The sequence below is a fragment of the Haliotis asinina genome, chromosome 13, assembly GCF_037392515.1.
Source record: "Haliotis asinina isolate JCU_RB_2024 chromosome 13, JCU_Hal_asi_v2, whole genome shotgun sequence".
NCBI lineage: Eukaryota > Metazoa > Mollusca > Gastropoda > Lepetellida > Haliotidae > Haliotis > Haliotis asinina.
Window position 1 is genome coordinate 7728096 of NC_090292.1, and position 1153433 is coordinate 8881528.

Consider the following 1153433-nt stretch of genomic DNA (forward strand, 5'->3'; position numbering starts at 1 on the left):
AGAGGATTATCTGCTGACAATACACTATATAGACTGACGTGGGAAGGAGGGACGGGAAGTGGAGATAGGGGAGGGACGGCAGGAAGAGTGGAACGACGAATGGAAGTGTTTCACTTCTGTGTGTCCTTCCTCATGACACCTGGACACTTTCTGTCTCATATCGACTAATAATCAAACTTCAAGCCTTACTTTACATACCAGTACTACTTGGTAGATTGGATATTAACTGTACCTGATATGCAAACACGGAAGACAATACCACGTGGTTTGTTGCTTGGGGATTTTCCGTTGCATTTGAGGTGTGAGGTTTGGCCTTTTCCTGGTGTTATCTGGGCTTACTCCATCCCTCCTTACTTCCTTCCCCATTACTGATATCATGGGGGGTCAGAGACGACTTTATCATCACTTACTACTGTTGAAATGTTTTACATACTAACGTTTGTATAGCGCCGATATCCAGTACAGCTGCTCAAAATGCACACTAGAGGGTATGCCAACTCTGAAATAGTCTGCACGCTAGTTGACTCCAAGGTTTTTACACCCAGTCACAGGTGGGTTCGATCACTACAACAATAACGACAACAACGGCAGCAGCGGCAGCAGCAACAACAACAACAACAGCAAAACAACTCCTGTGGTTGCAGCTTTTCCTTTACTGCAAAGGTGGCAGGGGTGGGTGTTGGGGTGTTGGGGTGTTGGGGCTTTGGGGTGTTCTGGCTGGTTGAGTAGGTTCGAGCAGGCAAATGTATTCCAGTTCCCATGATCACTTTTGATGATGTCAGTTGCTGGGCTGGTCATCTGAGGACACGACGTCGTGTACCACGAACAGAGCTCAGCGCGGCATTAAACAACCGAGTAGCTTTGCTACCAACTAAAAGAACCAACCAACCAGCTGACCAACCAAGCGAGCAGCCAACCAAAAAACAAACTTGTACTTTGTCCTTGATAGAAATTGATGCAGATGAAAATCCAACGTTATTCACAGATACGCAGGCAGCAGAGAAACCTATTCAGTACTTTCAGTCTATATCTAGTGTTGATGGAGAAAAAACATTCCTTGGCAAACACACTGAGTCTGTTTTGGATCTGTAACAATTGAGTGTCCCATATAATCAAATGTTTACATCTTAAAAAAACCCGAACAGTCATAAACTTCTTTATAAATGTAGCACATTCAATGAGTGTTCCATCATACATGTCATGTAATCATTCGTTAAACCGTAGTATATATCCAAGTATGTGGGAAGCAGCAAATGTATACGTAATGCCCTTATTTAAAGAGGGTGACCAGTTAATGTTTTCTAATTATTGACCTATATCTGTGATCAGTTGTGTGGGCAGGTATTGGATAGAGTGACGTTTACACATCTGTGCAACTATTTTAATTCACACCAATTATTGTATAAGTACCAGTCAGGGTTTCAGTCTGGTCATTCAACTGTCCATCAATTAATTGAAATACATGACCCAAAACACTATTGTATGGTTTTCTGTGATGTCTGTAAAGCGTTGACCGTCTGTGTCATAAGGATTTATTGTTGAAACTAGAATAATACAGAATTCATGGGCCATTATTAAATTGGCCTACTGATTATATCGTTCACAAAGCGTCTTTGTAAATGGAACCCGATCCAAACCGAGATATTTACAAGCTGGTGTCCGTCAAGAGTCAGTCCTCGATCCTTTCTTATTCCTTCTTTTTGGTCAAAGATATTGCTGATGATTTAGATTGCTTGACAGGATGATTAGCTGATGGTTATTCTCTAGTCTGATCTTATCTTGAACGTCTGTTCATTGAACGAGAATTGGATTCAAACTTGGAAAGGCTGCAGGCCTGGGCAAGGCTGTGGCCTATAACATAAAAGCCTATAAAACTGAGGCAATTATTTATGTCTTATAATTACACAAGAATGTTGATGCACTTGATCTATACTACAACGGGGTCCGTGTCAAAACAGCTAATAATCATAAACATTTGGGATTAAAATTTCAAAGGATTGTACGTGGTCTGAACACATTGATGATATTGTAAAAACAACTTCAAAATGATATCTTCTCTACGTAAGCTGAATTTTTGATCACCCCGCTGTGTATTGAATAAAATTTACGTAATGTGCATAAGACGCCATTTCGAATTTCTGAAGTATGGGATGGATATGCTCAGTATCAAGCAATTAAATTAGAATAACTGCAGTTAGAATCAGCAAGAATTGTAACAGGTTTACCCAAATATACTCATCATGAACATCTGTATTATGAAACTGGTTGGGAAGCTTTAGTAGAACGTAGGAGAAAGCGGAAACTTTGTCTGTTTTACGAAATACAGCAAAATATGGCATCATCGTTGTTTAATGTTCTTGTTCCTGGGAAGGTAGCATCTACAGGTAACTATAATCTTCGTAATTCTGATGGTGTCTCTCTTCCTTTCTCATGATTAATTTTTTCGTTTAATTCGTATTTTCCATCCACAGTAAGAATGTGGAATGACCTTCCAGTTGAAGGGAGAGAAAGCATGTTACTGAATTCTTTTACATCTAATGTTGTTGTAACAGCATAAAACTGCTCCTCAGTAATATGGACCGAGAATCACTAATATCATCCATATGATCACCAATGTCATCCATACAATCACCAATGTCATCCATACAATCACCAATGTCATCCATACAATCACCAATGTCATCCATACAATCACCAATGTCATCCATACAATCACCAACATCATCATCCATACAATCACCAATGTCATCCATACAATCACCAACGTCATCATCCATACAATCACCAACAACATCATCCATACAATCACCAACATCATCCATACAATCACCAACATCATCCATACAATCACCAACGTCATCCATACAATCACCAATGTCATCCATACAATCACCAACATCATCCATACAATCACCAATGTCATCCATACAATCACCAACATCATCCATACAATCACCAACATCATCCATACAATCACCAACATCACCCATACAATCACCAACGTCATCCATACAATCACCAATGTCATCCATACAATCACCAACATCATCCATACAATCACCAATGTCATCCATACAATCACCAACGTCATCCATACAATCACCAACATCATCCATACAAAACAACGTTACATGTGTCGTCATTTGAATTATGATGTCTTCCGTGCTGGTATAAGAGATAACCCAAGTTGTACTTGTGGAAATGTTTGTGAAGATTCTTATCATTACCTATTACCTTGGTGACTAACATACGCAGTGTTATGAATGTGAATATAAACTCTTTACGTGGCAATGTAGACCTGGCTGTTCATAAAAATGAAAACATATTTAGAATTGTTCAAATATATATATTTGTCAATCAAAAAGGTCTTCCTAATTATAGCAACTGTTCCATTCTTTCCCATCTCTCTGCTCTTGTCTGTTCATCTTGTATAATGAATGTAAATGATGTGATGGAAATAATACGGAGAGGGTGTTCTAATAAGGTGTAGAACGTGTACCCAGTCCTTTTCTCGTGAATAAAATATGCCTAAAACAAACAAAAAAACAACAAAAAACAAAACAAAAAACAAAAAAAACCAACAAAAAACAAAAACAAAACCCAAACAACGAACAAACTACTAATGCTACAACTGCACTCTCTTCCCTATCCCAAATGAATGCCCTTCGGAGACATAGGAGCACTGAGGATTTGTCTTGACAGTGCAAGAAGGCATTCATAACTGACGACTATTCGGGGCGACAAGAGTCCGTGTCCCAGGTGGGTATTAAACCACGATTAAACTGATGCAGCAGGCTTCCCCAAGAACCAGACATGTCGTATTTACCTCCAGCTCTCTGCCCTACACTCCGGAGAAAGCAACAGTATTATATATCAGACCCACTCTGTCACCGACTGTAAAGAATTGAAGATAAAGTCTGTATTCGCACAAAAATAACCCTCATGCATCAATCTCCAGCCTGCAACACGCCATCTTGGACATGTGATTGGGTTTCCGGTTCCTAGGGGAATACCCGGATGGTAACGAGCAGATTCGGCCTTCTCGGAGGACCGCCAAGGTTGTACGCTCTGTCTCCCGCCATCGGTAATACTTTGACGTCCGGACGTAGGGGGCGCCCGTTGGAGGAAAGGGGTGGTCGAGGAAGGAGGATTCAACGCCAAACGGAAGTCATCACGGGCAAAAATTAGTCCATAGCGGCCACCTTTTCTCAGAAAGATATGTCGCCTCGTGTTTTTACACATATGTTTTCTTCAGTTGTTTTTGCGCCTTTTTTACATAAAGATATAGGGATACAGCATGTATAAACGTCTTTCTTGTTAGATAAGGCTTCGAATATACGATTAGGACTGAATGGCGAGATTTCCGACCCTGTAACGTGTGTAGATATAGTTTGAGACAGGACAATGACGACGGTACGGTCAAAGAGAACAACCGGCTCGTATAAACGAGACTTTGGCAACTTATACTTCAAGTCTGAATATGTTCAAGGTCGGATATCGGATTAAATTTAAAATCTTTTGATTTAAAATCAGTTAATGAAAGGTACATGGACACCATAACAACCAATCACAGGAGCTCTCCTGTTTGACAGAGGTTAAAGCCTGTTTGACAGAGGTTAAACCCTGTTTGGCTTTATCACCGTGTGTTTCTTACTGAACGCCACATAAAATTCAGACGATGATGTGCAATTTATGGAGTGTGATCAGATAACCCGTTGAGTGACATCGTGAGCAACAAACACCTGGTAAAAGAGTACACGCATCAACCGGCGACCGAGTCTGACCAGCTCCATCGTTTGTTGGTTGTTGCATTGGTTGTGGAAGACCGATTCTAACAAGATTAACCAGGTGACTTTTTGAGTTAGCTGCAGAAAATACGGATGTCATTTTCTAAATGTAGATCCGTGATTTTTTTGTGATATATTGACGTGCCTGTTTTCACTGGGCTGCCAAAGATGTTTTTTTCTTTAAGAATTCAGCTTTTGAATGAATTTCTGAGACGTCGTAAATCCCAGAATCTTAAGAATTTTAGCTGATGAGAACAAGACACTGTACATCTCAGCTGATTTTCTATACAGGCAGTGTTTCGATTGCAAAATGTTTTATTATACACATGGCATGAAATACACGAGCGCTTAGTCTATATTAGAGACGTCTACGTTTTGAAAACCATCGGTTGATTTATTTTGGGGGAAATCTTAGATTGATTTAATTTAAATAGTGTCATAGGCTGATTTAAAATTTTAATAAATTAGAGAAACATTTTCCCCATCATTCTCAAATGAAGATGAACATCTTCGATATCTTGCCTGTAGCGATCGATTCATGTGTTTTCGTCGGATAAAATTCAAATTTTGAGCATGGTAGGGGTCCTTTGACTATAAATTCGTGTCCCATCACTCTACTGAACCACTTTATTTTTTACACACAATTACTACCCTAAATTACTTTTACGTTACAGGAATGAGATACGCATGGCTATATAGACTATCAATGTTAACAAGAGCTTATCAATCATCAATAATAATTATGATATAAACCAAATACTGTCGATATTAAAAATACAACAGATATTCTTGTTCAGTAATCTTCGATCGCTGTCGTAAATAATGCAAAATTCTTCCCCCATATTGTTGATAAATGGACGACTGTTTGCCATAACGGTATAACAGCTGCCACAGCAGACGTGTATGAACATCGACAATATCGTCTTTGGGCGTACGTTACGATAACTATTAGAAAAGGCGCGACTACGAGATCGCAAACGGTGAAAGCCTGACATAAAGTATTTTATTGGCACTAACGTGATGTACAAACTTAAAAAAAAAACCTGAACATGGAGAAAGAAAACTTTTTGAAAATCAATCTGCCGTCCGTTCGCTTTCAAAACAAACCCCGGTCAGGCAACAGTTCGACGGAATACTTCAACACACCAAATAATAAATGATTAACGAAAATTCGAAAAAAAGATAAATTGATTTCACAAGACTGAACAGAGCGTTCGGAACACGATTACCCGGTCAGAGGGGCATGCAGATAATCAGTTTCCTGGAGAGTAGGTTTGCTAAAGCGGCGCAACCGCACGGCATTATGGTATCAAAAGGAACTCAGATAGCCGTGGGTGTTGGACGAGTTATAATCCGTCGTTCGTATTTAACGGATGGAGATTTCTTAATTTTCGTCGCTCTACTAATTAACCTGCGTTTTTGCTTGGAGAGTTTCCAGAGGCGTACGGGCCGACAATGGAAGTGTCGATGCCATAAGCGGCATTTTATAGTTGAGAGGGCCGCTTACGTCGCCAAAAGAGGATAATTTGAAAGCTGAACTGTTGAACGAGCAAGATGGCGGAAGCATTGACATCTGATTGGAACTCTTCAAACAGGGAAACCCCAAATGAATGGCATGAAGTGATTGCACGAGAATCTCGTTTTTGTTGGGTGATTTGGGGTAAAATTGTGCGTTCGTAACTTGAAAAAAACCCTGTCTGTCTCACAGCTGTCGTGGGAGATTTTTATGTTTGATTTTAAGTTTTATAAATTCAGGTGTTATTTTGAAAAAAAAAATGTAAGTGGAATGTAGTGATGATTTTTTAGTTCACATCGACAAGCAAGAAATTAACCTGACACTTTGCTTGTGTACAAGTATGTTGGCAGATACTGTGAATAAACACGGCGTTAAAATTCAGTTTCGTCAAAAAATACTGACGCTTTCTTATGTGTTTACAGGCAGACATGGCTGGAATAGATCTTGTCGGGTGGAAAAAAGTAACTAAATACCAAATTTGATATAAATAAACGTATTCTGATATTTAAAAATACCTCGCATTTTCAACATGCGCTGAAAACGCTTCCTCGGCGAAGTTGCGGCTCCAATTTGCATGTGCAGATTAATGCATGGCGCACAATTCGGATGTTTGCGTGTTTGAGGCTGATACTCTGACATATGTTTCTGGAATGAGGACATCAAACAGCAATTGTTTATTTAACCCCCTGCTGAAAATTATGTTGAAAAAGGGAAAGAGGGGAAAAAGGGGGAAAAGATGTTGCCAGACATTTCAGTGTTACTCGTAACACAACACCGTCTCTGTGACACGTGGAGATCCGGGTTCGAATAGGTCTTTAGCAACCCATGCTTGCAGAGAAGCGGCTAATGTAATCGGGTAGTCAGACTCACTGACTTGGTTGACACATATCATCGGTTCCCAGTTGCGTAAATTGATTCTCATGCTGTTGGTTACTAGATTTCTTGTCAAGACTCGATTATTTAAAGACCGCCGCCAAATAGCTGGAATATTGCCAACCAACCATCTCTAGATTTGTTTCCCACAGCAGATCAGTACTCGGGTTGGTTGTCGCCTCACCATACTACAGACTGTACGAGAGACTCACTCAGCTCAGCCAATTCCCCGGCCTGTTTGTGGCCTGTTAATGAATAACACACAAAAGGTCCCCATCCTCCCAAACAAAATACCTCACCGAACACGTCTATCAATCCTGACATCTATTACTTATTGAAAAAAAAACCGTTTGTATATTTCACCCTCCGTCACAGTATAGGTAGAGGTGGGATAGTCGATTTCGACAAACAATCCACTGCGGAGCTGAAATAGACTAACTGTTGATTTGGTGATATAATGTATTTAGTGTTTGCATGCTGTAGAGAAATAGGAACATGCCATGTTTGCTCACCTACTGATGTATCATTCGTGGAGTTAACCGTGGATGAATATAAATGTGTACGGCACTTATTGTGTTGGTGTTACTGCAGCATCTACACTGTCGCTACCGCCGCCACAACAACAGCAACAACAGCAACAACAACTACAACTACAACAACAGCAACAACACTAAAACCAAACACAACGACACCTCTTCTTTAGCTTTACTTTATAATTATAAAGTGTCATATTATAAAGCGTTAGCTTGGCACTCGATACGCAGAGGAACCCGGGTTCGATGCTCCACTTAGGTACTGTGTGTGAAGCACATTTCTGGTGTCCCCCGCCGTGATGTTGCTGGAATATTGCTAAAAGCGTCGTAAAACTAAACTCACTCACTCATTACTACTACTACTACTACTACTACTACTACTACTGCTGCTGCTGCTGCTGCTGCTACTACTACTACCACCACCGCCGCCGTCGCCGCCGCCACTGCTACTGCTACTACTACTGCTACTAATACTGCTGCTGCTACTACTACTACTTCTACTACTGCTGCTGCTACTACTACTACTACTACTACTACTACTACTACTGCTGCTGCTGCTGCTACTACTACTACCACTACTACTACTACTACTACTACTACTACTACTGCTGCTGCTGCTGCTGCTGCTGCTACTACTACTGCTACTACTACTGCTGCTGCTACTACTACTACTTCTACTACTGCTGCTGCTGCTACTACTACTACTACTACTACTACTGCTGCTGCTGCTGCTGCTGCTACTACTACCACTACTACTGCTACTACTACTACTACTACTACTGCTGCTGCTGCTGCTGCTGCTACTACTACTGCTACTAATACTGCTGCTGCTACTACTACTACTTCTATTACTGCTGCTGCTACTACTACTACTACTACTACTACTGCTGCTGCTGCTGCTACTACTACCACTACTACTACTACTACTACTACTACTGCTGCTGCTGCTGCTGCTACTACTACTGCTACTACTACTGCTGCTGCTACTACTACTACTTCTACTACTGCTGCTGCTGCTACTACTACTACTACTACTACTGCTGCTGCTACTACTACTGCTACTACTACTACTACTACTACTGCTGCTGCTGCTGCTACTACTACTACTACTACTACTACTACTACTACTTCTACTACTGCTGCTGCTACTACTACTGCTACTACTACTACTACTACTTCTATTTATGCCTTGCCTATGAAGGTACCTTCGAAGACATCACCTTCGATGTCAGCAACACTATCTCCGGCGATCTCCACAGTAACGTCAGTTGTGATTCGTTGCCGACACGCAGAGAGTGAGAACTGTCCTGATTCCTGGTCAGCCGGTTTGAGAGATAATTCCCCTGTGCACCTACAGGCCTTGCTGCCAAGTGAGCCCAGTTATTCTACACGGAGACGGGAAATGTTACAGGTTGCGTCAGCACGTAACCCGGGGCGGCAAGGCGCGACGACAGCAGTAACGTCGTGGACAACTTAATATTTAATCCTTACGTTGTGAGTCGTCGAACATGACCCGCGGAAACCAGACCTGTATGCTCCTGTGGCGACCGGTACACTTGCACTCGTCTGATATTTGTTACACGTCATATGACGTTTTGTACCGACTGGCAATGTCCACAAATGTCCAGTTTATCTAAAGTCAAACGCACGACGTGCGTGTAAGAGAGCAATATTTCTTATCATGTTTAACATAGTATCGGGGGAGTGAGTGAAGAGTTTAGTCACGATTTTAGTCATGTTCATCAATATCTCTTGGGGAGAAGGGAGGGTGGGTGGGGGGTGTTGGGGGTGTTGGGGGTAAGATTTCCAGTAATGGGCTTCAAGCATGAAGGTACCTCTGAGGGTATTTGAACCATTAGGCTACCCCGCCACCCCTAACTCTGTTCGGAATAAACTACAGTGTATCTTGCTTTCCTCTTTGATGGAACCAGCAAGCGGGAGTTAGTTTGATAGGGGTTCATCTGTTTCTGTTAGGGAGTGAAAGTATACTTAACCCCAAAAGAAACGCCCCCCTTCCTTAATGACAGATGTACCTATCGTAGCTATCGTTGTGATGCGTGGAAGTCCACCAATTGGTTCGTCTAAGGGGACCCTTGTCTGTAGCGCTGAAGAGGTATTATATAGCCCTGATACTGTGGCATCCGAGAGCGTTGCAACAGCATTGTCGACCTCGTCTGCATCCAGTGGCACTTTCTCTCTCTTCGGCATTTAATAGAGGCGTAGTCCTCGTATTTTTGTATGATATCATGCATTCAAGTCTCTCTGTATAGCCAACAGATTCATTCTACATTTGAAATAAATGTTCCTAAAACATCGTTTCTCAATATCAAAAACACGTTTTACTTGTTTTGACTTCTGCTGACCAGTTTTCAGTTATGCAAACCAGAAGAAAATATTTTGAGAGACTGAAATCATAGGAATGATTCTTTAGCAAGTTTACACACACTCTACAGCAGTTGTTTCTTGTTTTAATAGCTGACAAAATTGAGACTTTAAATGGTTTGTCTCTGTCTGAAAGCAGACTGATATTTCAACCTGTCATTTCGACATCTAAGACACTGTTATTGGTTTATTCTGCATGGTCGAAAATAGGACAATTTTGCGCTGCTGAAAAAAGATGGATTTCACCTAAACATGAATGCAACTGAGAAATTTGTTTCGTGATTTTCTTGTAAAGTAATGCCTTCTAGCATGCCTTTGATACTTTTGCAGTAATTCATAAATGTGGGTGGTAACGTTTCTTTTGATGTTTAGTATAGTTTAAATGATTATTCAGATGATGAAGAAGTTTATAAGGACATGTGTTCAACGAAGTAACGCCGACGTGTCCGTTTTTCTAATTTGAAACAAAGGGTAAAACCTTCTTTGTTGCTCAAAGGTGGCTTCCGCTGGATAATGTCACTTCAACTTGAAGACTAAATGTGGAAAAAAAACCCAACCCCAAAACTTAAAACACCCCAAAACAAAACAACCCCCCCCCAAACAAAACAAAACAAAACAAAACAAAACAAAACAAAACAAAACAAAACAAAACAAAACAGACCAAACAGACCAAACCAAACCAAACCAAACCAAAACAAAAAAACACCCACCCCCCAAAAACAAAGCAAAACAAAACAAAACAAAACAAAGCAAAACAAATGAAAACAAAACAAAACAAAACAAAACAAAACAAAACAAAACAAAACAAAACAAAACAAAAAATGACTCCCAGGCAGAATGGTCTCCGTGACCAAGACCTGCTCTGGAAAAAATGAAAGACAAGACATACAAGACATGTTCAGATATCAACAGCAACCTCCGGTTAAAGTGACAACTAATTTTAGCTGGGGTGGTGAGGTAGTCGTGTGGTTAAAACGTTTGCCCGTAACGTAGAAGGACCGGGTTCGATTCACCACATGGGTAAAGTTTGTAAAGCCCATTTCTGGTGTCCCTCGCCGTGATATGTTGAAACATAGCTAAATGAGGCGTAAAACTCACCCACTACATCAAAGTGGTAAAAATTCAGTGTCTGAATCGTTTAGCCATGCATTTTACAAAAGACATGTAACGAAATAAGAGTAGTCTAATGCACAAAGCGAAGTTGAATACTGAGACGGCCCGCAAAGAGGAAAGGTAGGGGTTCGATTCCAGGTAGAGCAAAAGGGTGTGTTCTATTTTTGTCTACACTTGAAATGGCTATAAGTGGATTAAGATTAACAGTCCAGTGTTCAAGAAAGTGGAGTATACTACCCACTCTCCACCAAGCTCACAGACCGACCTCACTGAACGTAGTTCATAGCAGATGACTATTGAAGATGGTACTTGTTGTTTCCGTGTCTAGCGCTTTATTAAGCGGACAAACAGTTAATACTCTTTTCACAGTCAGTATAATGTGTTTGAGTGGGAATCAATGTTTATCTACGGGGAGATATCATGACACTGAAAAACATACATTGCCATCTTGACAACATTTGTATTGTCGTTGTTGGAATGACAATTAACATACAACGTGAGTATTTAAAGATAATGCATAACCATTTTAGTGTGCATTTCTGAGACAAATCACTGAGAAAATTGGCGTGTCAGTTTTCATGGTTTTCCTGTAAATCATCACAAAATTCAAATCATGGTCATGAACGTCTATTCCATCCTGTTCCAAAGTTAAACGTACGAACTGCACGCGGTGGACATGTAGAATATTTTCATCCGCTCTTTGATCAGGTTCCTGATTACGAATGACAATCCATACATTGTCAAACTGACAACCCTCTGGCAACATTTCAAGCTGGAGTTAACCCCGTTTGAAAAGCCTTTTATCTAGAGTTACGCTCCTTGTAAATTAATTTACAACTTGTTCGTTTTCTGAACATTTCAGTAGACGTAGTAAACAAACTCAGCCACTTAATCGATTTTTTGTTATTGAAATAGAAATAACTAAGTTATAATTTAAATACGATATATTACGCCCGTCATGGTTTAAAAATTAACTTTTGGTGGATTGATTCAATACTATAGAATGAAATTATAAACTGTTTGAAATATATCAGTTACGCCATTTTAAAGTCAGTTCAACAAGAGTGTCTTAAATATTGTTAGATTCTTATCAAATAGATGATGTTAAAGGTCACATGGAACCAAAAATTGGAACATGGAGCTTCATGGGGAATGCGATAAATGAAAGATGATGGTGATAACAAGATCTGGAATGCCGTTAAGGATGACATTACATCTCACAGTGAAGAGAATGATGATTCCGTTACTACCATGTATGGTTTATTTGTACGAGACGTCTCCTGAATCGTGCATCCTGAACGGTTTATACACGCGATAAACTACCGATTTAGAACCTGTGCTGTTTTGGTAAATGTCACAACACTATGGATACAGAGCAACACAAATATCAGCTATATATTATTTAAAGACGATGTCGTGATCAACACTCAACTGTTCATAAACGTTATGACAAGAGGGATATAAATACTACCCATCAAAGTTAGTCACATGTGTAGATGTAGCCATTAACAGTTTTCAGGAAACTGTTCTACTCTCAATTACTCCATTCTGTTAAAAGGTCACATACAACCAAAACATCAATCAGAATTAAAACACAGTTATCACGTATTCGTAATGCATTGCTGATTATAAAGAAAAAAATAAACAAAATTCTAAGCGTATAATCGCAAATCAAATGTGCAATATATTGTACTTGGGTTTACCTCCCTCGAAACGAAGCAGCCGCGATACGGAACCCAGTTTATGTTTATGGTTTACAACCCCGTTGGGTGTTAATTGCATGTGGTCAGTGACAGAAGTTGTGCATTGCGTATTATCATTAGCAGACCTACAGACAGGCAGACAGACATAAAAGTGTCAATAAACTAGACATTGAGTTATATCTGTGACGGAGTCTGCTTATCACAATCAGCATGTTTTTTGTGTAACGGATTTGTATGTAACAATTTAGTGAAATCGTTATAGGTTGAACTGGCATTTGTGATGATTTGTTTTGATAAGTGCTCAACGAAAGAATCAGAATCTGCAAAGTTGTGTTTTACGTTGCATGTGACCTTTAAATGTATGATTATTTGGTATACTGGAATCACTCTTTCACTGACAGACGTATGCGGGGCACATCAGGTTCGTATGAGAAATTAAATTTAGGCAATTCTATAGTTGTTCGCTTATGTGGTAAAAGTTCCAATCAAAACGTGATCTAAGAACGTTCTTTGCGTCCTCAGTTTCCAGGTAATGAATTTGTTCGGTCAAACTGAAATAGTTATTGTCTATATTTTTTATGATTCGGACTCAATAAATATTTGCTACTTGGATTTTGCATCTTCACTGTCACGTAAACATGATAAACATGTAACTGAACGAATCATATTTCTGTACGTAGATCCTCATATAGTTACGATTATCGACAGGAGGCTGTCATTATTACAACTGAATATTATTTACTTAACATTTTCCATACTGCCCGTGGTTGTTAAACTGACAATGTAACATATCAAATTTGACAAGAAGTTGATTACTGTTTGAAAATACAATGGTGACTGTTTGACAATACAAAGACACGTGATTGACAATACAAACACCTTGAACGGATTGTCAACAAATTGTCTGTTGTCAAATTGACAATTTTGATATTCACGTAATGCACCGGCCGACTACAACTTTTTAGTTCTCAAACTGGCAACATTTTTTAACAGTGCAGTGGGATGGTTTTATGCCTAATGCGACAACCTTTCCATATTCATACGATATGCCAGAAATATGTTTATGAAGCAGTGTCAAACAATAACACCAACTGTCCGCGAGAAGTGAGCGGATCCTGTTCCGCCAGTTGCACCCGTTACTATGAAACCGAAAGCATTGCTGCCTAGTACCAGCACGTACTGCACCATCCAAACACGCAGACACGTGTTTATACAAGGACTTTTATACCGTTGAAGTGACGTCAAATCCGACAGCCCTCAGCCGTCATCTCAAAACGACCTAAACATTTTCTTCTACTGTCGACGTGAACCAGTGCGATAGGGTGGCCGAGTGGTTCCCGGGGAATACCGGAGTCCTGTGCCAAGCATGGGTACATTCTGCAAAGCCCATTTCTGGTGTTCCCGTGGTCGGAGATATATTGGTGGAATATTCCAAAACACGGCGCAAAACTAGGCTCACTCACTCACTTGACGTACAAGGCTGCTCCGTTTTACAATGAAAGGGAACGTCTGGTTTCCCAATAAACACAGGGCACGAGGAACTGAATGGGCAGTTTCCTTGTGCCGCTGACGATAACATTATGTTTTCCTGCAATAAATACTAAACACAGAGGAAAATGGGTTTCGCTGGTGGAAATGCAAATATCGACGTGAAACAGAAACAACACTATCTCTGTAGGAAAGCGGTGTTACCTTACATATATAAGCTCATATATCTTAAACGTAACAACTGCACTACACGAGCTGCCTCCATGTTTTGCTACTGATAGCCCAGTAAATACGTCCCAGCAAGCGTTCTGTGACGTACGAACTGCTTGATGATAATAACAGTAATGATTTGTGAGAGTAAATGTACTCCTGACTTTTTATTTGGGGTATATATCTTGTATCGACCAGCTGCACAGTTTGCCTCTGAACCAAAACGCACAAACACTGAGTACATTGTTTATGACGTCACAATGTGATATCGCAACGATTCAGCGGCGTTACTTCAGTGAACCGTCGGGGCAGATTAGATATTGATTTGGTAGTGTGCTTTTATGTGTGTTTGCGGGTGTACGTGTGTGCACGTGTGCGTGCGTGCGTGCGTACTTATGTGTGTAGCTATGTTTTCATGTAATCGTATGTGAGAGCACGGGTGTGTGCGTGCGTGAATATGTATGTATAAGCGTGTAAGCGAGTATGTATGCATGCGTGAGCATGCATGTGTGTACATATTTACGTTTGTGCGTGTGTGTGAGTGTGTGTGTGTGAGTGTGTGTGTGTGAGTGTGTGTGTGTGCGTGCGCTTGTTTTGAATATGTATGTGTGTGTAGAGTATACTCGTTTCTGGTAAAAGTATGCATCTACATTTGTGTGAAAATGCAGGTGTGAGAGTGTGTGAGTATATATGTCTGTATGTCAATGCTTGCGTGTGTATGTGTGAGTAGATATGTCTGTATGTGTGTATGTCAATGCTTGCGTGTGTATGTGTGCATAGATATGTCTGTATGTGTGTATGTCAATGCTTGCGTGTGTATGTGTGTGTAGATATGTCTGTATGTGTGTATGGCAGTGCTTGCGTGTGTATGTGTGCATAGACATGTCTGTATGTGTGTATGTCGATGCTTGCGTGTGTATGTGTGCATAGGTATGTCTGTATGTGTGTATGTCAATGCTTGCGTGTGTATGTGTGTGTAGATATGTCTGTATGTGTGTATATTAGTAGTTGCGTGTGTGAACAGATATATGTGCACATCAATGCTTGCGTGTGTGTGTGAGTATGCACGTGTAAACATGTATATATGTATATATAGAGAATTTCACCTAAGCGTGAAAGCGTACTGATATCAACTATATCAACACGAGATGATAAGTAACAATACGAGGTAAGTAGATACGAGGGAGAGATTCTATTTATCACCCCAAATCATTCTTCATTAGTTTTCAGTGAAAAATTAGATTTGAAGTGCGGCGATGTCATAGCATAGTGACGTCATCAACTTAATGACGTCATAACATTGTCAGGGCATTGTACAAAATCTACTGTCAAAACGATGTATCCTCAGAGAAGCGATGTCTGCCATGGAACACAGTCTTGTATGATAAATAGGGGATAGGTAGCAACTTTTCGTGTAATACCATTTTTTTCATAAAACGAGTTCATAATTTGGTATTGATGCTAAATCTTTCACGAGTTTAATATGAACATGGTATGTCAAGGAAGCGAGTTTAGAATTCTGTTTATTACTCGCTAGGATAAATTGATAGAAATTGCGGCGACATTTCCTACAGTGTGAGGACTCTCAGCTTTCCGCGAGTCAAGTAAGGTCTAGTTCCATTGCGACAGTTGCATTAGCATTGTAATGTCATAATTGTGAATCATTATGACGTCATTACGTCATATTACTAGCGGTATTACACTAGTGTAATACTGCCGTAAAAATATTACACTGTAGTATCTTCCACGGCCGAGTAATAAATGCGTATATCAACATGTGTGTGTATATATATTTCCGTTTACTTGTATGTCTACATATTGTTTATAAGCGTGTGAGTGTGCAAGTAGTTATGTGTGTGTAACCGCAAGTATCTTTCTTTGTGTGTCTGTCAACGTAGGTGTGTGTGCTCGTATGCGGGTGAGAACATGGGTGTGAAAATATTTCTTTTGTTTGATCGCCTATTAGAGTAAATACTGTACGTTGAAAAATGAGGAATTCAATACGGACACCAACGAATTGACGCAAATAGGCCTGTTGAAGATATTCTCTTTACCTACCATTCATATAAGTAAGATCTCGATAGATACCAACCTTCATCCCAACTTCCATATATCGTCAAAAATAACCTATATGTCGTCGTACCTCGACTACAGCAGACTGAGAATATTCTCACGAAGAGCATTATCACGCAATGTTTCCTCATTCACAGAGTGCGAGCCGAGGCTGTCTGTGTTGTTGGTGTTCACGTCGAAGTAAGCAATGCTGTGTGTCTGTCGGGGTTGCTACCGTGAGAAATCTATCGCTTACTTGATTGATATTTCAGTTGAATAGAATCTCAGGCCGATAACGTGTGTGTTTACATACGATAATGATTCCTCTGGAACCCTACACACAGTATGCAAAGGTTCGTAGCTCACCTACCATCGACTGAGCTTTAATAATACAACTTGTAAGGAATATAATTAAACTGTATCATATGCCTAGAAATATGACAGATAAATCACTCGCTCCCGAGAAAGGGCTGCCATGGAGACAACTGATTTTTCTGCATCCCTTTGATCATATGGACCCCAAGTGATCTAGCCTCAGTGGTTCACAGGCTTCATGGAGCACATTCGAGTGGATTATTGATATAGTCTGCGTTTCCAGAAAGAAAACGGTAAATATAGGATGAGTGTACAGGAAACATCACGAACACGTCCGATTCCTTCCACTTTCAAGCCATTTAACCAAATGCAGATGTAACATATGATTACAGTTCACCAAGGATAGCCCAGTCGTCTGAAGTGCGACAGTGTATTGTGCAGAGTTACCTCCCATTGGCACGTCAAACCCCTGTGATCGTTAGTTCCGATCCGCTTGTGATCACTGGTGAGATTAGACGCTGTACAGAATTGTTATTTTCATGGCGGAAATAACACTTTAGACAGTACTGCCGAATAATGTCGGACTTCAAGCATAATGCAGTACTGTTGAGTGATGTCGAACCTCAAGCATAATGCAGTACTGTAGTGTAATGTCGAACCTCAAACATAATACAGTACTGTAGTGTAATGTCGGACCTCAAGCATAATACATACTGTAGTGTAATGTCGGACCTCAAGCATAATACAGTACTGTAGTGTAATGTCGGACCTCAAGCATAATACAGTACTGTAGTGTAATGTCGGACCTCAAGCATAATACAGTACTGTAGTGTAATGTCGGACCTCAAGCATAATACAGTACTGTAGTGTAATGTCGGACCTCAAGCATAATACAGCACTGTAGTGTAATGTCGGACCTCAAGCATAATACAGTACTGTAGTGTATGGGGATTGTGTGGTCCAGATCTGTGAGATAGTTGTTGACGTGTTGACTTGCTTAACGCCGCTCTCGCCAATATTTTAGCTATATTTGGTTTTGGTCGATGTTTTGTTGTGCGATTGTTTCTTTTTCGTGTTTGTTGTTTAACGCCATTCACAAACTTGTTCCCGTCCCATGACGGAAGCAGATAAATAACCCACGCCTTTGGTTTCATTCGGGAGTAAAAGCATAAATGTGCCTTGTTCCGATAATGCAATGTCTCTTTTCAGTGATTAATACCATGTGCATCGACCTACGTAGTTTGGATACGATGACGTGTCAGTCAAGTCAGCGGGCCTGACCACCTGTGCGTGTTAGTAGCGTCGTACCACAAACATCGGCTGTGAAGGAAACCAAACCCCGAGGACCGGTGCTTACTGTATCAATCACTGGTTAATGCAGGTGCTTGCGTGTGTTGCTGGTGAACAGTGGTGAACATGTTTTTTCTTGTAGGTCTAATTGTTTGTGCTGACATCACACCAAACACCCCCGACAATACATGAAGTTATGTCTCTAGTCTTTTATGAAACTTAAAAAGATTCGACCTGTTAAAACCGACCGACAGTAACCCATGCTTGTCGTAACAGCGGACTAAGGGGATCGGGTGACTCATGTCATCTTATCCCAGTTATGTAGATCGATGCTCATGCTGTTGATCCCAGGGTTATATGACTCGATTATTTAATCACAGGCGACATGTTGAGCTGCGTAAAACTCATTCACTCACTTAAATAGTTTTGTCGACATCCGTCTTCAATTCCTCAGTCGCTCATTTCCACTGGCATTGAGATTTTCTAGCTTCAAACAGCTATTGTTGTCTTAGCGAATATGGCGTTATTATACGAATAACGAATGGATCCGGGGTTTATTGAATGTAAAGCATAAAACGATTTGGTGTGAACCCTGGGTTAGCCAAGTGCTGGTCACGCCGAGGCCCGGGTTCTATTCCCGACATAGGTACAATGTGTGAGGCCCACTTCTGGTGTCCCCCGCCGTGATATAGCTAGAATTGCTAAACGAAGCGTAAAACTAAACTCACTCACTAACTCGTGTGAATGCTAATGTATAGGTGTAGTGTCTCTTTCTCAGGACCTTTTGAACTATGAGGAAACATATGTATTATGTTTGTAACGCCACTTTATGTCAAGCTTCAGGTCTTGTTGACCAGACCCGTGAAGGTCACGGGGTAGAATAGGCCTTCAGCAACCCATGCTTGCCATAAAAGGCGACTATGCTTGTCGTAAGAGGCGACTAACGGGATCGGGTGGCCAGGCTCGCTGACTTGGTTGACACATGCCATCGGTTCCTATTTACGCAGATCGATGCTGATGCTACTGATCACTAGATTGTCTGGTCCAGACGCGATTATTTAGAGACCGCTGCCATATGGCCTGAATAGTGCTGAGTGCGGCGTAAAACGTAACTCACTCACTCTTGTTGACCAGCTACAGGTATAGCTACATCTTCACTTGTGCTTCCACATCAGTCCTTAATGGTCATAACACCATTCCTTTACTTGAAATGGACCAAGTTTTGACTGTAAAAATATAATTAAAAAAATTGAATGAATGATTGGTATTATTTTTACTTGGTTTGTTCTCACTTACGCTGGCTGATATTTTAAACACACATGTACACCCCACACATTTTAAAGTTTTTGTTCCAACATTCAAATTCGAATTAAATCGGAAGCTTTTTTTTACAAAACATATAGTATTTGATTGTTTTTGGTCATTTGTGAGATGTGTGGACACGAGATGTGTTCCGTTTGGAAATTGATTTTTGATGTTTAAACAGAACACGTTTGATATGAAAATGTACAGGTGGACAAGTCCTGCAATCAAGTCTTAAAACACGAAAGACTCAAAGACTTGCTCATTTCAAAATATCAGAAAAGAACGCTTTGTAGAATGTCATGGAAAATGTCGACGTAAGACAGGCCGATAAACTATTCTAACGATGTGCTATTTGGGGTGTATCGTCGTTGCTGTAGTCTCTTGGGTGAAGCGTACCATGCAGCCGAAGGTCTTGTGTGCTGAATTCTGCACAAAACCCAACTCACTCACTCACTCACTCACACGAGTCAATTTCTCACCCTGGACATGTCGGTTAGCTGTCTAAAATACCGAGTTTTGTCATGTCAAGGGAAATGAAACTAAATCATCCTTATGACGTAGACGTGTAGCATTGTTCTTTTCTTCTAAATCTTAAAAATAGTTCTTGACTCAAGCTAATCAATAGGAAGACCGTTTATCTCCACGGGGTTATCTGAAACCTTAACGCCGGATAAACATGAATAAATCTGTTATATACATCATCTAACAGTGTTATATGTATGCACGTGCACAAGCACTTAAATTCTAAACGGTGTGTGTGACGGTGGGGTGGGTCACTGGTTAAAGAGTTGGCTCGTCACATCGAAGACGCTGGTTCGACTTCCCTCCGTGATATTGCTGAAATATTGCTGAAATATTGCCAGAAGCCCCGTAATACCACACTCACTCATCTGCCTTGAACTGCCACACTGTGAAATCGTAACGCGAAATGGTGACTCTAACACGTGGTGATTTGGCTGGGCCTGATTCGGTTACCTTCAGACCGTCTTGACTAGATCCCCTTGCATTGATAGATCATATTGCTAAACGCGACGTAAGGTCAAACTCACTCACTCATTATTACTACAGCCACCACCACTACTACTATTACATCTGGTGCTGCTGGTGCTGCTGGTGCTGCTGCTGCTGCTACTACTACTACTACTACTACTACTACATCTGGTGCTGCTGGTGCTGCTGCTGCTACTACTACTACTACTACTACATCTGGTGCTGCTGGTGCTGCTGCTGCTACTACTACTAAATTACTACTACTACTACTACTACTTCTTCTATTGGCACTTCTACGGTAATTATTGTGTCGATAATACTGCAGCATCGACACTGTCGATACCGCCGTGACAACAACTACAACAACAACAGCAACAACACTAAAACCAAACCTCGACTGTAACGTCAGTTGTGATTCGTTGCCGACATGAAGAGAGCGGTCAGCCGGTTGGTCCAATTTTGGAGTCCAACGCTGGAATATTGCTAAAAGCAGCGCAAAACTAAACTCACTCACTCCTTACTACTACTACTACTACTACTACTACTACTACTACTACTGCTGCTGCTGCTGCTGCTGCTGCTGCTGCTGCTACTACTACTACTACTACTGCTACTGCTACTGCTACTTCTATTTATGCTTTGCCTATGAAGGGACCTTAGAAGACATCACTACGATGTCAGCAACACTATCTCCCGCGGCCTCGACTGTAACGTCAGTTGTGATTCGTTGCCGACACGAAGAGAGCGGTCAGCCGGTTGGTCCAGTTTTGGAGTCCAACGCTGGAATATTGCCAAAAGCGGCGTAAAACCAAACTCACTCGCTCACAAGAATTTTTCACTCACTCACAAAAATTGCAAGGTACCTTCTGATATTTACAACTGCAGGATTTCTGCAGGCATCGACACACTGTGTCCGACAAAAGTAAATGCGCACGAAAAAATTAAATTTGACCCCCAAAACACAAGCAGTTGTAAAAACGCAAAAGGCGATGTTCTGCAGGCCTTATGAGAGATAAAATTATTTAAATTAAAATTTATAACGGCCGAGAATAGGAAAGATTTGTTCAACTAAATATAAGTTCGGTCCTTGTATCGGGGCAAGCTATAGAGGACATAGAGAACACGGCTGTCTCCAAGAGACGACAATACAACTTATTTTCGCTCATAAATTTATATGAAATATTCCTTGAGATAGAGATGTGTTTACATTTGGACATAGCGACTTTTAACAGGTCTCAAATTATTTTACAGTAAATATCTGTGAAGTTATGAAAGTAGACAAGTACTGGAATAATAATATAAGTATGTTAATTAGATAGTGTATACATATAATTTATTTATTGTTAACGCCGTACACAGCAATAGTCCAGCTATATGGGGGCAGTGTGTAAACAATCAAATGCATTGATCGACAGCATGAGCATTTGGGATACGATGACATGTGTCAAGCGAGTCAGCGAGGTTGACCACCCGATCCCGTTCATTGCCTTTTAAGACAAGCAGGGGTTGCTGAAGATAAATTTTTACTGGGGTCTTCACTGCTTTGAATAGAACTTCATGCCCTTACTCTGTGTGTCATCCAGTTGCCTTCACACAGACCAAGTCTTGATTTCACGGGTTGTGTTTCTAATTAAGTAGTTGGGAATCACACATAACAATATCTTCTCACAATGAAGTCATCAGATGGTGATTTAATGTTGTAATAAAATTTAACAATATCATGGCCCAGATGAAATACTTAAGAAGACGACACAAATGTAAGGTCTCTCCATCAGAAAATAAAATGGTTGGACCATTAAAAATGGATCTAACAGCTTTAGTCGTGTCTGCTTTCTGCAGACGGCTGCTGGTCACATGAAACAGTTGACAGAGAATAATGGTACCAAGGAGACTCGTGTCTGAATTCAGCGCACTCGCTCACCCCACACAGAACCACTTCCTTTTCATCACTATTTCCGCTTGTGTGTCTTTAATGGAGGGTCGATCAGATGAAAGCTGTTTTATACCAGCCCTCTTTAACAGGAGCCCGTTATGTAGAGGATTTGAGGGTCTGGTTGAAGTGAATGGGAAAGATGATGAAACAAAGCCATTAACCTGGAGAGCAGCTGTATTTTAAAGCGAGCCAGGGGCCTTCACTAAATACAATAAAAACATGCGGTAAGTATTGTAGCAGAGAGCCAGTATGAATAGCAAGTATCAATGAAACAATACGCATTGTATTTTTTTTATAGTGAGTCAACTTTGGATTGTCATTGACGTAGACGTGCGGATAGATGGATCCACGTGACTATGCACTTCAGCCTCGTTCGGAATTATATATTGTCATTGGCTGAAAACGTATTGTTTATTTAACCTCTTTCGAAACTGTCAAGCCGGTTGGGTAGCCTTGTGGTTAAATCGTTTGCTCGTTTGCCGAAGACCCCGGTCGATTCTCAACGTTTTCAATGTGTTAAGCCCACTTCTGGTATCTCTGTCGCTGTTGTTGCTGGAATATGTAAGACTAAACGTTGATCCATGTCATGGGTTTGCTTAATCCAGACTTTCATCGGAAAGACGCAAAACTGGAACTTGGATCCAGACTGGCCGTAGGCCTTTAAAACCCACGCTTTCCTATTTCAAATATCTAAATATTCTCCATGCAGATAATGCGTGGGATCACAAAAATATTAATAGGAATTCGTAAAAGTTAAATTAGGACCACTTGAATCTGACATGTCAGGACTTTTAACATTCTGGAAATCAATCTCCAAATCGTTAAGGATTTTCACTGAAAAAAGGATTTAAATCTAAGCTGGTCTGATTTCCTCTTTAATGTTCCACTCATTTGGATGAGCGAGTAGTGTTGCATCGGGCGTGTCTTCAATCTAATTCCCATGAGGTCCTTGCAAGTTACAACCTGTTGTGAATCTCGCATAATCCCCTTTGCTCCGAGACTACAAACCAGAACGTGATGTCCTCATTGACAATACGCATTGGCAGGGTCAATATTTACCCGGAATTACACCAACCAACACTATATTCATTGTAAACAAAATGTTTACGTTTCAAGAGAACCTCGTAATAGTGGACCATAATTAGTCAGACAGACACGTCTGGGAAAGATTTGGCTGTTGAGTATTATTTTAGCGACTGGATTGGATGTCATATTTGATTTCTGTGACTAAATAAAAGACACACGTACAACTATGATTGGCAAAACCGGACAGGGTTCTTTGAAGCTTTCATAACCTGTTCTGTTCATTTCGGCAAATATTTGAAAAGAAAGAATACAATGAGGTAAGTTAATCATAAGAATGGCAGTCAGGGGTATTCGCAGACACTCGAAACAGAAAACATCTGACATAATTAATGTGGTGCTTTCATTATGTGTTGAGACTGTTTCCACCGTCATATGTCTTCTTGGTCAATTAGATGTGTTCGAAATACGCTTTCAGTAACGCAGCAGTGAACGGGTACCCGGTAGGATGAGGTGATTGTTGTTTCACTGGTTGATGGCTGGTATTCTCCCTCGGGAGCTGAGAATGAAAGGGGACTGAACTCTGACCCAACAATGACGTGGGCAATAATGATGCGCTGAGAACAACAAAGACGAATATTACATTTTTGTTGTTCACACTCATTCAGTGTAGAGTAACATGAAATACACAGATTTTTGACGGCATTTGGAATCGACATGCATGAGAAAAACATGATTCGTGGATGTCAATTTCTTTACTGTCAATAACAAAGATGAGGCCATTGATACACTACAAGATTGTAATTGATGTGATCAGTGACTTAGTTCTTTCCCAGCGTAACTTCGGCTACGCCTTTCAGCCAGTTTATTGTATTAGTCGGAATTTAACAATGAATGAATGAATGGCAAGTACTGGTGAATGAATGAATGACATAAATGAATAAAGGAAAAGAACAAAAGTAGGAAATACACATATGAATGAATGAAAGAATCGATGATACTCCATGTGCATTGTTTACTCAACACATTGAGCATCGGAGACTGTTCTAAAAAAATCTGTTTCATTGGATATGGGTTTAGAATCACATTTGTAATAAATTGAATGAACTGAAAATCTAATTCAGTTTCACTGAATGACAAGCAATATTTCAGAAGCTGAGTGAATGCGTGTAAAGCCGTAATTCTGAATCGCTGTTTATTGTGAGTTGGGGAGTTTTGTGCTTAAAATTGCAATTGCACCACTAACGTCAGCAGAGTGCCGCAAATGCAAACCCATGAACGGAGTGCTTTACGGTCGTAACGACGACGCCGGAAGTGCAATGACATCATAGCAGAACAAATATGGCGGCGAAGAACAAGGGTGGTCTTTTGTTTGAGCGCAGTCTGAAGCTATGTGTCACCCCCCCTCCCCCCAAGCAAATAAGCGTGAAAAAATGTGCATATGCGAATATGTTCAATGATAGCTTATTGTTTCGTTTCGGCGTTGCTGCTGAGAATCAGTAACTGTGGTTTAGGATAAGGATGCCACCATTCTCACCCATTGATAATATTCAATTATTCAAGAAGTTTAAAGACAACATTTCACCAAACGATAATTGGTGAAGATGCGTCACCGTGAAGAACCAGAATGAGAGGACATTGTAACCAAGGATACCCAAGACCCGGGAGGTAATTTGAACAGCCTTATGACGTCAGTCCATTGTGATGAAACTGCGATACTGTAGTCTATTGTAAGTTAAGCATTGTCGGCGCCTTTGATCTTTAAGCGAAGCAACTTACGTTCAACGATCCAGTATCGGTATGTGCCTACCTACATTGTCCATAAGTTAGCAGCTGGGGCATACCGATCTTTAATAAGACTTGGTGAATTGCGACAGTGCGTATCCCGATGGTTTTCATCGCTGTTCATATTATCAACTACTGGTTTGTATGGTCAAGATTTCGCTACTTAGGTGTTCATTTTGATTCATCTGTGGATTAAAACTAGGCTGTTTATAACGCATGTTTCGTTTTTACTGTTTAGCAGTATGCTCAGAGTCAGCCACCACAATGCAATGGTTGTTCACTCACACAAAAGCAGTGACAGTGTCGCCCAAACAAAACATCCAAGCATATAAGCTACACATTGTAAGTCTTAAGTGAGCAAGTGAATGAGTCAATGAACCGTTGAGTGAGTTAGTTAGATGAATAAATGAGTGGGTGATTGAGAGAATGGGTGGTTGAGTTACTGAGTGAGTGAATGAATGACTTAGTGATGAATGAGTGATCAGGTGGTTGAACGAGTGATCAGGTGGTTGAATGAGTGATTAGGTGGTTGAACGAGTGATCAGGTGGTTGAATGAGTGATCAGGTGGTTGAAAGAGTGATCAGGTGGTTGAATGAGTGATTAGGTGGTTGAATGAGTGATTAGGTGGTTGAATGAGTGATTAATTTGTTGAGTATGTGAATGAGTGAGTTCGTGGTTGAGTGAGTGAGTGAGTGAAGGAATGAGTGAGTGGGTGGTTCATCGTTTGAGTTTGTGCATGAGTGTTGGAGTGAGTGAGTGAGTGGCCGACAGTGTTCTAATTATGTCACAGGCAAGAATGCTGCACTATTACAGGTCACTGAGTATTCCATCGTGCTGCAAGTCGGTTACCGCGAGTTGTACTTGAGAAACCACCAATCACCCCGAGAGCGAATGTGGGATTCAAACCTCTGATCAAAGAATCAAAGAATACGAGAACGCTTCAAAAACGAAACAAACAAAAGACCCCTGATGCTTTTCACATGCCTGATGACACTTGGCTTTTCCAGCTTTTGAAAAGTGGCACTCATACAAACTTACGTGTTGTTTACTTACCTGGAGTACTAGTTGATAATGCTGACAAGCCTGGGAGTTAAAGTACTTGCTGATAATGTTGACAAATCTGGAAGTTAAAGTACTTGCTGATAATGTTGACAAGCCTGGAAGTTAAAGTACTTGCTGATAATGTTGACAAGCCTGGAAGTTAAAGTACTAGCTGATAATGTTGACAAGCCTGAGAGTTAAAGTACTAGCTGATAATGGTGACAAACGAGGAAGTTAAAGTACTTGCTGATAATGTTGACAAGCCTGAGAGTTAAAGTACTTGCTGATAATGGTGACAAACGACGAAGTTAAAGTACTAGCTGATAATGTTGACAAGCCTGAGAGTTAAAGTACTTGCTGATAATGTTGACAAGCCTGGAAGTTAAAGTACTAGCTGATAATGTTGACAAGCCTGGAAGTTAAAGTACTTGCTGATAATGTTGACAAGACTGGATGTTAAAGTACTTGCTGATAATGTTGACAAGCCTGGAAGTTAAAGTACTAGCTGATAATGTTGACAAGCCTGAGAGTTAAAGTACTAGCTGATAATGTTGACAAGCCTGGAAGTTAAAGTACTTGCTGATAATGTTGACAAGACTGGATGTTAAAGTACTTGCTGATAATGTTGACAAGCCTGGAAGTTAAAGTACTAGCTGATAATGTTGACAAGCCTGGAAGTTAAAGTACTAGCTGATAATGTTGACAAGCCTGGAAGTTAAAGTACTTGCTGATAATGTTGACAAGCCTGGATGTTAAAGTACTTGCTGATAATGTTGACAAGACTGGATGTTAAAGTACTTGCTGATAATGTTGACAAGCCTGGAAGTTAAAGTACTTGCTGATAATGTTGACAAGACTGGATGTTAAAGTACTTGCTGATAATGTTGACAAGCCTGGATGTTAAAGTACTTGCTGATAATGTTGACAAGACTGGATGTTAAAGTACTTGCTGATAATGTTGACAAGCCTGGAAGTTAAAGTACTTGCTGATAATGTTGACAAGACTGGATGTTAAAGTACTTGCTGATAATGTTGACAAGCCTAAGAGTTAAAGTACTTGCTGATAATGTTGACAAGACTGGATGTTAAAGTACTTGCTGATAATGTTGACAAGCCTGGAAGTTAAAGTACTAGCTGATAATGTTGACAAGCCTGAGAGTTAAAGTACTAGCTGATAATGTTGACAAGCCTGGAAGTTAAAGTACTTGCTGATAATGTTGACAAGCCTGGATGTTAAAGTACTTGCTGATAATGTTGACAAGACTGGATGTTAAAGTACTTGCTGATAATGTTGACAAGCCTGGAAGTTAAAGTACTAGCTGATAATGTTGACAAGCCTAAGAGTTAAAGTACTTGCTGATAATGTTGACAAGACTGGATGTTAAAGTACTTGCTGATAATGTTGACAAGCCTGGAAGTTAAAGTACTTGCTGATAATGTTGACAAGCCTGGAAGTTAAAGTACTAGCTGATAATGTTGACAAGCCTAAGAGTTAAAGTACTTGCTGATAATGTTGACAAGCCTGGAAGTTAAAGTACTTGCTGATAATGTTGACAAGCCTGGATGTTAAAGTACTAGCTGATAATGTTGACAAGCCTGGATGTTAAAGTACTAGCTGATAATGTTGACAAGCCTGGATGTTAAAGTACTTGCTGATAATGTTGACAAGCCTGGATGTTAAAGTACTAGCTGATAATGGTGACAAGCCTGGAAGTTAAAGTACTTGCTGATAATGGTGACAAGCCTGGAAGTTAAAGTACTTGCTGATAATGTTGACAAGCCTGGAAGTTAAAGTACTAGCTGATAATGTTGACAAGCCTGAGAGTTAAAGTACTTGCTGATAATGTTGACAAGCCTGGAAGTTAAAGTACTAGCTGATAATGTTGACAAGCCTAAGAGTTAAAGTACTTGCTGATAATGTTGACAAACGATGAAGTTAAAGTACTAGCTGATAATGTTGACAAGCCTGGATGTTAAAGTACTAGCTGATAATGTTGACAAGCCTGGAAGTTAAAGTACTTGCTGATAATGGTGACAAGCCTGGAAGTTAAAGTACTTGCTGATAATGTTGACAAGCCTGGATGTTAAAGTACTAGCTGATAATGGTGACAAGCCTGGAAGTTAAAGTACTTGCTGATAATGGTGACAAGCCTGGAAGTTAAAGTACTTGCTGATAATGTTGACAAGCCTGGAAGTTAAAGTACTTGCTGATAATGGTGACAAGCCTGGAAGTTAAAGTATTAGCTGATAATGTTGACAAGCCTGGATGTTAAAGTACTAGCTGATAATGTTGACAAGCCTGGAAGTTAAAGTACTTGCTGATAATGTTGACAAGCCTGGAAGTTAAAGTACTTGCTGATAATGGTGACAAGCGGGGAAGTAAAAGTGATTGTTACAATTTCACCGCAGAGAAATCTGATTTGTAATGTCAATACCATGTTTTCATTCCCGTGTAACCACACGTCTATTCAATAGTTCACTTTCTCAAAGATATTACGTCCTTGAATTAATTCCCCATATATTCATCATAAATCATTTATAATTTAATTTGTTGCAGGAAAGTCCTATACCCAAAGAAAAAATCACTTCAGAACTTTAGTTGAAACTTTATTTCAAACTGAGCTAATTTGTTAGATCAGGGAAATAGTTAAAACGAAACTACTCTAACATCAATTTAACATCTGTGATGCCTTAGCTTGGAAATAGAAAGATGTCTTCTAAACTGTGATTTTCTTTAAAAACAAACATCCAAGAGTCCTTATTGAGTGATATTGTCTGTCTCGGGGGGGCTGACAACTTTGATCACCAAAAAAGTACTTTCCTTTAAACTAGTTCCAAACCCGCGCACAAAGAGCCCAGTAAATCAATACTTGTAACAGGAACTTGATGCTGTTAACTCGTCAACATGAACAAGTTGTCCGGAAATCAGTTTTTCTTGACCTCGAATTTGACCCCACTTTGATGGAGAAGATGAATTAACGTCAGTGTTTGGGGAAATAGGATCTCTGAGATGAAGAAAGAAACGTCACACTTAAAGCTTGGGTTCATTTATGTAACTGATTCGGAGATGACATTGTCAACATTGCTTTTTAAAGGACATGCCTGTGGAAATCGTGTACATTTAACGTGAAGGTCAGCTGTTTTGGCTTGTCAAAGCAGGCATATTCCACGTGTCGCATCGTGTGGACGCCTTCGTGTCCGTCCCACAATCAGTTTTACCGTAAGGACTATTTTAGTTTGCGTTAAAGATACGGCAGTCACAACGCTCATGTCGCGTTGTAGAACACTCAGAGGATCTGTGGAGTAGCCTAGTGGTTCAAGCGCTCGTTCGTCACACCGAAGTCTCGGGTTCGATTCATTACATAGGTACAAATTTTGGTGTCCCTCCACCTCACCCCGTGATATTGCTGGGATGTTGCTGAATACGGCATAACTCACTCACTCACTCACTCACTCACTCACTCACTTACTCACAACTTATTACTTGCTTTGTAATGCATTATTTGTGATTTGAGAATGCTTCGTCTACGAAACGTCTAATGACAGGACGCAGCACGATGTAGCAGGTTTTTGAATGGCGTTTAGAAGTTATACACGTAATAATGGAAGCGACCCTTATGGATTTCAACTTCTTTATCACGAGGTAATAATGAAGATATTTCTGTAATGATTATCCAATGAAGGACTAAGCAAATACCCGGAAACATTGGTTGTGTTCCTCACAATAAAAAACTGACCTCAGTAAAACTTTCTTTCATACAAGATGTAGTTAATACATCTCAGGTTGCGATCTGCAGAACAAGTATCCGCAGTTACTATCAGCTCGAGCTCCATGCAGAGTTCTGGAAACCAACAGACTAATGGAGCTTGTGCCTGAACAGCAATTCAAATCGAGGTTCACTTCCGCATGGTCATCGAAGTTCAAGTTACTGACTAGGCTACTGGACATCATCTAGCTCGACAACCACATGTGGTGCCAACGTTGACAGATCGACACCTAGCCAAAACGGGATTTCCTTAACGTCAAAAAGGGTTGTGGCCGATGGTATCCTTTCATAATTTTAGATGAGTCCCACGTTAGTCTAGACCTGTTTTCAAACACAGGCGTCTATTTTTCTGGGGGCGTATTAACGAACGTCATCTGGGCGTCAACGTCAAAGCGGAGCATCGTGACGTGTCCAGAGGGCCTGTGATGTTATGGGACGGGAACATTATGAATAAAGACGATACTACCTTGTGTCCCCTGAGAGGGAACGAGACAGAACTACGGAGGCTTCTTGGGCTACGAACGTTTCGAAAATAGCTAACCAGTCTGCCTGGCTATGAGTTCTCAACTGTTCCCCACAGTCCGGGAGACATGCACGCCGAGGTCGCAGTCGGCTACGCTAGCCGAACTTGGTCAGGGCTACAAGAAGAGTGGAATGCATTCTCTAAAACTGACTGTTTTGTATAATCAATGGATCGTGAACCTTTATTGATCAAGTCAAACGTTCATTGTTTGACCTGCGGCTGGTTCACCTGGTCCTTTGTCTTGTTAAATTTACCATCACTCGATTTCTCTTTGTATTACTGTACATTTTGACTGTTTTCGTGTATATTTTGAGAGTATATAAAACAAAGATACACCAATAGCATGGCTCGTTGGAATCAGGATTAGGATAGCGGATGTTTGTTTTACAAGGACACGCCACATCACACCGCATATTGCTGCACAGCCAGGTCACATCATTCGCCAAAGATAATGACACAGTAATTAATAATCTACTATGATAATGGTTAAGGGGTAATTCTCTACTCGACACGGACTAGTTAATCCACACAATAGCACACATGTAGCTATGTAGTGAATTAATATTATCATGAAATACCAATGCATATTTAAACCATAGTTGAACACGCAGTTAAACATTAACCATCAAAATACAATGAAATACGTTTTAACTGATACAGAAGCTGGCCGGTTTTATTATTAGAGATGTGTGACTCAATCGGTGAAAATAGAAGCTGACATGAATTCTATGGAAGTTAAAACAAATGTCATCAAAAGTTTATCGAGGAATTTGAAATGCTGAATTTCTTCATTGCCAACATAGCTGTCAAATTTGGGTATAGCAAAGAAGGACTCACTCACAAGATTAGACTCAAAACTTTTGTACAAGACTTTTCCTGCTGTAGTCTGGTGAACTCGCCTTTGCATATGTGTGTGACGGATTGCCTCCTGTGGGGCAAGAGATATTGACCAACGTACCATTGCTGCACCAAAGTGATTCTTACACTCTACACTAGTCAGCGTTTTTTTATGAGCGTGAAAATTGTATATAAACGCTCCTGGTATGTAGATACGGCGAAAGGTGGGTAGAAATTGTATCAAATCGTCATCCGGTCTGTCTTAGAGAGACTCCAACATTTCAGAAATCATACCATTCCAAAACTTGAAATACTTCCATTCTTGAAAAATCATATCCATGAAAGTCATCGGCATCATGGACAACAACGGTGTTCTAGTGTAAGTCGTGGTGGCTGAGTGGGTTAGACGGCTGACTGTGTGTGCTGGCGATTAGGCGTCTGATTCAGAGGGTGTGGGTTCGAATCCCGGATGCTAATCAACCCAACAAAGGTACTAGCATATCTACTCGACTAAGAAAGCGTGTTCCCAAATATAACATTTGTAATGGTGCTCAATTCCAGCTGATCTGTTTGCCATGCTATTTGATGCGAAGGGTTTGCTTATATTTCCAAAATTTAAAGAGGAATTTTTGACAAGAAGTTTACTTATAGTAAGCTTCAGGTACATCATTGTTTTAATATTATCAATATTGATCCAATATCTCTTTGTTGATTTACTTATCTGATCTGGAACTGAAGGCGATCAGTGACGCATCTTTTCCATGTTCTGTCTGTGCAAGATGAATCAGATTGACAACATTTCTCGACAAGGGTGTTTGACAAAAGACGTGATTTGGACTTTCAAGTCGTCAGCTGTCCCTGTATGGATCAGGGTCCTGGCACCTCGAACCTTTGTTGTTCACACGCCACAGTGTCTGAAGACCAACCGAGCATGGTGTGCCTCTAACGGGAGATTTCAAATAGTGTTAAGTCAGTCTTGCACAAAAGTTAGTCATGCTTGCATCACTCAAGGCTGCAAAGAGGCTTTCTATACGAAACGCTAAATTTCAGTGTCCAAAATGATGTATAATCCAGTTCCCTAGGTATGTTCCCGGTTCACATATTCCACCCATGTGGGGATTCGAACCCGGGTCTCGGTGGAGTGTAGATCGAACGCCTTAACCACTAGGCCACCCCACCAGCCCTTGTGAGTAAAGTGTACCGATTTTACAACAACATTGCTTGACAATACAGAGCGCCAAACCTTTTTGATTGATAATCGTCAAACTTCATTCAGACACATAACCCGTGGCAAGAAAAGCGCTGCTATCTCGATTGTGAAAGAAAAGGAGTTCACGTTAAATTAGAATATAGAAACTCTGTGTACAGGACTGTCCCTGCTGTTGTCTGGTAAACTCGCCTTGGCATGTGTGTGTGACGGCAACATATGACGACCACCGTATCGTTGCTGTACCAGAGTAGATCATACTCTCTACATTAGTTTCAAGATTGTTATGACTGCGAAAATCTCGTTAGGTATAGAAATACTCTTGGTACGTAGATACAGAGCAAGTTAGGTCGTCCTTAGAAAAACTCGTACCTTTCAGAAAACATACCATTCCAAAACATAACGAAAAATCTGCCTTGTCCATATTGACCACATCAAGGGGCTCAATACTCTATCTGGAATCAAACATTTCGTCATTTCATCAAAACATTTAGATAGTGAATATATTTTTCTTTTTTCTTTTTTTTTTGTTGCATGGTAAGAATATACGTTTGCAGTCGGTCTACTCATATTTGTGATAGTTCAACTTCAGATATTGTGTTGAGTACATCTTGTCTTCCTAAAAGTCTCCCCCAAACTATATCACTTGATCACCTCCATAAAACACCTCCATTTGAGAAAACTTCTATTCGCTTCTGTAAACCCAACACCGATAACTGAGCATTTGGCCACGTCCTCAATATTTTCCCGACATTCTGACACTTGAATAGTCTGTACCACGGTTCCTGTAATTTAATACAACATTTGCATGTTACGTTCAAAGAATCGTCAGCATCCGTGAAGAGGGTTCTATCGCCTTAAGGTACTAGGTATCAGGCTCCATAACCCATGAACCCTTCCTTGCAACGTTGTCTCATAAGGGTTGAATGCATTATATATATATGTGTTACACTGTGCCCATGTTCAATGGTTTAAGGTAGTTTGACATACCTTATATCATTACATCAAACAGTAACCTAGTACCAACATGGACTCCACCGTTGTGGCACATGTTCTGATGGAAGACTGATGCTCTGGAAACGTGTATACGCTGTAACTGAACATTTCACGTCAACGTTGATTGCTGCTCGTGTCATCAGAATGGATCACTGTTAGACACGTTGCTGCAACTGATGATGGTTTCATGACTTCCGAAAATAGGACTCGAACCTTTGTAAAACAGCATCTGATGAAACGTGAAACATGGTGTGTGTGTGTGTGTGTGTGGGAGAGAGAGAGAGAGAGAGAGAGAGAGAGAGAGAGAGAGAGAGAGAGAGGTTGTGATGGTTGGGCATGGTCGTTGATTGTCAAACATCATTGCACATCTATTCGCTGTGAACATATTTCGAAAGAGTCTCGTAAAGGTCTCATGCACCGAAAGTGATCGGATCGACCTAATGCATATCTACCAGAGTTAACACAATCTTGGATTATTTCCAGAAGTACCAGATGAGTAAAATTGATTAATTTTCGCTTCATCTTAAGTGAGTTCTATTTTTAAGTCAGTCTTCCCTTTTTGCACAACGCTGCAAGATGATGAGATCGTGCTTTTTGATGTTACAAAAAGGTGATCCTGAGGACAGCCAAGCAACTGGTCTCTTTTGGCGGCAACTACTAGACAGAGGCGGCTCTAACATGCTGAAGCTAGCAGGCGAGGATGCTTAAACCATAGCTGAACTAGCTGTACCCGAAACTGGAGTTTGGGAAAATAAACAATTAATTTTAAAGTTAAAATCTATCTAATTATGTTCTGCTAAATATTCAAATGTGAAGAAGAGTGAGTGAGTTTAGTATTACGCTGCGCTCATTGTGGCGTTCTGTAAATAATCGAGTCTGGACCAGGCAATCCAATGATCAACAGCATGAACATCGATCTGTGCAATTTGGAATTAATGACATGTGTCAAACAAGTCAGTGAGCCTGACCACCCGATCCCGTTGGTCGCCTCTTAAGACACGCATAGTCGCCTTATATGACGAGCATGGGTTGCAGAAGACCTATTCGGATCTTGTCTTTGAAGAAGAAGAATGGTGAAATGGCAGTTGGGAGAGTGGTGTCTTTGGGGTTATGGGGAGCGTGGGGTTGCGGCGGTTGTGGGATCTGTGGGGTTACAAGTCAAAACATTGATTACAGAAGTCTCGTTTCCGGTTTACAGGTTTCTGTTCTATTGCGCAACTGAGTGCGATAAACAGTACAGTATGTCTAAGCACGTTCGTGGTGTCTGTTTCCACTTTCACTCGAGAAAAGTCGGAGCGGCTGACAAGTAAGTCATTCTCTGAATAGGGCTGTGGAGGTTGTAGGTTCTGAGGGATAAGCAAGGTGATCGTGTGCTTGGGGGGGGGGGGGGGGGGGGGAAGGGATTGTACGGCTTAAGAGGGGTGTTGGGTTGGTACGCATTTTACAGTGAGACAATGTGGATCTTAGTATCCTGTCCAAGCATACTAAGCAAATGTGCCCAACTCGCGACCCGAACCTCGGTTCCTCCAGGCGCCTTACCACTGCACTGTTGCGCTCCGAATGACGAGAGTAAAGTCAGAGAATCCTCTCAGTCTTTTCTGTAGATACATATGATTTAACATTTACACTGTCGTGAAAGAACTTGCTCCACCCCCATATGTCAGACGTATCCACTCTTTGCTCATGTCTGCGTCTTAGTTCATCTGTAGTAAAACACGTTTGTCGTAAGAGGGGGAGGTGGCTCGTCGCAAACCAAAAACGTCGCAAACCAAACTCAGTCAGTCGTAGAAGCGACTAACGGGATCGGGTGGCGTCGCTGACTTGGTTGACAGATTGGATGGATGTTCATGCTGTCCATCACTGGATTGTCTGGTTCAGACTCGATTATCTGCAGATCGCTGCCATATGGCTGGAACATGGATGAGTGCGGCGGAAAACAACAACCTACCAACATGAAACACCACACTCGTTATGATGCGTTTTCAAAACGAACCATAATGTGTAACAGAGTGCACAGAAATACTTGCGTCACGTAACCAGTGCTTGATGATAACATGCTGCAACAGATTCTCCTGATGTAAAAGTAGTGTAAATCACAGGAATTGATCATTTGAAATCACTAATGATTGTGTTTTTATACTGAAAACCTCCCTCAGCACTGGATAGTCTCTAGTTTTTCGAGACAATCCGGTGTAGTTTTATATTGGAATTATAAACATCGATCAGTCAACTTATTGTGGAGTGCTGCAGTGTAGTAGTAAGACGTTTGCCTGTTGCGCCAAAGGTCCGGGTTCGAACCCCAGTGGAGGCACGGAGGTTCGGTTCGCGAGGTGGGCACATTTGCGTAGTAAAGTACGATAGTGCCCTATGACCTGGGATAGTCATGTACGTAGCACCGTGAGCAGGCAATTTAGATATAGGGCCATAATAGCAGAACATTACTTACAATTACTTAACCCCGATCTTCCTAGATATATACTAGTAGTCATTAATAGCACTTAATGTTCGTAAAATGGGCCTACGCGACCAGTAGAATCACTTTCACACCACCCAACCTGCATGTAAATACGTGAGGTTAAAAATAGCTTAGAAACGCGAACAATAATCTTTTCCTTTTCACATTGTGCAATCATTTAACATTATATGACAGTTGTATTTCGATGCCAAGTGGGATAAACACAATAAAAATAACTTTGTGCGATGCTCTTTTGAGAATATTTATATCAGATTAACATTCTACAAATAGACATTGTCATGAATTAATCTGCCAAAACTTAATACATGTACTAAAGCCAAGACAGGTTAGGAATGACACTTTGTTCAAAATACACTTTAACAAGCGCTTTGTGATTTGATTATTGTTTTTTATCTAGGAACAGCGAGCTTTACATAAATCAATTTCACATTGAGGTAGTTCTTCCAAACACTTCCAAACAAAGATGTAGGATGTGGTGGTTATAACACGATGGCGGATCAGTCGCAGAAATCACTTCACAGTCAGCTTGGCCTCCAGACATGTGTCCGTCAGGTAGCCCAATTAAGACGGTATTTCCCACATTATAGAGTTCCTTGTTGCTGGCAGAGACAGCAGTGGATGAGCTAATTTGATCAACCTTCCCAGAGTTTCCTCATGCAAATTCTGAAGATGATATTGTTCATTACAGTCTGAGTTTTGTGCTAACGTGACAAACTGGTTTAAACTGGTGACAACTGGTCGCGTGGCATTTGTAGACAGGCCCAGCTGTGTTAATATTCAGTACTGACCTTTTGCACCATCAACTGTGTTTATACATTCTCCTTGTGTTGACCAATTCTTCACTAATGAATGTTGTTAATAAGTTAAAGACAGCATGTGTAGTCTAGAGGGTAATATATTTGCCCAAAGAGCAGAAAATCCATAGTTTGATCACATGTACACGACATACCAATATACGATAAAAGATGGTAGTTCTTATTTCCCGGTTATGTCGCAACTGACAGACACCCAGACAGACAGACAGTCGACTGACAGACACCCACTTGACAGACAGTCTACTGACAGACGCTGAACTAGATGTTTAATTAGGGTAAAACCTACGATAATAATGGTCCTCTGCCTTGTGAGTAGAGTAGGGTGATTCGTAGCTGAGAAGTTTGTTAGTGAAGGGCAGTGCAAATTTTAATCGTCGTATGTGAAAATGTGAGCTCAAGATCTTTAGGAAAAACCGTTCGATATGAAGATAGGACCAATAATTTCATACGACACTGAAATATGGGGATTGCAGCAATATGAAATAGGGGGATTACAGCAGTATGAAATAGGGGGACGACAGCAATATGAAATAGGGGGATTATAGCAATATGAAATAGGGGGACGACAGCAATATGAAATAGGGGGATTATAGCAATATGAAATATGGGGATTAAAGCAATATGAACTAGGGGGACTACAGCAATATGAAATAGGGAGATTACAGCAATATGAAATAGGGGGACTACAGCAACATGAAATAGGGGGACTACAGCAATATGAAATAGGGAGATTACAGCAATATGAAATATGGGGATTAAAGCAATATGAACTAGGGGGACTACAGCAATATGAAATAGGGGGATTATAGCAATATGAAATATGGGGATTAAAGCAATATGAACTAGGGGGACTACAGCAACATGAAATAGGGGGATTACAGCAATATGAAATAGGGAGATTACAGCAATATGAAATATGGGGACTACAGCGATATGAAATAGGGGGACTACAGCAATATGAAATAGGGAGACTACAGCAATATGAAATCTGCGGATTACAGCAATATGAAATAGGGGGATTACAGCAATGTGAAATATGGGGACTACAGCAACATGAAATATTGGGATTACAGCAATGTGAAATATGGAGATTACAGCAATATGGAATCTGCGGAATACAGCAATATGAAATAGGGGGACTACAGCAATATGAAATAGGGAGACTACAGCAATATGAAATCTGCGGATTACAGCAATATGAAATAGGGGGATTACAGCAATATTAAATAGGGGGAATACAGCAATATGAAATTTGGGGATTACAGCAATATGAAATTTGGCAGTATTAAAAGAGTTCATTTATATGCGTGCAAAATGTTTCTTGTAAAACCGAATACATTTGATTTGATAGTTTACGGAAATTACGGATCTCTGTTGTTTGTGTTCTTCCATTTAAGCCATAAAGTATTGATTACGATTACTCCATCATGTCATGGCACAGGTTTCAGTACAAATGTTATGATTTGATGAAATTGTAACTATTGTGAAGAAAACACTATGATTTTCAGTAAAATAAGATCAGGGAGATGTCAACTGATTTTGATAAGCACAGTTCATGACACATGTCCGCTGCCCCGCTTGAACGCCAGACCACTGGTGAGTTTTTATTTTTGGTTTACATTTGGTATTTGCAAGAGGTGCAGAAGCGGATTGCCATAAATAGTCTGATCTTCTGGGAAGATGTCCTCTTACAGGATTCTTTTGGAATCTAAGAAAGTCAAATCTGTCTTTATGGAGCAAGTTTTGACTGTTGTTTGGTCTCAGCCTTATGGAAATGAAGCAAAAACACGTCCTTCCCTGCAAATCGATGAACAAAATCAGATAGACTTGTTCCTTTGGGATCCTTCATCGCCTCTCGTCACTCATCATGTACCCTACACCATCTTTAGCTTCCTGTATATCCTTCATCGAATCTCATCACTCATCATCTACTCTACATCACCTTAATGTATATCTTTCATCATCTCTCGTCACTCATCATCTACTCTACATCACCTTACTGCATATCTTTTATCATCTCTCTCACTCATCGTTTACTCTACATCACCTTCCTATATATCTTTCAGTGATGTAGAGTAGATGATGAGTGATGAGGGGCGATGAAGGATATACAGGAAGATGGACAGGTGTAGTCTAGATGATGAGTGACGAGAGATAATGAAAGATGTACAGTAAGGTGATGTAGAGTAGATGATGAGTGACGAGAGATAATGAAAGATGTACAGTAAGGTGATGTAGAGTAGATGATGAGTGACGAGAGATAATGAAAGATGTACAGTAAGGTATATCATCACCTTCCCGGATATCATTCATCACCTCTCGTCACTCATCAACTCCACATCACCTTCCTCAATATCATTCATCATCTCTCATCACTCCTCATTTACTCCACATCACCTTCCTCAATATCATTCATCATCTCTCATCACTCCTCATTTACTCCACATCACCTTCCTCAATGTCATTCATCATCTCCATCACTCCTCATCTGTCCAATGCATTCAATCCTCTATCATTGCCACTTTGTCCTTCTGCTTTTACCATCTGTTCACTATCCTTTTCTAAATGCTCTACCATTAACCTCTTATTTTTCAGCTTTTACGCCTGGCGCTCTACCCTGCATGCTATCATCTACCTTGTAATCTACAGTTTCCAGCGTTGTCCGGTCCTTTAATGCTTGCATCATATCTTCCTTCGCTCGCTCACAGTGTTGTATGTGACTGCGAGATGACATATCTGCCCGGAGGTGCCGGGGTCAGTCTGGCTAGACAGGGCCATGAACGTCCACAGCGGCAGCGAGGTTAGAATCACAAACATATGTCAGTTACACCAGACTTGAAATTATTAACCTTCTTGCTGAGCATCACCGAGATGATGCGCACAGTCCTCCATTAAAGTCTGCTCGTGTATACACGAAGAAGATGCCACACTCAGCTGTTCTGTCAGATACCTGGCTCTGAGAGTGTGGGTTCGAATCCCGTATATAGGGACTTAATCGTAACATTGATAAGGTCACTTATGTTGCGCTGGACTCGCCCTACCGCATACAACGTACTAGACATGTACAGAGCCCTGGCGGTGCTTCTTGTCTGTACGTGTATCAGATGTCGTGGGGAGATTCTTACGATGTTGATGTGATGGTGTCAGTGTGCTGACATTGACGGAGATGTTGTCACTGTTGATATTGATGATTATGCCTTGTTGGCGTAGTTGCTGTTGATAGTGTTGTGGTTTTGTACTGTTGCAGTGCTGTTACGGTTGTTGTGGCGATGCTGCTCTTTGAATGTTGTTTCATACATCGATATTGCCTGCCTGCCTTGGTACTGTTATGATGTTATCGACCCCGTGATTACCGGGGGTGGGGGCGTGGGGGTGGTGGTGATGATGACGTGGTTGGAGTTGCATGTGCAATGTGAATGCTCCCTTTCTTCACCAACCCCTCCCCTCCGCTCTTCCCCCCAACAACCCCACCCCCCAAGAAACCCCCCCCCAAAAACAAAACAAAAACACACCCCTCCAAACAAAAAAAAGAAAACAAATAAAATAAAGAAAAACAAAAACAAAGCAGAATAAATACAAAAACCCAAACCAAAACAACAACAACCCTCACCCCGCCCCCCTCTACCCTAACATATATAATAATGGACCCCTGTTTGTCATGTACAAAAGCAATGAAACTCCCATCAAGGACATGGTGGAGTTCAAGGGTTTCAAGGAGTTTCCTAATCTTGTAGTCTGCTCGGTTGATTTCCAAGATATCGATGCTGTTCCATAGCGTGTCATGGTCACGGCTGGCGTAAGTGTGGTTGGCTATGGCACATTTGGAGTCGTTTTTCTGGACTTAGGTCTTGTGTCCTTTAACCTGTAGAGAAATCGGGCGGAATGTTTCACCATATATAGAAACCCCTACATTCCCAACGGATGCGGTAGATTAGTACCTACGCAGAAATAAATAAAGCTGACTATCCATAGAACTTAGTTTTCCTTGATGCTGTGATTGTGGCCGTGGTGCAGCTTCACTCGTGCTGCTGTCGACTCCGTTATGGCGATGCTGTCGTGGATGTTTTATCGACAATTTGGCCGCTCAGATGACGACGACGACGACGATGATGATTATGATGATCATGATGATGATGGTGACGGTGGTGATGGTGATGTAGTGTTAGTCATAACGAGAGTGGCAAACCACTTTGCCAAACAGGACACATTGCTGATGGATATTATTAGTGTATGATCGGTCAGCAGGTTTTTCAATCAGCTCTATTGGTCAGCAATGAATGGGAATAATAAAGTGATATGGCCAGTTTATGAACTGATCCCTGCTTCGTGCCGCTGGATCGACCAGGCCATGACCTCTCTGACCACTATAAGTGGACGACGTGTTGGTCACCGCCATGTGCAGTCACATTTCAATGAAGATTTACCTTGATTTGTTTGTTGTTTGCACTTTTATGAGAAAGTGAATGAGCATGATTTTGCGCCACTGTCAGTATTATTTCAGCAATAGCACGACGGAGAATAAATGGGCTTCACACATTGTAATAATGAGAGTGACGAGCGAACGCTTTAACCACTGGGGTACCCCTCCACCCTTCCTCCAACCGAGCGCTTGTCGGTGAAGATCTGTCTCTCTTGATTTGTTTCTTGTTTCCAACGCAACTCCAGCGACATAACGGCATGATGTAAATAACAGATTCTACCATGATAAAACGGTAACACATTTTTGAAAACGAGGCTGAATTCCATTCAGTGGTGTAACACGACATTGTAGGTCTGAGGATGTTTTCCGAGGTATGACCCCAGCTGATGGGCCCGATTATATGGTGAGTGAGTGAGTTGGGTTTTACGCCGCTTTTGAAAAACATTCCAGCAATATCACGGTAGCGGACACCATAAAATGGGCTTTACACATTGCTCACATGCAGGGTACCGAACCAAGGATTTCGGCGTGTCGGGCGAACGCTTTAACCACGTGGCGACCCTACCACCCCCTGACACAAGCTGATACTGTATGATGGAATCTAGTACCGGAGAGTTCGTAATATGAATCTCAGCTTGATTAATAGTTTATAAATAATTCAGTTATGTCTTGCTAATATGAAAAGGTTAATCTTTTGGAATCAGACTTATCCAAAGAAAGTAATCTTCCGATGGCGCAAAAAAGGAAACTAGCATGAAAACTGTATTTAGAGGTCAGGACGGCTTTGAGCTGATTAACCTTTGTAAGAATTATTTGTCCTTGAATCTAATACTCTTGTGTATAATTTCTTTGCCTGTAGTTTAGATATTTACACATGACTCACAGTACTTTTAAAACTAACTGAAAACTAAATCGGGAATGTTTATTGATGGCCTAACTCGTTTACTTGATCGAAAGGTTTTATAGAACAGTTGAGGTATAATGGATGGCAAAAAGAATACTCGAGATAAAATCCAAATATATTTCCGACCAGAGTTGTACTTGACGTGACTCATACAATATGCTAGTTTCTAACAGACAAAACAATATCGTACAGGTCGTAAACTGTAGATGACATTTACAGACGTTTATATGGCACTGGAAACAGCTTATAACGCTGACATTAGTGCTCTCGGGTTGTTCACGATATCACAGTTGGATCAACGACTATAATCAAAAATGTGGGAAAATACTTTCAACGAAATCTTCAGTCTGAATAGATTGCAATGGTTTCATATGTGCGTGGGTGAGCTGCACTCATCCTACCCTTTAAAGGAATCGAACCCGGGTTTTTAGCGTGACGAGGCAACCCTTTACCTGTAGGCTACCCAACAGCCTTGGTTTCATAAGGCAGAAACGGGTTCATTTCTATATTTAACGGCGACGTGAATAAACCAGTCTGTAAATCTTTGGCGCTTTGTGCGTCCTCAGCCTGACTTCAGCCATTCTCGTCCTTACAAAACCTTCTCCCATTTTGCAGAGGAAATCGCAACCTAAAACGACTCTCTCACCTCACAACTGCCTGTTTTCCTACCCTACAAGGATTCTCTTACTCTACAATCATTTTCACAGCCTACAGGCGTTCTTCAACTCAACCCCCGTTTTCTCACCCGACAGATGTTTTCTAATCCTACACCCGTTCTGTCAACCCACATGCATTCATTCTCACCCTACAGCCGTCCTCTTACCCTACCATCATTCTCTCAACCTACATTCACTCTCTCACCATACTACCATTCTCTCAAAATACATCCTTTCACCCTACCACCATTATCTCAGCACAGCAGTGTTAACACGATCATTTTTTTATATCCATGTTGTATACCCATTTGGAAATTCAACCACACTATATATTATTTCATATAATGATATGTTTGCAATGTTTAGACCAGGGTGTAAAATACTCGGTACTCAGTTAAACCAGAAACTGTGAAAATGTTGCTGATGGATAATTCTAAAGTTATCAAGTGGGAAATATGTCTTTGCCTGAAGTCTTGGTATACTCCTCGGATCTTTAATACATTAACAACTCTGTGAAACATTTGAAATATGTTTATTCTGTGACGCAGTGTTAACAGAATAGTCTCCTTGACTTATGGTATGGACACATTTGATAACTCAACTATATGATGTACCATCCTATATAAACCTATGTTTTTTTTTTGTTTTTTTGGTGATATATATATATGATACGTAATCAGAAAAATGTCTTAGTGTTGCATTATGCCGTGAAGATGCCTAAGGTGATGGCCATGTTATATACCCCGTCACGTTAACCTCATCCAATGTCAGCAGATATCTATCTATCTATCTATCTATCTATCTATCTATCTATCTATCTATCTATCTATCTATCTATCTGTCTGTCTGTCTGTCTGTCTGTCTGTCTCCCTACCTACCTACCTACCTACCTATCTATCTATCTATCTATCTATCTATCTATTATCTCAACCTAAATCCGTTCTCTCACCCTTCCACAATTATCTCAACCTACATCCGTTCTCTCACCATACCACAATTATCTCAACCTACATCCGTTCTCTCACCCTACCACAATTATCTCAACCTACATCCGTTCTCTCACCCTACCACAATTATCTCAACCTACATCCGTTCTCTCACCATACCACAATTATCTCAACCTACATCCGTTCTCTCACCCTACCACAATTATCTCAACCTACATCCGTTCTCTCACCATACCACAATTATCTCAACCTACATCCGTTCTCTCACCCTACCACAATTATCTCAACCTACATCCGTTCTCTCACCCTACCACAATTATCTCAACCTACATCCGTTCTCTCACCCTACCACAATTATCTCAACCTACATCCGTTCTCTCACCCTACCACAATTATCTCAACCTACATCCGTTCTCTCACCCTACCACAATTATCTCAACCTACATCCGTTCTCTCACCCTACCACAATTATCTCAACCTACATCCGTTCTCTCACCCTACCACAATTATCTCAACCTACATCCGTTCTCTCACCCTACCACAATTATCTCAACCTACAATCATTCTCTCATTCTACATGCATTCCTCCCTACTCGATTATCATTCTCTCACTCATTCACTGATCCTACATTGATTGTCTCACCTTGCGATAATTCCCTACCTTGCACGTATTTCCCCACTCTGCAGACATTCTCTCCCAGGCATTTTCTCACAGACATTCTCTTACAGATATTGTCCCCCACACACTCACTGACGGACATTAGACATTCTCTTACAAGCGTTATCTCACAGACGCTCTTTCACAGACAATGTCTCACAGACATTATCTTACACACAATGTCTCAGAGGCATTTTCTTACACACATTCTCGTATAAACATTATCTCACAAACATTCTCTAACAAACATAATCCCACAGACATTTTCTTACAGACATTCTCTCACAGGCATTCGTTTACAGACCTTCTTTCACAGACATTCTCTCACTGACCTTTGCTTACAGACTTTTTCTCACAGACTTTTGCTTACAGACATTCTCTCTCACTGACCTTTACTTACAGACACTCTCTTACAGACTTTTGCTTACAGACATTCTCTCAAAGACCTTTACTTACAGACATTCTCTCACTGACCTTTACTTACAGACATTCTCTCACAGACATTCCTTTACAGACCTTCTTTCTCAGACATTCTTTCACTGACCTTTGCTTACAGACATTTTCTCTCACCGACTTTTACTTACAGACATGCTCTCACAGACATTCCTTTACAGACCTTCTTTCACAGACCTTCTCTCACTGATCTTTACTTACAGACATTCTCTCACAGACATTCCTTTACAGACCTTCTTTCACAAACATTCTCTCACTGACCTTTGCTTACAGACATTCTCTCTCACCAACCTTTACTTACAGACATTCTCTCACAGACATTTTGTTACAGACCTTCTTTCACAGATCGTCTCTCACAGACCTTTACTTACAGACATTCTCTCACAGACATTCTTCCACCTTGCATCCGTTCTCTCCCTTCATTCCTTCGCCTTGAGATCGTACATTCTCCCTCTCCGTGTGTTTTTACCCAGCGGCACTACAGTTGTAATCATATGTGTTAGTTGTCTCCGGACCTCATCCCACACAGAGGGTCGCTATCAGTGGGGCCATTCAATCACCATTACTTCTAGCAGTGTCGGCGAATCGATACCTACATCCACAGCACGAACAGAAGAATGAGTCATCGGGCCTGCACTCACCAGGGATGCGTGTATCTCACAGGGAGGCTGGAGAAGGGGGAGGAGCGGGATATCACACCCCCTACAGTGAAACCCCTATTGTCCTTTCACCTTGCTTTCTGCACTTCTGGGAACTTACTAATGCATTAGAAATTCACTGCTCTTACCGACAAATTGTTGATCTGGATATTCCTCGTTCTGAATATTTGTACCCCGGGCACTAGCTAGCCCCAACTATTTCACACAAAACAACACCGTGCGGATTAAGGAAGGTTCCCTGTATTGTCTCATACTGATAACCAGATAACAGTGGAGGGCATTTTCTGATTACGACCATCAACTCCAACAACGCTGTTGTTTAATGACAGACTAATCCCTGCCAGCCATCTGCCCTGCACACGAGTCTGATGTCTGGTACACACGCCAGGTCATCTTCAGACAGAATGGGACTGGTGGGATAGTTTGGGCTGGTTGGAATGGTGGGAGAGGTGAGACGGGTGGGACAGTTTGGGGTGGTGGGAATGGTGGGAAGGTTGAGACGGATGGGACACTTTGGGCTGGTTGGAATGGTGGGAGGGGTGAGACGGATGGGACAGTTTGGGGTGGCTGGAATGGTGGGAGGGGTGAGACGGATGGGACAGTTTGGGCTGGTTGGAATGGTGGGAGGGGTGAGACGGATGGGAAAGTTTGGGCTGGCTGGAATGGTGGGAGGGTTGAGACGGGTGGGGCAGTTTGGGGTGGTTGGAATGGTGGGAAGGTTGAGACGGGTGGGACAGTTTGGGCTGGCTGGAATGGTGGGAGGGTTGAGACGGGTGGGACCGTTTGGGCTGGTTGGAATGGTGGGAGGGGTGAGACGGGTGGAACAGTTTGGGGTGGTTGGAATGGTGGGAGGGGTGAGATGGGTGGGACGGTGAGACTGGTGGGACGGGTGGGACTGTGGGAGGGGTTGGGCGGATGAGACTGGTGGGACGGGTGAGACTGTGGGTCGGTGGGACTGTGGGAGGGGTGAGACGGGTGAGACTGGTGGGGTTTGTGGGACTGTGAGGTTGTAGGACTGGTGAGACGGCGCGGTATGCTATCAGAAACTTTGAGTTGGAAATTCTGTTAGTTAGTTTGTCGCCTATATGACAGTGTGCCTTGACAAGACAGTACAGTGACTGACATTATGTACATCGACTGGAACACGATGACATGCTTCCGTCTACATGTATTCACAAAGTCTGACCAGTCGCAAACCGCGAAGATCCAACTAGAACTTTGTTTCAGCAACAGGTTCTTGTCGCAAGAGGCGACTAACGGGATAAGGTGGTCAGGATCGCTGACTTGTTTGACATTATTATCGTATACCAGTTGCGAACATCTATGCTTATGCTGGTGATCGCTGGACTGTGTGGTCCAGGCTCGATTATTACAGACCACCGCCATAATGCTGAATAATGCTGAAAAATGCTGAGTGCAGAGTTAAGTGACAAACAAACATGAGTGCCTAGACCTCAAATACCATACAGATGTGCAATGATCGTACGAACGTACTAATTATAGACTTGGTAGGAAGGGCGTAGTATGGGCGTTAGTAGCTTAGTGCCTTACATGTAAAGTGTTCACAGAGAATTAGCACTTCAATGCATTAGTATATGCTTCGTTCATGTTTGTATTTGTGTTATGACATACACATGTCACATGTCTTTACTTTGAGTGTTTCAGTTTCACATACTGATACGACACGTGCTTGAATTTCTATTTACGTTAGATGTAATATACTTCCCCAGCATGGCATTCTTTCAAATGCGATGTTTCAATACACGTTAAGTTCTCTTAAACATGCTAGGCGATATCCATGGCCAGCAGCAGGTGTGCACTTAGAGCCTCGAGTCAAGCCGTGACCTTTATGACAAATAACAGAACTAAACGACTTTTTCGCTAGACAAAAACAAACCGTTGCATTTAATGCTATTACGAAGAAATGCTCATCAATAAATTAGGCTTTCAAAGCATTAGAAGGGATATGTTGTTGAAAAATCGAAGAGCTTTGGGAACAGAATTGATTCTCCAAAAAGCAAAATCCCGGAAGTTTATAATCTGGTTGAAAACGACAACGGGCGTCCATCACTGGGTTGAGGAGGACTGAGAGCTGAGTGGCTACTTAGTGTTGCAAGACGGGACTAACAGCAAACAGCAGCCATGTTTTTCTTGAAAGAATGTTACAAAGTAGTTAGGATTACGTATTTTATTCCAAATGAAACTATGAGTGGAATTCTTTTTTTCCAAGGAATATTTTTCCCGACCGCTAAAATGTTCAATGCATTTGTTCACCATGACAACGCTCGATGCGTGTGGGTTTCTAGGATGAACAGAGCTGTTTTGAAAACAGGATGTTACAAGTAAAACATAACTTGGTGATAGGGCTTTTCGCCGTTTACTTGAAAATTCTCGAAAACGCTTTTTGAAATTTTTATAGGTTGGATTTTATTATTTCGAAAGCAGAATGTCACAAATATGACACAGGCAAACACTGATGTAAATGCTTCGAATTATAGAATTATTCGAATTATTATGTTCAACACAAGCGCAGTAACTATTAGCAACAAAGTGGCGACAGTAAGTTCGACCCAACGTGAAATAATGTACACCTCACGTGGTAATACTGATTTTAATAAGAAAAATATAATAAATTATGGACAATAAAATATATCTTTATGACGCGACGCTTCGGGAATATATCACAGGGATTAACAACAACAAACACAACAACAACAATGGAATATGTAGCAATGTATTAACAATAGGAGGACGAAGATGACGTTCATAATTGACAATGACGTCAATGAGTGCTCTGTTACTTTTTCAGTTGACAGTAGGCGGAGGGAATGATGTATCCTTGGTCTCTGTTGATTGAGGGCTTGTATCGGTGGATTTGAACTGCTTCTGTCAGCTTTCTTTTGGGAAAGTCCTGGAGCTTTTTCATAATAGTTTATTGTATTTTGATTAATACATTGTACATCTACTTCTGACTACACACTGGTCTAATTCGTGAAACCCATTTCTGATGTTTCCAGCAATGAAATTGTTGGAATATTGCTAAAAAAAACCTCACTCACTCACCCATTTATTCTCGTCGCTCCCTGTCTGTTATCGTAGTCAATGTTTGTTTGTTCCTTCTTGTCGCTTTGCTAAATCCCGGTTACTTTAAAGTGGCCAGTGAACAACCGACTCTACTAGAGCATTAACTGAATGCTGTAGGAAACGCCTATACTGTCGCTATCGAATTTGACGAAGGCGAGACATCTCATACCCGTTTTAATACCCTCGAAGATCCAGGTTAGAGTTGGTCTTCCATGCCTGTCGTTAGAACTAACTGACGGGATCTAGCGGTCAGGCTGAGCTGGTTGGGACATCACCGTATCCCAACTGCGTAGAACATGCTCATGATGTTGATCACTGAATTGTCTGATCCAGACTCCTCATTATTTACAGATAGCTGAAATAGTGTAGAGTTAAACAGGAAACCGGCCACACAGTTTAGGGTCGTGTCAGAGGGTCATCACATATCGATCAATATCCGATCGAGGTTGGATTTATGTCAAGAAGATTTGCAGTTATCAACATGTTCACTGCGTTTCTCGTCGTCGTTATCCCCGTCGCCATGTTCCGCTCACTCGCCAGAAACGTATTGCCGTCGTAGTCGTTGACGACATGATTCCAACGGTTTTTCCAATAACAACGACGTTGTGTTTGTCATTGACATTTGTCACATATCATGCACCAACACTCATATAGTGTCGTAGGAACATACGCCGCCATTCGATTCCTGTCACATGTGGAAATCGTACATTTTACACTAATAAAACCATAAACACTCCCCATTACCTCGGTCATTCAGTAATCTCACGTCACTGGAAACAATCTAGAAATCGCCTTGTGTATATTGTTCTTAAGCTATTAATTCGCAACGTTCTACGATTAAACGTGCGAAGCACTGGTGTATGTTAAACAGAGCCCATGGACGGTACATTTTCTTAAATATGAATGAAATACATGGATGTCGCAAATAAGATGTGTGACGCATATGCAATTAGGATATTTTAGAAGATGTAAACACATTAATATTCAAATGTACAAATGGACTCAGTCTCTTTGGCCATGTGGACAAGGCGTTCGACTTCGGATCAGAAGTCCTGGTTCGAATCTCAGCAAGAGACTGAAACATGGAACACCCGTTACAGATGAACGACTGAAAGTATTCCTCACATGCAGGAATTATTCATGATTACTACGATATACCCTTAACTTTGAATACCCGTGAAGGTCTGGGTAGAACAGGCCTGCAGCAACCCATGCTTTCCATAAAAGGGGACTATGCTTGTCATAAGAGGCGACTGACGGGATCGGGAGGTCAGGCTGTCTGACTTGGTTGACACTCGTCATCTGCTCCCAACTGCGCAGATCGATGTTCATGCTGTTGATCACTGGATTGTCTGGTCCAGACGCGATTATTTACAGACCACCGCCACATAGCTGGAATATTGCTGAGTGCGGCGTAAAACTAAGATCACTCACTAATCTTAACTTTTAAAAGTTCCCCATACTTCCATTTCAAAAACACTGTAATATACATAAAAACGGCCTTCTTTATATTGCCTACAACGCACGTCAAGGGAGAACTGCATTTCTTTCCAAAATATAGGTTTAAAACACATCTAGGTCCAACAAAAAAGTTGTTATTTATTAAAACACCCCGGGACATGATCAGACCCAATTTACAAATGCATATAACGTCGCTGGATTATAGCGTTGTATTCAAATAATTAGCACTGAGCGTAATAGTGTCTGACAGACCCGGAACCGGAAGTGGCTATAAAAGGCCATAAAAATTAAAATGGAAGAAGGTTTTATATTGCGCAGCGCTGAACTGAAACATGCCCAGACAAGCACCTCAACCCTGTGATGGAATAATCGAAAAATCTGCTATCGATGTCTATAAGTAAATCAAAGTATATTCCTGGCTACACAAAAAAGAACCACGGACACATCAGCAATAAGTCAACATCAGTGACCATTCTGGCTGGACATACATTTCATAAAACAGATGGACGAAAGAAACATTCGTATCACATGCTTCATAATTTCCTAATGTGATTAGCTGAAGTAATTTGCCGTCCCGTGAAATTGGCAATTCGTCACCATGTTCTGGAATAAATCTCCCTGTTCGCTTTTTCCTACGATGACTTTTACATTCATATTACTTCACAATAACACAAGTAATTTCCATTCATCATGCAAAAGAACAATAAACTAGCACTCGGGCGTAATAAAATATAGGACTGGGGCCCACATACGAAAGTTTGCCTTAATGAAAAAAGCCGCTTTACATTAATCAATAAAGGAACAGATACTATATTTTGGACTGGCGACAAACACGAAACGAAAGGAGTACGGCTGATTTAATTCACCCTGGATCAATGACTAGGATAGCGGTAAGGAGGGAAAAGACGAACAGGAGAATTTCATATATTTCCTTTCGTTGCCAGATTCGCAGCGACACTCTGATACGGCGATGATGGGAACGAACGCGTCGTCAACTGGGCCAGAATTAACTCATCGCGGCCATCTTGTTTTAACATTATGGAAGGTCCGTGAAAGATGTGGATTTAATTTGAAAGTGATAGGGTTGAAGTAGGAACAACACGGCCCAGGTGTGTAATAAGGAATCCATTAAGGTCATCGTGTTGTTGTCGTGATTACAGGTGCGACAGGCCTGTTGATAAATAATATTCTGAATAATGGATCGACTTTCGCAAATGAAATCAGAGGATGGGAAATTCTTTCACTATTGACATGAACGAAGCAAAGGAAAAGTGAAATCATCTTTGCATTTCTTAATTGTCGCTAAACGATAAACTAATACATTTAGAAGAGTATGACAATACATTTCGAAGTCAGCTAGGTTTTAGTCTGCGTGCTGGGATGGCTTGCTAGAGTAGATGAGTAGGTTTTACGCCGCTTTTAGCAATATTCAAACAATATCACGACTGGGGACACCAGAAATGGGTCTCTCACACTGAACCCATGTAGGGATTCAAACCTAGACTTTGGGTGTGATGGGTGAACTCTTTAACCACTAGGCTACCCTAGTGTCCCTAAGATGGCCGAGTCTGTGGTGGGTTGGGTTTTGGTGTATATGTGGCTGTTTTCTGTGTTGCAAGCCTGGGTGGTATGGGATTGTGTTCTGATTGCTTGTGAAGAAGGGCGGTGGAGTAGCCTAGTGGTTAACGCGTTAGCTGGTCTTGCCTACGACCGGGTTCGATTCCCCACATGGGTGCAATGTGTGAAGCTCATTTCGGGTGTTCATGGTATTGATGGAATATTTGCTAAAAGTGGCGTAAAACGATAACTCACTCAACCATTTGAGAGGCAGGCCTTGTTTACACACAGCTGTTTGTCTCACTCACTAAGCCATTTGAGAGGCAGGGCTTGTTTACACACAGCTGTTTGTCTCACTCACTAAGCCATTTGAGAGGCAAGCCTTGTTTACACACAGCTGTTTGTCTCACTCACTCAGCCATTTGAGAGGCAGGGCTTGTTTACACACAGCTGTTTGTCTCACTCACTCCTATTGTCATTTACAATACATATATTGCAAATAGAGAACATGGACTTCAGAACACAGACACTGGATGACGGCAAATTCTGAGTGTCGAGTACTCAACTGGGACGATATCATCAGGTTGAAACACAACGCCTCAGTAATAGTATTACAGTTTTTAGGTAAAATACAAATTGAAGTACGTTTTGGGTTACGTCCAATTCAGGAATCAGGAAACCACGCTGTCAATGTGAGCCACCAAATCTCAAGCACCCAAAGTCTACGATCCAACCCACTCAGCCGCCGAGACATACGAGAGTGTGATCCGAATGTAACACGTTTCTTTTGACCAGTTCTCGAAAAGACATCACAAGTAAAAAAAACGAATAACAAAACCAAACCCTACAATAATACCGATATGATTTTTATTAAAAACAAACAGATACATTTTCCATAACATATTTTGGAGACGGCAGATTTAATGAAAAACGGATAGCTGTATTATATATTCTTTAGCCACGACTGCCAAGAAAATATGGATTCTGCGGCCCTCTATTTGAAAGAAAATAGACCTGTAATACAAGCCGGTCTACGGATTTGTTTTTAATCCTGGCCATGGACACTCTAATTCCCCAATTAAGCCACAACCAAATACCTGAATGTTTCTCTATAATCCATGCTATCAGGAACATCCCAACCGTTTGACTTAAAATCTTTAGTACTGAAGCTTAAATGTTTTTTTAAATCATTTTAAAAAGAAAAGCAATTTTTGTAGTGATCTGGCAAAGAGTACAAAACTCACGAACATCTGGAATCATTTCGGTGCTGTGGAGAAGGGATATTTAGGACTTTGATAACGGCACATGAACCTCAGTCACGAAACAAGTCTTCGCCATGCTCTTCTGGCAGTCATCACAGTCTTGTAGCAGGCAGCAGGGGTCTGGTCGATGTAAGCTGACACTTTGTCGACGTGGCACAGATGTATTCCACGAGAACAGGCCATATTCTTTATTAATGAACTGTCGTATTGTGCATTGTACACTTCACTTTAGCCTAGTGGTTAAAGCGTTGGCTTGTCACACCTGGGTTCGATTTTCAATATCTGTGAAGCCCGTTTCTGGAGTCCCCCTCAGATATTGCACCACCACCACCACTACCACCACCACTACTACTACTACTACTACTACTACTACTACTACTACTACTACTACTACTACTACTACTACTACTACTACTACTACTACTACTACTACTACTACCACCACCACCACCACCACCACCACTACTACTACTACTACTACCACCACCACCACTACTACTACTACTACTACTACTACTACTACCACCACCACCACTACTACTACTACTACTACTACTACTACCACCACCACCACCACCACCACCACCACTACTACTACTACTACTACTACTACTACTACTACTACTACTACTACTACCACCACCACCACCACCACCACCACCACCACCACCACCACTACTACTACTACTACTACTACCACCACCACCACCACTACTACCACTACTACTACTACGACGACGACTACTACTACGTCGTATAGGCACATGGAAAGCAACGGAATGGTTACGTCACAGGACACACAAACAGCTGATGTCGAATACTATAGCAAAAACAATTAACTGAAAACATTAATGATTGGTGTAGGAAATGTCACCAGAGGTTCTAACCTAAACGCAAGCTGACGCGCACTCTAACAACGAAACAAGGGGACAGCTGAACACAAACCAAAAATATATCACTCCAACAAATAATAAGAAAAAAACAACATAAAAAAACAAGGAAACAAACATAAACAAAGCAAAACAACAACAAAAACAAGCAAAAAACCCCCAAACCCAAACCCCCAAAAACCAAAAAACTACAACACCGCCAGAAACAAGAAAACAACAAATAACAGTAGAACAAGAGGAGTAGCGGATAAACATAAGACAAATGAAATTATGATAGATAAACAATCGTTACACCATTTGTGGAGAAACTACAAGATTATGTCATTCCCTCGTATATTCCCACATTCAGCTGTAACTTCCCCCCAGCTCTTGATTCAAGGGCGTCGCTGTTTGCTGACATAGTGTGAGATCATATGTGTTCGTCTGGAATACGATTGGCAGCACGACTTTTGTATCAACGCCCAGGTTTTATGAGTAGCTCCGTAATGGATCCTCCTTTCCTGATACCGACAGTGAAGCACGTCATTAAATCTAAAATAGTAGAGTGGTATCGACGTCTACTGATTTGGGTGGAGGCTAGGAGTATAATTTTCTTTGTCCGGAATATTTTGCATCAAGGCAAAAATCTATGGATTTTAATGGCGTAATTTGTTATGTCTGGAACATATTGATATAACGAAGTTGTACTGTCGTGGAAAGTGTGTGGAGACTTGTAAACTTGGCCAATATATGCTAACGGGAGTTGACGCACAAGATCACATCAAAGTGAATAACACAGCCAACACTCGGAACATACACAACCGACGCTCCAAAAGTACCCTCCCACACTCTATATTGTCCACACATGTGGATCAACAAGATTGGGATGAACACCAAACCCACGTTCAGACCAGACACCAGTCACACTCATCCCACACACCAATCACACCCTTCCCATACACCAATCACACATCACACCCACCCACCAATTACACTCACAAACCCACCAATCACACCCAGCCAACACACCAATCACTCTCCCCACCCCCTCCTTCCCCTCCATCACACCTACACCCCACACCAAACACACCTACCCATCCATCAATCCCTCCCCCCCAGCACCCCCTCACCACACACACACTCACACACACCAATCACATCCACCAACACAGCAATCACATACAAACAACACACCAGTCACATTCCCACACATCAATCACACCCACCAATACACCAATATCACCCACATGGCCGACAGTCGAATAATAATAATAATAAATTATTTATATCATTGAATTTTCTGTCCCTTTTGACAGCAATGTGATTGGCAAGATTCAGGAAAAGCATGATAAATATGCGGACCTCGCCTTTGAAATGTCTCGCTTACATCCCAAGTACACTGTCGTCAGGCTCCCCATTGTTCTCGGTGCCCTTGGTTTAGTACCTCCTGATCTCTTGGCGCAGATCAGAAGAGTGCCCTGGTTCTCCACCGGGAGCACAGCCCTTCTGACAATCTGGGTAATGCAGAAGGCTGCAGTGTTGGGGAGCCTCCATATTCTCCGGAAAGTTCTTGGTGGGTTCGACTAGGCAGTGTTTCCTGGGAGAAGTCCCATTCGCTGTCTGGGCTGCGTGTAGAGGGGGCGAGGGCCCTGAGCTGATGATGAGCTTGACCAGCCTGACTGTGCCAGGATCACCCAAACCCTCTCTACTGCATTTTAATTCTAATCTGTAAAACATAATAATATCCCAGCTAATATACACTGTGTTCATTTTCCTAAACAACTCAACACGACACTGAATAGATCCTCTCATATAACACGATTACCAAAACCTCAAGCTCATCCACAATCCACATCGCACACTCTCTGCCCCTTACCCCACCCTTTCTCCTTTCATCAGCCCCTAAAACCGTCAAAACCCACCCGAAGTCACAAAAACTCTCCACGCACTCCATCCTTCAATCGAAGCGTTAACTAGAAACACAGAAAATCACCAAAATGTTGACAGGCACCCCCTTACAACCCCCAGCTTGTATCCCCCCGTTTCATTTCCTACCGCTGCCCCACCCCTTCGCGCCCAAGCACCACTCCCCTCCCAGGACAGTGTAAATATTTTATATCACACAGCCGTACACATCATCAGCCAGTTGTTCGTCTCGTGTTAATCAACGATCAAGAATCTCTACCAAATTAAGTCATTATTTTTGGACGAACTCCAGCCGCGGATGGTATGGGCATCGCTGCGATTTTTTCTCATTAGCTCACAAAATCTAATTAGACCCATCCATTATTTATTGTGAGTTGGAAACTTTAATTACATATCAAGAGAACCTGGTCCCGCATCACACTTACTGTAGTCGCTGCCGTGTTGACGCCAGCCATTGCCGCCGCGACGTATCGACGTACCTATCATGGAGGGGGAGAGAACAGGAATCGGGGAGGGTCCAGAGGAAGGGGAGAGGGAACGGGGAGAGGGTACCAGCGACGGCAGAACGGAAGCAGAGCAGGAGATTTCTTCCCGGAGACTTGGTGATAAAAAAGTGACTTGTACTTTCACAGGAGCCGCTTTGGTGCAAATATCAAGTTTCATTAAATAACTAACGTCAAAAAATGTGGAAAACCTATTTTGTGAATGAACGAATAAATGAACGAACGAACGAACGAACGAACGAACGAACGAACGAACGAACGAAAAAAACAGAACGAAGCAACAACCATTGAACCATAGATGGCTGGCTCGCTGATTGTGACGGAATCATGGATTTGTTGAAGAATGTTATGTGTTATATGACATGGATGGACAGACGGACTGACGGGCGCATGGATGGGTGGACAGACGGAATGATGGCTGGACGAATGAATGAATGAATGAATGATGATGTAACATGATATATTTGGGATTACACTTCCTTAGCGCAGTGGGATTTTTTGCATTTCTTGTATGTATGTATGTATGTATGTATGTATGTATGTATGTATGTATGTATGTATGTATGTATGTATGTATGTATATGTATGTATGTATGTATATGTGTGTGTTTATGTGTGTGTGTGTGTGTGTTTGTGTATGATGGATGGATGGACAGACAGACAGACAGATAGGCCTAGGCGCTGCACCTAAAAAAAGTGTAGTTGACTTCATCGTTATATCAAGGGCACGAAATCTCTTTGAAAGAACCGAAATGCAATACTGCTTGACGAAAGTCGCCCAGCTGACAAGCAAAGACCTATTTAACCCTTACTGTACCCAGAAATCAGACGGTTCCCCTCAGTCGGTCACCCGCTAATGTTTCCTTTATAAACAGACTTCGACGGTCCATTGCACTTGCTGTTCTTCAAGTGAACCACACAAATCTGCATGCAGCGTACTAAAGAGCATGTGTCATAATTGATTTACTGTTAAGGAAAACAGGGCAGGGCGATCTGTCATTGTTTAACGTTCTGGACAGCTGGAATATCAAACCACAGATAATTGTTCGATGTGGTAGGGCATCGTTGACGTCTGACGTTACAAGCCACTGACTGTTGTGGGGGACACGTTAGGGTCAAGATGACGTCATAACATTATATAACACTGACTGTTGTGCAGGACGTGATGGGGTCTAGATTACGTCATAACATTATATTGAACTGTTGGGCAGGATGTATGAGGATCTAGATATGTATGACGTCATAACACCACTTGACACTATTGTTGTGGAGGACATGGGAGTGTCTTCTTGACGTCAAATTGTCACATGATAAATGTGATAAATATGATAAATATGAAGATTTGCTTTCTGTCACACAACCAATATTTCGGCATATTTCATTTGGATCGATGGGGCTGCAGGGGTAGCGTAGTTGGTATAACATTGGTTCGCCACGCCGGAAACCCGGGTTGGATTCCCAAATGAGCACAATGTGTAAAGCCCGTTTCTGGTGTAGCCCGCTGTGACATTACTATAATATTGCCAAATGCGGTACTCACACTCACTCACTGATCGATACCCCCCTCTTCCATTGTAAAAGTGAAGAAATACATGAGGGATCAGTCGGTGGTATGAATAAAAAGAAAAAGTAAGAAACAAAAAAGTGTCCCTCGTGACATCAGAGAGGTGTCAGACAGATCCTCTCCACCAAGTTCTCGGTACCAGCTTACAGTGGTGTGCTCAGTCTACTTAAACCACTTCACCACAAAGCACCAACTTGATAAAACAGACGCCAGGTACTCTACTGGCATTATCACGTGAGTCTATTGTTAGACTAAAATTTAAAGACGAAATAAATTTCTTTATCCTCATCTGTTATTAACGAATCGGCGCCAGTAGAGCTGCCTAGATAGTTCCCTGGATCATGCTTTAAGTAAGGGAAGTGGAGCCTACGAGATAAAAGCGGTTATTACCGACCGTCAACTGTCAGAGGAAAGGGGCATTACCTCCCTTGGTTTTTCCAAATGACTATATTTTCTGAGACGAAATACGGACAAGAATACGGTGCAAATACGAATCGATAGCAATAATAGATAGTCTGAGGTTTCAATGTATTGTATGTGACTTGAAGCTATCACGGTTATAGACCCGACAATTGACAGGTCACGCCACATCTCACTTCTCACCGCGAGACATCAGCACGAAATTTTGTCGTTACTTTGAGTAGATACTTCAGCAATTCTGTAGTACCTCTGTAGATATGTAATTTGTTGATGTAGATCAAACCTTAATTAGCCTGTAAACATCGTCGGCGTCTACGAGTTTGTCTTTGTGTTTGATACATCGTGTCTGCTTCTATACAGATGCCCCCCTCCAATCCGGACAGACAGTCTGCATCACGGATGTGTCTGAAAGACATCCATCTGACAAGGGAAGTAACTCCATTCCCTTGTCAAGCTCATCTTCTGACCTATGACTTTCTGTGGACAACGGTTTACTGTGTAACTGGACCGGTGTGGTAGCCTAATGGTTCAAACGTCCACTCGTCACACTGAAGACCTGGGTTCGATTCCCCACATGGGTACAATGTGTGAAGTGCTGGAATATTGCCATTGAAAAACGGCAACTCACTCCCTCCGTGTGGTGCGGTTTTACAGTGACTTCAATATGGGATGATGGGTTGATTGTACGGTATTAGATAGTCTCAGAGCTAGACGTTAATGGTAGAAAGCATCATTAGCAGATAAACATACAACGAAACTCATTCATTCACTGTAAACTGGAAAATTGTTGATCCAGATATACTGGGAAACTTTGTACCAAGTTTGAGTGACCATTCGAAATTTATGACTAGCGGTGGTGGTGATGATTTTAAGGATACTAACTTTGCATATTAATTCCAATGGGTGTTGGGGTCACTCACATGCATGTGACTACATGACAATCATCGTTAGGCCCATCATCCACCCCTCAGCCATAGATTATGAACAGTCCCTAACGACAGCGACAGAAACATAAAAGTAGTTCTTTTGGAGATTTTAGAACAAATCTGAGATAGTCCACTGATGACTATCATCCGTACTAAGTCGAGATTCCTGAGTACTTAGGGTACAGCGAAATGTGGCGTTTCATATCGGAATGGACCGCTCCATATACGGACATCCACCTTCATTGTGTGTAATAATATCGCTCACCACAAGTGACTATTTGACAAAACAACTGAGCAGAGCAACACGACGCAACACAAACCATTTGTTGATTGCTCTATTTTTTACCACTATAAATCAGATGACCCCGAATTAGACCGCTTGCAGTGATACAGAGGGGTTTCTGTGGCAACAATGAGGCTTGTGTTTCCCCATCGTTGTTGTGTCTAATGTCGAGAATACCTGGTCCCGTTTACACATTGTTTACCCGAACTCAGAGATGTTCCAGTTATGTGACGTCGATATGTGAATAACCGGGTCTCGATCACACAATCGTCATCAACGATGAGGTGCGGAAGACGAATTCTAACCCAGATGTTCACGGAGGACAAACATATATTGCAGAAGACGAATTCTCACTCGGATCTTCTCCGGGGCAGGCATATGTTGTTAAAGACCAATTCTAGACCGGATCTTGTTAATCGAATCAAACTGATTGTGTTCAGTGACTGACACCATGAGCAGCCACCTACACAACGTACTGTAGCTGGGTATCGCTGGTACTACAAAATATCATAGTGAAGATCCGGCCTTGAGCCGCCCACGCTTGTCTCCACAAGTGAAGATCCGCCATAGAGTCGGCCTTGAGCTGTCCACGCTTATTTCCACCCGTGAAGATCCGGGATAGAGTTGGTCTTGAGTAACTCATGCTTGTCTCCACCCGTGAAGATCCGGGATAGAGTTGGTCACGAGCAGCCCACCAGCAAAGATCCGTGATAGAGTTGGTCTTAAGCTGTCCACGCTAGTCTCCACCCGTGAAAATCCGGGATAGAGTTGGTCACGAGCAGCCCACCAGCAAAGATCCGTGATAGAGTTGGTCTTAAGCTGTCCACGCTTGTCTCCACCCGTGAAGATCCGGGATAGAGTTGGTCTTGAGCAGCCCATGCTTGTTTTTACCTGTGAAGATCCAGATTAAAAATGGACTTGAAAAACCCATGCTTGTCATAAGATTGGTCGTAGGTAATACCCATGCTTCGTAAGACGCGAGTGACGGGACCTGGGGTTACTGTCCGCTGAGAGGTTGTTGTCATACGGCTGGACTATTGTTGAACGACAAACAGGAATCCCGTGCTTGAATTTTTAATCTTACAAACACAAAATGATAAGACACATTTTGATAAACTTCATTAACGCAGTATGATATCAATGTATATTTTGGTGAAATACGTTGAAAATCTAGTAGACGGACACGCCGCCATAAGAAATGTCTAGATCTCTGGACCTCAACAACTGTTCCTTGGCACAATTCTCAATTATTCCTCCTCATGGCCAGAACTCCACTTAAATACAAGCAGTGTGTTTTCCTTAATCATACCCACCCGTATTATATGCCGTAAAGGGCTTCTAGCTATGTATTTCTGACATATTTAGCTTGTTGTCGAAACGCGAGACAGCGAACACGTGAGAATGAATGTCCCTGACAGTATTCCATATACCTGTGGTCCCGGCACGAACTTAATCAATATAAACACGTGTTAACCAGGACATTCGTTGATCCAAATAACCGTTATTCTGGGTAAGTGTGCGATTCACTTTACTTGTATTAGTATACACCTCCGTAAAGCAGCAGTAAAGCAGAAATAGCTTCTAGCCCGCCAGTCCTTGGCTAGTAAAACCGCAGTCGGGTCAGTAAATCTCCACCGTCAATAGCCCGATTGGCAAAATAATTTTCGAGGGTCTATTGTACATTTATTACTCCAACCGGCAAGAGCTACAATACACTTTTAAATCATGCAAGATTGTGGTCTTAACTTAATTGAGGATGAACAAAACAGTTCAGACATCTGTTTTGTTATGTGTTTTTCGTGGTAGTTTACCATTTATCTCTTGCCTAATTTCTACATTCATATTTTGGGCTAGTTAATTGTTTTGTGGGCTAGTAACTTTCAGACATAGTGCGACGGGCCAGCTAAATTTGGAAACTATTCGGCACAATGTAGTAAGGATATGTTGATATTCCATCGGTACAGGTTTGTCTCACAGAAGAGAATAGTCTACAGTAGATCCATTACAAAACGTTTCACAAGACCTTTCCATAAACTCCCGGTTTCATCTTCCATATACGAAGACGCCGATGAATGACGTAAATCTTTGGATACATCATCGTTAAAGGTTTGGCGAAGTAGCACATTGCTTTCACTCTCAATTACGTAGCTCGCATGGGCCACGTGGTCATCTTTCCCGCGAAATGATGTCGTCCGCAACAGCGTTTCAGCTCGCCAATCCTCGCCGTACCAGGACTGGCGGGACCTCAGCCACACGGAGACGCATTAATACTGGATGAATTAATCTTTCCCTATTGTCTTTACCCTGCAAACTTAATTACACTCACTAGAAAGCTGATTGCCTCTGCATCGATCCCCCCCAAAAGAGGCACGGTGCACGCGTGCCATAGAGGCACGCAACACTGGATGTATGGAACACTGTTAGGGAAATATATCACAATCGTGAAAGATAGGCTTGTTGTTCTTCTTACTTGAATACATGGTTTGTCACAACTAAACATAAGAGGAATACACTGTATTTACTGAAATTCGTCAACGCACCTGTCTCTGCTAAAGTAATAATGTTCTTTTGGTACAGGTTTGATTACACGATGCCATTTAGAAAGTGGTCAAATGCAACATATGTCATATTTGGGATTTCACTTTCTTCGTAAAGTACAAATTCTAGTACTTTTTCGGTTGAGTCCCATCCGGGATTCGAACCCGCACCCTCAGAGTCAGGCACCTAATCGCCAGCACACAAAGTCAGCCGCCTAGCCTGCTCAGCCACCGCGACTTCCACCAGTGGTACAGGCTTGATCAGCTCACTCGATTTTATCCCGTCCAAAGCCTTAATTGGAGTGGAACAAGTTTTATGACTCTAACAGCTCACCGTAGCTACGAAAAGGCATTGCATTGCGTGAGGCACTTTTCTGCCAATAGCATGCACGACATGAAATGAAGTTCAAATTATATTACAGCAATAAAACGTTATCGATGTCAAGGCGAAACATACCATTGATTGATATTCCACCAAATAGATATTACACGTGACAGATCATATACTTAATACACGTCTATAAGTGAAATGTGCTAAAGCAAAGAGTATTTCATAATCTTTTAAAAAGTGAGTGAGTATGGTTTTATGCCGCTTTTAGCAACATTCTAGCAATATCACGACTGGGGACACCGGAAATGGGCTTGACACAAAAATACCCATGTGAGAAATCGAACCCTGTTCTTCGGCGTGAAGAGCGAACGCTTGAACCACAAAGCTACCCCAACACCCTAGTTGAATAGTGAAATACACCAGCTAATGGAGCACAGGTGGCGCCGTCGTCGGTGACTGTGTAGAGTTCCGTCCCTTGGGTACGCCAGGAACCGATGATCATGGCTCTAAACACCGTCTTGTGCGAGTGTTTTGTAGCTTAGTGAGCCCAATGCCTTTGCTTCTTGAGAGGCGACTACCGTGATCATGTGGTCAGGATGGCTGGCTTTGTTAACACATATCGTCGTTTTCAAGTCAGATAATTTCTGAATAACCTGAAAGTGATAAGAAACAATCAATCTCGGCAGGACGTTTTTGTAACGAAATTCGAGTTTTACAAGCATTATCTTTATCATGGCCACCGTAAATAATCTGTAAATTACTGCTAAGACCTTAAGTAATGCTCATTAACTCATTCACTCTCTTAGTCCCTCACGCACTCATGCGTGCACGCACGCACGCACGCACGCACGCACGCACGCAACTTATGAACTCACTCATGAAGCTGGGAATCGCATTCCTTTGAGCGACAGTTGTTCGATTCATGCGTAATTGATATGTTTCGGTATCAACAAGTGTCCAAAGTAACTGCTTCATGTTGAATCACTATGCATCATAATTTACAAACTCACCTATTGACATCTCTCGTGTCATAACATATTTTTTCATCAATATTGCCTTCGCATTCAACGTCAGCACTAAAGACGAGACCTATATGGTAGCCCCAATAAACATATGCATTGCGGGATTAATGGAATGGGCTCTCAATATACTACCTTATTACTGGGACGTATATAATAACTCTAGTCTCCTGTAAACAAGAGAATAAAGAACAACAGCCATAAACCCAAACAGATATATCAAACTAGCTTTACATGATGCAACAACCATATTTACCAGCTCTCTGAAGTTGAAGGCTTCTGATCACAAATACCCCGTGTATAAAAGCCATAACGCTATACAATTAATTAGTGGCTATTTGTTCGTTTAACATTCATCTTCCTGACAAAGTTCTTGGTAAGCAAAACAGCATATTTACAGCGGTCTTTGCTCGCTATCATATTTCAAAGCAGTAGATTTACGTGTCTCCGAAGAGATGTGCATTATTCAATGACGAAGTTGAAAGTAAAACAGGCTTTTAATGTCTTGGGATCTCGTACAGACCCTAATGACTTCCTTGTGAGTGCCAGTATTTAGAAAGACACGATAAACGAGTTTTTCTAGAACAAAGGACTGGGCTTGTTGCTATCATAGTGCCGGAGCTCCAAAGACGAGTCTAGGAGATTGGCTTACTTGCTGCAGTTAGCTGAAGAATATAATTCTTGTTTTTGGTCAACAAGCAATGTCGTGTGGTAACCTTTCTCCAGGTAGCTTATGGGCTATGCAGATTGAAATTTGTCTCACATGAATCGACTTCCCATTTTTCGTCGACTCTCATATTCGGTAAGGGTTTTCTGAAACATGAGTTGGGTGATTACGTTTCAACCTTACACTTATTTAGTTTAGGGTTTGTTGGTCTGACAGGTCAATACGTCATTATGATCCGACTTGCAAACCATATATGATACAGGATCCGCTGATACGGGCTGGAATGTCAGATCGTGACCACAGATCACATGTGTCTCTGTTTCTCATACTGACGTTGGAAAGGTTTTAGTCAACAAAGACACTTTAGAAAACTGTTTTCACTTTTTCCAGGGTAAGGCCTATAATGTTTACTGAGAAAAAAAAAAAAAAAAAAAAAAACCAAACAAACAAACAACAACCCACCTACAAAAACCAAAAACAACCAAAAACAAGCCAAAAAAGTAACGTATGGCTAAAATCTGTTTTTCAAAGTAGATTGTTTTAGTAAAAAATGCTCGGAATCAGTATAAATATCATTACTAACTGTGAATACAGCCCGTACACAAATTCTTTGCACACGAACGCAACATTTGGTTGAATTAAAACTTGGAGAAATCGCACGGAGAAAAAGCTATAGGCATGTTGCACATGCAAATACGGTACTAAAGCTTCACACCGATGGGTGTAAAATGACAATTATCTTGCGAATCACGCTAAGCTGTTCCGTATTTGCGACCCTCAAGATGCCAAGACTGAATGAAGAGTGCAGAAACAGAGCCACTGGACATCTGGAAGCTGGAGAAAGTGTCATCAGTAGCCAGGCACGTCAACGCGAGGCAGAGAACTCCAGATACTACAGACTCCACAACCCAACAAGAGATCGGCCGAGAACTGGTAGGCCAAGGGTCACAACTCTGGAACAGGACCGCTTCATCCGGGAGGAGTTGCATCTACGCAACTGGACAATCGGTGCAACATACACAGCCTACAATGTTCCTGTACTTCCTAGAATATCAGCGCAAACCACCAGAAATCGCCCACGACAACATGGGATACGACCAATGCGACCATATACAGCACCTGTTCTGCGGTATCATCATCGTCGTGCAGGTCTGCAATGGTGCAGAAACGTTCCACCATGCACCATTGCAGACTGGAGGAGTATCTGGCTTAGTGATAGGTCGCGGTTCTTGCTGTATCGCCATGATGATAGGATGCGTGTCTACCGACGGATAAATGGACTGTATGCGTGAAGTTGGTAGATACGGCGATGATAGTGTCATGATGCGGGCAGCCATATCCTTGAATGGTAGGGCAGATCTGGTGCACGAACAGGGAAATTCAACTGCTGTGCGCTACCATGATGAAATCCTCCAAAGTCACCTTATTCCCGCCCTTGACGTCAGAAGAGAGATTTTTCCAGCAGGACAACGTCAGAGTGCATGCTGCACGCGTTACCATGTAGTACCTTGCCAACAAAAATTTGAATGTGCTCCTATGGCCATCTAGATCGCCAAATCTCAACCCAGTTGAATATTTGTGGGATCTGCTAGACAGACATGTGCGACGCCGACAGCTTTAAACACATACGCCGCAATAGCTGAGCCATGCATTGCAGGATGAGTGGAGTATGATTCCACAACGCCAGATTCGACATCTCATTCAGTCCATGCCCAGGCAGTGCAAAGCAGTGATCGATGCTCCTGGTTGTCGCACCAGGTACTAACTTGCCGTCACAATGCTGTCAGAGACACAGATGTCCCCAAGAGCAGTAAATGACTGTATCTAGTGGAGGAAACGTGTGCCCAACCCTGTGTAAAATTTGGTTGCTGTAATTCTCTATTTATTTTGTAATCTGATTATATAAAACACGTCGAGGTAAACTGATATTTGGATTATGCGTTTCTTTTTTGGGCAGTGTATTTTGTCTGGGTAGAACGCCTGGCCATCCGATCCCGTTTGTCGCTCCATGAAACAAGCATGGGTTGCTGAAAACAAATTCTTACCCGGATCTTCTAGGGAAAGAAGCATGGGTTGCTGGTGACCAAATCTAATCTGGATCTTCTAGGGAAACAAGCATGGGTTGCTGAGGACCAAATCATACCTGGATCTTCTAGGGAAACAAGCAGGGGTTGCTGGTGACCAAATCATACCTGGATCTTCTAGGGAAACAAGCATGGGTTGCTGAGGACCAAATCATACCTGGATCTTCTGGGGAAACAAGCATGGGTTGCTGAGGACCAAATCATACCTGGATCTTCACGGGTCTGCAGGACAAGGAAACATGGCATTTCAGTGACCAACTCTGCAGGGTTCTGACCTATTATAACTGAATTATTGTACTAAATGACACAATGACACAGCTGCTGACATTCTATCACTCATGCTCTCCGTGGCTGTTTACATGATGTGCTTCAAAATTGTTTTATCAAGGTTGCAGTATTAAATATATTTGTGAAAGTTTCAAACCGACGCGTGGACGACATTTCCACATATTACTCATCGGGAATACAAAATATGCAATTGCCTATTTTTTTACCCACGTCTTCGATCTTTCAGGTATACAGTTCAGTCGCTCAAACATGTAATATAGTGTTACGGTGAATAATTTGCAGTGACAAAAGTGGGGGCTCGTCCGGGAGAGAATTCATTTGACATTTGAGTAGGATTGTGAAATATATCTCGATTATTTTGCAATTTGTCAACAGGTTAATTGTAGAACCAGCAAAATGGTGTTTGAACTTGAGAAGTTTGTAATGTCCCCTGAGACAGTCAGTCAGTTGCGTAAATCAGATTTGTTGCAAATTTCTTCACATCACAAACTTGATGCCAAACCTGAAATTTCAGATTTTGAAAATTGTTTTGAATCACTATATCGATGAGGGAGAGTTCCAACGTGATGTTTTGCAAATGGCTCAAGATTAATGTTCAGACCGGCTGGAAATGAAAAAGGTAGAATGATGGAACGGGAAAAAGAAATGAAAAAGTTTGAGATGGAAACAGAAAGAGAAAGAGACAGAGAGAGAGAAAGAGAAAGAGACAGAGAAAGAGAAAGAGAAAGAGAAAGAAACAGAGAAAGAGAAAGAGAAAGAGAAAGAGACAGACAGAGACAGAGACAGAGACAGAGACAGAGACAGAGAAAGAGACCGAGAGAGAGAAAGAGACAGAGACAGAGACAGAGACAGAAACAGAGAAAGCGACAGTGACAGAGACAGAGACAGAGACAGAGACAGAGAAAGAGACAGTGACAGAGACAGAGACAGAGACAGAGACAGAGAAAGAGACAGATACAGAGACAGAGAAAGAGACAGAGACAGAGAAAGAGACCGAGAGAGAGACAGAGACAGACCGGCTGGAAATGAAAAAGGTAGAATGATGGAACGGGAAAAAGAAATGAAAAAGTTTGAGATGGAAACAGAAAGAGAAAGAGACAGAGAGAGAGAAAGAGAAAGAGACAGAGAAAGAGAAAGAGAAAGAGAAAGAGAAAGAGACAGAGACATAGAAAGAGACAGACAGAGACAGAGACAGAGACAGAGACAGAGAAAGAGACCGAGAGAGAGAAAGAGACAGAGACAGAGACAGAAACAGAGAAAGCGACAGTGACAGAGACAGAGACAGAGACAGAGACAGAGAAAGAGACAGAGAAAGAGACAGAGAAAGAGACAGAGACAGAGAAAGAGACCGAGAGAGAGAGACAGAGACAGAGACAAAGAAAGAGAAAGAGAAAGAGAAAGAGACAGAGACAGAGACAGAAAAAGAGACAGAGACAGAGAAAGAGAAAGAGAAAGAGAAAGAGAAAGAGACAGAGACGGAGAAACAGACAGAGAAAGAGACAGAGACGGAGAAACAGACAGAGAAAGAGACAGATACAGAGACAGATACAGAGACAGAGACAGAGAAAGAGACAGTGGCAGAGACAGTGACAGAGACAGAGAAAGAGAAAGAGAGAGAAAGAGACAGAGACAGAGAAAGAGACAGTGGCAGAGACAGTGACAGAGAAAGAGACAGAGAAAGAGAAAGAGAGAGAGAGAGAGAAAGAGACAGATATAGAGAAAGAGAAAGAGAAAGAGACAGAGACAGAGACAGAGACAGAAAAAGAGACAGAGACAGAGGCAGAAAAAGAGACAGAGACAGAGGCAGAGAAAGAGAAAGAGAAAGAGAAAGAGACAGAGACAGAGAAAGAGAAAGAGAAAGAGAAAGAGACAGAGACATAGAAAGAGACAGAGACAGAGACAGAGACAGAGAAAGAGACCGAGAGAGAGAAAGAGACAGAGACAGAGACAGAGACAGAAACAGAGAAAGCGACAGTGACAGAGACAGAGACAGAGACAGAGACAGAGAAAGAGACAGAGAAAGAGACAGAGAAAGAGACAGAGACAGAGAAAGAGACCGAGAGAGAGAGACAGACAGAGACAGAGACAAAGAAAGAGAAAGAGAAAGAGAAAGAGACAGAGACAGAGACAGAAAAAGAGACAGAGACAGAGAAAGAGAAAGAGAAAGAGACAGAGACAGAGACGGAGAAACAGACAGAGAAAGAGACAGATACAGAGACAGATACAGAGACAGAGACAGAGAAAGAGACAGTGGGAGAGACAGTGACAGAGACAGAGAAAGAGAAAGAGAGAGAAAGAGACAGAGACAGAGAAAGAGACAGTGGCAGAGACAGTGACAGAGAAAGAGACAGAGAAAGAGAAAGAGAGAGAGAGAGAATGAGACAGATATAGAGAAAGAGAAAGAGACAGAGACAGAGACAGAGACAGAAAAAGAGACAGAGACAGAGACAGAGGCAGAGACAGAGAAAGAGACAGAGACAGAAAGGAAACAGAATTAAAGAAATTGGAAATTCAATTGAAAAGATTAGAAACGTCATCTCCACCCTCACATTTTCCTCTTTTGACACTGCAACACATACTGGACTGGTACCCCCTTTTAATGAGAAAGAAGTAAACAAATATTTTCGACATTTTGAAAAGGTTGCTGAAAATCTCAAGTGGCCTAGGGAGTCATGGACTATGCTATTGCAAACTGCTTTGAAGGGTAAAGTTCAGGATGCGTATTCAGCCTTGTTGATGTCTGCATGTTACAAACTCCATTTTAGAAATCAGGCGGCAGGTTCCCCAAATGCGTTTGTGCCCATCGCACGTAAGCCTTTCTCTCCAGGTGGTTCTGAGGAGAGTTTTGTTTGTGAGAGTAAGTCCCCAGATTCTGTAATTTGGAAGGAGTTTTTGTCCTTTGTTTCTAAGGGTTCTGTGTCTCTCTGTTGATTGTATTTTCATACTTTTTGATAAAAAGCTTTGTGGAACATCACACAACATTTTATTTGGTTGTGTTTACATTCATCCAGTAAATTCATCATTGAAGAGTGATCCAAGAGTGCTGAAAGGATTAGACTATCTCGAACACTGTTTATTGTTGTGTTTATCCGACATTGATATTTCGGATACACAGTATATCATCATGGGTGATCTGAATGCGAGGACTGGGAACCTGAGAGACTATATTCTGCGAGATGATGATAAATACATCCCGATTCTCGAAGATATGGAATACATCTCTGACAGTTTTCAAACACCTAGGAAAAGCAAAGATAGTGTTGTTAATTCTTATGGTACATATTTAATAGACCTCTGTTGTTCATTTAATGTTCTTATGATGAATGGCCGATGTGATTCTGACCCTAACGGTGATATGACATGTTATACTGCCACTGGCACCAGCCTTGTTGATTAGTGCCTGTGTTCCTCGGATTTGTTTGATATAGCTCATGACTTTCAGGGATTAGTGGTACCATTGCACAAAAAAGGAAAAGTCTCAGAAATTAATAATTATAGAGGCATAACACTTGCCGATATTATGTGTATAGTATTTACATTTATTTTGAATAAGAGACTAACTCTGTTTTGTTCCTTGTATGAACAGCTGTCTAAATCACAAGCAGGGTTTAGAGCTGGTTACAGCACTTTGGACAACATATTTGTTTTACAAAACTTGGTACAAAAGTATCTTACAAAGACCAATGGTCGTTTTTACTGCCTCTTCGTCGATTTCAAAAAAGCATTTGATTCTGCCAATAGGAAATTACTATGGTACTCTGTATTGAAAAGAGACATTCATGGTAAAATATTCAATGTCTTGTTTGATATGTATTCAAATGTAAAATCTGCTGTTAAAATAACAAATTCTTCAATATCCAATTATTTGGATACACAGGGATGTGTGCTCGGTCCTTTGCTTTTCTCATTATTTGTGGTAGAACTTGAAAATATGTTGTATGAATCTAATGTTAGGGTTATTTTTGTTGGTCAAGAATTTATGGATATATTATTGTTATTTTACGCTGATGACTTGAGTCTTTTTGATGACAGTGTTGTTGGCTTGCAGAAAAAACTAGATGTACTTAAACGGTATAGTATTAAATGGGGATTGAATGCTAATTTAGATAAGACAGAGATCTTAGTGTTTAGAAACGGGGGTAAGCTGAGGGGAACAGAAAAATGGATGTTTGGAAGTGATCGGGTTAAAATATCAACCTACTATAATTATCCAGGAACTGTATTTTCTAACAGACTATGCTGGTCGAAGGCAATCAATGTACTTGTTCAGAAAGCCAATAAGGCCTTATTTTCAGTCAAGCACCTACAGTATAAGTTAAAGCACATCTCTCCTACTGTTTTGTTTAAGATCTTTGACACACAGATAAAACCAATTTTACTTTAGTCCAGTGAAATATGGGGTAGACATGGTTTGTTTATTGACTACCATAAACGATATATTACGTATTGGTTTAAATGGTTAGCAATGCCAACTGTTAAATATCCAAAACAATGTTATTTATTATGTAAATCATTAGATGAATGTAATAGTATCACTTGGGCTTTAGTGTGGATCACACGAAGTGGGCGATAAAAACATGTTTCTCAATGCTTTCGTCCAGAGACTTAAAGACAAAATTGGTATTCTAGAATTTATGATTCCAGGAAATGATGTAATTATGAAGAATATAAATCTCAATTGTCAGTTGAATATTATTTGTATGCTATCCCAGAAAGAGAATACAGAAGGCTTTTATGTCTATTACGTACATGTGAGCTCCCTTTAATGGTCAATGTTGGTAGACGGTGCGGCATCGTCCGCGGTAATAGATTATGTACATCTCGTGCGGTAGGTTGTATAGAAGATGAATATCCTTCTAAAATGTCCACTGTATGACCATCCAGATCAAAATACATACCAGGATATTATTGTAATCCACCCACGATGTTCAAATTTAAAAGTCTTATAACATGCAATAAGATAAACATTATGTTGAACATTGCAAGATATATTAAGGAAGCTCTATTACTCAGGAATTCCCATTTGTCATTATGAGGATATTTTTTGTATTATGTTGTACATGGGCCGTTGGCCTTTATACCGAATGAACGGAATCTGAATCTGAATCTGTGTCTCTTATGGGAGATACTTTTACCAGACGGTTCGGTATTACCTTGAAGGATACTGGCGATATTCAGTCTCGGACTTTGAGGGATATTTTGCCTTTTTCTGATGAGTCTTCAGCGACCTCAGATGCTTTGCTTCAGGGTATAGGTGGCAATTCTCCTGCTCCTCTCCATTTTGACTTCAGATTTGATTTGACTTCAGATCTGATTTCAGGTGAGGTGAAACTTGGTGTACGTGACATGTACGTGGTACGTAGTGATCGATAATGATCTTATGGGGGGCAAACTTGATGCTAATCCAATTGTCACTGTTTTACAGGAGAGTTCAACTAGTACAGAAAAGTTGGAGGATGAATTTCCGGGTATTTTCCCTCCTGACGTCTTTGCCGAATGATTCCATTTATGATTTGTCAGGTACTTTCATGGACCATTCTTTGTACGCGGTAGGGACTGATGGCTTATCTTCACAGAGTAGTAGCTCTTCAGGACTTCTTGATAAGTCAGATAGTTTGTCAGGTGGTGAACACATTCTTTCCATAGGGCAACTTATTAGTGCGCTGGGTGAGGATGTTGAAGTACAGAAGTTGGTTAGTAAGGCTATTTCTTTTGAGGAGCTTAGCAAAGTTCCAGTTTGTTATTACTACAACGATGGTGTTCTGATGAGGAAATATAGGTTGCCCGTCTGTTCCTGCAGAGGATGAATGGAAATTGTATCATCAAATTCTGGTACCGAAATTATTTCGAAAGCATGCACTTTCATTGGCACATGAAAGTGTCATGGCAGGTCATCTGGGTGTAACAAAACTTGTGAGAAAATTTTGGAACAGTTCTTTTGGCCCAGTTTGAGAAAAGATGTGGCTGAATTTTCTAAGACTTGTCATGCATGCCAATTGTTGGAAAACCAAATCAGAAAATTCCATCCGCTCCCCTAAAACCTATTCTGACTTTCGAGGAACCTTTCAGTAGTTTTATTAGTGACTGTGTTCGTCCACTACCTAAGACTAAGACTATCTACTCACTATCATATGTGTTTTTACCAGATTTCCAGAAGCAATTCCATTTCGTAGGATTGTTGCTCCTGTGATTGTCAAGGCTTTGATCAAGTTTTTCACCTTAGTTGGTTTGCCAGATGTTGTTGAGTCTCATCAGGGCTCAAACTTAATGTCTAAGGTGTTTCAACAAACTATGTACCAGTTGGGTATTAAGCAGGTTAAGTCATCCGGAGTCATGCTTATCATCCGGAGTCTCAGGGGGTTTAAAGAGGTTTCATCAAACTTTGAAGAATATCGGAGACAGGGTAAGATTGGGATGAGGGTTTGGCCTCTTTGAGTCACATTGTGCGTGGACCACTGAAACATTTAAATGAACAATGGCTCAATGGCAATCCTGTACATTTCGGGATAAACTTTCAAAAGCAAGTGAGTTGGAGAGACGTAACCTATAAGTTTCACAAGCAAAACTGAAACAACACTATGATAGAAAGACAAAACAGGGAAATTTCACTTGTGACGAGAAAGTGTTAGTTTTACCTCCCCTCGTCAACCACTGAAAGCAAGATATCAAGGTCCGTATGTTGTTGACAAAAAGGTTAGCGACACAGACTATGTCGCCCTTATGCCTGGCCGTCATAAACAAAAAAGGTTGTGTCATGTAAACATGATTGAGAAATATCATGACAAGTTAGAAACAGATCAATTGTGTTGCCTCACTCTCCCCAGTTACTGATTGTATCGAAGACAATGGTGAACATGTTAACAACTTTTACGATGGTGTTAGCAATGTGAATTTTGATGACCTTAGTGATAATATTTTACCAAAGTAAGACATTCTGATGTGTTACTTCACCTTGACGATAAACTATCACATTTATCCCCGAGCAGAAAGCTCAGATGTCAGATTTGATTTATAAGTTCTCTCACTTATCTCCTGATGTGCCTAGTCGAACTGATGGTGTTAGTCTTGACATAGGTGTAGGTGATGCTGTGCCTGTGAAACAACACCCATATCAGATGAATCTTGTGAAACGTGAAATTCTGCGGTAAGAAGTGAGATACATGCTAGACAATGACACTACTGAACCCAGTGACAGTCCGTGGTGTTCACCAAGTGTTCTTGTGCCGAAGAGTGGTGGAGGTGGTTGGTACTGCTGTGCCGACATGAAAGCTGTCACTGCGCTCTCACGAACTGATCCATATCCAGTTTCAAAGGTGGACAATTACGTTGATCGCACTGGTCAAGCTAAATACTAGTATACAAGTAAGTGTGATTTAGTGTAGAGCTTCTGGTAGATTCCACTCACAGATGGATGATGTCATTAATTATGATATGGAGTGGGAAGACCATCTGAAAGAACTCGTGCCTTTGTCTGAAGCAAAATTTGGGAAGGCACAAGTTGAATTTTGAGGGCATTTTGTAGGGCACGGCCAGGTACAGCCAGTTCATGCTAAAGTTGAAGCAGTTGTACATTTCCTTAGTACCTCCGTCTAAGAGAGAACTCATGAGATTCTCGGGTATGGCTTGGTATGGCGTGGCTATTTCAGAAATAAAATTGTCAAAATTTATCAGAAGTTGTATCACCACTTACCAACCTTTGGTGGGAAAAGGTGAAATTCCATTGGGATAGCAGTTGTCAGACTGCATTTGACGAGCCGTAGTCATGAATTCTCCAGTATTGCAGGCACCAAAGCTGAAAATTGATGGAGGTGATGTAGGTGCAGGTAATGCCCTGATTCAAGAGGATCATTCGAGATCTGGATTTGAAGTTCCAGTTTGTTATTTTTTGACAAGCATCAAAGAAATTATTCTACCACTGAGAAAGATACATTAGGGCTTTTGCTAGCTTCACAGCATTTTGAAGTGTATGAGGGTAACACTACCTTGTCAAATGAAGTGCTTACTGATCACAATCCCTTGACTTTTCTTCATAAAATGAAGAACAAGAATCAAAGATTTATGAGGTGGGGTTTGACCTTGCAAGGGTTTAATCTTTTGATCAAACACATTAAAGGCAAAGACAATGTTTGTGCTAATGCACTTTCTAGTTTGTAAATGTATTATGACTTGTTGTTGCTGTATGTGTGAGTTTGCATTATATCATAGTAATTCTGCAAGATGTTTCTTATGTTATTCATATCATTGCATGTCATGGTATTATGTTATACTAGTTATCTTGCAATGATAGTAACAGAAAGTTTCCGTGAAGCTTTCTTGTCCTTAATGGAGAGTGTGTTACGAGGGTCTATTTTCTGTAATTTGTATTATTATTGATTAAGTTATAGTTACTGTTGGGTCAAAATGTTCAGGGTGTGAGGGATGGTTGTTATGGGTCACAGTGTTTAGGGTGTGAGTGATGGTTGTTTTGGGTCACAGTGTTTAGGATGTGAGTGATGGTTGTTATGGGTCACAGTGTTTAGGATGTGAGTGATGGTTGTTTTGGGTCACAGTGTTTAGGATGTGAGCGATGGTTGTTATGGGTCACAGTGTTTAGGGTGTGAGTGATGGTTGTTATGGGTCACAGTGTTTAGGGTGTGAGTGATGGTTGTTATGGGTCACAGTGTTTAGGGTGTGAGGGATGGTTGTTATGGGTCACAGTGTTTAGGGTGTGAGTGATGGTTGTTATGGGTCACAGTGTTTAGGATGTGAGTGATGGTTGTTTTGGGTCACAGTGTTTAGGATGTGAGTGATGGTTGTTATGGGTCACAGTGTTTAGGATGTGAGCGATGGTTGTTATGGGTCACAGTGTTTAGGATGTGAGTGATGGTTGTTTTGGGTCACAGTGTTTAGGGTGTGAGTGATGGTTGTTATGGGTCACAGAGTTCAGGGTGTGAGGGATGGTTGTTATGGGTCACAGTGTTTAGGGTGTGAGTGATGGTTGTTATGGGTCACAGTGTTTAGGATGTGAGTGATGGTTGTTTTGGGTCACAGTGTTTAGGATGTGAGTGATGGTTGTTATGGGTCACAGTGTTTAGGGTGTGAGCGATGGTTGTTATGGGTCACAGTGTTTAGGGTGTGAGTGATGGTTGTTATGGGTCACAGTGTTTAGGGTGTGAGTGATGGTTGTTATGGGTCACAGTGTTTAGGGTGTGAGTGATGGTTGTTATGGGTCACAGTGTTTAGGATGTGAGTGATGGTTGTTATGGGTCACAGTGTTTAGGGTGTGAGTGATGGTTGTTATGGGTCACAGTGTTTAGGGTGTGAGTGATGGTTGTTATGGGTCACAGTGTTTAGGATGTGAGCGATGGTTGTTATGGGTCACAGTGTTTAGGGTGTGAGCGATGCTTGTTATGGGTCACAGTGTTTAGGGTGTGAGCGATGCTTGTTATGGGTCACAGTGTTCAGGGTGTGAGCGATGGTTGTTATGGGTCACAGTGTTTAGGGTGTGAGCGATGGTTGTTATGGGTCACAGTGTTCAGGGTGTGAGTGATGGTTGTTATGGGTCACAGTGTTCAGGGTGTGAGCGATGGTTGTTATGGGTCACAGTGTTTAGGGTGTGAGCGATGGTTGTTATGGGTCACAGTGTTTAGGGTGTGAGCGATGGTTGTTATGGGTCACAGTGTTTAGGGTGTGAGCGATGGTTGTTATGGGTCACAGTGTTCAGGGTGTGAGCGATGGTTGTTATGGGTCACAGTGTTCAGGGTGTGAGTGATGGTTGTTATGGGTCACAGTGTTCAGGGTGTGAGTGATGGTTGTTATGGGTCACAGTGTTTAGGGTGTGAGTGATGGTTGTTATGGGTCACAGTGTTTAGGGTGTGAGTGATGGTTGTTATGGGTCACAGTGTTTAGGGTGTGAGTGATGGTTGTTATGGGTCACAGTGTTTAGGGTGTGAGTGATGGTTGTTATGGGTCACAGTGTTTAGGGTGTGAGTGATGGTTGTTATGGGTCACAGTGTTTAGGGTGTGAGTGATGGTTGTTATGGGTCACAGTGTTTAGGGTGTGAGTGATGGTTGTTATGGGTCACAGTGTTTAGGGTGTGAGTGATGGTTGTTATGGGTCACAGTGTTTAGGGTGTGAGTGATGGTTGTTATGGGTCACAGTGTTTAGGGTGTGAGTGATGGTTGTTATGGGTATGGGTCACAGTGTTTAGGGTATGAGGGATGGTTGTTATGGGTCACAGTGTTTAGGGTGTGAGTGATGGTTGTTATGGGTCACAGTGTTTAGGGTGTGAGTGATGGTTGTTATGGGTCACAGTGTTTAGGGTGTGAGTGATGGTTGTTATGGGTATGGGTCACAGTGTTTAGGGTGTGAGTGATGGTTGTTATGGGTCACAGTGTTTAGGGTGTGAGTGATGGTTGTTATGGGTCACAGTGTTTAGGGTGTGAGTGATGGTTGTTATGGGTCACAGTGTTTAGGGTGTGAGTGATGGTTGTTATGGGTCACAGTGTTTAGGGTGTGAGTGATGGTTGTTATGGGTCACAGTGTTTAGGGTGTGAGTGATGGTTGTTATGGGTCACAGTGCTTAGGGTGTGAGTGATGGTTGTTTTGGGTCACAGTGTTTAGGGTGTGAGTGATGGTTGTTATGGGTCACAGTGTTTAGGGTGTGAGTGATGGTTGTTATGGGTCACAGTGTTTAGGATGTGAGCTATGGTTGTTATGGGTCACAGTGTTTAGGGTGTGAGTGATGGTTGTTATGGGTCACAGTGTTTAGGGTGTGAGTGATGGTTGTTATGGGTCACAGTGTTTAGGATGTGAGCGATGGTTGTTATGGGTCACAGTGTTTAGGGTGTGAGCGATGGTTGTTATGGGTCACAGTGTTTAGGGTGTGAGCGATGGTTGTTATGGGTCACAGTGTTCAGGGACGTGAGCGATGGTTGTTGTGGGTCACAGTGTTCAGGGTGTGAGTGATGGTTGTTATGGGTCACAGTGTTCAGGGTGTGAGTGATGGTTGTTATGGGTCACAGTGTTTAGGGTGTGAGCGATGGTTGTTATGGGTCACAGTGTTTAGGGTGTGAGCGATGGTTGTTATGGGTCACAGTGTTCAGGGTGTGAGCAATGGTTGTTATGGGTCACAGTGTTCAGGGTGTGAGTGATGGTTGTTATGGGTCACAGTGTTCAGGGTGTGAGCGATGGTTGTTATGGGTCACAGTGTTCAGGGTGTGAGTGATGGTTGTTATGGGTCACAGTGTTTAGGGTGTGAGTGATGGTTGTTATGGGTCACAGTGTTTAGGGTGTGAGTGATGGTTGTTATGGGTCACAGTGTTTAGGATGTGAGTGATGGTTGTTATGGGTCACAGTGTTTAGGGTGTGAGTGATGGTTGTTATGGGTCACAGTGTTTAGGGTGTGAGTGATGGTTGTTATGGGTCACAGTGTTTAGGGTGTGAGTGATGGTTGTTATGGGTCACAGTGTTTAGGGTGTGAGTGATGGTTGTTATGGGGCACAGTGTTTAGGGTGTGAGTGATGGTTGTTATGGGTCACAGTATTTAGGGTATGAGCGATGGTTGTTATGGGTCACAGTGTTTAGGATGTGAGTGATGGTTGTTATGGGTCACAGTGTTTAGGGTGTGAGTGATGGTTGTTATGGGTCACAGTGTTTAGGATGTGAGCGATGGTTGTTATGGGTCACAGTGTTTAGGATGTGAGTGATGGTTGTTATGGGTCACAGTGTTTAGGATGTGAGCGATGGTTGTTATGGGTCACAGTGTTTAGGGTGTGAGTGATGGTTGTTATGGGTCACAGTGTTTAGGGTGTGAGTGATGGTTGTTATGGGTCACAGTGTTTAGGATGTGAGCGATGGTTGTTATGGGTCACAGTGTTTAGGGTGTGAGCGATGGTTGTTATGGGTCACAGTGTTTAGGGTGTGAGCGATGGTTGTTATGGGTCACAGTGTTCAGGGACGTGAGCGATGGTTGTTATGGGTCACAGTGTTCAGGGTGTGAGTGATGGTTGTTATGGGTCACAGTGTTCAGGGTGTGAGTGATGGTTGTTATGGGTCACAGTGTTTAGGGTGTGAGCGATGGTTGTTATGGGTCACAGTGTTTAGGGTGTGAGCGATGGTTGTTATGGGTCACAGTGTTCAGGGTGTGAGCAATGGTTGTTATGGGTCACAGTGTTCAGGGTGTGAGCGATGGTTGTTATGGGTCACAGTGTTCAGGGTGTGAGTGATGGTTGTTATGGGTCACAGTGTTTAGGGTGTGAGTGATGGTTGTTATGGGTCACAGTGTTTAGGATGTGAGTGATGGTTGTTATGGGTCACAGTGTTTAGGGTGTGAGTGATGGTTGTTATTGGTCACAGTGTTTAGGGTGTGAGTGATGGTTGTTATGGGTCACAGTGTTTAGGGTGTGAGTGATGGTTGTTATGGGTCACAGTGTTTAGGGTGTGAGTGATGGTTGTTATGGGTCACAGTGTTTAGGGTGTGAGTGATGGTTGTTATGGGTCACAGTGTTTAGGGTGTGAGCGATGGTTGTTATGGGTCACAGTGTTTAGGGTGTGAGTGATGGTTGTTATGGGTCACAGTGTTTAGGGTGTGAGTGATGGTTGTTATGGGTCACAGTGTTTAGGGTGTGAGTGATGGTTGTTTTGGGTCACAGTGTTTAGGGTGTGAGTGATGGTTGTTATGGGTCACAGTGTTTAGGGTGTGAGTGATGGTTGTTATGGGTCACAGTGTTTAGGATGTGAGCGATGGTTGTTATGGGTCACAGTGTTTAGGGTGTGAGTGATGGTTGTTATGGGTCACAGTGTTTAGGGTGTGAGTGATGGTTGTTATGGGTCACAGTGTTTAGGATGTGAGCGATGGTTGTTATGGGTCACAGTGTTTAGGGTGTGAGTGATGGTTGTTATGGGTCACAGTGTTTAGGGTGTGAGCGATGGTTGTTATGGGTCACAGTGTTCAGGGTGTGAGCGATGGTTGTTATGGGTCACAGTGTTCAGGGTGTGAGTGATGGTTGTTATGGGTCACAGTGTTCAGGGTGTGAATGATGGTTGTTATGGGTCACAGTGTTTAGGGTGTGAGCGATGGTTGTTATGGGTCACAGTGTTTAGGGTGTGAGCGATGGTTGTTATGGGTCACAGTGTTTAGGGTGTGAGCGATGGTTGTTATGGGTCACAGTGTTCAGGGTGTGAGCGATGGTTGTTATGGGTCACAGTGTTCAGGGTGTGAGTGATGGTTGTTATGGGTCACAGTGTTCAGGGTGTGAGCGATGGTTGTTATGGGTCACAGTGTTCAGGGTGTGAGTGATGGTTGTTATGGGTCACAGTGTTTAGGGTGTGAGTGATGGTTGTTATGGGTCACAGTGTTTAGGGTGTGAGTGATGGTTGTTATGGGTCACAGTGTTTAGGGTGTGAGTGATGGTTGTTATGGGTCACAGTGTTTAGGGTGTGAGTGATGGTTGTTATGGGTCACAGTGTTTAGGGTGTGAGTGATGGTTGTTATGGGTCACAGTGTTTAGGGTGTGAGTGATGGTTGTTATGGGTCACAGTGTTTAGGGTGTGAGTGATGGTTGTTATGGGTCACAGTGTTTAGGGTGTGAGCGATGGTTGTTATGGGTCGCAGTGTTTAGGGTATGAGTGATGGTTGTTATGGGTATGGGTCACAGTGTTTAGGGTGTGAGTGATGGTTGTTATGGGTCACAGTGTTTAGGGTGTGAGTGATGGTTGTTATGGGTATGGGTCACAGTGTTTAGGGTGTGAGTGATGGTTGTTATGGGTCACAGTGTTTAGGGTGTGAGTGATGGTTGTTATGGGTCACAGTGTTTAGGGTGTGAGTGATGGTTGTTATTGGTCACAGTGTTTAGGGTGTGAGTGATGGTTGTTATGGGTCACAGTGTTTAGGGTGTGAGTGATGGTTGTTATGGGTCACAGTGTTTAGGGTGTGAGTGATGGTTGTTATGGGTATGGGTCACAGTGTTTAGGGTGTGAGTGATGGTTGTCATGGGTCACAGTGTTCAGGGTGTGAGCGATGGTTGTTATGGGTCGCAGTGTTCAGGGTGTGAGCGATGGTTGTTATGGGTCACAGTGTTTAGGGTGTGAGTGATGGTTGTTATGGGTCACAGTGTTTAGGGTGTGAGTGATGGTTGTTATGGGTCACAGTGTTTAGGATGTGAGGGATGGTTGTTATGGGTCACAGTGTTTAGGATGTGAGTGATGGTTGTTATGGGTCACAGTGTTTAGGGTGTGAGTGATGGTTGTTATGGGTATGGGTCACAGTGTTTAGGGTGTGAGTGATGGTTGTTATGGGCACAGTGTTTAGGGTGTGAGTGATGGTTGTTATGGGTCACAGTGTTTAGGATGTGAGTGATGGTTGTTATGGGTCACAGTGTTTAGGGTGTGAGTGATGGTTGTTATGGGTCACAGTGTTTAGGATGTGAGCGATGGTTGTTATGGGTCACAGTGTTTAGGATGTGAGTGATGGTTGTTATGAATCACAGTGTTTAGGGTGTGAGCGATGGTTGTTATGGGTCACAGTGTTTAGGGTGTGAGTGATGGTTGTTATGGGTCACAGTGTTTAGGGTGTGAGCGATGGTTGTTATGGGTCACAGTGTTTAGGGTGTGAGTGATGGTTGTTATGGGTCACAGTGTTTAGGGTGTGAGTGATGGTTGTTATGGGTATGGGTCACAGTGTTTAGGGTGTGAGTGATGGTTGTTATGGGTATGGGTCACAGTGTTTAGGGTGTGAGTGATGGTTGTTATGGGTCACAGTGTTTAGGGTGTGAGTGATGGTTGTTATGGGTCACAGTGTTTAGGGTGTGAGTGATGGTTGTTATGGGTATGGGTCACAGTGTTTAGGGTGTGAGTGATGGTTGTTATGGGTCACAGTGTTTAGGATGTGAGCGATGGTTGTTATGGGTCACAGTGTTTAGGGTGTGAGTGATGGTTGTTATGGGTATGGGTCACAGTGTTTAGGGTGTGAGTGATGGTTGTTATGGGTCACAGTGTTTAGGGTGTGAGTGATGGTTGTTATGGGTCACAGTGTTTAGGGTGTGAGTGATGGTTGTTATGGGTCACAGTGTTTAGGGTGTGAGTGATGGTTGTTATGGGTCACAGTGTTTAGGGTGTGAGTGATGGTTGTTATGGGTCACAGTGTTTAGGGTGTGAGTGATGGTTGTTGTGAGTATGGGTCACAGTGTTTAGGGTGTGAGTGATGGTTGTTATGGGTCACAGTGTTTAGGGTGTGAGTGATGGTTGTTGTGGGTATGGGTCACAGTGTTTAGGGTGTGAGTGATGGCTGTTGTGGGTCACAGTGTTTAGGATGTGAGTGATGGTTGTTATGGTTCACAGTGTTTAGGGTGTGAGTGATGGTTGTTTTGGGTCACAGTGTTTAGGGTGTGAGTGATGGTTGTTATGGGTATGGGTCACAGTGTTTAGGGTGTGAGTGATGGTTGTTATGGGTCACAGTGTTTAGGGTGTGAGTGATGGTTGTTATGGGTCACAGTGTTTAGGGTGTGAGTGATGGTTGTTATGGGTATGGGTCACAGTGTTTAGGATGTGAGTGATGGTTGTTATGGGTCACAGTGTTTAGGGTGTGAGTGATGGTTGTTATGGGTCACAGTGTTTAGGGTGTGAGTGATGGTTGTTATGGGTCACAGTGTTCAGGGTGTGAGTGATGGTTGTTATGGGTCACAGTGTTTAGGGTGTGAGTGATGGTTGTTATGGGTCACAGTGTCTACAATGTGAGCGATGGTTGTTATGGGTCACAGTGTTTAGGGTGTGAGTGATGGTTGTTATGGGTATGGGTCACAGTGTTTAGGGTGTGAGTGATGGTTGTTATGGGTCACAGTGTTTAGGGTGTGAGTGATGGTTGTTTTGGGTCACAGTGTTTAGGGTGTGAGTGATGGTTGTTATGGGTATGGGTCACAGTGTTTAGGGTGTGAGCGATGGTTGTTATGGGTCACAGTGTTTAGGGTGTGAGCGATGGTTGTTATGGGTCACAGTGTTTAGGGTGTGAGTGATGGTTGTTATGGGTCACAGTGTTTAGGGTGTGAGCGATGGTTGTTATGGGTCACAGTGTTTAGGGTGTGAGTGATGGTTGTTATGGGTCACAGTGTTTAGGGTGTGAGTGATGGTTGTTATGGGTCACAGTGTTTAGGGTGTGAGTGATGGTTGTTATGGGTCACAGTGTTTAGGGTGTGAGTGATGGTTGTTATGGGTCACAGTGTTTAGGGTGTGAGTGATGGTTGTTATGGGTATGGGTCACAGTGTTTAGGGTGTGAGTGATGGTTGTTATGGGTCACAGTGTTTAGGGTGTGAGCGATGGTTGTTATGGGTCACAGTGTTTAGGGTGTGAGTGATTGTTGTTATGGGTCACAGTGTTTAGGGTGTGAGTGATGGTTGTTATGGGTCATAGTGTTTAGGGTGTGAGTGATGGTTGTTATGGGTCACAGTGTTTAGGGTGTGAGTGATGGTTGTTATGGGTCACAGTGTTTAGGGTGTGAGTGATGGTTGTTATGGGTCACAGTGTTTAGGGTGTGAGTGATGGTTGTTTTGGGTCACAGTGTTTAGGGTGTGAGTGGTGGTTGTTATGGGTCACAGTGTCTAGGGTGTGAGTGATGGTTGTTATGGGTCACAGTGTTTAGGGTGTGAGCGATGGTTGTTATGGGTCACAGTGTTTAGGATGTGAGCGATGGTTGTTATGGGTCACAGTGTTTAGGGTGTGAGTGATGGTTGTTATGGGTATGGGTCACAGTGTTTAGGGTGTGAGTGATGGTTGTTATGGGTCACAGTGTTTAGGATGTGAGTGATGGTTGTTATGGGTCACAGTGTTTAGGGTGTGAGTGATGGTTGTTATGGGTATGGGTCACAGTGTTTAGGGTGTGAGTGATGGTTGTTATGGGTCACAGTGTTTAGGGTGTGAGTGATGGTTGTTATGGGTCACAGTGTTTAGGGTGTGAGCGATGGTTGTTATGGGTCACAGTGTTTAGGGTGTGAGTGATGGTTGTTATGGGTCACAGTGTTTAGGGTGTGAGTGATGGTTGTTATGGGTCACAGTGTTTAGGGTGTGAGTGATGGTTGTTATGGGTCACAGTGTCTAGGGTGTGAGTGATGGTTGTTATGGGTCACAGTGTTTAGGGTGTGAGTGATGGTTGTTATGGGTCACAGTGTTTAGAGTGTGAGTGATGGTTGTTATGGGTCACAGTGTTTAGGGTGTGAGTGATGGTTGTTATGGGTCACAGTGTTTAGGGTGTGAGTGATGGTTGTTATGGGTATGGGTCACAGTGTTTAGGGTGTGAGTGATGGTTGTTATGGGTCACAGTGTTTAGGGTGTGAGTGATGGTTGTTATGGGTCACAGTGTTTAGGGTGTGAGTGATGGTTGTTATGGGTCACAGTGTTTAGGGTGTGAGGGATGGTTGTTTTGGGTCACAGTGTTTAGGGTGTGAGTGATGGTTGTTATGGGTCACAGTGTTTAGGGTGTGAGTGATGGTTGTTATGGGTCACAGTGTTTAGGGTGTGAGTGATGGTTGTTATGGGTCACAGTGTTTAGGGTGTGAGTGATGGTTGTTATGGGTCACAGTGTTTAGGATGTGAGTGATGGTTGTTATGGGTCACAGTGTTTAGGGTGTGAGTGATGGTTGTTATGGGTCACAGTGTTTAGGGTGTGAGTGATGGTTGTTATGGGTCACAGTGTTTAGGGTGTGAGTGATGGTTGTTATGGGTCACAGTGTTTAGGGTGTGAGCGATGGTTGTTATGGGTCACAGTGTTTAGGGTGTGAGTGATGGTTGTTATGGGTCACAGTGTTTAGGGTGTGAGTGATGGTTGTTATGGGTCACAGTGTTTAGGGTGTGAGTGATGGTTGTTATGGGTCACAGTGTTTAGGGTGTGAGTGATGGTTGTTATGGGTCACAGTGTTTAGGGTGTGAGTGATGGTTGTTATGGGTATGGGTCACAGTGTCTAGGATGTGAGCGATGGTTGTTATGGGTCACAGTGTTTAGGGTGTGAGCGATGGTTGTTATGGGTCACAGTGTTTAGGGTGTGAGTGATGGTTGTTATGGGTCACAGTGTTTAGGGTGTGAGTGATGGTTGTTATGGGTCACAGTGTTTAGGGTTTGAGTGATGGTTGTTATGGGTCACAGTGTTTAGGGTGTGAGTGATGGTTGTTATGGGTATGGGTCACAGTGTTTAGGGTGTGAGTGATGGTTGTTATGGGTCACAGTGTTTAGGGTGTGAGTGATGGTTGTTATGGGTCACAGTGTTTAGGGTGTGAGCGATGGTTGTTATGGGTCACAGTGTTTAGGGTGTGAGTGATGGTTGTTATGGGTCACAGTGTTTAGGGTGTGAGTGATGGTTGTTTTGGGTCACAGTGTTTAGGGTGTGAGTGATGGTTGTTATGGGTCACAGTGTTTAGGGTGTGAGTGATGGTTGTTATGGGTCACAGTGTTTAGGGTGTGAGTGATGGTTGTTATGGGTCACAGTGTTTAGGGTGTGAGTGATGGTTGTTATGGGTCACAGTGTTTAGGGTTTGAGTGATGGTTGTTATGGGTCACAGTGTTTAGGGTGTGAGTGATGGTTGTTATGGGTATGGGTCACAGTGTTTAGGGTGTGAGTGATGGTTGTTATGGGTCACAGTGTTTAGGGTGTGAGTGATGGTTGTTATGGGTCACAGTGTTTAGGGTGTGAGTGATGGTTGTTATGGGTCACAGTGTTTAGGGTGTGAGCGATGGTTGTTATGGGTCACAGTGTTTAGGGTGTGAGTGATGGTTGTTATGGGTCACAGTGTTTAGGATGTGAGCGATGGTTGTTATGGGTCACAGTGTTTAGGGTGTGAGTGATGGTTGTTATGGGTCACAGTGTTTAGGGTGTGAGTGATGGTTGTTATGGGTCACAGTGTTTAGGGTGTGAGTGATGGTTGTTATGGGTCACAGTGTTTAGGGTGTGAGTGATGGTTGTTATGGGTCACAGTGTTTAGGGTGTGAGTGATGGTTGTTATGGGTATGGGTCACAGTGTTTAGGGTGTAAGTGATGGTTGTTATGGGTCACAGTGTTTAGGGTGTGAGTGATTGTTGTTATGGGTCACAGTGTTTAGGGTGTGAGTGATGGTTGTTATGGGTCACAGTGTTTAGGGTGTGAGTGATGGTTGTTATGGGTCACAGTGTTTAGGGTGTGAGTGATGGTTGTTATGGGTCACAGTGTTTAGGGTGTGAGTGATGGTTGTTATGGGTCACAGTGTTTAGGGTGTGAGTGATGGTTGTTATGGGTCACAGTGTTTAGGGTGTGAGTGATGGTTGTTATGGGTATGGGTCACAGTGTTTAGGATGTGAGCGATGGTTGTTATGGGTCACAGTGTTTAGGGTGTAAACGATGGTTGTTATGGGTCACAGTGTTTAGGGTGTGAGTGATGGTTGTTATGGGTCACAGTGTTTAGGGTGTGAGTGATGGTTGTTATGGGTCACAGTGTTTAGGGTGTGAGTGATGGTTGTTATGGGTCACAGTGTTTAGGGTGTGAGTGATGGTTGTTATGGGTCACAGTGTTTAGGGTGTGAGTGATGGTTGTTATGGGTCACAGTGTTTAGGGTGTGAGTGATGGTTGTTATGGGTCACAGTGTTTAGGGTGTGAGTGATGGTTGTTATGGGTCACAGTGTTTAGTGTGTGAGTGATGGTTGTTATGGGTCACAGTGTTTAGGGTGTGAGTGATGGTTGTTATGGGTCACAGTGTTTAGGGTGTGAGTGATGGTTGTTATGGGTCACAGTGTTTAGGGTGTGAGTGATGGTTGTTATGGGTATGGGTCACAGTGTTTAGGATGTGAGCGATGGTTGTTATGGGTCACAGTGTTTAGGATGTGAGCGATGGTTGTTATGGGTCACAGTGTTTAGGGTGTGAGTGATGGTTGTTATGGGTCACAGTGTTTAGGGTGTGAGTGATGGTTGTTATGGGTCACAGTGTTTAGGATGTGAGTGATGGTTGTTATGGGTCACAGTGTTTAGGATGTGAGTGATGGTTGTTATGGGTCACAGTGTTTAGGGTGTGAGTGATGGTTGTTATGGGTATGGGTCACAGTGTTTAGGGTGTGAGTGATGGTTGTTATGGGTCACAGTGTTTAGGGTGTGAGTGATGGTTGTTATGGGTATGGGTCACAGTGTTTAGGGTGTGAGTGATAGTTGTTATGGGTCACAGTGTTTAGGGTGTGAGCGATGGTTGTTATGGGTCACAGTGTTTAGGGTGTGAGTGATGGTTGTTATGGGTCACAGTGTTTAGGATGTGAGCGATGGTTGTTATGGGTCACAGTGTTTAGGGTGTGAGCGATGGTTGTTATGGGTCACAGTGTTTAGGGTGTGAGTGATGGTTGTTATGGGTCACAGTGTTTAGGGTGTGAGTGATGGTTGTTATGGGTCACAGTGTTTAGGGTGTGAGTGATGGTTGTTATGGGTCACAGTGTTTAGGGTGTGAGTGATGGTTGTTATGGGTATGGGTCACAGTGTTTAGGGTGTGAGTGATGGTTGTTATGGGTCACAGTGTTTAGGGTGTGAGTGATGGTTGTTATGGGTATGGGTCACAGTGTTTAGGGTGTGAGTGATGGTTGTTATGGGTCACAGTGTTTAGGATGTGAGCGATGGTTGTTATGGGTCACAGTGTTTAGGGTGTGAGTGATGGTTGTTATGGGTCACAGTGTTTAGGATGTGAGCGATGGTTGTTATGGGTCACAGTGTTTAGGGTGTGAGCGATGGTTGTTATGGGTCACAGTGTTTAGGGTGTGAGTGATGGTTGTTATGGGTCACAGTGTTTAGGGTGTGAGTGATGGTTGTTATGGGTCACAGTGTTTAGGGTGTGAGTGATGGTTGTTATGGGTCACAGTGTTTAGGGTGTGAGTGATGGTTGTTATGGGTATGGGTCACAGTGTTTAGGGTGTGAGTGATGGTTGTTATGCGTCACAGTGTTTAGGGTGTGAGTGATGGTTGTTATGGGTCACAGTGTTTAGGGTGTGAGTGATGGTTGTTATGGGTCACAGTGTTTAGGATGTGAGTGATGGTTGTTATGGGTCACAGTGTTTAGTGTGTGAGTGATGGTTGTTATGGGTATGGGTCACAGTGTTTAGGGTGTGAGCGATGGTTGTTATGGGTCACAGTGTTTAGGGTGTGAGTGATGGTTGTTATGGGTCACAGTGTTTAGGGTGTGAGTGATGGTTGTTATGGGTCACAGTGTTTAGGATGTGAGTGATGGTTGTTATGGGTATGGGTCACAGTGTTTAGGGTGTGAGTGATGGTTGTTATGGGTCACAGTGTTTAGGGTGTGAGTGATGGTTGTTATGGGTCACAGTGTTTAGGGTGTGAGTGATGGTTGTTATGGGTCTAAGTGTTTAGGATGTGAGTGATGGTTGTTATGGGTCACAGTGTTTAGGGTGTGAGTGATGGTTGTTATGGGTATGGGTCACAGTGTTTAGGATGTGAGTGATGGTTGTTATGGGTCACAGTGTTTAGGGTGTGAGTGATGTTTGTTATGGGTCACAGTGTTTAGGGTGTGAGCGATGGTTGTTATGGGTCACAGTGTTTAGGATGTGAGCGATGGTTGTTATGGGTCACAGTGTTTAGGGTGTGAGTGATGGTTGTTATGGGTATGGGTCACAGTGTTTAGGGTGTGAGCGATGGTTGTTATGGGTCACAGTGTTTAGGGTGTGAGTGATGGTTGTTATGGGTTTGGGTCACAGTGTTTAGGGTGTGAGCGATGGTTGTTATGGGTCACAGTGTTTAGGGTGTGAGTGATGGTTGTTATGGGTCACAGTGTTTAGGGTGTGAGTGATGGTTGTTATGGGTCACAGTGTTCAGGGTGTGAGTGATGGTTGTTATGGGTCACAGTGTTTAGGGTGTGAGTGATGGTTGTTATGGGTCACAGTGTTTAGGATGTGAGTGATGGTTGTTATGGGTCACAGTGTTTAGGGTGTGAGTGATGGTTGTTATGGGTCACAGTGTTTAGGGTGTGAGTGATGGTTGTTATGGGTCACAGTGTTTAGAATGTGAGTGATGGTTGTTATGGGTCACAGTGTTTAGGGTGTGAGTGATGGTTGTTATGGGTCACAGTGTTTAGGGTGTGAGTGATGGTTGTTATGGGTATGGGTCACAGTGTTTAGGGTGTGAGTGATGGTTGTTATGGGTCACAGTGTTTAGGGTGTGAGTGATGGTTGTTATGGGTATGGGTCACAGTGTTTAGGGTGTGAGTGATGGTTGTTATGGGTCACAGTGTTTAGGGTGTGAGTGATGGTTGTTATGGGTCACAGTGTTTAGGGTGTGAGTGATGGTTGTTATGGGTCACAGTGTTTAGGATGTGAGTGATGGTTGTTATGGGTCACAGTGTTTAGGGTGTGAGTGATGGTTGTTATGGGTATGGGTCACAGTGTTTAGGGTGTGAGCGATGGTTGTTATGGGTCACAGTGTTTAGGGTGTGAGTGATGGTTGTTATGGGTCACAGTGTTTAAGGTGTGAGTGATGGTTGTTATGGGTCACAGTGTTTAGGATGTGAGTGATGGTTGTTATGGGTATGGGTCACAGTGTTTAGGGTGTGAGTGATGGTTGTTATGGGTCACAGTGTTTAGGGTGTGAGTGATGGTTGTTATGGGTCACAGTGTTTAGGGTGTGAGTGATGGTTGTTATGGGTCACAGTGTTTAGGGTGTGAGTGATGGTTGTTATGGGTCACAGTGTTTAGGGTGTGAGTGATGGTTGTTATGGGTCTAAGTGTTTAGGGTGTGAGTGATGGTTGTTATGGGTCACAGTGTTTAGGATGTGAGTGATGGTTGTTATGGGTCACAGTGTTTAGGGTGTGAGTGATGGTTGTTATGGGTATGGGTCACAGTGTTTAGGGTGTGAGCGATGGTTGTTATGGGTCACAGTGTTTAGGGTGTGAGTGATGGTTGTTATGGGTCACAGTGTTTAGGGTGTGAGTGATGGTTGTTATGGGTCACAGTGTTTAGGGTGTGAGTGATGGTTGTTATGGGTCACAGTGTTTAGGGTGTGAGTGATGGTTGTTATGGGTCACAGTGTTTAGGGTGTGAGTGATGGTTGTTATGGGTCACAGTGTTTAGGGTGTGAGTGATGGTTGTTATGGGTCACAGTGTTTAGGGTGTGAGTGATGGTTGTTATGGGTCACAGAGTTCAGGGTGTGAGTGATGGTTGTTATGGGTCACAGTGTTTAGGGTGTGAGTGATGGTTGTTATGGGTATGGGTCACAGTGTTTAGGGTGTGAGTGATGGTTGTTATGGGTCACAGTGTTTAGGGTGTGAGTGATGGTTGTTATGGGTCACAGTGTTTAGGGTGTGAGTGATGGTTGTTATGGGTCACAGTGTTTAGGGTGTGAGTGATGGTTGTTATGGGTCACAGTGTTTAGGGTGTGAGTGATGGTTGTTATGGGTCACAGTGTTTAGGGTGTGAGTGATGGTTGTTATGGGTCACATTGTTTAGGGTGTGAGCGATGGTTGTTATGGGTCACAGTGTTTAGGGTGTGAGTGATGGTTGTTATGGGTAGGGGTCACAGTGTTTAGGGTGTGAGTGATGGTTGTTATGGGTCACAGTGTTTAGGATGTGAGTGATGGCTGTTATGCATCACAGTGTTTAGGGTGTGAGTGATGGTTGTTATGGGTCACAGTGTTTAGGGTGTGAGTGATGGTTGTTATGGGTCACAGTGTTTAGGGTGTGAGTGATGGTTGTTATGGGTCACAGTGTTTAGGATGTGAGCGATGGTTGTTATGGGTATGGGTCACAGTGTTTAGGGTGTGAGTGATGGTTGTTATGGGTCACAGTGTTTAGGGTGTGAGTGATGGTTGTTATGGGTCACAGTGTTTAGGGTGTGAGTGATGGTTGTTTTGGGTCACAGTGTTTAGGGTGTGAGTGATGGTTGTTATGGGTCACAGTGTTTAGGGTGTGAGTGATGGTTGTTATGGGTCACAGTGTTTAGGGTGTGAGTGATGGTTGTTATGGGTCACAGTGTTTAGGGTGTGAGTGTTGGTTGTTATGGGTCACAGTGTTTAGGATGTGAGTGATGGTTGTTATGGGTCACAGTGTTTAGGGTGTGAGTGATGGTTGTTATGGGTCACAGTGTTTAGGGTGTGAGTGATGGTTGTTATGGGTCACAGTGTTTAGGATGTGAGTGATGGTTGTTATGGGTCACAGTGTTTAGGGTGTGAGCGATGGTTGTTATGGGTCACAGTGTTTAGGGTGTGAGTGATGGTTGTTATGGGTCACAGTGTTTAGGGTGTGAGTGATGGTTGTTATGGGTCACAGTGTTTAGGATGTGAGTGATGGTTGTTATGGGTCACAGTGTTTAGGGTGTGAGTGATTGTTGTTATGGGTCATAGTGTTTAGAGTGTGAGTGATGGTTGTTATGGGTATGGGTCACAGTGTTTAGGCTGTGAGTGATGGTTGCTATGGGTCACAGTGTTTAGGGTGTGAGTGATGGTTGTTATGGGTCACAGTGTTTAGGGTATGAGTGATGGTTGTTATGGGTATGGGTCACAGTGTTTTGGATGTGAGTGATGGTTGTTATGGGTCACAGTGTTTAGGGTGTGAGTGATGGTTGTTATGGGTTTGGGTCACAGTGTTTAGGGTGTGAGCGATGGTTGTTATGGGTATGGGTCACAGTGTTTAGGGTGTGAGTGATGGTTGTTATGGGTCACAGTGTTTAGGGTGTGAGTGATGGTTGTTATGGGTCACAGTGTTTAGGGTGTGAGTGATGGTTGTTATGGGTCACAGTGTTTAGGGTATGAGTGATGGTTGTTATGGGTATGGGTCACAGTGTTTAGGATGTGAGTGATGGTTGTTATGGGTATGGGTCACAGTGTTTAGGGTGTGAGTGATGGTTGTTATGGGTCACAGTGTTTAGGGTGTGAGTGATGGTTGTTATGGGTCACAGTGTTTAGGGTGTGAGTGATGGTTGTTATGGGTCACAGTGTTTAGGGTATGAGTGATGGTTGTTATGGGTCACAGTGTTTAGGGTGTGAGTGATGGTTGTTATGGGTATGGGTCACAGTGTTTAGGGTGTGAGTGATGGTTGTTATGGGTCACAGTGTTTAGGGTGTGAGTGATGGTTGTTATGGGTCACAGTGTTTAGGGTGTGAGTGATGGTTGTTATGGGTCACAGTGTTTAGGGTGTGAGTGATGGTTGTTATGGGTCACAGTGTTTAGGATGTGAGTGATGGTTGTTATGGGTCACAGTGTTTAGGGTTTGAGCGATGGTTGTTATGGGTCACAGTGTCTAGGGTGTGAGTGATGGTTGTTATGGGTCACAGTGTTTAGGGTGTGAGTGATGGTTGTTATGGGTCACAGTGTTTAGGATGTGAGTGATGGTTGTTATGGGTCACAGTGTTTAGGGTGTGAGTGATGGTTGTTATGGGTCACAGTGTTTAGGGTGTGAGTGATGGTTGTTATGGGTCATAGTGTTTAGAGTGTGAGTGATGGTTGTTATGGGTATGGGTCACAGTGTTTAGGGTGTGAGTGATGGTTGTTATGGGTCACAGTGTTTAGGGTGTGAGTGATGGTTGTTATGGGTCACAGTGTTTAGGGTGTGAGTGATGGTTGTTATGGGTCACAGTGTTTAGGGTGTGAGTGATGGTTGTTATGGGTCACAGTGTTCAGGGTGTGAGTGATGGTTGTTATGGGTCACAGTGTTTAGGGTGTGAGTGATGGTTGTTATGGGTATGGGTCACAGTGTTTAGGGTGTGAGTGATGGTTGTTTTGGGTCACAGTGTTTAGGGTGTGAGTGATGGTTGTTATGGGTCACAGTGTTTAGGGTGTGAGTGATGGTTGTTATGGGTCATAGTGTTTAGGGTGTGAGTGATGGTTGTTTTGGGTCACAGTGTTTAGGGTGTGAGTGATGGTTGTTATGGGTATGGGTCACAGTGTTCAGGGTGTGAGCGATGGTTGTTATGGGTCACAGTGTTTAGGATGTGAGTGATGGTTGTTATGGGTCACAGTGTTTAGGGTGTGAGTGATGGTTGTTATGGGTCACAGTGTTTAGGGTGTGAGTGATGGTTGTTATGGGTCACAGTGTTTAGGGTGTGAGTGATGGTTGTTATGGGTCACAGTGTTTAGGGTGTGAGTGATGGTTGTTATGGGTATGGGTCACAGTGTTTAGGGTGTGAGTGATGGTTGTTATGGGTCACAGTGTTTAGGGTGTGAGTGATGGTTGTTATGGGTCACAGTGTTTAGGGTGTGAGTGATGGTTGTTATGGGTCATAGTGTTTAGGGTGTGAGTGATGGTTGTTTTGGGTCACAGTGTTTAGGGTGTGAGTGATGGTTGTTATGGGTATGGGTCACAGTGTTCAGGGTGTGAGCGATGGTTGTTATGGGTCACAGTGTTTAGGATGTGAGTGATGGTTGTTATGGGTCACAGTGTTTAGGGTGTGAGTGATGGTTGTTATGGGTCACAGTGTTTAGGGTGTGAGTGATGGTTGTTATGGGTCACAGTGTTTAGGATGTGAGTGATGGTTGTTATGGGTATGGGTCACAGTGTTTAGGGTATGAGTGATGGTTGTTATGGGTCACAGTGTTTAGGGTGTGAGTGATGGTTGTTATGGGTCACAGTGTTTAGGGTGTGAGTGATGGTTGTTATGGGTCACAGTGTTTAGGGTGTGAGTGATGGTTGTTATGGGTCACAGTGTTTAGGGTGTGAGTGATGGTTGTTATGGGTATGGGTCACAGTGTTTAGGGTGTGAGTGATGGTTGTTATGGGTCACAGTGTTTAGGGTGTGAGTGATGGTTGTTATGGGTCACAGTGTTCAGGGTGTGAGTGATGGTTGTTATGGGTCACAGTGTTTAGGGTGTGAGTGATGGTTGTTATGGGTCACAGTGTTTAGGGTGTGAGTGATGGTTGTTATGGGTCACAGTGTTTAGGGTGTGAGTGATTGTTGTTATGGGTCACAGTGTTTAGGGTGTGAGCGATGGTTGTTATGGGTCACAGTGTTTAGGGTGTGAGCGATGGTTGTTATGGGTCACAGTGTTTAGGGTGTGAGTGATGGTTGTTATGGGTCACAGTGTTTAGGGTGTGAGTGATGGTTGTTATGGGTCACAGTGTTTAGGGTGTGAGTGATGGTTGTTATGGGTCACAGTGTTTAGGGTGTGAGGGATGGTTGTTATGGGTCACAGTGTTTAGGGTGTGAGTGATGGTTGTTATGGGTCACAGTGTTTAGGGTGTGAGCGATGGTTGTTATGGGTATGGGTCACAGTGTTTAGGGTGTGAGTGATGGTTGTTATGGGTCACAGTGTTTAGGGTGTGAGTGATGGTTGTTATGGGTATGGGTCACAGTGTTTAAGATGTGAGTGATGGTTGTTATGGGTATGGGTCACAGTGTTTAGGGTGTGAGTGATGGTTGTTATGGGTCACAGTGTTTAGGGTGTGAGTGATGGTTGTTATGGGTATGGGTCACAGTGTTTAGGGTGTGAGCGATGGTTGTTATGGGTATGGGTCACAGTGTTTAGGGTGTGAGTGATGGTTGTTATGGGTCACAGTGTTTAGGGTATGAGTGATGGTTGTTATGGGTCACAGTGTTTAGGGTGTGAGTGATGGTTGTTATGGGTATGGGTCACAGTGTTTAGGGTGTGAGTGATGGTTGTTATGGGTCACAGTGTTTAGGGTGTGAGTGATGGTTGTTATGGGTCACAGTGTTTAGGGTGTGAGTGATGGTTGTTATGGGTCACAGTGTTTAGGGTGTGAGTGATGGTTGTTATGGGTCACAGTGTTTAGGATGTGAGTGATGGTTGTTATGGGTCACAGTGTTTAGGGTTTGAGCGATGGTTGTTATGGGTCACAGTGTTTAGGGTGTGAGTGATGGTTGTTATGGGTCACAGTGTTTAGGGTGTGAGTGATGGTTGTTATGGGTCACAGTGTTTAGGATGTGAGTGATGGTTGTTATGGGTCACAGTGTTTAGGGTGTGAGTGATGGTTGTTATGGGTCACAGTGTTTAGGGTGTGAGTGATGGTTGTTATGGGTCACAGTGTTTAGGGTGTGAGTGATGGTTGTTATGGGTCACAGTGTTCAGGGTGTGAGCGATGGTTGTTATGGGTCACAGTGTTTAGGGTGTGAGTGATGGTTGTTATGGGTATGGGTCACAGTGTTTAGGGTGTGAGCGATGGTTGTTATGGGTCACAGTGTTTAGGATGTGAGTGATGGTTGTTATGGGTCACAGTGTTTAGGGTGTGAGTGATGGTTGTTCTGGGTATGGGTCACACTGTTTAGGGTGTGAGTGATGGTTGTTATGGGTATGGGTCACACTGTTTAGGGTGTGAGTGATGGTTGTTATGGGTATGGGTCACACTGTTTAGGGTGTGAGTGATGGTTGTTATGGGTCACAGTGTTTAGGGTGTGAGTGATGGTTGTTATGGGTCACAGTGTTTAGGGTGTGAGTGATGGTTGTTATGGGTCACAGTGTTTAGGGTGTGAGTGATGGTTGTTATGGGTATGGGTCACAGTGTTTAGGGTGTGAGTGATGGTTGTTATGGGTCACAGTGTTTAGGGTGTGAGTGATGGTTGTTATGGGTATGGGTCACAGTGTTTAGGGTGTGAGTGATGGTTGTTATGGGTCACAGTGTTTAGGGTGTGAGTGATGGTTGTTATGGGTCACAGTGTTTAGGGTGTGAGTGATGGTTGTTGTGGGTATGGGTCACAGTGTTTAGGGTGTGAGTGATGGTTGTTATGGGTCACAGTGTTTAGGGTGTGAGTGATGGTTGTTATGGGTCACAGTGTTTAGGGTGTGAGTGATGGTTGTTATGGGTCACAGTGTTTAGGGTGTGAGTGATGGTTGTTATGGGTATGGGTCACAGTGTTTAGGGTGTGAGTGATGGTTGTTATGGGTCACAGTGTTTAGGGTGTGAGTGATGGTTGTTATGGGTATGGGTCACAGTGTTTAGGGTGTGAGTGATGGTTGTTATGGGTCACAGTGTTTAGGGTGTGAGTGATGGTTGTTATGGGTCACAGTGTTTAGGGTGTGAGTGATGGTTGTTATGGGTATGGGTCACAGTGTTTAGGGTGTGAGTGATGGTTGTTATGGGTCACAGTGTTTAGGGTGTGAGCGATGGTTGTTTTGGGTCACAGTGTTTAGGGTGTGAGTGATGGTTGTTATGGGTCACAGTGTTCAGGGTGTGAGCGATGGTTGTTATGGGTCACAGTGTTTAGGGTGTGAGTGATGGTTGTTATGGGTATGGGTCACAGTGTTTAGGGTGTGAGCGATGGTTGTTATGGGTCACAGTGTTTAGGGTGTGAGTGATGGTTGTTATGGGTCACAGTGTTTAGGATGTGAGTGATGGTTGTTATGGGTATGGGTCACAGTGTTTAGGGTGTGAGTGATGGTTGTTATGGGTATGGGTCACAGTGTTTAGGATGTGAGTGATGGTTGTTATGGGTATGGGTCACAGTGTTTAGGATGTGAGTGATGGTTGTTATGGGTATGGGTCACACTGTTTAGGGTGTGAGTGATGGTTGTTATGGGTCACAGTGTTTAGGGTGTGAGTGATGGTTGTTATGGGTCACAGTGTTTAGGATGTGAGTGATGGTTGTTATGGGTATGGGTCACACTGTTTAGGGTGTGAGTGATGGTTGTTATGGGTCACAGTGTTTAGGGTGTGAGTGATGGTTGTTATGGGTCACAGTGTTTAGGGTGTGAGTGATGGTTGTTATGGGTATGGGTCACAGTGTTTAGGATGTGAGCGATGGTTGTTATGGGTCACAGTGTTTAGGGTGTGAGTGATGGTTGTTATGGGTCACAGTGTTTAGGGTGTGAGTGATGGTTGTTATGGGTCACAGTGTTTAGGGTGTGAGTGATGGTTGTTATGGGTCACAGTGTTTAGGGTGTGAGTGATGGTTGTTATGGGTCACAGTGTTTAGGGTGTGAGTGATGGTTGTTATGGGTCACAGTGTTTAGGATGTGAGTGATGGTTGTTATGGGTCACAGTGTTTAGGGTGTGAGTGATGGTTGTTATGGGTCACAGTGTTTAGGATGTGAGCGATGGTTGTTATGGGTCACAGTGTTTAGGGTGTGAGTGATGGTTGTTATGGGTCACAGTGTTTAGGGTGTGAGTGATGATTGTTATGGGTCACAGTGTTTAGGGTGTGAGTGATGGTTGTTATGGGTCACAGTGTTTATGGTGTGAGTGATGGTTGTTATGGGTCACAGTGTTTAGGATGTGAGCGATGGTTGTTATGGGTCACAGTGTTGAGGGTGTGAGTGATGGGTGTTATGGGTATGGGTCACAGTGTTTAGGGTGTGAGTGATGGTTGTTATGGGTCACAGTGTTTAGGATGTGAGTGATGGCTGTTATGGGTCACAGTGTTTAGGATGTGAGCGATGGTTGTTATGGGTCACAGTGTTTAGGGTGTGAGTGATGGTTGTTATGGGTCACAGTGTTTAGGGTGTGAGTGATGGTTGTTATGAGTCACAGTGTTTAGGGTGTGAGTGATGGTTGTTATGGGTATGGGTCACAGTGTTTAGGGTGTGAGTGATGGTTGTTATGGGTCACAGTGTTTAGGGTGTGAGTGATGGTTGTTTTGGGTCACAGTGTTGAGGGTGTGAGTGATGGTTGTTATGGGTCACAGTGTTTAGGATGTGAGCGATGGTTGTTATGGGTCACAGTGTTTAGGGTGTGAGTGATGGTTGTTATGGGTCACAGTGTTTAGGGTGTGAGTGATGGTTGTTATGGGTCACAGTGTTTAGGGTGTGAGTGATGGTTGTTATGGGTCACAGTGTTTAGGGTGTGAGTGATGGTTGTTATGGGTCACAGTGTTCAGGGTGTGAGCGATGGTTGTTATGGGTCACAGTGTTTAGGGTGTGAGTGATGGTTGTTATGGGTATGGGTCACAGTGTTTAGGGTGTGAGCGATGGTTGTTATGGGTATGGGTCACACTGTTTAGGGTGTGAGTGATGGTTGTTATGGGTATGGGTCACACTGTTTAGGGTGTGAGTGATGGTTGTTATGGGTATGGGTCACACTGTTTAGGGTGTGAGTGATGGTTGTTATGGGTCACAGTGTTCAGGGTGTGAGTGATGGTTGTTATGGGTCACAGTGTTTAGGGTGTGAGTGATGGTTGTTATGGGTCACAGTGTTTAGGGTGTGAGTGATGGTTGTTATGGGTATGGGTCACAGTGTTTAGGGTGTGAGTGATGGTTGTTATGGGTCACAGTGTTTAGGGTGAGAGTGATATTTGTTATGGGTATGGGTCACAGTGTTTAGGGTGTGAGTGATGGTTGTTATGGGTCACAGTGTTTAGGGTGTGAGCGATGGTTGTTTTGGGTCACAGTGTTTAGGGTGTGAGTGATGGTTGTTATGGGTCACAGTGTTCAGGGTGTGAGCGATGGTTGTTATGGGTCACAGTGTTTAGGGTGTGAGTGATGGTTGTTATGGGTATGGGTCACAGTGTTTAGTGTGTGAGCGATGGTTGTTATGGGTATGGGTCACAGTGTTTAGGGTGTGAGTGATGGTTGTTATGGGTATGGGTCACAGTGTTTAGGGTGTGAGCGATGGTTGTTATGGGTCACAGTGTTCAGGGTGTGAGTGATGGTTGTTATGGGTCACAGTGTTTAGGGTGTGAGTGATGGTTGTTATGGGTCACAGTGTTTAGGATGTGAGTGATGGTTGTTGTGGGTATGGGTCACACTGTTTAGGGTGTGAGTGATGGTTGTTATGGGTATGGGTCACACTGTTTAGGGTGTGAGTGATGATTGTTATGGGTCACAGTGTTTAGGGTGTGAGTGATGGTTGTTATGGGTCACAGTGTTTAGGGTGTGAGTGATGGTTGTTATGGGTATGGGTCACAGTGTTTAGGGTGTGAGTGATGGTTGTTATGGGTCACAGTGTTTAGGGTGTGAGTGATGGTTGTTATGGGTATGGGTCACAGTGTTTAGGGTGTGAGTGATGGTTGTTGTGGGTCACAGTGTTTAGGGTGTGAGCGATGGTTGTTTTGGGTCACAGTGTTTAGGGTGTGAGTGATGGTTGTTATGGGTATGGGTCACAGTGTTTAGGGTGTGAGTGATGGTTGTTATGGGTCACAGTGTTTAGGGTGTGAGTGATGGTTGTTATGGGTCACAGTGTTTAGGGTGTGAGTGATGGTTGTTATGGGTATGGGTCACAGTGTTTAGGGTGTGAGTGATGGTTGTTATGGGTCACAGTGTTTAGGGTGTGAGTGATGGTTGTTATGGGTCACAGTGTTCAGGGTGTGAGTGATGGTTGTTATGGGTCACAGTGTTTAGGGTGTGAGTGATGGTTGTTATGGGTCACAGTGTTCAGGGTGTGAGTGATTGTTGTTATGGGTCACAGTGTTTAGGGTGTGAGTGATGGTTGTTATGGGTATGGGTCACAGTGTTTAGGGTGTGAGTGATGGTTGTTATGGGTCACAGTGTTTAGGGTGTGAGTGATGGTTGTTATGGGTCACAGTGTTTAGGATGTGAGTGATGGTTGTTATGGGTCACAGTGTTTAGGGTGTGAGTGATGGTTGTTATGGGTCACAGTGTTTAGGGTGTGAGTGATGGTTGTTATGGGTCACAGTGTTTAGGGTGTGAGTGATGGTTGTTATGGGTCACAGTGTTTAGGGTGTGAGTGATGGTTGTTATGGGTCACAGTGTTTAGGATGTGAGTGATGGTTGTTATGGGTCAGAGTGTTTAGGGTGTGAGTGATGGTTGTTATGGGTCAGAGTGTTTAGGGTGTGAGTGATGGTTGTTATGGGTCACAGTGTTTAGGGTGTGAGTGATGGTTGTTATGGGTCACAGTGTTTAGGGTGTGAGTGATGGTTGTTATGGGTCACAGTGTTTAGGGTGTGAGTGATGGTTGTTATGGGTCACAGTGTTTAGGGTGTGAGTGATGGTTGTTATGGGTCACAGTGTTTAGGATGTGAGGGATGGTTGTTATGGGTCACAGTGTTTAGGGTGTGAGTGATGGTTGTTATGGGTATGGGTCACAGTGTTTAGGGTGTGAGTGATGGTTGTTATGGGTCACAGTGTTTAGGATGTGAGTGATGGTTGTTATGGGTCACAGTGTTTAGGGTGTGAGTGATGGTTGTTATGGGTCACAGTGTTTAGGGTGTGAGTGATGGTTGTTGTGGGTCACAGTGTTTAGGATATGAGTGATGGTTGTTATGGGTCACAGTGTTTAGGGTGTGAGTGATGGTTGTCATGGGTATGGGTCACAGTGTTTAGGGTGTGAGTGATGGTTGTTATGGGTCACAGTGTTTAGGGTGTGAGTGATGGTTGTTTTGGGTCACAGTGTTTAGGGTGTGAGTGATGGTTGTTATGGGTATGGGTCACAGTGTTTAGGGTGTGAGTGATGGTTGTTATGGGTCACAGTGTTTAGGGTGTGAGTGATGGTTGTTATGGGTCACAGTGTTTAGGGTGTGAGTGATGGTTGTTATGGGTATGGGTCACAGTGTTTAGGGTGTGAGTGATGGTTGTTATGGGTCACAGTGTTTAGGGTGTGAGTGATGGTTGTTTTGGGTCACAGTGTATAGGGTGTGAGTGATGGTTGTTATGGGTCACAGTGTTTAGGGTGTGAGTGATGGTTGTTATGGGTCACAGTGTTTAGGGTGTGAGTGATGGTTGTTATGGGTATGGGTCACAGTGTTTAGGGTGTGAGTGATGGTTGTTATGGGTCACAGTGTTTAGGGTGTGAGTGATGGTTGTTATGGGTCACAGTGTTTAGGGTGTGAGTGATGGTTGTTATGGGTCACAGTGTTTAGGGTGTGAGTGATGGTTGTTATGGGTATGGGTCAGAGTGTTTAGGGTGTGAGTGATGGTTGTTATGGGTCACAGTGTTTAGGGTGTGAGCGATGGTTGTTTTGGGTCACAGTGTTTAGGGTGTGAGTGATGGTTGTTATGGGTATGGGTCACAGTGTTTAGGGTGTGAGTGATGGTTGTTATGGGTCACAGTGTTTAGGGTGTGAGTGATGGTTGTTATGGGTATGGGTCACAGTGTTTAGGGTGTGAGTGATGGTTGTTATGGGTCACAGTGTTTAGGGTGTGAGTGATGGTTGTTATGGGTCACAGTGTTTAGGGTGTGAGTGATGGTTGTTATGGGTATGGGTCACAGTGTTTAGGGTGTGAGTGATGGTTGTTATGGGTCACAGTGTTTAGGGTGTGAGTGATGGTTGTTATGGGTCACAGTGTTTAGGATGTGAGTGATGGTTGTTATGGGTCACAGTGTTTAGGGTGTGAGTGATGGTTGTTATGGGTCACAGTGTTTAGGGTGTGAGTGATGGTTGTTATGGGTCACAGTGTTTAGGGTGTAAGTAAGAATTATTATGGGTCACAGTGTTTAGGGTGTGAGTGATGGTTGTTATGGGTCACAGTGTTTAGGGTGTGAGTGATGGTTGTTATGGGTATGGGTCACAGTGTTTAGGGTGTGAGTGATGGTTGTTATGGGTCACAGTGTTTAGGGTGTGAGTGATGGTTGTTTTGGGTCACAGTGTTTAGGATGTGAGTGATGGTTGTTATGGGTCACAGTGTTTAGGGTGTGAGTGATGGTTGTTATGGGTCACAGTGTTTAGGATGTGAGTGATGGTTGTTATGGGTCACAGTGTTTAGGGTGTGAGTGATGGTTGTTATGGGTCACAGTGTTTAGGGTGTAAGTAAGAATTGTAATGGGTCACAGTGTTTAGGATGTGAGTGATGGTTGTTATGGGTCACAGTGTTTAGGGTGTGAGTGATGGTTGTTATGGGTCACAGTGTTTAGGGTGTGAGTGATGGTTGTTATGGGTCACAGTGTTTAGGGTGTGAGTGATGGTTGTTATGGGTCACAATGTTTAGGGTGTGAGTGATGGTTGTTATGGGTCACAGTGTATAGGGTGTGAGCGATGGTTGTTATGGGTCACAGTGTTTAGGGTGTGAGTGATGGTTGTTATGGGTCACAGTGTTTAGGGTGTGAGTGATGGTTGTTATGGGTCACAGTGTCTAGGATGTGAGTGATGGTTGTTATGGGTCACAGTGTTTAGGATGTGAGGGATGGTTGTTATGGGTCACAGTGTTTAGGGTGTGAGTGATGGTTGTTATGGGTATGGGTCACAGTGTTTAGGGTGTGAGTGATGGTTGTTATGGGTCACAGTGTTTAGGGTGTGAGTGATGGTTGTTATGGGTCACAGTGTTTAGGGTGTGAGTGATGGTTGTTATGGGTCACAGTGTTTAGGGTGTGAGTGATGGTTGTTATGGGTCACAGTGTTTAGGGTGTGAGTGATGGTTGTTATGGGTCACAGTGTTTAGGGTGTGAGTGATGGTTGTTGTGGGTCACAGTGTTTAGGGTGTGAGTGATGGTTGTTATGGGTCACAGTGTTTAGGATGTGAGTGATGGTTGTTATGGGTCACAGTGTTTAGGGTGTGAGTGATGGTTGTTATGGGTCACAGTGTTCAGGGTGTGAGTGATGGTTGTTATGGGTCACAGTGTTTAGGGTGTGAGTGATGGTTGTTATGGGTCACAGTGTTTAGGGTGTGAGTGATGGTTGTTATGGGTCACAGTGTTTAGGGTGTGAGTGATGGTTGTTATGGGTCACAGTGTTTAGGGTGTGAGTGATGGTTGTTATGGGTCACAGTGTTTAGGGTGTGAGTGATGGTTGTCATGGGTCACAGTGTTTAGGGTGTGAGCGATGGTTGTTATGGGTCACAGTGTTTAGGATGAGAGCGATGGTTGTTATGGGTCACAGTGTTTAGGGTGTGAGTGATGGTTGTTATGGGTCACAGTGTTTAGGGTGTGAGTGATGGTTGTTATGGGTCACAGTGTTTAGGATGTGAGTGATGGATGTTATGGGTCACAGTGTTTAGGGTGTGAGTGATGGTTGTTATGGGTCACAGTGTTTAGGGTGTGAGTGATGGTTGTTATGGGTATGGGTCACAGTGTTTAGGGTGTGAGTGATGGTTGTTATGGGTCACAGTGTTCAGGGTGTGAGTGATGGTTGTTATGGGTCACAGTGTTTAGGGTGTAAGCGATGGTTGTTATGGGTCACAGTGTTTAGGGTGTGAGTGATGGTTGTTATGGGTATGGGTCACAGTGTTTAGGGTGTGAGTGATGGTTGTTGTGGGTCACAGTGTTTAGGGTGTGAGTGATGGTTGTTATGGGTATGAGTCACAGTGTTTAGGGTGTGAGTGATGGTTGTTATGGGTCACAGTGTTTAGGGTGTGAGTGATGGTTGTTATGGGTCACAGTGTTTAGGGTGTGAGTGATGGTTGTTATGGGTCACAGTGTTTAGGGTGTGAGTGATGGTTGTTATGGGTATGGGTCACAGTGTTTAGGGTGTGAGTGATGGTTGTTATGGGTCACAGTGTTTAGGGTGTGAGTGATGGTTGTTATGGGTCACAGTGTTTAGGGTGTGAGTGATGGTTGTTATGGGTCACAGTGTTTAGGGTGTGAGTGATGGTTGTTATGGGTCACAGTGTTTAGGATGTTAGTGATGGTTGTTATGGGTCAAAGTGTTTAGGGTGTGAGTGATGGTTGTTATGGGTCACAGTGTTTAGGATGTGAGTGATGGTTGTTATGGGTCACAGTGTTTAGGGTGTGAGTGATGGTTGTTATGGGTCACAGTGTTTAGGGTGTGAGTGATGGTTGTTATGGGTCACAGTGTTTAGGATGTGAGTGATGGTTGTTATGGGTCACAGTGTTTAGGATGTGAGTGATGGTTGTTATGGGTCACAGTGTTTAGGGTGTGAGTGATGGTTGTTATGGGTCACAGTGTTTAGGGTGTGAGTGATGGTTGTTATGGGTCACAGTGTTTAGGGTGTGAGTGATGGTTGTTATGGGTCACAGTGTTTAGGGTGTGAGCGATGGTTGTTATGGGTCACAGTGTTTAGGGTGTGAGTGATGGTTGTTATGGGTCACAGTGTTTAGGGTGTGAGTGATGGTTGTTATGGGTCACAGTGTTTAGGATGTGAGTGATGGTTGTTATGGGTCACAGTGTTTAGGGTGTGAGTGATGGTTGTTATGGGTCACAGTGTTTAGGGTGTGAGTGATGGTTGTTATGGTTCACAGTGTTTAGGATGTGAGGGATGGTTGTTATGGGTCACAGTGTTTAGGGTGTGAGTGATGGTTGTTATGGGTATGGGTCACAGTGTTTAGGGTGTGAGTGATGGTTGTTATGGGTCACAGTGTTTAGGGTGTGAGTGATGGTTGTTATGGGTCACAGTGTTTAGGGTGTGAGTGATGGTTGTTTTGGGTCACAGTGTTTAGGGTGTGAGTGATGGTTGTTATGGGTCACAGTGTTTAGGGTGTGAGTGATGGTTGTTATGGGTCACAGTGTTTAGGGTGTGAGTGATGGTTGTTATGGGTCACAGTGTTTAGGGTGTGAGTGATGGTTGTTATGGGTCACAGTGTTTAGGGTGTGAGTGATGGTTGTTATGGGTCACAGTGTTTAGGGTGTGAGTGATGGTTGTTATGGGTCACAGTGTCTAGGGTGTGAGTGATGGTTGTTATGGGTCACAGTGTTTAGGGTGTGAGTGATGGTTGTTATGGGTCACAGTGTTTAGGGTGTGAGTGATGGTTGTTATGGGTCACAGTGTTTAGGGTGTGAGTGATGGTTGTTATGGGTCACAGTGTTTAGGGTGTGAGTGATGGTTGTTATGGGTCACAGTGTTTAGGGTGTGAGTGATGGTTGTTATGGGTCACAGTGTTTAGGGTGTGAGGGATGGTTGTTATGGGTCACAGTGTTTAGGGTGTGAGCGATGGTTGTTATGGGTCACAGTGTTTAGGATGAGAGCGATGGTTGTTATGGGTCACAGTGTTTAGGGTGTGAGTGATGGTTGTTATGGGTCACAGTGTTTAGGGTGTGAGTGATGGTTGTTATGGGTCACAGTGTTTAGGGTGTGAGTGATGGTTGTTATGGGTCACAGTGTTTAGGGTGTGAGTGATGGTTGTTATGGGTCACAGTGTTTAGGGTGTGAGTGATGGTTGTTATGGGTCACAGTGTTTAGGGTGTGAGTGATGGTTGTTATGGGTCACAGTGTTTAGGGTGTGAGTGATGGTTGTTATGGGTGACAGTGTTTAGGGTGTGAGTGATGGTTGTTATGGGTCACAGTGTTTAGGGTGTGAGTGATGGTTGTTATGGGTCACAGTGTTTAGGGTGTGAGTGATGGTTGTTATGGGTCACAGTGTTTAGGGTGTGAGTGATGGTTGTTATGGGTCACAGTGTTTAGGGTGTGAGCGATGGTTGTTATGGGTCACAGTGTTTAGGGTGTGAGCGATGGTTGTTATGGGTCACAGTGTCTAGGGTGTGAGCGATGGTTGTTATGGGTCACAGTGTTTAGGGTGTGAGTGATGGTTGTTATGGGTCACAGTGTTTAGGGTGTGAGTGATGGTTGTTATGGGTCACAGTGTTTAGGGTGTGAGTGATGGTTGTTATGGGTCACAGTGTTTAGGGTGTGAGTGATGGTTGTTATGGGTCACAGTGTTTAGGGTGTGAGTGATGGTTGTTATGGGTCACAGTGTTTAGGGTGTGAGTGATGGTTGTTATGGGTATGGGTCACAGTGTTTAGGGTGTGAGTGATGGTTGTTATGGGTCACAGTGTTTAGGATGTGAGTGATGGTTGTTATGGGTCACAGTGTTTAGGGTGTGAGTGATGGTTGTTATGGGTCACAGTGTTTAGGGTGTGAGTGATGGTTGTTATAGGTCATAGTGTTTAGGGTGTGAGTGATGGCTGTTATGGGTCACAGTGTTTAGGGTGTGAGTGATGGTTGTTATGGGTATGGGTCACAGTGTTTAGGGTGTGAGTGATGGTTGTTATGGGTCACAGTGTTTAGGGTGTGAGTGATGGTTGTTATGGGCCACAGTGTTTAGGGTGTGAGCGATGGTTGTTATGGGTCACAGTGTTTAGGATGTGAGTGATGGTTGTTATGGGTCACAGTGTTTAGGGAGTGAGTGATGGTTGTTTTGGGTCACAGTGTTTAGGGTGTGAGTGATGGTTGTTATGGGTATGGGTCACAGTGTTTAGGGTGTGAGTGATGGTTGTTATGGGTCACAGTGTTTAGGATGTGAGTGATGGTTGTTTTGGGTCACAGTGTTTAGGGTGTGAGTGATGGTTGTTATGGGTCACAGTGTTTAGGGTGTGAGAGATGGTTGTTATGGGTCACAGTGTATAGGGTGTGAGTGATGGTTGTTATGGGTCACAGTGTTTAGGGTGTGAGCGATGGTTGTTGTGGGTCACAGTGTTTAGGGTGTGAGTGATGGTTGTTTTGGGTCACAGTGTTTAGGGTGTGAGCGATGGTTGTTATGGGTCACAGTGTATAGGGTGTGAGCGATGGTTGTCATGGGTCACAGTGTTTAGGGTGTGAGTGATGGTTGTTATGGGTCACAGTGTTTAGGGTGTGAGTGATGGTTGTTATGGGTATGGGTCACAGTGTTTAGGGTGTGAGTGATGGTTGTTATGGGTCACAGTGTTTAGGATGTGAGTGATGGTTGTTATGGGTCACAGTGTTTAGGGTGTGAGTGATGGTTGTTATGGGTCACAGTGTTTAGGGTGTGAGTGATGGTTGTTATGGGTCACAGTGTTTAGGGTGTGAGTGATGGTTGTTATGGGTCACAGTGTTTAGGGTGTGAGTGATGGTTGTTATGGGTCACAGTGTTTAGGGTGTGAGTGATGATTGTTATGGGTCACAGTGTTTAGGGTGTGAGTGATGGTTGTTATGGGTCACAGTGTTTAGGGTATGAGTGATGGTTGTTATGGGTCACAGTGTTTAGGGTGTGAGTGATGGTTGTTTTGGGTCACAGTGTTTAGGATGTGAGTGATGGTTGTTATGGGTCACAGTGTTTAGGGTGTGAGCGATGGTTGTTATGGGTCACATTGTTTAGGGTGTGAGTGATGGTTGTTATGGGTCACAGTGTTTAGGGTGTGAGTGATGGTTGTTATGGGTCACAGTGTTTAGGGTGTGAGTGATGGTTGTTATGGGTCACAGTGTTTAGGGTGTGAGTGATGGTTGTTATGGGTCACAGTGTTTAGGGTGTGAGCGATGGTTGTTATGGGTCACAGTGTTTAGGGTGTGAGTGATGGTTGTTATGGGTATGGGTCACAGTGTTTAGGGTGTGAGTGATGGTTGTTATGGGTCACATTGTTTAGGGTGTGAGTGATGGTTGTTATGGGTCACATTGTTTAGGGTGTGAGTGATGGTTGTTATGGGTCACAGTGTTTAGGGTGTGAGCGATGGTTGTTATGGGTCACAGTGTTTAGGGTGTGAGTGATGGTTGTTATGGGTATGGGTCACAGTGTTTAGGGTGTGAGTGATGGTTGTTATGGGTCACATTGTTTAGGGTGTGAGCGATGGTTGTTATGGGTCACAGTGTTTAGGGTGTGAGTGATGGTTGTTATGGGTCACATTGTTTAGGGTGTGAGCGATGGTTGTTATGGGTCACAGTGTTTAGGGTGTGAGTGATGGTTGTTATGGGTATGGGTCACAGTGTTTAGGGTGTGAGTGATGGTTGTTATGGGTCACAGTGTTTAGGGTGTGAGCGATGGTTGTTATGGGTCACAGTGTTTAGGGTGTGAGTGATGGTTGTTATGGGTCACAGTGTTTAGGGTGTGAGTGATGGTTGTTATGGGTCACAGTGTTTAGGGTGTGAGCGATGGTTGTTATGGGTCACAGTGTTTAGGGTGTGAGCGATGGTTGTTATGGGTCACAGTGTTTAGGGTGTGAGCGATGGTTGTTATGGGTCACAGTGTTTAGGGTGTGAGTGATGGTTGTTTTGGGTCACAGTGTTTAGGGTGTGAGTGATGGTTGTTTTGGGTCACAGTGTTTAGGGTGTGAGGGATGGTTGTTTTGGGTCACAGTGTTTAGGGTGTGAGTGATGGTTGTTTTGGGTCACAGTGTTTAGGGTGTGAGTGATGGTTGTTTTGGGTCACAGTGTTTAGGGTGTGAGCGATGGTTGTTATGGGTCACAGTGTTTAGGATGTGAGTGATGGTTGTTATGGGTCACAGTGTTTAGGGTGTGAGCGATGGTTGTTATTGGTCACAGTGTTTAGGGTGTGAGTGATGGTTGTTATGGGTCACAGTGTTTAGGGTGTGAGTGATGGTTGTTTTGGGTCACAGTGTTTAGGGTGTGAGCGATGGTTGTTATGGGTCACAGTGTTCAGGGTGTGAGTGATGGTTGTTTTGGGTCACAGTGTTTAGGGTGTGAGCGATGGTTGTTATTGGTCACAGTGTTTAGGGTGTGAGTGATGGTTGTTATGGGTCACAGTGTTTAGGGTGTGAGTGATGGTTGTTATGGGTCACAGTGTTTAGGATGTGAGTGATGGTTGTTGTGGGTCACAGTGTTTAGGGTGTGAGTGATGGTTGTTATGGGTCACAGTGTTTAGGGTGTGAGTGATGGTTGTTATGGGTCACAGTGTTTAGGGTGTGAGTGATGGTTGTTATGGGTCACAGTGTTTAGGGTGTGAGTGATGGTTGTTATGGGTCACAGTGTTTAGGGTGTGAGTGATGGTTGTTATGGGTGACAGTGTTTAGGGTGTGAGTGATGGTTGTTATGGGTCACAGTGTTTAGGGTGTGAGTGATGGTTGTTATGGGTCACAGTGTTTAGGGTGTGAGTGATGGTTGTTATGGGTCACAGTGTTTAGGGTGTGAGTGATGGTTGTTATGGGTCACAGTGTTTAGGGTGTGAGCGATGGTTGTTATGGGTCACAGTGTTTAGGGTGTGAGCGATGGTTGTTATGGGTCACAGTGTCTAGGGTGTGAGCGATGGTTGTTATGGGTCACAGTGTTTAGGGTGTGAGTGATGGTTGTTATGGGTCACAGTGTTTAGGGTGTGAGTGATGGTTGTTATGGGTCACAGTGTTTAGGGTGTGAGTGATGGTTGTTATGGGTCACAGTGTTTAGGGTGTGAGTGATGGTTGTTATGGGTCACAGTGTTTAGGGTGTGAGTGATGGTTGTTATGGGTCACAGTGTTTAGGGTGTGAGTGATGGTTGTTATGGGTATGGGTCACAGTGTTTAGGGTGTGAGTGATGGTTGTTATGGGTCACAGTGTTTAGGATGTGAGTGATGGTTGTTATGGGTCACAGTGTTTAGGGTGTGAGTGATGGTTGTTATGGGTCACAGTGTTTAGGGTGTGAGTGATGGTTGTTATAGGTCATAGTGTTTAGGGTGTGAGTGATGGCTGTTATGGGTCACAGTGTTTAGGGTGTGAGTGATGGTTGTTATGGGTATGGGTCACAGTGTTTAGGGTGTGAGTGATGGTTGTTATGGGTCACAGTGTTTAGGGTGTGAGTGATGGTTGTTATGGGCCACAGTGTTTAGGGTGTGAGCGATGGTTGTTATGGGTCACAGTGTTTAGGATGTGAGTGATGGTTGTTATGGGTCACAGTGTTTAGGGAGTGAGTGATGGTTGTTTTGGGTCACAGTGTTTAGGGTGTGAGTGATGGTTGTTATGGGTATGGGTCACAGTGTTTAGGGTGTGAGTGATGGTTGTTATGGGTCACAGTGTTTAGGATGTGAGTGATGGTTGTTTTGGGTCACAGTGTTTAGGGTGTGAGTGATGGTTGTTATGGGTCACAGTGTTTAGGGTGTGAGAGATGGTTGTTATGGGTCACAGTGTATAGGGTGTGAGTGATGGTTGTTATGGGTCACAGTGTTTAGGGTGTGAGCGATGGTTGTTGTGGGTCACAGTGTTTAGGGTGTGAGTGATGGTTGTTTTGGGTCACAGTGTTTAGGGTGTGAGCGATGGTTGTTATGGGTCACAGTGTTTAGGGTGTGAGCGATGGTTGTCATGGGTCACAGTGTTTAGGGTGTGAGTGATGGTTGTTATGGGTCACAGTGTTTAGGGTGTGAGTGATGGTTGTTATGGGTATGGGTCACAGTGTTTAGGGTGTGAGTGATGGTTGTTATGGGTCACAGTGTTTAGGATGTGAGTGATGGTTGTTATGGGTCACAGTGTTTAGGGTGTGAGTGATGGTTGTTATGGGTCACAGTGTTTAGGGTGTGAGTGATGGTTGTTATGGGTCACAGTGTTTAGGGTGTGAGTGATGGTTGTTATGGGTCACAGTGTTTAGGGTGTGAGTGATGGTTGTTATGGGTCACAGTGTTTAGGGTGTGAGTGATGATTGTTATGGGTCACAGTGTTTAGGGTGTGAGTGATGGTTGTTATGGGTCACAGTGTTTAGGGTATGAGTGATGGTTGTTATGGGTCACAGTGTTTAGGGTGTGAGTGATGGTTGTTTTGGGTCACAGTGTTTAGGATGTGAGTGATGGTTGTTATGGGTCACAGTGTTTAGGGTGTGAGCGATGGTTGTTATGGGTCACATTGTTTAGGGTGTGAGTGATGGTTGTTATGGGTCACAGTGTTTAGGGTGTGAGTGATGGTTGTTATGGGTCACAGTGTTTAGGGTGTGAGTGATGGTTGTTATGGGTCACAGTGTTTAGGGTGTGAGTGATGGTTGTTATGGGTCACAGTGTTTAGGGTGTGAGCGATGGTTGTTATGGGTCACAGTGTTTAGGGTGTGAGTGATGGTTGTTATGGGTATGGGTCACAGTGTTTAGGGTGTGAGTGATGGTTGTTATGGGTCACATTGTTTAGGGTGTGAGTGATGGTTGTTATGGGTCACATTGTTTAGGGTGTGAGTGATGGTTGTTATGGGTCACAGTGTTTAGGGTGTGAGCGATGGTTGTTATGGGTCACAGTGTTTAGGGTGTGAGTGATGGTTGTTATGGGTATGGGTCACAGTGTTTAGGGTGTGAGTGATGGTTGTTATGGGTCACATTGTTTAGGGTGTGAGCGATGGTTGTTATGGGTCACAGTGTTTAGGGTGTGAGTGATGGTTGTTATGGGTCACATTGTTTAGGGTGTGAGCGATGGTTGTTATGGGTCACAGTGTTTAGGGTGTGAGTGATGGTTGTTATGGGTATGGGTCACAGTGTTTAGGGTGTGAGTGATGGTTGTTATGGGTCACAGTGTTTAGGGTGTGAGCGATGGTTGTTATGGGTCACAGTGTTTAGGGTGTGAGTGATGGTTGTTATGGGTCACAGTGTTTAGGGTGTGAGTGATGGTTGTTATGGGTCACAGTGTTTAGGGTGTGAGCGATGGTTGTTATGGGTCACAGTGTTTAGGGTGTGAGCGATGGTTGTTATGGGTCACAGTGTTTAGGGTGTGAGCGATGGTTGTTATGGGTCACAGTGTTTAGGGTGTGAGTGATGGTTGTTTTGGGTCACAGTGTTTAGGGTGTGAGTGATGGTTGTTTTGGGTCACAGTGTTTAGGGTGTGAGGGATGGTTGTTTTGGGTCACAGTGTTTAGGGTGTGAGTGATGGTTGTTTTGGGTCACAGTGTTTAGGGTGTGAGTGATGGTTGTTTTGGGTCACAGTGTTTAGGGTGTGAGCGATGGTTGTTATGGGTCACAGTGTTTAGGATGTGAGTGATGGTTGTTATGGGTCACAGTGTTTAGGGTGTGAGCGATGGTTGTTATTGGTCACAGTGTTTAGGGTGTGAGTGATGGTTGTTATGGGTCACAGTGTTTAGGGTGTGAGTGATGGTTGTTTTGGGTCACAGTGTTTAGGGTGTGAGCGATGGTTGTTATGGGTCACAGTGTTCAGGGTGTGAGTGATGGTTGTTTTGGGTCACAGTGTTTAGGGTGTGAGCGATGGTTGTTATTGGTCACAGTGTTTAGGGTGTGAGTGATGGTTGTTATGGGTCACAGTGTTTAGGGTGTGAGTGATGGTTGTTATGGGTCACAGTGTTTAGGATGTGAGTGATGGTTGTTGTGGGTCACAGTGTTTAGGGTGTGAGTGATGGTTGTTATGGGTCACAGTGTTTAGGGTGTGAGTGATGGTTGTTATGGGTCACAGTGTTTAGGGTGTGAGTGATGGTTGTTATGGGTCACAGTGTGTAGGGTGTGAGTGATGGTTGTTATGGGTCACAGTGTGTAGGGTGTGAGCGATGGTTGTTATGGGTCACAGTGTTTAGGATGTGAGTGATGGTTGTTATGGGTCACAGTGTGTAGGGTGTGAGTGATGGTTGTTATGGGTCACATTGTTTAGGGTGTGAGCGATGGTTGTTATAGGTCACAGTGTTTAGGGTGTGAGTGATGGTTGTTATGGGTCACAGTGTTTAGGGTGTGAGTGATGGTTGTTATGGGTGACAGTGTTCAGGGTGTGAGTGATGGTTGTTATGGGTCACAGTGTTTAGGGTGTGAGTGATGGTTGTTTTGGGTCACAGTGTTTAGGGTGTGAGTGATGGTTGTTATGGGTCACAGTGTGTAGGGTGTGAGTGATGGTTGTTATGGGTCACAGTGTTTAGGGTGTGAGTGATGGTTGTTTTGGGTCACAGTGTTTAGGGTGTGAGTGATGGTTGTTTTGGGTCACAGTGTTTAGGGTGTGAGTGATGGTTGTTATGGGTCACAGTGTTTAGGGTGTGAGTGATGGTTGTTATGGGTCACAGTGTTTAGGGTGTGAGTGATGGTTGTTATGGGTCACAGTGTTTAGGGTGTGAGCGATGGTTGTTATTGGTCACAGTGTTTAGGGTGTGAGTGATGGTTGTTATGGGTCACAGTGTTTAGGGTGTGAGGGATGGTTGTTATGGGTCACAGTGTTTAGGGTGTGAGCGATGGTTGTTATGGGTCACAGTGTTTAGGGTGTGAGTGATGGTTGTTACGGGTCACAGTGTTTAGGGTGTGAGTGATGGTTGTTAGGGGTCACAGTGTTTAGGGTGTGAGTGATGGTTGTTAGGGGTCACAGTGTTTAGGGTGTGAGTGATGGTTGTTATGGGTCACAGTGTTTAGGGTGTGAGTGATGGTTGTTACGGGTCACAGTGTTTAGGGTGTGAGCGATGGTTGTTATGGGTCACAGTGTTTAGGGTGTGAGCGATGGTTGTTATGGGTCACAGTGTTTAGGGTGTGAGCAATGGTTGTTATGGGTCACAGTGTTTAGGGTGTGAGTGATGGTTGTTATGGGTCACAGTGTTTAGGGTGTGAGTGATGGTTGTTATGGGTCACAGTGTTTAGGGTGTGAGTGATGGTTGTTATGGGTCACAGTGTTTAGGGTGTGAGTGATGGTTGTTATGGGTCACAGTGTTTAGGGTGTGAGTGATGGTTGTTATGGGTCACAGTGTTTAGGGTGTGAGTGATGGTTGTTATGGGTCACAGTGTTTAGGGTGTGAGTGATGGTTGTTATGGGTCACAGTGTTTAGGGTGTGAGTGATGGTTGTTATGGGTCACAGTGTTTAGGGTGTGACTGATGGTTGTTATGGGTCACAGTGTTTAGGGTGTGAGTGATGGTTGTTATGGGTCACAGTGTTTAGGGTGTGAGTGATGGTTGTTATTGGTCACAGTGTTTAGGGTGTGAGTGATGGTTGTTATGGGTCACAGTGTTTAGGGTGTGAGTGATGGTTGTTATGGGTCACAGTGTTTAGGATGTGAGCGATGGTTGTTATGGGTCACAGTGTTTAGGGTGTGAGCGATGGTTGTTATGGGTCACAGTGTTTAGGGTGTGAGCGATGGTTGTTATGGGTCACAGTGTTTAGGGTGTGAGTGATGGTTGTTATGGGTCACAGTGTTTAGGATGTGAGTGATGGTTGTTATGGGTCACAGTGTTTAGGATGTGAGTGATGGTTGTTATGGGTCACAGTGTTTAGGATGTGAGTGATGGTTGTTATGGGTCACAGTGTTTAGGGTGTGAGTGATGGTTGTTATGGGTCACAGTGTTTAGGATGTGAGTGATGGTTGTTATGGTTCACAGTGTTTAGGGTGTGAGTGATGGTTGTTATGGGTCACAGTGTTTAGGGTGTGAGTGATGGTTGTTATGGGTCACAGTGTTTAGGGTGTGAGTGATGGTTGTTATGGGTCACAGTGTTTAGGGTGTGAGTGATGGTTGTTATGGGTCACAGTGTTTAGGGTGTGAGTGATGGTTGTTATGGGTCACAGTGTTTAGGGTGTGAGTGATGGTTGTTATGGGTCACAGTGTTTAGGGTGTGAGTGATGGTTGTTATGGGTCACAGTGTTTAGGGTGTGAGTGATGGTTGTTATGGGTCACAGTGTTTAGGGTGTGAGTGATGGTTGTTATGGGTCACAGTGTTTAGGGTGTGAGTGATGGTTGTTATTGGTCACAGTGTTTAGGGTGTGAGTGATGGTTGTTATGGGTCACAGTGTTTAGGGTGTGAGTGATGGTTGTTATGGGTCACAGTGTTTAGGGTGTGAGTGATGGTTGTTATGGGTCACAGTGTTTAGGGTGTGAGTGATGGTTGTTATGGGTCACAGTGTTTAGGGTGTGAGTGATGGTTGTTATGGGTCACAGTGTTTAGGGTGTGAGTGATGGTTGTTATGGGTCACAGTGTTTAGGGTGTGAGTGATGGTTGTTATGGGTCACAGTGTTTAGGGTGTGAGCGATGGTTGTTATGGGTCACAGTGTTTAGGATGTGAGCGATGGTTGTTATGGGTCACAGTGTTTAGGGTGTGAGCGATGGTTGTTATGGGTCACAGTGTTTAGGGTGTGAGTGATGGTTGTTATGGGTCACAGTGTTTAGGATGTGAGCGATGGTTGTTATGGGTCACAGTGTTTAGGGTGTGAGCGATGGTTGTTATGGGTCACAGTGTTTAGGGTGTGAGTGATGGTTGTTATGGGTCACAGTGTTTAGGGTGTGAGTGATGGTTGTTATGGGTCACAGTGTTTAGGATGTGAGTGATGGTTGTTATGGGTCACAGTGTTTAGGATGTGAGTGATGGTTGTTATGGGTCACAGTGTTTAGGATGTGAGTGATGGTTGTTATGGGTCACAGTGTTTAGGGTGTGAGTGATGGTTGTTATGGGTCACAGTGTTTAGGATGTGAGTGATGGTTGTTATGGGTCACAGTGTTTAGGGTGTGAGTGATGGTTGTTATGGGTCACAGTGTTTAGGGTGTGAGTGATGGTTGTTATGGGTCACAGTGTTTAGGGTGTGAGCGATGGTTGTTATGGGTCACAGTGTTTAGGATGTGAGTGATGGTTGTTATTGGTCACAGTGTTTAGGGTGTGAGTGATGGTTGTTATGCATCACAGTGTTTAGGGTGTGAGTGATGGTTGTTATGGGTCACAGTGTTTAGGGTGTGAGTGATGGTTGTTTTGGGTCACAGTGTTTAGGGTGTGAGTGATGGTTGTTTTGGGTCACAGTGTTTAGGGTGTGAGTGATGGTTGTTATGGGTCACAGTGTTTAGGGTGTGAGTGATGGTTGTTATGGGTCACAGTGTTTAGGGTGTGAGTGATGGTTGTTATGGGTCACAGTGTTTAGGGTGTGAATGATGGTTGTTTTGGGTCACAGTGTTTAGGGTGTGAGCGATGGTTGTTATGGGTCACAGTGTTTAGGGTGTGAGTGATGGTTGTTATGGGTCACAGTGTTTAGGGTGTGAGCGATGGTTGTTATGGGTCACAGTGTTTAGGGTGTGAGTGATGGTTGTTATGGGTCACAGTGTTTAGGATGTGAGCGATGGTTGTTATGGGTCACAGTGTTTAGGGTGTGAGCGATGGTTGTTATGGGTCACAGTGTTTAGGGTGTGAGTGATGGTTGTTATGGGTCACAGTGTTTAGGGTGTGAGTGATGGTTGTTATGGGTCACAGTGTTTAGGATGTGAGTGATGGTTGTTATGGGTCACAGTGTTTAGGATGTGAGTGATGGTTGTTATGGGTCACAGTGTTTAGGATGTGAGTGATGGTTGTTATGGGTCACAGTGTTCAGGGTGTGAGTGATGGTTGTTATGGGTCACAGTGTTTAGGATGTGAGTGATGGTTGTTATGGGTCACAGTGTTTAGGGTGTGAGTGATGGTTGTTATGGGTCACAGTGTTTAGGGTGTGAGTGATGGTTGTTATGGGTCACAGTGTTTAGGGTGTGAGCGATGGTTGTTATGGGTCACAGTGTTTAGGATGTGAGTGATGGTTGTTATTGGTCACAGTGTTTAGGGTGTGAGTGATGGTTGTTATGCATCACAGTGTTTAGGGTGTGAGTGATGGTTGTTATGGGTCACAGTGTTTAGGGTGTGAGTGATGGTTGTTTTGGGTCACAGTGTTTAGGGTGTGAGTGATGGTTGTTTTGGGTCACAGTGTTTAGGGTGTGAGTGATGGTTGTTATGGGTCACAGTGTTTAGGGTGTGAGTGATGGTTGTTATGGGTCACAGTGTTTAGGGTGTGAGTGATGGTTGTTATGGGTCACAGTGTTTAGGGTGTGAATGATGGTTGTTTTGGGTCACAGTGTTTAGGGTGTGAGCGATGGTTGTTATGGGTCACAGTGTTTAGGGTGTGAGTGATGGTTGTTATGGGTCACAGTGTTTAGGGTGTGAGCGATGGTTGTTATGGGTCACAGTGTTTAGGGTGTGAGTGATGGTTGTTTTGGGTCACAGTGTTTAGGGTGTGAGTGATGGTTGTTATGGGTCATCGGTAAAAGTGTTTTAGCGACACGCCTTGAAAGGTCACACGCAACGTGAAACACAACTTTGCAGATTGTGATGCCTTTCCGTGTTCACCTACGGAAACAAATTATCAAAAATGCCAGTTCAACCTATGATGTTGAAAAAAGCGATGAAAAAAACCCACGAAATTGGAGTTCAAACGATTCACTAATTTCCCCGAGCGCTGGGAGAAAAAGTGGTTTGAACAGGTATGCTGCGCTGCGCTCTAACGCATGTACAGTGAATAGGTTCGAGGATGTTGAAACAAATATGTCTGCCCGGAGGTCGTGAGCAGTAGTCTAATCTTGGTTGTGTACACAAACAAATAAATAATCTACCCGTTACATAAAAAGAGAAAACATGTTAATTGTGATAAGCGGACTCACAGAGAAAAGTCAATGTCTGGTTTACTGACACTTATATGTCTGCCTGTCTGTCTGCTAATGACAATATGCAATGCACAACTTCAATCACTGATCACATGCAGTTAACACCTATCGGGCTTATACGCCACAGACAAGGAGTCGACTACGCGTATCGACAAAAGGACCAGTAGCCAATGAAAAGCGTCGTTACACTTGAGTGCACACCCACTGACTTTGACTGGGTTTTTGAGGGAGGTAGACCTAAGAATGAGTGAGTGAGTTTAGTTTTACGCCGCACTCAGCATTATTACAGCTATATAGCGGCGGTCTGTAAATAAAAATGGAATCTGGACCAGACAATCCAGTGACCTACAACATGAGCATCGATCTGCGCAATTGGAAACCAATGACATGTGTCAACCAACCACTCGATCCCGTAAGTCGCCTCCTACGAGAAGCCTTTTATGGCAAGCATGGGTTGCTGAAAGCCTATTCTATCCCGGGACCTTCACGGGTCGGTAAACCCAAGAACAAAATATTACACTTTTGATTTGCGATTATATGCTTATGGTTTTGTATAGATTTTATGTATAATGAATAAGTAATAACTGTGTTTTAATTATGTTTAACTGTTTGATTGCATATGACCTTTAAGGTGGCGCTTTAAAGTTGCCTCCCTTTAGTGTGTTTTGACTGTTGCCAATGACGAAGGCTCCATCCTTTGCTGGAATGCTCAAGAATCAGTGACTGTGTATATATAAGGCTGGTTGCTGTGTTGACAACACACAGAGAGACTTATACAGGAGTTGTGTCATCATTCTTCATCCATCGTCAAGCCTCACCTAGATCCAAGATCGTTCGTTGTGAAAGGTTTAGTAGAACTGTTTCTCCTTGAAAACCAAGACTTTGGCGAGTTGATATTATATTTGTGTCCCTTTACTTTAGATTTGACTCAGCTGCATTGTACTAGAAACCTCTATTGTGAATCATTGTATCATGCTCTTTCGCCAATACATGATACTGAATATTTCAGACTTCTCAGTGTGCTATATATTTTGGTGGTTCTTAGGGGATTTCTTAGACCTTTTGTCATGGCAAATTATTAACCGTAACAATAGTTTGGGCGATATTTAATGTATTTAACATTATATGTTTGGACCGTTGCGGGAGCGGTGTGGCAGACCCCGGGTTCGATTCCCCTAATGGCTACAATGTGTGAAGCCCATTTCTGGTGTCATGCGCCACCATATTGCTTGAATATAAAAGCGGCGTAAAACCATACTCACTCGAAGCCTTCCGTGAGAGTATTAGCTGTAGAGGTAGGGAAGAAACATTCTCTAGCCAGGTTCGTTATTAACTGCGTGTGAGTACGTGATACAGGTCGTCTTAGCATAAGATCAGTCACGAGTCTGTCTGGTCCATGAGGATGACTAAATTGCGACATCTGTGGTAAACAACAAATAAATGATACTTTCAAATTTATGGCCTTGGACGGACATAGACCCAAACATGTGACTGGAAATGTCACCAGTGGTGAACATTTGAATCTGATACGCGCTGATGAATACATGGCTGCATAGAGCGTTATTTTGAAACATCATTGAAATGAGATTTTTAGGAGATCGAACATTAAAAATCTGTGTTTGCCACAAAGAAGACTGATAGAACTGAGCAGGGAATTCACTCTCTCCAGCAGTCGTATACGCATTTTCCCTCTCGCAGGCAAATATACACGCATTCACTTGTACGTAGGATCACGCGCAGGCACACATACATTCATTCTACCAGCAACAAACATATTATAACCAATAAATATATACGATGATTATCGCTGGCGTATAAATTGTTGAACATACGCAAAAACTTAACTTAATGCAGGGACACATCCAGCCACACCACGCACGCAGTTGCCCTCACGCATGCTCACTCGCAGGAAATGTACACGCACACACTCACAGACACGCAGGCACGCACTCTCTCAGGCACACATGACTGACAGTTGCTTGGTTTCGATTCCAAGAAGGGTACAATGTGTGAATCCCATCGGATATATTTATCACCGTGAGAGGGCTTGAATGCTGCTGAAAACACAGTGAAAACAAGCTGCCTCACTAACTCGAACGTCCACGAATCCAGGCAAATAAATCCCCTCTGTGTGTTCCAGGTCCAATGGTAATGTCTTTTACCGAACCGAATCAGGAACCGCGCCAGTAACGACATTAAACGATGTGGTCGCCCCGGGCCCCCTATCGCGTATCCGGGACAGTAATTGTAGTCTTTGATGCGTGATGTATTGTACTCGAGTAGAACTGAATACAACGCAGATCAGTGGCCTTGCATATTCTGTCCAGTAACAGAGGACATCGAAAACATGACCTTTCCAGTCGTAAAGGCCATCTGAAATCCTGGCCAAAGTGACTAAATGAGTTTAGTTTTACTGCAATATTGCAGTTATGTGACGGCTATCTGAAAATAATCGCCTCTAAACTAGAAACTCAAGTGATCATTACCATAAGCATTGGCATACGTTTTTTGGATACGATGACATTCATTGATCTCCGGACATTTGGTACAAAGGCGATCTTCTCTGAGTGGGATCTCCCTTGGACAAATGCGTGAAAGAGATCAGAGATGAAGGTGTCTGTCCCGGGAGACATGAGAGAACGTTATAGAGAAGCTTACATCTGAACTTGTGATCTACTGGTAGCCATTACAGGACATTTTGTGCTCATAGTCTTTTCTGGTTTACTCTCGTGAATAAAGCGTTTGCTCGCCACACCGAAGACCCACGTTCGATTCGCCACATGAGTACATAATAGTAACATAGTGTGAACCCCATTTCTGGTGTTCCTGGCGTTATATTGCTGGAATATTGATAAAAGCCGTGTAAAATCATACTCACTCACTCACTTACTGTTGACAATCACGTGTCCAAAATGACGGTTTATAAGCGTAAACGTATAAGGTTTGGCTGGTAACAGCCATTGAGGTCATTGTGTGACCTCACCATGTGAGCATTCGACGGAGAGACTGCTTCGTACTAGTCAGCACTAAGTAAGCGATAGGAATCATCGAGATACTCTTGGCTAACCAGACGTGGACTAAATTATTTCACACAAAATATTTGTTCTAGTTCTCGTTATTAATAACGGAGCAAACAGGACTCACAACACACTCAATTGGATTATGTGGCATAGATGAAAAATATGTGTCTTCTTAACGCGCAATATGGTTTGTACAGTAGTGAAGCACGGAACGTGTCTGTTATGAATTCCTCATCTGCAGCCACCAGGGAAATGAGGGAACTGATGACAGACTATATCGAGGTCGAAGAAATATTCTGCCTGATAATATAACATTCTTTATGTTAGAAACTATCGGCATTTGGGCCGAACCAACATTCTGCATGATATGAAACAAACGGATTGGCGTCATACCAACATTCTACATATAGCGAAACAACAGCACCCGTGTCATACTGACATTCTACTTGTTGTGAAGCAAACGGATTGGCGTCGTACCAACATTCTACATATAATGAAACAACAGCACCCGTGTCATACTGACATTCTACATGTTTTGAAACAAACGGATTGACGTCATACCAACATTCTACATATAGTGAAACAACAGCACTCGTGTCATACTGACATTCTACTTGTTGTGAAGCAAACGGATTGGCGTCGTACCAACATTCTACATATAATGAAACAAAAGCAGGGATGGTGTAGCAACACTGTACACTGAGTGATAAGAAAGCATACACTTTTTGTTCCAACAATGCATGAAACAAAAGTACTGGCGTCGTATAACCCTCTCCATTATGAAACAACAGCGCACACGTCGTAGCACCAACATTCTCATTTTGGAGAACTTACAGCAGCCATGCCTTGCCAGCAATCTAATATAGCAGGTCGTGTAGCAGTAACGAAGTGATTTAGTGAGTGACTTTGGTTTTACGCCGTTTTATCAACACCCCCATCAATACCACGGCGGGTACACCACAAACGGGCTTCACACATTGTACACATGAATAACCCTGGTATTCGGTGTGGTACACATGAATAACCCTGGTATTCGGTGTGGTATAGGTCACCCCACCGCTCATCAAAGTCCCCGCTAGTTTCGCTGGTTGGATCCAGATTTCTGGAATATTGCTGAAATCGGTGGAAATTTACACTCCCTTACTCTCTTACACACTATATCTAATGAAAGAACAGTATTTGCGTCGCACTTATATTTTTTGTAGATTTCAGAATTGTATTTGACCTTTAATAACGTGGAGAACAGGAATTAACTGCCCACATAACAATATTTATTTGGTCGATATTACCAAAGACAAAAGGAACAACATCATCTTCAGAGACGCTACACCTTTAACATCGTCAACTACGACCACTCGTCGCGCCGTCGCCAGATTACAAATGCCATTCTGTTCGTAACACTGACGTGATATAGGTATCAAACCTCTGCCAGTAAATAGATTATCCTTCTGAAAACAAATCAATATTTGATATATCTCTTCCAGCTTGACACTGACTGGGAACGCTGTCTTCACGATTCGCCACATCGACGCCCTGACGCCAAGAAGATGACACGATAGAACTCCTCACACAGTTCTTGATTTGATAGTGGCTATGTCTTGCTATTGTTTCTTAGGATTCGCTGAGCAGGTGAAGGAATGGTTATTTCTGGTACGTGAAGTGTACGTTGTGTGAAGTTTGCCTTCTACTCTGAACATGAGATGGTTGCAATCAATGTTCGACGTATGTTACGATTCACCCACAAGCATCGACACCTCCAGCCTGGCGCTGTGAGATACTAATGTAGACTGAGTCATTCTCGCTCACATGGCCACTATATGCAAGTAGTTTCCGTGATGATCTCCACACCCCACTCCGTGTCTCCAGCCTTGAGCCATCTTTTTTATTTATTTTTGTTTTGTTTTTGAAGCCAGCCTTTACCACCATTTCGCCACTATCCCTTTTGAGTTTTCCTCTGGGATTACTTTCTGGAAATAAACCACTATTTGCCAATTCGTACAACGAACGTTGAGCCATCATCCAGTATTTCCCTTCTTGACGTAAACCCTTGGCCAACTTTTCTCCATCAGTGTCTTGATGGGTGTCTCTACCCTTGGACCACAGGCAAACTGTAGCGCAAATGGGTTGCGCAGCATAGACTAAATTAATCGTCTTACATGCGAGAGAAACGTACACTCCTCGCTTCAGTTCTAAAGATATATTTCATGTCAAAATAAAATATAGTCACCATCAAAGGTATACACCAGTTTCGTCACTGGGTGGTGCTCTCACATCTCCAACACCATGTCGAACAATTACTCATGTGCAATATTTTTATTCAACGTTTTAAGCGCAACTCGTGGTATATCAGACCGCTCTTCCCCCTTCCAGCTTCCGGTTCAACGGAGTGAAGGAAAAGGAGGGTATTATTCCATATGGAATGCTTACAGTTACCTCCCCTGCTTCATTCGCCCATTACGTTACAGAAGCGTTTTCATGTAGAATAAATGTTAAGAAAATTCTAACGATAGAGACGACAGATAAGACAATAAACTCTAACAGGTTCATGATAAAATTAGGCAATATGGTATTTCTTTTTAATTTCTTCTTATTCTTATTCTGTCACTCCGTTCAACCGGAAGTCGACAGGGTTAATGGAGGCGAAGAACAATCTGAATACTACGAGTGGCGCTAAAAATGTTGAATAAAAGATATTTCACGTGAGTAATTATTAAACACGGGGTAGGAAATATGTATGTATATAAGAAGACTTGTCATATTCTCTATGCTGCGCAACCCCATTTCCGCTACAATTTGACTGTGCTTGGACTATCATCCAGCATTTCCCATCTTCAAGTAAACCACCCAGAACACTTTGTCTGTCACAGACCTGAGTTAGATCGGTCAAGCGTTTGAGTAGTATTTCAGAGACATCAAGTCGTGCCTGTATAAGACACAAGAGCACAAAGCCGGATATGTTTCCCACTTTGGTTAAACCCACGAGTACAGGGGTGTTGACAGTAAATCTGAAATCACAGCATAACCAAGGTGCGGTTTCAGGGTGACATGATGTTTCAGGGCATATGCTGTCCTGTCCACCAAACGGCTATATTTCAGTTTTTGAGGTTAAGTCGCAAACACAGGTACACATGCACTTGTAAGATGCATATCCATCCAGGAAAGTCTGCGCTAAGAATGGTTTTCCCCTATGTCTGTTGTACGAGGCGACTAAAGGTGGACATGCTCGCTGACTTGGTTGATACTTGTCATGATCCCAAATGCGTAGATCGATGCTCATAGTATTGATCATTGGATTTTCTGACCCAGATCCAACCATTTACAGAACACCGCCATATAGTTGGAATATTTCTGAGTTCGGCGCTTATAAGTACAGAGCCTTCCATAAGAGTGTATACATTTATAATACATGTATAATGTCGACGAATCGGACAAGCACTGTGGTGCGTTTTGACACAGTTCAGTTGGTGTTTTTAAAAGAAACCCTTGAACCCGGGTCTTCCACATGACAAGCTAACGCTTTAACCACAAGGCTACCCCACTGCTCCCAAGGATACTAGGAATTTTGCCCTACTCAGTGTTTTGGCGTGGCGATTTAAGACAGTTTGTAATATACCATCCGACTGCTCGTTTTGTTTTTAAATAACGTTAGGAGGAGATACACTTACAAGGTGTACGTTACTAAGTGCATCCGTGAGTGAGTGAGTGCGTGAGTGAGTGAGCGAGCGGAAAAATGGATGTAACACAATGTACATATGGTGGCTATCGAATCCGAATCCTCGACTAACGACGTGTCCACTATACTACATCGCTAACATAGATGAAGATAGGTGGAGCCCGACAATCTGGAGGACAAGAATCCATCTACAACTACAGATTGCTTAAAGCGGTGCCTGTAAATTGCCAGCGCCTAATGTCGGCCGGACTACGACCGTGGGGACATTCCACTCCATTGTCCCTGCAAGTAGAAACAATTACTGTCGCAATGTCTCACGTGACCTTAGGGCAATAGACAATAAATACTCATCTCTTCTTTAAAGCTCTTTATCACAGCGAGCTACCACGTTGAAACCGACGTGTTGTGAAATATGGACGTCCATTGCGGAAGGAGCGTGTTAAACACTGACGAGAATATAACTGGCCTATTGTGAAACAATACACATCGTCCCGACTCCTTTGTCAACTTTGTCGACGTGACGTCATGACAGTTTACACAGAAGAAACTGCGAGGCTGTTGTTTTGTTAGGTTCTTGAAACAAGTTAAAGGAAACATCAGTATAATATTCTGTATTATCGCAGCGTTAGGGTGTTTGACTTTACATAACACCTTGTTGACATTTGTGACCAACTCGTGTTATTCGGGAAAAAACGAATATCAACCCGGTTACGGAAAGAGCCGACTGGTGACGAAAGAGCGCGTAAGTGGAAAGCTCCAAGAAGTCTGTTACATTTACGTCCTATGTATCTGAAGGAATAATGAAACCTTTGAGTGTGTTTTGAAATCATGACTCATGAGTAGCGCATCTTGGAACAATATCAAAACGCAAGCTTTAATTGTTAACATCGCCTAGATCACCGACAACCACTGCCAGTCAGCGATGATTGTGTTGATAGCATGACACTGTTGTACATGGATCAGTGTTGAGTTGACAGCCGCAGTGTTACATATAGTTACTACTTGAACAGTTCACCCTGTACGTGCCACATACGAAACAGACTCAATCGAGTGGAAGACGCGAAACAGCTGCGAAATTTATATGAACTGACCACTTAAAATCAGTGTAATCATGTCTTGTCCGTATTACCAACCAATCACACCAAATAATATAGCCTCGTTTTGGAAGCCCTCGGAAAACCGCGCTTCGACTGTACGCTTGATATCTACCTTTTAGATTAGCAGATTTTATGCTTAACTACGGTTACTAGATCGCCAACGATCGTTATTTTCGGAATGTCTTTAACGCATCGTAGACGTTAATGTTTCTTACATTAAATAAAACCTAATTATCCTCGATTTGACAGCAACAGACGAGCAGAAACCACCGGTCGTAAATAACCCTAACAGAGTTAGCATAAACTTGTACTTGACACAAGGAGAAACATCAGCAAGAATACAGATTGCTGAAGGTATTGTACATGGACTGCGTTTTCGATAACACCTCCACATTTCCCAAACGCAATTTAGCTGAAAGCCTTTCCCATATGGTACCGAACGTGTAAACAAGATGGAGCCCTGAAGTAGTGAACTAGATTATGGCATGTCGAAATGATGCCATTATGTGATGTGACTAAACTGAACAGTAATTCTTGTTCAGCCGCCCATACCTGTTCGTCTGAGTTTAAACAAATTGGCGTCAACTGTAAACACAGATTCTGCGACTTCTGTCAACAAACGTCGACTGCCTGTTGATGAGAGGCAATTGTTGCTGTATAACATATCGTTCTTTTACAGACACTTTCAATCTGTCATTTTTTGTTTGCAGTGTGATGTTATGAATTAATGTTTGACAAAAATGTGTGATATTATTAATAATAACATTTGACAAAAAGTTCAGTTTAAGCAAATCATCTGAAAGAGGACCGCGTTTTCAGACTCTCAAAATGAACACTACAAGTGTATGATAGGTGAGTTTGATATATTGTTGTAACAAGACAATACTTTATTACAAAGGAAATGAAAATCAATGCAGCTTATGGCCATAAATTCTGCGAAGCTTGTTTAAGGAGATTAACCGTCGAATTTTATAGGCGTCGAGAAGTGCCATAGATTACGTTTTTCTAATAAACAAATGTCGTTGGACATCTCAGAACTGATTCACCCAAGCACCTTGTTGAAGTGAGTTATTAGTTTTGAAAGAACATGACAGGGCATTCCTAAAACCCCAGTGCACCGTCACATATCGACTTGGTTGCTACGGGTTACCGTTATCGTGCTCTCCCCGACAACGGGTAATTTGTAGAAACATCGCCGATTATCATGACAATATTTGATTTCCATTCTTCCGCGAAGCTCATTTGTCGCGCAGACGTGACTGGAGGCGAACAGAGGGGTCAAAGAAAAAAGATGAGAACTTGAATTACGCCATGTTCCTTGAAATTGAACACGAAGAGCGTTACAAGGCGTGTATTGCTACTAAAGGACGCCACCCCAGTTCGCATGAAACAATTATTGACGTAGCAAACGTGTACCGGAAGAGGGGTTCGTATGTGTCGGCAGTTAGCCAGTTTAGGTTTGGATATTTGAGCTATTAATAGGTGAATCCTCGGCAGCCTTAAACCGTGTAACTGCGGTTGGTAATTTAGCAATCAATTATTATTGGTGTCCTGTCATTAAAAACGGTAACGCACGTGCAACACGAGAGCTGCTTGTTAGAAACCCGTTCGTCGAGCGATATGTTGTCTGTTACATGCGCTTTGGACGTTCCTTCACAATGGTTCAAAAACAGAACATACGGCAGAACAATTAACAGGTGTCTTGATGGGCACGTGGAACCTCCTCACATTGGACGTTCCTTCAGAATGGTTCAAAAACAGAACATTCAACAGAACAATTAACAGGTGTCTTGTCTTGGCACATGAAACCCCTTCACAGTTGCTGTTGCTTTCGCAATGGTTCAAAACCATAACATTCGAGCATTTAACAGGACCTTTGTCTAGGCACCTTGTACCCCCTCACAGTGGACATTGCTTCAGAATGGTTCAAAAACAGAACATTCAACAGAACAATTAACAGGTGCGTTGTCGTAGCACTTGAACACCATTACAGAGGACTTTGCTTCAGAATGGTCACAAGTAGAATGTTTGTCGAAACAGCATGTCCTCTGTCGTGAAACATCCTGATAGAAAACGTTGTGTGTCAAATAGTATATTCAACACAATACCTGTATAGATGTTCGATTCAGACAGCGACCGTTGGGGTAAATAATTAATACAGACCTTCCTATGTTACCAGATAAAATAGCTAACAACTCAGTACTTGTAAACTTTAATGCATTTCCATTTTAACTTATTTTGCGCATGGTCATTTTTTAAAATAAAGACATTAGGTCCAGAAAAAAATACTTCCTGTCAACGATGCTGTTAGTCGCAAACGCTGATGCCGAAGGTGCTTGGATCCACGCGCTTTCTTCCTCCAGTCCCTTGACACCCCCAGAAACATTCTGCCATGTCGGGCAACAGTTCAATGGCAGCAAATCTAATTAAGACCAAGGGAATTTGTGTTTAACAATTCATGTTTTGCCCCGGGTTTCAAAGCCGAGAAATCATCAATATTTGAAAGCATTTGGCTTCGCAGAGCTAATAAGAGAAGTTGTGTCCAATGCGCTGTGGATAATTACCCTGTCCGTTCTGCTATCTCACCCAAAACGGGCCCCTCTGGTGTTGGGGATTCTTTAGACTGGGACACCTTCTACAGATAATAATTGAAACAACGGGTTGGCAGGCGATATACTAATTTACCAGAGAGGAAATTAAATTTAGATAAATTGGGGTGTTGGTAAAAATGGAACTTCTCTCCATGTGGAAGGCTTTTCTCGGGAGGTTAAGCTTGATTCTCAACGTTTGGGCTCAATTGCCTTTGGAAGGATTCCGACCAATAATATTTCCAATCGTGCAATGCAGACATACAGGATTCAGATTTGGGAAGCACTAGACGACAAACCGTGAACGTGTCAGTCATGGTGTGAACAATATTTTGATATGACATATGTGTTGTATTCAGTGGAATCCGGCATAATAAACACGTTTGATTATTTTCATTTTTCGAAGTTCATTAACATGAAGAAGTTCATCGTTTCGTTTTCAATATATCTGTGAGTGATGGAGTTTGACTTAAAGTCTTCTTAGCAATATTGCAGCAATATCCAGAATTATGCTTCATTATGTTACCATGTGGGGAAGTGAATCCGGGTCTTAGCCCCAGGGCTACCATACCGAGCGCTTCAATAACTGAAAACACCTTTATTCTGAGAAGTGTGAGCAGCCTTCATTTTTTTCGTTAACAAGGTTGATGTCACGTGACCCCGAGGGGCTAAGGTCTGAAACGCCCAAAAGCATTTACACCGAGGGCCATGTGCCCCACTTTCAATTATGAAATGATGAATATATAACACCTGGCACTGCAAAAACAGAAGGAAAGTTCGTGTATAAAAACATAAAAACACCGGACCAGCTATCTCACTCTCCCACACGCACATGCGCACAGTGACACACACGCACGAGCGTGCGTAAAATAATCCAGACTGGTACCAAAGTCGAAATCCAATGATAAACCACGCTGAAATTCACCACAGAGTGAAATTTCGAGTTTCGCTGAACCGAACAGACCACGTAAAGATCCGGCTGAGAACTGATTTTCAGTAACCCATACTTGTCATGAGAGGCGACTAACTGGAATTTGTCAGGCTCGCTGTAATGGTTGGCTGATGTCATCATCCCAATTGCGTAGAACGATACTGTTGATGTTGATCACCGGATTGCCTGGTCCAGACACGATTATTTATAGACTGCCGTCATATATCTGGAATATTGCTGCGGCGTAAAACCAAACTCACTCACTCACTCACTCACTCGCAACTGAATACGGACACGTGGTTTTAGTGCTAGGTTAGACACTGTTCATGTGGTTGTTGAGTACACGTTTAGGGCAAGACGTCTGGTTACAGATGTCGAGACTAACTCGGACATGACAACGATATTCCCATGAACTCAGGAGAGTAACATTACTTCGTAAGATTTTATCATGTGAAGCTGCACAATAAAATACCGAACGGATTTATGTACCAAACATTTCACAGAATTGTTTAAGTGTGAATAATATTAACCTAATTTTGTAAATGTCCATGATCCATGATCCATGGTCTTCAGGTGTATTTACACAGGCATAACGCTGGTATCATCCCGAACATTAACAGAATCCTCAGAAAGCATAAACTATTGGCACATATGGAGAACCTTCTAAAGTCAGGCACATTGGAAAAACAAAGACAGAAGTTCTCATCACAGAGGTCACCAAATGGGACACATGTCTCAACTCTGACCCTGACCTTCATCACTTCAAGACCATCCAATGAAAACTCATACAGCTTGGCCGATCTCCAAAGACCGTCCTGAACTGAAGAGAGCAGCTCTGTCCATCATCAGAAAATGTGCGTCATGGAGACCAGGAGGAAACACCTGGGTGTCTAAATTATGTGACAGCATACGGACTGATTCTATATTCTCGATGCCTATTGTTTATCATGTTATTGTGAAGGTATCACTGGCAAGGCCATATCCAAAGTTTCACATATGTGGGTCATGTGGTTCACTAGATAGGAGTCATTACAACACATTGGGGTATAATATTTGTAAATAATTGCAGAAAATGAAAAACGATATTTTGATACCTCGTGGATGATGGTATGTCCTCAGATAATATCAAATAAAATATGTTCAGAATGGTCTTGAATGCATTCCCGTCATAATCAACAGCCAAAGATTTGTACTGCTTGATTTAGATTTAGACAAGGGTTGTTTTCTCAGGACACACACACTTTGATCTTTCAAGACTTTGTGTCCAGATACTCTCCAGAGCTGACACTTGTGTGACCAGTCAGTATTTAGTTTGAACCTAAAATCCATGTATGAATAGTGAAAACATTAGGAAAATAGTGAAAACATTAGGAAAATAGTGAAAACATTAGGAAAATAGTGAAAACATATGGGGATCGTAAGACTGAAACATATCAAAACCAATTTGCTTGACGTTCACAGATAATATGTAGAAAGGTAAGATATAAAAACAGCTTCATTTATATCATTGTTCTGGTGAGGTTCACTTGATTTTGTCATCCCCTCGTGTGTGCAGACCTACTGGCCCATGGTGTATGTCAGTGTGAGCCTCCAAGAAGAGGGATATGCTGTGGTCTGACACCAGTTGTTGCTGGTCTGTGTGAGATAAGTGTATGTCTCCACGGGACGCCATATGTAGACATTGTTGCATGCCTGTTGTCCTGCAACAGACCAATGCAGACCAATGCAGACACCACTCAACTGTACGCCAAGAGTGTCATAAAAAACTTTTCTGTCTTCACCTCTATTTTCTGTAGCGCATTTCAAAGTACTTAATACATCCTAATCTGTAAATCTATGTAGATAATCTTTCGCCGTCGCTCTCTCTCCCTCTCACTCTCCCTGTGTGTGTGACCTAATTCTGTCAATGTCCACGAAGATCATCTCTTTAACATTCAGTTTAGATAGGAAGCATAGGCATGAACAAACGTTTCAAAGTCAGACATCCTCTGGTCGCGCCACCATTTCTCATTATCGCCATCCCTAAACACAACGTGAGGGATGTGCGCACACAACGCTGTAGCTCCTACACGTGCATGGGGTGTCATTCTTGATCTGGACCTTTTCAAGAAGGTCGAGAAATCACTGTAGACCATTAATTTTGACTTTCCCGTTTCATCACACGGCTGTTGATGTTTGTTTCTCGTCCGTACATTTTCACATTCAAATTTCACGTCACGCACGAATCTTCTTTCAAGAACAATTAGAGCTATGGTAATTAGAAAAAAACAAGTGGTGATGCACTCTCAAGACATTCATCATTATCATATAAACATTGCTTGACTCCGATATATCACTCAATGTTTTTAGTCGTGAACTAAAAATGAACTTCCCCTACTATTTTTAAGAGTCTACTTTGTAACTTGAGGAGGGCACTCGAATTGCAGTAAAAATGCGAATTGTATCAGCTTTGGTGTATACACAACACAGACGCTTCTTCGTGGCATGTCATACAGATCGCCGCATTGCATTAACATTGCTTTGTGTTATGTAAATATTGTCATGCATGTACATCATTTGATACAACCAATTGGTTGACCTAATATAAACGGAGATCACTCATGATGCATGTTGTTTTCTTATGATTTCCTGACATGAAAAAGACCTCATCTTCTGAATGTAATTTACATGTGGTGTTTATAGTGGGACTGAAGGTCTCTCGTGCGCTATCGTTTCCATGAGCTTCTTAAAGAGGAAATCTCTTACGGTGGTGAAATTAAGCTTTGAGATAATCCTGCTGCTTTTTATCACCTGTCAGATTTTTCAGACATTTTTACCAAAGGTTTTCCCAGTACAAATGCACTGTATATGGAGTTTAGGGAGTCTTATAAAAACCCTAATCCTCTTCTTAAAGTAGTTTTGAAATAGTTAAAGCAACTTGACGGATAAAATTGTGCTTTTCTTATGTACCAAAAAATATATCAGCACTCGAAGGTTGAATCTGCGTGCTGACTGAGGCGTACCACGTGATCAAAGCTGCGCACTTGATTTATCACATAGCGCGATTTTTCACGCGGGAATTGCACGTGCACTCTCTGATTATGGTGCTGTTTAATATTACATAGCTGTCAATCACGTGAAGGTGCCGCGCCATTGATGACTCTTTCGCGCGTGCTGCACGAGGATCAAAAGACATTAAGGGCTTAGTCTTCGAATTTGACGGGAGTGGTTGTCAGTTACAGAAAGAAAGTTGTGTCATAGGTCGTGGAGGACGAGGGTTGCGGGAGTGTCCATATGTCATGTGATTATGTCGTAATACATATTGGTTCCGGTTTATAACATTTAACCCGCACATATGTTTTCGTATTTCTTTTCAGTTCAATTAAGATAAGCAAATATGCGAGCAATGGTAAAATATTTTGTTGATAAAATCGGTAATTAAACCGTGACTCCTCAGGCTAAAAGTCAACAATAAAAACCTTTCAGACACTGACTGACGGGGCACCTTTCTACTTGTCGCGGTTCGGTTTCAGTATTTTATATAGGGCTTTTAACGCCGAATTGTCGCTAGTTCCATTAACAGGCAGATATAGTGACACGTGATTTCCCACTTGATAAATCACTGGCCTCTCAACAAATTTGTAACGTCCGAGTTTCCGAACATTCTGCCCACATCTCTGGTTTATTTCAATCTCAGGTACATGGATGTCGCTCGATCGACCAGTTGGGAGCTCTTCAAACATCCGGGGATGTACTGAACGTGTTATGTTCGTGCTTAGGAACATAAATCTTGTGGATCCCTTTGCGATGGCCGATTGCAAGCAAGACGGTATCTGTTGACAGGATGATGTCTGGGTAAAACACACCCAAACTCTTTCATGCTGAAATGCTCACTGACTATATTAACATTTCCCAGTCTGTTGTGGACCTGTTCACTGGTAATATTAACATTTCCCAGTCTCTTGTGGACCTATTCACTGGTAATATTGACATTGCCCAGTCTGTTGTGGACCTGTTCACTGGTAATATTAACATTTCCCAGTCTCTTGTGGAGCTGTTCACTGGTAATATTGACATTGCCCAGTCTGTTGTGGAGCTGTTCACTGGTAATATTAAGATTTTCCAGTCTGTTGTGGAGCTGTTCACTGGTAATATTAAGATTTCCCAGTCTGTTGTGGAGCTGTTCACTGGTAATATTGACATTGCCCAGTCTGTTGTGGAGCTGTTCACTGGTAATATTAACATTTTCCAGTTCACTGGTAATATTGACATTGCCCAGTGTTCGGTCTGTTGGGGGTCTGTTCAGTGGTAATATTGGCGTTTCCCAGTTTGGTGTGGAATCGTTCAATGGTAATATTGATGTGTCCCAGAATGTTTTGGAGGTGTTCACTGGAAATATTAACATTTTCCAGTTGCTGTGCCCAGTTTCGTGTGCAGGTGTTTAATGGTAATATTGACGTTTCCTTGTTTGTTGTGGAGCTGTTCCCTGGTAATATTAACATTTCACAGTCTGTTGTGGAGCTGTTCTGTAATATTAACATTGTCCAGTTTATGTGGAGGTGTTCACTGCTAATGTCGACATTGCCCAGTTTGGTGTGGAGGTGTTCACTGCTAATGTCGACATTGCCCAGTTTATGTGGAGGTGTTCACTGTTAATGTCGACATTGCCCAGTTTATGTGGAGGTGTTCACTGCTAATGTCGACATTGCCCAGTTTGGTGTGGAGGTGTTCACTGCTAATGTCGACATTGCCCAGTTTGGTGTGGAGGTGTTCACTGCTAATGTCGACATTGCCCAGTTTGGTGTGGAGGTGTTCAGTAGTAATATTAACATTTTCCAGTTTGGTGTGGAGCTGTTCACTGGTAATAGTTAACTTACCTCTTCCTGTCTGTTGTTGAGCTATTCATTGGTAATATTTACATATATTAACCATTTCGCATGGTTTCCTGAAGACCAATTCAAACCCGGATCTCCATGGGTACATGTACATATGAACATTAATAGATTCAGCAGAGATTCCAAATATTACGAAAATGGATTTTGTCGTCACGATCTCTCGAGGTCCCCGCACGTGCAGGTCTACGCGCGTGGATCCCAGCTTAAAATGAGGGAGGTCTTTGAACATTTCCAACAGCAAGGGAGATAACAGAAAGTGAGAATCGATTGTCACCCTTACCAAACTTGACTGGAATTGACATGGCTTCATGGCACGACCAGGGGCATTATGGGTTTATGTCTCTTCTATGTCCTTCCGAATGACCAATCACATTTCAATTTTCATTGAACTTACATTAACTTTAAATATAATGACAACCCCCGCGAAGTCGGTTAACAAATGTGACCTTACCTCACCAAGTACATAAACTGATTTAAATAACGAACGGAGTTTGAACACATATGTGAACGGGTGGCGTACGTTCTCTGGAATCCCTGCAGTGGACCAAAGTCGCCCAAATCGCCTTTGTTTATGACGGTTGAGTTCGTAACACGAGTTTGATTGGACTAAGCACAGATGTGTTAGTCCAGGCAAGAAATGGTAAACTACTAATCTAACGAACTAAACCGGATTAAGATTAAGATTAAGATTAAGATTAAGATTAAGTAAGACTGCTTCATGATAACCATAGTAGGCAAGTTGAGTTCGGAATGGGAAAAACCAATTTGGTTCTAAACCTAGTTCACCGTGAGTCCAAACTTCCAACTCTGTTCGACAAGCTTGTACATGGGACATAGAGTCAAGGAAGTGTGCAGTGAGTGTGTGAGTGCGTGAGTGTGTGAGTGAGTGAGTGAGTGAGTGAGTGAGTGTACGTTTATGCCGCTGTTGACATTATTCTAGCAGTATCACGGCAGGGGACTCCGGACAAGGGCTTCACACTTGATACCTGTGTTGGGAATAGAATAGTTGAAAGCTTTAGCCACGAGGCTACATCACCGTCCATGTCGAAGATGTTGTAATCTCAAGATTGCATGGAATTCGTCATTGATATTCTACCTCCCGACGATACGTCAAAGTCTGCCTTTCCGACCAAAGGCTGTACACTTTTGTTAAATACGGTAAGAAAAGGTCAGGTCTAAATTCACTGAAATATATATAACATGCAAGTTGAGAACGGGTATATATGAACAGTTAAACTTATCTGACGCTGCGAACTGTTATGTGTGCCGTATTCGCTTCTCTTATTTCAAAATGATGTCAGGAAGTATAAATGATAAGACAGGAAGTATAAATGATAAGTCAGTCAGGAAGTATAAATGATAAGTCAGGAAGGAAGTATAAATGATAAGTCAGGAAGTATAAATGATAAGTCAGGAAGTATAAATGCCGGTGATAAATACCAGTGATCCGTACGTGAAGACACTAGCCTTAGCCTTGCTCAATTTCAAGAACTATTCAAATAATAATATATTTTTCGTTTTTAAACTTTATTGAACAAAATGTTCCCAACCATGCTAGCATAACATTTTCCGTTTTTAAGAACATAGCTTTTTGGATTACACCGTAAAACCATACTCACTCCCTCTGTCTCCAAGACATAAAATATACACGATATTTAAAGTACATGCAAGACAGAAAATATCTAGTCAGACAGTGCATTTACATCATGATTTATATATTATATACACAGTGTGCGAAATAGTTTCCAAATGTTGCTAGTCGGTCGGAAATTTACTAGCCCACAAAATAATTCACTAGCCCGAAATCTGAATATTGATACTAAGCGAAAGATTACAAAAAAGTAAAATACCATTAAACACGAATAAGAACACACTGCCTGAAATTTTGTGTTTATGTTTAAATAGGTCATCATAATGCTGCTACTATGGTGAACACTTTTATAAGACCCTAATCTTGATCAGTAAGTTTAGTTCCACAGTCAGCTGTCAGTTGCAGTTGGTTGATTTTGTGAACGATGTTTGGGTTTATAACATGGGCATACACCCAGTATTATAAATGACCTCATGGTTTTATATTTAGTGCTGTACATGCCTGTTTAGAAATATGTTTAATGCTGAATGTTTGGAGAAATATATGTGTATACAGGTGATACTTGGTGCGGACCTAGCGTTGGTGTGTTGAACTTCCTGTACTTCAGCAGGTGCCCCAAATTTATGTTGTTGTTGTGCCTGTAATGCCATAATCGGCATATATATATAATGGCCATTATTTTTAAAGACAATGTAACGTTGCTGTAGCAGACAACGGGAAAACATTTGGTTTTGTGTATCCAGAAACAGTGCCGCCCGAGTCAAATGCTCAACGACGGAAGGGGGGTAACTCTGCCTGTCCTTGCACCAAGGAATGTGTTTTTCAATGTCAAATGTAACAATATCAGTTCATATTACAATTTATTATGTAGTAACTAGTTTAATCGGTGTTTCATATAAGTATGTTTCACATTTGGTTCATCAGTGTCTCGGAAGGGTAAATCAGTTGTTTTCCGTTACTTCTGAATGAAACACGCCCTCAGCGGTGCACCCCATCCCCACCCTCTTGCTGAAAATGTATTTGAAACTCCCGTGAAATAAAGAGTGCACCACCCACTACTCACCAACCCCCACCCCTTTCTCAAGAGTGTGCACCCCGCTTTTTCAGAAAGCTGCATCCACCCCTGTATCATAAGCTACGAGAATCGATGCTGATCAAATAATTTCCTGAAACAGGAACTGTTAGAAGTTCTGTAAAATCCATGCAGATAGCCTTGCCAGTGAAAGGGAGCTAACTCTTGCGAATGCCTAGCGTAAGGTTGATTCAACGCCTCTGATGTCGCCATTCCATCATAGTTTATATATCATATAACATAACAGCATCCAGGAAATATTGATAATACCCTTCTTGAAATACCATTGCCGTTACGCTGTGTGGAATTTCATGCTATGACTGGTCCACTGTGGGCGAGCTGCCAGGAGGGTTGAGGTGCAGAGCGTGACGCTGTTTACTTATGCGGACTTACGGCTGTTTCTCCGTGTTAGCACAGTGGGAAATACACCGGGTTGGCCGTTTGCTCTGTCCCGTGAATGTCGCCCTTCAAGCGGGTTAACAACTGGGTCCATCTTTTGACGTCTTTTGGTACGTGTGGCCTTCAAACACTGGCGTATAGCTTTTGTTTCGATGTAACAGAAAAAGTAACAGAGTAGCTGTTTTATGTGAAAGAACATGTATCTTAAAAGTCACTCACTCATTAACTCTCTCACTCACTCGGTCACTCACTCAGTCACTCACTCACTCTTAACCAAACTGGAGTAGGATTATCTCCTGGACCATAACTGTCGCCTGACCATGTGTTTACTTCATTGTGTATAACTGTTTCTCACTCTCATGTCAAGACTTTGGTGAGTTTGCTATATATTCTGTGACCGATTTTGTCTCATTTGTATTGAATTTGAACTCGGTATTGTGAAATTGACTTGTGACTTGTATAACTAGTTCTCTTTGCTTAATAATACAATATTTGAATGTTTTAGACTTGTCTTTGTTCTGTTATGCTGGTTAACTGGGGATTTCTTACACCTTTTGTAACGGCAACTTTTTAACCGTAACTCTCGCTGATCCTAGATATTGAAACAGACACACTTGAAGCTATTACGTATGATTTATTCAATTGCATGAAATTAGTATTTGGCCTTGACACCTTCAATCCAGCTGAGGAAGGAGGACACACGTGTGTAGACACCGGGTGTCGCTCTGTCTCCACATCCGTATCCCCACGAAACAATACCCGCCAGTTTCCAAACACCTCCAGTTTTACAGACCATGGGACCTCCAGAATCTCCCTAGAGAACGAGGATCATTCAAAGGTTCAGGATACGTGACTTACAAACATGTTTGTCTTAGTACAGAAACAAGAAGTGTATACTATGCTTGTTGAAATAAACTGACAAAGTTATTCACCAGTCTGTCGGAGACCCGTGAAGATGCGGGATAGAAAAGGCCTTCAGCAACCCATGCTTGCCATAAGAAGTCGTCTATGCTTGTCGTAAGAGGCGACTAACGGGATCGGGTGGTCAGACTAGCTGACTTGGTTGACACATGTCATCGGTTCCCCATTGCGCAGATCGATGCTCATGTTGTTGATCACTGGATTGTCTGGTCCAGACTCGATTATTTACAGACCGTCGCCATATAGCTGGAATATTGCTAAGTGCGACGTAAAACTAAACTCACCCACTCACCCAGTCTGTCGGATATTGTGGAGCATACGGATGTCTCGAAATATGAGCATGGTTCCTTCGACTTATATTTAGTTATCATTTTGCGGATGAAGGATGCGAAGTATTTTTTCAGGAAAGGATCCAGGGATATCGTCTGACAGATGTTGTCCACAGCAACGGGCTGTGGGGTAGCATAATGGTAAAGGTCTTCGCTCAGCATACTGAAGACCCGGGTTCGTTTACCCATATGACTGCAATGTATCAGACCCATTTCTGGTGTCCCCCGCCGTGTTATTGCTGGTATATTGCTAAATTGGCGTAAAACTATACTCACTCACCGTGAGCAGCTGTAATAAGCCAGGGGCATCCGATAACAGCACATCCGCTAACCTGGCAGATTCTCCTAAAATAGCTTGTCGCTTGGGGGGATATCCGTACCCAGTCAAAATAATATCCTCATGTAGGTTCGTCATCTATCCAACTGTAACAACAGTCTCATCCAGCTTTGCATTTCTGGTTCTCCAACCCACACCTTGTTTTGTGAAAGAACTCACCTGAAATACAACCCACACCCTGCTTTGTAAACAACTCACCTAAAATACGACCCACACCTTGCTTTGTAAACAACTCACCTGTAAAACGACCCACACCTTTCTTTGTAAACAACTCACCTTGAATCAGACACTGACCCAGGTTCTGAAAAAGCTAAACTCGAATATAACCCGCACCTGTTATTGTAATGACCTCCCCTAGAATACGATAGTCATATAATTGTGTAAGCATCACACCTGAAATACGACCCCCAAGAGCTTTGTAATAAAATCACCTGCAATGAGATTCCTGCCCAGTTTTGTATTCAACTCATCCCGAAGTATCAATACACAATTTTAAATCCACTCACCTGACAAGCGTCCTTCCCCCCTGCAGAGAGCCCGGCACAGATGTTGTGGTCAAAGATCACGTTACCGAGGTAGTATTTACACATGCTGTTGGTGATGACAGGGACGTTGACCTTCTCGAGATAGCGGGTGCCAGGTCCATCTAGATGAGCGGAAAACAACAGAAATTTGATGACACGAGGCGTGCAGTTCCTACACGTCAGGTCAATCGTTTTTATACGTCTAAAAACTTTGCTGTGAACAAAATGAACATTACTTCGAAATTATGAAACGAAAGTAAGGACAGATTTTTTTGTTTCTATAGATGGCCCTGAGGCCAATATCACATGTGTGAAATCTTAACAGTCCCACTGTGTGCATCCTATAAATACGCACATTATAGAAAAATCAGCAAATCCACAGACACCCATCTACAATTTATATTTTGTCTCTCAGCCTGAGTATGTGGTGCAACATAAGGGCTGCCTTAAACAAAAAGTCAATATTTCCAGTGCGAAGTAACATACAGAATTTATGTCTGGACCGTTGGTTCACTGTAAAATTTTGCCGTAAAATATACGGTAACATCACGTGAAAATGCAACGGTAGAACTACGTTATGACATTTCTACGCTAACGTCAATAATAATGGGATAATTTCGTTAAACCACACACCATTGTAGGATTTACGACAGTTTACTGCAGTGACTGAATTTGACGGTATGACACCGTTTAACCCAAAAGCAATGTGTTATACTGTCATCCACGCCGCTTCCGTTTTACATTGGGTTTGATCTCACAAAGACGAATCGTTTCAAAATCAGCGGTCACAAGACTCATCCGTTGGTAATTTGTCTAATACAATGTCTGGAGTGTGTAGATTAAGGGTTCATATGTTTCCTATTTAGGTTTTCTATTTTTTGCAACTTGTATTTTGTTCTTCACAAATGTAATGGCGTATCGTTGCAAAGAATGTAATTTTGAGACCTTTATCCTACGTCGGCATGTCAGACATTATCGTGTTTCCACGTTGTCAAGAGCTTTGTGTAAGAAAATTTCACGTGAGCACACGTATATTGCGTGATCAACACAAGCACGAGTCGGTCAAGGTCAGTACATGGCCAGTCACATGTGAATTTACTACAGCATATTCACGTATCGTATCGAAGAGCTCTTAAATCATCTGCGTCAGCATTTAGACAGAAGGGATCCTATTGTCCATTTAGATAACACTTTGTGCTTCATGTAAAGTCTTTTGATACATCACTGTTTAAATCAGTCCTCATGGGTTAGTATTAGTCGTTGTTTTTTGTCTTTATTATTGCAGACGTAATGATCATAGATGAATATTTGCAATATATAGGGAAATGTTCGCCTTTTTTGTCATTCATGACCAGCATTTCGTTTGTCCCTTTCCCCAGTTTAAACTGACAAAAGTACGATTTCGTATATCTGCATGCAGCAGAAACTATGACAACTTATCTTAATATCGTTATGCTTTCATGATGTAGGAAAAGACCAGCTTCGGACTGAAAACAAAACAATCTGAATCATCTTGGACTTTACACCTAAATGTGCGTTACACCTAAATGTGATTTAATCTTTGTAAGGTAAATGTCTGTATTAATACAATACTTTTGTTCTGAAAAGAAGTTGACACAGGCTGATGACATTATTCAATTATACCAGCCTTGTCTTTGCACCTCTGCTTGAAATACTGCATATTGCTTACATTTTAAGTAAGTCATACATTTCCGAAGCCATGACTAAGAAGAATAATTCTAACAAAGGAAACCCAATAAGTTTTTTCCGGTATGAACTGGTGTTTTAGGCATGTCAAAATTACGTTTTGAATATCGTGAAATTGGCTGTCTCATCCATCTTCGCCAGTGTAAAAATAACCCGACCACAACACTAAGTGTCATTCCGTTTTTCAGAAATCGCGTTAACCTCTAGAGTCATTATTTTTCTATTTATGATCCAATAATGATACCGTTCAATGAACATCATATGGAAACATCAGGTCTACTAAAGTGACTGACGTTTTCTATACAAAATGGTTCCACGGTGATACATCCTTATGAACATACGGGGTGCGTGTCATATGTCATTTGGGACTTTTTTCAAGCATTGCCTAAGAACAGACATAAATGTTACCATAGATACGGCGATGACGATTCATTACTGACTCTGGGAAACTTACGATGTCAACTTGAAATGTGGAACTATTGACGAAAACGGAAGATCCTCAACACTGACCGTAATGGTTTGCTCCCCATCCAGATACGGTGCAGACGACGTTGTCAAAGCTCTCCCCTGCGGCCGGAAGACATGCAGGCTTCAACATTTTACCCATACTCACTGGCTGCGTGAGTTTCACCATTGCTATGTCGTGAGAATTCGTTTTGCCGTTGAAGCTTGCATGAGTGATGATGCGCTCAATCTTGTGTACCTGGGACTGGTAGACGTGGTAGTTGTCGATGCCGCCCATCACGACGTCCCAACTTCCCATATCGGTACTACAGAAATACATGACATGCAATGAGTTAGTCTTGGGCACAGCGTTTACAAGATTGAATCGGATCCGGTAATCAAACTGACGATATGGAAACAGCTACAGACGTAAAATGAAAACTTTTAGTGGGTTCCAAAGGTAAACTAGCTTGAGCAGTTGAGTGATGAATCCAGTTCCTTAGTCATTCAATGTCGCCTCCAGGTATGTTTTACTGAGAAAACCACCCGAGCAAGTGTGAGTTGTCTCCCCTGATTTAGTGATTCCAAGCAGCTTAAAAGTTAACTGAAGAATCGAGAGTTGCCTCCCCTGTCTTTGTCATTCCAAGCAACTGAGAATTTAACGAAAAATCACGCGTGATGATTGGGTAGTTGATTTGTTGTGTAATGTTAGTCAGCCATATTGCAACTACATCGTGTTGGTCTGTAAGTAATGTAGTCTGCTCCAGACAATCCAGTGATCGTCATCATGGGCATCGTTTTACATTACTGAAACATGATGGTGAAAGTTATCACCACTAGCAAGGTCATCATTAGATGTTGTCCATACTGGTTTATTACAGAAAACCGTCTGTTCTATGCTGGCATCAATGAGCCAAAAACAACATGGAATATTCAAACCCTCCGAGATTTAAGGTAGGATGCTCTGAGTGGTGCACAGATCCCCTATAACTGTGTAAGGATCAGACAAAACCAGCTGTGTCGGGTTATACAGCTGTAACAATGGATAAGTATCCATACTCTTCGAAACAGTGAGCAGCAGTAGCAATCCATTGGTCGTCGATCAGAGTGCCTCCACACATGTGAGCTTGTCTGTACTGCAGGGACACCTAAACCAACACAGCAGGGGCACTGGATTAGTGAGGGACAGATGGTGGTGAGTGATCGGTTGATGAGTGAGTGAGTAAGTGAGTGAGCGATGAGTGAGTGAGTAAGTGAGTAGTGAGTAAGAGAGGGGGCGATTGGGTGGGTGAGTGGATAAGTGACGGGGTTGAGAGGTGTGGGTTTGTGTGTGTTGATGAGTGTGTGGGTGAGTGTGTCGTCGAGGGGATTAGTGATGGGGTTGAGAATTATGGGTGAGCGTGTTGGTGACTGGATTAGTGAAGGGTTGAGAGGTGTGGGTGAGTGTGTTGGTGAGTGTGTAGGTGAGTGTGTGATTAGGTGTGTAGATGAGTAGTGAAGGGTTGAGGGTGGATGGGCTGAAGAGTGAAGGGTTTAGTGGGTTGGGTGAATTAGGAGTGAGTGGGTGGATGAGAGGGTGGGTTGATGTGCAATGTGATGTTAGTGTGTTTGTGATGTTAGTGTGTTTGTGATGTAAGTGTGTTTGTGATATTAGTGTGAAGGCAGCGTGACATTGATGTGATAATTTGATGCTTGTTTATCATTGTTTTCAGCAGATTGTGGTAGTGTTTATAGTGTTTTGGCGACTGTGAGATGAGGTGTGATGGCGTTATGAAGCTTCTCTAAAGATGGTATTTTGGATGAAGGTGCCATTTTGGTGGTGATGTTGGTGTGCTGGAGGGTCGTACCTGCCATGGGAACTCCCCAGCTGCAGCTTGCGATCCTCCAACTATCCTGCTGACATCTGGGACACCACACTGCCCTGTCAACGATCGTAACGTAAATGACATCGTCATGTTCATCACAGGCATTCGCAAACAACGACGACAGAAACACACATACAAGTCCACACAAGGCGATCCAATCGCATTCTAAGAACACAACATGATCAGGATATTTGAATTATACAAAACAGTCATTACACTCTTATATGTTCAAACTGGACCATTTTGCACATGTCAAATAAGAAGCTGAGATGTCTATGTAATGTTGGCGTTTGTTAATTTTGCATTTTCTAAATATACCCATCTAGACCGGTATGAGATCTGGTCTTCAACAATACAATCTTGTCCCAAGAAGCGACTAACAGGATCTTGTGGTTAGGCTCACTGGCTTGGTTTACACATGTCATCGTATCCCAATCGTGAAGATCGATACTCAAACTGTTGGTCCCTGGATTGTCTGGTCCAGACTCGGTTACGTACAGACCCACACCATACAGCTGGATTGCAGCTGAGTGAGGCATAAAACAAGAAACAAACACACAACAGACAAAGAAACAATATACAAGATGCACATTATTGCGCATAGCCAAGAGTAAAAGCAGTTCCTCACCATTTCCGTGGGAGACTTGTCCGGGTGCCTGAGTGACATGGGTGGTGGTGGGGTCGGGGTAGCAGCAGAAACTGAGGAAGCCACAGTGGCTGAGCGTCTGAAGTTCCCCGGGGTTACAGGATGTACCGAACAGACCACGGCAATGGCCGCCATATTGCGTCTCGCATTCTGGAACAACAGAAGCATATCAGTAACGTCTTTACAAGTTACATTTTTGCATAGCGCTTCAAACTACAGACCAAAGGCAATGCTTATCATGTACCTTGCAACATCCCGTAAAAACCACTAACAACGAATTGATGTTCATGATGTTGATCACTGGATTGTCTGGGGCAGACTGGATTATTTGCATATACCATGTAGTTATATAGCCAGCTGATTATATACCGACTGCACTCACATGGCTGGGGTAATACTCAGTGAACATACACACAAGATGAACATCCGGGTTAGAGTGAGTTAGTCTTCAGTAAGCCTTGGTGGATGATCAGATCTGTTGGTGCAATGTCGTACGTACGTACGTACGTACGTACGTACGTACGTACCTACCTACCTACCTACCTACATACATACCTACATACATACATACAGATAGACAGATAACAACATAATCAAGAAACCAGCTAGATGCGATTAATGTACAAAGCTAACAAATGTTAACACGAAATCAGTGATAGTAAAGGTATCACAGTGTAAGTGATTTGATCATAGCGCAGGTCCCGGTTCAGGGTCTTCCTGATGCTTTCTGAAACATTTCCTGTTTTGGTTGATGTTAGAGACACTGACGACGTAAAGACTTACAGCCTTAAACTTAGACGGCTTGGTAAATGACAACATTTATTTGTTGTGTAGATTGCTTGTGAGGAATTTATGCTACATACAAATACCGTAATGGTGACATGGAACGTAAAACACAACTCTGCAGATTCTGATACATTTCGGTATGTCCTTTCCGAAACAAATCATCAAAAACGCCAATTCAATCTATAAAGTTGAAAAAAAGCCCCAGAGCTTGGGGAAAGGTGGTTACAACACCTATGCTGTGCTGCGCCCATAACGCATGCGCAGTGAATTGGTTCGCGGAGCTTGAAACAGTGTACCTGCCCGGAGTATGAGGTCGTGAGCAGTAGTCTAATCTTGGTTTGTACACAAACAAGTAAATAAACAAAACATGTTTACATTAGCAAAACACATGTTGACTGTGATAAGCAGATTCTGTCACAGAGAAACTCAATGTCATGCTTATTGTGTCTGTATACCTGTCTACTGATAAGAGCATGCAATGCACAATTTCAATACCTGACCACATGCAATTTAAAGTTAAGTCGGGCTTATAAGCCGGAAACAAAGAGCCGGCTCAGCACATCAGCAAATGACCCAGTGGTCTGAGAAGGCTTCGTTACACTTGAGTGCACATTGACCGGCTCTGATTAGGTTTGATATCGCGACTGCGTCGTTTCGAGGGAATTAAACCCAAGAACAAAATATTGCACTTTTGATTTGCGATTATTCGCTTATACTATTGTTTATTTGTTTTTTTTCCAATCAGCAATGCATTTTTTATGTATTATGAATAAGTGATACCTGAGTTTTAATCATGTTTGATGTATTGGTTGCATGTGAACTTCAAGCATTTTCAGTGTAATAGCTTTATCAGTCTCGACGGCGATTTTTGCCGGGATGTATTGAAAGGTACATAGTCAAAGAATATATAAACTTTAGTAAGTGTCAAACTGACTTATCTGATAAACTCGATAATGTCATCCGAACACACCCACCCTCAGCAACTACATGCAAAATGTGTGGCTTCACATCTCGCACATGCATAATGAACTTAGCGTGCACTGTCCAATACAGACTTGACCTTCAATGTCAACATCATCTTCAATGCGGCACCTTTTGCACGACTGTTTCACGGGTACAAACGTTTAATGATTTGTAAGTCTATTATTGCTCAATACCGTTTCATTTCCTTTTGTTAATTGTGCATACGTGTGTTTCACCTTCCTATTGCATCATTGCATGATTTGCAATTTCAGTACATGAAAATGTTATGAGACTAAAAAGATGTGTTACTCAACTTTTTGTGAGGATTATAGTTAGCTAGGGTTTTGGTCCTCTTTGATGAGACTGTCCGTGTAAGTTTATAGCACTTGAAAGATAGTTGTCTTAACGATAGGTACAAGATGGGTTTATAGGAGTTTACAGGAGTATGTTTCCACGTCTCTAGCTCGCTGTCCTAGGGCTTATGTGGATAATATACAAAACGCCCACGACAAATGAAAGCAAATTATGACAAGAGGTCAGAAGAAAGATTTTTCAGTCCTAGTTACACAGTTAGTAACATGACCAATCCCAGGTGAACCATTATCCGAGAGGTGCCGTGGTCCATATACTGATGATAAGAATAGTCGGTGATACTAAGTAGGTTGTACAAAAACCATAGCGTCATAGTGCCACAACATTTTCATTCCTGTAGATCCTAACACCGTTATCAAGGAATGATAACTATGTTAGGATCTACACTGAAACGTCGCATCCACTGCAAGACAGAAGCTGTGTATCTGTAAAAATGTGTCCTCTTCAGTAATTGTGTGGTATGTGAGCTTGAACATGTAGTGTTAGACCAGTAATTGTGTGGTATGTAAGCTTGAACATGTAGTGTTAGACCAGTAATTGTGTGGTATGTAAGATTTGAACATGTAGTGTTAGACCAGTAACTGTGAGGTATGTAAGCTTTGAACATGTAGTGGTAGACCAGTAATTGTGTGGTATCTAAGTTTTGATTATGCAATGTTAGACCAGTAATTGGGCGGTATCTAAGTTTTGTTAACCCAGTCATTGTGAGGTATGTAAGTTTTGATTAACATACGAGGGGATGTCAGTAAGTTTTGAGCCTTGCACAGAAAAACACAAAATATTGGTATGAACCACATTTATTTTTCAACATAGTCCCCCTGTGAGTCAAGACTCTTGTTCCATCTTTTCTGCCAGGCGCTGATGCCATCTCTGTAGAAGGCCCCATTTTGGTCCTCAAACCAAGCCTCAGTAGCAGCAATAAGCTCATTATCATCCTGAAATCTACGACTACGCAAGTGTTTCTTGAGATCTGGGAATAGATGGTAATCACTTGGTGCAAGGTCTGGAGAGTAGGGGGGATCCTGGACACCAGCGGCTGCAACGTGAGAGGTGTGTACTGGAGCATTGTCTTGATGTAGAAGAATACCACGTCTGATCTTGCCCAGGCGCTTCTCCTTGATTGACTGTCGCAATTGCCTCAACAAGTTAACGTAATATTCCCCATTCATTGTTCTTCCTTTTGGTAAGTAATCTATGTGGATGCTATCCCAGAAGACTGTCGCCATTACCTTCTGCACTGATCTGGAAGCTTTGAACTTTTTGGTCCTGGGAGAACTGACATGTTTCCATTCCATGGATTCTTGTTTGCTCTCAGGATCATAGTGGTGGATCCAGGTTTCATCACAGGTTACTAGCCTAAGGTGAAAATCTTCTGGATTCTTGAATATCTGGTTAGCATGGATTTGCTTATGGTGACCCTTGTTTGCTTCATTTCATCTGTAAGCATTCTTGGCACCCATCTTGCGCACACCTTAGACATGACGAGATGTTCATGAAGAATTGTCTCGATGGATCCGTGTGAAATGCCTGTGGTCTCCTCTAACTCGTGGAGTGTGATTCGACGATTTTCCAGCACAAGTCTATGCACTCTGTGAATGTTTTCCTTACTAGTACATGTTGCTGGGCGACCTGGACGGATGTCATCTTCAAGACTGTCTCTACCATGCTTAAATTCATTGACCCATCGTTTGATGGTAGCAGATGAAGGGGAAGACTTACCATAAACTGCTGAAAGCCTTTCTTCAATGTTCTTCCTCGAGTTCCCTTCAAGAACTAAAAACTTAACTACTGCTCTATACTCAATTTTATTCATTTTCACTGCCGTGAGGGGGGGGGGGGGGGGTGTCTCTTTCTGTCAATGTGAGCTGTTCAATAACTTCTGAGAGTAGGATACCAAAACTTATATATCACATCAGCTACACCCCAAGGTTCAATGTCGTACCATAGGCTGTGACACCTGGGTATGAAAAATACTCAAGGCTCAAAACTTATTGACATCCCCTCGTACTGTAGAGCCCCTTGTTAGGTGGCAACCTGAAAGGATAAGTTTGCCATAACATGTAAGCGCCAATAAAACTGGCATGAAGCCAACACCTTACAACAAAAGAACGGGAGACTTCGGTGTGACGAACGAACACGCTAACCACCAAGCTACCCAACTGCCGTACATTATGTGAAGTCTATGGTTTCTATGTGGTTTGGCCTCTGTAAGTACGAAGTGTATACTGTTATAACAAACACTATTGCTGTAATGTCATTGACATATCCACTGGCTCTCACCCATGAGTGGGTTGGTCTCCAATCGCCTACATCTCTATTCACCTACGTTTCCAATCGCCAAGAAAAAACAAAGCTGACTAATTAGGATGAAAAATGCATCCCAGCTCTTATAATGAAACCGCCTGACCAGGGCTGTAGTGATCTTCATTGACTGTTGTCAGTGTTTACTAGAGTAGGAAGATAAGTATATTCAAATTGAATACAATTATTTACTTCAGTGTAAAGCATTGGGGAATGATCGTTATTCTTTTAGTAGTGATTATTTTTATAAACGGAGTACATTTCAAAATATGAAGACTTTTTTGTCGAAGAGATCCACGTCAGCTTGGTCGTGCAAAGGCAATAAATTTACATGGTTGGCAGTATATTGTTATCTCACATTTGGTCTGGTGTTAGTTTGTTTTAACTTCTTTTCTGCTCATAGTGTAAATATTGTTCGTCGCTGTTAGGCAAATAATGTTTAGAGGGTTGTTATTTTTCTCCTTAAAACCAAATAATACATTTTGTAATGTTAATTCAATTTGTCCTTCGCCGAATATCCGGAGGCATGTGTACAATTCGGTCCGCACGACCTTTAGAAAACTACACACAAACAGTAGATGCCATACAGACTCTAGTGCTTGTTTACGAAATCTGCATACTGGTGATCTTCTAACCATTTTTAAAAAAATATTCTGAGTAATCTTGTATTGGAAATATTTCAATTTTAAACTCTGAGTGCATCTATTGGGCATTGAATGTATATATACCAACAATTCTGGAAAAATCGTCTTCCTAATATTTCTTCCCATTAAGACATTAAATATCTTTAAATATCTTTTAATATCAATAAATACCAATTTACCTCTGTATATCTCTTTTTCCCCTTTGAAATAGAAGAGTTCAGTTTCAAATCAAGGGGTGTCGCTCGTTTATCATTGCGTAAACTGTGGTCACCAGACCATGAAGTATTGTCTTAAGAATGTAGGCGAGACAGAGAACAACCCTAATGAGCTGACAATCCTAACAAGCAACAATGTTTCAATTCTAAACATCGCATGTCAGCGATAATATTATTCAGCACTGAACAAATACTTGTAGGTGTCTTTAAGAGTCTATCGCAAACTACATCATATAGAAATACCATACATAAACTTCTGGATGTTTACAGCTTCTTTTAGAATAATCCCCGGGGAGCTCAGAACTGAAAACTGAATTGTGGTAATGTTTTACCCGATTTCTATTATTATCACTTCAAAAATAGAGACGCTTCAGTATACAGGGGGCGGTAGGAAAACAAAGGGGGTGGGGGTGGGGGTGGGGGTGGGGTGTTATTTCTTACCTGTTTGTTGAACACTACTATGTACAAGACACGTGAGTACCAGGACGACGAGGGGAGACATCATTGTTGGAAGACGACGATAGAGCTACTCCGTCCGCACCTGGCACCGCGTAGGTAGGATAGGTGTCTTCAACAAAGATAAGACATGCCACATAAGCATAAAAAGACCTGTCCCTTGATAACTTGATCGCCTCAATAACTTTCTACTTCTATCGGGTGAATATAACTTACACTCTACCCAAAACGCGGGATTTGCCATAATAGTGATACAAACATTTGGTATTCACGTGAATACGCAGTGACTGTTCTATGGAAGCGATATGCGATTATATTGCAGATGTTTTAAGAACAAAACGTTGTGACGTCACAAACTAAGAAAATTACGTCATCCGAGCCCAAGATCGAAGTTTCGCTTCCGGAAGATACGGTGAAAGATTATTCAACTATGTCTGTCTGGTACCATTTATAAGCAACAGTTTCAAAGTATCTTACGAGCGAGTTGAGATAAACTCGTATCTGACAAAGACATGTAACGTAATGTACAAAAAACAACACGTGTATGTATGAATGGCGTCACTCGGCTCCCTGATAACTTCTCATCGCACTACCCACACGCTGGCTCTACACAAGAACGTATGCTTCATCCAATCGATAATGAGGATCATTAATTAAATACAGTAACATGACAATGATGTAAAATAGATATAAACTACCGCCCAAAAGAAAGTATATCACGTGTTTCGTAATACATTTAAGTAAAGACGATTTCAACAAAATATGTTGTATATTTCATAAGAGTATTCATTTATGCAGTAGTTGAACATTAACACAAGTCAGAAATAATATTGATTAAGAAGTGGAAAGGAAACTAGCACATAAGGGGGTGAGGGTAGGTGATAGGGGGTTGTCCAAAACTGGATCATGACAATGAAACTGAACAAACCGTAAGTTTGTCAAAATGCCAGGTACACAAATGAGGGCAATGTGCAGCCTCTGTAGCGAGTATGTCCCCTTTGACCATTGACACAGGCAACAATACGTCGGTGCATGCTTGACGTTAAGCGTCTAATGACGTTGCGTGGAATCTGTTGCCAGACATCATTCAGACACTGTACCAGCTGCCGCACGTTGACTTGGGACATTGGTCTGTTCCTAACCTGCTTGTCGAGGTGGCCCACATACTTATGCTTGATAGGATGCATGTCTGATGAACACGCTGGTTTATTGTAAGACGCGGACGTTTATTTTGTCCGGGTAGTCTCTTGTCAGTCTCATATCTTGCATTATCACGTTGGCGGACAATGCCACGTGGCTTTTACTGAACGAATTGAAGGACGACCGGTGACAGAATGTCATACCTGTACCTCTATACACTAACGTTGACACGAATGATGACTTGTTTTCTGTCTTTCACATATTCCTTCCCACACCCTAACACCACTTTCATTATACACCAGGGCTTTCATTATATACGCAGAACCAGTTCTCATCTGAAAGGAAGTCAGGTGACCAGTCTCGGACTTGTCAACATTGAACTTGTCTTTCCCCATGAGCCTGCTACACTGATGCTGTTGTGACAGTACCACCCCACGGTATGGACGTCGTGCAAGAATATCAAGTTCACGCAGTCGTCGTGATACTGTCTGTCGACTGACACGATGTCCAAGTGCCGTTGCTGTTGCCGGGATTTAGTGAGTAATCCTGATGTAGCGGTCCTCTTGGGGCGTGTTCACCTGTGGTCTCCCACTTCTCGACCTGTCTACTGTCTACCCTGTCTGAACTCGTAAAACAGTCGTGCAAAATGTGCAACATTGATGCAGCTAATTGTTACCATTAAGGTTCAAATCAGTTTTGGACATTGAAGCAGTGTCCAGTAACGCGTATGACCATTATGAGAACAAATGCAAGCTTCCACAAGTCTTTACATTGAGGAATGTTCTGCCATTCTCTCTGTGACGTCCTGCTCAAGGTCATCCAGAGTCTGGAGCTGAACATGGACACCGTAACTACGACTTCCAATAATGCCAGGCCATATTCAGTGGGATTAAGGTCAGGTGACTTCGTAGGCCAGTCCATTTGTGATGTTGCTAACTAACATCATTAACAACTCTTAACAACTCGTTGTAATTCATGGACGGGTATTATCATCCATAACAATGACGTGAAGACCAAGTTAAGTTGCACAGTACATTCATGCCACACATTTTTCATGTAGTTTCTGAGGGTGGTTGTATTCGGGTGGTGTTGTCAATGTTATCCGATACACCAATTTGACAGTCATTATAGGTTATGTTCTTTGAATATTTAGCTTTCAGTATCATGTTGGCAACACTCGCTATCGAGACTGATAAAGAGATTCTACCGAAAATAGTTGTCGCTTCATTTTTTTGCGAGAAGTATACATATGCTGAGTGTTTTCAAAGGGAAACATGCCCTCTGCCTTTTAACGGCAATGCCCAAAACGGGTCATCACCGACTGATTTCACTTTAAACAAAAAGGTCAACCTGATGAAGTGAAAATAAGATCGAAACCTCCTATTTTTACCTTGCTTTGGTCATAGATTCAAATCGCCAGTATTGGTTTGTATCACAAGGAGATAGGCACAGTAACTGGACGACTGAAACAAATCCACGTGTGTTCATGATGAGTGTTAACTCATACCAACTCTATTTGTTCTTGATGTTTCATTTAATGTCTATACCCCCTTAAATGCAAATCAGTAATGGTGACATACGAATGTTTATCAATCAACTTTTATGCTAAGTGGAATAAAATTCATTGATTTAAATGTTCACTTGGCAAGGTAGGATTATGAGGATTCGAAATCCTGATTTCACTTTTTTCGATTTACGTGTTTGTTAAAAGTGAAATTCATCGGTACGTGTTCACTGCAAACAGTCTGCAGTAACCAATCTCGGACCTGGAAATCGGTCTCACACATATGATTGATACCTGTTTCCTCACACAGGTCGCCACCATCGCGATCCTCACACAGGTCATCACCATGGAGTTCTTCTCTTAAGTCATCACCAACACGCAACATGCTGTTCCGGATTGTCTGTCTCTCAGGAAAGACAAGTACAAACAAACGCTAGTACAAACACCATTTCTTCAATTAAGGCAGAAGAGCCATTTTAAAGGTCACATGCAACCAAAAAATCAAACATAATTAAAACACATTTATCACTTATTCATGACATATAATATACATTGCTGCTTTAAAAAAAAACCAAATAAACAAAATTATAAGCGTACAATCGCGATTCAAAAGTGCAATATTTTGTACTTGGGCTTACTTCCCCCGAAACGAAGCCCTCGGGAGACCGAACCCAGTCATAGCAGATGGATATGCACTTAAGTGTAACGACGATTGGCTGTTTCATTTGCTGATATGCTGAGGGTTCATTGTGTGTACAGAAAGATGATCTGTTTGATGGGCATTTGCCAGTCACAAGAAAGTAAGATTCTTTATGGATAACAACTTCTTTTTGTGTACTTGATGCGTCTTTTCAGTATGGATTCGTATACAAAATCATATACACGAAAAGAAGTCGTTATCCATGAAGGATGTATATAGAGATGTTGGGTTTGGAAAATACAAACTCTGAATTTGCGCTTGATCCAATAAAAAATCATGTCAGTAGAGATGGTTAACTACTGCTTGGCTGGAATCTGTCATTCGTCCAAGTACAAAGCAGGGCTTGAAACTGACAAGAGTTTGCACCAGTGTCCGTCAGATCCAGTCATCCGAAAAAAAATGAATGTAGTTTGTTTGCAACCCACAGACATAAAAACATGTCATGTGTATCACACGTGCCTAATTACATAATGTGGCAGACACGGGACTCGGGTTCACGAGTCATAAATCAACTTATTTTCTTTATGTCGTATAGTCTGATAGGTGTTAAGTTCAAATTGCACGTGGTCAATGATTGAAGCTGTGTATTGCATGTTGTCTTTAGCAGACAGGCAGACAGACATATAGGTGTGAATAAACCAGACTCTGAGCTTTCTCTGTGACAGAGACTGCTTGCCACACATCAACACATCCTAGTGTTGTTTTACGTAACGAGTAGATTATTTACTTGTTTGTGTAGACAACCAAGATTAGACTACTGCTCACGACCTCAGAAGCTGGGCATGCATACTGTTTCAAGCTCCGCGAACCTATTCACTGCGCATGCGTTATGGACGCAGCGCAGCACAGCTGCTGAAACCAGTTTCCCCCCCAGCGCTGGGGGGAATTTAGTGAAACGTTTGAACTCCGATTTCGCGGGCTTTTTTTCATCGCGTTTTTTTTCAACTTTACAGGTTGAATTGGCATTTTTTATGATTTGTTTCGGTAAGTGCATACCGAAATCTGCAAAGTTGTGTTTTACGTTGCATGTGACCTTTAAGAAACAATGCTATTAAAATACCATTTACTAAGTATTAAGCAGTCATCACACATACACTCTCCAAAAGAAATTAATCACCAAATTAATCTGCTTTAAACTGAGAGAACACATGCAATTATGGATCAAGTGCGGTAAGATTTCACATTATTAAAGATCAAATTGACATGTTCGGCTCTTAAACCGTTAAGTAAGTGAAGAGTTGGGCTTTGTCTTCAATATGTGAAGATAAAAACTGTTCTCTAAAAAGGGATTGCAATAAAGCAATACCACATAGGTTTTTTTCATTTGGAAAAAAAACCCAAACCCACCAAAACAAACAACCCCCCCAAAAAACAAACAAACAAACAAACACCCCCCAAACCAAAACAAAACCAAAACAAAAAAAGCCCCCAAAACAAACAAACAAACAAACAAAAAACTTTGACCGTTTTAAATCAAAAAGGCCTCTATATAGGCAATGTCCCTGCACACGATTCCTCAGAACTGCACGTGTGTATTGCGAACAACTTTTTCTCCATAACATTTTCATGCAAGCTGAAGTCCAAGCCTCCGAAGATGCGTTCTTGCACTGTGCATGCGTTCCGTGAACACATACAAGCATTATAGTGGCGAGGATAAAATCCCAGATCAGTGAACGACTTTGCTTAACTTCAACCGATTTGGGACCTGAGCGCTATGCACAGGACCATGAACCACCACGTGACATATGATAAACATGATGTATTATGTTTAACTGTATATCCTTGATCGATAAAGGATATCTTGTAGCTATATGTATAGTTTAGATTCCCGAATAACAGACGTATCGTGCATAACTGTATAATTATCCCATTTGGGATAATGGAAATGGTATTTCATGTAAAAGCACATCCTAGATTTCAGTGCGATCGATCGTTTCTAAAGGTATAGCCCTAACCTCTCCTCTTCAAGGAGTTATGGTGTTAAAGAGGATATCATGGATCTATTTATGACGCAGTGTAAATGTTCGCCGTATAAGTATGAATCCAGGAACACATGTCGTGAAAAAAAACGTAAATCCAAATGAAAAATGTGTCTCAGAATGATGCATCGAGTACACGGGTGGTTGTTTAGTTTGCTGTTTAACGCCACACTCAACAATGTTCCAGATGTTTGGGGAGGTCTGTCCCAGACAATCTAATGATCAGCATTAGCGTCGATATGGGATATGATCCCGTTAGTGGTTTCTTACGACAAGCATGGATTACTGAAGATCAGTTCTAATCCTGATCTACACGGGCGTCCTGCACACAGAAATGTCCAAGGTATAAAGATACAAGACAGATCTCCATTTATTAGACACGAATAGACTGTGCTAGATTCCCGAAAGGAATTTATAGATCAAGATAAGTCAGGGATTCTTTCAGCTGTTGTGTCTTTTTCAATGCTGTTTTTGTCGAGGGTAACGTCCCATGTGGCAGTCGCTGGCCATCTTATCATTGACACTGTAATCAGCCCGTTATGGTTTAACGGCACACCCGCTTGAATAGGACTTGTTTGTTTCTTGCTTCACGCCAAAGTTAGCTTTTTGTTTCGTTTGGCCTGAACGACGCCCCTCGGCAATATTTCAGTTTTCTGGCGGCGGGCTGTAAATAGTCGAGTCTGGACCAGACAATCCAGTGACTGACATCATGAGCATTTATCAACGCAATCGGGATAGAATAGATACGATAGAATGTCAGCGTCAGCGTGTCTGGCCATCAGTGGCCTCTTACGGCAAGCATGGGTTGCTAAAGATCAGTTCTATGGTGAATTTTCTAAGGTCCCACATTTAGTAAGCTATGACACAACTGCCCGCATTACACAGTTTGAGCAAGGACGTTACGCATATCATGAAATTGAAACTGCATCACGTCATCAACTCTACCATGAGGTGGAGGAGCAAGTACACTCTCTGATACGTGGTGTTATTCACAATACAGAAGTTGACATCCACAAATCTTGCTTTTTAAGTTAAGGGGCTCATAGATGGGCATTGCGGTCGCAGCTAATCTGAAGTACAGTAATTCGGTGTTTTGTAATAGCAGTACGCTTGTATAGCACTTCTAGCACTACATTGGCTTTCGCTTTACCGGGTGTGGGGAATGTTGAAATTTCACTTTCCTGCGCTGACTCCGTCGGGATCTAGCCAGCTGTTAACACAACCGTGGACACTTAAAAGAACCCACAAATCCGTTGGTATGTGACCAGATGGTGTGCACACGCACACGTGCAAACCACTAGTTGCAGGTACAGCAACATGCAATCAACCTGCACAAAGTACTGTGATTGTGTTCCAGCTGTGGATACCTCGTTAGGATGAGAAAGCCACAACAAACTCTAGAGATAGCAAGAGTTGTATGTTTCCAAGGAAGTTTAGATTGATTTTATGTCACTTCCCACTCGCAGTCGTCAAATGTGATTCTAAAAGAAAATGTTTCCATGAGATGTCGATTATGCAATGAATTTACAGAGACTATCTAACACCTTGTCAGTGGATGCCCTTCATTTGCACAAACAGTATATGTTAAAAGACAGGATGGCATCGCTCGCTGATTTTACTACCGTCTCCGGCATGCCTTTGGCTTTGACACTGACGTCCAGTTATTAAGGGGAAAAATACCAGCACCTTGAGCAAGCACTAATTGTGTGGATATGTGCGCTGTATAAATATCCCGTTCCCCCGTGCCCAAACACTATTACTTCAATTTGTGTTTCATTTCTTTCGTGGACACAGGTGATGATTCTTCATGATTCTGCAAGGGTTGCACAATACTTCTTCCCAAGAAAGGAGACTTGACTGATCCGAAGAAAAACTTCTTTAAATCCTCTGAGTTTTCTGCTCCATAAACACGAGGGTTGCCATCCCCGTCCTCCTCAGCACAGATCCCTAACACCTTTCACTAATCGTATTTACATGGATGTCATCGAGCTCTTTGCCAAAGGAGATACCAACTTGAAAGAACAGGCTCTCCTTGTCAAGTCATTTTCTAATTAGATTGGCATGACATCTGTAAAATTCGGCAATTGTAATACTCTTCATATGAAACGTGGCAAGGTAACGAATGACGGATTGGTCAAGTTAGAAGGGGGAGAAGTTATTGAGCTTCTTGTAGAATGAGTGAGTGAGTGAGTGAGTTAATATTTAACGTCACATCGGCAGTATTTCAGCCATATTGTGACGAGAGCATTCTTAAAAATGGAGTCTATGCATATGATAAAAACCTGTCGACGAAGGACAGTAAAACAATTAGAATATCACAATGAGAAATAAAACTAACGTGAAAAGTTAAAACTAATATCCCTAATCAGACAATACAACATAAAAACAGGCTATATAGATCACCAATAACTGAAGGTAGATCACCATACTAGGGGCCATGGGGACTTACAGTACTTCTGCTACCTGCATGGTCCCTAGCTGGATTTACACCATCCTCTCAGATGCTGGTGATAGTATGCAAGATTAGCCAGAAATTAAAATGACAGAAATACCACGACTAAAAAACAGGAAGATCAAATTTGACTTCAAATGTTTTGGGACTTACGTACCCTCTCAGGAGGATAATAATTTTACAGTGCTTTAACCCCCCTCGAGGATACAGCCACTAACACTCTAAGTTCCTAATTCGAAATTCCAAGCATAAAATATTTATATATTTACAATTCATTTAGCAAATCTAGTTCTTTTAAAAATGCAATAATTAAATGAGAACTAACATTATTAAAAAGATCCTTAAGAGTTCATGACTTAAAATATTTATCCCTTGTGATGGAATATTCAACACAGTCAAGCAGGACATGCTTGACTGTGATTCTTTCATCACAAGGGATACAAAACGGAGGATCTTCACCTTTTAATGGATAATCGTGAGTATACCTCGTATGGCCAATGCGACATCGTCGCATAATGACCTCCTCAAATCTGGACTGACAACCCAAGTAAGTATAACTGATATAAGGTTTTATTTCATGTAATTTATTTATACCTACCTGGGTGTCCCACTTCTTCTGCATCAGATCACGGATATAAGATCTTATTGTAGCTTTATAATCTGAGTATGGAATAAGAAGTGGTGTCACAGGTTTGTGGACTGCCGCCTTAGCAGCAAGATCGGCCATTGTGTTACCAGAAATGCCTACGTGACCAGGTAACCAACAAAGGACGATGTCGCACTGGCCAGTCGTAAGATTATTGTACAATTCAATAATTTCTATTAAAAATGGATGTTTACAAGAAATGTTTTAATAGCCTGAAGGCAAGAAAGAGAGACGGAATATATTATATACTGTTTACGTTTCGGGTGTCTTTGAATATATTTAAGAGCTGTTAATATGGCGTTAGCTTCAGCTGTAAAAATAGAACTATTGTCTGGTAATCTAGAAGATATTGTTCTGGATCCAATGACAGTAGCACAAGCAACTGTGCCACCGTCCTTGGACCCATCTGTAAATAAGGATTTATAATTGCTATATTTATGTTTAAGTTGATTCTATTCTTGTTTATACTGTAATTCATTCGTTTCTGGTTTTTTAAATGTCGTTAATGTTAGGTCAACTTGTGGCCTAACCAATTGCCAAGGAGGAGAAGAAAGAAGATGGGAAGGCGATATACTTTCCAGGTCTATACCGGCAGAAGAAATAAATGGGTTAATTCTAGAATATTCATTAGAATATAATTTAGTGATGTATTGTAAGGACAATTTCATACGACGTTGAGTAAGAGATGGTTCATCGGCCTCAACGTAGAGACTATCAATAGGTGAAGTTCTGAAAGACCCAAGACAAAGTCTTAAACCTTGGTCGTGGACAGAATCAAGAAGTTTAAGGTTGCTTTTGCAGGCTCCACCACATACGATGGAGCCATAATAAAGTTTAGAACGTACGAGTGATCGATATAGATGGAGAAGGGTAGCTTGATCCCCTCCCCATTTAGAATTTGAAACCACTTTCAATAAGTCAAGTGCTTTCAGGCATTTAGTTTTAAGTGATTTAATATGTGGTAAAAACGATAAGTGTGAGTCAAAGATTAGACCCAAGAACTTGGCTTTAATCGGCGAGCCATCTAGAGACAGTTCAGGGTCTTTATGTGGTTTATATTACGACAAAAATGTATGCAGTTAGTTTTGGATTTAGAAAATTTAAAGCCGTTTTCAAGACACCATTTATGTATCTTGTTTAAACACAACTGCAAATGTCGTTCAATGGTATGCATATTTTTACCACGACAAGAAATATTAAAATCATCCACAAACAACGATCCATCAATTGAATCGTTTAAAACTTTAGATAAACTTTTGATCTTGATGCTAAAAAGAGTGACAGACCAAATACTGCCTTGGGGAACCCCCTGATGCTGATTGTAATGATCAGACAGGGTAGAACCCACACGGACCTGGAATTGTCTGTTATTTAAAAACTTGGCAATAAATTCAGGCAAACGACTTCGCAACCCGAAGTCACGTACATCTCTTAAAATGCCATATTTCCAAGTAGTGTCATATGCCTTCTCAAGATCGAAAAAGATTGACACAGCATGTTGTTTATTAATCAGTGCGTTTTTCACAAATGATTCTAAACGCACTAAGTGATAAGTTATCATGCGTTCCATGGTCTTGCAAACACAACTAGTTAATGAAATCGGACGATAATTGGATGGATCCGTATGATCACGTCCAGACTTAGGTATTGGTACTCACGCCATGAAGAAGGAAATTTCCCGGAAGTCCAAATATCATCAAAAATTGATAAGAGCGTCTCTAAACAGGATTCTGGTAAGTGCTTCAGGAGTTGATAATGTATGTTATCAGCTCCTGTAGCAGTGTCATGAGCTTGATCAAGAGCAGTATGGAGTTCATGAATAGGAAAGGCTTCATTATAATCTTCCCCACTATCAGAACTGAAATTAATTTCTTTTCTTCTTGTTTTTGATATTGCTGAAATTTAGGTACATAATTAGAAGAGGAAGAATGTTTAGCGAGAGTTTCGCCCAGTTTATTCGCAATATATGATTTATCAGTAAGTAATTGATCTCCATGTTTAAGATGATGGACAGTAGATTTAGTACCTTTACCTTTATTTTGGATACATAATTTGCCAGGATTGGCGTTTGTTCTGTTTAAAAGTACGTCGCGCTTTAGCATTTAAAAATTTAAATTTATTTAAATTATGCACCATAGGATGGCGACGGAAATAATGTTCTACTTTTTTCCTTGCCCTCCTAGTTTGTTTGCATTCATCGCTGAACCATGGTTTTTTTATGTGTGGAACTGCAGAAGACTTTGGTATACACTCATCAGCTATAGAATTCAGTTCATCAGAAAAACATTTAATAGCATCAGGAACGTCAATGAAACGTTCAGGTTTAAGTTTCTCCGCACACAGTTAGCCTTTTTAAAATTTCGTCTTGATGATGGAGGAACATCAGATGGAATTACAGATTTTAGTATAGAAGGAAAATGGTCACTTCCACAGAGGTTATCGTGGACTGACCATTCAAATTCATTTAGTAGTTCTGAATTTGTGAGTGACAAGTCGAGAGCAGAATAGGTCCCTGTACCAGGGTGTAAATATGTGTTGGAACCATCGTTATAAATACATAAATCATTGTCAGAACAAAAGTCCTCCAACAACTTACCTTTAGTGTTTGTAGTTACACTACCCCAGAGTGGGTTGTGTCCATTTAAATCTCCCATTATTATACAGGGCTTCAGGAGTAGGTCATATAGAGCTTGAAGATCAGTTTTAGTGAACGTCGAAGACGGCGAAATATAAAGAGAGCATAGTGTAAATGCTACATGTAAATTAATTCTCACTGCAACAGCCTGCATATTAGTATTAAGTAAAACAGGGCTTTGAATAACATTTTGTCTGACTAGAATGGATGATCCGCCAGTGGGCCTATCACCCGGAGGTGAAAAACAATGATATGCATTAAATTGACGAAGGTCAAATATATGTGTTTGTTTTAAATAAGTCTCTTGGAGACATATCGCTGAAGGTGTAAAATCTTGGACTAATAGCTGTAATTCATGTAAGTTAGTCCTCAGTCCTCTGCAGTTCCACTGTACAATATTATTGGAATGAACTATCTTTTGGGGGGGATTTATTGGGGATCTACCCCGCACTCTTTTGGAGGGCGACAGGCTATGTGCCCTAGAATGGACGTTTTCAGAAACGTCCATATCTTCAAGAGACCCATATTTATTGAACAATTGAATTTTGTTCTGTGACCCTTTAGGAGCTCTGTCACTTTGTTGTTTCGAAGCATCAGGCTTAGGCTTCGGTTTACTTTTAACAGGTGGCTGACTATCAGATTGAGACTTTGAGTGTGACTGAGATTGTGATGATGATGATTTGTGATCGGAAGACGATTTTGATGAAGGAGATACGGTCTTTTGTGTAGGCTGAGCTGTGTCTGTCTGAGTAGACTGATTGAAATATACTGTGGAAGATCAGGAGAGATAGACTGAGGAATAGGGTCGATGTTGATCATCATTTTCCAGTTGACGTTTTGTTTTTTTTGTTTGGGGTCTGGTAATCCATGATTATTGGTATATTGGTTCGTCATCCGAGCTCAATACCCACCACAGAGTATCACAAGGACAATGCTAAAGCAAGCGGGCCTCCAGCTTACAGCACCAAGGATACTCGGATGATATACTCCAGCAGAAACATTAAAAATATTAACAGTTCCACCAGATTGGCCCATGAGCCACCGCCTTCTGGGCATAAGACTCTAGGCAAAGTTCATGTAATCAAAAATCAAGTCAAATAATATTCTATGAACAAAGGGAGCCAAGACTAAAATGTAAACAATTCCAAATCAAATTCTGTGCAATGACATAAAATCCTTGTACAGGGCTTGGCATGACCAGCCGATTGGTTGAACCGGGCCCATTCAACCACCCGTCTAGGTGAAGTCAGGGCCGAAGTGGTGTGTTGAGCAATGGGAACACTGGTCCTGCTCCCATTGCCCTCAACCACCAGGATCCCCTCCTCCACCGACACAGGGCCGCAACCCACGGCAAACGGGTTGGTGGACCAAATATCCCCCCGGGTCCACTACGGGGGTGTCGGCAAGCTCTTGGCGTTACCCAGCACCCACCACGAGGAGGTGGCTCGCCACGGGTGCCTTCTTGTAGAAGATCAGGCCTACATCTCTACATACTATTTTGTTCTATCGCCTTGGCGATCTCTACACGACAGAATCAACATCGATACGATTTTCTCAATAATACAGCTGTCAGAGAGGGAATCGTTTTTGTTTTATCTAAAAAACTTCACTTGATTTCAGTTCTATATAATTCTATCAATTTCATCCTATCGACTGAGGGAATTTGCATCATGTGATTCAAGGTTTCTATGATGTTCGTACGGAAAGGTTTGTACTTTAACATCTCTTCAGACAATGCTTTAGAATATTTCTACAAGACCACTTTCACTGGCATATATACTATAGTCGGTGATGTTTGCGGTTCCAGGCAACTTATAATATAAATATTTGAGATGTATGCCCTTTTGATTCAGGAACTTTGAGGTGGTAATGATTAAATCTTTGAACCAGGTAAATAAGGTTCGTGCTAATGTTCGTAAGCCATGGTGTGAAAGCCTGATCTATTAAACTGTTTTCTTCTTGCTCATCCTTTTTCTTCTGGTGTGAAATGTAAATATATATTAATACGGTTTTTTCCATACCGCCAAACTTGGCACAGTAAATATTTCTTAGAACGGTTGATGACCATACGTAAATCATTATGTTCACTATTGTTCAGAAATGTGAATAAGCCAAGGTTGACTTTCAAACATTTAGCTTACTTATTTTTATCGTTTTATTCATTTGCTGAGTTGAGATGATTAATTATATACCTCTTATTCTTTAGTTGTATTATTTATTTTTTGATAATTACAAGTATTCACCATACTTGAACCTTTATTTAATTCTTTGCCTCAATATTGATAACACCTTTGGATAAACAACAAATCCTCGCAATTCCCTTATTTATTATTTCCCATGCTTTCGTTGTAGTCGATTATTTGTGATTTATAGATAACAAAGAAAATTGAGAAATAATAGACCAATATAAAACTTAAAATATTTCTCAAGCATGAAATCATCGTTTTCCCTTAAATTACGTCGTCTAAGTCGAGGTTGGGACATTCAGCAGCATTGACAAATGTCGCATTTATGCGTTGTCGACGTTTGACAAAAAGTGCTTTGTACCCTATATTTGTCAAAATGTGTGTACATGCGACTAACTTGGGATTCCTTGAGACTTCAATTTGTTTTCATCATTTGGGGATGGATGGGGGCCAAGCTTTTATCAAAGTGTACGAACGTAACAGTGACTGCGCGCCTTGCGGGGATGACGGCAAAGTAGAACTCTTGCTGGTAGAACAGCCAGGTAGTCAACAGGCGTGTGTTGTGAAGACTGGGCCATCTTAAAAGCTGTTATCTGGTTACCACTTGAGATGTTCCATTGGAGTCAGTATTGCCACTTTCAGAAGACGCTGTTGTCCGAATCGGTGTCGTTGTCGTCAGAGTCTACCCTGATGACGACTGGCTTGATGGTAGCATGGTTCAGTCCACTTTGTTCCCAATAATGTCTTTCTATTTCATTCTCAACTTTCTCAACGCACTTTTGCCATGTTTCCTGCGTGATGGTGTCTATTGACAATCGTCTGTACATCCCGAAGTTTGAATGTTTGAATGCCGACATCCGATTTCATGATACCCCAAATGAGTTCTACTGGGTTTAAATCGCAATGATAGGGTGGCAATCGCAAAACTGAATGACCATGTTCTGTAAGGTACTCATCAACCTTAAAGACAGGTGTGGGTTTATTTGACTTTATGATGTCATACAAAACAGGTTTGGTTGCTTTCTGGATTCGATATTGCTTTGTTTTGCAACCATTCTATCATGTCCCCCTTCTTACTGTTAGATGTTGGGGCCTTTGTATTAGGTACTTGAACGCCATGGGGGGCGCAGTACTGGTACCAGCTGATTTTGTACCAATTCTAAGAAAACCATCCCGTTCATTTCGGTATGATAGTCTCGGTTGTCTTTAGATTTTGCCTTGAAGACTAGGGAGCAGCCAGGTAGGAATCCCCGACTCTTACAATCAACATGGAGCACAATCAGTCGCTCTCCCTTGCCAAGTGGTAATTTTCTGGCACAGGACTCTGAAGAGAAGCTAGTGAACCATTGTGTCCCTGTGGAATGGGAAGCATTTACCCATGTTTCGTCCAAATATACAGGCTTGTAACGCTCTGTACGTTTCTTTCGAATTGTGCGTAAGTACTTGTTTCTTAGTCGAACAATGTCAGACCTCTCGCATAGTGCACGACTATTTTCTGAGCCTACTTTTTTGTAACGGACCCCATATTTGTGAAGTAACTTCCATAACTGATATTTTGAAATGACCAAAGAATAATTTATCTCCATATGCTTTTTCAGAATACGAAGAGAGACAAAGGTATTTTGTTTATATAGAGACTTAATGGCGTTTCTAACCAGCTGTTGTTGAAATGAATCGACTTTCTCACATCGTGTGGGTTTTGAGAAGGTCCCCTCAGTTCTGTCCGTGCAGGTTGAATCGGTACAGTTTTTCAAGACAGTTTTTAACTTCCCTTCCGTCATCCCAACAGCACGTGCAGTTCGTAAACGATACTTAGCCAAAGCATTTTGAGGCCCGCCCCTTTCACCTTCGTATCTAAAATACTTTGAAAATAATTGACTTGGCGTCGTGTGATAAACTCATTGTTTGAGGCACTGCAATCACGAATGTCTGGTTTGCCAAGCAAATCACACGTGTCAATTTCACACGTTCACCTTGCCAACCTGGCTGTTCTACCAGCAAGAGGCAAAATAGCGAAAGGTGACAAGAAAATGGTGATCGTTTGTTAAACAACTTTTTTATTCGGGTGTCCCAAATTATGAGACACATCATCACAGTTGGTCTGTCGATTTCATGTTGCTGTGCAAAATTTGGTTTTGTTGCAATTATTAGATTTTGTGTTAGTGAGCAATTAATCGATCTCAAATGGAATCAAACGGACTGCAACATGTTGCTGCACAATTTTGTATAGATAGGGGTGTAATTTTGCAAGGCATTCTGATTTATATGTTAGATATTGTTTATGCCAGGGTCTGTGCATTGTAATTGAATATTATTTTATAAAAGAGGGTAATATGATGGTGAAGTTCCCAGGTAATTGTCAATGAAAAATCAAATAATTGTATTTTTTGTTTCATTACACGTTGTATTAGCATTTCCATCACTTCTGTTGATATCAGTCATGTTGTTGGTGGTCAGGCTGAAGTAGTGCGTCAGTGTTGCATATACATGAAGCGAAGCGCCGTGCAATCAGACGCATTTTCAATCACAAAATTACGAATTGTATGTGCGGAAAATTCTGAAGTCTGCGTCATAATCCATGGAGTTGTTTTGATCAGTCATCATTGCAGTCAAACGGAAGTAGTTCTCATCATAAGACTTGTGAAACGGCCTAAAATCAGATGGGCGTCATTCCAGAATTGATGCCGTCTGATTTTTCTGAACGACCAATCAGAATACAGTATTTTCTTGAGTCATGATAGAATCCAGAATAGACCGATCCAATCTCGGCCAGTAAGCCCGGCCCGCTTCGTTTTTGACGTTAGTGGGGACAACAACTGACTAATCACAATGGCGTCACCGCCAGCAAAACGTTCGTTATTGAGAACGGTGTTGATGAATTCTGCTTGTGGTACTTTGGTATTCGTTGTTTGTGAGTGATATTTAAAGAGGAAGGTTCTTTGTATTTTATTTTTAATATAACTTAGTTTACAGATTTTAAATGGTAAGTGAACTTGAGTTACATGCCCGATGAAAAATCGCCCCGGCCAGCTGGTGCATTAGAGTGGGAAGCGTACGCGTATTTTCTCTCGAACCAAATAATCTCGCAATTCGCGTCCGTCTACGATACTAGCAGAGGAAATGTAACTGAATTATGTTGTGCCTCTTAAATTACCATCGTAATTGTACTAAAAACCGTTGCAGATCGTTTTGATAACTATGAATTGGTTGTCAAGGCTGTGTGCGGCGCTTTTATTCAAATATGTTAAAATTTTGTTAAATCAGTACTGTAAAAACATGCCTTCTACCTTTTAATGAACAAAGCAGAAAACATATTTCCCATCTACTATTTCACTTTATTTGTCTATATATATTAAACAGTGTGTGAGGCCCAGCTTCAGGTGTCCCCCGTCGTGATATCGCTTGAATATTGCTAAAAGCGGCGTAAAACCAAACTCATTCACTCACTCACTCACTATATATATATATTTATATATTAATATAAACAAAGTCACAAAGCAATCAGAGCATTATAACCTGTATTTGACCTTATTTTGGAAGAGGTAATTGGGTGTGTATACAATATGTTTCGATGGATGTTTCTGGATGTACCCAGACTATTCTGCACCTGTCCTAAAATGAGACAGTGACTGAAAAAATGGAAATCATTTTTTTATCATCCTTTCCAATTAGTTTTCTATGTGTACTTTGCTTTGAAATAGCTTTGAAGCAGAAGTAGACTAAATAAAATATTTTTTTTTTCTTCAGAGCTATTTAACTGCTAATTAGTAATGTGCCTGAGGTGCAAAGAATATATACTAAGTTCAAAGATTTTGGTAATAACATTACATATGGACATTACTGCTTCTTAAACACTGGTAATCTTTCTTTTATTAGATTTGAGACCATATCTTTGGAGGACAGAACACTAATTCTGATCTATTTCTGAGATACCTACTAGTGTCATCAAAACTGGATTACGATTGTTTCAAAATGTGCTAAAAGTCATGAAAAGGGTGTAGGAAACACACAAGAAAATGCCCTAAAACTTTCACATGCAAACCAGTATGCAATATGGATGTCATTTTCCAATTAATAATCAACAATCCTTGAACAATTTGTCCCAAAACCAACATCTTGATATACACTACTTGGCGCAGTTTTCACACATTTTCACCTCCTCAGGTGAAGGTGATCATTTTCAGACGTATTACATCAAATTGGGGTTAAATATGTTTTTCAATGTTCATTCCAGTGACATGAATAGTCAACTGAGAATTACTGTGTTCCAAGACTGAATAATACCGTACCAGGGCGTGATCAGGGCACCATTTGTTCAAATTCTCTGGATGTTGAAATAACTTTTTGTGTGTGTTATGATATTAGTAATTTTCACTTTCAGAATGGGTTTAGTAAATATATTATTTAAAAAAGAGATATTTCAAAGCAGAAAACTGGAATAAAGAAACTAATTCAGTACCAAGTGATTGTTCTGCCATGATATGTATATAGTTTTTGAATGCCAGCTCTGCTTTAAAAACACATGATGTTATGTCAAGTAAGTATAATTGTTTATGACTGATTAGTTTATTATTGATTTTATTACCTTTTTACGTGTATTAAAGGAAGCAAGAGTATTTATCTTGTTATTATTCCAATGAATTAATTATAATGACAGCTTTAATTACTAGTTTACTCTTAAAATACGTCAATGTACCTCCCATACGTGTAAAAAAATATTGTGACAAAAATACAAAACAGATAATATTCTCTATACAATTTTATTTCAGTGGGTCCAATATTCCTGAAAGTCACTATTCTTCTTCAGTTCAACAAGGTCCCATGTCTGGTTTTATCGACACCCCTTTGAAATAACTTTGATATTTTGGATATTGTGTGATAGGTATCTGCTGACTACGGAAACCGGTTAGTGCCACCCAAAAAAAGTTTTTTTTTTATCTCGTAATTACGACAAAGTACCTCGTAATTACGACAAAGTACCTCGTAATTACGACATAACAAAATCGTAATTACGACATAACTATCTCGTCTTTACGATATCCCCTTCTCGTAATTACGACATATCAAGTCGTAATTACGACTTAAGATACAGTGTTACTATTACACATGTTGCCTCTTCTTAGGTTCACCAATTGGACGACATTCGTGTTCTGAGTTCTCAAGTGTTGTTTTTAGGTATGTATATAAAATCATTTTACTGTATGTGTACATAGTTATGTATCACGTATTAATCTGATGTAGCCCATGCTTCACCGGGCTCTCGTTGGCTGATTTATTATCCCGACATCGTTAACAGGGAATTATAAAATGAGACACTCAAACATAATTACTCACTGCAAACCTCTGTAAAGTAGTATGCACTAAATATGCATTAAGATCCCTAGGGCCTTACTGAATAACATGTCTGACTGTCACATCTTGTGTACATGAATATGTATGTTTCTCTTCAGTGATTCAAGTCATGGATAGATCAACTTTGTGCAAGTTCTACTTTCATATGGGTTTAAGCTACAAACATATACTGAAGTTTCTAGCTCAGCTACATGGGATATGCATAAGTTTAAGGACACTTAAAAGAACTTTAAGATCGCTGGGTCTTTTCAGAAGAAAATTTTACACTGACGTTTTAGAAGCAGCCTTGTTTATAGAAGAGAAGCCTAAATCATCTGGCAACCTGCAGGGATACAGATAGATGCATCTCCATTGTCTCCACAAAGGCATACCAATATCCAGGGAGAGTGTTGAAATCTTAATGGGCATTCTCGATCCAGAAGGTGTCCAGTTCAGGATTAAAAGACGCCTAGGGAGGAGACAGTACTTTGCGGGGGGACCAGATTATCTTTGGCATATGGATTCGTATGATAAGTTCAAGCGCTACGGACTATGCATCAATGGATGCATTGATGGTTTCTCACGACAGGTCATATGGCTCAATGTATATACCACAAGTAGTGATCCCCGAGTTATTGCTGGGTACTACATAGAAGCGATTCGAGAGAGGAGAGGGTACCCATCTCTAATTAGAGGCGACAAGGGGACCGAAAATGGACATGTCGCTCAGATGCAAGAATTTTTGTCAAAGAAGGCTACTTTCTTATTTGGAAGAAGTACAGGTAACCAAAGGATAGAGATGTTCTGGAGCTTTGTTAGGAAACAGTGTTGTCAGTTTTGGATGGATGCTCTTGCATCTCTGACAGATACTGGCCTATTTGAAGGAGACTTTCTCGATGTTAACCTTCTGCAGTTCTGTTTCTTGTCTTTACTTCAGGTATGGTTGCTTCACATTATGTCTTAAAACTGGTTTTATTATGCTGTCTGAGAGACATTTAAAATCTGGAATAAATCTTTCGTCTCTCAACGTGAAACTAACTGGAATATCAATTTTAGATCACATGTGTATGTCTCTTAACAAAATCTTAATCATTACAGAAGGAACTTGACGTTATGGCTCATACATGGAACACGCATCACATCCGACCTACGAAGAACCAGAACTGTCCCCATGGCCGTCCTGTTGTCATGTACATGCTGCCTGCCTCTTATAACACTCGGAGTTACCTTCATCCAGTAGATGAATTGGAAATAGATGTTTGTAAAGAAGAGTGTATCTTTCGCAAACGTTACCCATGGGATCAGGACGTACATGAACTATGTACACTGTATATGAACGACAAGAACTTGGAAATGCCTGCGAGTGTAGAAGAAGGTTTAAAACTTTACACAGATCTACGTGAAACCCTTATACAGGATCTTTCTCTTTGAAACCAGATAGCTTACACAAATTGTGTATGTTGCCGACTGTACAGTTAAATCTGAACCTAGCATGTAGAGTACACAAAGAATGTTCTTCAGTTTTTATGTGTAATCTTTACTGGTGAGTTACCTTTGTATTTCTTGGACTCAGGCATAATCAACTCATAATCAAACGTATGCATCCAGTTGCAAGTTTGCCTTGCCACTACTGAGTTTTTGTTAAAGCTGCAAATTGCATATACTCACTTAAACAACTTGATATTACACATTATGGAGTCTGAGAATGATTCAGCTGTATTTATTAGTCTCCAACTTTACCACATGATAATGACCATCAGTCGTTCCAATCATATTAATTGACATTTTCTGTCAGCAAAATATCAGCTAAACCAAAATATTCAGGAAAGCAACTCAACAAATTATTCTTTACAGATTCCGCACGTTGCATTACTCAATACTCTGTTGACTAATCTTGTTTACTTTATAACAAGACAAAGGATATGGACAAATGCAACGCTACAAATCTCTCTAGTATGTCTCTGCTGTATCAATCAAATACCCACACACTTTCACAAACTCAATCTTCCACTGAATTTTGGAAGGCTTAGAATAAGATATAATTTTGCATAGACAAGTACAACAAAAGTACTGAATTATGTGAGTACAAGTGGTGTCGTCCCACATGCTTTCAAGAACCTGACAGATCGAGTAAGTGTCAACAACCACAAACTCATAGCACAGATACGCCATGGCAAAATAGACAGGCAGAACATCAACCAGAACATGTTTTTTTTTTCCAGGAGGGATGAAAATTAATATAAATATGAGTGACTTCAAATACAAAAATCCGAAAGTTGGTTATGCAGCAAAATGAGCTTAATCCTAGGATGTTCTTAAAAACGTTAACACGATAAACATTGATAACTTATGTCGATCCCATTGTCATACTCATGTCTGAGCTGGGCATCACTACCAGATCCATGTCAAGCCAGAATAAGATCTAACGACAAAAGGAATGAAAGTTAACAACAAAGAACTAAATAGACCAGCATTTTGGCCTAAGTTATCGATTGAAATTATTCAAACGTAAACAATGAAATTGCAAATTGCTTCCCAGCACACGACAAAACCCAAACTTGGTTTCGATAATACTATATATATTCTTTGGTAACTCGATAATTCAAATGCACAAACTGAGCATTATCCTCTCCGCCATGTAGCTGAAAATAATGAGATATGTCAAACAAAAACGGTTGATACCATTCTCATCATCTCAAACACAATAAATCCCGTGCGTGAACTGCACATGTAAGTGTCCTGAAAACATTAAAGTTAAACGATGTCCATAACCCAAATGTTGCTCTCAAGCACATTGTCAAACTCCGATCTAAACTCCATATAGTTCTCATAGTTTTTAGCTAGCAACAGGCTGCAACCACAGGTTCTGGCTATTGGACTTCTCTTGAGCCCTCTCAGAACTCAACACTGATGTTTGGAACAGTTATTAGGTCCGATCCCGTACAAAAGCGCAAGAAATGAGAAAGATTTGTGGGGTCGAGCTCCCTAACATATCTCTTAATCAGTTTCGACACACCAAGTGCTTGAGCATCTAGACTTCCTGGAAATTGCAACATTTTCAAAACAGATTTGTTAGTTGGAACCATTGTTGTGTAGATCTCCTGCAGTTTGTCTACTTGTCTCCATTGGGTAAGATCCGGGTGACTGACAGCGGACGATGCAGTATGTAAGGATCTTTAAAGTATCTGATTAACTCCAAAAAGGCCATTGGTCCACGATGGATCATCATCTCCAGTGGGATTATCTGAGATGCAAACCCTGGGCTATATGGAACTGTGATTTCATTAGCGGGTTCTACATCTGCGATCTTAAAAAATATTTCTGTGTCTGATTCGTCCAAATAAGGAAGGTTCGAGGCACCTTCTGTTTCCATCGAGTCAATGATTCTTTCGAACTCAGATTCAGTCTCGGTTATGTTGAAACTGAAGCTAGCAGCCGCGTTTGCAGTAGAGGTTGCAGAAGTTGTTTCAGCTGAAAGGTCCGCTGGTTCAGATGGAGTGATGTTAACATTATCCTCGTTTGGTTCATCAGTCATCTTACTGGCAAGGTAAAACAGCAAGATATTCATGCCTGTGCGATCGTACATCTCACCTACAGTCTCATGCGCATTCATAATGTCTTCTGAGAAGTCCATGACATCAAACGTAAAGCTGTCTAACTTTCCGAGTTTTGATTTCCCACCAGGGAAGAAGACTGACTTGGCAGCTTCTTCGATATCTGGCTTGGTTGCAAGTTTGAACATGTCAACTTTTCTGCTGCTGCCACCACCTTTCCTTCTAACCTGCTTGTATGTGTTTGCAGAGAAGTCGAAATTCAACCATCCAAGTTCTACCTTCCTTGTAGATTTCTTTGCATTAGTGTTTCCACACAGACCCTTCTTTTTTGGGGGGTTGTCGTCATCCGAATCAGATGGATCTTTACCTTTCTTCATCAGAAGCTTTTTCCGAAGAGACTGTAGTAGCGAAGATCGTCTTTCCTTAGTTTTTTCCTCCTTCTTCGTGCTGACAAAATCTTTTACTGATATCCTGTCACCTGAATAAGGCAGATAGTCGCGAAGGTTTTCATCACTCCATCTGAACCAGCGGACCTTTCAGCTGAAACAACTTCTGCAACGTCTACTGCAAGCGCAGTTGCTAGCTGCAGTTTCAACATAACCGAGACTGAATCTGAGTTCGAAAGAATCATTGACTCGACGGGAACAGAAGGTGCCTCGAACCTTCCTTATTTGGACGAATCAGACACAGAAATATTTTTTTAAGATAGCAGATGTAGAACCCGCTAATGAAATCACAGTTCCATATAGCCCAGGGTTTGCATCACATATAATCCCACTGGAGATGACGATCCATCGTGGACCAATGGCCTTTTTGGAGTTAATCGGATATTTTAAAGATCCTTACATACTGCATCGTCCGTTGTCAGTCACCCGGATCTTACCCAATGGAGACAAGGAAATGGTGGAGGATACTGGCGGAGTTCTTAGAGATTTATTGACTGAATTCTGCCAAGCATTCTATGATAAATGTACTGTGGGGAGAGACATTAAGGTGCCCAGTTTAAGACATGATTTTGGCGTTGAAGAGTGGAGGTCGGTTTGAAGAGTTTTAGCATATGGCTATATGAACACTGGCTACTGGCCGGTACAAATCTCCCAAGCTTTCATTCGGCAGAGCTACATTTCTATTCCTGAGAAGGAGATATTTCAGAAGGCTACAGAAGACTTTTCAGCTGCTGACACTGAGGAACTACTGGATGCCCTTGAAAACCACGATTGTTGATCAGTCGTCACTGCAGAGAACTGCAAGGCTGTTCTTCGTGAGATAGCTCACAAATATTGGAAAGAAGTATTCATGAGTCGGTGCATTTCAGCAGACAAACTGCAGGAGATCTACACAACAATGGTTCCAACTAACAAATCTGTTTTGAAAATGTTGCAATTTCCAGGAAGTCTAGATGCTCAAGCACTTGGTGTGTCGAAACTGATTAAGAGATATGTTAAGGAGCTCGACCCCACAAAACTTTCTCATTTCTTGCGCTTTTGTACGGGATCGGACCTAATAACTGTTCCAAACATCAGTGTTGAGTTCGCCGACATGAGAGGGCTCAAGAGAAGTCCAATAGCCAGAACCTGTGGTTGCAGCCTGTTGCTAGCTAAAAACTATGAGAACTATATGGAGTTTAGATCGGAGTTTGACAATGTGCTTGAGAGCAACATTTGGGTTATGGACATTGTTTAACTTTAATGTTTTCAGGACACTTACATGTGCAGTTCACGCACGGGATTTATTGTGTTAGAGATGATGAGAATGGTATCAACCGTTTTTGTTTGACATATCTCATTATTTTCAGCTACATGGCGGAGAGGATAATGCTCAGTTTGTGCATTTGAATTATCGAGTTACCAAAGAATATATATTATTATCGAAACCCAGTTGGGGTTCGATCGTGTGCTGGGAAGAATCATTTGCAATTTCATTGTTTACGTTTGAATAATTTCAATCGATAACTTAGGCCAAAATGCTGGTCTATTCAGTTCTTTGTTGTTAACTTTCATTCCTTTTGTCGTTAGATCTTATTCTGGCTTGACATGGATCTGGTAGTGATGCCCAGCTCAGACATGAGTATGACAATGGGATCGACATAAGTTATTAATGTTTATCGTGTTAACGTTTTTAAGAACATCCTAGGATTAAGCTCATTTTGCTGCATAACCAACTTTCGGATTTTTGTATTTGAAGTCACTCATATTTATATTAATTTTCATCCCTCCTGGAACAAAAGAACATGTTCTGGTTGATGTTCTGCCTGTCTATTTTGCCATGGCGTATCTGTGCTATGAGTTTGTGGTTGTTGACACTTACTCGATCTGTCAGGTTCTTGAAAGCATGTGGGACGACACCACTTGTACTCACATAATTCAGTACTTTTGTTGTACTTGTCTATGCAAAATTATATCTTATTCTAAGCCTTCCAAAATTCAGTGGAAGATTGAGTTTGTGAAAGTGTGTGGGTATTTGATTGATACAGCAGAGACATACTAGAGAGATTTGTAGCGTTACATTTGTCCATATCCTTTGTCTTGTTATAAAGTAAACAAGATTAGTCAACAGAGTATTGAGTAATGCAACGTGTGGAATCTGTAAAGAATAACTTGTTGAGTTGCTTTCCTGAATGTTTTGGTTTAGCTGATATTTTGCTGACAGAAAATGTCAATTAATATGATTGGAACGACTGATGGTCATTATCATGTGGTAAAGTTGGAGACTAATAAATACAGCTGAATCATTCTCAGACTCCATAATGTGTAATATCAAGTTGTTTAAGTGAGTATATGCAATTTGCAGCTTTAACAAAAACTCAGTAGTGGCAAGGCAAACTTGCAACTGGATGCATACGTTTGATTATGAGTTAGCAAGAAGACCTTTATCAGTCATCAGTCCAAGGAATACAAAGGTAACTCACCAGTAAGCATTACACATAAAAACTGAAGAACATTCTTTGTGTACTCTACATGCTAGGTTCAGATTTAACTGTACAGTCGGCAACATACACAATTTGTGTAAGCTATCTGGTTTCAAAGAGAAAGATCCTGAATAAGGGTTTCACGTAGATCTGTGTAAAGTTTTAAACCTTCTTCTACACTCGCAGGCATTTCCAAGTTCTTGTCGTTCATATACAGTGTACATAGTTCATGTACGTCCTGATCCCATGGGTAACGTTTGCGAAAGATACACTCTTCTTTACACACATCTATTTCCACTTCATCTACTGGATGAAGGTAACTCCGAGTGTTATAAGAGGCAGGCAGCATGTACATGACAACAGGACGGCCATGGGGACAGTTCTGGTTCTTCGTAGGTCGGATGTGATGCGTGTTCCATGTATGAGCCATAACGTCAAGTTCCTTCTGTAATGATTAAGATTTTGTTAAGAGACATACACATGTGATCTAAAATTGATATTCCAGTTAGTTTCACGTTGAGAGACGAAAGATTTATTCCAGATTTTAAATGTCTCTCAGACAGCATAATAAAACCAGTTTTAAGACATAATGTGAAGCAACCATACCTGAAGTAAAGACAAGAAACAGAACTGCAGAAGGTTAACATCGAGAAAGTCTCCTTCAAATAGGCCAGTATCTGTCAGAGATGCAAGAGCATCCATCCAAAACTGACAACACTGTTTCCTAACAAAGCTCCAGAACATCTCTATCCTTTGGTTACCTGTACTTCTTCCAAATAAGAAAGTAGCCTTCTTTGACAAAAATTCTTGCATCTGAGCGACATGTCCATTTTCGGTCCCCTTGTCGCCTCTAATTAGAGATGGGTACCCTCTCCTCTCTCGAATCGCTTCTATGTAGTACCCAGCAATAACTCGGGGATCACTACTTGTGGTATATGCATTGAGCCATATGACCTGTCGTGAGAAACCATCAATGCATCCATTGATGCATAGTCCGTAGCGCTTGAACTTATCATACGAATCCATATGCCAAAGATAATCTGGTCCCCGCGTCTTTTAATCCTGAACTGGACACCTTCTGGATCAAGAATGCCCATTAAGATTTCAACACTCTCCATGGATATTGGTATGCCTTTGTGGAGACAATGGAGATGCATCTATCTGTATCCCTGCAGGTTGCCAGATGATTTAGGCTTCTCTTCTATAAACAAGGCTGCTTCTAAAACGTCAGTGTAAAATTTTCTTCTGAAAAGACCCAGCGATCTTAAAGTTCTTTTAAGTGTCCTTAAACTTATGCATATCCCATGTAGCTGAGCTAGAAACTTCAGTATATGTTTGTAGCTTAAACCCATATGAAAGTAGAACTTGCACAAAGTTGATCTATCCATGACTTGAATCACTGAAGAGAAACATACATATTCATGTACACAAGATGTGACAGTCAGACATGTTATTCAGTAAGGCCCTAGGGATCTTAATGCATATTTAGTGCATACTACTTTACAGAAGTTTACAGTGAGTAATTATGTTTGAGTGTCTCATTTTATAATTCCCTGTTAACGATGTCGGGATAATAAATCAGCCAACGAGAGCCCGGTGAAGCATGGGCTACATCAGATTAATACGTGATACATAACTATGTACACATACAGTAAAATTACATACAGTAATATATACATAACTAAAAACAACACTTGAGAACTCAGAACACGAATGTCGTTCCATTGGTGAACCCAAGAAGAGGCAACATGTGTAATAGTAACACTGTATCTTAAGTCGTAATTACGAGGTACTTTGTCGTAATAACGAGGTAGTAAGTCGTAATTACGAGATAAAAAAAATTTTTTGGGTGGCACTAACCGGCTTCCGTACAATATGATCTAAGTGTGCGTTAAGTGTTTCATTAATAAATTCCAAATAGTGTAAGCATTTCAGAGATATGGTCCGGTGAAAACTTACAACAAACAGACAGACAGACATACAGACGTGCTGATTACTGTAATTCCCCGTATTGTAATATAGGAGGATCAAAATGCACGGGTACATTTAATTCATGCCCGTAATTGTGATAGTGACGCGGACAAATGTACCAACATAAAGCGAACATTTTTTACAGAATAGGATATTTACTTTTAAAGTTTGAGAAATTAAAGGGATCAGTCAATTTCCGTATGAAATCAATGTTACAGGACTCGCTATTTACATTGATAGTAATGCTTGGGGGATATGGGAATATGTGACTCCAGCGCCAACCCACGCAGTTATACTCCCCGCTCACTTTCACTTTCTACAAATAGCTATGATGAAACTTTTAATGGAACTGAGTTTCACTGAATTGTCTGCAAGGGTGGTAAATGAAGTAGAACACATACCTCTGAAACAGTCGCAGTGTCACCGGGTTGATACAGACGTGTTCTGACGGAGGTGTGCAGCACGACACGACGAAGTCGTAAATACGAGATAGTTATGTTGTAATTACGAGGTACTAAGTCGTAATTACGATATAGTTATGTCGTAATTACGACGTACGAAGTCGTAATTACGAGCTACGAAGTCGTAATTACGAGGTACTATGTCGTAATTACGAGATAATAAAAAAATAATTGGGTGGCACTAACCGCCTTCCGTAGCTGACACCGTCCTTTTGAATGAGAAGGTGCTGTTAGTCCTCAAATATTTGGCACTAAATTACAGATACTGTACTGCACAGTAGGCCTTCAGTTTGTGCTTTTTAAACTTGAAAACATTCTAAAATGTGTGACAAATTTAAGAATATGTAAGAGTGAAGACAACAATATCCATCCACCACATTGTTCCTTATGTTACGAGAGTGTAATTTCTGTAAAGTGTATTGTTTATTAAGTTATAATTATTATATGGGTCACAATGTTAACGTTTTGATTGATAATTATTATAGTTCACATTTCGTATCATATATGTGCAGGCCATTAAGGAAGTGCTCTAGAGTTGCCTCCCTTGATTAAGTGTTGGCTTCCAGGAGGCTGGCCGAGAAAATTCTAAATTAATGGCGATGGTTGTATGTGCTTGAATATCCACGAATCGGTGACTGTGTATGTAAAGGCTGGTTGTTATGATGTGTATATCAAGACTGGTTGTCGTGATGATGATGGACACACAGAGATTAACTGGAGTATATATGTATCTGTCTGCCTGTCCGTCAACGCTTGACCCACCTAACCTCTGCCTGACCGCTCACAGAGTTCCATTGTGCATAACTGTTTGTCACTCTCACGCCAAGACTTCGGTGAGCTGACATTATATTTGTGATGTCAGCTGCGATTATTAATGGCCGTACCCTCACAGGGGGTTGAAGTAGCGTAAACTTATTGTCCCACTGAAAGGGTGCGTAAGTCCACAAACTTTCAAAGTGAAATTTAAACTTACCAGTATTATAAACGTAGTATTTTAGTCATTATAAATTTCGGCTACATTTTCCTACAATCGCCAACAGCTGAGGGGATGGTGTAAATCCAGCTAGGGACCATGCAGGTAGCTGAAGTAATGTAAGTCCCCTTGGTTCCTAGTATGGTGATCTACCTTCAGTTGTTGGTGATCTATAACCTACTTTTATATTATGTATTGTCCAAATTGTGCTGTAGTTTTAACTTCATATGCTAGTTTTAGACTCGAATTGTGATACTCTAGTTATTTTACCGTACTTTGATGACGGTTTTTAAAATATCTACATGTTCTGTATAATCATGTTTATTCTCGTCACGATATGGCTGAAATATTGCCTATTTGACGTTAAATTATAACTCACTCACTTACTATATTTGTGACCCACTACTTTAGATTTGACTCATTTGTATTGTACATGAAACCTCTCTTGTGAAATCGTTGTATCTTGTTCTCTGTTTAATACAAAATTATTGACAATTTCAGACTTCTCAGTGTCATATTTTGCTGGTTCTGAGGGGATTTCTTACACCTTTTGTCACGGCAAATTATTCACCGTAACACTTAATATAACACGTTTTGCTATGTTGGTCGACACTAACCGAAATCAGATCGTTGTCAGATTTCTTTACATTGTGTCACGACGTTTTCCTCATGTCAACTTTACTGTCTATCAAGTCAGTGCCTAGTATTCACTAAAACGTTAAGCAAAATCAGTATTAGATACAAGAATTGTCATTAGCGAAGTCTTAAACTGCTATATGTTGTCATCAAATAAATAATGGTTTTGTACACGTGCGAAAGTTTCTAACTTCGTGCAAATTCTCATCTTTGAACAGACGCAGGTTACATGAAGGATGGTGTCGACATCTAACTGATTGTGAGGCCAATCGCATTTCTTGATCCACCTCAATTTGTCGGCTTTGTTGAAGGTACACATCAAATCGCAACAATATATAATAGATATAGCGAGTGTGAATAGCATGATTCGAAGCACATTGCTTCAGAGGCAACGTTTGACCCTGGAAGTAAGTTGACAAATCCATGAAGCGAAGAAGGACTGATGATTGGCTGAAATTGTTCGGTCTATTCGTGATATGCTCAGAACGAAATTAACACAGATTTATGTTAAGACAGGCGACGTTTACGTACAATCAGTCACTCGCTAATCAATAGTCTCACCTGATCATGAGAGGTTCCAAACAGAACAAAAGACAAAATGTCTGAAAATACATTAAAAATGTTTTAATCATATTCAAAAAGGAAACAGAATTCACTTGGATCACGAATGCTGACACACGAGTACGTGAACAGCACTCACTACGTCGGTGTCAGTAACGACATGTCCTCCGTCTGCGTCCATAACACTGCACTGACTTCAGTGAGCACCCCGTGACATCAGGAAATCAAACACACTCTGTCGTCCCCATTCTTTTGCTATGTTGGCCGCTGTGTACCCGTCGTTGGTCCTGGCGTTGATGTTGAGCACCCTCAGTGACAGGATCAGCTTCACGGTCTCCAGGTCTCCACTAAAACTGGCGTAGTGAAGGATGTTGCGACCGTCCACGTCCACAAGTGACACATCAGCACCTTGGCTCACAAGGAGCTTCACCACATCTATATAACCACTCTCTTCTGCCATCATCATCGGTGTCTTGTTGGACACTCCTCTACTGTTGATGTCCACCACTTTCAGGGAGAGAATCAGCTTCACGGTCTCCAGGCCTCCTCCTTCACAGGCCCAGTGAAGGATGGTGTCGCCGTCCTCATCCACGAGTGACACATTAGCCCCTCTATCCACAAGGAACTTCACCACATCAATCTGTCCCCTCCATGCTGCCACCATGACCGCTGTCCCGATCCCCCATACTCTCGCGTTGATGTCTACGTTCCCCGCTGACAGGATCCGCTTCACTCTCTCCAGGTCACCGTGCTCGCTGGCGTCGTAGAGGTCACGTGCTGCTTGGAATGCAGTCGCTGCAACACAAAGTAAACAATGTACACCAGACATCTACGTCACATCTGCAATATTGCCATCATGTTGATACGTGACTCGGACACTGCTACGCCATTTAAACAGTTCCATTGGCTGACAACAATCCAACATGGCGGGAATGTCGGCGTGCAGTTTCAGGAATTATGGATGCCATGTATATTACATACCGTTCTAACCCGAACTCTGTGGTTTCCTGTACATACTTACTGCTATATATACCTCTGTAACTATTCGCTGCCATTCACCTGATGAAGGGCCCAGTAACGTCGTGTGTAAATAATAAAGAAGTTACACATCCATAACTAGTGTCTTGTATTAGTGTTTTGTTTGTTGTTTAGCATTAGTATTCCAGTTGTCTGATAGCAACTGATAACAGGCCTCCATTCTGTTGGGTTCCCCACCTACCATGTGAATCAGAGTCTTGTGTCGTCACTGGCTTTGGTGGAACAGACTTGCCCCAGCCCGGATCCTGACTCGAGTCAGTCGAGACTGAAACACAATATGTTGCTCAGAAAACTATACACGTAAGTATTAGAAGAACTGACCTCTGACGATGACGCCTTTTCACAAATGATTTCCATTCAGTACTATGCATGGATGGATTCGCAAAACTCTTTTATACCAGTGGCATTAAAATGTATGGTTCCATTTTTATAAGGTAACTGTTCATCGAGACCGCGTTCATATGCAGGGAAAAAAAGAACACTTCCTAAATTCAGTTTTTAAAGTTTGAATCTACAGTTGAGATGCTGCTCTTGTTTAAAATGTTAAATACAAACATGGTCGGTGTAGCCCCACGTGTTGGGTTAGGTTAGACATATTCTACAGTTGAGAGTAGCCCCACATGGTCGGTGTAGCCCCACATGTTGGATTAGGATAGACATATTCTACAGTTGAGAGTAGCCCCACATGGTCGGTGTAGCCCCACGTGTTGGATTAGGTTAGACATATTCTACAGTTGAGAGTAGCCCTACGTGTTGGATTAGGTTAGACATATTCTACAGTTGAGAGTAGCCCCACATGGTCGGTGTAGCCCCACATGTTGGATTAGGATAGACATATTCTACAGTTGAGAGTAGCCCCACATGGTCGGTGTAGCCCCACGTGTTGGATTAGGATAGACATATTCTACAGTTGAGAGTAGCCCCACATGGTCGGTGTAGCCCCACGTGTTGGATTAGGTTAGACATATTCTACAGTTGAGAGTAGCCCCACGTGTTGGATTAGGTTAGACATATTCTACAGTTGAGAGTAGCCCCACATGGTCGGTGTAGCCCCACGTGTTGGATTAGGTTAGACATATTCTACAGTTGAGAGTAGCCCCACATGGTCGGTGTAGCCCCACGTGTTGGGTTAGGTTAGACATATTCTACAGTTGAGAGTAGCCCCATGTGTTGGATTAGGTTAGACATATTCTACAGTTGAGAGTAGCCCCACGTGTTGGACTAGGTTAGACATATTCTACAGTTGAGAGTAGCCCCACATGGTCGGTGTAGCCCCACGTGTTGGGCTAGGTTAGACATATTCTACAGTTGAGAGTAGCCCCACGTGTTGGATTAGGTTAGACACATTCTACAGTTGAGAGTAGCCCCACGTGTTGGATTAGGTTAGACATATTCTACAGTTGAGAGTAGCACCACATGGTCGGTGTAGCCCCACGTGTTGGATTAGGTTAGACATATTCTACAGTTGAGAGTAGCCCCACATGTTGGATTAGGTTAGACATATTCTACAGTTGAGAGTAGCCCCACATGGTCGGTGTAGCCCCACGTGTTGGATTAGGTTAGACATATTCTACAGTTGAGAGTAGCCCCACATGGTCGGTGTAGCCCCACGTGTTGGATTAGGTTAGACATATTCTACAGTTGAGAGTAGCCCCACATGGTCGGTGTAGCCCCACGTGTTGGGATAGGTTAGACATATTCTACAGTTGAGAGTAGCACCACATGGTCGGTGTAGCCCCACGTGTTGGGTTAGGTTAGACGTATTCTACAGTTGAGAGTAGCCCCACATGGTCGGTGTAGCCCCACATGTTGGGTTAGGTTAGACATATTCTACAGTTGAGAGTAGCCCCACATGGTCGGTGTAGCCCGACATGTTGGGTTAGGTTAGACATATTCTACAGTTGAGAGTAGCCCCACATGGTCGGTGTAGCCCCACGTGTTGGATTAGGTTAGACATATTCTACAGCTGAGAGTAGCCCCACATGGTCGGTGTAGCCCCACGTGTTGGGTTAAGTTAGACATATTCTACAGTTGAGAGTAGCCCCACGTGTTGGATTAGGCTAGACATATTCTACAGTTGAGAGTAGCCCCACATGGTCGGTGTAGCCCCACGTGTTGGATTAGGTTAGACATATTCTACAGTTGAGAGTAGCCCCACATGGTCGGTGTAGCCCCACGTGTTGGATTAGGTTAGACATATTCTACAGTTGAGAGTAGTCCCACATAGTCGGTTAGGTTAGACATATTCTACATTTGAGAGTAGCCCCACATGGTCGATGTAGCCCCACGTGTTGGATTAGGTTAGACATATTCTACAGTTGAGAGTAGCCCCACATGGTCGGTGTAGCCAAACGTGTTGGATTAGGTTAGACATATTCTACAGTTGAGAGTAGCCCCACATGGTCGGTGTAGCCCCACATGTTGGATTAGGATAGACATATTCTACAGTTGAGAGTAGCCCCACATGGTCGGTGTAGCCCCACGTGTTGGATTAGGATAGACATATTCTACAGTTGAGAGTAGCCCCACATGGTCGGTGTAGCCCCACGTGTTGGATTAGGTTAGACATATTCTACAGTTGAGAGTAGCCCCACGTGTTGGATTAGGTTAGACATATTCTACAGTTGAGAGTAGCCCCACATGGTCGGTGTAGCCCCACGTGTTGGATTAGGTTAGACATATTCTACAGTTGAGAGTAGCCCCACATGGTCGGTGTAGCCCCACGTGTTGGGTTAGGTTAGACATATTCTACAGTTGAGAGTAGCCCCATGTGTTGGATTAGGTTAGACATATTCTACAGTTGAGAGTAGCCCCACGTGTTGGATTAGGTTAGACATATTCTACAGTTGAGAGTAGCCCCACATGGTCGGTGTAGCCCCACGTGTTGGGCTAGGTTAGACATATTCTACAGTTGAGAGTAGCCCCACGTGTTGGATTAGGTTAGACATATTCTACAGTTGAGAGTAGTCCCACGTGTTGGATTAGGTTAGACATATTCTACAGTTGAGAGTAGCACCACATGGTCGGTGTAGCCCCACGTGTTGGATTAGGTTAGACATATTCTACAGTTGAGAGTAGCCCCACATGTTGGATTAGGTTAGACATATTCTACAGTTGAGAGTAGCCCCACATGGTCGGTGTAGCCCCACGTGTTGGATTAGGTTAGACATATTCTACAGTTGAGAGTAGCCCCACATGGTCGGTGTAGCCCCACGTGTTGGATTAGGTTAGACATATTCTACAGTTGAGAGTAGCCCCACATGGTCGGTGTAGCCCCACGTGTTGGGATAGGTTAGACATATTCTACAGTTGAGAGTAGCACCACATGGTCGGTGTAGCCCCACGTGTTGGGTTAGGTTAGACGTATTCTACAGTTGAGAGTAGCCCCACATGGTCGGTGTAGCCCCACATGTTGGGTTAGGTTAGACATATTCTACAGTTGAGAGTAGCCCCACATGGTCGGTGTAGCCCGACATGTTGGGTTAGGTTAGACATATTCTACAGTTGAGAGTAGCCCCACATGGTCGGTGTAGCCCCACGTGTTGGATTAGGTTAGACAGATTCTACAGCTGAGAGTAGCCCCACATGGTCGGTGTAGCCAAACGTGTTGGGTTAGGTTAGACATATTCTACAGTTGAGAGTAGGCCCACGTGTTGGATTAGGCTAGACATATTCTACAGTTGAGAGTAGCCCCACATGGTCGGTGTAGCCCCACGTGTTGGATTAGGTTAGACATATTCTACAGTTGAGAGTAGCCCCACATGGTCGGTGTAGCCCCACGTGTTGGATTAGGTTAGACATATTCTACAGTTGAGAGTAGTCCCACATAGTCGGTTAGGTTAGACATATTCTACATTTGAGAGTAGCCCCACATGGTCGATGTAGCCCCACGTGTTGGATTAGGTTAGACATATTCTACAGTTGAGAGTAGCCCCACATGGTCGGTGTAGCCCCACGTGTTGGATTAGGTTAGACATATTCTACAGTTGAGAGTAGCCCCACATGGTCGGTGTAGCCCCACGTGTTGGATTAGGTTAGACATATTCTACAGTTGAGAGTAGTCCCACATAGTCGGTTAGGTTAGACATATTCTACATTTGAGAGTAGCCCCACATGGTCGATGTAGCCCCACGTGTTGGATTAGGTTAGACATATTCTACAGTTGAGAGTAGCCCCACATGGTCGGTGTAGCCAAACGTGTTGGATTAGGTTAGACATATTCTACAGTTGAGAGTAGCCCCACATGGTCGGTGTAGCCCCACATGTTGGATTAGGATAGACATATTCTACAGTTGAGAGTAGCCCCACATGGTCGGTGTAGCCCCACGTGTTGGATTAGGATAGACATATTCTACAGTTGAGAGTAGCCCCACATGGTCGGTGTAGCCCCACGTGTTGGATTAGGTTAGACATATTCTACAGTTGAGAGTAGCCCCACGTGTTGGATTAGGTTAGACATATTCTACAGTTGAGAGTAGCCCCACATGGTCGGTGTAGCCCCACGTGTTGGATTAGGTTAGACATATTCTACAGTTGAGAGTAGCCCCACATGGTCGGTGTAGCCCCACGTGTTGGGTTAGGTTAGACATATTCTACAGTTGAGAGTAGCCCCATGTGTTGGATTAGGTTAGACATATTCTACAGTTGAGAGTAGCCCCACGTGTTGGATTAGGTTAGACATATTCTACAGTTGAGAGTAGCCCCACATGGTCGGTGTAGCCCCACGTGTTGGGCTAGGTTAGACATATTCTACAGTTGAGAGTAGCCCCACGTGTTGGATTAGGTTAGACATATTCTACAGTTGAGAGTAGTCCCACGTGTTGGATTAGGTTAGACATATTCTACAGTTGAGAGTAGCACCACATGGTCGGTGTAGCCCCACGTGTTGGATTAGGTTAGACATATTCTACAGTTGAGAGTAGCCCCACATGTTGGATTAGGTTAGACATATTCTACAGTTGAGAGTAGCCCCACATGGTCGGTGTAGCCCCACGTGTTGGATTAGGTTAGACATATTCTACAGTTGAGAGTAGCCCCACATGGTCGGTGTAGCCCCACGTGTTGGATTAGGTTAGACATATTCTACAGTTGAGAGTAGCCCCACATGGTCGGTGTAGCCCCACGTGTTGGGATAGGTTAGACATATTCTACAGTTGAGAGTAGCACCACATGGTCGGTGTAGCCCCACGTGTTGGGTTAGGTTAGACGTATTCTACAGTTGAGAGTAGCCCCACATGGTCGGTGTAGCCCCACATGTTGGGTTAGGTTAGACATATTCTACAGTTGAGAGTAGCCCCACATGGTCGGTGTAGCCCGACATGTTGGGTTAGGTTAGACATATTCTACAGTTGAGAGTAGCCCCACATGGTCGGTGTAGCCCCACGTGTTGGATTAGGTTAGACATATTCTACAGCTGAGAGTAGCCCCACATGGTCGGTGTAGCCAAACGTGTTGGGTTAGGTTAGACATATTCTACAGTTGAGAGTAGGCCCACGTGTTGGATTAGGCTAGACATATTCTACAGTTGAGAGTAGCCCCACATGGTCGGTGTAGCCCCACGTGTTGGATTAGGTTAGACATATTCTACAGTTGAGAGTAGCCCCACATGGTCGGTGTAGCCCCACGTGTTGGATTAGGTTAGACATATTCTACAGTTGAGAGTAGTCCCACATAGTCGGTTAGGTTAGACATATTCTACATTTGAGAGTAGCCCCACATGGTCGATGTAGCCCCACGTGTTGGATTAGGTTAGACATATTCTACAGTTGAGAGTAGCCCCACATGGTCGGTGTAGCCAAACGTGTTGGATTAGGTTAGACATATTCTACAGTTGAGAGTAGCCCCACATGGTCGGTGTAGCCCCACGTGTTGGATTAGGTTAGACATATTCTACAGTTGAGAGTGGCCCCAAGTGTTGGATTAGGTTAGACATATTCTACAGTTGAGAGTAGCCCCACATGGTCGGTGTAGCCCCACGTGTTCGATTAGGTTAGACATATTCTACAGTTGAGAGTAGCCCCACATGGTCGGTGTAGCCCCACGTGTTTGGTTAGGTTAGACATATTCTACAGCTGAGAGTAGCCCCACGTGTTGGATTAGGTTAGACATATTCTACAGTTGAGAGTAGCCCCACATGGTCGGTGTAGCCCCACGTGTTGGATTAGGTTAGACATATTCTACAGTTGAGAGTAGCCCCACATGGTCGGTGTAGCCCCACGTGTTGGATTAGGTTAGACATATTCTACAGTTGAGAGTAGCCCAACATGTTGGGTTAGGTTAGACATATTCTACAGTTGAGAGTAGCCCCACATGGTCGGTGTAGCCCCACGTGTTGGATTAGGTTAGATATATTCTACAGTTGAGAGTAGCCCCACGTGTTGGATTAGGTTAGACATATTCTACAGTTGAGAGTAGTCCCACATGGTCGGTGTAGCCCCACGTGTTGGGTTTGGTTAGACATATTCTACAGTTGAGGGTAGGCCTACGTGTTGGATTAGGTTAGACACATTCTACAGTTGAGAGTAGCCCCACATGGTCGGTGTAGCCCCACGTGTTGGATTAGGTTAGACATATTCTACAGTTGAGAGTAGCCCCACATGGTCGGTGTAGCCCCACGTGTTGGATTAGGTTAGACATATTCTACAGTTGAGAGTAGCCCCACATGGTCGGTGTAGCCCCACGTGTTGGATTAGGTTAGACATATTCTACAGTTGAGAGTAGCCCCACATGGTCGGTGTAGCCCCACGTGTTGGATTAGGTTAGACATATTCTACAGTTGAGAGTAGCCCCACATGGTCGGTGTAGCCCCACGTGTTGGATTAGGTTAGACATATTCTACAGTTGAGAGTAGCCCAACATGTTGGGTTAGGTTAGACATATTCTACAGCTGAGAGTAGCCCCACATGGTCGGTGTAGCCCCACGTGTTGGATTAGGTTAGACATATTCTACAGTTGAGAGTAGCCCCACGTGTAGGATTAGGTTAGACATATTCTACAGTTGAGAGTAGTCCCACATGGTCGGTGTAGCCCCACGTGTTGGATTAGGTTAGACATATTCTACAGTTGAGAGTAGCCCCACATGGTCGGTGTAGCCCCACGTGTTGGATTAGGTTAGACATATTCTACGTTTGAGAGTAGCCCCACATGGTCGGTGTAGCCCCACGTGTTGGGTTAGGTTAGACATATTCTACAGTTGAGAGTAGCCCCACGTGTTGGATTAGGTTAGACATATTCTACAGTTGAGAGTAGCCCCACATGGTTGGTGTAGCCCCACGTGTTGGGTTAGGTTAGACATATTCTACAGTTGAGAGTAGCCCCACATGGTCGGTGTAGCCCCACGTGTTGGATTAGGTTAGACATATTCTACAGTTGAGAGTAGCCCCACATGGTGGGTGTAGCCCCACGTGTTGGGATAGGTTAGACATATTCTACAGTTGAGAGTAGCACCACATGGTCGGTGTAGCCCCACGTGTTGGGTTAGGTTAGACGTATTCTACAGTTGAGAGTAGCCCCACATGGTCGGTGTAGCCCCACATGTTGGGTTAGGTTAGACATATTCTACAGTTGAGAGTAGCCCGACATGGTCGGTGTAGCCCGACATGTTGAGTTAGGTTAGACATATTCTACAGTTGAGAGTAGCCCCACATTGTCAGTGTAGCCCCACGTGTTGGGTTAGGTTAGACATATTCTACAGCTGAGAGTAGCCCCACATGGTCGGTGTAGCCCCACGTGTTGGATTAGGTTAGACATATTCTACAGTTGAGAGTAGCCCCACATGGTCGGTGTAGCCCCACGTGTTGAATTAGGTTTGACATATTCTACAGTTGAGAGTAGTCCCACATAGTCGGTTAGGTTAGACATATTCTACAGTTGAGAGTAGCCCCACATGGTCGGTGTAGCCCCACGTGTTGGGTTTGGTTAGACATATTCTACAGTTGAGGGTAGGCATACGTGTTGGAATAGGTTAGACACATTCTACAGTTGAGAGTAGCCCCACATGGTCGGTGTAGCCCCACGTGTTGGATTAGGTTAGACATATTCTACAGTTGAGAGTAGCCCCACATGGTCGGTGTAGCCCCACGTGTTGGATTAGGGTAGACATATTCTACAGTTGAGAGTAGCCCCACATGGTCGGTGTAGCCCCACGTGTTGGATTAGGTTAGACATATTCTACAGTTGAGAGTAGCCCCACATGGTCGGTGTAGCCCCACGTGTTGGATTAGGTTAGACATATTCTACAGTTGAGAGTAGCCCCACATGGTCGGTGTAGCCCCACGTGTTGGATTAGGTTAGACATATTCTACAGTTGAGAGTAGCCCCACGTGGTCGGTGTAGCCCCACGTGTTGGATTAGGTTAGACATATTCTACAGTTGAGAGTAGCCCAACATGTTGGGTTAGGTTAGACATATTCTACAGCTGAGAGTAGCCCCACATGGTCGGTGTAGCCCCACGTGTTGGATTAGGTTAGACATATTCTACAGTTGAGAGTAGCCCCACGTGTAGGATTAGGTTAGACATATTCTACAGTTGAGAGTAGTCCCACATGGTCGGTGTAGCCCCAGGTGTTGGATTAGGTTAGACATATTCTACAGTTGAGAGTAGCCCCACATGGTCGGTGTAGCCCCACGTGTTGGATTAGGTTAGACATATTCTACGTTTGAGAGTAGCCCCACATGGTCGGTGTAGCCCCACGTGTTGGGTTAGGTTAGACATATTCTACAGTTGAGAGTAGCCCCACGTGTTGGATTAGGTTAGACATATTCTACAGTTGAGAGTAGCCCCACATGGTCGGTGTAGCCCCACGTGTTGGGTTAGGTTAGACATATTCTACAGTTGAGAGTAGCCCCACATGGTCGGTGTAGCCCCACGTGTTGGATTAGGTTAGACATATTCTACAGTTGAGAGTAGCCCCACATGGTGGGTGTAGCCCCACGTGTTGGGATAGGTTAGACATATTCTACAGTTGAGAGTAGCACCACATGGTCGGTGTAGCCCCACGTGTTGGGTTAGGTTAGACGTATTCTACAGTTGAGAGTAGCCCCACATGGTCGGTGTAGCCCCACATGTTGGGTTAGGTTAGACATATTCTACAGTTGAGAGTAGCCCGACATTGTCGGTGTAGCCCGACATGTTGGGTTAGGTTAGACATATTCTACAGTTGAGAGTAGCCCCACATTGTCAGTGTAGCCCCACGTGTTGGGTTAGGTTAGACATATTCTACAGCTGAGAGTAGCCCCACATGGTCGGTGTAGCCCCACGTGTTGGATTAGGTTAGACATATTCTACAGTTGAGAGTAGCCCCACATGGTCGGTGTAGCCCCACGTGTTGAATTAGGTTTGACAAATTCTACAGTTGAGAGTAGTCCCACATAGTCGGTTAGGTTAGACATATTCTACAGTTGAGAGTAGCCCCACATGGTCGATGTAGCCCCACGTGTTGGATTAGGTTAGACATATTCTACAGTTGAGAGTAGCCCCACGTGTTGGATTAGGTTAGACATATTCTACAGTTGAGAGTAGTCCCACATGGTCGGTGTAGCCCCACGTGTTGGATTAGGTTAGACATATTCTACAGTTGAGAGTAGCCCCACATGGTCAGTGTAGCCCCACGTGTTGGATTAGGTTAGACATATTCTACAGTTGAGAGTAGTCCAACATGTTGGGTTAGGTTAGACATATTCTACAGTTGAGAGTAGCCCCACATGGTCGGTGTAGCCCCACGTGTTGGATTAGGTTAGACATATTCTACAGTTGAGAGTAGCCCCACGTGTTGGATTAGGTTAGACATATTCTACAGTTGATAGTAGTCCCACATGGTCGGTGTAGCCCCACGTGTTGGGTTAGGTTAGACATATTCTACAGTTGAGGGTAGCCCAACGTGTTGGATTAGGTTAGACATATTCTACAGTTGAGAGTAGCCCCACATGGTCGGTGTAGCCCCACGTGTTGGATTAGGTTAGACATATTCTACAGTTGAGAGTAGCCCCACATGGTCGGTGTAGCCCCACGTGTTGGATTAGGTTAGACATATTCTACAGTTGAGAGTAGCCCCACATGGTCGGTGTAGCCCCACGTGTTGGATTAGGTTAGACACATTCTACAGTTGAGAGTAGCCCCACATGGTCGGTGTAGCCCCACGTGTTGGATTAGGTTAGACACATTCTACAGTTGAGAGTAGCCCCACATGGTCGGTGTAGCCCCACGTGTTGGATTAGGTTAGACATATTCTACAGTTGAGAGTAGCCCCACATGTTGGATTAGGTTAGACATATTCTACAGTTGAGAGTAGTCCCACATGGTCGGTGTAGCCCCACGTGTTGGATTAGGTTAGACATATTCTAAAGTTGAGAGTAGCCCCACATGGTCGGTGTAGCCCCACGTGTTGGATTAGGTTCGACATGTTCTACAGTTGAGAGTAGCCCCACATGGTCGGTGTAGCCCCACGTGTTGGATTAGGTTACACATATTCTACAGTTGAGAGTAGCCCCACATGGTCGGTGTAGCCCCACGTGTTGGGTTAGGTTAGACATGTTCTACAGTTGAGAGTAGCCCCACGTGTTGGATTAGGCTAGACATATTCTACAGTTGAGAGTAGCCCCACATGGTCGGTGTAGCCCCACGTGTTGGGTTAGGTTAGACATATTCTACAGTTGAGAGTAGCCCCACATGGTCGGTGTAGCCCCACGTGTTGGATTAGGTTAGACATATTCTACAGTTGAGAGTAGCCCCACATGGTCGGTGTAGCCCCACGTGTTGGGATAGGTTAGACATATTCTACAGTTGAGAGTAGCACCACATGGTCGGTGTAGCCCCACGTGTTGGGTTAGGTTAGACGTATTCTACAGTTGAGAGTAGCCCCACATGGTCGGTGTAGCCCCACATGTTGGGTTAGGTTAGACATATTCTACAGTTGAGAGTAGCCCGACATGGTCGGTGTAGCCCGAATGTTGGGTTAGGTTAGACATATTCTACAGTTGAGAGTAGCCCCACATTGTCAGTGTAGCCCCACGTGTTGAGTTAGGTTAGACATATTCTACAGTTGAGATTAGTCCCACATGGTCGGTGTAGCCCCACGTGTTGGATTAGGTTAGACATATTCTACAGTTGAGAGTAGCCCCACATGGTCGGTGTAGCCCCACGTGTTGAATTAGGTTAGACATATTCTACAGTTGAGAGTAGTCCCACAAAGTCGGTTAGGTTAGACATATTCTACAGTTGAGAGTAGCCCCACATGGTCGATCTAGCCCCACGTGTTGGATTAGGTTAGACATATTCTACAGTTGAGAGTAGCCCCACATGGTCGGTGTAGCCGCACGTGTTGGATTAGGTTAGACATATTCTACAGTTGAGAGTGGCCCCACGTGTTGGATTAGGTTAGACATATTCTACAGTTGAGAGTAGCCCCACATGGTCGGTGTAGCCCCACGTGTTGGATTAGGTTAGACATATTCTACAGTTGAGAGTAGCCCCACATGGTCGGTGTAGCCCCACGTGTTTGGTTAGGTTAGACATATTCTACAGTTGAGAGTAGCCCCACGTGTTGGATTAGGTTAGACATATTCTACAGTTGAGAGTAGCCCCACATGGTCGGTGTAGCCCCACGTGTTGGATTAGGTTAGACATATTCTACAGTTGATAGTAGCCCCACATGGTCGGTGTAGCCCCACGTGTTGGATTAGGTTAGACATATTCTACAGTTGAGAGTAGCCCCACGTGTTGGATTAGGTTAGACATATTCTACAGTTGAGAGTAGTCCCACATGGTCGGTGTAGCCCCACGTGTTGGATTAGGTTAGACATATTCTACAGTTGAGAGTAGCCCCACGTGTTGGATTAGGTTAGACATATTCTACAGTTGAGAGTAGTCCCACATGGTCGGTGTAGCCCCACGTGTTGGGTTAGGTTAGACATATTCTACAGTTGAGGGTAGCCCAACGTGTTGGATTAGGTTAGACATATTCTACAGTTGAGAGTAGCCCCACATGGTCGGTGTAGCCCCACGTGTTTTATTAGGTTAGACATATTCAACAGTTGAGAGTAGCCCCACATGGTCGGTGTAGCCCCACGTGTTGGATTAGGTTAGACATATTCTACAGTTGAGGGTAGCCCCACATGGTCGGTGTAGCCCCACGTGTTGGATTAGGTTAGACATATTCTACAGTTGAGAGTAGCCCCACATGGTCGGTGTAGCCCCACGTGTTGGATTAGGTTAGACATATTCTACAGCTGAAAGTAGCCCCACATGGTCGGTGTAGCCCCACGTGTTGGATTAGGTTAGACATATTGTACAGTTGAGAGTAGCCCAACATGTTGGGTTAGGCTAAACATATTCTACAGTTGAGAGTAGCCCCACATGGTCGGTGTAGCCCCACGTGTTGGATTAGGTTAGACATATTCTACAGTTGAGAGCAGCCCCACGTGTTGGATTAGGTTAGACATATTCTACAGTTGAGAGTAGTCCCACATGGTCGGTGTAGCCCCACGTGTTGGGTTGGGTTAGACATATTCTACAGTTGAGGGTAGCCCCACGTGTTGGATTAGGTTAGACGTATTCTACAGTTGAGAGTAGCCCCACATGGTCGGTGTAGCCCCACGTGTTGGATTAGGTTAGACATATTCTACAGTTGAGAGTAGCCCCACATGGTCGGTGTAGCCCCACGTGTTGGATTAGGTTAGACATATTCTACAGTTGAGAGTAGCCCCACATGGTCGGTGTAGCCCCACGTGTTGGACTAGGTTAGACATATTCTACGTTTGAAAGTAGCCCCACATGGTCGGAGTAGCCCCACGTGTTGGGTTAGGTTAGACATATTCTACAGTTGAGAGTAGCCCCACGTGTTGGATTAGGGTAGACATATTCTACAGTTGAGAGTAGCCCCACATGGTCGGTGTAGCCCCACGTGTTGGATTAGGTTAGACATATTCTACAGTTGAGAGTAGCCCCACATGGTTGGTGTAGCCCTACGTGTTGGATTAGGTTAGACATATTCTACAGATGAGAGTAGCCCCACATGGTCGGTGTAGCCAAACTTGTTGGATTAGGTTAGACATATTCTACAGTTGAGAGTAGCCCACATGGTCGGTGTAGCCCCACGTGTTTGGTTAGGTTAGACATATTCTACAGTTGAGAATAGCCCAACATGTTGGGTTAGGTTAGACATATTCTACAGTTGAGAGTAGCCACACATGGTCGGTGTAGCCCCACGTGTTGGATTAGGTTAGACATATTCTACAGTTGAGAGTAGCCCCACGTGTTGGGTTAGTTTAGACATATTCTACAGTTGAGAGTAGTCCCACATGGTCGGTGTAGCCCCACGTGTTGGGTTTGGTTAGACATATTCTACAGTTGAGAGTAGCCCCACATGGTCGGTGTAGCCCCACGTGTTGGATTAGGATAGACATATTCTACAGTTGAGAGTAGCCCCACATGGTCGGTGTAGCCCCACATGTTGGATTAGGTTAGACATATTCTACAGTTGAGAGTAGCCCCACATGGTCGGTGTAGCCCCACGTGTTGGATTAGGATAGACATATTCTACAGTTGAGAGTAGCCCCACATGGTCGGTGTAGTCCCACGTGTTGGATTAGGTTAGACATATTCTACAGTTGAGAGTGGCCCCACGTGTTGGATTAGGTTAGACATATTCTACAGTTGAGAGTAGCCCCACATGGTCGGTGTAGCCCCACGTGTTGGATTAGGTAAGACATATTCTAGAGTTGAGAGTAGCCCCACATGGTCGGTGTAGCCCCACGTGTTTGGTTAGGTTAGACATATTCTACAGTTGAGAATAGCCCAACATGTTGGGTTAGGTTAGACATATTCTACAGTTGAGAGTAGCCACACATGGTCGGTGTAGCCCCACGTGTTGGATTAGGTTAGACATATTCTACAGCTGAGAGTAGCCCCACGTGTTAGGTTAGGTTAGACATATTCTACAGTTGAGAGTAGTCCCACATGGTCGGTGTAGCCCCACGTGTTGGGTTAGGTTAGACATATTCTACAGTTGAGGGTAGCCCCACGTGTTGGATTAGGTTAGACATATTCTACAGTTGAGAGTAGCCCCACATGGTCGGTGTAGCCCCACATGTTGGATTAGGTTAGACATATTCTACAGTTGAGAGTAGCCCCACATGGTCGGTGTAGCCCCACGTGTTGGATTAGGTTAGACATATTCTACAGTTGAGAGTAGCCCCACATGGTCGGTGTAGCCCCACGTGTTGGATTAGGTTAGACATATTCTACAGTTGAGAGTAGCCCCACATGGTCGGTGTAGCCCCACGTGTTGGATTAGGTTAGACATATTCTACGTTTGAGAGTAGCCCCACATGGTCGGTGTAGCCCCACGTGTTGGGTTAGGTTAGACATATTCTACAGTTGAGAGTAGCCCCACGTGTTGGATTAGGTTAGACATATTCTACAGTTGAGAGTAGCCCCACATGGTCGGTGTAGCCCCACGTGTTGGATTAGGTTAGACATATTCTACAGTTGAGAGTAGCCCAAGATGTTGGGTTAGGTTAGACATATTCTACAGTTGAGAGTAGCCCCACATGGTCGGTGTAGCCCCACGTGTTGGATTAGGTTAGACATATTCTACAGTTGAGAGTAGCCCCACGTGTTGGATTAGGTTAGACATATTCTACAGTTGAGAGTAGTCCCACATGGTCGGTGTAGCCCCACGTGTTGGGTTAGGTTAGACATATTCTACAGTTGAGGGTAGCCCCACGTGTTGGATTAGGTTAGACATATTCTACAGTTGAGAGTAGCCCCACATGGTCGGTGTAGCCCCACGTGTTGGATTAGGTTAGACATATTCTACAGTTGAGAGTAGCCCCACATGGTCGGTGTAGCCCCACGTGTTGGATTAGGTTAGACATATTCTACAGTTGAGAGTAGCCCCACATGGTCGGTGTAGCCCCACGTGTTGGATTAGGTTAGACATATTCTACAGTTGAGAGTAGCCCCATATGGTCGGTGTAGCCCCACGTGTTGGGTTAGGTTAGACATATTCTACAGTTGAGAGTAGCCCCACGTGTTGGATTAGGTTAGACACATTCTACAGTTGAGAGTAGCCGAACATGGTCGGTGTAGCCCCACGTGTTGGATTAGGTTAGACATATTCTACAGTTGAGAGTAGCCCCACATGGTCGGTGTAGCCCCACGTGTTGGATTAGGTTAGACATATTCTACAGTTGAGAGTAGTCCCACATAGTCGGTTAGGTTAGACATATTCTACAGTTGAGAGTAGCCCCACATGGTCGATGTAGCCCCACGTGTTGGATTAGGTTAGACATATTCTACAGTTGAGAGTAGCCCCACATGGTCGGTATAGCCCCACGTGTTGGATTAGGTTAGACATATTCTACAGTTGAGAGTAGCCCCACATGGTCGGTGTAGCCCCACGTGTTGGATTAGGTTAGACATATTCTACAGTTGAGAGTGGCCCCACGTGTTGGATTAGGTTAGACATATTCTATAGTTGAGAGTAGCCCCACATGGTCGGTGTAGCCCCACGTGTTTGGTTAGGTTAGACATGTTCTACAGTACAGAGTAGCCCCACGCGTTGGATTAGGTTAGACATATTCTACAGTTGAGAGTAGCCCCACATGGTCGGTGTAGCCCAACGTGTTGGATTAGGTTAGACATATTCTACAGTTGAGAGTAACCCCACATGGTCGGTGTAGCCCCACGTGTTGGATTAGGTTAGACATATTCTACAGTTGAGAGTAGCCCAACATGTTGGGTTAGGTTAGACATATTCTACAGTTGAGAGTAGCCCCACATGGTCGGTGTAGCCCCACGTGTTGGATTAGGTTAGACATATTCTACAGTTGAGAGTAGCCCCAGGTGTTGGATTAGGTTAGACATATTCTACAGTTGAGAGTAGTCCCACATGGTCGGTGTAGCCCCACGTGTTGGATTAGGTTAGACATATTCTACAGTTGAGAGTAGCCCCACATGGTCGGTGTAGCCCCACGTGTTGGATTAGGTTAGACATATTCTACAGTTGAGAGTAGCCCCACATGGTCGGTGTAGCCCCACGTGTTGGATTAGGTTAGACATATTCTACAGTTGAGAGTAGCCCCACATGGTCGGTGTAGCCCCACGTGTTGGATTAGGTTAGACATATTCTACAGTTGAGAGTAGCCCCACATGGTCGGTGTAGCCCCACGTGTTGGATTAGGTTAGACATATTCTACAGCTGAGAGTAGCCCCACATGGTCGGTGTAGCCCCACGTGTTGGATTAGGTTAGACATATTCTACAGTTGAGAGTAGCCCAACATGTTGGGTTAGGTTAGACATATTCTACAGTTGAGAGTAGCCCCACATGGTCGGTGTAGCCCCACGTGTTGGATTAGGTTAGACATATTCTACAGTTGAGAGTAGCCCCACATGGTCGGTGTAGCCCCACGTGTTGGATTAGGTTAGACATATTCTACAGTTGAGAGTAGCCCCACGTGTTGGATTAGGTTAGACATATTCTACAGTTGAGAGTAGCCCCACATGGTCGGTGTAGCCCCACGTGTTGGATTAGGTTAGACATATTCTACAGTTGAGAGTAGCCCCACATGGTCGGTGTAGCCCCACGTGTTTGGTTAGGTTAGACATGTTCTACAGTACAGAGTAGCCCCACGCGTTGGATTAGGTTAGACATATTCTACAGTTGAGAGTAGCCCCACATGGTCGGTTAGGTTAGACATATTCTACAGTTGAGAGTAGCCCCACATGGTCGATGTAGCCCCACGTGTTGGATTAGGTTAGACATATTCTACAGTTGAGAGTAGCCCCACATGGTCGGTATAGCCCCACGTGTTGGATTAGGTTAGACATATTCTACAGTTGAGAGTAGCCCCACATGGTCGGTGTAGCCCCACGTGTTGGGTTAGGTTAGACATGTTCTACAGTACAGAGTAGCCCCACGCGTTGGATTAGGTTAGACATATTCTACAGTTGAGAGTAGCCCCACATGGTCGGTGTAGCCCAACGTGTTGGATTAGGTTAGACATATTCTACAGTTGAGAGTAACCCCACATGGTCGGTGTAGCCCCACGTGTTGGATTAGGTTAGACATATTGTACAGTTGAGAGTAGCCCAACATGTTGGGTTAGGTTAGACATATTCTACAGTTGAGAGTAGCCCCACATGGTCGGTGTAGCCCCACGTGTTGGATTAGGTTAGACATATTCTACAGTTGAGAGTAGCCCCACGTGTTGGATTAGGTTAGACATATTCTACAGTTGAGAGTAGTCCCACATGGTCGGTGTAGCCCCACGTGTTGGATTAGGTTAGACATATTTTACAGTTGAGGGTAGCCCCACGTGTTGGATTAGGTTAGACATATTCTACAGTTGAGAGTAGCACCACATGGTCGGTGTAGCCCCACGTGTTGGATTAGGTTAGACATATTCTACAGTTGAGAGTAGCCCCACATGGTCGGTGTAGCCCCACGTGTTGGATTAGGTTAGACATATTCTACAGTTGAGAGTAGCCCCACATGGTCGGTGTAGCCCCACGTGTTGGGTTAGGTTAGACATATTCTACAGTTGAGAGTAGCCCCACGTGTTGGATTAGGTTAGACATATTCTACAGTTGAGAGTAGCCCCACATGGTCGGTGTAGCCCCACGTGTTGGATTAGGTTAGACATATTCTACAGTTGAGAGTAGCCCAAGATGTTGGGTTAGGTTAGACATATTCTACAGTTGAGAGTAGCCCCACATGGTCGGTGTAGCCCCACGTGTTGGATTAGGTTAGACATATTCTACAGTTGAGAGTAGCCCCACGTGTTGGATTAGGTTAGACATATTCTACAGTTGAGAGTAGTCCCACATGGTCGGTGTAGCCCCACGTGTTGGGTTAGGTTAGACATATTCTACAGTTGAGGGTAGCCCCACGTGTTGGATTAGGTTAGACATATTCTACAGTTGAGAGTAGCCCCACATGGTCGGTGTAGCCCCACGTGTTGGATTAGGTTAGACATATTCTACAGTTGAGAGTAGCCCCACATGGTCGGTGTAGCCCCACGTGTTGGATTAGGTTAGACATATTCTACAGTTGAGAGTAGCCCCACATGGTCGGTGTAGCCCCACGTGTTGGATTAGGTTAGACATATTCTACAGTTGAGAGTAGCCCCATATGGTCGGTGTAGCCCCACGTGTTGGGTTAGGTTAGACATATTCTACAGTTGAGAGTAGCCCCACGTGTTGGATTAGGTTAGACACATTCTACAGTTGAGAGTATCCCCACATGGTCGGTGTAGCCCCACGTGTTGGATTAGGTTAGACATATTCTACAGTTGAGAGTAGCCCCACATGGTCGGTGTAGCCCCACGTGTTGGATTAGGTTAGACATATTCTACAGTTGAGAGTAGTCCCACATAGTCGGTTAGGTTAGACATATTCTACAGTTGAGAGTAGCCCCACATGGTCGATGTAGCCCCACGTGTTGGATTAGGTTAGACATATTCTACAGTTGAGAGTAGCCCCACATGGTCGGTATAGCCCCACGTGTTGGATTAGGTTAGACATATTCTACAGTTGAGAGTAGCCCCACATGGTCGGTGTAGCCCCACGTGTTGGATTAGGTTAGACATATTCTACAGTTGAGAGTGGCCCCACGTGTTGGATTAGGTTAGACATATTCTATAGTTGAGAGTAGCCCCACATGGTCGGTGTAGCCCCACGTGTTTGGTTAGGTTAGACATGTTCTACAGTACAGAGTAGCCCCACGCGTTGGATTAGGTTAGACATATTCTACAGTTGAGAGTAGCCCCACATGGTCGGTGTAGCCCAACGTGTTGGATTAGGTTAGACATATTCTACAGTTGAGAGTAACCCCACATGGTCGGTGTAGCCCCACGTGTTGGATTAGGTTAGACATATTCTACAGTTGAGAGTAGCCCAACATGTTGGGTTAGGTTAGACATATTCTACAGTTGAGAGTAGCCCCACATGGTCGGTGTAGCCCCACGTGTTGGATTAGGTTAGACATATTCTACAGTTGAGAGTAGCCCCAGGTGTTGGATTAGGTTAGACATATTCTACAGTTGAGAGTAGTCCCACATGGTCGGTGTAGCCCCACGTGTTGGATTAGGTTAGACATATTCTACAGTTGAGAGTAGCCCCACATGGTCGGTGTAGCCCCACGTGTTGGATTAGGTTAGACATATTCTACAGTTGAGAGTAGCCCCACATGGTCGGTGTAGCCCCACGTGTTGGATTAGGTTAGACATATTCTACAGTTGAGAGTAGCCCCACATGGTCGGTGTAGCCCCACGTGTTGGATTAGGTTAGACATATTCTACAGTTGAGAGTAGCCCCACATGGTCGGTGTAGCCCCACGTGTTGGATTAGGTTAGACATATTCTACAGCTGAGAGTAGCCCCACATGGTCGGTGTAGCCCCACGTGTTGGATTAGGTTAGACATATTCTACAGTTGAGAGTAGCCCAACATGTTGGGTTAGGTTAGACATATTCTACAGTTGAGAGTAGCCCCACATGGTCGGTGTAGCCCCACGTGTTGGATTAGGTTAGACATATTCTACAGTTGAGAGTAGCCCCACATGGTCGGTGTAGCCCCACGTGTTGGATTAGGTTAGACATATTCTACAGTTGAGAGTAGCCCCACGTGTTGGATTAGGTTAGACATATTCTACAGTTGAGAGTAGCCCCACATGGTCGGTGTAGCCCCACGTGTTGGATTAGGTTAGACATATTCTACAGTTGAGAGTAGCCCCACATGGTCGGTGTAGCCCCACGTGTTTGGTTAGGTTAGACATGTTCTACAGTACAGAGTAGCCCCACGCGTTGGATTAGGTTAGACATATTCTACAGTTGAGAGTAGCCCCACATGGTCGGTTAGGTTAGACATATTCTACAGTTGAGAGTAGCCCCACATGGTCGATGTAGCCCCACGTGTTGGATTAGGTTAGACATATTCTACAGTTGAGAGTAGCCCCACATGGTCGGTATAGCCCCACGTGTTGGATTAGGTTAGACATATTCTACAGTTGAGAGTAGCCCCACATGGTCGGTGTAGCCCCACGTGTTGGGTTAGGTTAGACATGTTCTACAGTACAGAGTAGCCCCACGCGTTGGATTAGGTTAGACATATTCTACAGTTGAGAGTAGCCCCACATGGTCGGTGTAGCCCAACGTGTTGGATTAGGTTAGACATATTCTACAGTTGAGAGTAACCCCACATGGTCGGTGTAGCCCCACGTGTTGGATTAGGTTAGACATATTGTACAGTTGAGAGTAGCCCAACATGTTGGGTTAGGTTAGACATATTCTACAGTTGAGAGTAGCCCCACATGGTCGGTGTAGCCCCACGTGTTGGATTAGGTTAGACATATTCTACAGTTGAGAGTAGCCCCACGTGTTGGATTAGGTTAGACATATTCTACAGTTGAGAGTAGTCCCACATGGTCGGTGTAGCCCCACGTGTTGGATTAGGTTAGACAAATTTTACAGTTGAGGGTAGCCCCACGTGTTGGATTAGGTTAGACATATTCTACAGTTGAGAGTAGCACCACATGGTCGGTGTAGCCCCACGTGTTGGATTAGGTTAGACATATTCTACAGTTGAGAGTAGCCCCACATGGTCGGTGTAGCCCCACGTGTTGGATTAGGTTAGACATATTCTACAGTTGAGAGTAGCCCCACATGGTCGGTGTAGCCCCACGTGTTGGATTAGGTTAGACATATTCCACAGCTGAGAGTAGCCCCACATGGTCGGTGTAGCCCCACGTGTTGGATTAGGTTAGACATTTTCTACAGTTGAGAGTAGCCCAACATGTTGGGTTAGGTTAGACATATTCTACAGTTGAGAGTAGCCCCACATGGTCGGTGTAGCCCCACGTGTTGGATTGGGTTAGACATGTTCTACAGTTGAGAGTAGCCCCACGTGTTGGATTAGGTTAGACATATTCTTCAGTTGAGAGTAGTCCCACATGGTCAGTGTAGCCCCACGTGTTGGGTTAGGTTAGACATATTCTACAGTTGAGGGTAGCCCGACGTGTTGGATTAGGTTAGACATATTCTACAGTTGAGAGTAGCCCCACATGGTCGGTGTAGCCCCACGTGTTGGATTAGGTTAGACATATTCTACAGATGAGAGTAGCCCCACATGGTCGGTGTAGCCCCATGTGTTGGATTAGGTTAGACATTTTCTACAGTTGAAAGTAGCCCCACATGGTCGGTGTAGCCCCACGTGTTGGATTAGGTTAGACATATTCTACAGTTGAGAGTGGTCCTACGTGTTGGATTAGGTTAGACATATTCTACAGTTGAGAGTAGCCCCACATGGTCGGTGTAGCCCCACGTGTTGGATTAGGTTAGACATATTCTACAGCTGAGAGTAGCCCCACATGGTCGTTGTAGCCCCACGTGTTTGGTTAGGTTAGACATATTCTACAGTTGAGAGTAGCCCCACGTGTTGGATTAGGTTAGACATATTCTACAGTTGAGAGTAGCCCCACATGGTCGGTGTAGCCCCACGTGTTGGATTAGGTTAGACATATTCTACAGTTGAGAGTAGCCCCACATGGTCGGTGTAGCCCCACGTGTTGGATTAGGTTAGACATATTCTACAGTTGAGAGTAGCCTAACATGTTGGGTTAGGTTAGACATATTCTACAGTTGAGAGTAGCCCCACATGGTCGGTGTAGCCCCACGTGTTGGATTAGGTTAGACATATTCTACAGTTGAGAGTAGCCCCACGTGTTGGATTAGGTTAGACATATTCTACAGTTGAGAGTGGTCCCACATGGTCGGTGTAGCCCCACGTGTTGGGTTAGGTTAGACATATTCTACAGTTGAGGGTAGCCCCACGTGTTGGATTAGGTTAGACATATTCTACAGTTGAAAGTAGCCCCACATGGTCGGTGTAGCCCCACGTGTTGGATTAGGTTAGACATATTCTACAGTTGAGAGTAGCCCTACATGGTCGGTGTAGCCCCACGTGTTGGATTAGGTTAGACATATTCTACAGTTGAGAGTAACCCCACATGGTCGGTGTAGCCCCACGTGTTGGATTAGGTTAGACATATTCTACAGTTGAGAGTAGCCCAACATGTTGGGTTAGGTTAGACATATTCTACAGTTGAGAGTAGCCCCACATGGTCGGTGTAGCCCCACGTGTTGGATTAGGTTAGACATATTCTACAGTTGAGAGTAGCCCCAGGTGTTGGATTAGGTTAGACATATTCTACAGTTGAGAGTAGTCCCACATGGTCGGTGTAGCCCCACGTGTTGGATTAGGTTAGACATATTCTACAGTTGAGGGTAGCCCCACGTGTTGGATTAGGTTAGACATATTCTACAGTTGAGAGTAGCCCCACATGGTCGGTGTAGCCCCACGTGTTGGATTAGGTTAGACATATTCTACAGTTGAGAGTAGCCCCACATGGTCGGTGTAGCCCCACGTGTTGGATTAGGTTAGACATATTCTACAGTTGAGAGTAGCCCCACATGGTCGGTGTAGCCCTACGTGTTGGATTAGGTTAGACATATTCTACAGTTGAGAGTAGCCCCACATGGTCGGTGTAGCCCCACGTGTTGGATTAGGTTAGACATATTCTACAGCTGAGAGTAGCCCCACATGGTCGGTGTAGCCCCACGTGTTGGATTAGGTTAGACATATTCTACAGTTGAGAGTAGCCCAACATGTTGGGTTAGGTTAGACATATTCTACAGTTGAGAGTAGCCCCACATGGTCGGTGTAGCCCCACGTGTTGGATTAGGTTAGACATATTCTACAGTTGAGAGTAGCCCCACATGGTCGGTGTAGCCCCACGTGTTGGATTAGGTTAGACATATTCTACAGTTGAGAGTGGCCCCACGTGTTGGATTAGGTTAGACATATTCTACAGTTGAGAGTAGCCCCACATGGTCGGTGTAGCCCCACGTGTTGGATTAGGTTAGACATATTCTACAGTTGAGAGTAGCCCCACATGGTCGGTGTAGCCCCACGTGTTTGGTTAGGTTAGACATGTTCTACAGTACAGAGTAGCCCCACGCGTTGGATTAGGTTAGACATATTCTACAGTTGAGAGTAGCCCCACATGGTCGGTTAGGTTAGACATATTCTACAGTTGAGAGTAGCCCCACATGGTCGATGTAGCCCCACGTGTTGGATTAGGTTAGACATATTCTACAGTTGAGAGTAGCCCCACATGGTCGGTATAGCCCCACGTGTTGGATTAGGTTAGACATATTCTACAGTTGAGAGTAGCCCCACATGGTCGGTGTAGCCCCACGTGTTGGATTAGGTTAGACATATTCTACAGTTGAGAGTGGCCCCACGTGTTGGATTAGGTTAGACATATTCTACAGTTGAGAGTAGCCCCACATGGTCGGTGTAGCCCCACGTGTTGGATTAGGTTAGACATATTCTACAGTTGAGAGTAGCCCCACATGGTCGGTGTAGCTCCACGTGATTGGTTAGGTTAGACATGTTCTACAGTACAGAGTAGCCAAACGCGTTGGATTAGGTTAGACATATTCTACAGTTGAGAGTAGCCCCACATGGTCGGTGTAGTCCAACGTGTTGGATTAGGTTAGACATATTCTACAGTTGAGAGTAGCCCAACATGTTGGGTTAGGTTAGACATATTCTACAGTTGAGAGTAGCCCCACATGGTCGGTGTAGCCCAACGTGTTGGATTAGGTTAGACATATTCTACAGTTGAGAGTAGCCCAACATGTTGGGTTAGGTTAGACATATTCTACAGTTGAGAGTAGCCCCACATGGTCGGTGTAGCCCCACGTGTTGGATTAGGTTAGACATATTCTACAGTTGAGAGTAGCCCCACATGGTCGGTGTAGCCCCACGTGTTGGATTAGGTTAGACATATTCTACAGTTGAGAGTAGCCCAACATGTTGGGTTAGGTTAGAGATATTCTACAGTTGAGAGTAGCCCCACATGGTCGGTGTAGCCCCACGTGTTGGATTAGGTTAGACATATTCTACAGTTGAGAGTAGCCCCACGTGTTGGATTAGGTTAGACATATTCTACAGTTGAGAGTGGTCCCACATGGTCGGTGTAGCCCCACGTGTTGGGTTAGGTGAGACATATTCTACAGTTGAGAGTAGCCCCACGTGTTGGATTATGTTAGACATATTCTACAGTTGAAAGTAGCCCCACATGGTCGGTGTAGCCCCACGTGTTGGATTAGGTTAGACATATTCTACAGTTGAGAGTAGCCCTACATGGTCGGTGTAGCCCCACGTGTTGGATTAGGTTAGACATATTCTACAGCTGAGAGTAGCCCCACATGGTCGGTGTAGCCCCACGTGTTGGATTAGGTTAGACATTTTCTACAGTTGAGAGTAGCCGAACATGTTGGGTTAGGTTAGACATATTCTACAGTTGAGAGTAGCCCCACATGGTCAGTGTAGCCCCACGTGTTGAATTTGGTTAGACATATTCTACAGTTGAGAGTAGCCCCACGTGTTGGATTAGGTTAGACATATTCTACAGTTGAGAGTAGTCCCACATGGTCGGTGTAGCCCCACATGTTGGGTTAGGTTAGACATATTATACAGTTGAGGTAGCCCCACGTGTTGGATTAGGTTAGACATATTCTACAGTTGAGAGTAGCCCCACATGGTCGGTGTAGCCCCACGTGTTGGATTAGGTTAGACATATTCTACAGTTGAGAGTAGCCCCACATGGTCGGTGTAGCCCCACGTTTTGGATTAGGTTAGATATATTCTACAGTTGAGAGTAGCCTCACATGGTCGGTGTAGCCCCACGTGTTGGATTAGGTTAGACATATTCTACAGTTGAGAGTAGCCCCACATGTTGGGTTAGGTTAGACATATTCTACAGTTGAGAGTAGCCCCACATGGTCGGTGTAGCCCCACGTGTTGGATTAGGTTAGACATATTCTACAGTTGAGAGTAGCCCCACATGGTCGGTGTAGGCCCACGTCTTGGATTAGGTTAGACATATTCTACAGTTGAGAGTAGCCCCACATTGTCGGTGTAGCCCCACGTGTTGGATTAGGTTAGACATATTCTACAGTTGAGAGTAGCCCCACATGGTCGGTGTAGCCCCACGTTTTGGGTTAGGTTAGACATATTCTACAGTTGAGAGTAGCCCCACATGGTCGGTGTAGCCCCACGTGTTGGAATAGGTTAGACATATTCTACATTTGAGAGTAGCCCCACATGGTCGGTGTAGCCCCACGTGTTGGATTAGGTTAGACATATTCTACAGTTGAGAGTAGCCCCACATGGTCGGTGTAGCCCCACGTGTTGGATTAGGTTAGACATATTCTACAGTTGAGAGTAGCCCCACGTGGTCGGTGTAGCCCCACGTTTTGGGTTAGGTTAGACATATTCTACAGTTGAGAGTAGCCCCACGTGTTGGATTAGGTTAGACATATTCTACAGTTGAGAGTAGCTCCACATGGTCGGTGTAGCCCCACATGTTGGGTTAGGTTAGACATATTCTACAGGAACTTACATACATAACATACATGATCATTCACATTAGTGCACTGAAAGAAGAAAATAGACAAACAAACAGAACATCTGCACCAATACCTGCTCAGAATTCCTGTTCATGGAATGACCACCCGTGTCATTGGAATTCATTCACCGTTAGCGGAATTCACAAGCCTGTCAATGATGGTGAATGATTTCATTCTACGTCTGTTTCTTGCGAGAACAAAGCACATTCACCCACTACATTCCACTGCTTTCTTTAAAGATGTCGCAGAAATACATGTGTCCCACATAACAGTTTCAGTGTTGAAAAGGCAAACCCACAGGCCTTGCATCTAAGCCAAATTAGGTTAATATTTTTGGTCGTGTGTTGTAGCGAGGATATATTTCAGAGCAATGCAACTTTTCACTGACGCAGAATAATTATGCTCGTAAAGCACACCCATTACTTGAATGGTCGGATTTACATGCCTAGTAAATCTTATGTTGACTTTACCTGCAAACTCAACGTTACATACGTGCCTATATTGGCTTTACGTGAACACAACTTTTAATGCTTTGTAAATTATATATTGGCTTTACCCGAAAACACAACATTTAATGCTTTGTACATTATATATTGGCTTTACGTGAACACAACTTTTAATACTTTGTACATTATTTATTGGCTTTACCTGAAAACACCTGCCAACCGAACGTTTACATGGTCGTCCCCATTTTGACATGTCCATTAGACTCGATGTACTACATGCTCCATTAATTGTCCTGTTCAAATGCCCAATACAATCTACGTTGAGGTACCCAATAACCTATGTGTACATATATCCAGTAAAATATATGTCCTATCAACATAATGTTCACTTGCCCAGTATACACCATGTTGCCACGCCCAATCAGCCCTATGTTGACATATTATGTGAACCCTATGTTGAGATCTCATCTAATGCTACAACCTGTGCGCTCACAAATTTATTTGATAAATAAGCGTTTGAAAGAAAGATAGTTTAACAATCACATTCGGAAATGAAGGTTTTCACAATCAAGTTTACCTGCAACATATTGTTTCAAAATGTGAGTAAGTTTAGTTTTACGTCGCACTCAGCAATAAATCAGCTACATGTAAATAATAGAGATTGGACTAGACAATCCAGTGATCAACAGCATGAACATCGATCTGCTCAACTGGGAACCGATGGCATATGTCAACCAAGCCAGCGAGCCTGACCCGATCCCGTTAGTCGCTTCTTACGACAAGCAGAGTACCCTTTTGTCGCAAGCACGGCATGTTAAAGACCTATTCTATCCCGGATCTTCGCGGGTCTATTGTTTCAAATGCAGAAGACACAACGCCGTGCCTATGCAATGTGACTATAAAACACTGGCTAAATTCAAGCAAAATAATTATGTAATTCTCATATATTTCGGCTGGAAAATAAAAGATATAATGTTAATTAAGAAACAAATCTCTAAATGTCTTACCCCGTGTCGTTCCAGGATTCATCACGCAACAGCTCATGTTCAGCGTCATCAAGTTCCCTGTGAGACCAGTGTGTCTTTGTTTTGTATTAAAACGATCATCAATGGTCTGATTCAGTTCAGATTTCAACGTCCTTACACCATCAGCCGTCTGATTCAGCTTCAGCTGTAATGCACGGATGTCTTTGGTCAGCTTGCTCTGTAGTTTTCCCGGACTCTCTCTGTAAGTGTCTGCACGTATTGCGTTAAGTTGTGACTCTGCGTTTTGTACTTCAGCTTTCAGGCTATGAACGTCCCCGAGAACATGTCCTCTGATAATATTACCAATGTAATCTTCGTTCTGGATGTCATTAATGGCTTGTTTGACGAGGCGCGTGATCAAGGGAGGAACGGATGTTCCAGTCAGTTTTTCTTTCAGGGAGGACTCCAATACGGTAAAGGTGTTAATAAGTTTAGTCTCAACATTATCGGCTGTAGGTTTCCAAGCGTGGATCTCGCCTTCCATCAGTCTCACTCGTGTAGCCAACCTGGCATCAGCCAAACTGGCACCAGCCAACCTGGCATCAGTATAGTCTTTGACACCACACCACACAAGAGTGGAGAATAGAAGTGTTGACAGCGCCATTGTTCACGTCAACTATACGGCACGCAGCTGGGAGGACGACTGCCACGACACCGGGTAAACTACTGTAATATTGCCTGACTAAAGTGTTTGGCAGAACGCCAACTCGGGGAAACACATGTTTCACTATTAGTGTGCGTACACGTGGCATCATGACAGCCGACATGACGGATAGCTACATGAGAATATGGGGATGGATATCCAGTGCCAGTAGATGTCATGGCGTGTAGTAAATTGTAGGATGACCTGGAGGTCGCTGTCGGAGATACCAACTGAACAAAATACCGGATTGTCTGGAAATACACTCTTGCACCAGTTACCTGCAATATCTGTCTCTGATGACAGTTTGTAACCTATTTCTTTCACTGTGATCACTAATCCGTCCTGGGCTTTAGCTGTCGATTATCATCGTCTGTCGCATCGGCCCCTCAGTCAGTTTATGGCACACCGAGAAATATACAGCGTGTGGGCAACAATTACTGTCACAATGGAGGGCACTGGAGGACTTGATTTCATTTCACATAGACCATATGCTTCTTGTGCCTACGTTTCTGTAGTACAAGCCCAAATTAAAACGCTTATAATACATGTCTGGGTTAGTTTAGGTAACTGGGATACGATGACGTGTGTCAGACAAGTCAGCGAATGAGGCCACCCGATCCCGTTAGCGTTTTGGCTACACGTGCACAATGTTTGTGACGTCAGATAAAAAAGGTAACATATTTACAGGTATCGTGCAATGTTTCCATCGACTTAGGTTTATATTTGATTTGACTGATATGCGCAAAACGAAAGAGAGCAGAACGTTTGAAGAGTACTTGCGTGCAGAGAGAGAGAGAGAGAGAGAGAGAGCGAGAGAGAGAGGGAGAGAGAGAGGGAGAGAGCGAGAGAGAGAGAGAGAGGGAGAGAGAGAGGGAGAGAGCGAGAGAGAGAGAGCGAGAGAGAGAATATATCAGTGGCCTGGTAATATGCTGTTCCAGAGTACCCATACGTATGTGTATAGTTCTGCAATATTAGCACACTCACTCTCTCTCACTTTGGGAACTAGCTACTGACATTAAATTAATTATACCCCTTCAAAAATTAAGCGAACTGATGTATCATCTTTGATACTGAATTAGTCATCTTTGTGACTGAATTAGTCACATAAACGTATAGGTTTAGTCATCTTTGTGACTGAATTAGTCACATAAATGTACAGGTTAAAGTGTATCATTATTTCCACACCTTCATGACTTCCTAAAGATCGGCCATCTCACCGCTTCGAAATGGTTCTACCAAACGCGGGAAGAGCGGAGTTTTTACCTGACCTTGAAGTGCGAACGTCAAAGAGGTATTGATGCAAGACCTAGACAGGCTTGTGTGTCTGAGAGCATCGTGTCACAAGGTGCATGACAAATGCATCAGCATTTCAAGTTTATATGCAAAGGCGAAAAAGTTAGTGAATTACTGAGTAACATTCTTTATCGGAAATCTTCGTATGTCTAGATGTACGTACCCGATTGGTCTCCCTTTGGTGTGAATGAGTGAGTGAATGTAGTTTCACTTTTAGCGACATCCCAGCAATACCACGGCGGGGACAACAGAAATGGGCTTCACACATTGTAGCCAGGTTTGGAATTAAAGCGGGGCCTTAGGCGTAAAGAGCGAACGCTTCTGACGTGGCGCGCTGTCGAGTCTGGAGTAGACAAACCGGGGCCTTTCACCCACTCAGACCATGATTATAACTTTTTATTACTCAGAAACCACCGTCGGTGGTACAAGAGCATATATTGACAAAAAGCCATGAACAATTCATATGCATCTGTCTTTGACAATTGAGTACATGGGATAATTCCTATACACGTATACAGTTCCCGGGTAGAGAAATACAAACACGTACTGAACGTTTGCTTGCATAACATTTGACAAAACTTCCGTATAGTTGCTAGTAACTGGCGAAAGAGCAAGGATAATTTTGGTATGTTGTAAAGTGATTTTGTGGTGGATATATAGTGTTCACAGTTCGAATTTAGTGTCCGCCCTAAACAAACTCTCACGGGTATCAAATTATTGATGAACGCTGCATCTGTATCGAAGTATAGTGAGTGAGTGTGTTCTGCTTTACGCTGCTCCAAGCAATTTTCAAGCAATATTCAAGCAACATCACGGCGGTCTCACCGTAAATGGGTTTCACATCGAAGAATGTGTGCCTAAATCGATCTTTTTCAGATGTATTTGTTTATTACAAACATAAGTCTAGAACTCAAAAGGTGGCGGCGTTACAAGCATGTCACATTCCAATTTTTATCTTACCTTCATGTGAAATACTTTAATTTCATTGGTCAATGACGCCTGAACAATGTTCCGTGTCACCCCTTCCAGGAAGGTGTACAATAGAAAAAATATTACCCGCTGCCACGGTAACCGCCAAACTCTCTGCCGAGAAGCTCTGTCGCTAATAATCCTATGACGTCATAATATGACGCACGCAGTGCACGGAGTTCGGAAACCGTTTGAATAGCGTGATTTTACATGACAATGCGCACATCTATTTTACCAACTTTCACTGATTTATTTAAACTATTTTTAACATTGTATCGTTTTCACGCTCAACGTAAACACAAATAATCATTTTTAAAGCACATTTTAACTTGTCAGAGTATGTTTCACTGATCTAAAAAAAATCCAGTCGACAGGCAGAGGCCATTTTGTTTACATGTCATATAGCTGGTAGTTACATTATCGATCTTCAAAATAATACATAAATAATACTACCTCTGACCCCTTGGTAATCGATGTCACGATGCATGTCAGTTATCATCGCCTCGTACAGCCACCTACAGTAAACTACACCACAGCACCACGTTCCTGAGTTTGCAGGTGCTTCACTCGGCTAACATCACAGGTGGAAACATTGTGTTTGGTTTTTTCGACGGACATAAAAATAAAAAAGTCTCAGATCGACTCACAATTAAACAGAGACTGCAAAGTTCGCAGTGTTTACTTTCCTGCCATGCATGTAAGTTGTGGAAAGAATGAATTCACGTGTTTATTATGAATAAAAAAGATAGTTAGAACGTGACCTACCTGAGAGGCCATCGGTTGTCCAATCAAATCGTAAGAATCTCAGGTCAAGTCGTTACGACAGAGGTCAACGCGATACGATACTCGTGTAACGTACGAGATTAGTATGCGACAACCTGAGTAATAAATATGTTGTGGCAGTGTTAGACCAGACGCTGTTTCCCTCGAGAGAAGCATGCATGTTTTAGTGTCTCAGTTTTCATCTTACCAAGCTACCCGTGAATGTCCCGCGGTAGAATAGGCCTAAAACTAAACTCACTCACTCACTCACTCACTCACTCACTCACTCACTCACTCACTCACTCAACAGTTTCACTCTCAGTACGACTTCCACTGCACGCAGTTACATTTAAGCATTACGTCAGCGTCTACATACATCCACTACAATTTCATTTAACTCATTATGTTGTGTCCGTTTAGATTTGTTTGTTTAGATCTACACATGACAGTGATCTGTACATAACCGAGTCCGATCAGACAATCAGATTTAAATAAAAGAATATATACTCTTTTAATGCGTTCCTAATTTGCATAAATATCACCAACGCCTAAAGACATTATGTAAATTCAGATAGGGTCCCTGCAGATCCCCATGGACCCTAGTATGGCGATCTCCTTTCAGGTGCCAGTTTTTATATTGAATTGTTCTCTATAGTCTTCTGTATGTTGTTTTTACAACATGCAAGATTTAAGTCAAAATACTCGGGTCTTTTAACTGCCCATTGCCGACAGGTTTTTATGTTCAAAATTTATTCACTTTTAATGAACGATATGGCGGAAATATTGCCGCCGATGTGAGGTCAATAATCAACTCATTCTTTGCAGACCTCTCTTTAAGGTTAATTTTGCAAATGTTGTGTGATGGAAGTACTATCACGGAGCACTATTTAAACTATTCTGATTCTGAAGTTCATGTAATTTATAACGTCTTGAGACTGCTGTTTGAGAGCGACCAGTGTTCATTAGAGACGAACCCACTGGCTAGGGTAATCTGCAAACTCTGACCACGGACTGGTGGTTGAATGGGAACTGTAAATACCAGCATTTGAATGACGCACTGGTAGGACACTGGGATGATTTGTTTTACATTATCACGCTATTGCTTCGTTGGGGCTCAGTAGAATCTTTACGAATGAAATTCTTAGTCATACATGCCATAGCAATGTTAAACGTGATAGCTAATTGTCCGTGGTAAACATTCAGATCAAATGATTTCACCTCTATGTTGAAGATGTGATGGATGTTTCGTAAACAGACCAACACACTCATCTCATAATAAACCCTTTATACCAGCCTTGGCCTACCTCTCAGCATTGTTATCTATTATGTGAGCGAGTTCATGTAACTCGTAAACACCAGACATTAGAAACATACAATTTATGTAATGTGCGTGTCGATTTTCCTTATGCTCTGAGGCAGAACCGTAATTACTAGGATTGTCGCAACAGTCCCAGTAAGTAGGTGCAGTTCTATGTATCTCTAATATTTAGTAATTTACAAACTGAAAACTGATGTCCATAATGGCAATAGACATCAGTCTGACTGAGTTTTCAAAATCTCAGGAATGAATCACAAACAGTAATAGCAGGGGTGTTGTCGGTAATGACAAGTCGAGGTAAACCGGTCCTACTTGTGAGACACGCAAACAAAATTCACCCTCATGATTATAATAATTGCTACTATGGTAACTATGGTAACGTATTTGTTATGTTGTATCCCGACGGTACTCCGATCCAAATTGTGTACAACACATGCTAGATTGCTTAGATAATATTATAAAACATGGAGACTAATTGTATCCACAGCAAATAGTTCCAAACAAGGTGATAAACACAGTTTCAAAACTGGAAATCATGCCCCATTCAAAACAAGTAGGTGATATTTCAGTCTGCGAGCATACTGCTAGCCAGTGTTAATGCATATGAGAAAAAGTAATTTATATTTTGAAACATTTCCGAAAGAATGGAAAAAGACTGTCACGTGTTCCTTTACCTCTCTTCATCATCTGTATTTACCTTGGCTTTATCATTTACAGCGTATCATCTTGTAAATCCAATACTACCTACTTATTAATGGTATATTTGAGAGTACACACTTACTTTCATATCAATATAAGAAAAACTATGTACAAACTTACAGATTTACTTCGAATTGAAGGCCATGTATGCTATATGTTTTGTTTTAAGCAAAGGTAGACAATTTCATTTGTATTGTAACTGAAATTTAATCACGAATGTTACTCTTCTGGGGAAAAGTCGGGGAAAACTCTTTTCCCCTAAACATCTATCCTCATTTACAAATAAATATTTAATGATAAATCGGTGACACATCTTGCCGTAAAGAGATAGCCTGTGTTAAGGATACTTTGACAAAATCGAAATGAGTTATAGGCGCGCCACACGGTCATACTTTAGTATGAAATAGCCGCAGGGTACTTGTTGAAAACAGGCTGAAAGAATCTTATCTTATCTACAGAGTTGGATATCAATCACAGGAAAAAATCTTCAGTGATGTAAAATTCGGAATTGACATACGAGATCTATCTGAATGTATTACATTACAATAATCGGAGCACGTTTAAGAAACTCAAACCAGTCCTTTCCGGTTGAAACAGGTCGATGGAGTAAAACACACCCAAATGTTTGATAATGCTTTCTTTCGAATTTAAAGAACATTGGAGATGGTTTCACTTTGTGTCTATTGTCTCTATCTTATTTGTGGGTAACCCATTGGTTAATGTGCCGGCTTCTCACGCCAAAGACCCGGGTTCCATTCCCTACATGGGAATAGTGAATGGAACAAGGAACTAGTGAGTGAGTGAGTTAAAACTGATATCATTATATGAACAATACAGTACAAAAAATACTGCACTTAAAAATGCTGGCAAGTATAACTTTACTTTGAAAATTTTGGGACTTACGTACCCTCTCAGGAGGACAATAATTTTACAATACTTCAACCCCCTTTCAGGGTACAGCCACTAATAATCAATGTTCCTAATCTATACTACCAGTCATTAAAATTCAACTATCTACAGAACATATCAATCACAATTCAACAAGAAAATCGATTTCCCTTAAAAATCCAATGATTAAATGAGTATTTACGGTGTTAAAAAGATCCGAAAGTGCTTTTACATTGAAATATTTATCCCTTGTGATGGAGAATTCAACACAGTCAAGCAGGATATGCTTGACCGTGGCTCTCTCATCACAAGGGATGCAAAACGGAGGATCTTCACCTTTCAGCAGGTATGCATGTGTATACCTTGTATGACCAATACGACATCGCCGTAGGACGACCTCTTCAAATCTGGACTGACAACCCAAATGCAAGTGGGTATAACCAATGTAAGGTTTTATCTCATGTAATTTATTGATACCCACTTGGGTGTCCCACTTCTTTTGCATCAGATCACGGATATAAGATCTAATGGTGGCTTTTTAATCACTGTAAGGAATAAGAAGTGATGTCACAGATTTGTTGAGTGCTGCTTTAGCTGCAAGGTCAGCCAATGTGGTACCAGAGATTCCTACATGGCTGTGTAACCAACAGAAGACGATGTCGTATTGGCCAGTAGCAAGATCATTATACAGTTCAATAATTTCTATTAAAAGTGGATGTTTGCAAGAAATTTTTTTAGAACTGTTATCTGGTAATCTAGAAGTTAGTGTTCTGGATCCAATGACAGTGGCACAAGCCACTGCGCCATGGAACCATCTGTAAATAAGGGTTGGTAATTGATATATTTAATTTTTAATTGATTATATTCTTCTTTATATTGTCATTCATTAGTTTTAAATGAAGATAATGTTAGGTCGACTTGTGGTCTAACCAACTGCCAAGGAGGAGAAGAAAGAAGACGGGAGGGAGCTATGTTTTCCAGCTCAATGCCGGTCGAAAAAAGAAAGGGTTTAATTCTGCGCCCTAGAGGTGCAACAAGAGAAGACTTCTTCTTGTACAAATCCTCATAAAGTGGATTGAACACAGTTATATGCAGGGTTAGATTCATTAGAGTATAATTTAGTAATGTATTATTGTGTTAGAGATGGTTCATTGGCCTCAACGTAAAGACTGTCAATAGGTGAAGTTCGGAAAGACCCAAGACAAAGTCTTAGGCCTTGGTGGTGTACAGAATCAAGAAGTTTAAGGTTGCTTTTGCAGGCTCCACCATATACAATGGCGCCATAATCAAGTTTAGATCGTACCAATGATCTGTATAAATGAAGGAGAGTTGCTTGATCCCCACCCCACTTTAAGGGATTTACTGTGTGGGAAGAAGGTTAAATGAAAATCGAAAATTAAACCCAAGAACTTGGTCTCCTTGACAACTTGGATGGGAGTTCCATTTAAAGATAGTTCAGGGTCCTTATGCGGCTTATATTTTCTGCAAAAATGTATACAATTTGTTTTAGATTTAGAAAATTGAAAGCCGTTTTCAAGGCACCATTTACTTATTTTATTTTAACATAACTGTAGTTGCCGTTCCATAGTATGCATATTTTACCACCACACGAAATATTAAAATCATCCACAAAAAGTGATTCGTCAAGGGAATCGCTTAAAACCTTGGATAAACTGTTGATCTTAATACTAAATAAAGTGACGGATAAAATATTGCCTTGTGGAACACCCTGATCCTGATTATAATGGTCAGACAGGGTAGAACCCACTCGGACTTGAAACTGTCTGCCACTTAAAAACTGTGATATAAAAAGAGGTAAACGACCTCTCAACCCAAAATCATGTAAATCCTTAAAATGCCTTTTTTATCATATGCCGTTGTATCATACGCTTTCTCAAGATCAAAGAATATCGATACAGCATGTTGTTTATTTACTATAGCATTTTTGACAAAGGATTCGAAACGTACCAAATGATCAATGATACTTCTATTCTTCCGAAAACCGCATTGTATATTTGTAATGAGGTTATTGGTTTCTAGATACCAAATTAATCTGTTATTTATCATTCGCTCCATGGTTTTACAGACACAGCTGGTTAAAGATGTCGGTCTGTAATTGGAGGGATCGGAATGATCCTTACCAGGTTTGGGTATAGGGATTACAATTACGCCATGAAGGAGGAAAGTTTCCAGATGTCATAATTTTTCAAATATATCTAAAAGTGTAACAAGACATGGTTCCGGCAAATGTTTCAGCAGCTGATAATGAATGTTGTCATCACCCGCTGCTGTGTCATGAGTTTGCTCAAGAGCAGTATATAGTTCATGTAATGAAAACACTTCATTATAGTCCTCACCGTTATCTGAATTAAAATTAAGTTGTGTCTTCTCCTGTTGTTTCTGATATCTCTGAAACTCAGGGACGTATTTGCCGATGACGTATTTTTGGCAAGAGTTTCGCCAATTTTATTTGCAATTTGACATTTGTCATTAATTAAATTATGACAGTCTTTGAGATGGTGAGCAGCAGATTTTGAACCTTTACCTTTAATTCTTTGAACCATGTTCCATACTTTGGACACTGGGTTGCGTAAATTAATTTTGGAGATATAGTTGCTCCAAGATTGTCGCTTACTTTGTTTAAAGGTACGACGCGTCTTCGCATTCAGTATTTGTAAATCTGTTTAGGTTATGGACAGTTGGGTGATGGCGGAGATATTTCTCTGCCTTTTTCCTTGCTTTTCTAGCATTTTTACAGTCTGTCGTAAACCATGGCTTTCGTACAGGTGGAGTTGTAGAGGATCTTGGTATGCACTCATCAGCAATTACATTTAAAACGTCAGAAAATACCTGAATAGGATCAGCAATATCACTGAAATATTAGGGTTTTAGTTTAGATGTGCACTGAGTTTGAAAAAAGGACCAGTCCGCCTTGGAAATATTCCTTCTTGTACAGGATGAAGAATCAGTCGGAGAAGATTCAGATAATATCATTGGAAAGTGATCGCTGTGAACTGACCAGTCAAATTCATGAAGTAAAGAGGTCTGCAAGAGACAAATCTAGAGAAGAGTAGGTGCCGGTTGCAGGATGCAGATAAGTGCTTGAATCATCTTTAAAAATGCACAGGTCATTATTTGAGATAAAATCGTCCAGTATTTTACCTTTAGTGTTAGAATTTGTACCACCCCAGAGTGGATTGTGACCATTAAGATCACCCATTATAATGCATGGTTTCAGAAGTTGATCATAGAGAGCTTGGAGATCAGTTAGGTGAAGTGTTGAAGAAGGCGGAATACAGAGTGAGCATAATGTAAGGACAACATGAAGTGTAAGTCTCACTGCAACGGCTTGGAGATTATTAGTTGTAAGTGGTACATGGCTGTGGATAACATTCTGCTTAACAAGGATTGAGGACCCACCAGTGGCCCTATCACCCGAAGGTGAGAAATAATGATATGCATCGTATTGACGTAAATTAAAAGTATCTGTCTGTTTCAGATGTGTTTCCTGCAGACAAAATGATGATGGTGCCAGATCTTCGACTAACAGATGTAAGTCATTGTAGTTAGTCTTCAATCCTCTACAGTTCCATTGTACTATATGTTTGGAAGACCTTTTTGGTGGGTTGATTGGGGTTCTACCCCTCACTTTCCTGGAGATCGACAAGCTATGTGCCCTGTGGTGGATGTTTTCTGACACATCCATGTCTTCGAGTGAACCATATTTATTGAATAATTTTATACGATTCTCTGAACCCTTGGGTGGTCTATCAGTCTTTTTCCCATTACCTGTTCTCGGTTTGACAGTACTTTTAAACTTTGAGTTTTGTTTCAGATCGAGTATGTTCTGTAGATTGTGACAATCTCTGTTCTTCACCCTGAACTGTACCTGGCACACGGGCGTTCACATTTGTTTCTGAAGTCTGAGTAGTTTGTTCAGGCGTGAAAAGTTTCGGGTTATCAGTTTTAAGTCAGGTCTGTTTGAGCCACAAGTGGATACTTTTCTAGTCATGGTTTCAGAAGGTAATCTTATGACTGATGCATAAGTCGTACTAGGTAGTGTTGATTCCACAATCTTTTTAGCATCTGCAAAGCTAACATTTTGAGTGAATTTCACTTTGCTTATTTCCATTTGCTTTTGCCATATTTTACATTCTTTGGAAAAAGATGAATGAGTGCCTGAACAATTTGTGCATTTTTTGACAGTGCTAGTGCAGTCTTCCGTTACATGAGACGTTTCACTACAATGAGCACATGTCACTGGCTGTGCACAGGTATTAACTCCATGACCATATTTTTAGCATCGAAAACACCTCAGTGGATTTGGGATGTATACTGCAACTGCGATATTACAATAACTCACTTTAACAGACTGAGGGAGACGTGGGAATGAGAACGAAAAAAGATGTTTGTGGATATCAGTTCATTGTTTTTCCGGGTAGTAAATCGTTTAACATATGTCACACCTTGATCTTTCATTTCAGACGCAATGTCCAGCTCTGACATGTCAGCTAACAAACGGTCTCTATCTCTTATGATGCCTTTGCAGGTGTTCAAGGTTCTATGGGCAGTGACTGAGACAGGAATGCCAGCCAATGTTTGCATTGACAATAGGTTGGAGGCCTGCTGTTTTCGATTGCATTCTATGAGTAGAGATCCTGAACGCAAGCTTTTGATGTTCTTAACGTCGCCTGCAATGCCATATATACCCTTAGAAATAATAAAAGGGTTTAGCTTCAGTGGAGTCTTGTCAACAGTGTCAAGAACAACGAAACGTGGCCAATTTTCTGTTACAGTGGATTCATTCTCTTCATTGTCATTATCGAGTTGACGTTTGGTCTTTTTGGAGGGAGTCTGGTAAGCCATAGTGAGTTTATAATTGCTTCATCATCCAAGCTCCCCACCCACCATGGAGCATCACAAGGACAATGCTATAAACCAGCGGATCTCCAGCTTGCTGCACCAAGGATAAACGGATGGTATACTCCAGGAGAAAATAAAAGTGTATATAAGCCACCGCCTTCTGGGCATAAGACTCTAGGCAAAGTTTATGAAAAACCTATGACCCAGTGAAATCTTTTGCTATGAATAAGGGTGCCAAGACCATATTTTCAAAATCCAAGTAAAACGGTCGTGCAGTCATATAAAATCTATGCACAGGGCTTGGCATGACCAGCCGATTGGTTGAACCGGGCCAGTTCAAGCACCCGTCTAGGTGAAGTGAGGCCCGAAGTGGTGTGTTGGGCAAAAGGAACGCAGTTAAAAGTTAAATTGCCCTCAGCCACCAAGATCCCATCCTCCACCGACACGGGTTGCGTAACGCAACCCACGGCAAACAGGTTGCCCAATATGGTCGCCTCTTACTGGTAAACACATGTAAGATGATCCACGACCTGACAAATGACCCCAATTTGCATACTAGGGAACGCCGCACTGAACGATCCACTTGAAACAAGAGGTAGACAGGTTGTCTGATAAATATGGAGAAGTTCATTTTCCCCGTGCGTTTCACGCATGAATTGTTATAGCACACTCGATTTGGGAACAGGTACAATCCCAACGAATTGAATCAACACAATATACTGAGCAAATATGTTTAGGACCACCGATCCATTCCACGAAGCAAATAACATTTTCCTGGGTTTTTTTAACAAAATTGTTGAATATCTAAAATGCTTGTCAATGCCCCAATCATCTATTTGTCTTCGTTTTAACTAAAGGTTAGCGTGGAAAATCGTATCTTATGCCTGAAATTGCAGTCTTATCATTCGAATGAATATGCGGTGTTGATTTCATGTCACGGTTCGCATGTATTGCACGTGCATAATCGCCAAGCTACCTGTAGCAGCCAAGTGTACTCGCCCAGTTCGTTGTACCGCCTCTCTTGTCACAAATGCGTTTAGTGCGCAGGATCATCTAATATGTGTCTAGCAGTACGACCAGCAATGGCGTACTGTGGACACATTCTGCCCCGGGTCCACACGGGAGAAGAGCACTTGGCGTTACGCAGCACTCACCACGAGGAGGTGGCTCTTTACGGGTGCCCATCAATAAGAAACTCACTGGTCTGTGAATATGTCTATAACTGACGATGTAGTTGTGAAATGATGCGGGCTTAAGGAATATTTTATAACTCATAGACGCTAGTAATATTTTTTCCAGCTTCCTGACATTTTCATGTTCCCCCTTTTATTCGAGATACACATTCACAATTTCATCTGTTAAATTACATTTATGTTGAAGATGTTTAAGTGCATTATAAGTTGTTCGCTGGTCTCAAGGGGCACATGGGTCAAGGGTCATCAACCCATGGACGGACACCTGAACCCCTTGGGCGCCACAGGGACATATATGTCCTTCCATTTCAACCTTCACACACTTTGAAGTCCAATAAAATAAATAACACGCACTCAAATATACTAAAAAGCTTTGAATTCTACGGAAAGTTTCCTGTCCTTTGATACCATCCACTATTATCTCAGAAAAAGCTAAACTTCTTAAAATAACCTCTCAAAATATGCTTCATTGTAAATGTCGCCATTTTGGACACAAGACGAAATCGCGATTCACAGTGGTATTTGCTGTGTTTTTTTGTGATGTGCCACAGACCAGAAAGATCTGAGGATTAACGCTCAAATACCATTTTCATATTTCTTAACACGTCTAATGAAACGTCTTTAGTAGAATGATTTAGCTTCACTGAGAAAATATCGTAACAATACGAGTTTACATAGGTTGTGTGGTTCCATTTGTGATCGAGGCCCAGTTGGGAGCAAGCAATGCAGTCTCTTTCATGTAAATATGTATCGTCATAAACCTGTTGCAGCTGTAGCAGAATATATATTGTGTAACACAGCGCACCGAATACACTCGTAATACACTGTGCTCTGCCTCTGCCTATCGTTTGTCTGTTTACATCGTTTGCCAGTTTTCGTCTACATCAGAGCTTCATCATCATTGGACAATCTGCTTGACCACTGACTTTGTACACAAGCACAAATTGTAAATGCCAACACTCTGGTGAGTTAGTATTTGATATTTGTGACCCAGTACGCTTAGACTTGTGACTTAATTGCATTATTGTACTAGAAATCTTTATTGTGATTCACTGTAACTTGCTCACTGTTTGCTCACAATAATATCGAATATTTTAGACTTTGTCTGTGTTACATTTTGCTGCTTCAATGGGGATTTCTTATACCTTTTGTCACGAAATTTATTAACCGTAACACACAAAAAATGGCAAAATGTCTAAAAATACATTCAAAATGTTTTATTCATATCGTAAAGAAAAGGTAAGTCACTTGGATGAGGAACGCTGACACGTGACTGTGTGAATTTCACACACCACGCCGGTGTGAGTAATGCCAAGTCCGAGATTTCTGCCCGTAACAACACTGCACTGACTTCAGTGAGCATCATGTGACACCAGGAAATCAACCACACTCTGATGTCCCTTATCTCTCGCTAAGTCGGTCGCTGTCCGCCCGTCAAAGTTCCTCGCGTTGATTTCCACTTTGGTCAGAGACAGGATCAGCTTCACGGTCTCCAGGTCTCCACCAATACAGGCGAAATGAAGGACGTTGTTACCGGTCTCGTCCACCAGTGACACATTAGCTCCTCTACCCACAAGGAAATTGACCACATCTTGGTGTCCCTTCAATGCTGCCTCCATCACTGACGTCCTGCTTCCACATCCTCTGCTGTTGATACCTATCACATTCAGTGACAGGATCAGCTTCACAGTCTTCAGGTCTCCACCAATACAGGCGAAATGAAGGACGTTGTCACCGGTCTCGTCCACCAGTGACACATTAGCCCCTCTATCTAGCAAGAGCTTCACCATATTTCTGTCTCCCTTCCATGCTGCATCCATCACCGGTGTCCTGCTTCCGTTTCCTCTACTGTTGATATCTATCACATCCTGTGACAGGATCAACTTCACCGTCTCCAGGTTTCCACCAATACAGGCGAAATGAAGGACGTTGTCACCGGTCTCGTCCACCAGTGACACATTAGCCCCTCTATCTAGCAAGAGCTTCACCATATTTCTGTCTCCCTTCCATGCTGCATCCATCACCGGTGTCCTGCTTCCGTTTCCTCTACTGTTGATATCTATCACATCCTGTGATAGGATCAACTTCACCGTCTCCAGGTTTCCACCAATACAGGCGAAATGAAGGACGTTGTAACCGATCACGTCCACCAGTGACACATTAGCCCCTCTATCCAGCAAGAGCTTCATCACGTCGCTTTGTCCCTTCACTGCTGCCAGCATCACCGGTGTAGTGCTGCCGTATCCTCTACTGTTGATAATCTTCATATTCTCTGACAGGATCAGCTTCACGGTGTCCAGGTCTCCACTACTACAGGCCCAGTGAAGGGCGTTGTTACCGTATTTGTCCACCAGTGACACATTAGCCCCTCTATCCATCAGGAACTTCACCACATCGCTTTGTCCCTGCAATGCTGCCACCATCACCAGTGTCCAGTTCAACCGTCCTGTTCTCATGTTGATGTCTACATGACCTGCTGCCAGGATCCGGTTCAGTCTCTCCAGGTCACCGTCCTTGATGGCAGAGTAGATGTTGCGGTCTGTATGTGATGGAGTCACTGCAACACACAGTAAACTGCGAACATCAGACATTTTCGTCACACATATACATTGTTTTCATCGTGATGATACGTGACTCGGACGTTGCTATATCATTTAAACAATACACCATGACGGGAATGTCAACATGTGGTTTCTGGAATTATGCATTGTGTGTTTAATACATGAAATTAAGAGACATACGTTGTAGCAACATCTTGTGTACGGCTGGAGAGTGTTAACGTGTGTTCAAGTTCACAAGATGATAATGTCAGTACAACTGTTGTTTGGTAATTACAAGGGTAATAACATACCTTTTCACCTTTCCACGGGTGTTTTTCTTTCAGTACTATGTATAGCTAAATTCAAAATACATTTATTATGGCAGAGGTATTAAAACATAGTTTTCAATTTGAGTGAGATAACTGTTCATCAAGACCACCTGTCAATGCAGGATAAAAAGGAATGCCTCCAGTAGTATTACTATGATGGTTTTGGCGCAGATGCGGCTTGAAGGCTTATTCAGGGGATCAAAACATCCAAGCCCCCTTAAAATACAGCACGGGTTGCACCAGATACATCCTTCGATGAGCACTGAATATGGTCCAGGTTAAAAAAGGGGTAACAGATGAATACGCTGGTGTTTATTCTTGGTTCAAAGCTAGCCGTAATATTCGGTGACAGCTTGATGGAGTTGGTGTTTCATGAATTCCTCGAACAGGATTAAGGAGTATGGGGCAGTGCATTCTCGGGACTCGAAACTATAATCAACTAAAGTATCCATTAGACGTTGTAACCCTTCGGCGCACACGAGACCTAAACTATGGTACACACTGGCAAATTTACCTTGACTGATGATATGACGCAAGGTGGAGTAAATATCGAGTCCATGGACGTCCACACCAGCTCACAAAGCTGGTACAGATACCTCACGACAATCTGGTCCAGTAGTCATTTTTCTTTGATGTGACGAAATGGTACAGCTGATTCAGTCATGGATTTCATTTGTATGCCTTCGACGGGTCTTATGGAGGAGTCAAGAGACCACTCACTGTAAGCGTGCCACCCTTTCCGCGGATTGTTCTGGGGGTTGACCATCTCTTGGGCATACTGATGTTCGAACAAACGCTGGACTAAAGTCCTCTTAAATCTTTTGATGATGGCTTGGCTTCCGGGAGCTCCGACCACAACTCGTCTTACCTGGGTGAGTGAGTGAGTTTAGTTTTACGCCACACTCAGCAATATTACAGCTATATGGCGGCGGTCTGTAAATAATCGAGTCTGGACCAGACAATCCAGTGATCAACAACATAAGCATCAATCTGCGCAATTGGGAACCGATGACATGTGTCAACCAAGTCAGCGAGTCTGACCACCCGATCCCGTTAGTCGCCTCTTACGACAAGCTGAGTCGCCTTTTATGGCAAGCATGGGTTGCTGAAGGCCTGTTCTACCCCGGGTAGACCTTCACGGGTTCTCACCTGGATATCATGCTTTGATAACAACTGCAACATGGCTCCCATTGACTTGTAATTTGGTCGTGGAGGTCATGCGACTGCCTTTATAAGATCTGTTCTAAGGCCTGAGCAATTTTTCTTGAATCGGAAGCTCCCAATGCCAAGTGTGTCTCGAAATCCATTCTTTAATATCCAAGGATGACAGGGAGGTCTTGATGAGAATGATGCCACAGATTTTGTGTTTGTTGAGGAGCTTGTGTTTGATGTGGTGTTTCACCACGTATTTCTTGACCCCTTTCAATCGCCATACTGTTGTTTGAGTCGGTTGTAATAAAAGTCGTACTTCGACAGGTTGAGGGTGCTCATCCACATGTAAACTGGTTGGTTGAGAGTGATGCGACTTCTGTTCATATGGAGCACTGCAAGGTCATTATCAAAGAGCTTGCAGCGGTTGAAAGCTGTGCTGCTATGATGTTCCTCTGTTTTTCTTCCTTGTGAGATTGCACGAGTTTGACCATCGCCTATTTTCTCAAGTTGTCCATGGGTTTGTCAGACACCGAGTTGTTCATCACAGTGATGAGGTTTTCCTTGAAATTGCCGGTGGTTTTTGTTACACAGCTCGTTGTTCAACTGAATGTAAGGTTCCATCCAGGGACTTCCAACCAGTTGCAGCACCCAATGTATTCAGTTTCATGCCCTGCGACAAGTACAATGGCAGATTTCAATCATGCATGATGTACTTGGTTTTGTGCATAAGTTCGGAACAATTTTTTCCACGATGGCCAGCTTATTTTGTTCCAATCAACATTCGCTGATAGTCAAACATCCAGTCTCAGTACACCTTCAACCGTTCAGGAGCCAGCGGATAGCTGTTATGCGATGTGTGCAATCCAAATTCACTTCGAGGATGTAGTCTTTGTTCAAATATGGTGTGCTGCTCATCATATTGATCCAATATTGTCCAATCACATGAACACTTAGGTGGGTAGAGACTGATTCATGGCCCAACCGTACAGGCTGTTGGCGTCAAGATAGAGGAGGTGGTTGGCGAATTGACTCGGATTATAGCCCACCACCAATGGGTTAGTTGTTTCAAAGGCATTTAGAAGTTGGAGGAATCAAACTAAAAGTGCTTTATGGTTCAACTTCGTTATTATGCAAGGTCACAACGTTTCGAGACAGATTCTAGTCTCTTCTTCAGGTGAAGTGAGGGTAAAACTAAAGGACTGTAGTATATATACACATAACAGTGGACCGATAACAATGGGTAACAAGATATACAGGTTTCTATTAACTCATGTACGGGCTTCAACTTATGTACAGGCTTCAACTGATTGGTGTGCAGGCTTGTGTTGATTAGGTTAACGAGTTACAGGTAAAGATGTTTGGATAAAGATTAGTCACTGAGGATAAGGTGGTTCCATACATTGGGTAAGTAAACGGCTCCGTCTCTGTTGATTGTGGGCTTGTTCCGCTTGATTGCAATGGCTTCTAGGAGCTTCCGTTTTTTGAAGTCATTGGCGTTCCTAACTAATGTCCTGGTGTTGTCCCAAACACTCTTGTGATTGGGGTTGTGCATGATGTGTTCACATACAGCAGACTTCTGATCCAAATTTTTAACTGATGTTTTGTGTTCTTTTAACCTGATAGCCAATGGTCGACTAGTTTCACCAATATATGTCTCTTTACAACTGCATTGGATCTGGTAGATGTATCCTGCTGGATTGTTGCATTTAGGTGTTGTGGGCCCGCGTCCATTAGCTGATCGTATCGTTTTCAGGTTGGTTTCGCTACGGAAGGTGACGTCTATTCCTGTTGTTTTCTTGATGAGACGGCTGATGCGATGACTTGGCCATGGTATGGTATGCTAATTCTGATGGGGGAAGGTTCTGGTTTAGTTGACTTGGGAGTTTCTTTCAGGGTCTTGGTCATGGTGTTGCTGACTAGACAGGGTGGGTACTCGTTAAGACCTTGGAAGGTTGATTTCAGGTGTTATAATTCGCTGTGGAGGCTGCCAGGGCTGCAGACCGCTTTTGCTCTTCGTGCCAGGGTAGCTACTATGTCTTTCTTGATCTGGGGATGATGGTTGGACTGGTGATGAATATACTGATCCGTATGTGTTGGTTTACGGTAAACACTGGTGGCTATGGATTGTTGGCGTCGGTGGAGAAGAATGCCCAGGAAGGGAAGCCGTTGGTGTGTCTCTTCTTCCATTGTAAACTGAATTCTTAGGTGTTGGGAATTCAAGTGTTGCAGCAGGGCCTCTGGATCTTGGTTGTCGTCCAGGAGGGCTAGGACATCATCTGCTTTGCGGAACCAATGCTTTGGGGTGAATGGTGCAGTTTTCAGGGCAGTTTCTCCAAAGGCAATCATGTATATTTCTGTCAGTAGTGGTGATAGAGGGGATCCCATTGGCAATCCATGGATCTGTTGGTAGAGCTGGCCATTCCAGGTGAAATATGAAGTCTCGAAGCATTTACTTACGAGATCGACGATGCTTTGGGCTGTGAGTTTGGTGTCTAGGTCTGGTAGAGATGTTTCCAGTCTAGTAGATAGGATGTGAATTTTTTTCGTTGAAGGGTATATAGGTAAATAGGCCCACCCTGTCGTAGCTGACTAACTTCTTTGTGTCCCTGGTGTTTCTCAGTTGCTGTGCGAGGGATGCCGACTCTTTCACAAAGGAGCTGCCAGTTTTTCCCAGTGGGGCTAGCATGCGGGATAGATGTTGGGCCGTGTTGTAGTAGACGGATCCTCTAGAGCACACAAGGATTCTAGTCTTTACAGGGTTCGTATGTATTTTGACGGTGGCATGGGCATATGGCGGTTGGGAGTTGTTGGGATTGAGGTGGTTGAATATGGGTTGTTGGCTTTCGCGTACCGTTTGGAGACCATGGAAATCCCACCACACATGCCTTTTTTGATGGACAGGTGCATGTCATAATTGGTTAACAATTCCAGTTTGATGCCCGTTTTGGAGTGCATGTCAGGAGAGTGCGGGGGTGGTGTAGTACCACACTGGGCCAAGTTGATACTGTTTCAGATATGTTGTTCTGTTGTTCGGCCAGCAGGATCACACCAATTTTTAAGTACAGGTCGTGATAATCACCTACGGTACGACTGTCCAGTGCACACATTCTGGGCATAGTCGTAATCGTCCTACGAGATGGTGGAGTATAGTTTAAGCTGCTGTAAAAACGGTTGATCAGAGGTAGTGTTGTCTCGTCGAACGTGGACCAGTCATCCATGTACTCGTACAGGTACAAGCCCTTTTTGAGCAGGATCAGTGTATGGTTCGGTCATCGCGAAGGAATTGTTGGTCATGACCAAACAGGTTAAGCGACAACAGGAGAAACTAAGCCTTATCTCAGTCCGTTGAGTGAGAAGGAAATGTATTTCTTCATGTTGTTGGGGATGCACGTTAGCTTGCCCTTGATGCTCGAGATGGCCTGCATGATGAGGTGAGCATCGTGCCCTCTCAAACTATGGAAAACCATGGGGATGGGGAGGGTTTGGGGATCGATTCTAAGCTGGAGGTTACATGCTTTATGGCACCATGCACCTTGGTACATGTACATGTACACTGACCTGCAAGCTTCGTGTTCCTGTGTTCTGTACATGACACTTTGTCCTGTTGTGTTGGGCATGACATGGGTGACCTTTAAAGAAGATGATGCGATGGATGAATGTTGAGATGTTTTGATGTTCTTGAGGCATATCAGTTTGCCTCGGCTCTCCTCCCGGTGTGCTTCCAGCATATCTTCTCAGCTGAAGCTGTGAGGCAGAAATGTTTCTTTCTGGCGTAGTTCAACAACAGTCGGCTCAAACTCTTAATCCACGTTTAGTGATACCAAATCTGTGCATGACTGCTGTATTGCCTTCGTGACCGAAGATGTTGATTGCTAAATGGTTTTGTTTCTCCACCTTCACTTCTTGAGAGGGGTGTGAGTGCATATGGACAAAGTTCAGCCCATCGTCTGCAGGATAGCGCAAAGGCCTGTTCACCACTTTAGAATTGGCGGGGAATAAGGAAGATCTCATCGCCAATCTTAAGCAAGGATCGTCATTGTTTTTAAAGTTTACAATGACCCTTTTGTTCTTGCAATATGGAAGCAAGTCTAGGTACGATCCTCCTCGGAGCAGTACGTAGTTCACTATATCTAGGTAGATGGTATCAAGGCTGTTCACCACCAATCCCGACCCTCTTTGGGTAAACTGTCCTCATGATTCTTCCATGTGTTGCAATGACGTATCACATCGCAAGTCGAAGGGATCGAGTCGGATTCTGCTTGCCTCGGAGGTATTTCGTGCTCATTAAATCGTCCAACTCTTCATTAAGTTTGCTGGTGATCAGAGGATTAACGTTGTTGACTTAAATGTTAGACTGAACAGTCATCCACCAGCCTGTCAGACCTCCTCGGTGTCTTCCAGCAAGGTGTGCAGTTGTGCTTTCCTCATGCGAGAATAACCCTTCAAACGCACTCGAGCTCGAACTTTGAGCTCTTTGATGGTGGGAGGCTTGTCATAGCAAGAATAACCCACCAATTCATGTTCTTTTACAATGGCTTTGAGTTTGCTGACGGTAGTCATGATTGCTATATGCACGTGAAAAGTCAAATTCCAATAGGATTGTTATATCCACATGCAAAGTCTTATGTCTAATAGGGTGAGTGAGTGAGTTTAGTCTTATGTCTAATAGGGTGAGTGAGTGAGTTTAGTCTTATGTCTAATAGGGTGAGTGAGTGAGTTTAGTCTTGTGTCTAATAGGGTGGGTGAGTGAGTTTAGTCTTATGTCTAATAGGGTGAGTGAGTGAGTTTAGATTTATGTCTAATAGGGTGAGTGAGTGAGTTTAGTCTTATGTTTAATAGGGTGAGTGAGTGAGTTTAGTCTTATGTCTAATAGGGTGAGTGAGTGAGTTTAGTCTTATGTCTAATAGGGTGAGTGAGTGAGTTTAGTCTTATGTCTAATAGGGTGAGTGAGTGAGTTTAGTCTTATGTCTAATAGGGTGAGTGAGTGAGTTTAGTCTTATGTCTAATAGGGTGAGTGAGTGAGTTTAGTCTTATGTCTAATAGGTCACAAATGAAGTGCATGAATCTTTCTAACAAAACTTTTACGTTGGTCTGTTAGGTTGGTTGAAATCATTATTTTCTTCTTGTAAACAAATTACTTTTGGACCACGTTCACTCTGTGTGCTTTACATAAGCCATTACCTAGCATGTGTAATTCAAGTGTTTCTGTTACTCATCATGTGTATGCCACAGAACCCCTCGGTCCTGCATTTCCTGGCTTTTCCCAATTGTTTCGCAACGAATATGTTTGGGGCAAGCCCGAGTATGATGAAGATTAGCTCTTGCTGCCACGAGGAAGGGGTTTAATACTGAGAGGGTGTTCTTCACCCAGGGGCTTGAGTACGAAAGCCTAATGCTGCCACTTTTGTAGCACAAAATATTTTTTTTTCAAAGACAGTTCTCGTTACTTCAATTATTTACTCGTTGCTTCGAGTATTTTTCGTTATTTCAATAATTTTCTCGTAACTTCGAGTATTTTCTCGTTATTTCAAATATGTTTTCGTTGCTTCGATTAATTTTTCGTTACTTCGAGAATTTTCAGTCAAAAACTTGAAATTTCGAATATTTTCTCGTTACTTCAAGTTTCTTTCAAAAACTTGAAATTTCGAGTATTTACTCGTTGCTTCAAGTTTCTTTCAAAAACTTGAAATTTCGAATATTTTCTCGTTGCTTCAAGTTTCTTTCAAAAACTTGAAATTTCGAGTATTTTCTCGTTGCTTCAAGTTTCTTTCAAAAACTTGAAATTTCGAGTATTTACTCGTTGCTTCAAGTTTCTTTCAAAAACTTGAAATTTCGAATATTTACTCGTTGCTTCAAGTTTCTTTCAAAAACTTGAAATTTCGAATATTTACTCGTTGCTTCAATTTTCTTTCAAAAACTTGAAATTTCGAGTATCTTTCTCGTTGCTTCAAGTTTCAGTCAAAAACTTGAAATTTCGAATATGTTCTCGTTGCTTCGATTTTATTTTTCTTAATTTCTAAGTTTGATGAAGCTAGCATGTATATTTTAGGAGATCTGCCCCGATCAAGATGACATCCTCATAGTCACACACACCCTACAAGCTACACCCTACACCACCCGAGTTTCAGTGGTCATAAAACAAACTTTCAGTTCAATAGGGAGGATGCGCACCCTTGCAACCGCGTTATCTTCCCATAAAGGAGACCTCACAAAAGACAGACCGCTTAAAACAACACACTTTAGGGTTGTTTGCATAAGGATTAATTAAGCTGATAATAATAACATGTGCCCAGATATGGAAACTATACTTTGTTTTAATTCATGTAATGAATTATGATTTTTATATTAAGACTTTTTATATTAAAAGTGCTTGAGAACATTCTCAGCTTCTAAAGCAACTCAGTTCTCGACTACTTTTCACTCTAATTACAAGTAAATTAAGAAATATGGAAATGTGTTGTTACTATACTCTGTATTGACTGGTAGAAGAACAAACAGAATTTTCATTCTTTTCTCAAAAACACAAAAGGTGAAACATAGAACATACCTGTATATGTGGATATAATTAATATATTTACATGATATCATTTGAAAAGGCACAGTGTGTCATATATTTGGATAATTTGAGAGTGAGTGGTTGATAATCACATTTCATGAGAAAAATACATGTACAGGTAGAGGGATTCATACAGAAATGATATTCGTTGTTGTTCGACAAGTGGTTGGCATATTAGTAAAACATGGAATTCGTCACATATGGCTTGTTTACAAAGATTACAAAGTCGGCTTTCTTTCAAACCATTCAGACAGCGCCCTGTTTCCATTGGTAACCTATGATTTGTTGTCCTAAATTTTCTCAGTGAAATTCTACTTTGTAAGGTTAATTTAAGATAAGGTTCTGGAATAAGTTCAATTTCATACATTGTGAAATGAAATCCTTTTGATGATTGAGTATTGCTTAAATTCCAAGATTGAACAGACATCTATACTATGTACTGACTCCAAGTGAACTCCTTAATGGAATAGGGGTGGAGAGCATGGCTGAGCTAACTAGTGTACTCACTGAATTTATCTTACAGGAGGTCGGTCATTTTGGAGTGAACCGCAAATAAGACTTAACTGTGAAATGATACCATATATTCGATAACTTTGAGGATTTGACTGAAGTCTATTTGCTCCAAAAGCATACCATTTTGGTATGAATATCAGTACGAATTGCTTTGCTTCAAGTCTCCACATACAACATGTGGCGAAGCAGTTTTCTTGAAAATATTAAATGAACAATTTCAATAACACTTAAAGTTTCATATGGCCAGAGGTCGTATAACCATTTCCAAACCTAATGTTGTCTTTTTTATCAGGACACATACCACAATTTTCAACGACACAGCTAAATTAAGCCTTGGGCAACCAACCATAAAATGTGTTGTTTTAAGTGGTCTGTCTTTTGGGGGGTCGATACCAAGCATATTTCCTAAACTATTCATGATAACTTCATCAGACTAGGAACACGTATCAAGCATGATAGATAGGTTTGCCATTTGGGGTTTAAACCCAGATATGAACCTTAAGCTTTTGCGGTTTCCTCCCAAATGTGACTTAGGCTGTGGATATGAGGGTGTCATGTTGTTCGGAGAAGATTTCCTTAAACTATACACGCTAGCTTCATGAAATTTGGCACACGTACCAAGCATGATCCATAGATGTGCCATTTGATGGTTATACTCAGATATGAATTTTATTTTTTTGCTGTATCCATGGACATGTGACTTAGGCTGTGACTATGAGGATGTCATCTTGCTCGGAGCAGATCTCTTTAAATATACATGCTACCTCCATCAGACTTAGAAATTAAGAAAAAGGAATCGACGCAACGAGAAAATATTCGAAATTTCAAGTTTTTGAAAGAAACTTGAAGCAACGAGAAAATACTCGAAATTTCAAGTTTTTGAAAGAAACTTGAAGCAACGAGAAAATACTCGAAATTTCAAGTTTTTGAAAGAAACTTGAAGCAACGAGAAAATATTCGAAATTTCAAGTTTTTGACTGAAACTTGAAGCAACGAGAAAATATTCGAAATTTCAAGTTTTTGAAAGAAACTTGAAGCAACGAGTAAATATTCGAAATTTCAAGTTTTTGAAAGAAACTTGAAGCAACGAAAAAGTACTCGAAATTTCAAGTTTTTGACTGAAACTTGAAGTAACGAAAAAATTCTCGAAGTAACGAGAAATTAATCGAAGCAACGAAAAAAATATTTGAAATAACGAGAAAATACTCGAAGTTACGAGAAAATCATTGAAATAACGAGAAAATACTCGAAGCAACGAGTAAATAATTGAAGTAACGAGAATTGTCTTTGAAAAAAAATATCTTATGCTACAAAAGTGGCAGCATTAGGCTTTCGTACTTGAGTTGTTTGATCCTGATCGGTAAAAGGCTATGGCGTGGACTATGGCGTCATCGTCCCTCACTGACAGAGCCATGCCATGGTGGTAAACCCCACCATAGTGGTGTTCCCAGTTTCAAACCATGGTGTTTGACATTAGCGGTAGGGGTCGATTGACCATGATGATTTTTTCAGCGGGGGCTACTGTTTTAGGATTCTTGGGTTTCTTGGTGACAGTGTTGATTGCTGGGTGGAAGATCGTCTCCTCCGAAGGCATCGTTTCAGTTATGTTTGGATCCGTCATCTTATTTATCCTCAATTGGACATTTATGTTTATATTCACAGTGCCTCACAGTGCCTCACCGTGATCAGCATCAAGATCCTTGCACAAATACATCAACGTTCCAGTGGAATGAGAGGGAAAGAAGATACACTCGTGGTCTATAATCACTGATGGTTTTCATCATTTCAGCCCTGAATCAGGATTCATAATTTGCGTACAGTTTCTCGATCACTCCCTCGAACATTTTATATAGTTTATCGGTGATGATGTTTTTGCACAAGTATCCTTCTGAGGCCGAGATTCCTGACAATCACGATGATTTCTGATGGGTGCTTGATCGCCAGTAATTTTGGGATCTCATCCCGCTGTAGATAAGCTTTCATGCCTTGGCTGAACAGCTGGTTGAGCACACACTCGATGGTGACCTCGACTTTGCTAATCTCGTGGGGATCTCTCCACTGGCAGGATCAAAATACCCTTCATCGATTGAGAGGGCATGCTCAGAATGATATTCCACAACATCTTGCTTTTGTTGCAGCTTCTGATGCCACACCAAGATGGCTAATGTACTTGATTACTGGTTGCGTATATGAGGGGCCAATTCCGGGTTCATGACTTTATCAAATTCCAACAAAACATTGTCAATGGTGTAGCTGCCACTCTCGCAGCTCACCATCACCTGTCTATAAGCGTTAAATGTGACTTCATATACCAGCTGATCGCCCAGCACAGCTTGGTGTGAAGGCACGTGACCCTCCAGCAACTTAAAGGCAAGCGGAATGCAAAACCGGTTACGCAATGCCCTTATTTTTCTCCACCATGGTGGCAAGATCGTCTTGGCCGTAAGCACATCCCACTCGCAACTGAGTCGATGGACAATGGGCTGGACAAATGCCTTTTTATTTCCTGTTTATACCGTTTGTTCGCTAATTTCCAGAGGTCTGTGTACATGAAAATCACGCTGCTGTCGTTGATGCTCAAAATTTTCAATCCCGATAATTTTGATGGTCGTTTTTTGACGATGGCCCTACCCGGATACCGACATGAGTTCGCGTTTGTCACCTGATGTACTTCCAGAATTCATCGTGGTTGAAGTCGTGAATCCTTGCATCATCTTCTGTCTGATTAAGCTGCGGCTGTAAGGCATGGGTATCTTTGGTCAACCCTAGAAACCGAGGTAAACCTCCTAGGCCATGTCTTTGTCTACTGTAACCAGTACCCCAGGAAGTTAATCAACATTGTCATCATATCCACCTTCAAACCCAGAGATAAATCACCCCGTCGGCAATCAGCACCATTCGTAACTTCTATCCCATATGTCCCAGCAGTCAGCCACTGGATAAGACGACTCCTTCAGCAGCAAGCAAGTCAGTCAAGGCAAGTCAGTTCAGAACCTCCTCCAAGCTACAGGCAAACCAACACCACCAACAAAACACGACCCCTCGTGAGTACTAGTCTACCAGATTCGTTATGAATGTAGAGACTCCTGTATTGGTGAAACATCCCACCCGCTCCCACTACGAATTAAGGAACATAAAACCTCAGTCCAGAAAATTAAATCCGAATCCGCCATAGCTGACCACACCCAAGACACCCCTGACGAGGACCTATGACCAGCATCGATGTCTTGCAATCAATCCACAAGACTACAAGTTAACTGTTTCAACCCCACCATGAATCAATCACTCAGCCTACTCACTTTCAGATATCCAATATACACCAACCTTGTTAATTCTATATACTCAGCAAGCAGTAATGTATATACTCTCCATGTTTAAAATTGTTGTATCACTAGCTCGATAATGGTGTTAGTAATTACGCCGAAACATAACACTCTTTATTGCAATAAGCAAGTTGACTATCCATAAAACTTGGTTTTCTTTCATCGTGGTGACACCTATACCCTGACGCCCAAAGGTAAAGTGTGCGATGTACAAGTGTATATTCGATCCATAGAACTTGGTTTTCTACAACTTCTAAAATGCCCCTCAAAGAGTTGAAGCTCTCTAGTCAAGCGAAATTCCATGATAAGCATTGTGGGAGTGTAAACACTGTACATTGTGTGTGAAACTATGAGACAGTTTATCCGTCTGAAAACATGAACTTAATGTTCTCACCAGTGATGTTTGCAGAGTGATGCAACTGCAGACCAAGAAACGGGACCGTGAGAGGTTGTACGAGGTGTTTGCAACTGCCATGCATCGTGACGTCCGTTACGTTGTGACGTAATGGAAAAGTGTTCGATAACGAGGGGGCAGATTAGAATGGCATAGTGACACCAACACATTGTGACGTAATGCAAGAAGTGGGCATTATCGTCTGATAAAGTACTGTCGGCATACCCCCTTCACAGACAGACAGACAGACAGACAGACAGACACATCGCCTAAAGGTCGAACATCAATTGTACATCGCGTACTTTAATATTGGGCGACACGGTTTAGGCGTCACCAAATATATATTCACTATTTGTATATATTAAAAACAATGCATATTTGCGATTAATTATTTTGTGGTGCTGTCACCCAACTGTCGGATTTGCCCGTGTATGCGCGCGCGTGTGTGTGTGTGTGTGTGTGCGCGCGCGCGTGTGTTTGTATATATCTATGTGAGTGTGTGTGTGAGTATTAATTCGACACACAACAACAACAACAACACAAAGAGGGCACCGAAAAGCTCGCATTCGACCAGTGAAGTCATTGTTACTGTAGAAATGGCGGCACATTAACGCCTCGGCTCACTCACCGAGTGCAGCCACATGAAAACAATCAGTTTCTTGCTGTTTGGTCCACCATTCGCGACATACTCAAAACAAAATTAGCATCATGTTAAGAGGGGCAAGGTTTACATGCAATCACTCACCCCAGGACTCCAGGAGATCTACCACTTGCTCATATTGCCAGTCTTTCGCTATTTTGATCGCTGTTTGACCGTTGATGTTCGTGGCGTTGATGTCCACCTTGTTCAGGGAGAGGATATGTTCCACGGTCTCCAGGTCTCCACTATAACAGGCCAAGTGAAGGACGTTGTCACCGTCACTGTCCACCAATGACACATTAGCTCCTCTGTCCACTAGGAACTCCACCACGTCACTGTGTCCACCATGTGCTGCCACCATCACCGGTGTCTTGCTCAAGTCTCCTCTACTGTTGATGTCCACCGCTTTCAGGGAGAGGATCAACTTCACGGTCTCCAAGTCTCCACCTGCACAGGCCAAGTGAAGGATGTTGTCTCCCTCCTCGTTCACCAGTGACACATTCGCTCCTCTATCCACAAGGAACTTCACCACATCTCTGTGTCCATTACGTGTTGCCTCCATCAATGGTGTCGAGCTCTCCCATTCTCCTCTCGTGTTGATGTCTACGTTCCCCGCTGCCAGGATCTGCTTCACTCTCTCCAGATCACCGTCTTTGCAAGCGGAGAAGAGGTCGCTGTCTGCTCGTGATGGAGTCGCTGCAACACAAAGTACACTGTGTACATCAGACATATTTGTCTCACATGTACAGTGTTTTCATCACGTTCATGCGTGACTATCAGTTTATACAACTTCCGGTGTCCGTCGCCGTCATTTTGCCGGGGATTGCTGAAAGCGGTATAAAACTAAACTCGCTCACTCACTCAATTCATACAATTCCATCATGGCTGACAACAACACTCCATGGCAGGGATGTCAACATGTGGTTTCTGGAATTAACGATGGCGTGTGTAATGTATTTCTGTGAGAGAAGTTGTAGTCATATTTTGTGTATGGCTGGACAGTATCAACGCGTGTTGGTTTATGCAGAGTGCTTTGGTTGTTGTTTAACTTAACACTCAGCAGTATTCCAGCTGTCTGATGGCGACCTTAGTATGAATATCTTGGTCATGGTTTCTGTGATTGATGACATGAACGTCGATAAATACCAAAAGTGAGACTCATCCCTCAAGTCAGAATCTTCAGGGGTATATATATCAGTCTGTTAGATGTAGGAAGAAGTAGGGACTACCTGCCTACTGGGTTCTCCCACCTACCTTGTGGATCAGAGTTTTGTATCGTCACTCGCGGTGGTGGAGCAGGCCCGTTCTGGCTCAGATCCTCACTCAGGTCAGTGGTCGAGGCTGAAACAGGGAATGTTTCATCCAGAAAACTATATATAGCACATAAGCATTATAACTACTGGCCTCAGTTTTTACTGTCCACAAATGTTTTGCCTTTCAAAATTCATTTTGTTATTGCAGAGGTATTAAAATATATTTTTCAATTTGAGTGAGAAAACTGTCAATGCAGGATAAAAAAGAACGCTTCCCGATGATGGTTTTGCCCCAGATGTGGCTTAGAGGCTTATTGAGGGGATTTAAGTCTCCCAGCTCCCTTAAAAACAGCGAGGGTCGCACCACAGACATCCTTCGATATGCACTGAATTTGGTGCAGGATAGAAAAGGAAAGCTTCCTAAATTCAGGTTTTACAGTTTGAATCTGTAAATACAATAAGCTGTGCACTGACTGTGTGTTAACAGTTGAGATACTCCTCTTGGTTGAAATCTTGAAACTGTTATTTTGTTTTGCAAATAAACATGGGCTTCATAAAATATCAAGGCGTGACAAATGCCCTGGGAACCATGAACACTGGTCGTGACGAATGTGTTGGATACCATGAGCACATTAAGTGACAAATGTCCCAGGGACACAAGAGTCAGTGAGTTTAGTTTTACGCCACACTCAGTAATATTCAAGCCATATCGCTGATTGTCTGTGAATAATCGAGTCTGGACCAGACAATCCAGTGACCAACAGCAAGAACATCAATTTGCACAACTGGGAACCGATGGCATGTGTCGACCAAGTCAGCGAGCCTAATCACCCGATCCCGTTAGTTACCCCTTACGACAAGCATGGTCGCCTTTTTGGGCAAGCATGGATTGCTGAAGGCCTATCCTACCCCGGACCTTCACGGGTCCAGGCACCCGTGAACGGCCACCTCCTCGTGGTGGGTGCTGGGTAACGCCAAGAGCCGTTCAAACATAGCGACCGAACTGGGCAACCTGTTTGCCGTGGGTTGCATCCCGTGTCGGTGGGGGACGGTAGTCTGGTGGTCTGGCAACCGTGTTCCTGCTGCTCAACACACCGCTTTGGCCCTTATTTCACCTTGACGGGTGGTAGAATCGGCCATGCCCTGTGTATGGACTTGTATGTCATTACACAAATTCAATTTGAAAATGTTTTACTTTTGGACATATTCACAAATTCCGATCTACTAAATGAATTTGAATGGCCAGTCCACTATGACCTTTGTAGAAGTGACCATTTGAAACGTTTTCTATTCATGAACTCCATACTGCTCTTGATCAAGCTCATGCCACTGCTACAGGAACTGACAACATACATTATCAACTCCTGAAACATTTACCAGAATCCTGTCTGGAAACTCTCCTAAATATTTTTGATGATATTTGGTCATCGGGTAACTTTCCTCCTTCATGGTGTGACGCTCTAGTAGTACCAATACCTAAACCTGGACGTGATCATACGGATCCGTCCAATTATAGACCCATTTCATCAACTAGCTGTGTTTGCAAGACCATGGAACGCATGATAAATAATCGACTTGTTTGGTACTTGGAAACAAATAATCTCATAACAGATATACAGTGTGGTTTCCGTAAAAACAGAAGTACTGTCGATCATTTAGTGCGACTGGAATCATTTGTTAAGAACGCACTAATTAACAAACAACACGCTGCGTCTATCTTTTTTGATCTAGAAAAAGCATATGACACTACTTGGAAATATGGCATTTTAAGAGATTTACATGACTTCGGGTTGCGAGGTCGTTTACCTGAATATATAGCCAAGTTTTTAAATAACAGACAATTCCAGGTCGGTGTGGGTTCTACCCTGTCTGATCATTACAATCAGGATCAGGGGGTTCCACAAGGCAGTATTTGGTCTGTCACTCTTTTTAGCATCAAGATCAACAGTTTATCTAAAGTTTTAAACGATTCAATTGATGGATCGTTATTTGTGGATGATTTTGATATTTCTTGTCGTGGTAAAAATATGCATACCATTGAACGGCAATTGCAGTTGTGTTTAAACAAGATAAATAAATGGTGTCTTGAAAACGGCTTTAAATTTTCCAAATCAAAAACTAACTGCATACATTTTTGTCGTACATACAAACCACATAAAGACCCTGAACTATCTCTAGATGGCACGCCGATTACAGTTGTGAAGGAAGCCAAGTTCTTGGGTCTAATCTTTGATTCACAGTTAACGTTTTTACCACATATTAAATCACTTAAAACTAAATGCCTGAAAGCACTTGATTTATTGAAAGTGGTGTCAAATTCCAAATGGGGAGGTGATCAAGCTACCCTTCTTGTTCCACCTCTTGGGCTCAGAATAAAGCCGTTTATTGCTGCTGCTGGTATTGAGCTGGACAATATAGCTCCTTTCCGTCTTCTTTCCTCTCCCCCTTGGCAGTTGGTTGGACCTAACATTAACTACATTTAAAAAATCAGAAACGAATGAGTTAGAGTATAAACAAGAATATAATCAATTGAAACATACATGTAACAATTACAAATCCTTATTTACAGATGGGTCCAAGGACGGTGGCGCAGTGTCTTTTGCCACTGTCATTGGATCCAGAACAGTATCTTCTAGATTACCAGACAACATTTCTATTTTTAGCTAACGCCATATTAACAGCTCTTAAATATATTCAAAGACACACGAAACGTAAACAGTATATAATATATTCCGACTCTCTTTCTTGCCTTCAGGCTATTTAAATATTTCTTGTAAACATCCACTTTTAATTGAAATTATTGAACTGTATAATACTCTTGCTACTGGCCAATACGACATCGTCTTTTGTTGGTTACCCAGTCACGTAGGTATTTCTGGGAATGTGATGGCAGATCTTGCTGCAAAAGCAGCACTCAACAAATCTGTGACACCACTTCTTCTTCCATACTCTGATTACAAAACAAGCATTAGAACCTACATCCGTGATCTGATGCAGAAGAAGTGGGACACCCAAGAAGGTATAAATAAATTACATGAAATAAAACCGTATATTGGTTACACCTACTTGGGCTGTCAGTCCAGATTTGAAGAGGTTATTTTAAGACGATGTCGTATTGGCCATACTAGATATACTCATGCATACCTATTGAAAGGTGAGGATCCTCCGTTTTGTATCCATTGTGATGAAAGAGTCACGGTCAAGGATATCCTGCTTGACTGTGTTGAATTCTCCATCACAAGGGATAAATATTTCAATGTCAAACTGTTAAGGATCTTTTTAACACTGTTAATTCTCATTTAATCTTTGGTTTTTAAAGTAAATTGATTTCTTGATTGAATTATGAATAGTATGTGCTGTAAATATATGCATTTTAATTATTGGTAGTTTAAATAAACTAGAATTGTTAGTGGCTGTACCCTGAAAGAGGGTTGAAGTATTGTAAAATTATTGTCCTCCTGAGAGGGTACGTACGTCCAAAAAACATTTCGATGTAAATTTATATCTACCAGGTTTTTAATCGTAGTATTCTTGTAGTTTTAATTTTAGCTAGCATTTGGTACACGCGCCAGCAGCTGAAGGGATGATGTAAATCCAGCTAGGGTCCATACAGGTAGCAAAGGTACTGTAAGTCCCCATGGTCCCTAGTGTGGTGATCTACCTTCTGTTGTTGGCGATCTATAGGCTGTTCTTATATTGTATCGTCTAAATGGTGATATTGGTTTTAACTTTTCATGCTAGTTTTAATTAAACTGATATTCTAGTTGTTTTACTGTCCTTCGTTGACAGATTTTACCACATGCATATATTTCATTTAAATGTTCTCGTCACGATATGGCTGAGATATTGCCGATGTGACGTAAAATATTAACTCACTAACTCACTCATTCACGGGTCCAGGGGCACAAGACGTCACACATGTCCACTGGGTCCGCCAGGACACACTACGTGACAAATGTCCTTGGGACCAAGAGCACAAGACGAGACGAATGTGCTTCGGATCATATGTAAGGTTTCTGTGATATATTTCGCGTGGAATATCATTGTGGGATGGGGCGTTAATTGAGAGACAACTTTAAGCTAAAAGTCTCACCTGCTGTACGTCCAGGATTCGCCATGCTTGAAATCGTCCCCGACAGCGAACTTTCATCCTCTTTAATCTCTTTCACCCCACAACAACGCATCCTTGCATAGGACTTTGCATCATCTACCGTCTGATTCAGCTGCAGCTGTACGTCACGGAGGTCTTCAGTCAATTCGCCCCGTAGTTTCCCAAGACTTTCTTTGTAAGTGTCTCTTTCTCGCTTAACACGTCTCAACTCTTGCGTTATTGTTTCAAGTTGTTTCGTTGCGTTTAGTACGCTGGCTTTCAGTGTGTGAACTTCATCGCTGGTGATATTCCTTGTGTAATCTTCTGTAAGGAGGTCGGTGATCGTTTGTTTGACGAGACGCTTGATCAAAGAAGGAATGAATGTTTCATTCAGTTCCTTTTGGAGCGAGTTCTCCAACTCTGTAAAATTGTTAATCAGTTTCGTCTCAGCATCAACGGCCATAACTTTCCATGCACGGATCTCTCCTTCCACTCGTCTCACCCGTGCAGTGAAGGATGACATACTGGTATCAGCATGTACGGCTTTAATACCGTACAACACAAGAGTGAAGAATACAACAGCTGGCAGCTCCATTGTTCAAGTCAACGATGCAGCACGCAGCTAGGAAGATGACTGCCTCTCCGCCTGTTAAACTGCTTTAATATTGCCCGACTCACGTGTTTGGCAGAATGCCACCTTGGGGATACACATGCCCCACCAGTAGAGTGCTTACACGTGGCATCATAACAGCCGACATGGCGGATTACTGTATGAGAACATTGAGATGGATATCCAGTTGCATGTAGTCTGTAAGCACAACACTGTTCTGTGTATTATCAGTATGAAAGTGACATAAAATAAATAGTAACACTTTACAGTTATAGTCTTGATTGCACTTTCTCAGTGAAGTACAGATTCTAGTACTTCTGTTGGGCTGGGTCCACAGACCTGTACAGAGAGCTGTCGGAGATGGGAGCCTTGGCAAATTACACTTATGCGAGGGTTACACAAACTTCCATATATGCAGAAACGACAGTGGCTGTGTGGGTTAGATGGTGTGCTGCAATGATCTTCAAAGTTTCGACCCGATATCTTGAAAGTCAAGAAGAACCACATTTTTTAGGAAACAGGAAATTTACAAATTCCAGTTCGTTATATTTGACTCTGACTGACAACTACGTGAGAATAAAGAGAATGGTATCCAGTACAAGTAAATGCCATGGCGAGCAGTATATTGTAGGATGGCCTGGAGGTCGCTGTCACAAATTCCAAGTGATGAGAAGATATGGGAGTGTCTGGAAATACACTCTTATAGCAGACACCTGTAACATCTACCAGATACCTGTAACATCTACCAGATACCTGTAACATCTGTCCCCGTGGTGTTGGTTGAATCCTCACGCCCTAACTCACGCAACATAACATATGACTTATGTTCCTTTACGGGATTTATCCCGTATCTTAGGTTACAGTACACATGAACATCATCATCTCCGGAGACATTATCTACTTTTCACGTGGAATATCAGATGTCAGGGCTATGTAATCCATCTTAGTCAATTGTCTCTTTGTTTGCTGTTTAACGTCAACTTCACCTTCCAGCAATATCATGGTGCGGAACACACAAAAGGGGCATCACACATTGTTCCCATGTAGGGAATGGAACCTGGGTTTTCTGCATGACGAGCGGAGGTATAAACCTCTGCTCTACCCCTCCGTCCTTCAGTGATCGACAGCATGAGCATTGGGATCGTAACTGGAATACGATGACCTGGGTCAGGCAAGTCGGCGAATCTGGTAATGCGATCCCGTTAGCTGCTTGTTACGACAAGAGGTTGCTGAAGACCAATTCTAATCGGGATCTGCAAAGGTGCCCAGCCGACAAACCACGGCCTGATATTGCCGATGTGACGTAACACCCAGTTAATCTCAACTCATCATCATCATCATCATCATCATCATCATCATCATCATCATCATCATTGTTGTGTTGGTATCATTTTAATTATTATCTGACTAAGTATAAACATTGTTTCGAGGACAGGTAGTCATGGCAACCAGTACGAGCATGCAACTTCCGGTTTACTGATACAGCTGTGAAGGAGCACGGATATTTTTAATTTGTTCTGGCCTCACTCACCCCACTAATGAGATCAATATCGGTATTTATGTCAACATATATACACCAGTCGATGTGAAATTTCTAGTTTTACTTTGTTCGTACACGGTGATATTGATTGTGCTAAGAGATACAAGTATGTGGTATTTTGTTCTCATACAACAATTAAATTATTCTGTACAAACGACAACACGATGTCCTTCTGTGATGTATTTTCTAAGGTGTGGGTGATTTCATTTAAAACTTTAGATGAAAACATTGAATTATAAATGTGAATGCATTTCCTCTCTTTGTTGTGAGTGTAAGATCAGACGCATTGATTTCCAGAGGATAATACAACTACTCAGCCTAGAGAGAGAGAGAGAGCGAGAGAGCGAGAGAGAGAGAGAGAGACAGAGAGAGAGAGATAGAAAGAGAGACAGAGAGAAAGATTCATTTTAGAAGAGGGTTATTTGTCTGGGAATACGTGCATGTTTGATAGGAACTATTAATATCAGTATTTGATCTGACTAACAAATGATGAATCATTGATTTTGTTAGTACACTCCACAAGACTCCTCTCTCCTTCTCTCTCTCCCTCTCACTCTCCCTCTCACTCTTATCTTCTCTCGACCCGTGAAGGTCCCGGGGTAGAATAGGCCTTCAGCAACCCATGCTTGCCATAAAAGGCGACTCAGTTTGTCGTAAGAGGCGACTAACGGGATCGGGTGGTCAGGCTTGCTGACTTGGTTGACGCATGTCATCGGTTCCCAATTGCGCAGATCGATGCTCATGTTGTTGATCACTGGATTGTCTGGTCCAGACTCGATTATTTGCAGACCGCCGCCATATAGCTGGAATATTGCTGAGTGCGGCGTAAAACTAAACTCACTCACTCACTCACTTATCTACTCTCTCTCACACACACTCTCTCACACTTTCTCTCTCCCCTCTCTCTCACTCACACACTCTCTCACCCCTCTCTCCCTTCCTCTCTCTCTCCCTCACACACTCCCTCTCTCTCACTCACACTCGCTCTCTCACACTCGCTCTCTCTTACTGTCTTTCTCTCTCTCTCACTCTCTCACACACGCTCCCTCTCATCCTCCCCTCCCTCTCTCACCTTCTCTCTTTCCTTCCCTCTGTCTGTCTGTCCCCCTTCTCTCTCTCTCTGTCGCCCCCCTCTCTCTCTGTGGCAACGAGCTAAAGATATTAAAATAATTATTCCGTATTGAAATTTAATGTCAGCAAACCGGGTATCCTCTTCTGAATAATTTACGTAAACTAATAAGTTAAATAGTATCATTATTTCTACACCTCCATGGGTTCCTAAAGATCGGCCAACTCACAACAGCGAAATGTTCTTACCAAACCTCTGGAGAGCGGAGTTTTTACGTGGCTTCGGAGAACGAAAGTCAAAGGGGTCGTTCATGCACAGAGGACCCAGTCAGGTTCTTGTATCTCAGATCGTGTCACAAAGTGCATGAGAAAACGACGCAGGCGTCAGCAAGATTCATTTCAAGGTTAGACACAAAACACAACCAATTACTGAGAGGAATTATCTCCACATACCTAGATGTATGGACCCCATTGGCCTCACGTTAGAGTAAACGAGTAAGTGAATTTAGAAGTCAGAAGAAAGTGCTGGTGAATTTAGTTTTACTTATAGCGATATTCCAGCAATATCACGGCATCGAAACCTGGTATTCGGCGTGAAAAGCGAACGCTTTAACCACTAGGCTACCTCCGATTATAATAACTGAGGGCACCTGAGACTGACTGATAGGAATTGTCGCGGGTATTAAAATTTAAAACTGAACGTTGTATCTGAAGTGAACTATACTGATGAAGTGTGCATGGATTTAGTTGGACGCTGATTCAAGCAATAATCAAGCAATATTCAAGCAATAATCAAGCAATACTCAAGCAATATTCAAGCAATAATCAAGCAATATTCAAGCAATATTCAAGCAATAATCAAGCAATATTTAAGCAATAATCAAGCAATATTCAAGCAATATTCAAGCAATATTCAAGCAATATCACGGCGGGGACACCATAAATAGACATCAATAGCATGTTCGTATGATTTCTGGCACCCTTGGCGAGCCACCTCCTCGTGGTGGGTGCTGGGTCACGCTAAGAGCTCGCCAACACCCCCGTAGTGGACCCGGGGGGATATTTGGTCCACCAACCCGTTTGCCGTGGGTTGTGGCCCGTGTCGGCGGAGGAAGGGATCCTGGTGGTTGAGGGCAATAGGAGCTTGCAACCGTGTTCCTGTTGCTCAATACAACACTTTGGCCCTGACTTCGCCTAGACGGGTGGTCGAATGGGCCCGGTTCGACCAATCGGCTGGTCATGCCAAGCCCTGTGCATGGAATCTATGTATATTTATCATTGCACAAGTATAATTTGAAATTGATGTAATTTTGGTCTTGCTTTTATTTTTATAAACATGTTTGATTTGAATTCTGACGTTCAAAACTTTGCCTAGAGTCTTATGCCCAGAAGGCGATGGCTCATGGGCCAATCTGGTGGATCAATTATTCATAATTCTTCTGCTGGAGTATATCATCCGGGTGTCCTTGGTGCTGCAAGCTGGAGGCCCGCTTGCTTTAGCATTGTCCTTGTGATACTCCGTGGTGGGTGGAGAGCTCGGATGATGAAACCTAAATAACTCACCATGGCTTACGAAACCCCCACTAAAAAGAGTAAACGTCCTCTTGAAAATGACCCTGTTGATGACATCAGAACGTCTAAACACATTGACTACTGGCCACGTTTTGTTGTCATTGAGACCAAAGATAATGCACCTTTAAAGTTAAACCCTTTTGCGGTGTCTAAAGGTATTCAAGGCATTGCCGGTGATGTAAAGAACATTAGAAAATTACGTTCTGGTGCACTGTTGATCGAGTGCGCCAAAAGGCAACAGTCAACGAACCTTTTGAACACTGACACTTTCGTTGGTACTCCGGTTACTGTCACGGCTCACAAAACACTGAACACGAGCAAGAGAATCGTACGTGATCGAGATCGCTTACTGGCAGACATGTCTGAACTTGATATCGCTTGAAAGATCAGGGTGTATTATATGTGAAACGTTTCACAACCCGTAAAAACAACACAACTATTCAAACTAATACCTATCTGTTTTCCTTCTCATCACCCACTGCTCCAAAATCACTTAAAGCTGGATACTGTAATATCAGTGTGGAAAAGTACATTCCGAATCCCCTGCCAAAAGTTCGGCCACGGTGTCAATACTTGCACATTGTCTGTTGTGTTTGCTCACTGCAGTGAAAAGACACACACAACAGAAGATTGTGACAGTAACGTCAAAACATGCACCAACTGCTCAGGCGACCACTCCTCATTTTCAAAACAGTGTCCTGTTTGGAAAGAGCAAATGGAGATAAACAGAATAAAGTTTACTCAAAATATCTCCTTTTCTGAGACAAAAAGAAATGGTAAAGAGTTCTGATCTTCCAGAAAGTTATGCTACAGTAGCAAAAAATTCATTGGAGTCTACCCCTAAAATAACAAAATCATCCACCGGCTGCCAAACTACCTTGACTTGGGTAAATTGTGATTCTCCACAGCTTTTGTACCCTGTCATATCATCTCAGACTGAGGAATCACTTCCTAGTACCTCAAAGTCTTCTTCTGATCACAAATCATCATCTCAGTCACACTCAAAGTCTCAATCGACAGCTGATAGTCAACAAACTGTGAAAAGTAAACCGAAGCCAAAGCCTGATGCTTCAAAACAACAAAGTGGCAGAGCTCCTAAAGGGTCACAGAACCAAATTCAACTGTTTAATAAATACGAGTCTCTTGAAGACATGGACATCTCTGAAAACGTCCATTCTAGGGCACATAGCTTGTCGCCCTCCAAAAGAGTGCGGGGTAGATCCCCAATAACTCCCCCCAAAAGATAGTTTATTCTAATAATATTATACAGTGGAACTGCAGAGGATTGAGGACTAATTTACATGAATTACAGCTATTAGTCCAAGATTTTACACCTTCAGCGATATGTCTCCAAGAGACATATTTAAAACAAACAGATACATTTGACCTTCGTCAATTTAATGCATATCATTCTTTTTCACCTCCGGGTGATAGGGCCACTGGCGGATCATCCGTTCTAGTCAGACACAACGTTATTCAAAGCCATGTTTCACTTAATACTAATATGCAGGCTGTTGCAGTGAGAGTTACTTTACATGTAGCGTTTACGCTATGCTCTCTTTATATTTCGCCGTCTTTGACGTTTGCCAAAACTGATCTTCAAGCTCTATATGACCAGCTCCCGAAGCCCTGTATTATAATGGGAGATTTAAATGGGCACAACCCATTCTGGGGTAGTGTAGCTACAAACACTAAAGGTAAGTTATTGGAGGATTTTTGTTCTGACAGTGATTTATGTATTTATAATGATGGTTCCAACACATATTTACACCCTGGTACAGGGACCTATTCTGCTCTCGACTTGTCACTCACAAATTCAGAACTACTAAATGAATTCGAATGGTCAGTCCACGATGACCTCTGTGGAAGAGCCCATTTTCCTACTGTATTAAAAGCTGTAACTCCATCTGATGTTCCTCCATCATCAAGGCGAAATTTTAAAAAGGCTAACTGGGCTTTATATGAAACACTGTGTGCTGAAAAACTTCAACCTGGGCGTTTTATTGACGTTCCCGATGCTATTAAATGCTTCTCTGATGAACTGAATTCCATAGCTGATGAGTGTATACCAATGTCCTCTGTAGTTCCACACATAAGAAAACCATGGTTCAACGATGAGTACAAACAAGCTAGGAAGGCAAGGAAAAAAGCAGAACATTATTTCTGTCGCCATCCTATGGTGCATAATTTAAATAAATTTTAAATTTTAAATGCTAAAGCACGGCGTACTTTTAAACAGAACAAACGCCAATCTTGGCAAAATTATGTATCCAAAATAAATTCTCGGACACCCATGTCCAAGGTATGGAACATGGTGCAGAAAATTAAAGGTAAAGGTACTAAATCTACTGTCCATCATCTTAAACATGGAGATCAATTACTTACGGATAAATCTGACATTGCAAATAAACTGGGTGAAACCCTTGCTAAACACACTTCCTCTTCCAACTATTTACCTAAATTCCAGCAATATCAAAAACAACAAGAAAAGAAAAGTATTAATTTCAATTCTGATAATGGGGAAGATTATAATGAAACTTTTTCTATTCATGAACTCCATACTGCTCTTGATCAAGCTCACGACACTGCTACAGGAGCTGATAACATACATTATCAACTCCTGAAGCACTTACCAGAATCCTGTTTAGAGACGCTCTTGTATATATTTGATGATATTTGGACTTCCGGGAAATTTCCTTCTTCATGGCGTGATGCAATAGTGGTACCCATACCTAAACCTGGACGTGATCATACGGATCCATCCAATTATCCGATTTCATTGACAAGCTGTGTTTGCAAGACCATGGAACGCATGATAAATAATCGACTTGTTTGGTATTTGGAAACTAATAACCTTATCACAGATATACAGTGTGGTTTCCGGAAAAACAGAAGTACAGTCGATCACTTAGTTCGTTTGGAATCATTTGTTAAAAACGCATTAATTAACAAACAGCACGCTGCGTCTATCTTTTTTGATCTTGAAAAAGCATATGACACAACTTGGAAATATGGCATTTTACGAGATTTACATGACTTCGGTTTGCGAGGTCGTTTGCCTGAATTTATAGCCAAGTTTTTAAATAACAGACAATTCCAGGTCGGTGTGGGTTCTACCCTGTCTGATCATTACGATCAGGATCAGGGTGTTCCACGAGGCAGTATTTTGTCTGTCACTCTTTTTAGCATCAAGATCAACAGTTTATCTAAAGTTTTAAACGATTCAATTGATGGATCGTTGTTTGTGGATGATTTTAATATTTCTTGTCGTGGTAAAAATACGCATACCATTGAACGGCAATTGCAGTTGTGTTTAAACAAGATTAATAAATGGTGTCTTGAAAACGGCTTTAAATTTTCTAAATCGACAACTAACTGCATACATTTTTGTCGTAAATACAAACCACATAAATACCCTGAACTATCTCTAGATGGGACAGCCATTAAAGTTGTGAAGGAAGCCAAGTTCTTGGGTCTTATGTTTGATTCACATTTAACGTTTTTACCACATATTAAGTCACTTAAAACTAAATGCCTGAAAGCACTTGACTTGTTGAAAGTGGTGTCAAATTCTAAATGGGGAGGGAACTTCACCTGTTGACGGCCTGTATGTCGAGGGTGATGAACCATCTCTTCAGCAGAGACGTGTAAAATTAGCTTTACGGTATGTAACAAAACTATATTCAGACGAGTCAAACCCTGCATATAACTGTGTCGTCAATCCTCTGTATGAGGATTTATACAATAAAAAATCTTCTCTTGTTCCGCCTCTTGGATTAAGAATAAAACCACTTATTTCTGCTGCCAGCATTGAGCTGGAAAACATAGCTCCTTCCCGTCTTCTTTCTTCTCCTCCTTGGCAGTTGGTTAGGCCAAAAGTTGACCTAACATTAACGACTTTTAAAAAATCAGAAACGAATGAATTACAGTATAAACAAGAATATAATCAACTGAAACATAAATATAGCAATTATAATTCCTTATTTACAGATGGGTCCAAGGACGGTGGCGCTGTGGCTTGTGCCACTGTCATTGGATCCAGAACAATATCTTCTCGATTACCAGATAACAGTATATTTTTACAGCAGAAGCTAACACCATACTAACAGCTCTTAGATATATTCAAAGACACCCTAAATGTAAACAATATATAATCTATTCAGACTCTCTTTCTTGCCTTCAGGCTATTAAAAATATATCTTGTAAACATCCACTTTTAATTGAAATTATTGAATTGTATAATAATCTTGCCACTGGCCAATGCGACATCGTCTTTTTATTGGTTACCCAGCCACGTAGGTATTTCCGGTAACGCAATGGCCGATCTTGCTGCCAAGGCAGCACTCAACAAATCTGTGACACCACTTCTTATTCCATACTCTGATTATAAAGCTAGCATTAGAACTTACATCCGTGATCTGATGCAGAAGAAGTGGGACACCCAAGTAGGTATAAATAAATTACATGCAATAAAACCTTATATTGGTTATACCCACTTGGGTTGTCAGTCCAGATTTGAGGAGGTCATTATGAGGCGATGTCGCATTGGCCATACTAGATATACTCATCAATACCTTTTGAAAGGTGAGGATCCTCCATTCTGCATCCCTTGTGATGAAAGAATCACAGTGAAGCATATCTTGCTTGACTGTGTTGAGTATTCCATCACAAGGGATCAGTATTTTAATTCACAAACTATGAAGGATCTTTTTAGCAATATTAGCCCTCATTTGATTCTTGCATTTTTAAAGGAATTAGATTTGTTAATTCAACTGTAAATAGATAAATATTTTAAAATTGGAAGATTAAATTAGAAACTCAAATCTTTCGTGGCTGTACCCTCAAAGGGGGTTGAAGTACCGTAAAACAATTGTCCTCCTGAGAGGGTACATAAGTCCAAAAAACATTTGAAGTAAATTTAAGTTTTCCATCTTTTTAATCGTAGAATAAGTGTGTTTTTAGTTTATGGCTAGATTTGTCTACAATTGCTAACAGCTGAGGGGATGATGTAAATCCAACTAGGGTCCATGCAGGAAGCAAATGTACTGTAAGTCCCCATGGTCCTTAGTATGGTGATCTACCTTCAGTTGTTGGCAACCTATAGCTCATTTTTATATTGTACTGTCCTCTATAGATGCATAGTTTTAGGTCTATTCACTAGTTTTACATTCTACTCTGTGATATCCTAGTTAGTTTTACTGTCCTTCGTCGACAGGGTTTTACAATGTATGTGCTATTAATTCATTTGTATTATCATAATTACTCGTTCTCGTCACGATATGGCTGCAATATTGCCGATGTGACGTTAAATATTAACTTACTCACTCGTATGATTTTCAGTTTTAAAACAGTATTTATCACCTTGTTTCAATCCGTTGTTGATGCAATTAGTCTCCATGTTTTATACCATTGTCAAAGCAATCTAGCATATGTAGTGAATAATTGTGTGTCGTCGTCATACAACATGACAAATATGTTTATGACAGTTTCTCAGCAGTTATATGATAATCATCAGGATAGAGGTTTTTGCATGCCCCACAGATATGGCTGGTTTACCTGGACTTTGCCATAGCATTTTTGTTATTACTGATTATGATTCATTCCTCAGATTTTGATACGCACAGTCAGGCGAATGTCTAATACCTTTGTGGATGTGAACATTTAGCTGGTTAATTGCCGAATATTACAGATGCACAGGACTGCATCTGCTCACCGGGCTATTATGGCGACCCTAGTCATTACGGTTCAGCCTCAGAGCATAAGGAAAATCAACACAAACATTACGTTACATTGCATGTTTCTAATGTCTGGTGTTTACGAGTTACATGAACTCGCTCACATACAAGATAACAATGTTGAGAGGTAGTCAAGGCTGTTATAAAGGGTTTATTTAGTATGGCAGTGTTAGAGTGTTGGTTTATTTACGAAAGCCCCGTACGTCCCTCACATCTTCAGCTCATGTGTACATGTATGTCACAGTAAAGCGCTAACTATAAATGCCGTCCGGTTGGTGAGCTGAGGCTTTGAGTGTTTCCGGGCCCAAAAATTTCATTCGTAAAGAATCCACTGAGCCCCAACCAAATAATACCGTGATAGTGAAAAACAAGTCATATGCCCGTGTATCACCAGTGAGTCATTCAATGGTTGTCCTAATCTGCCTCACAGTCCCTGGACCACAAACTTTCTCCTACTGCAGTGCTAAGGCAATAAAATGAAGCATGTCTAGATTTCCTCACGGTCTCAGGTCTTCCTGGGGCTCCTTTTCAGTTTAAATTTAAATTTTAATTTGTTTGTTCCTATCAAAATTAAATATTCAGAGACTAAGGATTAGGTCAACCACATGAACACTGGTCGCTTCTGAGCAGCAATCTTAAGACGATATAAATCACATAAACTTCAGAATGAGGATAGTATAAATAGTGCTCTGTGATACTTCCATCACATAACAGTAAAACTACCAGAGTAATCTTGCATGTTGTAATAGAAAGGTACAGAAGAGTGAGTTAGTTTACGCCGCACTCAGCAGTATTCCAGCTATATGGAGGCGGTCTGTAAACAATCGACTGTGGACCAGACAATCCAGTGACCACCAGCATGAGTATCGATCTACTACGGAGTTTGGGAACCGATGACGTGTCAACCAAGTCAACGAGTCTGACCACCCGTTAGTCGCCTCTTATGACAACGCATGGTCGCTTTTCATGGCAAGCGTGGGCTGCTGAAGATCTATTCTACCTCAGACCTTCACTGGTCTGAAGACTATAGAAACCAATACAATATATAGTGTCGACCACCAGCAACTGACAACTGATCACCATAATACAGACCATGGTGGACCTGCAGGAACCTGTCTGAATTTGCATTTGCGTTAATGATATTTGTGCAAATTAGCCATGCATTAAAAGATTCCATATTCCTCGATTAAAATCACGTTAATTAGACCACACTATGAATGAAATGGGATGAAAGGGCATAACTATTTAATACTATTAAATTCCACTGTGTCTTTGCGATTAAAATTGTAAATTATAAGTTAAAATTTAAATTGGTTTGACAAACAAAACATTATTCTTGAGCCGGATGGTATTTACAGGTGGAACAAGATATTGGGTTAGGAACGAGAGTCCACAATATGTCACCTGGTCGACTGTGTGTCATCAAAGTGGACAGTGTCTTTCACTGACGGTTGCATCAAACACTCATTCATGGGAGCGAAGTGGGTCAGGTCGTATACACTGTGCGCTGGCTATAAGGTGTGCTGACTTTGGGTTCGAGTCCGAAGTGTTGAAGATTAATGTAGCAATGAAACCGACTGCAGGACAGCATGCTCATCATGACTATTATAGGATACACATGCAACAAACAGAATACGGTAGATCCCAGTTCTCATCTCATAATTAATTTACATATATCTTCGCAATATACAAATCCTTCATGAACTCATTCTCTATACGCAAGGACTGTCAGGCACAGGCAAATGGTGATGAAACTTTCATAGTTTCACGTTACGCTTTCCTAACAAGGAATTTATGCAATGGGATTACCTCTAATCAAACAGCGACTTTGAAACCATTCTGCATTATGTGACATCATTCCATTGTCTGCTCAATCCATTACTTTTCAAGAATGGCGCGACGTCTACCAGTTTGAAATTTAAGACTTCATTTTGTCATTTTGACGTTTGATTTTTATAACAGAAAAATATTTGAATGTAATTTATAAGTAGGGTTATGTCCTCGTAACTCTGCGTTCCTTAAACTCGTGGCGCCTCGGCCCGAGGGGTTCCTCGGGCATTAACCTCTACAGACTTACTCTCCGTCTCAAAGGAGGTTACAAACACGTTGGTTGGAGCTGGGGCGAAAATATTTACTTTTACTCCAAATACTTCATTTTCCTTGTCTTGGAGGTTGTAAATGAATGAAAGAATCTTGATAACTATCATGACACCAACTTCAACTCATTTGACATAATTCGGGTAATTTAGAGCGTTTTGTTTTTAAATCAAATATTTGCGTGATGAAAACATTAAATAATTTCTCTCTGCATCCTGAATTACATTTACAATTACCTAAATACAACTCTGTAACGTCGGTCACAAGGGATCAATATTTTAACTCACTCACTCACTGTGTAACGCCGGAATCCACAACTTGTACAGATAACTGGTTCGTTACAGTGAAGCTCCTTTGTCATTCAATATCATCAATCAAAGATGCTTGGTCTCTTTTCGGCCAGGATTCACAGATCTGGCCTGAAATGTGTTATTATCTTTAGAACAATATATATATATGTACTTAAGTATCACTTTATAAGAGCCTCTCAGTGAAGGATTTCCAGCATTGTCTTTATGACACAGGAGTTCGGTCCCTCTTTGCCAGGGCTTTTAAAAATAACGTCAGCTTAATAGATATATCTTGAATTTTGTTAGTATTTATAAAATACCTACATATGGAGAGATTCTAAAAGTGTAGTATTCTAAGTGACATGTTGCTGTAAGTAAAGCTCCGGCATAAGTCTGACTTGGCCCTGTGTAATTAAAAAAAACAGCCAGTTAATTACACGCGTACGTGTATCTAGTTTGCATTATGGGCGCTTCCACAACTGCAAATAGGTTTTGTGTGTCAATCCGTCCAAAGGGTTTGTTCCAGGAAAGCGTGTTATGGTTGCTGAACTAATCCGCTGCTGTTAGAAGCACGGTGGTCGTGTCAAAGTTGAAAGTACAATTTACGTGTAGGGGCTAGTGACGGGTGGTACTTGTATTACCAGGGAGACTTTAACCGATGTTGTAGATTATCCCTTGTATTAATTAGGAAAACTGGAGCAAAAATAGATGTATTCGGGTAAAGCAATGGACATGCAGCATTCATTAATGATTAAACACCAAAGGCATATTTGTTAGAAAAAATGCACACAGTAAACCAAGTGAGTAAGAGTGAGTCAACGGGTGTTGTGTATTATCAGTAATTTACTGATAGATAAATCAACTAAAACATATTGGCAGTTAAATGAACTTTAAATTTCCTACTAACATACTATGACAAATGACTGAAACATTAATATGCTGGCTATGGTGTTGATTGTGCCCAGCAAAGAAATGAAAACAAAAACAATTTTTTAATTCGTCTTACATTGAATATATATGTAGAGGTGATAATCACTCGAAGCGCTTACTTTTAGAGATGAACAGGTGTAATGTAATGAAGTGAAACTGTCACTGTTTGTTGAGATGGCTGGCAATATGGCTGACGACAGGTAGACGTGTCAAACACTGTCAGTTGAGTGATGATGGATCTATGTCATTCTAGAGGTGCATCAAAACGAATGATTACACGATCTATGATGGGGATTACTATTGAACAATTCCATCCAAAATTCGGTAGTATGCAATGGCGAGCCTATCTACCCGCATGATCATATTGAACCTGGTCCTCGCTTTACTTCTGTGTGCTGTGTTGATCATAATCCAGGTCCTACTGAGAGACAGTCAGATGATATAAGGTTTACAAGACGTAGTGGTGCAAACAGCTGTATTTATCATCTCGTAACGAGCCTCATCAATCTTACTCGGACCACTGTATCAAGCCATTCAAGATCTTACTCACAAGTTTGACAACACTGAACACTTAACACGTCTGTGTTGGCATGTGAACGGGTAGAAACCTAATCTGTGTTTAGGTGATTTTAACACACTTGTGTATGAACTGTAGTATTTGTGGTTTTATTGAAATATGGTATAACTGTAAAACAGAGAACACTGACAGTTAGTTTCCAAACTATATATATATTATTTTGCAACTACAGGGATTCCCGTGATAGAGGAGGAGCGGCTGTATGTGTCCACCCCTCACTTATGTCTGGTTAAAGACAGGTTGTCACCAAGTTTGCTGACGTGGTATTTCTTGTACTTGATAAGAACTTATATGTTTTTTCACGTTATGTTTTGATTGGTTTTGTATATATTCACCCAGCAACATCTTCTTTGCTTACTGATTCAAGGCCATGTAAGGTTATTGATTGTTCAGAACAGTCTCTGTCAGAAATGTTATATGAATTCCCAGATTGTGAGGTAATTTTATCCGGTGATTTCAATGCCTGTACAGAGTCCATGAACGACTAGATTATTGATGCTGGAAGATGTTACATTCCAAGAAGAGGGGCGGTGGGGTAGTGTAGTGGTTAAGGCGTTCGCTCGTCACGCCGAAGACCCGGGTTCGATTCCCCACATGGGTACAATGTGTGAAGCCCATTTTCTGGTGTCCCCCGCCGTGATATTGCCGGAATATTGCTAAAAGCGGCGTAAAACGTAACTCACTCACTCACTCCAAGAAGACATGGATTACGATGTTGATACACTCGATAAACAACGCAGAACACAATGAGGTAGTACATGATACTGGGAAGGAATTGACACGAGTTGTTGTACATTCGGACTTCACATGCTGAATGGACTATTCAAGGGGGATTGTAATGGCGCAATTACAATTATTAGAGAATTTTAGACTAATTGGAAATAAAGAGTTATTAAAGGAAAATGGTCATGCAAAAATAATTACAGATGTTTATGCAGACAGAAGAAGGGGAAATATGAAGAGTGGCAAATTCACAAGTGGACAGTTCAAAGGAGAGCAAAGTATTCTGGCAAAACCTAAGTAAGACGACGAGCAACAGGAAAAGCACACCCCAAATGATCAGGAACATTGGAGTTTAACTCACAATACTTTAACTCACAATAACAGACAATACAGTGGATAAATCAAAACTAGAGGAAGCTGGCCATGCATTGGAGAACTACTATGAACCTACGTGCAATGTATGCAGTGATAATTACATTATGTATCTCCCGAACCAAGGAACGCCAAGAAGTTGAAGCGGCCATACAATCAGGTAAAACAGCTGGTCTGGACGGTACAAAATCAGAGATGGTAAAAGCGTGGACTGATCTTTTAAGTCCATATTCTAACTAGGGAAGAGTAGCGAACTGAATGGGCCAAGGAACCACTCCACAAGAAAGTCGACAATTACTCGGTCAACAATTACAGAGGTACATGCATCTCACTCATGTACATTTTCGGGAAGATATTTTGTTCTAGTCTAAACAACCGTCTACAAACATTTGCAGCACTTTATGACAAGATTCCTGAAGCTCAAGCAGGATTTAGGAAAAGCTACAACACAGCTGATAATATTTCTACGTTACAATGTTTAATACAGAAATACTTATCAAGGCGAGGTGGTCGATTCTATTGTTTGTTTGTGGACTTTAAAAAAGCATTTGATTCTATCCTGAGCCCCTTTTTGTTCACGATATTTATATCAGTATTACAAGTAATGCGAGAAAACGCGACATTAGAGGAATGTTTGTTGAACCTGAATTTTTAGAATTATTTCTTTTGCCTTTCGCTAACAATTCGTGTATTTTCAGTGACTCTGTTATAGAACTACAAAGAAAAACTGACACTTTAAAAGACTATTGTACAACATGGGGATTACCAGGAATAGTGTTTTTTTTCGAAACGGAGGTAGGTTACGTAGCTATGAAAAATGGTTTCAGTTAAAGACATCTACATACTACAGCTATCTTGGTATACCATTCTCTACTCGTCTGTCATGGACTAACTTACAGAGAAACTATCGAGCAAAGCAAACAAGGCATTATTTTCTATAAATTGATAAATAATATTATACATTTTCAATAATTAATCTACACAGTAACAGATAACAAAGCTTCTAAGTTTCAACCATGGATCGAGTTTTCTTCTTCTTGAAATGAAGATTGCTTAATATCATTTCAACCGCTTTGCCTTGTGTCTGGAGTTAAAATGCTAATTTCGCTCCTTAGTGCGGTTTTCCATGTATACATTTCGTCATCCTGTGGACTTCCGAAATGTGGAAGTAGTCAGTTTACATACATTTGCACTGTTTCCAGAATACAGTCTCGTATGGATTACTGTCAGCGACATTCTCGTGATCTCGCATTGTCGTTGGCTTTTTAAGCTTGTTTCCAAAAGTCGAGATCGGGATAATGTCCCTTACAGTATTCCATAGTCTCGAGTATGATTGCTGTTCATACACGAAAACCGTCATGACCGGTCACGTGACCAGCCTCTCGTGTGCTATGGAAAAATGTTTATCGTATACCTTCACACTAAAACTTATTAAGAAATCTAAGTGACCACGTGAAGTAGTGAGTTACTTTAGTTTTACAACGTCTTCAGCAATATTTGAGTAATATATACTCCGCTGCGGTCTTGTGAAACTCTTTACCCTTTGACCTGAAGCTCGCACCAACTCTGGACTCCTTTGACGCACCTTTTCATTCAGGTCTAAAATGGACTCCACACATCGTACCCACATGGTTTATAGGGCTAGGCAACCTCACCGTTCCACCAGACGAAAAGGCATGTCGGTGAAATATCTGAACATAAAAAGCCTAATCATGACATCCGGTGGCTGTACGCCCGCGACAGTGAGTTTTTACAGTAGAACCGCTGACCCGCAACTGTTAATCTCTTTTAATCCCCCAGTAAGCTGGGTAAGTGGGGATGAGCCCTTAGTAATACCAGCTCAATCTCTAAGGAAAGTCAAGAGATATATAAATGGAGTGTATGAAACTCCTACAAAAAGACAGGAAGTCCACAGGGGTGATAAGTAAAAAATGTTCCCGGCCCTGTATTAAATACAGGAAATTGAGATGTGGTGTTAAAAGCAAGTAAGCAATGAAGTACTTGTAGTGAGGTGAGTGAGTGCGTGAGTGAATGAGTGAGTTTAGTTTTACGCCGCACTTAGCAAAGTTCCAGCTATATGGCGTCGGTCTGTCAATAATCGAGTCTGGACCAGATAGTCCAGTGATCAACAACATAAGCATCGATCTACGAAGTTTGGAACCGATGACATATGTCAACCAAGTCTGCGAATCTGACCACCCGATCCCGTTAGTTGCCTCTTACGACAAGCATAGTCGCCTTTTATGCCAAGCATGGGTTGCTGAAGGCCTTTTTTACCCAGGATCCTTCACGGGTCTTGTATGGAGCAGAAATCTTTAGGACAGTGTATACCCTGACACCCACTGTTTAGGATTCAAGATGATTTTTTTCATTAGCAAAGGGAACAACAGAGATGATAGATTCTTTCCCTGCATTACACCAGAGTTACTCGGACAAAAAGGCGAAATCCTGTTGTTTAGGAGCATGTTGATTTAATATCCCTTTAATAAGGATAAAAAACATGCCTGAAACTCCGGTAATAACCATTTAATACGATGAAGCAGGTCTCCAAACAGAACACAAGGTATAGGGTTTGTTTTGTCTTTCTGAGAATGCCGAATAATACTGACATTACGAAAATATTACACGCAGTTAAAAAATCTTTTCGAAAACCGTTTTGAGCGTGTCTCAACATACGAACACTTCTTCACCTCTGCACGAGATCTCTGCACAGCTATGAATACCAATCTTCAGCCAGACCAAGTCCACCGATTTTGGGTTAGCGGTCCAGAACGTCATCCAGCTGACATTACTAGCAGCCCTGCATAAGGACTGTTTTTCCTCATTTTAAACTACTAGGGAAAAAATGTCCATTATTAGCATAACAGATTAACTGACCTTGTGAAGTTCAAGTTAAACAATAAAACTATACTTACATAGATAATCTTCATCATGCCACATACATTACATTCATATTAAGCACGTATGGCCTCATGGTGTAAACTGTTTATTCCCCTCACTACGGTTGTTTTTAAATAAACTCCGTTTGGGCAAAACCCTCGCAGAGTTCGTTCTGGTAACTACTTTGTAAGCGTGATTATCCAAAATATTGCAAGGCTATGTGGAAGAAAGTCCAAAAGCATGGACTCACTACGGCATACCGTGCAATATATTAACGATTACGTGAGCTATACAACTGTAATTTAGTTGGTGACGGGTTCCAATTTGTTTTTAAATGTACATCATTTACTCAAAAAAATCATTCATCCCCCCAAATCACAATTGGGCCAGTTTATCAACTCTTAACGAGGTCATGCCGCCTATCAATTTTTAATTTAGCAAATGTTTATCACTTTTTATCTCTCACTTGTATAAATTGTTACTCATTATGATGACACATTTTCATGTTTATGTACATTTGTGAATATTGTCTATTCTTTTCTCTTGTGACACGGATGGTGGATTTACAGAAGTTGAACTGATCGAAGTAAAGACAGCCTAGAAGTCGGTCGACTAGCTTTCCGATAGATCGTTTCCAGATATCAGAATATGCTCCTCTTGAAAACAACAAACGGTGAAGGTGAGCATGATAAATGCTCAGGACCAGTCACTTCCCCTCGCAAACGCTTAAATGTGATTCTAAAGAATATATTTCCATGAAGTGTCGATTATACAATGAATGTACAGAGACTGTCCGACACCTTGTCAGTCGATGCCCTTCGTTGGCACAAACAGCATATCTCAAAGGACACGATGGCATTCCTCGTTGCTTTTACCTCCGCTTCGCTATGCCTGTGGCTTTGACTCCGAGGTCCATCCATGATACGAGCCTGAACACGTCCAGGGCGTCCTGGAAAATGATGCTTTCAAACTACTATAGAATATTCCCATATACAGCATTTAGAAGGAGTCCAGCCAGCCAACAAAGCTGATCCTGTCCGTTTTGATAATGCCAACGACTAGTTGGGAAGCGTTCATATTCTCTTGAAAGTTAACTTTCTTGGCTGGTTCGACTGGGCAGCGTTTCTTAGTGTTATTCGCTGTCTGATCTGCATGCAGAGGGGGCAAGGGCCCTGAGCTGATGATGAGCCTTACTATGCCAGGATCACCAGAACTCTCCCTCCGTTTTCATTTTAATCTGTAAAACATAATAATAATCCCCTTATGCGGTCCACCGCGTTACGCTCATTACTATCACCGGTCATAGGACACTATCGTACTTGTCAATAGGGTTTCTACTTCGTGGAGCTGCCTGTATCACTCACGCTGACAGCACATCCTGACTGGTACCCACTTTACAACTAGGTGAACTTAGGCCTTGTGCCCACCTCGGGACCCGAACCTAGGTGCCTCCATCGGACATCAGATAGACATTCGCCTTACCACTGAACTAACAGCTGGTACCAGAACTCTGATGCCATACATTGACTCGGTATTACATTTACCTGGATATTAAGTGAACTGCTGAGAGGTTTTATTCATGTAACATGTCATATTATTTCACAGGGAACAAAACGAGATTAAAACGGACTATCCGGCCGAAGTGATTGCTTCTGTTGAAACAATAGGCGGGATCCATAAGGAGTTGGATAAGTTGGATGACCCCTTATTAAGATGCTTCACTGAAAGGTCAAACGCGCCGACAGTACCTTATCAACCAATAGAGCATTCGTAACTACTCGTCTCTTTCCGTGACCTACAAGAAGATTCGTACCCCTCTCGTACGCCATTATTGCCAAGAATCGTAGCAAACCAATCAAATCGCGCGTTGTAAAACGCATTTCAAAGCATGAAAATGGCGGAACCGTTGAACTTTGAAACTTCGTTACACTATACATAGCACAATTTAAACATAAACTTTGAGCTAAAGGATGAAAAACTTTCAACACTGAAACATATTTGCAAATAGAATGACCGTATTGCTGTTCGACGTTTGTTGCTTTATGTAATTGAAATAATAGAGAAGATGTTTACCTGAACGTAAATCGTCTTCAGACTTCTAAATTGTGTTTTATGGGCGGGGATTTTAAGGTAGGGACAGAGCATCACGTCAGTTAGCCCTGAACGAGAGATGAGTATTTTTAGGTCACCGACAAAATCAATTCTTCATTCCCATTTGTTTTCCGAAAAGTACAAACTTTGGTTTCTTATAACATTATGTGAAAAGAAATAAAATTCGCTCTACCTACATTTATTAAGTAACCATGTATTTTTTGTCCCCTTCTCTAATCACGTTTTAAAGCACTCGGAAGCAAGCTCATTCTACTTTGGTGAGTGACTGAGATGGTTCAGTTTAACGCCGCTTTTCACAGTTGTCCATCGAGGGACACTTGCAATGGACTTCACATATTGTACCCATGTATACAAGTTCAGGGCCAAACCGAGTGAAGACTTGAAGAGATATACTTGCGAAGAAAAGACACACTGGTGAGATTATGTTTGCCATGCGTTCATTGCACGTCTTAAACAAAACACACACTGTAAAGGACAAGGTATGATAGAGGCCCTTACTGGCCCACAGCATGTCATGATTATCAAAATTTTACAACACGATAATTTTAGCATAAAAGGAGCTAAATTAATTGTCGAAGTTACCTCCAATTGCATTTTTATGTTTCTAGTGTTGTTAGTTTTCCTCTTTGAAGACCTCAAAGTTAACATATTTTACAATATCTTCTAGAAACCTACATTTTCTGATTTTCAGAGTGATAGAAAAGTGTGAGCAAAAGCGTGACCCATCCCAATTTTTTCACCACATATGAAGCGAGTAAATTAGAATGTACACCTAAAAAATTGTGGTGGGTCACGCTTTTGCTCACATCAAAATCTTTAAAAAAGTACATTTTTTCGGTTTATGAAATTGCCCCATACAACATCTCAAAAAGTAAACATTGACATAAACTAACATCTTTAAAAACAATCCATCACATTTACACATCTGTGCCATGATACATTATATTTTGAATGGTTTTGTGCTCTAAAATACACATATCAAACATCGTTATTAAAATTTTCAATATCATAAGGCAATCACAAGGCAGATTTATGAGAGGTAAACATTGGTGTTTGGTTGTTGGTCTCTGCTAGAAAAGTAAGAAGATGTCTGAAGATTTTCAAAATATGATCAAGCAGTACTGTAAAGGTGAAAATCTTTGTTATTGTGTAAGAATTTGATCATAGTTTTTCTATCATCTGTGTATCAAACACCTTGGAGTCACCTGTCACTGTCAAAATAACACTGTCATTCAACAGGATTGCCATGTATAAACATATGCATTTTCCAAGAACTTATGTACCTTGATGTTTCCAATGACATATTAGATTTCAATTAACCCAAATGACTACACTTAACTGTATGAAAAGGATGTTTTAGCTAGAATAAGAACATTGTATCAAGGTCTAGCAGGTGATGAACACAGGCAGATGTCAAGTCATACATAGTTGTAAAGTGTAATATATAAGCTTAAATTCACACTGGGAGGCAAATGAATATGTAGCCTAATGGTTGCAATAGTGGACTGTTGGTTTCTTTTGTTATCAGACATGCAGGTTCAAATCCATGTAACTTTTCTTTCTTTTTTTCAAAGTTTGTTTATCAAGCCTACAATGTTTAACTAAACTGTTTCACATCAAATCCAAATATTGTAATATGTTTCTTAAGTTTGGTAATCTATGTTACAACACTGGTGAAACAAGCTTTAATTAACATCATGTAAATCTTTTCTTAAGACACTGACCATTCACCTTTTCAAGTCGGTCTAGTTGCCTTTGTACCCAATATTTTAAATTCATATTTTATACATTTTGATCTACTTTAGGCTTATACACTTTTGAATACTGCAGTTCTTGAGAGTGAATCAGATACTGAGATTGATGACTGTGTGAATGAAGAGTAATAATGGATGTTTTATATCTTTAAAGTGGATAAGTTGTGAATAATTACTCTGTGAAGTCTTTTGAATACTGACTTTAACATGTGCATGGTGTTAATATGAACCTGCACTGACAATGAAATTTCACCCGAAATGGGCCCCTTTGAGGTCAGGACCTGTGATTTTTAGTGTAACATGGTTGGCTATTGTAATAACATATGATGATTGAGATGTTAACTGTATATTTGCTAAAACTGGTTGTAAATGCTGACCTGTACCACTTACTAGTTAGAATGAAGCTGTGCCCAAAATGAAGCTTCACCCAAAACAGGCCCCTGTGATTGTTAGTGCAACATGATTGTTATCATGCTAACATGTTGTACAATGGACCCATGGATTACATTTGCAAAGATTGCTGTGAATAATGACTGAGTTTTGGGGACACAATTGGCAAGTAATTGAATTAACAATGTTTTGCAACCCTATTTGGGCCCCTTGAAGTTAAAACATTATGACTGACATTGACATGTTTTTCAGCATGACTACCTGTCGTAAAACTGCTGTAATATGTATGTAAATAAGCCATTATGGCACACTGATATTTCAGACTCCTTGTTATTTTTCATGGGAATTGATAAAACCCATTTTGGGCCCCTCTGCAGAAACATTACACCTCAGAACATATAAAATATAGCATTTTTATGCAAAGCTAACTTGTCTCTAAACAAATAACATGTTTTCAGCCAATTCTGTTAGTGGGCCAAAAACCACCCCTATCATACCTTGTCCTTTGCTGGTCTCATTTAAGTGTCATTTAGTTCCGAAAACAATTTCAAATTCATAACTGACATCTCGAAGCTCAATATGTGTTCGACAGTGTACATTTCACAGATTATATTTTACAATTACACGTCTACGTAAGTGTAAATGTGGAACCCGAGCCCACGAAAACAGAACCTTCGTACAGATGAGCGACGCAACGCAGTAAGAGGCTTGACAACGTGACTGACGCTCAAAGTGAGAGAAATCTGCGACTTGCCAACACAAATATGTTAGCACGAGTAACTTGGCGCATGTGATCTATAAAACAGGCTGCAAGAATAGTTCCAATGCACCATAACATCTTCTCACAACCTATTCTGTTACAACCTTAGACAACAGTATATGATTAGAGGCACCAAGTCTGGTTTTTTCCGATGCTACCAAACCGTTCTGTAGAAAACGTATGTAAGCATCGCAGTGATGTCTTAGATGTTATAGATATACAGGTGTTATCGCTGTTATAGATATAAGTTAAATATGTAACAGATATATAAATGTCGTAGTGATTTTAGAGATATATGAATTATTAATAGGTATACATACATGTTAGTATACTAGGCAACGCAGAATTAAGAATTTAGTGCATGTGTAGACTAGACAGATTATATTACGGTATGTACTTATAAGGGAGGCTGAGCTGCGCTGAGCTCTCCGGATCCCCGGGATGACCGGCTGATGACCAGTGAGGGTAAACGGCGAGGGATATCCCGGGACGTCCGAATGAAGTTCAGCAGTTGGGCTCTGGCCGTGGAATAAACTTCGAAGCTACATCCCTCGTGTTGTCGTATATAGAACAATACGATATAAGCCAGTGAGTATTGCTGAGTTTAACGTGAGGGGTTAGTGCTGTGAATTGAGTGAATGGTAAATAAGACTGTGCTAATACGAGAGCATTAAAGACGTGAGTACTACTGTGATTTGAGCAAGTATGTATTCCAGTGTGTTGATTGGTTGAGTATTAGGATTAAGAAATGGTGTGTTTAAGATCGTGAAACGGCTGTTGATTAATGTAACTGAATAACCCAGAGTTAAAGAAGTGAGGGAATGATGCTGTGAGACGACCTGTTATAAGTGATACCGTATTTCAAGCGAGAAAGTCACTGTGTTCGTTGGCTCATGACGAGGCACACGTTAATTAATACAAGTGTTAAAAAAGCAAGCGAGTGACCTATCCCTGTTGTAGATTATCCATGAAGCTAGTAAGTATTCCAATGTGTTAAATGCTTGAGTAATAGGATTAAGTAATGATGTGTTTAAGATCGTTGATTAATGTTACTGATTAACCTACAGTTAAAGTACCTGTGTTATGCTGTGTTCTAAGTAACTGTGTTATGCTGTGTTTTAAGTGCCTGTGTTATGCTGTGTTCTAAGTGCCTGTGTTATGCTGTGTTCTAAGTACCTGTGTTATGCTGTGTTCTAAGTACCTGTGTTATGCTGTGTTCTAAGTACCTGTGTTATGCTGTGTTTTAAGTACCTGTGTTATGCTGTGTTCTAAGTGCCTGTGTTATGCTGTGTTTTAAGTACCTGTGTTATGCTGTGTTCTAAGTGCCTGTTATGCTGTGTTCTAAGTACCTGTGTTATGCTGTGTTTTAAGTACCTGTGTTATGCTGTGTTCTAAGTGCCTGTTATGCTGTGTTCTAAGTGCCTGTGTTATGCTGTGTTCTAAGTACCTGTGTTATGCTGTGTTCTAAGTACCTGTGTTATGCTGTGTTCTAAGTACCTGTGTTATGCTGAGTTCTAAGTACATGTGTTATGCTGTGTTCTAAGTACCTGTGTTATGCTGAGTTCTAAGTACATGTGTTATGCTGTGTTTTAAGTGCCTGTGTTATGCTGAGTTCTAAGTACATGTGTTATGCTGTGTTCTAAGTACCTGTGTTATGCTGAGTTCTAAGTACCTGTGTTATGCTGAGTTCTAAGTACATGTGTTATGCTGTGTTCTAAGTACCTGTGTTATGCTGTGTTCTAAGTACCTGTGTTATGCTGTGTTCTAAGTACCTGTGTTATGCTGGTACTGAATGTTTAACATCACATCGGCAATATTTCAGCCATATCGTGACCAGCTTAACACCAAGAAATGGTTAATGGGAATTGAGAGATAAAACTAGGAAACAGACAAACGCCATGAAATACCTGAGAATTCTGATGTCAGGAAAAGTCTGAAATGAAGCATTAAAGTTCCTTCACCTAACACTGTCAAGCTTTTGTCCTGTAGCAGTGTCTTTACATTACAGAAACACAGTGCACAGCATTTAAAGCAAGGGAGTGAGTGAGTGAGTGAGTGAGTTTTGTTTTACTCCACACTCAAAAAGATTCCAGCTATATGGCGACGGTCTGTAGATAATCACGTCAGAATCGGACAATCAAGTGATCAAGAGCATGAGCATCGACCTGCGCATGTGTGAACCGGTGGGTCAACCTAGTCAGTGAGCCTTACCACCCGATCCCGTTAGTCGTTTTTTACTACAAGCATTAGTTACTGAAGATCAATTCTAACTCGCATCGTCACGGGTAACAAAGGATTTGTAGGCCAGCGTTCATATTCTATGAAGTGAATAGAGGCGTTGATCATGCAACAATCATTAGTAGCATTAACGACTTTGAAAATACGTAAGATGTATACATTGGAAATGGATATGTGCCGAAAGCTTTAGCTATTTCGTTGCTTTATTTGTCGCCACATACAGCGTTACTATTCTTGCCGCCTCCATTCTAATGTCTTGGCGTTCTGTTAAGAACAACTACGTCATACGTGCATTCTGACAAAACATACCTGTATTCTTGCCAAGTGTGATTCACTTAACACATACTCTGTGTTGCTGGCGATCTCTGGCCTATTTTATATGATGTCTTGTCCACATCGTGCCGTCAGTTTTAACTTCAAGTGCTAGTTTTAAATTCCAGTTGTGACACTCTTGTTATTTTATCTTACGTTGACGAAGGGTTTTTATAATACATACGTATTCTTTATAATCGTGTTTGTTCTCGTCACGATGTGACTGAAATATTCCCTATGTGATGTTAAATAGTAACTCACTTAACAGATCATGTCCTTTCTCTATTTCACAGCTATTTAGGTACAATTGAACATATTCTTTTCACCACGATTTAATAAAAGCGCCATACCAGTACTGCTCAGAAATTGTTCAACCACGAAAGCCCTCGCCAAGCATTCAGAAACTTGTAGGTCAGTGGATACATGCAAAAATCTGACGCGTCGGTACAACTGTAATCTCCTCTTGACTCAGAAGTTCCCGATGTTTTTATTTCAACTGTACAACTGACTTACCCTTTCAAGTGTTTACACCGAGTGAACACCTAGTGTGGTCAGTGTGATTCATGAACACCTCCTGTGGTCACCGTGAACACTAGCGTGGTCAGTGTCATTCATGAACACCTACTGTGGTCAGTGTGATTCATACACACCTGGTGTCATCACTGTGGTTCATGAAAACTTGGTGATCACTATGATCCATGAAGCCCTAGTGTCCCCAGTGTGATTTCGTGAACACCCGGTGTCATCACCGTGGTTCACCAACACCTACTGTCGTCACTGTGGATCATGTGGAAAGCGTTTTGTGGATTTTATTCAAGACCCATGTCGGTATTTCACCGTGTTTTATGTGCGGGAACATGCACTTTGTTTTGCTAGAATTTAAATATACAAACCACGTTTGTGTCCCCAGTTGTGTGTGCATATACAAATATTTATTGAACTGTCAATGTGATTAATATTCAGATATGATATGATGTGCCAATGCCGGTTTTATCTTCAAATAAACATGTCCCATATAAATAATAAACAGAGATGGTCCAAGATCTGACATCTGATGAGATTAAAATGAATCTAAAGTCTTAATGGTGGAAGAAGCGATTGGTGTTTGAAGACCTTCCCAGAAGAAATGCATGAATAGTGTATCGTTCCAGTCTCTTCTTCCGAACCTCAGCTGCTGCCTTCACCATGTTAGATCTGCCTGTAGCTAGGCAACGGGGATGCAACACCGGTGGTATCTCTGAATGTACGTGGCCGATGTGGAGTTCCGTCAGCGCTGGTGTACAGTTCTCCCAGGACGGTTGTGTTGCATTCCGACGTCGACGATGGCACCGGGGCGAGTACTTTCATGCTGCACATAACGTGCCTACAGACAATGCTGTATTTTGATGACCAAATAAGGTCGGACGACATCTTCACCATGTCAGGAGGCAGCATACCCTGGGACCTTAGAATGTGTTTTGTAAGAAAGCCGCGGCACTGCCTAGTCACTTTTAGTGTCGAAGAGCTCCTGATATCAGAACAATGATTACATTTAATGTGCATACACACTGTGATATATAGTAACATCTGGTAATTTCATGCAAAACGTGTACTCTAACATAAGATAATAGGACAAATCCGACAGAGCAACACGTATCATATATATAATGTAATCAAGCAATATCAAGACAGTGGGCGCCAGAAACATTGTGGCCATGTTGGGAATCAAACCTGGGTCTTTAGCGTGACGAGGAGGAGAGATAACCAGTAGTCGTCCCTACCACCCCCCGTGACGTAATACACGACATACACTCTGTACAGTGATACATAAGGGGCCCTGTTATGTAGTTGACAGTAAAAGTAAGAGGAGTTTTATTCTGGGGTTCATTATCTACATGTATTTTGTCGCGTTGAGTCTCATCCGGCTGTCTTAGAGTCAGTCAGTCGTCTCATCTACTGGAATCTGTACTTCACTGAGAACGTGCAATCCCGATTATAACTATGTATAAAGTGTTACTATTTATTTGATGTCACATTCATCTTGATAATACACAGAACTGTGTTGTTCTTCCACACTACCTGCCACTGGATATCCATCTCAATGTTCTCATGCAGTAATCCGCCATGTCGGCTGTTATGATGCCACGTGTAAGCACGCTACTGGTGGAGCATGTATTTCCCCGAGGTGGCATTCTGCCAAACACGTGAGTCGGACAATATTAAAGTAGTTTACTCGGCGGCGAGGCAGTCATCGTCCTAGCTGCGTGCTGCATCGTTGACTTGAACAATGGAGCTGCTAACTGTTGTATTCTTCAGTCTGATGATTAGTGCTATCAGAGATGTGCAGGCTGATACAAGTTTGGCAGATCTGGATACACGAGTGAGAGTGGTTGAAAGGTATATGGAGACATCGAAACGCGCAGTTGTTCATACTGAGACTAACATGAATCATGACTTGAAAAACTTGGAGTCATCACTGAACGAAGTGATAAAGCGTTTAACGAACCAAGCACTTGCTGAGATCCTAACAGAAGATTTTATGGTGAATATCACCTGCCGACATGTTCTCGATAAAGTTGACAACCTCAAGACTGAGGTACAAAACATAGCGACACAACTAAAAGCAACAACACAAGAGTTGAGAGATGCTGAACGGGAAAGAGACACTTATAGAGAACTTGGAAAAGTAAGAGACAAGTTTAACGAGGACATCCGGGCACTAGAGCTACAATTGAATCAGACGGCACATGATGCCACGTTATCTGCAAGGATGCTTTCATCACGACTTAATCAGACCATTGGCGATCTGTCTGATACAAGGTATACGGTCAGCTGCCTTACAGAGGACTTCATGACGATGAATACAAGTTGTTGTGGGACGAGGCCAGACATTACAACAACAACAGGTTAGATTTTTTATTAACATTATATCTCGATATTCCAACCAAATGATCTGAGATTGACATGATTACATGTATTATTTTTGAATTTATTATTTCGTTTGAATATAGCCAAACAGACGCATTAAATCTGACATTTTGCTTTTGGAACAATATGTAGGATATAGATTTTAATGTTGAAAATATTCTATTCCGAATATGACACCTTTATTTCAAACGCTTATTTATCAATCACAGACGGAGAGACAAACTGAAAATTTTATTGAAACCAACCGTGATAATGGCCTCTGGCCATTATTGATAATATTTGTACAGTCTTTCAATAAAGGGATGATGTAACAAATTGTAATTCAAGCTTTTTATGTAGATTAATAGTTTCGTCTCTGGAAAGCTTTATATATACTTATGTTGCTAATTTTTTTAATTCTTTAACATTATTTGTGGAAAATAATTGTAGAATTTGTAAACTGACGGTTGTTGATAATATTATTGCGTTTAGTATTTAGTTCATAGATCACTGTACATTGGGCATTCAAGGACGAGTTGATATTCATCTACTGCTTCAGCGCTGTTACGACCCGTGAAGGTCTAGGGTAGAATAGGCCTTCAGCAACCCATGCTTGCCGTAAAAGGCGACTATGTTTGTCGTAAGAGCTAACTAACGAGATCGGGTGGTCATTCTCCCTGACATCATCGGTTCCCAAATGCGCAGGCCGATGCTCATGTTGTTGGTCACTGGATTGTCTGGTCCAGAATCGATTATTTACATATCGCAGCTATATTGATGGCATATTGCTGAGTAAACTCACTCACTCACTTTAACTCATCGCATTTTATGCATTCCCGTTCAACTGCTGCCAGGTCTCCTTATTTCGATGTGTAGGGTGTGCGATGAAAGTATCAGTTTTCTGCGCTTAATGTTTCCTACTTTAATCTGATAGTCTTCAAATTCATGGAACATTTTAAATTATTTAACCAGTAGAATCATGCAGTGATTGATTTCGCCTTGGTGCTATTAAATTGTCCGGAAATATTTCACTTAAAACAGGACTGAATTCAGATTTATTCACAGATTGTAAACCAAAAGTCACTGTGTTCTGTAATCTGATTGGTTGAAAAACATGATCAAATGATATTAGAATCCCGGAAATTGCAAGATTAATCACTGCGTATTGATGCGTAGAAACATCACAAACAATTGTTTTGTTGTGTCATCAACACTGGTGATGTCATTCAAATCATATTGTGACGTAAAGTTAGAATGAAAGTCACAAAGTAAAGTCACAAATGAGCCACTCCAGATGCTACCGCGGGAACCAGCTGATGACACTTCACTGATGAAGCAGTACTCGATGTAAACGAGTGCAGACAGTAAAACCCTTTGGTTTACTTTTTTTTACAATGTCTATAAACATCATGTGTTGGCCCATTTCCGGGTGTTACTGAGTATTTGAAAAATAAAGAAATCTAAAAAACCCGACTTTCCTATTACCATCCCTGGAAACTGTAAAAATACATTTAGGACGTGTTCCTCTGTTTTCTTCCTGCAGAGACACGTGGTCTTGATGAACAGGTATGTCAATCAAATGAGACCATAAGTATGTAATACGTCTGCTAAACCAGGTGTATTTGGAATTTACATACATAATATTGAAAGGCAAAATATATGTTGAAATACGAAAACTTAGGACAGTAGTTATAATACTTACTGTTTTCTGAATAAAACATTCCCTGTTGCAGCCTCGTCTGACCCCAGACCGAACAAGACGTTTCCACCCGCGCCAGTGACGACTCAAGACTCAGATCTACATGGTAGATTGGAAAATCTAGCAGGCAGGAAGAACACGGTTCCACCAGTTATAAATAGGTTGGAAAAACCAGCAGGCAGGAAGAACACGGTTCCACCAGCAATAGTGACGACACAAGTCTCAGACCTACAGGGTAGATGGAAAACCCCAGCAGGCAGGAAGAACACTGTGACGACACAAAACTCAGATCTACAGGGTGGGGTAGAAAACCTGGTAGGCAGGAACACCACGGTTCCACCAACGCCAGTAATGACACAAGACTCAGACTTACAGGGTAGGTTGAAAAAGCCAAGCAGGCAGGAAGCTCAGTCCTTGATTCTTCCTGCATTTAACAGCCTGGTGTTATACGCGTGAAGATTCTGACTTGAGGGATGGACCTCACCTATCCACATTCTTGTTGTCAGTAACAGGATTTCAAAATGTAACAAGAGTCATCAAAAGATGACATATCCTGACATATCCCCACAAATTCAAAAGGACATCACCTGGCAGTTACTTGATGATTTTTTCGACTACGTTCGAATCGTTTCAATGGAAATAATGAATGATATAAATGCCATATATCTGTAAACAGCAAAAGGCACCACTTACAGGATCTATCCCACATATCTGCCAAGATCTGTTGAAGGTTTCAAATGGTTTTCAAGTTAACGGTAACGAAGTCCATCCCTCCCTTTTGAGACTTAGTCCGAATCATTTCCGAGGAAACCCGTTAAATGATGAGTCACCAAAATCTGTAAACGGCAAAATGCTCACCTTCGGGGTCTGCCTCATATATCCAAGTTTTACTGAAAGATAATGAGTCTGAATTGTTTCCATGGAAACTCAGAAAATGATAAATCGCCACAATCTGTAAATAACAAAAGGCACCACTTGGGGGTCTGCCACACATCTACCAAGTTTTGCTGAAAGATATTAGGAAGGTTTCGAGTTGTGCTCCGGAAACGAAACACACCTCTCAGTTTTAAGAACTCCAAAACATTTCCCTGGGCGCCACTTTAGGTTCTTGGATAGACACTCGATCATGATGAAGAATCAAACTGAACCATATATATTTAACACTACTTCCATGAGAGATGTATTTAGAATTTTATCATCTATAATATTGAAAGGCAAAACATGTGGTAAAGGCGAAATCTGAGGCCAGTAGATGTATGTATGAATTTCTGATTAAAATATTCCTTGTTTCAGTTACGACGGATTCGAGCCCGAACAAGACCGTCCCATCAGCGTCAGTGTCTACACAAGACTCAGACCTATCAGGTAGGTGGGAGAATCCAGTAGGCATGAAGCTATAAGTCCTTTCTTCTTCCTGCATTTGACAGACTGAGGCGAGTCACGCTTATGGTATCGATCGACAATCATGTTGTCAATCACAGGATTGTATGAACTGTATTTATGGTGAGGTCGCCATCAGACATCTGGAATACTGGAATACATAAGACATGTAATTAGAATTTTATCATCCATAATATTGAAAGGCAAAACATGTGGTAAAGACGAAAACTGAGGCCAGTAGTTATGATGTATGCTGGACAGCTGGAATACTGTTGAGTTTGGCGTTAAACAACAGCGTAACATTAACCAACGTTACATTTTATTACTCAAGTAATTACTAAACGACAGTTTAGTAACTGACATTATCAGCTTGTAAAGCTCAACAAACATTAACACTCACCAGTCATACACAGAATATTGGCTTATGGCACTAAACACATTGTCCAAACTTGCAGAAACCACATGCTGACATTCCCGTCATGTTGGTTTGTTGTCAACCATGATGGAATTGTGTATATGATGTTGCAATGTCCAAGTTTGGTACCAACGTGACGAAACCACTGCAGATGTGTGGCAAAGATGCATGATGTACAACACTTTACTTTGTGCTACAGCGACTCCATCACCAGCAACAGGCCTTGACCTCTACAACGCCAGCAGGAGCGGTGACCTGGAGACAGTGATGCGGATCATTTCAGCTGGTCACGTGAACATCAACTATAGAGGATGGCACAGCAGGACACCAGTGATGGCGGCAGCATGGGAGGGACAAAGCGATGTGGTGGAGTTCCTTGTGGGTAGTGGGGCTGATGTGTCACTTCTGGACAAAAGCGGTAACAACATCCTTCACTTGGCCTGTTGGGGTGCAGGAGACCTGGAGACCGTGGAGCTGATCCTGTCCCTGAACTTGCTGGACATCAACAGCAGAGAACAAAACAAGAGGACACCAGTGATGGCGGCAGCTTGGAAGGGACACAGAGGTGTGGTGGAACTCCTTGTGGTTAGAGGGGCTGATGTGTCACTGGTGGACGGTGACGGTGACAACATCCTTCACTTGGCCTGTTGGGGTGCAGGAGACCTGGAGACCGTGGAGCTGATCCTGTCCTTGAACAAGGTGGACATCAACAGTAGAGGATTGTGGGCCAGGACACCGGTGATGTTGGCAGCTTGGAAGGGACACAGGGATGTGGTGGAACTCCTTGTGGGTAGAGGGGCTGATGTGTCACTAGTTGCAAAGGACGGTGACAACGTCCTTCACTACGCATGTCTGGGTGGGGATCTGGAGACCGTGAAGCTGATCCTGTTACTGAACAAGGTGGATATCAACGCCAGGAACAACTACGGGCAAACAGCGGCTGACAAGGCGAGAGGCGGGGGACATCAGCAGGTGTTGGATCTCCTGGTGTCACGTGGAACACACTGAAGTCCGTGTAGTCATGGTTTGGACAGAGACGGAGGACATCCCGTTACTGACCACGACGTAGTATATGCCGATCATGTAGTCGTGGGTTAGCTGTCATGATTCAGGTGATTTCTTTATGGTTATAAATAAAAATTGTTGAATGCTTTTTCAGACATTTTGTCATTTGTTGTGTTTGGAACCTCGCGTGATCAGGTAAGAAAATTGTGAGGTGAGTGTACGTAAACTTCGCCCGTCTTAACATTATTCTGTATTAATTTTTCTTTGTGAATATCGCGAATTGTGAAACAGACAACAACAAACTGTTTGTTTAGGTGGCCAGTAGTCGTTTCAGGCAGATAGGACAGAGAGCAGCGCAATGCTGGCTTCATGTCATACAACACAACGATACTGCTGAGGTTAACCCTTTTGAGGTTAACCCTTTTGGTGCCACGGGGAGATGTACTCGGCACATATTGTAATTGATTAAATGGATGCGTGTAAAATATATACTGAGTCAAAAAAGAAACTTCACATTCTTTCTTCATGGCACTATACAAGAACAAGAGATGATAAAATGGTTAAATTGTTATTATTTCATTGCTGAGATCTGTGTGATATACTCGAACCACAATCAGTTCCAGTAGGCTACACCGCCGTTCCACAACATGAGTATACAGAATGTCAAGTCACAATATGGACTTCGAGAATGGAGATTGGCAGCCCGCATAGTCTGTGAGGATAATCGACCTCTAAACGTCTCAGCCCTGGTTCACATATCCGGCAGAAATCCTTGACGTAGGTGACGTAGGTAACGTAGGTGACGTAGGACGATTGACGGTCTTCAGCTCCTGACGTCACACGTGGACGACCCGACTTTGGCCGATGGTGCCAGTTCGTTGTAGACGACCTCGCAAGTTATACACACTACGACGGATGTATCACATTGCTCTTGCGACGTCAATAACTGATCAGCCCGCTAACAACATGTCAACTGCACGTTCACGTTGCACATTTGGCAGTCGTGGCATTTAAAGTACCGTTAGAACTGTGGTTTAAAAGTGTATTTTTTCAATTCTTGTGGCCAATGCAAATGAAGAAAACTTAAATGCGAAGATCACGTGATCGACTGCAGGTCCGAAACCTGATTGGGCACTAACGTAATTTGCACGACAAATGGATGGGTTTGAGTGGGGTTTGCTAACGTTTTTCTAGAGTCGAAAGATAGGGATCCTATTTCGGATGCACAGATGTATCATCAGAGAAAAATGATTCATTATTTTTAAAAATAACATTTTGTGAAGTTTCTTTTTTTACTTTTTTATGTGTAAAAAACACTCATCTACAGCACACACGTCCCTCATACATTTTGAAATCAACTGTCTTATGGTCTTTGTCTCCTGTTCAAATAGTGTTGACGATATTAACCCTCTGCATACCGAGTTGTATTGGGGTTTAGTTTCTGACATGAATGTTGTGCGAAAGCGACCTTGCACTTTCCTAAATCTACCTTATGATGTCAACGTGCACAGTGATGTGTAGTGGTGTATAGTTTGGCATGAAATGCATGTGGAGCCGTTTTTAACTCTTCATCCAATGATCCAATCTATCTCAAACTTTGCAGGTGGATGTTTTTGTCAGACAACCTTAGCACATTGCAAAGCACCGGTTTTATGCATTTGTATGACAAAAACACTGCCTATGTAACTGCGAACAAAATAAACAGCAGAACGTTGACAGCATGCAGAGGGAGGGAGCGAATGACCTGTAACAGCGGCAGTAACATGTGCAGCGGGTGGGGGGAGCATCCAGTTCATGATATGTACCTGTTCGCTTCGCATGATAGAGCGTCGTAAAAGACGACTTAAGGGATCAGGTGGTCAGGCTGGCTGACTTGGTTCACACGTGTCGTGGTATTCGGTTGTGTGGGTCGATGCTTATACTGTTGATCACTGGATTGTCTGACCCGGACTAGAGACTCGAATATTTTGAGACCGTCTCTTTATAGCAGGAATATTGCTGAGAGCGACGAACCTACCAATCAATACGATGGGATTAATTCAAATACTAAATGTAGATACCAATCCTGATTGAAAAATAAACACTCGTCTGTTGTCGGAAATGTTGTTAAGGATGGAAAAAAGAAAGACCAAAAACAAAAAACGGTGGTGGGCGAGCTGGCTAAAGCGCCAGGCTCGTGATCCAGAGAGGTTGAGGTATTGGGATCGAGCCCACCTGTGACAGGGTGTAAAAACCTCGGAGTCAACATTGTGTGCAGACTGTTTCAGTGTTGTCACAACCCCTAGAGTGCAGTACACAACCCTGTGCACTTATGAGAACCCACGAATCAGTTGGTATATGACCAGATGGTAGCCACATGCATACGTGCAAACACCTAGTTGCGGGTACTGCAACGTGCAGTAAACTTGGACAAAGTACTATGATTATGTGTCCCAGTCCACCCAGCTGTGAATGGGTACCTCGTTAGGATGAGAGAGCCTCAATAAACTCGGTGCAACAAGTGGCAGCAAGAGTTGTATACTCCCCAAGGAGTTGAGGTTGAAAGAAGATGTGCTATTGAGATTGACATCCAGTGATCGAGGGAAAAATACCAGCGCCTTGAGCATACACTAGTGCGTGGATATGTGCGCGGTATCATAGCATAGCATAGCATAGCATAGCATAGCATAGCATAGCATAGCATAGCATAGCATAGCATAGCATAGCATAGCATAGCATATCTCATACTTCAATTTCACTCGAGTTTCAATTAGGAGATAAACCACACGTGTTGCCAATCTCAGGGTGTTACTGAGTATTTGAAGCCCGGGAATGCATAGGCTTGCAGTTTCCGGGAATCGAATACCATTTAATCGTCATTTAACAAAATTTCAGAACAGATGTGATCTGGATCCGCCAACGGTGTCTTTCTTTCATGAAGTTTATATTAAGATATGTAAAAGAGTATGATACCTATAGTAAAGTATCGTATTAAATCTCTCAAAATATAAAGATGGCGTGACCACCCAAGAATCGACAGGACTGGATATTGTTATATATATTAGGACATGCCGTGTATTTCAGTACTTTAATTCCACTAGGGGATTATCATATCGTAGCTGATATCTCTACCCCCCCCCCTCCCCCCCCCCCCCCCCACTAGATGATATTGTGTTACCAAGGGAATTTCTAAATGTCTATTTTTGAAATTCGACTTCGCTTCATTATAAACGATAGCGGAAAGTGTTCCTCCCGTTCCCCAATCCCAAGTATTAAATATAAATTGATATATACGTGAATGTGTCACAAAACCTTAGACAACACTTACTAGAGGACTCACAAAAATAACTAAAAGCCCCCAAATTAAGTACAATATAAAGGGTTGAACTACATAGTATTGCCTCTGTTTATCAGCGGAAGGAAGAATATTGGGGAACGGAAGGAACTCTTTCCGCTACCGTTTATAATGAAGCGAAGTCTAATTTCAAAAATAGGCATTTAGAAAGTACCCTGGGTAACACAATAACATTGCACACTAATTTGTATAAAGCCATAGTCTGTTCAGCATAAGTCCCTTTGGATATAGAACAAATCCTCATTGCTCATTTCTGCACTAATCCCTCCTCAGTAAAGTCTTTTTGTACGTTTCCTATCTCCCTGCCACAGGAACTGTAGTTAAGCTGGACTTATTATAACAGATATTTCACACTATCGCATAGCAACTGCATGAATTGATGAGATAATCGTGAAAAAAATAGTTTTTTCCTGTTTCAGATAGTACTTTGGTCCTTAGATTCCCATATTCCACTGTTTGTGATTCCACACCATTGTTAACACCATTGCTAACAGAGTTCAAGTTACTTCTTCAAGCGCAAACATTACTCCATTATTTGCTTTAATTTGTGGATTTTTTGTGACGTCGGAAAAGGCGACATTTGTATGTTCATTGATTAAGGTCATTGTGTACCTCACATAATTTCCGATTTTGTCAATATGCATGGTGTCTGCACGTGCTTTTCTGAAATTCGGTGCATGATGCTCGTGTAATTCATTTACCTAAAGTATGTCCCCCTGGTTAGTGGAGAAATCAATCTTTGATGTAATCACATATATATTGTTAGTGAAGACCATACTCACTTGCCAGCTAGTGGGTAGTAACGATAGGTGTGTGTGTGTGATGTAGTAAAAACAGGTATATGTCATTCAGTAACAAGAAGTGTATGTTGTATACCGTATATTACCGTGTATAAGCCAAACCCCTATTTTGACCCCAGTGTCAAAATGGTACGTTTCATGCATAAGCTGACCCCTAGCGATGGGTCGCGGTCAGCTTACACCACAAGACATCTGACAGTTAAGTCTTGGATGTAAAACATAAGTATGCCAAGTGAGAATAATATCTAACAAAGATTGTACTGACCATTATTCTAAAAATCTGTATATATATATATATATATATATATATATACGCTAACCCGACAGAATTAGCATCATTAAGTATTTTTCCCAATATTATGAGAAAATAATTCACGTATACGTATTTCATCAACGGGTCCACATCATTAAGTTGGCAAAATAACGACGATTCGGGGAGATAATTAAAGTGAATAAACTGAAGAATACAATGAACAATAGTACTAACAGTAGTAACAGCAGGTGCGCGTCGTGTGGTGGCAATAAGTCTATGTTGTATAGTAACAACAGGTGTATGTCCTATAGTAACAACAGGTGTATGTCCTGTATTAACAACAGGTGTATGTCGTGTAGTAACAACAGGTGTATGTCCTGTAGTAACAACAGGTGTATGACGTGTAGTAACAACGTGTGTATGTCCTGTAGTAACAACGTGTGTATGTCCTGTAGTAACAACGGGTGTATGCCCTGTAGTAACAACGTGTGTATGTCCTGTAGTAACAACAGGTGTATGTCCTGTAGTAACAACAGGTGTATGTCCTGTAGTAACAACGGGTGAATGTCCTGTAGTAACAACAGGTGTATGTCCTGTAGTAACAACGTGTGTATGTACTGTAGTAACAACAGGTGTATGTCCTGTAGTAACAACAGGTGTATGTCCTGTAGTAACAACGGGTGTATGTCCTGTAGTAACAACAGGTGTATGACGTGTAGTAACAACGTGTGTATGTCCTGTAGTAACAACAGGTGTATGTCCTGTAGTAACAACAGGTGTATGTCCTGTAGTAACAACGGGTGTATGTCCTGTAGTAACAACAGGTGTATGACGTGTAGTAACAACGTGTGTATGTCCTGTAGTAACAACAGGTGTATGTCCTGTAGTAACAATAGGTGTATGTCCTGTAGTAACAGTAGGTGTACGTGCTGTAGTAACAACAGGTTATGTCATGTAGTAACAACGTGTGTATGTCGTGTAGTAACAACGTGTGTATGTCATATACTAACAACATGTCTATGTCGTGTAGTTGCAACAGTTGTATGTCGTGTAGTAACAACAGATGTTTGCCCTGTGGAAACAACAGGTGTATGCCCTGTAATAACAACAGGTGTATGTCATATAGTAACAGAGGTGTGTGTCTTATAATAACAACAGGTGTATGGCGTGTATTAACAAACGGTGTATGCCAGAATGTACTAGATCTAGTAGTTGATCTCCATTCTGATCATCGTATACTTGCCACAATATCTGTATATGTAGATGGCAAGGACACAGCATCGGGTTATAGATACAAGCACGACGACTCACTTGGTGTATGCATCGTAAGGTACAGAGGTGCCCAGTCACGTGGAGGGTACACTCGATCTTTGTTGTTTGTTACGAGAGTGTATGTTCTGTAAATTGTATTATTGATTAAGTAATAATTATCATTGGGCCACAATGTTTAGGGTTTTGCGTGACAGTTATTGTGGGTCACATTTCGTATCATAAGTGTTCTGGCTCTTTTCGTACTTTAACAGCAGGCTTAAAGGTAGGGATTTAGAGTTACTTCCCTTTGACTTTGATTAACTTTCGACTTCCAGGAGGCTGGCCGAGAAAATTCTACTCTGATGACGATGGTCGCAAAGTGCTCGAATGTTCAGGAATTAATGACTTTATAAATATAGGCTGGTTATTGTGTTGGCGACAGGTCACACACAGATATTAACTGGAGTACATTAAACTGCCTGCCTTTATCAATGTTCGACCTTCATAACTGCTGCCTGACCGGTCGGCGTATTACATGTAGTAAAACTGTTACTAACTCTCAAATCAAGACTTTGGTGAGTTGACATATATTTGTGACCCTTTACTTTAGAGTTGACTCAGCTGCTTTGTACATTAAACCTCTATTGTGAATCCCTGTATCTTGCTTTCTGTTTAATGTAAAATCATTGAAAATTTTAAACTTGTCTGTGTTACATTTTGCTGGTTCTGAGGGGATTTCTTATACCGTTTAGCAATTTATAACCGTAACATGTTCAAAAGTCCTTTGCTGGAAATAAATGTCTTTTATCTCGTCACATACAGGTTAAGTAGCCTTATCCTCTCATTACATCCAAACAGGTATCTTAGCCAAAGATAGATGACTTGTGTATTATGTCATATTTGTATTAAAATGCGCTCCGTCCGTCCGTGCGTTAATGCGTGCGTTCATGCGTGCGTGAGTCCGTGCACATTCGTCTTTTTCGGAGCAGAACTTTCAAACTGTTCACTGTTTCTAAACCAAACATGGCACATAGATAGATCTGGTGGTTGACTGGTGCCTTTTGGTAGTTTGGAATTTCTGAATATAATATATTTCTGCGTTTCCATGGCAACAAGTTTGACTTTGACTGAATTTGGTGGGTGTGCTCATTTAAAGCAGAACTGTTATAGTGTCTACTTCAGGACATCTATGTCCAAATATTTCTACAGACCAAAAACTATGTAGCCAGGCTATATTACATTTAGTTATTATTATTCAGTCTACAATCTTGATCTTTATCACTAGCGCAGAGTACATTGGTTTGCCAGCTACCTTGTTCCTCTTCCATTAATTACTGTGTATGACATTTATGGCCTTTATTGGTCACCCCCTTTGGCTGAGTCTGTCATCACATTAACTGTAGAAGGAAGTGCTGTTGTTTCTCCATTGTTGAATCTTTGCCTGTCTATTGTTGTTAGAAACTATATACATGTATGCTGACATCTATACTGAACGTGAGATGTGAGTGTGGAGTCCGGCATTCCGACTGTCTTTGTAGGGACCACCGCGAGCAGGATTATGCCACTCGCAGGAAAAGTCCTGGGGTTGATGTGGAAGTCCGCTCACCTCATTCATGCATACTTGTTTGTCATGTCTTGTGAAACCAACTAAAGACGTTTGAACAACTAAACTATGCCTTCGTCTTCATCAACGTATTCATTTGTCTTCGTCAACGTAATGTTCATAAAAATCATGAGCTAATTCTTCAGTCATCCTCACCACAAGCCGATGACCACAGGCACGCGTTGACAAAACTATAAAACCGTCCACTATTTCCTCACCAAACTTGGAACATGGATAGGTCTGGTGGTGTACTGGTACCTGTTGGTAGTTTCGGATTTCTGAATAACATGTGTTTTGTGCTTCCATGCCAACACATTTGGCTTCAAGTGAATTTGGTGGTAGCGCCCATTTCTGGACCTGAGCTTACAAATCTTTCAATACTGTGCTATATACACGCATTAACACTTGACATCATAACTAGCAGAATGATTCATTAAGAGTATTTTTCCATTGCGGGGATATTGATGACTTTGTCTTCGTGTAATGATTCCTGCAATTCCCACCACCCTAGGTTATCTTGTAGGTAAACAGCTTGTTTGTTGCTCTATCTTTGACCTCTGGTGTTAAGAGGGTCCTTTTTTGCTTGCTTGTTCTGAGTTTTAAGAAGGAAATCAAGAACTCTTTGGAGAACCCTCCCCGGTCATCCTGTGGTCACTCGGAGGTAAATCACACGGCGAGTACACGACTCGTTTGTACAGGTTGTTCAGCATGACCTGAACAGGTGTATACTAATGCATTGCGCGACCGTGTCACAACTGGTTTGGTCTATTTTTGTGAAGAGGTGAGTCTTTGTCGGAACAGCCGAGACAAGGTCGCCGTTTGACATCTCAGTGTCGAGAAATCGTCAGCAGTGTCCTAACTTTCTTTGACCAGTTAGTTACAGAAGGTGTAATGTTTCCTCTTCGGGATTTCAGGCAGCGAGCAGCAACAGTGAATCGGACTCTGAAAGTAGCTGACTTAATATTGTAAAGTTAGTAAACCAACCAGACTGGTTAGTAAACCAATCATGTATGCATGTTTCACACGAATGAAGCCATAACAACAATCTCTGCTCCCCTTTTAATGAAGTTAACTCAACCAGCCGTTGTTGCCATTTGACCTCCTGGGTCAGGCATATGTAGAGTAGCTTGTAGTCCTGTCCCTTACCAGCCCTTGACCGCAACTGTCACTGACCACATGATCCGCTGGGGCTGACTTTGTTACATCAAAACAGTCAAACCTTAGTTGAGTGCTTAGAAGTTTCTTAGGATGAATATAAATAATCAAGATTTGCAGCAGTGCTGTCAGTTTTCAACTACATTAAACTACATATGGCGGACTGCCCCTTGGCCCTGGGTTCATGACGTAGTTTTGCACATTGAATTGTGCAGGGTACAGGATGCCTGTGTTTCTCAAGGGTTTTTCAAAGAATCGTTGCACGTGTCTGCCACCACAGGGACAGTAACCCCCGAACCTTATGTGAACACGTGGCATGCGTGCGACATAAAATTAAACTCATTCAAACTCAAAAATATAAAATAGATATACAGTGGAATGTGTCCGGATTATAAAGTAGTGCGGATAAGACAACATTAGATAACCGCAGATGCTGCCACGGTGAGGAACCATATAATGATATCATTATCTACGTTACAGTTTGGTCAAATCTTTCATGGACCAGCATCAGAAGACGACTTTGTCAGTAGTGTGCATCTAACAGACATGCACAACCGAACACTGTGACATATTTTCCGGAGTGTACAGCAATCCGGATTAGACGATTTTCTTCCGTTACCGTCGACACTGCCACGATAAATTACCGTATATTACCATGGATAAGCGAAAATAAACAAACAAAAGAAAAACAGACCAAAAAGCAAAACAAAAACAAAAAAAAAGTCAGCAGAGGGTGGACGGCTAATCTATGAGATACACTTTCGTCTGACTTCGTGAACAAATAACGGAAGACCTCTTTCACTTATAAATGAATGTATGTTGCAAATCCATGCCTCACTACAATAACTGTGATGTATGGCGACCAAAGCTAGTGACTGTACATGGCATCGTCTATATTAGAATATGAATTCGGATCATGCTGTCGTAATAATCGTGCAAGCTGGATGTTGTGGGGTCGGTAAAAGTCGTCAAGGAGACGACGTGTCTCGTTCATTGCCTGGAACCTCTGTTTTCTGCCGTTCCTATCGCTCTTGTGGATTATTTGTTTTAGCTCTGATCGGGACACATGGCCTGAAGAAAAAAATACGTTCAACTCACATTCATAAACAGTAGAAATAAACACGTCGCTGATAGTATTAAAGGTAGGCACTCATTGAAATTCTGGAGAGACACTAAATGGATGTAGTGAAGCACAAACTAAAGTATCAACGTTATGAGACTGTATTCCTGCTTAATCTGGTGGTGGAATACACAGATCTCATATCGTCATTACAATGTAAATTAGATTTTCCCTACCACAGCTACGACGTTGTACAGGCCATGTCATCACGGAGTCACCATGACCCAGAAATACTATCACAGGGTGGAAGCGCTGTCCACTCGAAATGTGGAGTTGCCCCCAAAATAACTCCATTTCCTCGACGGTCAGTGAAAGAAGACTACGTGACAAGAGAGAAAAAGTTTTCCCTCACATTTTCATCATTTTGCAAGTATAACAGGTCTTGCCATTTGGCAGAGGGGTCTAGATATCTACAGATCTGCCTGTATAGCTTGACACCCCTCTGTTTATTGCAAGTGTGCGTTAAGCGAGGTAACCCTCCTGAGGGTCGAAACTAGATCGCTGAAGATGATCGTTGCAACACGAAATGTGACATCCTCATCGACAGAAGCGCGTGTTCAGCTGTCAGTTCTTAGCTATAGTTGTTTTACATCTCCTCGCACTGTGTAGGCTTTAATGCGCCGGTAATTCTTTAATTATTGTCGGAAAATCAAACTGTACATTTTATATGGAGTTGCGTTGAAGCTGTCCATTGCTTTGAATGTTCACATCCATTTCTAGAGCATTAACTGTCGAAATCCCACTGTTGTTGATACCCTGACTTGGCAATGGAAACGCCAGTCCATAGAGGAAATAGGGTTGACTTAGCGGCAGCTCCACATTTCGTGCGGACAGCGCATCCAGCCTGTGACTATTGTTCCGTCATGTACCAAAATATTTCTGATCGTGGTGTGTTTCAGTCAACGAAAACAATTTTGTCTTACTTAGGCCCAGAAAGTCAAATATTCTTGTAAAAGCTCTGTAAAAGTCTTCACGTATGTCTTCCAGTCTGACGATGAAGATCTGATCTGCTGGAAACACTTTCATCCAATCTCTGATGAACACATGGTACAGGCCGACCCGCACCTGGCAATGACATGAAGAATATAATTATGCAAGTATGCTGATCTGCTGAAGTCAACGTGATTACTAATGTGCAGGTCTAACACTGAACACGTTCCTAACATACGTTACAAACATAGGTTACAAACATACGTTACAAACATAGGTTACAAACATACGTTCCCAACTTACGTTACCAACATACGATCCGAACATACGTTACCAACATACGTGACTAAGCGGGTACATACGAGGGGATATCAGAAAATTGTTTCAGCCTTCCATATTTATAGCAAATAGCATTGGGCAGGGCACCTAACGTATATTAGTGTCCTCGCTACATATTCCCGGTAGGATCACATAGCTGGATGCATTTCTTCACTGGCAGTGTCTTGTAGAAGAGATATACCCCCTAATGAATGTGAAAAATGGACAAGGTTGAATATAGAGCAGTGATAAAGTTTCTTGTCCTGGAAGGCAACACGGCCAAGCAGGTTGAAGAGCACGTCATTGCTGTTTACAAGGAGTCTTCCCCTTCTGCTGCAACCATCAAACGTTGGGTAAAAGAGTTTCAGCGAGGAAGAGAGAGTTTAGACGATGAACCATGTCCAGGACGAACCTCAACCAGTACCACCCAAACAAACACTGACACTGTCCATCAACTAGTGATGGGAAATCGTCGTACCACCCTGCACGAGCTAGAAGATGCAACAGGGCTTTCATATGGATCCATTCACAGCATACTCCATGAGAATCTCTTCATGTCCAAGGTGTGTGCAAGATGGGTCCCAGGAATGCTTTCTGATGACATAAAGCTTTCATGCATAAAGCTTTCAACATCAAATGCTCGTTACCATGCCAACCCAGAAGACTTTCACTTTAGAATTGTAACCTGTGATGAAACCTGGCTTCATCATTATGGCCATGAGAGCAAGCAGGAGTCAATGGAATGGAAACCAAGGGCAAAGAAGTTCAAATCGACCAGGCCCACAAAGAAGGTTATGGCAACTATTTTTTGGGACAGTAAGGGTGTTATCCACATCGACTATAGCTACTTGCCTCATCGTACGACAATGAATGGAGAGTACTATGCTAACCTTCTGAAGCAGGTACGCCAGTCCATTAAAGAGAAATGACGAGGAAAGATCCGGCGAGGGATTCTTCTTCACCAGTCGAGCTGCAATGGAAACTGCGCGCCAGTGAGGGTACGAAATATATTTTACCTCAGCCTCTCTATTCACCAGACCTAGCCCCTAGCGACTTCTACCTCTTTCCTCGACTGAAAAAAACACATCCGGGGCCAGGCATTTCAGGATGATGATGATGAGCTTATCGCTGCTGTGGAGGGTTTTTTGAGGGGACCGAGATGTGGAGTTCTTCAGATCAGGAATCAACAATTGGCAAAACAGATGGGAGAAGTGTGTGAAGTTGGAAAGGGACTATGTTGAAAACTAAAGCAGTAAGAATTCCAAAATCTTGCTTTTTCAGGGCGAGGCTCAAAACCTTTTCATATCTCCTCGTATGCACCATATGTACCTGGCAGAATCAAGTAAGTGAGTGAATGAGGTTAGTTGTACACCGCCTTTAGCAATATTGAGACAAAATCACAACGGGACCCACCAGAAATGTACCCATGAGGGGAATCGAACTCGAGTCTTTGGCGAACGCTTTAACCACTAGGCTACCCCATCAGCCCTGTCCGAAACAGGATCTCATTCATGAAGGCACACTTTGCCTAATTTATACGCAACGAAACTCCTGTGTTGCATAATCTGCCAGCCAAAGTAATTCCTTAAGAAACAAATTATTTACAATATGAAACTTTGTCATAAATACACTCTACCGTAATCTCAGAGGCAATCTCAGAGTCGACGTCATATGTTTGATATATAAGCAAATATCGTGATTCTGCACGGGAGCGTTCAGGGAAGAGTTAAGAGATTACTAGTGGTGACGTGTTAGAGATAAGTGTCGGAATGTGTGCTAGATGTTAGATGGTTTGACAGGTATATGTATTAGATGATTTGGTCATAATCAGAACTCAGTAAGCTATTGCCGCTTGTGTGCAGTGCCTTGCATTCGTTAGTGTACATACAAATTGTGGAGAAATAAAATTTGGGTTAAATACTTGGAATTCTTGTTTTCATTCCACTGCAAAACACACCGTGCTATTTCACGAGTGTTGCTGAAATTGTTTCCTTTCATCATGGCACAACAAAAAGCTGGTTCATCTCATCAAAAGAGAAGACGTCTCAACGAAACAGATCACTGAACTGAACAAATTGAAAATGAAAACGTTGAACCATTTGCTCACCTTCAGAAAATGCTGATTATTTTCCTGCTAAAACTCCTGGTGCCTTTTCAATGGCTATTTCTGGGATTTTGCGGTGAAGAATTTTACTCGTCATCGTTGTGGCTCACATTTGCTGAGTGCTGAGGGAGACAACGGTCTCTAAATTTATTACATAACCGAACATTTGAAAACATAGGGGTTACTGTCTCCACACAACCTACTGTCGTCGCATCATCCGCGACAGGGCCGATATAGGTATATAAAAGGACAAAAGGTATCTTTTCATCTTTTTCTTATGCAGTGCTTCCAATATCGACCCGCCCTCAATCCAAGAGATAAATCTCACCGTCTGAAGTTGGCTCTCTTCGTAATAAGAGTCCTACATGTCCCAGCAGTCATCCACCAGATTAGACGACCACTGCATCAGCAATCGGGTATAGTTGTTCTGTTCCAGAAATACCTCATCTTTGCCCAGCGGAGTAAAATGCCGGATCAACTGCCAGTGTGGAGACTCTTACACGCCCCTCCCTCTCCGACTACTAAGGAACAAACATTTTGCCCAGAAAAAACCCTCCAAATCTGCCAACAGCGACAACATTAAAGCTAACCCTGACCGCGCCGTCCTTTGGAACAACGTCGACATTCTGGAAACCAACCGAGCAGACTACAAGAAGCCATCATCAAGCTGTATCGCTTCAAAACCACCATTACCCATGATCAAAGATTCTCTTCACTGTAATCTCCAATCAGGTCAAAGTCAGCAATACTTTGTGCATCTCAAATACACTGTCGTTAGGCTCCCCATTGTTCTCGGTGCCCTAGGTTTGGTACTTCCTGAACTCTTGGCACAGATGAGAAGAATGTATGGGTTCTCCACCGGGGGCACAGCACGTCTGACAATCTGATTGCATTTTTGCCGGAGCCTTCATATTCTCTGGAAAGTTCATGGCAGGTTCGACAAGGCAGCATTTCCTGGCAGAAGTCTCACTCGCTGTCTGGGTTACATGTTGAGGGTGCAAGGACCCCGAGCTGATGACGAGCCTCTCCAGCATGACTGTACCGAACATTCTCTGCCACACTTCTATATAAATCTGTAAATATTACTAATAACAATTATCGGTAACGCCTTTGGTATGTCAGTCCGGATTGTGAAAATGTCATGACACGGTGTTGACAGTAGATGCTCACACATTGAAAGGGGAGGATTGTGACTTTTTAATTTTTCAATCACAAGGGATAACTATTGTAAAGTAAAAGTGAAAAGTAAGATTGGTAAGACTACGGAATACCTTATACCTGCTTTAGGGGTGTTTTTTTCAAACGAAATTGATTTAATTGAAAAAGTTTGATTCCAGTGTTTTATAGATGTTACAATGACTGATAGTTTGCAGTAGTATCTTAAATTGTTAGTGGCTGCTCAAACGGCGTTTTAAAATTACTGTACTCCTGCCAGGGTACTCCGGAAAATTTCAAGCAAATTTACGACCTACTTAATCGTAGAATATGTGTTCTTTTCACATATGGCAAGATCAGTCTAAATTGCTGACAGCTGAAGAGATGGTGTAAATCAAGCCAGGGTCCATGCAGGAAGTATTGTAAGTCCTGATGGTCCTTGTATCAGGATCTACCTTCATTTGTCGGAGATCTACATCCCGTTTTTGTATTGTTCTGTTAACGATAGAAACAGTGTTTATGGTTATATGCTAGTTTGTGAATAGGCTAGTCATTTTACTCTCCTTTGAAGACTACACCTGAAGGTCCCGGGGTAGAATAGGCCTTCGGCAACCCATGCTTGCCATAGAAGGCGACTATGCTTGTCGTAAGAGGTGACTAACAGGAAGGGGTGGTCAGGCTTGCTGACATGGTTGGCATATGTCATCGGTTCCCAAATGCGCAGATCGATGCTCATGTTGTTGATCACTGGATTGTCTGGTCCAGACTCGATTATCTACAGACCGTCGCCATATAGCTGTAGTATTGCTGAGTGCAGCGTAAGACAGGTAAGTGTATAAGTTTGCGTTTCGGTGCAGGTGGTGACCTCATTCAACACACATCGTTTTTAGGTTAGTTATCTCAATGTGATTGCCGTAGGTACATCCCAAAACTCCCAACGTAAACTACAACCTTACCTGGACCATAAACGTTTGATGTTTGTGATTTTAATTATGGTTAAATGTTACTCCAATCGCCGACTGCTGAAGGGATGATGTAAATCCAACTAGGAGTCCAGCAAAGGTACAACAAGTCCCCATGCTCCCTAGTATAGTGATCAGTTGCTGGTAATCTTTAGTCCGTTCTTAGATTGTTCTTTCGTCTTGATAGCGTACTAATTTTTTTAAAATTTAGATCTGTGATATTTTAGTGGATGTACTCTCCTCTGATGACAGGATTTATGTTATACATTTATTGACTTGAATATTAACATAATCGCTTCTCCTAACGACGTGACTGCAAGATTACCGACGTGACGTTAAATTTTGACACACTCACTCATTCAATGTGATGGTAACAGGTTTCTGTGAGACCTTCTTTCCCATAAGGGGTAGCGTGTTTTAAGGATGTGTTTTATTGTGTCACATTGATTAGTTTTTGGGTTTTGAGGTTCACAAAAGTTTAAAGCGCTGAGAGTACATTTGAACACACCCCTTGAACGTAATTCCTTTTCAGAGAGTCAGCTAAGGAATTACCCCCTCTTTACTGTTGTGGCTTCCAGCGGGAGAAAAGGGCCGAGAAGCGCTTCGAGGTTTGTGTTTGGGCACAGTTTTCGCTGGAAAGCCTTTTTATATAAACAATATTTTGTCAGCAAACAATGAAGAGCTCCTCTTCTTTAATTATGCAATTCTTCTGTTGTGTCTGACGAATGGAGGTTTGTCTTCCTTACTGTAAACATCAAAGATGGCCTCTCTAGAAAAGTGGTAACGTGCGTTTACCTGCTAGTACCTGCATACCCAAGGTGAATCAAGGTGGTGGTAAAGCATTGCACCTGCATGTCATCAATAGGATACCATCGGGTAACTCGAAACATTTTCGTAGGCACCTTTTGTTTCGACACAACGGTGCTGAACAGTACGGTGATGCAAGTTAAACCGACCTGTATCATCAAGACACATACCTGTGATGATAGGGTGGAACTTTTGGCCTGTAACGGAATCAGTGGATGATTTCGACTGTATCACTCTGGCAGCTGGCAAGAAATAGTCCAAGTAATTTTGGTAACTTGTGTGTTCTGAAAATCAAGAAGATATGTATGTATTTGATTATCCTGAAAACAGGATGTAATATATAATGTGTTGTATAAGGACGTAGTTACGTCCTCGATTGCACCATACGTATTTCTGAGGTGTACGGTGAAATCTTTGCTTGAGTTTTGACGAAATACAAGAACGACTTAAACAAAGGAATGATAACCTGTTTGTTGTTTTACATTTACCAACCTCAACTCTTAGCTTAACTTAACACTTTAAACTAACCTTTAAACCTTCTTCTTGCAAGCCACTAAGGCTCTTTTCTAACACCCATGACTACTTCAGGATGACCGACAATGGTAGTGATGGTGAAGGTCGATCCACATTTGGGAAACCCAATTTGATAAAAGTACGGAAGGCAAACCAGCTTGTTGTCCTGCTTCCAACATGGATTCTTATAGTTAGAGAGGAATGCAGGTGTCTTCTGAATCATAATGAGAACTATTTTAGAGAGTGAGAGAGTGAGTTGGGTTTTACGTCGCTTTCAGCAATAGTCCAGCAATATCACGACGGGGGACTCCTGAAGTGAGCTTCACACATTGTACCCATGTGGGGAATCAAACCCACATCTTCAGCGTGACGAGCGAATGCCTTAACCACTAGACTACCTCACCGCCCTAAAGTAGAGGGACCGATCACTTGAGAGAACACTGGAATTGTAACAGTTGCAAACCAACAATTATGGAAAATGTATGTATGATCGTCATTGAATACTGTAGCACAAGCAGAGTTGGACAAGAAATACTTTTTATGTGTCGTTGATCGTTGTATCATACTTTCATTCAACACAGACCATAACATTTAGAGATTCTTAGCGTCTAGAACAGTGTATGCGTCTAAATCATCTAGTATACTAGATCATAAGTTCATGTAATCAACGAAACAGTTTGCATGCATAGGTCAGTTACATTCTGAATGTTGTAGCATTCGCCTTTGCAAATATCCAAATGTTAGTAGTTGACGATTATTGCTCTGGCATATTGCAGCATACTTTGCAAATATTCAAGTAATGTTTAATGACGATTATTGCTCTGGCATATTGCAGCATACTTTGCAAATATCCAGGTAATGTTTAATGACGATTATTGCTCTGGCATATTGCAGCATACTTTGCAAATATCCAAGTAATGTTTAATGGCGATTATTGCTCTGGCATATTGCAGTATACTTTGCAAATATCCAAATAATGTTTAATGACGATTATTCCTCTGGCATATTGCAGTATATTTTGCAAGGAAACAATGGAGAACAAGCACGTTAATGGCGTCTGCCAAATTGCAGTGTATGCACGTGCAAACAGTGCATTATTTAATGCAAGTTGATGTCTACTCATTACAGTAAATGTCACCTAGATACATTCCTACATAATCTGCATCAACATCTTTCAGCTTGTCTTTGCTAAATATACGATATCGAGTTTGGATGTGTAATTTGTCCTATATGCTGCAGATGCTGTGTTTCTGTCACTGTTCTGTTTATGAGTGAAGGAAATGACCTCCTCAAAAGTATTTTCTGAAGATAAAAATACTTGCAAATAAACACTTACAACTCGAAATAAGTCGAAGATTTCATATCTCTTCCTTGTTGCATCGTCAAGTGGAGGTGAATTTTCGTTGCCAGGGCAAGCCAAGCTAATGGGCTGGTGTAAAATGTTCACTGTATCTGTCGGAATGATTACACGGTCCCTGGTCCCTGTCAGACTAATTGAACGGTTCTTGGTATCTGTCTGATTGATGGTGCAGCCTTTGGCATCGGTATTTGTTCCCGTTTGAGGATACGTCTTGTTGGTCGAGCTGAAGGTGTTGGTCCAATATTTGTTTGTAACAGAAGCAAAGCGTCGACAGAAGTGAATGTCCAGGAACACGGTCCATTCTCCAGCCAGTGTGAAAACTGCAACTATCCTCTTCCACATAGTCTGGAAGTGTATGGGTGGATTAGAAGGGTCATCTGTAACAATGACACTCACAATAAGTTTCACTTTATTCTGAACAATTCCATAAAATGGAGGGATCTATCACATCTACACCAATTGTTGTGATTAGAAACTTCTACTCCGGCCACTTGCGAAAAACAAAGATTAACAACCCCAGTCAACGAAAACAAAATTAATACACAGAACATATTTCAATGAAACAGGCTTCATTTCGTTTCCACTTTCAAAAGTTTATGGTTGCACTCAGCAATATTTCAGCTAGATGGTAACTGAGTCTGGAGTAGAGAATTCAGTGATCAACAGCATGAGCTTCGATCTACTCAAATATTGCTGCTTTACATAGACCGCTACGGCCTTCACAGGAAGTAATGTGTTAAGTAACAGGCATATTTCTACATTAAAAAAAAAACTTTACGGAAACATACAAATGAAAGGAACTGTTCCAGAACAGCAACAATTGTTAAGTGGTATTCAGAATGTTTGGAAAACGTACTATTCTTCTGTGGTAGTCTTCCATGACACCCCATACAATGTAGTCTTCAAGGACACCCCACACAATGTAGTCTTCAATGACATCAAGAACAGTAGTCAGAATGTACTAGAACGTACTAGTCTCCTGTGGTAGTCTTCAATGACATCAAGAACAGTAGTCAGAAGGTACTAGAACGTACTAGTCTCCTGTGGTAGTCTTCAATGACATCCCATACAAATTATTCAAGAACAGTAGTGAGAAGGTACTAGAAACTTGTTCTTATGAGTAATGTGTGAATTTCTAAATTAATTGTTTAATAAGTATGTCTACATTTCAACGTTATTCCTTATTATTATTAGTTATTATTATTTTTTACAGATTAGAATGAAAATGCAGCAGAGAGGGTTCGGGTGATCCTGGCACAGTCAGGCTGGTCAAGCTCATCATCAGCTCAGGGCCCTCGCCCCCTCTACACGCAGCCCAGACAGCGAATGGGACTTCTCCCAGGAAACACTGCCTAGTCGAACCCACCAAGAACTTTCCGGAGAATATGGAGGCTCCCAAACACTGCAGCCTTCTGCATTACCCAGATTGTCAGAAGGGCTGTGCTCCCGGTGGAGAACCCGGGCACTCTCCTCATCTGCGCCAAGAGATCAGGAGGTACCAAACCAAGGGAACCGAGAACAATGGGGAGCCTGACGACAGTGTACTTGGGATGCAAGCGAGACATTTCAAAGGCGAGGTCCGCATATTTATCATGCTTTTCCTGAATCTTGCCAATCACATTGCTGTCAAAAGGGACAGAAAATTCAATGATATAAATAATTTCATTGGTTTTATCAACAAGGACAAGATCAGGTTTGTTGGCTGGAATTCGTCTCAGGCTGTATATTGGCCTATTCCAGAGAAGTTTAAAAGCATCATTTTCCAGGAAAATATTATTATTATTATTAGTCCTATTATTATTAGTCCGTTATTATTAGTCCTGTTAGTTGTCTCCACTGACTTCCACACATAATGCGTTGTCATAGAATTGTCACGTCACGTGATGATGCTCGAACATGTTCATGGATTCAAAAGAGTGAATGAGTGAGTTAAAATATCACATCAGCAATATTACGTCCATACAGAGACGAAAACGTGTAATTAAATTAAAATATCTGTCGACAGTAAAACCAGCTAGACTATCACAGATAATATATTTTAAAACCAGCAGTGAAACGTAAAATATTTTAACTAAAGTGACTGAGTTAAACTTTCACATCGCATCGGCAATATTACAGCCATATAAAGAAAAACAAAACAGGCAATCAACTTAAATATCCACAAAGGAGAGTAGAACTAACTAGACTATCACAGATATATAGACCTTAAAACTAGACATGAAATCTAAAATACTTTAATAAAGGACGATGCAATATAGGAACAGGCTATAGGCTGTCAGTCGCCAACAACTGAAGGTAGATCACCATACTAGATACCATGGTTACAGTGCTTTTACTACCTAGCTGGATTTATATCATCCCTCCAACCACTGCCGTTTGCAGTCAAAATGAGCCCAAATCAAAATGACAAAAATGCTACATTTAGAACAGATGGCAAATTAAAATTTCCTTTTAATGTTTCCGGACTGAAGTTCCCTCTCAAGAGGACACTAATTTTATGCTGCTTCAAGCCCCTTTGAGAGTACAGTCACTAACAATCTGAGATACTAATCTAAATTAGCAAAAATAAAATATGTATCTATCTACAAAATCATTTAACAAATTCTAAGTCTTTTACAAATGCAATAATTAAATGAGAATTTGTATTATTTAAAAAGATCTTGATTTGAAAAAGTTGTCCCTTGGAATATTCCATACACTCAAGCAAGACATGCTTGACTGCGATTCTTTAATCACGAGGGATACAAGACGGAGGATCATCACCTTTCAACAGGTATTCGTGCGTATATCCTGTGTGACCAATGTCACATTGTCACACAATGACCTACTCAAATCTGGAATGCCAACCCAATGTTTGTGTAAATAATGTAGGGTTTTATTTCATGTAAATTTCATGTAATTAATTTATACCTACTTGTGTGTCCCACGTCTTCTGCATCGGATCACGAATGTAAGTTCCAATGCTAGTTTTATAATCAGAGTAAGAAATACGAATTGCAGGTGAACAAGATGTTCCGGAGAGAGCGTGAGTGATGACGGACCTGGACGTGCACAAGGTGGATCTTGGGACGTGTATGCCGGATTGGTTGGCCGCTTATCGGAACAAATTGAAAGTGGGGTCGACGTTGTTTGTCCTATACGACTGCAGCATCAACAAGGACAGGGTGAAAACACGAGACATGCTGTCGTACCTGGCCTTCTCGGGCTGGCATATGCCAAAACGTAACTCAGTACTCAAAGACCTGTGGGGGCAATCGCGATGAGCAGCCCTGTTTCACTGCAAGGACAGGGATTTGTTCAAGAGAAAAGGACGTGATTCCGAGCAAACAAAAATAGTTCGATCGAGTGAAAAAACAGCTCGCCGAAATGAAACACTCCTATTGAAAACAGTTAGTCTATAAAGTTCGTTAGCTTTAAGCACTATTCAAGCAACATTCAAGCAAACTTGAAAAAAAATAGTATAGTCACTATGTCTTTTTTTCAATTTTCGTGGCGTGTCTCTTGACTTTCCTACCACTGTGCTTTGCATGCGAAGGATATCAATTGATTAGATTTTAAAATAGTTTGCTGTATTATAAGATGGAAATCCAAAACAATATCTTCTCGATTGCCTAGTAACAGCTCTATTTTCACAGCAGAAGCAAATGTCACATTAACAGCTCTTAAATATGTTAACAAACACCGTAAATATACAGGCAGATAAATACAGTGTTACTGTAAGCTGGTGACCTGAGGGTCAGGCGGAGTGGAGGTGACAGCGGAGACCTCAGGGACACCTGAGGGTCAGACGAAGAGGAGGTGACAGCAGAGACCTCAGGGACACCTGAGGGACACCTGAGGGGTAGGCGGAGTAGCCCAGACAAGACAGCAGGGATACTCGAAGGTCAGCCAGAGTGACCCTGACAATAATGACTGCACTGAGACCCAAGGGTCAGGCAGACTGGTCCTGACCGCAGAGACTGCAGGGAGACATTATAACCAAGCGGAGTGGCCGTGACAACAGAGACTGTATACAATTTAATAATCAGGTGGAGTGGCTTCGACAACAGACACTGCAATGAGACATTATAAGCAAGCGGAGTGGTCCTGACAACAGAAACTGTATACAATTTGTTTAAAGCCGTTTTCAAGACCCCATTTATTTATTTTATTTAAACACAGCTGCCGTTGCCGTTCAAAAGTGTTAAATGTTAAAATCCTGAACAAATAATAAACGATCAATTGAAACGTTTAAAATGTTTGACAAACTATTAATCTTTAGAATAAATAATGTGACAGACAAAGCACTGCCCTGTGGGACTCCCTGATCTTGATTGAAAGGGTCAAGCAAGGTAGAATACCCAGAGATTGCACTGAGACCCAGTGGTCAAGCAGAGTGGCTCTGACAGCAGATGTAGTTCCCATGAGTAGGCATTTAGTGATACCACGGGAAGTACGATTGTGTAAATATTGTACTCATCAAGAGGTAGAAGATGAATATCATTTCTTGCTTGTTTGCCCATTGTACGCAAATATCAGAAAACAATACATAAAGAAAATATTTCTACTTGAACCTCCGAATAGATAAATTATATACCCTCAAGACATCACAAAATCAAACAATCACAAGACACCTTGCAATGTTTATATACCATGCCATGAATGTGAGATCATCTGTGTTACAGCTGTGGCATTACTTACTATATCCGAAAGAACCCCCGGAAGTACCTTGACGATGAAACTTGTAAGATTTTTATTCAGTCTCAAGTAACAAGCAGACTAGACTACTGTAACTCTCTAGTGTTTGGATCTGGCGTAATCTCTCACTTACAGAAAGTTGAGAACAAGGCAGCTCGTATCGTCACCCGCTTCAGAAAGGACTGTCGCATTACACCAATTCTCAGAGATCTGCACTGCTTGCCCATCAGACATCGGGTCAGCTTCAAGTTACTCGTCTTGACATACAGCGCTCTTAATGTTGAATCATCGCCTGCATATTTAAATGATCTGATATCGGTCTACCACCCAACAAGAACCCTACTTTCTGCCCAGAAGGAGAAAATGGCTGTTCCGTCAACATCGACAAAGGCTGGAGATCGCGACTACTCAGTCACAGCTCCTACCCTGTGGAACACGGTTCCCCTCGACATCAGAAACAGTGACGCTCTCCCAAGTTTTTAGGAGAAAACTGAAAACATTTCTTTTCAACTGATGAACTGAAGCAAAGTGACTTCTATCGTGTAAAGCTCCACTGAGCAACTGCATGCAGCTGGAAATAGGGGCTATACAAAGCAGTTATGATTATTAATTATTATTATGTTTTACAGAGTAAGACTGAAATGCAGCAGAGTGGGTTCAGGTGATCCTGGCACAGTCAGGCCGGTAAGGCTCATCATCAACTCAGGGCATTCGCAACCCAGACAGCGGATGGGACTTCTCCCAGGAAACACTGCCAAGTCGAACCCACCAAGAAATTTTCGGAGAATATGGAGGCTCCCCAACAATGCAGCCTTCTGCATTACCCAGATTGTCAGAAGGGCTGTGCTCCCGGTGGAGAACCCGGGCACTCTCTTGATCTGCGCTAACAGATCAGGAGGTACCAAACCAAGGGCACCGAGAACAATGGGGACAGTGTACTTGGGATGCAAGCGAGACATTTCAAAGGCGAGGTCCGCATATTTACCATGCTGAATCTTGCCAATCACATTGCTGTGAAAAGGGACAGAAAATTCAATGATATAAATAATTTCATTGGTTTTATCAAAAAGGACAAGATCAGGTTTGTTGGCTGAAATTCGTCTCAGGCTGTACGAAAGCATCATTTTCCAGGACGCCCTGGACATGTTCAGGGTCGTACCATGGATGGACCTCGGGGTCAAAGCCACAGGCATGGCGGAGAGGATAATAAAAGCAGCGAGCCATGCCATCATGTATTTTAAGATATGCTGTTTGTGCCAAGGAAGGGCATCCACTGACAAGGTGTTGGACAGTCTCTGTGAATTCATTGCAAAGACGACATTTCATATTGATATTTTCTTTAAGAATCACATTCTGGCGATTGCGAGTGGGAAGTGATTATTAATTCACAAATAAGATGTTTAAAATATTGGTTTAAGATTCTAAATATGCACGAACAACGTCTGCCTAAATTAGCTTATAATATTCTCTTAAATCTGGATAGTTTGGGAAAACATACTTGGGTAACTGATATCAGAAATTTATTATTTTCTCACGGTTTCGGTTTCATATGGTTGTGCCAGACAGTTGGCGATATGAATGGGTTCATAAATGAATTTCGCGTTAGATTAATAGATATGTATAATCAAGAATGGAAATCCACCTTAGATTCAAGCTCTCGATATGAATATTACAGGATGTTCAAAACGTTACTCCAACCAGAAAAATATTTATCAATAACTATAACGTATAGTTTACGAACAATGTTCGTAAAATACCGTTTAGGTTTATTATCTTTAATGATTAATGAGGGTAGAAAAACCTCTGTCGAGAAAGAAAGTCGATACTGTCCCTTATGTAACATGGGGTTAGAGAATGAAATCCATTTCACGTTAATATGTCCTTGTTATCATGAATTAAGACAGAAATTCATACCGGACCATTTTCTTGAAAAGCAGCCCTAATATGCTTATATATATTTGTTACAAAGTAATAACGAAAATGTTCTTGTTCAGTTGTCTTTATATATAAAGCATACATTAGCAAAAAGAGATCTTCTTATAAAACGAAGTGTAAGTCTCATGTATATGGGCCGGAGGCCTTTCATACAATAAACATCTTTTGACTTTGACTGGTCCTGAGCAGCAAAAAGGAAGCCCTCAGTTTCACATCTGAGACCAGCCGACTTCATCCAGGCGAAGGAGTCTATTATATGTTTATGTATATTGCACCCTCTGCTACTGATGTAAAATGTAAATAAAGATTGATTGATTGAAGTCGATGTGTCATGCATTAAGTGTTCCTGAGAGTTGAAGGTATGTTACTGGAAGCTGGTGACCCGAGGCTCAGGCAGAGTGGCCACAACAACTGAGACAGTAGTAAGACATTATAATCAGGCCTTGTCACGTCAATACGCGTAAAAACGAGATAACCGTAGCAGGTGTCAGCAGTGTGGTCAGGATTTATTAAAGGCCAGGATTTATTGAAGGCCAGGATAGTAACATAACTGGGGACACCCCATGGCGAGTGGATAATGAAATTCGCTGCACTTGTTGTATCAGCTGCTGACAATCCTATATTCATTGTGGAAAAATGTAGGCTATTTCTTGTAAAACATGTAGACTGTGTTTGAATACTAACCTTTATCATTTTGGTGGAGAAGCACTGTTTCGTGTTGGCACTTACGTTAAAACAAAATAATTAACATGGAATCGGTCCGTAAGAAGATGTGAAACCAACCGACAACAAAGGAATGTGCTATAATTTTAACAATTGCACTCTACATTAACCTCAATACAAAATCGTACAAATCACCATGGCAGTACGTGACATAGTGGCAGATGGCTGGTAGAGAACTGCAGGTCTGGGGAAAACGGGCATGCTACAGGTAGTGAAACAAGGATACAAGGAACAAGTAGAGAAGGCAGGTACAGAAATACAGAGAGCGAATGCGGGTAGAGGAATACAGGCAGAGAAGGCGAGTAGAGGAATACAGGCAGGGAAGGCGAGTAGAGGAATGCAGGCAGAGAAGGCGAGTAGAGGAATACAGGCAGGGATAGGCGAGTAGAGGAATACAGGCAGAGAAGGCGAGTAGAGGAATACAGGCAGAGAAGGCGAGTAGAGGAATACAGGCAGAGAAGGCGGATAAAGGAACACAGATACTGGTAGAGGCACTGACACAGGAAAGAAGGATATAGAGATATACAGGAAAAGGCTGGAAGACGAATACAGACAGAAAGGGCGGGTAAAGGAATTTGGACAGGGTAGGGGGATAGAGGAATACACATACTGGAGGAATACAGACAGTTCAAGAATATAGAGGAATACAGACAGTGAATTCGGGTAGAGAAATAGAAACCGTGACTGTGGGTAGGGCAACAGAGGAATGCAGACAGTGAAGGAGGATGGAGGAATACTGGTAGAGAAACACAAACAGTGAAGGCGAGTAGAATAGAGATACTTGAGGCGGGTAGGGCAATACAGACAGTGAAGGAAGATAGTGGAATACAGACAGTGAAGGCGGGTAGAGCAATAGAGACAGTGAAGTAGGATAGAGGAATACAGTGAAGGAGGGTAGAGGAATACAGGCGGTGACTGCGAGTAGAGTGAGTAAGTAAGTGAGTTAATATTTAACGTCACATCCGCAATATTTCAGCCATGTCGTGACGAGAACATTACATATTTAAATGGAATATATGCATACTTGAAAAATCTGGCAACTAAGGACGATAAAATAACCAGAATATCACAATTATAATTTGATAAGTGAAGGCGGGTATAGGAATATAAACAGCGAAGGAGGACAGAGGAATACAGACAGTGAAGGAGGGCGGAGGAATACAGACAGTGAATGGGGATGGAGGAATACAGACAGTGAATTCTGGTAGAGAAATATAAACCGTGGGTAGACTGTGGGTAGTGGAATACAGACATGGGGGACGAGTAGAGGAATACAAACTGTGAAAGAGGATAGAGGAATACAGACAATGAATTCTGGTAAACGAATATAGACAGTGACTGCGAGTAGAAGAACAGAAATAAGGAATGCGTGTAGAGGAATACAGATTGGGAAGGCGGATAGAGGAATATAGACGGGTATATATGTATATATGTTCTTCTTCTACCTGAGAGGTCTTAGCAGCTAAGCCCAAGGTCTTGGTGGTGGGTAGAATCTATTTTCGCTAAACAACTTTTACCGGCTCCACCATAGACAATGGAGCCTTAATCTGGTTTGGAGTGAGCCAAAGAGCTATACAAGTGAAGTTAGGTAGTGTGATCATCTCCCCACCCTGCATTTGAAACGACATGCAAGCACTTTGTCTTCAAATATGTTATGCGTTATAAGATCGTCAAGTGACGGTCGAACATGAATCCCAGGAATTTGGCCTCTTCTACTACCTTGATGGGAATGCCACCTAAGGATAGATCTGGATCCTGGTGTGGTTTGTATTTAACGTGATTACAATGTGTTTTAGATATTGGTGAAGGCATGTTTGACGAAAATGCACAACACAGTTTCTCTGAATCTCAGAATGTAGTGCCAAACATACAGGCGTACATAAACAGGCACAATACACACAATCTACGCAGACAGACGAGTACTCATCCTTCTGAATTTGATAAATCTGTTTTACTTACCTGAGTAATTTCAGGCACTTTCCGAAGCAGAACCGTACACCGATTCCACACGTCAGTTATTCTTGGCAGGCCACCCCTCTTAAAGTCTACCTCTATACAGTCCCTAGACGAAGTCTGAATAACACCTTTGATCACGAATCAGTATATTTGAAGTATCAGAGCAGAATGATGTATTATGTGTGCAGCTGCTGCAAGAAACAGCTGGCATGTTTATTGATTTTTTTTCTTTTGAAGTTATTATAAACAGATTTAAGTGTATACTATACTGGACACGTAAAAATCTGTGCATGCAAAAATTTAAAATCTAAGTTTATCAAATCTGTGTAGACGCAAACGGATTTATACTCAGAGATCAGTGACATGTACCCAACATGCATGCACGTGTCATGTTCCGTGACGTCATTGATGTCGTCCTTGAGACGTGCAATACGTTGTTGCACGTGCCTCCCGGGAAAGAGAAACAGAGCAAATGAATGCCACACAATACTGTCACTTTGGAAAGCTCAACCCCTGCCCTTGCGATAGTTCCAAAAATTAAACGGCTATGGAACCGCATAGCATACCAAGGCTAACGTCTGCAATACGTCAAGAGACCACTGGTATGGTCCGTGAAGGGAATGTCTCAACGGCAAGTGGCTGCACATTTCCACTTGTAGTAGTTCCGTGATGGCTTGGGATGTAATAACAGCACGTCAAAGACTCCTTTGGTATTTGTTCAGGCCAACATTACTGGTGTGGGCTACATGAATCAGATTCTTCGACCTGTGGCAATTCTTTTTCTGCAACGTCATGACCCTGGGTTGACATTCCAACAGGGCAATGCCCGCCCTCATACGGCAAGCGTTGCCATGGATTTATTGCAACACCACAACGTTGACTTACTGCCTTGGCCGTCAAATACACCGGATGTCTCCCCGATAGAGCATGTTGGGGACAAGATGGATCGACGTCTACGCCGTCTTCCTAATTCGCCAGATAACGTCCTTGACCTTGCAACTTGCGAAAATCTGGTGTTACATCCCACAAACCTTCCTTGTACGTTTGATAGGCTCTGTGCGTCGTCGATGCACTGCTGTTCTCAATGCCGATGGTGGACATACCCGTTATTGAGCTGGTGACATGGTCGTTTGACTCGTGACGTCATTGTGATTGACTTTTCAATTGAAATTCTCCCGACTTGTTATGGTCTCATGATCCCTCCATTAAAGTTTATATGTAATGTACCTTTGACATAGTACCTAACATTGTTATCGTACGTATCAACCGGGATAATATTTTGACAATGAACAGTTTCTTTATGTGGCTAGTATACCAGTGTGCAGAAACGTAGGTTGCCTTATATTTTGTCACAAGTTGGTGTTGAAGAAAAGGTGTTTCGACAAACTCTGTACTTCCGGTTTCGTAAGTTGGTGTTGGAGCAACCGTGACCTAAACGCGATTACAATCGCACTGCTGAGTTGAGTGAGAAAGTGAGTTAATATTTAATGCATCAGCATTATTGCGGCGTTATATTGACGAGAACATACTTGACACAGAGAAGGAATATATCTACTTTATGAAAAACCCGTCGACGAGGATAGCTTGATTTCTCCCCACTTTGAGTTGGAAATAACTTTCAACAAATACAGATCCTTCAAGGCATTTGGTTTTAAGGGATTGACTATGCGACAAAAAGGTTAAATGGGAGTCGAAAAGACCTAAGACCTTGGACTGCTTGACAAATTTGATATGGGTGCCATTTTATAAATACTTAAGGATCTTTATGCGGTTTGTATTTCCGGCAGAAATGTATACAATTTGTTTTGGATTTAGAAAATTTAAAGCCGTTTTCAAGATCCCATTATTTATTTTATTTAAACACAGAAGTTGCCGTTCAGCAGTATACATATTTTTGCCACGACAACAAGTAATGAACGATCAGTTCAATCGTTTAAAATCCTTGATGAGCTATTAATCTTGATACAATGTAATGTGACAGACAAAAAACAGCCTTGTGGGACTCCCTGATCTTGATTGTAAGGGTCAAACAAGGAAGAACCCACACGGACTTATAATCCCCTGTCATTTAAAAAGTTGGTTATAAATTGAGACCTCGTAATCAAAAGTCATGTAAATCTCTTAAAATGCAATGCTTCCATGTGGTGTCATATGCGTTTTCTAGATCGACGAAGATCGACACTGCGTGCTGTTTATTTATTACGGCATTTTTAACGAAAGATTCCAACGCACCAAAAGATCAATAGTACTATGATTTTTACCTAAACACATTGTATATCTGTGAGGAGATTGTTAGTTTCAAAGGACCATGCAAGACGTTTATGGACCATGCGTTCCATGGTTTGCAGTAAGGGAAAGTGGTCTCTAACTGGAAAGATCTGTATGATGACGTCCAGGTTTAGGAATGATAGCATCACGCGATGAAGCAGGAAATATTCCAGATGTCCAAATGTCATAAAAATATGTAAGAGAGTCTCCAGTGAGCAGTATAGAGTTCATGAATAGAGAATATATCATCGTAATGTTCCCCATTATCTCAACTGAAATTAATAGTGTTCTTTTCTTGCTGTTTTTGTTTTTAATTGGACGAGGAGGAATGTTTTGCTAAAGTTTCACCATTTTATTTGCAATTTCGGTTCTACTAGTTAACAACAGGATTCCGTCTTTTATGGATCATATTCCAGACTTTAGATATTGGTGCTTGATACATAATTCTGCCAAGATGGGCGTTTACATTACTTAAAAGTACGCCGTGTTTTACCATTCAAAATTATAAATTTGTTCAAATTATGCACCCTGGGGTGTCGACGGAAATAGTGCTCTTCGTTGTTCCGTTCCTTTCAAGCTTGTTTGCATTTATCGAATATATATATATTTATCGAACCATGGTCTTCGAATACATGTATGTTGTGTTTACTTACCCCCTCATTTTACGTATTGGTAAGAACGACAAGAACCAAACAGGGCCATGCCCCCTCATAGCGAAATTTGCGTTAACTGACGACAAAACTGAAACTTTAAGACAGAGAGAACAGTTCAAAATGTCTAAGATCGGTGTTGCTAATGACGTAACGAAACGAAAACGTGAGACACTGGCTGATCTAAAACGTAAAGGCTTGTATGGCTACTATAGTGAGTGAGTGAGTGAGTGAGTTAATATTTAACGTCACATCGGCAATATCTCAGCCATATCGTGACGAGAACGTTAAATACTGAAATGAAATATGTGGATACTATAAAAACCTGTCAACGAGGGACAGTAAAACAACAAAATATCACAATTGGGATTAAAACTAGTGTGGAAAGTTAAAACTAATATCACTGTTCGGACAATACAACATAAAATCAGGCTATAGATTGCCAACAACTGAAGGTAGATCACCATACTAGGGGCCATGGGGACTTACATTACTTTTGCTACCTGCATGGACCCTAATTGGATTTACATCATCCCCTCAGCTGTTAGCAATTTAGTCACATCTAGCCAAAAATTAAAAATAGACATATGCTACGATTAAAAACAGTGGAAGTCTAAACGTACATGAAATGTTTTGGGACTTACGTACCCTCTCAGGAGGACAATAATTTTACGGTACTTCAACTCCCTTTGAGGGTACAGCCACTAACAGTTCAAGTTACTAATCTAAACTACCATAATTTAAAATGGAGCTATCTACAGTACATAATATCAAAATTCAAAGATGAAATCAATGTCGTTTAAAAATCCAAGAATTAAATGAGAACTTACGGTGTTAAAAAGGTACTTAATTGTTTTGACATTGAAATATTTATCCCTTGTGATGGAGAATTCAACACAGTCAAGCAGGATATGCTTCACTGTGGTTCTCTCATCACAAGGGATACAAAACGGAGGATCCTCACCTTTCAATAGGTATGAATGAGTATATCTAGTATGGCCAATACGACATCGCCGCATGATTACCTCTTCAAATCTGGACTGACAACCCAAGTAGGAATAACCAATGTAAGGTTTTATTTCATGTAATTTATTGATGCCCACCTGGGTGTCCCACTTCTTCTGCATCAGATCACGGATAAAAGATCTAATGTTAGCTTTATAATCAGAGTATGGGATAAGAAGTGGTGTCACAGATTTGTTGAGTGCTGCCTTGGCAGCAAGATCGGCCAGTTTGTTACCTGAAATGCCAACGTGGCTGGGTAACCAACAAAAGACGATGTCGTATTGGCCAGTAGCAAGATCATTATACAATTCAATAATTTCTATTAAAAGTGGATGTTTACAAGAAATATTTTTAATAGCCTCAAGGCAAGAAAGAGAGTCTGAAAAGATTATATACTGTTTATGTTTAGGGTGTCTTTGAATATATTTAAGAGCCGTTAATATGGCGTTAGCTTCAGCTGTGAAAAACTGTTATCTGGTAATCTAGAAGATATTGTTCTGGATCCAGTGACAGTGGCAAAAGCCACTGCGCCACCGTCCTTGGACCCATCTGTAAATAAGGATTTATAATTGCTATATTTATGTTTTAGTTGATTATATTCTTGTTTATATTGTAATTCATTCGTTTCTGATTTTTTAAATGAAGTTAATGTTAGGTCAACTTGTGGCCTAAACAACTGCCAAGGAGGAGAAGAAAGAAGACGGGAGGGAGCTATATTTTCCAGCTCAATGCCGGCCGAAGAAAGAAAGGGTTTAATTCTGTGCCCTAGAGGTGGAACAAGAGAAGACTTCTTGTCGTACAAATCCTCATAAAGGGGATTGAAAACACAGTTATAGGCAGGGTTAGATTCATTAGAGTGTAATTTAGTAATGTATTGTAAGGACAATTTAATACGACGTTGTGTACGAGATGGTTCATCGGCCTCAACGTAGAGACTGTCAATAGGTGAAGTTCTGAAGGAACCAATACAAAGTCTTAGACCTTGGTGATGGACAGAATCTAATAGTTTCAGGTTGCTTTTGCAGGCTCCACCATATACGATTGAGCCATAATCAAGGTTTGAGCGGATGAGTGATCTATATAAGTGAAGGAGGATAGTCTGATCCCCTCCCCACTTTGAATTAGAAACAACATTTAATACATCGAGTGCCTTCAAGCATTTGGCTTTTAGGGATTTAATATGGGGCAAAAAGGTCAAATGTGAATCGAAAATAATTCCCAAGAACTTAGCCTCCTTGACAACTTTGATAGGGGTGCCACTTAGAAATAGTTGTGGGTCTTTATGAGGTTTGTATTTACGGCAGAAATGTATCCAATTGGTTTTTGATTTAGAAAATATGGAGCCATTTTCAAGACACCATTTATCTATTTTGTTCAAACACAACTGCAGTTGCCGTTCAATATTATGCATATTTTTCCCACGACAAGAAATATTAAAATCATCCACAAACAACGATCCATCAATTGAATCGTTTAAAACTTTTGATAAACTATTTATCTTTATACTAAAAAGTGTGACTGACAAAATACTGCCTTGTGGAACACCCTGATCCTGACTGTAATGATCAGACAGGGTAAAACCCACTCGGACATGAAACTGTCTTAAAAATTATTTAAAAATTTGCCTATGAATTCAGGCAAACGACCTCGCAAACCGAAATCATGTAAATCTCTCAAAATGCCATATTTCCAGGTTGTGTCATATGCCTTCTCGAGATCAAAAAAGATAGACACAGCGTGTTGTTTATTAATCAGCGCGTTTTTCACAAATGATTCTAAACGCACTAAGTGATCGACAGTACTTCTGTTTTTGCGGAAACCACATTGTATATCTGTGATAAGGTTATTTGTCGATTATTTATCATGCGTTCCATGGTCTTGTAAACATAGCTAGTTAATGAAATCGGACGATAATTGGATGGATCCGTATGATCACGTCCAGGTTTAGGTATTGGTAGTACTATAGTATCACGCCATGAAGAAAGAAATTTCCCGAAAAATTGATAAGAGCGTCTCTAAACAGGATTCAGGTAAGTGCTTCAGGAGTTGATAATGTATGTTATCAGCTCCAGTAGCAATGTCATGAGCTTGATCAAGAGCAGTATGGAGTTCATGAATAGAAAACGTTTCATTATAATCTTCCCCATTATCAAAATTAAAATTAATAGTTTTCTTTTCTTGTTGTTTTTGATATTGCTGAAATTTAGGTATATAATTAGAAGAGGAAGAGTGTTTAGCAAGAGTTTCGCCCAGTTTATTCGCAATATCTCATTTATCAGTTAGTAAATGATCTCCATGTTTAAGATGATGGACAGTGATTTAGTAGCTTTACCTTTAATTTTCTGGACCATGTTCCATACCTTGGACATGAGTGTCCGAGAATTTATTTTGGATACATAATTTTGCCAAGATTGGCGCTTGTTTTGTTTAAAAGTACGCCGTGCTTTAGCATTTAGAATTTTAAATTTATTTAAATTATGCCCCATGGGATGGCGACGGAAATAATGTTCTACTTTTTTCCTTGCCTTCCTAGCTTGTTTGCATCCATCGTTGAACCATGGTTTTCGAATGTGTGGAACTGCAGAGGACTTTGGTATACACTCATCAGCTATGAAATTCAGTTCATCAGAAAAACATTTAATAGCATCAGGAACGTCAACGTTCGGGTTTAAGTTTTTCAGCACACAGTGTTTCATATAAAGCCCAGTTAGCCTTTTTAAAATTCCGCCTTGATGATGGAGGAACATCAGTTGGAATTACAGATTTTTTGATCACTTCCACAGAGGTCATCGTGGACTGACCATTCAAATTCATTTAGTAAGTTGGAGTCAGTTAATGACAAATCAAGAGATGTATATGTTCCTGTGCCAGGATGTAAATATGTATTCGTACCATCATTATATATACATAAATTATTATTCGAAATGAAATCCTCCAGAAGTTGGCCTTTTGTATTCGTGGCAACACCACCCCAGAGTGGGTTGTGCCCATTTAGATCACCCATGAGTATACATGGTTTGGGTAATTGATCGTAGAGAGTTTGTAGATCAGCCTGTATAAGAGTTGATGAAGGTGGAATGTACAATGAACATAAAGTAAGCGTAATGTTCAAAGTCATTCGCACAGCAACCGCTTGAAGATTAGTTTTAAGTTTTACAGGACTGTGAATGACATCATGTCTTACAAGAATTGAAGATCCTCCAGTGGCTCTATCACATCACCAGGTGGGGAAAAGTGATGATATGCATTATATTGACGTAAGTTAAAAGTATTTGTCTGCTTTAGATACGTTTCTTGCAAGCAGAATGCTGATGGTGTGAAGTCTTGGACTAATAGGTGAAGCTCGCTAAGATTAGTCGTTAGGCCCCTGCAATTCCACTGAATAATATATGAAGAAACTATTTCTTGGGGGGATTTATTGGGGATCTACCCCTTGATTTCCTTGAGGGCGATAAGCTATGTGCCCTACATTGGATGTTTTCGGACACATCCATGTCCTCTAAGGATCCAAACTTACTAAAAAGTTTTATGGTGTCATTTGAACCTTTTAGAGGTTCTGCTACTTTGACATTTTTGTATGTCATTTTTGGTTTTGATTTTATTTTTGGTAATATCTTTCCCATTATTTTTTGATTGACGTTTAGGCATAGGCTGTGATGATGAGGATGATTGTTCTTGAGAAGATGACCGTGATTGAAATGGAGCAAGTGTTTTTGGAAGTGATTTAGCGGTCTGGGTCGACAGGTTGGGTGTGTATATTTCAGGCTTCTCTGTATCCACCCATGTCAGATCAGTTTGGCACTCCATTGATGAAGTGGATGCAGTTGCTTTGTGGCTGACGGCAGAGGGTATTCTCGTAACTGAGGCATAAGAAGTGGTCTGGTCTGTTGGGGAAAGAACAAGTTTCTTCTGCAAAACTAATATTTTGCGTGAATTTAATTTTGTTTATTTCCATTTGTTGAATCCAGATGGGGCATTGTTTCGAGAAAGATGAATGTGTCCCAGAGCAGTTTGCACATTTTTTTATGTTGTTATTGCAATCCTCAGTAACATGAGTTTCCTCACTGCAATGAGCGCATGTTACCGAGTTAGTACAGGTAGTGTCCATACTTTTGACATTTGAAACATCTCAGTGGATTAGGAATATAGGTATCAACACTGAGACTGCAATATCTTGCTCTAACTGATTTGGGAATGGTTGGTGAGGAAAAATAGAAAAGATAAGTATTAGTAGGTTTAGTTTCAGAGTTTATTCGTGTTGAAAATCTTTTGACAAAAATCACTCCTTGCTCTTTCATTTCTGCTGCGATATCAAGTTCTGACATATCACAAAACAGTCGATCTCTGTCTCTGACAATCCCTTTGCTCGTATTCAGAGTCCTGTGAGGGGAAATTGAGACCGGAACTCCAACGAACAACTCGGTAGACATCAGGTTGGTGGATTGTTGTTTTCGGTTACACTCTATAAGGAGAGAGCCTGAACGTAATCGTCTGACATTTCTGACCTCACCCGCAATACCATGTATACCTTTTGACACTGCAAAAGGGTTTAATTTAATAGGTGATTTGTCAAGAGTTTCCATAACGAGAAATCGTGGCCAATATTCGATTGAGCTGGACGGTCGAGGTTCATCATCATCATCATAGTGAAGCTGACGTTTGTTTCTTTTTAGAGGGGTTGTGTAAGCCATGGGTAATGTAGTATGGTTCATCATCCGAGCTCCCCACCCACCACGGAGTATCACAAGGACAATGCTAAAAACAAGTGGGCATCCGACTTGCAGCACCAAGGATACTCAGATGATATACTCTAGCGGAAGAATGATAAATAACTAATCCACCAGATTGGCCCATGAGCCACCGCCTTCTGGCATAAGACTGTAGGCAAAATTCAAATACATATTAACATATTTCAAATTCCAAATCATTGCACTGTAATAATAAGTCCAAGTCCAAATATCAAACAATTCCAAACAAGATTTGTGCATCGACATAAATACAGTCCATACACAGGGGTTGGCATGACCAGCCGATTGGTTGAACCGGGCCCATTCAACCTCCCGTCTAGGTGAAGTAAGGGTCGAATGGGTGTGTTGAGCAAAGGGAACGCAGTCACAGGTCCCCAATGCCCTCAACCCCCAGACTCCCTTCCTCCACCGACACAGGGCCGCAACCCACGGCAAACGGGTTGGTGGACCAAATATGCTTCCGGGTCCACAACGGGGGTGTCGGCGAGCTCTTGGCGTTACCCAGCACCCACCACAAGGTGGTGGCTCGCCACGGGTGTCTTATGGCTACTATAAGAACGGCCAACTATTCACTAAGCCATCCCGCCGTAAAACTACACCGAAGACACCCAGGGACACCCCCAGTATTCCAGTCACATCCGTGGACACCGTCGGTGCACCTACGCCAACCCCTGGACACACGTCGAGGTCACGTGACTCCCTTACCACCGAGACAATGGATGACGAATAGGGAGGAAGCCCGGTCCGAAAATCCAGTACAGACTCGCCAGGTGGTCATGTTTCAATCAGTGCTCAACACCTATCTATTCTGATGTGGAATGTTGATGGGTTAATGTCCAAAATTGATGACACTGAATTCATTTAATTTCTGCAACAATTTGATATTGTATGTCTAGTAGAAACATTACCCGATAAAATCATAAATACATCACAACTCTCTGCATATGTTAATGAGGCTAATGCTGACAGACAGGCGTTCAGATTAGCGAAAGTACTCCTTTAGACCAGAGACACTCTTGTGATATAACTGTAAATGCATTTGGAAGAAAGTTATTTTGCTTTGCTCATCACTTGTACATGTAATGGTAGATGTCCAGGGGACAAAGAAGGCAACTATACTTATATAACAGATATTCATATTGTAAATACCCATCAGTGCACTCCCGAGTTGAATCGGGGCACATGTCTGGACGTGGGTATTGGATAAGAGCTCACGTTATTGTCTTTATAAAGAATTTAAACGTGTCGTGAATATGTATATGTCGACTCTTTGGTGTTTGTAAATGAACCACCTCACAGTGGGCTGTTTCCATTTAGATCACCCATAATGATACAGGCTTTGGGAATACAGGGCTTGTAGATCAGTTGAAGAGCTTGAGACTGCAGGATATATAGAGAGCATATTGTAAAAGCAGCATGCAACGTAAGTCGTACTGCAACAGCCTGGAGATAGGTTTTGAGAGTATCAGGGCTGTGAATAACATTCTGATGAACAAGGATGGACGATCCGCCAGTTACCCTCACACCCGGCGGTGAAAAATAGGGACAGGCATTGAAATGACGTAGGTCAAAAGCATCAGTCTGTTTTAGATATATCTCCGGTAAATAAATTGCTGACGGTGTAAACTCTAGTAATAACAGCTGTAAATGATGTTAGTCAATAGTTCTTAGTCGCATCATGATGCGTATCGTTGGCCCCCAAATTGCTCATTTACCCATTTAGGATTTGGTAAATATTTACATAGCTGTATTCTAACTATCATTTGAAATAACATATTGTGATATGTATGACGAGTATCATAAGGTATCAAATTTGTAGACCCGTGAAGGTCTATCCGGGGTAGAATAGGCCTTCAGCAACCCATGCTTGTCATAAAAAGCGACTATGATCGGGTAGTCAGACTCGCTGACTTGGTTGACACATGTCATCGGTTCCCAATTTTTTTTCATGTTTTTTTTGTTTTCCTGATGTTTGATTTGAGTTGCTGTTTTATAGTAATGAACTAGGTACCATTTCAGCAAGTCAGATCTGTTTGGCAAGGAACTGATGCGGTTGGTTGACACATGTAATCGGTTCCCAAATGCGCAGATCGATGCTCATGTTGTTGGTAACTGGATTGTCTGGTCCAGACTCGATTATTTACAGACCGCCGTCATATAGCTGGAATATTGCTGAGTGCGGCGTAAAACTAAACTCACTCACCCACTCAAATTTGTATCGTTCAGATATCTCTTGATTCGTAGCGGATCATGAAATTTCTGCATCATCTAACTTCTAGTTTTTATTACCTAGCACAACTCAGGTTAGATGATATTTCAATCATTTCTGTATTTTCTTTATATATTTTTGGATCCAGAAAAAAATTTATTAACAATTTACAAAGCTCAAAAAGAACAGAATGTAAGACATGGAGTGTATTTCAGATGTCATTAGTGACCTTGGACACATATCATGACTGTTACTCAGTTTATATAAAGCTTGCCCAGTAAGTTATATAGTTATGATGCTCATATTCATAGAATTAGTGTATCGTTTTGCAACTGATCAAGTATCAGCTAAAATCGCAAGCTTGAGGACATACTATGGGAGGGAGCTAAAGAAGGTGAATAACTCTCAGAGGAGTGAGACTGCAACATCTGATCTGTATGTTTCCCTGTGGGATCTCTTTCATCTCTTGGATCCACTGCTCAGATGTCAAATACATAAGGGACCATCCGTGAACAATGTGGTAAATATTGTTAGATTAAAGAATTTCAAGATTTGTAAGTTTTAAGTACCATATATTGGAGTACCTTGATATGATTTAACAATGTTTTTATCTATAAGGACATTGAGAACATACCAGCAAGAACTAGTATTGTTTGTAAAGAGATTTATGACTGACATGATTTCGACAATGAAACCTTCCCTTTATGGTATGGCTATGAAGTAATGAGGCAATACTGACATTCTTCTTGACAGGTTCATTGTTAACTGCAATTCATGTCATGAAATGCTGTTTATTGCACTTTTTGTAGATTGTTTTTATAGAACTGCACAATTTATTTTTAAACAGATTCTAGCTGAAAAGAACACTCTAGAACAAGAGTCCTTGACGACTGAGAGCATCAAACCTACATGCAGTGCCACCAATCTACCAATAATGGTAAAATGATGTATATTCAACATATCCATATATATATATATATATATATATATATATATATATATATATTTCAATATACTCATCACATTCAGCTGTCAACTGAACATGAGCATGAGACAACAACGTTCGACTTTCATACCATGTCCCATTGACATTCTACCTGGCCTTTAGTATTGAGTAATCAGACGTTCATCTAGAACTTGTCTTGCACATGTAGCATTTTTGTTACCCCCTTGTTCCTTCAGCATGGTTAATTTACATGCAGTTCTTTCCATGTCACTTCCATTATAATACAATGCATCACTTACTTTCTTAAGGGCCACATGCAACGTAAAACACAACTTTGCAGATTCTGATACCTTTTGGTATGCACTTACTGGAACAGATCATCAAAAATGCCAATTCAACCTATAATGTTGAAAAAAAGCGATGGAAAAATGCCCGCGAAATCGGAGTTCAAACAATTCAATAAAACCCCAAATCTCTATATACATTCTTTATGGATGACAATTTCTTCTAGTGCATATGATATTGTTCGACAACTGTATATGAATCCATACTGAAACGACGCACATACAATAAAAGAAGTTGTTATTCATAAACAATCTTACTTTATTGTGACTCGCCATACTTCTAAAATGCCCATCAAACAGATCATCTTTGTGCGCACTCAATGAACCCTCACCGTATCAGCAAATGAACAAGCCAATCGGAAGCCGTCATTACACTTGAGTGCACATCCACCGCTGTGACTGGTTTCGGTCTCCCGAGGACTTTGTTCCGAGGGAAGTAAGCACAAGTACAAAACAATGCACTTTTGAATCGCGATTGTACGCTGATAATTTTGTTTATTTGTTTTTAATAAGCAGCAATGTATATCATACGTCATAAATAAGTGATAATTGTATTTTGATTATGTTTGATGTTTTGGTTGCATGTGACCTTTAAGAAAGTTGTGAATTTCACCAGCAGTATCTGGTGAAACTTGAAGGGTCCTCTGGAATATGTGAGAATGTCAAATGCATTTGCCGACATTCTCCTAGCTCTTGATAGGCGATAATCAAAGATCATTTTTTCAAAAGATAAGTCTTTCATGGTTTCATGAGGTAAGATTTCAATTTGAATACATCGTACCCAACAGCGACACCGGCACCGGCTCTTTTCTTCCGAGGATACGAAGTGAATTATTTTCTAATGCCTCGGACAAGTCAGGATTGGGTATACTCCAGCATCACCTACTCTTCCAATTGCCCCTGCATCAACATAGATGTACCTATAATTAGCATCCATTAATGCCAGAGGGATGATGCTGAAGAACACAGAGGCACTGTTGTCTGGTGCCTTATGTTTCCCGTCAAGGGCTCCAATACAGTTTGGAAAGTGCCATTTGGACATGAATTCTTCTTGAATTTTAAGTCATTCGTCCCCTGAACTTGGTACCTGAAACATTATTGAGAAATATGAAATATGATGCATAAATGTCTTGGTTAAAAAAGGTGTAGATAAATCATATTTTGTTTTTCATTTGAATTTATGTTATATTGGAGTCAACCACTGAAAACAATGAGGTGTGTTTAACGTGACCTATGGCCACGCCTTACAAGAAGAGTAGACAAAGCATTGACAATGTGGATGTGAACGTGAACAAACTGATGACACAGACTTTAACTCAGATAAATGAAAGAAAGAAGGACAAACAGGAAACAGAATCAGACTGTGAGATTCTATTTGGCAAGCAAGAAGGGTTAGAAATAAAGACGATTCCTGATAAAAGAAAACGCACAGAACTCAAACTGATGATTTAGTCATGAACCATGAATACTTCCAAGCATAAACTATTGACTCAGTATTTCATTATCCAAAATCAAAGAATTACTGAAATGTTATGTGACATTCTCTGTATGTTACTGAATGCATGATTCAAACTACTGTTTGAATGGTATATGCATAGTTTTACCAAATCTTCCAAGAAATGTATTAGTAGAATATTCTTTGTACAAAATACTTATTTGAAATTATATCCATTAATACTCTCTTAACATTTCCTGGCTTATGGACATAATGCATATGCCTGTTTTCCAGTGAATTATTACTTAAACATCTTTTTAAAATAAAATTCAATGTTGAAGTATTTTTTTCTCATAGATATTGTTCTTATATTCAAGCGGAAGTATTTACTCTCTTGATTGAAAAGTTACCTGTGTGATAATTCAATTAACAGTTTAATGAACTTACAGTATCCTTATTACCAATTGGATATCATTGATATCACAGGCACACGGGTTTTCACTACATATATAATATAGTGGTATGTCCAGGAACTGATGCCCTAAAAGTGAACTTCATTTAAACCCTCAATCATGTAATCAACGAATATATATGCCAAAGATAGTGCGCCATTATACTTGTTAGTGTTACCTTCAAATAGTCTCCATCTAGTGCTTCCGAGATGGCCTGGCAGACTTCAGGAATGAACTGACACATTGTATTTCTTGGCATGCGGTACAAATACTCTAGTGACTTGTAGCTGTCACCTGGTGACAAAGATTTTGCAAAATATATCATATGTGAACAACAGTTGTCAGGCTGTTTTGCAATCATCACCATAATCATATTGTCTTAGTATTACCTCAAAAATGTTGTTTGATTTTTTATGGCGGTTCAATATTAATATTGAAAATAGTAGGTGGATGGATTATCTCCTCTTTGAACATGTTAATATTTTTTTCATGAAAAGACATAAGTAAACGTACCACTTGTGAAGTAATTGCTAGCTTCTCCCTTGCAGATATCGAGTTCCTTATTGGGGTTGGCTGCTTTTCACTTTTGTCTTGAACTAATTCCAGCACAAAATGGAACTCTTTCGAATCTATTCTCAGACAAGTGTGGGAGGGTCTTCTTGTTCCAGTTCCCGTAAAAAGGGAATTATATGCGCCGGCGGTAGGCCTGCGTAGTATCAATTGCCAACCCAGACGGATTTGGGTTTTCTTTTCCTCTTTTTCTTTTCATTTACCATATAGAGTGGAAGCTGTCAAAAGCGGCAAGTTGTCAACACCGGCATACGATCTCAGTCGTGGCTGATTGGGGCTTTTACATTATCACCAGCTCTGCAATCCGGCATGTTGTCTAAAGTGGATTATTTCTTCAGTTTCGATGAGGACCGGTTTAGACAGTTTCCACTGTACATGTATATTCCAATCAACGCCAGCGTCTCCTCGTCGTTTGATGACATCATTTTGCTTGAAAACTACGACATTGTCGCGAGATCGTCGTATCGGCTCGTTTAGGTACGATTTTCAAAGCTGCATATAGATACTACAAAGTGTATCTACAAGTTGTTACTACAAGTCGCACCGTGTCCATAGTGTCCACAGCACCCCATTGCTGGTTGTAAGAGGCGACCAAATTCGGCAACCTGTTGGGCGTGGGTTGCGCCCCTGTGTTGGTGAGGAGGGGATCATGGTGGTTGAGAGCACTGGAACAAGAACCAGGTGATCCTGTTGCCCAACACACTACTTCGCCCTTAACTTCACCTAGACGGGTGTTTGAATAGGCCCGATTCAATCAATTGACTGGTCAGGCCAATCCCTGTGCTACATATTGTACTGTTGCAACAAATTTTTAAAAGTATCATGTGATATGTTTTTAAGTCTTGGCGAATTGTTTGGACTCCGAATCTCAATACATAAGTTATTGTCTGTTTTTGCCTGGAATTGTGTACCAGAAGACGGTGACCATGGGCCAATCTGGTGGAATCATTAATCTTTTAATTTTTCTACTGGAGAATATCATTCGGGTATCCTTGGTATTGCAGGCTGGAGATCCGCTTGCTTTTAGCATTGTCCTTGTGTTACTCTGTGGTGGGTGGGGAGCTCGGATGATGAAACTTATACACTTACTATGGAATATTGGCCACGATTTCTAGTTATCGAGACGCTTGACAAATCACCTCTGCGCCACCGTCTTTGGACCCATCTGTAAATAAGGATTTATAATTGCTATATTTATGTTTTAATTGATTATATTCTTGTTTATATTGTAGTTCATTAGTTTCAGATTTTTTAATTGGAGCTAATGTTTGGTCGACTTGTGGCCTAACCAACTGCCAAGGAGGAGAAGAAAGAAGACGGGAGGGAGCTATGTTTTCCAGCTCAATGCCGGCCGAAGAAAGAAGGGGTTTAATTCGGTGCCCTAGTGGTGGAGCAAGAGAAGATTTTTTGTTGTACAAGTCCTCAAAAAGGGGTTTAAAGACACAGTTATAGGCAGGGTTGGACTGATTGGAATATAGTTTTGTTATGTACTGTAAGGCTAATTTTATACGTCGTTGGTCAAGAGATGGCTCATCAGCCTCGACGTAGAGGCTTTCAATGGGTGATGTTCTGAAAGAGCCAAGACAAAGTCTTAGACCTTGATGGTGGACAGAATCTAAAAGTTTAAGGTTACTTTTGCAGGCTTCCATATGATTGAGCCATAGTCAAGTTTAGAGCGGGCAAGTGATCTGTATTAGTGAAGTAGAGTAGTTTGACCCCCTCCCCATTTTGAATTAGAAACAACCTTTAGCAAATCGAGTGCCTTCAGGCATTTTGCTTCTATGGATTAAGTATGTGGCGAAAAGGTCAAATGTGAATCGAAACTTAGACCCAAAAACTTAGCTTCCTTGACAACTTTGATGGGGCTGCCACTTAGCTTAGAAATAGTTCTGGGTCTTTATGGGGTTTGTATTTACGGCAAAAGTGTATACAATTGGTTTTTGATTTAGAAAATTTAAACCCGTTTTCAAGACACCATTTATTTATTTTGTTTAAGCACAATTGCAGTTGCCGTTCAATAGTGTGCATATTTTTGCCCCTGCAAGAAATGTTAAAATCATCCACGAAAAGTGATCCATCTACTGAATCATTTAGAACCCTGGATAAACGATTGATCTTGATACTAAAAAGTGTGACAGACAAAATACTGCATTGTGGACCCCCTGATCCTGAATATAATAGTTAGACAAAGTTGAACCGACTTGAAATTGCCTATCTTGTAAAAACTGTGATATAAAAAGGGGTAAACGACCCCTTAAACCAAAATCATGTAAATCCTTTAAAATGCCATGCTTCCAAGTGGTATCGTATGCTTTCTCCAAATCAAAGAATATCGATACTGCATGTTGTTTATTTATTGTAGCATTTTTTGCAAAGGATTCTAGACGTACCAAATGATCAATGGTACTACGATATTTCCTGAAACCACATTGAATATTTGTTATAAGGTGATTGGTTTCAAGATACCATGTTAATCTATTGTTTATCATTCGTTCCATGGTTTTGCAGACACAACTCGTTAAAGAGATTGGTCTGTAATTCGAAGGATCAGAATGATCTCGGCCAGGCTTCGGTATAGGAACTACAATGGCATTACGCCATGAAGTTGGGAAATCCCCTGTAGTCCATATCTTGTCAAGTATATTTAGTAGTGTTTCCAGGTATGTTTCAGGTAAATGTTTCAGGAGCTGATAGTGAATATCATCAGCTCATGTTGCTGTATCATGAGCTTGCTCTAGTGCTGTATATATCTCATGTAGTGAAAATAATTCATTCATCTTCACCATTGTCTGAGTTAAAATTGATCATTTTCTCCTCCTGCTGTTACTGGTATTTCTGAAACTGCGGGACATAGTTTGATGATGAAGAATGTTTGGCAAGAGTTTCGCCAATTTTATTGGCTATGTCAGTTTCATTAGTTAAGAGAATATCACCATCCTTAAGATGGTGTACAGTAGATTTAGAACCTTTGCCCTTAATTCTTTGGACCATGTTCCACACCTTAGACATTGGTGTACGTGAATTTATTCAGGAAACATAATTCTTCCAAAAGTGACGCTTATTCTGTTTAAATGCGCGTCGGGCCTTGGCATTTAGAATTTTAAGTTTATCTCAATTATGGACTGTAGGGTGTTTGCGAAGATATTTTTCAGCTTTCTTCCTGCACTTTTTGGCCTGTTTACATTCATTATTAAACCATGGTTTACGAATGTGTGGAGTTGCAGAGGGATGTGGAATTGCCCTGTCTGCAATGTCATTTAAAATATCTGAAAAGGACTGTATAGGATCTTCATTGTTCCTAAGAAGATCATGCTTCAAGTGTTCAACACACAGAGTCTTGTATAATGACCAGTCAGCCCCGACAAAGTTCCTTCTTGACACAGGTGGATCAGCACCAGGGCTGAGTGTTTTGAGAATGGTGGGGAAGTGATCACTCCCACACAGGTCATCATGAACCATCCAATCGAATTCATTATATAAGGTTGAATCGGTGAGTGATAAATCCAGGGAAGAATATGTTCCCGTAGCTGGATGTAGGTAAGTGGCCGAGTCGTCATTAACAATACATAAGTTATTGTTGGAAATGAATTCCTCAAGGATTGCACCTTTAGTATTAGTGTGAGCACTTCCCCAAAGTGGGTTGTGTCCGTTAAGATCGCCCATGATGAGGCATGGTTTTGGAAGTTGATCATATAGGGTTTGAAGATCTGCTTGTTGAATGGTAGAAGAGGGAGGTATATACAAACTGCACAGTGTTAACGCAATGCTCAAGGTCAGACGAACAGCAACAGCTTGGAGATTGGTACGGAGAGAAACAGGGCTATGGATAATACCCTGCCGTATCAAAATTGAAGCACCTCCAATTGCTTTATCTCCTTGGGGAGAGAAACAGTGATAACCATTAAACTGCAGTAAATTAATAGCGTCTGTAGATTTTATATACGTCTCCTGGAGACATAACGCTACCGGTCGAACGTCTTGGATTAGTAAATGTATTTCGTTGAAATTATTTTTCATACCTCTGCAATTCCACTGAATTAAAGAACTAGGACTCATGGTGATGGTGGAAGTACTGGGGATATAGTTTGCCAACCCGTGGCGACTTACTGTTGTCGCATACACGTGGGTGAGGAGACACATCCATATCTTCAAGTGTCTCATATGAATTGTGAACTTCAAGAGAGGAAACTGGAGAAGATTCCACATTCTGGAGTGCTCTGATTTTTCTTAGTCTCTTTTTCTCTTTTGCAGTTAACTTTACTGCATCAGTTTCAGTTTCTGGTTCAGTCTGAGATGAAGCTGTGGAAACTGATTGATTTCGCTGAGGTGAGACATCAAGGATAACCTGTTTATCCTTGACCCACGAGATGTCAGTCTGGCACGATATTGAAGAAGTAATAATTCTAGAGGTTGGAGGTGGGGAAGAAACTGTTGCCGAGTAAGTTTTAACTGAAGAAGACGGGGCTGTTGTAGATTGGACAAGTTGTTTTGCTTCTGAGTAAGTGATGTTTTTGGTATGCTTTAGTTTCAAGATTTTTGACTCAAATTCAAAAGTTGGACAAACTTTGGAGGAAGCCATATGCCCCCCTTTGCAGGTGGCACATTTCAAATCATGTGTGCACTCAGAGCTGTTATGTGCTCCACTGCAACGGCAACATACTATCTCCTTGCTACGACAGAACTTGGCCCCATGACCAAATTTTTGGCAGTTGAAACATCGAAGTGGCTGTGGTACATAAACATCAACCCCGATATTGAGGTAACCTGCTTTGATACATTTTGGTATAACTAGGAGAGGAAAGGTAAACAGGTAAGTATGCATTTTAACAATATTGCCATCTTGAGTTTTCCTTGTGAAACGATTAACATGTGTTACTCCTTGCCTTTTCAGTTCTGCAGCAATCTCTTCCTCGCTCATGTCAGACAGACAATGAGCTAAATCTCTTACAATGCCTCTGCTTGAGTTCAATGTCTTGTGAACTGACACAACAACCTGAGTGTTGACTAACTGATGTAAACCCAGCAGATTGATAGACTGCTGCCTCCTTACACATTCTACTAGAATGGAGCCATTTCGAAGACGTGTCACGTTTTTCACTTCACCAGAGGCACTTTGAATGCCTTTGGAGATAGCAAATGGATTTAATTTTAGTGGCTGTCCATCCGAAGATAATATCACAATAAACCGAGGCCAATCATCTGTAATTTCAGGAGAAACATCTTCATCCGATGAAGTAGAGTCTACATGTCGGCGTTTAATTGTCTTGCCAGAACCAGAAGAATTTGTTTGAGACATCTTGTGATAATATAAGCCAGCATCCCTGCTTCCCACCCGCCACGGAGTGTCAACAAGGACGATGTCCAAGTGGAAGCCGACTACAAACACCAGGGATGCTATACTCCAGCAAAAGAGACACGGGTAGCTACAGTTGCCAAACAGAGAAAATGCAAGGCTGGTTCCGCCCTAGACACTTACCTGAAGACAAATACAACCCGGAGGTCAATAATGCCAGATTGGTCCATGAGCCACCGCCTTTTGGCATAGGACTCTAGGCAGAATGATTACCAACAGAATACATCCGCTAGAACAGTTCATGATAGAAACACATCATAAATCATTGGAAGTAATATAAAGATATTTGGAATAATAATATTTCCCATGCAAAGGGCATGGCGTGACCAGCCGATTGATAGAATCGGGCCGATTCTACCACACGTCTAGGTGAAGTAAGGGCCAAAGTGGTGTGTTGAGCAGATAGGAACACGGTTCAGGCTCCTACTGCCCTGAACCACCAGGATCCCGTCCTCCACCGACACGGGACGCAACCCACGGCAAACGGGTTGCCCAATTCGGCCGCTCCTTGCGGCCAGCAATGGGGTGCTATGGACATTGCTGACCCGGGTCCACACGGGTATTGGCGAGCTCTTAGCGTTACCCAGCACCCACCACGAGGAGGTGGCTCGTCACGGGTGCCAAATGCAGAAGTGTGAGTAGGCGTCTGTCTGCGTAGATTGTGTGTATTGTGCCTGTTTATGTACGCCCGTATGTTTGGCACTGCATTCTGAGATTCAGAGAAACTGTGTTGTACATTTTCGTCAAACATGCCTTCACCAATATCTAAAACAAACTGTAATCACGTTAAATACAAACCACACCAGGATCCAGATCTATCCTTAGGTGGCATTCCCATCAAGGTAGTAGAAGAGGCCAGTTTCCTGGGATTCATGTTCGACCGTCATTTGACAATCTTATCACACATAAGATATTTGAAAACAAAGTGCTTGAAGGCTCTGGATGTGCTAAAAGACGATCACACTATCCATCTTCACTTGTTCACATCTCTTCGTTCGCTCCAAACCAAATTACGGCTCCATTGTCTATGGTGGAGCCGGCAAAGGTTCTATCCACCACTAAGGCTTTAGGCTTAGCTTCTAGCTGTATTCCTCTACACACATTCCTCATTTCTATTCTTCTACTTACAGTCACTGTCTATATTCGTTTACCCGAATTCGTTGTCTGTATTCCTCCATCCCCCTTCACTGTCTGTATTCCTCCATCTTCCTTCACTGTCTGTATTCCTCCATCCCCATTCACTGTCTGTATTCCTGTACTCTCCTTCACTGTCTGTATTCCTCCATTATCCTTCACTGTCTGTATTGCTCTACCCTCCTTAACTGTATTCCTCTATCTTCCTTCACTGTCTGTATTTCTCTACCCTCCTTCACTGTATTCCTCCATCCTCCTTCACTGTCTGTATTCGTCTATCATCCTTCACTGTATTCCTCCATCATCCTTCACTGTCTGTATTCCTCTATCACCCTTCACTGTCTGTATTGCTCTGCCCTCCTTCATTGTATTCATCCATCCTCCTTCACTGTATTCCTCTATCATCCTTCACTGTATTCCTCCATCCTCCTTCAATGTCTGCATTCCTCTATCATCCTTCACTGTCTGTATTCCTCTATCACCCTTCACTGTCTGTATTGCTCTGCCCTCCTTCATTGTATTCATCCATCCTCCTTCACTGTATTCCTCTATCATCCTTCACTGTATTCCTCCATCCTCCTTCATTGTCTGCATTCCTCTATCATCCTTCACTGTCTGTATTCCTCTATCTTCCTTCCCTGTATTCCTCCCTCCTTCTTCACTGTCTGTATTCCTCTATCACCCTTCACTGTCTGTATTGCTCTGCCCTTCTTCACTGTATTCCTCCATCCGTCACTGTCTGTATTCCTCTATCATCCTTCACTGTGTATTCCTCTATCCTTCTTCCCTGTCTGTATTGCTCTACCCGCAGTCACTCTTTATCTTCCTCTATCCTAATTCACTGTCTGTATTCCTCCAGTATCTGTATTTCTCTGCCCACCTTCACTGCCTGCATTCCTCTACCCGCAGTCACTGTTTATATTTCTCTACCTAAAATCCTCCTTACGCCTTCCCTGTCTGTATTCCTCTATCATCCTTCACTGTCTGTATTCTTCTACCCGCAATCACTGTTTATATTTCTCTACCCGAATTCACTGTCTGCATTCCTATATGTTCTTGAACTGTCTGTATTCCTCTATCCTCCTTCCCTTTCCGTATGCCTTTACCCGCCTTTCCTGTCTTCGTCTTCCCGCCGTTTCCTGTATCTCTGTATATCCTTCTTTCCTGTGTGAATGCCTCTACCACTATCTCTGTTCCTTTACCCGCCTTCCCTGTTTTTATTCCTCTACCCGCCTTCGCTCTCTGTATGTCTGTACCTGCATTCCCTGAGTGTGTTTCGCTACTTTTCCCCTGTATCCTTGTTTCACTACCTGTAACATGCCCGTTTTTCCCAGGGCTGCAGTTCTCTACCAGTCATCTACCACTATGCCATGGTGATTTGTAAAGTTTTGTATTGAGTTGTGCCATTAGGTTAATGAAGAGCGCAATGTTGTTAATTACAGCGCATTCCTTTGTTGTCGGTTGGTGTCACATCTTCTTACGAACCGATTCCATGTTAATTATTTTGTTTTAACTTAAGTGCCAACACGAAACAGTGCTTCTCAACCAACATGATAAAGGTTAGGATTCAAACACAGTTTACATGCTTTACAATACTTTCTCCACAATGAATGTAGGATTGCCAGCAGCTGATGCAAAAAGTGCAACGAATTTCATTTTCCGCTCACCATGGGGTATGTCCAGTTATATTACCATCCTGAAATTCAATAAATCCTGCACAGAATGTTGACACCTGCTACGGTTATCTCGTCTGTACCGGTGTTGACACGGCAGAGTGGGTCTTGGGTCTCCCTGCAGTTTCTATTGTCAGGGCCACTCTGCCTGACCCTGGGGTCTCCCAATAGTCTCTGCTGTCAGGGCCACTCTGCCTGACCCTGGGGTCTCCCAACAGTCTCTGTTGTTATGGCCGCTCTGCTTACTCTGGGGTCTCCCAACAGTCTCTGTTGTCAGGGCCGCTCTGCCTCACCCTCGGGTCTCCCAACAGTCTCTGTTGTTAGGGCCACTCTGCCTGACCCTCGAGTCTCCCAACAGTCTCTGTTGTTAGGGCCACTCTGCCTGACCCTCGGGTCTCCCAACAGTCTCTGTTGTTAGGGCCGCTCTGCTTACCCTCGGGTTTCCCAACAGTCTCTGTTGTTAGGGCCGCTCTGCATACCCTGAGGTCTCCCAACAGTCTGCTGTTAGGGCCACTCTGCCTCATCCTCGGGTCTCCCAACAGTCTCTGTTGTTAGGGCCGCTCTGCTTACCCTCGGGTCTCCCAACAGTCTCTGTTGTCAGGGCCGCTCTGCCTCACCCTCGGGTCTCCCAACAGTCTCTGTTGTTAGGGCCACTCTGCCTGACCCTCGAGTCTCCCAACAGTCTCTGCTGTTAGGGTCACTCTGCCTGACCCTCGGGTCTCCCAACAGTCTCTGTTGTTAGGGCCGCTCTGCATACCCTGAGGTCTCCCAACAGTCTGTTGTTAGGGCCACTCTGCCTGACCCTCGGGTCTCCCAACAGTCTCTGTTGTTAGGGCCACTCTGCCTGACCCTCAGGTCTCCCAACAGTCTCTTTTGTTAGGGCCGTTCTTCTTACCCTCGGGTCTCCCAACAGTCTCTGTTGTTATGGCCACTCTGCTTCCCCTCGGGTCTCCCAACAGTCTCTGTTGTTATGGCCACTCTGCTTCCCCTCGGGTCTCCCAACAGTCTCTTTTGTTATGACCGCTCTGCTTACCCTCGGGTCTCCCAACAGTCTCTGTTGTCAGGGCCGCTCTGCCTGACCCTCGGGTCTCATTGCAGTCTCTGTTGTCAAGGGGGCTCTGCCTGACCCTTGGGTCGCCAGCCTCCAGTAACACTCAGGACCACTCTTCAACTCTCAGGACCATTTAATGCATGACACATCGACTTATCGTGCTCTTTCCTCGCTGACCTAGAATAATATCTTCTCGATTACCTGATAATAGCTCCATGATCACTGCAGAAGCTGATGCCATACTCACAGTTCTTAAATATATTAATAAACAACCTGAATCCAAACACTATATACAATTTTCAGATTCTTGCTCTTGCCAGGCGATTAAACATTTGTCTTCTCAACATCCAATTTTAAATGAAATCGTCGAATTATATAATGTTCATGCTACTAGCCAATGCGACATCGTCTTTTGTTGGTTACCCAGCCATTTTAAAATCTCTGGTAACACAATGGCCGGCTTTGCTGCGAAGGCAGCCCTCAACAAATCTCTGACACCACTTCTTATCCGTTGCTCTCATTGCAAAGATAGGACTAGAACATGCATCCGTGATTTGATGCAAAAGGAGTAGGACCCTCAGGTATTTATCAATATATTGCATGAAATAAAACCCTAATTGGTTACACCAACCTTTGGTTGTCAGTCCAGATTTGAGGAGGTAAATATGAGACGATGTCACATTGGCCTCACATGATATATGCACGAATAGATACTAAAAGGTGAGTATCCTCTGTTTTGTATCCCTTGTGATGAATGAATCACAGTCAAGCATATCCTGCTGTGCATCACATGGGATAACTATTTCAAATCACCAACTATGACGGATCTTTTTATCAATGCCAGTTCTCATCAAATTATTGCATTTCAAAAACGAATTAGATCTAGACCTGCGATCTGATTGTAAGTATATGATTAGATAAAGATTTTAAAATTTGAAGTTTAAATTAGTAACTCAAATAGTTAGTGGCTGTACCCTCAAAGGGGGTTACAGTACTGTAAAATTGTCCTCCTGAGAGGGTACGTAAGTCCCAAAACATTTGATGTAAAGTTTAATTTTCCAATCGGAGTATTTTTGTCATTTTAATGTTCAGCTAAATCTCTACATAAATCCAATGGCTGAGGGGATGGTGTAAATCCAGCTAGGTCCGTGCAGATAGCAAAAGTAGTGTAAGTTCTCAAGGTCCCTATTATGGTGATCCACCCTCAGTAGTTTGGGATCTATAGCCAGTTTTTTTATTGTATCGTCCTCTGTAGTTATAGGTACGATGACATTTAAGGTTGTCTACTACGTTCATTCATAACGACAGTAAAACCAGTGGCGGATAGAAATATGTAAAAGTATCGTGTCCACAACCTACCACACAACCATCCATCACCACCACTACCACTACTACTACTGGCACTCGTGGCCAGCCACCTTCTTGTGATAGGTGCTGGGTACCGCTAAGAGCTTGTCAATCCCCCGTTGTTGCCCCGGGGGGTCTATTTGGTCCACCAACCTGTTGCCATCGGTTGCGGCCCTGTGTTGGAGGAAGGGATCCTAGACGGGTGGCTGAGTGGGCCCGGTTCTATCAATCGGCTGGCCTCACCATGCCCTGTGCATGGACAACACTCTTATGCAATTATTGTACATGGTTGTACATTTTGGGCAGTGAATGCTTGTATTTCAAATTATATTATGCATGTTTGCCTAGAGATCTTGTCAGAAGGCTGTGGTTCGTTGGCGGATCTTGGGATAATGACCTCCAAATAACGTATACCGCTAATTTCCTGGCTTGGGCCGAACCAGTCGGGCATGAAATCGGTAGATATACGAAGCTATTTGTGTCGTTTTCTCTGGAATATAACACCTCTGTATTCCTGGTGGCAGCATCTTGGATATCCGGTGTATATTGACACCGTCCTTGTTGACACTCCATGGTGGGTGGGGAGTAGGGGCGCTGAAATACTTTCCTTCCATCATGGCAACACAACTATCAACACGAAATGACAAAAGAGACAAATCGACAATGTTGATGAATCTTTGAGAACTGTTCCCTCAAATGCTGATTTTGGGTTGTTTCCCGTTAATAGAGGCTACTGATTTCCTACCGATAAATTTAAATCACGTTGCTATTTCCTAGGCTGTTTCTTGATTGATTTTAAAAACGTCATCCGTGTCCGAAGTGGATCACTTCTGGTGGAAGGTAAAAATTTAAACAGAAAAGAGACACATTCTGTCCCTTTACCTTCAGAGCTTCCTCTGGGGTACCCCTTTCGACCTCTCGACATAGAGGTCACGCTGTTTTCACAAGACAAGCGAGGGGACAGCTCATCCTCCCATTCATGAGATAGATCTCTCATTGAGCCACCATGTCTCAAGTGTATAATATCAGTCGGTGGAATTGCAGAGGACTAAAGAATAACTTCAATGAAATACAAGTACTCATTTAAGATCTTCAACCGTCTGCATTATGTCCACAAGAGACATATCTAGTTATGAAGTGGGGGCTCTGTCGCAGATGCGACATGGGGGGTTATTTAGGTTTAATTCCAGTCCCACGATGGAGGGTATGTGTCAAGGCAGCTCATGATGCGTCCCCTAAAGGGTAGCTGAAATATTCATCTCAGTCCCAAAGTTCCGAGCACGTGAGTATCAGCCGCCTCGCCAGGGTGATGTAGAGCGTAGGACTTGTGACACGACACAGGATCAGATGGGGTTGCGACTCAAACTTTTGTGAGAGTCTGAGTTGAGTTAGGTCACTTGAGCGCTCATATATGGGCTCTGACTTGACATATACACATGCACAAAAGGTAAGCGCCACTATTTTCATAGTCTCTTGATTTCACCACTGAAGATCAGAAATGCAAACTATAAATGTTTATGACTGAATTAGCCTTCCACAGATTCTTAAACCTAAGATTATCAAGATATGACAAAGAAAACGTTCTGCAACTCCATTTCCCTACCATCTGAATTTTGAAAATCAAGTTTCACACATTTGGTTTCCCCGGTCCTTTGTGAGATTCTCCTTTCACTTTAGCGTTAGAAAATCAGTCATGGTGAGGAGAAATTTAACTACCGCTGAGAGACGGCATGTGATAAGCATGAAAAATGTTGGCATGTCCTGCAGGGCCATTGCAAGGCAAATAAGTCGTCATCACAGCGTCATCACCCGTTTAGTTGCCAAAGATAATCAAACCAGTGATGTCAATGGCAGTCATAGATCTCGTCATGATAGTTACCATTGAGTAACTAAACTGGCAGCAGAGTAGCAGAACACATAGTGGGTGCATGTGCATAGGAAGCTAATCTACAACGACATCTGCAAAGCAGATTAATGTGAATCTCTTACAGGATCTTGGTTCTTGGCCAGGAAGCCTTGAATGATTTGTTGGCGACCTTGATCAATGACCTTTTGTTTCTCATCTTCGCTGACTTTGAGGATTTTATGAGTCTCGGTTCGAATGTCTTTTTTCATGTGTTGGTACTTGCCATATTCGTCTAAAGTCAGATGGAACTCCTCCTCGGAGAGTTTACTGTCTGTGAGTGCTTTGGAAAGTGATCGTCAAAGGTGTTCAGCTTGTCCAGGACAGGCCTCGGATCTGATTATGCTTCAGGGCTTTTTGCCATCGACATGAGATGAATTTAAGCGCGCTTCCTGACAGTCCCGACACCCCGGCAGCTATTTCTAACCACAGGACAAGGAGGGCGGCAACGAGAGTGGATACAAAGCCAAAGTCGGCACCTCAGAGTCCTATGCGAGTGACCCCAGCGTATTTGTAACCCTCGGAATTGTCAAAGCTCCTTCGAACATGGGTGGAAGTTGTTTAGGTTGTTGTTGAGCAGCTTTGGAGTCATATAATCTTGAATGAATTGAACGCTGTGTTTTCTGACCTGAGTCGACAGAGCGAGTGGCTTTCTCGTAGGTCTGTTCATCAGGTCGATCTTCGGTTCCGATCTCAATCACAGTGTGCCCTACCTGTCGATGAAAAACTTGTAAAAGTGTCAAAACGGTGGCTGGACGTAATTTTTGTCTTGTTTTAAATAGGGGCAATAATCGTTCACAATCTGTTTTAAGAGTTGATCAATCATGAGCTCGCTCGTGAATGACGTGTCCTCAACACCATCATCATTGATCAAGGTGTCTTCATCGCCCCCAAATCCCCCATCAGAATATTGTCATATTCACTACAACCACCTTCACACATGATTATTTTATTTATTGAACATATATTTTTTTTTATTTTTAATGTAAAAACGACATCGAAATACGAAAGAAAACTGGATGAACGTAAACGTCCTTACCAACGGTTGAGGGAACCCCTGGCGGTTAAATCCGTAGGTCAGTTGGTGACGATCACCAACAATTCGAGCATGACGGACGAGAACCAAACGCTGTTGGTGTGCTTTATCAACCTAGACGCGGACGAGGTCATCGTTGCAGGGACGGCTCGCCTGTCCTTCCAGATTAGTTTGGAATCCAGCAACACTAAATGAGAAGTCATGGGGAACCTATGTCGCGCCATCGTGAAGAAAATGACCATCAAAATGAGCGGAAACAAAATTTTGAGCATCGACGACAGCGATGTGTTCTTCAGTTACACGGACTTTTGGAGAACACCGACCGAAGGGGAAAACGGGAAGTATCAGGGGATTTCCCCGCCGTCCGTCGACGTCGTCGTTGCGATTTGGGTACGGGTTTTGCATGCCACCGGACTTTGAGTTGCTGGAGAGTCATATGGAGAGTTTTCTTTTTTTTAAGTTTTATTTATTTATTTATTTGTTTATTTATTTGCTTGACACCACTCCGTATTCCTTATTCTGATTATAACACCAGCATTAGAACTTACATCCGTGATCTGATGCAGAAGAAGTGGGACACGCAAGTAGGTATTAATAAATTACATGAAATAAAACCCTACAAAATTTACACCAAACCTGGGTTGGCATTCCAGATGTGAAGAGGTTATTATGCGACAGTGTCACATTGGCCACACAAGGTATACGCACGAATACCTATTGAAAGGTGAGGATGCTCCGTTTTGTATCCCTTGTGATTAAAGAACCACAGTCAAGCATGTCTTGCTTGACTGTATTGAATATTCCCTCACAAGGGACAACGTTTTCAAATCACGATGTATGAAGGGTGTTTTCAATAATACACGCTCTCATGCAATTATTGCGTTGTTTAAAGAATTAGGATTTGTTAAATGTTTTCAGGATAGATAAATATTTTAATTTAGATCAGCAAGGGGCTTGAAGCAGCATAGAATTATTGTTCTCCAGAGACGGCACCTCAGTCCGGAAACATTAAAAGGAAATTTAAATTTGCCTTGTTTTAAATGTAGCAATTTTGTCATTTTGATTTTGGCTAAATGTGACTTCAAGCGCTAGCGGCTGAAGGGATGATATGAATCCAGCTAGGTAGGAAAGGTACTGTAAGTTCCCATGGTCTCTAGTATGGTGATCTACCTTCAGTTGTTTTCGGTCTATTGCTTGTTTTTATAATGCATCGTCGTCTCTACATCTACATATCTGTGATAGTCTATCTATTTCTACTGCCCTTTGTCGGTGGATGTTTCAAATTGATAACCTTGTTTTCATCGCTACATGGATGTCATATTGCCGATGCGATGTAAAATCGTATCTCACTTAGTCACTATTTTTGTTCATGAATACAACGTTTCAGTACTTGTGCGAGGCCCATCATGATGTAACGTGACATTGCTATGACGACGCACTACATGTGGGCACTACATTTTATATAAAATAGTTGATTAATTTAGAAATGTACCCATGCTTATTATTATTATCATTATTATGTATATGATGTAAAGTATTAGCATGGAAATTATGGTACATACATAGGAACAAGTTTTGTCCTTGAATAATTTGTATGGGATGTCATTGAAGACTACCACAGGAGACTAGTACGTTCTAGTACCTTCTGACTACTGTTCTTGATGTCATTGAAGACTACCACAGGAGACTAGTACGTTCTAGTACCTTCTGACTACTGTTCTTGATGTCATTGAAGACTACCACAGGAGACTAGTACGTTCTAGTACCTTCTGACTACTGTTCTTGATGTCATTGAAGACTACCACAGGAGACTAGTACGTTCTAGTACCTTCTGACTACTGTTCTTGATGTCATTGAAGACTACCACAGGAGACTAGTACGTTCTAGTACCTTCTGACTACTGTTCTTGATGTCATTGAAGACTACCACAGGAGACTAGTACGTTCTAGTACCTTCTCACTACTGTTCTTGATGTCATTGAAGACTACCACAGGAGACTAGTACGTTCTAGTACCTTCTGACTACTGTTCTTGATGTCATTGAAGACTACCACAGGAGACTAGTACGTTCTAGTACCTTCTGACTACTGTTCTTGATGTCATTGAAGACTACCACAGGAGACTAGTACGTTCTAGTACCTTCTCACTACTGTTCTTGATGTCATTGAAGACTACCACAGGAGACTAGTACGTTCTAGTACCTTCTGACTACTGTTCTTGATGTCCTTGAAGACTACCACAGGAGACTAGTACGTTCTAGTACCTTCTGACTACTGTTCTTGATGTCATTGAAGACTACCACAGGAGACTAGTACGTTCTAGTACCTTCTGACTACTGTTCTTGATGTCATTGAAGACTACCACAGGAGACTAGTACGTTCTAGTACCTTCTGACTACTGTTCTTGATGTCCTTGAAGACTACCACAGGAGACTAGTACGTTCTAGTACCTTCTGACTACTGTTCTTGATGTCATTGAAGACTACCACAGGAGACTAGTACGTTCTAGTACCTTCTGACTACTGTTCTTGATGTCATTGAAGACTACCACAGGAGACTAGTACGTTTTCCAAACATTCTGAATACCACTTAACAATTGTTGCTATTCTGGAACAGTTCCTTTCATGTGTATGTTTCCGTAAAGTATTTTTTTTAATGTAGAATATCCCTGTTACTTAACACATTACTTCCTGTGAAGGCCATATCGGTCTATGTAAAGCAGCAATATTTGAGTAGATCGAAGCTCATGCTGTTGATCACTGAATTCTCTACTCCAGACTCAATTACCAGCTGAAATATTGCTGAGTGCAACCATAAACTTTTGAAAGTGGAAACGAAATGAAGCCGGTTTCATTGAAATATGTTCTGTGTATTAATTTTGTTTTCGTTGACTGGGGTTGTTAATCTTTGTTTTTCGCAAGTGGCCGGAGTAGAAGTTTCTAATCACAACAATTGGTGTAGATGGGATAGATCCCTCCATTTTATGGAATAGTTCAGAATAAAGTGAAACTTATTGTGAGTGTCATTGTTACAGTTGACCCTTCTAATCCACCCATACACTTCCAGACTATGTGGAAGAGGATAGTTGCAGTTTTCACACTGGCAGCAACTTTTTTTCTGACCGGAGTGTTCCTGGACATTCACTTCTGGCGACGCTTTGCTTCTGTTACAAACAAATATTGGACCAACACCTTCAGCTAGACCAACAAGACGTATCCTCAAACGGGAACAAATACCGATGCCAAAGGCTGCACCATCAATCAGACGGATACCAAGAACCGTTCAATTAGTCTGAGAGGGACCAGGGACCGTGTAATCATTCCGACAGATACAGTGAACATTTTACACCAGACCATTAGCTTGGCTTGCCCTGGCAACGAAAATTCACCTCCACTTGACGATGCAACAAGGAAGAGATATGAAATCTTCGACTTATTTCGAGTTGTAAGTGTTTATATACTAGAATTTTTATCCTCAGAAAATACTTTTGAGGAGGTCATTTCCTTCACTCATAAACAGAACAATGACAGAAACACAGCGTCTGCAGCATATAAGACATGCACAAACTACACATCCAAACTCGATATCGTATATTTAGCAAAGCACAAGCTGAATGATGTTGATGCAGATTATGTAGGAATGTATTTAGGTGACATTTACTGTAATGAGTAGACATCAACATGCATTAAATACTGCACTGTTTGCACGTGCATACACTGAAATTTGGCAGACGCCATTAACGTGCTTGTTCAACATTGTTTCTTTGCAAAGTATGCTGCAATATGCCAGAGCATTTTGTTGGTTTGCAAGTATGCCAATTCCAGTGTTCTCTCAAGCAGTCGGTCCCTCTACTTTAGGGCGGTGAGGTAGCCTAGTGGTTAAGGCATTCGCTCGTCACGCTGAAGATCTGGGTTTGATTCCCCACATGGGTACAATGTGTGAAGCTCACTTCAGGAGTCCCCCGTCGTTATATTGCTGGACTATTGCTGAAAGCGACGTAAAACCCAACTCACTCACTCACTCACTCACTATCTAAAATAGTTCTCATTATGATTCAGAAGACACCTGCATTCCTCTCTAACTATAAGAATCCATGTTGGAAGCAGGACAACAAGCTGGTTTGCCTTTCGTACTTTTATCAAATTGGGTTTCCCAAATGTGGATCGACCTTAACCTTCACTACCATCGTCGGTCATCCGGAAGCTGCCATGGGTGTTAGAAAAGAGCCTCAGTGGTTTGCAAGAAGAAGGTTTAAAGGTTAGTTCCGCTGTTTCTTAAATTGTTAAGTTAAGATAAGAGTTCAGGTTGGTAAATGTAAAATAACAAACAGGTTATCATTCCCTTGTTTATGTCGTTGGTGTATTTCGTCAAACCTCAAATATCAGTTATGCATGCTCTAGGTTCGTCATACCAAAGATTTCACCGTACACCTCAGAAATCAGTATGGTGCAACTACGTCCTTATACAACACATTATTTATTACATCCTGCTTTAAGATAATCAAACACATAGGGCTAACGTTATCTTCTTAATTTTCAGAACACACAAGTTACCAAAATTACTTGGACTATTTCTTGCCAGCTGCCAGAGTGATACAGTCGAAATCATCCACTGATTCCGTTACAGGCCAAAAGTTCCACCCTATCATCACAGGTATGTGTCTTGATGATACAGGTCGGTTTAACTTGCATTACCTTACTGTTCAGCACTGTTGTGTCGAAGCAGAAGGAGCCTTGGAAAATGTTTCGAGTTATCCGATGGTATCCTATTGATGACATGCAGATGCAATGCTTTATCACCACCTTGATTTACTTTGGGTATGCAGGTACTAGCAGGTAAACGCACGTTACCACTTTTCTAGAGTGGCCATCTTTGATGTTTACAGTAAGGAAGACAAAACTCCCTTCGTCAGACACAACAGAAGAATTGCATAATTAAAGAAGAGGAGCTCTTCATTGTTTGCTGACAAAATATTGTATATGAAAAGACTGAATAAGGTTATCTTACACCAGACATTAGGAAGCCGGATTCGCCATTTCAAATGTCACGTTCTACCTTTCTACATAACTGGTATAGATAATTACAAAATTCCGAGAGGACGGGGTGAGGCTTTGACTCCTAACCTTGTCCGGCTGCTAAACTAGTAAGCTGCCCAGTCCTATCTGGTCTTTCTCCATAGAGCTCACACACTTCAACCCACACATACACACAAAGTCCAGGCTGTTGGCAAATATTAACACGTTCCAGAAAATGAGCAGCCTTCGAGTCATTTCGTTTCAGCTTAGGTGCCACGCCGGGATATACCTGTAGTATAACTCAAAGTGGTGTTGAAATCAACCCACTCTTACTTCAAAACGTGGATGAATTTAATGCAGTGTGTCAGATTTGGTCAACAAATTCGGTGGAAGAAATTTTGTGCTGCATTAAGTGCGGCAGATTACACATTACCCTTTTAAACCAGAAAAAATAGAACACAGACAAGCCCATGATTTTCTATGATTCTGAATAAACACAAGATTACAGTCTCCTAATTCAAATGACAAGTGACCAGTTCATATGCATTTAGGAGTCCCTCATGACCCATCGTGCTAGGATACAAAAACACATAGTGCGCTAGATATCATTGTCTACAATACAGGACTGCTCAACAGGAAACATAACTTTGGGGAAACAATGCTGTTTTCTTCTGTTGAACAATATATGTTGGTGACATTAATGAAACAATATTTAACATAGGATGTTTTGTTCTCTTATAATAAGTATAAAACATAAGGAAATACAATTTATTGACAGATGTTGAACCATACTTCGAGCATGAAAGTGATCTCCCAAACAACATAATAGCTTTACACAGTTTATGCGATGCACAACAAAATATTAGTATACTCCTGAGAGATCATTTGAACGGCGACTATGCAATTAACGGGATTGGGTGGTCAAACTCGCTGACTTGCTTGACACATGTCATCGGTTCCAAATTGCCCAAACGCTCATGTTGTTGGTCACTGGATTGTCTGGACCAGACTCGATTATTTACAGATCGCCGCCATATAGCTGGAATATTGCGATGTAAAACTAAACTCACCCCCAAGAGATAAATCTCATCGTCCACAAAGGAACACTGTTTCTTGAACACGTGCCCACAACAACCTGACTCCCTTCCTTCGCCTACACAGGGTGCAAATCACTGCAAACAGGTTGCCAAATTCGGTCTTACAACCAGCAATGGGGTTTGGTGGACGTCACACAGAAGGCTGGCCCCGGTCCTCATATTAGCGCTGCCCAGCACCCACCACAAGGAGGTGCCATCTCTGACTATGTAAGCTCCCACAGTGAGCCATTAAGACATTGAAAATGTTTACTGACCTTTTGCAAGGTGAGGGTCCTGTAACTGGCTTTACCTCCCCTGGAACTATAACTGCACAGAGCCTCGTGTCCTCATCCCGCACTACATCCACCATCTCAACCCCTTCGCTAAAGTCATAATTGTCATCAGAAAATTACTGTAAATGATTTTTATGTAAGGATTTATTATTATGATATCTTTGACTTTATGATGATATTTAACTGTGTAGTCTCGAAGACACATTGTCTATGTATTTTTGCAATATATTCAATTACTTTACAGGACAATTATTTGTTTTGGAGTCCCATCTAGGATACCAGCAATCGCAGTTTCAGCAAAGACTGAGTGACTAGAAAGTTAGTAGTTCTGACGAGCTACCCACTGACAAATCAAATAGCAACGGCTCCCATTGTTGAAAAGACACTCAACTTTAGAAGTGAACAAGACCCGTGAAGGTCCGGGGTAGAAGTCTTCAGTAACCCATTCTTGCCATTAAAGGCGACCATGACTGTCTTTAGAGGAGACTAACCGGATCAGGTGGTCAAGCTTGCAGATATCACATCACATATACACATATCATCGGTTCTCAATTGCGCCCCCAAATAGCTGGAATATTGCTGAGTGCGGCGTAAAACGTAATTCACTCACTCACTAGAAGTGGACAAATGTAACGTATTATATCTGGGATGACCGTTTCTCAATACAAAACAGTACTGCCTCAGGGGAGGCGGGTGTCAGGCGATTCCCTCTCACACTACGGTATGTACATGTATTGCTTTGTTCAACGCATAAAGGGTTACTGTCAAATCCTTACTTCAGGATGATTTCTATGTACACCTTCCTCACCCCTGGTGACATAACGACAGAGAGCTTCCATGCGAGAACGGTCCATGACTTAGCAACATTTGAAGACTGCTGTTCAAAGCACTCCTTGAGGTTTTGTATGACATCGACTCTGAGATTGCCTCTGCGATTACGGTAGAGTGTATTTATGACAAAGTTTCATATTGTAAATAATTTGTCTCTTAAGGAATTACTTTGGCTGGCAGATTGTGCCACACAGGAGTTTCGTTACGTGTAAATTAGGCAAAGTGTGCCTTCATGAATGAGATCCTGTTTCGGACAGGGCTGATGGGGTAGCCTAGTGGTTAAAGCGTTCGCCAGAGACTCGAGTTCGATTCCCCTCATGGGTACATTTCTGGTGGGTCCAGTTGTGATTTTGTCTCAATATTGCTAAAGGCGGTGTACAACTAGCCTCATTCACTCACTTACTTGATTTGCCAGGTGCGTATGGTGCATACGAGGAGATATGAAAAGGTTTTGAGCCTCGCCCTGATTTTGGAATTCTTACTGCTTTATTTTTCAACATAGTCCCTTTCCAACTTCACACACTTCTCCCATCTGTTTTGCCAATTGCTGATTCCTGATCTGAAGAACTCCACATCTTGGTCCCCCCAAGCACCCTCCACAGCAGCGATAAGCTCATCATCATCATCCTGAAATGCCTGGCCCCGGATGTGTTTTTTTCAATCGAGGAAAGCGATAGAAGTCGCTAGGGGCTAGGTCTGGTGAATAGAGAGGCTGAGGTAAAATAAATTTCGTACCCGCACTCGCGCGCAGTTTCCATTGCAGCTCTACTGGTGAAGAAGAATCCCTCGCCGGATCTTTCCTCGCCGCTTCTCTTTAATGGACTGGCGTACCTGCTTCAGATGGTTAGCATAGTACTCACCATTCATTGTCGTACGATGAGGCAAGTAGTCGATGTGGATAACACCTTTACTGTCCCAAAAACTAGTTGCCATAACCTTCTTTGTGGACCTGGTCGATTTGAACTTCTTTGCCCATGGTTACCATTCCATTGACTCCTGCTTGCTCTCATGGTCATAATGATGAAGCCAGGTTTCATCACAGGTTACAATTCTAAAGTGAAAGTCTTCTGGGTTGGCATGGTAACGAGCATCTGATGTTGACCCGTGAAAGGTTTATGTCATCAGGAAGCATTCCTGGGACCCATCTTGCACACACTTTGGACATGAAGAGATTCTCATGGAGTATGCTGTGAATGGATCCATATGAGAGCCCGGTTGCATCTTCTAGCTCGTGCAGGGTGGTACGACGATTTCCCATCACTAGTTGATGGACAGTGTCAGTGTTTGTTTGGGTGGTACTGGTTGAGGTTCGTCCTGGACATGGTTCATCGTCTAAACTCTCTCTTCCTCGCTGAATTCACCCAACGTTTGATGGTTGCAGCAGAAGGGGGCGACTCCTTGTAAACAGCAGTGAGTTGCTCTTCAACCTGCTTGGCCGTGTTGCCTTCCAGGACCAGAAATGTTATTACTGCTCTATATTTAACCTTGTCCATTTTTCACATTCATTAGGGGGGTATATCTCTTCTACAAGGCACTGCCAGTGAAGAAATGCATCCAGCTATGTGATCCTACCGGGAATATGTAGCTAGGACACTAGTATACGTTAGGTGCCCCGCCCATTACTATTTGCTATAAATATGCAAGGCTGAAACAATTTTCTGATATCCCCTCGTATGTACCCGCTTAGTCACGTATGTTGGTAACGTATGTTGGGAACGTATGTTGGGAACATATGTTGGTAATGTATGTTGGGAACGTATGTTAGGAACGTGTTCTGTGCTAGACCTGCACATTAGGAATCACGTTGACTTCCGCACACTTGCACATAGTATTCATGTCATTGCCAGGTTCGGGTCGGCCTGTACCATGTGTTCATCAGAGATTGGATGAAAGTGTTTCCAGCAGATCAGATCTTAGTCGTCAGACTGGAAGACATACGTGGAGACCTTTACAGAGCTTTTACAAGGATATTTGACTTTCTGGGTCTGAGTAAGACAAAATTGTTTTAAGTTGACTGAAACACACCACGATCAGAAATATTTTGGTAGATCACGGAACAATAGCCACAGGCTGGAAGCGCTGTCCACACGAAATGTGGAGTTGCCCCTAAGTCAACTCTATTTCCTCAATGGCCAGTGAAAGAAGAACACGTGACGCGAGAAAAAAGTAAGTTTTCCCTCATATTTTCATTATTTTGCAAGTATATCAGGTCTTGTCATTTGGCAGAGGGGTCTAGAAATGTACAGATCTGCCTGTATAGCTTGACACCCCTATGTTTATTGCAACTGTGCGTTAAGCGAGGGCACCCTCCTGAGGGTCGAAACTAGATCGCTGAAGATGATCGTTGCAACACGAAATGTGATATCCTCATCAACAGAAGCGCCTTTTTAGCTGTCAGTTTTTAGCTATAGTTGTTTTATATCTCCTCTCACTGTGTAGGCATAATGCGCCGGTAATTCTTTAATTATTGTCGGAAAATCAAACTGTACATTTTATATGGAGTTGCGTTGAAACTGTCCATTGCTTTGAATGTTCACATCCATGTCCATGTAATGCATGGATTCTAGAACATTAACTGTCAAAATCCCACTGTTGTTGATACCCTGACTTGGCAATGGAAACGGTAGTGGATCCCTTTGACATGCAGTCTGAGGCCAATGAAAACTTGTAGAACGGCATACATGTGTGGCAGAGGTCAAACCAAGACATGAGTCTCGTGAAATAATTCGCACAATGACCTACTTTACAGCCAATCCTAATTTTCTCGCGTGATGTGAAATGAGACACTACAAAGAACTAAAGTTACACGAAATACCGATGCCTTGTTTCAAAGGAGAATGAACTTTAATTTTAAACTTTTAAAAAGTAGTATCTTAATAGTTATTAGGTTCAGGTGACAATAACTGGGATCTCACAGGCTGCCCGTGTGTAAAATTATTCACAATTCATCTGGCTCACTGGTTACACCTGTCATGTGCGCTTACTTTTGTAACGCAGAATGTGATCGATATCCTATCAAGGCCGTACAAGAGCGCCAAACTTTTGTAGCAGGCGAGTTTTGAGATCTTCCCGATATCCAGTTCCTCGTTTGTCAGAGCACGGCGGAATATAAGAAGTATAGAGGTGCAATATTAGATGTATATGCAATATACAAGTGATTAGATGTATATGCAATATACAAGTGATTAGATGTATATGCAATATACAAGTGATTAGATGTATATGCAATATACAAGTGATTAGATGTATATGCAATATACAAGTGATTAGATGTATATGCAATATACAAGTGATTAGATGTATATGTGTCAAATAATACTGATTAATATTTATATTTCCAGCTGAATGAGTTGGTCTAAAAACTTTGTACTGGTTATTGTATTACGTTGCGCAATAGTACGGAACCCAGTCTGTTTCTGTTTTTTATGTTTTTGGTGTGCTTGACAACAAACGACTAGTATTGAAGGATATGTGCGACTCTTTCGACTTAAAAATTACCTGAAACCATAAACATATCAAACTAAAGCATATATACTGTTGGAAAAGGTTACGCAACCAAGTATGTACGATTTCTTCGTAGGTTGGATTTGAACATGTGACTCCACATGTAAAGGTACACGAAAACTTCACTCAAACACACTCAACACAATGAGACCAGATATCATGCTGCACATGACCACGAAGGTACTCGCGACTTGCACAATGCAAGTTTCATGGCACGTCATTACGCTGCAAACATGCACTGTCTTGTCGTAAGATTGGCTGACACATGCCATCGGTTCCCAACTGCGTAGATCGATGCTCATGCTGTTGCTCACAAAATAATGAAAATGTGAGGGAAAGCTTACTTTTTCTCTCGTGTCAAGTGGTCTTCTTTCACTGGTCATCGAGGAAATGCAGTTGTTTGGGGGGCAGCTCCACATTTCGTGTGGACAGGGCTTCCACGCTGTGATAGTATTCTGATAGTATGTGTGGGTCATGGTGACTCCGTGATGACATGGCCTGTACAACGTCGTAGCTGTGGTAGGGAAAATCTAATTTACATTGTAATGACGATATGAGATCTGTGTATTCCACCACCAGATTAAGCAGGAATACAGTCTCATAACGTTGGTACTTTAGTTTGTGTTTCACTACATCCATTTAGTGTCTCTCCAGAATTTCAAAGAGTGCCTACCTTTAATACTATCAACGACGTGTTTATTTCTATTGTGAGTTGAACGTACTTTTTCTTCAGGCCATGTGTCACGATCAGAGCTAAAAGAAATAATCCACAAGAGCGACATGAACGGCAGAAAACAGAAGTTCCAGGCAATGAACGAGACACGTCGTCTCCTTGACGACTTTTACCGACCCCACAACATCCAGCTTGCACGATTATTACGACAGCATGATCCTAATTCATATTCTAATATAGACGATGCCATGTACAGTCACTAGCTTTTGTCACCATACATCACAGTTATTGTAGTGAGGCATGGATTTGCAACATACAAATTTCATGTCAATACTAGTGTTCATTTATAAGTGAAAGAGGTCTTCTGTTATTTATTCACGAAGTCAGACGAAAGTGTAACTCATAGATAAGCCGTCCACCCTCTGCTGACTTTTTTTTATTTTTGTGTTTGTTTTTTTTTTAGTTTGTTTTTTTTTTTTTTTGGTTTTTTGTTTGTTTGTTTATTTCGCTTATCCATCATAATATACGGTAATTTATCGTGGTAGTGTCTACGGTAACGGAAGAAAGTCGTCTAATCCGGATTGCTTTACACTCCGGACAATATGTCACAGTGTTCGGTTGTGTATGTCTGTTAGATGCACACTACTTACAAAGTCGTCTTCTGTTGCTTGTCCATGAAAGGTTTGACCAAAGTGTAACGTAGATAAGCCTACCATCTTGCAGGCAGTTATTCTGCAATGAGATGATAAGGCTACATACCCTGTATGTGACGAGATAAAAAAAACCCATTAATGCATACACCAAGTGAGTCGTCGTGCTTGTATCTATAACCCGATGCTGTGTCCTTGTCATCTACATATACAGATATTGTGGCAAGTATACGATGATCAGGATGGAGATCAACTACTAGATCTAGTACATTCTGTACAATTGATCAACCAGTAAAGTCTGACCTATTGTCGCCAAGTCAAGAGTAGTTTAGAGACCCATACGACCCCAGATTTACTGGTCTCACCTTGGTGAGTGTGTGAGTCTATTTCAAGACTTCGCCGGCAGTAACAGCATACTTTTAGGAATGACTCAATTACTGTTTGTGACCTATTGTTGCTACACTGTTACTACATGGCATACACCGTTTGTTAATACACGCCATACACCTGTTGTTACTACATGACGTACACCTATGTTACTACACGCCATACACTTGTTGTTACTACATGACATACACCTGTTGTTGCTACACGACATACACCAGTTGTTACTACGTGGCATACACCTTTGTTACTACACGCCATACACCTGTTGTTACTACATGACGTACACCTATGTTACTACACGCCATACACTTGTTGTTACTACATGACATACACCTGTTGTTGCTACACGACATACACCAGTTGTTACTACGTGGCATACACCTTTGTTACTACACGCCATACACCTGTTGTTACTACATGACATACACCTTTGTGACTACATGGCATACACCTGTTCTTACTATATGGCATACACCTGCTGTCACTACACCGCATACACCTGTGAGTGAGTGAGTTAAAATTTAACGTCACATCGACAATATCTCAGCCATATCGTGACGAGAACATTTAACATTTAAATGAAATATATGCATGTGGTAAAATCTGTCAATGAAGAACAGTAAAACAACTAGAATGTCACAACTTGAATAAAAACTAGCAGGGCAAGTTAAAGCTAATATCCCTATTTAGACACTACAATATAAAAACAGGCTATGGATCACCACACTAGGGACCATGGGGACTTACAGTACCTTTGCTACCTACATGGACCCCAGTAGGACTTTCAACATCCCTTCAGCTGCTGGCGATTGCAGGAAAAGTTAGCCAAAATTAAAATAACAAGAATTCTACGTTTAAAAAGCCAGGAAAGTTCACAGAGACCTGGAGGTTTTTGGAGTTACGTACCCTCTCAGGAGGACAATAATTGTACAATACTTCAACCCCCTTTGAGGGTACAACCACCAACAATTTAAGTTACTAATCCAAACTACCAATAATCAAAATACACCTATTTACAGAACATATTATTAAAAATTCAACCAAAATATCAATTTCTTTTAAAAAAGCAATAACTAAATGAGAACTAACGCTGGTAAAAAGATCCTTAATTGTTTTAACTGTGAAATACTTATCCCTTGTGATGGAGAATTCAACACAGTCAAGCAGAATATGCTTGACCGTGACATACACCTGTTGTTACTACACAACATACACCTGTTGTTATTACATGACATACACCTGTTGTCACTAGACAACATACACCTGTTGTTACTGCATGACATACACCTCTGTTCCTATACGACATACACCAATTCCTACTACACGACATACACCTGTTGCTACGCTACAACATACACCTTTGTTACTATACCACATACACCTATTCCTAATACATGATATACACCTGTTGTTACTACATGACATACACCTGTTGTCATCTCATGACATACACTGTTTGTTACTACACGCCATACACCTTTGTTACTATACCACATACACCTATTCCTAATACATGATATACACCTGTTGTTACTACATGACATACACCTGTTGTTACTACATGACATACACCTGTTGTCATCTCATGACATACACTGTTTGTTACTACACGCCATACACCTTTGTTACTATACCACATACACCTATTCCTAATACATGATATACACCTGTTGTTACTACATGACATACACCTGTTGTTACTACATGACATACACCTGTTGTCATCTCATGACATACACTGTTTGTTACTACACGCCATACACCTTTGTTACTATACCACATACACCTATTCCTAATACATGATATACACCTGTTGTTACTACATGACATACACCTGTTGTTACTACATGACATACACCTGTTGTCATCTCATGACATACACTGTTTGTTACTACACGTCATACACCTTTGTTACTATACGACAGACACTTGTTGTTACTACACGACATACACCTGTAGTTACTACATGACATACACCTGTAGTTACTATACGACATACACCTGTTGTCACTACAAAACATCCACCTGTTGTTACTACACGTCATACACCTTTGTTACTACACGACATACACCTGTTGTTACTACACGACATATACCTGTAGTTACTACACGACATACACCTGTTGTCACTACACAACATCCACCTGTTGTTGCCACACGTCATACACCTGTAGTTACTATACGACATACACCTGTTGTCACTACAAAACATCCACCTGTTGTTACTACACGTCATACACCTTTGTTACTACACGACATACACCTGTTGTTACTACACGACATATACCTGTAGTTACTACACGACATACACCTGTTGTCACTACACAACATCCACCTGTTGTTGCCACACGTCATACACCTTTGTTACTACACGACATACACCTGTTGTCACTACACAACATCCACCTGTTGTTACTACATGTCATACACCTTTGTTACTACACGACATACACCTGTTGTTACTACACACCATACACCTGTTGTTACTACATGACATCCACCTTTTCTTACTATATAGCATACACCTGCTGCCACTACATGGCATACATCAGTTGTTACTACATCACATAAGCCTTTGTTACAAATGAGATACACCTTTGTTACTATACGACACACTTGTTGTCACTACACAACATACACCTGTTGTTATAACATGACATACACCTTTGATAATATATGACATACACTGTTTGTTACTACATGACATACACCTTTATTACTATACGACATACAGCTATTCTTACTAGACGACATAAACCTGTTGTTAGTACATGCCATACACCTGTAGTTACTATACGACATACACCTGTTGTCACTACAAAACATCCACCTGTTGTCACTACACGTCATACACCTTTGTTACTACACGACATACACCTGTTGTTACTACACGACATATACCTGTAGTTACTACACGACATACACCTGCTGCCACTACATGGCATACATCAGTTGTTACTACATCACATAAGCCTTTGTTACAAATGAGATACACCTTTGTTACTATACGACACACTTGTTGTCACTACACAACATACACCTGTTGTTATAACATGACATACACCTTTGATAATATATGACATACACTGTTTGTTACCACACGTCATACACCTTTGTTACTATACGACATACACCTGTTGTTACTACACGACATCCACCTGTTGTTACTACATGTCATACACCTTTGTTACTACACGACATACACCTGTTGTTACTACACACCATACACCTGTTGTTACTACATGACATCCACCTGTTGTTACTATATGACATATACCTGTTGTTACTACACCGCATACACCTGTTGTTACTACATGACATACACCCATTGTTACTACATGAGATACACCTGTTCTTACCTAGGACATACACCTGCTGTCACTACACGACATACCCCCTTTGTTACTATACAACATATACCTCTTGTTACTACACGACACACACCTTTGTTACTATATGACACACACCTGTTGTTACTACATGACATACACCCGTTGTTACTACATGAGATACACCTGTTCTTACCTTGGACATACACCTGCTGTCACTACACGACATACCCCCTTTGTTACTATACAACATATACCTCTTGTTACTACACGACACACACCTTTGTTGCTATATGACAGACACTTGTTCTTACTACACAACATAGACCTGTTGTTACTGAATGACCTGTTTCTACTACATGACACACACTCCTATCGTTACTACCCAGTAACTGGCAAGTGAGTATGGTCTTCAGTAACAATATATATGTGATTACATTGAAGATTGTTTTCTCCACTAACCAGGGGAACCAACTGCAACATTATGTAGATGAATTACTTGAGAATCATGCATCATCTCTCTGTAAAAGCACGTACAGATGCCGTGCATATGGACAGCTGCGTTTTGGTTTTAAGTTTTGTTAAGAATTCGCCAGTTTTCACTGTGTTTCATCATTTGTTGAACTTATGACAAAAATCTTTTCAAAGTAACAAAGTTGTTTTACAATCCATCTGTTCATATGTAAATAGTACCTAAAAGAGTATGGACTATTGACTAGTTTAGAACAGCTGACTGAAGTAAGTGCCTACATTTACATCAAACATTTGACTGATAGTAAATTACTCCTTTTTAGTAATAATTTGTTATGAAGTATTAATTTCAAATACTAAGGCATTGTTTGGTAAAGGTATGCATGTATAACAATGTAACCACGTAATTCATGGCCTTAAATTTTTATACCATGAATATGAACTAAATACTTGACAATCCATTCATGATTTGCAACTGTTAAACCGCAGCATGTCATATATCCATAAATTATTCAAATGTATTAAATGGCATATAATCAGTGTTTATCCAGTAAACCCTTTTTCTGTTATTTACTGTTGTTCTCACACGACATTGTAAGTGGGTAGAGCCACATCATATTCGTAAAAATATGTACATCAGTGTAAACAGTGAGTGGGGTTTATTTCAACAAACCTGATTGATTAAAAAATCTACCAAGGTAGACAGCTGCTATGTCCCTGTGTATCTCACGTCGAGGAAGCACGTGCTGCCCACGTGGCAGCTGCATCATGTCATAAAATAGTTGGGGTGAAACGTTAGTTGCTCTGGATCAATGCCCCTTTAAATGGTGCTGTTAGTTTGGTTAATTTGTAATATGTTGTGTTGAAACATAGTAATGTTAATCCATTTATCACATGACTCCGGGCCTAGATTTTCTCTCTTAGCGCTACGATAGTTGTAAGTTAACGTTAATGTATGGCACTTATGACTATCTTAGCACTATGAAAGCTTCGAAAATCTAGGCCCGGTTTCTTTATCATATCCACACAGGACTGTCTGTCCTTATTTTGTAAGTCTGCCATATAACTGGAATAATGCTGAGTGCGGCGTAAAACTACTATCACTCACTCACTGATTTTTGAGCAGCTCTTAAGAGCAAATACTGGGGTAGTGAAGCTAGACAGGAATATATAGACAGTTTTAGTTTGTGGAATTAACACTATCTTCATGCTTTTGAAGTGTTCTATATACACAATATATATATTATTGTCTCTGGGTATAATGGCTGGGCCAGAAACTTCTGGGACCACCTTGTACAACCAATGATTGGACCGGGTTTATATATACACACAGATATCTTAAGAGTGCGACCCGTGAAGGTCAGGGGTAGAACAGGCCTTCAGCAACCCATTCTTGCCATAAAAGGCGACTATGCTTGTCGTAAGAGGCGACTGGATCGGGTGGTCAGACTCGCTGACTTGGTTGACACATGTCATCGGTTCCCAATTGCGCAGATCGATGCTCATGTTGTTGATAACTGGATTGTCTGGTCCAGACTCGATTATTTACAGACCGCCGCCATATGGCTGGAATATTGCTGAGTGCGGCATAAAACTAAACTCACTCACTCACTCTTAAGAGTGCTCATGGTAAGTCATTTTCGGACAATGATAGCTGGATAGAAACAAACATATAGACATTTTTGCATTTTTATTGTTTCATAATAAATCACAGAATGCATAGTCTTTTCATAAACATTAAAAAAAGCTGAATGTAAATATCTGAAATGGGTTTCTATCTGGACTTTCATAGACAATATTATTCCAAATATCCTTCCTGAAACAAGCCTGAAAAGTGTTAGTGTTTTTGTGGGTATCCAAGAGAAGACAATCAGGAAAGTGGACGGGATCTTGACAATAAATAATATATAGTACATTTATAAGTGATATAAACAGCAGGGTCATGTTTACTGATTACTTTCTCAGTTTCTACAACAGGGATGCCATCAAACTGAAGACCTGCTATAAACAGAATAAGATTGGAATACCCACAAAATATACTGGACAAAAATAGTCGGGGATATATGTAAATTTTGAAATCATTAATAATGACCTATTTATTCATTGACACACTGATGAAATATCAATCACAAAAATATCAATATCCCTAACTCATTTTGTCCAGTATAGATTATTCATTATTTTAACCACAAAAAGGCCCAAAACTATTCCAATGAACCCCAAGGAGTTCCAGGGTCTTATGATCAGTCTCTAAAAAGATCTACAACTACTGTTTTGCTACAAATCATAAAAGGAGACACATTTCTCAATGCAGCAAACTGACCTCATAATTTTTTAATATTTTTATCATGTAAATACATCTGCTCTGAGTCCATATTAATGGGTCTACCATCCTTGTTGCCTCAGCAACAATGACTCCTACAAATGCATCAAAGAAACCTTAGCATAGACAGGTGTGACTAATCCAGTCCGTCCATACCATCCTTCCAGGGGTAACCATGGCAACAAGAAGGCTAGTTGACATGCCACATGGAATATCTACTGTGGCTTATTTGCCCCTAGTGGTGTAGCTCTACTGACAACACTTGTGAATCTGGGACGTTTTTGTAACTCATCTTCCTTGTTCAAAACAAACTTAGATGACACTCCTGGACTCCTGCAACAGATCATAAATCAATATTGAAATGCATGAAGCAATGTAGTGCCTCATGAACCGATGTAGTGCCTCATGAATCACTTTTAGTACAACATAAATTGCTGTAGTGACAAGTAAATTGACATAGCGCCACACAACCGATGTAGTGCCTCATTAACCAATGCAATGCCACATGAACAGATATAGTGCTTCATGAACAGATGTAGTGCCTCATTAACCAATGCAATGCCACATGAACAGATATAGTGCTTCATGAACAGATGTAGTGCCTCATTAACCAATGCAATGCCACATGAACAGATATAGTGCTTCATGAACAGATGTAGTGCCTCATTAACCAATGCAATGCCACATGAACAGATATAGTGCTTCATGAACAGATGTAGTGCTTCATGAACAGATGTAGTGCCACATGAATTGCTGTAGTGCCAAAAAAACTGACATAGTGCCACATAACTGATGTAGTGCCTCATTTATCAATGGAGTGCCAAATGAACCGATATAGTGCCTCAGGAACAGATGTATTGCATCATGAATCTCCTTATTGACACTTAAATTGACATATTGCCTCATTAACCAACGTAAAGCAACTTCAATCAGTGTAGTGCTTCCTGAACAGATGTGGTGCAACTTGAATCACTGCAGTGCGACATGAATCACTGCAGTGCAACATGAATCACTATAGTGACATTGACATAGTGCAGCATGAACCTATATAATGCCACATAAATCCATGCAGTGCTGCACATATTGATGCAGTGTCAAATTAATGCCTCAGAAAACAGCATTTTGTTATTTTCAATCCTCCATTTGAAACATCAACAATAAAATCTTATCCATACTCTAATACACTACATATATGTATTTGTTGATCAAGCTTAAATGTCATGATGTTTATACTTTAGTAGATAGATGATACCATATATTTGAAAAACAAGAAAATTTCCTTACGCCATCAGCAATTCCATTGTGCGTAATGTGTCTTTCGTCTTGCGGTGATTCTTTCCCAGCACAAGTGTTTCTATAGTATGGCACTGCAAATATAGAAAACCCTGTGGCTACCAACTTCAAAACAAGCCTAGAAATGTCAAAGGCACACAACCATGCATCATTAAATAAACACCTGTCTAACATGACAGTGAAAAATATTTCAAGGACACTGAGACCTCCCAGTTCAGTTAGGAGGAAATCCAAATCCGATGAAGTCTAATGATAAATTATATTCAAAATACACAGCTAATATACACTTGGGGTTGAAACTGAATAGTGAATCCTGGTATGACAAGGGCATACAACTCTACACCTTCAATATTGAAAAACATGTCAACAGAATTTAGCAGCAATAATAGGTAATAATGCACATGACAATGCTCACTGAACTAGCATGTCTAGATCTTAATACAATAACGCAAATGGTAAAATCTGAGGCAAGGGTCACACAAGTTCAGTTCAACTTGTCAAAGGCCACCGACAGGTGCTTTATGTACTATCACATGCCATTCTTATAAGAACACCCAACCTTCCTTATGTCTCTCCTACTGCTGTACATTATAAGACTGGAGTGCCTTCTTGCTGTTTCCTGTGACACTTCTCCTATCTGTTAGATCAGAGTGCCTTCTCACTGTTTCCCATGATACTTCTCCTATCTGTTAGATCAGAGTGCCTTCTCGCTGTTTCCCGTGATACTTCTCCCATCTGTTAGATCAGAGTGCCTTCTCGCTGTTTCCCGTGATACTTCTGCTATCTGTTACATCAGAGTGCCTTCTCGCTGTTTCTCATGATACTTCTCCTATCTGTTACATCAGAGTGCCTTCTAGCTGTTTCTCGTGATACTTCTCCTATCTGTTAGATCAGAGTGCCTTCTCGCTGTTTCCCGTGATACTTCTCCTATCTGTTACATCAGAGTGCCTTCTCACTGTTTCCCGTGATACTTCTCCTATCTGTTAGATCAGAGTGCCTTGTCACTTTTTCCTGTGATACTTCTATCTGTTAGATCAGAGTGCCTTGTCACTGCTTCCTGTGATACTTCTCCTACCTGTTAGATAAGCGCCTTCACGCTGTTCCCCGTGATACTTCTCCTATCTGTTAGATCAGAGTGCCTTGTCACTGTTTCCTGTGATACTTGTCCTACCTGTTAGATAAGCGCCTTCTCAGTGTTTCCCATGATACGTCACCTACCTGAAGTGCCCCATATACCTCATATAGCTTCCTCATATACCTCACCTTCTTGTAAGATGAGAGTGTCTTCATGATGTTGCCCTTTTACCCCACGTTCTTGTAAGATCAAAGTGTCTTCTCAATGCTTCCCCATATACCTCACCTTCTTGTAAGAACGGGGTGCCTTCAAACAATATTTCCCAATCACCTTCTTGTAAGATCAGAGTGCCTTCTCAGTATTTCCCTGTGAGAGGTGGGCAGATGCCATCATGTTGTTGATGTCGGACACCAGTTTTGAGTAATCCCTCACCTTCTTGTAAGAGCAGACAGCCTTATCAACCTTTCCCTATATATCTCACCTTCTTGTAAGATCAGAGCGTCTTCACAATGCTTCCCCATATACCTCACCTTCTTGTAAGAACGGGGTGCCTTCAAACAATATTTCCCAATACACCTCACCTTCTTGTAAGATCAGAGTGCCTTCTCAGTATTTCCCTGTGAGAGGTGGACAGATGCCATCATGTTGTTGATGTCGGACACCAGTTTTGAGTAATCCCTCACCTTCTTGTAAGAGCAGAGTGCCTTATCAATCTTTCCCTATATATCTCACCTACTTGTAAGATCAGAGCGTCTTCACAATGCTTCCCAATATACCTCACCTTCTTGTAAGATCTGAGTGCCTTCTCAATGTTTCCCTGTGAGAGATGAACAGACGCCATCATCTTGTATGTGTCGGACACCTGTTCTGAGTAGTCCCCGAACACTTCCGACTTTGGGTTGATACTGGATTTAAGGATTGTCATGGCTTCCTTTGAAAGTGATGAAAAAACAATCAATCACCTACTATTCAAAACAGAGCTGAGGATCATAAACTATATATTAGGGTGCGATTTCAGAGTATTTTCAACTCCTGCACCAAGTGGCTGTTCCATAAAAATTATGTCACTGGTTCTAAAATGTAACAGAAATACTTGTTCAGTAGTTTTCATAACAAGTACTCAATACCAGATACATTAAACAGAATCAGACCCCATCACGATAATGATGAATGATTCTGTTTCAACTTGTCATTACCCTCTTTTCTAAATCACAATTATATGATTACTGCTACATAACTGATCAATAAGTACACAAATGTTTATGATTGTAACTAGTCTTCTTACTCTCGGACACTTATTTCAATTAAAACACATGACAGCTATAAGATGCTGGAGGGTTTACTGTTACCTGCACCATTTGCAAAATGTTGCTAAAGACAACCAGCAACAGTCAGGTTAAGAAAGCACCAGTGCAGGTTTAAATAGCCAGTTTTCACCCTGCATATGTTAATAGGACAAAGTATGCGTTGACTACAGACCGTCTAGGCTATTTCAATAGCATCTACAGTCCATTTGGCTCAAAAGCAGACCAATGAATTGCAATGTAACGCGAAAACTAATAAGCATAACATACTCAATGAAATGCTGATCATAATCAAAACATCACAACAACTCTGTAAAGTTTTTGCAGAATTTTTGTCCAAATAATAAAAAAGTACTTTTTACTTTTGGTGATGCTGAGATAGAATCAATCATTCATTTATTATACGACTGCAAACATGTCAAAAAGCAAGATCTACCAGAATGGACTGAGAATGAAACAGACACCTATATGATATTAAATGCTGAAACCATTATTCTCGGACTCAAAGACAGAAGAAATGATGAACTCAATTTCATTTTCATATTAAGTAAAGAATGCATATATTCTAGAAAGGTAGCAAACATTGTACTTTCTCTCACTGGTCTGAAACCAATATTGAATTACAATTACCAACTACATAAATTTAATGCATACTCCCAATGCAAAATGTAATTTTCTGAAAAAAATTGATATTTTATACTTATCCTGACTTATGCCTAATTGCTTACTCTCCTCTTCCTGGCAAAGGTACTGGAACACCTGAAATCCCTTGAAGTTCCCTTCTAAAAGAAGTGAATGTAAAATTCACTCTCACTGATGCATTACCTCCCTTGTCACACACATGGACAGCTGACTGCCATGATACTTCACTCTCTCCTTTAATTGCCCGACACGAGAATACTAGAATTCAGCGTGTCTTTGAGGGGCGGCTGGGAGGGCTTTTGCCATGAGTCAGGATAAGTATTAAATATCAATTTTATTCAGAAAGTTACATATTTTTCCTTATCCTGACTCATGCTTAATTGCTTACAGGATTCGACGGAAACCAGACCATGCTGGATTCTGCTGTCTGTTCCAAATTACGTCCAATAATTTCCCAACGACGATAATTCAGTCCTATTCTCCTCATATTCATAGTAGATTTGGGGGGAAATCACATCCATGTCCTCCATAAAAGGCTTTGTTGGCTGGTACGTGATGATACCAACTATAGTTAGCATCCTGTTAGTTTCTGATGCAACTAAATGTCAACATATAACAATCGAGACTAGTTGCAACCTTTCTTTTTTCATATTCAAACATCTTCATAATGAATACAAGGTTGTAATTACTTATGCTAGTCTGTTCAAGACGTGCACATAGACTTTCCACCAAAATACATGTACTCCGCAGAGCGTATGACTTCCACAAGTTACGTGATAAAATGGGTTAGTGAACTCAGCACCTTTGGGGGACTATTATAAGGGTAACGCTCTTTTTCAGGGCATTATCATTTGCAGAAGCCCGAGGTCTTTCATTAACTGCCTGACAAAGGAGGGCAGTTGAAAAGACCAAGGGCTCCTGCAAATGATAATGCCCTGAAAAATAGTGTTACCGTTATTATAGCTAAAATGAATAGAATTTTTAATAAAACAAGAATAAAAACAATAAAAACAAGAATAGAAGCATCTACTGCCAACAACAAACGAAGCAGGTCACTGACACACTTTTTACAAATATGGAACAACACAGATGATGTCACTATTGAGAGTGACGACATTCGACCTTGACCTTTGCCCATACTACCAGCCGCCATTGTTTTTAGTGATGAACAATGTTAGATTTCAAGTCGATATTTTCATTGCTGTATGTTGTCATTTATGGTACATTTGTTATGGTTGGCACAGGCAGGAAAGTGCATAATGGCACTGGTATATGTGACGAATGTGAGCCAGATATATGGTCGAATATGAACCCTTGTTCAAACGAGCGGTAGGTGATTGAACTTCAACAGCTGAGCTACCTATGACATCACCTAACAACGGGCTTGATAATGGCCCGTCGTCAAGCAATTTGCGGGCATTATCAAGTTACAGTGGCCCACTCATTTCTGATAAAGTGTGGGCGTTTTAATGATAATTCTATCTATTTTAGCAGTAAGAGTTGCTGAGCAACAAGAGGCCCAAACTGATGAATGCCAGAGACGTCCTGTGTCTCATAGGTAGTGGTTGGCAAACACTGTGTTTCCAGAAGCAGCCCTCCATTATAGTTGATAGCGAGCAATTCCCATGTAGCACTAGTGTAGAGGCCAAGGCTCTGACTTCATGTGGGTTGGAGACTCGCGGACGTTCAAATCCTGCTGCTTTAAAGGCTCTCAATATAACAACTCTGATCCACACTGAGATAGTGTTGCAGGATACTTCCGTTAGTGTCTCAGTAGATATAGGGATAAACAGGACATAATGATATATCTTGAGTATCATGGGGCCTAGGGATTGAAGATAGTGCCAGTATGTGGAGTTGTCCGGTTGACCTGGCAGTTGATTTTCCACCATAAAATCCCATCGTAGACCCAGATGAGCGGTCTGCTGATGACTTGCATCAAAGCTCATGTGGTTGAAGTCTAGAGCATGAATTTCTGACATTCATGCAGCTGTAGCCAAGGCAAATAAAAACAGTGTCTTCTGAGTTAGCAGTTCAAATGAAGTCCGATCAAGCGGCTGGTATGCACCATTTGTGACATGTTGAAGTATAATGTTTAGATCCCATGCTGGAGCTCTAAATCTACATTGTTGATATTCCAACTTGAAGGAGCGTAGCAAGGCAAGTAACTCGGGTACACTAGTCAGCTTGGACCCCGTTTCCATGGTGACAACTGAGCTGAGAGCTGCCAAGTATGTAGATAATGTAGAGCCTTTCAGACCTCTGGAATGTCATAGTGACATAAACATTCTGCTATTTGCGGATATGTTACCTTCATCGCCATGAAGTCTTTCTTCTTGGCATATGTCTGAATCCACTTCCACTCATCATAAAGGGTGCGAGCGGATTTTTGTAAGGTTAAGGTAACTACTTATGCTGCTCTCATCAAGTATCCCCTGTGTTTTAAACAGATTTTGCTATGTTCTACATGTGAATTCGGGATACAGATGAGTTTCTGTGTGCCTGTTTCGTGTGGGGATGGACAAGGAGATTTTCCCAATCTGGTAGTTGTAGTGTTGGTTGTCCTAGCTCCTCTATCAGTTCTGGAAACCAATGTCTCATTGGCCAGTAAGGCATTACCAAAGTCAGTTGTAGTCTCTTGGTCTGTTTTATTTTCTCCATGACTTTTGGTAGCAGCACTGGAAAGGGACATGTGAATGCGTTTAGTCCTTCCCATGTGATGCTGAGAGCGTCTGTTGCCCAGACTAACGGAACTGGTACCAGTGATACAAAGGTTATAGTCTGTTTGTGGAACCTTGTTGCAAATAAGTCTATTTGCGGCGATCAAAACAGTTGATTAGTTAAAACGCCTCTCGAAGCAGCATCCACTCTGTTGGTGACGGACTAAGAGAACGAGATAAGGCATATGCCATGATGTTACAGACTCTTGGTATGTGACATGCTTTTATTTGGAGATTCAGATTGTCGACCATGTCAAAAAGTTGAAACAACAGGTGTAGAAGAGATGGCGATCTCATTGACCCTTGTTTGTGTAGAAAGCCACAGTTGAATTATCTGTGTGGATCATCAGTAGCTTGTCTCTCAGTGTTGCCAACCAGTGATGGATAGCATGAATCACCACTTTCATCTCCAACTGGTTGATGGGAAGAGTTCAATCTTCCATCTTCCAGATTCCTGCTGCAACTTCGCTGTTTAGATGGGCACCCCATCCTTGGAGAGATGTGTCTATAAGAGATGGTTGTTGAATGCTGACTGTAACATATAACTTCCTGTGCAGACATTTGACTGGCGAGTTCCCCATAGCGGGTCTGGTTTCAAGATGTCTAGCATCGTAAACCGTGAAACCATGACTCAGGAACCGCTGTCATAGCCGTAGTAGTAGGCTTCTTCATCTGGTCATATCCTGATGTGACGTGAGCAGATCCAGTAGACATTATCACTGAAATAGTGATGTTGAACTTGTTCTAATCATTGGTTTGAACTTCGACCCACTGATCCTGGCACAGCGATGTATCACAATATAGTGGTGAATCAAATCCCGAGGAGTTTTTGATTCTCAAGTCATTCAACCTGAGTTAGTAGTCGGATAGTGAAGTCCACCTGTAGATTGAGCTGACCTCTCCCATGATGAGCTTGTATGCCGTGAAGATGTGTCATTCTTTGTCTTCAGATCATCAACGCTGAACGTGTTGACATTTGCAGGAAGTCTACTTATAGCTGGCTGTCCGATCAGAAACTGCCATTCATTGCTACAAGCCTCCTGATAGGCAACATTGAGTCTGCTTTAGAAGATCTCTATGTCGTCTGAACAATCAAATGAAGCTGTTGACTGCTAATCTAGTGTGTAAACAACATCTTCCCAACATGACTTCCTAACACTGGAAAAATAACATCACATTCTGCACAGGGCGTTGTCTCTTGAGGGCCAATCAGATTGTAGATGTAACGTAACTGGCTTTCTTTACAAGGCGTTATCTCTCAGGTACCAATCAGATTGTAGATGTGACGTCACCGGTGTGGCAGATAACAGATCATCGTGAAATCTTGTTCAAACGGTGATACCCTTGCTAGCATTTAGGCTTGTCCGTGACCATGCTGTCTGGCGAGCATGTGTCTAGATGAGTAAAGTGTGCAAAAAAACTTCCGCCGCTTGAAACTGATGTAGACAAATTGTCTTCCAGGTAGATGTGTCAAAATTTTTCCACCAAAGATATTACCGTCATCTCACGTGATCAGAAGTGTAGTTTGCAGTGGTATGTTGCAGTAATTTTGAAAAATCTTCGTTATGTATTCATCGTTGAGAATTCCCTGCTGAGGGTGGAAAACTCCAGTCATTCCAACCCTGATCTTCAATGTTTTCCTCCTGGACGCTCCCGTAGTAACTTCTTATCTCTCATTCTCTGGACCTAAGTCATTTGGTGAAAACTGCACCATATCAAAATATTATGTTGACTTTATTGTTTTAATATTATATAACATGTTTTATTTCATTTTACATCAAGTTAATAGGCATTCTTTTGGGTTGTTTGGTGGTCCTGAAAAGGACCGTTGAGAGCGAATGTTGGTTTCGCTTGAGCACTGTTGTCAAGGTGTCAATGGACTTGATCATCATGACTTCCCTAAACTCTTGGGCAATCATCCTTGTTACCTCTTCAATCTTGTTGAGGGAGTAGATTCAGTCCCGCAGTAGTTGAGACGAGGTGTTCGGATGTAAAGTGCTCATCCTTCTTCTGAGTGATGAAAGTTGAGAGGAATATTCACTCTTTCTCGTTCGCAGGATTGCTGAACTTGAGATGCAAGTCTAAATTCAGTCCATCCAAATGTCGCCTATCTTGTAAGATCGGGGACTGCTGATGATCTTTTATGCCTCGTCTACATCTGGTGCTCTGATAAAGGGCCCCACATGGTGAAGAGGGAAGCGACGAGTGTTGAAAGGTGGCATATGTTGTTGCTGAAACTTGGATGCTGACTTGAATGTCGTAGATAACTTCTCAGAAATCGCAGATATCGGAGCTATCGCCGGAAACGTTAACGCATGTCTTCCTTCTTCATCCTATAAATGTTGGGTTAGTTAGAATTCTTGGATGATGAGACTAAATCCAGACCATTCATGAGCCATGATGTGACTTCTGAGTCTAAAAATAGGGCTTCCTCTAGTGACAAATCAGTATGGTGTCTAACTTCGTTCTTCTGACTGTGTAAGTCTAAATCCGAATGGGAGGATGACTGCATACAGCGCCTTCTATGAATAGGGAACTGAAGGAGACCTCCGTTGACAAGTCCATCTACGAGTGCACACATGCAAGTGCGTGATGTCACTCCTCCCGAGTATAACTACTGGTGCGAGAGCACTCACTCGCCATGGGTATATCCTTCCCTGTGCTGCTACCCGATGATAGGACCTGGATCTTCTGGAGTCCGCGTGTGCATGCATGCACCTCCTCTTCATCCTCAGACGTGAGTGCAGGTCTAGATGAATGCTCTCGCTGAAACGCAGTGGACATTGTTGACATGTGCAGTCATCTTGCCTCTTCCAATCGTTGCTCCATAAGATTCCTCACCTGCGTAGTGAATTGTTGCATGAAGGCGCCTGCGTCGAATGCATGAGGTGCGTGCTCTGACGACTGTGTTGAAGAGTTGTCTACGATGCCCAAGGTTGCAGTCGACATGCGACTGATGTCTTCACTCCGTATCATCAACGGAGACTTGTAAAAGAATGGACGTTCTTCTAAGGGGAGTATCTCCTCCCTGAATGATTTCTTCATCAACGAAGGATGATTCTGCAATGATCTTACAGATGAAGACTTCGACTTAGTTTTTTTGGCCTGTGACAACCCTGTCTCAACAGATGGTCTCTTCAGAGTCTTGGGAGAGGACTCGTCTGACCCTGGACACAACCTCGGAGATACATCTGGGATCTCACTGGAATGAATCTCAGCATCAATAATTAACAACTACCCAACTTTATTTCACTAGATTTAGACATGACTAATGTGCGCCGATGTTGCTTATCTCCAGCATGTCTGTGAACAGACCGTAAATATAAGATTCTGCTTCAGACAATTTAATGCAAAATTTACAACGAGTATGAGCAGAACATAAAGGTTTACACACCAGCCAAAGTACATGCAGGTCAACCACCAACAGCCATAACGTGCACTGAAAACACCATTTCATCAACTGAGACTTGACTTAGTTAGTCTCAGTTGATGAAATACATGATAGAAAAGGGCACAATAATCACAAATTTATATAATAGTAATAAACATATACAAGCCCAAAACTGCATACAACACAAATCTAGTTAGAAAACCCAAAAGAATGAAAAACTTATCGCTGTATACAGGACCACAGGTGCCTCCAGCCGCCCTCGTCGGGTGATAGGGAGAAGTGTATCATGGTGGTCAGCTGACCATGTGTGTGGCAAGGGAGGAAATACATGGGTGAGTGTGAATTTTATGTCTGCTTCTTTTAGAAGGGAACTTCAAAGGATTTCAGGTGTTCCACAACCTTCACCAGGAGGAGGAGATAAGCAGTTAAGCATGAGTCAGGATAAGGAAAAATATGACACTTTTGTGAAATTCTGGCCATCTTGGCATAATCTATTTACATGTTCAGCTATAGAGGGTGCAAGAGTCGATTTAATGCAATGTTGCATTAAGGCATATGAATGTTTTTACTTAATACTGAAATCTAAATGCGTAATTTTGGGGGAATAAATTACCTGGTAACTTTGCTGACAGCTGATAGTATTGTTGGGAGAAATACATTATTATTTTTAGACAAGTGATATAATGCCTTTAACATTTCTACAGAGATATCTATGTCAAGATTTGATGGGATTTCAAATGTCATACACTATCTATTTTGAAGTACATGACTGCTTACATCTTGTCTGTCTGTCCTGATGAGCAGCCTGGCAATCTCATCGTTCACCTCCAGCGTCTTGGTGTGATGTGGTCCATGCACAGCTGTACAATTGGCCTGACACTCATTCAGGTAGCTCTCAGCTGATGCTGAAATGCACAAGTCAACTGTGCAATCTGAAGATGGCATCCATGTTTCTCTCACTTTCGTATACTTTAAATAGATGAACCTGTGTAATCTGAAGATGGCATCCATGTTTCTCTCACTTTCGTATAGTTTAAATAGATAAACCTGTGTAATCTGAAGATGGCATCCATGTTTCTCTCACTTTCATATAGTTTAAATAGATGAACCTGTGTAATCTGAAGATGGCATCCATGTTTCTCTCACTTTCGTATAGTTTAAATAGATGAACCTGTGTAATCTGAAGATGGCATCCATGTCTCTCACTCTCATACTATAAACAGATGAACCTGTGCAATCAAGTCATTTATCAAACATAGAAAGACCAGAACACAGTTCCATGACAGCCGCAAGACTAACAAAGCAACTGCTTTCAAAGCTTCTCTTCTGAGCAAATGGCATTTTTTTTACAATCAATCCTTCGAGCTGACCAATAACGTAACAAACCTTCCGCCTCCTCACGGCCGGTGCTGGCATAGGCTTGAGCTAGAGCTAGGGCTGTGTCTACCAGTTCTACACTCCCGGTCTTGTGACTGAAAACAGAAGTGGGTGAGAAAGTGATTTTTAGCAATATTCCAGCAATATCACAGCTGGGAACATAAGAAATGGGCTTCATACATTGAACCCATGTGGGGAATCAAACCCAAGTCTTCAGGGTGTCAAGCGAACACTTTAACAACTTGGCTAGCTCACTGTACCCTGAATACAGGAACCTAGCAGGATAATGCAGGGATACATATCCAGAGTCACTAGGCGGCACTGACATGTCTCTTATCATTCACGTACAGTATCAATAGTTTTCAAACTCGCTTAGGTCCAGTCTGTTGGGATATATTAATCATCATTGCAGCCCTTCTATCCATTTGGAGGTACTGTACCTCTCAAATGCTAAAATTGTCACTCCATGAAAATATACTTACTTGGCACCAGCTATGGAATGTGCTTGTAGGAAGAGTTCTATTATCTTCTCATGGTTGCCATGACGACCTTTACTCTGTTCAAGGTGCTCAAATTAAGGAAAACAGCAATCATACATTTTCTCTAACACTACCTGCATACTGTTTATAATAGGTTGTCTCAAGGTCAGTTCACCTACTGTTGAAGGAAACTTCAAATACATGATAACCATTTGCACAGGAGTAAAGAGATCAATGACAGAGTCATTAATAATAATAAAAATAAGTGTATTTGTAGTGCTGCAAATTCCACATCACAGAGGAGCATGCTCAATCTTATTATTATCACTATGACTTATCCACCGGGTACCCATTTTCTGCTGGGTGAACAGAGGCAACTTTGAACAAGGTCATTACATCACAACACTTCACATCATTGGTTGTACACTCCCTGAGAAGCTGAGAAAGAAATTTGAGCGACCACTGATCCATACACCTGTACTAGCACTTTGAGCTCACCCATGTGGGTCTTAATTTCTCTTAAAAGGCATCAATATTGATGACATCTTTTTCTATATTGTATGTCACAATGTTTCTAAGCTATTCCTTGCCCCTTCATCAGGTGAATTGCAAAAAACAAGATACACCAATGAGCACATGTATATATACTAAATGTACAAGAAGCCAGTGATGCATGTATATAAACTGGACAAAATAATTTAGGGATATTGGTATTTCTACGATTGATATTTCATCAGACTGTCAATGAATAAATAGATCATTATTCATAATTTCCAAATTTGCATATCCGTAACTGTTTTTGTCCAGTACACAATACGCTGAACAAGACACATGGGATGAAAAAATGAGTGTGTGAGTGAGTGAGTGAGTTTTAGTTTTATGCCACTTTTAGCATTATTCCAGCAATATCATGGCGGGGGATACCAGAAGATGGACTTCACACATTGTACCCATGTAGGGATGAAAAAATGAGTTATACAGACAGTTGATATTGTTTACACAAGGAAGAGTTTATACAAGTAATTAACAGATGTCGGTAGAAGCCAGTAATGACCTAACTGACTTCACAGGCACTGAGGAGGTACTATCCTTGGTCCCTGTTCAGCTGTGGTCGTAAGTGTCTTATCCTTAAATACTCTGTTAGTTTGTGCTTGAGCCAATAATGGACATTAGTGGTTAATATGGTTGATTGTTGCCACTCAGTGACGTGAGAACAGTTTTTGGCGATGTGTTCTGAGAAAGCCGATTTTTGGTCCATTTTTTGCACAGATGTTTTGCACTTCTTCAGCCAGATGGGTGGGATGTTTCATCTATGAATATGGAGCCACAATCACACTGCAGTTCTCTTTTGTGGTTTACCGTCTGGACCTTGGATAGAATATGTTGACAGCACTCCTAAATTGAATCTTTCAAATGTTCAGACAGAGAACCTTGCTTGATATAAGACACTTCTCAAAATAAAGACACGGCAACATCGTTTGAAATAATTGCTGGCCCAGCGGTCCCATGACAGTTGTTGTTGTATTGGGCCGTCAGTTTCAAATATTTGCCTTATTAACGCTCAGAAATCATCCATGATCCTTCATGTTATCATAGCTTACACTTTCACATCAGGTATTTCACTGCTATGCCAAAGGGAATGTCAGTACCAGTTTTCAACAAATAAATACTTCTCCATGCACTATAAGCTTTGGAAACTGATTTTGTAGAAACAGCGTGAAACTGCAGAGTGTAGTCTAATTTGGATTGACTGTAAAAAAAGTCGGCCTGCAGATTTCATTCAGGGCCTGTAGATTTCAATGCCTGCAGGCGGCAGCAGGCCTTGATGGCCAAATGGCAAAATAAAGTGTTGCAAACACTGCACAACAATTCTGTGATTGTGAAGCAAGGATATTCTGCCGTAGTCATGGTAGACGGGTATGAGGAGGAGACTGTCCCTGCCGTACCGAATCTCCATCAGCTCCAACACCTTGTCATAGTGGGCACTGGCTACTGCATACTTTTTCTGTTTACTGGACAACCTGTTACACATACAATATTTGAAGGTTAGCAATGTGAGTCTGAGGTAGAGGTGTGACAATACAGAAAACTCATGATACGATACATATCGCAATATCTTGGAACGATATGATACGATTCGATTCACATCACGATATGCTATCTTTTGACATAACTCGATTTCTAGTGAAAATTAACAATTTTAAGGTCAACAATAAGCATCAAGATGCGAAAAAAAACATTGATGTATTTATCATCCAATAAAGTATCATGATTGTCGACACAATATAGCATCACAGCTCTAGTCTGGGGTCAGATACCTGTAGAGATACCAATCCCAAATTGGTGCTCTTAGGAAGATAGAAAACATAGGAACATTCCCAATAAACTCAGGATCCCTATAAACTGTGTCACTCAAGGAACAAATCTGTTCAGTGGCATAACACATGATGATCCTTATATAACTGAATTGGTTGCAACACTCTGCAGCAATGTGTGTGAATGTTAAGTGCATAAAATATACAGTGTATAGTTATCATGCAGCCCTCTTTATTACCAGGGCAATAATGATCAGACTGTGTGCTTTAGGCATGCATAGGCATGAATACATGCACTGTACAAATATGTTATTATTTATGAAGATAATTGTTACACAAACAGAATGAACACTTTGTATATCAACCTCATTAATATATATAAACATTAATCAACTTCCAGTACAAACTTTAACAGCACTCTCTGATTTTGTGTACCTACATTTTCACACTTTGAAATTAGTAACTATCTATTGCCATTGTATAACCAGCTCCAACACACCTGTAACCAACGTTTGATACTTGAGTCATGCACTCCCTGACATTGCAGAAACATATTTTCATACTCTGAAAATTTGTAACTATTTGTTGCCAATGTGTCACCAGCTCAAACATCGAATCGTGCACTCTCTGTCTATGTATACCTATCTGATATGAATAAAAGGATTTGAAAAAAAAAAAACCACAGATAAAAACTTACTAAATGCCACTCACAGAGGACATCAGAAGTCAGATATGTATGACATGGTCAGCTAGCTTTCCAGACTCACCTTGCCATGGCGAGATAAAGCTTGATGTCAATCTCGTCACACTCGTCATCCGTCACACAGTCCAGCTTACTTCTCTCCTGGGAGATCCGGTCTGCCTTTGTCAGCGCCTGCTCTGCCTCGTTGTATGTAAGGATGTTAAGGCAAACATTGTAAACCAAAAGTCACTGTGTTCTTTAATCTGACTGGTTGAAAAACATGATTGAATGGTATTTAATTCCTGGAAACTGCAAGAATATTTACTGCGTATTGACACATATAAATATTGCACACAGTAATGTATTACTGCGTCGTCAGCAGTGGTGATGTCATTAAAATCATAATGTGACAAAGTCGGAATGACATCACAAATGAGCAGTTCCAGATGTTACCATGGGAACAAACTGACTGATGACACTTCACTGCTGCATCCGGAGCACACCTGGCTGTCGCTTCCTCTGCACTCCTCCCTCGTAACAAACAGTGAAACAAATATACCAAGTGTCAATATTTTAATGACAGTTTGGAAACAACTTTATTATTTTTAGGACAAAAAATTGGCAAATCCTCAAAGAGTTGGTATGATATTTTGATCAAAATCATTTCATTGAGTATTTTATGTCTTATGATTTCAAGGTAGATTGCAATTCACTTGTCTGCTTTTGAGCCAAACGGATTATGGAATAGCTGTGAGAATCACAGGCAGCATCACCGTATTTGATAAATGAAAGTCACCTTATCAAACCTGCCACCTCAAGATAGATAAAAATACTTCATACTCAATTTCACGAAGAGAACATAAGCTTCTAAATGTAGAGACCTGTGCCAGTTATATTGGACATAAGCTCCATACAGTGACATGTTACTTAAGCGAGAATAATGTTCATGAATTTAATTGTCGTAAAATCCATGTCATATTTTGCACATTTATGAGGAATCATCTAACCTACTATCACATAATTTGTATACTTTTCTGTTGCTAATTTATTGAATGGAAACAAGCTAATCAACATACATACACTGCTGAGAACTCCTTTAACAGGGCGGCCTATGGGATTGTGCATCGTGGAACCACACCACACACACCACACATAAGTTGATAAATGTGATGTCATTAGTAAAGTAGTGGTCAGAAAATTTAACTGAAATTATGTGCGCAAAGTAAATATGATTTCACACTTGCCAGTCAAATGTTGCAGAGATCCATCCTCAACTCACTTCAGGACAATTATTTATGCCTCACTGAAATAACATGGAAATCTATGGCAACTATGCCAAGTGGTCAAATATAACTGGCACAGATATGAACTTACAGTGGAGTACAATTTACAGAGTTATGGACATTGCCCTTTCATTACAGTGCCTGGTTAATGATGGAGAGTACAGATGGAACTAACGATGATTTAACAAAGTGGTTTTGAAAAGAAAAATTCACAAATGACTATTACGATTATTATCATATGATATTTGTATAACATCAATTTGCTGCTCAGCTCAGCTGCCCAAAGGCACCACCATCTGGCCATTTACCATTGGATTCATGGGCTCTTTTAGGTGCATAGGGTTGTGTACTGTATACTAAAGGTAAAGCAAACACTGAAAGTGTCTGCACAAAAAGCTGACTGTCGACAAGGTTCTCATGCCCAGTCACAGGTGGGCTGGATCCAGGCACCTTAAACTGGCTGGATCACTAGCCTGGTGCCTTAGATCACTCACCTACCACAACTCTGCAACTCTGTCATGCTTACACATAAACAGTATGTCTACCTTGATGGTAGTCTGTCAGACAGACCCTGAAACAAATATACCAGATGGAGCCCATGCAAGTCCAGAATGTTTGGCAAGTTAATATACTTTTGGGTAATGAAGCAAGTCTCCTGCCTCCTTTTGAAATTGAGGAAAGCAATTTTTTTTAACTGCTTACATCAAACTATAACAAAGTTTTTCACATTTCTGAGGTGACAAGCCATTCTATAAGCATAACTTCATCAGACAACAGCTTTCAACAAGTTAAAGATGGATCCTGTACAAACAATACAGGGTATAACCATATTCTTTAGCAATATTCCAGCAATATTCCTGCAATATCATGGCAGGAGACACCAGAAAAGGGCTTCACACTTTGCAGCCATGTGGGGAATGAAACCTAGGTCTACGATCTGGCCGGTCAACACTTTAACCACTAGGCCACCAAATCGCTCTTCTTTTACTTTAAGTACAACCATGAGCAAGAAGTCAGTTTCTGATTTGATAATTACAACCACCCCGCCAAAACAGAACGAAAAGTTAACTGATCAGTAATATTATACAAATCAACGATACTCAAGCAGGGGTTAAATTTTTTTTAAAATCCACTTGTTTTGTGGCAAGTGATCTTAAGAAAGTAACTTGTCCCGACTAATTTTCCACTTGCCCTGATTTTTATTACATGACCATGATGATGTTAATGTTTACTGGCCTATGTATCGTGAAGTGATAAATACTCGTAGCAAAGAAAGGTAACCCTACTTTATTATCATTGCAAAATTTAGCAGACATGTAAGGAAATACAAGTTTATTAACCATAAGTGGAAATCTTCTTCTAGCCCATGGACAAGTAAGATACCATTATTTGAATGCCCGAATTGGAAACTGACTTGTCCTGAGTGTTGGGGGAGGGTATTTTTTAACCCCTGTAAAGGATATTTTTTGAGGATGGTCAGAGCCTTGCCCATGATGTAGTACACGCGGATGAGGACGTGGTAGATGTCGGCCTTCTCTTTGTGTGAGCTGGAGGTGTGCACCCCATGCAGCATGATGTCCTTTGCACTGTCCGAGTGAAACTCAGCCTGTATCGCATAGCCTGATACAGAGAGACAGATCTTCACAATTCTGTGTTACAGGTAGAGATACTTTCTGATGAATTAGCTTGGGTTGTATAATTTGCTTTACAGATTTTTACTGTACTTGATGCTCTGACTGGCTGGTTTGATAATTGCTCCATTGCATGAAATTATAATTTATCCATTTGGTTTGTTTCGCTTGTTCTGGATGGTTATTTCTGTCTCAGCAAATGTTGTGTAAGGTTACACATTCAGAGATTACATACCTTTCAGGTCCAGATATGCTTCCGCTAGGTCAACGTGACTGGCTGCAAACTTCCAATGGTTGTTGCCGTACACGATACGAGCTAGGGCTGTGCAGGTGACGTACTCCTTGATAGCTTTGTCTGCCTGAATGTAGACATGCACATTGTGAGTAACCAGGAACTGATCACTGATGGACACTGGGAGATATCAGTCATTTATCTCACATATGCATTTTGAGGGACAAGTCATTTACATCCCATGCACATAGCGAGGGACAAGTCACTGATGAGCACAGGGAAAGATCAGTCATTTATCTCTCATGCATATTGTGAGGGATCAGTCAATGATCACTAATAGACATTGTCAGGGACCAGCCATTTATATCATATGCACAATGTCAGGGACAAGTCACTGAATCATTGGACATTGTGAGGGATCAGTCATTTATCTCACATGCACATTGTGAGGGACCAGTCATTGATGGAGACTGAGAGCCATGCAGGGATCAGTCATTAATCACTCATCCACACTGATCACTCATGGACATGTTTACGTGAAAACATTTTTGCTGAAGTACACTGTGATTCATTCAACAAAATCCAAATTCAGCAACAACAAAGAGTTAAACATTGGTTATGATCAACTTATGTCAATATTATTCAAACTTTAGCTAACAGTAATCGACCGATGTTAAATACATGTTTGTTTCAATCCAATGACCACACATACATCTACCTTCTTCAAGCGAGAGTATTTCTTGGCCCTGTTCTGAGCATCTCTCAGTTTGTCATCTGGCGGAGTCATGTCAACTGCAACACGTCCATTTACAGTTTTGACATTTCTCACCCTCCGTCTCTCTCTGGATGTAGATTGTGGTGAATGGGTGTCATCATCCTCGTCAGATCTGTATCATACAAACTAGCATTGTAAGAATGTCAATCACTGGGATAAACACAGGCACCTTTCTCTTATGAAAACTGATGAAGATCTCACAATCTGGTAAATACATATTTCATGTATTCTTTCAACTATCGGCGACTCTGTAGTGGATTTGGAAAACCCTTCATTCTGAAAGGTAAATCAGAGGTTTCATATCACAATGACCACCTAGTGCTGAAACAGCCAGGTTAGACATCTGCATTCCTACAGAGGCGATGATGTTTTTTAAGATTGTCTTTCGTAATACCTGTCGCTGTTTTGAAATAACTGAGTGAGTGAGTTTAGTTTTACGACACACTCAGCAATATATATGATCTAGTCTGCATCAGACAATCCAGTGATCAACATCATAAGCATTGATCTGTGCAATTTAGAAACAATAGAAATAAGAATAGATCACAGCATCCGCACTTACTATCCATTTCTTCATGTCTGTTAGTTTTTCATGAAGGAAAATCAAGTTCTGTGGATAGCAACTTCATTGCAATGAATACAATACTACAACTGTCAGCATCACTTGCTTGAGAACGGTATTAGTACCTACACCCCAACATCACACTCTGTGACTCATTGCAGTAAAGAAGTTGACTATACATAGAACTTGATTTCCCTTCATCTTTACAACTTCTGAATTTGCTCTTCAGGTCAGATCAATTTTATCACTTGTTTTACGGATCTACCTGCCGTATTTATTCAAGAATAAGACAAAAAATAAAATCCTTATGTTTTTATTGGCCAAAAATGTAAACTCACAAGAAAATACTTTTTAGGTTGTTTTTTTTACCCATATTCACTTCATAAATTGCTAAAAGTAAAATACTTTGAGTATTTAGAAGGAATATTACTTTGATTAGGAAATTTTATTATATTTATTTTTCCCGCCTGCCTTTAAGTTTTTAGACTTAGAGGACAAAAAATCTGTAAAACAAGAAATAAAACTGGTCTGGCCTAAAGACGCTTTCCATGACTGATACCTGCAATAACAACTTTGTGGATACAGTAGAAACTGTCAAAACCAGCATCTGCCCAATCCGGTAAGTTGTCATCACCGGCATAAAATCTCAGTCCCATGCATGACTTGTACACTCATCATCAGCTCTACAATCCGGCACATCGTCCAAACTGGATTATTTACTTAGTCCCAATGAGTGCCGGTATAGACAGCTTCCACTGTACATCAATACATGATACCAGGTCAATGTGAGTCTAAGTGACGGGAACATTATAACCTGCATCACGCTGTTGTATGAAAGTGGGGTAACCTCGGGGTTAAAGCATTAGCTTGTTATGCCAAGGACTCAGGTTCGACGCACCACATAGGTACAATGTGTGAAGCCCATTTCTCAGGTCCCCCTTCGTGTTATTGCGAAAATATTGCTTAAAGGTCACATGCAACTCAAAACACAACTTTGCTGGTTCTGATACCATTGGGTATGGATTTACAGTAACAAATTATCAAAAAGGCAACTTACTGAAAAATTCAACTTATAATTGTTGAGAAATAATGTGATGAAAAAGTTCAAATCATTCACTAATTTCACCCCAGCACTGGGGTGAAAAGTGGTTTCAACAGCTGTGATGCACCCATAGCACATGCACAGTGATTAGGTCTGAATGACTTGAACTGGGAAGGTAACTTGTAACAACACAGCATGAGTGCAAGGATTCTCATTGTGATCAAAGTTGGAGAACGAGATGTTTCTTGTGATTACAAGCATCTTGGGTCTTGGACTTGCAGATATGCAAACCAAGTTTTCAAGAAAGTGTAGCATTAGAAGTACCAATTTCATTGCTAAAAATTGCTTGGAAACTGAAGTGTTTTAATACATGTCTATGGAAACATAGAAAAATGTGCTGACTGTGCTAAGCAGTTTCAGTTAGAGACAAAATTCAATGTTTTATTGACACCTATGTCTCTGCCTGCCTGTCTGCTAATGACAATAGGAAATACACAACTTCAGTCACTGACCACACGCAATTTGAACTTCTTCTACAGGCTATACACCATAAACAATATACATTGATTTATAGCTCATGCACCTGAGTTCTGTCTTGGTCACATGATGTAATCACACAGACAGGCAGGTGTGATACTTGTACACATGACATGTTATTATATCTGTGGGTTGCAAACAGACTGCTTCAATTATTCCTGGATGAGTGGATCAAACGGAAACCAGTGCAAACTCAGATAGTCAGTTTCAAGTTCTGCTTTGTACCTGGATGAACGACAGTTTCCTGCCACGCAGAAGTTCACCATCTCACTACTTGTTGATTGGACTGAACGCAAATGTAGAGAGCACGTATTTACAAAATCCAAAATCTATATGTACATTCTTTGTGGATAACAACTTCTTCTGTTGTATATGATGCAACGTTTTGGTATGGATTCTAATACCGTTGCCATTCTTGCTTGACAATGGTATATGAAACCATGCAGAAATGTTGCATCACATACAATAAAAGAATATGTCATCCATAGAGGATATTACTTTCTTATTACTCTCCATACTTTCTAAAATGCTAATAAAAAAGACCATCTGTATATAAACACAATGTGTCCACTGCATATCGGCAAGTGAACCAGCCAATGAAATACTTTGTTACACTTGAGTGCACACCAACCTGCTCTGACCGGGTTTGATCTCCCAGTGCTTTGTTTTAAGGGAAGTAAACCCAAGTACAAAATATTGCATGTATGCTTCTCGATTGTACAGTTATAATTTGTCTGTTTGTTTTCTCACTATCAGGTATGTATACTACATATCATGAATAAGTGATAATTGTGTTGCAATTTTGTTTGTTTGGGTTGCATGTGACATCTAAAGCAGTGTAAACTCACACAGTCATTGATGTGTGAACATAATACCTTCAAAGCCCACACATTCACTATATCTGATTCAGATAACAGGATTCAGATAAATTGATGTCATAATGTTACCTTTAATTGTAGGGAGTCATAATACATTAAAACAAAAATATTTTTCTTCTGAGATAAATCATAGTAAATTAAAAAACTAAAGACACCATATCCCTGTACACTACCTTTTCAACCAAAAAACAAACAAATAACCAAATAAATGATATTGTATTCAAAATCTAAAGACCATATGCCTGAAAACTACTTCCTTAACCAATCCTGATACATGTCAGAATCTGACTGTAATTTGCATCATCATGCAGTTACTTACTCAAACTCCGAGTCATAGTCCTGGTCTGAGTGGTCACGTGGTGATCGGTTGCTACCGCCATGCCCGATCTCCACAACTGGTACAACTGGTGCCGCTGCTTCCAAGGAGATGTCTTCTATGTCAGACATTTTGGCTACTTCTCAGCTGGAAAGAAAATAAAGTCATTTCTTAATAATTTAATTCAACTAAACATGTAGTAAGTCATCAAAAGGACACCTTAGGGAAATAAAACATAAAACTAGCTAGGAAAATATGTAAGTTTCTTTGTAGCATCCGAGAAGAAAAAACAAATATTGTAAATTTTGGGAATGCCATGACTTCATGTCTTTGGTTTCATAGAGTGAATGCCTTAATCCATTGGTTATAACATCACACACTGAAACCAATGCACATATGAACTTCCCTCAGATGGGGGTTTGAAAATGTTACTATGGTTACATATCATTTTAGAAAGGCTACATTCTTACAGAAGTGTCTCTGGAAAACTAAAATGTTTTGTGTTTTCACTTGGTTCATTTGGAATACCTGTACCACAAAATACTCAAGTAAAGTAGAATTTAACTAACTTATAAATTCTTAATGAGGTGATTTTGCTTCAGTTCAAGGTGGTTTCTGGAATATGATTCCAATTTGGGATGAAGATTGTGTGAGGTAATGTGCAAACTTTATTTGACCCATGTGTTTCATTTTATTTATTTCAGTCCAACTCCAAGTATTGAAAATGTCTTCCGTACAAAACAACAACATATTTTGCCTGCTTTCTGCTAGATCAACAAGACCATGTAATAGATCTATTATATGATCTCTGATCAAACAAAATGTATCTCTAGTGTAACTTACTGCCATCAGCCCCATAAAATCAATATGATAATTTCTCAAGCAAACACCTCTTGTCAAACTGGATGTTTTGTTCATTTGAAATCACGTTGATAAACAATGATAAACAGTATGTCAAGTTTGAACTCATATAATCTACATGGGTGTCTTTCATTTCCATGTCAAATGATCCTTTCTAATAAAAGATCTCAAGCATGTAGCATGTTTTGGTTGACAGTGTGAAAAAGGTGTATGCTGATATAAAACCAAATTAAAAGGCTTGCAGGGAATTTGTAGACCAGGCTGGTTTGTAGAAGTGGCAATCCTGTGGATTCATAGGCGGATTGAGTGGTGAATTTGTAGAGCATAGTAAAATCGGGAACCTTCAAAATCATTGGAAATGAAAATTAATATTATGACTTTAGTGTAAACGAAAAGTGTTTGGGTTATGTGAAAAAAACTTATATCAGGTAAGTGTGATCGGTGTTGAAAAAATAACATGCTTCGCAGCAGGCCAGGTCCAACAAATTCTTCTGCCCATGGGACAACTTCCAGACCGCTAATATGCTAAACTGAGTTTTGTGGAATGAAAAAAATGTAACAGGTAAGTATGATCAACATTGAACTAATGAGACATGGTGGGTGGGTCACCGAAAAATAATTAACAAAATGCTTCATTAAACACACAGTATTTCACAATTAAACCAACTCACCACTTCCTATTTAACATTCACAACAACAGAACTGATCAACATTCAACTACACCATACGGACACATGCCCTGAAGTAGCAGTGATGAAGGGGGATGAGGTGACTGGGTCACTGACAAAATAATTAACACAACACAATCAAAACAAGTCACTACTTCCTATTTAACATTCACAACAACAGAACTGATCAACATTCAACTACACCATCAAACACATGCCCTGAAGTAGCAGTGATGAAGGGGGATGAGGTGACTGGGTCACTGACAAAATAATTAACACAACACAATCAAAACAAGTCACTACTTCCTAATTAACATTCACAACAACAGAACTGATCAACATTCAACTACACCATACGGACACAAGCCCTGAAGTAGCAGTGATGAAGGGGGATGAGGTGACTGGGTCACTGACAAAATAATTAACACAACACAATCAAAACAAGTCACTACTTCCTAATTAACATTCACAACAACAGAACTGATCAACATTCAACTACACCATACGGACACAAGCCCTGAAGTAGCAGTGATGAAGGGGGATGAGGTGACTGGGTCACTGACAAAATAATTAACACAACACAATCAAAACAAGTCACTACTTCCTAATTAACATTCACAACAACAGAACTGATCAACATTCAACTACACCATACGGACACAAGCCCTGAAGTAGCAGTGATGAAGGGGGATGAGGTGACTGGGTCACTGACAAAATAATTAACACAACACAATCAAAACAAGTCACTACTTCCTAATTAACATTCACAACAACAGAACTGATCAACATTCAACTACACCATACGGACACAAGTCCTGAAGTAGCAGTGATGAAGGGGGATAAGGTGACTGGGTCACTGACAAAATAATTAACACAACACAATCAAAACAAGTCACTACTTCCTAATTAACATTCACAACAACAGAACTGATCAACATTCAACTACACCATACGGACACATGCCCTGAAGTAGCAGTGATGAAGGGGGGATAAGGTGACTGGGTCACTGACAAAATAATTAACACAACACAATCAAAACAAGTCACTACTTCCTAATTAACATTCACAACAACAGCCCTCCAATCTCACCGTGTCATAATGACAGGAGTTTTAAAACCGAACGGACCTATGATTACAAACTGAAACAAGCTGTTATGTGCTATCTGTTGGATTCTGCTACCTGTACAATTTTCATTATGGTCATGTGTCAGTGAATGAAAATGATTCATTTAACTTTAAATGTATGTTTGCAGTAACTTATTAAACTCACAACACAAGCTCTATACTATCACATGATTATTGTGAAAACAGTTTATATCTAAATCAAAATACATTTACATAGATAAACGAGATAAGGAAAATATTTGTTCACTGTTCAATCATACTTTTCTTGACCTCAGCTGTCCCAATTAAAGTTCATATCACTGAAAACAAAGCAAAACTTTGTATCACAAAAAAACAAAGCAGTACAACTTTGTTATACACAAGCCTTGCGATTCAAAATTAATATGCTTGCAAAATAATATTGTTCAATTATTTATATACATCTACGCAATCACAATCTACAAATGAGTCTAGGTTTCCAATCCACTGCGTCTGCAAACTAGTTCAGCCTACGGAAACACTGTCTCCCTATTAAAAAGAGGAGGAAGTGTTTCAGAAAAAAGTTCCGCCCCTACCCCTTTCTTTTTACACAGTAAAAGGGAGTCCATCCCCGGAGTAATATTCAAACATTGAAATAAGTTCATTGATTGAATTTTGTACTTGCTCTAGTTTATTGAATGCATATTTAGGGTGAGGCATGCATGTCAGTATGTAATTTTGTTTTTTGAATGGGTCTTTGATTTCTTTGAGTGTAATTTTTTAAACGTTTTTCAGTATGATCAGACACAGTGAAAGAAACTAATCCATGTTAATACTAATCCTTATCAGATAATAAAAACACATTCAGGTGATTTGGGAGGAATGACATCTAAGGGGGGATACCGGAGGAAGTTTTTCCAGAACGCAGAGATAAAAAAATTACAGTTAGCTAGATTTAGCTATGTTCCGATACATTCCGGATCTCTCAAGCTCTTCACTACCGACAGTAGCGTTTACTAATGGTGTTTCAAAGTAACAGGAAATTGGGTCCTGTAAGTTTCAGATGTCTGTCTGACCCACTGAAAATTCACAGGACCCACACAACAAAATTCAACACACATTTCAGATTTAACATTTCTCATAATTGGCATTGAAATTATTAACACTATATAATGATAAACATTATAAACATTAATTTATAAAAAGTGAACAAGTGTCAGATGCCACAAATAACAACTTCAGACAAAGTCATTTTAATATATTCAGACAGACACTGGGGCCAGCAGGTTGGGGATTTCTGTCTGACCACTGGCAAATCGGCCAGACACTATTCGTGAACACTGCGACAGGCATTGTATTAACATATTCACTTGACAACCAAACTATCGGGTCAAACGGTTCTAATCATATTTACTAAACGTCTTCAAAATCAAAACCTTTTCGTTCCACGAATACACAAAATCCTTGTTTCAACCCAACTGCATCACGACGCGGTGTTATTTGTTTACATCCAAGGACGCCATTTTGTTTATTTGCAACGATGATGGGAAATGACTATTTTTTCCCCAACTTGATTACCTCCGTGACTATTGAGCTCAGATATAACCATTTATGCAGTAATATACAGATCCTTCGACACAGAAATAATAACCTCTAAATTATTTTGAATCTCGTTCGTTCAGAATCAGTAATACAGATATTATAAATTATTGATCGGTAAAAGGAAACGAAAATCTATTCAGTACAAATTGATTTAACCGAAATTTGTTTTCAGGTTCTAAAATTGCATTTTTTTAATATTTCTGTATTTGTCCTAACAATACAGAATATTATCTATTTTATTCAAAAGATAACACTTTTGAATATAATCTGAATCCGTATTTTCATTTGACAAAGTTTACAGTTAATCCGCGCCGGACAGGTGCTTTTCCAACGCGACAGTGACAACAACGCTGGGTTCGAAGGATTTACTTTAAAACTTCAAGATGAGTATGGTGAGGCTTCTAAATTCAATGCGTATTTGAGATAAGTTGTACGTCAAGTACGCAGGTTTTCTGTGTCAAGGCAAACAGTGTTAAAGACAACTTCATCTTAAACTTGTTAAAGTAACACAAGCCATCGTCTGAGTATTTACTCTGTGTGGCACAACCGAAACCATTTGAATGGGAAAGTCACAATGAGACCTCAGATAACACACATTGCAGAAACAAATTTCACAAGCAATAATTTTATTCTCAAATTTGATCTTGACAATTTGATCCATCTGTCAACCATCAGACACTCAACTTTGTCTACAGGCTGCAATGACTACAGGTTGTAAACCCATGACATGACATTTATACAAGTAATGTGGCTTTAGACACAGTGTTGAAATCTGTACAGTCCAATGAACTTGGATTACAGTGAGACAACTATAACCCAGATCGTGTTCTGCCATATGCATACCAAAACATCATAATCATAATTTTTAGACACATTCGTCAGTCCGAGACGTAACGTGTACGCAAGATGGCCTATCGTCTAACTGTTCCTGAAGAGTATTTTCCCGTTGCAGGGGATATTGATGACATGTCTTCTTCTTGTATTTGCTTTGAGTGTAAACGAAAATTCAAAATGTATCTCACTGTTCTCATTTCTTTTTCAGTACTCAATCATATTCAAGCAAGAACAAGGTATGTCACATGTACAATTTATTTTATTTTGTATACTATGACACAAGTGATTGATCATATATAATGATCAGTTATATCTCGTAAAATTTGGTTTTCATAAGTACAGCAAGCTCTCTAGAAACTTCTTGAAAAATGGTGTCAGTTCCTGTGTTGATACACAAAGGTAGATAATTCTCAAGTACTCTTGCGCAGTTTGGTAGCCATGCTGAAGAGACAGGTTCGATTTCAAATCTGGATACAATGTGTGAAGCCTATTGCTGGTGGTCGCCCATTGATATTTATAGAATATTACTAGCGCTGCCTTGACTAGTCGCTCAAACTCTGGTTGTCCCACACCTCAGTGAAAACAACCCTGGCAACTTTCTACAGTCCGTTTGATTCCATTTGAGACCGATGAATTGCTCACTAACACAAACAAAATCAGATAATTGCAACAAAACCAAATTTTGCACAGCCACATGAATTCGACAGCCCAACATGTGTCTCATAATTTGGGACACCCGAGTAAAAAATTTGTATAACAAACGATCATCATTTTTTTGTCACCTTTCGCTATTTTGTACGAGGGGGACCTCTTACTAGTAGAACAGCCAGATAGGCAAGGTGCACATGTGAAATTGACACGTGTGATTTGCTCGGCAAACCAGACATTCATGATTGCAGTACCTGAAACAATGAGATTATCACACAACGCTAAGTCAATTATTTGCAAAGTATTTAACTTCTCTAAAAACGAAAGTGAAAGGGAATGCCTCATTATGCTTTGACAAATTATCATTTACAAACTGCACATGCTGTTGGGATGACGGAAGGGAAGTAAAAAACTATCTTGAAAAACTGTACCGATTCAACCTGCACAGACACAACTGAGGGAACCGTCTCAAAACCCAATCAATGTGAGAAAGTCGATTCATTTCAACAACAGCTGGTTAGAAACGCCATTAAGTCCCTATATAAACAAAATACCTTTGTCTCTCTGCATTTTCTGAAAAAGCATATGGAGATTGGGTCATTTCAAAATATCATTATGGAAGTTGCTTCACAAATTTGGTTTCTGTTACAAAAAAGTAGGCTCAGAAAATAGACATGCACCGTGCGAGGGGTCTGATATTGTTCGACTAAGAAACCAGTACTTACGCACAATTCGAAAGAAACGTACAGAGGGTTACGAGCCTGTATATTTGGACAAAATGCTTCCCATACCATGGGGACACAATGGTTCGCTAGCTCCTCTTTAGAGTCCTGTGCCAGAAAATTACCACTTGGCAAGGGAGAGCGACTGATTGTGCTCCATGCTTGTTGCAAGAGTCGGGGATTCCTACCTGGCTGCTCCCTAGTCTTCAAGGCAAAATCTAAAGATAACCGAGACTATCATACCGAAATGAACGGGATGGTTTTCTTGGAATGGGTACCAAATCAGTTGGTACCAGCACTGCCCCCCCAAAAGTCTGATTGTCATGGATAACGCTCCATATCATGGTGCTCAAGTACCTAATACAAAGGCCCCAACATCTAACAGTAAGAAGGGGGACATGATAGAATGGTTGCAAAACAAAGCAATATCGTATCCAGAAAAAGCAACCAAACCTTTTCTGTATGACATCATAAAGTCAAATAAAACCACACCTGTCTTTAAGGTTGATGAGTACTTTACAGAACATGGTCATTCAGTTTTGCGATTGCCACCCTATCATTGCGATTTAAACCCAATAGAACTCATTTGGGGTATCATGAAATCGGATGTTGGCAGGCAAAATGTAACAGGCAAATTTCAGGATGTACAGACGATTGTTCAACAGTCAATAGACACCATCACGCAGGAAACATGGCAAAAGTGCTTTGAGAAAGTTGAAAATGAAATAGAAAGACATTATTGAGAACAAAATGGACTGGACCATGCCACCATCAAGCCAATTGTCATCAGGATAGACTCTGACGACGACACCAATTCAGACAACAGCGTCTTCTGAAAGTGGCAACACTGACTCCTATTGAACATCTCAAGTGGTAACCAGATAACGGTTTTTGAGATGACCCCATCTTCACAACACACACTTGTTGATTACCTGGCTGTTCTACCAGCAAGTGCCCCCGCTTGTACAAAATAGCGAAAGGTGACAAGAAAAAGATGATCATTTGTTAAACAACTTTTTTATTCGGGTGTCCCAAATTATGAGAGACATCATCAGAGTTGGTCTGTCGAATTCATGTGGCTGTGTAAAATTTGGTTTTGTGGTTTTGTTGCAATTATTAGATTTTGTGTTAGTGAGCAATTCATCGGTCTCAAATGGAATCAAACGGACTGTACATCTCCTGATACATGACAAATGCCCAGGGGCCAATAGCTGAGGGTAAGATGCCTACAAGGAAATATTTTCAGGAAGTGTTTCAGGAAAAGATTTGTTCTGATTTATGTTGAAATTTTCACCTCTTGGGATTCTGAATAGTATCATCTTTCTCCAGGTGCCTCATAAGAGGAAATAACATGGATGAGGCAATGAGGCAGACATGATAAGAGAATTTCTTCCTGCATGGATAAATCTTTTTGATGTCAGTCACTAGATTGTATAGTCCAGACTCAGTGTTTGTACTGTGTTCCACACAAAAGCTGGAATGTGCAGAATTTCATGATTCTCGCTTAAGTGTGAAAATACTGAATATCGTGCATTTGAATTGTGAAAAAGGTTTCATTTGGAACCTCTAACCAATTAGAATCAAGCATTCATGCTAGAATTTGAAAAATTTAAATATGGTTAGTTTTTCATCCCTTGGTTGTTGTGTTTCCCATGTCACAAATTTAAAACGAAAAAAGATGGGTTTTGGCAGTGTGTGGGCTTGAGGCTAGAAATGAGCCTCTGAGAACAGCCACATTAGAAACTGCGATCCATCAGAAATGCACTGGAAATCAGTTTCATGAGTTGTTCATCAAAACCTGAATGTACGTATGTCTTTAGCTTTGATATTATGTTACCATAATGCAGTGTTTTCATCCTACCACAATTTTTATATGATAAAGGTGAGTTGTCTGCACCTGGCACTGTGGTTGTTTGCAGCCCATGAAGACAGCATATGGAGCTGTGCCTGGGGGCGGAGTGAACGGGACGGCACAGAAAATATTGTGACAGGTGCTCTAGATGACACTGTCAAAGTGTGGAAGTGGTAAGTCTTTGGCAACCTATGCTTGTCGAAGAGGTGAATTATGGGATCTAGTGACAGATCATGGATTTTGTTGATGCAGTCTTGTTGTACAAGACGACTAACGGGATTGGGTAGACAGGCTCACTGACTTGGTTTATCATTGGATTGTCTGGTCCAGACGCGATTATTTACAGACCACCACCATATGGCTGAAATATTGCTGAATGCTGTGTAAAGCTGAACTCTCTCAGGTTTTGACTCAGTCGTTATATTTCTGTTGCCTAGATGAGGCTCATGATGTCAATCACCGGTCATCAAATGGGTAAAACAAATGCAGTTTTATTTCCAGAAAGAGCTCTCTTGCACTCTCTCCCTTTCTTTCTCACTATCCTTTTCTCTCTCTCTCTCACTTTCTCACTTTCTCACTCTCACTCTTCCTCTGTCTCACTCACTCACTCACTCACTCACTCGCTGTGGATGTTCCAGGTCAGATGACAAGCTGGAACTGCGACACACCCTGGAAGGACATCAGCTTGGCGTCCTGTCTGTTGACATCAGTCCAGGGGGCACATGTATCCTTCACTGCCATGGTTGATATTCTGCCTCAATGCTGGATTCCTCCAAAAGATCTTCATGCTACAACTTTTCATAGTCAAACTTTTCATGACTGATAAAAAGTCAGACCCCGATTTTTCTGAATAAGCAAAAGTCTGGGTTTGGACTTAAGTGAGAGTTTTAATTCAAATTTAGGAAAACATTGGAAAATGCATGTCCCAGAATGAACTGAAATCGATATTAATCTTAAATTTTTTTTTTTAAAAATGTTCCTGAACTGTGCTTAGTAGCAGCTTCCAGCAGTCTGGATGGCCACATGAAGATTTGGGACCTGGAGTCGGGAAAACTTGCCAAGGGTATTGATGCCGGACCAGGTGAGTGAATACGTCACTCGAGACAAGGGCTAGGAGGGTGAATATGTAGGTTTAGACAAGGGCCAGGTGGGTGAATATGTAGTTCTAGACAAGGGTCAGGGGGTGAATTTGTAACTCTAGACAAGACCCAGTGGGTGAATACGTAGCTCTAGACAAGGGCCAGGTGGGTGAATATGTAGCACGTGACAAGACTATGAACACCAATCCGGCGGGGATGAATATTAGTATGATTTATCAGATGCATTAGGTATAAATTTCACACACACCCCACCACCCCACCTTTCCATTATCAATCATTAATTGATCACTGATATTATTTTGAAATAGCACATGTGAAGATGTAAAAGGTTTTCAGTGGTGATCCATTTGTTGTTATCAACAGTGGATGCATGGACTGTGGCCCTTTCACCAGACAACAGGTTCATAGCATCTGGTAGTCACACGGGCAAGATCAACTTGTTTGGAGTAGACTCCGGGAGGAAGGAGACGTCCCTGGACACCAGGTGCAAATTCACACTCAGCATTGCATACGTAAGTACAGGTGTCCCTGGTCCATGGTTAGAATACATCTTGAGCACACTGTTGCTAGCTACATGCTTATCATCGCATATGTAACTGCAAGTTTGAAATTTCCCAATTTGTTAGAATGAGGGACTGAGTTGGTTTTTACAATGCTTTTAGCAATATTCCAGCAATATCACCTCCGGTCACACCAGAAATGGCCTTCACACATTGTTCCCATGTGGAGAATCAAACTCGGGTCTTGATCATCATGAGCGAACACTTTAACCACAGAGTGTATGAAAATATGGCCTGGAAAAGGGAACTAAGGAAACTATCCAAATATTTTTCCGTATAACCCTATCAAAGACACTCAGTTTGGAAGCCAGGATAAAATTTATGATTTTTCCTTATCCTGACTCATGATAATTGCTTATCTCCTCTTCCCTGGCGAAGGTAGTGGAACACCTGAAATCCCTTGAAGTTCCCTTCGAAAACGAAACAGACGTAAAATACACTCACCCATGTCTAGCCTCCCTTTTCCTGGGCCTAGGCCATGTCACTCTCTCCTTATCGCCCAACGTGGGCGTTTGGAGGCACCTGAGGGTCCCGATATGGCGATAAGTTCTTTCTTTATTTTGGTCTTTAAACTAAATTCTGCTCGTATACGGTATTTGGATTTGTACATGCATTATATGTTATCAAATTTGTCATAATTATGTCTTATTTCTTCAATTGAGACGTAGTCTCAGTTGATGAAACCGTGTCTGCTATGTAGATTGCAGCAGTTGGCTGTTGATCCTCATTCAATTTGCCCGACGTGCAAACCCATATGTTCTTCTAAGAATCGTTGTATATTTTGCATAGAATTGTCTGATCCAGAATTTACTCTCTATACATGGTCTGTTTACAGACGTGCTAGAGACAAGCAACGTCAGCTTGCATTAGTCATGTCCAAATCAAGTGATCTAAATTCGAATAATTTGTTAACTACGTCTGCTGAGATTCATTCCTGTGAAATGTCTGGCGTTTCTCCGGGGCTATGTCTGGGGTCCGGCGTGTCATCCCCTGTATCTCAGAAGAGATCTTCCTCAGAAGCAAGGCCGTCTCAACCGTAAAAGACTGGGTCATCGAAGACGTAATCATTTTCTTCGAAGTCATTACAGAGTCATCATTCTTCAATACAGAAATCTTTTAGAGAAGAAATCGTCCCTCTACATGACTCATCTTCACCGAACCGCCGTTGATTCTACACAATGAGGTAGATATCAACCAACGCAGTCATCGGACGACGTCATCTAGATCTACCCCGACAGCATCTTCTACACCTCTCAACTCGGAGGAAAATTGTCAGACAACGCAGACTTTGTCAACAGTAGACAATTTTACAGCTCAACCATCGCAAGCATGGCAGCAATTCGACCCAGGCGCCTTCATGCGAATCAGACAGACAACTCAACAGTGGCCCTTTACAGAAACAAACAGGGTTCAACATCGCCATCTCTTCTACACCTGACATTTCAACTCTTCGATCTAGTCGACAGTGCGAATCTCCAAGTAAAAGCATGTCACATACCAGGAGCTTGCAACAGAATGGCAGATGCCTTATCTCGTCCTCTTTGTCTATCACCAAGAGAGTGGATGCTGCATCAGGAGGCATTTCAACTAATGAGCCAGACATTCGGATTGCCCCAAGTAGACGTATTTGCAACAAGGTTCAACAAACAGACAACAACGTTTGCATCACTAGTACTGGATCCGTTAGCCTGGGCAACAGATGCTCTCAGCATCCCACGGGAAGGACTGAACGCATTCCCATTTCCCCCTCCAGTGCTGCTACCAAAAGTCATCTAGAAAATAAAACAGACCAAAAGGCTACAACTGACTGGCCAACGAGACATTGGTTTCCAACACTCATAGAAGAGTTAGGACAACCAGTACTACAACTACCAGATTGGAAAAATCTTCTCGTTCACCCACACACGAAACAGGCGCACAGACACCCATCTGTATTCCAACTTCACGTGTGGAGCGTATTAAAAACTGTTCAAAACACAGAGGATACTCGGTGATAGCAGCTAAAGCAGTTACTTTATCCTGGAAATCCACTTGCACCCTTTATGATGTCAAGTGGAAGCGATTTGAGACAATGGAAGAAAGGTTTCACGGATATGAAGGCTACATATCCGCAGACAGCAGAATGTCTATGTCACCTACAGCAGTCCAGAGGTCTGAAAGGTTCTACAATATCTACATATCTAGCAGCTCTTAGCTCATTCGTCACCATGGAAACAGGCACCAAGTTGACTAAAGTACCTGAGTTACTTGCTTTGTTATACTCCGTCAAGTTAGAAGATCAACAGCGTAGATTTAGAGCTCCAGCATGGAATCTGAACATCGTACTTCAACATCTCACAAGTGATGCGTACGAACCGCTTGATCAGACCTCAATCGAACTGCTAACTCAGAAGACGCTGATTTTAGTTGCCTAGGCTACAGCTGCACGAATGTCAGAAATGCAAATTAACCGCACAAGTTCTGATGCAAATAATCAACAGCCAGTGATGGGATTTTTTCTTTTGAAAAATCAATTGCCAGGTCAACCGGATAGACAATTTCACATACCGGCATTATCTTCAATATTAGGACCACCGGATACTCAAGATTTATCATTATGTCCAGCGAGAGCCTTAAAGATATACATCGCACGTACCAAGTGTAGAAGGCAATGGTTCAAACGAAGTTAGAGCCTTGGCTTCTACACTAGCACTACATGGGAATTGCTCGCTATCAACTATAATGGAGGACTGCTTTTGGAAGTCAAACACGGTGTTTGCCAACCATTATCTACGAGACATAGCCACAGAGGACGTCTCTGGCGTTCATAATTTTTTGGCCACTTGTCGTTGCTCAGCAACTAACAGTTCCCCGAAGACATTGAGTTCACTCACCTGTTTTACCACGTGACTTGTGGAAGCCAGATGCTCTGTGGAGTATAATGGTGGAAAGTCCATGCACGTGTCTTGATTAGGACTCTGTACTCGTAATGTAGATACTTGTACATGAAGAAGGGTCGCAACTAGTCTTGATTTCAATATCTCGACAATTAGTTGTAGTTGCAGGACGCTAGTGACTTTCAAAGTCACACATTCCAGTCAACGAAATCTTCGGCTGAAGACAAGTTCAACTGGATGTGATCCCCCAGAATCTGCAATGAATATTAGAAGAGCAAGACCATATTATCGCCATTACAAGTTCCCGTTTGTGGGGGGGGAAAATTATTGGACGTATTTTTGACAGCCAGCAGAATCCAACCTGGCCTGACCCACCGCCGTTTCCGTCATATTCTGTAAGGCATTAGCATGAGTCAGGATGAGAAAAAATATGTAATTTTCTTAATTAAATTGATATTTTATACTTATCCTGAGTCGTGACAAAAGCCCTCCCAACCGCCGCCCTGCACAGGCATGCTGAATTCCTATATTCTCGTGTCGGGCGATATACAAGGAGAGAGTAACAAGCATGGCCGGTCACATGACCTAGGTGCAGGAAAAGGGAGGCTACACATGGATTAGTGTATTTTACATCTGCTTCTTTTAAAAGGGAACTTGAAGGGATTTCAGGTGTTCCACTACCTTCGCCAGGGAAGAGGAGATAAGCAATTAGCTTGAGCCAGAATAAGTATAAAATATCAATTTTATTCAGAAAATTACATTTAGGGCTGGTCATCGATATGGATCATGAAAATCAATAATTGTAAAGTAAACGTTATTATCATGACATATTTATATAGCGCACATATCCATGAAACTAGTGCTTGCTCAAGGTGCTGGTATTTGTTTCCCTAGATCATTGGATATCAATGTCACATCGTAGTATCACTCTCAACTCCCTGGGAAGTGTGCAGCTCTTGCTGCCACTTGGTGCACAGAGTTTAATGTGGGTCTCATCCTAATAAGGTTCCCATTCACAGATTTGTTGACTGGGACACATAATCACAGTACTTAGTCCAAGTTTACTGTACATTGCTGTACCCGCAGCCAGGTTTTTGCACATATTCATGTGGCCACCAAATGATCATATACCAATGGATTCAGGGGTTCTTGTAAGTGCACATTGTTGCGTAGTGCACGCTAGTGGTTGTGACAAAAAGCAGAGTCTACACACAGACAAGTTTAATCCTGTCATGGTGAGTTTGATCACAACACCTCAACCTTGCTGGATTACTTGCCTGGCACTATAGCCAGGTTGCCCACCACGTCCCCAAATACCAACTGATTATCAATTAATATCAGAGAAAAAATGCCTGAGAATGTCTGAATTACGGTAATTACTGGTGAGTGGTGACATTTTTATGAATGAGAACAGCATCTTGAACATACATTTGAAAGAGCCCATCATTTAAAACGTAAATTCTTGCTAAATACTGATGAGATTCATGCATGTTTCAGAGCCCTGATGGGAGATTTATAGCATCCGGAGCTCTAGACGGAATTGTCAACATCTTTGACATCACAACAGGAAAACTGATCCACACACTAGAAGGTAATATCCAACTGTATCCAGGGCTGTATTTAGTGATCTGTTACGTGCACTGGTGCAACTCAGTGTTACAAAATGCAAGATGAGTCTAACTTCAACAAGGTGCAAGTTAGTAAATGAACAATCAACAATAAATGTGCCATTATAGGCATAAATATATGAGGTGGTTTGACTTCTAAATTGTGAATAGCTATGGCACTGTAACACTGCTATTCATAAACACGCTACATGTGGCAGCTCTTGTAAATAGGGATCAGTTGTGACTCCGCGTTTCATGGGTACTACATCACTGAAAATGAGATATGTTTATGTGCTTCGTTATCTCTCACATTTTAACACCCTACTCAGCAACTGGAATTTGGCTGGTGCACCTAGGTTTTTATGTTGGGTTGCCCTTAGTGCAAGTAGGCTAACATTTTTTAAATCAAGTCCCGGTATGTGTCTACTATGAAGCAGTCAGAACACCAGTAATGTACACTGAAGGGGCCCCTCTTCCCACTTGTACAATATCATTGCGGGATACTCTGACCAATCTTCAATTTTCAATTAATCAAAAGAGCAGTCATATACCATATAAACCTAAAGTGTGCTTCTCACTATACATTAGGTTATCTCTTGTTTTCCCAGAATAACTGCATTTGAGGTTTTTTGTTTTGGAGTAGGACTGCTTCCCAGATTTTACTTTTCGTTCGTTTATATGGTATATGACTGCTCTTCTGATTAATTGAAATAATTGAAGATTGGTCAGAGTATTCCGCAACGATATTGTACAAGTGGGAAGAGGGGCCCCTTCAGTGTACATTCCTGGAGTTTACTTTTCCTATCTTTATATGAACATCAAGATTCAAATGATCCATGAGTGTTTGAAATGAATTGAAGAATATTGTTCAAGATTATAGTCAGAATACATAGGTTTTCCGATGCAGGATTGGAACCGCAATTCTCACACGTAGGTAGACTTTCTACCGCACGACCACCGGGCCGACAAAGGTGGAGGAGTTAAATTATCTAATTATAGTTACTGTCATTACATTGATTTTACGCTCTCTTCAGTTATTGTTATGTAGCGTCATTAAATGATCATCTACATTGTAATTACCCATCATTGACGGTATATATGATAGAGAAAAGACTTCTTCTCGGTTTTGGTATGCAATGTGAAATCATCGGGGTCGGGAAATCCCTCACCTTCCGGTTTTACATTGTCTACCAAAACCTCGGAGGCGTGTTTTCTCTTATACTTAAACCAGTCCCTCTCCCCACTTGGATAATGTCTTCAGGACATGGCTTGAGGTATTCAAAACCAATGTAGAAGTCACGTGACATCTTATCTTCCAGGTCACGCTATGCCTATCAGGTCTCTGTGCTTCTCTCCCGACTCCCAGCTACTGGTGACTGCATCAGATGATGGAAATATCAAGATATATGATGTGTGAGTATGCAGGCCTACCAGACGGTCCGTGTGAGTATGCAGGCCTACCAGACGGTCCGTGTGAGTATGCAGGCCTACCAGACGGTCCGTGTGAGTATGCAGGCCTACCAGACGGTCCGTGTGAGTATGCAGGCCTACCAGATGGTCTGTGTGAGTATGCAGGCCTACCAGATGGTCTGTGTGAGTATGCAGGTCTACCAGATGGTCTGTGTGAGTGAGACAGGATCACTCCCACTTTCGTGGATCGTAAAGACAACTGTGTTGATTGGACGAGGTGACATGTTTCCTTGCTTGTACAGTAGTGACGAAACTGAATTTCCACTACCAGACATGACAAACATTCACTAATGTCAGTATTAAATCTAAGTCTTCATCATTGTCCAGTTGGTATAAAACTGAAACAAAATTCAGCCAGACCACAGGGCTGGTTAGATGGTTAGGCGTAAAACTTGTCAGCCCTGACCAAAACTTGCCCATGCAAGTGACCATCAGCATGTGAATTTGAGAATTTTACAGTCCATACTGAAAGTAACCTGTCCCGGATGGTGGCACAGGCAGGTATTTTCAATGCTGATGTTTCTGATTATTTTTATATATATTGGATGTGATCTTCTTGGTTGCATGTTTGTCAGATCCTGCTTTTGTATTCACCCAAGTATCCAGTCTAAGTAAACTTATCCTCAGTACTTTTCGTTACACTCCACCACTGAGTCTAACAAAACCTTATGGGAGGTCGCGTCAGGTAACCTTTGAGATTGGCCAATCAGAACACAGTTTACCAAATCGCGAAAGTGCACATTCGCACATCCCTTATGAACTTTTTATCTGGAAAAGGTTCGTACCCGAATGATTCCGAATGCTATTTAGCGTACGATCGCTTCCGGATGATGCACACAGCGTACGTACTGCCATGACAACAGTGAGTAAACAGTCGCTGAAAATAGTGTTTATGACAATATTTAAGGATGTTAATTTGCGGAAATATTAGCTAATGGTAACCATGTCAACAGAAGCCCCAAAGCATATATACTGCAGGTCAAATAACTGTGTAATATGCTGTGTAATCTACTAGGTTTTGTTAGACTCAGTGGTGGAGTGTAACGAAATACACTGAGACGAAGTTTACTTAGACTGCCCCAGTATCCATTTTCAGTGAAAATATACCATAATAGATTGATCAGGCCATGCATGGCATTGTGTCAATGGTTTACCTGAATCTTGTTTGTAAGAGTGAACTTAGTGAGAGTTCATCTCAACTCACATTGATCCATGAAGATCTTGGTTGGAATTGATCTTCAGCACCCCATGCTTGTCGTTGTTATGGCTAATTTTGGGATTAGGTGACTTGGTTGATACGTGTCAGTTTTGCAGTTTGGCAGATGGATGCTCATGCTGTTGATCACTGGATTGTCCTGTTTAGAGTCAGTTATTTACAGACCACTGCCATTTAGCTGGAATATTGCCGAGTTGCGACGTAAAACTAAACTCACTCATTCACTTTTTGTGGCTCCAGATACTTCAGTTGTCATATGTGGCTTACAGCTAAAGGATATTAAGTTGCTGACACAGCATAAAACAATATCTGTTTGTTTTTGCTGTATGGTCCAGGGATTGTATTGATTTCATCTTATTATGTCATTATTTGCAGACAACATGCCAACCTAGCAGGGACTCTGTCAGGCCATGGAGACTGGGTGCTCAGTGTTTCCTTCTGTCCAGATAACACCCACTTTGTCTCTGGGTAAGATAGCACCCACTTTATGTAACACCCACTTTTGTCTCAGGATAAAGTGACACCCCCTTGTCTCAGGGTAAGATAACAACACTTCGTCTCAGTATAAGATAACACCCACTTTTTCTCGGGGTAAGGTAACACCCACTTTGTCACATGGTAAGGTAACACAAACTGTGACTCCAGGTAAGGTAGCACTTACTTGGTTTGGAGGTTATAGCCCCACATCAACTGCCAAGCGAAGTACTATGGAGTTATCTCCCTTTTTGTTATCCACCATATCAAGTTGATACACATCTGTAACAACCAGGGGTACCCAAATTTGGGGAAGGGAGACTTGATAGTGGTTGAATCCTGAATTGACTGTTGCACAAAATGTCAGTTTGATCCAGTTTGCTTTTGAAAATCAAAATGTTAGCTGTAGAAAGAAAATCAAAATGTTAGCTGTAGAAAGAAAATCAAAATGTTAGCTGTGCCAATTGAAGCCAACATCTTGTTTGAAGATAACTACTTCACTGTCACCTCCATGACCTGCTAGTCTTGGGATTTAGGGTAGCATAGTGGATAAGGCATTCTCGCATTGCGCTGAAGACCCAAGTTCGAATCACAGCCCCACAGCCCATTTCTGGTATCTCCTTCTGGAGTTTTGCTGAAGATGGCATAAAACCAACTTCACTTACTCACCAGCTGTTCTTCTTCCAGGTCATCTGATAAAACCGTGAAGATCTGGAATGCCGGAACTCGGCAGTGTGTCCACACGTTCTATGAGCATTCTGATCAGGTAAGCAGTGTTACTGAAGATTTCAGTCTGTCTCATCATTACATTATAACTGTATAATCGGCACAATCAAATAACAAACATGAAGATTTTTGTTGATATATTGTTTGCCAAAATTGCCACAACATAAAAAGAAGGGGCATGGAAAATAGATGTTCATTTTGAATGACTCATTCTGCTTTAGCTGTCAGTGTGCAACCTTAGACTGTAACAGACATTTATTCAGTTTAGACATGTTATTTACAACAACTACTAAAGATAGTTTTGAAAAAGAAAAGTGTAAACATTTTTGGTTTGAACTATCCAATTAACCTGTGAAGATTTGGTTGGAATGTGTCTTCAGCAGCCCATGATTGTCCTAAGAGGCGAATAATGCCAGAAAATTCAGCCTCTTTAATATCATTTTCATATCCCATGTGCGAAGAGTGATGCTCATGATATCAACAGCTGGATTATCTGGGTCAGAATGACCTTTTACATATGTCCACAGTATGGCAGGAATACTGCTGAGTTCATCATTTAACAACTAACAAACTAATGGCAGTGTAATGTTTTGTCATGGAATTCACAGTGCTGTGATGGTTTTGTGTAAATTAATTTCTGTAGCCTCAGGCTTTAGAAGTGTAAATCTTCAAGCACAATTACATTATTCCCTCATCAAATCCCTCTAAATCACAATGAAATGTCTGGTATGTTTTTTTCAGGTATGGAGTGCCACCTATAACACTAATGGTTCCAAGATTGTATCCGTCTCGGACGATAAAGCAATACACATCTACGACTGCCCTCTCTGAGGGAGGTCTGCTGTGACAAGACTGATACTCAGTGAAGCCAGTCCTTTTAAATGATTAAAATGTTTGTTGTCCGAAGACAAATGGATTGTACGCCAACTATGACGCTTCATCTTCATCCCTGCATCTCCAAGTGCTTCCCATTACAGGGCTGTATACTGGAAGTAAAAACACACACTTGACTGTATGGGGGTGTGGGAGTGAATTTCATTCCAAAACATAGTCCTTGCTCCGAAAATATTTTGACTGTCCTAACAGGGACTGATGATGTTATATCTCCATGTGGACGAGGGTCAGATGTGCAGAATCTGTGAATATACAGGGTTAGAATTGATCTTCAGGAACTCATGCTTGTCATAAGAGGTGACTATCGGGATCAGATGGTCAGGCGCAGTGACTAGGTTGACACATGTCATCGTATCCTAATAGATTGATGTTCATGGTGTTGATCCCAGGATTGTCTGGTCCAGATTTGATTATGTACAGACCGCTGTCATATGGGTGAAATATTGTTGAGTGTGGCGTTGCACTTACCCTCTGTATCTCTCTCTCCAATGCTTACACTGCTGCTTAGCATTCTGGTGCAATGTGCTGAAACAGTTTTCTAGAAGGGTTTTCTCAAGTTTGGTCAGATTGACACAGTGGATTGTGGATCTTCCTGTCCTTGAAGGAAGAGCATCTTCTCATGTAGTTGAATAGAAGCATTCCAGATCAGAAGTGGTCCTTGAGAACCTGTGCTTGTATGTAAAAGCAACCATATAGATGTTATGGTTCCCACTACTAAGAGTATCTCACAGATTTCATTTGTGCTCATGGATTTGTCTAGACCTGCACAGAAGTAAGTTAATGGCTTCATTTTGTAGCAGGTGTCTATAAAATAGGAATAAATGGTGTCCTACTTCTGTATCATGAAAACATAGTTGTAAAGCAACTAGGGGTGTCACGATACAAGTGCCTCACCATACGATACGTATCTGGTTTCTGAGGTCACAATACAATATGTATCTCCGTACGGCATTTTCAGCATTTTGTGCATAACAAGTAGATATTACCTTGATGGTAAGTTGTCTGATGTTCAAACCGTAGTTCACTGAAAACCTCTTAACAAATAATCCACTTCAAATAATTCCACAATTAATAACTCAGTAGTGTCAGACCTTGCTTGACTTGCCGAAAACTGGGAGTCTTCACATGTACTGAACTCAAAGGAAAGAAGTAGTTTTCTTGATATTATTTAGCTAATGTTAGGTGAGTAATAGATAAAATACAATACAGTGTCCCATGTACATGTAATAGCATATTTAGATTCCCAACCATTCACTTGTTTCATAAATATAGTAATACAGTGGACATGTTTAGTATTCTCTATATGTTACATTACATTTCTACAACAAGTGACATCAGCTGAATCTTGTGTCAAGATTCTCCAGGAAATCTTAGTTGTTACTCAATATTTCTGTTGCTGATGATTCCTGGTGTAAAATTTCCTTCAGACTCAAGCCAAATTGTATCAGCATCTTCCAGAATAGTGGGATTCTGCCTGGAGAGAAAGGCCATTGTGGGGTGTGAAACTCACGCAAGTCACATGTTGAAACCATCCACTGTACATAATACTGTAAATAAATATATTTTACATTTCATATTTTTGTTTTCATTGCCCTGAACACAAATATAGGTGTGTCTTAATCAGTTAACTAATGAATGCAAGTATTGAAATAATTTTACAGAAGACAGTTAATACATTTATCTCCAGCCAATACATTTTCTAAGGGTATATATTTGACCATGTGAGTGACTACGGGAATCATTTCAAAATAATTTACAATTGTGGTAGCTAGAAAATGGCTGCATAGTTCATGATCTAACTTCTGTAGATCAGGCGACCCATTTATCTAACACTAAATGTGATTGGTCTAGAGAATGCTCTCAGTGACCTAATTGAATTTGTTGCACGTTTGCTTTTCAAAAGAAGAATTAGAAATACCCCTGTGCTCATTGCATGAAGAACATACAGAGAAGACACTAGAACTGATTCTGACATTGCCTGTTTTTCTGATGCAGATGGCAGTGCACTAAAGGTGTCAAACGTAGCCAACGCGCAATTTGCTTTTGCACATGTTTAATTCTACCTCACTACAAGTAATTGATTGATTACATTATTTTAACACCTTACCTCAGTTTCCTATTTTTAATACAGGGCTGGTTACATGATAGCAGGGCCAGCAACTTGTTTTATGTTATCAGCCCTGTGGGCCTCCCGTCTTTTTTAGGAGATTCATACACTGAGTTAAGGTAATTATAAAAATGTTGAAATGAGTAGTTTTAATGACAGGGATTCATTTATAATCATGTCAGGAAATGATTTATGGATTCGTAACCCCTTAAGTATATGTGATCTTTAAAATGGATGTCAGGGTGTTGATGTTTTAGACCCATGAAGATGCCGGGGTAGAATAGGTCTTCAGCAACCCATGCTTGTCATAAAATTCAACTGCGCTTCTCGTAAGAGGCGACTAACAGGATCGGTTGGTCACTGACTTCACTGACACAGGTCATCGGTTCCCAGTTATTCAGATTGATGCTCAAGTTGTTGATCACTGGATTGTCTGGCACAGACTCGGTTGTTTACAGACCGCCTCCATATAGCTGTAATATTGTTGAGTGTGGCGTAAAACTCAACTCACTCACTTTGATGTTTTAGGTCAGTCACTGTTCTCGGTCTTCAAATGGCACAGTAGAGGTGGGTGTATGTTCTAGAATGTCAGTAAATATGAGGTTATCCCTCATTGACCTAATTGATCTTTGATCAATTAGGGCCTCCTTTCATTTCAAGTGATTCTCTTTCTGACCAGAAATGAAGCTGATCTGCACTTTGAGTTCATCATAGCTATCATTGACAAACCTGACATTCTCCCCAAGAGTCCCTACCCAACGTCATCAATAGCACTCACCTTTATCCCCAGTGTTGCAATTCTAGATATGATTTCACTCATGTCTTTCCCAATATCATCAAGGTGTTCATTTTTTGTCAGTTTTGGGTGATGGTATAGCCTTGTGGTCAAGGCAATCACCCGCCACTTGGGAACAATTTGTGAAGCCCATTTTTGGTGTCCCCTACATGATATTGCTGAAGTATTTCTAAAAGTGGGGTAAAACAAACACCACTCACTAACTCACTTGTTGGCTAAAGGTACATGTATACTGAAGAAAGTAAATAAGGGAACACAAGAAAGTACAAAGGGGTAATTATTTCCAGGATTTTAGCATGCTCAGTATTGCTTTGTGGGTGAAAATCAGAGAATAAACTTATGAACACTCCTCCTTCATATGCTTCCCTCAGAGTATGTTTGATCACTTACTGAAATAGTCCAATATATCTACAACCACACACAAAATTGTGTTTACATAAGTACAGAACACACACCATAACAAACATTAATATTTTATTGCAAGCAGCATAACATCAACAAAGGGTAAATATTACATGAAAGTGAAGTACACATTATATCATCAGTGTCTTCTTACACTGTAAATGTGTTATATGATATGCATTATTGGAATTTATACAACCGTCATTACCGAAGGCATGACATGTTTTATGAATTACAACTTTTTAACGTGTCTTTACACGTTAAAGTCTGAGTTAAAGCTGAGTCTGTACAAAGAGTGGATATATATGTAGATGTTCAAAGATAACAGTATACGAGAATGTGTAAAGATAACAATACAATTACGAAGCCAATGAGATTAGATTAATGCACCAAAACCGTGCATTGTAATGGCAAAGCCAAGAGCGGGAGTGGGATATGTTCAAAGGAGCAAGAATGTACAACGATAAGAGGATAATTTCGAGAATCTGCAAAGATACCAACATAATTACGAGTGAGTGAGTTAATATTTAACGTCACATCGGCAATATCTTAGCCATTTCGTGACGAAAACAATTTATATAAGAAAAATGAACACATTATGAAGAATAAAATCTGTCAAGATGGACAGTAAAAATACTAGGATATCAGAGATAGGGATATATAACTAGCATGGAAAAGTAAAACATTCTAGTAATTAAGCAAACAATAGAATATAGATCGCCAACAACGGGAAGGTAGATGGGACCTTGGGGAAACAAAATTACGAAGTCAATGAAATTGGATCAATGTACAAAGAAAACAAAGTATTGTAATCACAAAGCCAAGAGCGGATGTGCTGACAGACGAAGACAAAGATAACATCATAATGGAAACCAGTTAGATAGTATTAATGTACAAACATACCAAAATCTTCAACGGTTATAACTATGAGGAAAGGCTGAATCCCATGGTCTCAGGATACTTGTATATCCATCCGTTATGTCAGATAATACATAACATTGCACAGGAACAAGTTACTTACAGTCAGTAGTAAATCTGCACACAACAGCGCTAATAACATGGTTGTCTCCCTTGTACACACCAGAAACAGATAATTGTGGGTACGAATGACAGCTAGGTTTCAGATTTGACAACACTATACCCATTTACGTCGGTAAAAATCTCTGTTCTGCATCACTTCGGATTTCTGTCTATATATGCTATGATGTATCTGGATCCCAGTCGTATATTCACTTACATAATCACTGTGTAATAATAATAATAGTGCTAGATGAATAACATCGGCTTGACCTGATGTTTGAATTGGGTCACTGATGGTCTACAGCGTGCCACATTTGTGCCGATATGTTGAAGAATGACCGACATCCGACTGTCTTCAGTTTGATCACGGAACGACAAGATTGTGTTGCGAGCATGATCTGAGTCGTCTGTCTGGATGGTACTCGCTGATCAATTCACAAAGATAGCTAGGCGCTTTTCCACTGACACATTGGTAGGTGATTTCAAGACTTTGAACTGGATTCTCTTCTGGAGAGGGAGCTAATGTAGGGATTGTCTTCATGATCATTTATCTCATACAATCGAATCTATAACTGTGACAGATATTGCCATTCCTCATCGCAATAGAGATGCAACGTTTCCTTCGGTTCAGTAAACTGTAATACTTTTACACAAAATAAAAACTAGTTCTAATCTACGGCGATTGTTGAAAATTTCTAACAAGAACAAAGGTACAATCAGAGACCATATAAAAGATCTTTTATATGGTCTCTGGTACAATGAATAATCTAGTTTACATAGGTCAAAGGTAGATATGTCTCTTTTTCATTTTATAAGAGGTTGAAATTTTGTTCTGAATATGCTGAATAGAGACTACTCACGCACGCATGCACGCATTCAAGCATTTTAGATATCTGTTTAACACTATAGCGTAAGCGTCAAATACAACGTTCACCAAAAGCGGCATGTAATGTAAACGGATTAAAGTGTATTAAAATTTATAACACCTTGTATCTAAATAAACAACTAGCAATTCTGACATCCGTTTTGTCACAAGCTTTTGAAACATCTGCTGAAGACTGTAGCCGTACAGTATAGGGGTGTTGGGGTAGCCTATGGTTAAAGCGTTCGCTCGTCACACCGAAGGCTCCAAGTCAAGTCAAAGTCAAAGGTGTTTATTTGTAACAACGCCAAGGGCCCATATACAAGAGAACACAAGTGTAGATTTTGGTCAAGACACTTAACAACGATATGCCTCTGTAGTTGTCGGAGTTTATTCTGCCACATTTTTATGCATTGGGACAACGATGGACTTTGTCGAGCTTATCGGAAACTCTCCCGAATCATTTAGTTTATTGAAAAGAGTTTCGAGAAAAGGTATGAAGTATGAGGAAGTGGTTTCGATCATTTCAATATATATTGTCTGTACCAGCTGCATTATCATTATCTATATGTTTGATAGCATCCCAAATTTCAGACGAAGTAATATGAGAGTCTAGGATAAGTGAATCAACTTCGTCTAAGTCTGGTCCTACCATAGAGCTAAAGTGGCCAATCACTGGTGCATCATATGTTGTAAACAGGCTACTGAAGAGGTTACACCTTGCATCATTACTAATATTCGGACGAGGTCGATGCCAAAGAGATATACCTCAACACCGAAGGTTCTATGCCCTACATGGCTACAATGTGTAAAACCCATTTCTGGTGTCGCTGCGACATTTCTGGAATACTGATGAAACTGGCTTGAAAACCAAACTCACTCACTCACTCACTCACTCACTCACTCACTCACTCACTCACAAGCATGTGTTTATTAATTACTGATGACATCGGGCGAAAACATGTCCGTCGTCGAGGATCGTCATGGTCAGACTTGATCTCAACGTCTCTATGGCAAGGTGACGTATTGACACACCTCATGCTTTCATCTTCTTAATCCTTTGAAGAAGCACCACAACTCACCAGGATGTCAACGACAGCCTCGTGGTTCAGGTGTTTAGCTATGTCAAGTGGCGTCCTCTCAAACCAGCCACAACTGTTGATATCCACAACATTGCACGATACGATGTACCGGACAATCTCTGCATTTCCTCCACTGCAGGCAATGTGAAGCAGTGTGTCACCATGACCAAATTCGGGCAGGAGAGATAGATCGGCACCTTTGTGCACAAGAAGCTCAAAGATATGAATGTGTCCTTTCTGGGCTGCCCACATCAGTGCTGTCCTCCCCAAATGATCTCTGCTGTTGATGTCCACAATTTGATGCGAAAGAATGTACTCGATGATGTCCAAATTACCCCCAAAGCATGCTGTGTGAAGGATGTTATCACCGTTACTGTATTTTACTTTCAGGTCACATCCTTTCCTGACAAGGCGGTCGAACACTCTCCTTTGTCCCTTCTCTACTGCACACATCACAGGGGTCTTTTGAAAATTATTTCGCCTGTTCATGTTGACAATGTTACTAGACAAAACATATTCAATGATGTCCACATTACCCCCATAGCATGCCTTATGGAGGATAGAATCACCATGATCATCTGAGATGGTAAGATCACATCCTGTGTGCACAAGGAGGTCGAACACTCTTTTATGTCCCATCTCAGCTGCCCACAGGACTGGGGTCTTCCTATTTTGTCCCCTACAGTCGATGTCAAACAGACCTAGACAAAATATGTCATCCACAATTGTAGCTTGTCCACTACGACATGCCATGTGAAGAATGTTGTCGCCCCAAGCGTCCGTTTGACTCAAATCACAATTTTTACTCACAAGATGATCAAACACGCTCTTATGTCCCATTTCAACAGCACACATAACTGGAGTCATATGGAGCTTATTTTTACTGTTGATGTCTGTTGTTTTGTCTGAGAGAAGATATTCCACAATGGGCACACTGCCACCAGAACAAGCATGATGAAGTATGTCACGGTTAGTTACAGAGAGTTCTGTCATGTCAATCCCGTTTTCTAGGAGGAACTCAAATATTATCTTGTGTCCCTTCTTTGCTGCTAATGCCACTGGGGTTTCGAACTTATGACCTCTGCAGGCAATGCTTACTTTATTGTCCTGGATGATCTTTCTTACAATATCTGCATTGCCTCCAGTACAGGCATAGTGAAGGACATTGTTGCAGTCTTCGTCTACGTCAGACATATTTGACCATGTGAGCAAGAGATCAAACATCTCTGCGTCACCTTTCTCTGCTGCCCACATTAACGGAGTTTTCCCATGTTTATCACCTTGACAATTGAGTGTTCTCTTCCGGGACAATTGCAGGAGTGCAAGCTGATGATTACCTGTCATGGCAGCAATGAGTATGACGTCATTTCCGTCACAGTCCCGGATGTTCACATCAGCACCAGCAGAAAGCAGGTGTTCGCAGATGTCTGTGTGTCCGTTATATGCTGCCACCAACAGCGGCGTTCTCTTTCCACTATTCACGGCATCGATATCAAAGCCAGGAAACGCTAAAATATCTTCCACAATGAGCACGTTTCCGCCCTCAGATGCAAGATGTAACAGAGTGCTTTTAGCTGTGTCAACAACTGATATATCTGCTCCTCTGTCTATAAACATCTCAAATATTTCTTTATATCCCTTCTCAGCAGAATATGATAGTGGAGTTTTTCTGCAAGTATTTTCCTCGTTCACCCCGTGCTTTGCCAAAAGTCGTACGATTTCAACGTTTCCCCCTTGGCTTGCAAAGTGAAGGATTCCACTTGACCGATGATCTTTTACTGATAAATCACAGTTTTTGTCTACAAGGAAAGCAAACATGGGATAGTGCCCTGTGACCGCTGCCAGCATAACCGGTGTCCTTCCTGTGGCATCTCTGGTGTTGATGTCAACCTTTCCCTTTGACAGAAGGAAGACTGCAAGATCCAAATTGCCCGTCTCCGCCGCAATATGAAGCAGACTCAGTCCAATCTCATCTACAGGTAACATACTAGAACCTTTGTTCTGTAGACACGTGCGAAGTAGCGATGCATCACTTCTGTTGGGTGTTACCCTAAACTTGCCGCCATGCTCTCGAGACTGCAGAAATTCTGTCAAATGTTTGAAGTTGTTTATATGTCCGGAAAGTAGTGTCTCAGTCATGCTGAAATGGTCTGGGGATAGGTGGCAATTCTGTGAGAGAAGTAATTGAAATACATCTCTGTGGCCCGTGGAAGCAGCTATCATCAGCGGAGTCTTTCCATACTGTCCAACACAGTTAATATTGAACAGTTTACTGGAAATGATATGCCTAACAATTGCTAGGCAACCACCCTCACATGCCAAATGTAGAATAGTATTACCATAATCATCAATACCAGTCAGATCAGCCTTTGTGTTGTTGGTGAGATAGTGGTACAGATGACTGCTTCCATACTGAGCTACCATCATCAGCGTTGTTCGTGAGTGTTCACCTTTTGTGTTCCATCTATCACCAAGATGCGGTACCAGCTCTTCCACAATCTCGGCACATCCATTCATGCATGCCAAATGAATAGCAGTGTTTAGAGCTTTATTTCTCGTCAGTGGATTCGCACCAGCATCCAACAAGAACTTCACAACTGACTTTCTGTTTCCGATCACAGCAAGCATAAGAAAGGAGTTGCCGTCTGAATCACTAAAACTTAGCAGACTGTTTGGGTCAGGCATATTCTGCCATAGATGAAAGAAATACTTTGTCTGGTGCAGTCTAAGGAAAGACGTGAGAACGTCACTGATATGTCCTCCTGACAGGTCCAGTTGCTGTAATACTTTCTTACACATGTAATTATTGCCAGACCGAAGGACCCAGTACAGAAAACTGTGTTTAATAGCAGAATCATGTTCTGCTGGTAAGTCTAACCCCACCTTGAGATCTCCAAGCTCGGAAAAGAACCTGTCTGTGTTGTTCTCTCTGGTGAGGACTGGGTGTGAGATTGTATTCCTGAATTCACCTTTTCTAACACATCCAATCAGCTTGTCAGTGAGCTTGTCGGTGTTATTTCTGGAGATAAGAATAGTATTCTGATTGGGCGATGGACAGTCATCACCTTCAAAAACGGCAGAGCAGTGTTTCCACAGACTTCCGGGGAACTTTACATCAACATAGAACACACACACATCGTACGTCAAAGGGTCACTGAAAGATACTGTATTGTCCTGTTGGAACAAGTAGGTCTCATTTAGTTTGTGTATGATGTCAGGAAGGTTGCCTTTGTCAACATTAGGAAAGAGTGTGTCAACAGCGTCCAGTGCACTGTCGTCAACAGTCTTAAAGACATACTCCTTACAGGGAGGATCGACAGGAATATCATCAACACTGACAGAATTATCGCCAGTACGATACAGGGCATCCGCCCTAAGTGCGAGTATATATTCAGTGTCCTGAAGTTCAGATTCTGAGTCAGATTCAGATTCAGATTCGGATTCGGATTCGGATTCAGAATCAGATTCAACGGTATCACGTCTGATAAGGTCAACTTTGTTTCCTGATACTAGAATATACACAATTCCAGCCACGTAGTTGGGAATCTGAAACAGTTTTTCTACTTCCGTACTGAAGTATGTGTGAGGGTTTGTAAAATATGTGAGAGGATCAGCCACGGTTTCCTTCCAGAACTGTTTAATGACCTTGGGAAAACCTAAATAATACTGAGGCAGCCGTGCAATGATCTCATCCCGAGTTTTATCTGGTATGTCTGTTTGCAGCGCTACCATTCGAGAATATTCTTCTTTGGTTCTCTCCCAGTTCATGTTTCGTGTTTCCGTAATGTCCACAGTGATTGTACTTGTTCCGAGCAGACGTTTTGCCAATTTAGCTTCTTCCTTATCGTGTTCTTCTATGACAACTACATGCACGTTCTTCCTTTTACGAGAGAATCTCCTACGGACATAGGGATGCATATCATCAAGCACCACAAGTGTAGGCTGCTTTGACTGTAGTACTCCTGGGTCGAAGTCCTGCCGTCTGCTGTAGATGACCGTGTTGTATCCTTCTTGCTGATAATCATAACACAGTTTTTGTCCAATTGCGGTCTTACCTTCACCATGGCTACCAATTAGTATGAGAAGTCCATATTGTTGCAGTTTTGCCCGGGCGTCCTGGTACGCAGCCGTCTCAACAAATAGATCAACCCATTCTGAAACAAAGATGGACATGGCGATAGTATTAATGTGCTTTATCAGTCGCCCCTTGGAATCTGTGTTAGAAGTAGAACCATGTATCTTAAACTGACTACACTGTGGGTATGGATTGGATTATCTATTGCCAGAGGTGATGCATGTAGGATGTCGTCGACTCTTTTCCTACAATTCATTCTCAATGCTTATCATGTTTTCTGTAAATGTTGTGCCTTGTATTGTGACTACAGATTGTCACCAACCTTTGTTGGCATTTTAGAAGTTGTGCAGTACCATACTAACAATGGTTATAGATAACAATTTATTGCATTTCTCAACGTTTTGATACATATTAATGTAACCATCGTCAAGCAGGAATGAAATTATGATAACCATCGTCAAGCAGGAATGAAATTATGATAACCATCGTCAAGCAGGAATGAAATTATGATAACCATCGTCAAGCAGGAATGAAATTATGATAACCATCGTCAAGCAGGAATGAAATTATGATAACCATCGTCAAGCAGGAATGAAATTATGATAACCATCGTCAAGCAGGAATGAAATTATGATAACCAGCATGAGACTGGAATGAATATGCTAATCTGCTATTAGAAAAGTTGTGAACGGGATTTTGTTCAAAACAAAGAGTAACTTCTCACCGCTCTGCCTCACAGATACTTGTAGATCGAGCATCATTTCGAAAAATCTCTTCTTGACGCTATCAAATAACTCTGCATTGTATTGTAGAGATCCGTGGAGTATACGCTTCTCAACATTTAATTGTAGGCATTCGAGAGTTTTGTGAAATGTGTCACGATTCCTCCACTCCTCGGGTCTTACGACGCCGTGGACAAGATGAAAGTTGGATCCATGTTCCCTCCTTACAATGTATGTGAGACTCTGGGCGAGTGTGGAGTTGTAGTGTAGGGCATCATCACCTTCAACGTCTATGAATGTGAGGACTTTAAACGTCCTATCTTCCCCAAAGACATAGACATCACATATGACACTGTGTGGAGCTGGAACCTCCTCTTCTGGCTTCAGGAACGTGAGCAGTGGAGAGTTAACGTAGGTACAGTCCGCTGCAGGAATTGATTTGATGGAACGAAGAATATCTTTGGGAAGGTACAGCTCCACATCTTGCGGGTAGATGCCACCTATTATAGCACAAGAGCTTATTAGACACTTTATACATGCACCATTTATTTCCAAATTAAAATATACTCTTCAAAATAAGTAGGGGATAATGAACTTTCAATTTGTGTAGAAAGTGTAAAGATTTCAAGGACAGACATCTTATGAACGGACCACCATTTCCCTCTATCACCATCCCTAAACACAGCGCAGTAGCCCCACACACGTCCATGGCGTCCCATTCTTCATTTTGACGTTTTTACAAGAGGGTCTAGAAATCACTTAGAACATTTTGACATTCATCTTGCATCACACATTTGTTAGTGTTTTTTTCTAGTTGTTTGTTTAAAATGAAAATCGTATACATGCAAATCACATGCCATACACCAATCATCTTCCGAAAGCGACTACATTTCAAATAACTATGGTTGTAAGGAAGTGCAAATATGGTGATGCTCTCTCGAAACATTCATTATCATCATATCAACATTGATTGACGCCGATAAATCTCCTAAATATGTTTAATCGTAAATAAAAAGAAAAAGATCCCCTACTTTTTTCAAGAGTATGTAACTATAGAGTAAAAGAATCAACACAGTTTCAAATTGACTTTATGAGACTTATGGGGCGGTGGGGGAGCCCATGGTTTAATGCGTCCGCACGTCACGACGAAGATCTACAGTTACCATGATTACTAGTAAAAAAGAAGCATTTTTCAGTGGGGGCGTTGGGGTAGCCCAGTGGTTAATGCGTTCGCTCATCACACTGACGGCCCGGGTTCGATTCCACACAGAGTACATAGTGTGAAATCCATTTCGGATGTTCCCCGTCGTGATGCCCCTGTCTTACGCCGCGTACCAGTATAAGGAATCAAACCAGGGTCTTTAGCTCAGTGTACAAACAGTTTAAACATTTGGCGCTCTATCACCCGCAAGATTGTGTTAAGATTTTGAGATGTAAAATAGTTTTCAGTCATGATGCATCAGATGCATTTTGTGCTATGAACTTATCCAGGTTGAGCGAGAATATCTAACGTCTTTGAGAGTCATGTTTAGAAGTTGGTGAATCAGTTAAAGACAAAACTTTATGGATGAGCAGCTTCTTTATTCAGGTGTCAAGCAACGATACAAGAAGCTGTATGGAAACGTCACTCCACCTGAAGAAAGAAGTTGCTCATCCATAAAGTTTTGTCCTTATACGAGAATGCAGAATATAGTACATAATCCTGCATATGATACAGAGTGCATTCAAATACACTTACCCTTTTCAATATCACAGTGATTATGGTATACCAGAAATGAGTAACCTGAAAAAGAATAAGTGTCTGTCAAGGAGTATCAGTAAGCGATCATGAGTGAAATACCTTCACGTTGATTTTGACGCTTAGAAAGACTCAGCTGCCGACATGGGCCTCCGTTAAAAAAAGCAGTAAAGTGATCGTAAGTCACTAGAGTAACCTTTTAGTGTCATGTTAAAGAAAGGGGGGTAAGGTTAATCTTTGCAAATGTTGGTTCGTGAAAATATCTCCAAGGCTTCCTGTCACAAAGCAGTAAGGTGTTCCTAAGTCACTAAGGTAAGTGCAATGTCAAAGAATTTTAGATGAGGTTTCCTTTAGTAAAGGTTGTTCATACAAGGGGCCCCTGACAAGAGTTAAAATATTAAACATGGCCGATATGTACCAACCACAGGATTACTGAATATGAATTATTCGTCTCGTTTCGTTATTTGTCGCGGTGACAAATTCCATATTGAAAGGGTCTTCGAGTTAATATTTGTTCGAAACACAACATAACTCAGGCGGGATATGGTGTTTGCTGTTCAGTAATTCCTTAATAGCCTAAATCCCCGGCCTAGAATAATGATCGAGTCACTTACTACTGAACTCCAAGGGCCTTTTTCCCTGGGAATGCGTTCTTCTGTGCTTGTGGTTAGAACACTCGACAACATCGTCAGAGCTGTAGCTACTGGACAGTTCTGAGTCGTCACTGTCCACGGAGGAATCCATTCTGTCCAAAGGTTGTCAATGTTGTTGTCAGTGTTGTCGTCAATGTTGTCATTCAAATGTTCACGTCGATTTCATTTAAGGTGCGCAACATAAGAAGTAAATTTCTGATGTTGCCTGCCGTTTTGTCACTGAAATACCTTCAATAGCAGCAAACAATTACGCAAGATCTCTCACTTCTTGGGTAGCTGTGTTTATTCCCTTCCAGGAAGGCAGCTGTGTTATCCTCCTCTGCCACTCTTCTTTCGCCATCCTGTAAATTCTTCCCTCAGATATTTCATAGGTACGAGGCCCTTCCCTGTCTGAGAATACTAAACCACCGAAAAAACCAATAGCCACTTCCAAAATATATTTTTTGGGCGATGCGGAAACTCTGTATGTTTCAACCTTTATCAAAGATGGTGGGAGCTGACTGAATGTTCCTCTATAATCTAACACGCACACATCCGCATTAATCCTCTCAGTAATAGCTTTCTTAAAGGTGTCTGGATTGGTAATCTGAAAACCTTCCTTTGTGATAACTTTGTTCTTATAACCATCTGTTGTGCCCGCGTTTTCCGCAAGCCCTACATAATATGATCCACCCCCATGGACCTTGGATAAGGATGTCAAGTTATCTTTCAGCTTCAGATCGTCCCAAATGTAGTCCACTAGATCAAAGTCTGACTTATTCCCTTGATCTGGCAAGTACTTGAGCTCGGTATTCCGACACTCGTGAGGGATTGGTTCAACACCTCTTAAAGACGCATCTACATTCGCTCTATCCGGACTATGGGCGAGAATGGAAACAATATTCCAAGTAGATGCGTTTGTCTTTTCGAAATCACTGCAAATCTTTGTGTTGAAATTAACAGTGGAAATACAGCAGGTGTTTTCAACGGTAATTAATAATACATCCACAAAGTGTTCAAATCCGTCCAGATCACAAAGCCACGTGCAAACGTAGCTGTCAGTGTATGGCTTTCCACACTCAATCAAATACTGCAGGGTTTTATCAACAAATTCATGAAAGTACTCTAAAAACCTGTCGCCCTTTTTATGTCCGTCCAAGTGAACAAGAAGATGCCCTCCGTGGGTGTTCCTGAGCGCCGATACCTTCTTTTCAATATCCTGAAGGATCTTCTTCTTTCTCTTTTTCACTTCTTTATCCTTCACTCGACCAGTGATGACCTTTCTCTCTGCGTGTACTATGAATACATTTGGTTCACTGTTTCGACAGACATACGCGGACTCTACATTTGGGCATACTTTACAGGTTTCTGCAAAGGAAATGATAGTGTAAGAACAGTACTTCTATTATTTGTGTTTCTCATCGCCCATAGGACCCTTCTACTTTATTGCAGAAAGTCGCCCCACCCCAAACCTCACACACACGCACACACGCACACATACGCACACACATGCACATACACGCACGCACACACACATACACATACAGAGATAGATAGATAGAAAGATAGATAGATAGAGAGAGAGAGAAAGAGATAATCAAAATATAACAAAAAACAAAAAGAAAAAAGACTGCCGACATTTTTGTCTTTTAGATAGACGGTGCTGTAAGTTCAAAATACGCGAGAAATTGTAATAATAGTCTTTCGGCGTTAAAAAAAACGCCGCCAAAGTAAACACGACTGTAAATTGTCAAAAGAATTGTCAGTCTGGTTTGAAAATAGCTAAAATCACATAAACACATAACACACCATGTCTGTTCCTAGTGAACATTAGCACTTGCAATTCGTATTTTGTATAAAAAAAACACACAAATTTACACGAATAAAACGGAAACTATGCACAAAGTTGACGTATCAAATTAGGGTAAGAAAAGCTATCATTAATCATGTTAATCGACTGACAACCTGGAACATACCCTGTTTAACGCCTGAGCAGAGGGAGAGAGCAATCGGTATGTAACAGATGATCCAATTCTACGGTCGAAAGACTTGTCACAAGTCTACGACACACTGGCAGTTCTGCACCAAAGAGTGATATACTGAAGGTATCTACCCATAACGAGGACCGGTATTTACGGCTGTTTCACTTGAGGAACCGATACGTAAGGGTGACGCCATCAAGCGCTAAAAGTACTGGACATCCAGTAGGCAGACAGTGTGACCAGACGACACAGTATTCATGGTCGCTGTGCTGATTGACCTTTCAAGGGCATGACGTTGAGGTGCCAACACCGACGTGAAAAAAATTGACTGTAACCATGTTTAGCTTAAAGGTCATATGCAACCAAAAAATATAAAATAATTAAAACAGAGAAATCAGTCATCCATGACATGTAAAATACATTGCTGAAAAAAACCCAGATAAACAAAATTATAAGCGTATAATCGCACAACGAAAGTGCAATATTTTGTACCTCGAAACGAAGCAGCCGCGATACCGAACCCAGTCAGAGCCGATGGGACTGCAATCGAGCGTAACACAGCTTTTTCATTGGCCACTGGTTCCTTTGCCGATAAGTTTGGCCGGCTCTTTGTTTATGGCGTATAAGCCCGACAGATGTCAATTGCATGTGGTCAATGACTGAAGTCGTACATGGCATAATGTCATTAGCAGACAGAAAGGCAGACATATAAGTGCCAATAAACCAGACATTGAGTCTGCTTATTACAATCAACATGTTTGGGTTTTTTTTATGTAACGAGTAGATCATTTACTTGTTTGTGGAGACAATCGAGATTAGACTATTGCTCACGACCTCATATTCCGGGCAGGCATACTGTTTCAAGCTCCGTGAATCTATCCACTGTGCATGCGTTATGAGCGCAGCATAGCTGTTCAAACTACTTTTTCCCCAGCGCTTGGGGAAAATTATTGAATTGTTTGAACTCCGATTTCGATGGCCATTTTCATCCCGTTTTTGTTTTCAACTGTGTAGGTTGAATTTCCGATGATTTATTTCGGTACGTGCATACCGAAAGGTACCAGAATCTGCAAAGTTGTGTTTTAAGTTGCATGTGGACTTTAGGTTTGTTTTAGACCAGCAATATACTTTGTGGAGTTTCATTTGGATGCTAGTTTAATTGCACCAATGAGAATCAAGATACGCCTGACTTCATTAATTTTTTCATTTTATTTTTTTCCCCAGACCGACAGCTATTCAGAATTTTGTGGCTATGCAAATCACAAGAGAATTGATGTCTAAGTCAAACAATCCCTTCCCATCCTCTTCTACGACGAATCCTTTCATCAGAACACGTTTTCTGTTGCATTTATTTGACATTGGACATTTAAGTCCAAGTCGAAGAAGCGATTCCATACATGGGTACAATGTGTGAAGCCCACTTCTGGTGTCCCCCGCCATCATACTGCGGGAATATTGCTAAAACAGCGTAAAACACTCATTCACTCACTCACTCTTGTATTAACTAGTCCAGTAGTATGTTCATGTAGATTAGATTGTATGACTTAATGAGTTGATAAATGTGCATATGGTTTGAGGTCGAGAGGTGTTTCTGTGAACGTCTAAGGGAAACAGCCACAATGTACAATACCATGCAGACACGTCAAGCATTTTTTTTGTTTCATGTCCAGGGAACAGTGTAAGGAAAGGCACCCACCATCTTCAGATCGTATTTGTGGTTGTCTTCCTCCAGCAGCCATCACAACTTAGCTTCCTTGTGAGAAGGTCATTCTGAAAGCAATGAAAATCCCATAACACTATTGGTAGGTGGTCTCTAAATAATCGAATCTGAACCAGACAATCCAATGGTTAACAACATGAGCATTGATCTGCACAACTGGGAACAGATGACATGTGTCAAACAAGTCAGCGATCCTAACGACCCGATCCCGTTAGTCGCCTCTTACAACAAGCGTAGTCGCCTTTTATGGCAAGCATATTCTGAAGGCCTATTCTACCGTGGGACCTTCACGGGTCTGCAGAAACTAAGAGTGCCATCAAAACGTTTAATGTGTTGATGAACGTGACACGTCGTGACATATAGACAAAAAGTTCAAACAGCACCAGCAAACATCAGGTGTGCAGATCAATTACACCAAATAAAAATAGCAAACATGAAGCACTCGGTCAATCAATATCTTGTGTACCCTCCTCCAGCGTTCAAGACTCACGTGCACCTTGTTCTCATTCTCCTGATAAAGTTCATGAAGAAAGCTTGCGGAATAGCTACCAGAGCTCTGCGTTTTCTAGAGTTTCAATACAAATGTTTATATAAATCCATTTATACAAAAGGGACACAAAGCTCATAGGGTTTGAATACAAATGTTCATATAAATCCATTTATACAAAAGGAACACAGAGCTCTAGAGTTCCAATATACATGTTCATATAAAGCCATTTATACAAAAGGGACACAAAGCTCATAGAGTTTCAGTATACATGTTCATATAAAGCCATTTATACAAAAGGAACACAGAGCTCCTAGAGCTATATTTTTCCGATAATTCACTATTTACATATAAGACTTTTTAGTACAGTGTAATTAGGACAGACAAGTAGATAGTGTTGGGTATCTTCACGAGGAGCGCCACAAGAACAGGAAGGATCGTTTGAAAGATGTCGTTCAAATTTATGATAGTTCAAATCACTACAGCCTAGACGAAGCCTGCAGTGAATAATTTGACAAAATCGACTTCCATAATTCACATCAAATCCAAATGTATGTCCAGGTTGTGGGGTTGTTTTTGCAATAAATGATTTTTAGGATTGTATCATTTTAACGTCATTTGGTAAAGCATTCCAAAGATCTACTGTACTTGGTGAAACGGATCTTGAATAAAGAGTTGTTTTGTAAGTTTGGTGAATCTGTTAAGTTGTATGAATTGCTGGCCGAAACGCTGTCTGGGACAAGAGTACATAAGTAGTCTGGTGCTTTGTCGTTTATCATCTGATCTTGCATGTAGTCTCCTATTTCAAGCATATAATGTAATTGAATATGTTAGTGTGTTTCTAAGCTGAGGGGAAAAATATAGGATCACATGAAAGCATAAATATTCCTTTATTTTTTCCAAGTTTCTTCATAAGCTTTGTATCGCATAGTATGATAAGAACCCTGGAAAAATGTAAAGGAACACTTGTTCTCATATTTATTTTCTCTGTGTGTGTTGTCACTCACCTGAAGATTAAAAAACACGGGCTGAAGTCAATAAAATTAATTTAAAAAACAAAAAAACTTACATTTAATATTACCATCTATAAAATGATCAAAATGTAGATATGTGTTCAAATATTCCCTGGGATATTCCCTGTCTCCAATCTGCCGACACAGATTTGGTCACGTAGACACTCTTGCTTATCAGCGGCATACAGGAAATCGGGGGGATAATTTTACATTCGAGTCAGTGACTTCAGTTCGTTGCTTCATAGCATAAACATTACGTCACTTCCCTAACAACAGGACCATGATTCCTCACAACAAATGTCACACCCTCATAAACAAGAAATGAATATTTGTCATGAAGAAATACTTTGAACTGAAAGTTTAACATGACATTGAAAGGCACCTTGTCATTTCTAACTTGGGTCGGCTGTAAGGAATACACAATATTCAGTCCCGTAAAACTATTGCGAGTAACACCTTACTTCTGTAAATGGCGCCCGTAGTTTCTGTCAGACACAAGAAGATCCCAATGAGAAAGATGACTGACTCTTTCCATTCGTATTGATGACATAGCGTAGTAGTTTTTAAAACAGACCATTGTTTTGTTTTCACTTTTACTAAATAATAACGGATGACATGATTGACAGACATACTTAAGGGTATGACATAGTATCTACTGGACGGGATTCAAAGCACTCAGTGGTGATAACCTCGCCTTGCAACGATATCAGATGTCCTTCGTCTCTCATATCTCTGAAATCGCTCAATCCAAACGGGTTTTTTCAGGACCCTGTAAAATCTTTACAACGGTTTCTGTAGGTTTCAAGTGTTTCGTCAAACATTTTGAAACCGTTCTTAAAACGTTTCTCTGTTACCTGGTAGTCCAGCTCTTCCTGGGTCGTACCTGCCATTCAGTCTATCAAATGACAGAGTACATATACACTTTGTGTAGGAACTTGAAACGAAAGTAAGTTTCTACTCGATATCTATTGTGTTCTGGGAAAGCGCAATGGGCGCGCATATCGGTGACCCGGAACCTGAATGTAAGACGACATAACTGGCAGGCTGCCAATATTTACCAGTTATCTAAGGAAGGTCATGATGACCCGATGAACAAGCTCATAATTTGACATGGGTTACCTTAGCTAAGATACATAGCGTTCATGTAGTGAATGCTATGTATCTTAGCTAGGGTTACCTTGAGTTGAGTAGCCTTGTTCTACAACAGTCGGGTACATGAAACCCATCCGGGTAGAACATGTACACTGTTGTTTACAGTATTTGAAACAGACAGCGTTTGGTACCCTTTAAATATAGGGACCTTTTTTCTGGAAGTGTAAACATATCATCGGCATAGTAAATAATACAGATAAGGACTGCTATTTTTCTGCAATCCATTTAACGATGCTGTTATGAATACATGGAACTGCATCGTGTAATGACAACTGTACGTGTCAAGTGAAATTTTGATTGACCCATATTGCTGTCGGCATGGAAATCGATATGCATTGTATGCTGCATAGTCAAACATGGAAGTACTTACAAACTCTTAAAAAGCGTTATCTGAATCGCTGAAAAGCTTTGTGAATCAATTATATTTTGGGTAAAATGAACTACAGTCAGAATAGACTGACTTATTTAAACGATAGAAATAATAAATTAGAAATATTAACCTGGATGTGCACCATGTTAATTTTGTATCCGAGATCCTTGTGTGTCCGCCAGTTTGATTACAGCGAGTCACGTGATGTCACCGTAGCTGACGTCATTGTGAATGCAGGCGTGTAAGGTGTGTACGTACGGCGTTGGTGTCAAACAAGATATAATATTTTAGTCACTGTTGGGGATTGCTACCTTTGAATCTGCGAACAGTTTGAGCTACCGAATCGTACCTATTATTGACTATGGATTGACCTCGAATAGAGGGATATTAAAGCATCAGCTGCTTTGTTTAGTTGCATTGTTCACAACCAGACAGAGATAATTCTACATTTAACAAAGGTAGGAGCCATCACTGTTTGTGTTTAACATTGATAATATCTACCGAATCGACTGTTTGCAAAGTCACTGGCGAGAAATGTTTCCAAGATATTCGATGGATTGTATTGTTGGGAAAATGTTTCATTTATTTTTAATTTGCATACCTATGGAGTTGGAGTATGTGTTGAAAACTGTTATCATCCAAAACTGAGATCCAAAGGAGATATCGCTTGTGCAATGTATCGTTTTGACAGTAGATTTTGCACAAGACCCTGACAGTTCTTTGACGTCATGAACTTGATGACGTCACAATGCTATGACTTTGTAGTACTGAAAGTCTAGTCGTAGTACAGTGCTGAGAGATGAACATTGAAACTAATGAAGGGTGTTTTATTGTTTTGATAAATAGAATCTCCCTAAAAACTCTACTGATATCAATTACATCCACAATAGTTGATGAAAGTGCAAATATCCTCGGCAAACCTCGGATATTTGTTACATTATCAACTTGTGTTGAAATAGACGCTTGAGTAAGAGTCTCTGTATGTCTCTATTAGATCATTTACATTCTGCATACACTGACGGGTTATAAGCATGTGATCCCAAATAGTCGGATGTTACGTGAGGAAAGCGAATAAAGACACTGGTATTGTTCGAGTGTCGATTGTTTACACATTAAAGAAACAGAAAACAAATGAAATAAAAAGAATAGCACACATACATACAAACTTGTCCTACCCTGGAATCCCACAACTCAGGTTTTACACAAAAAAGGCATAATGCAAGATTTATCATCCCATACGGTGAGTATTGTTCATGTGAGATCCAACGATATCTCTTAGGAGACAGAATAGATTTCGTACAATTCCCTGACAATGCTATGACGTCATATACTCGATGGCATCGCAATGATATGACATCGCTGCACTGCAAGGTTAATGGTATTATCGCGTTCAGAGATGTGATTTTACCTTGAAAACTAATGAACTATCATTTTTATGATAAATAGAATCCCTCCCTCTTGTCTGTTGATATCAATTAACACTCGTCGATAAGAGTATACATATATCCTATGCTTGCCTTTCAATAAACATGCATTGTGTTTCATAAAATACTCCTTTTGAGCATTGACGGAAGAATATGCTGGTTCTCGAAGAAAATGTTTCATTATCACATCCACACGCGTGATTTTCGAGACGTGAGTGCACATAGTGGTTTGCCGCTTTGGGCAATAGTCCACATGAAACGGGCTTCAACATAGTCCTCAACTTACCTTTAGGCACTTGGTATTTTACAATTTACATAACATTCCTGACTGTTTTAAAACGTTACGCTGTTCAGGTGACATCTGTGTCCAGTTATATAACATGATATTGCGTTTAGTCATTTTAAGCCGACTGTATAACGAATCTACGTATGATGTTTATGTTCTTTGAAAGCTGACAGATCACTATAATAATTGTAACAAGTAAAAAACTTGTTAACTCGCGAGTTTAGGGAATCAGCTCGCTTGGCAGCTAGGAGGTGTAACTATCCCAACCCACATACAACACGAGAACCTGAGTGAATAAACAAGGAGTTTATTACGCCACAGTCACAGGATCATTTGTTACATAATCATTCGATCATAATATGGGTACAATTATTATAGTGATCTATCAGCTTTCAAAGAACATAAACATCATACGTAGATTCGTTATACATAATCACGACACACATTCAAACGTATACAACGCTATCCCATTGTCAAATACTCTACACATGAAGCCAGAGGGTGTTTATACAATCTACATAGTATATTATTCACAATGTAATACAATAGATAAAATTTACAAGATAGCCACCCCCTGATTTGTGACTGTCATCTGTATTATATCCTATTTCAGCTATCGCAGATAAAACTTACGATAATGCTGTTATTGTGAACCTTTGATTATGTCATTTAGAAGGACCAAGGCATCGATGGCCAGTCGTGAGTGTGCCACGAGGGTATACGTGGCACGCACCTGATTTGCCAGTGTGAACTACAAACAGCCGTAGAGACAGATACATGTATTGCACCTTGGTTCTGTTAGCTTAAGAGAGTCTGATACTCGTTATCACTGTGACCCTTGACAGGTTTAACATTGAAGAACGTGGTCAGTTAGTCTGTAAATTTCCAGTTTTCAATAACACATACCGTTATAAAATATTGGTAAAATTTTGTCCAATTTCCCCGTGTTAATAATATAATAATTGACAAAGTGTGGATAGTTTTGCGAGGGGTTAACGCACTTGATGGAAAATCCAACAACATCGTAAAATGTGTGTAAGCGCGAAATGTACACGGAAGGGTTATCATGTCAAAACATTGGTTACCGAACAGTCTGGTTTCCTGTTTAGTGGGTCGCGTCCAGTTAGTGCGATAACAAGTCCTGAATTTTTAGACTATGTCATTTAACTGGATACATGAATATTAATCAGTATGATTTGATAAGCCTAAGCACTGATATATTGCAACATTACGGTCTTTCTAATACAGGCAAACACGTCGTACAACGTGTTCTGTCGTACAATGAGCTCTGACAAACGGAAACCTTTGTAATCGTGGAAATCTGAAAACGAGGCTCTGCCACTAGAAAAGTTTGGCGGTCTGTTACGTAACTGATATTACATCAACCTCATTGTGCGTTACAGAACTACGCTACATAAGCGCAAAAATACTTAACAGGTTTAACCAGTGAGCCAGATACATTGTGCATAATTTTACAACCTCGTCAACAGGGGCGGTTTGTGATTCAACAGTCAAGGTATGCTGCCTGAACCTCGACATAAAGTATACAAAGGCTATGTAAATTCTAATTCATTTGTAAATACCATTTTCTTATGAAAGAAGAAATTGAAATTCATTTTAATCAGAGTTGTTTGTAGTGTCTATTTTCATTTTCACTCAAAAATACTCGGATTTGCTGAAAAGTAGGCCATTGTCAGAATAAGTGAATGAGACTTATGTTTCGGTATGTACAGTGTTCCCAGAAATTATTGAGAAAATCTTTGTTTTTGTTTTTCGAATGATGCTAAGATTGGAAAAAGGGCTTTCACTATGCACTAAGCATACTAAATAAGGGAGACAACTCTTGAAGGCTTAGAAGGCAGCTCATTACGTCAAGAGTTATCTCCCTTGTCTGAGCAGACGGCTTCCTGTGTTGACACGGCAGAATTTACAGCAAGAGAGAAAAGAAAGCTCATTCTAGATGATTTTGAAAGGGGTGAGGCTGATGCTAAAGTGTTAGCTTGTAGACATGGTATTCCTCTGTCTACAGTATACAGAACTTTGAAGAATATTCAAACAGGAACCGGGATAGAGCACAAAGCAGGGGCAGGTCGGCCTAGGAAATTCAGTGTTGTGGATCGCCGAAGACTTGGGCAGATTGTGAGTAGGGGCAAATTGAAAAGTGTTGAGAACATCAGAAATGAAATGATTAGCAGAGGAAGTCCTCAGGTATGCAATGAAACAGTTAGGCAGGAATTACAGAGACTTAATTGGGTGAAAAAAACGTGGATTTCCCTCGCCGTTGATGAAAGATGCACAAAAGGAAAAACGTTTAAACTGGTGTCGGGCTCATGAAAATCAAGATTGGGATAATGTTTTCTTTTCGGATGAAAGTTCTGTTTGGCTTTTCTCTAACTGTGTGAAAATTTGGACCAAAGATACTGTCAAACCTATCTACCAGCGACCAAAACATAGCCCGAAGTTTCACATGTGGGGTGGCATATCGGCTCGCGGAGTGACGCCATTGTGTGTTTTCATGGGAAACTTGACAAAAGAAAGATACGTTGACATTCTAAATGGTCACCTTCTTCCGACAGCACAAACATTGTATGAAGATGATTGGATTTTCCAGCATGATAATGACCCAAAACACACTGCGCGCTACACAAAACAGTGGTTGTCGGGCGAAAATGTTCAAGTTTTAGACTGGCCCAGTTACAGCCCAGACCTAAACCCAAATGAGAATGTGTGGGGAGTCATGAAGGACAGAATAAACCAAAAGGGACTGAGAAATATTGAAGATATGAAGGCCGAGGTGGTCTAATATTGGGATACCCTGTCACACGATTACCTACAAACTTTGATGGGTAGTGTGCCTAGGCGTATTCAGGCATGCGTTGCTGAGCGAGGAGGTCTAACAAAGTACTAAAACAAGACTGAGACTGTAAAAGGATGATGTTTTAACATGTTTATGTACGTAAAACGCCAGACGTTAATAAACGTAATGACTTACATGACGCAACATGATTCTCAATAATTTCTGGGAATACTATATATCAAAGCGCTGATGTCATCGACTGCCAGTATACTGGTAGCCGTGTTGAGGTGAAAACGATGTTATCTAAAGATACCTGGCAAATCATTAAAAGAGTTTACAATGTTTTCAAGCGCGGGGTAAAACGAAAAGGACCCCTTATTTCAATATTTTGTACTTGGGTTTACCTCGATACCGAAACAAGTCAGAGCCGGTGGGCGTGCACTCAAGTGTAACCACTAGTTCATTTGCGGATGCGCTTAGTCGGATCTTTGTTTATGGCTTTCAAGCCCGATAGGTGTTGATTTCAAAATGCATGTTGACATTGATTGAAGTTGTGTAGTGAATTGTATCATCATCAGACAGAGAGACAGACATGTAGGTGTGAATAAACCAGATGCTGATTTTTTTATTCTGATATTTGTAAAGCGCCAGTATGCAGCTCACCTGCCCAAAGGCGTTTTGTTTTTTCCCCGAAAATAGGATGTCAATTTCAGCGACACTCGATCTTCAATCCGAACTCCCCAGGATCATACATACACCGCTTGCAGCCATTTAGGCGCACCAAGTTAATGTGCCTTACGTTACATTCCTCCGATTTCGGAACGCGGTATGTTTATCTCAAAATTATGCAACGCAGTACTATGATAAGTACACGGAAAGGCTGAAAAAAAGCTAGACTAACGCTTAACTCCCGAATGTGTGTGTGTGTGTTGTGTGTGTGTGTTGTGTGTGTGTGTGTGTGTGTGTGTGTGTGTATTTAAAATTTTGATGGTGACAATAAACCCATTTGAATTGAAAAGGAGTCCCAGTGAGTTGGGGGATTCTGGACAAATCTAGACTTGCCTCATTAAAGGCTATATAGCATTGCAGAGAGGGCTAGGAGGTACGTAAAATACCTCGCTTCAGGGACTGTGAGACAGACTATCAAAAGGCCATTCTGTCCTGATTTCTTACACTGTTCATGGAGCTTATATATAGATGCAGATTATCCCTAGCTGGTCTGTCACGCAGAGTAAGTGAGTTTAGTTTTACGCCGCACTCAGCAATATTCCAGCTATATTCCAGCGATCGGTAAATAATCGAGCCTGGGACAGACAATCTAGTGATCAACAACATGAGCATCGATCTGCACAATTGGGAACCGATGACATGTCAACCAAGTCAGTGAGCCTGCACCCGATCCTGTTAGTCACCTCCTACGACAAGCATAGTCATCTTTTAGGGCAAGCATGGGTTGCTGAAGGCCTATTCTACCCCGGAACCTTAAGCTTCACGGGTCCTGTCACGCAGACCCTGAAGCAAATATATCCAAGAGAGTCCACAAGTTCAGAAAATGTGGCAACCTAGATTACTACAACTTCTAAAAATGAAGAAAGTAACCTAGGGCTCCTTTTCACTGCTTTGTTTTCTTCTGCTATGAGTTTGTTTTTTTCTGTAAAATATGTTCATTTCAGAGACTATAGTTCGAAGTCTACTGATAACTGAACGAACGTAGTGTTTGAGTGCAAACAAGAGACCAAGTGATATCAGGTGATATGCCAATATTATCTCGTGACTATGCTGCGATAGCAGTGCACCAGAGCGAGGCTCACTGTGAACACGTTGTCACGTGACAACTGAGCAGTCAGATTTGCCCAGAGCGGGCGTGTGCATAGGTAGCAGTGACAACTGTTGGCCTACGAGGCTGTTGGTGGGGGACTTGTCTGAACGCGATTTCGCATGCAGGATACTGTGAGTATCATTTGTGCATATGGAATCTGGTTACGAACTGTATTATGCTCAGTAGCGCACCTGCCTTCAGGCACATTCCGTCACGTATTCTTTTTGGCACGTGTACATGTGATATGGGTTTATTTATGTTAGAGAGTAGCCTCCCTTGCCATAAACGGCCACTCTTGCTACCTGAACTACTCCCAAGAATCCATACTTTCTTTCCTTATTCATCCGTTTTGTTGTCATTTGTTCAAAGCATGGTCATATGCAAAGTAATCAAGAGTTATCATGGTTCTTTTTTCGTTTGTGGGGACAAAAAGTGAATCAGTTGGTAGATAACATTATACATATTGGGGAAACCTGCCGCTCGGTCTATAATAAGCTAACGGGATATTTATAGACCGATCACCCTATAGTGCGATATTTATCAAATTACATTTGAAGTAATTCATTTCTGCGTGAGGATATTATTATGATTCAAGTTTTGATAGCATTCAAAGTTTTCGTTCAAACCCTTTTTGAGAATGCATTTGGAGACATTTACTGAATTAACACGAGCATTTAAATTGTTCGTTATTCATTAATTATAATCATTTGATTTGATCCTAAAAAGTCATTTTGATTGCTTTTACTTAGTAACTTTTCATGAAATGTGTTGTAAAGTTAGAAGGATTGTGGCTGAAATTGGCTTCGGAGGTTATTTTTCCCAGACATGACCTCGCCTTGGGTCATGAACTTTTAGCACTATTACCCTTTACACGCAGTCGGTGACTGCCAGGATTGATGGCCACTTGTAACTAGATGTAAAACCATGGAGCTAAGATTAATTGCAGGATTTTTCAGTGTTGTCACTAGTGTGCAGTACACATCCCTGTGCTCCTAAAAGAACCCACTCATTTGATGGTAGGTTACCAGATGGTGGACACACAAACACATGCAGACACCTAGTTGTGGATTTAGTAACTGCAGTGCCATTGGACAAAATACTGGGACTGTGTGCCCCAGTTCATCCAGCTGCAGATGGATATCTTGTGAGGATGAAACTGTGTGATTATTTCATGTGCGAAACAGACCGCCTAAGTTGAATACTCCCCTGGGAGTTGAGTTGGTTAAAAAAAAAGGCCAGAAAAAAGACATCTGTTAATCAAGGGAACACTCAAATGCCTTGTCTACTTGTTGCGTGGATATGCACGCTGCATAAATATCCTATCCTGCCCTACTAAATTTGTAAGTTCAGTTAACTTCCCTATATTATTGAAATATATATTTTATATATATATTTAAAATATGTTTTTTAAGGAAAATATAGCTATCTAGAAATGCCCCGAGTAGGACTGGTAGTGTAACAGTGTCTCAACTGTGTATGACAGACACTGAGAAGAACTGGTGTGGGAGCACCTTTAGAATTCAGCACCGTGGTGAGGACGTTCTCAGACGTAGGTCACATGTCAGTGAAACAGGCAACCAGTTTGTGAGAACCTGTAGGACGCGAACCTGCGACCTTCGGATTGGTAGCCCGACAGCTAACCGACTGAGCTACGTCCACAATGTTGCACAATGTGCAACTTTAGCTAGTCATTCCTGTGAGGTCATGCAAATGAACGGAAAGAGTCGAATTGGTTGCGGACAATACGAAGGTTACAGGTAGACTTGGTGTCTCGGGCTTTCGATTACTGACAGTTGCCGAATGGCCCCGATATCATTTGGCACAATTGTACTATTCCGTAATCTGCAAGATAACATGTTGTGTTGATTGAGCTGATATGGTTCGAACTGAAAACGATTGTTGACGTCAGACGTCATACGTCTTTTTCACGGTGAAAGCATGATTGACTCGCATGTATTAAAATCATTGTGTGCTTTTGTGACAGTAAAGTGTTATAGGGAACACAGTAGGGATAGTGTGGATCACGCTAAGGAATGAGTGAGATGTGGGCATGTCTAGTGACGGCGCGAGGGTGAGTTAGACTTCGAATCATATGAAATTATGTAGATCTAGGGGTGAAAGTTGGATTGCAAGTTCGAGGCCGATTTCCATTAGCCCAAAATTTCTACATTAACACATTTCATTGTTTATTTAACTTGTGACGTTTTTGGTCTCCCTTTTTTTGTGAACAAAGTATTCAAAATGGAAATGGAAAAGGAAAACAACTGGTACTCATTATCTACCTACTATATTGGATTAGGACCCTTACCCTAAACCCTAACTCTAATCCTTGAAACAATTCTAATAAAATTACAATACTTGACAAAACCAATGTGACCAATGTAAGTCACTCATACTAAATTTAAACAATACAAAATGTTTAAACACACAAAATATAACACCTCAGCACCTCTTAATACAAAGAAATATGAGCATTTTAGTCAAAAAAGAAAAAAAATTTTAAAACTGGTGCTTGTGTAAAATTGTGCATCTGCCGGTGAACTACTACTGGAAACTTGCAACATCGTTGGGTTTCTGTAATGACATGGCCTGTAGAGATGAAACATCAGTGAGCGGAGCTTATAGGCACTCGCTGAGCTTGATGACCTTGTTGCTATGCTGGCATCATAGGGCATTGTGTCAAGAATGTGCTTTTGAACAAAATCACATGCAATTATCTAAAATAGTATTATGACGTGTCTTTAAAGTTTGTGCTGCTGTATTCTAAAGGTAGACCCTGGTGTGTAACAGCGTAACTCCGAGAAGGACTAGTAGTTTAACAGTGTCTCAACTGTGTATGTTGACACCCAGAAAGTCAGGTAGTCTAACAATTTGTAAACCGTGTATTTTTGGCACTGAAGGGAAGAATGTGTAAACTGTTATATCATGTTTATTTGTATGTTACAGTCTCCAAGAAAAGTGGACCATATGCTTTGGACTACAGCCACCATTGGCATGAGTGTGATCCTTGCAAATGACACCTCAAAGAATAAAGCTGTTTGGTGGATATGGGAGGATGCTATGGAGAGCTCAGCAGCAGATGGATGATGATCCCCTGACCCTCTGACAGGTGTGTGATATTCACAGAGACTGGACATGGTGACTGGACCATACAGGTTACACGTGTGCACCTGCACTAATCTGGGGACAAGGGTTAACTTGTGCCAACTCTATGCTGGGCGTGCGTCGTGGCTCGGATGTGCACATGCGGACATGTGCAGAGGTGACCCTCTGAGAAAATCTGGTGCAGTGGTGATTTGTTTGGAATAGAGCCAATTCATTCCCCAGGAGCATCTGATTTTGTGATAAAAGTATCCGAATCTGTAGCCACTAATTCACCTATGGCTCTTAACATTCCCACTACTCAAGACACCTGGATACTTCTTGGAAGAGGTACATACCCACTACTCAAGACACATGGATAGTTCTTGGAAGAGGTACATACGCCTTTCCTAGGACACCTGGATAGTTCTTGAAACATGGTACATACTACATACCCATCACCCTGCACACAGACGGTTCTTGGAACAGGTACATACCCATCTCCTAGGACACCTGGATAATTCTTGGAACAGGTACATACCCATCACCCTGGACACCTAGACAGTTCTTGGAACAGGTACATACCCATCACCCTGGACACCTAGACAGTTCTTGGAACAGGTACATACCCATCACCCTGGACACCCAGACAGTTCTTGGAACAGGTACATACCATCACCCTGGACACCTAGACAGTTCTTGGAACAGGTACATGCCATCACCCTGGACACCTAGACAGTTCTTGGAACAGGTACATACCATCACCCTGGACACCTAGACAGTTCTTGGAACAAATTAACAGTCAACATGGGCTTCCGTATTGTGCATCAATTACTTAACTGCAGTATTATATTCGTGATTAATTATTAGTATTTGTTACCCAATTTTCGTGATTCATATCATATTCTCCACATAGTGTATTCGTTGCACCCCTAGTTCTAGCCCCCTAAATATTTATCAAATGTTTATGAACAGAGGTCCAGATAAGCAGCATATGCGGGTAAAATACATAAAAAACAATTTCCAATTACACATTCAAAAATAATTGTTGTGTACCAGTTAAAATGTTAGGTATGCAAAAAGTTTTAAACAATGCATACTGAATATATGCATGTGCATAATGCTATTGAGTTGTACTGATAGCATGTGGGGATGTCAGGAAATAGCGAGTCTCACCATTACAGTGATACAAGTATTATCTGTCAACTTCAAGCAAATTGGTTTGCTATGTTCCAGCCTCATGATCCCCATTTTGTTTGACTTTTTATCTTGGTACTCCCCAAAATGCAAAATCTGCAGTAAAGATAGGTAGAGGTCCACTAAAATCACACTTATATATTATAGTGCTTAAACAAGCAATTTGAAACTACAGTTGTTGGTGTAAGTGACTCCTCCTTTCATGTTTACTGAAAGAGTTTGTTTTGGGACACTACCCACCACCTTCGAGACGACTTCATGTTCATCATAGGGACATAACTGATTCTAATGTTTTGAAAACAGTCCTTATCTAAATCAAGCAATACCAATCTTTGGCTGTTGATTATGATGGGAATATATTCAATACCATTCTGAATATGTTTTTTTATATTATTTGATGACATACCAAATGACATATTGTTTTCATTTTCTGCAGTTATTTTACAAATATTCTACCCCAATGTGTTACTCACAAATGGGAAACTTTGGATATGGCTTTGCCAATGATCCCTTCACAGTTAAATGAAAACTTTACAAACACTGGACATTGAGAATATAGCTAGACTCACTACTGTTTGACATTCCCTCATATAGGACTAGTGTTGTGCTGTCAATAGAGGTAGAGTGATATTTTATGAAATCATTTCCATGATATTTAAGTTGGTTTTGATTATATATGACATAAGGCAGTATATACCTGCTTAGTAGACTTACTCAAGGACACATACTTAGGTGAGTTAAATTACTGAAATACCCAGATATTTCAAAGCCTTAGAAAATGGGAAATGAAATACCCACTCAACATTCATAATACCCTATCAAAAAACCAAAATACAGTGGGTACAGTACCCACATGAGCTAAATCTCATCTGGAGAAAAGGCAAGCAGTGGTTTGTTTAGAAGATCTGTTTGTTTGGTACCTGTTTATATGATCTCACTGGTGAGAGTTGTTTATGCTGCTTTTAGTACGGGTGGCCGTTGTTGTCAACATCTAGCCAATCTTTGGAGAGCTCTTTTGGGTTTGTCTCTGACCTGTCTAACATCTTCATACGCCAGTATACAACACCGATCTCTCAACAGCATGCGGTTTATTCGACAGCCATTACACACAAGATGCCAAAACTAGGAATGGTGAACTATGCCATTCCATAAAGGAAATGAAACGAATGCGGATCGCTCGTGATGGCGATACATGAATATAAGCTGAATCAAGGGAGTATGGTTTAACAGGATTTCCTTAATGCATCTGTCCACCGTCTCGTTCCTGAAATAGGAGCATATCTTTGAATAAAACCTTATACCATAAACAAAAATACATATAGATTGTATTTAGTTACTTATATTTATATACTGAATATACAATGAATGAAATATTATGCTCCTTACATTGCATCACTCTTTGCAGAAGCATGACCTACTTTAAATTTAGTCAAAACCCATGATACAAGCATGAAGTTAATACAGCAATTTTCTGAAAAGTTGTATGTAATATAAGAGATTGTAGAGACTGGATGTTGTTTTTCCATTTTCATCACATTTCTTACCCAGTCTTTGGAGAGGTCTTGGAGCTTTGTCTCTGACTTGTCTCACATACTTGAATATAATCTAAATGAATGAAGTATGGTTTAACAGGGTTTGCTTAATGCTTCTATTCGTTGCATTGGGTAGATACAAGTAGCAACTCAAAGTTATGAGAAGACACACAGTACAAAATCAATTTTAAAACCTATTTTGAAAATATACAGTTATTATAATATTACACTGTTGAAAAATCTAAGCTGTCATAAATCTAAGCAAATGATGTTTAATATTCAGCAAGTGATTTAAATGTTAAATACATTTGGAAATCTATATTGAATAATAATAATGGAAGATAATGCATACTTTAGCATAATCGTTTTCCGGGCCGTGTTCTATACTAGGCTCTTGCATTTGGCTCTGTTTCGCTGCCATTCATTCCACAACTGTGGTTTTTTTATTAATCCGGAGCAAAGTTGGATGACACGTCAATGCAAGGGCAGCAACATTCACTGCGGAGAGACTTTGACGGATCTAGGAGGAGTAGTCATCAAAGAGGCTTTCACCTGTTCCCTCCATTTAGCGCATCCAGCAAGTGGCGGTAATATAGGACCACAAGTTAGTTCTTTCAGCATCCTGCGTCGAACAGTTAATGACATGGAATTGTCATTGAGACCTCCACCTCGTTTCAATTTGCCACGTCCACATGGTGGTAGAGTGCATATCTTTGTAAGAAATCTCTCGGCCGACTGCAACTACTTTGAAAAGCCACCTATCTGATTTTGTCATCAAGAATGCCGGCTAAACTGACATGCATATCCAGGGATTTGATCCACTCTTTATACTTCCTAGGGTCGCCTTCATATGGCTTTACATACTGGGACAGACTTTGTGATGTGATAGCTTGAGCTAATTGTCCTACCTGTTACTCTACCGTCACTGACAATGGCCTCATCCCAGCCGTTCTGGTTTCTGGGAGATTCTCTAACTGAACTACAATATGCATCAACAGAGTAGTGTAGCAGAGTTTTCCGAAATGGACACAAGCTCAGGCCATCAGAATAACAGGAATCAGCTGGCTTTCAATTAGGACAGTTTAATCAGCATACCCAAACATTTTGTTTGTCTCCACTGACAGAAGTTTGGCTGGTCTGGATTTTATTATATCATGTTTGACACTGGGTTGAGAAGTTCACCAGCAACGGTATCGCAGCCTGCGCATCACAACAAGATGTTTGTCCCGTCTGCCAGTGACACTATCGGCCATGCAACCAGTACATCAGTGTCACAACAAGATACTTGTCCAAGCGCTGATTGACCGTTGGTCTTGTAAGGTGGACAGGTAGGCTTTATCACCCCTGCATCCAGTGGCCAGGTGTCATATCTTGATATTTGTCCATGCGCTGATTGACCGTTGGTCTTATCAGTCGGACAGGTAGGCTTACCCATGCGTTCAGTGGCCAGGTGTCATATCGTGATATTTGTCCATGCGCTGATTGACCGTTGGTCTTATCAGTCGGACAGGTAGGCTTACCCATGCGTTCAGTGGCCAGGCTATCACGCTTCTAGCGTAAACATGACCAGGTTACAGTAGTAGTATTATATGGTCCATTTCCCTGGTAACTACCGTATGTTAAATATAACAATAGGCAGCACCACAGACACAAACTACAAACTCTGTACCTTATGGTTAAGTCCATACACGAACCAGTTATTATAGAGTATACACCAACAAAGTAAATAATAAACAATTAATAAATAACAAAGTAAGTAAATAATGACACACAACAGTAGAATGAATTCTGAAGTTAAAATCATGTTGAGGATGCTGGTAATTATGCAGTAATCTGTCGATGTTAGATGGAGTTTTCATATCAGTTGTATTTGTCACTTGGCCGTAGAAGACGTTATCATCAAGTAATGACAATTACATCTTGATTATCTCAGGATTACTTGTAAAGAAGCAGCCAAGGAATTTAGATACCTTGTCAAATTTAACTAATATCGAATTGCAGACTGTGTTCTTTATTCTACAAGTCACATAATCATCCTCTTCTGTTTGGTCAGAGTCGCTATCTTCATCGTCATCGTTGTTATAGTTTACATCATAGATAGGCTCCTCGTCTTGGTCTGATGCGTTTGACATGTGTTCACCTTACCATCATCATCATAGAGAGTAGAACTCTTTCTGGGTTGGATCGTATCTTCAGTGGATGATTCTGAATCTGTCAGTATGCTCGTTTCGCTGTCCTCATCATCCCATTTTACTCACTTTGCTCCTTTACTACAAGTCTGCCCTTTGCTTTGTTTTCACTCCTTGACAATGAAAAGGTTCCACCTAACTGTCGTCACGGGTAATGTCTCTTCACTGTGTTAATGACTGGCGAGGATTTTCCCTTCTTAACTGACATTGTGGGTGACAGACTTTCTTCACTCATGATTTCTGTGTCTGAGCTAAGTATCACAGGATCTTAAAGTATGCTATCTCATCTTTACTTAGTGGGTGTTCAGTTTACCCTTCCACTAAATCTATGGATATCTCTGATTAATTAGTATACAAGGATGCGGCTGAGGTTGAGGTTCTCGATCTTGACTGACAATTTGTCGTTGAGGGAAATGTCCGTTGTTGAGATATAGCGCTGCCAGGAGTATCCTGAATATGATTTGCCTCAGATTAATGAGGCAAACACCTAGTAGACACAAGAGGACATCTCTCACTAGACCTATATTTTGGGAGAACAAAATAGAGAATTCATTACTGACTGAACATTTCAATTTCTTCTGGGTCGTTAGACGCAACAACTTCTTTGAAAATGTTACGTGGAGGAGAGCATGTGTCTGCGAAGAGGGTGAATCCTCTTTCTCTTTTAGCCAGATCCATAGCTTGGCGTCGTCGCCGTCTGACGCAAATGATAACACACAGAACTATTCCTCATATTATCACTACCAATGTAACTGCCACCGTAGACAATATTGCGGTAATCTCCCCAGCTGGAATATATGTAACAATTACATTAACAATGACCTAGTAAGTATTATATCAGCTATCAATTTCTTCAAAGTCTCTGTTGATTTCGTCTATTTCAAAAATATTTTCATTCGATTCCATTCCTGAACTTATAAGTTGACCTATTTCAAAACTATTGGGAAGGGTTATTCGCATATGAAGGTACAGTAACCTTCTACACGTACGTCGAATCTTGAAATATAAAATACCAGTTATGAACAATAAGGAAAAAAAACTACTAGACCTATTATCAAACTATAAATGTTAACTCTTATTAATGAGCATGCCCCCCGTAAGAGTCATGGTCGACTTGTCTTTAACAGCACCAATACAACTATTGTTCGTAGTGCACGTGGATGCATGTGATGCTGTAGATGGGGAAAATTATAAGTTTTTTATTTGTTTTGCAACACTTGTGCTGCTCAATATTTTTATACTACTAATGATGATTTATTTATCTTATTATTAATAACTGTATAATTAGCTTTCCATTGACTTGGTTGGATGCTTGAGGGAGATCCTCTTCGCAACCACGACCAGGCACTTCATGCTGGCATCCAGCATTATTCTGTTTTTTTCACTGTTGATCTGCAATGCTTTTGAAACCATGTTCTTGACATGGCTTTCTGTTTTGCATTGCAAATCTGCTGTTGAATAATCCTTTAGCTTTTTCCATTTCAGTTTTTATAGCACAGCTGTGTTACACTCGCCCCCATCTAAGAAAAAATATCTGGAGGAGATTTCTTAAGGACCGAGTCAGTTTGAGAGCTGATTGCCGGAACCAAGCCTACTTCAGTATGCTCATATTCACATTATAAGTACAATCATATCCGTATTATCAATATCATAGATCTACAGTTCACATCCGTTGTCCTTACATCTGCCGACCATTATAATTTGTGTGTGTAATGACTTTCTATTTACATGTTTGGAGAATTCTATTCTCCCATTATTGAACTGAAAGTGTCCTTGGACTTCTGTGCATTTACTGTCTGTTCCCTTTTCGCTGTAGACCGGGAAGATCACATCACACAGTTGTTACACTGAGGTGGTCTCCCAACTTTATGTACATTTTAGAATGTCAGTCCCTTTGTGCTCTAGGAAACACACTGTCGTACCTTCAGCCAAATACACACTTCTTGCCTTCCCTGGACACCTTTCCCTCATGATCTAGAGGCCAGATAGAGGCGATGCACTGCATGGTTCACAATCTCCGCATCTTCTTCTATAAATGGCGTAGGGGGTATTCCCCCTCTGTGGGGAACCGTTGCCACCTGATGGCCCATGACCAGTCATGTGTTTTCTTCTCCATCCTGAGGCCAGAACAACCACCGTGTCTGAAGGAAGAAACCTATCCTCCTGAATTCATCGGTGCCATCTCGTAAATAGGAGTACCCCTGGCTCCTACCCCTCACTCTCCTGGTGAACCATCTCTTAAACCTGTGGTATCCTAAGACTATCCGTATGATCTTAACCATAATTACTAATATATGGTATATGGCCATTTTGGATCCTAACCCTCTGTCCCAAATACAGAATGTTCAAACTTTAGCATCTTACCCTGTAATGTTCTAGCAATATTAGGGAACTTCATGTCCACTTGGTGCGAGTCAGCTGCCAATTCACTGATCATACGCAGGTTTTCTGAAATTTCAACCCTGGAAGTGTTCATTGTAGAGAGGCTTTCTTACACGACATGAGTTACAGCTTTCTGATTCTTAAACAGAATGTCCACATTCTTATGTATTGCTTCCAGGTTCTCCTCAGAGACTGTGCCAAACAGAAAACTCTGAGCTCTTCCTAAGAATGGCAATACCTATAGTTTAGATCCACTTTCACTTAAGGTCTTCAAACGTTTCTTTGAGCTTCACATATGTAGCTTTCAGTGATGAAGTATCACTGCTTAAACCACTGAATAACATGAAAGTATCCTTCTTAGTTGGAGAGTAATTGTGACTGATGATGCTATTTGTAACTGATGCCACTGCCTTTGTTTGTAATTTGTCAATAAGGTGATGGGTCTATAACAAAGGTCACCATCCTTGAAATGTAGGTTACCTTTTAGCAAGTTTTGGTTATTGTTAAGTTATTGTTGGCGAATGGATACACGTGGATCATATCAATATATTCTATCATCTGATTTTGATAGAACGATTATACAGGTATCGATTTATCATCACAACTCTACAAATAATAAATAAATGATACTAGATAATGCTGATATTTAAAGATTCAACCTGATCTTATGAATATGGAGTCATCATCATCATCATGATTTTCGTCTGATGATGATGTGAGATAATTTATGGGATAATCGCTCTCCTCGTCCAATGAAAATTCTTCCTTAGCATTTTCGTCATCCAAGTCTGTGTTAATCAGCTTTCTCTTCTTTGGCAAAGTCAGGCCACTGATGCTGCTGGCTCCATTTTGCCTCAAAACTTGCCCGGGTGGTTTTGGGATGACATTGTAACTGGTTCTTTCGTGTGGGGCTTCATGCTCAGATGGTTGCGTATCACGAACAAACACAGCCAAGTCTCTCGTGGATCGTCTAGTGGTTTGTAATATTTGAACCCCACAGTATGCACATATAGGTGACCCATCTGGAGCCCACTGATACTGTGGCGGTGTTTGACTAGTTGGTCTAGGCCAGGTATTCTGGTACCTTGTTCTTTGTGGGATGGATTGTCCTATCAATTTACTCTGACCAGGAGGTACGTTTTAAGATGCATACGTGTGCCCTGGCAATCTGGTCTTATACAGGGTCGCGTTTGAAGATAATAATCTATCTATCCTTTCCGCCAAAGCTTCCGTCAGTCCCATCAGTATCTGAGCTTGCTTCTCCAAAGCTTCATACTTAGTGTCCCTACCCAATGAATCTATCTCCATGGGAGTTTCCTCCCTATGCCTTCTTAGATTGTAAGTTTCGGCAGCTTGCTGTTCGTACGCAGCCTTCTTAATTGCGTCCTTCAAGTTCGTCAGCCGTTCCCTTATTAACCTTCTGGCAATGTGATCCATCAATAAATATGTCTGTTAAAATTTCCTGAACAGTGGCTGATTGCAATTCTTTTTATGTAACACTTGTCTGCTAATGACTGAAGTCCTTCAGAATACCCTTGTATGACCTCCCCAGAATTTTGTTTAAGTTTCTTCAATTTCTGTTGTGCATACTGTATATCACGTAAATCACTAAACCTACCTTTCAACGCTGTCTTGAGCTGAGTCTAAGTAATGTTGGGAGTTTCCTTCATTTTCCTAACCAAGAAATCTACAGTGGGGCTTACTGCGGTCTGTATAGCTAAGGTATATTTAGCCGTATCTGGAGTGCTAACTGAAATGCATGCCTTTCCCGCCTTTTAAATCCAATCAGTGAAATGTTTATATCCTTCCCCCGAAAAATTCCTGTGGTAGTCCCTGTGCTTTTATTGCTTTCTCCACCCTCGTCAAATGTGATGCAACCAAATCGGCAGGTAGATCGGGCACTCTGTCATTTCCTTCAGCCATTTATGATAGTCCGATGTGTACTTTGACTTCCTAAATCAAAAAGTTGATTTTCTCTTCCGTGCCTAAAATTTTCTTATTTCCCTTTTCTTCTGTTATTTCTTTCCTTAATATCTCCTCTTTAGCATGTTGTTCCCCCTGCGCCCTTCGTTCTTTTAACGTAAAATAAGCCTGTATTGTGTGTTCGGGGCGTTTTTCTCCTTGTAAGTTCCGTCTATTTTCTGATATGTAATCTAGGAGCGGAGATACAGCGATTGCTCTACTCTTTTTCCTAAATCTTTCTCTATTGCCCCTGCACTCACCCTTATTTCACAAATCACACGTTCCTTGAATGTTTTCGGGATGAGCCTTTTGCTCGTAATATTTTCCATAGTACCGTTTTTGTACAACCGTTAATTCCCTATAAACATAACTTATACTATATATTGTACCTATGTACTTACTAAAATTTCTAGCCAACGAATAAATCTAAAACGAATCATAGAGCGTACCCTGAGATATTTTCTCCTTATTGTTTCGTCTGTTCCAAATCCTGGTCAAGGCACCAAGAAAGTTTCAGGCTTATCACTTGTCAATCATATAGCCTGTTCTTTCGTTTGGGACTTCGTGCTCAGGTGGTTGCGTATCACGAACAAACACAGCCAAGTCTCTCATGGATCGTCTAGTGGTTTATTGAAGTTTGCATCAACGATTATACTAAAGTGAAACTATTCAGGTGCTTCACAAATGTACTGTGAGCAATCCTGAATATTTGGGAGCGCAGCGACCTCTGACCGACTACCTTAGCCCCACAAACCGTCTCCCCCAATCTAACTTTTCCCCCCAGTTTTATCCCAGTCCCCCTAGCATCAAAGTCTATTATCTATCAACTGTAAAAACATGACACCTCGCTGAACTGTCCTTTAATGGTCCACCTCTACACCTACTTCTTAAGTCTTGATAAACTATCAAGACTTACAGAAATGAAAAGAAACACAACTTGTACCTCATTGCCAATGTCAATTTGTCCTATCAATCCCTCACTACGTCACCCCCTGTCCATTTTAACAATTCTCCGCTTGTATTTCCCCTCTGACCATGATGACGTACTTTGTCTTTTCTGACATAGACATAACCCCAAGGCTTGTGATACTGTCCGATGTCAGCCAAGTTCGGACAATCAATTAATTACCTAAATCCCTTACTATCTGCGCTCCCGGTCCTCGCGTACAATTTCTTTTATATATATAATACACAGTTCATATACACTTCCTAATTCATATAAACTATAATGTACAAAATTATTTTAATTAACATTTAAATTAACAATAAAACATCCTTATAAACGGAAAGTGTAGCTCCCGGTTACAACATCCTCATCTTCCACAACCTAATGTATACAGATTTACACTTAACCCTTAAATGGTTGATATTCACGTATACATGAAGATAAATATATACATTATCTCATGTCAATCTTTGCAGTTGAAGGGTTAATTGATCCATCAATGCTTTGGATAATACTTTATCCAGATATTTATTATGAATTATGTATATTGTGAAATGAGCTTGTGGAATTTGGGTGTGTATCTGAAGTTGTGTATCCTCCACTAGAGAGTGTCTCCACAATTTCTGATGACAGAATGTTTGCAAATAATGATAATTGTCTGTATGTATGCAACTTACAATGTATGAGCCAGTAAGCGTATACTGTATGTTTGATGAAATTGTGAAATTCCCAATGTAGGGTAGGGTACACAATCTGTAATGGCAGCTTTTAAGCTGATGTGGGTATACATGTTTGATGAAATTGTGAAATTGCCAACCTAGGGGTAATGTACACATTCCGTGACTGGAGATGGCAACTTCATTGTCCTTATCAGCACATGACAGGGCGAAAACCTTCCACTTGTTTCATGCAGCTACCAATGTTCCCAGTTATCCTCATATTCAAAACAATGAATATTTCAGAATAAAAGAAAAGGGATAAATTTTTGGGCCATTGCTGATACCACTGAAGACATAGTGATGGTGACAGTGCATTGCAAAGAGAGCAGTGAATCCAGTAGATAAAGTTACGTACATAATTTCTGTGTATCTGACTAAACATTGGAAGGATGACTTAATTGAAACACAGACCACTGCATATGCAGTTACCACAAAAAACTAATATAAAAAATATTAATTCAATTATTTATTATTTAACAAATGAAGATATTCTTCAAATGAGAGGTAGATTCAGAGTCTTGTGTCGTCACTGGCGCTGATGGAACTGTGTTGTTCGGGCTCGGATCTGTCGAGACTGAAACAAGGAATATTTTATTATCCCCCCACCATGTAATGTGGGGGGATATAGTCGACTCCTCTTTCGTCCGTCCGTCTGTCCATCCGTAATCATTTCATTTCCAGAGTGTAACTCAAAAACTGTTCAGTATTGTTAGACCAAAATTGATAGATACCATAATCTGAACCTGTGGTTGTGCCTTTTGCTAAAATGGAGGGATGGCCTTCTTTTCCGAAGGACAATTCAAAAACCATTTGATATCTTTCAACAGATCTTGGCAGGTACATAAGACAGATCTTAAAGTGGTGCCTTTTGCTGTTTACAGATATATGGCATTTAAATTATTTCATGTTTTCCATGGAAACGATTCAAACTCTGAAAACACATTAAGTAACCTTCAGATGATTTGTCCTTTCAAATATGTGGGGGCCGGGGGATATGTCATCTTCTGATAACTCTTGTTTATTATTTAACAAATGAAGGTATTCTTCAAATGAGAGGTAGTGTCAGTGTCTTGTGTCGTCTCTGATGCCGATGGAACTGTGTTGTTCGAGCTCGGATCAGTCGAGAATGAAACAATTAATATTTCACTCACAAAACCATACATGCATCTTAACTACTGGCCTGGTTTTGCCTTTAACACATGTTTTGCCTTTCAATATTATAGATGATAAAATTCTAAATACATCTCTCATGGAAGTAGTGTTAAATATATATGGTTCAGTTTGGTTGAACTCTTCATTTCCATGGAAATGTTGCAGACTTAGTCTAGAAAGTGAGAAGTGTGTTTCGTTTCCGGGGTTTGGGGGATAAGTCATCTTCTGATGACTCTTGTTATGATTATCTGAACAATCAATCAACAACTAATGAAATGACAAGAATCAAAATTTCTCATAGTGCATGTTATATAATATTCCCAATTAACATTCAAGGATGTAAGGATCATTCTCAAAAAATGACCAAATTTGGTGGATGAAAAATACAAAATGAAATGCTTATTTGTTGTTTTTTTTCCAGGGAAAGAACAATATTCAAACAAATGAAAAATGATCTTTGGCATGCAAGAAACAAATATTGTTGTGATGCATGATCATTCATTGTGAGTTTATCAAAGATAAGTGTCAGTGGTGTAACAAGCAAAACATAAATCATATAATACTGTTGCCAATCACCAATATTATGTTAATCATGTGACGAGAGAAGAAAAGCTTAGCCACAGAGCACTTTTTTGTGAATAAAGCTGCACAGATTTGTATGCTGCATCAAATATTTATCAGTATGACACACTGATATTATTATTAACGAGTGCATGTTTTTTAAAACGAGTATATTTTTATTTTTGCAACTTAAATGTCAAAATATTGTAACAAAGTATAAGCAGACGACAACCAGAGGTTTTCAAGGAATGACTTTTATTTACTTCATAACATCAGCCGGCAGGATGACCAGGGGCATCAGAGGCAGGGCGAGGCAGGCAGAAGCAAGAGGGGGCCCTCAGTTCATGTCTGCTGGAGTGTGGGGTCTGGCCCCCCTTTTATCCAGCTCATCCCCCACTTTGATTGACACAAGGGGAAGGGGCAACTGGCATATGGTTCCACCCAGCTGGCAGGTCGATGCCCCCCTAGCTGGCAGGTTGATCCAGGTGGCTGGCAGGTTGGTCTGCGTGACCCCACCACACCAATCTTCTCTCTACCTGTGTACATTCTATCTATGTAATTCATGTATAGCCTATCTACCCGAGTACATACTTGTGTTTGTACATCACCAACCCTCATGTAAACATGCTCACCCCCTATCGTGTGTTATGTACATCATCCTATCATGCGTAATGTATCACCATTGGCTTCCATCCTTATCCCCAATTATGTAAACATATCCAATCAACTGTAATGCATTACCATTGGCTTCCATCATTGTTATCTTAACTATCGGCTTCCTATCAGTGCTTGTTTATACTAGCTTTCGTTAACTCATTCCACTTGTTACTTTGTTATTGTTTTACCTGTACATATAAATACACCTCTGTATCCCTTTCTCAATCACCTGATGAAGGAGTAAGCAACTTCAATACTGACTGACAAATGTTACACCATGGACTTTAGGGGTTACACCATTGACACTTTCCTCTAACTCTTCAACAGAATTAAGATCTTTATGCTAAGGTCTTACCACTCTAAAACATGAACATGTACATTCATTTGAGCAGATTGTATTTGAAACTGACGAACAATGTGAACTAGAATGCGTCTGGCATAACTGACAATGATGTTGTCGCACCACCGACAATGACAATGGTATCATTCAAAGATTAAGATTAATCCGATACCAATATGGATTTATGTCTAAATTTTGATTTTAATAATATGTTGAACATTCATTCATTCAAGTTTGCACTTCGTGAACGTGTTTACAAATGCTGATTTATAAAAATATACTTTGTGTTTCATTCTGTACACAGACATACAATGACAAAGTTGTCAAACTTAAGAATCAAAATCTGAAAAGCTGAACATTATGTTAACCCGTAACAAGTAACTATAATTCAAAAGAATTAAACAATTTTAAGAACTGGACATAAAGTGTCTATTTTAACCAATGGCCAACATTCTTTTGTTTGGATTCTTCTATTATGATAGACCAGAGATCTTGTGGGACAATGTACTTCCTTCCAAGTTTTGTTGGTTCAGCTGATTCCCATAATGCTATCTACACTCTACCAGCCGATATCAACCATTTTTGGCCAAAAGAAGCTGCTAGCATTGATATTTCTTCCAACCTGATGCATGCAACGAACACGCAAGTGCTCATCATCAATACCTTCAACAAATCCTGGGAATGGCAAGCTGTCATGAAGTAAAATGACATGTTTTGCCAAGAAGTCATGTGTTGGCATTTCTCTTGTATTGAAATTTGCCTCATCAACATTGATCACAGTTTCAATGACAGTTGCGCTTGCACTCTGTTTGGCAGATTTTTTTATTTTACGGTCACTGATCCCTGAGAGAGTATCTAAGTTTGTTATCTTTATCTTTCTTCTCGTAATAATTTCTGATCCCATCTCCTGTGCAGCTACTGCGTAATTTCTGTTGTCTGCAACTTTTTCCACTGTTGTCTGTTCAGGCTCCTCCCCATTAGTACTGTTTTTAACTTCTCCACTCATCCCACGTTCCTCTGCCTTCCCATTTCCACCGTCTCTAACTTCTTCCCCTATCCCGAATTCAGCTGCCTCACAATCTGAATTTCCGTTTTCATTATCTGCAGCGCCTTTCTCTGTTAACTGTTCAGCTAACTTCCCACCATCTTCAACGTCCAACATTAGCTGTTCTTCAACATATCCATTTCCACGGTCAGTTACTTCTTCTGTCCCCTGTTCGTCTGCTTCTGCATTTCCACTGTCAGCTAGTTCATCTTCGGTTCCATGTTCGTCTGTCTCTATATTTTCACTGTCAGGTACTTCTTCCTTTGTCCCCTGTTCATCTGCTTCTGCTTTTCCACAATCTCCATGTTCTACCTCCATGACCTGCTCAACTCCCTCTCTTTTTACTCTTTCATCTATGGGCAAAAGTGGAACAAAGTGGTAAGGCTGCCAGTATTCAAGAACCATGTCTTTTCTTGTGGTAGTCCACAGAATGTAAACAGGAGTTTTAGTTTGTGTTTTTTCTTGGGATAATAAGGCGATGAAGGTGACTACAAACATTCATATACTTCAAATGTATTTTTTCATAAAAAACTTAAAAATAGAACAAGGTAACAGCATGGAACACTGGTAACAGTATGGAAAATACCATAACAGTAACAAACATCTGCAAACAAACTACCATTCACTTAAACAATTCTTTTTGGCTCAATCATAAAGTGCACTTGAACTCAACATGTTCATTGTTTGGTATAACACAATTGTTATGGAAACTGGCACAATCACAATTATGTGGGACTGTTTGAAGAGGCATCATTACAGCAGTTGGTCAGAATCTCATCATAGAGGGATGTCTCTATTGAATATTGCGTGCCATTGATTGGTACTGGAGGAGGAATTATAGCAATGATGTTTTCAAACAAATACCAACATCAATCTTTAAACTTTCTTGGCCAAAAATATGCGTTGCCTTTTCTCCCAACTCGTGCATACATTCCACTTTCACATCATTTATGTCACTGTCAATCACGTTACCAGGAAATGGCATCCCTTCATACAGAACCACAACATACTTGTCAACCAGGTCATCCCAATTTAGGTCCCTCTTCAGATGTTTTCTCAAACCATATACAGGAAAGAAATCTCACCATTCTCTTCCCCATCAGCCTCAATCTTCTCTCCACCCACTTCACCTCTCTCTCCAACCTTCCCTGGACCACCAACCTCACCATTCTCTCCACCCACCTCTCCTCTCTCTCCAACCTTCCCTGGACCACCAACCTCACCATTCTCTCCACCCACTTCACCTCTCTCTCCAACCTTCCCTGGTCCACCAACCTCACCATTCTCTTCACCCACTTCACCTCTCTCTCCAACCTTCCCTGGACCACCAACCTCACCATTCTCTTCACCCACTTCACCTCTCTCTCCAACCTTCCCTGGACCACCAACCTCACCATTCTCTTCACCCACTTCACCTCTCTCTCCAACCTTCCCTGGACCACCAACCTCACCATTCTCTTCACCCACTTCACCCTCTCTCTCCAACCTTCCCTGGACCACCAACCTCACCATTCTCTTCACCCACTTCACCCTCTCTCTCCAACCTTCCCTGGACCACCAACCTCACCATTCTCTTCACCCACCTCACCTCTCTCTCCAACCTTCCCTGGACCACCAACCTCACCATTCTCTCCAACCTTCCCTGGACCACCAACCTCACCATTCTCTTCACCCACTTCACCTCTCTCTCCAACCTTCCCTGGACCACCAACCTCACCATTCTCTCCACCCACTTCACCTCTCTCTCCAACCTTCCCTGGACCACCAACCTCACCATTCTCTCCACCCACTTCACCTCTCTCTCCAACCTTCCCTGGACCACCAACCTCACCATTCTCTCCGCCCACTTCACCTCTCTCTCCAACCTTCCCTGGACCACCAACCTCACCATTCTCTCCACCCACCTCACCTCTCTCTCCAACCTTCCCTGGACCACCAACCTCACCATTCTCTCCACCCACTTCACCTCTCTCTCCAACCTTCCCTGGACCACCAACCTCACCATTCTCTCCAACCTTCCCTGGACCACCAACCTCACCATTCTCTTCACCCACTTCACCTCTCTCTCCAACCGTCCCTGGACCACCAACCTCACCATTCTCTTCACCCACTTCACCTCTCTCTCCAACCTTCCCTGGACCACCAACCTCACCATTCTCTCCAACCTTCCCTGGACCATCAACCTCACCATTCTCTTCACCCAGTTCACCTCTCTCTCCAACCTTCCCTGGACCACCAACCTCACTATTCTCTCCACCCACTTCACCTCTCTCTCCAACCTTCCCTGGACCACCAACCTCACCATTCTCTTCACCCACCTCACCTCTCTCTCCAACCTTCCCTGGACCACCCACCTCACCTCTCTCTCTCCAACCTTCCCTGGACCACCCACCTCACCTCTCTCTCCAACCTTCCCTGGACCACCAACCTCACCATTCTCTTCCCCATCAGCCTCAACCTTACACATCTCCTGAACCACCTCTCCATATATCCACGAATCTGAGGTACATCTCAAAAAATAATCAAAAGGACATTAACCCTTTTACTCCCTCTCCCTTTTTCCTGTTGAAGTGGTTCAGTTCAGATACACTAAACCAACTCTAGGGTACTTACACTGCTGCATCCCTTTGGATAATAACCAGGCTTTGGCCTTTCAAAGCAAGATGGAGGAGGGGGTGCACTTGTTGAGGGAGGCATGCTCCTTTTTGATTGCAGAGATTCTTAAATGTAAATTACTTTAGGTTAGGTTTCATTGCTCATTTTATGTCACACAAACCTCTTGAATCATTTGAACTATGAAGTGAAAACACAGTAAAATATATCCTTTGAATTCACAATTAATTCATTACATATATCATTCAATATATTTGTTTTTACCAACCTAACTGTTCCTCCAGGTTCTTTATGTACTTGTTCTTCTTCACCTGTTCACCTTCAAGGAGACAACACTTAGAACACTCCTCCTCCTCATCTACCCTTCTCTTTCTTGGCTGTTTTACAGCCATTGTGGGATGCCGCTTGCTGTTTGTGGGGACAGCTGTTTTAAACAAGACAGTTTTCCGAAAATTAACGAAGCTTGAACATGAAAGACATGTAGTTATGTGATATGACCATTGAGTGTTGAAAAATATGAGGAATCCATGCACTCTGTTCAACCTCCAACATGTCATGTGTACTTGCACGTCTAAACATGAAGGATCTATCAGCTTCAACTCATAAACAACGCAGAATAAACAGTTAAGACATAAAATTGTCTTCAACTTTTCTTTCGGGCTTTTCCTGTAACAGTAACAAATAAACATCCAATTCCTGATTCTCAATTACCCTCAAAATTTGTTTCTTCATTTTCGCTTGTCTCTGTTTCTGAGCTGAATGGGAACTCAAGGAGATCGTCCATCTCCTCCAGGACCCTCTCTTTGGATCTTTTCAAGGCCTCAACCTTCTCTGCCTTCTCCTGACAAGCTTTCAGGAGGGCATCCTTCTTAAGTGCATCTCGCACACTTTCTTGAACTGAAAATTATTTATTGATTTGTACTCACAATTATGTTAATAATAAACTTTTCTAGAAAATAGGTAACAATAGTATTTGGTAAGATATCCTTTTAATTTAAAAAAAAAAAACATTAAAAAAGAATGTAAACAATATTTACAGTATACCTAAACAACTGAAGTCTGTGTAGATATTTGCTATTGTGCAGCTATGTTGTTTCCATTAATGAGATAAACACTGGTAACAAATCCTAGCATCACCTGTTATCTTTACTAAATTATTTCTGATAAATTGCTTAAGATTTGGAGACATGTATGACAGAGAGAGAGAGAGAGTGTGCAAGTGAGTGTGTGTGTTTCAGTCAATGTCAAACAATGTCATGAAAAAATGTCAACTTCTTAATGCAATCTTACCTGGGTTGGAAGGTATTGTGGTAGTTTTCACTTTCTTTCGTCTTGCAGTTTCTGTTCACAAAAACAAATTCATAACAATTTCGAAAATTATTCTTTTTGTTTCAAGTAAAAAATAATATTTATTATTTCAACTCAGTTATTTGTTCCTTGCAATCATCATTCCATCAGAAAGAACCAAACTATACATTACTGGTTACCCGTCAGAGAGTTCAGATTCCTTTCTTTCTGAGCTTTGTATTTTTCACCGTAGCTGTTCCCGTCCACATTGAGTGCTTTTTGTCATCTGAAATAGACAAAAATTTATGTCAAATACAATCCATTAATTCTACAATCTATGAATAATTACTTGTTTATTTCCCTTCCAAATATCATTTTAATTTGTATATGTGACCTAGATCAGTACGTCTGATGTTAGAAGTTTTGATGTAATTTAAAGGAAAGGTTTCAGCTGGTATATATAAAAATAATAATTCACTTGTAAAGCATCTAGTTGTAGTACCCAGCTGACTTGTTGCTCACTTGACGCTGATTTGTGATCTGAGCTCCATGCACATGACAACCACCACAAAAATACCTAAACCGTACCAAAAAACTACAAATTTAGTGCAAGATCACTTAGCATAAATATATTTATATGTATATATATGCCCACCTGAGATACAGATGATGTCAGCGATGTAGAGTTTCCCAGAAAACTTAGCCTGTACCCGATCACCAGGCTTGTATTTCCAGGCTTCTTTTCTTGGTACACAAATTGTGTGTGTCGATTGGACACTGAAGGCCGATTCCTCCGCCCAGAACTAGGCTACAAACTTGCATGAAGACATGTTGAAATACTGCTGGTATGGATATACTTGTTTTGATGAAACTGTGAAATTGCCAACACAAAGGGGTAATGTACACATTCTGTGATGAGAGATAGCAACTTCATTGTCCTTTTCAGCACATGACACAGTGAAAACTTTTCACTTGTTTCATGCAGCTACCAATATTCCCAGTTACCTTCATATTCAAAACAATGAATATTTCAGAATAAAAGAAAAGTGATAAATTATCAGGCCATTGCTGATAGCACTGGAGACATAGTGATGGTGACAGTGCATTGTAAGGAGAGCAGTGAATCCAATAAACTAAGTTACTTACTTAATTTCTGTGTATCTGAGTAAACATTGGAAGGATGACTTAATGAAACACAGACCACTGCATATGCAGTTACCACAAAAATCTAATATATAATATATTAATTCAAATATTTATTATTTAACAAATCAAGATACTCTTCAAATGAGAGGTAGATTCAGAGTCTTGTGTCGTCACTGGCGCTGATGGAACAGTGTTGTTTGAGTTCGGATCAGTCGAGACTGAGACGATGAATATTTCTTTCACAAAACAATACATACGTCATAACTACTGGCCTCAATTTTCGCCTTTACCACATGTTTTGCCTTTCAATATTATAGATGATAAAATTCTAAATACATGTCTGATGGAAGTAGTGTTAAATATACGTGGTTCAGTTTGATTGAACTCTTCATCTTGATCGGGTGTCTATCCAAGACAAAAGTGTTCCTAAATTCAGTCACTGACACTGATGGAAACGTGTTGTTCAGGCTCGGATCAGTCGAGACTGAAACAAGGAATATTTTATTATCCCTGTGGCATGTAATTGCTCTCTTTTTAACACGATCAGAAGTCTATATATGTTTGGATGGGGATGGCCAGCAAGCTTGTTTAATTTGCTGTACCATCCCTCTACATGGTTGGTAGTTCTGGGGCCGTCATTGTTGTAGTGGTTCCAGCACACACGTGGTAAGCCTTCTACCCACTGCTCAGTCACGTAGTCAGCAAATCTGCGAACAGGGTCTACATGGCTTGGTCCAGAGTCTAAAGCCTCAAACCAGACATCAATAGATTCTATTTCTTTCAAATATTAATAATTACATAGTTAACATACCTGCGTGTTCCTCATTGTAATGGACGGGATGGGTGTCACTTCTTCTGTGCAACGTGTTTCTTCACTCCTTGAAGAAAAAATTGAATGTCTGGAGTATGGTGGTCGGACTGATGATTATGTGGTTTGCCAAAGTTGGTGTTTAAGGTTGCTGGACAACCAATTGTGTGTGTAGCTTACATCTCCAGTAGATAGTATCTTTGTAGCCATTCTTCTTGGTGTACTCGAAACCAGCATGAACTAACATACAACCACCAACAGAAGTAGGAAAGAACCGTATCTGAATGTCGGCATTTGCCATTTTGACATTTTAACTGATGATGTCACGCCTTTTTATGGACCATTAAATTAAGTTCTCTCAAAACCCTGAACTATTCATGACACTCATTGTAGCTCACCAAGAGATCTTGAGCTGGCCCTAATTACGTGAACACATTTCAGTGACAGACTATGATCCCACAGCCCTAATCTCTTAATCCCCCTAAAAAATATTTAGAGCTGGCTGAGAACACCCCATTAATTACACCTGCTTCTAGCATTTCATCGATGGCTTTGTTTACAGTTTCTCTCTTATTCAAGGTTGTACAGTAAGGTTTTAACTTATAGGGGCATGGTCACAGTATCAGTGTGCAAGGTCCTTGTCACTGGTGTGTTTATCTCTGCTAGTTCGATGTTCTTATCAGTGTCGGCAGATACCTGGTTATTTGCCATTACATTCTGTGTCTGCAACTGATCAATTTTTGCAACAATACATCCACGTTTTACGGTAAACGTCTTGTTGGTGTCATTCACTATCGTTATTAGTGCGTTTCTTTCTTTGGAAATAGTAAATACTGATTTTATAATCATAAGGCCTGGTTCAGACAAAATAAATCCTGTTTCTAATGGGGAGACTTCACGTATCATATTAGGTTTAAAATATGGATTATCTTTGCACTTTGCCTGACACATAACCATTGTTTGGGGTTTGACTACTTGTTTTTGAGATAGTCTTCTGACCGATGATACATGATATCATCGTCTAATCTGACATAAGTTTTTCCAGTTCTTATACAAGCTAAATCGAAGTACATGTGTACGCCATGTTTGTACATAAAATCTTTACCTAAAATAAAGTTTCTGTTCATATCTTTGTAACAGAACAACCTTAAGTGTTTGCATGAGTCCCAGATTAGGTTTCATTGCTCATTTTATGTCACACAAACCTCTTGAATCATTTGAACTATGAAGTGAAAACACAGTAAAATATATCCTTTGAATTCACAATTAATTCATTACATATATCATTCAATATATTTGTTTTTACCAACCTAACTGTTCCTCCAGGTTCTTTATGTACTTGTTCTTCTTCACCTGTTCACCTTCAAGGAGACAACACTTAGAACACTCCTCCTCCTCATCTACCCTTCTCTTTCTTGGCTGTTTTACAGCCATTGTGGGATGCCACTTGCTGTTTGTTGGGACAGCTGTTTTAAACAAGACAGTTTTACGAAAATTAACGAAGCTTGAACATGAAGGACATGTAGTTATGTGATATGACCATTGAGTGTTGAAAAATATGAGGAATCCATGCACTCTGTTCAACCTCCAACATGTCATGTGTACTTGCACGTCTAAACATGAAGGATCTATCAGCTTCAACTCATAAACAACGCAGAATAAACAGTTAAGACATAAAATTGTTTTCAACCTTTCTTTCGGGTTTTTCCTGTAACAGTAACAAATAAGCATTGAATTCCTGATTCTCAATTACCTTCAAAATTTGTTTCTTCATCTTCGCTGGTCTCTGTTTCTGAGCTGAATGGGAACTCAAGGAGATCGTCCATCTCCTCCAGGACCCTCTCTTTGGATCTTTTCAAGGCCTCAGCCTTCTCTGCCTTCTCCTGACGAGCTTTCAGGAGGGCATCCTTCTTAAGTGCATCTCGCACACTTTCTTGAACTGAAAATTATTTATTGATTTGTACTCACAATTATGTTAATAATAAACTTTTCTAGAAAATAGGTAACAATAGTATTTGGTAAGATATCCTTTTAATTTTAAAAAAAAAAACATTAAAAAAAAATGTAAACAATATTTACAGTATACCTAAACAACTGAAGTCTGTGTAGATATTTGCTATTGTGCAGCTATGTTGTTTCCATTAATGAGATAAACACTGGTAACAAATCCTAGCATCACCTGTTATCTTTACTAAATTATTTCTGATAAATTGCTTAAGATTTGGAGACATGTATGACAGAGAGAGAGAGAGAGTGTGCAAGTGAGTGTGTGTGTTTCAGTCAATGTCAAACAATGTCATGAAAAAATGTCAACTTCTTAATGCAATCTTACCTGGGTTGGAAGGTATTGTGGTAGTTTTCACTTTCTTTCGTCTTGCAGTTTCAGTTCACAAAAACAAATTCATAACAATTTCGAAAATTATTCTTTTTGTTTCAAGTAAAAAATAATATATATTATTTCAACTCAGTTATTTGTTCCTTGCAATCATCATTCCATCAGAAAGAACCAAACTATACATTACTGGTTACCCGTCAGAGAGTTCAGATTCCTTTCTTTCTGAGCTTTGTATTTTTCACCGTAGCTGTTCCCGTCCACATTGAGTGCTTTTTGTCATCTGAAATAGACAAAATTTTATGTCAAATACAATCCATTAATTCTACAATCTATGAATAATTACTTGTTTATTTCCCTTCCAAATATCATTTTAATTTGTATATGTGACCTAGATCAGTACGTCTGATGTTAGAAGTTTTGATGTAATTTAAAGGAAAGGTTTCAGCTGGTATATATAAAAATAATAATTCACTTGTAAAGCATCTAGTTGTAGTACCCAGCTGACTTGTTGCTCACTTGACGCTGATTTGTGATCTGAGCTCCATGCACATGACAACCACCACAAAAATACCTAAACCGTACCAAAAAACTACAAATTTAGTGCAAGATCACTTAGCATAAATATATATGTATGTATATATATGCCCACCTGAGATACAGATGACGTCAGCGATGTAGAGTTTCCCAGAAAACTTAGCCTGTACCCGATCACCAGGCTTGTATTTCCAGGCTTCTTTTCTTGGTACACAAATTGTGTGTGTCGATTGGACACTGAAGGCCGATTCCTCCGCCCAGAACTAGGCTACAAACTTGCATGAAGACATGTTGAAATACTGCTGGTATGGATATACTTGTTTTGATGAAACTGTGAAATTGCCAACACAAAGGGGTAATGTACACATTCTGTGATGAGAGATAGCAACTTCATTGTCCTTTTCAGCACATGACACAGTGAAAACTTTTCACTTGTTTCATGCAGCTACCAATATTCCCAGTTACCTTCATATTCAAAACAATGAATATTTCAGAATAAAAGAAAAGTGATAAATTATCAGGCCATTGCTGATAGCACTGGAGACATAGTGATGGTGACAGTGCATTGTAAGGAGAGCAGTGAATCCAATAAACTAAGTTACTTACTTAATTTCTGTGTATCTGAGTAAACATTGGAAGGATGACTTAATGAAACACAGACCACTGCATATGCAGTTACCACAAAAATCTAATATATAATATATTAATTCAAATATTTATTATGTAACAAATCAAGATACTCTTCAAATGAGAGGTAGATTCAGAGTCTTGTGTCGTCACTGGCGCTGATGGAACAGTGTTGTTTGAGTTCGGATCAGTCGAGACTGAGACGATGAATATTTCTTTCACAAAACAATACATACGTCATAACTACTGGCCTCAATTTTCGCCTTTACCACATGTTTTGCCTTTCAATATTATAGATGATAAAATTCTAAATACATGTCTGATGGAAGTAGTGTTAAATATACGTGGTTCAGTTTGATTGAACTCTTCATCTTGATCGGGTGTCTATCCAAGACAAAAGTGTTCCTAAATTCAGTCACTGACACTGATGGAAACGAGTTGTTCAGGCTCGGATCAGTCGAGACTGAAACAAGGAATATTTTATTATCCCTGTGGCATGTAATTGCTCTCTTTTTAACACGATCAGAAGTCTATATATGTTTGGATGGGGATGGCCAGCAAGCTTGTTTAATTTGCTGTACCATCCCTCTACATGGTTGGTAGTTCTGGGGCCGTCATTGTTGTAGTGGTTCCAGCATACACGTGGTAAGCCTTCTACCCACTGCTCAGTCACGTAGTCAGCAAATCTGCGAACAGGGTCTACATGGCTTGGTCCAGAGTCTAAAGCCTCAAACCAGACATCAATAGATTCTATTTCTTTCAAATATTAATAATTACATAGTTAACATACCTGCGTGTTCCTCATTGTAAAGGACGGGATGGGTGTCACTTCTTCTGTGCAACGTGTTTCTTCACTCCTTGAAGAAAAAATTGAATGTCTGGAGTATGGTGGTCGGACTGATGATTATGTGGTTTGCCAAAGTTGGTGTTTAAGGTTGCTGGACAACCAATTGTGTGTGTAGCTTACATCTCCAGTAGATAGTATCTTTGTAGCCATTCTTCTTGGTGTACTCGAAACCAGCATGAACTAACATACAACCACCAACAGAAGTAGGAAAGAACCGTATCTGAATGTCGGCATTTGCCATTTTGACATTTTAACTGATGATGTCACACCTTTTTATGGACCATTAAATTAAGTTCTCTCAAAACCCTGAACTATTCATGACACTCATTGTAGCTCACCAAGAGATCTTGAGCTGGCCCTAATTACGTGAACACATTTCAGTGACAGACTATGATCCCACAGCCCTAATCTCTTAATCCCCCTAAAAAATATTTAGAGCTGGCTGAGAACACCCCATTAATTACACCTGCTTCTAGCATTTCATCGATGGCTTTGTTTACAGTTTCTCTCTTATTCAAGGTTGTACAGTAAGGTTTTAACTTATAGGGGCATGGTCACAGTATCAGTGTGCAAGGTCCTTGTCACTGGTGTGTTTATCTCTGCTAGTTCGATGTTCTTATCAGTGTCGGCAGATACCTGGTTATTTGCCATTACATTCTGTGTCTGCAACTGATCAATTTTTGCAACAATACATCCACGTTTTACGGTAAACGTCTTGTTGGTGTCATTCACTATCATTATTAGTGCGTTTCTTTCTTTGGAAATAGTAAATACTGATTTTATAATCATAAGGCCTGGTTCAGACAAAATAAATCCTGTTTCTAATGGGGAGACTTCACGTATCATATTAGGTTTAAAATATGGATTATCTTTGCACTTTGCCTGACACATAACCATTGATTGGGGTTTGACTACTTGTTTTTGAGATAGTCTTCTGACCGATGATACATGATATCATCGTCTAATCTGACATAAGTTTTTCCAGTTCTTATACAAGCTAAATCGAAGTACATGTGTACGCCATGTTTGTACATAAAATCTTTACCTAAAATAAAGTTTCTGTTCATATCTTTGTAACAGAACAACCTTAAGTGTTTGCATGAGTCCCAGATTAGGTTTCATTGCTCATTTTATGTCACACAAACCTCTTGAATCATTTGAACTATGAAGTGAAAACACAGTAAAATATATCCTTTGAATTCACAATTAATTCATTACATATATCATTCAATATATTTGTTTTTACCAACCTAACTGTTCCTCCAGGTTCTTTATGTACTTGTTCTTCTTCACCTGTTCACCTTCAAGGAGACAACACTTAGAACACTCCTCCTCCTCATCTACCCTTCTCTTTCTTGGCTGTTTTACAGCCATTGTGGGATGCCACTTGCTGTTTGTGGGGACAGCTGTTTTAAACAAGACAGTTTTACGAAAATTAACGAAGCTTGAACATGAAAGACATGTAGTTATGTGATATGACCATTGAGTGTTGAAAAATATGAGGAATCCATGCACTCTGTTCAACCTCCAACATGTCATGTGTACTTGCACGTCTAAACATGAAGGATCTATCAGCTACAACTCATAAACAACGCAGAATAAACAGTTAAGACATAAAATTGTTTTCAACCTTTCTTTCGGGTTTTTCCTGTAACAGTAACAAATAAGCATTGAATTCCTGATTCTCAATTACCTTCAAAATTTGTTTCTTCATCTTCGCTGGTCTCTGTTTCTGAGCTGAATGGGAACTCAAGGAGACCATCCATCTCCTCCAGGACCCTCTCTTTGGATCTTTTCAAGGCCTCAGCCTTCTCTGCCTTCTCCTGACGAGCTTTCAGGAGGGCATCTTCTTAAGTGCATCTCGCACACTTTCTTGAACTGAAAATTATTTATTGATTTGTACTCACAATTATGTTAATAATAAACTTTTCTAGAAAATAGGTAACAATAGTATTTGGTAAGATATCCTTTTAATTTAAAAAAAAAAAAACATTAAAAAAGAATGTAAACAATATTTACAGTATACCTAAACAACTGAAGTCTGTGTAGATATTTGCTATTGTGCAGCTATGTTGTTTCCATTAATGAGATAAACACTGGTAACAAATCCTAGCATCACCTGTTATCTTTACTAAATTATTTCTGATAAATTGCTTAAGATTTGGAGACGTGTATGACAGAGAGAGAGAGAGAGTGTGCAAGTGAGTGTGTGTGTTTCAGTCAATGTCAAACAATGTCATGAAAAAATGTCAACTTCTTAATGCAATCTTACCTGGGTTGGAAGGTATTGTGGTAGTTTTCACTTTCTTTCGTCTTGCAGTTTCTGTTCACAAAAACAAATTCATAACAATTTCGAAAATTATTCTTTTTGTTTCAAGTAAAAAATAATATTTATTATTTCAACTCAGTTATTTGTTCCTTGCAATCATCATTCCATCAGAAAGAACCAAACTATACATTACTGGTTACCCGTCAGAGAGTTCAGATTCCTTTCTTTCTGAGCTTTGTATTTTTCACCGTAGCTGTTCCCGTCCACATTGAGTGCTTTTTGTCATCTGAAATAGACAAAATTTTATGTCAAATACAATCCATTAATTCTACAATCTATGAATAATTACTTGTTTATTTCCCTTCCAAATATCATTTTAATTTGTATATGTGACCTAGATCAGTACGTCTGATGTTAGAAGTTTTGATGTAATTTAAAGGAAAGGTTTCAGCTGGTATATATAAAAATAATAATTCACTTGTAAAGCATCTAGTTGTAGTACCCAGCTGACTTGTTGCTCACTTGACGCTGATTTGTGATCTGAGCTCCATGCACATGACAACCACCACAAAAATACCTAAACCGTACCAAAAAACTACAAATTTAGTGCAAGATCACTTAGCATAAATATATATGTATGTATATATATGCCCACCTGAGATACAGATGACGTCAGCGATGTAGAGTTTCCCAGAAAACTTAGCCTGTACCCGATCACCAGGCTTGTATTTCCAGGCTTCTTTTCTTGGTACACAAATTGTGTGTGTCGATTGGACACTGAAGGCCGATTCCTCCGCCCAGAACTAGGCTACAAACTTGCATGAAGACATGTTGAAATACTGCTGGTATGGATATACTTGTTTTGATGAAACTGTGAAATTGCCAACACAAAGGGGTAATGTACACATTCTGTGATGAGAGATAGCAACTTCATTGTCCTTTTCAGCACATGACACAGTGAAAACTTTTCACTTGTTTCATGCAGCTACCAATATTCCCAGTTACCTTCATATTCAAAACAATGAATATTTCAGAATAAAAGAAAAGTGATAAATTATCAGGCCATTGCTGATAGCACTGGAGACATAGTGATGGTGACAGTGCATTGTAAGGAGAGCAGTGAATCCAATAAACTAAGTTACTTACTTAATTTCTGTGTATCTGAGTAAACATTGGAAGGATGACTTAATGAAACACAGACCACTGCATATGCAGTTACCACAAAAATCTAATATATAATATATTAATTCAAATATTTATTATTTAACAAATCAAGATACTCTTCAAATGAGAGGTAGATTCAGAGTCTTGTGTCGTCACTGGCGCTGATGGAACAGTGTTGTTTGAGTTCGGATCAGTCGAGACTGAGACGATGAATATTTCTTTCACAAAACAATACATACGTCATAACTACTGGCCTCAATTTTCGCCTTTACCACATGTTTTGCCTTTCAATATTATAGATGATAAAATTCTAAATACATGTCTGATGGAAGTAGTGTTAAATATACTTGGTTCAGTTTGATTGAACTCTTCATCTTGATCGGGTGTCTATCCAAGACAAAAGTGTTCCTAAATTCAGTCACTGACACTGATGGAAACGTGTTGTTCAGGCTCGGATCAGTCGAGACTGAAACAAGGAATATTTTATTATCCCTGTGGCATGTAATTGCTCTCTTTTTAACACGATCAGAAGTCTATATATGTTTGGATGGGGATGGCCAGCAAGCTTGTTTAATTTGCTGTACCATCCCTCTACATGGTTGGTAGTTCTGGGGCCGTCATTGTTGTAGTGGTTCCAGCATACACATGGTAAGCCTTCTACCCACTGCTCAGTCACGTAGTCAGCAAATCTGCGAACAGGGTCTACATGGCTTGGTCCAGAGTCTAAAGCCTCAAACCAGACATCAATAGATTCTATTTCTTTCAAATATTAATAATTACATAGTTAACATACCTGCGTGTTCCTCATTGTAAAGGACGGGATGTGTGTCACTTCTTCTGTGCAACGTGTTTCTTCACTCCTTGAAGAAAAAATTGAATGTCTGGAGTATGGTGGTCGGACTGATGATTATGTGGTTTGCCAAAGTTGGTGTTTAAGGTTGCTGGACAACCAATTGTGTGTGTAGCTTACATCTCCAGTAGATAGTATCTTTGTAGCCATTCTTCTTGGTGTACTCGAAACCAGCATGAACTAACATACAACCACCAACAGAAGTAGGAAAGAACCGTATCTGAATGTCGGCATTTGCCATTTTGACATTTTAACTGATGATGTCACGCCTTTTTATGGACCATTAAATTAAGTTCTCTCAAAACCCTGAACTATTCATGACACTCATTGTAGCTCACCAAGAGATCTTGAGCTGGCCCTAATTACGTGAACACATTTCAGTGACAGACTATGATCCCACAGCCCTAATCTCTTAATCCCCCTAAAAAATATTTAGAGCTGGCTGAGAACACCCCATTAATTACACCTGCTTCTAGCATTTCATCGATGGCTTTGTTTACAGTTTCTCTCTTATTCAAGGTTGTACAGTAAGGTTTTAACTTATAGGGGCATGGTCACAGTATCAGTGTGCAAGGTCCTTGTCACTGGTGTGTTTATCTCTGCTAGTTCGATGTTCTTATCAGTGTCGGCAGATACCTGGTTATTTGCCATTACATTCTGTGTCTGCAACTGATCAATTTTTGCAACAATACATCCACGTTTTACGGTAAACGTCTTGTTGGTGTCATTCACTATCATTATTAGTGCGTTTCTTTCTTTGGAAATAGTAAATACTGATTTTATAATCATAAGGCCTGGTTCAGACAAAATAAATCCTGTTTCTAATGGGGAGACTTCACGTATCATATTAGGTTTAAAATATGGATTATCTTTGCACTTTGCCTGACACATAACCATTGATTGGGGTTTGACTACTTGTTTTTGAGATAGTCTTCTGACCGATGATACATGATATCATCGTCTAATCTGACATAAGTTTTTCCAGTTCTTATACAAGCTAAATCGAAGTACATGTGTACGCCATGTTTGTACATAAAATCTTTACCTAAAATAAAGTTTCTGTTCATATCTTTGTAACAGAACAACCTTAAGTGTTTGCATGAGTCCCAGATTAGGTTTCATTGCTCATTTTATGTCACACAAACCTCTTGAATCATTTGAACTATGAAGTGAAAACACAGTAAAATATATCCTTTGAATTCACAATTAATTCATTACATATATCATTCAATATATTTGTTTTTACCAACCTAACTGTTCCTCCAGGTTCTTTATGTACTTGTTCTTCTTCACCTGTTCACCTTCAAGGAGACAACACTTAGAACACTCCTCCTCCTCATCTACCCTTCTCTTTCTTGGCTGTTTTACAGCCATTGTGGGATGCCGCTTGCTGTTTGTGGGGACAGCTGTTTTAAACAAGACAGTTTTACGAAAATTAACGAAGCTTGAACATGAAAGACATGTAGTTATGTGATATGACCATTGAGTGTTGAAAAATATGAGGAATCCATGCACTCTGTTCAACCTCCAACATGTCATGTGTACTTGCACGTCTAAACATGAAGGATCTATCAGCTTCAACTCATAAACAACGCAGAATAAACAGTTAAGACATAAAATTGTTTTCAACCTTTCTTTCGGGTTTTTCCTGTAACAGTAACAAATAAGCATTGAATTCCTGATTCTCAATTACCTTCAAAATTTGTTTCTTCATCTTCGCTGGTCTCTGTTTCTGAGCTGAATGGGAACTCAAGGAGACCATCCATCTCCTCCAGGACCCTCTCTTTGGATCTTTTCAAGGCCTCAGCCTTCTCTGCCTTCTCCTGACGAGCTTTCAGGAGGGCATCCTTCTTAAGTGCATCTCGCACACTTTCTTGAACTGAAAAGTATTTATTGATTTGTACTCACAATTATGTTAATAATAAACTTTTCTAGAAAATAGGTAACAATAGTATTTGGTAAGATATCCTTTTAATTTAAAAAAAAAAAACATTAAAAAAAAATGTAAACAATATTTACAGTATACCTAAACAACTGAAGTCTGTGTAGATATTTGCTATTGTGCAGCTATGTTGTTTCCATTAATGAGATAAACACTGGTAACAAATCCTAGCATCACCTGTTATCTTTACTAAATTATTTCTGATAAATTGCTTAAGATTTGGAGACGTGTATGACAGAGAGAGAGAGAGAGTGTGCGAGTGAGTGTGTGTGTTTCAGTCAATGTCAAACAATGTCATGAAAAAATGTCAACTTCTTAATGCAATCTTACCTGGGTTGGAAGGTATTGTGGTAGTTTTCACTTTCTTTCGTCTTGCAGTTTCTGTTCACAAAAACAAATTCATAACAATTTCGAAAATTATTCTTTTTGTTTCAAGTAAAAAATAATATTTATTATTTCAACTCAGTTATTTGTTCCTTGCAATCATCATTCCATCAGAAAGAACCAAACTATACATTACTGGTTACCCGTCAGAGAGTTCAGATTCCTTTCTTTCTGAGCTTTGTATTTTTCACCGTAGCTGTTCCCGTCCACATTGAGTGCTTTTTGTCATCTGAAATAGACAAAATTTTATGTCAAATACAATCCATTAATTCTACAATCTATGAATAATTACTTGTTTATTTCCCTTCCAAATATCATTTTAATTTGTATATGTGACCTAGATCAGTACGTCTGATGTTAGAAGTTTTGATGTAATTTAAAGGAAAGGTTTCAGCTGGTATATATAAAAATGATAATTCACTTGTAAAGCATCTAGTTGTAGTACCCAGCTGACTTGTTGCTCACTTGACGCTGATTTGTGATCTGAGCTCCCTGCACATGACAACCACCACAAAAATACCTAAACCGTACCAAAAAACTACAAATTTAGTGCAAGATCACTTAGCATAAATATATATGTATGTATGTATATGCCCACCTGAGATACAGATGACGTCAGCGATGTAGAGTTTCCCAGAAAACTTAGCCTGTACCCGATCACCAGGCTTGTATTTCCAGGCTTCTTTTCTTGGTACACAAATTGTGTGTGTCGATTGGACACTGAAGGCCGATTCCTCCGCCCAGAACTAGGCTACAAATTTGCATGAAGACATGTTGAAATACTGCTGGTATGGATATACTTGTTTTGATGAAACTGTGAAATTGCCAACACAAAGGGGTAATGTACACATTCTGTGATGAGAGATAGCAACTTCATTGTCCTTTTCAGCACATGACACAGTGAAAACTTTTCACTTGTTTCATGCAGCTACCAATATTCCCAGTTACCTTCATATTCAAAACAATGAATATTTCAGAATAAAAGAAAAGTGATAAATTATCAGGCCATTGCTGATAGCACTGGAGACATAGTGATGGTGACAGTGCATTGTAAGGAGAGCAGTGAATCCAATAAACTAAGTTACTTACTTAATTTCTGTGTATCTGAGTAAACATTGGAAGGATGACTTAATGAAACACAGACCACTGCATATGCAGTTACCACAAAAATCTAATATATAATATATTAATTCAAATATTTATTATTTAACAAATCAAGATACTCTTCAAATGAGAGGTAGATTCAGAGTCTTGTGTCGTCACTGGCGCTGATGGAACAGTGTTGTTTGAGTTCGGATCAGTCGAGACTGAGACGATGAATATTTCTTTCACAAAACAATACATACGTCATAACTACTGGTCTCAATTTTCGCCTTTACCACATGTTTTGCCTTTCAATATTATAGATGATAAAATTCTAAATACATGTCTGATGGAAGTAGTGTTAAATATACGTGGTTCAGTTTGATTGAACTCTTCATCTTGATCGGGTGTCTATCCAAGACAAAAGTGTTCCTAAATTCAGTCACTGACACTGATGGAAACGAGTTGTTCAGGCTCGGATCAGTCGAGACTGAAACAAGGAATATTTTATTATCCCTGTGGCATGTAATTGCTCTCTTTTTAACACGATCAGAAGTCTATATATGTTTGGATGGGGATGGCCAGCAAGCTTGTTTAATTTGCTGTACCATCCCTCTACATGGTTGGTAGTTCTGGGGCCGTCATTGTTGTAGTGGTTCCAGCACACACGTGGTAAGCCTTCTACCCACTGCTCAGTCACGTAGTCAGCAAATCTGCGAACAGGGTCTACATGGCTTGGTCCAGAGTCTAAAGCCTCAAACCAGACATCAATAGATTCTATTTCTTTCAAATATTAATAATTACATAGTTAACATACCTGCGTGTTCCTCATTGTAAAGGACGGGATGGGTGTCACTTCTTCTGTGCAACGTGTTTCTTCACTCCTTGAAGAAAAAATTGAATGTCTGGAGTATGGTGGTCGGACTGATGATTATGTGGTTTGCCAAAGTTGGTGTTTAAGGTTGCCGGACAACCAATTGTGTGTGTAGCTTACATCTCCAGTAGATAGTATCTTTGTAGCCATTCTTCTTGGTGTACTCGAAACCAGCATGAACTAACATACAACCACCAACAGAAGTAGGAAAGAACCGTATCTGAATGTCGGCATTTGCCATTTTGACAATTTAACTGATGATGTCACGCCTTTTTATGGACCATTAAATTAAGTTATCTCAAAACCCTGAACTATTCATGACACTCATTGTAGCTCACCAAGAGATCTTGAGCTGGCCCTAATTACGTGAACACATTTCAGTGACAGACTATGATCCCACAGCCCTAATCTCTTAATCCCCCTAAAAAATATTTAGAGCTGGCTGAGAACACCCCATTAATTACACCTGCTTCTAGCATTTCATCAATGGCTTTGTTTACAGTTTCTCTCTTATTCAAGGGTGTACAGTAAGGTTTTAACTTATAGGGGCATGGTCACAGTATCAGTGTGCAAGGTCCTTGTCACTGGTGTGTTTATCTCTGCTAGTTCGATGTTCTTATCAGTGTCGGCAGATACCTGGTTATTTGCCATTACATTCTGTGTCTGCAACTGATCAATTTTTGCAACAATACATCCACGTTTTACGGTAAACGTCTTGTTGGTGTCATTCACTATCATTATTAGTGCGTTTCTTTCTTTGGAAATAGTAAATACTGATTTTATAATCATAAGGCCTGGTTCAGACAAAATAAATCCTGTTTCTAATGGGGAGACTTCACGTATCATATTAGGTTTAAAATATGGATTATCTTTGCACTTTGCCTGACACATAACCATTGATTGGGGTTTGACTACTTGTTTTTGAGATAGTCTTCTGACCGATGATACATGATATCATCGTCTAATCTGACATAAGTTTTTCCAGTTCTTATACAAGCTAAATCGAAGTACATGTGTACGCCATGTTTGTACATAAAATCTTTACCTAAAATAAAGTTTCTGTTCATATCTTTGTAACAGAACAACCTTAAGTGTTTGCATGAGTCCCAGATTCAGGCCAGCACAACAGGAGTCACAAGCGTCTTCAAATGACGAAGATTTTAATCAACAGGTCCAAGACATCATAAGTACAATTACAAAGGCATAACTATATACAAGACGTACCTAGATGCAACCAGTCTAGATAGGACTGAGAACTGAGGCGTTCTAGGACTCAAGGAGTCGCCGAGACAAGTCTGCTTTGGCCACTGAATACCTGGTGTATATATGCTGCATTTCTTCGGACTCCGGTCACAACCTTCTGACCGCCTGGTTTTGCCCATTCCCATTGTTTGTGTCTATTGAGAGGAGCTGTGTCAATACCTTTTTGGCTGGACCGATTTTACAGTTTACAGCCAGATTCAACCCTGGGTTGAGGAGTCTATCGGTAACGTTGTAGTAGTCTGGGTATCACAAGAAGATGTTTGTGACAGCTGCCCGTGATCTTTTGATCTTATCGGCCGTACATGTAGATAACCAGTATAACAGTATCAGTATCATGGCCAGATATTAGATGCTGGTTGACCGTTGGTCTTATCAGCCCAGCAGGTAGACCGTATCACCCATGTATTCAGTGGCCAAGCTATCACGCTTCTAGCGTAAACATGACTATGTTTCGTCTTTTACAACATAAAACAAATGAGTTAGTTTTAAACCTCCAATTTTGAATTCAATTTAAGCAGATCCTTGCACTTGGAGAGGATTACCATTAACAGATTGCAGATGTATTTTGTTTTTATTAATGATAGAGTTGGACGTTAATGTTTCAAATATTTTGCTATTTATTATTGATACCTCAGCCCCTGTGTCTATAAGACTCCTAAAGTTTTGTTTTCCTATCTGAATTGTACGTGAATTAGGGTTTCCAGATAGATTTATGGTACAAATTTTGTAAAATTCACCCTGAATTTCTTCAACATCAAGTTCTCTTCCATCCTTTTCACAGGTTTCAGCATGAAAAGGATATCTTAGTTTAAACTCTGTTGTGCAACTGTGGACAGATGCGTTTCAGATGACCTACTTCACCATGTTGGCCAACATTTCCTGTAAGGTCTTCCACCATCATTGATCTGTCTTTGCCTGCATTGTCTAGCCTTTTGTCCAATGTTGTTACAGGTAACTCATTTTCTTTGCTGTGGTCTTATGTGGTCCACATCCATGGGTTCTTCACCATCATCTTCATGTTGTTTTTTCCTGTCGTAACTTACTCTAAGGTCAAATCTTTTACTTAGATTTTGTTCTGCCATGGCTGCCCCAACTGCTGCTTTAATGTTTCTGGGGTTTTCACGCACAACTTTCATCTTCAGGTAGTTTTCATGAAACCCATGTACAAGGATTCCAATTAACTGTTTCAATGGCAGGCTGAGCACCCTCTATGTTGATATATGCCTCTCCTGCTGCACTGAGGAGCCGTTCAACAAATACTTGAACATTCTCTTTTGACTTCTGTTTTAATTTACGCATGAGCATAAATGCATGATTGCTGTCTGTTACTTCATCAAACCTAATAGGCAATTTTCCTTTTAATGTGGCCCAATTATTATCAGGGTTGTCTGTCAAGTAGCTTGATATAAAGTCAGACACAGTTCCCCTGCTAGTTTGATATGCAGCGAGTTTAATTCTTTGTGGGAGGATATTTGCCCAAACTGCATGTTTAGCTATACTTTTGACCCACTCTTTGAATTTTCCGTTGTTTCCATCATATGGACTTACCTGAGCTACTCCCTGAGTCTCAATAGCTGAACATAATGTACTTATTTGTTCAGACAAATCTAAAAAGAATTGCTCCTGATTAACCATTTTGTGTCAGTAACTTTGATAAAGTCAAGAAAAGCCACTTACTGAGTGTTAATCAGGGTCACAGCACCAAAATTGAAGAAGCCCCTCATTACATAACACAACGAATCAAAGTTGATTGACGTCTGGCCGTTTTATTTCATTGAGCTTCCATCAGGCTGGGGAGATCAGCCCATATGTCGAGTTGATGCGTTGTGTGGTCGTGGTCAGCCAAGGTCCATTCAGACCAAGTGTAGGAGAGCTTCTGTCCACTTCTCCCCTATGATTCTGGTGGCTGGCTGTCCTTTGCCCTTGTCTACAACTCATGGTTCCCAATGTAAAATTTACATGGGTGCCTTGCCATATCAAGTATGTTGATAATCATGCATGTTTACAAGGCACCCTTTGGAACTGGAAGTGATATGTGCTATGGTGAGTCGCAAACAGGCCTGACATCTCGGTCAGCCAACTAAGCCATTACATAAATTTATTAATACACACACACAAAAATTCCTTTGCTAATCAATGTCAATTAAATACAATGACAATTATTTAATTAAAATAATTAAAATCTACTGGACACAGTTGAAGTTACTGTGTTACACTCCAAGAATACCCACAACTGTCTTTCTTTCCATGTCATGAAATGGTAATTTAGAACCAGCTTCCGTATTATCAACGTTGGAATGTGAGAGGAAATATTTCCCATCCACCGAGAAACTGTCTTCATTTCCAGAGTCCAGTGATGTCGATACTTCCGTCTTCTTACTGCAGAAAACTTTACATCTTTCTCCATCCCTCTGCTCATCATATGAATCGGGAACGTAGTAGCAGGATATCGTTGTAAGGAGCACTTAAATATGCAACCTCACTCTCAAACGGTCGGTACCTTTATACATCATTCCACAGTCAATTGACTGCCGTTCACTGACTGTAAGGAAATATTTTCAGATGTTGTTGGGGTTCCCCGTAATGCTTGCTTTACCCTGTGGTGAATCAGTGATACCTGGGCCCCAGAATCCACTAGTGCCCTATACCTACGTTTTCCTACTGTTATTAGTAATATGTTGAACATTAAGTGAACTTTTACTAAACAACACGAGATTAAAACACACAGGAAAAAGGGCATATGCGCGGAATGCATTAGCGCTGTTTAGATGTTCGGAGGCCGCAACTCTGGTCCGTACTCGATCTACTGGATATCTTTGATATTCAGGACACACGATCTGAATTGAAGTGTGAATCCCTTCAAACAGAATATCATAAAATTGTTTTCATAAAGATAGAATACTTTTTTTGAGAATGGTAACACTTGTTGCTGGGTTAGTTACATTTCATGCATAAAATTCATTCTCACATTCATAAAATATTGTAAAACCATGAAGTGTCCTTCATTTTACACACCTACCTGTAGAAAGACCTTCTGTTGCACATTTAGTGAAGAAAACATTTCAAGAAGGAATACAAAATAGTTAAGAACAAAATGCTGGTCGAACTTTAGACATCTATAAAACATTGAATCAACCTCTAGGCTTAGACGTTGAAATAGGTCTGATAAACGTTGCTATGCGTCTAACCCCTATTTAACTCTCATCTATACGTCTAATAGACGTCTTGTGCCTGCTGGGATTACATATGAGTTTGGATTCCCCGTCAAATTGATAGTAAAGGTAGTCTCCGGGTGTACCTCTCCAGGAGGAGACACACCTAGTTTAAAGGCCTATGGGCTGTCCGTCCTGTGTTTATGTCCATCTAGTTTAAAGGCCTATGGTCTGTCCGTCCTGTGTTTATGTCCATCTAGTTTAAAGGCCTATGGTCTGTCCGTCCTGTGTTTATGTCCTGTCTCCTATTAGGGCACTGTGCCTTGAAATGTCCAGGGTGGTTTTAATATCAGCATAGCCTGTTATCCTGCGTTTTGTCAGAGTTAACTGCACTGATTGTTCCCTGGTTACATTCTTTCAGTCTGTGTCCTGGAATGACACATTTAAAACGTTTCTTTGGAGTCCTGTAATGGTCTACTTCCAGAGGCTCTGGTGTAGTAGCCCTGCCTATTCTATCAACCCCTTCATGTGTTCCCAATCTCCAATCAAATCTCCTTTTCAAATTTTGCTTTTTCATTGGTATCGCTACAGCGTTGGCAAAAGTATTGGGATTATCCCTCGTGATTTACATTTTCAAGTAATCGTGCCTTACAGACTTTCCACAAAGAATCCTGTCAGTTGGTGTTCTATTGCAGTATTACTATTTGGCCCCTAGTTTACATAAGCTTCCTCTGCTAAATCTAGTAGCCTTTCGGCAAGCACCTGCACACTCTCATCCGTGCATTGCCTCAATTTTTGGCAGTAACGCGAATGCCAGCTCTTTTTTCACTAATGCGCATGTACTTCTTGGGTTTTCTTGAATATATCTTTGTAAGAAATCGCTCACCAGACTGCGACTACTTTGAAAAGCCAGCAGTCTGATGATCTTATCATCGGGAATGCCTGCTAAACTGACATGCGTATCCAGGGATTTGATCCACTCTTTATACTTCCTAAGGTCGCCTTCATATGGCTTTACATACATGGACAGACTTTGTGATGTGATAGCTTGATGATGAAAGGCGAATATCCCACCAGTAAATATAGTTACATACTTAATTTCTGTGTATCTGACTAAACATTGGAAGGATGACTTAATTGAAACACAGAACACTGCATACGCAGTTACCACAAAAAATCAACAATATACGTATTAATTCAAATATTTCTTATTTAACAAATGAAAATATTCTTCAAATGAGAGGTAGATTCAGTGTCTTGTGTCGTCACTGACGCTGATGAAACCGTGTTTTTCTAGCTCAGATCAGTCGAGACGGAAAACAGGAATATTTTATGCAGAAAACCATACATACATGACAACTACTCTTTTTCCACGTGTTTTGACTTTCAATATTATGAATGATAAAATTCTAAATACATGTCTGTTGGAAGTAGTGTTAAATATATAAATAAGCAGTATTCGTGCTGTCTGATGGTGACCTGACCATAAATATAGTTCATGGAATCCTGTGATTGACAACATGATTGTCGATCGATACCATAAACGAGACTCGCTTCAGTCTGTCAAATGCAGGAAGAAAGGACTTGTAGCTTCCTGCCAGCTGGATTCTTCCACCCGATAGGTCCGAGTCTTGTGTCGTCACTGACGCTGATGGAACTGTGTTGTTCGGGCTTGGATCTGTCGAGGCTGAAACAAGGAATATTTTAAGGAATATACCCTACTAGAGAGTGTCACCACAATTTCTGATGACGCTTACAAATGTGTTTGCAAATCATGATAATTTACGTTATATGTGCAACTCATCACTTATTTGACATAGATTAAGCTCTTCTTGGGGATTTTTTGTTTGATGAAATTGTGAAATTCCCAACCTACGGGTACTATACACATTGTGATGAGAGATGGCAGCTTCATTGTCTTTATCGGAACGTGACACAGCGAAAACCTTTCACTTGTTCCATGCAGCTACCAATATTCCCAGTTACCTTCATATTCAAAACAATGAATATTTCAGAATAAAAGAAAAGTGATAAATTATCAATCCATTGCTGATAGCACTGGAGACATAGTGATGGTGACAGTGCATTGTAAAGAGAGCAGCGAATCCAGTAAATAAGTTACTTACTTAATTTCTGTGTATCTGAGTAAACATTGGAAGGATGACTTAATTGAAACACAGACCACTGCATATGCAGTTACCACAAAAATCTAATATATAAATATAATAATTCAAATATTTATTATTTAACAAACCAAGATATTCTTCAAATGAGAGGTAGATTCAGAGTCTTGTGTCGTCACTGACGCTGATGGAAGTGTGTTGTTCAAGTTCGGATCAGTCGAGACTGAGACAATGAATATTTCTTTCACAAAACAATACATACGTCATAACTACTGGCCTCAGTTTTCGCCTTTAACACATTTTGTCGTTCAATAAATATGGATGATAAAATTCTAAATACATGTCTGATGGAAGTAGTGTTAAATATATATGGTTCAGTTTGATTGAACTCTTCATCTTGATCGGGTGTCTATCCAAGACAAAAGTGTTCCTAAATTCAGTCACTGACACTGATGGAAACGTGTTGTTCAGGCTCGGATCAGTCGAGACCAAAACATTAGGAATATTTTATACTTTGCCTGACACATAACCATTGTTTGAGGTTTGACTTCTTGTTTTGGGGATAGTCTTCTGGCCGATGATACATGGATATCACCGTCTAATCTGACATGAGTTTTTCCAGTTGTTGTACAAGCTAAATCAAAGTACATGTGTACGCCATGTTTGTACATAAAATCTTTACCTAAAATAAAGTTTCTGTTCATATCTTTGTAACAGAACAACCTTAAGTGTTTGCATGAGTCCCAGATTCAGGCCGGCACAACAGGAGTCACAAGCTTCTTCAAATGACGAAAATTTTAATCAACAGGTCCAAGACATCATAAGTACAATTACAAAGGCATAACTATATACAAGACGTACCTAGATGCAACCAGTCTAGGTAGGACTGAGAACTGAGGCGTTCTAGGACTCAAGGAGTCGCTGAGACAAGTCTGCTTTGGCCACTGAATACCTGGTGTATATATGCTGCATTTCTTCGGACTCCGGTCACAACCTTCTGACCGAGTGGTTTTGTCCATTCCCATTGTTCCAGGCGTAAACACCCTGATTGTGTCTATTGAGAGGAGCTGTGTCAATACCTTTTTGGCTGGACCGATTTTACAGTTTAGCTCGTGCCAGATTCAACCCTGGGTTGAGGAGTCTATCGGTAACGTTGTAGTAGTCTGGGTATCACAAGAAGATGTTTGTGACAGCTGCCCGTGACCTTTTGATCTTATCGGCCGTACATGTAGATAACCAGCATAACAGTATCAGTATCATGACCAGATATTGGTGTAGATGCTGGTTGACCGTTGGTCTTATCAGCCCAGCAGGTAGACCGTATCACCCATGTATTCAGTGGCCAAGCTATCATGCTTCTAGCTTCTAGCGTAAACATGACTATGTTACGTCTTTTACAACATAAAACAAATGAGTTAGTTTTAAACCTCCAATTTTGAATTCAATTTAAGCAGATCCTTGCACTTGGAGAGGATTACCATTAACAGATTGCAGATGTATTTTGTTTTTATAAATGATAGAGTTGGACGTTATTATTTTAAATATTTTGGTATTTGCTATTGATACCTCAGCCCCTGAGTCTATAAGACTCCTAAAGCTTTGTTTTCCTATCTGAATTGTACGTGAATTAGGGTTTCCAGATAGATTTATGGTACAAATTTTGTAAAATTCACCCTGAAAGTTCTCTTCCATCCTTTTCACAGGTTTCAGCATGAAAAAGATATCTTAGTTTAAACTCTGTTGTGCAACTGTGGACAGATGCGTTTCAGATGACCTACTTCACCATGTTGGCCAACATTTCCTGTAAGGTCTTCCACCATCATTGATCTGTCTTTGCCTGCATTGTCTAGCCTTTTGTCCAATGTTGTTACAGGTAACTCATTTTCTTTGCTGTGGTCTTATGTGGTCCACTTCCATGGGTTCTTCACCACCACCTTCATGTTGTTTTTTCCTGTTGTAACTTGCTCTAAGGTCAAATCTTTTACTTAGATTTTGTTCTGCCATGGCTGCCCCAACTGCTGCTTTAATGTTTGTGGGATTTTCACGCATAACTCTCATCTTCAGGTAGTTTTCATGAAACCCATGTACAAGGATTCCAATCAACTGTTTCAATGGCAGGCTGAGCACCCTCTATGTTGATATATGCCTCTTCGGCTCAACTGAGGAGCCGACTTCTTGACTTCTCTTTTGACTTCTGTTTTAATTTACGCACGAGCATAAATGCATGATTGCTGTCTGTTACTTCAGCAAACCTAATAGGCAATTCTTTTAATGTGGCCCAATTATTACCAGGATTGTCTGTCCAGTAGCTTGATATAAAGTCAGACACTGTTCCCCTGCTAGTTTGATATGCAGTGAGTTTAATTCTTTGTGGGAGGATATTTGCCAAAACTGCATATTTAGCTATACTTTTGACCCACTCTTTGAATTTTCCGTTGTCTCCATTATATGGACTAACCTGAGCTACTCCCTGAGTCCCAATAGCTGAACTTAACATACATATTTGTTCAGTCAAATTTAAAAAGAATTGCTCCTGATTAACCATTTTGTGTCAGTAATTTTGATAAAGTCAAGAAAAGCCACTTTCTGAGTGTTAATCAGGGTCACAGCACCAAAATTCAAGAAGCCCCTCTCTGCATAACACAACGAATCAAAGTTGATTGACGTTTGGCCTTTAAATTTCATTGAGCTTCCATCAGGCTGGGGAGATCAGCCCATATGTCGAGTTGATGCGTTGTGTGGTCGTGGTCAGCCAAGGTCCATTCAGACCAAGTGTAGGAGAGCTTCTGTCCACTTCTCCCCTATGATTCTGGTGGCTGGCTGTCCTTTGCCCTAGTCTACAACTCATGGTTCCCATTGTAAAATTTACATGGGTGCCTTGCCTTTGAAGTATGTTGATAATCGTGCATGTTTACAAGGCACCCTTTGGACCTGGAAGTGATATGTACTATGGTGAGTCGCAAACAGGCCTGACAACTCGGTCAGCCAACTAAGCCATTACATAAATTTATTAATACACACACAAAAAAATTCCTTTGCTAATCAATGTCAATTAAACACAATGACAATTAATTAATTAAATTAATTAAAATCTACTGGACGCAGTTGAAGTTACTGTGTTACACTCCAAGAATACCCACAACTGTCTTTCTTTCCATGTCATGAAATGGTAATTTAGAACCAGCTTCCGTATTATCAGCGTTGGAATGTGAGAGGAAATATTTCCCATCCACCGAGAAACTGTCTTCGTTTCCAGACTCCAGTGATGTCGATACTTCCGTCTTCTTACTGCAGAAAACTTTACATCTTTCTCCATCCCTCTGCTCATCATATGAATCGGGAACATAGTAGCAGGATATCGTTGTACGGAGCACTCAAGTATGCAACCTCACTCTCACACAGTCAGTACCTTTATACATCCTTCCACAGTCAATTGACTGCCATTCATTGACTGTAAGGAAATATTTTCAGATGTTGTTGGGGTTCCCCGTAATGCTTGCTTTACCCTGTGGTGAATCAGTGATACCTGGGCCCCAGAATCCACTAGTGCCCTATACCTACGTTTTCCTACTGTTATTAGTAATATGTAGAACATTAAGTGAACTTTTACTAAACAACACGAGATTAAAACACACAGGAAAAAGGGCATATGCGCGGAATGCATTAGCGCTGTTTAGATGTTCGGAGGCCGCAACTCTGGTCCGTACTCGATCTACTGGATATCTTTGATATTCAGGACACATGATCTGAATTGAAGTTTGAATCCCTTCAAACAGTATATCATAAAATTGTTTTCATAAAGATAGAATACTTTTTTTGAGAATGGTAACACTTGTTGTTGCTGGGTTAGTTACATTTCATGCATAAAATTCATTCTCACATTCACAAAATATTGCAAAGCCATCAAGTGTCCTTCATTTTACACACCTACCTGTAGAAAGACCTTCTGTTGCACATTTAGTGAAGAAAACATTTCAAGAAGGAATACAAAATAGTTAAGAACAAAATGCTGGTCGAACTTTAGACATCTATAAAACATTGAATCAACCTCTAGGCTTAGACGTTGAAATAGGTCTGATAAACGTTGCTATGCGTCTAACCCCTATTTAACTCTCATCTATATGTCTAATAGACGTCTTGTGCCTGCTGGGATTACATATGAGTTTGGATTCCCCGTCAAATTGATAGTAAAGGTAGTCTCCATGTGTACCTCTCCAGGAGGAACACCTAGTTTAAAGGCCTATGGGCTGTCCGTCCTGTGTTATGTCCATCTAGTTTAAAGGCCTTTGGTCTGTCCATCCTGTGTTTATGTCCTGTCTCCTATTTGGGCACTGTGCCTTGAAATGTCCAGGGTGGTTTTAATATCAGCATAGCCTGTTATCCTGCGTTTTGTCAGAGTTAACTGCACTGATTGTTCCCTGGTTACATTCTTTCAGTCTGTGTCCTGGAATGACACATTTAAAACGTTTCTTTGGAGTCCTGTAATGGTCTACTTCCAGAGGCTCTGGTGTAGTAGCCCTGCCTATTCTATCAACCCCTTCATGTGTTCCCAATCTCCAATCAAATCTCCTTTTCAAATTTTGCTCTTTCATTGGTATCGCTACAGCGTTGGCAAAAGTATTGGGATTATCCCTCGTGATTTACATTTTCAAGTAATCGTGCCTTACAGACTTTCCACAAAGAATCCTGTCAGTTGGTGTTCTATTGCAGTATTACTATTTGGCCCCTAGTTTACATAAGCTTCCTCTGCTAAATCTAGTAGCCTCTCGACAAGCACCTGCACACTCTCATCCGTGCATTGGCTCAATTTTTGGCAGTAACGCGAATGCCAGCTCTTTTTTCACTAATGCGCATGTACTTCTTGGGTTTTCTTGAATATATCTTTGTAAGAAATCGCTCACCAGACTGCGACTACTTTGAAAAGCCAGCAGTCTGATGATCTTATCATCGGGAATGCCTGCTAAACTGACATGCGTATCCAGGGATTTGATCCACTCTTTATACTTCCTAAGGTCGCCTTCATATGGCTTTACATACATGGACAGACTTTGTGATGTGATAGCTTGATGATGAAAGGCGAATATCCCACCAGTAAATATAGTTACATACTTAATTTCTGTGTATCTGACTAAACATTGGAAGGATGACTTAATTGAAACACAGAACACTGCATACGCAGTTACCACAAAAAAATCAACAATATACGTATTAATTCAAATATTTCTTATTTAACAAATGAAAATATTCTTCAAATGAGAGGTAGATTCAGTGTCTTGTGTCGTCACTGACGCTGATGAAACCGTGTTTTTCTAGCTCGGATCAGTCGAGACGGAAAACAGGAATATTTTATGCAGAAAACCATACATACATGACAACTACTGGCCTCAGTTTTCTCTTTTTCCACGTGTTTTTACTTTCAATATTATGAATGATAAAATTCTAAATACATGTCTGTTGGAAGTAGTGTTAAATATATAAATAAGCAGTATTCGTGCTGTCTGATGGTGACCTGACCATAAATATAGTTCATGGAATCCTGTGATTGACAACATGATTGTCGATCGATACCATAAACGAGACTCGCTTCAGTCTGTCAAATGCAGGAAGAAAGGACTTGTAGCTTCCTGCCAGCTGGATTCTTCCACCCGATAGGTCCGAGTCTTGTGTCGTCACTGACGCTGATGGAACTGTGTTGTTCGGGCTTGGATCTGTCGAGGCTGAAACAAGGAATATTTTAAGGAATATACCCTACTAGAGAGTGTCACCACAATTTCTGATGACGCTTACAAATGTGTTTGCAAATCATGATAATTTACGTTATATGTGCAACTCATCACTTATTTGACATAGATTAAGCTCTTCTCGGGGATTTTTTGTTTGATGAAATTGTGAAATTCCCAACCTACGGGTACTATACACATTGTGATGAGAGATGGCAGCTTCATTGTCTTTATCGGAACGTGACACAGCGAAAACCTTTCACTTGTTCCATGCAGCTACCAATATTCCCAGTTACCTTCATATTCAAAACAATGAATATTTCAGAATAAAAGAAAAGTGATAAATTATCAATCCATTGCTGATAGCACTGGAGACATAGTGATGGTGACAGTGCATTGTAAAGAGAGCAGCGAATCCAGTAAATAAGTTACTTACTTAATTTCTGTGTATCTGAGTAAACATTGGAAGGATGACTTAATTGAAACACAGACCACTGCATATGCAGTTACCACAAAAATCTAATATATAAATATAATAATTCAAATATTTATTATTTAACAAACCAAGATATTCTTCAAATGAGAGGTAGATTCAGAGTCTTGTGTCGTCACTGACGCTGATGGAAGTGTGTTGTTCAAGTTCGGATCAGTCGAGACTGAGACAATGAATATTTCTTTCACAAAACAATACATACGTCATAACTACTGGCCTCAGTTTTCGCCTTTAACACATTTTGTCGTTCAATAAATATGGATGATAAAATTCTAAATACATGTCTGATGGAAGTAGTGTTAAATATATATGGTTCAGTTTGATTGAACTCTTCATCTTGATCGGGTGTCTATCCAAGACAAAAGTGTTCCTAAATTCAGTCACTGACACTGATGGAAACGTGTTGTTCAGGCTCGGATCAGTCGAGACCATAACATTAGGAATATTTTATACTTTGCCTGACACATAACCATTGTTTGAGGTTTGACTTCTTGTTTTGGGGATAGTCTTCTGGCCGATGATACATGGATATCACCGTCTAATCTGACATGAGTTTTTCCAGTTGTTGTACAAGCTAAATCAAAGTACATGTGTACGCCATGTTTGTACATAAAATCTTTACCTAAAATAAAGTTTCTGTTCATATCTTTGTAACAGAACAACCTTAAGTGTTTGCATGAGTCCCAGATTCAGGCCGGCACAACAGGAGTCACAAGCTTCTTCAAATGACGAAAATTTTAATCAACAGGTCCAAGACATCATAAGTACAATTACAAAGGCATAACTATATACAAGACGTACCTAGATGCAACCAGTCTAGGTAGGACTGAGAACTGAGGCGTTCTAGGACTCAAGGAGTCGCTGAGACAAGTCTGCTTTGGCCACTGAATACCTGGTGTATATATGCTGCATTTCTTCGGACTCCGGTCACAACCTTCTGACCGCCTGGTTTTGCCCATTCCCATTGTTTGTGTCTATTGAGAGGAGCTGTGTCAATACCTTTTTGGCTGGACCGATTTTACAGTTTACAGCCAGATTCAACCCTGGGTTGAGGAGTCTATCGGCAACGTTGTAGTAGTCTGGGTATCACAAGAAGATGTTTGTGACAGCTGCCCGTGACCTTTTGATCTTATCGGCCGTACATGTAGATAACCAGCATAACAGTATCAGTATCATGACCAGATATTTGTGTAGATGCTGGTTGACCGTTGGTCTTATCAGCCCAGCAGATAGACCGTATCACCCATGTATTCAGTGGCCAAGCTATCACGCTTCTAGCGTAAACATGACTATGTTACGTCTTTTACAACATAAAACAAATGAGTTAGTTTTAAACCTCCAATTTTGAATTCAATTTAAGCAGATCCTTGCACTTGGAGAGGATTACCATTAACAGATTGCAGATGTATTTTGTTTTTATAAATGATAGAGTTGGACGTTATTATTTTAAATATTTTGCTATTTGCTATTGATACCTCAGCCCCTGAGTCTATAAGACTCCTAAAGCTTTGTTTTCCTATCTGAATTGTACGTGAATTAGGGTTTCCAGATAGATTTATGGTACAAATTTTGTAAAATTCACCCTGAAAGTTCTCTTCCATCCTTTTCACAGGTTTCAGCATGAAAAAGATATCTTAGTTTAAACTCTGTTGTGCAACTGTGGACAGATGCGTTTCAGATGACCTACTTCACCATGTTGGCCAACATTTCCTGTAAGGTCTTCCACCATCATTGATCTGTCTTTGCCTGCATTGTCTAGCCTTTTGTCCAATGTTGTTACAGGTAACTCATTTTCTTTGCTGTGGTCTTATGTGGTCCACTTCCATGGGTTCTTCACCATCATCTTCATGTTGTTTTTTCCTGTCGTGACTTACTCTAAGGTCAAATCTTTTACTTAGATTTTGTTCTGCCATGGCTGCCCCAACTGCTGCTTTAATGTTTCTGGGGTTTTCACGCATAACTTTCATCTTCAGGTAGTTTTCATGAAACCCATGTACAAGGATTCCAATTAACTGTTTCAATGGCAGGCTGAGCACCCTCTATGTTGATATATGCCTCTCCTGCTGCACTGAGGAGCCGTTCAACAAATACTTGAACATTCTCTTTTGACTTCTGTTTTAATTTACGCATGAGCATAAATGCATGATTGCTGTCTGTTACTTCATCAAACCTAATAGGCAATTTTCCTTTTAATGTGGCCCAATTATTATCAGGGTTGTCTGTCAAGTAGCTTGATATAAAGTCAGACACAGTTCCCCTGCTAGTTTGATATGCAGCGAGTTTAATTCTTTGTGGGAGGATATTTGCCCAAACTGCATGTTTAGCTATACTTTTGACCCACTCTTTGAATTTTCCGTTGTCTCCATCATATGGACTTACCTGAGCTACTCCCTGAGTCTCAATAGCTGAACATAATGTACTTATTTGTTCAGACAAATCTAAAAAGAATTGCTCCTGATTAACCATTTTGTGTCAGTAACTTTGATAAAGTCAAGAAAAGCCACTTACTGAGTGTTAATCAGGGTCACAGCACCAAAATTGAAGAAGCCCCTCTCTGCATAACACAACGAATCAAAGTTGATTGACGTTTGGCCTTTTTATTTCATTGAGCTTCCATCAGGCTGGGGAGATCAGCCCATATGTCGAGTTGATGCGTTGTGTGGTCGTGGTCAGCCAAGGTCCATTCAGACCAGGTGTAGGAGAGCTTCTGTCCACTTCTCCCCTATGATTCTGGTGGCTGGCTGTCCTTTGCCCTTGTCTACAACTCAAGTTTCCCAATGTAAAATTTACTTGGGTGCCTTGCCATATCAAGTATGTTGATAATCATGCATGTTTACAAGGCACCCTTTGGAACTGGAAGTGATATGTGCTATGGTGAGTCGCAAACAGGCCTGACATCTCGGTCAGCCAACTAAGCAATTACTTAAATTTATTAATACACACACACAAAAAAAAATTCCTTTGCTTATCAATGTCAATTAAACACAGTGACAGTTAATTAATTAAATTAATTAAAATCTACTGGACACAGTTGAAGTTACTGTGTTACACTCCAAGAATACCCACAACTGTCTTTCTTTCCATGTCATGAAATGGTAATTTAGAACCAGCTTCTGTATTATCAACGTTGGAATGTGAGAGGAAATATTTCCCATCCACTGAGAAACTGTCTTCATTTCCAGAGTCCAGTGATGTCGATACTTCCGTCTTCTTACTGCAGAAAACTTTACATCTTTCTCCATCCCTCTGCTCATCATATGAATCGGGAACGTAGTAGCAGGATATCGTTGTAAGGAGCACTTAAATATGCAACCTCACTCTCAAACGGTCGGTACCTTTATACATCCTTCCACAGTCAATTGACTGCCATTCACTGACTGTAAGGAAATATTTTCAGATGTTGTTGGGGTTCCCCGTAATGCTTGCTTTACCCTGTGGTGAATCAGTGATACCTGGGCCCCAGAATCCACTAGTGCCCTATACCTACGTTTTCCTACTGTTATTAGTAATATGTTGAACATTAAGTGAACTTTTACTAAACAACACGAGATTAAAACACACAGGAAAAAGGGCATATGCGCGGAATGCAGTAGCGCTGTTTAGATGTTCGGAGGCCGCAACTCTGGTCCGTACTCGATCTACTGGATATCTTTGATATTCAGGACACACGATCTGAATTGAAGTGTGAATCCCTTCAAACAGAATATCATAAAATTGTTTTCATAAAGATAGAATACTTTTTTTGAGAATGGTAACACTTGTTGCTGGGTTAGTTACATTTCATGCATAAAATTCATTCTCACATTCATAAAATATTGTAAAACCATGAAGTGTCCTTCATTTTACACACCTACCTGTAGAAAGACCTTCTGTTGCACATTTAGTGAAGAAAACATTTCAAGAAGGAATACAAAATAGTTAAGAACAAAATGCTGGTCGAACTTTAGACATCTATAAAACATTGAATCAACCTCTAGGCTTAGACGTTGAAATAGGTCTGATAAACGTTGCTATGCGTCTGACCCCTATTTAACTCTCATCTATACGTCTAATAGACGTCTTGTGCCTGCTGGGATTACATATGAGTTTGGATTCCCCGTCAAATTGATAGTAAAGGTAGTCTCCGGGTGTACCTCTCCAGGAGGAGACACACCTAGTTTAAAGGCCTATGGTCTGTCCGTCCTGTGTTTATGTCCATCTAGTTTAAAGGCCTATGGTCTGTCCGTCCTGTGTTTATGTCCATCTAGTTTAAAGGCCTATGGTCTGTCCGTCCTGTGTTTATGTCCTGTCTCCTATTTGGGCACTGTGCCTTGAAATGTCCAGGGTGGTTTTAATATCAGCATAGCCTGTTATCCTGCGTTTTGTCAGAGTTAACTGCACTGATTGTTCCCTGGTTACATTCTTTCAGTCTGTGTCCTGGAATGACACATTTAAAACGTTTCTTTGGAGTCCTGTAATGGTCTACTTCCAGAGGCTCTGGTGTAGTAGCCCTGCCTATTCTATCAACCCCTTCATGTGTTCCCAATCTCCAATCAAATCTCCTTTTCAAATTTTGCTCTTTCATTGGTATCGCTACAGCGTTGGCAAAAGTATTGGGATTATCCCTCGTGATTTACATTTTCAAGTAATCGTGCCTTACAGACCTTCCACAAAGAATCCAGTCAGTTGGTGTTCCATTGCAGTATTACTATTTGGCCCCTAGTTTACATAAGCTTCCTCTGCTAAATCTAGTAGCCTCTCGACAAGCACCTGCACACTCTCATCCGTGCATTGGCTCAATTTTTGGCAGTAACGCGAATGCCAGCTCTTTTTTCACTAATGCGCATGTACTTCTTGGGTTTTCTTGAATATATCTTTGTAAGAAATCGCTCACCAGACTGCGACTACTTTGAAAAGCCAGCAGTCTGATGATCGGGAATGCCTGCTAAACTGACATGCGTATCCAGGGATTTGATCCACTCTTTATACTTCCTAAGGTCGCCTTCATATGGCTTTACATACATGGACAGACTTTGTGATGTGATAGCTTGATGATGAAAGGCGAATATCCCACCAGTAAATATAGTTACATACTTAATTTCTGTGTATCTGACTAAACATTGGAAGGATGACTTAATTGAAACACAGAACACTGCATACGCAGTTACCACAAAAAAATCAACAATATACGTATTAATTCAAATATTTCTTATTTAACAAATGAAAATATTCTTCAAATGAGAGGTAGATTCAGTGTCTTGTGTCGTCACTGACGCTGATGAAACCGTGTTTTTCTAGCTCAGATCAGTCGAGACGGAAAACAGGAATATTTTATGCAGAAAACCATACATACATGACAACTACTCTTTTTCCACGTGTTTTGACTTTCAATATTATGAATGATAAAATTCTAAATACATGTCTGTTGGAAGTAGTGTTTAATATATAAATAAGCAGTATTCGTGCTGTCTGATGGTGACCTGACCATAAATATAGTTCATGGAATCCTGTGATTGACAACATGATTGTCGATCGATACCATAAACGAGACTCACTTCAGTCTGTCAAATGCAGGAAGAAAGGACTTGTAGCTTCCTGCCAGCTGGATTCTTCCACCCGATAGGTCCGAGTCTTGTGTCGTCACTGACGCTGATGGAACTGTGTTGTTCGGGCTTGGATCTGTCGAGGCTGAAACAAGGAATATTTTAAGGAATATACCCTACTAGAGAGTGTCACCACAATTTCTGATGACGCTTACAAATGTGTTTGCAAATCATGATAATTTACGTTATATGTGCAACTCATCACTTATTTGACATAGATTAAGCTCTTCTCGGGGATTTTTTGTTTGATGAAATTGTGAAATTCCCAACCTACGGGTACTATACACATTGTGATGAGAGATGGCAGCTTCATTGTCTTTATCGGAACGTGACACAGCGAAAACCTTTCACTTGTTCCATGCAGCTACCAATATTCCCAGTTACCTTCATATTCAAAACAATGAATATTTCAGAATAAAAGAAAAGTGATAAATTATCAATCCATTGCTGATAGCACTGGAGACATAGTGATGGTGACAGTGCATTGTAAAGAGAGCAGCGAATCCAGTAAATAAGTTACTTACTTAATTTCTGTGTATCTGAGTAAACATTGGAAGGATGACTTAATTGAAACACAGACCACTGCATATGCAGTTACCACAAAAATCTAATATATAAATATAATAATTCAAATATTTATTATTTAACAAACCAAGATATTCTTCAAATGAGAGGTAGATTCAGAGTCTTGTGTCGTCACTGACGCTGATGGAAGTGTGTTGTTCAAGTTCGGATCAGTCGAGACTGAGACAATGAATATTTCTTTCACAAAACAATACATACGTCATAACTACTGGCCTCAGTTTTCGCCTTTAACACATTTTGTCGTTCAATAAATATGGATGATAAAATTCTAAATACATGTCTGATGGAAGTAGTGTTAAATATTGTGACGGGTAAGTGAACCCGTCAAGAGTCTTCTTACCAGTACATGGGTTTTGCTCGGTTAAGTATGTTACTTTTCCGTTTTTTATGATGTACAAAAAGGGAGAAAACTCCAAAAAGAGAGAGGAGAGTGAGTGTTTTTTGTGTCAGATATACATACACGTGGAATAAAGAAGAATGTTTCACTCCCCAATAAGGGTTGAGGCTTATGTGTTCACATACGAGTACAGCAACCCAGCTGTAACATTTATGGTGTAGATGCTAATGATTCCGATAATTGCAGTATGAAAGACATTCAATCCATCTGTTTATGTGAGTAAACTTTCCATTGCCTTGTGTATCTTTGTTCGCCGCCATTTTGCCAACCATGCCGCCCAAGAAATCAAAACATCAAGAAATTAGTGACGATGACTTTGAAACTGTCAGACCATCTAAGCCATTTTCTGGGGTCGGTAACTTGAAACCTCATTGTTTCACTGGTGATGTTTCTGAGGACCCCGAACTTTGGTTGGAGAAATTCGAGGCATGGCGCCAACTGTCCCGCTTATCGGATAGTGATACACCGAATGTTTTCCGTCTCATGCTGGATGGGAGGGCAGTCCAGTGGTTCAAAACCCTGTCCGAGGAGGACAAGAAAAATAGAAAAGCATTGTACCATCGGTTTATCACACATTTCAAGAGTTCTCAACAACCGTGGTTAATTGAAAAGCAATTATTTGAAAGGGTTATGGGGGAGTGTGAGCCTCTGGAAGACTATATAAATGCCATTGAAAACAAATGCAGCACACTGGCTAAACCAGACGATGAAAAGATGCGCATTTTTGTAAGGGGCCTCTTGCCACATTTACGAACATTTGTAATCCAACAACAACCCACAACATGTCAAGCAGCCATCCAATCGGCTAGAATAGCAGCCGAATCCATCGCTTATGGGGGAAACAGCAACCCACAGGACCAGAGCTCAATTAAACTGAGAAAGTTAGAAGAACAGGTAAACAAACAGGACCAAACCCTATCAACCATGCTGGATCTTATCATGTCCTTGAAGGCCAACCCCCCAGAACAAGGCCCTGTGAACATGCTGAACACCGTGACCTCATCCACAGTTAGCTGTCAGTTGTGTCTCGAAGTTGGCCATACAGCGAGAACCTGCCCCAAGTACATGAAAAAGCCCATGTCTAAAGTTGTTTGCCGACGTTGCCACCAGAATGGTCATTTTGAAAGTCAGTGCACTACTAGTCAGGAAAACTAACAAAGTCCACCCAGAACAATGGGGCTCTAGGTGGACTCAGTGAAACCAATGATACCATTAGGCTATCAACAATTTCCTTACCTGTCTTAAAGAACTTTGTCCCAATTTCAATAGGTCAGGACAAACACTATGCCCTCATTGATACTGGTGCGGATTATTGTGTTGCCAAATATGAAACCATTACCAAGAAGTTATTTCATCTTGCTCCAATTCATAAATCTGACAAAACATATATAGTTACGGCAAGTGATGAAAAGGTAGAAATTCAAGGGACTGTTACATTACAGGTGTGGTTCAATCAGACAATGTTCAACGTGAAATTTTACCTCGTTCCCGGTCTGAACACGGATTTTATTCTAGGTCTGAACTTTCTGTCAAGTCACAATGCACTGCTTGATTTTAGCAAGAATAAGCTGTCTATTGACCCCAGAAGACAGACTATTGCAGCAGACAATGTAACTATCCCTCCGCGCTCAGAGATAGTTATTTTGGCAAAGCTTAAAGGCAACCCTCTTCCCAACACTGTGTTAGGCATTAGCGAGAATGGAAACTGTGCTTATCCTGAAGGTGTTTTATGTGCCAAAGTGTTATGTCATGTAAATGACAATCATGTATATCAGCGCCTAGTGAACCTGTCTGATGAACCAGTTGGAATCTCGAAGGGTAGTTACATCGGGAAGTTTGTGTGTCTCAGCAAGGATGACAGCTTGTACTACCTTGGAGACGAAGGTGCAGATGAACAGGGGTTTAGTGTCAACAGAGGTGCAAATGAAACTATACCTATCTCTCCTTGTGATAAAGATTCAGATAAAGCCTCTCGGTTCGTAAATCTTCCCCCTGCCAACAGTGACATAACCGAACATCAAAGACAGGACCTCACATCTTTGATTGACGAATACTCTGATGTGTTTGCTCTTCATGGCAAGGTTGGATCATGTGACATTATTACTCATAAAATCAGAGTGAAGCAGGATCAAGCTCCAATTAGATCACGGTCGTACAGATTAGGCCCTCAACAAAAAGCAGCACTTGAAACATGCATCAATGACTTAAAGGATCAAAACATTATTGAAGATTCAGTGAGTCCCTGGGCAAGTCCATGCTTTCTTGTGACAAAGAGACAGAAGAACCAATACCGATTTGTTGTGGACTACAGGAATTTGAACTCTGTCACGGAACTATTAGCCCATCCTTTGCCAACCACTGATGAGTGCCTTGAAAGTATTGGCCACGCACAACCGAAGTTCTTTACCACCTTAGACCTACAAAGTGGGTTTTACCAACTCATGATCGACCCGGACTCGAGAGAGTATACTGCCTTTAAATGTCATCTTGGACTTTTCCAGTTTCGAAGGCTTCCTATGGGGCTCAAGAACTCTCCCGCCTTATTTCAGAGAGTGATGGAAACAGTATTGCAAGGCTTGACATGGAAATCTTGCCTCATCTATTTAGATGACGTCATCATATATTCCAAGGACTTCAGTCAACATATGACTCATATCAGAGAAGTTTTAGAAAGATTGCGGACTGCAAACCTGAAACTCTCTCCATCAAAATGCTTCTTTGGTCATCACAAAATAAAGTATCTTGGCCATATCGTCACTCCCCATGGCATCGCTCCAGACCCTGACAAATTAGCTGCTATTCGCGAATACCCTCAGCCAACTACCTTAAAAGATCTTCGGGCATTCTTAGGCCTCAGCGGTTATTACAGAAAATTCATTGGCGACTATGCAAAACTTGCTCATCCTTTGAACCAGCTGACCAAGAAAGATACACCATTCACCTGGACTCCAGAGTGTCAAGAATCATTTGAATGTCTAAAGCAGAATCTCATGACGGCACCCGTAATTGCATATCCAAACTACAATGCCCCCTTTGTCTTACACACAGATGCCAGGTCATTTTCTGTTGGATCCGTTCTATGTCAGGAACAACAGGGAGTGGAAAGAGCCATCGCGTATGCGGGAAGGTCTATGAACAAACCCGAGAGAAACTACACTATCACAGAAAAAGAATGTTTAGCGGTTATTTTTGCCATAAAACATTTTGATTATCTCCTTCGACATGCTCAATTCACAGTAGTAGTTGATCATTCAGCATTAAAGTGGTTGTTGTCTGTAAAAGAACCAACTGGTCGCATTGCAAGATGGGTGACATATCTCATGTCATATGATATGACTGTTGTTGTGCGCCCAGGAGTATTGCATGGCAATGCGGATGCCATCTCAAGACGAACATATTCGGATGCTGAAGAATCTCTGGAGAATGAGGAAGATGATCACTCTATCCTTACCTGTAACGTTCCAGATACCACACCCGTCTCGCCCCTGATTCAGCAACATCCATTGCCGGAAATCGAGCAAACTGCTTCAAATGAGGTCTGTGTCAATACACTGAAAACACGACAAGCTGACCCCGAACGTCTTGTGAAAGGAATTCCACAAGTGGCGACAACTGGATATACTAACTCTGCAGACATGGTATGTTCAGAAGTGTCAGACAGTACGCTCAATAAACTACAATTGGAACAGTGCAATGATCCACAATATCAAGACATGATCAAGTATCTGAAAGAAGGTGCTCTTCCTGATAATGAGAAAAGGAGGCAAGATGTTTTTAATGCCTCCAGGTTTTATTTTCTGCACAATGATATCCTATTCCATGTGTGGATCCGTGAGAATCGGACGAGGAACGACAGCATGGCATCTATTCAGCTTGCCATCCCAGATTCAATGAAGTCACAGATACTTAGAGAAATCCATGATGACCCCCTTGCTGGTGGTCATTTCGGAATTGATCGAACAATCAATAAGGCCAGGTTGAAATACTTTTGGCCTCGTATGTGTTCAGATATTACAAAATGGGTGACTTCATGTGATGTTTGTAATCAACGTAAACGGCCATCTCAACCAGTGCGAGCCCAGATTACACCCATAACTGCATCTGCTCCTTTTGAGAGAGTTAGCACAGACTTTCTTGGACCTCTACCACTGAACAAACAAACCGGAAACAAATACCTATTAGTGTTTGTAGATTACTTCACCAAATTTGTCGAATTGTTCCCTGTTTCTGACATGAAAGCAGTGACTGTGGCAAATAAGTTAGTGTACAACATCATATGTAGACATGGTGCTCCGAAATATCTACATAGTGACCGTGGTTCAAATTTTCTCTCTGAAGTTGTGAAAGAAACTTGTAAGCTGATGACAGTGAAGAAAACTCAAACTACCAGCTACCATCCAAGGTGTAACGGGCAAAGTGAAAGGTTCATGTCAACTGTCCAAGCTTCACTTTCCAAATACTGTGACAAAATGCATGATGAGTGGGATTTGCATGTACCTTTCATACAGTTTGCCTACAACACGACACCATCCCTTGACACAACGAATTATTCTCCCTACTTCCTTGTTCACGGACGCCATCCTCGATTCCCCAGTGACACAACACTCGATCTAGGCCCTAACTGCTCTCTTACAACGGCGGACTATGTATCTCAGTTAGTGAGCGGTTTGGAACATGCTAGGACAATCGCTGAAGACCTTCTAAATGAAAGAAAGAAGGCCATGTGTGACAAATTTGCAAGTAAAGTAAACTTACCAGATTTCAAGGTTGGGGACACAGTGTTTGTGTACCAACCAGTGATTGTCACAGGCCAAACAAGAAAACTGGCCAGGCCTTGGTCCGGTCCATACTATATCACAGAGAAACTTTCAGACATTCATGTACGTGTACGCCGCAAATGTGATGGGAAACTTATTAGGAACAGATTGCATGTGGAGCGACTGAAAAAATCCACCATCCGTCCCAACGAACCAGATGACCACGAACCTCCGGGTAACTCAGACCAGCTGCCACCTGCTATCTTGTCTGGTGACGAGATCCCGCCCCATGATCTCCAACCTAACGAGGATAGACGAACTGTGTGTGACATTTCGCAAACAACCGAGACTGTCAAGGACATGTCTGACAATCCTCAGTATTATGAGATAGAAAAGATCATTTCCAAGAAATATAAACATGGACAGTGGTATTACCGTGTCAAATGGTTATCATTTGACCAATCTTACAACTCCTGGATTTCGTATAGTGACCTTTCATCTGACTGTCAGAAAATGGTGAATTCCATCCATTCTCAACTGAGAACAGATAGAAGAAGCCAGCGTAAACAGTAACGCTGAACTAAGTAATCGTTTGGGAAGTAAACGTGTGTAATAAGCAGAGAAATAGTCGTTAACTGTTAATTCCAGAAGCCACTTGTAGTGTTACCTTGATAATTCCTTCAAATTAGTTACCAGTGTTAGTACAAATATTGTGTTATGTTATTGAATTGTTGTTTTTCATGCTAGTTCTAATGTTATCATTGTGACATTAGTTTCACGACAGCACTGAAATGTGAATCATGAATAGAATTCGAAACACATGACTAATAATGAAGAATCAGTTTCCCTATCGGAAACACAAAGCCAATGAATGGTATTTTGAATATGTTTAACCATTTTTTTTAATGGTTTCTGACTTTCCCAAGAAAATGATGGTGCAATCAAATGCCAATTTCAACATTGTATATGTTTCACTGGACCACAGGGACTGATCATGAACCCTTGTGAAATACTGCAGTTGTGAACAAATTTGGTAAATATTTGATCATGTTATACTCTGTTAGTTACCTATGCATCTATCATGATTCTGGTTACTTATGCAGTGTATGGTATACAATTTGATATATTGTTTTTCTAGTCGGTTTGCTTCCTTCGAAACAAACACTATCTACTAATACTCAGTTAAACAGTATTATTATACTATATGTTTGCTCAATATCCAGTATTAATCATTTTGACATTGCATTGTATGCATACTTGAAGTTTATCTCACCTATATAGTTTAGTTTCTTACATGTGTCACATATTCTTTATGAAGGCGATTGATACATCCATTGCATTCAGTTAGATATTTCACAACATTTCATCGGTACTTCAGCATGTTTGATCTGTAAAGCTTTAAGTGTCCTACTTATCTCACACTGGTGCAAGGGCCCTGCACTGTTGTTTGATTGGTATCATACTTCCGACCTATTATTAAATTTTGGTTAATCACAAATCCTTTCGTTAGGGGGAGGGTGATGTGACGGGTAAGTGAACCCGTCAAGAGTCTTCTTACCAGTACATGGGTTTTGCTCGGTTAAGTATGTTACTTTTCCGTTTTTTATGATGTACAAAAAGGGAGAAAACTCCAAAAAGAGAGAGGAGAGTGAGTGTTTTTTGTGTCAGATATACATACACGTGGAATAAAGAAGAATGTTTCACTCCCCAATAAGGGTTGAGGCTTATGTGTTCACATACGAGTACAGCAACCCAGCTGTAACATATATATATGGTTCAGTTTGATTGAACTCTTCATCTTGATCGGGTGTCTATCCAAGACAAAAGTGTTCCTAAATTCAGTCACTGACACTGATGGAAACGTGTTGTTCAGGCTCGGATCAGTCGAGACCAAAACATTAGGAATATTTTATACTTTGCCTGACACATAACCATTGTTTGAGGTTTGACTTCTTGTTTTGGGGATAGTCTTCTGGCCGATGATACATGGATATCACCGTCTAATCTGACATGAGTTTTTCCAGTTGTTGTACAAGCTAAATCGAAGTACATGTGTACGCCATGTTTGTACATAAAATCTTTACCTAAAATAAAGTTTCTGTTCATATCTTTGTAACAGAACAACCTTAAGTGTTTGCATGAGTCCCAGATTCAGGCCGGCACAACAGGAGTCACAAGCTTCTTCAAATGACGAAAATTTTAATCAACAGGTCCAAGACATCATAAGTACAATTACAAAGGCATAACTATATACAAGACGTACCTAGATGCAACCAGTCTAGGTAGGACTGAGAACTGAGGCGTTCTAGGACTCAAGGAGTCGCTGAGACAAGTCTGCTTTGGCCACTGAATACCTGGTGTATATATGCTGCATTTCTTCGGACTCCGGTCACAACCTTCTGACCGCCTGGTTTTGCCCATTCCCATTGTTTGTGTCTATTGAGAGGAGCTGTGTCAATACCTTTTTGGCTGGACCGATTTTACAGTTTACAGCCAGATTCAACCCTGGGTTGAGGAGTCTATCGGTAACGTTGTAGTAGTCTGGGTATCACAAGAAGATGTTTGTGACAGCTGCCCGTGACCTTTTGATCTTATCGGCCGTACATGTAGATAACCAGCATAACAGTATCAGTATCATGACCAGATATTTGTGTAGATGCTGGTTGACCGTTGGTCTTATCAGCCCAGCAGATAGACCGTATCACCCATGTATTCAGTGGCTAAGCTATCACGCTTCTAGCGTAAACATGACTATGTTACGTCTTTTACAACATAAAACAAATGAGTTAGTTTTAAACCTCCAATTTTGAATTCAATTTAAGCAGATCCTTGCACTTGGAGAGGATTACCATTAACAGATTGCAGATGTATTTTGTTTTTATAAATGATAGAGTTGGACGTTATTATTTTAAATATTTTGGTATTTGCTATTGATACCTCAGCCCCTGAGTCTATAAGACTCCTAAAGCTTTGTTTTCCTATCTGAATTGTACGTGAATTAGGGTTTCCAGATAGATTTATGGTACAAATTTTGTAAAATTCACCCTGAAAGTTCTCTTCCATCCTTTTCACAGGTTTCAGCATGAAAAAGATATCTTAGTTTAAACTCTGTTGTGCAACTGTGGACAGATGCGTTTCAGATGACCTACTTCACCATGTTGGCCAACATTTCCTGTAAGGTCTTCCACCATCATTGATCTGTCTTTGCCTGCATTGTCTAGCCTTTTGTCCAATGTTGTTACAGGTAACTCATTTTCTTTGCTGTGGTCTTAATTGGTCCACTTCCATGGGTTCTTCACCATCATCTTCATGTTGTTTTTTCCTGTCGTAACTTACTCTAAGGTCAAATCTTTTACTTAGATTTTGTTCTGCCATGGCTGCCCCAACTGCTGCTTTAATGTTTCTGGGGTTTTCACGCATAACTTTCATCTTCAGGTAGTTTTCATGAAACCCATGTACAAGGATTCCAATCAACTGTTTCAATGGCAGGCTGAGCACCCTCTATGTTGATATATGCCTCTCCTGCTGCACTGAGGAGCCGTTCAACAAATACTTGAACATTCTCTTTTGACTTCTGTTTTAATTTACGCATGAGCATAAATGCATGATTGCTGTCTGTTACTTCATCAAACCTAATAGGCAATTTTCCTTTTAATGTGGCCCAATTATTATCAGGGTTGTCTGTCAAGTAGCTTGATATAAAGTCAGACACAGTTCCCCTGCTAGTTTGATATGCAGCGAGTTTAATTCTTTGTGGGAGGATATTTGCCCAAACTGCATGTTTAGCTATACTTTTGACCCACTCTTTGAATTTTCCGTTGTCTCCATCATATGGACTTACCTGAGCTACTCCCTGAGTCTCAATAGCTGAACATAATGTACTTATTTGTTCAGACAAATCTAAAAAGAATTGCTCCTGATTAACCATTTTGTGTCAGTAACTTTGATAAAGTCAAGAAAAGCCACTTACTGAGTGTTAATCAGGGTCACAGCACCAAAATTGAAGAAGCCCCTCTCTGCATAACACAACGAATCAAAGTTGATTGACGTTTGGCCTTTTTATTTCATTGAGCTTCCATCAGGCTGGGGAGATCAGCCCATATGTCGAGTTGATGCGTTGTGTGGTCGTGGTCAGCCAAGGTCCATTCAGACCAGGTGTAGGAGAGCTTCTGTCCACTTCTCCCCTATGATTCTGGTGGCTGGCTGTCCTTTGCCCTTGTCTACAACTCAAGTTTCCCAATGTAAAATTTACTTGGGTGCCTTGCCATATCAAGTATGTTGATAATCATGCATGTTTACAAGGCACCCTTTGGAACTGGAAGTGATATGTGCTATGGTGAGTCGCAAACAGGCCTGACATCTCGGTCAGCCAACTAAGCCATTACATAAATTTATTAATACACACACACAAAAAAAAATTCCTTTGCTTATCAATGTCAATTAAACACAGTGACAGTTAATTAATTAAATTAATTAAAATCTACTGGACACAGTTGAAGTTACTGTGTTACACTCCAAGAATACCCACAACTGTCTTTCTTTCCATGTCATGAAATGGTAATTTAGAACCAGCTTCTGTATTATCAACGTTGGAATGTGAGAGGAAATATTTCCCATCCACCGAGAAACTGTCTTCATTTCCAGAGTCCAGTGATGTCGATACTTCCGTCTTCTTACTGCAGAAAACTTTACATCTTTCTCCATCCCTCTGCTCATCATATGAATCGGGAACGTAGTAGCAGGATATCGTTGTAAGGAGCACTTAAATATGCAACCTCACTCTCAAACGGTCGGTACCTTTATACATCCTTCCACAGTCAATTGACTGCCATTCACTGACTGTAAGGAAATATTTTCAGATGTTGTTGGGGTTCCCCGTAATGCTTGCTTTACCCTGTGGTGAATCAGTGATACCTGGGCCCCAGAATCCACTAGTGCCCTATACCTACGTTTTCCTACTGTTATTAGTAATATGTTGAACATTAAGTGAACTTTTACTAAACAACACGAGATTAAAACACACAGGAAAAAGGGCATATGCGCGGAATGCAGTAGCGCTGTTTAGATGTTCGGAGGCCGCAACTCTGGTCCGTACTCGATCTACTGGAAATCTTTGATATTCAGGACACACGATCTGAATTGAAGTGTGAATCCCTTCAAACAGAATATCATAAAATTGTTTTCATAAAGATAGAATACTTTTTTTGAGAATGGTAACACTTGTTGCTGGGTTAGTTACATTTCATGCATAAAATTCATTCTCACATTCATAAAATATTGTAAAACCATGAAGTGTCCTTCATTTTACACACCTACCTGTAGAAAGACCTTCTGTTGCACATTTAGTGAAGAAAACATTTCAAGAAGGAATACAAAATAGTTAAGAACAAAATGCTGGTCGAACTTTAGACATCTATAAAACATTGAATCAACCTCTAGGCTTAGACGTTGAAATAGGTCTGATAAACGTTGCTATGCGTCTAACCCCTATTTAACTCTCATCTATACGTCTAATAGACGTCTTGTGCCTGCTGGGATTACATATGAGTTTGGATTCCCCGTCAAATTGATAGTAAAGGTAGTCTCCGGGTGTACCTCTCCAGGAGGAGACACACCTAGTTTAAAGGCCTATGGGCTGTCCGTCCTGTGTTTATGTCCATCTAGTTTAAAGGCCTATGGGCTGTCCGTCCTGTGTTTATGTCCATCTAGTTTAAAGGCCTATGGTCTGTCCGTCCTGTGTTTATGTCCATCTAGTTTAAAGGCCTATGGTCTGTCCGTCCTGTGTTTATGTCCATCTAGTTTAAAAGTCCTATGGTCTGTCCATCCTGTGTTTATGTCCTGTCTCCTATTAGGGCACTGTGCCTTGAAATGTCCAGGGTGGTTTTAATATCAGCATAGCCTGTTATCCTGCGTTTTGTCAGAGTTAACTGCACTGATTGTTCCCTGGTTACATTCTTTCAGTCTGTGTCCTGGAATGACACATTTAAAACGTTTCTTTGGCGTCCTGTAATGGTCTACTTCCAGAGGCTCTGGTGTAGTAGCCCTGCCTATTCTGTCAACCCCTTCATGTGTTCCCAATCTCCAATCAAATCTCCTTTGCAAATTTTGCTCTTTCATTGGTATCGCTACAGCGTTGGCAAAAGTATTGGGATTATCCCTCGTGATTTACATTTTCAAGTAATCGTGCCTTACAGACCTTCCACAAAGAATCCTGTCAGTTGGTGTTCTATTGCAGTATTACTATTTGGCCCCTAGTTTACATAAGCTTCCTCTGCTAAATCTAGTAGCCTTTCGGCAAGCACCTGCACACTCTCATCCGTGCATTGCCTCAATTTTTGGCAGTAACGCGAATGCCAGCTCTTTTTTCACTAATGCCCATGTACTTCTTGGGTTTTCTTGAATATATCTTTGTAAGAAATCGCTCACCAGACTGCGACTACTTTGAAAAGCCAGCAGTCTGATGATCTTATCATCGGGAATGCCTGCTAAACTGACATGCGTATCCAGGGATTTGATCCACTCTTTATACTTCCTAAGGTCGCCTTCATATGGCTTTACATACATGGACAGACTTTGTGATGTGATAGCTTGATGATGAAAGGCGAATATCCCACCAGTAAATATAGTTACATACTTAATTTCTGTGTATCTGACTAAACATTGGAAGGATGACTTAATTGAAACACAGAACACTGCATACGCAGTTACCACAAAAAAATCAACAATATACGTATTAATTCAAATATTTCTTATTTAACAAATGAAAATATTCTTCAAATGAGAGGTAGATTCAGTGTCTTGTGTCGTCACTGACGCTGATGAAACCGTGTTTTTCTAGCTCAGATCAGTCGAGACGGAAAACAGGAATATTTTATGCAGAAAACCATACATACATGACAACTACTCTTTTTCCACGTGTTTTGACTTTCAATATTATGAATGATAAAATTCTAAATACATGTCTGTTGGAAGTAGTGTTAAATATATAAATAAGTAGTATTCGTGCTGTCTGATGGTGACCTGACCATAAATATAGTTCATGGAATCCTGTGATTGACAACATGATTGTCGATCGATACCATAAACGAGACTCACTTCAGTCTGTCAAATGCAGGAAGAAAGGACTTGTAGCTTCCTGCCAGCTGGATTCTTCCACCCGATAGGTCCGAGTCTTGTGTCGTCACTGACGCTGATGGAACTGTGTTGTTCGGGCTTGGATCTGTCGAGGCTGAAACAAGGAATATTTTAAGGAATATACCCTACTAGAGAGTGTCACCACATTTTCTGATGACGCTTACAAATGTGTTTGCAAATCATGATAATTTACGTTATATGTGCAACTCATCACTTATTTGACATAGATTAAGCTCTTCTCGGGGATTTTTTGTTTGATGAAATTGTGAAATTCCCAACCTACGGGTACTATACACATTGTGATGAGAGATGGCAGCTTCATTGTCTTTATCGGAACGTGACACAGCGAAAACCTTTCACTTGTTCCATGCAGCTACCAATATTCCCAGTTACCTTCATATTCAAAACAATGAATATTTCAGAATAAAAGAAAAGTGATAAATTATCAATCCATTGCTGATAGCACTGGAGACATAGTGATGGTGACAGTGCATTGTAAAGAGAGCAGCGAATCCAGTAAATAAGTTACTTACTTAATTTCTGTGTATCTGAGTAAACATTGGAAGGATGACTTAATTGAAACACAGACCACTGCATATGCAGTTACCACAAAAATCTAATATATAAATATAATAATTCAAATATTTATTATTTAACAAACCAAGATATTCTTCAAATGAGAGGTAGATTCAGAGTCTTGTGTCGTCACTGACGCTGATGGAAGTGTGTTGTTCAAGTTCGGATCAGTCGAGACTGAGACAATGAATATTTCTTTCACAAAACAATACATACGTCATAACTACTGGCCTCAGTTTTCGCCTTTAACACATTTTGTCGTTCAATAAATATGGATGATAAAATTCTAAATACATGTCTGATGGAAGTAGTGTTAAATATATATGGTTCAGTTTGATTGAACTCTTCATCTTGATCGGGTGTCTATCCAAGACAAAAGTGTTCCTAAATTCAGTCACTGACACTGATGGAAACGTGTTGTTCAGGCTCGGATCAGTCGAGACCAAAACATTAGGAATATTTTATACTTTGCCTGTCACATAACCATTGTTTGAGGTTTGACTTCTTGTTTTGGGGATAGTCTTCTGGCCGATGATACATGGATATCACCGTCTAATCTGACATGAGTTTTTCCAGTTGTTGTACAAGCTAAATCGAAGTACATGTGTACGCCATGTTTGTACATAAAATCTTTACCTAAAATAAAGTTTCTGTTCATATCTTTGTAACAGAACAACCTTAAGTGTTTGCATGAGTCCCAGATTCAGGCCGGCACAACAGGAGTCACAAGCTTCTTCAAATGACGAAAATTTTAATCAACAGGTCCAAGACATCATAAGTACAATTACAAAGGCATAACTATATACAAGACGTACCTAGATGCAACCAGTCTAGGTAGGACTGAGAACTGAGGCGTTCTAGGACTCAAGGAGTCGCCGAGACAAGTCTGCTTTGGCCACTGAATACCTGGTGTATATATGCTGCATTTCTTCGGACTCCGGTCACAACCTTCTGACCGAGTGGTTTTGTCCATTCCCATTGTTCCAGGCGTAAACACCTTGATTGTGTCTATTGAGAGGAGCTGTGTCAATACCTTTTTGGCTGGACCGATTTTACAGTTTAGCTCGTGCCAGATTCAACCCTGGGTTGAGGAGTCTATCGGCAACGTTGTAGTAGTCTGGGTATCACAAGAAGATGTTTGTGACAGCTGCCCGTGACCTTTTGATCTTATCGGCCGTACATGTAGATAACCAGCATAACAGTATCAGTATCATGACCAGATATTTGTGTAGATGCTGGTTGACCGTTGGTCTTATCAGCCCAGCAGGTAGACCGTATCACCCATGTATTCAGTGGCCAAGCTATCACGCTTCTAGCGTAAACATGACTATGTTACGTCTTTTACAACATAAAACAAATGAGTTAGTTTTAAACCTCCAATTTTGAATTCAATTTAAGCAGATCCTTGCATTTGGAGAGGATTACCATTAACAGATTGCAGATGTATTTTGTTTTTATAAATGATAGAGTTGGACGTTATTATTTTAAATATTTTGCTATTTGCTATTGATACCTCAGCCCCTGAGTCTATAAGACTCCTAAAGCTTTGTTTTCCTATCTGAATTGTACGTGAATTAGGGTTTCCAGATAGATTTATGGTACAAATTTTGTAAAATTCTCCCTGAAAGTTCTCTTCCATCCTTTTCACAGGTTTCAGCATGAAAAAGATATCTTAGTTTAAACTCTGTTGTGCAACTGTGGACAGATGCGTTTCAGATGACCTACTTCACCATGTTGGCCAACATTTCCTGTAAGGTCTTCCACCATCATTGATCTGTCTTTGCCTGCATTGTCTAGCCTTTTGTCCAATGTTGTTACAGGTAACTCATTTTCTTTGCTGTGGTCTTATGTGGTCCACTTCCATGGGTTCTTCACCACCACCTTCATGTTGTTTTTTCCTGTTGTAACTTGCTCTAAGGTCAAATCTTTTACTTAGATTTTGTTCTGCCATGGCTGCCCCAACTGCTGCTTTAATGTTTCTGGGATTTTCACGCATAACTTTCATCTTCAGGTAGTTTTCATGAAACCCATGTACAAGGATTCCAATCAACTGTTTCAATGGCAGGCTGAGCACCCTCTATGTTGATATATGCCTCTTCGGCTCAACTGAGGAGCCGACTTCTTGACTTCTCTTTTGACTTCTGTTTTAATTTACGCACGAGCATAAATGCATGATTGCTGTCTGTTACTTCATCAAACCTAATAGGCAATTCTTTTAATGTGGCCCAATTATTATCAGGATTGTCTGTCCAGTAGCTTGATATAAAGTCAGACACTGTTCCCCTGCTAGTTTGATATGCAGTGAGTTTAATTCTTTGTGGGAGGATATTTGCCCAAACTGCATATTTAGCTATACTTTTGACCCACTCTTTGAATTTTCCGTTGTCTCCATTATATGGACTAACCTGAGCTACTCCCTGAGTCCCAATAGCTGAACTTAACATACATATTTGTTCAGTCAAATTTAAAAAGAATTGCTCCTGATTAACCATTTTGTGTCAGTAATTTTGATAAAGTCAAGAAAAGCCACTTTCTGAGTGTTAATCAGGGTCACAGCACCAAAATTCAAGAAGCCCCTCTCTGCATAACACAACGAATCAAAGTTGATTGACGTTTGGCCTTTAAATTTCATTGAGCTTCCATCAGGCTGGGGAGATCAGCCCATATGTCGAGTTGATGCGTTGTGTGGTCGTGGTCAGCCAAGGTCCATTCAGACCAGGTGTAGGAGAGCTTCTGTCCACTTCTCCCCTATGATTCTGGTGGCTGGCTGTCCTTTGCCCTAGTCTACAACTCATGGTTCCCATTGTAAAATTTACATGGGTGCCTTGCCTTTGAAGTATGTTGATAATCGTGCATGTTTACAAGGCACCCTTTGGACCTGGAAGTGATATGTACTATGGTGAGTCGCAAACAGGCCTGACAACTCGGTCAGCCAACTAAGCCATTACATAAATTTATTAATACACACACAAAAAAATTCCTTTGCTAATCAATGTCAATTAAACACAATGACAATTAATTAATTAAATTAATTAAAATCTACTGGACGCAGTTGAAGTTACTGTGTTACACTCCAAGAATACCCACAACTGTCTTTCTTTCCATGTCATGAAATGGTAATTTAGAACCAGCTTCCGTATTATCAGCGTTGGAATGTGAGAGGAAATATTTCCCATCCACCGAGAAACTGTCTTCGTTTCCAGACTCCAGTGATGTCGATACTTCCGTCTTCTTACTGCAGAAAACTTTACATCTTTCTCCATCCCTCTGCTCATCATATGACTAGGGAACATAGTAGCAGGATATCGTTGTACGGAGCACTCAAGTATGCAACCTCACTCTCACACAGTCAGTACCTTTATACATCCTTCCACAGTCAATTGACTGCCATTCATTGACTGTAAGGAAATATTTTCAGATGTTGTTGGGGTTCCCCGTAATGCTTGCTTTACCCTGTGGTGAATCAGTGATACCTGGGCCCCAGAATCCACTAGTGCCCTATACCTACGTTTTCCTACTGTTATTAGTAATATGTAGAACATTAAGTGAACTTTTACTAAACAACACAAGATTAAAACACACAGGAAAAAGGGCATATGCGCGGAATGCATTAGCGCTGTTTAGATGTTCGGAGGCCGCAACTCTGGTCCGTACTCGATCTACTGGATATCTTTGATATTCAGGACACATGATCTGAATTGAAGTTTGAATCCCTTCAAACAGTATATCATAAAATTGTTTTCATAAAGATAGAATAGTTTTTTTGAGAATGGTAACACTTGTTGTTGCTGGGTTAGTTACATTTCATGCATAAAATTCATTCTCACATTCACAAAATATTGCAAAGCCATCAAGTGTCCTTCATTTTACACACCTACCTGTAGAAAGACCTTCTGTTGCACATTTAGTGAAGAAAACATTTCAAGAAGGAATACAAAATAGTTAAGAACAAAATGCTGGTCGAACTTTAGACATCTATAAAACATTGAATCAACCTCTAGGCTTAGACGTTGAAATAGGTCTGATAAACGTTGCTATGCGTCTGACCCCTATTTAACTCTCATCTATACGTCTAATAGACGTCTTGTGCCTGCTGGGATTACATATGAGTTTGGATTCCCCGTCAAATTGATAGTAAAGGTAGTCTCCGGGTGTACCTCTCCAGGAAGAGACACACCTAGTTTAAAGGCCTATGGTCTGTCCGTCCTGTGTTTATGTCCATCTAGTTTAAAGGCCTATGGTCTGTCCGTCCTGTGTTTATGTCCATCTAGTTTAAAGGCCTATGGGCTGTCCGTCCTGTGTTTATGTCCATCTAGTTTAAAGGCCTATGGGCTGTCCGTCCTGTGTTTATGTCCATCTAGTTTAAAGGCCTATGGGCTGTCCGTCCTGTGTTTATGTCCATCTAGTTTAAAGGCCTATGGTCTGTCCGTCCTGTGTTTATGTCCTGTCTCCTATTAGGGCACTGTGCCTTGAAATGTCCAGGGTGGTTTTAATATCAGCATAGCCTGTTATCCTGCGTTTTGTCAGAGTTAACTGCACTGATTGTTCCCTGGTTACATTCTTTCAGTCTGTGTCCTGGAATGACACATTTAAAACGTTTCTTTGGCGTCCTGTAATGGTCTACTTCCAGAGGCTCTGGTGTAGTAGCCCTGCCTATTCTATCAACACTTTCATGCGTTCCTAATCTCCAATCAAATCTCCTTTGCAAATTTTGCTCTTTCATTGGTATCGCTACAGCGTTGGCAAAAGTATTGGGATTATCCCTCGTGATTTACATTTTCAAGTAATCGTGCCTTACAGACCTTCCACAAAGAATCCTGTCAGTTGGTGTTCTATTGCAGTATTACTATTTGGCCCCTAGTTTACATAAGCTTCCTCTGCTAAATCTAGTAGCCTTTCGGCAAGCACCTGCACACTCTCATCCGTGCATTGCCTCAATTTTTGGCAGTAACGCGAATGCCAGCTCTTTTTTCACTAATGCGCATGTACTTCTTGGGTTTTCTTGAATATATCTTTGTAAGAAATCGCTCACCAGACTGCGACTACTTTGAAAAGCCAGCAGTCTGATGATCTTATCATCGGGAATGCCTGCTAAACTGACATGCGTATCCAGGGATTTGATCCACTCTTTATACTTCCTAAGGTCGCCTTCATATGGCTTTACATACATGGACAGACTTTGTGATGTGATAGCTTGATGATGAAAGGCGAATATCCCACCAGTAAATATAGTTACATACTTAATTTCTGTGTATCTGACTAAACATTGGAAGGATGACTTAATTGAAACACAGAACACTGCATACGCAGTTACCACAAAAAAATCAACAATATACGTATTAATTCAAATATTTCTTATTTAACAAATGAAAATATTCTTCAAATGAGAGGTAGATTCAGAGTCTTGTGTCGTCACTGACGCTGATGAAACCGTGTTTTTCTAGCTCAGATCAGTCGAGACGGAAAACAGGAATATTTTATGCAGAAAACCATACATACATGACAACTATTCTTTTTCCACGTGTTTTGACTTTCAATATTATGAATGATAAAATTCTAAATACATGTCTGTTGGAAGTAGTGTTAAATATATAAATAAGCAGTATTCGTGCTGTCTGATGGTGACCTGACCATAAATGTAGTTCATGGAATCCTGTGATTGACAACATGATTGTCGATCGATACCATAAACGAGACTCGCTTCAGTCTGTCAAATGCAGGAAGAAAGGACTTGTAGCTTCCTGCCAGCTGGATTCTTCCACCCGATAGGTCCGAGTCTTGTGTCGTCACTGACGCTGATGGAACTGTTTTGTTCGGGCTTGGATCTGTCGAGGCTGAAACAAGGAATATTTTAAGGAATATACCCTACTAGAGAGTGTCACCACAATTTCTGATGACGCTTACAAATGTGTTTGCAAATCATGATAATTTACGTTATATGTGCAACTCATCACTTATTTGACATAGATTAAGCTCTTCTCGGGGATTTTTTGTTTGATGAAATTGTGAAATTCCCAACCTACGGGTACTATACACATTGTGATGAGAGATGGCAGGTTCATTGTCTTTATCGGAACGTGACACAGCGAAAACCTTTCACTTGTTCCATGCAGCTACCAATATTCCCAGTTACCTTCATATTCAAAACAATGAATATTTCAGAATAAAAGAAAAGTGATAAATTATCAATCCATTGCTGATAGCACTGGAGACATAGTGATGGTGACAGTGCATTGTAAAGAGAGCAGCGAATCCAGTAAATAAGTTACTTACTTAATTTCTGTGTATCTGAGTAAACATTGGAAGGATGACTTAATTGAAACACAGACCACTGCATATGCAGTTACCACAAAAATCTAATATATAAATATAATAATTCAAATATTTATTATTTAACAAACCAAGATATTCTTCAAATGAGAGGTAGATTCAGAGTCTTGTGTCGTCACTGACGCTGATGGAAGTGTGTTGTTCAAGTTCGGATCAGTCGAGACTGAGACAATGAATATTTCTTTCACAAAACAATACATACGTCATAACTACTGGCCTCAGTTTTCGCCTTTAACACATTTTGTCGTTCAATAAATATGGATGATAAAATTCTAAATACATGTCTGATGGAAGTAGTGTTAAATATATATGGTTCAGTTTGATTGAACTCTTCATCTTGATCGGGTGTCTATCCAAGACAAAAGTGTTCCTAAATTCAGTCACTGACACTGATGGAAACGTGTTGTTCAGGCTCGGATCAGTCGAGACCAAAACATTAGGAATATTTTATACTTTGCCTGACACATAACCATTGTTTGAGGTTTGACTTCTTGTTTTGGGGATAGTCTTCTGGCCGATGATACATGGATATCACCGTCTAATCTGACATGAGTTTTTCCAGTTGTTGTACAAGCTAAATCGAAGTACATGTGTACGCCATGTTTGTACATAAAATCTTTACCTAAAATAAAGTTTCTGTTCATATCTTTGTAACAGAACAACCTTAAGTGTTTGCATGAGTCCCAGATTCAGGCCGGCACAACAGGAGTCACAAGCTTCTTCAAATGACGAAAATTTTAATCAACAGGTCCAAGACATCATAAGTACAATTACAAAGGCATAACTATATACAAGACGTACCTAGATGCAGCCAGTCTAGGTAGGACTGAGAACTGAGGCGTTCTAGGACTCAAGGAGTCGCTGAGACAAGTCTGCTTTGGCCACTGAATACCTGGTGTATATATGCTGCATTTCTTCGGACTCCGGTCACAACCTTCTGACCGAGTGGTTTTGCCCATTCCCATTGTTTGTGTCTATTGAGAGGAGCTGTGTCAATACCTTTTTGGCTGGACCGATTTTACAGTTTACAGCCAGATTCAACCCTGGGTTGAGGAGTCTATCGGCAATGTTGTAGTAGTCTGGGTATCACAAGAAGATGTTTGTGACAGCTGCCCGTGACCTTTTGATCTTATCGGCCGTACATGTAGATAACCAGTATAACAGTATCAGTATCATGGCCAGATATTAGATGCTGGTTGACCGTTGGTCTTATCAGCCCCGCAGATAGACTGTATCACCCATGTATTCAGTGGCCAAGCTATCACGCTTCTAGAGTAAACATGACTATGTTACGTCTTTTACAACATAAAACAAATGAGTTAGTTTTAAACCTCCAATTTTGAATTCAATTTAAGCAGATCCTTGCACTTGGAGAGGATTACCATTAACAGATTGCAGATGTATTTTGTTTTTATAAATGATAGAGTTGGACGTTAATGTTTCAAATATTTTGCTATTTATTATTGATACCTCAGCCCCTGTGTCTATAAGACTCCTAAAGCTTTGTTTTCCTATCTGAATTGTACGTGAATTAGGGTTTCCAGATAGATTTATGGTACAAATTTTGTAAAATTCACCCTGAATTTCTTCAACATCAAGTTCTCTTCCATCCTTTTCACAGGTTTCAGCATGAAAAGGATATCTTAGTTTAAACTCTGTTGTGCAACTGTGGACAGATGCGTTTCAGATGACCTACTTCACCATGTTGGCCAACATTTCCTGTAAGGTCTTCCACCATCATTGATCTGTCTTTGCCTGCATTGTCTAGCCTTTTGTCCAATGTTGTTACAGGTAACTCATTTTCTTTGCTGTGGTCTTATGTGGTCCACTTTCATGGGTTCTTCACCATCATCTTCATGTTGTTTTTTCCTGTCGTAACTTACTCTAAGGTCAAATCTTTTACTTAGATTTTGTTCTGCCATGGCTGCCCCAACTGCTGCTTTAATGTTTCTGGGGTTTTCACGCATAACTTTCATCTTCAGGTAGTTTTCATGAAACCCATGTACAAGGATTCCAATTAACTGTTTCAATGGCAGGCTGAGCACCCTCTATGTTGATATATGCCTCTCCTGCTGCACTGAGGAGCCGTTCAACAAATACTTGAACATTCTCTTTTGACTTCTGTTTTAATTTACGCATGAGCATAAATGCATGATTGCTGTCTGTTACTTCATCAAACCTAATAGGCAATTTTCCTTTTAATGTGGCCCAATTATTATCAGGGTTGTCTGTCAAGTAGCTTGATATAAAGTCAGACACAGTTCCCCTGCTAGTTTGATATGCAGTGAGTTTAATTCTTTGTGGGAGGATATTTGCCCAAACTGCATGTTTAGCTATACTTTTGACCCACTCTTTGAATTTTCCGTTGTCTCCATCATATGGACTTACCTGAGCTACTCCCTGAGTCTCAATAGCTGAACATAATGTACTTATTTGTTCAGACAAATCTAAAAAGAATTGCTCCTGATTAACCATTTTGTGTCAGTAACTTTGATAAAGTCAAGAAAAGCCACTTACTGAGTGTTAATCAGGGTCACAGCACCAAAATTGAAGAAGCCCCTCTCTGCATAACACAACGAATCAAAGTTGATTGACGTTTGGCCTTTAAATTTCATTGAGCTTCCATCAGGCTGGGGAGATCAGCCCATATGTCGAGTTGATGCGTTGTGTGGTCGTGGTCAGCCAAGGTCCATTCAGACCAGGTGTAGGAGAGCTTCTGTCCACTTCTCCCCTATAAGTCTGGTGGCTGGCTGTCCTTTGCCCTTGTCTACAACTCAAGTTTCCCAATGTAAAATTTACATGGGTGCCTTGCCATATCAAGTATGTTGATAATCATGCATGTTTACAAGGCACCCTTTGGAACTGGAAGTGATATGTGCTATGGTGAGTCGCAAACAGGCCTGACATCTCGGTCAGCCAACTAAGCCATTACATAAATTTATTAATACACACACACACACAAAATTCTTTTGCTTATGAATGTCAATTAAACACAGTGACAATTAATTAATTAAATTAATTAAAATCTACTGGACACAGTTGAAGTTACTGTGTTACACTCCAAGAATACCCACAACTGTCTTTCTTTCCATGTCATGAAATGGTAATTTAGAACCAGCTTCCGTATTATCAACGTTGGAATGTGAGAGGAAATATTTCCTATCCACCGAGAAACTGTCTTCGTTTCCAGAGTCCAGTGATGTCGATACTTCCGTCTTCTTACTGCAGAAAACTTTACATCTTTCTCCATCCCTCTGCTCATCATATGAATCGGGAACGTAGTTGCAGGATATCGTTGTAAGGAGCACTTAAATATGCAACCTCACTCTCAAACGGTCGGTACCTTTATACATCCTTCCACAGTCAATTGACTGCCATTCACTGACTGTAAGGAAATATTTTCAGATGTTGTTGGGGTTCCCCGTAATGCTTGCTTTACCCTGTGGTGAATCAGTGATACCTGGGCCCCAGAATCCACTAGTGCCCTATACCTACGTTTTCCTACTGTTATTAGTAATATGTTGAACATTAAGTGAACTTTTACTAAACAACACGAGATTAAAACACACAGGAAAAAGGGCATATGCGCGGAATGCAGTAGCGCTGTTTAGATGTTCGGAGACCGCAACTCTGGTCCGTACTCGATCTACTGGATATCTTTGATATTCAGGACACACGATCTGAATTGAAGTGTGAATCCCTTCAAACAGAATATCATAAAATTGTTTTCATAAAGATAGAATACTTTTCTTGAGAATGGTAACACTTGTTGTTGCTGGGTTAGTTACATTTCATGCATAAAATTCATTCTCACATTCATAAAATATTGTAAAACCATGAAGTGTCCTTCATTTTACACACCTACCTGTAGAAAGACCTTCTGTTGCACATTTAGTGAAGAAAACATTTCAAGAAGGAATACAAAATAGTTAAGAACAAAATGCTGGTCGAACTTTAGACATATATAAAACATTGAATCAACCTCTAGGCTTAGACGTTGAAATAGGTCTGATAAACGTTGCTATGCGTCTAACCCCTATTTAACTCTCATCTATACGTCTAATAGACGTCTTGTGCCTGCTGGGATTACATATGAGTTTGGATTCCCCGTCAAATTGATAGTAAAGGTAGTCTCTGCATGTACTTCTCGAGGAGGAGACACACCTAGTTTAAAGGCCTATAGGCTGTCCGTCCTGTGTTTATGTCCATCTAGTTTAAAGGCCTATGGGCTGTCCGTCCTGTGTTTATGTCCATCTAGTTTAAAGGCCTATGGGCTGTCCGTCCTGTGTTTATGTCCATCTAGTTTAAAGGCCTATGGTCTGTCCGTCCTGTGTTTATGTCCTGTCTCCTATTTGGGCACTGTGCCTTGAAATGTCCAGGGTGGTTTTAATATCAGCATAGCCTGTTATCCTGCGTTTTGTCAGAGTTAACTGCACTGATTGTTCCCTGGTTACATTCTTTCAGTCTGTGTCCTGGAATGACACATTTAAAACGTTTCTTTGGCGTCCTGTAATGGTCTACTTCCAGAGGCTCTGGTGTAGTAGCCCTGCCTATTCTGTCAACCCCTTCATGTGTTCCCAATCTCCAATCAAATCTCCTTTTCAAATTTTGCTCTTTCATTGGTATCGCTACAGCGTTGGCAAAAGTATTGGGATTATCCCTCGTGATTTACATTTTCAAGTAATCGTGCCTTACAGACCTTCCACAAAGAATCCTGTCAGTTGGTGTTCTATTGCAGTATTACTATTTGGCCCCTAGTTTACATAAGCTTCCTCTGCTAAATCTAGTAGCCTTTCGGCAAGCACCTGCACACTCTCATCCGTGCATTGCCTCAATTTTTGGCAGTAACGCGAATGCCAGCTCTTTTTTCACTAATGCGCATGTACTTCTTGGGTTTTCTTGAATATATCTTTGTAAGAAATCGCTCACCAGACTGCGACTACTTTGAAAAGCCAGCAGTCTGATGATCTTATCATCGGGAATGCCTGCTAAACTGACATGCGTATCCAGGGATTTGATCCACTCTTTATACTTCCTAAGGTCGCCTTCATATGGCTTTACATACATGGACAGACTTTGTGATGTGATAGCTTGATGATGAAAGGCGAATATCCCACCAGTAAATATAGTTACATACTTAATTTCTGTGTATCTGACTAAACATTGGAAGGATGACTTAATTGAAACACAGAACACTGCATACGCAGTTACCACAAAAAAATCAACAATATACGTATTAATTCAAATATTTCTTATTTAACAAATGAAAATATTCTTCAAATGAGAGGTAGATTCAGAGTCTTGTGTCGTCACTGACGCTGATGAAACCGTGTTTTTCTAGCTCAGATCAGTCGAGACGGAAAACAGGAATATTTTATGCAGAAAACCATACATACATGACAACTATTCTTTTTCCACGTGTTTTGACTTTCAATATTATGAATGATAAAATTCTAAATACATGTCTGTTGGAAGTAGTGTTAAATATATAAATAAGCAGTATTCGTGCTGTCTGATGGTGACCTGACCATAAATGTAGTTCATGGAATCCTGTGATTGACAACATGATTGTCGATCGATACCATAAACGAGACTCGCTTCAGTCTGTCAAATGCAGGAAGAAAGGACTTGTAGCTTCCTGCCAGCTGGATTCTTCCACCCGATAGGTCCGAGTCTTGTGTCGTCACTGACGCTGATGGAACTGTTTTGTTCGGGCTTGGATCTGTCGAGGCTGAAACAAGGAATATTTTAAGGAATATACCCTACTAGAGAGTGTCACCACAATTTCTGATGACGCTTACAAATGTGTTTGCAAATCATGATAATTTACGTTATATGTGCAACTCATCACTTATTTGACATAGATTAAGCTCTTCTCGGGGATTTTTTGTTTGATGAAATTGTGAAATTCCCAACCTACGGGTACTATACACATTGTGATGAGAGATGGCAGGTTCATTGTCTTTATCGGAACGTGACACAGCGAAAACCTTTCACTTGTTCCATGCAGCTACCAATATTCCCAGTTACCTTCATATTCAAAACAATGAATATTTCAGAATAAAAGAAAAGTGATAAATTATCAATCCATTGCTGATAGCACTGGAGACATAGTGATGGTGACAGTGCATTGTAAAGAGAGCAGCGAATCCAGTAAATAAGTTACTTACTTAATTTCTGTGTATCTGAGTAAACATTGGAAGGATGACTTAATTGAAACACAGACCACTGCATATGCAGTTACCACAAAAATCTAATATATAAATATAATAATTCAAATATTTATTATTTAACAAACCAAGATATTCTTCAAATGAGAGGTAGATTCAGAGTCTTGTGTCGTCACTGACGCTGATGGAAGTGTGTTGTTCAAGTTCGGATCAGTCGAGACTGAGACAATGAATATTTCTTTCACAAAACAATACATACGTCATAACTACTGGCCTCAGTTTTCGCCTTTAACACATTTTGTCGTTCAATAAATATGGATGATAAAATTCTAAATACATGTCTGATGGAAGTAGTGTTAAATATATATGGTTCAGTTTGATTGAACTCTTCATCTTGATCGGGTGTCTATCCAAGACAAAAGTGTTCCTAAATTCAGTCACTGACACTGATGGAAACGTGTTGTTCAGGCTCGGATCAGTCGAGACCAAAACATTAGGAATATTTTATACTTTGCCTGACACATAACCATTGTTTGAGGTTTGACTTCTTGTTTTGGGGATAGTCTTCTGGCCGATGATACATGGATATCACCGTCTAATCTGACATGAGTTTTTCCAGTTGTTGTACAAGCTAAATCGAAGTACATGTGTACGCCATGTTTGTACATAAAATCTTTACCTAAAATAAAGTTTCTGTTCATATCTTTGTAACAGAACAACCTTAAGTGTTTGCATGAGTCCCAGATTCAGGCCGGCACAACAGGAGTCACAAGCTTCTTCAAATGACGAAAATTTTAATCAACAGGTCCAAGACATCATAAGTACAATTACAAAGGCATAACTATATACAAGACGTACCTAGATGCAGCCAGTCTAGGTAGGACTGAGAACTGAGGCGTTCTAGGACTCAAGGAGTCGCTGAGACAAGTCTGCTTTGGCCACTGAATACCTGGTGTATATATGCTGCATTTCTTCGGACTCCGGTCACAACCTTCTGACCGAGTGGTTTTGCCCATTCCCATTGTTTGTGTCTATTGAGAGGAGCTGTGTCAATACCTTTTTGGCTGGACCGATTTTACAGTTTACAGCCAGATTCAACCCTGGGTTGAGGAGTCTATCGGCAATGTTGTAGTAGTCTGGGTATCACAAGAAGATGTTTGTGACAGCTGCCCGTGACCTTTTGATCTTATCGGCCGTACATGTAGATAACCAGTATAACAGTATCAGTATCATGGCCAGATATTAGATGCTGGTTGACCGTTGGTCTTATCAGCCCCGCAGATAGACTGTATCACCCATGTATTCAGTGGCCAAGCTATCACGCTTCTAGAGTAAACATGACTATGTTACGTCTTTTACAACATAAAACAAATGAGTTAGTTTTAAACCTCCAATTTTGAATTCAATTTAAGCAGATCCTTGCACTTGGAGAGGATTACCATTAACAGATTGCAGATGTATTTTGTTTTTATAAATGATAGAGTTGGACGTTAATGTTTCAAATATTTTGCTATTTATTATTGATACCTCAGCCCCTGTGTCTATAAGACTCCTAAAGCTTTGTTTTCCTATCTGAATTGTACGTGAATTAGGGTTTCCAGATAGATTTATGGTACAAATTTTGTAAAATTCACCCTGAATTTCTTCAACATCAAGTTCTCTTCCATCCTTTTCACAGGTTTCAGCATGAAAAGGATATCTTAGTTTAAACTCTGTTGTGCAACTGTGGACAGATGCGTTTCAGATGACCTACTTCACCATGTTGGCCAACATTTCCTGTAAGGTCTTCCACCATCATTGATCTGTCTTTGCCTGCATTGTCTAGCCTTTTGTCCAATGTTGTTACAGGTAACTCATTTTCTTTGCTGTGGTCTTATGTGGTCCACTTTCATGGGTTCTTCACCATCATCTTCATGTTGTTTTTTCCTGTCGTAACTTACTCTAAGGTCAAATCTTTTACTTAGATTTTGTTCTGCCATGGCTGCCCCAACTGCTGCTTTAATGTTTCTGGGGTTTTCACGCATAACTTTCATCTTCAGGTAGTTTTCATGAAACCCATGTACAAGGATTCCAATTAACTGTTTCAATGGCAGGCTGAGCACCCTCTATGTTGATATATGCCTCTCCTGTTGCACTGAGGAGCCGTTCAACAAATACTTGAACATTCTCTTTTGACTTCTGTTTTAATTTACGCATGAGCATAAATGCATGATTGCTGTCTGTTACTTCATCAAACCTAATAGGCAATTTTCCTTTTAATGTGGCCCAATTATTATCAGGGTTGTCTGTCAAGTAGCTTGATATAAAGTCAGACACAGTTCCCCTGCTAGTTTGATATGCAGTGAGTTTAATTCTTTGTGGGAGGATATTTGCCCAAACTGCATGTTTAGCTATACTTTTGACCCACTCTTTGAATTTTCCGTTGTCTCCATCATATGGACTTACCTGAGCTACTCCCTGAGTCTCAATAGCTGAACATAATGTACTTATTTGTTCAGACAAATCTAAAAAGAATTGCTCCTGATTAACCATTTTGTGTCAGTAACTTTGATAAAGTCAAGAAAAGCCACTTACTGAGTGTTAATCAGGGTCACAGCACCAAAATTGAAGAAGCCCCTCTCTGCATAACACAACGAATCAAAGTTGATTGACGTTTGGCCTTTAAATTTCATTGAGCTTCCATCAGGCTGGGGAGATCAGCCCATATGTCGAGTTGATGCGTTGTGTGGTCGTGGTCAGCCAAGGTCCATTCAGACCAGGTGTAGGAGAGCTTCTGTCCACTTCTCCCCTATAAGTCTGGTGGCTGGCTGTCCTTTGCCCTTGTCTACAACTCATGGTTCCCAATGTAAAATTTACATGGGTGCCTTGCCATATCAAGTATGTTGATAATCATGCATGTTTACAAGGCACCCTTTGGAACTGGAAGTGATATGTGCTATGGTGAGTCGCAAACAGGCCTGACATCTCGGTCAGCCAACTAAGCCATTACATAAATTTATTAATACACACACACACACAAAATTCTTTTGCTTATGAATGTCAATTAAACACAGTGACAATTAATTAATTAAATTAATTAAAATCTACTGGACACAGTTGAAGTTACTGTGTTACACTCCAAGAATACCCACAACTGTCTTTCTTTCCATGTCATGAAATGGTAATTTAGAACCAGCTTCCGTATTATCAACGTTGGAATGTGAGAGGAAATATTTCCTATCCACCGAGAAACTGTCTTCGTTTCCAGAGTCCAGTGATGTCGATACTTCCGTCTTCTTACTGCAGAAAACTTTACATCTTTCTCCATCCCTCTGCTCATCATATGAATCGGGAACGTAGTTGCAGGATATCGTTGTAAGGAGCACTTAAATATGCAACCTCACTCTCAAACGGTCGGTACCTTTATACATCCTTCCACAGTCAATTGACTGCCATTCACTGACTGTAAGGAAATATTTTCAGATGTTGTTGGGGTTCCCCGTAATGCTTGCTTTACCCTGTGGTGAATCAGTGATACCTGGGCCCCAGAATCCACTAGTGCCCTATACCTACGTTTTCCTACTGTTATTAGTAATATGTTGAACATTAAGTGAACTTTTACTAAACAACACGAGATTAAAACACACAGGAAAAAGGGCATATGCGCGGAATGCAGTAGCGCTGTTTAGATGTTCGGAGACCGCAACTCTGGTCCGTACTCGATCTACTGGATATCTTTGATATTCAGGACACACGATCTGAATTGAAGTGTGAATCCCTTCAAACAGAATATCATAAAATTGTTTTCATAAAGATAGAATACTTTTCTTGAGAATGGTAACACTTGTTGTTGCTGGGTTAGTTACATTTCATGCATAAAATTCATTCTCACATTCATAAAATATTGTAAAACCATGAAGTGTCCTTCATTTTACACACCTACCTGTAGAAAGACCTTCTGTTGCACATTTAGTGAAGAAAACATTTCAAGAAGGAATACAAAATAGTTAAGAACAAAATGCTGGTCGAACTTTAGACATATATAAAACATTGAATCAACCTCTAGGCTTAGACGTTGAAATAGGTCTGATAAACGTTGCTATGCGTCTAACCCCTATTTAACTCTCATCTATACGTCTAATAGACGTCTTGTGCCTGCTGGGATTACATATGAGTTTGGATTCCCCGTCAAATTGATAGTAAAGGTAGTCTCTGCATGTACTTCTCGAGGAGGAGACACACCTAGTTTAAAGGCCTATAGGCTGTCCGTCCTGTGTTTATGTCCATCTAGTTTAAAGGCCTATGGGCTGTCCGTCCTGTGTTTATGTCCATCTAGTTTAAAGGCCTATGGGCTGTCCGTCCTGTGTTTATGTCCATCTAGTTTAAAGGCCTATGGTCTGTCCGTCCTGTGTTTATGTCCTGTCTCCTATTTGGGCACTGTGCCTTGAAATGTCCAGGGTGGTTTTAATATCAGCATAGCCTGTTATCCTGCGTTTTGTCAGAGTTAACTGCACTGATTGTTCCCTGGTTACATTCTTTCAGTCTGTGTCCTGGAATGACACATTTAAAACGTTTCTTTGGCGTCCTGTAATGGTCTACTTCCAGAGGCTCTGGTGTAGTAGCCCTGCCTATTCTATCAACCCCTTCATGTGTTCCCAATCTCCAATCAAATCTCCTTTGCAAATTTTGCTCTTTCATTGGTATCGCTACAGCGTTGGCAAAAGTATTGGGATTATCCCTCGTGATTTACATTTTCAAGTAATCGTGCCTTACAGACCTTCCACAAAGAATCCTGTCAGTTGGTGTTCTATTGCAGTATTACTATTTGGCCCCTAGTTTACATAAGCTTCCTCTGCTAAATCTAGTAGCCTCTCGACAAGCACCTGCACACTCTCATCCGTGCATTGCCTCAATTTTTGGCAGTAACGCGAATGCCAGCTCTTTTTTCACTAATGCCCATGTACTTCTTGGGTTTTCTTGAATATATCTTTGTAAGAAATCACTCACCAGACTGCGACTACTTTGAAAAGCCAGCAGTCTGATGATCTTATCATCGGGAATGCCTGCTAAACTGACATGCGTATCCAGGGATTTGATCCACTCTTTATACTTCCTAAGGTCGCCTTCATATGGCTTTACATACATGGACAGACTTTGTGATGTGATAGCTTGATGATGAAAGGCGAATATCCCACCAGTAAATATAGTTACATACTTAATTTCTGTGTATCTGACTAAACATTGGAAGGATGACTTAATTGAAACACAGAACACTGCATACGCAGTTACCACAAAAAAATCAACAATATACGTATTAATTCAAATATTTCTTATTTAACAAATGAAAATATTCTTCAAATGAGAGGTAGATTCAGTGTCTTGTGTCGTCACTGACGCTGATGAAACCGTGTTTTTCTAGCTCAGATCAGTCGAGACGGAAAACAGGAATATTTTATGCAGAAAACCATACATACATGACAACTACTCTTTTTCCACGTGTTTTGACTTTCAATATTATGAATGATAAAATTCTAAATACATGTCTGTTGGAAGTAGTGTTAAATATATAAATAAGTAGTATTCGTGCTGTCTGATGGTGACCTGACCATAAATATAGTTCATGGAATCCTGTGATTGACAACATGATTGTCGATCGATACCATAAACGAGACTCGCTTCAGTCTGTCAAATGCAGGAAGAAAGGACTTGTAGCTTCCTGCCAGCTGGATTCTTCCACCCGATAGGTCCGAGTCTTGTGTCGTCACTGACGCTGATGGAACTGTGTTGTTCGGGCTTGGATCTGTCGAGGCTGAAACAAGGAATATTTTAAGGAATATACCCTACTAGAGAGTGTCACCACATTTTCTGATGACGCTTACAAATGTGTTTGCAAATCATGATAATTTACGTTATATGTGCAACTCATCACTTATTTGACATAGATTAAGCTCTTCTCGGGGATTTTTTGTTTGATGAAATTGTGAAATTCCCAACCTACGGGTACTATACACATTGTGATGAGAGATGGCAGCTTCATTGTCTTTATCGGAACGTGACACAGCGAAAACCTTCCACTTGTTCCATGCATCTACCAATATTCCCAGTTACCTTCATATTCAAAACAATGAATATTTCAGAATAAAAGTGATAAATTGTCAATCCATTGCTGATAGCACTGGAGACATAGTGATGGTGACAGTGCATTGTAAAGAGAGCAGCGAATCCAGTAAATAAGTTACTTACTTAATTTCTGTGTATCTCACTAAACATTGGAAGGATGACTTAATTGAAACACAGACCACTGCATATGCAGTTACCACAAAAATCTAATATATAAATATAATAATTCAAATATTTATTATTTAACAAACCAAGATATTCTTCAAATGAGGGGTAGTTTCAGAGTCTTGTGTCGTCACTGACGCTGATGGAAGTGTGTTGTTCGAGTTCGGATCAGTCGAGACTGAGACGATGAATATTTCTTTCACAAAACCATACATACATCATAACCTCTGGCCTCAATTTTCTCCTTCAACACATGTTTTGCTGTTCAATAGATATGGATGATAAAATTCTAAATACATGTCTGATGGAAGTAGTGTTAAATATATATGGTTGAATTTGATTGAACTCTTCATCTTGTCTATCCAAGACAAAATTGTTCCTAAATTCAGTCACTGACACTGATGGAAACGTGTTGTTCTGGCTCGGATCAGTCGAGACCGAAACAAGGAATATTTTATTATCCCTGTGGCATGTAATTGCTCTCTTTTTAACACGATCAGAAGTCTATATATGTTTGGATGGGGATGTCCAACAAGCTTTAATTTACTGTACCATCCCTCTACGTGGTTGGTAGTTCTGGGGCCGTCATTGTTGTAGTGGTTCCAGAATGCACATGGTAAGCCTTCTACCCACTGCTCAGTCACGTAGTCAGCAAATCTGCGAACAGGGTCTACATGGGTTGGTCCAGAGTCTAAAGTCTCAAACCAGACATCAATAGATTCTATTTCTTCTAAATGTGAAAAATTACATAGTTAACATACCTACGAGTTCTTCATTGTAAAGGACGGGATGGGTGTCACTTCTGTGCAACGTTTCTTCACTCCTTGAAAAGACTGAATGTCTGGAGTATGGTGGTCAGGCTGATGATTATGGGGTTTGCCAAAGTAGGTGTTTTGATGGTTGCTGGACAACCAATTGTGTGTGTTGCTTACGTCTCCAGTAGATAGTGTCTTTGTAGCCATTCTTCTTGGTGTACTCGAAACCAGCATGAACTAACATACAACCACCAACAGAAGTAGGAAAGAATCGTTTCTAAATGTCGGCATTTGCCATTTTGCCATTTTAACTGATGATGTCACGCCCATTAAATTAAGTTCTCTCAAAACCCTGAACTATTCATGACACTCATTGTAGCTCACCAAAAGATCTTGAGCTGGTCCCAATTAGGTGAAAACATTTCAGCGACAGACTATAATCCCCCAGCCCTAATCTCATAATCCTACTAAAAATATTTTTTTGAGTTGGCTGAGAACACCCCATTAATTACACCTGCTTCTAGCATTTCATTGATGGCTTTGTTTACAGTTTCTCTCTTATTCAAGGGTGTACAGTAAGGTTTTAACTTACAGGGGCATGGTCACCGTATCAGTGTGTGAGGTCCTTGTCACTAGTGTGTTTATCTCTGCTAGTTCGATGTTCTTTTCAGTGTCGGCAGATACCTGGTTATTTGCCATTACATTCTGTGTCTGCAACTGATCAATTTTTGAAACAATGCATCCACGTTTTACGGTAAACGTCCTGTCGGTGTTATTCACTATCATTATTAGTGCATTTCTTTCTTTGGAAATAGTAAATACTGATTTTATAATCATAAGGCCTGGTTCATAAGAAATACAGCCTGTTTCTAATGGGGAGACTTCACATATCATATCAGGTTTAAAATATTGATTATCTTTGCACTTTGCCTGACTCATAGTCATTGTTTGGGGTTTGACTACTTGTTTTTGAGATAGTCTTCTGACCGACGATACATGAATATCATCTGAACTGGCATGTCCGTCTGTCCATAATCATTTTGTTTCCGGAGTATAACTCAGAAACCGTTCAATACGTTTAGACTAAACTTGATAGATATAATAATCTCAACCTATAGTTGTACCTTTTGCTATTTACAGAATTTTGGCATTTTTATCTTTTTTGTTTTTCCATGGAACATTTTGGTGTTAGTCTATGGTGGGGTTGGCTTCGTTTCCGGAGCAGAACTAAAAAAACGTTCAATATTTTTCTGCAAAATTTGGTAGATATACCTATCAGAACCCAAAGTGCTGCCGTTAGCTATTTACAGGTTTTTTTGGTTTATTTTTTTCTCGGTTTCCATGGAAACGTTTTTGACTTTGTCTCAAAAGTGAGAGGTGTGTTTTGTTTCCTGAGGATAACTCAAAAACTAATATCTGTCAATAAAACTTGGTAGATATGTGTGGCAGACCCCAGAGTGGTGCCTTTTGCTATTTACAGGTCTTTATGATTTATCATTATCTGGGTTTCATTGAATCAATTTGGACTATGTCTCATAAAGGAGAGATGTTTTCAGAGCAGAACTCAAAAACTTCTTAATGTCTGTCAGCAAAACTTAGCAGATATGTCAGGTAGACCCTAAAGTGCTGCCTTTTGCTATTTACAGATTTCTGTGATTTATCATTTTTTCTCATTTTCCATGGAAACGATTGGGACCTAGTCTAAATGGGAAGGGATGGGCTTTGTTTCTGGAGCACAACCCAAATACTTTTCAGTATCTTTCAGCAAAGCTTGCCAGATATGTGAGGCAGACCTTAAGGTGGTGCGTTTTGGTATTTGCAGATTTTGGTGATTTATCATTTTCCCAGTTTCCATAGAAACAATTCTGACTTAATCTCAAAATGGAGGGATGGGCTTCATTTCGGGAGCACAATTCGAAAACCATTTGATATCTTTCAACAGATCTTGGCAGGTACATAAGACAGATCTTGAAGTGGTGCCTTTTGATGTTCACAAATATATGACATTGATATTTTTCCATGTTTTCCATGGAAATGATTCAAACTTAGTCTGAAAAACAGGTAACCTTCAGATGATTTCTCCTTTCAAATATGTGGCGGTTGGAGAGATATGTCATCATCTGATGACTCTTATTTATTATTTAACTAATCAAGGTATTCTTCAAATGAGAGGAAGTTTCAGTGTCTTGTGTCGTCACTGATGCTGGTGGAACCGTGTTTTTCTAGCTCGGATCAGTCAAGACTGAAACAAGGAATATCTTATTATCCCCCCGGTATGTAATGTGGGGGATATAGTCAACGCCATGCTTGTCCATCTGTCCGTCTGTCTGTCTGTCCATCTGTAATCATTTCGTTTCCGGAGCATAACTCAAAAACCATTTGATATCTTTCGACAGATCTTGAAGTGGTGCCTTTTGCTTTTTTACAGATATATGGCATTTATATTTTTCATGTTTTCCATGGAAATGATTGAAACTTAGTCTAAAAAAACAGGTAACCTTCAGATGATTTGTTCTTTCAAATATGTGGGGGCCGGGGGGATATGTCATCTTCTGATGACTTTTGTTTATTATTTAACAAAGCAAGATATTCTTCAAATGAGAGGTAGTGTCAGTGTCTTGTGTCGTCTCTGACGCTGATGAAACCATGTTTTTCTGGCTCGGATCAGTCGAGACTTAAACAAGGAATATTTTATTATGTCCTGGAGGGGGGCCAATGCAGGGTATATAGTCGACAAACAATTCAAGCATAGTCTTAAAAAACAATGAGTAACTCTCAGATTATTTGTCCTTGCAAACATGATGATTCTTGTTAGCCCCATCTTTGTTGCCAGCAACTTGTCACAGGTGTTGAAGGTCTGGTAGTGTTTCAGTTGTAGCAGGCAACTCTGTAAGACCAGTAGGTGTCTCTGGAATGGTAGTTAGTTCATCACTTGAACTTGGACTAGGACTTGAAGGATCGGCCATTTCTTTCAGGAGCATTGCTGCAAAACCAAAACCTAATAATTAAGTCTTCATTGAACAAGTTTTAAATGTTGAAATTCCATCCAAAAGTCAAACACTTATTTGACAAAAAATCAAAATTAGCCTCATAAAAAGTGTTAAAATATCCTGTTTTTATATACAAGAGAAATAGATGTTACATGTATTAGGTAATAAAAAATTCGAAAAATAACAATTCATTTTGATAAGACATTAATGCAGATTAATGATTACAGACTATATTAGCCAATCAATATAATTATAGAATTACAGACACATGCATTTGATATATTTTCCAAAGACTTACGTGTTAATATAGTGATGCATAAATAAATTTCATTCAGGTGATTTCACATTTGACTTTGACCAAAAGGTAACTTCATGAAAATTATTTAATTAATTAGTCCATGGCAATTAAGTGACAACGATATGGGTCAGTGATTATATTCGAAATATTTTACATATTTCTACCAAGAAAAGATATAAGTTTGGATTAGATTTTTGTCAGATTACATATTGAAAATATATACAGTTAGTTTTTCATTTTGGCTTTGTGAAACAATACTATCATGCTCCACCGAACCAAGAATCAGAATCGGTTGGCTGTATTTGATACGGACTATAGCTGTTCCACATGGAATTCACGAAATGACTTGTTTTCTTTGATGTAGCAGGTGAAATGATGTAATATTTTACAGTTTCGTTTTAGGAACCTTTATCTAACCTTCCTAATTCATAAATATCGTTAACCAAGATATATGAAGAATAAAAACCATTTTCACTTACCAACCGCACGAGTCAAACTTTCATCTGCCATTTTGGAATTGGACAGCGCATGCGTGGTCACATTGTGAAGCACTTTGAGTCTTTCGAAACGTGTACTGTAGTCTTTAAATTTGCTGATCTTCGTATTTTTATGCAGTTTCTATGCTTTCAGTTCCCCATCGCTGTGTATGTATGCACATTTGCCTCTTATATTTCTATGCCTTTCCTCAGACAACCTAATCACATTGTAATTCACCGATTTTTATGCATTTGGATGAAAGAATCTGTCTATGTAACTGTCGACAAAATAAACATCAGAATGCTGGTAGCTTGCAAAAGGGGGGAGCCAATGACCTGTAACAGCGGCAGTGTTGGGTCAGAAAGGTCAATGTTTGTCAATGTAGGTCAGCTCTTCAGGTGACAGGTATGCAGAGGTGTCACAGGTTCATTTGTAGCAAATAACTATCCAAACAATCATGCACATTTAAGGAGTCTTGTGAAGTGAAAATAACTTCACATATTGAAGATGTAGTTATGAGTCTTGGGCACTGAATAAAATACCTGTAATATCTGTAGGTAAAATGCAGTCATTCAAAGTTGAACTGCCTCATGCTAGTAAGTTTGGCGAATATACAAAAAAGAGAACACAATTTCTTTCACACTTTGGCATGACACAGATGGCAGGCAACTTAGCAAGATCAGATGGTGTTCTGATGGTGTAAGAATATCTTCACATCGAAGAAAACTCTTAAATGCCTCTATAAACTTCTTCCCCGCAAATTTGAATTTTCTGGAGGTATGAAATGTGTATGGTTCTTCCATTATACACTATAGTTCTAGAACCATGGCATGGCACTTCGGATAGTCTATAGTTGGCAGCGGGGTAGCCTTGTGGTTAAATCGTTCTCTCATCACTCCGAAGGCCCGAGTTCGATTCCCCACATAGGTACAATGTGTGAAGCCCATTTTCTTTTTGTATCCCTGTCATGATATTGGTGTAATATTGTTAAAAGCAGCGTAAAAGTAAACTCAATTTTGTAACCATGTACTGTCTGAAGAATATGTTTATCAGATGTTAATTTCTGCCGGTCATTGGAAAACAAGGATAATCTACCAGCCAACCGCTGTTGACCCTTTTCACTGCAAGCTGATATTCACCCACCTCCTCTACATCTTTGGTTTCCTCTTGTCGTTTCGACGTTGCAATCTGTCCCTGTTGGGGTAAGGTGGGCGAGGAGATTGTAGCTGTGGGTGATGCCCTAAAAAACGAACCCCCTCTGCCACAAGGTCTAAACATACCTCTGGCTCTCAGCGGGTTATGTTGAAAGTTGCTGTAACTTTTGTGTGGCTGAACCACCTTCCCAATCATCTTGTTCATCTCCGACAGATCCTTGACCAGGTCTGACACATTGTCTCCAAACAAGAATTCTGAAATTGGAGTGTTAAGTCCACACAGTGATTTAAATTCGGGTCTTAAGTCACCGCGGATTGCGTCTCTGCACCTCATGCACCAATCCAAATTTGCAGCCGCAACCATGGCGACACCATCCACTAGGTTACTGACTAAGTCAGAGATATCCAAGGTACTGGTATTCCCGGTGCAAAGTGTGTTTATCACCTTCGTGATCGGAATAAGTCCCCTGCAAATTGCCTCCTGGATCTTCTGCTTGCCCAGATCCTTAGATTTGCTAGATTGGTCCATAATTCGCCAGGTCTCATTGTTGACCTTAGGCGGCTTAAGCTTCAAGCAATTTTCAGGCCTGTCACGTTTTTTGACTATTTCATTTCTACGGCCTTCATCCAACTTAGCACACATTAGACCCTCTACCAGGTCTGCTACGCTCTTATCTACCGGGGGTCCAGTTTTTTCCTGCAGTTTGAATGAATCGGCAATCTTGCTGATGATTGCCACGTTCCGTGCAACATTAGGTTCCGACATGGGCGCAGACATGTTTGTTATGATAGGGGAGGTAAATCCGCCGCTAGGCTGCATGCTAGCCCCCTGGGTCCCTATGGCTGTGCATGGAGGGGAGGCATGGTCAGTGGTAATTGTATCTGCTCCCTCCTCCCTTTGTTTCAGCGGGGCCATGACCTCCGCGCTATAATTAGCTTCTTGTACAGAATCACAGTCTGCCACATAATCAGAGGGGTCGCAAAACATGTGTCATCATTCTCACCTGTCATCTTGTCTCTTCTTGATGGGTACAAATCATGGAACCTATTATTCAGATCATCTCAGTGGGTATTTTCAAATGAAGTGCTGAAATAGGCTTGCCATGGTGGGATATTTGGAAGAAATATCCCACATTTTACCCTGATGTTACAATTTGCATCAGGAAACAACATGGAGCTGTCATGTTATTTCCCCTTATTGACTGTATGCAAGCCTATCTTAATGGGGAACATGTATCAGTACAGGTAACAAAGCCTTGGCTGATTATGATGATCGTGTCTCTTCCTACAACATTACTATCCGGGTAGAAGAGGTCAAATGTAGTCTCTGCTATGTCTCTGCTACACTTCTGTATATATGTGTGTTCAGTAAACAGGTGAGCAATCAGAAACTATTGCTGATACAAGTGTAACCCGATTCTTTCAGTGTGGGACTTCGTGCTCAAGTGGTTTCGAAACAGGAATAAACAGCCAAGTCTCTCGTGGATCGTCTAGTGGTTTATTGAAGTTTGCATCAACAGTTATAATAAAGTGAAACTATTCAGGTGCTTCACAAAACGTATTTTTAAGCAATCATGAATACGCGGGAGTGCAGCGACCTCTGACCGACTACCTTAGCCCCGCAAACCGTCTCCCCGAATCTAAGATTCTAACTTTTCCCAAGTCTATCGCCAATCCTCCTAACATCAAAGTCTATAATCCATCAACCCACAATTGTAAAAACATGTCACATCGCTGGACTGTCCTTTAATTGTCCACCTCTATACCGACTTCTTAAGTCTTGATAAACTATCAGGACTTACAGAAATGAAAAGAAACACAATTTGTACCTCATTGCCAATGTCAGTTGGTCCTGTTAATCCCTCACTACATCACCCCCTGTCCATTTTAACGATTCTCCGCTTGTATTTCCCCTCTGACCATGGTGATGTACTTTGTCTTTTCTGATAAAGACATAGCCCCAAGGCTAGTGATACTGTCCGATGTCACCCAAGTTCGGACAATCAATTAATTACCTAAATCCCTTACTATCTGCGCTCCAGGTCCTCTCGTACAATTTCTTTTATATTTATAATACACAGTTCATATACATTTTCTGAGTCATATAAATTATAATGTACAAATTATTTTAATTAACATTTAAGTTAACAATAAACCATCCTTTTAAACCAAGAGTGTAACTCCCGGATACACAAGGTTTCAAGTCAGGGTAGAGTAACGTGAATATTTCTATCTTGCCTTTCCTTTTCTTTCACAGCACAACTACAAATACTTCTTGTAGTATTATCTTATGTATTTTATACTTCATTATTAAGTATATGATGCAGTCAGATAGGACTTATCTCATGCTAGTAATGTACCCATTGTATTTTTTAATACAGGGTATTATGAATATTGAGTGGGTATTTCCTTTTCCATTACCCACTACTTAACTATTTGGGTATTTTAGTGATATTTTTTTTTCAGCTAAGCATATGTCCTTGAGTAAGCTTACTAAACAGGTACTAAGCCTTATGTCCTATGTAATCGAAACCAACTTAAATGTCATGGAAACGATTTTACCAGAAATCAGTACAGCATGATAGCAATCAATGTCTCTGTCAAATATGCAAGCGATTGTTATAAATTTATTCCATATGGTTTAAACTGTTTGCTTATCTAACATTTCCAATGTATAGTTGGTGTCCGAAACCATTTTTTTTTTTTTCAGTCAGTAATTGGATATTTTCTAAATAGCTTCATTCAGCTTAACAGGGTCTCTGATACAGCTAACGTTATAGGTATCAAGGCTGGTACATGCAGTGTTTACGAATGGTGTTTCAAAGTAACAGGACATGGGGTCCTGTAAGTTTCAAATGTCTGTCTGACCCACTGTAAATTCACAGGACCCACAGACTATACACATTTCAGATTTAACATTTCTCATAATTGGCATTGAAATTATTAACATTATATAATGACAAACATTATAAACATAAATTTATAAACCGTGAACAAGTGTCACATGCCACAAATAACAACTTCAGGCAAAGTCATTGTAATATGTTTAGTCAGACACTGGGGCCAGCAGGTTGGGGATTTCTGTCTGACCATTGGCAAATCTGCCAGATTTGTCAGAGGGTCAGACACTATTCGTGAACACTGGACATGTACAGGTATTTGTGAGCAGTTTAGATCTTGAGATTTGATATGCATAGCATGTACATAATACAATGTTCATTGTACATGCATGATGATATATGTGATATAGATGTTGAGTTGTACTGGACACAGTACATGTATTAATACAATCATCAATATTTTTAAACTGCTATGTGATAAAATTATTTATATCAGCACCTGCATGCTGATAGTTGTATGCTACCCATCAAAAGTTGAAAACTCACTTAAAACACACTCTATATGTTGTATATGTATATGTATTTATATTGAAGATGAATTTCTCTGCTATCTTGGGAGAACCAGATACAAACCTTATGCAGATATATGCGTGAGGATCATGAATCAGATTTGGTGTAAAGCATGTGCGAATATCATGTACATGAACATTTGTGTTTGGGTGGAAAGTTTTGTTGAGAATGTGTCAGTTTACACTTACTTTCATCAGTTCAGGTGTAAACAGGACCATCAAACAGTATGGAATATTTTGAAAAATCTAGTTGAGAACAGTTGACTGTAACAGGTGACTATGTTTCCACTGGCATATGGAAACTTTTGATGGGTATTATATTATGTACTTTGAAAGACGAGTTGTAATGTACTTCGTATTTAATTTGATAAACATGTCCAGGATAAGTAATGTTTCAGAAGTGAAAATATTTTCTGTTAATAAATATGGTTGCATGAATGAACCTACATGTTGTCATTATGAACAAACGTCAATGGGCAATGTGCCATAGGGTGTAGTGTGTAGTGAGTGTATGGGTGGATTCCAACAGGGTGTAGTGTGTAGTGAGTGTATGGGTGGATTCCAACAGGGCGTAGCGTGTGGTGAGTGTGTGGGTGGATTCCAACAGGGTGTAGTGTGTAGTGAGTGTATGGGTGGATTCCAACAGGGTGTAGTGTGTAGTGAGTGTATGGGTGGATTCCAACAGGGTGTAGTGTGTAGTGAGTGTATGGGTGGATTCCAACAGGGTGTAGTGTGTAGTGAGTGTATGGGTGGATTCCAACAGGGTGTAGTGAGTGTATGGGTGGATTCCAACAGGGTGTAGTGTGTAGTGAGTGTATGGGTGGATTCCAACAGGGTGTAGCGTGTAGTGAGTTAGGTTATGGGTGGATTCCAACAGCTTCAACACTGGTTTAAGGCGTGTCTGCCTTAAGTGGATGAAAAGTCGAAGTGATGTACGCCTCAAGGGGAATACTGGCATGGATAAATGGTATTCGAACTCAGTAGAGACGATGTCTGGCATAGACAATGGATGTTGTTAGCGAGTTGACAGAGGGTGAGTGAGTTTTACACCGCTCTCAGCAGTATTCCAGCTATATGGCGGAGGTCTGTAAATAACCACATCTGGACCAGAGAATCAAGTGATCAACAGCATGAACATTGATCTACGCAATTGGGATCCGATGATGGAACAACCGAGTCGGTGAGCCTGACCACCAGATCCTATCTAAACATGGGGATTCGAGGATTTTTGCCCTGTATGATTGATATAACTGTGAATGCAAATCCATTGTGTGCATGATAGTCGTAACATGGTGCTCGCTCTCTCAAAGAAATCTTCTGTCAGGTGACACATATCTACATCCAAGACATCCATGAATCATACCGGAAGCTGACCTTCAATGATCCGATAAGAATGAGGTCCCAGGTTCACGTGCTCTTACAAGCCTTACATACTTATGGTTGAAAGCACATCTACAGTAACGATATATCATCTCCAACAAGGGTTAAGGCGTTCGCTGGTCAGCAGAAAACTTGGGTTCTATGTCCCACGTGGGTACAACCTGTGAAGAAAATTTCTGTGATATTGCGGAAATGTTGCTTAAAAGAAGTATAAAACAATTCTTTCATCTCCATCACAATCAAATATTCATCTCTTGTTTGCTTATGTTTTTGTTATAAGAGCAGTGAGTGATTTTAAATTTACACAACACTCAGCAATATACCAGCTATGTGCCGGCGATCTGTAAATATACGAGTCTTGACCAGACAATACAGTGATCAACAGTATTGGTATCGTTCTACCCAGTTGGTAATCGATGCCATACGTCAACCAAATCAGCAAGCCCTATCCCGTAAGTAAACCTCTCACCACAACCATGACCTAGATTTTCAAAGCTCTCTTAGCGCTAAGATAGTCGCAAGTGCCACACATTAACATTACGTTGCGACAATCTAAGGGCTAAGAGAGCATCGGAAATCCAGACCCATGGTGGGTTTCTGAAGATTCCGCCACCCCCAAGAGAACTGGACGGTTGCTTCTAACTGAACGGTTGCTTCTAACTGAACCTGCACGCACAAAGTATAACAGGTGAAACATCGTAGCACAACGTGTATAATAATGTCTCCTAACAAATATACTAGTAATATAATATTAACCTGTAAGACACCATTCAACGAAGTGCACGCAAACACGCACTCACACACTCACACACAATCTGTCACAAACACACATGAAAAGTCGATCATCAACGTACAGTCTACATCGGGATTTTAGGTCCGTTTCATCGTAAATCATTTTCTGGCAGCACTGTCAACTGTAACGAAAACGAACGTAATCTGACTGTCATTCTATGACATTGGACAGTCTGTTGCACCACATGAGTAAGAGTGTGTTTTCGTCAGAATGTCGCTTTTCTCAACCAGTCAATGACAAGGAATTGAAACGTCCTGCTTCCTCAGGTTAAAAAATCCCATCGCCCGACGCCCGGGACAAGTAAGTTTTTTTTTCGGGCAATCAAGTAATTGCATCTTAGTTGTCCATGGGCTACGGGATAATTTCCGCTTGTAGTTTCAAACTGGAAATGAACTTGGATTTCATATCATGTCTGTTCAAAATACAGCTAATAAATGCTGTAATGCTGTAATATTGCTAAACACGGCGTAAAACTAAACTCACTCACTCACTCACTCACCCAGTTGAAACGTAAGGCATTATACCCAACTTTCCCGCTCACTCACTCACTCACTCGAAGGCGAAAACCGTGGTCTCTCCGATTGTGACTTTACTGTCAACACGGTCTTGACAACTGCAGAAACATGGGAACGGAAAACAGACAATATGTGGATGGGGTGTTTCAGTCATGTGCATCGTGTAACACTGTCTCATAATATATCAGAAAGATGTCAGCCTGTAAGGCACCACTCAAAGAAGGTAAATGCGCGCACACACATGAAGGTCGTTCAGCCTACCACGTAGATGTAGGTTAGACCCGATCTTCACTAACCTTGCTTGTAGCAAGACCTAAAGGGATCGGGTGGTCAGGCTCGCTGACTTGGTTGACACATGCCATTGTACCCAGTTGCGTAGATCGCTTCTCATGCTGTTGATCACAGGATTGCCGCCTTCATACTTGATTATTTACTAGTCTACTTCGGGATTTTAGGTCCGCTTCATTTTCTTGTGAATAATTGAGTGAGCATGGTTTTACGCCGCTTTTAGCAATATTCCAGGGGGGCATCAGAAAAGGGCTTCACACACAGTACCCATGTGGGAAATCGAACCCGTGTTTTCCGCGTAACGAGCGAACACTTTATCCACTGGGCTACACCATCACCAATAAATCATTTCTAACAACCGTTCGAAAAACATGTAGGTATGGGCTTGTCTAACGACGCACGTCGACATATTTATAATATGTCAAAAACTCGGGAAGCTGCAAATCGTTGCCAGTGTCACGTTAGTATCGCCATCGCCCTCCAACGGAACGGCTGCATATTATTCACTTCCACTCGTCACCACTCGCCCCTTTCAGTGACCTCCACGGTTTGTTCCGGAATGACACGAATAGGTCACGAATTTTCAACTTCAACAAACACGAGACCTCACCGTGACAAGACTACTTTAGTTCCCAGTGCCACGCTTGATTGGTATGTGTAGCCTGATAAAAGTTTTCTATCTAAAGTTGCGATAATTGTCCATGCACTCCACACTCCTTAAAATTGTGCGACTATGCTTGTCGTAAGAGGCGACTATGCTTGTCGTGAAAGGCGACTATGATTGTCGAAAGAGGCGACTAACGGGTCGGGTGGTCAGGCTCGCAGACTTGGCTGATACATGTCATCGGTTCCCAATTGCGCAGATCCATGCTCATGTGGTGATCACTGGATTGTCTGGTCCAGACCGCTGCCATATGGCTGGAATATTGCTGAGTGCGTCATAAAAACTGAACTCACTATTTGTATAAGGGTGAAATCTGAAAATGTCCCTAACTAGATTCCATGCTTCACAGATAAGAGCAGGTCAAAGCCACGTGTATCCTGGCACCTGGTAGGCTCTACAGACAGGTAGCTCACCGAACTCTCCTACTTTTATAATTTTCGTAAAGTTTCGTGTATTATCACTGTCAGTTATTGACGAGGGCAGATGCTCTATGTTCTACATAAGCATCCTCAACCTATTGTTACGAGAGTGTATTTTCTGTAAATTGTATTATTGATGTTTGGAGTGATTGTTATTTATGGGTCAGTACTATTTGTATTATAGCGTAGTGCTCTAGAGTTGTTTCTCTTGACGAGTTGTGTTTACTTCCGGGAGACTGCGAGAAAGTTCTAAGTTCTATGTTGGTGGCGGTGTGGTCGCAAAGAGGTCGAATAGTCAGGAACTAGTGACTGTATATATGAGGCTGGTTATTGTGTACACACACGGACTTACACACTGATTTACTGTTTCTCCCATACCAAGACTATGGTGTGTCGATATTATATTTGTTACCAATTACTTTAGATTTGACTCAGTTGCATTGTACATGAAACCTGTATTGTGAATCTTCATATCTTGCATTTGTTTGCTCAATACACATTACTGAATACTTAAGACTTGTTTGTCTGTGTTATATATTTCTCCTTCTGAGGGGATTTCTTATACCTTTTGTTATGGTATAGTATTCACTGTATCAATATATATAAAACGCACACACACTTTGCCGGTATAATTACATCCGCACACACACTTTGCCGGTATAATTACATCCGCACACACACTTTGCCGGTATAATTACACCCGTACACACACTTTGCCGGTAAACAATGTCACAAGTACAATGCACAATGCCTCTGTGCCTTGCAGTGAGATTGAGGGTAGTTCTCAGCCAGCAGACGATGGTCATGAAATGGCCAACTTCGAATGCAACTTTGACACCTTGGTTTCGAAAGATTGCCCCCGGGGAAATATTTTGCGGGAACACAAGTCAGAGTACTCGCACAGCTTTTAAGAAACATATTTGAAAGAAAATCATAAACTAGCTTACGTCAATACTGTATTCTTATGCCACAGCTGTTCTTGGTAAAGCATCTGGTTATTTCATTGAACAAGACACACTACCCAGTCCTGATTCAAGCTCCATGCTGGCATACCTTTATGTGCAATATACATCCCTCCAACTTCAACTCTTCACTTCAGGAACCTAGATGAACTACTTGGGACAGCTCCAGAAACTGTTATTACTTGCCTTCTATTTCAAACACTACTCTGTTTAATGACTGTTCACATGGTAAGTACAAAATGATTTATTTGTTCAAAATCTGTTATTACCTTAGGTGAATCACCTTCTCCTTGGCTGACTGGCATAAACGTGGGAAGAAAACAAAAATTCGGAATTTTTATATATTTAATTGATGACGCTAGCTGACCCAATAACATTGTTTTCAGAGGGAGGTATTAATATCGCTGTGGAATCTTTGCTTAGAACTTCGTCATATGTCCGTGTATATACGCCCTTTTTATACCGATGACTGCAGGAAGGCGGAAAAGCCGCATAGGATATTCAACAAACATCCGACTCCAGATTGTTGCGGTTAAGAATTTACCGTGACAACAATGTAAGGAATCTCCTTGTGAACCAGCAAAACAGGACAAAGACACGTCATAAACGTTCAAAATTCTGTTATTATGCAGTGAGAGCAAGGTATACAAAGTCACAAGTCAATATAACAATGCAGATTTCAGGTACAATTCAAGAGAGACAAAATCTAAGTCAGTGGGTCACAAAATACAATATAGCAAACTCACCGAAGTCTTCGTGTGAGAGAGAACAGCTATGGCAGAATGTCAACACAGCGATCGGTGCGACAGCAGATAAAGTAGATTCAGGTGTTGACGGTATTTCAAGCGTGGCAGTGATGTGAATGAGTGTGAGTGTTACCCTCCGCACGGCAACCAGCCTTTATATATATTTACTAAGTCATTTCCCGAAAGTTCGAGCACAAACGAACATCGTCAACACTGTAGAATGCCCTCGAATAAGTCTCCCGGAAGTAAACATCGAAAACTAGGAGCAGATAAATTCCGAAAAACCAGAATGCTAATAGTGTTGATCAGTTATTAAAACGAAATGTGACCCATCATACTTAATATTCAAAACACTAAATGTTGTGAACCAATAATAATTATTACTGAATTAATAACAAAATACACAGGAAATACACATTCGTAACACCCTACCCCTTGAGGAAAAGAAAGTTTCGCAGAAACTCTCTGTTACAATCATAGCAATAATAACATAATAACATGACATGTAATAATATGAGTAATATGCAAACTTCTTGCAAAATTACAATGACAAAATGCAGATACATACATACAGCATCATCAGGTCATCAAACATTTATACCCTGGGAAGTGCATCAGCACAAACATTGTCTTTACTGAAATAATAACAAAAACATACAGAAAATACACACTCGTAACAAGATATTTCACAGCAGCTCCGAATACTACGAGCCTAAGCTCACGGGGCTAAAGGAGTAAACAGCACGAACTACTATGAGACGGCTTGTGTCTAAAACAAATACTACCATGCTAGGAAGAGTAAATGCGAAGGATATACGAACAGTCTTCAACATCTGAAACACTATTATGAAACTCTAAAACCTGGAAAAGACACTGCTTCTCAGCTAGCAGAAACTATTAGCATTAATTCATCATACGCGAACTATATCCCAAGTTTAACAAATTAAAAAACTGAAAGGAAAAAGACATATCTGAATTCACTTCTGACAATTCCAAAGATTATGACGAACCATTTTCTTTGAATGAATTACGCGGTGCTTTACACAAGACAGCATCTGGACCGGACGAGGCCCATAATCAGTATTAAAGGATGTCCCAGACTTGGCTCTCTTAGTTGCGTTGTCTGTATTTACTAAACTTTGGGGAGGTTACGTTTTTCCAGTCCTTGCACGAAGCTGACATATTCCCTTTCCCCAAACCCAGAGATACACAAACTCTTCTAACAAGTTACATTAGCTAGTTGCGTCTGTAATATGGGCCGAATTATCAACAGGGGCCCTGTCTGATATCTTGTATCAAAGGATGTGATGACGACTGATATCCAGTTTGGTATTCAGACATCACAGCAGTATCGATCATCTTGTGTGATTACTATAATTTGTTCGAGTGAGTCAGCCATATCGTGATGAGGATACTTAAATGAACACTTAAATGAAATATATGCACATTCTAAAATCTGTCAGTAAAACAACTAGAACATCACAAGTTTAAATAAAACCAGCATGACAATACAATATAAGAACAGGCTATAGATCGCCAACAACATAAGGTAGATCACCACACTAGGGGCCATGGGGACTTACAGTACCTTTGCTACCTGCATGGACCCTAGCTGGATTTACATCATCCCTTCAGCTGCTGGCGAGTGTACAAAATGCTAGCCAAAATCAAAACAACAAGAATACTACGATTAAAAACCTGGTAGATTTAAATTTACATCGAATGTTTTTGGACTTACGTACCCTCTCAGGAGGACAATAATTTTACAATACTTCAGCCCACTTTGAGGGTACAGAGACTAACAATTCTAGTTACAAGTCTAACTACCAAAAAATTTAAATACATCTATCTACAGCACATACTTTTCATAATTCAATCAAGAAGTCAATTTCGTGATTTCAAATGAGAATTAACAGTGTAAAAAAGATCCTTGACAGTTTTGATGGAGTGATGGAGATGGAGAATTCAACACAGTCAAGCAGGATATGCTTGACCGTGACTCTCTCATCACAAGGGATACAAAACGGATGATCGTCACCTTTCAATAGGTATGCATGAGTATATATCCTATGGCCAATACGACATCGTCTTAATATAACCTCTTCAAATCTGGACTGACAGTCCAAGTAGGTGTAACCAATGTAAGGTTTTATTTCATGTAATTTAGTTATACCTACTTGGGTGTCCCACTTCTTCTGTATCAGATCACGGATGTAGGTTCTAATGCTTGCTTTGTAATCAGAGTATGGAAGAAGAAGTGGTGTCACAGATTTGTTGAGTGCTGCTTTGGCAGCAAGAACGCCATTACATTCCCAGAAATACCTACGTGACTGGGTAACCAACAAAAGATGATGTCGGACTGGCCAGTAGCAAGAGTATTATACAGTTCAATAATTTCAATTAAAAGTTGATGTTACAAGAAATATTTTTAATAGCCTGAGGGCAAGAAAGAGAGTCGGAATATATTATATACTGTTTACGTTTCGGGTGTCTTTGAATATATTTAAGAACTGTTAATATGACGTTAGCTTCTGCTGTAAAAATAGAACTGTTATCTGGTAATCTGGACGATAGTGTTCTGGATCCAATGACAGTAGCACAAGCAACTGCACCACCGTCCTTGGACCCATCTGTAAATAAGGATTTGTATGTATGTTTCAATTGATGATATTCTTGTTTATACTGTAACTCGTTCGTTTCTGATGTTGTAAATGTAGTTAATGTTAGGTCAACATGTGGTCTAACGAACTGCCAAGGGGGAGAGGAAAGAAGACGGAAAGGAGCTATATTGTCCAGCTCAATACCACCAGCAGCAATAAACGGCTTTATTCTGGGCCCAAGAGGTGGAACAAGAGAAGACTTTTTGCCATACAAATCCTCATAAAGAGGATTGAAGACACTGTTATATGCAGGGTTAGATTCGTTAGAGTATAGTTTCGTGATATATTGTAAAGATAATTTGATACGGTGTTGTGTAAGAGATGGTTCATCGGCCTCAATAGGTGAAGTTCGGGAAGAAACAAGACAAAGTCTGAAACGTTGGTGGTGGACAGTATCAAGAAGTTTAAGGTTGCTTTTGCAGGCTCTACCATATACGATGGAGCCATAATCAAGTTTAGAACGTACGAGTGATCCATATAGATGGAGAAGGGTAGCTTCATCCCCTCCCCATTTCGAATTTGACACCACTTTCAATAAGTCAAGGGCTTTCAGGCATTTAGTTTTAAGTGATTTAATATGCGGTAAAAACGTTAAATGTGAATCAAAGATTAGACCCAAGAACTTGGCTTCCTTCACAACTTTAATGGGCGTGCCACCTAGAGATAGTTCAGGGTCTTTATGTGATTTGTATTTACGACAAAAATGTATGTAAACATGTAGTTAGTTTTTTATTTAGAAAATTTAAAGCCGTTTTCAAGACACCATTCTTAATCTTGTTTAAACACAACTGCAGTTGCCGTTCAATGGTGTGCATATTTTTACCTCGACAAGAAATATTAAAATCATCCACAAATAACGATCCATCAATTGAATCGTTTGAAACTGTTGATCTTGATGCTAAAAAGAGTGACAGACAAAATACTGCCTTGTGGAACACCCTGATCCTTATTGTAATGATCAGACAGGGTAGAACCCACACGGACCTGGAATTGTCTGTTATTTAAAAAACTTGGCAATAAATTCAGGCAAACGACCTCGCAACCCGAAGTCATGTAAATATTTCCAAGTAGTGTCATATGCTTTTTCAAGCTAAAAAAGATAGACAAAGCGTGCTGTTTGTTAATTAGTGCGTTTTTAACAAATGATTCCAGTCGTACGAGGTGATCAACAGTACTTCTGTTTTTACGGAAACCACATTGTATACCTGTTATGAGCTAGTTAATGAAATCGGACGATAATTGGATGAATCCGTATGATCACGTCCAGGTTTAGGTATTGGTACTACTATGGCGTCACGCCATGAGGGAGGAAAGTTACCCGATGTCCAAATATCATCAAAAATATTGAGAAGAGTTTCTAGGCAGGATTGTGGTAAGTGCTTCAGGAGTTGATGATGTATGTTATCTGCTCCTCTAGCAGTGTCATGAGCTTGATCCAGTGCAGTATGGAGTTCATGAATAGAAAACGTTTCATTATAATCTCCCCCATTATCAGAATTGAAATTAATAGTCTTCTTTTCTTGTTGTTTTTAATATTGCTGAAATTTAGGTATATAATTAGAAGAGGAAGAATGTTTAGCAAGAGTTTGTTCGCAATATCTGATTTATCAGTAAGTAATTGATCTCCATGTTTAAGATGATGGACTGTAGATTTAGTATCTTTACCTTTAATTTTCTGGACCATGTTCCATACCTTGGCCATGGGTGTCCGAGAATTTATTTTAGATACATAATTTTGCCAAGATTGGCGTTTGTTTTTTTAAATGTACGCCGTGCTTTAGCATTTAAAATTTTAAAATTATTTAAATCATGCACCATAGGATGGCGACGGAAATAATTTTTTTTTTCCTTGCCTTCCTAGCTTGTTTTCAGTCATCGTTGAACCATGGTTTTCTTATGTGTGGAACTGCAGAGGACTTTGGTATCACTCATCAGCAGTGGAGTTAAGTTCTTCAGAAAAGCATTTAATAGCATCAGGAACGTCAATAAAACGTTCAGGTTTAAGTTTTTCAGCACACAGTGTTTCATATAAAGCCCAGTTAGCCTTTTTAAAATTCCGCCTTGATGATGGAGGAACATCAGATGGAGTTACAGCTTTTAATATAGTAGGAAAATGGTCACTTCCACAGAGGTCATCGTGGACTGACCATTCGAATTCATTAAGTAGTTCTGAATTTGTGAGTGACAAGTCGAGAGCAGAATATGTCCCTGTACCAGGGTGTAAATATGTGTTGGAACCATCATTATAAATACATAAATCATTGTCAGAACAAAAGTCCTCCAAAACTTTTCCTTTAGTGTCTGTAGTTACACTACCCCAGAGTGGTTTGTGCCCATTTAAATCTCCCATTATAATACAGGGCTTCAGGAGTTGATCATATAGAGCTTGAAGATCAGTTTTGGCAAACGTCGAAGAGATATAGAGAGAGCATAGCGTAAACGCTACATGTAAAGTAATTCTCACTGCAACAGCCTACATATTAGTAATAAGTGGAACAGGGCTTTGAATAACGTTTAGACTGCCTAGAATGGATGATCCGCCAGTGGCCCTATCACCCGGAGGTGGAAAACAATGATATGCATTAAAATGACGAAGGTAAAATGTATCTGTTTGTTTTAAATACTACTATGTCTCTTGGAGACATAACGCTGACGGTGTAAAATCTTGGACTAATAGCTGTAATTCATGTGAATTAGTCCTCAAACCTCTGCAGTTCCACTGTACAATATCATTAGAATAAACTATCTTTTGGGGGGATTTATTGGGGATGTACCCCGCACTTTTTTTTAGGGCGACAAGCTTTGTGCCTTAGAATGGACGTTTTCAGATACGTCCATGTCTTGAAGATGATGTTGATGTTGATATTTGTTAAACAACTGAATTCTATTTTGTGACCCTTTTGGGGCTCTGCCACTTTGTTGCTTTGAAGCATCAGACTTAGGTTTGGGTTTAGTTTTAACAATTTGTTGTCTATCAGCTGTTGAATGAGACTCGGTGTGACTGTGAAGATGACTTATGATCAGAGGACTTGTATGTAGTAGGAAGTGATTCCTCAGTCTGGGATGATATATCAGGGTATAAAACCTGTGGGGAGTCGGAACTGACCCAAGTCAAGGTAGTTTGGCATCCTGTGGATGATTTTATTATTTTAGAGCTGGATTCAGATGATGATTTTACAACTGTAGCATAAATTTCTGGAAGGTCAGATCTCTTCACCAGTTTCACAGAGATATTTTGGGTAAACTTTATTTTGTTAATCGCCATTTGCTCCTCCCATATTGGACACTGTTTTGACGAAGATGAATGGTCGCCTGAGGAGTTGGTGCATTTTTTAAAGTCACTGTCACAATCTTCTGTTGTGCGTGTCTTTTCACCACAGTGAGCACACACAACAGACAATGTGCAGGTAGATACACCGTGCCCATATTTCTGGCATTTAACACACCTGAGCGGGTTGGGGAAGTAGGTTTCAACTTGGATATTGCAGTAACCTGCCGTCACTGATTTGGGAACATTTGGCGATGAAAAGGAAAACAGATAGGTATTCGTTTGGACTGTTTCATTGTGTTTTCGGGTTCAAAAGCGCTTCATATACAGCAGACCTTGATCTTTCATTTCGCATGCTATATCAAGTTCGGTCATGTCAGCAAACAATCGATCACGATCTCCGACGATACCTTTACCTGTGTTCAAGTTCTTGTGAGCAGAGACCGTGACCGGAATGCCCACGAAAGATTCAATACTCATCAGATTGGTTGCTTGTTGTTTCTTGCCACATTCAACTAGTAGAGCACCCGAACGTAAGCGTCGAATGTTCTTAACATCCCCAGCAATACCTTGAATACCCTCCGATACTGCGAAAGGGTTCAACCTCAATGGTGTCTTGTCAGGAGTCTCAATAACGAGGAAACGTGGCCAATACTCAATCGATAGCGACGGTCTGTGATCAGTATCAACAGGATCAATTTCAAGTGGGTGTTTTGTTTTCTTGGGGGTATTTCATAGGCTATGATTGGTGTCATATGGTTCATCATCCGAGCTCCCCACCCACCACGGAGTATCACAAGGACAGTGCTAAAGCAAGCGGGCCTCCAGCTTGCAGCACCAAGGATACCCGGATGATATACTCCAGTAGAAGAATTATATGTAATTAATCTACTAGATTGGCCCATGAGCCATCGCCTTCTGGCATAAGACTCTAGGCAAAGTTCATATTATCATATTTTTTAATCAAACAAGTTACAGATCACCAGTATTGCCAGGCCGAAATTTAAAACAATTCCAAAACAAATTTGTGCAATGGCACATAGACAGTCCATACACAGGGCTTGGCATGACCAGCCGATTGGTTGAATCGGGCCCATTCAACCACCCGCCTGGGTGTGGTAAAGGCCAAAGTGGTGTGTTGGGCAGTTAAGAGCCCAAATGCCCTCAATCACCAGGTTCCCATCCTCCACCGACACGGGACAACCCACGGCAAACAGCTTGCACAATTTAGTCGCCTCTTACGACAAGCAATGGGGTGCTGTGGACACATTCTGTCCCGGGTCCACACAGGAGAAGAGCACTTAGCGTTACCCAGCACCCATCACGAGGAGGTGGTTCTTCATGGGTGCCACATTTGTTCGAAATGATAAATAATAGGTATTTCATGCCGTGTTGCAAAGATAAGTGAATGAGGTAATATTTAACGTCACATCTGCACTATCTCACCCGTATTATGACAACACAAATTATACAATAAAAGGTGAAAGCATTTCAAAATTAAAATCTGTCGACAGTGGACAAGGGAAATACTAGAGAATGACAGATGTGAATATAGTGTGAGTGAGTGAGTGAGTGAGTGAGTGAGTGAGTTTAGTTTTACGCCGCACTCAGCAATATTCCAGCTATATGGTGGCGGTCTGTAAATAATCGAGTCTGGACCAGACAATCCAGTGATCAACAACATGAGCATCGATCTGTGCAATTGGGAACCGATGACATGTGCCAACCAAGTCAGCGAGCCTGACCACCCGATCCCGTTAGTCGCCTCTTACGACAAGCTGAGTCGCCTTTTATGGCAAGCATTGGTTGCTGAAGGCCTATTCTACCCCGGGACCTTCACGGGGTAGATGTGAATATAAAACTAGCATGAAAAATTAAAACATCTTATTTAAGACAATACAGTATAAAAGACGGACTATAGATCGTCAACAACTGAGGTACTAAGATTAACACTAACAACAGACAAATACGGATTGTCGTGACAAGACACACAAGTGGTATCGAGTGGAAAATGGATTATAAACTTTCCACTGCCAAAACATGTCTATAATCTTGTAATAAATGCATGATACATGACAACGCAGTTATCTCTAGACAAATATGCGACCAAAGTCGTCAAAGAAATGTTAAGGAATGACCTTGGACACAAACTGCCTTCCATTCCCCATGTAAAACAGTGACACACATGGATGGCGCGACTCATTAGTTCTATGGAAACAGTCAGACAACACTAGGATGAAAACCCTTCATCGACAATAAACAGAGGTAGCTGACTTACATTGTCTATTTGAGATCCATGCGTGGAATGGAAGGTTGTTTGTTGGCAACATTACGTGTGTTTCTAACAGTGGTTTTAGTGTTGTTGAATATGTGTTGGCCTCAATAGATCTATTCCAATACTTTGTTGATTTTAGAATATTATCTCGTGATGATTCCTCACATTTCGCGACAAATTTGCAAATCTAAACAATTATTATCCTAACAAAATCTTTGAAAAGCGGCAAAGTAAATACCAAATTCAAAATCATAAATAAACAATATGTTAAATAAGACACTTAAAATGTAGAAAAACTGCCATAATTCCAGAAACATTCACAGGACAATTTCCAAATTACAATGTGGTTTTGGAACTGTGTGGAGATGTCAAGATATTGGCAAGTAGAAACTGCTCCCACCGCCACAGACTTCTCCAATAGAAATAATGTGAAACTGCCTACATTGAAGTCTAGTTTGTTTTTATTGGTTTGATTTTGAAAAAAATGGACTTGTAGATTTTAAAGCCGTTATTCGGCAGCAGGCCCTAACTGGCAAACTAAAGTATTGCAAACACTGGTTGACACTGTGTATTGTTTATTGCCATATGTCTTTTTGTGCATAATCAGAATACTTCATACAGTCAGCGATAGTGAATTCCGAATACTTCATACTGTCAGCGAGAGTGAATTCCGAATACTTCAAAGTCAGCGAGAGTGAATTCAGAATACTTCATAGCTAGCGAGAGTGAATTCAGAATACTTCATAGTCAGCGATAGTGAATTCAGAATATTTCATACAGTCAGCAACAGTGAATTCAGAATACTTCATACAGTCAGCAACAGTGAATTCAGCATACTTCATACAGTCAGCAACAGTGAATTCAGAATACTTCATACAGTCAGCGATAGTATGTATTTGGACAGTATTTGATGGCTCTCGAAATCGAACCAGGGCTTATTCTTATCAGTGGCATAAGTACATTATACTAATGTACAGAGGTTGCATTGAGAAGCATGCATCTTGTCTGATTTCTATGTTAACAATTAAATGAACGAGGACGGTGTCGTACTACGATATGTGATTTATGGTCCACAGGTGTTGTGGAACAGCTTTCCTGTTACATCTCACATTGTCCACATCGCGGGCAACAGCATGTCAATCAATCATGCTAACACTACCTTAAGCTCATAGGCTTTACCATCTAACATGTGTGGACAGATGTGACATTCCCTTTGTCCCTGTTCACTATTTTTTACACACTGTGATGAGCTTCACAAACCTGCTGGCGACTTGTCATTTGCCAGTCTTATAAACAATAGTCAGTAGGCGATAACGTCTCCCTGAAAACTAATATACATAATTGTCATAACGTCATATCTGATTCCAGCTGATTTCTTCCTGAACAGTAGCTCACTGGAAGCATTAGTAAACGAATGTGGTTTATACATATGTATTTCATGAAGAAAGCAACAGAATATTCTTGAACTAGATTGGTCAACAAGCTCATGAGAGCTTATATGAAGAATCCTCCAATATATGTGAAACAGTATCATGACAAGAAATCGTGGCATCTAATGAAAATAGAGGTTATGACATGTGGTCAAAATTATAGGTTGTAGAATATGATGATCTTAGGATATATGTTTGAGTTTGTGGGTTCATGAAGGACGGTCTGCATTGTTTTTGATGACCAGCCACTGGTATAATGAAAGTTATTTACTCCTATACCATCAGATCTTGGACATTCAAAGAAATAAGGACACGCCTCTTCCGAAGGGAGTCCACACAAACAATCTGCTGTCTCTGATATATATCTGTTGTGTTGTGATCCCGAGTGGTTATCGTTATAGTCGATATTTAAGGGTTCTTCAGCAGTTTATCATAGGGCCGCCGACTAACGGATAGTTATCACCCCTGAGATAACGGAAAATTATCACCACTGAGATAACTGAAACATGTTTGAATATACATCGCTCAAATATTACGGATACACAAGTAGTTAAGGCTACTGGTCTGTAATTTGTACAATAACGTATGCTGTCTCTCTTTATGAATCGGTATAACGCTTGCTTCCTTCCAAACTGCCGGGAGTTGATATTTTACAAATGTATGAAAGGGGCGAAAAGAGGTGCAAAATACTGACAGATATTACTTTCAGAATTCTATTTCTAAGTCTGTCAGGGCCGGCTCCTTCCCTAGCAATAAGTATCTTATAGACTATTGATTGTCTTTATATTGAAACTGTAATCGATATCGATCTTAAAGTGAATGCAGTACACCAATCCGTATTCAATCAGAGAGTGACAGATGAAGGCTGTACAAAAAACAGGTACAGTTTTTTTGTCATTATTCGCACACGTACTGCTTATGAAAAAAACCCACTCTCTTTATAATTAATGGCGTGATATAGCACCACGTTTGAACTAGACTGGGATTGTTTCAGATTACATTCTGTACTGACTGTTGTGGTGTTATATCTGGCACATCTACCACAACCAATACTATTACTGCTGAAAAGGTGACGACATCTTTGCATTTGCACTATACTACATTAATGGTACGAGAAAATGTTCAAACAAAAGCCATTTTCAACATTGCTCTTAAGAGGTGAACGCTGATCCCTGAGTGCAGGGTTTATATCTTCGTGAGAACCTGCGTCCACGTATGGGGACAAACAAACATAACTAGAAAAAAAATCTAGTAAGTATTATAATAAAACTACGTTTACAATGACAAACATACGAGGACAGTCTAGTGGTGCCACCTGGGACATTCACGAAAGGTCACTCTGGATGTCTTCATGATGAGGCTTTAAAGAAGACGGCTGACCCTGGCATTGGTGACGCAAGACCCTGCTCTTCGGAAAATTTCTCAATGTATGTCAATTTCAGATTTTTCTCAGGTGCATCAATACTAAAACCTAAATTTCAAATAGTTTGTTTTTCCTTTGGCAAAGTTTGAAAATGCGGTGAATTTTGTAGAAATTTTTAATTACAAGTAATTAATCATGTCCCTTGAACATTAGGTTTCACTGCTGATATGACTTGTCCATAGATGTGGGCAAAAGGTCTTAAATGGTAACAGTAAACGTTTGATTTTTATCAATACCTTACGACTTTGTGATTAGATTGCTTTCTATTCTGGTTTAAAACCTTGTTAATATCTCACTAAAATCTGATATTATCCATAACTTCAGTTTTTGTCCTTTTGTGGCTTTTCGTGGCTTTATCAACCATTCATCGTTTTTAACCTTTATACCTTACTGATATTTTAGGAAGGCCTGTGAGATCATATTTTTTCATGTCGGCGTTTTATTCGAGTAAGTGAGTGAGTGATTTTAGTTTACGCCGCTTTTTAGCAGCAATTCCAGCAATATCACGGCGGGGGACACCAGAAAATGGGCTTCACACATTGTACCCATGTGGGCAATCGAACCCGGGTCTTCGGCGTGACGAGCGAACGCTTTAATTACTAGACTACCCCACCGCCCCACGCGTTTTATTCGAAGGTTACAGTTCATGTTTTACTTCACAGTTTAGAACTGATGTTAACGATGGCCCCCGTGTAACAATGTTCGCGGTAATACCTATTTTACAGAATATAATGGGCTGAACTGGGATTCGACATTTTAGTGTAATTTGCTGAATACTGTGTATTGATTGCTGATTGAATGCATTCAGCATTATTTCCACACAATTGGGTCTTGTTATCAATTTTGTAATATTGGTTACCCCATCGGTGAGATATTGATGCATAATCTATGAGTTGTATGTTCATTGTATCTGTCCACATATATGAACATGGAAAATATGTGTCAAGCTAAGTCCCAATGTCCACTAATGTGGATCCCTAAAATAACCCTATGTTGGTACGTTCGCAGGAAATGACTTATATTTCCGTTGTAAGTGAAGTCTTTGCCACAGAAAAATCTATGTTAGAATTCATAATGAAAAAGTAGCAAATTTGGATACCTCTGGGTCTCAAAAGGATATAACAACATAAAAACCTTTTCAAATTCCAATTCCAAATCACCCCTCTCACTCTGTTACGAATGTTCAAATCACCCCGCTCACTCTGTTACGAATGTTCATATCACCCCGCTCACTCTGTTACAAATGTTCATGTCACCCCGCTCACTCTGTTACGAATGTTCATATCACCCCGCTCACTCTGTTACAAATGTTCATATCACCCCGCTCACTCTGCTACAAATGTTCATGTCACCCCGCTCACACTGTTACGAATGTTCATATCACCCCGCTCACTCTGTTACAAATGTTCATATCACCCCGCTCACTCAGCAGAATATACCCATTCATAGCTTTCAGTTCAAAGTTTATTTTCACAAAAAGTCGAATACTGCGGGCAATGGAGGATTTAGGCAATAGGTTACTGTTTACTTCAGGAATCTGGGCCCCGTTTCACAAAACTCTCGTAAGCCTAAAAGATCTCGTAACTTTCCTCGTAGCATTTGCACCTCCTATGTTACAGTATGCCAGGTACAAATGCTACGAGAAAAGTTACGAGATCTTACCCCTGGTGACCATGTTTTATGATAAAACCGAAAACAACTGAACCGAAGAGAGGTTGAAGTGTGAACGTCACTGACATACTTGGTCTTTTTTTCGTGTTGCATGAAGTGTTTTTATGAATTGAATTTTGAATGGATCGTCGTTACCCTTTGCAGGTTGATATGAAATCAGTTCAGGTTGAAGTAAATAACGTCAGTTAAATTTTCAGCAAATTATTCAACTAATGACATATCCCTCGTTTACCTACCCGACGCAGTGACAATCATCTGAAAGCACTCAACATTTTGATTTTATGCCTTTTCAAGGACTAACGAACAAAACGTAAACTAAAAAAATAATTGAACTAAAATAATTGAAGCTGAGTGAATTCACAAGTATTTATGATACATTAAATGTGAGTGAGTCTTATGAAAATTATGTCTAGTGACGAATGCTTAAGCACAATGATTGCAGTCTGGAGATCTGCCTTTGATCATTGTATTGTTGGCCATGCTTTTGACCTATTTGCTGTCATTCTGTATCTGATCAGTAATTATTGGGTCTTAACCAGCATTTACTGTCAGTATTTTTTCTGTAATCTACTTCACAATGGTCACTAATATGTGATACATCCATGAAAACAAAACAATTAGAGATATGATTTAAGAGAGCCAATGGTTATGGCCATTGGTTGAGTTAGCAGAGATTATCAGCTATCCAAGGTTGCCGTAGTGTCATCTGTAAATTGGTCAAGAGGGCTTTGAATATTATCTATATTCCCTCGATCTTTCTGATTAATAAGGCTTAAACTTCGGCACAGAGAAAAGAATATACGGGGGTCCTCCTAATGGCAGGCCCTTGTTGTCTTAAAAAAAGTCACTTGCAAAGCCATTCACTATCACAGACTGTTTCCCGTGAAAAAACATAAATTACGATTGCGAATCCTAATTATACCCCGCCAGGTAAACTCTGGAATATCGGAATTTTATTTTATTTATTTTTATCAGGATAAAAGTTGTTTAACAAACGATCATAGTGTCAAATCCCTATTATTTGGTTTGCGTTACAAGGGGGTATGCTTGAGAAAACACTGAGAACCAGTGGGGTTGGTCTGAGTGGTCATCACGTTTCTTATTTGTTTCATTGCTCCAAATACCATGCTTACCCCTTTGTAATACAAACACATTATAGAGATGTGAATTTATGATCGTTTGTATAACATCTTCTAACCTAAGCTGAATAAAATTCTGAGATATAAATACTACGAAACTCCATATATTATCGACACGACTAAATCGTGCTCCGGAGTTCACTGGACATTAACACACACTTAACGCGACCAACACTTCTCAGCCCACTAATTGACACCAAATCCTCAAAGACTTTGGTATAATGCTTAACAACACTGCATTTGTGGTTCCCATATAATCCCATTTAACCAGACAGAGCTCATTTAAAAATACAAAATTAAAACATTTAAATATACAACAAAGCATAAAAAATAACGAAACAAGTACCATCTAAACCATTCCGTAGTTCATCCTCGACCACTTCTGACACATTTCCGAATTATATTCCGTTCAATTTGAAGTATTAAACGCGTGATTACGTGCGTGTTACACACGTTCTGAACGCGTGCAGTGAGAATGAACTTTTAGTCAATAGGATGGGTTACATTTCCATGACTGAACATTGTTTCCCTACCAATAGAGGGAAGTGAACGTATGGGTTTTGTACAATGCAAGTTTCTTTTGGTAAAGTCTGTTAAATATATAATTCACTCAATATCTATATATATCTATATCTATCTATCTATCTATCTACACACACACACACACACACACACACACACACACACACACAAGTAGGATACACTTGCATGCACCCTGGCTGGATTTACACCATCCCTTCAGCTGTTAGCAAGTTAGACACATCTAACCAGAAATTAAAATTACACATATGGTATGATTAAAAACAAGACGTCTAAATTTACTGTGAATGTTTTGCGTTCCCTCTCAGGACGGTTGATCACTGGATTGTCTCGTCCATACTCGATAATTTACAGATCGATGTCATACAGATGCGGGGTTGCTAACTACAGTGTTAAAGAACATTATCCTGAAACAGTAGGCAGAAATGAAGCCCAGTTCTGTATATTTGCCCTCTTGGATTAGGGTCGTTTAGGTTTGAATAACTTTTAAGTTTACTGATGGGTAGAGTACACCATTCTAAACACCCCGAATAGTAATAGATTAATTTCAAATTCGTCCATTACATGAAATAGTTCAATATGAAATGAACTTCATAAGTACGACTACTTTTCACTTGTGTCATCTCATCACTAGTTCTAAAACACCCATCGTATCACCTATTATATGCACCCTTTCAAAATGGCCCTAACGGGTGTTTTTAAGTTATAATCAGTGTATCTCTATTTCAGGAGATGAGAAAGTGCACAGTTGTAGTTGTAGCTACACTACTAACTGCGTTGTTTCTAAATGGTCTGTTCCTGGACATTCGTTTCCTTCAACACTTTCATTCTGTCACAAGGAAAGATAGGACCAACACCTTAAATTCGACCAACAAGATTTATCTTCAAACACATAGGGCAGATGGACCTCAGCCTGGACCAAATACAAATATCAAAGTCCACACGATCAATCTGATGGATGCCAAGAACCGTGCAATAAGTCAGACAGGTTCCAAAAACCGTGAAGTCACTCCGCTAGATACAGTGGACATTGTGACCCAAAGGATAAGCTTGGCTTCTGCTAACAACAGCACTTCACCTCCACTTGACAATGAAACAAGGAAGAGATATGAAGTCCATGATTTATTTCGAGTTGTAAGTGTTTGTATAATATTTATCTTCAGAAAATATACTACAAACAAAAAGTATCGGAAAACCCTAACATTAAGTCCATATACACTTAAACGTGGTGATGTCATTTACATCCTGATGTAGATGTAACCTTTCGTGTGCTTAATGGGCATTTCAACAACATGTTAGAACACACAGTTAACATAACTGATTCAATATTCGTTGGGTTTGAGTGAAACTGTCAAAAACAGCGAAATCCAAGGGCGCTGAAACACTCGAGCGCACTGTGGGGACGTTTCCATTGTAGGAAGCTACAGACAGCGGTAAAGCTTCACAATTCCCTCACCATGCCTCACAGGCCAGCGCAGACCTCTAGGCGCCCACAACAGAGGCAGAGCCATAGCATGGTTACAGGATGGTGAATCCATAAGAATTGCTGTTCACCGTCTTCAAGCGTCACCTGAGGGACATGTTCCAGACCACTGGAAGAATACAGGCCAGACTACACCCTGGAAGACCCCACCAAACACGCCATCAAGGGTGCATGGCCGATATGTTGTGCTCCAAGCCTTTCGGAACTAATTTGCAACTGCCAGTGACTCGTTGCCACAAGCTGCATGGGACGTCTGTCTTCCATATATGACTATCAAAAATAGGGTGTTCCCATACTTTTTGTTTGTAGTATACCTTTGGAAATGTCATTTGCTTTTTCTTAATCAAAATATTGAAAGAATATGCTAAGCAGGAGTGTATATGTTAGATTGTGAAATATGTCATTTCTTAGAATGACTAAACAGGTCAACCGTTTCCGAGCATTTTGTGCAACAACAACGAATGATTTCACAGTCCGACTGACACATATAAACATCTATATACTCACCTCACTGTTTGCACGAAGATATACAAAAATGTGGAAGATGCAATAACCATATTTCATTATTTTTTCTCTTTGCATGAACGTATGTTACAAAATGCTAGAAGCAAGAATCACCTGTGATGATCCGGGTTGGAATTAATCTTCAGCTTGTCGTAAGAGGCGACAAACGGATCGGGTGGTCAGGCCCGCTGACATGGGTCGTCATCGTATTCCAACTGCATTGATCACTGGATTGCCTGGTCCAGACTCGATTATTTACAGACCGCAGCCATATGGTTTGACTATTGTATGAGTGAACTCAAATAATCAGTGGAGGCAACAATCATCAACTGCTTACATTATTTGGATGTTTGCAAAGGCGCATGAAACAGTAACCAGAAACTGACTGATCCGAACATCTTTTGTTAATTGCATGATCTTGTATGCAAAACTGGAAACATCTGCAAACGAAATTATACGTTACAGTATTCCAAAAACTATGAAGCTTAAATATTATGTTTCTGTTTTAAAAAAGCGTGCTTTTGTTTAAATGTTCATTGACACTCGAAAACTACACGTCAATGAAGATCAACATACATAATGCATCAAGTTCTTGGTATTGATACGAAGATGTTTTGCAAATATGGAGATTCCAGTGGTTGATGAATCTACTTGGAAAATAGAATAATCCTGTTTATGTTCCAGAAGTCACCAGCCTTCCTCGCCAACTACAAGAATCCATGTTGGAAACAGCTCAGCTCCAGCAGGTTGGTATGTCTTCCGTACTTTTATCTTGCTGGGTTTCCCAAATGTGGAACGACCTTCACATTCCAGACCATCGTTGGCCATCCGGAGGCGGTCAAAGGAGTGGATAAAGAACCTCACTGGATTACAAAAACAAGATTTAAAAGTGAGTTATGATCTTTTTTAAAACACAGTTTAACTGGATCAGTGATTTATGCTAAGTGTTCAGGTAGTAGATAAATGTACAATAAGAATCTTGCTCGTAATTGTTTCTTTGTTGGGTTTCGTTGAAACTAAGATATCATTTCAGCTGCGAGAGTGATAGAGTCGAACACATCCATTGATCACCTTACAGGCCAAACGTTCCACCCTATCATCACAGGTATGGGTCTTGATGATACAGTCGGTACGCGGTTGAACATACATTACCTTTCTGTTGTGGCAAGAATCACATTGGGCTGAAACACTCTCACCAAAGTGTATTTCCATTCATCGCCGTTGTAGCCTATATACATTCAGTCGTTGTGAAAACAGTGGACGAGAGGTTCAGAAAAACTACAAAAGAAAAACAAAATACGTGTTGAGTAAACAACACATACTGAACCTAATGAACTTTACAAATATTCAAAATCCTTAATGTCAAAATAAGCAATTAATTTGTTTTCTGGTATCACGTTTGGGCATAGAAGCAAGATAAAATGAAGAAGTTACTCACATCTGTGTTCTGCCATGACTCGCAACATGGAGGCCTTCTGACTGACTGAGATTTTCAGGATGTAACTTGTAAATTTGTAAAAGTTTGGTTAGCATCCGGCATTCGAACCTACAACCTGTGCGTTTCTGAATGGTTGAGATATTATTTCAGTCAACAATCCTTCATACCACAGGCACTGCGCAGATGTGCTGACAATTTTAAATATCAAAATAAACCTTTACTTAAAATCAAGTTGCGAGACTGAGCTCAGTGTTCTGCACGTAAACTTGCTGTTCAATACGGTTGTGTTGATGCATTGACGTGTGTAAAATCGTGTAATGCATTCCGTGTGATTTGCATTTTCAGTATAACAAACAATCTATTTCGTGTATCTTTGAGTCACTGTGTGAGCACATGATTGGGGATTCTGCGCCATTGCTCTTGCAAGGAAGCGCCAAGTTACAAATTCTAAAGTTGGTTCCTAAGATCACGAAGTCTTCTCCCAAGTGCATCCCAAACGTGCTCTATGGGATTACGGGACGTCGATGGCCAGTCCATGACGGTGATTCCAGCGTTTTGAAGGACGTTTCGTGTCAACACCGCGGTATGCGGCTGAGCATTATCATACTGGAACTGTGACCTGAGCCATGAGCCGCCATGAAAGGAACGAGTTCAGGAGTGAGCATCTGGTCACGGTAAGCAGTCTCTGTCGACTTCCTGTATACAACACTGAGCATACCGTTCACGACTTCGTCTCCAGACTCTATGCCTGCCGTCCGAGAATTTGACGGTAAACCTGGATCCATCGCTAAAGACGACTCGCTTCCACTCTCTCTGGGTCCATCGGAGGTGACGTTGGGCGCACAGCAGACTCTGAAGTTGATGAAACGGCGTCAGTACTGGCCCACGATATGGACGTCGAGAATGAAGATTGGCAGTCCGCAACCGATTTCGAATGGTCTGTGAGGTCAGTCGGCTTGTAAACATCACATCCCTCGTTCGTGTAGCCGACTGAAACCTGTCACGTAGGTGAAGTAGGACGATTTGACGGTCTTCTGTTCGTGATGTCACACCTGGACGACCCGACCTTGAGCGATCAGAAGTGGTGCCAGATTGTTGTAGACGACCTCGCAAATCATACACACTACGACGACTGCATCCCATTGCTCTTGTGACGTCAATAACTGATCTTCCCGCTTGCATAATGTCAACGGCACGTTAACGTTTCACATTTGACAATCGTGGCAAAGTACCGTTAGAACTGTGGCTTAAAAGATTTTTTTTCAATTCTTGAGGCCAATGCAAACACGTGCAAATGAAGAAAACTTCGATGCGAAGATCACGAGATCGACTGCACGTTCAAAACCGTATTTGGCACTAACGTCATTTGCACGACGAATGAATGGGTTGGAGTGGGTTTTGCAAACGTTTTTCTAGAGTCGAAAGATAGGGATCCCATTTCGGATACATAGATGTATCATCAGTGAAAAAGTATTCATTATTTCTTTAAAAATTACATTTTGTGAAGTTTCTTTTTTGACTCAGTATAGTTATGCACATGCATTCTGCATTACGTGAACTCCACGTTATCACCACTGATTATATCAAATTGTTCTAATCAAATATTATTAACAAAAACTGAATACCAATATGTAAAAAAACCCATAGTACTTGATTTGAGGTAGTTTCTGAAAATATTGTTGCAGTATAATAATGTCTTTCGAAAACAAGTAACAAACTAACTAAACAATAGTATTTTGATTTGGAAGTTACATACATTAATTCAAAAATGAAAATGACTAGTTCAGGGGGAACTAACATGAAATGAATATAAACTTAATAAAGTTGACAATACATGGCCATTTTATAAATGAATATAATTTACTCGCGTGTATTTAATTTTCCCCAAATATACCGGACAAAACCAGTTAGGGACACTGGTATGTTTTAATGACTGATATTTTATTTGCCACATGCCGTTTTCTGAGGTATTTCCAGTAATTCGGGGTAATACTTGTTAACATCCTTGAATCAGACCAAAAAAACCAAAACAAAACAAAAAAACAAAACAAAAACAATTCCAACGTTGCCTTGAAGATATCGCTATATGTGCAACACGACACTAGGAGAGACCTCCAATAGCCCATAGTGCTTGTACTCCCTGATGATGATACGCCATACCCTCAGCCTGTCTGCTGAGTCAGACTAAACAAGTCTGAAGTTATAGATTTATGATTATTAAAATATATATCATACACACCTTTCAACGAAGGACAGTAAAACGATTAGATTATCACAGAGATATATTTAACAATAACATTTAAATGTAATTAAAAACTTTGGGGGCACGGTGGGTGACCTGTCTAGAACGCCAAGCTGGTTATGGAGCGAGCTTGGAGTTTCCGAGATCCAGCCCACCTGTAGAAAATCTTGGAGTCGACTTTTTTGTGCAGACTCTTTCCGTGTTGTCACTAGCTCTAGTGTGTAGTACACATACCTGTGCATGTAAAAGAACCCACACATCCGTTGGTAGATGACCAGATGGTCATAAACATGCAGTAAACATGGACTAAGTACTGTGATTATATGATCCAGTCCACCCAACTGTGAATGGATTCCTCGTGAGGATGGGAAAGCCGGTGAGCTTGGTAGGCTGCAAGAGTTGTATGGTCCCCAGGAAGTTGAAGTGGAAATACGATTTGCCGTTGTGATAGACATCCAATGATTGGGGGAAACACACAGCGCCCTTGAGCATTTGAAATGGCGGACTGGTTATCGGCGCTATACAAATGTCTAATATAACACAAATGCACTTATAGAGCACGATACAACATAAATCAGCCTATAGATTTCCAACAAATGAAGGTAGATCACCATACTAAGGACCATGAGGATTTACAGTACCTTTGCTTACCTGACCCTAGTAGGACTTACACCATCACTTCAGCTCCTGGCGATTTAAAAAAACATAGCCCAAATTAAAGGAACAAATATACTGCGATTTAAAATAATAGTAGGTTTCAATTTACCTGTAATAGAATAACAAGTGGTACACAACTGGAAGCACAAGTCAGATGCTTGATGGACATTTTAGAAAGAAACGTATAGTATGGATTTAGAAACTGTGTATTATTTACAACACAATGCGTTTCTGGGCTACGTCTTTCCCCTTCATCAGGTGAAGGATGGAATGTGATTTACAAGTTAATATATAATACCTACAGGAAGCCAGTGACATAAAATTAAAGACTGAGATATACAGACATTACTAAATCTAACCCCAGGGGCCAGGGAGTGGTACAAAGTGATGCTAGCATTTAGGCGATCATAATGCTTAAACTTTGACATGGGCCACAGTCGTTGCGTTACGGCTGTTCTGAACAAGGTAGCCCATGCCACACGATGCGCACAAATTGTGACGGAAGCGACACTGGGCTCTGTCAGCCCAAGTGCCTCTCTGACTTTGTAACCTTCCTTAGTAAAGCACCGAGCTAAAGCTATTTTTGTTGACCTTTTGCAAGGTGATGGTTCTGCATCAACTGCCTGGGAAAACCCATACTGGCGTTACCTCCCCGGGAACTATAACTGCACAGAGCCTCGTGTCCTCATCCCTCACTATGTCTACCATCTCAACCCCTCCTCTAAAGTCATATTTGTCGTCAGAAACCCGACAGACAGGTAAGTTACACTTTTCAAAATAAAATGAAAAATTAAAAATAAATAAAAGGAAAGAAAAGAAAAAGAAAAAAGAAAGGCATGAGCCATTTCCAAATTTGAATGATGAGAGGTTTGGTTTTGTTGTGTTTCCGTTTACAAGATGTCCACAAGACGTGGACAAAGTCAGTACTTTGTATGGCCACCATTGTCGAAGGTGTGTTTTGACGTGGACTTACACGTCAATCGGTTTGTATCCCATAGGTGTTCTATAGGGTTAGTAGATGCTAATAATTGCTAATAATTGATACATTTTGGTGGGAAGCGGAGGGGTTCTAATAATGATATTTAGGGAAAAGCAGTTCTCTGCTTGTCTAATAATGACAAGTGAATAGAAAGTGATATTCGTCTTTAATACAACCAAGGAGACATTTTGAACATAATAGTGCACTGGGGCTATGACAGCATTTCAATCTATCGAACTGAATTTATGAGATGCACAGCGAAACATACAATGTACCTTCAACAGGACATTAGAACTGGCAAGGCTACGGACCGTGACGCGTGCTGTGTATATGAAGTAGCGTTGTCATGGTGGATCCGCTCCATCAGCCAGTCAATAAACGGAAGTATGGGACGTGCAAGGACTTTATTGACGTACGGGTTTAGTGTCATTGTTCCCCTAACTACCCAGATCGTTTTGTCCTTGATATCACACTTCCCACCATGACACTCACTCAACCGAATTTGTTGATCGAATGCAATTAAGAGCAAAACGTGAAGCTTGTCTTCCGTCTCACGGTGAAGAAGAAATCTTGATTCATCACGGAACCGGATTCGACTACAGTTTCTATGGTTCAAGTTCTGTGCCCGTATTTTCTAAACGTTCGTAACCCTAAGAATTTCTTACTTTGATTGCAGTCAGTAGCTAACCTGGTCTCAGCTAAATAAGCGTAAGTGATTGCAACTCTGGAAGTCAATTACTGGCTTTCTTGGTTGAAACCCCATTTTCCACAATTGATTCTTGACAGTCTGGAATGAAATTCGTCTCAGACCAGGGATGTGTTATGCAGTCTCTACGGCTGTGGCCAGACGATGATGATGACGCAAGTGGACAGCCTGGACATTGCGGTCGTGGGCTTGGGTGGTCACTCTTGGACGCATGCTTCTCAGGCTATCTTGAGTAGAATTGGTCCGCAGGAAAAATCCCAAAGGCGACATAGGATATTCTGATGAACGTTGAAATGTCGGGCAACTGACGATTGTCACTTTCCAAATTCAAGGCAACCTGTGGCAATGTTTCGATTGGCGGCACTCAGGTGTTGCATCAAGATGACGAAAGGATACAACACGTTACAATTTAATTCTGGACTCACAAAAGTACAGAAACCCTCCGCACTGAGGCCACTCTCTCACAAGGGACTTGTCATAAATAAACATGCAGCTGTTATGTATATGTGCTAAGGATGAAAAAATTCAAAAAAAGTTTTGTCGTCCATGGGCGAGAATATTACCTTTTACTCCATATATCTTTTCACATGTTTTGGAGGATGCAAATGAATGAATGAAAGTACATTTATGAGTATTATGACAGAAATTTCAATTCATTTTGACGTAATTCCGCTAACTGAGATCGATTTTTAAAAACTCTCACCCATGGGCGAAAAACATCCATTTACAACCTCAAAAACACGGGAAAAGATTCATTTTGAGTAAAAGTAAATATTCGCACCCATGGCCCAAATGTTTTTCGCCCATGGGCGGGATTTGTTTTAAATCGCTCTAAATTAGCACAATGTTTGACTTTTAATAGTGATCGACACCGTATTCCAGTCAGCTTACTTGCACATGCAGTTCGATTTGGATATTTTCTTGGAGACGTTTTTGGTGAACAATTCTTCAAACGTTCCCAACACAAGGGCGGAAGATAAATTTGCTGCGTTTTGTCTGTGAAACTGTTAGCAGTCACACAAAGAAGACTTTTGGGACTGAAATAGTATATATGTATTTGTTCTTGCCGCAGGTACGTGAGACCAATATTCTCAAACCCATCCACGCGTTTCTGTTTTTGAAGGGTGTATTGAACGGCTAGTTTATATACAGTTGCAGTAAATCATTTTCCAAAAATGTATTATTGTAAAATGTATTTTATCAATGTATTTGCCTTTACGATGTCGTTAAATTGCATTAATTTTGGCAATTGGCAATTATTTGCTTCAGAGTGATTTCTTCGTTCAACTACTTTGCCATTGAAAACATGACGGCAGAGAGCTTCCACACGGAAATCATCGTTGAGATAAGAACATTTAAAGATTGTTGTTCACGGTATTCCTTGAGGGTGTGTGCATACGACCTCGGCATTAGGGTATGTCTTATGTTAGTCATTAATAGAAGTGTATCTGGAAATATTTTCTATGTTAACATTCTTCTGTCATATGTTTGCGCCCAAAACCTGACAGTATGTTTACTCATCGGTACCATGAATTTAGTATCCATACCTTGCTAACTCATTGCTAACTGTTTCTACTTCTCAAGGAAATATTTTGATTGTTGAATTATGAACGTGAATTTTGGATTGCCAGAGTGTTGATACGTGAAATCGTCAAATAGTAAGCATTGGATGCTTTATATTGCTTTGGCCAGGTAATTTCCTAACTTGAACATGTGAGTGATAGTTGTGTTAACGCTTTCTGTGTTGGATTTGTACAAAACTAATGATGTTGAAATCCATATTCTTACACATCTTCTTGATGTCCTTGCCAGGTGCGATCAGGCCTGTACCATGTGTTCATCAGAGACTGGATGAAAGTCTTTCCCGCAGATCAGATCTTAGTCGTCAGACTGGAAGACATACGTGATGATCTGTTTAGAGCTTTTACAAGGATATTTGACTTTCTGAGCCTAAGTAAGACATGGCTGTTTTCGGTGATTGAAGCACACCATGATCTGAAATCTGAAATATTATTATGGAACAACAGTATTCTGACAATGTCTGACAGTGGGTCATGGTAACTATGTGATGAAATACACACTCACTGTTGTTTAATTTAACGTGTAATGATGATTAAGGATATCTGTAATCCACCACCAGATCCAGCGAATCCAATACTCATACTTTAGTATGCGATTTGATGTTTCCATTAGGTGTATTTCCACTGTTTCAAGAAGTGACGTTCTTTGATGCCATCAACGACATGTTTATTTCTCAGGTTAATGTACATTAATTGACCATTTTTCTTCAGGTCAATTGTCCAGATTGGAGCTGCAAGAAATACTCAACAAGAGCAAATTGAACGACAGAACAAAGAGGTTCCGAGTAAAGCAAGAGACTCGCAGGCTTCTTGATGACTTTTATAGACCCCATAACACCCAGCTTGCACGACTGTTACAACAACATGATCCCAGTTCATATTTACATTTACACGATGCCATGTACAGTCACTAGCTTTGGTCACAACATACCGCTGTTAAAAGAATTTGTACCATGTGAACAGTGTTTCATCAAATATGCTTCACCCTTATGCAAGAACTGTACAGTGTGTGACAGATAAACACGACAAAACACTAGGTAAAACATATATTGCAATATCATGAACATATGTTCTCTATCAAGCCAGGTGTTTACAAAAGGCTTCCTGCCCCTGCGGTGGGAAACACGTGCAACGATAAGTTGTTCTCCCATCTCACACATCTATTGGCGAACTGGCTAATTGGTTTTCTGTCGTCTTCACAAACAAGATTGACATCACACACCAATCCTTCAAAGATTACCAGAAGTTCCAGGAACTACCAACCTTCGTCGTCTGTGTCCTCGTGTGATCTTAAGCAAGCCAAATTAGCCATTTTGTTTTGCCATGGGACCCATGAAGGTCCCTGGGTAGAAGGTCTTGGTAGAACTGGTCCCTTTAGCAACCCATGCTTGCCATAAGTGGCGACTGTGCTTGTCGTAAGAGGCGACAAACGAGATCGGGTGGTCAGACCCGCTGACTTGGTTGACACATGTCATTGGTTCCCAATTGTGCAGATGCTCATGCTCATGTTGTTGATCACTGGATTGCCTGGTCCAGACTCGATTATTGACAGACCGCCGCCATATAGCTGGAATATTGCTGAATGCGGCGTAAAACTTAACTCTTTCACTCAGTTGTTTTGCCATGGTCTGGAAAAAAGAAAGAAACGAAACGAAACTTGGCATATACATTTGATAGACATTCCTGCATAATATACTAAAAGTCCTCTAAAATCTCACTTTAGCTAAATGCACAATGCGCACATGCAAACATGCACACCCTAGGATAATTTATCTAATCTTGTAAAGTAAATCTTGTTTTAATAACAGAAATGCTCACAAAATCTGCATTTATGGATATATCATCATATCCAGACAGATATAATGGATTAGAGTGCACGTACCCAAATTAGACTTCCAGAAAATTCTGACACTGGGTCTGGATTTTTACATGAAGGTTGATTGGTTTTATACTGACATGAATGATTTGCCCTGTAGATTATCTATCTAATGGTGCCAAATAGTTGGAAGACGTATTTCATTGAAGCATATAAATTAAAACTGGCAAAACGCGAAATTTAATTGATTTACATACTAGCTAGGAAGATGTGTTGCCCCAACCCCTGTCCCCATGCTTTGTAATAATCACTATACATGAGTCTTATCACAACAATACTCATCAAAGTTACTGATAAGGACACATTTTAATACGTCCATGGCAAACTAAACATTATTTGAAAGTTTTGAAAATTTTAAATAAGAATGCTTATAATTATAAATTAATCTCCATTGAAAATTGCAATAAAAATTGCAACACTGATACATAACCAATAATTATTTCACAAAAACCCCAAAGTAAACAAGCAAGCAAAAAAATAAAAAATAAAAAAAAATAACAAGGACAACAACAACAACAAAAAAAAAACACCAAACAAAAACAAAACAAACTGACAAACAACAAAATACGAAGGGCTGAAGCAATTCCTTTAGACTGTAAACTACCACTACCACGAATGTCAGTGTTCAAAAGTGGATCTCGTCTGCAAACTGGAAGAATTTCATGTTAATGGCGAGTGAGGTAATATTTAACGCCAGATCTGCACTATCTCAACCATATCATGGCAAAACAGTTTATACAGTAAAAAGTGAAAGCATTTTGAAGATAAGAACCAGTCCACAATGGACAGTGAAAATACCAGAGAATCAAAGATATGAATATAAAATTAAATCAAATTTTAATTTAAGAAGACAATACGATACACGGGTTGTAAGGGATATAACTGAGGTAAATAGAAATGGATTATAAACTTTCCAGATAACAAAACCCCCAAAATGGACGCAATATACATCAAAATGCACGATTATCGTTCGACAAATATCGAAAGTTGTCAAAGAGGCCAGAGGTTAAGGAAAGATCCTTTTAAATGTTTTTGATACATGTGGATGAGAAGGAATTTCCCAAACTTCTTGCTAATATAGTGCCTATTCCAACACCTGGATCGTACTGATCCATCTAATTAGAGAATCCTCTTTAACGAAATGTGGCTGTAAAACCAGTGGTTTCAGGAAAAATCGAAGTACAATCAATCATTTGATACGTTTAGAATCCTTTGTTAAAAATGTAATAGTAAATAAATAGCATGCAGTATGCAGTATCGATATTCTTTGATCTCGGGAAACACACATGATACAATCTGGAAGTATGGCATTGCAAAGGATTTATATGATTTTGGTTTAAGGGGTCGTTAAGCGCTTTTTATATCACAGTTTTTAAAGGACGGGCAGTTTCAAGTCCCAGTGGGTTTACCCCTGTCTGACCATTATGATCACGATCATTGTGTGCTACAAGGCAGTATTGTGTCTCTTACTTTATCGCCAAGTAAGATGAACAGTTTATCAAACGTTTTACATGATTCAATCGCTGGTTCACGTATTGTGGAGGATTTTAACATCTCATGCTACTGAACAGCAACTGCAGTTGTGTTTAAATATAATCAATAAATGGTGTCTTGAAAACGGTTTTAAACTTTCTGAGCCAAAAGGTTTTAAAATATAGACTTCTGTAGAAAATGTAAAGTATATAATGACCCAGAACTATTATTAAATGGCCCTCTCATTATAGTTCTCAAAGAAGCCATGTTCTTAGTTCTAATTTCCAATTTAACTTTTCTTCCATAGTAACAAAATCCCCAAAGACACTCGATTTATTGGAAGTAATGTCTAATTATGTGTGGGCAGGGAATCAAGCTACTCTTCTACACCAATTCAGATTCCTGTCCGCTCGAAGCATGATTGTGGCTCCATCGTATATGGTGGAGTCTGCAAAAACAAACTTAAACTATTAGATTCTGTCCATCATAAAGGTCTAAGACTTTGTCTTGGGTCTCTCAGAACGTCTCCTATTGGCAGTGTTTACGTCTTGGAGAGGCATGTTTAGAAGTTGGTGAATCAGATAAGGACAAAACTAAATAATAATAATTAACTAAAAACAACTGGAACTAACCGGGCAGCACAGTATCAACATGTGGAAGCCATAACAATAGACTGCATACAGAAGCCAATAGGGATGTACAAGGCAGGAGAGTGTGGATATGTATATATAAGTTCTTAGCATAGTAGATAGGTAGTATGGAAGTACAGGAGTAATGTGATGACAAGGGATTACATGTTGAGGCCAGTGACATTGGGTGGCATACAAGCCAGTATGATAACGACAACGATACAAGAAGCTGTATAGAAACGTCACTCCACCTGAAGAAAGAAGTTGCTCGTCCATAGAAGTTTGTCCTTATCTGACAGGGTTTACGTTAAAGCTGACGAGTCTTCTCTTCGCAAACGTTGTATAGAATTATCTTTGCAGTATATCACTAAACAATAATCTAGTCAGTCGAACCCTGCACATGATTGTTGCTTAAAGGTCACATGCAACCCAAAAAAAATGAAACATAATTAAAACACAGCTATCACTTATTCATGACATATAATATACATTGCTGCTTTTAAAAAACAAATAAACAAAATTATAAGCGTACAATCGCGATTCAAAAGTGCAATATTTTGTACTTGGGCTTACTTCCCCAGAAACGAAGTCCTCGGGAGACCGAACCCGGTCATAGCGGGTGGCTATGCACTCAAGTGTAACGACGGCTTCCGATTGGCTGTTTCACTTACTGATATGCTGAGGATCCATTGTGTGTACAGAAAGATGATCTGTTTGATGGGCATTTTAGAAGTATAGCCAGTCACAAGAAAGTGAGATTCTTTATGGATAACAACTTCTTTTTGTGTACTTGATGCGTCGTTTCAGTATGGATTCATATACTGTTGTCAAACAAAATCATATGCACTAAAAGAAGTCGTTATTCTTGAAGAATGTATATAGAGATTTTGGGTTTTGAAAATACATGTTCTCTAAATTTGCGCTCGATCCAATCAAAAATCATGTCAGTAGAGATGGTAAACTAGTGCGTGGCTGGAATCTGTCCAAGTACAAAGCAGGACTTGAAACTGACAAGAGTTTGCACCAGTTTCCGTCAGATCCAGTCATCCGAAAAAAATGAATGTAGTTTGTTTGCAACCCTCAGACATAAAAACATGTCATGTGTATCACACGTGCCTAATTACCTAATGTGGCAGACACGGGATTCGGGTGCACGAGTCATAAATCAACTTATTTTCTTTATGTCATATAGTCTGATAGGTGTTAAGTTCAAATTGCACGTGGTCAGTGATTGAAGCTGTGTTCTGCATGTCGCCTTTAGCAGACAGGCAGTCAGACATATAGGCGTGAATAAACCAGACACTGAGCTTTCTCTCTGACAGAGACTGCTTACCACAATCAACAAGTCTTTTACGTAACGAGTAGATTATTTACTTGTTTGTGTACACAACCAAGATTAGACTACTGCTCACGACCTAAGACGCTGGGCATGCATACTGTTTCAATCCAAGAACCTATTCACTGCGTATGCGTTATGGACGCAACGCAGCACAGCTGTTGAAACCAGTTTTTCCCCCAGCGCTGGGGGGAATGTAGTGAAACGATTGAACTCCGATTTCGCGGGCTTTTTTCATCTCGTTTTTTTTCAACTTTATAGGTCGAATTGGCATTTTTTATGATTTGTTTCGGTATGTGCCAGAATCTGCAAAGTTGTGTTTTACGGTGCATGTGACCTTTAAATACCCTCTTTGAGAATCTGTGCAATAACACAAACTTCTCTTATTCCGCTTCTTCTGCTAAGAATTAAGCCACTGATCCGGGAAATATATCTCCTTCCCGTCTTCTTTTTTGCTCCTTCTTTGCAATTTGTCAGGCCACAAGTCGACTACACATTGGCAACATTTAACACATCCAACTAATGAATGACAATATAAACAAGAATATAATCAATTAAACAGTACATATAATGCATGCACATCGTTATTTACAGATGGATTCTTATCTATAGATGGATTTATTTATAGATGGATCCTTATTTATAGATGGATTTATTTACAGATGGATCCTTATTTATAGATGGATCCTTATTTACAGGAATGGTGGTGCGGTTGCTTGTGCCACTGTCATTGGATCCAGAACAATGTGTTCTAGATTACCAGATCACAGCTCAATTTTCACAGCAGAAAGAAACGTCATATTAAAAGACTTAAAATCCATTCAAAACACCCTAAGTCCAATCAGTATGTAATCTGTTCAGACTTTTTTTCGCCTTCACACTGTTAAACATTTTTTCTTGCAAATATCCGATTTTGATAGAAATAGTTGAATTAAACAACGACCGTGCTACTGGCCAATATGACATTGTTCTCTGTTGGTTACCCGGTCACGCTGGCCGATCTTGGAAAAGCTGCACTCAACAAATCTGTGACACCACTTCTGATAAATTACCCTGACTATAAGGCTAGAATGAGAACTGTGATCTTCTACACCCAGGTACGTATCAATAAATTAAATACAGCTTTATATGTGTTACACCTACTTGGGTTGTAGGTCCAGATGTGAGGGGGTCATTATGCGATGAGGTCGTATTGGCAATTCGAGATATGCTTGTTAAAAAGTGAAAATCCTTGTGATGAGTGAGTCACAGTCAAGCATATCCTTCTTGACTGTGTTGAATTCTCCTGCACAATGGATAAATATTCTACAGTAAAAACAATTAAGGATCTTTTTAACACTGTTAGTTCTCATTTAATTATTTTTAATGGAAATTTATTTCTTTGATGAATTCTCATTAATATGTTCTCTACATAGATATATTTTAATGACTGATAGATTAAATTAGTAACTTCGATTGTTAGTGTCTGTATCCACGAAGGGGGTTAAAGTACTGTTAAAATATGTGCCTCCTGAGAGGGTACGTAAGTCCTAAAACTGCTAGGCCGCATGCAGGTAGCCAAAGTGCATAAGTCCCAATGGTCCCTTGAGTAGTGGACTACTTTCAGTTTTTATATTGTATTATCCTAATTGAAGTTTTATTTTAGAGATATATGCTAGTTTTGTTCCTTGATATTGTGGTAGGTTTTACTGTCCGTCGATGAAAGGTTGTTATAACTTACTAGTTAAATCTTAACTCACTCACTCATTGACAAAAGATGTGTTCTGTTGCCCATGTAAAAAGTGAACGTTAAAGTCAATAAGCTCGGGAGGTTGTTCTACATGCTACGTGGGGTGAGGACACCTAAACTCTACTCTATATATACAGAACATCAATTTGATTATGGCTGCTGTGGTTTTAACATATTTGTATACATAAAAATGAACTGGGATTACAGTTTATATCAACACCGCTCCCATACACCGCATTACACAAAATTGAAATGGTGCACGTATCTTCATCGATAGTGACTATCATATCAATAATACATATTACATCAAATTCACTTCTCACTATCATTCATTCGGCACCCGTGGCGAGCCACCTCCTCGTGGTGGGTGCTGGGTAACGCCAAGAGCTCGCCGACACCCCCGTAGTGGACCCGGGGGGATATTTGGTCCACCAACCCGTTTGCCGTGGGTTGCGGCCCTGTGTCGGTGGAGGAGGGGATCCTGGTGGTTGAGGGCAATGGGAGCAAGACCAGTGTTCCTATTGCTCAACACACCACTTCTGCCCTGACTTCACCTAGACGGGAGGTTGGTCACGCCAAGCCCTGAGCATTACTGTATGTAATGTTACACAAAATTTTGAGAATCGTAAGATGGATATTATTAGGTCTTGGCCGATTTTTGGATCTTCTGAATTTCAAATTTTACTAATTCATATTTTTGCCTAGAGTCGTATGTCCAGAAGGCGGTGGCTCATGGGCCAATCTGGTGGAATTATTAATGTTTTAATTCTTCTGCTGGAGTATATCATCCGAGTATCCTTGGTGCTGTAAGCTGGAGGCCCGTTTACTTTAGCATTGTCCTTGTGATACTCCGTGGTGGGTGGGGAGCTCGGATGATGAACCATTTAAACTAACCATGGCTTATGAGAACCCAACAAAAACAAAACAAAACGTCCACTTGATATTGACCCTGTTGATACTGACCATAGACCGTCTGCATCGATTGAGTATTGGTCGCGTTTCATTGTTATTGAGACTCCTGACAAGACACCGTTAAAGTTGAACCCCTTTGCTGTATCCAAGGGTATTCAAGGTATTGCAGGGGATGTGAAGAACATAAGACGGTTACGTTCAGGTGCCCTGTTAGTAGAGTGCGGAAAAAAGCAACAAGCAACTAATTTGCTGAACATCAAATCTTTCGTGGGTATTCCGGTCACGGTTTCTGCACACAAAACCTTGAATTCAAGCAAAGGTATCGTTAGAGATCGAGACCGATTGTTTGATGATATGTCGGAACTTGATATAGGATCTGAAATGAAGGATCAAGGTGTACTCTTCGTCAAGCGCTTTTCAACTCGGAGAAACAGTGAAACCATCAAAACGAACACCTATCTGTTTACTTTTTCATGTCCTAATGCTCCCAAATCAGTGAAGGCAGGCTACTGTAACATTCCAGTTGATACCTACATCCCCAACCCGCTCAGGTGTTTTAAATGCCAGAAATATGGACACGGCGTAAATACTTGCACATTGTCTGTTGTGTGTGGTCACTGTGGTGAGAAGACACACACAACAGAAGATTGTGACAGTGACTATTAAAAATGTACCAATTGCTCAGGCGACCATTCGTCATTTTCTAAACAGTGTCCTATTTGGAAAGAGCAAATGGAGATCAATAAAATAAAATTTACACAAAATATCTCTTTTTCTGAGGCCAAAAAACTGGTAAAGAGATCTGAACTTTCGGAAAGTTATGCTACAGTAACAAAAATATCATCGGGGTGTAGCTCTAAAACAACATCAACCACAGGGTGCCAAACTACCTTGACTTGGGTCAATTGTGATTCTCCACAGACTTTGTGCACTGCTATATCATCACAGACTGAGGAATCACTTCCTTGTACATCAAAGTCTTCTTCTGATCACAAATCATCATCTCAGTCACACTCAAAGTCTCAATCGACAGCTGATAGTCAACACACTGTGAAAAGTAAACCGAAGCCAAAGCCTGATGCTTCAAAACAACAAAGTGGCAGAGCTCCTAAAGGGTCACAGAACAAAACTCAACTGTTTAATAAATACGGGTCTCTTGAAGACATGGACGTTTCTGAAAACGTCCATTCTAGGGTACATAGCTTGTCGCCCTCCAAAAGAGTGCGGGGTAGATCCCCAATAAATCCCCCCTAAAGATAGTTTATTCCAATAATATTATACAGTGGAACTGCAGAGGATTAAGGGCAAATTTACATGAATTACAGCTATTAGTCCAAGATTTCACACCTTCAGTGTTATGTCTCCAAGAGACATATTTAAAACAAACAGATACATTTGATCTTCGTCATTTTAATGCATATCATTGCTTTTCACCTCCGGGTGATAGGGCCACTGGCGGATCATCCATTCTAGTCAGACAAAACGTTATTCAAAGCCCTGTTTCACTTAATACTAATATGCAGGCTGTTGCAATGAGAATTACTTTACATGTAGCGTTTACGCTATGCTCTCTTTATATTTCACCGTCTTCGGCTTTTGCCAAAACCGATCTTCAAGCTCTATATGATCAGCTCCCGAAGCCCTGTATTATAATGGGAGATTTAAATGGGCACAACCCACTCTGGGGTAGTGTAAATACAAACACTAGAGGCAAATTGTTGGAGGACTTTTGTTCTGACAATGACTTATGTATTTATAATGATGGTTCCAACACATATTTACACCCTGGTACAGGGACTTATTCTGCTCTCGACTTGTCATTGACAAATTCAGAACTACTAAATGAATTCGAATGGTCAGTCCACGATGACCTGTGTGGAAGTGGCCATTTTCCTACTATATTAAAAGCTGTAACTCCATCTGATGTTCCTCCATCATCAAGACGGAATTTTAAAAAGGCTAACTGGGCATTATATGAAACACTGTGTGCTGAAAAACTTAAACCCGAACGTTTTATTGACGTTCCTGATGCTATTAAATCTTTTTCTGATGAACTGAATTCCATAGCTGATGAGTGTATACCAAATTTCTCTGTAGTTCCACACATACAAAAACCATGGTTCAACGATGAGTGCAAACAAGCTAGGAAGGCAAGGAAAAAAGCAGAACATTATTTCCGTCGCCATCCTATGGTACATAATTTAAATAAATTTAAAATTTTAAATGCTAAAACACGGCGTACTTTTAAACAGAACAAACGCCAATCTTGGCAAAATTATGTATCTAAAATAAATTCTCGGACACCCATGTCCAAGGTATGGAACATGGTCCAAAAAATTAAAGGTAAAGGTACTGAATCTAGTGTCCATCATCTTAAACATGGAGATCAGTTACTTACTGATAAATCAGATATTGCAAATAAACTGGGCGAAATATTCGCTAAACACTCTTCCTCTTCTAATTATTTACCTAAATTCCAGCAGTATCAAGAACAACAAGAAATGAGAAATATTAATTTCAGCTCAGATAATGGGGAAAATTATAATGAAACTTTTTCTATTCATGAGCTCCATACTGCTCTTGAACAAGCTCATGATACTGCTACAGGAGCTGATAACATACATTATCAACTCCTGAAGCACTTACCAGAATCCTGTTTAGAGACGCTCTTAACAATTTTTGATGATATTTGGACTTCCGGGAAATTTCCTTCTTCATGGCGTAATGCTATAGTAGTACCAATACCTAAACCTGGACGTGATCATACCGATCCATCCAATTATCGTCCGATTTCATTAACTAGCTGTGTTTGTAAGACCATGGAACGCATGATAAATAATCGACTTGTTTGGCACTTGGAAACAAATAACCTCATAACAGATATCCAATGTGGTTTCCGTAAAAACAGAAGTACTGTCGATCACTTAGTGCGTTTAGAATCATTTGTTAAAAACGCGCTGATTAATAAACAACACGCTGTGTCTATCTTTTTTGATCTCGAGAAGGCATATGACACAACCTGGAAATATGGCATTTTGAGAGATTTACATGATTTCGGTTTGCGAGGTCGTTTGCCTGAATTCATAGGCAATTTTTTAAATAACAGACAATTTCAAGTCCGCGTGGGTTCTACCCTGTCTGATCATTACAATCAGGATCAGGGTGTTCCACAAGGCAGTATTTTGTCTGTCACACTTTTTAGTATAAAGATAAATAGTTTATCAAAAGTTTTAAACGATTCAATTGATGGATCGTTATTTGTGGATGATTTTAATATTTCTTGTCGAGGGAAAAATATGCATACTATTGAACGGCAACTGCAGCTGTGTTTGAACAAAATAGATAAATGGTGTCTTGAAAATGGCTTCAAATTTTCTAAATCAAAAACCAATTGTATACATTTCTGCCGTAAATATAAACCTCATAAAGACCCAGAAACTATTTCCAAGTGGCAACCCTATCAAGGTTGTCAAGGAGGCTAAGTTCTTGGGACTTGTTTTTGATTCACATTTGACCTTTTTGCCCCATATTAAATCCCTTAAAACCAAATGCTTGAAGGCACTCGATTTATTAAAGGTTGTTTCTAATTCAAAGTGGGGAGGGGATCAGACTACCCTCCTTCACTTGTATAGATCACTCATCCGCTCAAAACTTGATTATGGCTCAATCGTATATGGTGGAGCCTGTAAAAGCAACCTGAAACTATTAGATTCTGTCCATCACCAAGGTCTAAGACTTTGTCTTGGTTCCTTCAGAACTTCACCTATTGACAGTCTCTACGTTGAGGCTGATGAACCATCTCTTGAGCAGCGCCGTATTAAGTTAGCTTTACAATACATTACTAAATTATACTCTAATGAATCTAACCCTGCCTATAACTGTGTTTTCAATCCCCTTTACGAGGATTTATACAATAAAAAATCTTCTGTTGTTCCACCTCTAGGACACAGAATTAAACCATTTCTTGCAGCTGCCGGCATTGAGCTGGAAAATATAGCTCCTTCCCGTCTTCTCTCTTCTCCTCCTTGGCAGTTGGTTAGGCCCCAAGTGGACCTAACACTGACCACATTTAAAAAATCAGAAACTAATGAATTACAGTATAAACAAGAATATAATGAATTGAAACATAAATATAGCAGCTATAAATCCTTATTTACAGATGGGTCCAAGGACGGTGGCGCAGTAGCTTGTGCCACTGTCATTGGATCCAGAACAATATCTTCTAGATTACCAGGTAATAGTTCTATTTTTACAGCCGAGGCTAACGCCATATTAACAGCTCTTAAATATATTCAAAGACGCCATAAACATAAACAATATATAATCTATTCCGACTCTCTTTCTTGCCTTCAGGCTATTACAAATCTTTCTTGTAAACATCCACTTTTAATAGAAATTATTGAATTATATAATGATCTTGCTACTGGCCAATACGACATCGTCTTCTGTTGGTTACCCAGCCACGTTGGCATTTCCGGTAACGCAATGGCCGATCTTGCTGCTAAGGCAGCACTTAACAAATCTGTGCAACCACTTCGTATTCCTTATTCTGACTACAAAGCTAGCATTAGAGCTTACACTCGTGATCTGATGCAGAAGAAGTGGGACACCCAAGTAGGTATAAATAAACTACATGAAATAAAACCCTACATTGGTTATACATACTTGGGTTGTCAGTCCAGATTTGAAGAAGTCATTTTGCGACGATGTCGTATTGGCCATACAAGATACACTCATGCATACCTTTTAAAAGGTGAGGATCCTCCGTTTTGTATCCCTTGTGATGAGAGAGTCACGGTCAAGCATATTCTGCTTGACTGTGTTGAATTCTCCATCACAAGGGATAAATTTTTCAATGTCAAAACTATCAAGGACCTTTTTAGCACTGTTAGTTGTCATTTAATCATTGGTTTTTTAAAAGAAATTGATTTTTTGGTGGAATTTTGAAAATTATGTTGTGTAAATAGATGCATTTTAATGATTGGTAGTTTGAATTAGTAACTTGAATCGTTGGTGGCTGTACCCTCAAAGGGGGTTGAAGTATTGTAAAATTATTGTCCTCCTGAGAGGGTACATAAGTCCACAAACATTCACAGTAAATTTAAGTCTACCAGGATTTTAATCGTAGCATTTTCATGTTCTTTTAATTTCGGCTAACTTTTCATACAATCGCCAGCAGCTGAAGGGATGGTGTAAATCCAACTAGGGACCATGCAGGTAGCAAAGGTACTGTAAGTCTCCATGGTTCCTAGTGTGGTGATCTACCTTCTGTTGTTGGCGATCTATAGTCTGTTTTTATATTGTATTGTCTAAATAGTGCTATTAGTTTTAACTTTCCATGCTAGTTTTAATTGAAATTGTGATATTCTAGTTGTTTTACTGTCCTTCGGTGACGGGTTTTTATGATTTATATATGCTCTTTTTCATTGTTGAATGTTCTCGTCACGATATGGCTGAGATATTGCCGATGTGACGTTAAGTATTAACTCACTCACTCACTCACTCTCACTATCATTCAAGTAAATATTAATACATAGATATGGTTTGGTGTGTCTAATGTTACTGTGAATACTTGTGTGAAAAAAACTGGCAGATTGCTGTGGAATGCATGAAGCCTTACACCGACAAGTTCTTTTTAAATGTGTTAGTGGCTTGCGCACACTGTGACCAAATACAAGTTCAAAGGAGCTAAACCATGCACTTTTCTGAACTGACTCCCTGACAGCAAACAAACACAAATTCACACGCTCATTCCAAGCTTTCCTTGTCTCAAAACAATAAGTCTTGATCATATTTTTCAATGTTTGATGAAACCTCCCTAAAGCTCCCGTGACTCTGGATGATAAGTACTAGACTTAACTTGCTTAATACCTAACTGGTCCATAGCTTGTTGAAACACCTTAGACATACAATTTGAGCCCTGATCAGACTGAACAACATCTGGGAAACCAACTAAGGTGAAAAACTTGATCACAGTCTTGACAATCACAGGAGCAACTATACTATGAAGTGGAATTGCTTCAGGAAATCTGGTAGAAGCACACATGATTGTGAGTAAATACTGATTACCAGACTTAGGTAGTGGACCAACACAACCAATAATAAATCTACTGAAAAGTTCCTCAAAAGCCGGTATAGGTTTTAAGGGAGCGGAAGGAATTTTCTGAATTGGTATTTAAACAATCTGGCATGCATGACAGGTCTTTCAAAATTCAGCCACATCTTGTCTTAAAATGGGGCAAAAAAATGTGCCAAAATTTTGCCACAAGTTTTTTTACACCCAGATGACCTGCCATGGGATTTTCATGTGTCAATGAAAGTACATTTCGGTACCACAACTTGATGATTCAATTTCCATTCATATTACGCAGGAACATACGGTGACCTATATTTCTTCATCAGAACGCCAGTCTTGTAGTATGGCTAACGTCCTCAAACTAGTCTTACTAGCCAACTTCGGATCTTCAGCATCCTCACCCTGTGCAATAATAAACTGCTCTCAGGAAGGAATCTGTTCACCACGTGACAAACAACCAAAATTATCAAAAAAGACTCTTTGAAGATATGTCATCAATCTCTACTTCATTCAAAGAATGATCCATGAAAGTACCTGAAAACTCATAAATGGAATCATTCAGCAAAGGAGTCTTGGAAGAAATGCCTTTCGACACTGAATGAGTCACTGCACAAGAAGGAAAAACACCCGGAAATTCATCCTCCAACTTTTCTGTACTAACTGAACTTTCCGGAGAAACAGTGACAATTGGATCGGCACCAATAAGATCATTACCGATCATCAAACGGACACCCGGAACCTGAAATCAGATCTGAAGGCAAATTCACAAAATGGAGAGGAGCAGAAGAATTGCTACCTCTACCCGGAAGCAAAACATCTGCGTTACCTGAAGTCTCAACAGAAAAAGGCAAAATATCCTTCAAAATCAGAGATTGAATCCCCAGTATCCCTCCAGATAGTAACGGGCCGTGGGGTAGACTCATCTGCCATAAGCGACACAGAATCCTTAGAAACAAAGGACAAAAACTCCGTCTGAACTACAGAATCTGGCGACTTACTCTCACAAACAAAACTCTCTTCAGAACCACCTGGAAAGAAAGGCTTTGGTGCGATGGACGCAAAAGCATTCAGGGAACCTGTAGCCTGAGTTCTAAACTGGAGTTTGTAACATGCAGAGATCAAATGACCTGGCTTCTCACAATATGCACAAACAGCATCAGAACCACTGGTAGTCTTAGGTTTGTGACTGTTTACCACTAGAATTCGAACCTGTTCCAACACCACCAACCTGAAGGTTCTGAAGTTTTAATCGCGGAAAAGACCTTTGGCCAGAAAACTTTTTAATACCTGGAGACCAAAAAGAACTCTCGTGAGTCAAAGAATAATGATCAGCCAACATCGTTACCTCATGTAAGTCATCATCCTTTTGTTCATCCAAATAGGTTTTAAGATCAGAATGAACACTCTGCTTGAAATCGTCCATCAAACCTTCTATCAAAACTGTCTCAAACCATCCACATTTGTGACTTCCTTAGACCCAGACCTATCAAACAATGTTTCCTCTTCTGTAGTAAACTTTACAAAAAATCTCATTGTACCTGGTGTCATCTGTTTCATCACAAAACACGGAATGGTACGTCTACTTTATCACCAAGCAAATGGGGAAGCTGTTTCGTCTTGAAACAAGTCCTCACCTTGTCTCCAACTAAGACAATAAACCACTGTTACGAGTGTGTATTTCCTGTATATTGTGTTATTAATTCAGTAATAATTATTTTGGGCCACAACATTTAGTGTTTTCAATGTTAAATATGATGGGTCACATTTCGTTTTAGTATCTGGTCAACACTTTTAGCATTCTGACATTCCGGAATTTATCTGTTCCTAGTTTTCGATGTTTCACTTCCGGGATACTGTATCGAGTGCATTCTACAGTGTTGACGTTAGTCGTTTGTGCCCGAACTTTCGGGAAATGACTTTGTAAACATATAAATAGGCTGGTTGCCGTGTGGAGGGCGACACTCACACTCACACTGATACTCCTTTGGATCTCTGCCACGCTTGATAATCGAATCCTGTCAACACGAGAATCTACATTAACTGCTGTCGCACCGACCGCAGTGTTTACATTTTGCCGTAGCTGTTCCATCTCACACCAAGACTTTGGTGAGTTTGATATATTGTATTTTTGTGACCCACTGACTTAGATTTTGTCTCTCTTGAATTGTACCAGAAGTCTGCATTGTTATATTGACTTGTGACTCTGTATATCTTGCTCTCGTTGTTTAACAATATAGAATTTGAACGTAAACAACTTGTCTTTGTTGTGTTTTGCTGGTTTACAAGGGGATTTCTTAACTTGTTGACACGGTAAATTTTTAACCGTAACACCACCTGTCGGACGCTCCTTATATACGCGATAGTGGGCAGCGCACACCCCTATAATGAGGTACCTTCATGTGCATGCAACCTATCGATGCGCCTGAAATGACAAGCAAAACCTCACAAACCAGCGCCAGTCGTCACCCGTGTGGCCCCGCGAACACTTGTAAGAAAAAAATGATATTACCATAATGTATGATTCATACCCTCAACTAAGTTATTAACGCCATAGTATGAAAATATCCACACCCCACACACCCACCCCCACCCCACACACCCCAACACCTTAAATAACTAGCCCCCGATACAGCTGAAAAAGCATCCTGAGGTTTACCCTTCAGAACAGTTTGCAGTAGTATTGTCCATGATTCCCTAAGCCACATGAGTTTTACAGCGACCTTTTCAAAATGTAGAAAATATGTGTCAACTTCTTTCTCATTAAAATGATAACTGGAAATGCTGATGAAGAATACTGTCCAACATCACTCCCAGGACTATTTGGTGCGCTGCGACAACTTGCTACATGTAAAGACATAACCCAGCTTCCGCGTTGCCGTGGTCACCTTCATTGAAAAAACGATCGTTTACGGCGAAAAGCCCTTAACTGACACGTTTTGCTTTGATTTTCAGTTTAGAAAGTTTGTTTAATTTCCAAAATGCAGTACGAATTGACACGATAGAAAACCCCATGATAGGTTGTTATATTGTCACGACAATTCCTACGACAGAACACGAGACAGAGCAAGTCTCGAGTATCGTAGCAGCTTTTTTTTATTATGTTATTGTGTTATTATTATGTCATTCCCAACAGTAATTGTTTAACTATTGCCACATTAAAATCTTACAAATAGTTTCTCTGTTACCACGGATCTCAGCGTAAAAGAAAATCGGAGATACACCTCCGGCAAAAGAGTATTTTATCGAGAATTTGTGATTATTACACATCCCTGACAATTGAAGCAATTCCGTATAGAATTTAACAGTTAGTTAGAAACATAAATACTACGTTTTGTGCAGCAGTTCCTCACTAACCTGAATCCATTTTGGTTTTAGATTCTGACACTACTGTATATTTTTATGTATACTCGTACAAGTGCCATACATCTGTTATCCAAGCAGTTAGTCGGCTGCCTCAGAACCACCAGTAATCATAGCTTGAAATATTTACCTCTTGTAAAATATGTCCACCAGTCAGTGTTGTGAGTCCTGTTATATATGTGAATTTACTAATTCATTTCTCATGAGTGAGTGTGAGTGAGTGAGTTAATATTTAACGTCACATCGGCAATATTGCAGCCATATCGTGACGAGAACATATGTGATATTAAAAACCCAAACATATGTGCACATTATGAAGAACCTGTCGACGAAGGACAGTAAAATCACTAGATTATCACAGTTAGTATTTATAACTAGCGTGGAAACTTAAAACGTAATAGTATCACTATTTGGACAGTACAACATAAAAACAGGCCATAGATCGCCAAAAACCGAAGGTAGATCACCATACTAGGGACCATGGGGACTTACTGTGCCTTTGCTACCTGCATGGTCCCTAGCTGGATTTACACCAGCCCCTCGGCTGGTGGCGACTGGATGCAAAATTAGCCATAATTTAAAATGACACATATTCTACGACTAAAAATGTGAAAGATTAAATCTGACTTCAGCTGTTTTGGGACTTACGTACCCTCTCGGGAGGACAATAATTTTACGGTACTTCAACCCCCTTCGAGGATACAGCCACTAACAAGCACAGTTACGAATTTAAACTCCCAATAATAAAATATTTATCTATTTACAACTCAGTTAATAAATCTAATTCTTTTAAAAATGCAATGATTAAATGAGAACTTGTGTTATTAAAAAGATCCTTCATAGTTTGTGAATTAAAATACTCATCCCTTGTGATGGAATACTCAACACAGTGAAGCAGGATATGCTTGACTGTGATTCTTTCATCACAAGGGATACAAAACGGAGGATCCTCACCTTTAAGCAAATATTTATGTGTATATCGTGTGTGGCCAACACGACATCGTCGCATAATGACCTCTTCAGATCTGGACTGACAACCCAAGTACGTGTAGCCAATGTAGGGTTTTATTTCATGTAATTTGTTGATACCTACTTGGGTGTCCCACCTCTTCTGCATCAGATCACGGATGTAAGACCTAATGATAGCTTTATAATCGGTGTATGGAATAAGAAGTGGTGTCACAGATTTGTTGAGTGCTGCTTTAGCAGCAAGGTCAGCCAGTGTGTTCCCAGAAATGCCTACGTGGCTGGGTAACCAACAAAAGACGATGTCGTATTGGCCAGTAGCAAGATCATTATACAATTTAATAATGTCTATTAGAAGTGGATGTTTACAAGAAATATTTTTAATAGCCTGAAGACAAGAAAGAGAGTCGGAATAGATAACATACTGTTTACGTTTAGGGTGTCTTTGAATATATTTGAGAGCTGTTAATATGGCGTTTGCTTCTGCAGTAAAAATAGAGCTGTTATCAGGAATTCTAGAAGAGATTGTTCTCGATCCAATGACAGTGGCACAAGCTACTGCACCACCGTCCTTGGATCCATCTGTAAATATGGGTTTGTAATTGCTATATTTACTTTTTAACTGATTATATTCTTGTTTATATTGTAATTCATTAGTTTCGGATTTTTTTAAAGAAGTTAATGTTAGATCGACTTGTGGTCTAACCAACTGCCAAGGAGGAGACGAAAGAAGACGGGAGGGAGCTATGTTTTCCAGCTCAATGCCGGCCGAAGTAATAAAGGGTTTAATCCTGTGCCCTAGAGGTGGAACAAGAGAAGACTTCTTGTCGTACAAATCCACATAAAGTGGATTGAACACACAGTTATATGCAGGGTTAGATTCATTAGAGTATAATTTAGTAATATATTGTAAGGACAATTTTATACGGCGTTGTGTAAGAGATGGTTCATCAGCCTCAACGTAGAGACTGTCAACAGGTGAGGTTCTAAAGCACCCAAGACAAAGTCTTAGACCTTGGTGATGGACAGAATCTAATAATTTTAGGTTGCTTTTGCAGGCTCCACCATAGACGATGGAACCATAGTCAAGTTTTGAGCGGACAAGTGATCTATATAAGTGGAGGAGGGTAGCTTGATCCCCTCCCCACTTTGAATTAGAAACGACTTTTAATAAATCCAGCGCCTTCAGGCATTTGTTTTTTAGGGACTTGATATGGGGGAGAAAAGTTAAATGTGAGTCGAATATCAGACCCAAGAACTTTGCCTCCTTAACGACTTTGATGGGAGTGCTATTTAAAAACAATTCCGGGTCTTTATGCAGTTTGTATTTTCTACAGAAATGTATACAATTGGTTTTTGATTTAGAAAATTTAAAGCCGTTCTCAAGACACCATTTGTTTATTTTGTTTAAGCACAATTGCAGTTGCCGTTCAATAGTATGCATATTTTTACCACGACAAGAAATATTAAAATCATCCACAAAAAGTGATCCATCAATCGAATCATTTAAAACCTTGGATAAACTGTTTATCCTGATACTAAAGAGTGTAACCGACAAAATACTGCCTTGTGGAACACCTTGATCCTGTTTAAAATGTTCAGACAGAGTTGAACCCACTCGTACCTGAAATTGCCGGTCTTTTAAAAATTGTGATATAAAAACAGGTAAACGACCCCTTAAACCGAAGTCATGTAAATCCTTTAAAATGCCATGCTTCCAGGTGGTATCGTATGCTTTCTCGAGATCAAAGAAAATCGATACTGCATGTTGTTTATTTACTAAAGCATTTTTAACAAAGGATTCTAATCGTACCAGATGATCGATGGTACTACGATTTTTCCTAAAACCACATTGGATATTTGTTATCAGATTATTGTTTTCCAGGTACCATGTTAATCTATTGTTTACCATTCGTTCCATGGTTTTACAGACACAACTCGTTAAAGAGATTGGTCTGTAGTTGGAAGGATCAGTGTGATCCCGACCAGGCTTCTGAATAGGGACTACAATGGCATTACGCCAAGAAGGTGGGAAATTTCCTGAAGTCCATATTTGATCAAAAAGTTATAGAAGGATTTCTAAACATGATTCAGGCAAATGCTTCAGCAACTGATAATGAATGTTGTCATCCCCAGTTGCTGTATCATGAGCTTGCTGAAGGGCGGTATGGAGTTCATGTAACGAAAATAATTCGTTATAATCTTCACCGTTTTCCGAGTTGAAATTGATTTTTTTGTTCTCCTGTTGTTTCTGATACTTTTGAAACTCAGGAACATAATTAGATGATGAAGAATGTTTGGCAAGTGTTTCGCCAATTTTATGTGCTATCTCAGCTTTATTAGTTAATACATTATCACCATCCTTCAGATGCTGAACAGTAGATTTTGATCCTTTGCCTTTTATCCTGTGGATCATGTTCCACACCTTTGAAATTGGTGTGCGAGAATTTATTTGGGAAACATAGTTCCTCCAAGACTGATGCTTATTCAGTTTAAAGGCGCGTCTAGCCTTGGCATTGAATATTTTAACTTTCTCTAAATTATGGACTGTCGGATGTTTGCGAAAATATTTTTCGGCTTTCTTTCTACTCTTTCTGGCCTGTTTACACTCGTTATTAAACCATGGTTTGCGAATGTGTGGAGTTGCAGAGGACTGTGGAATTGTTCTCTCAGCAATGTCATTTAGAATATCTGAAAACGACTGTATAGGATCTTCACTGTTCCTGAAAAGGTTATGTTTCAAGTGGTCAATACACAGCGTCTCAAATAATGACCAGTCAGCCTTGGCGAAGTTCCTTCTTGATATAGGTGGATCATCACCAGGGTTGATTGTTTTGAGAATGGTTGGGAAGTGATCACTCCCGCAGAGGTCATCATGGACCATCCATTCAAATTCAGTATATAAGGTTGAATCGGTAAGTGATAGATCGAGGGAAGAATATGTTCCCGTAGCTGGATGTAAATAGGTGGCTGAATCGTCATTAAAAATAGAAAAATTATTATCGGAAATAAATTCTTCAAGGGTTTTACCTTTATTGTTAGTGTGGCCACTTCCCCAAAGTGGGTTGTGTCCATTGAAGTCACCCATAATGAGGCATGGCTTGGGAAGTTGATCATATAAATTTTGGAGCTCTGACTGCTGGATATTAGTAGAAGGTGGTAAGTACAAGCTACACAGTGTTATTGCAATGTGTAGCGTTAAACGAACAGCTACAGCCTGAAGATTAGTAGTAAGAATGACAGGGCTATGAATGATATCCTCTCGTACTAACATGGAAGCGCCCCCTGTTGCTCTACCCCCAGGTGGAGAATAAAAATGATAATCACTATACCGTCTCAAATTAAAGGAATCTGTATCTTTTAGGTATGTCTCTTGAAGACATAGCGCCGACGGCTTAAAATCTTGTATCAATAAGTGAAGCTCATTTAAGTTATGCTGCAATCCTCTGGAATTCCACTGCATTAAAGTGGACATTTGAGTCATGGTGGCTCAATTGGCGAACGTTCACGTGCATGTGAGGAGGATATGCTCCTCTGTCTGTCTTGGGAGGACACAGTGACCTCCATATCGAGAGGCCCAAATGCATTTTGGAGAGGAACCTCCGAAGCTGAAGTGAGAGTAGGTGGGGTTCTATTCATTTTTTTTCCTTTCTTCTTTTTGGATTGATCCTTTGCTGGTTGGGAGATATCTGATTTGAATGCAGAATCTTGTGATGTCACAGGAAGAATTTCAGTCTGAGACCCCGACGTAGAGTGACTAATTGGGGAAGCAGGTTTTGAGCTTAAAGGCACTGGTTGTGTTGACGTGACCCACGTTAAGTCAGTCTGACATGAAGTGGAGGACACCGCAACAGAGCGAGTGACTACAGCAGAATAAGTTATATTTGAGGCAAGTGACGACTGATTTGTGAACAGTTTCTTGGCTTCGAGGTAAGAAAGATTTTTTTCACATTTAATTCTCATAATTTTGGATTCCCGTTGAAACACAGGACAGGACCTGGATGAGGCAGAGTGTGAGCCATCACAGTTAGCACATTTGTAGTTATTTTCACAATCTGTATTTTCATGGTGGTCACCACAACGATGACATATCACAGAATTACGGCAAGAGTGAGAACCATGTCCAAAGCGTTGGCATTTGTAACACCGGAGCGGATTAGGGACATACACATCCACCCCGATGTTAAAATAACCTGCTTTGATCGACTGTGGTAGGGATGATCTAGAAAATGTCAGGAGATAGGTATTTGTATTTGTGGTTTTGCCATCCTTTTGAATAGTGAAACGTTTCACTGACGTAACAGCCTGGTCTTCAAGTTCTGCAGCTATGTCCTCCTCGGACATGTCAGAGAGACAACGAGCCCTGTCTCGTATGATACCACGACAGGAATTGAGAGTTTTGTGCACGGACACAACAACCTCAACATTAGCAAATGTTTTAATAGATAAGAGATTAAGCGATTGCTGTCTCCGTGCACACTCCACCAGAAGTGAACCACTACGGAGACGAGTGACATTTTTAACTTCACCGCATATACCATGGATAGCTTTGGAAACAGCAAATGGGTTTAGTTTAATGGGTAGAAGGCCAGAAGCTTCAATCACCAAGAATCTAGGCCAGGAATCAATGTTTGACGGATTTGTTTCATGTGGATGATCTAGGTCATCCAGGCGTCTCTTTTTTTCATAGCGAGATGAACCAGCTTGTGGGGTTGCCATAATGAAAGGAAAAGAATTCAGCATCCCTGCTCCCGACCCACCACGGAGTGTCAACGAGGACGATGTCAAATAGCACCGGATCTCCAAGATGCCGACACCAGAGATACAGGGATGCCATACTCCAGCAACAGTGACACAAATAGCAATATTTGCAGACCAACTAAAATGCAAGGGTGGTTCTGCCCAAGACAAGTAATTGGACACATCTTGTATTTGGAGGTCAATATTGCCAGATTGGCCCATGAGCCACCGCCTTCTGGCATAGGACTCTAGGCAGTTTCAAGTTATCAAAAATTTAGATACAAGTGATCAAAATGTCCAAGACCCAAATATAATGAAATGTGCAAATATTGTCACCATGCACAGGGCTTGGCGTGACCAGCCGATTGATAGAACCGGGCCAGTTCTACCACCCGTCTAGGTGAAGTGAGGGCCAAAGTGGTGTGTTGAGCAACAGGAACACGGTTCTAAGTCCCTGTTACCCCCAACCACCAGGATCCCCTCCTCCACCGACACAGGGACGCAACCCACGGCAAACGGGTTGGTGGACCAAATATGCCCCCGGATCCACACGGGGGGTTGGCGAGCACTTAGCGTTACCCAGCACCCACCACGAGGAGGTGGCTCGCCACGGGTGCCTCATTTCTCATGAAAGTTTAACACCACTGAAAGCTCTTAATATATTTACAGAGAGTTTTCACAACGAACAGCATATAATTCTGACCACCTAAGAGCGTGTGAATCATAACATGACATTTCATATCTTTCCTGTTATGGTAACACCAAATTGAAATATTTCTCATGACAGACCATGTACTATCTAACTTTATTTATCTAACTTTCTGATTTTCATTCTACAGTTCTAAAAGAAAACTTTAGATTATGACTGTTTGTTAGGAATAAACACAGAAAATGTGTTTATCATCAAATATATGTTTTAGATGATATAGAATTGAATTTAACTCCACAAATATGACATGAAGATATGTTTATGCATTTACATGTATGATAACAAATAACAGTACAATGTACAATGACTGAGTAAAGTCATGCATATGCAATGTAATATTAAAGTAGACATGCACCAGCATACAAAGAATCAAACAGGTTTACAACATTGTACAGTGCAAATACGATGTCAAGTGGGAAAAGATATTTGTGTTAGAATTTGAAAAATCAGCATAATGCAACAAAACATAAAGGGCCAGGTCTCAAAATTAAAAAATGAGCTTTTTCATGACTATTATAATAATCTGATCATTGTGAAATCAAGATGTGTGCAGACGCTGCAGGAAAATGTAAACCATTTGATGCTGACAACATTTAACAGTACCATTAATTATATCAGAGATTGAAATTATTATCAATATGAATATATGTATTGTTTAGTGGAAAAATGAAACATAACATTTCGAAAGAGACCTTGAATTTGTACCTAACCTAATGGTAGTTTTGCTTAGTTTATTTAATAAATCAATATTTTAATATTATTTCCTTTATAAAACTTAAGAAAAATGTTTTAATTTATACACTTAATTGAGGATACTTAAAATGCAGTCATTATAGAAATTTACAGTATTTTTATATATTATTCATCTATACAGTGAATTAATATTTCATGCATCACAAACCGTTACAGGCATAAAAAAATACAGTAGGGATTTTGTTATGCCTAATTTATCGCATTTGAAAGTTGGCTACATGTATGCGACAACTGCCATGATTCGTCCGTTACTGTTATTTTACAATTACTTCATCATTATTTTTCACTTTCCTCTGTACCTGCTATATATCTGTGTTGTCAGAAATCGCAATCCCGTCATGAACGACCCAATGACATTTACATAACAAGACTTTCAGTGTTTCGCCTTTCGCGCTTCGCATCGACTTCCCACCTTAGCGAATTCCATGAATGCAGCCATATCGGCCGTAATGCTAAAATGATTTGCGTACATATACAATGAAAATACACTACGGTTTTAAAGGTGTGATACTGAGACATCTAGTACCAGACTTAAATTACTGACTGCGAAACGTCAACAAAACGACAAAACATGACCTGAAAACGATCAACTGATTCCACCGCCTCGCTTCGAACTGCCATTTCGCGATTCATACTTGCAATGTAAGCAGCCATGCCTATCCCAGGTGTATCATAGAATCATAAAATCAATATTTCAGGACATGACACTTGATATATCATCGTAAGAGGGAAAAGATATGCTGTCCATGCACCAACGTCAACGTTACCGGTGAAGGTTATAGTCGCTAAGTATAATAGTACCACGCATGGCGCATATCGTGACATGCGCTGTCAGTTTAAGGTTGCATCGTCCGGATCAGCGCACCTAGCGGATTAGTAACGGGAAGATAAATTCAAAAAGATCGACCATTACTTGACGAAGACACGTTAACGAACGTCCTACCGGATGTTGTTTTCAATTCATCCACATTAAAACGTTTCAAACCTTTACAAACTCTGATAGTTACGTTTGCTTTTAACATTTCTCGTTTGTCAGTTGATAATAAAGTGTTTGATAACATCTGTTAAAAGAACATGGAATTTGTCAGTTGGTTAGAAGCATTTCAATTAAATTATTTTTTTTTCGTTCTACGAGATATGATTCATGGTCCACAAATGTTGTGGAACAGCTTTCCTGTTAAATCTCACATCATCCACGTAATCCATTTCAATCAATCAGTCTATCATGCTAAAAGTACGTTAAGCTCGAAGTGTCAGATGGTAACATTCCCTTTGTCCCTGTTCACTATCTTTATACATTGAGATGAGCTTCACCAACCTGGTGACGACCTGTCATTTGCCAGTGTTAATGTCCTAACGTTAAAGAGGAGTCCATCTGATTTCCTTCTGAACAGTGGCTCACAGAAAACATGAATGAGTGAGTTTTACTTAACTTAAATCATGATAGTTGTATACATTTATGACAGTTTTAATGGGGATCCATGGTAGTATAGCTTTGAGAATTATATGTTGTAGCATACGATTTGCTAAGTTACACCTAGTTTCAATTATAAATAGATTTGAAGATATATAATTGAGTTTGTGGGTTCATGGAAGACGCTATGTATAAGATTGTTTCTAATGAAAATCCATTGGTATAATACAATGTATTTACCCTTATAGCATAGAGTCTGGGACACACAAAACAAAGATAATAATGACATGCATCTTCATTTAGGACGCCACACAAACAATCTGGTTTTTTTTCTGATATGCCTTTTATGTTTATCATCACTGAGACCGCTACATCCTAACCTAAGGCGACACTGGTGGATTTAACAAACTCTTGTACCTATATTTGGATCGAAATGAATATCTTTAGTTCCGGGGCTTCTGATAGACTATTGATCGTCTTTATGTTGCTATGGTATGCAAATATACAATATATCGATCTTAAACCGACTGCAGGACACGAATCTGTTTTCAACCAGAACGACAGAGGAGGGTTAAAAGGAAAACAGGTAAATATATTTGTCGTTATTCGCAAACGTACTGCTTGTGAAGGAAACACTTTTTGTAATTAATGGCGTGAAATAACACCACGTGTGATTAGGATTGTACAGATCACATACTGTTCTGACTGTTGTGTTATATCTGTTATATCTGGCACAACTACTATTACTGCTAAAAAGGCGATGCCATCTTTGCATTCACACTATACTATATCAATGGTACAAAACAACGTTCAAGCAAAAGCCATTTTCAACATTGCTCTTAATAGGTGAACGCTGATTGCTGTGAACAGGGTTTATATAACAACACCAGTACCCTTTCAAATTCCAGTTTCAAATCACCCTTCTCACTCACTCACGAATGCTTATGTCATATGATAAAACCGAGGACAGCTGAAATGAAGAGCGGTTGCTCTGACTGATGGTTTAAACGTCACTGATACTGACGCACTTGGTGTTGTTTTCCGAATGTTACTCGGTAAAAGAAACAGCTCAAGCCCATAATAAATGATAAAAAATATTCCTTATTTTCTTGTGGGGGATCATCACAGGATATAATTATTTTGTACATTTATGTAGACATATTTAGATGTAATGTATGAACCCAGCACCATGCCCTCATGGTTTATTCTGAGCCTGTTCCAGCTTGTTCTGTCAGGCAAGTGATGACAAGTCCCCGATACCCCAAAATATATAGTGGCACCAATGCTCGATATTCTACAAGTTTGCATTAAGTAAACTGCCGGTCTTTGCGCTGGCTGTAAAATGGCAAAAGGAAACAATCCAATGATTAATTCTTGTTCTTTGTTCATTCACTCAGTCTAAAGTTTAGAAGATAATCTAGAAATTGATACAAAATTTACCGAGTGCTGTATGTATATTTTCAAATACCGCAGGAATAATACTAAAATATGTGTTTTATTATATGACAAATAGATTTCCGCCTTTTCTGATTGGTCAACTTCGTCACATGACAGCTTGGACGCTACACAATGTCATCCTCACCACGTTGCGAGACTGAAAGAACAATCCAAGCACCTGACGTGGCTAACATAGAATTGGGGGAGTCCAGAGTCCAGCCGTCAAGTCCGTACTGGTTGCGTCATCGACTCGTGCCTTTGACTGTGATCTAGGCTAATGTGTATCAAAAAGGCATGACTGTGTCAGTACCTTTGCCATATAATAAAACGTGTGCTGGCGTCAGTTCGGTGGTGATATCAATCACTTTTGTTGCGGTTTGGAAGACCGGAGCAAAATCACATCAATACAAATAATCACCAAGGCACACTGCAACATTTGGGTATCACGGACACATTACTCATGAAGTCGAAAAAGCACGACTTGTCCCCACCATTAGTGGGTAAAATACTATGTGTAAGAATTGGATCCGTCAGTCCTTGATCAACAACGCCACGCTTAACTCAAACTGAAACCATAATATCAGATGTTTGAAAGCTGGGGTGTCTGTCCAAAATATTTCCTGTCTTTCAGATAACCACGATTTACCTTCTCCAGGATCGATGGCACGCAACACAGATGACCTTTCCCGGAGCGGTCGTCTAAGGGCCACCACCCCTAAACATGATCGGCACATTACCCGTCAACACCAATGAAATCTGTTCATGTCAACCACTTCACCTTTCGTAAAGTTAATGATGTCATCAGTTTTGTTTGCCAATGAAATGTCTTCACTGTTTCGTTTGTCTATCTGACCCTGTTTCATACCTTATACTTTATTCCTTTACTTTTGCGTGTGAGTATATTGACCAATGTGGCAAATGCCAATAGAAATCTCATCTTGTGATATGAAAACATTTAAAACTGATGCCATCTGATCTATGAAGATCATTTAAACTGATGCTATCTGATCTATGAAGATTATTTAAACTGATGCTCTCTTATCTATGACGATTACTTAAACTGATGCTATCTGATCTATGAAGATCATTTAAACTGATGCTATCTGATCTATGAAGATTATTTAAACTGATGCTCTCTTATCTATGACGATTACTTAAACTGATGCTATCTGATCTATGAAGACCATTTAAACTGATGCTATCTGATCTATGAAGATCATTTATACTGATCTATGGAGATCGTTGAAGATCATTCAATATGCTGCTTCGATAATGTCTGTAACATCACAAATCCGATTTTACATGATGTTATTTTACATGATGTTATTTTACATGATGCTATTTTACATGATGCTATTTTACATGATGTTATTTTACATGATGCTATTTTACATGATGCTATTTTACATGATGCTATTTTACATGACATTATTTTACATGATGTTATTTTACATGATGTTATTTTACATGATGTTATTTTACATGATATTTTGGGTCGGTACGTTGCTAGTAAATAAACAAAGAAACTGTGATAACTTCGTATTCTCAGCATAGACCTCAGTTGCCTTGTGCACAGGAAGAGGGATCAATGCCACTGCGTCAAATCTGCCGACTCGTGTTACTCGTGCTATAGACTCAGCATAGACCTCAGTTGCCTTGTGGACAGGAAGAGGGATCAATGCCGCTGCGTCAAATCTGCCGACTAGTGTTACTCGTGCTATAGACTTTGTCAATCAACTAACCAGTTAGCATCCAATGAGCATGTTTACAATTTAATCCTTTCTGTACATTGGCTTCAAAACTGATCTGTGTGTGCGGTATCTGTTACTTTTTGTTACATGTAGTGCAGTGCTGCTTGTTACAGCATACCTCTCACAGCTTATTTTGTAGACACTTTAATCGCAGCGTCGCTCTATGCGATGAACAAGACACTTTGTGCTGTATCAGATGTCATGATGTCTTAAAGAGGCACTGATCCAGGTTTCTCGATAACACTCTAATTATGGAAACAAGCTGCAGATTCGGTACCTGTCCCCTTGGTTTCTTCAACCTGAACACAGGGACACTGAGAAAGGTGAATGTCCATCAGATGCCATTATTTGAAAATATCCCTAGTTGTTCTTGTTTGATTGTAATACATTACGCCAGCGGTGTTGGCTTTTTGGTTTTTCAATTGCCTGAGTGGTGTAGTGACTGATCCAATGTGATCTCATTTCTGTGTGGTTTTTTTTTCACCACGATATTTAATCACGATATGTAAAATATTATGTCTATTACATGTGATATTAAAACACACATTTGGTTTATCTGAATCCGCGAACTAAATAAACCCACTTTGCCACTGTTAGAAAAATCTGAAAATTTGCTTAGATAAGTGGGTATATACAATTTTAAACTTAAGTGCACGACAAATGCTCACATGTGTTTCTTATGCTACAATGAATTTCCGTTCGCATCCTCCAAACAGGGCGACACCATCAATTTTCAGGCACTTTATATTGCATGCAATACAGTGATTACTGCGCCCTTTTCGTAACCCGTGTTTTGTAGTATAACCTACACACGTTATTTGTCATCATGCACTGACAGTTAAAAGAATTATGACATGTTTAATTGGTTGAAGTGCCACTCATATTGGATTACTTCCATAATGCAGGCCTGCCAAAATGCACAAAAATAGTACACTAATTAATTAGACCATAAAAAATTAAGTTAAAAACAGACAAATTTACACATTGCAACGGAACAGTAACATCCAAATACGTGCTACTAAACTGCATACACTACCAACAACACAGAATGGTGCCCCGGAGTTCAATGGACACTAAAGAAAGGAAGCCCATACGTGTATATTTTGTATACTTATTTTTTTTGGATTAGGGTTAACTACCTCAAAAAAAATCTATCCAGAAACTGTTTTAATGTCTCAGACTGAAATGAAACTTCTTTCCTGACGGGAGTTCAGAACCTAGCATACATATTACACCAGTTGAATTGTTATGTCCTTTACTCCCTTTCCACAAAATCTTGTAACAGTTAATTATCGGCCACACACACAGCAACTACACAGACACACAAAAATATTCTGGTTTTGTCAAATAGAAACAGTTCCCAAAATATAAACAGAGCTGGAGTCATTTCATCTAATTTACAGCACCGACGTACCACGCCGGGATATATCTGTAATATGGTTGAAAATGGTGTTGAAACAAACTCACTTACTCACTCACTCATTCCCACATCCATTTGTTTGCTTCAAAACATGGATACGACAATGGTTAATCGCAATGCAATGTGTCAGGTTTCATAGATATATTCGGTTCGGTGGAAGACGTTTCATGATGTGCAACGTCATCCCTTACTGGCAAAGAACACGTGGTATATGTTTAGATGTTGGCAACAAGTGTTTGCCTTTATGCCTAGTGACCGCACATCATAAAGTTGTCCTTACACGGTGCCAGCTTTCAGAGGAACGATGTTCGTTTATAACTAGCACAGGTCCTTTGAGCTCAGTACATAAACTTAACCCCGTGAACCGAACCTAGTTTTCGACACAGGACCAAGGTTTCACAAAGTGATCTTAACGCAAGGTGATTGTAACATGTTTAAGTGTTTAAGCAACAGTACTCTTCACCACAACATGCACACCCATTACGCTGTTCGGGAAGACATGTTCGACATTTATGACCTCTGTGCATCATTTTGTGTGACATTTGAAGGGGTAGGTGGGGTCAGTTGTTAACGGAGGCGACTGAGGTTCAAGACATCATCGAACTCGGGATAACCGCCACCTTCAGATCCGACAAATAATGAGCCAGTTTGTCCAGCTCTGTCTCACATTGTAAACTCCCTTAAATATTGAGTTTTACTGACTTTTCGCAAGGTGATGGTTCCGCATCAGCAGCCTGGCACAACCCCAACTGGCGTTACCTCCCAGCCAACTATAACTGCACAGAGCCCCGTGTCCTCACCCCTCACTATGTCTGCCATGTAAACCCTTCCATTAAAGCCATAATCCTCGTCAGCAACCCAACAGAAAGGTGACTTATTCAACAGATAATTTGCCTACGAAGTAACAATCACAGTAAATATGCTGTACGATAAATGTACCTTAGTGATTTAGTTTGCTTTTTGACCATCTTAAACTGTATGATCCCAAAACACATTCTCTTTGCAATGAAGTAATTCACTTGTGAAGTCGCCGTGAAATCACGTTTACTATTTGAATGAAAACAAAATTTTGCTTCGAGTATCGTCCCATGCACAATTCACACTCTCAGATTCGGGTACCCAAACACCAAATCAGCATCCCACCAACCACATGGATGTTCGGCATCTGGTAGTATAGATCACTCAACCCTAACGATGAGTGTATTTTGACACCACTCCTATGGTCGACTGCACAGGGTACACAAAAGTGGTCAAATTAAACGTACTTTATTTAGCATTATCGCTTCTCAGTACAGTATACACTCCGGTAGTTTAGAGAGCTTAGCTGTTCACTCTCGGAGTTAAGCATGGAAAAGTGTTACTGTGTTCAGCAGATAAAGTTTTACTGGCAAATACTTACTTCAGGTTGATTTCTGTGTAGACGTACTTCATCCGTGGTCACGTAACGGCAGAGAGCTTCCATGCGAAAATGCGAAGACCTAAGAACATTTGAAGATTGCTGTTCAAAATACTCCTTCAGGATCTGTGCATAAACCATTAGGGTATTTATGACACAACCGTATGTTTTATTATATTCAGTGACAGAAGTGTATCTTGAAATCTTTCCTCTATTAATATTCTTTTAACAGGAATCCATAAACCATGACCATATGTGGATTTTCTGTGCACAGCAAAGGTATAGTTTAATGAAATCTTGAAACAACGTGCCTCTTTCAATGAATTAATGTTTTGACTTGATAACATGGTAACGCGTCCAAGTACTTGAATGGCTATAGGTATGTTCTGTGTCAGATCTCTACGTCTGCCGTTGTGGACAGGGGAGGCCCATTCGCAAAAGCATTATAAAACTAAACACATTCACTTATTTTGGACAGGAAATTTCATAACATGTATGTGTTCTGTGTTATATATGTAATTACTCACGGAGTTGACTTAGGCGCAATCACATATCTTCTTCATGTCATTGCCAGCTGTCGGTCTGTACCATGTGTTCATCAGAGACTGTATGAACGTGTTTCCTGTATTAATCGTCAGATTGGAAGACATACGCCGTGATCAGAGCTTTTACAAGGATATTCAACTTTCTGGACCTAAGTAAGACATAGCTGTTTTGTGGACTGGAACACACCATGATCCGAAATATTTTGGTAGAAAATGGACCAACAGTATTCTGACAAAGTCCTTGTCGTCGTGACTTCATGATGAAATGACTAATGCAAAGTCGTACCTGTAAAAATCCAGTCCCTGTAACGATGATTTAAGACATTTGTAATCCACCGTCAGATCAACCAAGAATGCAATCTTTTAAGACTCGTACTTTAGTTTTTCTTTTACTATGTCCATTAAGTTACTCTCACGCATTTAGAGGTTGTGTTCTATTGTGCTATCGATGACTTGTTTATTTCTGCTGCTCATAAATGAACACCTTTTTTCAGGTAATATATCTAGGTCAGATTTACGAGAAATACTCAACAGGACCAGGATGAATGGCAAAAGAAAGAGGTTCCAGGCAACGAACGAGACACTTCGTCTTCTCGAAGATTTTTATAGACCCCACAACATCCAGCTTGCACGATTGTTACAACAGCATGATCCTAATTCATATTTAAGTATACAAGATGCCATGTAGTCACTAGCTTTAGTCCACAAATACATCGCAGTTACAAGAATTGTGAAAAGATATGGATTTGTAACATGTAAATCTGATCGTATGTTTTGACAGTGTTTTCTCACATATACATTTTCTGGCAAAAGAAAGCATCACCAAATTAACCCGACCAATACCAAACATAAGTGTGTGTGAGAGTTTTGAGATTTATTGTAATAACAGAAGTGAGTTTGCAATAATTTGACTGATATTCGTTGGAATTATAATGTTGCACTTGCTGCAGTTCAAGAGTCATGGGCACCCGTGGCGAGCCACCAAATCGTGGTGGGTGCTGGGTAACGCTAAGAGCTCGCCAACACCCCCGTTGTGGAATAATTGGTTCACCAACCCGTTTGCCGTGGGTTGCGGCCCTGTGTCGGTGGAGGAGGGGATCCTGGTGGTTGAGGGCAACAGGGGCCTGCAACCGTGTTCCTGTTGCCTAATCCACCACTTTGGCCCTGACTTTGCCTAGACGGGTGGTTGAATGGGCGCGGTTCAACCAATCGGCTGATCATGCCAAGCCCTGTGTATGGATTTGTATATAACTGCACGAAAATATTTGGAATTGTTAAAATTATGGTCTTGGCACCCTCTGTTCAAACAACATCATTTGATTCTGATGCGTGAATATATGTTTTATGACTTTTGCCTAGAGTCTCATGCCCAGAAGGCGATGGCTCATGGGCCAATCTAGTGGTACATTATCTGTAATGTTACTGCTTTAAGTATACCCTCCTGGTATCCTTGGTGCCGCCCGTTGGAGGCCCACAGGCATTAGGCATCGTCCGTGTTGACACTCCGTGGTGGGAGGGGAGCCAGGAGGGTGAAAAAACAACTATACAACAATGGCTAACCAAAACCCCCCAAAAACCAAAAACGTTCTCATATAGATAACTCTGATGATGAGGAAGACACAATTACTAGATTGTGTTATTCTGGTCGCGATACCTGGCCTCGATTCATTATTGCTGAATCTTGTAAAAAAATGACTTCTTGTTCGCCTTTTCTATTAGAGAAAGCGATCCAAGGTGCCGCTGGAACAGTAAAGAATGTGACCAAAACTAGATCAGGCTCAGTTTTAACAGAATGCTTGAAGAGAGAGCAAGCAGCTAATCTCATGGAAGCAAAATCCTTTGCTAATGTTCCTGTTAAATGTTATCCTCACAAAACACTGAACTTAAGCACAGGTATTATTCGTGATAGAGACAGAAGTCTTGGTGATCTTCCCGCTGATGACATTGTCAGTCATTTACGGATGCAAGGAGTTGTTGAGGCTAAGCGTTTCTCATTTAAGAAAGATGGCATCTCTTTACCTTCCAATGCCTATTTACTGACGTTTGATATCATCCAACTGCCCCAGTCTATTGAAGTTGGATGTTTGTCTATGAAAATTGATCTATATGTCCCTAATCCTTCCAGGTGTTTCAATTGCCAGAGGTTTGGGCATGGACAGAAGACCTGCAGCTGTAAGAACCGTGCCGTTTGTTATCGCTGTGGTGGTGACGATCATGATTGTACCACATGTTCTTCTGAATCAAAATGTGTGAATTGTTCTGGTTCTCACATGGCTTCTTCAAAAGAATGTCCAGCTTGGCAGTTTGAAATGTCTGCTCAGCGTATCAAAATGGAGAAGAATATAAGTATAAGAAGCAAAGAAACTGGCTGCTTCAGCTTCGACTTCTGGCAATGCTTCCTTTAGAGGTAAACCCACATACGCAGAAGTACTGAAACCATCTGTCACGTCCACTGAATGTCAGACCGATTTGACATGGTTGTCTGCAGAAGAACCTATGTGCATTTCTGATCTGATACCCCTTTCTCAAAGTCAGTCTTCTTCATAAAAAAACACTGAAATCATCAGAAACTCAGACGTCTGCACCAGTTGTGAAAAAGAAAAATGCGAATGTTGATTATTCTAAAAAGCAAAGTAGAACTAGTCGTGTGCCTAAAGGACAAAGAGACCCTGTGTCCATTCTAAATAGGTTTGAAATTTTAGATGACATGGACGTGTCATCCCAGGTAAGCACCTACTCCAGAAGTCATTCTCCAAAGAAAAGGGCCGTGAGCTTTCTCCAATAGCTCATCCTAAATGATTGATACTCTAATGTATTGGTACTGAACTCATCCAGATCTCCTATTGAACCGCCATGCGTTCTCAAAATATAATCCAATGGAACTGTAGAGGTCTGCGGAATAATTTTAATGACTTACAGCTTTTAGTTCAAGATTTGAAGCCATCAGTTTTGTTTACAAGAGACCTATCTCAAAGCCACTGATACATTTGACCTACGGCAGCATCATAGTTTCTCCCCTCGAGGTCATAAAGCTACTGGAGGATCTTCAGTTATTGTGAAGCAAGGTATAATCCATAGTCCTATCTCACTTAATACCCCTCTTCAAGCAGTTGCAGTCCGGCTTACATTTAACTTTGTGTTCACTTTATGTTCTCTTTATATTCCCCCTTCTTACTGTCTTCAGCAATCAGATCTTCAAGAGTTGTATGATCAACTTCCTAAACCCTGTATTATCGCAGGTGACATGAACGGCCACAACCCACTTTGGGGTGGTTCAGTTATAAATACAAAAGGAAAAATACTTGAGGATTTCATCTCCAACAATGATATATGTATATTCAATGATAATTCACATACTTATCTGCATCCTGGAACGGGAAGTTATTCTTCAATAGATCTTTCCCTTACAGACTCCAACTTATTAAATGAATTTGTATGGTCGGTTCATGATGACCTTTCTGGAAGCGACCATTTTCCCACTGTTCTATCAATTATACATCCAAGTGACACTCCACCATCATCAAGGTGGAACTTTACAAAAGCTGATTGGTCTCTGTTTCGAACATTATGAACTGAAAGGTTGCAACCTAATTTATTCCTAAATGCCCCTGATCCTATTCAAACCTTTCTTGATGAATTAAATGTCTTAGCTGATGAATGCATTCCAAAATCCTCTGCAGTTTCACACATTCGTAAACCGTGGTTTACCACTGATTGCAAACAAGCCAGAAGGGAGAGAAAAAAGGCAGAAAATATTTCCGTCGCCATCCAACTGTCCATAATTTAAATCAATTGAAAATTTCTAATGCCAAGGCTCGTCGCACATTTAAGCAACATAAGCGACAGTCATGGCAAAACTACGTTTCTAAAATCAACTCACGAATGCCAATTTCTAAGGTTTGGAATATGGTACACAAAATCAAAGGTAAAGGATCAAAGTGTAGTGTTCACTGTCTCAAGGAAGGTGACACTTTTCGCACGGAAACATCTGATATTGCAAAACATTCCTCTTCGTCAAATTATTTACCAGAAATACTTTTACTTTAAGAAATTTAAAGATTAACAAGAAAAAAAGAAAATTAATTTTAATTCGGACAATGGGGAGCACTACAATGAAATCCTTTCCATTCATGAGCTCCATGCTGCCCTTGAGCAAGCTCATGATACTGCGACTGGAGCTGATAACATACATTATCAGTTCCTTAAACATTTACCTGAATCGTCTTTAGAAACATTGTTGAATATCTTTGATAATATATGGACGTCTGGTCATTTTCCTTCATCATGCCGAAATGCTATAATCATTCCTGGTCCTAAACCTGGCCGACATCATACTGATCCTTCTAACTACCGACCAATATCACTTACTAGCTGTGTTTTTAAGACTATGACACGTATGGCTAATAATCGTTTAGTTTGGTACCTGGAAACCAACAGCCTCATCACTAACATTCAATGTGGTTTCCGCAACAATCGAAGTACCATCGATCACTTGGTCCGTTTAGAATCTTTTATTACAAATTCCATGTTAAATAAACAACATGCTGTATCAATTTTTGACTTTGAAAAGGCATATGATACGACATGGAAGTATGGAATTCTTAAGGATCTTCATGACTTTGGCTTGAGGGGCCGTTTACCCCAATTTATATGTCAGTTTTTAGAAGACAGACAATTTCAAGTCCAAGTTGGTTCTACCCTGTCTGACCATTACAATCAGGATCAGGGTGTCCCTCAAAGCAGTATTTTGTCTGTCACTTTATATAGCATCAAGATCAACAGTTTATCCAAGGTTTTAAGTGGCTCAATTGATGGGTCACTTTTTGTGGATGATTTTAATATCTCTTGTCGCGGTAAAATATGCATACCATTGAACGGCAAATGCAATTGTGCTTAAACAAAATAAATAAATGGTGTTTTGAAAACGGCTTTAGATTTTCGTAATCAAAAACTAATTGCATACATTTCTGTCGTATATATAAACCACATAAAGACCCAGAACTGTTTCTAAATGGCACTCCCATCAAAGTTGTCAATGAGGCCAAATTCTTAGGTCTGATTTCCGACTCACATTTAACTTTTCTTCCGCATATAAAATCACTGAAAACTAAATGCCTGAAGTCGTGTCTAATTCAAGGTGGGGATTAGATCAAGCTACTCTGATACACCTATACAGATCACTTGTCCGCTCAAAGCTTGATTATGGCTCCATCGTTTATGGTGGAGCTTGTAAAAGCAACTTGAAACTATTAGATTCTGTCCATCACCAAGGTCTAATACTTTGTCTTGGGTCCTTTAGAACATCTCCTGTTGACAGTCTCTACGTTGAGGCCGATGAACCATCTCTTACACAACGCCGTATAAAATTATCTTTACAATATATCACAAAACTATACTCTAACGATTCTAACCCTGCATATAACTGTGTCTTCAATCCTCTGTGTGAAGATTTGTATAGCAAAAAGTTTTCTCTTGTTCTACCTCTTGGGCTCAGAATAAAGCCATTTATTGCTGCTGTTGGCATTGAGCTGGAAAATATATCTCCTTCGCAACTTCGTTCTTCTCCTCCGCAACTTCGTTCTTCTCCTCCTTGGCAGTTGGTTAGGCCACAAGTTGACCTAACATTAACTACATTTAAAAAATCAGAAACTAATGACTTAAAATACAAACAAGAATATAATCAGTTAAAAAGTAAATATAATACTTACAAAGCCTTATTTACAGATGGGTCTAAGGACGGTGGCGCTGTGGCTTGTGCCACTGCACTGTCTTAGGATCCAGAACAATATCTTCTAGAATACCAAATAACAGCTCTATTTTTACCGCAGAAGCTAACACCATATTAAAGGCTCTTAAATATATTCAAAGACTTCCTAAACATAAACAATATATAATTTATTCAGATTCTCTTTCTTGCCTCCAGGCTATTAAAACCTGTCTTGTAGACATCCACTTGTAATAGAAATTATTGAATTATATAATGATCTTGCTACTGGCCGGTACGACATCGTCTTTTGTTGGTTACCCAGCCACGTGGGCATTTCTGGTAACACAATGGCAGATCTTGCTGCTAAGGCAGCACTCAATAAATCTGTGACACCACTTCTTATTCCATACTCTGATTACAGAGCTAATGAGGGATGGGACACCCAAGTTGGTATCAATAAATTACATGAAATAAAACCCTATATTGGTTACACCTACTTGGGCTGTCAGTCCAGATTTGAGGAGGTCATCATGAGACGATGTCGTATTGGCCACACAAGACATACACGTTACACCTAACTGTTAAAAGGTGAAGATCCTCCGTTTTGTATCCCTTGTGATGAGAGAGTCACGGTCAAGCATAGCCTTGAATTCTCCTTCACAAGGGATAAATATTCCAATGTCAAAACTATTCAGGAACTTTTTACTGCTGTTAGTTATCATTTAATAATTGTTTTTTAAAAAAATGACTGAATTTTTAGTTTTATATTCTTTAGATAGATGTATTTTAACGATTGGTAGTACAAATTAGCTACTGGTATTGTTAGTAGCTGTATCCTCAAAGGGGGTTAAGGCATCGTAAAATTATTATCATCCTGAGAGGACACGTAAGTCCCAAAATCGTTCACAGTTGAATTTTTGCTAACCCGATTTTAAACGTAGCATTTTTGTTCTTTTAAAACTTTGACTAAGCGTTCCTACAATCGCCAGCGGCTGCGGGGATGATGTAAATCCAACTAGGGTCCATGCAGGTAGCAAAGGTACTGTAAGTCCCCATGGTCTTTAGTATGGTGATCTACCCTCAGTTGGTGGCAATCTATAGCCCGTGCTTTATATTATAGCGTCCTCTATTATTAAACTGTTTTAGAATTAATTACTGGTTTTAAATGTTTATCTGTGATATCCTAGTTGTTTTAGTGTCCTTCGTTGACATTTTTACCATTCACTATTATGTATAATATTTATGGTTCTCGTCACGATATGGCTAAGATATTGCCGATGTGACGTTAAATATTAACTCACTCACTCAAGAGTCATGAGGTCGTTGCGTTTCGTATGTAAAGGTCGGTCTCTCTTAAAGTGTGCATGAGATTAGAAAAGTAAATTTTCTCTGAATGCCTCCCCAAAGAGAAATAATAATGCCAAATATGGTCATAACGCATGATCAGTGTTTAAAGTATGAACAATTTAATGGAAAAGGCAAAGAACGAACTTCGCTTACAACGAACTGAAAACAACAGTCCCTTTGAGTTCGTTATAAACGAATATTACTGTATTATGGATAACATGTGTCTGGGCTATTCCTCTATTCGTCAAGTGAAGATACAGTGAGCATATGTACTAATTGTACATGAAGCCAGTGTGGCATGTACATACGATAAATTGAATAAGAAACAGGAGATGAAAGAGTGAGATGTAGCAGACGTGGCTAGAAGCCAGTAATGACATAATTGACTTCCCAGGCACTTCGGAGGTACACTCCTTGGTCTCTGTTCAGATGTTTAGTCTCTTTCGCCTCGTGGTATCAGCTCTGTCGTCCGATTTCCTATACCTATATACGGCAAATTGTAACCGTAACAAAATTGGGGGCTCGTCCGACAAAGAATTCATTTGACATTTGAGACCTATTGTGAATTTGTTCCAAATTTTGCAATTTTGCAACATGTTAATTATTAAACCAGCAAAATGGTGCTGGAACTTGAGAAGTTTGTATTATCTCTGACTCTGAGCCAGTCAGTCAATTGCGCAAATCAGATTTGTTGCAAAAAACCTCACATCTCAACCTTGATGCCAAACGTGCAATGAGTAAAATGCAGATTCTGAAAACTGTGTCGAATCACTAGATTGATGAGGGAGTTTTGAGCAAGATGTATTTGAAATGGTGAAAGATGAATGTCTTGACGAGTTGGAAAAGTCAGCACTGCGAGTGCATTTATGAGCTAGCATAGGATATACTTCCAATCCATTTCTGAATAATATATATATGGATTTCACGGAATCTGATTATAACTATTCCTGCAATTGTCAGCTTGCGTGTCAACCACGAGTTTACCCCACGCCTGGGTTCCATTCCTCACAAGGGTACAGTGTGTAAAGCTCATTTCTGGTGTCCTCCGCAGAGGTATTGCTGGAATATTGCTAAACGCGGCGAAAAAACATATTCTCTTACTCACTGCTCTTATGTACTTTGTGGCACCGTACTCCAGATGTACCGTGTAATTTGTGTTTATATTGATTTCCTTTCATAATCTTCGTCAATCTGTGTCACATTATTTTTAGTCTCTATATTTTCAGTTTCTGAGGAAGAACAACGAGTGTCGCCCCAACTATCCTGCGAAACCTAGAACAGAGCTACCTTTCTACATGTTCCATGCTAAGAAGAAGTCTGTAACAGTGTATCCCAATCTGTCTTGAGGCAAAGTTCCAGCTGTAGGGTATTTAGGATCCATATGCAGAGCACTATTGCCACTTACAGACCCGTACACACATTCCTACAGATATATTATGTACTGTGCTGTGGATGTAACATGAAATTCTGTTGGCGTTGGGTCTGCCTTGGTCTGCTATACACAAAATGTCACCAGATGCACAAGACTACAATTAAAAGACGCAAATCAGTGATCTTTTGGCAGACCCGTACACACATTCCTACTTTACCATTGGCGACATGTAATAATGATGAAATCAGATATATTATGTACTGTGCTGTGGATGTAACATGAAATTCTGTTGGCGTTGGGTCTGCCTTGGTCTGCTATACACAAAATGTCACCAGATGCACAAGACTACACGCTCTTGCATAAGCTTAGCCAACCACATATTGGTATCCGACTATTCTAGCCATGGATGTTTCAGGCGAATATGTTTGCATTTGGGACACTTGAAAAAAGTCTACTCTGAGCGAATATTTCACTGGTCGGATTTAGAATATAAAGACTTCGTCACACTTGCAGTTGTGCTGTATCTTGGTAAGCGGAGTTGTCCGATTGTAATTAATGACAAACAGCATCGTTTAAGTCGAGAGTGTAAGTCGAGAGTGTCTCTCTTGTTGTAGGAACATATCTATATGCAAGTTTATTTTATCTTCACTTATTACACAGACTTTTCATTTTGACCTCATGATTTTTCCCAAGCCATAACGACAATCAATTTCAGTCAGATTATTACAAACTAGTAATATTGGTGCAATAATTCTCGTAAATCTAACAAACATGTTTTTTGTATTTATTGGCCAGGTTAAGTTAGTGATAACGTTCTTTCGCCAGGAAGTTTATATGGGACAAAATACTGTCAAAACATACGATGAGGTTTACATGTTACAAGTCCATGTCTTTTCACAATTCTTGTAACTGCGATGCATGGTGACCAAAGCTACTGACTGTACATTGCATGGCGTATACTTAAATATAAATAAGGATCATGTTGTTGTAACAATCGTGGAAGCTGGATGTTGTGGGGTCTATAAAAATCGTCGAAAAGACGTGTCTCGTTTGTTGCCTGGAACCTTTTTGCTTTGTCGTTGATTCTGCTCTTGTTGAGTATTTCTTGTAAATCTGTTCTGGACAAGTGACCTGATGAAGGAGGATGGTCGCATGAAAATAGACATAAACATGTCCTTGACAGCACTACAGAACGCCACTCTACAAAGCCTGAGAAACACTTATTGATATAGTAAATCACAAACTAAAGTCTCCTACTGACCGAACCTATAAACCTTTGTAAAAGTAAGTTTCAAAACACATATCTAAAATTTGCTGCATTATAGATATCTGCTAATCAGTGGCATGATTCTGACCATATCATGAGCAGGTGTTCTTTGAATCATAATAAAACAGTGAGTCCATACAGTGTCAGCAACACATGCAACATTAGATTTACAGTTCGGGACCCTAAACCACTGATTCTCTGTGAGCTGGAGACATAAGTGACTGAGTGTGTGTAGGGACGTAGTCTCTCGTACAGACCCTGAAGCAAATATATCCAAATCCACACAAGTCTGGATTTCCACAGCTGCAGCAGAAAGCCTCGGGGTTACTTTTCATTCTGTCTTATTATTTTGTTTTTACTTTAAACTTTTCAGAGACAAGCTGTAAGTGTAGTGGGGACGGGTAGAAGATCAAAGACAAAAATTGATACTCGTTCTGTTATATGTAAACGTTCGTTCCTATCTCTGTGTAAGTGTCTATTTTACAACTATTGTCTATTTGTCTATTTGTCTATTTGTTGTCTGTTTTACAGCTTCAACCAAATGTTTATTCTAAGTATATCAAAATGTAGGTTAAGCTATTTGAATCATATTTACAATTAAAAGACGCAAATCAGTGATCTTTTGGCATTTTCGTTGTTTTCCATATCTTGTCCAAGTCTGTATCACAGTCACAGAACATGCATGTCGCTCTGGCCCATAGATCTCATATTTGAACCATAAAGGATATCATGTGTGTGTCAAGAAAGATATACATGTCAGTAGTGGCGTTCAGTTATGGGTATCGCTTCACCATATCTTTCCAATTATCTCTGTACATTATGGCGTGGTCAGACACGCTAACGAACCCTATGTGGCAGTTATATTAGAGAACCATTAAAATTGTGTCAATCTTATTTTACTAAAATCCCCACTACCAATCATTTACGTGTTTACTAAATATATGATAAAACTAAGACTGGTCATACCAGATTTCAAATGTATGGAGTGAGTGAGTGAAAATTTATCATCATATCGGCAATATTTCAGCCATATGGTGACGAGAACGATTAATTACAAAAATACATATTAATGTACATTGTAAAAACCTGTCCACGAAGGATACTAAAACTAACTACAATATCACAGAGAAGAATGTAAAACTAGTGATTAGATCTAAAACTGTTAAACTATAGAGGACAACGTAATATAAAAATGGGCTATAAACTGCCAACAACTGCAGGTAGATCAGCACACTAGGGACCATGGATTAAAATGCACACATTCCCTACGATCATTGCACTTACATATGTTACACATGCTAGAAAACAATGGTCTGATTTACACACGTGTGGAATACATGTAAAATGCAGAGTTGAGTGTTCGTGTATTTTAACACCCCTTTAAACGTGTGTAAATAAGGCAACCAGATGATACGTAGTTTAAACCTTGTTCATATGGCCGCGCGATTTCCTAACGTTAGTAAATTTGGTGAGTGAGTGAGTGAGTTAATATTTAACGTCACGTCGGCAATATCCCAGCCATATCGTGACGAGAAAACTTGAATGAACACTCAAATGAAACATATGCATATTGTAAAATTCTGTCAACGAAGGACAGTAAAACAACTAGAATATCACAATTTCAATTAAAACTAGCATGGAAAGTCAAAACTAATATCACTAATATACTATTTAGACAATACAATATAAAAACAGGCCATAGATCGCCAACAACAGAAGGTAGATCACCATACTAAGGACCATGGGGACTTACAGTACCTTTGCTACCTGCATGGACCCTAGCTGGATTTACATCATCCCTTCAGCTGCTGGCGAGTGTACAAAATGCTAGCCAAAATTAAAATAATAAGAATACTACAATTAAAAACCTGGTAGATTTAAATTTACATAGAATGCTTTGGGACTTACGTACCCTCTCAGGAGGACAATAGTTTTACAATACTTCAACCTCCCTTGAGGGTACCGCCACCAACAATTCAAGTTACTAATATAAACTACCGATAATTAAAATACATCTATTTACAGCACATACTACTCATAATTCAACCAACAAATCAATTTCCTTTAAAAAACCAATGATTAAATGAGAATTAACGGTGTTAAAAAGATCATTGACAGTTTTGACATTGAAATATTTATCCCTTGTGATGGAGAATTCAATACAGTCAAGCAGAATATGCTTGACCGTGATTCTCTCATCACAAGGGATACAAAACGGAGGATCCTCACCTTTCAACAAGTATACATGAGTATATCGTGTATGGCCAATACGACATCGTCTTAAAATAACCTCTTCAAATCTGGATTGACAACCCAAGTGGGTGTAACCAATATACGGTTTGATTTCATGCAATTTATTTACACCAACTTGGGTGTCCCACTTCTTCTGCATCAGATCACGGATGTAGGTTCTAATGCTAGCTTTGTAATCACTGTAAGGAATAAGAAGTGGTGTCACAGATTTGTTGAGTGCTGCCTTAGCAGCAAGATCGGCCATTGTGTTACCAGAAATGCCTACGTGGCTGGGTAACCAACAAAAGACGATGTCGTATTGGTCAGTCGCAAGATTATTATACAATTCAATTATTTCAATTAAAAGTGGATGTTTACAAGAAATATTTTTAATGGCCTGGAGGCAAGAAAGAGAGTCAGAATAGATTATATACTGTTTATGTTTCGGGTGTCTTTTAATATATTTAAGAGTTGTCAGTATTGCGTTAGCTTCAGCTGTAAAAATGGAGCTGTTACCTGGAATTCTAGAAGATATTGTTCTGGATCCAATGACAGTGGCACAAGCAACTGCACCACCGTCCTTGGAACCATCTGTAAATAAGGGTTTGTAATTGCTATATTTATGTTTTAATTGATGATATTTTTGTTTATATTGTAATTCATTAGTTTCTGATTTTTTAAATGAAGTTAATGTTAGATCAACTTGTGGCCTAACCAACTGCCAAGATGGAGAAGAAAGAAGACGGGAGGGAGCTATGTTTTCCAGCTCAATGCCGGCCGAGGAAAGAAAGGGTTTAATTCTGTGCCCAAGAGGGGGAACAAGAGAAGACCTCTTGTCGTATAAATTTTCATGAAGTGGATTAAACACACAATTATATGCAGGATTAGATTCATTAGAATATAATTTAGTAATGTACTGTAAAGACAATTTTATGCGACGTTGAGTAAGAGATGGTTCATCGGCCTCAACGTAGAGACTGTCAATAGGTGAAGTTCTGAACGACCCAAGACAAAGTCTAAGGCCTTGATGGTGGACAGAATCAAGAAGTTTAAGGTTGCTTTTGCAGGCTCCACCATATACGATGGAGCCGTAATCGAGCTTCGAACGGACCAGTGATCGATATAGGTGTAAGAGGGTAGTTTGATCCCCTCCCCACTTTGAGTTGGAAACAACTTTTAACAAATCTAGTGCCTTCAGGCATTTAGCTTTCAGGGATTTAATGTGCGGTAAGAAGGTTAAATGAGAATCGAAAATTAAACCCAAGAACTTGGCCTCCTTAACAACTTTGATGGGAGTGCCATTTAAAGATAGTTCAGGGTCTTTATGTGGTTTATATTTTCTACAAAAGTGTATACAATTAGTTTTGGATTCAGAAAATTTAAAACCATTTTCAAGACACCATTTGTTTATTTTATTTAAACACAACTGTAATTGCCGTTCAATAGTATGCATATTCGTACCGCGACAAGAAATATTAAAATCATCCACAAAAAGTGATCCATCGATTGAATCAGTTAAAACCTTAGATAAACTATTGATTTTGATACTAAACAATGTAACGGACGAAATACTACCTTGTGGAACACCCTGATCCTGATTATAATGATCAGACAGGGTAGAACCCACTCGGACTTGAAATTGCCTGTCTTTTAAAAACTCTGATATAAAAAGAGGCAAACGACCTCTTAACCCAAAGTCATGTAAATCCTTTAAAATGCCATGCTTCCAGGTGGTATCGTAAGCTTTCTCAAGATCAAAGAAGATCGATACAGCATGTTGTTTATTCACTATAGCATTTTTAACGAAGGATTCTAAACGTACCAAATGATCGATGGTACTACGGTTTTTCCTAAAACCACACTGTATATTTGTGATCAGGTTATTGGTTTCAAGATACCAAGTTAATCTGTTATTCACCATACGTTCCATGGTTTTACAGACACAACTTGTTAAAGAGATTGGTCTGTAATTAGACGGATCGCTATGATCCCGGCCAGGTTTTGGAATGGGGACTACAATGGCATTACGCCATGAAGTTGGGAAATTCCCTGTAGTCCATATCGCATCAAATATATTAAGTAGAGTTTCCAGACATGATTCGGGCAAATGCTTTAGGAGCTGATAATGGATATCGCCGGCCCCTGTCGCAGTATCATGAGCTTGCTCAAGAGCAGTATGGAGCTCATGTAATGAAAATAACTCATTATAATCTTCGCCATTATCCGAATTAAAATTTATCCGTTTCTTCTCTTGTTGTTTCTGGTATTGTTGAAATGCAGGGACGTAATTTGACGAAGAAGAATGTTTGGCAAGAGTTTCACCAAGCTTGTTGGCAATATCAGCTTTATCCGTTAACAAATTGTCATCATCCTTCAGATGGTGTACCGTCGACTTGGAACCTTTGCCCTTAATTCTTTGTATCATATTCCACACTTTTGAAATCGGTGTACGGGAATTGATCTTAGATACATAGTTTCTCCAAGACTGACGCTTATTCTGCTTAAATGCACGTCGAGCCTTAGCATTGAAAATTTTTACTTTATTCAAATTATGAACAGTAGGGTGGCGTCGAAAATATTTTTCAGCTTTCTTCCTACTCTTTCTGGCCTGCTGACATTCACTATTAAACCATGGTTTACGAATGTGTGGAACTGCAGAGGATTTTGGTATAGATTGGTCAGCAATGTTGTTCAGCATATCTGAAAATAACAGTATAGGATCTTTGCTGTTCGCGAAAAGGTCATGTTTTATGTAATAAGTACATAGTGTCTTATATAATGACCAGTCAGCCCTGGCGAAGTTCCGTCGTGACAATGGCGGATCATCACCAGGGTGGAGTGTTTTAAGAATGGTTGGGAAGTGATCACTCCCACAGAGGTCTTCATGGACCATCCATTCAAATTCATTAAATAAGGTAGAATCGGTGATTGACAGATCCAGGGAAGAATATGTCCCCGTTGCTGGATGCAAATAGGTGGGTGAATCATTGTTAAATATACATAGGTTATTGTCTGAAATAAGTTCCTCAAGGATTTTACCTTTATTATTAGTATGGGCACTTCCCCAAAGCGGGTTGTGTCCGTTGAGGTCGCCCATGATGATACAGGGCTTCGGCAGTTGATCATACAGATTTTGGAGATCCGACTGTTGAATAGTAGAAGATGGAGGAATATATAAGCTGCACAATGTCAGTGCAATGTGAAGGGTCAGTCGAACAGCAACAGCTTGAAGATCTGTATTTAAAGTGACTGGGCTATGTATGACACTCTGATGAACCAAAAGAGAAGCGCCTCCTGTTGCTTTTTCACCAGAGGGAGAAAAGGAATGATAATTACTATATCGTGTTAAGTTAAAGCTGTCTGTGTTTTTCAGATATGTCTCCTGGAGACATAAAGCTGCCGGCTGATAATCTTGTACGAGTAATTGCACTTCACTGAAGTTATGATTCAATCCTCTACAATTCCATTGAATAATATTGACCAATTGAGTCATGGTGCTACAACCGGGGACCGTTCACGCGAACGTGAGGAATTTTTCCTCTGTTTGTCCTGTGAGGACAAAGTAACCTCCATATCTAGAGGCCCAAATGTGTTTTCTAAAGGAACCTCTGGTGGGGAGGGGTTGGTAGGTGTTTGGTTCCTGTTTAGTTTCTTTTCTTTCCTTTTTTTGGAATTAGTAGTTACTGGTTGAGAAGAAGACGTGTCAGGTTGATTTTCAGATAAACTCTCTGTCTGGCTTCCACACGTAGACTGACTGGCTCGGGACGTAGATGCAATGACCGCGGACTGAGGTGAAGCATTAGAAACAACAGGTCTTTCTGACTTGACCCAAGTCAAGTCAGTCTGACATGCTATAGAGGACGTTGCTACAGGGCGAGAGACTGCAGCTGAATAGGTTAAATTCAACGGATTTGAGTTTTGGTTTTGCAAGAGTTTTTTAGCATCAAAGTATGAGATATTTTTCTCACATTTCAGTTTCATGATCTTCGCCTCTCTTTGCCACACAGGGCAAGACTTGGAAAAAGTAGGATGTGAGCCATCACAATTTGCACACCTTGGATCTTTTTGGCAGTTAGTATCCTCGTGGTTGTCTCCACAACGTTGACACACCACAGCGTTACGACATGATTGTGAGCCATGACCGAATTTCTGACATTTGTAGCACCGGAGTGGATTGCTGACATACACCTCCACTCCGATATTGAAATACCCTGCCTTAATTGAAGTTGGAATACTAGAACGAGAAAAAGTCAAGAGGTAGGTGTTGGTGTTAATAATGACTCCTTCTCTCTTAGCAGTAAAACGTTTCACTGATGTGACAGCCTGTTCCCGGAGCTCCGTAGCAATGTCCTCTTCAGACATGTCAGAGAGACAGCGTGCTTTATCACGAATGATGCCGCGACAGGAATTTAACGTTCTGTGCACAGACACAACAACCTCAACGTTAGCAAATGTTTTGATAGATATCAGATTCAGAGATTGTTGTCTCCGTGCACACTCGACCAACAACGAACCACTGCGAAGACGAGTGACATTGGACACTTCTCCACATATTCCAGAAATGGCCTTAGAAACGGCAAACGGATTAAGCTTTAAAGGTTGTTTATCCTTGCCCTCGATTACAAGGAATCGAGCCCATGAGTCAGCATTAGGAGATATATGTCCAGAAGGTTGATCAATTTCATCTAATCGTCTCTTCTTTTCATTACGAGTTGAACCAGATTGCTTGGGATCCATGATGAAAAAAAAATTGTTCAACACCCCTGCTCCCCATCCACCACGGAATGCCAACATGGACAGTGTCACAAAGCACCGGATATCCAAGATGCTAACACTGGGGATACAGGGGTGGTATACTCCAGAGACAACAACACAAATAGCTGTATTTGTCTACCAATTTCATGCCCGACTGGTTCGGCCCAAGGCAAGAAAGTAGAGACATACATCATTTGGAGGTTATTATCACCAGATTGGCCCATGAGCCACCGCCTTCTGGCATAGGACTCTAGGCAGTTCAATATATAAATAGTTTAGATATTTGAGATAGATATGGCCAAGACCCAGTAACAATTTACATGTGCAAAATACAGCCTCCATGCCCAGGGCTTGGCGTGACCAGCCGATTGATAGAATCGGGCCAATTCTACCACCCGTCTAGGTGAAGTAAGGGCCAAAGTGGTGTGTTAGGCAATAGGAACACGGTTCCAGGCCCCTATTGCCCTCAACCACCAGGATCCCCTCCTCCGCCGACACGGGCCGCAACCCACGGCAAACGGGTTGGTGGACCAAATATCCCCCCGGGTCCACTACGGGGGTGTCGGCGAGCTCTTGGCGTTACCCAGCACCCACCACGAGGAGGTGGCTCGCCACGGGTGCCTAGTAAATTTGGGTAAAACGGTCATTTTGTGTGGTGTATTGATCCATGCTGTACCAAAATATTTCTAATGTCTTACTTAGGCCAAGAAAGTCAAATAAAGCTCTGTATGGATGTCTCCCAGTCTGACGATTAAGATCTGATCTGCAGGAAAGACTTTCAACCCGTCTCTGATGAACACATAGTACAGATCGCCCCGCACCTGGCAATGACATGAAGAGGAAGAATAAGTATGACGCTATTCTGTTTACTAGCCATACAGTCGTACCACTCTTCAAAATAAAATAAAATGATATTTTGTACATGTAACATGGCGGTAAGATAAACAGGTCGTATGCTTCTCCAGAGTATAATACAGTCTGATGTACACCTACCGGCTCGGGTGACACTGGTACTAGGAGACGCACGTGATACCGTATTACCCTCGAAAGAAGCATACAGCTTATAATGCAAATGCTGGTTCCATGCGTAATCATATGTTTGCTTAACTTCAAATAAGCCGAAACATTTCCGTAGGTCCCTTCAACTTCGACACATCTTAAACAGGAAGGTATGTTACACCGACTGTATCGTAGAGACCCATATACCTGTGATGATAGGGTGGAACTTTTGGCCTGTAAGGAGATCAATGGATGCTCTCGACTCTATCACTCTATTCCAAAATCGAGAAATGGTTATATAAAGGTAAAGAAATAGAATGCACCAGTTTATACAAATATTTGGGAATGTTCTTTAGCAACTGTTTATCTTGGACAGCACACGTTACTTACACTTGTTTGCAAGCACAAAAAGTCATGATAGGTATCTTCAAACAACTAAATGTACTTGGAGACATAAATTTCAGTTCTTATTTTAAAATATTTGATAAAAAAAATAAGCTGATTTTATTGTATGGCGCCGAAATATGGGATTTGAATTATTACAATGATATAGAAATAGTGAAAGCATGTAAAAGATTTCTTGGTAAATAATAGAGTATGGTCGAGGCAACCCACTGATCAAAAGCATCAGGATCACGGGATGATGTTGTCGAAAGCCGTAATTAGCATAGGTGACAGTGACATAAGTGGGCGTGGTGTGCGAGCTGTCATGGGCGCCAAGCTGTCATGGGCGCCAAGCTGCCATGGGCACCAAGCAAGTGATCCAGCGAGTTTTCAGAGCCGGGAACCACCCCACCCCAAAGTGTAGAAACCTTGGAGTCAGCTTTGTGCTGAGACTCTTTCTCTGTTATCACAACCCTAGTGTACAGTACACAACCCTATGTACTTAAAAGAACCCTCGAATCCGTTAGTATATGACCAGATGTGGACACATGAATATGAGCAAACACTTACTTGCGACGTGGAGTAAAACTTGGGCAAAGCACTGTGACTTTATGTTCCACTCTACCCAGTTATGAAGGGTACCTCGTAATGATGAGAAAGCCAAACGAACACCCCAATCCCACAGTGCGCATCAAACGACAAGCAAGAGCTGCTAATGACCATGTCTTGTCTAGATCTTCACAAATGCTAGAAAACCTACACCAGTAAATTCAACACTTTTCGAAAACATACAAAATGAAATGAACTATTTTAGAATAACAGGAATCGATGCCTTAGTGCAGCAGCAGCCTCCGTTTTCTCTCTCCAAGTCACCAAAAATCTACGGAAACTGTCGATGTTTACAGAAGAGCGACCAGACGTTTGCTCTAAGGAGACAGCAGTGCTACACGTGAGTAATTAATAAATATGGGGTTGGAATATCGGAGAGCACAACCTAGTGAGGAATTTGGAGTGTACGTTTGATAGTGACGATATTTTATTTTGACACGAGAAATATTTTTTGAACCGAAGCGAGGGAAGTGCGTTGCCAACCTTTGCTCGCTTCGCTCGCATATATGAAGACTGATCATATTCTCTACACTGCGCAACCCCACTTGCGCTACAGTCAGTGTGGGTGAGCCTTTTAATGTGTTGTAATAACCGTACATTTGTCATCATTCACTTGATGCTCAGTTAATGAATTTATAACAGGTATAATTAGTGGTAACGCCACTTAGATTACCCGACAAAGGCCCCCATGTGGCATTTCTTGTGTCTGGATCGATCAAAGGATTAACCGATAGCACGGTGATTGATTATTAGTTTTATGCGGATTTAAATGGGGGATTTGTCAAAAGGTGGTGTTTATGTATGTACGTTTACTAATCTATACTGAATACACTCTGTCGTGTCAGTGTTTATGTAAAACAACACCCTTCTTTCAAAGGATTAACCGCCAATACATCGATTGATGCTCATTATTGGCTAACTAAATAACTTTTTAAAAAGAATGACGCACATTATACACTTAGTTGCCAGGTATGCTATCTTGGGTGACCAATAAGCACAAACTACGGGGTCCGGTGGAAATCTGTGTATAGTGACACCATCACCCGACCCAAAGGAGCAACTGACGGCAACACAACAATTCGGCATGTCTTTGGTGACGTCGAGAAATCAGCAAAATGACGAGCTTGCTACACGTTTTATATACATCTAACTGGAAATCGTTCCTCCTACTATGTCACTTCCGGATCTCTGGCGACAGTGTTACGTAACCGTGTCTGTGGTTTCGTTTGCGGGCGAGAGAGAAGCCTTTTGAGCGCTTTGTATTAATTAACCACGAGGTTGTTTTTTTGGAGTTTTTTTTGTTTGTTTTTTTTTTAAAAAATGGTGTTCCGTTTATGACTAACCAGAAGTCTTTCATATGCAGTGATAAAAAGAGTAGCAAAAAAAAATTGAGTTTAGTTGTTCTTTAAGATCAACATCTTTAATATTCGCTTACTGTTTTCCGCTAACTACCGTTCATAAAGAAAACAACTGGACATTTATGTATCTTATTGTTTATATCGAGACACTATCACCTGCTGATAAGTGTTTATGACACTGACGAATGAGTGGTCTTTGAAAGGTTGTCGGAACCACTTACAGTGTGAAATATGACATGTAGTAGTTGACATCAGTGACAAGGGCAATGTTGCACTTGTTCACACATATCAGCAATGAATGCGAAGGTAAAGTAGTTTTAATATGATAGATGGATTATATCACAGGTAACGGAAAAGCTACTGCACAAGTTTGTATTCATTTGTGGCAGGTGCACTGTCTACACATGCCATAAATGCAGCACGCCAACTGTCATACATCTGAACCTTACCTGAGAAAGTCGGGATAGAAACCCGCTTTAATTGACGCCATAAGTCCTGCCCAATCTGTGAACTCTTATTACCAATACATAATTCTTGGTCTAATTGAACAGGAGCAGATGTATTCTGGTGAGTTACATGTGAAGGTTTTACGTTTGCGGTATCTCCTTTGCTTAATAAGATTGAGTGTCTTGCTTTATGTGGTTTGAAACTGCTTGATCGTTGAACAAATTTGCAACACCAGAACAGCCAGTGTGTGACGAACGAAACAGTAGAACTAAGAGTGTTGTTTGAAAACACTTGTGCTTTAGTGACCATTTCCCCAATAGTCTCTTCAACTGTATCTATCTCTTTGTTTGTTTTCTTAAAGTTGTCAAGATCTCCAAGTGAGTGGTAGACCAGAGCTAGATCACAGATAATGTTTACGACTTTATTTTGTAAGGAACAAACCTGAGCTATTGTTCCCCTAACAGTCTTGCGACTGGGATACTCTTGTTGTAACAAACCTGACAGTTTGTTTGTTGCCTTAGTTAAAGCCGTTTTAGCAGTCCTCTTTTTCTTTTTGAGGTCGGCTATCTTTGATTCAGATTCAAGTTTACTGACGCTTCTTCTTTGACTAACGACATTGCCATATTTTGTTTCACAACCTAATGTACAATGTGAACTAAACAGCTAACAACGAACTAAACTGAGATTCAAACCACGCTCTGCTACCCAAAAATGTAGCGGAGGAATGCACAGTGGAAGTCTTTATTAAAACAAAACAGTCTGAAAAGAAATACACCAAACTAAACGAACTGAAAGGGTCCTAGAAACTATGTGCAAGTAAAAATATACTGGGTGGCTTTAGGTAATATTTCAACCTTGGGCCAAAACTAAATTAAATAATAATTACTGTGAAAACCAACTAAACGAACTGAAGGGACCCAGTAATTGATTCATCAAGAAATGTATTCACAAATACAGTAAATTTCAGGCCCGTTTGAAAATATGCTTAGCTAAGGTTTAAATGTCTTAAAGCTAAATTTCTAAATACTAAATGTCTAACAATTGGACTCAAGAAACTATTATTCTCCCAATACTATCGAGGCAAGTTTTCACAATCAAACCTAAGCCCCAACAACTGAAAAACTGAACACATGTGTTTTTCTCTCTTCCATCGCATGTAGGGCACGTGCCTTTTGGTGAGTTTGGGTCTCACGTTTAATGATATGTACACGAACAGTTTCACACATGGATGCATTTTGGAGAAACCGTTCTGAACACCTATTATCACGTAAAACGTTGGATATCATGTATAAGTCCTATGTCGTGCCAATATTTGACTATTATTCCAATATTTGACTATTGTTCCAATATTTGAGATAACTGTTGCGATCGCGTACATTACAAAAGTTACATCTCGATGCTCTGAGAACTGTATGTGGTGCCGTTCGTGGCACAAGACGTAACAAACTTTATGATGAAACCAAATCCTTACTTAACATGTGTTTTTACACTACCGGATATACCTGTACTGGATACCGTTTTAATGGAATCAAAGCATGTACTCCTTGTGTAAATCACAAAATAGTTGAATCAGTCCATAATTATATATTCAAGACAAAACGCTTCAAATTTTCTCAAGTAACTTTCATGAATAAAATGTGTTTACACCAAAACATACGATGAGGTTTACATGTCACAAATACATATCTTTTCACAGTTCCTAGCGACCAAAGCTAGTGACTGTACATGGCATCTTGTATACTTAAATATGAATTAGGATCATGTTGTTGTAACAATCGTGCAAGCTGGATGTTGTGGGGTCTATAAAAATCGTCGAGAAGACGAAGTGTCTCGTTTGTTGCCTGGAATCTCTTTCTTTTGTCATTCATCCTGCTGCTGTTGAGTATTTCTCGTAAATCTGATCTAGATACATGACCTGAAAAAATGTGTTCATTTATGAGCAGCAGAAATAAACATGTCATTGATAGCACAATAGAACACTAACCTTATATACATGGGAGTAACTTAATGGATATACTAAAACACAACTAAAGTGCGAGACTTAAAAGATTGCATTCTCGGTTGATCTGACGGTGGATTACAAATGTCTTAAATCATCATTACACGGATTTACATCTAGGACATTGCATTAATCATTTCATCAGGACGTCACGACGACAAGGACTTCTTTCAGAATACTGTTGGTCCACCTACTACTAAAATATTACAGACCAAGGTGTCTTACTTAGGCCCAGAAAGTTAAATATCCTTGTAAAAGCTCTGAACGGATCACCGCGAATGTCTTCCAATCTGACGATTAATATCTGATCTGCGGGAAACACGTTCATCCAGTCTCTGATGAACACATGGTAGAGACCGATCGGCAACTGGCAATTACATGAAGAAGATATATGAATATGTGGAAGTCAACTCCGTGAGTAGTTACACATATAACACGGAACACGTTAATAAAAGACACCTAACCAATCAGGCACACATACACGTTTTGATATTTCCTGGCCAAAAGAGGTGACTGAGTTTAATTGTATACTTCTTTTGCCAATGGGTCTTCCCTGTCCACAGCGGAACATGTAGACTTTATATACATATATATATATACCTGAATTGTCTAGTGAAAACATGAGTTTGTTGAAAGAGGCAAGTTGTTTCAAGATTTCATTACAGTACACTTCTGTTGTCGACAGAACATTCATATATGATCAGGGTTTATGGAGTCCTGACAGAAGAATGCTAAAGAGGAAATTGCAAGATATATTTCTATCACTGAATATAATAAAATATAAGGCTGTGTCATATATACCCTGATGTTGTCGTTGTATGCACAGACCCTGAAGGAGTACTTGGAACAGCAATCTTCAAATGTTCTTAAGTCTTGGACCATTTTCGCATGGAAGCTCTCTGCCGTTATGTGACCACGTATGAAGTAGTTGTACCCAGAAATCACCCTGAAGTAAGCATTTGCGAATAGCTCTTTATCTGTTGAACACAGTAACACTTTTCCATGCTGAACTCCGAGAGTGAACACCTAAACTCTCCAGTTAACGACCTGAGTGTGTATTTTACTGAGGAGCGGTAGTGCTAAATAAAGTTTCATTTGACCACTTTTGTGTGCCCTTTTTGTAGTCGGCCATAGGAGTGGTGTCAAAATACACTCGTCGTTAGGGTTGAGTGATCTGTACTACTAGTTGTCTGACATCTTTATGGATCTTGGGATGCTGATTTTATGAGTTGATGTTTGGGTACTTGAATCTGAGAGTATGAATTGTGCACGGGACTCTACTCGAAACAAAACTGTATTCATTCGATTAATAAACTTAATTTCATGGCGACTTCACCAGTCAATTACTATATTGCAAAAATTGTGTTTTGGAATCATACAGTGTAAGATGGTCAAAAAGCAAACTTTATCACTAAGGTACATTTATCGTACAGCATAGTTACTGTGATTGTTACTTCGCAGGCAAACTATCTGTTGAATAACTCACCTTTCTGTTGGGTTTCTGACGAGGATTATGACTTTAGTGGAGGGGTTTAGATGGTAGAGATAGTGAGGGGTGAGGACACGGGGCTCTGTGCAGTTATAGTTGCCGGGGAGGTAACGCCAGTTTGGGTTGTGCCAGGCTGTTGATGCGGAACCGTCACCTTGTGAAGGGTCAGTAAAACTCAGTATTAAATTCGGTGAAAGGTTACAATATGAGACAGAGCTGGACAAACTGGCTCATTATTTGTCGGATCTGAAGGTGGCGGTTATCCCGAGTTGGATGACGATCACTGTTGTCTTCGTTAACAGCTGACCCCACCTACCCCTTCAAATATCACACAAAATGATGTACACTGATCATACAAGGTAAACGTTGGACATTTCTTGCCGAACAGCTAGGTGTAATGGGTGCGCATGTTGTGGTGAAGAGTACAGTTGCTCAAAAACTTAAACATGTTGCGATCACCTAGCACTAAGATCACTCCGGCTGACGCCGTCGGTTCCAAATGCATTCCCGTGCTTCAAATCCTCAATAACACCCGGAAATTGGCCAACACAAAATGTTTATCTCCTAAACAATATAGTGCCAGGAAACAGCGTCGATCTGCTCTAGTTTTATTTCACTTGTAAATGTGGGGTCCCTGCAGAATCCTACGTTTGTCATTGCTGGGATAACATCGAATAACTCGAAACATTTGTCCCTTCTCATTCGACAAAACGGTGTTGAACAGTAGGGTAATGTATGTTACACCGACCTGTATCGTAAAGACCCATACCTGTGATGATAGGGTGGAATGTTTGGCCTGTAAGGGGATCAATGGACACTTCTGAATCTATCACTCTCGCAGCTGGCGAGAATTTGTCCACGTAACATTGCAAATCTGATCGTTCTGAAAATGAAGAACATGTCAGCCCTAAGTATTTGGTTCTCTTTGTTATATCATGCTTTTTAAAATAGCGTGTTGTATTAGGGAGTTACGTCCTGTACTGCACCATACTTATTTCTAAAATGAGCATTGACCAACCTTGAACATGTTTTGACGAAAACAAGAAGGATACAAAGAAAGTCGTGGTCAAGCATTGGTTGTTGTACATCTACCTACTTCCATTCATAGCTGAATGTAATAATTTCGTAAAATTTAGAAAGACAGTAACAAAACCTTTAAATCGCTTTCTTGCAATCCAGTGAGGTTCTTTCACTTTGCCCTTGACCGCCTCCGGATGCCCAACGATGGTGCTGAAGGTGAAGGTCGTTCCACATTTGGGAAATCCAGCAAGATAAAAATATGGAAGACATACCAACTTGCTGGGGTTGTCCTGTTCCCAACATGGATTCTTATAGTTTGATAGAAAGGCGGGTGTCTTCTGGAACATAACGAGAAGCATTCTTAAGGTGATCATAGTGCAATATACATTCATGCAGAATTACCAAAATGTATGTTGATCTTTATTTCATTTCACAATACGTAGCACACGCAGATCAGAAGGGCAAAATACTTTTTGTGTGTCAATTATTTTTGCATGTTGACTCCCGACCAATACCTCATTCAAATAAAAGCAGACTAATTAGAGAATAATGTGATGTGGTTGTGTTTGTAGATGTTTACAACTTATTGCATGATAGATGAGAAGTACATGCAATCAAGAACACAATTGTATATGTCAGTCAGGCCTCCGCTACTGAAGTATATGGCTTTGCAAATAACCAGAAAACTTCAATGCTGAGCATGTAATGGAAGAAGCTGTATAGCTTCTCATATGTTCCGTATGTGTTCGTAAGTGAGTGAGTGAGTTTAGTTTTACTCCCACTCAGCAATATTCCAGTTACATGGCGGCGGTCTGTAAATCGAGACTGAACATACAATCCAGTGATGAACATTGACCTGTGCAACTGGGATCCGATGACATGTGTCAACCAAGTCAGCGAGCCTGACCACCCGATCCCGATAGTCGCCTCTTACGACAAACAGAGTCGCCTTTTATGGCAAGCATCGGTTGCTGAAGACCTACTGTACACCAGACCTTCACAGGTCGTAATATGCCACTCACTCACTTAACATATTACATTATTACGTTCCTTCCTTTCTTTTTTTCTTTATGGGAAAAGCAAAATACTTTCCGCAGGTGTATACTGACGATGATAATTATATAAAACACTTACAACTCGCAATAAATCATGGATTTCATATGTCTTTCTTGTTTTATCATCAAGTGGAGGTGAACTGTTGTTGTAAGGGCAGGCCAAACTCGTGAGCTTGGTCCCGTGGTCCCATCTATCTGTGTGACTGATTGTACGGTTCCTTTTATCTGTCCGACTGATTTCAAGGTTCCTGATGTGAGTCAGAGCTATTGCACGGTTCCTGATATCCGTCTGATTCACTGCACGGTTCTTGGTACCTGTCTGACGTATTGCACGGTTCTTGGTATTTGTTCTAGTCTGACGACCACGTGTACCATGTCTTGTTTCACGTTCCATCTTGTTGATCGAATTCAAGTCGCTGGTCCAGTCCTTGATCATAGTAGAAGCAAAGTGTCCAAGGAAGTGAATGTCCATCAACAGACCAGTCACAAGCAAAACTGTTACCAAGGTGAAAACAGCAACAGTACACTCCCGCATATTCTGAAAGTAGAGATGCATTTATTGTGACTGTGAAAGAACACTTTCAAACAACTGGTGATATCGTGGAACAGGTATAGAGAAGAACCACTCACAGTCATAGTCACGTCCTCATGACATGGACAACTGTTTTTCTATCAACACGTCCAGTGCCACTACTTGCCCACAGCAGAGGCGCGCACTTCATAACATTGTGTGTCTTCCAGTGAATGTGTCTCAATGTCGTGTACATTTCAGTCAGTCATGATTTGTCACATCCCAAGGCACCCCTACCACCGTATATTGTTGATTTATATTCAACGAACAGGAATCCCGAGTTTGAATTTTGTAAGAAGGTCCTTGAGACCCACGGATTGTTGAGACTGAAGGCCCTGACTGAACACTTCAGAACCTGACTGAATATTTCAGATCCTCTGTAAGGTTATCGGTATCGTCACATTCTCTTATTTATCATATTCCTGCATGCAGACATGGGCCAAATTCGAAATAAATCTGATACCATAGGACGTGACCAAAACGCTGTGTCCATTCCACCAGCAGACTTGTAGCATCATACGACATAAAGAACCCTAGTCCAAGACAACGAATATACAGAACATACATGGTGTTTCGTGATGACCAGTTCATACGATGAGCTTCAAAGGTACTAATGTACTAAGTAAGTAAAGAGGCACATTCCAATGGAAATTCAACACTCTACAAAAGCATACAAAGTGAAAGGAAATACCTCTGAAGAGTGACAATTGCTAAATGATGTTCCAAATGCTTGGAAAATGTATACAGTAGTGCTGAGAAACAAGCCACTAGAGGTCTATTGTAGTCCTCAATAATATTCTATGACAAAATCAATGACAAAGGTCAGAAGGTACTAGACCCTTGAAATGATGCATAACTTGGAAAGACATGAAAAACGTGCTAACACTGTAGTCGTAGTCACGTTTTACTTAATACGGAACTATTTCATGACCTGGATGAAATTCGAGATATATCTGATCTCCTTTTAGGTGATTAGAACCATGTACACATTCCATCAGTGGACTTGTAACATTACAGAAACAAAAAGAACCGTAATCTAAGACAACAAATATATAGAACATCCATCCAAAGCAACAAGCAATGCTTCATTGCTTTCTCAAGCTGTTGTTGTTTCACGCCACACTTGGCAACATATTTGCTATTTGACTGCAGTCTGCAACTAATCCAGTCTCGATCAAACAATCCAGTAATCGACAACATGTATTGAATATTGAATATCGATCAACCCAACTGACACAAGTGAGTCTGGGACTCTTTTCATGAAACGATGTTTACTAAGGTTAACCTTAACTCCCATTCTTTAACATTACTCTAGGGTTACCTTAGTGACTTACGATCACCTTAGTGCTTTCTGAAAGGAGGCCCTGCTCAGTGAGTTTGCTTACTAAGTAAGTAGAGATAGCACAGTCAATAGGAAATTCAACACTTTAGACTAAATAAAAAAAGTGAAATGTGTCCCGGGCATAGGTGCGCCAGTTTTATTTGTGCGCGTTATAATTTTTTACTGCTATTTTAAAAAAAACTAATTCCGAGTTTGCCGCGTCCCGATCATTCATTTGTCCACTATAGTGGAGGGTGTTATTTTAATGTGGAGTAAAGCTAGAAGTCATGCAAACATACCACTGTTGTAAAGCTCCGAACCACAGGCTTGGTGCAGACAAATAATAGAAATATAAGGCTAACTAAAAAAAAAATGTGAAAAGCTTCTGGGGCATCGGCGCGTCCCTTTTATTTGTGCGCGTAACTATTTTGTGTTGCCATCTTAAAAAAAATAAATTGACTTTGCCCCGTCCCCATCATCCATTTGTCCACTGTAACAACCAGTGTCTGTAAGAACGAGTGTGATTGACTCTTCAACTCATGAACACATTATAAACTTCCCAGGCTGTATTTCGGAGAGAAAACAAAATAAGAATGTGTTCCTCCTTTGTCACTTTTTTTCTATCAAAACTTAAAAAATATAGTCCTACTGCCCTTGTCACTTTGAAAAAATGTGCCCGAGAACCATTTAAATATTTTTTTTTAGTTTATGAAAACATACAAAGCTAAAGACACTATTTTCCTTAATCATATCAAACATATTTAGGTAAATGTTAATAAAAAACAAATTATTAAACCTATACCAGTTATATATTAATAATGTTGTTTCTTCTGATGTTTCCTCGAATTGCTATCCTAGGACAAAGGCTATATGTGTGGGTTAATGCCTCAATACCTCTGTAAACACAACAAGCGTCAGCAATGGTTTAAACCTTAGGTCATCGCTAGGGGGGGTGAAGTGGTGAACTACATTACAGTACACAGTCTTACTATAGGTCAAATCCAACCTCAGTTGAAGGCAAATATTTCAGTAATATCGTGACTAAAAAGAAGTGATAATTTCATGATAATTAAAGGTAGATTATAAACACCTGTCACAGAAGGACATTAAAACAACCAGTTTACGGCAGATATAAATTTACTAGAAATTTAATTCAAAACTTTAAAACTAAACAAGAGCTAAAGTTTGAATTAGTACTACTAAACCGCTCGTCAATATAAACACTACCTCCTTCTTCTCTATTACGAACTAATCTTACTTGTGAACTAAACAATGAATCAAACTGGTTTGTTCATTGTGACTATCGAAACAACCAATCAATCTTCAAAGGTTAAACCGCAATGGTGATCGAAATTTAAAAAATCTAAATCACAATCAATTCCAGCAATATCACGGCGGAGGACACCAGAAATGAGCTTCGCATATTGTACCCATGTGGCGAGTACCACCAGTGTGCTCCTGATGTGAACATGAATAATCTGAGTTTTAAGCACTTAAAATATTCGTTTCAACTTACGTTTAATGTTCGTTGTCAACTGCGTGACATCGCCACAGGGTTAGGCGTTAATTTTCCGATGCAAACTTGCGACTGATCGATGAACATCTCTTGCTAGACTATAGCCAGTGCAGAGCATGCCTTGTCAAACGTAACACGTTTTCACTGTACACACATACTCCGGTATGTTGTGCCCATGCAGAGATCAAATTAAATATGCCGGAATTACCTTTCTAGTTTCACGTGGAGCATAACAGAGGGACGTAAGCAGCATGTGTGGGAATATTGTAATTCTACCTAAATGGAATCTACTCTGTCTTCAGTCTTTAGTTGCCTGTATGAGGTACATTAAAAGTAAAACCGATGTAAAAAATTAAACAAGTGTTCATGAACATCGATACGATGACATGTGTCAACCAAGTGAGCGAGCCTGACCACCCGATCCCCTTAGTCCCCTCTTACGAAAGGCATTGACAACTGAAGATCTGTAGATAATCGAATCCGGACAAGACAATCCAGTGATCAACGGCATGTGTATCTGTCTTCGCAGCTGGTTTACGACGATAATGTGTCATCCAGGGAATCCTTTCAGAAAGCGCTAAGGTGATCGTAAGTCACTATGGTTACCTTAGTGCAATGTTAAAGAATGAGAATTAAGGTTAATCTTAATAAAGGTTGCCTCGTGAAAGGAGCGCCCTGTCGGCTAGTCCCACCATCCTATCTTCCTTAGGACAAATACCAAGAAACATATTGGAACAAGGAATCAGACATAACTAAAACATTGAAGCCAATTTGATCACGGTATTCATTGTAATTTCTGCACTGTGTGCTTTCGGAATGATCTTTGTTTAATATTTGGCGGTCATTAAGGCAGTAGATTGTATTTAGTCTTACATTTATACATTGTAACACTTGCACTATGAGCTTTCGGGTCAGAATGAGTTTGCATGTTTGGAGTTAGCCGAACGTTTTTTACGTTTATACGGTTATCCCAAGTATGTTTATGGCGTTGATATGAGAGCACGTCTAGCTCCGAAAATGAAGTAAATGGTGATTTTGTCAAGTCTTGGAACCTTTAGTAAATGCTTTGATAAGATAAGAATGTATGAGGCGCGGCGAGTGCCAGTGGCGTCCAACATGAAGAAGACGTTTTCGTATTCGTCGACAACGTGTTTGTACATTATCGTAGGTGTACATCTAGCTGCGTTTGTGTCGCTAACGATCTTCCAAGCATGGAAGATACATCAACTGGAAGGTCAGCTGTCAATTAGGACGGTAAGTGGTACAAGTTATACCGTGATCAACTTTCATTCCTCGTGTCAACATCGTCACAGCACGTATGAACAGGGCCGTGTTTTAATGTCCTTACTTAATCTGGTACATAACCTTTTTTGAAAATATGAAATACAAGGATGATTTTTTGAATAATTATGACAGACATGTACCTACTAATTCACTAGAATAGGTAACCTGATTCTCTACACTATCACCATGTTATCTCAAGCCGGCCACGACCTACTGAAGTAACCTTCTTTGAAGGAGTATGTTCCATTTGGTTGTGTGTGAGTTCCAAACTCCCGTCAACCAAGAATTGTAAACCAAAAGTTACTGTGTTCTGTAATCTGATTGGTTGAAAAACATGATTAAATGGTATTAGATTCCCGGAAACTGAAAGACTATTCACCGCGTATTGACACGTAAACAATTGTTTTGTTGTGTCATCAATAGTGGTGACGTCATTGAAATCATATTGTGACGTAAAGTTAGAATGACGTCACAGATGAGCAACTCCAGATGCTACCATGGGAACCAGCTGAAACGGCCAGCTGATGACACTTCACTGCTGTGTCCGTATTCGATGTAAACGAGTGCAGACAGTAAAACCCTTTGGTTTACTTTTGTGTTTACAATGTCGAAAAACATCATGTGTTGGCCAATTTCCGGGTGTTACTGAGTATTTGAAGCACGGGAATATCTCATTTGAAACCTCCGGCTGACGCCGTCGGTTCCAAATGCATTCCTGTGCTTCAAATACTCAATAACACCCGGAAAATGGCCAACACATGATGTTTATCTCCTAACTGAGACATTAAAGCAGATTATTACCCGATCTTTACTTTTCCGCTGTGGGGGAAATATGCACTGACACAAACACAACAGACAACACAAGAGGGAGAAAATAAGGGATCACATGAAAGCACAAGAGTTCCAAGGTCTCTTCATAAGCATTTTATCGCATACCCTGTGAGGAAACCTTCAAGAAATCACGGAACACTTGTGTGTTCATGTGATCCCTTATTTTCTTCCTTCAGTTTATATCAGAAAGAGCACATTGTTTGTCTGGTCATCCTATTGAAGATGTACATCATTATTTCTTTGTATGTGCCAGATGTATAAAGCATCATGATGTTAATATTCTTACTATATGTTTTCATTGTATATGATATTTCCTTGTATTGATACTTTTTCATCTGTGTGTATTGGAGCGGCCTTCGTATATTTCCTTTGAGATAGCTGACCAATCCAGTTCATGAAAAGTTTGCTGTTTTTGTTTTCATGACATAATTATGTTTAAACCATATACACTGCTTGTGATGAAAAATCATCTTCCCCTATCTCAACAGGTCAGTTTCATATTTCAACATCTACATTATGAAAAAACATTCTTTTCAAAAGAAATTGAAATAATTTGTAACTGCTGCTGTTAAGATGATTAATAATATAATTAATTAATATAATAATTGCTTAAAATAATTAAAGTATACTTTGTTTGTTTCTGGTTTTTTTCATCAGTCCTTTCACGCCCAATTTAAGTTTGAGAAAATTGCTACTATCAAGATGACTAATCGTAATATTTGGGAAAATAATTAGTGTATATTCCATAGGTTTCTCCTTGTTTTATCTGTGCACTAATGTCAGGTTTTAGATTTTAGGAAAAACACGGGAGTTTGAGTTGCATACGGGTGTTCGTGCAGTCTCTAGGACAGTCATGTATTCATCGCGTGGTATAGTCTATTAGTTATGATGTAGACCTCGTACAAAGGCAACAAAACTGAAATAGATGCATTTTGTTCCCAATAACTTCATTAAAAATACATCACCTTACTCGGATGATATGGTGTTTTAGGTCTGGTTGTTTAGAACCTTTCTGCTATTTTGCGTAAAAAACATACAAGAGGCTTTGAGTCCTAACCTTTAAACGTGGGACCCGTGTTAGACTGGTCCTGAGAAACCCATGCTCGCCGTAGGAGTAACGGGATCAGGTGGACCGACTCGCTCTCCTGGTTGACAGGTGTCATCGCATCCCAATCGAGCAGATGGGTGTTCATGCTGTTGTTCACTGAATTGTCAGGTCCAGAATCGATTATTCTCAACCCTCCGCCATACAGATGGCATAATGTTGACTGCGGCGTTATATACTTCAAAACAAAATCGTTCAGTAAAAATTGCATAAGTTTCATGCTTTGGATTTCCAGACCGGCGAGGATGTGTTACTGGACATTGGAGCCCCTAGAGCCCGGCGGAGTGGATCCGACAGCATTGACAGCAGGGAGGCCCATGATCCTGCAATGTCAACACACACCGGAGACGAGGTAATCGTGGCAGGTGGTGTAATTACGCTTCTGTTCAGACATTAATGAATACAGGATGGTAATTGCACTGTTGACATCTGTGCATGCCCCTCAAAGAGCAGAGAATGAAAGTGACTGCACAGATTTGTGTCAGCTGCACCCAGTCCTACATTCATTGTGGGGAATTGTAGGCTACTTCATGTATCCAAAGCACACTGTCTTTGAATCCGAACCTTACATGTGTACTTTCTATCCACACAAGTTCTGAAACATTGCTGCGTGTTAGTTTCGATGTTAAAACTAGATTGTCAACAGAGAATAGGTCCGTAAAAGAACTGTATAGGTGTCAAACCAACTCACAGTGCACATGTTCAGCAATGTCAACTATATACCCATCACTTTCCACATGTTAACAGTATCAGATATGCACCCCTCCCTGTTAATATGCCCAACAATATCAGATATACACCCTCACTGTCCTCCGATATGCACCGTCACTGTCAGCATGTTCAGCACAATCAGATATACACCCATCACTGTCCACATGTTCCACAATATCAGATGTACACCCCTCACTGTCCACATTTTCAACAGTATCAGATATACACCCCTCACTGTCCACATGTTCCACAATATCAGATGTACACCCCTCTCTGTCCACATGTTCAGCAATATCATATATACACCCATCACTATCCACATGTTCCACAATATCAGATGTACACCCCTCACTGTCCACATGTTCAGCAATATCATATATACACCCATCACTGTCCACATGTTCCACAATATCAGATATACACCCTTCTCTGTCCACATGTTCAGCAATATCATATATACACCCATCACTATTCACATGTTCCACAATATCAGATGTACACCCCTCACTGTCCACATGTTCAACAGTATCAGATATACACCCATCACTGTCCACATGTTCCACAATATGAGATATACACCCTTCTCTGTCCACATGTTCAGCAATATCATATATACACCCATCACTATCCACATGTTCCACAATATCAGATGTACACCCCTCACTGTCCACATGTTCAGCAATATCATATATACACCCATCACTGTCCACATGTTCCAAAGTATCAGATGTACACCCATCACTGTCCACATTTTCAACAGTATCAGATATACACCCATCACTATCCACATGTTCAGCAATATCAGATATACACCCCTCACTGTCCACATGTTCAGCAATATCAGATGTACAACCCTCACTGTCCACATGTTCCACAATATCAGATGTACACCCCTCACTGTCCACATGTTCAGCAATATCATTTATACACCCACCACTGTCCACATGTTCCACAATATCAGATATACACCCCTCACTGTCCACATTTTCAACAGTATCAGATATACACCCATCACTGTCCACATGTTCAGCAATATCATATATACACCCATCACTGTCCACATGTTCAGCAATATCAGATGTACACCCCTCACTGTCCACATGTTCCACAATATCAGATATACACCCCTCACTGTCCACATTTTCAACAGTATCAGATATACACCCATCACTGTCCACATGTTCAGCAATATCATATATACACCCATCACTGTCCACATGTTCCACAATATCAGATGTACACCCCTCACTGTCCACATGTTCCACAATATCAGATGTACACCCCTCACTGTCCACATGTTCCACAATATCAGATGTACACCCATCACTGTCCACATGTTCCACAATATCAGATGTACACCCCTCACTGTCCACATGTTCAGCAATATCAGATGTACACCCCTCACTGTCCACATGTTCCACAATATCAGATGTACGCCCCTCACTGTCCACATGTTCCACAATATCAGATGTACACCCATCACTGTCCACATGTTCCCAATATCAGATGTACACCCATCACTGTCCACATGTTCCACAATATCAGATGTACACCCCTCACTGTCCACATGTTCCACAATATCAGATGTACACCCCTCACTGTCCACATGTTCCACAATATCAGATGTACACCCCTCACTGTCCACATGTTCCACAATATCAGATGTACACCCCTCACTGTCCACATGTTCCACAATATCAGATGTACACCCATCACTGTCCACATGTTCCACAATATCAGATGTACACCCCTCACTGTCCACATGTTCCACAATATCAGATGTACACCCCTCACTGTCCATATTTTCAACAGTATCAGATGTACACCCCTCACTGTCCACATTTTCAACAGTATCAGATATGCACCCATCACTGTCCACATGTTCCACAATATCAGATAGACACCCCTCACTGTCCACATGTTCCACAATATCAGATGTACACCCCTCACTGTCCACATGTTCCACAATATCAGATGTACACCCATCACTGTCCACATGTTCCACAATATCAGATGTACACCCCTCACTGTCCACATGTTCAGCAATATCAGATGTACACCCCTCACTGTCCACATTTTCAACAGTATCAGATGTACACCCCTCACTGTCCACATTTTCAACAGTATCAGATATGCACCCATCACTGTCCACATGTTCCACAATATCAGATACACACCCCTCACTGTCCACATGTTCCACAATATCAGATGTACACCCCTCACTGTCCACATGTTCCACAATATCAGATGTACACCCCTCACTGTCCACATGTTCCACAATATCAGATGTACACCCATCACTGTCCACATGTTCCACAATATCAGATAGACACCCCTCACTGTCCACATGTTCCACAATATCAGATGTACACCCCTCACTGTCCACATGTTCAGCAATATCAGATGTACACCCCTCACTGTCCACATGTTCAGCAATATCAGATGTACACCCCTCACTGTCCACATGTTCCACAATATCAGATGTACACCCCTCACTGTCCACATGTTCCACAATATCAGATGTACACCCATCACTGTCCACATGTTCCACAATATCAGATAGACACCCCTCACTGTCCACATGTTCCACAATATCAGATGTACACCCCTCACTGTCCACATGTTCCACAATATCAGATGTACACCCCTCACTGTCCACATGTTCAGCAATATCAGATGTACACCCATCACTGTCCACATGTTCCAGAATATCAGATATGCACCCATCACTGTCCACATGTTCCACAATATCAGATGTACACCCCTCACTGTCCACATGTTCCACAATATCAGATGTACACCCATCACTGTCCACATGTTCAGCAATATCATATATACACCCATCACTGTCCACATGTTCCACAATATCAGATGTACACCCCTCACTGTCCACATGTTCAGCAATATCAGATGTACACCCCTCACTGTCCATATTTTCAACAGTATCAGATGTACACCCCTTACTGTCCACATTTTCAACAGTATCAGATATGCACCCATCACTGTCCACATGTTCCACAATATCAGATAGACACCCCTCTCTGTCCACATGTTCAGCAATATCAGATAGACACCCATCACTGTCCACATGTTCAGCAATATCAGATGTACACCCCTCACTGTCCACATGTTCAGCAATATCATATATACACCCATCACTGTCCACATGTTCCACAATATCAGATGTACACCCCTCACTGTCCACATGTTCAGCAATATCAGATGTACACCCCTCACTGTCCACATGTTCAGCAATATCAGATATACACCCATCACTATCCACATGTTCCACAATATCAGATGTACACCCCTCACTGTCCACATGTTCCACAATATCAGATAGACACCCATCACTGTCCACATGTTCCACAATATCAGATGTACACCCCTCACTGTCCATATTTTCAACAGTATCAGATATACACCCCTCACTGTCCACATGTTCCACAATATCAGATGTACACCCCTCACTGTCCATATTTTCAACAGTATCAGATATACACCCCTCACTGTCCACATGTGCCACAATATCAGATGTACACCCCTCACTGTCCTCCGATATGCACCACCACTGTCAGCATGTTCAACACAATCAGATATACACCCATCACCATCCACATGTTCAACAGTATCAGATAGACACCCCTCACTGTCCACATGTTCAGCAAGATTAGATATACACTACTCACTATCCACATGTTCAACAATATGACATATGCACCCCTCACTGTACATGTCCACATGTTCAACAATATCAGATATATACCCCAGTCCACATATAGACAAATACCCCTTCTGATATTTGCAGGTTTTAATCAGTAATTGTTCGTGATTTTGTATTTATAAATAATATTGCCAGTCGCCATTCCTTTCAGATGTTAACTAATCTTGTGAAGCAAGAAGTGATTGCTGTTTTGAGAGATGTCGTGAGTCTGATGGGAGAACAGGAAAACTCCCGATACACTCGTCAAACGGTCGGGTCTGACCTCGGTGACCTTTTCAAAGATCTGACAGAAGCAGAGGTCAGTGTTCAGGACTTGAACCACGTGTCTCTCTCAATTTTCTATGGAAACATTGAAGGACATTGTCGCGCTGTCCTGTTCTTTCACGATATTGCAAGTTTCATTCCTCATGGTGTTTCTTCCCCTTGCTTTCACCGTTTCAATTGAAATTTCGAATATTTGCTTTATTATTATGATAATTATCTTCTCGTAACACACTATCCTCGGTATCGGGAGTATATTTTAAAATATATATATATATATGATTATAAGAAATTATCGTACTAGCGACGAAATATTCAAATGTCGAGTTTTTTAAACAAAACTTGAAATAAAAAAAATACACCTGATTACAAGAAGAAAATCGAAATATGTGAAAAAGATGCCAATAATAACGAGACGTTTCGATTAAAAGAACATTTGACGTTGCTAAGTTGGCACCTTTAGGTATTCGCAGGTTAGCATTACAAGATAGGCGTTAGTCAGGAGAACCTCGACGAAGCACACTCACACTGATCTAAGTCGCTATATACATGTTATAAGACCACATCAAACACATTATTTCCCATCAATTGTATATGGAGCTTGCATGTGTGGTTACAGCTGCTCAAGTTTGAGAAGTACTGCTCCAACGACAGCAAGATATGTCTACCAGGTAGGTTGTAAGTGGTGGTGGGTGGTCTACCGACAACAGGATATGTCTATCAGGTAGGTTGTAAGTGGTGGTGGGTGATCTAATGACAGCAAGATATGTCTATCAGGTAGGTTGTAAGTGGTGGTGGGTGATCTAATGACAGCAAGATATGTCTATCAGGTAGGTTGTAAGTGATTGTGAGTGAGCTAACGACAGCAAGATATGTCTATCAGGTAGGTTGTAAGTGATTGTGAGTGAGCTAACGACAGCAAAATATGTCTATCAGGTAGGTTGTAAGTGATTGTGAGTGAGCTAACGGCAGCAAGATATGTCTATGAGGTAGGTTGTAAGTGATTGTGAGTGAGCTAACGACAGCAAGATATGTCTATCAGGTAGGTTGTAAGTGATTGTGAGTGAGCTAACGGCAGCAAGATATGTCTATCAGGTAGGTTGTAAGTGATTGTGAGTGAGCTAACGGCAGCAAGATATGTCTATGAGGTAGGTTCTAAGTGATTGTGACTGAGCTAACGACAGCAAGGTGTGTCTACCTGGTAAGTTGTGCGCGGTAGTGAATGATCAGTCGACAGCAAGACATGTCTTTTCAGGTAGGTTGTAGGAAGTGGTGGGTGATCTTGAACATAGAGTTGAGGATCACAAATCAGTTGGAGTTAAACAACGGCTGTTAACCTTCTAGCGCCACACAGGCACCCTGGGATATCAGGGGTAACAATCTCCATCACTCATGCATGCGCATGCGTGGTGGCGTTCAGCGCCAATAAGTATTCTTGTTGTAAGAAGTCACCACTGGCCAGTTTAGTAAGTGCAATTCACAACCTTACAGAACTATCAAGTTGATAATTAGAAACTTGCATAGCACCTTTTGTGCATCACAGTTGCAAATACTATCATCTGCTAAAACAAATCAAAGAAACCTCGCCATACTCAACGAAAAGCTTTAAGGACTATCACAATATTAATATGGATCATAATATGAACTACCTAATACTTTAATATGGAAAACTGATGTGGTACTTACAATTTTATTATTATTATTGTTGTTGTTTTGAGCATATTTTTAAGGAGAGCACGTTCTTTTAGTGAAGCATGAAGGCCATGTGTTTCAGTTCTAGCTAATTCACACACTCGCGTGCACAAAAGAGCAACAAAAGCACAAGAAAACCATCATCATGTTGATACCTTCATCTCGTTTATGGTGAAAACAGAAGAGACCCGTTACTATGCTAACGTATGAGGTCGAAAATGGTGGTTACAATAATAATTCTGTTCTGTGCCACAGTGAACAAGTGAGTAAGTATGGTTTATCGTCTCTTTTAGCGATCATCAAGCAATATGAGAAATGAGATTCACACAATGTACAAATGTGGTGAATCGAACTCAGATCTTCATTGTGACGAGCGGACGGTTTAACCATTGGGCTACCCCCACCTTCCCTGTATCGTTCAGTACAGCATGATGTAGTGAAATGTGTTAAAAACAAACACGCTTAAGATCAACATGTGGATAAACCAACCTGATTTTATTTTTTACACAAGTGCGTTTCAGATGTTAGACCTCTACCCACGTGTCGAATCAGCTTGACAAGCGATTCCTTCAATGCAAAGGCCGTGAACAGCATGTGGCACGTTTTAATGTGTTTTGGAATGACACTATCGTTGTTCACACCATCAACCTTCCGTGACTCCAAGGTTATGAATCATTTATCGAATGAAATGGTTTGGTAGGTCTTGGTAGGTTATTAGTTTTGTGTTACAACCCTTTCATCGGCGTTGGGATCATTCGAGATAAACCACTGTCCTTGTTGGCACATTGATGTTGAGTGAGTGAGTTTAGTTTTACGCCACAGTCGGCAATATATGGTGGCGGTCTGTAAATAATCGTGTTTGGACCAGAGACAATCCAGTGATCAATAGCATGAGCATCGAACTGTCTCTTGTGTTTACCTGTGACCTCTGGCGGTGGGGTAGCCTATTGGTTAAAGCGTTCGCTCATCACGCAGAAGACCCGGGTTCGATTTCCCACATGGGTACAATGTGTGAAACCCATTTCTTGTGCGCCCCATGATATTGATGGAATGTTGCTAAAACGGCGTAAAACTAAACTCATTCACTTGACGTACAAGGATTTCAGCTAATTTGTAGGTGTCTTGTCCAGATTTTGAAGTTTGGAATGCCATTATGACACTTGGTTGTTTTTCTAAAGTACTGATCTCTTTGAATTCGGTGTGACCGTAGGTACTTTTATCAAAATATCTGTACCCCATTCTGTGTGTGGTGTAGGCCCCAAGGGAGAACGAGGCGATGCCGGTTTGAAGGGCGACAGAGGACCTGTTGGCGAGAAAGGCGATGCCGGTGTGAAGGGAGCGCCAGGGATACAATCACCTCCTGGCCCTAAAGGAGAACCCGGAAACCCAGGTGCCCCGGGTCCTAAAGGTGGGTTGCAGACAGAGTGAGTGACTCTTGTTTCAGGATTGACAGACGACGTCGGGGTGTTCAATGTCCAATGGGGCTTAGTTGAACGCCATGGGCAATCTGAGTAAGTTCTTTGAACAAGGTCTAATCTCGCAGGTCCTTAAACGACGTAACAGTCTGGATGTCCGTAATCCAGAAAATCCCTGGTCCTGTATTCCTGAACCCTTGGTATACCGCATCACCAGAATCGGAAACAATCATATCCCAAAACCTGGTGATACTGGACCACCAGAATCCAAAACCTTTGGCATACGGTGCCATCATAATCCAAAACCCTAGGTATAGCGGGCAATCATAATCCGAGATCCTTCGTGTATCAAACCACAAGAATCCGAAACTCTTCGTATACTGGGCCATCATAATCCGGAATCACGTGTAAACATTTATAAAGATATCTAGCAGTTAATGCCAACTGCATATACCTACATGGTGTCTTTTGCACAGTGGTGATTTGGATTTATCCGGCATGGAATTAGAAGATAAAGCTGCTCTGTTTTCCTTTAGCGTTGATTTGAGACCGCTATATGTAATTTTAAAACCGAACGCGTCAGCGTGAGTCCCCGACTCTCACCACACGACCGACTTCTCAGCCGTTCCGGAATCCAGAAACTCCTCAGCTCCCTCTTAGCAATTGAAACTACACATCCTAAGATCACGTTGCTAGTTCAAATCCACATTCAGCGTTTGAATTCTTTTTATCCATAACGGCTGAAACCTTGTGACATTATAATTAAAAAAAAACACACCCTCATAACAAGAGTTCTTGTCATGCAGTCGTTATTCGGAAATGTACTACACGCAACGATTTCACACTGAACAACGAAATCCTGATACCTGGACTATCGTTGTATTTTGAACAGGTGAAGCAGGCACTGACGGATTATCGGGACCCAAGGGTGAAGCCGGTAGTAAAGGCGACATGGGTTTGACTGGTCTTACCGGTTTGAAGGGGGAGCCCGGAACATATGGTCCATCAGGTCCAGCGGGTCCTAAGGGTGAAGCTGGACCTAAAGGGGATCCTGGTGTTGCTGGTCCGAAGGGAGAAGTTGGTCCAGCCGGGGCTAAGGGCGACAGAGGTGACAGAGGACTTCAGGGTGTTCACGGTCCAATGGGGCTTAGTTCAAAGCCATCAGAAGCATGTTGCATGAATCTAAGTAAGTTTGCGACAGCGTTTCTTTGTCGTGCTAGTGTTACTATGAAAAGAGTCTGCGTCCCGAGCCACTAAACATACGTAACGTTGCGACCTATCGTATCTCTGTGCTGTATCGCTGGCTTTCGAGCGAAGTAATGCCAAGTTAACGACAACCGATAACTGTTTTATTTATTTATTTATTACTTTTTTGTCCTGCTTGTGTTACTATGAAAAAAGCCTAGGTCCTGATACACAAAACTCTATTCTATATAGGTTGGGTGTTCAACGGTGTCAGGATCCGTGAAGGTCCGGGGTAGACTAGGCCTCTAGCAACCCATGCTTGCTATAAAAGGTGGCTTTGCTTCTCGTGAGAGGCGACTAACGGGATCGAGTGGCCATACTCACTGACGTGGGTGACACATGCCACTTGTTCCCTATTGCAAAGAACGATGATCATGGTGTTGATCACTGGATTGTCAGACTCGATTATTTACAAACCGCCACAATCTAGCCAGAATATTGCCGAGTGCGCCGAAAACAAACCTCACTCACTCACTTGTTTTCCAGCCGCACCTTCATTCCATGTGCAGAGCGGCTCCATCACAGTCACCGAAGGGTCTCCGGTTGTGTTGGGCTGTGATCCCATTGGCTATCCACCACCTCACGTGACCTGGACCCCTGACTTTTCCACACTCGACCCGTCACGGTTTTCGTTGAAGAACTATGACCTCACCATCAGCAACGTGACGGTGAGCGACCAGGGTGCCTACACCTGCACGTCTTCTAATGTGTTTGGGACGGAACAGAAGGTGATCCTACTTCAGGTTTTGCGTGAGTAGATCGGGCTCCTGATGAAAGCATGTTCATCCAACTTCTAAATGTCTTTCAAGATAGTGAACACACAGTGGAATGATCACAGCTGGTACCAAGATACTGAACACACTGTGATGATCACAGCTGGTACCAAGATACTGAACACACACTATGATGATCACAGCTGGTACCATTTGCAATGGCTGTTTGATCAGTACAGTTACGTTACGCCTACCACATATTTAGCACTTGTTTGTTTCTTGCTTCAACCTTCCTAATCGCATCGAGCACGAGACCGTAGACTCATCATTGAACTATAGGATCAAATCTATTAGTGAACCATATTCAGTGTCCTATATATCATATGTTCATAGATAAGTATAGGATCAAATATGTATCACCCATATGGTGAAACATAACCAGCGTCGTATATACTCATGGAGACAAATAAGGGAATACATGAAAATGTTCCTCTATATATTTCCTGAATTTCACTCACAGTGCGATAATACATTGTGAAGAAGTCTGAAAAAGAATAAACGATCAATTGTACTTTCATATGTTCTCTTATATGGTTTTATAAACATATATCACACGTGCACACATCACTTTTGTCTAACAGCCATTGCTTCTGTTTCGTCTCCTGTGACGTCACTGAATAACGGAACGTGACGTCAATTGACACAGTAACCTAAACTTGTTTACCGTGTTTTACTGCAGAAAAGTACATGAATAAAATGGATTTAGTGACTAAAATGGATGAAATTATTACACTCGAGAAGTCAGTCATACGACTTACACGAAGTTTGTGCAAAATTATGCATTGTCCTTTCCTCGCTCGGACAATACGAAATTTCACGTTCGTGTCATATTTATAGGTGGTATGGCACACTTGCACATGTAATAATCTGTGTATGTCACGTGACATCCATTTCTCATATGTCATGTGATATTTCCTGTAATTTTCAGGACACATAAAGGTGACCAGTGGCTATGTAAACCACACAGTACATGAAGGTGAGCCAGTGATGATGGAGTGCACGTTCGACAGTGAGAAACCCCTGTCAATCAGCTGGTATCACGTCAGTATGGACGGGACGAGTCAAAAGGTCACCACGGGCATCAGCCCCACGAAGGGTGGGTCCCAGCTGTATCTGCCCATCTCCCGGTACCAGGACAGTGGCCGCTACATCTGCGAAGCTGACAATGGACTTGAGACGGTGGATTTCAAAAGCTACCTCAGCGTGGAATGTAAGACTCAAACTCTATTTGTCTGTCCGCCTGTTCGTCTGTATGTCTGTTTGACCGTCTGCATGTCTGTTCGTTTATTTGTCAACACTGCACTCAGCACCATTCCGAACCATGCGTGTGGTTATGTGTATAGGACTTGGGAGGTTTGGGACGGATAACCCCGATATCAGGGTGGATAAAGAACTGGAACCTGTTACGGATGACAAAAGCCGTGACAAAAGGTCGTGAGAGCCGTGAGGAAAGGTATAAGAAATCCCCTTTGAACCCGCAAAATATAAAACAGACGAGTCTAAAATAAACACTGAGCAAGTTACAATGAAACACTATGCAGCTTTCTAGTACAATGCAATTAAGTCACAGAGCTAAGATAATGGGTCACAAATATCAACCATTAACTCAGAATTTTAGCATTACACAGCTCAGATATATTAACTGTAGCTTGCATCCAGAGTGAGCAGTCAGGCACGGAGTGTCAATCTTGGATGTAGGTTGTAGGTCGGATGTTGTTCACAGTGGATGATGCACACAACTCCAGTAATTCCGAATGTAAGTCCGTGTGTGATTTTTCATGTCACACAACGCAACAACCAGCCTGTGATATATACGTCACACAGTCGAAAACACTGCAGCAAATCGTGGCCATATCACCATTCACTCAGAATCTTCTCGCACATTAAGTAAAGAATATTATTATGCTAATATGTTATTCTTTCATGCTTGAAAGGTTGCAGTGTCTTTGAAGATTTAGGCATAATTTAGTCGCCTCTTTTGAATATAATGCATGGTTACGATATATATTGAAAAAATAAACATTTTATCCTGTGACCTGAAGAATATATTGCCTTTTCTTTCAAGTCTGATGTCAGGAATGAACATAACAGGTATCCGGGTAGGATAGTGTAATAGGGTGTGGAGCACCTGGGTAAAGCGTTTGGACCCGCCCCAGCCCTAGAAGAGCTTAGGCCACTAATCAGGCGACGTTAAGCAACACAGATCCGCGGACAGTCCTGGTAGTTGTGACTGTTTGGCAGTTTGACTCCTGAGAGCTTCTATGATTATAAAGAAGCAGACGTAAGTACAAGTGGTAGATGTCTCACCTTAGGGACCTTGTTCAAAACTGCCACTGTTCATCCAGCTGAAAATGCGCCCCTATTGAAATACGTCTCGAGACTGTTACCCAACAGGCATCTTGGGTTATCCAGGGTTATAATGATAAGATAGTGCGCTTTGAGCAGGATGTCTAGCCAGGAAAGGCGCCTTATAAATATTCTCAACATATTCAAATATAGTTTTATTATTAGTATTATGCATAGCTGCGAGGTCAGCAATTTTTCATTACTAGCATCTAAGTTACGACAATAAGATCGAATGAAATTGTGAAAAAACATAACGGAAACATATTCAAAACACTCGGTCATGTATGCAAAAGCAATCTAAACAGGGTGGCAGCAGGATTGATCTGGGTACGTGTGGTCGGGTGTTTGTTGTTTAACGCTACTGCTAATGACGACCGTCTATAAATAATCCATTCTAGGTCAGACAAGCCTGTGATTCACATCATGAGCATCATCCTACACAACTGGGATATGATGACATGTGTTAACCAAGTCAGCGAGTCTGACTGACCACACGAACCCGTTGGTCGTTTTTTACGACAAGCATGGGTTGGTGCAGATCAGCAGTCAGCTGGATCTTCACGGGCCAGTAGATGTCATGATATAACCGTGCTGAATAATATAGGTTTCACATACACCACAACCCTACAATTACCTGGCTGAATAAGATAGGTTTCACTTACACCAGAACCCTTCAATTACCTGGCTGAATAAACATTGTGTTCACTAACACCACACCCCGGCCGGACTATATAACATGGGGTCACTTACACCACACCGTTATAATTGCAGGGCTTTAAAACATGAGTTCACTTACACCACCTCCTAACAATTGCAGCTCGTCCCCATATAACCAGCATATCTGGTGACGGAACTGTGACGGTAAACACAGGACAGACGGTACGACTGTGGTGTAACGCTACGAGCTTCCCTCCAGCTACCGTTGTGTGGACAAGTACGGTATGTAAATTACTCTGTTTGTTTGTTTTTTTTGTTTGCACGGAGCAATATTTCAGCTTATACAGCGGCAGTCTGTAGAATTCTGTACCGGACAATCCAGTGATCGACGGATCTAGTCGGAATCCAAGATGGGCGTTAGTTGCATGAATCATTTTCCCATTTCCGCACATGTGCTTTGGTCAGATCCGAGGATCCGAGTTGTTGATACAGATGACAAAATGATATATCTGGGAGAAAACCAAATTAGGTCATACAATTTGTCAAGTCATACACTAATTTACGCACCACCCAAGAAGATCCGGGTTAGAATTGATCTTCAGTAAAAAGGCTTGTTGTAAGAGGTAAGTGAGTGAGTGAGTTTAGTTTTACGCCCACTTAGCAATATTCCAGTTATATGGAGGCGATCTGTAAATAATCGAGTGTGGACCAGACAATCCAGTGATCAACAACATGAGCATCGATCTGCGCAATTGGGAACAGATGACATGTGTCAACCAAGTCAGCGAGCCTGACACCCGATCCCGTTAGTCGCCTCTTATGACAAGCAAAGTCGCCTGTTATAGCAAGCATGGGTTGCTGAAGGCCCATTCTACCCAGGCCCTTCACGGGTCTCGTAAGAGGTGACTAACATGCTCGCTGATATATATCAGCGTATCCCAACTGCGTGGATCGATTCTAGTGATGGTGATCACTATATTGTTTGGTCCAGATCCGAGATGAAATATTGCAGCGTTAAGCAACACATGTACACATACCAATGTGAACGTCGGCCTCTATATTCTCGTTAAAGTTTGTAGTTAGTATATGATAATATTAATCTCTCAGTGTTTATTGCGTTCTTTAATCCTGTATTCTCTGATTTACTGACGACTGCATTACCTTAATTCATATGAATAGAATCTGTTCCGAGATACAATGATACTTGTTAATGGGTCATTCTATGTAAAAAGGCAATTTCAGCTTTTGCTCTTACGAAAATTTTATTCGTATTTTTGTGTTTCATGTAAACTACTCCGTTTTGCCTGATTGGAATATAGCATCAGTAGAGAAGTTTGACAAGAATTTGCCATAAAATATGTTGTGACGTTGCAAATTTTAAATCAAAATGTCATTACCGCAAAGACGGCAAACATACTGATTTTAGCCATATACTTTGCTTAAAAGCAGCTATTAAGGAGTAGGAAATGGGCCGCCTAGCCTTGTCGTACAATGCACTTCTGTTCTGAAATGGTAAAAGCCACATATGTGGCTGTTTAAAAGTATAACACAGTGGAAGCTTTCTAAACCGACCCTCATCGGGACTGAAGAAATCGTCCGCTTGAGACAGCGTGCTAGATTGTAGAGCTGGTGAGAAATGTACAAGCCATGGGTGGAACTGAGACTTAAAGCTGACAACTTGCCAGATTGGACAGATGCCGGTTTTGACAGCTTCCATTGTAAATGGTAACTCTTCTGAACAGTTTCGATGCGATCGAGAATACAGGGTATGCATGAATATCACTGTAAAGGAGATCTATAGGGTAATACCCCCTTCACACATGAGGCGGAATGAACCGAAATGCTGTCGAAATGAAAATATGTGGAGCTTCCTGGAAATTCGAACTGACTTAAAAAACCACTTGCATTCCGAATGCATTCCAACTATTCAGGTCAACTCTTGTAACATGTTAAAAACGTTCGAGGTGCATAAATATTCGAAGTGGAAAATATCGAACTGCATTCTTACGGCATTCTAAATATTTTCACTGCATTCTACGTATTCTGAACACATTCGAGAGAGAATAGAAAAGACACGCCACTTCCTTTCCTGTCAGTGGGTCTCGAATGAGTCGGAGTCCCGCGATTGCTGCTGTACCTCAGGTGGAATATTCTTCAAATGTATCGGAATGTTACAATTGAAATTGGAATACAGCTCGAGTGCACCTCAAATTCTCCACGAATACAGTCAGAACGTCCCGAATGCTCTTCAAATGAGCACTGACGTCATCAGAACACCGCTGAATCTCATGAAAACGTGGCCACCTGTCACTGAATCGTCAGGATAGCACTTGGGAGTCTTATAAAGCTTAAAACATTCTTTTCTTTTGACATTCTCTCCAGAATGTTCGAATTTTGAAAATAGTATTTTTCAGGCCGATTTTTGTCAAATGATTACGGTATAACTTGTATATACGGTATATCATGATATATACTCTATAGTATAAGTTGCAACTATGTACTTTGTATGATAAATTACTTGTTGTTGTTTCTTTCTGATTGTTTGTTTGGTTTTCTCTCTAGATCTGGTGCTATGACTTCTTCTGTTTTTAAATGAATGAATGACAGAAGAATTATCACAATTGTTTTGTTAAAAAAAACAAAACAAACTCGTTGTGTTGCTGAAACAATGCCCTGAGTGCCCTGTATTAATGTAAGCACTTCAGCACACTCGTATCTGTTTGTTTGGGCAGGCTTCCAATTCCCACCTGTTCAGCCACAAAGACGGATCTCTGTCTGTGGCTAACATTGATAAAACGGACGAAGGGCGTTACAGATGTCAATCCCAGAACTCCCTCGGCTACGATGTGGCGTATATTACCCTGAAAGTACAAGGTTGGTCCAATATCGCTCTTGAGCTGATGCTGTATATCTATAATGTACAGTTTTAGAGAATGGTTGAGGTTACTTCTAAACAGCTGTTACCAATATTCCAGTAATATCACGGCGGGCCACATATTTTATCCCTGGAATCGAACTCGGGCCTTCAACGTACAAGCGAACTCTTTACCCACTGGGCACACATACATACATATGATAACCTGGTTGTCAGTTTTGACAGTGAGACCTAAGTTTAATAGTGTCGTATAAGCAGGATACAGTTATTTTGTTTTCATTTGCAGAACAATATTTCTTTTAGCTGTAAATACAAATGACTATGACATCCCTAAATCAGTTACTCGATGAACCTTCTCTAAATATGGACTGGTTTTCCCAGTTATTTCAGTCTAACATTTCCGCAGCATCTGATCATAGATTTGAAACAGACTGACGCATAGCTTTTTATTCTGGGTATAGATGGACCATCGTTTATGATGTTACTTTTCCCTTCGTCAGATCCACCAAAGGCCAGTCTAGCACCAACAGTCACCCCGGCGAAAGGGGTCATCTTCTTCGACTGTACGGTCAGTGGTGACCCACCTCTACAGGTATCGTGGGCAAAAGATGGCAGTCCTCTTGACCTGTCCAATAAGGGCAAGTACGTACAGATACCTGGGTCAAGCGGCAGTCACAAGCTGCTCATCAACCAGATCTCCCCCACCGACTACGGACTGTACACCTGTACAGCCACAGACAGTCTGTCATCGGCCACCAGCAGGGCCTATGGTTAGTCGATTAAGTACATACGGTTAGACTTCCAGTTCATACACCTCCAGTCTGTAAATATAGAGTCTGGACCAAACAATCCAGTGATCGACACCTCTGAGAGGGGCGTTAGCTACACTGATCGTTTTCCCACTCGCGTATGCAAGTTAGGGCCTGGTACATATCCAAGGATCCGAGTTGCTGATGCAGACGATAAGATGATACATCTGGGATGAATTCAACTTGAGTGCTATACATCGTTCACTCAGAAAATCAGCTACGGACTACCCGTGAAGATCCGGGTTAGAATTCACCAGCCCATGCTTATCATAAGAGGCGACTCAGGGAGTCGGATAGCCAGTCATGCTGACGTGGTTGACTGATATCATCGTATCCCAAACGCGTAGATTGATGCTCATGAAGTTGATCATTGGGATGTTTGGTCCAGACTCGTTTATCTATAGACCGTCATATTGTATTTCCGTAAACTCATATATGTCCTCAGGGTTTGCTCAGGAGATATTGTTTCGCTGGGCGTAACAGGTGTCTGGGTATATGTTGAGAAACAAGCCAGTTTTACTTCCTTTCATTGGAGCAAATGGCGTTTTTTGAAGCACTACCGAGTTGTATCTGGATTATAGCAAAACACTTAGAGTAATCCATCACATTCACGAACATTGTACTCCGCAGCATTCCCAGGAAAGCCCAGTATAAATTTATTGGAGGAAAAAAAAGCATGGTCCTGAAGTACACGTCGACAATACTGATCACGACATAAGATAGAAACATTCAACCTACTACTATATGAAATATGATATTACCTGTCACTTAAAAAGGCCAAGTCACTCAAATTATGTATTATGAATATGTCATGTTTCTGTAAGGCCAGAAATATATCCATTTCAATTCAGTTTCTTGGTAAGTTAAGGAATTATGTTGGCATCCATTTGGGCGTGGAGTAGGCGCAATGCAGCGGTGTCATCAATTTCAGCACTACAACTTTGAAGTTCAGTATGTTACCCAAACATTCACGACATCCTTTTGAAGTTTCAAGAGAAAGAAAAATTATTAGATATCCCTAAATTGCTGCCACAGAAGTAAACGCCTTCATCACCAACAACCTGTCCCACTCTGTTCCTTCAAGCATAGTGTGTATGATTTGTTTTAGTGGCATTCTAGAAGTCGGTGGTATAGAAGTGACTAAACTTTGTGGATGATCAACATGCTTATTTTAACAATGTCGACGTTTATTCATTTCCTAGTCTACAGTGACCAAGGACCAGGGACCTGTAATATGACCTTCTCACAATGTACATATGAATACTGCGGGTAAGTATTTTTCATATCCGTAGATATAGATTACAAACTTATCAAATATAACAATTGTGTTCCGAAAGGAATCTTATTGCACCCAAATCATTGGGATATATATCGTATTGTGGCATCCCCGTATCGTTACTTGTCGGTTCGTGACTGAAAAAATACCCATGTGCTCTCAAAACCCACTGATCGTGTCGTTACTTGTCAGTTCGTGACTGAAAACATACCCATGTACATTAAAAACCCACTGATCGTGTCGTTACTTGTCGGTTCGTGACTGAAAACATACCGATGTGCCTTCAAAACCCACTGATCGTGTCGTTACCTGTCGGTTCGTGACTGAAAACGTACCGACGTGCCCTCAAAACCCACTGATCGTGTCGTTACTTGTCGGTTCGTGACTGAAAACGTACCGATGTGCCCTCAAAAGCCACTGATCGTGTCGTTACTTGTCGGTTCGTGACTGAAAACATACCGATGTACTTTAAAAACCCACTGATCGTGTCGTTACTTGTCGGTTCGTGACTGAAAACATATTGTAGTATTCTCATAGTTGTGAGATGTAGTTGTATGCCTTATAGCATCTGAGGTCACATGATGTAACTTGTGAACTTGCGTACTACGTCAGAATAATAAAGCGGGTGATTGGAACTACTCGCATGTCGTGTGTGTCCCTGAGCAGACATGGATCCCAAGAAGATACTACAATGGCGACGAGGATGGGATACGTCGTAATGCCTCAAGGGAAGGTGATATACACGCGACATGAACTATGTTAGTGATACGAACTCTCACTAATTGGTGGAACTTCTGAACAGAACTTTGTGTGAGAACTTTTGCACTCATGAAGACGCCATTTATTCTCGTGCATCACATGTATCTCGCCTGTCAGTGTCACGACTCACAGTATGTCGCAAGTTTTGTCTACAGCTGTCTACACCTTTTCAACAGCATGTGTTCAATGTGAATATTTATCATATTTGTCATCATGAACTGGGTATTGAGAACATTCTCCATATTTTGTTTAGTCGAACTTGTCTTGACTTTCATAAACTTTGACTTTGCCAAACTGTGTAAACAGTGTGTATCCAATATGGCTGAATCTGAACTAGTCGCAGCACCTGTGAACTTTAACGTACATTTACGTCCCCCGCCAGCTCTAAATATGAATTCCACTGATATGAGTAATGAATTTACTGTTTGGATGGAATCTTTTTCTATTTATGAGGTTGCCAGTGGTCTAGAAACACAAGAGGATAAGGTTCGAAGGGCAACATTGTTGCACTGTTTAGGTACTCCATGTCAGAGAATTTTTCTTACATTGCCTGGTCAAAAGGACACTTATGATACTGCTAAAACTGTTTTGAGTGCATACTTCAATCCAAAAAGAAATGTAGTGGCAGAACGTTACAGATTTCGTTCTAGAGCACAGGGGTCAGATGAGAGTATTGATAATTATGTTACTGACTTGAGAGAACTTGCCAAAACTTGTAATTTTGGTGCTTTGCATGATGAAATGATCAGAGATCAGATTGTTGAGAAATGTGCATCGAAACACCTCCGTGAGAAACTTCTGCTGAAGGATGATTTAACTTTGGATTCTGCTCTTAAGGTTGCAAGACTTTATGAGATGGCTATGGAGAATTCTAAAGCTATTGCAGGAATTTCTGTTAACAAAGTTGATGTTAGCTTTACTCAGTCTGGTAATCAGTCTTATAGCCGGTGTTACAGATGTGGTTTTTCAGATCACAAGGCTTCTGAATGTGGTGCTATTAATGCCAACTGTCTGTTCTGTAAAAAGAAGGGTCATCTGGCTAGAGTATGTAAAGCTAGACAGTCAGCTGGTAGTTCAACTCCAGGTAGTAGGTCTAGTTATACATCAAGGTTTCAGTTAGGTAAGTTAGATATTGATAAGCAAGCTCATTCAAAGCAGAAGGCTGTTAAAAAGAAAAAGAAAGGTGGTAAGGTTAAATTTCAGCAACAGAATGATAAGCAGAAATTGAAGGCAGTATTGATTGATGAAACATCTGAATCAGATTCATTTTCAGAAGATGCTGAGTTTGTGTATTACTTTGATTCAGATCTCTGTACTTCTGTGAATGTAAATGGTAGAGATTTGGAGATGTTCTTAGATTCAGGTTCATATAGGAACATAATTTCAGAGGTGACTTATGATAGATATTTCAAACATTTCCCACTTTCTCCTACAGCTAAACATTTTAAAGCTTATGGTCAGAAGCAGCCTATGGTATGTCTTGGTTATTTTGATGTTCTTCTGAAAGTTGGTGATAATCAAGTTGAAGATAAGATTTATGTCATGTCTGGTGATGAGGTATCCTTGCTTGGAAGGAAGTCTAGTCTTGAGTTGTCTTTGCTTCAGATCAATGTAAACAAGGTTAGTTCTTCAACAAATCTAGATCATCTTTTTGATGAATTTTCAGATGTATTTGATGGCTTGGGTCAAATTAAAGATTTTACTCATACAATCAAGGTTAATGAATCAGTCCCACCGGTTACACAACCGCTTCGTAGGTTACCCTATTCAATGGTGGAAGCAGTCAGTTCTGAGTTAGATAGAATGATTGATGATGATATCATTGAAGAAGTACATCATGCTACACCTTGGGTTTCAAATATACATTGTGTTCCAAAACCAAATACTTCTGAGATTAGAGTTTGTTGTGATTTACGTGAGGTCAACAAGGCTGTTGTTCGTGAGAGGTTTCCTATTCCTACTGTAGATGATACACTCTATGCTATGAGATCAGCACGCTACTTTGCCAAGCTTGATTGTAAACGGGGATTTTGGCAGATTTTATTGGCAGAAGAATCTAGAGATTTGACAAGTTTTGTTACACACAGAGGTATCTTTAGATTCAAAAGACTCCCTTTTGGTTTGAATTCAGCTTCTGAAGCATATCAAAAGGCTATGAACTATGTTTTCCATGATATTACAGGTTTGGAGAAATATATTGATGATTTGATTTGTTATGCAGATTCTCTTGAAGAACTTGAAAATTTGCTCAGAAAAGTTTTTAAAAGATGTAGGGAGTATAATTTAAAGCTCAACAAGGACAAGTGTAAACTTGGTATGACAGAGATAGAGGTTTTAGGACATGTGGTTTCTTCTGAAGGTGTCAGACCTAATCCAAAGAAGGTGTCGGCTGTTGAATTAGCTAATCCTCCAGAAAATGTTTCTGAGTTACGTTCATTTTTAGGAGTGTGCAATTACTTGATGAAGTTTATTCCTAGTTTTGCAGATCTGTGTGAACCATTACGTCTTCTCACTAGAACTGGAGTAAAATGGAGATGGAATGATGTTTGTCAGTCAGCATTTGTATCTTTGAAGAAGGCTATTAGTAAAGCCACATGTTTAGCTTTCTATGATGTTGATGCTCCAACTATTCTGGTTTGTGATGCTAGTCCAGTTGGTTTGGGTTCAGTTTTACTTCAAGAGCAAGATGATGGTAGTTTTCAACCTATCGCATTTGCTAGTCGTTCTTTGACAGAAACTGAGCGTAGGTATTCACAAATAGAACGAGAAGCATTAGGATGTATCTGGTCTGTGGAACATTTCCACAAGTATCTTTGGGGAAGGAAGTTTATTTTACAAACAGATCACCGTCCGTTGATTCACATGCTAACTCAAGAGAAAACAGTTCAGTTACCCCCTAGAATTCAAAGATTTGCATGGAAGTTAAATGGATATGATTTCCAAATTAGACACATTGCTGGCAAATCTAATATTGCAGATTTCTTTTCAAGAAAATCATTATCATCCAAGAATTGTGATAATGTGGCTGACTATTATATCAGATCTGTGGTTGACACATGTGTACTAGATATTGATTCAATTACAATAGATGAAATTAGGAATTGTTCATCCAAAGATGGAGAAATTGTGAAAGTATTAAGTGCTATAAACTCGGATGATTGGAGTGATGTGTCGGTGGAATATCTGAAGTTCAAGAATAAACTCTCAACATATGACTCAATTCTTTTGAGAGGAGAGAGAATAGTGATTCCTCAATCACTAAGGTCGAGAGTTTTGAGTATAGCTCATGAGACACATCAAGGCATAGTACGTACTAAACAATTCCTTCGTACAAGATTCTATTGGCCAAAGATGGATTTTGATGTGGAACAACTTGTTAACAAGTGTGCTACCTGTGTTCTGAATCAACCTTTAAGAAATGACACTCCATTACAACCTGTAGATCCAGCACCAAGACCGTGGTCGAAAGTTGGTATAGACATCGTTGGACCTATTGATTCAGCCTACGTGTTAACGTTGATAGATTACTTTTCTTCGTATCCATTTGCAGTGGTGATTAAAGACATTACATCAAGTGCTATCATTGAAGTTTTGGAAAGAATATTTTCTGAACATGGTTTCCCAGAGAGCATAGTTTCAGATAATGGTCGCCAATTTGTGAGCGTACAGTTTGTGAAATATTTGAGAATGGCAGGGATTAAACATATCCGTTCGTCACCATATTTTCCCAAGAGCAATGGAAAGATCGAACGCTTTCATAGATTCTTGAAGAATGCATTCCGTTCTGCAGCAACTGATGGGAATGACTGGAAACGACAGTTACCCAGAATTCTACAAATGTATAGAGCTACTCCACATCGAGCTACTGGTGAAACTCCAGCTATGTTATTGCTTCATAGGAACATTAAAACTAAATATCCAATGCTGTACTCCTCAAAACCTGATCCATTATTATCAAGAAAACTCTGTTATGCAGAGAAGATGAAGACATATGCAGATGTGAAGAACAGTGTGAAACATCATATGTTTAGTGTTGGTGATCTGGTGTACATTGCTAATTTTGTGCGTGGTAAGTTAACTCCAACGTACAAACCTGTAAAATATGTGATCATCAACAAGAAACAACGTGATACATTCCAGGTTGTGAACTGTGATACAGGTGTTATCAGTGTAAGAAATGCTAAATTTCTTAGACATGCTCCATGTGAGGATCCAGTGAACTTTGATAATGTTGAGATTCCTGAAGATATGATTCCGAGAAACTTGGTATCAGACAGAACTGAGTCACAGGTACAAGCAACTTCAGTGCCAGAGAACTTTACTGTTCAGCAGGATAACTTGTGTACTGATCTAGCTGTAGATATGAGTACTAATGTGACTGAAACTGAAGAGGAAAATGAACTCAGTGGATCTGCTACACTGTCAGCAGATACTGCTTGTTTAAGAAGATCTCAAAGGACACGTCGTGCTCCTGCATATTTGAAAGACTATGTAAAGAAATGAATATTTGAATGTTTCATATTATGTCATTGTTAGACTTGTATAATAATGAAAGTGGGATATGTTTGATGGTGTATTTATTTGTTGTAACACATTTAGGAATTTATTACATGCTTGATTGGTGGTAGATTTAAATATTTTCAAATATTATGTTTGAAAATAATGGATGTTTTCAGTACTAACTGTGGGAGGATTGTAGTATTCTCATAGTTGTGAGATGTAGTTGTATGCCTTATAGCATCTGAGGTCACATGATGTAACTTGTGAACTTGCGTACTACGTCAGAATAATAAAGCGGGTGATTGGAACTACTCGCATGTCGTGTGTGTCCCTGAGCAGACATGGATCCCAAGAAGATACTACACATACCAAGGTGCCTTCAAAACCCACTGATCGTGTCGTTACTTGTCGGTTCCTGACTGAAAACATACCGATGTGCCTTCAAAACCCACTGATCGTGTCGTTACTTGTCGGTTCGTGACTGAAAACATACCGATGTGCCTTAAAAACGCACTGATCGTCTCGTTACTTGTCGGTTCGTGACTGAAAACATACCGAGGTGCCTTCAAAACCCACTGATCGTGTCGTTACTTGTCGGTTCGTGACTGAAAACATACCGATGTGCCTGAAAAACGCACTGATCGTGTCGTTACTTGTCGGTTCGTGACTGAAAACATACCCATGTGCTTTAAAAACCCACTGATCGTATCGTTACACCTATATGTAACACTGTCATTTCAGACTGCACTGTCCAAGCACGTGTCTTGTGGATTCAACACCGGTGTATGGAAGTACAACATATGCATCGGTTTGTAAATAAACCAGCCAACTTGTGTACAGCCTTGGCAGCCAATTCTCCTCTAGCCTCGTCCAGCCGTTTAAATATATTTTGTCACTGAATACCAGTACCCTTAGCACGGCAGATGGTATAGTGCACGATCACGACTTTTACCCTCCCTGCATCCTAAGCAGTAGTAATGAATTTCTTTCAAGGTGTTAAAATGAAATTCTAGCACGACATTTTGAGATACTCGATTCTGATTGGTTGACTGCTGCACGTGACCGAATGCAAACTACATGTGCTATGTATTCATACGCAGGTGAAGCGGTCGACGTGTAATTAGCGGTCCTTTGATTTAGGTTTAAGGACGGACCAATCAGAATCGAGTATCTCAAAATGTCGTGCTAGAATGTCTTGGCGTCTGAGCGTAAACATATGTAGCGAAACACGAGTACTAATTTGTGCACTACATACCACCTGGGTACAGCCACAATGAATGAGAGGCTGGTTAACACCGATTTGAGCAGTATTTTAGCGCTCCGGTGGTTTCCTACCTTGGGTTGCTGTTAATTCTAACATGACTTCAGTAAACACTGGATTACGATTCAATTAACTGAAGTCATCCAGAGGTATATAATGATGTTATAACTCTGGTTTTCCAACAGAGTTATTTTTTCTTTACGACATATGTGGGAACATGGAATGAAAATATACATACCTTGTTAGAAAATCAGAGGTATGCGTTCGGTTTTAAATCAAATTCAGATTTGTTATAGTTTAATAATACACGTATACCTCTGATGGTTCAACACAGTAAGTGTATCTCCTAATCACGATAACATAGTGTGATGAATAAATTATTACCCTATTGTACAAAATGTAAATATAATCGCACATGAAGATAAATATACATTTTTTAAAAATGAATCTCCAACGTAAGTACAATTGTATATTTTGGTATGGGCCATATAGGAAAGGAAACGTAAGTCTGATGTTTCTGTCTACACCAATAACAGCACAGTATGGTTCTATATTTCAGTCCTCGTCTGTGTGTCGGGCCGCCATACACAACGGTCTGTTGTCTGAGCATGCACCCGGGACCGTGGTGTGGCAGAATGTTGGTCAGAACAGTCAGTTCACTGCCACAAGTTCACACGGTGTGACGTCACTAGCGTGAGTATACTGATACTACATGCACCATCCTGGTACACGGCGCGTCATGCCCTATACCTCCCTGTAGACATATGTGGTGACCCAGTGCACGGGACATACAATAGAAGGTGCTGACTCGGCGCTTCAGCATTCCGTTTGTGAGGAGTTTGGTTTAAACATATTTATTTCAAGAAAAACGACAGAGTTGTCATGAAGTGGATTGGTCAACTAGCTCAATATACACGAAGTGTGTATGTTCTCCCTACTCTGACTGACTGTCCCCAACACAGTGTAGTGTGTATGTTTTCCCAACTCTGATAGACATGCCCCCCTCCCCCCCCCCCCCCCCCCCCCCGCCTTAGGACGGAGGTATGTAAGTCCTCCCTACTCTGACAGACATGTGCCCCACATGACGAAATATGTAAGTTCACCCAACTCTGACATATTGCACAAGTGACGAAGTGCGTTTGTATTTCCAGACTGGGAAACCCTGCCCTGGGAGCAAAGCCTCTGGCCCTGGACAAAAAGAATCTCTGATGTAGAGGAAATATCCCATTGCCAATAAACCACCTCACCATATCTGTCTGTATCAGATTTTATAATAACTTTTCTTTGAAATCTCGGTTTGTCTTGCTGGTGTGCCCCGAGTTTGCCAGCAGGTATTCTTTAAAGGTCCAGGTGACTGGATCTTGCTAATCTCTTAAAACCACTTAGTTACTCCTAAGCTGGTGAATACGGTTCACCTGAACGAACACTAATATGAGTGAGTGATTAGATTAAATGTTCAAATCATTACATTATGGCTAACGCACTAGTACAGCACACATTAATCCTGAATTCCTTACGTGGCCAGAGTTTACTATATGATGGACACAAGTTCCGAGTGAAGACAAGAAGATGAGAGACTGTGCACTGGGAGTGTTTTAAGGCTGGACGTCCTGCAACAATCAACACTGCCAACAACCCCATCACCACCTACAGGAACTTCATCCACAACCATGTCCCAGATCCTACAAGGATGAGATCAGACGCCACCCTTGCCAACGTGAGAGGAATAGTCCAAGTTAATCACAGACAAGTGCCGAGTATCTTCCAAGTGGAAGTGAATATAGCAAAATTGTATATTGTAGCAGAATTATTGAGGAAATATAACTTTTATAGTCGGTATGAAACAGATTCTGTTCAAATATCTAACTTATAGCTCCTATAAATATCCGACCCAATAATTATGTATGCATGTGATTTTGTGTGTAACGTGAAATTTTGTGTTGTAAACCAAAAGTCACTGTGTTCTGTAATCTGATTGGTTGAATGATCAAATGGGATTTTTGATTCCCGGAAATTGCAAGACTATTCGCTGCGTATTGGCATGTGGAAACATCGCAAACAATTGTTTTGTTGCGTCAGCCACAGTGGTGACGTCATGGAAATCATATTGTGACTTAAAGTCAGAATGACGTCACAAATGAGCAACTCCAGATGCTACCATGGGAACAAGCTGAAACGGCCAGCTGATGACACTTCACTGCTGTACCCGTACTCGGTGTAAACGAGTGCAGACAGTAAAACCCCTTGGTTTACTTTTGTGTTTACAATGTCGATAAACATCATGTGTTCGCCAATTTCCGGGTCGGTACCAAATGTATTTCCGGGCTTCAAATACTCAATAACACCCGGAAATTGGACAACACATGATGTTTATCTCCTAAATAATGTATACTACCCATCAAACGTTTAGACTCACTTAAAACACCCACTAATTGTTATATATGTATACATGGTTACAACAAAGATGAATTTCTCCATCAACTTGGGGGAAACAACTGAAAACCCAATGCAGATTAATTGCAGGAGATTTTATAAGAATTTACCATTTTTCACCGAGTTTAATCATTTGTTGAACGCATGACAATAATCTTGTCAACGTTACGAATTTGCTTTATGATACATCAGTTCATGTGTAAACACTACTTTTAAACAATATGGAATATTTTGCCAAATCTAGTTTAGAACAGTTGATCGAAGTATGCGGTCACATTTACACTAGTAAGCCTAAACTTTTGTAACATGGCGATAGTGCTAATGTTTCCTAATGGTTGTACTGAATACAAAACATTGCTGAGATTAATGATCATGATAATATACAAATAAAAAGCAGGCGGAATTGGATTTAGAAGGTTTATGATGAAGTTAGATTGAGGGGAAATGTGACAATTTATTCCATTCTTGTGGAAATACTTCAGACGTATAGACATACATTGCATTTTTGGAACTGACTAGTCTACTTTTTGTAATGGTGTCTGTCTGTGTGTGTGTGTGTGTGTGTGTGTGTGTGTGTGTGTGTGTGAGTATGTGAGTGTGTGTGTGTGTGAGTGAGTGAGTGAGTGAGAACTACTTCCATGCATGAGGTCACAGTGTAAATTATATTGGTAACCTTATTACCCCGGGTCCTATTACACAGTGAAAAACTTGACCTGACACTCATGGCGGCTGGCAAACTGGGGGGTACCCCGTCTTACTGTAGTCTATGTTGCATCTTATTGTAGAGACTCAAACTCATAGTTGTTAAAACTTGAACACACACAGCTGTGATTTCTGCCCACAATTCGTTGTCATACATACCCTGAACAGTGCGTCAGTTTATCATGAGCCCATATTTGTTTCAGCATCACAGGTGTATGATGTCGTTTGTTACAAAATAGGGACTAAACCAGACAATCCAGTGATTGATGAAATAGAGATAACACCAGGTGTCCGCGGAAAGGTGAGGGCATCCTGCCTCACCGGTGACACCCGTCATGAACATATGCTAAGCCTATAGTCATTGTTCGCCTGAAAGTGACAAATCCGTACTTTTCTGTAAGCTTTATTTTCTGAACAGCAAAGAGAGTTGTATGTATAAACAGCTTCTTTGATATAATATGAACGACGTCATCAAGCAAGAGATATGCAATAGTGAAGGCTAAATACATACATAGCAAGGTTTGAACAGTCAGTGACTGATGTTTGCACAATTAATGAGGTTGATGTACAATATTGTTGGAGATGTTTATACACAGTAAGCTATGGGTGATTACAGGGTGGAAACCACTGAAAGAAGTTAGCTTTATATACCGTTATTTCCCCTGTGGTACATACATGGTGTCAGGAGAAATCACTCTTGAGAGGATAGTAGTGTAGTTCTGTCCCAGGAAGGCTATAACAGTCAGAGAAGCCAACCACAATGAAGGAGAAGCCAGCTACAAAGAAGGAGAAGTCAGCTACATGATGTAGACGCCAGCTACAATTAAGGAGAAGCCAGCTACAATTAAGGAGTAACCAGCTACAATGAAGGAGTAACCAGCTACATGAAGGAGTAACCAGCTACAATGAAGGAGTAACCAGCTACATGAAGGAGGAACCAGCTACATGAAGGAGTAACCAGCTACAATGAAGGCGTACCAGCTACAATGAAGGAGAAGCCAGTTGCAATGAAGGAGAAGCCAGCTACAATGAAGGAGAAGCCAGCTACATGAAGGAGTAACCAGCTACAATGAAGGAGAAAGAGCTACAATAAAGGACAAGCCAGTTGCAATGAAGGAGAAGCAAACTACAATGAAGGAGTAACCAGCTACATGAAGGAGTAACCAGCAGATTGTCAGCAGGTTTATTGCAAGAGACGGACAGAGGAATACAACCAGTTCACAACATCATCAGACCCTTAAGTGAAAAATGGTAGAGTCAAACGGAGAAAGACGCCTCGGCAGATAGATGGGCACAGCAGAGACGCTCCGAAGAATTTAAGACCGGTTACACATAACGCATTTAGACAAAATTATTTAGTTAAATGTCTGTATTTTCACTAATTTCTGGTGATAAAGTGGTTGATTGAAAATAATGCATCGTTGACACGTGAGCCGCATGTAAACTTATTCCTCAAGACCCCAGTTTAACAGCAGAACCTGAAGTGGTGCGTGCGTTCTGGAACAATTTCATCGACAGGAGATAACTGTGACGCAGACGCAGGTTGTATTGTTAGAGATACTATGCATAACGATACAGATAATACATATCCGTAGTCTCGCATAGAATATATCTCCCCATCACTTTTGATCGCAGCAAAATATGATATTGACATAGATCAGTTACAGTCCGCTACTTGTTTCCGAGGAGAATTAAAATGTGGCACTCGTTTCTCACGAAAATGGGTTAAAGCATTGCATAGTTTTATATTGACTTGTCACTGACATTTCTCGGAACGAGAAAAGCCCCTGTGACATTGGTCACATGTTGAATCTCAGGGAGTGGCGCTAGGGTCATCTAGATAAGTGTCAGACACTTTACTCTCACTGTAATTCCTGACAGCTTCATATAAAATAGGAATGACGAACTTTCTATAGAAACGTCTGGAAAAGCGTCATTGTAATGTCATGACCCTTGATGTTAACGAGTGCTCAATGTAATTAATTCAAAGGGAGTGAGTTTAGCTTTACGCTGCTTTGAACTATATTCAAGATATACGGTCTATAAATAATCAGATCAGACAATCCAGGCATCAACAGCATGAGCATCGGTCAACGTACGCAATTGGGATGACGTTTGCAAATCCAGTGAGAGAGCCTGACCACCCAATTCTGTTAGTTGCATCTTACCACAAGCATGGATTACCGAAGATGAATTTTTCACCAGTGAAGTAGCTGTAGCAAGAGTCAGTACTGTAACGTGTCGAACAGACTTGCCTTGTTATTACAGTCTCCAGTACTACCCGGGTTATCGTTCTTTGACAGGAGTCCATTATGTACAAGAAGAAAACTGGCTCGTTAAAGTGTCACACGTTGTTGGCACAAGCAAAGTCAATAAAAAACATAACTCATCAACAATGCCCCTCCATATGGCCTATGGGATACCAACAGTACTTCATTCTGCACCCTGCCTGCCTGTTATGGTTACCGACCACAAATTGTTTGAGAAACACAACTAGAGGGTGCGGGTGGGAGAACGTGAGACGGGGGGTTGGGTTGGTGGGTGGGGGGTGGATTGCTAGCGAAGACCACTTCCGATGTGTAGTGAATAGAGCTTCTGTCAATGACGTAGTGATCTTCTCAATGACGCAGTGATCTTCTCAATGACGCAGTGATCTTCCCAATGACGTAGTGAATATTATGTCTGCCCTGAGTGCTTTTGTCAGTCTTATGCAGGGGCAACGCGGATGTGTAGGTGATAAGTATTGTCCAAACATAAATCTCCAATGGCTCTTCCTCGATTTACTACGATCGCGAGACTCCATTGTCCTCATCATTACCAGATAACTCGGACTCGTGAAGATCCGGGGTAGAATAAGCCTTCAGTAACCCATGCTTGCCTTAAAAGGCGACTATGCTTGTCGTAAGAGGCGACTAATGGGATTGTGTGATCAGGCTCGCTGACTTGGTTGACACATGTCATCTGTTCCCAATTGCGCAGATCGATGCTCATGTTGTTGATCACTGGATTGTCTGGTCCACACTCGATTATTTACATACCGCCTCCATATAATTAGAATATTGCTGAGCGCGGCATAAAACTAAATTCACTCACTCACTCACTCACCAGATAACCCGTGCCCCAAACATTTAATCATGATCGTTCTCTTGTACTCTTACAGTCATGTATTAGATGTTGTCGGTCTTCACTCAAGGACATAGCGGTGAGTCCTTATCTACATGCTGTGAACCACAAAGCGGATGAGATCAAACGCTTTATCTGACAGTATGGCAGCCCTTCGACCTTGTATGGTGGTCCTACTGCTCATTGTCGGTGTGCTCGGGAGACATCCTACAGGTGAGCCTGCTTATGTACTGTTGCTTGTGGTGTCGGGAGACACCCTGAGGTGAGACTGTTTATGTACTGTTGCTTGTGGTGTCGGGAGACACCCTGCAGGTGAGACTGTTTATGTACTGTTGCTTGTGGTGTCGGGAGACACCCTGAGGTGAGCCTGCTTATGTACTGTTGCTTGTGGTGTCGGGAGACACCCTGCAGGTAAGACTGTTTATGTACTGGTGCTTGTGGTGTCGGGAGACACCCTGAGGTGAGACTGTTTATGTACTGGTGCTTGTGTGCTCGGGAGACACCCTGAGGTGAGACTGTTTATGTACTGTTGCTTGTGGTGTCGGGAGACACCCTGCAGGTGAGACTGTTTATGTACTGTTGCTTGTGGTGTCGGGAGACACCCTGCAGGTGAGACTGTTTATGTACTGGTGCTTGTGGTGTCGGGAGACACCCTGCAGGTGAGACTGTTTATGTACTGTTGCTTGTGGTGTCGGGAGACACCCTGAGGTGAGCCTGTTTATGTACTGTTGCTTGTGGTGTCGGGAGACACCCTGCAGGTGAGACTGTTTATGTACTGTTGCTTGTGGTGTCGGGAGACACCCTGAGGTGAGACTGTTTATGTACTGTTGCTTGTGGTGTCGGGAGACACCCTGAGGTGAGCCTGTTTATGTACCGTTGCTTGAGGGTTCGGGAGACAACATACAGGTGAGACTGATTATGTGCTCTTGCTTACGTGATCGGGAGACGCCCTAAAGGTATACCCAGGCGGAGAATAGAACTCGGAAGTTAGGCGTGAACGACGCTTTAACCACTTATGTTTGCAGTCTTGCGATAGTGTGATCAAGGGTAGGTCTACTTTATGTTGTGGTGTTTATGTGATCTGGCATCAACTTGCAGGTGAATCTGTAATTATTGTTTTTGTGTGTGCAAAGGCAACAAACAGCAGGTGAATGTGTCATTTTTACATCTTTTGTGAGCAAAGGTAATCATGCAGGTGTGTATGCGATTATTGTGCCTATTGTGATCAAAGGTAAACATGCCAGTGAATCTCTGATTTATGTGATCAAATGTTAACATGCACATACTCTGTGATTGTTGTGTTTTTGTGATCAAAGGCAAGGTGAATATGTGATCATTGTGCTTTTGTGATCGGAGGTGAACATGCAGGTGAATCTGTGATTGTTGAGGTGATGGTGGAATCGGTCACTGGCTTGTGTCGTTCAGATTATGTGTCGTCCCATGGCTCAAACAGAGCACCATTATTTAACAAACAAAGCACGATAATAAATTAGAAATATTATAACTGCACCTGATTCTAGATGACTGTCGACAACATGGCGGAACCTGTTCCCCTCATCACTATGGTTGTCCACATATATTTTGGTCCGGCTACTGTCATCACCACCATGGTGGTATGTATGTCCGGCTACTGTCATCACCACCATGGTGGTATGTATGTCCGGCTACTGTCATCACCACCATGGTGGTATGTATGTCCGGCTACTGTCATCACCACCATGGCCACACCCACCTGTGCTGTCTGCGACAACACCCCGTGACGCACTCCACAACAGGTGACCTTTTCACATATGCTCAAGCACGCCACAATATCATTTTGGAAATTCTATTTGTTTTGTGTATCACGTGACCACGAGTATCATGACGCATGTAATTATTATCATTCATTATTGCGATAAGTGTTTTATCGTTTTTGTTGAGCTAAAAGTAAGAATTGACGAATACAGTCTAAATTGTCAAAAGGAGCGTCTTAACACCGATGGGGTAGCCTAGTGGTCAAAGCGTTCGCTCGTCACGCTGATGGGTACATTTCTGATGTCCCCCGTCTTGATATTGCTGGAATATTGCTAAACGCAGAGTAAACCTAATGTGTCCTTGTTTTCAAGATATGTTGGACAGTGTCTCTACAACTGAGCGTGAATTTGTAAAATGAAAGTCTCCATTTAGAAAAAAAAGCTTTGAAAAGGGCCTACATTTTCTGACGTAAAGCGTTTGATAAAATGCTAAGATCGAGGGAAAGTTCCTACCGGACACAACAGCAACAGAAATTCGTAGATAAGAATAGCGACAAAGATGCGAGGCAATTCTGAAAGGCTATTGATAAAATAGGCATAGGCACGACCCAATCCCATGGGAGATTGTTGAAGACGTGGCTATTGTATCTGGAAGAGTTGCTTTTTCGGAAAAGTGGGAGACCGATTTCTGTAAACTATAATGGCGACTCAAGTGAACAATTCGAGGATATTCACCTGCAGCACGTACGAGACAGTGTCTCTAGTAACTCCGTTATTGTCAACAGTGGAGTAGATTGAAATATACTAAATATCCCTATTACAAGTAGCGAGGTTATCCACAATTAACCCCAAATGTGGGAAAACAATTAACCCCAAATGTGGCAAAACAATTAACCCTAAATGTGGCAAAACAATTAACCCCAAATGTGGCAAAACAACAGGCTTAGACTTCAAGGCTCTGAAAAACTCACATTGCTTTGGTATGTTATTGCGCATTTTTTCACACTGTTTTGATAACAGCACAAGTCCTCGTGTATGGCAACAAAGGCAAATATACCATGTTGATCAACCCTAACACAGACGTGCGTGATCCGATGGGATACCTCGCCTTTGTCCATTCCTTGTAAAATATATGCCGATATACTTAATTCGCGATACTCATTGTGGTTGGAATCTAACGAAAGTCATAAAATCTTCCTGCCTACGTTTGGTACATCGAGGCGTTGAAGGCCTTTGACCGCGTAAATCGTCACTGCCTTTGGTATAAATTGCTTAGATTTTGAGTCCACGGTAACTTGAATACAACCGATCACGCGTATTCGTTAATGGCAAAATGCCCGAACGGTTCAGTGTAAATAGCGACGTAAAATAGGGTTGTGTTTTGTCGCCAACACTATTCTCTGTGTTTGTGAGTGATCTAGCTCTCGAAATAACGACCTGAGTTGTGGTATGAAGATGGCTACTAATGTGATCAGTCTTCTGTATGATATCGTATTGGTAGCAACAGACCAATCGTCACTGCAACGTACAAGGGGATGTCAATAAGTTTTGAGCCTTGCATAGAAAAACACAAAATATTGGTATGAACCACATTTATTTTTCAACATAGTTCCCTTGTGAGTCAAGACACTTGTTCCATCTTTTCCGCCAGTCGCTGATGCCATCTCTGTAGAAGGCGCCATTTTGGTCCTCAAACCAAGCCTCAGTAGCAGCAATAAGCTCATTATCATCCTGAAATCTACGACCACGCAAGTGTTTTTTTGAGAATTGGGAACAGATGGTAAACACCTGGTGCCAGGTCTGGAGAGTAGGGGGGATGCGGCAAGATTTCGTACCCTCATTCCTGGACAGCATCGGCTGCAGCATGAGGGGTGTGTACTGGAGCATTGTCTTGATGTAGAAGAATACCACGTCTGATCTTGCCCCAACGCTTCTCCTTGATTGACTGTCGCACTTACCTCAACAAGTTAGCGTAACAGTCAACATTCATTGTTTTTCCTTTTGGTAAGTAATCTATATGGATGGCGCCTCTGCTATCCCAGAAGACTGTCCCCATTACCTTCTGCACTGATCTGGAGGCTTTGAACTTTTTGGTCCTGGGAGAAGTGACATGTTTCCATTCCATGGATTCTTGTTTGCTCTAAGGATCATAGTGGTGGATCCAGGTTTCATCACAGGTTACTAGCCTAAAGTGAAAATCTTCTGGATTCTTGTTGTGTCTGGTTAGCATGGATTTGCTTATGGTGACCCTTGTTTGCTTCATTTCATCTGTAAGCTTTCTTGGCACCCATCTTGTGCACACCTTAGACATGATGAGATGTTCCTGAAGAATTGTCTCGATGGATCCGTGTGAAATGCCTATGGTCTCCTCTAACTCGTGGAGTGTGATTCACGGGATTGTACAGTTGTGAAGCTATTTCAAAGTCTTAATCTATCTTTGAATTCTCAGCTTGGTGTTTTAAAACGTAAACTTGTCGATATCGATACAAGTAATTGGCTTTTAAAACTCTGGTTCAAGTTCATGGGAATAGATTCAGAATGTACCGTCTCCACAAAATTGCTTTTTGTACCTCAGAATACCTGAAGTCTCTTAACGACAGGGTAGTCGGTAGCTATTTAGGAAATTTTAGAAGTGGCACACTCCCCCTAGAAATCGAGACTGACCGTTTCACAAAACCTAAAATACCGCTTGAGAATCGTCTATGCAAGTTTTGCAGTTGTTACGGTTAATAATTTACCGTGACAAACGATGTAAGAAATCCCCTTGTAAACGTCATTGTATTATTATGCAACTAGAGCAAGGTACACAAAGTCACAAGTCAATTGCACAATGCTGAATATAAATACAATTCAAGAGAGACAAAATCTAAGTCAGTTGGTCACAAAATACAATATAGCAAACTAACCGACGTCTCAGTACGAGAGATAATCAACTAGATGCAGAATGTAAACACAGCGATCTGTCTGACATTGGATGATGTAGATTCAGGCGTTGGCGGATGAAGATGATATAAACTCCAGAAATGTCCGTGTTGCAACATATATGTATAAATATTATACATTTAGCCATGTCCCGAAAGTTCGGGCACAAACGAACATCGTCAACACTGTAGAATGCCCTCGAATAAGTCTCCCGGAAGTAAACACATAGAAAACTAGGAGGAGATAAATTCCGGAAAAGCAGAATGCTAAAAGTGTTGACCAGCTATTAAAACGAAATGTGACCCATCATATTTAATATTCAAAACACTAAATGTTGTGACCCAATAATAATTATGACTGAATTAATAACAGAATATACAGAAAATACACACTCGTTACACAGTTCTAACGTCATTGAAGACATTGTTCATTTTCTGACAACATGCAGTTTGTATTCAGCAGTAAGAAGCCCACTTTGGAATCACGCTTCGTCCTTTAATGCAGGCACTATTCACAATTACTACCTTTTAGCACCCATGGTGCCTTTATATATGTACTTTTAAAGAGAGTTGGTGTCAACTAGGCCCACGTTGGCCGGGTTATATTTTACCCGATATTTTGATAATGTATACTGTATCTAAGGATTATTTCACTTGACACTTATATAAAATATTTTTCTTCTCCTTCTGCTAAACTAATCTCACTCACTGTTAATACATAGAATTCACATTTCCTTTTCTAAATGTTTCTGAAACATGCCGACAACATTTCAGAAACGTTGACTTTGTTGTTATTTGCATACCGTTGCACTTTTAGCAAACTACAAGTAGTCTTTCAGTTTGGGTTTATCTTTACAGAGATACCTACACACTTTCATGACACAGTGTTTGCAGGCGGAAACGTGATTTACACAGCATGAACATAACAGCTGTGTGTTATACTTTTTATGTCACTGCTAATAATTACACATCACAGAAACATTTGCTTAACTCCACCAAACTTTAATCCGTGAAGCTTTGTTAGATAATGACCAGTGTTACAACAGCCCGAATGCGAGGGGCAGCAAACTCCACAGAATCAACGTTCACCTTACAGCCGACCTCTGTTGTAAAGCATGCTCATTTTCTTCGACAGTGATGAAATGTCTTCCGTCACTCATCGCATGTTATTTTCTCCGCTACAGATGCCTCGACTCCGGAACAAACACAGGACATTCAATACAGCAACCCATGTGAGTTCGTCATACAGGTTCATCTGATTCATTTTCCAATTTTACTTACACCTATGTGAGAAATTAAATATGAAATCAACTTGTGTGCAGTGCTTTCATGTATAATATTACACAAACATCACTTCCTAACAGAGTTATCTCCCTTAGCACAATGTGGAACCCGAGTGTTTGCTGAGCACATCCTTGGAAGAAGAATCGTCGGAGGGTCGCGGTCTGTACCGGGGGAGTGGCCGTGGCAGGTGGGTGGAGTGGTGAAGTGAGTACATCCTACAGGTATAAGCTCTGGGGGAGAAGCAGATAATGAAGCAGCTGTTAGTTGTGACTTTGAAGTGATATGATTGCTCGCTGTTTGCGTCGCGCGGTATAATATTGTCAATACATCAAGGAATGGACGGTCATATTTCCTCCTCTGAAACGGACAGTCGTGCACAATGTACCTCGTTAGGCAGTGTTGCGTCCCTTAGTTTCGTATCTAATGGTCTTCGGTAACATTATGAGTTTGGACTCATTCTCATGTCAAGATATCAAGACGCTTTCTCCACCTACAATACACACTTATATGTCATTTTCCTGTTCACAGGTTTACAATGCAAGACACAAAAGGGATGTCGCCACTTACAACGTTACCACTGTACACACGTTTATGCCTTTCCCTGTTCACAGGTTCACATAACAAGACACAAAGGGATGAGAAGACACTTTCTCCACCTACAACGTTACAGTTATATACACTAAGATGTCATTTTCCTGTTCGCAGATTTATATAACGTATGACGGCAGGTCCGCCTGTTCAGGTGTGATTATCGCAAATTCCTGGGTCCTCACGGTCGCACACTGCATGCAACAGTACGGCTTCAATAAACATTTTAGTTTCTTCACTCAGATTGTTACCACGGTTCCTTTGCTTACCTACATAACAGTACTGTTCGTTTCGGGTGTTTTCCTTAAAGGGGCACTGATGCGGAGCAATTTCCGTGGACTGGTGTAAACTTTTGTTATTGTTTTTCTCCCGTGAGTACCCGGATGATATCCCAGAATTCATGACTGGTTCGTGACCTCTGCTGCGCATTCCATAAGCGCAATTGATAGTTTAGTTATAGACAGATCAACTTAGGTGAGGTCATTTTTACTTCATTACAAATGTATTATGAAAACAAATGAAACACTTTGAAGGTTAATCATCTGCCTGAGGTAGAAATGGTAAAAAACTATTAGGACGGAAAAATAACGAAGCCAATGTACGTCTCTATATTTTGTCTCATAACCCTAATTAGTTTATTGTCATATGTGTATGATTCTGAAAATTAATAAAAGAACACACGATATACTCATCGTAAATTTCTAACATAACAGCAACATTTATACATTGTATAGATTGCCAATGTGGATCCTATTTTACACACATACGCGATCTAGTGTGTGTTTTCTGTCATGCAGATTCTGCTGAATGCTACAACAAATAAATTAAAACAAAATGCAAATAATGAATGTAAAACAGACTAATTTTATAGCAACAATGTCAGGCTACTACCTTGTTCAGGAATGTATCCATCAATATCCACATAAAAGAAATCGTATTCCATTCATCTGCAGCTGGTAAATAATCATGCTCTGTGTCGCGTGTCTTACAACTGTCTCATTTGCGAAAAAGTAACACATCGTTTCACGTCTTTCGATGGTGAAAACCAGATAAACCTCTCATTGGTCTCCCAAGATAGCACACCTGGCAACTAATTGTATGATGTCCACTATTCTAAGTAATTTAGTTAACCAATAATGAACAATCAATCAATCAACGCAAGGGTGGTTAATTCTTTGAAGGGAGGATGTTGTTTTTGCACTCACTCTTTACTACAGGGTGTAGTCATCTACACACACTGCCTTTTGACAAATCCGCTAGAAGATACAAGTAATTAATCAATCAGTGTGTTATCGGTTAATCCTTTGATCGATGTTTGTTTTTGTAACTCAGCTGATAAACCCTCTTGCATCACTTACATGCACATATTACATAACATGCAAATACATTTGCCATTACAGACCTTAATTTATAATGCTGAGTATTTACTCCAGACAGGAGAAATGCCAAATTTGAACCTTTGTTGTGTAACCGAAGTGGTGTTACTACTAATTATACCTGTTATAAATTCACTAATTGACCGTCCAGAGAATGATGACAAATAACACGTGTAGGTTTACACCATCAAACGCGAGTTACAGCAAGGAAGATGTAATATCTGTGTCGCACGCAGCCTGAAAATACTTATGGGACGAAACTGTTTTGAGGATACCAACGGAATTTCGTTACATAAGGAATACACACAGGCCTTTGCTGTGTACTTGGGTAAATAGGTGAAATAAGGGTTTTTTTACGTAAGAAAATTTTCAGATTTCTCTACCAAAGGCAAAGTCATCGTTTTCCGTTTACGAATTCAAATAAATCAACTGTGTTTTTTTATTATCATAAATAATAAACCATTGTAGCCACCATAGCTACCAAAATTTACGTATGCTATTTGCTATCACAGCTGAACCAACACTCAAAACTACCTATATATAAAGCTTTGCAATCTTCCGTACTGAAACAAATGGCTTGCTATGTGCCTGTAGACATCATATTTTCATGTAACATGATTAAATATCGAGGTTAAAAACACAGAAATAGGATCAAATTGGATCAGTAACTATACCATCCAAGCATCCGAAAAGAACTACACTGCTGGGATATTTGGTTACGATCAGACAAGGCATTTTAAACAAATGGCATATGATGGGCATCCGGCCTCCTGACTGTTTAGGTGAAGAAATTCTGCTAATATGGACAGGAGCCCAGTTCCTTTGTCCGTCACGGTCGAAGGAGCTTGCGCTGACCAATTTGCGGTTTGGTTTCGTAATTATACCCTTGGCGAGAAACATTATTCGCTCCGCATCAGTGCCCCTTTAATTAACATGTAATGTTTATAAAAATATTATCACCTATTCGTGGAATTTATGATGCAATGGAGAATGAGAAGATGGATGTACAGAGATGTATTAGCATATTGTTTTAATTAGCCAGGTCACAGTAAACGAGTAAATTATATTAAAAATGGCTCCAGCTCGGATAGTTTTGGATCAATTTTCAGGTGTCTTTAGACTGCTTTAAGTGGGTTGGACTACAGTGACGTTTTATCACCTGATAAATATTATGTATATAATAATAGTATGCAGTAAACACACCCGTGAACACATTTGACAATCTTCTATCTGCATAGAATACAAATAATGTTTCTCTGTTCTAAACGTATTGAAGACGAATGTACGTGTTGATAGTTTTGTCCCCATGTGTTACAGTGCTGAGAGTCCAGGTAGGTACATGGTGATAGCGGGCGAATACAACACGAAGACTCACGACGGTACAGAACAATACTACAGTGTCCACAAGATTATAATCCATCCAGAGTTCAATGTTGGTAATATATGTTCATATTCAGTTGGCGTGGGGGTTAGAGTGGGTCTTCAGCAACCCATACTTGTCGTAAGAGACGCCTAACGGGATTGGGTGGTCAGGCATACTGACTTAGCTGACACGTCATCGTATCGATGTTCATGATGTTGGTAACTGGATTGTCTGGTCCAGACTAGAATAAATGCAGATAGCCATATGTAGCCGGAATTGTGCCGTAATATTTAGTTGAATAGTCTTAGGAGGGATATCACTTTCTTTATATGGATGCCACTTTATTATGGCTTAATATAACCTTCACCAGACAATTATACCAATTGTTCGCTTTCTAAACGTCTAAATATGGACACTAAGGTTACACAGAAGAGAACCATGAACACCTTATAGACCCAGTTTGGAACCTACGAAAGAGCTTTGATACAATTACATATGTAAAATTCTTTGTCCCCCGATGTGAAAGCTTAACGAATGTTTTATTGAACTTTCCACTGCAGAAGGTCACTGGTCAAAATGACATAGCTTTGATGCGCATCAACAGCCAGTTCGCCCTCAACAACAACATCAGGCCCATTTGCCTCCCAACATCGGCCAATCACGTCACCGACTGCGCTGTGACAGGCTGGGGAGAAACTCATGGTAAGGCATGAGTGAGTACATTGTAACTTGTTCACTGGTCATTGGTCACGATGTTTGTTCCTGTTCCCTGAGCCTGAAAGTACACCTACCCATGGACCCCGAGGGACTAATGAACAACGCATTTGTCTTAACAAACAACTCAATGTTAATTTTGAACTGCATTCGTGTGGGATCATACACTTCAGTCAACCTGTGTAAATCAAACGATTACTGTTTTTCCCGTGGGTATTGTCTTAGTAAAATCGCCGTGGTTAAGTCTCATACTTAATATTCACAGGGACTACATTTGAACGTTTTGTCAAAATTTGTTTATTACAATGCGAGGCAAATCATTTGGTAGCCATCGCTAGATTTTGCTGACGACAGAAGAAAAAAAAAATAGAGTTACTTCTCTCCCACTGATTTGCATTCGCAAAGCATCGGTAATGTCTGTGCGTCATGCGTGACTGAGTACTGATTGCAGTACTGCCACGAAGTACCGAATGAGTTGCCATTAGCAGCGGGATACATTGCAATGTACTTCGCTTTTAAGTAGAGTACATTAAAAATAATAGAAGAGCACTTAGCCAGTCAGAAAGCGCCATTTATGTAGGAGGTAAGATAAGATGATGTAATACTACAGCTGTCAGCGGTTCACGGTAAGGAAGGACACTGAAGGATACCACGGATACGGAAGGAGCATTTCAAGCATTTTACCTCGTTCCAGGTCTTCGCTAAATCAGATCCATGTTATCCATACCACGGTATCAAGCACCGCACACGTAATGTTTATTTGTTTGTTTTTTTGTTATTTTTTTTTTTTTTTTTGTTTTTTATGTGTATGTTTTTGTTTGTTTTGTTTTGTTTTGTTTTTTTTGTTTGTTTTTTTTTGTTTTCTTTTCAATGTCTTTTTTTATTGAAAATCAGTTACGCCAGGAAATATTTACTATATTCCTTCCATAACAGATACACGTAGGGACTTGCAACACCAAGTGTGTATGTTTGTTTCGATATTATTTGTTTGTTTCTTGTCACCGAACTTAACACTATTGCAGCTGTGTGCAACAATAGAGTTGCGTCTCTTAGGTCTAGCAGGAATAATAATTCGGATCCCGGATTAGCTTCATTTCTCAGGACCATACCAATGCTTGCAAGGAGAAGGCCAGTGTGTCCATAAGTGTAAGAAGTGTGTATAACTGTTATATCCCCTTCCCAAGGTCCAGGGGACAGCGACTTCCGGAAGAAGGTTAGTGTGTTCATATTGTGTAGAGAGTATGTATAACTGTAATAACCTTGTGTCGAAGGTCACCAGGACAGCGGGTACCTGAAGGAGGCAAGGGTGTCCATCGTTCCGTTGGCTAAATGTAGGACAGACTACGCCAACGTTGACTACACCGTCTTCGACAACAACTTATGTGCAAGTGGTGGAGGAAATGGTGCATGTGAGGTAAACATTGATGTTAGTATGAACGCATTATCAAGAAGACGTTGGAACCGTTACCATAGAAACCAGTTGATGATAGTATAAAGTGTAGGATGGTGTTCTTAAATATGTAAACAATCAAGCCCACACCAGACAAATAGGGAGCGGGGGGAAAACCGATTGATTAAAGCGTTGGTCTGTCATGCTGCGAACCCGAGTTCAATTCCTCACATGGGTAAAATATAAAACGCCCATTTTTGGTGCCCCCCCCCCCCCCCCCACCTTGATCTTGCTGGAATATTGCTAAAAGCAGCGTAAAACTAAACTCACTAAGCAGACAGTGAGTAATATTATGAGACTCGATTACGCGGTGGGGGAACGATGACGAATATATATATATATATTCTAATAAGTATATTCGATTAAACTCCAACAGTGCATTACATGCCAAAGAACTACGAATGAGATAATGATTTGGGTTTTTCGTCAGGGTGATTCTGGAGGTCCCCTCGTGTGCATGGAGCAGGGGACGTGGCACCTGAGAGGGTTGGTGTCGTGGGGCAAGCAGTGCGGGGACGGAATGTTCCCTGGCGTCTACACAAGGGTCTACAGCTACAGACAGTGGATACACAACATCATCACCTAAGAGGGCACAGTCTGGTGCCGCTACACGCTACACGTCAAATCGTTTCTAATTTAGCTCCAAATGAAATAATAAAACTGTAAGTTTGCTAAAGGTTAGCTACATCAGGTCGTATGTTTGCGCAAACGGTGTGAAACCCAAGTACAGGAACCATCACTGACCGTTTGTTCGTTTGCTGTTTTTCGCCGCATTCACCAATATTACATCTATATGCTGGCAGAATGAAATTTATCGAGTGCGGACCAGGCAATCCTATGATCAACAATGAGAGCATTAATCTACGCAGTTTGGATACGATGACATTTGTCAAACAAATCAGGGAGCCCGACCACCCTATGTCGTTTGTTGCCTCTTACAAGCATGGGTTACTGAAGACCAATTCTAACCCGGATCTTCACGGGCACAAAGTTATAGAACCCCCATTAGCACTGATGGGAATCCATATCAGACCACGTTTCATGCACAGGACTATCGTGAGCATATCATGGCAGTGATCGTATGTTTGATTAAGTCTTGAAATCATGCTGGATATTTAGAAAGTCTTAACAAGTATACGAAATATATCTGACGTTTACACTGGATTCATTGTAGTCATCTGTATGACAGCACGAAGACCTTTGTTTGGATCACAGAGCCCCAAAGCCCCAACCTATCGAGAATACAAGAGGTGTCAAGTTGGGGTATGCTACACATTAGTAGACTGTGGCGGGCTGGTACGGGATGAATTGTGAATCTGAACTCAGCCTATGCCACGGGGTTCAATCACAATGAGAACAATTACTTTGGAACGGGAATCTTTCCCTCGTCATGCATGGTTTAAAAACAACCATTATTGATGCGGCGTTCCATTACAGTCAGAACAGTTCATGGGACACCTGTTTAACCTTCCTGGACACCTGGTATCATCACTAACCCATGGTGTCCAAGGCTATTTGCTCTATACACACAACTGTTTACGTCTAGGTGGAAACTGGAGACTGGTATGTGTCTTGTGCAGACGTACAACTTTATCATATATATTCAGTAACTGAATTCGAAAGAAATCGGTGATCAAAACACCGTTATCACAAAACCAGAAGACTGAACCCGATGTGAAAAGGTCAGTTTTATGACATCAGGAAGACGTGGTCAACAGAGTGTCCACCTGATTTCGTGCTGTATCGCACCTGACGAGGATTTTATACGTGCCCACAGTCTGTGTACCCTCCTTAGTCCCTAGACGCTCTGTGAGGGTGAACAATCTTATAACGATGGAGAGTCTCACAGTTCTTGTGGCTGTTGTTTCTGTGGTCGCGGGATTCAATGGTAAATATTGTTTTGACATATTATTCTCTTTTTTTACTCTTGCACATATGCGAGCGTTGACGGTTGTGAGATATATTGAGCTAATATCCTCACCATTTACATTGTTTTGCGAAAGTGTCTTCGAGCGTGCAAACATTTTAATCACATTCTTTGAAAGAGAACGTAGGAATGTGGTCAAAGTCAGAGAAAGGAATTTCAACTCCCCGCATGGACAAGAATCGCCTCACCATTTCATGTTCGCGTGTGTTCTTCCTTAAATTCAATAAATATTACAATTGCATGCATTTTATTTTATTAAATCTGTCAGCTGAAGTCAAACCACAATGAATACTGTTACACCATCGATTCCACCCGAGATACGGACTGTGTAGTAGCCTAGCGGTTAAAGCGTTCGCCCGTCACGTCTAAGACACGGGTTCGACTCCGCACTAGGTTACAGTGTGTGAAACCCATTTCTGGTGTCCCCTGTCGTGACATTGCTGGAATGCTGCTAACACCTGCGTAAAACCATGCTCACTCACTCACTCATCCCGAGATAAATTCTAGGTTCTTAATTATGGAATCAAGAACAGATGACTCTCTTAACAAATAGTTACAGAATAGTTGAATTAACCCTACCCCTGCTACCCATTAATTTATGGCCATTCCTCATTGTCAGGGGAAGCGTAAGCTCAAGCGATACACTCGCTTGGTCAGTTTGGGGATTCTAGGAGAAAGGAATCGGGCGACCGGGACTCATGGGTTTATTCAGTCTCTTCATTGCAAGATGACTCGGACTGGACAAAAGAGATTTGAAATCTGCACCACGTCGTCAGTGTTGACGGTGGTTTTGTTTAGGTGTTTGAGACCGCTCTGTCATTGACACACGTCCCGAAACAACATTTCTGCTTCGTTTTAAGTTACATCATGCCATGGTCTTAAACCGTACCTCGTTTTCGGGGAATTACGCTAAATTAATCGTCGGTGATTCACTTTTAACTAACGCTTTTAGAGTCTTTTGGATTCTATTGTTCCCAGTTCTTATCCCCGCAACAACTTGTCCGAAGCATTTCTCCTAAACGGTTCGTGAAAGCTTAACCAAACTTTGTACACAGGTCAAACATGATCACTAGTTGTGTCTTTTTGGAGGTTAGACCCCGATATGAATTTTATTTGTTGCTTTTTACATGGAAACATGACTGAGGCAGTGACTGTGAGGATGTCATCCTGTCCGGAGCAAATCTCCTAAACGGTGCAAGCTAGCTTCATCAAACTTGGTACACACATCGAGGATGATCCGTAGTTGTACCCTTGACTTTGGCTGTGACTGTGACTGATGATGCTAGTTTCATCAAACTTCATACATGTGCCAAGCATAATCCCTAGATATACGTTTTGGGGAAGAGACCCAGATATAACTTATTTTTTTGCGGTTTCCATGGAAACGTGACTGTGACTGATATGGAGGATGCTGTCTTGTTCGGATAGGAGCTTCCAAACTTTTCATGCTAGCTTGATCAAACTTGGTATATATGTCAGTCATTAACCCTAGATGTGCATTTTAATGGACTAACCCGGATATAAAATTTAGTTTGTGCGGTTTCCAAGGAAGTATCACTTAGACGGTGACGTTGAGGATGTCGTGTTGAACGGAGAAGATCGCCCAAACCTTAAATTTATTAAACTTGGCACACATGTTTGCCATGTTCTCTATGTGTCTCCTTTGCCTTTTCGGGGTTACGCCAGTGTGTGAACTTTACTTGTGCGGGTTTCAAGACAATAAGTTTCAATTTGATTAAAATTGGTGCTTGTGCTCTTTTCCGGAGCAGAATTTTAAACCGTTTACCATTTCTTCACCAGGCTTGGCATATAGGTGGGTCTGATGGTATACTGGTGCCTTTTTAGGTATGGGTTTCTGAGTATAACATTTTTTGCGTTTCCAACAAGTTTAAACTCGATTGAAATTGGCGATAGTGAGTGAGTGAGTGACTTAAAATTTTAAAATTTTACACCGCATTGGCAATATTACAACCATATAGCGATGAAAACATGGTAATCAATTTAAGAAAATCAGTCTACAAAGGACAGTACAACTAACTAGATTATCACAGATATATACGTTCTAAAAGTAGTCATAAAATCTAAAATACTTTGACTTGAGAGGACAAACAGTATATAATAACAGGGTATAGATCGCCAACAGTGAAGGTAGATCACCATACTATATATATAGCTAGGGACCATGCGGACTACATCTGCTACCTGCATGGACCCTAGATTAACTTATATAATCCCTAAAACCGCTGGCGATTGAAGTCAGCTTTAGCCAAAATTAAAATGACAAAAGATGGTAAAATTTAATTTCCTTTGAATGTAATTTGGTGGTAGTGATTTTTTCCGGGCCAGAACTGTAAAACCTTACAATACTCTCCTTGCACTTTGCCATATGCACACCAAAACATTGACATACTGTAATCATTATTTGTGGACATAGTCATGGGGAATGTTTTGCAGTTGCAGGGGATACTGATGACTGATGGTTCCAATTCCATCACGACTTCCCAATAATATGCTTACTATACATCTTAACCATTTTAACCTTATAACAGAGGCAATATCTAATAAGACCTTCTTTCTTAAACATCAGGAGCATTCTGAAATAAGACTTCTGCAATTAAACGTAATACAAGACCATGTGTTGACCACCCATTAAGTCGTCAAGCATTGGTTCACGGAGGCCGAGTCAAACTCAGATCGTTAAGGATGACTGTTAAGAATGAGTGAGTTTAGTTTTACGTCGCTCTCATCAATATTCCGGCTATATGGCGGCGGTCTGTAAATAGTCAGGTCTGGACCAGACAATCCAGTGATCAACAACATGAACATCGATCTGCGCAATTGGGAACCGATGACATGTGTCATCCAAGTCAGTAAGCCTGCCCACCCGATCCCGTTAGTCGCCTCTTACGACAAGCAATTGTTTTCAAGCATGGGTTGCTGAAGGCCTATTCTGCCCCTGAGCTTCACGTGTAAAGGGGAATATCTTCGCAAGCATTGGTCCATGAAGACCTATTCTAGCTCAGATCGTCAAGGATGACTGTTTGTTTTTGAAACGTGTAACCCGTGAAGATCGGTTCAGAATGGTCTTCTACAACTCGTATGAGTGTCGTAGGGGACGACATGTGTAATCGGGTCGTTGGCTAGCTAGGCTGACCGATGTCATCGTATCCAAATGCACAGATCAATGCTCATGCTGTTAATCACCGGGGTGTCTGGTCGTAGATGGAGCATTAACAGGTCGGCGTCATATAACTGTAATAACTGAGTGCAGCGTTAAACACCAAACAAATCCACATAACATACTATTCTGTAGTCCTACAACCAACTGGAGACAATGTACTGTAACATCCACCAGAGAATACATTGATTGTCATGCCTATCAGATTGCCGACTGGACTACAACGGGATCTGTGTCCGGTTCACTGAAACCTGTCCCAGGGGATATGCGTACTCCTACAGTCATCGATGCGGGTACATGACATACTGCTGCTACCCACTCCACCATCAGCGGCCGCCAGATTTCTCCATAACCAAACCCCATCAAACAGGTAAATGTATTCATTGCACATCGCCCAGATGCGATTTATTAACCTGCACTCTTGTTTGTCTTCTCGTCATGATGCAAGCTACGTGCAGTGGCAAGTACGCTGGCTGCAGTGTGCGTCGTCATGGCTGCAATCATCGTGGCTGCAGCCTACAGGCCACAGAGTATTGCAATCCTGGTGGCGGAAAGAAGTTGGATGGGTAAACGCTACGTGTAGGGTTGAGGATTTAAATGACAAGTACCTGTTGGAAAGTATAGGTCATCTGAAACAAACACTGTCGTTTGTTCTTGACATGTATGCCACTTCCGCTTATTAGTGAAGTTTAAAGCGCTAGATTTAACTTTACAACCTGTTCGTCCTCCTTACCCTCCTTACTCATCACGTCCTCTATGTATTGTATATTATACCCATTTACAGCATGTTACACAACATATGGCCGTTACGCCCACGGCTGAACCGCTGAAGAACGGCGAATACTTAAGGGATGAGGGTTGAGTGGTAGGTCACGGGATGTATTTTCATCATGGTGATACCTTAAAACCTAACACAGTAATGGTGTCAAAGTGTCAACTTGGGTGTACTTTGAGAACTTTGCCTACGGGGACATAAAAGCTTTAACAAATGTTGGTGTAATGATCTGGACACGCATGTATAAACATTATTCTGTTGTAGTCGATGTTCCCTGTTTTGACCCTGAAAAGAGACCATTTGCATCAGATCATATCCTTGACCATTCTTGATCATCACCAGGGTATATGTTATTGTAAATCTCCACAAAACCCTGGGTGCATCTACGGCTCGGACCAGTGAATTTATTACCTCCCTTGGCTGGCTTTTTACCCAGTCAGGTGTCTGCGCAAGGACGCTGAGCGTGTCAATTACCTAACCATTTAAATTTTGACAACACTATCGATGCAGAGATACTCTGAAAGAGTTAGAAGGAGTTCTTGCATATATTTTTTCTAGTTTCAGGCCTGTCAGTTTGTCCGTATGATTTCCTCCAAATCTGAGTCGCACTGCGAACAAATCATCTCGGCTGCGACCGTTATCTTTGTTGACATTGCCAGTCAAGCTTGTAACGGTTGCGTAACTGATTGGCTACTGTGAGAATGCAGAACCAGCAAAGGGAGGTGATATAACTATCGGTGCATCCAGGGCACTTGGAGATTATGGAGGATGATCCTTGACAGTCGCACACTTTCGGATCACTTACTATATAAAAAACTAATATAATTATATACATATTCATCTTCGACAAAATATAGAAGACTGTGGGCCTCTCCGTCTTCTGGAACACATTCCACTGAGGGTGAAAAATAGATTAGCAGTGAAAATCATATGAATCTATCACTGAACACATTGTTTGCCTGTCTGTCATCTCTTGCAGACTGTGAAAACATTTACAAGGGCTATTGTGTTAACTACACTGAGTCGTGTCGAAGTGGTGATCATCTTTCATTCAGTCATTGTGGCTTTCTCAAACTCTGCTGCTACCCCGAGTCCTATCATCCGGACACTGGATCAGGGAGTCATAATACCGGAACAAACCAACAAACCAGCAACAACCAACCGTCACTACCAACCAACTCATCCGGGTCCACTATAGAATCACGTAAGCATGATGTTGATAATTTAATGTCGAGAATGTTAGCACCTGGGATTTATACTCTCAAAGAATCAATGAATCAACTTTATGCAAAGTAGCATAGAACCCGCCTTAGGAAATAGACCTTCGGTTTCTGAAAATGACATTCGATGCCATCTCAGGCTTCAAGATTACATCACAGTAAGATAATCTTTGGACTACAAAATGGAGTTTGTATCCAGTTGTCCTGTATTGAAGACCTGCTGTGTACAAGTGATTTTCCCTTCCCACAACACTCTATATCTCTGTCGTGCCCCATAGAAACTCTATGCCTGTATTCCTGCCACGCTCTGGTCCAACACTATGCCTACATTCACGAGGTGCCCTATACCAACACTCTGCCTCTATTCCCGTAGTGCCCAATACCAACGCTGTGCCTCTATTCACATTATGACCTATATTCTAGCCATGCTCGGTACCAACACTTTGCCTATATTCAGATGGTGCCCAATACCAACACTGCGCCTCTATTCCCGTAGTGCCCAATACCAACACTGCGCCTCTATTCCCGTAGTGCCCAATACCAACACTGTGCCTCTTTTCACATTATGACCTACATTCTCATCATGCACTATATTCACAGCATTAACTATTTTCACACCATAATCTATGTTCACTTCGTGCCATGTATTCACAGCATGTCCTATGTTAAAACCATCCTGAGAGTTGTTAGCATGTTCATCTCCCTGTGTTCACAGGCACCTGTGGCATCACGTTGGTGGGTCACAATCACAGAATAGTGGGAGGTGGTCAAGCCGAACCACACGAGTACCCCTGGCAGGTGGGTAACATTGTGTACCTGCACACACGTGCATCTTGGCAAAAAGGTACAATAAGTAACTGCACACACGTGCATTTGGGCAAAAAGGTACATTGAGTATCTGCGCAGACGTTCAGTAAAACACAACTGTGTGCATAGTGTATGCGTATGTCATCCTTTGTCCACCAGGTGTCGCTGCGGTACAAGGGTCAGCATCTGTGTGGCGGAACCCTCATTGACGACCAGTGGGTCTTGACAGCGGCACATTGCTTCCAACAGTGAGTTCACTTGAACCATTTGACCTTCTTCAAGACTTGAACATTGCCAGAAACACAATGTCATGGAACTGTAGACATCAAACATGTTGATGTGAACCCTTGTGCACCCTGTTTATGAAAGGTGGAACTGGATATAAAAGATTCTTGTCTATGAATTGATATTGTCGAACCCTATATGGGAGAATAACTCACGATGACGTATGAAAAACAAACATTTGTTACGATATGCACACATTTAGATTACAAGACACATACGTACACACATATATATATAAACACACACACACACACATTCACACACATTCACATATACACACACAAACACGCACACATACACACCCAAAAAACACAAAAACATACACAAACACTAACGCACACAAACGTTTAAAATAACAATGCCAGCGGTGTAAAATGGTTGCGGAAGTAAGTAAAGAGACAGGGCTGCAAAACTGTTAAGCTTCAGACTTTGTTCCACTGCGTCATAACCAAATAGGCGTCAAGACACTCCTTCACCATGTTTGCAGAACGTACGGCAACTACTGGACAGTCGGCATTGGCCTTCACGACATCTACAACGTCCACTACAGCCAGGTGGTCGACGCTGCCCGGGTGTTCACACACGCTGGCTACAGCTCCAGCACCAACTCCAATGACGTCGCCATCGTCAAGTTAGCCAAGAGGGTGGACATCCAACACAAAGACACAAGGACAGCTTGTTTACCTGACAGAGACGAGACTTTTGAAGGGATGGTGTGCACAGTCACAGGATGGGGCGCCGCATACTCGGGTAAACAGCGGGTGTTCTACTCTACTCCTGATAGGCACATACATTACTTCACCTAAGCCCGGGGTCTTGTTTCACATAGCTATAAGTCTGTGTTACGTAATGTTACAGTTACGGTCATCCTAGGGCTACACAAGCTTTATAGAATATGGAGAGCCGACAGTAAGAGACGCTTGGCTTCCATTATATAGTCAATTTTATATAACTCTAAGCTACCATTTTGTAATTCATAGCAATTCAGTTTGTTTATAGCACTGTAGGAAAACAGTCCTTGGAAAGGAGTCCTCGGTAAAAACGTACGGGAAAAGGTACTCTAGAAAGAAAGTCCTATTGTAAGAAAGACTTATTTTATGATGAACTTTCATGCCAAAGGTTTTAGAAAACAACCACTGGTAGCTCACACATATGGGTTATCTGTAGGACAAAGCACGACTCACAGGTTATGGTTGGGAAAGTAAGACCCGGGATGGAGAAGTAAGATCGAGAAGGGCGAAGAGGTCGAGGTCTCACTTCTCTCCACCCGATGGTCGAGGTCTCAGTTCTCTCCTCCCGATGGTCGAGGTCTCAGTTCTCTCCACCTATGGCCGAGGTCTCAGTTCTCTCCACCCGATGGTCGAGGTCTCACTTCTCTCCACTCGATGGTCGAGGGCTCACTTCTCTCCACCCTATGGTCGAGGTCTCACTTCTCTCCACTCGATGGTCGAGGGCTTACTTCTCTCCACCCGATGGTCGAGGTCTCACTTCTCTCCACCCGATGGTCGAGGGCTTACTTCTCTCCACCCGATGGTCGAGGTCTAACTTCTCTCCTCCCGATGGTCGAGGGCTTACTTCTCTCCACCCGATCGTCGACGGCTTACTTCTCTCCACCCGATGGTCGACGGCTTACTTCTCTCCACCCGATGGTCGAGGTCTGACTTCTCTCCATCCGATGGTCGACGGCTTACTTCTCTCCCTCCGATGGTCGAGGTCTGACTTCTCTCCCTCCGATGGTCGAAGGCTTACTTCTCTCCCTCCGATGGTCGAGGTCTGACTTCTCTCCCTCCGATGGTCGAGGTCTCACTTCTCTCCACCCGATGGTCGAAGGCTCACTTCTCTCCACCCGATGGTCGAGGTCTGACTTCTCTCCACCCGATGGTCGAGGTCTGACTTCTCTCCCTCCGATGGTCGAGGTCTCACTTCTCTCCACCCGATTATCGAGGTCACACTTCTCTCCACCCGATGGTCGAGGTCTGACTTCTCTCCACCCGATGGTCGAGGTCTGACTTCTCTCCCTCCGATGGTCGAGGTCTCACTTCTCTCCACCCGATGGTCGAGGTCTGACTTCTCTCCCTCCGATGGTCGAGGTCTCACTTCTCTCCACCCGATTATCGAGGTCACACTTCTCTCCACCCGATGGTCGAGGGCTTACTTCTCTCCACCCGATGGTCGAGGTCACACTTCTCTCCACCCGATGGTCGAGGGCTTACTTCTCTCCACCCGATGATCGAAGGCTTACTTCTCTCCCTCCGATGGTCGAGGTCTGACTTCTCTCCCTCCGATGGTCGAGGTCTCACTTCTCTCCACCCGATGGTCGAAGGCTTACTTCTCTCCTCCCGATGGTCGAGGTCACACTTTTCTCCACCCGATGGTCGAGGTCTGACTTCTCTCCACCCGATGGTCGAGGTCTGACGTCTCTCCACCCGATGGTCGAGGTCTGACTTCTCTCCACCCGATGGTCGAGGGCTTACTTCTCTCCCTCCGATGGTCGAGGGCTTACTTCTCTCCCTCCGATGGTCGAGGTCTGACTTCTCTCCACCCGATGGTCGAGGTCTGACTTCTCTCCACCCGATGGTCGAGGTCTGACGTCTCTCCACCCGATGGTCGAGGTCTGACGTCTCTCCACCCGATGGTCGACGTCTGACTTCTCTCCACCCGATGGTCGAGGGCTTACTTCTCTCCCTCCGATGGTCGAGGGCTTACTTCTCTCCACCCGATGGTCGAGGGCTTACTTCTCTCCCTCCGATGGTCGAGGGCTTACTTCTCTCCCTCCGATGGTCGAGGGCTTCCTTCTCTCCACCCGATGGTCGAGGGCTTATTTCTCTCCACCCGATGGTCGAGGTCTGACTTCTCTCCACCCGATGGTCGAGGGCTTTCTTCTCTCCACCCGATGGTCGACGGCTTACTTCTCTCCCTCCGATGGTCGAGGGCTTACTTCTCTCCACCCGATGGTCGAGGGCTTACTTCTCTCCCTCCGATGGTCGAGGGCTTCCTTCTCTCCCTCCGATGGTCGAGGGCTTACTTCTCTCCCTCCTATGGTCGAGGGCTTACTTCTCTCCACCCGATGGTCGAGGTCTGACTTCTCTCCACCCGATGGTCGAGGGCTGACTTCTCTCCACCCGATGGTCGAGGGCTTACTTCTCTCCCTCCGATGGTCGAGGGCTTACTTCTCTCCCTCCGATGGTCGAGGTCTGACTTCTCTCCACCCGATGGTCGAGGTCTGACTTCTCTCCACCCGATGGTCGAGGTCTGACGTCTCTCCACCCGATGGTCGAGGTCTGACGTCTCTCCACCCGATGGTCGAGGTCTGACTTCTCTCCACCCGATGGTCGAGGGCTTACTTCTCTCCACCCGATGGTCGAGGGCTTACTTCTCTCCCTCCGATGGTCGAGGGCTTACTTCTCTCCCTCCGATGGTCGAGGTCTGACTTCTCTCCACCCGATGGTCGAGGTCTGACTTCTCTCCACCCGATGGTCGAGGTCTGACGTCTATCCACCCGATGGTCGAGGTCTGACGTCTCTCCACCCGATGGTCGAGGGCTTACTTCTCTCCACCCGATGGTCGAGGGCTCACTTCTCTCCACCCGATGGTCGAGGGCTTACTTCTCTCCACCCGATGGTCGAGGGCTCACTTCTCTCCACCCGATGGTCGAGGGCTCACTTCTCTCCACCCGATGGTCGAGGGCTTACTTCTCTCCACCCGATGGTCGAGGGCTTACTTCTCTCCACCCGATGGTCGAGGGCTTACTTCTCTCCCTCCGATGGTCGAGGGCTTACTTCTCTCCACCCGATGGTCGAGGTCTCACTTCTCTCCACCCGATTATCGAGGTCACACTTCTCTCCACCCGATGGTCGAGGGCTTACTTCTCTCCCTCCGATGGTCGAGGTCTGACTTCTCTCCCTCCGATGGTCGAGGTCTCACTTCTCTCCACCCGATGGTCGAAGGCTTACTTCTCTCCTCCCGATGGTCGAGGTCACACTTTTCTCCACCCGATGGTCGAGGTCTGACTTCTCTCCACCCGATGGTCGAGGTCTGACGTCTCTCCACCCGATGGTCGAGGTCTGACTTCTCTCCACCCGATGGTCGAGGGCTTGCTTCTCTCCCTCCGATGGTCGAGGGCTTACTTCTCTCCCTCCGATGGTCGAGGTCTGACTTCTCTCCACCCGATGGTCGAGGTCTGACTTCTCTCCACCCGATGGTCGAGGTCTGACGTCTCTCCACCCGATGGTCGAGGGCTTACTTCTCTCCACCCGATGGTCGAGGGCTCACTTCTCTCCACCCGATGGTCGAGGGCTTACTTCTCTCCACCCGATGGTCGAGGGCTCACTTCTCTCCACCCGATGGTCGAGGGCTCACTTCTCTCCACCCGATGGTCGAGGGCTTACTTCTCTCCACCCGATGGTCGAGGGCTTACTTCTCTCCACCCGATGGTCGAGGGCTTACTTCTCTCCCTCCGATGGTCGAGGGCTTACTTCTCTCCACCCGATGGTCGAGGTCTCACTTCTCTCCACCCGATTATCGAGGTCACACTTCTCTCCACCCGATGGTCGAGGGCTTACTTCTCTCCACCCGATTATCGAGGTCACACTTCTCTCCACCCGATGGTCGAGGGCTTGCTTCTCTCCACCCGATGATCGAAGGCTTACTTCTCTCCCTCCGATGGTCGAGGTCTGACTTCTCTCCCTCCGATGGTCGAGGTCTCACTTCTCTCCGCCCGATGGTCGAAGGCTTAATTCTCTCCACCCGATGGTCGAGGTCTGACGTCTCTCCACCCGATGGTCGAGGTCTGACTTCTCTCCACCCGATGGTCGAGGTCTGACGTCTCTCCACCCGATGGTCGAGGTCTGACGTCTCTCCACCCGATGGTCGAGGTCTGACGTCTCTCCACCCGATGGTCGAGGTCTGACTTCTCTCCACCCGATGGTCGAGGGCTTACTTCTCTCCACCCGATGGTCGAGGGCTTACTTCTCTCCCTCCGATGGTCGAGGGCTTACTTCTCTCCCTCCGATGGTCGAGGTCTGACTTCTCTCCACCCGATGGTCGAGGTCTGACTTCTCTCCACCCGATGGTCGAGGTCTGACGTCTATCCACCCGATGGTCGAGGTCTGACGTCTCTCCACCCGATGGTCGAGGGCTTACTTCTCTCCACCCGATGGTCGAGGGCTCACTTCTCTCCACCCGATGGTCGAGGGCTTACTTCTCTCCACCCGATGGTCGAGGGCTCACTTCTCTCCACCCGATGGTCGAGGGCTCACTTCTCTCCACCCGATGGTCGAGGTCTGACTTCTCTCCACCCGATGGTCGAGGGCTTACTTCTCTCCACCCGATGGTCGAGGGCTTACTTCTCTCCCTCCGATGGTCGAGGGCTTACTTCTCTCCACCCGATGGTCGAGGTCTGACTTCTCTCCCTCCGATGGTCGAGGGCTCACTTCTCTCCACCCGATGGTCGAGGGCTTACTTCTCTCCACCCGATGGTCGAGGGCTTACTTCTCTCCCTCCGATGGTCGAGGGCTTACTTCTCTCCCTCCGATGGTCGAGGGCTTACTTCTCTCCACCCGATGGTCGAGGTCTCACTTCTCTCCACCCGATTATCGAGGTCACACTTCTCTCCACCCGATGGTCGAGGGCTTACTTCTCTCCACCCGATGGTCGAGGTCACACTTCTCTCCACCCGATGGTCGAGGGCTTACTTCTCTCCACCCGATGATCGAAGGCTTACTTCTCTCCCTCCGATGGTCGAGGTCTGACTTCTCTCCCTCCGATGGTCGAGGTCTCACTTCTCTCCACCCGATGGTCGAAGGCTTACTTCTCTCCTCCCGATGGTCGAGGTCACACTTTTCTCCACCCGATGGTCGAGGTCTGACTTCTCTCCACCCGATGGTCGAGGGCTTACTTCTCTCCCTCCGATGGTCGAGGGCTTACTTCTCTCCCTCCGATGGTCGAGGTCTGACTTCTCTCCACCCGATGGTCGAGGTCTGACTTCTCTCCACCCGATGGTCGAGGTCTGACGTCTCTCCACCCGATGGTCGAGGGCTCACTTCTCTCCACCCGATGGTCGAGGGCTTACTTCTCTCCCTCCGATGGTCGAGGGCTTACTTCTCTCCCTCCGATGGTCGAGGGCTTACTTCTCTCCCTCCGATGGTCGAGGGCTTCCTTCTCTCCACCCGATGGTCGAGGGCTTATTTCTCTCCACCCGATGGTCGAGGTCTGACTTCTCTCCACCCGATGGTCGAGGGCTTTCTTCTCTCCACCCGATGGTCGACGGCTTACTTCTCTCCCTCCGATGGTCGAGGGCTTACTTCTCTCCACCCGATGGTCGAGGGCTTACTTCTCTCCCTCCGATGGTCGAGGGCTTCCTTCTCTCCCTCCGATGGTCGAGGGCTTACTTCTCTCCCTCCTATGGTCGAGGGCTGACTTCTCTCCACCCGATGGTCGAGGTCTGACTTCTCTCCACCCGATGGTCGAGGGCTGACTTCTCTCCACCCGATGGTCGAGGGCTTACTTCTCTCCCTCCGATGGTCGAGGGCTTACTTCTCTCCCTCCGATGGTCGAGGTCTGACTTCTCTCCACCCGATGGTCGAGGTCTGACTTCTCTCCACCCGATGGTCGAGGTCTGACGTCTCTCCACCCGATGGTCGAGGTCTGACGTCTCTCCACCCGATGGTCGAGGTCTGACTTCTCTCCACCCGATGGTCGAGGGCTTACTTCTCTCCACCCGATGGTCGAGGGCTTACTTCTCTCCCTCCGATGGTCGAGGGCTTACTTCTCTCCCTCCGATGGTCGAGGTCTGACTTCTCTCCACCCGATGGTCGAGGTCTGACTTCTCTCCACCCGATGGTCGAGGTCTGACGTCTATCCACCCGATGGTCGAGGTCTGACGTCTCTCCACCCGATGGTCGAGGGCTTACTTCTCTCCACCCGATGGTTGAGGGCTCACTTCTCTCCACCCGATGGTCGAGGGCTTCCTTCTCTCCACCCGATGGTCGAGGGCTCACTTCTCTCCACCCGATGGTCGAGGGCTCACTTCTCTCCACCCGATGGTCGAGGTCTGACGTCTCTCCACCCGATGGTCGAGGTCTGACGTCTCTCCACCCGATGGTCGAGGTCTGACTTCTCTCCACCCGATGGTCGAGGGCTGACTTCTCTCCACCCGATGGTCGAGGGCTTACTTCTCTCCCTCCGATGGTCGAGGGCTTACTTCTCTCCACCCGATGGTCGAGGTCTGACTTCTCTCCACCCGATGGTCGAGGTCTGACGTCTATCCACCCGATGGTCGAGGTCTGACGTCTCTCCACCCGATGGTCGAGGGCTTACTTCTCTCCACCCGATGGTCGAGGGCTCACTTCTCTCCACCCGATGGTCGAGGGCTTACTTCTCTCCACCCGATGGTCGAGGGCTCACTTCTCTCCACCCGATGGTCGAGGGCTCACTTCTCTCCACCCGATGGTCGAGGGCTCACTTCTCTCCACCCGATGGTCGAGGGCTTACTTCTCTCCACCCGATGGTCGAGGGCTTACTTCTCTCCACCCGATGGTCGAGGTCTGACTTCTCTCCCTCCGATGGTCGAGGGCTTACTTCTCTCCACCCGATGGTCGAGGGCTTACTTCTCTCCACCCGATGGTCGAGGGCTTACTTCTCTCCACCCGATGGTCGAGGGCTTACTTCTCTCCCTCCGATGGTCGAGGGCTTACTTCTCTCCCTCCGATGGTCGAGGGCTTACTTCTCTCCACCCGATGGTCGAGGTCTCACTTCTCTCCACCCGATTATCGAGGTCACACTTCTCTCCACCCGATGGTCGAGGGCTTACTTCTCTCCACCCGATGGTCGAGGTCACACTTCTCTCCACCCGATGGTCGAGGTCTGACTTCTCTCCCTCCGATGATCGAAGGCTTACTTCTCTCCCTCCGATGGTCGAGGTCTGACTTCTCTCCCTCCGATGGTCGAGGTCTCACTTCTCTCCACCCGATGGTCGAAGGCTTACTTCTCTCCTCCCGATGGTCGAGGTCACACTTTTCTCCACCCGATGGTCGAGGTCTGACTTCTCTCCACCCGATGGTCGAGGTCTGACTTCTCTCCACCCGATGGTCGAGGGCTTACTTCTCTCCCTCCGATGGTCGAGGGCTTACTTCTCTCCCTCCGATGGTCGAGGTCTGACTTCTCTCCACCCGATGGTCGAGGTCTGACTTCTCTCCACCCGATGGTCGAGGTCTGACGTCTCTCCACCCGATGGTCGAGGTCTGACGTCTCTCCACCCGATGGTCGAGGTCTGACTTCTCTCCACCCGATGGTCGAGGGCTTACTTCTCTCCCTCCGATGGTCGAGGGCTTACTTCTCTCCCTCCGATGGTCGAGGACTTACTTCTCTCCCTCCGATGGTCGAGGACTTACTTCTCTCCACCCGATGGTCGAGGGCTTATTTCTCTCCCTCCGATGGTCGAGGGCTTCCTTCTCTCCACCCGATGGTCGAGGGCTTATTTCTCTCCCTCCGATGGTCGAGGTCTGACTTCTCTCCACCCGATGGTCGAGGGCTTACTTCTCTCCACCCGATGGTCGAGGGCTTACTTCTCTCCCTCCGATGGTCGAGGGCTTACTTCTCTCCCTCCGATGGTCGAGGGCTTACTTCTCTCCCTCCGATGGTCGAGGGCTTACTTCTCTCCCTCCGATGGTCGAGGGATTACTTCTCTCCCTCCTATGGTCGAGGGCTTACTTCTCTCCACCCGATGGTCGAGGTCTGACTTCTCTCCACCCGATGGTCGAGGGCTGACTTCTCTCCACCCGATGGTCGAGGGCTTACTTCTCTCCCTCCGATGGTCGAGGGCTTACTTCTCTCCCTCCGATGGTCGAGGTCTGACTTCTCTCCACCCGATGGTCGAGGTCTGACTTCTCTCCACCCCATGGTCGAGGTCTGACGTCTCTCCACCCGATGGTCGAGGTCTGACTTCTCTCCACCCGATGGTCGAGGGCCTACTTCTCTCCACCCGATGGTCGAGGGCTTACTTCTCTCCCTCCGATGGTCGAGGGCTTACTTCTCTCCCTCCGATGGTCGAGGTCTGACTTCTCTCCACCCGATGGTCGAGGTCTGACTTCTCTCCACCCGATGGTCGAGGTATGACGTCTATCCACCCGATGGTCGAGGGCTCACTTCTCTCCACCCGATGGTCGAGGGCTCACTTCTCTCCACCCGATGGTCGAGGGCTTACTTCTCTCCCTCCGATGGTCGAGGGCTCACTTCTCTCCACACGATGGTCGAGGGCTTACTTCTCTCAACCCGATGGTCGAGGGCTTACTTCTCTCCACCCGATGGTCGAGGGCTTACTTCTCTCCCTCCGATGGTCGAGGGCTTACTTCTCTCCACCCGATGGTCGAGGTCTGACTTCTCTCCCTCCGATAGTCGAGGGCTTACTTCTCTCCACCCGATGGTCGAGGGCTTACTTCTCTCCCTCCGATGGTCGAGGGCTTACTTCTCTCCCTCCGATGGTCGAGGGCTTACTTCTCTCCACCCGATGGTCGAGGGCTTACTTCTCTCCCTCCGATGGTCGAGGGCTTACTTCTCTCCACCCGATGGTCGAGGGCTTACTTCTCTCCACCCGATGGTCGAGGGCTTACTTCTCTCCACCCGATGGTCGAAGGCTTACTTCTCTCCCTCCGATGGTCGAGGGCTTACTTCTCTCCACCCGATGGTCGAGGGCTTACTTCTCTCCCTCCGATGGTCGAGGGCTTACTTCTCTCCACCCGATGGTCGAGGGCTTACTTCTCTCCACCCGATGGTCGAGGGCTTACTTCTCTCCACCCGATGGTCGAGGTCTGACTTCTCTCCACCCGATGGTCGAGGGCTTCCTTCTCTCCACCCGATGGTCGAGGGCTTACTTCTCTCCCTCCGATGGTCGAGGGCTTACTTCTCTCCCTCCGATGGTCGAGGTATGACTTCTCTCCACCCGATGGTCGAGGTCTGACTTCTCTCCACCCGATGGTCGAGGTCTGACGTCTCTCCACCCGATGGTCGAGGGCTTACTTCTCTCCACCCGATGGTCGAGGGCTCACTTCTCTCCACCCGATGGTCGAGGGCTTACTTCTCTCCATCCGATGGTCGAGGGCTCACTTCTCTCCACCCGATGGTCGAGGGCTTACTTCTCTCCCTCCGATGGTCGAGGGCTCACTTCTCTCCACCCGATGGTCGAGGGCTTGCTTCTCTCCACCCGATGGTCGAGGGCTTACTTCTCTCCACCCGATGGTCGAGGGCTTACTTCTCTCCCTCCGATGGTCGAGGGCTTACTTCTCTCCACCCGATGGTCGAGGTCTTACTTCTCTCCCTCCGATGGTCGAGGTCTGACTTCTCTCCACCCGATGGTCAAGGGCTTACTTCTCTCCCTCCGATGGTGGAGGGCTTACTTCTCTCCACCGGATGGTCGAGGTCTGACTTCTCTCCCTCCGATGGTCGAGGGCTTACTTCTCTCCACCCGATGGTCGAGGTCACACTTCTCTCCACCCGATGGTCGAGGGCTTACTTCTCTCCCTCCGATGGTCGAGGGCTTACTTCTCTCCACCCGATGGTCGAGGGCTTACTTCTCTCCACCCGATGGTCGAGGGCTTACTTCTCTCCACCCGATGGTCGAGGGCTTACTTCTCTCCACCCGATGGTCGAGGGCTTACTTTTCTCCACCCGATGGTCGAGGGCTCACTTCTCTCCCTCCGATGGTCGAGGGCTTCCTTCTCTCCACCCGATGGTCGAGGGCTTACTTCTCTCCCTCCGATGGTCGAGGGCTTCCTTCTCTCCACCCAATGGTCGAGGTCTGACTTCTCTCCCTCCGATGGTCGAGGGCTCACTTCTCTCCACCCGATGGTCGAGGGCTTACTTCTCTCCACCCGATGGTCGAGGGCTTACTTCTCTCCCTCCGATGGTCGAGGGCTTACTTCTCTCCACCCGATGGTCGAGGGCTTACTTCTCTCCCTCCGATGGTCGAGGGCTTACTTCTCTCCACCCGATTGTCGAGGACTTACTTCTCTCCACCCGATGGTCGAGGGCTTACTTCTCTCCACCCGATTGTCGAGGGCTTACTTCTCTCCACCCGATGGTCGAGGGCTTTCTTTTCTCCCTCAGATGGCCGAGGGCTTACTTCTCTCCACCCGATGGTCGAGGGCTTACTTCTCTCCCTCCGATGGTCGAGGGCTTACTTCTCTCCCTCCGATGGTCGAGGGCTTACTTCTCTCCACCCGATGGTCGAGGTCTGACTTCTCTCCCTCCTATGGTCGAGGGCTTACTTCTCTCCACCCGATGGTCGAGGGCTTACTTCTCTCCCTCCGATGGTCGAGGGCTTACTTCTCTCCCTCCGATGGTCGAGGGCTTACTTCTCTCCCTCCGATGGTCGAGGGCTTACTTCTCTCCACCCGATGGTCGAGGGCTTACTTCTCTCCCTCCGATGGTCGAGGGCTTACTTCTCTCCACCCGATGGTCGAGGGCTTACTTCTCTCCACCCGATGGTCGAGGGCTTACTTCTCTCCACCCGATGGTCGAGGTCTGACTTCTCTCCACCCGATGGTCGAGGGCTTCCTTCTCTCCACCCGATGGTCGAGGGCTTACTTCTCTCCCTCCGATGGTCGAGGGCTTACTTCTCTCCCTCCGATGGTCGAGGTATGACTTCTCTCCACCCGATGGTCGAGGTCTGACTTCTCTCCACCCGATGGTCGAGGTCTGACGTCTATCCACCCGATGGTCGAGGTCTGACGTCTCTCCACCCGATGGTCGAGGGCTTACTTCTCTCCACCCGATGGTCGAGGGCTCACTTCTCTCCACCCGATGGTCGAGGGCTTACTTCTCTCCATCCGATGGTCGAGGGCTCACTTCTCTCCACCCGATGGTCGAGGGCTTACTTCTCTCCCTCCGATGGTCGAGGGCTCACTTCTCTCCACCCGATGGTCGAGGGCTTGCTTCTCTCCACCCGATGGTCGAGGGCTTACTTCTCTCCACCCGATGGTCGAGGGCTTACTTCTCTCCCTCCGATGGTCGAGGGCTTACTTCTCTCCACCCGATGGTCGAGGTCTTACTTCTCTCCCTCCGATGGTCGAGGTCTGACTTCTCTCCACCCGATGGTCAAGGGCTTACTTCTCTCCCTCCGATGGTGGAGGGCTTACTTCTCTCCACCGGATGGTCGAGGTCTGACTTCTCTCCCTCCGATGGTCGAGGGCTTACTTCTCTCCACCCGATGGTCGAGGTCACACTTCTCTCCACCCGATGGTCGAGGTCTGACTTCTCTCCCTCCGATGGTCGAGGGCTTACTTCTCTCCACCCGATGGTCGAGGGCTTACTTCTCTCCACCCGATGGTCGAGGGCTTACTTCTCTCCACCCGATGGTCGAGGGCTTACTTCTCTCCACCCGATGGTCGAGGGCTTACTTTTCTCCACCCGATGGTCGAGGGCTTACTTCTCTCCCTCCGATGGTCGAGGGCTTCCTTCTCTCCACCCGATGGTCGAGGGCTTACTTCTCTCCCTCCGATGGTCGAGGGCTTCCTTCTCTCCACCCAATGGTCGAGGTCTGACTTCTCTCCCTCCGATGGTCGAGGGCTCACTTCTCTCCACCCGATGGTCGAGGGCTTACTTCTCTCCACCCGATGGTCGAGGGCTTGCTTCTCTCCACCCGAATGTCGAGGGCTTAGTTCTCTCCACCCGATGGTCGAGGGCTTCCTTCTCTCCACCCGATTGTCGAGGGCTTACTTCTCTCCACCCGATGGTCGAGGGCTCACTTCTCTCCCTCCGATGGTCGAGGGCTTACTTCTCTCCACCCGATGGTCGAGGTCTGACTTCTCTCCCTCCGATGGTCGAGGGCTTACTTCTCTCCACCCGATTGTCGAGGTCTGACTTCTCTCCCTCCGATGGTCGAGGGCTTACTTCTCTCCCTCCGATGGTCGAGGGCTTACTTCTCTCCACCCGATGGTCGAGGTCTGACTTCTCTCCCTCCGATGGTCGAGTTCTTACTTCTCTCCACCCGATGGTCGAGGGCTTACTTCTCTCCCTCCGATGGTCGAGGGCTTACTTCTCTCCACCCGATGGTCGAGGTCTGACTTCTCTCCACCCGATGGTCGAGGGCTTACTTCTCTCCACCCGATGGTCGAGGTCTGACTTCTCTCCCTCCGATGGTCGAGGGCTTACTTCTCTCCACCCGATGGTCGAGGGCTTACTTCCCTCCCTCCGATGGTCGAGGGCTTCCTTCTCTCCACCCGATGGTCGAGGGCTTACTTCTCTCCCTCCGATGGTCGAGGTCTGACGTCTCTCCACCCGATGGTCGAGGTCTCACTTCTCTACCCGATGGTCGAGGTCTCACTTCTCTCCACCCGATGGCCGAGGTCTGACTTCTCTCCACCCGATGGCCGAGGGCTCACTTCTCTCCACCCGATGGCCGAGGGCTCACTTCTCTCCACCCGATGGCCGAGGGCTCACTTCTCTCCACCCGATGGTCGAGGGCTCACTTCTCTCCACCCGATGGTCGAGGGCTCACTTCTCTCCACCCGATGGTCGAGGGCTCACTTCTCTCCACCCGATGGTCGAGGGCTCACTTCTCTCCACCCGATGGTCGAGGTCTGACTTCTCTCCACCCGGTGGTCGAGGGCTCACTTCTCTCCACCCGATGGTCGAGGTCTGACTTCTCTCCACCCGAATGCCGAGGGCTTGCTTCTCTCCACCCGATGGTCGAGGGCTCACTTCTCTCCACCCGATGGTCGAGGTCTGACTTCTCTCCACCCGAATGCCGAGGGCTTACTTCTCTCCACCCGATGGTCGAGGGCTTACTTCTCTCCACCCGATGGTCGAGGGCTTACTTCTCTCCACCCGAATGCCGAGGGCTTTCTTCTCTCCACCCGATGGTCGAGGGCTTACTTCTCTCCACCCGATGGTCGAGGGCTTACTTCTCTCCACCCGATGGTCGAGGGCTTACTTCTCTCCACCCGATGGTCGAGGTCTGACTTCTCTCCACCCGATGGTCGAGGTCTGACTTCTCTCCACCCGATGGTCGAGGTCTGACTTCTCTCCACCCGATGGTCGAGGTCTGACTTCTCTCCACCCGATGGTCGAGGTCACACTTCTCTCCACCCGATGGTCGAGGTCTGACTTCTCTCCACCCGATGGTCGAGGTCTGACTTCTCTCCACCCGATGGTCGAGGTCTGACTTCTCTCCACCCGATGGTCGAGGGCTTACTTCTCTCCACCCGATGGTCGAGGGCTTACTTCTCTCCACCCGATGGTCGAGGGCTTGCTTCTCTCCACCCGATGGTCGAGGTCTGACTTCTCTCCACCCGATGGTCGAGGTCTGACTTCTCTCCACCCGAATGCCGAGGGCTTGCTTCTCTCCACCCGATGGTCGAGGGCTCACTTCTCTCCACCCGATGGTCGAGGTCTGACTTCTCTCCACCCGAATGCCGAGGGCTTACTTCTCTCCACCCGATGGTCGAGGGCTTACTTCTCTCCACCCGATGGTCGAGGGCTTACTTCTCTCCACCCGAATGCCGAGGGCTTTCTTCTCTCCACCCGATGGTCGAGGGCTTACTTCTCTCCACCCGATGGTCGAGGGCTTACTTCTCTCCACCCGATGGTCGAGGTCTCACTTCTCTCCACCCGATGGCCGAGGTCTGACTTCTCTCCACCCGATGGCCGAGGGCTCACTTCTCTCCACCCGATGGCCGAGGGCTCACTTCTCTCCACCCGATGGCCGAGGGCTCACTTCTCTCCACCCGATGGTCGAGGGCTCACTTCTCTCCACCCGATGGTCGAGGGCTCACTTCTCTCCACCCGATGGTCGAGGGCTCACTTCTCTCCACCCGATGGTCGAGGGCTCACTTCTCTCCACCCGATGGTCGAGGTCTGACTTCTCTCCACCCGGTGGTCGAGGGCTCACTTCTCTCCACCCGATGGTCGAGGTCTGACTTCTCTCCACCCGAATGCCGAGGGCTTGCTTCTCTCCACCCGATGGTCGAGGGCTCACTTCTCTCCACCCGATGGTCGAGGTCTGACTTCTCTCCACCCGAATGCCGAGGGCTTACTTCTCTCCACCCGATGGTCGAGGGCTTACTTCTCTCCACCCGATGGTCGAGGGCTTACTTCTCTCCACCCGAATGCCGAGGGCTTTCTTCTCTCCACCCGATGGTCGAGGGCTTACTTCTCTCCACCCGATGGTCGAGGGCTTACTTCTCTCCACCCGATGGTCGAGGGCTTACTTCTCTCCACCCGATGGTCGAGGTCTGACTTCTCTCCACCCGATGGTCGAGGTCTGACTTCTCTCCACCCGATGGTCGAGGTCTGACTTCTCTCCACCCGATGGTCGAGGTCTGACTTCTCTCCACCCGATGGTCGAGGTCACACTTCTCTCCACCCGATGGTCGAGGTCTGACTTCTCTCCACCCGATGGTCGAGGTCTGACTTCTCTCCACCCGATGGTCGAGGTCTGACTTCTCTCCACCCGATGGTCGAGGGCTTACTTCTCTCCACCCGATGGTCGAGGGCTTACTTCTCTCCACCCGATGGTCGAGGGCTTGCTTCTCTCCACCCGATGGTCGAGGTCTGACTTCTCTCCACCCGATGGTCGAGGTCTGACTTCTCTCCACCCGAATGCCGAGGGCTTGCTTCTCTCCACCCGATGGTCGAGGGCTCACTTCTCTCCACCCGATGGTCGAGGTCTGACTTCTCTCCACCCGAATGCCGAGGGCTTACTTCTCTCCACCCGATGGTCGAGGGCTTACTTCTCTCCACCCGATGGTCGAGGGCTTACTTCTCTCCACCCGAATGCCGAGGGCTTTCTTCTCTCCACCCGATGGTCGAGGGCTTACTTCTCTCCACCCGATGGTCGAGGGCTTACTTCTCTCCACCCGATGGTCGAGGGCTTACTTCTCTCCACCCGATGGTCGAGGTCTGACTTCTCTCCACCCGATGGTCGAGGTCTGACTTCTCTCCACCCGATGGTCGAGGTCTGACTTCTCTCCACCCGATGGTCGAGGTCTGACTTCTCTCCACCCGATGGTCGAGGTCACACTTCTCTCCACCCGATGGTCGAGGTCTGACTTCTCTCCACCCGATGGTCGAGGTCTGACTTCTCTCCACCCGATGGTCGAGGTCTGACTTCTCTCCACCCGATGGTCGAGGGCTTACTTCTCTCCACCCGATGGTCGAGGGCTTACTTCTCTCCACCCGATGGTCGAGGGCTTGCTTCTCTCCACCCGATGGTCGAGGTCTGACTTCTCTCCACCCGATGGTCGAGGTCTGACTTCTCTCCACCCGATGGTCGAGGTCTGACTTCTCTCCACCCGATGGTCGAGGTCACACTTCTCTCCACCCGATGGTCGAGGTCTGACTTCTCTCCACCCGATGGTCGAGGTCTGACTTCTCTCCACCCGATGGTCGAGGGCTTACTTTCCCAACCATATCCAAGGAGGAGTGCATAATTATACATGTGAACAGTCAATGATGGGTAATTAGATGGTCATGTAAATAATGGTCATGTAACTGAAGCGCTAGTAAAATAAATTTAATGACAATTGTTTTAACTATAAATACATAGTTCAACCCCTGAGTTCTTGTTGGCTCCGGTGGCCGCGAGGTAGAGTGTCAGCGTCATAATCTGAATCTCGCGGATCAAATCCTTCTAGGCAACATATTTGGACATCAAAATTGAACTTTCAAACATTTTCTTTCCACAATACCTGACACATTTCAGCATTCAGTGAGTGTGCTAATATTTAACGTGACATCGCCAATATTTTAGCCATGTCGTGACAACATGTTTGACATTGAAATGGAATATATGCATATTTTGAAAACATGTCCACGAAGGACCCAAAAACCACAAGTATATCACAGTTACAACTGAAATTAGAGTGGAAAGTTAAAACTCGTAGCACTGTTTGGACAAAACAATATAAAATACGCGCCATACACCACCAACAAGTGACGGTAGATCACCGTACTAGGGACCATCGGGACTTACAGTACTTCTGCTACCTGCATGACCCTAGCTGGATTTACATCATCCCTTCAACTGGTAGCAATTTAGGAAATCTAGCCATACATTAAACATACACGTATTCCACGATTAGGAACGTGAAACGTTTTAATTTACTTTGAATGATTGAGGACTTACGTACCCGTAGAGGAGGACAATAATTTTACGATACTTGAACCCCATCGAGGATACAGCCACTAGCAATCAAGGTTACCAACTCAAACTTCCAATAATGAAATATCTATCTATTTACCAATCAGTTAGCAAATGTAATTCTTATAAAAATGCAAAAAATAAATGAAGACTAATATTGTTTTACAAAGATCCTTCATAGTTCATGAAGAAATAAAACTAGCGTAGAAAGTTAAAACTAATAGCACTATTTGAACAATGCAATATAAAAACAGTCAATAGATTGATTTCTGCACTGTAAGCATAGAATGAAGTCCGGAGTCTAGAACATGTGGCAAGCTTAGATTTCCATGGATTCAGTTTCCCTTTCATTATATTTTATAATTATTTGTTTATGAACAGTTTGTTTCAGTACATGCAGCCATCGTCGCCTACTCGGCAGTTAGGGTGCGGCCACGAGTTTGTGTATACATGACATACTATATGTTGCAGATGGAGTAGCCTATCTTTGTAATCATGACAGCACTATGTAAAGGGCACAGAAGGGTTTCATCATCCCGAACTGATCTCATTTCGGAATACGTCCGTCAAAAAATCTGAGAAAACGTGCGGTCACGTGATATGTTAATGACACTGTGTTGCGTCATCACTGCCTGGAACATGGGCGTGGCTGTATTATATTGGGGACACAGTGGAACCAGATAGCTGTATTCATTAACAAGTAGTGATTAATATGCCATGCTTTGTTCCAGAGGGTCACATCCAGCGTTACCTGCAGGAAGTGGACGTCCCCATCATCAACAACAAGTTATGCGCCTACTACATGGGCAGCCACATCCACGACTCCAACATCTGCGCCGGATACTCGCAGGGCGGGAAAGACGCGTGCCAGGTGAGTCTTGGTTCAAATGTCAGACCTTGTAGCAAGTGTCTGACCAATTATCAAGTGTCAGGCTAAGTGCTAAATGTCAGACCAAGTGCCAAATGTCAGACCAAGTGCTAAATATCAGACCAAGTGCTAAATATCAGACCAAGTGCTAAATGTCAGACCAAGTGCCAAATGTCAGACCAATGTTTGTTTCTGATCGGGTGTCAAGTATCAGACCAAGTACCAAGGGTCATATCACTGTATCCCACTTGCACAGATCTATGCTGCTGATGCTGATCACTAGATTGTGTGGTGCAGGCTCGATCATTTACAAATGGCCGTCATCCATCGGGAATGTTTAATGCGGCGTTTAACAACAAACCACGTGTCTCTGCATAACACTGGTCTTGTTTCAGGGAGATTCTGGCGGCCCACTCGTGTGCCTCAAGGGAGGTGTCTGGAAGATAGTGGGTGTAGTGTCCTGGGGGATCGGGTGTGGGGAAAGGAACGCCCCTGGGGTGTACACCCGTGTTTCCTCCTTCATTGACTGGATCGATGACATCATGAAGAGGAATGGCTAGTGATACTTGTAATAGTTGATGTGGTGTTTGTATTGGAGGAATTTAACTCTCTTATGTTCTCTTAAGTTATTTGTTGCATATCCACAGTATGAATCTCAGAGAAATTTCCAGGAGACTTTACAAAGCCGAATTCGGTGGAGAAGACTGATGAGAAGAAGATGATTTATTTGCTGTCAGTGAAAGTTGGCTCCAAAAGTTAATAAGCATCATGTCTAAAAGCGCACGTACAATCTCCAAATCAGCGTCATTAGAGACTTTCATCGGAAATCAGTTTTATCGGCAATGCTTCAAATCTGGGTATGCCATTTTCATGTTTGCCATAGATTTACAGGTTATTTGCTTACAAAATTCGCTTACAAATGACGAATACTCAATGCATATCATTGATTATTCTCTGTAGGTAAACCACAAAGGGGCACTCACGTTTAGTTGTTTAATTGCACACAGTTTAATTACTCGAATATAGATTGGCCAAAGTGTCGGAACAAAAAGGACGCGAAATACAAAATTCGCTTTGTACTAACAAATAGTGGAGGCGTGATTTGTTTAGAGTAGCGTCAACTGATGTGACTAAACTTAAATCAGCCTTTGAAGTATTTATTAAAAATGCATTTTAGACGTGGAAGAATTGAAAACAAGACATGACAGAACGTTCACGTCACGGCAAGCTGCTCTCTGGAACACGCTTTTTCCATGACACGCTCAAGGGGGTCGACCCTTAGGACACTGAACAATCCCCTAATACAAGCACTTGTTCAAGTTCAGTATCTCTCTTTCACCTCTTTATTGCAGTATTACGCAATTGCTTGATTTTGTATTACTCACTGACGTCTCTAACCCTGTATTACTGATTGAGTTAATGCTGCATTCCTCGCTCACTTCCCTAACGCTGCATTACTCAGTTACTATAAACGGTATTACTTCACTCATCACACAACATTACTCACGACTTAAATGCTGCATTATTCACCTGTCCAGGAAGACGGCATTACTCAGTCATTATTTATTTAACGCTGCATTATTCAGGTTCTTCTGGAAGACATCATTACGTAGTCCCAACACTTACTCACGTCTTACACGCTGCATTACTGAGGTCCTTCAAACACACCATTACTCACTACGCTGCACTACTCACTTTTTAAAAACTCTGTCGCTTTTTTCACGCTTCTATTTTCTCACTTTATTTCGGCACAACATAACTCACTTGCTCGGGCCACTATTTCTAACTTATCTCTGCACTACTTTCTTACTCTCATTAAAATCTGCATTATTCACTTGAAACACAGTGTCACTTAACAACAGTCGTCGCACTTTCTTAAGCATTATTCGATTCGATAAAGTGGCAGTACTCACTCACTTAAGACATTGGATTTCTTACTTACTTAAATTACAGCATTGCTCCCTCAGCCAAGACACCGGATTGCCCGCTCTCTTGAAGTATAGTATTATTTACTCAGTCTGCAATACTCACATATCAAAGCAGAACATTGCACACTCACATAACACAAATAATTACAAACACACATACTGAGTGAGTGAGTTAATATTTAGCGTCACATCGGTGATATTGCTGCCGTATCGTAACGAGAACGATTTAAATTATATTATCAAAATCAGTAAATTGAGAAGGTAAACGCCTGTCATCGAAGGACAGTAAAATACTAGATTATCAGAGATATGAACATAAAACTAGCATATAAATCTAAAACATTGTAATTAAAGAAAACAATACAATATGAAATGCGGGCTGTTGATGGCCAACAACTGAAGGTATATCATCATACTGAGGACCACAGGGACTTAAAGTACGTTTGCTACCTGCATGAACCCTAGCTGGAGTTACACCAGCCCATCAGTCAGTGGTGATAAAAGACAAATCTAGCCAGAAAGTAAAAGCACATATATGCTACAGTTAAAAATGTGGTAAGTTTAAATTTATTTTAAATGTATTAGGACATTTAGGAAATCTGGCCATAAATTAAAAAGACGGGTATTCTAAGATTAAAAACAGTGGAAAGTTTACGTGGCCTCTCAGGTGGACAATAATTTTACAAAACTTCAACCCCCTTTTAGGGTACAGTCACTAACAATCTCAGTTACTAATCTAACCTAACAATAAAAAGTATTTATTTACAATTCATATTTAACAAATCTAAGTCTTTTAAAAATACAATAATTAAATGATAACTAACGTCATTAAAAATACCTTTCATAGTTTGTAATGTAAAATACTTATCCCTTGTTGTGGAATACTGTACACAATCAAGGAAGACATGCTTGACTGTCATTCTTTCAGCACAAGGGAAGCAGAACGGGAGGATCCTCACCTTTCAATGGGTATTCATGTGTATATCTTGTGTGACCAATACGGCATCGTCACATGATGACGTCTTCAAATCTGGATTTACAACCGAAGTGGGTATGACTAATATAAAGTTTTATTGTAAGTAATTTATTTATAACCACCTGGGTCCATACTCATAAAATACTCACAACATTTGTTTTCTGTAGGGAATTCAGGTTGCAGTGGAGAACACCAGGCTGGTTGTCTCGGAAGCTTGTAGTGTTGCCAAAGCAATAAAAAACTACATCATGTCAAGGTCAGACAAGATAAATACGTGCACATGTTATTGTGCATTCTCGCCGTTCCTACAAGCTGTACCAGAAATCAGATGCAAGTTATATGTGACAACGCATTTGTGTTGGCAAATCGCAGATTTCTTTAACCTTTCGCTTCGGCATGGCTTGTGTCGTTTCTATGCCGTATCATGATTCTCTGTCCGTGGGACGAGATTCGGAATTTACTCTTATTCGGTGTGTGAGTGAGTTGAATTTTACGCCGCACTCAGCAATAGTCCAGCTGTATGGCGGCGGTCTGTAAATAATCTGGACCAGACAATCCAGTGACCAACAGCATGAGCATCGATCTGCGTAACTGGGAACAGATGACATGTGTCAACTAAATCAGCGAGCCTGACCACCCGATACCGTTAATGGCCTCCTACGACAAGCATAGTCGCCTTTTATGGCACGCTTGGATTGCCATTCTACCCCAGGACCTTAACGGGTCTGCTCTTATTCAGATCTGCAATAGTAACGTGAGTTGTATGATTCTCGGTTAACTCTAACTGTGACTGATATGTTGAACGGTTGAAATGTTAACTGTTAAACACTAACTGAAGTTGATCGACGGGTGAGTCTCGAGGTTCAAACTTATCGACAATGACAGAGGTTGACCGACATGCTGACCACTCTCAGGATTAAAGTGTGAACTTACTAACTATAACAGATTTTGACAGACATGTTGACCGCTTTCAGAACTGAGTTGTAAACTTACTAACAACAACAGAGGTTGACTGGCGTGTCAGTAGCGAGGCTGAAATGTTATTTATGCTAACAATAACTGAGGTTGACAGACATGTCAGTAGCGAGGCTAAGCTGTAAACTTACTAACAATAACTGAGGTTGACAGACATGTCAGTAGAGAGGCTAAGCTGTAAACTTACTAACAATAACTGAGGTTGACAGACATGTCAGTAGAGAGGCTAAGCTGTAAACTTACTAACAATAACTGAGGTTGACAAACATGTCAGTAGAGAGGCTAAGCTGTAAACTTACTAACAATAACTGAGGTTGACAGACATGTCAGTAGAGAGGCTAAGCTGTAAACTTACTAACAATAACTGAGGTTGACAGACATGTCAGTAGAGAGGCTAAGCTGTAAACTTACTAACAATAACTGAGGTTGACAGACATGTCAGTAGAGAGGCTAAGCTGTAAACTTACTAACAATAACTGAGGTTGACAAACATGTCAGTAGAGAGGCTAAGCTGTAAACTTACTAACAATAACTGAGGTTGACAGACATGTCAGTAGAGAGGCTAAGCTGTAAAGAGGCTAAGCTGTAAACTTACTAACAATAACTGAGGTTGACAAACATGTCAGTAGAGAGGCTAAGCTGTAAACTTACTAACAATAACTGAGGTTGACAGACATGTCAGTAGAGAGGCTAAGCTGTAAACTTACTAACAATAACTGAGGTTGACAGACATGTCAGTCTCTACGTTAAAATGTTAACTTCCACTCACAGAGGTCTGAGATTTCAGTCAGTGAAATGGTGGTCGGTTTACAAAGTTATCTAACGGTAGGATGAACATCCTCATAAGACATCTGGAATCTTGCTTCGCAGCTATAGTGGTTGCCTGGTGTACAGTTTCTGGTCTTGAAGAACCTGCTCAATCTACCGTATACTGTGTTCGAAGAGAGAGACTCACTGTGTACTGTGTGTGATGTTTGAGATCTTGTACTGTAAGCGTCGTGTGAGACCCTCATTGTGCTGTGAGTGAGTGAGTGAACCTGCCAGGTTTCTTCCTGGCTGTTTAAATTGATCTGCTCAAAGAAATGGGCAGTTTGCTTTGTTTTGCACAGTGATCTTATGACGCATAAGAAGTTAGCGTTTTAAGAATACGCCTGGTGAATGGAGGTTAGCGCATTATGAGCGCATTGTTATGTGTTATAACTATTGTTACCCAGACACTGTTGCGATTCTTGACTTCGGTTCCCGCACCATGACACTGCAGGACATACCGCGCTATTCGGCTGTTTATTACACGCGTGGCACCACAAACACACGGTCAAACAGCCTGTGCAGGGCAACGTGACACACATCATGATCAAGTAAACACTTATAATGTTATCATTTATGTTACCAGAGACGGGGCACAGGTAGCCCACCTGACCCAGGTGAAACAATGTACTGTACAGACTTGATGTTTCAGGGCAACGGAAGGACATATACCACATCACATCAACTTATCAACTCACACAGTACATTGGATATAGCCCAAAGTATACGTTATTCTGCTCACCATAAAGTCTCGATGTAGAAAGAATGAGTCATCGAGCATTCTCTGAACATGCAGGAATCTCGGTACTGTCATGTAACAGACACGACACACTTCTAACCCAGCCTTATCTAGAGGCAAGAGACCGTACATAAAGTTCAGTACAGTTCTGAGGTCAACAGTGAGTGAGTGAGTTAATACTTAACGTCACATCGGCAATATCTCAGCCATATCGTGACGAGAACATTCAACAATGAAAAAGAGCATATATAAATCATAAAAACCCGTCAACGAAGGACAGTAAAACAACTAGAATATCACAATTTCAATTAAAACTAGCATGGAAAGTTAAAACTAATAGCACTATTTAGACAATACAATATAAAAACAGACTATAGATCGCCAACAACAGAAGGTAGATCACCACACTAGGAACCATGGGGACTTACAGTACCTTTGCTACCTGCATGGTCCCTAGTTGGATTTACACCATCCCTTCAGCTGCTGGCGATTGTATGAAAAGTTAGCCGAAATTAAAAGAACATGAATGCTACGATTAAAATCCTGGTAGACTTAAATTTACTGTGAATGTTTGTGGACTTACGTACCCTCTCAGGAGGACAATAATTTTACAATACTTCAACCCCCTTTGAGGGTACAGCCACCAACGACTCAAGTTACTAATTCAAACTACCAATCATTAAAATGCATCTATTTACACAACATAATTTTCAAAATTCCACCAAAAAATCAATTTCTTTTAAAAAAACCAATGATTAAAGGACAACTAACAGTGCTAAAAAGGTCCTTGATAGTTTTGACATTGAAAAATTTATCCCTTGTGATGGAGAATTCAACACAGTCAAGCAGAATATGCTTGACCGTGACTCTCTCGTCACAAGGGATACAAAACGGAGGATCCTCACCTTTTAAAAGGTATGCATGAGTGTATCTTGTATGGCCAATACGACATCGTCGCAAAATGACTTCTTCAAATCTGGACTGACAACCCAAGTATGTATAACCAGTGTAGGGTTTTATTTCATGTAGTTTATTTATACCTACTTGGGTGTCCCACTTCTTCTGCATCAGATCACGAGTGTAAGCTCTAATGCTAGCTTTGTAGTCAGAATAAGGAATACGAAGTGGTGTCACAGATTTGTTAAGTGCTGCCTTAGCAGCAAGATCGGCCATTGCGTTACCGGAAATGCCAACGTGGCTGGGTAACCAACAGAAGACGATGTCGTATTGGCCAGTAGCAAGATCATTATATAATTCAATAATTTCTATTAAAAGTGGATGTTTACAAGAAAGCTTTTTAATAGCCTGAAGGCAAGAAAGAGAGTCGGAATAGATTATGTATTGTTTATGTTTATGGCGTCTTTGAATATATTTAAGAGCTGTTAATATGGCGTTAGCCTCAGCGGTAAAAATAGAACTGTTGTCTGGTAATCTAGAAGATATTGTTCTGGATCCAATGACAGTGGCACAAGCTACTGCGCCACCGACCTTGGACCCATCTGTAAATAAGGATTTATAACTGCTATATTTATGTTTCAATTCATTATATTCTTGTTTATACTGTAATTCATTAGTTTCTGATTTTTTAAATGTGGTCAGTGTTAGGTCCACTTGGGGCCTAACCAACTGCCAAGGAGGAGAAGAGAGAAGACGGGAAGGAGCTATAGTTTCCAGCTCAATGCCGGCAGCAGCAAGAAATGGTTTAATTCTTAAACCAAGAGGCGGTACAAGCGAAGATTTCATATTATATAAGTCCTCACACAGAGGACTGAAAACACAGTTATATGCAGGGTTTGACTCACTGGAATATAATTTTGTTACATACTGTAAAGCTAATTTGATACGTCGCTGCTCAAGAGATGGCTCATCGGCCTCAACGTACAGGCTGTCAACAGGTGAAGTTCGAAAGGAGCCAAGACAAAGTCTTAGACCTTGATGGTGAACAGAATCTAAAAGTTTCAGGCTGCTTTTACAGGATCCACCATATACAATGGAGCCATAATCAAGTTTTGACCGGATCAGTGATCAATAAAGTTGCAGGAGGGTAGCTTGGTCCCCTCCCCATTTAGAATTTGAAACGACTTTCAACAAGTCAAGTGCCTTCAGGCATTTAGTTTTGAGGGATTTGATATGTGGTAGAAACGTTAAATGTGAGTCAAAAATTAATCCCAAGAACTTGGCCTCCTTTACAACTTTGATGGGAGTGCCATCTAGAGATAGTTCTGGGTCCTTATGTGGCTTATATGTTCTGCAAAAATGTATACAATTAGTTTTGGACTTCGAAAATTTGAAGCCGTTTTCAAGACACCATTTATTTATTTTGTTTAAACACAACTGCAGTTGCCGTTCAATAGAATGCATATTTTTACCACGACAAGAAATGTTAAAATCATCCACAAATAATGATCCATCAATTGAATCGTTTAAAACTTTTGACAAACTATTTATCTTGATACAAAAAGGGTGACTGACAAAATACTGCCTTGTGGAACACCCTGATCCTGATTATAATGATCAGACAGAGTAGAACCTACGCGAACTTGAAATTGTCTGTCATTTAAAAAGTTGGCTATGAATTGAGGCAAACGACCTCGCAAACCGAAATCATGTAGATCTCTCAAAATGCCATATTTCCAGGTTGTGTCATATGCTTTTTCTAGATCAAAAAAGATAGACACAGCATGTTGTTTATGAATTAGTGCGTTTTTCACAAATGATTCCAGTCGCACTAAGTGATCGACAGTACTTCTATTTTTACGGAAACCACACTGTATATCTGTGATTAGGTTATTGGTTTCCAAGTACCAAACAAGTCGATTATTTATCATGCGTTCCATGGTCTTGCAAACACAGCTAGTTAATGAAATCGGACGATAATTGGACGGATCCGTGTGATCACGTCCAGGTTTAGGTATTGGTACTACTATGGCATCACGCCATGAAGAAGGAAATTTACCTGAAGTCCAAATATCATCAAAAATAGATAAGAGCGTCTCTAAACAGATTTTTGGTAAGTGTTTCAGGAGTTGATAATGTATGTTATCAGCTCCTGTAGCAGTGTCATGAGCTTGATCAAGAGCAGTATGGAGTTCATGAATAGAAAACGTTTCTTTATAATCTTCCCCATTATCAGAATTGAAATTAATAGTTTTCTTTTCTTGTTGTTTTTGATACTGCTGAAATGTAGGTACATAATTAGAAGAGGAAGAATGTTTAGCAAGAGTTTCGCCCAGTTTATTCGCAATATCTGATTTATCAGTAAGTAATTGATCTCCATGTTTAAGATGATGGACAGTAGATTTAGTACCTTTACCTTTGATTTTCTGGACCATGTTCCATACCTTGGACATGGGTGTCCGAGAATTTATTTTAGATACATACTTTTGCCAAGATTGGCGTTTGTTCTGTCTAAAAGTACGCCGTGCTTTAGCATTTGAAATTTTAAATTTATTTATATCCTCCACCATAGGATGGCGACGGAAATAATGTTCTGCTTTTTTCCTTGCCTTCCTAGCTTGTTTGCACTCATCGTTGAACCATGGTTTTCTTATGTGTGGAACTACAGAGGACTTTGGTATACACTCATCAGCTATGGAATTCAGTTCATCAGAAAAGCATTTAATAGCATCAGGAACGTCAATAAAACGTTCAGGTTTAAGTTTTTCAGCACACAGTGTTTGATATAAAACCCAGTTAGCCTTTTTAAAATTTCGTCTTGATGATGGAGGAACATCGGATGGAGTTACAGCTTTTAACATAGTAGGAAAATGGTCACTTCCACAGATATCATCGTGAACTGACCATTCGAATTCATTTAATAGTTCGGAATTTGTCAATGACAAGTCGAGAGCAGAATAAGTCCCTGTACCAGGGTGTAAATATGTGTTGGAACCATCATTATAAATACATAAGTCATTGTCGGAACAAAAGTCCTCCAACAACTTACCTTTAGTGTTTGTATTTACACCACCCCAGAGTGGGTTGTGGCCATTTAAATCTCCCATTATAATACAGGGCTTCGGGAGTTGGTCATATAGAGCTTGGAGATCGGTTTAAGTAAACGTCGAAGACGGCGAAATATAAAGAGAGCATAGCGTAAATGCTACATGTAAAGTAATTCTCACTGCAACAGCCTGCATATTAGTATTAAGTGAAACAGGGCTTTGAATAACGTTTTGTCTCACTAGAATGGATGATCCTCCAGTGGCCCTATCACCCGGAGGTGAAAAACAATGATATGCATTAAAATGACGAAGGTCAAATGTATCTGTTTGTTTTAAATATGTCTCTTGGAGACATATCGCTGAAGGCGTAAAATCTTGGACTAATAGCTGTAATTCATGTAAATTAGTCCTCAATCCTCTGCAGTTCCACTGTACAATATTATTGGAATAAACTATCTTTTAGGGGGATTTATGGGGGATCTACCCCGCACTCTTTTGGAGGGCGACAAGCTATGTGCCCTAGAATGGACGTTTTCAGAAACGTCCATGTCTTCAAGTGACCCATATTTATTAAACAACTGAATCTTGTTTTGTGACCCTTTCGGGGTTCTGCCACTTGGTTTTTTCAAAGGATCTGGCCTTTTAGGTTTAGTTTTAACGGTTTCCGAAGATTTTGGAGTTGACTGAGAAGATGCCTCATGATCAGATGATGCTACTGATTGGATTTGGGACGAATGTGACTCTGGCGTTTGGGTAGATATTGTAGGTGAAGTAATCAGAGGAGCCTCTGATGTAATCCACGTCAAGTCAGTTTGACAGCTTGTGGTTGATTTTGTAATCCTTGCTTCTGACGGTGTTTTAGTTATAGAAGCGTAGCTTTCTTTAGGTTCAGAACTTTGGACCAGTTTTTTGGCATCTGCAAAACTAATGTTTCGGGTGAATTTTAGTTTGTTGATCTCCATGTGAAACTTCCAGACAGGACATTCTTTAGAAAAGGATGAATGGGCACCAGTGCAGTTTGTACATTTCTTAACGTTACTGTCACAATCTTCTGTTGTATGTGTCTTTTCACCACAGTGAGCACAAACAACAGACAATGTGCAGTTATTAACCCCATGGCCGAACTTTTGGCATTTGAAACATCGAAGAGGGTTTGGAATGTACATTTCAACCTGGATGTTACAGTATCCTGCTTTCAGTGATTTTGGAACATTTGGAGAAGAGAAAGAAAACAAATATGTGTTTGTGTTGACAGTAGCATCATTTCTACGGGTTGTAAAACGTTTGACAAAAAGGACACCTTGCTCCTTCATCCCTGAGGCGATGTCAAGTTCTGACATGTCAGCAAACAAACGTTCACGGTCCCTGACAATTCCTTTGCTCGTGTTAAGTGTTTTGTGAGCCGAGATCGTAACTGGAATGCCGACAAAAGATTTTGTGCTCATAAGATTGGTGGCTTGCTGTCTTTTTGCACACTCAACCAGAAGGGCACCGGAACGTAATCGCCTAATGTTTTTAACATCACCAGCGATGCCTTGTATACCTTTAGCTACGGCAAAAGGATTCAACTTTAAAGGGGTCTTGTCAATAGTCTCAACAACAAGAAAACGTGGCCAGTAATCAATTGAGTAGGGCAGTCTGTGGTCAGTTTCAACGGGATCAGTATCAAGTTGACGTTTGCTCTTTTTTTGAGGGGTTTCGTAAGCCATGTTTAGTTAGTTAGATTTCATCATCTGAGCTCCCCACCCACCACGGAGTATCACAAGGACAGTGCTAAACGCAAGTGGGTCTCCGACTTGCAGCACCAAGGATACTCAGATGATATACTCTAGCGGAAGAATTATGAATAACTAATCCACCAGATTGGCCCATGAGCCACCGCCTTCTGGGCATAAGACTCTAGGCAAAATTCAAGTACAAATTATCATATTGCAAAATCCAAATAATGTCAGTGTAATAATAAGGCCAAGTCCGAAAATCAAACAATTCCAAATAAAATTTGTGCATTGACATCTATATAGTCCATACACAGGGCTTGGCATGACCAGCCGATTGGTTGAACCGGGCCCATTCAACCACCCGTCTAGGTGAAGTAAGGGTCGAAGGGGTATGTTGGGCAAAGGGAACACGATTACAGGCCCCCAGTGCCCTCAACCCCCAGACTCCCGTCCTCCACCGACACAGGGCCGCAACCCACGGCAAACGGGTTGGTGGACCAAATATCCCCCCGGGTCCACAACGGGGGTGTCGGCGAGCTCTTGGCGTTACCCAGTACCCACCACGAGGAGGTGGCTCGCCACGGGTGCCTCTGAGGTCAACAAGCTACGGTACTTTTGGGTCCTGTCCAAATTAAAGCTGTTTGTAGCACAGGGGCCTGCCTCCCGTCTTTACACTCACTGAGACAAAATGTCAAGTTGACTTCATCTGACAACATGAGTTCGATGATAGTTGCCAGGGCCCAAGACTAAGATAGTCGTAAGTGCCATACATTAACACTAACTTATGACTAACTTGATGGCCTTGATAATCTAAGCCCAGGTCTGGAGCAGTATGAGAGATTCGGTGCAAAACTAATGAAGCGAATGTGTTTCTCTTTTCTTCTTTTCTTCTTTTTTTGGCTTTGAAATTGTTTTTATTTATATTTTATTATTATTTTATAGTTCCTGTTTTACGCTGCTCTCGGCTCTAGACCAGCTATATCACACGGTCTGCAAATTTGCGAGTTTAGATTCGACAATCTGGTGATCAACAGTATGTGCATTGGTCTAAGCAACTGGGATACGATGACATGTGACAACCAAGTGAGCGAGCTTCACAGTAGTAGTTTCTTACGACAAGCATTGATTACTGAAGACTAATTCTGACAAAGGTCTGCACGGGCACGTAACGTTAAAAATTTGGTGACGTGACTTATCCAGTTGATGAGTGAGTCCAGGGTGTTCATCCCACTAGACAGGTGACGTCACACCTGTGATGATGAATGCATCCAGGTTATTTATCATATTAGATCGGTGACGTCACTTCCGATGCCGATATATGAGTCCATGGTGTTCATCACCAAAGGAATCAGACATGGCACGTTTTGCAAATGCCAATGAAGGTCACTCCTCTCGGTGCTCAACAGAAACGTTCCTGTTGCAGTGGTTCGGGGAACTGGTCACCATAGAGTGATGAGATGACCTCTAGGGCAATGAAGGCTCCCCGACATTTGGGTGTTTGGGTTTTTTTAATATTTTGGCGCTGACCACACAACGCCTCACTGGGATATTGTAAGAATGAGGTGAGCGGACTTCCAGCTCAACCCCAGGGCCTTTCCTGCGAGTGGCATAATTCTGCTTGCGGTCGTCCCTACAAAGACAGTCGGAATGCCGGTCTCCACACTCACCCAGTTTTGATATGAGCATACATACATATACAGTTTTCATCAACAATGGACAAGCAAAGATTCAACAATGGACAGATAGAGAAACTAATAGCACTTCCTTCTACAGTTGATGTGATGGCAGACACAGACAAGGGGGGGTGACCAATTAAGGCCATAAATGTCATATACAGTAATTAATGGAAGTGACAAAGAGGAGCAAGGTTTGCTGACAAAACAGTGTACTCTGCCGTAGTGATAAAGATCAAGATTGCAGAAATATTTGAAATGGCTGTCATGAAGTAGAAACTATAACACATGTATATTTTGTCCGCAACTATCAGCTTGTCATATGAGATATAACTCTGTTCCCCATTATTCTTAAACCCTGCCTGCAACACTCGTAACTTCCCTCTCTTCTCTCTGACTGCTTTCGTGTGATCTTCAACAACTCTATATCTTCTGTTTGTTTTCAGTTACACAAATACACAAAAAATATGTGCGAGATTTCATGAAAACCGATCTCAACATGGACCATTCAGAAACTATCAGTTTTGAAAGAGTACATAGACTGCTCACCTATACCTGTAGTCAGACATTCCTCATAAATCAGCACCGACATGACCGTGTAACCTGGTGAGAAGCACCTGCTCGGTGGAACCTGAGGATATAGAGAAGGATCCACTGGTCTGAGGACAGCAGACTTTTGCTGCATCATACAGACAGGTGGCACGAGTCTGGGAGCAGAAAAGCACATCTTATGATCAGACGACCCTCAAGCTGATGTACCATTTGGGATGGATCCGTCATGGTGTTGGGGTAGTGTTCCTAAGACTGTAAACTTGACCTCATCACAGTTCCCGGGACACCGAATGTACAGCAGTATCAGACTTTGATCCTGGAGGTGCTGTTGTGCCTCATGTCGAAAACCACGCTCTCACCACACGCCCAGTCTTCATGGACGATAATGCCAGACCACATATGCTCGAGCTGTCGTTCAACATCGCCAACACAAGTCTAAACATGGATCGTATTGAGCATTTTTGGGGACAGTTTGGGACGTTGAGTGAGAGCAAGGGAACCTCCAGTTCAGAACTGTCAGGAATATGACCCATGCATTGCATGATAATTGGCAGCAGGTGCCCCAAAGGAGAATCAGACGTGTAGCGACCTGCGTGAGGCGGCGTGTAGAAAATCCTATCCCAGTGCGAGGCGGTCACACCTGAGCCTGAGTTAACCAGTCATTGTTGACCGTGCTAGTGTGTTCGACATTAATGAAATGTGAACTGTGTACCTGCTGTGACGACCCTGACAGCCAGACTAATGTCACCTGAATTTTCGGTGATATAAATGCACATTAGTTTACTACAATCAAAGCCTCAGTTAGAGCTGAAATTCGGTCTTGTGCTGTTGATTTTCCAACTGAACGCTATTTTCCAAACACCTTTCCATGAAGTTGAAGATGCCGTTTCACATATTACAAAAAGTGGGTGGTGCCATATTTATGACGAGGTGCATGATTATGTTAATTGTATAAACATAAGGACACACATTCAGTTGATATATACCTAAGCCCATATCATCATCACTAATTGAACTGGTGACAGAGACCACCTGTCATGAAATTGTGATGTAAAATATTTGAGGGAATCAGGGACGTTTGTGTTAAATATATGTGATCTAACAGGCATCTCATGACCAATTTTATGAAACATGATTTTGTAGATATTGTCAACCTTAACGAAGAGCTTACTTCGGCGTTTGTGATTTCCTGCTTTCAAAACATTCCAACGATTTTACCTATCTATCAGAATATTGGTCGATATGATGGTATTCCGCGTCAATTTCGCTTTTGTCATATATGTCATTCAGATCATATAGAAGATGAATTTTACTTCCTTTATAAATGTCCATTGTATAATGATATAAGTGTTAAACACTTTGATAATATCCCTTTGTTCATAAATGAAGACATCATGATCTATAATCGCCAAATAAGAATCAGTCTGTTTTGATGTCCATTTCAAATTTTGTGAAAGAAGCCTTAAACATTCGAAATAGATTTGTGACATAATTGTAAGCATGTAACTCTAAGCATCATTTTGTGTATATTATTCTGTACGTGGGCCAACGGCCTTATTACTGATTAAAGGAACTGAATTGAATTGAACGATTTTCGAATTATTCATCTGTAGTTTCACAAAAATCACCAGTACTGATTTTAACACATACTTGTAAGGAGAGAATAACTCTGGGTGGTCAAACTCGCTCAGTTGGTTGGCACATCTCATTGTATCTCAGTGGCAAAGACCCTTCTTCGTCACTGGATTGTGTGGTCCGAGTATTCGAGTATTTACAGACTGCCGCCACATTGCTGGAATATTATGGCGTAAAATTTACCTGACTCATGCGATTTTTGAAATTCAGTTCCATGGGCAAATATCTGATATTTACATTTTTAAAATGCAGTAAACAATATCCGATAATGAGTCAAAAAGGTATGTACACAATTTTTAGGGGCCATTTCAGCAATTCTACTTTGTCTAAAATAACTGGTTACACCGAGATACCGAGAATCGGGAAGAGGGAGCATATTGGTCCTTCTGGCAGTCTGGGCCTATTTCTCGAAACGTTCGTATCCCTAAGAATTCTTAACTTTGATCGTAGCCAGTGTGTTAAGAATGGGCTTTCGAACCTTTCGAGAATAACTGGCCAGGTTAACAAAGCTGAGTTGAAGTGGGTGATATACTGCACATGCACCCGCTATTAAAAGCAAAATGGTGGTTTCGTGATGCCAGTGATTTCGACTTAATATCGTTTCTTTTGCACCTTAGTTTAGTATTGCCATGTTTATAAAGCAAGAGGCGTTGGGTCTAGGCAGTGCCAATAAAGTATGAGCCGATGTTGAGCCGATGTTGAGCCGATGTTAGGTGGATGCGAGGCCGATACAGGGCCATTGAAGTTTGCCGACGTCGGGCCGAAGATGCTGCCTGGGATGATGGTAATAAGACTTTGTCTACTGTGTCTTTAGTCACTGCAGATGTCAATTCTTCCTTTTGACACCGACCACACGGTATCTGACGGCCAGACAGCTCAGTATATATTTGTCACCCGCAGTGTGACGTAACTTTTACTGCACAAATGGCGCCACGACAGATGGATGAACTTCGGCTCAGTCTGACGTCACAGAGTGCAGCGACATGTAATCAGTTTGTTGTCTGTTTCACAATTTGTGATATTCTCAGAATAAAATTAACACAGAATTATGTTAAGACATGCGAGTTTACGAACAATCAATCACCGAGTATGTTTACACTCACTTTGCAATTTTTTTACCTGATCATATTCAACAAACCAACAAACGCCAAAAGTTTGAAACTACATTCAAATGTTTTATTCATTATCAGAAAGAAAAAAACGGAAATCACCTGAAACAAGTGCGTTGACAACGACTACGTGAACGGCACACACTACGCCAGTGTCACACGACACCTCCTCCGTTTCTGGCGACATCAACGTTAACGCTGCTCGGATTCAGTGAGCGCCAAGTGACTCCAGGTAATCCAACACTTGCTGATGTCCCCTACGCATTGCGAAGTAGGCAGCTGTATGGCCGTAGTCGTTCTTTGCGTTGATGTCAACGATGTTCCGTGACAGGATCAGCTTCACGGCCTTCATGTCTCCACCCTTAGCGGCGTAGAAAAGGATGTTGCTACCGTCCACGTCCACCGGTGACAATTCAGCCCCTCTACGCACAAGGAGCTCCACCACTTCCCCTTTTCCCTCCCCTGCTGCCGTCATCACCGGTGTCTTTCTCATCCATCCTCTACTGTTGATGCCTACCACTTTCAGTGACAGGATAAGTTTTACGGTTTCTACGTCTCCACTCCAACAGGCGTAGTGAAGGATATTCCTTCCGTACTTGCCCAACAGTGACGCATCAGCACCTCTAGCCACAAGGAACTCCACCACATCCCTGTGTCCCCAGCGCGCTGCCTCCAGTACCGCTGTTCTGCGCCTCCATCCTCCTCTCGTGTTGATGTTCACGGGCTCATTTTCCAGGATCTGCTTCACTCTCGCCAGGTCACCGTCCCTGCTGGCGTTGAAGAGGTCGCGGTCTGCTTGCGATTGAGTCGCTGTAACACAAAGCAAACTGTGAACATGAGGCATCTTTGTCACACACCTGCAATGTTTCAAACACGTCAACCCGGACATCATTACAACAATTCTAAACTCTTCCTCCACGGCGTCAGGAATTAAAGATGATGTGTTTAGTCTGTAATTTTCTGTAAGAGTCAAAAGCAGCTATGCTTTGTGTACGTGTTACGGTTTGTTGACATCGATGTCAACACAAATGCTGTAGGGTATGAACTGTTGTTTGGTATTTATTAGCACTAATTTATTTAAAATGTAATTAATAACATATGACGTTGGTAATTGTCTGTGTATTTTGGTTGTTGTTTAACGCCACACTCCCAAGTATTCCAGCGGTCTGATGGCGACCTGGGCATAATTGTCTGGTTCATAAAATCTTGCGTTCGACAGAGAGGTCGTTAGTCGACACAATGGGTGTCACATTCCCTCAAGTCAGAATCTCCATGGGTATGTACATCAACGAGTTACATGCAGGAAGAATTAAGGCCATAGCTTTGCGCTTGTTGGGTTGTCCACCTACTCGGTAGATCAAGTCCCTGTGTTGTCACTGGCGCTGGTGTAATTGTGCTGCTTGGACTCAGGGCCTGACTCGGGGAAGTCGACACTGAAACAGAGAATATTTTGTTTAGAAATGTATAGACGGCACATAAGCATTTTATCCACTGGCCTCGGACGTTTTATGTATGCATAAATTCCAGATACATCTGTCATAGCAGAGTTGTTAAAATACGTGGTTATATTTTCAAGTGTTTATCTAGACTGTGGCGGAAACACCGTGGAGGAATCCGTAGACTGATAGTGTGTGCACTGACTGTGTCAACAGCTGAGACGCCTCTCTTTGTTGAAATGTTATAACTGATTATATTGTTAATATTTGTTTAGAAATATGAACATATGAACGATGTAACCCCAGGATTAAGGCGAAATTATTCTCAGTTACCTGCCTGCTGGTTTTTCCCACCTACCATGTAGATCAGAGTCTTGAGCCGTCACTGGCGCTGGTGGAGCCGTGCTGTTCGAGGCTGAAACAGGGAATATTGTATTCAGCTCAGGAAACTATACACGTATAGCCCATACGCATAATGCATTTCCTTGATGTCCCCATCCAACCCGACCCGTGACGGTCCGGGGTAGAATAGGCCTTCAGCAACCCATGCTTGCTGTTAAAGGTGATTCAGCTTGTCGTAAGAGGCGACGAACAGGATCGGGTGGTCAGGCTCGCTGACTTGGTTGACACATGACATCGGTTCCCATTTGCTCAGATCGATGCTCATAAAGTTGATCAGTGGGTTGTCTGGTCCAGACTCGATTATTTACAGACTCCGCCATATAGCTGGAACATTACTGAGTGCGGCCATAAAACTCAACTCACTCGCTCCCGACAAAAATAAACATAACCCCAGGCGAATATATTCTGAGCTTCCTGCCTGCTGGGTTTTCTCACCTACCATCTTGATCTGAGACTTCTGTTGTCACTGGCGCTGGTGGATCCGTGTTGGTCGGAGTCAGGTCACTTGAAGCTGAAACAGGGAATGTCTTAGTCAGCTGAGAAAACTATATGCATATAGCACATAAGCATATTGCATTTTTTTGATGGACCCACCCAACCCCCTTCATGGTGTAGCTTGTACTTTTGACAATTCCCTTAAATCCAATGTGAAGCAGACTAATGGTTTCATGTTGATCGTGCAGTGAGTACCATCACTCGGTGTGCACAGTTAATATTCAGTGTAAGGCTCATCAAATCTGTCAAGCACTCACAAAATGTCAGCATACCGAGAAATACCTGACGAGGAAACTGTAGCTGACACGACCGTTCAGAGCAATGTGCTTTGATAAACAACGATAGCCCAAACACGTGGAAACGTGTGTGGTAAAGTAAGATCGAGACGTCGGCTGTTCGCGTGACTGACATTCCATCTGTGTCGATGTCAGAAATACGCACATTTTCTCTTCCATAATCTACATGACCATGGCATCTGCTTAAGGTGTTGCTGAAATACATGTGTTCCACATAAAAGGATCAGTGCGAACAGAGCAAAGATAGAGACATTGCCATGCAAACACATTTGAGCTGATACTTTTGGTCGAATGCTGTAGCCGGGATGGACAGACCCATACAAAAAGTATTCGGACTCTTGACGTAATTTCCACAGACTTACATGTTAATTTAGTGTAGCGTCAGTAATTATCATGAAGTTAGTTTTCGTAAGACCCCAGTAAAATTTTGTACATTTGTGGGGAATCATCTTACCTACAATAACATAATTTCTCATTGATTTCCCGTTGCTTGTTTATCGAATGACAGTCATTTAATCAACAAATGTACAATGATGTAAACGCCTTTAGAATGGCGGCCTTTGGAATTGTGTCTTGTGGAACCATACATAAGTTGATAAATGTGATGTCATTAGTTACATAGTGGTCGGAAAACTGAACCGAAATTTTACAAAGATCCATCCTAAACTAATCATTAAAACTGTTTATGCTACACTGAAATAGTATATGGATCTAATTCTTGGAAATTATCGTCAAGTGGCCCAATATACCTGAGGGGTTTGTATCATGTGAAACACTTGATTCCTGCAACATTCATATTGCTTTACGTGCAATCCACATTTACAATATCTAATTCATTTAATTTCCTAAATCAGCCTGAAAGCAGACACTGACATTTTACCCACCATTAACGTCATAACATCTCTCTATAAATGTTGACGCCAGCACCAGGACTGCAAAGGTGCCCGTTATTACGTCACAGTGACGTGTCATGTTTGTTGCATGGCATGGTTGGACCCCCGACCTCATGCACAGATGGACAACTCGGTATTGAAATATTTCTGTCGGTTTCGTGTTTGCTCTCTGGTTTTATCAGATGAAAGCAACATATTACGGCATATTCTGCGTTACCTCTGATATGGCATTAACGCCAAGTACATCTGATAGGATTTACTTTTCATAACATAATTGACGGGCATATCGGGTACTTCCCTAATTCTTCGATTGTTTGAATCACAACACTTCACTATTTCTTTAAAAATACAACTGCTGTCCCATTTCAATAAGACAACAAAAACAATACCATTAAAAGACAAACTGTTTTGCTGAGCCTGTTGTGCTATGTGCAGACCTTTCTCCATGTTTTAAATGGGAACCCAGTAAAGGACTTCTCACACAATTGTGCCACAAGGGTCTACAACAGCCTCCACAAAAAGTGAAATTGAACTATATGTACTGTTGACATTCAAATGAGTTATTCGCATTTGTTTTGTATGCATTGATTGACTGTGATTGTGATCTGTGTCGGAGATGTAAATATTTTCTTGTCATGTTTAAAACAGCGCCTCAAAGATATATCACTCCGAAACTGGCATCAAGAAATATACAGTTCACGTATCCTTAGCCACTACGCTTCACTTAAGTCTTCACTGGGAAGAGACCCGTATATCACGAACATCAGGAACAAACAGCTAATAAGAGTTTATTTGAAATTTAGAGCTTCGCTAACAAACTTAGAGTTAAACAGGCTAATAAGTGAGTGAGTGAGTTAATATTTAACGTCACAAACAGGCTAATAAAGATAGCAAAGCGATCAACCCCATCTGTGAACTGCGTAATCATAACTTTATTGAAGATGAGAACCATGTATTATTTTTTTGTGATAAGTATTGTCAACTCAGAACTCAATATCTACAGGAGCTACAGTTAGTATACAGAGGACCACTAACCATTCAGGCAACCACAAAACAGTAATGTACAATATTTAACAGCTATCTATCTCAACATATGTCATATTTGGGATTTCACTTTCTTAGTAAAGTACAAATTCTAGTGCGTTTTGAGTCAGAGTCAGACGCCTAATCGCCAGCACACAAAGTCAGCTTCCTAGCCCGCTCAGCCACCGCAACTTCCACAAAAATGAAAGTCGTACAAGTGGTAGTCTAGACTGAGTACTTTGTGTACCCCTCTGATAAGTGTAATGTACCTCAATGAAATATTCAAAGTAAGAACTATCGGAAGCTTAAATGTTTTTGATCATGGGTAATTTATACTCAGTCTGTAATTGTCAACTGTGCCATAGGCCTTGCGGCCCAAATACTGCTAAATAAACATCTGTTCTGTTCTAGATCTGTTCTGTGATCTCTGTTGACATTTAACAGTGCAAACAATGTAGAGGAGTGGTGCAGGGGTGCGTATCACCCTTTTGTCCTGAAATGACAATTGACAAATTGAAATGTGCACCCCTCTACCCCATCCCATCCCACCCCATTTTTTTCAAAAGTGTGCACCCCCCTTTCTCAGTAACTTGTATCCCACCCTGAAAGCTGGCTGTAATCTATTCATGCTACGTACAGCGTTTTCATAAACTCATGGAATATCAAGATAGACCGTTAGTTGAGGAAATAATTTTTAATAAAACTCTCACCTGTTGTAGCTTTAGGGTACGTCGTGGTTGAATTTTGGGGTGACACCTCTGTGGGACCAGTGACTGTTTTCTTTGCACCAACAGGATCATTATTGATCTGGTTTAGTTGCAGGTCTAAGATATGCATCAGTATGTTCAGTTGTGTTTTTAATCTCGTATTGTACGTGTCCCTTTCCCGTTCAGCACGTCTCAGCTCTTGTGATATTTCATTAAGCTGTGTCTCTGTATTTTGTACATCGGTTTTGACGCTGTTAATTTGATCCAGAACATGCCCGCTGATAAGTTTCCGAATGTAACCATCTTTGAGGGTGTCAGTAAGTGTTTCTTCAACTAGACGTTTTATCAAAGGAGGAAAGAATGTTTCTGTCAGCTCCTCCTTCAGTGATGACTCTAAATCTTTAAAACCGGAAGTCATTTTAGTCTCAGTAACAGCTGTAAGTTTCAATAACTTGATCTCCTTTTCCAGTTGTCTCACTCGTCTAGCCAAGGTTCCACGCCTGGCTCCATGTACGTCCTTTATACCACAGAGCACGAGACTGAAGACAATGAATATTAATAGCTCCATTGTGTAGGTATCTTGTCGAGCACGCAGCTAGGAAGACAGTTGCCTCGCGGCCGGGTAAACCGCTTTAATATAGCTCCACTCAAGTGTTTGACAGCGTGCCAGCTAGGGGAAACACATGCTCCACCTACATGAGAATATGGAGATGAAGATCCCGTGCCAGGCACTCTGTAAGCACAACTTTGCCTTGTGTATTGTCACGATTAAGTACTATCACATGCACTGTAAATAGAAGCGACAAAACCATTCCACATTGGTAAGCAATCTCTGCGGAAACCGTGTTGTGGTTGCGACTATACTTTCCCAGTACAGATTCTTGCTGACCCGTGAAGGTCCTGGGTAGAATAGGCCTTCAGCAACACATGCTTGCAATATAAGGCGACTATGCTTGTCGTAAGAGGCGACAACGGGATCGGGTTGTATTCACTGTGTTGGTTGACACATGTCATCGGTTCCATATTGCACACATCGATGCTCATGTTGTTGATCACTGGATTGTCTGGTCCATACTCGATTATTTACACACCACCACCATATAGCTGGAATATTGCTGAGTGCGGCGTAAAACTAAACTCACTCACTCACAGATTGAGTCTACTGATGCTATTGTTACTTTTCCGCGCTGTGAGAGTGGTGCCAATCACTTATCAGACGGGTACATGAAGTCCTTGGTCTAGACTACCAGTTGTCAGACTTCCATGTTTGTGGGAGCCACGGTAGTTGAGTGGGTTAGACGGCTGCCCTTGTGTGCTAGCGATTAGGTGCCTGACTCTAAGAGTGCGGGTTCATATGCATTATATAGTTGAAGCCCACAATAACACACTTGTTACCTGTATTGTAGAATACCTATCACGGTCCTTTCTGCATTAATGAACAGGATATATGTCATCTATTACATTACCTGGGGCAGTAGGATAGCCTGTTGGTTAAAGCTTCTACTTGTGACGCTGAAGACCCACGTTCGATTCCCGACATGGGTACAATGTCGTGATATTGCTTGATTGTTGCAAAAAGCGACGTAAATCCTCACTCACTCACTCACTCACTCACACAACAAGAGATATGCTAAGTGTTTCTTTACAGGATTTTACACCCGCTTCGTATCAGCTTACAGTGTACATGTCTTCTATAACACAGAATACATCCTGAGGGGAAAATAAGGGATTGCACGAAAGCACACGCGTTCCCATATTTGTTTCCACGTTTCTGCACAATGTATTCACAGCTTGTGAAGGAACCTTGAAAAAAAGGAACGCTTGCCGTTTCATGCGATCTAAGTTTATGCAGGTCGACATGTGTGAAGACAGTGAGAACTGGGGTACAGAAGACACGAGACCGGTGCACTATTCATACCTGAACAGGTCTGGTTGCTGTGAAATGATCTTCAGATGCATTTAATGCCCACAGATATCAGATCTTGGACCGTCCTTATTTATTATTTGTATTGGGCATGTTTGCTTGAAGATAAAGCCGGAATTGATACATCATATCTGGGAGTGAGCGAGTTAAAATTTAAAGTCAATATTTCAGCCATATCGTGACTAGAACAAGTTGTAAATTCACCATAAATACATGCACATTATAAAAACAAACTGTCAACGAAGGACAGTAAAACCAGCTAGAATGTCACGGTAGTTTAGAAGTAAAGCTAGCATATATCTCTAAAATTTAATTTCAAATGCGGACAAGACAGCATTCAAATGTGCTATAGATCCTCAACAGCTGAAGGTAAATCACCACACTAGAGGCCATGGAGACTTACCGTACATTTGCTTAATGCATGGGCAGCATTATATCTGGATATGCATTTGATTTCAAATGCGGACAAGACAGCATTCAAATTTGCTATAGATCCTCAACAGCTGAAGGTAAATCACCACACTAGAGGCCATGGAGACTTACTGTACATTTGCTTAATGCATGGGCAGCATTATATCTGGATATGCATTTAATTTCAAATGCGGACAAGACAGCATTCAAATTTGCTATAGATCCTCAACAGCTGAAGGTAAATCACCACACTAGAGGCCATGGAGACTTACCGTACATTTGCTTAATGCATGGGCAGCATTATATCTGGATATGCATTACATTGACAGTTTCACAAATAGTGATCTACGCAAACAACTCATTTAGGGATACAAACGTGGTTTGTATGCTTACATTCTAGCAAAACAAAGCATATATTCACGCTCATGAAACGCACTTTTACAAACGTCAATAGGGGAGATGGCATCCGCTTGCATCCGACCCATCACCGATTTTGGCATTTTCCCCACTAGACTACAACACAACTGTCTGAATGTCATACTGGGGACTTTAATCTTGTAGCCGCGATAGAACAACTTCTCAGCAGGACTGGTATGGCGGTCTTTGACAGGACTTGATGCGGCAAGGATAGTAACACGGTATGTGATGATACATTTAGCAATGAAACGACTAAAACATTCAGCATATTGTCCTTTCCAAATCATATATCCTAGGTATTATTAAATCATCCTGCATCATATTAGACTTCGCTCAAAACAGCTGATAGTTTCAGCTGATAGTATGTGACACTGATGCTGAATGGAGTGAGTTTAATTTTACGCTGCACTCGGCAATATTCCAGCTATATGGCGGCCGTCTGTAAATAATCGGGTTTGGACCAGACAATCAAGTGGTCAACAATATAAGCATCGATGTGCGCAATTGGGAACCGATGACGTGTTAACCATGTCAGCGATCTAGACCACCCGCCTCTCACGACAAGCATTGTCGCCTTACATGGCAAGCATGGGTTGCTGAAGGCCTATTCTACCCGGGACCTTCACGGGTTGTTTGCCACTCCGATGGCAACGACACCATTTCCCACAACGACACGTGGTCGAGGTGCAACGGCAATGAATGTGCGTAAATACAGTATTTATGAATGTTTCTGTATCACTCATTCGTCTTGTTCTTGGATGGTGGGGTAGCAGTGTCCCCAGCAGTGATATTGCTGAAATACTGCTGAAAGACGCGTAAACTCATGCTGTACACACCAAGCAGCCATCCTACTGTTGCTGGCGATCTATAGTCTAATTTATTAAAATCTAAATATTTTAGATATTTAAATACTTACCTTACCATAGGTCTTATGCATATTACCTCAAGCTTCGCTAGTAGAGATCAGACAGTCGTTGATTCGCCATTCCCTGAATGGCTACCTCGTATAATCTACGGATGTAGTCACGGAAGTGACGTGATCTCCCCACTCGCGGGAACGCGAGCCATCCCAAAATTCACTTTTACTGGCAGCAGGAAAGAAAGGTCCGAAGAGTCCAAAGTGGGGAGGAGCATCCAGCGTTGGAAGGGAGTCACCGCCCTATGGTAAGGTAAGTATTTAAATATCTAAAATATTTAGATTTTAATAAATTTTTAACTTACCTTACCATAGGTCTTATGCATATGGCTTCGACAGAGAGGATGGTGGTGTGGACTCCGGAGGACCTTCAACTCTTCAGCAGACCAAGCACATGCACAGGAGACCCGGGAGACCAATGCCAACGTCACAGGGCAAACCTGGAAACAGGACAAAGGATAACCCAAGGGAACTCCAAAGAGAAACCGACGCACCCAGAGGGTGAGGTTAATCTTAAGACCAAAGGTAAGAACAACATAATTACCTAATGGGTGGAAGGCCGGGTGAGTTGCTGTGCAACCACCAACGGGCCAAAAGACTGAAGCCCCTCCATGTCCTCGACCACCAAGTCCCTCAGGTAGGTTGAGGCAAAAACAGTGGACGACTTCCAAAAACAACCCTCCATAATCTGTGGCACCGTACAGTTCCTGTGGAGGGCCATAGTGGACGCCAGAGCTCTAATTTCATGAGGGTTGTTTGCCGTCGGATGGGGGAGTTTCTTGGCATCGTACGCCGCCAGGATAGTCGCACGAAGCCACAGAGCAATAGTGTTTCTATTTACTTCCCCCTTGCAAGGTGAAAAAAAAGGGATAAACAGTCTTTTTCGGGAATGTCTCTTCAAGGCAGACCTCTGGATGTAATATCTAAGGGCCCTGACTGGACACAGGAACTCCTCCTCGGTATCATGTCGTCCGAGGATGGTCGATAAAGGCGGGATGGAGAACCGTCTATTCGGTTGACCGGGAAGCTGATTCTTGGCAATGAAGTCCCACAGCAAACCCAAGTGGACTCGGCCATGCCTAGCTTGTTCAAAACGCACTTGTGTGACATCCAGGGCATGAATCTCACTAACTCTAGCTGCCGTAGCTAGGGCAAGTAAGATGACCGTCTTCCTGGACAACAGCTCGAAAGAAGCTCATATGGGGGGCCTCTCAAGTGTTGCAAAACGACATTCAGATCCCAAGCTGGAGGGCGGAACTTGACCTTCTGGTCCGCCAACTTGAACGCCTTCAGCAGGGCAACCAGTTCTGGAACTTTAGAAATCTGACGATCCGTCTGACCGCCAAGATGGAGTTCAACGCTGACAAGTAGGTACCCAACGTACTCCGTTTGAGATGCTTGGAATTACGTGGAAACATAAAAAAATTCGCCACGAACTGTGGTGAAGCTGTCATGGGATCCTGTGATCTCTGAGCACAAAAGCTTTCAAATGAGCGCCACTTGTCATCATAGAGGGATCTGGTGGAAAAGCGTACGCGTCTAGACCCTCCCACGACAGAGATAGAGCGTCGACTGCCCAAGCCTGTGGATCCGGTACAGGAGACACGTAAGTTGGCAGCTGATGGTTGAAGCTGGTGGCGAAGAGGTCCACCAGGGGTCTCCCGTGGCGAAGGCAAATCTGACGAAACACGTCTGGATGAAGCATCCATTCCGTCGGTGAAGGTCTGCCTGGACGCGACAACGCATCTGCCAGAATGTTCTTGCAGCCGGGTATGTGCCGAACCCTGACTGTGATCCCGTTGCTGTCTAGCAGATCTGCTAACACGAACATCTGGTCTAGGAGTTGCTTGGACCTGGTCGTGCCCTGATTCAGGATAACCCAGACGACTGTGGAGTTGTCCGACACCACCAGGAGCTTGGTGTTGGACAAAATCGGTAGCCAGTGGTGAACTGCTAGAATGACGGTTTGCAATTCCAGAGCCCTGAGGTCGTCCGGCCGGCCAGATGGGCGCCCCACCCTAGCAGGGACGCATCCACGAACAACTCGTGGTCGTGACTGGAGTCTTCCAAACAGACGCCGGCGCAGACATTCGATTCTACCATCCACCACCGGAGATACTGATGTAGATGTGGAGGTAGAAGAACCTGTGACTTGAGGTCGTGCATCTGGATGAATGGTGACAGAAACCTCTGTAAGGGCCGTAGCATAAGGCGCCCTCTGAGAGTAAGATCATGCGCCGATGTCAAAAGACCCAACAGAGACTGCCACTCTCTGAGGGTCATGGGTTGAGAGAGACCTCGATCTGCAAACGCCAGAATCTTCTGCCACCGACCTGGAGGGACCATGACAAGATTGTCCTTCGTTAAAAATAATCCCCCGATGAAGGTCAGTTCTTGAGTTGGTTCCAGATGTGACTTGTTGGTGTTGACCATCCAACCCAGTTGATGCAGCAGGCGGGTGGAGAAGTCCAACTGTTTGCGTAGCAGTAGAGGACTGCCGTGGTTGAGAAGGCAGTCGTCTATGTATGGATCGAAGTCCACTCCCCTTAGATGTAGAAATCTGGTAACCGGAAGTGTGATGCGTGTGAAAAGCCACAGGGCCGTAGAAATTCCAAACGGAAGCACCCTCCACTGGTAATGTATTCCGTTGAAGACGAACCTCAGGTACTTCCTGTGATGTGGATGTATGGGAACATGTAGGTACGCGTCCTGTAGGTTCAGACTGGCTAGCCAAGCCCCAGGAGACAATTTGTCTCGAATCTGCTCTAGGGACGTCATCCAGAAATGTGGAGGTTCGGCCAGATACTGTCTGTTGAAGACCGCCATGTTGTGAATCATGCGCATCTTGTCGGAATCTTTCTTTGGCACCAGGAAGATGGATGAGTAGAACTTCGGGGAGCGGTGGGGTTCCAGCACTGTCTCTATGGTTCTCTTGGATAACAGGATGTCGATATTGGACTCTAGGAGAGCTAGTTGGTGTTGAGGATATATCCGCGACTGGGGAGTCTCGATCAATGTACCAATGTAGCAGTTTGTAGCCGGACTTCAGAATCTTGCTTACAAACAGATCCTCTAGGAATGACCAGTTGGGCCAGAAGATCCCTAGTCTCCCACCTACTGGAGTCGGATGGGCAGGTACGACTGGGGATGGGAGGTCCCAGTCGTAGACATCCACGGCTTCAGCGACCAGAGTAGGGGCGCTTGCCTCAGCCTCGCCCTGGCATCGAGGGGGTGTCCCGGCTATGCTCCTGGGGCTTCCGCTGAGCGTCATTATCCTTGGTGCGGCCACGTCCCTTCCCAAAGGAGGAGCGGATGGATTCCCTCCTGGGAATATAGTGCTTCTTTCCACTTCCTCTGGCTCTGCCACGAAAGGCAGAACCAAGCGCCTCAAAGGTAGACAGCGTGACTTCAGTGTTCGTTAATTCCGCGTGCCACTTGTAAACATCTGGAATCTTGTCGGCGAACAGAAACTTGGAAGTGAAGGGAGCCCGAAGTAATTGGCGCTTAAATTCCTCCTGCCAATTACATGCATCCAGGAAGCCGGAGCGGCGAACCGAAGTAGTCACAGCCAACGCTGCACGTAAGTGACCGAGTAAGTCATGAAGAACTTTGCCCTGCCACTGGAAGATTGTCGTGAGAAGATCCACCCTGGAGGCGTTGTCCTCTGATAGGTCTGCTGCAGCCACTGAAGTAGCCGAGGCTAATGCCGAAATAGGTTTAAGCATGCGCTTGAGTTCCGTGTCAATAGCTGCTAATTTGGAGTCCTGCACTTTATAAGCTGAGAGTGAAGAACTTGACAAGTGCTTGAGTGAGTCGTCCTGAGCAGCACCATTGACGTCTCGGCTGTGGATCTTATAATCTGACTTCCTTGACTTAGACGCCTTGATCGTAGGATTCAGAGACAGCTTGGCAAAATCCTCGTCCAGGAGAGACACTGCATCCGCCACCATAAGTTGAGGTTGATGGACGCCGGGTTATTAGGATCGACTGACGGAGAAGGACAGTCAGGTAGCCTGTCAGCAATCCACTCAAACACTGCCGATAGTGGTAGATAGGTGCCATCATCCTCGCCTACACCTGCCTCTTCTTCATAGTCAGGGCAGAGGTGTTGCTCCTCCAAATCCTTCAGTGAAACTCGCGGGGCCTCTGGTGAACATGAACGCCGGGTTCTGGAAGAGCGCCGAGGAGATCTGGATCGCAAACGGAAGCGCCGTCTACTCCTGTTGGAATAAGAATCCTCCATGGATCGTCTAGGAGAGCGTGAGCATGAGCGTGAGCGCCGGCGCCGACTATGGTGAGGAGAACGGGAGCGCCGACTTCTCGGAGATCTGGACCGCGATCTGCGTCTCGAGCGCTCCGCTTCTAAGCACCGAGTGCGCTCCTCGTCTAGATGACGTTGTAGCACCTCTTCTCTAGATAGCGTGTGAGAAATCCTGGGGATCCGGTAAGGCGCTGGCGGAGGCACAGGAGCCGGCGTTTGAACAAGCGCTGGCGTAGGTATTGGCGCTGGTATTAGAACCAGTGAAGGTGTCCCTGCATCGTGTGTGAGTGCGGCATGGTGTCCGTGGGGGTATTATAACTTGCTCCATGTGGGTTTCCATGTCGATTGGTATATCTGGCCATGTTTCACTGTTTTTATATGTTTTTTCGTGCTACACTGCGATGTAACGCAGGCAGCTATTTTGGTTGTTTGCCCTTCGCAGTCACGAGCTTATGGACATGCCTACTTTATAGCAGGGGTGCGTTGGTGCTGCATTTCTGGTATAGAGGTGTCTTTTTTCTCCTCCTAGCGTTGCTATGGGCAGAAGTCGGACAAAGATCCCCACCCTTGGTGTCCGCATTGTTCATCTAAAGTCTGCTCGATTGACGGACGCTGCCGGTATTGTGAAATGTTATCAGTGGCAGACTTCAAGATGTTTCTTGCTGTTAGGAGGAAGAGGTTCACTCAACGAAGAAGAAGGATGTCATTTCCAGCTTCGTCTTTAGGTTCGTTGCCGGACGACCCTGAACTACCACCGCTTTCAGCGCCTGTACAGACGCCGGGGTTGGGGCGTTCATCCGTGACTCCTGCTCGTTCGTCCCCTGACCCACCTTGCTCGGACTCCTTCGTGGATTTGTCCCACCCTGACGCCTTGTCTCCGGAGGTTCAAAGGCTCCTGCACTCCCTCTTGACGCCCGGTGCTGCTACGAGACCAGCGCCTACCCTGTCAACTACGCCAGTGCCTCTACCTATGACAGTGTATATGCCAATGCTAGGACCTATGTCTATGCCAGCGCCGATGCCTGTACCAGCGCCTGTGACTACGCTAGCGCTCATACCTACGCAGGCACCGTTGCCTAGGCTAGCGCCTATCCGGACACCACCGCCTATACCGATACCAGCGCCTATTCTGACACCTGTACCTATCCCGACGCCGGACCCTGGATCAGTGCCAGAGCCTTATGGTATTCCTAAAGTGTCGCATACCTTATCCAGAGAGGAAATCTTACAGCGACAGTTAGATGAGGAGCTCGCCCGGCGCAGGTCACGCTCTAGATCGTCTAGGAATCGGCGATCTAGGACCCCGCACCGCAGTTGGCGTCGGTGCTCTCGGTAGAACTCTCGATCCCCACGACGGCATTTGGAGGAGGATTCTCGTTCTGCTACATCTGCACAGTCAAACATCTGTCTAAGAAGACGGTCTTCCTACAAGCCTTGGCTACTGGGGCTAGAGTTAGTGAATTTTTAACTTACCTTACCATAGGTCTTATGCATATTACCTCAAGCTTCGCTAGAAGAGATCAGACAGTCGTTGATTCGCCATTCCCTAGATGGCTACCTCATGTAATCTACGAATGTAGTCACAGATGTGACGTGATCTCCCCACTCGCGCAAGCGCGAACAGTCCAAAAATCACTTTTACTTCTAGCGTACGTCTGTTCGGACGTTTTTTGGTTCGCTTAGTTTACCTACTTTGTGGTTCAATAAAGTTGTTCCTCACGGGTAGGTATGGTTTGTATCCCTTAGGTGTGCGTGTTAAGGTAAGTAATCATTTAAGTGCACTTACTTTGCTACCTCGTGTTGTTTTTTCCTCTCACTTCGGGGTGGGTTCGCCCGCGTCGTGTGTGAGTGTGGCATGGCGTCTGTGGGGGTATTATATCTTGCTGGTTTTTCTTCCTCCATGTGGTTTTTTTATGTCGATTAGCATTTTTGCCCATGTTTCACTGCATTTATACGTTTTTTCGTGCCACGTTGCGATGTATGCAGGTAGCCTTTCTGGTTGTTTGCCCTTCGCTGTCACGAGCTTACGGGCGTGCCTACTTTATAGTGGGGGTGCGTTGGTGCTGCATTTCTGGAGTAGGGGTGTTTTTTCTACCTCCTAGCGTTGGTTTCAACGCATTGTTATGTCTTGTTTTGTTACAGTTAACTGTGTATGTCTCGCCAGTTTTACACTATCTGCTAGGGGCAGAAATCGGCGAAAGTTCCTCACCCTTGGTGCCGGTCGAACTCACGATCCCCACGACGGCCTTTGGAGGAGGATTCTCGTTCTGCTACATCTGCACAGTCAAACATCTGTCTAAGAAGACGGTCTTCCTACTAGCCTTGGCTACTGCGGCTAGAGTTCGTGAAATCCATGCCCTGGAGGTCACGCAGGATCTCTTTGAGCAGTCGAGGCATGGACGAGCCCACATGGGTCTCCTGTGGGATTTTGTGGCCAAGAACCACCTCCCTGGACAGCCAGACAGTCTGGTTTCCATTCCTCCATATTTGTAACCTACCTTACCATAGGTCTTATGCATATACCTACAAGCTTCGCTAGAAGAGATCAGACAGTCGTTGATTCGCCATTCCCTGAATGGCTACCTCATGTAATCTACGAATGTATTCACTGAAGTGACATGATCTCCCCACTCGCGCAAGCGCGAGCAATCCACTTTTATTTCTAGGGTTCGTCTGATCAGACGTGTTTGTTTCACTCGAAGTTACCTACGTGTGTTTAATAAAGTTGTTTCTCAACAGGTAGGTGTGGGTTGTATCCCTTAGGGGTGCGTGTTTAATTAAATTGGATTTAACTTCACTTACCTTGCTACCTCGTGTTGTAGTTTTTTCTCTCACTTTGGTGTGGGTTTTCCTGCGTCGTTTGTGAGGGTGTCATGGCGTTTTTGGAGGTCTTATTCTGTGTCGGGTGTCTCCTCCATCTGTTCTTCCATGTCATGTGGTAAATTTTTCCTTGTTTCACTAATTTTCATGTTCTTTTTTATACCACGTGGCGTTGCTTCGCAGGTAGCCATTTTGGTTGTTGGCCCTGCACTGTCGCGAGCTTACAGGCGTACCCACTTTATAATTTGGGTGCGCTTTTGCTACATTTTTGTGTAGGGGTGTTTCCTTTTCTTCCTCCCCTCTAGTGTTGATTTTTTGTTTCACGCATTGGTTTATGTTTGTCTGTTGCAGTTAACTGTGTATGACTCGGCAGTTTTGCACTATCTGCAAGGGGCAGAAATCAGCTAAAGATCCTCACCCCTGGTGTCCGGATTGTGCGTCACCGGCCTGCTCCTTCGACAGTTGCTGTCAGCATTGCGAGAATCTATCAGTGGCAGACTTCAAGACCTTTCTGTCTGTACGTAGGAAAAGGTTCACTCAGCGCAGAAGGAGAATGTCTTCCCCAGCATCGTCTTTGGGTTCTTTACAGGACGACCCGGAGCTGCCTACCTTTGCCGATTTCAGGGCCTACCATGACACCAGGACTTGTTCCAACACCAGCGCCGATGTCTGTGCCAGCGCCTACGTCTACGCCAGCGCTTATGCCCACGTCAGCGCCTTTACCTACGCTAGCCCCGATGGTGACACCTTCACTTGTTCAGACGCCAGCTCATGTGCCTACGCCGATGCCCTACCGGATTCCCAGAGTTTTGTATACACTTTCCAGGGAGGAGGTTTTACAACACCAGCTGGACGAGGAGCACGCTTGCCGCTTGGAAGCGGAGCGCTCAAGACGTAGGTCACGTTCCAGATCTCCGAGAGGTCGGCGTTCTCGTTTCCCGCACCGTAGTCGTCGTCGGCGCTCGCGGTCAAGTTCACAATCTCCTAGACCCTCTTCGTTCTTCTAGGAGTAGGTGGTGCTTCCTGTCTCGGTCCAAGTCTCCTTGGCGCTCTTCAAGGACTTGGTGCTCGCGTTCACCGGAGACTCATCAAGTTTCTTTGAAGGACTCTACTACTCGGACTTCAACTTCCTCTTCCGTCCAGCGGCGGGAATCAACATCTGTTTCTTGAGAGGATCTGGAGGAACAGCACTTTTGCCCAGACTATGACGAAGAGGCAGGAGTGGACGATGATGATGGCACTTATCTGCCGTTATGGGCGGTTTTTGAATGGATTGCTGATAGGCTGCCTGACTGTCCTTCACCGTCAGCGGATTCCAGTAACCTGTCGTCCATCCACCTGTCACCTGAACTTCTTATTCCACCTCATCCTATGGTGGCGGATGCTGTGTCTCTCCTGGATGAGGATTTTGCGAAGCTGTCCTTGAATCCAAAAATTAAGGCGTCCAAGTCAAGAAGATCGGATTATAAGATTCACAGATTGGACTTTACGGATAATGGAGCTACTCAGGATGACTCACTCAAGCGCCCGTCAGGCTCTACGCAATCGGCCTACAAAGTTCAAGATTCGAAGCTGGCGGCCATAGACACGGAACTTAAATGCATGATTAAACCCATTTCTGCATTAGCCTCGGCTACCTCGGCGGCGGCGCCTCCAGGATTGACCACCTCAGGACGATTTTTCAATGGCAAGACAAGGTACTCCATGACCTTCTCGGATATTTGCGGGCGACCTTGGCCATGATGACATCTGTTCGTCGCTCTGGATTCTTGGATGTGTGCAATTGGCAGGAAGAGTCAGTTGCTTCGTGCGCCCTTCACCTCCAAGTTGCTATTCGCTGACAAAATCCCGGAAGTCTCATGTGGAGCTGACCAACACTGAAGTAGTGTTATCTACTTTTGAAGCTTTGGGTTCTGCATTTCGTGGCAGTGAGTGAGTGTGAGTGAGTTTAGTTTTACGTCGCACTTAGCAATATTCCAGCTATATGGTGACGGTCTGTAAATAATCGAATCTGGACCAGACAATCCAGTGATCAACAACATGAGCATCGATCTGCGCAATGGGGAACCGATGACATGTGTCAACCAAGTCAGCTAGTCTGACCACCCGATCCCGTTAGTCGCCTCTTACGACAAGCATAGTCACCTTTTATGGCAAGCATGGGTTGCTGAAGGCGTATTCTACCCCGGGACCTTCACGGGTATCATTTCGTGGCAGAGCAAGAGGTAGTGGAAAGAAACAGTACATTCCTAGGAGGAAGTCAATTCGTTCCTTCTTTGGTCAAGGACACCGATAATCAGCGAAAGCCCCAGGAGCGCAGCTGTGACACTCCATCAACGCCTGGGCGTGGCAGGGGCAAGTGCCCCTACTCTGGACACTGAAGCCTTGGATGCCTACGACTGGGACCTCCAAAACCAAGTCGTACTAATCCATCCAACTCCAGGAGGTGGGAGACTAGGGATCTTCTGGCCCAGCTGGTCATTCCAAGAGGACCCATTTGTAAGCAAGATCTTAAAGTCCGGTTGCAAGCTGCCATTGGTCGAGACTCCACCGCTGACCTCTACTCCCCAGTCATCGACATCCTATTGTCCTAGAGAGCCATAGAGACAGTGCTGGAACCCCATCGCTCCCCGGGGTTCTACTCACCCATCTTCCTGGTGCCAAAGAAAGATTCGGACAAGATGTGCATGATACACAATATGGCGGTCTTCAGCAGACAGTATCTGGCCGAACCTCCACATTTCTGGATGACGTTACTAGAGCAGATCCGAGCCAAATTGTCACCCAGGGCTTGGCTAGCCAGTCTGGACCTACAGGACGCGTATCTGCACGTTCCCACCTATCCACATAGATGGGGTGTAGTTATTTCTTACATTTTTTATGTAAGGGGTTTTCCTCCAGGCGTTGTGTCAACGTGTTGTTATGTGCTGGTTTCTTGTCTGTTACAGTTATCTGTGTATGACTCGACACTTTTGCACCATCTGCAAGGGGCAGAAGTCAGCTTAAGACCCACATCCCTGGTGTCCGTATTGTGCGTCCGCTGTTTGCTCTATTGATAATCGCTGTCAGCACTGTTAAGTATTATCGTTGGCTGACTTTAAGACTTTTCTGTCGGTGCGAAGGAAACGTTTCATGCAACGTAGGAGAAGCATGTCGTCGCCAGCATATTCCCTGCACCAACGCCAGCGCAGATCTTTTTTTTTTTTTTTTTTTTTATTGCTTCATGTGATTACACATAGTACAAAACACAGGTACATATCGATGGATGATATACAGAGATCATATCAACATTTTGGTAATAGACATATACAGGTTGATATAGGTGATTGGTAGGTATATAGGAAGATTCAAATTTATCCAAGTACTGGGAAAAGAGGGCCCCATTTATGACTGAAATGATCTATCTTATTAGTTTTTTGGCATATATGTTTCTCAACAAAGAATATTTCTTTTAGGGTTTTTGTAAATGAAGTGATATCAGGATGTATATTCTTAATACTACATATGTAAATGTGTCTTTTGGCTGCAATGGTGGTGTGGTTTAGTAATGTATTTCGGTTTAGAGTACCAAACCAAACCATATGTTTTGTAAAGTGAAATGGATGAGGGAATGAATTGTTGAGCCAAATTTGTAATTTTCTCCAAAATGTTTGTGTCACTTGGCATTCCCAATACACATGACAAACAGTCTCATTTATATCCTTGCAGAAACAGCATGTACTACTATCAACTTTCTTCATTTTAAGCAATTCTCTTTTAGTATAAATAGCACCTTGTTGAAATCTATATTGAAAATCTATGAGTTTTGTGTCTTGCAAACCTTTTCTGTATCCTGTGAATATTTTTTCCCAGTCAAAGTCTGTTTTTGGGAAAAACCGCTGCCACTTTTTACAAACATTTTGGTATATATCATTGGAAATAAGTTTATCATAAAAAGTTCTGCATCCTTTAGATGTTTTTATGAGACAAGTCTGGCAATGGTTAATATTTAAATCCCAGACTGGTATTGAATGACATTGATTTAGAGTATTTTTCCAAGAATCTGGAAATGTGTGTAGTAAATATCCATAATCTAAAAAAGTACCTTGGATATCATATACTTCTTTTAAAGATTCCAATGACAATAATCCATTTTCATCACAAATATCCCTAATATTAATAATCCCTTTATCTGCCCAATTCTTTATATAGTTTAATGAATTTTTGAAATTGTGATTAAACCATAATGGTTGTGATAGAATTTCATTGATGTTATTTGGGTCAATATAATGTTTTTGGTGAAATAGTTGCCATGCTTTCAGTGCATCCTGCCAAAAAGGGTTTTCAATCTTAATGTAGGCATCAGAATTTGCTCCTAAATTAAATATGTCTTTGAAAGGTATGTTGCAAGGATTTTCCTTATCACCTTTTCCGAAGTATCGCCGTAACGTGGATAATTTCAAAGCGTCTATAAATGTTTTAATGTAGATCATTCTCAAACCTCCTTCTTCATAGTTATTTTTTATTATATTCCTCTTTATTTTGTCATTTTTGTCATTCCAAACAAATTTAAAAAGCATTTTTTCAATAGAAGTAATAAAATCTGCTGGTGGGTTGGGCAGGGAATTGAAAATATGAACCAATTTGGAGATTGCTAGAGTTTTTATTACTGTTATTTTACCAATAAGTGTTAAATTTCTCTTTCTCCAAGATGCTAGGAGTCTATTAATTTCTTCAAATCTTTTCCTAGTGTTAATTACCCATAGATCTTCAAGATCTGGTGTAAATTTGATACCTAGTACATCAAATTCACCAACTACCCATTCAACATTTAGATCATGACATATCATATCAGTAGATTTAGCTTTGGATCCAATCCATATTGCTTTTGATTTATCCACATTAATTTTCAAACCTGACATCTTGTAAAAAGTATTAACTGTGTCTATTGCAGAGTACAAACTCTCTTCAGTCCCATTCAGAAATAGTTCAGTATCATCGGCATATTGATTCAGTTTATATTCATTATCATAAATAACTATTCCTTTGATATTTTCATTATGTCTTATCATGCAACCAAGAATCTCAGCCACAAAGAGGAAAAGATATGGGGATAAAGGGTCTCCTTGTCTACAGCCCCTTTCATTTGAAAAAAACTCAGATAAGTTACCATGTTGGATGACACAAGATGTTGTTTCATAAGTGTATTTATCCATCCTATCAGTTTGGGGCCAGATTTGAATTTATGGAGGACTAGATTGATAAAATCTTTTGAAACAGAATCAAAAGCTTTTTCAAAATCAATAAGGATTAGCAAACCAGGCATGTTCTGTTTCTTTGTCTCGAACATAATATCATATAATAATCTTGTATTTTCACTAATTGTCCTCCCTGGTATAAAACCAGTTTGGTTAGAATGAATGAGTTCGTCTAGGGTAGTTTTTAATCTGTGTGCTATACAGGAGCTGATAATTTTGTAAAAAGCATTAAGTAAAGTGATCGGTCTCCAGTTTTTAAGTAATGTTCTATATTTATTGGGTTTTTTAGGAATACAGGTAATAATACCTCTTTTCCAGTTCACAGACATTTCATTCTTGGCTAATACATCTCTAATGAATCTATAGATCCATGTTTTTAATTCTTTCCAAAAATATTTAAAGAAATCAATAGGAAAACCATTAATCCCTGGGCTTTTATTATTCTTCATTCTGTGCACAGTATTACTAATTTCATCTAAACTGATTTCTCTTTCAAGATAGTCCCTCTGTGTTTGGTTTAAGACTGGAGTATTAATATCCTTCAAACAATTTTCATCCTCATATTGTTTGTGAGAGGCATACAGATTTTTGTAAAAATTTTTTAGTTCATTCAGTATTGACTTGCTGTCAGTAATTTCACTATTATCATTAGTTACTAACTTGTTGATTGATCTTTGGGTGAACGTTCTATTTTCCAGGTGACAGAAATATTTTGAAGGTTTTTCTCCTTCTTCATACCAGAGAAGTCGGTTTCGAATTTGTATTCCTTTCATTTCCTCATTTTTAATTTCTTCCATTTCTTTCTTATATTTTGATAGTTCACTCAAAAATTCATCTATGTTTTGAAAGTATTTTCTTATAGTATCTTCAACCTGTTTTATTTTAAGTTCTAACTGTTCTGTATTTTTTGCTTTTGTTTTCTTCAAGTAGGATGAGAAAGATATAGTCTTTCCTCGAATTTTCAGAAATAAAGAGTTAGAAATAGTGAGTATAATATTTTCGGTGTTATTAAGATCATCCAATTTTTCTGTTGCATATTCCTGAACTGTGTCATTCAAAATAGATCTGACTAAGTCTCCATATTCAGGATTTAACAGCAATGAAGTGTTAAACTTCCAATATCCATGTCCTCGTTCCTGGCCTAAAGTGTTGGAAAAGGTTAATGTAATTGTTGAGTGATCACTTTTATAGCCTGGCAAAATATCTGAGTCTAGAGTTATGTCAAATATATCCTCTGATACAATAAAGAAATCCAGTCTGGCTTGTTGTCTTGGATTTTTTTTCCACCAGGTGTATTTTCTGCATTTATCATTCATATTCCTCCAAACATCAACAAGATTATAAGGTTCAATAAATTCTAAAACATTATTTCTTGATTTAGGGTTGTTTACATGTTTATAATTCTCAAGATCAATTGTTGGATCAATCACCAAATTCCAATCTCCAACTATTATCAGAGAATCATTCTCAAGATTTAGAATATTTTTAAATAGATTAGTGTAAAAATTACTGTCATCGATATTTGGACCATAGAGATTAGTTAGTGTTAGTCTTTTATCCTCTATTGTTACATCAGCTATTATATAATTTCCATTTTCATCTATTAAGGTCTTATGTATTTTAAGATCAACATCAATATTAAAGAGAATGGCCACTCCTCTGGAATTAGATTTAAAAGGTGCAATTATGGATTGTAAACCCCATTCATTTCTCATGATGTTGCAAGTAGATTCATCAATATGAATATCTTGCAGACATATGATTGAGTGTAGTTTTTTCCGGTGTATGTTCATTAATTCTTTTCTTTTAATTTTGTCTGCAAGTCCTCTACAATTAGCTGAGATAACTTTGATTTTCTTAACATTATCCATTGTAGTCAATGGTTACGAGAACTATCAATATACCTAAAATTAAACTGTCTGACTCAGTGGTATCCTTGCCAACTGAATGGAGGTAGAAGCGCTCATAACATGCTTGTGGGAGAGCTTGTACAGTAAATATTTGTGTTGTGATATCGCGAGAACCTTTTTTTCCTGATAAATAGAAAACATGTATTAAAAGAAACAGAAGGTAACTAAAACGAAATAGCGGGCGAACCAGCGCCGATCTTGTTACTGGACCCTGCTCCTGTGTCTACTCCTTGTCGTATACCCATGGTGTCTCATACGCTCTCTAGAGACGAAGTGTTGCAATGCCAGTTGGATGAAGAGCGTGCCCGGTGCTTGGAGGCTGAGCGTTCTCGGCGCAGGTCACGCTCCAAGTCGCCGAGGAGTCGGCGCTCCTGTGCTCCGCATCATAGCTCTCGCTCTGGTTCCCGTTCCCGTTCCCCACGGCGCTCTTTATATAATGGCTCGCGTTCGGGCACCAGAAGTAGACGACGTGTGCGTTCCCGTTCAAAGGCCTCTAGGTCTCAGCGTTCGCAATCACCGCGGATTTCCTTCAAGGATTCTGCTGCTAGGAGTTCTACTTCTACCTCCACTCAGCAACGGGAATCGACCTCTGTTTCCTGGGAGGATCACAAGGAGCAATTCTTTTGCCCAGATTATGAGGAAGAAATTGGCGATGATGGTGATGGCACCTATCTACCCCTAGCTGCCGTCTTTGAATGGATAGCTGATAGACTACCGGACTGTCCTTCACCTTCCGCTGATTCAAGCAACCCGGCGGCGATCACCTGTCTCCCGAGTTACTCATCCCATGGTGGCGGACACTGTTGCTCTTCTAGACTCGGACTTCGCCAAACTATCCTTGAATCCGACTATCAAGGCTTCCAAGTCAAAGAAGTCTGAGTACAAGGTTCACAGCATGGACTGGATCGTTTGTCAGTTGTCGGGTTCCACACAGTCTTCATATAGAGTTCAGGACTCGAAGGTGGCGGCTATTGACACTGAACTGAAGTGTATGCTCAAGCCTATATCAGCACTAGCGTCAGCCACTTCCGCAGCAGCTGTGGATCTGTCAGAGGATAATGCATCGATGGTTGATCACTTGACGACAATCTTTGCCTGGCAGGGCAGGGTATTGCACGATCTGCTCGGACACTTACATGCGGCACGAGCAATGACGACAACTGTTCGCCTATCTGGTTTCTTGGATGCTTGTACCTGGCAAGAAGAATTCAAGTGGCAGCTGCCTCGCGCGCCCTTTACTTCAAAATTCCTCTTCGACGAGTAAATCCCTACTGTGTATAAGCAGCATGCTGCACTTACCAATACTGAAGTGGCTTTGTCAACCTTCGAGGCTTTGGGTTCTGCCTTTCGTGGCCGAGCCGGGGGAAGTGCTAAGAAGAGATACGTGCCAAGAAGAGAATCCATCCGCTCCTCGTTTGGGAGGGGACGAGGTCGGGTTAAGGACTCGAACGTGCAGTGCAAGCCTCAGGAACGCAGCAGGGATGTGTCATCTACAGCCGGTCGAGGCAGGGGTAAGCGCCCATATTCTGGCCTCTGAAGCCATGACATCTAGGGATCTCCCACCCTTAGTCTCAGTTTGTGGCAAAGTTCCTTCTATTTCTTCGGAACTAGATATGAAACCGGAACTGTCTCAATATATGAACAGACACGGTGGTGTTCGCAATATGGCCTTTATTTGTAATCATGTAGAAAAACCCTGAAACAATTAAAACAGTCTTTAGTTACAACGTAAGTAAATGCTGACAGATAACATCAGTCATTAATACAATCTGTGTGTATATATAACCATTTACAGAAGATTATCGTTGCTGAGCCATTTCATACACATTGTCTCAACACTTAATAGCTTCCATATATTAGTATACTTTAATTCATACATAGAACACAAATATCTATGTAGACATCATATCACATGGAGAAACAAACTAATATCATACATTGATTACCAAGTACTCATTACATAATGCATAAAATACACTGAACCCACCAAGTATGTGGACCTGTGTCTGCTGACTTAAAGACACTACAGCTGCACGAGCAATACAGCTACTTCTGCACAAATAAATGAAACATATATACACACTGTGCAGACTAATCGAATGGCAGCAACAACAATGGAAACAAATACGTTTAGGAGTTGTCACGCATCACGCATTTACACATCACACATTCGTACAACAGCTGTATATTACGTACAGATTAAGTTTAACACTGATACATATATATAACTTACGGAATTATTTACCATTTGTAAATAATTAAACTTATGGTTTATTGCAATCTGCATTATCCCAAACTACTCAATACCTACAATATGATAAAGCATATATAGACTGTACGCATGACATGAATATGTACAACCACAAAAAGTATTGAAAGAGACTAACCTCTGGAAATGATACCGACAGCTCCAATAAACTAAATGTCCAAATCAAATCATCCATATAAGCTTTGTGACCAGTAAAAATGTTAAAACTCAACTGCTAATAGACAGCAAACTTTAAACAGGGGACAGCTAGAAAGCTGACATTTTAATGACAAAGAGACGGTAAGTGGCGCGCTTGGGCTGGCTATTGTGTGGCAGTGCTCAGGGTGATTGTAAGCTGAGAGAAAGGGGTTAGAGAAACTGGAGAGTAAAGTATATAGTGTTTAAAAATATGCTAAACTGAATATTTAATTCAGTTAAAACTAAAGAATAAAAACGCAGAATATTTACAAATATTTCATCCTGTCACAGATACGTGAGGTAGCCATTCATGGGAATGGCGAATCAACGACTGTTTGACCTCATTTAGCGAAGCTTGAGGTAATATACATAAGACCAATGGTAAGGTAAGTATTTAAACTATTATATCTAAAATATTTAGATTTTAATGATTGTGGTGTTGGTGAATGACTCGGCATTTAAATTGATCTCATACCAGTTTTAATGACTGTCATAATCTAACTATACATTCCTTTACTGATAGCTAAAACATGTATATGTGTAAATTTATTCTAGTTATATAGTTATCGTCACGATGTAGCTGAATTAGTGCGGCGTAACTAAAACTGTACGTTACTATGCTATTGTTCTAAATAGACATTTATTTCAGACTCAAGCAGCGGCGAGGCGCCAGGTACAGGCCGAGAACGCAGGCAAGACAGCAACAGCAGCAACAATAGCACCAAGAACGCCAGAGCGAGCAAAGAGGGAAGGGGCAGCGACGGGCTCGTCAACTGCAAGAGAGTCAACAGCAGCAGCAACGAAAACCCTAACAAGGACCTCCTGCGTCAGTTCGACGCGACACAGAGATAGACTTTACAAACTACCACAAATGTGGCTTGAAATGAACACCCGAAATGTACATACATGCGGGAAATAAAGTGTCGTCAATAAAACCAATAAAACAGATTCATAACGAAATCAGCACACCCAAAATGACCTGATGCATGTCCGTCCAGCACCCCGCAGCACATCCTTAACCGTGCTTAACGATTTTTCACGTCGGCTTTACTCATGATTGCAGGCAGAATATTATTTTACTTACAGTATAAAATTATTCTTTTGGGATGGGAAAACATCCCGTATTGTTGAAGGTGTAACTTTTTGATCTGATAGCTTCACGTGTTTATATATATGTAATTGTATTGCCATCACTATCTTCAATAAATTGGTTTAAAATAACTCGGCCTTCAGTCAAGTAATTTCTGCTCTAAACTCGCATGATTTGGAAATTATTTCTTATTAAGGTTTCTTTCAACATTTTTGTTCACATTTTAAAACTTACAAGTGGTCCCGTTCAAATGTGACATAACGGGGAACTCCATGAAAGTTATTGTTAAGTTACAAAACAAATAACAGTTGCATTTGGAGACAACTTTATTCCAACGTAATTTATTTGCACTATTGTATGTTATTTTATTGTTGGATGTATGTTACGTTAATAGGATCACAATAAATCCAACTTTATAGAACATGACTTATATATCCAAAACAAGTCAATGGTCAAAATACTTCAATGACAATTGTGTGTTTAAAATATTTAGCATTTATCATAATTATGATTATGATGAGACAATGCATTGCTTGGTGTAGGTTACAGGCTTTATGCATACTTGTTTTCAAGGTAAATGGGATTCATCCAAATCACTCAATTATGAGGATTTTACGTTTTTCATAGAACATTGCAAAAGGAGGTAAGGTGTTAGTTCGCACACCAACATCTGTGCTGACTTTAAAATCAAAGTCGGCTGGGCCTTTACCTGAGATCACAAACATTAAAAGCAAGATAAAATAACACAAAATCATCCCAAAGCAGCTGAATGGTTCGCTGAACCACAAGATCGGAAATGCCTTTAAATGATCTTTCTCATCTCATCTCATAACATTAACAAATGCGATGGCCATGGAACTGTTCTATCACGCATCCAAAGATCCCTCACATATGCCACTGTCCACAAATATATCAAACGTTTTCGACTTGAGGAAAATGACCAAATTAACAAGCAATATCTGTTTTCTCGGGTCAAAATTCAAACTTTGAATGTCAGACTTCATGATCAAGAAAGCCAAATGAAATCTTATAAAAAATACATGTTGCTGACGTGTTGCTGGAGCATCTAAAATTTTGTCGCTTTGTTGCTGGCACGACTGACCACCGTCATTTCTATGGGTGTCAAGTGTCTACTATTTCCCTGCCGTCACAAGGGATAACTATGTAAAAACAAGAACAATGAAAGATCTTTTTAATAATCTGATTTGTATTATTGATAGTTTTGATTCGTAACTAGGATTGTTAGTGGCTCTACTCTCAAAGGGTGTTGAAGTACTGTAAAATGATTGTCCTGAAATGGTACGTATGTCCCAAAACATTCTCAGTATATTTGTTGTTTTTAACAATGGCTAAATTTAAGTAAATCTCCAATGTCTGAAGGTATGGTGTAAATCCAGCTAGGGTTCATGCAGGTTGCAAAGTCTCCATGGCCCCTGGTATGGTTATCTGCCTTCAGTTGTTGGTGATCTACAGCCCGTGTTTTATAATGCATTGTCTTCTTTCATTAAACTGTTTCAGTTTTATATGCTAGGTTTATGTCCATAGCTGTATATCTGTGACAGTGTCGTGCTTTAATTTATTGATTTAAATATCGATATAGATCAAATTGTTCTCGTCAAGATATGGCTGCAATAATGACGATCTGACGCTGTGCATATGCATGGTAGAAACGTTATGTGGTAACGCAAAAACACAAACTAAACGACTCTGTCTGGAGAATTTCACCTTCCATAATGCTGCAGGAACAATACATCACAAACATCACCCCACGCAGTTCCTGGCCAGCATCACACATGAAAATGAACTCATTAAAGCTGTGAAAGAAGATCTATTCAATGTCATCCTCCTCCCGGGAGTTCTTGCTCTTGCTCTTTGTCATGTCCACATCTCCCGCCCATTTTACAGTTTAATTTCAAGTTAAAAAACAGCAAATCACATCCTCGATCATAATGCATACTTTGTACTTATTTTCTACTTTGTTTTACTCGTCTTGTTGGTAAATCAGTTGCCACGCATGATAGTAATCAACTCAAAACAGAGCTTTCATCTGTACCTACATTAAACTGTATTGGAGAAAGTCAGTTTGCTTTTATCAAAAATCTCCGTCGTTTTAAACGCAATTCCAGCACCCCCTACCTGGAAACCAACATGCTCTAGTCATGTATTTGGTCGCAGTCTCTGTCTCCTAAAGATCACTGCCTCAAGCTGGAACAAGCTTGTCTACAAATGAAGGATTTGAAAGTTATCTGGCAGCAATGTCGCCACAACCTTCATAAGCAGGGATGGAACGACTTCAGAAGAAACAAGCTTAGATAGAACGTGCACATCGTAATGCAGACAAGTGCTTGGAAACCACACAATTAGTCTCCATTCAAGGAGGCCACTGAAGTACACCAGAAGGCGTGGATCATGCTCTCATTGGGAAGAGTGATAAAGGCATCACAGATCATCTTTTACAGAGATGTCAAGAACACGGGCGTTCCAAGAAAGACATACTTTTTGTCTGAAAACAATTCTTTTTGAATCGGCCAGTGTCAGACTGGATTCAAAACAAATCGTTGAAATCAAAATCTATACCGAGAAAATGTTAAGCGTCAGCCTGTTTTCAAAACTAAAATGTGAAGCTGTGGAAATCCAATCCATATTCAGAGAAAGTCCGTCTGGTAACTGATTTATGGATGTCATAATCATTTTATTTACAATTAAAGGAAATATTGTTACAGATATGATGGGACTGCTTTTTAAATCAAAATAACTATTCCTGTAGTGCGTATGCAAGACTATTAAATATAGGTTTTTCTTGTGAACAACGACAGTCTAGTGACCATATAACAGTTATTTCCGAATTTCACCTTTCAAAAGAAGCTAACCTTTTTGAGGAAAATAAAGTGTGCATATTTTCCAAAAGCGCATGCATCCTGTTGAACGTAAAAGATAATTTCCATTCCATTATGGCTTTGTACTAAAAGTACTCAAACCAAATTATGATGGAAATCTTTCAGAAAATGTCAATGTGCCAACCTACATTTTTGCAAAATATACTGGGTGGCGCTTAACTTTTTATTCACGGTATATATAGCCAGTGAGTACCATCATCGTCGTCAGCTGCTGTGTCACCACAAACTCTCGGACTTAACGTAACTGTTCTCAGCACCTTTGACAAGTGCCATAAAGATGAAGGTGTGAACAACACAATAAAACTTATATCAGAAATGTCAAATCCAGGTGGTAGAAAACTACGCCACAGGTTTAAATCCATTTCTGGTAAGTGTTACGACTAACACAAAGGTGCTGTACTCCAGGCCGGTGCTCCAGATGGTACAAACCCGTCCTATGCAGAAGATGATGACATTAAATATGATGGGTATGTCATAAGTACCATTCATACTGAACAGGACTGACACCAGGGAGATGTGGTATTCACAATAAGTAACTTTCTAATGCCATTGGTGCATCTTGTTACATCCTTCAGTTGGTCAGACTAAGCAATGTGTTAGCAATGTTTCTTATGTTCTTCTCCTCTGCTAAACAATGTTCTTATCATTTCACGTATGCTATGTTTCTGAATGGTTATTTCTGGTGAAGGGCGTTATGTTTCTAATTGTAATGTTCACACCTTGAGGATTTGATTTAGACCTTTTATGGCGGTTTTCAATCTTCATATACCCTCACAACAGCACATCCCTTACTGCATTGGTTTTTCATCTTTTTTTATAGAACAAGTGTCTATTGTCAAAAATAAAATATTGATGCATATCACGTTTGAGTGTATTAATTGTTCAACGTAAGCATCCTCGTGTTATTTGATACACTTTTATGTTGAACGTTATGCGGAAAGACCCTTTGAAACTTTGGGCAATTCATGTTGAAATTTGACAGCTTCACACTGCTATAACCAGCCTCTTCTTTCTGTTGCAGCTACACTGTAACCAAGTGATGTTTTACAAGAGATGAGCGGCGACTAGCGGGATCGGGTGGTCAGGATCGCTGACTTGGTTGACACATGTCATCGGTTCCTGTTTGTGGTGATCGATGCTCATGCTGTTGATCACTGGATTGTCTGGTCCAATCTCGATTATTTACAGACCGCCGCCATATAGCTGGAATATTGCTGAGTGTGGCGTAAAACTAAATACACTCACAAGAGGTGAAAGTAAATAATCTATTGTTAAATTTCTTAAGTTGTAATCTTGAAATTATACCAATCTTGACTGCTTGATTATATTTGCTATTTCGTGTTTGTTTCAGGTCCATTGTCTGGGTTTGACCACAGATTAAAGTAATTACTGTAGAAAACAATGGGGACAATATAGTTAAACATCAGTTACAGGAATTTTCAGAGTGAGTGAGTGAGTGAGTTGAGTTTTACGTCGCACTTAGCAATATTCCAGTTATATGGCGACGGTCTGTAAATAATCGAGTCTGGACCAGACAATCCAGTGATCAACAACATGAGCATCGATCTGCACGATTGGGAACCAATGACATGTGTCAACAAAGTCAGCTAGTCTGACCACCCGATCCCGAATTTTCAGATGTTTAGTTAACACAAACAATGAGTTGTACCCAAAATTGTTCCACTGACATTATCAGATATCTATGAACCCATCCAGTCCGGGAAGGCCCCCAGGAATGGTGTCGTCACTTGCTACTTGACAACAAGGACTTGCGGTAGGATAGGATGAAGGATGCTGATGGTGTTCCAGTGGAATACTTGTACAAGGCTAATGGGAGGAGCAGTTGCATTATGTCATCTCTTATGCAGGGAGCTGCCAAAGCTCACAGCATGGGAATTAGCAACTATACATGTATGAAGTGGCACATGCTATATTACAAAGCAGACTGGACAGACCAAAATGATTGAAATACGTACTCCAGGCTCAATGAGTGAGTGAGTTAAAATGTATAACCAAATTGGCAATACTTCAGCTAAATCGTAACTTTAAAGTTGTAAATTCATAACAGATAGAATTAGATTGTAAAACACTGCCAACAAAGAGCAATACAATAACTAAATTATAACAGAAAGACTATGAAAACTAGCACGGAACTGTAAATTTGACAAATTGTTATGGACAGTAAAAACATAAACAGGTTGAAGATCATTAACAACTAAAAGTAGATCACCAGACTAGGGACCCAAGAAAGTGATATTCCACTGGACGAAGCCCTTAATGTCCTCCGTGCGAAATTAGTCTCCTGCATCAGTACCCTGAGCACCACTAACTATAGACAGTATTGGTTCCCCTACTCACTAAATCTGCATGACCAGCCTCGAAGAGTCTGCTCTATCCACATCCCCTTCCAACCACTGTGTTGGCTCAGAAAGGTGGATGATACCTTCAACATCTGCACCCTGACCATGATCCTAGTACTCTCCTCGACCACCCCAATCAAAAACACTCCAATTCACTGTAGAAGCTGAAGATCAGGAGAGACTACCCTTCCTTGATGAGTCCCTTACGAACTCTCATGACAAACGAGCCATAATAGCATCCCTGACTACCGTACCAAAGCCCATCTCCCACCTGAAATAGACCACCTCAGAGCAACATTTAGCAACCTCAACGGCTACCCAAAACATCTAGTAGAAAGAACTATCACCTCAACTCTCGAGCAGCGGGATGAACCTCCTGAACCTGAATCTTCTCCTATCAGAATCAACATACCCTACCTTGGCCAGATCAGTCACCAGGACCCTGAAAAACACCCTGAGAGCAAATGGACGAGTTTTCATAACCTGTTTTTTTACATCGTCACTAAAATCTTTCCACGTCAGATGTTGTTACAACGGAACAGGCAACGATTATACGACAAAAGCCACAACGACAAGTATAACAGCGACAACAAAGGCAACAACGACCCCCGTCCTGCCTTCATTTGCCAGCTGTTGCCCTCCGGTCGCCAATCAACAGCAGCAAGTCGGCGATGAGTCCTCCACCAGTGTTTCGAGCTGGTGTCACCTCTCCAAATGAAGTAAGTAGTTTGTTAAACATGAATGGTACAACAGGAATTAATTCTCTAGGATTAACATGTTTTGCTTTTGATGGGGATTTAGCTTCTGCTTAACTTACCTGAACAACACTTGACTTGTCTCATGAGTATCCCGTATGCATGAGTATCCCACATATGGCCGTCGGCACTGAATTCCAGCAGCCCGAACATGACACCTAATCATATCGCTGGACACTGCTCCCCTTGATCCTTGAACTAAGGCTGCTGCTTCAGTTTGGTTCCTTGGGTGAGTCACCCGGATGGATCGATCTTACACATGAGTTGTCACTCGTGGCCGTTCCGTACGGGAGCGAACAACAACAACGCCGGTTTGCTGATGATGTTGAGCGAGTCATGTAATGCTAGTTAGATGACAACTCAGTTGTCTACCTTCACTGGTTGCAGAGCTACCTTCGTGTAACTCTACATGGGCCATTTCACGCTCCTTAGTCGTTTGTGTGGCATGTACACCTCCTAACTTCAATACAAAACTGTTTTTTTCGTGTGTGTGTGTGCTTTCTTGTTTTGTTTCGTATTGTTTTTTAAAGGTTTGTGTCGGAAAAAATAAAGGGTATCTCAGAGCTTACTTTTGTAAAAGATGTTTTGAAACTTTCTTTTGGTGTTCAGTAGATATATAACCTAAATATTGCGTAATATTTGGGGGTTTTTTTTGTTTGTTGGTATGGGGTTTTTTTCGGGGAGGGCGGTGTGTGTGTTTGTGTGTGTGTATGTGTTGGTTGGGGAGTTGGTTGGTTGTTTTTTTATTTATTTTTTTATTATTATTTTTTTTTTTTTTTTTTTTTTTTTTATTGTGGGCGGGAGTTGTTCTTATTTTTTTAGGGGGATCTCTTTTGGGTGATGTAATTGTTTGTTTGTTGTTGTTTTTTTCCAGATACCAACACCATGTTCCTTCTTGAAAACCACCAAAACCGCTTCCTTTGCTGGAATTCATTCCCTCATATATTGTGTCCATGACTAGGGTAACTCAAACCAGTTTCGCTCTATACTATTTTATTGTGTTTGAACTGGGACCATTTACAATATCCTATGAAGAAAGTTCCCAAGATGATATGTCAATGCAATCTGTTTTCATTGTAAACGTGAAATGATCGTCCACTTACAAACCCTAGTAAGTAATTACCTAAATAATTTTTACAAACACTGAAATTTTCTGTTCACAACAATAGATATCGAGGACTTTAGCACATTTTAGTTGAACAATCACTCGATTGTATGCTCAAGCATCTCCATGGTCTTCTCTACTTGAACGTCTTTTGGCATATAAATGTTTCGAAGCATTTGTTCAAATGTGAAATAACCTTAATCTCAAGGAATGAGCTGACCCGAAGGGCCATGCTGCTCGCACCTGTCGGTCAACAATAACACAATCACCTCAATCAGTACGATGGAGGATATTTTCTGGAGCCACCTTTGTCATATCAGCTCCTTCCTTCATACGTATTTTTATTTCGTCGATATTGCTCCTCAACAAACATTCACTGCTCACTGGGAAATGTGAAGGAAGGATAGACAGTGGGACATAGGCACTCACTTTAGCTTTGTGTTGATGCAGTAAAAGACTTACTATCCCTTGCGACTTGCCTGAAATCGATAGTTGAAACTTCATGCCGAACAGCTTCCAAACAGAGAACACTTGCTACGTAGAGAATGTAAACAATTGGTACGTGTGTCAAAAACTGGTGGCGGTGTTTGCCGAACTGATGTCAATCACAAAGTGTACGCAGGATATCCATAAAATAACGTTCCAAGGGACATAACTATATGATTCGAGTGGCAGGATGTTCAGCCGGTAGAGGGTGCCAGAGTCTGTTAAATGCAGCGTTGCAATAATTCATTCGAACTTTCAAGTTAAATAATTTTAATCTGAAAAAAAAAAAATGTGCAAAAAATCTAATTTTTTTTGTAAGTTTCTGTTTTAGTTTTATAATAAATTGTATGGTAACTTCCTTGGGAGTTGATAGTATTATGGGGAGAAATGATTGTATGATCTAGATATATAGTGCCTTTTAACAACGAATCAACGAACTGAACGACCGAAAGCTCCAGTAGGCTACGAGGGGCAGTGTGTGGCCTAGTTGTTAGGATACACTCACTCGTCACGCTTAAGACCCGGGTTCGTTGTTGTCAGCTCCCTCAGATGCCACCCCATCACGGCTATAAGGCGTATTCAGCGCTACAGAGAGACTGGGGTCACCGTAGACAGACTTAGAAGTGGACGTCCACACATCACAAAGCAGCAGAAAGTTTCATCCTCTCATAAGTACATTTTAAGAAATTCATTGAGAAAGGAGGGTAACGTTTCTTTTAGTTTTTAGTGTATATAGAAATATTAGATGAAAATAACATCCATCACGGATTATCAACGAAAGCATTTGTGAAGCGGTCATAAAATCCGACTCCCTTCCTTTTCCAATCCGAAATGAGGTCTATTTGTATTCTGACTTGACTGCCCACTAAGTTCGCGTATTTCACGTTCAAGTTCGAGGACAACAGGGTATGTAACAGTTTAATGAGCGAGCACCTGCAAAAATACATGCTAATACCCCAATGTAGAGTCTGCGTCCTATCGAGCATGTATTCATGTAAACAACTACCTGAATTTAAGAACACTTTATTTGCCTCAATATTACAACTGCTTCGTTCAGTCAACGACAATGGTTGGCTGGGCTGTATTTTAACGCCGCACAAAGCAGTAATCACCTAGGTGACGATTCCTCTGTATGGTGATTCCCTTGTATGGTGATTCCCCTATATGGTGATTCCCCTATATGGTGATTCCCCTGTATGGTGATTCCCCTGTATGGTGATTCCCCTGTATGGTGATTCCCCTAAATGGTGATTCCCCTATATGGTGATTCCCCTGTATGGTGATTCCCCTAAATGGTGATTCCCCTGTATGGTGATTCCTCTGTATGGTGATTCCCCTAAATGATGATTCCCCTGTATGGTGATTCCCCTGTATGGTGATTCCCCAATCACCCCTATGTGGTGATTCCCCAATCACCCCTATATGGTGATTCCCCAATCACCCCTATATGATGATGCCCCAATCACCCCTATATGGTGCTTCCCCAATCACCCCTATATGGTGATTCCCCAATCACCCCTATATGGTGATTCCCCAATCACCCCTATATGGTGCTTCCCCTATATGGTGATTCCCCAATCACCCCTATATGGTGATTCCCCAATCACCCCTAGGCCTATATGGTGATTCCCCAATCACCCCTATATGGTGATTCCCGTAAATGGTGATTCCCCAATCACTCCTATATGGTGATTCCCTATATGGTGATTCCCCAATCACCCCTATATGGTGATTCCCCAATCACCCCTGTATGGTGATTCCCCAATCACCCCCATATGGTGAATCCCCTATATGGTGATTCCCCAATCACCCCCATATGGTGATTCCCCTAAATGGTGATTCCCCTATATGGTGATTCCCCTTAATGGTGATTCCCCAATCACCCCTATATGGTGATTCCCCAATCACCCCTATATGGTGATTCCCCTATATGGTGCTTCCCCACTCACCCCTATATGGTTTTTCCCCACTCACCCCTATATGGTTTTTCCCCAATCACCCCTATATGGTGATTCCCCAATCACCCCTATATGGTGATTCCCCTATATGGTGATTCCCCTATATGGTGATTCCCCAATCACCCCTATATGGTGATTCCCCAATCACCCCTATATGGTGATTCCCCTATATGGTGGCGGTCTGTAAATAATCGAATCTGAACCATCTGAATCCCGTGGTCAACAGTATGAGCATCGATCTTCGCAATGCCGACGTTTGGCCACCCAATCCCGTTAGTCTCTTCTTACAATGAGCATGTCTTACTGCAGATCAAATCTAAGCCGGATCTCCACGGGTCCAGTTAACAACAGTGTCATTATTTAATATAGTCTCTTTGGGGAATTGATTTGTTTGTTTATCGACTGTCTGTAAACACTAGAAAATCGGGAACACTGAATATAAGCTAATGACGAGCTTTCTCTTTCTGCGACCCGTGAAGGTCTACCCGGGGTAGAATAGGCCTTCAACCCATGCTTGCCATAAAAGTCAACTATGCTTGTAGTCAGAGGCGACTTACGGGATCGGGTTGACAGGCTCACTGACTTGGTTGACACATGTCATCGGTTCCCAGATCGATGCTCGTGCTGTTGATCACTAGATTGTCTGGTCCAGGCTCGATTATGTACAGACCGCCGCATATGACTTGAATATTGCTGAGTGCGGCGTAAACTAAACTCACTCACTCACACACTGTCTCGGTAATGTCCCAGTGAGAGGTTATGAGACGCGCTGACGACACCACACCAGTCTTGTCATTCAGAGGTTTGATTGATACGTATTCCAACACCCACACACCCCCCCACACACACACACACACACACACGCACACGCACACGCACACGCACACGCACACGCACACACGCACGCTCGCACGCACGCACGCACGCATACACACACACACAAAACACAGGTGTACAATAGTCACTACAGTGCAGTACAAGGACAGGGAAGATCGGTACGAGGGTATTCATGCAGCTTTCAATGAGAGGTTCAAGTCCCCGTTTAACAGAGACCTTCGACAAACAGCTCATAGAGTGGAGAATAGCCGAGTCAGAAAAATAGTGAACGGAGTGGAGTCAGTTAGTCAGTCGACCGCGCATGAGTGTAGAAGTGGTGTTTCTCCGTATTTGGATTATTTTTGGTGTGAGTGAGTATGTTGGATTTAATGTTGCCTTGACTAGCACAATGACAGGACTCCGTGTGATGTCAGGAATACCCTCCTGGTTCAGGCCGCGTACCACATTAGGGTATTGTCAAACCAAGGGTTATTATTTTGGCAAGTATACAATTTGACTTCAACAAAAGACGTCAATGATGCAGCTGTACACAATGACATTAAGCGACAACCCTAACCCTCACTCACACACACACGCACACACACTTCATCCCGAAGACTAGGGCCGGGATGAGTTCTCAGCAGCATATTCTTCAGCTCGGAAGTAAAACTTTCGAGTTTTCAACATCTTAATGTATTTGTATTTATTATTTGATTCAAAAGAAATGACTGTAAATATGTCTGAATCTCCAAAGACAATACAACAAATCATTTTAAGATATTACATTGTTTCTATATTGGTCACATGATTATAACGGGTCTGGGTATTGAGACGGGTACCCGGTCCAACTCCTTACCCACCTGTGAAGGGTATCAGAGTTATCCGTCCCAGCCCAACCGACAACCCACACCTCCCCGTCAACTGTATTGAGGTCTTTTCTCTTGTATGGGAGAACATCACACAAAGGATTACAGAAGAGTATTGAAAATGTTTACGCCATGTTGAAACACGTATTTAACATCTGTCTAGGCTTGTGACAAACCGGACACTGGGAAGGCCGACTGTCTGGATATACGGCTACACCACTATAACACTGTCACCCCGCTACCTCAGGTGAGTGGACGAAGTTTATCTATCCTAACTACAGCCAGATATATTGTTTATAACCGAACATACAACTGGATACATAGAACTAGACACTGTGTCTGTTACTGAATGAAGAGTTAGTGGTTTTCGCCGCTTTGTGGGGAATCGAACCCGGGCCCTTGGCGTGACGAACGAATGCTTTAACCATTAGGCTACGCCACTGGCCCTGTTGAACGAACAACTAGATAGACTGTGTCAGTTACTTGACGTACATCTTCAGACAGTATCTGTTACCGACCTTAAAACTAGATATCGTGTCTATTAATGAACGAACAAGTTGATGGAGCGTATGTGTCTGAACATACAGCTTCATACAGTTTCTATTATTGATCTTAAAACTAGACACTGTTCTGTTACCGCATGTGCAACTAGACACTGTTTCTGTTACTGAACGAACAACTAGATACAGTGTCTTTCACTGATCTCAAAACTAGATATCGCGTCTACAACAGAACTATCAACTAGAAACAGTGTCTGTTACTGAACGTACAACTTCATACAGTTTCTTACAGTGATCTTAAAACTAGATATTGTGTCTATTACTTAACGTAGAACAAGATACTGTGTCCTGTCATGTGTCTGTTGCAGAACACATATACCTATACAGTATATGATTGACGTATGAACAATTTAACACGTACGTACTTAACGTATGCCTCCATATGTCTGTTGCTGAATAAGCAAACAGATACAGTGCATGTATGTGTCTGAAAGCAAAAAGTTAAAGCATGATACAAGGTTTAGAACTTCATAATGTTTCCTCAAACAACGTAAAGCAGTGTCTCTATGTAATCGATCGACAAACATACAAGGCAATAAATTCGAACTGTGTGATCCATTTCCAGTTCTACGATGGCACAGATGCGTATCCATACACGTCGCCGCTCCCGGAAACTGTCCAATGTGTTGGCCATGTTTGACCCCACGGTCATCCGGGAATACAAGGTAAAAAAGTATTTAAGGTCCACTATTTATCGGGAAAATACGGTAAACAGTAATTAAATCTAGGTCCAATATTCATTGGGAATATACGGTAAGCAGTAATTGAATCTAGGTCCAATATTCATCGGGAATATACGGTAAACAGTAATAAAGCTTCCATTATATAATGGGAATATACGGTAAAGAGTGATTAAATCCCGGTCCATCATCTAAAAGGAAATATACTTTAAGGTAAAACTGGACTTACACGTAGGTCCGTTTATTAGCCAATTTAGATCTGGAAGAACACGTACACTGGTGTACATTGGACATTGATTTTGTTTGACACAGTTCTAGTGGGAAAGTGAAATAAGTAACTTGTCATGTCCATGTTTGAGGGATACCTATCAAAATAGAAAATCACTAAGTGACGTACATTGGTGACTTCAGGTTCAGATACATTTTACATGACAATAACGGCGGATCTAGAAGTTTGGAGAAATGTGCGTGTTGGGTGAGTGGGAGCTGCGAAGGAGAAGTGTGTGTGTTGAGAGCAGGGTGGAGCTGCGAAGGAGGGGGGGGGGTTTGTAACAATGAACCATGTAGTCACCTGTCTAAGGTGAGACCACATTACGGGTGTCACACGTGCTTAGTTGTGAAACAATGACTAAAGGCCCAGAAAATCTCATGAGTCAAACTGCCAATCAAGGTCACCCATACAGGGACTCTCCGCCCCCAAAGTTGTTTAACTTCACCTGATTTGTGAGCAGAGCTCTATGCAGAGGGTCACACACCACTGTATTTGGTGCATATGTACTAAACCAGCGATCCATGTGCCATACGGACGGCAATCATGCAGTAGAAAATCACGACACTCGTAATCTGGGAGAGTCATCGGTTTCAATAGGAGGCGTTCAACATGATTGACCAGAACGGGGACGGGTTTATCGACAAGGACGACCTGCGGCAGATGCTGACGTCCCTCGGGAAGAAGACAACAGACTCAGATCTGGACGCCATGATGAAGCAGGCGACAGGACCCATCAATTTCACCATGTTCCTCTCAATGTTTGGACAGAAGCTAGAGGGCACTGATCCTGAAGACGTCATCGTGAACGCCTTCCGCTGCCTAGATGACAGAAGTAGAGGTGAACACAGATTACAGTTATGCGACCATATGTTTAACACATTTAAATGAAATATTAAAGTAACATATTTATCAGTGAGTGAGTGTGTATGATCCTTTGTCGCTTTTAGCAATATTCCAGCAATGCCACAGCAAGGGACACCATAAACGGCCTTCACACACTGAATACATGTGCAGTCCTTGTCCTCAGCGTGTCACACGAACGCTTCAACAGCTAGGCCACCCCACATAGTAGTTGGTGTAGTAGTAGTAGTTGTTGTGGTAGTAGTAGTGGTTGTTGTTGTGGTAGTAGTAGTAGTTGTCGTTGTAGTAGTAGTTGTTGTAGTAGAAGTAGTAGTAGTTGTTGTTGTAGTAGTAGTTGTTGTGGTAGTAGTAGTTGTTGTTGTAGTAGTAGTTGTTGTAGTAGTAGTAGTTGTTGTTGTTGTAGTAGTAGTTGTTGTGGTAGTAGTAGTAGTTGTTGTTGTGGTAGTAGTTGTTGTGGTAGTAGTTGTTGTGGTAGTAGCAGTAGTTGTTGTTGTAGTAGTAGTTGTTGTAGTAGTAGTTGTTGTAGTAGTAGTAGTTGTTGTAGTAGTAGTAGTTGTTGTTGTAGTAGTAGTTGTTGTTTTAGTAGTAGTAGTAGTTGTTATAGTAGTTGTTGTAGTAGAAGTAGTAGTTGTTGTTGTTGTAGTAGTAGTTGTAGTAGAAGTAGTAGTTGTTGTTGTTGTAGTAGTATTTGTTGTAGTAGAAGTAGTAGTTGTTGTTGTAGTAGTAGTAGTAGTTGTTGTTGTAGTAGTTGTTGTAGTAGAAGTAGTAGTAGTTGTTGTTGTAGTAGTTGTTGTAGTAGAAGTAGTAGGTTTTGTTGTTGTAGTAGACGTAGTAGTAGTTGTTGTTGTAGTAGTAGTTGTTGTGGTAGTAGTAGTAGTTGTTGTTGTTGTAGTAGTAGTAGTTGTTGTTGTAGTAGTTGTAGTAGTAGTTGTTGTTGTAGTAGTAGTTGTGGTAGTAGTAGTTGTTGTTGTGGTAGTAGTAGTAGTTGTTGTTGTTGTGGTAGTAGTAGTTGTTGTTATAGTAGTAGTTGTTGTGGTAGTAGTAGTTGTTGCTGCTGTAGTTGTTGTTGTGGTAGTAGTAGCAGTAGTAGTTGTTGTGGTAGTAGTACTCGTTGTTGTAGTAGTAGTAGTTGTAGTTGTAGTGGTAGTAGTTGTTGTGGTTGTTTTTGTTGTAGTTGTTTTTGTTGTTGTGGTAGCAGTAGTACTACTGGTTGTTGTTGTTATTGTTGAAGGGTGGTAGTAGTGGTGGTGGATGGTGTAAGTTGTTGTAAACTAGCGCTATTAGCAACGGCCTAGCTATATAAGTCGACTCTTACAACACGAAGTCATTAGCAGTAGCCTTGATGGCAGAGATAGAGGTGAAGCGAAAAGTTACAGATGGACAGATTAATTTCAGTACTCCACCCACTGCCCAGAATACATACATGATAATTATCTGAATTTCGTAAATATTTAACATTGTTAGATAAACGTTGTTTACATTTCCTTGTCTATACCTGCGTATGCAAATGTTAAAAGAGTAGTTGATAGTATTTTGAAGAATATGATAGCAAATAGCAACTTACATAGTATGAAACCACCAGAGATCACCAGATAGGGGCTTACAATACCTACATGAACCCTGGGTGGATCTACAGCATCCCTTCAACTGCTGGCAATGGAAGTGAAAATTAGCCATGATTTAAAATCACAAATGTACTACGTTTAAAAGTTTAAAAAGTCTGGTGAGCGTGAATTTGCTTTGAATATTTCGAGGCTTACGTATCCAAGGAGAACAATTTCAGTCCTTAGTCTACAGTCGCGAGCAATCTTAGTTGTAAACTTCAACTACTAATTATAAGAAAATGCACTTAACTACAAGACAAGCTTGTTCGTGATTGTTCAAAGAAATGCAAAACGAATGATCGTCACGTTTGAGCAAATGAATGGTGATGATGATGATGATGATGATGATGATGATGATGATGATGATGATGATGATCTCAATGCTGCCGTTGTTGCAGCTACAAATTGAAGTACATTTTTGTGATGATATCCAGTTGGTTCAAATGAGTTATCTCTCTTAGGTTTTATCCTGGAAGACGATCTGCGCAGCGACCTGACAACGATGGGGGAAAGATGGACGGATGAGATGGTCGATGAGCTGTTCCTGAATGCACCCACCACTGACGGCAAGTTCAACTACACCGAGTTCACCAAGATGCTGAAGCATGGCAAGAAGGAGGAAGATACAGAAGAGGTCACAGCGACACCTGGAGGTGGTTCTGCCTGACAGGAAGATCTGAATATCAGGGATATCTTGGTACCGTGTCCCACAGCATCGTGGTGCTACGACCGTCGTATCACCTACACTGTAATACATACTTAATTGTAGTTGTAAGATAGCTTTGGGAAACCTTGCCATTTAACCTGCAGACCGATGTCGTCATTTATACCTATGACGTCATTGTCTATTTTGTTTGGTCTAACTATGACGTCACAATATGGCGGCGGTCGGTAAATAATCGATTCAGAACAAAACAATCCAGTCATCATTTTGAAATTTTTGCTACTCAGTAGGGATAGGATGTCATGTGTCAACCAAGTCAGCGCGCATGACAACACGATTCCGTTAATCGCATTTTAGTACGAGCATGGGTTTGCTGACCACTTATTCTTTATTCTGGAAAACTGGGTTTTAATATCAACTGGTTTATTGAAGACTTGACTGATGAATGACTACTCACCCTTATGGACACTACCATGCTTACATTTATAACTGTGCTCCGGGAACCCCATTCACAGACTTTCAAAGACACTATATCTGAGAAACAGAGATGTGTATTGTGGATATGTTGGAATGAAATATCCATGTATTAGAACAACATATTCTTTCAGTTCTGACTCAGCGCCAAAATAAATTAGTTCATGTCTTTGTATTATAATGTTTGTTTCTTTAGCTCTTCACTTGAAAATACGTCATTCAGAACTGTACGAGAAAATGACTAAGGACTAGATTTTCATTTGCTTTGTATTGTTGTTATAAAGGCAGTATATGTTATGACGTTGTTCCAAGTTGGCAATCATCAACTCCCGATGTCTTTTCCTTTGTAAACGTTAGCTGATCAACAGATTCTCCATCTGAAACAATACCAAGACTACATTTACATCGCAGAATGGGAGTGAGTTGGTTAAGGCTTAAGCCTCACACAGCAATATGCTAGCAATGTGGTGGCGATCTGTTTTAATCGAGTCTGGACCTGACAATCCTGTGGTCGACAACATGAACATCGATCTACACAAATGGGATAGGATAACGTGCATTCACCTATGAGCGAACCTGACCACCCTATTCCGTTAGTCGCCTCTTACGACAAGCATGGTTTGCTGAAGATGACGCGGAGTGGTAACAACTGTTGATAATCGTCAAGGGTTGGATGTGTGTGTGTGTGTGTGTGTGTGTGTGTGTGTGTGTGTCTGTGTCTGTGTCTGTGTCTGCGTGTCTGTCTGTGTGTGTCTGTGTGTGTCTGTCTGTGTGTGTGTCTGTGTGTCTGTGTTTGTGTGTGTGTCTGTGTGTGTGTCTGTGTGTGTCTGTGCGTGCGTGTGTGTCTGTCTGTGTCTGTCTCTCTGTGTGTCTGTCTGTGTCTGTGTGTGTGTCTGTCTGCGTGTCTGTGTGTGTCTCTGTGTGTGTGTCTGTGTGTGTCTGTGTGTGCTTGTGTTTGTCTGTGTGTGTCTGTGTGTGTCTGTGTGTGTGTCTGTCTGTGTGTGTCTGTGTGTGTCTCTGTGTGTGTCTGTCAGTGTGTCTGTGTGTGTCTGTCTGTGTGTGTGTGTGTGTCTGTGTGTGTGTCTGTCTGTATCTCTGTGTGTGTCTGTGGGTGTGTCTGTGGGTATGTGTGTGTGTGTGTGTGTATGTGTGTGTGAGTGTGAATATAACCATTATGGGATGGCGGGGGAAGTAAGGGGGGCGACGATTTTGTACATGACATGCAGGGGGCTGACACATACTTTGTACGTAGATGGGGCTGTGTGGGGGTTCACATTGTACATGCTGTGTCATAAATATCATCATCAGCGTGACAGTGTCCTCTGTGTGCTAATCGACAGTGGTCACTGCCAACAACGCTACATCCTTAGAATGGCTGAGCGAGCGCTGTACATACATATCTGAGACATGCATCATGTGCCGCTGACTACGTTGGCTGAACTTGGCAAGGTGCTACAAGAGGAATGGAATGCAGTTCGCCATGCCTCATAAGGATACCCACACCAACTGTGCTCGGTCGAGTGAATGTTTGAATGGTCGTGTTATTATTATGAAATACTAATGCACAAAAACTCTGAAATTTCCAGTCTGACGCCTGTGTCCTTCAACATCTTTTGGGGGCGTCATATGATCGACAGTTGTACTTCAGCACCGGCATTATACTCCCCCGGTGTTCATTATCGTACATCTACTTTTTATGGCTATTATTTCTTATATTGTCTTATATTTTTATTCCCTGTGGTATCATTCTCATGTTCGAAGAGTCCACGTGAAATATTGGAAGTCTAAAGCGAAGCAGGTCTGACGTTGACAAACAGAATTATTTTATTAGAAACACCAATATATTGTGTTATAGTGTCCAAGGGGACGTTACTCTGTATTGCGAAATGCCTTACGAATACAATGTCTGACCGCGTCAAGGACGGTTGTGGGATAATGACTGGTGCAGGTCTATCAGTATGTCCGACACGCCGGGCTGCAACCTCGCCCAGGAGATAAGATATGAGCACATAGAGAACGCTGAATAATAGTTTGGTTCTTGTTAAGGGAGAGGAAATATATTCGAGATCTCGGAGTGACATATCACGGTGCCATGACGTATGAATATATCATCTTGACACTTCTAATGAATACGGAGGTACGTTTGCTTGTCATACCATAATCAATACGCATGTACATGCGCCAGGTCCAATACAATGCAGGGTCAAACTGAAGACATATAGACACGTAATGGATCATGACAATACATACTGAATACGTATAGACATGTACTAGCTCAAGATAATACAGATTTATTTTTAACACGTATAGACGTACTCTCACAAGATAATACAGATTCATACTGAATGCGTAAAGACACGTATTGGCTCAAGATAAAACAGATCAATAAATATAGGCATGGACTGGCTCAAGATAATAAACTTTCATATTGAATACGCATAGATATACTGGCACAAGATAATTCCGTTTCTTTTTGAATAAATATAGACATGTACTGGCTGAAGATAGTATAGCGTCATAACGTCGAAATTAAGAAGCTGTTATCCAAGAACTTACTATGTACTTCCTAGCTTGCAAATTGCTACTCAAGGTAGTAACCATGTATAGTACAGCGTCATAATAGTACGTGTGTACGTACATTAGCTCTACCTAATACTAAGTGGAAGGTGCCGTAGTGTAGTGGTCAAAGCGTTCGCTCGCCATGCAGAAGACCAGGGTTCGACTGGACACATCTGTACAATACGTGAAGCGCATTTCTGGTATCCCCCGCCATGATGTTGCTGGAATATTGCTGAAAGAGGCGTAAAGGTAAACTCACTCACTCACTCACTCACTCATACAGTTGCGTATTTATGAACACCTATACAGATATACTTATCCTACAATCATACAGGGCTATAATGTTGGGCTATACACTTATACTGCCCCGAGGCCATAAGGAGACTTAATGAGTATGCAAGTGAGTGAGTGAGCTTAGTTTTACAAGGAACTCAGCAATATTCCAGCTATATGGTCTGTAAATAATCGAGCCTGGACCAGAGAATCCAGTGATCAACAACACGAGCATCGATCTGCACAACTGGGAACAGATGACATGCGTCAACAAGTCAGAGAGCCTGACCACCCGATCCCTTTAGTCGCCTCTTGCGACAAGCATAGTCGCCTTTTATGGCAAGCAAGGGTTGCTGCAGGCCTATTCTACCCCGGGACCATCACGGGTCGAGTATGCAAATAAGTGCGCTGGTCCGATCGTGCTGCGTGTACGGTGGCGACACCTATATATATTTTGGGATGTGAAACATTTGCTGTAATTCTGACCTAGATCATATTGTTGACAAGTCTGTGATAGGTGTCAGCATGTATACAGCACTCACTGTCGTGGTAAGTTCAAACTTTAATGCCGGTGGCATCTCACTGTACAACTGGAAACTGGAAATACTGACTCAGATCCTTACAGAAATGTATAGATACTCAACACGATATTTCAGGCTGTAGTGGTAAAATGCTATTCCGTCATTAGAATTAAATACATTTCGTTCAAAGCTTTTGTTTCTAAATCCGGATAATGTGCCTAACAACGAACATGAAAATAAGATTCGATTGTGACTCATTTTATTATCCTGCAGTTGTACAGTTCCGTCAGTAGTATTCAACTGACCGTAACTTCGCTGACCCCGGATTACCGTAAATGAACCGATAAACAAATACAACCACCTCTTTCATCCTGTGTATCTGAAGATTCACAAATTAATTTTTCATATTAACATTAATAATTCATATTTTATTTATATTTGGAATTAGTCTTGTAATGTTGAAAGTAATTTGGTTGCAATGTTGTAGACAGGAAAGTCTTACTATCAACGACAATATGAATCTTGATCAATCCATGATTTCACTTGTCATGGTGAAACTTGTGGTTGGAGCACAAACATACACGGATTAGACCTGATACCGACTGATCATTCACTCGACCGTAAAAGGTATTGTTAAAGTTCTCATGGAAAATATGGTTGTCAATTGTTATATTTGGTACCTTCAGTTATACTTGTCAATGATTGCACATGAGTACCTACATTCATATTTGGTTGCCAATGGTTGTATTTGGGTACTTTCAGTCATGCTTCGTTGCCAATGGTTGTAGTTGGTACCTTCAGTTGTATTTGGTCGCCAATGGTTGTCTTTGGGTACCTTGAGTTATGTTGGTTGCCAATGGTTGTATTTGGGTGAGACTGTATTTGAAGCAGATGAGAAGATGTGTGACGCTTGTTCCAGCTGCTGCTGTTTGTGCAGGGCGCCGTCGACGTTGAGAGTAATGCCACAACCAGTAAGTGAAACAAGCCCAGTATGTTAACCTCAACTTAACAGTCTAATACTTTATGTGGAGTTATAAAGCCAATGTGTTTGTTACTAATTCTGGAGATGTACCATATCAGACATCATGATAAACTCTTACCTTCGCACTGATTCCTAAAATATGTATTGCAAGTGAACTGTGATTTTGTCGAATCAAACATTGATCTTCATCCCCTTCCATGTCTATACATGTCGTAGAAATTTATATATATACACATATCTCACCTACCACCGGTGTATAACGATGTCTTTACAGTCATGAATATGTGTCAGTATAACGGTACACGATGTCTTTACGGCCATGCATATATACACATATCTCACCTACCACCGGTGTATAACGATGTCTTTACAGTCATGAATATGTGTCAGTATAACGGTACACGATGTCTTTACGGCCATGCATATATACACATATCTCACCTACCACCGGTGTATAACGATGTCTTTACAGTCATGAATATGTGTCAGTATAACGGTACACGATGTCTTTACGGCCATGCATATATACACATATCTCACCTACCACCGGTGTATAACGATGTCTTTACAGTCATGAATATGTGTCAGTATAACGGTACACGATGTCTTTACGGCCATGCATATATACACATATCTCACCTACCACCGGTGTATGACGATGTCTTTACAGTCATGAATATGTGTCAGTATAACGGTACACGATGTCTTTACGGCCATGCATATATACACATATCTCACCTACCACCGGTGTATGACGATGTCTTTACTGTTATGAATATGTGACAGTATAACGGCACACGATGTCTTTACAGTCATGCATATACACATATATCTCATCTAGCGCCGGATTATAACGGTATACGATGTCTCGAGTGTCATGAAGTGGCCTCGCCCTCGGAATGCAGCATGTGGGTTTCTTGCGGAGAGGAGGAAGTAAGTTTACCAAAATACAATACTTATTCACTAAAATGAAATTGCCACAGTAACGTCTGTCTAAAGTGTCACGAGAGTCGAGTAACCACATCGTACAAGCAACTATATCACTAAACGTTATTAACTCTTATGACTCCAAATGTCCGTTTTACCTGCATATTACTTTTTGTCTGCGCTGGTTCTACATGTTTTCTGCCTGTATTTTATGTTCAAGGCGTTTATAGCCCTCATCTACCTGCTATTTGACGGCTCCCTTAAGTTAGTCTTGTGGAATATCTTTGTTATTTCCGTCCTCGTAACTGTGATATACTTATGGTTGGCATGTGTTCTACTTGTGTTCTTTATGTAGCTCACATGTGTTCTACTTGTGTTCTTTATGTAGCTCACATGTGTTCTACTTGTGTTCTTTATGTAGCTCACATGTGTTCTACTTGTGTTCTTTATGTAGCTCACATGTGTTCTACTTGTGTTCTTTATGTAGCTCACATGTGTTCTACTTGTGTTCTTTATGTAGCTCACATGTGTTCTACTTGTGTTCTTTATGTAGCTCACATGTGTTCTACTTGTGTTCTTTATGTAGCTCACATGTGTTCTACTTGTGTTCTTTATGTAGCTCACATGTGTTCTACTTGTGTTCTTTATGTAGCTCACATGTGTTCTACATTCCAGTTATGTTCTGTGTTTGGCCTTGTGCTACCTTTGATATGTGTCCAACATTGATGCATGTTTGTTAGATATTTGTGTTCAACATCTGATCCATGTGTGTTCTGTCTGTGTTAGACATTTGATCTCGTTTTGTTCTGTCTGTGTTCAACATCTGATCCACTTGTGTTCTGTGTTCAACATCTGATCCATATTTGTTCTGCATGTGTTAAACATCTGATCCATATGTGTTCTGTCTGTGTTCTACATCTGATCCATGTGTAGTCTATCTGTGTTCGACATTTGATCCTTGTCTGTTCTATCTGTGAACAACATCTGATCCTAAATGTGTGTTGTATCTGTGTTCTAGGAGTGCTATACCAGAGAGTACTACAACAGGAACATGATCCGTGGCTACCACATGGGTTGCGAGCTCAAGTCTGTAAGTAGGATATTCTCTGCACTTACACACAAGCCCCTCCTGATCCATGTGTGTTCTATCATGTCTCTTTTAATACATGTTTTATTGTTTTAAAGCCGCTCTTGGCAGTATTCCAACTTATTTGACGGCAACTGTAAATAAATGAGTTTGGACCAGCTAATCCAGCGATCAAGATCAATAGCACTGGTCTTGGCGGTTTGGATAATATGACATGTGTCAGCAAAATCACCGAGCCCGACACATTATCCAGTTAGTCGACTCTTTCGACGGAAATGGTTTGATGAAGACATATTCTGTTCCCAATCCTAATGGGTTCTCCTTCGACATAACGACTGTAGCTTTCCTTATATTTCACACATTCAGACATAAGTCATGTCTCGGATTCTGTCCGCAGAGGTGTGACATATACAGGCGCCTCTCTGCCCTTCTTGGAAAGAGGGACACGCACACCTGCTTTGAGTGCTGCAACACCGACGATTGCAACAGTGGCCTCTGCGGTGCAGTGACAGCTCCAGTTGCAACAACCACTCACAGTAAGTGAGCGAGTGCGGTTTTACACCGTTGTGACAATATTCCTGCAATATCACTGCTGGCGACATAAGAAATGGACTTCAGGTATTGTACCCAGCTGAGAAATCGGAAAAGGATTTTTGGCGTGACGAGTAAACGCATTAACCGCTTGGCTAAACATCAGCCCTAATTATAGTCAGTAAACAAGATGGCCACGGTGGTCAACAACAACCAATAGCCGGCAAAAAACAACTGTTAGTAGACATAGAGTGAAGCCAACAAAAGCAGCAGTACCTATACAGGTAGTGGAGCTGACCAACAACAGTTAGTGTACAACGAAAAGACTAAGTCAGCTTTGTTTGTGTACCTGCAGATCTCCGCTGCCTTGACTGTCATGCTGTAGGTGACCCCCGACTGTGTGACCACTGGTCTATGTGTGGTCACGATGAGGTGAGTGAGTGAGTGAGTGAGTGAGTGAGTGAGAAGGTGGGTGGGTGAGTGAGTGAGTGAGAAGGTGGGTGCTTGGGTGAGTGAGTGAAGTGAGTGAGTGAGTGACATTTAGTATATCACACGGTTTACCCGTGTTTCTTTCAGAGACATTTTAAACTTGTAACAAAGAAGGAAACAGCAGGTTCAGTGGATTGTCAACTTCTCTATTCAATGAATGCGACTTTTCAGTGTAAATACTAACGCCGTCACTTGCTTGATAACGATGTCAGTATATACACAGACACATCGCACCAATTGCAGTGAAGAAGTGCATCCATAGAACATTACCTGTGTTGCATAAGTGATAATGATACAGGTGTGTTCTGTGCAAGAGATCACAGGTTTTACCTGATGTATAGGTGTGAATTTCGTCACAGGTGTAAAGGACGTTGACAGGTTTGATGTGTGAACTTGTTAAAGGTTTTACCTGCGTTACAGATGCAATTATGCTTCAGGTGTTATGTGTGAGGTGCCCACAGTTTGCACCTGTGTTACAGATTTAATTATGTTTCAGGTGTTATGTGTGAGGTGATCACAGATTGCACAGGTGTTGCAGACACGATGTTACCTGTTAGTTGTCTTGTTCCAGGTGTGTTTCACGCGGTCGTTCGTTGACTCAACCGGGCAGCTGAAGTTCAATCTTGGCTGTGAGTTTCAGCAGGTTAGGAACATCCCACGTTACCAAACATCCCAGCTAAAATTTGTCATACTTTCATCCTGTCACATTCCATCCTCACTGTCCTGCTTGACATAGCACATGCACACCCGGTCCAGCCGACATGCGTCAGTAGCACCAAACCCTAGCGCACTGACCCATGTTCCCTCCATATATGGGACGCCTGAGTAGCCTAGTGGTTAAAGTATTTGCTCGTCACGCCGAAGACCCAGGTTCGATTCCCAACATGGGTACAATGTGTGATGCCCATTTCTGGTATCCCCAACCGTGATATTGCTGAAATATTGACAAACGCAGCGTGGAAACAGAATCACCAATACACCCATATATCACCTGCAAATTGGCGCGTGACCCCAAAACCAGAGTCAAACCTGGACTGATGCCATGTTCCGTCTGCCTTAAGGCGTGCCTGCTGCCCAGCAACCAGACAGAGCCCGACCCTCAGGCGTGCATGGACTGCTGTGAGACGAATGGCTGTAACAGTCAGTTGTGCCCCTCCGCCATCAATCAAATCGGATCAGCCTCATCTGTCACGCCAACATCAGGAGCAGGTAAGTAGGCGAAGTGCATCTTCGCTCGTCACTGGTATTACATCTAAGTTCTCTTCAGACAAATACCTTTGACCCAGCACTGCTTTGAATCGGGACTAAACTGACGGAGAAAAGATGGTATGCACATGGTGTTTGGGGATCAATTGAAATAGCGAAAGAAAAAAAGCACGAATTGTTTTGAAAATTAAATTTTCACGCACGATATGAAGTCCTTTTATGTGAGGTCCCTGATAAAAGAGGTAGAGATGATGACGTCACGTTCTAAAAGACGATATAGTGGAGAATGAACCAGGGGTATATATCAGGACTCAAATGAGATAAACACACTTGATGATCGAGGATGGGCAGGCAGTACCTTGCCATACAGAGTACTCCAAACTCCAAAAAGACACTGTTGATATCTATCTCGGTAAATACCTCAAACACCTTTGTGTCATATGTACGTTTGCACTGATAGAATGTGAGTACTTCAAATACAGCAACTAGCGATTTACTTCTATAAGGCCCAAGAAGATGAGCGTTAGAGGTGGTCTTCTGTATGTTTGCCGTAAGAGGTGGCTAACGGGATCGGCTTGATTGCTGATTTGGCTGCTGCATGTCGTCATACTCCATGTGCGTAGGTGCTCATTCTGTTGATCACTGGATTTGAAGTTATTTACAGACCGACACCATATACTTAGAATGCATCTCAGTGCGACGTATAACATCAAAGAAACAAACCCCACCATGTCTCTGACAACAGCGCCTCTGCGCCTCATACGTTGATGATGTCAAAAGAATTCGCTATCTTTGGCAGGATGTCCGCAGAGCTTCTACGAGGGAGGTAACTCCTGCTACTACTTCTCAAACGATACCAAGGCCTGGATATCTGCATTGGCCGCGTGTAGGGCACTGGGGGCGGAACTTGTTTCCGTGGAAACACAGACAGAAAATGACGTCCTAACTAAACTGCTTATCTCCACTTTAAGTGAGTATATGTATGTTTGGACTCACGTTTTGATGTGATTGGATAACACAATGTACAGCTGATTCATGAATACCTTTAAACACAATACAAAACTGGAGTGAATCTATCTAGGGGCATTATCATACGCAACATATGGCTGATCTAGGAGGACAGTTAAACACAACACAACACAACACAGGTCTAGTCTTATCTGGGGGCATTGTTAAATACAATATATGCCAGATCTAAGAGGACAGTTAAACACAACACAGGACAGGTCACATTCAGGGGCATTGTTAAGCACAACACATGTGTGTTCTCAGAAGACAGTCAAACACAACACAGGACAGGTCATTTTCAGGGACATTGTTAAGCACAACACATGTGTGTTTTCAGAAGACAATCAAACACAACACAGGACAGGTCATATTCAGGGGCATTGTTAAGCACAACACATGTGTGTTCTCAGAAGACAGTCAACACAACACAGGAATGATTATGTCTACGGGCATTGTCAAGCCTTACCTGACTTGATCTACGAAAACGTTTGACCACCCCAGCACACTGACATATGTCTCAACTGGGCACTGACACGTCTGATCTCAACACTGAAATACATCTGACGGCTGACACAAATCTGATTTGATTTATAATTACTGACACAAGTCTCATTTTATCTAAAAAAACTAGTGCACGTCTAATCATCTTATGTATGTCCGATTTTAATACGAACACCGTCATCACATCCAACCTGATCTGAGCGGTGCTGTAGCCCAGTGGTTAAAGTGTCATGTTGAAGTCACGGGTTCCATTACCCACATGGGTACAATTTGTGAAGCCTGTTCCTGATGTCCTTCGTTGTGATATTGCTGGAATATAGTTTAAAACGGCGTAACACAATACTCATTCAGCCTAATCTGCAAACACCGACTGTCTGTTCTCAGAGACGAAGGTAGCAGCCTACTGGATCGGCGGGTTCTACGTGACTGCCACTTCCTCGTGGACCTGGCCCGACTACCTTCCCGTCACGTACACCAACTGGGGCCCCTCTCAGCCCCGCTACCAGTCCTACAGCTACACGATCGCCCTGTTGAATCCCCAGCAGAACTCGGGCATCACTAACTGGGTCTGGTCTAGCAATACCGCCACCTCGGGGTACAACTACATCTGTGAGATGAGGACACAGTAGTCGGATATGATGTCAACAAAACATAGCTATGAATGATTGTTGGTATTACATGCGACCTCGTAAATGTTGATGTTTGTTTTTGTGTTGTTGATATTTCCAGCTAAATGAGAGCTGTGTGTAAATAATAGACCAGACAATCCAGGTTATGATGAGCGTCCATCGCGAAACGACGACATGCATCAAACAAGCCCGCGAGCCTAATATCCTTACCCGTTAGGTGCCTCCTGCGGCAAGAAGTAAGATTGCTTTTAACCAAGATCTAATTCTCGATCAGTTAAATGACATGAGGCGATTTGAAAGGGAAGATATGTCTGTTGTGCTTGAAGAGAGCGCCGTACAAAGTCAAGGTCACCGTACTGACAAGTAGTGAGTGAGTGAGTTTAGTTTTATGCCGCACTCAGTAATATTCCAGCTATATGGCGGCGGTCCTGTAAATAATCGAGTCTGGACCAGACAATCCAGTGGTCAACTTCATGAGCATCGGTCTGCGCAATTGGGAACCCTTGACATGTGTCAACCAAGTCAGTGAGCCTGACCACCCGATCCCGTTAGTCGCCTTTTAAGACTAGCGTAGTGGCTTTTTATTGTAAGTACATATACAAAATATATATGTATAGTATGTACAACATATACAACATATGACACGTTACAGTGAATCTCTTCTCAATATGAGCACATGATGAATAAATAGAGCTGTCTCATGTTGTAATAGGGATGCTTTACTTGAACGTATTGAATAAAGTTTTGTAACATTCTTGCATGATCGTAGTCAGGGCGGGAAATACATCTGCCTTAAATCATTACATACAGGACAAATAGATAAAAAGTGAAATTCATTCTCAACAGTGTTACAGAATGGACAGAGCCTTTGTTATTTTATAATAGATGAAAGTCTTATTTTATTATATAATTTTATGTTATTTTATAACAGATGAAAGTCTTATTTCATTATATAATTTTATATTATTTTATAACAGATGGTTGATATATAACTCATTTAGACCAAGTCTCAGGCGTATGAAAGCATTACGAAAATGTTTGATAAATGCATTAACATCGCCCAGGGTTTGGGATAACCAGACAAATCCAAAGCCGTATCTAAACAAAAGACTACGAATATGGGTTGCCCAAGTGTTTTTACCAATATTATCAACATGAACAGTCATATTGTAGTTTATTTAGACACTGGCATATTTATTATTTTAAACTAGTACTTTAACCAGCGAGAGTAAGAAACTTTGTACAAAGGGAATCTCCCACATTCACCGTACATCGTAGTGTTAGGGGTAGACATACCGACACTTAGAAAGCTTTTACATGCAAGAAGGTGAACCTTTTCAATGCCATAAAATTTCTTGAAGCATCAGATTTCAGATCATAGAGGAGAATAGGCTGCACGTGGGAAACAAACAACTTGAAAAATATACTGGGACCAACAACCCCCAACTTCGGTATAACAGAGAGCAATTGTAGTAAAGCCTTTTTCCCTCTACTTGCCAAATTAATAATAGATTTATTCAGGTTTAGTGTATGTGTGAATAATATCCCCAGATATTTATATTCATTGACAACGGTCATACGTTCACCTTCAAAGTACCATTTCTCTATAGCTGCCGTTGGGCCACCCATACGAAAAGACGGTCTTTTCAAGATTAACATCAAGCCGCCAGTTATCTGAACAATGTGATAGTCTATTAATTTGCCCCTGAAGGCCAATAACAGTGCTTGACATTAGGATCACATCGTCGGCAAAACGTAAAATAAATTGTTCAACAAGATCAGGAGATAACTGGATACCATGTCTTCTAGAGTGTATAATGTAAAAATATAGTCTGTTAATAAAGAATGAAAAAAGTATGGGGCTTGTCGTACACCAACAGGGGAGTCAAAATAGTCACTGAAAACGTTATCACATCGAACGCAAGACTCTACATTTGAATACATTGATCTAATGATATCAAACATTTGGCCTTTAAGACCGCTATTTCTATGACATTTCGGCAGTATATTTGTATTTACAGAATCAAAAGCCTTTCTAAAATCAGCAAAAGCTACAAAAAATACATTTTTCTTTTACTAAACGTTAAACATCGCTCAACTACTGAGTATAGAGTTAAAATATGATCAAGGTTGAGTATTCTTTTTTAAACCCAGCATGTGAATCTGGAATCAGGTCTCTAATATTTGACCACTGTGTTAGCCTATTATTGATAATAGATACAAACGTTTTACCAACGATACTTGTCACAGAGATGCCCCGATAATTGTTAGGGTTATTTGTGTTTCCATTTTTGAATACTGGAACAATTATTGATTTAACCCATTCAGACGGGAAACATCTAGAGTCAAATACCAGGTTAAGCTTTTTAATAAGGAGCGCCATTGTCTCAGACAAGGCAGTTTTGATCATCTTTGGAATAACCAGCAGGCTTTCAAGCTTTAAGACAAGATACAGCGTTAACTATTTCTAATTCTGCAGTAGGAGACTCAAGCAGAGACTTATCAACATCACTAAACTCGTCACATCCATGATCTGTATCTATTGTATCAACATGTGCATCATAGATAATATCGTCTTTAGAAAGCAAGTCCCTGAAGTGGCAACACCATTCTGCCTGTGATATACTCGATAAGGGCAGGGAGCCTGTTTGGAGGGTGCGAATATTTTGCCAAAATAACCTTGGACTGTGGAGGGTACTATTCAGTGGAGATAGCCTTGTGTTTTGCACTTCACGCTTGAAAACTCTACATTCACTCTTATATTTATTTCTGATTTTACAATTCCTTCTACGATTCTGCACAGAGCGATAACGTCTAAACTGCCAAAGGGCCTTCCTAGATTCCGATCTAGCTACTATACACTCCTCGTTGAATTTTGGTTTACGGTCTGGATCACCTTGTCGTAACTGTCTCCTGATACAAGCTGCCGAATCTAAAATACACTTTATGAACTTGTTTATGCCCTCTTGAAGAGAAGTCTCTAATTTACTAAATATTAACTCTTTATTGGCATCCAGACGTCCTTTGAGAAACATTATATAATCATCCTGTTTCGAAGCACCCCATACAAATTTGCTAAAACTCTAAGCGCAATCCACTGTCCGGTTAGACTGGTATGTAGGAGGGAACGTGAGCGACAACTCCAGAGGGAAATGGTCAGAATCAGGTCTATCATCAACATTTAATTTTTCTACGAATTCAAACAAATCAGCAGATGCAAGAAAATAATCAACGACACTTGAGCCATTTTCTCCAACAAATGTAAACTCTCCAACTCTGTCTCCTCCTACTCTGCCGATCATTATGAACAAGCGGCAGACGTAACACAGATTCAGTAACACACGCCCGAATTTGTTAACCACACTGTCGTGGGACACGCGCTGGTCAACAGGAACATTCTACATCTGTACAGACATCATCATGACCAAGATCACCACGGTCTACGTAAATAGGATTGTTTTCATTACTAGTCCGAGCATTAAAATCGCCACATACTGGAGTGCTTATGTTTCTCAATTTGAGTACACGTGTCGCAAATTGCATCAAAGTAATTGCATCTCACATTATACACTAGTGCACGTTTCTCACACTTTACGTTATATCACAGAGCCCATGTCTCTCAATAAACTGGACTACAGGTATGCTACATTATAGTAGAGCTCACGTGTTGTACATTATACTAGACTGCACGTGTCTCACATTATACTGGAGTGATTGTGTCTCTCAATTTATTATTTGCATCTCACATTAAACTGGAGTGTACGTATATCACATCATAGTGTAGTGCACATGTCTCACAAGTTGAAGTATTGTGAAAAGATTGATGATGGCACATTAGTCGAAGGGTATTGTGGTATTTTGCAGAGAGCCAGTATTTCAGGCTTACATATTTTGACATGTATTTTCTTATCAATGGATAGCTGACTGGCAGTGGTTACAGTTATGCTTAAATCCTGCTGGGTTCCTGTAGAAAGCCCAAATACTGCAAGTCCTCATGATCCCCAGCAAGGTGGTCTGGCTTTGGTGACTGGTGGTCTATAGCTTGTGTTAAACTGGTGTTACGTGTAATATTGATGTTTGTGCTACTAGTCTTCACAAAGACTAATACTAGAATTGAATTGATTAGCTTGTAGATGCCGATGTGAGGAAAACTTCTAACTCACTAAGTCACTAACATTGTACTGGAGCTCCTGTGCTGCACACTAACTGTATTGCACGTGTCTCACATTATGCTTGAGTTCACGTGTGTCACATAATACTTGAATGCATGTGATATTAGTCTAATGTTTATTCTCACAGATTACGGAACCTTATGTTTCAAGTATACAATAGCGTTTATAACCCTGAAATGCAGCTGCCAGATTGCTCTGCAGAACCACCAAGGACAGCCACATCACCTCAGTCCTCATGGGTCTGCACTGGCTACATCGTCTAGCTAGGACAGAAGATACTTAGAATGTCCCAAAGTTGTAAAGTTGATTATTGGGGTCTGAGATTGATTGTAACTAAGGTTGCTCTGTGAACGTGGGCGTCTTAACAACGGGTCTAAACAATGCAATCCCCATCATATCGCTCCAGTCGTGTCCGAGAGTACGTTCTAACTAGGATTTTGAGATCAGTCAATCAGCCGATGCTCATCGTCCCAAATGCACGTCTGAAGCATTTGGACACCGACATGTTTCCTTTTTGTCGGTTATCCTCTGTAACAATCTGCATGTGTCTCTCAGAGAATCCCCCTCAGTAGTCAGCTTCAAGTCTAACTTAAAAACTTTCCTATTCAAAAAGCACTGTGACCTCTAAACGAACTTCTGTTTTGTAATTATCTATATAGGTCAGCGCCATAATCAACCACTTGGTGATTGGATGTAGGCTGCTATTCAAATGGACGTATTATTATTTTATTATTAATATTATTATTGTGCTTCCCTTTACACCGTCGTCGTATTCAGCATGATATATCATCGTATTTCTGTCACATTTAACTGTGATCACATTTCTCTGTAATCCTCCATTTGAGAAGCAGAAAGGCACTCCCTTGCACAGCATTCCACCTGACCATCATAAAAAACAGTTAACGGGTGCAACTTAAGAAGCTGTTCCAGTTCTTATCAGTCGTGGCCATAGCCTGCTATCTATTTGTTGTACATTGACTTACTAGCGATAAGAGTTCCACCTTCCAGCGATGTGTGCCAGCCCAAGACGAACCAACATGGCGGACTTAACGCTGTTGGTGAGTTGTTCCTCGAGAATGTGTCACTGCTGATAATCACTTTCCTAAAACTCTACCTTTCCTTCAGCTTAAATGAACTATGGTGGAATGTCTTTGAATTTGATCTAAACATGTTGTAAATCCATCTCTCAGTTTGATTGTAGGTGTTGGTTGACACACAGATTCCCGGTGTCCAATATCTGTTAGATACTGTTATCCAGGCCACCGATTGGTTGCTCAGTGATTGGCTGTGTGATATTGACATTTAGATGATGACCCTCCTGTTGATGTGTGACGTCATCAGCGGTACAGATGAAGAGGACTTGTCTAAACGCCAGAACGTCATAAGTACAAGACACTGATTTACGTCTACCTGACATATGATGTCTGTCACATCCGTTATGATAAGGCGATACAACCTTATAATGTATCTATAGAAATTGTTTTGTCTTTGTCAGAATGATGACAGAACGTCATAAGTACGAGACGTTGATTTACGTCTATCTGACATATTATAAGACGATATAACCTTACTATTACCAGTACCTTAGATCTCATCTCTGCCCTGAAAGCCCCTTGATGTACCATCTCTACGCCCGGCGGTGCACCTCTTTACCCTCTTTTCGTGAGGCTTAATCTGCAGTCCACCATACGGACTTTCCAGGTGCACCCATGGATAAACACTGACTCAATGAAATCATATAAAGATATGTCCTTATGGTATTATTCCTCATCTTCAGACAGGCGATGCTTTGAATGCCACGAGACAGACGCACCCTTCAAATGTCTGACATTGGCCAAATGTGGAAACGGTGAGGTAGGTACGTCAAGTGTACGTGGGATTATTAGTCTCACCCACTGGGCGATAACATCAGTATCACCCACTGGGCGATAACATCAATAGCATCCTCTTGGCGGTAACATCAGTATGACCCACTGAGCGGTAACATCATTCTCACCGACTGCTCGGTAACATCAGTATCATAACCTGGGCGGTAACATCAGTATCATAACCTGGGCGGTAACATCAGTATCATCCTCTAGGTGTTAATAGCACACGATCCTGGTCTTTACATCAGTATCGCAATCTGGGTGGTAACGTCAGTATCACAATCTGGGTGGTAACGTCAGCATCACAATCTGGGTGGTAACGTCAGTATCACAATCCGGGCGGTAACGTCAGTATCACAACCTGGGTGGTTACGTCAGTATCGCAATCTGGGCGGTAACGTCAGTATCACAATCTGGGTGGTAACGTCAGCATCACAATCTGGGTGGTTACGTCAGTATCGCAATCTGGGTGGTAACGTCAGCATCACAATCTGGGTGGTAACGTCAGCATCACAATCTGGGTGGTAACGTCAGTATCACAACCTGGGTGGTTACGTCAGTATCGCAATCTGGGCGGTAACGTCAGTATCACAATCTGGTCAGTAACCTCAGTATCACCCACTGGGCGGTAATATTAGTATCACCCATTTTGCGAATGGGTTGGAACACCCATATAGACCAGTATTTGGTCCAGCTATATTATCCAGAAGCTGAGACATCTATATAATTCCATGGGTTGGGACTCCTTTACAATCTCTTAAGTTGGGACGCCTGTTTAATCCCATGTGCTGGGACATACATAATCCAATAGTTGGGGCACATATATAATCCCCAATTTGGATCAGCAATGTAATCCACTAGTTGGGTCATCTTTATATAATCCTCTAGTTTGGACACGTGTATAATCTCATGGATCGGGACACCCACATAATCCAGTAGTTGAGACATCTTATAACCCCATGGACTAGACCACCTATGTGATCCAGTTGGTTGGGTCTTCTACGAATAGAATGGGTTGGCTCTGTTATATAACCCACTCTTATAATCACATCTATAATCCCATGGACTAGAACACCTATGTAATCCAGTTGGTTGGGTCTTCTACGAATAGAATGGGTTGGCACTGTTATATAACCCACTCACTCACCCATTGTGTTATAGATCTGCTTCACAAGGGAGTTCACAGACCACAACGGCAAACAGGGCTACCATCTTGGCTGTGAACAGAAACAAGTAAGACACCCTCTCGTAGTTGTGTCTCCAGTACTGCACATCCGTTTATATAAGTTGGTTTTATTGTCAACATCCAGTATGGAGAATAGATACTCCCAACACGTAATATTTACCATCCGTGGAATAAACAGGTGTGGTGATCTCATCACAGTATGATTTACTTTGCCACGAATTAACTAAAAGCTGCTCATATCTCATAACTTCTTCTCTAATAAAGATATTGCGACGTATAAATATAAAGACAGCAGCCTGTTTGGCCGCTTTCATGTATATATTTTGAGCCGAATCCAAACGTCATAAACTCTAGTGTGTATTTATGCCAATCTATATATCCATAAAGAATACAATGGTTCATCTACACCTCAGTAAGACAGTGAATTTCGGCATCTTAGTCAATTATATTACTGATCATAACTTTTATTCCACTTTTCTTTTTGCGACTATGCTTGTCGTAAGAGGCGACTAACAGGATCGGGTGGTCAGGCTTGCTGACTTTTTTGACACATGTCATCGGTTCCCAATTGCATAGATCGTCGCTCATATTGTTGATCACTGGATTGTCTGGTCCAGACTCGATTATTTACAGACCGCCGCCATATGGCTGGAATATTACTGAGTGCAGCGTAAAACTAAACTTACTTACTCACTCACTCACCCAGTATTCTTACGAGGCCTTCCATGGTCAGTTACCATCAGAAAAGAGCGACACTATCTCTGTTTGTAAACACTTATACGTACCTACCTGACCTTTCAAAATAAAAGATCTATACCTACCTGTATTGGGTCGAGAAATCTACTCATTGTAGGAACAGTCAGTCTATCGTCATCTCTGTGAACCTGTTACACATAATACATACTCTGAATATTCCCAGTAAAGTTTTTAGACTGACCACGGGACTATCAACTGAGAGAGGCTGTTACAGTGATTGCACTGACTCCCCTGTAACCAAATGTATTAAAACAGCAGCAGACTTGTAACATAAACATTATATTACTTTATGTCACCGCTCCAAATTCACATCGTGAGTTGGTACAGGTAAAATAGATAAGAAAGGTGTGAAAGGTGTGTTCGTGAATTTTACTTGTAAGTCCTTGTAATCAGGAATTCACTGGTACGATTTTGGAACTGAGTATACTTTTTAACTGATTAGTATCAAGCTTACGTTAATGTTTTAGTCATGTTATGCATCATCTTGTCATTTAAATAAAGTTTTTTAGTCATAATCATTTAATGCCCCTGTACTACAAGTCATGCATTTCCATCATGTAAAAATCTCTTGGTATGTCCTTCTCCCATGCAGTCTCAAATTACCCACCCTTCATTTCCATTCTCTTGATTGCCTAGCCAACACTGCTGAACGTACCAATCAGAATGCGAGTAACAAACCACCTCCTGTGTTGAGTGTTGGGTTGGCAGTGTCACAGCATCATGGCAGTCAGTCTTATTGTGATTTAGCGCGAAATCCGTTATTGAAAAACTGACTGAAAGGGAGGTATAATGATCCCTTTGACAGAAAGGATGTCTTCCCGTCCATTATAACTGCAGTCAGTGACTGTGGTTTCAAGCTGATACGAGTGACCTCCCTTACCTCACTCACCCTTATCATGTTCACTTCAAAGAAAGTAGGGGAACCTGAACATTCAATTTGAATAGGAAGTGTAACCGTTAACAATCGTTTCAAGGACAGACATCTTATGACCGTACCGCCATTTCCCTCTATTATCACCCCTAAACACAACGCACGATATGCACGTGCACAACGCAGTAACCACGTCCACGTTCATGGGATCCAATTCTTGATTTTGACGTTTTTCAAGAAGGTCGAGAAATCACTTAGAATATTGAATTTGACACTCATCTTGCATCACACATTTGTTAGTGTTTGTTTCTAGTCGTTTGTTTTAAAATGAAAATCGTATACATGCAAATTACATGCTATACATATAATCATCTTTCAAAAGCGACTACATTCCAAATAACTATGGTTGTAAGAAAGTGCAAATGGTGATGCACTCTTAAAACATTCATTATTATCATATCAACATTGATTGACTCCGACAAATCTCCAAAATATTTTAATCGTAAATTCAAAAAATGAAGTACCCCTACTTTTTTAAGAGTATATCAAACACGGACAAGCGTCTTTTAACATCATGAGAATTCAGAAGCTTCGGTTGATTTACGAAAACGCGCGGGTTATTATTATCGTGGTGGAATATTTACACATCCAAGATCCAGCTATAGCTCTGTTTTTGCCTCCACCATTGGTTGTCAATCTCCACGGCACATCATAGTATCAACTCCCCGGGAATCATACAGCCGTTTGCAGGCGCACCTATGGTGTTCCTATCCATACTGTGTATTCATTCCCAGGGTACTGAACTGTACAATAGGGGTTATGACAACCGTGAAAGACCCCTTATACTCCAAGGGTTTTATATATGGTCGCACGTTGACTCGATCTCGGCACATTGATCTCCCTGGATCACAAGACTGGTGCTTTAGCCATCTTCCCACAATCCACTCTCCAACACATATGTAACTCACCCTATAACTCACCCGACATTTCCACACAATGCAGGATTATTCTCTCCCGTTGTAGAAGATTAGACCACTCTTTAAACACAACGTCTAAAAAATAGCAACTTCTATACTTTATCTTACAATAAGAAGATTCAGTATGGAACAGAAGCTTGCAAGTTGCTATTTTTCAAAGTTGTGTTTAAAGGGCGGTCTAATCTTACAGTCGCTTTGCGCAACAATAACTAATATGTCAGCTATGTGGAGGCGGTCTGTAATTAATCTAGTATGGACCAGACAACCCAGTGACCAACACCATGAACATCGATCTTCGCAACTGGGATACGGTGACATGCAAAAAAAACACGTCAGTGAACCTGACCACCCGATCCCGTTAGTTGCCTCTCGCGACAAGCATGAGTTGCTGAAGATCAATTCCTACCCGGATCTCCACGGGTACAGACACAATATTGTTGAGCAATAATTTACGCTGCAGGCTAAGACTGTGTATGCATATTTTCAGCGCTGTCAGCTTTTCTCTAACGCTGCGACCTTGCTGGGGAAACGAGAAGCAGGGGACGAGGAGGATGACAGCAACCACTGCTTCGAGTGTTGTGACGCTGACGACTGCAACTCCCATCTATGCCTGGGGTCTCTGTCCCGCAACAACGCCAGTCACCCCGGGGTGGGATATACAACAGGCAGTGAGTGTCAATGTGTAATACATTCCACAGCGAGTGGGGATCAGTATATATCACACACCAAGGCAGTGAGTACCAATGTTTAACATATACCACAGCCAGTGGGAGTCAGTATATATCACAAACCACAGGCAGTGAGTGTCAGTTTATACGACATACCACAGGCAGTGAGTATCAGTTTATATAACATATCACTGGCAGTGAGTGTCCGTTTTTATTACATACTACAGGCAGGGAGTATTTGTGTATATCACGTATCACAGGCAGTTTTTGTCAGTGTATATCACTTTCCACAAACATTGGGCATCAATGTATATCACGTACCATATGGAGCGAATATCAGTACAGCACATAACACAGTGAGTATCAGTGTATATTCATGCCACAGGCATTGAGCATCAGTTTATATCACCTACCACAGGTACTGAATATCAGCGTATACTACATACCACACGCAGCGAGTATAAGTGTATATCACATACCACAGGAAGTGAGTATCAGTGTATATCACGTACCACAGGCCGTGAGTAATTATAGGAAGCGAGTTTATTACTCTCCAACATAATTTGATAGAAACTGCCGACACTGTGATGACTGTCAGTTTTTCGCCCGTCAAGCCAGGTCCAATACCAATGCAACAGAGGCATTGGTACTGTGGAGCCATATGCCTAGCGGTGTTGCACTATTGTAACATTGTTGTAAACAATAGTACATTGTAGTACCTTCCATTGGCGAGTAACAACAGTGTATATTGCATATCACAGGCAGTGGGTGTCAGTGTATATTACATACCACAGGAAGTTAGTGCCAGTGTATATCATGCACCACAGGCAGTATCAGTGTATACTACATACCACATGAAGTTAGTATCAGTGTATATTACGTACCACGAGCAGTGATTATCGGGGTATATTACATACCACAGGCAGTATCAGGCTATATTACATACCACAGGCAGTGCGTATCAGTGCATATCATGTACCGCAAGCAGTGAGCATCAGTGAATTTTGCATATCACAAAAAGATAGTGTCAGTGTGTATTACATACAACAGGCGATTTGTGTCAGCGTATATCACGTACAACAGGCAGTGAGTATCGGTGTGTATTACATAGGGTTGCACAATATAACCGCTTTACCGGTATTTACCGGTTCAGACATGAAAACAATACGTATTGCGATACGCTGATCGAAAACCGGTATTTTGACATGCATTCGTCTTCGTATATGTTTCCGTTTTTCACGCTGGAAGTCATCTTGAGTTGGGTTTGAAGTTGTGTTCTTAATTTTTGTTCAAGTGTTTCGCAATTTTTTGTGATGTGGCTGTGTTGAATTTTTACTCCTTAATGATCAGTGACCTCTGAGTTTTTGTTGTCGTTGTCGTTGTTAGAGTGGAGAAATTAGTGCAAACAAGTAACTGCTGTGTTAATATTAATTAGTTCTTTTCCTTGTTTCATTTGTGCCAAATGTCGAGCTGCATTTACACTTTGTCATGTTTAAGAGTTTTAATAAATCTTAATCAAGCTTAGTGATTTTGCTACGTTTTTACAATATACGTCAAGCATTAACACGATTAGAAGTGGGTTTTAGGTTGTAAAGAAACATTCTTGCAATAGATATCAGATATTTTGTTTTCGCATCGCAAAATATCGCAATTTGAAAATTCTCTTCAACACCCAACCCAAATATTACATAGCACAGGCAGCGAGTAGAGGTGTACATTGCATGGATCCACGGGCATTGGGCGTCACAGTGTTTGAGTATGAGTGTATTCCATATTACAGGTAGTTTTATTGTACATCATTAGTGGGAGTACCAGTGTATATCCCAGAGCACTAGTATTGAGTGTCAGTGTATATCATATGTGGGAGTAAGATTGTATACCCCAAAGCACTGGTATTGAGTATCAGTGTTTATCATCTATGGGAGTACCAGTGTATATCCCAGAGCACTGGTGTTGAGTATCAGTGTAGATTACACACAAACACATTCAGCTTTGCATAGATATCCTCCATCACAGTCTTCTGCGTATCTAACAACAGTTCCTCTCTCAGGCCCCCCTAAGTAATTGAAGGAATTACAGCAAATTTGAAGGAATTGCATCTCAAATGTAAACAAACGCAGCCCACTCGCGAAACAATTGCAATTGTCTCTGTCTTGTCTTCCTAAGAGTGTCCCCCGACTTTTGTGGCCGGGCCAAAATCGTGTTTCTACATGGCTAACTGGACACTGACATGGGACAGTGCCAGACTGGACTGCCAGCGACGTGGAGCTGACCTCGCGTCTGTTGACGACCAGGCCGAAGACTTCTTCCTTGTGGGGCTCTTCAACTCTGTACCAGGTGAGCTTCAAGAATGCCAGGGACTACGCCCTTTTACCATATTAACATATATTTGCTGTAGGACATCAGTTTTAATATATATTGCACGAATACCTGTGTAACGAATGAACTTCAACAAATACAGGTAGTGCACCGCCATACCAGGTGAAGGCCGCAACATATAGGTAATACACCTCTCTGTACTGTCAAGGCATACACCTACAACTTTGTAGCAGAAGAGAGTCAGGACATACAGGTAATATGCTTCTGTAGCAGATGAGAGTCACGTCACACGGATAGTACACCTCTGTCGCAGGTGAGAATCAGAGCATACAGGTAATATACCTATGTAGCAGAAGTGAGTCAAGACATACAGGTAGTACACCTCTGTAGCAGATGCATACAGGTTATACACTGTTGTATTAAGCCTGACATACAGATAGTACACATATGTTGATGAAGAGCCCCAAGGTAAACAGGTAGTACACCTCTGTAAGCGTTTCCATACATGTAGTGCACCTGACTCAGGTAAGCTTCAGGAAACTTCTGTACCTGTTGAGTTTAAAATAGTACAGGACCTACAATGGACCAGAGGCACATTTCACGAAGCAACCTTTACCGAGGTTAGCCTTATCTCCCATTGCACTGAGATTACCCTCACTAAATCAACCTTACCGCAATGATAAAGAACGGGAATTTAGGTTGACCTTTGTTGTTTCGTTAAAGGAGTCCCACGTGCGTACAAAGGAATACAGGTTCTACATATCTGTGTTAATATATTGATAAACCGTTTCCCATTATATAATACTATAATTACAAGCCCGCCCATGTTGTACAGCCTGTGGTATCAGGTGCTAACGTGTGTGTTGCTATGACAGCGGCGACTCATCCTAGTTATTACTGGCTGGGAGGCTACTACATCATGGCTACCCAGGAGTGGGCGTGGCTGGACATGGGTCGTGTCAAGTACACGAGGTGGGGTCCGAAACAACCTGCCAGCAGCTCGTACCAGTACCGCATCTACATGGTCAATCCTGCCAGCAACGCCGACTATGTCGACTGGATGTGGGCTTCAGGTACCGCTACCAACGCTGAGGGCTTCATCTGCGAGAGGCCGTTTTTGTAATTGGATATGACCTTCTTGTCAAGTCAAACTGTACATGGAAGAATGATATTGATATTTTGACCGATAAATTCCTTACTGTTGCATGATGTTGGGAATATAATAGTAGTTTCCCACCATGATTTTATGCATTGCTCAATTTCTGTTCATTAGTTCTGAAATTCCACATACCACAGCATCAATCCGTAAAGATCCGGGTAAACATTGATCTTCAGCAACCCATGCTTGTCATCAGATGTGACTAACGGGATCGGGTGGTCAGGATCGCTGACTTGGTTGACACATGTCATTGTATCTCAGTTGCGTAGATCGATGCTCATGATGTTGATCACCGGATTGTCTGTTACAGTCTCGATTATCTACACACCGCTGGAATATTGCTGACTGCGGCGTCAACTAAACTCACTCACTTTGTGTATGACATACAGCTATCCTTGACAGTGTAAGGTACCGCCAACCAAACAAAACCCACAGCACTGCCGGGAAATCTCGAGAGTTTAATATGAAGACAATTAAGAAGTCTTGTTTGAGGTAAACGAATGTTATCTCTAACCCAAAGGGGCAACTAGTTGTTGGTCGTGAGAACAGTAGTTCGTTACATCCGTCAATTCGTTATAAAAGAAGTCTACTGTATCGAGATGTTGATCGAGTGAGTGAGTGAATACTTAGCATCACATTGCCAATATTGCAGCCATATCGTGACGATAACAATCTAATTGATATCAATATTGACATCAATAAATAGAGAACGTAATTTATATCAATACTGACATCAATAAATAGAGAACGTAATTTATATCAATACTGACATCAATAAAATTTAATAGAGAACGTAATTTATATCAATACTGACATCAATAAATAGAGAACGTAATTTATATCAATATTGACATCAACAAATTGAGAACGTAATTTATATCAATATTGACATCAACAAATTGAGAACGTAATTTATATCAATATTGACATCAATAAATAGAGAACGTAATTTATATCAATATTGACATCAATAAATAGAGAACGTAATTGATATCAATACTGACATCAATATTGACATCAATAAATTGAGAACGTAATTTATATCAATATTGACATCAATAAATTGAGAACGTAATTTATATCAATATTGACATCAATAAATTGAGAACGTAATTTATATCAATATTGACATCAATAAATTGAGAACGTACAAACCTGTCATCGAAGGACAGTAAAACCACTAGGCTATCACAGATATGAACATAAAACTAGCACATAACACTGAAACATTGCAATCAAAGAAAACAATAGACTATAACACATGGACTGTGAGGAAGCTGCAATCAGACTGATAATCAGGACTACTTCTATTCACACCACGATATGTCAGCGGATGAAGTTCATGGCTAGTTGTGACCAGTGTGGCAAGAACATCATCTCTACGTGACAGAAGGGATGGTTATGTCACGCCCCGAAATCCCCGGTAGCCAAACTATTGGTACCGATACGACCCATTGCAGCTCTCTGTTTGATCATGGATTACAAATAGCGTGTGGATAGGATATCTGGAGCAAAAATGGATTAAATCCTGCCAACGTAACGCGAAATTCCAATAAGACGCGTGTCAGGTCGAAATAGTCTCGAAATATTACGAAATGTTCATGTGTAGAAACACGAAATGTCGAATGATCTTGCGTCCCATGGGTGACAACAATCAAATGGGGTGACTCTAAGCACGTTGTGCCTAAAACTGTAGCTAACCAGAGTTCGAATTGTTGCCATTTTTTTCAGTCATTGCCTGATAATCACCATAAATATGTTCAGTGAGTATGACTTTACGTCGTTTTAAACCAGTGTTCTAGTTATGCCATGGCCTGTGAACCTAGTCTTGGAGACAAGTCGACATTTTAATGAAACCAAGAGGCGTTGATTCGGTGTTGATGCTTGTGGGGAAGGCTCGACGTGCAGTTGATACATGTGAAACTGTTGTGCCTTTGCCGTTGACACTCCCGAACAATGACTGCGCTCTTAGCATGGTCCAAAGCCGCTGTACACCTGAACAGCCATTTCAGTTTAAACACACACGCACTGCATGCACCGCACGCACACACACATACTGCATTTATTCATCGATCCACACACTCGCGCGCACACACACACACACACACACACACACACGTGTGTGTACTATGACTATATGGGCCGGTGGCCTGCTTACATTTCAACACACACAGAGGCATACACTGTCACTGGTTACTGGGTTTTCTGGAGCCTTTACTCTTCATGGTGTTTGTTCTTGAACAAGTTAATACCTCTCACGGAATCGGGCTACTCAAGGGAGACAACTCCAGTGCTCCACCTGGGCGTTGAAATGATCTGTATACTAACAGCGTTAATACACAAGAGTCTCGCACATTTAAACGGTGTATGAGAACCGAGTCTGAGAACTAAGTATGTTCAAGTGACATTGAAGAAATCCTTTTCATGAAATCAATGGATAATTACTATATGTGTGTTCCCATATTTCATTATTTACGGGCGGTGGAATGGCCAAGTGCTGGTCAGATCCCATTCTCCATATGATTACAAAGTGTGAAGCCCATTTCTGGTGTCCCACGCCGTAATGGTGCTGGAATATTGCTAAAAGCGGCGTAAAACCACGCTCTCACCCCAACTCATTGCGTAGGGAAACAGGAAACCTACTGTGGATCAAATACCTTACAGAGCCACGGAGAGCTACATGTCAAACACAAATTGAGTGAGTTTAGTTTTACGCCACAGTCTCCAATATTCCAGCTATATGGTTTTCACTGGCCCCATACAGAAAGTAAATATACTAGACTACCAGATGTGGGATTGTGGAGGCCTTGGTGGCTGAGTGGGTTAGATCGTTCACTTTGTGTGCTAGTGATCTGCTGCTTCTGAAAGTGTGGTGCGATTCCAAGATAGAATTCAGCCCAATAACTCCGAGAATTTATACTTTATTAAGACAGTTACATAACGTCCTAAAACAAAGAGTCGGTCTGCCACGAACGTCCACATCCTTCGGATACCACCTACCTATCTCTTCAGTTCATTAAAAACACTACTCAGAAGACAAAACATAAATAAACCATATGTCTTCAGGACACATGGGAATATTACACGGTGACGAAATCTACCAGCGACGGGCCAACGGACAGGCGACTATATGGAACACAAGTATTTGTGTATCTTACGCTTTCATCTTAAGCTGTGTATCTATATTCCCTACTGCTTCTGTCGTGCCAATGAGCAGTCAATAGCATAACGAGCACCTGTAAATATTTGGGCTGTTGCTAGACCGCCGGTCCACAGTCCATACTTTCTCTCCAAGTGGTCCGAGTCTCGCGTCATCTCAGTGAACATAATAGCTACCGTCTCGCCACGTGAGAAGTCTCGCGCTGTTACTTCACGCGAGATCTCCAGGCCTGGTTGAGCTGTACCAACATTTAAGCTGGATTAAATATCGCATTGTGATACAGTAGGTAGGTGAAATGTCTTTTTTATCAATCTCTGTTGTGACTGTATTATTTAGTTGTAACTGTATTATTTACATGTTTCAGATTGTACATTTATGAATGTGAATAAGTGTGTTTTTTTCAAGGTTCGGGTATGTCCACCCGGTGTTATTCCACCCGGATAGTGATAAAATATGACTTGTGCTTTTCATCTCGTTCTCGGCCACATAGCAACAGACATCGCGACTGTCGTGTGAAGAATTCAGATGTGTGCTGAAAAATGTCTTTTCCTTAGCTGATGCAAATGTTTGCCCTTCAGTTCAGTTCTGTATAAACCTTGAGCTCACGTTTTATCGTTTGTTAGTTACAATAAGTGAGTGAGACACAGTAGACATCAGCTTGTCACTGGCCATATAATGATACAGTATGTCACTGGACCTATATAGAGAAATACAAATACGATCTTTCAGTTTTCTTAAAATGTCAGGACAACAAAAAGAGTTTAAAACTAAATTTTGGCGACATGTTGAACGCGAAAAATGGGAAGTGGAGGTTTGTTCAATATTACTGTTTGAATACAGTTTCCGTTCATTACAACGGACAGCTGTCTTAGCTGACGCATAGCACAACGTCAGTGTGCATATCACAAGTAACGCAATTTTTTGCCTTGAAGATTGTTTACGCTGATACCCTCTAGTTCGGTGACGTACCTAAATACAGTCACAACTGCGATGACAACTTCACAATACTGACATAATTATCATGATATAGAGGCTTGTAGTTTGTAGTTCAGGAAAGTGGGTTGACTGTAGAGGTGGTCTTGATTAGAATGAGGTTTGACGAGGCGACAATTACTTGACAAAGGCGTTAGAAACTACAGAAAAGTGTCGACAATTACGAAGCAGGGCCCTTATTCTCGAAACGTTTGTAGCCCTACGAATTCTTAACTTTGGTCGTATCCAATGCGTCATGAATATATATCGCTAATTAAACAAATATTAAGATCATGAGATGATATGGCGGTATGGTTTTTAATAGTTTTCAAATAGTCAAGTATTTTCATAGTGATTTGTCTTCAGTTACCCATCGGGCGTCACGTGGGTGTAAAATGTCATTTCATTTCAACACTGTTTTTGTAAACTTCTTTAAGTGGCATGTTTGAAGTTGGTATGATGAGGATGAAGACTTTATTGGATGGACTTCTTTCTTTCAGTGGATGCGACGTTTCGTATTTTTGCTTGATAACCGTGTTAGAATCTACACCGAAACGCATTCACTACAAGAAAGAAGTTCTGTATCCAATGAAGTCTTCATCCTCATCCATTGTTTTTATAAAGCTTGCTTGTTTGGCTTACGCGTTACTTGTGGTTTAGCTGCTTGTATATAGACCCTTCATAAACAAGGACTTAGATTTCAACCAGGATACTATTTTACATTTACTTTGGTAAAGATGAGACATGCATGTCTCTACTGTCTGGAGCTACTCATGACGTCATTGATGCTGTAGCTTCTGCTGAGATGTCTTTCATCATGGCACGTGATGATTGAGACCAACCATAGCATGTTAATTATACATGAGTCGTTACACAAAACTGGTTGAAAGTCAGTGCATACTGACAGAATGTATTAGTATACTCATATATAACTGTTTTGTATATCGATACGTGATTTGTACCGTGAACAAAAGGGGCCTCGAGACTTACGGTCTCAGGACAGGTTTGTTTTCCACCTGCGACTTACACAATTCTCCCAGGTGTTTATTTAAGATTTGCTGCCTAATAGATAATATTGTTAAAGAAGGTTTTACTCGAAACCAGATCCATCCGTTCAAGACACCCGATCTATCGTCCTACACACCCCCTAAGTCCGACACCTACATGAGGCCGATCCTCCTACAGTGTCAGTACGCCCAACACAGATCTAGGTGCACACCGTTAATCTGTCATCAGATCCAGAAACCGAGGTCAAGCTTAAATCAGAGATTCCTCACAAAATACACAGCAGACACCTAGATCAACACCAACCCCGACACCAGACCTAACGCCCGGTAGTGGTGGCAGACACAACACCCACCCGACACCCAACACTAACCCTGCCCGGCTGTGCACCCTAGATCCAACACCACATCCGACACAAACACCAAACAGGAAGCTCATCAAGGATAATACACAATACCAGACCTAGCACCTCAAGCTACACCTCCATCCCGACCCTAGACCCAACACCCGAGATCAGACCCAGAACGCGACACCAAAGTCTCATCCTACCACGGGACGAACACACGACTCCTGACCCAAACACCAATAGCAAACTCGGGATCCGACACCAGACCCACCAACCCACACCATACCAAACACACAACACCAGATTCAGCATACAACACTTCCGACCCCAAACACAACAACTGACACTACTCATCCATCACGACACCAGACTCCCATCCCAAAACTATACCGCCGATACTAGTCCCAGCACCCGAGACCAGAACACCACAGCACTAAGCAGCACAAGTCCCCAATCTTCACACTAGACCCCCATCTCCACACTAGACCCCCATCTCCACACTGGACCCCCATCTCCACACTAGACCCCCATCTCCACACTGGACCCCCACCTCCACACTAGACCCACACCAGACCCCCATCTCCACACTAGACCCCCATCTCCACACTAGACCCCCATCTCCACACTGGACCCCCATCTCCACACTAGACCCCCATCTCCACACATGACCCCCATCCCAATACCATACCCAACGCACGACATCAGCCTACAGAAGACCCACCATCAAACGACAGACCCAACACCAGACTCTGACGCCCAAGCGGCTGAACAGCGGTCGCTACATATCATGCATATTGTTGACAATTATGGATCTGTGTGTTCGTTCACACCCGAGTCCATTCATCCTGCTATTAAGTTACCGATGTACACGCATCCAGCAACAGATACTATTAATCAATACCTCCAGATCGATAGGGCCTGTTCACCTTGAATATTAAGGCCTGGGGGAATAGGAATCACGTGGTGTCTCAGTCTCAGTAAGAGTATCTGGTTTGCGTTAGACGTTGATGGTATATAAAATTCTAATAGTGAAATTAGATACATCCACTGAGACAGAACTGGAGTTACTGTAATCCCTGCAGTATTTCTGCTAATCGACACTTTTATGGAAGATGTATTCAAGAGATCGACAAAAGGCATTTTCCTTCGATCCTTTGACAAACACGCGCTTTTGTAAGGAAGCGTGCACATCATGGAGATCGATATGATATCAGGTTGCCAACTACACGCAAAATGGTCTCATATTTTATATGCTTGTGGATGACATACGTGTCCCAACCTCTGGATTACACTGGTGTCCAAACCTCTGGATTACACTGATGTCCACACCAACTGGATTGTATAGATGTCCTCACCACAGGCATATTCAGTTGTTGCAAACCACTGCATTATATAGGTTCCCAACCATTGACTTACGTACGTGTACTAACCACTGGAATATTTTTTGTGTAATCCACTTGTTTGGGACACCGATAAATTCAAGTGGTTAGGACACACACACGCATACACACACACACACACACATACACACACACACACACACACACACGCAGAGAGAGAGAGAGAGAGAGAGAGAGAGAGAGAGAGAGAGAGAGACGTGACTTGTACCGTAAGTAACAGGAGCCTCAAACCTCGCTGGTTTGTTTCTCAGCTTCCACTTCCACAATTCTGCCAGTTTTTTATTTAAGGTTTACTGCTTACCAGTGTATACATAACATTGTTAAAGAATGTTTTACTCGACACCAGATCCAACCGCTCTATCGTCCTACACACGCCCTAAGTCTGACACCGATTTAACATAAATTTATGTGTGCCCTAACCACTTGAATATATGTGTCCCAAACAAGTGGATTACATGGGTGTCCAAACCACTAGATTACATAGGTGTCCCAACTACTGGATTATATAAGTTCCCAACCACTGGATTATGTAGGTGTCCTAAACACCTGTGGTCGATTACGCTGGTGTCCAAAACGTGTGGGTTAGGAAGGTCAGTGAGTGAGTGAGTGAGTTCAGTTTTACGCCACACTCAGCAATATTCCAGCTATATGGCGGTTGTCTGAAAATAATAGAATCGGGACCACACAATCCAGTGTCCCACTACTGGATTATATAGGCTCCCAACCACTGAATTACATAGGTGTCCGAGCCTCTCTATTATATAGATGTCTGAGCCTCTGCATTACATAGGTGTCTCTCTAGGTGTCTTAAACAAGATGATTACATTGGTGTCTCAAACGAGTGGATTACATGGATCCCAGCTACTAATAATATAGGTTCCCACCCACTGGCTTACATAGGTGTCCTAACCACTGGATTATATAGGTGTCCTAAACAAATGGATTACGTAAGTATCCCATGCGAGTGGAGGTAATAAATGCCCCAACTGACTGGATGACGCTGATGCCCAAACCACTGGATTATATAGGTGTCCCAACCACTGGATTATATAGGTGTCCCAACCACTGGATTATATAGGTGTCCCAACCACTGGATTATATAGGTGTCCCAACTACCGAGATACATGATGTCCCGGCTACTGGATTACATAGGTGTCCAAACCACTGGATTATATAGGTGTCCCAACCACTGGACTTTATAGGTGTTGAATTGAACAGATCTGAGTGGGTGTGTAAGTTTGACTTTTTGCTCCTTTTAGCAATATTCCAGCAATATCACGACGCTGACACCAGAAATGGGCTCACATTGTACAGATGTGCCCGGGTCCTCGTGAGACGAGCGAGAACTTTAACCACTAGGCAACAACACCGGTTCTCAGGGAATGCAAGTAAATATTGATTCATGATTACAGATGCTTGTCACTGACAGAGTTCACTTATTTTGGCTGGACTTAAGATGTGCTAAGTAGGTTTATTTCTTAAACGTTTTCAGTGTCATTTCAGTTTTTGAAAAGCTATAAATATTTGTCCATCATTTGAGGTTCATAGTAAAGTAAACTGCAGCTTTAAGAACGTATGTGATATTCGGTCACAATTGTAAGTACTACCTCACATAGGTACAATGGGGGAAGCCCATTTGTGGTGTCCCCTAATATGATATGGCTAAAATATTGCTAAAAGCGGCGTAGAACTGTACCCATTCGCTGTAGATACTAATTTAGCTGACGTTCTAAAGAAAGTACACGCCTGGTGCCTTAGGATTATTTTTTTTTTATTAAATCAACGTAAATATTGTTAAAAGTGTTTCGACTGTCGAATTAAAAATTTCCATTTCTACAAAACATCTATGTATAATATGTAATAAAAGAACATTATAACTGAACTGACATTAATTACAGCGGTAATTGTGTACATGTTACAGTCAATATTAAAAATATCGTTCCATTTTCAAATTGCCAGTTTATTTCAGCCATTTTGAAACATGTGTCAAATCATTTGACAGACTACCGAAGTTTACTTATATAATCCATAGGTACTTAATAATGGACTCAACAGGCGGTAAAGACCAGGAATATTACTATATATGTTTCGTTTTCCGTTCACCTACACATGTCATACGCTTTGTTATGGAATTCAACTAAAGCATAAGGAATTGGTTATCATGATAACACATTTTGAAAATTAACTGTTAACATACTGAATCACATTGTATACCCGTTAGGCTATGGACAATGGACTTTCTATGTGAAGCCTAAGAATAATCATATTACAGTTCCTATACTTTTCATACACTAGGCCATTCAGTTATGCTTAAAAATATGTGTGATTCGTTATGATAATGAAACACATTGATAAAAAAGCTCTCTGAATGACTCTGAATGAGTTCAAATTTACTCCAGTTTGGTCAATATATCAGCAACATCACAACGGGGAGCTGGGGAAACGTGCTTCACACATTGCATCCATATCAGGAATCGAACCCGGGTTATCTCCTTGACTAGCGAAAGCTTTAACAACTTAGCTACCCCACCGCACCGATTGTAACATACGGACTTACACGCATTTGTCCTGAGTTCAGTATTAAATACAGCATTTCGTTTGTAATAAAATCGGACAATTCTTCCTGATTTACGAGGCCTGATACTAATCTTATTTGCCTGCACTATTGACAATTATGCTACAAATGCCGCTTACGCTGTAAGTATGGGATAAGTTGTGTAAGCAGAGGAGTGCAGGGGTCCTGATCGCTGGGTTGTGTAATCCATGCCGGGGATTAGACCTGCTGACTTACCTGCCCTTGACGTGTCAGTGTGAGTGTATTACTGCCGCTATGACTACCCCTAACAATCCTTCTAAGCCACCCTTGTTGTACTGGTATTGACTATGCTCGGCGTGATAACATGAGTAAAGTACAGCATACACGAACCGACATCGTCATATAAGTAGAAGTGGTAGTAGTAGTAGTAGTAGTAGTAGTAGTAGCAGCAGCAGTCGTAGTAGTCGTAGTAGTTGTAGTTGTAACTGTAGTCGTAGTCGTAATAGCACTACTAGTAGTAGTAGCAGCAGCAGCAGCAGCAGTAGTAGTAGTAGTAGCAGCAGCAGCAGTAGTAGTAGTAGTAGCAGCAGCAGCAGCAGTAGTAGTAGTAGTAGTAGTAGTAGTAGTAGTAGCAGCGTAAATTGCGAAGTGTATGAATAACTGTGCATGCAACAGCTGAATATATCAGCTTATTTATCATGTATATAATACTTACTGTTTAAGACGTTTATTACTAACATAGTTAAACATTCTCAGCGTCATACATATCACACGTGCACATGTGCACATATCAGTTTTGTCTAGCAACCGTTGTTTCTGTAATTCTTCGTCTGTGACATCATTAAACAATTGAACTTGACGTCAGTGAACAGACCCGTCATATTTGTTTACCGTGTTTAATGCACACATGTACATGAATAAAAAGGAAAATTATTATACTCGCAAGTGTACCATACGGTTTGTACTAAACTGGTGTAAAATTATGTATTACAAAAATTCACACTGGTATAAGTCGTATGGCACACTTGCCTCTGTAATAACCTCCACATTTCCCCTAATAATATTACAGACATTGTATATCATAACTACGAGATTTAAATCTCCAGCTGTGTTGCAGTTCTATAGATCACACAGTTTTCTCAATTCCCCAATGCATATTCATGTTCGTATTATTTGGTTTTCACTTTTGACTACATTTGAAACGAGACAGGGTCATTCTACATAGGGAAATAGATACAATTTAATGATACAGTTCCCAGCCAAACTGTACAGTGCAAGGATGTACCTATTCGTTTTGACAACTTAAGACGTGTCGCTTGTCTAACTTCACTTGTAATACAGATTAGTTGTTTACAGCGACTGATTGAGTGGGTATGTTTTACGACGCCTTTAGCAATATTCCAGGTATATCACAGCGGAGAACACCCGAAAAAGACTTTACACGTGGACAACCGTACCCATCTGAGGTAGTAGTTACAACTGAGAACGAATATCACATACGTCTGGGGACACCAAAAATGGGCTTCGCAGATTGTACGCCAGGTGGGGAATCAAACTCAGGTGTTCGTCGTGACAGGCGGAGGCTTTATTCGCTTGACTACCCTACCGTTTTGAAGGAGATACTGGAAAATCTCGCTCTTTCTCGCGATATAATGTATACTGAATACATAACTACTAACTGTGTTGGAGCGGTGAGGTAGCCTAGTGGTTGAAGCGTTCGCTCGTCACGCCAAAGGCCCGGGTTCGATTTCCCACATGGGTACAATGTGTCAGGCTCATTTCTAGTGTTCCCAGCCGTAATGTTGCTGGAATATTGCTAAAAACAGCAGTAAACCGTACTCAGTCACTCACTGACTGTGCTTTGTAATGAATCCTGATACCAGAGACCATTGACACTGGAACATCTCGTACTTTCTCGCGATATCTCTGTGTTGTACTATAAATCGTGGTGACTGTGACAAATCATGCCTGAAATCTCGCACTTTCTCACGATATTACTGTTATGTAGCTAGAAGACGACATGGGCATCACCATGAACAAGTTCACCGTGGACCTCAAGGTACAAGGACGTGTGTGACGTCACAAACACACTAACCCATGCAGTGTTGTAACCTAACAAATTAATGTGGACATTACGTGGCTACTTTTTCACAAACACCTGCATGATTGTGTGGTTATGCTTGGTTTGTCTTTAGAATTGTTGCATGTGATCTCTTACTATCATCATCATCATCATCATCATCATCATCATCATCATCACCACCACCATTGATCATCAGTGCTGTTCAGCGCAGTTCTAACTCCAAGTAATCCATCCACTATTAGATATTACACACTGAAATGTTTCTCCAGAGCAACAAGCTATAGTTGTTCTTAAATCAGATCAACGACCAAAATACTTCATTCCCTTGAGTGTATACCGTGTTATTTCTACATGAAACCATGTTCAAAGGGTTGGTTTGTATAGAAGACCGGACAACAGCGATAGTGGGGTCTTGTAGAAAGCGTCCTTGTTTTGTGGCACTGGTGACCAAACAACAGCGATAAACAGGCTTTGTGGAAATGGTCCCATTTTTGTGGCATTAGTGATCAGATAAAAGCCTTAACCGGGTTTTGTGGAAATGGTCCCTATTTTTGTAGCGCTGGTAATGAAACAATGGTGTTGTATAAAGTACACACCACTCCTGTACTTAGTACCCCACGAAAGGTACAGTGATCAGAATCGACCATTGTCCCCATTTTAGAACCCGGAAGCCCCACCTCTGGGCAGGAGGTATGGGGTGAGGTGTTGTTGACAACAACCGGGATCTTCATTGATCACTCGGTCCGCTACCTTCAAGGTCGAGATATGGCTATTCAGATATTTGATTTATCACCTCTCTATGAATACTTTCTCGCGCCGTGTGCAGACACCAAGCCACGCGGGGTAGATTAATGCGTGTGTATTGATACAAGCCAACAATCATTGTAAAGAGCCTTTCGCAAACATTGAAGCCGTATATTACAATTACATAGTTGTATCGAGGATCGTTTGCCGTCGCTGTTATTGTACAGGATCGTGTACTGTGTGTAAACTGGTCCTATGTCTCTGTGGCGCCATTGTGTAGCCCCATGAAGCACTGGGTGTGGTCCGATCGCTTAGCCCACAACGATCCCAGTCAAACACTGGAACAGGGGTTGTATACGGGAATATATTCAACGATTCCATAGATTGCGCAAGCGGAATAGATAATTAGACTACGTTTAGTCACGTGACCGGTCTTAATTATATATTATGTGAGTGGCGGCAGGAACGACTACGTGCAGTACTCGTGTTGTTAGTTGAGACCAGAGTTCTGCGGCAGAACCCGCCGTTTAACTACCATTTATTGGCAGATTATAATCACGACATCGACAGGCAAATGACACACGGCGAACTGTTCGACCAAGGGAGAAAACCCCATGAACAAGGCCGTTTCATCCGAACGCCTGTATCACGAAACCATGGCGAAAGTGCCTTTCAAACTGGAGATGAGCTTCAAAGACCTACATGAGTGATCGGACTGATAATTTGTCCTGGATGGAAGCTACATGCCCGACATTTTAGTGCCATTATACGAATGACGGACAGTCATAATCCTACAAGACGTGTCAACACAGGCAGACTGGACCAGTCGCCTTTGGGCAAACGTGATTCTTTTTAACCAAGGTTTATTTTGACAATGATAGCAGCATGTGAGCTGTCTCGTGTTAGGTTATGGCAAATGTCCCAGACAGAACATGAGCTTTTGTTTTTGTGATTGAAAGTTAATTTGAAGGGGATGCATCACCATGTTTTATGTAAACACTGTACTTAGTATAACTACCATTGCGTATATTCTTCCATTTTTCCCCAACGTAGGTGTCAGTATAGACACGTATATTCTTCCACATTCCCTCGAAGCAAGTGTCACTATAATGACGTATATTCTTCCACATTCCCCCCAACGTAAGTGTCACTGTAGACACGTATATACTTCCACATTCCCCCGAAGCAAGTGTCACTATAATGACGTATATTCTTCCACATTCCCCCCGACGTAAGTGTCACTATAGTGACGTATATTCTTCCATATTCCCCCGAAGTAAGTGTCACTATAGTGAAATATATTCTTCCACATTACCCCGAAGCAAGTGTCACTATAATGACGTATATTCTTCCACATTCCCCCAACGTAAGTGTCACTGTAGACACGTATATACTTCCACATTCCCCCGAAGCAAGTGTCACTATAATGACGTATATTCTTCCACATTCCTCCCAACGTAAGTGTCACTGTAGTCACGTATATTCTTCCATATTTCCCCGAAGTAAGTGTCACTGAAGTCACGTATATTCTTCCACATTACCCCGAAGTAAGTGTCACTATAGTGACGTAAATTCTTCCATAATCCCACGAAGTAAATGTCACTATAGCGAAGTATATTCTTCTTTAATCCCGCGAAATAGGTGTCGCTATAATGAAGTATATTCTTCCATACATCCTGTAATGTAAGTGTCATTACAGTGTCCTATATTCTGTCGTGTGTCCCACAGAGGAAGATGCCCTCAAACTTCAGGGGCCAAAGCTACTCCAGCCTCAAAAAGGCTTGTCTAAAGAGAGGAGAACTGTTTGAGGACCCGGAGTTCCCTGCCAACAACAAGTCCCTCTTCTTCAGCAAGATTGACAATGACATCGTATGGATGAGGCCAAAGGTCAGATTGTTTTACCAAGGTCAAGGTTATACTGACGGAAGATAAGCACTTAGTTCAGATTCTTGCATTTCTTTTTGTTTTGGGCCCACCCAAGATTCAAACACCACTCAGGCTCAATCGCCAAATACCTATTCAGCAGACTGACGTCAGACTTCCATTTTTGTTGAAGCCGAGGTGTCTTAGGGGGTTAGATTGCTCATTTTGTTTGCTAGCGATTAGGTGCCTGACTCATCCTTAAAATTTTTAGAATCTGAACGTTTATGAGAAAGTATAATTCCAAACACAACGTGTGTTATATTTGATCATTTTCTAAGTTGCGTTGTTTAGTCAAACTGTTGTTTCCTACACAGGAGCTGTGTAAAGTTCCACGGCTGGTGGTGGAGGGTGTCAGCTGTGATGACCTCAACCAGGGAAGTCTCGGCAACTCCTGGTTCGTCAACGCGTGTACCAGCCTCACGCAGGAACCAAAGATGTGGCAGAGGGTGCGTAGAAGCGTAGCTATCGGTAGTGGGTGGTATAAGAGATATATAACTGCACTTACAATATGCATTATGTCGAAAGGCGCGCTAGATCCAAATCACCAACATCTGCAGTTACACGAAGGGTGAAAAGATGAAAAGGGGGTATACGAGAAATGATAAATTGGCTGGGTTACTGAGCGAATGAGTTTGGCACTGCTTTGGATGTTCTGATAACATCATTGTGGCGTATCTGTTTATATCTTCAGGTATTATACACTACTTTACTTTGTTCATACCAATGAGTACTGGTGTAGTGCTGTCAAATCGAGAAACGAACACGCGGTCATAGGTTTCTGGTCGGACAAAGGGAGGTAACCCTGTGCAACTAACTGCGTTGCCTCTAGACTCAACGATCACTGATCTGACCTGTTAGAGAGCTGTCTTTAGTCCCGATCAGTTGCTATACCTGTCGGGTGGTCAAGATCGCTGACTTGGGTGACACATGTCATCGGACACATATCATTGCGCAGATCTATGCTCATCACAGGATTGTCTGGTCCAGACTCGTTTATTTACAAACCGTCGCCATGTAGCTGGAATATTGCTGAGTGTCGCTTAAAACAAAACTCACTCACTGTTATATGTATAGTGAACCTGTTACAAATGTCATGGATCTGTTGCATGTGTAGTGGACCTGTTGCATATGTCATGGATCTGTTGCATGTGTGGTGGACCTGTTGCATATATCACGGATATGTTGCATGTGTCATGGACCTGTTGCATATGTCATGGATCTGTTGCATGTGTAGTGGACCTGTTGCATATGTCATGGATCTGTTGCATCTGTAGTGGACCTGTTGCATATGTCACGGACCTGTTGCATGTGTCATGGACCTGTTGCATATGTCATGGATCTGTTGCATGTGTAGTGGACCTGTTGCATATGTCATGGATCTGTTGCATGTGTAGTGGACCTGTTGCATATGTCATGGATCTGTTGCATGCGTAGTGGACCTGTTACAGGTAGTGGTGGATCATCGGTCACAGGAGTGGGATGACAAGAACGACTATGCCGGCATCTTCCGCTTCCAGTTCTGGAGGTTCGGTGACTGGGTGGACGTTGTCGTGGACGACCGACTCCCCACCAAGGACGGAAAACTCATCTTCTGTCACTCGAAATCCAGGAACGAGTTCTGGTCCGCGCTTCTGGAGAAGGCCTACGCCAAGTGAGTTGAGCAGTTGTACATTGAGACACAGGAATGTGATGCCGTATTGCATTAGGACGAACATCAAATGTTTACGCCAAACTCGGCAACATTTTTGCTATACGCCAAATGTCTGTAAATATTCCAGTTTTGATCAAACAGTCCAGTGATCAACACCATGGGCATCGATCTGAACAACTGGGATACGATGACATGTGCCAGCCAGGTCACAGAGTCTCACCACCCGATGTAGCCTCTTACGACAAGCATAAACAGCTGCAGGCCAATTCTAACCCGAGTGTATATCAGATGAATCTGGCATAGTATTGGTCTGACATAGTATTGGTCTGATATAGTATTGGTATGACATAGTATTGGTAAGACATAGTATTGGTCTGGCATAGTATTGGTATGACATAGTATTGGTCTGATATAGTATTGGTATGACATAGTATTGGTATGACATAGTATTGATCTGATATAGTATTGGTATGACATAGTGGTATACAGCAAGTGATTCTGACGAGTATAGTATGTCACACTCATTATTGACCTTATCACCTGTGGTCACATGGCATTCTTAACGTGTCTGTGATTAAATACTACTGTGTGTGGATAAAACACTTGGCACGAACAGTAATACCCGACTCACACTCTTACGCAGAGGTGACACACTCAAAAATACCCGCCTCGCATGACGCACCCGATGACACCCTGCTTACACCCGCACACGGTGATCAGTCTCTGGAAACACTCGTTTCACAATGTGCCAGTTTTATCTTATTTTAACCATTCCTCATTACAATGTGAAATTTTATTTTGGTAGTTAATAAAAGCACTGTAAAGGTTTCCGTTTTAACATTTCCGTCAATATTCTAACAACTGAAATGCACCTTTCCTTGATATTCCTTGATATACAGTAAACATGGCATCCAAAGCATATTAAAGCGTATTAATTACTTGCTTTTTACAAACCCGTACATCTAGCACCTTCGCAAACAAAATTTACAATCCTGCTAAAGGACATTTTCTCCGTAGCTATTAATACCCGGCTTCTATTCACACACATTCGGGAAACGCTCAGCAATACCCGCCTGGCACCCGACAGAAAAACATAAACAATGTCGCCAGGGAGAAACTTTACGTGTTTGCGTTGCCCTGGTGACATTTGTGTTCTTGTCATGTCACGTGACCTTGTCACTCTCATCAGCTGATGAACGAGCTGTAAGGCCAATATAGATTCAAAGACGTTTCAATAATTAGTCAGCTTTGTCATTCAGCTCGTTGGAAAACGCCCTATATAATGTTAATCATCCATAATTGATTGAATATTATGCCCGACGTACGTGCATTTGTATTCAGCCATTTCAGTAAATAAAACATGAGACTATACTACTTGTGTTTTGACACAGGCAGAGGGCAATTCAGTTCCGTTCTTTGTTTTCCTTCTGCTTAACAGACATTCCGCGCTTTCACAATGCAGTCATTGTGTGGGTAAACGTTCGGTGAGGTGTCGATGTGAGGTGTCAATGTGAGGTGTCAATGTGAGGTGTCAATGTGAGGTGTCAGTGTGATGTGTCAATGTGAGGTGTCGATGTTGGTTGTTGTTTAACGCCGCTCTCGGCAGTATATCAGCAGTATTACGGCGGTATGTAAATAATCGAGTCTGGACCAGACAATCCAGTGATTAACATCATGAGCATCGATCTACTCAATAGGGACACGATGACATGTCTCCGCCAAGTCAGCGAGCTTGACCACCTGATCCCGTTTGTCGCATGTTTCAAGAAGCATGGGTTGCTGGTTCTGTCTCATTATGACTACGTCCCAATATGACTACTCCCCAGCTTGACTACTGTAGTTATACACATCCTAATGAGGTACTCTATGCCGTAATGAGGTACATTGAGTAGGTGTGTGTGATTTAAACAATTAGTTTTCCATTAATGCTTACATTTTTCATGTTCCGTGACGTAACAAGATTGAAATGGGATAAACAAATAGGCCAGCGTGCGCATATCAATGTTTTTAAATCACGACAACCTGGCCTGATTGTTGTTGGCCATAACAAGCAATGTATGTAAAATCAGAAATCACTCAACCATTCACGTTGTGCATTGGAGGAGTAGTCATACTGGGACGTAGTCAACGTGGGACGATCTTCACACGTGCGAGTATTGTGTGTCGTTCAATGTCGGCCTGCGCGTCAATGTTTCTGTCAGATTTACGTGTGAGGATATCCAAGGTTTTTAACAAAAGTTTAACAGGTTTTTGCTATTGATCCGTTAGCGGAATACTGGCAGGTGATAATGAAGAGGTGTCAAATAGGTTCTGAGGTAATTTCACAGACTGCAGTAAATGTATTAAATTTGCTTGTTCTTTGTCAACCTGCACAAAACAGCCATAGCGCTACGATAACGGTAAATCCTTAATATCGCGACCTTAGGTTTCGGCTACAATCGCCATCCATTTGCACAAAGATATTGTATACGGAGATCACTGTAAGCTGCAATCGAAATTACCAATTGGTCTTGACTACATGAAAGGTCTTACAATCGACCAACAGTGCCTACAGTCCTCTTTTGTAAGAAATAGGACCGGTTTTGAAGGAGAGACAAATCAGAGCAGCTTGAGATTCTGACTTTAAAGAAGATGTCTCGTTTTTCTGTGCGCTTGTAAAATTATCGCATAACGTGAAAGGGGTGCATGTGGTTGTTGTAAATAGGAATATCTCTTCGCGAGGAAAGATACACACGTTTATTGCCCACCCGTTGAAGATATCATTGTTTAATTACAATGTTATTGAACATTGTGTAATAGCATCGCGTGATGCCGTATATTTGACGTCAAAGTGATTTACAGTTATGACGTCACAATGCTAATATCTCTGTCACAATTGTGCTAGACCTTGCTTGACTCGCGGAAAGCTGAGAGTCATCATACTCGTTGAATGCTTAGGGAAGAAGTACTTTCCTCGATATTATTTTGCTAATGCTGGGTGAGTAATAAATAAAATACTAAACTATGTCCCTTGGAACACCATATTTATGAAACCATTTAATGTTTTTTTTATCTAACGAGCAAAAGCGAGGGTCATCAATACCATTCACTCGTTTTATAAATATGCCATTATATTAAACGTTGTTTAGTATTCTCTACATACTATGCACCTCTGACCCGTGAAGTTCCGGGGTAAAATAGGCATTCAGCAACCCATGCTTGCCATGAAAGGCTACAATGCTTGTCGTAAGAGGCGACTCTCGGGATCGGGTGGTTGGGCCCCGCTGACTTGGTTGACACATGTCATCGGTTCCCAATTGTGCAGATTGATGCTCATGACTGGACTGTCTGGCCCAGACTCGAATATTTCCAGACCGCCGCCACATGGCCGAAATATTGCTGAGTTCGGCGTAAAACTAAACTTACACACTCACTCACTAGTATGCACTTCTAATTAGATTCTTGGTGTAATTCAGGTTGTACGGGGACTACGAGTCGCTGAATTTTGGATACGTGGCGGATGCTCTGGTGGACTTCACCGGTGGTGTGTCGGAGAAGTTGGAGACGTCCACGTTGTTCCTGGACAAGCCAGAGAACGTGCAGGAGCTGTTCAGCAAACTGAGCGACGCCTCGGAGAACAAGGCACTAATCAACGCTAAAGTAGAGGTATGCTGTGACGCCATTTCAGAGTGTGTTTGACGTCACATATTCAATAGGCTTATGACGTCACACGTTTCAATGTGTATGACCTAAGTTGTTTCAAAGCGCGATGCGAATTTTTTTGAGAATGAAGTGACCTCATCCAGCGATTGGTGGGTTTGCATGCGGCTGAAAGTTAGCACTCCGTTGTCTGGCGGATCGCTGCACATTGCTTGCACCCCAAGAGTTTAAATATGCGCATGACGTCAACAGTGTAATTTAGTGTGGTCTGGTACGTTCAACACATGTTTCAGGACGTATAACACGTGCTACAAAGTGTATATGACATCACAAGATCAAAGTACGACGTCGGGTGTTTCAGTGCATGTATGGCTTGTTTCAGTGTGCCCAGAATGCAGTGGGTCAGGAGACAGCCGACGGTCTTGTCATGGGGCAAGGCTACAACGTAACGGCCGTGAAGCTCGTACAGGTCAGTCGAAGTCTCCAGGGAGCCGTGGGGTCCGACAAACTGATGCTGGTGCGTCTGTTCAACCCGTGGGGGGACAAGGAGTGGACGGGACCGTGGGCCGACTCGTGAGTTCATCTTCCTACCACGTTACCTCCATTTGATCGAAGAAGTGTTTCGTTTTTAGGTTACACAGCACCAAATGTTTTTCCATAGACTTTTATAGTATATATATATAATCACCCACGCTGTCAACAGCCATTTCATATACAAATGGGTAGTGTCAGGTCTTTAAAGTACAATTAAACACAATTTCTGGACAATTCGTCTGGCTCCTTTTCCACGAACAGGAAGCGGAATACATCAACCCCGGTTTCGCACCAAATGTCACCTACTTGAAAATTTTCTGACAGACGTAAGCATAAGACATAAGCGATAAATACTTAAAATTGTGGTCAGTTATAATTACTGGATGCAAGTTCTTTTCAAAAACATAAACATTCAATTTCATCCAATCACAGCTGTGACAAGTCTCTGTCTCTTCAGTTGTTTACATATGGCGCCCGCGTAGGGAGCTTGTGATTCTAGTCTAGTGTAGTGGAAGGTTTATTTGCGTGATGTCGACCTCAGTGTTGACAAACCAACCATTGATAACTTGTGGCTGACGTGTGGATTTACATACCTCTTGTTTCCTTATCATAAAGTGTCCGTGTTTCGGGTGATACAATCACTCTCTGCGGGTGACAGCCATAAACCTTGCTAGCCTTAGCACAATGTATGAATATGAAAGAACTCATATGACGCTAAAACTACGAAACTACCACGCACACCCCCCGCCAATAAAATAGAATGATCAGATTTTGACGTATTTGTTTGTTTATTCATTCCTTTCCTGAGAAGTATTCAGAAGTGGGAGTACTAAGAGAGTTAAAATATCTGGAGGACCAACTTTATTACTGGAGGTTGCTTGATAAAAGTGTTGGAATTTACACCGACACGTCACTGCTAATTTATATGAAGAAATAGTTCATCCATATATCACATACTTCCTGTTTGTTCCTGTTGCATTGAATCATGGGTAATTAGAGACGTCACGTGCAGGTAGCCCTCAGGGAAAGACTTCCGCCCGTACCCCCTCCTTTTATATAGTAAATTTGTTTGTTTCTTATTTGTGTTGTTGTTTTTTTTGTTTTGTTTTTAATAACTGTTCTAATTTACTGAATGTCCTTTTAAGATAACGTATGCATGTCAGTTTGAAAATTTGGTTTTTGAAGGGGGTGAGGGTAGAGGCGGAACTCTTACCCGCCCCAGAACTAGATTCTGTACTTGCCTCTGTTTTGTTTCTGTTTCAGAAAGTTCTATAGATATCGGTTTGTGACCTACTTCCAATTTTGCTTTGTTAACATTCCTCAGAAAAACGCCCTGTAGGTAATTCCCTAACGCTAACGCTTTGCTAATGTGTAACGGCTTAAACGCGAAGTCTTCGCCATGCAACATTTAGCGATACAACAAGTGGATTAGACCTCAGATTGTAGCAATACAACAAGTGAACTAGACCTCAGATTGTAGCAATACAACAAGTTGACTAGACCTCCGATTGTAGCAGTGCAACAAGTGGACGAGACTTCAGATTGTAGCAATACAGCAAGTGGACTAGACCTCAGATTGTAGCAGTGCAACAAGTGGATTAGACCTCAGATTGTAGCAGTGCAACAAGTGGACGAGACTTCAGATTGTAGCAATACAGCAAGTGGACGAGACTTCAGATGGTAGCAGTGCAACAAGTGGACGAGACTTCAGATTGTAGCAATACAACAGGTGGACTAGACCTCAGATTGTAGCAATACAACAAGTGGACTAGACCTCAGATTGTAGCAGTTCAACAAGTGGTCGAGACCTCAGATTGTAGCAATACAACAAGTGGACTAGACCTCAGATTGTAGCAATACAACAAGTGGATTAGACCTCAGATTGTAGCAATACAACAAGTGGACTAGACCTCAGATTGTAGCAATACAACAGGTGGACTAGACCTCAGATTGTAGCAGTGCAACAACTGGACTAGACCTCAGATTGTAGCAATACAACAGGTGGATTAGACCTCAGATTGTAGCAATACAACAAGTTGACTAGACCTCAGATTGTAGCAATACAACAAGTGGACGAGACTTCAGATTGTAGCAATACAACAAGTGGACGAGACTTCAGATTGTAGCAATACAACAACTGGATTAGACCTCAGATTGTAGCAATACAGCAAGTGGACTAGACCTCAGATTGTAGCAATACAACAGGTGGACTAGACCTCAGATTGTAGCAGTGCAACAACTGGACTAGACCTCAGATTGTAGCAATACAACAGGTGGATTAGACCTCAGATTGTAGCAATACAACAAGTTGACTAGACCTCAGATTGTAGCAATACAAGATTGCACTAACATGTAGCATTACTGTTGGATGGTACACCTCAGACTGTCTGAAACCAACAGCTGGACGTAGACTGCAGCAATACAACAACCGGACGTAATTATAGATTGCTGCAATACAACAGTTCAAAGAGAAACCTTTGATTGTAGTGATACAAAATTTGTAGGTAGCAGAGACCTTAAAGATATACGGTTTCTGTTTTTGGCAATACAAATGTACTTACTGCCTCAGACCACAGCGACATGACAAGCGGGCATAATGCCTTTCATTCCAGCAATATTGGACGTAATTTTACATTGTAGAAATACAGTACATGTTATAATACTTTAGTTTCTAGAAACATGAATGTTGGGCTACAGCTTGTATCAATACACTCAGACATTCGATTGTGGCGACGGAAAGCATTGGTCGCTATTATAATACAACAATGTGACATTTGAAGGTGAAATATTAGTGACGCTTTGCTATGAACCCCATGCACATGTGTGACCCTGTGTTTTGTGTGTGCTCTATTGATGGACTGCTGATGTTCCAATCTAACAGACTGTCTAATTTCATGTAAATGTACAAGTATCGACAGTAGGGGAAGTTTGTTGGCATGAATTTAGGTCTTATGCATTCAATATGATAAATGAAATGTTAATGTTTCAGTACCGACTATATTATATATTGTATATAAGTTTATATTTTCAGGTTAATAAGCTTCAGTTTTATTATGATGTGACAAAGTAGCTGTTTGGATCATTACTTCCCTTGAGTTCAGTTCAGAACACTGGCAGACACTGATTCGTAGAACCATGTCACTGCATGCTGCAGACATTACCTCCCTTTTCTTGCAGCTCGCCCGAGTGGAGACGAGTCCCGAAGTCCGAGTGGGAGAAGATGGGAGTGAGGTTCCGCCAGGAGGGAGAGTTCTGGTGAGTCACGTGATGCAAGAGCATTGGGATGAGAGTCCCGTGACTGGCTAATAGGGATGCAATAAAGAAGGGTACTGTCAGATACACGTGAAACTGGAGGGGAAGCTACGTGAAAGAGAATTAAAGGATAGTACAGACGTGGAATAAGAGCAACTTGATCTAGAAAATGGCGGTGGGTGTCATCCGACAAACGGACCTGTGGTAGGGGGGTCACATGATACATAAAAGGTCTGTGCAGGGAATTAGGCAATAGAGAAGGATAAGGGTTGCATTCACACGGTATGGAAGGGTGGGGAGGGTGTCTCGTGACCTCGGATTGGCGTGATGGGAGTCACGTGGTTCTGACCCTCTTCAGGTGACGGCCACCTCTCTGTTGCAGGATGTCCTTCAGCGACTTCATCCAGAACTTCTCCAGCATTCAGATCTGCCACTTCGTGAACACCTCCTTCTTCTCCATCAAAAAGACATGGAGTGAATCTGTCATGAACAGCAAGTGGTCACACTCGGGCAGGAACGGCGGCAGCAACTACTTCTCCCCGACATTCCTCAGCAACCCACAGGTAGATACGCTCTCATTCCATCGAATCCCATAATTACCACAACACATCTACATGCTGCCCCAACTAGAGCCCGAATCACATCAAGTCCAAACTAAAGTGTATCCTACTGCTTGACAAGTATCAGATGAGCCATGACCTGACAAATGACCACAGTTTGCATATATGGGAACGCCTTCCAGAACATTCAGTTTGAAACAAGAGGGAAACAGATTGTCGTCTAAATATTGAAAGGTTCAATTTCCTCGCGCGAATCGTGTTAAACAGTAGCGGTATTGATTTCACACCACGGCCAGCATGTATTGCACGTGCTTAATCGCCAATCTGCCTGTATCAACCAAGTGCATTCGTCCAGATTACTTGACCCGCCTGCTCGTCACGAACGCGTTCACTGCGCTGGCTCATCTAATACTTGCCAAGCAGTACATACTACCCCAACTGGCCCCCGAATCACGGCTGTGTATCCTTATTATCTTAGTGCTTACACACAGAAGGGAGATAACACTTCGTTAAGGTCAGCTATTGCCACCTGGTTGTAAAACCGAGCTGCACTACTTGTTTAGCGCCGCATTGAACAATATTCCAGATATATAAAGGCGGTCTGTAAATAATCAACTCTGGACCACACATTCCAGTGACTGCATGTATCATATCTGATGATGCTCTGTTTCAGTATTTGTTCGACATCACTGGAATGTCAGATCGGATCATGGTGTCTCTGGAACAACACGATGTGGGCGGTGGCAGGCAGTTCCTAGGACAGGACCTCAATGTCATTGGCTTCCACATCATGAAGGTAACTGTCAGTCAATACTGATGTGGGTGGCACTTGAGCTTCAACGTCATGAATTTAACTGTCACTCAATATGTAATGTGGGCGGGGCTAAATGTAAGTGACGTCCGGGACCATGGAGAGTAAGAGTGAACCATATCAGATTCTGTAATAGAGAGGAACTCAATAACGAGAATTAACATGACATTGACACACATATTACACCAGCCGTTAAACATGCCATTAGGTCGAGGAAAACCGGAAGTACCGCATGCACGTGCCTGGAGAGAAGATGTTCACGTCGGATTACGTGAAATCTCGCAGTGTGTACGGGACCACAGTGCTGAAGCGTGGACGATACGTCATAGTCCCGACTACCAAAGAACATGGCGCGACAGGGGACTTTCTGCTGAGGCTGTATACAGGGTCGGCCGCTGGGGGAAGGTACGTCATATATATTACAGGGGGTGATATGTTTTATATACAGCAGGGGGGAGGTATGTTATATATCAAACAGGGCAAGTTATGTTATATATACAACAGAAGATATGTTATGTATGCAACGAAGGCAGGGTATGTTACAGATACACCATGGGAAGGTGTGTTACATATACAACATGGGGAGGTATGTATATCAAGGGGAAGGTGTGTTCGATATACAATGGGACGAATGTAATATGTGCAACAAGGGAGGGTATGTTATATATACCTCAGGATAGAGTATGTTATACATACAACAGGAAAAATGATGTTATAAATACGAGAGGCGGGAAGTGTGTTTATAGCACAGTAGTATTTACATAGAGTACAAACTCATTCATAGGTGATATGTACAGAAATCAGACATCAAACATTAGAGTATAATCAAACATTCACAAAGGGATGGATGTTATACATAAAACAGGGGGAAGGTATGTTATATATACCACAGAGAGAGGATGTGTTATCTGTACAAAAGGGCAAGGTGTGAATTATATGCAGCAGGGAATAATGTCAGCTTGTACTTTGTGTACACGTGGTCGGGGAAGGGTATGTTATGTATACAATGGTTTAGTACTGAGAGTACACAGAGTATATATTTATCTCTCATATTATTCTTTTTTCTTATCTGGTTTTCATTATGTGTGTGGACTAGTATCTTACTTCTAACCCTTGTCTTCCTTCAGCGGAATCAGTGGCACTAGCAGGTAGTACCTCCATTCCTAAACCATGGGTCCGGCTTCACAAAACCGTCTTAGCTTCGACTATAAGCACTTACGCGGCTGTCTTATAAAGACATGCTATCGCTGTCACGTCAAGGTGGTTTTGTGAAGTCGGAGTCTCGTGATACGGGGATATTTGTTTATCTTTTATTTTCATCTTCCTTTGTATCCATATCGAGCATGTCCTTTCACTACGTGTTCCACTACGTGACCTTGACCTTTGTCATTCTGATTTAGTATTTTGTCCCGTGTCTATTGTTTTGAATGAGAGATCGGATATTGTCATTAATGAATTTTGTAGTGAACCGTTGATGTGTGACTTCAACAAACTACAGTCAAGCTCCAATGTCTTGAACTCGGTTTAGACGAATTCCCGGTTGTTCTCTCTCTCTCTCTCTCTCTCTCTCTCTCTCTCTCTCTCTTTATTTCGTATTATTACCCTTATGCTTCAGCAAATGACGAATTTCCATTATTTAACATCGTAAGCAACAGTGGTATAATTATGCGCGTGCGCACTGGTTTGACTGGTTCTCTGTCACAATTGTGCGAGTTTTGCGATGCGAAAGTGACCAACAAATGTTCCAACTGACATTAATTTTTGCAGGTAGCAAGGTCTTGATACTGTGGGTTTTTTCCGATAGTAAAATACTTCAAAACGTTAATTTGGAACCCTGGGATGTGTCTAACACTCGGATAAGTCCAAAGTTTTCCTTTGGCCCGACGGGTTCGACTTAAAGCAATTGTAATCCACTGATCCAGTAAACCATTATTTCAATGCATTATTCAAAACTCTAGTCCCGTTTAGCCATTGAAGAGACCTTGCGTGCTAAACGAGGGTTCGCAGCCACATCTGATAAGTTAAGCTACTTACCTTCCCTTGTAGGATGCAGGATATAGGTCTTCTTTATGTTTTCTTTTTTCTTTGCAATTTTTACACTTCGGTTGGTGAAGGTTGTTTACTGGTATTATATGATGTTTTGTTTTGGTTTTTTCACCACACGTTTTGGGCTTCTATATTTGGGTGCTTTTTATTGCAACGAATTTTATTTTATTTTGCTTAGTGATGGCACGTATTTTTTTTTTTACTTCAATACCACGTTTTGTCGTTCGTTCTCTGTGTTCAGACAGGCCACATACACATCCAGGTATATTAAATGTTTTTCACCGATTATATATATATATATTATATATATAACTTGTTTCCTTTTTAATGAATCAGTTTGAAACCCATTCCCCTAATCAGTTAACATCCAACCTCAGAAAAATTCACCTGACCTTGCACCCTGCCTCCTAAGGTGAAACATCCTCTAACCTGCATAGCGCCGTGCCACGCCCCCTTGATCACCGCGTTCCGTTCTTACCCATGTTATTTGACTGACTTAGCCACGGGTTGTTAAATTCTTGGCATATCCCTGGAGAGTCTACGACCAATAGTTTATGTATCCATGTTACAGGGCCTTGGAGAAGGAGTGTCCGTCCAGTGGTTGTCCGTGTGTGGCCGGTTACAGCATGGTCACCACAATCACCGTTGAGTCTGCGGAAGGTCTGGAACTTCCTGTGAAGGCTAAAGGCAAGGGATGTAAGTCCAACGCTTGTGACGTTCTCTGAAACCCTAAATTATACATCAAGGTGCCTTTTGACACACTCTCCTGACCCCGTGACGGTTCCGTTTGTTGCTTTGTTGTTTTACGCCGCAATATTCCACCCATGTAGATAAGTTTGGCCCAGACAAAACGAAATCAGTGAGTCTGACCACCCGATCCTGTTACTCGCTTCTTACGTCAAGCAAGGGTTCCTAGAGACCAGTTCTAACTCGGATCTTCACGGATACACCAGTCGTCTCGGACTTTTTCACCGGAGTAGCATCCGGATGCTAAAAGAGAAAGGCACCTTTAATATTCCTCGAACTTCTGATATGTCGTCCTGATGTGTGTGTTCCACAAATGCCTTCCACTCCACCTGAGGAGGGCATGGGGTAGCCTAGTGGTTAAAGTGTTCGCATGTGACGCCGAGGATCTGGGTTCGATTCCCTACATGGGTACAAAGTGTGACGCCCATACCTGGTGTCCTCGCCATGATATTGCTTGAATATTGCTAAACGCGGCGTAACACTAAATTCACTCACTCACTCCAGCTCTGGATCCCATGGTCTGCATCAGGTGTGAGGGGGAGAAGGTCAAGTCTGTACCGTGTACAGGAACAAGCAGCCCCACGTGGGGCGTCAAGGCCACGTTCTACAGGAAGAAGACTCATCTGCCCATCACAGTGGACGTAAGTAGGCCCTTCATTTCCATCTCTAAATCCTTATGCCCGAGGCATATATGTGTCACTTACGACTGACATTCAGCCATCTGCAGTTAACCCCGATAATTGGAAGGGTATCCCTGTCATGAAATTACATATGAATGAAAATGTAAAATGTATTCACTGCATGGATAATAACTTTACCTTACCTCATACATAAATGTCGTTTTCTGATTAGCTAATCGCTTTTCTATTATTACCCCGCCGGGAATGCTGAACTTATCTGTAGTAATTCTTTCTTTCGAATAACATTGAATCACTTGTGATATACGGAAATTACCGATATCTTGTGAATGTAAATCGATGGAGGGGAGATAACTCTAACACCGTTTTTCTTGTCTGCAGAATCTAGCTATGGCTACGAAAAGATTTATGTCCGCGCTTCAAACAGTTCAAAATTGACATTTAGGTGTTCGATAAGATAAATACGTTGTTCAATAGTCCCTCGGGCCCATGGATTGATGTACCTTCGATGTTTGTGTATGTTCCCCGAACCCTAAGGGAACATCAATAAACATCGTGGGTACATCAGTCCATGTCCCCCTCGAGATCAGTGATGAACCTATAATGTATACGTTATACTGAGTATGAAATGAGAATAAATTAAGTCATGTCAACCCTTTAGTGATAGTAAATCATACTGCACTTGGATGTGTCTTGCCTTTCAGGTGCTCAATCACAACACGCTGAAGAACGACCTACTGGGCACAGCGACCATCCCCGACATTGGCAGCGTGACAGGCGAGGACAAAGAATACGACCTCTTCGTAGTCGTGAAGAAGCTGAACGAGAGCGTCCCTGGCAAAATCCGTGTGAACATTAAATCCTCCTACGATCTTACCGAGTTGTAACCATACGTGATATCACGTGATAGAAGGGGAGACACCTGTGCCCATTTTAACTGCGTCCAACAGCTTCATTGTGCGATAATTATGATATGTCATCAAGTAGGAATCCTATCTGGATGTGTCTCTGTGACGTTTTACTGAGACTGACGAGATTGTATATCAAATTTAAAAACGGACAGTCGCGTGAAAGGAACAAAATACCACTTTATTATCTTCATTCTCGGACTGTACCTCCTCGAGTTGCATTATGGGATACCAGGGATGTAATCCGGAGTTGCATTCTGGGATACCATAGATGTGACCTGCTGCAGTCTGAGAAGTGACCTGAGAAGTTTCTTTTTGTGATACTCATGAGCACCTCCTGTTTCTATCGGGGATGCTGAGCATATGACCTCCTTTTACTATCTGTGATATGAGGGTAAACATGTCCAACGGATACCAGGGCGTGGCCTCGATGCATAGCCCCGCTTTACTGTGTGATATATCTATATGGACTCTTGTCCACTCTTTTTGTCTGTTATTTCAGGGGCGTGGTCGGAGGCTTGTCACATTCAGTTTGCTTTATAGGAGCTTACTCCCGACCCCCCAAAGTATTAACGCTGACACTTGCTGCCTGCTGACACTGGCCATGTATTATAGACTTCAAGTCCATGCATGCTATTTTCAAACGCTCATTTCAACATCAGTGTGTGTATAGTCTCTCGTTGTTTATACTGTGCAGTGATATCAATATATATCTGTCATGCCAGTAATGGTGTAGTGATAGGGTTGGCACTGTCCAGTTACTTCGTTATTTCATGTCTTAACACAACTGTGCCGTCTGTCACACATTGTGACGTCATGACCCTATAACGTGAAAAGTGACGTCAAGAGTGTTATTACTTGTTTTTGTTTCTGTGATAGGCAGACTGTGATATGAAACCGTTATCCTGTACATAGTATATATAGACCGGAGTACCGTGTTTGTGTGTGTAAGAAATGAATGTTTTCTTCCAGTAGTACCCGTTCTTCTTCAGGATGCTATTTCCGCCATATAGCTAGAATATTCGTGACTGGGGGGGGGGGGGGGGGGGGCGTAAAACTAAACTCACTCAGGCTTCTATTTACCTTGTTCTACCCTGTATATCCAACGTTCCGTCCTTATGTTGTACTGTCTAGTCGCTCTGCCTCTGCATTTCCCGATTGCCCTCAGTGAATAACATAAATCGAAAATGGATCAGAAGACAACATTAAATCCATTCATAACGCCAGCGCACTGCTGTAAGATGCACATAATTAGATAGCTGACGTTTAGGTTCCTCAGTCTGTGACTGTGGATTCGAATCCCGGATGGGACTTAACCAAAGAGTGTTTGAATTTTCAACCCCACATACAGCTTATGTTAAACAGTTGATCGATTGCAATAGCACGTGTACATACACTGTGTGTAAATATACTCTACCTCAGAGATTACAATATTTCAATCAGAAATACATTCTACATGTGTGTTCCATTCAGAGCAGAGTGTGCCACACTCGTCCCTAAAAACATGACGTCAGTGTCACGTGACCCAACAGCCCTGTTCATGTTTCGCTTTCTCTTGAACAAGGCATAAGTGCACAGGTGGCACTGCTGATTGCCATTATCCTGTGACGTAATTGTATTAATCCTGCATTAGATGCTGTCATGGTGTTGGCATACAGTGGAACCTCGTGTATCTGGACCCCCGAAACCCTTCTATTAAGACTGTTTGACTTGACCAGGAATAACACGGGTTGGTCATGGGTGGTGTAAATAGAGCTAACGGACCTCATTACGATCGATACAGGTTGTAATAATCTGGACATCTGGTAATCAAGACAATGTAACTTGCTGCATTGTCCGCATAAACGAGGTTTCATTGTCTACATTTTTCATAAAGGACCAGAGTCTTTAACAAATACCTGATGGATAATAAATGGCTCATTCGAAATGATTCATTCCCGGCATGCGTTTAGCAGTTCCGGTTTCCGGTTTTATATAATACACGTTACTTTTTCAGTGAATATTGTTCCAGAAATTCTTCCTTCTCAATTCCTGTTGATAGAAAAGAATTGATGTACTTCAAAGTAAGATTATACTGGTCAACTTTTGATAGGGATAAGCCAGGGTGGGCCTCCTTGCATGTGTCATTTTTGTGAATAATATTAGATATTTGGTAAGCAAAAAACAGCTTCATTTCTTTTAAGAATGAATTTCGATAATGTTTGCATTCGTTGAGGTGTAAGACAAAGGAATGCTCACTGTGTAATTCTTCCACACACTAAAAATAATTAATTCTTATCAAAAACAAAGGCCATTGATTATAAGCGGAATCAATGACGTTTTCCAGACAGAAGTTAAGTAGTGCAATGGAACTTGACTTATGATTCTTTCATGTATCTGTCAGAGTGAATAAAGACTGAAAGCATGAATAGTTTTCTGTTATCACAGAAGACAGAGTACCCACAATGCCGGATAGTAATGATCGAGAGCTGAGAACAGAATTACTTTTCTGTGCCTACGTTACTATGTCAACCAAGTCAGCGAGCCTGACCACCTGCTCCCGTTAGTCGTCTCTTACGACAACCATAGTCGCCTTTTATGGTTAGTCGCCTTTTATTGGTTACTGAAGGCCTATTCTACCTCGGGCCTTCACGGGTGTAGAATTGTGGCCTTCAGCAACCCATGTTTGTCGCAAAAGGCGACTAAGGGTATCGGTTGGTCAGGCCCGCTGACTTGGTTGATACATGTCATCGGTTCCCCAATCGCACAGATCGATGTTTTGATTGCACGACTCGATTATTTACAGACCGACGCCATATAGCTGGAATATTGCTGAGTGCGGCGTAAAACTAAACTCACAGTATCTAATTGGATATTATAGATGCACGTTAAGAGACGTGGGAATAATAGAAAACGCAATCCAATCAGAGACTCGCCCCGCTCCTCGGTGCTGGTTTGTGGCCTGAGATTTCTTTACTTCCGGGCACATGTCCTGACTTCGTCCTAGAATGGACGGTAAAATTGGTGAAAGCTCTAAATGGAAATAAAATCGGCAAGTTGGTGATATTTAAGGTACTTTGCAGAGGTCAACGGAGTATTAATAGTGTAGTTTTTTCAACGACCAAAGCGACAGAGGCGTTTGTCAGACCGAAAACGAGCCGAGGCGAGCGGGGCCGCCATTTTACTGTCACACCTGTCTATATCTTATATATTTAGGTTATACTTCCAAATATATATCAGAATCGAGCGCCTACGGTGCCACACCCCAAATCATGACAAAGGCACCTTAAAACGATTCCTCTCCAGGATACAGTTGCGTGCATAATATTCCCCTAAACGCCGGTAGGCAGGTCGGTGCCCTTCAATATGGAAAGTGGTGAACCACAGTTCATCTGTCAACATTATATTCGATGTTGGCGAATATTATTTTGACTCCATCTTTGACATTTGTCTCAATGACGTTGTGCCAGAATGGGCCGTATGGTAGGGCGTCGTGGTCGAATTCCTTACTGCCGTAAACTATTCCTGACAGTTTCGGAATGGATACGGCGCTGTCCTGGGATTGTATCTGACGTTGTCACTGCCGTATGGATTCCGTATCAGAGATGAGTCACCCGAATCCATCTGTGCTGTCTTGGCGTCATTGCTAAGTGACGCCCACAACGTCGGATTATGTAGACATTTCTCTTCATAAGTATACACTGAAAGATGTACAAGAATTAGAATACGGAACTGTTAGAATATGAATGTAAGGTTTTCCAGATTACACATGGCATAGTTCAAATGCTTTTAAACAATTTTCGTATAAATGCTGTTGAAATTTCATATCCGGTCATCATAATATTTTTTAATTGAATATGAATCAATTAGATCATCAAACGCTGCACGGAAACTTTGACACTTATAAATTATCAAATCAGTTCATTGTATCTATTTATATACAATATATATATATATATAATTTGACTATAAAATGAATACGAAAGTCAGCTAAATATGACATATATGTCACGTAATTGTCGCCTCAACATCGGCCGTGGCGAAACGTAATTTTGTAAACACTATCCAGTATGGATGAAAGCGCTCCTTGCCGTTAGTGCGGTAAGTGCATTTTCGAAAACATTGCAACCTATTCTAGGTTCGTCGGCAACGTTTCAGAATTATCATTATTGATTTTATGAAAAACGATATCACTGATCATTAATATCCTATTTTTTAAAATTCAGTAGTCCCTGTAATTATCCGATTTTCACGTTTCAACGCATTTCGTATTGCGTGAAAAATGGCGATATTTACGATGAAGCCTATTTTGAAAGGGGACGAAGCCGATTTTGTATGGTTATTGTAGGCACATTAGGCTAAAGGTAGATGGATAAGAAAGCTTCTAAGGCATTTTCCAGCAGAATTCGAAACTGTGAAGCATATTTGTGTGCGTTATATATTTGGAACTTTATTGGTCTTCAAAGTAGGGGTTGAAAACGACACATATGTCCCTCTGGCATGCAAGGTGTTCACATATGTTCATGTCAAACCTGATTGAAATGATCGGAAAGGCGAACCAGGGTGACAGGGAAAAGAGTCAAGGAGACAGGCCCGGATCATCGACAGAAGCGGAAGAATTGTGTGGCTTGTCGGGGCGTTGGCCAAGGCCGTTCCCTCACCAACGACTACGTCGATGACGGAGAATCGCCATCCCATTACTGCCTGTGTGTGTAAGTGACTGAGCGGGATTCCGCATCTCAAAGATTGGACAATAGGTCCCTGTCTGCGTTCTGTCACGTGATTACCATCAACTTGTACTATTCCGACCATTGGCTGAGGAATAAACGTGGCTTATGCTGTCTTCATCACTGCTACTTTTGCCCTCTGTCTACTCTCCACCATCCTGAACTACCAGCCGAGAGCATCCCCGCGACTGATACCAGTTTTACCTCTTGCTTCCACACCAACAAGCGTGTAGAATAACAATATTATAACCCTTTTTGAGAACATATGTAATAGTGATCCATCCACAAGAGAACCGAGTACAAAATAATAGTATGTTAAAAAGAAATTATAACACTCATGGCTATTGTCGTGAAAAACAGTATGATTTTTTGAAAAATATCAGGTAAAATCAAGGCTGCCAGCATGGTACCTCTGCTACCTCTGCATATCATTTAGATGTTTCCACTGGCAACAGTTATTTCTGGTTATTGACTCTCTTGATGGCTACGTGGTGGATGGGTGGCTGCCCGGAGAGCAGATGGTCGTGAGTTGGACACCGACCCTCGTCGTACGAAACAACAATAAAACTCAGTCAAAACACATCATCCAAATGTTGAGTCCAGTGTTAGACCTTGCAAATACAGCTCAAAGCTAATCCACGAACTGTGGACATAAGGTTCCAACAATCCCGAAACACCGAAAACATCCATGCGAACGCACCACTTGTAAAAGGTGCTGGAAAGCAATGTTTGCATGTGTAATGTATTATGAAGTTATATTTCATGATGATTGGTCTGACCGGTCTGATGAACCGATGACATGTGTCAACCAGGTCAGTGAGCCTGACCACCCGATCCCGATAGTTGCCTTTTAGCACAAGCATTTTAGCCATTCATTTGAGGCAAGGATGAGTTGCTGAAGACCTATTCTACCTATGATCCTCACTCATGGGTGTGTACTATTGTCGTGAAAAACAGTATGAATTGTTGAAAAATATCAGGTAAAGTCAAGGCAGCCAGCATGGTACCTTTGCTACGGGCACCTGCATTGTGACGACTCATCACACCTTTCATGGGCCAGTCAATATATTGCATACATACATCTCACTGAAACAGCAGGTGCCTAGGCAGTAGTAGCAGTAGCAATAGCTATTATCCTTAGATTAAAGGTTCAGTGAAACATGATTTCTATTACGAATTACTGAAATATCGAACAATGACTCGTGTCTTTACAAAGAGTGCGTTTTGTTTTACGCCGCTTTTAGCAATATGCCAGCACTATCACGGCAAGGTGACACCAGAAATGGACTTCGCACATTGTACCCATCGAACCGGGTCTTTGGTGTGACGACTTGTTGGTTGGTTTTATCGTTTCAGGGCGACGTGGGCCAAAAAGAAGCCAAATGCGCCCAATATGAACTTGATAGGGAGCACGAGAACATGGTACACCAGTGTCTTGGACGCTGGAAGAGGGTACACGATACACTGAATGACTGAGCGCTTCATGTTTGTCTCTTTCATTTTAGGCGGTTAGTCAAAACAACTGATGTTTGCTAGTCTGTGTGAACCTTTTGCATGTCACAGTGTTTCATGTTTGTCAACACGTTAAACATTGTGATGACACTCTTAGTTCTATTATTTCTGAGAAACCTTTCTTTACGTGTGCTGTTATCATGTAGCCTTTTATTAATGACGTCTAATATCTTTGCCATTTCTGAAACTCTCTTCTCAGCATTTCCAACAATACTAAAGCAAGGTTTACTATTGTTAGCTCTAGCGAAAGAAAACATTTAGAAGAATCTAAAATCGTCGTCACAAGGCAAACAAACGTCACGTGGAAACCAACCACATCAACATCATCATCAACGGCGAGTGGAAACATCTCCTGTCACCTCGCTATTGTCACGAAATGGTACAAACAATGCATCTGGGGTCACTTGCCCAAAACGATCTTAGAGCTACAATTATTGTAAATACTTAAGATCGCGATCTTAGGCTTCGGCTGCAATCGCCATCCACTTGCACAAAGCGATTGTAGGCTAAGATCATTGTAAGTTACAATCAAAACTTACAATTGGTCGGAACCAATTAGATCTGTAAGGAGCTAAGATCATTGTAGTCAGTAGCAAAATGGCCTCCAAGTTGGTGTCAATTTCACGCAAATAATTAGCTTTACGTTTGGGGATTGCTTTTATAGTGCATAAAACTGTATGATTCGCCTCGCCACTTCAACAACAAGGAGAATGCAACATCGAGTTAACGTCTGAAATACCGTTATTCGAGGTAATGAACAACATCATTATCGAGTCGATATCATTAGTACAATTCTCACCCGATTCAGTGCTGGAAAAAGTATGAACACCAAGGAAAGGATAGTAACGAAAGGTGTCTGCATGCGATTAGCAGTGGCCATGACCTTTTCAATAACTCAAGGGCAGCTAATGTTGGTTTTTACGCAAGATGGGAGTGGTTTCCCTTTGCGTATTATAGATCTACCGTTGATGTAAAATTTGCCATGCCCAAATACAATGTATGTTATATTGTGACAGTGCAGATCTCCACATATATTTCTTTTCGATCATAGGCGTGTCAATAATCTACAGTTGGTTAACGTACAAATTTATGTTTCTTTCTGACGAGAGAATGGAGTTTTAATCTATGCATTTTAAATATAATACAAGTATTCTTCAAACAGGAAAATACACTTGCTGAGGCATGTGAAATTTGCGTAAAAAGGTTTTTTAACAAAAAGAAAAAATAATTATCAACAAAGCAGCGTAAAGCAATTAACATACTGTAGATAAGTATTTAACAACACATACAAAACACACGGAATAATAACGTTTTCATATTTCCCTGTCATGCACTCCCACTTCAATGTCACACTTTCATATCTTTACACATCTAATGCTTGTGGGATATATTTGGGATTTTACTCTATATAACACCAACCAGATTCCAAACACAGATTCATTGACAGCCATTGACAAATCATTGTATATTTAGGTGCTCTATCATAAGGACATTTTGTTTATAATTTATGTTATCTTTTAATTTTCATGAGTACTAGGTCAGTAACTCAAAACCCAAATTTGTTAATGTCTTTGTTTGTATTTCAATATTTTATCATAAAACGTGATATTTCTGTGGTTGCAGTATGACATTCTTAGTTCATAAATAATATTAGAATGTAGAAAAATTAGAGAATAGTCCACGAGGTACGAGTTACCATATGTTATCTTCCACGTTATCATTACAAAGATGTGTGGGGTTTTCTTGCTTGTTTTCTTTTTTTTTTCGTTTTTTTTTTTTTTTTTTTGCTTTGTTTTGTTTCGTTTTCATGAAAAATCTGCAAGGTGCGATTAAGGAAGAAATGTCAGTTGCGTGCAGTAACCAGTTCCACGTTTTATTTGCGCTGCATGCTATGCGCACTTGCAGACAACTGTAGACAGTAGTCGAGTTTAAGAAATTTCTACCTCCAACGTTGAAGAGTTCGATCTTAGTTAAGATTGCGATCTTAAATCCATGCTGTCTTAAGATCGTGTTTGTGCAAGTGGATTTGAGCAATTGTACGGTGGTTGTAAAGTTGTTTGTAGGGGCCAAAGATTGATTGTAACTAATAATGCTCTGTGCAAGCGGGCCCTGAACTGCCACAAATATTTCTGAATATTTCAATGGCGTAAATGATGCTCGCGATATGTCAATCACTGGATTGTCTGACTCCTTTAGTTATAGTCCGTCAACGTTATTTTTTTCACAGTTTCTAGTTTTTTACATGAATTGTACAAATTAACTACTCGAAATTACGATTTTCTACATCGTAAATGTTAATTATGCTTTTGAAACTTCAATTATTTTCTCGATCATTCGAAAACCGTTGAAGTAAAGAGATGTAACTTAACCTTTCGTCAAATATACAAATATCTGAAATAACTTTTGATTATTGTATTTGGTGCCGTGTAGTTTCTATAATACAGAAAGTAAATTGAAAACTTTTTATTTCACTTATATCAAGTCTCTACTAAATTTACGACCTAAATTGCGATACCTTAAAGATATCAAGAGTTATGTCCCTTATCCTTTACTCTTCATGTTTATATTGCGCTCACATTCCGAAGATACGTCCTGTATCTATTTACCTCTCCGTGCCTCATAGCGAGATTCGCCTTCAGGGATAGATATTGTTATTTATTACCCTTGTGATCAACGCATAGGTAGGTGCATATTAATCTCTTATTACCCACGTGGACAACGTGTGGGTAGTTGCGTATCGCACGAGTGTCGTATCGCGTTGACCTGTGTCGTAACAAAGACGTATATTGGATTGATTATATCCGTCGTAAAACATAAACGCAATGTTTCCATTTGTGGCTTTAGATGGGTGAAGCAACTGCAAACCTAGGAATGGGTGCTACAGAGTAGTTTACTTTGGCGCATCGCGTACGTGTTTCTGCCAATCAGGGCCCCGTTTCACAAAACTCTCGTAAGCCTAAGGTCTCGTAACTTTTCTCGGAGCATTCATACTTCCTATGTTACAGGAGGTACAATGACCCAGATGGCTAGTTTGTTCCCAAACCAAATCCCATGGCGTGACTTGGTTCATAGCAAACCAAGTGATTGGCAATGGGTGACAACTATACAGCCATCTGAGTGGCCGAATCATTCGGACGTATTTTGTTTACGCTGAGGAGTTACCACGTGTTTTGCACGTGTTTAAAGAAACACGCAAGTCGTGTTACAAATTAACACATTTTATTTCACTAAATGTACAGTGACAGCTTGATTATTTGCCCATCTTTTTCAGTAACAACGACATTTACACAACTAGGAACTTTGATCCAAAGATATTGTCACTTTTGTTCTGCAAAGCGTCTGTTTTGTTTTCCTACTCACTATCGGTCGATGACGCTATTGGAGTGAGGCACGACTTCGTACACTCTTGGGGTTGCAGAGCATTAGAAATATCCTGCAGCTGCCGCTTCGACGGTCGCTTTTAATCTCTCACTCCGGCGCTACGATGGCCGCTTCTGGGCATGACTTGCTGCTCGTCAAATCCCTGCTGATGCATTGATGAACAGCAGTACACTCTGCCAGAATGATTCGTGACTTTTCTGTCCCCTGTGTCAATACCCGCTTTACTTATCATACTTGGCAAATACCTAGCTAAAGTATTCACACCGAGTTTACTGTAGGAGGCTGTTCAGGCGATGACAAAGACATATACGTTTTGGGGCGATGACAACTGACATGCATTATGACGTCGGATACCAAGGGGGCAGACGTAGTGACGTCATTACAGTGTGACGTCATGCAAAAGTGTAGAACAGGGTCGCGTTTCACAAAACTCTCGTAAGCCTGAGATCTCGTAACTTTTCTCGTAGCATTCGTACCTCCTATACTGTAACATATGAAGTGGGAATGCTGTGAGAAAAGTTACGAGATCTTAAGCTTACGAGAGTTTTGTGAAACGGGGCCCAGTGCAACATTCTTCTGCAACGTTTGAAACCATAAAAATAACCCAAAAAATACGCTATTTTGTCAGTTAAATGCATGTAAAACGTGGGTAATAAATAAAATACCAGACTCGGTCTCATTACATACGAATTGCACGAAACTCGTGACCTTCCCATGGTATCTGACCTCGCTGTATTTCAGAGCGACATGCGTACGTGCATGTACTAAGCCCAGTTATAGTCTGGTTCATAATTATTGAGAATTTTTCTTCTTACTTTGAGCTATCCTAACACCTCAACTGATTCACTGATACTTAAAACTAAGTAATGGTATAAGGGAGGTAACTCATCTTGGCATACTGAGTATAGTACAATTAGAGTTACCTCCCCTGAATTTGTAGCAGACGTCATTTTCCTCAGCACTGTCAACAATGTCTGCTGAAGATAAAAGAAGGTTGATTTTTGAGTTGTGTAATCAAGGAATTGATGATGTAAATACATTGGCAGAGAGAACAGGAACTCCTCTTTCTACTGTGTATAGGATTAGGAAGAATTTTAGAGAGGGAAAGGATTTGGGGCACCAGAAAGGAGCAGGGAGACCCAGAAAATTGGACTTTTCAGATCGCGTCCGGCTGGGAATTTTAGCGTCTATAAAGCAAAGGGCAAGCATCTCCAACATCAGGTATGAAATGATAGAAAGGGGATCAACAGTTGTATCAAAATCTACAGTTAGAAGAAATTTGATTGATCTTGGATGGGAGAAAAAGACTGGAATTCCTTCTCCTCTCATGAAACAAGAACATAAAGACAGGCGTGTTGAGTGGTGTTTGGCACATGAAAACTTTGACTGGGAAAATGTGATTTTTACTGATGAAAGCTCAATATGGGTATATCCCAATAATGTGAAAATATGGACAAAGTCTGCGTCAGCACCGTTGTATCGACGACCTAAATACAGCCCAAAGTTTCATGTATGGGGAGGGATATCCTTATTAGGAACGACCCCGCTGTGTGTGTTTGAGGGAAATCTGACAAGTCAACGCTACACTAACATATTAGATAATTTTCTCCTTCCAAGTGCACGTGTTTTATGGAAATGACTGGATTTTGCAGCAAGATAATGATCCTAAACACACCGCAAAACATGCCAAGCAGTGGTTTCAGGAGAAAAATATGACTTCATTACCATTTCCTGCATATAGTCCTGACTTAAATCCCATTGAGAACATTTGGGGGATGATGAAGGAATGTGTGAATCAAAAGGGGTTGACAAAAATTGAAGACATGAAGAGAGAAGTGGTCCGATACTGGGACAGCATAACTCACGAGACACTAACCTCTCTGATAGGAAGTATGCCTACCCGTCTTAGACTGTGCCGTGAAGCTCAAGGAGACTTGATAAAATATTAAATTGTTACCTACACAACATGAAAAGGTCAGTTCATTTTCACAATACATTCAATTTTATCTGATTTGTTCTCGTTTAATAATATGAAATGCTTTAGCTATTCTCAATAATTTTGAACCATACTGTATATGTAATGTTAGACTAGCAACTAGTCTCTGTAATGAACATATTTTACTGTAAAACGTTCATAGTTACAAAAATATAATATAATGAAATGGAGCCCAGAGACTTCCTTCATTTTCAGAAGCTAGGGGAATCTAGACTTGCCACATTTTCTAGACTTGCATGGTCTTCCTTAGATATATTTGCTGCAGGGTCTATATGACAGACTGATGGAATGTATACTCCCTGAGATAGCTCAGTCTCACAGTTCCTAAAGAGCATTATTTTCCCCATTCGCCTGTTCCTTTCAGCAATGCTAAATGTCTAGATTTCTCAATTTTTTTTTAGTCTCTCTTCTCCTCGAGGCTCACTTCCGTACGATCTGGTTGATGGGGTAGCATGTTATTATATATAGCGCACATATCCACGCAGCTAGTATATGCTGGTAATTTTTCCCTCGATCACTGGATGCCATCGGTCTCAACTCCCCTAGGATCATACAACTCTTGCAGCCACTAGGCACACCGAGTAATTGTGGCTTTCTCATCCTCACGAGGTAGACATTCACAGTTGGGTGGACTGGGATACATATACTCACAGTATTTTGTCCAAGTTTACTGCACGTTGCTGTCTCAGCAACTAGGTGTTTGCACGTATTCATGGTGGACGCCATCTGATCATATTCGAACGAATTTGTTGGCTGTTTTTACGTGCACAGGACTTTGTACATGTACACTAGAAGTTATGACAACACTGAAAACAATCTGCATCAGTGGGTTCATTCAAGGGCACAGGGTTGTGTACTGTACACTAGGGGTTGTAACACCACTGAAAGAGTTGACTGTGTGAAAACACTCGATCACAGGTGGGCTCGATCCCGACTCCTGAAGCTCGCTGGATATGTACCAGGATCAGTATAGCCAGCACGGCCACCATGCCCCAAGGTTAGCCACACTTAGTGGTTAACGCGTTCGCTCATCACGTGTACACCGAAGACACGGGTTTGATTCCCCATGTGGATACAATGTGTGAAGCCCATTTCTGGTGTACCCCACCGTGATATTGCTGGAAAATTGCTAAAAGCGGCGTAAAACAAAACTCACGTACTCACATCTGTACAATCTGTAAAGTGATTGCTACGCGACACTAGGTGTACCTAGGGCTGTGAAAATGAATTAAATTTCTATCCGATGACGTAAAACTCAAGTGCAAATACTAGGCGGTTTGAAAGATAGACACTTCCAAGTATTGTTCGAAAGTTTATTATGCGTTAAAAACGATTAGAACACATTAAATGGGTTTGTGTGCTTATCCATAACGTTATAAGCTCAATTTAAACAGGTATAATCTACAACATCTCCATATAGTCTCCCTAGTCTTACAAACGGCTGGCAGTGACGGACCAGACACTAACGGTAAAGGGGAAATAACTCCGACATGCTTAACACAGCAGCCTCGAGCGGGTTCGTCAGTCGTGTTTTGAATAACGAATAAGCTGCTAGCAGTGGGTTCGTTATTCATTCTGCGGCCATCAGTTTTATTAAATATATAATATGATATACGCTAACCTAATGGAAAGGCATTAAATAAACATAATAACTGGAGATAAGGTTCATGAACATTAGCCTGGAAATAAGTGTGTCTTGAGTTTTAATTTAATAGAGTTGATGTTGATGAAAGCTAGTTGTCCAGAGGAATAGTGCCCCGTGTTTGTGGAGTAGCGTGATTACACGATTTCTGTCCATTGCTGGCAAGATTATACTGTGATACGTTCAGACACACACAAACTGTAGCGAAAAGGGGTTGCGCAGCATAGAGAATATGACCAGTCACCTTTCGCTTGCCTACGAGTATAAGAAGCCTGGCTCTGGGCCATTATTCTCGAAACGTTCGAAGCCCTAAGAATTCTTTACTTTGGTCGTAGCCAATGTGTTTAAGAATAGCCTTAAGAACTTCGTATTTGCAGTGAACCAAACTATTCCAATACGGAGATTTACAATGTAACTGAACACGTCATGGCAGCATTAGAATGTGTAAGATATGATACCACTGTACAACATAAGCAAGCACATAAAACAGCGAAATCATGAAGGTGTACGTTTGCAAGTCAGAATTTGACATTCTTTGGACAAAATTATAAAATGCCCGATTTTACCTTACGATCCTGAACAGTTAAACCGCTAAACGGTCTGATTCTGTGTGCGTTTATGTTGACAACTACTTTTCTTATCATTCATCAACTTCTAAAATGCATACGGCAGAGATTATTGAGAGCAGTAATGGGGAATATGTGTAGCTGCAGGTTTCAGTACCTCTTCCAACCAGTGTGTTCATGTCACTCTAGTTCTTCCCCCATCTCCTTCTACATCATCAGGTTGCATTTTATGCCACACAATATCATCTAACGCGACACATACATAGTTCTTAGACTACCTTGATGAAATATCATGAAAAGGAGACTAGAGACTTTCATTTGAAACACCATTATATGCCAAATATTACTGTCAGTATGCTTTTGTAGGGGCACATCAGAAACAGGCTTCACACAACAAATATTATAAACTATCACAGGTGGTATTGGATATATGTCCTTCTGGATCTGCATTCTAAACATTACCTCTGGTATTGCCCTGAGCAAAATTTCTAAGTGTCGTGTTCTTGATGAGTTTAGGCAGGAATTCAGATACGACACAGCACACTACCAGTTTCAATCAGCTATTTTATTGACATCAAATTGCAACAGGCACATATACAGCATGAAAGCACAATCACTGGCATACACGCACATTTAAAGGCACTATTATACAGCATGAAAGCACAGGCACACACAGGCATTTATACCGACTCAAAGCTCAGGCACACACAAGCACATATACAGCATGAAAAGACAGGCACTTATACAGCATTAAAGCACAGGCACACATATTCACATACACAGCTTGAAAGCACAGGCACACACACTGACACTTACGCCAACAGTTTCAAGTATATCGATACTCAACATGGAAACAGTTCTTACATAGTCACCTCCTGTCATATGTACAAATCTAAACACGGAAGATTCCAAGAAGCAAGCTTAACGCTACATCTGATGTCGGTCTGTATCAAAATATAGAGTTGACAACAAACATAGGGCTAAGATCACTGTGTGGACACAATCGGGTAACTTCATTTCATACTGGACCCTCACAATCCTCCTAAGGAGAGAGATATATTGAACAACTCAAGTCTTGGTAATATCTTCACCATGGAACTTAAGACAAATTAGAACTGAATTAGCAAATATGATTATATGCCACTTTAATCATCAGTGCACTTGAAGGGGACATCAACTATTTCCTTGACACATTGTAACAATGTGAAGAATCAAACCAAGGTCTCAGCATGAGCATGTGTAAGACACTACACTTGAGAGTGAGTTTAGTTTTGCACCACACTCAGCAATATTCCATCTATATGGCAGCAGTCTGTAAATAATTGAGTGTGAACCAGACAAGTCAGCATGCCTGACCATCCATCCTATCCCATTAGTCGCCTCTTACAGCAACCATAGTCGCCTTTTGTGGCAAGCATGGGTTGATGAAGACTTATTCTACCCCATATTGTCTTAGTCATACAATGTGACTAAAAAAGAGAGGCAAACAAAAGTATCAAGAACACAGAGTCGTGTGTCTAGACAGCTGTGTGCGAAATAGAGACTCGCACACAAGCAGTAAATACCCATATGCAACAGTACATCTCCACGGTCACAGGCCCAACTTGATAGTAGTGTCATTTTGTAAATAATCCTTCACTCAGACTTGTCATTTCATAACACACTTTTAAATCATGCAAGATTATGGCTTGATAAAAATGTTCATCATATTAACAGCTTAATGATGAAATCTCTGTCCAAATTCAAATTTCAGAAAAGAGGGCAAGCAATTTTCAGGCATAGATAGCCTGACTGGCTAGAAAATTTTGGAAACCATTTCACATATTGCTTGACAATAACATAATGATCAATAGGTTTCCCAAACAAAGTAAACAATGCTCATAAAGATATTATCTTTATAGAGTGACCTTTGAAATCCTGCTGAAGTTGAGTAGGTGCAGGGCTAATAGATAACAGTTAGACAGCGAAAGAGGGGTATACATTATTTCTGACAAATATCCTATGATGACCAAGAATACAAATAATTAATGCCCAGTAATGAGCTATCATGTTCTCAGAATGGTCTCACATCCACCTTTACTTCCCCTGAGAGATAATGGCCCTGGAAGAACATATTTATTGACCAGAAACATTTAATATTTTTCCGCCAACATCGATAAAGCATGACTTTATCGCAATACTGTCCGAACAATGGCACCAAACAACATGGTCACACATGATAAGCTAACCATGTTGTCACAAACTGTACATGATATTTCTGGTCCAGATGATGATGATGACATTTTGGATATTTAACGCTGGCTTTGCATATTTCCATGATGGCAACTCACTTATCAGTGTTTGAAATGAGCCAAAAGCCCAGCCAGACATCAGCCTTGGGTAACTTCAAAATGTTACCAGTCTAAAATAGGTTTAACCACACCAGACACCAAGATATTGTGAATTTACTCAGATATGTGGACCATTTATGTTTTTTATCAAACCATCGGACTGACAATCTGTAAATTTTGACCGTCCATCAGAAATCTAGCTCATCTTAAGCGGTTGGTCAGGTCTTATTTCTTACACTGCACTTATACCGGGTTGAGTTTAAGCAGCCTATACGTCTCCGGAGGTGGGATCAGCTGCTCTGAGTTCCTGACTTCTCTTTATCATCAGGGCTCCAGATAAGGACCATATCGCACATGTACGGATACAAAACATGCTGGATATGGTAGGAAATATTTTAGAAAACGGAGGAGATACCCAACAGAGCAATGGCTTATAGTCTTAGAATCATTTACAGATATATATAAAACATATCAATCTGACTTCAAGCAGTGTCCAACATTTGAATGTACATGATAGTGACACATTGGGGTTTCCTTTGTCGTGTTTTGGGAATCACGGTTAGTAAGGAAACCATGTACTGCAGTGAATCATCTTTAATTTGTTCAGACAAAATTGTGCACATGTATCTAAACATGTCGATATACAAATGAATTACATGTCTTGTTCCGAAACAAGACTGTGCCGCAGTGTTTGCCCTAGGCATGAATATTTATGAGTCCTCATGACTCCTTGGTATCATGAAAAGGACTAAAATAAGTATGGAACTTTCATAACGATAAAAAAAACCCGAGGTATTTAATCAATAGTAAGCAGTTAACTGTCGAACAATAAACTATAGCAGTTTTAAATAACAGCAAAATACAAGCTTTGGATATCTAAACTTAAGGCCCAGTAACACTGCATCAACAATGACGCAAGCGTTAAAATTTGCTGCATATTTGAGATATTTGTGCAGCAAATATGCAAGTTTCTTCGACAGGGCAAACACTTGTGCCTAAAGGACCTGTCAACAGTCAAGTAATCAAATTGTTGTACGAATAATGAACGAACTGCTTACTAGTATCACTAATTTCAATATATTAAATTTGAATATCACGCCATTCAATTCCACTGAGTACTCTCAATGTACTCTTAGCTTTTCCAGCACTTCTTTATTAAAAAAATGTTTAAAAACTAAAGAGTACATACTGTCAAAAAACTATCTGGAGCCCTGGATCATTTTACCAAATCCGAGCACTTTGGTTCAGTCTTCACATCAATCACTGGATAGTCTGATACACACTGTTATCATATAGTTGGAATATAGTAACACCAACCAACCAACACTCCAAAGAAGTGTTACCTTTCTGTAGTTCCTGTTACCTAGCTGTAATAAGTCTACCAGACCATCTGAACATGTATGTCACAAATGGAAGGGAATCTGTGGATGTCAACTTCTTTATTATGAGTAACACAATAGTTTGGCCTGTCTACTTACTCCTTCACCTGACATGATAAAGGGGAAGTCATCCTCAATAATCTCCAGGGCATACGTTCCAATAGACATGCACATAAATCTTATTACCTCCCTTTGCTGGCTCAGCCTTCTCACAGTAGTCAATCAGATACGTTACAACTGAGCTTGCCTGTGTGAACAAAGATGGCTGCCACAGCCATAAAGGTTTGCTTGCTGTGCAACGTTACAGTGATTTTCTCGAAAGGAAGTCAACTTTTCTGTATTGAAGTGAGAATACACCCTCTTGAAGTCAATTGTTTCTGCCATAATTACTGTTTATCAAAGAAGTGACAGTGAGGTTTGACAGAAGCCTTGTCATTGGTATACTCAACTTCACAGTGTACACACCTGATTAGACATAAAATCAGCAAAGGGAGGTAATAAAATTATTGGACCAAGCAATAGATGCATCCTTGATTTATCAGAACATACACCCTGGAGGTTATTGAGAATGGAGGAAGCATATGCTCTGAAAATGTGTTGATCACAATCAAGAAGATGTCATCCAGAAAATTCTCTTCCTTCTGTGTATCACTTCCAATTGCCAATCAAAGACCTTACATCTGTCACAGATAAAACACAGGTGAATTAACTCAATACACAGATGTCTCTCCTCACAGTTCTTCATAGACACTCTCCTGAACATATCCAGTACCAATTTGAGTTCACTTAGCATGCTTAGCACTCTTTGACCACTATCTGTAGTCAACATGTCAAAAGACTAGAGTAATTATGACAGAACAACTTCATTTCTGGCCCCTTATTAATTACTGTAGTCATAGGAACAGTGGGTCTGTTAAAAGGTTTTGATTACAGTATTGATCTCTGTCTTAGAACTTAAGATCTGACCCTTCCCTAAATGTCCCTTCCCTCCTCAACTCATATGTCATTCAACTCAAGATCATTAACTGACTTCCTTCGAATTCATCGCCCCTCAACCAGGTCAACCCAGAAATGACCTGTCTCTGACATGCATTACACCCTTAGATCCAAGTCCCCTTCCTCCCTTAAACATAAGAACTTCAGTCCAGATCATACAAATCAAAACCCACCTGTTCCTGAGACGGCATACAATTCTAGTATTGTCAAGTCATACAGCAGATGACCTCACTTCCCCAATCAGCGAGTGAGTATGGTCTTACACCGCTTCTAGCAATATTCCAGCAATATCACAGCAGGGGATATCCAAAGTGTACTTCACACACTGTACCCTAGTGGGGAATCTAACCTGGGTCTTCAGCATGATGAGTGAGCGCTTTAACCACTAGGCTACCCCACCGCCACGATATCAATACAAATGACTACATAGGGGACTAAATAATCATGTATGTCGTGATGCCTTTTTCCTTTCTGTATTTAAATTTTTTTTCAAAAAGGATTCTTGAATGTTTTGAAGTTGAGTTTGGGATTTGACCCCCCCGCTCAGATAATGCCACCTTATTCGCTAGTCCCCTTGCTTATCAAATACAAGTTTCCCTTTCCCATCAGTGTAAGTAAACTTTAGCCCAAGTGTTATTCGTTACACTCCCACACTGGTCTAACGAAATCTAGGAGGTCACGTCAGGTAGCCTTTGAGACTGACCAATCAGAGCACAGCTTACCAAATCACGGTAGAGGACATTCACACATACCTTTTGAACTTTCACCCACACAAAAGTTTGTACCCAAATGATTCCAAATGCTATTTTCCCCATGATTGATACCGGGTGATGCACATGAAGCACAGCACAACCTTGAATAAACAGTTGCTGAAAATAGCGTTTTTGGATTAAAGGATGTCAGCTTGCGGAAATATTAGTTAATGGAAGCCATGTCAACATGAACCAAAAAGCATATGTGCTGCAAGTCAAATATCAGTGTTATATCCAGATTTTCGTTTGTTGAGAGATCACTGTCAGTGACCAGTGTACGTTGTAAGTCCCATTAAACACTAAACAGTAGCCATTGTCTGATTGGTTAAATCCGTTTAGCAGTCTCGCATTTGACTGGACGGTCATACGTCGCTCAAAGGTTAACTGATGTGACACCCTACTAGGTTCTGTTTGACCCAGTACAGGCGTCTAACGAATAACACTGAGGCTGTTTACTTTGACTACCTTTCCCATACCAGCCTACCAGCCAGGTGAGTCAATTCAAGCAACTCATTCCCTGCTGCAATCAGAACCAGGGCCTAGATTTCCGTGGCTAGATAGTCGTAAGTTTATGTTAGCATATGGCACTTACTGCCACTTCAACACTAGGAGAGTCTCAAAATTCTAGGTCCTGAGTACGTCCCTGTGTGTCCCTGATGTGGTGGACGTCGATGAAGACAAACACTGCACAATGTCAACAGGAGCACAATTCAAGATTTTAACGTTTGTTCACAAAATCTGGCTAATCACATTAGAGTGAAGCCTCACAAGAAAAGGACTCCAAATCAGTATTTGCACTTCTGGTAGGGGTCCATGACTCCATCCACATTGTGCACCAACTGAAGATGATCCATAGAGAATTGTACAATATCATCCAACTGAAGATGATCCATAGAGAATTGTACAATATCATCCAACTGAAGATGCTGGGATGCAGCAGGTCTTCCATGTCCACAGCATCCAAAGGAGAAGCACCGGTTCAACAAGTCCTAACATCAGTAAGACATGTTCTTGTTCTCGTCATAACTTATCGCTGAAACACACCATAAAGTGAGTGAGTGAGTTAGTTAGTTAGTTTAGTTTTACGTCGCCCTTAGCAATATTCCATCAATAACACGGCAGGGGATACCAGAAAATGCACTTCACACATTGTGCCCATGGGGGGAACCGAACCTGGGTCTTCGGCGTGATATGTGAATGCTTTAACCACTAGGCTACCCCACGGCTCACCCCCCCATAAAGATAGCATGTACAGGACATCTACCCTTGAGAGAGTATGGTTCTATGCCGTGTTTAGCATTATTCAAGCAGGGGACACCAGAAAGGAACCCATGAATGAATTAAACCCGGGTCTTCACCGTGATGAGCAAACACTTCAGCCACTGCCCCACTGTCCCTCTACCCTTGACACCATGCGGGTTGACACTGAGTATTACACCAATCTGTGCTTAAAACTACTAAATCTGGGTTCTTGGTATCATTCTGGAGGTGAGTGATGGAATAAGGACTATAACCAGCTTAGCTTACTTCACTGAAAAGAATACTGCTAGACTCTAAACAAAATTAAATTACATTTGTCACAAGACTCCATTGTCCACTTGCTCCATTATTTTTCAGGAATGGAGCAATGTGGACCAGTTTAATATCAAGACTTCACTTTGTCATTTTGTATTCAATTTTGATGACAGGAACATTCACAATACCTTTCCACGGCCTTGACTCTAATGTTATTAAGGAGGAGTTACTCAGACAATACCCTCTACATATTGCACAAACCTTATGAATAACCACTTCTTTTAGTTTGAGCATGTGCTGCTTCAATATAGATAGTTGTAAAGCTGGAATTACAACAATGAATTTGTATCACAACGTCAATGACATGAAGGAAGTTGTTATCCATGAAGCTTGCACAATACTGCATGTCCTAACTTCTAAAATGCCACTCAAAGAAGTCATCTGGATTAATGCCTGAAAGTGAGGGAGTGGTTAGACTCCACATACTCACCCTTCAATGTTGAGTCTTCCAACTATTTCTCTAACAGTGGCTATGAGAGATTCATTCTCCTGAGGGGAGTCTAGGATCACGGTATGCAGTTTGGCCATGTATGTGTCAATTGTCTCCAGTGATGGCGTCTCCCCTGATCCTGAAATAGAACAAAAGCTTTGATAGTAAGAAATACTTCAAATGTAGATTTTTATAGCATCCTTTCATTTTGTTATCCAGCCTTTTCTTTGAATAGAAATGTTCCCTAGAGCTCAATGCACATCAGTAAAACCTTGTGATTGTTGTATGGAGGTTGTCCAGGTGTTGTGCAACATAGCTGGGAGAGACACAGAGGCAAAGTGTGTGGTGAGTGTTGTGTGAAGGTTGTCCAGGTGTTGTGCTACATACTTGGGAGAGACACAGAGGCAAAGTGTGTGGTGAGTGTTGTGTGAAGGTTGTCCAGGTGTTGTGCAACATAGCTGGGAGAGACACAGAGGCAAAGTGTGTGGTGAGTGTTGTGTGAAGGTTGTCCAGGTGTTGTGCTACATACTTGGGAGTGACACAGAGGCAAAGTGTGTGGTGAGTGTTGTACGATATACCTGGGAGAGACACAGAGGCAAAGTGTGTGGTGAGTGTTGTGTGAAGGTTGTCCAGGTGTTGTGCTACATACTTGGGAGTGACACAGAGGCAAAGTGTGTGGTGAGTGTTGTACGATATACCTGGGAGAGACACAGAGGCAAAGTGTGTGGTGAGTGTTGTACGATATACCTGGGAGAGACACAGAGGCAAAGTGTGTGGTGAGTGTTGTGTGAAGGTTGTCCAGGTGTTGTGCTACATACTTGGGAGTGACACAGAGGCAAAGTGTGTGGTGAGTGTTGTACGATATACCTGGGAGAGACACAGAGGCAAAGTGTGTGGTGAGTGTTGTGCGCAGGTTGTCGAGGTGAGTCTGCAGCGCCATGTTAGTGCTCCTCTGCTGCACCGCCTCAATCTCCAGCTTCTCGATGGCATGCTTCATGTTTTCGATGTGTTTACTGAGGATGGCGTTCTGCTCCTCTAACTCTGTCGTCTGCTTCCGTAGCTGCCTCAACTCCGCTTCACGCACTGGACAAAAGACACCACTGCACTTAAAATTTCCAAAATAACCAACAACGTAGCGTCTGATAAAAGAATACCGAATGTTATAATAACTCAGCTTCAAACTGACACATGTACAAAACATGTGATCTTCAACTTTTTCAACTTGAACTTTTCATTAATTTATTCACAGCTTCACAGATAAATATTTCAGTGAGAGATTACCTTTATTATGGTCAAGAAAATCCTCTGTGAAGATAGGGATGTCAAAGGTGCCACTCTCCTCCTCTTCATTGTTTAACATCTAAAATGTGAAAACAATTAGTGAAACAGGCATTACCTTAGATATCCCCAACAACATCACGTGTTTCACAATTTCACATTGGATGATTCTTCACACACAGACTTAACTCACCTCCAAAGAAGACCCATTTAACCCTGTACTTTCCGTCTCTTCTCCAAGATCACCTGAAAACACATGGGTCACCATGGTTACCAATACATTAGGAATTATACACCTGTATATGGACATCCAGTCTACAACATGTAGTAACTATTCACCATTTTAAATCAATAAATAGAACATTAAGCATAAACTACCACAGGCTCATAACGGTCACTGCACAAAAAGAAACATGTTTCCACAAAATCACCTGTAGGGTAACCTACCAACTACAAGCTCATCCTTTGGAACAATCTTTCATTCAACATCAGATCTGCTTCTATCATTGAAACACATTCTGCTGACAAGTAAAGACCGATTTCTGTTCTCTGCGACATACAAGCAAATTTTTATTTGACCAGCCTAGCTGGAATTCAGTGTCATACGAACCATTTATTTAAATCTCATATATTTACTAATCCAATGTCAAGCTGGTCCTCATCTACACTGTAAGCTAGTAACTACAAGTGTAACCTGGCAACACTCACCTCGTAGCTTCTTTTGCTGCATCCTGAAGGTCTTGTAAGCCTCTGTTTTTTGATATGCCTCCATCTCCTTCAGATACCGCTCTTTGTCTTTCTCTGCGTCATCAAGGTAACGCTGGAAAATCAATCACTGTGAGGTGTAGCAACATGATTATTGTATTAATACAGGATTCTGAATGACGTCTGTCTGCCAACAGTCCTCATGTTGAACTATGCTACCCATCCAGCTGTTCCTCAGCCCGGAGTTTGGGCCCCTACCTACGTTATACTTCTCTCCTCAGTTTGACCCACTCAACCAACCCATTTACCTGTAGCCCATGTTTGAACCACCTCACCCACCTGTTTGTCTGTAGCCCCAAGTTTGGACCACTCGGCTCCTAGCATCTTAGTTATCTCTGAGAACGTCAGGTTTGGGTTTTCTTGTCTCAGCTGCTCACGACGTTCATTCAGAAACCGAATGTATCCTGTAAGAGCTGGTTTGGGAGCATTGACATCTTTCAGACTCTTCTTCCTTTTGCGTCCTTTCGGCCAGCCACCTTTTCTTTTGGCCTGAGGAAATAGTATTAAGTTAGAAGCAAAGAGCATTCATGTAAAGATTCAAAAGCTAGCATAAAAAGCTCAGTTTTTACAGAAATCTATCTGCAGATGGTTATGTTTGTGTGACAATAATTGATCTACAGTGAAAGCTGTCATAACCGGAGGTTGTCAAATCCAGCAAGTTGTCATCACTGGCGTAAAATCTCACTTGCGTCCATGGTTTCTACATTTATCATCATTTAAAAGCTCTACAATCTGGCACATTATTTCTCCAGTTTCACATGAGTGCCAGTTTAGACAGCTTCCACTGATCTGATGCCTGGCACATGACTCTCACTTTGATATGATAGCTGACAAATAAGTTCTAACCCTAAAATCATTTGCGGATATTACCTGATGTCAGTGAGGAATGTGTACAAATAACCAGCTGAAAGACTGAAATATATCCTATGTCACTATAAACAAGTCAGGAACAGAGTTTATCATTTATCATTTAACTCGCTTAACAGCATGAACAGAAACTACAAACAGAGTCCATTTTGACGTATCAGCAGGGATTGGGAAAGAGTACAATGACAATGGGCCATTTTCAGGATTATTAGCCTTTTCTGAATTTAGAATGAGCCACTTCCCTTTCATCAACATCAAAATTTTATTATTTTAATGAGCAACAGGACACATGGCCCCTGCTTTTCCCAATCCCCATATCAAGCACAAAGATATGATGACATCCCTACTCTCTAGAAAACCAACTTGTAGGTTTTCCATACACAATAATGACAAGTTCAACAGCCAGTCAGATTTCTAGGAACAAATGACTTTTAACATACATTCTTTCAACAATTTGTCAACAACTGAATATCCCTTTATTAGTATGAAATGCTGCTTTAAAGACCATTTTAAAAGAATAGGCTCTCAGTGTGCCTTACCTCTCCATCTCCAGTCTCTCCGACAGAGTTACTTGCCCCTGTTGATAGACCTGCAAGAAACAAGATAATAAAGTTATCCATTCACAACGCAACAAGTCACAAGTACCATGTGTCACAAATGTGGGCAAAACAATTTGGTTATGGGGTAACATTTTCCAGTCATACACGCTGCTGCCTGCAACCTCACTTACTTGTGCAAAGCCTGAGTTCAGGTAAATATCACACATCGCTCACATAGTTTGACAGGCTCAGATATCAAGTTTGGGTTGGTATATACTCCTCAGCATTGCAGCACAAACTGTGAGGTTGTTCAGGAAACTTTTCAATGTAAACACTGTATGTATTTATTGTAAACAGGTCTCTCCCTAGATTATTTTATACCAATTACCATATTCTGGGATGAAATACTCCAAAGTATGTTTTGACAGTAACATCATTTACAAGCTGAATCCTGTACTTGAAACTATTCTAGACACACAAGTTTTGATTAATATGACATATCACCTGTAATGCGAAAAATGCTGTTTGCTTGTCGTGCTGAAGACTTGGGTTCAAATACCCACACACGTACCATTAGTGAAGTCCATTTCTGGTATCTCCCACCCTGATACATCCTCAATATCTCCGGGGTATACATTCCGATAAGTCTCCACTCTACCCTGGATGCATCTATGGGTTGGCCCGATAATTTTGTTACCTCCCTTTGCTGGCACCGCATTCTGACAGTAGCTAATCAGCTTGGCTGCAGTTATGACCGAGCTTGCCAGTGTCAACAAAGGTAGTAGTCACAACTGCGAATGTTTCCTCGCAGTGCGACTCAGATTTGGGGGAAATCATAGAGATAAATTTATAGGTCCGAAACATTTAAAATATGTATGCAAAAATTCCTTCTATCTCTTCAAGATAACCTCTGCATGGTTTGTTTTGCCAAGTTTAATCAGTTAGATAATTTAACAAGAGTCATTAGTAAATGACATATCCACCCAGTCCCCACATATTTGAAAGGACAAATCATCCGAGAGTTACTTATTGTGCTTTTACACCAAGTCTGAATTGTTTCCATGGAATTCATGGAAAATATAAATGCCCTATATCTGTAATCAGAAAAAGTCACCATTTCAAGATCTCTCTCATATATCTGCCAAGATCTTTTGAAAGATATGAAATGGTTTTCGAGAAACAAAGTCAGCTACGTGTTCATGGAACCAAAAAATAATACATCATAAAAACCTGTAAATAGCAAAAGGCATCACTTTGGGGTCTGTCACACATATCTACCAAGTTTTACGAACAGATATTAAGAAGTTTTTGAGTTCTGCATCTCTCACTTTTGAGAGTAAGTCAAAAACGTTTCCATGGAAACTGAGAAAATAATAAATTTCTTAAACCTGGAAATAGCAAAAGGAACCACTTTAGGTTCCGATTGATATATCTACAAAGTTCTGCAGAAAAGTATTGAATGGATTTTTAGTTCTGCTCTGAAAACGAAGCCCATGCCTCCATTTTGAGACTAAGTCCGAACCGTTTCCATGGAAACTGATAAATAATAAATCACAAAAACCTGTAAATACTAAAAGGCACCACTTTGGGGTCCGCCACACATATCTACCAAGCTTTGCAGAAAAATATTGAATGGTTTTTGAGTTCTGCTCCGGAAAACGAAGCCCATACCTCCATTTTGAGACTAAGTCCGAACCGTTTCCATGGAAACTGAGAAAATAATAAATCACAAAAACCTGTAAATACCACAAGGCACCATTGCAGCTTCTGATTGGTGTATCTACCAAGTTTTGCAGAAAAGTATTGAACGGTTTTTGAGTTATCCCCCAGAAACGAAGCACATCCCTTCATTTTCAGACTAAGTCCGAAACATTTCCATGGAAACTTAGAAAATAATAAATCATAAAAACCTGTAAATAGCAAAAGGCACCACTTTGGTGTCTGCTACACATATCTACCAAGTTTTGCAGAAAAATATTGAACGGTTTTTGAGTTCTGCTCCTGAAACGAAGCTCTCACCGCCATTAGACTAACACCAAAACTAACACCAAAATGTTCCATGGAAAAACAAAAAAAAGTAAAAATGCCAAAACTCTGTAAATAGCAAAAGGCACAACTATAGGTTGAGATCATTATATCTATCAAGTTTGGTCGAAAAATATTGAATGGTTTCTGAGTTATGCTCCGGAAACAAAATGATCATGGACGGATGGACGGACAGACGGACGGACGGATGAGGCGTCGAGTGTATCCCCCCGCATTACATGCCGGGAGGATAAAAAGTGAAAGTGAGATGTGATTGGTTCGCTAAACTTCACAGTGTAGACCCCTGATTGGACAAAAAGCCAGCCAAGGGAGGTAATTTATCGGACTGTGGCGTAGATGCATCCAGGGTATAGTGGAGAGATATCGAAACATATACCCTGGAGATATTAAGGATGACCATGATATTGCTTGAACATTGCCAAAAATGGTGTAACATCAGGCTCACTCACTAAGACTCAGTAACCAGTTTTTTTCTAGGCAAACAAGAAGAGATTTCAATTGAGATAAATCATTCAAACATCAGGAAGTGTGTTGCAATCTATGGCGTCAACATGTGATAACTTTGTCAGCCAGAAAGACTGGTACAATCCAGTGATCAACAGCATGAGCATCAATCTCCGCAACTGGGAACCGGTGACATGTGTCAACTAAGCCAGAGAGCTTGGCCCTCCAATCCCTTAGACACCTCTTACGAGAAGCATGAGGTGACTGATGGGGGCTAGCTCGCTGGCTTCGCAAACATATCAACAGTTTCCAATCAAGCAGATTGATGCTCAATCCAGGTCCAGGCTTGACTATTTTCAGACGGCTGTCTTACAGCTGCAATATTCCTGAGTGTGGCATAAAACTAAACTCACTTACTACAAACTGGATGCTACTGGTGGAGGAAGTCAACAATAATAAAATCGAACCCTGACATGTACATTCACACAGGCACAAAACACACTGACACAACATGGACAAAAAATATGTCACAAACACTCACCACCTCCAATGTCGCTGCTGCCTGCCATGAAGTTGCCATCAGAGGATGGAAAGCTGTAAAAACACAAGCGTTATATTTGAATAAAAACACAAGAACATTCACAGAATCATTAATCATGAGCCAGCAATATGAATGGCTGTATACGAGGGGATGTCAATAAGTTTTGAGCCTTGCATAGAAAAACACAAATTATTGGTATGGACCACATTCATTATTCAACATAGTCCCCTTGTGAGTCAAGACACTTGTTCCATCTTTTCTGCCAGTTGCTGATGCCATCTCTGTGTAATCTATGCGGATGATGCCTCAGCTATCCCAGAAGACTGTCCCCATTACCTTCTGCACTGATCTGGAGGCTTTGAACTTTTGGGTCCTGGGAGAAGTGACATGTTTCTATTCCATGGATTCTTGTTTGCACTCAGGATCATAGTGGTGGATCCAGGTTTCATCACAGGTTACTAGCCTAAATTGAAAATCTTCTGGATTCTTGTTGGATCTGGTTAGCATGGAGTTGCTTACGGTGACCCTTGTTTGCTTCATTTCATCTGTAAGCATTCCTGGCACCCATCTTGCGCACACCTTAGACATGACGAGATGTTCATGAAGAATTGTCTTGATGGATCTGTGTGAAATGCCTGTGGTCTCCTCTAACTCATGGAGTGTGATTCGACGATTTTCCAGCACAATGCGACCTGGACGAAGGTCATCTTCAAGACTGTCTCTACCATGCTTAAATTCATTGACCCATTGTTTGATGGTACCAGATGAAGGGGAAGACTTCCCATAAACTGCTGAAAGCCTTTCTTCAATGTTCTTCGCCGAGTTTCCTTCAAGAACTAAAAACTTAATTACTGATCTATACTCAATTTTATTCATTTCCACTGCTGTGAGGGGGGTTTCTTTCTGTCAATGTGAGCTGTTCAATAACTTCTGAGAGTAGGATACCAAAACTTATATATCACATCAGCTACAACCCAAGGTTCAATGTCGTACCATAGGCTGTGACACCTGGGTATGAAAAATGCCCAAGGCTCAAAATTTATTGACATCTCCTCGTATATGTCTTATTGTGGACCTATCCTAATGCACTGGGATACATGTATTTAAGGGACCAATTTGAACACGAGTCATCAAAAGATGACATATCCCCCCTGCCCCCACATATTTGAAAGGACAAATCATCTGATAGTTACTTGATGTTTGTTTACACAAAATCCGAATTGTTTCCATGGAAATCATGAAAAATATAAATGCCATATATGTAAACAGCAAAAGGCACCACTTCAAGATCTGTCATATATATCTGCCAGATCTGTTGAAAGACATCAAATGGTTTTCGAGTTGTGCTCCAGAGAAGCCCATCCCTTTTCTTTGAGATTTTGTCTGAATTGTTTCATGGAAATTGGGAAAAATATAAATGCAAAAAAATTGTAAATAGCAAAATGCACCACTTTAGGGTCTGCCTCAGATATCTGCCAAGTTTTGCTGAAAGATATTGTGAAGCTTTCGTGTTGTGTTCTGGAAACAAAGCCCATCCCTCCCTTTTCTGACTTAGTCCGAATCATTTCCATGGAAACCTAGAAATTGATAAATCACCAAAATCTGTAAATAGCAAAAGGCACAATTATAGGGTCTGCCTCACATATGTACCAAGTTTTGCCAACACATATTAAGAACTTTTCGAGTTATGCTCCAGAAACGAAACACACCTCACTTTTGAGACTAAATCCAAAACATTTCCATGAAAACTGAGAAAATAATGTATCACAAAAACCTGTAAATAACAAAGAAATACCACTTTAGGATATATCTACCAAGAGTAGCTGAAAAATATTGACCGAATTTTGATTTCTGTTCCTGAAACGAAGCCAACCCTTCCATCAAACTAAGACCCAAACCTTTCCATGGAAACAACAAAAAAAAAATAAAAAAATAAAAATGCCAAAATTTGTAAATAGCAAAAGGTTCAAAAGTAGGTTCAATTTATTATATCTTTTAATTTTGGTCTAAAAGTACTAAATGGTTTTTGAGTTATGCTCTGGAAACAAAATGATTATGGACGGATGAACAGACAGAGGCGACATCAACTGTAGACTCCCGCATTACACGTTGGGGCGACAGAAACATAGCACTTTTCAAGCATAACCTTACCTTGCATCAACAGTGAGGTCGTTGCTCTCCTTTGAAACCTCATCATCAAAGCTTTCAAAGTTCAGCTTCAGTCCCGACATGTTAGACAGCATACTGGAGGATGCATTTGGGCCCAGATCCATCCTGGTGCTACACTAACCTGGGGAAAGAATGCAAGGTAGTTAGAGGAAACGGGGTTTCAGTTTGTTTTGTTGGTTTGTTAACAAAACATAGAATACAGCACCTTGTTAGGATGCTGTACCAAGGTAGCACTGGGGTTCAATTTTATTTTTAAGAAAATTCACTTTACACAGGGCAAGTGATTTTTAGAAAGTAACTTGTCCTGTACTAACTAAGCCAGCTAAGAGACTGGTCCAGCATCCCTGGGCAATATTCCAAGGCTCCAAAAGGTTATAAAAGTGGCATTTAGAAGTATCTTATTTTGTTACATCGTCTGCTGTTAAACATCCTCGATATCTCCAGGGTATACGTTCCGATAAGTCTCCACTATACCCTGGACGCGTCTACGGCTCTGCCAGATAAATTTATTACCTCCCTTGACTGTCTTTTCATCCAGTCAGGTGTCTACGCTGGGAAGTTGAGCAAACCAATCACAACTCACTTTCGTTTTTTGAATTATCTAACCGATTATACTTGGCAACACAAACCATGCAGAGGTTCTCTGGAAGAGGTAGAAGGTGTTCTTGCATATGCTGTTTTAAAGTTTGGGACCTGTCAATTTGTTTGTATGATTTCCCTAAAATCTGGGACGCACTGTGGGCAAACCTTTGCAGTTGCGACCGCTACCTTTGTTGACACTGGAAAGCTCAGTTATAACGGCGGCCTAACTGATTGGCTACTGTGAGAAGGCGGAGCCAGCAAAGGGAGGTAATAAATTTATCTGGCAGAGCTGCAGATGCGTCCAGGGTATAGTGGAGACTTATCGGAACGTATACCCTGGAGATATCGAGGATGGCTGTTAAACATCTCACTCAGAAATATTCCAGCCATATGGCCTTAGCCTGTGAGGGAGAGAGTTTCCATTTTATGCCACACACAGCAATACGTGGCAGTAGTCCCCGAGCAGGAAAGAAAGGAGGGTGAGGGAGGGAGGGAGTCACAGCATAATTCAACACCTACCAAGCACTAAGTGAGTGAGTACGCCGTACTCAAAAATAGTCTTGCTATATGCGGGCAGTCTGTAAATAATCGAGTGTGGACCAATCCAGTGATCAACAACATGAGCATCCATATGCGCAACTGGAAACCGATAATATATGTCAGCCATGCCAGCCGGACCACCCCTTCCTGTTAGTCGCCTCTTACAACAAGCAGAGTTGTCTTTTATTGCAAGCATGGGTTGCTGAAGACCTGTTCTACCCCGGATCTTGACGGGTAGCCAAGCACTAAATACTGCAACTTACAAGTCTCCAATTGATGTACTCCAGCAAATTCTCCACGGTAGTTCCCATGTAAATGACGCTGGTCACGAACAATAAGTCAATTTAGTCATGTGATACTAACTGGTGATATTAACTGATATTAAATTGACCTTCAGGCCAGCCAAACATAACTCGAAGTAAAATGCAATTTTATGGATAATGGAGGTTAATATAGGCAGTTAAAACCTTCAGAGGGGAAGAACGATCACTCTTCATTCTGTGTTTGCCATGACACAGAAAACGGCTTATTTGACTCACAAAAACATAACCATGACTCATGACACACAGGGGTCATGATTACTCCTAAACTTTTATGCCGAGGACAAACACTGTTTATTGTTCATCCAAGTGTGTACATATGATATGCTGGAAAGGGATTTGTCAGGATCTGCCAAGAAGCAGACGTTCTTCCCAGCAAGTCGGAAACAACTATCAGCAGCAGGACCAATATATAGGGCTGCGATAATTCACTGATGCACCCATACATCGTGATACATTTAGGTTTGATACAGCTACATCAGTATCGATACAAAACAATGCATGACTTTAATTCAGAACAGTATTACTTGCCAAACCATGAGTTCGTGTATATTGATAGGTATTTATCGCAGTTTTTTTATACGTTTCATATCGTGACATAGTGTATAGTACAAGCCCTACCAAAAGCATATATCAATAGTTTCAAGGTATATACTGAGATTAAAAGTAAAGCTAAATTATTATAAATCATTGAAAACAAAATAAATAAATTACAATGTCAAACAATCAGTTATCTAGTTTCTTTTTCCCTCCAACATGGAAAGAAGCAAGTTTATCAAGCATGATAGTCAATTCACCCAAAAGCAACACTAAAAGGCTTTCCACAGATAACTCAAAAATATAGAATCTGGCAATCACTACAACATACTTGGTGCAGCACCGTCTGCTTCACTGAATGCATAATTCATTATCATTAACATTCACAGTAGTTTATCTCAGTGGATTTCTGGGACTGCTGCCTAATTGTCATAAATGTAGTACACAGTCATGAGTCACCAGGTCGAATTCAGCTGGTAGGAACTCCACCACGGAAGTTGACTTCAGTTAAGGCCTTCCTATACAAAGACTGATAATATTTGGCTGATAATTTGAATGGCAGTTAAAGGTATAAGCGGTCATTATGATTTTGGATACTTATGGTTTGGGGTTTATGGTAATTTGTCATCATAAAGAATGGTAACAAAGATCCTGTCCCTAGTTCTTTAGCACGTGACATGTCACACGACTCACAGAGCCCGACTACAGTGTATCAATATAAAACACGATCGCGCAAATTATATGTCCTTGGATGCACGTGTCTTAAAAGAAAACCCCCTCTTTCGAAGATCGGTGTTTGGTATAGTCTACTTCTGTCACGATTCATATTTACAACACCTATTCCAGCGTCGTCTATGTTGTCATTGAGGGGTGGTAGCATGCAAATGACAAGTCGCGGATCATCACGCTGATATAATCTGAGCATGCCAGATTTCTTAATGGCAGCTGTGGTAAGGAAACGATGTCACCACTAGTACTACACATACAAACACGCTAATGTATTGGTGTCACATGCAACTGAGATTCGAGTATTATCAGGGAATCCCCGCCAATATCATAGCCTCGTTCGCCGGGCCGCCTGCGCAAGGGACTCAGTCGCAGCATGTTGTGAACGCTGATGCGAATCTGTGCGTTTGCAAAACATGTTAAACCAATGGTGGCCCATAAATTTTAACAAAATATGTCCCTGGATATGTTGTCATTCAGTTTCTTACCTAGCAACGTGCTGCCCATGTGTATTTGTTTTCATTTCAATAATCGGTAGAGGGGGATAAGAAAATTTCCGCAAAATGGCGATTGTAAATCCGCGAAAGGAAATTGAAATCGATACTATTGTCTGAACAACTAGTTACAGTTAGCGTTTTTGCAACGGCGTTCTACTTGAAAAATCCCAGGAGGCTCTGCCGAAACATCTAATATCTGAAAAAGTTGTTATTCATAAAATATATTGATTTATTGGTACTCGCCAAAACCCAAACTAATTCGGCAAAAGTAATTGTTTTATGGGAAAATCGTATAAGGGAATTTTGGCTTTTTGGCGGATGAAGTGCAGTGATCGAGTAACACCAGAACCAAAAAATAAATGAACACATATTTATGATAGACCATACAATGTTTTCTAACATTTGAAAATGTAATCGACTCCGTTTTGTCAACCAAGATTTGTGAATAAGACTAAATCCCATCTGTACTGACTTCCAACCCGTGAAGATCAGGGTTAGAATTGATCTTGAGCAACCCACGATTGTCGTAAAACACGATTAACGGTGATCAGGCTCGCTAACTTTGTTGAAACATGTCATTGTGTTCCAACTGGGTATGGATCGATGTTCATGCTGTTGATCACTGGACTGTCTGATCCAGACTCCATTGTTTACAGGCTGTGTTAACAACAACAAACCAACCAAATGATTTGACTCCCGCATTAGCGCGGAAGTCCGAAAGTTAATATATAGAGGAAATTATAGGATAGCTCTTTCAGTCATTGCCGACAGACGCTTTTTAAATATGATAATTATGGGTGCATGTTGCAAGTTGCGGGTCAAGACATTCAAAATATTGCTCAGTAAAGTAAGAAGAAAGACAAAGTATTTGTTGTCCCTGGAAGAGGGGGAAGGGGTGTTGCGCATCCCTGCACCGTCCATCTGGTTCGGCCTATGATCTGCAAGGAGAGCGGAAGGTCCCCGGTTCGATTCTGCCGCATAATTTATAACGAACCGCATCCAAAGAGCTTGTATCGCTTAAATACGAAGTTGGAAAGACATAGGCCTATTGGTGTAGAGACCCTACCCTGTAGTAATATATAGTACTATATACAAAAGGCATTCGTGTATACACCAATATGTCTTTCTAGCACCGTATCGAAGCGATACAAGACCGTGTAACGCATGAAACAGTGAGCCTCAATGACAATGATATAAATGCAGCTGTTTTATTTTTCAACATAATATCTGCCAGCCTCAAGCAAATTGGTTTGCCATTTTCCAGCCTCACGATCCCTGTTTTGTTACACTTTTTAACTTGGTACCCCCCAAAAAAACACACAAAAAAACAAACAAAAAACAAAAACAAAACAAAACAAAACAAAACAAAAACAAAAACAAAACAACAAAAAACAAAACAAAACAAAAAAACCCCGCAAAATCTGCAATAAATGCATCAGAAACTTCAGGAAACAAATATGCAAGGAACATTATGTGTGTTTGAAGTAGGTAGAAGTCCGCTAAAATCAAAATTACATATTAAAGTGCACAAAAATGCAATTTGAAACTACAATCGCTCGTTAATGTGACTCCCTCCTTCATGTTTACAGCCTCTGTCTAAATCTAAATCAAGCAAATTCAAATTTTTGGCTGTTGATTATGACGGGAACACTATCAATACCATCTGATAATATTTTATATGATATTATCTGAGGACATACCATTATTCAAGAGGTACCAAATAACATATCGTTTTCATTTTCTGCAATTATTTTACAAATATTATACTCCAATGTGTTGTGATGACTCATATCTCGCGAACCACAGTACCCACATATGTGAAACTTTGGAAATGGCTTTGCCACTGATCCCTTCACAATGAAATGGAAACTTTACAAAGATTTGGACATCGAGAGTATAGATAGGCTCACAACCTTTTGACACCCGGTCTATGTCCGACGTTAAGATATATGTTGTCACTGACGGGGCCGTTACACTATGTACAAGGACGTTTATAGAGAGCTAAAATCCCGTAGCATTGTCGGCCTAGATGACAGTTTTCTAGCTTTACAAAACCCTGTTGGAACAAGGACAGTTATAACAGTGTGTGTGAATGAGGTACTAACATAAGACTTGATTTGTTTTGTTTATTGCGTGACGTCACACTCAGCAATTTTCCACCTATATGACGGTGGTCTATAAATATTTGAATCTGGACCATACAATCCAGTGATGCATAGCATGAACTAGGGTACGAAGACATGTGTCACCCGATCCCGTTAGTCGCTTCTTACGACCGACAAGAATGTGTGAATATCAGTTCTAACCCGGATGTTCTCCTGGTTGTCAGTCGGTTGATTACTGTTTTAGCCCGGTTAACTACAAGCAGCCATAACACCCGTGAATGCACATGCAAATGCTTCAACGTGGCATTAAAGTCCATTTCGTCTTGTCTAGAAACTTTTAAAAGACAGGCACTCAGTCGTCCCCTCGCACTGTTTAAATCGGGGGTTCTATCTAGAAGTCTTATCTACACCTGCTAAAAAATATTAGGTTGTTTTGACAGGTGACACGGGGTAACCTAGTGGGTAAAGCTTTCACTCGTCATGCCGAAGGTCCGTGTTTGATTTTCCACATGGTTACAATGTGTAATGACCATTTCTGGAAGGGCTCACGAGTACTCGGGTACTTCCGGTCAAGAAGGACACACGCCAATTGAATGGACTCAAGGACTCGTAGGGGAAATAACTCCAGACGTCTCACGCAGTCAAGATGAAAAATCGTGAGAAAAATGTCTGGACGCATTTTGATCTGGACTTTGCGGCCAACCACCCCCCCCCACCCCACACACACCCCCCCCCCACACACCCCACCCCGAAATTCCGTCTTTTTGGCGTTTCTTAGTCTACAGTTCTTCAGTTTATAACCTAAACGTGATCGCTGTAAGAAGCCTGACAAAACACCAGTCCTGTTTTATATATCTTATTCTTTAAGTTCATTCTTTAGAAGATATCTAAAGCAGCACCAATCAATGAATGATCCGTTTAAATATCTACCACATTGCTCACGTGTGTTCCCGCAGTTCAGCCGTGATCAAAGTTCATTGACTATTTGACGTATCGTCTATAGTCCGTTTGCAGTGAAAACGTACCGATGAAGACTGCAAATTCTCATAATTTTACCTTGCCAGTTGTACACTATATTTCAGAATATTCACCTCAAGGCAAGAGTAGTTAACACATTAACGATCATAGTTTCAGATAGCTTTTATTGTAAACCAAAATTTACTGTATTCTGTAATCTGATTGGGTGAAAAACATGATTTAATGGTATTAGATTCCCGGAAACTGAAAGACTATTCACCGCGTATTGACACGTAAACAATTGTTTTGTTGTGTCATCAACAGTGGTGACGTCATTCAAATCATATTGTGACGTAAAGTTAGAATGACGTCACAAATGAGCAACTCCAGATGCTACAATGAGAACCAGCTGAAACGGCCAGCTGATGACACTTCACTGCTGTGTCCATATTCGATGTAAACGAGTGCAGACACTAAAACCCCTTTGGTTTACTTTTGTGTTTACAATGTCGATAAACATCATGTGTTGGCCAATTTCCGGGTGTTATTGAGTATTTGAAGCACGGGAATATTTCATTTGAAACCTCCGGCTGACACCGTCGGTTCCAAATGCATTCCCGTGCTTCAAATACTCAATAACACCCGGAAATTGGCCAACACATGATGTTTATCTCCTAATTAGTCTGTATTTCAAGGGGGTATGAACATTAAATGAAACGCCGAAAACAAGTAGGGTTGGTCAAAGCTAACTCTCATCACGTACTGTACGTGCATTTGTTTCACTGTTCTAAATATTGAGCTCACCCCCTTGTAATACAAATCAATAACAGCGATTTGAGTCTATGATCGTTTGTTAAACAATTTCTGAGATTTGAATGTCACAGTGACACTTACGCTGCCTTCACATGCTTTTTGCAACAGCAAAGAGATGATAGATACGTCCATTCTCATTGAATATGAATTGTTTATTCAATACCGTTTAGATTCACTTATACAGGTTGCAGGATTCGTAGACTGTGTGTGGAACAGGCACGTGTATGCTTGAATGCTGGCTTTAGATGAGCTTCCAAATTGTTAGATACTCGGGTCCGAGACGTGCGTGACCCCTCGAGTACTCGAGGTCCGAATTTTGGACTCTTGAGAGCCCTAATTTCTGGTGTCTCCCGCTGTGATATTGCCGGGAGAATGCTAAAAGCGACATAAAACTTCATTCATCCGTTCGACAGGGAAAAGAGAAAAACTGTTAAGGTAAGTAATGCCTCTTACTAAAATTATATAGGTCTCTATAAACGAACTTTACGGTATCGAGGCATCGTCAGTGGCACTATTCATTTCCATTTTGTTTCACGCCTTTGACACGATAATCAGCCTCATCCTGCAGTGATACCTCTGGGCCAGTTGTAATGGAGGCAAATCCTGCAGTGATCCCTCTGGGCTAGTTGTAATGGAGGCAAATCCTGCATTGATACCTCTGGACCAGAAGCAATGGAGGCAAATCCTGCATTGATACCTCTGGGCCAGTTGTAATGGAGGCACATCCTGCAGTGATACCTCTGGGCCAGATGCAATGTAGGCAAATCCTGCATTGATACCTCTGGGCCAGATGCAATGTAGGCAAATCCTGCAGTGATACCTCTGGGCTAGTTGTAATGGAGGCAAATCCTGCATTGATACCTCTGGGCCAGTTGTAATGGAGGCACATCCTGCAGAGATACCTCTGGGCCAGATGCAATGTAGGCACATCCTGCAGTGATACCTCTGGGCCAGTTGTAATGGAGGCAAATCCTGCAGTGATACCCCTGGGCCAGATGCAATGGAGGCAAATCCTGCAGGGATACCTCTGGGCCAGTTGTAATGTAGGCAAATCTTGCAGTGATCCCTCTGGGCCAGATGCAATGTAGGCAAATCCTGCATTGATACCTCTGGGCTAGTTGTAATGGAGGCAAATCCTGCAGTGATCCCTCTGGGCTAGTTGTAATGGAGGCAAATCCTGCATTGATACCTCTGGGCCAGTTGTAATGTAGGCACATCCTGCAGAGATACCTCTGGGCCAGATGCAATGTAGGCACATCCTGCAGTGATACCTCTGGGCCAGTTGTAATGGAGGCAAATCCTGCATTGATACCTCTGGGCCAGTTGTAATGGAGGCACATCCTGCAGTGATACCTCTGGGCCAGATGCAATGGAGGCAAATCCTGCATTGATACCTCTGGGCCAGATGCAATGTAGGCAAATCCTGCAGTAATACCTCTGGGCTAGTTGTAATGGAGGCAAATCCTCCATTGATACCTCTGGGCCAGTTGTAATGGAGGCACATCCTGCAGTGATACCTCTGGGCCAGATGCAATGGAGGCAAATCCTGCATTGATACCTCTGGGCCAGATGCAATGTAGGCAAATCCTGCAGTGATACCTCTGGGCTAGTTGTAATGGAGGCAAATCCTGCATTGATACCTCTGGGCCAGTTGTAATGGAGGCACATCCTGCAGAGATACCTCTGGGCCAGATGCAATGTAGGCACATCCTGCAGTGATACCTCTGGGCCAGTTGTAATGGAGGCAAATCCTGCAGTGATACCCCTGGGCCAGATGCAATGGAGGCAAATCCTGCAGGGATACCTCTGGGCCAGTTGTAATGTAGGCAAATCTTGCAGTGATCCCTCTGGGCCAGATGCAATGTAGGCAAATCCTGCATTGATACCTCTGGGCTAGTTGTAATGGAGGCAAATCCTGCAGTGATCCCTCTGGGCTAGTTGTAATGGAGGCAAATCCTGCATTGATACCTCTGGGCCAGTTGTAATGTAGGCAAATCCTGCAGTGATACCTTTGGGCCAGTTGTAATGGAGGCAAATCCTGCAGTGATACCTCTGGGCCAGATGCAATGTAGGCAAATGCTGCAGTGATACCTCTGGGCTAGTTGTAATGGAGGCAAATCCTGCAGTGATCCCTCTGGGCCAGTTGTAATGGAGGCAAATCCTGCAGTGATACCTCTGGGCCAGTTGTAATGGAGGCAAATCCTGCAGTGATACCTCTGGCCAGTTGTAATGTAGGCAAATCCTGCAGTGATACCTCTGGGAAAGTTGTAATGGAGGCACATCCTGCAGTGATACCTCTGGGCCAGTTGTAATGTAGGCAAATCCTGCATTGATACCTCCGGGCCAGATTAATGTAGGCAAATCCTACAGTGATACCTTTGGGCCAGATGTAATGTAAGCAAATCCTGCCGTGAAACTCTGGGCCGAGAGTGATGAGGGCGAATCCTGCCTTGATACTTCTAGTCCGATTGTAATGTGGGCAAATCCTGCAGTGATACCTCTGGGCTAGATGTAATGAAGGCAAATCCTGCCTTAATGCCTGTTGGTCAGATCTGGTGAGGACAAATCCCGTGGGGGATAGCTCTGGGTCGGATCTTGGGTATCCGAACCCTGCCGTGATTGCTCTGGGTAGGATCTAATGTAGGTATGAGTTCTTAAACCATCTCGCTGTTGTGGGTAGAGGATGAAAAAGCTTCAACTTCGATCCAGTGGTTTCAAGATGTTCTTCAATCTCATGTTCCAAGCTTTCTTCTGACACTTCTTCTAAACGCAGTCCACACAATGAAACAATAACAGTAACTAACAGTCCTGTCTGGACAGGATGTATGTCCTCTAGGTACAACATACAATCCTATAATGCTCTCTTAGAAACTTAACAACATGTCTTACTCCTTCAGTTTCTAAAAGCTCTCTACCTGTTTCTCACACTATTTCGTTTCTCGCGTGTATCTTAAATTCATTGTCCGACACTTAGCATTGTTGTTCAGATCAGAAACTATAGGACAATTAGTCTATAAGCTCATAGTTATAGTGGTATATCACAGTGGTCACCGTCCTGGCAATTTAACCTCGGACATCCGCTGGCATCAGAGGCTGGCATAGTCTCATGTCTGAACTAACTACACGTAAACTCTCCCTCACACGAGCACAGGAACCCTATCAAAGTTACATACATGATATTTTGTATGTACAACAAAATTAATGTCTAAATTTCGACTCTAACAGTAGGTAAATCCTGCCACATTAAATTGCCTGTTGGTCGGATATAATGTAGGCAAACTCTGTTGTACTGCCTTTTGGTCAGACTCTATGTAGGCAGGCTCTGTCGTACTGCCTGTTGGTCAGACCTTGTGTAGGCAAACTCTGTGGTACTGCCTGTTGGTCAGACCTTCTGTAGGCAAACTCTGTCGTATTACATGTTGGTCAGATATAGTGTAGGCAAACTCTGTGGTACTGCCTGTTGGTCAGACCTTTATGTAGGCAAACTCTGTGGTACTGCCTGTTGATCAGACCTTGTGTAGGCAAACTCTGTGGTACTGCCTGTTGATCAGACTTTATGTAGGCAAACTCTGCCGTATTGTCTGTTGGTCATACCTTATGTGGACAAACTCTGCCGTATTACCTGTTGGTTAGATCTAATGTAGACAAACTCTGCCGTATTACCTGTTCGTCAGATCTAATGTAGGCAAACTCTGCCGTATTACCTGTTGGTCAGATCTAATGTAGGCAAACTCTGCCTTATTACCTGTTGGTTAGATCTAATGTAGGCAAACTCTGCCGTATTACCTGTTGGTTAGATCTAATGTAGGCAAACTCTGCCGTATTACCTGTTGGTTAGATCTAATGTAGGCAAACTCTGCCGTATTACCTGTTGGTTAGATCTAATGTAGGCAAACTCTGCCGTATTACCTGTTGGTTAGATCTAATGTAGGCAAACTCTGCCGTATTACCTGTTGGTCAGATCTAATGTAGGCAAACTCTGCCGTATTACCTGTTGGTTAGATCTAATGTAGGCAAACTCTGCCGTATTACCTGTTGGTTAGATCTAATGTAGGCATACTCTGCCGTATTACCTGTTGGTCAGATCTAATGTAGGCAAACTCTGCCGTATTACCTGTTGGTCAGATCTAATGTAGGCAAACTCTGCCGTATTACCTGTTGGTCAGACTTTATGTAGGCAAACTCTGCCTTATTGCCTGTTGGTCAGACCTTATGTGGACAAACTCTGTCGTACTGCCTGTTGGTCAGATCTTATGCAGGCAAACTGTGCCGTATTGCCTGTTGGTCATACCTTATGTGGACAAACTCTGCCGTATTACCTGTTGGTCATACCTTATGTGGACAAACTCTGCCGTATTACCTGTTGGTCAGATCTAATGTAGGCAAACTCTGCCGTATTGCCTGTTGGTCAGATCTAATGTAGGCAAACTCTGCCGTATTACCTGTTGGTTAGATCTAATGTAGGCAAACTCTGCCGTATTACCTGTTGGTCAGATCTAATGTAGGCAAACTCTGCCGTATTACCTGTTGGTCAGATGTAATGTAGGCAAACTCTGCCGTATTACCTGTTGGTCAGATCTAATGTAGGCAAACTCTGCCGTATTACCTGTTGGTTAGATCTAATGTAGGCAAACTCTGCCGTATTACCTGTTGGTCAGATCTAATGTAGGCAAACTCTGCCGTATTACCTGTTGGTTAGATCTATTGTAGGCAAACTCTGCTGTATTACCTGTTGGTTAGATCTAATGTAGGCAAACTCTGCCGTATTACCTGTTGGTTAGATCTAATGTAGGCATACTCTGCCGTATTACCTGTTGGTCAGATCTAATGTAGGCAAACTCTGCCGTATTACCTGTTGGTCAGATCTAATGTAGGCAAACTCTGCCGTATTACCTGTTGGTCAGACTTTATGTAGGCAAACTCTGCCTTATTGCCTGTTGGTCAGACCTTATGTGGACAAACTCTGTCGTACTGCCTGTTGGTCAGATCTTATGCAGGCAAACTGTGCCGTATTGCCTGTTGGTCATACCTTATGTGGACAAACTCTGCCGTATTACCTGTTGGTCATACCTTATGTGGACAAACTCTGCCGTATTACCTGTTGGTCAGATCTAATGTAGGCAAACTCTGCCGTATTACCTGTTGGTCAGATCTAATGTAGGCAAACTCTGCCGTATTACCTGTTGGTTAGATCTAATGTAGGCAAACTCTGCCTTATTGCCTGTTGGTCAGACCTTATGTGGACAAACTCTGCTGTATTACCTGTTGGTCATACCTTATGTGGACAAACTCTGCCGTATTACCTGTTGGTCAGATCTAATGTAGGCAAACTCTGCCGTATTACCTGTTGGTCAGATCTAATGTAGGCAAACTCTGCCGTATTACCTGTTGGTTAGATCTAATGTAGGCAAACTCTGCCTTATTGCCTGTTGGTCAGACCTTATGTGGACAAACTCTGTCGTACTGCCTGTTGGTCATACCTTATGTAGGCAAACTCTGCTGTATTACCTGTTGGTCAGATCTAATGTAGGCAAACTCTGCCTTATTGCCTGTTGGTCAGACCTTATGTGGACAAACTCTGTCGTACTGCCTGTTGGTCAGATCTTATGCAGGCAAACTGTGCCGTATTGCCTGTTGGTCAGATCTGATGTAAGCAAACTCTGCAGTATTGTCTGTTGGTCATACCTTATGTAGGCAAACTCTGCTGTATTACCTGTTGATCTAATATTGGCAAACCGTGCCGCGATACCTCTCAATCAGATCAAATATAAGCAAATCCTGCCGTACTGCCAGCTGGTCTGATCGAGACTAGGTCTGATCTACTGAAGGCACATCCTGCGGGGATAGTTACGAATCGGGGCCTAGATTTTCGAAGCTCTCTTAGCGGTAGGATAGTCGTAAGTCAATGTTAATATATGGCACCTGCCACTGTCTTAGCGCTAAGAGAGCTTCCAAAATCTATGATTACACGATGCCATTTAGAAAGTGGTCAAATGGCACATATGTCATATTTGGGATTTCACTTTCTTGGTAAAGTACAAATTCTAGTACTTTTTTCGGTTGGGTCCCATCCGGGATTCGAACCCGCACCCTCAGAGTCAGGCACCTATTCGCCAGCACACAAAGTCAGCCGCCTAGCCTGCTCAGCCACCGCGACTTCCACAAGTGGATGGGACCCAACCGAAAAAAGTACTAGAAGTACTAGAATTTGTACTTTACCAAGAAAGTGAAATCCCAAATATGACATATGTTCCAAAATCTAGGCCCGGATCTGGAATAGGTGAATTCTGTCGGAATGTTTATGGATCAGATTTAGAGTAGTCAAGGTCTGTCGGGATTTCTGCTGATCGGACTTAAATAGTGACATCCTGGCATGACATTTACGTCTCGAATCCGGAGTAGGCAAACCCTGCCGATTATAAAGGGCTGAGTCGAGCTGGGTTTACCTCACATCGGCATTATTCCAGCAATATATGGTGACGAGAACAAGTCGGAATCCACAAATAGTAATAGCTAAGGTCCAAATGACGTATCATAAAAACACACATATTGATCACATCATTATTTAAAAACAGAAAATCGGATCAGATCTGGTGTATGCAAAAACTGCCGGCAGGTCTTCGGATCGGATCTGGAGTGGACAAACCTGCCCATGCTCCGGTAACGATGCGATTCCTGCCTGAACCCATAAAGCAGGTAGTTCATCCTATGTTTATTCTGTTGACATGTGAATTTCCCTTCAAGTTCTTTCAACATGATTTCAACAAAGATGACATTTGTTGGCCGACGCGAGAGCCCACGCGAGAATGTTTTCTTGTTTGCCTAGATACAAATCCTCCAACACACACGTGGTAAACCGCAGCCCGCCCCTCGGTCAGACGAGGTGTTGCTTTTATCCTGTATGTCCTTAAAACAATTCTGAAACGACTTGATGTGTGTGCTAGTTTCTCTGCCTTAACAAGTACTTTGTTTTGGATATTATACATATAGCACATCACAGATCACCATGGACATGTGTTGGATACAACCGATCACATCCCGTAAGTTGATTCTAGACAGAACATACTTGGGATGTTGCCATATATATTCCCTCCATGTTGCAATCAAAGCCGTGTTCAGTATGAATGACGCATAAATGTGACTGTTCCTCCCCTTAAACGTTTATCAAGATCCCAGTAACCGTATACATTGCTCTGTTGGTGGACTCTTTCTTCACGGCGGAGGGATCTGTCGGTGAGGGAGTGCTGCGGCCCGGGTCAATGGCTATTTGCCTATGCTAAACATAGCTGCCACAAGCAGGCTGCATAATCAAGCATGGAGCTTATGGATTAATTTACAATTCTGTGAGTATATATATATCTCCCATAATTAGAGAGGTAGAGCTGTGTCGATTTCTTAGAGTATAGAAACGATCTTGTTCAAAATCATGGACATTTCCCGTTGTAATGCGCATAGCAGACGACTGATAGGCGATATGGCAGATAACCCATGGCATCTCAGACAATATCTGTGTGAGCACAAGCGAGATCGAACATTCTGTACGCGCGGCATTCACATATATTTACACAGTTTGAGAGAAATGGCGGTGTTTTCATGATTTCAGTGAATATTCTACCGTTATTGTGGGTGAACGGGGTTTGAAAGGTCTGTATTTACATAGTTCAGGACACGGCCCAATGATCACAGTAACAATGCCTGGCTGAGCGCAGCACGCGCGATACAACATTGTTACAACATACATCATTGTTTACATTGTTAGATGACGGATGTGGAGATGTGATATATTTCTTATCACATGTCTTATATTTTCCGGTGCATGACATCACAAACACTTTCTATGGGACCAGTTGGTATGTAATCAATAGACATCTATGTGGTAAGTACGGTGCTAGCTAGAGATCTCACGGGGTCTTTGTTAACAACACAGAGGGAAGGGACTTGTAAAACCGACTCATTATACACTAGTTCCAACCCATAGATTACTCATGTACCCAGGAACTCAGAAAATGCATTTTGTTGTGTACATATCTGTGTCTTATCTATATTTGATGAGAGTGGTATGTGCGTTATTGCTTGGGATATATTATCTCATGGTTCCATTCAGTTCTTGAGTTATCGTCTGTTCAGCAGTGTTTAGTGGTGCATAAACGTATCGTGTATCTGGGGGTGGTAATTAAGCGTCCATGATAAATACAGGATATCATATTTCTGATGGCGTAACCATTGTATATGTATCACATGCCCAAACCTAGATATATATAAACCGGTTTATCTTATGATAATAACTTGCTGTTCATTGTCTATCTCATGCTATAGTAAAACCAAGATGTTTTATGACCTATGAATTCGGCACATGGGTACAATATGTGTGTAGCATCCACAAAATTTTCAAGTCCTGTGCTGGGATTCAAATGACGGACCTTCTGATCTGAAGTCGGACGCCTTGTCCACATGACCAAAGAGCTTAGCCCTGTCCGCAAGCTGACAAGGTAAGGATGTCATCTATGGGATGACTCCGCGCCCTGCTACATGTGAAGCCCATTTATCGTCTCACCCACCATGATATTACTGGAATTTTGCTAAAATACAGCATGAAACTAAACTCACTCACTCACTCACCACAGTATAACATATAATAAACCTGTAGGAATTCATTATATTTTATTCAGTTCAGATGAGGATTCATTGGTATGAATTTCAGGTATTCATTGCATGTAACATGCTATAACTTAGTTATCCAATATCTGATGGTATGACCTAGGTAATGATTTTTTATCATATACTTTACAATGTATGTCATCATGATGGAATATTCTTGGTATTCATGACATATCACATGCCACAACTTAGATACCATATATCAGATGGTACAACCAAGTTAATGTTTCCATATCACATGCCTTAAACAAGATATATATGTATATATAATTGATGGAAAATCCTAGATATTCATTACTTATAACATGCCATAACTTAGATACGCCTGTTGATACAGCGTTTGTATTTATTACATATCCAGTGATGTAACTGAGTTACATATATCTCATTCTCTGATTGTATAACAAATCCATTATGTATCACATGATACTTGGCTATTCTAGATGTATCAGTTGATGGGGCCAATATATATATATGTTTCTAATTGTCTGTAGGTGTTTATTAGTTATTGAATGCTGCAACCTTGATATGGTATATTGGATTTTATAAACTGGAGAATATTGCTGAGTCTGGAGTAAATCTGAATGTTCACTTGTTACGAACTACAGTGAACTTTGCCAAAGCTGACATCTGTCCAGTCCGCCAAGTTGTCAACACTGGCATGAAGTCTGAGTGCCATTGTGGCTTGTACATTCATCATCAGCTCTGCAATCCGGCACTTTGTCTTAACCAGATCAATGTCATTTAGGCAGCTTCCATTGTACATGATCATAGCCTATCACAAGCGTCAAGCAAAATATGCTATATCAGATGATATAACATAGGTATTCTTATGTATCAAGACTTCAACCCAGATGTCACATATATCATGTACATCAGATTGTATATACTAAAGAGACAGCTCTATGACTTTCAAACATGGGTGTTATTGTATAATACCTGAGTGAAAAGGTCAATTGGCTGAGAGTGCAGTTAGACATGTAAGACATCTGACAAGATTTGCTGGATTGGCCAGTGCTTAGGTATTTATTATCTTAACTACACCAGACACAGCTCAAAACAAATTCATTGTTATTAGTTTCAACAAGATCTGTAGAGGGTTATCGTTTTCCGCATAGTTACAAGTCATTTGAAGTTAAGCATCTTTTATCACAGAGAGTGAGTGAGTTTAGTTGTATACCGCTTTTAGCAACATACCAGCAATATTACAATGAGGAACACCAGAAACAGACTTTGCTCATTCTAGTCTGTACCCATGAAGGAAATCAAACCCAGGTCTTCTGCGTGACGAGCAAACCCTTTAACCACTGGGCTGCATCAGTGCATTACGTTTGTCCCAGAGAGTCCTTGGATGGTTGAAAAATCTGTGAAATCTTTGAAATTCATGAGATTTCCACAAAATTTCAAGACTGAGTCCTGCCCCACAACAAGTGACACTTGTGGTCTTACTGAGGCAAATTAGTTCAATATTGACCATGTGCATCAGCAGAAAATGGGTACCTGGGGGGACAACTCATTTGAGTATTAACCTTCCAGCAGCTTGGGTTATCCAGGGTAATGGTATTGGGGCTCGCATATGCATGGTGGAGTAGGGTGCAGTGTGCATAATAGCTTCCAGACATTGCTAGCTAGTCGGGCCAGATATGCCTGAAAGATAATGGCTTCAAGATAATTCAGTAGCATGAAATTTGAGTGTGGAAACTAAGCAAACGGTTACAAAAATAGACCAGAATAAGATGACATCATGATGCAAGTTTCATCATTAAACTGCTAATAAGATGAATATTTTTTCATCATGTCAAAATCTTGCATGATTTGAAAGTGTATTATACCTTAACAAGTCTGAGAAACGAAAATACAATGCTGTTTTGAAAGTAACATCTGTTATGTTTGTGATTACCCATTGTTAGTAAAGGACAGATTCTAAGTACTTTTGTAAGTCCCCTTTGGGATTCGAACCCACACCCTCAGAGACAGGCACCTAATTGCCAGCACACAAAGTCAGCCACCCTACCTGCTTCTCCACTGTTGCTCCCATAGAATCTGTACTTAAGCTGTACTTAAGTTGTACTTAATAAGTTGTACTTAATAAGCTGTACTTAATAAGCTTCACTTTACTAAGAGAGTGTAATTCTAAATATGACTTGTGTTACATCAGTGAGAATGATATATTTACAAAATGGTGCTGTGAAAATTCACCAGCCAGTTGGGGCAATGGATTTTTGATAGTCACAATCTAGAGGGCCAGTTCCTATTTTGCACACTGTTTATGAGGCCTTATTAATGTCTGTGAGTGAGAAAATTTTTCTTGGTACTAAACGTGAGAGTCTCACTCTTTACACATGGTGTGAGTGAGTGAGTTTAATGTTACGCTGATTTTAGCAATATTCCAGCAATAGCATGACAGGGGACATCACAAATGGACTTGTACCCATGTAGGGAATCGAATCCAGATCCTTGGTGTGATGAGCAATTGCTTGATGCCTGTCATGGCGGGTGTGCATCACGGGGCAACAGACATTTCCTTTAACTGGAACTGTGTGAGTCGTGTTCTTGTGGGGGAAGATCCTTTGCTGATCTCCTCACTGATTTTCAGTGATCAGTTCTCATGTTTTTCACCACTGCTTGGACGTTTACACCCAGTGGAAGCTTATAACTAAAAATCTTTTCTCTTTTACTATTTTTATCACTTGATCAATATTTTATCTTGCCCCACAAAACTAAGTGCTGTGTGAAATAGAAAAACACTGGTTTAGGCTGTTATCCCTAAAATGTACACAACTGCATACACTTTATGTCAAAACAACCCACTTTGTCCAAACAGGATGTTCAGTGGAATGCATAAGAAGATATGGAGAAAATCGGGCAAAACTTGTAAAATACTTAATGACTGATGGAAACAAAGATCAGACTATAGATGGCAACTGTGTTGCTCAGCAAAGTACAAGCACAAGTCATCTCAAATATATTTTGTGCTTTTTCATGTGCGTTGAATTGGGGCACTAATTTCTCTTCTGTATAGTCCTTTTATTACATTTCTCAAGTACCTACCTCTGAGACTGTAGTTAAGCTGTACTTAGTTAAACAAACCTCTGAGACTGTAGTTAAGCTGTACTTAGTTGAACAAACCTCTGAGACTGTAGTTAAGCTGTACTTAGTTGAACAAACCTCTGAGACTGTAGTTAAGCTGTACTTAGCTGTACTTAGTTAAATATATGTTACACTCACATATCAACTGCATAAATTATAGAGATAAATGTGAAAAAACAGTTTTTTTCCTATTTCCAACAGTATTTAGTATACTGCGTTGATAGGTTGTTGTTTAAAGCCATCCTTAGCAGTATTTCAGCTTAATGGCATCAGTCTGTAAATGATCAATCCTTGACCAGACTGTCTAATGATCAACGTCATGAACACAACTGTTCTTATTTTTCCATCAGGGCATGTTCTCCTCACAACTGGTCTTGTTTCTCTGTCAGGTCATGCTCTCCTCACAACTGGTCTTGTTATTCTGTCAAGTCATGCTCTCCTCACAACTGGTCTTGTTCCTCTGTCAGGTCATGCTCTCCTCACAACTGGTCTTGTTTCTCTGTCAGGTCATGCTCTCCTCACAACTGGTCTTGTTCCTCTGTCAGGTCATGCTCTCCTCACAACTGGTCTTGTTCCTCTGTCAGGTCATGCTCTCCTCACAACTGGTCTTGTTTCTCTGTCAGGTCATGCTCTCCTCAGAACTGGTCTTATTTCTCCACCAGGGCATCTTCTCCTCACAACTGGTCTTGTTTCTTCACCAAGTCATAGTTTCCTCACAACTGGTCTTGTTGTTCCATTATGTCGTACTCTTCCTACAACTGCTTTTGTCTCATCCGTCAGGGTATGCTCTCCTTGCAAGTGGTCATGTTTCTCCTTCAGGTCATAATCTCCTCACAGCTGATCATGTTTCTCTACCAGGTCATGCCCTCCTCATGACTGGTCTTATTTTTCTATCAGGTTATGCTTCCTTCATGATTATTCTTTTTTCATCCATGATCCAGTCTCAACTATGCCTGTTCTAGCATAAATCAACAAAGGTGACATTTGTAAGTGAAGCTGGACCTGCTCCAGTGTTATTATTCAGAGGGGTTGTCAAGGAATTGTTCAGAGCAACCGAACATGCTAAAGGGATTACCATCCTGGCTCTTTGCAAACATTGTGTTTGTGGGAGAATATAAGTGTGTATCTCTGGCTGTGCAGACTAAGCTCTAATTGGCTATTGTTGGGCCATTATGGCACATAGAACATTGGTACTAATAACGATTATTGGTAATAACGCCTTGATTTGACAATTGATGTGTAATTTCTCTACCCACAGATGATAATGGACAGATGCGTTATACACAAGTGCTACATAATGAAGTGGAACAATGGAACCAGTCTATTTGATGCATTGGGATGGTAGGATAAGCTGAGAGATTTGAAGGAAGGAGATAAGGTAAGTCCACCTTTTACATGAGTGTATATAGATTTATATACCACACTTACAAGTGTGAAATATCTTACAAGTGTGTATCCCTGTCATTATTCTCAACTCTCTGGGGTGTATACAACCCAGGATGCCTGTGGAATGGAAGGCTTTGTTTCCAAACTACTGCACTGCACTCAACTTCCTGTACAGCCAGTGTATGATGGGACGTAATCACCCAAATATTCTATGGGATAATAAGTGGAGATACGTACATCAAACACACATATAACACCATATGTATATATTGTAAAATACACACACATATATATTGTGGGGTAGTCGAGTGGTCAAAGCATTCTTTCATTGCTCTGAAGACTGGGTTGATTCTGGTAAATCCCCACATGGGTACAATGTGTGACGCCCAGTTCTGGTGTCTCTTGCCATGACATTGGTTAAAACCGCAAAATCCAAGCCTTCTCACTCACTGTGTGCAAGCCAAGCTGCCAGTAGGATGAAAGGCTTTTACTTCTGAACCACTGCTAGGTAAACACAAGTTATTTGCCTTGGGTGACACCACGGCTTTTTCCATTTGTGTTGTGGGTGTATATATATATGTGTGTGTATTTTACAATATATACATATGGTGTTATATGTGTGTTAGTGTACGTATCTCCACTTATTATCCCATAGAATATTTGGGTGATTACGTCCCATCATACACTGGCTGTACAGGAAGTTGAGTCAAGGTTCAACCAATCAGCACTGTTTTGCCATACATAATCATTGTGAAACAAAATTGTATCTGACATTTGTCATCAAATGGGTTATGAATGGACTAAATAATTGCAGCAATTCCCCCTTCTGGAGACTCATGTTACTGCTGGGTTTGAAAGGAGCTATCTGTATTAAGATCTGACATAAGTGTATATTTGTTTATTTTGGAGTGATGCCAGTTTCTGTATCAGTTATATGGGATCTATTGTGTTTGTTAATTTTTCAGGAAGGGCGTTCAAACTTCTTTACACCCCCTTCCCCTTTTCACTCTGTGATGTGAGCTTACAGCATGTCAGGGTGAAACGGGTTTACTGCACTTGGTGTCAGTGTGAAACAGCATTCACTCTCAATCTGTGTGATATGGGTTTACTGCACATGGATGCTTGTTGAAGCATATCATTCACTCTCACTCTGTGTGATACGAGTGTACTGCACGTGGTGTCAGTGTGAAATATAGCTTCACTCTTACTCTGTGTGATACGAGTTTACTGTACATGGATGTCATGGTGAAACATAGCATTCACTCTCACTCTGTATAATTCAAGTTCACTGCACATGGTGTCGGTGTGAAATGTAGTATTCACTCTCATTGTGCGTGATACGAGTTTACTGCACATGGATGCGTGGTGAAACACAGCATTCAACCTCATTCTATGTGATTTGAGTATCCTGCACATCATGGTGATGTGCAAAATTCACTCTCATTCTGTGTGATACAAGTTTCCTGCTCCTGAAATGACAGTGAAATGGAGCATTCACACTCTCACTCTGACAATAGTTTACACTGCACAGATGTTATGATATTCTACAGTATACACATTCTCACTCGGTGTGATGAGAGCTAATAGCAGGAGGAGACCGAGGTATGACACTAAAAATTATACATGGAAGTGAGGGTATAACAGCGATCACAATCTTACTCTGCATGAAACAGATTTACTCAGATGTGAGGGAGTTAAGCAGAATAATTGTCCCCGCATGACTTCCTGTCTTGCAATTGGATTGCAGTGGTTGACATTTCGAGACTGGGATTAAACTGCGTGTGATGTTGCCTGGCATTTGATTTGGTGCATTCGAGTTATTTCTGCTCTTACTCAGATTCCGCTTCTGTCAAACAGATGTTGTTGAGGCCTGCGGTCCCTGCTGTGACTCTGTGTAGTCATGTGATCCTCCGGTCAGCAAGCAGTGAGAACTTGTACACAAGGTGTCCTGCTGTATCTGTCCTTCTTTCTCTCAGTCTTTCTGAGTGTCTGTCTCTTTTTCAGTCTTTCCACCTCTCCGTGTGTCTGTCACTGTGCATCACTCACTCTCTCCCTCTCTCTACCCGTTAAGGTCCTGGGGTAAAATAGGCCTTCAACAACCCATACTTGCCATGAAAGGTGACTATGCTTGTCGTCAGAGGCAACTAACAGGATCTGGTGGTCAGACTCTCTGACTTGGTTCACACATGTCATCGGTACCCAGTTGCGCAGATCGATGCTCATGTTGTTGATCACTGGACTGTCTGGTCCAGACTCGATTATTTGCAGACTGCCGCCATATAGCTGAAACATTGCTGAGTGCAGCGTAAAACTAAACTCACTCATTCACTCTCTCTTTCTCTATCTCTTTCTTCTCACTCTCTGACTATTCTCTCTCTCTCTCTGTCATTTGCTGTATCTCACTGTGTCACTATACCCACTTTTATGTAAGTAATACAGCTGCTATACCTAACATGGGCGAATCCAATGGGTGTGGAGGGATGTGCATTCCCCCTTTTCCTTTGGAAACAATGTCCCTGAGGAGCATTTCTGCTGAACATTTTGACTTCAGGATTTATGTGTGCATAAATCTCCAAAGTCTGAGATCCACCCCTGTAACTGTATATATGTCCTGATATTGGTATGTTCATGCAGCCATGTCACAATATCATGCTGTATTGTAGGCCTTGTGGTATGCAGAGGCGTGATATATCTGTTATTGCATAGACTGTTCCTAAGTTACCATTCCTTGTTCTTGTTTCAGATGGTGAGATGATGTATCAAGGATCTGAGCAGAGTAATGTCTGCGTGTTCCGAGTTTACCCAGAATGCTTGGCGCCGTGACCTTTGCGCCAACTGCCAACGAGCACGTGCTGACCACACTGGAAGAATCCACCGAAGTAACTCTGCCAAATCCTCCCCTGTCCCCAGCAAACGCACATCTGTCATCCTCAAGGCCACATCGCAGCACATAAATGGGGTTAAAGTTGAACCCGGAGATTGTATCACAATAACCTCTGCGGACATTGAGAATGCAAACTCAAAGCTGAACAAGAACGATAGGAACAGTTCCTGTGATAAGACAAAGTTCAAGAGCAATGAGAACCACAACAGTAACCTGCTCCAAGATGAGAACCCCCACAGAGTAGTCCGCGTTGTTAGTAGTCACAGTTACAGTTCAAATCCAAGGAAGGGTGTGCTGGTGAAGTCGGTACCCCGCCACCAGAGTCGCAGTGGACACGTTGTGTTCACAGAAGCTGAACCAGACGTGATTGGTTACGACGGTGGATTAGATAATATCTTTGACGATGAAGTTGACTCTCAGTGTGAAGGTCACTCATCCAGTGATGAGATGTCCTTCACTGAGGAAGAGAAACAGAATGCTCTGCTGGCACTTGAAAACATGATATGGAATGCTGACATCCGAAATCTTAAAGGTAAGGAAAACCCCGTCCCAACAGACCACGTACATCACCCTCTAGTCTAAGATGACAACCAGCAGGCCTTGTCTCTCCTTCGTCTGTGACCCGTGAAGGTCCCGGGTTAGAATAGGTCTTCAGCAACCCATGCTTGCCATAAAAGGCGACTCAGCTTGTCGTAAGAGGCGACTAACGGGATCGGGTGGTCAGGCTCACTGACTTGGTTGACGCATGTCATCGGTTCCCAGTTGCGCAGATCGATGCTCATGTTGTTGATCACTGGATAGTCTGGTCCAGACTCGATTATTTACAGACCGCCGCCATATAGCTGTAATATTGCTGAGTGCGGCGTAAAACTAAACTCACTCACTCACTCTCCTTCGTCTGTTGTTTTTCATTCTCTTCTGCTCAGGCTTACCGAAAAAAACTTGCCCACTGTGCTGAAAACACAGAAAAGCACACACCAAAAACAACAACTTTAAAGTGCTAAAACCGCTTAAAAACATGAAAAGCCTGCAACTTCGATTTTGCACATAAGCGCATGGAAGACAAAGTTTTGACCATTTTCCAGTTTGAACAAAAGTACATTCCCTTTTTAATGTGTTTGTGATGTGTCATTTGGCATTTATCATCATCATCCTTTTGTGCACACTTGGTTAGTTTACTTTCAATTGGTATGAAATTTTTGACAGTAATTATGTTGACATATTCAATACTTTTTCTATGCGAGACAGAGTTTGTTGATGTGAAATGTTGCAGTTTCATAGTCTTTCATTGCCATTTTTAGTGTTTCAATAGTGAGGTAATTTGTTTATGTTGCTATGTCCATGATTAATGTGGACTTGTCTCTGTTTTTTCTGTACATTGAGAAAGGTTTGCCAAGCAGGACAATCTTTGACAATTACTTTATACTCTGCCATAGAACCCAGCAATATCCATTCCCAACCAGGGGTTAAAAAATCCCATCGCCAGATATCGTGGACAAGTCAGTTTTCATTTCGGGCAAACAAATAATAGTATCTCACCTGTCTGTGGGCTAGTAGAAACTGCAAAGAGACTTGGATTTCATATCTCTGCTCAAAATGTAGCTATGACACAATGACAAGAAATTATGGTTATCTTTCTTGACTATTTATCACTTTTCAATAAATAGTTCTGTAAATATTAACATCAGATACCACGTTGATTTTTTGTTCTTCTCAACAATGGACCTTTCCACACTTGGAAGGTACACTGCCTGAGGCCAACCCACAAGTGTACCCTTCCCTGCCAGGTAACAAGTCCCTCCTCTCAACATGGGACCAGCCCACATCCATACCGTACCATACCAGGTAACAAACCCCTCCCCTTAACATGGGACTAGCCCACATCCATACCCTACCAACCCAGCTAGCAAACCTCTTCCCTCAACATGGGACCAACCAACATCCGTACCCTATCCCACCAGGTGACAAGCCCCTCCCTCAACATGGGACCAACCCACAACCGTACCCTACCCAAACAGGTGACAAGCCCTTCCCTTCAACATTGGACCAACCCACATCTGTACCCTACCCAAACAGGTGACAAGCCCCTCCCCTCAACATGGGACCAAACAATACCCATTCCCTACCCAACAGGTGACAAGCCCTCTCCAGTCAATACGGGACGAACCCACAAGTGTACCCTCACCTGTCCCCATAAACTCTTCACTATTTAACCTCTTGTATCATCAATATGAGACGCTAAAGAGGTATATCTTTGTTGCCAGATTCTGCTATCAGCAAAAAGGGTCCCAGTAAGGAGTTTGAGGATCTTGACCTTCAGCTACTGTGTCGACCTGATCGGTTCCACACCCTCCGAGACTGTGACGCTTCTTTCAAACATGGGACGTTCCCCGTTCGTACTAAGCCAAGCCTTTCCAAACTGTCAGTGGAGGAGTTGTTCCACTCTGACATAGAACTTCACCGGATTGCGGACACTATGTGTGATAAAGCAGACAGTGAATCCTCGGGCTCAGAGCAGTACAAACAGACAAGTGTTGACAAAGTGAAGTCACTGCCCGCGTCATCTGCCTCTTCGTCGGACAGTGACAGTAAAGCATCTGACGACAAGAAGTCAGTTTCTGTGGATGTGGAAGAAGAAAGTGACGTAACAATGCCGTATAAAATAGTGAACATTATCCCAAAACACACTCCAAAGCCATATGTAGTTCCAAAGGAGAGCGGTAAGTCCTACACTCTTGATGATATTGAGGAGTGTTTGTATGGATCTCAGTATGAATCCACCTCTGGACCTGAACCCAAACAGGAAGTGCTTACTTCAGAGAAGGAAGAAGAAGTGAGCTCTACTTTGAAAGAGGAAGAAAAGAAGAAGGATGGAAACACCTCTTTCTCAGACACAGAAAGCACTATTGCTGGATTGGAGGTGGTAGAGCTGCTTAATGATGTGTTGGCTAGCTATGGTGAGATTGAGAGTAAGTACAGTGACTTTAGATACAGCCCTCGCCAGCCATTAATAGAGGCAAAGCCTGGCAGCAGTACAGGGGAATCTGGTGCTAAAGAAACTGACAGCAATACTGATGCTCGCAAGGACAAGTTGAAAAAGAATGCTGACTTCGAGAAGCGAATGGCTTCTGTGGCAGCTAACCTTGACTTGCAGAAGTCACGAAAATCTCGTCAGGCTCCACGACCTCCGAGTTCTCCTCCCCCAGAACCACAGGTCTCGCCCACACGGAAACTAGCCAATCAGGCAGAGCCCAACTTTAAGATGGTGACAGTGGGGAAGTCAATAGTCACTCCTCCACAGCTAGAACCTTTGATAGCACCGAAGGCTGTGAGTGAACCAACTCTAGGCCTGGATGAGCAAGATGCCCTTGACCTTAGAGTTGGCTGCAAGTCGGCAGATATAGGGAAGGCAAAACGTGGTGGTTTTACTTCATTCTTTAAGAACATTCTCCGTCGTGGAAGGGATTCTTCAGAACTGCCTGTTGAAAGTAGCAATCCAGATATTACCTTTGCAAAGCCAGACTCCAAAACCGATGTGATGTCCTCCTCCATGATAGAGATCAGAGAATTGAAGGAGGATCAACCACCAGCCTCACCGGCAGAGAAAAGAACCGCGAAATTTTCTCCACAGCCCAAGTTCCGAGTGTTGCCCCCAGCAACCCCACCCCCTATGAGCCCCCCTGTGGCTTCCTCCTCCTCCAGTCCAGCACTGAACCATAAGGGCTCCACTGAAGACCGCTTCGAAGGTGCTATGCCAAAAGCTGCCCCCAGTTCCCCATTACAACATCAAAAGGGAGTATCTAGTCCCAAACTTCGAATGAAGAAAGACCCAGAAAAATCCTCTCCGATCATGCAGAGGGCAGCTGCAACCAAAGACGATACACCTACAGTCCTTCCACAGCTTCCAGCCAACCCCCCAACCACAAAACCCAAGACGGACTTCACCTCCCATACCCTCCCCCGTGACCATGGGAGGTCCCGTGACACCACATCCACAACCACCACTACATCCACAATGTCAAGGTCGCATCAGTCCTCCACTTCCTCTCCTGCCCCCAAACCTGTTCCCCCACAGGTGCCCACTACCCAGCCAGCGGCAAAACCTCCACCTCCTCCCCAGCATGGGACCAAACCACAGGTGCCTCCCAACCCACCACAGACCAAACCACAACTACCATCCAAGCCTCCAGGGTCAGGCGGGGAGGATTCTGGGGTGGTTGTCCGAAGGAGACCGAAGAGTCCAAAGAAGGGGGCTCCCCCTCAACCGCCCACTCGTACATCAGTTCCTGCTCGGATGACAGATGCAAGGAATCCAGACTTTGCACGTGAGTTAGAGCGAAGGTTGAGTCGGTCGACTGAAGGTGCACCATCTATACGAGACAGGAAATCATCAACCCAGGGGCCACCGTCACCAACGTCGCCTGTTCCAGAGCTTGATGAATCCATGCCCACCTCACCAACCACATTGGAAAAGCCAGATGAAGTAAAGAAGGTAGGATGTTCCTGTATTTAATGTATTTGTTTGACAGTACTAGACACAGTATTCCTTTGTCTTAAGTGTTTATTGTAACTGTCTCAGATTAAAGTAGAATGGTCTGGTAGTTAGATGTGCAACAAATCTCAAATGCTGACACAATTGTTTTGGGGTACTGTATGCAAGTTTTTTTATTGATATGCACGACCTTTGTGGACTTTAGGAGCAGGTGAGTTTTATGTTGCTTTTAGCAATGTTCCAGCAATATTGCCAGTAACGCCAGAAATAGGCTTCATACATTGTACCCATGTGGGGAATCGAATATAAGGACTAGCCCTAGTAAATGAAAACCTCCAGTCATATCCCTTTGTTGTTTTCGAATTGCTGAGCTGTTATGTACTATGTGCTGTGGACTTGACAGTAATTCATATAACGCATATTAAGTATGTTAATTTGATAGCAATACTGTTCAAGATGCTCATTGCTGTTCCTGAATACCAATACACGTGTTTACCCTTTCAGAATGAAGATGACTCTCCAAGGGAGAAGATTGAACTGCCCACTGCTGCTCCGATGAGCAGGAAGAGTTTTCTGGGCAAATTGGGCAACAAGAAGGTTCGTGCTCCTCAGCCTCCCGCTTCGGTGAAGCGAGCCAAGTCCATTACAGAGTCCACGCTGCCACGAACCAACAAACAGAAGAAGATCAATGCTGCTGACATATCGGGGCCTGTGGTAATTATGGAGTCACCCTGCTTAGCTATTTTGTAGGTCCAGGGACACAAGATCTCTAACTGTGAATATTTAGTAATAAGTTCCAAGCTACTTCAGTGAGTATGAGAGTTTAGTTCAAGGGTCGATTTAAGAGATGTTAACCTGCTTGCACCAGGTGCAACCAAAGATACCTACTTGCACCAAATGCTACTTGGAAATAACTCTCACCTACTTCAGCTATGTCAATGCCAATATTAACTAGGAGGCCTTACATTCAGTTTGACAGGGCGGTGCAGTGGCCTTGAAAGGTTAAAGGGTCTGCTTGTGACACTGATGCTCTGCTCTAGTGTCCCCGGCTATGATATATCTGCAATATTGCAAAAAACATTGTAAAGCCATACTCACTCACTCATTCACTCAGATTAGCATTATTGCATTAATGAAACTGTAGAAATTAGGTGTTGACATGCCTCTGAGTTCAGGAAATAATAGTGGTGAAAGATCCTAGTTCTGAACAGAATTAAGAGTTCTGAGTTTGACTCGCTAAGGTAATCAGTTTTGAATCAAAGATAAATTGTCAGGATGTTCTGAGCTATACATCTGTTTCAGCTGGTGACTGACATGACGAACACAAAGATCCTAGAGAACCGCCGGAACACAATCTCTCTAGGTGATGACCCAGCTTTTGCCTCGGGTGTGATGTTCAGTAAGGAGATCGGTTTCTCACAGCTTGTCCTCCTAGTTTGTAGAGATGGATGCAACCTTCCATATGTAGATGCAGTAGACTTTAATCCTGGATGATAAATTTGGTCCTGTATATTCCACCATAACCTATAGGCACAATGGATATTGTCCTCTGCATTCAAGCATCCTTGTTAAGTTTTCTCCTTTATATTCCATCATAGCCTGTAGATTCAGTAGACATTGTCCCCTATATACAAGCATGGATGATAAGTTTTGCCCTTTATGTTCCACCATAACCAGTTGGTACAGTAGATGTTGCCATCTGCATTATGACAGCGGTGTTAAACTTTGTCCTTTATATTTCCATTATAATCTGCTGATATAGAAAACTAATGTAAAGACGAGCATAGCCTTTACTTGGATGATCGGCCGAACTAACTAAGATCCTTAGCCTGACCTGGTTTGTGGATAGATGTCCTTTACATACTAGCAGGGCTGGTAGATTTAATTCAGTTTCCTGTGAGTTCCAGCATGCCAAATAAATTCAGTGGACACTAGTCTATGTGTACAAGCATAAGTATGATTGTAGTTTGTAAAGGTGAATATACGTAGTTAACCTGTCGGAACCAATCTGTCGTGATTGTGAGAAGCTGAAGACATTGTCCCTTGTTAGCAGTATGATTGATGAAGTCAGTCCTACATGTCCCATCATGTAGATGCAGTGAAAAACGCCCTCTGTATACAAGTATGGATGATCAATATTATCCTTTATGTTCCATCGTAACATATAGATTCAGTACATATTGTCCTGTATGTACTAGCATGGATGAATTGTGTCCTTTATATTCAATCACAACCTGTAGATACAACATAAATTATCGACTTTCTGAAAGCATGGCTGATATATATTTTCCTTTGTATTCCATCAAAGATAGATACAGTGGGCATTGACATCTGTATGCAAGCATGAATGATAAATTTTGTCCTTTATCTTCTGTCTTAACCTGTAGATGCAGTGAAAAATGTCACCTGCATACATGCATGACAGATAAATTTTGTCCTTTATATTCCATCATAGCCTGTAGATGCAGCATACATTGTTGTCTTTCTGCAAGCATGGATGATAAGTTTTATGTGTCTATATATTCCATCAGTTTATTAAAGTTGACTTTATCGTCTGGATAGCATGATTTTATGTCACAACATAAAACAATGAAATATATCTGCAACAGACTGCCATTTTTGGATAAATGAGTCCATTGGGGCTGAATGGGTTAGATTGCTGACTTTGTGTGCTGGCAGGTCCTGAGAATGAGGGTTTGGATCCCATATGGGACACAACCTAACAGAAGTACTAGAATCTGTACTTTACTACGAAAATGTAATCCCAAATAGAACTATGTTACATCTGGTTGCTTTCTAAATAGCATTGTGTATTCATGATATTGAAGGACTTAACAATACAACTAGATATTTGCATAGCGCTTTTTTTCCCCCTCGATCATTGGATGTCCATTACAACGGCACATCGTATTTTCAATCTCAACTCCCTGGGGATCATACAACTCTTGCAGCCTTACCAGACGCACCAAGTTAATTTGGCTTTTTCCATCCTTACGAGGTTCTTAATATATAAAACACTCTTGGCTAATCATCGCTATGCAGACTAATAATGGTTATATTAAGGAATAAGTCAGCCGCCATGATAGTTACTACTATAATGTGAGAAACTGATCATCCCGAGAAAACATCTCTCTCTCCTTTTGTATTACATGTGTCTGATTTTGAGTGCACTATCAATTTAAGAATCATGTTGAATGTTAACATTGAAAGATAAAGGTCAGTAAACTAAATTATTACTTCATGTTCGTATTCCCATATGAATTTTTACAAGACATGATTATTTCCCATTACAAATGTTCAAATGGTTATGAAGGGAAATTTTGACCTTTGAGATAAGTACTTTCATTGGTCCACCATAATGTTATACAACTAGACTGCCAGTGTATATCCCCTATATCATACCAACGTCTTATGCTGGTGTGTATTGCTCAACAGGTGGACCAATGTCATCATCTGTTCACATGGACAAAGAGTTTGAGGATCTGAAACCAGATGCTCTGTCCCCATTAGGCTCTCTGGAAAATCTCTACGAGGCTATCCTGCCAAAGTTCAGAGGACGGCATGTCTACGATCCGATCACTGGCAATACTGTGACTACAATATGTCCGAACATTCCAGTTGAAGGTTACCTTGAGCCTGTGCCACCAGTTACTGCTACAGCAGGGAGTGCGTCAAACCTATTGACCCCCTCCATGACCTCAAGTATGTGTGCCCTCCCGTCAACGATGACCTCAAGTATGATGGGGATGACTTCGAGTATGGTGGCGATGCCATCGACGATTGAGGAAGAAGATAGTGTGGGTGATCCGTTTGATGAAGAGGCTGATATTGATGAATCAAGACAGATGCTTCTTGCCTCACAGCCCATTTATGAGGAAATCAATGGGTACAATAAGGTTGTCGACGATGATGCTACATCCATGGTGTCTACGCTGTCCCAGGTTTCACAGACCACAGAGACTGATTTCCTTGCCCCTCCTGACAATACAGGTCGCTCCCAATCCCGGGAAACTGTCTCCTCAGAGTCGGACACAACTTCCACTTGCAGTACCCTCTCCAGGCCTAAACCTGCCCCCAGACGGAAACCCAAGAAGGGTGACCGGTCTTCCTCGGAGCAATACGTGGCAATGAACCGACCAAATACGTCAGTAACATTGCGAGAAGACAAGCTTCGAGACCTACACAGTCGCTTGACGACGATGATGTTGCAGAGCCTGCAGGACATCTACAGTCAGGTGGAACGGCTCCTGTCACAGGAGAAGCTGTCACTGCCAGCACCTCACCAGCTCAAGTGGGGAGACTTTGACATTTACGGTCAACCCCTGCATGCTTCAGAAAGATGTATCGTCTATAATGCAAAGTTCAAGGTCAACAACTCCCCATGTCAACTTATGGTAAGTTATAGATTTTTATAGCAGTATTTTTGATGAAATTGAGTAAGGGTTGGTCCCAAAAACATGTTTCCTGAGAGGATCAGTATTTGTCTCATCAGTACCTCTGCACGTACCACTCCTTAAGATTCTGGGTCAAGATTGATTACCAGTACCTTTGTGCACTTAGATGTCATAATGTAGATATAAAAGTATGTAGAGATATAATAGGAAACACAGATAACAGCCGTGTATGTTGTCATAAAGATTTAACATGTCATGACCTATGTGCCATATATCCATCAAGTACTGGTAAGTATTGGAAAAGTAGTGCACACAGGGATAATCTTAACAATTTCATCAGTATTTTGGCAACACTTCTGATTTTTGATCTTGCCAGTCCTCATAGGTATGACACTGCATGCCCTGACAATGATCTGACACAAAGATCAAGTCATGGGATAGATATTACATCCTTATGTTATAGCACAGTTATAACATAGTTACAACACCGCATGTTTTGTTTCAGCTCCTACACTCACGCCCTGCGACAGAGAGCAGCACAGTGACTCATCCCAGCCTTCTGAAGCCAGCAGCCGTGTTTGCAGACACTATCCCTTTCTCTTTCCTCACGGAGGAGTTTATCAAGACAAGTCAGCTGGTCCAGAACTCTGTGTATGACAGCAGCTTGGCTAAGTGTTTCTGTGCGGTGGGCAGCTTTGACATCATCGAGAGCCTGGACAGTCATTTGTCCTTGCTGAGGGAGACCTTGACCCACAATGCGGAAGTCTACATGAACGTCATCCTCTCCATGGCCCTACAGCTGCTCAGTGCCATGTCACACTGCCTAGACCAGGGATACACTGTCACCGAGACAGATTTCCGCGACATATTCCTTGTGACACGCAGTGACCTTCGGGGCAAGGTCATCACCTTCTTGCCACGGCAACGCTCACATGATGTCCACCAGGGTGAAGCCATGTGCCGATTCCTTGACAAGCTGTTAGATGATGCAATGACAGAACACCGCGCCGAGACAGAGAGCCCTGATACCCTGGACACAGTTGAGACCCTACAGGGCATGCTGCAACCACGGAAGGTGGAGTGTCTGGCCCAGGTTCGATCTGTAGTGGAGTATCTGCTGTGGGGGCCGAGTGGTACTGACCCAAGCCAGAATGAACCAGGGAGGTCTGAACCTTCTGAAAACCCTGAAGACATGGAACAGGACCTGTCTCTTTGGCTTGAGAAGGAGAGGGCAAATCTTGTCACCAAGTTTGCCAAAAGTGTTTCTGGTTTTGTCAATGGTGTTTCACTGGAGGAATATTACTGCTTGAAGTTTTTGTTGAAATCTAGTCCGACTAGCTTAGCAGACAGTGCCAGAAGACTTGCTCTGGAGTGTTAGCTGTTGCTGAAGCTGTACCATACAGCTGTGTTACCATGGTGACAAGAGTGGTCAATATTGATGAGACTGGTTCAAGTTAGGGGATTCAAGACAAGACTTGGTGCCAAGTTTACAGAGTTATATTAACTTCTGGGAGAGCCCATTTACATACGTTGCAGATTGTTAGTTGGGGTGAAAACATTTTGATAGTGCTACAGACTGGAATACTGCTATAATGTTAGTAATTTTCACATGAATTTTCAGTCTTCTAAAATCTAGTGTAGACATAACCTTCACATTGTAGCTGTCATTGACAATGTTTGACAATGCTTGTGTGTGCACTGAGATATTTGTAAGTTAGACTGCCACCCTCCATGCTGTTGTCACCATAGTGATGTAGGTGGGCCTTGCTGTGATACTGTCCCCCTACCACAGACCACAGGAACTACTGCAGATTTGCCGTTTCATGCAAATGTAGATACTGAAGTGTAATGTGTTGATAAATAGGAAATCAAAGGACACTGTGCAACCAAAATTTTCAAAATCAAAGACAAGGGTCCCAATATTTACACTGAGGGGCCTAAGGACTACTACCCCTAATTCTGTCTTTTTAATGCTGAAGGGGGTTGTTGTTGGCATACATGGTACAGATAGGTACAGTAGGTATATTTCGGATATAGACATATGTACCCTGAACCAAGTCAAAATACAGAAACGTACCTTGAACACTAAACAGCAGACTCAAGATTTTAATTTACCTCTGATTTTCACCGATTTTATGTCAAATTAATTATTTTAATCCTGACATCCTCATTCGGTGACACAATATTAAGTTTTCAGTTGAAAGTAGGTTTTCCGGTTGCCATCACTGGCCAGACAAGTCCATATTGTAAAACCTAAAACTGAAACAATTCACTGACTGTGAGTGCATCACAAAATATTCCTTGTTTCTTATACATGGTTCGAAGTTAATGCTTTGAAGGTAGCAGATTTGCTATTTAAAATCCTATTTTGCCAACTGAAAGGAGAATACCGAAGCATACCCAGTAGTTGTCATCAAAACTGCTCAAGTTCATCAATTAGTCGTCATTTTCAAAGGCTAGATCACCACTTGGTTAGAGACATAGACTGCAGACGGATACCCTTGAAGATTTGATGAAAATCAAACTTGCAGACCCACAGACTTTTAGACCACTAGTAAACAGGTGGTAGGGGAGTGGAGAGAGGGTCAGGAGACCTAATACAGTTCTATATGGCCAGAGACAGTAATGGGACTGGGAGGGAGGGATTAATTATGAATGCTGCTAGCAGGAAAGAGATTTTGCCACCTATTACTAAACCAGGAAGGAAGCACTTGCTACAAGCTAAAAAAGTTAATTTCGAACACTAGTTATATGAACACTGCTTACCTGAAATACAAGCTTGTACAAACAGTATCTGGTACAACAGTATGATGGTTCTGATCAAGAGAGCAGCACAGTTCAGGATGGACTAATCCACAGATATGTTTCTGTGTTCTGATTAGTGGACACATGTAGTAACCATGCCAACGATGACCCCTTCAGTCTTATTAATGCCATCTTCTCTGCAGTATTCCACCATTATCGGATGAGCATGCTGTAGGCAGGACAAGCCCTACCTTCTATGAGTGGAAACGATGTCAAAAGTCTTTAGTGAATGAGAGAGGAAGATCTTTTGGACAAAATTTCAATTATTGAGCTTTTGGAGTTTCTAGTACTTCGCAAATCATCAACTAACTTCGGAACCATTCCGCCTTTACATGATTGTAATCAATGGGGATATTAGAAGTAGGGCTGGCTATCGAGAAGTATCAGAGAAATCACTTTGAGCACAAATGCCCAAAATATTTGAAAGGGATAAATTTATTTCACATCACTGGTAAGTTGTGAGATGTTTATCTAAGGATTACTAAGACAACAGCACCTTGATCGTAAATTAGAAGCACCACTTTAATAAAGGTTTAAGTTTGTGTATTGTGTGAGGAAATTAAAACTTTATTTTATTGCAAAAATTTTTGTATGATATTATCAATGTTATTATCAAATTTTCATATCGGTAATCATTAATAACTTTTCGTATTGACAATATTTCCTATTACTAATCGATTAGCCAGCCTAATCAGATGACATTATTAGTCAATACATTAATCCTGATGTTCAAACTATTATTGGTAACCAACATTAAGAAAGTTATTTATTCTTAGCATTATTCATGAAATGCATTTCTTGTTTGCATTATACACAATAATAAGTTTTGTGTCCGTCAGTTTCATCACTCAGTAGCTCACCTTATCTCCGCAGTTGGGTTTGTCTCCATAGTGACCAGTGCTTGATGTGGTGTCCCATGTACAAGAAAATCGCTTCAGTGTATCTACTTAGTGACAGCGACAAAGGTTTGATTCTTATGAAATGGAGGATCTATTTCCATTTGATTTTTAAAATGTCACATGTATACCTTATCATTAAAAGATATTGCATATGAAAACATCAGTTATCCGTATCTGTACTTGATACCCTAAATTTTAAGAAGTAGATTCGTGTTTTGTGTTTGAATCATCAAGTTTGTATGCTCTGGACACAAGCCCTTCAGTGCAGGAGTTCCATCCTTAAGAGTGTCGTAATCTCGTAATATCACGTTGTGGTCCAATATTAACTGTGTTCTTTACCGTTTCTGTATCCACTTTACATGGCTATGTGTTTTTCTTTCATAGCCAGAACTTATACATCGTTTTACGCATTGTGTTGCAACATTTACATTGTGACATTGTTCTGGACAATCTTTTGGCCAGATTTGTTAGCAGACAGAGATTGACATCTCCTTTAATACTACTAACCTCACCACTGTCACTGTATCAAAATATTTCATGGTATGCAAAGATGTGTATACAAGGTCACATGACCTTTGCTGAAGGGCATTGACCTTCAGATCTTCAGTGCTTGTAAGGGCTGTTATGTGAGTGATAGTGTGATAGCCTATTAAAATTGCTTCTAGTATTGTGTGGAGACTATGTGATATGATGTTTTACCATTATGTAATACCCTCGGACATCTTTAGCAACCAACAGTCTGTGACTTTTGCCTGTTTGCTGTATGCTGAAACCCAAGTCAAACGACTGGTTTTAAATTTGTCATGGGTGCCTAGTCAGTAAAAGGAGAAATTGCTTAAAAATGTGACACTCTTTGAGAAGTAATAAAAATAATGCCTGTACAGCAGACCACATGTATACTGAACACGCTCATAATGAATTGTTGAACCACTAGCTGTATATTTTAGTCGAAATGCGTATGACATACTATTGTTATAATGAACTAAAACTAGTAATAAAATATAGAGTGGTTTTGCAGGGGTTGGGGGTGTGGCATGCAAATAGTCCACTGATGATAATGCTTAGTGTATCAAAAGTGTCTGATCATACCTGTAACAAATAAATGGTACCTGTAAGCTGAAGGCAGTGTGGGCTCCTTAGATCTTCTAGATAATGTTTAGGTAATCAAACACAAAAGCTTTAAGCAGACAGTGCTTTTTTTCAGTTATGTTCAGCACTGTTTCTGCAGCTGGCCATAGTTCTGATCCTATATGGGGCAGAGGGTAATCTAGTGGTTAGAGCATTTGTTCATCATGCCGAAGTCTGGGGTTCAACCATTCTATTACTGGAATATTGCTGAAACTGTGTAAAACCATACTCATTAGTGTTTATCCCATATTTCCTTAACAATTTGTTTGCCAGCACCAAGTCTACGTCACAAATTCAAAACTTACTCCATTATCAACCTTTAATCAGACAGAAGTGATATTGAATTAAACAGTTTTCGAATTAAAGACATAAATTCAGACTTATGAGCATACAAAGTGACATTTCACCCTCTGGGTGTTCACTTAGTGGTAGGAAGCCATCGCTAAGTCATGTCAGTTTCAAGACCCAGGTTATGTTTACCACATGCTCACAAAGTGTCAAGGCAATTGTTCGTATACCCCTGCTGTCATACAGCTATAACTCATAAGACTCCTTAAGGGGTAGATACGAAGAATACCATCCTACGTAGTCTGTTCCCTAAGTTTTCACTCTCAGTATACTTGTGTGTGAGTGTTTCCTTGAGGGTTGGTTCAAGTTATATATGTTGTAGTGACGTGTGTCACAAGAATGTCACATTAGCATGTCACAAGTGTGTCTGTGTACAGGAACAACTGAGCTGTATTTGTTGTGTTCATAGTCACAGAATTCATGAATTTAGAGCTGTCATGTCAATAGTCACAGCTTAGATGACTGTATGGATTGGTCACATATGATTTTCTTGTCCCCTTTCCACCAGTCTGTCTTACCTCTAGGACAGTCATGGGTCCGCTTGTGTGAAGTAACAACAGATGTCTCACAAAGACTTCCATTTGGCCAGCATGTTTACTTTTTGTGGTTCTCAACGCCTGACCGACGTTCCTAATTTTATTGCCAAACCCCTCAAAAACAATTTTATTTTGTTTCAATACCACCAACTCAAACCTAAAACATACCACCTCATCCTACAGAATGTTTATCTTTTAAACAGACACTGCTACAAGTAAAAAAACATGAGAAATTGTTATTAGAATAATAAATGAGAATCAAGAACAATATTCAGATGAGAATTGGTACAGATAGAGCTATGATATTTTAATTGATAATGTTATCACTCTGGTGCTGTAATGTTCAGTTAAAACAATCTTACGACTGTTACTTTAATATTTACTTCAGGCAGTCTTTTGATTGTTATTTTAAAACTCATATTGTCCTATCTTACAACAATGTTTTGTTTTCCTTGTTTCTTAATGCTGCACTCTGCCATATTCCAGCTATCAATAATCTTGAGATAGTTCCTTACAGACTTACATTGTTGGAACATACGTTTAAACTTACGTTGTCAAAACTTAAATATAAACTTCTGGCAGTTTTGTGATCGATTCTTAATACTTACACCAGTGTATCTTACATACAGACTTCTGACAGACTTATGACTGATACGTTAAGGCTTATATGACTGTATCTTACATATAGACTTCTGACAGTCTTATGACTGATACGTTAAGGCTTATATGACTGTATCTTATATATAGACTTCTGACAGTCTTATGATTGATACGTTAAGGCTTAAATGACTGTATCTTATATATAGACTTCTGATAGTCTGACGTTAAGACTTAGATCATTGTTTTACTTTGATAGATTAACACACACTTATAACCGTGGTAGCCCTAAGATAATTGTTTGTCAAATACTTTTAAGGAAGCCTAAGGACATTTTAACTTGAGTCCATTTATACTGAATTATGACATAATAGCCTAAATTCTTTGCTTCAGACATGACAGTCATAGTGCTGAGATTTTATTGGTGGAAAGGGTCCTGGGTGCGCTACCCTGGATGCTTCACCCGATGAACATTGCTGATGTTTCCACACTGTTGCAGGAAGGTACATCTCTGACTGTCAGTCATAGTTCTAGTCTCAAGTCACCCTTTGCGCTGTATACAAGGATAAGCATTGGGGAGTGTTACGCACTGACTTGACCTATCGCTCGGTGGTGTAGTTCACAGGTATGAAGTCTGGTATGTAATTAGCTCCAAGATGAGCATCTTGTATTGTATACATTATGTATCATGTGTGGTTTTCAATATTCACAGTCATCGTTTTTGTAGTATCAAGGTTTTTTGTGTGTTTTTGTATTATTTCCATCATCCACTGATGTCACGTTACCATGTAGGTGTGATTATACCATTATCAGTTGAGTGGAAAGCATTATGTACACTTGACTGTATAATGGATTTAGTAACTGCTGTGAGATATGTTAGCATGGTCGCTTTTCAGGTCAGGAAAATATTGTTGGTAACTTGACTTCAGTGTGATACAGTTTTACTTTCAACTAGTCTTGTTGCGATATTACACTCACAGTCATCAGGCGGATGTCACGTCTTCCACTATTGTACTGCTAACACTTTCTAACATTCATGCATGTGTCCCTTGTTCTACAATGCTAAGACAAAATGCCAACACTGAAAAAACCTTTTCTATAAAAATGAATGACAATGAAATCAGTATTTCAGCAATGTCATTTATGAATGCTTATGAATCTGGAACATCAGTGTCAGCAACCTGTTTTACTGTCTTAAAGTGTAAATTCAACCTGCATCAATGTGACTTTGAGCTTGTGATCATATTCCACCTCCAGCCATGCCACTGAATTCACTGTTAGATAATGTTACCCCCACCTGTATTATGAAGATGTGTCCAAATTTACACCCCAATACTTGACTCCATATTACTTATCCTACCCAGATATGTGCTCTAGGTGTCTGGATTATGGTACAAATGTGAGATCGAGAATTACTTCACCAAGACCCCGTCAAAATCTATTGAGACAAATGCATGATACTGTAGGAAAAAAATTAGAAAACGCAAGAGATTCACACCACAGCCGTGATGTACAGTTTTAGAATCAGTTACAGATGTATTTATCTGAAAAAGTATTGTTTTATTGTATAATTACCTGTTTACACTAGAGTAACAATTTTATGGTGCATATATGAAACGAAATACAAGATAACTGATATGCCATTAAGTTCCATTCATTGCCCTAAATGTACTCTCAAGGTTTCCTAGTACTCCTGTATTGAACAAATAATGAGTATGTACACCTGATGTTGAAAAATTATCTGGAGCCTTGGGAAGGGATTGTTACTGTGGAGTTCATGTCACAGACCAATGTATTACCAAGTATCATGACTTTAACCAGGGTCCATGTCTTGTCGCTTAATCCCGACAAATCAAGTACCCGAGCAGAGATGCCAACCCTTGCGCTTTGGGCGTAATTATTGCGATTTTGACCAATTAATTATTCCATTACGTGTAATTTGTGAAAAGTATGCTTTTCTACTTACTTTAGGACAGTGAATGAAGTGGATAAAATCTCACAAGGAAGTATCCCATAATGCACTCATATAGGGGTTAACACAACAGGACTTCATTATCTGTCGTTAACCCCCTGGATGCCGAGTTTTTTTTTCAGGCACACATTTTCATAAGGTTTGAAAAGTGAACGTTATGCGAGATTTGCGCTCGCGTGGTCCTGGATCGTGGTCCCAGTAATTATCCGATTTTCGCATTTTAAAACATACTGCAAATAACGCTGTGAATCTCGATTTTGTACAGTTTGAAAAATGGCGACATTTACGATGAAGCCTATTTTGAAAGGCGATTTTAAGCACTTTCGCTTGGTCTGAGATAATAGTTGATGGTATCAAGAAACTGGGAATTTTCCGCAGAATTTATACCTGTGAAGTATTTATATATGCGTGGTATATTTAGAATTTTATTCGACTTCAAAGTGAGGGATGTAGAGGAGGGACATATATGTCCCTGTGGCATCCAGGGGGTTAAGAAATGGCCTACACCAATCACCGATAAAAACTCAATCTTAAAATCATGCACATGCCAATTAATTTGTAAGGAATTAAAGTATCTTGTGTCACCCGACCAATAAGTTTTGATGCATAGAGTTTCATAATGATTGGTGATGTGTATTTCTGTCTAGAATATTCCTTTTGTGAAAACTTGCACTATATTCAAGCATCCAGAAAACAAGTATTACCTTTTTGGGGTCTACAATACACTTTTTGATGTCCAGTAAAACATTTAGGCCCAAAATAGGGTTGACATCTCTGCCCGAGCCTCAGCCCCGTTTTACACTTCAGTGTTCATAGGTGCTTGAAGAGGAGAGAGGGTTATGGAATTTACAACCATTACAAGAAACTTAGTTGTTGCCTTTGACATTGTTTGCAGGCAACATCAGAATATAATCAAAAGAAAATAAGATGGTGGAGTAGTCTCCCTTTAGCATTCAACAGACACACTGATTCAGACGTCTACTGGTTTTGTTTTGTGCATGCAGTGCCACTTCAACTGTTGTAACATTTAAGTTTCAACTGTATCAAGTTATGGAATGGAGATATAATTCAAGTCATCAGATTATGCCAGAATATACAATACTGGCATATGGTATATACTGGTATATGGTATTGCCATGGTGGGGTGTGTTCAGTGATATGTCATGTTTGTCGTGAGACGTGACTTACGGAATTGGGTGGTCAGACTTACTGACTTAGTTGACACTTGTCATCGATTCCCACTTGTGCAGATGCTGTTGATCACTGGATTGTCTGGTCCCGACTCGATTGTTTACAGTTTGCTGCCATATAGCTGGAATATTGCTGAGTGCTGCATAAAAATCAACTCACTCACTCAGTAAAATGTCACTGCTAGTAACAAACTGAAAGAAACATGCAAATGGTCTTGTTTATGTCCATTTGCTAGAAAATATTAGTTGTTATATCGATATAAGTTATCCATATAATTTAGTAAGGTAACTGCATGTTAATTCTTTTAAAGAAAACATTACCGTGGTGAGCTGTTCCGATGTATCTCTGTTAGTCAGGTCTGAATTTGGAGCAGTTGTGAATACTTGAGCACAGTTGAGTAAAACATGGGAAGTTTTATTGAGGCATCAAGACTTCATACATTCTACATTCAAAGCAGACCAGCAGACATCTCAAGCTTCAGTAATATTCAGGTAACCTGATGTAATATCTCCATATTTTGATGCATTTGATATTAGATGTGCAGACAGCTCATTGCTATTCAAAGCATTTCGTACACAGAAACCCCAAATAATTTGTCATTAATTCTGAACTGTTGAATCAAACATATACATTATTATGAAAACCTTTCTCTGTCAAACTCCTTATACAAGTTTCCTGACAACTACTTCAGTGCCACCAGTTCACAGTTACTAGGTGGAGAGTGATGATTGTGGTGTTTGTTGTTGTGCATCTGTCTGTTCATTCGTTCCCTCCACAGTTCTTCAATTCCAGCATTTATTTTATCTTTTTTAGCAGATATTTCATTTGAAGGTTTTAACTGTGATATTTTTGTACAAACTGTAACATTTTAACTTGCTCACGACATGGTTGTAATGTATGGCAATTAAAATTGTCTATCTTCAACAATTTGTGTTTTGTTTTGATAATCAGCGACAAATCTTTTGGAAAATTGTCATTTCCTCAGCAAGTTGTCCATTCATACACTTAAAAAAACATGTATTGTGACATTAAGGTCGGAGGTGATGTCAGCCATAGCCTGCGTAGAAGACCAATTCCCAGAGAGCTGTTTCTCCTTTCCTCTTGTTCCTGCCCATGAAGATCCGGGTTAGAATTGATTTTCAGTCACCCATGCTTGTCATAAAAGGCGACTAATAGGATTGAGAGATCAGACTTGCTGACTTCATTGACACGTGTCATTGTATCCCAACTGTTAGATCTATGCTTCTGTCGTTGATCACTGGTGTGTCCAGACTCGATTATTTACAGACTGCCACCATATAGCTGTAATATTGCTGAGTGAGGTATGAAACTAAACTCACTCACTCTTTCTCACTGCCCTTGCTAATACTTGTGCCCCATTAGAAGTGCCCCAATTACCTGTGCCCCATTAGAAGCGCCCCAATTACATGTGCCCGTGTTACTTGGTCCACATATCCGTGTCCCTACTCATCGTTACCTGTGCCCTTGTCCTCAATTTCCAAGGCTCACTATGCAGCTGTCCCATAAGAAAACAGCTTATTGTTAATAATAGATTCCATTGTGTCCTGCATGTCTAGTACAATGGAAGTATCATAATCGTCAGCCCTCCAATCCGGCATGCTCTTAATATTAGATCTAAAACTTGGTCCCGACAGAAGCTAGTTAATTTATGATCATTTATGTGCCCTCTAATTCAGCGTCAGTCTATTATGTATTTTGATAAAAAAAACAAAACTGACTGACTGTACAGTAATTTACATTCTCTAAACCAACATCTGCTATGTCCGCTCTCCTGTTGTTTCGCTGATTGGCTTAACGTGTGATAGTACATTGGCACTAAGCTCATTGATGTTATCTGGTTGCATTTGGATTGGACTGGAATTATTTCTTTAACAAAAAATTCAGCTGATAAAAGATGTTGATGCAATTCCTCGGCCTACTCAAGGAGATCTTACACTTAAGTATCAAATTGACAGGCTAACAGTTTGGGACATTTTGTGCATGAAACAAAATTTTAACAAAACATCAATTCAAAAACAAATTGTGTGAATGAAAGGAGTAACATAAAGAAATGTGGACATCAACACATTCAGTCTTATTCTACGGCATATAGAAGATCATTCTTATGTTGAAAAGGGAAAAGTTCTATGAACCAGCTTGCCTTCCATCCCTGCGAATGCTGTTTTAGAGGGCTTCCCTATACTTGTTCTGTACTTTAAATTACCTGTACAGCCAGTTTTCCTTCCTCTCTGTCCCTGTTTCTCATTACATATCCCCCTTTTCTGATTGTTACTGTCTGCTCATCACACCAAGGACGCGGGTTTGATTCCCCACATGGGTACAAGGTACGAAGCCCATTTCTGGTGTCCCCAGCAGTGAAATTGCTGGAATATTGCTAAAAGTGGTGTAAAACCACACTTTCTCCTTCACTGACTGTTAGTATCCACGTCTCAGTAGCATATGAGTCATGTAGGCAAAAATTTTTAATTTTGTTTTCTTGTATTACTTTGAAATGTTTCTATTCATAGTATACTGAATTAAGAAAGCATAAATTATACGAGCTTAATGATTCTTTTTTGATATTTCATAATTTTTATTAGAAATTTCATGAAAGTGCATCACTAGCTTTTTGAAATTTCTAATGTGACTTTGAAAAAAAATTTCAGAGATGATATTCATTTCATGTACATATATATCTTAAAATATCTAAATTTACAATACAACATGGCTAATACGTTTTGACATTATATACTAGTATTCATTACTTAAAAGGGGCCAACAAGGTGAAAACTTCATGTCATTTCTGATTTGGAAATGTAAAGTAATATGTAGCAAAGTATACAAAATGAGAATATAGATTATATTATGCTTACTTGAAGCTCTACTACATAATAAAATTGCACTACAAATCCAGACACAGACAGATGAATCAATGTTATTTATATAAGGAAAATGATATTGTTATGGAATGGACATGAGAGTTAATTGTTATGGTAGTGACACAACAATGGAAGTGACGTTTTTAATAATAAACTTCTGTATGTTTACCTTAAATGATAATTTCACGAAATTTGTCAGTCAGATATTTCAGAATGTTTGAAGAATATGAAAAATGGCAAAAGGTTACTTGTGGATGTCCGTAGACGGATGGACGGACAGATGGACAGACAGACAGACAGGTAGATAGATAGATAGATAGATAGATAGATAGATAGATAGATAGATAGATAAAGACTGCATGTTATGGCAGTGACATTCTGATATTATTATCATGTCATTACTGTAACAGTTTATCACAACCGTTTTCTTCTTTGTCACAGCTGTTACACTACCCACAACAAAATTACACTTATATGCTTATTGATCACACTGCTTATCGTAAGAGACAACTAACGGGATCGGGTGGTCAGGTCAGCTGACTTGATTGACACATGTCACCGGTTCCCAATGGCACAGATTGATGCTCATGTTGTTGATTACTGGATTGTCAGTGGTAGCCGCCGTAACCGTTAGGACTGGCAGAAATCTCACATACCATTTTGTACTCACCTTTTGTGCGAAAAAATTCACAAAAACAGGTTACCATAAAAAAGATAATCTATTTTGGCTGATGTTAGACGGATACAAACACATAACATTAATGTGCACAGATTTTGAGAATGACATATAATGTATGCTGGTTTATCAGTGAATTCCAGTGTGAAACATCGATGAGTGCGTATACATCATCAACAGACCCCTCTATAGACCTCATCATGGCTATACACACACCTCTCCCCACATGTCCCTCTACAGACCTCAACCTTGGTATACAGACACCTCTCCACATGTGCCCCTCCGTAGATGTGAACCTGGCTGTACACACCTCTCCACCCGTCCCTCTGTAGACCTCAACCTGGCCATGCAGACACCTCTCCACACATGTCCCTCTGTAGACCTCAACCTTGGTATACAGTCACCTCTCCACACATGTCCCTCTGTAGACCTCAACCTTGGTATACAGTCACCTCTCCACACATGTCCCTCTACAGACCTCAACCTTGGTATACAGTCACCTCTCCACACATGTCCCTCTGTAAACCTAAACATGGCTATGCAGACACCTCTCCACACATGTCCCTCTGTAGACCTCAACCTTGGTATACAGTCATCTCTCCACACATGTCCCTCTGTAGACCTCAACCTTGGTATACAGTCATCTCTCCACACATGTCCCTCGGTAGACCTAAACATGGCTATGCAGACACCTCTCCACACATGTCCCTCTGTAGACCTGAACCTTGGTATACAGTCATCTCTCCACACATGTCCCTCTGTAGACCTAAACTGGACTATGCAGACACCTCTCCACACATGTCCCTCTGTAGACCTCAACCTCTGTATACAGACACATCTCCAAACATGTCCCTCTGTAGACCTGAAACTGGTTATACAGACACCTCTCCACACGTCCCTCTGTAGACCTGTACCTGGCTATACAGGCACCTCTCCACGCGTGTCCCTCAGTAGACCTGAACCTCGGTATGCAGTCATCTCTCCACACATGTCCCTCTGTAGACCTGAACCTGGTTATACAGATATCTCTCCACAAATGCTCCTCTGTAGACCTGAACCTGGCTATACACACACACCCCCCACATGCCCCTTTGTAGTCCTCAGCATCGGTATAGAGTCACCTCTCCAAACATCCCTCTGCAGACCTGAACCTGGCTATACAGACACCTCTCCACACATGTCCCTCTGTAGACCTAAACCTCGATATACAGACACCTCTCTGCACGTCTCTCTGTAGACCTGAACCTGGCTATACACACACCTCTCCATGTGTATAATCTGTCAATAGATCAACATGGTATATATCCAACAAGACTTTGCCATAATATAGTTGGAACAATGCAGACTTTGGGAAAAGACACCCACCAAATGGCACAGAAGATCAGTAAGTTTAGTTTACACTGATTTTAGCAATTTTCCAGCAATAAGACGGCATAGTAAAACCTGAAATATGCACCACCCCTTGTAACAGACAAATACCATAAGAGTTCCTCCCGTTTCCCCATCCCATATATTATTTATGAGTTGGCATTTACTAGAATTATTGACCAAACCTAACGCAACAATTACTTGAGGACTCACAAAAATTACTAAACATCCCCAATTTAAGCGTATGTAGAGTGTGTATAGTGTTGTGCCACTCAGTGTTACCTCTGGTAATCTGCGGAAGAAGGAATATGGGGGAACGAAAAGAACTATTTCCCGAATACCCATGCAGAATGGAAAACAAAAACTGATATCGCCACCTCGATCTCTGCGAACATGTGCACTGTATCAGTTGCATATAATGATTCTCTCAACATTATCAGTTTCCTGAAAGGGGTCGTTTTGGTACTGATTTCTGCGCCAATCTCCGACAACATGTCCGAAGTTATCAACACCTTTCCGTTAAGTGACCTTTGGGTAATAATTCGTGTGTCAGATTCATAACAGATTCTTCCTTCAACTTTCTACAAATGCTGCACACAAAATTCATTCATAAGATCCATTTCATTTTGGTCGTCTCTTTCATTATTATTCCCCCATTTTCACCGGAGAAGCCTGTAAAAGCACATATTTATGTGGTAGTGCTGTGAAATGAATTACATTCTGGACAATCCAGATCTGTCGGAGGTAATTAATAGCACAGATGTATGCGAGAGATATATTGTTTTCACCAGGAAGTCGACGTATTTGTAATTACAATAATAACTTGTTGTATTGGCAGTCGTATCTTTGATGAAGCCGGAAGCGGAAGTAAATTGTCTGCATCGGCCACCAGAGTGCGCTTTGTAATGACGACCGAAAGTTACATTGATCGTTCCGTGATGACACTTTGATATCACTTATGTTATATTTTATCTAGGATAATGAGTGTTACAAATGCCCGCAGGGATATGCCCGGTTACTGGTACAATATTGCGTGACCTCAAGCGATAATGTCTCAGAACGGGGTCGATGAAAGAGAAGGTCTGGGACGATCTGTCCGCAGTCAAGCCAGGTACGGGTATGGAACAACAGTCACAAGCAACACTGCAACGAAGAAGTTCCCAATGAAGTCCCAGTCGTCAAGTTACATCAAACACATTGTTACCTCCACTGATACCCTAATGGGCATTGCTCTGAAGTATGCCGTGACGGTAAGTGTACCCAAACATTTCCCAAAAAGGTATGTTGGCATCAGGAAGTTGATACCAAGCGAACGTGTGGACTGTGACTGCTGCCAGTGACAGCGGTCCGTTTGCTCATTGTACGATGTTTAGACATATGGAATGCTTACTTTGAGGGTATATGCGACAGTGAAGTTGTTTTATTTTATTTTTCAATCAATTATTGAACTGAAACAGTATGTGCTAACAATTCTATGTCTATCAAACGCGACTGTTTCACGCCATATGAATTACGATTGGATATCACTTTCACTGGTAACAGATGTTGTTGAAAACTGACCCAAAACGGAATTATTCATATATCCCTTGGAATAAATGAAGTAGAAAATGTATCTTCAGCATGTGCCACACAATACATATGACAAAGTCAGAGCTCAAGATAAGCTTTTTAAAATATGGGTAATAAAACCCATTGTGTCTCTTAAATGGATACTTTTGGTCTTCAGAGGGACTCATATGTCTGATACCCACCTGTTTTTTAAACTGTGTTTATTTTCGTTGTTAGTAATCGTCAAAATATATTTATAGAAATAGCTATGGCCGATTGTTTATACTTCAGACATAAACAGTCATTGTTGCAAAAAATGTAAAGTTTTAAGGTACAGTAGAACATGGATATAGCGAACACAGATATCGCGAACAAATGGATATAGCGAACAAATTTAAAAGTCCCGTCAATGGTCCCTTTATAATATCATTAGAATTAACGTGAATAACGAACTAGTGAGTAGCGAATTAACGGTTATAGCGAACTGATTTCCTGACCCCAAGCCCAATTAACGACGTGAGTAGCGAAATCACTCAGTGTCAACTCAGCGACTTAGCGGTATACATCAACCTTGTGGGGTGAATCAACATTGTTTAATCTCGTTGGCGGTGAATCAACATTTTTTAACCTCGTTGGCGGTGAATCAACATTGTTTGATAGTCATTAATTAATTGACAAAAGAAACACATCGTGTTTAAAAGCTTGACTGATACACAGATCTTCAGTTCGCTCTCGTCGCTATGGCAGGCAAACGTAAAGCTATCACCTTTGACACAAAGCTTCAGATAATCCAGGCTGCAGAATCAGGGGTAAGATCAAAGACAAACATCGCTCTCGACTTTGGCATTCCGAAATCAACACTCAGTTCCATTATTAAGAATCGCGACTCCATACTGGCAAAATGTGTCTCTAGTGATTTCGGCCCCGCCCGCAAGAAGTTGCGAACTGCAAATCACCAAGATGTGGAAGATGCGCGCTACAAATGGTTTCAAGGAGCGAGAAGTGAAAACATTCCCTTGAGTGGTCCCATGTTGCAGACTAAGGCAATTGAATTGGCATCCAAGTTAGGTCATTCAGATTTCAGCTGCAACAGTGCTTGGATTGACAGGTTCAAACAGAGGCGTGGTATCGTATGCAAATCAGCTCACGGGGAAAGTGCATCAGTTGACCCCAACCTCGTCAGTGATTTGCTGGAAACGCGTGCAGAGCAAAATTGTGGACTATGTTAAACGCAGTTAAGTGTTATATTGTTGAAATTGTTGTGATTGTTAAACATGTTCTAGATTCTGTTCTAGATGTATTTGAACAATGAAATCAGAATTTTAATGTCAATGTACAAGAATAAAAATATGTAGCCCATGTATATACGTGTCTCTTCATCTCTATAAGCCAATATGGCGGTCAAACGTGAATAACGAACAACGGATATAGCGAACTAAATCCCTTGGTCCCTTGGAGTTCGTTATATCCGTGTTCTACTGTACTTTATTATCTGGCTTGCACTGTGGCAAAACTGAAAAACATATTGGCCTGAATGTAACTTTAAACTAGGTCTATGAACTGCAGCACAGTCTCATTTCATCAGATTGTTTATTGAAAGAAAGCCATGAAAACTTAAGTTTCCATGCATCCTGAGTTTTTTCTTGAAAGTCTATAGCCATCATGTTTCTTTGACAATGTGTAAGTGACAGTGATAAGCGAACTGACAGTATTTTATAAGTAGCCTCCTCCGATTCAAAACAATTTCCAGTAAGTTCATCGATAATTTCTTTTGCATTGACAGAATTTGCAAAGGATTTTTTTCATATTCAGACAAATGCCAGAACCTTACTTTGAGAAGATCATGTTATATCTAGACTTTCTATCAAGATAAGCAATTTCAAAGGATGATATTTTCTTCCAAACTAATCATCTTCATAATGCTTGTTAGATGACTAGCTTTGTTGCTTCTCCCTGTAACTCTTAACAGGGACTTTCACTGGATGATAGTTTTAGTTGAACCAGTCAAAGTGAGTGTTAAAAAGATAACTAACTGTTTGCACAATTGTTTCTTTATGTAATTCATTATTTGTACAGTTACATAGTAAAATTCATTTGATAATCTACCTCATCCAATTTTTAAGTGCATGTTGGGAAATTTCATTGCATATTTTCCACAGATATGCAGCTCATCTAGTCTTCTGGTAACATAAAGTGTTTACCTGCTGATCAAATCTTTATTTTCATTAGATTGTTTTGAAAGATAATAGAACATGCATTGTTCTGTATATCCTACTAGTTGGTCCATATGCACTTTACAGAATGCTTCTATTATTGCTGCATACAACTGCTTTAGTATTTGGAAACTGAGGAGAAAACACTGGTTTGCCAAAAGTATCTGTTTGAATATGTATGAATTAATGTAATGACTGTTAAAGTTGATTTATAAACACTGTGTGTAGGGCATTATCATCATGTTCCTAAGTAATACGACCACTTCTTCAGTGACATCTATTCGGCTGATGTTTCAGTAAATATGTTGTATGTTGGCTTTACTTTAGCTAAAATTACATTTATGTACTTTGTTCAAGCTAGGAGACACCCCCTCCACCCCACCAACACGCTCTCAGTGTTATTTACAACAATAGATAAGCACAGGAATATTTAATTTGAAACCTACGGCTGACACCGTTGGTTCCAAATGTATTCCCCTTCTTCAAATACGCAATAACACCCGGAAATTGGCCAACACATGATATTTATCGACATTGTAAACAAGTCTCATTTATCCATGAACTTGTCATGTAACATCAGCTGCATGTCTTTGGTAATGTCTTTCTTAGTGTGCTTGTATGGTGTTTTTAAAAATAGATGCCTTTTCAATTAATATTTCTTTTTTGTAATGAAGAGTAAGAGGAGGTTTGATTGCACATAAGTGTGCTCTCTCGGGTCATTTAGCAATGTAAACATGGCAGCAAATTAGTATGTTGATGAAGTGAAATGGTGATTTGTCTCTCAAATCAACTTTGGTCACATTGGTAAGAAAACCTCTACACATGCAGAATCTTCAAGCTTCTGTGCATCATAGTAACAAATTAGATGTGAATTCCTTTAAACTTTCCTCACCATGAGTGTTTCTGGTCTGTAGAGTTGAGAAAATACAGTTTATGAACCATCATTTTTAAATTATTCATTTTGGGCATTAGTTGATAAAGTCAACACACACATTTCTTTTGAAGGTGTTAAGACTTTCAAGTATGTCATACTGGTAGGGATCTTTTCAGGCATGCAGCCATGGCATGTGAAGTTTGTAAGATATTTATCCCCAGCCTTTTGCAGGTTTTATAGTAAATTGACTGAAGAGATTTTATTTTGGCTTTTGTTGAATACCACAGCTGGCAGATAAAGTCACAAGATCATGTCTCAAATATGTGTGATTTTATATTGACTGCCTCATGTGTGATGGCTAACAACAAACATAATAAATTAAGCGACTGTACAAAAGTTTTGATTTTTTATTTCAGCTTTGAGGTATTAGTCTCAGTGGAGGAGTGTGACATATAATACTGAGCCTAAGCTGTTGAAGTGACCTGAATTGAAGTAGATATGACCTTATCTAATGTCTGAAGCACAAATTGTCCTTGTATCACAACCCACATTGTTTACATGACCGTTGATCCATGATAAGCTCACTATATATATCTAAGTCAGCTGACGGATGCAGGTAGTGCAGCTATTGGCAGGTCACGTGTACAGGCTGCAACTAAACTAAGCAGTGTTTGCGTTAACTTAGAAACCAGCATTTTTTCATGCAAAAACACTCAAACAATATTTTTCCATGCATGTTTTGCATGCATAGATTCTGATCTACTTTGAATTTTATAGGGTGCAGCAACATATGAAAAAAACAATAAATTTTGAAATGATTCAGGATTGTTTTGAAAATTTCACACAAAAGATTTGGACCATATATTTATAAATTTGTTTCTAGTGCTGACTAGTAGCTGATGATAGATAGTTTATTTTGGTAGTCAGGCCATAGGCCCATGTTAAAAAACATGACATACTCAATGTATATGTATCTTTCAAACTAAACAGAGGCAATTTACAAGCAAAGTGATCATATGTATAAACATTGCTTTAAATATTTTGCTAAATTTGTAAGCACACCAGTCCTTTTACAGTTTAACAAACATTTATAAGAGAAAACAGTAGGGTTTATATAATACTGGGCTGGTCTATATTTATGTGTTAACATTGCATATTGAGGACAAACAAATATTAAATGTTGCTCGTCTTCAACACTTTTACACTTACAAACTCTGCATAAGCAGTCAGCTGGCTCAATTCCTTTTCTACGACATAAACAAGACTTGATGGGCAGCTCGCCCAGTCTCAGTAAACACAGTAATCTTCATGTTTAACTTTAATATCAAATAATTTTAACAAGATATCAGGGCTCCAGAAAAGTTTTCCACCATTTGGGTATTTCCTACCATCTCTGTTTACGCATGCAAGAGTAATTGCACGTTTTGAGGAGTAACTAGCATTTTGTGTACCCCCACTATTTAAAAGAATTGAATACTGTTACACTGAGTTTCTTATCCTTATTGGGAAATTAACACTTTTAAATACATAAATACAAATGCTTCTCAATAGGCTTGGGATTTTAGTAATTCTTGTATTGCCAAACAGTTGGAAGCCATTTTCAAACACTCAGCATGGAATCCATGTGACTACTACAGTACGGTCTGGAGAGTGACTACAGCCGTAGTAGTATGTGCATATATAACATCACGTAACATTTGCTAACGTTATAGAGTTTGGGCGCCACAACAAATTATCATATGCAAACCAATTTAGTTCATTGAGGAAAGTATGCAAAGTGCTATAGAGCTTTTTTTGTATTCTTGTGTTTGTGATTAATTGAGTAAAATACACAAACACATGCCTTATCCTGAGCTCTGATATATTAACAGGAATATTTGTAAAACTATACAGTAATTTCTTAATGGCCAACAGTGTCTTTCTTGCCTTGGCTACACATGTGGATGGTTTTGCATTGAAAGGTAATGGTGCATGATAGTTCCATGTACAGGCCCTGATTTCATGAAACTTACTTCAAATTTTGTCAAGTTTCAAACTGATGATTTGAAACAGCTGAATTTTTAACTCAGACTTCTGTTTTAAAATGAAAAAGCCCAAACAACTTAAATAATCTACTAGTATCCTCCAAACTCAAATTGTCTACTGGGTTTATTACTGATTTGAGTTTATGCTGGGAAATGCATCGCAAATGTGAGTAAAAAGTCTCACTTAAGTCAAAACTCAAACTTTGTTTGTTTTGTGAAATTGGGGCCAGATCTGCAGTGCAGTTGTCAAAGGGACATTTGTATTGTGTAGGACAAAACATGTGAATGAGTGGGGGATTTTTTATGCCAGACTCAGCAATATTCCATCTATATGACAGCAGTCTGTAAGTAGTCAACCCTGGACCAGACAAGCCAGTGATCAACAGCCTGAGCATTGATCTATGATCTAAGTCAGCGAGTCTGACCATCTGATCCTGATAGTCACTTCTTACAACAAACAGGGTTTGCTAAAGACCAAAAATTCTAATGCTGATCTTCATGGGTATTTTGTAAAGAAAATATTCCAAATCAGTGAAGCATGTGGATTGCTTGATTGACAGGACTGAAATGTTTTAATTAATATGAAGCACTTAATAAATAGAAACTGTTCATGTCAAGAAGTCCATGCCCCTTTGACAGGCTTTTGTAGGGGTTTAAAAAACTCATCTCCCGACGCCCGGGACAAGTCAGTTTTCAATTCGGGCTATCAAATAGTGGTATCTTCCTTGTCCCTTGGCTACTAGATAATATCCGCTTATGGTATCAAACTGCAAATAAACTTGGAATCTAAGTTGGATTTCATTTCATATCTGCTCAAAATGTACCTATTAAATTTCGCAATGATGTAGGGTAATCTTTCTTTGCTGTTTTTCTTTTCGATTAACAGTCCTGTAACCATTAACACCAAATACCATGTTGATTTCTTTCACAGTTTCATCATTATGGTTATGTTGTAAAAACCAGGGCAAGTGGACCAGTAGTCAGGGCAAGTTACTTTCTTAAAGTCAGTTGCCCTGTGGAAAGTGGCTTTTGAAAGACTTTTCGAACCCCTGCTTTTGACTTCCATGTTGAAACTCCTCAGTGTATTTGAAAAAAAATGTGACTGAAACATCCTAAAATGAAAACACAATCTTCTGAGAGATTGGTGCATTTCTATAAAGCACTCTGCAGCTATGGAGACGTGTCATCCTTTACAATAAGCATTGTTTTCTGAATTCTGAACCGGATGTGACGAAAGCAAGATCCTGTTCAATGTATGTGTAGTTATATATAGGACCATTATACAGTCTAGGACAAAACCAAGTGGCACCTGTGTATTTGTAGGCAGGTTAATATTGTTAATCCGACTTTGTCCATTGCACAGCCACCTGTCGGATTAACAAGGATGTTGGACTGAATAAATGAGACTAAGTTAAGTTTATTCAATACACTAGGGAAGTGTGTGTCACACATGCAGCAGATTTGAAAGGAGAATGGAAGGCTACATCTTACCGAAAGATGTTAAAATATGGTACTTGTTGGTGCTTTGCCTGGTACTTGACATTTATGGGTACAGCAAGGACAGGTCGGCTCAGTCAGTATAATGTGAGGGAGAAGAGTATCCATCTATAACTGCAGCAATGAGCTAGCACTGTAAGACCAGCTGAATTCTCTTCTAGTCCCACATGCACACGCATCAGTGTTAGAAATTAACTTGTATCAAGTAGCAAGTGCTTCCTACCTGGTTTAATAATAGGTGGCAAAATCTCTTTCCTGCTAGCAGCATTCTTTTGTAATTAATCCCTTCTTCCCAGTTCCATTACTGTCTTTGTCCATACGGAACTGTATTAGGTCTCCTGACCCTCTCTCACTCCCCTACCACCTGTTTACTAGTGGTCTAAAAGTCTGTGGGTCTGCAAGTTTGATTTTCATCAAATCTTCAAGGGTATCCGTCTGCAGTCTACATATGTAGTCAAGTGGTGATCTAGCCTTTGAAAATGATGACTGATTGATGAATGTACATGGCTGTACTAAAAAATACCAGGTAGCCAGTTGTTGCAACAGTGTTCTCCTTTCTAGTGGCAAAATAGGATTTCAAGTAACAAATTTGCTTCCTCAAAGCATTAATTTTTGAACCATGCACATGCATGTTCTCATATGAGTGAAATAATCATAAGTACTATGTTAAACCTGATTTTGCCCTATTTCTGATAAAAACAAGCACCTGTAGTTTGTGTGTGTTTAGTAATCAAAAGGACAGTCATACAGTCAAGGGTAAATACAAGTGGAACTTGTATGTATAGTCCATTTGATTCCCTGTGAGACCAATGAATTGCTAACTAACACAAAATCTAAGAATTGCAACAAAACCAACTCATCAGCCTCAAACGGAATAAATAAGTAAATAGTACTAGTTGCCGTTCATACCCTCAACAACAAAAGGGCAATATGTATGTTGCAGGTGGAGCAGATTAAGCGCGAGAACAAGATGTGGACTAACGACAGCCTGTTTCTGCGTGAGCATCTGCTGGTACCACTGACTGCAGAAAATGAGAAAATAGTTCCAAAAGATCTCATCGTTGTGTCCGACCGGGACCGCTCAGCTTCCAACCCGGAGAAGGATGTGAAGTCAAGTAAATCTGATGTGTCAGGCATGGACTTCTTGAACAAATACGACAGCACGATAGCTCAGCTCAAGTCCAATGTGTCCAAGATGGAGCAGAATGCGAGGTGGGAACTGCTGTGATGTCTTGTTAATGTTGTCATAGGTTCCAGTGTTGCCTTGTTAACAGGAATAGAGAGTCCTGGTTTCCTTTGTTTTCAGTTCTTGCTTTTACTTGTTAACAGGAACAGAGATTGTGTCTCCCCATGTTAGCAGAAAGAGATTGTGCTCTGTCCCCTTGTTAGCAGACATATGTATTGTGTCTTGCCTTGTTAGCAGGACAAATGATCCTGCCTCCCTTCTTAGCAGGGGACAGGTGTCTGCTTCCCTAGCTATCAGGGACAGATCATCCTGCCTTCCCTTGTTAAAATGGACAGATATTTTCCCTTCTCTTGTTAGCAAAGACAGATGCCTCAGATGCACTGTCTTCCATTGTTAGCAGATACAGATATTTGCCTTCCTTTTTACCAGAGACAGATATTGATCTTTCCCTTGGTAGCAGGGACAAATGCTGCTGCCTCCCTCCCTAGCAGGAACAGATCGTCCTGCTCTCCCTTGTTAGCAGGAACAGATCGTCCTGCTCTCCCTTGTTAACCGTGTTAACAGGAACAAATGGTCCTCTCTCCTCTTCTTAGGAATTCCACATCCTCAGGGTTCCACATCCCCACAGTTAACACAGACAGGACATGGTCCTAAGTTGTTTCAACAGGACCTGTTCCTGTTTATCACCTCAGTGAAGCAGTGGAGCACAATGCTAATTGATGGTTGATGTCAGCATGCACATTTCAGTGACTTTCTTGACAACAGTAGTTTTGGTATCAGCATGATGTGATGCCCTCTGAATGCAGCCTTGTATCTCAGGGATTTATCAGGATTTCTCTGGGGGCACCATCTTTGATATCTCCACAGTATACGTTAGGATGAATGTCGACCATACCCTGGATGCATCTATGTCTACGGGATGGGAAGTTGAGCGAACCAATCACAACTCACTTTTACTTTTTTAATTATCTTACTGATTGATAAACACAAACCATGAGGAGATTCTCTGATAGAGGTAGAAGGAGTTCTTGTATATATTTTGTCTTAAGTTTCAGACCTCTCAGTTTGTCTGTATGATTTCCCCCAAATCTGAGTCTCACTCCGAACAAACCTTCACAGCTGTGACTGCTATCTTTGTTGACACTGGTAAGCGTGGCTGTAATCGTGGCTTGGTTGATAGGCTACTGTCAGAATGCAGAGCCAGCAAAGGGAAGTAATAAAGTTATCGGGCCAGCCTGTAGATGCATCCAGGGTTTGGTGGAGACTTATCAGAACATACACCCAGGAGATATCAAGGATGAGGGGCCATTGGCCTGACACAGTTCTGCATCCAAAAATGTAACAACTAGTGCGACTTCTTGGTTGCGGTGACATGTATTTTCCTGACAACTCTATCTGTAAAGGTGCTGAGACTTTTGTGTGGGAAGACTTAAAAAGTTGAGACCATAAAACATTTTAAAAGTCCCAGTTTTGAACAATTCTAAATTTGGCTATCAGTTTGCCTGGCAAGAATGTATTCCCAGAGTATGTCTTTGAAATCCAAGATGAATCCCTGTTTGTATAGTTCGTTGGTGCAATGCATGTCGACAGTGACAACGAGGAAGAGGTTACAACCCCCTGTGACGTGATATGTGTGTTGTGTGGGCCACTGCAGGCAAGGATAGGGCTGCATCGATTCGATTCAATTCATTGAAATTGAATATAACACATTTGTTTCTATTTTTGATAACCATTATAACGATTTCAATTTGATATTTGACTCCTGTTTAAATTATTTCCACGCACCCAGGATATAATTTTGACATCAACTCTATCAGTTTTCTGTGCTGAAATTGGTTGATGGCGGACTATTTTCCAATGTGAACAGTTGTCAGTACACATCGTCAGTACACATTGTCAAATTTCAGGCTGAAAAAGCCTCTGAGTGTCAAATGGAATCTGATGTTTTTAAACATCAGAGTTGAGGGTCCAGTATTAAGAATCTAGGTTTAGGTTAATCGTAGCAGCCCTAGTCAAGGATAGGGCGGGTTAAGGCAGCCTGTGTGAACCTGGAATGTGTGAGAACAGTGAAAGGTTGGGAGAGTATGAGCATTTAGAAAGTGTATTGAGATCTGCAGTCTCTATGGTAGTGTTTGGAATTGGCTGAAATCTCACAACTGATGATTGCTTCATTGCTAACGAGCAATCATCGAAAATAATTTGGTTAGCCCTATTTTTGAGATTTTCTTATCCAGATTGTTATTGCAGATAAGTGTGACATGATACAGCTTGCTTCTTTAAAGTGATGAACGTAAACCTCCTTGAGTCCTCAAGAACTATTCAGTCATGACTTTTCAGTTAGTGAAATGAGTTTTCTAACAATTAAACAAGTTTTCAGACCCTGGCAACTTTGAAGATATGTTCCATGGCAAAGTGTTTCAAAGACAAAAACAGTAGTTCCAAAATCATTTGAATCATTTGTGTTCAGTTATGAAAAAACGTGATCGATTGCTTGGTCGTTTGGTCACCTTGACCAGTCTTTATATATTTCAGTTACTCGGAACACCGCTACTCTGTGGCCAGGATCCAGTTGTATCATCTCTCCATTACCTAATGTCAACATTAAACCCTTAATGCATCATTAGTTAATGGCATCATTAAAAACAGTTGTATCAAACACTTCTTAGTGTATCATTATCTAATGTCATCTTAAGGTAAATAGTTTCATTAAATTCCCTAAATATTTCTCGCAATTCCCCAGGTAAACATGTAACTTTACTCTCTGTCGTTCGTCAAATGGCATCTTTAAGGCTATATCTTAGAACAATCACAAACATTTCAACTTCAGTGAAGGAACACATCTCAACGCTTCTGAAACGTCCCCGACAAAACTAGAATCGTTTGGGATGTTTGGGAAAATCCACAAACACGAATACCAAAGTGAGATTTCCACAATATTGGATAGTGTTTTGTTTACAAAAACAACTTTTGTTAAAGGCGGTCATATAGGACCCCTATTACATCGCATTTCTCATTCAATCTCCTAATGGTCTGAGTCACTAATACCAAGTGACTTGAAGAAAATGAAGCGTATTGGCTGAAGAAATGAACACATCGCTTACTAGAAATGTAATCAAAGCAAAAATCAGATCGTATACTGTGCAGAATTTTTTTCGTTCAGCCATTCATGGCATTCACAGGATCAATATTTTTCTGTGCTCAATATGCATGGAAACAGTATCATAGCAGGAACATGAAAATTAATTACAGATACAATACATATATATATATTCACACGAGAGTTCTGTGCCATGCCAGAAGCATGGAGAATAACAGAGGCAATTAATGACATTTCTGGCCTATTCAATGAAAACAATAAAACCAAATAACCATATGCAGATAGTCAGAACGTTTCTGATTACTTACACAATACATTTATGGACAAACATTTACTCACAAAATCATGTGTACCCATAATACGCGAAGCTGCCATTTTATGAGAAATCAGTTAAAGGTAGTGATACGTTGTTGCACGTACTTGGCAATTTCTTTGAGGCGAAAGTCGGTTGAATATTATATACACAATCACAGTGTCCTGCAGATTTGTTCGTTCACAAAATCCGTAAAGATGCCAATTTAACTATATAGTAGCATTGTACTTTTGTCACTGTATGATAAAATGCAGAGAAAATTATGGTTTGTAATGCATATAAAATTTGGGATAACATATACCAGTGTCTATTCTTCAAGCAGTATTTGCACTTGAGTTTACACTATGGGGTAGGCAATTTAATATTCTACATTTTTGTCTAGGTTTGTCACTGTAGGTAGGTAGATACAGTGTTCAGTGGTGCTCAAAAAAAATATTGGCGCAGTGTCCACTTTTCATGATGTTAATGACGTTCGAATGACAATGAAAATGTTATTACAACAGAATCTTGTTTAATGGCACGTTAATGCTTCATTAAAGTTTTTTATAACTGGATCCAGGTTGTCATCACCTGTCCTTTGGTTGTGAAACAGGTTGGGAGTGAATGAAGGATTGGGTGCATGTGAAGAGGTTGGGAGTGTGAAGGTGTGTAAAGAGCTTGATTGTGTGTGAAGGTGTGGTTTTTGTAGTGCAAGGAGAGGAAGTATGTGAAGAAAGGAAAAGGGGGCTGGTGTCAGTGAAGGGAGCATCTTTGAGCATGTGTGTTTCTGCACATTAGTCATCGGTGAATCCATGGAATTAAAAGGTAAATGCAGTTGGTTGATGTGGAGAGGAAGGGAGGTAACTGTTGTATTGTATTTCAGTGCACGGCGACCACCAAAGGACCAGTCAGAGGTACAGGAATTGGGGTCCCGTTTTGAGCTGCACCCTGACCCAGACACCGAGTGTTAGATGTTAGAGTCATCTTTTCATAAAGCTGCCAAGGTACTCACAGGCAATATACTAGTAGCAGGGGAGACAACTCACGGGCAGTATGCCAGTGACATGGGAGACAACTCACAGGCAATATACTAGTGGCAGGGGAGACAACTCACAGGCAGTTTACTAGTGGCAGGGGAGAAAACTCACAGGCAGTATACTAGTGGTAGGGAAGGTGACCAACAGGCAGTATAATAGTGGTAGGGGGAGACAACTCACAGGCAGTATACTAGTGGCAGGGGAGACAGCTCACAGGCAGTATACTAGTGGTAGGGACCAACAGGCAGTATTCTAGTGGTAGGGAAGGTGACCAACAGGCAGTATTCTAGTGGCAGGGGAGACAACTCACTGGCAGTATACTAGTGGCAGGGGAGACAACTCACAGGCAGTATACTAGTGGCAGGGGAGACAACTCACAGGCAGTATACTAGTGGCAGGGAAGGTGACCGACAGGCAGTATTCAAGTGGCAGGGGAGACAACTCACAGGCAGTATTCTAGTGGCAGGGGAGACAACTCAGAGGCAGTATTCTAGTGGCAGGGCAGACAACTCACAGGCAGTATTCTGAGTGCAATACAACTTCCATTGTTGCTTCTATTTGCTGTGGGTGATACGCTAATGATAGTACAGACAACTTTTCAGTTGATGCGGTAAGCAGACAGTATACCACATAAGAACAGATGTTCCATGTCTCTATTTACAGACAGTATAGTGTCAGTTTATGGGGTGCAGGGGAGATAACTCACAAGCTAGCAAACAGGGCCTTCACTCTCGAAACAGTCGTAGCCCTAAGAATTCTTAAATTTGATCGTAGCCAGTGTGTTCAATAGGCTGAAGAAGTTCGTAGGGCTACGAACATTTCTAGGATAGCTAGCCTGGATAATTTAATTATGTCAAATAGTTTTACTCTGTCACTATGGTTACATAGTGCACAGTATGAGTTAGCAGATACACATAACATCATTCTGAACTGTTGGGAACCAGTTACTGGTTTAAACAACTCAATGATCCTGCTGATTATTGATTAGTAGCATTTCAAGTTGGTTTGTCTGAATGATCCTGCTGATTATTGATTAGTAGCATTTCAGGGTGGTTTGTCTGAACCAGTGGTCTGTTTGATTTTGCATAAATAATTGTATCTAGACAATCCAGTGTTTTAGCAAGGATATGTGCAAATGGAATACTATGACACATTAACAAAGTTGGCACGCCTGATAATCCGATCACATTAGTCAACTGAGTATGGACTAGGCTACACTTACTGGGCTGTATCCTCATGGGAGGGAAGACAACTGGTAAACCACATGGTAAGGGAGACCACTGGTATGGTGTAAACTACATGGTAAGGGAGACCACTGGTATGGTGTAAACTACATGGTAAGGGAGACAATGTTTGGGATCAGCTGGTTGTTATGTTCAGTTATGATTTATGCACAGACAAAATTGAGCCATGCACCCTTTGCTTGAGACTCATGTAACGTTCATGGATTTTAAAGCCTTTGCTTGTTGGTTTAGGACCGTATAAGATATTTACGCTAAGATATTTACCGCTAGCTATCTAGATGTGTGATCTACTTTGTGTGTCTCCACCAGTGTGTGTAACTCACGTGTGTATATGTATACACTTGGCTAGTGTGCTTGTGGGTACCTTGGCAATTGCTTTCTTCCCTCGTCTGCTGGGCTTTTCAACTACAAAGTCAGAAATGACACATGCAGTCAGAACAGTGTCATATATGTAGTCATCATCTGGACATACAGCCCAGCAGGGGAGAGAATGCAGGTGATGGTTTAACATTTGAGCTGTTGTCCTTTTGGTGTAAGTTGTCTCCCCTGTCTCATGGCAACATATCTTTGCTTTTGAACGTTAGCTTTGCATCAGATCTGTTTCCTGTTAGATATCTTACATGTTGATGATCATTTATACTGTTGTAAGAGGTCTGACGCAGTACTGACGCTTCTTTGCTTTTCCGAAAACTGCTTTATATCAACACAGCATATACAGTATGGTTCAAAATTATTGAGAATAGCTAAAGCGTTTCATATTATTAAACGAGAACAAATCAGATAAAATTGAATGTATTGTAAAAGTGAACTGACCTTTTCATGTTGTGTAGGTAACAATTTAATATTTTATCAAGTCTCCTTGAGCTTCACGGCACAGTCTAAGACGGGTAGGCATACTTCCTATCAGAGAGGTTAGTGTCTCGTGAGTTATGCTGTCCCAGTATCGGACCACTTCTCTCTTCACGTCTTCAATTTTTGTCAACCCCTTTTGATTCACACATTCCTTCATCATCCTCCAAATGTTCTCAATGGGATTTAAGTCAGGACTATATGCAGGAAATGGTAATGCAGTCACATTTTTCTCCTGAAACCACTGCTTGGCATGTTTTGCGGTGTGTTTAGGATCATTATCTTGCTGCAAAATCCAGTCATTTCCATAAAACACATGTGCACTTGGAAGGAGAAAATTATCTAATATGTTAGTGTAGCGTTGACTAGTCAGATTTCCCTCAAACACACACAGCGGGGTCGTTCCTAATAAGGATATCCCTCCCCATGCATGAAACTTTGGGCTGTATGTAGGTCGTCGATACAACGGTGCTGACGCAGACTTTGTCCATATTTTCACATTATTGGGATATACCCATATTGAGCTTTCATCAGTACAAATCACATTTTCCCAGTCAACGTTTTCATGTGCCAAACACCACTTAACACGCCTGTCTTTATGTTCTTGTTTCATGAGAGGAGAAGGAATTCCAGTCTTTTTCTCCCATCCAAGATCAATCAAATTTCTTCTAACTGTAGATTTTGATACAACTGTTGATCCCCTTTCTATCATTTCATACCTGATGTTGGAGATGCTTGCCCTTTGCTTTTTAGACGCTAAAATTCCCAGCCGGACGCGATCTGAGAAGTCCAATTTTCTGGGTCTCCCTGCTCCTTTCCGGTGCCCAAAATCCTTTCCCTCTTTAAAATTCTTCCTAACCCTATACACAGTAGAAAGAGGAGTTCCTGTTCTCTCTGCCAATGTATTTACATCATCAATTCCTTGATTACACAACTCAAAAATCAACCTTCTTTTATCTTCAGCAGACATTGTTGACAGTGCTGAGGAAAATGACGTCTGCTACAAATTCAGGGGAGGTAACTCTAATTGTACTATACTCAGTAGGCCAAGATGAGTTACCTCCCTTACACCATTACTTAGTTTTAAGTATCAGTGAATCAGTTGAGGTGTTAGGATAGCTCAAAGTAAGAAGAAAAATTCTCAATAATTATGAACCAGACTATATTTCATGTTGACACAGCGTTCACTTCATTTCGACACAAGGACACTTAAATTGCTCACTTACCAGGTCAAAGACTCGGTTTCAACTCCCAATGTCTTGTGTCCCTGACTGCGATATTTTCAGAATCACTTTTTATCTTCACACAGATTCACTTGCGTCTGCTCACAGATACATTCATATCTGTACACAGCTACGGTCATATTCACTCACCGAATCATATCCTCCCAAAAGAATGCTCAATTATACACATGTTCACTTTATATATTTACTGCAGATTCAATTGTATTTACACACCGATTCCCTTGGACCTACAATCTGTGTCACTTGTATCTACACAGTGGAACAGAGACATATTCTTAAACCACAGCAAACGGGATATATATGTCTGCACTTAGTAGACTAACAACAGGCACAGCTTACATTGTGTAGACTTACAACAGACAGTTTACATTGTGTAGACTTACAACAGACAGCTTACATTGTGTAGACTTACAACAGACAGCTTACATTGTGTAGACTTACAACAGACAGTTTACATTGTGTAGACTTACAACAGACACTTGACACCTGCATATTTTACACCTATAATTAATATCACTATCCTCAGTGCACAGCTCACTACTGACAATGTTCACATATAGTCAATACATGTGTTATCTGTTTCTACTACAAAAGAGTTATTTGGCAATTATCATGAAGTTTACCTTTTCATCGCTTCATCATTGAGTTTTATTTCATGTAAATAGAAGTCTTTTTCCATCAGAGTCACTTCCATTGCCAATTCCATAACTTCATTATTCCATGTAGGCTGTCAATCATCAAGCTCATTTTTCAAGCTGGCCTGTAACCATGGTTACAGTAACGTCCCTGTAGCTATGGTAACAATATCCCTTCCTTTGTTGCCAGGTTCCTTGAAGGGATGGAAGACCCGAACCCACTGTCCGCCTTCCGCCGAACCCCCGTAGAGCGACAACGGAGCATCTCGTTTGAAGACCCCCACTCCCCAGTGCTAGTGATCCGTAGCCATACCCAGTCCCGACGTGTGCAGGATTCTATAGACAATGCCCGCAAAGCTGACGACGAGCTGTACGAGTTGTGATGACAGCCCCTCCTGTGTACTGTTGATGATGTTATTGTCATAGCAACACTTTTGATGGGTCTCCCAGCCATCATGTTATTTCAACTGACAGGGAGAAGCTGAAGTTCTGTGACAGGAGACCATCAAGTGTTTATTGTTACCCTGACATATCAGATGAACTGGATTGAATTACTGATATGATTATTTGAATGCTCACAGCCATGTTCCACAAAACAGTATCATCATTACTCATGGCCAAAATATTTTGTGCATGAAAGTTTCTTGACAATCGAGAATCATTTCAAAATTCTTTCTTTTCTTTTCTGTATGAAGCTATTTTAAGGTAATTTTTAGAATTAAGAAGATCAGAATCTATGCGACCATAACATGCACGCAAAATATTTTCTGCATCAAAGCGAACTCTACTTATGGCAACTGTAGTTGGATATCCTCATAAGTTTCTTATTTCAGTGATTGCCTTTAAACCTATTCTGTATTGGGCATTTATGTTGCCTTTTTGCCAAGGCAGCCGCCTGTCATGCTGAAAACCTGGGTTTGTTTCCTCACATGGTTACCATGTGTGAATCCCATGTCTGGTGTGCCAAGCCACAGGAATATTTCTAAAAGCCGTGTAAAACCAAAATCACTCACTCTCTCTGTCACACTGATTTGTAAAAGTTGAGGTTTGAGTTGAGTGTAATAGTTACTTCCACGCTTTACTGGAAGGGAACTCCAGTGCTTAATACACTCATCACTCACGAGGCCTGGGTTTGAATCCCCACATGGGTACAATGTGTGTCTGGTGTCCCCTGCTGTGAGAACTTGAGGATGTCGAATGGTTGGAGTATTCCTACATCACATGTGTAAAATGTGTGAAGTCAGATCTGGTGTCCCACTCCGTTGATATTGCTGACATATTGCTAAACGCAACATAAAACCTAATTTACTCACTCCAAACTTTACCACAGACTACAACTTTTTATGATAAACGTATGCTGTAAGCATGCTCAGCGCATTGAATTGAGCATGTTCTTGTGTGGATATGTGCTCTCGATCAATATCCTATAATAGTGATCACACATAATCATTGAGTAACAACAGTAGTGCTCCAACCATTTAACTTCTGCCCTTGAGAAGATGAACAGCAGATAAAGCTCAAAGGTCACTTTGTGGAGCAAGGCTGTGATCAGGACATAGCATTGTTGATCTTAAACCATCAGGAACGTACATTAAAAAGTGCAAATTTTTAATTTTATGAAATTGACTTTTGAGTTGATTGAACACCATGTCAAACACCTTCATCATTTGTAAGATGAGATGAAAAAACAACAACTTTATCTTAAACACTTGATGGAACTGAATTCTTGCCAGTATTGGATGTTTTATGGTCATATGGAAAAAAAGTATCTAAACGGCAAGTTTTGACGTTTATGTATTTAGAGTAATGCTGTGACTTGAAAACCATCTTGATATTTTAGCTCCCTGTCTTGGTTTGACTGTGTTAGATTTTAGGAGAGAGATTGTATATAATTTTATTGAAAGATGTCTAATTTATTTGATTGGTCTTAGATTTCCTGATGTGATTTAGTCTCATGTGATACACACATAGCAACAGATGACCACACCCATCACCATGCATGTCATTGTTACTGTGGGTGCCTGCATGTAAGGGAGGTAACTCCGCCATTTCAGGGAAATAACTCCACTCTAATCAAAGTAACTGGAGGTATGTGGCCGTCATCCCGTGAGCTCTCTTGGGCTTTGTGTGCAATAATCAAGAAAGGCTGTGCTACATTTTAAGTTTCATATCAGTGGCATGTGGGGAATATGTCACTCAACGTACAGTTGTATACCATGGCATTCATCATGTCTGTAGAACAAAGGGGTGTCATTTATTAAAAGATATATGGCTTGGAGGGTATATTATGTCTGCTGTTTGGTGGGGGGACGGGATGGATATATGACTTCCGTGTCACAGGGTATATCATATCTGATGAACAAGCAGGGGGTGGGCAGGCATGTTGACTTCAAATGTCAGGTTATATATCTTGCCTATAGCAGAATATTTGACGTTTTTATATCGCAATGTATATAATTTTTTCTGAACAAGGTGGGGGCATGGCAGGATATATGACTTCTTTAGTGTATATCATGTCTGCAAAACTTGCTGGGGGTTGATATATCTGTGACATTGACAAGATAGTTGCTTGTTTTACATCACATACAGAGAACGCAGTGGGAAGTTGAATTGGCAGCTGGGTAGGTGGATGGGGGATATTTTACCATATTCCTCTTTTGATAGTGTATATCATACTCAGTAAATGTGGGTTGGTCTGTGCCATGTCGTCACATATACATGTGTAGTATATAATTATTATTCACTGCTCCGTTACCAATATATGTGGTCTGTACTGAGGCCCATTCACCACAGGGTTCACACAGACTGCAACAGGCATTAAAATTTCAGAGCTATTTAGATTTGAATTCTATGCCTTGAATAGTTGAAGCAGCCAACATAAGCAGGAATATTTTAAAGTCATTTATTGTGAAAATGTGATTAGTGAAAATATCTGAAAAACTGGAAAAAATTGTCAGTATGACCATAAATATGACAGTTTGTGACCAGAGATGATAGGTTTATTTTCAGTAATTTTGGTATCAGTTAGCTAGGAGGTTAAAACACTGATGTCAACGACCTGGGTTCAAGTCCATACATAGACAGGACACCTAAGCCCATTTGTGATGTCCCCTTAGGTGAGATAGCTTGAATATTGAAACAGTGACATAAAACCAGTGTTGGCTGTTTCCATCATAGTGGAATAGTGCAGATCTGTTGCAGATTGAATGAGGTGATGGAGTAGTCTAGTGGTTAAAGCATTAGCTTGTCACACCGAAGACCCGATGTAGCGGGCCATTTCTTCCCTGGCCAAAACTTTCCACGGAGAAGTTTTGTCGTAGGATATACTTACCCCAGGAAAAGTTTGGGCTAGGCTAAACTTTCTGGGAGACTCAGGCCTAGCTAGGTTACGTCTTCCTCTCCCTTGCTCTTATGTCAAAACAGGGAATTTTTGGGCTAGCATAAAATAGTAAGGCTACTTCTTTTCCATCCTTGTTTCCGTATCAAAAGGGTCACATTCTGACTTAGCTACGCTATTTCTTCCCCACCTTTGCTTTTGTATTCATAATCCATAATACCTTTTATTGAATGAAATATGTTTCAGATATTCATGGTTTGCCCCTTGTCAGTTCTTGTTTTTTCAATTGAGAATAAGTCTGTAAAGCGGAAGGACGGATGATGCAGTATTTGATATGGATATTGTGTTGGGATGTTGTTGTGTTGATGTTTACGTCTGCTTAATTTGCTGTTGCTGATGAAGATGCTATATTTATGTTAATTAATACAATTTTGAATGGACACGATTATCCAAGTACAAACTGGGCATTTAGTTGATGTTTCAAATATACAAGGTCTAGGCCAAAGTTCCTCAAGGGAGATCAAACTTGTGTGGATTGGGGGAGAGAGAGAAGTCGGGGGCTTGTTTGTCATAGGCCAAAGTTCCTCAAGGGAGATCAAACTTGTGTGGGGTGGGGGAGAGAGGGAAGTTGGGGGGGCTTGTTTGTCGTAGGCCAAAGTTTCCCTGGGGAAGGTTTGGCAAGGGAGAGAGTTTGGCTTGTTACACCGGGTTCAATTAACCGATTGGGTACAATGTGTGAAGCTCATTTCTGCTGACCCCTGCCATGAAATTTGCTGGAATGTTTCTAAAACCATAGTCACAACAAAGTCCATGCAAGTTTACCATGTTCAGTTTTCTTGGCCATGATGGATGGGTTTGGAAGTATCTTTGGAAATGCGAAGTGCAGAGTAGAATTCTGTGTGAAGTCTGTGTTATGTGTAAATGTAGGCCACATGGAGCGTCCGTGAAGATAGTGGAGTGCCCTTGGCGCGTCTCTCTGTAGTCTGTACAGAATGTTGTATATAGCTGCTAGATCTCGTACACAGTGCCCACTCACATTCCTAGCTGCCAACTGTTCACAATGTATTATGGTGAATTTGTCACTGAAATGTGTAAATACAGTTTTTTCCATCACTCAGAAGAATTAGTATATTCATGTACGTCTCCCCAGATTGTCATGGAGACCAGTAAAGAGGGCACTTTTTACTCTTACAGCGTCTGATACTAATGTGTCACTTTGATTGACTTTTGAAAAGTCTGTTCATATTAGGCCAGTAGGGTAGCCTCTTGTCACACCAGATATTCTTCATGTGAAGCCCCTCGCCGTGATATTGCTGGAATTTTGCTAAAACTGGCATAAAATAAACTCACTCACTTGATTGTGTTGCACCGTTCCAGTTAAGACAGTTAACTTGTTTGGTTGTGCTCTGGTCAAAATAGAAACTAAATATTAAACTATCGATTTTTGTACTGTAGATGATTCATATGGTCTTTGTCTGGCAGATTGTAGATAGAATGCAGATTGTAACGAAATAGTAAATGTAACTTGTGAGAAGTTGGCAGCCTTGTGCATCTCACAATAAACTAACTGCTAAGGTTTTCTCCACATTGAAGAAGCTGATTCTGTACATTTTTCTCTGAAAAATGGTGTGTTTTATGCACGACTGAATTAGATAATCAAACAAAAATTTACTGTGATTATGAATACAGAATTACTGTATGTGAGTGAAAGGTTGTAGTCACATCAGCAATGCTTCAGCCATATCATGACTAAATCAAATTACAGATGGTTTTGTATGTTGTCACCCTAACACTCCACGCATGTACAGATTAACCCAGATGCTTTTTGTTTGTACTAGAAGTCATAATATTGTGCTGCATATTTTGTTTTCTAAGTGAGAGGAACATGGCCCTGCTGTTTCAGTTTGTTGATGATGTCTGGGAAATATGTCTTGCAGGCAGTTCCAGCTGTGGACCGAGTGTCCTTGAAATCCAGGTCCTTGTTTGTTGAATGTTATGAATCGTCATCCTGTAATTGTTCGAAGCCAAAAAAAATCATTGATACCATATCTTCCAGTTCAGGGTTCTACCTGTCATATTGGGAGGTACTTACATCGATGCTGCTCACTGTAGCTGTGTCTGCAGTGTGGTAATCAGTTTTCACAAGACTCACTTTCTAACAGTTACCAGGGCAGTAGTATCTGGCTGGCTCTCCTCAAGGTGATGAGGTTTACATAGATACAATGCATGTGGCTTTGAGCACATGGAGTAGGATAGGAATTGTTACCATGGTGACTTCATCTCTCAAGCATTAGATGAGAGCAAGACATGGCTTCTTTCTGTGGTGACATCGTTTGTTCAGTTTGTAGGCAGGCAGAAGTTATGGCTTGTCTCCTTACTGCATGTCTCTATTGCGAGATGAGAGCAGGATAAAATTTCTTGTCTCTAGACTGCAGAAGATTTGTTGTCACGGTGACTACATCTCTTTGTTGCTATGCTACAGCAAGATATGATTGGGCGTCATTGAGGCACCGCGTTGCTAGGCCATGACGACAGATTAAAGTCTAAGTAAAAGCAGCTGACCCTTCAGTTATGACAGACATAAATCTAGGAAACCTGTGCGTGGTACTGACTAGATGATGTATAGAGAATAATAATACTGAATAAAGTTATTGAAATGAATCAATTCCTGACTTTGAGACAATTTGTGAAGATCTCTGATGGTTGTGTACAGTGAGATGAACATCAATTTCAGGGCTGATGAAGGTTTAACCTGGACATTTTGTGGTTGAGAACTGAAGTTGAAGATTTGTAGTCTGGTCCAAGATGTGTTGTTACTACAGAAATATTAAATGCTAGGTTATGAACTGTGAAATATCTTTGATCAAAATGTCATATGAATTGTACATAAACATGTTATCAGAGATTTCCAGCATTTGTTGTGTGTCATGTTGTTCTCTGTAAGAACACTACTCATGAAGATCTGTGTTAGAATTGACCTTCAGAAACCCATGCTTGTAGTAAGAGGCAACTAATGGGATCTGAGGGTCAGGCGCCTTGACTTGCTAATGCTGTTGATCAGTGGAGTTTCTGGTTCACAGTCGATTATTTACAGCCATATAGCTGGAATGTTGCTGAGTAAAATTATTCTCCCTCACTCACTTTGAGAACACACATGATGTCACATTTTGCGTGCTGCTTAATCCCTGACCCAGAAGTATTCCATCTGGATGAGGGTGAAGTACGGCTCAGACAGCCCAGTGGTTGATGTTGTGAACAACGAACCACACATGTGACACATGTGGTCTCATCATAGGCAAGTGAGCTTATTCAAAATTGCCTCTTCACCCAGCAGAAAAATGGGTACCCAGTGGGATAAGTCATGTGACTATAACCTTCTAGCGCCTTACAGGCAGCTTGGGTCATCTGGGGTAATAATAATGAAGATCAGTATGTAATGCGCTTAGAGCATGTCCCTGAGTGATGTGGATGAGGCACCATATACCTGCTTTCACTGTTAATTAGCTCTATGAACATTCACCGCTTGAGTGGAGTTTGGCGCAATGTGCTGCTAGACACATATTAGATGATCCTGCGCACTAAACGCATTTGTGACAAGAGAGGCGGTATAACGAATTTGGCAAGTGCACTTGGCCGCTACAAGTAGTTTGACGATTATGCACGTGCAATACATGCTAACCGTGACATGAAATCAACACCGCATATTCCTTCGAATGATAATACTGCAATTTTAGGCATAAGATATTGATATTCCACGCTAGCCTTTAGTTAAGACGAAGACACATAGATGATTGGGGCATTGACAAGCATTTTAGATATTCAACAATTTTGTTTAAAAAAACCTTTATAACAATCATGCGTGAAACGCACGGGGAAAATGAACTTCTCGATATTTATCAGACAACCTGTCTCCCTCTTGTTTCAAGTGGATCGTTCTGTGGGGCGTTCCCAAGTATGCAAATTGGGGTCATTTGTCAGGTCGTGGATCATCTTGCATGTGTTTACCAGTAAATGCACATATTATTAATATTATTAATATTAATACCGTGACACGTGATATGTGAGCCAAATCACCGAGCTGATTCCAGTTGGATGCCACTTAGCAACAGCACAGGTTGCAAAGGCCCTGTTCAGAACCTGCAGGAGCAACAGGAACAACAATCTGCTTCAACATCCACAACAAAACATGACTAGGTCTTGTCAGGTCTGACCCATGAAGGTCCGTGGTAGAATAGGCCTTCAGCAGCCCCTGCTTGCCATAAAAGGTGTCTATGCTTGTCGAAAGAGGCAACTAACGGGATCGAGTGGGCATGCTCGCTGACTTGGTTCCCAATTGTGCAGATCGACGTTCATGCTGTTGATCACTTGATTGTCTGATCCAGATTATTTACAGACTGCCGCGATATTGCTGGAATATTGCCGAGTGCGGCATAAAACTAAACTCACTCGCTCACTTGTCAGTTCCAACATCAGTGGTATAGCATAGTGGTTACAACATTCACTTCTTATCCCCAAACCCGGTTTGATTCCCCATTTGGGTACAATGTGTAAAGGTTCATTTCTGGTGTTCCTCGCGGTGATGTTGATGCAGTATTACTGAAATCATCGTAAAACCAAACTCACTGCAACAACAGCAGCGAATATGTTATGTGAACTTTGACAACAACAAAAAAATGGCTGTTTCTGTCAGCTCCAACAACAAAACAATAAATTTTTGTTGGTTGTTGTAGCATGGTCTCCATGGTCGCCCTCAGCCTCTCCATAGTCACTCATAAGTCTCTCCATGGTCACTCTCGGTCTCTCCATGGTCACCCTCAGTCTCTCCAGGATCACCGTCAGTCTTTCCATGGTCACTCTCAGTCTCTCCATGGTCACTGTCAGTCTCCCCATAGTCACCCTCAGTCTCTCCATAGTCACTCTCAGTCTCTCCATGGTCACTCCCCAGTCTTTCCATGGTCACTCTCAGTCTCTCCATGGTCACTGTCAGTCTCTCCATAGTCACTCATCAGTCTCTCCATGGTCACTCTCAGTCTCTCCATGGTCACTCCTCAGTCTTCCATGGTCACTCTCCGTCTCTCCCTGGTCACCGTCAGTCTCTCCATGGTCACTCCTCAGTCTCTCCATAGTCACTCATCAGTCTCTCCATGGTCACTCTCAGTCTCTCCATGGTCACTCCTCAGTCTTTCCATGGTCACTCTCCGTCTCTCCCTGGTCACCGTCAGTCTCTCCATGGTCACTCCTCAGTCTCTCCATGGTCACTCCCCAGTCTTTCCATGGCCACTCCCCAGTCTCTCCATGGTCACCCTCAGTCTCTCCATGGTCACTGTCAGTCTCTCCATGGTCACCCTCAGTCTCTCCATAGTCACTCATCAGTCTCTCCATGGTCACTCTCAGTCTCTCCATGGTCACCCTCAGCCTCTCCATGGTCACTGTCAGTCTCTCCATGGTCACTCCTCAGTCTCTTCATGGTCACTCTCAGTCTCTCCGTGGTCACTCCTCAGTCTCTCCATGGTCACTCATCAGACTCTCCATGGTCACTCATCAGACTCTCCATGGTCACTCTCAGTCTCTCCATGGTCACCCTCAGTCTCTCCATGGTCACCGTCAGTCTCTCCATGGTCACCGTCAGTCTCTCCCTAGTCACCGTCAGTCTCTCCCTGGGCACTCCTCAGTCTCTCCATGGTCACTCCCCAGTCTCTCCATGGTCACCCTCATTCTCTTCATGGTCACTATCAGTCTCTCCATAGTCACCCTCAGTCTCTCCATGGTCACTCCTCAGTCTCTCCATGGTCACTCTCAGTCTCTACATGGCCACTCCTCAGTCTCTCCATGGCCGCTCCTCAGTCTCTCCCTGGTCACCCTCAGTCTCTCCATAGTCACTCCTCAGTCTCTCCATGGCCACTCCTCAGTCTCTCCATGGTCACCCTCAGTCTCTCAATGGTCACCCCCAGTCTGTCCATGGTCATTCCTCAGTCTCTCCATGGTCACTCTCAGTCTCTACATGGCCACTCCTCAGTCTCTCCATGGCCGCTCCTCAGTCTCTCCATGGCTACTCATCAGTCTCTCCATGGCCACTCCTCAGTCTCTCCATGGTCACCCTCAGTCTCTCAATGGTCACCCCCAGTCTCTCCATTGTCAGCGTTAAGGGGCGTTACTGTGACCTTGACCTTATGACCTTATTGCTTTACCTAGTTCCGTCGAGCAGTGCCTAGATAATCACATGCATTCTCAAACATGATAAAATCACCATTTATAGTGAAGATATATCCTTTTATATATAGCTGTCATGATCTCTGAAAAATTGCATGGTTACCACGGAAACGCACCAAAATGAAATTTTGCCTGACAATTTCAAATCTGGCTACATTAGTTTGGGAAAACTATAGTTCCAAGCTTTCCAACAGTACCACATAACCTTTCTGTACCTCCGGTAGATGGCTTATTTAACACCAAATGCCACTACACTACAGGTTGAAGTCCTAGTGCATCTATAATTATACCCGACGACCATGCACACGGCGTCCAAAACGAATCAGTGGGTGTATGTACATCAAAAGATAAATGATTCTCAAAGGCAAGTGTGGCAGATAATATCACATTTGTTTTTCGCAAGGGAGCAGTCATCATTCTGTCATTACTTGCTTCCAGTAAACATGACCAAACCGCACTTTCATTGTTTAATGTTTGAAGAAAAATAAATTATTGCAATTCACTGACTGAATTGAGTGATTGAATTTTGCAGATGCCAGGTAAAATGATTTCCATACCTTTCCTTTCTATAGCATTTCAGCAATATTAAAATACCAAAACATCAAACATAATTAAAACACAGTTATCACGTATTCATGACATATAACATGCATTGCTGATTTAAAAAAAACACACAAACAAATAAACAAAATTATAACCGCACAATCGCAAATCAAAAGTGCAATATTTTGTGCTTGGGTCTGCTATGCTCGAAACGAAGGCCCCGGGATACAGAGCCAGAGCCGTTGGTTGTGCACTCAAGTGTAACGAAATCATTTCATTGACTGGCTACACTTACCCGGCTCTTTGTTTGTGGCTTTTAAGCCCGATAGGTGTTTATTTCAAATTGCACGTGGTCATTGATTGAAGTTGCACATTGCATATCGCCATTAGCAGACAGGCAGACATACAGGTGTCAATAAGCCAGAAATTGAGTTTTCTCTGTGACAGGGTCTGCTTACCACAATCAACATGTTTTTCATGCATCGACCTTTAAGACCTTGGTTGCCCAATGGCTGTTAATAATACGCTATGTTTTATTAGAAATTGAAAAATCATGTGACACCTAAATCATCTTCCCTTACATACTCCGTGGCAGTTAAACTACATATGACAAGGTACCATATTGAATTTGTACTTCATGCTCAAGGCCATAAAGAAATATATCCATGAACATTAGATGTCTATATCCTTTTTAAAGATGATTACCAAATCACACGTTTGTGACTATACTTTGGAAACCAAAACTACACGGGTTAAAATGGCAGCTGTAACACATTTTACCCTGATTTCAACATTTTATTAGCTAATGCGACACAGGATTTAACATTATTATACATATTACTAATTACTAAGAAAATCGTAAAACGGTTGAACTTATACCAACACACCAACACCATACTGTTTAGTCCCAAAGAGCTTGTCTGTTAACATAGTGCCTTACGATAGTCAAAAAAGCGAAATGCAGTTTAGCTCCGCTGCCCCCAACACACACACACGCACGCACGCACGCACCCTTCTATTCGAAAGGTTTATCAGTCCATGTAATACTGAAATACAATATACAGTACTATAATGCTCTATAAACCCAGCTTGTTCCCCAATAAGAGGAGAATATTTGTCACACCACTGGGTGACCCTCGAATCTGAAATACAGGCAAACAACTTGCTAATACTGAACATAATCCCCTATACTTCTCTGTCTTTATTACCTTTCTTATGTACAGAGGCTATTGCAGTAGGGGAGCATCAAGTTTCAAGTATAACATTGAACAGTTTAGTGATGATGGGTGATAAAATGTTTTGACTAAAAATCAAGAATTCATTAATTATGCCATCATATCTTCCCGACGCATTTTATTTTAACATTCTTATGGCGCTATTAAGTTCATTTTCAGTTATCAGTGCATCTCATTCCTCCACCCGTCTGTGTACACATGTTGAATAATTGACATTCTCACTTATCTCTGGTAGGGTTTAACAGTTTTCTAAAGTAATCACTGAAATCACGTATTCAATGACTATTTGACGATTGTTAAAGTTAACAACACGTGACTCCATGGCCACATCAAGTGCTTCCTGTCGAAAATGTTCACCTTTGTGTTTCCCACGTTTTATAATGAGACCCAACTTGAAGCCACACGGAACGCAATCTCACACAGGGACTGATGGGATCAGCTGCATAAATCAACTCCTGATGATACTACGTTTCTTTTCGTGACAACAGCTGTTGGTAATTCTACTTGCCTACACCCCGTCGTGGTGGGCGATGGGTAACTGTGATGGCTCTTCACCCCCATGTGGACCCGGGGTCGAATAGCAGCACCCCATTGTTGGTTGCAAGAGGAAACTAAATTGGGCAACTTGTTTGCCGTGGGTTGCGTTCCTGTGTCGGTAGAGGAAGGGAGTCTGGCGGTTTGAGGATGACGAAACCGGCAATAGTTTTCAAAAATCCAATACATCATTTAGACCCTAGAATTGCCTTAACGGATTCTACCAATCAGCTGGTCACGTCGTGCCCTCCATGGACGGTTTATACAAGATTTGGTATGACATAACACTTTTGGCATGTTCAAAATGTTAACTGACTTTCCGCCCAAACAAATCAGCTGTGCAGACCCATGCAGAGACGGTGGTGGCTCCTGGGTGATGATGACCTCCGATTTCTGTACACCTCCAACTGATTGTCATGGACTGAACCATTCTGACCTTTGATCTAAAATGGGCAACATGAACGGTAATAACCCCCTATCGGGGAGTACTGATACAAACAACAAGGGAAAGGTCCTTGAAATGTTTCTCTCAAATAATGATTTTTGCATCTTCAACGATGGCTCAAACACTTATGTCCATCCTGCCACTGGAACTCACCTCCGTCCATCTCTTCTTTCAGATTCTAACCTTCTAGAAGAGTTTGAATGGTCGGTCCATGATGACCTTTGTGGAAGCGACCACTTCCCAACAATTCTTTGTCCAAGGTGTGGAACATGATACAAAAGATAAAGAGCAAAGGATCCAAATCTGGTGTTCGAATCTCAAAGATGGTGACTCTTTTAACAAATAAATTTGCAAACATACTTGCTGAAACTTTGGCAAACCAATCCTCCTCCTGAAATTATATCCCTCCGTTCCAGAAATTCCAAACCCAACAAGAAAAGAAATCAGTTAATTTTCACTCTGATAATGGCGAGGATTACAACGAAACCTTTTCTCTCCACGAACAACCTACTGTATTGGGGCAGGCTCACGACACTGCGGCAGGAACTGACGATATTCATCATCAGCTTCTGAAACACATTCCTGATTCAAGCTTGGAAACTCTGCTCAAGATATTTGATGACATTTGGACAACCGGAAACTTTTCCCCCTCGTGGCACAATGCCATCATCATGCCTATACCAAAGTCTGGCCGGGATCATACTAATCCCTCAAACTACCGTCCAGTATCATTAACTACCTGTACGCATAGTTAACAGCTGATTATCTGGTACCTGGAGACCAATAATCTCCATAGTGACCGAAAAAACACTGACCATCATGTGAACTTAGAAAAAGCACCTGATACAGCGTGGAAACATGGTATCTTAAACGATTTACATGAATTTGGATTGAGAGGCAGATTACCCCAGTTCATTTTCCAGTTATTAAACAACAGACAATTTCAAGTAAGCGACGGTTCTACATTATTTGAATATTTCCACCAAGACCAGGACGTCTTTCAAGGCAGCATCCTGTCTGCCACCCTTTTCAGCATCAAAATCAACAGCCTCGCTAAAGTATTAAATAGTTGTGTTGATGCCGTGGTAAGGGGATAAAATGACAAAGGTGCAATCCCCTCCTTTTTCAAAAGGCTGGATCCGCCTATGTACTGATGTCTTGCCTGCCGAATTTACACCCAATACTGTGTTCGTTGGTGTTCCTCAGTCTTAGACTTGGACCACATTTTATTTACTCTGTGGCCACGTGGTCTCTTGCAGGCCACAGCATTCCTCTTGGGTGGACTAGTAGACATGTGATAAATGTACAAGTTATCACTAATACTGAGACAGGAGATCCCTACAGTATACAAGACAGTAACTGCATTGTCTGAACGTAGGCATTGTGCCTTGTCCAAAAAGTTACTTTTCACTACTGCTGTCTTGTAATCATTTTAGAAAGCTATAGCGAGACCCCCCGGACCATCGCATCGTCTGAAAATTGGACCCACATCAAAAAAGGAAGACTGAGGCCTTCACAAAAGGGAGTTAGTTGGCAGACAAGTCGAGTAACAGTATGTGAAAGGGGCAGAGAAGAGTGATGTAGAACTCTTGTCAGTGTGTACATTAGACGTTTGTCAAATTTAGATGAATTTGATCATTGTAGTCAATGATCAAGTAAATTTGGTTTCGGATTCTGTATTTGATAACACAACATGTCGTGAAAACGCATCCCGAGGTATCATCCCTTCAAGAACATGCCACCAAACATGCACCAAAATCATTCACTGTTCGACAGTAGCGACATGCCACGATTATCAAAGCAACAGAAAGACCAAAACTAAACACTGGCCAGTCTGCAAGACATACCGCAAATCATTGATTTCTGTTGATATTCGGACAATATACCGCTCGTCTGCAGAGGGATACATGTCATCGGAATTAGCGTTACCGGGAGCGTCGAACTGAAGTCTTCTCCGTCGAAAGCTGGTATTGCGTCTCGAAGACGAGTGAGAGTATGGCGACGACGCGGGGAGCGTTTTCAGATGACTGGAAAGATGTGTCCTCGAAAGTCCTAAACTTAAACCCGATAAAACAGTTTTCAAGAAACGAATATTGTCATAACTCAGTGCTTGGTCAAGTTCCCCTTGGAGCGTATGCAGGCCATAATCCGTAGGTTTCTAACACAGTGGAGAGTGATATTTGTCCAGACATAGTGGATGGGTTCACTTAGTTCGTCAGTGGTCATGATACATTGTGATTGCAGTGTTCCTTTGATCTGTAGCCATATATTTTCAATAATATTAAGATCGGGAGACTGTACAGGCCAGGTCATGCAATTTAAAGCATTGTCATGCTTGTATTCGTGAACAGTTCGTGCCTGATGCACTGGGGCGTTGTCATCTTGAAGCCGCTATAGTTTGTTGTTGAAGTGCCGAGCTAGAACGGGCAAGATGTTGTCTTCAAGTATATCACGATACTCGACAGCATTCATATTAAAATGAACACAAGACAAGGTTCCAACACAATACCAAGTTAAAAATCACATATATTTTATGAGGTACGATTTTAGAAAAAGTGGCAGTGCCCTGTCGCGAACATCCGCCAGTCTGAGAATAAATGCTGTTTAAGATCTAAACTACTTTCTACTGGTAGTAAAATATGCATATCATTGATAGACAATAGGATTTTGCACGACATTGGTTATAACATGATCTACTGTCACTTCGACCAAAACCTCGATCTCTGCCGAGGAGGAAATTCATATGTTACAAGTTGTTTCATGCGAAATCATTTTGGTTATCAGCCATTTACTAGTTAGTAGTTTTGATGTTTTAACTAGATGAAAACAAATCTAAATAGTATTTTGTATCGGTGTCGAACAGTTGGATTAAATACGCACAGGCTTCCCCAAAGCTCGCTTCGCACTCGCAGCAACAAATTTAGCTCGAACTGTGGGGTCCGGTGAATATTTGTGCATGGTGACACCATCACCCTATACCTGGGAGCACTTGACGGCAACCTGTTACAAGCTTGTTACATATTTTATATGCAACTAACTGAAATATACACTATATATATATATACACTACCTGGCAAAGGTTTCGACTCACTTAAATCACTCATACTTAATACATGGTCACATTGATGAAGAATGTCTCCAATAACTAGGGCGAACCAACTGCAATCCTTAGGCCGATGAATGGCTCTAGGTTCATGCCTCAAATAATCAAATTGCGGAAAAGCATGTGCATGGTGTAAAGGTTTGTTAAGCATACTGAAACATAAGTCTCATTAACCTATTCAGACAGTGGCCTACTTTTCAGTCGATCCGAATTTTCTCGTGTGAAAGTGAAAATAAACACCACCACCAAGTTCCTTGTTTCCTTGTAAATGGTATTTACAAATAAATTTTAATTTTAAACTTTAATGACACCGTCTTTCTATACTTTATATCGAGGTTCAGGCAGCATACCGTAATCACAGACTGCCCCGGTGTGATGAAGTTCTACTGCCTGACAAATAACCCCAATTTGGCTCTATGGGAACGCCCTTGAAATACAACATATGTCATATTTGGGATTTCACTTTCTTAGTAAAGTACAAATTCTAGTACTTTTTTCGGTTGAGTCCCATCCGGGATTCGAACCCGCACCCTCAGAGTCAGGCACCTAATCGCCAGCACACAAAGTCAGCCGCCTAGCCCGCTCAGCCACCGCGACTTCCAATGAAAGTCGGACAACTGGTAGTCTAGACTGCGTACTTTGTGTAAAAAAGTACTAGAATTTGTACTTTACTAAGAAAGTGAAATCCCAAATATGACATATGTTGCATTTGACCACTTTCTAAATGGCATCGTGTAATCATGCCCTTGAAATACTGTTCAAGAAACTAGAAAAGTGGAACTGGGCTGGATCCACAAAACAGGAAAGGAAAGAAAACAAATGCGGGGAAAACAAGGAGGTGGAACTAGAACGGTAACTGTAAAGAAAATTGCTACAAAAGTGGACTTGATAAATGAGAGCAAACAGTTATTTTTTCCAGGCGGCAGTTCACCAAAAGGAGATATTTCTGACTTTGATTATGACTTACTGGATTTTAGTGAACGGGTTATAAACAGCAATCAGACCCATGGTGATATGTATGAGGAGACCATGATGCCAATGCCGCGGTTTTATTTCACAACCAAGCAAAACATCAGAATGTGTCAGGGGAGTCTGACCATGATGAGCTACCAGAGGTGTCACTGACGAATCGACCTCGCCCAGTTCATTCCTCCCTCAAAATCCTTCTACACTGAATTCACAAGTTGCATCCAGTGTCCACACGTCATTTTTCGAAGAAACTAATGATTTATCATTTCTGCCTGAAGAACCAGCTATTAATCCCATACTCATGAGTCACCCTGAAACCAAACATCCACTTTTCCGAATTCAGGACAAGCCTAATCCTTTCCCGCCAGCTCGTCAACATCAAGTGATGAGTACCTGACAGGTCTACAGAATCCTATCAAAGACTCTGCACCACAATATGGGCTTAAGGAACCTACGTTTGACATAACTCCTGACATGCTCATCAACCCCATGTCAGATTCAAGGCCACTTTCTGAAGATGTGTTGACAGCTGCAATGAATATTGTTGAAATAGTGCTTCCACCTGATGAGAATATTGATGGTTTATTAACCAAGACAGTTCAAGAGCACTTGATTAAACTACACAGAGGTCACGTTTCGAAAGAAATGATCAGCGCATTTCAGAATGTTAATCCGTATGCAGATGTGGTGACAGTGCAAATGGTCGATCCAAGTGGCAAGCTGGAAACAGCTGAAGATGGTGGAGGTGTAACTCGGGATGCCATTTCTGAGTTTGGGAAGGATTTCTATGAACATTGCACAAAAGGACAGGCAGTTAAGGTGCCAGTCCTAAGACATGATTTCAGTCAGTGGCAGGCAGTTGCCAAGATCATTGTTTTTGGATGGAAGATAACCGGATACTTTCCAGTTCAAATTTCACTTCCTTTTCTTCAGTACAGTTTATTTGCATCTGTGACCTGCGACATGAAAGAGGAATTTCTCAAATACATCCCTGATAATGATGCATTCATAATTAAAAGGTCTCTTTCTGGCGACTCCGTTGACCAAGATGATCTACTCGACGTGCTTCAAGAACATGATGTCAAAACTGTTATCAGACCGGACAATCTTCTACAGGTAATAGAGGGAGTTGCTGACAAAGAGCTTGTTCAAGAAGGCATAGGCATGTTTATTATGAAGTGTTGGTCTGATGTCCTGAAAAACATACATATCTCCTCAGACAGATTAAACAGTCTCCACATGGAAGTCTTTCCCACTCCAAAAAAGGTGTTGAACATACTGAAGTTTCCAGAAAACAGTACAGTTTAGGAAACAACTGTTGCCAACCATCTCAGAAGGTTCGTCCGTGGCCTCGATAACCAAAAGCTTCAGAAGTTTCTCAGGTTCTGTACCGGATCTGATCTACTTATCTGTGAAAAAAATGATGTAAGCTTTGTGAATGTGACTGGTTTCAGTCGTCGCCCTGTGGCACACACATGTTCCTGCTTGCTGGAACTATCAAAGTCATACGACAGTTTCCCTGAGTTTCGAGCTAAATTCTAAGCAGTTCTGACTGCGGACAATTGGATCATGAACATCATTTAAGACAGAGATACTAATTACAAAATTCTTTCCTTTGGCACACGAGTTGATGCTTAGAAACTATGTATCGTCCGTTATCGATATCAGCAGATAACCCTTCAGGTGGAGGCTATTGTTATGTTCTTATGTTTGATTTATTGATGACATCAGAGAGGCGATATCTGTCTTATTGTGCTTTGTTTTCTTCATATTGACAGAAAAGGTTTTATCATCTCGCTTTCGTTGTTTCTAAAACAGCATGGTTTCAGAGGTAGAGGTATTCTACTATAGGTAGCATGTATGCTATCATTTGGGAAGGTATTATGTTCATAGAAGTCAATCTGTAATCAAACGTTTTTCGTTGTACGTTATGAGATGGAACTTTACTACATTACTTGCTTATTAGTCGTTTTTCTCTGGTATGTGAGAAGCTTCAACCGTGTGACTTGATATCATTTTTATTGCATCTGATAAGTTTGACATCAATAAAACATGTAATCATAAAGTCTGCATCAGAAATGATGTACCATATCCACTTCAAAGATAAAAATAATACAAGCAGTTGGCAGTTAGTGTTACTCTGTTATACTCTGTTATGTCTTAATTCAGCCCCAATCAGCGGCTGATTCGGAGAGTATATCAATACAGTGTAATTAATCAGTGAAATACGGTTCCACCATTTTACCGCCAGAGCAATGTCCCTTTAATTTTAAAGACGTCAAGGCCGACAACACAGTCCATGAGACAGAATGAGGTTTCAAATTTCAGACAAAATGGCTTTCCTCAGCTCAGTATATAATTCCTTTTCTTCCAACCCATCTATAGTCATGTTTAGTCCACGTTCTGCCATAAACAGTAAACAAAGCTTCTTGACTGTTTCATCACAAGTACTTTTGGGAATTGTTTCTTCCTTAGATATAGCAACTTCATCTGCATTCACACTGCACAAACAGTCCACCTTGTGTAACAGTTCTGGGAGTGAATACATCATTACTGGTCTGTTTCCTTGTCGTCTCAGGTTTCCATGAGGAGAAATTAAATGGCAGTTCCAGGTTTCCTTTAAGTTATCTAGATCCTGCTGCAAAATGAAACAATCAAGATGTGAGGACGATCGCAGCTTTTGTACTAGAATAGTTAATACGGGTATAGTACGCTGGCTGCGACATGTACTTCAACCAGACCCCAAACTAACGGGAAAACCTAATTACCTAAACATGTAAAATTACTTTCAAAATAATATTCGTAAATATGACATTCGAAAATATAATTGGCTTTACTGTTAATATTGTGGAAACATCGAAAGCTTTCTGCATGATTTTACCTGAATAAAAGTCATGAAGCAAAACTGTAGTATATTCTTGTCTAGAAAACTTCCAACAAACATAGGGTTGTCTTCCTCCTGGAGATCTTTACATAAATCCATCCAGTATTGAGACACTTTCTTCCTGAAAGTCCCCCAAACCACTCAATTCGCTGATTGTAAATACTTTTACCATAGGTGAAACTTGATTCTCCAGAAAGGGGATCATCGTGGTTTCTTCTTAGAAATATCTGCATATCCCTGATATAACTGTTCTCGGTACCCATGTCTCCACGAATCTGTTGTGGACAACCTCCTGTTTCCACAACGCTGGATATGAAAAACCCTGATACAACTTTTGGATCGGAATTGGCTGAATTAGCTTCAATCCATAACACCTTTAGAAAACCCGTCAATGCATCCATGTATGCAAATACCTCAGGGTTTAAGCTTGTCATAGCCATCTATGTGCCATACATTGTTGGGCCCATTGCTTTTATACTCGCGACGTTTACGTCTGTTTCGTTTTCGAACCTGAATGCCTTCAGGATCTAAAATCTTCAGAAGCAAATATACATGATCCCGAGGAATATCAAATCCTGACTGAATGCACCTTAAATGCATCCATCGGTACCCATGCACTTTACCACAGCCTTGTATTTGTTCGTTGATAAAGGTAGCTACCTCCAAAATATCCGAGTAATTCTTGCGCCTGTGTAGCGATAACTGCTTACAAAGTCTTTGAAGAGTTTTTTGCTGATGATCATTCTGTGTTTGACTGCAAGGAAACAAGGTATCTCATCATGATTGAGCCCAGTTTTAAAGTAGATTTTCACAAGCTTATTCACCTTAACAGTAACCACCATTATTGGCACTAAAGTAATGCTTACTGAAACAATAACGATAGTATTTATAGAACTAAACTCTTAATTACGAGTTTAAAAGACGAGATTAAAAAGTCGTAATTACGAGATTAAAAAGTCGTAATTACGAGATTAAAAAGTCGTAATTACGAGTTTAAAGTCGTAATTACGAGTTTTGTTTCTTGTAATTACGACTTTTAAAGTCGTAATTACGAGAAAAAAAGTCGAAATTACGAGTTTAAATTATATTTTTAACATTCAAATATGGCAGCAATCGGCGTTCGTGTTAAATGAAATATACATTTTATCTAATTCCACAGGAGTGTTTTCGTTTTACATGCTCTCAGATGTGAAAACTTGAATGAAAATCATGAATGGAATGACTGATGAAAGTAGTACCAGTAATATCAAAGTTCACGTATTAGCCAATCAAATCACTCGAAGATGTTATGACACATACTTTGTTATGAAATACCTTTACGAAGTACCACGTGGTTAATAATATGTTTTATTCAACATTTTAAGCGCCACTTCATTCAGTCCATTCATCGAGCCTCTGTGTCCTCTTCAGGTTTCAAACTGGAGTCAGTTCCCTCAACTTCAGCAGCCGCTAAATTCCACAGCTACCGTGTGTACCATACGGGTCAGCATTGGCAAGAGGGTGAGCTTTCACCAACAGAGTGGGGATGACAATTCAAGGATGGGGTCCTAGTTCCTATTGAGACAGAGCAATTGCTCTAGACAAAGTCTTGAAGATGATATCTTGTGGATACCAGTTTAAGTGCAGGGAACGATCGATGCAGAGCAGGAATTGAGTGCACATTGCTTTGCGCTGGATCTCCAGGATTGCCAAACTGCCACAACGTACCCAGTATTGAAGAATGAGATGATTGCAGTGAGTTGCAAAATTTTGTAACTTGATACTGATATTTGTACAAGTGATTTACCATCAGTTTGGAGACCACAGCTGTCTTGAGTAATCAACAATGAGTAGCCATTTTGAAGTCTGGTACCAAAAGCACAAGCATCAAAAGTGTTGTTACCATGCCATTTCTAATCGTTTTATGTACGTGTGGTGTCAAAAGGAATATCCTTAGAAGTCTTGTGAGATGTGAGATCATTTGATACATCACATGGCATAATTGCTTACCAAGATATCGGTGAGCATAATCATTTTAATGATTTAGGCGGCCATCTTGAAATTGACGGCCATCATGAAAATGCCACAATGCATGATATCAATATATTTATAATCCTTGCTTATGAGATGAGCTTTCATTTGATATATCACATGACACAATTATTGACAAATGATCTGTGTGTATAATCATTTTACTGAGTTTGGTGGCCTATGGCAATGATATTCTGAAGCTTTCCTCAAAGAAACTTAGCATTCTACTATTTTTTCCGATATCATGTGTAATGCACCTGGCTTTAAACATGAGATCAGAGTAAACACCGTCAAGGACGTTTGATGTCGGACGACCCTTGAAGGTCCCGGGTTAGAATAGGTCTTCAGCAACCCATGCTTGCCATAAATGACGACTCTGCGTGTGGCAAGAGGCGACTAATGGGATCTGGTGGTCAGTCTCGCTGACGTTATCGGTTTCCTATTGCGCAGATCGATGCTCATGTTGTAAATCACTGGATTGTCTGGTCCAGACTCGAGTATTTACAGACCGCCGCCATATAGCTGGAATATTGCTGAATGCTGCGTAAGACTAAACTCACTCACTCACTTTGATGACGGACACCAGTAATGTAGAGGGAAGTACCTAAATCAATTTAGCACCAATGATGTGGTTGCTTATGTCTATATCTACATTACAGAAACGCTCAAACATACTTGGTCTCAGGGACAGAGCAACACTGAGTTATAATCGATTATAACAAGAGCCACAGCTTGTCTGCATGCGATAGCTACATATTTTCCTTTGTTTATCAGATTCAGACAAGTATCAGTTGTGTACTGGTGTCTGTGGGAAAGGTTAGTGACTTATGCCTTTGGCAAGTGCTCTTGTAGACTTTCGCTTTTCCAAATTTAGGATATTTTATTGGAATGATGTATTTTAGCATTCGTCCGTAGATAGGTTTTATGTTTTTATTTGTTATTTCTAACATCTAACTTCAAAGTTAGAGAGAAGATGCCTGACATGACGATTTGTCAAATACGTTGAAAATACCGAAAGTCCGGCAACATTTAGAAGATGGAATTCCGCTAAAATTTAATACGGTAGTGAGTGTCTTGAAATTTTACCTGATACCCACTATATATCCATAAAATATCTTTCTGTAGCCTGCTGTTGGTCTCAGGTGCCCTGTATATATCTCGGACTGAGTTGTACATACGTGGAAGATTAGCCACATCTCTTGAGTCTGTGTTGTACACAGGGGGGTGGGGTGGGGGAGGTTTGTCACGCCTCTTGAGTCTGTGTTGTACATTGCGGGGAGGTTTGTCACTTCTCTGTCTTGTGTTGTACACATGTGAGAGGTTGTCCCGCCTCCTGAGCCAGTGTTGTATATTAGGAGGGTGGGGTGGGGGTACGGGGGGTTCAAATTACCCACACATCTCATTTATGTACGTAACAGAAGATGGCACATACAGTTCCTGTTCAGAGTAATAAAGTAACTGACTTAAATCTAATTTCGACATTTTCCCACCCGTTCAAGTGATACAAATCACGTGTCAAATGACTGATGCCAGTTTTAATTGTCATGTTACAGATATACCAACATGCAGAGACAACGGACATTTCTCCTGGTGATCTGCGTCATATTTACTGGGTTTTTGTGTGTCAATAATCAGGTGAGGAAAACATCTCCAAACTCCTAAGACCCCGTCAGTGTGTTTCTCAACAGACAAAGGGGTAGCCTGGTGATTAACGCGTTCGCTTGTCATGCCGAAGATGGGTTCCAGTAGCCGTGTTGCCCGCTGTGATATTGCTGGAATATTGCCGAAACGCATAAAACTAGACTCGCTCACATTTACCTGCAACAACCTCACGTCTACTGGTAACAGTGAATCCTTTGCTTTGTATTTGCGTGTTCTACTTACAGTCCCGGAATACATTTTAAGATGTTCCCCACCATGACGGGCTGTTCCGTTTCTGCGGGTTCACCCCGCCGCGACAGATAACAACTTTTGCGTTTGCAATGATGATAGTTTCTTAAACAACGCTTTTGGTGGAGTACTATTTATATTAATGTGGGAATTTTGTACAATGATAAGATTTGCAATTCATCGGTCCGTTTCTGACTCGCACGGACTGTAGCTGCAGTATAACCCCGACCTTGACCCCGAGTAATCATCATGTTCGATAAGCTGTAATCGTTAACAACCCTTATAATGGTTATGTTGTGACCTTGGTGAAGCTCCACTATTTCAAATCGCAGTCACTTCAGTGTCAGCTGGCTACCGTAAGTCCGATGAAGCTAGTGAAATAGCTTTTGGATATTATGGAGTTCTCAAATACATTTTTTTAGATTAGTGACCGTTATTAGCAAACGGTTTGAATTTCCACAAAAGGAAACATATTTTGAATTCGATTTTTAATTAAACACTGTGTGTATGCAACTGTAGGTGAAGAGCTCAGTGAATGACGTCGTCAAGATGGTTCAATCAACCCAGAAGGTGGGCATCAAGCAGATGCAGGTAAGAACACCTGAATATGACGAATCCCATTTTAACATGAATTTAATTTTACGCCGCTTTTGGCAATATTTTAGCAATATAACGGTCAAGAACACCAGAAATTGTCTTTACAACATTGTACCCATGTTGTAATAGAACACGGTTTTTTAGCGTGGTGAGCGAACGTTTTACCCACTAGGCTACCCCACCGCCCCTCCCCAGTTTGATTGTCATCCAGCATAACTGAATGAGAGAGTCGGTTATCATATAGCATGGGTTCATGAAATGGCGGGTCAACTTGGTGCGTGTGGAACCCGGAAAGGGAACGTTTCAGAAAATTACCAGTACATTAAAACCGACAGCCAACAAGCCTTATCTACGTTCATTCCCATTATGACTATTCCCATTATGACTATGACTATTCCCATTATGAGTATTCCCATTATGACTACGGCGTGACTATTCCCAGTATGACTATAGTGTGACTATTCCCAGTATGACTATAGTGTGACTATTCCCAGTATGACTATAGTGTGACTATTCCCAGTATGACTATTCCCAGTATGACTATTCCCAATATGACTACAGTATGACTATGCCCATTATGACTACTCGTCCAAAACACAACCTCTTCCTGTCGATTGTGTATTTGTAGTTACTAGCTTTTCCCCTCCTTCAAATTCAATGTTCCTCTGACATCTATGATACCTATATCAGATTTATAAAATATTCATTCAGATAATTACATAAGTAGTTGTTGTAGAAAAGGTATGCACGTATACTTAGTTACTATGTGTAAGTGAATTAAGATGTTATTGCGCTGTACGTTTTGAATTATGGGCAGCAGAAGAGACACGGACTTTGTAAAGTCTGTGATGGGCACGCCATTGGCAGTTTGACAATGCCTTCATATGGCTTAAACATATATTTATTATTTCGTCAGAACAGAAGGCGGGACAGGCGAACATGTCTAGTAGCTTATATAAACGCCTCTTATGTACATTCTTCCAACATTTGTATGCATAACTGGAATAACTTGACAACAAAAGAATATTGAAAAGAAAAAAAAGCATCAGATAATAAATAAGCTGGTCGACCCCATCTGGGGCATACCCATGGCTCTCTCACGTTCAAGTATTCACGTGTACGTGACTGTCACTGCAGGTATCCAGTTGCTACGTTGGAGCGATATGTTTCAGTGTATAATTTACTTCCAAAAATATTTCTTTAAAATTTGAGAAATGGTAACCATTGGTATTATTTGGTAATGTACTTTCCTTTGCCCTTCAGTTTAGGCTGTATAAAAACAGTGAAATGTTTCTCGGGCACCGGCGCGGCACTCTTACTTGTGCGCGTAACAATTTTTTATGGCCATTTAAGAAAGATAATTTTGACTTAATTTTGTCCGCGTCCCGATCATCCTTTAGTCCACAATAAGAAAGAGTGTCTGTATGAACGAGTGTGACTGAATCTACAACTCATTAACACATGTTAAACTTTCCAAACTGTATTTCTGAGAGAAAAATGAAAATTGTGTCTTCCTATTTTGGTTGTTTTTGTTATTGATTATGAATGACTCATATGAATAAAATTCATTTCTGTAACTAAACATGTCATTATTTGTTTTCTTTTTGAGGATTTTGTCTGGGGTGGTTGATTTTGTCCAGGGGAATTTTGTCCTAGCTTGCAATTTTAGGGTGGATTGTGTCCGGGTAGATTTTCGTCCTGGATTCGCTGCCCCCCACCCCAAAACAAACAAACAAACACACACACACACACACACACACACACACACACACACACACACACACACACACACACACACACACACACACACACACACACACACACACACACACACACACACACACACACACACACACACACACACACACAACTATTAGAGATGTTTATATACAATAACAGAAATACAATGTACAGTACTATAATGCTCTATAAACCCAGCTTGTTCCCCAATAAGAAGAGAATATTTGTCACACCACTGGGTCACGCTCGAATCTGAAATACAGGCAAACAACTAGCTAAACAGTAAGCATAACCCCTATACTTTTCAGTCTTTATTACCTTTCTTATGTACAGAGGCTATTGCAGTAGGGAAGCATCCAGTTTCAAGTATAACATTGAACAGTTTAGTGATGGTGAGTGATAAAGTGTTTTGACTAAAAATCAAGAATTCATTAATTATGCCATCATATCCTGCCGACGCATTATATTTTAACATCTTTATGGCACTATTAAGTTCATTTTCAGTTACCTGTGCATCTCATTGCTCCACCCATCTGTGTACACCTGTTGAAAAAAATGTGCCCAAGAAACATTTATATATTTTATGCAGCCTTATATAGATAGCGGAGGTAATCACTAGTGGCGGTTACCTGTAGAAATGAACTGGCGTACTGAGTTGAGAATGTCGCTATTTGTTGCCAAGTTATTTCGTATAAAGTAGTTTTAACATCCTTGAATATAAAAATGCACAGTTCTTTAATTGTTATGGTTCAGACGGGTAAAAAAGGTATAAGGTCTTTGTTACAATGTCCACATGAACACTTAGATGTTTCCGATATATGTTCATTAAACCTGTCTGCGTTTATATGTTTATGTACATGACTAGTCAAACTTGTTGTGAAACTGGGAGTAGAGCGAGGGGGAGAGAGATATATCGCCTTTGAGAAAAGAAAAATTGCTAATTATCAATGTTTGATATAAATTGTGATATGTATCATAGAGTATATTAAAATATTGAACTGTGCGAGATCACATATAAAAGTTTCCGACTTGTACACCCGGAGATGCTTATTTCTCAGTGAAAAACAAATCACAAGCCATAATCGCTAAGTCATTCACAATCTACATTGTGGGCACCCTTCTTTGCAGAAAGGACGTATATCGTAGGCATTTTGTCGCAGGAGGTATCAGGGATATTTACATATTCCCTGAGTCAGGAAAATTGATTGCATAGCTCTAAAATGATCTTGCTGGCAATAGAAATAAAATCAACACAGCTTCACCATTGTCATCTGGTCCATTGAATGCATGTATCTGAATAATGATCTTGCTGGCGATAGAAATGAAATTAACACAGCTTGACTATTGTCATCATGGTCACAAACACAGTCATTTGCAGGTCCACTGCCTGTAATCGAAGTTAGACAATGGCCAGCTGGCCACTGAAGCCTGGTATTGTGGATAAGACGTCGGATGCCGATACTGCAGACTGACCAGACGGTGTGGTACCACGCATGGTACAATATATATGTATATTTCGGATATCCCAGGAGAACTGATTGTCCAGGGAGAGTGAATTGGTGAGTTTAGTTTTACGCCGCACTCAGCAATATTCCCGCTATATGGCGGCGGTCTGTAAATAATCGAGTCTGAACCAGACAATCCAGTGATCAACAACATGTGCATCGATCTGCGCAATTGGGAACCGATGACACGTGTCCACCAAGTCAGCGAGCCTGACCACTCTCTCACTATTTTGCTACGAACAAGTTTCGCCTGTATCGTGACACGAAGACAGCCGAACCCAAACACAATCAGTCGGAATGGAACTTCATCTTGGAAGTGGATGCTTTCAGGTCCAAGTTAATCCGTCGATCGAGGACCGGCACGACACCCATCCTCCAGATTTACGACAACGAGGTCGCAATCCCAAGGAATCAACAGAATGTGGTCTCCGTCGGCCTTCTACAAGTGATTCAGTCCTTCACGTCTCTCCTAATCAACCTTTAAAGCTGTCTGTCTTTTTGGGAGGTCTGCCGTATGGGAAGATACCGCACCGCCAAGCTTACGCCCATTAAACTGAGAAACGTCGCGAATTTAGCTTTCGTGGGCATGAAGTGACCGTAAACCGTGAGTGCGAAAGACTCAGCTCAAGACACGGGCGGTTACTACTAGAATGGATTGCAGAGTATTAAAACGAAACCAGTACATATGGGTAGCCTTCAGAAATGTATAGTTTGATTGAAAATGTACATTGAAAGGTGAAATAACCAGAACATTATGACAGCCTAGCGAGAGTCCCGTGGAATAACCTTGTTGTTGCTATGCGTTTTCCTTGATATTGTGTACGTGGGAAGGTTACCTACTTCTCTCAGAGTGTGGCGTGTGGCGTGTGGCGTGTGGCGTGTGGCGTATTTTTGATTTGTGTCTAAATCTATATTTGTATTTTTGTGCATTTGTCGAATGCAACAGCCTGAATGCGCCCATCTTTGTATTTCCACAAATGTGACAAAAACACGTCATATGATCGCTTTGTCTAGAATATTTGCTTCTTGCAGGTGGAAGTCGGAACTTTGTGAAAAACTTGCAAATGCTTACATGTTAATTACACCATTTCAATATCAAACTACCGATTGGCAAGATTGAACAATGGAAAGGCAGTATTTGCACAAAGGGCAGAAATACGTGTTGGCCACATAATATTGACAAATTTGAAACGGTACGCGTCCCATTATCCCGATACCGCATGTTGTGTTCGAGGCATATCATATACTACAACGAATTATTTTTAAATGCTTTATTGTATGGCAGTGTTGTGAGTGACTGCTGTAACATGACTTCATGTAACTATACTGAAACTAATCGTTTTACTTCGTTGTTTTTTCATTAGCGAGATTTGAAGGCAGTAACCACGCGCTCACTGAATGCGTATTAACACGACCGAACATGTGGTCCTGGAGCCTGAAATACTAAACTTTTTAGGCAGAATTTCTTGTGCCTGTCCGTAACCGGGTAACTATTCCGTGTTGAATTCTTGTAAAAAATGCAAATCTTCAAAACAAAAATATACTCTCAGAGACGAAGTCAGGGAACATGAGTAAGGTTTTGGTTGTTTTGATGGCCCGGTTTAAGTCGGCCCGAACAAAAAAACATACACAAACACCCCACCCACCCCACCCCCCCAAAAAAAAAAACAAAACAAAAAAACCAAAAAAAACCCCCAACCAACCAACCAAAAAAAACCTCCCAACAACAAAAACAAAAAACAAACAAAAAGCAAAAAAAAAGCAAAAACAAACAAACAAACAAATAAAAAGCAAACAAACGCCAACCCCAAAAAAATACACACACCCCAAAAAAAACAAAAAACAAAACAAACAAACAAAAAAACAAAAACAAAAACATAAACAAAAAAAACCAAAAACAACAAAAACAAAAAAACCCCAAAAAACAAAAAAAAACAAAAAAAAACAAAAAAACCCAAAAAAACAAACAAAAAAAAACAAAACAAAAACAAAACAAAAAACAAAAAAAAAAAAACAACAAAAAAAACCCCAAAAAAACCCAAAACAAATAAAAACAAAACAAAACAAAAGAAAAAAAACAAAACAAAAACAATACAAAAAAACAAACTAAAAAAACCCCCCAAAAACAAACAAATCAAAAAACTATAAAAAAAAAACTAAAACAAAAACAAACAAAAAAAACCCAAAAACAACAAGAAGAAAAAACAACAAAAAAACGAAAAAAAAAACCCAAACAAAGAAACAAAAAACAAAACAAAACAAAAAAACAAAACAAAACAAAAACAATACAAAAAAACAAACTAAAAAAACCCCCCAAAAACAAACAAATCAAAAAACTATTAAAAAAAACTAAAACAAAAACAAACAAAAAACCCCCCAAAACAACAAGAAAAAACAACAACAAACAAACAAACAAAAAACAAAAAAAAACCAAACCAAAACAAAAGAAACCAAAAAACAAAAGGAAAAAAAACCACAAAACAAACAAACAAAAGCCAAAACAAAAACAAACAAACAAGACACCAAATACATTTATATGCTAAAATTGTTACTTAAATTCCGTCAAGCGGTTAGTTTCATAAACAGAAACGTTTGAACTGATTTTTGAATGTTTTCATTATCTGGGAAAGATGAATCGTCATTGCAGTGGAGTACAGTGTGCATGATAATTTAACACGTGTCAGTATGTGTTTTAACTTAACGGTTTGACGTTTACTTCTTATCATACTTACATTTGCCATAATTCGAGTCATATTAATATCAGCATTTACCATTGGAACTTTGTCTTATGATATGAAAAATTTCCGGATTCTTGGGGTTGTGTGTTGATACTGACAGTGTTATTTATTTGTGCATCACGAACTTTCAACAGTGTCTTTCTGTCTGTGTTCACTGCTTTCTTTATTCCATCTTTCACAAGTATAACTGGGTACCCGCGAGACTGTAGATATGATTTTAGTTCTGCAAGTCGTATATTCCTTGCCGGTATTTGAGACACAATCATGCAGATACGTCTTGCCAGATTATAGGGGACGCTTCTCTTTGTATGACTCGGGTGGCCAGATGAAAAATGTAGATATTGTTTAGTGTCTGTAGGTTTATAATATACATCTGTTTCTAGGTCACGTTCACATAGTTGTACCATGGTGGGTGTCAACAAATGGAATTTAAGAGTAATTTGAGTCCATGGTAAAATTATGTCAAGTTATTTAGTATGTTATGAAAAAAAGTTACGTTTTCATCTCCAAATTGCCATAACATGAAGCGTTCGTCAATGAAACGTCGCAAATTAGTTCTGAAGTATTCAGCGACTTCAGGCCCTAACTATTCTTTCAGTTTTGTTTTCGGAGCTCACTGCAAATGCCCTAAAACTGGCGTAGCATACGCGGGTGCCATTTTAGTTCCCGTTGCTGCACTCTTTATTTGTCTATTCTGTTCTCCATCAGAATTAAATGCATTATAATTCAATAAATTTAACACTTTCTACGCCGAATTCCTTCGAGAATCTGTTGAACTGTAATCACTTCTCCCTGTAGATAAAAGTGAAACATGTTGTAGAAGATCGATGTCGTGTAAGTATTTCAGAAACTACTTGTTATATATGTACCACTGTACGCTCTGTATTCTCATTACCTTCTTTATGTGTATGTAAATGATGAGTCCAGGTATTTCTTCCTGCAAAAACTTTATGTCTCCTCGAGATCTTTCGCCCTTCAACGGCTCTTCAGGTAGTTCATGAAAACTAAGTATTGCCATAGGCGACGTCATAAGTGTTGTCATAATAGATATGTCGTCATCATGAGTATTACGTTACAGTTAGTGACAACAGATGGAGACGTAGTCATGGATAACAGCATGGTTGCGTTTGTGACGTCATCATGTTTTTGACGTCATAGTTAGAAACAATAGTGGTGAACATATATGTGTTATGTGTGTCGTTTGTATGAGCGCTCGTGACAGTGTTGGTGTGTGAGTTGATGCATGGAGTTGTGACAGGAAGCGGAAGTGAAACAGATCTTGGAGAGAGTGATGGTGTTCTACGAAGAATGTAAGTAAGACTGTTATTGTGTTGTTATGGTGATGTGTGTGAGGCCATTTTGGAATGAGTGTGGAATGTGTTGTGACGTGAGGAATCAGTTAGAGAAAATCAGTTGTGGAATGGTCGTTATTATTTATTGTAAACCCAAAGTTACTGTGTTCTGTAATCTGATTGGTTGAAAAACATGATTAAATGGTATTAGATTCCCGGAAACTGAAAGACTATTCACCGCGTATTGACACGTAAACAATTGTTTTGTTGTGTCATCGACAGTGGTGACGTCATTCAAATCATATTGTGACGTAAAGTTAGAATGACGTCACAAATGAGCAACTCCAGATGCTACCATGAGAACCAGCTGAAACGGCCAGCTGATGACACTTCACTGCTGTGTCCGTATTCGATGTAAACGAGTGCAGACACTAAAACCCCTTTGGTTTACTTTTGTGTTTACAATGTCGATAAACATCATGTGTTGGCCAATTTCCGGGTGTTATTGAGTATTTGAAGCACGGGAATATTTCATTTGAAGGTTTCAAATGAAATATTCCCGTGCTTGACGCCGGAGGTTTCAAATGAAATATTCCCGTGCTTGACGCCGGAGGTTTCAAATGAAATATTCCCGTGCTTGACGCCGGAGGTTTCAAATGAAATATTCCCGTGCTTGACGCCGGAGGTTTCAAATGAAATATTCCCGTGCTTCAAATACTCAGTAACACCCGGAAATTGGCCAACACATGATGTTTATCTCCTAAGAAGAGTGAGGATGACCGGGGGTGGAGATACAACATATGCATTATGGTTTCAGTGCACAAATGCATACTGAGTTACTGTAGGAAGGATGCTAAATTATACTTTTTAATTGACGTTAAGTTTAAACAGCCTTTTGAACATTTGTTCAAATCCATCTGTAATTGTTAAACAATTGATAAAACTGAAAGATAGTGAACTGGACATTTCCGCATTCATCAATGTGTTTGCTTACATTTATACATCGCTCATTCGGATCTGGAATTTCGATCCTTTAGTTGCATTCCAGTTTCTTCAATACAATGTTCACCACATCCCGCAGATATTAAAACATAACATTTTTGCTGCAGCAGTTCATTCTGGTTTTGCACACACAGACGCACACAGACAGACACACACAGATACACACACAAAAACACACGCAGACACAAAGACACAGACACACGCAGACACACAGAGACGTACGCAGACACAAACACACACAAAGACACAGACACACAGACAGACACACGCAGACACACAGACACACACACGCAGACACACACAGACAGACACACAGAAACACACACACAGACACAGACACACGCAGACACACGCAGACACGCACACAGACACGCACACAGACACACAGAGACATACGCAGACACAGACATACAGACAGACACAGATACACACAGACAGACACACGCTGACACCCCTACACACAGACACACACACAGAGACGCACACAGACACAGACAGACACACACAGACACACACAGACAGACACGGACACACAGACACACGCAGATACAGATACACACACACGCAGACACCCACACAGACACACACGGACACAGACACACACAGACAGACAGAGACACACACAGAGGCACACAGACACACACAGAGACACCCACACAGACACACGCGGACACAGACACACACAGACACACACGGAGGCACACAGACACACACACACACACAGAGACACACGGATTACCACAGTTACAAGAAATATACGGATTTTACTTAACACGGAGTCCGTCAGACGGGAGATTCATTCAGGGTTTCAGCATTGCATGAGGGGCAAGGCTCTGAGACAGAAATAGATGTGTCTCACAGAATGGATAGTCGGTCGATCGCTCTAAACCGCCCCCAACCCCCCTTGGTTATTTGGTAGATGTATCAAATAGGAGAAATATATATTGTACCAAAACATACAATTGTGTATTTCAGCTACAAAAGACGGAACTGCAGGGCGGTCATGTGAGTGCTGATGTTGATGGAAATGACGATACTTCTCTCAAAACTGTTCACAAACAAGGGCACGTGAGTGTATTAACATATACCATGTATTGTTAATTGTTCCCCAACGAACCGCACGAAGCAATATGTTTCCTCCGTCCATCATGAGTACCCCATTTCCATTCATGGTTAGACATGACACAGACCTCTGATGTAAAATGCCATATACTGGAGATGAGAGTATCGGATTGCGAAGCCAACAAATAAAAAGACTTGAAACTATGATTGTTTGTTGAAAAAATAAACTGTTTTCCAATGTTGAACAAAATTCTGAGATTTAAATCTTCAGTTTGCATGGTAGAATTATGAGGATTCACAATCCTAGTTTCAGTATATTCGATTTACTTTCTTGTTTTAAGTGAAATTCATCTGTACGTTTTCACTGCAAACTATACCCAGAACCAGGGATAATCTGCAACAGGGATAGGTCACTCGCGTTCTTTCTTTACCATTTGTACTGATTAACGTGTGCCTCGTCATGCTTCAGCGCACACAGTGACTAGACTCGTTCCCAGGGCAACTTCAGCTGTGTTTAACAGAACTCCATCGAGTTCATTGTATCAGTCGGAATTTTACAATGAGTGAATGAATGAATTATAGTAAGAATTAAGAGCAAGAATTATACGTGAATGAATGAATGAAAGAAAGAAAAAGAATAAAAGAAAGAAGTACATATGTGAATAAATGAAAAAATAAATAATACACCGCGGCCTTCCCTCCCAAAACATGTTAAAGAACGCAAAAGTATCACGAGAATATGTGTTAACATCAGCTTTTTAAAAAATCTACTTTGAGACATTTTTGTTTACATTAATCATTAATTCAGATATCTTATTGCATGTGGGGAATGGAATGTGGCCATTAACAAAAAAATAACCGACACTGTCACACACACCTCAAAAACAGAAACTGTAAAACTATCACAAATCCTTGGAAACACCTTTCCAGTTTTATCAAATAATAAGATCAACAGGAAAGAAAGAAGTTATGGAACTATAACCCACAAACATCACAATCATCAATGACGAATCAGGTCAGATCGGCAATATGTCATATTTTTCACACACCTCAGTCAAATACACCTCAACATTGTTCCTTTTTAGATTATGAAACTATCACTATTACTTGAAAACGCATTTCACCTGATAGTATGTGCCCCTCATAAGAACTAAAGGTGTATGTGAAAGATGCTTTGAAGAAATAACTAGAAACACTCAAACAACGGCGTGTAGCATTTCAATGGCGGATCAGAACTGATCAGCGATATGTCATGCTTTTCACACACCTCAAATGCACCCTAATAATTTTTTAAGTCATAAAACTACCACTATTACTTGCAAATACATTTCATCTAAAGGCATGTTTCCCTTCTGAAAATTAAACTAATGTGTGAAAGAAGTTTTTATAGGCACAATTAAGTCTATCCTCGCTGTGAATCGAGAATGGAAGCCAGTGATATATAACATACCGACTTGAAACTTTACTACAAATCTACTGTCCTAATACTGGCATTAATACCAATTGTTTGACTAAAACTGAATAGTTAAAATGAGACAGGGCTGAGCAAACACTGCTCAATGTTGTCCGACATGATGCCAGTCCATTATTTTACTACAAGTACACATGTGCGACAACCGCAGCTCTTGTTCTGTTGAGGGTTTTTTCCGTCTTTTGCCAACGATTTTGTAATGTTCAAACTGTTTCTGAACTTTTCAGTGTCGTTTTTAATAATTCAATTTTAGCACATTTGAATGAATTAAATTATGTGATTAAAGTAAATCTAAAATAACTTTCTTTTTTTTTCTCTACTGTTTACTGTAATAACAGACTGAAGATGTTGGGATATTAATCATCACCTCTATCGTACATTCAGGAAAATTATTTGATTTTCTATCATAAAATAACACATGGCTTCAAAGCAACAATTACTCAGCCACCACTGAAAATATGCTGTCGTGATAACCGCTTGATGACATATTCTGTAGTTAAATCTGTTCTGGAAAGATCGGCGTCAAGCAGTACTTTGGCAACACGTCAACAGTGTGTGGCAGCAAAGGTGGAACAAACCAGTTTCTAACATATTCATGTCATATTACTATTGATAAGCTACCCCTAAGGTCTGATCTGAATTATCAAAATGACGTGGTAACTCGAAAGTGTCGCAAGGAGAGTTGTATGGGTGTACAACGTCTTCAATACAAAGAACCAGCCAGTTACCAACACCCTCAACTACATAAGACCCTTCAGTTTAACGCATAAAGTGTGACTGAAGACACTCGGCGAAACCTTAAGACTCCTTCTTCTAAGAATCAAAGAACACAAGACCTCTGTGAAGAAGAAAGATTCTAAATCCGTCATCTCTTACCCAGAAATAACCCACACGACAACGTCCTTTTGAACAGGATCGGTGTACTCACCAGTAATAAAACCCACTACAAGACAAGAAACTACTAAAATCCACTCACCTCACGAGACTCCAACCAGCCAGAGAACAGAGACCATGAATACTACATCCCTATTGCCTACACTTAATCCCATTATTCTCCTGTCCGTCTTATCACTGGCCTCCACCTTATAATCCCCCATAGCTTACTCTGTGTAACAATAATTATTGTTTTCTGCTGTTGTAAACATCCCCCAACAACCCTGTACATCAACCTCATAATTGTGCAAACATCAGTCACGTATACAGTTCAAACCTTACCGTGTATTGTATATCACTTGCTTGATAACGAGTTAGAAGCGACACCGAAACGTTTCTCGTATTATATTAAAGATGTTGTTTATCCATAGAACTCTCCTTCTTGCTCTCCTATTACTTACTGTATCTCTGAATTTTTCATCGACGTTTTAATCATTTAATTTTATCACATTTGAAGGAAATTAAACCTTATGATAGGATGCAGATGTTGAAATTTGGTTCTGTTCACTGTGATAACAGACGATATTTTCGTGATCCTTGTCATCACATGTTTAATTCAGGAAATTATTTGACTTTCTGTTTGCATATATCTGAAAAATTGCTGATGCGGCTTTCAGCAACATTTCCTTATTCACCTCCCAAAACAAACACTGATGACACCGCCAGACCAAATATACACTGCAATGTGCATACTCAGAACAGCTTCATACAGCTTCTTGTCACAGTCTGCTCCTATACTCAACACCAAACCCTCCAGGACATAGTGCCAATTTTGGCCACATGACAGGAACCATTTGGTATTTGATTACATTCATGTTTGGGACATTTTTAGGTTGTCCTCCCGACAAAGGATGAGATTGAGAGAATGTCAACCGAGGAGGCCTTTCGAACATACCACAGGTATGTTTAATCATGGGATGTATGTTCTTAATGTTCTCAGTATTTGTTCTATACTGGCACACGTTATGCCAGAACCAACGGTACCAACCAGAACGATGCCAATACTGGGACACTTACGTGATGTTAGCTGGGTGCTTGACGTAAGAGGCGACTAACGGGATCGGGTGGCCAGGGTCGCTGCCTTGGTTGCCATATGTCATTATACATTTGCTCATGCTGTTGATCACTGGTTAGTCTTGTCCAGACCCGATTATTTACCGACGTTGGCCATACAACTGGCCTATTACCAAGTGCGGGATAAAACAACAAATCAACCCGAAACTGCATACCTAAACACTGGAAATGCGCGCTTGAAGTAATGTTGTGCACGTGCAATAACCCTCACCTCGGTGCCATAGCTACTGAGCATTTATATTTTCGAAATTAGTAAAAACACACAAGCGTAATGTGTATTCCTTTCGTGTATACTAGCTGTTGATTTATTTCTTTTCACTAGTTACCTCGACAACATCGACACGATATGCCACCGAATGTTGCGGATGGGAAATATAGGAGATGGAGGATGGGAGATTTGCGACGATAAGCAGTACCGTCCAGTGAAACCCTGCATTGTGTACTCCTTTGGGTGAGGTGTTCCCTGATGATTTGTTTGTTGTTCCTGGTATAACACGTAGGTGTACAAATAATCGAATATGGACCAGACAGTCCAGTTCTTGACGTCATGAGTCGTCCACAATGCGAAGACATGGATCTAACACGTCATCAAGCTGGATACCCGATCCCGCTGCTCTCCTCTCAGTTCTTGAGGTCATGAGCCCCCAACCCTAGTCATATCCTTCTGGTCTCCACTTGAGGCAAAGTCTCTTTTCGGGTTTACGAAGACCAGTTCTATCGTCGTATCGGCTGCTTTAGCCATCTCAGAGTGTTTCTCTGACTGGCATTCCAGAAGCTGAAGAGATGAAGAATGAAGGCATTTTATGGACATTCAACTTCTTTTTTCTGTGTAGGCTATGCAGAATAAAGACATTGTATGACCATAAAAAATCTCTTTCTTCATCTCAATTTGCTGTCGAAAAAACCCGAAAAGTGACCAGTGAACGCTATGTGAATACTGTCATCACGGACTTGACTGCTATGTGAATACTGTCATCACGGACTTGACTGCTATGTGAATACTGTCATCACGGACTTGATGCTATGTGAATACTCTCATCACGGACTTGATTGATGTGTGAATACTGTCGTTAACGACTTGATTGCTATGTGAATACTATCATCCCGGACCTGAATACTTAGTCTATGTGAATACTATCATCCCGGACCTGAATACTTAGGCTATGTGAATACTATCATCACGAACTTGATTGAAGTGTGAATACTGTCATTAACGACTTAATTGCTATGTGGATACTATCATCCCGGACCTGAATACTTAGTTTATATGAATACTATCATCCCGGACCTGAATACTTAGTCTATGTGAATACTATCATCACGAACTTGACTGCTAAGTGAATACTGTCATCACGGACTTGACTGCGATGTTAATATTATCATCCCGCACTTGACTGCTCTGTGAATACTATCATCGCGGACTTGATTGATGTGTGAGTACTGTCATCAACGACGTGATTGCTATGTGGATACTACCATCTCGGACCTGAATACTTAGTCTATGTGAATACTATCACCATTATTACTCGTATAATATCTCTGCTATAACGTGTATTGACTTGTAAACGTAGCCAGTGCTATGTTACAATTTTATAACTATTCTTTTATTACCCTGGATTAACTTCTTAATCAACAATGATTTTTCAGAATCAACAATGATTTTTCCTTCGACGACTATACAGCCAAAAGTTATGAATGTGATGTATTTTCGTTTGATCCAAGGTGAGTCCCCATTATGTTTCGTGAATGTTTTGTTGCCTCTGTGTCACGTGAACGTATCTACAGTCAAGCATATTTGTCGAAAAAGCTTCTTTAGAAATTGAATTTCTTACTCGCTGACTTCGGTTATTGTGTGTATTAATAACAATTTCATATTGTTATTGGTGTCTCCGGACTCGATTATTAACAAGTTATGTTTTATATAATACGCACTCACACTGTCCAACTTCACAACACACCATTTTCTAAGTCAATGTCTTTTACAACACCACCACACTCGTGAAGGTCTGGGTTAGAATTGGCCTTCAGTGACCTATACTTGTCCAAAGGGGCGACAAACGAGATCGGATGGTCCACTCGCCAACTTAGTTGACACTTCATCGCCTCTCAATGACTATGTACAGACCGTCACCACATAGTGAGTGAGTGAGTGAGTGAGTGAGTGAGTCAGTTAAGTAATGTGGCAGTAGTCCAGCAATACCGACCCGTGAAGGTCTACCCGGGGTAGACTAGGCCTTCAGCAACCCAAGCTTGCCATAAAGGGCTGACCCGTGAAGGGGGTAGACTAGGCCTTCAACAACCCAAGCTTGCCATAAAAGGCTGACCCGTGAAGGTCTACCCGGGGTAGAATAGACCTTCAACAACCCAAGCTTGCCATAAAAGGCTGACCCGTGAAGGTCTACCCGGGGTAGAATAGACCTTCAGCAACCCAAGCTTGCCAAAAAAGGCTGACCCGTGAAGGTCTACCCGGGGTAGACTAGGCCTTCAGCAACCCATGCTTGCCATAAAAGGCTGACCCGTGAAGGTCTACTCGGGGTAGACTAGGCCTTCAGCAACCCAAGCTTGCCATAAAAGGCTGACCCGTGAAGGTCTACCCGGGGTAGACTAGGCCTTCAGCAACCCAAGCTTGCCATAAAAGGCTGACCCGTGAAGGTCTTCCCGGGGTAGACTAGGCCTTCAGCAACCCAAGCTTGCCATAAAAGGCTGACCCGTGAAGGTCTACCCGGGGTAGACTAGGCCTTCAGCAACCCAAGCTTGCCATAAAAGGCTGACCCGTGAAGGTCTACCCGGGGTAGACTAGGCCTTCAGCAACCCAAGCTTGCCATAAAAGGCTGACCCGTGAAGGTCTACTCGGGGTAGACTAGGCCTTCAGCAAACCAAGCTTGCCATAAAAGGCTGACCCGTGAAGGTCTACCCGGGGTAGACTAGGCCTTCAGCAACCCAAGCTTGCCATAAAAGGCTGACCCGTGAAGGTCTACTCGGGGTAGACTAGGCCTTCAGCAACCCAAGCTTGCCATAAAAGGCTGACCCGTGAAGGTCTACTCGGGGTAGACTAGGCCTTCAGCAACCCAAGCTTGCCATAAAAGGCGACTACGCTTGTCGTGAGAGGCGACTAACGGGATCAGGTGGTCAGGCTCGCTGATGTTACCAATCGATGCTCATGCTGTTGGATTGTCTGATCCAGACTCGATTATTTACAGACCACCGCCATATAGCTGGAATTTTGTTGAATGCGGCGTAAAACTAAACTCAATCACTAATTCATTCTGCAATACCACCACAGGGGACCCCACAATGTTCTCACGTGGTGAATCGAACCCCAGGCGCATTAGGCTACCCACTCCCGTCCCCGCCGTAGCAAGAATATTGATGATTGCGGCGTTGAGCAGTAACCAAAGCAAACAATCGCAGTACTGTTTTGATAACTACTGACTTACCAGGTATTCAGTTATACTCAGGCCATACATGTGAAGACCCGGGATCCAATCGGAATTCACATGTCATTATATTGCAGTTACGTAGGTCCTTCCGCATCATCTCAAACACTTGATTGTATGGTCCAGACAGCATTCATACAGGTCAACAAAGCCTTTAAACACAAGCAAACAAATGTGAACTTATGTCCTGTTCAAAGTTGCACATTCTGCTCATTTGCGTTCCCGTGAAGATCCGAGTTTCAGTAGGTGTTCGGCACTCCATCCTTGTACGAGACGACTAACGGGATCTGATGGTCTTAGGATATGCGTGTAATCGTGTCCCAGTTACCGTCAGTGATACGCATAATGTCAATCACTTGATTGTTTGGTCCAGACTGGACAGACCGCCTTCATATAGCTGGAAACATGTAAAGTTCCAGTTGAAATGTTTCAGCATGAAACAAGACAGTTACAAGAGGTCCAGCCATGTCCAGTTTCTAAAGATGGGAATAAGCGGGACTGACACAGACAGTGGAGGATGGGAACTGCACACACTTAAGACTTTCAAGAAAATGCTAAATCACACAGGGGTAGGTATACCCGAGTACTCATCGTGAATGGAAATTACCCAAGGTCGTCTTAGTGGGCGGTGTTACCTTGGCACTTGCCAGGCTGGCAATATTGTCATGTCGTTTTAAACCTGAAATATGGGAAATGTAGTTTAGTGCATTCGACTTGGAGCACATGTTACGTTTGGGGATTACAATTTCTTAGTGTTTTACAACTTGCTCATGGTCAACTGACTAGGTTCAGCGTCCCTAGAATTTAATACACTGGCGATAAGTACGTAAACGTCATTTTAGATCAGCTATCGCAATAGCATTCAATTTAATTGGATAAAACGATATATATACATATTATATACAAGTGCTTTTCTTCTCTCGTGCTTGGTTTCTGCTTCAGTCGCGTCTCGATGTTTTGGTGAAAAAATGAAACATTTTCCTAGGTAGCTTGCCATCATCAGCCCACCATCGGCTCGAGGTCGTGTGCGATATGGGCTCGACGTCGTGAGTATTGTCGGCCCGACGTCGGCTGACTTCATCGGGCTGGTTTTGCTCATTGGGTCGACGTCGGCTTAACGTCGGAAAACTTCAATGGCCCAGTATTGGGCCTGCATCGGGCCTACATCGGGCCTGCATCGGCTCAACGTCGGCATATGTTATTGGCAATGCAATATTAAAATAAATGGTAAAAGAAACGGTACTGAGTCGAAGTCACTGATATTACAATGTGACAATCATTGTTTAAAAGGAAGATAATTTTAAAAACTGGTACGTGGGCAATATACATATCCATAGACATGTCCATACGCCTGTTTGCTGTTTTGTAATATCACTTGACATGATTTCTTTTGCCTGGTCGTTTAGCTGCTCACCAAACTTGTCCACGGTGAAAATATATTTGTATTGTTTGAATATAGCATGTACTTCAATTCATGACTGAATACTATTTGATATGTGTATCAAAGTAATGCATACATAGGAAAACATATCCTGTAAACACTTCATGTTTTCAAAACATCGTATTCGCATGCACTTGTATGGTTCCATAGACAGTGTGCTCTGTGAACGTTTGTTTCTAAAACTGGACAACCACCGCTTCTGAAAACGTTTTATAAATTATCCATGTTTATGGTTCCGGAAACGTTGTAATATAACATTTTCTGTCAAGGTGTGGTTCAGTGACTTTTCAGTAAAACATTAGCCATTAACAATAAGGTCATATGTTCACCCTTAAAGATCACATATACTCTGATAGGGTACAAATGCAAAATCACTTGCTGACATCGTTATAAATGAAACCCCGTCATTAAAACTGCTCATGTCGATCCTTGATTACCTTAAATCGACCTTTTTGTCAACCGTGCACAATTCTCAACCGCAAACGAAATTTCAACCAATCAGAGCTGCGCGTTTCCGTGACGTAATAGTGGGCATAGAAATGGGGGTATGAGCAGTATTCATCTACATTTCAGGGGTTAAACTGTTTCGTTTACAGGTTTGTACAAACCTGCAATTGCGAAAGCTGTTGAGAAAACTGAAAGCTGTATGTTCTCACAATCTACTATCATTTAGTTTTGTCTCCTGCTTTGCCTAGTTTTCGAGTTACAACCCTTGTTTTCATAGACGATTCTGTCAAAATCACTTGGTGTCGCTAGGTTGTAATCCGTGTTAGGTGGTATAAACCTACACATTAATTGTCATTATTCACTTGATGCTCAGTTAAGGAATTTAAACCAGGTATAATCAGTGGTAACGCCACTTAGATTACCCGACAAAGGCCCCCATTTGGCATTTCTTTTGTCTGGATCGATCAAAGGATTAACCGATAACACGCTGATTGATTAATTAGTTTTATGGGGATTGAAATGGGGGATTTGTCAAAAGGTAGTGTTTATGTATGTACATTTACTAATCTATACTGAATACACTCTGTCGTGTATGTGTCTACGTAAAGCAACACCCTTCTTTCAAAGGATTAACCACCAATACATCGATTGATTGCTCATTATTGGCTAACTAAATAACTTTTTAAAAAGAATGACGCACATTATGCAATTAGTTGCCAGGTGTGCTATCTTGGGTAACCAATGAAACTATACAGCAATGTGAAAAACCTGAAACGATACATCACCTTTTCGTATATTAGACTGTTAAAATCACTGGGGAAATCAGCAGATGAATTATATATCACTTGTTTTTGTGGATATTGATGGATACATTCCTCGAAGAAGGTAATAGCCTGACATTGCTCCTATAACTTTAATTTTAATATTTGCATTTTTGATTACACGATGCCATTTAGAAAGTGGTCAAATGTAACATATGTCATATTTGGGATTTCACTTTCTTAGTAAAGTACAAATTCTAGTACTTTTTTTTCGGTTGAGTCCCATCCGGGATTCGAACCCGCACCCTCAGAGTCAGGCACCAAATCGCCAGCACACAAAGTCAGCCGCCTAGCCCGACTAGTGGAAGTCGCGGTGGCTGAGCGGGCTAGGCGGCTGACTTTGTGTGCTGGCGATTTGGTGCCTGACTCTGAGGGTGCGGGTTCGAATCCCGGATGGGACTCAACCGAAAAAAAAGTACTAGAATTTGTACTTTACTAAGAAAGTGAAATCCCAAATATGACATATGTTACATTTGCATTTTTGTTTTTAATAAGTTGTCGTAGCTTTCAACAGAATCATTGTTTTCGTCGTTAAGTGTAATGATGCAGACGACTTGGGCGTGCGTGCGAATTATGATTCATATAGGAAAACTATGAAATGTCTACATACTACATTCCTGTTATACATTCGCAGATCGGTTCTTTTTATTAAGTTGCAAGCAAATGCATGCAAGTATGATTATAAAGTAATTAGGATTATGAGACCAAGTATAAAGACGTATATTGACAAGTGTCCACATACTGGTGAGTGAACGTTACAAACCACAGAAATTTAGCAAGTGAAGAAATTTATCGCGCAGTATTTTCACTTCGACCCCGACCTCGCTTAGGTTATGTTACAGGTTGTGTCATGCAAACTCCTTTTGGTAATGATTCAAATACATATTTATATAGTCTTGATTTTCTAACTTGATGAGAACAAACCATACATAATCTCATTAATTCAAATGGGTTTGACTTCACGATTTTCAAAAATGGCGGCGCCCTGTCTTGGGATGAATGCTATTTAAGTTTGTTTTCACCGACTTACAAAGGGACAATTACTTTCTACTGGTAGTAAAATATTATTTTATTGATGGACAATAGGATTTTGCATGACATTGCTTATAACATAACAATTTCACTCTTGGAAGTGAGGTGGAGATCAATATAACATTGCTTGCAATATAAATATCACTTCGACCCCCACCTTGCTTCCTTGGAAGAAGTCCTTATGTTATGCCATGCAAAATCCTTTTGGTCATGATTCAAATGCATATTTAACTACCAATAAAAAGTAGTTTTGATTTTCTAACATGATGAGAAGAAATCATAATGTCAATAATTCTAACGGACTTTAAGCCCGTGACTTCACGATTTTCAAAAATGGCGGCGCTCTGTCTGAGGATGAATGCTATTTACGTTTGTTTTCACCGACTTACAAAATCAAAATTACTTTCTACTCCCAGTAAAATATGTATTTTCTTGATGGACATTAGGATTTTACATGACATTGCTTATAACATAACAATTTCACTCTTGGAATCGGTCAATAAAAGGGGTCAATATAATATTACTTACGATAATATTGCCACTTCGACCACAACCTCGTTTCCGTGGAAGAAAGCGATATATCCATGCAAAATCCTTTTGGTCAGCAATGTGTAGTAAGCAGTCTTGATTTTATAAACCCGATGAAACTTGAACTCCATTTTCTATCCTAGAAGCGTGGTTGGGGACGAACCATCCGATTTAGTATATACCACAGGCTTCCACAAAGCTCACTTCGCACACACTAACAGCCAATTTAAGCACAAACTGCGGGGTCTGGTGGAACTCTGTGCATAGTGACACCATCACCCGACCCCAAGGAACAATTGACGGCAACACAACAATTCGGCATGCCTTTGGTGACGTCCAGAAATCAGCAAAATTACGAGCTTCCTACACATTTTCTACACATTTAACGTGAAATCGTTCATTCTATGACGTCACTGTAGGGCTCTGGCGACAGAGTTACGTAACCTGTCTGCGGTTTCATTTGCGGGCGAAAGAGAAGCAGACGGCTTTCTAGCAACTTTTAAGCGCTTGGTATTAATTAACCACAAGGGTTTTTTTTTTTTTTTTTTTTTTTTTAAAAAAAACCGGTGTTTCGTTTATGACTAACCAAAAGTCTTTCATATGCAGTGATAAAAAGAGTACCAAAAAATGATTTTAGTGGTCCTTTAACAATAAACATAACAACAAATTAAGAATGTCAGACATGTGATCAACACGCTTTATACATCTGTTTTTCAGAAAACCCGTACACTTTTCGAGATTATTTCAGAATCTTCTTCTTTGGTCTTGCCTTGATCTCTTTTTTTTCTGCAATTATGTAAATAGTCCTAGGCCAAATGCTAGAACAGTCCCTATCTTTTAGGATCTCTCAGCAGCAGTAAACGTATTATTCAGTAATAAGTATGACACCTCCCACCCGCCAAAAATTCTTGTTGATGTGGAACTAGCTACAAGAGGTATCAGGTTACTAAAAACTAGCTGGGTTCAGTCCACTGTTGAAACAGTGCCCACATGTTCATAAGCAAACTGCTTGAGAATTGATCACATTGTCTAATGTGTGGTGGCAAGCACTGGTGTTCAACATGGTCAAGATATGCAGTATGGGTGATAAGGCCGGGTGTATCATATTACCTGATTTTCATGATATCTCTACATTTTCATGATATCTCTACATTTTCATGATATCTCTACATTTTCATGATATCTCTACATTTGGCCTAGGAGTAGATAGTTAGTGTATAAAGTCAAACCAGGAGAATAATCAGGAAGTCTTCGAGCACCCATGCATGTATAAATATTTGATGGACACCAAAACACAATAGACAAAATTGGAAATCCTTGAATTCCTAAGCTTAATTTGGTAACAGAATCAAATCACATTGAATAGCAGCCACAAACCCATCTCTCTTATTGGTCAGAGACTGAGTGCAGGGACAAATCCTGTTTTGGCAATAAAAAACTCAACCGCCATTAACAAGTATACACAATGATACAATACAGATACTTACGTATACTGATTCTCAGCTCCTGGATTATTCTACGTAATTCTTAAAAAACCCTCACCACTGTTTTATCTACCTGAATGCTTGTGTCATTTCCGGCCGTTGCTGCAACTAAAGTAACTAAAGTGACAATGTTCCTCTATAACCAGTTATTACATGCACTAGATTCCCCAAACACATATTAATCTAGTTAGTCACATGTTGAAATATATTTATAGTATAATTAGTGGAATTGTTTAAACTAAACTTTGGGGATGGGGGTTGGGGGGTGGAGGGTTGTGTAGTTGTTTTTCTTTTTATTACTTGGGTGCGTTTCTATAATTCTAACTTGGAATCCGAAAATATTTTTTATAAACCAGGTTGGAACATTATGAAATGTTTGGAAACTATTATGTGTTAGCTAGGTGTCGGCCGCTGTCGGCCGCTGTCGGCCGTTGTCGGCCCTGCGCTATGTAACGATGCCGATATTAACCGACAGTGCCGAGCATCAGCTACGTCGAAGATGGCATGCTGCCTGGGTTATTAGGTCAAGAAGCCAGGACCCAGATTTTCGAAGCTATCTTAGCGCTGAGATAGTCATAAGTTAATGTTAATGTATGGTACTTAGGACTATCTTAGCACTACGAGTGCTCCGAAAATCTAGGCTCAGAGCCTCAACATGTTGAAAATGTAGTGCACTTCTGGCAACCGGATTGGATGTCATTTTTCACAATCACGAAAGGTTTAGCTTTCATTTAAATAGGGTTGTCATTAGCTATCGTGCAGGGGCCCTCTTAAGGTACCGTTGCTCTGTAGTCACGCGGGGTGTCCAATCCGGTGGACAGAAGTGCACCGCATTTTCACCATTTGGGCTTCTGAACCAGCATTTGACTCGTCAAATGAACCTGTCTGATGTTTCGAGGCGTCTGTTTTATATCTATATATATTAAATTTACAAATCAAAATGATTTTCAAGCACCGTTCACATCTTTACATCTTCAGAAGGTGATAGATGTCATCAAGGCCGATGTGGAAGGCGCTGAGTGGCCGTCACTACCGGAAATGACGTCATCGGGAGAACTCATGCACGTCAAGCAACTGCTTGTAGAATACCATGGTGATTGCAGTGATAGACGGCAATGCACAAGCAGATTAAAGACCTTGAAGGATATCCATGACATTGGATTCAGAAGGTTTTATGTCCATAAAAATCCTACATGTAAATTTAGATCTGCTCTCTTCCCTGTGATTAGGACAAAGTGTTATGAAGTCCATTATATCAACATCAACGCCGTACGTCCCCAGACCTCTGAATCTCCATTGGCTGACTGAGACAGCACATCAGCAATATTTCAGCCATATCGTGTGAAGAACAAATCATACAGTCCAAATTAAGGTTTCATGTTCACAAAAACATTCATTGTAAATTTAGATCTCCCCTGTGTTTAGAACATGACGCAGTAAAGCCCATTTCGTCAACATGAACGCTGTACGTCTCTGGATGGTAACGTTTCGGCCATATAGTGACAAGAACAAGTCATACAGTCAAAATGAATACAAGCAGACCAAAACCAACCAGACGCGAATCATGTAATTAGTGGATAGCACAGTTGCTAGAGTATAACAGATATAGAGGATACTAAACGACCTTCCGTGTAATACCATTTTTAGTAAACGAGTTAATGATTTGATATCAAACGAGCGAAAGCGTGTCATTGTTCGCCCGTTGGAGATACTGCAGAATAATATCTTTACGGCAATAATACACTAGTGTAATACCGCTTGACGTATGACGTCAAAACGGTTCAAAGTTGTGACGTCACAATGCTAATGTCGCTGTCGCAATTATACTTGCGGAAAGCTGAGTCGTCACACTGTAGGCAATTGCGCAGTTTCTATCAATTCATGTTGGCGAGTAATAAACAGAATACAAAACTCGCTTCCGTGAAGTACCATTTCATTAAACTCGTTAAAGATTTAGTTTCAAATCATTAACTCGTTTAATAGAAAAAGTATTACACGGAAGGTCGTTTAGTATTCTCTATATATCATCACAGAGCACAAAAAATATGCTCCTAATAAAATATCAGTCAACAAGTATTTTCAGTGTAATATATTTATCAATCTCGATAGGGTCAACCCCTAATTGTGTAACTCCCATTTGTGAGACATTGGAGGAGGTAATTAACAAAAACAACACACCATACTCTGATAGAATTGATTAACCATTGCTAATAAGGGTTTAGGTGTAACTGAATCTTGTGAACAGAACAGGGCACATTTTATTCTCAAAAACACAGTGATTCAGAGAACATACAGCATATTGATACATATTAAAACATTAGGATGTCTACATAAATATTGGGAAAGAATTTGATGTCTAATGGCATGTAGTGCTGGACAATAAAATATAGCGGTTCTAGAAAAGCAAATGAAACGACGCGTTTGACGCTTGATAACAATGGAAAATTAATATCAGCATTTGAAGAATACAGTGGAAGCTGCCTAAACCGGCACTCACTGGGACTGAATAAATAATCCAGTTTAGACAATGTGTCGGATTGCAGAGCTGATGATAAATGTACTAGTCTCGAAAAGAACTGTGATTTTATGCCGGTGTTGACAACCTGCCGGATTGGACAGATGCCGATTTTCACAGCTTCCCCTGTATATACTGGACATTACTTAATATAAAATTGTATTCAATTTGCCATTGAAACATAACACTTTAGTCCAGTTTGATATAAAACATTCTTTTACAGGTATACTGATGGGTATCTGCCTAATTTACCCTAAATTACAAAATATAATATTGCAATAACTGTTTTATCAATAATTAATGTAAATATATTTATTAAATATTGATTGTTCTTTTCGATCACCATCATATGGTAGTCCTTCAGCAAGGGCCAATGTCGACGTGGTTTTAACAAAACAACTAATCAAATGCGTGAGTCAACTGATTAACGAACTATGCCTCCTGTATCTGGGCATCTGTATCTGGGCATCTGTTACAGTCTCTGTATCTGTATCTGTATTCCCACTTTCATTGTTGGGATGTGAAAGCACTCAACAATTACTTAATGGGTCTGACAGCTGGGAGTTCTCACAAATGGGAAGACACCCGCGATCTCGATTTTGCCGGCATGTTACTTAAAGGTAAATATTCAAAGAATACACAACCTTTAGTGACTGTCAGATTGATTTATCTGAAAACATTGATAGCATCACTTGGAAATAACCACCCTCAGGAACAACATGCTGAATGTGTGGCATGAGTGTACTCTATATTTTACACACACACAGTCTGATCGGTTAAAACATTCCTGTAACCATTCCTCTGGCACAACATTCCTCTGTGAGGTTGTTTAAGTCAACAACATCACACATGTGCACTGGCCTGCAAGGTCACGTGATCATGCTTGGGACATTATTGGAGTGAGTGAGGTGAGTTTTACGCCGCACTCAGCAATATTACAGCTATATGGCGGCGGTCTGTAAATAATCGAGTCTGGACCAGACAATCCAGTGATGAACACCATGAGCATCGATCTGCGCTATTGGAAACCGATGACATGTGTCAATCAAGTCAGTGAGCCTGACCACCCGATCCCGTTAGTCCCGTTAGACCTTCACGGGTCCAGGAATCATTATAAATCAAAACTCCTAAATGAACATATGCCAAATTTATGAATATACTTATAAATTTGGTATATGTTTATTTAGGAGTTTATTTTATTTAGTATATATATGTGCGCAAAATAGTTGTTCCTATTTCATTCAAAGTATTGTCATTTGCTGGTATTTGCATGGTAGAATCACTGCAAAGTTGGATTTAGTATTTCATGCTGCACATAGCCCACAAATGCTGAATTTTGCATATGTTTATTTAGGAGTTTTAATATATAATAGTATATGCAAGATCCTGTGCTCATATCGATACATGCTACATATCAATGGTTAGCGCGATACATGATGCAATTATCACAAGGTTACAGGGAAATAAAATAGTGCAAATATATGTGAAGATTGTGTCTTGTTTTTTGTCATACAGTTCAGACAATTCAATTACGCACAGTTAGGTGGTGAGTGAGTGAGTGAGTTAATATTTAACGTCACATCGGCAATATCTCAGCCATATTTAATACTGAAATCAGTTATATGTATACTATAAAAAACCTCTCAGCGGAGGACAGTAAAACAACTAGAATATCACAAATGAGATTAAAACTAGTGTGTAAAGTTAAAACTAATATCACTATTCGGACAATACAATTATAAAATCAGGTTATAAATTGCCAACAACTGGAGGTAGATCACCATACTAAGGACCATGGGGACTTACAGTACCTTTGCTACCTGCATGGATCCTAGTTGGATTTACATCATCCCTTCAGCTGCTGGAGAGTGTATGAAATGCTAGCCAAAATTAATATAACATGAATACTACGACTAAAAACCTGGTAGACTTAAATTTAAATTTGTTTTCGGATTTACATACCCTCTCAGGAGGACAATAATTTTACAATACTTCAATCCCCTTTGAGGATACAGCCACCAACAATTCAAGTTACTAATCCAAACTACCAATAATACATCTTTTCACAGAACATTTTATTCAAAATTCAACCAAAATATCAATTTTTTTAAAAAAAACCACCCAGTAATTAAATGAGAACTAACGCTGGTAAAAAGATCCTTAATTGTTTTAACTGTAAAATATTTATCCCTTGTGATGGAGAATTCAACACAGTCAAGCAGAATATGCTTGACCGTGACTTTCTCATCATAAGGGATACAAAACGGAGGATCCTCACCTTTCAATAGGTATGCATGAGTATATCGTGTATGGCCAATACGACATCGTCTTAAAATAACCTCTTCAAATCTGGACTGACAACCCAAGTAGCTGTAACCAATATACGGTTTTATTTCATGTAATATATTTATACCTACTTGGGTGTCCCACTTCCTTTGCATCAGATCACGGATGTAAGTTCTAGTGCACGCTTTGTAATCGGTATGTGGAATAAGAGGTGGTGTCACAGATTTGTTCAGTGCTGCCTTAGCAGTAAGATCGACCATTGCGTTAACGGAAATGCCTACGTGGCTGGGTAGCCAACAGAAGACGATGTCGCATTGGCCAGTAGCAAGATCATTATACAATTCAATAATTTCTATTAAAAGTGGATGTTCGCAAGAAATATTTTTAATAGCCTGAAGGTAAGAAAGAGAGTCGGAAAAGATTATATACTGCTAATGTTTAGGGTGTTTTTGAATATATTTGATAGCTGTTAATATGGCGTTTGCGTCTGCAGTATAAATAGAGCTGTTATTTGGAATTCTTGAAGATGTTGTTCTCGATCCAATGACAGTGGCATAAGCCACTGCGCCACCGTCTTTGGAACCATCTGTAAATAAGGGTTTGTAATTGCTATATTTAGTTCTTAATGGATCATATTCTTGTTTATATTGTAATTCATTAGTTTCTTGTTTTTTAAATGTAGTTAATGTTAGGTCAGCGTGTGGCCTAACCAATTGCCAAGGAGGAGAAGAAAGAAGACGGGAGGGAGCTATGTTTTCCAGCTCAATGCCGGCCGAAGAAAGAAATTCTATGTCCCTGAGGCAGAACAAGGGAAGATTTCTTGTTTTATAAATCCTCATGAAGGGGATTGAAAACACAGTTAGAGTATAATGTAGTAGTGTACTGTACAGCTAACTTTACACGGCGCTGCTCAAGAGATGGTTCATCGGCCTCAACGTAACGACTTTCAATAGGTGAAGTTCTTAAAGACCCAAGACAAAGTCTAAGACCTTGTTGATGGACAGAATCTAATAGTTTTAAGTTGCTTTTGCAGGCTCCGCCATATACGATAGAGTCATAATCAAGTTTAGAACGCACGAGTGATCGATATAGATTGAGAAGGGTAGCTTGATCCCCTCCCCATTTAGAATTTGAATCCACTTTCAACAAGTCAAGTGCTTTCGGGCATTTAGTTTTAAGTGATTTAATATGCTGTAAAAACTGTGTGAATCAAAGATTAGACCCAAGCACTTGGCTTCCTTTACAACTTTAATTGGCGTGCCATCTAGAGACAGTTCAGGGTCTTTGAGTGGTTTGTATTTACGACAATGTATGCAGTCCGTTTTTGATTTAGAGAATTTAGCGCCGTTTTCAAGACACCATTTATTAATCTTGTTTAAACATAACTGCAGTTGCCGTTCAATGGTATGGATATTTTTACCACGACAAGAAATATTAAAATCATCCACAAATAACGATCCATCCATTGAATCGTGGCATGGCAAACGACCTCACAAATGATTCTAAACGCACTAAGTGATCGACTGTACTTCTGTTTTTACGGAAACCACATTGTATATCTGTGAGAAGGTTATTAGTTTCCAAGTACCAAACAAGTCGATTATTCATTATGCGTTCCATGGTCTCGCAAACACAGCTAGTTAGTGAAATTAGTCGATAATTGGACAGATCGGTATGATTACGTCCAGGTTTAGGTATTGGTACTACCATGGCGTCACGCCATGAGGGGAAAAGTTACCCGATGTCCAAATATCATCAAAAATATGTAGAGTTTCTAGGCAGGATTCTGGTAAATGCTTCAGGAGTTGATAATGTATGATATCAGCTCCTGTAGCAGTATCATGAGCTTGATCAAGAGCAGTATGGAGCTCATGAATAGATATAAAGTTTCATTATAATCTTACCCATTATCAGAGTTGAAATTAATAGTTTTCTTGTCTTGTTGTTTTTCATAATGCTGGAATTCAGGTACATAATTAGAAGAGGAAGGGTGTTTAGCGAGTCTATTTGCAATATCTGATTTATCCGTAAGTAATTGATCGCCATGTTTAAGATGTTGGACACTAGATTTAGTACCTTTACCTTTAATTTTCTGGACCATGTTCCATACCTTGGACATGGGTGTCCGAGAATTTATTTTGGGTACATAATTCTGCCAAGATTGGCATTTGTTCTGTTTAAAAGTACGCCTCGCTTTAGCATTTAAAATTTTGAATTTATTAAAATTATGCACCATAGGATGGCGACGGAAATAATGTTCTGCTTTTTTCCTTGCCTTCCTAGCTTGTTTGCAGTCATCGTTGAACCATGGTTTTCCAATATGTGGAACTGCAGAGGAATTTTGGATACACTCATCAGCTACGGAATTCAGTTCATCAGAAAAGCATTTAATAGCATCAGGAACGTCAATAAAACGGTCAGGTTTAAGTTTTGCAGCACACAGTGTTTCATATAAAACCCAGTTAGACTTTTTAAAATTCTGCCTGATGATGGAGGAACATCAGATGGAGTTACAGATTTTAGTATAGTAGGAAAATGGTCACTTCCACAGAGGTCATCGTGGACTGACCATTCGAATTCATTCATAGTAGTTCTGAATTTGTGAGTGACAAGTCGAGAGCAGAATAAGTTCCTGTACCAGGATGTAAAAATGTGTAGGAACCATCAGTATAAATACATAAATCATCTTCAGAACAAGAGTCCTCCAACAATTTAGCTTTAGCGTTTGTAGTTACACTACCCTAGAGTGCCCATTTAAATCTCCCATTATAATACAGGACTGCGGGAGTTGGTCATATAGAACTTGAAGATCAGCTTTAGCAAACGTCGAAGACGGCGAAATATAGAGAGAGCATAATGTAAAAGCTACATGTAAAGTAATTCTCACCTCAACAGGTTGCATATTAGTAAAATGTGAAACAGGGCTATGAATAACGTTTTGTCTGGCTAGAGTGGATGATCCGCCTGTGGCCCTATCACCCGGAGGGGAAAAACAATGATATGCATTAAAATGACGAAGGTCAAATGTATCTGTCTGTTTTAAATATGTGTCTTGGAGACAGATCGCTGAAAGTATAAAATCTTGGACTAATAGCTGTGATTCATGTAAATTAGTCCTCAATCCTCTGCAGTTCCACTGTACAATCTTATTGGAATATACTATCACTTGGGGCGATTTATTTGGGATCTACCCCGCACTCTTTTAAAGGGCGACAAGCTATGTGCATTAGAATGGGCGTTTTCAGATACGTCCATGTCCTCCAGAGACCCATATTTGTTGTTTTGAAGCATCAAGCTTTGGCTTCGGTTTACTTTTAATAGTTTGTTGATTATCAGCTGTCGATTGAGATTTTGAATGTGACTGAGATAATGTTGATTTGTGATCAGAAGAAGACTTTGATGTACTAGCAAGTGATTCCTCAGTCTGAGATGATATAGCAGGGTACAAGAGCTGCGGAGAATCGCAATTTACCCAAGTCAATTTAGTTTGGCAGCCTGTGGATGATTTTGTTATTTTAAAGCTAGACTCAGATGATGTTTTCGCTACTGTAGCATAATTTTCAGGAAGGTCAGATCTCGTTACCATTTTTTCACCTCCGAAAAAGAGATATTTTGAATAAACTTTATTCTGGTTTTCTCCATTTGCTCTTTCCAAATTGGACACTGTTCAGAAAATGAGGAATGGTCGCCTGACCAGTTGGTGCATTTTTACAATCACTGTCACAATCTTCTGTTGTGTGTGTTTTCTCCTGAGCGGGTTGGGGATGTAGGTATCAATTTGAATGTTACAGTAACCTGCCTTCACTGATTTGGGTGCATTTGGAGATGAAAAAGTAAACGGATACGTATTTGTTTTGATGGTTTCGTTGTTTCTCCGAGTTGAAAAGCGCTTGACGTAGAGTACCCCTCGATCCTTAATTTCAGATACTATATCAAGGTCCGACATATCATCAAACAATCAGACCCGTGAAGGTCCCGGGGTAGAATAGGCCTTCAGCAACCCATGCTTGCCATAAAAGGCGACTCAGCTTGTCGTAAGAGGCGACTAACGGGATCGGGTGGTCAGGCTCGCTGACTTGGTTGACGCATGTCATCGGTTCCCAATTGCGCAGATCGATGCTCATGTTGTTGATCACTGGATTGTCTGGTCCAGACTCGATTATTTACAGACCGCCGCCATATAGCTGTAATATTGCTGAGTGCGGTGTAAAACTAAACTCACTCACTCACTCAAACAATCGACCCCGATCTCTAACGATACCTTTACTTGTGTTCAAGGTTTTGTCGTGTATGTGAGATAGAGTTAGAATACCTTGTGTGATGTGACTCCCGCACCACGAGCGTGCATCGAAGACTGTCTCTCGTTCATATGAGGCACTATGAATGAAGCACGACCTGGCCGTAAAGACAGTGAAGAAACAACAAGATCCATACTTCTTTTCCTCCAGTCTCTGAAGTTTGTCACGGTTCTTAAGTTTCTGACCAGTGTCATGAGAGTGATGTCAAAGGTGAGCAAATCGTTCCAATGCGACAAATCTGGCTTGCATTCTGTACACGAGAATGTAGAAAACAGCAGTTGGGCGTATTGAAAATCTGACAAATAGAGAGAGAATTACTGAAGTCATGAGTAAATGAATAGAAGTTGCTGAAGGTGCCACACAGAGTACAGGTTTCAAGGGATGACACTCAGTGTGCCTGAAAGGGGACTACCAAAGAAAACAGGAAAGCAACCTGTAAGAAACCTGAAAAGGAAGATGCAATTGAATTGTCTGAAATGATCACACAGAAAATGAGGTCAGTTCATCGGTCCGTTTCTGACTCAGATGCATGTGAGTGTGTTGGCATAATGTCTCTCACTCGTACAACTGTGTGCTTTTCTGACGATCTTGAGGGCTTTTCTTTTAATTGTGCGTTCGCTTCCAGCAGATTTAGGATATGTAATTATAAATCGATGGGCGTTTCAAAACAATAATATTATATCTATCTGAATAATCAATTGTAATCTTTAACACTAGGCAAATATTTCACATCTCTGAGAATATGTTTGTCTGACTCCTTTTGGTCATTCATATGTTTTACAGCAAATTCAGTTAAAATTCTACATGGGGTATGATAGCAATGTTCCGCCAGAGATATATTCAAGTCATTTGAAGTTTCTGCTTTGGGATTTAATGTAGCTTGTTTGTTTTTTGTTTTGTTTTGGTTTGTTTTGGTGTTTTTTTTGCATTTTGAAATACATTTTATTTGTACATTCAATAAAACAAATTCCATTTGTACTTATTAAACTCTTTTCAGAAATATAATTGGAAATAAAAGCTGAATATGTGGCAATAATTATGTCAGAATATGTTTTTAGCAAATATCTCTTTCTGTTAGGTGTATCTTTCCTCTTCTTTTAGTTGTATCTTTGAAAATAAATAAGCATACACAAAAAAACATCAATACAATGTTTGAGTCCTTCGGTGATATTATGTACCACAGGAATCAAACATGTTCTCTCTCATGTTGAAATAACCAGCCTTAATCGCAGTTAGAAGGGTTTGGGGGAGAAAAATGAAAAAGATAAGTTTGGGTGTTGATAATTTTTCCTTCCTTGGTTTTCCAGTCAATAATCTATTCTTGTCGCAAGAGGCGACTAACTTTGTTGAAACACGTCAACGGTTATGTAGATCCATGTCCACTTTGTTGATCACTAGATTGTCCGGACCAGACTTGATTATTTACAGACCCCCGCCATATACTTGAAGTATTGCTGAGTGGCCAACGAGAATCACAAGGGTGACATGACGGGTTCCCCACGCATTTAGGGGAATGAACGTTTATGTAGTAGTGTTCATCCCATCTGCCATGGTACATCATGGTACGTCATGGAGCGCCATGGTACGTATGATACGTCATGGTACCCCATGATACGTCATGGCACATCATGATACTCTATGGTACGTCATGGTACGCCATGATGCGTCATTGCATATATGACATGCCATGGTGCGTCATGGTACACCATGTTACTCCACAGTACGCCATGGTACCCCATGACGCGCATGACACCTCATTGTACTACCCCACAATACGTATGATACGCCATGGTACTTCATGGTACGTATGACACGTCATTGCCCATCATGGTATGTATTGGTACGCAATGGTTTGTCACAGTACCCCATGGAACGTATGATACGTCATGGTTCACCATGGTATGTATGATACGTCACGGTACATGATGGTACGTCATGGTGTTACGAGTGTGTGTTTTCTGTATATTTTTGTTATTAATTCAGTAATAATTAGTATTGGATCAGAATGTTTAGTGTTTTGAATAATAATTATAATGGGTCACGTTTCATTTAATAGATGGTCAGCACTTTTAGGATTCTGGTTTTCCGGAATTTATCAGCTTTTAGTTTTCTATGTGTTTACTTCCGGGAGACTTATTAGAGGGCATTCTACAGTGTTGGCGATGGCAGTAAGTGCTCGTACTTTCGGGAAACGACTGAAAGTATATATAAAGGCTGGTTGCACACACATTCATTGGAGCTACATCATTGCCAACAATCATCAACGCCTGACCTACATTAACCGCTGTCAGACCAATCACTGTGTTTACATTCTGCATAGTTGATTCTCTCTTGCACTAAGACTTTGGTGAGTTTACTATATTATATTTTGTGACCCATTGCCTTAGATTGTGTCTCACTTGTATTGTATTTGAAAAAGATATTGTGAAAGTGACTTGTGACTTTGTATACCTTGCTCTCGTTGCGTAATAATAATATCTAAATATTATAAACTTTGTTCTGTTTTGCGGGTTCACTGGGGGTTTCCTACATCGTTTGCCATGGTAAATTCTTAACCCTAAGAAAAATGGGGGCTCGTCCGGGATAGAATTCATTTACATTTATATATATTCCAAATTTTTGCAGTTTTGCAGCAAGTTAATTGAGGAACCAGCAAAATTGAACTTGAGAAGTTTGTATTGTCCCCTGACTCTGAGACAGTTAGTCAGTTGAGGAAGTCAGGTTCATTGCAAATTCTTCACATCTCAAACTTGATGCCAAACCTGCAAGTGAGGAAATTTCAGATTTTGAAAATTGTGTTGAATCATTATATTGATGAGGGAGTTTTTGAAGATGATGTTTTGGAAATGGTGCCAGAGGAATGTTCAGACCTGTTGGAAATGAAAACATTAGAATTGAAAAGGTTGGAAATAGAAAAAGAGAAAGAGTTGGAAATGAAAAAGTTTGAAGAAATTGCAAGATGATAAAGAAATTGCTACTATAGTGCCCCCTTTTAATGATAAAGAATTAGACAAATATTTTCTACATTTTGAGAAAGTTACTGAAAATCTCAAGTGGCCTAGGGAGTCATGGACTATGTTACTGCAAACTATTTTGAAGGGTAAAGCTCAGGATGCTTATTCAGCAATGTCAGTACAACAAAGCTCAGATTATGATCTTGTCAAGAGTATGCTTTTGAAAGCTTATGAGTTAGTGCCTGAGGATCATCTTAAAAAAATTCAGGAATGCTCACAAAAGGGACAATGAGACTTTTGTAGAGTTTGCTAGAGAAAAGGAAACATTATTTGGTAGGTGGTGTGGGTCTAAAGAAGTCACAGATTTTGATGGTTTTAGACAGTTAGTGTTGATGGAACATTTCAAGCAGAGTGTTCATGCTGAACCTTAAGACGTACTTGGATGAACAAAAGGTTGATGACTTACATAAGGTAGCAATGTTGGCAGATGATTATTGTTTGACTCACAAGAGTTCTTTTAAGTCTCCGGGTAATACAAAGTTTTCTGGCCAAAAGGGCTTTTCCCCGGTTAAGATTTCAGGACATGCAGGTTACAGTGGTGTTAGAACAGGTTCAAATCCTAGTGGCAAGCAGTCACATACTTTTCAGTCTAAGCCTAAGACTACCAGTGGTTCTGATTCTGTTTGTGCATATTGTAAGAAGCCAGGTCATTTGATTTCTGCATGTTACAAACTCCAGTTTAAAAATCAGGCTACAGGTTCCCCCAAATGCTTTTGTGTCCATCGCACCTAAGCCTTTCTTTCCAGGTGGTTCTGAGGAGAGTTTTGTTTGAGAGAGTAAGTCTTCAGATTCTGTAGTTTGGAAGGAGTTTTTGCCCTTTGTGTATGAGGGTTCTGTGTCACTTATGGGAGATAATTTTACCCCACGGCCCGTTATTATCTTGAGGGATACTGGAGCTCTTCAGTCTCTGATTCTGAAGGATAATTTGCCGTTTTCTGATGAGTCTTCAGCTAGCACAGATGTTTTGCTTCAGTATATAGGTGGCAATTCTTCTGCTCCTCTCCATTTTGTGAATTTGTCTTCAGATCTAATTTCAGGTGAGGTGAAAGTTGGTGTACTTGACTCTCTCCCAGTTCAGGGTGTCGATTTGTTGATCGGTAATGATCTTATGGGGGCCAAAGTTGGCGCTGATCCAATTGTCACTGTTTCGCGGAGAGTTCAGTTAGTACAGAAAAGTTGGAGGATGAATTTCCAGGTATTTTTCCTTCTTGTGCAGTGACTCGTTCAATGTCGAAAGGCATTTCTTCCAAGACTGCTTTGCAGAATGATACCATTTATTATTTGTCAGGTACATTCATGGATCATCCTTTGTGTGAGGTAGAGGCAGATCACTTATCTTTAAAGAATAGTAGCTCTTCAGGACTTCTTGATAAGTCAGATAGTTTGTCAGGTGGTGAACACATTCTTTCCAGAGAGCAGCTTATTAGTGCACAGGGTGAGGATGTTGAAGTGCAGAAGTTGGCTAGTAAGGCTGTTTCATTTGAGGAGGTTGGCAAGGTTCCAGTTTGTTATTACTACAAGGATGGTGTTCTGATGAGGAAATACAGGTCACCGGATGTTCCTGCAGAGGATTAATGGAAATTGGACCATCAAATTGTGGTACTGAAATTATTTTGAAAACATGTACTTTCATTGGCACATGAAAATTCCATGGCAGGTCATTTGGGTGTAAACAAAACTTGTGAGAAAATTTTGGCACATTTCTTTTGGCCCAGTGTAAGACAAGATGTGGCTGAATTTTGTAAGACCTGTCATTCATGCCAAATTGTTGGAAAACAAAATCAGAAAGTTCCTTCCACTCCCTTAAAACCTATACCGGCTTTTGAGGAACCTTTCAGTAGAGTTATTGTTGATTGTGTTGGTCCAATACCTAAGACTAAGTCTGGTAATCACTATTTACTCACATTCATGTGTGCTTCTACTAGATTTCCTGAAGCAATTCCACTTTTTAGGATTGTTGCTCCTGTGATTGGCATGGCTTTGATCACGTTTTTCACCTTAGTTGGTTTACCAGATGTTGTTCAGTCTGATCAGGGCTCAAACTTTATGTCTAAGGTGTTTCAACAAGCTATGTACCAGTCAGGTATAAAGCAAGTTAAGTCTAGTGCTTATCATCCAGAGTCACGGGAGCTTTAGATAGATTTAATCAAACTTTGAAAAATATGACCAAGACTTATTGTTTTGAGACAGAGAAAGATCGGGATGAGGGTGTGCATTTCTTGTTGTTTCATGTCAGAATGTTTCATGTTTCATGTTTCATGTTTCATGTTTCATGTCAGTTAGTTTAGGGCTTAGCCCCTCTGAATTTGTATTTGGTCACAGTGTGCGTGGGCCACTAAAACACTTGAAAGTGATGACAGACCTGATAGTTGATTCTCTCTTGCACTAAGACTTTGATGAATTTACGAGGGTTGGCTGAAAAGTTCTCAGCCTGAGTGGTTTTTCCCCACGAGGTAGAGACAGGTGTTTGCCACCAATGACGACAATCATTTAGTGAATCATAGACACAAGAACTACAAACGTACTAATAGTTTTTATCTCAACTACAGCTCTTTTGGTAAACCTACCCTCTGAAATCATCAGAAATGGACAAAACTGAATACAGGGCAGTCATCAAGTACTTGCAAAAGAAAGGGATGTGCCCAACACAGATACATGCTGACATGGTCTCCACTCTAGGGGATGATGCTCCTTCATTTTCCACAGTAAAGAAGTGGGCTGCAGAATTTAAGCGTGGCAGACAAAGCCTTGATGATGACCCACGCTCAGGAAGGCCTTCAACAGCAACCACTCCAGAAGACATCACGTGAGTGCTCGATATGTTGATGGATGATCGACGATTGACTACTCGACATATTGCTAGTGTAGTGGGCATCTCTCATGAGAAGGTTGAGCATATTATCACCAACGAATTAGGAATGACTAAAGTTTCTGCAAGATGGGTGCCAAAGCTCTTGACAGCAGAACAGAAACGTGTCAGGTTCCAGACGTCCCTTGACAATTTGCGTCGTTTTGAAGCAGATCCCGATGATTTTGTAGCACGATTTGTAACCATGGATGAGACCTGGATACATCACTTTCAACCAGAAACAAAACTACAGTCAAAACAGTGGAAGCATCCTGATTCACCAGCTCCGAAGAAAGCCAAGTCTGTTCCTTCAGCTGGAAAGTCTTTTGGGATTCCAGGGGTATTCTGCTCATTGATTATCTTGAAAAAGGTCAAACTATGCTGATCTACTGAACCAGTTGCGAGAAGCAATCAAAGCCAAACGACGAGGGATGATCGCTAAAGGTGTCCTCTTCCACCAAGACAATGCGCCTGTGCACAAATCGGTGGTGGCCATGTCAACAATCCGCGATTGTGGCTTTGAACTCATTGACCATCCTCCTTATTCACCTGATTTGGCTCCTTCTGACTCCCACCTGTTCCCCAAAATGAAAAAGGAACTCGCCGGTCGCCATTTTGCAAGTAATGATGACGTCATTTCCGCTGTGCCTTGCAGCATCGCTAGCAAAAGTGTGTGAACTTGGAAGGGGACTATGTAGAAAAATAAATTACAAACGTGGCCTTTGTATTTTTTTTTCACAGTGAGGCTTAAACTTTTCAGCCAACCCTCGTACTATATTATATTTTGTGACCCATTGCCTTAGATTTTGTCTCACGTGTATTGTATTTGAAAAAAAAAGATATCGTGAAAGTGACTTGTGACTTTGTATACCTTGCTCTGGTTGCATAATAACATCTGAATATTTTAAACTTGTCTTTGTTCTGTTTTGCTGGTGCACGGGGGGTTTCCTACATCGTTTGTCACGGTAAATTCTTAACTGTAACAGTGGTATCAACAGTACGCCATGGTACGTCATGGTACGCCAACTTCTCATGAAGCGTATTGCAGAGTGTGTGAGAGAAATGTACGAAAGACTTATAAATCAAAAACAGTCGGTTTATATAGGTGGCTATTTATTGGTAGCATTGGTAGCATTGGGTGATCAGTAGAGATAGGGCGTACGGTGTTGATGTTGGCGTAATAGAATTTATAGCATCTTGTCCTAATCACAGTAAATAGTACAGATCTAAATTTACAATGAAATCGGGGTTTTTTCTTTCTTTTTTAGTTAACATGAAACCTTAATTTGGACTGTATGATTTGTTCTTGTCACGATATGGCTAAAATATTGCCGATGTGCTGTCTGAGTCATCCAATGGAGATTCAGAGGTCTAGGGACGTACGGCGTTGATGTTGACATAGTGGACTTCATAACACTTTGTCCTAATCACAGGGAAGAGAGCAGATCCAAATTTACAAGCAGGATTTTTATGGACATAAAACCTTCTGAATCCAACGTCATGGATATCCTTCAAGATCTTTAATCTGCTTATGCATTGCCGTCTATCACTGCAATCCCCATGGTATTCTAACAGCAGCTGCTTGACATGCATGAGTTCTCCTGATGACGTCATTTCCGGCAGTGACGGCCACTCAGCGCCTTCCACATCGGCCTTGAGGACATCTATCACCTTCTGCAGACGTAATTCATTTAGATTTTGTAAATGTAATACGCATACAAAATAGCCACCTCTAAGCATCATATACAGTGGAAGCTGTGAAAATCGGCATCTTTCCAATCCGGCCAGTTGTCAACACCGGCATAAAATCACATTTCTTTTCGAGACTAGTACATTTATCATCAGCTCTGCAATCCGGCGCACTGTCTAAACTGGATTATTTATTCAGTCCCAGTGAGTGCCGGTTTAGGCAGCTTCCACTGTAGTTTAATCATTTGTCCCGTTTAATATTTTCACAAGCAGATTTCAAGAGATGATAGTGAGTGAGTGAGTTAATATTTAACGTCACATCGGCAATATTGCAGCCATATCGTGACGACAAGAGACGATAGAGGCAATAAAGAAAACACCTCAGAAGTAAAACACTCATTAGTTTTGTCTCGCTCTAACTTAATAAATTTCACTCTGTGACTTTTATGTCAGTTATTGTTATCTCTTACTAAAATGCCGTCCTTGTCTTTGCCATTGACATTGTTTTTATCAAGACGGATGTTTTGAAACAGGCCTTTAAATATCAGTCATAGATCACTGGGTAAAAGTGACAATATCACCCTAGTACATCAGTGTAGCAGTGTTTGCAATACTTTATAATTTCCAGTTGGCCCTCAGTGCCTGCTGTCGCTGGCAGGCTTTGAATCTACAGGCCCTGAATGAAATCTGCAGGCCCTAACTACTAAATACAGAATAGACTACTTTGTACAGTTTCTGCAAAGTCAGTTCACGAATCCTATGGCGTTTAGAGACATATGTATGTGTTCAAGACTGGTTTTGAGATCACTATGGGCAAGGTGCTGAAATACCAGGAAGTGAAAGTGTAAATTACTGTAACACAAAGGATCATGGATGATTCCACAGCATTAATAAAGAAAAGAAAATAAGGAAAACATTCCCTTTGAAAAATGAGGTAATTTACTGCAGGCCACAAGGGCCTGCAAATATTTGAAACTGCCGGTCCAATACCATAACAACCGGCGTAGGGCCTGCAAATATTTGAAACTGCCGGCCCAATACCATAACAACCGGCGTAGGGCCTGCAAATATTTGAAACTGCCTGCCCAATACCATAACAACCGGCCTAGGGCCTGCAAATATTTAAAACTGCCTGCCCAATACCATAACAACCGGCCTAGGGCCGGCGAATATTTATAGCGCCGTAGTGTAGTACACACCACTGCACCAATAGCATAATAGCCTGATGACGTTGATAGGATTCTGGTGTCAACGAGGCATCACTCCATCAGTACTGGTTAAAACGTCTGGCTGTGCTGGCCACTAGGACTGGGACGGGTACCTGAATCCGGGTCGGGTACAGCTGGAATCGAGCCCTATTTCTAGGAATCGAGTACTGGGAAAGGGAGAGAACTTTGTAATGACAAGAGCAGATAATATTTTATCTTCTTCAGTACTGACGTAACACACGTTTATGTCTATGGTATTGGCCCATTAATGGAGGCTGTCACAGTCTAAGTAAACTTAGCCGCAGCGTTATTCGTTACGCTCCTACACTGGGTCTAACAAAACCAAGTAGGAGGTCGATTGAGGTAACATTTGAGACTGACCAGTCAGGGCACAGCTTACCGAATCGCGAAAGTCAAAGTTTACTTAGACTGGAGGTTATTATTCACGACTGTAATTTATCTGTGCATGAGCAGTGAGTAGTCAAGTTACAGTAACAACAGGTACGAAACGTTCTCTGTTTTAATGAGGAATGTAAGTACAGTGAAAGCTGTCTACACCGGCACTCACTGGGACTGGATAAATAATCCAGTTTAGGCAATGCGCCGGATTGCAGAGCTGATGATAAATGTACTAATCTCGAAAAGTCTCGAATGGGACTGTGATTTTATGCTGGCAACTTGCCGGATTGGACAGATGCCGATTTTGTCAACTTCCAATGTAATGGTTTTACTCTCGATATTAGTTAAACGGATGTAAATTAAATGGCCTGAGATCAGTTCAATGTCTTATTACCACCCTTTTAACTTTTCTATGATCAATCTCTGTCCAATCGTGATTGAATATTCTGTTGGCGAAGACGCTGTATTTCATTTCCGGGTGCTCGATTCTGATTCGGGTAAGCACATAATGGTACTCGATTCCATGTTTTCCTACTTGTCCCAGTACTACTGACCAACATTTTTCTTTCGAGCTCATTCTATAAATGTCAGATAGTTTTCACCAGCGGAACATTGAAACGCCATTGACAAACTGCGAACACTGTTGAAGTCCAGTGTATTAATTGCGTGATTACACCATTAACCATCGTCATCAATATTCGCGCACCTAACACGTTTAGGCACGGTATCCGGAATTAACAAAACACAATTATCAACCTTCATCAGTATAAAATGTTCATAAAAACATTCATTTATGCATTTGACACATCGCTATCGCAGCAGGACGAAGCCATTATCCACACGACAGTACCAAATGTCAATTGCGCGCAAGGACATCAGTATTCGTTATAGCTAAAATCCGGACAAACAGCATGGTGAAAAGTTTACCACAAAAGCTGAGTATCGGAGTTCATGTCTCACAATGTTGATGAAAAGGTTTTAGTCAGGAAATGTTCAGAATTTGTCTGCTTTTGTCTTTTTTAACCAAAAAGACGCATTCAAACAAGGAAAAGTTCCAGTAATCTTGAATGAAAATTTAGATAATATTCTACATGTCTTTGAATGTAAGAAGTTGATATCCATAAAAATCTTCATTCTTAAATATTCTACATGCCTCTGGAGACATTTACTGAATAAATACAAGCATATGTTCGGAATTCATTAAATAAAACCATTTGATTTGATCATAAAAAGCCACATTAATTGTTTTACCTCGTAACTTTTCATGAAAATGTGTTGTAAAGTTATAAGGATTGTGTCTGACATTGACTTCCGAGGTTATTTTTCCCGCCTTCTGGGGTCATGGCCTTTTAGACTAACATTTACCAATACAGACGACCGGCAGATCGATGATGTCATGAATGAAAACTATTTTAGTTTAATTTCGTCTTGATGTTTTGGCATTAGCGCAGAGGAGTAAAAATGCGTTTGCTGGAAAACTTTGGATAAAAAACTCTACTTAGAAGTTTGTGATTTCCGAATGGGGACAGCAGGAAAAAAAAGACAACTGCTTGTTTACAAAGACGAAATCGTACGTCACACTTTTATGTGTAGCGACCGCGTAAATCCGGAAGTGATAGGTGCTCGAAAATATATGTTTGCGACTTTACATTACGCCCGGATTCTGTGACGCCTGTCGGATACATGTTACGGTAAGATCGTAACTCATCATCTGGGTTAGTAAGTGAGTGAGTGAGTGAGTGAGTTTAGTTTTACGCCGCACTCAGCAATATTCCAGCTATATGACGGCAGTCTGTACATAATCGAATCTGGACCAGACAATCCAACAGCACGAGCATCGATATGCGCAACTGGGAACCGATGACATGAGTCAACCAAGTCCCGTTAGTCGCCTCTTATGACAAACATAGTCGCCTTTTATGGCAAGCATGGGTTACTGAAGGCCTATTCTACCCCGGACCTTCACAGGGCACACACCATCCGGGTAATGTTAGTGTGACATGACATAAGGCATCATACAAATGTCTTCCAAACGTCACACTGGGCGACCATCCAGGTCCATGCCGATCTCAGTTTCTACTCTCGAGCAGGCTCAATCGTGGAAATATACCACTAATCAACACACTTGGAAACGTCGGACACGGACTTCAGTAAAAAAACCTGAACTATGACTGAAGCTGGCAGTCACCCACGTGAACCAGGACTGAAGCTGAGAGTCACCCTCGGGCACCTGGCGTCTGGAGCTGGCAGTCACCCTCGGGCACCTGGCGTCTGGAGCTGGCGCCACCCTCGGGCACCTGGCGTCTGAAGCTGGCAGTCACCCTCGGGCACCTGGCGTCTGGAGCTGGCAGTCACCCTCGGGCACCTGGCGTCTGGAGCTGGCAGTCACCCTCGGGCACCTGGCGTCTGGAGCTAAGAACCCCATCCTCTCCAATGCTTCCAGAGTCTCCAGGCACATCCTTGCACAGTTCTTGTTTGATGTATATCGTGTTTTAGTAGAACACTAGATGAGGTGATCAACTGCCATGTTACATCTGAGTACTGGCGAACAGTGAGCTTAGACTTTGAACTCAATTATAACATGCCTCAAGCCACTGGGGAAAGCATTTGCCATATGTACACCTCCCAGGTCAGGATCCCTGTATCATAACTACAAGGGCGTCTTCTCGATTGGCCTCCTTTCACTCGTCGACACACATTACAGATTCACGTGGACTGACGTGGGAGGCCTGGGGCATATGTCTGATGCCCAGATCTTCAACAATTCTGAACTCAGGGAATGCCTTGAATACAATTTGGCTTCCTTCTTCCTGATCCGCTTCTCAAAGATGACAAAGACACGCCATACTTCATCCTGGCTAACACTTTAAACGTATCTAACGATATCGTACTCAAGAATTGGACTCTCTGAACAGAAGCTGATCGCCTTTGGAATTCAAGCAAACAGATGACAGGCGTAAGTTTGCTATGGGTCCAGACGTAGTGAGGGGTATGGCTGAAGCGGCAGTGGGTATTTATAACATTATGAGGGTAAGATATCCAGGTGAGCAAGACGCCGACCTAGATCAGGAAGACGTTGATAGTATTATCATCCCATTGGAATGGAGGCAGCATGCCAACATGCATCAAATGTCATGCATATGTCAGATTTTAACTGTGCACGGACTTTGTAATATTTATGAATTGTGTGATTGTGAATATTTTTCTTCATTTCTGGTGCATTAATTTCTGACATTTTTATGATGTAATAAAATGTATTGCTTTTTTACATTCATTGTTTGGCTATAATTTCATTTCAAAGGAACGTTGAATTGATGTCGTCTATTAAACATACACTTGAGCATCCATCTCTCATACCATTGGAACTCTCACAACAAGCAAGTTTTGTGGATTTTCTACTTCTATTTGTAAATAAGTGCGATATTTCGCTACATGTTGTCCTACTTTTATCAAACGAGCACCTGCACCAAAACGTCGCACTCATACATACGTAGGGGATAAAATCCATGAAACGTACTTGGTAATCTGGAGTCGGTCTTTAGTGTTTGTACACTCAGAACATGCCCGTTGTTTGCACGATACTTCCAAGATGCGTCCCCGCTACATGTGATACGACTGACTTCCAGTGAACTCACGCTCTCTCCGTTTATTTTCGACCAACCGCCGACTTCCTTAGATCGTGACAGGTTTTTGAATCTGTTCAAAGACTGCTCCCGCTCTCCCCGATCACAGAGATCCATTGCAGACCATTGCCAATATCCAAAGATCAATTAACGATGTTTGTCGTTCAATTAAGGATTCTCACGATTTCGAAAAAAAATAAGTCGGGATTTGATCGGTGCCCAGTAAAATAGGGGATAATGTTAGCACGACAGGAGCAAGGCGTGGGATAGGATAGGATATCAATAAAGGAATGTCACAAGACATCATCTGGATATCTCCTTAAAGGAATGCTAGCACGACACGACTCAAAGTGTCATCTCGATATTTCCTTTAGTAATTTTAGTGTGACAGGTCGCAAGGCACCCTTCAAATATCGTCCTAAAGTAATGTTAGTATGAAGGTGTCATCCGGATATCTCTATATAGTAACGGTAGTATGCCAGGTCGCAAGATGCCATCCAGATATTTCCCGAAAGTAATGCTGGTATGACAGACGCAAGGTGTCATCCGGATATCTCCCGAAAGTAATGTTAATATTTCAGCCTCTGTGATGACCGCCCAGCCAAACGACTTTTTGTAGATTGATGGTGAGCAAACCCAATTAGTGTATCTGTGTTAGCAGTTATTGAATAATGAGTTGGGTAATTGTTTCACGAGTACAAGCGACATTTTCGCAAATGCAAGCTTTGCTTTACACCTGCGCTTTCACATGCTTCGTTTTATCGATTACTTCAAAGTTGTGTTATATATTAATTCCAATCCAATTTCTATGTTTCAGTTAATAAAGACAAAAACGATTCTTGTCCTATTTTCCGGTTCATGAGGTAGTGGTTTGGATTTGCTCGAAACGTTTCTTTTCTGCAAGTCTATGGCCAGAATGTTCATCATGAAAAGTTCTTTGTTCTCTTGATAATTTTGAATTTTAATTTATATTTTAATTTCCAGTATCATCTGGTCCAGAAACATATATCATTGCCAGCAATGACCTTGTGCAAAAGGTCCTTCAATGACTTGGTCACATTTCTCACGTATCGTATTTCAGCTTTAAAACGAAATGTAAATATCGGCAGGGTGTTAAGTGCCAAGGCAAGTCAGTCCAGTGACGCGGTCTTGAATAATTGGCACTCATCATGAGTACTCGGATATACCTACCCCTGTGTGATTTAGCATTTTCTTGAAAGTCTTAAGTGTGTGCAGTTCCCATCCTCCACGGCCTGTGTCAGTCCCGCTTATTCCCATCTTTAGAAACTGGACATGGCTGGACCTCTTGTAACTGGCCTGTCTCATGCTGAAACATTTCAATGGAAATTTTACATGTTTCCAGCTATATGAAGGCGGTCTGTCCAGTCTGGACCAAACAATCCAGTGATTGACATTTTGCGTATCATTGACGATTACACGCATATCCTAAGACCATCAGATCCCGTTAGTCGTCTCTTACAAGGATGTGGTACCCAACACCTACTGAAACTCGAATCTTCACGGGAACGCAAAATATGCAAGTTTGAAAACAAGATCACTGAATACCTGGTTTGATTATTGCTTAACGCCGCAATCATCAATGTTTAGGCTATTATGTAGGGGTGGTGAGGTAGCCTAATGACGCTCGCTAAAGCATTCGCGAGAAACGCCGAAGGCCCGGGTTCGATTCTATACATAGGTATATTGTGAGACGCCTATTTCCGGTGTCCTCCACCGTAATATTGTTGGAACATTATATGGCGACTGTCAGTACATACTCAGTTGTCGACCAATCAATCCAGAGATCAACACTACGAGACTCGATCTACGTACTTTGGATACGATGACATATGTTAACTAAGTCAGCGAGTCTGACCACCCGATCTCGCTAGTCGCCTCTGAAAGACAAGTATAGATTATAGAAGGTCAGTTCTAACCCAGACCTTCACGTGTGTGGTGGTGTTGTAAACGACACTGACGTAGAAAATAGTGTGTTGTGAAGTTGGACAGCGTGAGTATTGTAACAACCACGACGCCTTGTTGATAATCGAGTCCGAATTGTTATGAAGACACACACTAACCGAAGTCAGCGAGTGAGACATTCAGTTTCTAAAGAAGCTTTTCCGATAAACATGGTTGACTGTACATAAGTTTACGTGACACAGAGACAACAAAACATTCACGAAACATAATGGGGACTCACCTTGGATCGAACGAAAATACATCACATTCATAACTTTTGGCTGCATCGTCGTCGAAGGAAAAATCATTGTTGATTCTGAAACGTAAAGAATATAAACAACCTGTCTGTCTATTCCCAAACTGAAACAAGCTACAAATGAGTTTAGCTTTACTCCGCACTCAGCAATATTCCAGCTATATGGCGGTGGTCTGTAAACAATCAGGTCTGGACCAGACAATTCAGTGATGAACACCATGAGCATCGATCTGCGCTATTGGAAATTGATGACATGTGTCAACCGTGTCAGCGAGTCTGACCACCCAATCCCGTTAGTCGCCTCTTACGACAAGCAAAGCCGCCTTTTATGGCAAGCATGGGTTTGCTGAAAACCTATTCTACCTCGGGACCTTCACGGGTCAGTTAATCCAGGATAGCAAAAGGAAAGTTCTAAAATTGTATTATAAAACTGTCTAAGTTTACAAATCAAAACAGGTTATAACAGAGTTATTACATAGGTAGTAAACGTGATAGCGTCATTACTGTTAAGATGACATTGTTGTATAATGACAGTGGCAATAGCAGCGCGTGATGATAACATTCACAATAGTTATAGCAGTCAAGTCAGTGATTATAGTAAGCACATAGCAGTGATGATGGTACTTACACAGAAGTTGAGTCCGTGATGTAGTATTCACATAACAGTCAAATCAGTGATTATAGTAATCACATAGCAGTGATGATGGTACTCACACAGAAGTTGAGTCCGTGATGTAGTAGTCACATTGCAGTCAAGTTAGTGATAATGGTATTCATATAGTACTGTCCGTGATGATAGAATTCACGTAGCAGTCAAGACCGTGATGATGGTATTCACATTGGAGTTAAGTCCGTGATGATAGACTTCACATAGCAGTTACATCAATGATTATAGTATTTACATACCAGTCAAGTCCGTGACTTGACAATGGAACAGCCATCCTCGTTTACAAACTAGTCCATTCAATGTACACTTGAGACGACGCTATCAATGAATTCTTAACGCGTTGGGATTCACATGGCGTGTTTGGAGTTTTGTAAAAGTAGTTCGTGGATTGACATAGCTAGCAGATTTGGATACCGAGTGTATCAGACTGCACCGATAGCACACATAGAGACAGTGAAAGTGTGGGTCAGGTGGGTCAGGTGGGTCAGGTGGGTCAGGTGGGTCAGGTGGGTCACACCATGTCCATCGTAATGGGAGACTAGCGGGATCGACTGGTGAAGGTCGCTGGTGTTGTTTATGCAAACATCGATGTCCATGAAGACTGTCACTGGATTTCAGGACAGTTTCCGATTTTTTTTCGGCAGCAAATTGAGATGAAGAAAGAGATTTTTTTATGGTCATACAGCGTCTATATTCTGCATATCCTACACAGAAAAAAGAAGTTGAATGTCCATAAAATGCCTTCATTCTTCATCTCTTCAGCTTCTGGAATGCCAATCAGAGAAACAATTTGAGATGGCTAAAGCAGCCGATACGACGATAAAACTGGTCTTCGTAAACCCAAAAAGAGACTTTGTCTCAAGTGGAGACCAGCGGGATCGGGTATCCAGCTTGATCACGTGTTAGATCCATGTCTTCGTATTGTGGACGACTCACGACGTCAAGAACTGAGAGGAGACCAGCGGGATCGGGTATCCAGCTTGATGACGTGTTAGATCCATGTCTTCGTATTGCGGACGGCTCACGACGTCAAGAACTGAGAGGAGACCAGCGGGATCGGGTATCCAGCTTGATCACGTGTTAGATCCATGTCTTCGTATTGTGGACGACTCACGACGTCAAGAACTGAGAGGAGACCAGCGGGATCGGGTATCCAGCTTGATCACGTGTTAGATCCATGTCTTCGTATTGTGGACGACTCACGACGTCAAGAACTGAGAGGAGACCAGCGGGATCGGGTATCCAGCTTGATCACGTGTTAGATCCATGTCTTCGTATTGCGGACGACTCACGACGTCAAGAACTGAGAGGAGACCAGCGGGATCGGGTATCCAGCTTGATCACGTGTTAGATCCATGTCTTCGTATTGTGGACGACTCACGACGTCAAGAACTGAGAGGAGACCAGCGGGATCGGGTATCCAGCTTGATCACGTGTTAGATCCATGTCTTCGTATTGTGGGCGACTCACGACGTCAAGAACTGAGAGGAGACCAGCGGGATCGGGTATCCAGCTTGATCACGTGTTAGATCCATGTCTTCGTATTGTGGACGACTCACGACGTCAAGAACTGAGAGGAGACCAGCGGGATCGGGTATCCAGCTTGATCACGTGTTAGATCCATGTCTTCGTTTTGCGGACGGCTCGTGATGTCAAGAATTTGATTGTCTAGTCCATATTCGATTATTTATACACCTACGTGTTATACCAGGAACAACAAACAAATCATCAGGGAACAGCTCACCCAAAGGAGTACACAATGCAGGGTTTCACTGGACGGTACTGCTTATCGTCGCAAATCTCCCATCCTCCGTCTCCTATATTTCCCATCCGCAACTTTCGGTGGCATATCGTGTCGATGTTGTCGAGGTAACTAGTGAAAATGAATAAATCAACAGCTAATATACACGAAAGGAATACACATTGACGCTTGTGTGTTATAACTAATTTCGAAAATACAAATAGTCAATAGCTAAGGCAACAGGGTCAGGGTTATTGCACGTAGACCTCCATACTTAAAGCATGCATTTCCCATATTTAGATATGCAGTTTGCTGTTGGTTTGTTGTTTTAGGCCGCACTTGGTAATATTCCAGTTGTATGGCCAACGTCGGTAAATGATCGGGTGTGAGCATCAGTATGATGACATGTGTCAACGAAGTCAGCGAGTCTGAAGTCGCCTCTTACGACAAGCACCCAGTTAACATCACGTAAGTGGGCCGGTACTGGCATCGATCTGGCTTATGAAATATTAAGAACACTCGTCCCACTATTTGTTAAACATACCTGTGATATGTTCGAAAGGCCTCCCCGGCTGACATTCTCTCAATCTCATCCTTTGTCGGGAGGACAACCTAAACATGTCCCAAACATGAATGTAATCAAACGCCACATGGTTCATGTCTTGTGGCCAAAATCGGCACTATGTTCTGGAGGGTTTGGTGTTGAGTATAGAAGTGGACTGTGACAAGAAGCTGTGTGAAGCTGTTCTGAGTATGAGCATCGCAGTGCACATGTCATCAGTCATCATACATGTCATCAGTGTTTGTTATGGGAGGTGAATGATGAAATGTTGCTGAAAACCGCATCAGCAACTTTTCAGACATTTGCGGTCAATGAGAAAGTCAAATAATTTCCTGAATTAAAAACGTGATTTCAATGATAGTTAAAATATAGACTAAGTTTATTATCACACTGAACAGTTAAAATCTAAATCCTCTCATATGTACCGCTTAATTTCCCTCAAATGAAATATAAGGACAGAAATTGTTTGGATAGTACAAAAGCGTGGGGGAATGAGCCCAAAAACTGACTACGGTGCTTGATAATCAGAGGACAGCGACGCAGTATACACTGAAGGGGATCCAGTCATGTTAGTACAAAGGATGATATAAAATATCGTGTCCAGCGCGCTCGGATCACCATGCCATCTTGAAGATTTAGATCAGTAAGGGTTTGATAGCTTATCCTATTTCATACTTGCTTGTTCTGTCTTTTCTGACACGTAGTTTTAACTATTGCCAAAGTAGATCGATCTTTTGAGAACAGCAGAATCTGCCTTAGAAGTTTCCCCTGTGCCGATGTAAGTTGTACGATATCCCATAAATTAGAATGTACATTTGTACAGCTAACAGGACATCATTCAGCTCTCTTGTATAAACTGTTGATCGAACTGGCAGAATATTATAATGAGAGTCAGCTGTAGCTGACACCTTGTCACCAGTTTTCGATCCGTTCCTAAAACGAGGATATTTGTGTTTAATTCCTGAGGATAGTATTGCTAATAACAGAGGTTTGTCCCAGCCTTTTTCAACAAGGTTAAAACCATTAAGCATCAGGATACACTGACTGGCACTGTGTCACCTCAAGAAGTTTGTTGATAGATTTTACGTGGCGTCTGTTGCGGAAAATGACTCCAAGTGGAGTTGGATGAAGACGATTAAGGAAGTGTTAAATGGAGGAGTGACTGGGTAATTATAAACACCTGCCAACGAAGGACAGTGTAATAATTAGATTATAACAGTTTCGGATTTAATACTAGCAATTCGATCTAAAATAGTTAACTATAGATGCCAATACAGGGTATGAACAGGCTTTATATTGCAGACACCCGAAGGCAGATCACCGTACTAGAGACCATGGACTCTTACAGTACATTTACTTCCTGCATGGAGCTTGATTTAGACCATCCCTTCAGCTGCTAGCGGTTTGGGAAATCTCACCATATATTAAAAGACACGTATTCTAAGATTGAAACTGTGGAAAGTTGTAATATACTTTGAGTGTTCGTGGACATATGTACCTTCTCAGGAGGACAAAAATGCAGGATTGGATGGCACACATCGCAGTGACAGTTCTCATTAGCTTCAATGATAGAAGAAGAAGAAGAAGAATTTATATGATCCTGTCCTGCATTGGAGACAGGGATTATGAAAGCTTCGTGCCAGGAAATGTCTTAAATAGAGGATATTATGAGAGTGTCCATGTCATACTTTGTTGACGAAACAAGTGCCTAAATGTTGATATGTACCGAGGGAGAGCGAGGTATATATATACCGATATTTAGGCACGACTACCGAAGTCCTCAAATTGAGGAAAATGAACCCAAATCTACTTTCAAACACAGTCTGATGACCCGTCGTTGCCACATGTAGAACGAAACGTCACAGAAGAAACGTGACGTCATGACATTGTTATGACGTCACGTCACCATGACAAAGTGATATTTTGCCCTAGGGCATCGTATGAAAAATCTGAAAATATGTTCGCCCTCGTAGACAAATCCACTCAACAACACCATGAGCATTGATCTGCACAATTGGCACATGTGTCAACCAAACCAGCGAGTCTGACCACCCGATGGCGTTAGTCGCCTCTTACGGCACCCGTGAACGGCCACCTCCTCGTGGTGGGTGCTGGGTCACGCCAAGAGCCGTTCACCGCTGTAGTGGACCCGTGGGAATAGTTGGTTGACCAACCAGTTCGCCGTGGGTTGCAGCCCTGTGTCGGTGAAGGAAGGGATCCTGGTGGTTGAGGGCAATGGGGGCCTGTAACCGTGCTCCTGTTGCTCAACACACCACTCTGGCCCCAACTTCACCTAGACGGGTGGTAGAATTGGCCCGATTCTATCAATCGGCTGATCACGCCATGCCCTGAGCATGGATGATTGTACCTCAGTGTACGTATTGATATTTCATGTGATTACTATGGAAACCACCGAACTGTTATTGTATGACACGTTTGACTAGAGTCCTATGCCAGAAGGCGGTGACTCTGATGAGTGTAAATTGGTGTGCCAATTGGTGTGCCAATTTACACTCATCAGAGGGGTACACAAAGTACGCAGTCTAGACTACCAGTTGTCCTACTTTCATTTTTGTGGAAGTCGCGGTGGCTGAGCGGGCTAGGCGGCTGACTTTGTGTGCTGGCGATTAGGTGCCTGACTCTGAGGGTGCGGGTTCGAATCCCGGATGGGACTCAACCGAAAAAAGTACTAGAATTTGTACTTTACTAAGAAAGTGAAATCCCAAATATGACATATGTTATATACCTAAGTCCTCTGCAACTCCACACGTTCATAAACTATAGTTTAATGATGAATGTAAACAGGCCAGAAAGAGTAGGAAGAAGGCTGAGAAATATTTTCGGCGGGATCCTACAGTCCATAATTTACACAACGTTAAGATTCTAAATGCTAAGACTCGACGCGCCTTCAAGCAGAATTGGCGAAATTATATTTCCAAGATAAATTCCCGCTCAACAATTTCAAAAGTTTGGAATATGATTCAACGAATAAAGGGCAAAGGTTCAAAATCTACTGTCCACCATCTCAAGGATGGTGACGATGTATTGACGGATAAGGGTGACATTGCCAGAAAGTTTGGTGAAACTCTCGCCAAACATTCGTCTTCATCAAATTACGTCCCTGAGTTTCAGAAATACCAGAAACAACAGGAGAAGAAAATAATCAATTTTTACTCAGGCAGTGGTGAAGATTATAATGAACTATTTTCATTACATGAGCTGTATTCAGCACTTGAGCAAGCTCATGATACAGTAACAGTGGCTGATGATATTCATTATCAACTCCTGAAAGTTTTACCTGAATCATGCCTGGAAACATTGCTAAATATGATATGATATGGACTACAGGGAATTTCCCAAATTCATGGCGTAACGCCATTGTAGTTCCCATACCAAAGCCTGGCCGGGATCATACAGATCCTTCGAATTACAGGCCAATCTCTTTAAGGAGTTGTGTCTGTGAAACCATGGAACGACTGGTAAACAATAAATTATCTTGGTATCTTGAAACCAATAATCTGATAACAAATATTCAATGTGGTTTCAGGAAAAATCGAAGGACCATTGACCATTTGGTACTTCTAGAATCCTTTGTTTAAAATGCTATAGGAAATAAACAACATGCAATATCGATATTCTTTGATTTGGAGAAAGCATACGATACCACTTGGAAGCATGACATTTTAAAGGACTTACATGATTTTGGTTAAAGGGTCGTTTACCTCTTTTCATATCACAGTTTTTAATCGACAGGCAATTTCAAGTCCGAGTGGGTTCAACGTTGTCTGACTATTAAAATCAGGATCAGGGCGTCCCACAAGGCAGTATTTTGTCTGTCACATTATTTAGTATTAAGATCAACAGTTTATCCAAGGTTTTAAACGATTCCATTTACGTATCACTTTTTGTGGATGATTTTAATATTTCTTGTCGTGGTAAAAATATCCATACTATTGAACGGCAACTACAGTTATGTTTAAATAAAATAAACAAATGGTGTCTTGAAAACGGCTTTAAATTTTCTAAATCCAAAACTAATTGTATACACTTTTGTAGACAAATATAAGCCACATACGGACCCTGAACTATCTTTAAATGGCACCCCTATCAAAGTTGTAAAGGAGGCCAAGTTCTTGGGTTTAATCTTCGACTCTGATTTAACATTTTTACTACACATGAAATCCCTTAAAGCTAAATGCCTGAAGGCACTAGATTTGTTAAAAGGTGTTTCAAATTCAAAGTGAGGAGGGGATCAAGCTACCCTCCTTGGCTTATACAGATCATTAGTACGATGTAAACTTGATTATGGCTCCATCGTGTATGGTGGAGCTTGCAAAAGCAACATTAAACTTCTTGGTTCTGTCCGCCATCAAGGCTTAAGACTTTGTCTTGTGTCTTTTAGAACTTCACCTATTGACAGTCTCTACGTTGAGGCTGATGAACCATCTCTTGAGGAGCGCCGTATAGTTTGGTTCACAGTACATTACTAAATTACACTCTGATGAATCTAACCCTGCCTATAACTGTGCTTTCAATCCCCTTTATGAGGATTTATACAAGAAATCGTCCCTTGTTCCGCCTCTAGGACATAGAATTAAACCACTTCTTTCTTCGGTCGGCATTGAGCTGGAAAGCATAGCGCTCTCTCGTCTTCTTTCTTCTCCTCCTTGGCAGTTGGTTAGGCAAAGTGGACCTTACATTGACCGCATTTTAAAAATCAGAAACCAATGAATTACAATATAAACAAGAATATAATCAATTAAAACATAAATATGCCATATATAAATCCTTATTTACAGATTGGTCCAAGGACGGTGGCGCAGTGGCTTGTGCCACTGTCATTGGATCGAGAACAATATCTTCTAGATTACCAAATAATAGTTCTATTTTTGCAGCTGAAGCTAACGCCATACTAACGGCCCTTAAATATATTAAAAAACACCCTAAACGTAAACAATATATAATCTATTCAGACTCTCTTTATTGCCTTCAGGCGATTAAAAATATTTCTTGCAAACATCCACTTTTAATTGAAATTATTGAATTGTATAATGATCTTGCTATTGGCCAATACGACATCGTCTTTTGTTGGTTACCCAGCCACGTGGGCATTTCTGGGAACGTACTGGCTGACCTTGCTGCTAAGGCAGCACTCAACAAATCTGTGACGCTACTTGTTATTCCATACACTGATTAAAAAGCTCTCATTAGGTCCTACATCCGTGATCTGATGCAGAAGAGGTGGGACACTCAAGTAGGTATCAATAAATTACATGAAATAAAACTCTACATTGGTTACACCTACTTGGGTTGTCAGTCCAAATTTGAAGAGGTCATCTTGCGACGATGTTGTATTGGCCACACACGATATACACATGAATATTTGCTTAAAGGTGAAGATCCTCCGTTTTGTATCCCTTGTGATGAAAGAATCACAGTCAAGCATGTTTTGCTTGGCTGTGTTGAATATTCCATCAGAAGGGATAACTATTTTAAATCAAGAACTATGAAGGATCTTTTTAGTAATGTTAGTTACCATTTAATCATTGCGTTTTTAAAGGACCACTAAACTCAATTTTTTGGTACTCTTATTATCACTGCATATGAAAGACTTTTGGTTAGTCATAAACGAAACACCGTTTATTTATTTTTTAAAAAAAAACTTGTGGTTAATTAATACCAAGCGCTCAAAAGTTGCTAAAAAGCCGTCTGCTTCTCTCTCGCCCGCAAACGAAACCGCAGACAGGTTACGCAACTCTCTCGCCAGAGCCCTACAGTGACGTCATAGAAGGAATGGTTTCCAGTTAAATGTGCAGAAAATGTGTAGGAAGCTCGTCATTTTGCTGATTTCTCGACGTCACCAAAGACATGCCGAATTGTTGTGTTGCCATAAATTGTTCCTTGGGGTCGGGTGATTTCCACCAGACTCCGTAGTTTGTGCTTAAATCGGTTGTTAGTGTGTGCGAAGTGAGCTTTGTGGAAGCCTGTGGTATGTACTAAATCGGATGGTTCGCCCCCAACCACGCTTCCAGGATAGAAAATGGAGTTCAAGTTTCATCGAGTTTATAAAATCAAGACTGCTTACTACTTACTGCTGACCAAAAGGATTTTGCATGGATATATCGCTTTCTTCCTCGGAAACGAGGTTGTGGTCGAAGTGACAATATTATCGTAAGTAATATTATATTGACCCCTTATACTGACCGATTCCAAGAGTGAAATTGTTATGTTATAAGCAATGTCATGTCCTAATGTCCATCAAGAAAATACAGATTTTACTGGGAGTAGAAAGTAATTTTGATTTTGTAAGTCGGTGAAAACAAACTTAAATAGCATTCATCCTCAGACAGGGCGCCGCCATTTTTGAAAATCGTGAAGTCACGGGCTAAAGTCTGTTAGAATTATTGAGATTATGATTTGTTCTCATCATGTTAGAAAATCAAAACTACTTTTTACTGGTAGTTAAATATGCATTTGAATCATGACCAAAAGGATTTTGCATGACACAACTTTTAACATAAGGAGACATACCAAGACAAGGCGCCGTCATTTTTGAAAATCGTGAAGTCAAATCCATTTGGATTAATGAGATTATGTATGAATTGTTCTCATCAAGTTAGAAAATCAAAACTACATAAATATGTATTTGAATCATTATCAAAAGAGTTTGCATGACTCAACCTGTAACATAACCTAAGCGAGGTCGGGGTCGAAGTGAAAATACTGCGCGATAAATTTCTTCACTTGCTAAATTTACTTGGTTTGTAACGTTCACTCACCAGTATGTAGACACTTGTCAATATACGTCTTTATACTTGGTCTCATAATCCTAATTACTTTATAATCATACTTGTATGCATTTTGAAACTTAATAAAAAGAAGCGATCTGCGAATGTATAACAGGAATGTAGTATGTAGACATTTCATAGTTTTCCTATATGAATCATAATTCGCACGCACGCCCTAGTGTATGTCGTCTGCATCATTACACTTAACCACGAAAACAATTATTCTGTTGAAAGCTACGACAATTTATTAAAAACAAAAATGCACATATTAAAATTAAAGTTATAGGAGCAATGTGAGGCTATTACCTTCCTCGAGGAATGTATCCATCAATATCCACAAAAACAAGTGATATATAATTCATCTGCAGATTTCCCAAGTGATGGGTCTTTTAACAGTCTCATATACGAAAAAGTGATGTATCGTTTCAGGTTTTTCACATTGCTGTATAGTTTCATTGGTTACCCAAGATAGCACACCTGGCAACTAATTGCATAATGTGCGTCATTCTTTATAAAAAGGTATTTTGTTAGCCAATAATGAGCAATCAATCAATGTATTGGCGGTAAATCCTTTGAAGTGAGTGAGTGAGTGAGTGAGTTAATATTTAACGTCACATCGACCATATCTCAGCCATATCGTGACGAGAACATTTACTACTAAAATGAAATATATATCTATTATAAAATCTGTCAGCGAAGGACAGTAAAACAACTAGGATATCACAGATTATAATATAAAACTAGTAACTATACCTAAAACAATGTATCTATACAGGACAATACAATGTAAAAATGGGCTATAGATTGCTAACAACTGAAGGTCGATCACCATACTAGGGACCATGGGGACTTACAGTACTTTTGCTACCTGCATGGACCCTAGCTGGATTTACATCATTCCCTCAGCCGTCAGCAATTTGTGAAATCTAGCCATACAATAAAAAGACATTTATTCTACGATTAAAAACCTGGAAATTTAGAATTTACTTTCACTGTTTGTGGACTTACGTATCCTCTCAGGAGGACAATAATTTTACAATACTTCAACCCCCTTTGAGGGTACAGCCACTAAGAATTCTAGTTACAAATCTAAACAACCAATAATTAAAATACATCTATTTACAGAACATGTTATTCACAATTCAACCAAAAAATCAAGTTCTTTTAAAAAACCTATAATTAAATGAGAATTAATGTTTGTAAAAAGATCCTTGACAGTTTTGACATTGAAATATTTATCCCTTGTGATGGAGAATTCAACACAGTCAAGCAGAATATGTTTGACCGTGACTCTCTCATCACAAGGGATACAAAATGGAGGATCCTCACCTTTTAAAAGATATGAATGGGTATATCTAGTATGGCCAATACGACATCGTCTTAAAATAACCTCTTCAAATCTGGACTGACAGTCCAAGTAGGTGTAACCAATATACGGTTTTATTTCGTGTAATTTATTTATACCTACTTGGGTGTCCCACTTCTTCTGCATCAGATCACGGATGTAACTTCTAATGCTAGCTTTGTAATCAGTGTATGGAATAAGAAGTGGTGTCACAGATTTGTTGAGTGCTGCCCTAGCAGCAAGATCAGCCATTGTGTTACCGGAAATGCCTACGTGGCTTGGTAATCAACAGAATACGATGTCGTATTGGCCAGTTGCAAGATTATTATACAATTCAATAATTTCAATTAAAAGTGGATGTTTACAAGAAATATTTTTAATCGCCTGAAGGCAATAAAGAGAGTCTGAATAGATTATATATTGTTTACGTTTAGGGTGTCTTTGAATATAATTAAGAGCTGTTAATATGGCGTTTGCTTCTGCTGTAAAAATAGAGCTGTTATCTGGAATTCTAGAAGATATTGTTCTGGTTCCAATGACAGTGGCACTAGCTACTGCACCACCGTCCTTGGATCCATCTGTAAATAAGGGTTTGTAATTGCTATATTTATGTTTCAATTGATTATATTCTTGTTTATATTGTAAGTCATTTGTTTCTGATTTTTTAAATGATGTTAATGTTAGGTCAACTTGTGGCCTAACCAATTGCCAAGGAGGAGAAGAAAGAAGACGGGAAGGCGATATACTTTCCAGCTCTATACCGGCAGCATAAAGAAATGGTTTAATTCTGTGCCCAAGAGGTGGTACAAGAGAAGACGAGTTTCGAACGCACGAGTGATCGATATAGATGTAAGAGGGCTGCTTGATCCCCTCCCCACTTTGAGTTGGAAACAACTTTCAACAAGTCAAGAGCCTTCAGGCATTTAGTTTTAAGGGACTTAATATGAGGCAGAAATGTTAAGTGGGAGTCAAAGATTAGGCCTAAGAACTTGGCCTCCTTTACAACTTTGATGGGAGTGCCATCTAGAGATAGTTCAGGGTCCTTATGTGGCTTATTTTTTCTGCAAAAATGTATACAATTAGTTTTGGATTTAGAAAATTTAAAGCCGTTTGCAAGACACCATTTATTTATTTTTTTTAAACACAACTGCAGTTGCCGTTCAATAGTATGCATGTTTTTACCACGACAAGAAATATTAAAATCATCCACAAATAACGATCCATCAATTGAATCGTTTAAAACTTTTGATAAACTATTTATCTTTATGCTAAAAAGTGTAACAGACAAAATACTCCCTTGTGGAACACCCTGATCCTGATTGTAAAGTTCAGACAGGGTAGAACCCACTCGAACTTGAAATTGTCTATCATTTAAAAAGTTGGCTATAAATTGAGGTAAACGACCTCGCAAGCCGAAGTCATGTAAATCTCTTAAAATACCATATTTCCAGGTTGTATCATATGCTTTTTCAAGATCAAAAAGATAGACACAGCATGTTGTTTATTAATTAGTGCATTTTTAACAAATGATTCCAAATGCACTAAGTGATCAACAGTACTTCTGTTCTTGCGGAAACCACACTGTATATCAGTTATAAGGTTATTTGTTTCCAAGTACTAGTCGATTATTTATCATGCGTTCCATGGTCTTGCAAACACAGCTAGTTAGTGAAATCGGACGATAATTGGATGGATCCGTATGATCACGTCCAGGTTTAGGTATTGGTACTACTATGGCGTCACGCCATGAAGGAGGAAAGTTACCCGATGTCCAAATACCATCAAAAATATTTAGGAGAGTTTCCAGACAGGATTCTGGTAAATGTTTCAGGAGTTGATAATGTATGTTATCAGCTCCTGTAGCAGTATCATGAGCTTGATCAAGTGGAGTATGGAGTTCATGAATAGAAAATGTTTCATTATAATCTTCCCCATTATCAGAATTGAAATTAATACTTTTCTTTTCTTGTTGTTTTTGATATTGCTGGAATTTTGGAACATAATTTGAAGGGGAAGAATGTTTAGCAAGGGTTTCACCCAGTTTATTAGCAATATCTGATTTATCAGTAAGCAATTGATCTCCCTGTTTAAGATGATGGACACTAGATTTAGCACCTTTACCTTTGATTTTCTGGACCATGTCCCATACCTTGGACATAGGTGTCCGAGAATTTAGTTTAGATACATAATTTTGCCAAGATTGGCGTTTGTTCTGTATAAAAGTACGCCGTGCTTTAGCATTTAAAATCTTAAATTTATTAAAATTATGCACCATAGGATGGCGACGGAAATAATGTTCTGCCTTTTTCCTTGCCTTCCTATCTTGTTTGCACTCATCGTTGAACCATGGTTTTCTTATGTGTGGAACTACAGAGGACTTTGGTATACACTCATCAGCTACGGAATTCAGTTCATCAGAAAAGCATTTAATAGCATCGGGAACGTCAATAAAACTTTCAGGTGTTTCATATAAAGCCCAGTTAGCCTTTTTAAAATTTCGTCTTGATGATGGAGGAACATCGGATGGAGTTACAGCTTTTAATACAGTAGGAAAATGGTCACTTCCACATAGGTCATTCGAATTCATTTAGCAGTTCAGAATTTGTCAATGACAAGTCGAGAGCAGAGTAGGTCCCTGTACCAGGATGTAAATATGTGCTGGAACCATCATTATAAATACATAAATCATTGTCAGAACAAAAGTCCTCCAACAATTTCCCTTTAGTGTTTATATTCACACTACCCCAGAGTGGGTTGTGCCCATTTAAATCTCCCATTATAATACAGGGTTTTGGGAGTTGGTCATAGAGAGCTTGCAGATCAGTTTTGGCAAACGTCGAAGACGGCGAAATATAGAGCGAGCATAGTGTAAACGCTACATGTAAAGTAATTCTCACAGCAGCAGCCTGCATATTAGTATTTAGTGAAACAGGGCTTTGAATAACGTTTTGTCTGACTAGAACGGATGACCCACCAGTGGCTCTATCACCCGGAGGTGAAAAAGAATGATATGCATTAAGATGACGAAGGTCAAATGTATCTGTTTGTTTTAAATATGTCTCTTGGAGACATATCGCTGAAGGTGTAAAATTCTGGACTAATAGCTGTAATTCATGTAAATTAGTCCTCAGTCCTCTACAGTTCCACTGTACAATACTAGTGGAATAAACTATCTTTTGGGGGGGTTTATTGGGGATCTACCCCGCACTCTTTTGGAGGGCGACAAGCTATGTGCCCTGGGATGGATGTGATCTGATACATCCATTTCCTCAAGTGATCCAAACTTGTTAAACAATTTGATTTTATTATCTGACCCCTTTGGTGCTCGATTTGATTTCGAGGTTTCTGGCCTTGTCTTGAATTTCGATTTTACAGTTTGTTTATCATGTCTATCAGACTGTGAAGGAGTTGTAGTCGAAGGAGTTATAGTCTTTTGCGTAGACTGAGCTGTATCTGTCTGAGTAGACTGTTCTGAGATAGACTGTGGAAGATCAGGTGAGATAGACTCAGGAATATCTGAATGTACCCATGTGAGGTCAGTCTGACATGAGCTTGACGAAGTTAGTACTGGCGTAGTTGTTCCTTTTGATAAGGTTTCAGATGTTTTTGTGACAGAGGCGTACGTTTCAGTGTGCTCAGTAGATTGTACAATCTTTCTTGCTTCAGCAAAACTGACGTTCCTGGAGAATTTGACTTTATTAATTTCCATTTGCTTTTTCCAGATGGGACATTCTTTCGAAAAGGATGAATGATTTCCTGAACAGTTTGCACATTTTTTGTGAATACTGTCACAATCTTCGGTTACATGTGCAATCTCAGCACAGTGAGCACATGTAACAGACAATGTGCAAGTATTAACACCATGTCCGTACTTTTGACACTTAAAACAGCGCAGGGGATTTGGAATATATATGTCAACATTGAGATTGCAGTAACCTGCTTTGATTGACTTTGGAGGTGTTGGAGCTGAAAATGAAAACAAATATGTATTGGTTTGGACAGTCTCATTATTTCTCCGTGTTATGAAACGTTTGACGAAAGATACTCCTTGATCTTTCATCTCGGACATTATATTGAGCTCAGTCATGTCTGCTAGAAGACGCTCACGGTCTCGAACTATACCTTTGCTTGTATTCAATGTTCTGTGGGCAGAAACTACTACCGGGACTCCGACAAACATATCAGTTGATAACAGGTTGGTAGCTTGTTGTTTTCTGCTACATTCAATCAGCAGTGAACCTGATCGCAAACGTTTGATATCTTTCACCTCACCTGCAATGCCAGAGATGCCTTTTGAAATTGCAAAGGGATTTAATTTCAAAGGAGTCTTGTCAAGTGTTTCAATAATCAAAAAACGTGGCCAGTGATCAATTTGTACAGAGGGTCGATGCTGATTGTCATTTTCCAATTGACGTTTGGTTTTTTTGTTAGGAGTTTGGTAATCCATGATTACTGGTATATTGGTTCGTCATCCGAGCTCCCCACCCACCACGGAGTACCACAAGGACAATGCTAAAGCAAGCGGGCCTCCAGCTTGCAGCACCAAGGATACTCGAATGATATACTCCAGCAGAAGAATCAAAAGATTAATAATTCCACCAGATTGGATATGAGCCACCGCCTTCTGGCATAGGACTCTAGGCAAAGTTCAGAACAACATATTTCAAATTACAAATATTTTACACAATAACGCCAAGACCAAAGTACACCAATTCCAAATGATATTTGTGCAATGATAAATACAAGTATAATCCATGCACAGGGCTTGGCATGACCAGCCGATTGGTAGAACCGGGCCCATTCGACCACCCGTCTAGGCGAAGTCAGGGCCAAAGTGGTGTATTGAGCAACAGGAACAGGGTTGCAAGCTCCTATTGCCCTCAACCACCAGGATCCCTTCCTCCGCCGACACAGGGCCGCAACCCACGGCAAACGGGTTGGTGGACCAAATATCCCCCCGGGTCCACTACAGGGGTGTCGGCGAGCTCTTAGCGTGACCCAGCACCCACCACGAGGTGGTGGCTCGCCACGGGTGCCGTAAATCCTTTGAAAGAATGGTATTGTTTTACGTAGACACAGACACGACAGTGTGTATTCAGTATAGATTAGTAAATGTACATACATAAATACTACCTTTTGACAAATCTCCCATTTAAATCCCCATGAAGCTAATTAATCAATCAGCGTGCTATCGGTTAATCCTTTGATCGATCCAGACTAAAGAAATGCCAAATGGGGGCTTTTGTCGGGTAATCTAAGTGCCATTACCACTAATTGTACCTGTTAAAATTCATTAACTGAGCATCACGTGAATGATGACAAATAACGTGTAGGTTTATACCACCTAACACGGATTATAACCTAGCGACACCAAGTGATTTTTACAGAATCATCTATGAAAACAAGGGTTGTAACTCGAGAACTAGGCAAAGCAGGAGACAAAACAAAATGCTAGTAGATTGTGAGAACATATAGCTTTCATTTTCCTCAACAGCTTTCGCGATTTCAGGTTTGTACAAACCTGTAAACAAATAGGTCAACCCCTGAAATGTAGATGAATACTGCACAGAACCTCATTTCTATACCCACTATTACGTCACGGAGACGCGCCGCTCTGATTGATTGAAATTTCGTTTGCGGCTGAGAATTTTGCACTCTTGACAAAAAGGTCGATTTAAGGTAATTAAAGATCGACATGAGCATTTTTAATGACGGGGTTTCATTTATAACGATGTCAGCAAGTGATTTTGCATTTGTACCCTATTAGAGTATAAGTGACCTTTAAAAGAATTAGACTTGTTACATGACTTATAAATACATAAATATATTTTTACTGGAAGTTGAATTAGCAACTAAGATTGGTAGTGGCTGTATCCTCGAAGAGGGTTGAGGTACCGTAAAATTATTGTCCTCCTGAGAGGGTACGTAAGTCCCAAAACAGTTGAAGTCACATTCAATCTTCCACTTTTTTAGCCGTAGAATATATGTCATTTTAAATTATGGCTAACCTTGCATACAGTCGCCAGCAGCCGAAGGGATGGTGTAAATCCAGCTAGGCACCATGCAGGTAGCAAAGGTACTGTAAGTCCCCATGGTCCCTAGTATGGTGATCTACCTTCGGTTGTTTGCGATGTATGGCCTGTTTTTATATTATACTGTCCAAATAGTGACACTATTATGTTTTAAGTTTCCACGCTAGTTTTAAATACTAACTGTGATAATGCAGTGGTTTTAATGTCCTTTGTCGAGAGGTTCTTCATTTTATGCATATATATTTGGTTTTAATGTCACGTATGTTCTTGTCACGATATGACTGTAATATTGGCAATGTGACGTTAAATATTAACTCACTCACTAGACGGCTCTTACGACAAACATAGCCGCATTTTAATAGCAAGCATGGGTTGCTGAAGGCCTATTCTATCCCGGACCTTCGCCGACCGACTCGTTTAGAAGGTCATGCATCTAACAAAACATTTTTTTTGGTTTTTGCTTTATATATAAAACTTCTACAATGTATTAACATGGTGGAAATGCACAATATTTTATAAATATTCTATGACAGAATATTTTATTGAAATATTGTGCTTTTCCGCCATGTTAATAAATTTCAATAAAATATTCTGTCATAGAATCTTTATAAAATATTGTGCATTTCCACCATGTTAATAAATGTATGAACATATATTTTCTAATTATTCACTTCCTTGCATAAAGATATTCTTGCAAACTCTGCTAGTAGGATCAGATTTGAGCTTCTTCTGCTAGAGATTTTGATTAGGTTTTGTCTGAAAATGGGAGTTTCTACCAGTAGACACCATGATCGCAGTCTGTACTGTTAGAATCTCCAAGTCCGCAACATCTAAAGGTAGAATCTCCCAGATCGCAGTCTCTACGGCTAGAATCTCCAAGACCGCAACATCTAAAGGTAGAATCTCCCAGATCGCAGTCTCTACTGCTAGAATCTCCAAGACCGCAACATCTAAAGGTAGAATCTCCCAGATCGCAGTCTCTACGGCTAGAATCTCCAAGACCGCAACATCTAAAGGTAGAATCTCCCAGATCTCAGTCTCTACTGCTAGAATCTCCAAGTCCGCAACATCTAAAGGTAGAATCTCCCAGATCGCAGTCTCTACGGCTAGAATCTCCAAGACCGCAACATCTAAAGGTAGAATCTCCCAGATCGCAGTCTCTACTGCTAGAATCTCCAAGACCGCAACATCTAAAGTAGAATCTCCCAGATCGCAGTCTCTACTCTGACATATACATGTTAGGTAAACTGCTACTTATTTGGACCGAATGAATAACCCGGATTAGATAGAGTGCTGGATTGTAGAGCTTATATACAAGCCACGGATGGGACTGAACTTTCATGCCGGTGTTGGTAACATGTCGGATTCGACAGGTGCCGGGTTTGACAGCTACCACTGTAGTTTTCCCATTTACTGATTACATTGATAAATTAATAATTGAACCTAGCATGTATCTGAGATATGCCCCGCACAAGCTAACCATGAAATATACTTGTTTCCATGGAAAAAACAAATAAAATTCTGATAAACTTAAAAATTGCTAAAGGCACATCTAAGTGTAACGTTTAACATGTGCGATGCAGTTTATATAGCACGTAAACGAATTCACGGACAATATTTTGTAACGGAAAGACAGTAGCACTATAGAGAAAGTATAATGCTACATGTAGTGGTATATATTTAGTACACTTACGTGTCCTTCTTTGCGAAGAGGTTTTAGTGGAGAATCGTCATTGTCATCAACATTGCCAGCAGTCCCAAAACCTTTTGGCAGGGCAGCTTCCCCCGATTGCATATTTTGAAGCTGAAATACATATGCATTTTGGTACTACATGTATTCCACATTTGGGAATGAGTTCCAATTGACATGATATTGAAAGATATCCAATTCAAAATGAAAACATACTACAAAACAGGAAGAAGGGAAAAATTTAGCCGAGCGGAGATAAATTATCAGGTACAAAAAATACTCTCCGCTGTATCACTTCATATTTTTCATAATTCTGCATTATTCAATCACAAAAGTTGAAATAACATTTCTTTCAAAGTTGATACAAACACGACTGAAAACAAAAAGCACACAACTAATACAGACACAATGGCTTCATGTTCATATGTCACAAGAAGAATATTACAAATGTGCACTTGTAACGTGCCTTCTCTATATACCAAGTACATGTTTAAGGCGCTGACATGTTGCAGTTATAGACACATGTACAGGGAGGGAAATCTAGTTGGTTGTAATGAGAGGAAAATGGGTTGGTCTTCAGTAAGCGTTTGAATGCACCTGTCCAGGTTGCACGTCTCAACACATTAGCATTATGCACTAATACCACCAGTCTTAGAAACGTGTACTACTTTATGGATAAAGACTATAAAACATTATCCATCAACTTCTCAAATGCCAATCAAACAGACCATCAGTGCTGTTCCAACTGCATGGCTGCACACAACTAATAAGACATAAACCCTCTGTGATATTAAATGATTAGATGCAGTTATGTTCCTCCGATTTATGATAAACTGGATTAGAATTTTTAAAGAGAAACAGCCACACCTTACATTTGTTATTTCATGTACGTTTGGTATTATGCGTGAAGGTGAAGGGGCAATCCAATGTCATACAGGAAACATGTGGCGCTCATGAAGAACAACACCCTCGATGTAAGTGCATGGTAATGCTAATAGCGATTTCCCTGTGTGTATTCGTGGCAGAATCGGTCCTCAGCACCAGATGTTGGGTTGTGAGTGGCGACCGAATTGGGCAACCTGTTTGCCATGGGTTGCGTCTCATTGCCTAATTCTCCACTTCCACACCTGCTTCACCTAAAGCACACTAGGCAACTCATAGATATGTTATCGTGACTGTCATATGCGATAGTACATTTTAAAACTTGCCTCATTTGGGGCTTGTTCCCCAAACCTGTGATGCAAGAATGCATTAATAAACCCATTAAACAAAATGTCCCACCCACTCAAAGCTTCACATACTTGGAATCGTTGTCTCTAGCTCTTGCTTACCAGAACTGGGTTGTTCACACTGCTTCGTCGAGGAACACTGTCCACCTGCTGCACTGATTTAAGCACCTCGGGGACTGAGCCTTTCGTCTACAGTTACAAACAAACGGCGCTTTACCAATTACCCACTTTTCTTTTGCGTTTGTGGAAACACCAGTACCGGTGTGCAAATCCCCCGAGGCGATGTATGTTGGTTATTTAACACCGTCCTCAGCATCATCCTAGTTATATGACGGTAAATAATCAAATCTGGACCAAACAATCCAGTGTTTAAGAGCATCAGCATCGATCTGCACTGTTGGGATACGATGACGTGTCAGCCAAGTCAGCGAGTCTGACCCAAAACTATTATTCGCCTCTTACGACAAGCATGGGTTACTGAAGATCAATTCTAACCCGGATCTTCATTGGTCTCGTGTGATAGATAGAGAAATCGTGATAAAAAATATTAATCATTCAATGGTCTTGCAGACGTTTAACTAATTGCATTGAGTCATTAATTCTGCTTTTGTCACCATGAAACGTACGTAAAAGCAGACATCAACTTGATATCCGTCTACACATTTCTCACCATTCGTTCTCCTTCGTGGTACGCTTTTAAGAATATTGAAAATGTACAGATAAGTTGGGATCCAATAGGGTGTATAACTGCAGTTATAACTGGACTACAGTCCAAACTAAAACACTAACCTTGAAATGTCAGGAAAGTGACTGATCCTATACAAGTATCTGCAGACCTACTGACTGCTACTGGAGACGAAGACAATCTCAGGGTGACAATACATTTTTGGCTATCAGAGGCGATATTGCCAATAAACTTGATGAATTGTTGTCAAATCATTCCTCATTGTGTAATTACAACTCGCAGGATACCAAATACCGGAGGAAAAGAAATGTCAATTTAAACAGGTGAAGATTACATTCAAACCGGATGTCTCCATGAATTTAAACTGCCAAATGTGGTGACATTGGTGGTCTTGAACCACATACCCGCTCCATATCATGGAAAGCTACTTGATGTACACCAGGAGATTTTGACAGGGCATTGTCTTTAGTCATGTACCAGAGCCTAGCAGGAATACATAGATTCATGCCCGTGTTTGTAAAACCATCTCTGCCAGTGTGGAAAACGTCAGTGACCCGTTAGGCCGTTTCTAGCAAAAATCCAGTCGGGCCAGCACGCCTCTACAGTCACTGGCCCGAATAGCTAGCGAATTTTCATGAGGTCATTTTATAAATATGGCACTCTCGGACTTATAATACTCATGCACAATTGTGGCCTGATGTAAAAGTTCTTCATATTAGGAGCTTAATGATCAAACATTCAAATATCGGGCTAGTGAATTATTTTGTGGGCTAGTAACATTCCGGCATGGCTAGCCCGACTGGCAAGCAAAATTTGGTAACTACTTTGCACACTGCCTCGTGCATAGTTAACATTCGACCATTATCATACTTGGAGACCAATAAATGACTCCATTAGTTATATCCAATGTTTCAACACCCCATTCAACCTTTAAGAAAAACACACTGAAATCCCCTAAACGTACGGAAGCGTAGTAGGGCCAGGGTGAAAAATATTTGAGTGTCACTATCTCCTACGCAGAACATAAAATTGTATCTCTTGCGTAGGAGTTATTAAGCCTAGGTACGAAAAAAAACCATGACGCCCTTTGTCCAAAAGCTTCATTGTCTGTCAAATCCAAATTGTTTAGCATGATCATTGTTAGCTCCAAGAGAATAATCCATTTTGTTTTCGATCATAGAATTTGGATATCACAGAATGTCCTGATTGACATTTTATGCTCCCGTGACCCGGCAACAGTAGTCGATCAACAATCCACATGCAAGTTTCTCTGTATCTCTTATTTGAACCTTTGTTGATATTGGGACCATCACTCGATTCTACACTGAATAAGTTATATTCCATTTCAGTGTTATGTTCCCGTCACGATATGGCTGAAATATTGCTGTGACGCTAAATATTCACTCACTCACTCACTCACTCACTCACTCACTCACTCACTCACTCACTCAGCGAATAAGAAACCGACAATTGTGATGCATAGTGATCATGATGATTCACAGACATGTCCTAACAACAGTTGCGCGGTAATGGGCGTGACATAAAATATGTTTCAAACTAACATTCAATCTGTTCTTATTGTAATGAAATATTAGGAATAGTATGGTGTATATATTATATTCTCAAATATAGTATCAATTACAGTTTCACATCAGATTAGGGATGATTTAATCAAGCGTGGTTAATATTGACGGCAGATTTGTCAATGCTTTATGTTTCACAGCTGTTTCAATATTTTGATATATTTTCTTATGTTAATTGCTATCAATAATATTGATAGTATTCTACTCTCCTAAATGGTAAAGAATCTATCAATGCATTAGTAAAATGTAAACATGCAATCTTCAACTACTCTCTTTCGTCTAAGGATGGAAGTGTGGAAAACTAACTATTTTGTCACAATACAACTATACCATAAAACAAATGATTATATATTTCATAAAATCTTTGACTGTTTTGTTTCCATACAATATCATGGACAAGTATGATTCAAATATAGATGAATTATTTTGTTTCTCTAAACAACAGATCTTTGTTTTGTGAATTATTTTCGATAAACAAATACCTGGGGTCAGATATATACTGTTAAGGTAGCGGGATATTTATCAGCAAATGCAAATTACTGATAAAATTCAACAGGACGTGTGTAAATTATTTTCTGTTCAAGTACGTGGAAATTGTGACGCTTAGTATCATTTCCTGGGTTTCTGAGCAATGATATAATACAATATACGTAATTAGTCTCCAGAACTTTCCAGATAGTTGCTGTTAGCCGGTGTTTGATAGTGATATAGACCTATAGTGTGCCCTATTACCTTTTGTGTGTCCTGTTACGCATAGTGTGTAAAATAGCCTCTGCCATCAGAATACAGGAGCTTCACAGGTTGTCAATCAAACCCAGGATCCAGCATAAAATACTTTTGTCTGACCTACAAAGCCAAGTATGGACCTGCTCCTCGGTACTAACGTGTTGTCATCATACTCCAAGTCACGCAGTTTCGTTCCAACAGCCAGGATCTGTTCACTCTGCCCAACGTTATACTGAAAACATTTGGACAACGTTCTTTCTCCCACCAAGCCCCTATTCTTCCTTATGACCTCAAAACTACTGACAATTTTGACTTGTTCAAGGCCAAACGTAAAACCCACTTCTTTCAGCAGTATCTCCCTGTGCTCTAGTACCACCTTTGTAAATATGTACATACTTGACCCTGTAACGCCTTGAAATGTCTGTCGAGGTGGATTGGGCGCACATATAAATATGTATTATTATGATTATTACAGATTATGATTGATATGCAGCAGAGAGGGTTTGGGTGATCCTGGCACAGTCAGACAGGTAAAGCTCAGCTCAGCTCAGGGCCCTCGCCCACTCTACACGCAGCCCAGACAGCGAATGAGACTTCTCTCAGGAAACATTGCCTAGTCGAACCCACCAAGAAATTTTCGGAGAATATGAAGGCTCCCCAACACTGCAACCTTCTGCATTACCCAGAATGTCAGAAGGGCTGTGCTCCCGGTGGAGAACCCGGGCACTCTCCTGATCTGTTTGGATGACAGAACCTGTCCAGGTTGCACGGCGGCACGCCTCAACACATTAGCATTATGCACTAATACCACCAGTCTTAGAAACGTATACTACTTTATTGATAAAGACTATAAAATATTATCCATCAACTTCTCAAATGCCAATCAAACAGACCATCAGTGCTGTTCCAACTGCATGGCTGCACACAACTAATAAGACATAAACCCTCTGTGATATTAAATGATTAGATGCAGTTATGTTCCTCCGATTTATGATAAACTGGATTAGAATTTTTAAAGAGAAACAGCCACACCTTACATTTGTTATTTCATGTACGTTTGGTATTATGCGTGAAGGTGAAGGGGCAATCCAATGTCATACAGGAAACATGTGGCGCTCATGAAGAACAACACCCTCGATGTAAGTGCATGGTAATGCTAATAGCGATTTCCCTGTGTGTATTCGTGGCAGAATCGGTCCTCAGCACCAGATGTTGGGTTGTGAGTGGCGACCGAATCGGGCAACCTGTTTGCCATGGGTTGCGTCTCATTGCCTAATTCTCCACTTCCACACCTGCTTCACCTAAAGCACACTAGGCAACTCATAGATATGTTATCGTGACTGTCATATGCGATAGTACATTTTAAAACTTGCCTCATTTGGGGCTTGTTCCCCAAACCTGTGATGCAAGAATGCATTAATAAACCCATTAAACAAAATGTCCCACCCACTCAAAGCTTCACATACTTGGAATCGTTGTCTCTAGCTCTTGCTTACCAGAACTGGGTTGTTCACACTGCTTCGTCGAGGAACACTGTCCACCTGCTGCACTGATTTAAGCACCTCGGGGACTGAGCCTTTCGTCTACAGTTACAAACAAACGGCGCTTTACCAAGTACCCACTTTTATTTTGCGTTTGTGGAAACACCAGTACCGGTGTGCAAATCCCCCGAGGCGATGTATGTTGGTTATTTAACACCGTCCTCAGCATCATCCTAGCTATATGACGGTAAATAATCAAATCTGGACCAAACAATCCAGTGTTTAAGAGCATCAGCATCGATCTGCACTGTTGGGACACGATGACGTGTCAGCCAAGTCAGCGAGTCTGACCCAAAACTATTATTCGCCTCTTACGACAAGCATGGGTTACTGAAGATCAATTCTAACCCGGATCTTCATTGGTTCCGTGTGATAGATAGAGAAATCGTGATAAAAAATATTAATCATTCAATGGTCTTGCAGACGTTTAACTAATTGCATTGAGTCATTAATTCTGCTTTTGTCTCCATGAAACGTACGTAAAAGCAGACATCAACTTGATATCCGTCTACACATTTCTCACCATTCGTTCTCCTTCGTGGTACGCTTTTAAGAATATTGAAAATGTACAGATAAGTTGGGATCCAATAGGGTGTATAACTGCAGTTATAACTGGACTACAGTCCAAACTAAAACACTAACCTTGAAATGTCAGGAAAGTGACTGATCCTATACAAGTATCTGCAGACCTATTGACTGCTACTGGAGACGAAGACAATCTCAGGGTGACAATACATTTTTGGCTATCAGAGGCGATATTGCCAATAAACTTGATGAATTGTTGTCAAATCATTCCTCATTGTATAATTACAACTCGCGAGATACCAAATACCGGAGGAAAAGAAATGTCAATTTAAACAGGTGAAGATTACATTCAAACCATTCTCCATGAATTTAAACTGCCAAATGTGGTGACATTGGTGGTCTTGAACCACATACCCGCTCCATATCATGGAAAGCTACTTGATGTACTCCAGGAGATTTGGACAGCAGGACATTGTCTTTAGTCATGTACCAGAGCCTAGCAGGAATACATAGATTCATGCCCGTGTTTGTAAAACCATCTCTGCCAGTGTGGAAAACGTCAGTGACCCGTTAGGCCGTTTCTAGCAAAAATCCAGTCGGGCCAGCACGTCTCTACAGTCACTGGCCCGAATGGCTAGCGAATTTTCATGAGGTCATTTTATGAATATGGCACTCTCGGACTTATAATACTCATGCACAATTGTGGCCTGATGTAAAAGTTCTTCATATTAGGAGCTTAATGATCAAACATTCAAATATCGGGCTAGTGAATTATTTTGTGGGCTAGTAACATTCCGGCACGGCTAGCAGGACTGGCAAGCAAAATTTGGTAACTATTTTGCACACTGCCTCGTGCATAGTCAACAATCGACCATTATCATACTTGGAGACCAATAAATGAATTCAACAGGACGTGTGTAAATTATTTTCTGTTCAAGTACGTGGAAATTGTGACGCTTAGTATCATTTCCTGGGTTTCTGAGCAATGATATAATACAATATACGTAATTAGTCTCCAGAACTTTCCAGATAGTTGCTGTTAGCCGGTGTTTGATAGTGATATAGACCTATAGTGTGCCCTATTACCTTTTGTGTGTCCTGTTACGTATAGTGTGTAAAATAGCCTCTGCCATCAGAATACAGGAGCTTCACAGGTTGTCAATCAAACCCAGGATCCAGCATAAAATACTTTTGTCTGACCTACAAAGCCAAGTATGGACCTGCTCCTCGGTACTAACGTGTTGTCATCATACTCCAAGTCACGCAGTTTCGTTCCAACAGCCAGGATCTGTTCACTGTGCCCAACGTTATACTGAAAACATTTGGACAACGTTCTTTCTCCCATCCAGCCCCTATTCTTCCTTATGACCTCACAACTACTGACAGTTTTGACTTGTACAGGGCCAAACTTAAAACCCACTTCTTTCAGCAGTATCTCCCTGTGCTCTAGTACCACTTTTGTAAATATGCACATACTTGACTCTTGGGCGCACATATAAATATGCATTATTATCACTATTAGTATTATGATTTATAGGTCAAAGATAATATGCAGCAGAGAGTTGGGGTTATCCTGGCACAGACTGGTAAGGCCTTATAAGCTCAGGGCCCTTGCCCGCCCCTCGTCATGCAGCCCAGACAGCGAATAGGGCTTCCCGTATTAAATAGTGCCTAGTCCAACGAAATGTCAAACCTTGAGCACTCTTTGGGTTAGTGTCTGTAAGTTTTTAATATTGTCATTGCCATTTATCTTACCTCACACATAAGTGTCGCTGTCTGATTGGCTGAGCGCTTTTCTTTTATTTTCGATGTACCCCGTGTACAAGCGAGGTGTATGACAATACACACCGCTGCCAATAACAAATCATTCGGTACTTCGTGGTAGTTATCTCGAATAACATTCATCACACATGATGCACGGAAATCATTGAAGGACTGTAAAATATCTAGAGTATCGACCACAGATGATGTCTAAAACTAGCTAGAAATTGTAGAAATATTTTATTTACGTAGTCAATATACAATATATAAAGTCTGTGTAGCTCGCCAGGATCTGAAGATATCATACTTGGAACCATGGGGACTTTGCTACCTGCATGAACCTTAGTTGGATTTACATCATCCTTTCAGCAGCTGGCGATTGTAGGATGTAATTAGCCAAAAAACCCAAAAATAACAAGAATACGACGCTTAAAATCCTGCAAGTTGAAACTGAATTTGAAAGTTTTGGGACTTACCTACTGAGTAGTGAGAGGTTTATTCTAAACAGACCGTAACTTGTGCAACAGACGTTGATATAATATATCACTGAGTATCAGTTTCATGAATAAGTCTCCCAGACGTAAACACATAGAAAACTAGGAACAGATAAATTCAGGAAAACCAGAATCCTAAAAGTGTACCAGCTATTAAAACGAAATGTATCATAATTATTATTGAATTAATTACAATTAATTAATACAATCCGTTTCATGAGAGTGTATGTAAGTCCCCAAACATTCAAAGTACATTAACACTCTCCACGTTTCTAAACGTATAATATGTGTCTTTTCAATATATGGCTAGATTTGTCTACATTGCTGACATCTGAAATCCAGCTTGGGTTCATCCAGGCAACAATGGCACTATATCCTCCATGGTCGCTGATAGGGAAATCTGCCTTCAGTTGTCGGCAATCTATAGCCTGCTGTCATATTGCATTGTCATTTGTAGTCAACGTATTACTAGTTTTAAATTTATTACTCTCATGATCTAGCTGTTTTACCATACTTCAACCAGAAGTGTTTTCACCAATACTCAATTTAAGGAAACATTTGATCAAATACAAACTTTAACTTTCCATTGCAAAATCGAAAAGAATCTGTCAGTTAATCGATATAGAAAATGAAATTCACACTGTGTTCGTCCGTCCATTTTATAGTGACCTTCGAGAGAATTATATAACAGGTAATTTAACAAGGATACCGTCATTGCAGGTTTCGCAATGAATATGATGTATTGAACCTTTCACTAAGTTGTTTCACCTTTCACTATATATTAAACATGCACTAGTGCTGTGTTCTGTGTGTCACAGAAGGATATGTATATATCATCCTGTATATGGGCCGGAGGCATTTTGTGCAATGAATCATTTTTTTTTTACTTGACTACTGTCCTTTTCAGACAGTTAAGTATATTTTAGGGCTTCTTGACACAAGGCCATTGCTGGTCGTAAGAGGCGACCAAATTGGGCAACTTGTTTGCCGTGTCGGTGGAGGATGGGATCCCGGTAGTTGAGGGCAGTGGGAGCTTGAACATTGTTTCTTTTGCTCAACGCACCACTTTGGCCCTTACTTCACGTAGACGGGTGGTACAATCGGCCCGATTTGCTTAGAGTTCTATGCCCAGAAGGCGGTGGCTAATGGGCCAGTGTGGTGTAATTATTAATCTTTTAATTCTTCTACTAGAGTATATCATCTGGGTATCCTTGGTGCTGCAAGCTGGAGGCCCGCTTGCTCTAGCATTGTCCTTGTGATACTCCGTGGTGGGTGGGGAGCTCGGATGATGAGCCATATTACACTAACCATGGCGAATAAAACCTCAACAAAAAAAACAAAAAAACCCAAAACATCCACTTGATATTGATCCTGTTGATACTGACTATAGACCGTCTGCATCGAATGAGTATTGGCCGCGTTTCGTTGTGATTGAGACTCCTGACAAGACACCGTTAAAGTTCAACCCCTTTGCTGTATCCAAGGGTAATAAAGGTATTGCTGGGGATGTGAAGAACATAAGACGCTTACGTTCGTGTGCCCTGCTAGTTGAGTGCGGGAAAAAGCAGCAAGCAACCAACGAGAGATCGTGATCGATTGTTTGATGATATGTCGGACCTTGATATAGAGTCAGAAATGAAGGATCAAGATGTGCTTTATGTCAAGCGCGTTTCAACTCGGAAAAACAATGAAACCATCAAAGCAACTACGTATCTGTTTAGGTTTCATCTCCAAATGCACCCAAATCAGTGAAGGCAGACTACTGTAACATTCAAGTTGATACCTACATCCCCAACCCGCTCAGGTGTTTTAAATGCCAGAAATATGGACACGGTGTAACTACTTGCACATTGTCTGTTGTGCGTGCTCACTGTCGTGAGAAAACACACACAACAGAAGATTGTACTAGTGATTTTGAAAGATGCACCAACTGCTCAGGCGACCATTCCTCATTTTCTGAATAGTGTCATATTTGGAAAGAGCAAATGGAGATAAAATGGAAATAAAATTTACTCAAAATATCTCATTTTCTGGGGCAAAAAAGAAACTGGTAAAGAGACCTGATCTTCCAGAAAGTTATGCTACAGTAACAAAAACATCATCTGAGTCTAGCTCTAAAATAACAAAATCGTCACACAGACTGCCAAACTACCTTGATTATGGTAAATTGCGACTCTCCATGACTTTTGTACCCTGCTATATCATCTCAGACTGAGAAATCGCTTCCTAGTACATCAAAGTCTTCTGATCACAAATCACCATCCTCACAGTCACACTCAACGTCTCAATCGACAGCTGATAGTCAACAAACTGTTAAAGGTAAACCTAAGCCAAAGCCTAATGCTTCGAAACAGCAAAATGGTAGAGCCCCTAAAGGGTCACAAAATAAATTCAGTTGTGCAGTAAATATGGGTCTCTTAAAGACATGGACGTATCTGAAAACGTCCATTCTAGGGCACATAGCTTGTCGCCCTAAAGAGTGCGGGGTAGGTCCCCAATAAATCCCCCCAAAAGATGGTTTATTCCAATAAAATTGTACAGTGTAACTGCAGAGCACTGATGACTAATTTACACGAATTACAGCTAATAGTCCAAGATTTTACACCTTCAGCGTTATGTCTCAGTATCAGTGTCGGGCTTTTTGAGTCTCCCAATGCTGCCGTTCCAAATTTGCCGTTGGGTCTTTAGCAATGGTCTTGTGGATGGAGGTGTCACTCAGAGTGGTGTTGACAAGGCTGAGGAAGTCTGGGGTATCCATGACAACAGCAGCTTTGCCTTTGTCTGCTTCGGTGATGTTGATGCTGTCATCTCTGCTCTCTGATGAGTTCTGCTATCTGGCGTAGAAGGTAGTTGATATTGCCACTTGGGGCCAGTTGTTGTCGGCCGCTTTCCATGCCTGTAATGAATTCATCTGATTTGATGGTGCTGCGAGTGGGTATAAATTTCAGCCCACTTGAAAGGAGGGCGGTCTGGGCTGGTGTCCAGGTCTTGGAGCTGAGGTGGACGACTGTTTTCGAAAGGTGGGCTTCTCGGCTGGTGGTGGAGGTGATGTTGGAGGATTTAGCTACTGCTTGTTGCTGAAATTTGTTAAATTTCATTACTTGACTGGACTTTATCTTCTCCTGAAAGGAACTTGTTGCTGGAGGTCAGGGGTCGAACTTTCTGTATGACATCTGGACTGAGCTTGGATCCTAGCTGGGTGGACGATTTCTGGAGGGTGTCTTCAAGGACGGCTTTCTTGCATCGGAGCAGTTGCACGTTTGCCTTGAGGAGTCTACTGCTGGATCTTGGAGACGGCTGGTGTGCATGGCGTGATGGGGACCTGAGTCTGAGTCCATTTCGAATCAGACTGTTGTCTCTGCATCTAAGCAGGAATGAAAGATGATTCTTGGTTTTGACGATCTTGGAGCTGGTGGCTGAGTCGATGTTTAGGATTCTAATTGCTTTGTCACCATGAAGATGTCTGACGAGGTTCTTGAGAGGCATTTAGAAGTCGGTATTCTAATATACGACAAAATGTTATGGATGTCAATTTCTTCTTTAATGTTTACACAACGTTTCTGGGCTATTCCTTGTCCCTACGTCAGTTAAAACGGAATATACATATTTTGCAATATACATATTTATATATGTATGCAAAGTCGACCTTTGGGCGACATTTGGGCGACGTTTAGGCGACAGCGTGTCGCCCTTAGGATATATGTCTGTCGCCTAAATATCTGTATGTCACAACTACGTTAATTTTCCATAACACCTACCCCAAAGTGGATGGTTGGATAGATAGTCGTCTCAGGACATTCAAGCATGCTTTCTTTTGCATTAATATTAATCTGCAGTGCTGTTTGTGTTTAAAAAAACGAAACATCATGTATATATAACTTCTGCGACCTTTCGGCGACACGGGGTTTTCTATACAATTCTCTAACACCTGGACATATGTTCAGTGCTATACCATTGAAAAAATATTCTCTAAATACATGCAATTAGCTTTTGTACTGTTTTTTCAAATATACATGAGAATGCGTATTAGTCATAACATCACTGTTTCGTTCGCACTAAATGCCGACGATATGTCGGCACGTTGTGTGCGTCAAGTGAAAGTTCAAAAACCGTAATTTAATAACCGCTGTATATATTATGGAAGCTGACAGACAATGCGCCACAAAGAGCACCTATTCATATTTAATACATCTATCTGATACCTCAAACAAAATAACACTGTAATAATATGTAAATAAATTGAATTCATATTTCACATGTAGGTCCGTTCACGTTTTGTTTCCTTTAGAAGTTACCGCTACGATCAGTGCCGGAGAAGTGACATGACAGCATCAAGCTATGGGAAAGGTATGGTTTGTATCATATTGAGAGTCTTCTGTTCGCAACGAGAGTCTTCTGTTCGTAAAGGCTGCATGTGAGGCTACGCTTGTCTCATTCGTTGTTCTCATGACACAATTTAATTTCAAAAGTAGACGGAATAGTTTGCTCTTGTCATTCGAACTTGGACTTCACCAGACATCATCCGTGTGTTGCTCCTGATCCATACCCGGAAGACCTCACTCAATCGGCAACTTACTATTATTTAGTCAGAAACATAGGATTGGTATAAATTAATTTAAGAAGGTAGTAGTAGTTTTCAAAATTTGGGTTTTCCTTAGAAATCTGTAGTGTTGTATTAGCTATTGGCATCAAAGTATGCCGTGATATTCCGCGCACCTAAGTATATCGCAACATGGCATCTAATATCTCTTATGTTTGTGTTTTACATGCTGGCATGTATGATATTTACCTAGTAATGTAGATTTTACTGATGACTATAAGACTTAAACGTTGGGTTGTACGATACGGTTGACCTTTCTGATGTCCGGTTATCCTACACAGCAACGTATGCGCATTACATCCACCTGGTGATCTGATGCATGGACGACACATTATTTTAAAAAATCACACTTCATTAATGTAAGGAATAGTCATATTTAATCTAATTATGAATAATGAAGGAAATGTGTAAAAATCTGAAGAAAACATATTTTCATAAAACTGTCAAACAGTAACATGTTATGCTTATTAGACCCCACACGGTCACAACCATACAAAAGTATTGGCACAATCATAACATCTTGTGATACACTTTCTGTCTTTCCTTGGATGGTAGCACCATTTGGTGCATCTTGGCATATTCAGACTTCTCAAACTGCTTGAACACTTAACAATGCAATGGCTATTTGGTAACAGTAAACTCAGTAGTTATTAACATTTACTTTTACAACGGTTGTTGTGCATTGTGTTCATACAACTTCAATGTAATTTTATTTAATACATTCGTTTATAGGTTTTCATTCCCAAAGACATTTTCAGTGTTAAACTATCCTCAAGCTCTCATATTAGCAGGCTAGTCCATGTGGGTGTATGCCAGTTGTTTTAATTAATCCCTCATTTGCTGTGTGGCAAGTGTGAGTATGACTAATGGGACATGACCCGTGTCTGTCAGCTACCATGTCTGTCGATGGAGTGTACTATTGCCTACTGTGGCTTTTGTGTAGTCTTAAATAAACCAGTTTACGCACCAGTGGTTTTATATGTAGCTGCCCTCTCCCTAAGAAGAACCACAGCTGTACCATCCCATTATGACAATGACAGCTCCCAGTTCGACTTCATATATACTAAGGCTCGTACAATACACTTGCATATTTGGTGAATCGAACTGAAGAACTTCGTGAATTACATTTGTTATTTGTGGTCACAAGAACTGAATGTTAATGACTATTGACAGTTTAGTTAACAGAGTATATTTTGCTTGAGCCCTTATGTCTTTTTTCAAAGTGACATATGCAAAAATGGAATATGTACTAGCCTTGCAGTCGTGGAAGTCATGTTAGTTTGCAAAGGCTGCACATATGGTTCTGTGCTTTGTAACTGTTAGTCTATTACATACCAAACTGGAGTGCCATGTCAGATCACTGGTTATTTCTATGACAGATTAACAGTCAACAGAGAGTTCCATATTTTGCATCAATCACTTTTCTACAATATTGTATTTGTGAATATTTAATCGTACTGGTTACCTACTATCACATTTGCCATGTGTATTCGTTACAGCCGTAATAAACATATTATAAGCTCCGCTGCCCTTAATAATATGCTGTACCTGTATAGCTGATGACTCCCAGTTTGATTACTCTTTGAAATAAACCTATACGTTTGACATCCAGGGCTTACCAATTATGATGTAAAACCAGGTGAATCAGGGATCTTGTGATCATTCATTGTTTCTTTTGATATTTGGAGATAACATCTCTACTTGGATTAATACTTTGTAAACTTACAGTACAGGTTAGTTGTTTTAGAAAACTGAACACAATCCTACAAACTTTCATTCAAACTGTTACCTGCAGCATGCAAAGATATTCTCAATCGTTTTTATTGATTATGTCATGGAATTTATTGCCTAATGGCACTGTTAACACTTTTCAATTTAAGACAATTACAAACCGAACAGAAACTCACAATTACTATCAAAATGTAAGAATTGTGTATTTTTATATTCACGGATTCAATATTAGAAGTACCTTATTCAGTGAATAACTTGACAAGTAATGATATTCTCAACTCACCACGCCAGATCATTTCTAAAAGTAACTGTTTCAAGTGGTTATCACCTCTAAATGTATGCTCAGTATAAGACAAGTTTTACATGTTTTTTTCTGCTCATTTGTTGTTTGTTATAACCATCACCATAACAAACATATTTATTATTATTTATTTATTATTATTCTGTCTTGGCATTATTTTTTTATTGTCAAATTATTCCAGTTACAGTGTATATATCAAGCTGTGCTGGAGCAGCGTTTAAATTATAAGTTGAAACAATGTTAAATTACCAAAAAAGAGTTTCAAAGAGCTGTAATGGCAGACACACACACGTGTTTAGAAAGCCTGTTTTGCCACAGTTCAAAATATTATACAGCACAATAACTTAATTCACTTACTATGTAGTGTATATGATATATCTTGTATGAACCTGGTACAGATAATTGTTTATGAGTGTTCACAGAACACTCTACCTGATGGAAGGGACAGAGCTAGTAATTAATAATCACTCAGCTAGAACAGATTATGTATTGGATGAGAATCCCATGTACATTGTCGTTCCCATTGATCTCGGTGACCTTGATTTTGTATAACCTGATCTCTTCGCGCAGATCAGGAGAAGAGTGTCTGGGTTCTGCAGTGGGAGCACAGCCCTTCTGACAGTCTAGGTAATGCAGGCAGTTGCTGTGTTCGGTAGTTTCTCCAGAAAGTTCTTGGTAGGTGTGACTAGGCAGAATTTCCTGGCAAGTCCCATTCTCTGTCTAGGCTGCATATAAAAGGGGCAGGTTCTGTTAGCTGACGATGGGCCTCCCCAGTCTGACTGTGCCAGAATCAACTATGATGTCACGCACTGACATGTAATATTTTACTTAGGCTTAATTGGGGTTGCTTCCCTTAGTTCTAGGTTGATTATATCCCTTTTGCCAAGGATGTTTTTCGTGGTTCTTTTTGTATTAAACCACGTACCAAGACTTAAGCTGATTTACAGTGTTTACAGTATTCATTCTTCATATTCTTTATTCCATGACATTGTCAGTACTTCCATGCATTCAGAAGAAATATGCATCTCAGAAATTTGTGAGGCTCCGTAATGTACTCAGTACACATGTACATCTCTGTACTTTCACGAGGCACATTATAAGTGGGCTCATCATTCGTATTATGTTGTCATGGCATTTATCAGTGTTTATGAAACAACTTAGAACTGTCATGTCATTTTGACATCACACAGATGTTTAATCGAGGGATTCTAAAGGTGCTCCTGCAGTTGAAGTCTCTTTATTACGGTCAGAGAACAATATGCCGCCCAAACCCTCTCTGCTGCATTTTCATCTTAAGGCTAGACCAATTATATTTCTTGTTTTGCGTATTTTTGCCTAAAGGCTCATAGTCGCTAGCTAATCTTGTCCAGATTAGGGGTTTTATCGATACCGATGAGAGTACCGTTAAACAAACACAGTTCAGACCTACAAAGAATTTTGTACAGTGCCAAGACGTCATGAACTTGATAATGTCACAACGCTATGACATTGTTGCACTGCAAGTCTGGCGGTAGTACAGTCTTGACACATGTGCATTTTTTACTGAAAACTAACGAAGAATGATTTTTTTATGATAAATAGAATCTCAACCTCGTCTCTGCTGATATCAAGTATGTCAACATTTTTCATAGGGTTAAATCCCCAGCAAGCCTCAGATATTTGAAACTTTAACAACTCTCTTTGGTATTATTGATATCAGTGCACACTTGGGAGAGATTCTCTATATACCAACAAAAATGTATGGTTAATGTTGTGTAGATCACAGGTTGGTTTTTCAGACACCAGTATTAGGCCTAAGTAATACGTCAGGACACAGAGTGACTTTTGTACCATGTAGTCATGTGGTGCCACATTCCTTGTACTTTTAATATCAACACATTGAGGAAGCGAATTATATTTGTAAACATTGTCAAATTCATGCTGTTATGTGTGTAAGCCGCGTGTAGTTTGAGCTGCTAAAAGGTAGGATCCAGGGATCCCCAATCAATAAATGAAGTGAAGTAACTAAGGTCAGTCAAGTTCATTTGGCACAGGATGTTTTTGTCACTGAGGTCATTTGGTGACCTCATAATCTTTTATTGCTGAAAATTAAAACTGTTTGCTCTGTTAGCTTTTGTAACGTTTTCATGTAAGTTGTATGCTTCTCCCAAGATTAACATGGTTAATACGGTCTGCTGTACACCACTTTGTAGCAATGTTACTTGAGCACGTAGTCGGCAGATGGAACGACTACAAAACTCTTGATGTATTGTCTAAATAGTGCTATTAGTTTTAACTTTCCATGCTAGTTTTAATTGAATTTGTGATATTCTAGTTGTTTTACTGTCCTTCGTTGACGGGTTTTTACAATGTTTATATGCTCTTTTTCATTGTTGAATGTTCTCGTCACGATATGGCTGAGATATTGCCGATGTGACGTTAAACATTAACTCACTCACTCACTCACAAAACTCTTGGGAAGTTTGCAACATGTTTATCGAATGGCTTTTAATATCCATGCATTGCATGCATTATATCATGAAACCGTGTGATTGATAGCAGTACAGTCTCTAGACGGAGAGTCTGGTGGTTACCGTGAAAGGCTGATATGGAAACTTGTTAACGTGTCACTGACCAGTGAAAGTAAAGTATTTTACGTAAAGGTTGATTCAATCCTTGCCTGTTTCAGCTCCAAAGAAGTGCACAGCTGCAAACGCTAAAAAAAAACAAACTACTTTATCATTTTAACTCAGCAATATCACTAGTGTGCAGAATCAGTTATTTCACCAAATCTATTATCTGTGTGTTGTCTTTAAAGTTCACTTGCACTCAAACTAACTGAAATTGGCATCTATGATTTCTAGGTTGCTCTTAGTAAAATGACAACAATACATTGTAGTGAGTTATTCATGCATTTGTTAATTACTTATTTGTGACTCCAAAAGAAGATGCCAAAAAGGTGGATATCTCTCGGACTGGATAAGGAGGGATTTAAGTTTATCTAAATTTGTGTCTGATTTTGTTGGCAAGTATTTTCATGAACATGTCTTTAAAATACAAGCTGAAGCACAAAACATATTAGTTTTGTAAATAAGTTATATGTTCATATGTACTTGAACTTTTTGCAGAGAGGAATGGTCACTGTTAGGTTGGTACTGCCTATTAAGAGGGTCCTGTATCCAGTTATATGAGGAAAAAATTATGTCGAACTACTTCTGTTTCAGTACATTTTATCATTACTGACGTCAAACCCAAGTATCTAGTATCTAGTGTTTAGTATCTAGTATCATGACAACACTGAAGATCATGACAACACTGGAACATGAATGTTACTGTCATTCCTCCTGTTATATGAATATAAATGTTAAGTGAAAACTTAATATTGAAAGGATACTAGTATACACTGACTTATGTGTTGATAAAAAAACTTTGTGTTGGACGTTTGAGAACTGTTTAAACTTGCAAATCCTTTTATTTTCTGTCACTGTACCACCTCTCTGCTTTATAATGTATATTGCATTTATGCACTTCAGGCTGTGGTGTTTTTGCAACAAAGACCTTTGCAAGAGGGGATTTCCTTTTGGAATACCGAGGACGTTTAATTGACAATGAAAGGGCAAAGGAATTGGACAGAAAACATTCTAAAGCACAAGAGGGCTGCTACATGTTCTATTTCTCTTTCCAAGACAAGAGGAAATGGCAGGTGTTAGAAAAATATATTTGTAAGCTGGACATATGGCCCACCTTGTACCACATGTCATATCTTTAGCAGTTGCCGGGAAAATACTGGCTTGACACAAAACCTGGCTCATAGGCATAGTGGTGAACTTGAGCTTTTTGACAGTTTGAAACTGCATTTAGTCTTTTCAGTTACCATGTCAACAAGTTCCATGTACTTTTGTTTTAACTGTGTATCCTTCCACCCATGCAATATTTGAATGAACTTAGGCAGAGGTACAAGATTTTGAGACACGTTTGTTACATGGATATACAATACTGTGATTACACAATGCCATTTAGAATGTGGTCAAATGCAACATATGTCATATTTGGGATTCTACTTTCTTAGTAAAGTACAATTTCTAGTACTTTTGGGGATTGAGTCCCATCCAGGATTTGAGTCAGGCACCTAAACGCCAGCGCACAAAGTCAGCCGTCTAGCCTGCTCAGCCACCATGACTTCCACAAAGAAAGTGAAATCCCAAATATGACATATGTTGATATACATTTCTATAACAGTTCATTTCCATTACACATTACAAATCACTTGTACGTGTACCATGCTTGGAACACAGGACCAAGTTTGAATTTGACAAATAGCTCTAGTATTGCATTAACAATTTTTTATGACTTTTAAATTAGGAATTTTGCCAGAAGTGATGGTAGGGCGGGATGAACTAGAGGTTTGGTTGGTATTTGTATTGTTTATTTTCATGTTTTGTTTTTGTGTTTTTCAGTATTTCAGAATGTGCTTCGTGTATTTGGCAGAAACTGGGTGTCACTTTTGTAAACATGTATTTTTCAAAGTTGAGTATGTTTATATTCATTTTTTTTCTAAATAAATGCTTAAATGTATGAGTGGAGAGTGAATTTCAACCCCCAAAATTAATACATTAGATAAGATATAATGACAATCTATTGTTATTGCAGCATTGGTTGAAGTTCAAACAGTGCAGTATCCTTGAAGTAAGTATCAGTAATCAAATAAACTTGCTTTCCCTGTACCCCATTTAGCCTGCCAGGATCCAAAAATGAAGCTTATACAGTATCAAAGACAACCACATCTCTGCTTGTTTGCCGCCAAAGATATTCAACTTGGAGAAGAGTTACTCTATGACTACAATGACAATACTGTGAACCGAAGAAAGCAGGTAAGTGCTGCCAGGTTATGATTCACAGTTTGACTGTACGTGTCTTCATTTAAGCATGTGAGGCAGTTACTAACTATTTGTGAAACATATTAAACCTTTGCTGGAGCTCTGCACAATCTGACGGCTAAAGAAAGTCTGATGGGATTCATCATCTTCTATATTGAGTGATCTTTTATCTTTGCATACATTTATTCTTTTGGCAAGTGTGATAGGTTCACACATTTTTAGTTAATGCACATGTGTGATAGGTTCACACATATATAATTTCATCACAAGTGTGATGGGTTCATACTTTGATGTTCTTAATAACCAAGCATTTATTTCTAATACTGAATTTAGATGTAATGTAGCTTGTGAATGGTGATCTGAGAGATATAGCTTTAGACATCGGTTCGATTCCGGTCAAAGGCAAACTAATCATCTTATTAACTGCATGTAAATTTCTTTTGTGATTTAATGTCACTTGTTTTAGAGTCAATGCTATTAATACAACTGTTGTATGTTTTCTAACAGTAACTTACGTTTAACCCTGTAGATATGTTTTCATGTAATATTGATGTTACTGAGACACCTTTACTTGAACAGTGATTGATACGTGGCCCTTAATTAAGAGTGAGTGAGTGAGTGAGTTTAGTTTTACGTCGCACTTAGCAATATTCCAGCTATATGGCGACGGTCTGTAAATAATCGAGTCTGGACCAGACAATCCAGTGATCAATAACATGAGCATCGATCTGCGCAATGGGGAACCGATGACATGTGTCAACCAAGTCAGCTAGTCTGACCACCCGATCCCGTTAGTCGCCCTTTACGACAAGCATAGTCACCTTTTATGGCAAGCATGGGTTGCTGAAGGCCTATTCTACCCCGGGACCTTCACGGGTCCTTTAATTAAGACATTACTGATAGGTCAACCATGTGTATACCATATTCATTGATTTTGTTGGTTAAGTTGGCAATGAGTCTTTCAGAAATATGAGAAAATCTATTTACTACTATGACAGTGGCATGTCCATCAAAGGTTAGGGTTGCCTTTGACGTTACTGTGAAATCAGCAATTGACAAATGAGAAGATGTGTTGCAGAAAAGATCTGGCGGTGACGAAGTGCTTTCCCAGGCTGCCAAGTGCTATAAAACAGATACATTTATGTTGTTTGACTTTTCTTCATTTGCTTTTAAAAACATTACTAATAGTTGTATTTGTTAACATGAAATTAACAGTGTATCAACAACTTGGGCAAATATGCCATAGTCCAGTAGAGAACAGATATTGTTTGGTTTCAAAATATATTTTATCTTGATTAGAGCAAATTTGGTGACATAAGTTAGATTTTTCCTCACACTTTAAAACACATATTCAGTTATGCTTTTAATGATTTTGTATTCAGTGCAAAACTACTGTCATATCAATTCACCAATCATCTGTCAGTCAGTAGGTTTAGGTACATCAGAGTTGAACCAAATTTAGCACTTTTTTCAAATTTTAAAACTGAGGAGTGAGTGAGTGAGTTAATATTTAACGTCACATCGGCACTATTTCAGCCATATCGTGACGAGAACATTCAGCAATAAAAACGACTATTGTGTCCATTATAAAACCTGTCAACGAAGGACAGTAAAACAACTAGGATATCACAATTAGCATTAAAACTAGTGTGGAAAGGTAAAACTGATATCATTATATGGACAATACAGTATAAAAACAGGCTATAGATCGCCAACAACAGACGGTAGATCACCACACTAGGGACCATGGGGACTTACAGTACCTTTGCTACCTGCATGGTCCCTAGCTGGATTTACACCATCCCCTCTGCCGCTGGCGATTGTAAGAAATTGTAACCAAAATTAAAATAACACAAATACTACACTTAAAAGTCCTGGAAAGTATAAATTTACTTTGAAAATTTTGGGACTTACGTACCCTCTCAGGAGGACAATTATTTTACAATACTTCAACCCCCGTTGAGGGTACAGCCACTAATGATCAATGTTCCTAATCTATACTACCAACCATTAAAATACAACTATCTACAGGACATATCAATTATAATACAACAAGGAAATCGATTTCCCTTAAAAAAACAATAATTAAATGAGTGTTGACTGTGTTAAAAAGATCCCAAAGTGTTTTTACATTGAACTATTGGTCCCTTATGATGGAGAATTCAACACAGTCAAGCAGGATATGCTTGACCGTGGTTCTCTCATCACAAGGGATGCAAAATGGAGGATCTTCACCTTTCAACAGGTATGCATGGGTATACCTTGTATGACCAATACGACATCGTCGTAGTATGACTTCTTTAAATCTGGACTGACAACCCAAGTGGGTATAACCAATGTAAGGTTTTATTTCATGCAATTTATTGATACCCACCTGGGTGTCCCACTTCTTCTGCATCAGATCACGGATATAAGATCTAATTGCAGTTTTATAATCACTGTATGGAATAAGAAGTGGAGTCACAGATTTGTTGAGTGCTGCCTTAGCAGCAATGTCAGCCAGTGTATTCCCTGAAATTCCTACATGGCTAGGCAACCAACAAAAGACGATGTCGCATTGGCCAGTTGCAAGATCATTATACAATTCAATAATGTCAATTAAAAGTGGATGTTTACATGATAAATTTTTAATCGCCTGAAGACAAGAAAGAGAGTCTGAATAGATTATATATTGTTTACGTTTAGGGTGTCTTTGAATATATCTAAGAGCTGTTAATATGGCGTTAGCTTCTGCTGTAAAAATAGAACTATTATCTGGTAATCTAGAAGATATTGTTCTGGATCCAATGACAGTGGCACAAGCCACAGCACCACCGTCCTTGGATCCATCTGTAAATAAGGATGTATAATTGCTCTATTTATGTTTCAATTGATGATATTCTTGTTTATACTGTAATTCATTAGTTTCTGATTTTTTAAATGTAGTTAATGTTAGGTCAACTTGTGGCCTAACCAATTGCCATGGAGGAGAAGAAAGAAGACGGGAGGGAGCTATGTTTTTAAGCTCAATGCCGGCTGAAGAAAGAAAGGGTTTAATTCTGTGCCCTAGAGGCGGAACAAGAGAAGACTTCTTGTCGTACAAATCCTCATAAAGGGGATTGAACACACAGTTATACACAGGGTTAGATTCATTAGAGTGTAATTTAGTAATGTATTGTAAGGACAATTTAATACGACGTTGTGTAAGAGATGGTTCATCGGCCTCAACGTAGATTAAAACTGAGGAAATATTTTGAAAAATATGTTCCAGACGATCCAACATACTATCAAGATGATACGTCCAAAGGTAAAAGTCATGGCTTTCGTTCCTTTTGAACTGCATATTACTAGTATTTAAAGCTGTATGAAAGCAGCTCTCATGAATAAGAGTGAATGTGTATGGTTTTTGTAATGTTTCAGCAATGTCTTATGAACTAAAATCTGCGTGGTATATAGAGCATTTCCCCCAAAATGTCTACTGATATCAATTATATCAACAAGAATTGAGTTTAAGATTAAAATATCCGTGGCATCTGGACCTGCTCATTTGTGACGTTATTCCGATTTTGTGTCGATTTTGATTTGCGGACAACGCTACTGTTGATGCAGCAAAACAGTTTTGTGCAATATTAATACGTGTCAATATGCAGCGAAAAGTTTTCCCTGGAATCAAATACCACTTGATCATGTTTTTCAACCAATCAGATTACAGAGCTTCGTGACTTTTGGTTTACAATACAGGATAATCTATGATACTACAATAGTCACAATAGCATGAATGAACAGATGTCCAGTGACAGCAAAACGTTTCAAATATTTGACAAGTATCAGATGGTTACTGAAGTAATACACTTTGTGTTGTGTTTTATGATAGATCTCTTGACGTGGTCAGTACATCTTGTCTGCGGGTGGTGTGTGACTGGTTCCTGACATGTTTTCCCAATTTAACTCAAAGTCACGAGAAAAGAGTATTATGCTTCCATTATTCTTTTTTGTATTAAAAAAGATAGATCCAGTCATATACTCAGAAACAAACAGTCCTACGTGTTTCTTTCCCTCCCTGTCTATCTAAAACCCGCTTAAATACAGTTAACTTTTTCTTACATCCACTGCTTATACCTACTCCCAAACAAAACTTACCTATTCCTATGCTAATTTCCCTCTCGCCAATCTATCACAAAGTTAATACAATCTCCCAGAAACAGTAAACAGTGAGTGAAAAAATAATTTGGTCTTGATTCAAGACTAGAGTCACAGCTAGATAACTTACCCGATATGGGTAGCGGACAATTGACAAATCCCTACTTTGGGTAGACTTATAAAGCTAACATCGGGCCATTGACTGGGGAAATCCCGTAATCGGCCAATGCGCAAACTCCTTGCATCTCTGCCCCTCAAATGACAGCGCATGCAAGAAGCCTGACATCATCCTGTCTCCCAGGTCCGCAAGTATCTCAGGCTACACATATGACAACAAAGGTTGGTACTACATCAGCCACCCACCCAACTACCTAACATGCTCCACCCACTATGAAATTGCATTACTTTTCTTTAATACACTTTTATTCCATGAGATGCTCACAACACTATATTTGACTAAACATTAGTTTGGCTTTACCTTGACATCATCTGTCTGTTGGTTTTTTAGTGCAGGTTGTTTTTTTTCAGATTCAGATGCAGCTTCATCTTTGGTGTTCGTCACTGGATCAGTAGGCAAGTAACCTATTTACAGTTACTGTTATAACATGACTAACATTCAACATAACAATAGTTTTAGTCGTTCATATTCAGGTATTAAAATATGTGTCTTTTTATGATCAGATTCTTATTAGCTTCTCTGTCCAGGTGAAACATCAGACATTTTCACTGAAAGATCTCCATATGTTTTGAAGGTCAGTGTCACTGGTAGGAAAATACACTGCAAAAACAATTGTCACTAAAACAAGTGCTCTTCGTAATAGTACATTTATTAAAGATTTAAAAAATGTATTTTAGGATTCATTATTCATGTTTTGGGCTGTGAAGCATCACAGGTATAGGGTACATTATTTTTAAGTGAAATTGATTGAAACATTCCACCTTTTCAGATTCTGAATGCAGTTCTCTACTGCCTACAATTTGTATGTCCATGGTATTTGATTTCCTTGAACAATGAAATTGAACAGTGTGTCAGCTTTGTATCTGATACAGGTTGAAAACCATGCAAATTAGCGTCAGTGGTACAGCCTATTACGAAAGTCCTAGAATGAATCCTACTCACTCACCTTTTAACATATTTTAGTTAATATTGCTTTGGTTTCCAATGGACAAGTCCTTGAATAAATAATTCTTTCAAAAGATATAATTCTCAGTAAAAAATGTATCTAATGATATGACTAAATGTCCAATTGAATAATAGCTGTAATTCATTGACGTCAGCATTTTTTCTCATCTTCAGCTATGTAACTAAATGTGGTTACAGATAATGTGCCATAATTTTGAACTGACAGCCAAGTCAAGGGATTTGAAGAGGCAGTTGCAGTGGATTCGCTCCCAGGAGATGAAACAGGAAACGAGGACACCGGTAATGATATTTTCAGGAAATCAGATGTTGCCAAGTTTAAAATCAAAGATATTTGATGCAATATATCTGATCACCAAGAGAAAGCATGTAGCTCAACATTGTCATGTATGCCATCAGGAAATATATCTGCAGCTGATCATATGACTTAATGTCCATTTGAGTGATGGCTGTAATTCATTGACACAGTTGACAGATGTCGGAGGTGTGGTGGCCTCTCTGTCATTCATTCCGGTTCACGTGAATTCCGGAATGTCTTATTTACGTTATAATGATCCAGTTCCGGTTGCTGTAAGTTCATACACTTTCACGTTTCGAGGTTGATTGTACAGTTAATTCATTCAACAGTCCAGGGGTCTCAACTAAGACTGGCATACAGTATTGCAAGACTGCTACAGCCACTAGGACACAGGTGGACAAGCAGGGTATCCATCCCAGGTGACACTCCAGATGACAGTCGTCATTGTGTCAAGACACACCATGTATTTTCAGTTTGGTGATTATTAAATAAAATCGTTACTGGAACTTTATCAACTTGTTGTGTTTCTACATTCACCATCTGTCAGGTCCTTGTGATATATGTTCACCGAACTTCGTCTCCTAACTCGTATTTATTTTGTCACATTTTGTGACTGGTGGCAGCATCCATTTTTATTTTTGCAGTTTGTCTACTAGTATATTTCGACTAGTCCTTGGCCGTTCCGTTACAACACATTTTATCAGTAGACCTTTGGGCAACACATACATATATTGTTAGTAAACCTTTGGGCAACACCTCACACACACATTATCAGTAGACCTTTGGGAAACACTTCATACACATTATCAGTAGACCTTAGGGCAACACCCCGTGAAGGTCCCGGGATAGAATAGGCTTTCAGCAACCCATGCTTGCCATAAAAGGTGACTATGCTTGTCGTAAGAGGCGACTAACGGGATCGGATGGTCAGACATGCTGACTTGGTTGACATATGTCATCGGTTCCCTATTGCGCAGATCGATGCTTATGTTGTTGATCACTAGATTGTCTGATCCAGACTCGATTATTTACAGACCGCCGCTCACTCACTCACTCACCCTTAGGGCAACACATACATATTACCAGTAGACCTTTGGGCAACACATACATATCAGTAGCCCTTTGGGCAACACATACATATTATCAGTAGACCTTTGGTCAAAACATACATATTATCAGTAGACCTTTGCGCAACACATACATCTGTTGTAAGTAGACCTTTGGGCAACACATACATATTATCAGTAGACCCTTGAGCAACACATACATCTGTTGTAAGTAGACCTTTGGGCAACACATACATATAAGTAGACATCAGGGCACCACTTATATATCATCAGTAGACCTTTGGGCATCACATCATACATATCGGTAGACCTTTGGGCATCACATACATAGTATCAGTAGACCTTTGAGCAACCCATATCAGTAGACCTTTGGTCAGAAGACGCATATTATCAGTATTAGTAGACCTTTGGGTGACACCTCATACATATTATCAGTAGACCTTTGGGCAACACATACCTATTATCAGTAGACCTTCGGACTAAACATACACTTTATCAGTGGACCTTTGGGGAACACGCACATAATATCAGTAGACCATTGGGCAACACCTCATTCATAAGAAGCGTAAATTATCAGTATTGTGTTAGGTATTGCATCGTGTGTGTGTGCGTGCATGCGTGCGTGCGTGAACGCCATTGAGTCTGGTAATTTCGTATTCTCCAGACTTTTAATCCTATTGATTCATTATTAAATGTTGGATCTAATATGAAACACTCCTTACGTGAAGGCCGGGCAGGACAACTTAAGAATGGCCAGCGAGTCCTAACTTGACACACAGAAGGGAGCAAGCTACAAAGACATATTTTATATCACTGGAAGAATCTCGAGGAGATGAACACGAAAAGTTCATGTGCCAGTATGTTCACGTTTTAAAAAGCTCACAAATTGGTTCTGAAAATGCATTTCTGCAGAACTTTCTGACAGAATATTTTTCTGCAGGAATTTCTGGCAGACATTTTTCCTGCAGAAATTTGTGGCAGATTTTTTGATGACACTCCTGCGTGAGTGGTAGCTTCATGTTTATTCCAAGTAATACGCACTCAGCGTGATCAACTGATCTGATATTTTTGTTTCGCTACCAGAATTATCTTAGTTAAATAATATTAAACACATATAATTTAATATAGACTTTCTTAAAAAGATGTTGTTTTCCCTTGTTTAAAACCTACAAGTACGATACAACCGGATGTTTCACCACCCATTGCAGATGTGCAGTGATAAAATTGAACCGGGAAGCCAACTCGTATAAACACAACAAGTGATGTATGCAAAGAGTGTCGTTGCTGTCGAACTTGGAGAACAAGGGAAGTTTCTTGTGGTTACAAGCATCTTGGGTCGGCAGTAATAACAATACACTGGTACAATACCTGCATATTTGCAACCCATGTTTTAAAAAAAATGTTTAGTATTAGAAATGATAATTTCACTGTTCAGCCTGAAAATTGAAATGTTTTAAATCATGTATATGGAACCAGAGAGAAGTATATTGATTATGACAAGCAGTCTCAAAACTCATTGTCTGTTTATTGACACCTGTCTCTCTGCATGTCTGCTAATGACAATATACAATTCTCAACTTCAATCATTGACCAACTTAACACCTATCAGGCTATACACCATAAACAAACTACATTGATTTATGGCTCGTGCACCTGGGGTCTGTCTGTGTCACATTATGTAATTACACAGACAGGCAAGTGCGATTCCTGTACACATGGCATGCTATTACGTCTGTGGGTTGCAAACAAACTGCCTCCATTTTTCCCGGTTGATTGGACAGGACGGAACTGGGTGTAAACTCAGATTGTCAGTTCTGTATGTACAAAACCCAACATTTCAATATAAAATATTTATAGATAATAACTTCTTCTATTGTATATGTTCAGATGTGGATGGATGAAGCACAATGATTGGGATATTTCCAAACAGTTTATCACTGTATTTTGTGCGAATCCACGAGTGACTAACACAATTCTTTTTATTCCTGTTTGAAAAACATGTAATTGATATTATGACGATGGTACACTAGAACACTGATATAAACTGTCATCACAACAGAAACACTTATACAATTTAACATTTCAACCACCGGCCTTTGTTACGAAAACATGCCAATCAACATATCTCACTAGCTTCTCTCATGATGAGATGATAATTAACTCACTGGGGTCTTGGTGAAAAAGGGTAGCAATAACAAATATAAACGGGATATTGTACCATGTTCTTGAAAGGGATTTTGTCCAAAGAATTTTTTCCTATGGGATTTTGTAGGTATTATTGTATGTGTTACTGTATGAATGTACATAAGTATACTTGTATTTGTATAGGAATTGTATATATATAGATACTATAGTAAGGATGTAGCTATTATTGTATGCTCACTTTAACACATCCTCAAAATGTAATCTTCACCACTAATAAATGTCAATCGCGAGTTTCACAACACTAGAAACTTGACACCCGCTGATGACTGACCGGAAACAAAACTGGTCATCATGCCTGGAAAACAGTCATCAGCTAATCGCGTGCTCACTTTAACATATCCTCAAAATTTGATCCTCTGCAAAACCAGAGTTTTAAAGAAGGAAAACTAATCCAATGCTAGGGTTACACTGCAGCCCCGTTTCGTCGAAGTGGGACGAGAGGCTCAAGGGCGCATCCATGGTGTTCATCACATCGAGTCTCGGGAAATACGGAGACCAGGGGAGTACAACCTTACAAGGGACTGATAAAACCCCGTATTTCCCGAGACGCAATGTGATAATGCATTTATGTTTTTACCAAATCAAAAACAATAATAATGATAATACGCATCGAATCAACTTGTTTTTATTTATGTGAGATGCCACGTTGACACCGGGTGATCGACTGACCTCAGTGCTGCAAACGTTACTAACGGTTTGGCGACGTACGCGTTTCTCATTTCGCGTGGTCACCGAGGCGTTGCGGGATGATACGACTTTTGTTCTCCCTGCTCGCAGATCATGACGGGGGTACACGGTATTTTATCAGAGTCACGTGAACCAATTAAAACGCGACATTCTTACATGAGGTTGGATAATGGCTGCTATTGCTGGGGAGGCCCTATTTTTATACCGTGGACACTAACGTGCTCCAAAGCTTGAAACCTCTCTATGTGCCTACCATTAACATCATGTATCAACGATGATTCCCCACGTTCTACGTCAAAACGAAGAGATGTTCCCCCAGCACTGCCATCTTGAATGGAGCATCATTCAGCAACCACCTAATGGACCACCTACACGTTAAGGATGGAACAGCAAGATATGACAGACCAGGAAAGTAGGTGCATCTCTCCCATGGAGATCCTGTATTCACCCAGAAGCCACCTTATGAACATCTTCAACATGGACATTGTGTACAAGACAGATCATTAGGACTTACTTATCTATGTGTACTTAAATGAACTGAGTGCAGGATATACAATGTGCTAGTGTTGATAAAGCAATTGGGTACGTTTGATCATAGACCAGTACATCACTACCTTCTTATGTCTTTACTATATTCTATTTCGTGCATGTGAACATTGATTACTTATATAGATATAGAATGAAGTCAGAATAGAAATATTCTTTTGTCCAGATGCCCATAACCACATTTTTATCATGTGTCAATATTAAGGCATTAACAGCAAAGCAATATTCAGCATTTTAGAATTTTGAAGTCAGAGTAGGGTTGTTATTAATACTTCTTTATTGGGCATAGCACCCACTATGTATGGGCAAGCTCTGTCAACGACACAGGAATAGCCCCCATCGTAGGAGTATTATTGCTTCTATTGGGCATAACACCCTCACTGTATGGGCAAGCTCCGTCACAGACACGGAAAGAGCACCCATCATACTTAAAAGGGCAACAGTACCCACAACTACCGTCTGAGTCACGTGGTAAAGTTAGACTTCTGGTTTCAACTTTCCTGATGTGAAATATTTGCTGAGATGCTAATGTATATATTTTATGACTTTAATCATTATCACTATTTGGTACTGATCCTCACCGCAAAGCCAAACTCCTGATTTGAAAATATTTTCTCTAAAATAATCTGTCCGAAGTAGCAAATACCTGAAAGTGAAATGTACACTGCAACGATCCTTTGAATGTTTTCCTGACGTCAGATTGACAAGATGATCATTCTCGTACCGTCACTGCATAGATATATTTGCTGCACGGCATGCCAACGACATGCTTGGCACCCGTGGCGAGCCACCTCCTCGTGGTGGGTACTGGGTAAAGCCAAGAGCTTGCCAAGACCCCCGTTGTGGACCCGGTCCACCAACCCGTTTACCGTGGGTTGCGGCCGTGTGTCGGTGGAGGGGGGGGAATCCTGGTGGTTGAAGGCAATAGGTTCCTGGAACCGTGTTCCTGTTGCTCAACACGCCACTTTGGCCCTGACTTCACCTAGACGGGTGGTAGAATGGACCCGGTTCTACCAATCGGCTGGTCATGCCAGGCCCTGTGCATAGTGAGTAGTATTTCACAAATTTAATATATCATTTGGTCTTGGCTTTTTGAAATTACAATTATTCCTGATATTAAATTGCCTAGAGTCTTGTGCCAGAAGGCGGTGGCTCATTTGCCAATCTGGTGATGTTGACTACTGTGTTCGATACGTTTCTAAGTTATTGTTATGGACAGAACCAGCCTGACGATAAACTTAGTAAACAGATATAGCTATTCATGTCATATTCGCTGGAGTATAGCATTCCTGTATCCCTGGTGTTTGCATGCTGGAGACCCGATGCAGTTAGACACCGTTGTTGTTGACGCTCCATGATGGGTGGGGAGCAGGGCTGCCGAATCTCTTTCACATAATCATGGCTCACAATTATTCTGGTTCTAACCGAAATGAGAAAAAGAGACGTTTGGAGGCTGAGATATTGTCTTCTGATGACGATATTTCTCTTCCAAAAACTTCAAATTCTAGTGCAAGATTTCTTGTTGTAGAATCTAAAAGTGGACTCCCCTTGACAATTTTGCAATATCCAAAGCAATTGAAGGTATTTGTGGCGAGGTATCAAATGTTTCACGGCTCCAGAGTGGTGCTCTTTTAGTAGAGTGCGCACGACAGCAGCAAGCAACCAGTCTTTTGAAATGTTCACTTTTTGCAAACACTGAAGTTACTGTCTCTGTGCACAGAACGTTAAATTCAAGTCGGGGGATCATTCGTGATAGAGCACGTTGCTTAGCAGAAATGACAGAGGATGAAATACTAACAGAACTCAAAGGACAGCACGTCACACCAGTTAAACGATTTTCGAGAAGAGATGGAGAAGTGACTGTCCCAAACAATACATACCTGCTTACATGTTTTTTGTCATCTGTCCCTAGATCCATAAAAGCAGGCTATTTTAACATCGGGGTGGAGGTGTACATCCCAAATCCACTCCGGTGTTACAACTTTTTGGACATGGTTTCAAATCATGCAATGTGTGTTATCTTTGTGGAGGGAGTCATGACAGCTCTGGTTGTAGAGCACACCCCCACTGTGTAAACTGTAAGGGTCAACATGACGCGTCATTCAAAATTTGCCCTTCCTGGATATTTGAAAAGGCTGTGTTGACAGTTAAATGTCAAAACAACATTTCATTTCAAGAAGCGAAAAAGGTAGTTGCTTGCCGATTACCTCACTCAACTCAAACATATGCAGCAGCCGTGTCCGGCTCTATATCCACTAGCTTGATTGCATGTCAGACTGATCTGACATGGGCCAAATCGGAAAACCCAAAGCTTTTAACTCAATCATCTATCAGCCTGACGAGTGTTTCAGACAGTGAAAAATGTGCATCTCAATCTACACCTGTTCCTGAAACAAAAGTTTAAAAAAAATCATCCAAACAAAAGAAAAAACAGCTCAAGAAACTTAAAACCAAGATTCCCAGTCCTAATGAATCATCACTAGATCTACACAACGTTTTTGACCCTCTTGAGATGGATTTTGCTCCTTCTTCAGAACCACCATGAGCCATTCCAATCTTCTTCAGTGGAACTTCAGAGGCCTTAAGCATAATTTCCATGAACTGCAATTATTAACAGCAGATCTAAGTCCATCAGCTATTTGTTTACAGGAGACATACCTAAAACATACAGATAAATGTGATCTAAGACGTTATAATTCTTTTCATTCATTTTCCCCACCAGGTGTTAGAGCTACTGCTGGCGCTTCAATTCTGGTACGACAGGGTGTTGTTCACAGTCCTATTCCCCTGACAACAAACCTGCAAGCTGTAGCAGTTCGTGTTACACTGCAAATTACCTTCACACTTTGTTTTCTATATCTTCCTCCCTCTTCAAATATTCAGAAGCTTGAACTTCAAAAGTTATACGACCAGCTTCCTAAACCATTTATCATAATGGGTGACCTAAATGGACACAATCCGTTATGGGGAAGTTCAAATATTAATCAAAAAGGAAAAGTGATTGAAGAATTCATATCTGATAACGACTTGTGCATCTTTAATGATGAATCAGAAACTTACTTACATCCTGGTACAGGTACATATTCATGTTTGGACCTGTCTCTCGCATATTCAACTTTGTTGAATGAATTCACATGGTCAGTCCACGGTGACCTCTGTGGAAGTGACCACTTCCCAACTATATTGAAACCTGTGTCCCTATCTGATGTCCCTCCGTCATCACGGTGGAATTTCAAAAAAGCTGACCGGCATTTATATGAAACTCTTTGCACTAACAAATTGAAACCCGAACTATTCATGGGCATTCCTGATCCCATCAAATGTTTTTCGGATGAACTAAATATAATTGCTGATGTATGTATACCTAAGTCCTCTGCTGTTCCTCACATACAAAAACCATGGTTTGATAACAACTGTAAACAAGCAAGAAAGGCAGGGAAAAAGGCTAAACACTATTTCCGTCGCCATCCCATGTTCCATAATCTCAATAAATTTAAGATCTTAAATGCGAAAGCTCGACGTACTTTTAAACAAGGTAAACGTCAATCTTGGCAGAATTATGAGTCAAAAATGAATTCGCGCACGCCCATGTCCAAAGTGTGGAATATGGTACAAAAAATCAAAGGTAAAGGCTCTAAACCTGGCATCAACCACCTTAAAAATGGAACTGAAATATTAACAGATACTTCAGATATTGCAAATAAATTAGGTGAAACTTTAGCTAAACACTCTTCCTCCTCTAACTATGAACCCCAATTTCAAAAATGTCAAGTGCAACCAGAAAAGAAACCTCTTAATTTCGACAGGGATAATGGGGAAGACTATAATGAATTGTTTTCTATTCACGAGCTTCATAAAGCTCTTGACCAAGCTCACGATACTGCTACAGGTGCTGATAACATACATTATCAGCTCCTGAAGCACGTACGAGAATCCTGTTTAGAGACACTTTTAAATACCTTTGATAATATTTGGACATCCGGGGAATTACCTTCTTCATGGCGTGATGCTATAACTGTTCCAATTGCTAAACCTGGACGCGATCTTATCGATCCTTCTACTTATCGACCAATTTCACTAACTAGCTGTGTTTGCAAAACCATGGGACGCATGATAAATAATCGACTGGTTTGGTACTTGGAAACTAATAACCTTATAACAGATATACAATGTTGTTTCCGTAAAAAAACAGAAGTACTGTCGATCACTTAGTGCGTTTAAAATCATTTGTTAAAAACGCACTTATCAATAAACAACATACTGTGTCTGTCTTTTTTGATCTCGAAAAAGCGTATGACACTACTTTGGAATATGGTATTTTAAAAGATTTATATGACTTTAGATTGCGAGGCCGTTTGCCTCAATTTATATGCAACTTTTTAAAAGACAGGCAATTTCAAATCAGAGTGGGTTGAACCCTGTCTGATCATTATAATCAGGATCAGGGTATCCCACAAGGCAGTATTTTGTCTGTTACATTCTTTAGCATTAAGATCAACAATTTATCCAAGGTTTTAAATGATTTAATAGATGGATCACTTTTCGTGGATGATTTTAATATTTCATGTCGCAGTAAAAATATGCACACTATTGAACGCCAAATGCAGTTGTGTTTAAACAAAATATATGAATGGGGAGGGGATCAAGCTACCCTCCTACACCTCTATCGATCACTGGTCCGTTCGAAACTTGATTACAGTTCTATTGTGTATGGTGGAGCATGCAAAAGCAACCTAACAGGGTCTAAGACTTTGTCTTGGGTCCTTCAGAACTTCTCCTGTTGACAGTCTATATGTTGAGGCCGATGAACCATCACTTTCACAACGACGTTTACAGTTGTCTTTACAATACATTACCAAATTATATTCTAATGACTCTAACCCTGCCTATAACTGTTTTTTCAATCCCCTTTATGAGGATTTGTATAACAAAAAGTCTTCTCTTGTTCCGCCTCTGGGACACAGAATTAAACCATTTATTTCTTCTGCCGGCATTGAGCTGGAAAGTATATCGCCTTCCCGTCTTCTTTCTCCTCCTCCGCCACAAGTTGACTTAACAACATGGATGTTTACAAGACAAATTTTTAATAGCCTGAAGGCAAGAAAGAAAGTTGGACGGAATAGATTATATATTGTTTACATTTAGGGTGGCTTTGAATATATTTAAGAGCCGTTAAGTTGGCATTAGCTTGAGCGGTAAAAATAGAACTGCTATCCGGTAATCTAGAAGATATTGTTCTGGATCCAATGGCAGTGGCAGAAGCCACTGCGCCACCGTCCTTGGACCCATCTGTAGATAAGGATTTATAATTGCTATATTTATGTTTTAATTATATTCGTGTTTATATTGTAATTCATTAGTTTCTGATTTTTTAAATGCACTTAATGTTAAGTCAACCTGTGGCCCAACCAATTGCCAAGGAGGAGAAGAAAGAAAACGGAGAGGAGCTATATTATCCAGCTCAATTCCGGAAGCGGAAATAAATGGTTTTATTCTTAAATCAAGAGGTGGAACAAGAGAAGATTTCTTATTGTATAAATCCTCATAGAGAGGATTGAAAACACAATTATATGTAGGGTTTGACTCGTTCGAATATAGTTTTGTTACATACTGTAAAGCTAATTTTGTACGGCGCTGTTCAGGAGATGGTCAGCGGGCTGTCAACAGGTGAAGTTCGAAAGGGGTCAAGACAAAGTGTTAGACCTTGATGATGGACAGAATCTAATAGTTTTAAGTTGCTCTTGCAGGCTCCATCATATATAATTGAACCATAATCAAGTTTCGAACGAACAAGTGATCTATATAGGTGTAGGAGGGTAGCTTGATCACCTCCACATTTTGTATTAGAAACGACGTTCAATAAATCGAGTGCCTTCAGGCATTTAGTTTTTTGGGATTTGATATGCGGAAGAAAGGTTAAATGGGAGTCGAAAATCAGACCTAAGAACTTGGCCTCCTTAACAACCTTGATAGGGGCGCCATTTAAAAACAGTTCTGGGTCCTTATGCGGTTTGTAGTTCTTACAGAAATGGATACAATTAGTTTTCGACTTATAAAATTTAAAGCCTTTTTCACGACACCACTTATTTAATTTATTTAAGCACAGCTGCAGTTGCCGTTCAATGGTATGCATATTTCTACCGCGACAGGAAATGTTTAAATCATCCACGAAAAGTGATCCAGCAATTGAATCATTTACAACCTTTGCTAAACTATTGATCTTGATGCTAAATAAAGTAACAGACAAAATGCTGCCTTGCGGCACACCCTGATCTTGATTGTAATAATCAGAACGGAAGTTACCAGAGGTCCAAATGTCATCAAAGATACTTAATAATGTTTCTAAACACGGTTCTGGTAAATGTTTCAGGAGTTGATAATGGATATTGTCACTTCCTGAAGCAGTATCATGAGCTTGTTCAAGTGCAGTGTGGAGCTTAGAAATAGAGAAGATTTCATTGTAATCTTCCCCGTTATCTGAATGAAAATTAATAGTTTTCTATTCCTGCTTTTTTGGTATTTTTTAAATTGGGGTGTATAGTTTGATGAGGAAGGATGTTTTGCAAGTGTTTCACCTAGTTTATTAGGAATATCCGATTGATCAGTTAACAACTGATCTCCATTTTTAGATGGTGTATGCTTGATTTAGTACCCTTACCTTTAATTTCCTTGATCATGTTCCATACATTAGACATTGGTGATCGTGAACTTATCTTTGAGACATGAGTTTGTTTATTTTGTTTAAATGTACGCAGGGCTTTAGTATTTAACATTTTGAATTTATTCAAATTATGGACCAATGGATGGCGGCGGAAGTATTGTTCTGCCTTTTTACGCGCCTTCCTAGCTTGCTTGCAAGCAAGCATTGTTGAACCATGGTTTACGGATGTGAGGATGTGTACAGGACTTCGGGATACATTCATCTGCTATTTTGTGAAGTTCTTTAGAGAAACATTTTATGGCATGGGGAACATCTAAAAAATGAACAGGTTGCAGTTTGTTAAAGTAAAGAGTTTCAAACAACGCGCAGTTAGCTTTAGTAAAATCCCATCGAGACAATGGAAGGACGTCAGAGTATCACAGATTTTAGAATGGTAGGAAAATGATCACTTCCACAGAGGTCATCGTGGACTGACCATTTGAATTCTGGAAGCAAATTAGAATCAACTAGTGATAAATCAAGGCACGAATACGTGCCAGTGGCAGGATGTAAATACGTGTGAGAACCATCATTAAAAATGCGCAAATCATTATTCAAGAAAAACTCGTCAAGTACTTTGCCCTTGGTATTTGTATCATTATAACCCAAAATTGGGTTATGACCATTCAAATCACCCATGATGACACATGGCTTAGGGAGTTGGTCATATAGAGCCTGGCGTTCAGACTGTTTAAGTGAATGGGACGATGGTATATACAAAGAACAAAGAGTAAACACAATGATTAATGTAACTCGGACTGCAACAGCCTGAAGGGGCGTAGCTAGAGGAACAGGACTGTGAATCACACCCTGTCGCACTAGTACTGACGATCCACCAGTAGCTTTATCTCCCGTGGGAGAATAGTGATGATATGAATTGTGAAGCCGTAAATGAAATTTATCTGTTGTCTTAAGGAAAGTTTCTTGTAAACAAATTACCCATGGTTTGTAATCTTGAATTAATAACTGCAGATCATTGAAATTGTTCTGAAGTCCCCTACAATTTCACTGTATAATGTGACTTGCACTCATGGAGGGTTAATGGGTGAACGAGAACGTGAAGGAAGAACATTTTTTTTGGTTTGAAACGGAGTAGTAACCTCCATTTCCAGCGGTTCAAAAGAATTGTGAACCTCCACAGGTGGTTGCAAAGTAGGTGGCGCCTCCAAGTGTTGAAGCATCTTCGTCTTTTTTTCTTCTGTTTTTTTTTTCTTTCCTTGTTTGACGAAGAACATTGCTCTCAGTGTCAGAAAGTTCTGGAGATTCTGGCTCTGTGATCTTCAATGGTGGGCTTTCGGTTTAAGAGGCCGATGTATTTGTCGTTTGACTTGATAGGATACTTTCACTTACAGATATTTGTTTATCATGAATCCATGAATTTTCAGTCTGGCACGATGTAGGCATTGTAGTAACTTTTTTCATAGGGGCAGGAGAAGATGCTACAGCAGAAAAGGATAATGTTCATGGAACTGAAAACGGATCTGGCACCAACATTTTAGCTTCAAAATAAGATAGATTATTTGTGCATTTAACTTTCCTAATTTTTGAGTGACAAACGAAGATGGGACAGGACCTGGACGAGGCCAAATGCTCACCATCACAGTTTGCACACTTTATTGCATTGTTGCAGTCAGAATTGGCATGAGCACCACCGCAGCGAGAACATATCTGACTGCGAGTACAAGTTCTGGCACCATGACCAAATTTTTGGCAATGACGATTCCTCACATCTTTCACAGTTCAGTCAATATACTGTAAAAATTTGATAACTGTTTTATTTTTGATGAGTCTACACATCTAATTAAACATCGTTGTTACAATGGTTCAGTTTCACTGAGAAATTATCCTAAAACTTGTAACACTATTTCGATTTGCAGAGCGATCCTTTGTTTACATGGGTTGCACGGCTCCACGTGCTGTCGTCGAAGCCTAATGGATAGCAAACGATGCAGCCGGTGTGAAATATAAATATGTGTTGTTAAATCTTACTGACACAGTTGTAGAAACATATTTACGTAAAAGTGTAAATAATTATGAAATTATGCTTGCCTTATGCCAGTCGCAGCATATTGATGAATGTGCGCATTTGTTTACAAACATGAGAAAAGCCCGGTCACGTGATATGCAAATTAGCCTGTGGCAGTGATGTTATGCTAGGTCATCGCTGTGCCGGAGTGTGCATCTGAAGATGTGGTTATAGTGGTTGTAGTGGTGTGGGGATAGTTTCTGTGGCTACTAGTAAATTTGGGAACGACAAAAAAGATCATGGTTCAGATATTTTTTTCCACGGTAATGCACACTGACTACTACTAGATATTAGTAGAGCGCCGACATCCAGTTAGTTCAACTGCTCCAGGGCCCTATGATTTTCCCTCGACCATTGGATGTCCATCACAACGGCACATAGTATTTTCAATCTCAACTCCCTGGGGACGATACAACTCTTACAGTCTACAAAACGCACCGAGTTTATGTGGCTTTCCCATCCTTACGACGTACCCATTCACAGTGGGTGGGCTGGGACAGATAGTCACAGTACTTTGTCCATGTTTTACTGCACGTTGGTGTACTCGCAACTAGGTGTTTGCACGTATATTCGTGTGGCCACCATCTGGTCATCTACCAACGGATTATACACACTAAGTAGGTTACACACTAACAGGAATACACACTAAGTAGGGCTATACACTGACTGGTATACACACTAAGTAGGGTTACACACTGACAGGAGTGCACACTAAGTAGGGTTACACATACACAGGAATACACACTAAGTAGGGGTTTGCTGTTACCTGTACACACTGACGGGAATACATACTAAGTAGGTAGGGTTTAGCTGTTACCTGTACACACTGACGGGTATACACACTAAGTAGGTAGGGTTTAGCTGTTACCTGTACACACTGACGGGAATACAGACAAAGCAGGGTTTTGCAGTTAGTGGTACACACTGACAGGAATACAAACTAAGTATGTTTTTTTTGGTTAACGATTCATACTGACGGGAATACACACTAAGTGGGGCTTGCATTTACCGGTACACACTGATGGGAATACACACTAAGTAGGTAACAAACTCACAGTAATACTGATAAATATAAATACGCACTAAGTAGGAGTTTGCTGTTACCCGTGCACACTGACAGGAATACACACTAAGTATGGTTACACATTAATAGGAATACACACTATGTAGAGCTTTGCTGTTACCGATACACACTGTTGGGAAAAGAACTAAGTGAGGCTTTGCTGTTATCGATACACACTGACGGGAAAAGACATTTAGTCGGGCTTTGCTGTTACCGATACACACTGACGGGAAAAGACACTGAGTGGGGCTTTGCAGTTACCAATACACACTGACAGGAATACACACTATGTAGAGCTTTGCTGTTACTGGTACACACAGGTGGGAAAAGACACTAAGTAGGGCTTTGTTGTAATCGATACACACTGACGGGAAAAGACATTAAGTAGGGCTTTGCAGTTACTGATACACACTGACTCTAAGTGATATTTCTCTACTACCGGTATATCCTACACAGATTTTAATCTGTTGAGATTTAGCGGATGTCTACTTCCTCACCAGAGCCAAGACGAGCAGGAAACCAGCAAACCCAACACCGACCATCAAGATGCTTGCTTTCCTCAGCATTTCTGTATATCTGCAGGAAGATAGTTACATAAGACTCAGTGTATCAGTCATTTGTATCACTTGTATCACTTGAAGCTATGAATGAGTATAGTTTTACGCTTCCCTCAGCAATATTCCAGCTATAATTTAGCGTTCTGCAAATAATCGATTCTGGATCAGACAATCTAGTCATCAACAGTTTGAGCATCGATCTGCACAACTTGGATCCGATGAGATGAGTCAACCAAGTCAACGAGCATGACCACCCGATCCCGTTAGTCGCCTCTTACGACAAGCATGGGTTATTGAAGGTCATTATTCTAACCCGGAGCCTACATGCGTTCGGACAGGCAAAATATGCCGGTAAAGGGAACGTGCCGGTTTAGCGAACTTTTCCCTTTTTAACCTGTTCACCTAATTTACCCCTCTTACTTATCCTTAACCACCGTATTTAACAGTCATCCGCTGTGTCGTTGATACACGTCCAATCAACAGGCGAGCCAATTTAGCGGATGCCGGTTTTGTGAGCGTTAACTACTGTAGAAACAGTCAGTTGTGGGGTCTTAATTGTGCCGGAGTACAGAATAGCCTGACGCCGGATTAGACGGCGTGCAAATGATCATAAATTAACCAGATTCTGCCGGGACCAAATTCTAGTGTCGATATTAAGGGCATGCCGGATTTGAGGGATGCCGGATTTTGATGGCTTCCACTGTAATGATATGACCTGAATCTGAGTATTAATTTACAGATGGTGCCATAATGAGGGCTCCACTTAGGAAAAAATTCCGTGTTGACTTGTTTTTGTATCAAGTACTTAATTACATCCGGGATACATTTCCCTACAAAATTGATATTTTGGATCCAACCTCATTAGCGCCCATTGCGTCATTTCTGTGAAATATTAAACCTATTGATATCGCCTACACGCCGTCCAAGCCCATCCCAGGTAGGTTGGTGAGTGACAGTTTTGTACTGAGTGCTGGTCACAGTTAATTTGTGCAACACATACAGGATTTATGTGAATCCATCTAGGATCAGTCAATCCCCGCAGGTCGCACAAGTACTGTGAGGGACCATGGTACAGAGCATGTAGATCGATCTTCAGCTGCTGATCAGTTTAAAAGGCACTTTGATCATTTCAATAAGTTTCTTTAAATTTCCATATACTCAAGCAATCTATTTGCTTCAGTATATGTCCAAAGTGCGCCGAAATTCTATCCCCTTTGCCCGTTTAATATAATCAATAAACACTCGGTGTATCCCCTCATATCATAAACGCCCCTCCCGGCAGGACCCTTAATTCTCAACGCTATCCGTAAATATAAATGAACCATCAGTTGATCTTCACTTGCACATTTGGAGGTGAGCGGACGAGGGACACAGAATTTAGTAAAGTGATCTTGGTAGAACATGATCCACTTATGTGATCCAATGACCATTGACTCCATGTCCACAAGGTCCACCTGTCCACGGGAAAAGTAACCTTTGAAGACGATAGGTTTCACAACAACATCTTTTGTTACATCGCTTTTCCTCTTCTTTTGACATTCTATGCAAAGTGATTCGAATACCCAGGAACATCACGTGATATTTGCATACTTCACTAATGCTTTTACAGCATTTCTAAGAAAGCGTTTTCTCCAACATTCATTTCTAGGGAAATATTTTAAAGGAAAATTGGATTAATCGAAACTATAAACACTACTGTATTAAAAGAAGCCTCTGTGATCACAGAACGAAACCGATAACATAGAGACGAGACGACTGACTGGTTATGTCAGTCTTTGTATACATTGTCTGATTATAGACACTGACCTGTGACGTGGATACAACCTGACTGATATGGTCAGTCATGGAAACCAGTCATGGAAACCAGTCAGGGAGACCAGTCAGGGAAACGGTACGAGATGGGGAGACGGGCCCAGATCATCGACAGTTTTATGACAAACAAACTGAAAAATCAGTCTTTACCCGGATTTTCCCGTATTGACGGTTATGGGTTGACTTAAATGTCAGCTTGTATTCAGACATATTTATCAGTTCAGTGTTGACTTCAGCTCTATTGTGTTATTGCTTCCGTTGTTCTTACAGGCGCATAACTATGTTCTTTGACTCATACCATTCATTCATCTGGTGATTGAGTGAGTTTAGTTTTACGCCGCACTCAGCAATATTCCAGCTATATGGCGACGGTCTGTAAATAATCGAGTCTGGACCAGACAATCCAGTCATCAACAACATGAGCATGGATCTGCGCAATTGGGAACCGATGACATGTGTCAACCAAGTCAGCGAGCCTGACCACCTGACCCCGTTAGTCGCCTCTTATGACAAGCATAGTCGCTTTTTGTGGCAAGAATGGGTTAATGAAGACCTATTCTATCCCGGAGCTTCACGTATCATTCACCTGATGAAAGAGTAAGTATATATACTCTCTAACGTTGTGTTCATAATAAGAAAGAAGTTGACTTCCTTATATAAGTATGTAAGTATAATTAAATGAAACTTACAACTCTCTTTGTTGTGTGTATCGCGTCTAAATTCAAAGACTTACTACTTCCACGTATTTACATACTATCATGATCAATTTCTCTAGCTCGTAAATATATGAAAGCGATACCAAAGCCAACCCGTCATTTTAAAGCCACTTTGCATGAGCTATTAAACTTTTCATCCAATCCCTGTTGATGTTTCGGTATGTTGTAATAGTATACGCGTGTGTTCTGTGCTCTTGTACATAACTACTGCTAGGTCAGGTATAACACCCTATACACAGACGGCGACTCATGGTATAATTACGAGCTGTCATCTATAAAGAATCATCATTTTCTTGCTGCTACTCTGGATGGCTACATCATGGATATAAACATACAATAAACGTAACATCAACTCTAATACGTACTCACCTTAGGGTAGAGGTGGAATCTGGTATCAACGTGTGGTTGTCAAGTGATCAATCTGGTATCAACGTGTGGTTGTCAAGTGATCAATCTGGTATCAACGTGTGGTTGTCAAGTGATCAATCTGGTATCAACGTGTGGTTGTCAAGTGATCTGTGTACATAGGCACCCGACTCACTATCGTACCAATTGCCATCTTCATCTCGCTTGCTCATACAGATAAAGCTGTTACGCTTTGCTTGACAGGTGTTGCACACAGAATTAGAAAGCATGTTTTTCAAAGGTAAATTAATATTGAATATCCCACTGTAGAATCAATGCATGTGTTGCGAGATGAAAACTGACTGCAGAAATTACAACACGCGACGCAAACCTGAAAAGGATAATCGATTCAGTTTGTGAATATCCGATGAACGTAGCCTGACGTAATTTTAGAAAAATGTTCTTTATGATCTGGAAGCTGACTGTATAAGGAAGCCTGGTCTTTACGGATATCCAAACAATTTAATCAAAACACAGTTACGTACTTAGATTACAATATTAAACTAAAAAGTTCGAATGATTAATGCAACGTTGCATTAAAACGGATCTTATGCCGTTTACTGACCGAATATTGTTTCAAGTGAACCACACAGAGTTTTGTACTGCTCTGTATGATTATTCGACGTACAGCTCGTGACTGAAACCAATTCGGCAACACTGACAACACCGCTTGGTGTTGGCACTTTTCCATGTACGAAACAGTTCTTTCCATTCCATATATGGTGTGTTTTATCAATTTGGAAGGTATTCGCCTCTAAATATCAAATATCGATGTGGGGCAAGTCGTAAGTGTTAAAAAAGTCTTTATTACATACGTAGTAATCTGAGATGAATGCATAGACCCCAGTTTTGAAAAATAGGCCAAGACGATCAGGTGCGCATGCGCCTAGCAGGGAGCGGGATCCACACACCTCATAAGGTATTCGAAAGTTTCATGTTTTCTCTTGGATTACTTTGGGGAAAAGTGAATGTTCATACCTAGAGGATACTAAACGACCTTCCGTGTAATACCATTTTTATTAAAATACAGCGACATTAGCATAGTGACGTCACAACTTTGGACCATTCTGACGTCATACGTCCAGCGATATTACACTAGTGAAATATTGTACAAATATTATACTGCAGGATCTTCCACAGGCGAGAATTAATTGAAAGTATTATGTATTTATCATGACATATATACTTAGCCATCCTTTTAGGACCCTTTTAGATCAATGTATATAAACCTAGAGTCTGGTTCTCACTATATATTAGGTCATCTCTTGTTTTCCGAAAATACCCTTCCTTGAGGTTTTTGTTTTGGTGGGACAGGTTTTACTTTTCGTTAGTAAGACCGCTTCCCAGGTTTTACCTTTCCTAACTTTGTATGAACATCAACATTCAAATGATACATGAGTGTCAACTGAAGAGTATCGTTCAAGATTACGCTCACAGTACAAAGGTTTTCCTGAAGCGGGATTGGAACCGTAATTCTCTCATCCATAGGCTCTACCGCACGGCCACCGGATGCACGAAGGTGGTGGGGTTAAATTATTCACTCATAGTTACTGTCATTAAATTAATTTTACGCTCGCTTCAGTTATTGTTACGTAGCTTCATTAAATGATCATCTACATTGTAATTACTCATCATTGACGGTATATATGTTAGAGAAAACACTTCTCGGTTTTGGTAGACAATGTAAAACCATCGGGGTTGGGAAATCCCGAGGGACGGAGTCCCCCGGTTTTACATTGTCTACCCAAACCTCGGAGGCGTGTTTTCTCCTATACATCAAGCATTGTGTAAGCATAGTTCTACGTATTTGGAAATATCAACTATAAGCTTTTTGCCTGGATTAGCATATCAACATATCAGGATAGACAATACAATGACTGGACCATGGGCAGTACAGCGCATACAGCGGATAAAGTCAGAAGTACGTTATATAGAAAACTGTGAGAGCGACTTTGAAAATTACTACAAGACATCATCAGTTTTTAATGTACCAACATCACTGGAATATGTTAATACAAAGCAACAGGAATCGACGAAATACCCGCAGAAGCCTTAAAACATATACACATTACATTATAAAACCAGCAAGTAACGACTTCAGAAAGCCATCAACATTTAGAGCTATTATCTTGCCTCACCAGCGCCTTGTACGCTTTTTAAGTATCCTATAATTACAGAAAAATAGAAAAAAATATAATCTGTACCATGTAAACTTTATGGTTGCATGTTAAACCAAGGATAATAGTATTTCGTCAGATGAACAGAAAAATTCAGAAGAAAAAGTGGATGTATCGAACATATATACACATTTTTTACACTTGTTGAAGGCAGAAAAACATGACATTGTAATCAGTCAACATGAATTTGTGGATCTTAAGAAAGCTTTGGATAATGTTGATCGAGATTGGTGGTGGAGTTTATGGCAAAATTTACAACCCATAAGATTCCTGTACACGGACGTACAGAGCTCAGTGAGAGTGGATAGCTATATAAGTTCGAGTTTCAAATTAACCAGTAGAGTGAAGCAGGGATGTTCAATGTCACCAACACTGTTCTTTATATATATTAACGACCTCGTAGAAGACATAAAGCCTCTCTGCTTCCATCTTGCTGTTTGGTGACGTCATTGTGTTATTAGCCGCAAACGAAGAAAGTTTACAATCTGTGTTTTATGCTGTTGACCAGTGGTGTACAAAATGGCGACTTACTGGGAATAGAGACAAAACCACAGTTGTTCATTTTCGTCCCAAAAAGTATCATGTTACTGTTGCTAATTTTTCATGAGGATAACATAAGAACAATGCATGTATATAGGTATTCAGGACTGTGGTTGTACGTGTCACAGTGAGGGAAATATCCAAATCAGCAACTCGAGCTCTGTCCTGTCTCCAGACAAGGTGTATTGATTTCGAAGAAGGAGGGTTGGCAAACGAAACATTCACAAAACTCCACGAAGCGCTTCTTCAGCCAGCTCTTTCATGTAGCTCTGCAGTATGAGGTACGAAGAAATACACTTGCATACATCCAGCTCAGAATAGAGCTTGAAGACTTTATCTTGGAACGACTCGTTCTACTTCAAACTGTACCATCCGTGGAGAAATGGGCTCGAAGACTTGCCTCACAAAACAAAGCATCGAATTATTCAGTCTATTTGCAAAACTAACGTTTCAGGACAGGACTCGAACTCTATCAAGATCAGCTTTCAGTTGGTCGCGTCGGAGAATAAAATCTTGTATTCATTTTATGTTGTCGCCCTTGAGGTCAAAATGGCTATAAACACGGATTTTATGAACGGTTCGTCTACGGGCTGTTTTATGCGCTATGCGATACATAGATGTAACGTTGCTGGCGGCGAACAATGGTTCAGTGACTTGTGGAACGACAGAAATCTCCAACATGGAAATAAATTAAGGACTTACAGACAGTTTAACAAGAAGACAAAGTTATCAGCAACCCCCACCATCGCAAAATAATTCTTCGTGAATATGTCTACAAATTATGGCCATGTCAAATGTTTGGTGTGTAGATAGAAAAGTGGAAGGAGTGAAAGGGTTTTAAAGTTCTGCTCCAGAAAGGATCGCCTCCACCAATTTCAGTTGAAGTCAAACATGTTGCCATGGAAATGCCAAAAATATTTTAAACAGACATCCAATACTACCTAAAGTCCAAGAATATTACACCACTTGGGAACCTATATGTAACAAAAATGACTGATTGTCCCTACTTATTAACAATAATATACACCAAAGTTGTCATTTGTGAATATACTTCCATACCTATGTATGTGCAAAGTTTGGTGAAGAAACAGTTAATGGTTTTAGAGTTCTGCTCCAGAAAAGAGCACTACCACTAATTTCAGTCAAACATGTTGCCATGGAAGCGCCAAAAATGCTATATTCCGAATACCCAAACTACCAAAAGACACCAGGACAACAGGAGATCTATCCATGCGTGTAGGTTGGTGAAGAAATATTGAACGGTTTTAGAGTCCTGCTCCGTAAAAGACACAATGTGTACGGACCAACGGTGCGACGGAAGCACGTATTAGATGCATTTAATTCCCCGCAAAACATGTTGGGAGGCAAAGAGAACAGAACCCAGGAAAGCCACTTATTCTACCCCATGTCACGATACCAGCTAAACTTTCGTGAGACTCTCCGACTGTCAAATACACTCAACCACCGACACCTCTTGAATCCCGCCACTCTTCATTTTGTACGGATGTCATCGAAGACTAATGGACATTTGATGATGGACTGTCCAATGTACACAGATATCAGAAATGAACTTTTTAATAGTGATCTCCTAACTGACAATTTCATAAACTTCAGCTGTACCGAAAAGCTAATGTATGTAATGTAAGGTCCTGAAGTACAACACCATCGAGTCAACTTTATTGATAGGATGCTCCAGAGCAGAAAAAGACTGTTAAATATATGAACATTTCATATTGCAATGTTCAGTATACTCTACTTATCCAATATACACTGTGTCTCTTTGTCTTTATGTCTCTGTGTGCGAGTGTGAGTGAGTGAGTGTGTGTGGGTGTAGGTATGTGTTGTTTGGATATAAGGGCGTATATTTGTATAATGGGATATGATTGCAGATATCGGTGTGTGTGTCTGTGTCTGTGCTGTGTCTGTCTGCCTGTCTGTGTCTGTGTCTGTGTCGTGGGTGTATGTACTTGTATGCATTGGTATGAGATTATGTATCTGTAAATGTTGAGTGAATGTGTCAAGGGTGTATGTATACTAGTATATTTGTGTTCATGACATGAGGATATGACTGAGGATATGACTGTACATGTTGGCTTGACTGTGGCTGTATGTATTTGTACATGTGAGTACAACTGTTGTTGTAGGTACATGTACTGTAAGTAAGTACACAGTAAGAGTATGTACTGTGTAAGTATGAGGGAGCGAGTTAAAGTCACAACCGCAGTATATCTGCCATAGCGTGACTACAATGTCTAGTTATTAGCGGAGATAACATCCATATACGTTCATCCCTGTGTAAGCGCCTGTGTGACTGCCTTTTTTTTATCTCAGGTGTATAATTTTATGTAAATGATTTAATCATTTTACCCTTTGCAAGTATTTTAATGATTTTAAGTTTCTTATATCCCCTTGGTGGCTTGCGCATGCACAGTTTTATAAATTTATGTAAACACTATTTCTATGTACAAGATGCGACTAAATTAAACAACATCACTCTCTCCTTCATAGCATGATAATAACACCTTGTCAGTGGATGCCATGCCTTGGCACAAACAGCACATCTTAAACGACATAATGGCAAGGCTTGCTGCTAGAATTACCATCTCCACCATGCCTATGGTTTTGACTCCGAGGTCCATCCATGGTACGACCCTGTATGTCCAGCGCGTCATGGGAAGAAATCATGCTTTCAAACTTCTCCCGAACCTTCCCTGCTGCATTTCCATCTTAATCTGCAATATAATAAAATGATAATGGTTTGTTTTCATGCCATGTGTACAGGTAGATAAAATACCTGTGTAATCATTTTCAACACACCTCTCCACACCCAGGCAGACAGACCAACTGACACCCAACCCAGCCTTCCATAACCATCACTTCTACATTATCCACACCCACATCCCCCGAGTACAGTCCCAGACAAAACCACATCCCCCTAGTACAGTCCCAGACAAGACCACAGTCCCCTATCACAGTCCCAGACAAAACCACACCCCAAAAGTACAGTCCCAGACAAAACCACATCCCCCAGTACAGTCCCAGACAAAACCACATCCCCCAAATACAGTCCCAGACACACCCACACACCCCAAAGTACAGTCCTAGACAAAGGCACATCCGCCAGTACAGTCCCAGACAAAACCACATACTAAGAGTACAGTCCAGGACAAAACCACATCCCCCGAGTACAGTCCCAGACACACCCACACACCCAAAAGTACAGTCCCAGACAAAACTATATCTCTGAGTACAGTCCCAGACAAAACCACACCCCAAGAGTACAGTCCCAGACAAAATCACATCCCCCTACTACAGTCCCAGACACACCCACACGCCCCAAAGTACAGTCCCAGACACACCCACATCCCCGTCCCCTTACACACCAGTTGTCCCTGAGTCGCTCTCTTCTTTGATTCTCAAACATTTTCCAATCACGACCATCTGAACAAATCATATTTCCCAAAACAAATCAAATGCACAACTTCAGTCACATATGTAAATCTGATCCACCTCACTCCGACATACTCAGCTTGCATGAAGTCATTCCTTGTTTACCTCTATAGCGAGCAGTCCACACATGAGCTTCACCCATTCCAGTCTGTCATAATCTCTCACTATCACACTTACTTTGCAATCTCTCATAATCACACTTACCTTGCATTCTCTCATAATCACACTTACCTTGCAATCTCTCATAATCACACTTACTTTGCAATCTCTCATAATCACACTTACCTTGCATTCTCTCATAATCACACTTACCTTGCAATCTCTCATAATCACACTTACTTTGCAATCTCTCATAATCACACTTACTTTGCATTCTCTCATAATCACACTTACCTTGCAATCTCTCATAATCACACTTACTTTGCAATCTCTCATAATCACACTTACTTTGCAATCTCTCATAATCACACTTACCTTGCAATCTCTCATAATCACACTTACTTTGCAATCTCTCATAATCACACTTACCTTGCATTCTCTCACTATCACAATCAGTTTGCACTCTCTCACGATCACACTTACCTTGCATTCTCTCATAATCACACTTACCTTGCAATCTCTCATAATCACACTTACTTTGCAATCTCTCATAATCACACTTACCTTGCATTTTCTCAAAATCACACTTACCTTGCAATCTCTCATAATCACACTTACTTTGCAATCTCTCATAATCACACTTACCTTGCAATCTCTCATAATCACACTTACCTTGCATTCTCTCATAATCACACTTACTTTGCAATCTCTCATAATCACACTTACCTTGCAATCTCTCATAATCACACTTACCTTGCATTCTCTCATAATCACACTTACCTTGCATTCTCTCACTATCACATTCAGTTTGCATTCTCTCACGATCACACTTACTTTGCAATCTCTCATAATCACACTTACCTTGCATTCTCTCATAATCACACTTACCTTGCATTCTCTCATAATCACACTTACTTTGCATTCTCTCATAATCACAATCAGTTTGCATTCTCTCACGATCACACTTACCTTGCATTCTCTCATAATCACACTTACTTTGCAATCTCTCATAATCACACTTACATTGCATTCTCTCATAATCACACTTACTTTGCAATCTCTCATAATCACACTTACTTTGGAATCTCTCATAATCACACTTACCTTGCAATCTCTCATAATCACACTTACCTTGCATTCTCTCAGAATCACACTTACTTTGCAATCTCTCACGATCACACTTACCTTGCATTCTCTCATAATCACACTTACTTTGCAATCTCTCATAATCACACTTACCTTGCATTCTCTCACTATCACATTCAGTTTGCATTCTCTCACGATCACACTTACCTTGCATTCTCTCACTATCACATTCAGTTTGCATTCTCTCATAATCACACTTATTTGCATTCTCTCACTATCACAATCAGTTTGCACTCTCTCACTATCACACTTACTTTGCATTCTCTCATAATCACACTTACCTTGCAATCTCTCATAATCACACTTACCTTGCATTCTCTCATAATCACACTTACCTTGCATTCTCTCATAATCACACTTACTTTGCAATCTCTCATAATCCCACTTACCTTGCATTCTCACATAATCACACTTACCTTGCATTCTCTCATAATCACACTTACTTTGCAATCTCTCATAATCACACTTACCTTGCATTCTCTCATAATCACACTTACTTTGCAATCTCTCATAATCACACTTACCTTGCATTCTCTCACTATCACATTCAGTTTGCATTCTCTCACGATCACACTTACTTTGCATTCTCTCATAATCACAATCAGTTTGCATTCTCTCACGATCACACTTACTTTGCAATCTCTCATAATCACACTTACCTTGCATTCTCTCATAATCACACTTACCTTGCATTCTCTCATAATCACACTTACTTTGCAATCTCTCACGATCACACTTACCTTGCATTCTCTCATAATCACACTTTGCAATCTCTCATAATCACACTTACCTTGCATTCTCTCACTATCACATTCAGTTTGCACTCTCTCACTATCACACTTACTTTGCATTCTCTCACTATCACATTCAGTTTGCACTCTCTCACGATCACACTTACCTTGCAATCTCTCATAATCACACTTACTTTGCAATCTCTCATAATCACACTTACCTTGCATTCTCTCACTATCACATTCAGTTTGCACTCTCTACCTATCACACTTACCTTGCATTCTCTCACTATCACATTCAGTTTGCACTCTCTCACGATCACACTTACCTTGCAATCTCTCATTATCACATTCAGTTTGCACTCTCTCACGATCACACTTACCTTGCAATCTCTCATTATCACATTCAGTTTGCACTCTCTCACGATCACACTTACTTTGCATTCTCTCATAATCACACTTATTTGCATTCTCTCACTATCACAATCAGTTTGCACTCTCTCACTATCACACTTACTTTAGATTCTCTCACAATTCCACTTACTTTGCATTCTCTCACTTTCACAAATAATCGTCAAACACACAATCGTATCAAACTGTAGAAAAATGTCATATAATCACAAAATTATCACTGTGTGCAAGAAATTGATACCAACTGAATTACTTCAAACACGTCGATATCATTCATACAAGACAGAGGGACTCGTGGTGTAGTTGGTAACAGGTGCCTTTAATAACATTTCAAACAAAGTAAGTACCCCTCCGAGAACAATTTATTGAAATTTCATCCCACAAGAAATTTCCCAACCAACGTATTAGCTTGAATACAGAAATGAAGGTGGAGGCATTCAGAGAATTGTATTGAATATTCAGTCTGAATGAACACCCCATGTCTGAAAGTATGTCATTTGAACTGGTGGGTGTGATTATTTTTAATGATCAAAGTGTTGTCAGGGTATTGTGTATGTATAGACCTCCGCCTTTGAAAGCGGTTAATATTTGATGTGTTCATTATATTCTCTGGTCAGAGAAAATCTACAGACATCAGTCATCATTTTGGATGATTTCAACATACATTTTGATTGTGGAAAAAACGGACGTGAAATAGTTTAAGAAGCTACCTGATGTTTAAATCAGTTTATTGAGGAAGCAACACACAGTCCCGAACACACTCTGGATTGGTTACTGTCACGGAAGGACAGGAATCTGATAGCAAATATTCAAGTGGAAGACCTTCAGCTTTAGATAACTTTCAAAATTAACATGTCGGTTTCGGAACGTTGTATACGATAATTAAAGGTCGAAACCTTACAGCAATGAAAAACTTGCATTTAAAGCGGACTTACTTTTACTGATTTACAGAACAATCCACCCTCTCATTCGGATGAACTCTGTGCCAGGTATCAAAAACCTCTCTCACACTTACTGAATGAAAATGCACTTCCAACCTTCAAAACTGTGAAGGTAAAAACATCTTTACCATCTTATTCTAACAAAATACATTCAGGAAAGATTGAAAGGCGTATTGCAGGGTGGAAGTGGAGGCAATTAAAATTCGAAGTTGATTTACAGATTTCTTTCTAAAACCGAGTTACACAACTCACCAGGAAACCACTGATCTGATCCCGGAAAGGACTGCGACATCTAACGTTTTTCTGCCTAAAACGCCTGTGCACTGTGTCGGGCGTTAATTCTTCTCCGATGGCTGCCAGTGTTTATTCGTGCAGTTTTTGTACCCCAAGCGAAATGATTTTACATGCCTGTAATGACGGACAATCTGCCGATTTTGCCTCACGTTCTCACAGGCCATCTTATACTGCGAGGACGTCGTTGGATTCGTTGCGGTATATCGTTCGAACACGAACAGGAAAATGATTTGCAACATGTCTTGCAGTCTGGCCAGCATTCAGTCATCATAAAGCTTGGTCCATCTTCTCCCTTGATAATCGTGGCATGTCGCTACTGTCGAACAGTGGATGATTCGGAGCTTGTTCGGTGGCTCTTCTTATAGGGGTGACACCTCCGGATGCACGTGCATTGTCATTTTCATGAAACACGCACAAAGCCCTCGTCCCAACATTACTTTAGTAACTGCGATTTGACGACATGTTGTTTGCATCAAATACAGAATCTGGAACCATTTGTTCTTGACCACTGGTTACGAACCAGATCTAGCTAACATATAGCAAGTGGAAACGTAATGAGAATTAAGATGAAACATATCTAGCAAACTTTGTGTAGGGTGACGTTTCTTTTGCGGTTCAGTATACATATTACATATCTTTATTAAATTATTGCTAAATTATTGTTGAAAAAGTGTGACATTGTGACTTCAAGTGATATGTCAGTAAGACTAAATTCAAGCACTGGTGTTCCTTGAAAGAGGTCGACGAGAAGTCGACCCCATGAAATTTCGCTGGGGACACGAAGTCAGCGATGGTGAAGGCGTTGCTAGAGTCACGCTAATCCACTGGTAGGTGGTGTTTTAAGATGTACGATACCGTCAGCATCGCATAAGGTGAGAATATAGTTTACTCAAGTAGTTCACTCAAAATGTCGTCAATGTCATCACAGGAGAGTGAAGTTTACAGTAATAACCATACATGTACTTCATTCACTGTAGATATATTTACGAAAACAACTCGTGATAGATTGTATGCAGTTTCGACATGGCAAATGCACAGTTAAAGTGGCGATTTCTTCCTACATCTCAAGATGGCTGTGTATTGGTGGATTTATATACAGAGGACGCGACACCGCAAGTGCACAGAAAAGAACTGTATACGAAATAAAATGGGCCAAATATAATAATATTCTCCTGTTATCTGAGCTCTCAACTGCATAATCTTGATTACCGCCCTGAGAAAACACTGGTGCATTTCTTCGTCTTTTTAAATCTCCTTTTAATTGGCATAAGGTCAAATAGACACGACGTCGACCTTTGTTCTTAACTGATCCGTGACATTTCACTCAAAGGTCGACGTCCTGTGCAGACACTGAGAAAGAGTTAGTCACGGTGCGACTTAGGGGATATGTATACAAAATCACATTCACAACAAGTATAAGTGGACCTACCGGTCAGGCCGGTACGATGTTTATTTCCTTCCCTGAACAGATCCTGCGACACAGCTGAACAGGAGCACATTCCATCGAGTAAGTGAATGAGTGAGCATCACAGCCAAGGACAATGTAGTACATTAATTTCTGATTTTTGAAATGATGTCAGTGTTAGGTGCACTCGCGATTCTCACTAGCTGCCACAAAGAAGGAACCAGACGGAAAGTTAACACATTTTCTAGCACAATGCCAGCCGCAGAAGGAAAGGCTTTTGTCTCATTCCAAAGGTGGAGTAAGAGACGATTTCCATTATACAGACCCTCATAAAAAGGATTTTGAGCAACTTGAAGCAGTTTTGTTCTGATTAAAATAAAGTTTTGTGGCATTACGCTTCTGTTGCTAATTTAATACGTATGTTATCTAAATATATATGAGACTTTGAGAGGTTTATATTTTTGGTCAAAATGAATACAATTATATTTTTAACTTTGAAAATGTAAATCCATTTACAAGACACCATTGATCAATTTTATATGAACAAAGCTGCAGTTGTCTTTCAATAGAATGCGCATTTTTCTTATGCTAAGAAATGTCAAAAGCAGCTACACTAAAAAAATAAAACGGCCAGACAGGTGAGAGCACACACGGACTTGAAATGGTCTGTCTTCAAATAATTGGGGTATAAATAGGGGTAAACGACCCCTCAAATGGAAATATTGTTTCAAGACGTCATGCTTCCATGTTGTGTCGCATGTCTTTTCGAGATCGACAAAAAACGATACAGCATGTTATTTATGTATAACAGAATTATGAACTTCACTGAATATTTGTAATAAGATTATAAGTTTCCAAGTACCAAACTGAACAATTATTAACCATACGTCCCACAGCTAGTTAGAGGTATCGGTCTGTAATTGGATGGATCTCTATCATAATGGCCAGGTTTAGAATGATTATAGCATTTCACCATGATGGTGGGAAATTTCCAGAAGTGCATATACTCTCAAAAATATATAATAATGTTTCTAAACACGATTCAGGTAAACCTTTAAGGAGCTAATAATAGATATTATGGGTTCCTGAAACAGTGTCATGAACTTACCTACGGGCAGTATGGGGTTCACTAATGGAAAAGATTTCATTATTGTTAGGGGTAATAATTTGCCGTGATAAGAGCCATAAAACATTTGAACCAGCAAAATATAACACAGGCAAGTCTAAGTATTCAATTAAGTATTTATCTTGAATGTATTTATTATTTAGGTCAATGTTGCCGAAGAGGCAGAGAGATGTAGGTAGGCCGAATGATGACACAACTTCTGTATTACTATGAGTGTAAGTCCGTATGTGTGTGTGTCGTCAACACAACAACCAGCCTTATATATACACTCACTGATTCTTGAGCATTCTAGCGAAATACTGAAGCTCGAGATCAGCCTCTTGTTGGCCAACAGTCAAAACACATACTCACATGCAGTGGAGCGCCAAAGGGGAGGCAAATTTTAAGCGCTACCTTAAAAGCTTGCCGCTAAAACAATATTACCGTGATAAGAAATGTGACCCATAATAACTACAGCTGTAAACTCTAAACATCGTGACCCAATAATAACTATCACTTTAATCAATAACAAGACAAATTACAGAACATACACTCTGTAACATTATAATCCATTATCTCAACTAATTTTTTTCTGCTTGTTTTTGTTATTATTTCTTAAATGCTGGTAAATAGTTGGACGAGAAGGAATGTTAGGGTAACGTTTCACCTAGTTTATTAGCTATATCATTTTTTTTCTATTTTAAAAACGAGTGTCACCGTCATTACGATGGTGCACACAATATTTAGGCACTTTACCGTTAGTCTTTTTCACCATATTCGTTACCTATGAAACAGGCGCTCGTCACTTTTGCCATGATGAACCTTGGCATTTCAGTAAACTATAGACTGTACAATATCAAGGGAAGCATTATTTCACCGTCTTCCTAGCCTTTCTAGCTTGTCTGCAGTCAATATTAATGGTCAGTATTAAACCATGACTTTCGGATATGTAGTGCTGTAAACTCCTCCCCCGTAACAAATAGTGGAACTATGTCAATATTGCAATGACAGTTTGTTAAACATTTTCCGTGATGCATGAGTGAGTGAGTGAGTGAGTGAGCGAGTGCGTTTAGTTTTACGCCGCATCTGCAATATTCCAGCTATATGGCAGCGGTCTGTAAATAATCTAGTCTGGACCATACAGTGATCAAGCATTGGGTGCAGAAGGCCTATTCTACCCCGGACCTTCACGGGTCTCCGTGATGCATGACAGTATCTAATAGATGAAAAGGTGTTTGGGTGTAGGTTATTCATGAACATCTTGTCTCGTAATATTTATTAACTCCATTTCTAAACTAATACATTTAGCAATTCATGGGTCACACTTTCCTGTCAAATAAAATGTAGCGGTTACAGAGTAAGGTCGAGGTTTCGAGCTAAGGCCGCATCATACCCAGACGTTCAATATGGTGCTTGTAGTTGCCTGCCTGGCGCTGGTCAGTATAATCTGTCTGAGTGGGGTCACATATCCAGGAAACTAGTGCTTTCTCAAGGTGCTGACATATCTTTCCCAAGATCATTTGACGGCAATATCAACGGCCCATCGTATTATCAACTCTCTGGGGAGTATACATGGTACCTCGGCTTAAGCCTTGGGTATTACAAGCAGCCACACATACACACGCATTCACCTCGTCGTATGAGCGATGTTTTCCCGTGATTCTGAAGTACGCACTACTTAACACGTGGAACCCCTCACTGATTGCCCAACTCGCTGTACCAACACTAATTAGTGCTAATTACACCTGGTTGTCTAGTGGCACAATCAAGTCGTGATTGCTTAACTCTGTCGTAAAGATATACATGCATGTAGAAAGAAAGCATATCATGCATCGCAATGTTTGATATGAGGAGTTAATTAATTTGTCGCACATGTGCGTCTCGCGGAATTAATGAATGATTTATATGAATAGTCTTATTCACCGAATGTGTCGTTTTGAAGACTAAACAAGGACGCATATTGATTATTCATGCAGATAAGCGTTTTTCAGGAACGCTATATGATTCACTATCGTTGTTTTCGATGATTTAATCAATCATAATTTAAAACTATAAAAAACGTGTCATGCCTTAATTTAAAAAAAACCCCTTGCATCCATATTCTTATAATTCCATACAAAAAAGCTATAATTTGCCTTTTTCATTACAAGTTTAGGAAGAGAAATGAGAAAAAATAGCTGCATAACTATAAACAAAAAAAATATTTCTCCCCAACCATATATTTGGGTGTTGTAAAATAGTATTTTCATTTACGTTATATTGATGCGAAACAAGTGTGCGTGTAGCTCCCAATAATACACAAATCGTCTAATAGTAGATGTAGATATATTCAGGGCATTACAGTGGAAGCTGTTTAAACCGGAACTCATTGGGACTGAAGAAATTATTCGGTTAAGACAATGTGCCGGCTTGTGGAGCTGATGAGACATGTACAAGCCACGGACGAGATTCAGATTGTTTTGTTGACGTCACAAATGAGCAACTCCAGACGCTACCATGGGAACCAGTTGAAACGGCCTGCTGATGACACTTCACTGCTGTACCCGTACTCGATGTAAACGAGTGCAGACAGTAAAACCCTTTGGTTTACTTTTGTGTTTACAATGTCGATAAACATCATGTGTTGGTCAATTTCCGGGTGTTATTGAGTATTTGAAGCATGGGAATTTTTCATTTGAAACCTAGTTACGCCGTCGGTTCCAAATTCATTCCCGTGCTTCAAATACTCAAAAACACCCGGAAATTGGCCAACACATGATGTTTATCTCCTAAATCAACAATGTCGTCTTTTTCCGACGTCGTAAAATACATAAACCGGCTATGACGTCCAGTAAATGTTGAATTGTTTTCAGTAATTTCACTGCATTTGAAGATATGGCTAGTACTTTGTTAATAATGATGCAAAATTAGTTAAAATTCATCCACTCAAACATGAGAATATTGGAATCTACGAACAAATTTATATATCGGATATGGTCATCAAAATGCTATTACGTGCTTTCTCGTGTAGCGCATTGTCTTCTTTCCTTATAAACTGTGAAATTTACCAAAACCGCAACCGCTCACATTGGAGAATTTTGAATTGAAACAGTTTAGTTCACTAGGAATAAAGCATAACGATAATCTTTTGGCCGTATCAACAACTGATTGTCTCCAAGTGATCTGCGTTACACTGATTTGCTGTTAACCATGTAGCAGAGTTATTCCCCCTTATATTTATACGTGTATGGCCTGTCTGTTGTCGTTTGACGTCATAGAAGAAAATCAATTTTTGACATGTATTGCCTGTCATTTTTCATGTTGAGCGTATTACACATTACCGCATAAACCCATTTCATATACATTTTTTCGTTCAGATGTCAAGCTCACACTTTCCCTTTCCACACTTTTCGCAATCTAATTTTCACTGATTTACCTTTTTGTTCAAAGTGAAATTGATCGGCACGAGAAACGGACTATAGCTGGACGAGGCTCACCATGGAGGCCATGACATGAGCTCAGTTGACGTTTTCTTATAAACGACCCGTAAAGGTCTGGGGTAGAATAGGCCTTCAACAACCAATGCTTGCCATAGAAGGCGACTCTGCTTGTCGTAAGAGGCGACTAACGGGATCGGGTGGTCAGGCTCGCTGACTTGGTTGACACGTCATCTGTTCCCAATTGCACAGTTCGTTGCTCAAGTTGTTGATCACTGGATTGTCTGGTGCAGACTCGATTATTTACAGACCGCCGCCATATAGCTGGAATATTACTGAGTGCAGCGTAAAACTAAACTCACTTACTCATTTTCTTTTAAACTGAGGTGAAGATGTGTACATTGAAATATCGATTAATATGTCCCTGAGGTATGCAGGAGGTTGGTGAGGTTGAAGATGGCAATGCACAAGAACTAGCTGGTTATGTGTATCGTCTGTGTACGGGATCTCACATCTTCAAGTTAAGTAAATAAGATCAACACTCTGCTGCTGAAACAACAGGCTCTCGTGCCTTTGTGAGGATTAAAGATTTGAAAAACAAATGAGATGATCCTGGCTCGATATGTTTCAAAACATCACAGTACAATAGTCATGATTTATGGTTCTCTGAAGCATTTCGAGTCGGGGATCGTCTTAATTTTTTTATATATTTATAGTATTCCCAGAAATTATTGAGAATCATGTTGCGTCATGTAACTCATTACGTTTATTAACTTCTGGCGTTTTACTTACATAAACATGTTAAAACATCATCCTTTTACAGTCTCAGTCTTGTTTTAGTACTTTGTTAGACCTCCTCGCTCATCAATGCATGCCTGAATACGCCTAGGCACACTACCCATCAAAGTTTGTAGGTAATCGTGTGACAGGGTATCCCAATATTGGACCACCTCGGCCTTCATATCTTCAATATTTCTCAGTCCCTTTTGGTTTATTCTGTCCTTCATGACTCCCCACACATTCTCAATTGGGTTTAGGTCTGGGCTGTAACTGGGCCAGTCTAAAACTTGAACATTTTCGCCCGACAACCACTGTTTTGTGTAGCGCGCAGTGTGTTTTGGGTCATTATCATGCTGGAAAATCCAATCATCTTCATACAATGTTTGTGCTGTCGGAAGAAGGTGACCATTTAGAATGTCAACGTATCTTTCTTTTGTCAAGTTTCCCGTGAAAACACACAATGGCGTCACTCCGCGAGCCGATATGCCACCCCACATGTGAAACTTCGGGCTATATTTTGGTCGCTGGTAGATAGGTTTGACAGTATCTTTGGTCCAAATTTTCACACAATTAGGGAAAAGCCAAACAGAACTTTCATCCGAAAAGAAAACATTATCCCAATCTTGATTTTCATGAGCCCGACACCAGTTTAAATGTTTTTCTTTTGTGCATATTTCATCAACGGCGAGGGAATTCCACGTTTTTTCACCCAATTACGTCTCTGTAATTCCTGCCTAACTGTTTCGTTGCATACCTGAGGACTTCCTCTGCTAATCATTTCATTTCTGATGTTCTCAACACTTTTCAGTTTGCCCCTACTCACAATCTGCCCAAGTCTTCGGCGATCCACAACACTGAATTTCCTAGGCCGACCTGCCCCTGCTTTGTGCTCTATTCCGGTTCCTGTTTGAATATTCTTCAAAGTTCTGTATACTGTAGACAGAGGAATACCATGTCTACAAGCTAACACTTTAGCATCAGCCTCACCCCTTTCAAAATCATCTAGAATGAGCTTCCTTTTCTCTCTTGCTGTAAATTCTACCATGTCAACACAGGAAGCCGTCTGCTCAGAGAAGGGAGATAACTCTTGACGTAATGAGCTGCCTTCTACGCCTTCAAGAGTTGTCTCCCTTATTTAGGATGCTTAGTGCATAGTGAAAGCCTTTTTTCCAATCTTAGCATCATTAGAAAAAAAACAAAGATTTTCTCAATAATTTCTGGGAACACTGTATTTTTTAATCTACCGTCTGAAACCAGGAAGCCGTAAACGTCTCGCTGTCGGAGCCCAGTGTTTGGGCCGTTAGTCTTCGGCCTTAACTACTAAGACAACGTGGGTCAACAACATGATCGACCAACAACATGAGCATCGATCTGTACAATTGGGAACCGATGACATGAGTCAACCAAGTCAGCAAGGCTGACCACCCGATCCCGTTAGTTGCCTCTTACGGCACGCATGGGTTGCTAAAGGCCTACTCTTCTTCAGACCTTCATGGGTCTTTTTCTCGACTAGAGTGCGCTTTCATGATAATTCCATCCATTTAAGCTGTATTTTTGTAGGGCCGGTCTCTGGTTGAGTGTTATGGTTATCCTCGACAATGGTATCAACAGCTTTATCCACTGGAATATTAAATCAAGTCCGTGAGGTAGCCTGATCATCAAAGCATCTGCTTGTCAGGCTGAGGGTCTTGGTTCGACTCCAGACATGAGTTCAACGATGTTTATGACATTGATCACTGGGTTGTTTATGTTGATTATGTTCACCTTCCACCATTGAGCTGGAAAGTTGACACAAACCAATAAACAAACGACACAAGCCCAAGTCAAAAAGTACAGGCCACTGTGACCCTGGTAGTTCAAGCCAAGTAGCACAGGTCACTGCTACCAAAGTAGTACTACAGGTCGTTGGTGACCCTAGTAACACTAGTCAACCATAGGTCACTGGTGATCCAAGTGGCACAAGTCAACAAGCTCATGGTTGCTGGTGACCCAAGTTAACAATTAGAAGCTGTTGGTGACCCAAGTTAACAAGGCAACAAACACAGATCACTGTGACCCAAGAAGCACAAGTCAACAAGCACACATACACACCAGATGACTTACTGAAACAGTCCACAAGAGACACAATATAAATCCAAAACAAATTCTGTAGGTAGTTTAAGCATTTATTTAAGATACTACGACACAAACAAAAACATATGAAAACAGTTGACATGTTGATATGAAAAATGAAAAAGTACCTTTAAAATAACTGCATGTTGCTCTTTCAGGAAAATGTACATGTTCTTTCAAATGGAACTGCATCAAATTTCATGTCACACTGTACTACAATTAAATAGCTAAGTGAATCATTAATCAAAGCTTTTTAGTAATGAAACTGAAAATGGCTCAGTGAAAAAGATATGTACAATCCAAAAAAATATGTTACTATTCACATACCTGTGTTAACTTACTTTATCTGTTCATCATGCCTGTGTAAAACTGTGAAATTGTTCATGACGCATCTTTTTGTTTTCTGTCTGCTTGACAATCGATATAACTGAAAAATACTTATCTTGAAATATACACATGATTTTCCAGGAAATACAATAGTGACTGAGCTGAAGACAAAAGTATTCCTTTTTCTTGAATTTAAACTCAATTTTAAGAAACTAAATCCTCACATTTTCCCCCAACTTTAAGAAAGGGCATTTCCATGAATAAAGGACTAAAAGCAGGAAAAATGTAATCTGTTATCGTATTGACACGTGATCTAGTGTCTCGGCCGCATGACCATGTAGCCTACCCTGCTGCCTTTGATCTAACAGGATGATATGAATGAAGTATCCTATGACATAATAAACATACAACAACATGTAATTAGCACACATATCAACATCTAGCTTATAATAAACTTTAAAAGTTATAACTATGTACACTTAGTGAAGATCCCAATGGATGTCATCACCAAGATGCATACTGTACTGCAAGTCGTGTTTGGGCGATATTTGTCTAGTGGACGCATCCAAAGACAGTGTTAAGTCCGGTATGTGGGAACAAGAGCTGTTCTCCTTATTGTCATGGCTGGGATTGTCATCTTGTCAGGTCGAGCTGCCTTGGTTTGCCTCTGTGTGTGTGTCATCCTTTTGTGGATATGAGGACAGCGTTTGATGCAAATCTATCTATTTGTCTTCGTTAGCCTGTGGCTGTGCTATCCTTTTTGTGGATTTGAGGTCACGGCTTGGTGATTCAGTCATGTCTGCTTTGCTTGGGTGGCATCTGGCTTTCTCTCTGTAGTCACCATGATGGTGACTCATGGTTGCTCAGTTCATCGCAGGTGTTTGGGCTGGATCTTATCTGTCCCAACTCTCTCCAGCCATGCAAGAATGTGTGCATTCTGCAACTTATGAAATCAACAGATAACTCACTGTCCACTGTCCTTGTCATCTGCACTTCAAGGTCTTTTCTTCTTCACAACTGGCTCTTCTAGATCATCTGCAAGTTTTCGCTTCAAGCATCTGTTCACCTTCTCTGGTTGATGGAGATTGATGTCTGGCAATCCCAAGTCCTCAATGCTGATATCTCCGATGTCTACTTCTAAACCTGGTGAAAAATGCTTCAAAAAATCGTCAAGCTCGTCTTCAGATTCACTGTCGTCTAGACAGCTAGACACTGGCGAGTGAATTCCAGAGTCATCAGACATGTGACCATCCATACATTTTTCAGGTGATGGGGGAAGAGGGGAAGCTTCTGAAAAGTCACTGATGTAACATGGTGATGGCAACTTCTCCACGTCTACTTCAGGTTCATACATTGGTTCTGAAGCTAAAAGATCGATCTCATGTGATGCTACCTCAGAAAGTGTAGGAGGATTCTGTTTATCAAGAATGTCCAATAAAATGTTGGTGCCATCTTCTTCATCCATGTTCAACATCTCCTGGTCAGAGAACTCATGCTCCTCAATTTCATCATTTTGGACCTCCTCACTGGGTGCTTCTTCCATCACTGGTCTGTCAACACCAAGAAACACCTCCAGTAATTGTAACCCTTTTTGTATCATTGGCAGATGAACTGGGTCTATTGTCCCGATCACTTCCTCATCCAGGTCTTCCTTACTCTTCAGGAATCCAAGGGCTTCAACAGTCTTCCTCAGTTGCTCCTCCTTTTCTAACTTCTTTGCATCAAACACCAAATCCTTCTCCAGGACTCTCCGAGCCTCCATCACCTCTTCCATATAGAGCTGAGGCACAACTTTAAAGTCAAGGCACTGTCCTGCCAAAATTTTCAAAGATTCTTTCAGCTCTTCCATTTTCATCCTTGACCCCTGTTTGCTGTTGTTAGGGTCCTTGACCTTTAACTTCTCCCATGGCACTTGTCCTGTACAGTTGTTGAGCCACTTTTGACAACAGAGATATATGTGTCTCAGCCAGTCGATGAGCTTAAATGCTCTTGACTTCTCCTCACATTCTTCTGCCTCGTATCCAGGGGATCTCCCAGTATCAGTCATGGTCCTTAATTTCCCAACTCCAACCAAAATGTCACATAAATCTTGGCTCTCTATCTTTCTTTTCATTGCTGATTTTTCACAGTCAGGCAGTTCAAAAAATCTTTTCATGAAATCCGTAATACTAAGAGCCATCTTTCTCTTCTGTACAAGTTTAGAAACAATTTTGGCTTCAAATTTTTCTTCACCGGTAATGTAAGCCATGAATTTCTTGACTTCAGGAACATACTCCTGAGGAGTCAGACTATTGTCCATGCACTGAGAAAGCATTTTTGGGAGATGTTTTTCAATATCTCCAACAGTGAGCTTAGACCCATTATTTGGGTCCTTGACTACATTCAGAGTGTGCCAAGGTACCTTACCATGGAAAGCTTTTTCCCACTTTGTCGCTTCAAGGTACAAATGGCGTAGCCAATCTGTCTTTTTCAAACTGGTCATTTCGGTGTGTTCAGTATGCAAGCACAGTATGCAGAAATGAATTGTCAGTGATACCTCTGCAGGAAATAACGTTCAAAGTAGTTGTCTTTGACAGCTGCCGTCAATGCAATCCACTGGTAAAACACGATATATACTCAGTATAGCTCAGCTTGAAAAACTTCGCATAGGGAACTCGAATTCTCAATATCGTGCCGGTCATTAGACCTGACATTGCAGGAACAGAGTTTGTGGGATCCCTATTTCTATCACATCTCTAATGCCATGTCATCAGTTCTTCAGAAAACAAGCAGGCTTCAACATAATATTGCTGACACTTTTGGAGACAATATTTCCATACTCTCATCATATGCATCATTACTATAATAAGACCCATGGAATAGACCAAAGCCATCTGCACCTGTCCCATGGAATAGACCAAAGCCATCTGCACCTGTCCCATGGAATAGACCAAAGCCATCTGCACCTGTCCCATGGGATACACAAAAGCCATCTGCACCTGTCCCATGGAATAGACCAAAGCCATCTGCACCTGTCCCATGGAATAGACCAAAGCCATCTGCACCTGTCCCATGGAATAGACCAAAGCCATCTGCACCTGTCCCATGGAATAGACCAAAGCCATCTGCACCTGTCCCATGGGATACACAAAGGACATATGCACCTGACCCATGGGATAAACCAAAGCCATTGGCACCTGACCAATGGAATAGACCAAAGCCATTGGCACGTGACTCCTGGGTCAGACCAAAGCCATTAGCACCCTGACTCATGGGACAGACCAAAGTCATTGGCACTCTGACAAATGAGCCAAACCAAAGCCATTGGTGCTCTCTAGGACCAATGATACTCACCCATTGCCCAGACCAAAGCCATTGGCACCCTAACCCATGGACCAGGCCATCTGTCTAATGGCCTAAACCAACAGAGAAGGACAGTGTCGTCAAGCCCTTATCACCAGCCTACAGCCTTAACTTGATTTTTGCTACTGTCGACACTGGGCATAAACCATCACAAGGAAGAATTACAGCTATAAATCTGTGCAGTTTAGGCACAGCTACATTGCAGCAATGACACTAAGAAACTATGTTACAACACGGTACAGATCTGGGTCATAATCCACAAAGCATTCGTAACCTTACGAACTTTATAGTTTACCATAGGCATATAAACGTCCAAGCGTTCGGGACACTTTGTTGATCAGGACCACGAACCTGTTCTCACCTGCTTTGACTTCTATCAGTACCCTCATAAATAACTGCACAAGTATGATAGAAATAGGGATCCCACACTCTCCGTTCATCCTTTATAAACTGTTCACATGAAATTAGGAACAAAATCAATTTTATGCAATGTTTCGAGCTTCTTTAAGACACAAGTGTTTTATGTGTCTTGTGCGAGCTCTCATCAGAGGGGGCACTGGAGCCATAAAACCTTTTATCAATAAAATGTTTCAGTGTTAAATTCAAAAGAATAAATTTCACAACATTTCACAAACTTGCTACATGTGGGTGAAATTCATTTTTTAAAACAAAGTGGCTCCTTTTGTTAAATACAAGACCTGCACAAAATGATATTTCGAGTTCCCTTGCGTTGTTCTGAGAAACTGGACTATTTCAAATGTTTAATGGCTTTCTTAAACCTTAATAGACACAATGAAGGCACAAGTTATGGATAAAACTTCTTCAAGACACTGTAATTGCAAAAGGTTGCTACTACAGTATATTAAAGAAGTTTTATCCATAATTTGTGTTCAAATTTTAATTTAAGCAATTGTACAAGACATATTTGATTTACTCTTATCATGATTAATACTGGAAATCTATGAACATGTCTCACCTATCAATTATTCCATAAACATGACCTTTATGAAAAGATGACGGCAGCTGTCAAAGAATACGATGTATGTACAGGCAAAATATTTACATGAAAAAATAACACTTCATGAACAGTATGAACGCTATTCCTTTGCAGTCAGTGTTCGGTGAATGTTGGTGAAACTGAAGGAAATGAACTTTGGAGATCAGTCACAGTCTTCAGCTTCTTATGTTAGTACATTAAACATGATGAACACTGACTACACAGAGGAAACGAAACACAGATGACAGTTTTACCAGTGCTGTAAAAGATTGGTTACTGGAGAGTTTACAATCATCTAAGAATATTCTCAATGACTCTATATGCCAATCGCACACAGACCAATGCTCTTGAATTATTTGTGATACAAAATTTATAAGGGCATCTTTGTTGTGTGTTGCTGACTTACAAAACCAATGAAAACATCTTCATGTTTAGTACTGTGAAATTAGAATTTTTTTGCACAATGGTTAGTAACATTTACAAATATATTTTCTCAAAAATGTATCTGCATTCTTAGTGATATACTTTTGAAAACAATTAAAAAATTAACTGAAAGTCAAATTTCAGGGATCTCTTTCAAGAGTAACAATAAATTCATATTTACTGATAACTGGGCAAGGCAAAACTGTCAACAATGTTTCATGGATGCCATTAAGTGGGATGAGACTCTAACAACGTGCTGCAGCCCGGAGGCCACCAGCACATGTGTTGAAGAGTCTCTGCTTGCAAGCAGCTGTGGCACTCTCTGTTGCCGCTGCTTCAAGCTGTGTTCGGAGGTCGGCAAGCAGTTGTGTTGCGGTGGATATAACGTGAACAGTTTTGGCAGGTTCTACACCCTGTCGACTTGGAACAGCACTGGATGGTATCGCAGCCTCTCTGGTCTGGATGCCTTGTTTTTCTGATGCTACACTCTGTCGACAAGGATCAGCAAAGCCGATGCTTCTTAGCTTTCTGACTTCCTGCTCCTGTTGACCTTTGCTCTGTTGAACTTGCTGGGCGAGTCGTTTCTGCTGAGATTGCTCCTGGTCAGTCTGTTCCGATATGTCCTTGGATTCTATGGTTCTCTGATCAGACTGTCGTTTCTTTGACAACGTCTTAATCAGTATGGATGTGAACAGTCCAGCAAAGATCAACCATTGTATCAGACAGCTGAACTGAGGTACAGTAGTGTTGTCATCATCTTTCTGGGGCAGCTTCTGCTGTTGTTCTCTTGGTAGTTCAAACCATGTTGAAGTCTGTGGTTGCTTGCATGTGTTCGGAAGACACTGATGTTGAATCCACCTCTGTAAGTTCAGTGCCGTTTGTAACTCATCTGACGTATATACGACACGTGTGAATTCAAGTTGTGTCTGGTGCTTGATCTGTCTCCATACATGAGCTTTGGACTGGGTATCTCCTGGGTCAAGTCCTGTTAAAGTAAAGACGCATTAGAATCAGCATTGTTACTTACACAATCATTCTGCATGTTCTAAAATAAAATAAAATAAAATATGAAGCACATATTACAGAGGCTGATCTAGAGTGGGGTGCAGGGTGTACACACACCATTCTATCCTGAAGGTATATCATATGACCCATGAAAACAGTTGAAAGTGAAGTTGTATCCGCTCCTGCATCATGTTTCCATGGCAACAGACAGGCTGATGGGCTCTGACAAGAACCCACCAACAATGTCATAATGACTGTTAAAAGGAGGTAACAGGGCTCTGTGCTTACTTGTCATGTTGGGAATTAGAAACCAAATCCACAAATGACGATAAGAGGATTTGAGGTGAACGATTATATATTACAATCAATATATATTAATTCCATATTTTTAGGGTTTCCCCACGGGGCTTTTTTTCTAATTAATGTTTTTTTATAAAAAACTAATACTATCATATAATAAAATGCATACACGCCAGAAAGAGACTGGAACTGAAATTAAATATTAGAAGGCATTAAAGTTTTACAATGAGCATTGGTTTACTGTGTTAAGTGCATGTTTGCTCGTGAATGTTCATCAAATTTTATATTTACTTCATCCAAGTGTGTTACACTAAAACAAAATTCTGTTTTTTTCACAATCAATTATCATTTTTTAATGCACCCTTTGATTGATTTTGGATCAATCAGCACGTTTGTTGACTCTTTACAACAAGCACAGGTCATCACAGGTGAGGAAACTAGAAATTCCTACTTTTACCAGAAAGAAAACATCAAACATCATTTATTTTAACTGAATTTGGGTCCTGATAACCTCAAATGAGTGAGTCAAGCTGTGAGCAAACATATTCGAGATCTTAAGTCTGTCAGAGATGGAGCTTATGGATGCTTTTAGACAAACTGGCTTATCAATCACAAACGTTGCCAAATCTTGAGGTTTTCAAAACCAACCAAGCAAGATAGAGGTTTATTTGTATGATATTTAATACCATACACAGCAATTTTCCAGCTATGTGGCAGCGGCTTGTAAATAGTCATGGCTGCACCAGACAATCCAGTGTTTAACATCACAAACATCCATCTATGCAATTTGTATTCAGAAAGAAAAACCCACCATCACAGAATTGTAGAAGCTGGATGAGATCTTGTTGTGGAGGAATCCTACAGACATTTTGCTGCTGCACGGGAGTTCGATCTCGAGGAGGTCGAACTTGTTGCAGAGGAGCTCCATCTAGTTGTTGATGTTGAATGTCTTGTAAGGGGTCTCCATTTTCTTCATTTGATGGAACAGATCCCATCACTGCTAAGCAGCCTAAAATACACAAAATAAAACATGAAAATAAAACAAACAAATAGGTGAAACTGAAGTAAAAGACAAAACTTGCCAAATGATTCAGAGTTTTTAGTAAGGGTAAGCCTATTTTACAGGGCATTGCCATTTTCAGAAGCCTGCAGTCTTTCATTAACTGCCTGCACACTCTGGCAAGGCGATGACTTAGCATAACATCACTGCCATAAGCTAATTTGCATATCACATGACCAGACTTTTCTCTTGTTTGTAAACAAATGCGCATATTCAAAAATATGCTGAGACTGGCATAACGGAAGCAATTCGGCGAGGTTTTTATACTGTTTCACACTGTCACAAAAATGCTCGTCTACAGCTGTGTTGGTAGGGTTTATATTACTCAAACCAGTTGCATCGTTTGCTCCCCATTAGGCTTCGATGACAGCACGTGGAGCCATACAACCCATGTAAACAAAGAATCGCTACGCAAATCGAAATGGTGTTACATGTTTTATGATAATTTCTCAGTGAAACTGAACCATTTTAACAAAGATGTTTAATTAGATTTGTAGACTCATAAAAAATAAAACAGTTATGAAATGTGTACATTATATTGACTGAACTGTGTCAGATGTGACGAATCATCATATCTTTCTGGCCTGTGGCGGAGTATTACGCCGGCCTGCCGCATGGAACTCTGGGTAGGAGAGTGCAACTGCTCAACAAACTTAGAGTTCCAATGGATGTTTTCACTGATGTGTGTTGTAAATCTATGGTACAATCGTTATGCATGGAGCCAGCAAAAAAGTACATACCAGGTAGATATGACAAATGTGAGTCAGAAATATTGTCAATATTGAACCCAAGTTCACACGAACTGTTGAGCATCATGAACTCAGCTACTTCAGTCATCACCTAATAATGGGCTTGATATTGGCCTGCCATCAACCGATCAAGCATTTTGCCAGCATTATCAAGTTAGAGTGGCCCGCTCTTTTCTGATAAAGTGTGGGCGTTCTAATGATATTTATATCCATTTTAGCTGTAACCAGTGATAACTTGAGTTATCTCTCCCCTCGAGCATGTTCATTCGAAACAATGAATTTGCAAACAACAGAATCTATGTATGTTTAATTATGAACACATTTCATGGTTGCTGACGAAAAAAAAGTCTCAGAATCAGCCTGACCACATTGATAGTCCCCAAAGACAAGCTATGTTCAGACTAATCTATGAAGGAGATCTGACGTTCCATCAATCAGACCTTTGAGATTGTCCCTGGGCACTGGGCTTATCCCAAACACCTTGGAGGCAATCTCTGGGCACTTGGCCTATCCAAAAGACCTCAGAGGCTGTCTCTGGGTACATGGTCTATCCCATTGATATCAGAGCTTGTCTTTGGGCACATAGTCTATCCCATAGAGAAGAAGTCTATGGGCACATGGTCTGTCCTATAGACCTCTGAGGCTATCTGTGTGCTAATACTCTTTTAATCAGACAACAGGAATGATTATCATAATGAAAGGTATTTCATGTGCTTACCAACAAGAATATTCACAGAAGTCATAGTTGCATATCTCGTGATCAGGAAACACGTAGTGTCAGTACAAACTGAAACAGGAGAAAATTATCTCATCATGAAGGCAAAAAGACAAGTTGGCTCTTGCTAGTCATAGCAGTGACAAAGGAAATAGTTTTAAATCTATCATGCATATGTGGCTATAAAGCTTTCTAATATGTTTACAAATATTTCAACCTGGTTGATTCACTAATGTCAGTGAGTTTGATATCGCGCCCCTTGGAGTAATATTCCAGCAATATCACAGCAAGGGACACGAGAAATGGGTTTCACACATTGTAGCCTTGGAAGGAGTCAAACCAGGGTCCTCTGCATGACGAGCAAACGCTTTCACCACTAGGCTTCCCAACCACCTGATTCACTGTAAAAAGTCAGAAGAGAGCAGCACAACTTTCTACTTTAATATTTTATGTGATATGGTAAAACGTGTCATGATACAGCGCCTACATCCTAATGCAAAATTTAAAACTTATTGCAAAAATATACGTATACACTGAAGAAAAATCAGATAATCAACTAGCCCTCATTAAGTGCTGTTTGTAAATGCTAACATGGACACTACATTTAATATACAGAAAAACAAAATACATCACAAGCTCCAGTACTTCAGTCACTTTCCATTCCTAATAAACTATAAAGTGAAAAAAACAAGAGAATGACAGCATAAATGTTATCATAGGACAAATGTTTGGGTTGTGAATTGTTTAAAATCTCATTGCTGATGATTGGTTCATTACAACCAATCAATCATCAAAGATAATTGGTTAGCATCATGTATTTAAAAATTCCTGGCTGTTTGTTAAAGCTAGGATCGGGAAAGGCCGGGGCCACGGGCCATTTTGCACATTAGAATGTAAGATGGCCCATTAAAATTTGGAAGTTTACTATTGATACAAGGGCAGTGACCCATTCTAAATTCAGGAAATGGCTAATAAGCCTGAAAATGGCTCATTCTCAAAGCTTTCTTTCCCAATCCCAGTAAAGCACTAAGGAATAAAAAAACAAAAACATGCAGTTTCTTTTGTGAACTATTTGCACAAAATGGATTTTCAAATTTCACATCTTTAAAGGGTGACTAGCATGTTAGGAAGATAAATGTCCTTAAGTCTTAAGATAACTTCTGTCAAAGCAAACATTTGATCCAAAATTGAGTTAGATTATGACAAAACATAAGTTGCTTGTTCATTTAGCTACTGCGACCAATGGTTGATTATTCCAATCAATCAGACCACCACAGGGGCATGTAATGCTAAATACTGCCATCAAGCTTTGTACTGTTGCTAACAGGGTTTTAGCACTACATACATTTTTTTATTAAGCACTTTACAGAAGTGTTTTATATAGTGCTAATGTTACCTTAATGACAGTCTATACCTTGCTGGCAGTTTTTAGTGTTACAAGCCCCCGTGCAGACCACCAGGTACTATTTTGATGACAATGATATCAAGCTATTGCACACAAGTGTCAGTGGTTAATATATGTTGGGTATATTGTGATTTGTTTTTAAGCTCCAGTGTTTGCTCCCTTGCTGATAAGAATAAGCAATACATCCTCTGTGTCATGTTTCGTAGCAGTCGGTACCTGGTTTGGCATAACTATGTTTTGGCTCATGTGACTTGTTCTAGTCAAATCATTCGTGAGTCACGAGACCAAAGACTGACTGTCTAATTTGTTTTTAACATTCTGATCTGCAAAATGTCACCTTTCGTGCTGCGAATAAAAAATGTATCACATGCATATGCTAGAGATATGGTGAAGTTGAAGTGAAAGATATATATCTATAACGTGATGATCACTCCACAATTAAAATTATGACGTCACACGGATGTCCCGCAACCGTTTGTTTATATTGTTGCGTCAGCTACATTTCGACAAATCATTACAAACTACCTCTATATCGACATGACAACCGCAACGATGTTTAGCGGGGTGCTTAAGGCTAGGATTATTTCAATCCCACAGTCATTTCCAGAACAATCTTACATGTGATCGGATGGCCACCACCCGTCATCGTCAGCGAAAAAGTCTCACTCTCAGCCAAATTCTTCCTCGCTACACTAGAGTATGAGACTAAAACATGAAGCCCTCGTCATTAGAAGATATGAAGTGTAATATCAGCACAAAATGGTTACATTCAAAGAATATTAATATAAAATTCTCACCGTTTGACACAAACTGCACCACACAGCTCTGTCTACTTGAAAATGCTGAAGTTGTATGCCTCTTGTGCAATAGCCTACGCTTGAGGTTAACCACGACCAATCAAATAACAGATTACATAGACAAGATCGGGGAATCCCCATTCCGGGACCAGCCGAATAACGGTTACGGAATGGGGCGAGTGGCGACGAATGAGGTTAACCGCCAGGGAAAACTAGGACATCGTCTACAAATGGAAACCGATGAGTTGGTTGCGTAGCGCATTTGCTATGTGATTACAATTTAAGGGTCGTTGCGTGTCCATTAGTCCATCATTATTTATTGATCCAGACATACTCTAAACAGCTGCATGATCCAATCTTGGCGAGAGAAAGAAAAGGTTTTGAGGGACTGGCTAACAGGCAAAATTGCCTATATCAATTCCCCTTCCCACAGTTATTGAACATAGACGCTCAGGCGTCACACGTCAATTGAGGAAAACGGAACACATCCAGATTGATGATGGTGGGTACCAAGTGAAGTTTCTTGAAATGATAATAATGGTAAGTCTTAATAAGGTTGTTAAATATCGGTGTTAGATTTTGCATTTAGTGAATCGATTTGTTTCTTGAATATAATTATAGACTGATGTTGCTAGATTATTATCTTCAGCGTCATTAAATCGGCTATGACTATACAGAATAGTTTTGATGTCAAATCCTTTGGCGTAAAAGTATTTGGTTAGTCTCAAGTGATTAAATCGAGGACACGCCAGAAAATAATGTAATGTGCCCTATGTGGAATGGCCACAAAGGCAGGAGGGGTTTTCAACTAAAACAGACATAATTGACAATTCTGACAGATAAAGATTTCAATTAATTCATTATGTACATACGACAAAAAGATTTAAATTAATTTATGTCGTTTTATAAGAATATACGCAAGGTGAAGATATCAGTATAAGGACAGTTGACACTGAGTGAAGACAGACGCTTAAGACAACATGTACTTTACTTCGCTTTCGATAATCCAATCAAAGAAATAAAAGATTAAAAGCAACACATTCGCTGTAATCGCTCAGTGAGACGTGCGTAAAATAACAGTTTAATTTTGGAGCTGAAGAATGTTAGATTCTTACAAGGATTATACAAAATGTCCACGACATCTCCGTGATCAGCAGCACCTGCATCTTCACTCACCTCTCATCGACATTAATATTTGGATATTTCATGTAAAGACATATGAATAATATATATTTCAACATTTATCTTAAAGGAACGTTCAATTCATATGTCAGTGTAGAAAATGTTTACTTCTTGGGGGCCGAGGGGGAATCCATGACTTTGCAAGAGTTTCGTATGAGTAGTTCGACACACTTGCTCAAGTGTAGTAGTGACTTTAGCATTCTGTTTAGTCATGCACTTTTGTGCAGTAAACACAATAAGCGAATGTGACTACCCGCTTCATTGACGTCACATTCAATTGTTTAATGACGTCACTGACCACAAAATACAGATACAATGGTTTAAAAGTACACACGAGCATATATGACATTTATTACTCGCCCGTTGACGATACTGCAGTGTAATATTTTCACTTCAATATTACACTAGTGTAATACCGCTTGACGTATTGGTTGAAAGTTGTAAAGTCACATTGCTAATGTTGATGTCGCGATGTTACTAGACATTGCTTGACTTGAAAGCTGAGAGTCCTCACACTATAGGCAATTTCGCCGCAGTTTCTGTCAATTTATGTTGGCGAGTAATAAACAGAATACTGAACTCGCTTCCGTGAAATACCATTTTCATTAAACTCGTTAAAGATTTCGCTCGTCTGATAGCAAATCAATAACTCGTTTAATAAAAATGGTATTACAAGGAAGGTCGTTTAGTATCCTCTATATATGACACTGCACGAGAGAGAGAGAGAGAGAGAGAGAGAGAGAGAGAGAGAGAGAGACAGACTGACAGGGAGAGAGTCTTTAAGGTGAACAGAAGCAGTTCTTATCTTTGATTGGTGTTAACCATGGGTTCACGAAGTTCTATGAGAGACGAATGTTTCGTGCATATCAATCCAGGGCCTTATAGTATGCATCTATGGAAGGAACAGAGGTAGGTTAGTATTTAAAGTATGCGAAGTATTGTGCTAAATAGTCAGTGGTCCGCCCCGCTAGCCCGTTGCTACTAAAGATCCTGTCGGGCCAGTAAATGTCCTTCGTCCCTGACCCTGAATTTTCCTAGGGTCATTATATACATATATGATTCTCCAACTTGTTAAGGCATAATACACTTTGAAAACATGCTAGATTCTGGTCTGATAAATGCTGGTATTTTACCTTTTTATACTACTATTTTCCTTAGGTCCTACATTCATATTTCGAGCTAGTTGATTATTGTGTGGGCACGCAAATTTCAGGCACAACTAATCGACTGCTTAGCAAACAGAAATATTTCGCACCTGGTACGAAGACCCGGATTCTTTTCCACTTAGACCCGTAAAGGTCCTGGGGTAGAACAGACCTTCAACAACCCATGCTTGTCGTAAGAGGTGACTAACGGGATCGGGAGGTCAGGCTCGCTGACTTGGTTGACACATGTCATCGGTTCCCAATTGCGCAGACTGATGTTGTTGATCACTGGATTGTCTGGTCCAGGCTCGATTATTTACAGATCACCGCCATATAGCTGGAATATTGCTAAAGGTAAAACTAAACTCACTCACTCACCCATTTCCACATAGAGGTACAATGTGTGAAGCCCATTTCTGGTGTCCGCTGCCATGATATTGTGGGAAAGCCGAAAATGGTGCAACACTAAACTCACTCGTTCACCCACTTATTGCCATAGTACCACGAAAGACCTGTGAAAATATTGACCTTCAGCAACCCATGCTTGTTAGTCCAGTATCGATTATTTACAGAAGGCCGCCATATCACTGGAATATTGTTGAGTGCGACGTTAAACTAAACTCACTCACTCAGTAACAAAACAAAACAAAACAAAACAAAACAAAACAAAAAAAACCCAAAAAAACAAAACAAAACAGCCCCCCCCCCCCCCCATTGTCATTATTCCCTACATGTATTTGGGTCACCTCACCTAGTTGATAAGAAATTGAGGCATGATGAGCTAGTTATACAACAGATGCATATATGTCATTTTAGAGAGTCAAGATGATTAAACTGCCCACATTTTTTCTAGTTCCATATTAGTTCTTAGCAAATGAGAAACCACTAGTAACTCTGACAAAGTGAACGCTTAATATAATAATGTTTTTTTATACTCAGATATCAACTATTAGCTTGTTTTGCATAAAGAATAAAATGTTTTATGAGAACTAACTTATCACATTTAATTATAGTGTTAATGTTACCTCTCCATGTACATTCCGTTACATAAATTGAATTCAGAGGAGTGGGTGGGTGGTAGGTGATAAGGCAGACAATGAGGGAGTGGGAGAGAGAAGAACTTGGTGGGCGGAAAGTGAAGGACCCCGCACACACACGCGCGTGAACGCACACACACTTTCTGGAATATTGCTGAAAGCGACCTAAAACTAAATTCACTCACTCCTGTGCCCATGATTCCCTATCATGTCTTCAGAAATGTACATGTATATGCATTAACATCGTCGAGTGGAACCTTCCTTCCTCTCTAGTAAGTGGGGGGAGGGGGTGGAATTCGAAGCTAAACAGGGTTCGAGTGGAGGCAGGGGGACAGGCACAGTGGTTCATCGTGTACTCAGTAAGAGGTTTCCATACAAAAATATGCATTTATTCTGTTGACTCAAAACCTTTATTCTCACACAACATAATTATGTTCACAATCGAAAGCGGTATTCATAAGAGAATGTCCCAGAGCACATCCTGAAGGACTCGCGAAGAGTAGGACCTATAGAACTGCAACTGAACCAGCCAATGGAAAATATCAATAGGCTAACTTGGCTGCAAGCCACTGACGTGTCCAACCAATCAGAACATGCCAAATGTTTTGGATTTCCCCAACTAAAAATAGATATGACGTGTTTGTGTTGCTTCCTCGATCGTTAAACCAGTTGTTTTGAGGGGGTCACATGGGCCGAATAAAAATAGGACCGAGAAGTGTCAAGTCAAAAGGGCCGAGAAGTGTCAAGTCAAAGTGACCAATGGAAAAAGTCAAAACGGCCGAGGTGAAAGTTAGATGGGCCCTGACAAAAAGTCAAACGGGCCCTAATCCTTGTCTCGTGGGCCCAACAGAGTAAAAAGCTTAGAGAGGTTTAATACCTTTGACACACTGAAACATAATATCATCATAACATTAATAAAGCGGTAATGACATGGTAATAGCCAAGTATGCAGCCAAGTTTTCATGTCATGGCAGTACATACAGTTCATAAGGCTGCATAAAAATAATTAAATTCCTCTCGGGCACAAGTGACGAGGGCGGTAGGACTTTGTTTTTTTAAAATTTATGATAGGAAAAACAAGTGACGAGGGAGGAACGAATTATTTTCATAAATATAACTTGGGAAGGTTAGCACGTGTTAATGATTTGTATATTCGGTGACACTCGTGTATACAGACACTGATTCTTATAGTGGACAAATATATGATCGGGATGCGGCAAAGTCAAATTTTTTTGTTTTTTAAATGTCAATAAAAATTGTTACACGCACAAATAGAAGTGACGCGCCGATGCCCAAGAAACATTTTACTTTTTTAATTTAGCCTAATTTATCCGAGGTTACTGAATTAATACAAGATCAGATAATTAACAAAAAATAATGACGATAATTTACACAAGTTAATTCATTCCTTATGTATACAAGTTTATTCGTTGTTTACACAAGTTTATTCAATCACAGTTTACACCAGGACATTCGTTCATAATGTACACACGTTCATTTGCACACTTCATTCGTTCCTAATTCGGTTCAATCCGAAGCGTCGACCTTCTACAGAGTGTCAAAACAAAATGGGAAGGAAGGCGCAGACAGTCTTCACGCACCTGACTGACTGACTGACTGGTTACAATGGGATTAAGTTGTTGTTAGTCACAAAGAAGCGGATTGAGTGTATTGATCGATCTGCTTGATGTTGAAACCTACGTAAATTTTGAAATGATGGAAGACAACGAAATGTTGTCAACACTCCAAGGTGCAGATACACAGTCCACACTAACCCTCGTCCCAGACACATATCATATTGTAATGATAAACCAATTCAAACCACATCCCGACTTTGCATTTTAATGGAGATAAGCTGTGCACAAGTGACGTCATTCCTTGTGAATACTAGTATGTGATTATACTCTAGTGTTTGATGTCTGATTTCTGTATATATCAGTTATCAACTATGAATGGCTTTGTGTTGTATGTGTATGTTTGATTGAATGTATCTATCAATAATCAACGGATTGATTTCTGGAAGAAAAAAAGGATCTCTCTGTCTCTCTATCTCTCTGTCTCTCTCTCTGTCTGTTTCTCTTTGTGTGTGTCTCTCTCTCTTTCTCTCTCTATCTCCCCCTCTCTCTCATCCCAAAATACACACCTGCGTACAACTCACACGCTCACAGAAACGCACGCACGCACAGGGGCCAAGGCTGGAAGCGTAGTTCAGTGTGCGTCAGCTTGATGTGGACTCGTCCATGGTTCTACAAGAGAGAATGCTGATATCCATAAAGATGTATGCATTCGTATTTCGTCACCGACATCCCGAATACTAAGCTGACAACATATAGGGGGTTGAAGGAGATACGTAGGGGATGACAACCTCTTTATTACAACAGGTGTGACGTTTCGGTGTTCATCTGTAAACCGTCACCAAGTTGCTGATTCACAACAAAGGCGCCAGCAGAATATATGTGCATGAAGGTAAGTGTGAGTTAATACGACCGATGACTTTGTTGACAGATCGATGTCGTGACTGTGAGTAATAAGCGGAAACGATTGAAACTCTCGCGGAAACGACTGAAACTAAACTGTGTAAACCGAACATTCATCACCCCACCCTTTCCCCTCAAAAGCAGTATTCGACTTACGTTTGAAGCCAGATGGACACAATGGGGAGGGTGGTAATAGATTGTTCGTGCACTTGTATTATTTTGCAGATCTGTATATTAGCTATAGCTGTCTGTCGCTGTTTCACCTATCGTGTATTATTACGTTCAGCAGACTCACACTTGCGATGGCGTGTTTAAATGAACCTCGTTTATCCGAACACTTTGAAAAAACGAATTGCAGGAAATCTTAATCTCGTCACGCCCCTTAGAGAAATTCGGAGCAAAAAGCACTTTAATTCAGTAAAGCGTTTTCAAGGTTAGTTACAATAAGTATGGACTCTTGACTGAGGTTTTACTCTCCAGGATCTTCCACATATGTGTAGAAATGTGTCTATAAATTTTCAGGCCGCAGTCGGCGAAACTCTAGCAATATGGCGGCGGTCTGTGAATAATCGAGTCTGGACCAGACAATCCAGTGATCAACGCAACTAGAATATGATGACATTATCCCAATCAAGTTGGCGGGTCTGACCTCTCGCTCTGTTGCTCGAATCCTACGGCAAACCTGGGCTGCTGAAGATCAATACTGAACGGTACATTCCCGGGTGAAAAGTAGGGAGTTCCTGTTGACCTGATAATGGTATGTTCGACTGGAATTATAGAATTTGATGAATAATAACAAACGTATATTACCCTATAGATGATAGCTCTTTTGCATGGTAATGTTTGGATGACAACTTGTTTAGCATATTTGAATTCGACGTTTCAGTATAGATTTTTATACAGTTGTCAAACAAGAATAAAGTGATGCAACATACACTAGAGTTATATACAAAACCTGGGATTAAGTGACGAGTAAAGGTAAGCATCGAGAGTATTACAGTACCAAATATACCAATGACTACCATCTCATTCACAGGGTTTCCAAACTCTGTGTATACACTGTGTAGTTTATGTAACGAGTGTAGGGGTGGATTTTTCTAAAAATCCATTTCTTCACCGATTTCGTTAAAATCTGAAATATATGCTAATCATAACATATGAAAACAATATGCGATCGTGAAAATATAATTTTTTATTTTTGAAAATTATTGTTCAAACAGAGATTCGAACGGTATGATCTCAGTGACGTAGTCTGGTGATTTTATTCGTAGGTGTGATCCATATTAAGTATCACTTCGAGAATTCCATTTAACTATTTTCTTAAAATGGAAATTATCACTCTAATATTTAATCTTTTAAATATTGTTGCTTATTTATTTTAAATGTAAACGGTTATGTTGAATCATTCATATTGATCATGGCAGAATATTGCATGCCAATTTTCAAACCTTCTCTCTTGTATTAATTCGTTCGATCATACCCGAATATTGTGTATTCAGTTTTGAATCTGCACTCTTATTTCCTTTATTAAAGCACAATGCTTTTTATTCGTTTTTTTAAATGCTGTCTCTAGTATGCATTCATTCATATTGGTTATGGCAGAATATTGTTTATTCACTTTTGAGTTTAGAATGTTCACTTGGCACCTACATTTTACCGATAAATTTTATGAACAGGTCATATTGATTGTAGCAGAGTATTACGTATTTGGCACTGAATCCTCAAGTAATTATTCCAGAAAACACAATCATATACGTGGTATGTAGAATTCATATTCAGACATGGGCAGGCTTTCCCGAACCACATAACAAGCAGCACACTGCGCTCGTAAAATCTTTAAGAAAAGGGATGTAACTCGCGGCATGACAAGTTGTCGTTTCATAAAGTTTGACAGCCACTAAAGTTGTGTGCGTTTCTGCCTTACTTTGGAGGGGGAAGGGGGATTGAGGGTGACAACATGCTTGATTGTCCTGGTATACATTTTGAAACCAGTCATATCGTGAACTGATTAAAATTCAGTCATATCGTGAAATGAGTAAGAGGGTCAGCCATTTCGGTTCATTTTTTGTGAAACAACAATATATATATTTCAAACATTCAGATAAGAACATAATCTACAAACTACTTTGGCGACGACCGTTGCACTTCAGCTTGGCTTTGAAGGTTGCACAACATCAAATGTTTTCCCACAGACTTCTGTAGTAACCTTATATATATATCTTTGTACTTACGGGTAAAGTCTGTCCGTTACCAGGTTTAAATAGGGATTAGACCCGCGAAGGTGCGGGGTAGAATAGGTCTTCATGAACCCGTGCTTGCCATAAAAAGCGACTATACGCTTAATTGTCGTAAGATGCGACTAACGGGATCGGGTGGTCAGGTTTGCTGACTTGGTTGACACATGGCATCGGTTCCCAATTGTGCAGATCGATGCTCATGTTTTTGATCACTGAATTGCCTGGTCCAGATTTGATTATTAACAGACCACCGCCATATAGCTGGAATATTGTTGAGTGCGGCGTAAAACTCAACTCACTCACCCACTAAATACGTAGTAACATATTGATTGTGCCGCATTGCCCTTTTATTACTCATTATAACGCGTGTATGACATATTGTTCTACAACTTCCCGGAACCTGTGACAATTACATTTTCCCTTATGTTACAGATTCATGTAACATTAATTAATTAATTTATTTATGCTAATTTCTGTTTCTCAAGAGAAGGAAGAATCGGGTTAACTGACTGTTTGAGCAATTACAATAGTGAGTACGTGAGTGCGTGACTTAGTTTGGTGTTACGCCGCTTCTAGCAATGCTCCATCATAGAGCAGTACACATGAAATGGACTTCACACATTGTACCAATGTGGGGAATCAAGCCCGTATTCCTCGGCGTGACGAGCGAACACCTAACCACTAGGCTACCCCACTGCCCCCGAAGCGGAATTGACAAAAATGACTTGGCTGATATGATATGCACTCAAATATTCGCAGCTGTTATATTGATCCTTTCGATTTTCACAGAGATGATGACTTCGTGAAATATCAATTTTTCCTAATCTTGAAGGAGAATTACTAATTCAAATTGCTGTTGGAAACTTGTCCAATCCCTTTTTCGCGGACCGGAAGTTGAACACACCATTGCCAGATCCGCACCAGTTGTCATGTAATTGAAGATGTCTCTGGACACGTGCATTCGGCAGAAGTTATTATGTTAAGAAAGACGACACAGTCTATTGCAAATTATGGCCTTTTTGAATTACTGGTTGAATGTACATTGTAGAAAAGACTCAAATTTTACACAATATCATCCAATCACAATTGTCAGACGATTGTGTCTGCAGAAGTACTTTATCTTATTTGTTGTAGTATAGTGGAAGCTATATAGTCCAAAACGTATCTTGTGTCTTGAGGATATCACATGTAGTTAGTTGTTCGGACAGTGTCATATTTCTCGGCAAGATGCTTCTGGATAAGTCGAGGACAGGCTAGGGAATCTTCAGTGAGTTGTATCTTCTTTTCAAGAGTCTGGGCCAAGATTTTCGAGGTTTTCCATGTGCTACGATAGTCGTAAGTTAGTGTTGACGCATGGCGCTTACGACTCTCATAGCACAAAGAGAGCTTCGAAATTTAGGCCCAGATCTCTTTTTCTCTTTGATGGTGGACTTTTCATTTTGTATTGGTATTGGTCTACAGACCACAAATATGTGTCGGCAGTTTCAGACCGGCGGAAAATTCATATGTTGTCCGTATGGTGAGTGTGTTGTAGTTTTGCGCCTCTCTTAGCAATATTCTCTCAATGCGTTTTTTATAAATTGCTTTGCCTTTTGCGGATCTTGGATGAGGGTTCGGAGAATTACATGAGTTGAATGCTGTTCGTGTTATCGCCTCTTACGACAAGCAGAGTCGCCTTTAATAGCAAGCATGGGTAGCTGAAGTCCTATTCTAACCCGGACCTTCACGGGCCAGTTAAGCCTTAGTGTTAAAGAAGTGAAGGTTATCGTTATACTACGTTCCCGTGAACAATCAACAAAAACAATGAAAAATGTGTAAAGTAAATGTGTAAATGAATACCACTTCTTACTTATCTGTCCAACCTGCATTGAACTGAAGATTGTTGTTATATATATACAGTTCTATGTTTCTCCTAATATACTAAAATTTGGAGATGCTATCATCCAAAAATGTGGACAACATCGTGAAGACTGCTATGTATTTGTTAATGCATTTCAAAAAAGGAAATCAATCTTGTCCTATTAACATTGTATATACCGTACATGCTTCTATTATCATTATGTTTCATGTCCGCACCGTGAGTTGTTTTTTTTAACTCATAGGCCCGTTGCCTGACAGTACTGGGAATAAAGACACAGACAAGTATCAGTCTAAGTGAAGTTTCTTATTTTGTTCCGTCTAATTTCATCATTCATAATCCTTTTCCACGTGTATCCATGGAGATCCGGAAAAACATAGGTCTCCAGCAAGACCTTGTCGTAAGAGGGCGACCAAGGGGATCGGATGGTCAGGCTCGCTGACTTGATTGATACATGTCATTGGTTCCAAATTGCGCAGATCGATGCTCATGTTGTTGATCAGTGGATTGTCTAGTCTAGACTCGATTATTTACAGACCGCCGCCACATAGCTGGAATATTGCTAAACTCACTCACTCACTCACTCACTCACTCACCCACCCACCCACCCACCCACCCACTCACTCACTCACTCACTCACTCACTCACTCACTCACTCACTCACTCACTCACTCACCTTAGTGACTTACCCTAACCTCAATGCCTTGTGAAAGGAGGCTCGGGTCTGACCTGATGCAACCACTCAGTTCCACGAGGGGTGCATACAGCCTGCTCTGTTGTGATTGCTGGAATATTATTAAAAGCAGCGTAAAACTAAACGCACCCACTCCCTCATTTCCTCTGTTGTGTAAACACAACCTTTTGGGAAGTGCAAGGGGTGAAAATAATCCATTATCATCTCAACACCCCAAAAAGGGCTTTAAATATTGAACAAATATTACTAGATGGGGGAATTTCGAAAAAAGAAAATAACAACCCAAAAACAAATGGCAGAATGCAGCAATTTTTGCCACCGAAGGCCGTCTGCGAAATTTGGGGTTAGTAATAAAGCATTTGCCGAAGGCCACGGGTTCGATTTCACGGGGTCGTAAATGATTTTTTTTCTCGTTGAATAGTGAAATGTCCTACACAGTTTCCGACCTGTACACCGATCAACCGATCAAAGTTCCAGACCACAAAATGTTTTCATTCTCCACAGAAATTTTAACCTTAAGACCAGATTTGAAATATTGGAGTACGATATTACCATCTGTGACTGCCTGGATTCTAAAAGCACGAAACACCTAGTCCCATGTCACAGCTTTTCTGTAAAAGTTGGTATCATTTTCCAGTGTGTGAAACCAACATGAGGAACACATTCCTCGTAACGGATAGGAGATAGTTATGTATATTTCACACCAAGCACTTATAGGCGATGTTCTTGAATAGACCACCCCTGTACTGATACAAGGAACGCGACATGGGAACAAAATAATTCATTAGCTGTTTATAGTAGACAGTCTTCAGGCTGACTCCCTGCTGGAACCTTTGACCTGATAGCCTTAAGTTCATCAGTGGCAAATCGCTTCAACTCAAGCGAGACTTCCAAAGACGCTATTTAATCACTGGATCAGAACCGTACTCTGCTTGGATTCTGCTTGTGTTGTGCATGAACTACAGCTCTGTACTCAATTTTATAATTTTTAATGATATCGTTCATAAGATGTCTGTCTTTAAAAAGTTTGTTCATGCTTATATAAATTCATCTTAACCAAGTTAGAAATTCACCCTACATCCTTAAGAGTATGTGCGCATTTTGCGAACATCACATTGAAACCATCAACAAACAAACGAACACCCGGAAAGCTGGCATCGTTGCCTGTAGAAAGCATTGTCGAAGGCACTGTCACTGTCCTATTCCTGAGCCGTTACAATGAAGGAGGCGACCTAAGAATAGGAAATCCCACTCCATGATAATCGGCAGACCATCCTGAACTGGAACTGACAGATTACTCCAATTACCGCCCATAGTCTTCAAAATGATGTTTCTGAAAAATGATGGTGGACAAATACAATAGTTTGGTATTTGGAAAGCTTTAATCCTATACTACAAATACTCATTGACATTTGGGTGAAATTTGAAGTATCAGGGGTCATTTCGTATATCTGGAATCATTCAGGATAAAATAAGATTCGATATTGAGGAAAGCTATTACAAAGATCAAGAGAGGCTTCCAAAGACGCTATTAATCACTGGATCAGAACCGTACACTGCTTGGATTCTGCTTGCGTTGTGCATGGACTACAGCTTTGTACTCAGTTTTAGAATTCTCAATGATATCGTTCATAAGATGTCTGTCTTTGAAAAGTTTGTTCATGCTTAACCAAATTAAAAGTTCACCAAACGAACAAACAAACGAACGAACGAGCGAACGAACAAACAAACAAACAAACAACTTGGAAAGCTGGCGTCGTTCTCTGTAGAAAGCATTGTCGAAGGCATTGTCTCTGCTCCTTCTGTTCTCGATCCATTCAGTTACCGCCCATTATCTGCAAAATGATGTTTCTGTAAAATGATAGTGGACAATACAATAGTTTGGTATTTGGAAAGCTTTAATCCTATATTACATTGACATTTGGATGACATTTAAGTATCAGTGGTCATTTCGTATATCTAGAATCATTCAGGATAAAATAAGATTCGATATTGAGGAAAGCTATTACAAACCATTTTACACTACTTTATATAGGCGGATGTAGGAGGTGGGGGAGTAGGGGTGTCGGGTATGAAATGGTGCGCACTCCACTTTTGTCCTGACATTTTATTAAATGACCGTTGAAGTGTGCACTCCCTCTTTCTCAAGAGTGTGCACCATCTCCTTTTACGGCAAATTTGAGTTACTGAAGATTATTTCTACCTCGGATCTTCTGAGATGAAGGGAGGGGAAGAATCGTTTGATCGTCTTTGACTTGATGATGGTATATTTGACTTAAGTTTTAGAATCTGACGATTAATAACGAAAGAATGATATTTTAGAGTGGGTTAGTGAAACTCCATTCTAACCCGGATGTCAAACCAGTTGTGTACATTCCTGAAGCTTATGTATTTTGCTTGTTGTTTAACACCACACTCGGCACTAGTCCAGTAAATGTAATGGCGGCGAAGAAATTACAGACAGCCCAAGGTCCAGGAACTACCTGGTTCACCTGTTAAAAGTAGGTGAAAAGAGTTGTTGGGGCATATTTTCGATTGTCACCTGACAGTTTTGCTTCATATGAAATAGTTCAGTCAAGGTATCTAAGAGTACTAGTAGAGAAAGGATCGCATTTCCATACATCTACATTAAATGTACTGTTGAAATATGATCTGTTCCTGATATTCATATAGTTGGTTTCATATACACAATTTTATAATTCTAACGGCTACCTAACTGCTATATTGGCCTTTAAGGACATGTAAAATTCATTGGGAGCTTAATCACATACGTTTTGAAATTAGCAATATAAGTGCATTAACGCAACCGTGTATAATTGCACACAGAAAAAGTGATTATATACCTCTGAATGTCTTTGAAAAATCGAATTCCAATATTTACTGAAGTCATGGTAGAGTTAATAATTACTAACGGTGAGTCCTAGATATTTTATACCGGTATAGCTGAAATATTGATGATGCTACAGACCCGTGCCAGTTATAATGGGCCACTTGATGTAATTTCCAGAGACTTACGTGTAAGTGAAGCATAAATAATTTTCATAAAGTGAGTTTAGGAGGGCCCATTTGACAGGCACGTGTGAAATCATCTCTGCGCTGCGCACATAATTTCATTATATATTTTCCGAATGCTTTATTTAACTAATGACATCAGTTAAGTTATTATTTATGAAGTAAGCAATGGAGAATTAAACAGAAATTATGTGATCGTAAGCAAGATGATTCTTCACAATCGTGCAAAGTTTGACATGGTTCGTGAAAAAAATCATACTACACTAAATAAACATGTGAGGCCAGTGACCCAATATAACTGACATGGGTCTGCATATTAATATTTCAATCACTTACTAATGGCGTGGAATGTTGGCATTGCTGACTTCCTCGTCCTTCTCCTCAGTCCAGTCACCTCAATCCTATTTTCGATTGTCCCCTGACTGTTTTGCCTTGTATGACATACTAGTAGTGAAGGGATCGCATATCCCTACAGTTTGAGTTAAATCTTTATTACTCGCCCGTTGAAGATACTGCAGTGTAATATTATCACTTCAGCATTACACTAGTATAATTAAATTTTTATTGTGTTCATTAAAATTCTGGCAATCTGACTGGCTAACTGGGAACATTTCTTTTGAGTTCATTTCCCAATGAATCTGAAAAAATAAGCCACGCCCACCGAACCGGACTACTTTCGGACCTGAGGAATGTTGGGGAATACCTTTACACGGCGGGTACCTTAATGAACTTTGGGTAAACATTGAAGTGATACATTGTGATCAACATAAACAAACAACTCAAAATTATCCGTGAACGTTAATAACGTTGCAACGCCTCGACATGAGCATGCGCACGTTGGAACATCAGTTCATGGCATCGCAATCCGAGTCACATCACGGCCTCTTTCTCCTTGCGCAAATACTACAATCTCAGTTCCACTAACTTCATATCATCGGGCTTCATTTCCAATTCTCACTTTTCAAACTGTCTCTTTCAGTTCGCAGGTAGTAATTCAAACGTTTGAACTAAAAACTTTGCCGATACCGGGACGCGTCACGTTGACTTGTTCCACCTGATTCGCCGACCGATGTTAGCTTGGTTGACTGACGGCTGTTTGGGGGTGCTGTATGCTGATTGGCTAATGGTTTGGTAGGCGTGTCATTTTATGTAAATGAGTCACCTGAGTCATGTCACGCCATTACCGAATTCTTACACCGAAAATGTTAATCGGTGGTAACAAATACATCTGTTTCGATGAATGTGATTATGTTTAAAGAAAATATTGGTGAAAGGGTATAGTATTTGTTGCTGAAATTAATTATAAGGATTGACTGTGACTGTGCTACGCGGATTCATACAGTTTGCACATTGGTTTTTAGTTTCATACTTCAATACACAGTCAATCCTTAAGTAATACCGCTTGACGTATGACGTCAGAATGGTTCAACGTTGTGACGTCACAATGCTAATGTTGATGTCGCGATTCTACTAGACCCTGCTTGACTTGAAAGCTGAATGTCCTCACACTATTGGCAATTTCGCCACAGTTTCTGTCAATGTATGTTGGCGAGTAATAAACAGAATACTAAACTCGCTTCCGTGAAATACCATTTTCATTAAACTCGTTAAAGATTTAGTATCAAACTCGCTATCGCTCATTTGATACCAAATCATTAACTCGTTTAATAAAAATGGTATTACACGGAAGGTCGTTTAGTATCCTCTATATATTAAATGTACTGTTGAAGTATGACCGTTATTGATATGCATATTGTTCGTTTCATATAGATAATTTTATAACTCTGAAGGTTACCTAACTGCTTTATTGGCCTTTAAAGACATGTAAAATTCATTGGGAGATTAATCAAATATGCTGTGAAATTAGCAATATATGTGCATAACCGCAAAGGTGTATAATTGCACACGGAAAACGTAATTATATACCTCTGAATGTCTTTAACCAATCGCATTCCAATATTTACCGAAGTCATGGTAGAATTAATAATTACTAACGGTGAGCCCTAGATATTTTATAGCGATGTGGCTGAAATATTGATGATGCTACAGACCCGTGGCAGTTACATTGGGCCACTTGATGTAATTTCCATAGACTTACATATGCCAGTGTAGCATAAATAATTTTCATAAATTGAGTTTAGGATGAATCATTTGATAGGAACATGTGAAATCATCTCTGCTCAGCGCACATAATTTTAGTATAATTTTTCCGACTGCACTATTCAACTAATGACATCACATTTATCAACTTTCGATAAAGGAGCAATGGGAAATTTAACAGAGATTATGTGACTGTAGGCAAGATGATTCCTCACAAATGTGCAAATTATGACATGGATCGTACGAAGTTCATGAAAATTATTCATACTATACTAAATTAACTTAATTAAATTAAATGTGAGTCTATGGGAAGACCATCAAGTGGCCCAATATAACTGGCACGAGTCTGTATGTTAACTTTTAAATCACTTACTCATGGCGCAGAATGTTGGCATTGCAAACATCCTCGTCCCTCTCCTCAGTCCAGTCACCTCAGTCTAGCCTCCTCGGTCCAGCCTCCTCAGGTATCTGACCCTTCTGCCAATCATTGGCAGAGTGTTGGTAGTCTTTGGGGGGAGGGAGTGGATACTCTCCATCACTGTTCCATAAAAGGTTTGTTTGGGTTCCAAATTAAAGCTTTGTTGTTGCAAACTTGCTATTTAAAATCCTACTTTGCTAACTAAAAGGAAAACACAGTAGCAACAACTTGCTACCTGGTATTTTTAGTAAAACCGCTCACGTTCATCAATTTACCGTCATATTCTAAGGACAGATCGCCACTTGGCTGGAGGTGGAGACTGCAGACAGATATCCCTATGAAAATCAAACTTGCAGACCCACTCGTGAACAGGTGGTGGGGGAGTGGAGAGGGTCAGGGGACCTAATACAGTTCCATGTGGCCAAAGACAGTAATGGGACTAGGAGAGAGGGATTAATTAGGAGATAAACATCATGTGTTGGCCAATTTCCGGGTGTTATTGAGTATTTGAAGCACGGGAATGCATTTGGAACCGACGGCGTGAGCCGGAGGTTTCAAATGAAATATTCCCGTGCTTCAAATACTCAATAACACCCGGAAATTGGCCAACACATGATGTTTATCGACATTGTAAACACAAAAGTAAACCAAAGGGGTTTTAGTGTCTGCACTCGTTTACATCGAATACGGACACAGCAGTGAAGTGCTATCAGCTGGCCGTTTCAGCTGGTTCCCATGGTAGCGTCTGGAGTTGCTCATTTGTGACGTCATTCTATCGTTACGTCACAATATGATTTGAATGACGTCACCACTGTTGATGACACAACAAAACGATTGTTTACGTGTCAATACGCAGTGAATAGTCTTTCAGTTTCCGGGAATCTAATACCATTTAATCAGATTACAGAACACAGTAACTTTTGGTTTACAATTATGAATGCTGCTATCAGCGATTTCGCTACCTATAAAACCAGGTAGCAAGTACTTGCTACAAGGTGAAAAGTTAATTTCGAGCACTGGTGTTTGGAAAAGTTCTAGGTAATGGATGGTCATGGAAATGACCAGTGACACCAGGTTGAGGGAGTCAATGAATAAGAATTTGACGTCTCACCGGCTTCCTTTCAGCCACATAGCAACAAGGCCAAGACTGCATATGTACACGAAACATCACACGTGTCACTGACTTCAGTTTTACGTCATTTTTAGCAATATTAAAAAAATGTCACCGGACACCAGAAATGGGCTTGACACATTGTAGCCATGTGTTGAATCGAAACGATTGGGCATGACCAGCAAACGCTTTAATCACTAGGCTACATACCGCACCATCATACAAGTACAAAGTTTGACATATTATCCACAGACAAATAACATTTAGGATCAATACGTAATGTTAAATTAATCTCAACATCTCCTTTCATTGGAGACGCATCTAATATCGCGAATAAGCATCAATTATTGATGCAAGTCATGATACTCTATTTGACTTTATATCACCACCAATACGATCATTGTTACGATAAATGCCAGGCTTGGAACTGATGCTGTCTACTGTTGAGAGAGCACAGCAGGTTTATCTGTGTGAGGAGGTAAGATGTTGTTCTTTTTCTAAATTAAGTTTTATCCATAAAGTTTAAAAGTAAAAGTGATAACACTTTTTGTCAGAGAGAAATATGTTCCCCTGGTATATTGTTGTTTTAAAAGTAAAAGTGATAACACTTTTTGTCAGACAAATCATTGACATTCAGCTTTTCTCTTTGTGAAGTGTGCTTCTGAAAGCAAAAGTGTTAACACTTTTTTTCAGACAAGTCATTGGCGTTCAGCTTTTCTCTTTGTGAAGTGTGTTTCTAAAAGTAAAACTGATAACATTGGCGTTCCACTTTTCTCTTTGTGAAGTGTGGTTCTAAAAGTAAAAGGGATAACACTTTATGTCAGAGAGAAATATGTTGCCCTGGTATATTGTTGTTTTAAAAGTAAAAGTGATAGCACTTTTTGTCAGACAAATCATTGACATTCAGCTTTTCTCTTTGTGAAGTGTGCTTCTGAAAGCAAAAGTGATAACACTTTTTTTCAGACAAGTCATTGGCGTTCAGTGAGTGAGTGAGTGAGTTAATATTTAACGTCACATTGGCAATATCTCAGCCATATCGTGACGAGAACTTTAAATACTGAAGTGAAATATATGGATACTATAAAAACCTGTCAACGAAGGACAGTAAAACAACTAGAATATCACAATAAGAAATAAAACTAGCATGAAAAGTTAAAACTAATATTCCTATTCAGACAAAACAATATAAAAACAGGCTATATAGATCACCAACAACTGAAGGTAGATCACCATACTAGGGGCCATGGGGACTTACAGTACTTCTGCTACCTGCATGGTCCCTAGCTGGATTTACATCATCCCCTCAGCTGCTGGTGATTGTATGCAAGATTAGCCACAAATTAAAATGACACATATTCTACGGCTAAGACAAAATGGAAGATCAAATTTGACTTCAAATGTTTTGGGACTTACGTACCCTCTCGGGAGGACAATAATGTTACAGTGCTTTAACCCCCCTCGAGGATACAGCCACTAACACTCTAAGTTACTAATTCAAACTTCCAAGCATAAAATATTTTTCTATTTACAATTCATTTAGCAAATCTAATTCTTTTAAAAATGCAATAATTAAATGAGAGCTAACAGAATTAAAAAGATCCTTCAAAGTTCGTGAATTAAAATATTTATCCCTTGTGATGGAATATTCAACACAGTCAAGCAGGACATGCTTTACTGTGATTCTTTCATCACAAGGGATACAAAACGGAGGATCTTCACCTTTTAATAGATACTCGTGAGTATACCTCGTATGGCCAATGCGACATCGTCGCATAATGACCTCCTCAAATCTGGACTGACAACCCAAGTAAGTATAACCGATATAAGGTTTTATTTCATGTAATTTATTTATACCTACTTGAGTGTCCCACCTCTTCTGCATCAGATCGCGGATATACGTTCTAATGCAAGCTTTGTAATCTGAATATGGAAGAAGAAGTGGTGTCACAGATTTGGTGAGTGCTGCCTTGGCAGCAAGATCGGCCATCACATTCCCAGAAATACCTACGTGACTGGGTAACCAACAAAAGACGATGTCGTATTGGCCAGTAGCAAGAGTATTATACAGTTCCATAATTTCTAATAAAAGTGGATGTTTACAGGAAATATTTTTAATAGCTTGAAGGCAAGAAAGAGAGTCGGAATATATTATATACTGTTTACGTTTATGGTGTCTTTGAATATATTTAAGAGCTGTTAATATGGCGTTAGCTTCTGCTGTAAAAATAGAACTATTGTCTGGTAATCTAGAAGATATTGTTCTGGATCCAATGACAGTAGCACAAGCAACTGCACCACCGTCCTTGGACCCATCTGTAGATAAGGATTTGTAATTGTTTTATGTATGTTTCAATTGATTATATTCTTGTTTATACTGTAATTCATTCGTTTCTCATTTTTTAAATATCGTTAATGTTAGGTCAACTTGTGGCCTAACCAACTGCCAAGAGGGAGAGGAAAGAAGACGGAAAGGAGCTATATTGTCCAGCGTAATACCAGCAGCAGCAATAAACGGCTTTATTCTGAGCCCAAGAGGGGGAACAAGAGAAGACTTTTTGCTATATAAATCCTCATAAAGAGGATTGAAGACACAGTTATATGCAGGGTTTGATTCGTTAGAGTATAGTTTTGTGACATATTGTAAAGATAATTTGATACGGCGTTGTGCAAGAGATGGTTCATCGGCCTCAACGTAAAGACAGTCAATTGGTGAAGTTCTGAAGGAACCAAGACAGAGTCTTAGACCTTGGTGATGGACAGAATCAAGAAGTTTAAGATTGCTTCTGCAGGCTCCACCATATACGATGGAGCCATAATCAAGTTTAGACCGTACAAGTGATCGATATAGATGGAGAAGGGTAGCTTGATCCCCCCCCATTTCGAATTTGACACCACTTTCAATAGGTCAAGCGCCTTCAGGCATTTAGTTTTAAGTGATTTAATATGCGGTAAAAACGGTAAGTGTGAATCAAAGATTAGACCCAAGAATTTGGCTTCCTTCACAACTTTAATGGGCGTCCCATCTAGAGACAGTTCAGGGTCTTTATGAGGTTTGTATTTTCGACAAAAATGTATGCAGTTAGTTTTCGATTTAGAAAATTTAAAGCCGTTTTCAAGACACCATTTATTAATCCTGTTTAAACACAACTGCAATTGCCGTTCAATGGTATGCATATTTTTACCACGACAAGAAATATTAAAATCATCCACAAATAACGATCCATCAATTGAATCGTTTAAAACTTTAGATAAACTGTTGATCTTGATGCTAAAAAGAGTGACTGACAAAATACTGCCTTGTGGAACACCCTGATCCTGATTGTAATGATCAGACAGGGTAGAGCCCACGCGGACCTGGAATTGTCTGTTATTTAAAAACTTGGCAATAAATTCAGGCAAACGACCTCGCAACCCGAAGTCATGTAAATCTCGTAAAATGCCATATTTCCAAGTAGTGTCATATGCTTTTTCAAGATCAAAAAAGATAGACACAGCGTGTTGTTTGTTAATCAGTGCGTTTTTTACAAATGATTCTAAACACACTAAGTGATCGACAGTACTTCTGTTTTTGCGGAAACCACATTGTATATCTGTGATAAGGTTATTAGTTTCCAAGTACCAAACAAGTCGATTATTTATCATGCGTTCCATGGTCTTGCAAACACAGCTTGTTAATGAAATCGGACGATAATTGGATGGATCCGTATGATCACGTCCAGGTTTAGGTATTGGTACTACTATGGCGTCACGCCATGACGGAGGAAAGTTACCCGATGTCCAAATATCATCAAAAATATTTAGGAGAGTTTCTAGGCAGGATTCTGGTAAGTGCTTCAGGAGTTGATAATGTATGTTATCAGGTCCAGTAGCAGTGTCATGAGCCTGATCAAGAGCAGTATGGAGTTCATGAATAGAAAACGTTTCATTATAATCTTCCCCATTATCCGAATTGAAATTAATAGTTTTCTTTTCTTCTTGTTTTTGATATTGCTGGAATTTTGGTACATAATTGGAAGAGGAAGAGTGTTTAGCAAGGGTTTCACCTAGTTTATTAGCAATGTCTGATTTATCAGTAAGCAATTGATCTCCATGTTTAAGATGATGGACAGTAGATTTAGTAGCTTTACCTTTGATTTTCTGGACCATGTTCCATACCTTGGACATGGGTGTCCGAGAATTTATTTTGGACACATAATTTTGCCAAGTTTGGCGTTTGTTCTGTTTAAAAGTACGCCGTGCTTTAGCATTTAAAATTTTAAATTTATTTAAATTATGTACCATAGGATGGCGACGGAAATAATGTTCTGCCTTTTTCCTTGCCTTCCTAGCTTGTTTGCACTCATCGTTGAACCATGGTTTTCTTATGTGTGGAACTACAGAGGAATTTGGTATACATTCATCAGCTATGGAATTCAGTTGATCAGAAAAAGATTTAATAGCATCAGGAACGTCAATAAAACGTTCAGGTGTAAGTTTTTCAGCACACAGTGTTTCATATAAAGGCCAGTTAGCCTTTTTAAAATTCCGTCTTGATGATGGAGGAACATCAGATGGAGTTACAGCTTTTAATATAGTAGGAAAATGGTCACTTCCACACAGGTCATCGTGGACGGACCATTCGAATTCATTTAATAGTTCTGAATTTGTCAATGACAAGTCGAGAGCAGAATAAGTCCCTGTACCAGGGTGTAAATATGTGTTGGAACCATCATTATAAATACATAAATCATTGTCAGAACAAAAGTCCTCCAACAATTTACCTTTAGCGTTAGTAGTTACACTACCCCAGAGTGGGTTGTGCCCATTCAGATCTCCCATTATAACACAGGGCTTCGGGAGTTGGTCATATAGAGCTTGAAGATCAGTTTTGGCAAACGTCAAAGACGGAGAGATATAGAGTGAGCATAATGTAAAAGCAACGTGCAAAGTTAGTCGTACTGCAACGGCCTGAAGATTAGTATTAAGTGAAACGGGTCTATGGATAATGTTGTCTTTGATTAGAATGGAAGATCCTCCCGTGGCCTTATCACCTGGAGGTGAAAAGCAATGATATACATTGTAATGACGAAGATCGAAGGTATCTGTCTGTTTTAAATAAGTCTCCTGCAGACAGATCGCTGAAGGTGTAAAATCTTGGACTAATAGCTGTAATTCATGTAAGTTAGTCCTCAGTCCTCTGCAGTTCCACTGTAGAATATTGTTGGAATAAACTATCTTTTGGGGGGATTTATTGGGGATCTACCCCGCACTCTTTTGGAGGGCGACAAGCTATGTGCCCTAGAATGGACGTTTTCAGAAACGTCCATGTCTTCAAGAGACCCATATTTGTTGAACAATTGAATTTTGTTTTGTGACCCTTTAGTAGCTCTGCCACTTTGATTTGATGATTTGTGATCAGAAGATGACTTGGATGTACTAGGAAGTGATTCCTCAGTCTGTGATGATATAGCAGGGTATAACATCTGTGGAGAGTCGCAATTGACCCAAGTCAATGTAGTTTGGCAGCCTGTTGATGTTTTTGTTCTTTTAGAGCTAGACTCAGATGGTGTTTTTGCTACTGTAGCATAACTTTCTTGAAGATCAGCTCTCTGTACCAGTTTTTTTGCCTCAGAAAAGGAGATATTTTGAGTAAATTTTATTCTGTTTATCTCCATTTGCTCTTTCCAAATAGGACACTGTTTAGAAAATGACGAATGATCGCCTGAGCAGTTGGTGCATTTTTTAAAATCACTGTCACAATCTTCTGTTGTGTGTGTTTTCTCACCACAGTGAGCACACACAACAGACAATGTGCAAGTGTTCACACCATGTCCATATTTTTGGCATTTAAAACACCGCAAAGGATTGGGGATGTACAAATCAACGTTAACATTGCAGTAACCTGCCCTGATTGATTTTGGTGCATTTGGTGCAGAGAATGAAAACAGGTACGTGTTAGTTGGAACAACCTCATTATTCTTCCGGCTTGAAAATCGTTTTACATCTATCAATCCTTGATTCTTCATTTCTGATACAATGTCAAACTCAGTCATATCTGCAAATAGACGGTCTCGATCTCTTACAATACCTTTACTGGTGTTCAGAGTTCTATGTGCAGACACCTTAACCGGAACTCCAACAAACATTTCAGTGGACAGCAGATTGGTTGCTTGTTGTTTTCTATTACATTCAAGCAACAGAGATCCTGAACGCAAGCGTTTCACATCTTTAATTTCTCCTGCTATTCCGTGGATACCTTTTGATATAGCAAACGGATTCAGCTTTAATGGAGTTTGATCAAGAGTCTCAAGAAGTAGGAAACGAGGCCAATAATCAACGGATTTCGAAGGTCGCTGTTCATCATAATCAATGTCAAGTGGACGTTTCGTTTTTTTGTTTGGGGTTTGGTATTCCATGCTAAGTGGTAATGATTCGTCATCCGAGCTCCCTACCCACCACGGAGTATCACAAGGACAATGCTAAAAACAAGCGGATCTCCAGCTTGCAGCACCAAGGATACCCGGATGATATACTCCAGCAGAAAAATTAAAAGATTAATAGTTCCACCAGATTGGCCCATGAGCCACCGCCTTCTGGGCATACGACTCTAGGCAAAAACATACATAACATGATGGGTTTGAACGAACAATTTCAAAATAGCCAAGCATGAAAAATCAAAGCAACAGTTTTATAAATTTTGAGCATTACATAGTTGTAGCTCAGGGCTTGGCGTGACCAGCCGATTGATAGAACTGGGCCAGTTCTACCACCCGTCTAGGTGAAGTAAGGGCCGAAGTGGTGTGTTGAGCAATAGGAGCAAAATGGTTCAGTCTCTTACTGCTCTCAACCACCAGACTACCGTCCTCCACCGACACGGGACGCAACCCACGGCAAACAGGTTGCCCAATTTAGTCGCCTCTTACGACAAGCAATGGGGTGCTGTGGACACATTCTGTCCCGGGTCCACACGGGAGAAGAGCACTTAGCGTTACCCAGCACCCACCACGAGGAGGTGGCTCTTCATGGGTGCCTCATTGGCGTTCAGCTTTTCTCTTTGTGAAGTGTGTTTCTAAAAGTAAAACTGATAACATTGGCGTTCCACTTTTCTCTTTGTGAAGTGTGTTTCTAAAAGTAGAACAAAAGTGGAATAAAATGGCGTAAAGCTCACTCACTCACACAATCCACCCCCCATCCACACACACACACACCCAGCTGGGGCTATGTATAGTACCCATCTAAAGTTTAGACTCTTAAAGCACTCACCTCATGTTATGTTCATATATATATTGGTGCCCCAGCCACGCCTCAGTTGCTGCCTAGAGTTCATCATCATTGCTAAATCTTGTTCCACGCAAGTGTGACTTCAAATTACGAAACAGACAGTAGTCGCTGGGGGCCAGATCTGGACTAGTTGTTCAAACCCACATTATTGAAGAGAAGCCGGTGCAATACGACTCTTATGGACAGATGCATTGTCGTGAAGAAGCATGATTTCAGCGGTCAACATCACACGCCTCTTTTCTATGATGGCCACTCTCAGTCTTTTCAACAAGCCAGCATAGTAAGCCAGTTATTGTAGTTTTAGGCGGTTTATAGTCTATGAGAATCAAACCGATCGAATCCCAGAAAATCGTGGCCATGATCTTGCCTGCAGAAGGCTGTGTTCTGAACTTCTTGGGTGCAGGAGAATGCTTGTGCTTCCATTGCACGGATTCTTGTTTGGTTTCGGGATCAAAGTCATGAATCCACGTTTCATCCCCAGTAACCAGAAGTGCATGAAAGTTATCAGGATCAGTGTTATAGATATTCAGCAGTTCACGACTGGATTCAGTTCTCTGGTGTCGATCATGTGCATTTAGGTTTCGAGGCACCCATCTTGGAGATATCTTTGACATGAGCAAGTGCTCGAGAATTACAGTGCAAACACTTCCATGTGAAATGCCACACTTTGAAGTTATCTCGTCCACTTTTATTCTACGATTGGACATAATTAAACCCTGGATCCGTGCGATTGTATCTTCTGTAATGGCTTCAGCAGGCCTTCCTGACCGTGGGTCATCATCCAGGGAGCTGCGGCCTCGTTTAAACTCAGCTGACCATTTTGCCACAGTGGAATATTGAGGGGCTTCTTTGCCATACACATTGGTCATGCGTTGATGGATTTCGGTTGCATTCACCCTTTCTCTTGTGAGAACCTTGATGACTGCACGAGCTTTCCATGATTTGAGCAGGGTACCTCTCTTTAACAGGCTCTTGCCCTTAAGCAAATGACCGAGACATGCTGTGTATGAGTGTACAGTCACAGATGAATTAACTCAAATATATATATGGTTACATCGACGATGAATTTCTCCACTAACTTGAGGCCACAAACCCGCTGCAAACCTGATGCAGATAAATTGCACGAGGATCCCACATCACACTTGTGAAAGGCATGTGTGGATATCGCGTATGTGAATAGCTGAGTTTGTGTGTACAGTTCTGTTTTAAGCAATAAAAATAACTCCTAGCAATAATCTTTTCAACGTTACGAATTTGTAACAAAACGTCAGTTCATGTGTAAACAGTATCTTTAAAAAGAATTGAGTATTTTGCACAATCTAGTTTAGAATACTTAACTGAGGCAAGTCGCTATATTTACACTAGTTATTGTAAACTTTTAATGGGCTGCATACATGTCATCACAGCCTACAATACAGCTTTGTTTTGTATTTACGCATGACAGCCTATACCCCGAAACCTACAGCTCGTGTAGGAGAATATGTCATGATCACAACACCTCAATGTGTTGCAGTAAACGCGATGTCTGCGAGTGCAGCTGGTGCGCTCACTCAAACGGCCTTTATACTGCTGGTTTGCTACAAGGTGCAGTGTTTCGGTGTCATCAACCATCACTTCATAACAGACGGCAGGAACATTACATTTCCAAACTTTAAAGTGACAAGAGTTTGCCATTCCCACAAGCTACGTTGCTTCCTCCACTGCGCCCAAGACGCTGGATGTGGCCACGTTGGAGTTTTTGCTGCCGGGGAAGTTGTATTGTTGGAGGAGCCCATCACACCATCTCCAGACGAGTCTGTGACTGAAGGCTTCCTCTACACTCGTGTATCAGGCAAGTCAATAAAAGCTCATACGTTCATTCTACGATTCTTAAATCCTTCTCAAATGGAGAAGGGAATTACGAAATACAAATATTACTACCACATATTTAAGATAAGAAAAGGTTTTTGATGTTTTGGATGAGTGAAAGAGTTTAGTTTTACGCTGCTTTTTGGCAACATGCCAGCAATATCACGACAGGAACACGAGAAAATGCCTTCACACATTGTACCTATGTGGGCAATCAAACCGTGGTCTTCAGTGGGACGAGCGAACGCTTTTACTCCAAGGCTACCCCACCGTTCCGATAAATGCTGAAGATATACGCCAAAGGCAATTATGAATGCTGACGAATAACCAGCATTGAAGCTCCGTTTGGTGTCACGATTTATGTAAGTAAAACCTGAACAGGTTCATGGGTCGACAACTGACCTACGTTAACACACTTTATGTCTGTACATATGGTTGAAGCATATGCTCGTCATGTCAACGTCCTGTGTTCGAATCGACAAGTGGGTACACTGCGTGAAGCCCAATTCTGTTCACCCTGCCTTGACAATGTCGGGATATTGTTAAAAGCCGTGTAAAACCACACTCACTCACCCAGTACATACGGTTGACGACAGGACCTAAAGTGTCATGCCACTGCACAGAGGACACCACTGAATGAAAACAATCAGAAAACGGTTTTCAACTAACCGCATTTAAATGAGACTGTTCAAACCTTTTCTGACGTTTGCAGCTTTATTTGTATCCTAATGGGAATTCGTAATTTGCAGGTTTCACTACGCAAAAAAGGTTTGCCACCAACAATGTTTCAAGTGCCCTGTCACCCATAAGCACTTCGCAAGAGACGCTGGGAACAACAGAGACCCTCAGCACCAAGATCAAGCGTCCTGCTTCTCCCAGCACTGCCACTTCCCACTCCAGGATGATGAGCACTGGCATAGAGGATAGAAAACCAGACACCACGAAGAGCAAGGCCTCCAAGCACCTTAATATTGAAAACACTGGCACTGAGGAGAGAAAAACAGACACTAATCAGAGCAAAGCCACCAAACACTCCAATACAGCAGACTCCAGAACGAGCAAAGACAGACCAACTGCTGCAGGTATTGTTTGAATGTCTGATCTTGAAATGCAGTGTTATGCAAAAATTGCACAACAGCACGCTGTCAGCTGTGTTATTATACTCCACACGCAACAGTTGACCTTGCAGATTATTAGTGTTCAGGTATGCAACTATAAAATGGCGTGTATGTAAAATAGGGTTGTCTAATGGCAAATAAATTGTACTGCTTTATATTACGATTCAGGTACCATTATTACGATACGCATTGTGTAGTCTGTCTCATAGTCCCTGAACCACGTTATTCTTCCTACAACCTAGCCCCCCACACAGTGCTAAAACTCTAAATATAGCAAATCTAGATTTCCCAATGTTCAATCTCTGGTCACCCTTGGGCCCCTTTTCAATTTAATAAAAGTTTGTTTGTTAAAATCAAAGTTTTATATTCAGAGACTAAGCACGTACTGCGAAACATTAGCGTTTGACAGAAAGTGACATTGTACCTGTAGATCCTATTTGCTACACATATTTCCCTAAACATATGCCATAGTTCTTACAACAGCATTTTGAAAATTAAGACGGAATAATCAGGGATGCTGTATTTATACAGTTCATTGTGTTACAATACGAAGGAAACCGAAAACTTTGATTCGAATGAAAGTAATTTAAATGTAAACCATAAAGATTATCACAAAACTTGTGAATATATGTTCTTTACCAAATGTACAGGCTCTCAGAAAAATATTGCAATAAGTATAACTTGAAATAACGTATTGCGACAAACCAGTAACACCGTGCAGTCCCGATCAATAATAACCTGGGCCTGGATTTTTGAAGTTCTCTTAGCCCTATGATTGCCTTAAGGTAATGTTAATGCATGTCACTTACAACTGGCATAGCGCTAAGAGAGCTTCCAAAATCTGGGCCCTGGGCCCCGTGCTTCAAAGCGATAATGGCTCCTCGACTGTCGTAAGTCTATGATAAAGCATGGGAGTTACGACCATCTTAGCTCTACGATCGCTTTGAGGAACGGAACCCTGAAGATGCCTCTCATGACGTCGCAATCACTGTCCTCATAGATTTGTTTGTTTCTGTACTGTTTAAAGCGGTACTTAGGAATATTCCAGTTAAATGACGTTGGTCTGTAAATAATGTTTTTTTTACACTTGACCATCACATCATTACAGATGAAGACTAACAGGCAGCGGATATGAGACATTCTTAGTATGTTGGTTAGTCAGTAATATTCCACGGTATGACTACAGTCTGTACACAATCGAGTCTGGAACAATCAGGGGATTAACGTCATGACCATCGACCTACGCACTTGTGATTAATAAACTCACTCTGTCGTTTGGTTACTAGTCCACAATGTAGGCTTCCTGCTTTTAGAGCACCTTAGGGCTACCTCTGGCATAACCATATCTTTATGTATGAGAATTTGAGCACCTTAGTGCCTAAACTTATGTTAATGTATGGCAGTGACGACCACCTCAGTCCTAAGACTGTCGTAAGCTTATGTTAATATATGGGAGTTAGATCACCTCAGTGCTAAGACTGTTGTAAGCTGATGTTAATATATGGGAGTTAGATCACCTCAGTGCTAAGACTGTCGTAAGCTTATGTTAATATATGGGAGTTAGATCACCTCAGTCCTAAGAGTGTCGTAAGCCTATGTTAATATATGGGAGTTACGACCAACTCAGTGCTAAGACTGTCGTAAGCTTATGTTAATGTACGGGAGTTACGACCAACTCAGTGCTAAGACTGTCGTAAGCTCATGTTAATGTACGGTGGTTACGATCACCTCAGTCCTAAGACTGTCGTAAGCTTATGTTAATATATGGGAGTTAGATCACCTCAGTCCTAAGACTGTCGTAAGCTTATGTTAATGTACGGGAGTTACGATCACCTCAGTGCTAAGACTGTCGTAAGCTTATGTTAATGTACAGGAGTTACGATCACCTCAGTGCTAAGACTGTCGTAAGCTTATGTTAATGTACGGGAGTTACGATCACCTCAGTGCTAAGACTGTCGTAAGCTTATGTTAATGTACGGGAGTTACGACCAACTCAGTGCTAAGACTGTCGTAAGCTTATGTTAATATAATGGGAGTTAGATCACCTCAGTGCTAAGACTGTCATAAGCTTATGTTAATGTACGGGAATTACGACCAACTCAGTGCTAAGACTGTCGTAAGCTTATGTTAATGTACGGGAGTTACGACCAACTCAGTCCTAAGACTGTCGTAAGCTCATGTTAATGTACGGTGGTTACGATCACCTGAGTCCTAAGACTGTCGTAGGCTTATGTTAATATATGGGAGTTACGATCACCTCAGTGCTACCTCTGTCGTAAGTTTATGTTAATGTACGGGAGTTACGATCAAGTCAGTCCTAAGACTGTCGTAAGCTTATGTTAATATATGGGAGTTACGATCACCTCAGTGCTACGTCTGTCGTATGCTTATGTTAATGTACGGGAGTTACGACCAACTCAGTCCTAAGACTGTCGTAAGCTTATGTTAATATATGGGAGTTAAGATCACCTCAGTGCTAAGACTGTCTTAAGGTTATGTTAATATATGGGAGTTAAGATCAAATCAGTGCTAGGACTGTCTTAAGGTTATGTTAATATATGGGAGTTACCCAACAAAACCAAACAATGCCTACTATGTAACAAAAGATACACTGGGGAAAATGCAGTGTTTATGACTTTTCAGGTGAAGCTTACATCGCCACTGCATATACCATCGTGACCCAAACTGGTACTGAAAAAGACAGTGGTACCGATTGCTATGTCCACTTAGATTTATATGGACAGCAAGGCCTGATGGATTCGCTGTATCTCAATAACGAGGGGGTGGATGAAATGGCTGATGGCGCCAACGACACATTTGTAGTAAGTATTTAAAAATAATAATAATCCTAGTAAAAAGCCAGAACACCCTGCAATAAATATGCTACATCTAATTTGGAAGGGAAAATCCTAATTCGATCTAAATGTATATGGTGCAACGGTTTTAGAGTGTTTATGTGTTTGTTTATCGTTTACTGTCTCACTCGCCAATATGTCAGATAAATGGGTTGGGTTGTAAATAGTCTGGACCTGACAATCATGTGATTAGCGGCATGATCATCTGTCTAGGTAACTGGATTTCGACGACATGTGTCAGCCAAGTCAGCAGGCCTGACCAACAAATCCCGTTGGTCAAGGGTGCTGACCACGGGGTGCCGAATATCAACAGAAATAATAACCCAAGTGTAACATGATAAAGTTGATAAAGTTATACATATTTTTACTTTCACCTACGAGTGTTGATGTAGTTGATATCAAAACATGAGGAGGAGATTCTGTTTATCATAAAATATCACTCTGCATCCGTGCACACACTGTGCCATTAGACGTGCAGGGCAGCGATGTCATAGCATTACGACGTCATCAAGTTTATGACGTCATATCATTGTGAGTCAGGTTATTGATGATGTCAGGGCATTGTACAATATCAACTGATATCGTTTGGTCTCACGCAGCAATAGTGAGTGAGTGAGTTAATATTTAACACATCGTCACATCGGCAATATCTCAGCCATATCGTGACGAGAACATTTAACATTTAAATGGAATGTATGCATATATTAAAAATCTTTCGACAAAGGGCAGTAAAATAACTAGAATATCACAGATATACATATAAAACTAGTACTTATATATAAAACATTTTATCTAGAAGGGACAACACAATATAAAAATATGCTATAGATCGCCATCAGCTGAAGGTAGGTCACCACACTAGGGACCATGGAGACTTACAGTGCCTTTGCTATCTGCGTGGACCCTAACTGGATTTACACCATCCCTTCAGTCGCTGACGATTGTAGGAAATCTTAGCCAATATTAAAATATAAAAAATACCACATTTAAAAATCCTGAATGTTTCGGGACTTACGTACCTTCTCAGGAGGACAATAATGTTACAATACGTCAGTCCCCTTTGAGGGTATAGCCACTAACAATCTCAGTTACTAATCTGAAGTACCAATCATAAAATATGTAATTATTTACAAGTCACTTAATAAATCTATTTCTTTTAAAAAAGAATGCTAGCTTTATAATCAGAGTATGGAATAAGAAGTGGTGTCACAGATTTGTTGAGTACTGCCTTGGCAGCAAGATCGGCCATTGCGTTACCGGAAATGCCTACGTGGCTGGGTAACCAACAAAAGACGGTGTCATATTGGCCAGTCGCAAGATTATTATACAATTCAATAATTTCAATTAAAAGTTGATGTTTACAAGAGATATTTTTAATAGCCTGAATGCAAGAAAGAGAGTCGGAATAGATTATATACTGTTTATTTTTAGGGTGTCTTTTAATATATTTGAGAGCTGTTAATATGGCGTTAGCGTCTGCTGTAAAATTAGAACTATTATCTGGTAATCTAGAAGATATTGTTCTGGATCCAATGACAGTAGCACAAGCCACTGCGCCACCGTCCTTGGACCCATCTGTAGATAAGGATTTATAATTGCTATATTTATCTTTTAATTGATTATATTCTTGTTTATATGGTAGTTAATTAGTTTCTGATTTTTTAAATGTAGTTAATGTTAGGTCCACTTGAGGCCTAACCAATTGCCAAGGAGGAGAAGAAAGAAGACGGGAAAGGAGCTATATTTCCCAGCTCAATGCTAGCAGCAGCAAGAAATGGCTTAATTCTGAGCCCAAGAGGTGGAACAAGGGAAGACTTTTTGTTATACAATTTCTCATAAAGAGGATTAATGACACAATGACATGCGGGATTAGACTCATTAGAAGCTATTTTTGTAATGTATTGTAAAGATAGTTTTATATGGCGTTGGTTAAGAGAAGGCTTTGTGATGGACAGACTCAAGGATATTTAGGTTGCTTTGACAGGCTCCACCATATACGATGGAATCATAATCAAGTTTAGATCGCACGAGTGATCTATATAAGTGAAGGAGGGTAGTCTGATCCCCTCCCCATTTTGAATTAGAAACAACGTTTAATGAATCTAGTGCCTTCAAGCATTTGGCTTTTAGGGATTTTAGGGATATGGGGTAAAAAGGTCGAATGTGAATCCAAAATAAGTCCCAAAAACTTGGCCCCCTTGACCACTTTGATAAGGGTGCCACTTAGAAATAGTTCTGGGTCTTTATGCGGTTTATATTTACGGCAGATGTGTATACAATTGGTTTTTGATTTAGAAAACTTGAAGCCATTTTCAGGACACCGTTTATCTATTTTGTTTAAACACAGCTGCAGTTGCCGTTCAATAGTATGCATATTTTTCCCACGGCAAGAAATAATAAAATCATCCACAAATAACGATCCATTTATTAAATCGTTTGAAACTTTAGATAAACTGCTAAAAAGAGTGACAGACAAAATACTGCCTTGTGGAACACCCTGATCCTGATTGTAATGATCAGACAGGGTAGAACCCACACGGACCTGGAATTGAGTACCTTTACCTTTAATTTTCTGGACCATGTTCCATACCTTGGACATGGGTGTCCGAGAATTTATTTTGGACACATAATTTTGCCAAGATTGGCGTTTGTTGCGTTTAAAAGTACGCCGTGCTTTAGCATTTAAAATTTTGAATTTATTTAAATTATGCACCATAGGATGGCGACGGAAATAATGTTCGTTTTTTTTCCTTGCCTTCCTAGCTTGTTTGCATTGATCACTGAACCATGGTTTCCGGATATGTGGAACTACAGAGGACTTTGGTATACACTGATGAGCTATGGAGTTCAGTTCATCAGAAAAGCATTTAATAGCATCAGGAACGTCAATAAAAAGTTCAGGTTTAAGTTTTGCAGCACATAGTGTTTCATATAAAGCCCAGTTAGCCTTTTTAAAATTCCGCCTAGATGATGGAGGGACATCAGATGGAGTAACAGATTTTAGTATAGTAGGAAAATGGTCACTTCCGCAGGACTGTCCATTCGAATTCATTTAGTTGTTCTGAATTTGTGACTGACAAATCGAGAGCAGAATAGGTTCCTGTACCAGGATGTAAATATGTATTGGAACCATCATTATAAATACATAAATCATTTTCTGAACAAAATTCCTCAAGTACTTTACCTTTACCATTTATTGTTACACTACCCCAGAGTGGGTTGCACCTATTTAAATCTCCCATGATAATGCAGGGCTTTGGGAGTTGATCATATAGAGCTTGAAGATCGAGTTTGTGAAACGTTGAAGACGGAGAAACATACAGAGAACATCATGTAAACGCAACGTGCAAAGTTAGTCGCACTGCAACAGCCTGAAGATTAGTAGTAAGAATAACTGGGCTATGGATAACGTTCTGTTTAATAGGATTATGATAAGCTATCTTTTGGGAGGATTTATTGGGGATCTTCCCCATATGTTTTTGGCGGGCGACAAGCTGTGTGCCCAAGAGCGGACGTTTTCAGTCACGTCCATGTCTTCAAGGGATCCATATGTGTTGTATAAATTGATTTTATTGTCTGACCCTTTGTTGGCTCTGCCACTAAGTCTTTTTCAAAGAATCTGGCTAGGTACCTTTGCCTTTAGAGAGTTGTTTAGACTTTGATGTAGGCTGAGATGATGCGTTAAGATCAGAGGATGTTTCACATTGAGATGTGCTAGGAACTGATTCTGTTGTTTGGGTCGATATTTCAGGTGAGAATATCAGAGGAGATTCTGTTTTAAACCAGGTCAGGTTTGTCTGACAGCATACAGATGACGTTGTTGTTTTAGCGGTTACTGCTTCTGACGGTGTTCTGGTGACAGAACCACAGCTCTCCTTATGTTTGAATTAGCTTTTTTAGCTTCCGCAAAAGTAACGTTTTGAGTGAATTTTATTCTATTTATCTCCATTTGATGTTTCCAAACAGGACAACTTTTAGAGTAGGAGGAGTGTTCACCCGCACAGTTTGTAACATTACTGTCACAATCTTCTGTTGTATGTGTCTTTTCGCCACAGTGAGCACATACAACAGACAATGTGCAAGTATTGACGCCATGGCCGAACTTTTGACATTTAAAACACCTCAGAGGGTTTGGAATGTACGTGTCTGATGTTACAATAACCCGCTTTAAGAGATTTTGGAGCAGTTGGTTAAGAAAAGGAGAACAGGCAAGTATTGGTGTTTGTAACAAGATCATTCTTCCGGATTGTGAAACGTTTTAAATTGAGTACACCCTGATCTTTCATCTCAGAGATGATGTCAAGCTCTGTCATGTCCGCAAACAATCGGTCACGATCTCTGACACGATCTCTGACACGATCTCTGACACGATCTCTGATGAGTCCATTGCTCTCGTATTGAGGGTTTTATGAGCCGTAACCGTGACTGGAACGCCGACAAACAATTCTGTGCTCATAAGGTTTGTGGCTTGTTGCCTTTTCCCACATTCAACCAACAAAGCACCGGAACGCAAACGTCTAATATTCTTGACATCACCAGCAAGGCCCTGTATACCCTTGGATATGGCAAAAGGGGTAAACTTTAATGGAGTCTTGTCAACAGTTTCAATTACAAGAAATCGTTGCCAGTATTCAATGGACGTGGGCAGTCTTTGATCAGTATCAATTGGATCGGTGTCTAGTTGTCGTTTGGTTTTTTAGGGGGGTTTTCATAAACCTGGTAAATTTTCAATAGTTCGTCATCCGAGTTCTCCACCCACCACGGAGTATCACAAGGACAATGCTAAAAACAAGTGGGTCTCCAACTTGCAGTACCAAGGATATTCGGATGATATACGCCAGCAGAAGTGTTATTAACAACACATCTACCAGATTGGCCCATGAGCCACCGACTTCTGGTATAAGACTCTAGGCAAAGTGCAAAAACATCATACATCAAAATCATAAACATGTTATAAGAACAATTCTGCCAAGACCACAAGTAACACATTTTCCAAACAGATTAGTGTAATGACAAAAATTTAAGTCCTTACACATGGCTTGGCTTAACCAGCCGATTATTAGAATCGGGCCGATTCTACCACCCTTCTAGGTGAAATAAGGGCCAAAGAGGTGTGTTGAGCAAAAGGAACACTGTTCAAGCTCCCATTGCCCTCAACCACCAGACTTCTGTCCTCCACCGACACGGGACGCAACCCACGGCAAACAGGTTGCCCAATTTAGTCGCCTCTTACAACAAGCAACGGGGTGTTGTGGACACATTCTGTCCCGGGTCCACACGGGAAAAGAGCGCTTAGCGTTACCCAGCACCCACCACGAGGAGGTGGCCCTTCATGTGTGCCTCATGCAGCAATATCTTCAGTGGAACACACTTTTGGGTGATAAATATAAAATCTCACGAAAACGTCTTCTGATATCAAATACATCAATGGGCGCTGATTAAAGCTAGAGCGGTGTAGGGTATTACCCAACAAGCGGCATACAAGGAGACATATTCTCTACGCTGCTCAATCCCATTTGCGCTACAGTTTACCTGTGGCCTACCCCAACAGGTAATCAATACCATTCTCAATCTGTGAATAATTATTCCACAATTTCATAGGTGCAGCATCGCAATTACAGCAATAAGTCTCACTGGAACACTGAAACTGATTGCTAATTAGCACTGACCTTCACTTTCTGTCCTGTTTCTAGTCCACTCAAAAGCAGTGTTCTTTTATGCCAGCATTCATTGGTTATTAAGACTGGCAAGTCAATGTCGTCCGATTTTGTGCATACCTCTTAGCAGGTCCTTTCAATAGTGCTGTCTTGCATATCGGTCTACATGTGACCGAACGCAAGTTCAAGTGCTTCCTCGCCTCTAGCGAAATATCACTATCTCGACTACTCGTCAAATGACGAATAGTTGCTTTTATGAAAAAATAACTTTAATTCATTCATATCATGTTTATATTACGGTTGTCAACTGGCGCAATACACAATTTCACACTCGTTTCGTATACGTCATAATACACAAATCCCTGTGTAATAATCTCTATATCTCACACATGCTCATATCTACTGTGGGAGTTTGGGATGATAAATTTGGATCTTCACGGGTTTCTTTATGGCACTAACTCAATGATGGAGGTGTGCATTTCACAACGTCTATGATATTTAGCATCCCTTTCCTAACACTCATGCTATTTCCACACAGATTCTGAAAAAATGTAGTCTTACGAATCTTAGGTATGCTCAGCTTTGTCTTCTGCAGATAGTTGTAATGTTTATGCGTGAAGGACTTTTCAGCATGATAGTGTTTGTTACCCAACCCAGCTAAGAAAAAAACGAAACTCAATACAAACAATATATTGACAATCAACCTGCTTTGATTTGTTTGCTTGTTTATTGTTTTACGGGCAGATATTTATCGGTCGTCTGCAGAGTCTGGACCAGAGTATCCTGTGACTAGTGTTATAAGCATCAGTCTACATAGGATACGATGACCCACGTCAACCAACTGAACAATACAACTAGATTGGTTAATGTTTTTTTTTCAGTTCATACGGTCAATTGATCTTGGAAACATCACACAAATGGTACTGAGGGTTGCCGAATTTGGTATAGGACCTGGGTGGTTGCTGATTGGGGTGAGTGTTACTTTCAAAAATTTGAAGTTGTAATTTGAATGAATAATTTGAAGATGCAGCCGCTTTAACTGCCTTTGGCTCTGCGTTCAAGTGAGCATAGCTTCTTAACTTTGATACTGAGCTCATTCAGGCGCTTAGTTAGCAAGGGAATCTGAACGATGATGAAATGGCATACTTGTGTGTACTCCAACTAACCAAAAGTTAGACCTACTAATTGATCAAAATCACAAACTAACGACATCTTCAACTCGGAAGTGTCACTTAACAATTACCACTGAATGGGGCTCGTGGTGTGAAGGGATTATCCAAACCTTTTTGATGTACCGCCGGATTAATGAAGCAAAACTACGTGTAATTAGCTAATCTGTTACCGCTAATTAACGTCCGGATACGGACAGTGAAGCATCGGATTAATGAATCAACAAGTAATGAGTTTACATAGTAAACAAGATTGGTTACAGCTAGTTATTGTTCGGATATAGGATTGTCGGGGTCCGGACTAACGCGGCCTAACTGCATATATGTTTCCTTGAACTGACTGTAGACAGAAATGTGTAATTTGAATGGACGTTCCTTTTGAAAGATGCCAAACCATGCGTTGGGGGAAAAGGTGGTTTCAACAGCTATGCTGCACTGCGCCCATAACGCATGCGCAGTGAATAGGTTCGCGGAGCTTGAAACAATATGCGTGTGCTGAGTATGAGGCCGTGAGCAGTAGTTTAATCTTGGTTGTGTACACAAACAAGTAAATAATCTACTCGTTACATAAAAAGACTTTTTGGTTGTGGGAAGCAGCGTCTGTCACAGAGAAAGCTCAATGTCTGGTTTATTGACACCAATATGTCTGCCTGACTGACTGCTAAAGACAATATGCAATACACAGCTTCAATCATTGACCACATGCAATTTGAACTTAACACTTATCAGGCTAAACGCCATAAACAAAATAAATTGATTTATGACTCGTGCACCGGTGTCCTGTCTCTACCACATTACTGTAATGAGGCAGGTGTGATACTTGTACACATGACATGTTTTTTATGTCTGTGGGTTGCAAACAAACCACATCCATTTTTCTCGGATGACTAGATCTGACGGAAACTGGTGCAAACTCTTGCTGGTTTCAAGTCCTGCTTTGTACTTGGACGAATGACAGGTTCCAGCCACGCAGAAGCTCACCATCTCTAGTAAGGTGATTTTTGATTGGCTCGAACGCAAATTCGGAGAATATGTATTTACAAAACCAAACATCTCTATATACATTCTTTATGGATCCCAACTTCTTCTCGTGTATGTGACCCGTGAAGGTCCCGGGGTAGAATAGGCCTTCAGCAACCCATGCTTGCCATAAAAGGTGTCTGTGCTTATCGTAAGAGGCGACTAACGGGATCGGGTGGTCAGACTCGCTGACTTGGTTGCCATATGTCATCGGTTCCCAATTGCGCAGATCGATGCTCATGTTGTTGATCACTGGATTGTCTGGTCCAGACTCGATTATTTACAGACCGCCGCCATATAGCTGGAATATTACTGAGTGCGGCGTAAAACTAAACTCACTCACTCACTTCTCGTGTATGTGATTTTGTTCGATGATAACTGTATAAAAAGAAGTTGTTATCCATAAAGAATCTTACTTTCCTGTGACTCGCTATACTTCTAAAATGCCCAGCAAACAGATCATGTTTCTGTATACACAATGAGCCATCGTGGTATCAGCTTATGAATCAGCCAGTCAGATTCCGTCGTTACACTTGAGGGCACGCCCACCCGCTATGATTGGGTTTGGTCTGCCGAGGGCTTCGTTTCGAGGGAAGTAAGTCCAAGTACAAAATATTGCACTTTTGAATCGCGATTATACGCTTATTATTTTGTTTCTGACGACTGTCGTAAGTCAATGTTAAAGTATGAGAGTTACGATCTTCTTAAGGTTAAAACCGCTTTGAAGAACGGGACGAATGACTAACTCAGGTTCGTTACATCCCTCTATTCCTTAAAAGCGGACTGCTCTCTATGTATCTTTACAGGTGGATGTTCGACGTAAACGTAATTACGAGCGACACACGATCACGGAGACATTCCACAGTTACATCAACAAGTGGTTCCAAAGGCTGGATGGTCTGCATTTTTTTGACCGTGGAGAAGAGAAATATAATATGCCTTACAAATTGGTGTCTACAGTTACCACGGAACAATCTAATACACTACAATCTACGATTGTGAGAGAATTTTCCTGAACACCAAACGAAACGAGAGTTTCGAGACTTAATGAAATTACTTAAAAGTTACCGTTCATGTTTATATTTTCAATTAAAACACTTAACCATAAAGTGAGTTGCGTGTTCTTTGCTGTTCAGAACAGATATAGGTTCATGACTAGGTGGGGATGTTTTATTTCCAGATAAAAAGGAAGTTATTTGTACGCATGATCATACGTGTTTAATTTACATTTTTTATCACTTGCCATAAATATAATCTTCAAAAAAGTATTTTTACATGGGGAAAATTCGCATTTAAGAACATATTTGACACAAAGCAATCCTTGCTAAATCCCAACATATGGGGAAATGGTTGCTGACGACGAGATGTTTGAGTAAAACATGTTGAACAAAAACGTAACGTTACATTCTGTAATGAATCACCCTACATGAAATGTTCGTGCATCAGGAAATTACATACGACCTTGAGTTGAAGTGTATGACTGTAGGCTTTAGTAAGCCACATCAATGGTGCTCCAAATGCAATGCTTTAAGCCACTATGGACGCCAAGAGATTGAAAAGACAAACAGAAGCTCAAGGACACAACGCCATTGGCCGTTAATAAGAACGGGCTTTGCAAAGAGGTGGCAAGGCACTTCAGCATGTCCAGACAGACCATTTCAAACCTATGAACCTGATACAGCAATACTGGAAGTGTTCATGACAGACCCAGGTCAGGTTGACCTAGAGTTGCCACCGCCGCTCAGCATCGCTACATCCTGTTGAGGCATCTTTGTTCAAATACCACGGCCACGTCATCCACAATAATGTAGATCCCGAGACTGTGCCGAATCTGAGACCAGATTGAGCGAAAATGGCTACGGGGAAGTGAGACGTTTTGCCAGAAGGCCAGTTCAACGTCAGGTCGTTCCCGTTGTCAACGTCAACGAATAATTTCTAGCATGACAATGCTCAATCTCACTTGTCTGACGGGACGTCCTCCTGCAATGTTCAGGTGTTACCTTGACGTTCTCTACCACACGATTTGTCCCCCATGGCAGAGGGGATACTCTTGATCGACGCATGCGCCATTGTGACCTGCAAACCTCAGACACAACAAGAACTGCACACAGCACTTCAGAAAATGTATCAAAACAGTCCTCAAGACAACAGTCGGTATTTCCTTCCTTCTGTGGGTCATCGATGCCAAGCTGTTATCTATGCTCATGGCGGTCATTCACAATCCTGACATTTCACTCTGACCAAGTGCCACTAATATCACCCTGTGGTTTTGGCAAACTCTTTCACGATAATCATGTTTTGGAAATTTGTAACGCGATGGTTTTACAGTAATTGAGCAATGATCAAATCAGTTATATGTACTCAGTAAGTTGCTGTAATTGAGCAATGAGTAAATCAATTATATGTATTTAGTAAGTTACTGTAATTGAACAATGATTGAATCAATTATATGCACTCAGTAAGTTACTGTAAGTGATCAATAGGTTGATCAATTATATGTCCTCAATAAGGTACTGTAAGTGAGCAATGAGTGAATCAATTATATGCTCTCAGTAAGTTGCTGTAATTGAACAATGATTGAATCAATTATATGCACTCAGTAAGTTACTCCAAAAACAGCACAAGTTTCTTTCTACTATTTGTTTTAAAACAGTATATAATAGACATGTAAAGTATATTTGCAGATTTTTACATAATAAACCTGGTTTATGTGACGATTTTGATATCAGCGTCATGATCATTTTTAACGTATTTGTGTAGTTTTGTGCAAAGTAACGGTGATGATATTTGACATTTCCCGACTTCGTTACGTTGATTGGTTTCCCATTGTATTCCATCATTGTGTGTCATATGCGGCCATATCTGTGACTGCATTAGAGTTACATACCAGGCGATATAAGGAATATTCCACGCTTATCCGGAGCATACACTAGTCAAAGGGAACTCAACCCTAAGACGATCGTAATTCATATAGTCTAACTGTGTGCTGTTCTCCACAGATCAGATAGATGACTGGTTCATCGTGTTTGTTACTCTACTGTTCACTAATCCACTGTACAGATTAAACATCAGGTGTTCCATACTCCACAAACTACACACTACAGTAACTTTACAGGTTAAACACCAGGTGCCCCATACTCCATAGTTCACACAACATACTGATCCGCTGCACAGTTTTCCTATCTAATCAAATTCACACTCGTCTATCCGTGAAAAGCTGTGTTAAAACTGGTCCTCAGCAACCCACTCTTGTCATGGACGGCGACTAACCGCATCTGGTGATCAGGTGTGCTGATTTTGTTGATACGTGAGATCGTATCCCAGTTGCTTAGAACGATGCTCATGATGTCGACCACTGGATTGTCAGGTCTAAACTCGGGTATTTACAGACCGGTGAGATATAGCCTTAATGTTGGTGAGTGCGACCTAAAACAGTCATCCCTAACCCTGTCACACCTATCGATGAAACCCCAACATGAATCTTATTAACCAATTCAGACAATGACCTTTTTAGCTGATCCGAATGTTCTCGTGTGAAAGTGAAAACATTGCGAGGAGGGCCGTAAACCGAACTTACTCTCACTCTCTCACCCTTATAGCATGGTGGAGCCTTTTCTGTGAGGTACCCGAGAAGATACGGGTAAGAACAGAGACCCGTTCCTTACAGCGGTCGTAGCCGTATGACTGTGGTAGGACTATGTTACAGTATGGCAGTTACGATCTCTCTGTTGTTACGGTTAAGAATTTACTGTGACAACAATTTAAGAAATCCCCTTGTAAACCAGCAACACAGAACAAAGACAAGTTGTTTACCTTCAATTTCTGTTATTATGCAACGAGAGCAAGGTATACAAAGTCAAAAGTCCATATAACAATGCAGATTTCAGGTACAATTCAAGAGAGACAAAATCTAAGTCAGTGGGTCACAAAATAGGTCCATAGGAATACATGCTTGTCGTAAGAGACAGCTAACGCGATCGGGTGGTTCAATATAGTGGTAAATTGTCGGTGGTGCTGCGGTCATCACACAGAAATACTGAAGTATATTTGCTAAGTGTGCCAAACAAGTGAAGATGACACAGAGGAGCTATTGTCGGTTTCTGTGTGTAGGATACAGTGCTCAAACTCACAGTCTATCAATTATTGAAATATTCTGGACATTAATAGATACTTTATCCCATTTCATTTTATTAATGTCCATTGATTATTGCATAACACTAGTTCTGTTATCGTGTTTTGCAGACAGATTTCTTAATCATACAATGCATGATGTACCATTGTGTAAACTGAGACTTAAACAAAGTGTAAACTATTAAACTTTGTACAATCACTATTCAACTTTAAATGTGTTTTAAAGGATTAAGTGACGCAAATGATCTAGGTTGGACTTAGGCTTCACTCTTCAACAATTTGTGCTTGTCTTCCGAGGTGACTTCCAAATACCCAGAATAAAAAGTCAGCCTATTTAAAAAGTAAAATGTGATACTGTGGAAATCTTAGACTGATATGATTGGAAAGATCAGTCCATATTTATTTATCTGGCAACCGATTTAGGGATGTCATAATCATTTGTGTTTACAATTAAAGGAAATATTGTTCAAGATATGATGTTACTGTTTTATGAAGCAAAATCACTTTTCCTATTGTGCTTACACAACACTATTACACTTAGGAAACTCTTGTAAAAATTGTCAATTATCTGACCATATAACAGTCATTTCTGATTTTCACTCACAAACGGTAACTTTATTGAGGAAAATAAAACGCTTGTTTTCTAAAAGTGCATACATGAAGTTTAAATCTTTCTTTTCTGAAAGATTGCCTATCAGACAACCTATATTGTTACAAGAGTGTATTATCTGTAAATTGCATTATTACTTAAGTAATATGTAATTATTATTGGGTCACAATGTTAACTCTTAGTGTTTCGAATGATAATTGTTATGTTTTGTATAAAAAATGTTCAGCACTTTTAATATGTTGGCAGCAGGCTTTCCGGAAATGCTTTAGAGTTACCTCCCCTTTACCTTTATGTTTGCTTATTTGTGTTACTTCCTGGAGACTGTTCTAGAGCCTTTCTAGAGCGATGGTCGTATGTGCTCGAACTTGCAGGAAAATACTGAAAGTATATATGAAGGCTAGTTGTCGTGTCCGGGGTAGAATATGTGTTCATACTACATGTGTTCATGTTCATATAGTTGGTTTGCTTGTTGATTTTCAGGCCGCAGTCAGCAATACTCTAGCAATATGGCGGCGGTCTGTGAAGAAGTGAGTCTGGACCAGACAATCTAGTGATCAACAGTGCTGAAATACGCAACTGGAATATGATGACATTATCCCAATCAAGTTGGCGGGTCCGTTACTCGAATCCTATGACAAATATGGGCTGCTGAAGATCAATACTGAACGGGACATTCCTGGGTGAAAAGTAGAATGTTCCTGTTGATCTGATGATAGTACTAGTATATTCAACTGGAATTATAGAATTTGATGAATAAGAATAAAAGTATAGTAGCCTATGGATGGTAGCTCTTTTGCAACGTTTCGGTATAGTTTTTTATGCAGTTGTCAAACAAGAATAAAGTAATACAGAACACAACAGGGCTATGTACAAACCAGGGATTAAAAGACAGACGAAGGTAGGCATCAAGAGTACTAGCGTATCAAATATACCTATGACTACCATCTCATTCACATGGATTCTAATCTCTGTGTATACACTGTGTATTTTATGTGATTTTATTTTATTTATGAAGAAGAAGATTTAGATTGTTTATTAAAGTGTCACAAGTTGTACATCGTAAAAAGCATCCATTTAAAAGCAAGAGTTAAAATATGAAAACAAATGACCAACAACTATAGTTGTTCTAACAGTGTAGCATTAGCGAAGTATGGTTAAATATGATTGCTAAGTTGATTCCATACGTTAAGAGGGTGAAAGGTGAAGGAAAATTGTGAAGAGGTGGTTTAACTCGTGGGTTAACCCGTGAGTTGACGACGCCTAAACATGTGTAGGAGTAAAGCGGTTGTTTGTTTAATAAACTGGCTATCTTGCATAATGAGAGTGACTTGGTCAACAGGGGTATACTGGGTAAAGGCCGGGTATACTGCTGAGACAGCATTTCATAAATCATATCTGATATCTGAATAAAAACTACAGGGAACCAAGAAATAAACGTCGTCCTCGACTTCATTGATGTTACAGTCACTACATTTCCAACGGAGTCTTAGGTCGTTTGCACCTGCCTAGTTCGACCTGTACCACAACGAAATTTTGCAAATATACTACGTATACGTTGTGATCTGTTTAAAAATGAGCTGACGCAAGTCTCTGTAAAAAGATGTTGCTTAAGTAGGCGGAACGTGCGTAATTTGCTACCATTAATTGTACCCGGTCATTCTACAGCTATGAGAGCCATTCCCTATAATCTAACGTTAAGAGTCATTCCTGCGCAGAGTTCAGGTCTGACTGAGACATGTTGTTTATATCCTTGGTTGGAAGCTGTAAAGAACTAAGTAAGGACAGTACACTATTATATCATGATTTTCTGAATTTAGTAGACCATCTGTTAATGGCATTGGGTATTATACTGTGACAGTTGGAATGCAACTTATGCCAAAATCTCACAATTTCAATCTTATGTTTGGTTAAGGCAGAACACCAGCCCATTTCACTCCTGACTGCAACATTTGGAGTCTTACTTGTAACCCCTGAAAAGAACCTTCAAGCACGGTTTCTAACGGCATTTTTACAGCTAAATTGCTGGGTGCCCCACATGGTTGAACCATATGATACAATAGGTTGGACTAAATTATCGAACATATAAAAATGTTATAAAAACATCACATAGGCCATCCCACCAACGGATTTAAATTTACAAATGATAACGCCCAAGGCACAGCTAGCAGACTTAGCAAGTCTTTTAGCTGTAAAGTTCCAGTCGATGTATGCATGGAACCAAAGGCCCAACTATTTTTATTCATGGCTATATTCTGTGACACTATCCCCGATGGTAAACGTACACTGAGACATTGTCACAGGACGAAAATGGATAGCTTTTGTTTTACTTATGCTTACAGACAACCTCTATCCAGAGTCAGACACACAATGTAGAAGTCGCTGTAAACAAAGTTTGTCGGGTGTAAGGAGAGCTATGTCATCTGCGTACAGTAACACACTGAGCATAAGGTCATCAACCTTAATACCACATGACAAACTGTTAATGTCATCCACCAAGTCATTAATATACAGTGAAAACAGCGTGGGTGAAATTACGCAGCCCTGGCGGACACCAGAAGTAACTGGAAATGGGTTTGTAAGAAAGTTGTTGACACAAGACCAAGTATTATCATACATTGCTTGAACAGCGGCGAGAAATCTACTCTGATTCCCAAATTGTCTCAGCTTATGCCACAGAAAATCACAGTTTACTAAATCAAAAACGTTTCGCAAACAAAAGTAGAAACTGGCGTGTTGACTTTCTGTTACTAATCATAGAGTGTAGACTAAAGATATGTTGTGTGGCACGACGTTTAAATCGAAAACACTTTTGTTCGTCTGCTAAAACATTATACTCCAACCATGTACTTAAAAGAGCGTTTAAACTATCACAGTAAAGTTTGCATGGCATAGAAATGAGCGATATATCTTTATAACCTAAAGGGTCCCAAGGATCACTATCAGGTTTAGGTATTGGGTTAATAATGGTTGAACGACAAACATCTGGACAAGTACTGTTATCATAACACCATGAAAACAGTCTGTAAACAATGTCAATACACGACTGGTTCTTCAGGCACTCAGCTGGTCCAGCAGAGTCCGGGCCAAATGCCTTTCCTCGTTTCGCACGTGTAACAGCTGCCAGCGAGATGGGTTTGTCCAGGTCACTAGTGTCAACTGTGACATCACATGACACGCTCTTGTCAACCATTGCCTGGCGCATATGTGTCCGGTGCGGGTCACTTTGACCTCAGGTAGACGTGTCCATGCTTTCCCGAACCACGTAACAAACAGCACACTGCACACGTAAAATCTTTAAGATAAGGGAAGTAACTCGCGGCATGACAAGTTGTCATTCCATAAAGTTTGCCAGCCGAGGTAGCTGAAATGTTGAGTCATTTCACGAAGTGACTGACTTCACAATCTGACAATAACATAATACCATATAGTCCTAGGCCGACTTCTTGAAGGATCTCTCAACAGGAGTAAAAGGTGTTGTCTAGTAATTAGTATGACTTCTCCCACCCTCCAGAGATTATTGTTGATATATTTGTTTCAGATATGTATGATAGTCTTACCAGGTTAAACAGGGAGTAGACCCGTGAAGATGCGGGATAGAATAGGTCTTCAGCAACCCATGCTTGCCATAAGAAGTCGTCTATGCTTGTCATAAGAGGCGACTAACGGGATCGGGTGGTCAGACTCGCTGACTTGCGCAGATCGACGCTCATGTTGGTGATCACTGGATTGTCTGGTCCAGACTCGATTATTTACAGACCGCCGCCATATAGCTGGAATACTGTTGAGTGTGGAGTAAAACTAAACTCACTCACATTTTTTCAAGAGCAGATATATCACCTTACGATCATAATATATCATCATGTTTTTGAAAAAGGGCGTTAAATATTGAACAAATATTACCAGATGGGGGAATTTCGAAAAGAGAAAATAACAACCCAAAAACAAATGTCAGAATCCAGCAAATTATTGTCACCGAAAGCTGTCTGCGAAATTTGGATACATCTTCAACGCCACAAATATTTTAACATGAATTCGAAAAATATTAGGTGCCGTGGAGTGATTTGGTTTTAAAGCATTGGCACGTCACACCAAAGACCTGGGTTCGATTTCCCACAGGGGTATTCACTCACTCACTCACTCACTCTTACAAAACAAAATGAATGTACATACACTGAATAGAACCAACGTTGTACTGACATTTTTTTTGTACTGATTGGCCATTGATATTTACGGTAAATCATTGTTGCTTTTTCGTTGAATAGTGAAACGTTCTACATAGTTTCTGACCTGTATACCCGCGGCCTCAACCGATCAAAGTTCCAGACCAAAAATGTTTTCACTGTCCACAAAAACTTGAACCTTATGACCAGATTTGAAATATTGGTGTAGAGTATTACCATCTGTGACTGCCTGGATTCTAAACAGAGCGAAACACCTAGTCCCATGTCGCAACTTTTCCATAAAAGTTGGTATCATTTTCCATTGTTTGAGGCCAACGTGAGGAACACATTCGTCGTAACGGATAGGAGATAGTTATGTATATTTCACACCAAGCACTTATAGGTGATGTTCTTGAATAGAACTTCCCTGTTCTGATACAAGGAACTGACATGGAAACAAAATAATTCATTAGATGTTTATAGTAGACAGTCTTCAGGCTGACTCCCTGACTGATCTGATAGCCTTAAGTTCACCACTGGCAAATCACTTCAACTCAAGCGAGACTTCCAAAGACGCTATTAATCACTGGATCAGAACTGTACGCTGCTTGGATTCTGCTTGCGTTGTGCATGAGGTTTAGCTCTGTACTCAGTTTTATAATTCTCAGTGATATCATTCATAAGATGTCTGTCTTTAAAAAGTTTGTTCATGCTTATATAAATTCATCTTAACCAAGTTAAAAGTTCACCCTACATCCTGGTGTAGATAGAACATCTCAAGTCGCAGACCTCTTCTAATATAATGTATTGCGTCAAAATACAGTTGAGACAATACATCCTTAACATTCTGAAAATAAAGAAAAGAACATCCCTATTAATTGTACACAGGTGATGGTGTTTCGCTGACATTACTGAACGTAAATTCCCTCGCAAATGGCAAGAGATTCCATTTAACAAAAATGTAAACAAATACCGCTGATCACAACCTGTCACTACCAAATTCCTGGAAGGCGAATCCACTATGAGGGGGGACAGGAGTTTTCCGGTCTCAGTATAAATTTTTGTATAGTTTATGAGTGTTAACCACAACAACTAATGAATACAATGAAAATAATCTGAAGAACTCTCATACATATCAATAAAGACAATAAAATGCCGCAAAATATAATTAAATTATCATACTTTGGATGCCGTTATTTGGACTCGTCCATAACTTTCAAAGAAGCCTTACAAACCAATTCCTACATAATTCAGACATCACTGGCCCTCATACAGGTTGAATTAGTGATCAGAAAGATGTACAAAAATAAGATACCTGACGGTTTGACAATATTTATGACAATCAGCTCAATATTAGCACTCTCAAAATTGCGCTCGCATCCATCGCCATGTGACAGGGAGCATTCATTCCACCGGAGGTTAACAGTAAAACACTAAGTTTAAAACATAAGGGAGTAGCTCATTAATTCTAAGTGAACACACGCAATGCAGTAAAATCTTGCTGACGTTCAAAACTCTCTTCAAAACACATCCTTAAGAGTATGTGCGCATTTTGCACACATTGAAACCATCAACAAACAAACGAACACCTGGAAAGCTGGCATTGTTGTCTGTAGAAAGCATTGTCGAAGGCACTGTCACTGTCCTGTTCCTGAACCGTTACAATGAAGGAGGCGACCTAAGAATAGGAAATCCCACTCCATGATAATCGGCAGATCATCCTGAACTGGAAGTGACAGATGACTCAAATTACCGCCCATTATCTTCAAAATGATGTGGCACCCGTGGCGAGCCACCTCCTCGTGGTGGGTGCTAGGTAACGCCAAGAGCTCGCCGACGCCCCCGTTGTGGACCCGGGGGAATATTTGGTCCACCAACCCGTTTGCCGTGGGTTGCGGCCCTGTGTCGGTGCAGGACGGGAGTCTGGGGGTTGAGGGCACTGGGGGCCTGTGAACGCGTTCCCTTTGCTCAACACACCCCTTCGACCCTTACTTCACCTAGACGGGTGGTTGAATGGGCCCGGTTCAAGCAATCGGCTGGTCATGCCAAGCCCTGTGCATGGAATCTATATATTTACCATTGCACAAGTATAATTTGAAATTGATGTAATTTTGGTCTTGGTTTCATTTTTATAAACATGTTTGATTTGAATTATAACGTTTAGAAGGCGATGGCTCATGGGCCAGTCTGGTGGATCAATTATTCATAATTCTTTTTCTGGAGTATATCCTCCGGGTATCCATGGTGCTGCAGGCTGGACGCCCGCTTGCTTTAGCATTGTCCCTGTGATACTCCGTGGTGGGTGGGGAGCTCGGATGATGAAACCTAAATAACTCACCATGGCTTACGACACCCCCACTAAATAGAGCAAACGTCCTCTCGAAAATGACCCTGTTGATGATCTCAGACCGTCTAAACACAGTGACTACTGGCCACGTTTTATCGTCATCGAGACCAAAGATAATGCAAATTTAAAGTTAAACCCTCTTGCGGTGTCTAAAGGTATCCAAAGCATTGCCGGTGATGTAAAGAACATTAGAAAATTACGTTCTGGTGCACTGTTGATCGAGTGCGCCAAAAGGCAACAGTCCACGAACCTTTTGAACACTGACACTTTCGTTGGCACGAAAGTTACCTTCACGGCCCACAAAACACTGAACACGAGTAAGGGAATCGTACGTGATCGAGATCGCTTCTGGCTTCATGTCTGAACTTGATATCGCTTCCGAAATGAAAGACCAGCGTGTATTATATGTCAAACGTTTCACAACGCGTAAAAACAACACAACTATTCAAACTAATACCTATCTGTTTTCTTTCTCATCACCTGCTGCTCCAACATCACTTAAAGCTGGATACTGTAATATCAGTGTGGAAAAGTACATTCCGAATCCCCTTCGGTGTTTCAAATGCCAAACGTTCGGGCACTGTGTCAATACTTGCTCCTTGTCTGTTGTGTGTGCTCACTGCAGTGAAAAGACACACACAGCTGAAGATTGTGACAGTAATGTGGAAAAATGCACCAACTGCTCAGGCGACCATTCCTCATTTTCTAAACAGTGTCCTATTTGGAAAGAGCAAATGTAGATATACAGAATAAAGTTTATTAAAAATATCTTCTTTTCTGAGGCCAAAAAACTGGTAAAGAGATCTGATCTTCCAGAAAGTTATGCTGCAGTCGCAAAAACATCATCGGAGTCTACCTCTAAAATAACAAAATCATCCACAGGCTGCCAGACTACCTTGACTTGCGATTCCCCACAGCTTTTGTACCGTGCCATATCATCTCAGACTGAGGATTCACTTACTAGTACCATAAAGTCTTCTTCTGATCACAAATATTCATCATCTCAGTCACACTCAAAGTCTCAATCAGCAGCTGATAATCAACAAACTGTGAAAAGTAAACCTAAGCCAAAGCCTGATGCTTCAAAACAAAAAAAGTGGCAGAGCTTATAAAGGGTCACAAAATAAAATTCAATTGTTTAATAAATATGGGTCTCTTGAAGACATGGACGTTTCTAAAAACGTCCATTCTAGGGCACATAGCTTGTCGCCCTCCAAAAGAGTGCGGGGTAGAACCCCAATAAATCCCCCCAAAAGATACTTTATTCCAATAATATTGTACAGTGGAACTGCAGAGGATTAAGGACTAATTTACATGAATTACAGCTATTAGTCCAAGATTTTACACCGTCAAAGCTATGTCTCCAAGAGACATATTTAAAACAAACAGATATATTTGACCTTCGTCATTTTAATGCATATCATTGTTTTTCACCTCCGGGTGATAGGGCCACCGGCGGATCATCCATTCTAGTCAGACAAAATGTTATTCAAAGCTCTGTTTCATTTATTACTAATATGCAGGCTGTTGCAGTAAGAGTTACTTTACATGTAGCATTTAGGCTATGCTCTCTTTATATTTCACCGTCTACGGCGTTTGCCAAAACCGAACTTCAAGCTCTATATGATCAGCTCCCGAAGCCTGCATTATAATGGGAGATTTAAATGGACACAACCCACTCTGGGGTAGTGTAAATACAAACACAAAAGGTAAATGGTTGGAGGACGTTTGTTCTGACAATGATTTATGTATTTATAATGATGGTGCCAACACATATTATCCTGGTACAGGGACTTATTCTGCTCTCGACTTGTCACTGACAAATTCAGAACTAGTTAATGAATTCGAATGGTCAGTCCACGATGACCTCTGTGGAAGTGACCATTTTCCTACTATATTAAAAGCTGTAACTCCATCTGATGTTCCTCCATCATCAAGGTGGAATTTTAAAAAGGGTAACTGGACTTATATGAAACACTGTGTTCTGAAAAACGTAAACCCCAACGTTTTATTGACGTTCCTGATGCTATTAAATGTTTTTCTGATGAATTGAACTCCATAGCTGATGAGTGCATACCAAAGTCCTCTGTAGTTCCACACATTCGAATACCATGGTTCAACGATGACTGCAAACATGCTAGGAAGGCAAGGAAAAAAGCAGAACAATTCGAATACCATGGTTCAACGATGACTGCAAACATGCTAGGAAGGCAAGGAAAAAAGCAGAACATTATTTCCGTCGCCAGCCTATGGTGCATAATTTAAATAAATTTAAAGTTTTTAATGCTAAAGCGCGGCGTACACCAATCTTGGCAAAATTATGTATCCAAAATAAATTCTCGGACATCCATGTCCAAAGTATGGAACATGGTCCAGAAAATTAAAGGTAAGGGTACTAAATCTACAGTCTTAAACATGGAGATCAATTACTTACTGATAAATCAGATATTGCGAATAAACTGGGCGAAACTCTCTCTAAACATTCTTCCTCTTCTAATTATATACCTAAATTTCAGCAATATAAGAAACAAGAAAAAAAGAAAACTATTAACTTCATTTCTGATAATGGGGAAAATTATAATGAATTTTTTTTTCTATTCATGAACTCCATACTGCTCTTGATCAAGCTCATGACACAATTACTGGAGCTGATAACATACATTATCAACTCCTGAAGCACTTACCAGAATCCTGTTTAGAGACGCCCTTGTCAATTTTTGATGATATTTGGACTTCCGGGAAATTTCCTTCTACATGGCGTGATGCTATAGTAGTACCAATACCTAAACCTGGACGTGGTCATACGGATCCATCCAATTATCGTCCGATTTCATTAGCTAGCTGTGTTTGCAAGACCATGGAACCCATGATAAATAATCGACTTGTTTGGTACTTGGAAACACATAACCTCGCAACAGATTTACAATGTGGTTTCCGTAAAAACAGAAGTACTGTCGATCACTTAGTGTGTTTGGAATCATTTGTGAAAAACGAGCTGATTAATAAACAACACGCTGTGTCTATCTTTTTTGATCTCGAGAAGGCATATGACACAACCTGGAAATGTGGCATTTTGAGAGATTTCAGTTTGCGAGATCGTTTGCCTAAATTCATAGGCAAATTTTTAAATAACAGACAATTTCAAGTCCGCGTGGGTTCTACCCTGTCTGATCATTACAATCAGTATCAGGGTGTTCCACAAGGCAGTATTTTGTCAGTCACACTTTTTAGTATAAAGATAAATAGTTTATCCAAAGTTTTAAACAATTCAATTGATGGATCGTTATTTGTGGATGATTTTAATATTTCTTGTCGTGGTAAAAATATGAATACCATAGAGCGGCAGCTGCAGTTGTGTTTAAACAAAATAAATAAATGGTGTCTTGAAAACGGCTTTAAATTTTCTAAATCGAAAACTAATTGCATACATTTGTGTCGTAAATACAAAACACATAAAGACCCTGAACTATCTCTAGATGACACTCCTATTAAAGTTGTCAAGGAAGCCAAGTTCCTGGGATTAATTTTTGACTCACACCTAACGTTTCTGTCTCATATTAAATCTCTGAAATCTAAATGCCTGAAAGCACTTGATCTGTTGAAAGTGGTATCAAATTCTAAATGGGGAGGTGATCAAGCTACCCTCCTCCATCTATATCGATCACTTGTCCGATCTACACTTGATTATGGCTCCATCGTATATGGGTGAGCCTGCAACATCAACTTAAAGTTGTTCATCATCAAGGTCTAAGACTTTGTCTTGGGTCCTTTAGAACCTCTCCTATTGACAGTCTATACGTTGAAGCTGATGAGCCTTCTCTCAACCAACGACGTATAAAACTATCTTTGCAATACATTACAAAATTAGATTCTAATGAGTCTAATCCCGCATTTAATTGTGTCTTTAATCCTCTCTATGAGGATTTGTATAACAAAACGTCTTCCCTTGTTCCGCCTCTTCGGCTCAGAAGTAAGCCATTTCTTGATGCTTCTAGCATTGAGCTGGAAAATATAGCTCCTTCCCGTCTTCTTTGTTCTCCTCCTTGGCAGTTGGTTAGACCACAAGTTGCCCTAACATTAGCTACATTTTAAAAAAAAAGACAGAAACGAATGAATTACAGCATAAACAAGAATATAATCAACTGAAACATAAATATAGGAATTATAAATCCTTATTAACAGATGGGTCCAAGGACGGTGGCGCAGTGGCTTGTGCCACTGTCATTGGATCCAGAACAATATCTTCTAGATTACCAGATAATAGTTCTATTTTTACAGCAGAAGCTAACGCCATATTAACAGCTCTTAAATATATCGAAAGGCACCCTAAACGTAAACAATATATAATCTATTCCGACTCTCTTTCTTGCCTTCAGGCGATTAAAAATATTTCCTGCAAACATCCACTTTTAATAGAAATTATTGAATTGTTTAATGATCTTGCCACTGGCCAATATGACATCGTCTTGTATGAATCTCTGGTAACACACTGGCTGACCTTGCTGCTAAAGCAGCACTCAACAAATCTGTGACAGCACTTCTTATTCCTTATAGTGATTACAAAGCCACCATTCGATCTTATATCCGTGATCTGATGCAAAAGAAGTGGGACACCCAAGTGGGTATCAATAAAGTACATGAAATAAAACCTTACATTGGTTATACCCATTTGGGTTGTCAGTCCAGATTTGAAGAGGTTATTTTACGACGATGTCGTATTGGCCACACTAGATATACTCATGCGTACCTGTTAAAAGCTGAGGATCCTCCATTTTGTATCCCTTGTGATGAGAGAGTCACAGTCAAGCATATTCTGCTTGACTATGTTGAATTCTCTATCACATGGGATAAGTATTTTACAGTTAAAATAATGAAGGATCTTAATCGTTAATTCTCATTTAATTATACTAGTTTTTTTTAAAGAAATTTATTTTTTGGTTGAATTTTGAATGTCACGTTGTGTAAATAGATGTATTATAATGATTGGTAGTTTGAATTAGTAACTTGAATTGTTGGTGGCTGTACCCTCAAAGGGGGTTGAAGTATAGTAAAATTATTGTCCATCGCCAGCAGCCGAAGGGATGGTGTAAATCCAACTAGGGTCCATGTAGGTAGCAAAAGTACTGTAAGTCCCCATGGTCCCTAGTGTGGTGACCTACCTTCTGTTGTTGGCGATCTATAGTCTGTTTTTATGTTGTATTGTCTAAATAGTGATATTTGTTTTAACTTTCCATGCTAGTTTTAATTGAAATTGTGATATTCTAGTTGTTTTACTGTCCTTCGTTGACAGATTTTACCATATGCATATATTTTATTTAAATGTTCTCGTCACGATATGGCTGAGATATTGCCGATGTGACGTAAAATATTAACTCACACTCAAAATGATGTTTCTGTAAAATGATAGTGGACAATACAATAGTTTGGTATTTGGAAATCAATAATCCTATATTACAAATACTCAATCACTCTGGAAATAATTCTGTTCGATACTGAGGAACGCTATTACAAACCATTTTACACTGCTTTTCTAGGCGGATGCAGGAGGTAGGGGAGGAGGGGTGTGGGTTGTGCAGTGGTGCGCACTCCACATTTGTCCTAGATGTTTATTAAATGACTGTTGAAGTGTGCACCATCTCCTCTTACGACAAATATGAGTTACTGAAGATCAGTTCTACCTTGGATCTTCAGGGATGAAGGGAGAGGAAGCCTTGACTGGATGCTGGTATGCTTGACTAACGTTCTAGAATTTTATGCTTAATAACAAAAGAGTTATACTGTGGGTTAGTGAAACTCACTTGTAACCCGGATCTAAGATACCTGAGACCATTTGTATACATTTCTGAAGAGTATATAGTTTGTGTCTTTCTTTGTTGTTTAACACCACACTCGGCACTAGTCCAGTAAATGTAATGGCGGCGAAGAAATTACTGACAGCCCAAGGTCCAGGAACTACCTGGTTCACCTGTTAAAGTAGATGAAAAGAGTTGTTGGGGCATATTTTCGATTGTCACCTGACAGTTTTGCTTCATATGACATAGTTCAGTCAAGGTATCTAAGAGTACTAGTAGAGAAAGGATCGCATTTCCATACATCTACATTAAATGTACTGTTGAAATATGATCAGTTCCTGGTATTCATATAGTTGGTTTCATATACACAATTTTATAATTCTAACGGCTACCTAACTGCTATATTGGCCTTTAAGGACATGTAAAACTCATTGGGAGTTTAATCACATACGTTTTGAAATTAGCAATATAAGTGCATTAACGCAACCGTGTATAATTGCACACAGAAAAAGTGATTATATACCTCTGAATGTCTTTGAAAAATCGAATTCCAATATTTACTGAAGTCATGGTAGAGTTAATAATTACTAACGGTGAGTCCTAGATATTGTATACCGGTATAGCTGAAATATTGATGATGCTACAGACCCGTGCCAGTTATAATGGGCCACTTGATGTAATTTCCAGAGACTTACATGTAAGTGAAGCATAAATAATTTTCATAAACTGAGTTTAGGAGGGCCCATTTGACAGGCACGTGTGAAATCATCTCTGCGCTGCGCACATAATTTCATTATATATTTTCTGAATGCTTTATTTAACTAATGACATCAGTTAATTTATTATTTATGAACATTGACAAGTAAGCAACGGAGAATTAAACAGAAATTATGTGATCGTAAGCAAGATGATTCTTCACAATCGTGCAAAGTTTGACATGGTTCGTGAAAAACATCATACTACACTAAATAAACATGTGAGGCCAGTGACCCAATATAACTGACATGGGTCTGCATATTAATATTTCAATCACTTACTAATGGCGTGGAATGTTGGCATTGCTGACTTCCTCGTCCTTCTCCTCAGTCCAGTCACCTCAATCCAGCCTCCTCAGTCCAGTCACCTCAGCCTAGTCTCCTCAGTCCAGTATGCTCAGTCCAGTCACCTCAGCCCAGTCTCCTCAGTCCAGTCTCCTCAGTCCAGTCCTAAGTCCTGTCTCCTCAGTACAGCCACCTCAGTCCAGTCTCCTCAGTCCAGTCTTCTCAGTCCAATTACCAATGACACCAGGTTGAGTGAGTGAATGAATATTAATATTTCAATCACTTACTAATGGCGTGGAATGTTGGCATTGCTGACTTCCTCGTCCTTCTCCTCAGTCCAGCCTCCTCAGTCCAGTCTCATCAGTCCAACCTCCACAGTCCAGTCCTCCTCACTCCAGCCTCCTCAGTCCAGTCACCTCAGTCCAGTCACCTCAGTCCAGTCTCCTAAGTCCTGTCTCCTCAGTCCAGTCTCCTCAGTCCAGTCTTCTCAGTCCAATTACCAATGACGCCAGGTTGAGTGAGTGAATGAATAACAATTTGACGTCGCATCGGCATCCTTCCAGCCACTTAGCAACGAGACCAAGACTGCATATGTACACGAACCATTACATGTGTGAGTGAGTATAGTTTATATCATTTTTAGCAATATTCAAAAGAGATAATGGCAAGTGACACCAGAAATGGACTTCACACATTGCACCCATGTTGAGAATTGAAATGTTTGGGCATGACCAGCAAATGCTTTAATCGCTAGGCTACGCACCACACCCTCACACAAGTACATAGTTTGACATATTATCCACAGATACTTAACATTTAGCATGAATGCATAATGTTAAATTAATCTCAACATCTCTTCGTTGGATAGGCATCTAATGCCGTATATGAACATAAGTATAAATTATTGATGCAGGTCATGACACTCTACTTGACTTTATGTCAACACCAATATGATCACTGTTACGATAAAGGCCAAGCTTGGAACTGATGTTGTCTACTGGCATAGCAGGTTTATCTGTGTGAGAAGGTAAGATGTTGTTCTTTTCCTAAATTAAGCTTTGTCCTTAAAGTTTATCGAGTAAACGTAAAAGTGATAACACATTTTGTCAGAGAGAAACCTTCATCGACTTCCAACTGTTCCCCTGGTATATTGTTCTTCTAAAAATATAAGTGATAACACTTTTGTCAGACAGGTCGTTGGTGTTAAGCTTTTCTCATCGTGAAGTGTGCTTCTAAAATAAAAGTGATAGCACCTTTTGTCAGGCACGTCATTGATATTCAGCTTTTCTCAGTGTGAAGTGTACTTCTAAAAGCAAAAGTGATAACACTTTTTCGACAAGAGAGGTCACTGACGTTCAACCTTTCTCGGTGTATTGTTCTTCTTAGAGTAAAAGTGCCATACCTTCATCAACCTTCAACGGTTCTCTATTGTTCTTTCTAGATGTAAACAAAATGGCTTTGATATTCATGCTAAATGTTGGAAAGTACAACGTCCAAAGCCTTACAAAGTCTACATTTAAGCAGTATGTTTTTCCCCTTAATGTTTTAAAAAATGTTTTGATATGTGCAATACAAACACTTTGTAAGTGGTTGATGTAATTTTTGAAAACCAGTTTGGGCTTAGTATATGTTTCTGTCGAAACAATTACTAGTACGTATTGCCCATAATATACTGGATAAAATAGTTAGGGATCTATGCAAACTTTGAAATTATGAATAATGATCTGTCTACTCATTGAGACACCCATAGACAATTAGTCGTAAAAATAACAATATCCCCAACTTATTTTGTTTAGTAAACATGTTAATCATTTCATTAAGACACCCAGGGTAGTGGTTAGGTCTAGGAGCTTTTGTATTTAAAATGTACTTGCTCCCAATACACAGTGTTCCTTATATTATGGTTCAGATCCGCAGTTGAGAACCTTTGTAAATATAACAAAACAAAGCTCTCCAAATTCCATAATGTATTGCTCGAGACTGAATGTTTGTCTGTGTCTATGGAATGATAACTAGTAGTATTGTGGTGGTTGTTAACTGGATAGGGCCCCGTTCCTCAAAGCGAGGTACGACACACTTTTTGTGACAAAGACTTACAATCTCTTTGAGTCACCGGCCCCTGGACTTTACCAATTCCCAATTTCCTCTTTATTTAGTTTTCTCTTTGTTTTGGCTTCCTTTGACCTACGGCTTCCACTGACGTATGGCTACCCTTTACTTGGCTTTATCTGACCTGAGGCGTCCTTGGATGTAAGGCTTCCTTCCCCTGGTTTCCTTGGATGTAAGGCTTCCTTCCCCTGGTTTCCTTTGACCTAAGGCTTCCTTGACGTAAGGCGACCGTTTACTTGGTTTCCTTTGACCTAAGGCTTCCCTTCTTTTGTCTTCGTTTGATGTAAAGCTTCCTTTCATTTAAGGCTGCCCTTCCCTTGGTTACCTTTGCCATAAGACTTCCCTTGATATGCACTTCGTGTGACCTAAGGTTCCATTCACTTGGCTTTGATTGACCCAAGGCTTCCCTTGACATGGGTTTTCTTTGGGCTAAGCTTCAGCTGATCTCGACTTCCTTTGACCTAAGGCCTCCCTTTACTTGGATTCCTTTGACCTGGGCATCCCTTTGCTTGGCTTCCTTTGACCTGAGGCTTCCTTTACTTGGCTTCCTTTGACCCAGGGCTTCCGTTTACTTGGCTTTCTTTGATGTGAGGCTTCCCTTGACCTGGGATTCCTTCTACCTGGGATTCCCTTGACCTGGGCTTCCCTTAATTTGCCATCCTGTGGTTCGATCCCCTACATGAGTACAATGTGTGAAACCCATTTTTTGGCATAAAAATATGATATTGTTGGGATAGTGCTAAAAAACCTAAAACATCATTTAGTTGTAACTCTAAACGTACTCACTCGCTCCAGATTACAAATGGGTAAATTGCCTTGGGCGACACAACGCCTTTTGATATTTGTGTTTTGGGTGTGTAAATATAGTTGTGTTTTACAATGCATACACACCTTGGAAATACATGTTAAATCTAGGCTAATGTAGATATCTAGTGTCGTTATAAAACAGGATATTTGATGAAGAAGTGATATTGATGGAATTTTGCGTAAAAAGGCGTAAAACCAAACTCACTCACTCACTCAGTCAATCCACCCACCCATCCACACACACACTTCCTCAGCGGGGGGCTATGTATACTACCCGTCAAAAGTTTAGACTCCCTTAAAGCACTTAACACACGCTATGCATGCATATGGTCACATCGAAGATGAATTTCTCCCTAACTTGGGGGGACCAACTGCACAGCTCATGCAGATGAACATACATCCTGCATGTGAACAGGTGCGTTTTAATGTAAAGTTATGTTAAAGGTCACAAGCAACCCAAAAATAAAAAAAAATGATTAAAACACATTCATCACTTATTCATGACATATAATACACATAAACAAAATTATAAGAGTGCAATCGCGATTCAAAAGTGCAATGTTTTGTACTTGGGCTTACTTCCTCCGAAAACGAAGCCCACGGGAGACCGAACCCAGTCATAGCGGGTGGATGTGCACTGAAATGTAACGACGGCTTCCGATTGGCTAGACCATTTGCTGACACGCTGAGGGCTCATTGTGTGTACAGAAAGATGATCTGTTTGATGGGCATTTTAGAAGTATGGGGAGTCACAAGAAAGTAAGATTCTTTATGAATAACAACTTCTTTTTGTGTACTTGATGCGTCGATTCAGCATGGATTCATATTCTGTTGTCAAACAAAATCATACACACTAGAAGAAATTGTTATCCATGAAGAATGTATGTAGAGATGTTAGGTACATGGTCTCTGAATTTGCGCTCGATCCAAACTCATCTCAGTAGAGATGGTAAACTACTGCGTGGAGGGAATCTGTCACTCGTCCAAGTACAAAGCAGGACTTGAAACTGACAAGAGTTTGCACCAGTTTCCGTCAGATCCAGTCATCCGAAAAAAATAGATGTAGTTTGTTTGCAATCCACAGGCATAGAAACATGTCATGTGTATCACACCTGCCTAATTACATAACATAACGTGGCAGAGACGGAACTCGAGTCATAAATCAATTTATTTTCTTTATGTCGTATAGTCTGATAGGTGTCAAGTTCAAATTGCATGTGGTCAGTGATTGAATCTGTGTACTGCATGCTGTGTTTAGCAGACAGGCGGGCAGACATGTATAGGTGTGAATAAACCAGACCCTGTGACAGAGACTGCTTACCACAATCAACAACTTTTTTTACGTAACGAGTAGATTATTTACCTGTTTGTGTACACAACCAAGATAAGACTACTGCTCACGACCTCATACTCTGGGCATGCATACTCTTTCAAGCTCCGCAAACCTATTCACTGCGTATGCGTTATGGGCGCAGCGCAGCACAGCTGTTGAAACCGGTTTTACCCCAGCGTTTGAACTCTGATTCCTCGGGCTTTTTTTCATCGCGTTTTTTTCAACTTTATAGGTTGAATTCGCATTCTTGATGATGTGTTTATTTGTAAGTGCATATCGAAAGGTATCATAATCTGCACAGTTGTGTTTTATGTTGCATGTGACCTTTAAGAATTTACCAGTTTTAACTGAGTTTCATAACAACTTATAACGAAATTCTTTTCAACGTTACGAATTTGTTACAAGACATCAGTTCATGTGTAAAGAGTATCTTTAAAAGAATTGAATATTCTGCATAATCTAGTAATCTAGTTTAGTATATTTAACTGAGATAAGTGGCTACATATATAGTATTCCCAGAAATTATTGAGAATCATGTTGCGTCATGTAACTCATTACGTTTATTAACTTCTGGCGTTTTACTTACATGTTAAAACATCATCCTTTTACAGTCTCAGTCTTGTTTTAGTACTTGGTAAGACCTCCTCGCTCAGCAATGCATGCCTGAATACGCCTAGGCACACTACACATCAAAGTTTGTAGGTAATCGTGTGACAGGGTATCCCAATATTGGACCACCTTGGCCTTCATATCTTCAATATTTCTCAGTCCCTTTTGGTTTATTCTGTCCTTCATGACTCCCCACACATTCTCAATTGGGTTTAGGTCTGGGCTGTAACTGGGCCAGTCTCAAACTTGAACATTTTCGCCCGACAACCACTGTTTTGTGTAGCGCGCAGTGTGTTTTGGGTCATTATCATGCTGGAAAATCCAGTCATCTTAATACAATGTTTGTGCTGTCGGAAGAAGGTGACCATTTACAATGTCTATGTATCTTTCTTTTGTCAAGTTTCCCGTGAAAACACACAATGGCGTCACTCCGCGAGCCGATATGCCACCCCACATGTGAAACTTCGGGCTATGTTTTGGTCGCTGGTAGATAGGTTTGATAGTATCTTTAGTCCAAATTTTCACACAATTAGGGAAAAGCCAAACAGAACTTTCATCTGAAAAGAAAACATTATCCCAATCTTGATTTTCATAAGCCCGACACCAGTTTAAACGTTTTTCCTTTTGTGCATCTTTCATCAACGGCGAGGGAATTCCACGTTTTTTCACCCAATTAAGTCTCTGTAATTCCTGCCTAACTGTTTCATTGCATACCTGAATCCTTCCTCTGCTAATCATTTCATTTCTGATGTTCTCAACACTTTTCAATTTGCCCCTACTCACAATCTGCCCAAGTCTTCGGCGATCCACAACACTGAATTTCCTAGGCCGACCTGCCCCTGCTTTGTGCTCTATCCCGGTTCCTGTTTGAATATTCTTCAAAGTTCTGTATACTGTAGACAGAGGAATACCATGTCTACAAGCTAACACTTTAGCATCAGCCTCACCCCTTTCAAAATCATCTAGAATGAGCTTTCTTTTCTCTCTTGCTGTAAATTCTGCCATGTCAACACAGGAAGCCGTCTGCTCAGACAAGGGAGATAACTCTTGACGTAATGAGCTGCCTTTTAAGCCTTCAAGAGTTGTCTCCCTTATTTAGTATGCTTAGTGCATAGTGAAAGCCCTTTTCCCAATCTTAGAATCATTAGGAAAAAAACAAAGATTTTCTCAATAATTTCTGGGAACACTGTAAACTAGTTAGTCTGGACTTTTAATGGGTAACATATATGTAATTGCAGACTACAATATTTACGCACGATGGCCTATATACCCCGAAATTCACTGCTCTTGTTGGAGAATACGTCATGACCACAACACCTCAATGTGTTGCAGAAAACGCGATGCCTCCGAGTGCAGCAGGCGTGCTTACTCAAACGGCCATTCTACTGCTGGTCTGCTATGAGGTGCAGTGTTTGGGTGTCATCCACCATCACTTCTTAACAGACGGCAGGAAAGTTACATTTCCAAACATTAAAGTGGCAAGAGTTTGCTATTCCCACAAGCTTCGTTGCTTCCTCCACTGCGCCCAAGACGCTGGATGTGGCCACGTTGGAGTATCTCCTTCCGGGGAAGTTGTATTATTGGGAGACCCCATCACACCATCTCCGGACGAGTCTGTGACTGAGGGCTTCCTCTACACTCGTGTATCAGGCAAGTCAATGAAAGCTCCTGCCGTATAAAAGAAGTATAGACTGAGTTCATTCTACGATTCTTAAATCCTTCTCAAAAGGAGAAGGGAATTACGAAATACAACTAGTTTTTGATGAGTGAGAGAGTTTAGTTTTACGCTGCTTTTTGGCAATATTCCAGCAATACCACGGCAGGAGCATGACAAATTGGCTTCACACATTGTACCCATGTGGGCAATCAAACCCCCGGTCCTTGGCGTGACGAGCGAACGCTTTTACTACAAGGCTACCCCATCGCTCTGATAAATGCTGAAGATAAACGTCCTTTGTAAATAAAAATGTTCACGAGCAATCAGGCTTGAAACGCCACCCAGTCCATTTAGTGTCACGATTCATGTAAGTAAAACCTGAACAGGTTCATGGGTCGACAACAGACCTGCGTTAACACACTTTATTTACATACGATTGAAGCATCTGCTCGTCATGCCAACGTCCTGTGTTTGAATCGACACGTTGGTACACTGTGTGAAGCCCAACTCTGTTCACCTGTGACATTGCCGTGATATTGCCGGGATATTGTTAAAAGCTGCGTAAAACCACAGTCACTCACTCACTCAGTACATACGGTTGTTGACAGGACTTAAAGTGTCATGCCAGAGCACAGAGGGCACCACTGAATGAAAACAACCAGAAGACGTTTTTGTAATCGGAATTTTAACCGGAATTCATAATTTGCAGGTTTCCCTACGCAAAAGAAGTTTAGCACCAACAATAATCCAGGTGCCATGTCACCAATAAGCACATTGCAACATACCCTGAGAACAACAGAGACCCTTAGCAGCATTAACAACCTCAAACGTTCAGCTTCTCCCAGCACTGCCACATCCCACTCCAGGATGACAAGCACTGGCATAGAGGATGGAAAACCAGAGACCACGAAGAGCAAGGCCACCAAACATCCCAATATTGCAAGCACTGACACAGAGAAGAGAAAAACAGACACAGGTAAGAGGATGGACACCAAACACCTCAATATTACGAGCACTGGTACAGAGGAGGGAAAAACAGACACCAGGAAGGGCAAGGTCACCGAGCATCCCAGTACTGCAGACACTGGCAAAGCCAACGGACACCTAGACTCCAAAACGGGCAAACTGACCAACTCACCAACTCCTGCAGGTATTGTTTGAATGTCTGATCTTGAAATGCAGCGTTATGCAAAATTAGCACAACAGCACACTTTCAACTGTGTTATTGCATTCCACATGCAACAGTTGACCTCCCAGATTATTAGTGTTCAGGTAGGCAACTATAAAGGCAAGACATGCTTGACTGTGATTCTTTCATCACAAGGGATACAAAAAGGAGAATCTTCGCCTTTAAGCAGATATTCATGTGTATATCGTGTGGCCAATACGACATCGTTGCATGATGACCTCTTCAAATCTGGACTGACAACCCAAGTAGGTGTAACCAATGTAGGGTTTTATTTCATGTAATTTGTTGATACCTACTCCCACCTCTTCTGCATCAGATCACGTATGTAGGACCTCATGACAGCTTTATAATCAGTGTATGGACTAAGAAGTGGCGTCACAGATTTGTTGAGTGCTGCTTTTGCAGCAAGGTCAGCCAGTGTGTTCCCAGAAATGCCAACGTGGCTGGGTAACCAACAAATGACGATGTCGCACTGGTCAGTAGCAAGATCATTATACAATTCAATATTTTCTATTAAAAGTGGATGTTTACAAGAAATATTTTTAATTGCCTGAAGGCAAGAAAGGGAGTCGTAATAGATTACATATTGTTTACGTTTAGGGTGTTTTTGAATATATTTGAGAGCTGTTAATATGGCGTTTACTTCTGCAGTAAATAGAGCTGTTATCTGGAATTGTAGAAGATATTGTTCTGGATCCAATGACAGTGGCACAAGCCACTGCGCCACCGTCCTTGGATCCATCTGTAAATAAGGGTTTGTAATTGATATATTTAGTTTTTAATTGATTATATTCTTGTTTATAATGTAATTCATTAGTTTCGGATTTCTTAAATGAAGTTAATGTTAGGTCGACTTGTGGTCTAACCAACTGCCAAGGAGGAGAAGAAAGAAGACGGGAGGGAGCTATGTTTTCCAGCTCAATGCCGGTCGAAGAAAGAAAGGGTTTAATTCTGTGCCCTAGAGGCGGAACAAGAGAACACTCTTTGTCGTACAAACCCTCATAAAGGGCATTTAACACACAGTCATATGCAGGGTTAGATTCATTAGAGTATAAGTTAGTTATGTATTGTACGGATAATTCTATACGACATTGTATAAGAGTTTTTACAGTTTATCGTTTCTATCAGACTGTGAAGGAGTTGTAGTCGAAGGAGACACGATCTTTTGCGTAGACTGAGCTGTATCCTCCTGAGATAGACTGTCCTGAGATAGACTGAGGAATATCTGAATTTACCCATATAAGGTCACTCTGACATGAGCTTGACGAAGTTAGTACTGGCGTAGTTGTTCCTTTTAATAAGTTTTTGTGACAGAGGCGTACGTTTCAGTGTGCTCAGTAGATTGTACAATCTTTCTTGCCTCAGCAAAACGGACGTTCCTGGAAAATTTGATTTTGTTAATTTCCATTTGCCTTTTCCAAATGGGACATTCTTTCAAAAAAGGATGAATGATTTCCTGAACAGATTGCACATTTTTTTGTGAATACAGTCACAATATTCGGTTACATGTGTATTCTTAGCAAACTGAGCACATGTAACAGACAATGTGCAAGTATTAACACCATGTCCGTAATTTTGACACTTAAAGCAGCACAGAGGATTTGGAAAATATAAGTCAGATTGCAGTAGCCTGTACAAATAGGACAAATTGTATGGATAACAACTTCTTTATTGCGTGATTGCGACGTTTCGGTGCAGATTCTTGTACCATTGTCATGTAGGGATGATGCATAAAATCGAGAACTTGCATATATATATATATATATATATATATATATATATATATATATATATATATATATATATATATATATATATATATATATATATATATACATCTGAAACCAGCATTAGGGAGACCGTATGTAAAAACCAGCATTAGGGGGACCACGTGTATATTCTGTTATAAAATAACTTTTATTGACTTTAATGGTGTATTTTTACCCGAAATCATCTTAATAAACTTTAAGAAAAAGATGATGCAAAAAACACATCACATAAAAAATATACATGTTTTTCGGTCTCCTTAATTTTCATACATACAGAACCAGCATTAGGGAGACCGGAATATATATCTGGAACCAGCATTAGGGAGACCGTACGTAAAAACCAGCATTAGGGAGACAAGATTTTATATATTTTTAAAAACAAGCATTAGGGGCACCAAATGGTATATATACACACATTTAAAAGCAAGCATTGGGGGGACGAGATGATATATAGTAGTATATCTAAAAATAGCATTAGGGAGACCACGTGTATATTCTGTTATAAAACAACTTTTACTGACTTTAATGATTTATTGTATCTCTAAATCATCTCAACAAAAAAGATGATGTGAAAAAAAAATCATAAAATAAAGCATATACGTGTTTTTCGGTCTCCTTAATTCTCATATATACAGAACCAGCATTAGGGAGACCGGAATATATATCTGGAACCAGCATTAGGGAGACCGTACGTAAAAACCAGCATTAGGGAGACCAGATTTTATATATTTTTAAAAACAAGCGTTAGGGGCACGAAATGGTATATAAACACACATTTAAAAACATGCATTAGGGGGACGAGATGATATATAGTAGTATATCTAAAAATAGCATTAGGGAGACCACGTGTATATTCTGTTATAAAACAACTTTTACTGACTTTAATGATTTATTGTAACTCTAAATCATCTCAACAAAAACGATGATGTGAAAAAAATATCATAAAATAAAGCATATACGTGTTTTTCGGTCTCCTTAATTCTCACATATACAGAACCAGCATTAGGGAGACCGGAATATATATCTGGAACCAGCATTAGGGAGACCTATGTAAAAACCAGCATTAGGGAGACAAGATTTTATATATGTTTAAAAACAAGCGTTAGGGGCACCAAATGGTATATATACACACATTTAAAAACATGCATTAGGGGGACGAGATGATATATAGTAGTATATCTAAAAATAGCATTAGGGAGACCAAGTGTATATTCTGTTATAAAACAACTTTTACTGACTTTAATGATTTATTGTAACTCTAAATCATCTCAACAAAAAAGATGATGTGAAAAAAAATCATAAAATAAAGGATATACGTGTTTTTCGGTCTCCTTAATTCTCACATATACAGAACCAGCATTAGGGAGACCGGAATATATATCTGGAACCAGCATTAGGGAGACCGTATGTAAAAACCAGCACTAGGGAGACCAGATTTTATATATGTTTAAAAACAAGCGTTAGGGGCACCAAATGGTATATATACACACATTTAAAAACATGCATTAGGGGGACGAGATGATATATATGAGTATATATAAAAATAGCATTAGGGAGACCACGTGTATATTCTGTTATAAAACAACTTTTACTGACTTTAATGATTTATTGTAACTCTAAATCATCTCAACAAAAACGATGATGTGAAAAAAAAATCATAAAATAAAGCATATACGTGTTTTTCGGTCTCCTTAATTCTCATATATACAGAACCAGCATTAGGGAGACCGGAATATATATCTGGAACCAGCATTAGGGAGACCGTATGTAAAAACAAGTATTAGGGTGACCAAATAGTATATATATACACACATTTTTTAAAAAAAGGTCTGTTGGAACCAGACGGTATATATAATAATTAAAAAAAACAACATTAGGGGGACCAGATGGTATAAATATATTTAAAAACCAACATTTGGGGGTCCAAACAGTAAACATATTTAAAAACCAGCACTTGGGGGACCAGATGGTAGATATTTTTGCAATACCCAGCACTAGGGGCACCAGAGAGTAAATTTTATTCAAAACCAGCATTTGGGGGACAGGGGGTAGATACCCTTTTAAAACCCAGTATTAGGATGACCACATGGTATATATATTTTTAAAAAAACAATATAAGGGAGTGCAGATGGTAGATATATTTAAAAACCTGCATTAGGGAGACCAGATGGTATGCATGTTTAAAGACCAGCATTAGGGGAACCAGATGATACAATTACGAACTGATTACCACGGCCGGATAATTCAATCGAGATAGCGTTTTGTAACGGCAACCTTAAAGTTAGTGAAGGTACATGGACAACGCTTAAGTTGACATAACCGAAGTTGTCATTTGACAAGAGCCAGACAAGCAGCAGATGCGTGATTGGCGACATGTGAAATTCACCCACAAGAGCAGGTTTTAATTTCACGGTAATGACAGCCGGATTGGTGCTCGCAGACGAGTAGGTAAACGCTTGGTGCCTGACTGCGTTCATCAAGCCTGACCATTTGGAGCCTATTGCACAATGGTGTGGAGTGAGCTCTGCGCGATCTAAAACAAGATTGAATGCTCGAAGATATATGTATAAAGTTTTGTGCCGAGATGTGGTGCCATTAAGTTTATCCAGCAACAATCATGTAGCATTGTCTAACAACATGATCACGCAAAGTCTCATACAGCAAGGCTAACAGACGACTTTCTGCATAAGGCTATTGTTATGTTGCCGTGGCCAGCATGTCCTCCCGACGTGAATCCGACAGAATACTAATGGGACTATCTGGATCGACGAATCAGAAAACCATCACCTGCACCTGTCAACGCTTAGCAACTGGAACAATGTTCCCTTCAGGAATGGCAATGGACCAGGTGTAACGTCATGCGTTCTGCTGCGTCATCATTGGGTCGCCGTGGTTTGGGGTGTATTGAAGCCACACTCACTCAACATTCGATGACATTTGTTACAAGGAACAGATGCCTACCGATGTGAAGATATACTGAGTACTGATCGTTTAATAATGAGCTGTATTGGCTCAGTTGTATACAACATGTGTAACAATTTTGTACATTGTTTTTTTCGTTCACTATGAAAATAGAGTGCTTGTCTTATTGGTTCAACATTGTTTGTGTTTGTTACAACAAGTATATTCAGCGGTCCCAGCGTCAGAACACCATTGTATGTTTTGGTAAGGGGAGCAAAAATGATATGAGAACCAGGTACCACTATATATGACAGTATATTAATACGAGATTTGAATAAGTCCGTGTTACTGCCCTGAGTTTGCGTTGTTTGTGAACTGCAAACATCGAAGTGTAGGCCATGTCCGTGTAGTTGGCTACTGATCCGAAGTACTCTTCAAGCATCCTGTAAAACCCCATGTATGATGGAGTCAGTGTATCGGGCATGGTTCTATGATTACGTGTCCTCCATTCCGTTGGTACGTGTACCAGTTTGGTACATACCAAGTATTCCAACCTTATCTGTGAACTGCATGGGTCCATATATCGAGTGGTTCCCTGGAAATTGTGGCACTGTCTGAGCTCACTTCAGACCTGTTCCGGTCGTAGAGACGAAGGCTTTGTTCGGCCGGTTAGTGGTTGTAGATAGGTTTTCAGACCTGCCAACTCTCACGCCTTTGGCTTGAGACTCACGTTTTTTAAGCATTTGTCACGCTCTCACGACAGACATTGATAATCTCACGCTTTTTAAAAAAAAAAATAACGTAAATTAATCAAAGCCACTTTTTCACTCATTTTAAATCACTTATAGGGTGTTAAAAACACTACTTCTCTTCAGATTCAGGGGGGCTTCGCCTCCCTGACCCCCTACCAGGTCTCCGCCCTGGACCCGGCCGCGGCCTGCAGCCCCTGGACCCCGGCTTCTCAAGCGTTTTTTTCTTTGGAGGGTTGGAAGCTCTGGGTCTTTGATGTCCAAACATATATCCAGCAGCGTGTTGATGTGACAAGCACGTGATTTCCGGATGAGTCGTAGGCAGTCATCCTTTCTAAAATATCCGTAGACACACGCAAACGTGCCTGATGTTGTTGTGTATCAAATCAAGGTGTCGTTGTAAAGTGTGTAACACTTGTAGTACAATATGCCATATCCAGACATCCTGGTGGCTTTCTGATGCGACATAGGTTGATGACGTCATAGTGTTATGACATGGTAATAAATGAGTACGGGGGTACCCCGACGGTCAACTAAAATGTTGCTTAACGTATCAAAAGAGATAACTGGACCAAAACTGCATACATCAGCTAAAACATCTGTCAGTAAGACCAAGCGGTGGGAACGTGAGTGTGACTAAAATCTGATTCAGAACACCTAAACATAGTCTTAATATCTTCAGCTCCAGTTTGTGAGAGCACAGTTATACATTACCCATTTGTCTAGACAGGCTACGTTTCTCTAGTATTCGGCAGTGAATTTGAAACTTGAGTGTGACTCATTCAAGTATTTTATGAATGTTCCTAGGCGTTTTTTCCCTTCTGTCAAAACTTGCTTCGTCAAGAGTAATCGTGCGACAGCTTGAAGATCATTCGCATATTTACAGCATATATAAAAGGAAGTGACGCACACGGCAGCAAATTGCAAAGTACGTTTTAATGCTGTAAAATAATATTTTTAATATTTTGTTACGTTATTGTTACCCTTTATCCAAATGAATCGAAGTTTCTGATTCTTTGGTTAAAAAACATGTTAATAGTGTTACTAATGTGAATGAAATTTCTTGATAATTTTTGGTGAAGAAACTATTTCGATTCTTTACTTGTCTTAGTAAACGTTTAACAGTGTCATTTGCTTGTACTGTGTGCTACAGAAAAGAAAATGGCAATACCGTAGATAGTAGAGAGTTGCTTCAGCTTTAATCGGTATTGCCGCAGTCATGTTGAATGAATTGTGATTATGTGGAACATTGTTTGACAGAAATGAAGATTAAACATCAGTCAATTGAAAATATGTATAAAATGTCAAATGTCAGTAGTCCTTCCCGATGGCGACATTAACTACCGCGATAATAGAGTCCCATGTTATTTTTGGGAGCAAATAGAGAAAAAATGTCTTTTAGCGGCATTTAGAAGTTGTTATATATGACCAAGATCTTTTGTGGATAAACCTTTTTAATAATTTTTGACACACAACGGTTTGGGGTTATTTCAGACCCCTTCATCAGGTGAAGTCATGTATATAGAAATATAGAAGCGGCCAACAGAGCGATTGTTCGGAAGAAGACCCACAGGAATGTTGGCAACATGAAGTTGAAAACGGATTCGAGGTTCCAATCCCGAATTTGATTTTTTTTGTTAACATTTGGGATTCGAATCCCCAATCTGATTTTTTTGTGCGTGTGTTTTGAAACGGATTCAGAATGGGGATTCAAGTTCCGAATCTGGTTTATTTGTTCACATTCCGGATTCGAGTCCTGAATTTGAATTTCCTGTTTAGAATTGGATTCGGGCTGGGCATTGGGGGTTCTTCTTCTTAAATGTAGCTTTATAGTCTGGGTATGGAATCAGAAGTGGTGTCACAGATTCGTCGAGTGCTACCTTGGCAGCAAAATCGGCCATTGTGTTCCCAGAAATGCCCACGTGGCTTCATACCGAAACATAAGTCTCATTAACCTATTCAGACATTGGCCTACTTTTCAGCCGATCCGAATTGTCTCGTGTGAAAATGAAAATTGACACCACAAACAGCTCTGGTTAAACCGAATTTCAATTCCTTGTTTCATAAGGAAATGGTATTTACAAGAGAGTTTTAATTTTAAACTTCAATAAGACCGTCTTTCTATACCTTATGTCGAGGTGTTGGCAGCATACCTTAACTATGGAATCACAAACTGCCCCTGTTTGATAAGATCGTAAAATGATTCACAATGCACCTGGCTCACTGGTTAAAACTGTTATGTGTTCCTTATGCTTATTTAGTGTAGTTCTGTGACGCACAATGAGGTTAGTGAAATATCACTAAGTTATCTAGCGGCAGAGCCTCGTTTTGAGATTTCCACGATTTTCAGGTTTCCGTTTGTCAGAGCAGGCTGAACGACAGAGCACACTGTAGGATTGGAAGGATTAGAAGGAGCTTAGTGTTGCAATATACAAGTGCGTAGACTTATCAAATCATACTGATTAATATTTATGCATCCAGTTAAATGACAGAGTCTAAACATTCTGGATTGGTTATCACACTAAGTTGCACAAAAAGACGGAACCAGTTAAACAGGAAACGAGACTGTTATGTAATCGATGATTTGACATGGTAACCAACAAAATACGATGACGCATTGGCCAGTAGCAAGTTCATTATATACTTGAAAAAAAGGTCAACACTTAAGTTCAAATGAACTTCAATATAACCTTTATATAACAACAACACTACAGTGACGTCACCCGACATGCCAGGTGCATGAAATGCGAGAATTTCATGTTAACTGTAACGCTAGGCAATTATTCGCAAAAACGCAACATTTTGCACGCACACCATGGGAAAAATGAATTTCACTCTGAATGTGTGCACATATTGTCTTTAAAAGCATGTGAATCCGAATAAAATTTCACTTCTTCACTGACACTTGTGAAACGCCGACACGATGCCGCGACTTACAGCCCCTGAACGGGAACGTGCCATAGTCATGCTTCAAAATAGCGCCAGCACCAGGGAAATTGCCAGACGACTACACTGCGCACACACAACGATTGCAAAACTCCATCAAAGGTTTCTGCAAACGGGGAGCACTCGGGACCGTCCTCGAGCGGGTCAACAACGTGTGACAACGGCACGTCAGGACCGTAAGATAGTACGGGATCATGTCCGAGACCGAACACTACCAGCGACAAGACCGGCTGCTCAAGTCCAAGGACAACGTGGATTCATTCACCCAAACACCGTACGGAACTGTCTGTGAGCTGTAGGCCTGCGTGCACGACGTCCTTATTTCGGCTCCATATTGACGGACCAGCGTCTACAGTGGGCAAACAGCCACCAGAATTGGCGACTACGACAATGGCACAGTGTCATCTTTTCTGACGAGTCACGATTTCGCTTAAGGAACGCAGATGGCCGTATACATGTTTGGCGGAGACGTGGTGAACGTATAACGCCGACTGAGTCGTTCAGACGGACGGACCGTTGGGGTAGTGGAAGCGTTATGGTGTGGGGTAAAATAAGCTACCGTCACAGAACCAATCTCCATATCTGCAGAGGAAGGGTGAACCATGTCGTGCCGTTCTTCAACCAACACCACGATGTCCACACGTTCCAACAGGACAACGCTAGGGCACACACTGCAAGGGTGCCCATGCAGTACCTTGCACAGCAGAACATCCCGCTCTGGCACCCGACTTCGCCCCTATCGAGCACTTATGGGATGAAATTGGACGACGTCTTTCACGTCGACGCCAGATGGACAACATCCGAGAACTTGAGGGTTGCCCTTGTTCAGGAGTGGAGTGCTATCCCTCAGAACACTATCCAGAGACTGATCAACTCCATGCGACGACGATGCACCGCATGTGTCAATGCAAATGACGGTCACACCCGTTATTGACTTTCCTCTTTGACCCCTACACCAGTTAAGCCTCTCTCGCGCATTAACACTATCGTGAATGAAATTGAATGATGTTCACATGTCTTCTTAAATCATTCATTATCTCAAATACATCCTAAGTATATACTTCACATATCAATCCGTGGAGCTATTCCAGATTTCGTGAGTGGTGCGTTTTCATATGGACTGAGTATATAACTCCATAATTTCTATTAAAAGTGGACGTTTACAAGATAAGTTTTTAATTGCCTGGACGCAAGAAAGAGAGTCAGAAGAAATTATATGTTGCTTATATTTAGGATGCCTTTGAATATATTTAAGAGCCGTTAGTATTGCGTTTGTTTCTGCTGTTATCAGGTAGAAGTTGACATCCATAACATTTTGTCGTATATTAGAATACCGACTTCTAAATGCCTCTCAAGAACCTCATCAAACAATAAAGAAGAAGTTGACATCCATAACATTTTGTCGTATATGTTATCAGGTATTTTAGAAGAAACTGTTCTGGATCCAATGACAGTGGCACAAGCTATTGTGCCACCACCCCTGGACCCATCTGTAAATATGCATGTATGTATTATATTTATGTCTTAATTGAACAAATTCTTGTTTATATTGTATTTCATTAGTATATGATTTTTTAAACTTTGTCAGTGTTAGGTCAATTTGTGGCCTAACCAATTGCCAAGGAGGAGAAGAAAAAGCGCTGGAGCAAATTTAGTGAACCGTTTGAACTCCATCGCGGTTTTTTTTTCAACTTTATAGGTTGAATTGGCATTTTTGATGATTTGTTTCCGTAAGTGCATACTGAAAGGTATCAGAATTTGCAAAGTTGTGTTTTACGTTGCATGTGACCTTTAAGATACCATATTTCCATGTTGTATCATAAGCTTTTTCAAGGTCTAAAAATATTGATGCAGCATGGTGGTTATTTACAATGGAATTTTGAACAAATGATTCTAGTCGAACTAAATGATCAATAGAGTTTCTATTTTTTCGATCTTCCAAGAAGATGTGAAAAAAAGAGTTTTGTATTTACCAGGATGGTGACGTTTTGCTACAGTGATATCTACATTCAACATAATACATGTTTGATGTACACATGGAAAAGAATCATGGACATGTTTGGAGATCATTTCAATTTTCTTTCTGACAAGAAAATGACACCTTCAGTTACATTGTTACCAGTCATGTAGCACTTGCATCTGCTTATCTGGCACCTCTTGAATCCAGCTCAATCTGAACTCAACAAAGCCGCGTCCACCCAAACTAAAGTGCTGAGAGTAAGGAGGTAAGGTTTGTTTTTTTGGGTTTTTTTCAGTAGACATATCTTCAACCTTGAGTCCCATGGTCCAGTCATTGGTATTGTTGCCAGACGGAACCTTGGGATTGGGGTTACCATGATCATGGTGCGAGACCACATCAGTGACACCTCCTCAGTGTAAACTGCAGTAAACTATGAACTACTGTCACTCTGCAAGATTGGTGGTGCACCAATGAACAAGAAGATGTCGACAAACTGACACACTACTTCGTGGTGGTCAACGGTCTCAGCACACAGAACTTGAGATGATCTTGACAATCCATAATCCATTTGAATTTCTCTTCACACATGGATTGCATGCCAATCAAATTGACTTCAGCATGTGAACCAAAGTCCTTAGAGATGATGGGGAGAATAACAACTCCAGCGTAGTTGTCCTATTTCGTTTTCTGCTGGCATTGGATGCAGGGAGACTTGAATAACCTACGGGATTCAGGAGTGATGTTGGCATACTTCTTGCTAACTTCTTTTATCATATTGTCTCTATCACTCTGTCCTGTTGCAATACAGTCCCTCTGGATGATGAGAAAGGCGTCTTCAATGGAGACGAAATACACAGATCTTCATGTTCTTCTTTCTTCCCAAGCAACATCTTCACACCACCGCATTGAAACTGCATACTTCTCGAGCAGAAAATACCCATGGTAGGACTTCTTTGTTTATGATTCAGATTCCAGTAATTCATCTATGGTCTTTTGATATTTATGTTTTGATATTTGTTTTAGGGAATCAATACTCGCTTCTTGGTGTCACATAGGCGGTGTCTTTAACGCAAGTCTCCTTTGTGAGGTGCGGATGTTATATACTGTTTCTGAATGAACAAAGCCTATAGTTGGCTTCGTAGAATGGATAAACGTCTTACAATCACACCCCATAATCAGTAAGGAGGAGTGTTTAATACAATTACCAGAATTACAGAACAAACAAGTCTTGCTTAATTGACCTTATCTTGTTTTTGAGGTATTTTTGCCCTCAGATTTGTCTATTTCAAATTCTCCCATGAGCAGTAAGAAGGAATGCGCCATACACATAATTACCAGAATTAGAAAAAAAAAAAGATTTCCTCCTTGCAGAATTCCTCTTTAAAGTGTGTTTCAAATTATTGACTGTGTTGGTCTTTCTTCGTTCTTCAACGAGAGCTCATGCATGCAAGCAAAGTGGGGCGCTTCAGGTCTTTTTGACTATCCCCGGCGGAGGACAGCAACGCCGAGGATAGATACGTTTAAAGGGTGAAGGTGCAAAGAGTACAGTTGCGTAACCTGAAGTCCCGATTTCCAAATGTGTAAAAGAAATGCATACTAAGGGTTACAATACCGAATACCCCATGCACGTGCCGAATCTGTAAAAGAAAAATCCCGAATTTGAAAAAAGAAATAAAGATCGGGATTCGAATCAAAATCGATTCAATTCAAATTCTGAAACCCGAAAGTTACCAAAACTCAGATCTGAGGTAAAAATATCAACTACTCTTTTAAGAAAAATTGGCTGCTCAACTTGTAAGTGTTACAGATCTATAGTTTCAGCATCCATGTACATCACCTTTTTATGAATTGGCGCACTGATGTTTGTTTCCAGAATGTCGGGAAACATAAATTTAGCAGAGATAAGTTTGAAAAACTTGTTAAGAATATGAACTAGGGTAGTCGCTGTTAATTTTAGTAGTTCGCTTCCTATACGACCTTGTCCTGTAGCATTAGCTGTAGTTCAGCATCGGGATTTTCACCTTCATCTCATCAACGATAATTCCATTCAGGGCATTGGTAATATCTTCAACGTCATCATAGAAAATGTTATTTGATACAATTAGCAGAAATAACACATTTTCGGTTTGCTTTTTCATATATTTGATAGTGATATGATCTATGATATAGGATATTTATATAACGCACATATCCACGCACCAGTGCATGCTCAAGGCACTGGTATTATTCCCTCGATCACTGGAGTCAATCCCAACAGCACATCGTATTTCAGTCTCAACTCCCTGGGGAGTATATAACTCTTGCTGCCACTTGGCGCACCGTGTTTATTGCGGCTCTCTCATCCTAACGAGGTACCCATTCACAGCTGGGTTGACTGGGGCACATAGTCACAGTACTTTGCCCAAATTCACTGCACCTTGTTGTACCTGCAACTAGGTGTTTTCATGTATTTTTGTGGCCACAATCTGGTCATATACCAATGAATTCGTGGGTTCTTTTACGTGCACAGTGTTGTGTACTGTACACTAGGGGTTGTGACAACACTGAAAGAGTCTGCACACAATATTGACTCCAAGGCTTTTACAGCCGGTCACAGGTGGGCTCGATCCTGACAACTCAACCTCGCTGGATCACTAGCTTAGCGCTTTAGCCAGCTCGCCCAATGCGCCCCCAGTTCGCCCACTGCGCGCGTCTTGACTAGACGCCACCACATTGTAGTACCGTTTGGAATATTTATTATTTTAATTATTTTCAATCCACAATGTCTTCTGACTTTTCTGACTGATGATATTACTTTGTTCCTGCATATTTTAAATTTATCCCAGTTTGCAAGTCTATTTCGATTTTTTAATAAATTAAGGAATGATATTTCGACGTTTTTTCAACAACAGAACAAATAACATTATTTAACCACAGTGAATATTTTTTCGTGACGGTGACAGTCCTATTCTGTATATTATTATCGAGAATATCTTTAATTTTACTAGTAAAATCTTCAGTGAGTGTACTAATATCTTCAGATGAAAACAAATTGTCAGCGTCTATGCCATTAATGTCGTGATTTATGCCATCTACATTCGTCAGAGAGTAATGTTGTATTGGCACCTTAAAGGTGTGGTTTTAGGGACCCATTTCAATGGTATTAACAAATAAAGTGTAATGATCTACACTATGGTTCTATGGAACGTACACCTGAAAGTCTTGCGTTGTCTGTATGCAATATGAACACCAGATCGAGCAAAGGTACAGAACAGGAGGTAGTTCTTGTGGGCTCTGTAATTTAGTTCAAGCCGTACATAATTTGTCCATGTTCGATCTTTTGACTGGTTTTACATAGAACATCTGGAGTGAAATCGCCAGTAACTACTGTAAACATGTCAAGGTCAACTGCACTACCTATTACTCATCAATTAAGTTCCAATAGTAGACACGTTTGTCATGACAACAAAAAATTACCAATTAAATTTTTGCAGGTTCAGTGGGCATCCATGTATTACAAATCGGCAAGTTGGAAATGCTTCATCAGTTTAGCACATAACTGTGTTGTTAGCATGAACCGTAACGCCTCCAGCACGTGTTCTGTCTTTTCGAAACGGTAACTGGAAACCAGGGATCTGAATTTTCTCACTTCGAATGTCTTCTCATAGCCACGTTTCAGTCAAACAGAATACACCAGATGATGTAATTTCTGCACTTACAATGCCTAATTTGTCCATAACACGACGAACCATTAAATTTGTGATGTTCAAGCCTTAATGATATTTAGGTCCAGGATAAGGATAAATATCTCCACACAAGAGGGGTAGGAAAACAGAAAAATTATGAAATCACTCACTCACTCATCAACTTACTTCATCTAAGCCTGTGGTATTTTAACATGATGCATTAATGAATTGCGGCCAGTGCACAAATACTGTTTTACGTCTGTTTCAAATTTCACCATAAGCGTCAAGTTCAATTTATAATAACCCATAAATACATTTAGCAAAGTTCAGACCATGTTTGTTGGGATCACGCGCTGTGTAAATTGAAAGGCACGACTATATGTAACATAAGCAGACTGCACGTACGTGTACTCTTTACTCTAGCGGGTTTAATACCATTAGTTTGACATCTCATTTATAAATAAGAGATCCCAATTCAAACGTCTGTCAAAAAGCTACTAAATCCATGTATTTTGTATTATGCAGAAGACGAATGTTACATTTCTCAATACAATGTGAAATAAATATCTTTGATTCAATGGTGAAACCAATCTGGTTGTACGGTTGTGAAATTTGGGGATATGAATTGGGCATTTGGGGGAAATTAAAAATGTACAAAAATGCTTTGTGAGAAAATTACTATCTGTAAATAAAGGTACCCCATTGTATATGTCTTTTGGTGAATAACTTGTGTCAACTTTCTGGTGATGTTAAAACTCTAGTGATGTTAAAGGTTGTGCCTAAACCATTTACAAACAATTCATTTCAGATATCGTTAATCTGTTCCATTGTATATATTATCTATTATGAAGGTTTTCGCAGCTGAAGTTGAAACTTTTGACAATATTGGTTTAAGTTATGTATGACTTTACAGTTTCCCATTGCATTTTCCTGCTCATTTCATTATAAATGCTACTCAAACATATTCTATTTATAAACATAAATAATTTCTTGACATCATTATAAATGAAACCCCGTCAGTAAAGCTACTCATCTCGACATGTAGTTACCTTAAATCGACCTTTTTGACAACAGTGCTCAATTTTCTCCCGCGAACGAATTTTTCATCTGAGGGACGCGCATCCGTGACGTAATGTCAGGTATATATACCTTTGTGGGTTGTTGTAGTATTCATTTACATTTCCGGGGATAGATGATCCTGTTTATAGGTTTATATGTTTGTCTAAATCTGCAGTCGTGACAATTGTTTTGAAATATGAGAGCTTTATTTTTCACAACCTACTGCCATTTAATCTTATACCTGCGTTGCTTATTTTCCGATATATAACTTGTTTTCATAGACGATTCCGTCTAAAATCACTTGCTGTCACAATGGTTATATATCGTTTTGCAAAGTCCTTTTGGTCATGATTCAAAAATATATTTAAAACTGACTAAGTAGTTTTGATCTGCAAACCTGAAGAAATCAAACCATAATCAAATTGCTGTTGAGGATTGTTTACACCGAGTTACAAAATCAAAACTACTTTCTTCTGGTAGTAAAATATGTATTTGTTGGTGAACAATAGGGTTTTGCATGACATTGCTTCTAACATAACAATTTCACCCTTGGAAGCGATGTGGGTGTCAATATAAAACTGCACTTAAATATTTTGGTCACTTCGATCACAATCTCGCTTCCGACAAAGAAGTCGTTATGTCACAAGTTGTGACAGGCTAAATTCTTTTGGTTATCAGTCATTTACTACAACTAGCAATACGTTTTGGGGTTTTGAACTCTATGAAAACAAATGCAAATATCATCCTCCATCTTGGAAGCGAGGTAGGTGTCGAACCACCCGATTAAATCCTGCAGGCTTCCACAACGCTCGCTTCGTAGAATCACAAACAACATAAATTTATCAAGAACTGAGGGGTCGTCTGGGAGCACATTGACGTCAACGCACCGGCATGTCGAGAAATCAGCAAACTGACGACCTTGTTACACATTTTATATATATGCAAAATCTTACCTAACATGACGTCACCGCGGCTCGCTGTCAGTCCTCTGGCAACAGAATTACGTTATCTTAGTGTGGTTTCGTTGGCGTGCGAGAGAGAAGCAGACGATTTTTTGGCAACTTTTTAAGAATGAATTTGGTGTTCCGCGTAAGACTTACCACAAGTCTTTGATACGTAATGGTAAAAACAAAAAAAGGTAAAAAATATTCGTTTGACTTTGATATTTGGATTTTTCATCTTCACACTTTAAATCACTCTTTAGTCTTCACAGGTAGAATGATATGAAAAATCTTCGCGTATTTCGAAAACAAATCATACAAATATTAAACTCATTCGGCCAACTATTTTCCGCCATAATATAATCAATAGTTTGCCATTTTAGTGTAGTTTACTCTGCTGTTCTGTTCTTTGTTTTATGGGCCATTGCTATTTCATTAAAGGTCACAATATGTAAGAGATGAATCTCGCACATTGTGAAACTGGCCTTACTAGCTGCTACATTCTCTCAGTAGGAGTGCATTTTCCACTCCCTAAATTTACCTACATGATATCTACAGGCGAAAAGGGATTCGACCGGAATCGTCAGTATTCCTGTCGGCTTTGCAGCTACAAATACTTTCCGATTGAAAAGGTTGTATGTATGTACGTGATATTATCTGCGTCAAGTTTGCCATCCAAATCCAGATTTGACTTCGTGGATTGGTTTATTTGCTAAACTTGTATTTCTGTGTTGATGTAGCGACGGCAGTATGAGGTCACGCGACCGCCTACCTTATGAAATCGCTAATTATAAATGCTTTACATGAAGGTGCGTTTCAGATAACTAACACAAGCTGTATAATGAAATATTACCGTTTCCTACTGCATTTTGCGTACGTTATATAAAAAAGGGAGTCAGAAATTAGGGAGTAACATTTACCTAAGTCCACTGACCTTGTTTGCCAATCAGTTTTCTTTCCCTAGAATTAAAATATGTTCTAATGTGTCAGTAATTATTTATGAACAATTTTACGCATATAAAAAGAAACACTAATAGAATATTGTCACAACTATGAATCGTTTTCCATATGTTTCATGTATGTTGTAAGCAGCCTTTAGATGCAACACCACTGCCCTGTTTGCCCATGGATACTGGCCGGACTGGAGGAAAGCCCGCCCAGCCACGGTGACGTCAAAGGGAGTTTTCAGACATATTTTGTAACTTTCTGTTTCAAAATATTGTTGCAATCACGACCTCTCCATATGCTTAACTGTGGCGTTGCAATACTGTTGCACAACTGCATTACAGAGGTCGCGCTTGCCTCATAGTGTTATGGTTTTGTGAGGCCTGTGTGCAGTGTTGTGCACAACATTACGGAAATACATGTACCGGTCATTTTTATGCTTTCAGCTTTAATTTTGAGGAATACCGTGGCTTTAATTATTTTTAATTATTATTATTTTAAAAAAAACCACTTCAATAGCATTTAGGTGCGCACCTGTGATCGGCTCTATGAAGTTTTCAGTGTGATTGTCAGTGAGGTGTGTATAATTACGCATCGTTGTCCAAATGGTTGTAGGCAACAGGAAAAGGATGACTGAACCTGGTAAAATCCACTGTTTCATTGATGGGTTCAAAGTTTGAGTATCCCTACTGGCTACTGGTGTCTACTGTCAGGCTTCTCTCTCAACATCACCGAACACACACTTGCCGCAGGCAACATGACCTCTCTAGTATTTTTGCTTACCAAATTTTCACTTATCAGTTGTAACAATGACTTGTGTCGTTCGGATTAGCACCGGTGCGAGTCTTGGTTTGTCTCTCGCAACACTCAAGATACTCCTGACGCTCACTGTCAACGCGAAGAGAGACAAAATAACAAACAAGGCGTGTAAACTCGGAGGCCACTGTAGGAACGGCCACTACAGGCATAATTCTCCCTTTCGCAGTTCAGAAGGATTTACATATATTTTTAGTAATTTTACAGAAAGTATTTTAAGAATGCACATAGGATATCTTGATACTAGATCTCAGAAATGGTCAGACTTGAAGATTTTAAAAAATTCATTCAAATACATCTCTACCTGAATGTCAACGTCTGGCATGTGTTTTTGGATAGGTATGAATCTTTTCATCATATCTTGAACTTAGTTTTGATATGACTGAGTGATAATTGTTTTCATATTTTATACACATTTAGAGATTTAACAAAATGCTTTCTCGATATATCAGTAATATTTTATGATAACAGTAACTCTGTTATTAGTATCAGAAATTGACTCTCTTCTTTAAAACTTTATTAACTTTATTAATACCCAGATATGTTTAAAAATCAATTTAATGTGGCTGTGTAAAAGTGGCTGGACATATCCCAGTCTGTTAAAATAGTTGAGTCTGGACCAGAGAATCCAGTGAATGATACCATGTTCATTTATGTACATAAATAGGATACAATGATATGCATACACCAAGTCACCTAACTGGCCCAAATTAGTTGCTGAAGACATATTTTCTATACCCTTGATCTTCACAAGTGTCAAATATTAATCAACCTTTCTGGATGTGACTGTGTAAGTCACATGCTGATCCCTATACTCAACATGAGGTTGGTGGATACAAGGTCAGTTATGTGTTCATTTGGGCAATTTGGCAAACAACCTTTTGATGTTTCAAGTAAGTGCTCAGATTCTGGGCTGCCATCGGTGGAGCACAATAGTGCAGTGGTAAGGTGGCTGCCTATCACCCCGAAAGCCTGGGTTTGATCCACAGTGGAGGCACCAAAGTTCAGGTCCCAAGGTGGGCAAATTTGTGTAGTATCCTTGTCCCAATTCACCCAACTGCAAAATTTCTACCTTTGAAGAAGTGCTGGCAATATGAGTGATTAGTTCATTGCGCTGGACAGGCAGCATGGCTGTATGATCCCCACAGAGTTTAAAAAGTATCGGATTGTACGATGAGTCCAATGACCAGGAATAGTAATATAAATAGCCCAGTGAGCAGCTAATGTGCCTGGAGCACCATATAAGCAGACTATTATTATAAGATGGAGTTGATAATGTGATATATAATCAATCAAGATGATGTCTTGGAACTTGATCACAAAGAGATCAACAGAAGTTGAAATATACTAAATTACTGGCAAACAAGGAGAAGTTGGACCTGCACAGAGCACGTTTTATGAGAAGTGCGGGGTGCATGGCATACTCATCTGGCAGAGCAGATGAATGAAATTGATTCTGCACATAGTTGCACACACCTTACTTATTTATAAGACTCTCATCCTGCTACACTTTGTCCCTTTCGTTCACAATGAGTATAGGAGTCAATCAACTTACACATGTTCGCCAAGAATGTTCGCCAGTTCAGCAGTTTTCTTAACATGTGAATGAGTGAGTGAGTAAGCAAGTGAGGAAATAAAGCAAAGATGCAATTAACAATATGATAATAAGTGCTGCAATGAAAATCAAATGAATATGAAAACATACAGAGTTCTTACATTCTAAATTTTGAAGTCATAATGTCATTAAACCAGCTAAAGTATATGGGTTGGTTTATGTTATGAATTGATGAACAGTTTTAACAGATCCTTTGCGCTATATTACTTTAAATATGTTACTAAAGAGGATATAGTTTCTAGACCATATCTGTGGATGTGAAAGACACTTATTTCTAATTTCACTATATGTGGTACAAGTAAAGAAATAATTATATGAATCTAAATTTGGTGCCCACAAGATCAGACCATGTTTTGTGATATTTATCTATGAAATTTGTCCCAGTTAAGATCACTGCAACCTAGTCTCTACTGGTGGATTTACCTTACAAACTGTCATATACAACTTATCAATTCATGCCATGTGGGTAACAAAATATCATTATGTAACAGTATGCACCAATGAAGTTTTGTTGATTTTCTCGAAACCGTGTGGACCCTAAGTTTCTCATGATATCACTATTTCCACTCCCTTGTTGTAGCCCGTGTTTGGTGGGTGTGCAGACAAAATCCCTGGGGACAAAAAAACCCTGTGACTAGCACCCAAAGACAAGAGCCCCAACTAAGTGGGACAAAACACTCTAAAACTGAAGGTCCAAATGAATAATGAAGATTAAAGTCTTCAATGGAGATCTTAGCATCTTTTCGAACAGAACATAGACTCAACAACCTTGAAGTCCTGTGGTTTATGGTTCTCTTGGCTGGACATGCTTCTTGGGCATACTGGTGGAGGAGAGCTGACAACAAGCACCTGTCTCTCTAGGACCCCTAGGCCGGACAACAGGCCACACTGAAGCACTGTCATGGCCAATGATATCTTCCATGGGAAGAAAGCAGTGATCGAAATAACGGCCTGCCAGAGTGCCTGTGGCCGGTAAAATTTTGAGTGGGGCTGCCTGGAAATTCTCTCCACCAGCCCGATTGTCTGGCTGAAATTTTTAAGGTTGACCTACTTTCAGTTCCCTATCAGGACGATCATTCCATTTTAACTGTCATGTTATATTTTGATTTAAGAAAGATCAATGAAAGCTACCAGTATATTCCATAATTATATATGGACAACTCTTCAGCCAGTGACGATAGCAACAGGACACTAAAACTGGTTGGCTTAGTAAGCTAAGAGAGGGTTACTTACTCGTTTGTACTTGTTACAACATGGTGCCTTTTTTGTAAGTTATTGCAAAAAAGTAAGTTAAAAAGGAGGGCAGGCAACTTTCAAGATGGGCAGGCAACATTTATGGGCCACTAGCCTGGCTGTCAGGTTGAGCTGAAAAATTATTTCAATCACTGGGAGAAAGGCAAGAGCATCCAATATGCCACAGAAATGACTAAGTTAATTATAATCCATAATGCAGCTTCATCCCAAATAAGTTTCACATACTAAATACTAAGTTAACTACTGAAGCCTGTTAATCTCTATGGTTTAGTGATTCAGTAAAAACACCTGAGCCAATCACTCAGTACTTCAAACATGTTGGAGTTAGTGGGAGTTGTCCACCAGCCTTCATTTTGTGGGGTTGTCCTTATGGGTTTTTGTCCTATGGGCTTTTGTCCTACGGGATTTTTGTCCTACAATCCTACAATTGTTTGGCGATATAAACCTACACCTGCTTTTTTGTTATCATTTACTTTGATCAGTAATAAAAGGCATAATTAGTGGTGACACCACTCAGATTACCCGTCAAGGGTTCTCATGTGTCAGTTTTTGAGTAAACACTGAACATTATGAATTAAGGTACGTGGCAAATGTATTACATGTAATGCAGACATGGAAGTATAGCAAGACAAATAATCAGCAGAAGTTAAAAAAGATAACATGTTGAATAATTAATTACTTTTCTCTTGCACGGTGGATGTGTCAAAACATGATGTTTATGTTTCAGGATTGACTAATAATTACTGAATACATCTATATTCTGTCATAAAGTCACTCTCCCACCCAGAGTTCCATGCGGCGAGCCAGCATAGTATCTCTGCCACAGGCCAGAGAGATGTGAGATTCCTCACATCTTACACAGGTTATTCAGTATTATGTGCACATTTCATAACTGTTTTATTTTTTATGAGTCTACACATCTAATTATAATATCGTTGTTAAAATGGTTCAGTTTCACTGAGAAAATATCCTAAAGCCTGTAACACTATTTTGATTTGCACAGCGTCCTTTGTTTACATGGGTTACATGAGTTGGCTCCACATGCTGTCATGGAAGCCTTATGGAGAAAAAACGATGCAGACGGTTTGAAATATAAATATGTGTTGTTATAAACGTTGTAGAAGAATGTTTACTTAACAGTGTAAAATAATATGAAAACCTCTCCAAATGCTGGCGTTATGCCAGTCTCAGCTTATTTACGAATATGTGCATTTGTTTACAAACAAGAGAAAGTCTGGTCACGTGATATGCAAATTAGTCTGTGGCAGTGATGTTAGGGTAAGTCATCGCTGCGCTGGAGTGTGTCATAAACACAACATCCTTCCTTCATGGAATTAGCTGACAATAGGTTGATTGCTCATTGCTGTCTTACTAAACTAGTGCTCAAAAGAAAGTATTTACCCAACTCGAAGAGAAAACAAAAGGATACACAAAAGAACACGCATATTATTTTAATAGACTGAACATTTATTTCTACAGCAAATGTACACTACATATACTGTCTAATCTCTCTCATGCAGCAAGGTTAGATGTTAGATGTGTTATCCTTCCAGCACCAGTTTCAACCTACGATAAAAACCTAGTGGCACCAGACAAATTCCACATGCACTACTTCCATTGCAATGTGCAATGAAAGAAATATGCTTTTGAATTATTTAGATGTTTTGCTCAGAAGTTTACCTACTCAAAAATGGACTTGCCCCTGGTGGAAGGTAGACTAACAATGAGGTGCAACTTGTAATACTGGGTTGCACCAGTGCAAGTAAAAAAACACTAAATCGAGTCCTGTGCTGGCATACAACTAAATACATGTATACAGTCTGGTCACTCTTATGCTGGTATACAACTATAAATGCAGTCTGGTCTTTTTTATAATGGTGGTATACACCTATATATAGAGTCTGGTCTCTCGCAAGCTGGTCTACAACTACACATACTGTCTGGTCTCTCTCATGTTGCCATGCAGCTGCATGTAGACATAATATGTAGACATGCATATATTGAGTCTGGTCTCTCTTATACCAGTCAGCAGTGACTTATCAAACTGTCTCCCACATTAAAATGTATGTCTAAGAACATGAGGGGTCATCCAAGGCTAAGAATGACTGTGCACTGTTTGATCTCCATAATGCTGGTATAAAACTACATACATATAGTCTAGTCCGTCTAATGCTGGTATGCAAGTATATATACTGGTATAGAACTATATACACTGTCTGGACATCCTAATGTCGGTATACAACCACATATTCTGTCTGGACTCCCTAATGCTGGTATACAAACATATATTCTGTCAGGACTCCCTAATGCTGGTATACAACTATATACACTGTCTTGACTCCCTAAAGCTGTTATACAACTATACATTATGTATGGACTCCCCAAAGCTGGTATACAACCATATATTCTGTCTGGTCTTCCATAATGCTGGTATACAACTAAACATTCTGTCTGGACTCCCTAAAGCTGCTATACAACTATATTTTCTGTCTGGTCTCCCAAAAGCTGGTATACAACTATATATTCTGTCTGGACTCCCTAAATGAGTGAGTGAGTGCGATAAAATTTAACGTCACATCGGCAATATTGCAGCCATATCGTGACGAGAATGATTAACTATATAAATACTACTGAATTATTAGTACATATATTGTGAAAACCCGTCAACAAAGGACAGTAAAACTAACTAGGATATCACAGAGTAGAATGTAAAACTAGTGATTAGACCAATGTATCTATAGAGGACAGTACTCTGGACTCCCTGAAGCTGGTATATAAACATATATTTTGACAGGACTTCCCACAGCTGGTATACAACCATATATTCTCTCTGGACTTCCTGATGTCAGTATACAACCATATATTCTGTCTGGACTCCCTAAAGCTTATAACCAACCACATAGTCTGTCTGGTCTCCCTAAAGCTGGTATACAAATATACATTCTGTTTGGTCTCCCTAAAGCTGGTATACAACCATATATTCTGTCAGGACTTCCTAATGCTGGTATACAACTATATGTCTGGACTCCCTAAAGATGGTATACAAACATATATTCTGTCTGGTCTCCCTAAAGCTGGCATACAACTATACAGTATGTCTGGACTCCCCAAAGCTGGTATACAAACATATATTCTGTCTGGACTTCCTAATGCTGGTATACAACTATATGTCTGGACTCCCTAAAGATGGTATACAAACATATATTCTGTCTGGTCTCCCTAAAGCTGGACTCCCCAAAGCCGGTATACAAATATATATTCTGTCTGGACTTCCTAATGCTGGTATATAACTATATATTATGTCTGGACTCCATAAAGTTGGTATACAACCATATATTCTGTCTGGTCTCCCTAAAGCTGGTATACAACTATACAGTATGTCTGGACTCCCCAAAGCTGGTATACAAACATATATTCTGTCTGGACTTCCTAATGCTGGTATACAACTATATGTCTGGACTCCCTAAAGATGGTATACAAACATATATTCTGTCTGGTCTCCCTAAAGCTGGACTCCCCAAAGCCGGTATACAAACATATATTCTGTCTGGACTTCCTAATGCTGGTATACAACTATATGTCTGGACTCCCTAAATATGGTATACAACCATATATTCTGTCTGGTCTCCCTAAAGCTGGTGTACAACTATACATTCTGTCTGGACTCCGTAAAGCTGATATACAAACATATATTCTGTCAGGATTTCCTACTGCTGGTATACAACTATATATTCTCTCTGGACTTCCTGATGCCAGTATACAACCATATATTCTGTCTGGACTCCCTAAAGCCTTTAAACAACCATATAGTCTATCTGGTCTCCCTAAAGCTGGTATACAACCATATATTCTGTTTGGACTTTGTAGTGTCAGTATACAACTATATATTCTGTCTGGACTCCATAAAGTTGGTATACAACCATACATTCTGTCTGGTCTCCCTAAAGCTGGTATATAACTATACAGTATGTCTGGACTCCCCAAAGCTGGTATACAAACATATATTCTGTCTGGACTTCTTAATGCTGGTATACAGTTATATATTCAGCCTGGTGTCCCTAAAGATAGTATACCATTATATATTCTGTCTGGTTTCCGTAAAGCTGGTGTACAAACATATATTCAAACAGGACTTCCTAATGCTGGTATACAAGTATATATTCTGTCTAGTCTCTCTAAAGCTGGAATACAACAATATATTCTGTCTGGACTTCCTAATGCTGGCATACAACTGTACATAGTGTCTTGACTCCCTAAAGCTGGTATACAACCAGATACTAGTATACTGCCTTGTCTCCATATTGCTGGTATACAACTAAACACAGATTCATTTTGCTGGTATTGAACAACTTATTCTGTCAGAGCTCCCTAATGCTGGCACACAACAATACATACTTTCTGGTCTCCCTTTAACTGGCATGCAACTGTATATACAGTCTGGTCTCCCTAATTGTGGTACACAACTATACAGTTTGATCTCTCTTACGCTGGTATACAATGGTACATACTTTCTGGTCCCTAAAATAGTCGTATGCAACTGTACATACTGTCTGATCTGCCTAAAGCTGGCATACAACTGTACATTCTGTCTGGTGTCTCTAATGCTGGTATACATCTGCATTATAGTCTAGTCTGTCTGATGCTGGTATACAAGTATATATATATTGGTATAGAACTATATACACTGTCTGGTCTCTCTAAAGCTGGTACACAACTGTGCATACTGTCAGGTGTCTCTAATGCTGTTATACAACAGCATATACAGTCTAGTCTGTCTAATGCTGGTATACAACTATATATACTGGTATAGAACTATATACACTGTCTGGTCTCCCTAATGCTGGTACACAACTGCATATATAGCCTAGTCTGTCCTAATGCTGGTATACAACTATACAGACTACCTGATCCCCATATTGCCTGTATTCAACTATACATTCAGTCTATACTCAGTAATGCTCGTATACAAGTGTATATACTGTTTGGTCTTTCTACAGCTTCTATACTACTGTATATATAGCGTGGTCTCGATAATTATTGTATACAGCTATGTATGCAGTCTGGTCTCTCTAATGCTGGCATACAACTATACACACTGCCTGGTTTCAACATCCCTGATATACAACTATGTATTCAGTCTGGTCTTCATATTGCCGATGTTCAACCATATTTTCTGTCTGGACTCCTTAATCCTGGCATACAACTGTACATTCTGTCTGTATTCCTAAATGCTAGTATACAACTACATATACTGTTTGGTCTTCCAAATGCTGGCTTTCAAGAATAGATAATGTCTGGTCTTTGTGATGCTGGTCTACAACAATATATGCTCTCTAGTTTCTGTAATGTTGGCTTACAACTCTATATAAAGTCCGGCTGCCCTTATGCTGGAATACAGTGATGTATAATGTGAGGTCTCCCTAACTACATGTACTGTCTTGTCTGGTATAAACACATCTCTCTCTAATCCTGGTTCATAACCATAAACACACATATATATATACATATGCAGTCAGATCTTTACATTATTGGCCTTTAAATCTTAAAGATAAATTGTACCTTTATCTTGCTTATCCCATTGTTCATATTGTACTCTCTCTTATGTCTGCCACCTGAGTAGAAATGAAGAGTAACAAAGTTTTTGGCCTATCTGAACAGCTCATCCGAACACACCCCTGCTACCATCTCAGGTCTGGACAACTTGAACAGCTCTGTGAGGAAGGTCCACCACAGGGATGATTTAGCCATCGGTTGACATCCAGATCTTTGTTGGTCCATTTCTTCTGATCAAAGGTCAAAAAGCACTGAAGAACAGAAACTCTTCAGGGGTTGACACACTGCACATGTAGAGCATATATTAATTGTGGCTTTCAACCTGTGCAGGATTGTGTGGGTTCTTGATGGACTTGATTCTACAAAAAAAGAAATGACTTGGCATTACAAACAGAACAACAGAGCCAGTGACTTTGCTTAAGAAATAGATTCGTAAAATATTTCCATAAGAAATCATACAATTCTGCAAATGTTTGAATTAAATTCTACATAGACATGACTTGGTCCAATAATCACGCAATAATAGTGACAGATTGTTGTAAGCAGAAAAATAAGTGTCAGTCACATGTTGTTTTTGTTTAACAATACACTCATTAATATTCAAGCTATGTGGTAATGGTGCATAAATAATGAAGGAATGATTTCATGTGTATTAATCTACACAACTGGGATATGCATCAACTTGCAATTCTGACCATCTAATCCTCCTAACTGCCCTTCAGTTCCATGGGTGTTGGTCATACAATCATATAAGCTCAAAAAAGCTGCCAATTTCTACGGCAGCTAAACATCATGTGACTGGCTATTAACAAAAGTACTTACATAGGTGCTTTACAGAAAAAGTGTAACTACAAATATAACAGGATACATTTGACCACTTTCTATTCAGCATTGTGTATTCATACCAAAAATGCTGGAACATTATTTCTCATCAATAAAAGTTGTAAACCATGAAGTATTGTGATGAGAGAGTGGGTTTAGTTTTACAATCCTTAAAGCAAATTTCTAGCATTATCATGGCATGGACACCAGACACAGGCTTCACACATTGTGCCCATTTGAGGCATCAAACCTGAGTCTTTGTTGTGACAAGTGATGAAACTTTACCCACTAGGCTACCCTACAGCCTTTTAGGATGAAATAATTTTCCACACTTATGATTCCTTTAAGCGTGCACTGTTCAAAGATGGAAATAAAAACCAATTTATGTTCTTTTCTTTCTGAAGATGTAGTGTACTTTTATACATAATGATGTGGCAGGATATTTATTATCAATGCAGAGACACTTTGGGTTTTACTGTTATCAAATTATCATCAGCTTCTGCCAATGTCCAAAATATGGTTGATGCTCTTTTAAAGGGTCCTTGTTTAGACATTGTGGATATCTGCCAACAGTTTAATAAGCTGATAATAGGTTTCAAAATGAATTTGGTGGAGAAATTTTACTTGATAAAAGTACATGCAAATTGTTTCCCTTTTGGGAATATTTACATCACTAAGGTTCAGGCTGGCCTCAGTGTTGCGTCTGTATAATGTGATTAGAGCTCCAGGTGTTTAACCCATTCAATCACACATCACTTTACAACTCCAGTCTCAGCCAGTGTTTGACCTTGCACAGAAAACATGCATATTTGATGCACAAACTATCTCATATATATATACGCAGAGAATTTAAAAGCTTGCATCACTGTTGATGCAATGCTACTGCACCATAAGTTCAGACAATCTAAGCTTGTAATTTGCCTTTGTTTAAAATTACTTTGTTTATTGTTTGCCACTTAACTGCTCAGTGCTAATTAATTACATGACCTGCTTTACTTTGTTTATTTATTGTATTTAATCAATCACTATTGATGTCTTGATGAAAGTTCCATACTGAAGTTGACTCCACAAAACATATCCATGACTCCCTCTCATATTAGAAAGCCAAGTTGACTCCTAAATTTTCATGTCATGGGCAAACACTGTTCTCAACCCTGTCAACATGGCAAGTGCAACAATATAAATAAGCTTAGTTTAAGCTTATTTTGTCTGAATTACAGCTTGTTCACATTAATATTTTAGTAGCTGAAAAACAATCATGCAATACCAACTATGAAATTAGTTACTGTTTAATATTTGTCAGTAAAATGTTTGTCATAAATCTCAAGTTTGCATGCATTTTCATTTAATGAACTAGGCAAATGTTGATTACAACAGCTAATGTGTAAAAGAGATGGGTATTTAAGTCTTAATAATAACAACTACAAAACTGGATAAGGTTTTTGCTGAATTGATTGACTGAGTTTAGTTTTACTCCACTTTTAGCAATTTTCCAGCAATATCACATTGTACCCATGTGGGGAATCAAACCCGGGTCTCCACCGTGACGAGCAAACACTTTAACCACTAGGCTACCCCATCGCCCCATTTGTTTTGCTGAAGGAAAAGTTATTTAAAGAAGGTTTTTGCTACTTTAGCTCATTTCAGTATTTATTTTTCTGTAAATATTTCTGACAGAGATGTACTGTATGGTATGCATAGGGTGATTATGTAAATGAGTTAGATGCTTCTATCAATCCATGCAACCAGTGTTCACGATGGTGTACATCTAAGTAACATGACATTGGGTCCTGTAAGTTTCAGATGTCTGTCTGACCTACTGAAAAAATAACAGGAACCACAGAATTAAGTTCAACAAACATTTTATATTTAACATTTGTTATAACTGACACTGAAATTTTTAACAATGATACGATTCAAGTTTTGATGCCCTAAGGTTTTCATTCAAACCCTTTTTGACAATTTTCATCACACGGAGTTCGGAAATTTCTAATTAAATATAAGTCTATAACATTTCTGACAATTTTCACTGAAAATCAATGACATATAGAGTCAGTCTTAGTTGGCAGAAGGAAAATCTTTGAAAAATTGTGGTCTTAATGAAACATCCATTCTTGAACAATATATCAATTTCAATTTTGTCCAAAAACATTGGGTTTGTTTAGACGGAGGAGGCCCATTAACTTTTCATCTCTGTGATTGTTTGGGCGGAAATTGATAGTTTGTGAAATTATTAGACATAAGTCCAACTATAATCCGATTGGCCTATAGCAAAATAGGCAGGACGACCTATAATATCCCGCTGTGCCAACATTATATAGGCAGATACGTTTCCTCAACCTGATTGCTGATGACCTCAATCGTCAATGTTCAATACATCGAAAATCATATTGATTTTCAAATTGTGACAGAGGTAGCTCAACGTGTGGGTATTAAAACCGTACTAACTACTATATGCATACAATTTGTTTTATCGTTTCTTTGTAATCTGTCAGTGTCCGAAAACATGACAACCTCAAATGTCAGTGAACGAAAACTGAAACCGAGCTCCCGTGTCAACTGCAGGAATGTCCGGGTGTAAATGACACGCTTATTATCTTTCAGTTGTCACAACACACTAACCCCCACATTAAATAATTGAATGAAAACAACAACCAGATAACACATACCTTGGAAAAATCTTCGGTAAGGTCGACACAGCACAAGCAACCAAAGATTCCCTCGAAAACAGCAGCGGCAGCTAAATGGCCGCCATCGTCAAAAGTCCGAAACGATTGAAGCACCGCACAAACGGTATTTAAAGTATCAAGGAAAAAACACCAAACTGTACATTGTTGTGTAATTGTGTCTTACTTTGAAAATGACGACAACGATGTGTCCCGGGTTTATTTTTTTCACTGAAACATTCACAGAAAAGCAAGTGTGGCGCCGGTAGGTCGGTCTCGATTCGAGGCAACACGACCGCCGTTTCACGGTCCGAATTTTTGTTTTCATTTAATAGTAACCTACAGTTTTGTTTTCCTGAAAAAAATTAGAAATCAAAACACTTGTAATAATTCACTGGGTCAGAATTAAACATATATACCCAAATAATGCACTTATTTGCCTTTTTGGGTTGGTCTCCCTAAGGCGTATTTTTAAATACTTGTATATATATGCGACTGTCGCTTCTGATGTAAATGTAGCATTTTAAAGACACCAAAAAATTACTTTCGTTTGATGATGTTAAAGACAATGTCAATATGAACTATAACCCCCCCAAAGTTATGGAAGTGGTGCTGTTTTATGCAATAACCGGTTGCCTGAAAATTAGGGAGACCGGATTTCGGTCTCCCTAAGTTGGCGGTCTCCCTAATGCTGGTTTTTACATACATTTGGTCTCCCTAATGCTGGTGTCATATATATATATATATATATATATATATATATATATATATATATATATATATATATATATATATATATATATATAAACAATGGGATAACATCGTATACAAAGAAAACACAGTTGACAACATAATGCCATGATTGGAGAAACAGAAAGCTGGAGAAGCCAGTAGTAGACAAAGGATAGTGAATGGAAGCCAGACATGTACAAATAAAGGGGGGTTACAATGAAGGAGGATGAGATGTTTATACAATTGATTGGGCTTGGTAGAGGAGTGCATCATAAGCAGATGGAATGAAGTATCCTTGGTCACGGTTGATGGTGGGCTTGTGGCGTCTGATGTGAATGGCTTCGGTGAGTTTGCGTTTGGTGAAGTCCGTTTGGTTGTTGGCTAGGATTGTGATGTCAGACCACTCTATTTGATGATTAGGGTTTTCTTTGATGTGGTCCGAGATGGCTGATTTGCTGTCCGAGTTAGTAACAGAGGTGCGATGTTCTTTGACTCGGGTTTTGATGGGTCGTGATGTTTCACCAATGTAGTTTTGACCACAATCACAGTTTATTTTATATATAACACATTTCGGGTTGTTGCTGTTGACAGTGGGCTGTTTTCTTGCGTTGGCATTGAGGAGGTTGTTGAAGCTAGGGGATGCTGAGAAGGTTGTGTCAGTGTTAGCTTGTTGTTTCAAGAGCCGGCTGATCTGATGCGATATTTTGCCGACGTAGGGAATGGATTTCTTGATTGGGGCTGATGCTGGTTTAGGTCTTTTGGTAGGGGTTGACAGTGTGGCTTCAATGGTTCGGTTGACTATTTCAGGCGGGTAGTGGTTACGTTTTACAAAGACTTTCCTCAGGTGTTCAATTTCTTCTTGTAGATTGGTTGAGCAGATGTTTTTGGCTCTTCTGGTCAATGTAGAGATGACGCCGGTCTTGTTAGTCCTACACGTATTTTATTTTAATCGTATTGTTTTGGTTTTTGGTTTTTCTAGTCCAGAATGTATGCTTCCTGCTTTTAGTGCACCTCAGTGCTACCGCTGGCGTAACCTTATGTAAACGTATGGGAGTTACGACCAACTCAGAGCTACGACTGTCGTAAGCTTATGTAAACGTATGGGAGTTATGATCAACTCAGTACTACGTCTGGCGCAAACTTATGTTTATGTGTGGGAGGTCTGATCACCTCAGCCCTAAGACTGTGTTATAAGAGTGTATTTTCTGTAAATTGTATAACTGATTAAGTAATAATTATTATTGGGTCACAATGAGTAGTATAGGGAATGATAGTCCGAAAACACTTTTCAAAAACCCCTCTAAAAAGCCTCATTTACTAAATGAGGCTTTGGTGGGACTATTAGCTCTTGCTATTATTGCCCCTACTACAAAGCTACGCCATCACGTTTACCGTGACTTGGCAGGCGGTAACACTGTGCCGTACGGTACGATCAATAATTCTTCTCTTACAAACCCCCTACCCGGCCCACCCCTCAAGTAGTACAAGTTAGGTTCGTCGGCTTTCATATCCACTTTATCTATGTTGTAAGTTTTGACTGACCATATAGGATCGGTGGCTCGCTTACGGCTATCACCCTCGTGTTCCCCAGGCTGGTACAGATACCTAACTAAGGCCCTATCCGGTATCTGTTTCTCCTTCCCACGCAATGGAGCGGCCGACTCTGCAACTATTGATTTTAGTTTGATAGCGTCTGCCGGTTTCTTACCGGTGAGACGGGTGACTTCATGGTTGATTGCCGACACCACCTCGGGTAACCTCGTGACCCATTCGGTCGATCGTTTTCCAGGGGTGGCCATCTCCCTAGCATACTGATGGCCGAACAAGCGCTCAGCCAAAGTCCTATTAAATCTCTCAACTATAGCTTGGCTGCGATGGGCTCCGGCCGTGCCACGTCTGACCTTTGTATCGTGTTTGGCTAGCAGTTGTGAAACGGCACCCATGAACTCCCGTCCGGGATCAACTTGCAGCTCTGTTGGCCAAGTCAGCGGGCTGCGTTTGTATATGCGTTCTAATCCTTTGGCTACTTTGGCCGAATCTTTCGTGGCCAAGGGTTCGGCTTCCTTGTAACGACTGGCTACGTCCACTACGGTTAAGGCATACTTGTACCTCTTATCATGAGGTAGGAACAGTAGGTCTGCCTGGTGAATGCTATTAGGTATGTTAATTCCGAAACTCCTTCTAGGTACGTAGCGTGGCGCCGGCAAATAGATCTGCCACAGGGCTTGTTTTTCAAGCCACGCTTTGGCTTTCTGTCCGCCACACGACCACCTGACAAGTTATGTTGGTACTCAGACATCCAGTCTGTGTTAACCTTCATACGTTCGGGTGCAAGGGGATAGCTGTTGTGCGATGTGTGTAATTCCTTGGGATACTCTAAGTCAACTTCGAGGATATACCCTTTGTTCGAATCTGGTGCAATGCTCATAATATCAATGTTTGGTACCCATTCGAATCCTCCTGTAGGTAGATACTGGCTCATGGCCCAGCCGTACAGGTTATTTGCGTCGAGGTAGAGAATGTGATTGGTTGGTTTGTTAGGATCGTAACCTTTCACGTATTGATTATTTGCTTTCGCGTATCGTTTGGATACCATGGAAATCCCACCTCGCAAGCCTTTCTCAATGAATAGGTGCATGTCGTAATCAGTGAGCAATTCTAAATTAACTCCTGTCTTTTTAAGCAAGGCGTCCCACGACAGACCTGGGCTGGTGTAATACCATGCGGGGTCGAGTTTATACTGCTTGAAACATGTTTGCCGAAACGTCTCGAACACGTCGGCTAACAGCAGTACATCTGTCCTCAAGTACAGGTCGTGATAATCGCCAAGGTTCTTACAACCAAGTTTATTCCATACGTTAATCGCGTGCGAGTAATCGTCTCGTGAGACGGACGCCTCATTCAGCTTGCTATAAAAGCAGTCGATAGGAGGTAGTCTGGTCTCTGTGAACTTAGCCCAGCTATCCATGTACTCATATGGGTATACACCCTTCCTCATGAGCAGGTGTCTAGTCTCGGCGTCTGTGTATCGATCTGTGATAGGGAAGGTATTGTTGGCCTTGACCAGACTGTCGAGTGACGACAGGAGGAATTGAAACGAGTCAATGAACCTAAGTCCGTTTAAGCTGAAGGAGATGTATCTCTCCATGTTGTTGGGGATGCACGTTATATTACCATCGATTTTCGCGATGGCCTGCATGATCAAGTGAGAGTCGTATCCTCTCAAGTTGTGAAAGACAACGGGAATGTTTATTGTCTTAGGATTGATTTTAAGCTTGAGGTTGCACGCGTTGTGAGCGGCGCCTCTATACTTACCAGTTATGTGGCAGTGATCTCTCACCGAATCACCGTTAAGTGGTGAGTCGCACACGTGACAGTTAGTGCTACTGGCGTGAGCTAGCTTGTCGGCTCTGGTCATACGCATTGGAGCGATTTTATACAATGCATTCCTAATAATTTTTTCTTCCACCTGCAAGCACTTTAGAAACCTTTCAGCCGCGTCAGGACCCCTATACACTACCGGAGCTTTCGTTTCCCCGTCACAACGGACGACAATGTATCCAAACGAACAGGCTTTATGCTCTTGTGTTTTGTGTGTGAAACTCCCACTAGTGGATGATTCCCCTACAATTAAGGCTTCGAAGTCGGCATATATAATATAAGGCACAGACATTTGATTCTTGTGATTGTCGAATTTTAGGATATTTTCACCTTCCTTAGGCATGTCGACTCGTATGGCCGTCTGCCCAACACCTTGGCAATCCTCCAGGTGGGATTCTAATAAATCGGCCCGACTGAAACAGTGTAGGCATCGTACACAAAAGTGTTTTTCCCCAACGTGTTTCGACTGGTCGTGCAACAACCGGCTGAGATGTTTTATCCACGTGTAGTGATACGTTTCACCTTTTTGAATCATGAATAAATTAATAACTTGACAATCCTTCACCGGGCTGACCCTGTGTATTATTGTTGTATTACCTTCGTGTCCAAAGACATTTATAGCCAGATTATTCTGTTTTTCTACTTTAGTGATCTGGGATATTGGGGTGGGTTCATCTATACCATCCCAGTTGAGCCCATCGTCCTGTGGATAATTAGAAGGCCTGTTCGGATTAGTGGCAGCTGGAAATAAGGCTGACCTGATAGATAACCTCAAGCAATCGTTTCCTCTATTCTTAACGTTTACTATGGCTTGTTTGTTCTTATAGTAGGGAGGCAAGGCTAGGTATGACCCACCTCTGAACGGCACGTATTTAGCTATATCTAGATAGACATTATCGATTTTATCTACAGCCCACCCGGACCCCATGTGTGTGTAGCGTTCTAGGTATTCTCGTATCTGCTGAAAACTATTATCGATTGATGTGTCAATGGTCTCTGCATGTGTGACGACCTCTTGTTTACCTCGGAAGTAAGGTTGAACATACTCAGTGGTACTCCCAACCTGCTTATCGAGTGACATTTTCACTGTGATCTGAAACTTGATACTTCCTAGATTATTTAGTTCCTGGTTGACCTTATCAGCTATCAGAGGCTTAATATCTGTAATGTCTATGTTTCTATCAATGTGCATGCGCCAACCTCTCAAATAATTGCCTACGGCGTGCTCAGTGCGCACGAACTGTAGGTCAATAGCTCTATTCTGTCGTAATAATTCTACAAGCTGTGGTTTTCTCATACGAGAATACCCGCCTAAACCCAAATCGTGTGCCTCGGCTTTCAGTTGTTTTACAGTTGGACGTGCTACAGGGGTATGTGATAACAATGTGGTTAACCCGGCTTTCCCCAGTTTTGAATAACCCGTGTATCCAAGCTGTTTCGCTTGAGCTTTTAACTGTTTTACCGTAGGAGGGACTTCTAAACCTAGTAATCTCAACAATGCTGGCTTCCGCATTCTAGAATACCCGATAACACCTCTCTGCTTTGCGGCCCGCTTGAGCTCGCGCACAGTAGCCATAGTGTTTACACCTAAGAGAATCAATGTCTAATTGGTCGGCAGTAACTCTTAAAAAATATTTTCTGGTGGCCGGGTACAATTCTAGACATTCTGTCAAATCGTCCCACGTACCTGGTAAAATATATAGTGTGGCTGTTTCAATCCAGTACTCACCTTGGTTATAGTATTCCTTGTATTCACTTATACTCGAAAAACGTTCTATATGGTATTGAGACGCGATATCCCGCTCCCATTCGAAGGGGCGAGTATACTTAACACCCTCTTTAATCCATACCACGTCCACTATTATCTTAAATCTGAAGCTGCCCCATAAAGCCAGTTCATATTTGAATATGTTTTCCACAGACATAGCTATACATAGGTGTGTATAATCTCTAATTGGAGTCTATCTTGAGCAGTCGCCTACGTTCTTTTATGTAGCCTTTTTTATTCTCGTATATGAGTTGATGTCTGACTACGTTCGCTCCGTGAGCTTTACATAAACAGTAGTGCCCTTTAACCCCGATACCACACACAGAACACGTGTAGTTAGGACTTCCCATATGGAAACAACAGAACCCCTGATTCCTGCATTTCCTACCACAGGCCTCGGTCTTCCCCATAAGTATATATTCGCATCGGTATGGAGCGGGTCTCATGTTTACTTATATAGGTATTTTAGTTTAATTGCTTAGCAACCAACGCAGTAGCTGCTATACCCAACACTATGAAGCCCAGTTCACGATTCATTTGTCCCTTGGATGGTGTGTAGTACTGAGCGAGTGTGGGTTTATTGAGCGCTTCCAATCGTTTACCAGTTAGTAGATAGTATTCTTTCATTGCTTCATCGACATCGTTGAATGTTTGAACGGCATGGTTTTCACGCGTGAGTTGTTCGTTAATGAAATCGATCCTCTGGAGACGTTTTTTAGCGTACTCAGCCTGTGCTCTTTGTAATTTCTCAGTAGCGAGATCGTGTCGCTTCCTTTCTTCCTGTATTTCAGCCGCGTGATCATCTCGTAGTTTCGAGAAGAGGAAATTACTCCCGGAAAATGCCAGGGCATTCACTAACGCCCCACCAACCATCATAACTATCGTGGCCATCCCTATATTTATTTCATTATATTATCAGGTATTATTCCTTGTTTTACTAGGATGTCTTTTGTGGCCATCGCCATACCAAGGTTCATTATGAGCATACCCATATCCTGCAGGTTGAAATCTAGCTTGATAGTTGGTTGTTTAAGCACCATTTTAGTCAACCGAGCGTACCCTACTGCTAAACTGGCGACCACTGTGGCGTGGTATGCGTCGTTGACGAACGTTTTCCCCTCAGACATTATGTATATGATATAAAATATTAAAATTATAACATGATATGCGGATCAATAGTGGGGCCTGCCGGCGGCTTGGGGGTTACCTCACCGGCAGGGGGTGTGGGGGTATCCCCCACGTATAACCATGTTATAACCACGGCAGCAGTTACGCCTACAGCCAACAACAGTCGGGTTGGGTTGGTCACTTTATGTTGGTTACACCACCGTTTTTTACCGGCAGCTACTCTCTTAGGATTCTTCTGTCTGGTTACTGTTGGAGGTACCTCCACTGAAGGGGTCACTGTTGGGGGTGGGGTCTCCTCCATCACTGTTGGGGGTACCTCCACTGGGGTTTCCTGTGCAGCATCCATCTATACTATTATTATTATTCTTTCTCTCAAATTGGCAATGTTTTGCCGTGATAATCGCCGCCGTCACTGGAGCCAACAACATACCATATTTGTGGTACAGCCCGCAGCTGATAGAGCTCACGGCGTGTTCGATAAAAGGGTCTTTATCTAGGTCCTCCCACAGGTAAAGTCGGCGCTCTGGTGGAATGGGAAGGAATTGTGATACAATACCGGTGTATATCTGGGTCATAGCCGATCCTATTGTCTTTGTCATTTCTGCTCCGAGCCGGGCCTCGTATCTAGCGTACAGCTTATCGATTTCTTCGGCTGACATTTTGTTAATTTTATCTGGAGTGTAGTCTCCAAAGTAATGTTTGGCTTTGCCGCCAACAGCCAACGCCACCAGTTTCTCTCGCTTGGGGGAATCCCCAGTTGGGGAACCCTCCACAGACAATTGTTCGAGCAATTCCTCACACTCCATCTTATAATATAACAAGTAAGATTTAGTTTTAACTATATAATACCCGATACAAACAAAACACAGAGAAATGAAAGTTAAGTTGCACACGACAAATACTTCAAATATCATAGCTATATGCTTAGCATTTGCTTAGCTTTGCTTAGCTTTGCTTAGCTTTTACTTAGCTTTGCTTAGCAAACTATATATGCTACTGGTTGGTCGGTCTTTAGTACGAGCTTAGCGTGTTTAGTTTCAGCGAGCTGTTTCTTCACCCGTTCCCGTTCTAATTTACTCATCACATCGTTCTCTCTCAAACACTCCTCGAACGAATCCCTGTCCTTGCAGTGAAATAAGGCCACCCATCGCGTCTGCTCCCTGAGGTCTTTCAACACCGAGTTGAACTTCTGTGTTAGCACCCAGACGCTGTGATTTGCATGCCGGCCGGAGAAGGCCAGGTACGATAGCATGTCTCTCTTTTTTGTTATCTCGCGATTAGCGCTGCAGTCGTCCAGTATAAACAGCGTCGGTTCCCCTTTAAATTTCTCGTGAAGAGCTTTCAACCAGTCCTGCAGGCGTGTTCCAGGGTCGATTTTGTGTACGTCCGGGTCCGTCATCACCCAAGGTCGCGCGTATGTTTTATTCATGCTCAGAGTAGGGCACATGATAACGATGTTATCGAACACATCCTTGTAGTAACCCTCCAACATATCCAACACGAAAACGGTCTTCCCACAGCCAGTCTGCCCGCATATGATAGCGCAGTGTGGGTCAGTGGGGAGGGGGAGACCCCCACACCCCCCAGAGGTTGGTAGTTTATTGGGGGGTATGGGGGGGTACCCCCCACTAGTAGATGGCTTGCACGAATCTCCCATTGTCTATATTAAGTTGCGCGTCCATAATAACGTACAGATATAATTTCAACTTACCAGCGGTTTGAGCCTTCTTATTAATCTGGATGGTTATCCCTTCACTGCCGTTATCTATACGACGCCCGCTACCGTGCAGTTTATCATCATCCGTGGATCGCATGTCCAACCATAGGGCGTACTTGGTGGTCAGGTATTCACCGATCTGCACGGAGCCGAGGTCCAGGTCCTTTGTTATGTAATCCCCCACTGGTAGTTTTTTTATCTCATCCCACTGCTGGTGTGGTCTCATACCATGACTGAACAGCTGGTTGGGCACGCCCTCGATGGTAACTTCCACCTTTTCAATCTCGGGGTTGAAAAACTTCTCGCTGTCCCTCCGGAATGGATCGTAATCCTCCACGGGGACGACCAGGATACCTTTCATCGATCGCGCCGGCACGTTCAGGTTGATATTCCACACAGTGTCGCTCTTATCTCGCACGACTGATCTATGTCTCAGTACGCGATCGTACAGGATAGCCATCTTCCCAGAGTACTGGCTTCGAACCTGCCTGGCCAGCTCCGGGCTAGTGACCATGTCGAACTCCAGAGAGATGTTGTCTATGGCATAACTGGCCTCATCACCGTTCGGTGTACGCACTACTTTGCTATAGTCGTTAAACGTGAGCTCGTATTCGAGCCTATCACCCAGCGCGGCCTGGTAAAACGGCGCGTGTCCCGTGAGCAACTCGAAGTCGAGCGGCACGCAGAATCGATTCCCGTATGCTAGAGCGATGGCCTTTTCACCGTCCGATAGCTTGTCTTGTTGGTCTTGCGTGAAGACGTATCCTATGCGCGCCCGGGTTGATTTGCTGATGCCCTGGTACACATCATTGACTCGTTCTCTCTCGCTTTTCCAGAGATCCTTGTAGCAGTGAAACACGTCGCTGTCGTCGATGCTCAGTACCTCGTTACCGCTGATCTTGACGGTCGTTTTCTTGATGATAGCTCGACCCACGTTCCGCACTAGCTCGCGTTTGTCGTTGTCGGAGGTCAACGTGATATTGAACGCCAGTCGAACAGTGCCTGGTACAATGAGGTCATTCTCACCAAGGTTTGGAAATCTAACCAGCAGAGTTTGGTTCTGGTCTATCTTGCTGGGATTGTTGGTGATGGTCACCGACTGTCGCACGGCTCTGGCCCCTAATGGCTCTCTCAATTTTCTGAAAGGATCTAATTTTCTACCGTACATTGTTATATATAAATAAAATATATTTAAATACTAATGGATGAAGACATACCTATGGATGAGATGCCGGGCGCTAGTGCCCAGGCATCCGATGTGCAGGAGACCTCATTTACTAGTTCACCATTGAGCCAACAACTTTTAGAAACAACGGTAAATGATTATTACGAAGGATTAAAAAGTGATAAAAACTACGTTGAACCACAGGGTATATACCATAAGAATTTTTTTATTGATAAAAAGGGTGTTCTACGTCTTAAGTCTGCCCCAAAGGTTGACCTCTTTAACAAGATCAATAAAAAACCACTGGCCTTGTCAACTCTAGCCAGCCGCAATGGTGGTGTTGAATTTATCCATGAACATCTAAACATGCCTGATTACGGTGGTGCAATACCTAAGGCCGTTAAAGAAGATCTGCAAGCTACCAGATCCCACCTCACCACTATAGATGAAATGACGCCAGAGCGTGCTACAGAAGCCTCGGACAGCATAGAAAAACTGTTGAGCACCTACTGGGACAAACCGTTACCGGGATTTGACTTTCCGGTAAGGGAACTGCGCGACTTAGACGAAGCCGTGAAACGCGTGCGTGGAGAACTCGTGAACAACATGGGGAAACTGAACGAAATCGACGAGCACATCGCTAGGGAAAAAACCAAACTCACCGAAACTGACGACGATGATATGAAGAGTCGTATCAATGAACGACTACGCGATTTAGAAGACGAGAGACGTACACGATTGGAAGCCGCTTCCTCGAATCGTGAACATCTTCGATCCCAGATCAGTCGCATTCGGGAAACAATCGATAGAATACTGAATGAAGATACAACTTTAGCCAACAGGATTCGGATATTGTTCCGGGAGCAAGGGATCACCATCGCCAGCATTCTGACTGCATTGGGTTTCATCATATCAACCTTGGTGGTGTCACTGGTGGGGGGTGCCCCCACACCCCCAAGTGCCGGTGGGGGAACTCCAAGTGGCGGTGTTAAAGACTGGATTAAAAAACTCGGGGAAGGCCTAGCTAAACTGGCTGGTAAAGCCGCCGAAGCCCTTCCCGGCATCCTGGGTAGCATCGTCTCGTGGTTGTTGAGCGCTCTGTCTAAAACTGCCATGTGGCTCAGTCAAAACCTGTGGGCAGCCATAGTCGCCGTGGCGGGTCTGGTGTACGTAGCGGCTAAGAAATCTTTAACCAAATAAGTCCCAAAGTTACCCCACCAACCACTAAGGCTGTTTTATTATCAATATGCTGCTGATAGGTGGTGGAAACCCCCACACCCCCCGGGGGTACCTCCACATGAACTTTAGGCTCCGGTGGTGGCGCCACTATACCTTTTTCACGTGGTTGGATGTGTGGGATATGTGGGGTGTTAATATCGGGGTTGATACCCAACTTTTGGTCCGCCGTGGCTATAACTATTTTGTTGTTATAACCCACCACTTTTTTTATTCTCAGTTGCATATCACTCGGAGCCATGTACAACCCCACGCCGAACACGTAATTGACTTTCGATCTGGCGTATTCTAACACGTTTTGGTAACGGTCGATGGCCCTCGGGAGATCAACTGGAGAACTGATAGCATCCTCAACGTTGGAAACGAATTGTGTCTGAGCGTCGTAAGCAGTTCCCTTACCGAGGATGTTAGAACGCGTCATCGACTGCGCACCCAACACCGCCCACACGTACGTTCGAATCGAGTCGTTCAAGCGTATTGTACCAGCACGAGTGAATCCTTTCGATGTTTTTGAGATCATTTTAATCCAGGCTGTGGCTGCATCAGGACTGGTTTGTTTTATACAGCTGACATGGATCTTTTCATTCGTTGTGGGGCCTGTAAATGTATGCCGGTTTGGGTTGTATGAACCATCTTTAGAACCGGCATAATATTTTCCGGACCTGTAGAAGTACACGAGAACTATACCGAGACCATGGTTCACACCAGGAAGGCGAAAGTCTTTATTCGTTGGAATCTCAAACTCCCCACAAATACGTTCATAAGCGCGTCTATCATAGGGGTTATTCGTCATACTCCACGCTTTATCTTGGGGAAGAGGAGCACTTATTTCCTTCAATATTCGTCTCGTTTGATAATAAATATGAAACAAAACAACCGCCTTACTCAGTTCGTCTATACCATAGTCTGGTGTCACACCCGACCCTGTCGTCGCACACCACACAGCAAAGTTGAGTTGGTTCTGCCAAAACTGCATTGGGTTTTGATTCCAGTTTACCACCGCCTGCGCGTTATTAACGGACACGACATACTTTTCAAAGATATCAATAAAGGTTGTTTTAAACCCCGTACCATCTGCATTCACCACGATTTTCAAGTGTGCTAAATCCATATTATAATATATAAATTATATAATATAATATGTACATAACACTTCCAGGAATAACTAGCGGTGAGGCCGTTCAGCTGACGCACGCGATCGATAACACGTCAGGTCAACTCGAAGTCGCACTCTGCGATATCACCTACCTACCGCAATGGACTAACATTAATATCAGCAACAATAAGCTGTTCGTCAGTGGAACTCGCAGTCAAATAACTGACGGCTACTACAGCGTGTGCTCGCTAAACGACGAGGTCTTCAAACCCCTGGGAGCCGAACTCAAGATGAACGACTCAAACGGCACAGTGGTGTTAATCAACAACGGAAGAACCTCCTTGAGGCTCGGCCGACCATTAGCGAGGATACTCGGTATGTCTCCTGACGAGATAAAACCAACAACAACCGTCACAGGCACGAAGTTACCCGAACTAGTACCGTACCGAGAGCTATACATTCATCTCGGTCAGGTGAGCACAACGTATAACATTCAAGGAGGCCACCCTTCCACTATACTGAGAGCAGTGCCGGTGAAAACTGAGAAATTCAACGACGGTAGAACCGAGTCGTTTTCACCACGGCAGTATAAGAGATTAACCCAGAGTAACATACCTGAACTGACAATATCGGTGTTAGATATAAATCATAATCCTGTAAATATAGGATACCTCAGCTTAACGCTTCACGTAACATGACCAGCGCACAAGGGCCCGGAGTGAAAAAATGCGTCAATATCGGGATCTCCGACCTCGGAGACACACGCGGTTTCGACGCTCCCGGAGTAGATGGTAAATCATACGCCTTGCAACTAAAAAACAACATTTACAAACGCGTTGAAATCCCCTCCGGTGGAGCCCTAAGTGATATGATAGATACCACAGGAGCAACAGCCAACACTAAGTACGCCCTCGTCAACACCGGTGATGACAACTGGAGAATATACCCATCATTCGGAGGTAAACTGTTCGACTTAGACGATGTTGAGAGCACTACCGTCGTCAAAAACAAACCATATATGCTCGTCTTCACCGAAGATGACAAGTGGGTGTTGTTACCCGATAACAAATGGTTTCTCAATATTAGACTCGTCTCCCCTTACGTGTTCACGGATAACAAAGACAACCACCTAAACAAAGTCGTGAACAATGGAACCCTGCTCGTGGCTTACATCCCAACTCAGAGACGTAGCATAGTCGTCAGCCCAGTCAACACTATAGCAGCCCACATGCTATCAAGTAAACCGGCCATGCAAAACGTGAAATTGCAGTTGGTGTCTGAATTCGAAGGCGTGGTTAAGATACTAGAGAGTCTACCGGCAAACTCAACACTGTTCATCAAAGTCTACCTAGGGGAACCATCGGGGAATGATGTCGAGATCGTGAAGGGGATCAAACTCGGGTGGGTGAAACGACACCAGTTTCAAGTTTGCAACGTTTACGTGCGGGTGGGTGTCGACTCCAAGACCAGTCTGCAGGGGGTCAACGTGATCGTAGAAAACAAGATATCACTAATCAATATCTTCCTGCCTGACAACATACACTTCATGGGTATTAAGTTAACCCCTGAATTATTATCAGAAAACCAGTTGGAAATTATATCATAATAGTATAATAATGACTAGTCATCATCCCAACACTACGCTTAATGACCTGGGAGATACGGAGGGATTCGATCAGCCTGGTGAGGAAGATGAATTATACATCCTACACTTCAAAGACAACGTGTACAGACGGGTGCCGTTATCAGATTTTAAAGAGCCTAAATGGTTGATCAACTTAACACTCACCTCACCTTATATCACAATAGAAGGAGATGAAGATGAAGATAAATTAATCTCTAAGATTAGGAACAACGGCATCTGGGTCGGGGATTTCATTCCGGAGAGGGAATTAGTACACTTACCACATGTTGGTTACAAAAAAAAAGGGTTAGGTGCTTATCCACCCACTAAATTAACATTTAGCGAATATCTTCCTAGCATATCATCCCCTTGCACACTCATCATAGAAGTCTTCTTTTATAAAAACACCCCACTAGTACACCAAATTTTACCCGGGGTGTCAATACAATGGTTGGACGAACACCTAGACCAATATTGCCGTATTGTTATACAGTGGGATACCCACGGGGGTACTATAAACCACTTAATAAGCCTCCGTGGGGTTTCTATTACAACAGGAAATTTTATTTACCTCTCACCTATTACCCTGGGTAATCTAGATCTTGTAGACTTCAAATACATTAATAGAGTATTAACTGAAACCCAATTAAAATATCTTTCAAAATATATATTATAGGATGGGTCTGTACCCAGTCGTAGAGGAAGTAGCGAAGACGTTGGAAACCGTAGATGGGTTCCGCTTGAGGCAGTTATGTGATGTAAAACGTCAACTAGAACAAGACCGTGACACGCGGAAAGCACTATGTAAAAAATATAATAGAGCTTTCAATATCGTGGATGGGGCTGACACTACCCTTATGGCAACCAGTATGGGACTAGGGGCGGCAGGCGTTGGATTGTTAACCACCATCGTGGCTGCACCTATAGTGTTAGGTATTGAAATAACGGCTGGGGTGACAGGGTTGGTAGGGTTGGCTCTTAAGTTAGTATCACGCAGACTTAATCGTAAGGTATTGAAACACGACGAGATCAGGGTTCTGGCCGAAGCAAAGCTGAACACAGTGAGTGAGCGAATTTCCACGGCACTCTCTGATAGTAAGATCTCAGAAGAGGAGTTTCGTTCAATCCTCTCTGAACTCAAAAAATATAACGGAATGAAACAAGATATTCGATCCAAGTCTCGTAAGTCTGCTATCAGCGAGGACGAGAAAAAAAAGTACATAGCACAGGGAATACAAAAAGCCCAGCAAGCCTTTATTATGAACACCAAAGAGATCGTAGGCGGTTCACATTAAACTGTTTCATCGATATAAACATAACATAACCGTAAGCGAGCCACCGATCCTATATGGTCGGTCAAAACTTACAACATAGATAAAGTGGATATGAAAGCCGACGAACCTAACTTATACTACTTGAGGGATGGGCCGGGTAGGGGGTTTGTAAGAGAGGAATTATTGATCGTACCGTACGGCACAGTGTTACCGCCTGCCAAGTCACGGTAAACGTGATGGCGTGGCTTTGTAGTAGGGGCAATAATAGCAAGAGCTAAGGGTCCCACCAAAGCCTCATTTAGTAAATGAGGCTTTTTAGAGGGGTTTTTGAAAAGTGTTTTCGGACTATCATTCCCTATACTACTCAATGTTTATTGCATTGAATGATGATTAGTTTGGGTCACATTTCGTATCACAAATGTTCAGTGGTACTAGTATTTTAACGGCAGACCTTGAAGGTAGTTCTCTACAGTTACCGCCCTTTAAACACGATACTACTACTGTTCTCGAGCATTCCACGTTAGTATCGATGGTCGTATACACTCGAACTTTCAGGAAATTATGTTCTTATTCTCTTCGATCAAAGCAATATAAATTATTTATTTATGTGCAACAAAATAATTTTCACATGGCTAATGCCTACTGCAGCTCAAAATTGAAAGACAGGGCAAAAAAATGAGAACTATTTATTACAGCCCAGGAAATTTATAAGTCTAACATAGAACTCCCACTCAACAGCTCTTTTATGTCATCTTTAACATATCTGTCTTTCAACGTATCGGAAACTCAGCGGACATATCTCTTAAACAAACGATCAGGTACACCTGCATTCGCCGCAGCTTTTGCTCCTCCAGCACGAAAACGGCGCAAACCAAAACCGTTCAGATCTATTCCTATTTCATGACATTTTTCCCTGAACATTCCTCGTGTTCTCCTGTGAGAGATTGGCTTGTTACCTCTGAGAATATATTTCCTTTGTTTTTACAATAATTCACTTGTCTGAACAAGAACTCATGCAAATTTTCTTTAATATTTGCAAATGACATATAACGGTGGAGCATTTTGACACGACAGAGTTCAGAACCAGATGCTGCAACTACAACAAATCTACCATCTGTGTACACGTCTGTTTTATTCTTTGCTGTGACAATACGAACATATCCTTCATGACAAGAAATATCTGACCGCCTAATAGAGGAAACTTTAGAAAATCTGAAAAAGCCAGCATATGAAAGAATGGACATAGTTTGAAACCTTCATCTACAAGCGACAAATCCTCTTTGCCAAATCTAACAACTAACCTTTCCAAACTAGCAACATCTATGAGCTCTTTCTTATTGAGAGGTTGGCTGTAACATCTCCTTGCTGCCTCTGTAATATTCATAATCAGGTCATGTTGACATGGATCTGGTAAACCCGCTCCTTTATGTGCCCATCATATACCGTGAACAGCATCCATAAGGAGACATTTTACCCGACTGAATCAATGACGTAAAGAACAAACCTAAATGAAAAGAATTTGTAGGCAAAACACTCATTTCTTTCTACCGTGATGCCCAGTTTGCTGCCACTCAAATGAATCATATCTGTAATGAAATTTCTGGGTTGGCCTTCCGGGAACAACAACAGCCAGTATGGAACGGAGGGCCACATAAGCACCACCAATGTAGTAGAAGCATTGCATGCTAAGATGAAATGTACAGTTTTACACACCAAACATACAGGAGGAACTACTCAATGGTTCTAGCCATACCATGCATCAACTGCATTAAATGCATCAACTGCCACTGCATCTGGTACCCTCGACCTGGAATTATACCTTTTTAACAGTTTTTTCACTGTTTTGTTCTCAGCTTTCTCCAATCTACGTTCTTCCTTGGACCCAGAGGCAATATCATCTCCCTCTAGTTCAGCTACAACAGCCAACCAGATGGTGACCTATCTGCTAAATGGATATACTTATTCCTCCTAGAAATGTCTGAAGAAAAATCTTGCAGAATACCCACACAATCAGAATACTTACTACTCTTAATATATCTGAAAGCAGTGTCAGTCGTGTCCGAACATCCAGCATTAAATTTATACTGCACTTGGTTGCCTTGAAACCAAAAACTTGGAATTTCTGAAGCTTTACGATCCCTTTTGAATGCTGAGAATGATCTTTCTTCACTCTCTTCAATAATGCCACGTTTAAATGTCTTATTTTGGAATATAATCTTTAAATAATTGAAATGTTTCGTAACCTTCTATGGATTCCTTCTGCTTATACGTCTTAGATGCACCAGAGTCTTCTGAACCCTGTGAAGGTGAAACTGAATACTGATTCATAGAAGAGTGTAGATTGAAGAAAGCTGCTCGCCGCGTTGTGTGAAGAACTTGAATGACTCAACTTATGCTAAGTCTCACCACGTCACCTTCGTCATGTGGCTCATGCACAAATCTTCGCGTGCAGAACACCATCTCTGTAGTAGGCAAGCTCTACCGTATTTCACCTAAAATAAATTCATTGACTGAATGTATATATAAAGGCTAGTTGCCATGTTGTCAACACGGAAATACACACAGATTACTGGAGTATATACATCTTCCTGCCTCCGTCAATGCCTGATCTTCATAACTGCTGCCTGACTGCTCGCTTCGTTACATTCTGCATAACTTTTTCACTCTCACATCAAGACTTCCATGAGTTGACCTTATATTTGTGATCC

At 41.0% G+C, this 1153433-nt stretch overlaps 32 protein-coding genes, 1 long non-coding RNA gene and 1 pseudogene across 40 annotated transcripts; 19 read left to right on the top strand and 15 right to left on the bottom strand.

The window, feature by feature from the left end:
* Positions 1 to 45977: 45977 nt before the first annotated feature.
* On the bottom strand, positions 45978 to 56272 carry LOC137260401 (uncharacterized). The gene is made up of 3 exons (XM_067798065.1): positions 56243 to 56272; positions 55336 to 55405; positions 45978 to 46639 (listed from the first exon to the last, which is right to left on the bottom strand). The coding sequence occupies exons 1-3, from the start codon at positions 56270 to 56272 to the stop codon at positions 45978 to 45980; spliced, it is 762 nt and encodes a 253-aa protein (XP_067654166.1).
* Positions 56273 to 64849: 8577 nt separating this feature from the next.
* LOC137260402 (octapeptide-repeat protein T2-like) lies at positions 64850 to 68830 on the top strand. Its single transcript, XM_067798066.1, has 3 exons — positions 64850 to 65000; positions 67853 to 68242; positions 68565 to 68830. Exons 1-3 carry the CDS (start codon positions 64850 to 64852, stop codon positions 68828 to 68830), a joined length of 807 nt encoding a protein of 268 aa, XP_067654167.1.
* A 67171-nt stretch (positions 68831 to 136001) lies between these two features.
* LOC137260145 (chymotrypsinogen A-like) lies at positions 136002 to 147927 on the bottom strand. The gene is made up of 7 exons (XM_067797842.1): positions 147864 to 147927; positions 142124 to 142291; positions 141478 to 141551; positions 140690 to 140778; positions 139697 to 139956; positions 137462 to 137601; positions 136002 to 136182 (listed from the first exon to the last, which is right to left on the bottom strand). The coding sequence occupies exons 1-7, from the start codon at positions 147925 to 147927 to the stop codon at positions 136021 to 136023; spliced, it is 957 nt and encodes a 318-aa protein (XP_067653943.1). The 3' UTR covers positions 136002 to 136020.
* Positions 147928 to 170905: 22978 nt separating this feature from the next.
* LOC137260403 (uncharacterized) lies at positions 170906 to 171688 on the top strand (annotated as a pseudogene).
* A 5875-nt stretch (positions 171689 to 177563) lies between these two features.
* On the bottom strand, positions 177564 to 206151 carry LOC137260026 (poly [ADP-ribose] polymerase tankyrase-1-like). Its single transcript, XM_067797709.1, has 3 exons — positions 205483 to 206151; positions 178735 to 178818; positions 177564 to 178310 (listed from the first exon to the last, which is right to left on the bottom strand). The coding sequence occupies exons 1-3, from the start codon at positions 206102 to 206104 to the stop codon at positions 177712 to 177714; spliced, it is 1305 nt and encodes a 434-aa protein (XP_067653810.1). The 5' UTR covers positions 206105 to 206151; the 3' UTR covers positions 177564 to 177711.
* Positions 206152 to 219362: 13211 nt separating this feature from the next.
* On the bottom strand, positions 219363 to 239536 carry LOC137259200 (ankyrin repeat domain-containing protein 50-like). Its single transcript, XM_067796800.1, has 4 exons — positions 238922 to 239536; positions 234830 to 234916; positions 233681 to 234271; positions 219363 to 220685 (listed from the first exon to the last, which is right to left on the bottom strand). The coding sequence occupies exons 1-4, from the start codon at positions 239511 to 239513 to the stop codon at positions 219481 to 219483; spliced, it is 2475 nt and encodes an 824-aa protein (XP_067652901.1). The 5' UTR covers positions 239514 to 239536; the 3' UTR covers positions 219363 to 219480.
* Positions 239537 to 269726: 30190 nt separating this feature from the next.
* Positions 269727 to 272266, top strand: LOC137260214 (inversin-like). The gene is made up of 3 exons (XM_067797907.1): positions 269727 to 269839; positions 270757 to 270828; positions 271458 to 272266. Exons 1-3 carry the CDS (start codon positions 269815 to 269817, stop codon positions 272264 to 272266), a joined length of 906 nt encoding a protein of 301 aa, XP_067654008.1. The 5' UTR covers positions 269727 to 269814.
* Positions 272267 to 327544: 55278 nt separating this feature from the next.
* On the top strand, positions 327545 to 338996 carry LOC137260404 (carbohydrate sulfotransferase 15-like). The gene is made up of 9 exons (XM_067798067.1): positions 327545 to 327733; positions 330693 to 330785; positions 331400 to 331598; positions 331881 to 331994; positions 333723 to 333846; positions 334507 to 334628; positions 335320 to 335399; positions 336404 to 336545; positions 338794 to 338996. The coding sequence occupies exons 1-9, from the start codon at positions 327545 to 327547 to the stop codon at positions 338994 to 338996; spliced, it is 1266 nt and encodes a 421-aa protein (XP_067654168.1).
* A 6247-nt stretch (positions 338997 to 345243) lies between these two features.
* Positions 345244 to 372581, bottom strand: LOC137260018 (tetratricopeptide repeat protein 23-like). Of its 3 annotated transcripts, none has more exons than XM_067797700.1 (13): positions 372476 to 372581; positions 368431 to 368574; positions 365036 to 365204; positions 364321 to 364444; positions 363918 to 364074; positions 361257 to 361382; positions 360069 to 360195; positions 358178 to 358260; positions 357705 to 357790; positions 357096 to 357223; positions 349043 to 349192; positions 347178 to 347260; positions 345244 to 346226 (listed from the first exon to the last, which is right to left on the bottom strand). In XM_067797700.1, exons 2-13 carry the CDS (start codon positions 368556 to 368558, stop codon positions 346109 to 346111), a joined length of 1479 nt encoding a protein of 492 aa, XP_067653801.1. In that variant the 5' UTR covers positions 368559 to 368574; positions 372476 to 372581; the 3' UTR covers positions 345244 to 346108. The 3 variants fall into 3 exon arrangements, with proteins under 3 accessions (XP_067653801.1, XP_067653803.1, XP_067653802.1); XM_067797702.1 differs by having other exon boundaries at positions 345246 to 346226; positions 361257 to 361390; positions 363926 to 364074; XM_067797701.1 differs by lacking the exon at positions 372476 to 372581 and having other exon boundaries at positions 345246 to 346226; positions 368431 to 368648.
* Positions 372582 to 372924: 343 nt separating this feature from the next.
* Positions 372925 to 813484, top strand: LOC137259203 (superkiller complex protein 8-like). Of its 2 annotated transcripts, XM_067796805.1 has the most exons (12): positions 372948 to 373033; positions 373684 to 373711; positions 376765 to 376870; positions 377336 to 377421; positions 377692 to 377778; positions 378161 to 378309; positions 382731 to 382824; positions 384160 to 384253; positions 385902 to 385994; positions 386688 to 386766; positions 387468 to 387569; positions 813473 to 813484. In XM_067796805.1, the coding sequence occupies exons 1-11, from the start codon at positions 373025 to 373027 to the stop codon at positions 387555 to 387557; spliced, it is 915 nt and encodes a 304-aa protein (XP_067652906.1). In that variant the 5' UTR covers positions 372948 to 373024; the 3' UTR covers positions 387558 to 387569; positions 813473 to 813484. The 2 variants fall into 2 exon arrangements, with proteins under 2 accessions (XP_067652905.1, XP_067652906.1); XM_067796804.1 differs by lacking the exon at positions 813473 to 813484 and having other exon boundaries at positions 372925 to 373033; positions 387468 to 389194.
* Positions 390987 to 401181, bottom strand: LOC137259198 (serine/threonine-protein phosphatase 6 regulatory ankyrin repeat subunit B-like). The gene is made up of 4 exons (XM_067796799.1): positions 401039 to 401181; positions 400425 to 400469; positions 398689 to 399186; positions 390987 to 398043 (listed from the first exon to the last, which is right to left on the bottom strand). The coding sequence occupies exons 1-4, from the start codon at positions 401166 to 401168 to the stop codon at positions 393860 to 393862; spliced, it is 4857 nt and encodes a 1618-aa protein (XP_067652900.1). The 5' UTR covers positions 401169 to 401181; the 3' UTR covers positions 390987 to 393859.
* LOC137259201 (uncharacterized) lies at positions 401313 to 407973 on the bottom strand. Of its 2 annotated transcripts, none has more exons than XM_067796801.1 (3): positions 407911 to 407973; positions 404735 to 404808; positions 401313 to 402424 (listed from the first exon to the last, which is right to left on the bottom strand). In XM_067796801.1, the coding sequence occupies exons 2-3, from the start codon at positions 404775 to 404777 to the stop codon at positions 401325 to 401327; spliced, it is 1143 nt and encodes a 380-aa protein (XP_067652902.1). In that variant the 5' UTR covers positions 404778 to 404808; positions 407911 to 407973; the 3' UTR covers positions 401313 to 401324. The 2 variants fall into 2 exon arrangements, with proteins under 2 accessions (XP_067652902.1, XP_067652903.1); XM_067796802.1 differs by lacking the exon at positions 407911 to 407973 and adding an exon at positions 407113 to 407190.
* Positions 414097 to 419701, top strand: LOC137260051 (uncharacterized). The gene is made up of 2 exons (XR_010954725.1): positions 414097 to 414237; positions 417053 to 419701. It is a non-coding gene; the product is annotated as an uncharacterized lncRNA (long non-coding RNA).
* On the top strand, positions 432480 to 434519 carry LOC137260105 (uncharacterized). Its single transcript, XM_067797809.1, has 2 exons — positions 432480 to 432791; positions 432946 to 434519. The coding sequence occupies exons 1-2, from the start codon at positions 432768 to 432770 to the stop codon at positions 434341 to 434343; spliced, it is 1422 nt and encodes a 473-aa protein (XP_067653910.1). The 5' UTR covers positions 432480 to 432767; the 3' UTR covers positions 434344 to 434519.
* Positions 434743 to 450873, bottom strand: LOC137260405 (myosin-11-like). Its single transcript, XM_067798068.1, has 14 exons — positions 450753 to 450873; positions 449141 to 449167; positions 448622 to 448672; positions 448043 to 448228; positions 447600 to 447755; positions 444339 to 444389; positions 443760 to 443897; positions 443317 to 443472; positions 442187 to 442246; positions 439477 to 439662; positions 439034 to 439189; positions 435773 to 435823; positions 435194 to 435379; positions 434743 to 434906 (listed from the first exon to the last, which is right to left on the bottom strand). The coding sequence occupies exons 1-14, from the start codon at positions 450871 to 450873 to the stop codon at positions 434743 to 434745; spliced, it is 1689 nt and encodes a 562-aa protein (XP_067654169.1).
* On the top strand, positions 531389 to 540937 carry LOC137260406 (carbohydrate sulfotransferase 15-like). Its single transcript, XM_067798069.1, has 7 exons — positions 531389 to 531568; positions 533106 to 533310; positions 533500 to 533526; positions 537360 to 537516; positions 539713 to 539857; positions 540256 to 540397; positions 540735 to 540937. The coding sequence occupies exons 1-7, from the start codon at positions 531389 to 531391 to the stop codon at positions 540935 to 540937; spliced, it is 1059 nt and encodes a 352-aa protein (XP_067654170.1).
* On the bottom strand, positions 587960 to 589207 carry LOC137260408 (uncharacterized). Its single transcript, XM_067798070.1, has one exon. It carries the CDS (start codon positions 589205 to 589207, stop codon positions 587960 to 587962), a length of 1248 nt encoding a protein of 415 aa, XP_067654171.1.
* LOC137260409 (carbohydrate sulfotransferase 15-like) lies at positions 594735 to 599120 on the bottom strand. The gene is made up of 7 exons (XM_067798071.1): positions 598665 to 599120; positions 597664 to 597868; positions 597280 to 597393; positions 596508 to 596664; positions 595823 to 595967; positions 595247 to 595388; positions 594735 to 594937 (listed from the first exon to the last, which is right to left on the bottom strand). The coding sequence occupies exons 1-7, from the start codon at positions 599118 to 599120 to the stop codon at positions 594735 to 594737; spliced, it is 1422 nt and encodes a 473-aa protein (XP_067654172.1).
* LOC137259944 (uncharacterized) lies at positions 602969 to 630770 on the top strand. Its single transcript, XM_067797598.1, has 15 exons — positions 602969 to 603247; positions 605449 to 605565; positions 609800 to 609946; positions 610529 to 610580; positions 612857 to 613009; positions 613909 to 614202; positions 614748 to 615011; positions 615963 to 616244; positions 618198 to 618319; positions 620770 to 620911; positions 621413 to 621682; positions 622924 to 622990; positions 628998 to 629064; positions 630077 to 630210; positions 630669 to 630770. Exons 1-15 carry the CDS (start codon positions 603020 to 603022, stop codon positions 630724 to 630726), a joined length of 2397 nt encoding a protein of 798 aa, XP_067653699.1. The 5' UTR covers positions 602969 to 603019; the 3' UTR covers positions 630727 to 630770.
* LOC137259946 (chymotrypsin-like protease CTRL-1) lies at positions 635809 to 647880 on the top strand. Its single transcript, XM_067797601.1, has 8 exons — positions 635809 to 635988; positions 641614 to 641661; positions 641809 to 641900; positions 642419 to 642507; positions 644995 to 645109; positions 645601 to 645742; positions 647026 to 647168; positions 647635 to 647880. Exons 1-8 carry the CDS (start codon positions 635892 to 635894, stop codon positions 647788 to 647790), a joined length of 882 nt encoding a protein of 293 aa, XP_067653702.1. The 5' UTR covers positions 635809 to 635891; the 3' UTR covers positions 647791 to 647880.
* Positions 652800 to 673958, top strand: LOC137260410 (chymotrypsin A-like). The gene is made up of 7 exons (XM_067798072.1): positions 652800 to 652875; positions 654064 to 654288; positions 655020 to 655102; positions 655271 to 655359; positions 655884 to 656146; positions 673262 to 673401; positions 673794 to 673958. Exons 1-7 carry the CDS (start codon positions 652800 to 652802, stop codon positions 673956 to 673958), a joined length of 1041 nt encoding a protein of 346 aa, XP_067654173.1.
* Positions 689663 to 695124, bottom strand: LOC137260411 (ankyrin repeat and SOCS box protein 2-like). The gene is made up of 5 exons (XM_067798073.1): positions 694710 to 695124; positions 691732 to 691803; positions 691249 to 691305; positions 690804 to 690887; positions 689663 to 690264 (listed from the first exon to the last, which is right to left on the bottom strand). Exons 1-5 carry the CDS (start codon positions 695122 to 695124, stop codon positions 689663 to 689665), a joined length of 1230 nt encoding a protein of 409 aa, XP_067654174.1.
* Positions 699825 to 701200, bottom strand: LOC137260412 (uncharacterized). Its single transcript, XM_067798074.1, has 2 exons — positions 700708 to 701200; positions 699825 to 700540 (listed from the first exon to the last, which is right to left on the bottom strand). Exons 1-2 carry the CDS (start codon positions 701198 to 701200, stop codon positions 699825 to 699827), a joined length of 1209 nt encoding a protein of 402 aa, XP_067654175.1.
* On the top strand, positions 728514 to 732670 carry LOC137259948 (myosin regulatory light chain 2, smooth muscle minor isoform-like). The gene is made up of 3 exons (XM_067797603.1): positions 728514 to 728606; positions 729490 to 729730; positions 731819 to 732670. The coding sequence occupies exons 1-3, from the start codon at positions 728514 to 728516 to the stop codon at positions 732022 to 732024; spliced, it is 540 nt and encodes a 179-aa protein (XP_067653704.1). The 3' UTR covers positions 732025 to 732670.
* On the top strand, positions 734500 to 743272 carry LOC137259945 (uncharacterized). 2 transcript variants are annotated; one of them, XM_067797599.1, is made up of 10 exons: positions 734500 to 734632; positions 736768 to 736819; positions 737672 to 737763; positions 738776 to 738847; positions 739242 to 739380; positions 739731 to 739807; positions 740436 to 740507; positions 740926 to 741073; positions 741870 to 742040; positions 742964 to 743272. In XM_067797599.1, the coding sequence occupies exons 1-10, from the start codon at positions 734588 to 734590 to the stop codon at positions 743206 to 743208; spliced, it is 1113 nt and encodes a 370-aa protein (XP_067653700.1). In that variant the 5' UTR covers positions 734500 to 734587; the 3' UTR covers positions 743209 to 743272. The 2 variants fall into 2 exon arrangements, with proteins under 2 accessions (XP_067653700.1, XP_067653701.1); XM_067797600.1 differs by lacking the exon at positions 734500 to 734632 and adding an exon at positions 735729 to 735876.
* Positions 748046 to 757267, top strand: LOC137259947 (uncharacterized). Its single transcript, XM_067797602.1, has 7 exons — positions 748046 to 748438; positions 748687 to 748765; positions 749158 to 749234; positions 750410 to 750481; positions 753526 to 753706; positions 755873 to 756043; positions 756901 to 757267. Exons 1-7 carry the CDS (start codon positions 748391 to 748393, stop codon positions 757146 to 757148), a joined length of 876 nt encoding a protein of 291 aa, XP_067653703.1. The 5' UTR covers positions 748046 to 748390; the 3' UTR covers positions 757149 to 757267.
* Positions 771165 to 786118, top strand: LOC137259949 (calpain-5-like). The gene is made up of 14 exons (XM_067797604.1): positions 771165 to 771317; positions 771668 to 771799; positions 772802 to 773004; positions 776460 to 776649; positions 777026 to 777216; positions 778441 to 778458; positions 780355 to 780432; positions 780812 to 780992; positions 781663 to 781785; positions 782009 to 782205; positions 782928 to 782948; positions 784418 to 784542; positions 785098 to 785234; positions 785936 to 786118. The coding sequence occupies exons 1-14, from the start codon at positions 771165 to 771167 to the stop codon at positions 786116 to 786118; spliced, it is 1932 nt and encodes a 643-aa protein (XP_067653705.1).
* On the bottom strand, positions 800481 to 819351 carry LOC137259202 (high mobility group protein 20A-like). The gene is made up of 11 exons (XM_067796803.1): positions 819247 to 819351; positions 816036 to 816174; positions 813885 to 813937; positions 810854 to 810903; positions 809727 to 809936; positions 809391 to 809502; positions 808876 to 808928; positions 808686 to 808764; positions 808272 to 808487; positions 807405 to 807543; positions 800481 to 806432 (listed from the first exon to the last, which is right to left on the bottom strand). Exons 2-11 carry the CDS (start codon positions 816155 to 816157, stop codon positions 806420 to 806422), a joined length of 1047 nt encoding a protein of 348 aa, XP_067652904.1. The 5' UTR covers positions 816158 to 816174; positions 819247 to 819351; the 3' UTR covers positions 800481 to 806419.
* Positions 819352 to 830377: 11026 nt separating this feature from the next.
* Positions 830378 to 849926, top strand: LOC137259327 (nascent polypeptide-associated complex subunit alpha, muscle-specific form-like). Of its 2 annotated transcripts, none has more exons than XM_067797009.1 (8): positions 830378 to 830473; positions 836137 to 836256; positions 839008 to 839680; positions 841413 to 843640; positions 844145 to 844354; positions 844943 to 845039; positions 847076 to 848034; positions 848540 to 849926. In XM_067797009.1, exons 3-8 carry the CDS (start codon positions 839044 to 839046, stop codon positions 849410 to 849412), a joined length of 5004 nt encoding a protein of 1667 aa, XP_067653110.1. In that variant the 5' UTR covers positions 830378 to 830473; positions 836137 to 836256; positions 839008 to 839043; the 3' UTR covers positions 849413 to 849926. The 2 variants fall into 2 exon arrangements, with proteins under 2 accessions (XP_067653110.1, XP_067653111.1); XM_067797010.1 differs by having other exon boundaries at positions 844943 to 845003.
* Positions 849927 to 863313: 13387 nt separating this feature from the next.
* LOC137259328 (lysM and putative peptidoglycan-binding domain-containing protein 2-like) lies at positions 863314 to 886415 on the top strand. Of its 2 annotated transcripts, XM_067797012.1 has the most exons (4): positions 863314 to 863683; positions 871533 to 871801; positions 876048 to 876168; positions 880364 to 886415. In XM_067797012.1, the coding sequence occupies exons 1-3, from the start codon at positions 863483 to 863485 to the stop codon at positions 876133 to 876135; spliced, it is 558 nt and encodes a 185-aa protein (XP_067653113.1). In that variant the 5' UTR covers positions 863314 to 863482; the 3' UTR covers positions 876136 to 876168; positions 880364 to 886415. The 2 variants fall into 2 exon arrangements, with proteins under 2 accessions (XP_067653113.1, XP_067653112.1); XM_067797011.1 differs by lacking the exon at positions 876048 to 876168 and having other exon boundaries at positions 863328 to 863683.
* Positions 886416 to 1031182: 144767 nt separating this feature from the next.
* LOC137259828 (uncharacterized) lies at positions 1031183 to 1033848 on the bottom strand. The gene has a single exon (XM_067797448.1). It carries the CDS (start codon positions 1033648 to 1033650, stop codon positions 1032163 to 1032165), a length of 1488 nt encoding a protein of 495 aa, XP_067653549.1. The 5' UTR covers positions 1033651 to 1033848; the 3' UTR covers positions 1031183 to 1032162.
* A 1458-nt stretch (positions 1033849 to 1035306) lies between these two features.
* LOC137260025 (transcription factor sma-9-like) lies at positions 1035307 to 1042033 on the bottom strand. Its single transcript, XM_067797708.1, has 4 exons — positions 1041962 to 1042033; positions 1039763 to 1039831; positions 1038047 to 1038244; positions 1035307 to 1036915 (listed from the first exon to the last, which is right to left on the bottom strand). The coding sequence occupies exons 2-4, from the start codon at positions 1039785 to 1039787 to the stop codon at positions 1036176 to 1036178; spliced, it is 963 nt and encodes a 320-aa protein (XP_067653809.1). The 5' UTR covers positions 1039788 to 1039831; positions 1041962 to 1042033; the 3' UTR covers positions 1035307 to 1036175.
* Positions 1042034 to 1068013: 25980 nt separating this feature from the next.
* On the top strand, positions 1068014 to 1081268 carry LOC137260413 (uncharacterized). The gene is made up of 5 exons (XM_067798075.1): positions 1068014 to 1068323; positions 1069090 to 1069422; positions 1072102 to 1072280; positions 1078852 to 1078941; positions 1080966 to 1081268. Exons 1-5 carry the CDS (start codon positions 1068014 to 1068016, stop codon positions 1081173 to 1081175), a joined length of 1122 nt encoding a protein of 373 aa, XP_067654176.1. The 3' UTR covers positions 1081176 to 1081268.
* Positions 1081269 to 1098238: 16970 nt separating this feature from the next.
* On the top strand, positions 1098239 to 1098745 carry LOC137260415 (Wilms tumor protein 1-interacting protein homolog). Its single transcript, XM_067798076.1, has 2 exons — positions 1098239 to 1098491; positions 1098576 to 1098745. Exons 1-2 carry the CDS (start codon positions 1098239 to 1098241, stop codon positions 1098743 to 1098745), a joined length of 423 nt encoding a protein of 140 aa, XP_067654177.1.
* Positions 1098746 to 1153433: the final 54688 nt, after the last annotated feature.

Excerpts from the sequence above, each read along its gene's own strand:
- LOC137259945 (XM_067797599.1), top strand. The coding sequence starts at position 734,588 with ATGACGTATGAATATATCATCTTGACACTTCTAATGAATACGGAG. Across the intron at positions 737,764-738,775 it reads TTTCTTGCGGAGAGGAGGAA|GAGTGCTATACCAGAGAGTA; the intron begins GTAAGTTTACCA and ends TCTGTGTTCTAG. Across the intron at positions 739,381-739,730 it reads AGTTGCAACAACCACTCACA|ATCTCCGCTGCCTTGACTGT; the intron begins GTAAGTGAGCGA and ends GTGTACCTGCAG.
- LOC137259946 (XM_067797601.1), top strand. The coding sequence starts at position 635,892 with ATGAGATCAAACGCTTTATCTGACAGTATGGCAGCCCTTCGACCTTGT. Across the intron at positions 641,901-642,418 it reads CGGGGGAGTGGCCGTGGCAG|ATTTATATAACGTATGACGG; the intron begins GTGGGTGGAGTG and ends TCCTGTTCGCAG. Across the intron at positions 642,508-644,994 it reads GTCGCACACTGCATGCAACA|TGCTGAGAGTCCAGGTAGGT; the intron begins GTACGGCTTCAA and ends CATGTGTTACAG.
- LOC137259944 (XM_067797598.1), top strand. The coding sequence starts at position 603,020 with ATGGTGATTTTGTCAAGTCTTGGAACCTTTAGTAAATGCTTTGATAAG. Across the intron at positions 603,248-605,448 it reads GTCAGCTGTCAATTAGGACG|ACCGGCGAGGATGTGTTACT; the intron begins GTAAGTGGTACA and ends TTGGATTTCCAG. Across the intron at positions 605,566-609,799 it reads CAACACACACCGGAGACGAG|ATGTTAACTAATCTTGTGAA; the intron begins GTAATCGTGGCA and ends CATTCCTTTCAG.
- LOC137260412 (XM_067798074.1), bottom strand. The coding sequence starts at position 701,200 with ATGGCGGTCTTCAACAGACAGTATCTGGCCGAACCTCCACATTTCTGG. Across the intron at positions 700,541-700,707 it reads TCTTGTCATGGTCCCTCCAG|ATGCACGACCTCAAGTCACA; the intron begins GTCGGTGGCAGA and ends CCATTCATCCAG.
- LOC137259948 (XM_067797603.1), top strand. The coding sequence starts at position 728,514 with ATGGCACAGATGCGTATCCATACACGTCGCCGCTCCCGGAAACTGTCC. Across the intron at positions 728,607-729,489 it reads CGGTCATCCGGGAATACAAG|GAGGCGTTCAACATGATTGA; the intron begins GTAAAAAAGTAT and ends CGGTTTCAATAG. Across the intron at positions 729,731-731,818 it reads CCTAGATGACAGAAGTAGAG|GTTTTATCCTGGAAGACGAT; the intron begins GTGAACACAGAT and ends TATCTCTCTTAG.
- LOC137260402 (XM_067798066.1), top strand. The coding sequence starts at position 64,850 with ATGCCAAGACTGAATGAAGAGTGCAGAAACAGAGCCACTGGACATCTG. Across the intron at positions 65,001-67,852 it reads AAGAGATCGGCCGAGAACTG|AGACAGAAAAAGAGACAGAG; the intron begins GTAGGCCAAGGG and ends AGACAGAGACAG. Across the intron at positions 68,243-68,564 it reads AAAAAGAGACAGAGACAGAG|AGACAGAAAAAGAGACAGAG; the intron begins GCAGAGAAAGAG and ends AGACAGAGACAG.
- LOC137260415 (XM_067798076.1), top strand. The coding sequence starts at position 1,098,239 with ATGGCGTGGAATGTTGGCATTGCTGACTTCCTCGTCCTTCTCCTCAGT. Across the intron at positions 1,098,492-1,098,575 it reads TACCAATGACACCAGGTTGA|TCCAGCCTCCTCAGTCCAGT; the intron begins GTGAGTGAATGA and ends CCTTCTCCTCAG.
- LOC137260406 (XM_067798069.1), top strand. The coding sequence starts at position 531,389 with ATGGATGCCAAGAACCGTGCAATAAGTCAGACAGGTTCCAAAAACCGT. Across the intron at positions 533,527-537,359 it reads GTTCCACCCTATCATCACAG|GTGATGGTTCTGCATCAACT; the intron begins GTATGGGTCTTG and ends ACCTTTTGCAAG. Across the intron at positions 539,858-540,255 it reads CATACGACCTCGGCATTAGG|GTGCGATCAGGCCTGTACCA; the intron begins GTATGTCTTATG and ends TGTCCTTGCCAG.
- LOC137260404 (XM_067798067.1), top strand. The coding sequence starts at position 327,545 with ATGGGGAACCTATGTCGCGCCATCGTGAAGAAAATGACCATCAAAATG. Across the intron at positions 330,786-331,399 it reads TCTTCGACTTATTTCGAGTT|AAGACACCTGCATTCCTCTC; the intron begins GTAAGTGTTTAT and ends ATTATGATTCAG. Across the intron at positions 335,400-336,403 it reads TGGCGTACCTGCTTCAGATG|GTTCGGGTCGGCCTGTACCA; the intron begins GTTAGCATAGTA and ends TGTCATTGCCAG.
- LOC137260410 (XM_067798072.1), top strand. The coding sequence starts at position 652,800 with ATGGCTGCAATCATCGTGGCTGCAGCCTACAGGCCACAGAGTATTGCA. Across the intron at positions 655,103-655,270 it reads CACACGAGTACCCCTGGCAG|GTGTCGCTGCGGTACAAGGG; the intron begins GTGGGTAACATT and ends TTTGTCCACCAG. Across the intron at positions 673,402-673,793 it reads GCGGGAAAGACGCGTGCCAG|GGAGATTCTGGCGGCCCACT; the intron begins GTGAGTCTTGGT and ends GTCTTGTTTCAG.
- LOC137260026 (XM_067797709.1), bottom strand. The coding sequence starts at position 206,104 with ATGGCGCTGTCAACACTTCTATTCTCCACTCTTGTGTGGTGTGGTGTC. Across the intron at positions 178,819-205,482 it reads GAATCCTGGAACGACACGGG|TCTCGACTGACTCGAGTCAG; the intron begins GTAAGACATTTA and ends ATTGTGTTTCAG. Across the intron at positions 178,311-178,734 it reads ACAAGACTCTGATTCACATG|CGACTGCATTCCAAGCAGCA; the intron begins GTAGGTGGGGAA and ends TTTGTGTTGCAG.
- LOC137260409 (XM_067798071.1), bottom strand. The coding sequence starts at position 599,120 with ATGCGGGAGTGTACTGTTGCTGTTTTCACCTTGGTAACAGTTTTGCTT. Across the intron at positions 597,394-597,663 it reads TGCAAGAAAGCGATTTAAAG|AACGATCAGATTTGCAATGT; the intron begins GTTTTGTTACTG and ends CTTCATTTTCAG. Across the intron at positions 596,665-597,279 it reads ATTCCACCCTATCATCACAG|GTGACGGTTCCGCATCAACA; the intron begins GTATGGGTCTTT and ends ACCCTTCACAAG.
- LOC137259201 (XM_067796801.1), bottom strand. The coding sequence starts at position 404,777 with ATGGCTGCTGGAGGAAGACAACCACAAATACGATCTGAAGATG. Across the intron at positions 402,425-404,734 it reads ACAAATACGATCTGAAGATG|AAACCTGTAAAGTATGCCCA; the intron begins GTGGGTGCCTTT and ends TTTCCTTTGCAG.
- LOC137260145 (XM_067797842.1), bottom strand. The coding sequence starts at position 147,927 with ATGATGTCTCCCCTCGTCGTCCTGGTACTCACGTGTCTTGTACATAGT. Across the intron at positions 142,292-147,863 it reads TAGTAGTGTTCAACAAACAG|AATGCGAGACGCAATATGGC; the intron begins GTAAGAAATAAC and ends CTGTTGTTCCAG. Across the intron at positions 141,552-142,123 it reads ACAAGTCTCCCACGGAAATG|GGCAGTGTGGTGTCCCAGAT; the intron begins GTGAGGAACTGC and ends GATCGTTGACAG.
- LOC137260413 (XM_067798075.1), top strand. The coding sequence starts at position 1,068,014 with ATGTCTGCGAGTGCAGCTGGTGCGCTCACTCAAACGGCCTTTATACTG. Across the intron at positions 1,068,324-1,069,089 it reads CCTCTACACTCGTGTATCAG|GTTTCACTACGCAAAAAAGG; the intron begins GCAAGTCAATAA and ends CGTAATTTGCAG. Across the intron at positions 1,072,281-1,078,851 it reads GCGCCAACGACACATTTGTA|TTCATACGGTCAATTGATCT; the intron begins GTAAGTATTTAA and ends TTTTTTTTTCAG.
- LOC137259200 (XM_067796800.1), bottom strand. The coding sequence starts at position 239,513 with ATGGAGCTGCCAGCTGTTGTATTCTTCACTCTTGTGTTGTACGGTATT. Across the intron at positions 234,272-234,829 it reads ACAAAACTCTGATCCACAAG|CGACTCCATCACGAGCAGAC; the intron begins GTAGGTGGGAGA and ends TTTGTGTTGCAG. Across the intron at positions 220,686-233,680 it reads AGATCTCCTGGAGTCCTGGG|TGACTCCATCACATACAGAC; the intron begins GTGAGTGATTGC and ends TGTGTGTTGCAG.
- LOC137259949 (XM_067797604.1), top strand. The coding sequence starts at position 771,165 with ATGCCCTCAAACTTCAGGGGCCAAAGCTACTCCAGCCTCAAAAAGGCT. Across the intron at positions 776,650-777,025 it reads TAATCAACGCTAAAGTAGAG|TGTGCCCAGAATGCAGTGGG; the intron begins GTATGCTGTGAC and ends GGCTTGTTTCAG. Across the intron at positions 780,433-780,811 it reads CGCCAGGAGGGAGAGTTCTG|GATGTCCTTCAGCGACTTCA; the intron begins GTGAGTCACGTG and ends TCTCTGTTGCAG.
- LOC137260025 (XM_067797708.1), bottom strand. The coding sequence starts at position 1,039,787 with ATGACTTCTGTGAATATTCTTGTTG. Across the intron at positions 1,038,245-1,039,762 it reads TTCTGTGAATATTCTTGTTG|GCTGCTTAGCAGTGATGGGA; the intron begins GTAAGCACATGA and ends TGTGTATTTTAG. Across the intron at positions 1,036,916-1,038,046 it reads GCTTCTACAATTCTGTGATG|GACTTGACCCAGGAGATACC; the intron begins GTGGGTTTTTCT and ends TTACTTTAACAG.
- LOC137260405 (XM_067798068.1), bottom strand. The coding sequence starts at position 450,873 with ATGGCAAATGCCGACATTCAGATACGGTTCTTTCCTACTTCTGTTGGT. Across the intron at positions 448,229-448,621 it reads CACAATACCTTCCAACCCAG|TTCAAGAAAGTGTGCGAGAT; the intron begins GTAAGATTGCAT and ends AATACTTTTCAG. Across the intron at positions 444,390-447,599 it reads GAACCTGGAGGAACAGTTAG|AAACTGCAAGACGAAAGAAA; the intron begins GTTGGTAAAAAC and ends TTTTGTGAACAG.
- LOC137259828 (XM_067797448.1), bottom strand. The coding sequence starts at position 1,033,650 with ATGACCAGTTTGAAAAAGACAGATTGGCTACGCCATTTGTACCTTGAA.
- LOC137259198 (XM_067796799.1), bottom strand. The coding sequence starts at position 401,168 with ATGGATTCCTCCGTGGACAGTGACGACTCAGAACTGTCCAGTAGCTAC. Across the intron at positions 400,470-401,038 it reads AAGGCCCTTGGAGTTCAGTA|GTTACTCATTTCTGGTATAC; the intron begins GTAAGTGACTCG and ends ATTCTTTTTCAG. Across the intron at positions 399,187-400,424 it reads TCACTGTGATATTGAAAAGG|GTGGCATCTACCCGCAAGAT; the intron begins GTAAGTGTATTT and ends GTGCTATAATAG.
- LOC137260408 (XM_067798070.1), bottom strand. The coding sequence starts at position 589,207 with ATGGATCCCAAGCAATCTGGTTCAACTCGTAATGAAAAGAAGAGACGA.
- LOC137259202 (XM_067796803.1), bottom strand. The coding sequence starts at position 816,157 with ATGGATCTGGGCCCAAATGCATCCTCCAGTATGCTGTCTAACATGTCG. Across the intron at positions 808,765-808,875 it reads TAAATGGGTCTTCTTTGGAG|ATGTTAAACAATGAAGAGGA; the intron begins GTGAGTTAAGTC and ends TTCACATTTTAG. Across the intron at positions 808,488-808,685 it reads TTTTCTTGACCATAATAAAG|TGCGTGAAGCGGAGTTGAGG; the intron begins GTAATCTCTCAC and ends TCTTTTGTCCAG.
- LOC137260401 (XM_067798065.1), bottom strand. The coding sequence starts at position 56,272 with ATGGCTGGCGTCAACACGGCAGCGACTACA. Across the intron at positions 55,406-56,242 it reads TCAACACGGCAGCGACTACA|ATTGTCAGAAGGGCTGTGCT; the intron begins GTAAGTGTGATG and ends TGCATTACCCAG. Across the intron at positions 46,640-55,335 it reads CTGCGCCAAGAGATCAGGAG|TCTCACCCGTCTCACCCCTC; the intron begins GTACTAAACCAA and ends AAACCCCACCAG.
- LOC137259328 (XM_067797011.1), top strand. The coding sequence starts at position 863,483 with ATGTCTCAGAACGGGGTCGATGAAAGAGAAGGTCTGGGACGATCTGTC. Across the intron at positions 863,684-871,532 it reads CTCTGAAGTATGCCGTGACG|GTGGAGCAGATTAAGCGCGA; the intron begins GTAAGTGTACCC and ends TGTATGTTGCAG. Across the intron at positions 871,802-880,363 it reads AAGATGGAGCAGAATGCGAG|GTTCCTTGAAGGGATGGAAG; the intron begins GTGGGAACTGCT and ends CTTTGTTGCCAG.
- LOC137260214 (XM_067797907.1), top strand. The coding sequence starts at position 269,815 with ATGACACAAGACTCAGACTTACAGG. Across the intron at positions 269,840-270,756 it reads ACAAGACTCAGACTTACAGG|TTACGACGGATTCGAGCCCG; the intron begins GTAGGTTGAAAA and ends TCCTTGTTTCAG. Across the intron at positions 270,829-271,457 it reads ACAAGACTCAGACCTATCAG|CGACTCCATCACCAGCAACA; the intron begins GTAGGTGGGAGA and ends TTTGTGCTACAG.
- LOC137260018 (XM_067797700.1), bottom strand. The coding sequence starts at position 368,558 with ATGTCTGACATAGAAGACATCTCCTTGGAAGCAGCGGCACCAGTTGTA. Across the intron at positions 364,445-365,035 it reads AATACTCTCGCTTGAAGAAG|GCAGACAAAGCTATCAAGGA; the intron begins GTAGATGTATGT and ends GTCTACATTCAG. Across the intron at positions 360,196-361,256 it reads CTTTATCTCGCCATGGCAAG|GTTGTCCAGTAAACAGAAAA; the intron begins GTGAGTCTGGAA and ends TATGTGTAACAG.
- LOC137260105 (XM_067797809.1), top strand. The coding sequence starts at position 432,768 with ATGCGTTGCCTTTTCTCCCAACTC. Across the intron at positions 432,792-432,945 it reads GTTGCCTTTTCTCCCAACTC|AAATCTCACCATTCTCTTCC; the intron begins GTGCATACATTC and ends TATACAGGAAAG.
- LOC137259327 (XM_067797009.1), top strand. The coding sequence starts at position 839,044 with ATGTCTGCGTGTTCCGAGTTTACCCAGAATGCTTGGCGCCGTGACCTT. Across the intron at positions 843,641-844,144 it reads AGCCAGATGAAGTAAAGAAG|AATGAAGATGACTCTCCAAG; the intron begins GTAGGATGTTCC and ends TTACCCTTTCAG. Across the intron at positions 848,035-848,539 it reads ACTCCCCATGTCAACTTATG|CTCCTACACTCACGCCCTGC; the intron begins GTAAGTTATAGA and ends GTTTTGTTTCAG.
- LOC137259203 (XM_067796804.1), top strand. Across the intron at positions 377,422-377,691 it reads CATCAGTCCAGGGGGCACAT|TAGCAGCTTCCAGCAGTCTG; the intron begins GTATCCTTCACT and ends AACTGTGCTTAG. Across the intron at positions 386,767-387,467 it reads TCTATGAGCATTCTGATCAG|GTATGGAGTGCCACCTATAA; the intron begins GTAAGCAGTGTT and ends TGTTTTTTTCAG.
- LOC137260411 (XM_067798073.1), bottom strand. The coding sequence starts at position 695,124 with ATGACTTCCGGTTTTAAAGATTTAGAGTCATCACTGAAGGAGGAGCTG. Across the intron at positions 691,804-694,709 it reads GTACCCTAAAGCTACAACAG|CTTCAAGTGACCTGACTCCG; the intron begins GTGAGAGTTTTA and ends TCCCTGTTTCAG. Across the intron at positions 690,265-690,803 it reads ACAGGGACTTGATCTACCGA|CGACTCAATCGCAAGCAGAC; the intron begins GTAGGTGGACAA and ends TTTGTGTTACAG.
- LOC137259947 (XM_067797602.1), top strand. The coding sequence starts at position 748,391 with ATGTGTGCCAGCCCAAGACGAACCAACATGGCGGACTTAACGCTGTTG. Across the intron at positions 748,439-748,686 it reads TGGCGGACTTAACGCTGTTG|ATGATGACCCTCCTGTTGAT; the intron begins GTGAGTTGTTCC and ends ATTGACATTTAG. Across the intron at positions 753,707-755,872 it reads GGTGGGATATACAACAGGCA|AGTGTCCCCCGACTTTTGTG; the intron begins GTGAGTGTCAAT and ends TGTCTTCCTAAG.